Source organism: Lissotriton vulgaris, chromosome 3_1 (genome assembly GCF_964263255.1).
Source record: "Lissotriton vulgaris chromosome 3_1, aLisVul1.2, whole genome shotgun sequence".
Classification (NCBI taxonomy): Eukaryota; Metazoa; Chordata; class Amphibia; order Caudata; family Salamandridae; genus Lissotriton; species Lissotriton vulgaris.
The window spans coordinates 1,235,855,380-1,237,008,812 of record NC_141689.1 but is presented as its reverse complement, the minus strand read 5'-3'; the positions used below and the strand labels follow the sequence as shown (position 1 = coordinate 1,237,008,812).

Genomic DNA, 1,153,433 nt, shown 5'->3' with positions numbered 1-1,153,433 from the left:
GGTTTATGGTGAATAGAAATCTATCTCCTCCATCTCCTAATCTTTTAGGAGTACCACAAGGTTCTACTTTATTCCCTGCGCTATTCAACCTCTATGTTGAACCCCTAACCGATTTACTACAGCAGTCGAATATCTCCTTCCATATTTACACAGATGGCACACATTGTGCATCAAGGTCACCTTCCTTGAGGAGATCAAGTTGATCAATCATGCTCTTGAAAAGATCACCCACTGGCTAACCACCAACTACCTTAAGCTAAACTCGCAAAAATTGAATTCCTTCTAATTTTTCCCCCAAAACACTCTGCTACGTTAACGGACTGGACCAAGATGGTCACTGCTCTAAACTGTACCCTGATTCTAGTGGACTCCACCAAAACGCTTGGAATCATGCTGGATAGGAACCTAAACATGTAAACACACATCAGCATGCTAGCTAAAAATGCCCGCTTTCACCTCAGCTATCTCAGAAAAACAAAACCATTAATTGAGACCCGGGACATAAAAACTGCAGTTCAAGCGTTAGTCATCTGAAGGCTGGAATACGGATGTACAACGCTATCGGGTCTTCTCAAGATCTCCACACACCCTTTAAACACTTGCCTCCACGCAGCCGGAAGACTCTTAACAGGTTCTAGAAAATTTGACCACATCTCGCCACACCTGAAAGCACTCAACTGGCTGCCTTAGGAAGCGAGACTACAGCTAAAGATGGCCTGCATCACACATAAAGCCTTACACTACAAAACTCCCCATTACAATTCCCAGAAACTTACGCTATCGGGTGGAAACAGAATCACTAGGAGCTCCGACAATCTGCTCCTAAAACCTTCTTGCTTCAGCAAGAAAGAAACATTTGATAGAGCATCCTCGGCAGCTGCACAAAGAATTTGGAACTCTCTCCCCCCCGAGCATCAGAAGATTCTCTTTAACAACAACATTCAAAACGGAAGCTAAAAGCTTTCTGATGAGCAAATTTCTCCCTTAAATCCTTAGCATTCCCCACCCACCTTGACTCATTAAACTTCAACTGATAGCCTTATGGCTTGCCCCTCTCTTGGGTGACTTTCCTCACTTTTTCAATCACTGTTTCCGGAGGAAGATCCACCATTGTTTTCATCTCTACTTACTGTCAGGGATGCAGTTCACTGCATGGTTGTTGGCAGTGCCTTTGTAATTTGTCAACATCCCAGTGGAATACACATTAATCACTTTGCCTTTAATCATGTAGCAGAAAATACCTCAAGATTATTATTTTCTTTGAAGGTGCTTCATGTGTCTTTATGTTTTTACATTAATGCTGCCAAAACTTGATTGTGTACCATTGGCAGCATGTTTGTCACTGTGCTTATGCCGGTTTCCAAGGAAGCGATTGAAGCCAAAATGGGTGGTTGCCAAGTATGTGATATTAAAACGTTGGCAGGCACATTCCTGGGACACGCCCGACTTTGCTTTCCAATTGCCTATAAATACCCACACCCTGCTGCATACAGCGCTTTGCTTTGTTTTGTGTCAGCGAGTGAAGCAGCATGGAGCGTCTCTCTTCCGCTTGACCCAGTGGCTTCCATTCCTCTGACGAGATCTTCCCTGTCACGTTCCACTGAGGTCAGCGGCTTCCCGTTCTTCGTCGAGGTGTTTTCCTCCGCTCTTCATATGCCGCTGAGAACCCGACATGGCCAGTAGATCGGGAGATAAGTGCACGCTTTCCATTTGGGCTGCATTGTGTTTTTATGCGTTAAGCAGCCAGTTCTTGTGTCTATTGCTTGAAAACATTAATCTGTTGATTTTTCTAATTGCTGCATCAACATGTGGATACTATTACACTTTGGATTTTGGACATTCAGACTTCTTTAGACATTTGGGTGTTAAGCTATTATTAGCACTCACATGCGTATGGTACTGCGTTTGATATTATGTTGCGAGTTTATTAACAAAGGTGAGATAGTAGGAGTCAGAGAATGGGCATATAATCATAAGCAGAAGAATTTGTTTGATAGCAGAATTCATTTAAATTATTATGCTTTTGCAGAATAATTCTACTGTATGCATAATTCCTACATTCCTGAGATGAATCCATAGTCCTACTGTATAGCACTTCCCACATCGATAAGAGGTTGAGCAAAAGACATCTCTTAACAACACTGTAGAGGTAATTATTGGGGAAAGCAAAAGGAACATAGATACACTTGTAGTCATCCAGCACCTTTATTATAGTGTATGACTAATAGGTTCCCGTTTATCCCAAGGTTCAAGATAAGCGCTACTCAGGCAGTCCCAGAGTTTAGATCCTGGCTGCCCCAGGTGACAGCAGAAGAATAGCTGTGTCTTTTTCTTCTCTCTCTCTCTTGTCCAAACCCCCTTCCCTCTTGGGTCACTCGCCGTGGCTCCTGTTTATTATAGTCGCTTCGAGAGGTGTTCTAGTAGGACTGGGGACCAGTAATCGCCCCTGTAGCTGGACCTGGATTTCAGGTGAGTGGCTGGACACGATCTTAACATAAAGCCAAGCCACAACATTTAAGTCTTCTTGGGCGATGGATTTTCCTGCTGTTGATACCACTTCTGTACAGGACTTTTCCAAAGCATTCATGGCAGTACAACAGGAAGTAACAGCCCTAAAGCAAGAAAATCACACCTTACAGTGTAAGTTACAACGTTCTAAGCCACAAGATAATCCTTTGGAGGATACCACAGTGAAAACCAAACCGGTCATCCAACCTTCTCGTTTTCAGCTCTCACAAAACACTACAGATGGTTTCGGTATTCAACCAGTGAATGTCACAGTTACTACACTGACCCCAGTTCCCTTGGCCCCTCCAGAATGATTTTTCAGGGATCATGTGAAATATATTTTTATGAACCAATGCCAATTACATTTTCTCTGCCGACTGTCCGCCTTCCCCAATGAAACCACAAAGGTGGCATTCATTATGTCGTACCTTGGTGGAACGGCGGCTACATGGTCCTTCCCCTTTGTAGAACGAAACGATTCAATACTGCACGATTTTGGGCGCTTCAAAGAAACAATGAGAGTTATTCGCCAAACATCAATTTTTTCAAGCTAGTGATAAAGAGCTATTGAACCTACGTCAGGGTAACAAGGATTTGTTAACCTATATCACATCTTTCCAACGCCTAATAGTAGAAACATAATGGCCCGATGAAAAAAGAACGACACTACTCTATCGGGCCTCTGTGATGAACTTAAGGATGTGCTTGCACAGATCGTTGATCCTCCTACCGACGGCTCCGAATTCATTAATTTGGTAGTCCGATTGGATCATCCTCTTGGTGAATGCAAAGGGGAAAAGACTTGTGGAGAATCGACATGAGTTGTTATATTAAACCATCAGAAAAAAGAATTCTTGTCCAGGTTTCGCTTCTTATTCCTCAGAACCAATGCAAATAGGTAGTGTCAGGGGACCCCTATCCAAGAAGGAAATTCCCCTTTATAAAATAGCCCTGATGAAGTTCCTTGTGAACGAAATGCATTGGCTGAGGAGTTTATTTTAATTGGAACTGAATAAAGGAATTGTTTAATACGAATTGGAGCTCTTGGATACTTTCTTCTGGTGCACCATCCTTTTGTACATGAACCCCATGAAGCTGCCATCTTAGATACGTGTTTTATGGCGGTGAGGCTCTCGGGCTCTTGTTTCAGAAAGGGGCACGCACGATAGACGTATTAGAACTAGAAGTTGCTGACAACTGCAAACCGAAGGTGACAAGGGGAGCGGCTGCATAACGGGTTGCATGGATAAGGAGGAACACTTGAAATGAGCATGAGTACGGAAGCTTGTGGTCTCTAGGCAAAGGGAGGCCGCGATCGGAGCTGCTAGGGGGAGAGGCGAACCGTAGTGGTGCAGTGTCGGAGGGTCACAACAGAGGTTGATAGGAGCGATCAGGGGCGGTGCAGACCGGGACGGTAGAGTATCTGGGCACGGGCAGAGCGACTGAGGTAGGGAGCAGAGAGGAGCAGGTGACGCGAGTACGGCCCAGGTGGCGCCTGGGCTGCACCGCCAAGGCTGTTGTGCGACAGGGTCTAGCCGACTAAGCCTGCGGTGATAACGAATCTACTCACCTACACGGATCCCATTCCAATCACAGGTGGCTCCGTTTGTCCTTAATCCAGTAAGCCGGATCGGCAGTAAACACCCAAAGGGACAAAATGCTTCAATTGTCACTCTATAAAGCTGGGCTTTGAACTTTCAGATCCCAAACTCATTCCAGAAGGCAAGAGACGCGTTCATCTGATAGCCAAATAAGATTAACAAGCCGGGCTCCGAGGGACAGACACTCAGAGAGCCCCAAGAACAGCGCAAGGGGGAAAGGACCACCATGTTTCTCCGAGTTCCAGCAGAAATGCCTCGGAGAAACGCCCCGTCATTTTCCGACTGGGGGGGGGCGTGTTTTTCTTTCTCTCCTCTTCCCATTGGCTGGAATGTAACATTTCTGCCAATGGGAAGAGAAGAGAAAGAACATGAAAAAACACGCCCCTCAATCCGAAAAAGACGGGGCTTAAATGGACAGACGCCCCTCTTCTCCAATGGCTGGCCTAAGTTTAGGAAGCCAGCCAATGGAGAAGAGGGGCGAGTTAAAGCCCCCACTCTGGAAAACATAAAATCTCACCAGCGGGACTGCGCAAGCGCAGTCTACGCAGGCCGAGACCTAAAAAGGGGATGAATAGAACATGCCCTTCCCGACCAAATTTGGTTTTTTTGAATATACAGTTATGCCCTTCAGATTGTGCAATGCTCCTGCAGCATTTCAATTCTTCATCAATGAAGTGCTGCAGGATTTCTTGGCCATCTTTGTAATTGTTTACATAGATGACATCCTCATTTATTCATCATTCACCGAAGAGCACATAGGGTATGTTAGGGCCATCTTACAGCGCATGCGAGAACATCACCTGTTAGCCAAATTAGACAAATGTGTCTTTTATGCTACCGGTATTGAATTCCTAGGTTACGTGATCTCGCCCAATGGTATTGCTATGGATCAAACCAAAGTGCAAGCTATCTTGAGATGGGAAACACCAGGATCCCTAAAAGACATCCAGCGATTCCTGGTTTTCGCTAATTTCTATTGGCGTATCATTCCTCATTTTTCCACAACTGTCGCACCCATTACCCATCTGTTGAAAAAGGGGGTAAAATTCTTTTGGTCTCCAGCAGCGGAAGATGCTTTTCAGAAGTTAAAAAAGGCTTTTACTGAAGATCCTATTTTACATCACCCCGATACTGCGCAACCCTTCTATGTAGAAGCAGACGCATCACAAATAGCAACAGGAGGAGTATTGTCCCAAAGAGACCATGATTCTGGACAGCTGCATCCAGTGGCCTATTTTTCAAAAAAAGTTTGCCTCCTGAACAAAGTTACACGGTTGCAGAACGCGAGTTGTTGGTCATAAAGGTGCTTTTCAGGAGTGGAGGCACCACTTATTAGGAGCTCATCATACTGTTACCATTTACTCAGATCATCATAATTTACAGTTTAATCTGAATGTAAAGGCTTTAACACCACAACAACTTTGTTGGCTTTTGTTCTTTAATAAATATGATTTCGTAATCATCTATAGACCCGGTAAAGAACTACAAAAAGCTGACACCCTATCCCAACTAAGTTATCCCAGTTCTGAGATGCGTAATGTTCCGTCCACTCCTATCATTCCTAACGATAAGATTGTTGCTCTCTATGCCCCACAACATATCTTAGCCCAAGTACAAAAAGCACAACACAAGGAGCCTTCACCCCAAGAGACCACCAATAAGGGAGGGTTACTGTACAATGGTAACTGTCTTTACATTCCTGCACAAGACCTATGTGACACTGTGTTGACTTGGAATCATGTTGGCGAATTAGCTGATGTTTTTATTTATCTGCTAAGTTGATGCATCTCTCACGATTAGGCTAGACTGGACATGTGCCTTTTATGTAAATAACAGCACTTTTTCCAGACAATGATGAACTTTAGGCGAGTATAGCTTATTTTCTGTCATTTAAACACAGCTACATAGAGTGTTAAAAAGAACGGAAATACTTGAGATTCAACATAAAGCGCTGCTGTTCTAATGTCCCCTTAGCCCTATGTAATATAGCAAGTAGTTTATTCATATTTGTTCCTCCTTGAATACTTCCCCCTAACTGGGACAGGACTACTTACACAATATTCAGCTACAGCTGAATCCTCCTTTTGCATTGTGCATTCTCCATGTCTAAGTATCCTAAGCTCATTCATAAGGGAAATACCTTCCCTTTGCTAGGGTCAGACAGCACTCCTGGCTTTCTATTCCTGATCATGAAATCTCCACGCATGCCTTAAGCTCCATATAGTGAAGAACCCATAGGTTTGCCATCAGTTTTTTTCATGCCAAGAGTTGTTTCTGGATTTATCCTCATTGCCTCAGGTGGACCCATCATTTAAGGTGCTGGTATTGAGAGGCCACTGCAGTTTTCTTTAGCCACATAGTGTGAGTCCTGTTTTTTGCATGGTCTGGGGGTGGGGGAGTTTTATGCAAGGGTTCCTTTGATAGCTGTTTTGTCGCCTGGTTGTAGTTCGAAGTGCATGTGCTCCATGAAAGGGGTGTCTCGGTCAGTGGAGGTGGTGCAGTAGATGGTGTCCTTGTGGATGATGGCAAGGCCTCCTCCTAATTTGTTGGACCTGTCCTGGCATGTGGTCCTATTGCCGATGGGATGGCTGTGGTGATAGTGGGTGCAGATGCTGGATAAGCCAGGCTTCGGTGAGAAATAGAATGTCAGGGAGTGTGTGTCGACGAGGTCCCAGACCTCGGTGGCGTGTTGCTGAGAGATTCATGTTAGCCAGGGTGAGGTGAGTGTGGTGGGTGCAGTTGTAATGGCAGGATGAACATGAGAATGTTCCTAGCATTGTCTGAGGTGTGTTGTAGAGACAACAATCATGGTGGCGTCTGGTGTTGTGTGTGCAGGTGTTTGGAGGTTTATCGGCATTGTTTGATTGGCTCAGAGTTTGTGGCACGGGGCACAGTCCAAGCGTGGATGTGCGCCGATGGGCTAGCTTTGGCGCTCCTTGGGCACACCAAGTGGGTGGTGCGCAGCGGCTGCCATTTCATAGGTCCTGGGTGGGGTGGAGGAGCACTGGGGTAGTGAGCAACAATAGGGAGGTACAGGAAGAAGGCACAGGAATGAGGACGTGGGAAAGAGACAAAGGAGAGCGGGTAAGGAGTGGGGAAGATGAGAGGAACAAAAGCGCAGGGGGGCATGGAGCAAGGAAAGTGGAAAAACAAGTGAGAAAAGGGTACAGGAAAAGTGGAAAAACAAGTGAGAAGAGGAACAAGAAAAGTGGAAAAAATAGAAAAAGCACAAGAAACGTGGAAAATGAGTGAGGGGATGGCACATGAAAGGTGGAAGTATGAGTGAGGAGAAAAAGACAGGAGCTGGTGGGAATAAGGCACCAGGAATGCAAGACCGACAGAGAGAAAAAAGAGGATGAGAAGTGTGTGCAGAGATGGCCAAAGTAAGAGGAGAAGGAGTGGGAGAGGGAGGTGGGGCCTCGAGGCAGTAGGCCAGGTCAGAGCTGGCCTTAGACTGGTCGGTGGGCCAAGTGGAGAGGAGAGCTAGGGCCTCCGACATGAAATAGCTGCCTATGTTGCATTTGTCCTGGGGTGAAACTACTAGGCACTGAAAATGCTTGTGCTGAAGGCACATACTCCTGTACTTGCACAATTGACCATTTTGCTTTGAGGAGCACTATGAAACCAAAACGCAAGGCTCCAAGATCAGAGCAGATAGGGGTCTCAGTGCAAAAGGGACAGCCGCATGGGAGAACAGGAGCAAGGATTGGTGGAAATTACAACAGGCAACTTGCTGAGAGGTATATCGGCTGCTCCAGACGAGGTAGAGACCAGAATAACAATACTTCTTGAACCCCTTCTTGGGCGGAGAATCTAGTTTGAGCCTGTCAGCCTGAAAATCTATAGATTAGGCAGAAGGGGTTGAGTTCAAGTATATTGCGAGGCGAAGGACACCCCTGGAATATATATATTTTTAAATTGGTAAAACACAAGAAAGGTGTTCAATGGCTCTGTGTGATGAGAGGGTAAAAAAGGAAAACTGAAGTGCAGTGGATGCCAGAGGATTACACCCCCCTCCCCTCCTCCAAGTGTGCTCCGCTGAATGCAAAAACTATATTTAAAGAAGTAGACATCTAATTGATTTTTGGTACATTCCTCTTTAAAATGGCATAGACATTCAGAAAACAGCTCTAAATAAGCCTAATGTTAGCCTAACCAGCACTCCCAATACTGATACTCATTTTGCGCCTAGCCTTTCAGTAGCATAGGTGCTGTGCTAAATACATTGGTTCTGGTATGACGGGATAGCACCGTCGTGAAATGCCCATTAAAACCACTCATGGGCAAGAGGGTGGCACACTGCAGAGGAGGGAGCATTTAGGGGTCTAATGTCACAGGGAGAGAAACCCAGAGTTACTGCTGCCTTGTCAGAGAAAGTATATCTCCAGTTATTAACCACTTATTGTGTGCTATCAAATGACCAGGGTCAGAACCTCCAGGTTTCCGGTTGCACTTGAAGTTCAGGAACACATGCTTACCTCACCCCACTACTGCTTTGGTATCCTTTTAATCACGTTAGTACAGACCACTAACTCATTGCACAACCCAATAATAGTGTAGTGCCCTGAAGTGGCACGCCTTACAAATGACCATAAACAAAATGGGCAAAGAAGGTGACTGCACCCCCTCCAGCCTCCTGCCCACCCCAAACCTGGTTCATTTGAAAGGAAAGGACACGTTAAGTGTTAGTGACTGGTACCTCTTTAAAGCAAGGAATTCTGGAAAGCAAGTATTCAGGGCCGGCCCCTGCTGAGTTGTGTCTGCTCAGCTACCCGATTCTGGAGGAGATCTGAGGCAAATGCCTCACATTAACCTTTCAATTAAAGCCCTGGAAGACCAGCTAGTTAGCGAATGTTTGGTTTCATTTGCATCAGACAAGAAGAGAAAGACAGCTGCATGCCAGAGCGAGCTGCTCCAAGACATCGCCTGTCCTGGTGCTTGCCCAGCACAGCCCCTACAGTTACGCAAAGGCAGGCATATAGTTGTTGATAAGGAAAGGTAAAGTTCTATATGTTTACATTTTCAATGTATTTCCAGGCTCCTCCCCAACACAGCCTTTATGTAGTGATGTGCCTTTCAGCAGGGTTGTCTCCAGCCTGGAGCACCCACAACAGAGGCACAAAGACCTGCAAGAGATCTGCAGTTAAGTGTGATCAGGGTAGACCAAGGCTTGGCCTAACCTGAAGTGGCCCCTTCATCCTCCAGCTCCACCCATAGCATCTACGAAAAGGGCAGTGCTTCAGGAAGTCCAATCTGTAACAAACAACAATGTCTCTACAGGTAACAATTGGAATACAGTTAACAAAACATACACATTAAGTTGCAAAAAGAGACGACAAGGAGACTGAAAAAGTTATTTGAGAAAACATGCGAGTGGTTTTATATTTAAAGCCAATTAAGGCCAGAAGAACAGTATCGCCACTATTTACAGTAAGTAAAGTAACCCAAGGGTACTTTTGCACATGAGTGCTCGTGAAGGGGTGAACAGTGAAAGTGACGAGTGTAACAGCAAGAGGCGGAGCTAAATTAAACAGTATTGACAATATTTACAAAGGTTTAGGGTTCACAAACACTGATTTACAGGGCAAACACCCATCGCAACAAAGTGATTCGTTCGCGAGCACAATACAACGCAATTACCACATCGCAGAAACCTTTACATCACAAGGCACACCAACGCTTCGACATTTACATCGTAAGGTATAGCAACGTAAGCATCAACAACGCAACTTTACGATGTAAGCGTTCACAACCCAATATGCTATTTTGACTGACTTTTGAAAAGTGACCCTTTGCTGGATTGGACTTCGTGCTACTGGGACCTTTGCTCTTGGACTCCTGGTTCTGGGCTGCTGACCTGCTTCTACACCACTGCTCGCCGGACCCGCTTCGCCGCCGGGGAATCTGTGGAGCTGCTGTGCTGACAGAGGAGTGTTGGGGCATCTGCTCAGGGCTGCGAGCGTTTTGCAGGGACTACATTTCCCAGGAGTCCCTGCCTGGCCAATTTAGATCACCTGGCCCGCTCTCCCTGTTAGCCCCGCCCCCTGTGCATCACACCTAACCTATAATAGTGGTGTCTACTTCCGCTGCGTGGGAGCACGCGGGAGAAGCCCGGGACAAGGGCGGGACCGTCTGTGGCCGTCAGGGGCCGAAGGAGGCCGGGCTGGGCCTACCCTCTAACATTGTGCCTTTATTTTACATGATATAGTCGGTTATCAGGAAATACCTGGTGTTTGCATATATATTATTGTTAATCCTATAGTTTCTTGACTGTGAAGTATGTCTTTGAACTCAAACCCAACTGCTCTGATCCCCACTCAGGTCGAGGCCAGGTCAGTTATCCTGGGCCCTTTAGACAAATATTTCAGTCGGGCAACCCAAGATATTGACAAAGAAATAGCTTTGGCCGAGAGGCGCGCCGAGCGTAGGTTATCCATTGAACTCCTTAAAATTTCCTTAGAGAAAAGGCCACCCCAAGGTTTCCCTGCATTGGCATTGGTTCCTCCCTTGTCATCTTTAACCCTGCCAGTTGTATTGGAAACGCCTTATGCCTTTCCCCCTTCACCAGAGCTGTTGGCTGGCTCGTCTGTGGGCCCCATCGAGCCTATTTTTTCGCCCACCTCGCACACATTAACAACCAGTTCACCTACAGTGCAGGTGATTACTGCCCAAGCGAGTGTGCCCATTTCGTCCCCCACCTCGCCCTTAACAACAACTGGTTTATTTCTAGGGCAGGTGACTACCGCCCAGTTAAGTGTGTCGGCTCACATTGATAAAGCTAAACCAAGTATTAAAAGGAAAAGAAGTGCTGCCCCGAAGAAGTGTACTCTTTCCAAACACCCGAAATAAATAAGGAAGGTTGGAGTAGCCCTGCGCCCTTCTAGTGAGCCTATTGGGGCTGCCCCTGGTGGGGAAGACCCTACTAAGGATGGAGTTGTTTCGGTTAGTCCTGCATCTAATATGAATGTCCCTTCGGCGATGGGATTGGCTGAGACATTATCTTCCGCTCCAGTTCTGCTTCTCGAGTTGGAAAGGTTGATGAGGTCTCTCCTGAACCCTATCGAGGAACGAGTTAAAAAACTAGCTGATCGATTAGATCATTTTGAGCAGGCAACCCTAGATAACTTCTTTTCTACCAAAGCCCTAATCAAGTCCCATCCCAGGACTGGGGAAAGTACCAACTCTTTAAAACCAAATGTCCAGGCCAATGGTGTGTCCATTGTAGTGCCCTCTCCGCCTATAGTTAGCATTGCTAGCAAGCCTCAGTCGAAGGGCCCAACCCCTAAGACTAACTCAGTTTTGTTGGACCGCCCAAGTAGTAATACTAGCAAACAAATCAAGCTGCCTGATACTATGGCTATGGGTAACAAGGAGAGTTCTAAAAATGGTAATCCTGTCTTTAATGGTTCGCAGCCTTTACCAAGTAGCTTAAAACCCCGTTCTGGTGTCCCAGTTAGGGGTAACAAAGACAGTTTCAATATCAAAAACACTGCATTGAGTTGTTCCCAGCCACTACCAAGCATCTCAACAACATGTCCTGCTGCTCCTGATATAAGCCGGCCTATTAACCTCCTGGTGAGAGCTCCGCGTAGGATACCTCCCATGAATCTCACCCCTATGTGGTTGTCCTCACTAATGTACCACCTCTGTTGGCCGGGCAAAGAGAATCCTTCCAGATGCTAAAGAACAAGGTAATGCACTGGTTGAAGGCAAATAGACCATTGCCCGGGGAAGTGGACGGGCTGATTATTGGAGTGAGAAGAACAGATTGGATAGGTTGCACTCCTAAGAACCTGGGGGGGGAGTGTATAGTTGTTAACTTTCAAGATCCTAAGGTGGCACGTTTGATTACGAAGCAAAATTGGGGCCCAAGTAGTGGTGGAATTGGTGTTGTTGATCTTACATTTTTTTACCCAAGACCAACAGGTATACAATTTGGAATGATCAGTGAACCAGGTTGTTTTAATAATTTCCCCTCCCAAGGGTTTGCACCTTTTACTGTACCCTCTCAACGGGGCAACTTCCATAACGGATTAATGTATAATCAGTTTGAAGTAATGAATGATCTAGGGTGGAGCTATTGACCAAGTTCCGATTACTGCCAGAACAACAGGGAAAGTATGTCCCGTAGGGAGATATGTGGGAAACCTGTGTTAACTGTTTTGTCCAAAAATGTGGTATCAAATGAAATGAGAACTTGTGGGGAGACTATGATTTTGGATGAAACTTGTGGGGAGTGTATTCCTACTTCCGGGGACTCCGAAAGAGAGGTATCAATTATATTAAGTACCGTGGACACCCAGGAGGTTGATCATAGCATGGAGGATACCACCCGAGGGAGGGGGGATGGGCGAAATGTAACTAGGGTGTCCTGTACAGGAGAGTTATCTATGGACAGCCCCGGGAAGCTCCTCTCATGGAACATCGCGGGGCTGAACAGTAAGCTGACATCCCAAAATTGGATTAATTTCATTAATGGTTTCGATCTCTGTTTATTCCAGGAGACATGGGCTTGCGACCCTATATTTCTTCCTGGTTATTTACATTTTTCAATTCCAGCCATTAGAGGTTCTAGGGGCCGACCGATGGGAGGCCTGACTATTTGGATTAGGCAATGCCTTCAGTTGACAATCAAAGTGGTGGATCTGGGTTGTAAAGACATCCAAATGTTAAGAATAACCTCAGAAAAGCGTGGAGGGATAGATTTGTATAACATTTATGCCAGGGGTAGTACCATTGGGAGCTCTCCCATTTTAGAGGCACTGTCCACTTCCCTGGAATCTCAGTCTTTGGGTAACAAAGTTGTAGTAGCTGGTGACCTAAATAGGACCTTTGAACCATTGGATAGTTCGGACGATCCCCTAGGGCATGAAGAAGATACACAGTGGGGTGTTCCGACTTTACATCTGGTTCCTGTCAAGCGATGGACGAAAGATATATTACAACTGAATGCCATTTGCTTGGAACATGGTTTGAGAGCCCTAAATGGGAGGACGAAGGGCGACAGGGAAGGTGCTTGTACATTCGACAATGGTCATGGTCAAAGTCGGATAGATTATGTCCTTTGCAGCCTTAACTTGTGGCAGTTGGTATGTGACATGAAAATCGAGGGTAGACTAGAAAGTGACCATAATCCCCTCTGTGTCTCTCATGATTGGTGGATGGCCACATCAGGGAACCCCCAATTAAGTAATGGCCTAATGCCTACTATGGCCAATGACATGCGCAGACTTATCTGGCCGAGGGTACTAGCGAATGCAGAGGCTATGAACTTTATAAGTTCTGAAGTGGATACTGCAATCGCTGCTATGGAGGCTGCAAATCCTGTAACCCCAGGTTCAAGGGAAATAACGGACATACATAACAAGCTCTTTTCCACTCTAAAACCGCATTTTTTGATGTCCAGTAATACAAACAGGAAAAAACCACCTAAACCAGCTAGTTGGTATAACCACCAGTGCAGGGAAGCCAGGCTAAGCTTGGGATGTGCAATTAGGAATAGGGATAAGGTAGCGATTGGTGAGGCCAGGAAGCACTATAAGGCTTGTGTATTACTCGCAAAAAAAACATGGGATGAAAACCACTGGGCTGAGCTAAAGAAGGCCGCAGGGGCGAAGGATTCCAGGTTGTTCTGGAATATTGTCAAGTGGTGTAGAGGAGGACTTCCAAACAGACCTGATAACAATGTCGCAGAGGGTGCCTGGGTGGATTATTTTGAACCGCAGTACGCTGAGTCAACGGAGTTTAATGACGTGAAGGTAGTTTCTGCTGTATTCCCTACAGGGAATTTATTTTCCATCAAATGAACTGAAGCTGCAATAGGCGCTGCCAAAGGGGGAAGGGCCCCAGGTTTAGAAGGGATACCCTCTGATGTTTTTATAAATGACAAGGCGAGGTGGGCTAGGTATATATTTCCCCTAGGAAATGCAATTGCAAAGGGAACATTAGTCCCGGAATTATGGAAGGGAGCAACTATTATACCCATATATAAAAAAGGAGATCGGTCCCTTCCGGCCAATTATAGGCCGATAAGCTTGATTGCCACTATCCAAAAAGTGGTGGGGAGAATGGTGGTAAACAGGCTAATGGACTGGGTAGATGAGGAAAATGCCCTGTCCCCATATCAGGCTGGATTCCGGCGGGCAACAAGCACCGTTGATCAGGTGTTTCGTTTTGCTCTGCTGCAGTGGGGGACGGTGGTGCTTGGTGAGGGCAGCCTGTATGTCGCTTTTGTTGACTTGCGGGCTGCCTTCGACCTGGTCCCAAGGAGAAAGCTCTGGGCAGTCCTGAGTGATATAGGCCTTCCAGCTGAGTTGCTCACCCTGATAATGAAGCTACATGAATGTAACTTCGCCAAAGTCCAGTGGGGCACGAATGGCGAATCATCTGCCGATTTCCCAATTGGACGCGGAGTACGACAGGGGTGTGCTATGGCCCCCCTGCTTTTTTCCCTTTTTATTAACGGAATTGTGGCTAGGATGCTGGATGCCAGTGTCGACGCACCTTCGTTGGCGGGCGTCAGGGTTCCGATCCTGATGTTCGCCGATGATACGTTGGTTTTATCTAAAACACCGGCAGGCTTGCAGCGAGCCCTAAACATCTTTGATCTCTTCTGTGGGGAACATGGCCTGGAAGTTAACGTGGGTAAGACCAAGCTGGTGGCCTTCTCATCTAAGCGTAGACCCCGGCCCAAAATACTTTTGAATAACTGTGAGTTAGAGGCTGTTTCTGTATTTACATATCTAGGGGTACAGATAGCAAATAATCTAAAATGGTCCCAGCATGTTGAAATGGCGGTATTGAGGCACCAACAGATTTCGGGGGTACTCCGGGTGGAACACAAAAAGTCAAAATCAAAGCCCATAAAACCAGTCCTAGCAGTATATGACGCTAAGGCTATTGGGTCTGCTCTATATGGGGCAGAGTTATGGGGCTTTGATAGGCTTCTCCCTCTACAGATATCGGAGAATAGGTTCCTAAGGGGAATCACAGGTCTCCCCCAGAGTACACCACTGATCCCGCTTGGTCTTGATCTAGGGAGAAGATCAGTTAGTGACCGAGCGCGATTGCGCCCGATCCTTTACTGGAGACGCCTCTGGACTACCCCGGAGATAAGGCACTACGCAGAGGGGTTCCTTGCCATAATCAAAGCTGACATCTTCCACAAAATAGTGTGGTTAAAAAATCTTAGAGCGGCTTTAGGGGAACTCGGACTCTCTAAACTATGGGACAATCCATCTGGAGAACCCTTTCCAAGTAAAAATACAATCAAAAGTGTATATTGGGATTGGATAGATGGTAAACTTTGGAGTATAACGAGGTCAGATACAATGGCGGGGCGCTTCCTAGAAATCAAACTGTGTCCTATACTGGAACTATATTGGGACAGTATTACAAACCCAGAGGATAGGAAGCTTTTCTTCCAGTTGAGATCAGGTGCCCTCCCTCTGAGATCATTGACGGGTAGTTTGTGGTGCAATTAAGGAAAGCACAGGTCACTTTTTATTCGTGTGCAAAGCTTATGCCACCCCGAGAAGAGTTTGGCTAACTCCTGTCTGCAGAAACCTAGGGACATCCAGGGGTGTTGAGGCACTACGAATCATTTGTACCACCACTGATATGCCTATCGTTTTAGGAACAGCAAAGTATCTGGGGTGGGCTTGGTCAATTAGATGGAGGACAATCTCTTCCAATGTAACATAATTAGGGTATCAAGGGATATTTGTGCAAATGTGCAAATGTATACTAAATAATTTCTTTTATTGCTCATGTATGTACAAATGTTTTAAATAGTCTTTATAAACAAGGAAAATTTTATTATTATGTATTTTAAATGTATGTTTGTGCTTTTATGAGTATATTCCTCGAATAAAGCCTAGAAATCGACAAGTGGAAGGAAGCGCAATGTTACATTTCAGTGCGATGTCATGAACGTTTTTATCAACATGAACTTTTGAGTGACATCGCAAAAAAGAAAGGCAAGCGCGAGGTTGAAATTTAAAATTTTCAGTGCAATGTCACTCAAAGGTGTCTATCAACATGAACGTTTGATTGATTGAAATTTGACATTTTCAGTGCTTTTCAGTGCGATGTATTTTGAGTGATTGAAATTTGACATTTTCAGTGCTTTTCAGTGCGATGTATTTTGAGTGATTTAAATTTGACATTTGATGTCAAACGTTTATATTCATGTGCAAGGAAGCGCTATGTTACATTATTATATTCATGTGGACAGAAGCGCTAGGTAACATTTGAGTGCGATGTCACTCGAAAGAAAGACAAGCGCGATGTTGAATTTGAGTGCGATGTCACTCAAACGTTGCAACGTCACTCAAAGGTTGCAACTTTACACGATCAACATGAACTTTTGACTGACATTTGCAAAAAAGAAAGACAAGCGCGAGGTTGAAATTTTCAGTGCAATGTCACTCAAAGGTTTCTATGAACATGAATGTTTGAGTGAGTGAAGTTTGACATTTTCAGTGCGATGTATTTTGAGTGATTGAAATTTGACATTTTCAGTGATTTTCAGTGCGATGTATTTTGAGTGATTGAAATTTGACATTTGATGTCACTCAAACGTTTATATTCATGTGCAAAGAAGCGCTATGTTACGTTATTATATTCATGTGGTCAGAAGCGCTATGTTACATTCGAGTGCGATGTCACTCAAAAGAAAGACAAGCGCGATGTTGAATTTGAGTGCGATGTCAAACGTTTGTATTCATGTGCAAGGAAGCGCTATGTTACATTATTATATTCATGTGGACAGAAGCGCTAGGTAACATTTGAGTGCGATGTCACTCGAAAGAAAGACAAGCGCGATGTTGAATTTGAGTGCGATGTCACTCAAACGTTGCAACGTCACTCAAACGTTGCAACTTTACACGATCAACATGAACTTTTGACTGACATTGCAAAAAAAAAAAGACAAGCGCGAGGGTGAAATTTTCAGTGCAATGTCACTCAAAGGTTTCTATGAACATGAATGTTTGAGTGATTGAAATTTGACATTTTCAGTGCGATGTATTTTGAGTGATTGAAATTTGACATTTGATGTTACTCAAACGTTTATACTCATGTGCAAGGAAGCGCTATGTTACGTTATTATATTCATGTGGACAGAAGCGCTATGTTACATTTGAGTGCGATGTCACTCAAAAGAAAGACAAGCGCGATGTTGAATTTGAGTGCGATGTCACTCAAACGTTGCAACTTTACACGATCATAATAAGTTATAAAAAACGTGCAGTACATTTGGACAAGACAAGCGCAATGTCACATGTGTGTCAGAACTCAAACATGGCTGAATGGATGGATGGGTGGACGGATGATGATGTGTGGGTGGATGCTTGTAGGTGCAAAAAGGTGGGTGGATGAATGATGGGTGGATGAAAGGGTGGAAGGCTGTATGGATGGACGGGTGAAAGAGTTGGTGGATGAATGGATGCATGAAAGGGTGGATGAATGAAGAATGGGTGGATGGATGGATGAGTGATGGGTGGATGAAAGGGTGGAAGGCTGTATGGATGGACGGGTGAAAAGGTGGGTGAATGAATGAATGGATGGATGAATGAAGAATGGGTGGATGGATGGATGAATGATGGGTGGAGGAAAGGGTGGAAGGCTGTATGGATGGACGGGTGAAATGGCTGGATGAATGGATGGATGAAATAATAATAATAATAATAATTCGGAGTTTTATATAGCGCGAACAGCTACCTCACAAGGAGGTGTCCCGGCGCTGTAAGAACAAGATGTAATGACCGCGGAAGCTGGAAGAGGGTGGCATCTAGCGTGGCTGGGCAAACAGCCAGGTTTTCAGCAAATGCTTGAAGCAGACTTCGGATGGGGCCTGTTGAAGAGCAGGGGGCAGTGAGTTCCATAGTGTCGCCACATTGGCCGAGAAAGTTCGTCCTCCCAGTCGGGCTCTTTTTGCTCTAGGAACTGAATATCGGACATGGTTGTTGGATCTGAGGGAGCGGGATTGAGTGTACCTTGGTAGTCGATCTTTCAGGTAATTTGGGCAGTTACCGTATATAGATCTGAAGGCCAGAGTAAGTGCTTTAAATTTTATTCTGCTTGCAACTGGTAACCAATGAAGGGAGAGGAGGTACGGAGAGACTGAGTGATTGAAGGGAATCCTCATTAAAAGTCTCGCAGCCGCATTTTGGACCAGTTGCAGTTGCTGTATAAGGTGCTTTGGTAGGCCCAGATACAGACCGTTAGCGTAATCCAGCCTGGATGTAACTGTGGCGTGGATTACAGTTTTTCGGCAGCTAGCTGGTAGAAGTCGAAGGATCTTACGTAGATTCCGCAACTTACTCATACAGCAGCCAGCAACTTGCTGGATGTGTGATACAAAGGACAACTTGTCATCCCACCGCACCCCTAGATTTCTTGCTGAATGGCTAGGCGAGGGGGCTTGTCCCATCTCTGCCGGCCACCACAAATCAGATGGGGGAGGGGGGGCTTTGCCGAAGAAGATCACCTCTGTCTTACTAGCATTAAGTTTTAATTTATTAGTGTTCATCCAGCAGGCCACGTCTTGTAGGCACCCCTTAAAACTCAGTAAGGATGCCTCTGACACTTCTGAATATGGGAACACCAATTGGGTGTCATCCGCGTATGAGATTGCCTTGATTCCCCAATTGGCAATCAGCGTGAAGAGTGGAGCCAGGTAAACATTCCTTAGTGCCACCTTCTGAGTTCTTTGGGTCAGATACGACTGTAACCACTCCAATGCCTGGTCCTGGATACCTATCTCCGCCAGTCGTGACAGCAGTATAGCGTGGTCGACCGTATCGAAGGCGGCCGACAGATTCAGGAGCACCAGCATCGCTGAGTCTCCCGAATCCATCGACCACCTCACTGACTCTGCCACCTCAATTAGAGCTGTTTCAGTGCTAAATCCGGGTCTAAAGCCTGATTGCGTCTCGTGTAAAATTTTGTTGTGTTCAATGAATTGATTTAATTGACGCTGGATAACTTTCTCAAGCATTTTGCCTGGTGCTGCAAGGAGAGAGATCGGACGGAGATTATTTAGATCCTTGGGGTCCCCATTAGGTTTTTTCTTTAAGGGGAGGAGAGTGGCATGTTTCCAGATATTCGGGAACACCCCCGATGAAATGGACAGATTCCATATATGCTGAATAGTGGGGGCCACAAAGTCAGCTATGCGACTCCAAAGTTTAGGGGGGCAAGGGTCGTCCGGCGAGCCCGATTTGCACCGACTTAGTTCTAGCTTGACCATATTTAGGTCTATTAAATCAAATTGTGTCAAGATAGCACGGTCCGATATTATACCCGCTAGATCAGATTTTACCGTGATCTTCTCTGGGCCAAAAGACTCGTATACTTTCTTAATTTTAGAGTCAAAAAAGTCAGAGATGCTGTTGCAAAACGAGATTGACGGGGGAACTTCCCTCTCGATGCACGTAGGTTTGAAGAATGACTGAACTATTTTAAAGGTTTCTTTGCTTGAGTGTTCAGCTTGATGAATCGAATTCGCATAGAACTGTTTTTTTGCTTTTCAAATGGCTTTATGCAGTTTTTTCGATGCTTCCTTGTAGCAGGCCTTCTCTACAGGATCATAATTTTGCCTCCAAAGTCGCTCCAGCCTTTTGCAATCCAATTTTTGCAATCTGAGCTCCTGAGAAAACCAGGGGGCAGATGGGGAGTCTCGTTTAGATATTGCGGCTGTTGCTGGGGCAATAGATGTTATCATGTTCCTGATCCAGTCATTAAGTAGTTGGGCGTCGGTGTCAGCATTGGAAGTAAGGGTCGGCGGATTTTCAGCGAGAGCTGGTCCCATAATAGCTGGGGTCAGATTGCTCCATTGTCTCTTCATAAAAGAGCACTTGCTTGACACAGGTTTGTCAGCCGTTACTTTAAGTTGAAATGGTATCAGAGAATGGTCTGACCATGTCAAAGGTAACGGCGTATCTGCCATCACATTAGTGATGTTGGAGAATATTAGGTCGAGCGTGTGTCCCGCTCTATGTGTGGGGCCCTCGTTAATAAGTCTAAGGTTGGCTGAGTTCAGTGTAGACCTCAGTAAATCTGCTGAGGAACAATCTGCCCTGTCCATGTGAATATTAAAGTCACCGACGACAAGAAACTGAGGGTGAAAGAGGGAACTCTGGATGATGATATCCATCAGAGTGGTCAGGATGGGCTCTCCCCCCCGGGGGGCGGTAAATAACTAATCCCGCTAGAGATAGCTGAGCTCCCACCTGAAAACAAAAGTGTAGTCCCTCTAGACCCTGAATGGACGTGGGGGCAGAGGAGGTGAGTGTGAGCTGTTCTTTGAATATGAAAGCCACTCCCCCTCCTCTTTTATCACCTAGCCTGTTGGAGAAGCACATTTTATACCCAGGGGGGATAGCCAGTGCAATGGCGGTCATGTTATCATCGTTGAGCCAAGTTTCTGTTAGAAACAACACATCCCACTGGTGCCCTTCCAAAAGCAGCCAGATGTCGTCTGCATGTTTTGCGAGGGATCTACAGTTCAGTAGTCCCGCTCTAAGGTCTTTACTGATCGGTGGTTTTGGTTTAATGAACCCATCAGCCCTCCTACCGCCCGGAGTGCCTAATAATGACCCGCAGGTCTTACAGACTAGGGAAGAGTGGAGGACCCAAGGTCGGTGCTGTGAGCGCAGGTGTCGGCCAAGGTATTTAGGGACCATAAGTTTTCACGCGACCAGACAATTCTATCTATGTATGCAGTCTCACCGGCAGCATGCCCAGCCCCGGTCGCGGTCTGGTCGCGGACGGGCGCAGACGGGCTTGCCTTAGGCGCGCCCGCTGCGCTCGTCCGCTGCGCTTCCGGAAAATGCACATATTAAGTAGGAGGTGAGTAATAGGGAGGGGGGCGTGGCCCGGTGTTGGTGGGCGTGTCCTCAGTGGATGTATGAAGGATGGATGGGTGGATGAAAGGGTGGATGTATGAAGGATGGATGGGTGGATGGATGGATGAATGAATGATGGGTGGAGGAAAGGGTGGAAGGCTGTATGAATGGACGGTTGAAATGGTGGGTGGATGGATGGATGAAATGGTGGATGAATGAAGGATGGGTGGATGAAAGGAGGGATGAATGAAGAATGGGTGGATGGATGGATGAATGATGGGTGGATGAAAGGGTGGAAGGCTGAATGGATGGACGGGTGAAATGGTGGGTAAATGAATGGATGGATGAAAGGGTGGATGAACGAAGAATGGATGGATGGATGAATGATGGGTGGAGGAAAGGGTGGAAGGCTGTATGGGTGGACGGGTGAAATGGTGGGTGGATGAATGGATAGATGAAAGGGTGGATGAATGAAGGGTGGATGGATGGTTGATGGGTGGATGAAAGGGGGGCTGTGCTGCAGTGACGAAGTCCCGAGTCTACAACCAGTGGCCACTTACAGGAACGTGGATACAAAGTATGCCCACAGGACGCCTAAAAAAGTTAGTAACAACTTGAGCCATCATGTCGCCTCAACCACAGAACACTTGTCACAGGCTCTGAAATAAAATTGACCATCTACACTAAAATACACACACGTTTGGGGGGGTCAAATCGCCTCTCATAAACAAAAACAATACACAGTTAGTCCTGTACGGTGTTGTTTTCACAATGAAAGCAGACACACAATGCGGAAAAATACAATAAATCAGTCCAAGCAATCGATCTATTCTCAGCCCAAAAAATATTTTTATAAGCCTGCTTTAACACAAGTTTATTTGGAAATGGCACTTTGCACTTTGAAAGTATTAAAGTTCTCCCTAAATGAAAGCAGACACACAATGCGGAAAAATACAATAAATCAGTCATGCCCCCAGGCACAGGATATGAACTCCCGAACGGACACCACTGTGGCACAGAAATCCCTTTCCACGCTGGATCATCCACATGTAATTTAGTGCTATGGCCATGAGGGTGAATAGAGTGAATAGAGCACTTAATAATAAACGTCGGGCGCTTGTTTGTGCGATGGCCCCCACACCTCCACACTGAGTTTAGTTATTTAAATAACTGTGGCACGTAAAAAGTGAAAATAGAAAGGGATAAAATATCGTCGTAGTGTACACCGGGGGCGAGGGGGGATGTGGGGGCCAGGGATTACAGGCGGGATCACGCATTCGGACAAAAGAATGCCAAACTGTGGTAGGACGCCACAAATCGTGTTGTAAAGCTGTGCAATTTCGTTGCCTGCGAAGTGAAATACTTGCCCATAGCAACCAACGCATTTGCGTTGTAACAACATACCATCTAAAAGGAGCCGATGTTGTGGAGGAATGTATGACGTTACAACGAATTCCGTTGCAACGCATGCCTTTTCCACGCATGCGTTACAACGGAATTCGTTTTCCACGCTTAACCTTTACCTCGAATATACCTTTACCACGCATACATTTACAACGTTTTTCGTTGTAAATGTATGCATGGTGAGGGCATACTCTTGATAAAGGTGATAACTCTCCCCTTAAATGCCCCCTGCCTCCACTCCTTATATTTATCCCTGCCCTTAACCCTTGATATATATTTATTTATTTTACTAAAATGCCCCTTACCTTTTAACTCGCCTTCTCTCCTTCTTCTTTGTTTACGTCGGTCGTACGTCGTTGAGAGGAAGCGGAAGTTACTTTCCGTTTCCTCTCTAACGACGTCGATTGCTTCAGCTTAGTCTTCACTTCGGCTTTTCAGGTAAGTTTTTTTTTGGGGGGGGGGAGACCCCCCCAGCCCCCCTTTTTATCCCAACGCTTTATTTTTTTTATGGGGGAGACCCCCCAAACCCCCCCCTTTTTTTTCATTTACCACACATGCCTTTACTACGTATTTTGTAGTAAAGGTATGCGTGGTAAAACCTCTCGTTGTAACCACGCATGCGTTGTAAAGCATGCGTAGTAAAGGATTTCGTGGAAACGGCTTCGTTGTAGAGGCCGTTTCCCGTTGTGGAGCTTACAATGTAATAACCGCGTGGTAAAAGCACGCGATGGAAAGGAGCGCGATCTTTCGACATAGATCCATTTACAGAGATGCAACAGTTTAGGCAACTTGGGTGAACTATGGAAATATGCTAGTATTTGCCCTGGACTGTCGATGACGTTTCAACCTGTTGCATGTTCTGGTCATCATCAGGACAGGGTTGCAGAGTTATTGTGCTGTACTGGAAAAGAATAGAGATGAGGGTAAGAAAAGGAATAGCCCAAGGGTGAAAAAGCCATACAAAGGGGAAGGGCGTTGCCTGAATAGACAGAACGGTCCCAAATTTTAGGTAATCACATGTCCAAAAATAGGGATAATGAATTGATGAGAAGGCCAGCGGGGCACTGTCAATCACGGTGTGTTGAGTCAATGCTGTGTAAGAAGGACAAGGTATCAGGAATTAGGCAAGAGGGTTCAGAGTTCCCGATTGGAGCCACCTACGTGCTTTACTACTGAACAGAAGAGTAGGAGAGAAACTCACTGAAGAGGCGAAAACACGCTATGCCCTGGGAGGCATCCGGTAAGGGTTCCCGTCAGGGAAGGGGAGGCCGTCCAGATGCAGGGGCCTTAAGGAGCGTCCTCCAGCATATTGATAAGAATGTCAGGGGTGCTACGGGGATGAGAAAGGCCAACACGTCAATGGTGTGCGAGCGGTCAAAGTTGCGGCGCGAATGAGGGGCGTAAGTCAGAGTGGTACAGAGCATTCCTAACGGCGACCCGGATATAGTCCACCGATAGCAAAGGCTGTCATGTTGTCACACGTTTAGGGAGGAGGTGCCAGAAATGGATCTTGAGAGCCTGGGCCAATCAATGTGAAGAAGAATACATTTGGTTAAAGCAAAGTAAGGAAAGGAGAAAACAGAGTCGAGCAGCAATTGACCCAGTACATAGAGATTACAGTTTTTTCATAAATGCTCGTGAAGAATCAAAGAAGAATGTTCGAAAAAAACATGTTTGGCATAATATACATTTGTACAGGCAGGAAATTGTTAATACATCATATAATACATTTGTACAGATAAAACGACAATGGTATGGTGAATATGCAATACACTAAATAAGCCAGGTCAAGTGAGGGAAAACCCTTGGGGGGGGGAGGGGTGGAAGGATCAGCGGTTGGTTAAAAACAACACACAGGAATGGTGTGGTATACACCTGTGAATTGGGTATGGCCGGAGGAGAAGGGGAAGGAGATACAGGGGGTAAGGACAGAAGGGCATAATCCAAGGGACATTATTGTGTATATATGATATAAAATCATGCCCGGTAGAAGGGGTGAGAGAGTGTAGAGTGGGTCTTATGAGGGGAAACATCAAGCAGGTAGTTTGCAAGAGTTAAAGATGAATCTCATGACGGGGGCGCTAGAGGGCGCGCGAGTGGAATGGCCGCCAATTGGCGAGGCTCCTACTCCCCGGTTTAAAAATCCTGCATTAATCCTTGAAAACTGGGACGAAATTGTGCTGCTGAGCAGCAAACAGCTTGCTGACCCTGGGAAATACACGCGAATACCTGTGTGCCGAGACCCTTGGTTTATACTACTGCCGACGTCTGTCCTGGGGAAGCTGCAGGCCCCACAGTGATCTCTGTTTCATGAGACGGACTCCAGCGGGGCCTGCTTGCGTGCACATCTCTGCCCTGCACACGTCGGATAGCCTTGCGTGAGGCCTAGGAGCTGCTGCAGTGGCGGTGAACACAAGAACTCCCGTACATGCAATAACACGCAGGCAGGCTACTCATAAGAACCGGGCTGAAGGGAGTTAGGTCGTGTTGGTGAAGCGCCTGCTGGAGATACTTGACAGCCGCAGGGGGACAGATATCAGCGCTCAGTGGTGACAGGCGTGGATGGGCTGAGGACGGCGAGTAGCACAGTGCCGGACGGGCCACATATGCTGTAAGTACTTCCACCTTCCAACAAGAACTGTGGTATAACAACCGGGTGGGCATGCAGGAGAATCTCCAAGACTCACTGTAAGGGAGGTCACTATTGTCGTGAACTACGAACTGCAGGAGACAGCCGGACAGATCGGTGCCGTCCTTCCGGTCAATACCCAACCACTGTGTAAAGATGGGGAAGCCGGATACGCGGCAGCCTAAGCTTAACTTCGAGGCGGCAAAGAAGGGGCCTAAACCACCGGCTGGCAAGGGGGCCCGGGAGAGCCTGGATGCACCAGGAGGAAGTGAAGATACATCTGAACTGGACATGCGCCAAATCCTACTGAAGATGCGGCAAGGATTTGCCACCATAGCGGACAAGGTGGATCGAATGTCCTCTAGACTAGACGCCCTAGTCCATAAGATAGGCCAGCACGATGACCGAATCAAAGAGGCGGAGAGGAGATTATCAGAAACGGATGACATAACGGCCGGCCACTCCACACAGCTGGCGAGGGTGGACAAACTCCTGCGAGATATCGCCGCTAAAAATGAGTATTTGGACACCAAAGCCATAACAGAATGCCAGAAGGCCACGAAGGCCATACAGAGGCAGCTAGCTGAGCAAGACGACAGGGCCAGAAGAGGCAATATAAGGATCCTGGGCGTGCCGGAGGGGACAGAAGACAAAGCGGGCTCGTGTGCAGCCATGCTTGAGGAGATGATCCCCAAACTCACAGGCATTAACTTTGGAAGACAGTTCGAGGTGCAGAAGGCGTACAGGGTGCCGGCAGGGAAGCCAACGACAGGCAAGGTCCAAGACCGATCATATGTAACCCACTGAGAGCGTGCCAGACTGATGCCATTTTTGCTTTCGCGAGGAAAAATCAAAACCTAACATGGTCAGGCTCCAAGATCGTGCTAACTCAAGACTATTCACGGCCAACGGTCAAGATCAGGAAGGGGTTTCTGGCCCTCAGGGAGACACTGCGAAAAAGAGGCGCCAGCTTCAGCTTTGTTGGTCCGGCCCGGTTCAAAGTCACAGACAAATGGAAAACAATGGTGTTTGAGAACCCGGGAGACCTAAGACACTACCTGCAGGGCCCACCAGCCGAGGAAATGGAAGAAACAAAAAACCCCGAGGGAGCGAAAAGGAGCGCCTCTCCCGACGTGACGGGACAATCGGAGTAGGGCACCCCACACGCAACACGCAACAGGACAACATGCCTACCTCAATGACCAAGCGCATTTGAACCGGTAGTACCACAACCAGTTGAAAGGACCAGCATCTCAGGCCAGGTAAAATCTACCTCGAACATGACAAGAAAGGCAAGCTGACGAAGCACGGTACGAGGAAGCAGATGGAGTTCACCATGCTTGCGAACACGCGGTACCATATCTCAGGACTGGGAAGGACTATGACAGGGAAGTCTAATACCGGAACAATGGGCCAAGTGAGATCTACCAAGACAGATTGCGCACTCTGTCAAATTTCAAAGGCCCTGCCAAACAAAGAACACAAACTTTACCTCAGGGACGTTGCGGCACAAAGGAACTTTGTCGTCGCACACTCACTCAGCAAGTAAGGGGGGGAGGAGGGTGGGACAGGAGGGGGGGACGGGGAAGGCCGGGGGGGTGCGGGGGGGGGGCGGGGAGCACATGCATGGGGCTACTTTTCTTCACTATCTTCTACACTACTCTTTCTTTTCTTCTACTTCTACTTCTACATCCACATCGAGGAGCAGCAACGGAAGGCTTAAGCACAGGCACCAACAGGCGACACATGCACCAAGAAAAGGGGGCCACAGCAAAACTTACAGGGTAAGGCCACACAGACCGCAAAGCTTGAAACCACACAAATGACGCACAACACTCAGACAAACTTCTCAGCGGACGTTAAGATAGTATCACTGAACGTCAAAGGTCTTAACAGTCCGGTGAAAAGGAGAAAAGTGCTCGAATACCTCAGGAAGCTTAAGGGCGACATATTTGTTCTACAAGAGACAAGACTAGAAGCCGAGGTCATAAAGCGCCTCAGAGCAAGCTGGATAGGTGATGTTGTAGGGTCACCAGCACAGAACAAGAAAAATGGGGTGGTGACAATAATCAGTAAGAAGTCAAACCTAACAGTAGTGGACACACAGGCAGACACCCAGGGAAGAACTCTTGTGACCAGCCTAAGGAGAGCGGGAGAGACAATACACGTGGCCAACATATATGGCCCAAACACTGACGACGAACCCTTCTGGGAAGGAGTAGGAGCGCAACTACACACCCTGCCACTAGATGACCTCCTCGTGGTTGCTGGAGATATGAACCAGGTCCTAGACCCAGCAATCGACAAACACCCCCACAGACCAAGCTCAGCCACACACAGAGGCAACATCCTAAGGAACTTATGCTCCAAGCTCAGCCTGAAGGACCCGTGGCGTCTAACCAACCCAGACGCTCGAGAATACACCTTTTACTCCAACCCCCACAACTCCTACAGCCGAATTGACTACATTCTCATGTCAGAAACACACACCCACCTCATAGACCACACTGAAATTGGCCCTAGGACTATTTCAGACCACTCGCACATAAGCCTAACCCTATCAGGGAAGCACAATGAAAAACCAAACCGAAGATGGCGCTTTGACGACAGTCTGCTCAACAACACCTCTGCGAAAGCGGAGATTGAGGCGGCTATAAAAGAGTACATAACAATAAACGACACCCCAGAGACAGACAGAGGAATGCTATGGGACGCTCTGAAAGCCACCATAAGAGGGACCGTCATGACAATTAAGGGCAGGATGAACAAAGAAAGGAATAAAAAAATTGCAGAACTAGAAAAAGAAATTAAAAATCTAGAGAACGGCCACATAGCTAACATAGAGGACAAGAACACCCTCTCATGCCTAACTAAGCGAAAGTACGAACTTAACAGAATCCTGAGTGAGAGAGCAGGGACCTGGGTCAATAAATACAAATCAGTCAACCTGTGTACTGCAAACAAAGCAGGGAAAAACCTAGCATCCTACCTGACGGGGAGACAGAAACAGCACACGATTGGGGCCATTAAAGACAGACACAACAAGTCACAGACTACAAACAAAGATATTCTGGAAGTCTTTAGAGACTTCTACGAGAGACTATACACAAGAAACGACACACTAAAAGTTGATGGAGGGAAAGAACTACTAAGGGGCATATCTACTCCAACCTTATCAGAAAAGGAACGAGATATGCTCGACCTAGCTATAACGGAGGACGAAATAGGGAAAGCCACGGCTAACCTGAAAGAAAACAAGGCACCGGGGCCAGACGGCTTTACGGCCGGCTTCTACAAGCAGTACCTACACATTCTCAAACCGACCATGCAAGAAGTATTCACGAGATGTGTCCAGAACGGACGCATGACACAGTCAATGGCAGAAGCAAACATAATAGTCATACCAAAGGAGGGCAAGGACACTAACGAGGCAAAGAATTTTAGACCAATCTCTCTCATAAACGTAGACTGTAAAATCTACGCAAAAATACTGGCAACCAGACTGAATGCTTACCTACCGAAGCTTGTACACAACTCCCAAGTAGGCTACCTCAAAAACAGGATGTCCTATGACAACACAAGATTACTATGCCACATAATAAACCACTCCTCCAAAAGCAGCAATGCAGCTGTTATGATTGCCCTAGATGCGGAGAAAGCCTTTGATAGGGTGTCATGGCCATACCTGGATCAATGCCTGGGGAAATTTGGGCTAGGAGCCAACTTTAGGAAGATGGTAATGGCACTCTACAACGACCCCAAAGCACGGGTGGTTGTAAACGGAGGCACATCAGAAATACTTCACCTAGGCAGGGGAACCAGACAAGGGTGACCACTCTCACCAGCTCTTTTCTTGCTAGCGATAGAACCACTATTGACTATGATCAGAACCAACAAAGACATTGCAGGAATACCGGTAGGGGAGGAAACCTTTAAACTAGCGGCATACGCAGATGACGTACTAATAGTCACGGAAGACCCAGAGAGATCCATCAAAGCACTGATGGACACAATAGAACAATACGCCCAGGTCTCGGGTACAAACTGAACAGGGATAAATCGGAATGCAAACCACTGAACGTATACACAACAAATACGGTGCTAGGCTCGTCCGGCCTAACATGGCAGCAGAAGCCCATAAAATATTTAGGCCTCCTCTTCGAGAGGGACCTAAAAGCCACACTAGAACACAACGAGCAAGCCACACTCCTGAAAATTAAGGACAGAGTAGAAGGGTGGTCTCCCAAATTCACAACGTGGTGGGGGAGAGTGGACACGATTAAAATGATGCTGACACCAATGGTCAATTACATGCTGTGCATGCTGCCACTAATAAACACGGAAAACTTCCACAAAAGACTTAACAAAATGCTGAACAACTTCCTGTGGAGGGAGAAAAAGCCCAGAATAAATCTACGCAAGCTTAGACTGTCAAAAGACCTGGGAGGCCTTAACTTAACCAATTTCAAAAGATTCCAGGAAGCGTGCATTGCCAGACAGCGGCTCAACTGGCTCGACCCGAGACCAGTCTACACCCCGGCATGGCTTTCACTGGAGCGGGGATTACTAAAAGGCATGAACCCAATCACCCTTCTCACTGCCACCAAACACCCAGCGATCAAGGATAACCCAGTCCTAAAGAATACAAAAATAGCGCTCCTAAGGGTGGACAAACTGATGAAAACAGGCATAAGGAAAAGTCAATTCGAATCCATCTGGCACAACCCCACAATAAAGTATAGGGACAAGACTCTGAACATGCCCTCTTGGTACAGACACGGAATATCCACTGCCAATGACCTTCAGAAACATGGCACACACCTTACTTTTGACACCCTAAGGGAAGAGCACAACTTACAGAGCATAGAGCTATACAACTTCCTGAAGATCAAGGTAGCTATAAGGAAGGCAAACCTGAATGGCCTAACACCTTCACTCATACAACACACCGCCAAACTCAATACACTAGGACACCAAGTAGCAGACCTCTACAAAGCCCTCAGTCCCAAAATAACCAAACTCAATGACAAAGTCATGAACTTTTGGGGTACAATAGCGGGAAGGGTACTAAGTGAGGACGAGAAAGCTGACCTATGGAGATCCACATCTAGGAGAAAGGTAACGGCAACGTTAAACCAGACCAAATTCTGGCTAGTACATAAAGCCTACTGGACACCAGCCCGCCTAGCAGGCATGGGGATACGGGAGAGCGACTCATGCTGGAATTGCGGCAAGGGGGAAGGGAACCTAGAACACCTACTCTATAGCTGCCGTAAGGTTAGAGAGTTCTGGGACAACATTGAAGTGCTAATTAACGAGATCATAGGGGTAACCATTCACATAGACTTCCAGAGCCTAGCACTCGGTTTCACCTCCCCAGCAATCACGACTAGAGAAAACCGCGACTTAATTGATCTATTGCTGACTGCGGCTGTCAAAATGGTTCTAAGTAATTGGAAAGACACAGCGAAAGCCACGCCGAAAGCATGGCTTAACTGGATTACCTTTCTACGAGCGGCTGACAACATAACAGCGACACACACACCGAAGACACACAGGCAGTCGAATATGTGGGGCTCCCTAGATGACTTCCTAGCATCGCACAAACCACCATAGGCGGTGAAGCTGGACAACCAGCGAAACGACTCACCCAGCCAGGCTCTGTGCGCACAACACGAATGTAACCAGCATCTGCTCCCTTCGGCTCTCCTCCTTGACCTTTCCCTATCTCCTCTCTCCCGGGGCAAGGGTCCAAAGATGTAAACCAAGCATAACGAAGGGGTGGAAGACGACATCGGAAATCTGAACTGGGAAGACCGGCAATCGGACTAACGTCAATAAGACTGGCAGCTATCTTTCTCCCCCACCCTCCCCGGGCGCTTTTTCTCTCTTCCTTTCCTTTCTTCCTCTTCTTTCATCCATGTATACTGTATGCTCCATGTAAATATATATTTTTCTACAATAAAAAACTACGGAAATTAAAAAAGAATGCCTCTTTAGCAAGAAACTGAAAGAACAGTGCGTCCCAAATATGCCTTTTTATCTTAAATACTATCACGGGTCAAAAGGGATCAGCATGTTTTAAGGACACAGCAATAAGATCAACTTTCTTGACACTAATTTGAAAGTAAGTGTGCATTTCAAATCACGTCTTGATCCATCCTGTACACAATGCTATTGCAGTATGTTTCACATGCTGCCACAAGAGGGCACTAAATGATTTCTCAAAAGTAATCCTTTTGTTTCACGGCGACTCACTGCACATTTCTTTTTGGAGTTTTTGAAGCAATAAGAAGGGAACCGAAAACACAGAAAAAAAAAGAAAATTGAAAAACAATACTCAATTCTGCTTGAAGTATGTTGACGACTATAAACAGTAACAACAGCACATGCTAATAGTTTGAGAACGTTTCAATACATTCCTCTGCATTTCCCCAAAATAGTTATTTGCCTTTTATCGTGACAATAGATTCATCCTAAATTCCCTTCGCATTCCTGTTCAGTCGGCGATGTCACATTCTGTGTAAATAATAACTGTGTCACTAATGGGCCAAAAAAAGCATAATCATGCCAAACAGCATTTACCTCTCTGCCTTATACAGCAGAGTACATCAACCGTCGAAAATTATCTTAGATTCGGGCATTCCATCTATGTATGCAGCCAGGTGCCACCGATATATATATATATATATATATATATATATGAAACAGGAACAAGCGCTATATGCAACGCTGCAAGGACCACACCAGAAATACTTGCTCTGTTCTTTATTTGGAAGATACACAGGCATGACGCGTTTCGAGTCAGGCGACTCTTCCTCAAATGCCTCTTACTGCCATGTCAGCGGGTTCGTTCAGTTTTTTAAAAAAAACGTAACTTCACAGACATTGAAAAAGGACATCAGTCCATTCCTCCAGTTTAAAGGGACAGTTTCTCTGGATTTTCGAAATTGCACACTGTCTTCCCAGTGATTAACGAAGGTGAGTACTGTTTCAGTTCAAGTTCACAAGTAACTCCCAAGTGGTAATGTTATTCTAGTTCCCTTCGTTGGTAGGTTTATATATATATATATATATATATATATATATATATATATATATATATATATATATATATTACCTACTGGCAGTCGCCAGTAGGTAGTTATAGTTAGAATTTTGAGATTTAACATTGAAAAAAATCCTATTTGGAATAACTTTGGCACCGGTTGACGAATCTGCCTGAAAATTTCCTGAAAATGGCCTCGTCGAGCTCCGGTCCTTCCTTGAAAGTTTTGGGGGGATACGTCAAGCGGGGGCCGAGATAAAAGGGGGGTCCCAAAACGCGTTTTCCCCATGTTAATTTCCATAGGGCGGTCGATTTCACTTTTAGCCCGAACGGCTGAATGGATTTCCACCAAACTTGGCAAAATTGTAGGGACTGGTAGCCCGATGTGCCTTTGCTATGTCTCAAGATGTGTGCTGCAGTGGATTTTGAGTAATTTAGGTTCAAAAAAATATATATATCTATAGGCGCTCTCCGGTGCGCGCACCGGAGTGCGCTCCTGGCGCGACACGCGACTTGTGCGCAGAAAGCTGATTGGCTCTTGGGTGTCTGTAAACATTCTAAACAGTCTGGAGCGGCCGCCATCTTGTGTCTCGGTAAAATCGAGACACAAGAGGTTTGAAAAAAAAAAGGGGCAAATGACCATAAGGGGGAAGAGTAGACCCCCTCTGACCCCCTAGGTTTGATGTGGGGGCTAAAATAGGGTCCTGCGGGGCATTAAATGTTTTATTTTTTTTTTCGTTTTGCGCGGGGGAAGCGCATGGTACGCGCACCGGGAAGCGAAGCACGGGGAAAATCCAGGACCATATTTATGAAGGCCTTGCGCTGCCAGTTTTGCGCCGCCTGTGCGTCAATTTTTGTGACGCACCAGCGGTGTAAAAAAATGCGCATTGTTACGCTATATTTAAAAAGTGACGCATCTATCTAGATGCGTCACTTTTTAAATATAGTGCAACAAGGCACATTTTTTTACACTGCTGGTGCGATGCGTCACTTTTCTGTGCGCACTCCTTATGACATTCCAGATGTGTCATATTTAATGTATGACGAATCATGTTGCAAGGAGTTACAGATATGTCAGTATTTCTGACATATCTGTAAACATGAAAGTGACGCGAGGCAGGCGCAAGATTTTGACACAACAGCATCCTAAAAGTGACGCAGAGAAATCTCATAGATTTCAGTACGTCGTTATTACCAAGCTTTTTGCGGGGGATTGCCCCCTCTGCATACATTATACCTGACGCAGATATAATGTGGCGCAGAGTTTTAAAAAGTGACCCATGTACCTAGATGCGTCACTTTTTAAAAATAGCGTCAGGTATAATGCATGCAGAGGGGGTGTTCCCCCGCAAAAAGCTTGGTAATAGCGACGCAGTGAAATCTTTGAGATTTCACTGCGTCACTTTTAGGATGCTGTTGCGTCAAAATCTTGCGCCTGCTTCACAGCAGACCTTTCACATGGTGCTTTTTCCATGTGAAAGGACACATTACTGGAGTTGCGTCACTTTTGTGACGCACTCCAGCAATGCGTTACTTTAGTGTTTACAGATACGTCAGAAATACTGATATATCTGTAACTCCTTGCGACATGATTCCTCATACATTAAATATGACATATCTGGAATGTCATAAGGAGTGCGCACAGAAAAGTGACGCATTGTACCAGTGGTGTAAAAAAATGCGCCTCGTTGCGCTATATTTAAAAAGTGACGCATCTAGGTAGATGGGTCACTTTTTAAAATCCTGCGCCACATTATATCTGCGTCAGGTATAATGCATGCAGAGGGGGTGTTCCCCCGCAAAAAGCTTTGTAATAGCGACGCAGTGAAATCTTTGAGATTTCAGTGCGTCACTTTTAGGATGCTGTTGCGTCCAAATCTTGCGCCTGCTTCACAGCAGACCTTTCACATGGTGCTTTTTCCATGTGAAAGGACACATTACTGGAGTTGCGTCACTTTTGTGACGCACTCCAGCAATGCGTTACTTTAGTGTTTACAGATACGTCAGAAATACTGACATATCTGTAACTCCTTGCGACATGATTCCTCATACATTAAATATGACATATCTGGAATGTCATAAGGAGTGCGCACAGAAAAGTGACGCATTGTACCAGTGGTGTAAAAAAATGCGCCTCGTTGCGCTATATTTAAAAAGTGACGCATCTAGGTAGATGGGTCACTTTTTAAAATCCTGCGCCACATTATATCTGCGTCAGGTATAATGCATGCAGAGGGGGTGTTCCCCCGCAAAAAGCTTTGTAATAGCGACGCAGTGAAATCTTTGAGATTTCAGTGCGTCACTTTTAGGATGCTGTTGCGTCCAAATCTTGCGCCTGCTTCACAGCAGACCTTTCACATGGTGCTTTTTCCATGTGAAAGGACACATTACTGGAGTTGCGTCACTTTTGTGACGCACTCCAGCAATGCGTTACTTTTGTGTTTACAGATACGTCAGAAATACTGACATATCTGTAACTCCTTGCGAATTGATTAGTCATATATTAAATATGACATATCTGGAATGTCATAAGGAGTGCGTCCACAAAAGTGACGCATCGCTGTTTTCACGTAGCGATGCGTCACTTTTCAGAAATGAGGCCTCCAGTTTATTCACTGTGTCACCTCTACGACCCTTTCTTGCGTCAATACGTCCCTTTTGCATACATTACACCTGAGGTAGGAATAATGTGGCACAGGGGTTTACAAAGTGATGTATTTACCAAGAAACGCCACTTTGTAAATATGAATAAATAAGGTGCATTTTTTATTGGAATGTTGTGTCACAAAAAGTGATGCTTTGGTGGCGTTAAAGTGACGCATGGCTTCATAAATGAAGCCTTCTACCTTCAACTCCAGCAATGCATCTTTTCTTATCCTTCAACACTCCTGTTCTTTTTCAACATTTTCATTGAATATCAACATTCCCCATATTCACTCTTCTTCTCATAACTTTCTTTTCTAACACTCACCTTCTTTCATTCCTCCTACTTCACTTCTTCTTTCCTCTCATACCTTTCTGTTCTTTCTTACTCATTCTCCTTTCAATTATCAATGCACTATATTTCACTTACTCTTCATTTTTTTAAGAATATAGCTCTTTGATGAGAATTGGAGGTAGTTCTGAAAAGAACTTTTGGTTTTCTTCTTTTAACTGAACAGGAACAAAAACAGGGAATGGAAACTGCTCAACAGGAGCAAAAAGAAAAAAAAATTAGGGGTGGGAAGGGCAGCGATGGTTCTCCAATGCTCGAACCATGAGCTGGACACTTTGCTCCCCATAGGTGAGGAGTTGATTGCAGTATCTGCATCTGAGGACACCATGGTTAAAAGCAGGTTGTATGTTTGGCACCTGCTCCTGCGATTGCCCTCTCCCAGAAGAAGTTGCTCCTCCGGTTGATGTAGAGGCCCCATCTCTGGGAACCTCTTGTGCCAGAGCCCTGACACTTTCCCGGGCAAAATTCTGGGGGTGCCTCCTCTCCACATGTCGGATCATCGTAAAGTTCCCAAAAGAGTACTTTTTTTTTGGGTCACCCCGTGACAGGACCTGTTTGCAGATCCTGCACTCCACTTTTGGTGCATTCACCTTCTTCTGGTCAGCTGGAATCTTAAAAAATTTCCATATGAAATGTTCCTTCACCTTTGGGGTAGGAGGCTCTTCATTGATGAACTCAGGTTCATCCTCACTGCTGGATTCTCTGGCAGCCATGGTAAATCACAAAAGATCCAGGTGCAAAAAACAGGTCTTTCAGTCACAAAAGTGAAAGAAGAAGTGAAGGAAATGGGTGGGGATTTCATTCATTGTAAAAAAAACTGTTAGCAACCAATGAAAAGTGTTATTTTAGGGTCACATGACCCGACGCGCTTACGCAGCGCGCTCCGGAGCACTTCCGGGTGCGTTTACGCGGCGCGATCGTAGGCGCTTCCGGGGCGCAAACGTGGCGCGATCTTGGGCGCTTCCGGGTGCGTTTACGCGGCGCGATCGTAGGCGCTTCCGAGGGCACTTACGTTGCGCGCCAAAGTGACGTCATCAAACTTTTACAGAAATACATAATCATTTTCCTTATAAAAAAAAACGGATTTTATTTGTATGGAGCGAAATGTTTTGCATTATTATTAACTTTTCATTCATATTTTTTTTCACGAACGACAGTAGCGCTCTGGGTGCGCTTTCAGGAGAGCTCACCGGAAAGCTTACCGGAGAGCTTAGCTGAAAGCTTCCCTGAGCGCGCACCCAGAGCGCAAAAAAAAAAAAAATTATATAAAAAAAAATGAATACTTACAAAAAAACAGCAAATTGTAAAAAAAAAAATGGTTAGAAACTCGATATAGAAAGGAATTAGCATTTAAAAAACCTATGAAATTCACTGAAAAAACCATAGGTTTCACACCAGTTATAGTTAGGAATTAGCATTTAAAAAACCTATTAAATTCACTGAAAAAACCATAGGTTTCACACCAGTTATAGTTAGCTGGAAATTTTACTGATATAAAACCATTGAAATTCCCACGTTATAGTTAGTCGGACTCACTATAACTTGCGCGTGCAATGCACTGCTGATGACATCACATATTACATCACTCATGACATGGTCAGTGACATCACTCATGACATCACTGATGACACCATCCTTGTGACACAGTGACAGACCTCCTCTCACTGTAAAGTAACCTTTGAAACACATATTGAAAAATAGAAACTAACATTTTCAAAAAATTGCATATACCCATACCAGTTACAACAACCAATTCAGTAATTTCACCATCTATATACAAATTCACACATTCACCAACAGTTTTATGTATTCACTCATACATATACTCATTCATCATATGTAGTGATACCCCTATTCATTCTGTTACACACCGACAGTCATCAAAAACTTACTCATACATATACTCACACATGCAAATAAACTAATAAACATCCATTTATTTGCATATACAACTATACACACATTAGCACATTACTTCTAAGGAAACTTACACATACTTACTCTCTTAAACAATGACTTACAGAAACACATACTTATTTAAACAGGAACTCTTTCAATCTCTCACTCTCACATATACTTACTTATATACATCAATGCTCATATATACAAGATTAAAACATATGTAGTTACTCATAAAGACACTAGTGAGAGAGGCATTCACTCACTAACACACACATATACACACTCATCCACCCATACAGTCCTGCACATATGCTGTCTTCAAAACATATATAAATAATGAGTTTTGCATTCATGCATCTATGTGGTAAGTAACACCCCACCAAACCATACAGACACTCATACTGATACTAAAAAAACATCTAATAACCCATATACACACACATGTAGCTACTCACCAACCCATGCAGCCACTTGTACACAAAGTAAAACACTGATACATATATTTAAATATTTAAACATTACTCGCTAATATATGTATTCACTAAGATACACTTAATAAGCCAGTTAACCAATCAATTTTTTTTTTAAAAACATCCATTTAGACACTTATTTAAACATTTATTCTTCCATCGACCTTAACATATACATATATAAAATATATTTATTTTTCAGAAAGATACACATTCACTGGACGATGTCATCAGTGATGTCATTTGAGATGTCATCAGTGATGTCATGAGTGATGTCACTGACCATGTCATGAGTGATGTAATATGTGATGTCATCAGCAGTGCATTGCACGCGCAAGTTATAGTGAGTCCGACTAACTATAACGTGGGAATTTCAATGGTTTTATATCAGTAAAATTTCCAGCTAACTATAACTGGTGTGAAACCTATGGTTTTTTCAGTGAATTTAATAGGTTTTTTAAATGCTAATTCCTAACTATAACTGGTGTGAAACCTATGGTTTTTTCAGTGAATATATATATATATATATATATATATATATATATATATATATATATATATATATATATATAACATGGAGGCGAGGATTATGCTTTCTCATTTCTTTACTGCACAAACAGCAGCCAATGAAAGTAAAACTACAATGGTAAAAAACAACATTTCCCGTGAGGCTTTGAACCACGCCTCCAATAATCATAACCAATCACAGTAGTAACAAGCATATAAAGTATAGAGGCACTAAATTGGCCTCCTCTTTCTTTGCGCGAACAGCCTTGTCATAGTGAAAAAGTCTTTAACTCTCAACGGAGAGAACAGTTCCTTAGGATTCTCAACGGCGAATAATCCATAAACACGAAGAACATCTCCCGCCAGGAAGGGACAGCCATACAATCCAACGAAGGCACTCAACTCTTGTTGGAGTCATTTCCTGAAACAGAAAGAGAAGTTTGAGAAACGGGAACCCACAAACTATAATTTCTCATAGGGTGGGTAAAAAGTTGTTAAACAACATCATTTCAAACAACTTTACAATTATCTAACTGTCCCAACGCAGACAGTTTGTTATTATGCGGGAAAGCGGGATACTCCACTGAGCGTGACATGGTCTTAGTTTGTCGAGTGATAACAAAGGAGACACCTTGAGGAGAAAACATTCTACCAGCTAAATCCAAGGCTCTAACATCTGAAACTCTGCGACATGAAATGAGACATAGTAACATAGTGAGCTTAGCAGAAAGCTGCTTCAAGGATAAATCACCTTTATCGGGCCAGGTTTCCAACAGTGAAAAAACTTTAGTCACATCCCAAAGTGTGGAATACCTGGGTCGAGGAGGGTTTGCCACCCGCACACCTTTGAGCAACTTACAAACCAAGGGATGCATCCCCACAGACTTCCCATCGATGTGATCATGACCAGCAGAACTAGCAGACCTGAAATTATTAACTGACCTGTAGGCCAGACCTGAAGCGGCACATTCAGACATGAAATTCAACACATCAGTCACATCTGATCCCACGGGATCCACCTGTTTTGGAAGGCACCAACCCACCCATTTCTTACAAGATGCAGAGTATCGTTTCCGGGTGGAAGGAGCCCAAGCTTGTTGCATAAAGCTGGAAGCTTCACGTGAAAGGCCTGCAAGGCGTTCATGTCTCCGGAGAGCGTCCACACCATTAAGGTCAACTGGTTCTGCAGGATTAAGGGGTGGCAAGCGCCCACTGGGTCCTGCAGAAGCGTCGGGAATACCGGGAGCCGGAAGGGAAGGTCCACAGACAACTCCAGCAGTGTGGGAAACCACGACTGAGTCGACCAAAACGGATTCACCAACACTACCTTTGCTTTCTGCCGGCGCACCAAGGCCGCCACTCTCGGGATCAGTGCAAATGGGGAAAAGCATAATTCCTCCGTTGTCCCCAATGGTGAAGGAACGCGTCCGTTCCTATCGCCATCGGATCCGGTCTCCAGCTGTAAAACAGGGGAAGATGGGCATTGAGGCAAGAGGCAAACAGGTCTATTTGACAAGGGCCTCGCATAGTCATGATCTGAGCAAACAGCGACGGATGGAGCCTCCAGTCGCTGAAATCCCGAAGAAAACGGGAATTCCAATCCGCCACCTGATTGAATTTCCCCGGAAGGTATTCCGCCACCACAGAGATCTTGCGATCCAGGCAAAAGTGCCAAAATTCCTTCGCAATGTGAACCAACATACAAGACTTCGTCCCTCCTAATCGATTGATGTATCTCACCGCTGAGACATTGTCCATTCGAAGGAGTATACAACAATTGCTCTTCAGCGGTGAGGCAGACCTGATGGCAAAGGACCCTGCTAGCAACTCCAGGCAGTTTATGTGTAGAGAGAGCTCGTCCGCTGACCACCGTCCGCCTGTGGTAAAGTCTCCACAGCGAGCGCCCCAGCCCCATTGACTGGCGTCTGATTCGATAACCACATCTGGGGCTGCGCCGAAGATCGCTCGGCCATTCCAGGCCGACATGTGATCCAGCCACCACTGAAGCTCTTCTCGGGCTTCGGGGGAAAGAGGAATAAGGTGGTCGTAGTGAAACCTTCTCTGTAAATAAAAGATTTTCAGTCTCTGCAGGGCTCTGTAATGTAGGGGTCCCGGGAAAATGGCCTGGATGGACGAAGCCAGGAGGCCCACAATCCTCGCCAGCACTCGTAAGGAGGTCTTCTCCTTGGTCAAGGTGGAGAGAATTTCCCTCTTGATGGACCTGATCTTGTGATGAGGGAGAAGAAGTTGAGCTGACACAGAGTCTATCAGAAAGCCTAAGAACTCCATCTGCTGGTTCGGTATCATCACCGACTTCTTGGTGTTGATGACGAACCCCAGATTTTGTAGGAGGGACGTCGTCCACTCCAGGTGGGAGAGAAGAAGGGACCGATCTTGGGCTAGAATGAGCATGTCGTCTAGATAGACGATGAGGCGAACTCCCATCTCTCGGAGGCGAGAGATCACCGGTTTGAGGAGCTTGGTGAATACCCAAGGGGCTGAGGACAGACCAAAGGGGAGCACTTTGTATCGGTACCACTGCCCTTTCCAAGGAAACTACAAGAATTTCTGATGAGAGGGATGGGGACTGTTAGATAGGCATCTTTCAAATCTAGACGGACCATCCAGTCGTTTTCCAACAGAAGGTCCCGTAACAGATGGATACCCTCCATCTTGAAGTGCCGATAAGTGACGTAGGGATTGAAGTCTCTTAAATTTAAAACCAGGCGTTGACCGCCTCCCTTCTTCTGAACTAAGAAGACGTTGCTGCAAAACCCTTCGGGAATGAAGGGTCCTTTAGCAATAGCCCTTTTGGCTAACAATTCTTCCAGTTCTGAGTCGATAAAACTCTGTTCTAGATGGGAAAAAAGGAGAGGATGAGGGGGAAAGGGTTAAAGGGGACATTCCAACATCTCTATTTCGTAGCCTTGGATGGTCTGCAGGACCCAAGCATCTGAAGTGAGACTCGTCCAATTCATCACAAAATGACGCAACCTGCCCCCTAAAGGGGCCAAGGGACACATGGGACTTACCAGAGGATTGATTTTCGAAGTTCTTGTAACCCCTGTTGACACCTCGATTATAGCGGCCTCTGAAACCGCGGGATCTGGAAGGGTAGAAACCGGCCTGGTCCGGCTCTTGCGTGTATCCTCTGCCACGCCTAGGGGCGTATCCTCGTTGAGGACTGGTGTTCGAATAGCGGCCGGTCGAGCGTCCTCTGCCACGGCCGGCCCTATTAGAGACCTGATGTAAGACCCTTTTCAAGGAGGCTTGGGATTTATCCAGGGAAGCGAAGGTGTTAACACATTTTGCAATATCTTTCACAAAGTTGTCGCCAAACAACTGTCCTTCCACCAAAGGACCAGGCTCCGATGAAGCCAACTCTACCAACTGAGGATCAATTCGGAGCAAGACTGACTTCCTTCTTTCGGAAGCTAAAGCACAATTGGCGTTTCCCAGCATGCAGATGGCACGTTGTGCCCAGCCCGCTAGGCTTGGAGGGCCAGTTCCAAGATCTTGGCCAACGGCCCTGAAAGGTCAAGGACCTTATCCTGGCACGCTCTGAGCGCGCGATCAATCCCTTTCTTGGGGTCTTTCTTGTATTTCTTGAGGAACGTAGTCATGGAAGTGTCAATGTCCGGGGTAACGGCCACCTTGTGGGCCAGGTCAGGACGGGGGCACTCGGACTTAAGGCGGGCTCTCACCTCTTTGTCGAAGCCTTTACGGAGGTGAGTCTGCAGGTATTCCGCCACAGCAGGGGGGGACCCAATCAGAGGACCTAGGGTGCACAATGTCGGAAAGGTCAAAGGAAAAGGGGGAAGGGTGGACAGGAGAAGCATGCTTCCGTTTCTTGGTGCGCTTGCGCGGGGCAGCATCTGAGGAGTCCGTATCAGTGCCAGTGTCCGTAGTGGTATCCTGAGGGGGCGGGGAGGGGGTAGGGCGGGATGGTAAGGTCTTGTCGCCTGCGGACTCCTTAATATTATATAATTTGTCATAGGACTGGGAGAGGGGCCAGGCAGAGTCGGAAGCCGCCTTCTTAGGTGGGGGAGGGCGGACCCGGTCCTGGTTAGGGAGTGGAAGGGGTTTACCAGGGACCAACAGCTCTAATTTCTTGGCCAGTGGGAGTAGGGCCGAGGAGAGGGCCTTATCAAGTTTAGCTTCCAGTTTGTTGTCAATGAGGTCCTCCATGGACTCCTCTTCATAGTACTCCTCATTGCCCTGGTAACCACACGCAGTACCCCCCTCTTCGCAGAATTCCGTGTCTGCCATAATCGAAAGGAATCGTCCAATTCCACTCCAGTCCCCAGAGGGAAGCGAAGTTTCCAGCCCAGGCAAGGGCGTCAATCAGGGGAAGTGCCAGGCGCAGGAGCCGGGAATACTAGTCAATGTCCGTTGAATAAGTCCAAATCTTGGACCGTTGGAGGGAATAAATTCGTCCCGCTTCCTCACTCACTGGGAAGCAAGGGTCAATATTCCGAGCTCCAATGCAAAAGCGATGAGAGCGCTGCTTGAACGTCGAAACACAGCCCCTCGGCTCTTGGCCAAACTGCGTGATTACCCACTTCAGCCGGGGGGCAGAGCGTCGTGTAGGCACTAAAGAAGGGCTGCGTGCGTACACTGATGCGCGCACGTCCCTGAAGGCGTACGTTGGGCCCCAAAGGGCTCCGTCACGCACCTCCTTCCCCGAGGGGGGGGCTAAGTCCCTCGTAATCGCGGACCACTCTTCAGGCGGCCGCGGGTCAAGCAGCGAAGGAAGGGAGAGAACGGGGCCTACTGGCGCAACACGCGCTCCAAGAAACTAATAAGGGAACACTCCGGAGTCGGGAAGAAAATGAAACTGTTATTATCGTAGATCCTGGAACCGCAATAGCGGTATACGCACGCACAAGGAGAGAAATAACAATGCAAATATATACACAAATCAATAAGTATAGCCAAATACATACGCCAAAGGCGATATCAAACACATGAGGCCTGCAATGCAGAAGTATGAGCATATAAGATAAAGAGCACTTATCTGGGCTGCGGAGCAGCAAAGAAAGAGGAGGCCAATTTAGTGTCTCTGTACTTTATATGCTTGTTACTACTGTGATTGGTTATGATTATTGGAGACGCGGTTCAAAGCCTCATGGGAAATGTTGTTTTTTACCATTGTAGTTTTACTTTTATTGGCTGCTGTTTGTGCAGTAAAGAAATGAGAAAGCATAATCAGAAGCCTCCGGTCCTGCCATAGAATCACAGGATGTTGAGGCGACGCCTAGGCTCGAACCTGGCTTGTTCCTCGGGTCCAAGGTCGTCAGCCCTGGCTGTTACACCACATACAGCTTCTGAATGGAGCATAATCGAACGGGCTTCAGGTCGGCTATGATTCTCCAGCATTCCTATCAAGTTTCAATTCTTCACCCACATTGATCGTACTTTAGCATGATCTGGGAGGTGGATCATATACACCTAGCAGGTGAAACACTTACCGGAACTCAAGCAGAGAGCTTTCTTAAACAGGCCAATTCCATCCTTTTTCCCCTTAAAATGGTTCCTAAGTTGAAGGCATCTGAAAAATATAGCTCTTGTCCCATTCCATTCCTTTCATGTCATGCGCAACAGCGGATAAAACTTTCGTGACCTACCTTCGAGTTCAAGTTCCCAAATCCCATTTTCCCTCCATCCCTGGACGACCCTAGTCAAATCCTCCAAAGGCAATGGATTATTCCAGGATGGATTACACCCAAGCTCTCCAGTAACCTTTAATTCGTTCATCCACAAACTATATAGTTGACAGAGGACACTAATAATCATTGTATACTTGATTTTCTTAAATTATTTTTTGCCGTGGAATTCCGGAGCGTATGCCTTTGCTCCACGATCACCTCATCTTAGCCGGAATCAACCACACAAGGAGTACTCTATGTAAAGAACAGCCACACACTGTGTAATAGATGCAGATTTAACCATCGTATTCTATGTAGGCATATATTCTTTCCTGGAGACTGTTGGCTAAATCCCCCATAAGAATAAGACAAGTTCTTCAGGCTACATGTAAAGCATTGTGTTCAGGCTAACTTTTCATGAAGTTTATTCGCCCGATCTTTGATAAATGTGAATGTCATCATTTCTTAAAATGGGTTTGAATCTTAACCATGAGACAGACGCAGTTAAGTTTGTCCATATATGAAATCCGGGCATTCACGTATTGCTAAATCTCTCACAGGGTTTGGGGTCACCATATCCTGTAATGCTGGGGCAAGATCGGATTTTACAGCATTTATTATATGTCCTGTTTTCGTTTTGTTGATTCTATAGCCCAAGATTGCAGAAACATTACCAAATCATCAGGAAGGGTCTGGTGAAATATTGGTTATCTGGGGACAAAAATAAGTCTACATCATCTTAGTGGTTGGAATATTAGGGCTGGATTTAATGGCTTCTTCTTTCATAATGTTGCTGGAAAGCAGCTCAATGAGGAAAGCAAACAACAGAAAGGATGCCGGACATCCTTGTCAAGTCCTATGCTGAATATTACTCTTACCCACTGCTGAATACTCTAGAAATAAATCAGCAATTGAACCCCAGTGAAGTAGGCAGTGGCATAGCAAGGTCAGGTGGTACCTGGTGCGGAAAAGTTCTTGTCACCCCCCCACCCACATTGAAATGATTAAAATAAGGAAAAAAAATAGTTACACATATTTTTGTCATTTTGTCAGCCCCTCAGTGATGATGCCCTGGGTGGCCCGCACCCACTGCACTTACCTTCCTAGGCCACTGGAAGTAGGGAGTCAAGTTCATAATCTCCAACTCCTTCAAGAAAGCACAGTTGACTGGGTCAAAGACCTTCTCTGAGTCCAGGAACCAAACTGCCAAAGGTCTTTTCATGACTTCTGCATAGCTTACCACTTCTCAAAACTAATGGCTATTCGAAGCAAGAAGTCTGCCAGGAATGAAGAGTGTGTGATTTGTACCCACCAATGTTTGATTTTTATGGGAAATGCAAATTGTCCTTATCTTCATAAAAGTGTTATAATCCGCATTTAAAAGCGTAAAGGGCAGGTACAACTTAAAACACTTAGGGGCAGATGTATCAAAGGGTTTCACCCATTCTGTGTCTATGGGAAAATGTGTTCATATATATGGCCTGTAGGGCCTTTGCTCAGTTTAGGGGAGGTTAATCTTTGCTCTTTCCTGAATGAGGTTCTTCTCCTTGGAGAATATCATAAACCACTTTTAATGAAAGCATTTCTTAAATAATTCCTCGGTAGCCCCTCCCCTACAGGTTTAGCTGATCGGAAAGAAAGTGTTGCATAATATATTTCTTTAAGTGAGAAAGATTTAGCCAACTCATTACTTTAAACAAAGAAAAGAAACTCCACTTACTCCTATTACCGCAGTAATTTTAAATACTTCTTCACCATTCTATTATTGTTTTCACTCACCCCATTCCCCGGTCCACCTCCGATTAGCGGTTTGTGTGGAGGGAATCGGGACACACTAGGAGACGCGCAGGAAGTGATTGCTACTTCCGGGTCATCGGGAGAGTCAGCTGACTAGCAGCTGAGCTCGCCCCTTTAAAATTGGGACTCCTCTCTGTATGCGCACGGATGCGCCGACCAGAGACGAGCAGAAACTATCTTCAGAGCAAGGAGCAGGAGCGCCTGGCAAAGGGCTCCTCAGTATTTGCGCCGCATTTTAAACAAAGAAAAGAAACTCCACTTACTCCTAGTACTTCGGTAATTTTAAATACTTCTTCACCATTCTATTATTGTTTTCACTCACCCCATTCCCCGGTCCACCGCCGATTAGCGGTTTGTGTGGAGGGAATCACTAGGAGACGTGCAGGAAGTGATTTCTACTTCCGGGTCATCGGGAGAGTCAGCTGACTAGCAGCTGAGCTTGCCCCTTTAAATTAAAAATGCCTCTCTCCACGCGCAGCGGGCGTGCCAAAGGCAAGCCCGTCTGCGCCCGTTTGCGCCACGACCGGGTCCAGGGCCCCCTCCCCTGGTCGCCCCCACACAAACCCACAGCCTAGACGGATAACTTACAACAGCAATCAACTTAAAACTATACTCGCTGCCGTCAGTGACAAACAGATATGCCCTCTAATCAACCTAGACACTCACCTAACAGAGACTTCTTACCCCCAATAGACCAAACTACCATCAACTCAGCTCTCATAAATGCCCGCTCACTATCCAAACATAAATACGAACTACTTAATCTCCTAGAAACTTATAAACTAGATCTCCTCTTCCTAACCGTAACATGGGGGAACACATCCTCAGGACCAGACTTCGCCACAGTAACCCCTGATGGCTACTGTGTCAGCAGATTGGACAGATCCATAAAAAAATGGGGCGGATTGGCTCTCATTTATCAAAATCACTACTTACTGAGAATCGACCCTATCCCGATAAAAATTTGCGAAGCCTTCTCTTTCACAATATCGCTCACACACGCGTATTTCTTTAAAGGAATCCTCCTATACCGCCCACCGGGACCCAGAGCCGAGTTCCTATCCACCATAGAGCCTCTCATTGAACCCTCAGCAGGAGAAAACAACTTCACCATACTAGGCGATTTCAATTTCCATATGGAAACCCACAACGACCACGACACCTCAACCCTCCTAGCAGAGTTAGAAGCAACAGGACTCACTCAACTTGTAACCAAACCTACCCATTCAGCAGGCCATATCCTGGATGGGCTATTCGCTAATAATCAACAAATCAACATTGGAAACATCCTCCCTTTCCCTTGGACAGATCACTGTGCGATCTTCTTCAATATTCAAATAGAAAACAACACCTCCAACCAAGTGATACCCACTACCTCCAAACAATTCAAAGCATGGAAAACTATTTCCCCGTCTGCCCTCAAAGCTCACCTCCTGTCCTCTCAACTAGATCTTCCACCTGAACCCGAGCCAGCAGCCACGCAATATACTCAGTGGCTCCAATCAGCCTTCAACACACTAGTACCACTTAAAACCACCTCCACAAACAGGAAAACGCCATCAGCCCCCTGGTTCTCAGAGGCACTCAGGCTAGAAAAACAATCCTGCAGAAACATAGAAAGACAATGGCGCAGGAACTACGATTTAACTAAAAAAATTCAATACAAACTTGCACTAACTAAATATAAACAACTCATAATTTCAGAAAAAAGCAAATACTTTAGTAACCAAATTGAATCATCGCAAAACTCCAGTAGACAGCTTTTCCAGGTCATAACTAGACTGGCAGACCCTAAACCCAACCCCCCTCAATTCGTAGTCAAACATTCTGTAACTCCTTAGCCTCATTCTTTCAAGACAAAGTCAGCCATATATATACCAACTTTGCAGCCAATCTTGCTGTTACCAACCTCACCACCGCCAACAGTGATACCACACTCACATCTATCTCCACCCCACCCTCCACCGTAAAGAACACCACCTCTCCCACCCTTCTAGAGTTCTCCCAAGTCACTTCAGACCAAATCTTACACCACATCTCCTCCATTAAATCTGGATCCTCGAATGACCCCTGCCCCCCAGCTGTTCTGAAACTAATACCCAAAATCATAGCCCCAGCACTAGCCAACATCTGCAACTCTATGTTCACCTCAGGTATTTATGTAATAGAAGGGGGTTCCCCAGAGGGATTTTTTGGTTATAGGCAGGAAAAAGGGGAGAATTTACAGCAAAATAGACAACAGCACACCCTGCCAAAATGGATATCAATGGTCCCATTAGGGATCCACAATGTTATATACGAGGTGACATTAGCAGAACATCAGAGCCATAGACATTACTGGTATTTTAGACACATAGTTTATTTATTAACATGTTTTATATAAAAAAAATTTGGACCAAATTAATGGTTTTTGTAAAAGACATTTCATTGATATACATTTTTCAATTAGTGATAGAGCAAGATAAAACAGGTTCAGTGTATAAACAATTCAAATAGAATGCATACATAAGTTTCACACATTCCCTAACACACAAAAGCAACTCTCACACTGTCCAGGGATGACTACTTCACTCGCTACCTCATTCATTCATATAATGTCATACATAAGGGGGGGAAAAGAGGAAGGGGCACCCGCGGCTACAATGGAAAGAGATGATGGTTGTTAAGGCAAGGGTGCAAATTATGGACGCAGCACAGGTGACCAGATGTAGTCCACAAGGGCTAAGCTGCTGCAGTCCATAGATTTCACGCCAACGCGCGTTTCGGTGTTAAATGCCAGAGTGGGCCACACCTTCTTCAGGGCGGGGGTATATTCAAACAGGAAGGGGAAACAAACGAGCTGTGAATAAAAAGCCTTTTTTCATTAAATAATTCTGAGAATCGATAAAGTGAGTCCTATCCATCTAACTGTAACCTCACTATTCAGTCCACAGCGGATTGGCTTACTACCATCGACTACATCTGGTCACCTGTTCGCTGCGTCGAAACGCGTCGACGCCGCGAAATACACAATCAAGAGAACCAATCTAACCTGGAAGTCTAGAAGATACCGGGCCTAGGTTTAGATTTCGAAAAAACCAGGGTCTCAGATGTGTAACATTTATGACTAAAACTGATGTCTTTTGTTTGTCTCTCCCCCAATGTGATTTCTTTCTCTGTTTATAATCTAGTGCAAAAAAGTTTATTATTGCGCTTTTTAATTATTTGAATGTATTAAATTGTGTTAATGAATTGTTTTTAATGCTGTATTGTAATAATAATATTTATGTTTATGCGCCCTGTGACCACGATAAATTGGCTTTTTATGGTTTGAAAAGTATGTATTCCAGTAATAACACCTGCGTTTTTAAAAAAATAAAAAATTGCAACTTTTAACAATAGATGTGTGGATAGTTTACAACGTATATAGTTTAATACTCATATAAGAACATATGTGTATGTGTATGAGAATATTAGTGTGTTAGCCAAGGGATGATCTCTGTTATACTGAATAAATAACACAGGACCCGAACTTCTTAAAAAAACTCTCAGCCTCTACACACTTACTAGACCCCTTCGTTCCTCAGCAGCCAACCTAATAAATGTCCCCAGAACTAAAAAATCATCCTGGGACGACAGAAGATTCACAATCGCCACAGCTCGGCTCTGGAATACACCCCCTTTCCACAGCAAGACGGCCCCTACTCTCCTTACATTTCGCAAACAACTTAAAACATGGCTGTTTAACCTATAACACTCAGCCCACCCCTGCCTCTCCCTCAATCGTCCACAGTGCCAAGACACCTACGGGTATTTGCGCGCTATACAAATTGCAAAAATAAATAAATAGAAAATAAGCAAATTCCTCAAGAGAAAATGTACCCAAATTTGCCTTGTTAAAAAATTCCTTGATAGTTTCCACAATAGGAGATGTTCGTTTGGTTAAGAAATACAGATGGAATTTTAAGAAAGCTTTTGCCTTCTTGCTCCGCTTCTGTATCAATGTACCTGTTACCGGGTCTTTGATTAAAGATCACACTGGTTTTAACTCACCCAAGCCAAGAAGAATGCCACGATGTGTGCTTCTAATCTAATAGCCCCTCCAAAAAACGTTGCTCCTTATGTACGGTTTAAGGTGTGAAGGTCAGTAGATATTTGAAAGTTTACCCAATCTTAATGAGGAGGAAGAAGACCATTTAAATGTACTTGAAATTTGTATTAAAGAATTGGACTTACACTATCTACCAAAAGTCAGTATGGTATTAGAGAGATATGAGAGAAGAAAGAAGTGGGGAAAGTGTAGAGGAGTATGTGACTAGTCTATGAGAGTTGACGTTTTGCAAGTTTAGTGCTACTTTGGAATAATGCATAAGGGGTGAGTTTATGCTCCGATGTCGTTCAGATAAAGTAAGACTAGAGCTCTGATTGGAGGATGATCCTATGTTCAATTAGATTTTTGCTATTGCAAAGCAAGTTGAAAATTCTTTAGCTTTTGTAGAAGAATTATATAGAAACAACATACCAACAGTTAGTAAAGTCAACCGAAAAGATGGGGAAGCTAGAAGCAAAATGGCTTAAACTTCTCATACTAAACTTAAAGCAGTGTGTTAGGATTGTGGAACAGCAGAACATGTTCCCTCCTTCAAAAAAGTTCCTTCTCTGAATTTGTTATGAAGTAAACAGGGACATTTAGCTAAATATTGTTGTTTATTTAAGAGTAATGGGGATGTCAAAGTCAAAGTCAGTCAAAGTCAAAGATGCTTTATTCGGTTTGTAAAGAAAATACAACCATATAGCAACAGACATAAAAATTTACACAATACTAAAGCAAGCTACCATAAAACACAATGTAGAAAAATAGGGCTTAAAACGAAAAACCCTATACAGATAATTCTGTATCTTAATATACATTTAGCAGCATCTATAGAACATAATCATTAGGCCATTCGAAAAATGCATTTAACTGTAATATTAACAATTATGCGACCTTAGTTATGTGCAAATATGCAGTTAAAGTGCTAAGTATCGTCTCTATATTAGTATATGTGCAAATTAGCAATTCAAGAGGAAAATTCAACAGCATCCTTCCTAAAGTGCAATATGCAATTAGCAGCACCTAGACTAGCTATTCACATAGAATGATGATAAGTGGAACAAAGTGCAAGTGCTATGCCATTCCAACAGTGAATATTATACAGTAGCAGCAATTAGTCCGACAAACATATGTGTGCAAATTAGCATAATAAAATACATGATGTTAACAACATCTTGTTTTTAAAGTGCATAGTACGTTTAGCAGCTGGAGAGAAATTCATACAATAATTGATTTTCTTGCAGAAATACATTTTAAAATATAAGTGGCCACATAAAAACATACATCTGGGGACTCTAGATTAAACACTAGTTTCATTGCAATTTGTAAATGATGCGTATTATACTTTAGAAAGATGGGTTTCAAATAATATTTCCTAAAAGAGGTATAAAAAGTACAAGATAATATAAAGTGACACGTGCTCTGTTTTGATTTACCATCACATGGGCACAAACAAGTTCCAGGTTTTTTAGGCACAGGAAAGGCCACAAGGTGATGCACAATGCCTAGGCGGAGACGGGTTAACAAAAATCGATGGGAGGGAATACTAACTGTTACAAGGTAAGATTGGAAACCTGCATTGATGTTATATTGTTGATAGAAATTAAATGTGCTCTGTTTATTATATTTTTCCAATCTAGTCTCTGCTGTATAGTTCAAAAACGAGACCTTCAATTCCCGCTTTGATAGTATGGGATCCATTATTAAATCATTAAAAATATCCAAACCATACAATGTTTTATACCAATGATGTATATGATTCAGCCAAGGGATATTTGATCGGCGGTCGAGTTTAATACAATCATTTATTACGTCCTGCGTAAACTTTGTCTCCTCCTTTGCCCAAATTGAACGCCATAAGGACAGAGGACGGAGGGCAATTAGGTCATTAACATAATACAAATCTAATTCCTTATGTATTAACTCCGTTGAAGCCGTAACTGGGGCACTGATTAATCTTTTTAAAAACACATTCTCCTTCCCCTGAACAGATTTGGCACTCTGTGCATCATACCCCCAAACTCCGGCCCCATATATAGCTGAAGAGATGCATCTGGCGTTAAAAAGGGTTAGCATTTCATAAATTCTGCGATCCCCTAATTTAGCAGCAAATCTAAAAATACAATTTGTATTCCTGGCCATTTTAAAAAGAACACTTTTTTGTTCATTTATCCATTTCCCATCTCCTGAAAAGGTAATGCCTAAATAACAGAAACTGTTAACAGATTCTAATCTCTCCCCTTCTAAAAAAAGGGTTTATATTTTCTTGGTTCTTACCACACACCATGGTAACCGTCTTCCCTTTATTAATTTTTAATTTCCTGTTTTCAATAAATACGTGGAATTGATTAATTAAATGTTGCAGTCCATTGTGGGTCCTAGAAAGGAGGACCGCGTCGTCCGCGTATAAAAGGACTGGGATAGGGTTACCGTTTATAGTTGGTGCATCTGCATTAATCTTTCTTAAAGTTGTATCAACATGATTAATAAAAAGAGAGAATAGTAGGGGGGCGAGTACGCATCCTTGACGGATGCCTCTCTTAACTTCAAAAAAAGGGGTGCACTCACCATCTGTTCCAAACCTTACTTTGCTTGATAAGTTATTATACAAACGGGCAAGCAGATGGATAATTTCAGTGGGGGCACCCATTGCCAGTAATGTGGGCCAGAGTAGTGCGTGTTCCACCAGATCAAACGTGGAACTCAAGTCGGCAAAACACAGGTAAAGATTACCAGGTTTAGCTTTAGTATACTTGCCGACTATGAGTTCCAGGTTCACGCACTGCTCCATTGTACCTATTCCCCTACGGAACCCATACTGCACCGGGGACAAGATGTTTTTCTCCTCGGCCCAGGCTTCCAGTCTCACTAATAGGGCTCGACTAAGGATTTTAACTGTCGAGTCCAAAAGCGAGATTGGACGGTAATTCCGTGCCTCTGACCTAGATCCTTTTTTGTAGAGGGGTATAGTGATTGATTGACCCCATGTCAGTGGTAAATTATCTTCCACCGCTGCATTAAAATAACGAGTAAAAATTGGGGCCCATAGTGATATTTCATGTTTATAAAAGTCCATGGGTACCCCATCGGGCCCAGGTGCTTTACCCCCCTTACTGTTTTTAATTGCCTCTGTCACTTCATTTAAAGTAAAAAACAACTGCATTTTCTGCCATTTAAAACATAAAGTAGACCCATCTGGATTAAAATCAGAGTTAAAAATCTCAGAGAAATGTGCAATCCATGCAAGACAGCTAACGTGGGAACTGACCTCAGGTATATTATCATTCTTTAAGTATGGGCCATTTATAGTTTCCCAAAAGAGTTTATGGTTTTTAGTTGCAGTGGCCATATCAAGTTTATTCCAGGCATCGTTCTGTAACTCCCTTTTCCTAGTTGACAGGGCCAATTTATAATTAATACGTTCTTCTCTAACTTTTTCTTTATCTCTGGGTTTAACATCAAGTACACTTTTTAACCTTTTCAGAGTCTTGGCACAATGTTTGTCAAACCACACAGTTTTAATTCTTTTAGTCCTTCTATTTCTTTTTAACAAAGAATTTTCAACTGTGCATGTAATTTTCATAAAATTAGAGAGAACGGCGGACGCTATCACATTAGGTGCAAGGCAGTATTCAACCTCTCTGGTACATTTACAGATAATATCCTTCGTTAATTTGTTAGGGTCAATTTTAGTCCATTTAATTCTCGTACCATTTGGTCTCACAGCAGAAATCCTGTGGACAGATCTACCATGCACAACGGTTTTTGGGCCCCAACCCATTAACTCCACTGAGTATTGTGATACAATAGAATGACAAGATCCAGATCTTGTCCCTGGTGGATATGGTGGTCAAATCATATAACTAAGAGGGGTTTTGAGGCAGAAACAGAATTTATATGCTCGTTATCAATGATAAAATACTGAAGTGGCCACACCAGAGGGATCTTGGAAATCTGTTGGGTCCTAATGCTTATTCCACTACCAGACAGGAGAGAAGATTATATTTCAGAAATACAAATGGACAATATAAACACTTTTGAAGTTGTAGAGTGTGATACCAAATCTAAGTTTGTGGATGAATTTTCTGATGTATTTGCCAGCCATTAAATCTGTTTATTGCTTTTCTCTTTTATGGTTACAGTTACAAAGAGGATAATGATTCCAGGATCACAGTATACAATGATGACAGCAGTTCACAATCGCATATCATTACCTTACAATGTGGATATTTTCGGATCTGCATAGCATCCTCCCTGTGTAAAGCAACACTTTATGCTTGGGCCCAGTTGGTAAGCGACCGCATCAGGCTGCAATGTGTGGAGCATCAGGTGACTTCCATCTGCATGTGATAAGATGCTTGGCAACGATTACCAACAAGGGGTGGTGATGGACAGAGTTTCTGAATTAAGCAGAATACTCTCACCCAGTCAAGAGATCAGGGCTAGATCCAACACCGTTTTTTAGCTCACTGCACCATCCCAGCTCAGAACCTGGCTATATGCAAATTAGTCTGTTCCTGTCCCAGTGCATGATGGGAACAGGGCAAACCAAACTACCAAGCCAATTCTTACACTGGGAAGGAAACAAGCTTCCGGGGACCAGTTTCTGGCATTTCAGCCGTCGTCGGCCTGGCTTCCTTGAATCCTGATGGTGCAATGAGCAAGGGACTCACATCTGAGTATACCCTTCCACGCTTATGGTGGACAAAATATTTAACAACAAGGGGTGGTGATGGACAGAGTTTCTGAATTAAGCAGAATACTCTCACCCAGTCAAGAGATCAGGGCTAGATCCAACACCTTTTTTAGCTCACTGCACCATCCCAGCTCAGAACCTGGCTATATGCAAATTAGTATTGAATTATGATTTGTGAAAGCCATAGCACATCAAACTTTCAGAGTGGAGACATGTATGGATAAAGAATCCAGGAAGTTCCAGAGGTATATCAAAGTTTTCTGGGCCGCATAAAGTTTTGAAAGTATTTCGCAAGGATATCAAGGTAGAAGATGGGAGGATGTGGAATCCCAACAGAGTTGTGCCATAGAAGGATAATGTATGAGTATATTGATTTTTTTTCTTGCACCAATCTGAACCTTATTAGATTGATTTTACTATGTTGTTTGGTTGCATTTCTTTACGTACTGTTTTTGGGGAGGAAGATGTGTGGTAACCATAACACTGATATGGAGAACGTAGGGTGTAGGCTGAGCTCATTTTGTTCTAGTTTGGTGATGATCCAACTGGAAGTTCTAGCCAGTGCCAGTTGAGTTAGGACCTGAAGGAACATGTTTGTGTGGATTGGGTGCTCTCAATAAAGGACTTGTGATGCCTACTTTAGTTAGCCTGGATATTTACAACCAATACACAATACCACATCATTTCAAGATTGTTCAGGTGAAAGTCCTATCACAGGAGCTCAGGAACAATGAGAATAAATAGAATGCGAGTGGCTGTGGTTCACCGCCCAATTTGTGCATTGTTTAGCATGAAATGCAACCTTGCATCACAAATTTCACATTAAAATATAGCACTAAATGCCAGATTCACATTTTGTGTAACTTTGACAAACGTTTGTGGAATTATACCAAAGAAAATTATGTGAATTCTGCATACTTCAAGTATTTAGGATTTCAATCATCTATAGTCAGTGTATCCAGATTTAAAGTAATACACATGCTTTGTCTCTGGCATATTCCAATGGTATTTTGTGAAGGAGTCATGAAATGAAACCTGTCTGTCGAGGCTCAAGAATAACCTAATTAAGTTTTTAATAGACTTCTAGATGCACAGGATTTCCTAGCAGTAGGAATACAGCTGAATCCAACTATCCACAAAAATCAACACAGTATGAGGCAAACCCTGAGGAGTAGTGATAGTGCTAAAGCAAAGATATAGCTGAAGACAAAGACCCTTGTTACAAGGTTATTGGAATGTCTCTTAGTCAAGAACCTCAGTAAAACCACAAACTCTGCAGACGAATTTGACACTAAGGGCCATATGTATCAAGATTCCAATTAGCAATTCTGTAATAGCGATTTTTAAGAAATCGCTATTTCAGAATCGCTAATTGGTATGTATCAAGAAAATGGCAATTTTTTTGCGATTTTCTGATATTCCTTAATTGCGAATTCGCAAATTGCGAATTCGCAATTAAGGAATACTTTCCCATTCATTTCCATGGGTCTCCAGACCCATAGGAAGGAATGGGATTTTTTTCCCAATTTGCGATTCTCAATTTGCTAATCGCAAATTGAGAATAATTTCAAGGGTGCAGGGGTGTCCAAAGGACACCCTGTTGCATCCCTGAAATAAGTATGGGTGCACATGTGGTGCACATACATGTCCTAAAGGCATGTATGTGCGTCACATGGCACTTTGAAAAATGCTGAAATGTGCATTTTTCAAGGAAATCGCAACTTACCACCAACTAGAAGTTGGTGGTAATTTGCGATTCCTTAAGGGCATTTTGGAATATTTTTTTGCTTCATACATTGGATTCAAGGAATTGCAAAATGTGCGATTCCTTACATGCAATTGCAAAATAAGGAATCGCAAATTTTGCGATTCCTTATTTTGCACCCAAATTCCTTCATACATACCATTTTGCGAAAATGAGTTTGCAAACGCCGAAATTCTGCGAATTTCAGCCTTTGCAAACCCATTGGCCTTGATACATATGGCCCTAAATTACTGATTTCCACATTCCTGAGTATAACATCGGGTTTCAGCTGTAATTCCTGGTAATTCTGCGACACTAAAGTAAACGGTACCCCAAGTAACAATAAGTTTAGGGAGTGAGAAATTGCCACTCCCATCCTTAGGCCTAAGTAAGTTCTATTGTAATTTAGTAGACAAAGAAATGAGGTGAACTAGGAGGTTGAGAACTCTTCTCTTCTCTTCTATCATTTGATCACCAAAAGGAACACAATAAAAACAGAATGTTTTGGATAAGGTGGGATGAGTAGGGAATAACCAGTCCTCGTCTCATTCATTACAATATGAGATATATATCTTGCGGACAGAATAAAGAACAAAAGGAATACTGGATCCCCTATCCCCCCTCCCACTAGGACTACTTAAGACATACTTACCCAGCAATCCTTCTGTTCCCTTTTCTGTTTGCCAACAGAATGGGACGAGGTGTGCTTGGAGCTGCTCCTTCTGGGTAGGGGCGGCTGTCTTCTGTGTTCTTCCTTGGATTGCCCATCTGCTGGGCTCTCCATGACGGTGCTTGCAGGTGTCACCCGGTCTGCTGGGCTTGCCGGGAGGCAACCATTTGGAAGGACAGCCCTTTGTGGCTAGGGAGTCGTAATCGCAGGGCCATTCCTGGTTGCAGGTGCGTGTCTTCCTGGTGGCTGGGCCGGGTCGAGGGTGAGTGGTAGCGGCATTTTGAGGCATGATGGTGCATGTCTCCCTATCTGCTGGTATGATAAGGGAAATGCAGTAGAACATTTCCCCTTCGGTGCTGGCACTACAACGGGGGTAGGCCCGGGAGCGCGTGGTGTGGGGGTGCTTTTGGATTGTTCTGACTGTCTTCCATTAGAGATGCTGTACGTTGCAGGCGGCTGTGAGGTATACGCGCCTGTAGCATTGGGAGTTGGCATCGGAACTAGGGCAAGTATTCCAGACACGTTATCATGCCGGCCTGGCATGGGTACCGCCTGGCGTTGGTACAGCATAGCGGTTGTGTTGCTGCCCCTTGCTATTGTGGCTCAGTCGTTTGCTGTTCTCCTGTGGTAAGTGTGACCTGTGCAGTTCCTATGAAGCACTGCTCTGTGCCATGGAAAACATTCTAGGAAGTGGAGACATGATGAGGAGTCTTCCTGTTCCACCTCGATTTCCTCTCATTCTTTTCCTTCCCCACCCAGCTCTAAACGTAAAAAGGAAGGAGATAATGCCAGGCTGAAGGGTCTGATCAGGGAGACCTTGCTGGAGTGGGGGAAAGTGTAAGGACTCCCTCCCTGTGCCAGTTTCACATTTTTCTGGTTCGGATGAGGAGAGTCTGGGTGCAGAGGAGCACAAAGGAAAATATATTTCCAGGGACATGTTGCCAGAACTGTTGAGACATGTCAAATCCAAGGAGGAGGTTCCAGGCACTTGGGCTGGGTCATTGCTGTGCCTGTTATAAAGTGCGACCACTGTGGATGTCCTGGTGCATCCCTCCAGCAACGAGGTGTTGAAGAGGGACTGGAAGGACCCTAATTAAATTATGCTTCCCAGGCACATGGCTAAGTTATACCCTCTTCAGGACATGCCTAAAGAATTCCAATTGGTGGAGTGAGATTCTATTCCAATCGATTATTTTATGGCCAGTCTGGTCGTACGGACTTCTCTGACTGAGGAGGCTGTGATGAGGGACTCGGTGGACAAAAAAGTGCATACTCCCCTTAAGGAAGGTGTACTCAGGCTCTCATTTGGCCCTACGTGCTGGCATTTATGGGACTTATGTAGCCCAATCCCTGATTTTTTATGTCAAAGCCCTTTATAGGTCACTGGATGACACTTCTGACTGTTCTGGTCTGTTGGAACAGATCGAATGCCAGGTTGAATTTCTATCGGATGTCTCCTTTGATGTGGTGAGGGCCTCTGCTTTGTCCGGTCGGGCCTGTGTGGCGGCTAGCCGTAATTTGGTCTTGAAGGACTGGAAGATGGATTCCACACAGAAGGCTTCAGCCTTGAGATTGCTCTTCCAGGGGAATATGCTGTCTGGAGAGGAGTTGGAGGCTAAGCTACACAAGCTAGTCAAGGAGAAAAATCACTCCACTTCTCTGAAGCAAGCCACATCTGATAAACGTTTTTCGAAACCCAGTCTTCCTTCCATCAGCAATCTCGACGGCAGTATCCCCGTAGTCAGGACAGATTTCCTTCTGGCAGAGATAGGGACAGAAAGGCCAAGTCTCCTCCATCGAAGCCCCGTTTCTAACTATATGAAGGGGGTATGGGAATTTGTGGTCAGTGCACAGATTCAGCTCTTTCTTGATAATCTTCCTGGTGGCCAAGTCTACAGGGGGCTTTCAGCGGGTGTTGGACTTGAAGGCACTGAACAAGTTTGTCATCCACCTACCCTTCAAGATGAAGACTCTCCAGAGAGTGAACCTGGACCTGATAGTCCTCAGGAATCCTCTGATCTGCAGGTGTACTATCACATTCCAATCCATTCCCTCTTCCAGCAGTATCTCAGATTCAGCGTTCACAGCACTCATATCAGTTTCATGTCTTCAGTCTGCCCCGCTGGTTTTCACCAAGGTGGTGGCTCCATTGGTGGCTTCCTTGTATCTCTAGGGCATCCACCTATATCCTTATCTGGATGATTGGCTGCTCTATCTCGGGAGCAGCTTCTTCTCAAACTATGGGTGGTTTGTTTTGTGCTGTCGGATCATGGGTTCCTGCTGAACTTTACGAAGTGTCAGCTGCTTCCGTCTTAGGACATGACATTTATTGGATTCAGATTTTGCATGGAACTGAACCAGGTGTTCTTGCTGGTCTCCAGGCCTCTAGTCTTGAGGTCCTTGGCTGTGAGGATGATGAGGGGTGCATCTTTTCAAGCTGGGCTCTGGTTGCGGCTTCTGGGTCTCATGGCGGCAGCAGTATCACAGTGCCCTGAGCCTGCTTCCGTGTCCAGCCACTGTGGGTCCATCTGCTTGCACATTGGAATTTGATCTCTCAGGACCTCAACCGGTTGGTCTCGGTGACTCCGGTCATCATACTATATCTGCGCTGGTGGACAGTTCTGGACCATCTTTCAAGAGAGTGTCGTTACAACCCGTTCCTCCTGTGGTCCTTACCATGGATGCCAATGCTTTCGGTTGGAGTGCGTCAGTGGGGTACAGCTCTTTTAAGGCTCGTTGGTCCCTGAAGGAGGGGTGAAGGTCTTCCAAGTGGAGTGAGCTAATAGCCATCTTCCAGGCAATGATGAGGTTCCATCTGCTTCTGGTGAGGCGGAATGTTGTGGTTCGGTCCTAGAACATGGTGACTGTGGCATACCTTAACCATCAGGGGGGTATTCGTTCCCAGTCCTTGAATGCTGTGACAATTCCACTGTTTACTGGCTGGATGGGCATCTTCAGTTTCTGGTGGCAGTTTACATCCAGTGTGTGGACAATGGGGTGGCGGTTGCTCTTAGTCAGTACTTTACACCCTCGCAGGAGATGTCTCTCATCCGGGTGGTGTTTCAGCGAGTGTGCAGGAGGTTTGGTGTACCTTTCCTGGACCTATTTGCAATCCTGAAAAATGTTGAACTACCCCGGTTTTGTGCCTGCTCTCATCATGAGGGGGTTTGGTGCTTTGACCATTCCTTGTCCGCCCCGACTGTTGTATGCCTTTCCACCTCTGGTTATGATTCCCAGGTTTCTGGCCCATCTTGTGAGGGAACCCAGGGTGGTTGTGATGGTGGTTCTCTTTAGGCCTCAGAGGTCTTGGTTCCCCACTCTCAAGCTTCTGGCATAATCCACTGCTTCCCCTCTTCCCGGAGGTCAACTTCTATGTTGCCTCTCCGGAGGCTGCGTCTGTTGGTGTGGAAGTTGAGAGGAGGGGATTGCAGTACAAAAGGTTCCCCGGCATTTAGCCTTGGCCATTCATCAATCATGTAGGCCTTTTATATTTCATATAGGTACCCTTTCACATACATCACCCACCCTACATTAAACAGTAACAAGCCTTTTAAGGATTGAACGCCTTTTATGGACTATTCTGTATAAATACAGCACCTCTTGCTAACAGTAGTTAGAGGGAACCGAGACTTCCAGGCCGACACACTGACCAGAGACGCTGAGGCTCCTGCATGCAGATGCTCCAGCTGACAGTGGTCTGAAAATCCCTTGCGGGGTGTCCAAATCGGGACCAGGAAGGGCTTCTACATTCACACACTTCAGGTAATGGGGTTTGACTAAACCTAGAGGGATTCTCGGCTTTCACACCTACTCACATGCTAGGTACACTTAGATACATCTAGATAGGCATCGTAGGAGTACGCGCATATTTATCATGCATTTTATATTCATGTATTTATTCATGCTTATTGCAAGATGGTATATTTATAGTACTGCTAATCATATGTCTCTGCTACTGTCGAATGGTTGTTACAGCTCATATATTCTACAAGAGAATAACAACTGTTCAATAAACCTTTATTGAAATGCCCAAACTGTTTATTCTATGTATCTCTGAGATAAACTAAATATGCACGAGTGGCTGAGCGAAAAGTAGTACATTGTTTTCACAATCTTGAGGGATCAGGGTTGTCATGTTCTGAGGCTGCCAGAAACTAATCTCTCCCTGATAAGAGGAGACACTAGTGGCACTGTGAGCTAGCTCATATGCAAACAGGCTAACATTTCTTGATGGGGGTGTACAGAACCAGTCTGCCATCAATCCCACAGTTTATGTTATCCAAACGCGCAGGTCCTGCATGGGTACTATAGGAACTACACGACATTGCGCCACCAAAGTTGGTATGGCACTTATTTAACAGTAGAATATGAGTAGTTCAGTCGTGCTTATTCTCAGAGACTCCTACTCACAAAACACCAGAGACGTCTGGAGTGGGTGGGCACAAACTCCGCCACAGCTGAGTAGTCGAAATATCCTATTTATTGGCTGCTGGTTAATCAAGCTTGAAGGACAAAGTGTTCCCAAATTGTGCATAACACCTTATCTTAGTTCCCTTGAAAAAACTTCTTCGTTTAAAAAATGACTCAAACTGGGGCTGAAAATAAAGCAGTTGTAGATCTGCACCTCTCAGGAGAAGAAGAGGTGGATGGAATTTTTATTCCACCTAAATTCAGACGTACTATCACTCTGAAAGTTCTAAAACATGGTTTAACACCTAGGGGTGGCTTAGTAGCCTTTGTGATTGAGGCACACCAATCAAACAAAACAGAGGTATTCTATTTGTGGGTTACATTCCCAGAAGCAGATGCTAGAACACACACATTTCACTCTTACATAGAGGGAGATGCACCAGCGGAATACATGTCCTGTCTGGGTCCTATAAGAACTACACAACAGGCCTTCTACCCTCAAGTCCTATGGAAGGCACTGGGGGAATTTCCAACGGTGGTTTGAGGATCTCCTTTTGTCTCCTCTGGAGTGTTCTCTGACTTCTGTAATACAGTTTCTTTAGAACAGTTTTGAGAGGTTGGCTGTGTCTACCTTACAGGCCCAGTGAGCTGCGATTAAGGCATTTAGATCCCCATGGGATAATCTGTCTGATGAGGATGATTTGGTGTCCCGTTTGCTGAAGGGGTTTTCTTTGTCTCACCCTATGGTGAAACCTCTATTCCCATTGTGGGATATACATCTGGTCTTGAGGGTGTTGATCGTGGCTCCTTTTGAGCCTTTGGAGGTGGTCGACATTAAGTTTGTCACTTTGAAGGTTGTGTTTTTGGCAGCTATCACTTTGGCCAGGCGCCTTGGTGAGTTTGGGGCCCTGATGGAGCAGGAACCTTTCCTGTCCTTCATTGAGGATGGGTTTGTCTTGCAATTGGATTGGTCCTTGGTGCTCAAGCTTGCTAACAATTCCATTGTTCTCAGGAGGTAGTTTTGCCTGCCTTGGTGCCTGATCAAGAATCTGAGTATGACCTTCAGGTGTCCTTGTTGGAGCGCACTCGTGTGTTTCAGAAATCAGGTTCCTTGTTTGATTCTTTTGAGGCCTCCTCCCGGGGTGAGAAAGCTTCTTCCTTGTCCATTAGTGAATAGATTAAGCAGGTCCTTGAGATGGCTTATTCTCTTTCTGGTTCTCCTCTTCTTGCGGGGGTGCAGGGTCACTCTACTCAGGGGATGGAGGCTTCCTGGGCTGAATTGCGGGGGTCTCCCTGTCTGACATTTGCAGGGCTGCTACTTAGGCCTCCTCTAATACCTTTTTACAGCATTACCAGCTTCGAAATTTGCTGTGTGAGGATGCTAATTTTGGATTTGGGTGTTTCAGACTGTTAACTCCTAATTTCCTTATTTTCTGTTTCAATAAATCACTTTGGGTGCTGCTGTGGTGGTTGTGTCCATTGTGTTTTCTGTTGATATGAATGCTGGGTGCTTGGCTTGGGTATTCTCCGATTGTGAGGAAAGGAACGAGGACTGAAGGGACCGGGGGATAATGCCCTATTACTTACTGGTAATCTCAATTACTCCTGTCCTGTTGTCCTCATCCCATTCATTACTCCCCTCCCTCCCTCACGGCCGTCCTTCGTAATGGGGCTTGGTAGTTCAGCGGGAATGCTGGGTAAGTATGTCCTAAGTACTTCCGGGGTGGGGGAGGAGGAGATAGGGGATCCAGGGTTCTTTTTGTTCTTTTTTCTGTCAGTGAGATATATATATCTCACATTTTAAGTAATGGGACGAGGACAACAGGGCCAAGAGTAATGAAGACTACTTATAAGTAATAGGTCATTAACTACAACGCACACTGGTAGATTAGCTGCCGGTGTAAACATCAGCTGACCAGGGTCGGACTGACCTATAGGGCAAGCAGGCAGTGCCCGACGGAGTGGTCTGACATGCCAGTATGGGCCGCTTTTTTTTTTAGCAGATTGGGGCCTGTTTCTGGCCAGGTGGGCCGATGTTTACAGCTGATTCCCCTGATACTACCCCAAATATTGCCTGCAGCAAACACAAATGTGTGCAGTCTCCCATACCTTGTAAAACACCCATACAGCGTCTTTACATTTTCCCAACTGGTCTGATTCGCAAGCACGGGCCACCTTTTTAACTATCTGGTTCTCCAGTGGTGGGCACTTTGATTTAGATTTTTCTGTCCCTATCCGACCCTGCAGCTGACCCTGATTCTGGCAGTCACTCAGGGAATTTCTATTATTCACAGATCCGTTTTTTGAAGCATTCAAGGGAAGTTTTCATGGGAAATAATAAGGTCTGTGCATAAGGCCCTAAACACGCAAGGTAAATAACATTTACATTCCCTGTCTATAATGTGTGGTCAGTGCCTTATGTAAATCCGTAACGGGGATCAGAAGCAAATTTCACCACACAGTTTTTGTTTCAAAATATAGCCCTGTACACTTGGCTTCACTGTTTCATCTTACTATGCCATCAGTTAATCAAAAATGAATCGGATCCACTTGTTTCCAGGATTCCATAAATATTTCACAATTCAAATTATCAGGGGTACATTGTATTCTAAGTGTGTATAACCGAGCATGTTTAAACATCATTGAATTACCTAATTTCCTGATGGCCCTCCGGCAACGAATTTCATAGAGTAGAACAAAGACATTCTTTAAGGTGGCCAACTGGAACAAAAGTCTCCGGAAATTTGTTCCAATGGATGGGTCTCTCTCAAAATGAGTACAACTTTTCACTACTTCTTTCAATAGTCGTATTTAGGTTTCAATTTGCCCAAAAGCTTGTTTTTACGGCGCTTGACATCTGTAGAATGTTTAAATATTTTAACACCATTTAACATTTGCTTGCAGACTGTTGTGTTTAGTAAGGAACTGCAGGTAAATAGGTGCTAGGTTTGTGAGGTTTGCATTGATAGAACAAATCTTTTGGGCGGTTTTATACGTAAAATATTTACCAGTATTTTGTTTATAATATTTACCTTGACTAACAAACACAACGCAGGTACAGCATGGGCTGCAGCAACACGTTTTCCTTAAAAAGGACCGGTATAGACAAAGAGCAGCAGTTCTGACGTATCTGTAAGCGCAGAAGTGACGCATTGCTGGAGTGTGTCACAAAAGTGACGCAACTCCTGCAATGCGTCCTTTCATATGGGGCAAGCCCCATGTGAAAGGGCCTGCGTCAGTCTTACGCCTGCTGTGAGGCAGGCGCAAGATTTTGACGCAACGGCGTCCTCAAAGTGACGCAGTGAAATCTCATAGATTTCACTGCATCACTTCTACGACCCTTCCTTGCGTCAATACGCCCCTCTTGCATACATTATACCTGGCGAAGGTATAATGTGGCGCAGGGGTTTACAAAGTGAAGCATCTACCTAGATGCGTCACTTTGTAAATATGGGGCAACAAGGCGCATTTTTTACGCCACTGGTGCGTCACAAAAGTGACGCACCGGCGGCGTAAAAGTGACGCACAACCTCATAAATGAGGCCCCCTGAGTATATACAGAACAGGTATAGCACCGACAACAGCAAAGCGAGCTTCCCTGAACACCTCTTTCACACCATCCCCACCAAAAAACCAAAGACAAAAACACACACCCACACACACACACTGTTGTAGTTAAGTAAGGAACTATAGTTAATTTGATGTTATCCTTGTGAGCTTTGCAATGATAAAGCCAATCGTTTTGATTTTGTATGTGTACAATGCATGCCAATCTTGACAAGCCCAGGCACAGCATGAGCTGTAAAAATCATAATCTTTCCTTAAGCTCAAAACCAGCATAGAACAGAGAGGAGCAGCAGCAATGAAAGCCCCTCATCCACACAAACACACTCTGTCGTACACTTGGAGAACCACCGTGTGTAGCCTTTATGAAGTACAAATGCATAAAGTAATTGCTTTAGAAACAGAATACCAGGTTTACCTTACACATGCAAAAGAAACAGAGATGAAATACCAAGTTATGCAATATAATTGAATTCCACCAATGAAAATTGGTGGACGTATAGACAGAGGCGGCTATATTCTGGTTCTGTTAGTGCACCTGGGCTATGGTGAAAATAATCTGACTCTTTCACTCTATGATTAGCAGAGGCAGCCAAGTACCATCCAAATTTGCCATTTTGTCATGATATCAACATTACTTGACTCATAGGTAATCATATTCGTTAAATGTTTTGTTCCCTCTTCTTTGGTTGATCAGTACCCAACTATGCAGACCATCCACTCAGGGTATCCTACAGACCCCTGCCCACACTACATGTACAGCCTGGGAAGCACACAGATCAGCACCAGCCTCACCACCATCATCAACTTCTCCACACTCAGCGGAAAGGTCCTGGAGAGCTGGAAACAGACTGAGGCCATAGGTCTCCTGAAGAAACCCTGGGCCGAACCATATGACCTGAGCAACTTCAGGCCCATTTCATTCCTGCCCTTCCCAGCCAAAGTCCTAAAGACTAAGATCAGCAAGCAACTCTCTCCATCCATCTCAAACGGCACCACCTCCTCCTGGATTCCACAGCCAGGTTTCCAGCGCGACAACAGCATGGAAACTGCCCGCCTGGCAGCAACGGATGACATCTGGTCCATCATGGGCAGAGGAGAAACCACAGCCCACATCTTTCTTGACCTCTCAGCGGTGTTCAACAGGGTCCCCCATGACACCCTCATCACCAGACTCCAAGACTCAGGTGTCCGAGGGCCTGTACTGAGATGGATCACCTCCCTCCTCTCCAATAGGACACAATGAGTCAAACTCTTCACTTTCACCCCAAACACAAGAAGGTAGTCTGCGGTGTTCCCCCAGTGGTCCTTCCTCAGCCCAACGCTGTTCAGTATATAGATGGCACACCTCACTCACATCATAAGAACCCATGGCATTAACATTCTCATATGTCATATGTTGACAACACTCAGCTCATCCTCTCATTCACTGACATTACCACCACCATCAGGACCAACTTCACCCCCTGTATATCCAACGTGGCCAACTGGATGCGAGAGAACTGCCTCAAACTCAACACGAATAACATGGAGGTCCTGATCTTCGAAAATAATAACTCTCCCTGGGACTCCTCCTGGTGGCATTCTTCCTGAGCTAGGCCCCACACCGACCCCCACAGACCACTCCAGAAAACCTGGTACGGTCCTTGAAGACAAACTCTCGATGAACAAACAGGTGATAACTCTCGATGAACAAACAGGTCAATGCTATGATCTCATCCTGATGCTGCAGCATTAGAATGCTCCATAAGGTCTTCAAATGGCTATCCACGCACACAAGACGCACGGTCACCCAAGCCCTTGTCCCCAGCACAACTCCTATGGACACACTCTACATCGGCATCTCCAACCAACTCACGCAAAGACTCCATATCATCTGAAACACCGCCAACAGATTCATCCTAGACATCCCCATAAGCGCCTAAATCACTCCCTGTCTTACTGAATTTTACTGGCAGGAACAGCCACCCTCAACCACCGACTCCAACTCTAACAATCCTCCAGACAGCTATATCCCACCCCTCTCTCCCTCGCACAAATCCCGCACATCCGCAAAAGCAAGGCAGGAGGGTGCACCTTCTCCTTTATCTCCACCAAAAACTGGAACAAACTTCCTCAACACATCAGAACCACTACTCTACTCCTCCACTTCAGCAGAAAGCTGAAGATATTGCTGTTAAACTAGGAGCTCAGCCTGGCCCACACTCCTGCTCCAGCACCTGTATACCCTCACAGGTGATAAGCTGTGCCAAACAAATCACCCTAACACAATACCAGTTATCTCACTTCCCTACAGTTCATTGTTCTTGTAGTTCACTGGTGAAATTCATTTGACTGATCTATTCTCACTGTAGTTGGCATCATGCAATGTGCAATAGCTCTGTAGCCCTACAACATTAGATTGCAGTATCAGGCTTTCCTTACACAGCCAACAACAGGTCCTGTACACTGGTGTTGGATCTATAAGGAAAGCTTGTCTCGTTGACAAAGACTGTTTCTATCGATAGATTAACTAGTTGGGGGCCAGTTGAAGCAGCAGATACATGAAAAGAAATGCAACATCTGACCCAATGCGTACTTTTTAGTCAAAGCAAGAGAACAATGTAAATAAGTCAAAACCAATAGAGAAATCATTTAGGAAATGAACAAGTAATATATATATTGTTTATACTGTTGAGAAGCACATGTTAATGAAACAGTGCAACAGTGCAATAAACTGTAGAGAACCTTGCCACCATGAGACTTCACCTATCTGGTTTACTTTGTGGGAGTGCAGTCTATGTCTCATGTTTCAGGCACCTCTTTGCCTCTGTTGATGCCCTTATAGCAATATATAGTGTGATATCGGAGGTGGATCCATGGTAGGTTTGACATTTTGGGGTCCTACACAGTGGTTGATTCTATAGAAGTCTGTGAGGGCAGAGAGACGTTGCCTGGCCCCCATTCCAAAGAAAGTACAGCCAAAGTGATCCAGGAACTTAAATGTTGCAGATAGCAGGTCAGGGAGAAGTGTGGCTCAGGGGTTAGAGGCGGCAGACCCGGAAGCTGAGATCGGCCCTGGACCAGGGTTCAATTCCCCGCCTCGGCGGGTCTTGGGCTCAAAAATTCCTCGGACTCGATAATTCTCGCTCCGGTGCCTTCTCGACTCACGGGTTCACACTCTGCGACTCTGGGCAATAGCTTGCTTAATCTCCACAACGGCCCCTCGCGGCGGGATGCCTGGCTTTCACCTTGTGGATACCCTGCCGGGGTTATCTCACAGGGGAATACCAGGACGGGTTCCCTAAGCAAGCGCCGGGAAACCCTTTGTGGGTAGCTGTGCGCTATATAAGCTCAAATACATTTACATAACATTTACATTTACAGGGAGGCCCTAATGAAGGAATGAGAAATAGTTTAAAATGCATACCGTCCACCTGAGAGTTGAGGAGATGGCCGGAACAAATGTGATCATTGGAAACACATGCTATCATTAGGCTGTGGTTTAAGACTTAACTTGGACATTAACAGTCTGGATGTGAGAGTAAAGAGCGTGCTGGAGCAGTGGCACACCCTTGATGGTCTCTGGGTGCCACAAATCATGCTCAGGGGCTGAAGAACAAGCATGGAGGGTCTCTGAGGGGGCGTCTCAGTGGGAACGCGGCCAATGTGGATCACTGGTGCCCTTCGCAGAGCTTTGCAGCTGTAGGATTCATGTGTGTCCTCCCTAGTAGCAGGAGAAAAGCAAATCAGCCTGACTTGCTGAGCCGGCCACAGCAGCAAGCCTCTTCTCAGATCGTGGCTGGGCATCGAGTGTGAATGGCACAGGATTCAGTGGACTAGTATTCCCGGCACTGGGAGAGCATTGATGTTTGGAGATATTCCTCACCTGAATGCTCTGCCTCTGTTCTGGAGGAATTCTGTGAGGTCACTAAACACCTGATTTAGAAGTACAGTCCAGATCAAGCAGCCAGTTCTTTCCTAGAATGGGAGCCTATACAATGAGTGTGATTGCATATGTTTTCTTCATTTTCCATGGATCCAGAGCAAAGTGGTAATGAAGAGAATAGATTCTTCTTCAGTACGGTGGCCGGACTCCTTGGCAGAGCCTCAAGATGGGCGAAAGGAATCCATAGCTTATGTTGGGGGCAGCAGCCACATAACTGCCAACATGCACATAATTAAGGGTGTGATGACAGTCCAGTTCTTGGCAGAGCCACACAAGTCCTGAGATGCGACAGGTAAGGAAGCCCCATTTTGGGTCCTTAAGATCCCCTCATAAAGGGACCATCCTCACTTTGGAGCAAATATGAGTATAGACCAGGTGTCTGGAAATCTGGAATTGCACAGTGCACTAAGAAGGATTCTAGTTGACCGAGAAGAAGTGGAAAAAGGTTTTGGGAAGTCCAAAAAAGGTGTCCAGGAATGCCGCTTTCAAGCTTATACAGTTCAACATGCTCCATAGAACCATTAAACCTATCTTACCCCACATCGGCTGAACGTGGTATATGGGAGTGATGACCAGGCCTGTGTCAGATGTTCGCAGAGGGATGCTGATTTTGAGCACATGGGGGCAGATTTACAACCCCCTTGCACCTCTTTTACGCCGCCCTTGCGTCACTTTTGTGATGCAGCGGTGGCGCAAAAGATGCGCCATGGTGCGGGGTATTTACAACGTGACGCATCTGGGAGATGCGTCACGTTGTAAAGCCCTGCGCCATAAGGAGGCGTTCTGGCGCAGGGGGGGGGGGGGGGCCTTCCAGCGCAGGAACGCCTCCTAAAAGTGGCTGAGTGAAATCTACAAGATTTCACTCAGTCACTTTTAGGCCAATGCTGCATCAAAAACCTGCACCTGCTTGAAGTAGGCGTAAGGCTTGACGCAGCATTTGACAGATAGGGCCCCCCAGAGCATTGCTGGAGCTGCATCGCGCTTGCGACACAACTCCATCAATGCGCCACTTTTACGGCACAGATGCGTCACGCATCTGTGCCGTTTTTGTCCCATGGTGCGCCGCATTGTAAATGCGTGTTGAGTTTTAACGGGGTATACCCTGAAAACTGCTTGACCTGGGTCAAAGAGTAAGTACGTTAAGTGTGGGTCAGTGTTTAGACATTATCACAAATGCACACAAAATTTAGAAGGCCACAAAATTCAAAAGTTCACCACAATGCTATATCACATTCCATGTTTAGTAAACAAAAGATTCTAGAGAATCAATAGGACAATTTTATCATTTCAAAAAGAATGAATCAAGAAATTCAAACCGTTCAATTTAAGAAATGGCAAAGTGCATAGGTAACTCTTGTACGTCAAAGTTATCTATCTCATATTAAAATTCGAAGGGGCTTTGTAAATGCGGCGCACCATGGGTGGCGGAGCTGCGGCGCACAATAACTGGCGCATCCCTGGGGATGCGCCAGTTATTGTAAATCTGCCCCATGGTTTGATCCTGTCCTGGGCTTAAAGATTATTGGACAAAAATTGTAGACATGGTCAGCAGTTTTGTGTCGCAATTTGGCATGCTCTCCGGAGGTTTGCCTTCTAGGCCTATTCCCAAGACCCAAATCCAAAAGAATGGGTCATAGATTTATAGACCTGGCTTTCCTCTTGGCTAAGAGGAGAATAGCCCTCAGGTGGAAGGCAACGCAGAGTCCTTTAGTCGTAAACTGGGATGATCATGTTTCCTGCTGGGCTAGAGCAGAGGAAAAGGCTTTGATTAAGGAAGATACGATTACAAAGCGGCGTAAGCCACTGGCAGAGCCCTGGGCAGACATAGTGAGAATATGGGACACACAAAACCCTACTGATCAGGCCTCACACACCAATTTGACTGACTCGTAGGGGCTGGGAGAGGCACACACACTTTAATGGCTGGAGGACCGTTGCGGAATGGTTAGATACAGCGGAGTTCTTGGGGAGCAGGTGAGACTGGTCCTCCGGTGTCCGGCCACAATTAAGATGTACACTTGGTCATGTTGGGTACTGGGGGTTGCCCTTGTTGGTTTGGAGCCTTCTTGGCCTTTTCTCCCTTTCATCCCCCCCCCCCCCGGTACCCCCGACCTCAAGGTAGCGTTGGTCAACCTATTGCAGCCATCTGTGCTGACTGAGGACCCCTGGTAGTTTAACCCCTCCCCTGCTGGTGACGCAACCACTCCGTCATCAGCCGCGGTCGCGCTGTGCTGATGACGGAGCGGTTCCGCCACGGCCCGCTCGGCACAACTGTGTGGCCCGGATTCCACGCCTGCGTTGAGCGTTCTATTGAGCGTGCGGGGCCGTGACGGAACCGCTCCGTCATGAGCACAGCGCAACCGCGGCTGGTGACGGAGCGGTTCCGTCACCAGCATGGGCGTGCCGCGCGGCCCCCCACCCCCTTAGCACTGCGGCGGAATAGCCGCCGCAGTGAAGGGGTTAACACTAGTTGTAATTGTGTGTTTATTTTGTGATGACACAGAGTTTGTTTTCCTTTGTTTTTCCCTTTTCTTTGTATGGCTTTTACTTTCTCCTATGCAATTTCTGAGTTATTTTGTATATGGCAGACTCATGCATTCTTGATATGTAGACATCTAAGATGGATAGTGTTGCTAGTAGCCCCGATAACTCCCTATCAAGTGTGTTGCCATAGTGAGAGATTATCTTTCAACTGAGATGAAACCAGAGGGGACGATCACTCTGGCGATAAGTAGTTCTGGAAATGAGACTGTGAAGTCAACAAATGTTTTGTCTCAATAGATGCATAAATAATGTAATGTAAACAGAAACTGATGGGTACAGTATGCTGTTGGGTACTCTTACTATGGATATGTAATTGTGTTGAGTGTAATCTTGTTAATCGTACAAAAGGCAATAAAAAAGATGTTTAAAAAAAAAGAAGGATTCTGAAAATAAGAGCAGAATTGGATGACCATACTGTAAGATTGAGATGAACATAGATGTGGCGAGGTGAGTCTCTTTTTCTGGGAAGGCAGAAGTGGAGCCTGGCAACTTGCACATACTCGATCAATAAGAATCGGAGGCTACTAAGGCAAGCAACCTTCTGTGGTATGGCACGGGTACATGTCATATACTGCTAGACACTCAGTCATAAGCTTGACAAATATATGGAAGAAGGATTTTCTTTTTTCTCACACTACCTTTGATTCATTGCATTGAATGATTATAATGAATATTATGGGTTTTATCTGTTTATTTACACTAGGAAGACTGAAAATTCTAACAGGCCTTGCTAAAACTAGTAACTCTAACTGAGGTTTATATTGACTTATGTAAGTGTTGTATTTGATGTCCTTTTGTCCTGTGATACAGTGCACTTCTGTAAGAAATTGGGTTACTGGTTGAAGGGGTGTGAAACACTGCTCAAGCTGGAACCACAGTCCTTGTAACGGTGAGGCACCATCAACCCCCAAATTAATCTGTGCTTAACCTCTGGTAGCTGATAGCTTGTCACAAAGCAGTCAGGCTTATCTTAGATGCAATGTGTAAAGTATTTAAGCAGCAATTTAAACAGCAACAAAGTGAAAACACAGCACAAGAAGAATTTAAAAGAATAGAGTACATTTTAATGAATGAAGCAAGATCAAAACGACAAAAATCCAATCAGTAGAACCAGAGCTATGCAATTTTCAAAATGTAAGTGAGATTGCGCCAAGAAGCTCAAAGTGTCAACTCTGGCTATCTCTTTGCACTAGACCAGGACAAAAGTCACAAGTTCAGACTGACCACGATGGAGTGTGGGCCAGCTATAGCGGCCCGGTTAGGGCCACTGAACAAGAGTTCTTTAAATCCTGGTTCAGGAGTCCAGTGTCGGAGATGCACTGTGCAGCAGCGATTCCTAGGTGCTGCGAAGCTGCGATCCGAGGTACTGCGTTGTCATTGAGGATTCAGTCAATGAGGGGATTGCAATGCATAATCCTGTGTTGAGATGTGTTGCACACTGGTTGATTTCAAGGAAAATGCAGGCAGTTATGTAAAGTCCTCATGTCAGGGGAAATCTGCCCAGCAAAGGCGATACGTTGGTTCTGCTGGGGGTTGTGCTGCGCAGCAGAGAGATGCCTCTGTTCTGCTGAAATCACAGATGGGCCGAAAGAGCACATTCATGCTCACTTCCAAGGGTCTAGGACTGAGATGATACCATTTGACAGGGTAGAACTCACTGATGGCAGAGTAGACGTGCTGGGTACAAGGATGTTAGAGCCTTCTGTCCCTGAGGTTCTATTCGGGAGGTCAGGCCAACTAGCTCTAGGAGTTACTCTGGAGTCCTGGGTTCAAAAGATGCAGGTCCAGTCCTAAGCAAGAGAACAGCAGGCAACAGGTCAGCACAGCAGATCAGCAGTCCTTCAGAGCAGAACTCCAGCACAGTGGCAGTCCTTTCAGCAACACAGCAGTCCTTCTTCCTGGCAGAGCCCACAGGTCGGTGCAGGCCTTTGCGTCACAAGTACCTCTTCCACAGGTCCAGATGTGTATTGAAGAGTTGGCGTCTGAGGACCAATATTTATTTCTGGTACCCACTTTGAAGTGGAGGCAGCTTCTAGAGATTTCTACCCCCTGTGGTGTCAGGCATCCCCTTCCTCCATGTTCTGGCCCCAGCTTACCTGGGCTCACAATAGGCTTTGACAATACCCTTTAAGAGTGCTCAGGTTGTGCCTTTGTGATGTGCATGTGTAGTAGTTGACAGCTTCTCCCCCTTGTAAACTCAAAGTGGACCATCCTGCCAACACATATCTTTCCTTTGTCTCACTGTCTGGGAACAATTCACAAGGACCAACTGCCAGCTACACCTAGTCATGTGATCCATGAACAGGCTGCAGGCACCAAATGGTTAAGGCAAGAAAACATCAGCTTTCTTAAAGTGGCATTTTCAGAACTGTAATTAAAAATCAGACTTTACCATTAAAGAGAGCTTTTAATTACAGTTCTTTAGACACCAAACGCGACTTGCCTATCTGTTACTAATTGGAAGTTACCGCTTATTAAATGTAATAAGGTAACTCCAATGTTATCATATGGGAGATATATGCCTTGCAGTAGTGACCTGACAACAGGTTTATTTTGCCAGGTTGAAATGACAGTTTAAAACTGCATATACAGTGTGGAGTGGCAGACCTGAGACATGTTTGAAGGGTCACTTAACTGGGTGGCAGAATAAGTGCTTCAGGAGCACTAGTAGCATTAATTTTCAGGCTGTGGGTCCATATACCACTTTACTAGGGACTTGCAAGTAACTTAGAAGTGCCAATGAGTGTAGGCCAATTATGCCATGTTTTAAGGAGGGGGCACAAGTACTGGTTAGCAATGGTACAGTGTGCACAGTTTTAAAGCCTGCAAAAGTAAAGTTAGCTAAACTGGAGGGTTGAAGGCTAAAAAGGTAGTGGAGAACCACGCCAAGGATGCCAGGTCTAACACCTTCCTTTTGCTGAATTATATAATTTTCTACAAAATGTGTATGCACAAGAGTAACTGGAGCATGGATGGCATCTTTTTTGCACAATATTGGATGGTTACAAAACCACATGTGTGCAGTATCAAGAATATCATAGATTTTACTTTCTCACTATATAAAAGTGTAAATCGCAAATAAATTACACTTTGGAATATAAAATGTTATTCTTGTCATGAACTGCAGCTCTTTACATGTTCAGAACTAAACAAATCCTCGTTTAGATGTATGAGTGCACTGCAAAACTATCTAGAAAAAGTTCTGATATAGATGGTTTCTAGTTGTCTTCAAATAAGCAGCCTAAGAATTAAGGGCCTGATTTAAAGTTTGTCGGACAGGGTACTCCATCGCAAATGCAACAGAGTAACCTGTTTTCCAAACTTATGGTCTAGTTGCTTATTTAGAGACAAACAGATTTTAAGTTTTCAGTTGTTGGAGTCCTTGTTAGCTCCATCAATGTGAAGCTTCCTCGGACGACCCAAAAGGTAAGGTGTGCCTTTGAGCATGTGTTCGGTATCAAGAATATCATAGAATTTACTTTAAAATTTACTGTAAAAGTGCAAATGGAAAAAAATGTAAATAAATTGGGACACAAGATGTTGTTTTCACCATGAAGGGCTACTCGTTACTGGCAGGTTCAGGCCTGAAAAACTCCTTGTTTAAATGTTTGAGTGAACTGCTAAACTATCTAAAAAGGTTTACACTTGGATGCTTACACTTGAGTTTCCTTCTACTAAATAGCTTAAGAAGCAAGGGCCTAATTTATAGTTTAGGGGACAGGGTACTTAGTTGCAAATGCGATGGAGGACCCAGTCCACCAAACCTTTGGTCCAGCCACCTATTTAGAGACAGACAGACCTTAAGTTTTCTGTTGAAGGAGTCTCTGTTGGCCCCATTGTCACCTGGAAATATGTAGCGTTGAGGTACAGGAAAAAAGCATTGACCCCAACACCCTGGGAAAAAACTCCCAGGGCGTGGGTGTCATTCGTTTTTTGTTTTTTCAGAAGCAGTCTCTCGCTTTGGGAGTTTGTTTCTGAAAAAACAAAAGTTGTGAAAAGTTTTGCGAACAGCAGTGAAAACCCACGGTAGCCATCAACCAAACTATTTGAACACTGACTGGAACTGCAGTGAAGGTTCTTCTTTTTGTTTAAGTAAAAGCCCTAACTAGTCAAAAATTATTGAGTGATCTTGTGTGAATTGTTGACTTGTTGAGTTCTGAGTCTCTAAATCCACTCCAACCTCCCTAAGTAAGCTTTTGACGTCTTGCCTCGTTGCATTGAGTTTCTAGTACAAAAGGAGTGTATTTGGTGCCCTAGTAAGACGACCCTGGGACATTAGTGGTAAACAGTCTTGATCCCCTTGATTGAGCCTGAGGCCTTGTTGCAAATGTGTGCTCCAGGGGTCCTGCAGCAGGCAGGGGCTACAGAGCCTCAACCAAGGTGATTGTATGAGTGGTAGGGGTCCAGTGTTTCCACCTACCTGTTACATTAGTTTCCCCATACCTTAACAACCTTACTTAGGGGGGAGCCTTATGGCTAGAGCTGTCGACCTCGAATCTGGAGAATCAGGTTCAAGTCTTGGCAACGACGCTCAACATCCTGTGATTCTGGGCAAATCACTTAATCTCCTCATGCCTGACAAAATGAATGCGTCCATTTGTAACGAAACTGATGCTATGTAAAGTGCTCTGATACCCGATGTCTCTGGTCTAGTTCGCGCTATATGAGACTCTAAAAAAAAAAACTCGGGTACAATGAAATACTGACCCTAGAGACGGAGAGATATAACAGGTTATAAAATTTTACTTACTCACCAAATAGTTTTTCAGTGAGAAATCCATAAAAAATGTCACCCAACAAAAAAATATGATTTGGATGCCTAAGTGCAACTGTTTTACAAATTGCCGCCCGGAAAAGTTGGACTTTGGCTCAATGGACTTCTACGACTATTTTGTGTTCTAAATATGGCAGGAAATTAGCTCTCCAAATGTGTGCTTTCTATGTCAAATGGTGCAAGAAGCAGTCAAACGCCTTCACATCCAGTTAACAGCCCAGTAATGCAATTGGGTTGAGGAAGCCCAATTAATCTGAAAGCAAATTTTACAGTTAAAAACATTGGTTCTCGCACTGGAACAAACAGGGTAGATGTGGGCGTAGCAGGAGCTACTATTCCACTGTATATCAGAAGTGCTCCCACACCACCAAACTTGTGGTTCCCCCACACAATTTAGTGTCAAGGGAAGAACTGTGTTTAAGCATACAGAGCCTCCACCGTCCCTGCTGGTGCAAACGTGTGACTCGATGGTCTGTCCACCATTGGGCTATCAGGACAGTTTGATGACAGTCCTGGACAGCTAAATGAACATTGGCCCACACTAGCAGGGAGAAAGCTTCCTGTCTGTCAGAGCCATTGCTTTCGTTTTCAAAAAACAAACTCCCACTTAGGCAATCTGCATTTTGAAAACAAAAAAATGTTTGTTGGGTGACCAGGCAATGCTTCAGTACCTTCAGCAAAGTCACCACTTTGGCAACTCCACTGATAGCAAAGAGTCCCTTCCTGCCAGGAACTTATCTCTAGATATGGCAGGCAGTCATAGCCTCTGCTGACTTGTCCAGCCGTCTACTGAGGTCTAAAGGACCCATTACATCTTTAATTTGGATAGGTAACAAAATGGGATGATGTGGACAGACTATATCAGTCACTGTTGGTACAGTCGGATGCCAACAGGGAAAATCTACAAATGAAATGATACATGGGCTACAAAACAAAAAAAGGTCTTGGCCGCAATATTACTTACTTTGTATGATGATTTCAAATGGAATGTGTCTGCTGCATATCCTCACAAATTCCACGTTAGAATGTAATTAGTCATCTCTAACCCTTGCTTTCTGTTCTGCCATTTGTGATATTAAAGTCATCCAGGCGTGAAGTGTTCTTTTTCATCCTTGACAGTCCACGCCTGTGAATAGCCGAGGTTGCTTATTTATTTTTATAAATGATCAATGGAAGTCTGCACTGACATTTTTTAAACAGCAGGACACAATCAGGATCCTTTCAAATTTGAAGACTATAAAAGTTTTTTCTTTTGTTTAATAATTCTTTTCTCACCTCTAGTTTAGCAATTTCAGAGCTGGGCTCTACCTTTTCCTGTGCAATACAAGTCTCTATTACGCCATTTTCATATATTAGTTTTCTGATGTTTACTGTGTGATACCCATGTATTTGTGTGGGTCCTCCTATATGTACTCTTTATGGATCCACTGCAGTCCGATTCATTTTATTTTTATTTTTGGTATTTATTATTAGTATAGTGCATCTTCTGCCATTAGTAGCTTTCTTCATGTGCTCTTTGATCTTTTATGATTGCGGTGGCCTTGTTTACCGGTGCCCAAATGGGGTGTGCCATAGCTATCGCACACGAAAAAATCTGATACCCCGAGACCTGAAATCAGCGGGTGTGATAAAAATAACCTATTCCAGGTTTGCCCCAAAAATTGGTCATAACGTGGATTTTGATGCTTTTTGCACATCTTGGTGTTTACAAGGCCTTCTCCCCGAAACGTTTCAGAAGGTTTGACGTGCAGAATTTATCGGATTGAGTAATAACTTCCTGATCCCAGCAAGCACTGGGGCCACGTCACAGACTTCCTGCAATCCCGGCTCTGCTCTCATGTGAGAGAAGCACAGGATTGGTCTGAGCGGACTGGAAAGATGCTCCGCTCAGACCAGAGAGTCTGTGGGGGTATCTCCAGCCCGGCTGCTCAATATGGAGTGGTGTGGCTCACTGGTTAGAGGCGGCAGACCCGAGAGCAGAGGACGGCCCGGGACCAAGGTTCAATTCCCGACGCGGCAGGGTCGTGGACCAGGGTCAGCGGACTTGATAATTCTCATCTCAGTGCCTACTCTAACCAGGGATCACACTCGGCAACTCTGGGCATTAGCTTGCCTCATCTCCACAACGGCCCCCACATATGCCGGGGATGCCTGGTTTCACCTTGGAGCTACCCAGTAGGGACCATCTCACAGGGAAAGCCAGGACGGGTTCCCCAGCTGTCTACTGCGCAGAGATACTCCTTCGGGAGTCGATTCTAGCGCATTACAAACCCACAATTAAATGTAGTTGGGCTGGAGAAACCTAAGTGCGCATGTGTGTTTTTGTCAGTCCTGAGACGGCCGGCCAGACACATATGCTCACTTAAGGAGTGCACATGGCACTCAGCCTCCTCATGCCCCACCCCTCCCTGTGCAAGCTGGTCCAGAGCCAGAAAATGAAAAATAAAACAATGACATTGTTTTATTTGGCATTTACTGGCTCTGAGCCAGGCAGTGGGGCGACTCTTCTCCTCCAAATTTGGGGTAGCCGCCACTGCTCCCTTTCTCACCAACCAGCACGCTTCACTTTACCAGTACAGAAACAATTTGCAAGCAGCTGGAAAAGGCATGAAGGCAGGTCCTTGAAGGTACATATATCCACAAGAGTGCACCCTAACTACTTGCCTTTCAGATAGCCATTGAAAACTCTTCTCTTCAAGCAAGCCTTTGACTGAATCTGAGTACTTTCTGGCGCAATTAATTTAAGAGTAATTGACTGGGCTCTTACTGCACACTTACAACCAACTGTTAGCGACCCCTCCCTCCGAACAACGTCCTGGTCACCAGCCTCCCAGGCCCCACCTTCTCACCCTCAAGGCCACCTTTCGCACACCTACCTGCCTAACCACTGACTACCACAGGCATGACCTCATGATCCCAACGCTCATGGTTGCTCACTGGCTCCCATCAAAGCACACCTTAAATTAAAATTCCTCTCGCAATTCACCTACAAACACACTTCCTTTCCGGCCACAATTCAGTGATGAACGCCAAAGGCCGTAGTGAGAATTGAGTAAGCAAACAGTGAACATGTAATCAGCAAAGCTGTTTGACTTGCCCGAATAGGCCAAGGTAGTTTTCACATGGATTCGATGTATATTATGCAATCTGCCCATTCTGTCAATTGGTAACCAGTTTATCCCGCTATGTATCTCACTAAGGATTTCATTAAGATGGCCGACAGATGATGAGTTCCGGCCAGGAGCCCCCCTGCCAGGGATTGACTTTTAGGCTTTATTCCCCCTGGAGCTGAGCTGAGACCTGAGAAACAATTGGCAACCAGTTTATCCCGCTATGTATCTCACTAAGGATTTCATTAAGATGGCCGACAGATGATGAGTTCCGGCCAGGAGCCCCCCTGCCAGGGATTGACTTTTAGGCTTTATTCCCCCTGGAGCTGAGCTGAGACCTGAGAAACATGGCTGATGCCCGGTGAAGTTGCTAGACAGATATTGAGGAGATTGTCCCTGGTTTCTCCCTCGACCGTCACCTACCCAGCCGGACATTGGGCACAGTTCTTCCTCGTCTCCCGGCTATGGCTCTTTCCTCCCCTCCTTTCCTGCATATTCTCTCAACTTCGTTTTTTTGTTTATTGTACCTTACTACACTATTGTAACTGATGTAACTTGTAACGCAATGATCCTCTGGTAAAGCGCTCTGATACCTCCGGGTCTAGCCTGCACTATATAAAACTTTTTAGATGTACCTTGTAATGCAATGATCCTCTGATAAAGCGCTATGATACCTCCGGGTCTAGTCAGCGCTATATAAACCACTAAAATCAAATCAACTCAAAGCTGTTTTTTCTGAACGCTGAGACCTGAGCAACATGGCTGATGCCCGGTGGAGCTGCTAGACAGCTATTGAGGAGATTGGCCCTGGTTTCCCCCTCGACCGTCACCTACCCAGCCGGACATTGAGCACAGTTCCTCCTCGTCTCCCTGCTATGACTCCTTCCTCCCCTCCCTCCTACGAATTCTCGCAACATTGTTTTTGTGTACTGTACCTTACTATGCTCTTGTCCCTGATGTAACTTTTAACACAACGAGCCTAAATGTAAAGCACTCTGATTCCCTCCTGGGTCAAGTTTGCGCTATATATATAAATCTTTAAAAATAAAATAAAAAAACCACATGCAGTAACCGCGAAAACATTTATATTTGCAATCTTTTCTTAAACTGATGTATGTGCAGGAACCCATAGAAAGGGTACATGTAAATTAAACCTATGCGTGTATAGTGTGAGTGCAGAATTCCGATGCTTGATGTGGTTCTGGTCTGTTCTTTATCAAAAAAAGCAAAGATACATAGTAAATGGCAAATACAACAACAAGTAGGCCTAGTGATGATGGTGCCCCTAAGCCCCAGCAAAGCATTAAGCATGGGCGGAAAATCCGTTTCGCTCGCGGATTTTCGGTAAATTCGCAATCCGCGAGATTCGCGAATCTCCCGCAAAATCCGCAAATCCGCGAGCAGCGGATTTTGCTCGCACTGTTCGCGTGTGTTCGCGGCTTCCCAGTACAACTTCGCGCCCCGCGAATAAGTGCAAAATTGCAGAAATACGATCTTAGCAAACTGAAACTACTTACCAGGTTCAAAAGTTCAGGCTCATCATTAGTAGCCATTTCCTGTAGTGCTTCCTGAGGGGCCCCTCCAGAGTTCAGTTGCCAGTTGCAACTATTATGTGACCCTGCTCTGAACCTCAGAATAGTTACACATATGCCACAAAGGTCCTGAATTACAGCTAAGGGAGACAAGCAGGAGCCAGGCTGGAAGTTCAAATCCATTAATCAGCCCCTAATTCATTATTGTCAGTTGGGGCAGGGCAGGTGTTGTAACTAATTTTGCAACAATGAAAGCCCTTAGCAAGTGCAAAAGATCACTAATCAGGAAGCACTAAGGAAGCAGGTGCCAGCTAAAAAAATATTCTGTGACACATTAATCAGCCCCAAATTAATTCAGGTCACTTGAGGCAGGGAAGGTGTGCTTGCGTTGCCACAATAATGTACACTGACTGGACAACCAGAGGGTGCTGTGATGAAACAGAGGGTGGCATGGGTGGGCCAGAGGGTGGCATGAGTAGTCAGAGAGTGGCAGTGGTGATAGAGAGTGGCAGTGATGAAGAAGAGTGTCCCAAACAGGCTGGACACGTAGAAACAACAAGTGCGCGAAACTTGCGACCCGACAGGTAAGTTCGCAATTTGCGACATTGTACAAAACCTTTGCGAACTGGCAGAAACCCGCGCAAACACAAAAAAAAAATCCGCAAATTCGCGAGAATTCGCGGATTTTGCGGATTGCGAGTTCGCAAATCCGCAAAATTCGCCAACGCGAGATTCGCAAAATTCACCCATGCTTACAAAGCATTCACCTTTCTCTTGCCCCCTGTTTTGTAACGCTGTGCTAGCATTCACTGTAAATAAATGGTGCAGTTGTGATAGAGCGCGCAGGTCACCCAACTATAATTTTACCAATACTCACCTGGGCCCCATAATTCAAAACATACATTTATTCAATCAGGTAACCCACTCTCTACTACCAGTTTATTTTATTCCACTACCTATACCATTGACTTACCAATCCTGGTCACTATTACCTAAGACCACGATGAATCAGGGAGTTATTGTAAAGAAAGGCACTCAAAAATACCATAACATTTGCATCTATATAATAACTACAGACTCGGGGTAGGTTCAAACTCTTTATCTAACCCTCATCAAAAGTCATGAGCCACAGATTAAAAGTAATTAAACTATCAATAACCAAGATCAGAAACAGTGTATAGCTATGCAAGAGATAGATTATGCCAACCATTTAGCAAACTCGAAATAAAGGGAAGGTAAGAACAAGGAACATGCTATTTCGAGAAACAGACTTTCGCAACTTAACTAAAGGAGGGTAAAGAAAGGGAACATACTAAACCCAAGAACTTTCGCAATTATTGACAGTTTGGAAAAAGAGAACAAAATATGCAAATCGAGATTCAGATTTAGCACATAACTATAGGTAAGGTAAGAATTGGAACACTCTATAGATCAGATAACCAAGTTTAACTCCTTAAAGGGAGGGTAAGGAAAAAGGAACATATATTATTCTGAAAACATTTAGCATTGACTAAAGGTGGGTCGAAAAGTGGAACACGCTAATAAACAGTAAAACATGAATTTGTCATTTAACCAAGGGAAGGGAAAGAAATAGAACATATGCAATCAAAGCTTTGCAAATTCAGGGAAGGTAAAGAAAAGGACGCAATTTAGAATGACAATTACCCACACAGATTTATATTTACCTAGAATAGTGTGAAGACCAACCCTGGCCACGGGTCAGTTGGAAAGGACAGGAGAAAACCCCAATAACATCAGTGCCAGTAGGCGAGCAGGTGCAGTTCAGGAAGATCAGGACAGGATAACCCCAGAATTTGGATCAGGACCGGACCAGCAAAGGTTAAGACCAGCACCCGCAGTTTCGGTTGCAACGCCTGCGCTACTCCATCTCTGCAAGGAATCAGCCAAAACCCCGCTTGGGTTTCAGCTTTCACCAGCAAAGTGCTTCGCCAGCACTTCAACTTCCCAAAACCCCGATTGGGTTCTCGAACCTCCCGACAGAGTGCTCCGCAGCCCTCTGCTCTTAGTCACCTATTGAGTGCGTTGGGTCAGTGACAGGTCAGCTATTCGGACAAGTCGGACAATTTCTCTAGCTAAACTGAGGCTAGTTATCCTGTTTTCCAGGTCAGTGTACCACCCCCCAATGTTGCACGTGTAAGGATCCCCAATTTCGATTGGACAAAGGAGGAGGACAGGTCATCACACCACCTAAATTTTAGACTTTCTCCGTCTCCTTATTCAAATTTATGTTCACGCCCATCAAATTCAGGTTCTCATGCCGATTTCCTCTTCCTAACAATAGATGTTCTATTGACGATTACAATGAATATGATTTAGAGTTTGTTGGGCCACTTTCCCAGGAGCGTCTTCTAGTCAGTCAGCTCCTTGGCAATAGTCCAAAGGTCACTTGTTCTTGAGACTGGAGAATCTCAGTTTCAACCAAGATGGAGTACAACGTTACGAGACAGGCCAAGTTTCAAAGTGTAACATGAAATGGAAAAGAAACAGTTTTAGAACACAGAATTACATTTTTACACTGTATACCATGAATTTTTACACTATACCCATTACTTTATAATAAACTATAGCATTAGGATTAGGCAGAACGAACAGCTTGGCAAAAGCAGCAGTGCAAGCCTCTCACATGTGAGAACACAGAGCAGCCATATTAACACTAGTGCGCAGATGCGACAGACTTCCCTCCAAGACTGCGAGTACGTCATGTCATGTGGGTATGACAGACGCATGCACAGTAGAAATTACCTCGTAGCAGCAGCCATTTTAGATGCAATCGTATTAGTATTAGTAAACACATAAGCAAGCGTCACTCGGATACCCAATATCAATAGAAAGAGGGTAAATTAATAAGACAAACAGGTTAATTACATAGGCGGTCATTAGGATGGCGGACCAACGCAGGTCCGTCCGCCACCCCCGATGTGGAGGGACCGTCCGCAAGGGCAGCGGCGGTCCCTCCATGCCAATTAGGATGTGACCGCCACCCTGGCGGTCACATCCTGTATCATTAATATTGCGGTGGGTGCCTCTTCAAGCAGCACCCGCCGCAATGTTAAAAATCCATGCATTGCATTTGCATGCACAAAGTGGCAGGCACCACGCGGTGCCTGCCGCTTTGTGCATGCAAATGCAGGGGGGTACCATACGTACCCCGAATGTGCACCCCCACCCCCCTTCACCCTGGGGGCCCGCAAGGGCCCCCCAGAAGCAAAGGTCCACATGCTTTTCCACGGTGGAAAAACCGCCGCGGAAAAGCATGTTTACACATGCCTCCTAATTTGGCTGGCGGTGTCGTGCAGAAACCGCCACCAAATAGCAGGCTACACCCCGCGGATCAGCGGCAGACGGACCTGCCGTCCGCCGCTGATCCTACCGCCATCCTGATCTGGCGGGTGGTGTTTACAGGGACCGCGGCGGTGAAGCCGCATCCTCCGGGCCGGTGGTGGCTTCCAACGGCCCGGAGGATGCGGATTCACCGCCATCCTAATCGAGCCCATAGTTAGGGTTATTAGAGGTTCATGAATTCAAGCAAGTCGCTCTCCATGCAAATCCTTGCTGCATCAGTAGGAAGGAAAAACATGGGAGTAACGCACGTCAAAATACATTTTAAAAAGCAGATTCTTCAGTTTGTTAGTGGTCTGGTGTGTGCATGTGTCATGGCCACCCAGTTTACTGAGTCAGGTGTTTCTCAGAACATCCAAAGGGGCTGGTCCTTATGGGTACGTTCATGGAGAGGCACAAAGATGGTTCTCACAGTTTTGAGGACAGGGGGAGTCACAAGTGTTAAAATCGAATAGAACTGCAATGAACAAACATAATTTAATACTGCTGCTAAAAGGAAACAAGGTTGTCAGCTGCTCGCTTATACATAGACTTTGAAAGCACATTGCAATCTTTCTGGAATAATTCAGAAGATTCTGGAACAAGCCAGGCGGTTCAGGAACAACCCAGAAAGTTCTGGAACAAGCCAATGAAATCTGCTGTTTAAAATTCGACATACTGAGTTTGTCATTCTTATTCAGACAACTTCACCATTCGTTAAGCTGAAACCGAACTGCTGTGAAGCAGACACAATCACTCCAAATCGAAGTATTTGTTTTATTATTTTACACATAACATAATATTGTAAATGTTTGTAAAATAACTTCCTGTTCTAATCGAAGTACAATAGTGATGCTAAATAAAAAAGTGTACATCCTAATATCCGTTTATTCTGCTCACAATACAATTGCTGTGTGTCTTTTCATGCCTTCTTATTGTTATAATTTGTCATGTAATGGTTTGACATATATGTACAGGTGTGTGAAATACTTTCTACAATGTTATCATGTTCAGTGTTTGACTTACTATAAAGTTGTGGTTTGTTTCTACTGTTTAAAAAATGAAACAATATGTTATTGTCGTAGTATTTTATGAATAGGCCTCACGAGAGAACAGGTTTTAAGTTGTCGCTGTTGGCAATTAAGTTATATGCTAGTTTTGCTTAATTTAAAGATCGCGCCAAAAGAGGAAGCGTTCATTAATCGGTTAGTTTAAAGACTCTTCAATAAATAAATGTTTTATTTGAATACCTTTCCATTTGTCTATGTGGATCGTGGTAGTTTCTGAGAACCATGAAAATCATTGTACTGCTGAAGCGAATACACAGACAGGAACGTGTACCAGATCTCATGAAGTTTTTCTACCTGTAGGACAAAGTAGGGGAGATTAATCCTGACGCAGTAACAGGCAGTGACGCAGTGACAGGCCCATTACTCCGCAATTCGGAACAACAACTTGCGAAGGGGGCAGAAGGTGTTGGATTTAAAATCCAACACCTTCCCTTCTGTTGTACATTCTGGAGTTGGAATAGTAAATTATACTCTTCCAACATCTAGCGCCGCCCCCAGAGCAAGTCATTGTTACAATTTGCAGGGTAATACTATGCGTTGTTACAATGCGTCGTTGTAATGACCGCGTTGTATTTCCCTGCGGAGAAAAAGCATGCGAAATAAAGAGGCATATTCCTCCTAGAGCAGCTTCTGATCTGAGATAAAGGTGGCTGCAATAGTCTCCCTTCTGCCCTGTCCAAGGAGCTGCTATGTCTTGGTGAGTGATGAAGTTGTTGTCTTCTCCAGACCCCTGCCAGAACCACATCTTCCGCAGAGCCCCCACCTCCATCGCCCTCGAATTACGCAGCACCATCTGTTATGTGCTCGGATTAGGCTCAAGTAGCGAAGCTGCACATTTTCATACGTTGTCCTAATTTTGCAAATAACATTTCTGCTGTGACGTTTTGGACAATGTTTGCATGCGCGAAAATGTTGGATTAGTTTCTCTGAAACTACTTTGTTAACACATCTAGCTTTGCATAACATTATCACGATACCTCGAACACCAAGGCCTCTTTACGCACTATGTACAAATGTCGTTCCATCTTTAACCACGGGGAGGACAGGGCTATCTACACATCCAAAACATTGCTAACCTATGAGTACATCATAAGGATGCTTTCTATTATAAATAATGAGCATCCCAAAAGATTACCAGAGGAGGCATTTCAGCTGATACTGAGGGGTCCCTGCATGCTGAGACTTCACCACCTAGCGGTCTAACATCTCCGTGAGGTGTGTCCAGTTAGTGACCAAGACGGGGTTCTACATTCTCTCCCACCAGGATATGGGGTTGGATCTTCCCTTGGGGGGATTCTTGGCTTCACACCTACACAGACTACTGCATAGTAGGAGTACTCCTGCCTTGTTTGTGTGCATGCATAAATACACTGTTTTATCACCATGGTAGAACTGTATCAACCATTTACTCTTTTGGTGTTCGTAATCACTTTCATCTGCTTCTGTCTACTGATGATCGCAGCACATGTATTCTATACAAGAATAACATTGGTTCAATAAATGTATTGAAAACATCCCACTGTGTATTCTCTGCATATTTCTCTGAGCACAAGAAAGCACGAGTGACTGAGCGAAAGGTTCTGATCTGTTTCTATGATCCCTGAGGGGTTAGAGTTGTAGTTTCAGTATTTGCTAGAAACTGTTCTCTCCCTGGTAAGGTTAGGGGGGCTTATGGTAGCACTGTGGGCTTGCTGGTCTCTAGGCTAACATATCCTGTGGGGGTGCCCGAATCAATCTAGGCACCTCACCCAAAGTTTATGTTGCCCAACAAACACACAGATCCTACGGATTGGCAGGAACTACACGACATGGCGCCGCCAACGTTGGTTGGGTTCTTATTTAACGGTCTATCTGAGGTCTGAGTAGTTCAGTTGTGCTTTCTCAGAGACCCCCACTCACCTACAAACCGGAGACGTCTGTTGTGGAAGGGAAATTTGCTTCAGCTGAGTAGGTATAACCTATGTATTGGCTGTAGGTTATATTCAAGCTTGTAGGATAAAACATTTCACAAATTGTGCAAAAACCTATCTCCATACATTTACTAAATTTCTTTTCGCTTCACTAAATGTCCATATAAGGAGAAGCGGGTGAAGAACAAGTAGTTACTCTAAATATTACAGAAAATTGCAGACATGCAGTTACTATGAAACTACTACAATATGGCCTCCTGGCAATGGGTGGAGCCGTTACCTTCGTGCTCAAGGCAAACGAAGAATTCAGAACAGAGCTAATCTACTCTTGGATTACGTTCTCGGCTGCGGATGCTCACACAAAATTGTATCACACTTACATTGAAGATGAAACACCAGATGAATACTTTCCATATGTGGATATAGAAGTCCCTTTAGTAAACATTTACAAAAATCTCATACAGTTCATAATGCGAATACTAACAATTTATTCTGCGCAGAATGTGATGGCTACCCTACGCCTAGCTAGCACCAGCATTAGTTGTAACAATTTAAATGGAAGCGTCCTTTTCCTAGGCTTGGGTACCAATCCTAACATACAGTGCAGGGGGAATAGTTCGATTCGGAGACCAGTTGTAGCCTTTATACGGGTCACGACCTCTGTCCAGAAACTCCCCACCAACGGACATTCCCAGGTCAGATGTATAAACCCTGGGCCCCCCAGGCCACACCTGGGGCAATTGTCCCTTCTACCTTCCGAATAGCGACTCAACGATTTTCGGAGTGAGGTATGTGCGGTGAAGAAAGTTAAAGTGAATAAGCTTAAAGCAAGCATTGCAGGATACTCGCCGCATTAAGACCCCCACATGCTTGTGCTGCCCCTGATCCAGGGGGGGTCCCCAAATGTCCCACATCGTTTATATGACATAACGGACAGTCAAAATTACGGTCCATCGTAATACTGAGCTGGACGTTACAAAACCTTATGTTCTGCCCACATGCCGTGGTGTTACATCAACAGTACTAGTCTGTTTTCTGAATACCATCTAATGGATAGACATATAGTAATGGCAAGTAGAGATGCAATATATGCTATGCTACACATTGAAAAATTAGACCAACTACCTTTCACCATGGCTGAGACGCAATCCACTGACTGGATAATCTATAGTTACATAACCCTACAAGTCACGACTTTCCAATTCCAATATTGTCTCCAATACCAGCAGGTAGGCAGATACGAAGCGTTAGGGGAAGGTTGTGTGCATGAGTATTGGGAGCTACCATTCAGGTTTAGATGCAGAAAAGGAGACATCAAAGTTTTCCTTAGTGGTTCCTCGTGTGAGGATGCTTTAAGTGGGTCCCTAGTTTGCAATGGGGCATGCAGTGCTTCAGTTTCAAACTTGTCCTGTTATTTGAAGTGTTCCCCAGCGGCTGTGACTCATCCAGTTTTCAACCTGCTCTCGAATGAGAGCTATTTGATGCTGAATGATCAAGGTTGCTGTGGAATGGAACTGGGCACCGCTTATCTGGTGACAGTTAATTCCAAAGTCACTTGTTACACACAAGTATTATTTCCACCATTCCGCACAGTTAGGGAGGCTATGGCCTTCGATAAATGTTTCAAACATACGGTTTGATTCTCTGAGCAAACTGAAGCCATAGTAGGTGGGTGTTGAGGTTGTAGTGCACACTATGATATAAACAAACAGAATAACTCACAGATCATCACACCTAATACAGGCACTCCCCTGCATATCCCACCACATTCACTTCAGTATCTGTACTACCTTATCATGCAACCAGATCAGCAGGTAGCCTGGGATCTTGGCTCAGGAGGTTGGCAGGCTATTGCCTTCAGGTAAGTCATTGAATAATCGCCTGAAGGAATGGAGCCCTTCTCCAATCCGTGTGTTGCACCTTACACATGTGCCCCACAATAATGAACTGTCCAGAACTGAACCAGGTAAACCTTCGGTTACTTCACCTTCCAACTATCCCTAGTGGCTATCCCTAAACATTGCAACAAGCTGGGCACAAGATGCAGAGGGCAGTGTCATACGCGCTAGCAGTTGTAATCCTCCATGTATTGACTTGTTACCTTTGCTGAGTGCTGCTGTGGCGAGATTCTATTGTAAGGTATTAAAGATGTCCCCTAGGGGATGCGCGACTGGCAGTGTGAATTACTTTACAGTTTCAGATGAGCCAATGTCCACTGCAGGTCAGTGACAAAGGATGACGTGTTGACATTGCTGCAGACTTGTGACACAGAATGATGTGCTGATGTCCTCTGCAGGTTCCACTAGTCAGGATCCACTAGATGCCGTTATCATGAAGTCCAACGGTGACTGGAGCTGCTCTGAGGATGCGACCAAGACCGCACCGATTTCTGATTGCCTAGCAACCAGGTGCAGACGGGGAGTGCCTTTATAGTTCCAGTCCAATTAAGTTGGCTGCTGGGTAGGTGACTCATTTCATGATTGTATAATCACCAGGTTCATACCATAACCTGTTCTGTGTGACTTATTTACTACTTGTATAAGCATCAGGCCCAGTCTGGGCGACTCATTTCCTGATTGTATAATAATCAGAGCCAGACCACAACGTGATGGTGTCAACACACAATGGTGAGAGCTCAAGCACACACAATCAGATACACACATGGAAAGCACACAGATGCACATGGGTATCTAAATGTGGGTTTATGCAGAGCGCATCCTCCAAGAGTGCACAGCACCTGTCCAGGGATGTACATCACGACTTGTCATATATGGTGATGTATGTTCCCGTAACAGGTGTACATTAACATGTGTATTTCGATTTGTGTTTTCTTTCTTTCTGTCTAGTTAGAATTTAGAACGTTCTTTGTATAGAATGTTAGGTCATGTCCTGTTGCTAGGTGTTGGGCAGTTGCCTACAGCTCTTTGCTTATTGCCAAAGGGCTTTTTCTATATGAATAAATATCCTACCAATTTTACGAGGAAATCATCTCCTGTGGTTCTGTCTCTTTCCATGCAGATAGTCATCACCCCTAATACTACAGAGGTGGACAGTTTTGCTGGAGCTCCTGGGATCCCAAAATGTTGCAAAAAGCTCCCTATGCATATTGACTGAGAAGGCTATGTCCTGAATGTCGTATATGACAGCCTTGAATTCGTTAATTTCTGATATTTACAGGTTTGTATTCACCAAAGCCTGGGAGAAGTGATCACTTTGGTAAACTAAACCCAAATAATTATAGGAAATGGCAACACTATATTCCTATTATGGCACTTCTTAACCTCCCCTTAAAATCAATAGTCAACAGATGATAGAATTTGGCATTATACTGACTGAGTGAATGAATGTGATGTAATGCATAACGTAAATATACTGTTTCAGAACCTTATTCACTGTAATGGGAACATTTGTGAAAATGGCTGAATCGTACACGGTGATGTTCACATCCTGCCTCCTATTAGTCTGTGAAGGAAAACTGGAATTGTAGCAATCTCTAGAGACCGCACTGCAACCAGAAAAATGTCAAGTTTGAAGTACTCCACTAACGAGATAATGTGTTCCATGAATTGGAACAGTTCTGAAGAACTAATCAATTACACCCTCTGCTGCTCATTTTATTTCTTTTAGAGCCATATATTCTGCATTCATTGCACTACAAATCATATAAAATAATACGATGGAACTAGGAATTAGTGGATAGAACCTAAAGCTGTCAATAAAAGGGGATATTTCATCATAAATGTTACCCGAGGTAAAGGCTTCCAAAAGGCATGAGTCACGTTTAGTGGGAGGAGTGGATCCCTTTATCACTTTCCCAGTAAAATATGAGAGGGGAGATGTGACCTAACAGCAATTCAAAATGTTTAAATTCACTTAAAAAAACAAAGGTTAAGTGATGTTGTTGTTTTGAACTGTAATTATACCTTACTTTAAATTTTAAACAACTAAGAAGTTTACTAAAAAAAACAAAGGTTAAAATTGAGATTATAGTTAGTTGAAATTGCCAGTTAAAACATATCATTTTAAACCAACTAAACCCACAACAATTCACCAGTTATATTTAGATCAAGTAACTATAACTTGTGCACTAAAGTAACTGTAACTGTAACTTTCCCCTGCCATGCAGTGTTGTTATCAATGATGTCATTTCTGATGATGCAGTGATGTTACCAATAATGTCATCAAACATTTCATGAGTGATGTAATATGTTCGGAAATTAGCATTGCATGGCAAGGGCATCGGCCCCTTGTTGGCGCCCAACCCCTCACTGCTCACGTCCAAATGGTCTGGCAACCCTTAGCTGGTGCCCTAACCTCATGCTGTGCGAGGCCTTTGGCAATGCATAGCGTGGGGTTGGGCATCAGACCTGACTGTGTGCAATACTAGGGTCCCAAGGAAAAATAATAAATAAGCCCTTGCAGGGCATTATGGGGAGCTTTATTCTGGAACAGTGAATATTAAATGAGCGGCTCCTGACGCTCATTTAACCGCCTTTATTCTTTCTTTTATTTATTTTGGGGTGTTCCAATGCCCACCCAGGGTACCCACATATTTATTTTTTGTTGTGGGCTGCGGGGGAGCCCCAGGGACCCTATAGCCTACTAGCTTCCTGCAATCAGGCCCCATAAACCCTGCCAGAGCCGGCAACATATTCTATTTTTCAACAAAAAGGGTAACCCGGTACCCATCCGAGACACCCCACAGCATTTTTACACCTTGAAGGATGCAACAGGAGCCCCAAGCCCATCAGTCCTTCCAGCTTCCCTGCCAGCACTCATACCTGGTGCAGCAAGAGCTGGCTTTGCTCCTTTCATTTCCTTTCACTGACTGGGAGCAATTCTATGTTTCCCTGCCCATGAGAGCACAGGTAGTGAGAAACTTATGTGCTCCTTCCTGGTGGGAGCAGATTACTGCTCCTCTGGGTGGGAGCACACAACATTTCCCTGCCTGCATTCTGAAAGTCATGGCAACCATGGTGTCCCAGGTGTTGGGGTCCACTGGAAAGCGCTAAAGAACCGGCCCCAGGAGATGAGGTCCCTGGCACCAAAGTATGGGTTGGGGAGTGGGGGCCGCATGCCCCTCCCCTTCATTTTAGGTAATGCCCCAGGGTATGGGATCCTCGGGGCTTCACAAAGGCATTGGGAGGGGCCCAAAGTGCTCTTTCCTTTATTTTCAGAGGCCGCCCTCCGAGATGGAGTCCCCAGGGTCTCACAGAGGGTCAGAAAGGGGGACTGCACACCCCATTCCCCTCTATTTAAGATATTGGCCACAAGGATGGGATGCAGACACCCCCTTCCCTTTAAAATACATTGAACTGTCCCCCTGGGCCCTCGCTCACCCCAGAGGGGCTGCTTTTTATTAAAGCTTCAGAGCGTGCACTCTATTTTTGTTTTGTTCCAGGGGTTTGCAGGTCCACTGCTATCCATGTCGAGCTGTAAGATTGCACTGTGCTAACCCTATACTTAAAGACTTTGCTGTAGGAATCACAAAGGACTTTGTTCCTTTCTATCTGGGCGTGGATGACACTGTGCTAATACTACGCTTAAAGTCTTTCGATAGAAAAGCAGAAGTTTAGCGTGTCGCTGGTGTTGAGAGTGCTCCATACTGGAGCTGCTTTCCACCTGAACTGAGAACTACCCAGGGCTCTCTGCTTCTTTTTTGTATAGCCCTGGTCCTAGCCCGAAGACAGATAGCACTGACATGGCAAAGAAATGTGGACATGTGGGCCAGAGCGGAAGAAAGGGCAATGCAGAGGGAGGATGCCCAAGGGTTCCGTTGCCGACCATTAGTGGCTCTGTGGACGCAAGTGCTGAGAGTGTGGGATGCCAAGAACAAAGTGCATTCGGGAGAGAGTGTGAATGAAGCAGAAAGTGCAGGGAGTATCTGCTCTGGCCCGGCAGAGGTCTGAAGGGTGTGATCGATGGGCAGACTGGCCAGGTGATGGACCCCCCCTCCCTCAGAGGTTCATAGAGATCCTTCATACACAGATAGGTACATTTCCTCCCGTGAGGGGATTACCCTTTGTCATTACATAGAGTGATGAAACCACTGGAATAGAGTTTGGGACAAATGGTAAGAATTAATAATAGAAAGGTGTCAGCTGTCAGAGTCTTCAATAGAAGAAACTCCAACTAAGGTTCCCCCACGCTCCGGGGTCTCCCTCACTCTCAGCGGAGGGAGACGGCAGCGCCTGCAAGCAAGACTCTTCAGTCTTCGCACATAAAATGGTGCTCCTGCGTGCACGGCCTCCCCAAGTCCCCATATATTAAATTTGTGCGCGCATGCCACCGTGACGGCCTCCGAGTCTTCCCTCTCTTTCCGTCTCGCTCCTCAGTGAAAACCAAGACTTCAAGAAACGGGTATTACCCTCTCTCTCCTCCTTTCGTTTATTTGCTCCCCTGCTAAATGGATTCAAAAAAGAAAAACATTTTTGCTGGAAGCATTGTCTTTTTCTGACGCAAGTGCAGCCTCGGGGTGGAGAGAAATAAAACATTCCAGATGTGAAAAATAAATAACTAATTAAAGCAAGACAGAGTGGTTGCAAGGTGGCCAGATTTATTTATTTACCTAAACACATTAGCGTCACTTTCAAGTGTTTGCCAGTGAAGTGATAATTTTGTTTTCTCCTCCCTCTTTGAACAACAGTGTTTTCGCAGTGTGGGAAAGTGCACCTTGCCTAGAGGTAATGAAATACCTGCTTGATGGGTGAATTGGAAAACAAAATGTGTACAGCGACTGTGTTTACAAATGTGGTCTTTTTAAACCATACTGCCTATGTATTGAAAGGATATAAGCAATGGGCACTGAAACGGTTCCCTTCCGGGCCCTGTAGTCATGGCCTTACCTTTTCATGCAAAAGCCCTCACTAATTTCAGAATAATGAGTGTAAAAGGAAAAAGGTAACCATGTTGTTCTGCTTACATTTCACATGCTTTACTTAATCTTGTATTCCCTATGAGTGTTTGCTTTTTCTAGGATGTTGTTAATTTTTTTAGGCAGCATATTGCTCTTGTCTAGTGAGTAATTAGAATTGAGTCACATCCAGGTGTTTATAGCGGGTCAGTGCAGTGCAATTTTCTCTAAGTGGATCAGTATGGTGTTCAGAGGGGGAGAGGATGTGGCGCTATGGTCAGAGCTCCTGAAGTGGGACTGGTAAACCAGGATCAGCCTTAATGACCAGGCTCCCAGGCCACTCTCCTGAGGAAACACATTCCTGTGCTACACCTTAGAAGGTGCCGCAAGATCTTAAAAGCCCTGGTGTCTTAGCACCAGCAGGTGGACCCTAGAGGTGGCAAGTGTGGATTAACCTTGAAGGCCTGTCCACCACAATCCATGAAGTACACCTCCAGTATTGGGGACAGACCAATGAATCAGCACACCATAGAGTGGCAGTTACTCTGCCACTGAGGTCACAGGACCCTTGAGCAGGGTGGCTCTGGGGCAGTGCGACCGCACCGAGCGCTAACTTCAGGTGGGGGAGTCGTGTTTGTAAGTATAATATGGTTTTAAAAGCACTTGCTGCCTCCTTCCTGGCCTCCAACATTTTTGGGCAACAATAAAAATGTCTTGATAACTCCAGTGATTAATGTTCTTAGTAGAGAGAGACAGTGTTTTGTCTAGTGGAAGGTTTGACTCATGAAAAGGAATGGCAGAGGTGTAATGTGCATGCTGCTAAGAACATGTGCCATGCAGATCACAAAGTGCACATAATGTGAATAGGTCAGTGGGTTACTGCTTTTGTCAGAGAGACCCTATTATTACTTGCAGTTAATAAGTTAAAATCCTAACATAGAACAGTGAGCTATTAACTGTCATGTAAGAGCTGCATGCAAACTCCAAGGTATAAATTAGAGCGTAAAGTTTTTTTCCCCAGGCTTCGATTACCCTAATGTTGCAAAAAAGGGTTAATTTGGGTAGAAATCCATTCTGATTATTAAAGAGAACCCCCAACCATGGTATTATGTTTTTAATTCTGAGTTTGTGTTTCTGCAGACCAATCACTATTAAACTATGCTGCCTACTAGTATGGTTGTCATGGGACTCCTACACCTTGTATTCCTTTGTCTTATGTAACATTTCCTACACAGTGATTTACACACATATGAATGATTGTCTCTGTGTAATATGTGTGATGTAAAGTGCTCTGACACCCTACACTGGTATTAGTGGTGCTGTACATTTTCTGATACTTTATTGTTTTGAAATTTTTACACATGCTAACAGTCTCTGCATATATTTTTCCTTATTAGTACTAGTGGAACATACAACTGCAGCAATGAAAAGGTGACCAGTCAACCTTTGCAAAGGGCCCTCCTCTTCACAGCAGCACAAGTCACATGTTTTAGTAACTTTTGATGTGTTGAGCTATAAACAATTTATTAGTTAAAATCGTCAGAGTATGCAGCAGATGATGTATTATGTGGCAAGTATGGCAAAGCCATAGTTATGTGGAAAACATTTTCAAACTAGGATATTTTGCCATTCATGTCTGAACTGCTCTTGTGGAAAAAGGGCGAAGCGCTGATGACAGAAACTCCATGGCTGGGAGACAAATGGCCTGCGATTCCACTTTTAAGGCTGTTTGGGACATTCTGTGATTGGAAACGTATCCCATTTTGTGAATGCATTTTAATGTCAAAAACGCACATTTAACCTTAAATAAACATGTGTATTTATTGGTTAAATAAAATAATGTAGTAAGCTGTGACCAGTTAGTGAAATGGGAAACAAATACTAAAAATTGGGATATTTTGCTCTTTTTGCCACACCTCTCACTCCGCCCACTGACCCAATCCATTGGTTATTCCTGCCCTCTGATTCTCCTCCCACAGTTCCCCTACTTTTTTTCCCCCACTTCTACCACTGCCTGGCACTAACATGCATTAGAGACTACTGTGGGCTTACCACTGGGTCTCTTAGGGAATGACACCTCAGGTCCATACACGGGGGCTAAACACAGCACGTTTCTGGGTTCTCCGCACAACGTGTTTGACGCCAGACTTCTGCAGCTTTCGTTGAGGAAATTAAACATCCCCTGTGCTTGTATAAAACATAGCTGCCAAGTGGCATTGGCACCATGTTGTGTCCATTCGTAGCTTTTATCCAACAACACATTGCATGCTGGAATGTTTAACCCCTTACTTAGATGGTCACAGCACAACTCCCAGAATGCAAGACGCTGTTGGCTTAAAATCCAGGCCTGGCTGGCGGTGTCACACGTGACAATAGAGCCCTTTGGAGGCAATGGTGAATCTGTAATTTAGCAGGCGTGTCTATACTCTTACTAAATTGTAAATTTAGTTTGTTATGAAGTAATGCCCAGTCTGGTGGTTCAGGTCAGTTCTTGTGAGGGAAGCTGCTGGACTTTTTTTTATCATACACTTTGAAAGTATTTTCACCTTGATGCAAGAAGAAAGTTTTGTATTGTTTTACAAATCATTCTGTATTTTTGTATATTGCTGGACTGGTGATTGCTTTAGTTTGCACATTGAAAGTATTTGGACTTGTTCTTTTGCTTTACCAACTACAGTTTGTATAGATTGTCATTACGTACTTGCTGAAATGGTTTGTTTTTATTCTACATGCAGTGTTATTTATGGTGTTGCTTGCACTTGTCTGTAATACGCGTACCTTAAATCTTGTATTTAGCATTGTTTACACTACAGAAATGATTAATTAAAACAGACAAGCATCTGCATCAATGTTCTGAAGCATCCAAACAGTTTTCTTCCTCAGCCTTGTTTGCCTGCCTTTTTTGCAGTGCTTACTAATAAAGACATTATGATTGAAATTGCTTCCTCAGTTCACATTATTATCATGCACAACCCTTGACAGTCGCTAATGTGTGGCATGCAGATAATTCACCAGTCTATTTCTCTTGACTTTCGCAGGATACTGAGTTATACCTTGTGTACTTCTCATTTATATTGTCAGTCAAGTTTTTATGGAATTGCAGGTTTGGGTTGGTCTTTCAAAGTTTCAAGGTATTGTCAATTCTATTTCAGACCCTCCATAGTTGTTCTTTGTTTTTCAGCCATAGGCAGTTCCTGAGACAATAGGATCACTCATTGGCATTGTTCTGATTGCTGCCTCAGTTAAATAATCTGCTTTTGACAGTATTGTTACAAATGGCATAGCATGTATGTTAAGAGTGTTTCCCACTTTCTCATTAGAACTTAGAGAAATACAATATAGAGGCATTTCATTTAAATGTTGGAGGTTTCACATCAAAATATGCTAGATTTCTGGGTGATAGGGCAAAGTGGTAGATGGTGGGCTGCACCGCCGGGGGAGGGGGGTCCCCCTCCATGTGCTTTGCAGGGTGGGCCCCTCAAGTTTCATTACGCCACTGGCAGAGGCCTCTACCTCATGAAATCCTCAGATGCCTCTCTCACCCTCATTAAGTTACAGCATAAGAAATTAGTTGCACTCAAGGTAAGTCACATGTTAATCTCCTGTAGCTTTCCACGATTCCAGCACAAATTGGTTACTGGCACCACCATTCCCACATGGATAGGTTGCTACGTCATTCGTCCTTGACCATTCTTCTTCTCCTCCAGGGTAACTCACCTTCTTGCTTGTTACTGTGTTTCTCCTTGCAAAGATCCATCTTCTCATACCTTGCTGTCTAACTAAAACAAAAACCCTACATTTCAACTAATAAGGCTTTGTCCTTGTCCTTCAGTAGAAACAAAAAAATACAAGCAAACACATTCTACATTGAAGGTTAATTACGAATTACATTAGACTTTAAACTTGAGCTTGTACTAAAACCTTTCTCGAGGCCCAAAAATCATGTCAACTTATAGTGCACAGGGTTACAAATACGTGCACATTTCTACACACATAGCAAATGCATTTTCTTAACGCATGAATACATTGCAAAAAAAAATCAGATATATAATTTCATATACACCAACATGAATATAATTTCTTGTTACACATAATAAATGCTTAACCATGAGTCTGCACATACACCTTATTTCATTAACTTCAAAATGAGAAACATCTAGGCTGTAATTTCTTCTGGAATAGTAATATGTAAATGTTTCAAAGACCCTTGTTATTCACATTTCTATGCACACAATTTATAATTCCCATTAGGTTTCACATGGAGTATTTTAAATACACAATACCCCATCTTTTCTTAGTAACGTTAATCACACCGAATATATTTGAGTGCTGACTACACATGATTATAATGCACTCCTACAGTATCTTAATATGTGATCAAACTTTCACTGTTCCACATGCCTCAGTGAACTTTACAATGAAGCATGCCGCTTCTAGTGGGTGAGGCTTTTTTTCTGTATTTCATTTATAGAAATTGACATTTTTTTGTGCTGGTATGCAGGCACTAAATCAGAGTAAGATAAATCTGTAGATCATAGGACAGGCTTGCTGAAATGATTAATTGCCAAAGCCATTGCCAAAATTACACACATAATTGACTTAAAGTATAATTGAGAACACATACCCTGTGCAGAATTCTTATGAACCTAACTGTGTCCTTACTCTTATCATGGCCACAAAGCCGACTCTCATGGTCCCATCACTTTTTTGCACTTATCCAAGGTCATAATCCCAGCAGAAGAAAAAGAATAACATATAGGATTCGAGAAATGGTGACCAAAAAAAGAAGCAGTGGAATTGGTCCTGGGAATAATGCTTAAGTGGCAAGACCCTGATCTGCCCATCACAGGTTTCTCTTTGAGGATTAGTCCATCCCATATTGGACAGGTTTCCACTCCCCTTCCAGAATAGAACAAGCATTTGCAATGCAATAGGTCTCGCATTATTAAAGTTTGAGCTATTGGCATTGCTGAAAAACAATGCCTTTTATTTTTGTTTTCTTTATAAAAACATAAATAAAAGGCATTGTAATTTGCAATGCCAATAGCATAAACTTGTGTCACTGCGAGACCTATTGCATTGCAAATGCTTGGTAAAATCCTATTAGTGTCTAGAAAAAACATACAGGTTTGGACAGCCAATCAGAATGTTTCCTAGCAAGCAACACAGTACTGGTACAGTCCACTCAGGAACTATGCAAGGCTGCCAGTCCCTGGCCTCTCGGCACTTTCCCGATTACTCTCACCTTGAATGTGTTCAGACTTTCCTGGTTCCTGGAGTGGTGTCGTCCTGCTCTGGGTCTAAAAGCGCTGGGATGCCTCCGGGTAGCCATGCGCTATGTAAGTTGGTACTCATTCATCATTCATTCATGTGGAGAGAGATCTCTTACCTTGAACCGTAGCGAAGGTACCTTGGTGTCTGGCAGAGCTGCGAGTGGGGCTCTTTCCATTTCATGGTCACGCTCCAGCACTTCAGGCTCTTTTGTATTGTGTTTTTTATTTGCCCCTCACCCTACTGAACCTCCACGAGACAAAGAAGTCCTCCACAATTCCATGTACAGTTCCAAATATGTTAGGTTGCACATTTAAATCCCGGAGAATCACTATGCCGCGGTCAGACCCTCCTTTTTCCCTGTGAGCGTTGCTAGTGCCTTTCTTGTGCAAAATAACAGCTTTATATTACATGCCCCCTGGCTCTGCTCCCATGAGCTCGAGCACTTATAGCTCACAAGTGGGGCCAATAACAATGACTGTTTCGTTATTGTTCAGACTCTACCAACACCAGGGCACCCACCCGCGCAGGGACTCTACCAACACCAGGGCACTGAATGCAGGGACTTGCCAACACAAGGGCATCATGCGCAGGGACTATACCAACACCAGGGCACTGCACGCAGGGACTTACCAACATCAGGGCACTGCACGCAGGGAGTCTTCTAACACCAGGGCACAGAGTGCAGGGACTTTCAACACAAGGGCACTGAACGCAGGGACTTACCAACACCAGGGCACGGCATGCAGGGACTTACCAACCAACACAAGGGCATCATGCGCAGGGACTATACCAACACCAGGGCACTGCACGCAGGGACTTACCAACATCAGGGCACTGCACGCAGGGACTTTACCAACACCAGGGCATTGTGCACAGGAACTCTATCAGCACAAGGGCATCCATGCAGGGAGTCTTCTAACACCAGGGCACCACACACAGGGACTTACCAAACCAGGGCACCGTACCCAGGGATTCTTCCAAAACCAGGGCAACTGGACACCTAATACCAAAGACATCACACACACAGGGTGCTACCAGCACACAATAACAGTCACACGTAGCAGTACGAGGAGCGCCCCCTGCCAGCACCAGCAGCACACCACAGGCAGCGTTTCTACTGCACGAGCAAACACCACACGGAGAGAGGCACGAGGACATGAAACACCAAGTGACGTCGCATACATATAACATCCCAAGGACGTGCTGCATGAAGTACGGCACCTATAGTACCAGGCCACGCTACATGCAGAGCACGTCTCCCGCCAACAACATGACAGAGCACATACAGGACAGGTTACCGTCCATCACAGGGGGACACGACACAGACACGGACTGCCACCAGCATCGGAGCACACTGCACACACTGCTGACCTGCTGCCAATACTGTGGGTCCCGCATGCAGTGCAGGGCCCCCAATGACACCAAGGGCCCCACCCTGAGATCTGGGCTCATATCAGTGATGGGGGCACAACATGTAGTGCATGTCCCCTGGTAATGACACCAATGGTGCCCCATAGAAATCAGGACTCAAATCAGTGACTGGGGAACCACTTGAGGAGAATGGTTCGTGCGAACACCAGCATGGTCTGGGACTACCGGCCACCCCCCTCCTTAATATACAAAAAATGCATTACTTAATTCAACAAGTCAACACCTGAGTCTTTGGAAGGCAGGGGGTCAGGGACCCCCTGGCCGTATTTATTAAAATATGAAATAAAATGAAAATTTTAATAAAATAAACATTTAGACAATTATTAAATGCACATTTCAGAACATTAGATTAACATCCATTTTGACATGGTATGATGGGCTAACCTTAACAAGTGTCTAGTACAGCGTGTTTCCTAACCGAATCTAACATCCTGAAAAATAAATGCATTATAATAATTAAGTCGGACGGCAAGGTCGCTAACCGGTGTCAGATCCTTTACAGCTACGCTCTCACGTTCGAGATGCGCATGAGCAACCCAGGGCATGTTTCATCCATGTGCGCGCGCAACCCAGGGCACGTTTCACCCATGTGCGCTCCCTGAACTCCATTTAACCATAACAGGAGGGCCCGTACACTCGCGCACCTTGATGACGTCATAGTGTATGTGAGGGGTGGCTACCAGCCTGAGGAAAGCGTAGACTCCCTCCCCCGCACCCTTGTAAGCGATGGATATCCTGCCCCTGAAGTTCTGGGAGAGACCAGTGGCCCCTCCCGCTGGGCGGCCCCTTTCGTGAATGGGACCGCCCCCCCCTAAGGACCTTAAATTGCTGCTCACCGATTATGACCTTACCGCCAGACCCACATAATAAATACGACATTGCTATTCTAAGATGGAAAAAGGCCTAAGGAAAAAATTAGTTAAAACCAGCAAAGCACACAAAACCTATACAAATGTACATTTGCCTGTAAACGGGAAAAAAGGCCTAAGGAAGAAAAAACATTGTATTCCTATGATCTTGCATAACAAAGGCCTAAGGAAAACTTAGTTAAAACCACAGCAAAGCCCACAAAAACATATACATATGTACATTCGTCTGTAAACGGGAAAAAAGGCCTAAGGAAGAAAGCATTTTATTCCTATGATCCTGCACATCGCCAGACAGTATACCTACCATTGTTCTTACCCAAATTCCGCTAACCAAGGGGATGGAGGGTGGGGAAAATTAACCAGCCCCACGGTGGGGCGAGGAGCGAGCCTGGGGAGCACGGGCACAAAGAGGCCGCTTCCCGCGCTCCCCAGGCTCTTAACCCCTTCGCAGTCGCGGCCCCGCCCCCTCGGCCCGGAAGTGCACAACTACTTCCGGGGCGAGGGGGGAGGGGCAAGCCACCACGAAGGAACCGGGATATGGGAGGGGCCGGGCCCCGCCATGCATGCGTGGGGGCCGATTGGCCCCCCTTTTCTCATGATCTGGGACTACCGGCCACCTCCCTCCTTAATATACAAAAAATGCATTACTTAATTCAACAAGTCAACACCTGAGTCTTTGGAAGGCAGGGGGTCAGGGACCCCCTGGCCGTATTTATTAAAATATGAAATAAAATGAAAATTTTAATAAAATAAACATTTAGACAATTATTAAATGCACATTTCAGAACATTAGATTAACATCCATTTTGACATGGTATGATGGGCTAACCTTAACAAGTGTCTAGTACAGCGTGTTTCCTAACCGAATCTAACATCCTGAAAAATAAATGCATTATAATAATTAAGTCGGACGGCAAGGTCGCTAACCGGTGTCAGATCCTTTACAGCTACGCTCTCACGTTCGAGATGCGCATGCGCAACCCAGGGCATGTTTCATCCATGTGCGCGCGCAACCCAGGGCACGTTTCACCCATGTGCGCTCCCTGAACTCCATTTAACCATAACAGGAGGGCCCGTACACTCGCGCACCTTGATGACGTCATAGTGTATGTGAGGGGTGGCTACCAGCCTGAGGAAAGCGTAGACTCCCTCCCCCGCACCCTTGTAAGCGATGGATATCCTGCCCCTGAAGTTCTGGGAGAGACCAGTGGCCCCTCCCGCTGGGCGGCCCCTTTCGTGAATGGGACCGCCCCCCCCTAAGGACCTTAAATTGCTGCTCACCGATTATGACCTTACCGCCACAGGCCAGCATAGTTGACCGACCCCCAACCGCCTACACTGAAAGGTCATATCTTCCTAATCAGAAAACCCTCTACCCCTGCTAGTTTGTTCCCTATCCATGGGGCATTCCCTGACTCTGTCAACTGGACCCCCACCCTGTGAGTAGAGACAACCCCTCCCATAATTGTACACTCTTCCTTATCAGCCAACTGTCAGTCTACATTGTCCCTCTCAGATGCCCCCCTGTGGGATATGCTGCAATTAAGGTGTTTGAAATATTTTCTCAATCCAAGTGTTGATCCTCTTTACCGAGTGATTCTTCACCGAGTGACTCCGTGCCCTTGCCAAGTCCACCCCCCCTTTTACCTGCAGCCTGGGAAAAACTGAGCCCCCCCTATAGTGCAGTCTGGGTTTTATATTTCGCTACCTTGCTTGCCAGTGCGATTCATCCCTTCCACCAGAACCCCTTTGCCAAATTAAACCCCTATCATTGTTATCCCATGCCATATAATGACTGAGGGTGTGGGGGCATGCCTACCAACTGGTCCCTGTAGTTGCTGTGACCGGGGGTATCCTGTTACTATCAGTGTACCCCTCCCACTGGCGTATTTTGAAGTCTGCTAACCACTCACACCCGGCCACTCCGCTCAGGGAAATGTTAAGTGTATGTTACTACTTTTACTATGGAAGTCCCCACCTCCTGAGCAGGGGTGATGAGGCGTTGCATAGGCCTATTATTCCTGGGGTTGCCAAGGCTAATAATGCACACCCCTGTGCACAGCTCCATCTCTACCGTTGGCCCTACCAATTGGTGATCTATGAATATACCATGCTGACACTGGTGGCCCTGCGAGCGCAGGCGCCGTTACTGTAGGGATACAATTTCCTGTTAAGGAAAATATTGCCATTTTATGTGAAGCAACGTCCTGCTACATTACTGCGGCCAGCGCAATTCAGGGTTTTCACACCAAAACAATCAACCCTGCGCTGGCACCTCTTGCGTCCTTGCTCGCTCGCCCATCCCATTTGCGTTGTTGCTTGCCATCTTCTACCTGACATAAGCATCCCTTGGGCTGTCCACCTGTTGCAGCTGTTGTGATGTGGAGCACTCCAGATATCCACCATGGACCCGGCCAAACATAAATGGAAAAGATAAACACAAACCATTAGTGTTTCTGGCGATAACTGCTGTACATGTGCTTGTCTTACATTGCCATCGCATGCTACGTTTTAGATAAGACGCCAGATGCATACTCATTAACACTTCCAACTGCAAGTGTTCAGCATAGCCTCAGTTCGTGACCCATGTAGTGTGTTTGGATTAGTGTTACGGAGAGTGCCCTGTAGAATGACCTTCATTAGAGAATAATATCCTGTGTGCAGTACAGTGACCCAGTGCATGGGGCCCAAAATGGACACCATAACAGAACCCAAAAAAATGGAACAGCACGCTAAGAGCCCCTGCACGGCGCATGCCAATACCCTGGCACACTTTGCACAACGCTACAAGGAGAGCATATGAGGGCACACTAAATTCAGAACCATGCTCCTACCATCACAAGGGGGCCACAACGAATGATTCCAGCTGACTCAGACAGATCTCCTTACACACGAGGACACGCCATAGGTGCACAAACACCAGTGGAAACCACACGCAGAGCAGCCTTCCAACTACAGCACGGCGCACAGCATGTACGGCAGGGGCCTTCCCTGCTCAAGTGGACGCCACATGGAGACCATGGCGGCTGTCAGAATCAATGCACACGCAAACAGAGTGGAACTCCTGAGGACACTTGGGCACACAGTGGCAACACGCAAAACAATGGGGCCCCTCCCCGTGCTCTGGGTATCTCTCACTATGTGCCTCCCCGGGACCTGGGCAGCGCGGTCTGCATGAGGAGCCGCTGGTGGCTGAGAAGAACCCCTCTTCTTCGCCTCCTTCCTGGGCGCCCCAAGTTCAGAGATTCCTGTAAGTGAGCAACCCTCGCTGTCCTGCGCCAGGCCCAGCACCTCCGCGCCGGGACCGGATTTTTGTGTGGCTTTTGACCTTTTGAACTTTTCTTTGCTGGCTGCGGGGGCGGAGGAACGAATTAAAAAAGTTTACTTTCAATGTGCATTATGGCATGCGGAGACTCCTGGAACCGTGTTGGTGAATCTTTTTCCTCAAGATAACGACCTCGGTGCTCCATTATGTGCTGTACTTTCCCGGTAAGGACAGGGCACGGGGTTCCTTGGGAGACTGCTATTGGGAAGGAGCAAGGGTGGTGGAGAAATATTCTCTTTGTGACACTTATTTCAGGGGTTGATGAGTTGGGGGCACGGGGCTGCGGATTGTACCCACAGGACAAATCTGTGGGTTGGGAAAGATAAGGTGTTTTTGGTCCGTGCGCCCCCCCACCATGGGAGGGGTAGAAACAGCGTTCAGTGTTAGAGAGGAAAGAGGGGAGGCCCTCGTCTTCTTGGAAGAGGGGACGGTGTCTCGTCGATGAGAAGTGCCCTGCTGCTGCCTGAAAAGTTGCAGAGCAGAACTGGGAACTACTCCTGCTTGTAAAAAAAAAAAAAGGAGGGACCGACCTGGCCTGTTTTACTTATGTGTGCGGGGCTCGCGTGCGCCCCTGTGGGAAGAAGGGGCTGGTTTCCGGCTGATGGGGGAGAAGGGCGGATCGAGTAGCATTTATGGCTGGCTTCAGCAAACTCGTGCTTTGGGGAGAGGGCGCACAGTTGAATTTTACAGTGATTTGTGGATTTAGTAGTAGCCTTGGGCGAAGTTCCGGAAAGAAGGGGGGGCAGGCTGCCAATGAGGGTGTGCACCTACGAGCGCTGGAGTCAGAGCAAGCTATAGCGCTTGGTTGCTCACAGTTCATGCTGCTGAGGGGTCATTGGTAGGGAGTGTTGGATTTGTTGGAAATGGTATTTACAGACTCCCACACCGGCTCCTGGGTGGTGTCTCTGGTTGAGTTTTTGCTCTGGCCGTCTAGGTTAATCAACAAATAAAACAAAGGGTAGTGGAGGGCCTCAGGGGAAATTGTTTTTATAGACCTACTGGTGCCTTGTCCCCCAACTAGACAATGAAACACACGAAAGGTACCAGAAGTCTGAATTGGTAGGTGTACACAAATGGAACCTATAAAGTGTCCCCTTTGGAAGACAAAACCAAGAGGTTAATGTACAAGAAGAACATTACAAAAGTGTTAATGTAGAGATAAACAGGAGAGCAAGATACATAGTACCAGACTAGAAAATATACCCATCAGCCCACTCAATAGTGGAACTTCGTCATCTGGGTTGTGTGATAGTGGTATCCAATATGCCTTTCCTCGAGACAGACCCGGGGCTAGCAAATCTTGGACCCCATGGTTGACCCTCAACCATAGAAGATGATCAAGTACAGGCTGTAGGGGTAAATTTGCAGTGCTCAAAATTCGTGAGAAAGGAAAGAAAAGGAAAAGAATTGTAATCCAAGTGTTCTAAAAATACCTATCTTGATGTCATAAGAAAAACTTTATTTGGGTCTGTCCATCAAGATGGTATGGTTAAAAGCAGAGTGATAATAGCATGCAAGGAATTGCTATTCACCATGAGTATAAACTGGTCAACATGTTGCAGCCTTTATAGGCTTTCGTCAGGACCTATGATGCACTACTGCAACACTTACTTCACGTGCTGTGAAAGAAAATCTACAGAACAAATCCAATATCTCAATGGAATGATTGGTGTATCTTCTCCTGTATAAACGAAAAAAGCAGTAAGGAAACAAAAACAACAACAGCAGTCAAAGTTAAGGTGTCCTTCAAGATTATCATGTGTATTCATGAAATGTTTGTTCACATGATGTTCAACTCACCCAAATTGTAGGGAGGAAACTCCTCACCTCACCTGGCAACCGCTCAGGGTAAAGGAGGCCACGCACTAAAAAACAGAGCATTGGTTTTAAATCATCTTAATGTATGGACATAATTGTCCAGAGGTTGTTTTCAACAGTGATACATAAAAAGGCAGGTTAAGTAGGTCAGGGGCAAAATGACATTGTTGTCATGATGGTGAAATTGACTCATCTCAAAGCAATAGGCAGCTTGCTAAAATAGAAGCCGCCGACTGAATCTGACTGAGCAGTAATGTATTTACCCTATGAGAGAAGTACTTCTTTTGTAGTCAGATTTTATCCATCAAAAACTAGATCATTTTTAAGAGAGGTTGTCTATTTTAGCAATGAAAAAAGTGCTACTTAGCAATCTTCTCTCTTAAGAGGGATTGAGAGTCATACAGCAGATTGTCTACGCATAGCCTAGCACCCAAAGCGCTCTTACCTCTCCGTCGTTGCCTCGGTCCTTGAACTGAGCCGAGGGGGAGGTAGAGACGCTGTACGCGGTGCAGAGAGTTATGCGGACGCTGCGGACCTGAGGGAGAGACGTCTGTAGTGATTCACTGATTGGCTCAGTGCTCGAAGCTTGTTAGCCAATCATAACGTAGGAAATACGTGTATCTCAACTGCAGACGAGGCAAAATGCCTGCCTGTTAACGTCCGGTCAAGAGTCGTTGTGGAACCATTTTCTGTAATACGGGGGTATCTGATTGGTCTTCTTGCAGGAAGTAAACATCTAAAGAATCAACAGCGTTTAGAAGCGCGGAAATACTCGGACAAAATGTGTTCGAACAAAGATCTAATGATTTATATGATGTGTAACCCCTGTCAAATGACATCGGAAAAGGCACCCACAATCTGCGTGTCACTTTTTGTGGAACGGCATTATTTTCAAGACGGGCTGGCGGACCGCTGTGGGAAGCCTGCGTACCCGACAGAAAGGATTTCATTGGATGTCTGAACTGGAAACGGAAAGAAATCAACAGTTTAGAAAGAACCTTAATGCGTGCATCATTAGAACGCAGAGAAGGGCGTATTTTTATCAAGGGGGAATTAACCTGATAAAGAGTTAGACAAAACACAGTTGGAAAAAACAACAGTTGGAAAAAACAAGTGGAATCTTCCTGTGCCTATATTTAATAATGAGTGTTTGCCGACCGGTTCCCAAAGCATGTACCTTATGCCTACATGGCTTACACGCTCGATCACGTATAAAAAACCAGGCGGTGTATATGCAAATGTATATCAACACAGGATATATCCTTATGAACATGATAACTGAATGATTGCAGCGAAAGCAGCCTTTACATAGCCCGCTCCCAGAGAGTGAGTTTAATCAATATGTGCATTCTATATTAGTATCTCAATAGTGCCTGATACTTTTTTGTCTTGTACTTATTAGAGCAAATGAGCAATTTGTTTCTTGGTTGTTATACCTGAATGTGTACACTATTGTGCTGAAAACCTTATTGGTATGTTGATGGAAGGGCCTCAGCAAAAAGGTCAGGCGCCCTCACTAATAGATAAAGACGTTCTAAAGCTTGTAGATGAGGATATCTCCTCATATAAAATACATATGATGATGGCAAACATCTTATCATGAAACGGTGAGAATGGATGTGGAAAGGTCAAAACTTCATGGAGGTGATATTGAAGGGCTGTCGTATGTTGCCCTGGTCTCGTACTCAGATACAGAAGGAAAGACCAGTTTATAACTGCATCCACGGGATGTCATCATTGAGTCCTTCTGTATCACTTCTCAGTTTGAACACCCATCTTTGTTCTTTTCTTAGTAGGAACTGAGAGATGTCTGTAATATGTTCGGGTATATATGGTTGTTCCAGTACTACCCATTCTAAGTCTTCTGCTTGGTGTTTCTCAGCAAGAAAATGGGAAGTGAGACGGGTAGGTTGCTTGCTGCGCCTGATTGTACTCTTGTGTTCTTGTATGCGCAATTTGATTTTTCTTGTTGTCATCCCTATGTATCTCAAACCACATGGGCAGATGATCAAATACCCAACTTTTTCGCTGTTACAGTTCGTGTGGCGTTTCAGCAACCATGGTCGAGTGGTGCCTATGTCGACTGATAGGGTCTTTTTTGTTTGCGGGCACACCGAACAATTTCCGCATGGATAGTTTCCTTGTACTGGAGGGAGATTCCACAAGGTGGATGTAGGGTCTTCCAAACTTTGTCGGGGTCTGGTGTGGACCAATTCGTCCCTCAGGTTAGTACCTCTCTTAAATGAAAACAGTGGTAGAGGAATGTTCTCGCCAGAGCTATTCAAAATCTTCCACTTCTGTCTGATGATTTTCTGAAGTCTGGAAGAGGAGGTATTGAAAGTTGTAACACAGACCAATTTGTTAAGAGGTGGTTTCTCCACTGGAGGTTCCAAAAGTGACTCGCGATGATTGTTTGAGGCACGTTTTAAAGATTTGCTGACTAAACGGCCGGGATACCGGCGCATCTTCAGTTTGGTAGATAGGTCTTTTGCTTTTGAATGGAAATCTGTAATATCTGAGCAATTCCTCCTAACCCTCAGGAACTGTCCAAAAGGGAGGTTTTCTCGCAAGGAGCGAGGATGGTAGCTATCAAATCTCAGCAGAGAATTGCGCGCCATAGGTTTCCGGTATAGAGAGCTGGCTAGATGCCCATCTTGTGGGAAGACCAATAGGTCCAAGAATGGAAGTCTGATTTTACTGTACTCTAAGGTGAACCTTAGGTAAGGATTTTGGCTATTCAACCAGTTCTGAAAGGACTGTAAAGATTGTTCATCTCCACGCCATACCACCAGAATATCATCAATGTACCTCTTCCACATCATCAATTGATGATGATGTGGATTGATGATGTTGAGGACATGTTGAGTTTCAAACTGGTGGACATAGAGATTAGCCAAGCTGGGCGCGAATTTACTGCCCATTGAGGTCCCAGACGTCTGGAGATACAGGGCATCCTCAAAGGCAAAGAAGTTTTCTGTCATTGCAATTCTTGCGAGGTCCATTATAAAATGGACAGGTGTCATACTTTCGAGGGAAGAATTCTCTAGGAGTTCTTGTATTGTTTGCAGAGTCTCTCTTTGAGGTATGCAGGTGTACAACGATTCTACATCAAAGCTTGCCAGTATGTCAGAATCTGTATCAAACTGCACCTCTGGCAAAAGACGTAGGACATCTTTAGTGTCCTGAAGATAAGATGGCATTTTTTTGACAAGAGGATTGAGAAAAACATCAACAAATGATGATAGGGGTTCTAAAAGAGACCCAATACCCGAGATAATAGGCCGACCTGGTGGTGGTCTAGTGGGTTTGTGAATCTTGGGTAATGTGTAGAAGTAAGGGGTGGTTGGAAATCTTGCAACCAAATATAAGGCTTCTTGTGGCGTGATCCATCCTTCCGTACTTGCTTCTTCCACTAGATGTTTAATCTCATTTGTGAGTCTTGCAGTAGGATTCTCATTCAAGGGAGTGTAGAACTGAGTATGCCCTAGTTGTCTCAGGCATTCTGTGCGATAGGCTGTGGTGTCTTGGATGACTATGGCCCCACCCTTGTCCGCTGGTTTTATAACGATGTTGGAGTCTCTGGACAGGGTTTGAAGTGCAGTCCTTTCCTTTTTTGAAAGATTTTGATAGTCACCATGTTTAGAAAAATCAAGGGATTTGAGCTCGTGTAACACTGCAGCTTCAAAAGCACCCACTTTTGATGGTACTTGTTGGAGCAGGGGCATGAAAGTGGATTTAACCCTCAGTCCTGTGTTTGTATCCACAGTCTCTTGCTCCTTGTCTTTGAAAAAGTAGTGTAACCTTACTGTCCTAAATAAACGTTCAATCTCTCCTCGTACTTGAAACGGTTCTCCACTGTTGGTGGGAACAAAGCCCAATCCTTTATTCAATACTGCCTGTTCAATAGGGGCTAGAACTAGGCATGGGCGGAAAATCCGTTCCGCTCGCGGATTTTGCGGATTTTCGGGAAATCCGCAATCCGCGAGATTTGCGAATTTCCTGAAAAATCCGCAAATCCGCGAGCAGCGGATTTTGCTCGCACTGCTCGCACTGTTCGCGTGAGTTCGCGCCCCGCGAATAAGTGCGAAATTGCAGAAATACGATTTTAGCAAAACTGAAAGTAACTACTTACCAGGTTCAAAAGTTCAGGCTCATCATTAGTAGCCATTTCCTGTAGTGCTTCCTGAGGGGCCCCTCCAGAGTTCAGTTGCCAGTTGCAACTATTATGTGACCCTGCTCTGAACCTCAGAATAGTTACACATATGCCACAAAGGTCCTGAATTACAGCTAAGGGAGACAAGCAGGAGCCAGGCTGGAAGTTAAAATCCATTAATCAGCCCCTAATTCATTATTGTCAGTTGGGGCAGGGCAGGTGTTGTAACTAATTTTGCAACAATGAAAGCACTTAGCAAGTGCAAAAGATCACTAATCAGGGCGCACTAAGGAAGCAGGTGCCAGCTAAAAAAATATTCTGTGACACATTAATCAGCCCCAAATTAATTCAGGTCACTTGAGGCAGGGAAGGTGTGCTTTGCTTTGCCAAAAATAATGTACACTGGACAACCAGAGGGTGTGGTGATGAAACAGAGGGTGGCATGGGTGGGCCAGAGGGTGGCATGAGTAGTCAGAGAGTGGCAGTGGTGACAGAGAGTGGCAGTGATGAAGAAGAGTGTCCCAAACAGGTTGGACACGTAGAAACAACAAGTTCGCAAAACTTGCGACCCGACAGGTAAGTTCGCAAATTGCGAAATTGTAAAAACCCTCGCGAACTGGCAGAAACACGGGCGAACACAAAAAAAAAAAAAAATCCGCAAATTCGCGGGAATTCGCGGATTTTGCGGATTGCGAGTTTGCAAATCCGCAAATTCGCGGATTGCCAATCCGCAAAATCCGCTCATGCTTAGCTAGAACTCGAGTGCTGAGATTGACCACAAGGTCATCGTTAGAGTCAGGTATAGTGTTTATTGACCTCGTTTGTTGCGGGTCACTGGGAGTTCCTGATTGTCTGCCCATTGTACTTGACCCTGACCTTGGCCTCTCCGTCTTCCTCGGTTCCCTCCACGGCCCTGTCCTAAAAAAGCCTGATTGTAAGGATATTGAGGCTGCATTGGATAGTTGGACATTGGCATGGGAAATTGAGGGTACCCCCAGGGGGCCGGTGGCCACCATGGTCCTGGTTGGTACATATTGCCACGTCCGTTATATCTCCGGTTGGGTCGACTATTGCGACCTTTACCTCTCCACTGGCTTGTGCCCTCATTATCAGAGCCAGAAGATTCTGGATCTGAAGATGTAGCATAAGAAGAGCCATGTGTGTACTTCTGTTTGTTGAGGTCAGTGGGGGTGTAGTTATCGCTTGTGTAAGGGTACACTTTTCCATGTGAGAACTTGGCCAAATCTTTTTTTAATTTTTCTATTTTGGCAAAGAAGATGGGGTCTTTGTACTCTTTATTAGCCTTGTTCGAATCTTCCTGCTGTTTTTCAAATTTCTTGGTTGTCAATGTTGTCTTAATTTGCCCTTCTAGGACTTGTATTTCAACTAGAATTGCATCCGCAATTCTTTTCGCGGTCGTGATAATAAGAATCAGCCAGTCCCTGGTGCAGCACCAGGCTATTAAGGACCAGTATTTTATAAAGGTTTTGTCCGTTAGAAAAAGCCTGGGCGCATTGGTGACTATAAGGCCAGTGGGTGCACATTTCCCATGTAAATATTCGGCCATTATTTGACCGTGTATTATGGTTCGAGATTGGCTCTTCTCCAGATTCAATACCGTGTCCCAGTCCCCTACTGTAGTTGGAGTCGTGGTGGGAATTTGATCTAACATGCTGGGATTATCAGTTAAGATGGATGATAGAGTGTCGTCATCAAAACCCAGACCGCCGAAGTCTGCCATAGTATCACTGTGAAAAAATGAATAGATAAATGCACCGTTCAGGTTGTGCACTGATTTTTGACAAAAGGGCCCGCAGCCTTAGCTGCACAAACAAATAAAACAAAGGGTAGTGGAGGGCCTCAGGGGAAATTGTTTTTATAGACCTACTGGCCCTTCCATCAACATACCAATAAGGTTTTCAGCACAATAGTGTACACATTCAGGTATAACAACCAAGAAACAAATTGCTCATTTGCTCTAATAAGTACAAGACAAAAAAGTATCAGGCACTATTGAGATACTAACAGACAATACACATATTGATTAAACTCAGACTCCAACTACAGTAGGGGACTGGGACACGGTATTGAATCTGAAGAAGAGCCATTCTCGAACCATAATACACGGTCAAATAATGGCCGAATATTTACATGGGAAATGTGCACCCACTGGCCTTATAGTCACCAATGCGCCCAGGCTTTTTCTAACGGACAAAACCTTTATAAAAGACTGGTCCTTAATAGCCTGACGCTGCACCAGGGACTGGCTGATTCTTATTATCACGACCGCGAAAAGAATTGCGGATGCAATTCTAGTTGAAATACAAGTCCTAGAAGGGCAAATTAAGACAACATTGACAACCAAGAAATTAAAAAAACAGCAGGAAGATTCGAACAAGGCTAATAAAGAGTACAAAGACCCCATCTTCTTTGCCAAAATAGAAAAATTCAAAAAAGATTTGGCCAAGTTCTCACATGAAAAAGTGTACCCTTACACAAGCGATAACTACACCCCCACTGACCTCAACTCGCACTCCGACCCTAGTTAATTCAGCCAAATCACTAGGAATTACATTAGACGAGAACCTCAACATGAAAGAACACATCAACGTAATGGCCAAGAGCGCCCGTTTCCACTTGAACTATCTAAGAAAACTGAAACCCTTTATCTCAGAAGCAGATCTAAAACTTGCTATCCAATCGCTAGTTATCTCGAGGATCGAATATGGTTGCACCACGTTAGCTGGCCTACCGAAAACATCCACTGCACCACTAAAAGCCTGTCTCAACGCAGCGGCAAGACTCATCACAGGAACGAGGAAATTCGATCACATATCTCCTCACCTGAAGGCACTAAACTGGTTACCCTACGATGCTAGAATTAAAATGAAGATGGCCTGTATCACACACAAAGCGGTCCACTACAACACGCCGAGATATCTAGCCAAGAAAATTAAGCTATCGGGAGGTAACAGATCAACTAGAAGCGCTAAAGAGTTGCTACTGCGGCCGGCCTTCTTCCGGAAAAAAAAAGACATATGACCGAGCTTTTTCGGGAGCCACCCCCAGAGTCTGGAATTCACTCCCTCCTTACATCAGGAAGATTCAAAATATTGCAGCATTTAAAAGGGAACTGAAAAGCCACATGATGAGTAAATACCCTACATAGAGATGCCCACAGACCATTGGTGTGAACATTTACGCCAAAGAGGATTGGAATCATCATGAATAGTCGGAAGACCAATAAGACAAATGACTGATTACCGCTCAAGCCTCGGCTTTACACTCTATTGCTACCTCATATTTAGGTGATATCTGCACTATGTCTCACACCCAAAAGATATTACCTCTACCTTAACCTGTCAATATTTTTGATCGTTGCTACTAGCTATATCCATTCAACTCTTATTGCTAATTACTCTGATATTTGGACTGATAATAATATGTAACCCTACCTCATCGAACTTGACTGTATGACTATGACACAAGCTAAACCATAATTGCACAGGCGTTAGGAATATATTTATCTAATCACCCTAGATAGCATATCGCCTTCTACCTCCATATCTGTTTTGCTGCTATAATTGCTACTATAATTGCTGCTCTAATTGCTGCTATAATTGCTACTATAATGTCAATCTGTAATCTTCTATGTTAATCTGTAATCCTCTATCTAATCACCCTAGATAGCATACCGCCTTCTACCTCCATATCTGTTTTGCTGCTATAATTGCTACTATAATGTCAATCTGTAATCTTATATGTTAAGCGCTCTGATACCCACGGGTCTTGTTCGCGCTATATAAAACACTATAAATAAATAAATAAATAAGTACACACATGGCTCTTCTTATGCTACATCTTCAGATCCAGAATCTTCTGACTCTGATAATGAGGGCACAAGCCAGTGGAGAGGTAAAGGTCGCAATAGTCGACCCAACCGGAGATACAACGGACGTGGCAATATGTACCAACCAGGACCATGGTGGCCACCGGCCCCCTGGGGGTACCCTCAATTTCCCATGCCAATGTCCAACTATCCAATGCAGCCTCAATATCCTTACAATCAGGCTTTTTTAGGACAGGGCCGTGGAGGGAACCGAGGAAGACGGAGAGGCCAAGGTCAGGGTCAAGTACAATGGGCAGATAATCAGGAACTCCCAGTGACCCGCAACAAACGAGGTCAATAAACACTATACCTGACTCTAACGATGACCTTGTGGTCAATCTCAGCACTCGAGTTCTAGCCCCTATTGAACAGGCAGTATTGAATAAAGGATTGGGCTTTGTTCCCACCAACAGTGGAGAACCGTTTCAAGTACGAGGAGAGATTGAACGTTTTTTTAGGACAGTAAGGTTACACTACTTTTTCAAAGACAAGGAGCAAGAGACTGTGGATACAAACACAGGACTGAGGGTTAAATCCACTTTCATGCCCCTGCTCCAACAAGTACCATCAAAAGTATGTGCTTTTGAAGCTGCAGTGTTACACGAGCTCAAATCCCTTGATTTTTCTAAACATGGTGACTATCAAAATCTTTCAAAAAAGGAAAGGACTGTACTTGAAACCCTGTCCAGAGACTCCAACATCGTTATAAAACCAGCGGACAAGGGTGGGGCCATAGTCATCCAAGACACCACAGCATATCGCACAGAATGCCTGAGACAACTAGGGCATACTCAGTTCTACACTCCCTTGAATGAGAATCCTACTGCAAGACTCACAAATGAGATTAAACATCTAGTGGAAGAAGCAAGTACGGAAGGATGGATCACGCCACAAGAAGCCTTATATTTGGTTGCAAGATTTCCAACCACCCCTTACTTCTACACATTACCCAAGATTCACAAACCCACTAGACCACCACCAGGTCGGCCTATTATCTCGGGTATTGGGTCTCTTTTAGAACCCCTATCATCATTTGTTGATGTTTTTCTCAATCCTCTTGTCAAAAAAATGCCATCTTATCTTCAGGACACTAAAGATGTCCTACGTCTTTTGCCAGAGGTGCAGTTTGATACAGATTCTGACATACTGGCAAGCTTTGATGTAGAATCGTTGTACACCTGCATACCTCAAAGAGAGACTCTGCAAACAATACAAGAACTCCTAGAGAATTCTTCCCTCGAAAATATGACACCTGTCCATTTTATAATGGACCTCGCAAGAATTGCAATGACAGAAAACTTCTTTGCCTTTGAGGATGCCCTGTATCTCCAGACGTCTGGGACCTAAATGGGCAGTAAATTCGCGCCAAGCTTGGCTAATCTCTATGTCCACCAGTTTGAAACTCAACATGTCCTCAACATCATCAATCCACATCATCATCAATTGATGATGTGGAAGAGGTACATTGATGATATTCTGGTGGTATGGCGTGGAGATGAACAATCTTTACAGTCCTTTCAGAACTGGTTGAATAGCCAAAATCCTTACCTAAGGTTCACCTTAGAGTACAGTAAAATCAGACTTCCATTCTTGGACCTATTGGTCTTCCCACAAGATGGGCATCTAGCCAGCTCTCTATACCGGAAACCTATGGCGCGCAATTCTCTGCTGAGATTTGATAGCTACCATCCTCGCTCCTTGCGAGAAAACCTCCCTTTTGGACAGTTCCTGAGGGTTAGGAGGAATTGCTCAGATATTACAGATTTCCATTCAAAAGCAAAAGACCTATCTACCAAACTGAAGATCCGCCGGTATCCCGGCCGTTTAGTCAGCAAATCTTTAAAACGTGCCTCAAACAATCATCGCGAGTCACTTTTGGAACCTCCAGTGGAGAAACCACCTCTTAACAAATTGGTCTGTGTTACAACTTTCAATACCTCCTCTTCCAGACTTCAGAAAATCATCAGACAGAAGTGGAAGATTTTGAATAGCTCTGGCGAGAACATTCCTCTGCCACTGTTTTCATTTAAGAGAGGTACTAACCTGAGGGACGAATTGGTCCACACCAGACCCCGACAAAGTTTGGAAGACCCTACATCCACCTTGTGGAATCTCCCTCCAGTACAAGGACACTATACATGCGGAAATTGTTCGGTGTGCCCGCAAACAAAAAAGACCCTATCAGTCGACATAGGCACCACTCGACCATGGTTGCTGAAACGCCACACGAACTGTAACAGCGAAAAAGTCGTGTATTTGATCATCTGCCCATGTGGTTTGAGATACATAGGGATGACAACAAGAAAAATCAAATTGCGCATACAAGAACACAAGAGTACAATCAGGCGCAGCAAGCAAGCTACCCGTCTCACTTCCCATTTTCTTGCTGAGAAACACCAAGCAGAAGACTTAGAATGGGTAGTACTGGAACAACCATATATACCCGAACATATTACAGACATCTCTCAGTTCCTACTAAGAAAAGAACAAAGATGGGTGTTCAAACTGAGAAGTGATACAGAAGGACTCAATGATGACATCCCGTGGATGCAGTTATAAACTGGTCTTTCCTTCTGTATCTGAGTACGAGACCAGGGCAACATACGACAGCCCTTCAATATCACTTCCATGAAGTTTTGACCTTTCCACATCCATTCTCACCGTTTCATGATAAGATGTTTGCCATCATCATATGTATTTTAAATGAGGAGACATCTTCATCTACAAGCTTTAGAACGTCTTTATCTATTAGTGAGGGCGCCTGACCTTTTTGCTGAGGCCCTTCCATCAACATACCAATAAGGTTTTCAGCACAATAGTGTACACATTCAGGTATAACAACCAAGAAACAAATTGCTCATTTGCTCTAATAAGTACAAGACAAAAAAGTATCAGGCACTATTGAGATACTAACAGAGAATACACATATTGATTAAACTCAGTCTCTGGGAGCGGGCTATGTAAAGGCTGCTTTCGCTGCAATCATTCAGTTATCATGTACATAAGGATATATCCTGTGTTGATATACATTTGCATATACACCGCCTGGTTTTTTATACGTGATCGAGCGTGTAAGCCATGTAGGCATAAGGTACATGCTTTGGGAACCGGTCGGCAAACACACATTATTAAATATAGGCACAGGAAGGTTCCACTTGTTTTTTCCAACTGTTGTTTTTTCCAACTGTGTTTTGTCTAACTCTTTATCAGGTTAATTCCCCCTTGATAAAAATACGCCCTTCTCTGCGTTCTAATGATGCACGCATTAAGGTTCTTTCTAAACTGTTGATTTCTTTCCGTTTCCAGTTCAGACATCCAATGAAATCCTTTCTGTCGGGTACGCAGGCTTCCCACAGCGGTCCGCCAGCCCGTCTTGAAAATAATGCCGTTCCACAAAAAGTGACAAATCCCTTGATTTTTCTAAACATGGTGACTATCAAAATCTTTCAAAAAAGGAAAGGACTGTACTTGAAACCCTGTCCAGAGACTCCAACATCGTTATAAAACCAGCGGACAAGGGTGGGGCCATAGTCATCCAAGACACCACAGCATATCGCACAGAATGCCTGAGACAACTAGGGCATACTCAGTTCTACACTCCCTTGAATGAGAATCCTACTGCAAGACTCACAAATGAGATTAAACATCTAGTGGAAGAAGCAAGTACGGAAGGATGGATCACGCCACAAGAAGCCTTATATTTGGTTGCAAGATTTCCAACCACCCCTTACTTCTACACATTACCCAAGATTCGCAAACCCACTAGACCACCACCAGGTCGGCCTATTATCTCGGGTATTGGGTCTCTTTTAGAACCCCTATCATCATTTGTTGATGTTTTTCTCAATCCTCTTGTCAAAAAAATGCCATCTTATCTTCAGGACACTAAAGATGTCCTACGTCTTTTGCCAGAGGTGCAGTTTGATACAGATTCTGACATACTGGCAAGCTTTGATGTAGAATCGTTGTACACCTGCATACCTCAAAGAGAGACTCTGCAAACAATACAAGAACTCCTAGAGAATTCTTCCCTCGAAAATATGACACCTGTCCATTTTATAATGGACCTCGCAAGAATTGCAATGACAGAAAACTTCTTTGCCTTTGAGGATGCCCTGTATCTCCAGACGTCTGGGACCTAAATGGGCAGTAAATTCGCGCCAAGCTTGGCTAATCTCTATGTCCACCAGTTTGAAACTCAACATGTCCTCAACATCATCAATCCACATCATCATCAATTGATGATGTGGAAGAGGTACATTGATGATATTCTGGTGGTATGGCGTGGAGATGAACAATCTTTACAGTCCTTTCAGAACTGGTTGAATAGCCAAAATCCTTACCTAAGGTTCACCTTAGAGTACAGTAAAATCAGACTTCCATTCTTGGACCTATTGGTCTTCCCACAAGATGGGCATCTAGCCAGCTCTCTATACCGGAAACCTATGGCGCGCAATTCTCTGCTGAGATTTGATAGCTACCATCCTCGCTCCTTGCGAGAAAACCTCCCTTTTGGACAGTTCCTGAGGGTTAGGAGGAATTGCTCAGATATTACAGATTTCCATTCAAAAGCAAAAGACCTATCTACCAAACTGAAGATCCGCCGGTATCCCGGCCGTTTAGTCAGCAAATCTTTAAAACGTGCCTCAAACAATCATCGCGAGTCACTTTTGGAACCTCCAGTGGAGAAACCACCTCTTAACAAATTGGTCTGTGTTACAACTTTCAATACCTCCTCTTCCAGACTTCAGAAAATCATCAGACAGAAGTGGAAGATTTTGAATAGCTCTGGCGAGAACATTCCTCTGCCACTGTTTTCATTTAAGAGAGGTACTAACCTGAGGGACGAATTGGTCCACACCAGACCCCGACAAAGTTTGGAAGACCCTACATCCACCTTGTGGAATCTCCCTCCAGTACAAGGACACTATCCATGCGGAAATTGTTCGGTGTGCCCGCAAACAAAAAAGACCCTATCAGTCGACATAGGCACCACTCGACCATGGTTGCTGAAACGCCACACGAACTGTAACAGCGAAAAAGTCGTGTATTTGATCATCTGCCCATGTGGTTTGAGATACATAGGGATGACAACAAGAAAAATCAAATTGCGCATACAAGAACACAAGAGTACAATCAGGCGCAGCAAGCAAGCTACCCGTCTCACTTCCCATTTTCTTGCTGAGAAACACCAAGCAGAAGACTTAGAATGGGTAGTACTGGAACAACCATATATACCCGAACATATTACAGACATCTCTCAGTTCCTACTAAGAAAAGAACAAAGATGGGTGTTCAAACTGAGAAGTGATACAGAAGGACTCAATGATGACATCCCGTGGATGCAGTTATAAACTGGTCTTTCCTTCTGTATCTGAGTACGAGACCAGGGCAACATACGACAGCCCTTCAATATCACTTCCATGAAGTTTTGACCTTTCCACATCCATTCTCACCGTTTCATGATAAGATGTTTGCCATCATCATATGTATTTTATATGAGGAGACATCTTCATCTACAAGCTTTAGAACGTCTTTATCTATTAGTGAGGGCGCCTGACCTTTTTGCTGAGGCCCTTCCATCAACATACCAATAAGGTTTTCAGCACAATAGTGTACACATTCAGGTATAACAACCAAGAAACAAATTGCTCATTTGCTCTAATAAGTACAAGACAAAAAAGTATCAGGCACTATTGAGATACTAACAGAGAATGCACATATTGATTAAACTCAGTCTCTGGGAGCGGGCTATGTAAAGGCTGCTTTCGCTGCAATCATTCAGTTATCATGTTCATAAGGATATATCCTGTGTTGATATACATTTGCATATACACCGCCTGGTTTTTTATACGTGATCGAGCGTGTAAGCATTGTAGGCATAAGGTACATGCTTTGGGAACCGGTCGGCAAACACACATTATTAAATATAGGCACAGGAAGGTTCCACTTGTTTTTTCCAACTGTTGTTTTTTCCAACTGTGTTTTGTCTAACTCTTTATCAGGTTAATTCCCCCTTGATAAAAATACGCCCTTCTCTGCGTTCTAATGATGCACGCATTAAGGTTCTTTCTAAACTGTTGATTTCTTTCCGTTTCCAGTTCAGACATCCAATGAAATCCTTTCTGTCGGGTACGCAGGCTTCCCACAGCGGTCCGCCAGCCCGTCTTGAAAATAATGCCGTTCCACAAAAAGTGACAAATCCCTTGATTTTTCTAAACATGGTGACTATCAAAATCTTTCAAAAAAGGAAAGGACTGTACTTGAAACCCTGTCCAGAGACTCCAACATCGTTATAAAACCAGCGGACAAGGGTGGGGCCATAGTCATCCAAGACACCACAGCATATCGCACAGAATGCCTGAGACAACTAGGGCATACTCAGTTCTACACTCCCTTGAATGAGAATCCTACTGCAAGACTCACAAATGAGATTAAACATCTAGTGGAAGAAGCAAGTACGGAAGGATGGATCACGCCACAAGAAGCCTTATATTTGGTTGCAAGATTTCCAACCACCCCTTACTTCTACACATTACCCAAGATTCGCAAACCCACTAGACCACCACCAGGTCGGCCTATTATCTCGGGTATTGGGTCTCTTTTAGAACCCCTATCATCATTTGTTGATGTTTTTCTCAATCCTCTTGTCAAAAAAATGCCATCTTATCTTCAGGACACTAAAGATGTCCTACGTCTTTTGCCAGAGGTGCAGTTTGATACAGATTCTGACATACTGGCAAGCTTTGATGTAGAATCGTTGTACACCTGCATACCTCAAAGAGAGACTCTGCAAACAATACAAGAACTCCTAGAGAATTCTTCCCTCGAAAATATGACACCTGTCCATTTTATAATGGACCTCGCAAGAATTGCAATGACAGAAAACTTCTTTGCCTTTGAGGATGCCCTGTATCTCCAGACGTCTGGGACCTAAATGGGCAGTAAATTTGCGCCAAGCTTGGCTAATCTCTATGTCCACCAGTTTGAAACTCAACATGTCCTCAACATCATCAATCCACATCATCATCAATTGATGATGTGGAAGAGGTACATTGATGATATTCTGGTGGTATGGCGTGGAGATGAACAATCTTTACAGTCCTTTCAGAACTGGTTGAATAGCCAAAATCCTTACCTAAGGTTCACCTTAGAGTACAGTAAAATCAGACTTCCATTCTTGGACCTATTGGTCTTCCCACAAGATGGGCATCTAGCCAGCTCTCTATACCGGAAACCTATGGCGCGCAATTCTCTGCTGAGATTTGATAGCTACCATCCTCGCTCCTTGCGAGAAAACCTCCCTTTTGGACAGTTCCTGAGGGTTAGGAGGAATTGCTCAGATATTACAGATTTCCATTCAAAAGCAAAAGACCTATCTACCAAACTGAAGATCCGCCGGTATCCCGGCCGTTTAGTCAGCAAATCTTTAAAACGTGCCTCAAACAATCATCGCGAGTCACTTTTGGAACCTCCAGTGGAGAAACCACCTCTTAACAAATTGGTCTGTGTTACAACTTTCAATACCTCCTCTTCCAGACTTCAGAAAATCATCAGACAGAAGTGGAAGATTTTGAATAGCTCTGGCGAGAACATTCCTCTGCCACTGTTTTCATTTAAGAGAGGTACTAACCTGAGGGACGAATTGGTCCACACCAGACCCCGACAAAGTTTGGAAGACCCTACATCCACCTTGTGGAATCTCCCTCCAGTACAAGGACACTATCCATGCGGAAAATGTTCGGTGTGCCCGCAAACAAAAAAGACCCTATCAGTCGACATAGGCACCACTCGACCATGGTTGCTGAAACGCCACACGAACTGTAACAGCGAAAAAGTCGTGTATTTGATCATCTGCCCATGTGGTTTGAGATACATAGGGATGACAACAAGAAAAATCAAATTGCGCATACAAGAACACAAGAGTACAATCAGGCGCAGCAAGCAAGCTACCCGTCTCACTTCCCATTTTCTTGCTGAGAAACACCAAGCAGAAGACTTAGAATGGGTAGTACTGGAACAACCATATATACCCGAACATATTACAGACATCTCTCAGTTCCTACTAAGAAAAGAACAAAGATGGGTGTTCAAACTGAGAAGTGATACAGAAGGACTCAATGATGACATCCCGTGGATGCAGTTATAAACTGGTCTTTCCTTCTGTATCTGAGTACGAGACCAGGGCAACATACGACAGCCCTTCAATATCACTTCCATGAAGTTTTGACCTTTCCACATCCATTCTCACCGTTTCATGATAAGATGTTTGCCATCATCATATGTATTTTATATGAGGAGACATCTTCATCTACAAGCTTTAGAACGTCTTTATCTATTAGTGAGGGCGCCTGACCTTTTTGCTGAGGCCCTTCCATCAACATACCAATAAGGTTTTCAGCACAATAGTGTACACATTCAGGTATAACAACCAAGAAACAAATTGCTCATTTGCTCTAATAAGTACAAGACAAAAAAGTATCAGGCACTATTGAGATACTAACAGAGAATGCACATATTGATTAAACTCAGTCTCTGGGAGCGGGCTATGTAAAGGCTGCTTTCGCTGCAATCATTCAGTTATCATGTTCATAAGGATATATCCTGTGTTGATATACATTTGCATATACACCGCCTGGTTTTTTATACGTGATCAAGCGTGTAAGCCATGTAGGCATAAGGTACATGCTTTGGGAACCGGTCGGCAAACACACATTATTAAATATAGGCACAGGAAGGTTCCACTTGTTTTTTCCAACTGTTGTTTTTTCCAACTGTGTTTTGTCTAACTCTTTATCAGGTTAATTCCCCCTTGATACAAATACGCCCTTCTCTGCGTTCTAATGATGCACGCATTAAGGTTCTTTCTAAACTGTTGATTTCTTTCCGTTTCCAGTTCAGACATCCAATGAAATCCTTTCTGTCGGGTACGCAGGCTTCCCACAGCGGTCCGCCAGCCCGTCTTGAAAATAATGCCGTTCCACAAAAAGTGACAAATCCCTTGATTTTTCTAAACATGGTGACTATCAAAATCTTTCAAAAAAGGAAAGGACTGTACTTGAAACCCTGTCCAGAGACTCCAACATCGTTATAAAACCAGCGGACAAGGGTGGGGCCATAGTCATCCAAGACACCACAGCATATCGCACAGAATGCCTGAGATAACTAGGGCATACTCAGTTCTACACTCCCTTGAATGAGAATCCTACTGCAAGACTCACAAATGAGATTAAACATCTAGTGGAAGAAGCAAGTACGGAAGGATGGATCACGCCACAAGAAGCCTTATATTTGGTTGCAAGATTTCCAACCACCCCTTACTTCTACACATTACCCAAGATTCGCAAACCCACTAGACCACCACCAGGTCGGCCTATTATCTCGGGTATTGGGTCTCTTTTAGAACCCCTATCATCATTTGTTGATGTTTTTCTCAATCCTCTTGTCAAAAAAATGCCATCTTATCTTCAGGACACTAAAGATGTCCTACGTCTTTTGCCAGAGGTGCAGTTTGATACAGATTCTGACATACTGGCAAGCTTTGATGTAGAATCGTTGTACACCTGCATACCTCAAAGAGAGACTCTGCAAACAATACAAGAACTCCTAGAGAATTCTTCCCTCGAAAATATGACACCTGTCCATTTTATAATGGACCTCGCAAGAATTGCAATGACAGAAAACTTCTTTGCCTTTGAGGATGCCCTGTATCTCCAGACGCCTGGGACCTAAATGGGCAGTAAATTCGCGCCAAGCTTGGCTAATCTCTATGTCCACCAGTTTGAAACTCAACATGTCCTCAACATCATCAATCCACATCATCATCAATTGATGATGTGGAAGAGGTACATTGATGATATTCTGGTGGTATGGCGTGGAGATGAACAATCTTTACAGTCCTTTCAGAACTGGTTGAATAGCCAAAATCCTTACCTAAGGTTCACCTTAGAGTACAGTAAAATCAGACTTCCATTCTTGGACCTATTGGTCTTCCCACAAGATGGGCATCTAGCCAGCTCTCTATACCGGAAACCTATGGCGCGCAATTCTCTGCTGAGATTTGATAGCTACCATCCTCGCTCCTTGCGAGAAAACCTCCCTTTTGGACAGTTCCTGAGGGTTAGGAGGAATTGCTCAGATATTACAGATTTCCATTCAAAAGCAAAAGACCTATCTACCAAACTGAAGATCCGCCGGTATCCCGGCCGTTTAGTCAGCAAATCTTTAAAACGTGCCTCAAACAATCATCGCGAGTCACTTTTGGAACCTCCAGTGGAGAAACCACCTCTTAACAAATTGGTCTGTGTTACAACTTTCAATACCTCCTCTTCCAGACTTCAGAAAATCATCAGACAGAAGTGGAAGATTTTGAATAGCTCTGGCGAGAACATTCCTCTGCCACTGTTTTCATTTAAGAGAGGTACTAACCTGAGGGACGAATTGGTCCACACCAGACCCCGACAAAGTTTGGAAGACCCTACATCCACCTTGTGGAATCTCCCTCCAGTACAAGGACACTATCCATGCGGAAATTGTTCGGTGTGCCCGCAAACAAAAAAGACCCTATCAGTCGACATAGGCACCACTCGACCATGGTTGCTGAAACGCCACACGAACTGTAACAGCGAAAAAGTCGTGTATTTGATCATCTGCCCATGTGGTTTGAGATACATAGGGATGACAACAAGAAAAATCAAATTGCGCATACAAGAACACAAGAGTACAATCAGGCGCAGCAAGCAAGCTACCCGTCTCACTTCCCATTTTCTTGCTGAGAAACACCAAGCAGAAGACTTAGAATGGGTAGTACTGGAACAACCATATATACCCGAACATATTACAGACATCTCTCAGTTCCTACTAAGAAAAGAACAAAGATGGGTGTTCAAACTGAGAAGTGATACAGAAGGACTCAATGATGACATCCAGTGGATGCAGTTATAAACTGGTCTTTCCTTCTGTATCTGAGTACGAGACCAGGGCAACATACGACAGCCCTTCAATATCACTTCCATGAAGTTTTGACCTTTCCACATCCATTCTCACCGTTTCATGATAAGATGTTTGCCATCATCATATGTATTTTATATGAGGAGACATCTTCATCTACAAGCTTTAGAACGTCTTTATCTATTAGTGAGGGCGCCTGACCTTTTTGCTGAGGCCCTCCATCAACATACCAATAAGGTTTTCAGCACAATAGTGTACACATTCAGGTATAACAACCAAGAAACAAATTGCTCATTTGCTCTAATAAGTACAAGACAAAAAAGTATCAGGCACTATTGAGATACTAACAGAGAATGCACATATTGATTAAACTCAGTCTCTGGGAGCGGGCTATGTAAAGGCTGCTTTCGCTGCAATCATTCAGTTATCATGTTCATAAGGATATATCCTGTGTTGATATACATTTGCATATACACCGCCTGGTTTTTTTATACGTGATCGAGCGTGTAAGCCATGTAGGCATAAGGTACATGCTTTGGGAACCGGTCGGCAAACACACATTATTAAATATAGGCACAGGAAGGTTCCACTTGTTTTTTCCAACTGTTGTTTTTTCCAACTGTGTTTTGTCTAACTCTTTATCAGGTTAATTCCCCCTTGATAAAAATACGCCCTTCTCTGCGTTCTAATGATGCACGCATTAAGGTTCTTTCTAAACTGTTGATTTCTTTCCGTTTCCAGTTCAGACATCCAATGAAATCCTTTCTGTCGGGTACGCAGGCTTCCCACAGCGGTCCGCCAGCCCGTCTTGAAAATAATGCCGTTCCACAAAAAGTGACACGCAGATTGTGGGTGCCTTTTCCGATGTCATTTGACAGGGGTTACACATCAAATAAATCATTAGATCTTTGTTCGAACACATTTTGTCCGAGTATTTCCACGCTTTTAAACGCTGTTGATTCTTTAGATGTTTACTTCCTGCAAGAATACCAATCAGATACCCCCGTATTACAGAAAATGGTTCCACAACGACTCTTGACCGGACGTTAACAGAGCAGGCATTTTGCCTCGTCTGCAGTTGAGATACACGTATTTCCTACGTTATGATTGGCTAACAACCTTCGAGCACTGAGCCAATCAGTGAATCACTACAGATGTCTCTCCCTCAGGTCCGCAGCGTCCGCATAACTCTCTGCACCGCGTACAGCGTCTCTACCTCCCCCTCGGCTCAGTTCAAGGACCGAGGCAACGACGGAGAGGTAAGAGCGCTTTGGGTGCTAGGCTATGCGTAGACAATCTGCTGTATGACTCTCAGTCCCTCTTAAGAGAGAGGATTGCTAAGTAGCACTTTTTTCATTGCTAAAATAGACAACCTCTTAAAAATGATCTAGTTTTTGATGGATAAAATCTGACTACAAAAGAAGTACTTCTCTCATAGGGTAAATACATTACTGCTCAGTCAGATTCAGTCGGCGGCTTCTATTTTAGCAAGCTGCCTATTGCTTTGAGATGAGTCAATTTCACCATCATGACAACAATGTCATTTTGCCCCTGACCTCCTTAACCTGCCTTTTTATGTATCACTGTTGAAAACAACCTCTGGACAATTATGTCCATACATTAAGATGATTTAAAACCAATGCTCTGTTTTTTAGTGCGTGGCCTCCTTTACCCTGAGCGGTTGCCAGGTGAGGTGAGGAGTTTCCTCCCTACAATTTGGGTGAGTTGAACATCATGTGAACAAACATTTCATGAATACACATGATAATCTTGAAGGACACCTTAACTTTGACTGCTGTTGTTGTTTTTGTTTCCTTATTGCTTTTTTCGTTTATACAGGAGAAGATACACCTATCATTCTATTGAGATATTGGATTTGTTCTGTAGATTTTCTTTCACAGCACGTGAAGTAAGTGTTGCAGTAGTGCATCATAGGTCCTGACGAAAGCCTATAAAGGCTGAAACATGTTGACCAGTTTATACTCATGGTGAATAGCAATTCCTTGCATGCTATTATCACTCTGCTTTTAACCATACCATCTTGATGGACAGACCCAAATAAAGTTTTTCTTATGACATCAAGATAGGTATTTTTAGAACACTTGGATTACAATTCTTTTCCTTTTCTTTCCTTTCTCACGAATTTTGAGCACTGCAACTTTACCCCTACAGCCTGTACTTGATCATCTTCTATGGTTGAGGGTCAACCATGTGGTCCAAGATTTGCTAGCCCCGGGTCTGTCCCGAGGAAAGGCATATTGGATACCACTATCACACAACCCAGATGACGAAGTTCCACTTTTGAGTGGGCTGATGGGTATATTTTCTAGTCTGGTACTATGTATCTTGCTCTCCTGTTTATCTCTACATTAACACTTTTGTAATGTTCTTCTTGTACATTAACCTCTTGGCTTTGTCTTCCAAAGGGGACACTTTATAGGTTCCATTTGTGTACACCTACCAATTCAGACTTCTGGCGTCTAGGTTAATCTTCAGAGCTTTACTACGGTCGACCGGATGTCTGTAATCCAGATCGTCCTCATAAGTAAAGAGGCCCAACCACAATGGCTTTTGTGGGGGAGCCCTGTAGCTGTACCGTACAGTCTGGTCACCCTGTACTTTTAAGACCAATTATTGAAATCGAACTCCATGCTCTGTTGGTTGTGATGTATATTTTGAGGGCTGAATGTGGAGGGGGCGTGGCTTCCATGGGGGCAGTAGCATCGGGGCCCACTGAGCCCTTATTTCCGTGGTTGATAATTCATACAGCAGCTAGAAGGGAACATTTCTTTCCTGTCAATAGGGACAGGACACAGTGGCTACGCTACCGTTGATTATTGCGGTAGCATGCATAGCTGTATAAAGCAACACAGCGGCAGAGGGAAGGGGACCAAAGGGGAGTGGGGAGGGAGGAGAAAGGGGATCGGTTTTGCGATCGCCTTTGTGAAAAACAAAGCCCTGAGTGGTGCGCGCGCACCCATATGCTTTCAATTATCGCACCCTTGTCTGTGCAAGATAATTGAAACCATATGGCAGGAAATGCACGTAATAGACACCAATAGGCCAGGGGCGGAGCTATGCGCCCACCTCTGGTCTATTGCTGTCTATTTTACAAAAGAACACGCAAGGAAAGGCCAGTAGCAGGCCGCAAAGGGAAAATCACGCGCACAAGCGTGTGCATTTTCCAGGTCCGTTTTCAAAACCCGGACAAAAGGGCTCTCACTGCGCGAACACTACTGCGCAGTGTATCGCTAGGCGTGAGACCTAAAAAATGGCAGGAGGTGAGATAGGTGAAGGAGTGGGTGTAAAGAGAGCTATTTGGTGAGTCCGAGATTGGTTATTGAGGGGGGTAGATTTATCCTAACTATATTTCCCTTCAACAGGCAAGTGTAGTAAGTTCTTAAATGGGAGTAAAGGGAACAGTGGGTTTAGGTGGGTATAAATGAAGGTGACTATTTAAAGACAACCTTCCTTTGTCTCTCATAGGTGAGTGTAGTAGAATGTTAGGAAGAGATTGTATTTCTGTGATTGAACCTGTGAATGAATATCTACACGTCTGTTATTTCACACTCAAGAGACCTTCGATGGCTCACAGCCAACTCATGGCCACAACATTAGCAGACTAGTGAAGAAGAAGTGCAAAAAATAAAAAATCAAGGCAACAGGCCTACTCCATTTATGCACACGGGATCCAGAACAACCTCCTGTATCCATCAAGACAACACCCACCCCACTCCAACTTAGAAAAGAACTGAAAACTCACCTCGTTAAAGAACACTGCAACAAGTCAATGTACTAATCCAACTTCAATTTCTTATTGAATGTATCCATATATACATACACACATATGTACATACATACACACAAAACCCATTGATCATCGAATGCCACCACCTTCCTCTCTAAGAATCTTCTTTATAAGGCAAGTTAGAAAAACACGATTTATTTGCAACTTCATGGCAGCAAGAATAAATGGAAATAAAATACCCATCTTCCCCAAGCGCTTCTGAATATTTATACATGAAGGTTTACACTGCTTGAAACAAGACCAGCATCTAAAAGTACTGCTCACAAAAAAGTCATCTAATTTATTTTTATTTTTATTTGGTATAGAAATTAAACATTATGCAGGCCAACAGTGTGGATCCATATCCGATTCACAGCAATACATGGAATAATTGTTGTCATAGGTACACTATTACCAGTTCTACATAAAATGCATGCCTTTCTAGCCACTTTCCATGGCACCGTATCATACTGAGGGCACAGATGATGATTATAATGTAATGGATACTACCCAGATGAGGTGGGGTCTTGGTGAAATTATGCAGCAAGTGTTGAGGTTTAATGTAACGACTATTGGGGAAATCCATGATGGTTGCTTGTCTGGATTAAAGTCTAATCTGTGATCACACCTTCTGTTCGACCGTTATACACCAACCCCCAGATGCATCAAGCATCCATTTTGCGATTCCTTATTAGCGAAAAATAAGGAATCGCTAATAAGGAATAGCAAAATGCTATGCAAGAAGAACCCGCTAAAAAAATAGCGAATTCTTAAAATTCCTTAATTGCGACTCGCAAATGGTGAGTCGCAATTAAGGAATACCTCCCCATTCATTCCTATGGACCTAGAGGCCCATAGGAATGAATGGGAAGACATTCTCAATTTGCGAATCGCAATTAGCGAATCGCAAATTGAGAATGCGATTTCAAGGGTGCAGGGGTGTTCAACTAACCAACTGTCCATGTCCAGTGGTTGACTGGCTTCCCATGCCATTGCCATCCACCTCTTGAATAATAAGAGGGCTATAGCAATGAAGGTGCACATATATTTCTCTATTCTTGCTCTTCGCATCAGCCTGAGCAGACATAGTCCGGTCAACCAAATCTGGGACCGCCTCAGTCACTGTCTCTCGCATCGGGGTTATCTTTGAGCATGTCCAGACCGTGTGGTAAAATCTTGCCTCTGGTTGGTAGCATCTTTGGCAGTGCGAGGATGCTCCCTCATAGAAGCCTGTATACATTATGGGGTGAGGTACATCTGGTGGAGATAACTGAACTGTGTCTATTGTAATCTCGGGTTCCCCGAAACCCATTTGACCTGCCCTTTGTTTTTCTGCCACTGTTTGCCAGATATGTCCTACATTTTTCTCCCATGAGGCCTGGTGTGGTGGGTGAGTTGTAGAAACATGTGTGCAGAAGAGACTGTATAGCGCTGTGATGGCTCTATGACCCGTGCCAAAGTCAGCAGCTCCTCATATCTGCGTTCCTATCAGGCCCTGACCACATGTGATATTGCATTATATGTGAGGAAGTGGACCGCAGCTGTGCCATACGTGTCATGTACATCTTGAAATGTATGCAGCCTTCCCTCCATGTATAGATCTCCAACCTGGGTCATCTCAGCCAGTCTCCAGGGTCCCACCTCATGTCACATCTGGGAGTCATGTAATTCTGGGATTGCCCACAACTGCAGTGATGGAGGATATGGGGGCCTCCACACCAGAACTGAATCACCTCTGAGGTTTTTTTCACTTCTTTCATTTCGTTCAGGGCTCCTCACCTTGCCATTGCATCAGCCATTAAAATTGTAATGCAGCACAGTACAACTCATAGCCAGGAGCACCTAGGCCTCCCTTCTTCAGTGGGAACTGTATTTTGAAGAGGGCAGCACACGTTCTACCATTTCCCCATAATAAATCCGACAATGCACTATTGAGGGCCTTAAAAAAAGAAGCTTGAAGGGGCATCGGTAAAGCTGCCCCATTTGGGTGAGTGGTAGGGCATTATAAAAATGCCATGAACTGTTTGCTGTCTATAATGTCAGCCTTGGCATGGTATATGGTATATGGGTATGCCCAGGTATTTGATTGAGTCGTAGAGCAATTCTAGCCTAGTTTGTGGTCCCATTCACCTCTGCAGTTTGGGTGCAAACCTCATGGGGAACAGGCCTAATTTTTTCCAATTAACCTTCAGGCCAGATAAGTCCCCAAATCTCTCTGGTGTCTCTATTAAGCTTGGGAGAGACTCCCATGTCTATAACAAGTAAATCTATGCATCATCTGCTTATAGGGATATTACATGCCATCTTCTGAAAGCCCGCACACCCCAATCGTGGGCTCTCGCACGTATCCTACACACTAGAGGTTCCATGGACAGTGCAAATATCAATGGGGAAAGAGGCCAACCCTGTTGTGTACCCCGTTATATGTCAAAATATTCAGAGATAGTTGTACCGTTCTGACCCTGGTCAATGGCTTATTGTATAATGTTTTAATCCAGCCAAAGAATATCAGACCGAAGCATATTTCTTTAAGCACCTCTAAGAAGTACGGCAAGCCCAGTGTATGGAATGCCTTTTCAATATCAAGGGATATAGCTAGATAGTCCTCAATCACTACTTCATCATTGCACATCGGGCTCAGCAGTCGGCGAATATTACAAAAGTTACTCCTCTCCAGGATGAACCCATTTTGGTCTTTGTGAATTAAAGTTTCCACTTTCGGCTTTAATCTGTTCACTAATATCTCACCCAGCAGTTTATAATCTATACTTTGAAGGGAAAGGAGATAGTATTAGCATACATCATTGGGTCACGTCCCGGTGTAGGTAGCACCACTATCAAAGCCTATCTCATGATGTCTGGTACTATGACTATGGTACTCGCTTCTGCGTAAACCTGCAGTAGTTTCGGCACCACCTGTGCACTGTATGTGGCATAAAATTCTATAGGGAGGCCGTCCAATCCTGGGGTTTTATTTTGCGCCATTTGTCTGATAGCCATGTGGATCTCCTCTGCCTGAAGAGGCATCTCCAGTTCACTGAATTAAGTTTTGGTATCGAGAGCCCATGGGCATGGATTGATATTGTGGGTGGGATTTGTGTAAAATGCTGTGTAGTATTCAGCAAATGCTGTGTTTATGTTGGTTTGAGTACTAGCCATGACCCCGCAGGGCATTCTAATGGCACAGATGGGTGTTTGTGTTGTTTCCCCCTGAGAAGCCTTGCTAATAAGGTACCTGCCTTGTCCCCTTCTCCATGTTGTCTGGCTATGTAATCCCTATAGTCAAGTTTCCCTAGTCTAGTCGTCAGGGCAGTGCGCTGCTTGCGCAGTTCGCGCAGTCTGGTCCAGTTGCGCGAGTGTCTCCTTCTTGGTGAGGCGCAGGGTCTGCTAAACAGCTAGAGTCTCCCTATGTAGTGTATGCTTGACCCCCCATGTTTGTGACAATACAATCCCCCCTCACCTTGAAGGCTTCACTTTCAGTCGCCCTGATGGAAGTGGACCCCTCATTCTCTTTGAAGTACTGTGCTATATGCATCCCAATGACGTTGGGAAAATGTGCATCCTGTAATGCCTCTGTGCACAATCCGATATGCTTCTGCCCCACTGTAACACTATTTTCTGATGGCAATGATCTGATATCGTTCGAGACATGTACTCTGATTCAGTCACTCTAGAACACAACTGTATCCCGCAGAAGAACATGGCCAGTCATGTGTGTAGCTGGTGGACTGAAGATTAATACAAGTATTCTTTCTCCACGGGGTGAATTGTCCTCCATACCTCATGGACCTGTCGGCTCTCTGCCTACTGCATGATGTATTGGGCATGGGTGGGGTGGGCCGATCTCGCTCCAGGTCTAGGGTGCAATTAAAATCCCCTCCCCATAGTCACGCGGCCAGTAAGTTGCCGAAGAGTGCTGGGGTAAGTTAGTCTAGGAAGCTGGAGTGGCTCACATTTGGGGCATAGATCCCCAGAAATGCCAGGTATTCCCCGTCCAGCCGTCTCTTCACAACTACATACCTACCCTCAGGATCTGACCTGCATGTGTCCAAGACAAAGGGTACCCCCCGATCTATCCATATCAGAACCCCACAGACCTATACTGAGTAGGTTGTACCATAGATCTATCCCTGCCATCTCATGCGGAGCTACATCTGCATCCGGTTGTGTCTCCTGTAGGAAGGCAATCTGAATCTGTCTGCGCATGAGATATGTATATACTGCATGACATTGTTTGGGGGTCGCCATACCCCGTATATTCCTTTGTCATAATGTTATAGTCCCAAAAATTAGAAAACCATGATACTGAATCACACTATCACAAAGGCCAATGTATGAGTCCATAACCCATTCTGTGCCAAAGGTTCCAGAAGTATTTATTTCAAAGTCAGTCCAAGATTTCACATATGATTTTATTGTGAACTAATGTACATCAAATGGCAGCCAACAAGTGTTTCGTCCCTAAACAACTTTTTCAAGGTCGCAACAATTAATAAGAAAAGATAGAACTCATCTTAGATCTCATATGTAAAATTATCACCATTTGATGTCAGGAGAAAAAGAGAGACAAAGAAAGAACCCAAACATGCGCACATCTAAGTCCAGAAGGTGTTTGTCAATATCATATTGAGAAGGGGGATTAGTGCAACTCACAGAATAACCTCCATTGTGAATTTAGGAAGACATTAGCCAGTTTAAAAACAAACATGCCCAAGGTGAGTATGCACGTCACTTATGTAACAACTTTTTTTTTTAGATATATATACAAAAAAAACGAGTAGTGGCCTTTCACCAAGGCTAACAAATGACTCAGGGGAAAGACACCTGTTGTACGATGGTCTAGCTAAACCATATAACATGTGGACAAACTATGTTTCCAAAGAGTAAAACTCAAAGTTGGATAACTCAGCATAAATTATCCAGTGGAAACAGTATTTAGAATAACCCAGTTATGTTGCAAAAGATGGGCAACATATCACTGGAAGGATATTATAGACACCTAAGGATGAGAAGTAACAAATGTGAACATACAGCAAGATATTCATCCCCTGCCAATGCATAAAAAGGGATATAAAGTGCCAAAAAATGTACTTGTAAGTAATGTTACATGTAATAATCTCCACACGGAACAGTTAGAGTAGTAGGCGGCAACATCAGGGGTAGTAAGCGAACGCCTGATGAAGAACATGCTCAAAAGTGAATAAAAAAAGGCCATGATAATCCTCCAGCTGTAGTATAGAAAACATAAAGCATAATTGAAATTAACGGCCACATGCATCATGCATCATTGTTGCCGTTTGCGATGTCTTAATTGCAAAAATTAAGGAATCGCAATTAATAAATCGCAAACGGCTATGCATCAAGAAATCGCAATTTTTTTTGCGATTTCTAAAAATTCCTTAATTGCGATTCACAATTTACGAATCGCAATTAAGGAATCCCTTCCCATTGATTCCTATGGGCCAAGAGGCCCATAGGAATCAATGGGAAGTCATTCTCAATTTGCGATTTGCAATTTGCGAATCGCAAATTGAGAATGCAATTTCAAGGGTTCCGGGGGGGGGGGTCCAAAGGACCCCCCGTGCACCCTTAAAATATAACTTTAAGTGCATTTTTCACACACACATGCCCCAAGGGCATGTGTGTGTGTAAAATGAAACTTTAAAAAATGCACTTTTGTGCATTTTTGAAAGTTTTCGCAAATTACCATGAAGGTCAACTTCATGGTAATTTAGCTCTTCCTATTTGCGAATTCGCAAATTTAAAATGTTCATGCATTGCATTTAAGTAATCTCAAATTGCGATTTCTTAAATGCAATCACAATTTTAGAAATCGCAACATGATTGCGATTTCTAAAATTGCGAAAAACATGATGCATCCCAATTTTGTCAATTGCATTCGCAAACGGCCGAAAATTGCGATTCGCACCTTGCGACCGCGGCGGAAAAGGTCTAATATGGTGGCGGTGTCTATCAGACACCGCCAGCCATATTAGGATGGGCTTCGGGGTATACATTGCCGCCACGGAAAGGCATACGGTCTTTGCTTTGGGGGCCCATTGCGGGCCCCCAGGGTGAAGGGGGTGCCATCCTAATGGACCCCTTTGACTTGATGTTCTGAATGTGTGATCACTTGACTAAAGCTACCAGAATATTGTATTGTTTCATAATATTATAAGAAGGGGGGTGTGCTCCGTCATCCTGCTTGAACTTTCAGGTGTATAAGCGATTGCTGTCACCTGTCTGTAGTAGGCATGGTGACTCCTGATTGTGTGCGGTGCTCCCTATCTTCCCCCGGGTCTTTTGCCAGTATTGGTAAGTTAATTTAAGCATGTTCGGTGGAATCATATGGTGTACAATGTATTAGGCATAGCTGACTGTAATACCAACCCCCTGTAACTATCCCTCCCAAGGCATGATACATCGCTTGCACTCTGCTATCAACATCCTGAAAATGTAAACAATTAACATACACTCCTAATGTCTATGTCGGTGTGTGGGAGCGTGTCCCTTGCCCTTATGTTGCTTCATCAGTGAAATCCTCTTATGTACCTTCCTCATATCAAGTCAGCCTTTACCCTCTTTACCTCCATTTGCCACCTCAGCCAACAGCCTCCCCTCCCCATTCAGCAACAGGCAGCTGCCAAATCCAGACTTCAGCCACGGTCATCTACCAATCTAGGTGGCAGAAGCAGGCCCTGCTCATGGTTCCTCTTGGAAGACCCAGATCTGCTGTTTTCAGCTTCTTAGTCCAAACCATGTTCTAATCTTAGTATGGCGTAGTGGTTTCTACTGTGTTGTATGACATCTGCCACCACCTGAGCCCTTGCTCTGGCCCCATGGTCTTGCATTGGATGGCCGTGAGGTTTCTCTCTGCGTTGCTTGGCCAATTTCTCTCATGCTCAGAGCTCGGCTGGTCATCCTTCATCCTTCGGAATGGCGGCCCCCTCTGATTGTATCCATTTCCAAACTTTCTCTTGGATTTGGAAGAAGTGTGTCATGTTTCCCTCTACCACACACAGTTTATTGGTGAAGAGATGAGCATATCTCAGGCCCATTGTTCTCTGCTGCTGTTTTATAGCTCCAAATGAGTTGCAGCACTTTAGTACCCCCACATTGTAGTCAAGGTAGGCCGTTACTGTTCCACCCTCATAGAGCTAGGGTCCTTTGGTACAAAAAGTTGCAGGATGATTTCCCTGTCACAGTAGTTGAGGAGTCTGGGTATGAGAGGGTGCAGTGCACTCCCCGGAGGCAGAGGTCGGCCCTATAGGCAATGTGCTTGTTCAACAGAGAAAAACATAGGGAGCAGGCTAGCGAAAACAGTGTACGATAGCCACTTCTCGAGGAAGAGTTCCATGTTTGAGCCTTCTGCTAATTCCGGTATCCCGAGAAGGCAAATGTTGTTATGCCTGGATAGGACATCTGCATCTTATGTCCGCCGCTTGAGTTCCGTCAATTCAGTTTCTAAGTCATACAATTGACTGTGCATCTCTTTGACCATAGGGTGCATCGAGGTTGTCCACACGATCTACCATTTTCTGGTGGTCAGCTCGTAGCAGATTCACCTCTATGGTAAGCAAGTCAATTTTTGTCCCTAGCATGAATTTAGCCTCTTATATTGCCTGGAGGATGCGCTTGAATTGTACTGTATGTTTCGCCAATGTGGATTCCAGATGTCTCATCAATGCTACCCCATGTGTTTGGGTAGCAAGCATCTCAGATATATCCCTAGGCGGCATTGGCATTGACTTGGGACCCTTGGGTCTGACTGTTATGAGGGGTATTGGGTATAATGGCCCACGGTGCAGGATATAGGTCAACAGTGTTCCTTATAGCCTGTCTGGCATGGGTAATCCCAGTCACAGAATCACAAATTATAGTGAGATGTCTATGTAGGTCAAGTGGAGTATGCTCCACTGGCATTGCACCTCCCTGCGACCCTGCTCCTGTCTTCACAATGTATGATTGTATGTTTGTCTTCTGGGGCACCCTCAGCTCTGTAAGCCCTGTTTCTAGTTCAGTGTGTGAGAAGGTCGTGGGGCCCACGCCATTCACAGGCAACCTCTGGGAAGCCTCGAGCTCCAACCTTTCAGGGTTTGCAGGATGTGTGGTTGCCCCCCACACCAAATCCCCACCAGTTTGTCAGTGGCCTTGGTCTGCAGTGCCCCAGGATGGAGCATAAGTCCCTTCATACTCACTCTAATCTCTCCTGATGCCTGATCAGATTGTGTCAGCTGAGTACATCATTCTGAGGGGAGTGGCCATCTCACTGCCACCGCTACTGTAGTGCCCTGTGCGGCCCTTCTGAAGAGGCCCCTTATTATGATCTTTATCAGTAGCACCGGTATTAACTCTGTGCATCATACCGAACTGGAGAACATCCCCTCCACCAGGGCTCTCTCACTCTCTTACAGGTCAGGCCTGAGATCCTTGCTCGGGTGTGTGGGACTACGCAAACCCAAAACTCACTCTCTTGGGGCACAAAGTTTGCTGTCCTTCCCCACCTAGATTGGGGCTGGAAAGGCCAGTTTATTTGCTGCTGTGCAGGCGTCTCATAGCCGCCTCAGGGCACCTTTGCTCACACCTGCGGTCCTCACTAATTTTCTGTTGGGCACGCAGGCCTAGAGGGAGAATCAGTCCACACCCCGATCACCTTAAAGCCATGTCACACCCACCGGGTGATGTTGTGCCTCCAATCTACTGCAGCAGTGTTCCTCATTGGGTCTCTCCAAGCGTACAGGCCGAGGATGAGAGATTCAGCCTGTACCCTTGCCCAGCTGCATCAGCCCTGCTCAGCGCAGTCTCACCACCAATCCACTGCAGTGAGGCCCTAGGAGCCTCCTGGTCTCTCATGCCGCTGGGGTTACACTCTTCCGCAGACGGCGGAAGGGCGCACTCAACTCATTCACCTCAGAGGTGCAAATTACACCCTCTGCCACTGCAGTGGGAACTCATACTGGTCTTGACCGCTGGCTCCGTCCATCCTCTGAAGGATTGCCACATCCGGTGCTAGGCCATGGCCTTCGTATCAGTCCTTACTCCGCTGGCCATCTTTTCCATCACTGGGCTAAATTTCTATGCAACTGTTGGCGAATAGCTGGGCCACCCTCTGTAATGGCACTAACTGGCACACCTCACTCCTGGCTGGATGGGTTTGGCCCGGACTGTTCAGGATGCTCGGTGGGGCTACTGACAGAGTTCTTTGCAGCATGTCTGTTGTGGCCGCCATCTTGGATACTCAACCAACAAAGTCTCCTGAAGACCTCATAATACTTATTCTTGTGTGTTCCAGGAACACCCTACATGTAATGATCCCTTATAATAGCAATATGATATGCCCTAAGGAGTGATGTGCATGAGTCATAATTTAAAGTTATTCAAACATACAATAATGATTTGGGTGCTATATCAATTAACTCCCATTGAGATTGGAACCAAGTTGGAAAATTATTGCCATATTGAAGAACACCTCTAAACTTGAAAAGTAAATATATTGGGAAGAATCATACCTAAAAAAGGTTTTCCGGGAGAAAAATCACAGCATAAGTTCGCAGAACTCAATTTTGCTGCGGAATCTTTTTTATGAGAAAAATATACCACAGAAAAAAATGTCACAGGACGTTTTGCCAGCAGGCAACATTTTGTGAAAGTGACAAACTTGCAAAATTCATCTGGGTATATATATACGATTTGCTATATAAAGCTCAAATAGGTTAATGTGGGATCAAGACATTAATCTCTTTCAGATGTAGCAGATCCCTATACTACACATTTTGTTTCACTAGCAATAGAGTCAGCATGCACCACCTGACCAAAATGTTACAGTTCTGAGAAAATATATTCACTTTATTGTACCTCAATTTCAACTCTGTAAGTATTGGAAAAGGGCTAAACACTAGTTTTCAAGTGTACACAAAGTGATGGATTGAATGCTTGAATTAATCTCAGTCACTGGTAATTACTCGGGCCGCATCCCAGTCCATCATTATTTTGCTCACCATGCCACATCAGTTTGGGCCCAGCCATATGCAAACCAGTCTTGACCCTGCTCCAGTGGGAGCAGTCATGCATGAAATTCCAAGCTAGGTTCTCACTGAACCGGAACATAAACAACCCAGGACCAGTTTAACCCTGGTTATGGGCTCATCAGCCAGGTATAGCTTGGTTCCAGTGACACAGTGTGCACAGAACCCTCGTCTGGGCATACCTGTCTCACTTAGGGTGTCATATTGAAGTGTACAAAAAGTGATCAATGGAAAGCTTGAATTAATCTCAGCCACTGGTAATTACTCAGGCCGCATCCCAGTCCATCGTTATTTTGCACAACATGTCACTTCAGTTTGGACCCAGCCATATGCAAATCAGGTTTGACCCTGCTCGATCTGGGGCCACATCCCAGTCCATTGTTATTTTGCACGCCATGCCACCTCAGTTTGTAACCAGCCATATGCAATTCAGTTTTGACCCTGCCCCATTGTGAGCAGTCCACCTGGAACTGCCAAGCCAGTTCCTCCCTAAACCGTAACACAAGCTACCCAGGTCCGGTTTCACCCTCGTTATGGCTCATCAGCAGGGAATAGGTTGACTCCAATGACACAGCGTGCACAGGACCCCCATCTAGGTATACCTGTCCCACTTAGGGTGGCATATTAAAGTATACAAAAAGTGATGGATGAAATGCTTGAATTAATCTCAGCTCCTGGTAATTGCTTGGGCTGCATCATAGTCTATTGTTATTTTGCACACCATGCCACCTCAGTTTGGAGCCAGCCAAATGCAAAACAGTCTTGATCCTGCTCCAATGGGAGCAGTCCAGCCCGAATTACCAAGACCGGTCCTCCCTGAACAGGAACACAAGCAACCCAGGACCAGTTGTCTTTGTTATAGTTATAGTTTTAGGCATGTTAACTTGGACATAGACACATCCCCAAAATCAAAGTTAGGATGAAAAAGGTACATCATTATCAATTCCTTACCCAGCGGATGGAGTTTTAAGGAAGCCACAATATATATATATGTGCAACAAAGATCTTAGAAGGCATGTATGATTTAGAAGGACAGCATGTAGAATTTACATGTTGATAAATAATTGGATCCAGGATTAAACCTACTACTAAATTGTAGGATTCTCCACAAGAAATTAGAGGAGGACTTTTTCAGAGTTAAACCAGAATTGTTGTTTGTCCCCAGAAGGGGATAAACATAAATCAGAATAAGATTGAACAAGAACATTATCTTTCACTACTCTCAGGATTAGTGCACCACCATTTTATAGTTTTAGTGTGCAATTTAGAGGCTTCAAAGTGCCAATGTGAGTCTTCTAATATGGCAGTATAGCCACTAAACAATGACAAGAGGAAGTGAGAGAAGGGCGTAGTGTGCGTAGCGGGGCTACATGGAGGTCCAAGGAATTGAAAACAAACTCTGTGGAGCTCCGCTACGCCGCCCGCCTACAGCCCCCTATTAAGAAATATGTTAACTCTAATTAAAAAGAATTTTAAAACCACTTACGTGTGTACCGCGGCATCATCGGGCTGCCCTCCTCCTCTTCCTCGCCTGTACCAGTAATGCTTGAGAAAACTGCATGCGCGAGCACTGCCGCATGCGCATTTCTTGCGAGGAATGCGCTTGCACGCAGCAGTTTTCTCAAGCATTACTGGTACAGGCAAGGAAGAGGAGGAGGGCAGCCTGGGGATGCCGCGGTTTACAGGTAAGTGATTTTAAGTCTCTTTTTAATTATGGTTAACTTATTTCTTAATAGGGGAGTGGTTGCGGGGCCTGGCAAACTCTGCTCCACTGCAGAGTGTGCAGAGATTTGCCTTCACTGAATTCTAGCAACGCAGAGAAGGCAAATCTCCGCACACTCCGCAGGCGGAGCGGAGATCTCCGCCCCCGGGGTTAGACTGCAGCAATGGTTAATTTATAAAAAAAATAATTGCCAGGGCTCTTGTCAGGAGGCAGCTTTCACCAGCCCATTTCTCCTGTTAGCACAACCTAAAGCAGACCCAACTACTAACCATGAAAGTGGCTCATGGACCAGTGAGCGATACCCGATCTGCAAGCAGAAATTTACAAATCTGACAAATTCGGATCTTTAAAACAGGAGTGCATCTACCACCATTTATAGTATGCACTGGTGCCACACAATCAGACAAAGGACAGGAGTTGGATGGTAATGAGAACAATAGTTTTCCTGCTGAACAGCAAAGTGTCTCAGTTTTATCTCTATTACATTTCAAAGCTTTGTTACTAAGCCATGCTGAGATATCATTCAGACAGTTGTGGAATTAGCCCAAACCTGCTTGTTGGGGATGGTATAGTATCAAAATAAGCAGCATTTCACCTGCATAGTTTATAAAATGAATGCCATGAAATCTGATAAATGAGTCTAAAGGGTGCAAGTATACATTAAACAGAGCTAGGCTTAAAACTGATCCCAGGGGTGCCACCTCTGGTCCACGGAGCTAAAGGTGGATCAAAAATATAGTAACTTTATGGCTTGCAATCTGTCTCCTCGAGATAGGATTGAATCCAACGAATCACTGACAGAATTTCGACTACAGAAATATCGACCTACAAGAATATCGAGTCAACAATATCGAGGGCAAAAATATCGACATCCTATCTACAACATGGTAAGTACAAAAATATCGAAAAAAAAATATCGATGTTAAAAATATCGATGTTAAAAATATCGTTTTTTTTTTTATATATAAATGTAAAATTAAGTGTATAAGACTAATAAATAAAATAAACATATTTAAAAGTATCTAATAATGTTTAAAAGTAATAAATAATACATATATATTAAGAATACATTAATTATATATATACAGTAAATATGTAATATATATGCACTGAATAATAACTATTAATAATTATTTTTCGAATTTATAAATTAATGAAATATATTCTAATTTACTAACACATTTACAAACATAAAAGAGTAACATAAATGAAATGTAAGTAATATAAAAAATAAAATAAACATTTGTTATTTTAACAATTAATTAAATAAAACGTTGGATAGCGTAAGGGTAAAAATTTCTATTCCTACTCCAGAGAGTGCAACAGTAGGGAAAACTGACCCTGAACTCAAAAAACACCCCTTTACCCAAGAACTGAAACTGACCCTGAACCCTAAAAATACCCCTTTACCCAAAAACTGAAAACTGACCCTGAACCCAAAAAATACCCCTTTACCCAAAAACTGAAAACTGACCCTGAACCCAAAAAATACCCATTTACCCAAGAACTGAAAACTGACCCTGAACCCTAAAAATACCCCTTTACCCAAAAACTGAAAACTGACCCTGAACCCTAAAAATAACCCTTTACCCAAAAACTGAAAACTGACCCTAAACCCTCAAAATACCCCTTTTACCCAAAAACTGAAAACTGACCCTGAACCCTAAAAATACCCCTTTACCCAAGAACTAATAACTGACCGTGAACCCTAAAAATACCCCTTTACCCAAAAACTGAAAGCTGACCCTGAACCCAAAAAATACCCCTTTACCCAAAAACTGAAAACTGACCCTGAACCCAAAAAATACCCCTTTACCCAAGAACTGAAAACTGACCCTGAACCCAAAAAATACCCCTTTACCCAAAAACTGAAAACTGACCCTGAACCCTAAAAATAACCCTTTACCCAAAAACTGAAAACTGACCCTAAACCCTCAAAATACCCCTTTACCCAAAAACTGAAAACTGACCCTGAACCCTAAAAATACCCCTTTACCCAAGAACTGAAAACTGACCCTGAACCCTAAAAATACCCCTTTACCCAAGAACTGAAAACTGACCCTGAACACTAAAAATACCCCTTTACCCAAAATCTGAAAACTGACCCTGAACACTAAAAATACCCCTTTACCCAAAAACTGAAAACTGGCCCTGAACCCAAAAAATACCCCTTTACCCAAGAACTGAAAACTGACCCTGAACCCAAAAAATACCCCTTTCCCCAAAAACCCAAAACTGACCCTGAACCCTAAAAATACTCCTTTACCCAAACTTAATTAATATTATTTAATTAGCAATTAATTATTAATGAACAATAACAAATAAAGTAAATATATTAGCACATTAGCTGTAATTAATATAATTTAATAATTAATATTATTTTTCCCCAATTAATTAATTAACAGTAACTAAAAATTATATATAAATAAATTACTCTAATTAATGCAACTAATTAATATTATTTAATTACCAATTAATTAATAATTTTAAATATGTACAAAAGTATAATAATTAATTAACTAATTAATATTAATTATTTCCCAATAAATTAAATATAAATTTTTAAAAACATATATTAATTAATTAATTATTATTAAATTACTCCCCACCCCATTCCCCTATAAACCCACATCCCGCTACAGAAAATATATATCAATTAATCAATTAATTGTTTCCCAATTAATCAATATTAATTAGCAATTAATTATAATTAATTAATTAATCCTACTAATTATTAATCAACTTACCATAATTAAATTACTTCCCACCCTATTCCCCTATAAACCCACAACCCGCTACAGAACATATATATCAATTAATAAATTAATTCAAATAGTTTCCTATTATTTTCACATAATTACCAATTAATTATAATTTATTAATAAATCCTACTAATTACTAATCCATTTAGCATAATTAAATTACTTTCCACCCTATTCCCCTATAAACCCACAACCCGCTCCGGTACAAAAACATAAAATTTACTTATAAATTTATTTATTATTATATAAAATTTATACAATATAATAGTAATTATTTTAAATACTTAAATTAAACATATAACACATACATAATAAAAAACTATACAATAATACAAATATCGATATTAGTGTCATCGAAATTAGTAACATCGATATACATGCTATCGATATTACTAACTTCGATATTACTTACATCGATATTAAGTATTTCGATATTACTTACCTTGGGTCGATATTCTGTCCTACGATATTCTTGCCTTCGATATTATGCACCTTCGATATTTCAGACTCGATATTATGGTAGGTCGATATTTCCTACTCGATATTTTGACTGTGTACCGAATCCAACCTAAGGTTTGGCCACTCACACCTATCTCCGGCAGTATATAGAGCATAGGCTTCCTGTTCACAGGGTCAAAGCTGGCAGAAAGATCTAAAAACACCGCCACCCCCAATTGAACCCCATCAACTGCCATTTGCAAATCGTGCGGGGCAGAGACCCGTGCAAACTCCGTTCCATGAGCCTGTCAAATTTCCGCTTGCACCTCATCCAAGAAAGAATATGTGTCCAGATAATCTGATAATTTTATGTTAACATATCTTTTCAAACTTTTACCTGGAAAGAGCAGATGGAAGATGGGTTGATAGCTGCTGAGCTCCTGAGAATTCATCCCCGCTTTGTTTAACACAAAATTAGTTTTTTGATAGACTAGAAATGTTATTCCAAATGCTTCAATAGTTTCTCCTTAAAGTATTAGCCAGATAAGAAACATTTAGAATGTATAGAGGTAATTAATGACTTTGAAAGTAATAAAAGGGACTTTCTTTAAGCAAGCTAAATTTAACTTTCTGTAAAACCTGCCATTGAATCAAATGTCAATCAATCAATGGCATTTATAGAGCGCGCTACATACCCGTAGGGTCTCAAGGCGCTGGGGGTGGGGGGGTGCCGCTACTGCTCGAACAGCCAGGTCTTCAGCTTCTTCCTGAAGGAGAGGTGGTCTTGGGTCAAGCGCAGGTCGGTCGGGAGGGAGTTCCAGGTCTTGGCGGCCAGGTAGGAGAAGGACCTTCCTCCTGTAGTCGCTCTTCGGATGCGGGGTACGGCGGCGAGGGCGTGGTTGGCTGATCGGAGGTGGCGTTTGGGAGCGTAGAAGTTGATTCGGCTGTTGAGGTAGCTCGGGCCTTGGTCGTGTAGGGCTTTGTGTGCGTGGGTGAGGAGGCGGAAGGTGATTCTTTTGTTGACGGGGAGCCAGTGAAGGTCTCTCAGATGTCCGGAGATGTGACTGGGTCGTGGGATGTCGAGGATGAGTCTGGCTGAGGCGTTCTGGATCCGCTGGAGTCTTTTCTGGAGCTTGGCGGTGGTGCTGGCGTAGAGGGCGTTGCCGTAGTCCAGTCGGCTAGTGACGAGGGCCTGGGTGACGGTCTTCCTGGTCTCGGTGGGGATCCACCAGAAGATCTTGCGTAGCATGCGTAGGATGTTGAAGCACGCCGAGGAGACGCTGTTGACTTGCCTGGTCATGGAGAGGGAGGAGTCCAGGATGAAGCCCAGGTTGCGTGCATGGTCTGTCGGTTTGGGTGCGGTGCCCAGGGCGGGAGGCCACCAGGAGTCGTCCCAGGCGGAGGGAGAGGAGCCCAGGATGAGGACCTCCGTCTTGTCCGAGTTCAGTTTCAGGCGGCTGGTCGTCATCCACTCGGCTACCTCTTTCATCCCTTCGTGCAGGTTGGCTCTGGCGGCGGCGGGGTCGTTGGTCAGGGAGAGGATCATCTGGGTGTCGTCGGCGTAGGAGATTATGTTGAGGTTGTGTTGGCATGCGATGGCCGCGAGGGGGCTCATGTAGACGTTGAAGAGGGTGGGGCTCAGAGAGGATCCTTGAGGGACGCCGCAGATGACTTTGGTGGACTCTGACTTGTACGGTGGTAGGCGGACTCTCTGTGTTCTTCCGTTGAGGAAGGAGATGATCCATTCCAGCGCCTTGTCCTGGATTCCGACTTCGCTAAGGCGCTGTACTAGGGTGTGGTGGCAGACAGTGTCGAATGCCGCGGAGAGGTCTAGGAGGATGATTGCCGCTGTTTCTCCGTTGTCCATCAGGGCTCGGATGTCATCGGTGGCGGCGATGAGAGCGGTCTCGGTGCTGTGATTTGCTCGGAAGCCGGACTGTGAGGGGTCGAGGGATCCATTCGTCTCGAGGAAGGCGGCCATCTGCTTGTTGACGGTCTTCTCGATGACTTTGGCTGGAAACGGGAGGAGCGAGATGGGGCGGTAATTCTTGAGTTCGGTGGGGTCCGCTGTGGGTTTCTTGAGTAGAGCGCTGAGTTCGGCGTGCTTCCAGCTCTCAGGGAAGGTGGCGGTGTCGAAGGATGTGTTGATGATGTCTCGCAGGTGTGGTGCGATGACTGCGTCAGCCTTGTTGAAGACGTGGTGAGGGCAGGGGTCGGTCGGTGATCCGGAGTGGATGGAGTTCATCGTGCGGATGGTGTCTTCGGTGCTGATCGGGGTCCAGGCGTGGAGGGTGGTGGTGGGGGGTGGTTGTTCGGTCTTGGTGTGCGTTGGTTGGTTGTTGAAGCTGTTGTGTATGTCCGCGATCTTGTTGTGGAAGTATGAAGCGAGGGAGTTGCAGAGGTCTTGCGATGGGGTGATGTCGTTGTTTCCTGCGCTGGGGTTGGATAGCTCTTTCACGATGTTGAAGAGTTCCTTGCAGTTGTGTGCGTTGTTGTCCAGCCGGTCCTTGAAAGCAGTTTTCTTGGCGGCGCGGATCAGCTGGTGGTGCTTCCGGGTGGCCAGCTTGAACGTGGTCCTGTTGTCCGGTGTAGGTTCCCTTCTCCAGACTTTCTCGAGGGCTTGGCAGTTCTTCTTGGAGCTCTTGAGTTCGTCGGTGAACCACAGGGCTTTCTTGCTGCCGGGTCTGCTGGGCGGGGTCCTCAGCGGGGCGAGTTCGTCCTCGCAGCTGCTGATCCACTTCGTGAGGTTGTCGGCGGCCTGGCTGGGGTTTGCTGAGCTGGCAGGAGGGTGCTGGCTCAGGGAGGTGGCGAGCTGGTCTGCTGTGATCTTGTTCTAGCTTCTGCGGGCGGCCTGTTGCTGGTGGTGGTGGGTCGTTGTTCTCTTGAAGGTGAAGTGGACGCAGCTGTGGTCCGTCCATTGAAGCTCTGTGGCGTGGCTGAAGTCGATGTCTGTGCTGGATGAGAAGACTGCGTCGAGTGTGTGTCCGGCGAGGTGGGTGGGAGTGGATACCAGCTGCTTGAGTCCAAGATTGGCGAGGTTGTCGAGCAGGGTGCTGGTGTTGCGGTCGTTGTTGTTCTCCAGGTGGAAGTTCAGGTCCCCCAGGAGGATGTAGTCAGCGGAGGGGAGGGCATGCGGGCTGACGAAGTCGGCGATGTCGTCGCTGAATTGTGTGCGCGGTCCCGGGGGTCGGTAGATCAGGGTGCCTCTGAGGGTGGTGTTCGGGTCGGTGTGGATCTGGATGTGTGGAACTTCAAACAACATATCAGCAATTCTCCTTCTAGGAGCTTTTAATTATGGCATTCTCAGAGTAAAAAATAATCAATAAGGTGGAGGCATACACAGTTCCCCAGCATAGGCCAAACTTCATCAGTGTATTTAATATAGCAAATGTGGCATGGAAGCCTTGGGTTACCTCCTTTACCATCTCTCATCAAATCCATACATTCAAGAGCTTGTACAACCTCATGTACATGGAAACTATTTATATTGCACTCTTCTGAAAGAGGTAGCCTCCGAAATAAGAACAGTATGTATAGGAAATAGGGCGCAGATGAGCCTAATCTCATAAATCTTTATATAATGAGGTAGACATTAAGCGGTAAGCAAAATTTACATTGTCCGTGGTGCCTTAGACGGTGCGTTAAACAGGGAAATTCACAAAGCCTCAGGAAGGGAGGGTGCTTGGGGACTATTGCTGGTAATCTTGTGAAATGCTACATAAAACAAGCATTTGCAATGCAATAGGTCTTTCATTTACGAGAGTTTAAGCTGTTGGCCTTTTTAATGCTAAGCTCAAACTGTCCTGAATGCGAGACCTATTGCATTGCAAAGAAGCGGCTGCCATTGTCTCGGCTGCTTGGAAAGTGAAAGTGCACATGGTGCGCTGAATGTAAGGAAAGAACGTAGTGCCTCCAGTAGGGCAAAACCCATTAAAGAAAATAGCGCTTACAGACAATATAAAACATACTGTGTCATAGCAGAAGTAAAAGGGTCAGTCGCCATGGTAGGTTTCAGATGAAGACAAGGCAGTACAAAGAAGAGACTAACAAGGCGATTAAGGAATCATAATCAAGCATTTACGAAGGATAATGACACAAGCCAATGAAAAATATGGGCGAAGAGTGAGCGGAGCTTCAAATCCCTAACTCAATACAGCATGTTTCGCAGAGCTAAACCTAAAAGGACTGATGGATAATGGACATCCATTTTATCGCTGGGTTTTATCAGTTGGGTGGCAAACAAGAAACACAGGGTTGTACTGAGCAGTGTGGTGTGATCTCACGCATGCTTAATCTTGGATCATAAGGGGAAAGAAGTTGGAGATGTGTTTTGTAATACATCTCTGCTCTCTACTCTTATTGTCAGCCTGCCTAGTGTGGAGTGCCTATTTTGGGCTTCTTTTGGTCCCAATGGCCAAATCTACTACCTCTGACGGCAGGAGGCCTTATGCATCACTATATTTTATGATTTAAAATCTTTGATAAAAAAAATACAGGCTCTCCATCAGTAAAGTGCAAGGATGGAATGTATTAAAGGCATTTTGCGAGTCAGGAAATCCTTTCAGACCCTCAAGATACCATTTTTGACTCTTTGCAAATCGCATCGAGAAGGCAGCATAATAGGGACATCTCCTCCTAATTGTGAGCTTTAAGGATATATATCACTACTTTCCAGCAGCAGTTGTGGTCTCAAGCCATTTAAAAGTTACTAACTCCCAAACTGAGTTGGTTATTGATTTGCGAAGGGGGTCCGATCTCCTTGGGACAGGTTGCCCATAGGATATCATTGGCAGCCTTACAGTAGCACTCAGCGGTCCAGAGGGCTGCTACTCTCCCATTGTCTTCCCAAATGAGAAGCAATATTTTGTTTTAAAAAAAAACAGCACCGTCCCTTTAACCCCTCCCATGCTCATGACGAGCTGAGCTCGTCATGAGCCACGGTGCTCCGGTGCTCATGACGAGCTCAGCTTGTCATGGCCCGTGGAACGCTCAGGTGCGGGGAGAATTCCCCTGCTGTGCTGAACATTCCACGGGAGCCAATGTACCTGTGACAAGCTCAGCTCGTCAGGAGCACAGGAGCGCCGTGCCTCATGACGAGCTGAGCTCGTCATGGGCATGCGGGCGCTGTGCGCTCCCCCCTCCCCCCCAACACAGCAGGGGAATAACCCCCGCAGTGAAAGGGTTAATGAACAGTCAATGATTAAAAAAAGTGTTTCTGGTTGGGCAATGCAAAGGCAGGGATGGTGGTCTGCTGTCCATTGTATACCACCAACTCTGCATTTGTAAACCGACCTTGTGGGACGAGAAGAACTTATAGAGATGGAAGTTGGTGTTTCAATTAATGTAAACCGCTTAATTAATGATAGTTAGGATTTAGAAAAAATTGCTTGCACCAACTATTTCCATTTGGTATTTAAGACTGTGGGACACTGTGTTCCTGGAGAGGCTATCCTTTAGTATGGCTAAGAAAGGTGATACATTCCTGAGTGTCTGGCAGCCATTGGTCTCATCTGCACCAGACTCTAATTATGAGATCACATACCATATGAGACTCACAGCATTGTCTGTTTGAAAAATGAACAGAATTATAACCAAGAGGTCATGTGTAAATGTGGTGGTGTGACTGATTAAAACTGTTAAGTCTATTCCTATCATTTTAATGGCAGCAGGGAAGAGTTAGGGGAGGGAGGTGGAAATTATGGGTGGTGGATGGTTTGTTGGTTGGGGGAAGGATCGATGATTAGCAGTCCACAGTGCTGATTTTGCTGCAGGTCAATGTTAATATGATATATGTGCTAAGATCCTTCTAGAAACATGAAAAACATAGATGTTTTTAAAAAATGGCAGTCTCCAACCAGAACACATCTGAAGCACTAGACTGTGAGTGAACCAGAAGCCCTATAACCTCATGAGTGGAGGGTGCGTGCCTTGGAGGGCCCATGAGGAAGCAGTAGACTCTCTCCAGTGAAGGTGCTCTCCAGTGCACAACCAGGGATCCAGAAAATGCAATTAATTTAAGGCAGTTATCATTAGAGTAATTGCATTGCCTGGTCCCTTAAAGGGTTATATGTAAAAAATATCAATATTGTTGTACAATTTTTTTTTCGAAATAGTGACAAACATATCTGCATTTACATAATGTAAGGCGGAAAAATATTAGCATTATATTGTGCTTTGTGATTTGTATTTTATTTTAATGTGACATAAAAATGTAATTATTTTTTCAAAAACGATTATATTTAAACATATATATACACATATATATCTAACAAAAGTTAAGGATTAATTTATTAACTTAAAACAATATTTAAAATGACATGTAACTTGAAAGTATTTGTACCAATTAATAAAAAACATTGAATTTTAATGCAAGAATTACAAAAAAAATTGTACAAGTACAAATTATAATAAAATGCTATAAAAGCATGTATAATCATTATTAATTAAAATAGAAATGTATTACACCATTATTAATACATTTCAGAAATATGCAACAAAGTTATTAAGTTAAAACTATTTTAAAACATAATTAAAGATTGAAAATAATTCTTAAAAACAAATCACTATAGAAAATACATAAAAGAAATAAAATAATTTAAAACATACACTTTTAAGTAAAATCAGTTCAAAATATCATAATTTTTTTAGAATGAAATAACACTTAGCAACTTAAATCCAACTCAAAATCATTAAAAAACATTTAATAAGAAATATAGTTCAAATACACTGTTATAACTATAATCCTTTAAGAAATTGCATATATTGGAAGGTCAGATTTACTGGTTAATTCAACTCTAGCAGATATTTAGGAAAGTGCATATGTGGGGAAGGCAGATTTACTATTCTAACACATATCTAAGATACATTAGGGAAAGTGCAATCATTGAGTAGGGTTACATTTACAATTCTATCACTAGCCCAACAAATATTGGGGAAAGTACGTACACTGAGGGAGCAGAATTACTATTCTAACTCCAGCTGAACAAGCATCAGAGAAAGTGCATCTATTGGGTGTGTGGGGCGTCACAATTAGTTTTTTATCTTCAGCTTAAAAAACATTGGGGAAAGTGAATACATACCCTGATGGGTGGGGGTACAGTGTACTATTGCAGTTTGAGTCTCACAAGTATTTGGAAAGTGAATACATTTTGGGGTGCGGGAGGCAGGTTTTCTGTTCTCATTCCACTTTAACAAATTCCGGGAAATATGCATACATCAGGAAAGAGGGTCACATTTACTATTCTACTATTCTAACTCCAGTCCAACAAATTCTCGAATTGGTGGGGCAGATTCACTACAACCAAATAGCATATGTATCCACTAAAAGATATTTCTGACATGTAAATAAACTCTTTACAAAAACGTATTTAATTTAAATATCATAACATTTGAAAATAGTGTTAAGATAAATTAGAAGCCTTTACTAATATATTAACATTTTGATATTCTTTAATAGTTATTTGAAAACATATAACCGTTTCTGTCAATTGTCCCAGAAGAACACACAAACTTTAAAAAAATGAATAACATCTGTTTTGATGATGAAAACGTATTTTCGTAACCAAAAATGTAATTACCAGTTTCAAAATGTTAATATTTTACTTTTTAATTAATTAGAAAGCACAACCCATCTGGTCCCCAATATAATCAACAACTTGTAATAGAAATGCATTTTTTTTACATAAAACATTTAATCACCAACTTAATTTAGTTTAAAAATGTTAAACATGATACTTTTTAAAAATAATTGATAATTTATAAATAAACGATTAATCAATTATCAGAAATCAGTATATTTTTCAATGAAAGAATACCCACTAAGCCCCCATTAAACCTCATGCCCTAACTATACAAATAAATAAATGTACAATTATATAATATGTAAGCAAATAGTTAACAAACTAAACCATTCCAGATTAACCAATCAACAAAAATTACACTTTTAAAATAGCACTGCCTACCCAAACCACAATACACCCCACAACCCATGAAAAACTAATAAAATATGTTTAAATAAAATATAAACAGTTGCATAATTTAAAATGTATTAAACATATCAAATGATTTCCAGTTTCAAATGTGCTTAATTATTACATCAACCAATTAATATCAATGTTATATGTGTATTTTAAAACATTGCCCACAAATCTTCCAATAAACCCCACAATTCAAAATTAAAATGAATCGCACAAAATTAATAAGCGCAAACAAATAAATAAAAGTTAAGAATGTTATATAAGGAACTTGTTACTCAGCTACCATTCATTATCATATAACTAAATAAAACATAACCCACCTGATACCCCAATAGACCCATCAACCCGTAAACAACTTCTACATTGCTATAACATCTTTCAAAATAGTTGAAAATAAACTTCATAGTAACATAAATAACTGATTGAAAACATATTAAAATGCAAGAAACCATCGTAATTAGAAACAATATACTGGTAAATTATACTTTAAACTTCAATATTATTGTAAAAAAAAAATGATATACTTACCTTCCATATTTGTGTGCATAATATTTTTGCACTCACTATATTTTGACCACGATATTATGGTCAGAGGTATTTTTGAAAACGTATTTAGGTGCAATGCACTCAATCAGCGGTACTAAAAACAGTGTATTGGGTTTAATCTTATGGTTTTTTTTGCCTGCACAGCAACCCAAAATGTCCAAAGATAAACATACAGGATCACAGGACTCTACAGGTGTGATTCATAAAACATTTTGCGTATCTCCAATGACATAAAGTGCACAAAATGGGCACTTTGCAAATGCAGAATGGACATTTTAATGTGCATTTTAGAATGCAGACATCCTACTAGTGTGAGAGTTTGCTGCATTCTAAGTTAAGTTGTGTTAGTGTCAGGACTTTGGAAATTCCTGAGTGGAGAAGCCAGCAAAGTAGGTGAACACCCATAAACTCATATGTTTGTGGATATGCGCCTCACGTTGCAAATAGTTTACCAGTCTGGAAAAGAACATAAAGTTATTCTTGGCAGTGTGTTTTTATGGCGAAATGGATTCCTCCACAGAGAAAATAGTTTCACCAAAGAAAAAAAAAATGAAGTTATATGCGTGATACTGCATTTCTGTCACATATCTGCCTGCAGACTTTTGCAGCTGGTTGAAATTCTATTTGAAATAATTTCATCAGGTGGCTCAAAAGGTTCCACCTGTATTATTTGTGACTTCGTGAACACTAAGGGCTCGATTACGACTTTTGGCGGTGCGAGGGTGGGCGACTTGCCACTACCACACTACCGCAATACCAAGAGTCGCAGCTGCCCATCAGATTACAAGTTGGCAGTCCCATGGCTTGGTGGGCTCACGGCGGTGCTGTTTAAAAGGCTCATTGTGATCCTGAAACAGCACCACTGCGGGACCACCATTGCACATTCCTTCACAGGAAGAAATGCACCATGATATGAATTTCTTCCTGTGCAGGAACTGGGGGTGCAGAAATACAGGGGGCACAAAATGAGCCCCCCTGCATGCATTACTGTGCACAGGGACAAGAGGGCCACTGTGGGGGCCTCTTTTTTCTCACCAACAGCAGTTACATGGAGGAAGAACCTCCATGAGACTGCTAGCGGTGAGGATATTCTTAATATGCTTGTCGTCGCCTCAGGGCACCAAGAAGCATATTGTGGCCCTAAGACAGTCAAGAGCCCACCAGGGAACGGTGGTTCCCTGGCAGCTATGGCGGTGCAATGGCGGCCCGACCACCGAAGTCCTGATAGGGAGGTCAGACCTCTGATTTGGCGGTGGCTGGACAGCCACCGCCACGCCCCTGCGAGTCTGGAGTTCCTCAGACTGCCAGGCTCGTAAGCAGGGCCTAAAATATTTGTTCCAAACAGAGGTAGAACTCTAGAGGAGCGTGGGCCATATTATCAAGAAAGGGAGATACATTATCACCGCTTTTATCGGCAGGAAACCGCCACTAAAGCGGCGATAATGGGCTTGATAATATGCCCTTGTGAATTCCCATAGAAGTCCAGGGGCCATATTATCAAGCAAGGACGATACATTATCACCGCTTTTATCGTCAGGAAACTGGCGCTAAAGCGGCGATAATGGGCTTGATAATATGCCCTTGTGAATTCCCATAGAAGTCCAGGGGCCATGTTATCAAGCAAGGACGATACATTATCACCGCTTTTATCGACAGGAAACTGCCGCTAAAGCGGCGATAATGGGCTTGATAATATGCCCTTGTGGATTCCCATAGAAGTCCAGGTTCTGATATTAACCTGGGCTTCTATGGGAATTCACAAGGGCATATTATCAAGCCCATTATCGCCGCTTTAGCAGCAGTTTCCTGCCGATAAAAGCGGCGATAATGTATCGCCCTTGCTTGATAATATGGGCCCAAATTTCTAGCACTACAGTTAATCGTGCAGAATAGCTACATAAGTACAATACGTCCTTATTTAGCATAAATAGCTTTGCTTTCCCCAAGGTTGTTTTCAAACGTTAACAAAGAGAAATACATGTGCACTGCAGGCAATGTGAGGTGCTCTTGGCTGCAGCGCCCTATCACTGGCTTGTACCTGGCCGATGATGCATACTTTGGCTGTGTACTTTGGCAGTGGTACCGGGGAGAGAAAGCCCTGCTCCATTGAAAAAACCTATCAATTCAGAGCATGTCCTAGCAAGCCTCGCGAACAATGGCGCGCAAATTGTGAAGTAGTGCGATAAAAGCTGCCTAAAAAAAGTAGCAGGGTCAGGAAGTTCAACATGCTTTCCACAAACAAAGAGGCCAGGCAACTAACTCCTGCGGGTTAATCATCTGCAAGCTAAAAATACCGGCTCGTAAAATTACGCAAGAAATGCAAAGAAACTACAAAAATATGTAAGCCTCGTTAAGTTAGAACAATGAACGGTCTCTTGTCAGCAGTCGCCAGCCTATTGATAACATCCCAGCAGAAAGTGAAAGGATTCATTACTCCATTATATACTTCCGGGCAGATTTACAAGCTTGTTGCGCCACTTTTCCGTCACTTTTAACATGGGAAAAGTGACGCAAAAGTGGCGCAAGGAGCTAGTAAATCTGCCCCTTCATATATACCGCTGAATTCAAAAGTCTTAAATGGGGCAAGTGGCATATCTTTGAGCTTTGAGAGTTTTCCTTACCACTGTATTTTTTACTTCTTTCTTCCTGCAGTGCGTCTTACAGTCACAGTCAAAGTAAAACATCCTTTATTTCTAAGAAATACATTCTTGTAGAAATATTACATGGGCTTAATTTGACATACACGATTACAAACATCATAAAATCCCTTCTTAATAGTTAATTCGATGAATCCATCCCATTTATGGTCAGCCTGAAATAAAAGGACATACCATATAAAAAAAATTATTTCTTCACGTTAAAAACTCAATCAAGGGTCATAACATTAACACATACCAATTAAGAACATTTAAGATATCTTTAGGAACCCAAGACGTATCATTCATTTCAGCACGAGGAACTTGGTAAAATGCAAGGTGCAGGGGAAATATATTGCCCAAGGCCAGCAGCTTCTTTCAGCAACTAGAGTAGTGTAAAGTGCAGCATACAACCCAACCCCATTTTCGAACAGCTAATTGCAACATTTAGGAGACTTGGTAATAGCCTGAAACATACATCTCATTTTGCCAGCCAAGCTTATAAAGTACAGTATGGCGAACGACAATCACAACCTCAGGCTTCCCCTTCGAGCAGCATCCTAACATATTTGGGGTCAATCCGGCAAATAATAAAAGAAGGCCCCCACCATAATGGGAGTACACATCCTACCCTCAGTCTTATAGAATTCTGCCATTTCTAAACCAGTGGGGTAACATAAAATGGTGAGGTTCCCCTGCAAAATGTGATTAGGAGCCCTTGAGTCACCCATATGACAAAGATTTTCATTGGGCTTGGGCAAATTGAGGGCCTCTGAAGGGTTTGCAGGTCCCTCAGGGGTTGGGGGGCTAGGCCTCACCCCTCCCATGCTGCAGGGCGTGCAGGGGCCTATTCTAAACACTGTTCTAAACCCTGTATACGACCTTTGTCTGGAACCAATCACAATGAAGTGCATTGTCATGTGGGTGGTCTCAGCCCTTAGCAACCATGTAGATTTCACTTTTGTGCATGGTCGTGGCTATTGTTAGTGCCGCAGGTACAGTAGCACAAGGGCCCTGCACCTGGATTACTGATGTCTATTACAAACCAACCTGGGTTAAAGGGGGCTCATTTTCCATGCTTCTGTTAGTGCCTGTGGCTCCCTTGCTACACCCCTGAGGTTGTGGGTTCCAGGTAGTCAGTTTCTGCTCATAATCACAAAACAGATCACGTGATATGAGGGTGTGGTAGTGAGTACAGCCTTTCTTTGACGGGTGTGTCCCAGACTAGGTTTCCAGGTCGTAGTCTTCGTCCAAGTTTTGCTCTCTGGCCAGGTTACACCTTTACCTGCTGGAATTCGTCCAGTTTCAGTCACTTGCAATAGCATTTCTTCCTCTGAGACTTGATTCAAAGCCAGCCACTGTAGTTGGTTTTACAACAAATGTTTGTGGTGTGTGTGTGTGTTTGTGTGTGGTAGGTGGGGTCTAAGGAGGAGGGCAGTGTGGCAAGTACAGTGAAGGGATGCAGTTAACTTTGGCTACCACTATTTATTTATTTATTTATTTATTTATTTATTTATTTATTTATAAAGTTTTATATAGCGCAAACGGGACCCAGGAGGGTATCAGAGCGCTTTACAGTATGAGAACATAAATGGATGAGGCGTTATACATACATTCAAAAGCTATCGTATCTGCTCTGTCTTTGTGGAGAAATGGTGAGAATTACAAGAAAAATAAATAAAAGCTGCAGCACTCTCGATGAGGTCATTGGATGCGCGATTTAGATCGTTAACCACATGCAGCACCGTAAAACGTTATGGGCTACGTGCACACATGGGGAATCCCGATGTGGATACAGCATAGTAGTTGCATCGGTACACCTCGTCCCACAACACTCGCCACCCAAATGATACACAGACAAGTAAGTTTGGGAATAAGAAGTTGCAGGTTTATTTGTGATACAAATAACAGAGCGGGTTAACTGACAGGCGACCCCCCTAAGCCCCGCAACCCCTTGTTGCCGGGCGCCTGAAGTTGAGCCAATAACGCGGACACCATGGCCCTGGCCAGGTGTCGATTCTGGGAGGCACCAGCCTCCCACCGGTGGACCTATCGTCCACCTGCCCCACCCTCCAGACAAGGGAGAGTCAACTCACACCTTGCCCATCCAGGCGGGGCGTTTATTAGCAAACCCCCGGTTGTTCAGGCTTACAACCGCCCTAAGGACTAACGGGGTGCCGTTGAACCAAGTCCCGGAGAAGGGCCCCTCGGCTTACATATGACTCAGCTGTGCCTTTGCACTGGGGCTTCAGGTCCTGTTCCTGCGCCTGTTCTCCATGGGGGGGGGGTCGCCTTGTAACACCTCCTGCAACCTAGAAAACATAAATACAACATTAATATTCCCCCCTCCCCACTTCCCCCCTTTCAGCGGGTGAGCGGTAGGGAGGGGAGCTGAAAATTGCGGGCCTCGCGTCCGGAGTCGTGGGGGTGAGGAGAGAGCCTAGGGGGGGCTAACGGGCCTAAGGCTGGCGAGGGGCAGCCTAGCGACCGCAGTGGTAGGGGGGCAGCGGCAAAGAGGGCGCCGGGAGGGAGGAGCTCCCTTATAACCTCCCAGGAAAAGGGGGGTGGCCTGACCTAGCGTGACCCGCCTCCCCCGCCCCCTCCCTCCTACGGGCTGGCCTCGGTTCCCTGCGCCCTCCTACGGGGTTTGCCCTCCCATGGGGGTCCCTTGCAGGGACCTCGGGCATCCCTCATAGTAGTTGCATCGGTACACCTCGTCCCACAACCCTCGCCACCCAAATGATACACAGACAAGTAAGTTTGGGAATAAGAAGTTGCAGGTTTATTTGTGATACAAATAACAGAGCGGGTTAACTGACAGGCGACCCCCCTAAGCCCCGCAACCCCTTGTTGCCGGGCGCCTGAAGTTGAGCCAATAACGCGGACACCATGGCCCTGGCCAGGTGTCGATTCTGGGAGGCACCAGCCTCCCACCGGTGGACCTATCGTCCACCTGCCCCACCCTCCAGACAAGGGAGAGTCAACTCACACCTTGCCCATCCAGGCGGGGCGTTTATTAGCAAACCCCCGGTTGTTCAGGCTTACAACCGCCCTAAGGACTAACGGGGTGCCGTTGAACCAAGTCCCCGAGAAGGGCCCCTCGGCTTACATATGACTCAGCTGTGCCTTTGCACTGGGGCTTCAGGTCCTGTTCCTGCGCCTGTTCTCCATGGGGGGGGGGTCGCCTTGCACTTTATCCACAGCCTTGGGCGTGGCACCCGCTGCGCCCAGGGCCCCCACTACCTAGCCTTAGTCCTCCTTTATCTACACCCGGCTGATTCTAGCGCCTCCCCCAGGTCTAATAGGAAGATCGCCATACCCACTTTGGACAGATGCACCCCATCAGATTCCCAGCACCCAATGGACTTGGCGTGCAGCAAGCCATGCCTAATGAAACCTACCCCTCTTTGTTCACTGAATTTCCGCATTGCTGCGTTGACTCGCCTGCGAGTGACTTCTAATTCTTGTGATAATGCCCCATGCCAGATAGGCCTGGGCGATATTCTGACCAGTGTATGCTGCACTGTCCTAATTCGCCGCTCAAGGTGCTCAGGTCCTTCCTCATTGTGTCCAATAAACGCCTCTTGCCTAAAGCCACCAGGTCGTTCCCCCCAAGATGCACCACCAAGATGTTTGGCTTCTGCCCATGTTCCTTCAAGATTCCCCGCAGCGTCCCTAACAGTGCTGCCCAGCGCATCCCAGGGAAACCGAACCATGATATGTTTGTGTTGTTAAAACCATTTTTTCAGGTGTTGGCCCTCACCCATCTCGCCAGTCTGGTGACATAAGAGTGCCCATCACCCACACCTCTGCCCCTGCAATAAAACACAGTATGTTGAAATTGTTGTTTAATACAAACTTAAAGCACAGCAAGCAAACACACACTATTTAACAGCTAATTATGGACCATAATATCACCTCTTGTCCCGGTTCGCGGGTTACATACACTATTTCCAAGTCATTGACCACAGGTCTGCTCACAGGGCGTATCACGCTCAAAGGTCTAACATACCTCCTGTAACAGTTGGAATCCCAACGCACCATTTGTGGTGTACCCTGCCCTGAACAAGCGCTGTAATGTGATTGTCCTACCTTTGCCTGACTGGTCTGTTTTGGAGGTTTGTAAAAAGATCTCGGCTGACTCAGCTGTTGATCGGCTGCGGTTACGCGCTTATGGGCAACTACCCACGCCTCCTGGGATCTCGCCCCATGCCATAAGGGTCTAGGAGTAAACTCTGACCACTAGAGGCCCCACAATCCCCGCTCACTGTGCTTGCAGGGCCAGATGTAATTGTTTACCTATGGTTACTCGCCCCATGCCATAAGGGTCTAGGAGTCAACTCTGACCTCCGGAGGCCACACAATCCCCGCTCACTGTGCTTGCAGGGCCAGATGTATTGTTTACCTATGGCTATTCGCTTGATGTATGGTACATGCAAGGGTTCTAAAATTATTTTGGCATGTATGGGTGTTGTAATTGAGAGGGCTCCGGAGAGTGGGATGAATGCCAACTGAGAGACCACTCTTGTGAATCTTGCTAATGCTCCTCCAAGTGGGCAAGCTTACTTTGTAACTAGTGGACGCAACCCTCGTTCTGGCATCTTATTTTGAGCTGTTCTAGCTTTCTATACTGCCCCTTTCAGTACATTGTTGATTTATTAATTCTTTACTTACAACCAATCCGATTCACTAATTCCCGCCAGATCTGTGTGACAAGCGCCAAGGCTGGGAGCAAGCAAATAGACTCCGGCCCTATTAATGCAAAGCAATTCAGCTTTTATTGGAAGTGCCTAAATAACCTTATGGTAGGGGGAGCCGGCCGAGACACTTATTCATCAAGATAACCGGCCCGGGGTCCAAAGGCAAGGTGATGCTCCTGCAACACAGGTCTGTGCTGACATGAAATGACCTCGAGCAAGTATCAAAGCCTTTGCGATGCACTGCATGGTTGTTGTTGTATTCTCCCTCTACTAATTGAGTTTTTTTATGGAACGAATGAAGATTTCATGGTTGTTGTTGTAGCCTCCCTGTACTAATAGTGGTTTTTTCTGGAATGAATGAAGCTTAACGAATCTTCGTAACTTAGAAGCCCCTGACCCAGGACAGCCCAACAGTCCCGGACGGCTTTACAGTATAAACTAGATGCCAGCACTTCTCAAATTGTTGAGACGGGATCACCCGAGGGCACCATAATCTGTATAAAGGCTACATACCTCCTGGTACGAACCTTTGGCGCGCTCTGAATACGCTTATGAGGGACAGATATGCACACTGACACCATTACAAAGTTGTGCATGTAAATCTATATCTGTAACCCACCTTGATTTAATTTATGTGTCCTACCTCTTCTTTTACCTACTACTAAGTTCCCATTGACATTGCATTGGAACCTGCCTGTATATAATGACACTGGGCGCGCCTACTGTAGGCTAAGCATGGGCGGAAAATCCGTTTCGCTTGTGGATTTTGCGGATTTTCGGTAAATTTGCAATCCGCGAGATTCGCGAATCTCCCGCAAAATCCGCAAATCCGCGAGCAGCGGATTTTGCTCGCACTGCTCGCACTGTTCGCGTGAGTTCGCGGCTTCCCAGTACAACTTCGCGCCCCGCGAATAAGTGCAAAATTGCAGAAATACGATCTTAGCAAAACTGAAACTACTTACCAGGTTCAAAAGTTCAGGCTCATCATTAGTAGCCATTTCCTGTAGTGCTTCCTGAGGGGCCCCTCCAGAGTTCAGTTGCCAGTTGCAACTATTATGTGACCCTGCTCTGAACCTCAGAATAGTTACACATATGCCACAAAGGTCCTGAATTACAGCTAAGGGAGACAAGCAGGAGCCAGGCTGGAAGTTCAAATCCATTAATCAGCCCCTAATTCATTATTGTCAGTTGGGGCAGGGCAGGTGTTGTAACTAATTTTGCAACAATGAAAGCACTTAGCAAGTACAAAAGATCACTAATCAGGAAGCACTAAGGAAGCAGGTGCCAGCTAAAAAAATATTCTGTGACACATTAATCAGCCCCAAATTAATTCAGGTCACTTGAGGCAGGGAAGGTGTGCTTGCGTTGCCACAATAATGTACACTGACTGGACAACCAGAGGGTGCTGTGATGAAACAGAGGGTGGCATGGGTGGGCCAGAGGGTGGCATGAGTAGTCAGAGAGTGGCAGTGGTGACAGAGAGTGGCAGTGATGAAGAAGAGTGTCCCAAACAGGCTGGACACGTAGAAACAACAAGTTCGCGAAACTTGCGACCCGACAGGTAAGTTCGCAATTTGCGAAAGTGTACAAAACCCTCGCGAACTGGCAGAAACCCGCGCAAACACACAAAAAAAAAAATCCGCAAATTCGCGAGAATTCGCGGATTTTGCGGATTGCGAGTTCGCAAAACCGCAAAATTCGCGAACGCGAGATTCGCAAAATTCGCCCATGCTTACTGTAGGCCTCCTACTTCTTATCTATTGTTAGATCAGTGTGGCCCCAGCCTTGCCCTAGGCCCCAGGCCTTCCCTTCGTGGCATCGTACTTATACCACTTTCTTACTATATGGTTTGCTGGGCCCCCAGGGCCTAACCGTAAATTGTCTAGCCTGCGTATACTAACTAAGTGTATTGTTATGTGCTTGCACCTCCAACCTCACTAGTTCAGAGGGGTAGTGATAAAATTTATGCATCTATGTTTTATATATATCCTGGGTGGTGTCCTATCATGTGGTATTAAAAGGATTACATGTGGTCAAGCAGCTGGCTTTACACGCCCCTTAGAATCTTGGGAGGCTTTTGATGCGGTCCGCGCAATCTAGGAAAGTGTGACATCATTCTTGCTCCGCATGGACGAGCAGGGAAATTGATGTCTGAGATGGGAGGGGGGGGATATGTCTCTTGAGCCCTTACCCCGTGCAAGTACGCAAGCGTACTAAAACAGCGGGGGAGTCCAGCAGTCTTGAAGTCTCCTGATCCATCTGAAAGCTTTCACCTACCAAAATTATTTATTTATTTTCTCCAGGCTATGTCTACGGGATATTCGAAAATCTCACCGAAGATCTCTGAACAGCTGTCAAATATGCCCCAACTTCTACCTTGTCAATAGCTCAAATCTCCCTGCCAATATATTCACCGGAAGTACAACACCGGTATAAACTCGTGCGACGGCATGGCAATTTGGAACTGCACAATATTGTTTATGCCTGATAATGCTTTCTTAAGCTAAAAGATTATTTGTAATCCTTAAAATTCGGTATTTTAGCACTAGACTTTGAGAACTAATACTATACGGAGCATTTGGACTACAGGTGCATATTTCGGGATAGGTGTTACCGCAGTTATGAAGAAATCAGTCAATACATGCTGGTAATGTTATAATGCGGGAAGGGGCCTGTAATAAACAGTGTCGTCCGATGCAGAAGAACTATAAAGCTATTAGAAATATCCACCCACTGAGGGTAAAAAGGTTTTACCTTAAAAGGAGAGAAACCGAAAAGCAAGCTTCGGGATAAAAGGTCTGTTTAATGAATTATCGCTCTCAACCACTCCTTTGTCTTCAATGGAACCGTCATTATTCCAGAATAGTAATGAATGACCACATCCGCCCTTTAAGTTGGCCTGTAATAAACAGTGTAGTCCGATGCCGCAGAACTATAAAGCTATTAGGAATGTCCACCCACTGAGGGTAGAAAGGTTTGACCTTAAAAAGGAGAGGAACAGAAAAGCAAACTTCCGGATTTTGGCTAAAAGGTCTGATTAAGGCAGTATCACTCTCAACCATCTTTTGTCTTCAATGGAACCGTCATTATTCCCGAATAGTAATGAATGACCCATTCCGCCCCTTTAAGTTGGCCGATCAAATTCCAGCGGCCCGCCGGTGGTCCTAACAGATGCTAGTGTTACTTAGTTCCATGGTATTTGTTTGACCTCATGAGGATGGGAAGCTAAGTCGTCCCTGCCAGAATTCCACTTTGCTATCTTACTACTTAATTAATCCGAACCACCAGAGCCGTCAGTCTCAGAGCTGACACCCAACCCGTCATCATCAGAAATGGTTAGCTACCTCAGATTCAATTCAGAAAGAAATTGCTCCTAAGCATATGCTGCTAGCGTCGTTGGTGTAATACTACGAATGCTTCAGGTCTTAAATGGCAAGACTGAACAAACTTTAACGGGTCTCGTTGACTTAAATTAAGGGGGCAGGAAGGGTGGCACTGCGCGGGAGCACATACCAGCCGCAGACCGACTACCACCACGCCGGCATCCTTTGTCTGCTGCGTGATCTCTCGCTTACGGGCAGGCAGGTGTGTGAGTAACACAGCTTTATTTCCGTGCTTTCCTATCAGCAATCCTTAAAACACCATAAAAGGCAGCTGCCCTACCTGGCAGATAAGTGTTGCTTAAGAGCAGGAATGGGGGCAGCGGAGAGAATGTCATAAGAAATGTGATTTAACTTACGGATCATTGTCTACCTTGAAACCTTCAAATTGGAGAGGCAGGTGGCGATACCTAGCTCCACATTTCCCCTAACTGGTGCAGGAGTCGCCTTGGGATCTGATAGCGTGGCCGCCGGAACCCCCGGAAGGGAGGTCCCAGCGCTTGCAGGTGCGAGGGGGCTGGGGCCTGAGCCCCACACGTTCGCCAGGCCAGCCCCCCCGCCCCACCCATGTTTGCTACACTTTTCTTCATGTCTGCCATAAACATGTGTAGGGTGGACATGATCTTACCCAGATTGCTCTTTGTGGCGTGCTCCGCCATCAGTTGAGCAGCGTTATGCATGCCCGAGGGGCCGGGTGCATCATGTACCATTGCCATTGTCGTTTTTGGGCTCGCCCTTCGTTTTCGTGGGGGGTTGGGAATACTATGTTGGTGGTACCCCGCACCCTCTTTAACGCACGAGGATGTCCTGTCCTAACCATGTTATCCTCCTCAATGTCTACAATGTCGTTATGATCACACGCGTCAGGGGTGCATGCATTGTGCAGATCATTGGCCCAAGCCAGGCCATTGGTCTTGACAAGCTGTAAAAGGGTTGCCGCTTGCACGTCTGCTGCCGCCCGGATGCCGATGTTTGTCCGGACATCCTGCATGGTCTCTCACTCCTGTAAGAAAATTGGACGGTGACCAACTGACCTAGTGCCATCTGAGAACACTGCCTGTTTGGGAGACCTCTCCCACCCCCTTTTCCTTTCGCCACTACCTTGACTTTTGCGTACTTACTTCGTGCCCTTGCGTGCTGTGACGCCTACCGGACGTCGACCGGTCTTCAGTGGTGCGATCGCTGCCGACTTTGTGTCTTGTACCTGTATTGTTGTGACCACAGCATTCTTTCAGAACTCGTTCTAGCTTCCTCAGCCATCCTGAGGCAGAGGCGAGGGAACCAGGGGGATACGCCGGTCACCCGGAGGCGTGTGTCTTTTCACGTTTAGGCCAAATTATTGACCGCCCCCCACCTTGTCTCATGCTTACCTTCTTCTTGCGGTCCCGTGGAGCTCGCCCACCCCTGCGTGTAACAAGGAACACGTGTTACACATCTACTAATATCATCAGTCTTGGACATCACACCTAGTGGCGAAAGGCAGAACTTAACACACTAAAACATAAAAGTGACGGTCCTCCCTGGCCACACACCCAATGATGTCATTGCAGAACTTAACACACTAAAACATAAAAATGACGGTCCTCCCTGGCCACACACCCAATGATGTCATTGCCAAGACCTTCTCGCGCTCGGTGTTCAGGTCTTGCCCTCCAACACTTTGTGTCTCATTATTTGACTCTACTAATTGCTCGCTGAAGGTCGGGCCGGCCTAAGGTAGGTCCTTAACAGATTAAGACACATTCTGTTTTAATAATACTCAGGATTAAGTGATTTGTTCAGACACATTCTGTTTTAATAATACTCAGGATTAAGTGATTTGTCCAGACTCACAGGATGTTTTATTGAAATTACCGAGGATCGAACCCAGTCTGCCCGGTTGGAGGGCGTACTCGATGTACTTGTTCCTTGAAAGTCAGCCGTTATCAGATATGTTTTATCCCCTTAGGACATACATTGTCTTTGCTAGTACCGAATATTGAGTTCTTGCCCACGATCTCCGGATGCTAGTGCCTTGCTGAGGCTCGCACCCAGTTCACCCAGCAACGCGTGCGCCCTAGCCGAATACCAACAAAGCTAAATTTAATGTTATGCGTCTATGCAAACTATACCGCTGCGGGTTCGAAATCGTCCGTGCACGAGGCTCCTAACCCCGTGCGGGGCCAGCACCGGTTATGAAACCAGTGAGATTGCGAACCATTCACTGTCGACCTCGGCTTCCCCGTAATGTTGCACGATCCTCAGTTATGTAATTGCCGAACTAATTGTGTTCGTGGACTTGTTTTATTTGACATAGATATAGTTAGCAGCGAGCTCTGCCCCCAGAGGGGCGCATTCTAATGCTTAAACAGCTTTAACCTAGGCCTGATAAACTCACATGAATAAACTATGAGAATGAGACACAAAATGCGAGGCGCTTTGGGTATGAGCTATTCATCGCGCCTGACAAGCTTACCAGGTGCAATGCGTGATACTCCCAACTTACACCCCGTATTGAAATAACAGGAGCTCCTGTGCACATTCCGGTTTTCGCACAAAATTGCAATACATGATGCATGAGTGCGCAGTCCTTCCCCACTACTGTATTGAATAGCAATTCTTTATTGATACTAGATTGCTCTTGCAACATTTGTGCGGCACGTCCATGGCTCAAGAGACCTAAACGCTGTCTCGGTTCATTCCTAACTGGCCAACTACCCTAGTATAGAAACTTTAAATTCCGAAATCTGAGAATTTAAGTGTAAGCGACCGCTATTTACGACCTTGCTGTGTGTGGGCTATTACTAGATTGCTCTTGCAACATTTGTGCAGCACGTCCACGGCTCAAGAGACCTAAACGCTGTCTCGGTTCATTCCTAACTGGCCGACTACCCGAGTATAGAAACTTAAAATTCCGAAATCTGATAATTTAAGTGTAAGCGACCGCTATTTACGACCTTGCTGTGTGTGGGCTATAGCGCGGCTGCCTCCTGTATGCCTTGCGCGGTACAAAATCAGCCCAGGAGTGCCACGTGGCCGAAGCCCGCACGGCCTGGCCGCGACCTTACATCCGCCGCTCGTTGGGCCTCGCATCCCCCTACCTAACACCCACCTCCCCTATTGCTGCCCCCCTTTCCCCCGACACCACATAGAACCGCACACGGACCTGTAGCCTCCCCGTGACCGCAGTCACGCGGCCCCGTACAACTTGGTTTTTTTTCCAAGGACAGGGCCCTGGGGGAGGCCAGCAAGTGTCCGCTTACCTTAGACCGATGCTCGACGACCGGAGGGGAGAGGGGGTGAGGAGAGAGCCTAGGGGGGACTAACGGGCCTAAGGCTGGCGAGGGGCAGCCTAGCGACCGCAGTGGTAGGGGGGCAGCGGCAAAGAGGGCGCCGGGAGGGAGGAGCTCCCTTGTAACCTCCCAGGAAAAGGGGGGTGGCCTGACCTAGCGTGACCCGCCTCCCCCGCCCCCTCCCTCCTACGGGCTGGCCTCGGTTCCCTGCGCCCTCCTACGGGGTTTGCCCTCTCATGGAGGTCCCCTGCAGGGACCTCGGGCATCCCTCATTGCACATGTACCCAGCAAAGCCGGCATACTCAAACACAGAACACTTTCAATCAGCTGGATCAGGCAACCAATCAATAACATTCATTGCTGATTTGCTATAGAGAACTAGTATGCGGTCTCAACCCTGTTGAGCAGGTAAAACGGCCTGTACCCCAGTGGAAGAATCAGCTATCACCAACAGTTAGTAGTGTCATACTATGGTAATTTCTTTGGACAGTAGTTACCCATACTTTAAGAAGTATGACTTCAGATGGTTCCAGTGCCTCAACTGTGACTAGCACTCTTTGAGGGAGCAACACGCAATAACATAGAGAGCTCTGGGCAAAATTCTCATTTTTGGAATCTCCAGAAATATGTAGAGTTGCCAAAAAGTATTTTTTTTACAAACAAGTATTGACAATGCCAATAAGTCTGGTTTTCTATCATTGAATGGTTTAGGAGCCCAATAAGTCATCACACATGCCCTCTGCCACTCATCTTTCCACTCATGCATCCATTCATCCATCCACTGACTCATTCTTGCATTCACCCTCAGCAATAAAGCACACAAAATATCAAAAACATATGCAAGATAAATTAAAAGAATGCAAGTAGAAAAAAAGGAAACATGCTGCAACCTACACACAGCTGATATATGCTTGCAATATTAAAACATAGCATAACAGCGGGTGTCCATCTTGCAAGGGTATTGTAAATAGTCTCTTGTTGTTTTAAAGTTCCAGCATGGCTGCCACATTTAGAACCAATGTGTTGGCGAGCAAGATGTCGCTAGTGTGAGCTCCATCCTTTCCAATTGCACGCAGGAAAGCATCGGCAGTCAGCTAACTCACCTGCAACGCTGATGTCCGAGAACAAGGCACGCAGAGTATCGGAGCGGGTGCCGCGCAACAGGATGTCTATTGTCTGAGTCACGGTTCGGCTGACTTGCCGCATCGCTGAGACTGCATCAATTGCGGCGCACTGTCCAGGGGGCTGTACAGCTCTCGTTCACTCAGTGGTAGCGGAATTTGCGGAGCTTTTAGAACTAGCGAAATCTGCAGGATTGGCGCTGCGGAAGCAGAAACCAAGGCATCAGAGTGAGTGGAGCATGGCCACCCGGGGGCAGAAGAACCTTAAAACGAAACTGGCCCTGACACAAGGAGATACGGAAAAGATAGATCCCCTCCCTAAAGGTAAACGGGATCATGGGGCTTTAAAGAAGACGACGGCAAGCCTGGGGGAGGCAGCACATTGAAAGAGGGTTCTGGGGAGGAGTGGGTTTATCGCCCTCCATCTGCAAACATTTCCCCATAGTCAAGGCACCCTCTATAACCCTGGAACTGAACTCACCACTAGTGACTGATCTTGACAACCCACCAACACCGAGACAAGTGGAAGGGGTCCCAGGGCAGATGGACGCTTCCCAGACAAACACTCCTATAGTACCACAGTCAGTGGGGGCTACGACACTAAGGGACCTGCACAAGGTTCCGGACTGGCAAATGAGAGATAATAACGGCATTGATAGTCTTGCTTCCCCAGCACTGAGGAAAAATAATGCTTTGGGCGATCTTAGGCTGGTAATCACAACGTCTCCAGCTCTGGTCCCAGAGCCTCTTGCCTGTGTTTAGGCTGCCGCTGGCCTCATGGTTGAAACAGGCTCAGACCCCCAGGGTGGCAGGGGTGAGGAAGCTAATCTAGACTTAGAAGAGAACCCTGAGCCTGCGGCCCCTCAGACCTCGGACCCCGCAGGCGAATATTTCTATTCTGTATCCGACGGCTCCATGTCCTGCACTAAAAACAAAATAATCAGCTCAAGCGAAGGTAGTGTCTCAAATGACATTGAATCTGATCCTCCGGTAACCACGGGAACCATCCAGCAGAAGAAAGAATCACGCAGTAAAAGGCATAACCAGCTCAAATGGGATTACTCAGACTCCTTAAACTTGTTTCCCCTTGGGTGACAATCCTCCAATTTTCATCAGTGGGAGAGCCTAAAGATCACTTCAGAACATTTGACAGAACCCTCTTTAACTTCCATACTGAGTACAATAAAGCAGTTCCAAGAGGAAGTTCGATCTGACAATCGTGTGCCTAAAGGGGCTGCCAAAAAGCTACAAGGGGCCATAAGGAAGCTGAACAAGATCTGCACAGACATCGGTGACCGGGTTACAATGGTTGAAGGATGTACAGAGAATCTGGAGACAGAAGTTGTCATTATAAAAGACCAAGGGGCCTCCCATGCGGCATGCCTAACAGACCTAATGGCTAAAATGGAGGAACAAGAAAATAGACAACGACGGAACAATCTACGCCTTCTGGGGGTTCCCGAAGGAGTGGAAGGTGACGACCCAAGACAGTACATTGTCAGACTTCTTTGAGATGCTTTCCCCGAGCAGGCAACTGGAATTGGGACCATGAAGTTCAAAGGGCACATCGCTTTCCCTCCAACCTAAAGCAGAGGCAAGATGGTAGTAGCTCTGGCAGCGAGAAACCCAGGGTCTTTTTAGTCTTCTTTGGGAACTTTCTCTTTAGGCAGATGGTTTATGATCAGGCTAGACCAAATTCCCCAAAAAAGGCGGATGGAGTAAAGTTTTTCGCCAAGCCTGATTTCTGCCACACAACCGTGGAACGTAGATAGAGACTCCGACAATTGATATCTCCTTTTCAACTGTAAGGTGCCCAGGTATACCTAATGAACCCAGCCACACTGAAAGTTATGTTTGACGGGTCCACTTAGGTCTTCTTGTCGGAAATAAAGCTGGAGAATATCTGAAGGATATTACTGGGAAAAAAGGGTCGAGCTAAGCTGGGTTTATTATTTAGGCCAATGTGTTAAGCCTCACAGTGGTTGTAGTACAAAGATTCACTATTTTTTTATCTTCTTTTTTGCTCTTCCTCACTTTTTTCTTACATTCATATGCACTTACTATATGTCTATGTCGCAAGATCATGGTTGCAAAGCATTCTACACATTGTATGCAGGTTGGCCAGCCCTTTAGAAACATGCCGACTCGCAGCAAGGATTTACGTGGCCTGGCGGTTGGAACTCACACATGCTCACCATCATTTAGGGTCTCCCTGATTGCTCCAATGGGGGGGGGGTAAGGGAGGGAAGGGGGCAAAAGGTGTGCAGTGGGAAAAAAGGTGGTGTTTTTTTTAAATCTACGGGTGTTATGCAATCCGGAATGGGGCATGAGAAACCTAGCACAGCTGACACAGAGGAAGTAGGGAGCAGGGAGGAAACCGAGACAGGAAAGGGGGGGTGTCAGAAAACAACAACAAAAAATACAGAACAGCAAAAGCAAAAAAGAGAGTATGAAAAAGAATTTTAAAAAAGGAGAGAAAATCAAGTATAAAAGATTGTGTGGACGTTGGAAAAGAAAAATTTACTTCTTTGTTGATTCTAAAAGTATTATCTTTTCAATGTTTAAGTCTGCTGCTGAAAGCTTTGTTGGGCTATTTATACGTTTTTTAAAAATATCTTTAGAGCATTCACTTTAATGCTTCGAATGGCCATTAGACAAGGTCAATCAACCCAGCTTGTAAAATTAGTATGATGAATAAACTCAAAATTGTATCTGTAAACATCTGCAGCCTAAACGATGCCACAAAAAGGCAAAAAGTAGCACAGGGGTTACGCTCACTGAGGGCCGATTTTTTGTCTGCCTCCAGGAGACGCACATTGAAGGAGCACAGAAACACCTGCTGAACTCACTGGGGTACAAAGTCATCGGGGTAACCTCTGTGCATTATGGTACAGAAAAAACTTCCCATATTAATAAATCTGATTCCCTTGGGAGGTGGGTGATCGCAGGATGCTCTCTACCCCCTAATCTTGTCTTTACTATATGCTCCATCTATAGGAGCAACTTAGACGACCCAGGGATAATCAATTGGGTAAATGGGGAATTAGCAGACTGGCTGCTTCCTATAATTTTTTGCGGCGATCTAAACATCAAATTGCCTTGCACTTGGGAAATGAGTGACCAATGGAACTACAGAGGCAGGAAACCAAAGGCTATGTATAACTTAATGAATACTCATGGTATAAAGGATGTATGGGCCGATTTAAAACCCAGGCAAGATGGTTTTACTTTTTTTCAGCTCCCCATCTCTTTCTGGCAAGACTTGACTACTTTATGGTCTCTTCCTCTCTGGTCCTGGATTGCTCTATTGACATGGCACCCCGATTCATGTCAGTTCATAATCCACTCATTTTAAATATTGGGGGGCTGGGTTACAGAGGAGAAGGCTCAAACTGGAGTTTTGAAAAGGCGCTCCTATATGACAATGGATATCGGGAACACATGCAGGGATGGATTCAAGAGTTTTTTGAGTAGAAACATTTGGTCAGCCCCGATCATGGCTGTGTGGTACTCATTAAAGGCAGGCAATTCTCCATTAGGAGAAACAAAAAAAAGAAAGCAGAGCTTTCTGTTCTGCAAGATAAAGTGAAAAAAGCAGAAGTGAAACTAACACAGGCCATCCAGCTAGGGGTAGAAATCGAAGCCACACAGACTGAGGTAGTTGCTGCTAAAGCTTAGATTGGGACTGTATTCATGGAGAGAGTGGCCGCGAAATGGGTCTCCGCACAGGAGAAGATATATGAGTGCAGCAAACTTATTTTCCATGTATATACCATGTCCCTCTGTTAGTGACATAAAAGCTAGGGGGAGGGGGACTCTTGTCTGGAACCTGGTGGTGTGATTCAAGTACCACAGATGAACAGCTCTCAAGATAATATTGCACCATCCCTAATTAGAAAATCTAATAGTAACCATACCATCTATGAATCCGCCACCGCTCCCCTGACAGCTCATACGGAAGGTCAGGAAAATACTAAGGCGGGTCCACTGCCCATATACCCCTCCTTAGCTCCAAACATGGCCTCAGGCAAAATTTTTAGCACCATCGATCTTCCCCCCCAAATCAGCGCCTCTAGTTCCCAACTTAACAGGAGTCCCCACACTAACTCCTGGTGCTAAGGAATCAACTTTGGATCTTATGCATAAGACGGGTCATTGGTGTAACAATAAGGTGGAAAAAGGCCCACAGTTTACTACTGACATCATCATGGCTAGAAGGGTGGGCTATATAGGCCATGGAACCAGGAAATCTGTGGAGGGAGACTGTATTATTGTTCATTTTAAGAATCCTATACAAGCCAGAGTAATGGCTGCCAAGTCAGGGATGGCATTAAGTCCCGAATTAGAATATCTTCTTTATTGTCTTTTTATCCCCCTAAACTGCCCGACAAATCCGACTGGCAGTTTCCACTCAAGCTGACTAGGACCCCTCAACAAAGAAATGTGAATTCAGGGTTAATTCTGACTAACCGTTTCTTACCTTTAGATTGTCCGGGGAGCCTTTATGAAAATGACTGACCATTTCCTATGGTTACAAACACCCCAGGCAAGTTGCAATCATTAAATACCCTTATTAACCTATGTGTTTTTGTGCCTACACCTCGCCCGCTACCACTGCCGAATAATGTATCTACTCCCATTTCTACCCTGGGCAATTCTGTAGATTCTACTGTGAAAGTATTGTCCTGCACAGGGTAATACCCCCTGGGTACAGTTTCTTAGTACACATCACATTATTGCTTTACAGGAAACATGGGAATCTGAAAATAGTTTTTACTTGGATGGTTTTACTATGTTTTGTAAATATGCTGTCCCCTCAAATATGGAAAGAGCCAGAGGGGGTTTGCTTTTAATGTTCTCACTTAAGCTTTCTTATCAAGCAAAGGTGATCGACTGTCGCTCACTCAATGTGTTAGCAGTAGCATTGTCAAGTAAGAATTTTCCCACTCTGTTAGTGGTCAACTTTTATAACTCCCACACCAGATCACATGAGACAGAACATATCTTAGCTATGGAGGCCCTATTAGAAAGCTACGGGGAATGAAGCCAAGCTTATCATGACACACTAATTCTTGGGGACTTTAACATCCATCACTGCAGCATTAATTGTATTCCCACACTGGAGAAGGATGAGAGGTATGATCTGTTTAATCGTTTTGAACACACACCATCAGATATTTACCTAGAAAGTTTTCTTGCATACCACAATTTGTTATGTCTACAGCAATCAAATGCTTTGGCCCTGGTCCCCACTTATGTAGGCAATGGTAGTTCTAGTGTTATCAACTTTATTATGATATATGTATCACTGGCACCAGTTGTCAACAACTTAACTGTCACCTGGAACTGCCTTAGTGATCATAATCCCTTAACACTGGATGCCTATCTGTTGGCCGCATTTGAGGGGAGGGCCACGAGTCAAATTGCTAACGAAAATATTAGCACTAAACATCAAGCAAGTAAACTGAAGTGGGAAAGGATTACACCAGTGAGTTTCTTAGATAATTTGTATTCAGTATGTGCCCCGGAGTTCCAGTGTGTATTGACCCTGCTTCACAAGATAAAGATACTCTTGAAGCCTTTGACCGCATTATCAAGCAGGGATTTTGATATAAGGCTTGAAGGGCTTGAATTATCCTATGACCAAAACACATCTGCCTCATGACGTCCCAAAGGAATTGCCAGGAGACCCGATCAAAGGCTTTTTCAGCGTCAAGTAGGATAACTGATCTAACCTCTGATTCTAGAACCAGCTGCCTAAAAATCAAAAGGTGGTTTGATAAAATGTGTTCAGCTACCCACAAGGAGCTAAATCAGGCCCTGATGCAAAAGCCAAGGGATGCTACATTGATTAGGTGTTGTAGGAAGGTCTATAAATTAGGAATCCAGGCAAGGAAGAAACAGATAAGGGAACAGGCCTGGGAAGAACTTAGTAAAGCCAGTGTCCTGGCCGAGAGTACTAGATGTTGGTCGGTGGTTAATAGCCCTTTTTTTTCAGACACACCTAATTCTAGTAGCAATTGCACAATACCAGCTGAACTCTGGGTCCAGCATTTTAGTAAAATCTATAGCGATATAAACTTGGACTCTGCCGCGGGACAATCAGTACCCAACCCATCTAGTAACCCCCTTAATTTTGTTATAGATGAGGTTCAAAAAGCTATAGTCTGAACCTCAGCAGGGAAGGCGCCTGGCCCAGACGGGGTACCCGCTGACTTTTATAAAACTGATCCAAATGTTTGGGCCAAGATTTTAACCCACGTTTTTGACGCAGCGTGCATTAAGGGCTTTCCCCCATCATAGGCTAAGGCGGTTATCGTCCCTATATTTAAAAACGGTGCCCGGGATGATCCCGCCTGCTATAGACCAATTTCCCTTTTAGTTTCTGTGGATAGGATACTGGGAAAAGAAATTCTGGATCGTCTTACAGGGTACCTCGATCAGGCCAATATCATCTCTGATTTGCAGCATGGTTTTAGGCAGGGGAAAGGGACCCAGGATTAGTGATTAAACCTGCATCTAGTTATTGGAAAGTACACTATTGCCAAGAGAGGAGTGTTACATCTGGCTTTCATGGATCTAACCTCGCCTTTGACTATGTCAACAGGTCTAAGCTGTGGTTAGTGTTACGTGACTTAGGAATAGATGCGGAGTTAGTGTCCTTTTTGCATACTGCCCATGAAAACACCACAGCAGCAGTAAGGTATAACACAGATGGTAGTTTGACAAATTCTTGGGAAGTAAAAAGGGGGGTAAGGCAGGGGTGCATTTTGTCACCTCTTCTGTTCACACTTTACATTAATAAATTGGGTGAAAGCCTAACAGCTTGTTGTGAAGATATTCCAAGAGCGGGCTCCAAAATGATTCCTGCACTTCTGTATGCAGATGATGCAATTCTGCTGGATAGAACTGCATTGGGCTTACAACGTCTTTTAAACTGTTTTACAAGTTTTATGGGGTCACTAGATCTAACTACGAACTATAAGAAATCACATAGTATGACCATAGGTTCAGAAAAGGCGGCCAAGGACAAATTTTATTGCAAAAGGGCAGAACTGACTAAGGTCCACACATTTCCCTATCTAGGGGTAGTTTTTGATGAAAAAGGTTCCTAGGGCCCGCAACTTCTACTTAAAAAGGACACCTTGGCCAGAGCCGCCGGGGCTACTTTGAGTTTTGCAAAGAGGTTGGGGTCTAAACCACTGCCTGCACTTTTAAAGATCTACAATGCAAAATGCATCCCGATGATTACATATGGGAGTGATATTTGGGGTTACAAGGACGTGAAGGGGATCCAGGTAGTTGAGAATAACTACATGCGGAATCTCCTTGCAGTCCCCATCGCAACCCCTGTTTTTAACCTGCATGAAGAACTGGGAGCAGGATACGTTTTAGATGAGATTGCGTTTGCACCACTGCTGCGCTGGCTCAGAATTTGTGCATGTCCAACACCAAATCTAAACCAGCTCATAGTTGACGCCTTCCTCAGTTTGGATGGGGCCTTATGCATTCCCTGGCTGAACTATATAAAGGAGCAAGACTGGATGGCTTGGCCGTCTGAACTGTTCCGGAACCCAGGGGCATTGGACAAGACTGCTATCAGAGAAGTTAAAAAGCAGTTTTTCGATAAGCGGCAGATGCTTAGGGAGGCGGTGGAATTACCAAAACCGTCTGTGAGAAGATTTGCTATATTGAGCATGGGTCCACAGATGCAGCCTTACCTAACTTATGTTAACAAAGCATATCATCGCTTTGTTTTGACAAGATTTCGTCTGAACCTGATCCCTTGGCTCCTGGCATTTCCCCAAGGCTATTCGAAACCTGATTCACTTAAACCCTGCCCGTGCGACAATTTTTCAGATCAGGACACTTTACATTTTATGTTTTTCTGCACCTTTTACGACTCTCAGCGCAGGTATCATATTTTACCACTGTTTAAAGACCGCCAGTTTGTCCAAGTGAGGCCGGCCCTGACTTGTCTTCAAATGTTATCCTATCCCACAGTTTGCTTGGGGGTTGCAAGCTTTTTATAGCGGCTATTAGATACAGGAAAAGTTTGCTGGCATTAGAGTCAGTATGTTCGATTACTTAATCTGCACTTTATGAGATAGCGCTAACACACTCTGGTCATATATTTATTGTCTGCTTGCACTTTATATTGTTGCTCTATGTGTAGGCTTATAGATGTATGATTAAACTGTTAATTGGGATGCCATTTTATCTGTTTTGCATAAGCATTTTTAGAATATAATTTTTTGGGTGTGTTCTAAGGTCTTACGTATTGAAAACTTTGTAACGAATTGTGCTTTTATGACTCTTAGCTGTAGAATAAAGTATCTTTTGACTAGACTACTCACAGCTGAGGAGGGCTTTTAAACTGCTCTCTCTCCCTAGAGATAGAGCCGGGTGGGCGCTCCCTAACTTAAGATTTTACTACTGGGCTGCGGTCTTGCAATACTGTACTGAACTATTGCATGAACAACCTGACACGAGCCCCACAGGACTTCCATCTCCCTATATATCACTACTTGGGGAGGTGGCGCGAGGCTGTCTGTGGAGGCAACTAGAATTTGGCTAATACAAGCAGGTCAGATTTAAGACTCTGACGAATGCGTACAGTGTCTTTGTCAACATACGCAGACTCTTTGGATTAGGAAGACTAAACTACTATACACCTATTAACAAGAATAGTAATCTACCAATCATCTTTGGAAAGATGTATCTTTAAAAGTGGTGTAAATCTGGTATTTTAAAGCTGGGGGACTTGGTGACTCCTGAAGGTGTTCAGTCTTTTAATGATATTTAAGCTAAATACAATCTGAATGATAATCAAACCTTTTTATACCATGCCATCAAAGACTTCTTGACTCACAAATTGGGAGGGTGCTTGCAGGTTTTGCAAAGCTTAATTTCATCGATAAACTGCAGGGTTTAGCACCGCCACGGATTGGGTACATTTATTCAATATTAAATAATCAAATGCCCGATGACCTGGGAAAGGTAGATGAAAATGGTGGCCGAAACTAAATGTCCCCTGTAACACCTTCTGTCTCGCACTGAGCTTCGCTCAGAGCAATGTGCTGTCAGACAAATTACAGGCGCAATTTTATAAAACAGGATTCTTCTTATATATAACTCCCAACAGGATTGCTAAATGGGGAACTGGTAGAGGAACAATGTGCCCTAGATGTTCCGAGTTCAGTGCAGACTTGGTGCATATGTTCGCTATCTGCCCGAAGTTAGAACCTCTACTGGATAAAGTACAGCAGTTCCTGGCAGAGTTCTATCACAAGACATTCAACTAACCCCTGCAATCATCCAGCTGGGCTTACATGACACGATTAATAGGAGGAATGGGGACACTTTATTATTCATTGCCATGACCATTCTCAGGATCTGCATAGCTTCCACTGGATAGATCTGAATCCCCCAGCGTTTGCCCAATGGCTGGCTCAGTTGATAGCAACCTGTAAATTGGAGAGAGCCATCTATGCCAAACTAGCCGTTATGCCTCTATTAAAAGCCTCTGCTAGTGACTGCCATTTTATGTACAAATGCATCCAAGTTGGCCAGTCCGCCTGTCACTGGACTTCCGCCGGGAAACAGAAACCTGTTCCGCACTCCCATGCTCACCTTTCGGGGTTCGATGGTAAAACATCAACACCAAGCCCCCAAGTCCAACTGTTTGGTGAAAGCAGCCACTTGACAATGTCTAGTGTTCTTATAGTGCCTCTTTACCATCGATGGTTCTATGCGCTTTTGATATATGAATCTCATTGCTTTAAAAAAGGTTGCTTGCCACGGACATAATTGGTTGTTTTTTGCAGTTATTTTTTATATAGCAGAAACTCGACTCGCAGATATCGGGGCGCTCTATGTGATCACCAGTTGCATTGCAGACACATTCATTTTTAAGCACAGAGCGATTTGTCCAGCTTCACAGGATGATGAGTCTCGCGCCGAGACATGTACCTGGTTCCTCTGCTTCAAAGTTGGACACTCTAGCCATTACGCCTCTATTAAAAGCCTCTGCTAGTGACTGCCATTTTATGTACAAATGTATCCAAGTTGGCCAGTCCTCCTGTCACTGGACTTCCTTCAGGAAACAGAAACCTGTTCCGCACTCCGATGCTCACCTTTCGGCGTTCGATGTTAAAACATCAACACCAAGCCCCCGACTCCAACTGTTTGGTGAAAGCAGCAACTTGACAATGTCTAGTGTCATTATAGTGCCTCTTTACCATCGACAGTTCTATGCGATTTTGATATATGAACCTCATTGCTTTAAATTGGTTGCTTGCCACGTACATCATTGGTTTTTTTTTGCAGTTATTTTTTATATAGCGCAAACTCAACCAGCAGATATCGGGCACTCTAGTCTATGTGATCACCAGTTGCGTTGCAGACACATTCATTTTTAGGCACAAGCGATTTGTCTAGCTTCACAGGATGATGAGCCTCGCGCCGAGACACGGACCCGTGTCCTCGGCTTCAAAGTTGGCCGCTCTAGCCAGTACGCCTCTATTAAAAGCCTCTGCTAGTGACTGCCATTTTATGTACAAATGCATCCAAGTTGGCCAGTTCGCCTGTCACTGCACTTCCGCCGGGAAACAGAAACCTGTTCCGCACTCTGATGGTCACCTTTCGTGGTTCGATGTTAAAACATCAACACAAGGCCCCCAAGTCTAACTGTTTGGTGAAAGCAGCAACTTGACAATGTCTAGTGTCCTCATAGTGCCTCTTTACCATCAACAGTTCTATGCACTTTTGATATATGAACCTCATTGCTTTACAAAAAAATCAACAACTCCTCAAAACAGCATTGATCTAGAACTAAACCATAGAAACCTGTGTGTCTCTTTCCTTCTTTCATTTAGTTGCTTCCCTGTAAAATGGATCTAAAACAAACAAGCCCGCGAGTGGTGCGCGCGCGCCAAAGCAAGACATGTCGTTTCAATTATAGCGCCCGTGTCTGGGCACGATAATTGAAACCACATAGCATTGGTGCGCGTAATAGACACCAATAGGCCATGGGCGGAGCAATGCGCCCACCGTTGACCAATTGCGTGCTGTCTTTGATAAAAAGACTTACACAAAGGCCAATAGCGTGGCCCAAAAGGAAAAGAACACGCACAAGCGTATGCGATTCCTAGGGTAGTTTTCAAACCCCCTTCAAGAAGTCTCTCGCTGCGCGCGCAGTGCTACGCACTGCAATGCAGGCGCGAGACCTAAAAAGGCAGGCGGGCTAAAAGAAAAGGATTAGAGATATAGGAGCCCTTAACCAGGTGACTGATCCCAATGAACTCCTAAGGCTCACTCAAGGTTTTTCTATTGATGAAGTTTTTTTTTGTTTCTTCTCTGTGTTTTCTGTTTTCTATTTAATGTCAGCAAAGCTAATGATAGCTTAATTAGATAATTTCTCATGGGGATTATTTCAATGAACTGTTAAACTGTTTTCTCTTTGAATTCCCACTGCTTGTAATATACACTGGTGTTGTCGCTGGGATTTGGGGTGGGGTGTGGGGGGGCGATGTAATGAATTTTTCAGATTTTTGATCCTATGTACTGCATATATATTCATTAAAATAAGAATAAAAATAAAATCGAACCAATATGTTGGCCATTGTGGAATGGTAAAATAATAATACACTATGAACAACAGAATTTCCTAATGGGCTCCTGGTTTAGAGGAAGCATTACACAGGTGATCATAAAATTATATCATTCACAGGGCAATGACTGATGTTGACTGAACTGATACCCCTTGCAGTATGTTGTAAAGGATGGAAGCAGAGTATAAATGACACTCAGGCAGACCAATGGCAAAACAGAACTGTTCCAAAGGACCTCTATCTATCTGTATGGATATATATTTATATATAAGGATTTATTTATCATTTTATTATTTTTGCAAGATCCTGGTAGACAGCAAAGAAGAGATTCTAGCAAGAATTATTACAGTGCAAATCCTCGCCCCTTTGAGTTTGTCGGCAGTGGTAACCAACACCACAAAATTGTCCCTGTAAAGGTATCCTCTGACATTTCATGTAACAAAATACTTTAAAATATGCTTTTCACAATCCGTATATCAAACCTACTGCATTTATTATAGCTTTTCATTATAAACAATCATGTCTATAACCTTTATCATTGACTTCTCATCATAACAAACTCAAATTTACTGGGTTAATCATAAGCCTACCTACAAATCAACCATCAGGTATAACATAATAAAGTTACAAATAAATACAACATGATAGTTGGAAATACAATATACAACCCTTCTAAATGATAGGTGACCAAAACCCTTTCCTACTATGGTCATCTGTGAGATTACATGTAACCAAATATCTTTCTATAGCCGTCAAAATAATGTGATATAAATTTACTTTTAAAAGCCTATTGACTTTACCATATGTGCTTTTCACAACAAATAAGCCAGGCCTACTGCCTATGAGATCTGGCATAACATTCTCCAGAACATCAATCAACCCTATAGCTATTTTCATTGGTTTGTCACCCTAACCAATTTAAGTCTATTGTACTTAATATCAGCTTTACAACAAGGAAACCATCAGGCATATAGTCATAAAATTGCAAATGTATACAAAATTATACTTGGCAAAATACTCTCTCTTAACAGGGTTTGAGAAGGATTCTTATACTGCAAATCTTCTTTACCCATGGTTTGTCAGAGAAAGTAACTAACACCAAAACCCTTGCCTGTTACGGTAATCTGTGATATTCCATGTTATTAAAAGCTATCTGTAGGTTTCAATTTGGAGTAATTACAATTCTCCCTTAAATGCTGATTGACTTTAACATGTGCTTCCCACAATCAGTATGCCAGATCTACTATATTTAATTTAATCTTTCAAAATAAACAATCGTCCTGTAGCTTTATCATTGATTGGAGCCTACTGTACTGAGAGTAAGCTTTTCACAAGGCAACTGTACATATAAGTACAATTGTACCCAAAATTACAGTTGACAAAGCAAAATAGTACCTCTCCAAAGATAATCAAACAAGGACTTTTGTAGTGCATATATTTCATGCCCACGGTTTGTACGGGTGGCTCACCAACACCAAAACCATTGCCTACTACAGTAAAATTCCATGTGACAAAAGACCTTCCTACAGACTTTAGCACAGTATAATAACAATCCACCCCTAAAAGCTTATTGTCTTTAACACATGTTTTTCACAAGTAATAGGTCAGGCTACTGACATAATCAACAGGTCAAACCTATGAACTCTGACATGAATTTTCCCAATGAACCCTTTATCCTTTACTTTCAGCTTTACATGTTACCCAGCACAGGACTATACAAGTGCACATAAAATACCAAACATCATGCATACAGATGTAAAAATATAAATATGTTAAAATTACAGCTTGCAAAACAACATAAAACCCCTGTCAACAGACCCTAACATGACTCATCACAGTGAAACCCCCGGGATTCTTTAGAGCGGGTAGTTAACACCAAAATCCTAGCCTGCTATGTTAATCTGTACACATCATCATGTCACAAAATATCTGTCTATATCCGGTAACACAACCATTTGTTCAAGGCTTAATGGCTTTAACAAATGCTTTTCACAATTAGCAAGCCAGACCAACAGTCTTTGTCTAAATGTTTCATAATAAGAAAAACAGACATACAACATCTGACATAGACATTTCCCAGTGCACCAGTCAGGCCTATACCATGTCACCATAACCAGGCCTACAGCTATGAGTGCAAACTTTTCTGCAAGGCAACCATCAGATAAACATTCATAAAATTAGAAATACATACAACATCGCAGTTGCTGATCAAATTACTGTCTCTCCTAAGAGGGCCTAACAAGGATTTTTACAACGCAAACCTTAAATATCTACCTATTGACTTCAGTATATGCTTTCACAATCAGTATTTCACGTCAACTGCCTTCATCATAGCATTGCATAATAAATAGATCAGTCTATAGCTATGCTCATTGGCTCATCGCCATAGCCAACTCAGTCCTGGTGTATAGCGTATAAGCTTTGCCATAAGCCAAAAAGTGCAATACAGGAAGTTTTTTTAGTGGAAGAACACAGACTTCAGCCACATGTTGGTTTCTCTGAGTAAAGGATTTGATTGGGCTGAATTTAAGACCCTCTCTCAGAACAACTGTGAAGGTTTTTCTTTTGTTGATCACAGAAGGTCTGGTGACAGTAGCACTGTCAATCCAGACCAAAGAATCTATGTAGGTTGGTGTAGTCCTGTGCGTCACATACTTCTCTCAAAGAAAAAACTGCATCATGAAGTCTAAAGTAATAATAGAAGGGGGGGCTTGGGCTGCAATCATTATCCATGACTGCTCTCCACCATTCTGTGCTGCTGCCAGAGAAAAAGAAAATACATAAATTATTTAGTTACATAAGGCACTTTAACAGCATTACATTGTCACGTGTGTGCCACTGAAAGTTCAGGCTCAGGAAGCTGGATAAATAAACAAATAAATGATAGCTGGGTGGAGGGGAAGCATTTTGTTTCTGTGGAAGCATACAACTTCTGCCCAATCAAAACATGTACTTCTGGCTATCAACATGTAGCCGGAGCCAAAGCCCTCTCTGTAGTACTGCTTAAAGCTAATTTTAAGATGATCATATTAGGTCTCACAACAGCTGCAATATCAAGCCAGGCCCTCATGAGGGGCAAGGTGACATGTGAACCCTGCACCAAAGAACATGCAACCCTACAGTGCCCATAAGTTTACGTCATTTGATGGGTCCTGATAAACACACTTTCCAGATTTATTAGTGTTTTCAGGGCTACTCCTGGAAACCTGCAAGAGTCGGGTTTCTGGGAGTACTCCTCAAAGGTTTTGTAAATTCCTAATTATGTCTATATGCGACATTATCATGCCTTTGATACACATTGAATACATTGTACATTGAAAAAACTTCTTTATGATAATGCAATCACACTTTTATTTTATCCGCCACAGTGATTTTTTTATTTCAACCGCACCAGTTTTGAGGTTGTTCCATCCCATTCCCAATGTGTATACACATTTATTCCTATCCTTGTGCCCTTGACAGGAGTAAATCACTGACTGTTTTCAGGGTAGCTCTGTGTTGTGGCGAACTCTGTGAATACCCAGGGACTCATGAGTGTGTGGCTATTCCCAAACATGTCACGGCATTGAAGAACTGTAATCTTGATCCCATCTGAGCTATCGTAGGAGTGCTTCATATTCATGCGTAGTCAGCACTCTAATATATTCTGTGTAATGAATGTTACTAAAGGGAGTGGAGTATTGCATAATTAAAGTATTCCACATAACATACTAGTTTATAGCACATGATTATAAAGGTTTATGTGACACTTACATATTAATGTGATAAGATAAGTTAAAGTAGATGTGTCCGATTGTGAGGTTATTCAATTTGAATGCTTGTACACTAATGTTTAAACATTTATACGTGTAACGAGAATTTATTTCATGGAGGTGCATTTAGAATGACATCTTCGTAATTCTTTCCAATTTATACATGTTTTAAAGACCTGCATTTATTGTGCGTGTAGAAATGTGCACATATTGTGTAACCCTGTGCACCACTAAAATTGTCTAGAGTGGGCCTCAAGAAACAGTTTGTGTCATGCTCGAGTTTAACATGTAATTCTTATTTAACCTTCAGTGTAGAATGTGTGTACTTGTATTTTATTCCCACTGCAGGTATGGAGCGAGAAAGCCTCATTAGTTATAATAGAAGGGTTTTATTTTCTTTGGAAAGCAAGGTATGAAAAAACGAAGTTGGCAAGAAGAAGCATGGTAATGAGCAAGGAGGTGAGTTCTCATGGGGGAGGAGAGGAATGACCAAGGACTAGTGAGTTACAACTTATCAATGTGGGAAAGGTGGTGATATTATCCAGTTGTACTCGATCTATGGTAATTCACCGGCAATTTGGATTGTCTACGCTAACTGAAATTGATATTTTATACTGAACAAAGTGAGGGACAGGGGAGTCATCTTAGGTTTTCAAAGAGAACTGACCTATGCTTCTGCGGCTTTATGCTTCGTGACCAATGGTTAGAGTGCCTTCTACTGAAGCCTCCAACAGCTGACACCTATCTGATTTCACTCTTACCGAATACTTCTTAGTTTTGGGTTGCCTTTTAAGAAAATGTAGGGAAAGATAGCTGGCTCATGCTCATTAAGGAGAATCATCTGATGCAATTTAATATTCAATTATTTTTCCTGATCGTCTGCATCATCGTCATAGAGCTAGTCGACTGCTTTGTATTATGTAGGGTAAATCTCTTCAGGAAATTTGGTCTTATTCTGGTCTTTCTGTACTTTTATATGATTATGTTGAGATTGGTCTACATTGAGTTGTTTCTAAATTTATCATTAAACCCTACTAGACTTGGATTAAGTTGTTGAATGGATTATTGTGTGCCCACATGGGCTGCAATAAAATGAGATATTAACAGTGATAGTTTCCCCCTTTACCTCTCATGCTGCTAGAAAATTCTTAAGATAAATGTTTCACTGGACCCAAGCTCCAACAGCATACCTAGCCTAGAGTGCCTCCTCACTCTTGGGGAAAAAGATTTACTCAGGGTTATCAATATTTCATACTGGGATAATCCTAGTCATTGGTGAATCAATGTATGGCTACACATTCACCTTTTGTGAATTGAGTCATTTAAACATTTAAGTTGAGAGTACAGAAAAAAAGGCTTTGTGAATTAGACCCACTATGGTCTTGGTCACACAACCTAGCTTCCTGTCTTCTTGCCAGCCCATGTTTATTGTGCTAACATCCAACACACAATCAAATAGAACAAATTGAAACTTTATTTTATTGTGTTGTATTTCAGTCTTATTTATTCTGCGTTCGATTGGATTGGCAATGTTATTTTTAATTAGTGTACGTGTAACACACAATCTGCTATTATTATGGTATTGCAGCACATTTGGTAGTCCAGGATGTAACTTATCAAATACTTCCATCGTAGGCCAAAGTCGGATTCAATGTTGTGGAGAGGTGTGGACATTAGGGTGAGCATGTCAGCATTTATGATTTTTTAATTTTTGGTGCCTGAGACCAGGTTATTGTAAAACGTTGTTTGCCCAAATATATGTGTTGTAAGATCTGACGGCAGTGATTGCTGTTGGCTGAATTATTAGCCTACCATAAAGCTGGTTCCATATGTAAATATGTGGTTGCCATGTTGGTTGGAATATATGTACCCAATAAATCTAAATGTTATGTCAATGTTTGAAACTAAACCGACTTTTAGCTTTTTTAAACATTTGTTATGTTTCTGTATGTAGAAGCATTTGCTACCAGGAGCTTATTACGACTCATCTTTACTACACTCTTTGGTTTTTCTGTGGGAAATTAGGGCACAACACTGCATGGTAAAAGTAGAGACAAATTACATCTTTGCTATGCTAACACAAGGCCAAGTCTTATAGAGGAAATGTTTATATAGTGGGGCATGGTCATTTACAAGGATAGACTTCTCTGGGCAACATCCCCAAATTAGAAGTGACTTAACATAAGGTGATCGGGACTTGACTGTCGGCAAACATACAAAGCTCTTGCTAGGGTTTGGGTACCAGGAACCTGCCTACCTCATCACACTCTTGTTCTGATAGGGGCTTAGACAAGAGATGCCTGAGTGACCTCTAACCATCTACCTCCTACTTAGGTTAGGACACTAACACCATAATTCCTGCATTGGTTTGAGCACAAAGCCTCAATACATGTGGAACCTTGAAAGGTGCTCTCCACATAGGGTCTGATTTACAAATGCTTATCCTTGAGCCTTTGCTCAGTGGCACGGCTAGCCCTGCACATGTATGAGGTGGCATATTAGATGTGTGCTCCTCTAGGTTTCAGAGCTCCAGTATCATTGATAACGCAGTTAAAAGCAAACAACCCACAAAGTACTTTCTCTTTCATATAAAGGAGGACTGTAACACAGCCATCTCCAGCAGATCTATGATCCCTCCTCACTGTTTACGAACTCCAGTTTCTTCTTGTGGATGTATTAGATATGAGGCTGGACCAACTCCTCCTCCGGCCAGCAAAGGAAATCGGATCAAGAACTTAAAAGGACATAAAACTAACTACCCAATGAAGAGAGTTGCAGAGCTGATTAGAACAGCCAGCATCATGCATCATAAATTGCCCATCTAGCTCTCACCCCTCCTCATCCCTTATCCCACTAGGTGTTTCATACCACAACATGATAAAAGCATCTTGGTGGTCCTCACACACCACATGGAAACACTTCCCACACAGGTTCAAGGCAAAGACAACACTCTTCCAAGAAAACCCACACATGGTGTGTAGCGGGTTAACCACCTGGGCAAGTACTTCTGCGCCTCTCATAGGGGGTGTTAAGTGCTCAATAGCCACTACTATAGAACACTTTAATCTTATACAATTTCATCCTTCCCTTTCTTATGATAAAGTTAATGGTCAATAACATATCCATTCTGTTAATCCAGCTACCATGTGTAAATATACTAGGACAAATACGTCAGGATTGCTCTGCTTCAAATGCGCTTACAGTCGTTTACAGTTTAATGTACTTTTATGGGCTCTCCGTGTTGTCTAATGTGCTTTATTGACTATTCAGATCTGTTTAAACTAGCCGGTTGGATAAAACTATAATAATCACATGGTTCATGAAAGTGGAAATGCAACCTCTGTGTCACCTGCATAGTGTAAACCCAATACTCAATGTAGCGTTTACCGATCAAATAAGAGTTAAGAGTTAATGAGTTTCAAGATTGCAGAGCCCTGGCACATTATGTTTCACTAGCAGCTCTGTCGACACAGTCCAGCAGCATTCCATGCTGTTGTGAAACACACAGTGGCATCAGTAAGTCCTACATATATGAACTATTAGGTAATGAGGTCAGAGGGCCATAAACCCATTGTGCTTCAATAATTTCTGTGCTGTTGCACCTGGTTTCCTTAAACTCAGATTACGTAGAGGGTTGTGTAGTGTGTTTCAGAAGGAATTCTGATTGGACCACAGCTCCTGAAGCTACACATATAAAGAGAGCAAATAAGTTCCATCAGAAAAGTTGAAAACTATGCTGTTTAGACTAAAGAAAATGGCAGGCTCCCTTAGTGTCGTTGACTCTCCCAACATGGTGGCAACACTTGTTATGTTATGTTATAAGCTGTTTTGTAACACGCACAATTACTACCGGAGTATCCTGGCGCGGTATACCGCTGGGGAACCCGTCCTGGCTTTCCCTGTGGGATGTTCCCTACTGGGAGTCCCCAAGGTGGAGCCAGGCATCCCTGGCATTGATGGGGCCGTTGTGGAGATTGGGCAAGCTAATGCCCAGAGTTGCCGAGTGGGACCCCTGGTTAGAGTAGGCACCGAGGCGAGAATTATCGAGTCTGCTGACCCTGGTCCACGACCCTGCCGCGTCGGGAATTAAACCCTGGTCCCGGGCCGACTCCTGCTTCCGGGTCTGCTGCCTCTAACCAGTGAGCCACACCACTCCACATGATCAGGCATACGTTCGGAGAGGTGTGTTAGCAGGGAGGAGGGAACTTTCACTGGATGGGGTAGAACACACATCAAACGGGTTATGATCACCTGACAAAATGTAATTGATGCCATTTGATGGATAAAAGAAGTATCTCCTATTTATATCCCATAAGCAAGCATACTGGGCTTTATGTTGTCAATGTTCCTTCTAGAAGATAAACGTTTTATGTATGGCCTACTTCTAGTTAGACCTGATTAGATCCCTTTTCCCTTCACCTAAATGAGCCACAATCGTTGTTCATCCAAGTTTCTCTTTGGTGTGTACTGGAGAGTTAGTAACTTTACATCTCCCATCAATCTTATGGCATATTTTGTGGGTTTAAAGACAATTACACATTAACTGAAAATACTCCATTATATACAATAACTGTTGTGTGCTTCCTTTCCCTGTTGGCAGTGCAGCTATATGAGGCTTGTTAACACAGAACAATGGTCAGTGCCTTTTCCCCAGCAGCCTTCCCACGATTTTCTCAAGGAGCTGTGGTCTGAGTAATGTTCCTGTTGTTCTGGTGCCTTGTACTATTTTGCACTTTAATTAAGTTCTTTCCTTGAAATACTGTAGTTTGATCTGACTGGGGTTCAAGGGGTCCCTAATGATTCGATCCTCTCCCAAACCCTCTTTAACCTCTACCTAGAACTTATTTGTGTGTAATTCTCAGAAACTCTGAGATTCTCTTGCACCTTTACGCCGACGACACCCAAATATACTTAAAAACCTGTCCCCCGAAGACATTGCCCTGCTTTTAACTACTCTCTTAAAGATCGATGTCCAATCACAATTTAAAACTCAACCCAACTAAAACAGAATTTCTTTTGATCTCACCTCCGAAAGCAAAAATGCCAGTGCAAGAATGGATGGTTAACCTTCCTACCCTGGAGGGCTGCCCCGCCATTGTCCAGAGTGACAGATCACTCAGCATCATCCTTGACAATCATCTCAATCTTCACAGACACATCTCATCCATGGCCAACAGTGCACAAATCCAACTTAGGCAGGTTTGAGGAATCAGATAATTGATTCCGGAACAAGATCTCAAATAATTGGTACAGTCACTTGTGCTCTTTAGACTAGATTATGGAATTACCCTCCTCTAGGCATTCCTAAAGTTCACTTAGGCCCTCTGAGAGCAACACTACATGGTGCAACACGCTCCGTTCTAGATCTTAAGAAATTTGTCCACATTTCCCTCGCTCTGCTAACCCTCAACTGGCTCCCCATTGTAGTGCGGGCCCAATTCAAAATCGCTTGTATTACCCACAGACCGCGGCACTCCTCCTCACCTTCCTATCTAAACAAGAAACTGAAAATCTCAAGAGCAAATAGGGGTTCCGGAAATGCCCAATCCCTGCGGCTGGAGCCCCCCACCTTCAGTAGAGAACGATACATAAACTATTTTTTTCTGGAAGTACCACTAGAATGTGGAACTCTCTGCCTCCCTCTGTCTAACCACCTACCTAGTAACTTTCAAAAAGGGCCTCATGCTCCTCCTTTTTGACAGACATCTTGGTTAATTGACCCTCGACCAGGCAGAAGTACTCTCTCTAATTGCGATCTGACCTGCCCTCGCTATATGACCCCGCCATCTAAATCGATGATGTTACTTGTGTATTTACTTTGCCCAGTTGATGTAACTGTTCTTGTGATTACTCCTGCACACACTCACCAAAGTAATCATCTGAGTTTCATTACTAATACTGTAACCTGCTGTAAGCATGATCTACTTGTTGTAAAGTTCTCTGATGCCTTCGGGCCATGTCCGCGCTTTATAAAATTGCAAAAATAAAGCAGGGAGAGAAAGGCAGAAAAGACAGAAGGCAGGAGTAAGAGAACGATACGGAAACAGGAAGAAGGGCCAAAAGAGTGGATGGAAAAACCACATTAAGAGTGAGATAAAGAGACAAGAAGTGGTGGAAGAAAGGGGTATGAGGTGGAAAGGAGGCTAGACACCATTGGTATTCAGGCAGTGCTAGATGGGAATACCTAAAAAACACTCTGCACTTTTTTTTTACAGACTAAGCATTGACTAAGTTGTGCACAAGTGTACAGAGAGTAGTTTTGAGAACAATTCTGTTATGATATATAAACCAAGTAGATCTGGTAATATTTCCAAGTGGATTTATTCTTCAAAGGAAGACCTGAACATCAGAAAGCAACATTCTAATGAGTGAAAGATGTGAGTAATGATAAAGTGATGAAACACATAACATATAAATATAACAAATTCATTTCTTTTTCTTCATTGTGCATTTTAACACTGCGTGCTATACAAATATTGTGTTCAAACTATAACTAATAACAAGAGAGTTACGATACCTCATCCTAGCCAACAGTTAAGACCTGGCTGTTCTCTGGAGAATGTCATCTAGGAGTTACTGCTCTCTTTCCGTGGATTGTTTTTGTGTCATTAGGGCAGCTTTAGCTTTGCACATTTTTCCTTCAGCTAGTCATCATAATATAAATAAACAGTTGGTGCATTTTCTTCTACAAAGGATCTGCCACAACACTAACGGTTTCCTGCAGAGGCTAAATATATTTCATATTGTTATTGGAACATGCGCCATCGAAAGTTCAGTCAGTACTGAATAATGTGCGGGCCTGTAAATTTGCTCGTTCACTATTTCTAAAGAGAAGTTATTTAGGCATTTTTTTTATTATTGTATTTCTTGTTTTTATTTTGTTCCTTGTTTTCATATAATGCTCCATTGGCGCAGTCGTACTGTGTGACTCTACACCTGACTTCTGATTTTCTTACTTTCGCAGTATGGTTCTTTCACGGGACACATATCTTGGCAGGTGCCGAACAGAGCGAGCAGCTCTCCAGCCTGATGGTTATAGGGGATCACTGAAATAATATCGACTGACAAAATATCGACTTGCCAAAATATCGTGGACAAAATATCGACAGTCAAAATATCGAGTTTGTATCTACAAACAGGTAAGTACAAAAATATCGAGTACAAAATATCGTTAACAAAAATATAGATGTAAAAAATATCGACTTTATTAAAAACAGTGTTAAATTAAATTAATATTAAATTTTAATTACTAAAATATACTTAAAACGACTTAAATTAAATTATAATAATAAAATAATAAAAGAAAATAATAAAAATAATTTTTTAAAATCTTATTTGTTGACCCTGAACCCTAAAAATACCCCTTTACCCAAAAACCCAAAACTGACCCTGAACCCTAAAAATACCCCTTTACCCAAAAACCCAAAACTGACCCTGAACCCTAAAAATACCCCTTTACCCAAAAACTGAAAACTGACCCTGAACCCTAAAAATACCCCTTTACCCATGACCTGAAAACTGACCCTGAACCCTAAATATACCCCTTTACCCATGAACTGAAAACTGACCCTGAACCCTAAAAATACCCCTTTACCCATGAACTGAAAACTGACCCTGAACCCTAAAAATACCCCTTTACCCATGAACTGAAAACTGACCCTGAACCCTAAAAATACCCCTTTACCCATGAACTGAAAACTGACCCTGAACCCTAAAAATGCTCCTTTACCCAAAATTTATCAATATTATTTAATTACGAATTAATTATTAATTAACAATAACAATAAAGTAAATATATTAGAACATTAGGTGTAATTATTTTAATAATTAATATTATTTTTTCAAAATTAATTACTTAAAAATAACACAAAATTATATATATAAAAAATGTACTCTAATTAATGTAATTAACTAATTACAATTAATTAATTAACAATTATTTACTAATACAAAATATATTCAAAATTATATTAATTAATTAACTAATTAATATTAATTAATTATCAATTAATTATTAATTAAAAATATTAACAACATATATTAATTCATTAATTATTATTAAATTACTTCCCACCCTATTCCCCTATAAACCCACAACCCGCTACAGAATTACATTACGCAATTATTATCAAAACAAAATTCATGTAATAAAATATTTTATAACATTAATACACACTATTCACACATATTATTACATAAAAATACACTATAAAATATTATATATTATTAAAAAATCGATATTTTTGCTATCTATATTTTATACAGTCGATATTACTTCACTTACCTGAAAAACGATATTTTTGTAGTCGATATTATGTCCAGTCGATATTTTGTCCAGTCTATATTTAAAACTCGATATTATGTCCAGTCGATATTTTGGAGTCGATATTTTGTCTCTATACCGGTTATAGGAACCACCTAAAATTGTATTATTTTTTACATGGGGGGTACCAACCCCTCTCCTGGTCATGACATTAGAGCGGCAGACCCTGATACAGATGTCTAGCCCAGGACCAGGGTTTAATTCCCCACCTCGGCGGGTCTTGGGCTCCAAAATTCCGGCTCCAAAATTCCACGGACCTGATAATTCTCACCTCGGTGCCTATTCCAATCATGGAGTCCCACTCTGCAACTCTGGGCAATAGCTTGCTTAATCTCCACAACGGCCCCCACAACGCTAAGGATGCCTGGCCTCCACCTTGGGGGTGCCCAGGAGTGGACGCCTCACAGGGAAAGCCAGGATGGGTTCCACAGCGGTATTCGTACAAGCCCCTTGAGACCCTTGCGGGTGAGTAGTGCGCTATACAAGTATCAATTTACAAAGCATGGTTGGCGGCAGCTGGTTATTTAGTTGTGCGGTACGTGCATTTTTGCCTTCACGCACTGTCAGGAGGCAGCCTACTTTCCTCCTCTGGTGATTGTGTGTAGTCTAACATGACTGGAACCACGCTTCATTTCCAGACGAGTGTGACGTGTGTGTATCATGATTGAGATTTACATGGGAGTTTGGGTAGCCCAGACTGGGGTGGGGTTCCTCCTCCAGCATACCTGGAACCCAAGAAGATTGTTTGGGATGATCCGTAGCATGGGCGGGCGTTGCGATAGCTGCCTTCCTTATCCACATGAGTGTCCCTGTGTTGGTCACTCTTCCCTTCTGCCCACTGTAGCTGGGTTGTTGTGTATCTAGTAATGATTCACAACACTTCCAGTAAAACAAGCGCAGATCCGTTGTGCTTACCCTACTGGTGCAGACCAGCGTGGTCATGTCGCAACGAAGGATCACCTCAACAAAGACTGTGGCCAATGACCTGGCCGTAGTAACACCCCAACAAGGGAGCTATGCTGAGTGCCCGCCTGGCCCACTTCAAACTGCTCTGTCAGAGGAAGATTTAAGCCAAGCAACGAGAACTTTAATCGATGAAGGACTCTCTGATATGAATCGATAATCCATCGAGATATTGGGGGATGCCTGCCATCACAGTGGAGCCAGATATAATAGCAAGTTATTTTCCAAGAGGCCAAACTGAACTTTGAGCAACATACACTTGAAACTCACCCAACATTTAAGAGCTGTATCAGCTCTGAAATGCTGGATGCATACCTCAATCCGCCACCTTTTCTAGGTTATACCCTGGTCCTGTTAGCAGGAAAGTGTGTTTTAATTGACATCCAGCTCTGAATGCAATCAGAAAAGAACCGCCCTAGCAGCCAGAAGATTGGCCCTGCCTCCATTTGAGTCGAAGATAGACTGGAATGCGCGTGAAGAAAGATTGTATTGCTATGTAATGGGCAAGCAATAAACATGAAGCTGATTCCATACTTGCTATATGCATCTCTCGCCTGAACCACAAGACCATTTACAGTCTTGATAAAAAAATGTTATGCAACGTGTACACCATCTGCTTCATCTTCGTGCAACTACCCCTCATTGTGTCATAAGGCTAGAATTAAGTCTCAAATCTCTCTTATATCACTCAATTTTAGAAGCACCACGGACTACTTCTGTGATTGTGCAAAAGCGGATCCAACATCATTACAATATTTAATTTTAACAGGAAACAAGCAAAACTACATACAGAGACTTAGAGTTGCACACCTTACCCTCAAACGTAGGAATGTACAATCTACCCGACCTACGGACTAGGGTGACCAACTGGCATGGGTGCAAATTCAGGACGATCAGCGTAAAAATTCAGGACAAAAGGTCAACATTCCGGACAAAAATTCAGGACAGAAGGTCACAATTCAGGACAGAAAATTTGGGACAAAACGTAAGTTTTACAGCCATATCAGAGGAGGTGGCAAAATAATATGTAAGTAAGTAAATAGATCATCAAAACAAATAGAAGTCAAAATAAGTTTATATAAGGTTGAGACAATCGTGGACTCCAAAGTTTTTCAGAATGTGTGCAGTTCGGGCTGGACTGTTCCCGTGAGGCACAGGGTCAAGGCTGATTTGCATATGGCCATGTCTGAACTGGGGTGGTGTGGAGTGCAAAAAATGATGATTTAGGCCCAGATCTCTGTACAGGGGTGAATGTATGACATTGTTCTGCATTCTGTCCATCAATTGTTATTTTTGCATTTGTTACCTCGAGTGGGATAGGTATGCTCAGACGTGAGTCCCATGCTCTCCAAACCACTGGATTCAAGCTATCCTGGCTGAAGATGGCTGATAGCCAGAAACCGGTCCTAGGATGCTTGATTCCGGTCCAGGAAAGACATGGCTTGGCAGTTTGGGCTGGACTGTTCCCATGAGGCACAGGGTCAAGGCTGATTTGCATATGGCCATGTCTGAACTGGGGTGGTGTGGAGTGCAAAAAAATGATAGATTTAGGCCAAGATCTCTAAATGGGGTGAATGTATGACATTTTTCTGCATTCTGTCCATCAATTGTTATTTTTGCATTTGTCACCCCGAGTGGGATGGCATTTGTCACCCCAAGTGGGAAGGGGTTGCTTAGACGTGAGTCCCATGCTCTCCACACCACTGGAGTCAAGCTATCCTGGCTGAAGACGGCTGATAGCCAGAAACCGGTCCTAGGATGCTTGATTCCGGTCCAGGAAAGACATGGCTTGGCAGTTCGGGCTGGACTGTTCCCATGAGGCACAGGGTCAAGGCTGATTTGCATATGGCCATGTCTGAACTGGGGTGGTGTGGAGTGCAAAAAAATGATGGATTTTGGCCCAGATCTCTGTACTGGGGTGAATGTATGACATTGTTCTGCATTCTGTCCATCAATTGTTATTTTTTTTTTGTCAAAGGTGTATTTTATTGGAAGACAAAAAACAGAAAAAAAGGAGTTTGCGACAATCTCGCACATCATCCCTTGCAGGGGGTTAAACAAAGCAGGCGGGAGGAACTGAAATCACGGGCAACCCCTCCCTCGGGGCCACCAGGGCTCTTAAGTTAAACCGTCACCATAGCTGTAGTCCAGAGGTGCGTACTAGTTAATAATCATGAGTCCATAGGGTCACTTTAGTTGCAAAGAACCACAACCGGCATAAATCCTCTTGAACGGACAGCTGAGGCCTCCCGCCACAGGCACAGCAGAACTGTCCCAACCAAACAATAACTAGAAACTTCCCTTACCCACCCCCACCCCCCCTCCCGGTGGTGGCGTCCTTCGCATTCACACTCAACCTTGCACCAGCATTCACACTTGGAAGAGATGTAGGCTCCACACCGTAGGCGGGTATACTGCCGATGGTAATCCCCTAGATAGGAACCGAACCAGCGGACCCCAACGAAAGGCAAAATTCTTAAAATCGCCTAGAAAAACCTCAGCCATGCATTCCATGCTTAATAATCTCCAGAATCTAACATACCACAGAGAGATTGCTGGGGCCCCCTTCTTTTTCCATGCAGCCGCTAGGGTGGTCTTAGCCGCCCCAATGCACGACCAAAGGATTTTCTTATCCGCCCGGTTTTGATGTTCCAGCAAAGGGTCTCGGAGTCCTAGTAATACATGTGCCATTTAGTCAGCTATGGGGTAGCCCAGGATGTCCTTAATGTGGGAAAGAATTTCCTCCCAGTAGGGGCAGATAGCGGGGCAATCCCACCAGATGTGGCGAAAGTCACCCAGCATGCCACAGCCCTGCCAGCATCTGTCAGAAGTGCTGGGAAACACGCAATGCAGTTTAGCTGGGGTGAGATACCAGTCCATCATAGTCTTAAGATGGGCCTCACGAAGTTCAATAGAATGATTATGTTTTGCCAAGTCTCTCCACAATTGTGACCACTCGATATCAGATATCCCGCGGTCCAACAATTCTTCCCAGAGGCCCATGTATCGCGGTCTGGGGGAGGTCGTTGTGGACAAGAGGTGACGGTATAGGAAGGAGATGACTCCCTGCATGCCAGTGGTCCGGGAAATGAAGGCCTCAAAGGGGGTTAGCGCTGTAGTGGCCACGTCGCGAACTGTGGGGGAGAGCGCCCAGTGTAACAACTGGGCGTGATGGTATCGCTCCGTTGGTAGGACCTCATAGTCCCGCCTACAGTTATCAAATGAAAGCGGAGCCTCTCCGTGGAACAAATGAGTAAGGGCGAAGCAACCCCCCTTTCTCCACTCATCAAAGGGCCTCTCAAGTAAGGCAGGAGGGAACACCGGGTTTAATTGGATGGGCGTAAACGGGGAGGGGAACGTTGTCCATCTCTCGTCCCCGGCGACCGAGTCCCACACCTTTAGGGTGGTGCCGGTGGGAGTGCTAATATATGCATTTTTAGGTCTGTCCCCCTTAGGTTTCCAAGCTAAGTCCCATATCGAACGTCCCGCCACACTCCTGTCCATATCCAGCCAGTGTTTTTCCGATAGAGGCTGCGACCATTCCACCATCACCCTAAGCTGCGCTGCTTTGTAATAGAGAAGCACATCCGGGAGGCCAACCCCTCCCTCTCCCCTCGGGCGCCTAAGAGTGGCAAAGGAAAATCGAGCTCACCCACCTTGCCAGATAAATCGGAGCATAAGGGTTTTAACACTGCGAAAGAAGTCCACGACTATGGGCAGCGCCTGGAAGAGATATAGCAACTTAGGAAGGAGTGTCATTTTGATCGCGAGTATCCTCCCTAACCACGAGATGTATAGGGGTAGCCATCGTCTCAGATCTGAGCGAATACGCGCCAGCAGGGGAGGGAAATTGGCAGCATACAGCTTCCCCACTGTGGGGGTAAGGTGAACTCCTAGATACAAAAGGGAAGAAAGGGTCCACTGCAAGGGAGACAGCGGGCGGAGGTGGTCTACTTCCACCAGGGAGAGCGTGAGGTTTAAAATAACAGACTTGTCGTAGTTGACTTTAAAGCCCGCTACCACCTCAAAACGCGCCAGTTTGGTCTGAACATGCGGGAGGGAAGTCGCGGGATCCGAAAGGGATAGCAGGACGTCATCCGCGAATAAAGCGATTTTATGCTGTTCGCCCGTAAAAGGCAGGCCCCTGATGTCTGGGTGCTCCCGCACTGCGATCGCCAGCGGCTCTATTCTGAGGGCGAAGAGCAGGGGGGAGAGTGGGCACCCATGTCTCGTGCCACGGGAGTGTGAAAAGAAGGTCGAGAGGTGGCCATTGACCGAGACCCTGGAACGAGGACAATTGTAATTTGCTCCCACCATAGATAGGAATCTAGGTGAGAAGCCAAAGGCCTCTAGGGTCTGGAACAGGCAACCCCAGTCCACCCGATCAAAGGCTTTCTCTGCGTCCAATCCTACCAGGACCGCAGGGATACGGAAGCGAGTAGCCTTCTCAATGAGGTGGACTACTCGGCGAGTGTTATCGTGTGCCTGACGCCCCTTTATGAAATCGGATTGGTCGGGTGGATGATAGCGGGCATGAGGTCCTGCAATCGGGACGCCAATATAGCCGAATATAGCTTGGCATCTATATTCAGCAGGGCTATAGGCCTATATGAGGCACATCTGGTGGGATCCTTCCCCGGCTTGGGGATGACCGAGATAACCGCCTCCGCCATGGAGCCAGTGGTCGTACCCGATTCTGCCATGGCGTTAAAGAGGAGCGCCAGAGAATCACACACCTCCGCAGCAAAGGTCAGGTAAAAAAGTGCAGTGTAGCCGTCCGCCCCGGGTGCCTTGTTGGGTTTCAAATTCTTAATCGCCGTCAGAACCTCCTCCCTATTGAATGGAGCCTCAAGCAGCTCATTCCACTTGGGGGAGACGCGAGGGAGCGGGAGCCCCGAGCCCCGAGTATAGTGCCGCATAAAACTCCCCAAAGAGTTCCGCCTTGTCCTCGTCGCAGTGCTTCAGTTCCCCCCCGGAATCCTGGATGCCTCCGATGTATTCCTTCTCCCGCTTGGCCCTCAACTGACGCGCAAGATGCTTCCCAATCTTGTTACCCTGCGAGTAAGAGAGTCGGCGCAGTTTAAGGAGAGTGAATTCCGCTCTGTTGCTATAGTGATTCCTGAGCTTACCCTGGACTGCTGTCAATGCGCGGAGCTTTTGTCTGGTGGGGTTTTGTTTATGAGTCTGTTCCAAACGGCCCAGCTCCTCCTCCAAACCTTCCCTCTCCTCTCGCCGCAGTTTATTAAGGGCTGCGTTGAGAGCCAAGCAACTACCTCTGAATGATGCCTTAAAGGCATCCCAGGTGACAAAGATCGAGGTTCTCTACTGGATTAAGGTAAAAAAAGTCTCGGATTGCTACCCGTAGTGCCTTACAGGAGGTATCGTTCGGACCAGTGAGGCCGGGAAATACCACTTGTTCGAGAAGAGTCCGGGGCCCAGTGTACACAGAGGGTCATCAGACTGTGGTCGGAGACTGACAGGGGGAAAATCGTAGCACCACGTAGGGAACCCTGAAGGGACTGGCTCAGGAATCCATAATCTAGGCGGGAATAAGTATGGTGGACATGGGAATAACAGGTGTAGTCCTTCACAAGGGGATGCAAGGCATGCCACCCATCGATCAGCCCCAGGTCTGCAAATTGCCTATGTGTCTCAGCTGAAAAGACCCCAGCGTCAGCCCTCTGAGGGCGAGAGCAGTCTAGAGCACTATCCCACACCAGATTGAAATCCCCTAGCACAAAGAGCGCCCCCTCGACAAAGTCCTCCACAGTAGTCAGCAGATCTTGGAGGAACCTATTCTTTCCCGCATTGGGTGCGTACAGTACCAGAAAAGTGCATAGCTTGCCGCGAAGCATACCCTTGACCAAGATCCACCTACCCTCCTTATCGCTTCTAACCCCCATTGGTTGAAACCGCATCACTGAGCTGAACATAAGGGCCACCCCTCTGTGCTTCGTGAGGGCAGAGGACCTATATATAAGCGGGTAATGTCTATGCTTGAGGCGGGTTTCATCCTTTCCCACCAGATGTGTCTCCTGGAGACCCACCACATCCATGCTATGATCTATAATGTATTTCCACACTTTTTGCCGTTTTTGAGGGGAGTTTAACCCCTTAACATTCCACGTGCCCACAGTAATCGGCATCACAGATAGAAACCCTCACTCAGCTCAGCATCCCCCCATTCCATAACCAGTAAATACCTCCTCAACCAACAGCCCTGGCCTCTCAGCAGGCCGAGTCCTCTCTCAGGACCCGCCAGCAGGCCCCCCATTCTCCGGGAACCGTGCCCGCCCCCCATCTCACCACCTCCCATGCAACCCCACGACTCCAATCATCCAGCCAGGTCCCGGGACAGCGTGCCCATCCTCCCGGGGAGTAGCAACCCCGCCCAGAACAAAGCACATGTACCACAACACAACGCCATGCACACGCACGCCACCACCAGCCCCCCTCCCCCCAATACCCCCCACCCCGCTTCCTCCTTCCCCCTCCACAGGACCGGAGAGCCTCAACAGGAGTGCCTCTCCCGCCCGCAACTGCAAAGACCCCAAGGGGGCTAGAAAAAGAGAGAAAAAGAAAAAACCACCATAGGGGTGTTCACAGGAACCCCTGAGGAATGGCGGGTGAGGATCAAGTCAATGACCCACACGTTCCCTGGACCGAGTCGTCTTCCCCAAAAGTACATAGTGACCACAGTACCTGAGCGGAGGGGGGTGGCCCCCCCGCCGCCAAACAGCCTTCCCCTCTAGATCACGCAGCCCCCGAACTTCCAGGAGATGGTGACACCGTTGTGCTTGCCACAGAAGCCACAGCTCCGTTTCTCTCCTGTTGGCTGGCCGAGGGATCCGGCCTATTCTGCGTCCCTGGGCGCCCCACTCTCTGCCAAGAGGAAGAACGCCGCCTTCATCGTGTTGGTGATTGCCCAGCACTCGGGGATGGGGCCGCGTCGTCCATGCCCAGAAGCTCTTTGGCAGCCTGCAAGGAGCGGACCTGGACCAGCCTGTTCTGCCACCCGAAGATGAGGCAGAAGGGATGACCCCAAGAGTAAGCCACACCACGCTCCCGCAGGAACGATGTCACCGGTTTGAAGTTGTGTCTCTTTTGTAGAGTCGAAGCAGCCAAGTCTTGGAAGAGCTGGGGGCGGTGATCCCTAAACTGCAAATCCGTGATACCTCTCGCTTTCCGAAGGATCCGCTCCTTAAGTTGAAAGTCATGAATGCAAACCAATATGTCCGGAGGTGGGGCCCCCTTGCCCCTCGGCAAACCGACCCTGTGCACCCTGTCCATTCTGACTTCATGAAGGTCATCCTCTCCCAGGACCTGTAGAAAGAGTGCCTCTACGTAGCCGCGCAGGTCTCCCGCCTCTCCGTCCCACGGCACTGCGCGGATACAAATGTTATTTTGGCGGGAGCGGTTCTCCAGGTCTTCTGCGTGCGATTGAAGATCCAAGTTTTGCTCCGTCAGCCTGATCACGTCCTGCTGAAGCTGGTGCACATCTTCTGCTAGGCCCAGATCGTGTTCCTCCAACGTCGCAACTCTCTCGCCAATGCCATCGACATCTCTCCTAACCTCCCTGAGATCAGAGGCAAGCTGTGACCGGAGCTCCAAGATGTCCTCCTTGATGGCGGAGAAAAGTTCCAGCATGAAGGCCTTGGTGGCTGGCGCTTCATCGTCCCGCAGCCGGGGAGACGAGCTGGTGCTAGGGGACCCCGCCGCTTGCGTACCCTTCGGAGGCCCATCCTTGCCCGGCTTGTCCTTGCGATTCCGTTGAGCCATCCGAACTCGCCCAGGTCCCTCAGCACAACCACTGCCACCGGGGGTGCACCCTCCAATATGTCCCCTCCGAGGCAAGCGACCGCACCTCCACTCCACAGGGGGCTCCGCTGCTGGCCTGGGGTCACTGTGATGCTCCTCAATTGTTATTTTTGCATTTGTCACCCCGAGTGGGATGGGTATGCTCAGATGTGAGTCCCATGCTCTCCACACCACTGGAGTCAAGCTATCCTGGCTGAAGACGGCTGATAGCCAGAAACCGGTCCTAGGATGCTTGATTCCGGTCCAGGAAAGGCATGGCTTGCCAGTTCGGGCTGGACTGTTCCCATGAGGCACAGGGTCAAGGCTGATTTGCACATGGCCATGTCTGAACTGGGGTGGTGTGGAGTGCAAAAAAATTATGGATTTAGGCCCAGATCTCTGTACTGGGGTGAATGTATGACATTGTTCTGCATTCTGTCCATCAATTGTTTTTTTTGCATTCAGCTTTGCAAAGCAACATTAGGCCCTTTCTGCAATCAAGATTTGTGCTAATGTAACAATAAACATTAAATCGTTTTTTTTATTGCTATGTTGAAATCTGACTTTTTACGGTACAGTGAAAACGCTGTTAGTTATTTTATTTTCTCCAGCATGGTGCCAAGACAAAAGCGGAATGCCTTGACTTAGTCTGATGCAGGAAAAGGCACACCACATCATGTCACTAGCAAGTTCTCTACATAATTTATTAAGCAGAGCAAGAAAGGAACAGCAAATTTGATTGCAAATTCAGACCTGTGGAACAATACACTTTATTTGGTAAGCATGCAGATAGTTGTGATAATTCTGGGCCAAACTTAATACAATCTGTCCTAAATCTTAAATACTTGAAACTGAAGACCTTGAAATCCGACCCAAAACTTAAAAGCTACAATAAAGTAAAGGCACCAAACCACTTGCCGAGTATAGAGTAGGAGGGTTTCTTATTTGCAGCCTCTTACAGAACCATATTCTCAAGAAACTAGGCGACAGAAGTTATGTTCCCAAACGAAAACACTGCACCAGAGACCTCGTAGCATTGAGAAGCAGAGTACAAACCTAACAGAAGCAGACCCACATTCATCTGCTTTGCAATTCAGAGAAACTTTAGAATTTAAAAAAAGCATCATCAACAACTTGACCTTTGGAAACCAGTTGAAGTAATGTACGCTTTCCATTATTAGAGATTTCTGCTGAAACAAAGCCAACTTTTTCTTTATACATCAACTATTAAAATAGTACAACTATATATTAAGAGTCTTCAGGTCAGGAAAGAAAATGAAAAGGCTCCTTAGTTCCAGTATTGACCCACAAACTAAGTCTCCTAATTCGTAGTGTGTGAGCAGACCGGCTGAATTGTCAAACACCTTTCCGAGTCAACAATAAAACAGCATACAATTCTCTCATTAAGAAGGTGTGCACTTACTTCATTGTGCAAATTGTTTAAGGTTAGCAGCATGAAAGCAAGCTGCAATATGTGGGGTGCTTTGCTCATCTGGCCGCCCTTTCTTGAAAGAGCTAAGGTAATCACGGATAGTTTGCTTGACGTTCGGAACAGCATAGTTCTGAGCTGCATAGCACCAGGCACCAATAGCAAAACCTGGGACAGCTGAGGCTCGGAGCTAGGCCACCACATACCCCACAAGGAAGCCCTTCAGAAATGGAGAACTTAGCAAATAGCCTTCCTGGGTCACGCCAGCTTGCACCTCCTCCTCCACCCAACGCTGCAATCCTTCCAACTTATCTTTCAGAAAAGCCAGATCTTTCAGCTTTTTCTGTAGAACCCTTGTCGTCAGCCTTTTTCACCGGCAAATTGTTAGGGGCATGCTGTCCCTACAATTGGGCCCATTGTCATTCTATAAGTGCTAATCAGCTGCACTCTCAGAATGACAAAGGGCCACTCCACAGTCTGCGTGAGGTCCGGGAGGGGCCGCTGCAGGCAGCCTCTACAGTTTGAAAGATAAGTGGGAGAGGCCTGAGTGAAAACTTTTCACTCGGGGCCTCTCGTAGGGAAACATCATATCTTACTGAAATGTCCCATTTCGATTTTAGTATTATGTCTATAAGGTGTCTGTAATTTGAGGTCCTCAAATTACAGACGCCTTGTGACATCATACTAAAATAACGGACGGTCCGTGAAATTTACGGACGGTTGGTCACCCTACTACGGACACTAGCACAGTTAACTTGACCAGCCTGGAAAGACCTACTCCGTGGAACTTTTACTCTCAAACAGAGTGACACTGACTTGGCACAGGCCAAACCAGTGGTCGAAGTGGTGGGGAGGGGGGGGGGGGGGGGAAGTAGGGGAACTGAGGGAGGAAATAACCTGAGGATTGGGGCAGTGGGAGGAGTCAGAGGTGTGGCCAGAAGGAGCAAAATATACCAATTTTTAGTATTTGTTTTGCATTTCACTGACCGATTACAGCTCATTACGTTATTTAATTCAAATTGACATTAAAATACATTCACAAATTGGGATATGCATCCAATCACAGAATGTCCCAAATACGCTTCAAAGTGCTATCACAATCCATTTGTCTCTCAGCCATGCAGTTTCTGTCATCAGCGCTTTTCCTCCCCTTTTCCACAAAAGCAGTTCAAACATGAATGGTAAAATATCCTATTTTGCAAATGTTTTCCACATAACTATGGCTCTGCCATATTTGCTACATAATACATCATCTGCTACATTATCTGACGCTTTTAACTAATAAGTTGTTTGTAGCTCAAACGGATGAAAAGTTACTAAAAATGTGACTTGTGTTGCTGCGAAGTGAAGTGCCCTTTGCAAAGGTTGAGTGGTTACCTTTATCACTGCTAAATGTGTATGTTGAACTGGTATTAACAAGTCAAAATATTTGCAGAGACTGTTAGTATGTGTAAAAATTTAAAAATAATAAAGTATCAGGAAATATACTGCATTACGCTGCAGCGTTTTTCTTGCTGCATAATTTAGGTAACACTGCAGCATAATTTTGTCCTCCATTGCTGCATAATTCCAGTGACTTCCAAACAGACAGCACATGTTTAAAGTGATTGTGCATGAAGCAAAGAGACTGTTAAGTTTGTGAATTTATTTTGGTGTGCTTGCAAATCTTGCATTGCTGAGCCCTGATGTGTTGCAGCTACTACTGCTGAAACAAGGCCAATGGAGGTACCAATGGGTGAGGCGGACTGGCATCAAGGGTCCTGGGACCTCAGGGACAGAGTCACTGTCGCTCTTGGGTGTGCTTCTTCGTATGCCTGCCGACAAGACTGGAGGTGAACTTCAGTATGGATTGCCTTGAAGATGAACCCACACTTGCCACCCCTAGGCTCCACCTGCTGATGCTAAGACACCAGGGCTTTTAAGGTCTAGCAGGGCCTTCTGAGGTCTAGCATGCGAATGTGCTCCCTCAGGAGAGTGGTCTGGTGGACTGGTCATAAAGGCTGAACCTGGTTCCCCAGTTCCAAATTCGGCATCTCTGACCAAAGAACTGCCACATCCTCTACCCCACTGGACACCATACTGCCCCACTTAGAGAAAATCACACTGCCTTCAACTACAACCAAATTGTGCCCCTCTATAAAGACCTAGATGAGATTCAATTCCATTTATACACTAGACAAGAGTAATACGCTGGCTGAAAAAAGTAACAACATTCTGGAAAAAGCAAACACTCATTGGGAATACAACTTAACACTTTTACTCTAATTATTCCGAAATCAATGAGCATTTTTGCCTGAAAAGTTAAGCGCATGACTACAGGGCTCGGAAGGGACCCGTTTCAGTGTCCATTGCTTATATCCTTACAAAACATAGGTAGCATGGTTTGAAAAGACCACATCCCTAAACACAGAGCTGCGGTACCCATTTTATGAACTAAAATAGGGAAAACAACTGATATGGATCACATTAAACGTTTTCCAATCCGCTCATCAAGCAGGTATTGCAGTACCTCCATGTATGGCGCACTTCCCCACTTGGGAAAAAATGCTGTTCAAACAAAGATGAGAAAAGAGAAGTAGCACTTCATTGCCAAACGCTGTAAAGTGCCACTAATGTGTTAGGGAGTGAATAAAATCAACCAGGCCAATTTGCGACCACTCTCGCTTGCTTTATTTAGTTATGTATTTATTGTTCAAATTGTAAACCTTTTTTCTCTCCTCCCAAGGCTGCATAGAAAAATGTCAGAAAAAGACATTTGCAGCAAAAGTGTTTCCTCTTTTTTTGAATCCATTTCGCAGGGGAACGAATGAAGGAAAGCAGAGGAAAGAAAAGTCACGGTTGAGGTGGAGCAGGAGAAGTGGACACAGTCCTTGACTTCTATGGGCAAGAAGGAAAAAACAGCAATTTCCTTCTGTGCCTGCCCGTCCTTGAACAGCCACGAACGCCTGTGCTATTTCGGCGGTCCTGGGACGCATATCTAGAATAATAAAGTAGGGGAATGGTCTGCATTAAATCAAAGAAGTAGGGGCACGCTGTGCCCTACCGATCCCGCCCACTTTGACCACTGGGCCAAACGATATAATCGTATGGACATAGTCTTTGATACCTATTCCCTGCAGAGTCAGGAGAATCTACAGTCGATTTGTCTAGGTATATCAAAATGAAATATTAAGGTTCGAATTATTTTATATCCCAATTTATAAATTTGAGGGGAAAAAGAACCCAGTTTTTAAAGAAAAAACCGCTTGTCGACTCTGTGGACATACAACTGAATCCCTTCTGCACGTTCTATGTATTTCCCCTGAATGTCTGTGTGTAAGAAAAAAGTATTTGCGACCTATGTTTAAAAAGGCAAAACTAAGATCAACTGTGGAGGCTGCAGATACAGTTTTAGTATTGGGAAAGACAGTGCAAAAACAGCATTTTATACCAGGCTTACAAAGCTCGTATCTGCATGATTTTACCACTTATTTATATACTCTGACTTGATTCTTTTTATATCTGGATTTAAGCAAGCTATTTTTACACAATTTATTTATAAAGTTTTATATAGCGCGAACAAGATCCAGAAGGATATCAGAGCGCTTTAGAAAGAATGGAAGGAAGGACATAAATCCAATATATACCTCCAATACCTCATATGTTTATGCCACTCACATTGGGTGAATGTGGGTACCTCACGCCTCCTACACAAGATTTGCCGCTGAACTTAACTCATACCTTACACTCTCTGACAATCACTAAATTTGTACTGCCACAGCTCAAACAAGATGTTTTTTGCACACTTTGCCTTTTTGCACTATATATGCGTGTTCCAAGGAAAGCTGGCTCCAATAGATTTATAGAAGGTCAAATGAGTTTAACTGTAGAGGGTGCTCGAGAGTTGAGACTGTGACAATGTCTGGAACAATAGTGCAATAAGAATGCTATTGATATATTATTTGACTCGACTCATAAAGCATTTAATCTATATTCATGTAAATGTTTATACACTGTTTTGATTATACTTGCATCTAGATTTATAGATTCATACAAACTGTTGTATGTATTGATTGCAAACCATATGTGTACTGCCCGAAAAGGTATTTGCCACCAGTGTTTTTTATTAGGCTAGCACAAGTTCTACTGTTTAAGCCGCTTGAAGCTGTGATAGTCTCAAGGAGTCAAGTCAAGTCAAAGATCACTTTATTCGATTAGATAAAAATCATAAAAGTATGCTATACAAATACATAAAAACATCATACAAAACTTTAAAAATACTGTACATTTTAAATTTCATTAACAGTACATATAAAATGACCTAGCGCACAGGAATTACATTGTTATCTTAAAATAATTCATGAACCCGTTTTTGAAAATATATGAAAAATGGAGCAGAGCTTAGAAATTAATTCATACTACCAGGTATAGGACATACATTTACATTAACTCCATCTAGACTCGTGTGAGATCTCTTCCGTCTAGCACGAATAGAAGCAATCAAAAAATTGGCTACACAAAACATCACTCGATGATTTTCCATTAATTGTAAGAACAACAATGCAGGTTTCAGCTGTAAAAACCCCATTTCCCTTAGAAGAGGCTTGATATACTTTACCCTACCTTCCGAAATCCTGTGACAAATCCTGGTCGGAAAAATTATCGCATTCACATGGAGCATTTTCCATTGGTGTGCACCAATTTTCATATTTACCCAACAGAAAGTGTGCCTGGTTGAATCTAAATTTGGTTAGCAACCAACGGTGATAAGGACGTGTGACAACAGTCAGATATGGTTGCATTGACATTGAACTGATCAACAAAAAATGTGATCTTACTGTCGATTTAGAAATTTCAATCGACTCTCGATCCATTTCACGGCACCTAATGAAATTCTGTTTTACCCAGTTTATGTCATCTTTATTCAAATTTTCCGGATGTAAGTATAATTCCGGGCGACCCAGGAGTGCAGTAGATGTTTTGATGTATGCCAGCCATTTGATATCAGCCACTCTATCCCGCCCCAAACAGTCCTTAATAATTTTATGATTCAGTGTTAGTTTGGGGTTAAGCCAAGTTCTGATCCATAGTAAAAGCGGTGCCATGTTTAGCATGTCCGCAATATAGCCCATACCCAGCTCTACATGGACCGCAAATGAGGAAGTGGATTGGGGAAGGCCTAGGAGAGCTCGCAAAAATTTGTTTTCCTCTCTCTGAATCAAAGTTAGGTCTTTATAACCCCAGATTGCTGCCCCATACCTGGCTATGGCCATAGTTTTGGCTCTGTAAATCGCCAAAATGGCCTCAGGAGGTTTCCCACCCAATCTTTTTGCGAAGCCAAGTATTGCAGCCGATGACTTTTTCACTGCTACTCTTTTATTTGCCACTTGGGGGGCCCAGCTGCCCAGGTCATCAAACACTACACCCAGATATGTGAAGATTTTTACTTTTGATATTACTGAGCCATTGCACAAGAGCGTCTTGGTATTATTCCTCCCTTTCCCCACAAACATCACATGCGATTTCTCCACATAAATTACAAGTTCCAGGTTTTGCATAAAATTCCCAAAGGAGTTTAAGAGGCGTTGCAAACCTATGGGAGTCCTTGACAGCAGAACTGTATCATCCGCATATAGTAATACTGGTAATTTAGTACCCCCCATACATGGGACGTCTGCAGATGCCGCCGCCAAATTTACACTTAATGCATTAATGTATAAAGAAAATAATATTGGGGCCAAAATACACCCCTGTCGTACTCCCCTCCCGGATTTAAAGTCAGCCGTGCACTTCCCATCTTGTGACATGCGTATAGCCGCTTTCAGGTCCCTATGCAGATCGGCCATGAAGTACACCAATGCCTGGTCTAGGCCCATATCCAGGAGCATAGTCCACAGCTTTGACCTATTAACTAGGTCAAAAGCTGTGGACAAGTCCATAAACGCTAGATAGATTGACCCCTCTGCAGCCACAGTGTATTTACTGACTATTAGTTGTAAATTGAGGCACTGGTCCTCAGTACCTCTGCCAGATCTGAAACCATACTGTGCATCGCACAAGATGTCATTATTTGTTTCCCACGATACAATCTTATTTAGGATCACCTTCCCTAATATTTTAAAGGACGAATCCAACAATGATATCGGCCTATAACATCTTGCATCCCCCCTCTGGCCCTTCTTGAAAATGGGGACTATTATAGACCGTGACCAAGTCGTAGGCAATCTACTTTTATCAATGCTGGCTTTATTAAAAATATTTGTAAGGGCGATTGACCATATTGAAGGGTTAGATTTATACATGTCTGCAGGGACCCCATCTGGGCCCGGGGCCTTATGAGCAGTTGTATCTTCAATAGCCTTTAGGACTTCCTTAATGGTGAACCGCAAGGGTGACCCTGGTTGTTCACTTAATGGTGGTACAAATGGGTCTATCTGGAGATTACTCCCATATATTTTTTCGAAGTGAAGCAGCCAGTCTTTTTCAGATATATTTAATTCCAGCGGAGAGTTATCATTCTCGCTAAACAAGGGAGTATTTATGATTCCCCAAAATTTGGAACTATCCTTCAGGGTGGCCCTGTCATAGAGTGAGTCCCAAGCATTATTCTTAATCTCTTTCTTACGTATCTCTACAACAGATTTATAATTTTTCCTTAGTCTAGCCACTAATTCGGTGTCCCTGGGTGACTTTTTTAATGCTATCAATAAAACTCTGTGGGCCCTTGAGCAATTAGCATCAAACCACCCATGCAGTTTCTGCTCCTTATGTTTCGTATTAGATGTTAGCATCAAACTTACTTGTTTACAGATATTATCAAAAGAGGTAATAATATCACCTCCAAACCTAAGAGGGTCCAGACAAGTGTTGATTTCATCTCCCACCTTCTCGGTAAGTTCACAGAAAAAGTCCTCTGGGATAATTTTACCCCACTTGACCCGCCTCCCCTGGTCTTGCACAGATAAATCCATATGGGGGGCGGTCTTTGTAATTATAGCAAGTATCGCTAAGTTTTTGTTACTTAATTCCATAACTACTGGGTTATGGTCGCTAAAAGCAGTTTGTACAGCATTATAAAAAATAACATTTTGTAACAAACCTGGGGAGACAAATATAAAGTCAATAACAGAGTTTGAATCTCTTGCGCTATAAGTGGCTACCCGTTCATTAGGGTCGATAAACTCTGGCTCAGATAAATCAATATCAGACAGTAGTTCTTCTAGCGCAACCCCCTTTATAGAGTGTTCAAAATGAGATTAAGGGAGATAATCCATATCTGAGTGAACTCTGTACTGACAATTTTGCTGACACAAATGTATGTTAAAATCCCCAAGCAAAATTAAATGAAAAAAAGTGGTTTGACTTTCCTTATATGTGGTTAAAAATTTTGCTAAAACGTTAATGTTTTCATTACAGTGCATACCCTGAGGTGCATTATAGAAGTTCACATAGAGTATCTTAACATTATTAGGTAAGGTTATTTCACAGGCTAAGAGATTGTGGGATGTGGTGCTTACAATCTGCACAACTCCCCTGTGTTTAACGGAGATAAGAAACATGAGCCCACCTCGATTCCTTCCTGCGCTGGAGCTTTGGGCAGCTTTAAACTAAGAGGTATAACCATCCAGCCAGAAGTTACAATCTCTATCCCAGGTCTCCTGGAGAGCCACCACCTCATAGCCCCTTAGTTGTTCCAACCATATTGCGTCATCTCTCTTGGCACGGAGACCAGCAATATTCCAACTTGCGATCTTGACGGTCTCCCCACCTTCCCTTTCAATAGCGGAAATAGATTGAGTCTGGTCTGTGACAGTAACACAACCAGCCAGTCAATCATTCTCATCTAGATGAGACAAGGCAGTAAATCTATTTGTTAGTGTTAAGGCAGCTCGGTTTATGGGTCTGATAGAGTCAGTATGACTAGGAGTAAAGTTAGGTGTTTGCAAAGCCCATGATGACAGGCCAGAGCTCCCTCTACTAGGGCCGTGCTGCTGAACCTTGACTTGGGGTAATTTGGGAGTAGGTGTCTCAAGGACAATAGTGCAATAATGTACCAAATACTTTTTTTAGACCAGGCTTACAAATCATCAACTATCGGATTGAAATATATTTTCTATACTCTGAATTGTATCCAGGTGCTTCCAGATGCAAGTAAACTGTTTTTATGCCTTGATTTTAAAATATATGATCCTAGACTTTTTATGGATCACCCAATACTTGTACTGATCGATGTTTTATACCTTTTTATTTTAATCTTTTGATTAATACAGTAAACTTGCAGTGGACATAGTGGAAATGTGACTTTGCGCTAAGTCTGCGCTGTGCAAACACAATCCTTATCTTTCCTGCTTTCACAAGCATGGGGTTCATATGATGTGCTTAAGTTGCATGTATTTAGGGTATTAAAAAAACTTGTCCTTGTAGTGGGGAACACTTCTCAGTACACATTTCTTGAAGCATGCCATTAAAGGTAAACAGGTTTTTAGCATTTGGAAGAGCTTCTTTAAATGAGGTTGTGCCGATGATTTTCACCTTCAGGCACTTCTTGTACTCACTAATCCTGGCTAAGAAGTGATGACTGTCTTGGAGAGATTATCAAAATCTACACCAACCCTCATCCAAGGGGTTGTTGGAATGTCTTCTGTGATCATATATGCTGAGGGGTCTGGCACACTGGATATCTGACACCAAGGATTCAACCTGGGAATCCAGATGAGGAAACCACACTGTGCGGAGGCAAGCCTTGGCCTTGATGACAGGGATGTATCCACTGAAGACTAGTTCAGTTTTGGCTCATGGGTAATAAAAGGTGGGTTTCTAACAGTAGAAGCCCGTCTTTTATGACTGGCAGTTTGTGATTTCCGGAGGAATCAGAGACTTCCGATCTGTCAGAGACCTCCTGCTCTAACCTGCGCGCTTTCGGGGAAAAAAACATACAACTGGGGCTGCTCCAAGAATATGGAGCTCTCTCCCACCTGACATCAGACAAATCCCCTCTCTGACTCGCTTCAAAAGGGATGCCAAAACCTTCCTTATGGGTACATTTCTAGCTTCAACCTGGCCTCCACCATCACCATGACCCAGATCTATGGCTGTCTATTACCTTCCTTCGGATTATCTAGGTTCCTCATCAGAAACTTGGAGCCTTGTTTTGAACATTTGTAAATGTAATCTGTAATATGTTATTGTGTCATGAGTATTTGGATATGTAACCTGTAAATACATGCCCTTATCTCCCTCATGTATCCTTCACCTTGTCCCCTACTACTCGATCCGTAACTGGTTGATGTTAAACCTGTTCTGTTTATTGCTATATTTTCCTGTAAAGCGCTCTGATACCGTAATGGGTCAAGTTTGCGCTCTTTAAAACTCATAAAGAAAGAAATAAATAATAAATAGATGGCTTTTGTAGGATGAGGACTGGAATTACGCATTGCTTTAGAGTGGCATGACTGATCTTGTATCAGAGATCTCCTGCTGCCACACTGGCTGGCATTGATTGCTAGCTGCAGACATTCAACACAATGAAGCGTTAATTCACACTCAGAATCACTGAAACACCATTCTTAGATCGGATTTTTGCTCTTCGAATGTGGCTGCATGGTCCAGAAAGATATTACTGATATTCATCGCACCTAAAAGGCCAGACAGCACCACCCTTACAGCCTTCTCTAAAGGTCTGGCTATACTTGAAATCCTGAGACTTATGTGTTTGTACCACCATAAGATCTACATGTGTTGAAAAAGTTTCTGCTGCACCGTGAGTCTGGATCAAAGAGCAGCTGATGGTATCCAAAGTACTGATCTACTTGTAGAGTCATGGTGACCCATTAACCTCTGCCACATGATCAACGGTGGATGTCATGTGGCACTCCCAGCAAATTGCTTTGCTCAGGGACACATATCCATGTAGAGGTGCACCTCACCAGAATGCTTCAGTTTCTTGAGAAGAAGAACACATAGATGGCATTCAGCAGCAGAATAACCAATCTCCTCAATACATACATTGCTTAGCTAGCCTTTGAACAACGGGCTATATTCACCCAGTAAGTCATCAAGCTTGCATGTATGGAAATTAAGGCCAAACTTCCCTAGGTGTAGTTGCTCTGTAGTGTGCAGCCAGTCTTTGTGATGCATATTGTTCACCTCAAAGAGTGACCATTATGTGAGATTTTAACTACAAATATGCCACAGAGCGGAAGAGGTAAGGAGTTTCTGAATGCACACTTACAAACAGTGGTGGACCTCAGTGAAGGTGTGAGGTGTACAAATGATAATCTTGCAAAAACCACAGTTGATGGACAGAATGCAGAACAATGTGATACATTCACCCCAGTACAGAGATCTGGGCCTAAATCCATCGTTTTTTTGCACTCCACACCACCCCAGTTCAGACATGGCCATATGCAAATCAGTCTAACCCTGAGCCTCATGGGAACAGTCCAGCCCGAACTGCCAAGCCATGCCTTCCCTGGACCGGAAACAAGCTTCTGAGGACCGGTTTCTGGCATTCCAGCCGTCTTCAGCCCGGCTTGCTTGAATCCAGTGGCAAAGTGAGCAAGGGACTCACGTCTGAGCATACCCATCCCACTCGGGGTGACAAATGCAAAAACCACAGTTGATGGACAGAATGCAGAACAATGTCATACATTCACCCCAGTACAGATATCTGGGCCTAAATCCATCGGGCTGGACTGTTCCCATGAGGCACAGGGTCAGACTGATTTGCATCTGGCCATGTCTGAACTGGGGTGGCGGAGTGAGCTAAAGAATGATGATGGATTAAACCCAGATCAGTTGACTGGGTGTGAGTACATGCAATGTTCAACACTCCGTCCATCATCCCCTTTGGTTTTACAAATGATAATCTTGCCATCTCATGAATGGTTTCACCAGTGTTTATTAGTGCAAAAATTGGTTGACCGTGAATCATAACTTTACCTTTCATTTTGTTCCTTACTTGGCATAAAGGAGAATTAAACACTCATAGTCGAGGTTAGCAGAGGGTATAAGCTATGCAAGGCTGCCAGTGCCATGTTGTTAATCAAATGTGGGCTAGCTCCAAGTAGAGACATGAACAGGTTTTACACACAGGTGGGGGTGTTTGGGGTTCTACACCCCTCTAAAACATGCATTCTGTGGTAAATAGTTGGGTATAAGCGCTTTCAGTCAGGTAATGAGAAGCAGTTAAAAGTTGGTATATGTGGAGTCAAATCCCCGCTCCAGCTCAGGCACAGCCCTTGAAGAAGGTGAAGGCCCTGTGGAAGAGCACAGTTGGAAAGCCTGCCAGAGCTCATTGGTAATGGTGGAAGAAAACATACTGAGCTGTGCCAAAAACGGAGCAAAAACCGACAAAACACTTTATGACCTCAAAATCAGGTGTGACGACTCAAGTGTAAACACAGGGTCTTGGTTGTAGACAGGGCCGGACTGGCCGTAGCGGCACCGGGCAATCCCCTGGTGCGCCGCCCAGGTGGGGGGCCGGTTTGGGCCCCCTGAAGGCCGTTTTTGCAGCATAGCTGCAAAATCGGCCCTGTAACAAAATTGGCCAAAAATCAGCCCCGGCAAAGAGCTTGGTGACACCGACAACACCCCGGGGGGAGGGGGGCACTCTGCCAGGGCCGGTTTTGCTTCCCAGTCCGGCCCTGGTAGTAGAAGTTGCAAGTTCCTGTGGACGTGACGAAAGCCATCGGAATAGTGAGATTTTGCAATGGCTGCAGAAGGGAGTACGAAGTATGATGCTATTGCAATTCTGAATCCACCACCGCCGTCAAACACCGCCAAGAAGCATAACATTGGCATCGGGTGGACTGCATGGATCAAGACGTTTGATGACTTCCTAGATGCCCTATAAGAAGTAGATGGTAAGAAAATCATTAAACTCTAAAAGTGGTTCCCTTTGGGTAAGTCACATCTCAAACATATGTGTCTCCACATTCAATCTCAAACCTGTTTTACTCATTAACTTCAACCCTGATTACATTCACAGTATCAGACAATTACCATATTTAAAAATAATTTTTATTGTTCATAAATAAACATACGATCAGCGCAGTCATTTAAAAAACGATTCCATACATCAAAGACAAACAATAATTCATTAAACTCTATATTCGGTTGTATCACAAGATAAAAACACCACTAATATCCATAATAGAGTCATTAAAAGATCATTTCAAAATCCCTATAGCATAGTAAAACCCCAAACAGGATAGAAAAAGAGAAATATAAAAGAAAAAGAGAGAGAAAAAAAGCATATACGACAATCGGTTTATATTTCTTGTCTGTTGACCAATTGGTTATCCAGATCACAATTAGCATGTATTTCCTAATTTCTTTCAAGCATGTTGATATGTTCATCCAATTTAGTCTGTTCCAAGTGTCTTGGAGCTATATGTGCTAGGACCCTTGCCTTTCTGGGTGGACTCAATAGAGGAACAACATAACTTGCTGGGATGTGTTAAGGTGTGGTTATTAAAGGTTATGATGTAATGAGAGGTTAGTGTGTGATTGTATAAAGACGTAAGTACAGACAGTGCTTAATTTGTAAAATATTAAGTGCCAGGGCTCTGACCAGGAGGCCACTGCAGCTTGCACCACCCATCGCTCTTGTTATTATTACCAAAACAACTAGTAACCATCTCTTTCGCATGTGAATGCAACAGTTCAGATTATTCCAGGTCCCCAAAGCTAAAGGTATGACCAATTTTAATATATATTGTATTCCTAAACAATGGTTGTTCTGCTCATCTCTTAATTAGATGAGCAGCACCACCTTGTGATAGACTGTTCTAAATATGGTGTTGACAATTAGGTGCCGGTGTCGAGCTCCGGAAACTAATTAAGTGCTGGTGCTGAGCACCGGAAAGCACCGGCTCAAATTAAGCACTGGTTACATAGCTCCCTGTGTGGCATATTCATTTGCATGCTCCCAAGCTGGGGGATGCTACACTTTCCATCGGATGTATCTTCTCCCCCTTATTTTCAGATGCAGTTCACTTGTATCGGAATGTAGAGGCAGTTGATGAGATACAGCGATCTGGCTGCATGGAAAAGCAAGGTACCATCTGATTAGTGAGAGGGGACGATTGAAGTTGGCTGTTCACTAACAGTGGTGAATTCAGGTGGGAGGTGTAGGCCTCGCACCCGCTTGCTGACTGTTGTCAGATGTGGCAGTCAATCACGAGCAGTAAGATGGCTGTTGGTGGGGTCTTAATTTTGTCATTGTACTTCCTGATCCTCGTCGCCAATATTGATTCCACCCTCAAGGTGAACCCAGGAAGGCAACATGTGTAGATGGAGAAGGTTGACAAAGAAACAGGAGGGAATATACGTCTCTTAACTTTGTTGGATTGACCATAGGCAGGTCAGCAAATCTTTCTTTTATACTTTAAGGAACGAACCATGCTTTTCATTTCACTCCTCATCCGGCTCTTCATCCTGCAAAGTCCAAAGTAATTATTAATAAATAGATCGTGCATTTTCATTATTGCACATCTTACATTGTTTACTGCCAGGCAATCTCCGAGTGTTGCATTTGGCTAGATGCACGTGCTTAAAATATCAGATTTTTTCTCTCCTTTGTTTAAAATGTGGCTCGGCGTGTTTTTCATTCTCTCTCACACCTGATGACCACACAGCGAGTTCTGGGATCCCAGCTGCGGGGAACCAGAGCCACGCTGAGCTCTTGCACAGGCTGGGAGAACGGGGCGAGGCACTCAAACTGTACAACGCCACCTTTTACATGAAAAACTCCATCTCCAAAGTTTACTTCTCTGCACCGCAAAGTCCAAACATCCTCTGAAGAAAAGAGAACAGCAGTTCTGCATTCGTAACATGGTGGCACTGTGTTGATGTCTTTTGCTGCAGTCACATTCAGATCAGGGTGACCTGAACTGTAAATTACTTTTCATTAAAATAACCCATCCCCACCCACTCAAACACTGCTATAGCCCTTCACGGGCTAATTCAGAGGAAGGTCTGAGAGTTTGTTGCAGTACTGTTCCTCCCAAGGAACTTTTAGCCGACACTATAGAAGCATTTGTAAAGATCTTTTGATTTTCCTAAAATTATTTCTTTAATATACTTACATAGAGCGTCTGTCAGCCATCCCCCTTCATCCATTCATTTATTGGTCTGTTATTGTGTCATTCAAATTCCTCCGCCCTCCACTACAGCATGGGGCAATGAGTCATCCCACTTCAACCATTGTCTAAATATGAATGACTGCGTTCTGCCATTTTAACGGAGAGGACTTACACACAAGAAATAGGGACTACTATCGCAGTTCTCCTTTTGAGGCTAAAATCATATTTATGCATTTTTAGGTCTCGCCCTGGCGATTACAGCGCAAAGAGCTGTCTCGCCGCAAGACCTCTAGTCACCGGCTCTGCTTCCCAGGAGACAGGAGATGGGCACGCCCAGCATGCTGGAATCAAATCAGGTCGCGCGTGAACACGCGCTCCGATTCCGGCATGCTGTTCACAGTCACAATGGATCAGGACGTGCGCATGCACACACACACGCGCGCACACACACTCAGACACACGCACACACAGGCACACACGCGCACACACAGACATAGGCGCACACACAGACACACGCGCATACACACACACTGGCACACGCGAACACACACATGCGCACACATCCCCTCCCCCCTCACCAGGCTCTTTCCGCGTGTCCCTCTCTATCCCTCGGCAGCGGGTCAGTCTCGGCAGCAGGTGGGGCTCTCAACAAGCAGGGGAGCCCCGCTAGCTCACATGCTCACTTCCGGCTGGCTTCACAGGCACAGGAGCGCGGGGTAGGCTCCCGTCTGCTTCCTGTCTTTTTGCGGCCCGCCCCGTCCCAACACAGGTTGCCTGGCTTCCTGTCCGAGCCGGGCTGCGGCGGTGAGTTTCTCAATACCTGACTTGTTTTGTTAGTGACGGGTTTTAGTGTCATCCTTTGTATTTTTGTTCCTGCTTTGTTTATATCATTCCCCTGCATTGTGGCGTCGGAATTTCTGAGCCAGTGTTATACCTGTATTTTCCCCTGCGTTTTGTGCTATTCATACTTGTTTTTCTGTTATATGTCAGTATGCCTCTTGGTTATGTAGCGGGGTCCGTACTGTTTGTATTATATTTTGTGCAGCTTATACTTTCTCTGCTAATGAGGGTTTGTCCTCACAGAGATGGCTGCATGTCCACCACTGTCCGCTGAAATCTCACTTCCTGTGTGCTTCAAGTCTGCTGCCCGCCCAAATGCGCGTCACTTCCGCTCTGCCATCTTGTTCCTGTTGCAGCAGGGATTGCTGCAAAAGTTTGTGCTACGGGAGGTAGCAGGAAGCAAAGCGGCTTGAGAGACGCCGGCAGAGGAGGCACAGAGGGGAGCGACACCGTAGTAGGTGGTGTCCCAGTTGGTAAGAAGTGGAGATAAGGGAGGGTAGGGTTTTGAAGCACAGTTGGGATAAGGGGAGCCCCCCAGGAAGAGTGGGGCAACCACAACGGTGTTGAAGGAGGAGCCATAGTGGAAAGGAGCCCCAAGGGCTCAGAGGCTGTCAAGGTATGGAAAGTGGAGCTGCACGGACACTGTAGGGGTGAAAGGAAGGACCTCTAGAGACAGGGAGGAGCCACAGCAGAAATCAGTGCTCCTGTGAATAATTTTAGGGGAGCGCCGATAACGGGAGGGTAAGAAGAGGGAGGCGCCGCAGCTAACTCGGATAGACAGGGCACCTGGATGGCGTGTGTCTCATAATCAGCCAAGAGCACTGCAAAGGCACCCCCGGTGCGTTGGTAGTAGAGCACAGGGTTCCTTGCCTATTAGGATAAGGGAATCATCCCTAGCGAGGGAGATAACTTCAGACACGCCCAATCAAATTAGATGCCCCACAGTAATGAGGAGCCATTCATTCTGTAATACATTAAATGGTTAATATCCTGTTAAAGACCATCTGCTACCAAAGTGTGCACACTTAGGGCCTCATTAGGATTGCGGTTTTTCCGCATCCTCCGGGCCGGCGGAAGTGTCCACCGGTCCGGAGGATGCGGAAAAACCGCTGCCGAGCCTTCAAAGACCCCCCGCCAGATTAGGATGGCTGGGGGGTCACGAAGACCGTCCGCCACTTTTCCGCCGCGGTCGCCTTACGACCGCGGCGGAAAAGCTCTAATATGGAGGCGGTGTCTAACACACACCGCCAGCCATATTAGGATGGGGGTAAACAGATGCCTTTCCGCTGCTGCTTCTCTGCTGTGGAAAGGCATACAGTGATTTCTTTGGGGGCCCGTTGCAGGCCCCCAGGGTGACGGGGGTGGGGGGTGCACATGGGGGGTACCTATGGTACCCCCCTTCATTTGCATGCACAAAGCGGCAGCGGTGCCTGCCGCCTTGTGCATGCAAATGCGAAGCATGCATTTTTAACATTGCGGCGGGTGCTGCTTCAAGCAGCACCCGCCGCAATGTTAAACATACAGGATGTGACCACCAGGGTGGCGGTCACATCCTAATCTGCATGGAGGGACCGCCGCTGCTCCTGCGGACGGTCCCTCCTACTCTGGGGTGGCGGACGGACGAAGGTCTGTCCGCCATCCTAATGAGGCCCCAAGTTGGAAGATCTTCTATAGGTGCGACAGGCACCTAAAGACAGACAAAGGTACTTACTGTACACTAAACACTGCTGAGGAGTTTTTGCTGAAACAAGCTGACACGATCCCGTTGTGCAGTTTGTGAAGCAAGGTATACTCAGCCGTGTAAAGTTAAGGAACCAGTCGTGTAGAAGATTTCTGGAGGCAACCCAATGGTATCAAAAAGTCCCAGGCGACACCAGAGGGTGCTGTCAGGATTGGAAGACGCTTACAGTGGCAAATGGGCAGCATTAGTTCACCGAAGGCACTCTGTCATTTTATGTTTAAAGTACACTTAAATACTTGTTTGTTGTGTAATTGTTTTTGCAAGAAGAGTAAAGGAATCGCTTCTTTTAGTTTCTGACGCTGCGATCAGATATCTGGTTTCTGTTTTTCTTTCCCTTCCTCCTGGATTCCTCACTGTTTATCTTTTGAATTTCTCAGAATTCCAGGGTCATTGAGATTCCATTGCGGGTCAAGAGGACGCGGACTGGTTTCTTGTGTAAGCCCGGTTCTCCGCCCGAATCTATCCATCCTCACCAGTGAATATTTATTCGTATTTGCCATCGCTATGGCCAACCTGATCGCCGTGGATTTATTACCATTGCTGGGTGTGGGGAGGGAGTCCTGTCTAACGAGAGGCAAAACCTAGAGTTGGCCCCTAAGCCCCCTGCCTCAATAATGGTAGTAGCATATTACTCTGTGTGATCGGTATGTCATGGGGTTTTCTTGTGTAATGCAATTAAAAGGTATTTAAACAAAACAAGGATACAAGGGGTTAAATGTGTGCATTGATATAAAATCGCCTTGAAAAGGCTGCTGGGATATTAGAGTTTTTTTGATGGACAGCCATTTTGGCATGTCGTCTGAGACAGTTTAGTGTTGTCTCTTGTCTTTTTTCGCTGTACTTCAGCAATAATATTGATTTTGTGAGATACTTCTAATCGTAGGTTCCTGTCTTTACCATATCCCTCTGGTAAAAGACTGGATGTGGAGGTTTTTCGTAGCCGTACTCCCATGCGTTGCTAGCTGACGTCCACGAGCTTCACATTGGCACCATAGCGCCACGGAAGTGATGGAGTGGAGCTGCATTTAGGCACCACCCCTCGCACTGATGTCACCCAATGCAGCGCTCTTGTATCTTTTAAGTTTTCCGAGCACCTGCAAAATTTTCAGTGTCCTCGGGTACGATGATCTTACCAACAAGCATATGCAATGCAATAGGTCAAACATTTACTCGAGTTTAAGCTATTGGCAGTGTAAATGACAATGCCTTTTATTTATGTTTTAAAAACGAAAACAGAAATAATAGGCAATGTCATTTTTTTAGATTGATGTGGCTTGACAGCTTTCCCAATAATAAAGAAAATGCTCTGGCTCCCCTTACTGAAGAAATGCCAATTCAAGTTCCTGACCCACACACACAACACTACACAACCAAGGACCCGCCTACATTAACTACTGCCTGAACTTCCACCAACCAGGCGACAACGGTGTACCTCCCTTTCACTTGCCCATACTCCCTGCATCTACTGAAGCAGAAGTGGAGGACGCTCCTTCTCTCACATCGCAGCAAAAACCTGGAACAGCCTCCCCATGCATCTCCGGACTATCACCCCACTTTCAGAATTCTTAGTGGCCCTCAAGACCTGGCGGTTTGAATAAGCCTATGGGACCTGCAAGCACCTGGACACCCTATTGGGTGATTAGTCGTGCTTTCTAAATCCTGATTGATTGTTTGATTGAATCTGAGTTTATGCAGGTTTTATTCTAACATATAACTTATTAGTCCTGTGTTACTATATTACATATACAGTCTTATCTTGTTTTATTGAAACTCTTGTTTAAACTGTTTTTATTTAAAAAGTGTAATTGCTCAGCTCATAGTGCGTAATTTGTAAGAGTGTGCCACGTATTACTTGCCCCTATGATTTGAGAAATCTAATTAGGAAATTAATTGAATTGTATTATCCAAATTACTAAATTTGTCATGAATTCTCCCCTGAAGCACATGGAGACTAGGTTCCCAAAACAAATAAAAAGACATAATAAGTTTTGCCAAGAGTGGCATTTACACAGGAAGTCACACACATTTCCCTGGCCTAAGAAGGGAACATTTGATGCTAATACAATTGAGCACACTAAAACACATATACAAATCAGATATACAGGTCAGAAAAGAGACAAAAGGAAGATTTAGAATTATGGGCTACCTATGAAAAGGTTCAATCCAATAATCCCACCATGCTGATAGCAAGCAAGGCATCAGCACCTCCCCCACCATATGCAAGGATGGATATGCTCATACCAGCTCACCTGTCATTAGGATGCTCAAACCCAACAGTAGTAGAAGCCTTTGAGCCCTGCACACCCCGTAAGCAGATCAGACAGGTCTAAGCACAGAGAAATCTAAAAGCAAGCAAGCTCAGACTCCTCCAGCACAGCCCACGTTTCTAGGGAAGGCCCCCAAAAGCTTGACTCCCCATCCACCATACCTGACATACCACACCTCTAAGGCGGGTAAAACAAACATTCCCGCTAGGACAGGCAAGCACAAAAGTGTGTCAGGGAGGTTTATGGCGGTCCTCAAAAGTGAGCTCCGGAGATGAAAGGAGCCCCAATCCCCGGGAACCGACAATGAGGGTGGGGCTACAGGGTTTGCCCAGGGAATCCAGGAGGATACAGAAAGCGAAGTTGAGGGTGAAGTCAAACAAACTAAGGTAGCAAGCGGCTCTGAGAACAGGTAACAGGTCAGATGGCATGAGGAAGAGCGGCACAGACAGAGGCTTGAGAGAGAAAGGTCATGCAACAGGGAGTTAGAGCGAGGCTATAGGGCGGCTCACTCTCCTCATGAGGGAAGTGGAGCCAGGTATAGGGCATAGAGCTGGGAAGAGTCAGAGGTCAATGGAAGGCTATTAGCAGGGTTCAGAGCCACATCATTCAGGCATAGGAGAGGTGCAGACCAAGAGATAAAAGAACAGAGCGGACTGGTACTTACTCACTGCGACGCTGAATAAAGAAGATTGTACCAGTGCGTACACATGAGGGGAGCAGCAACAAGGATACTTGTTGTTTCTCACGGTGCATGACAAAGATAGGCGAACCCAAAGGGAGATAATGGCTAATAGGGAATGCAAAACCTTTGCGTATCTGTTTTGCGACCTATTAGCCGATTGGACTGAGCAGAGGGACCACTATGACAGGCCTTGGCTGACGGAAGGATCGTTTGAGCCAGAGGATTTGGAGTGGCAGAGGATTGCATCAGGCATGAAGGAGGGAACCCTAAGTGAGACTTCTGTACATGCAGCAATGCCATGCAAGATTGAATCCCTCTACCCTACCCTGCAGTAGAGTAAGTCAAGTTTCCTTTCCTTGCTTATTGCCCAGCTAATTAATTTGTTGGAAATAATATATGGTTACAGAGTAAAGTGGGAGTAAGTACATGATTTGATATCAAGTTTGGCATATGGGAAAGACAGTGATGATGTATGTACCAAATACAATCTACAGAGCTCATTGTATTCCCTGTAGTGCAGTCCATCATTTTTCCCAATGTCTACTTAAGGCAGACAGGATACTATGAATATCAGTATTTCATACATGAGGTGTGTGACGAAATATCTTATTTATTATTCATCTGACTCTTTGGAGTCAGGGTAGAAACAGAATTGCTTTTGGAGAAGAGCAGGGCCATTGGAATTAAAAATAGATAACTGTCAACTACAGTTGCCCCAGCTGCAGGCAGTAGCAAAATACCCGACGCTCTGGCAAGCAATGACCATGGCTCCATTATTTTAGCACAACACACGATTTGTACTCCATAGTGTACACTGATGTCCTCATTAATGAGAGGTCATTTATTTTTCCATTCTAAGTGTCAGTTTATAGTTACTTGAAACCCTTTAGAAGAAACAAAAGTTCAAATCACTGTTTGTTTAATATGGTGTTATTCATTCTGCCCTAATACTTTTCTGCCACACAGTAAGTGCTTTTAAGGCATGTGTGGGTAAAACAGAATTGGGCTTGTGGCTCTCCTAATCATAATCATATTCCAATGGCCCTAGGTGGCCAGCAATGTACTGCTAATGTGCCATCCACTAATTTAAAACAATTGTTTGCACAGAGCAGCATTTACAATTTGTCTTTTTTATTTTCGTTTTTCTCAATATAGCTACTCCTGCTGGTCCACCCGTGGGACCCAACAAGCAGAAGATATCGACCCATCTGCGGCGGCAGAGGCTGAAGCTTATTCAGATAGAATAACAGTGACCGGTGGTCCTGGAACAGGAGTAGAAGGAAAAAAGAAGGAGGCCTGAATGATGCTGATGACTGATGTTTTTAATTCTATGCCTAAAATATGGAACACTTTTCATGTGCAGGTGGGTAAATGGGGCCAGTGTGGGCTATTGCTCAGAAAATCCTGCAGTAAGTTGGTGTTGCTTTCACTACACCCGCCCCACCAAGTGTGTGATCTATTGATGGTGTAAATTAAGTCAAACCTCAATAAACCACACAGCCCGGGGTAGGGTTAGGGGTTTGATGAATAAATGGGGAAGGGGATTTGGGGAAAGGTTTGACAAAGACAAACACCACACAAGGTCAATATTCATCTGGGCAATGAGCACCACATCATTCGTCCTCAATCTGTTGTGGAAAGAATGAGTAGAGTACAGATAAATGCATTGCAAGCAGTCCTTCTGCCCCAGACACTCAAGTTATCTGATATCTAAATGTTCTCTCTTCTAGGTTGGGGAGTGAACCCACCCACTCAGTTCTCCAAATATGATTGTTAAAAGAAAAATGATATTGTATTGCAAAATGAGGTGGTGCATCTGCATTCTCTTCGGTAATGTCACTCTTTGGTACCTGTCTGGACCGGTCTGGTAGGTAAGGAAGTGTGTTGACCTCAGCTTCAGCCATTCCTTCATGCAGGAGACTAGAAGGCCTGCAAACAGAAACTGTATTTTAGAGTCAAAGAGATGACAGAAGGAAAGTAAGCTTCATGCGTAGTGTCTCAAGAAGACTCAGAGAAAAAAAAAGAGGGAAACTCAAAGTTTCACTTTTGTCACAAGTCCAACACACAGACACACACAGCAGCATTTAACAAATAAATGGACCTCTCTCCATTCCACATACCTGAGTACTAGGCCTTAGACTCTTGGTTTACTTTTGAACTGAAGTCGATAACTTCTTGCTTCTAGCTGTTTATGAGTTAGTCTCGCTGCTCCTTTCCTGAGTTCTTCCATCCACCTTCTGAGTCCAAGTAAATCTGTCCCAGAGCGGACATCGAGACCCGAGAAAGTTAGATGTGTAGTGCGCTGCTGTTGATGTAGAAGTAGAGAAACAGAATTGCTGTATTTTGCATAGGTTTTTGTTTGTTAACGAAAGTGACTGTTCTGGTCTCCGAAGAACCAGAAAAATGGAGAGGACCCTGCAATAAATCTGGCGAATTGTCAAAGGGCCAATCACCTCCAGGGAAAAAAATTATCGCCCATCAATCAGGCCTCAAACAATGCAAATCAATATTCATCTCAAGAAATGTTCTGTATTACAGTTCAACACACCCTCCCTCACTGTCAGCCACCACATCAACCACCACTCACAGTCACTCGATAATCAGATCGCTCACTGGTGCAATGGTTACTTTTTCAATCTAAGCATGGTGGTAGGTACACTATCCCCATTTCAATGCAAGAAATAGATTGGAATTTGGCAGTCTTGTGTAGTTGATGGCTGTTGAAGTTCCTGGTCCACCTAGAAGGGGAAAAAGAGAGAGAGTGTGCCTACAACCTGTCCCTGTACCAAACATTATTGGTACAACCAGGAGAAGCAAAGAGGGAGCAAGGTTGCCTTGAACCAACTGTACAAATTGGTGCTGTGGCTCTCATGCCAGCAAATGCACCTCAGTGAGGGCATTGGAGGAAGGCAAACTGAAGACCATGAACCTACAAACTGTCCCTAGGCTAAACATGTGTAGTTGATGGTTTTTGAAGTTACTGGTCCACCTAGAAAGGGAACAAGAGTGAAAGATTGTGTCTACAGCCTGTCCATGGACTAAACATTGTTAGTACAGACAGCAGACACAAAATGAGAGTGAGATTGCCTTGAACCAACTGTACAATATGGTGCTGCAGGTCTTATCAAACATAAGGAGACGATGGACGGAGCGCTGAAACTTTTCAGACACTCACCCCCGTCACAGATCTGGGTTGAATCCATCATCGTTCTTTAGCTTACTTCAACACCCCAGTTCAGACCCAACAATATGCAAATTAGTATTTACCCTGTTCCTTATGGGAACAGTCCAGCCCGTACTACAAAGCCAGGTCTTTCCTGGACCAGAAACAAGCATCTTGGGACCGGTTTTAGGCTAACAGCCCTCATCAGCCAGGCTAGCTTGAATCCAGTGGCAAAGTGAGCAAGGGACCCACGTCTGGGAATACCCTGCCAACTTAGGCGGAATACAGCAAACACAAGGAGATGATGGACAGAGCGCTGAAACTTTTCAGATACTCACCCACAGTCACAGATCTGGGTTGAATCCATCATCGTTCTTTAGCTCACTTCGCCACCCCAGTTGAGACCCAGCCATATGCAAATCAGTCTTGACCCTGTTCCTTATAGGAACAGTCCAGCCCGTACTACAAAGCCAGGTTTTCCCTGGACCAGAAACAAGCATCCTGGGACCGGTTTTGGGCTAACAGCCCTCCTCAGCCAGGCTAGCTTGAATCCAGTGGCAAAGTGAGCAAGGGACCCACGTCTGGGAATACCATGCCAACTTAGGCGGAACACAGCAAACACAAGGAGATGATGGACAGAGCGCTGAAACTTTTCAGACACTCACACCCAGTCACAGATCTGGGTTGAATCCATCATCGTTCTTTAGCTCACTTCGCCACCACAGTTCAGACCCAGCCATATGCAAATCAGTCTTGACCCTGTTCCTTACGGGAACAGTCCAGCCCGTACTACAAAGCCAGGTCTTCCCTGGACCAGAAAAAAGCATTCTGGGACCAGTTTCGGGGTAACACCCTCATCAGCCAGGCTAGTTTGAATCCAGTGGCTAAGTGAGCAAGGGACCCACGTCTGGGCAGACCCTGCCAAATTGGGGTGAACAAAGCAAACACAAGGAGATGATGGACGGAGCGCTGAAACTTTTCAGAAATTCACTATCAGTCACAGATCTGGGTTGAGTCTGTGGGTCTTATGCCAGCAAAAGAACCTCAATGAGGGCATTGGAAGAAGGTAAACTGCAAACCACAAACCTACAAACAGACCCTAAACTAACTCTATGTTCATGTTGCCAAATTTGCTGGTCCGTCTGCAAAAAAAAGTATGCTTATTACCTGACCCTATGCTACTCACGTTGAAAGAGTAGGGAATAGATCCGTATTCCGAGAAAGTATACCAAGTTGCTTTTTGTGGGCTTCCCAGGAGGTCCACGGATTTGGCATACCTTCTAGTCACCGACTTACTTGACATCTCTTTGACAATTGTTAACAGTCTTGCCTAAAGGGCCACATGTTTATTCATGTTCTTCGGTTCGCCTCCAGTACACCCCTTATCACAGTGTTGTCACATAAACAGGTTACACCACGTAAAGATAAAAACACATTTTAACATTAAGCACAGATAGTCAACAGCAATACAAAAGGTCTTCACAACAATAGCCATGTAAATAAAGCTATATCTAAATGAGCTGTTGAGGTGGCAAAATCTTGAAACTTTTTTACTCCTCAATCAGGAAAAAACTAAAGGTCATTCCTGGTAAGACCTTTTTCCCCTTAAAGAACAAAAAACTGCATGGCTACCCCTCACACCTACCTTTCACCAAATGTAAATGTTAAGGAAGAACAAATCAGCAGACATTTGCTAGTAAGGCCCTCTTTGAAATTCTAAGGATAGCCCTGTCTCCTAGCCTCCATCACTACTATATATGGGGCGCCACACTTCAGCCACAGAAATGCAGGTAATTTACCAATACTATCTGGAGAGGCTGTGTCCATCCTTACCATTGATGTTGCTGTGATTGTTGTTTAAAGAATACACGTCTGGCGTAGATGACAGCTGGGCTTTGTGCATTCCCTCTAGACAGGCACACACAGAGGGAGCTTGGGTGTGACATTTGCATCCTGATGGCCCATCACTAGGCTGTTGGGTCTTCCTGACCTAGCTGGGTGGCATGAGATGACACTTACACCTGATAGGGCTGTGCCTCTCCTCACAAAAAGGCCTGCATACCCCTCTGGAGAGTGAGTGTTTGGAGCAGGTGCAGGAATGGCAGAGACCTTGTGATCTTCAAAGGCCCCTTTGGAGTTCCCCTGCTTCAAAGGCACATTTGAGAATAAGTACTGAATCCAAAACCCCACCAAATCAGAACTCTAGTGACATCAAGGACATTCTGCAAGGAAGAAAGAATGCTGTGGTACCAGGAGGGACTGCCACTCTGCAACTGCATTGATGTGTTGGCCTGCTGCTTGCTGTGTGCTGTGCTGTAGGAGGGGCTGCCACTTTGCTACTAGCTTTGCTGTGCTGGCCAGATGCCTGCTGATCCTTGCCTGGCGTGAAAAGGACTAAGTCTTTCTCTACATCCTGGAACCAAGATTCTCCCATTCCCCAACATTTCAGGGCCACAAAAGACTACTTTTGTAACAATCAAGCTATTGTGCCTGCCCTTTCCGTGAGATCAGCGTGTGACAGCTGCTTTAGGCTCATCAAGCACATCTACCTTGGTGGCGCATGATTGGACCGTTGTGTCTGCCCTTGCCGTGTGTTCTTTGTGTGCAGCAGTGCATTCTACTTCACACAATCACCTTTCGTGGCGCATCGCTAGAGCGTGCTGTGCTGCTTGTAAGACATCTGCCAACTCAACTCTGCCAGCGATGCCACCAGGAGGAGCACCAGCCCTACGTGATTCCATATGAGGAGAGATCGTGGCACCCGCTTTGCTCTTCTACCCCGGAGGTACTGTGCAACACTTACACCCGCAAGGCTACGGGAGCTGCTCTACATAACCTACCAAAACTTTGGGTTCACCAACCTATAGAGGCCCAGATGTAAATTGTCCACCATTGATTGTGAAAGCGTTTTTGAATTGTTGATTTCCTACTGAGCCCTAGCCATAGACTTCAGAATAGAAGAGCAAGGGCTCCTATAACAGTACGATTTCAAACCTGCATCACTTTAAACGGATATATGTGATTCTTCCTGTTACGCTCTTGCCTACTTCATGGTAAAACGTGCTAGCTTAAAGCCTGCATATCTCTAGATCTAGTAAATGTATTGTTATCATTCTGGTCTCATTTAACCTAGATAAGAATGCTCTATTTTTCTGGTGTCTTTCCCTCTATTACTGTAATCAAGTGTTGCACAAATAATTTACACATGGCCTCCTAAGGTACGCCAAACTGCTATGTGCCAAGCTACCAGGGTGAGCACAGGTCCAGGATTGCTCTGTCTTAAATGCACCAAAATGATTACAAACACAAAATTGTTTTTTTCCCCAAGGACTTGCGAGTCTAATAGGCACCAGAGAGGCACCAGTGCCACCGCATTCACACTTATAAACATTTGCATAGCTCCCACGCGGTTGTCTCTTGAGAGGCGCTGTATCAGCTGTGCGTTTTCCTGCAGACCCCGGCCAGTATGCAATAGCTGTAGTGCAGTGTGAGGGCAGCAGCAGCCCAGACCCCTCTGCGGAGGACGCCCCCTGACCAGATGTGCGGGGCTAACAGAATGCGGGTGGGATATTAAGCCGGCCTTTGATTAGTAATTACAGTTATATGGGAATCCCAGCATATGACATGATAATCCACATTTGTAAAGCGGCACAATCACCCGTAAGGGTCTCTAGGCGCTGGGGGCCATCGGGAAGATTAAGCAAGCTATTGCCCAGAGTCATGATGGTAATTTGGAAACGTTACTATTGATGCCAAGCCCCTCCAGAGATCAGCCCCAGCCCGCTTTGAGAAGGTTGCAAAAGTCCCTCTGAAGCCCCCTCGAAGGGATTCCTCAGATCTTGGGGGTGTCGAAGTGCACATAAATCTGAAAGGCGCTGCTTCTGAGCGCTCCATAAAATCATAGCTCCCCGCCCCTTCCTCCGGGAGAGCCCCCTCTCCTGACTATTCACCCACTCCCCGCCTCGTGTTAATTTCTAGGCAGATGCATTCAGGGGCCGGCGGTGCTCAGTGGGGCTGTGTGGCAGCCACCCCTAATTGGCGTTAAAGCACTCAGTACTTGGGAGCATATGCGGGGAGGGGGCTCCCAAGTCCTATTTGCAGCGCACCCACCCGCAGGACCCTCAACCCGGAGGGGAAACGCAGAGCAGAAGCTGAAAGTGTCAGGGTGTGAGGGAGCGGGAACTGGTACGGACCGAGGGACATTACCCCTTGCATTCCGCAGGTGTGGGAGCAGGAAGGGGGTTAATGGAGACCTGCTTTCTACAGGCAGAGAAATCTCGCTATAAGCCCCAAAGGCCAGGCCACGAGGAATGGCCAGTTGTTCTGCACTCTGGCTCTGCAGTACAAATGGGAAAGGGTTGGGGGGATGCGCACCCCATGGGGGGCATCGATGGAAGGACATTACCCCTGCATTCCACAGACGGGGCACAGTGAGGGGGGTTCATGCACAGGTGCCCTCTACAGGCAGAGACATCGCGCTATAAGCCCCACAGGCCAGGCCAAGAGGAAGGGGCAGTGGCACTGCACTCTGCAGTACAAATAGGAATGGGTGGATGCGCACCCCATGGGGGTCCTCGATGGAGGGACAGTGGTTTGGCTCCCCTCAGGCAAAGAGCCCGGAAGGGATCTTGGCGAGCTGCACTGTACAGGCAGGGCCTAGAATGAGGGCTGCGGGCATCGGACTGAGCGCCACACAGGCAAAGCCCCAGAGAGGGTGCTTCAAGGCTTTGCACCCGCATGCAGGGGCCCAATGGGGTGTGAGGGGGCTCAATACCTCAGAGAAGAGGTCTGCTTGAATCTCACAGGAAGGGCCATGAGAGGCTGGGAGAGAGTCCCAGAGGATAAAGGCGGTGGTCTCACCTGGCATAAAGAGGACACTAAACAGGGTGCATCCAGCTCAGAGAGCCTGCAGTGAAGTCTGCCCAACAGGTGGGTCCAAGGAAGACAGGATCTCGCACAGCTGAGGCAATCTTTTTTCCTCCTAAAACAGTCTATAAATGGTAACCTTTGTCTAAGGCTATAAGACTAAATAAATTTGCCATTCAGGTCAGAGTGAGCGTTGGAACTTCAGACTGAGGTGAGCTGGGGCAGAGCAGAAAGTGTGTCTCTCTCGAAGAAGAAACCTAGGTTGGGATCCCGGCTCCCCACTTCATCAGCTTGTGTGATTCTTGGCCTATCGCGCCTCCTTGTATACAGCAACATTCGCAGCTCTTTAAAATGTAAATATTCTTATCCAGCTAATTGAAAGCTTAGAGCGCATCAAACAAAGTTGGTAGACACTACTGAGAAACGGTGCAAGCAAATGCCGACCACAACAAGCAACGTACCTTTCTTGGATTGAGTGTTTCCGGTCCCTCTGCAAGGGCGAGACACAGGAAGCCAGGCTGGACTGCCCGGGACTGCCTGCTTGAGGGCGGGGCTACCAGCACAGACAGGAAGCGGACGGGAGCCTACCCCGTGCTCCTGTGAAGGGAAGGGAGCTAGCCGCCTACAAATCCCGTGCAGCGCCACTACCACGGGACAGGACGAGAGGAGTATGAGAGACCCAGTGAGTGGGGGCGTCGGGGCACATTGACGGCTAGACTGATAGACGGAAGTCATTAGGCGCGGTCATTAGGCACGTTCGGCACGTTCACAACACCAGAGCTGCAGCGCCCAGGAGAGTCTGAACACGTGATGCGAGCCCGCCAGCTGAAGCGCGTCCTCGAGGTGAAATCGCCGAGGTTATGCGCGTAGCCACCCCCTCTCAGCCATTCCCAGGAAACCCATAACAATAGGTACTTCGCTGGAGCAGCGATATGCGCTGCTAACACCAGTGAGACCTAAAAGCACCAATCACATTAGTTCACAACAGCTGAATGGAAGTGCACAGGAGAATGTGCACAGGGACAGCATAAGCGGCAGTGAGGCGGCTTTTTACATAGCTAGTTGATTTTAAATAATTCCATAACATGAGAGCCCACCGTGGTTAAATAAAAATCACCAATCAAGAAGGGTTACGAAGTTTGAGAAGAGGTAATGCTTTGGAATTTAAAAGCAACCATTGTCCCAGTGAGGCGGCTTTTAACGTACCTTTGCGACTTTTAACACCGTGGTTAAATAAAAATCACCAAGCACATTAGTTCACAACATCTGAACAGAAGCGCACAGGAGAGTGTGCACAGGGCCAGCAGAAGCGGCAGTGAGGTGGCTTTTTACATAACTTGTTGATTTTAATTAATTCCATAACATGAGAGCTATCGTAGAAATGATATATTGTAAGCCGTTCTTTTAACCGTAATGATGTCAGCGACAAGAAGGGTTACGAAGTTTGAGACGTGGTAATGCTTTGGAATTTAAAAGCAACCATAGTCCCAGTGAGGTGTCTTTTAACGTACCTTTGCGACTTTTAACACCGTGGTTAAATAAAAATCACCAAGCACATTCGTTAACAACATCTGAACTGAAGTGCGCAGGAGAGTCTGCACACGGCCAGCAGAAGCGCGTGCCACTTGCCTAAAATAATTAGAGACGCGGAAGTCATTAGGCGCGATCACAACAACAGATCTGCAGCGCCCTGGAGAGTCAAGCGCGTGCAACTTGCCTAAAAAAAATGCGAGGCACAGAAGTCATTAGGCGCGATCACAAAAACAGATCTGCAGCGCAAATCTGCAGCGCCCTGGAGAGTCAAGCGCGTGTCACTTGCCTGCAAAATAAAAAAAACGCGTACAACTTGCCTAAAAAAAAAACGAGACACGGAAGTCATTAGGCGCGATCGCAAAAACAGATCTGCAGCGCCCTGGAGAGTCTGCACACGTGATGCAAGCCCGACTGCAGAAGCGCGTCCTCGAGAGGAAATCGCCGAGGTGAAGCGCGTAACCACCCCCTGTGCCCCATTCCCGGCAAACCCACAACAATAGGTCTTTCGCTGGAGCGAGACCTAATAAAGGTAGCTGTGGTGTTCCCAAAATGCCCTTCAAGCATTTCTAACGCAACATGTTACAAAAAATCTTTTCACAATTGCTTCAGGTTTTCCACATCTTCTGAAGGCTGCAGAACAAAGCTCGACAAGCATTTGCAATGCAATATGTCTCGCATTAGGAAAGTGTGAGCTATTGGTATTGTAAATGACACATTATTTTAATATGTGTTGGCTTTGAAAATATATAAATTAATAGTATCGTTATTCACAAAGCCAATAACGTACAGTTTCCTAATGCAAGTCCTATTGGCTATGGCAATGCTTGTTGGTAGCAAGCAAGGACAGTGCTGTTGTGGTGCTGAGTGATAATGTGGTTGGGCTGAGTGATGTAGTGATGTATTAGATTGATGTGGTGATGTATTAGAGTGATGTGGTGGTGTCCCAGAGTGATGTGGTGTTGTCCCAGAGTGATGTAGTGGTGTCCCAGAGTGATGTGGTGGTGTCCCTGAGTGATGTGGTGGTGTCCCCGAGTGATGTGGTGGTGTCCCTGAGTGATGTGGTGGAGTTGGAGTTGGAGGGTTGAGTTGGAGTTGGACGGTGGAGTTGAAGGGCGGAGTTCGAGTTGGGGGGTGGGCTTGGAGTTGGAGGGTGGAGTTGGAGTTGGAGGGTGGAGTTGGAGTTGGAGGGTGGAGTTGGTGGGTGGAGGTAGATTTGGAGGGTGGAGGTGGAGTTGGAGCGTGGAGGTGGAGGGTGGAGTTGGAGTTGGAGGGTGGAGTTGGAGGGTGGAGTTGGAGGGTGGAGTTGGAGGGTGGAATTGGAGTTGGAGGGTGGAGGGTGGAGTTGGAGGGTAAAGTTGGAGTTGGAGGGTGGAGGTGGAGGGTGGAGTTGGAGGGTGGAGTTGGAGTTGGAGGGTGGAGTTGGAGTTGGAGGGTGGAGTTGGAGGGTGGAGGGTGGAGTTGGAGGTTGGAGTTGGAGGGTGGAGTTGGAGTTGGAGGGTGGAGTTGGAGGGTGGAGTTGGAGGTGGAGGGTGGAGCGGGAGGGTATAGCTGGAGGGTGGAGTTGGAGGGTTGAGTTGGAGTTGGAGGGTGGAGTTGGAGTTGGAGGGTGGAGTTGGAGGGTGGACTTGGAGTTGGAGGGTGGACTTGGAGTTGGAGGGTGGAGTTGGAGTTGGAGGGTGGACTTGGAGGGTGGAGTTGGAGGGTGGAGGTGGAGTTGGAGGGTGGAGTTAGAGGGTGGAGTTGGAGTTGGAGGGTGGAGTTGGAGGGTGGAGTTGGAGGTTGGAGTTGGAGGGCGGAGTTGGAGGGTGGAGTTGGAGGGTGGAGTTGGAGGGTGGAGTTGGAGGGTGGAGGGTGGAGTTGGAGGCTGGAGATGGAGGCTGGAGTTGGAGCCTGGATTTGGAGTTGGAGGGTGGAGTTGGAGGTTGGAGTAGGAGGGTGGAGTTGGAGGGTGGAGTTGGAGTTGGAGGGTGAAGTTGGAGGTGGAGTTGGAGTTGGAGGGTGGAGTTGGAGTTGGAGGGTGGAGTTGGAGGGAGAGCAAGGAGTAACAGATAGAGTGTGGGTGCGAGAGTGAGAAAGAGACGTAGAGAGAGGTGTAGGAGGAGAAAAAAAATAACACACGAGTGGTGCGCACGTAGAAAGTGAAAAAAATAGTTAAAAACACCTGGCGACTGCTTATATTTTTCAATATTCAGCATTGAAAGGGAAAGTAGGTTAGCGAGAGGGATGTTACGGGTAGAGTGAGAGGGAGCGCGAGAATGAGTGGGAACTACAGAGGAGGAATGGAGATAAAGAGAGCAAGGAGTAACAAAAAGAGCATGGGTGCGAGAGCGAGAAAGAGACATGAGGAGAGGAGCTTTTAGTGAGGGGCAAAAGGCCCACTGGTGAGCTTTAGCTAATGCATGGCGAGTGTAGCGCTAAAAGAACAAGATAGCGGGCCGGGGGGTGCATTCCTTTGAAGTCTGATGGGGGGCGGGGGAGCGGCAGCCTTTGAAGTCTGATGGGGGTACGGGGGAGCAAATGGTGAGTGAGGCACATGCACTGGCCATAATCCACATTCCAAAGCCCTCTGGCATCAAAGGAAGGGTGGGAGGGAACAAGCATATGGGGTATGAACGATAACGAAAGTTAGAGGGGAGCAGGAAGTGAGGCTGAGCGTGCGCTGGGGAAAGCAGTCCAGATGCCAGCTTCGCACTTGAATGTCTCACATGCACTGGCCATAATCCGCATTCCAAAGCCCTCTTGTTAGGCTTTCCTGGATCCCCTACATAATTTCTCGCAGAAGCAATGCGCAAGCGCATTGGCTACAGTGAGACCTAAATAAAAAACATTTGCAATGCAATAGGTCTCGCATTTATTAAGTTTGAGCTATTGGAATTGCTAAATATTGCAACACCAATTGCAACAAAAGTCTATAAATAGAAGGCCAAAAAAATTTGAATTTATTTTTGTAGCAATGGTGGCATGCTGTGCTTTAGATGAATATGTTTAAAAGTAAAGTGTGCCATACTGCGATTGCTACAAGAGTTAATTGTGGATGTGTTAACAATTGATGTGTGCGGGGAGGAGCCAAGATGGCGATCGGGGCAGACGTGTAAGCCCTCGGCTCCGCTAGCCCTTGAGCCCCGCATCGATATCCTGTTAATTATCCTGGCGCTTTTTGGCGATGGCGTGCTCCAGGGGTTGCGCTGAATCTACCCGCGTTTTCCCGGGATCTCTACCTGCCCGGTGACCGGAGTTACCTACGAGATCGTCCCGCGGCTCTGGCCCCGGATTGAGCCGCTGTGCACCGCCGGACCGGGAAGGACAAAGGACGGCTGCGCTAAGTGGTTGGTGCCGGCGGCTGGGAAGGGCCGTCTCCTGCCTGGATACGGACCGGACTGCATCGCCCTGCTGTGGCTTTTTTTGAACATTGTGCCTGCTGACTGCGAGGAAGGGATATGCGGTATGTACGGCTTCTCTGAGTGGTGCCGGAGGCGAGCTGCCTAGCCTCCATTGCAGTCTTTGCCCTTCACCGGCGAACGGATCCTGATGTGCCCCGACCTCATAAAGGAGCCACGTACGCTTCCAGCAAAAGACGACCGACTGCAGCTCGCTTTGCAAGGTCAGTGGCTTGGACTGCAGCTCCTTCCTGCCGCACCCGCCCCAGCTTCGTCGTCGGATTGACACCAAAATGGAGGTGCTCCGCGACTCCCATTGTGGTGAAGATCGTCTACCCTCGTCCCGCGGCCGCCGAAATCGGACTGAGATGGGGCACGGATTCCGGGAACCCTCTCATGATTCTGAGACGGAGGTTCCGCATTCCACTCCTACCTACGGAACCGTCCTCGCTGCCCTTCGGGACCTGCGATCTGCGATGGCTCTTGGCTCCCGCACACTGGGTGAGAAACTAGACGACATTTTGCTTGACCTGGGGCGGGAGCGGAGGGTCGGTTCTCGGCACCGTGTGGACTTGCCTTCACTGCCGGCTGATGGGGCTACAATGTCTGCACATGTTTCTAGCGATGAGGGGGCAACTACTGGCAGTACTGGCACACGCACTCTACCTTCCGCCGGCACTACTCTTGCTACTTTGTTTCCCCTTCCTCCAAGGACTGCAACTTTGTTTCGTTTACCACTGCATTGTATTTGGGTGCCGTCTGTGTGGCCTCCATCTCCCATGTCTAACGCTTCTCGGAGGCCTCCGCTTTCTAGACTTTGCAAGATGGGCCATCGGACTATTCTGGAGTCGCTCCTCATTGCAGATGACGGATTTCGTGGGGACTGGAGACGTCCATTTTGGAATCACGAGCCCTCCTTCATCTATCCGGAGCCATCTTGTTTCTTCGTTTTAGAGGGGGGCGGCTTTCCTCATGTGTTTCGTTTTGGGGGCCATCCTAAATCGGGCCAGGGCTAAGTGTCTATCCTTCGCGGTTATGTTTCACTGGCAGACGGAGACTGGGATTAGACTGTTTTGTACCTGATTCAGACGCACGATAAGAGACGACTCTCCCCACTTGGACTTGTAATTGCTTGCTTTTTTGGATTCAGATGGGGTGGTCATTCATGTACTGACTCGGGGACCTGGGTGCACCTGATTTAACTCCCCTTCTGGTATTGTTCTTTTTGATGGTATTGTTTCACTCGGTGTAGGGGCTACAAGTGGCTGGGAGATCGGGAGTTTTGTTATTGTTAGGGCTCCTCCCCGTCTCTTTCTTCTTTTTGGGAGTGGTAGAATAGCTTGTTCTTTTCTTCCTCCCTATAATTCAAGAGTGAAAATCTTTATTTTCTTTTCGTTTCCTCCTTTTCTTTTCTCTGTATTTCGGGTTTGTGTAGTTGTGTGTGTGTGGTTGCGTGTATGGTTGTGTGTGTGGCTGTGTGGTGGTTGCGTGTGTGGTTGTGTGTGGTTGTGTGTGTGTGGTAGTTGTGTGTGTGTGTGGCTGTGGGCGTGGTTGTGTGTGTGGTGCATGCCAGTGCACATTGCCGGTGCTCGAGGGTAAAATCTTTGCAGTAACTAATCAGCCCACTTTGCTCTTACCTATATGGTCCGGGATGCCCGCCAACCCTTCCACCACCAATCCCAATGGTAGGAGACAGACACAGTTGGAACTTTTGGAAGGCAGGGGAGCCTCGCGACCCCCCGACCGTATTTAATAAAATATGAAACAAAATTTAAAACTTTAAATTAAAACGTTTCATTTACATGTACAAAATTCAACTTTTCATTACACTTGATGAAGACAGGTATCCAGGCTAACCTTAACAAATCTCTAATACAAAGATTTTCCTAACCGAGTCTAATATCATGACCGAAGACTAAATAAATACCACAGTTAATTACCTACTAGGGGAAAAAACCTAAGCGTAATCTTATATCAACTAGATATATCCCTCCCTGCTACCCCCGCCCTCGTCGAGCGGACGTCCTAGAATAGCATCCAATACACCATAAACATTGCTTATTGCATACAGTTCATTACACTTATACAAAGGAAAAAAGGCCTATAGACAAGGATTCAGTTGCATGCACACTCTTGGCATCAATCTAAAATGAGAGAAAAAAGCATAAACAAGACGTTTATCCATCACAATCATATTGCAAATTTAGAACTTTGTTTCCTCCCAAACTTCTGCTACAGGGGCTTGTGGGTGGGTCAAAAACTGCAGCTTGTTCCCTTGAGGGCTCACGAGCGACAAGTGGTGCAGCCTTCAGAGCGCAGGAACAAGAGGACGCCTGCCTCGTTTCCCGCGCCTTTTATCTTGCAGCGGGAAGGCGGAGCAGCATCCCCATCCTGCCCAGAGGTGCCCGGACTTCCGGGCGGGTGTTTAGGACAACCCTCTTAGGCGGCGGGGGCGTGCTCCAGCCACGTCACTCTGGGCATACCGGCTGGGGACACGCCCCCTGCCCGCAAAGGTTTCCCGGGCAATCGGGACACCCAGCCATACGTTCGGGGTGACAGAGAGGTCTCCCCTTTCCATATGGTCCGGGATGCCCGCCACCCCTTCCACCACCAATCCCAATGGTAGGAGACAGACACAGTTTGAACTTTTGGAAGGCAGGGGGGCCTCGCGACCCCCCGACCGTATTTATTAAAATATGAAACAAAATTTAAAACTTTAAATTAAAACGTTTCATTTACATGTACAAAATTCAACTTTTCATTACACTTGATGAAGACAGGTATCCAGGCTAACCTTAACAAATCTCTAATACAAAGATTTTCCTAACCGAGTCTAACATCATGACATAATGCATGGCATACGAATTTTGTACATCCTATCGTTAGGGGCCAACGGCAAGGTCTTAAGGTGTCAGATCCCTATCACCAAATTTCCGCCCTCACGTGTGAGTGGCGCATCCGCAAAGGGCTTTACCCTCGTAGCCAACTGTAACTTCCCTTGTCATGGGGGCCCCCTTTCACTCGGCGCCATCTTAAGGTCGTCCGAGTTCCCGTGCGGGGTATCCGTAAGGACAGCGTGGACTCCCCCCCTTTCCCCGCACTCTCTTCCGCCGGAGCGGATATCCGGCCCCCGGGAAATTCATGGGAGGGGCATATAGCCGTCTCCCCCTGGGAGGGTCCGATGGCCGTCTCCCCCTGGACGATCCTATCCGTAATGGGTACCGCCCCCCCATGGGAGGGGCCAATGGCCACCTCCCCCCGGGCGCTCCCATCCATAATGGGTGGCGCCCCCACTAGGGACCTTGAAATCACTGCTCACCGATCATGACCTTACCGCCACAGGCCAGATAGTTGACCGATTATCTGGCCCCCCCACACCTCCTATAGGTCATGTCTCCTCAATCCCACTAACCAAGCTATCATGTCTCCTATCAATAAGTCATTCCCCACCCTGGACAGGTGTACCCCATCGTCTGAATAACAGTGGTCCCCCCAGATGCACCCGTGAGGTATGCTTTGAAGATGAGCTGAGCGAAACAATTTCTCCATCTTATTGTTGACCCTCTTTACCGAATGGTTCAACGCTGTCGTGGACCGCCCACCCCTCCAAACCCTCCTCAGAATCATGTGTGACCAAGCTATTGTGCACCCCGGGAGTGTCTTTGCTAACCAACTAACTGCTGACAGTATGTGCTCGATTAAAGCCCGTCTGCCTAACCTTACCAAGCCATTGCCCCCAATATGCACTATGACTACTGATGGCGGTGACTTGTGCCGCCCTAACAATTCTTCCATAAAACTTTGCAATCGGTCAATAGATAGGCCGCCTTTCCCATGGAAGGACACCCTGAAACCATATTCCTCAGATGTGTGGATCGCATCACCTGCCCTGAATATGTCCCCAGCACGTCTCACGTATGAGTGGCCCACGACCCAGACCACTCGTCTTCCATTCCTTGTTCCTGAAGTGGTGGTTAGCTGATACTGGGCTGGTCCCAATTTCCGCCCTTCGTCACAGGCTCGTGAAACTGTAATCCAAACAAAAGACAACAAGCGTGAGTGCACTTCTTCAGTAGGTTTACAACATGTGCAGCCGCACGTACCGTTTGAAACAATTCGAAGACCAGCGGCCTAATTGTTTAACATTGTCTGCCCGCAGACCCCCGGCCGTCGCTTCTGTAGTGGCCCCTATCCTGAATGAATGAGTCCCAAAATCACTCGGGTTCAAACCCGCAGCTGCATTCATGATGCCAGCACCCTCTGGAACTGAAACTTTGTTAACGGGGTGCCGTCAGCATGTCGCAGCAAGGCTTCCCCCCCCACGTCGTCACCATTTGGTTCAGGTAAGCCTCAACATGCCTCACTGGACATCAGGGACTACCTGGAGCGCGCTGCAACACAATGCTACTCCCCTGGGCCTCCTGATCTGTCTTTGACCTGGCTATCGTGATCAGCAGGGAATCCCCCCTCACTTGCGTGTGGTCCCTGCGCAGACCCCCCTCAGTATCTCTTTTGTTGGCAGCCACTAATTCGCTTACTCGCAGGGCCCCATAGAATGCCAGCGCAAATGCCGCCCGGAATAGGACGACCTCACCAGGTGAGGAGCATGTCTCCTCTAGTTTAGCCAACAAAGCGGTCAACCTGTCAAATCCTATCGGATCCTGGTATCCTTTTTGTGACCCTCTAGGCGCCGCCAGCCCCGCAGCGCCTTTCTGACTATAAAGGAGTCAGTCGGGTCCCTGATCCCATGGAGCTGGGCCATAAAGATATGGCGGCCTTATACCGACTGCCGGTTGCCACCGACCGGCCCTCCTCATGAAGTGCCACCAAAAATTGGGTAAAGGACCCCTCCTGACCCCATCTATGCTCCCATGCAGGGGCCAAAAAGGCGCAATACGAGTGGAACGCCCCTTCGGAACCTTTTCTTGTCCTGGGCACTAAACTGGCTGCCACGAGGTTTTGTAGCCCAGGGCGCCGATTTGCCACAATGCTTCGGGAAATGGTGCTGCCACTAGCTCCGCTGAGGGTAAACAATCCCTGAAAGCCTGCATTTTGAAACGAGAGAGCGCATCAGCTGCATTATTCAGTGCTCCCGGCACATGTTTTGCCCTGAATTGCACATTTAGCTTCAAGCATTTCAACACAATTTCTTTCAACAATCGCAATATCCACTTGCAGCGTGCTGCCTGCTGGTTAATGCACTCGACTACGGTCATTTTATCAGACCAAAATATCACCGAGCGGTTTCGGAACTCTTCCGGCCAGGTCGACAATGCCACCCAGTTGGGGAATAACTCTAGAAAACCAATGTTGCTCGTCAAGCCACTTGTTTCCCACCATGCTGGCCATTTCTGGGCCAACCATCGGTTACCCAGGATCGCGCCAAACCCCACGCTGCCCACAGAGTCGGTCCATAAACCCAACTCTGCTGACGAGGCCGGGGCTTTGCTCCAGACTACTCGGCCGTTGAAATCCGCCAGGAATGTCAGCCAAATAAGCATGTCCTGGCGAACCTCTGCCGATAATCTCGTACGATGGTGCCCTTCCTTTAGGCCAACCATGGCCTGGGCAATGGATCGGGAGAAAGGGCGAGCCATCGGTATAACTCTCAATGCAAAATTCAGCTGTCCCACTGTTTGCTGTAATTGGTGCAGTGTCACTTTGTCGTTCCGAAGACATTGCAACAAGGAGGCCCTGAATTTGGCGATCTTCTCCGCCGGCAGACGGAAGCAACCCTTCACGGAGTCTAGTTCGATACCAAGAAACTCCAGGGAGGTAATTGGACCAGCCGTCTTACCTGGCGCCAACGGGACCCCGAAACCCCGCATGAGCACGCAGAAGTCCTGCAATGCCCGTGCACAGTCCCGAGAGCCCGCCGGGCCGATAAACAGGAAATCATCGAGATAATGCATCACATATTGGTGCCCTGAGGCCTTCGAGAATGCCCACTCCAGAAACGAGCTAAACATTTCAAAATAAGCACAAGAAATTGAACACCCCATCGGCATGCACATATCCATCTAGTACTTTTCCTGAAATGCAAAACCCAACAAGTGCTGGTCCTGGGGATGCACCGGAAGCAACCTAAATGCGGATTCAATATCCGATTTTGCTAACAATGCACCGGGACCTAGGCGATTCAACATTACCACTGCGTCATCGAATGATGCATACCTCACACTGCACATGTCCGCATCTATTGCCTCATTAACGGAGGCCCCCCTTGGTGCAGATAGATTATGAATGAGTCTGAATTCTCCCGGCTCCTTCTTGGGAACTACCCCTAATGGGGAACATACAAAATTGGCCATTGGAGGTTCCTCAAACGGCCCTGCTACCCGCCCCAAGCGAACCTCTTTTGCGATTTTTGTGGTGGCCACCGCCGGGTTGTGCATCACGGACAGTTGGTTTTTGCATAAGAGAGTCCCCCGAAAATCACCCGCCGGGATCCTGAAACCATACGAGAAGCCATCTCGCAGGATCCCGGTGGACACATGATCAGAGTATTTGCTCAGCCAGGGAGTCAAAGCCAGAATGTCCACGGGCGATTGCTTGGACCTCGGAAGCACCGTATCAATCCTGCTTGGTACCCCCTTTACCTCCAATACTATTGCCTCTGGATTGGCAGCTAGTTTTGGGGGGGGGGGTGTTACCACCTGTGCAGGCATGCCTGAACCTGCATGTTCCCTGAGGCCTGCTACACGTTCCCTTGTTAAAACCCCAACATACTCCCCGCTTATTCCCATTCCCGCCTGATCTAGACTGAGTATCACCCCCGTGGGCTGGTCGAAAGGGCTGCTGATGCCCTGGAGCCATTTGCACTCGACCCTGATCAACCCGCCGAGCCCGGCGTGAACTGCGCATGCCAAGATACCGTATCCAAACAATCCATAGTCAGTGTTTCATTAAACTCTTTCGCTTTTCTAAATGACACGTCATACCCTTTCCATGCGTCTCCTCCATACTTCTCATGGAAGCCTGTGATCCTGCTCTGGTAGAAAGCAAGGTCTCCCAACAGTTCTGGTGTTCGCTCACCCATAATTGCTACAAAACCAGAAAAGGCCCTGATCCAGTTCATCATAGACTCTTCCACCCTGAATTCTGCCATTTTTGCCCTTTATTCACTGGGGTGCCATAAATCCTTCTGAGTCTTGGCATATTCTAACTCACGATTGTCTGTCAACAACAAAAACATATTAATATACTTATTCGCCCACATCATTTCTTTAGTGGCCATAGGAACATGTTGTGACAAGCATTCCCTCCTTGAGGGTACAGCGCCCTCCCCCATTATTGGGAGCGACCTCTTACCGTCTTCTGTCGTACTTCCGGTCGTGTCCGTCGACTTATTCCGATTTTTGACCGCGGCCAGGTTCACCTGTGGAGAAACAGAAGGCACGTTCGCTGCCCCAGCGCCCCTTGTCTGCCTGAGCTGGTCAATAATCTGCCTAGCTTCTTCGGCTGGGTCTTCCACAGCCGCGGATACCCCCCCCTTCTTCAACCAGGGCAACACAGCCGCCAAATGAATCGCTAGTTCGGGGGGCATTTGGTCGTTATCCAGCGGTGTGATCACCACAGGGATTGGCAATCCCCCAGCCGGTGCGGGTACTGGGCTAGACGCCGGTGCTACTGGGACCAGCGGGACCTCCATCGGGACTGGGCCTCACTAGGAACCACTTTCCCCTTCTTCTTTTCCCCTTATCTCCCCTGGGGTAATGTTTGGCAAAGCAGGCCCCACGATCCTCTTAGGTCGCCCTGAGGACTCCGTTTGGGCCTCCACTAGTTTCCGGAGCGCCGCCAAGCCGCGACCCAGTTGGTCTACTTTACTGAATTTCCTGTTCATCGCCGACACTTGGTTCACCAGTGTGTGCAGCATTCGTTCCATCTCGGAGCTCTTTCCACTCTTCTTACCAGGCATATCTGCGTTATGTTTTATCTCTGCCTGTTTTCCAGTAGCGACTCGAACTCCAGCTACCCCTTGATGACCTAAACAGAAAAAACAACGATTACACGTTCAAAAACTGCAGCTTGTTCCCTTGAGGGCTCCCGAGCGATGAGTGGTGCAGCCTTCAGAGCGCAGGAACAAGAGGACGCCTGTCTCGTTTCCCGCGCCTTTTATCTTGCAGCGGGAAGGCGGAGCAGCATCCCCATCCCGCCCAGAGGTGCACGGACTTCCGGGCGGGTGTTTAGGACAACCCTCTTAGGCGGCGGGGGCGTGCTCCAGCCACGCCACTCTGGGCATACCGGCTGGGGACACGCCCCCTGCCCGCAAAGGTTTCCCGGGCGATCGGGACACCCAGCCATACGTTCGGGGTGACCGAGAGGTCTCCCCTTTCCACTTTAGTCAACTTTTTCCTCTTCAAAATCAGGACATGGAGTTAGCAGCAAAAGTGGCGTACGTTATAGACATTATAAGCAGCAGACACTGTACCTATCAAGATCAGTGCTCGTTGGAGGAAGTAACATCACAATACTATGGTTTAAGCTCTGTTCAGTCCTCTGCAAAGGAAGGCGTTTCTCGTCTGTAACTTGGACTTCCCCAGTCTGGAATGTTCATGGCAGGCTTCCAAGGGTTTTAAAAATGAAGTTTTAATTTCCTGATGTATTTTAACATGTGGGCCTGAAACACAAGGCAATTGTCTAAATGACACCGCTCATCTGGTAAACTAGCACTACAATCATTGTTCTACAACTGTGCAATAACCTCCGCCCTGCTGCCAGCGACAAGTCACGTATAATGAATCCATTTATATCGACGATGTGCCAAACTTTGGAACAAAGCACTTGGCCATGCATATTTAGGTTTGTAAGTGTGTGGTGTATCATGAAATATGGCTTGTACATTCTATGGAGGCCTGGCACAGCTTTTCGCACCGCGTACTAGAAATCTCGACAAACAAGCATTGCTAAAGCAATGCTTTAGGTCGAGACCTAAAAAGTACTTGTGCCAGGATCATGTTTATTTAGGTCAGGTCAAGCTGAGTGCACTAACGCAGAGCATGGAACAGTGATTGACTCTCCTCACCAGAGCTCACTCTGCCATGCGATGTTATCTTTTTTTATGGCGCTCTAAAAGTGTTATCATGCAAATTCAGGCACAAGTGTTGTCAGAGACCTGAGAACACATTTCAATTGCAGTTATCTGCCTCAAATGAGTCACAGGTTGTGCTTCAAGACTCCTGCCTATAATCGCCCGGTATTACTGAATTGAAAGCATAGTAGTCCGTGGCTCTGGATTCAAAAATTGCCTTCACGTTTCTACTCTGCTCAGTGAGAGTGGAACTCGCCCCATTGGGCCATCTAGTGCCAGCAATTTGAAGGTGAGCTGGATGTAAATATAAAGCATGTGCGGGAAGGTTGAAAAAGTTGCTGCTCAGGTTGCCTCAGCTGAATGAGCGTGTGGTAACACAGAAAACAATAGAACTGAGTTCAAACTAGCGCCCCCTTTCTTGTTATCAGGGTGCAGCGCTACAAGAAAGAATAACCCCTGATTATTGCGGCAAGATAGTTGAATTCTTGTATAGGACAGGGTAATCTCAAAGTGGAAAGGGAGTCTAAGAAAAACAATTGCCAGTAGAGGACAGTGCTCAGAACCGATCTGATTAGCCGTGGCACTGGAATGTTTAAACATGCCTTTTCATGTTGATCCCTGTTTCAATACCCTGAACTGTCTCATTTCCACCTCTACGATCACTTGCTATCATCTTTGGTGCCATGAAACCTTTGGTGTAAGCTTGCTCAATAAACAGAAGTAACATAACATAACAACATACCTATCGGTCTGTAATTGGAGTTTTTTTGTCCAGGTTTGTTTTCTTTAATAATGGACGTATTTATTTTCCTTTTTAGGGCTTCTGGGAAAAAACTGTCATTAAGGAATTGTTGATCAGTGCTCTGACATGGGATGGGAGCTGACATTTTTAGAAAAATACTTTTGCAGATTTGTGAGGGGCAAGGGTCAAAGGGGCAACCGACTGGTCTTGTAGCTTTGGCAAGATCCTGATATTCAGTTGGTGATAGATCTTTGACAGAGTGCAGAGGCTTTGTGAACATGCCCGTCAAGAGGTTTGTTGGAAATGGTTTGATGCTGTTGATTTTTTTGTGTGTTAGGTATGAGTCCAACATGTCTGCCTTGGTTGTGTAGTGAGTTGCTTGTTTGTGCCGAAATTCGTGAGAAAAGGGTCCGATTCCTTGTTTGCATTTTGGATTGCGAAAGTATGAAAAAAAATATTTATTGGCTGTGATGCTTTGTGAATTCTGCTTGAGTAGTGGCATTTGTAGCTTTTTGATCGTTGACTTGTACATTCAGTTACTTCTGTACGGGCATATTTTGTCTTGATGGCTATTTGTTTTGAGCCTGGTCCATTGAAGCTTTGCAGTTTATTGTTTTATATATATATATTTAATCTACAGGGTTTTTTCTTTTGTTTTGATGTTTTCTGTGAGACGAGTATACCAAAAAAGCTTCTTGTAGCTATTCATAGTGATAATGAACTGAGTTTATAGTGTCCAGATCTCTGTGAGAAGGACAGTGGGTTTCTAGGTTCTACATATTCATCTTGTTCCAGAGTCGAGATGTACTTTCAGATATGCTGAGTTTAGATGGGGTGAGCTGTGGTGTCTCGTGTTGGAAGACAAGCAGGTGGTCATCTGACCATGTGACCAGAGTAATCTTTTGGAATGCAACTAGGTCTGGGTTGCCGACAATGAAATCTAAGGTATATCCTGCAATGTGTGTGGAATTGGGATTGAGTTGTCGTAGGTTGAGTGCATCTCCGTCAGTGAGGATCATTCTGGGGCAGCACATATTAGGTTTGTCAAACTTTATGTTCAGTTCACCAAGTTGCATATGTTTGAATATTTGGTAAGTAGATTTAAAACGGTGTCGTGAAAAGTGTCTGGGGATGCTCCATTGTTGCACGTGGCCTGTAAAGGAGGAGGAAGCTATACGAAAAGTTTAGGGTTGGACTTCATCTAATGAGAGGGCCTCACAACTTTGTAAGGAAACGTACTCGTCTTTGATAAGAGTTGTTCTTTCTAAACACCTCCTCATATGGCTGTGCGATTTTGCATAACAGTTTTATAGCCTGGTAAAACTGCTTCAGGCAATATTTTGAAGCCATGTCTCCTCCCAGCCATGATTAATTTATGAATTCCCTCCCGCAAGCCGTTTATAAAGAACACTTTCTCTGTTGGAGTAGAGTGTGGAAGGAAGACCCGATGCCCTCTGGCACACTGTTACGTCCTGGTACCATGTGCGCAGATCTGAATATACAGTCACACAGTGCCAGGGGGAGTGTGACATCTCTCATCCTTTGACCTCTTCTTGTTGTGTCGCTAGGGGTGACAACATCGAGTAAACTCAATGTATTTTATTGTAATTCAAGTCAAAACTTATGAGAGATATTTCCGATTGCGCTCTAGTGCAAATATTAAGAGGTATTAATTGGGCAAAAAGGTACAGCAGAACCTGGGTGAACACCTTTCGTGGTTCATCATCCAATCTAGTGCCGAGCCCCCGGTGATGCGGGCCGAATGGATGCTACAATTTACGCAGCAGCTGCGGAGCGGTCCAACATCATTGACGAGAACAGGAGGTGAGCGAGGCACTGGGACACACCATAATTAGCCAGTCAAGACATAGCAGGGGTTCACCTCATAAGCAGCTCTCCGTCCTGGGGCGTAGTGAGGCCGAGATATTAACGACAGGGCCAGGCCAGGCCTTTGCCTGACTTTAACATGGCGCCCAGGAAGAGCTTTCAGCACCACTGTAGGAGACTGCAGCCTGCAAGGGTCATACGAGGGGAAGGTTTTCCTGCATAATTCCTCTTCAGCCTATCCCTCATCAAAATTGTTTAATTGCTAGAACGATGGAAGACTCTGCAATCTTAGGCCTGCCTAACCCAACTGCCTGACCTTGAGAAAGCCTAAGAAGAGGCGGAAGTACCCTAGGGGCCCCTGCAAATACAAAGGATAAAGAAACAAGCAGTGGCATTTCCAATAGGTCTCGCTTTTGGGACCTTATAAGTATATAATTATGCAGCACAATATCCTTGGCGCAACAACATCAACTGTTGCATGGCTAAACACTTATAAGGTCCCAAAGGCGAGACCTATTGGCTATGCCAATGCTTGTTATTCAGGCTATCCTAGGCTCCTTGGTCAAAGAAAGGCCTTTTCCTCAGCATGGTATGTATTGTACGGTAGTGTATTGTACTGTAGTTTCAGTTTTATAGTGCATCATATGCCTGTTACGGTCCTGCAGCACGTTTAAGTGGATGGGTACATCGCTACTCCGTTAGTTGTGTTTGGTTGGAAGAGTATGTGTGGGTTTATAGTGTCCATTTTATGAGAAGTGCTTGGGGTTGTAGGTGATCACCAGAGGAGTGTTCTAATTGTGACACATGGAGCTGGAGTTGCTTTTCTTATATATACCATTCTTGTGTTTGTTTGGTACGGTGTGGGGTCCCAGAGGCTGGAGTGGAAAGTGTTTTGGTGTTGAGCATATTCACCAGAGATGCGCTGCTATTTTGTGATGTGTGGATGCGCTTAATCAAGGAACGGATCAAAGAGCGATGGATTGAGTTGCCTATCTTACACACACCATTGTTGGATTTGGTTGATAGAATGTTGATTCATAGTGTGGTCTACGTGGGAAGTGGTTTGGGGTCTTGCATGGTGACCAGGGTGCTACTTTTATTGTAGTGCATCTTTCTTATTGATATGCTTTAAAGTGGAGTGCAGTTAAGACAAGCAAGAGATACAGATAACGACAGGAAGTAGATCTGATCACTGCCTCAGTGGTACAGTGGAACAAGGGCAGGGCAATGGAGTGATCACAGAAGGATCATGGAAGATCCATCCATTTTAAAGACTAGCCAAAGGTACCACTACTGTGCCTGGCACAAAGGCTGGAATCCCTATAGAGAAAGAACAAGGGGATTGCGGCATAGCATCAAAGACGGGGTGATTAGCTTTGTTAAGCCAGGGCCCTCAACCCGAAGGGTCGGGTGGGTGATAGAACAATCGGACAGTGACAGCTGGTGTGGCCAACAATCCCCTAGGAATCACACTGCAAACTGTGTTAGCCTTTCCCAGAGTTGTTTGTCCTGCCCCCACTGCGTTGTTGATTCTCATTTTAAGTACACTGTAGCTGGCAGTGGCTACTCTGCACGTTAGGCTCACTATGTACATACAATGAGGCCTACTGGCATAGGAATGTTGGAGTCCGAAGAGTAGAACTCATTTACATCCTCTCTCACACCTTTGTGAATTATCCCAAAAGCATCTAAAATGGGAGTGAAATTTAAATATTCAGGGTATTCATATACCTTCCATACACATAGAAAGGACGGTATCCTCTTTAAACTTCTAATTATAGGACGTTGAACAATTCACAAAGCCATGTAAGAGAGCGTGAAAAAGGGTTTTCCAATCTTAAGCGACCTGGTTGTATGTACAATGGCATGAGTAGGACATGTGTGGTGTATAAAGTGCATGTGCAGTGTGTGAGTATGCAGCAAGTTGTAGGTTGAGGTATGTACAATACATGAGACTGGTGTGTGTGCTCAAGGTGAACTACGGACACAATTCATGAAGAGTGTGAGCAAGCCAATTCTTCGTATGTGTAGTGTGTGAGTGGCAGGTTAGTGCACAAGTGATTCAAAGCCTAGCACACTTTGTACTCATCACATCCGGCCGCGCCCACCAGTAGGATTGCCTCCTTACAATACGGCACAGTGGCTCTCATTAGCGGTGTCCTCAATGCATCACGGGTAATGTAGTCCTTACTTTCTCAGACAGGAGCCTCAAGCTCTGTATGGATAGGTGAGAGGGTTGTATGTCTAAACAACTACTGCCTAAACCACGACTGCCTTAACCACGAAAGCCTAACCACGATCTATTTTTAACCACTACCTTTTTTAGCACGACTTCCTAAACCACGAAATTAAACATCTCGTGTTTGGCCATTAGATGGCACTATTGTACTTGCAATTCTTCTTGCGTGAAGCACTTTGTTAAAAAAAAATGATCTAAATGTTCTATGTTAGTATGCTTTGACAACGCATACCATTATTATTATTTTTTTAATGTATCCTTCTTTTTTGGGGGGGGGAGACCCCCCCCTCACCCCCCCTAATCTTCCCTTAATTCGGACAAGTGACGTTAACAGGATACGTTATACTTCGTGGTTCAGCCTTTCGTTGTTCCGGCCGACGTTGTTCAGCAGTCTTCGTTATTCTCTCCTCGTTGTTCAGGTGAGTCGTGGTTTAAACATCGTGGTTTAGGATGTTTCCCAGGTGAGAGATAGGGCGTGGCTGGTGAGAGATTTATGTCCACACTATGGGGACTAAAGCTGCGCTCGCGTGTTGGCTGTGAGAGATAGCTTAAGAAGTCTGAGGCGCTATCAGGTGTTTTCCTTTTGTCACTGCTCTCAGCCTAATATCTCTGTTCATAGTACACAGAATTAGTAATGCCCCGGGGACCTGGATGTGGAGAGCTAGCACAGGAACTGGGAAGGTACCTGCAGGCTCCCTTTCCTCCCCTGCCCCGGAACAGCCTGGTGTTTGATTTATATCCATGCACAAATCTGACAGTTTATAAAAAAAAGCCGGTATCTGAAAAATGAGCCCTGGAGAAAGCAAACTCCCATCTCCTACATGGAAGACATGCCCCAGCAGCCCTCACCAGCTGGAAGCCTTTGAAATGCCATTTGGGTAAATATCACAGTTCTTGCGCCCTATGCGGCCCTGCCTCTTTAAACATGCAAATGAGGCATTGATATGCAGGACAATGGCGATCTGTTAATCCTCACACAAAGGGTGCAAATTGCTGAATATGACACAAAAAGCACCTGAAGAGAGGTGTCAGCTGAGCAAGCAGGCCTCAAGCGGTCACTGCATGAGCCAAGGCAAAGCCCTCTGCCACGAGCTGTTCCATTGACCCTCTGGGTAGCCGCAGGCAAGACTTCAGAGATTAGAAACCCCCAGTCAGAGGCGCGCACACATGTTAATTTGAGGAAAGGCATGTGGTCCAATTGCTGCATTTGGAACCTGGAGACCTGGATTCTAAGCCTAGTTGTAAAACTTAATCAAGAGGCGTCTGATTAGGAAAATCACTATATCTAAACTAATACATATGGCAAATATGTAAAACAAGCATTGGCCGAGCGGCCGTAAAAGTAATGCTGCCACGCGGCCGCGAAAGAGAAAGTGATCGCGAGGACGCGGTCTGTGGTGGGGGAGGGGTGGAGCGATGTACGCTGTAAGGGTGCAGAGAGGCAGAGCGAGGCGCGCGCCCGGGAGAGCGAGAGGAAAGCCAGGTGGCTCCTCCGCTCGTGCCTGTGTGCGTAGCCGCATGCAGAATGCCACACAAAGAGCTGTGGTAGGACTTTTAAAAGCCCTAACTAAATGTCTCGCAGAGCAGCGCATGCACTAGCTCAGGCGAGACCTAAAAAGGGGACCGGCCGAATGGACCACCAGGGGCAGAATCTATTGCCTGACCCCAAGATGGCCACCACAGTGGTCCTTTACCACGATGAGTTACATCTCTCACATCGGTGAGATGACCCACAGGCTTACTCTGAATGGAACACCAAGGGCACCATTTGTTTTCTGACTGTTGCACTGTACCCGCCATTCACGGCGTTCAGTCCCGAGATGCTGCCTGTACCTGCCTGACTCTAAAATGGTGGCCACAATTTCCCCATCCGTACCTTGCATGCTCTCACCCCTAGATGGAGTAGGAGGCGGTCGGCGCTTCCCAGTAACACCGGGACTGATGCCTTCTATGGAACTATGACGATGCCCCACGGGCTGAAACTTTAACTGTTTGTACTTACCGCGGAGCCCGAGTACCCTGGCCGCTGCCCGGGGGAACTGTCCTATGCAGCTATGATTCTGGTTCTGCGTCCCACCCTCGGCTGTCACCTACCCAGCCGGACATCGGACATTGTTTGTCACAGTTCTTCACGGTTTTATCTGTCTCTCTCCTCAACATGTTTCACCGCTTAGTTCCCCCTGGATTACTTTCCCCCTTCAGATCTATTGGACTCTGTCTATTTTCCTCTCCCCTGTTTACCTTTCCCCCACCACCTTCCATTCCCCATATGACGCGTGTCTTGGATATGCTACGCGCAAGTTATCTTATATTATTGTGTAAACTCACTTTTTTCTCCTAAAGATATACTGTTAACTGCAATTGTAACTGTAACTGATGTAACTATGTAACAATGTTCTCAAACAATGTTCTATCTCAAGTAAAGCGCTCTAATACCTCCGGGTCTAGCCAACCAAATATAAAAAATTTCAAATAAATAAAAAATAAAAAAATGATGAGTAGGTCAGGTTCTGTCAGTCATTAAGTCGAAGTACTTGTTTTTGGACACAGAACAAGCATTTAAATGTGTTGTTTTGAAGGTGATATACTTTTGTGCTATGGAAGAGTGAGTGAGTACTGTCATTGGAGAATGCAGGTGGTATGTTATTAGTGATTTTGTTAGCTGTAGCAGGACAGAAATTGATCTGAATTGGGTGTTATTATCCTTGGTGTACAACATCGGCTCTGAGGCCTAAAGAGTGGAGAGAAGCTTCCACACATGGGATGTGGGAAAGGATACACCCTCCCAAGTGAGATTTGCCAACAAAAAGTATCTTGTCCAAGGCAAGCTAGAAACACTAGGAAAAATAGTGGAGGATGGGCACAGTTCTCAGTTAGAGGAATATGGTATGCTTCTACCACTATTTGGGAGCACTATCTCTTTGCATAGTACTCCTCACACACTCTAGTAGTGTCAGGCTTCATCTTCAGGTTCACCCTGGCTCCTAAAGGCCAGGGTGGGCGAACTGTGTTTCAGGGAGCTCTTAAGAGAAAAGGCCAAGGGGATAGATTAAAAACCCAACATACACTCCAAGTATCCCTTTATTATGACTCAAAGCAGGGAGTGCAGAACCGAGTAGGTTGTATGGCGGGGTGAGGATCCTTGATGACTGTGTGACTATAGGACTGCAACATTAAATCTGCACTCATGAGGCGCGTTCGGTCCACCAAATTTGGGTTGGACGGTTTTGAGAACATAGACACCATAATAAGGTTGAGTATATACAGAGGCCACTTTTGTTTGATCAAACATTGATAAAACATTTTTAATTTAAATGTGTAAATTTGTTAATAATAACTCCAGGGAGGGATCTATTACTATACATTGCTCTGAAGAAAGCCAGGGGCCCATAGGGCTGGTCACAGGCTGAAACATGTTGGCACATTTCTAGGGTCATAGGACCAGTGCATCCTTGGATCACCATACTCCTCTTATTTTTAATACCTACCATATCTCCATATTAAAGGGATACCTGGAGTTTATGTTGGGTTTTTAATCTTAAACCACCTGGCCATTTCTCTTAAGAGCTCCCTGAAACATGGTTGAGCCCATCCTGGCATTTAGGAGCCAGTGTTATTATCCTCGCCCAGCAGGCTTGAGGGAATTTTGTAGGGTCTATGTGTGTGGGTGGTGTGGAGACTGGCTGTAATTGAGGGGATGAGCTATAGAGTTGACTTTGACTAGTAGATTTGGTGTGTGGTAGACAAGGAATGCAAGTTTATGAAGAATGCTGTGGATTATGAAAATATGAAGCTGTTCTAATGTATAGCCTGCAACCAGTAATAAATAGTGAGAGGTGGTAGTGGAGCACGAGGGTCTGGTGTTATGGCTCTGAATTCTGCAATGGATGATAGTTGGGCAAATGAGTCATGTTCTCGTGTGTTTATGGACTGAGTGGTTGGTGTCTTTGTGGCTTGGAAACTGTTAGGTAGAGGTGGTTGAGAATATGCATTGGCATTACGTGCATAGTAGCTGTGTGTTGGTATGTTGAGATGGAAGGTTTTTGGGAATGTCTAAGATGTTTTAAAGAGAAAGGTTGTGTAGGTTTTTGTGTTGGTGGCATTGTATTATCTGACTTTGGTCTAGTGGATTGAGATGTAGGATTTGATTGTGAAGGATTGGGGTGGTGTGGATGATGAAGGAGAGAGAATAGGGTTGGGTGTTGAAGTAGAGTCATTGGGGATTGAGAGATGGGATGAGTAGGCTTAAGTATAGGGTGGCTAAGGGGACAAGAGAGGCTTACTGGTGAATAGGAGGGTTGAAAGAGTGTTGTCATGGGCTTCAGGTGTCAGGGAGAGGAGAGTTGTGTAGGGTGAGGTGATGCTAGATGGTTGAGTAGAGAGTTGGAAATGACCACTGCCTAGTGAAGTGTCTTGTTTGTGTAGTGTTTGTGATTCTGGGAGTTTCTAGGTCTCACCTACCAACAGCCTTAGCTGTCTGGAGAAATCCCTTCCAACATGCGCACTTACATACATTCTAAGGATTTTTGGACAGCACCTAGCAGTCATTGGCTGCAGTTGTACATCTGGCTCTGCCCATTGGCTGGAAGGGTTTTATATCAGCCTTGATAGCAACCCATGGCATATCGAAAATGTGATCTACCTAAAAAAAGTGATTCACATCTGAGAAATGCCACATTTGCATCCACGTAAGACCCCCAATACCCACAACCATGCCTGCCCATCCCACCCGTCTCTCTCCAGTGCTTCCCCATCATGGCCCAGAAACTTTGATATGCTACTCGGTCTCACACTATGGGGCAGATTTTCAAGCCCCTTGCGCAACCGGTGCGTCACTTTTTGTGATGCACAGGCAGCACATTTTACTGCCCCATATTTACAAGGACATGTAAATGGCCCCTTAACATGCAGCACTTTGCGTGAAAGGGAAGTTCTATGAATGTTTCTGTGGGTGTTGCCACGCAACACCCATAGTCTGTCCCTGTTCCCATGATGCACTGGGCCAGGGACAAACTAATTTGCATGTAGCCAGGTTCTGAGCTGGGATGGTGCAGTGAGCTAAAAAACAGTGATGGATCAAGCCCTGATCTGTTGACTGAGTAACAGTGTTCTGTTTAATTCAGATACTCTGTCCATCACCACCCCCTTTTCTGAATCGTTTTGTCCACCATAAGCGTGGAAGGGTATACTCAGATGTGAGTCCCTTGCTCACTGTACCATCAGGATTCAAGGAAGCCGGGCCGAAGACGGCTGTAATGCCAGAAACCGGTCCCCGGAAGCTTGTTTCCTTTCCAGTATAAGAATTGGCTTGGTAGTTTGGTCTGCCCTGTTCCCATGATGCACTGGGCCAGGGACAGACTAATTTGCATGTAGCCAGGTTCTGAGCTGGGATGGTGCAGTGAGCTAAAAAACGGTGATGGATCAAGCCCTGATCTGTTGACTGGGTACGAGTGTTCTGTTTAATTCAGATACTCTGTCCATCACCACCCCTTTTCTGAATCGTTTTGTCCACCATAAGCGTGGAAGGGTATACTCAGATGTGAGTCCCTTCCTCACTGCACCATCAGGATTCAAGCAAGCCGGGCCGAAGACGGCTGTAATGCCAGAAACCGGTCCCCGGAAGCTTCTTTCCTTTCCAGTATAAGAATTGGCTTGGTAGTTTGGTCTGCCCTGTTCCCAAGATACACTGGGCCAGGGACAGACTAATTTGCATGTAGCCAGGTTCTGAGCTGGGATGGTGCAGTGAGCTAAAAAACGGTGATGGATCAAGCCCTGATCTGTTGACTGGGTACGAGTGTTCTGTTTAATTCAGATACTCTATCCATCACCACCCCCTTTTCTGAATCGTTTTGCCCACCATAAGCGTGGAAGGGTATCCTCAGATGTGAGCCCCTTGCTCACTGCACCATCAGGATTCAAGCAAGCCGGGCCGAAGACGGCTGTAATGCCAGAAACCGGTCCCGGGAAGCTTGTTTCCTTTCCAGTATAAGAATTGGCTTGGTAGTTTGGTCTGCCCTGTTCCCATGATGCACTGGGCCAGGGACAGACTAATTTGCATGTAGCCAGGTTCTGAGCTGGGATGGTGCAGTGAGCTAAAAAACGGTGATGGATCAAGCCCTGATCTGTTGACTGGGTACGAGTGTTCTGTTCAATTCAGATACTCTGTCCATCACCACCCCCTTTTCTGAATGGTTAGAAGTAAGCAAATTATTTCGCTGCAACGTGAAATTACAGAATCCATCCGCTTTTTTATGTTTGGCTGCAGCGTAGATCTCAGGCAAAAAAAAATGCCTATATCCACTTTGCAGGTGGGGTAGAAGACGTAGAGCCTAATCCAAAGCCACTCAGGGAATTCAAGTCCCCACCTGCTCCCTACCTTGAGCAACAATTGTTTTGGGTGCAATCTGAAAATTATGCAGCACATGGTGCATTATGTGGCAAATCCAAATTTATGTGGCAATCGCCGCAGACGTAGAATCACGTAATGTCCCTATGTACAGTTCACATATAACTAGGTTTATGAGCTAAAACAAGCCAAAACATGCTTGAGAGAGGGCAAATACGGATATATATGCACGCCACTTAAGCATTAAACCTTTTATCTGTAGACTACTATACCTACCACTCACAATAATTACAGCAGATGCAAAGGCATTCAGGGACATATTACCAACGAGTAGCGATATTTATCACTAACTAGGCTTTGCAACGATTTTTTTATCGCTAAGCATCGCCGGAAATTATCGCTGAGATAACTTGCTATTAGCAACGTTTATCTCCAAAGCAATCATTTTTCCAGCGATAGCGTGAATATCGCTGAAAATACAGCGATATTCACGCATTAGCGACAACCTGCTCTTAGCCATGTTATCCACTCCCATTGGATAACATGGCTAAGAACTGGTCTGAGCAGGTGTTAGTTTTTGGCGATAGCGGGAATATTTCCATCGCTACGCCCGCCTTGCTAATAGGCGATAGCGACGTTAGCGACTGCTTTCAGTCGTAACAGGTTGCGTACGCCCACTTTGCATGTCATTAGCGATAAATATCGCTGACATGCAAAGCGGGCCTCAAACCGCTCGCTATCGCCTAAAAGCTGTCGCCAACTGCTGTTAGCGGCAGCTTGCTAATAAAGCAATAGAATTATCGCCGCTTAGCAGCCGAAAACGGCTGCAAAACCGGAGATAAATGCCTATCGCCCCCCTTGGTAATATGCCCCTGAGTGCGTAACATAAAAAGCTTCACATTACTCGTTATGCACACAATAACACACTATACTGTGCAGTGGAATACTTTGTCAACAGTTTTCATGCTAGCATCACAAGGAGTGCGGTTGGATGTGTTTCTAAATCGTATTCTTGATCGCCATGAATGAGAGGTTGCTTGATATTAAGGAAATTACACAGAAATTAAAGCCCTTCTTTTCAGAAGGGGGTACCTCAGATAATGACAAACCTACAGATTTCGATCTGGACTGAATGAAACAAAAGGGGTCTGAAGTAATGTGCGCCTTCTTTGTTTAGTTTATAATGTTTAACTCGGCTGCACCACATCAAAAGAACGCAGGTGAACGGTCATGGTCGGCAGCCCATGAAAGGCTAGCAGAAGTCTTCAGATATGTGTCTGAGCCTCTCGAGTTGATTTATAGCTGCGTCCACCGTGAGAAATGAGGAAGAGGCGCCCGATTTGGCTTTTTATGATTTGTTTTTTTGTGGGAAAATTCTTCCTTTCTATTGACCAATGCTGATTACTAACCGTTTAGATGATAATAACATAGATGTCTTCAATCTTAGATTAATCTGTAATTACCCGAGAAACAATGTTTTTATATAACAGCATATTAAAGTATAATAATTAACCACTGGCAAAGCCAGTAGGTTTTGCGTTGACTGACAGAATTTTGGCTTAGTCAATGCTTGTTTTGTCTGTTTAAAAAAACAACATTTTATTGGCATTTTGTAAATAACAAAACATGGTATTAATAATAGAATTTACAGTTGTGCACACGTTGTCTCTTTACAGTACTTCAAGTGCGTAATAGTAGGTTTACCAGAACAGTTACCTAGCGCCCATCCCCGGATGACAACAGAAAGTTTTGACTCTATACATAACATTTTGTATTAATTACTTCAATCACTTGTCTCAGCTGCAAATCAGTTCGCAGGGGTTCACAGATATGCCCACGATAAGCATTCCATTTGCCCCAAATTCGAGTCCATTTCTTGGGGCATCCTCTGTGAACATATACTGACTTTTCAACTACCAATATACTGTCCATGTCGTGACACCATTGGGAAAGGGCAGAGGCCTGTCTGGATCCCCATCGTTGAGCTATATTGCGCCTCGCCACTGTCATACCGAGTGCTACCCATTCCTGAGTTACGTGGTTGAGGTCTGTGTGTTCCCAAATGTTGAGAATGCATCTCATTGGTTCTGGAAGAACCCTGGTGTCTGTGACTTGCGAGATTGTACGCATAACTGCCCCCCAATACCTTACTATTTCTGGACATTGCCAGAGCGTAGGTAAGAATGTGCCTGATTCACCACATTGACGGAGGCAGAATGGCGTGCCAGAACTACCAATTTTATGTAGAAGCGTGCATGTATAATATGTACGATACAGAATTTTTAGCAGATACCGCCACCTCCTTGGGGGAAGCGAGCGCCTCCTGCCAGACGAAGTCGCCTAGCTCCGATTCCCACTTTACCCTTAGGGCTGTTAGGGTAGCTGGTTGGTTATTTATTATTTTCCGATATGTGTGGGAGGCGGCCTATTTTGCCAGATGGTCCGTCAGGAGTCTATCTTCCAACAGTGATGCCTCCGCGAGTTGTGTGTCTGGTGTGATTTTCATAGTGAGTGCATGTCTTATCTGTATATGACGGAACATTTCCGTTTGAGCTAGACTGTAAGTTTGTTGCAGTTTGGCAAATTAGATTACTTGACCTTTTTTCCACATGTCCCCCACCTTCGAGATGCCTATCAGATCCCATTGTTTAAAGCCCTTAGGGTTCCGCAGCATGCCTAATTTCTTTGTGTCCCATAGCGGCGTGGCTTGAGTTATGATCCCTTTCCAGCCTAGTGCTCGCCACGCCTCAAACCATATCTGTATGGTGTGCGCCGTTGGACCCGTGAGGGCGGTTCTTTTGACCTTATTGTAGGTTTTGTCTGTTTTTTGATGAAACTTCATTGTTTATTGTTTGGTCTCAAAAACACACACTTTGCTATAGTAACTAACAGACCTAAATGGAACTACTTTGTGTGCTCCTTGTGAAAGAGTAGACTGCCATCACTCACAGGAAGTTAGCCAGGGGCTTAAGAAGGCTGATCCTTTGGCCCATGCTGTATCATATATTGGGTGTAAGAAAGATGTGAATGCCACAACAGGCCAATGGCTGAAGAGGGCTAAAGAAAAGACACTATAAGTAAGTGTGTGTGTGTGTGTATATCCATACTAATATAATAAAGAGAGAGCCCAAACCTTGAGGCGGGTAATTTCAGGAACCACAGCACCAATCACAACACCCAATACAGCGTTGGAAAGGGCAGTTGCAGCAGAAGGACATAGGCTATGCAGACGCCCACCATATACATTTAAAAGGTAAAAGAACTGTGCCAACAAAGTAGTCCCTTGTGGGCGTGTCTGCGTTGTGCTGTGGGCGTGTGCTGGGGGCGTGACAAACGCTGGGGGAGTGTGGTACGTTCCACCCTAATGCCATGTCTCATATCGTGTGCTAATCCCACCCTGCTTCCTTTAAATACCCCTTCTCCCCATAACCATAACCCACCCTTACTCCTTAAAATACCCCAACACCCTTAAACACTGACCCATATTAACCCTATAAATATACCCTGTACCCCAAAACCCAAACCCTAAAAATACCCCAGTACTCCAAAACCCAAACCTAGCCCTGAACCCTTAAAATACTCCTGTACCCCAAAACCCAAACCTACCCCATAACCCTAAAAATACCCCTGTACCCCAAAACCCAAAACCCAAACCTAGCCCTGAACCCTAAAAATAACCCTGTACCCCAAAACCCAAACCTACCCCTGAACCCTAAAATACCCCTATACCCCAAAACCCAAACCTACCCCTGAACCCTAAAAATACCCCTGGACCCCAAAACCCAAACCTAGCCAAACAGCAAGTGGCAGGCTCTCCTTCCGCAGCTGGGCTCCAGCCGCTCACATACCAACGAAAAGTTTAGCCCTCGGTGGAAGAAGTCTTAGGATTGAAATTTGAATCCATTTCTTTAAGGAGCAGCTGCAAACAGGAGACGCAGGGAAGACAGCCACTTTCAGTTCATGTAAGCCAGACCGGTTTCGGGAGTCAATCCCTTCTTCAATGGCTTCTGCTCAAAAATGCTGATGCGGTATGCACTCGTGCATTATAGTGCCTGCCTCCTGGACGTGGTCAAATACATTAGCTTTCTGGGTCTTGTAGTGCATACCTTTATGCCTCGTGTGAGTTCAACATGATGGCAGTCAATAAAATAAAATAAATGGTAGTTATAGTTAGGACCTAGTTACCATAGGAAAATGGCAACATTCTATTTGCAATGACTTTGGCGCCGATTGACGAATCTTCGTCAAATTTTCATAACTAATTCTTTGTTGAGATCATCTCCTATGTTAATTTCCAGAGGAAGCTTTAGACAAGGCTACAGGTCGAACGGGTGAACGGAATTACCCCAAATTTGGCAGGGAGAAGTGTCTTTGTCTAGAAAGCACGCTTTTGTTTATTTGGTGTAAATTCGTTCAGTAGTTTTTGAGAAATATTGAAATGTACAGATATCGATATTTGGGAATTCTTCCATCTGATTGGCTGAGGCGTTACGAGCACAACCTTGTTGCTGATTGGCTGCGAACGGTGCAAGCGGTTGCAACTAGGAAGTGTTGGCCGCCATTTTGTGATTCCGTTGAAGCGAGTAAGGTGAAAAAAAAGGAAAAAAGTGGAAATAGGAGGGTAGGAGCACTGTAAGCTTTGTGGGGTGATTAGGGTGTTCTATGGAGGGGGTGCGAAGCGAAGTATTTACCCCTACTGGTGTGTAAGTAGTGGGCTTCGGAAATTAAGTGAGTTATTGCGTAGAGTCTGATGCGGGTAAGGTGAGCTGGTGCGGGACTCTGGGATTAAAGCGTGAGCCCAAATTGTGTGTCTTATGCTGTGAAGTCATGTTCCATGGCCGCTGCACTACAGTTGTGAAAGTAGTGTCCGGATGTGTTTATAACTACTAGGACGAACTACTGAACCGTACTGATATGAAAGTCCTGGGGTAGGGAATATATGTGAGGTATTGTCTAGAGTCTCATGCTGCTAAGCTGAGCTGCTGCCGGAGTCGGGGATTAAAGCGTGAGCCCAAACTGTGTGTCATATGCTGTAAAGTCATGTGCTCTGGCCACTGTGCCACATCTTTTCAAGTAGTGCCAGCATATAGTTATAGCTACTTGGATGAACTTTTGTTTAGAATATTGTAGCTTGTGTATGGTGCTTAGGTGGTGTTGTATAGGGAGTGCAAAGGTAAATCAATATGGTATTTATAAAGCGCAAACTACTCACCCCTATGAGTGAGTAGAGCTGGGGATCAAAGCTTGAGGTCTGAGCTGCAAAGTGAGATGGTCTGGCCGCTGCGTAACAGCTGTGCGGAGAATACATTTTGGCGAGAGTGCAGGAGTTGGCGTTATATGGCCCTATAATAGCGGGCCTAAGTTGTAAGTTATAGGGTGGGTCTAAAAAGAGCCCTTGTGTTCATTAGTTGGAGCTACATTTTAGTGCAGATGCACAGCTTCAAGTTATTCAGGAAAACTCGGTTTCCCTGATCTGTGAAGTGTACTCCATCACTTCTGTATATAATTGCCATATCACAATGTATGTTGTTGTTGTATATGGACCCCATTTTGTGGTCTCTGAGGTATGCAGAGACAGTTTTGTTGACTTTTTTCCCGAGATTTTTCAATCTGAGGACAAAATTGTTTTGACCATTTCCACTTCTGTCTTTGGCATATGTTGGAATATACAAAGACAGTTTGAGGCAAAAGTAACATCAATTGTCCAAAGGTGTCCTTCATAAGCATTTCCAAACCTACCCCAGGCAATGCGCCTAGGTAGTTAGAAATGTAACTTTAATAGCACAGTATAATAATAAAAAGTGGGTTGGAATCCAGTGGAAGCAGCGTAGGAAACCTGCAAGACAAAAATGAAACATAAGTATGTGTGCTATGTGGAAGAGGTAAAGAAAGGTAGTCCGAATGAAAGGACCATAGTGAGAAATGGAAGGGAGGGGGAGTGGGTGGAAGGGAGAAGGGGAGGGAGAGTCAAAAGAAGAGAGGGAGGAGGAGACAGAGCGTCGGCCTATTGCCACCAGCCCTTAGTTTTTACCCTCCGTCCCCCATTTGTCTAGGACTCTGGGGTCTGCGAGAAAGAGTGTGGTTCAGCAAGTCCTTAAAATTAAATACATGAGGCCAGAGATTGTGGGCCATATTATCAAGGAAGTGTGATAACATTATCGCCGCTTTAGCGGCAGGAAACTGCCGCTAAACGGCGATAAGGGGTTGATAATATGCCCTTGTGAATTCTCTTAGAAGCCCAGGTTCTGGTGTCAACCTGGGCTTCTATGGGAATTCACAAGGGCATATTATCAACCCCTTATCGTCGCTTTAGTGGCAGTTTCCTGCCACTAAAGTGGTGATAATGTTATCTCCATTCTTTGATAATATAGTCCTATATTATTAGCTATGGGAAAATCGCTTGCATGCACCTGTGCAACCAGGGTGCTGCACCCCAACCCCTTCCCTCGCACTGTGCTCAATTGTAGGTCTTGCACACTGATGCTTCACTGCTCACCTGCCACCACTGGTGTGTCCCACGACGTGTTGGTGCAAGCTCCTAGTCTGGGGTACGTTTGTATGGTAGACCAGGTCTCCTGTCGGGGATGGTGTCTTGATACTAGCATGGAAGGTGTCAGAATGCCAGGGCATCATTGCGGGGTCAGCTCTCGCTCCGCCCTTCTTGTGGCAATCAATGGAATGTCTAAAAAGGGAGAAACAATTTAATGGTGGAAACGTCTGGAGGTAAATGAAGGTTTATTTCGAGCTTGATAGAAAATAGGAGTTGAGTGCATCCTCCGTTTTTGAAGTACTATCTAGCAACTATTTGTGGTAATCGTGGTTCAAAGAGGAGTTGCAGTGCACGAGAATACACAAGGTTAAATAATAATACGGTATACGAAGGTTCATATCGAAAGGAACAGAGGACATGGTAGAAGCATAATTTGCATGGGTAATTGTTGTATCCGAAGTATGACAGGAGAAGGAGATAAACTTAGGAATTAAGTTTAATCAGGAATCTCAAGTACAGCATAAGATCTATCAGAGTGTACATCCAAGAAGCTCCAGTCTTCAACTGAAGATCAGGAGTGGAACATTCAATTTATGTTGTATCCGAAGTATGACAGGAGAAGGAGATAAACTTAGGAATTAAGTTTAATCAGGAATCTCAAGTACAGCATAAGATCTATCAGAGTGCACATCCAAGAAGCTCCAGTCTTCAACTGAAGATCAGGAGTGGAACATTCCACAATAACCTAGCAACCAAGGCACTAGGATGCAAATACATAAAATAACATATGCAATGAAGAAACATGGGATATAACAGTAATGCAGGGGCGGGAGCATGTGTGCATGTACACTTAGTAAGGAGCTCACTACAGTGTTCTAAAAGCAAATGCCACATGTCTGTAGGGTAGCTCTGCCAGCAGGCTCAGGCCTACAGTACGTTCCAGCAGGTCCTTAAAATTAGACCGATGTGACTGAATGAGGTCAGAGATCACATCATTACGCACAGCAACATCACTTTTTCACAGGTGCGCACTCAGGGTGATGCACCACACCCCTCCCACAGCACCGCCATCAACAGGTGTCTGTAGGGCAGTGCTGCCCGTAAGCTCAGGCCTACCTTATGGTACAGCAGGTCATTAAAATGAGTCAGAGTTGTGACTGAATGAGGTCAAAGATCACATCATAATGCATGGCAATATCGCTTATTCGCTTGTGCGCAGTCAGGCTGATGCATCCCACCCCTCCCGCAGCACCGCGCTGAAGAGTTGTCTGTAGGGCAGCGCTGCCCGCTGGCTCAGGCTTACAGTACGGTCCAGCAGGTCTTTAAAATGAGACATAGATGAGACTGAATGAGGTCAGAGATCACATCATTACGCACAGCAATATCGTTTGTTCACACCTGCGCAGCCAAGCTGAAGCACCCCACCCCTCCCGCCACACCGCACTCAATTGGAGGCCCTTTGCACCCAGGCCGCTCTGCTTACCTGCTGTCATTGTTGTGTGAGCAAACACTACGGGCAGCAGTGCTTACAATTCAGATGGAGTGTTGATTTGTAGGAGAGTGTACACCTCATGGATCCCTTTCGTAGACGACGAACAGTGGAGCTCACAACTTAGAGCCAATGTTGATTGCCAGGATGGTGTACACCTCACGGATCCATTTCTTTTTTTTTTATTGTGCATTGTGATATGCGAGGTGGATGCGGCATATCATTTGAGGTAGTGTGGAAGAAGAGGGATGTGTGGTTATCCTATTTATACGTATGGAAAGTGGGCTGGGCTTGCCTACACCAGCCAGCGTAGGGGTGTGAATAATTATTCCGGGGACTTGAGCGTTGTTCAGTTCCTGTCTGGCCAGGAAGTGTACTTATGTGTGTTTCTTTTGTAGTTTTGACCCGCAGAGTGTGCAATTTAGATTAGTGTATCTCATCAAACGCTGTAGAGAGAAGGAGTAAAATGAGTTGGGTCATACAACTGTTAAAATAGGAAATGTTATGAACCAATCAAATGCTTTTTTTTAAGGTCACATGGCAAACGCGCACCAAGCGAGCAATGAGGCCGCACCCAACGCGATTTTGACAAAATATATTTATCATAATATAAGTTTAGTAAAGTTAGAAATATATAAATGTTTAAAATAATTTCGATTTTCGCGTGCTCTCTTATACTGTTTATATAATTTGGAGACAAAAAAAGGGAATGGCGAACCTGGTGCTATGCTATACGTCTGTGATGTAACACAGGGCCTGGCGTTGTGGTTATCCTATTTATACGTACGGAAAGTGGCTGGGCTTGCCTACGTCAGCCAGCGTAGGGGTGTGAATCATTATTCCGGGGACTTGAGCGTTGTTCAGTTCCTGTCTGGCCAGGAAGTGTACTTATGTGTGTTTCTTTTGTAGTTTTGACCTCGCAGAGTGTGCAATTTAGATTAGTGTAGCATGTGTCGGGAGGGCGGAAACTATCGTTAATGAGATGGCATGTGATCTACGATGTGCAGTCTGCCCGTGGCTGATGGTACTCCTTGGAGCCACCAATACCCAGGCCAAAAGGCAGCACAATAATGTGCACCCACACACCAGGTGCATTGGGTAACACATATTTGTTTCTTGATGGAATGTTTGAGATGCATGGCAATCACACATGGAAGGCTAATGTACAGAGCATGAATATTGATCAAGATGACCGTTGCACGTTGTGTGTAGTATAAGATATGTGTATACAGGGAAACACTTTCCAATAAAGCTTTCTAAGCAGAAGAGGTGTCTCTCATCAAACGCTGTAGAGAGAATGAGTAAAATGGGTGGGGCCATACAACTGTAACAATGGGAAATGTTATGAACCAATCAAATGCTTTTTTTGAAGGTCACATGGCAAACGTGCACCAAGCGCGCAATGAGGCCGCACCAAACGCGATTTTGACAAAATATATTTATCATAATATAAGTTTATTATAGTTAGAAATATATAAATGTTTAAAATAATTTAGATTTTCGCGTGCTCTCATATACTGTTTATATACTTTGGAGACAAAAAAAAGGGAATGGCGTACCTGGCAGCGTGTACTCGTCGAATACACAATGCGCAGCGGGTGTGACCCCATAAGTACATGACGTAACGGGTGGCTTGATACTGCGTCCCCGTCGGATACCAAAGTAGCACCAGGGGTGACTCCATGGGTATATGATGTTATGCGGGACGCGGTGCCACAAACTCGTCGGATACGAAATGCGCATCATTTATGAGTTTAGCAATATGGTGGATAGGATTTGTGTGGTGATGGAGCTTGGTATGCTACCGGTATGGGAGTGCTGTTTTTTCCCCCCAAAAAAATATACATATTTTTTGGGGAAGATATAAAACATTACATAATTTTTAAATTTAAAAAAATGAAGTATAATAGAGTTCCAAAATATATAAAATTATAATTGAAAAAATATAGGTTTTATAAACATTAAAATATGAAATTAACATTTAAAAAACTTTTGAAATTCACTGAAAAAACCATAAGTTTTACAGGCGTTATAGTTAGGAATTCGCATTTAAAAACCTTAGAAATTCCCTAAAAAAACATAGGTTTCAGGGACTTTATAGTTAGTTGAACATTTGACTTATATAAACCCAGAGAAATTTGATGATTATAGTTCGTTGACCTAACTATAACTCGCTTGTCCGCAATGCACTGCTGATGACGTCACATATTACATCAATCATGATATGGTCAGTGACATCACTCATGACATTACTGATGACATCTCAGATGACATCACTGATCTCCACTGATGACATCATCCTTGTGATAGAGTGGCAGACCTCCTCTCACCCTAATATAACCTTTGATACACACACTCAAAAATAGAAACAAACATTTGCAAAACAATGGACATACCAATACCACTTAAAACACACCTTTTCAGTAATTCCAAGATCTACACACACATCCACTCATTCAACCACAGGCCTATACAGTCACTCATACATGTACTCACTCATCATATGTACTCATACACCTATACATCCTGTTGCACACCGACACTCATCCATAGAGTTACTCACACACATAGTCACACATGCAAACAAAGTATCAAACATCCATTTACTTGCATATACAGTTATACACACACCACCATACTTACTTCTACATAAACTTACACATACTTACTCTTTTAAGCAATCACTTATAGAAACACATACTACTTTATACAGGAACTCTTCCAATCTCTCACTCTCACATATACTCACTTATATACACCACTACTCACATATACTAGTTTAAAACATATGTAGTTACTCATAAAGACACTATTGAGACAGTCATTCACTCACTAACACACCCATAAACACACTCATCCACCCATACAGTCCTGCACACTTGCTGTCTTTACCACATACAAACAGTGAGTCACTCATTCATGCATCTATGCACTACGTAATACCCCCCACCGAACCATACAGACACTCAGACACTCATACTGACACTCAAACAACCAACTAATAACCTATATAGACACTCATCTAGCTACTCACCAACCCATGCAGCCGCGTATACACAAATTGAGAGACTGATACAGATATTTACATATTTAAACATTATTCATTAACCAATGTATTCACTAAGATACACTTAATCAGTCAGTTGTACATTTAATTTTACAAAAAAAATCATCCATTGAGACACTTATATACCTATTTACTTTTCCATTGACCTTGAGATATACATGTATTAAACATATTTAATTTTCAGAAAAACACACATTGACTGGATGATGTCATCAGTGATGTCATCAGTGATGTCATTTGAGATGTTATCAGTGATGTCATGAGTGATGTCACTGACCATGTCATGAGTGATGTAATATGTGACATCATCAGCAGTGTGTATATATACATAATTTTAGTACGATCAAGGTCCTGCATAACGCTAGACCTAAAATGTGGGTAGGTTTTAATTTCCTTGGTTATGCCGCATTTTTTGTGATGTACAACACGTGACAGACCACATGGCAGTTAGTTATGTAGGAATACGTTGACATATCAATCTTGGGTTGAATGAGACAGTGCATACTTAGTTGGTATGGGCCTACATACTTGCTGAATAACAATCGGTACCCCACTGTATGTTGAGATAGCATGTAGTACCCTGGGAAGTTAATATGTGAAGCACCCTATAGATTCTCCACTGGGTAGTGGGGAAGGAAAAAGTTCCTTTTTGTTTTACTTACCCTCACACACCCTAGTGGTGCCATGCTTCATCATCGGGTCACCCAGTCCCCTAAAAGACTGGGTGGGCTCAACTGTATCGCAGGGAACTCTTGAGAGAAAAAGCCAGGGGGTCTTACAGAATAAAAATCCTCAGGCTGTTCCCGGTATCCATTTATTCTTGGAACAGCATGGGATATTAAAAACAATTAAGCATATACAAGAGTCAGTTGGATATATTATTGGTCCTATGACCATAGTGCCAACATGTTTCAGCCTTTTTATTGGCCTATAAAAGGTCCTAGGCATTCTTCAGGGCTAAATGAATGCTGGGGTTCCCTCCCTGGTATGAGTAGAAGATGATATTTCACCCTACTGGAAAAAGGGCAGATAGCTGCTCCTTTTGTGAAATTGAAGATACACTTATCTTTAATGTTTAAGGATGTTATTCCTTCTTCTCCATCTACAAAGAAAAAAGAGGAGAACAAACGAGAAAAACATCACATAACAACTACATTGTACATTCAGCAAATCCCAAGGTGATTTTTCAAATTCCACCCATGCTTGTCCATTTGTGTGCATGACAAACAGCCATTTACCTTAGTATGTGTCACACTCACAGTTTTTACTGTTATCTGATATCAATATCACACTCTTGTGATGATCTTGTATAGTATATCGTGTAGTGGCGATATACATCGCATTCTGTCCTTACTTAGTGCCAGTATCTAGATTGTGCTTTTCCAGAAAATCTGCATAGCTCATACATCTAGTACATACTTGCACCATACTGTATGATCTATGAGAAACACAATCCTACAAGCCACACATGTTGAGACCACCTCCACCACTGTGGTCCACATGTGCAAATGTACTGTGCTGATGGAGTATCACTATTCATGATGCTCTGGTGGAGCAACTTCCCAAATCACATCAATGTGGCAATGCAAAGTCTGTCTGCATGACATTGCATAGCCTCATTGGTATGCAGGAAAGCAAGCTTCACCAAAATGCAGCAATCATTCACCCTCATTAAGGATGTCTACCATGGGGTTTGTGGTAGTCTGTCCCATCCAACACCCATGATTAACTCCCCAATTTACACATAACCTAGGTTCAGGGACCTTGGGTCAGTGCGCAAGTAGTGTGCCTCCCAATGGGAGGTAAAATGAGGATACAGAATCACGTGTCTCTTTTCCTTGTCCAATAACTATGTGTCCAGCATTCCGCATGACACATAAATGGAGGGAATTGCATAGATGGTGTGTTATTGTTGCTGGAATGTGTCCTTTAAAGCATGACGTCATGTGAGGACACTACGCTGACACAAATGCACTATGGTGAAGGGGGCTGGTGGTAGCACTAGTCACTATCATGTGATGTTGCGAATGTGGGAAACCGAATTGCGCTGTATGTCAACTGAAAGGCACAATTCACAAATTCCCTTTGGATGCAAGTCAGCTCAGCCAGTTCACATCCATTGCTGCCCAGTGGCAACAAATACTACTTGAGGACCTGTGCATGCTTTTAATAGAGTCAAACACCCTCACCAATACAAAATCTAGTGAGATGATGCTTCCAAATACCCTGTTGAAGCAAGGCAGTATCTAGTCTGTGTTTTACACGTAAATCCCATGGTCAGGAGGCATGAAGATGTATCCTAGACCTGTGAAACTGATATATAGGGTTATATATACCCTCACATGATCAGCTCTAGCATGCAACATCATACCAGTCATCATAAACACACATCGCATACTATGTGGACACCATGTTTATTTGTGCAGAAACCACTACAGTATTCATCCAAGGTGCGTGACTGTGCAGCATGGTGCAGCCTCATGCACAAACCACTTCTCCCATGACAGCAGCAATACAGTTGTCAGGGAAATCATGTGACGGTCTTGGAGAAGCAATGCTGCTTTGGTTCTGCCTGCGCAGCCACGGAACCCTAGTTACTGAATCATGTGGAAGATATAGCCTACACTGTCCACAAGAAGTGAGGCCCTGTAGTGTAGTTAGTCCACCAGTTGCACTGTACAGTGAAGGATTGACTAATATCTATAACCCCTTGTTTACTGTCACCATAGAGAACACTGCGCAATGCCATGTGCATACTACCAAGTTCTACAATTAAATGTACTCACTATCCTTCTCATGTCGGAGCACATTAAACAATGTTGACTCCAATTCTCAATGCAAAATATGTGTGACTGAATTAACACACATCACCTGCTCCTGTTACATGTTGTCAAACCAGACAGGTATCAGTTCAGGAATGGCATTGGTAGCCATTAATAGACATACTAGATGAATGTGCGAGATGTGTCTAATCAATGGCAAATAGACTCTCCTTACTGGTGAGAATTCATCTCTACATGGCAATGGTACTCACCAGAATGACAAATAGCAAGTGAATCATAAATGGCAGCACAGCTGTATGTGTAGCTCAGTGTCAGCCATTTTCTATCCATACTGCATGTAGGTCACACTATGTCATACCACATCTATTACAGTAAGCAGGGTGTATGAGTCAAGCAAGACACAGAACAGATTGGAAATTAATATTGGGCTATTCCTTTTAATGACTTTTAACTAATATGACACCTACTTTCTTTGCAGCAGACCATGATTACGCTCTGATGCCGTGGGTCATGACTCCAGTCAAGAACCCACAAACAGAAGCCCACCGGACATACAACCATGCCCTATGCAGCACCAGGTCCATCATTGAGCAGACATTCAGAGTATTAAAATCCCTCTTCTGGTGCTTGGACATACCCGAGCGCAAATTGCTTTACTTGCCACCCATGGTGTATAAAATTATTTTGGTGTACTGCATTTTGCACAATATCTGTGTCAGGACAAATGTGCCATGGGCAGATGAAAATAGGGAGAAGGAAATGCCAGACAATGAAGAGGAAGATGAGGAGCCTCAGCAACTTGGACCAACAGTTGCCGCAACACAGTGGAGGGACAACATTATAAATATTTTTTTTACTGAACCATGAATGTTCAAAATCATAGCCAACAATGATAAAATATCACACATTGTTCATCAATCTATAAATACATTTCTGAGCACTACCACTGTGTATGCATTTTCATTCCATAGTCAAAGTAAACACTTAAACATTTACATTTTACCTGTTACTTCTTTTCATACAGATAATGTATGTAGCTATGTTTAACAAACAGCATTGACCAACATCTAGTACCAATGACTTAGGGCCTGATTACGATGTCGGTCAGAAAGCCTCTGACCGGTAGTCGGAGGCTTTCTGACTGACATTATAGGTTTAAAGTCCGACCGCTGTATTATGATGATGTTGGTCGGAGTTTAAACCGGCTGAGGAATCTGACTCCGTGCCGACAGGCTCAAGGAGTCCATCGGGCAGTCAGAAAGCCCTCATAATCCCTTAAGGACGGCATTTCCGTCATTCGGATTATGATGTTGGTTTCTGATAACCAATTAATGTGGGCCTTTCCCTAGCAGGGCCCCCTTGCCCCTGGCCCTCTGCATTTGGCCGTGGGGAGCACCTAAGGTGCCCCCTAAACATCCCTGCACTGTGTGGCAGGCACCATGAGGTGCCAGCCACACGGGGCAGGGATGTTTAAAAACTTAAATTTTTCAATGGGAGCTTGTGCTGCGGGCGGTTTCAACCCACCACAGAAGCTCCCATTGAAAAGTGCAACTTTGCGACCGCATGTTGTGCAGTCACATCCTAATTGCGCGTCGAAACTGCCGACCTATGGTTGGGCAGTTCCTTCCACGAAAAGGTGTCGGTCAGAGGCAACTCCAACCGACATCGTAATGAGGGCCATAGTGTGCATGCCAACTACCTGTAGCAGTTAGTTCTCCATTGCCAGCCACAATTACCATTCTGTGGTCATGTAAATAGTGTGCATTGACTGTGTGTGTGTGTCTGTCCTGATGCCAACCATGTGTACGCCCTCATACTTGAGGACGATAGTAGAGGCCACTCATAGTATGATGACTTTCAAGTGTCCACATAGTATGTGCAAGGGTACACAGTCCCAAAACTACAGTCTGCATATGCTACAACAATAACTGTGTCAACATGGTAAAATCCATTAGGTGATCAAATATCACATAGACAAATGCTACATACTATAATTTGGCAGTCCAACAGTGTTGCATGTGAACACCCACGGTGTGATTTATGCAGCCATTTGTAGGAGGTCACACCAAGGCATGCATGTTGATCTACCATATCACAATCACCATAATTGAGGATCATGTTTGACACAAAATATGACATTGTCTCTTTCCTGTGGGGGATGTCTTTTGGATATGGAATGCAAATACTATAACAAATAAATAGGACCAGACATACATCCCCTTTCATGTGGGTGCACCCAATTGCTGCACATTACCAAATTTCAACACAGCTTGATGCCTCCACTGTGAGACACTGCGCTGTTTGGCAGTCAGCTGAGCAGTCGTACATGTGGATATACTGACCCCATGGCAGTGGTAGTCTCTTGCATCCCTAGGGGATGCTGAAACAATGTCAATGTCAATTTCAATGGGTGCTATTAATGAGTTAGCCGACGTAGCAACTCTGGTAAGGTGCGCCATTGTGCTACCACAGTGTTTGGGCACAATGCACAGTAGATCCCTGAACCGGGGGATCCCACATGTATGTTCACTTAATAACACATATATGACACATATGCAAAGACTGTAAGCAGGTCAACTCCACTTATCACACACAACACTGCATTTACTGTTTATTTTCACACAAATAGCACCTCCTGAAAGTCTCTAAAAATTATTTAGACCTATTGCATGAAACAAAATAAATCAACACCATTCTGTGTGAAATGTTTTAGCCGCTGTGTCAGTGAAAAATGACGCTTCTCTACTGATGTGCGATATAAACAGTATAATCCATTGTCAGGCTTTTAGTGAAATTGACACATTGAGCGGTAGTGTAAAAAAACCACAACTTGGCTGAAAACGTGCCGGATCCGCCCAGGAGTGAAGTAATGAAGAAAGTGAAGTAATGTCATGGATCCTGCATGCTGCAAACCAGGAACTGTAAAGTTTTCAGTTTAGGCCACATTTTTACTGTCTGAGTGGTGGCGTTATGCTTGTGATGGAGAGTGGTGTTGGTGTTTTTTGAGCTGGTGCATTGTGTCTGCTGTCGCTGTTGTGTATTTGAAGTTATTTTGTGTATATTTGTAGTATATTGTTGTTTATTGCCCTGTGTGGTGTTGGGTGTTTATCTTTAGGGGTATAATTGTTATAGGGATAGTAGGGTGTTTTTTTTGTGTTTGGGTTTGATTATTGTGGGTGGGATCATGCTGGGGCATAGTCATTGTCACCCAATGAATGAGCAGGAGTTTGAGTCATTCCTTTGGCTGGGCTGTCATTACCTGCTCCACATGTTAGACAGTGGGGGCCATTGTGATTAAGGGCTACCCTCTGAAGTTTCGCACAAATTGATGGGAATGCATAAGCCTCCAGATGTTGCAGCACTATGGAGTGGACCGTAACACCCAGCCGTTAAAGCATCGCTGGGCAGATGTGGTCGGTAGGGAGTAAAACCTCCTAGACTATGTTGGCATAGAAGTTGGTGGAGCAACTGCAAGTATACAAAATGTTTCTGCTATCCTATGTTTTGCATGTACCCATGAATGATTTGAGGAACCATTAAGTGTGGCTCACAAGAAAGTTTTGCTCAAATTAGCCATGCCACCATGTAAAAGGGGGAAATGCCATGCCTACAGTCCTTGCAGAATATGTGCACCAGTGCTATCTGTGATACTGTGTGTCCCACACTAGTATTAGTGTTACTGTAGGTGACAGAGATGAGTCCCAGGGAAGCATGGAGCTGATGTGCATTGCCATAGCCTGTCCAGACAACTCATATGATGACAGAGAAAGCAGTACAGATGTTCTCCACAGCTGCCTATTTCACAACATGCATTTGTCATGTACAGTGGTGATGGGTCATCACAGAACATATGCCATACATGAAGGGGCTTATTTACAAGGCCCTCGCACTGATGGCATGTTACTTTTTACAATGTCAAAAGCGATGCATCGGCTGCGCAAAACACTTGTAAAAAAAACTATAGTGAAGTGCTGATAATCCTACTTGGCATACTTCCCTGAGTTGTCAAGCATTTATGAGGCCTGCCATGGCCTACTCTGCTTAGCTCACCTCTGAATGTGGAAAAACATATAACAATTGTCTTGAACACCATTTCTTATGAAATAGGTATAGTTTCTTGATGCCCGCTATGGGTGCGCTGTGCTTTGCACTGGCTTGGCAGACCACATTCCTCTAACTGCATAGCAAATCCCACATGCTGCCTTTGCATGGCCTCATGGATGTGTTTTTGAGGCCATAGCCACTGGAGCTGTCTTCACATATGTAATATGCCTCCAGTATGAGAGCTCAAATGTAGGTCAGATGAGAGCCCACTCATATGGTACAGTATCCAAGGGTATAGTAGCCTGAATGAGACCTATCTATACTTATACCATAGGTGTTAAAGTTCAAATATGTAATTTTCAGCTTAGGGATGCAGCTACCATAGTGGCTTTTGGTAGTGCATGTACAGGTGCATGTTTTCGTTCTTCATATGTTGGTTCATTTCAGCCCACCTCACCGATGTGTATCATTCATTCATGTAAACTGTGTCAGTTCTTGATCACTTACAGCCCGAAGGGTTACACAGCCAATCGCCATGCAAATGTACTGTGCTTTTGTTGCATATCATATATGTGTAGTAAGTTTACTGATGTGATTTATTAATTATGTCTTGCATGTGGACCCCCATCATACACAAAACTTGAGGTGACGAACTTCAAGGACCCCGGTTTCACCAGTGAGTGCCTTCATCAATGCTAATAGCATAGTGCAAGGATTGAATGTGATGTCATATGCTATGGGGATTGCCAGAATCAATATGCTACCCTATTACAATAGAACTTTTGGAAGGAGATAATTAGGTAATGAAATTTTGAGTGAACGTGTTGCATGTCTATCAGCTTCTGACTAATGTGAATGAGAACACTCGGCCATTCTGCAATGGATCACATGATAGTGGCTTGACAGGGGAGTCAGGATCTGAGTGGCTGAGCATGCAAAGATTTGTGGTAGTGGATACACATCTGAAAATGGATATGGTTGTGAAGATTACAGAATACATGTTACTTGCACGTGCAATGAAATTTGGAGCACGTAATGAGCGATGCCATGCTCCATGAACTTGCTACAGCTCAAGTATGAGAGGTTTCATATGCCTCTGTATGGGGTGAGCTACTTATCCTGCATCCATTGTTACATGTCATACCTGCCAAGTTTTCAGTATAGGTAGCATTGTGTTCTGATCTGGGTCCTTGCCATATCAGTCAGACTATGTTGTGAGACAATATATGTACTGTCAAGGCATTGCACATCTTTTTTAATTTTTTTATTTTTATTGAGAATTCATATGGTATCAGAAAAAACAAATATCATACAGGATAATCAGTTCATGATACAAAAAGTTCATTAAAATTAAATACCAAGAAAAGAGGAGAAACCCCTACAAGACATATATCAATACATAAGCATATAAATATACCCATAAATATATATATATAAATAGCCAGCTAAGAGATACAAGGGGGATACAGTTATTTACCAATAATCCATACGTTATAACCAGGGGGATTTACAAACATGAACTTCAGGTCTACACAACCCAACCCTGATTGATTGTTTATAACCGACCCTCCCTCCACTCTTTCAATGGAGCCCATATTTCGCAACCAAAATCACACAATTTCCTACCCTTGTGCAGATACAGGGTTGATTCGATGTTATGAATAGCAAGAAGCCTAGTCAGCCACATTTGAAACATTGGGACATTTGGATCTTTCCATGCAACTGACAGCAAGATACGTAATACAGCGACAGACAAGAAAATGAATGCCTCAGCTTCTCTACTATTGAGACTCAAATTATTATCGCTCCCGAGAATCATCACTGTCGGGGATAGACTGATCTTAGAGCCTAGTTGCCCCTCCAGGAATTTCTCAATCTCGGTTTTAATCACACTAAGCTCTTCACAATAAAAAAACATATGTAGAAGATCCCCCGGTCCTTTCTGGCATCTAGGTCAGTTACTATCCGTCCTCATACAGAATCGTGCAGCCTAGATGTTGTGTAGTACAGATTGAAGAGAGTTTTGAAGTGCTGTACCTTCAAGTTTGAGGACCGCAGTACCTGCCTATCCAGATATAGAGCTTTGTCGAGATCTACTTCCAGATCTTGCAATTTTTCTGCCCAGGCGACCTCGTGCTTTTTGAGATCGTCAGCACCCTTTTGATAAGTTCCTGATATATTACGTGAATCCTATTCCCCCCTTTCAATAGGTATTCCAGTATAGGGCAGAAGGCGCCGGGTGCGTCATCAGAGCTCGCAGCTTTAAGCGTCTGCGAAACCTGGATATATTTAAAGCTTTGACCAGTCGGCAAACCATACTTCTGCTGCATGGCATTGAAAGTCATGATACTGCCATTCAGCATTACGTCACCCACTGTCTGTATACCCCGCTGTTTCCAGCATTTCCAGGCCCCGTCCAAGCTCAGATTTGAAAAAAAACCTGATTTCCACAACGACGTGTGCATGTTGATCCTAGGGATCTGTAATGATTTCTGCAGTTTTTTCCACAGGTCCCAAGCGCCTAAGGGAACCTTGTGCCGAGTTTTCTTAAAGAATCTGCGACCAGTTTTCCTCAACAGGGCGCCTACGGCCTCCTTTCCCATCAATAGTTAATATATTGAAGGGATAACATACAGGTCGGAGGTCGGGTCTTGAGTATGTTTTTCACAAGGAGCTGGTTCAAATAAGATGGACATCTGTGTTAACAAACAGGCCCAATGATAAAATCTTACATTTGGAGCTCCTAGACCTCCGAGTTCCTGGGGGAGGGTCATGTATCTTGCTGACCGCCTCGTCTTGCCATACTGCCATAAAAAGCTGTTAAAAATAGACTCGATTTTTTTTATCACCCCCTCCTCAATTAAATAAGGGATGGATCTAAATAGGGAATTGGGCAGCATGGTCATTTTCAGCACATTTGTCCTCCCTATAAGGGATAGATGTAATGTATCCATACGCTTCAGATCTGTCTCAATTTTTTTAAGGAGTGGATTAAAGTTGTCCTGAACGATTAGGCCTGTTGTTGCATTGACTATTACCCCAAGATAAGTTGCAGAATTGACATACCGTTGGTTGATTTTAGCAATGTCCTTAGAACATATTACCTGAGTTTTTGCCTCATTCAGACCATATCCAGAGTAATATCCAAATTGCTTAGTAATCTCGACCAAGATTCGCATGGTCGTGGCTGGTTCTGATGTAATCACTGCCAGATCGTCGGCATACGCAAAAATTTTACTCTCAAACCCGCTGGTTATTACTGGCTTAATACTATGATTCCCCAATATCTGCCTAACCAGCGGATCGATGTATAATGCGAACAGGATAGGCGAGCAGGGGCACACCTGACGGGTACCCCTGCTTATTATGATCTTGTCTGAGCTCTGGCCCATCATCTGAATTCGCGCCATCCGGTCACAATACATGGCCTTAATAGCCATTAGAATTTTTGGTCCGAAACCTCTCTGAGCAAGGACGTCCCACAAATACTGCCATCTAACGCGGTCGAACGCTTTTTCCGCATCGAGGAGGACCATAGCAACCCCCCTGCCCCCGCAGCATGGGCCTCAAACAACGAAATTGCTCTTCTAATGTGGTCCGTTGTGCCCCGACCAGGGATGAACCCATGCTACCAGGGGGAGACGAGCCCGCCAATGATACTCCCCAACTGCGTGGCCAAGATCTTCGCGTAGAGCTTGTTGTCAGCGTTTATGAGGGAGATCGGCCTGTAGGACCCGGGGCTTTCTCTTGGCTTTCCCTTTTTGTGGAAAACCACTATATTAGTGTCCTTCCATGATTCAGGGATTTTACTCGTACAGATGATTCCATTAAATAAATCTAATAGCATCGGGGCCACCTCAGCTGAGAGACATTTATACAGTTCCAGAGGAATGCTATCAGGACCGGCGGCCTTGCCGGCAGCCAGATCAAATAGTGCCACCCGTACCACGTCAGCAGTTACATCCCTCTCTAGATTTTCTATCTCGGACGGTCCCAATTTGGGGCCAGTGTCCGGATAACGGCTGTGCAGCCGTGCAGCCCCTGTTTCTTCCTTGTACAGAGTTTGATAAAATTTGGCGAATACCGAAAGAATGTCCTGAGGCTCCACGAAATTCCGTCCGTCCTAATGAATACTGGTTATTACGTTTTTAATGCTGTCTTGCCTGATTCTCAACGCCAGTGCCTTCCCTGCCTGCTCCCCTGTCTCGTACATTTTCCTCCTATACGTCCAGTATTCTGTCACCGCTTTCTCGGCCAGCTGTTTTTGTAATTCTGCTTTAATAAGACAGATACTGGCTTGACTATCGCTACCTTCCTTTCCTTGTGTTAGATCAAGGCAGTGCTGTTCTTCAGCCTTAACTAGATCTGCTAAGAGCCTATTCTTACCAGCCTGTGATATTTTCCCTGCCTGGGCAGTATAGCTGATGACCTCGCCCCTCAATGCTGCTTTAAATGACTCCCAGACAGAACTCCTCGATGAGCTATAACGATTAGCGTAAAAAAACTCACGAGCCCATTTCTGCAGATGTTTAACAAACGGGGCATCAGCCAAAAGTTTCCGATTGACTGTCCAGGCCCTACCTTTTTTGACTGGCCCCAAGCCACTATAGCTGATTGCCAGTGGGCTGTGGTCTGAAAGAACCTTGGGGAGTTTCCTGATGTTGACCTTACTAGTTTCTAGAGATGAATTGAGAACATAGTCCAATTTGCTATACTTCTGGTGAGGGCATGAAAAATAGGTGAACCCAGGATCATCGGGGCACTTTGACCCCCAGACATCGATTAAACCATGCGAATGCATCATTAAGAGAAGTGCCCTGGAGATCCTTGGTTTTCTGCCAATATATGGAATTTTCTCGGTCAGATCAATAGAGATGTTAAAGTCGCCGCATACCAAAATGGGTACGGGCCAAGATGACAATTCCCCCTCCAGTATTTCAAATACTTCTGGGTCATCCTGGTTTGATCCATAAATCCCACAGATTGTTAAACCGCACTCCAACTCCACCAGGGCCCATTTACCCAGTGCATCCGACTTGACTCGTTTAGCTCCCCCCCAGGATTGCTTTCCCTAAAATCGCTACCCCCCTTACTGTTGACGTCTGAGAGGAGCATGCCAAAATATCAAATTCACCAACCCTTAGAAGCTGTCTTTTCGCCCAAGGTAAATGCGTTTCCTGCAAACACAGGATATCGATGGATTCAGATTTAATGAACTCTGCCAGTCTGGCTCTCTTTCTCCAATCGTTCAGCTCCCCTATGTTAATCGAATACATACTAAGGCTTGACATCCTTATTTTTCTGCAGTCTCAACATTCTTACTACCAGAGATTAAATAAAGGCGATTCCCATAACATATACGCCATACCTCGCCCTGGCGGGGAAAACAGACTTTGTACCATATATTCTCATTTTTTTATGCTTTTCCCCCCCTAGCCTCCCCCACTCAGTGCCCCCAACCCCCCCCCTGGTGCCCACCTCGTCCTCCCTCCCCCCCTTCCCCCCTATCCCCCTGGAAGCGCTCAGACCGAGGTCTGTGCTTGTGATGGATGTGTGCAGCAGCATGGTGCATGGGTGCAACTACCCTTTGAAACAAAATACCATAAATCCCAAACCCTCCCCCCACAGTAAGAAAAAGAAAGAGAAGAAAGACCTCCAACCATTAGCCAGAACCCGTCCATCTGACCACCCGGGCCAAATGCTGAGCAACGAAAAGAAGAAAAAAGCAACATATAAACAGTGATAATTAGAATAAGGCAGTTGAACCTTTAAATCATGAGTCAATGCTGCTTGAGCGTCCCGGACCAAAACCCAGCACTCTTCTAATTACTCTTATTTTAGTTCACAGAGAGTCCAGGAACTCCTTTGCCTTCACTTCAGATGAGAAACATTGGGCCCTGCCATCTCTTACTATCTTAAGCTGTATTGGATTGACTAAATAAACCTGCATATGCTTATCCTGGAGAGGCTTGATCAGCTGTCGGAGTCTCCAGCGCCTCTCGAACGTTGCGTGGCAAAAGTCTGGTCTAACAAAAAAGGACAATCCTTCACTAGATCTTTTAGCATCAGGTCGAGCATTTTCAGATATAATTTGCCTGAGGATGAAATTCCCAAGAAATATTAAGACTTCCCTTGGCTTGTCGCCACTTCCTGCCCCTGGGCGTGCTATAAACGGGGTACGATGGGCTCTCTGAATTTCTGATGACCAATTCCAGTCTGAGAGTTCCGCGAATGCAGTCTTAAAAAGATTGATCATGAAGGCCCTGATAGCTGAGCCCTCGACTCCTTCCGGGACCCCCAGCAACTATAGGTTATTCCGCCTTAACCTGTTCTCCATGTCCTCCAGTTTCCACTGGATATCAACAACCTGGACGGCTTGAGAATCAACTTTGGAGGAGGCCGTGGCGGCTTCTGATTCGGTTGTCACAATCCTTTCCTCCAGGTTTGTGACCCTATCCCCCACATTAGCGTATGCTTTGGACAGTTTCCTGACAATACCTTGCATCTTACGCATTGCCACCTGTGATTTCCGGGTGTCCTGTCTTGCTTCTTCCCTTTGCGTGAGGATAGTCTGGTAGATAACATCCAGCAGGGGAGGATGGGATGCTAAAGCTTCGGCATTAGGATTTCCCTGGAGTGGCGTAGCTGAGGAGTGATCCCAGGCCAGGTCCCGGTAAGGTTGTGCATGAGGATTGTCCTGGGCGGCTGGTCTCTTAGCCGTGCTGGGTGGACTCTGTTCCTGGTCACTGTCAGACTCCAAGTTGCCGAGAGGAGCTCCTCTCGTCATCAGACCATTCCGCTTCTTCGGACAGAGAGTAGAAGCATTCGCTACTCTCCTTTTCCTTTTCCTGCTCCTTCCCCTTACAACCCATTAGAGTCATCTGAGCCAGGGAGGGACATAGCAGTGTAATCGCTTTCTCCTTGCCACCATCTCCTATCATCGACATCTGTCCTGTGATCACCTCTAAACGCTTAGCGTTCGTCAAAATGGGTGTATGTGCGGATTGGAGTATGACTTCACTGATAGCGTTATTGCTGATTATAGTTCCATTAGCTAGCTCGTCCGTCCCTGGGGGGTCTAGAGACCCCTGGACTGCCACTTCCCCCCCTGCACCAATCAGGTCTATGGTCAGCCCAGCAGTCTGTTTCAATATATCTTCCGTACCTTCCACATCCTCTGGCAGGGGGGTACATGCGGCGCTTGGATCTTTAGCCTCCTGCAGCGCTGCCTCCTGGGCTGGTGAATGAGGTACCGCATCAGCCGCATTCTTATGCCCTTTATCGCTACGCACGAGCAGCTCCGATATAGAGGAAGTCTGTCTTGGGCGCGTCGCCGTTTGTTTGCCCTTTTTTTCCGTTGGCTCGGGTGATGCTGCCGATTCCCCAAGCGGCGGCCCCCTCACTGGGGGAGAGGTTACTTGTGGGATTTCCTGTACAGCCCCGCAGCTGGAGAGGCCTGAGCAGCCTGTGCGGCCTGGGCTTTCTTTTTTGCAGCTGCCGCTGCTTTTGCCGACACTCCTGATGCCGTTTTAGGGGCCATAGCTGCCGCAGTCGAGTTCGGGTGCCGTCTCTGCCTCCCGCTCTGCCGCCCGGATCCGTTCTGAGAAGCCTCTGCCCCGGCGTCCTCCTCAGCCCGCTTCAGCCAGCTGCTCCGCCCCCTGCGCTGCCGGCATCGGACCCAGAACGCCAACACGGTAGCCAGCAGCCTCAGGATCCCGGCTACCCCAGCGGGATGCCTTCCTCTGCAGACCGCGGCGATACCCGCTATCTCGTTCCGCCAGCAGCAATCAAGCATTTAGGATGAAAGCGGAAGGCATTGCACATCTTACTGTGGGATAAAGGCCATTGCAGGATGCAGAAGGCACACTAATATACAGTGAAGGCAGTGAAGGTGAAATGTGTACAATTCTATGGGTACTGTAGAGCTTTGTTTATTTATTTTGAAAGTTTTATATAGCGCAAACAAGATCTTTGCAGATATCAGAGCGCTTTACATAGCGAGAGTACATGATCCTAGTCAACCAGCTAAGTCAGTAAATCTAACAGCACAAATAGATGTAAAACAAAAATACAGATAATACAAATAAACAAAGGGTCGAACAGGGAGTAAGGTCTGTGCATATTCTTTAAGAGTCCGAAGTAGTAGTTCAAGTGTATTTAGTACACCTGAACTACTTGGTGGGTTGGGTTGAGTTGGGTGAGAGTTGTATGGGGTTTGTGGAGAGAAGTTCTTTGATGATGTGCAAGTCTTCTTTGACCTGGATGAGGGTGGCCATTATCTTGTCCAGCGTGGGGTATGCGATGGAGGTGGGAGCGGGGATCAGAGGTGCATGACTGACCTGTGAATTAGCGAGGGGGGGTAGGCTGGTGTTCGTGCAGGGCTCCATTGTGTCAGTGTCCATGTACGGGACGGAGTTAGGGAGGAGAGAGAGTTTGTGCAGGGGGGGTGTTGATGATGTAGAGAGGGGGTTGGTGGAAGGCAGAGAGAGCAAGGTGGAGGCTGGGTGTAAGTTAGTGGTGGTGGGATTGCAGTAATGGTAGTGAGGACTGAGAGTGGGGGGGAAATGGGATTGATGGTGGACCTGTTGAGAGGTGGGGGAGTTAAGTAGAGAGAGGAAGTGTGTTCTGCGTATTTAGTCAGAGGGTAGTGGGGACTGAGGATGGGAGGGGATAAAGGGTTGGAATTGTTGTTGTGTGTGACGTTCCGGAGCTGAGCTAGGTTGTGGGTGGGAGCTGTGATGTCAGGGGAGAGAGGAGTGTGGGTGGGAGCTGTGATGTCAGGGGAGCGAGGAGTGTTTATGGTATGTGTGGAGGTCCGAGGGTTGGTAGGGGCAGAGTTGAGGGTGCTGTCAGGGGAGAGAGGAGTGTGGGTGGGAGCTGTGATGTCAGGGGAGAGAGGAGTGTGGGTGGGAGCTGTGATGTCAGGGGAGCGAGGAGTGTTTATGGTATGTGTGGAGGTCCGAGGGTTGGTAGGGGCAGAGTTGAGGGTGCTGTCAGGGGAGAGAGGAGTGTGGGGGGGAGCTGTGATGTCAGGGGAGAGAGGAGTGTTAATGGTATTGTGGAGGTCTGAGAGTTGGTAGGAGGGGAAGGGGTGGGGTTGTGGGTGAGAGCAGTGTGGGTGGGAGCTGTGAAGTCAGGGGAGAGATGAGTGTTAATGGTATGTGTAGAGGTCTGAGGGTTGGTGCCTGGGGAGGGGGTGGGGTTGCGGGTGAGAGTAGTGGAGTCCGGGGTGAAGGGTGTGACGGTGATTTGAGTCATCGGTGCATTACAGGAGGTTAAGAATTAAAAGTTAAACGGGTGCAGTTTGCCTAAATGTACAGAATACAAGTAGAAGTATGGTGTCAGTATACTGGAGCAAAATACAAAAGCAACAGTAAGTTACATGAATCGCAAGTGACATTAGCGGGCAACCAAAAGATATATGCGGTAGCAGATGTTGCAGTACAGGAGTTACATGTACCAAGTGACACTAGTGAGCACCCGTAAGTAAAAAATATGAGGTAGCTGTCGGTTCGTTACAGGTTATAAAACCAATACATAAAAACAAATAGTTGTAGGCTATGAGCACCTACAAATATATGAGATAGCATTCGGTGCATTACAGGTAAAACAATTACATAAAAACAGGTTATAGGACCAATACGTAAAAACAAATAGTTGTACACTGTGAGCACCCAAGAATATATGAGGTAGCAGTCGGTGCGTTACAGGTAAAAACAATTACATAAAAACAGTTATAGGACCAATACATAAAAAACAGGTAGTTGTACACTGTGAGCACCCAAGAATATATGTTTTAGTAGTCGGTGCATTACAGGTAAAAAACAATTGCATAAAAACAAATAGGTGTAAAGGTGCTGCAATAGAGGGCAGACACTATCACAAGAGCATGTCGATACAGTCTGAGGAGGTGCACGGTAGTAGAAATTAGTCTATGCGTCCGGTTCTCAGGTCATGCTCCAATGGTGAGATTGACTAGTCCATGATGGCCGCCACTGAGAGAGATCAATCTAAAATGGCCGCCAAGAAGGGGAGTCGGAGACAGTAGTCCTCTGTTAGTTGTTCTTGCCTTGAGAGCAGGGAAGGGCAGTTTCACATTCTATTGGGTAAGCCCAGATCTTAGCCTTCTGGGAGGGAGTCCTATCTCTATATTGGTGGCCCTGTGTGGAGGAGTTATGCCGAGGAGCCTCGTGGGTATCTGGAGGTACAGGCAGAGATTTATGGTTTCAGTTAGTGACCCCTGCCCTTATGAACAATGGAGGTTTAAAAATGTGGGGTGAGTGAAGTAAATAAAATACCTTATGGTTATTTTCAGTTCCGTAGGCACCTTAGCGTTGAGAGTGCAGTATTGCAGATATCACACTTTGCAGGCATTAAGGGTCTAGGCAAGAAGTGAAGTAAGCAAGATGCGGTGAACTACTGGCAGGCTGCATGCTAGACCCCATGCCCGATCCTCGGTCCCCGCCAACACCGCAAGAAGGCTGTAGGTCTGCAAGTCTGCTCCGCAGGTCCGCTACTAGGGCCCTTGCAGCAGAATGAGAGGTTGAGTCACGTCCGCCGAAGGAACCTCGCTGTTGCCCGCAAATCGGCCAGAGCTCCTAAGCTGCAACCCCTCCCGCCTCGCTAGGCGATGTCGGGTGTCTCCCGCTTTCCTCGCCTTTAGCCTCGGGACTCCACTCTTACCGCATGAGCACGGGTAGAATCCGCCGAGAAAATATGATGGCAGCTCCCTCGCAGATCCTCACAGGGGGCGTCTCTGCTCCCAGTCAGCAGTCAGGTATCCCCTGCTGGCTCCGATCAGCGCCCCAGCAGTTGGTTCCCGCCGTCCGTTGTGGTTGGGGGCCAGCTCAGTCGACCCCACCGAGCCTGAACGCCCACTCTCCTATGGGCGCCGCGTGTGTCCGGGCAGAACCGCCGCGCAGTAAGAGGGCAGCTTCCTCGCAGTCCCTCACCAGGGGCGTCTCTGGTCCCAGTCTGGTCTCCCCTGCCGCTCCGGACCGCGCCCCAGCAGGCTAACAGCGGGTGTCTCGATCCCCGTCTGGAATCCCCTGCCGGCTCCAGTCAGCGCCCCAGCAGGCTAACAGCGGGTGTCTCAATCCCCGTCTGGAATCCCCTGCCGGCTCCAGTCAGCGCCCCAGCAGGCTCACAGCGGGTGTCTCGATCCCCACCTGGAATCCCCTGCCGGCTCCAGTCAGCGCCCCTGTACGCTCCAGGCAGTCAGACGTCCGTTCTAAGCTCCTGAGATGGACAGTAGCAGCCCGGTGTCCGGTAAAGGCGGGGCGATTAGGTCTTCTCCCGCGCCGATAAGATAATAAGATAATGATCCAGTTACTTGTTGTAGTTACATTCAGTTGCGTAACTACGGATACCCGGGATACTGAGTGCTAACAGGGATTAAATCCAAAATTGGAATCCCAAGCACTCGGAGCCCCGACCAGGAGCTCCTACCCGGCGGCCATCTTCCTTTAGATTTGTTCCCAAGCATACTCAGTACTGACATGGTCATTCCTAGATGTACCAATGGTGTTGCAATTGTATTGGGTAACAATTGGCCTGCCTTTGATTTACGACTGAGGGCATCTGACATGATAGATAATAAGTATGTGAATGGTCACTCTAAGCTTCAAGATGAATTTAGGCAGTAGGGGCTACTCCTCAGATGTTATGTTGTTAATGATGTTGCATGATGTTGATACCTGTTCCTAGTCACCCTTTGACTGACATATATCTTCATTGCATCAACAGACAACATGACCCCATCGGAGCTGAGGCAACACAATAAGCACAAGGAGCACCAACACCACCTCCGATGGATCGCCAAAGCACACAGAGCATGAAGAGGAGGTATGAGGAGGAGAAGTCCCCAAGCAAGCAGAAGAACGTTCCAGTGGAACCACCAACCAGCGCCAAGAGCAGCTGCTCCAGGTATGGATAGTTCAGTGTAGGTACCTCCTAGACAGCCACTGCCAGTGTCTCCACCAGCGGCCCATCGATCCACCCTGGACCCACAACTCAGGGCGCAGAAGGGCCCACCAACTTTGAGAAGGACATTTGCAAGGACATTTTGGACATCAAATTGCGTGTGGCAGTCCTGGAGAATAAAAGGGACCAGGCTTTATCTCTGCTGCAGTAGATTAAGCAGGGACCCACAACTCAGGGCGCAGAAGGGCCCACCAACTTTGAGAAGGACATTTGCAAGGACATTTTGGACATCAAATTGCGTGTGGCAGTCCTGGAGAATAAAAGGGACCAGGCTTTATCTCTGCTGCAGTAGATTAAGCAGGGACCCACAACTCAGGGCGCAGAAGGGCCCACCAACTTTGAGAAGGACATTTGCAAGGACATTTTGGACATCAAATTGCGTGTGGCAGTCCTGGAGAATAAAAGGGACCAGGCTTTATCTCTGCTGCAGTAGATTAAGCAGGGATAGTGTAGGATAGGTAGTTAGCATAAGGTAAGTTGTTTTTTCTTATTTAACTTTTCTATTGACATTAAATGTCATTGTTTGCTACACACAGGTCTATGTCATGATTTACTGTGTGGGAGTTAGCATGTGTGCTCGGGAAAGTATTTTACATGCATATGTCTTTGCTAGCTGTGTTTGGCAATATGTGTGTTTAGGTGTCTTACCTATGGGCAGGGATCTTTCAGGCTGGCCATGACTTTATATCATCTTACAATCAGACATTGTTGAGCAGTGGACGTGGCAATCATGATTGGATTTTGACACAGTGCTGATCATGTGTTCACATACAATATCTGTGAGGGTTGCTTATGCAACATGCATTGGAGGGATGTTGTGGTCAAAATCATTTGCGCAATTAATAGGTTTTTGTACTCATACACTGATGGCTTACCCGTACCCATTCACACTTGCAGCGTTAAGTTGTCAGGCCAATGCTTTATGCTTACAGTACCCATGAGTGGCCCAAGCATTTGTGGGGTAACTTTATTCACCATTCACACTGACTGCATGACACCCATAAAACTTAATGCTTACAATCTTCAATGAGCACTTGCTAGTCCTCACACAAATAGTGATCACAAAATATATTACACTCTCACTGCACTGCACTAGCATTGTCCCGGACTCCACAAAACACACTTTGGCAAGTTGATGGTGTAGGTACCTCCCAGATTTGCCAATTGTCAACCTGGTCCTGTCTCTTAGAGACACACAACTCACAGGTAGTAATTATTAGTACATTTATTTACAAGTGAAAATGTTGAAGTGGCTCACAGGTAAAGTCCATTGGACAACTACCCCAAAGGATGTTTAGAGCCAGTGGATGTCCAGACAGAGTATATGTGGAGAACATGTCATGGGACATGTGGAGGAGAGGAGTAATTCAGTTTGGCGGATGACCACAATGTCATTAGGTAGGATAGTATACTGTTCCTAATGAACACTCACGGTTGATGTGTGTCTAGTGAGATATATAGTACTCACTAAAGGCAGGAGGACATTTCCTCCTTTCGGGACCGGCAGGGCGAGGGGTAGGTTTTTCTGCCACGAGCACAGAGAATAAATTACACTGCACTACTCAGTGTCCAACATCTGCCGGAAAACGTTGAAGCATTAATCTGACCCGATTGGGGTTGATGTTCTAGATCTACAGGTACCACTTTTTAGGGTGCTCTATGGGTGGTCACTCACTTTCGTAAATTGAGACCACCACCAAAAAGTGTAGATAGATCTTACATCGGTCCTGAAGAATTGCGTTCTACTGGATTTAATGGCAAGAAACATGTTGACCTCAACAGCGCATTACCCTGTAACCTTATAACAGTGGTACGCATAATTTACTTTTTTAATCAGGAGAGTGGCCACATTCATTAAAATTGCTCTGGGTGGACCTCTACCTCCTGTTTTAACCTCACGTATGCACATTTTCACATCTACACTCACTAGGGCCCTTACACGCCCTATGGCAAAGGAAAAAAGATCTCTGCCAAAAAGCCCCAACATGGGTGCAGATCGGGAATTGCAACGCCGACCCAATAAGGAGCAGTCCCAATGATGAAGCAAGACACCTCGCTAATTGGGTGTGTGAGGGTCCTTTTCTGAAAGAAGGAAATTTCCTCCTGCCTTTAGTGAGTACTATATATCTCACTACACACACATCAACCGTTAGTGTTCATTAGGAACAGCATACCATTCTGTTTTTGCATTATATTTGGGCCTGTATGCTCGACCTAGTTAAATATAGCCCATAGTCCCCCCTTTTTTGTACAATAATATGAGGAAGGATAGACCACATTGACAGTCCAAAAATGGTCAAGGTGAACAGTGCGAAGTCAAAATGCGGACTGACAGCCATTGTTCCCTGGCATGTTAATCAGCACAGGACTGAGGAGAAACTGTGCATATGGCACAGAGAAATGTTACCAGAGACTTCTTCGCTAGAAAGAGGTAACATCCACATCTTCCTCCTCTGATGTGTGCAGTGTCTCCTGTGAGGGTGGTGTTGTAGATGCAGCAGCGCTAGTGAGGCACACACACATCAGGGGCAGAAGATTTAGATCCTGGGCCAGCAGCAGCATTCATCTATGATAACTCATGAAGCAGCACAGCAGTGAGGAAAATCTGCTGGTTTGCAACACAGCAGCAACACCACAATTTTTTGCAGAGGTAGGAAGCCATGGCAGCCATGTGGGAGTGATGCTTCTTCTCCATGGACTCCAAGATGGTTCTGATTGCCGCCTGCTCTTTTGCCTTTACATTGCGGGCACTACAACAAACGCGTTGTTACCACCCGTTCCATTACACCGCAAGTCGTTACAACGACTTGCTTTTGGTAAGCACTGGAGTTTGGAATAGTATGTTTTGCTATTTCAACTCCAGTCAGTGCAACAGGAGGGAAGGTGTGAGACTTAAAATACTACAATGAGCTCCCTAAAGCAAGTCGGTGTAATGACTTGCGGTGTAATGGAATGCTTTGTAATGGAACGTGTGTAACAATGTGTTCATTGTAGTGCCTACATTGTAATGGCACTGCGTTGTTCTGACAGCGTTGTAAATGCTGTTTCCCCTTTGGCAGGGCTGTTGTTGATGCCTCTACCTCATGGCACCAGTGATGTCAGCCAGGGACTCCTGGAGGTCACGGAGCAGAGCGGCGGGCCTCTGATGGCAGCAGTGTTGCCCCTATTGGGGCTGAGGCACCCATGAAATCCCTCTAGGGTGGTCACCACAGTCTCCATCCCCACCCGCATTTGATCTGTCAACTCCCGCTGGACTACTACCACAGCACGTTGGAAGGTAATCTGTGGGTCCTCGGAGTCTAGGGTTCTGGGAGTGGTGGCAGTTGGTGGCTGTTGGTTTGTTAGGCGGGGATGTGGAGACGCCATGACACTGTTGGCCCTCTCTGTGTCTGGAGATGGTGTTCCAACGGGCTTCAGGAGTTCTTGGAGGGTGTCATGGTCAATGGTTGGTAGGTTGTTATCATCGCCATCATCACTGATGCCAGGGCAAAGGTTCTGGACAGGAGGTGAGCATTCATCCTCTGCAATGAGATATGGAAATGCTATTGGTGATGCCTTCTACATGTTGACATAGTTAAAGCAGTTGTCAAATAATGTGCATTACATTACATTACACTTTCAGTTCCTAATAGATGTGTATGACATCTGTTACGCAAGCGTATGGATTGCAAATAGCACTGTTTTTCCCCTTTCAGATGACTATCTCAGCATTGTCATCACTACCACTGTGTGCCTACTCTGAGTAGATGGGGCCTTCATAGTAGTCAGATTTCAATCACTGATGTTCATGTCATTTCATCATCACCAGAGTTGGATATCTGCAGGGTGTCACACATCATTTTCATCAGGCCCATGCACGTGCATGTGTGCATGCACCATCTGGCTGTTCTAAATTTTGTCCTGGCAGCCGACTTACTGCCACAGAGTGATGGGACCCTAATCATACATTGACTCTCATGTGCCTAAGACACCTACATTATGCTTGGCCATCTCCAATGAGCTGACATGGCAGGCTGTTATACAGTGACATGTGTCAGACAGCACCCTAGATGGTAGTGGTGCTGGGAATGGTGACATGCACCTACCGAGGGGCATGTTCACGTTGAAATGATACAGCACGGAGGTGCAAGTACTGTAGCTGCGCCACCCTGTGTCATTCCACAAACACAGGAAAACACTGTATTCACAAGAATATGGCAAACCCCATGTGTTTTCCCTGGCGCTAACATCGATAATAACAGCCAAGCATAAACACAAACAATCTTGCGCCATGGTCGGAGGGTAGCGTACTGCTATTTTTTTTGCAGCGATACAGGGGTGTGGAGAAGGGTGGCGCATATTCCAGTTAATATAGCCTATCCATGCATTTGTGAAATGATGCAGCTCTGTGCTGCAGATTCCTTAGCATCAACGCTTGTGCCTTTTCACTTTAAATATGGCCCATGGTCCGCTGGTGTACATAACCTGCATTCACCCCACACCCAGTCATATATATGTAGATGAGAGGAGTTCAAGTGGTTCCTACCATGGCAGATGACACCTGTGTGGTGTGAGCCTGCATGCCAGGACAGCTGCGTACCACGTAGTTTGATTTAGGGGAGCATGGATGTGACTCTCGAAATCTCCCTGTATGTAGGTACTACCCATGGCCCACATTTACCCCACCTCTCAGGTGTGTTGTTTCTTCTGTGAGATACCAATTGTATGCTAGAAATTTGTAGGCTAGGTTAATGTGAATGGGCCCAAGTGAGACAGAGTGGCATCTTTCATAGACATGCGGAGCAGCGCAGCGTTCCACATGTCTATGCTGTGACATAGACATGTTTTGTCACAGCATACAAGACATGTCTATGTCTTGCTGGGCCCAACTTTGGAAATAGGAAAGTGCAGGGTTGCGCTGTGTTTACGGCAATACAACGCATCCCTGTGCTTACCTTGCCGCTGGTGCACATTCTGCTGGCACCAGCACCAACACAGGTACCCTTGAATTATGTTGATGGTGCAGGGGTGCCTGCTTTGGTGTACATCTGCTGTTTGTGTGCCAGCTCAGACAGTTAAGACAGGAATCCACCATATCTTGTAGAAACGGCACATTGCTGCCCGTTCATTTTGAGGTAGGATAGCAAAGCTAGAAGGCTTGCGACACTGCCCTACGCCAACATATGATCAAAATGCCAATGAGCATTACATTGATGTCATGTCTAAGCATAGATGAGCCAGGTGCCTACCATTTGTCCTGCAGACAGTGCGGCAGAGCACCGGGACATAGCAGCCAGGACTACTCGACATTACATAGTTCCCCACATTGTCTCTTGTTGGGCCTTACTCTGTTTTAGTTCATCATAGAAAGCACGGTCCTGTCCTACAACTCTACCCAGAAGTGTGGAGAAGTGTGGCTCAATGGTTAGAGTGGCAGACCTTGATGCAGAGTTCTTGCCCGGGACCAGGGTTCGATTCCCACCTCGGCGGGTCTCGGGCTCAAAAATTCCTCGGACCTGATATTCTCGCCTCAGTGCCTATTCCAATCATGGGTCCCACGCTGCACCTCTGGGCAATAGCTTGCTTAATCTCCACAACGGCCCCAACAGCGCTAGGATGCCTGGCTTCACCCTGGGGGTGCCCAGGAGTGGACACTTCACAGGGAAAGCCAGGAAGGGTTCCACAGCGGTATGAGTAATAGCGCCACGAAACTGCTTGGTAGCAGTGCGCTCTACAAATACTTTACATTTACATTTACATTTTACATTTACCCACCGACTCCTCAGAGATGACAATGGACACCTGCTTCTCCAAGGGATCCAGCTTCTCCTGGGGCACTGGACTCCCACCTCCGGTCTGCAATGCTGCCTGTAGATTGGTTGTCAGTTTATCCTTAGTTTTTAACTTGGCATCACACCAGCGCTTCTAACAGTCTGTAACTGTCCTCTTGACTTCAGCAACGCTGTACACCTTGTCCACTAAGGACTACCATATGGCCTTTATCTTCTCCAATGACATTTCGGAGCTGATGAAGAGCTGGTGTTGGTGCTCCATCACTTCCGTGATGAAGATCTCATTCTCCTCCTGACTGAACGTGCACTTCCTCTTCCCCTGGAACTTTGGCTGGTCACCCTGGCTGGTAGTGGTGTTGGTGGGGTTGTTGTCCTGTGCTGTACTCACTCCTGGCTTCTCCATAGCTGATTTTAGTTAAGTGCAACTTTTTTCTACATCTTAGCAGCATTTTGGGTTTTTTTTCCTACTAGGCGCAGAAAGGTGATGTGAGGCCTTCTAGCGTGTATTTTCTAGACGCTAATTGGCTGAACATCACTGTTTGTACTGTAGCGTGCATTTTGTTATCGACTTAATGCTCACTTCAGCGTCCGTTTTTTCAGTTGCTAAATCTTGTTAACGCCATGTAGCGCCATATTATAAATACGACTCTAACATGGAGTTAGGAAGTGTCGTACCATAGTGGTAATGTTTTTGGTGCTCTGCTGCAGCACAACAGCAGTGCACCATTTCTTGTAAATATACCCCTCAGTTTTGTTTAGAAGAGAGAGCTGCTACCAGACTTTCTTTGTGGTTTTTGGCTCTGTGTTCCTTAAGGTGAGGTTGGTGTCAACGGTGAATCAAAGTGACTTGGCATTCGGGCTGTTTCTTGTTTGTTTTTCTTAACAAATAATAGGAATACTGTTTTGGTTGGGTTGAGTTTCAGGTAGGCATTGGACATCCAGATCTCTATTAAATGCAGTCAGTGTTTGAGGCATTGGATGTCTGAAGCAGGGGAGACTTTCAAGTAGAGTTGTGAAGCATTGTCATGTTAGCGAATCTCATATATATCTATACTACTATAATAAAGGAAGAACTTTTAGCCTTTAAGGGGGGTAAACTCGGGAACCACAGCGCCAATCCACACACCCGATACACCGTTGGAATCGTCAGGGTGTGTAGATGGTTATAGGCTATATAATTGTTTTTTAAAAACGTTATTTAAAAAATTTACAGTAAAAAATACAGTAGTCCCTCCGAAGTAGCTCCGGCCGCGACGTGCGTGCTCACATCAGGAGCACGGGGAGGAGCGGCGTCCAGGAGCGTGACGAGGAGCGGCAGACATGGCGCGGGGGAGGAGCGGTGACGTGAGGAGCAGCGGACAGGCCAGCGGCAGTGCGAGCAGCAGACAGGCGGGAGGAGCGGCGGCTGAGGTAAGGGGACCCATGTCGGGGTGATAGAGCGCGCAGGTCACCCGGGTCACTAGTTTACCAAATTTCCACGCACTGGGCCCTGGCGTGCATACGAATGACAGTGTTTTGCGTGAACCGGGTGATTTTTCCACACGCTACTATGAGTAATTCGGGGGGTGACTCTCACACCACTTACTATTCATGTACCTGACTTACCACAGGCACATTACTCCTGATGGATCAGGAGCTAGCAGTGGACAGGCAACAAGATTCCTAAAAGGAGTAGAACTTTTATACACTCAGTACATTTATCCACACCTTATAATGTATAATGACCACAGACACCTGATGGGTTTTTAAAGTTTATATAAAGAATTTTTAGAATGAATATGCCAGGATAATAAGGCAGATACACATCAGTACATCAATAATTAGGAGTAAAGCCACAATGTAACTATGGATTAGGGCAAGTACCATTAGAGTATTAGGGAACACTACAGAGTATGAGTATTAGGGAACACGCTATTCAGCACAGTCTTAAACTAAGGCAAGGGACGTGAGAAGGACCTAACATGTGTACTAATATTCTTATACTAAACTTTATGCTATTCTTACTAAGTTCACTGCAAACATACTAAAGGAAAGGGATAATGGAACACACTAAAATAATATGACAATTTAATAATATCCTACAGGTAGGGAGAGGAGTGGAACATCACTAACAAACAACTGCATATAAATCACGTTAAAATAATAGGGTAATATCACAGGCAAGAGTGCTTTATTAAGAAGAGGAAAGGTAAGAGTATAGTCAGACGGACACCCACATAGAATATTTACCTAGGACGGGAATGAAGACTAACCCTGGCCACGGGTCAGTTGGGACAAGATCAGGGACAAGGACCCTCAAGGATTCAGGAATACCAGAAGGTGAGCAGGTACAGCTCACTGACAGTCAGGACAGGATACCCCTCAGGATTTGGGTCAGGACTGGGCTCACCGAAGGGCACGACCAACACCTGCAGCCTCGGATGCAACGCCTACGTTACCCCCTCTCTGCACGGAATCCGCCAGTAACCCCGATTGGGTTTTCGAATCTCCCAGCAAAGTGCTTCGCCAGTACTTAGGACTATTTCCACCCCTTGGAGTTTGTGGAAAGTGTGGACAGAGTGCTCCGCAGCGCTCTGTATCAATCACCTATAGAGTTCGTAGGGTCAGTGACAGGTCTGCTACTCGGACAAGTCGGACAATTTCTCTAAGCTAAACTAGACTAGTTATACTCTTTTGGAACCCCTAGACCACCCACAAATGTTGCAAGTGACAAGTTCCCAACTTATGATTGGTCAGGAAAGGTGGTTATGTCATGGTTACCACCTATAATTCTTCGTTCCCACAATGAATATTTAATTTTTCATACCCGCCCCTTGCGTTCACGTTCCCAGGCATAGGAATATGGAAAACAATGAGAGTGTACAGCATATAGAAACATTGTAGCACAATTTAGGTAGATAGCAGCATCTTCTCCCATGACCTAGGTAGGTTCCCAGGCGCATCTTGCTTCAGGAGCCAGCTGGCTGAGGTTCGCTTCTGCGCAGTTGGGTTTTTCCCTCATCACGTGTGCGGGGAGTTTACATGCTTCAAAATGGATTCAATCTCCCGACCCAGGCCCATGGATGTGTAATACATGAAAAGTAAGCGAAAACAAATTAGAAACACAGAAAAAATGAATACACTGTATACCAGGTAATGCTTCACTGCACCCCTTACTTTATAATATCTATAGCATTAGAGTTAGTGCGAAAAAGACAGATATGCAAAAAGCAGCAGGAGCTGGCAGAGAGCATGGTTAAATACAAGCGGCCATTTTCAGTGACAATGCGCATGAGCAACAATATCCCTCCAAAATGCGAGTGCGTCACATCACGTGGGTATGACCGACGCATGCGCAGACTGGATTTCTGCGAAGCGGCCATTTCAGTAGTGCAAGCTTGTTATTATGGAAAAACACATAGGCAAGCCTCCTAGGGACACCCGCGTGTTGGGGAAAAAGGGCGAAATAAATGACGGACAGGTTGAATTAATATTATTACAAGTTAGGCGAGGTTCTTGAGTAGGAGCAAGTCGCTTTACGTGCGAATCCTTGCTCCATCAATCCCCTCTTTGATGATATTTACTATCATCACTATAAAGGAAACAGATGCCAACTTCATTCTTCCAATTCGTTCATTTCTATTTCAACAAATTTATTGTTGAGTTTTCTTTCAGCTTCTCTATGAGAGTGGTGATTTTTGGCCTTTTTATAAATCTGGTTTCTTAATTCTTCAAATTCTAACTCATCAACATTTCTCTTCACTCCTCTCTTATTCACAGTGTACTTCTTTTTGCATTTTTGACATTTACAGCAGATGAATATGATCAGTACAACCACACCTATTCCAGCTATTGGCATCAGTATTTTCCACAGAAGACTTTTACCTAAGTTAGAAAACCAACTACCTACAGAGGAGAGACCATCAGTCAGTCTCTTCCAGGCACTGTCAACCTCTTATGGTTTGAGTTCTTTTTCCAAATTAGTTATGTTCCTTACATATTTCTTAAGTTCGATACTTTTGTCAGGTATGTAGGTGCAACAATGTTGCGCCTTCAGCATCCTGCAGACTCCGCCCTCTTTTGCCAATAAGGTGTCAAGAGCAAGGCGATTCTGTAAAACCATTGATCTGATCGCAACCATTTCAGTATTGACCAGCAGGAATCCGGCAGCAGTGTCAGTTGATAACCGATCCACTACTGTAGACAATTTGCAGATTCTGTGAGTATTCAGAACTACCCCCATTCCAGGTATCAGTGCACTAAATATATCACCTACAATTTCTCCTACACTTTCACGTTTTCTACGCGCTAAGCCTTTAGTATCTTCATTGCTTCCAGCAGCGTTGTTCACATGGTATATTTTCGGGGAAACAATGCCAAAGTAGCAGCTTCCATACCAGTGATCCGGTAATTTGAAATAAGCCTTGTTCCCACATATATAATAAATTCCGGGAAACACAGGTTCTGACCCATTTTTGAAACCCCAACCTCCAATTACCTTGTAATTATGTTCACACTCGCTGGAACCGATGAATACATTGTTATAATAACTAGTCTTTTCTCTATGAAGACAGAGTTTCCCTTTCCGTTCAAAATCCAGCAACAAAGCAGGAGCAGCTTCGCCTTCTGAGGTGCTTTCCATCTTTTCTGCCCACCTAGGGGTTCTATCCTTTTCGTCAGTGGCCTTTTTCTGAAACTTTTCCCTCCTTCTCTCTGCCATTTTTATAAACATCTTTTCCTGCTCTTGTAAGGAACAGGTCAGATTAGCTTGTCTAGCTTCATTTAAGTCTATGTCACCTATAGTCAGGAAATATTCTCCCATGTAACGGGTCACCTCACTTCTAATATGTACAAGGTTTAGGTTTCCACGAACAGGAAGTTCTGAAAAGATTACGTCAGTGTTTGAGTAATAGTATTGTAAAGTGCTTCTATAGAATAAGCTTGCTAATATACTACAGGAAATTCCGTAGGTCAGGGGTAAATGGTGATATGTCACGCCTTCAGCTACTGAAGTGGGTAGCTTCATGCAAACATAACAATCTTCTATTTCCATAGCTTCTACATAGTGCACTAAAAGGTTAGCAAAGACATTTAAGTGTGTCCTGTTTTTCATGTTGTGAAAATGTGGTCCACCCTCATCTGATGCTTCTAATTTAGGTCGTGTGTGTCTCAGGCTAACTGTATTGTCACGTTTTTCTAAACTTCGTGGTGTTTCTTCAGTCTGTACAACTTCTGAGTCTAACGTCACTGGTTCAGTAGGGTACAAGTTAGGATCTTTACTTATCATAAAGGGTATAAAGACTGTTAGTCCTATCCATATCACTATCAACATCGCTATACTACATAAGCATATTTTACAGCAGGTTTTGCAACATCTAAATTTGGATCTTCCATTGACACTTGAATCAGACATTATAGCTTACAGGTGGGTTTTTCGACCCCTCTTCGTCTCTTCACACCAGAGGCTCACTTAGGTGTGTTTCAAGGAGGGTCTTCGTCAGAACTCTGATCAGCAATGGACTCTTCGTCACTTTTGCCACTGTGGTTGGGCTCGTCAATTTCTTCCAGCACCAAGTAAGTCCATTCAGGGCTCCGATACAACCTGTTCTGTTTCTTTACTCTGTTGCTTTTTCTGTTAGACTTGCCTCGGGCTTCTTTTCTTTCACTTTCAGCCCTTTTTCGGTCTTTTAGTTTTTCTTCAACTGTCTTTATTCTTAGTCTCAGTCTTTTGATGTATCGGGGTTCACCCTTACTCTTGTGGCTTTCAGTGGTCGAGGAAACTTGACCTTCCTCGTGAACTCTCTTGATTTCACTTCGTTGTGGCACTTTTGTCTTGACAGTGTCTATCTCCCTTCCTGTCTGACTAGTTCCAGGTCTTTCATCTATTTCTTCTGCCTGGTTTCTAAGCTGGCCTTGTTCAGGTTGGAATTGTATTTGTTCTTTACTGTCAGGCGATCTGGATTCTGCTTCCTGAACACGTTCGTCTATATCTATCTGTTCCTGTTCATGCACTTCGATCCCTTGATTTTCTTCCGCATGAACTTCAACTTTAACCACTATCTGACCCTTTCCAGTTTCTGGAGTTTCAGGAGGAGTGTCGATGACTTGATCTGTCCCTACTTGGCCTATTTCCTGATCAGGTTTGATGTGAGTCTCGATGACCTGACCTTCGTCCTCTAATTCTGTCTCACCTTCACTATCCCACTCACTATCTAGATAGGAATATTTTCTGGTTCGTATTGGATCAAGAACCTGATTGTCGGCAGGGAACCAATCAACGTCTTGACTTGTGCTCGGTAGTTCGATGTCAGCGAGATCCGGACCCTCTTCGGGAGTCTCCTCAGCTGGACTACCTTCAGCTTCAGTCGCGTTTTCTCCGGTTACCCGCTTCGTGTGGCTGGCATGGATCCACTTCGGTACGCCAGCACACTTTACAGCCGTTGTGGTGACAAGGATCACTTGTCTTGGCTTTCCCCACTTTGGTCCTAGGCAACTCTTCCGGGTGTGTTTCTTTAACACCACCCAATCACCTGGTCTCAGTTTATGTGCTGGAGTCTTGGGCCATTCGTCAGCAGACCCTCCAATCTGGTGAGAGATAGAACGCACTTGGTCACCCAGCTGCTTGCAGTATTCTAGCACCAAATCATCAGAAATACTTAGCAGTTTGTGTCCAGGTACCCATGCCTGTCGCATCACTCTTCCCATTAGCAGTTCATGGGGGCTCAGGCCTGTTTTTCGGTTCGGAATACTTCTCAAACTCATCAGCACAAGGGGCAAAGCTTCTATCCAGTTCATTTTGGTGGAATCACATATTTTCGCCAGTCTGGACTTGATTGTACCATTCACTTGTTCCACTATTCCAGAAGCCTCTGGATGATATGCACAGTGCAGCCTTTGCTCCATCTTAAATGCTCTACAGAGTTCTTTTAGGACATCGTTTGCAAAGTGCCCACCTTGGTCTGTTTCAATAGTCTCTGGAATTCCATATCTAGGTATCAATTCCCTGAGTAATAGTTTGGCTACAGTTATGGCATCATTTTTCTTTGCTGGGTAGGCCTCCACCCATCTAGAAAATAGGCAAACTATGACCAGGACGTATCTGTATCCTTTGCACATGGGCAACTGGATAAAGTCCGCCTGCATCCTGACAAAGGGACCTTCTGCCTTTCCAATTGTACTTTGTTCTACTACAGTCCTCTTTCCTGCGTTGAATTGCTGGCACACTAGACACCTCTGGCAAAGTTTTTCCGCTGTGTTCCTGAATTTTGAATTATAGAATACCTTTTCAAACACACAACACATTGCATCCCTCCCCATATGTGTGGGTTCATGTATGATTCTGAGCATTGGGTCTACCAGGCTGTCTGGCAGTACAGGCACACTAGTTTGGTTAACCACCACACCATCATTCCTGATTCTGCATTCGTTCGTCCTCCATCTGTCCTTTTCTTCCCTGTCTGTTGCCTGTTGTAAGTCTCTCAATTCTTCCCATGTAGATACACTTTCAAACAACATCAGTTGGCAGCTGTTTCCACCTCCCCATAATCCAATTTGGAGGGACATTTTATGTCTGGCACAAAACTGGGCAATTTGGTCAGCGTATCGATTTCCGGCTGTCACATCATCATTTCCAGATCTGTGAGCCGCACACTTGACCACAGCCAATTCTTTGGGCAATTGAATTGCTTCCAGTAGGTTCTGTACCACCTTTCCATTTCTGATAGGGGTACCTGAGGAAGTCATGAATTCTCTTTGTAACCATAGTTGGCCGAAGTCATGAACAACCCCATAACAGTACTGGCTGTCGGTATAAACAGTTACTCTTTTGTTTTTCCCCCGCTTACAAGCTCTTGTCAATGCGATTAGTTCTGCTACTTGTGCAGATTTTACTTCGCATAGGTAAGATGCTTCCAGGGTTGTCGCCAATGTGACTACAGCATAGGCAGCACTCAGACCTCCATCATCATGTCTTAAACATGAGCCATCCACAAACATCATAATATCCTCATCAAGTAAGGCTATTTCTTTGATATCAGGACGTGGCTTAGTGCTAAATTCTGTTAAGTCTATGCAATTATGCTCCATTTCACCTTCTGCTTCTACATCCAGAGGAATGGGCAACAGGGTTGCAGGGTTCAAGACATTGCACCGGGAAATAATTACATTCTCAGCACCTATTAGAATTCTCTCATATTTAGTCAGCCGACTAGGGGTGAGATACTGGGTCTTGGTTCGGGTCAGTAAGATTACAACAGAATGTGGAACATATACAGTGACAGGATGTCCCATGACAATATTCTCACTCTGTTCCAGACTAGCGCAAGTAGCAGCTACTGCCTTCAGGGATCCGGGTAATCCAGCAGCCACTGGATCTAAAGTGGCCGAAAAATAGGCCACGGGACGCCTGATCAGCCCATGCTCCTGTGTCAGGACTGAGAGCGCACAATTGTCTCTTGTGTCACAGAACAGTTCGAAGTTCTTGGAATAATCAGGCATTCCTAATGCAGGAGCTGAGCACAGACAATTTCGCAATTTTACCCAAGCGGACATGCTTTCTTCGTCCCAACTGACTGGGTCTTCCACTCCTTTCTTGGTCATTTTTATCAGGGGTTTGGCTAGAGCTGCGAACCCTACAATCCATTGTCTGCAGTATCCTACAACTCCTAGGAACATTCTTACTTCTTTCTGGGTTCTGGGTAGGTCCATAGTTTGAATTATCTTGATCCTTTCTGTAGTGACTTTTCGGATCCCTTTCTCTATCTGGTGCCCCAGATATTTCACTGAGTTCCTACAGAACTGTAATTTGTCTGGTGATACCTTATGTCCTCCCTTTCCTAGGTGATTCAGCAAGGCAATGGTATCAGTGACACAGTCAGTTTGACTTTTAGACGCCACCAGAAGGTCGTCTATGTGCTGTACCAGAACAGACTTTCTTGGCAGTACTAAAGATTCAAGGCATCTTTTTAGGATCTGGTTGAAAATCGATGGACTTTCAGTGTACCCCTGGGGGACACGATTCCAGACATAGACATGGCTGTCAAATTCAAAACTAAAAAGGAACTTGCTTTCAGGATGCAATGGGATGGAGAAGAATGCATGGCACAGGTCAATGACAGTGAACCATTCCGCATTCCAAGGAATCTGATACAGTATCACTGCGGGGTTGGGCACAATGGGACAGCAAGGTACAACAATTTGGTTTACCTTGCGCAGATCCTGCACTACCCGGTACTTTCCGCTAGGCTTTTTAATTCCAATTATGGGCGAATTACAGGGACTGCTCATTACTTCCTGTATGATGTTTGCTTCAAGTCATCTGTTTACTTCAATTGCAACTCCAGCTTTTACTTCTGCACTCATTTTGTATTGTCTGGTTCTTGGGTAAACAGCATTTGTTTTTATTGCTATTTTAACTGGGTCTACATTTGCCATCAAGCCCACATCTCTTCCAGTGAAATCCCATACTTCAGGTACCACTTTTAGCTGTAGTTCTTCAGGTAAGTCTTCAATGGACAAGGGTCTAATCTCGGTGTCAGGTCTTACTAACATCAATTTGTACAGGCCATCTTCATCTGGGGTCTGAATCTCGACACCATTTGGTGTGCAAAAGATGGTACAGTTCATTTTGCACAACAAATCTCGTCCTAACAGGTTCACGGGACTGGAGTCACAGACCACAAATCTGTGCATTTCCTTAAAATTCCCTATTGAAATCCCCATGGGTTCAGTTACCAGAGTACTGATTATCTGATTTGAAACACCCACTACTTGGATTGCTTCTCCCGAGAGGGGTAGGTTAGGAACATCCACTGTTCTCACAGTAGAACGGGTAGCACCAGTGTCCAACAAAAAGGTGACGTCTTTTCCCTCAACCTTTCCTTCAATATATGGTCCAATCTGGTCTACCGGTAAGGAGGCGCCAAGTACGCACTCCTTGTCCTCCCCCCTCAGGCCCCGTCAATCTTGATCATCACAGAGAAAGGAATCATTTAACAAAAACTGCGGAATTGCTGCATTTCTCTCATTCTCTCCTTCCCATACCTCGGCCCTTTCATTCTGCTGACCCTGATTCTTATAATTCTGTCTAGGAGCGCGAGGCAATGGAGGCAGCTTTACCTGTTGCTGGTTCTTTCGTGTCCCCTCTTTCTGCACCTGTGGATTTAAACCATTTACGGGGGCATTACTAGCCTGCAAATGTGGACACTCGTCTCTCCAATGCCCTATCTGACCGCACCCGTGGCAGGGGAATTTCTTCATAGCCTCCTCCTGACTCATTTTTATCCGGGGTTTCCCTCCTCCCCCAGCATTGGAATTTTGGGCATTATTATTAGTATTCAATTTACTTAACTGTTTTTCTTGCTGTTCAGCCAATTTCACCTGTGCCCACATAACCTTTTCCTTGAGGGCTTTCTTCTTGTTTTCTATCTCATCCTCGCAGTACTTGGCATACTTGAGGACATCATCTATGGGCTTTCCCTGCCAACTAATTTTATTATCTCGAATCCACTGGGATATTTCAGGTCTTAATCCTAACACGAATCTATAACTGAAATGGGTCATGTCCTTCATGTCCACATTATCAATTCCACTGTAGGTTTTGAACACCTGCAGTAACCTTTCATAAAAGGAGTGGACGGTTTCATCGCGCTCTTGGGTAGTTCTATCTATCCGGGTCCAATCAGTTTCCTTTGCAGGCACCTTTTTCTTCAGGTATTGTATGACTTGATCATACTTCCTCATTACTTCGGGTGAGGGAGCTCCGGTTTTGGGGTCTCTCTCATATTCATCATTAGGCCAATTAATTTCTATTTTGCATTCGGTCCACAAATCTACAGGCACCACAATGGCGAAAAACCCATCCAGGTCTTTCAGAAGGCATTTCTGAACCTTTATGAAGCGTTCGACCTGTCTGTACCAGTCAACTGGTTTCTCCCGTAATTTTGGAAAGTCATTAGTAAATGACACAATGTCTTGTCGGGACCAAGGGACATGGACATATTTTCCCCCAGGTACTTCTCTCATGGGACACAATTTCTCTGTGGGACCTACTTCTTTCAGCACATATTCTGACGCCATGGGTTTAGCCCTACTATCTACCTTTTTCTTCGCCCACCGGGTTTTCCATTTTTCTACATCCCCCCATTTCTGTAGGAGCTTCAACAATTCCTTTATCTGGGTTTGTTTTCCTGACACATTCATGTTCTCTAAGTCTTTGTCAGAAAAATCTGCTCTGTAGGGTTTCTGAAGGACTTTGGAACGACTAACATCAATTCCCATGTCTGCGGCAGTGTCCATCAATCTCTCATGGAGCAATCTAGTGTTCCGGGTAAGGTTTTTGCTGATGAACAGTAACTCGTCTTCACTAAAGGAGTTTAACCGGTCCAATCCTACATTACCAGCCATTAGTTCCTCTATTTCTATCCCTAGTCTATAGATCTCTAATGGTTTCGGTTGGGGTGTGTCCTTTTCTAACTCTTTGGTCCATCTATCTAATTCTTCCGGAGAAACTACAGTGGCACTTCTGACCCCTGAAGTGGTTTCAATCAGGACCTCCTTTGTCCTAGCCTGAGTTCTTGCCCTTGGTACACTGGTTCCAGGTTCCCTGATAGGCAGATCCATTAGGGAGATTACAGATTCACATTCACTTTCTTGATCATCTACTATGAGCGGCTCTTTTCTCGGGGGAGGAATACTAGGGGTAGGTATAATTGGAGTTATGATTGGAGTTCTTGGACTAGCCAGTCTATCCCCATAAAGGGGTATGGCTGGACCGATAGTTACTGGGATAGTCAGTGAATCCGGACTGGGATTTATCTGGGCTATGGTCTGAATTAACTCAATCCGCTGTCGATTCAGGGCTTCCTTTTCTCGCTCACGCAAAACCCTTTCGGAAGAATTGTCATGCATTACTTGTGGTACCAATGTAGGATAGATATTTGGGGCAGTCGGAAGGACCAAACTTGGTCGGTCTTCCCCAAAAGGGCGATAATTTGGAATCGCGGTACTAGGTCTGCAAAACCCATCACCATCACTGGCTTTACTTTCAGTGCCAGGCACGTCTGTCTCACTGGCCCTTCGATACCTGGGATATTTAGAGAACGGGTTCTGTGGACTCATAGGCTCTGACTCTGCAACATAGGGAGGGGGGTTTTTCATCAACAAATCCTCTAGGTGTTCATCTTCTGAGTCCCCCACGGTTATTAAGTGGCGGGTTTTCTCAGTACATTTCCCTTTCTCTTGTTCGAGTACCCCCATCATTGGAAACAACCCCTCAACCATCATATTCTGTCTCCATTGTTTCATTTTCTGCTCTTTGGTTTCTTTTTGGACCTTTGGATACCATTTGCTTACTCCCTTGTCCATCCAGGGTCTATCTCTTTCCAGAGCCTCAATCTCCCATTCTTCTAGTGCTTCGTACTGGGTTAATCTAGGTCGGGGATGCAATTCATTCATTCGGGTTCTTAAGTTAAACAGGATCCTACCATTAAAGGTACCATCAATAGGAAATGCTAGGACTCCGTCATCTGCAGTATACTTTACCCAGTTTTCTAACCATACACAGGTATGATACCCTTTTTCAAACATCATGAAGGAGGCAGGAGTATTTGGCGGGGGAATGATCACACCTTCCCTCGTTCTAATGGGCTTGTCTGTCTTAAAAAAATTCTTTATTTTATCGGTAAAAGACATTTTTCTCTTTACTCCGTACATTATGCGCGGTCTACCTCGTAGAATCTGTTCCTTATAGAAGCCTAAGTTCTGTGGATTAGGTATAAACTCAGGATACCACATACACCTTTCCAAACCCCTCTCAAGCTCCTGTTGATTAATTTTGTTTACCTTTGTGCTTCCAATGCTAGCGCGACTTTTATTTCGCGACAACCAATCAACACAGTGATTACAAAAGCCCTTGTCCAATGGGTGCGCGGCCTTTCGCGAGACGAGGTCTCACGCTCCGGCACTCACCCCTCCCTTACAATTTCAGCTCCACTACACGCCCGCTGTCTCGACCAATACCAGCGCGGCACGGAGTGACGTCAGGGCAGTCTTCCGACTGACTCCCTCCTTCACAAGGTAACGGAAACTTTGAATTTTTCCTAAAGTGTGAGTGCAAATTTTAGTTAACAATACGCAACGTTCGCCGCTGTGTCTGAGTGTTCTAAATAGAAAGAAAAATTTTCTCTCACTACAAGTAAACCACTTCTGTCTACTTTTCATTCACTCCCAATAGACTTCTCTGTCTAACCTCCCACATGAGCAATATAGAACCTGCTACTCCTCTGACTCATCCACTTCTTTCCGGGATATATACTAAGTCAGGCTTTCGCCAGCGGACTACCTTGCTTACCAGTCAAGCCTTGGAGACCCTATTTACTCCTTCCGCATGTGACCCTTACTAGGTGATATCACAATGGAAGTTTTATACAAAAGGACTCGTAGCTATCATTTATTCAGATACAAAAAGCCCCTAATTAGTGCTTCCGGTCCTTCCTAACCATGCACTAATAACTCACGACAAGCGACCTCATCAGCTAACCGGATTCTGCTCACCGTTAGCTATAGACTTCCCCGGGGATACGGACTACACTGAATGCTTACAGACAATTTTGTTAATATTACATATAATACTTATAGCAGCAATACAAAAATCATTTACATATATATATAAATCCTTTAAACATTTGCGCAATATTTGAAGCAATGCAATCAATATAAAAATCTTAGCAGCACATTTTATTTTCACGGTTTATTTATTTTAACTATCTTGTCTACCTATCTTAACTAGTCCTAACCATACTACTGCTACCAGAAAATTACTGATAGAGCGCGCAGGTCACCCGGGTCACTAGTTTACCAAATTTCCACGCACTGGGCCCTGGCGTGCATACGAATGACAGTGTTTTGCGTGAACCGGGTGATTTTTCCACACGCTACTATGAGTAATTCTGGGGGTGACTCTCACACCACTTACTATTCATGTACCTGACTTACCACAGGCACATTACTCCTGATGGATCAGGAGCTAGCAGTGGACAGGCAACAAGATTCCTAAAAGGAGTAGAACTTTTATACACTCAGTACATTTATCCACACCTTATAATGTATAATGACTACAGACACCTGATGGGTTTTTAAAGTTTATATAAAGAATTTTTAGAATGAATATGCCAGGATAATAAGGCAGATACAAATCAGTACATCAATAATTAGGAGTAAAGCCACAATGTAACTATGGATTAGGGCAAGTACCATTAGAGTATTAGGGAACACTACAGAGTATGAGTATTAGGGAACACGCTATTCAGCACAGTCTTAAACTAAGGCAAGGGACGTGAGAAGGACCTAACATGTGTACTAATATTCTTATACTAAACTTTATGCTATTCTTACTAAGTTCACTGCAAACATACTAAAGGAAAGGGATAATGGAACACACTAAAATAATATGACAATTTAATAATATCCTACAGGTAGGGAGAGAAGTGGAACATCACTAACAAACAACTGCATATAAATCACGTTAAGGTAATAGGGCAATATCACAGGCAAGAGTGCTTTATTAAGAAGAGGAAAGGTAAGAGTATAGTCAGACGGACACCCACATAGAATATTTACCTAGGACGGGAATGAAGACTAACCCTAGCCACGGGTCAGTTGGGACAAGATCAGGGACAAGGACCCTCAAGGATTCAGGAATACCAGAAGGTGAGCAGGTACAGCTCACGGACAGTCAGCACAGGATACCCCTCAGGATTTGGGTCAGGACTGGGCTCACCAAAGGGCACGACCAACACCTGCAGCCTCGGATGCAACGCCTGCGTTACCCCCTCTCTGCACGGAATCCGCCAGTCACCCCGATTGGGTTTTCGAATCTCCCAGCAAAGTGCTTCGCCAGTACTTAGGACTATTTCCACCCCTTGGAGTTTGTGGAAAGTGTGGACAGAGTGCTCCGCAGCGCTCTGTATCAATCACCTATAGAGTTCGTAGGGTCAGTGACAGGTCTGCTACTCGGACAAGTCGGACAATTTCTCTAAGCTAAACTAGACTAGTTATACTCTTTTGGGACCCCTAGACCACCCACAAATGTTGCAAGTGACAAGTTCCCAACTTATGATTGGTCAGGAAAGGTGGTTATGTCATGGTTACCACCTATAATTCTTCGTTCCCACAATGAATATTTAATTTTTCATAGCCGCCCCTTGCGTTCACGTTCCCAGGCATAGGAATATGGAAAACAATGAGAGTGTACAGCATATAGAAACATTGTAGCACAATTTAGGTAGATAGCAGCATCTTCTCCCATGACCTAGGTAGGTTCCCAGGCGCATCTTGCTTCAGGAGCCAGCTGGCTGAGGTTCGCTTCTGCGCAGTTGGGTTTTTCCCTCATCACGTGTGCGGGGAGTTTACATGCTTCAAAATGGATTCAATCTCCCGACCCAGGCCCATGGATGTGTAATACATGAAAAGTAAGCGAAAACAAATTAGAAACACAGAAAAAATGAATACACTGTATACCAGGTAATGCTTCACTGCACCCCTTACTTTATAATATCTATAGCATTAGAGTTAGTGCGAAAAAGACAGATATGCAAAAAGCAGCAGGAGCTGGCAGAGAGCATGGTTAAATACAAGCGGCCATTTTCAGTGACAATGCGCATGAGCAACAATATCCCTCCAAAATGCGAGTGCGTCACATCACGTGGGTATGACCGACGCATGCGCAGACTGGATTTCTGCGAAGCGGCCATTTCAGTAGTGCAAGCTTGTTATTATGGAAAAACACATAGGCAAGCCTCCTAGGGACACCCGCGTGTTGGGGAAAAAGGGCGAAATAAATGACGGACAGGTTGAATTAATATTATTACAAGTTAGGCGAGGTTCTTGAGTAGGAGCAAGTCGCTTTACGTGCGAATCCTTGCTCCATCAGGGGCAGGCGGGGGACGGGCTGGGCGGGGGCCCGGGCTGCAGGAGAAAAGAGAATGATCCCGTGTTTTTATGGTGAAACAGCAATCATTAACACACCTCTAGGCCGAAAAGATTAGCTATGATGTAAGCTTTCCCAGCCAATGGACAATCTGTAGAACGGATTGGTCAGCTGTACACCTCTGCAAAGAAGAACAGACATATTTAATGCAGTATATCAGGAGCGGACAGGCGGGAGGAGCGGCGGCTGAGGTAAGGGGACCCATGTCGGGGCAGGCGGGGGTCGGGGCAGGCGGGGGTCGGGGCAGGCGGGGGTCGGGGCAGGCGGTGGACGGGCAGGGCGGCGGCCCGGGCTGCTGGACAATTTTTCTGGGCGGGGAAGCCTGTTGCTCCCGGACAAGGTTGGGATGGGCTGCTAGTATATATATATATATATATATATATATATATATATATATATATATATATAGATATAGATATATATATATATATATATATATATATATAGCTCCTACTCGAACACAACGTCTGATTTTTGATATATATTAAAATCTTCAAAATCCCTCTAGACCGACAATACATTTGAATCCTCCCAACGACCCCAGTAGTTTGACTGTGAGTGATACGCCTGTCTTAGGAGATCTGATGGCACTATTTAACAATGACAGTAATGAAACTGTGAGTATTAACGGAGCACTAGAAAACAATGATCCAAGTGAATCCCACACCGATATTTGAGGAAGAGAAGATCACACCCCATTTCGATTACCTTCTAAATTCACACCACAATGTTCATGCGATAATTTGGATATCTTTGGGGAGAACGTAACTAAGGAATTCAAGCAACTGTAAAACTCTCCAAAAGAAGAAGAAACATAATCCAAAGAAATCTCTGTTGCACAAAACAGTGGCTAAAATACAGAAAGAAGAAGGTGTATTGGTAAAACCCTCGGACATAGGGGGGAATGTCGTGTTGTGGGGTCGAGAGCTGTATAAAACAGAAGCACTCAGCCAATTGAACAACTGTGAATGCTATTATAGGAACAGTATGAAAGATTATGAAACAATGAAGGAACAATTCTACATGAGGTTGGAAGTATAGAAACAAGAAGAGTTATTCAGCTGGGATGAGTTTAAATTCATCAAACAGGATAAACCAGTTTTACCAGTTTTCTATATGCTCCCAAAGGTGCATAAATGCACTAGGAATCCACCAGGGAGACCAATAATTTCCTCATGTGGCAGTCTCTTTGAAAATGCTTCTAAGTACACAGACTATTTTTTAAACCCCATTGTAAGGACATTAACATCTTTTATCAAGGATTCAACAGACTTTCTGAAATGTATATATGATATATGGTGGAATGAGGCTAACATGATACTGGTGACTCTTGACATTGCCACTTTATACAGCAGCATAAGACACATGGACGGCCTGAACGCAACAGAATATTTTTTTAATAGAAGACCTATAAGATTCATGAGACAGAATCTAATGATTTTTGAGTTAATTAAGTGGTGTTTAACAAGAAATATATGTCTGTTTGGTGAGGAATTGGCCACCAGGAGTCGTCCCAGGCTGAAGGGGTGGAGCTGAGGATGAGGACCTCCGTCTTGTCCGAGTTCAGCTTCAGTCGGCTGTTCCTCATCCATTCAGCAACGGCCTTCATTCCTTCGTGGAGGTTGGTTTTGGCGGTGTGAGGGTTGTTAGTGAGGGAGATGATCAGCTGGGTGTCGTCGGAGTAGGAGATGATGTTGAGGTTGTGCTGACGGGCGACGTAGGTGAGGGGGGCCATGTATATGTTGAACAGCGTTGGGCTGAGGGAGGAGCCCTGGGGTACGCCACAGATGATCTCAGTGGCGGTGTAGCTGAAGGGGAGGAGGCGGACACTCTGCATTCTGCTGGAGAGGAAGGATGTGGTCCAGTCCACGGCCTTCTTTTGGATCCCCGCGTCGTGTAGGCGTGCTCGTATTGTCTGGTGGCAGACTGTGTCGAAGGCGGTTGACAGGTCCAGAAGTATGAGGGCTGCTCTTTCTCCGTTGTCGAGCAGGGTCCTGATGTCATCAGTGGCGGCGTTGAGGGCGGTTTTGGTGCTGTGGTTGCTGCGGAAACCGGACTGGGATGGGTCTAGGATGTTGTTGTCCTCAGTTGCTTGTTGACGATTTTCTCGGTTACCTTCGCCCGGAACGGGAGCAGGGAGATGGGACGGATGTTCTTGAGGTCCTTGGGGTCCGCCTTGGGTTTCTTTAGTAAGGCGTTGATCTCGGCGTGCTTCCAGCTCTCTGGGAGGATTGCTGTCTCGAAGGAGGTGTTGATGAAATTCCGGAGATGGGGTGCGATGATTGTGCTGGCTTTGTTGAAGACGTGGTGTGGGCATGGGTCAGACGGGGATCCAGAGTGGACAGATTTCATGATTTTGATGGTGTCATCGTCGTTGACGCTGGACAATGCGATCAGGCTGCAGGTGGTTGCGGCGGTAGGGGTCTCGGTGGTTGGCGGGGTGGTCGTTACTTTGAAGCTGTCGTGGAAGTCTGCGATCTTGTGGTGGAAGTATGTGGCAAGTGAGTGGCACAGGTCCTGCGAAGGGGGATGTTGTTGGTGTTGGAGCTGGGGTTGGGGAGTTCCTTCACGATGTTGAAGAGCTCTTTGCTGTTGTGTGCATTGTTATCCAGGCGGTCCTTGAATGCGGTCCTCTTGGCGGTTCTGATGAGTTGATGGTGTCTGCGGGTGACGTTCTTGAGGGCCGTGTAATAGAGCGGGAGATGACTAACAGGTTCATCCAGAGAGGGTATAAACCACACATTATCAATGGGGAAGCCACCAAAGCAAGAAAGTTGGAAAGACAAAAAGTGTTATTTGAGCCATCTAAAACCCAGTTGAAGAAACTTAAAAAGGGATTAGATTGCCTTAGATTTATAACAACTTTTAACACTGAGAATAAAGAAATTTGATCAATTCTCAATAAACACATAAACACTGACATCTGGTGAGAGATGATCCGATTTTGGGCCGCAAAGTAAGTAAACACCCTGATATAACATATAGGAAGTCCAAATCATTAAAAGATCTGATGGTGAAGAGTGAGTTTCAGGAAAGGAGGGGGGGAGCCCCGACCTGGTTACAACAAAAAATGGGTTTTAAGAAGTGTTTTCAGTGTAAGGCATGCCAACATGGGTTGAACCGCACGCATTTTAAGAAATTTTTTAACAAAACCATTGCTGTTAAAGGCTTCTTAATGTGTAGATCGAGCTTTGTAGTGTACCTGTTGCAATGCCCTTGCTTAAAAATTTACATAGGGAGTACCACTCTACCTGTATACAAAAGAATCCTGCAACACCGCAGAGCAATTATTAACAAGGATAGGACTCATCCAATTGCTAGGCATTTTGAAATTCACCATCAGAGTAATCCCTCAAGCCTGCAGTATAGCTGCTTAGCGGAAATCCCCAGGAAAAAAAGAGGGGGAGATTGGGAGAGAGAACCCAGGAAGCTTGAAACCTACTTTATTCTACAGTTCAACAGTAATGAACCCCATGGATTGAATATTGTTGAGGATTTATATACCTGCTTGAATTAAATTTATGGTGAGATTAAAACGAGTAAGAGAAATACGAAGAGAAAAGCTGCACACAAAGGAACCATTTGTTTTTATACTAGGTATTTTTGATAGACCTGAAACGAAGAAACATGGTACCTGGAAATAATGAATTTTTTGAATTGACGGAAAATAGTACAGGTATTTAGTATGTTCTTTTTAATCTGATTTTTTTTTGTTGGTATAGTTATGATGATTGGAGTGGCTAGTATTGTGTATGGGAGCATAGAGTAAATTTGATAATTTACATCAACCAAGCACTTGCACTTTAACATTGAGGGATAACCAATGTGAAAGGAAGATAATAATGGCTCCCTTCCTTTCTGTCCTATTTTAAATAAATTTAGGATACTAATATATTAGTTGTGAGCAAACAAATATGGATATTAGAGCCAGCCATATATGAAAATTAACGTTTTTTTATATTTATATTTTTTATTGAGTGTATAGTAAAGTATATGAAATGCATTGTGGGTGTTTTATAGAATTAATATACTATGAAGCACTTGCACTTTAGAGAAGTTTAGTACTTAATGAATTGTGACTTGGATCAGTGAAGTAACTGATCAATGGAGATTAAAACACTAGCACGTTATGATATTGTGTACTGTTGAAAATATGCACTGGAACTTTTTTCTATAACCATCAAAAAAAATTCTCTGGCACTTGCACTTTAATGTAATAAGAACGGACCATTTGTAATAAGCATTGTGAAGAAGGACATCTAAAACAAACGAATGAGGACTTATGCAATTAAAAAATGGTTTAAATATTGGTAATGTGACAGAAATATGCAAGAAATTAGTTTTTCTGCTAAGTTTATAAATCTCCAATTGTTTTAATCAAAAAACGCACCCTTTAAGTGAGCACTGAATAATAACTTGTCGATCAGGGCTTTATGTGAATGTGGTCTGTTATCCATCGAGTTCTCTAAATCAACATGTTTTAAAATGGCCGCCAAGTTTACATTGAGATCGAATTATGCGAGATTGTAGTCCTTCGTCAGTGTCTATCATTGGAGTAACTATTTTAATTTTAATGAAATGGCGTCTCCACATAGTGAACAAGGCAGCTTGAGGCTGTCGAAACGCATTGATGTGATCATCACCTAAATAAAGAAACCGAGTGATCTTAACTCCTTGGAGTGCTGGATGATTATTGTGCAATTCCGATAATCTTATGCTGATATATATATATATATATATATATATATATATATATATATATATATATATATATATATATATATATATATCCACAAACCCTCCAGCAAAACTGTAGGAAGAGGCCACACGGGGAACTCAGGAAACAAGCCTTTATTGGACACGCAGGTAAGGCATGATGCATTTCGACCTGACAGTCTTCCTCAGATGCCACTGCTGAACCAACAAACAGCCCCACGCCTCCACTTTTAAATCCATCTGCAGACCTCCCACTTCAGAGAGGAAGCAACTCCCCTGCCTTGTGATCGCTCACCTGCTGCAGTACTGTCAGTCCTACAGCTCCCAGAATGCTTCATCTCTGGATTGGTGCTGCGAGGGGAAATAATTCAATCCATGTGTTAATGGCGCACTGCAGAGCGAGGCGCGCTGTAGCTGGTGCAAATAAAGTCCTCGGGCTTCCCTGGGTCCCCGCAAAACATCTCAACCGCCGCAGCACAAGTCTGTAAAGTCATAGGCTGAAATAATATCCAAGCCTTTCCGTGAAGTCACGAGCTGTCAGCAGGCAGCAACCCTGCTTGACTCGTGCTGGAGAGGTAGGCTGAAGCTATCCGATACCTCGGGTGCAAAGACAAAGCTGCTTCCGCAGACGCCAGTAACGCCACAGCCATTTGAAAGATGGGGCTGTCGAAACGCATTGATGTGATCATCACCTAAATAAAGAAACCGAGTGATCTTAACTCCTTGGAGAGCTGCATGATTATTGTGCAATTTCGATAATCTTATGCTGATATATATATATATATATATATATCAAAAAGAAGACCTGTCCGCTATAACTGCGGATTTGGAAAGGTGCCGACCTCTCTCCCCCACAACAAATCTTGTTTTCAATAAAACGCCATCACAACGTTGAAAGTTGTAGCAATGGAAAAATTTATTGTGCAAATCATGGAGCAAGTGCTCTCCCTGACGCGTTTCGCTCCGCCGACGGAGCTTGATCACATGACGCGAGACAAGCAGGTGAGTTAATTTATCGTCATTAAAAGCACTACCCCCCAAAGAAATAGGGACGATAGGCAAAAAAGTGCATTGATGTGCATTATAGCCTGGCATAACGAATACGAATGGCAATCTAATATACATAGAATGTCAATGTCTACTGAAAATAACAGCATAGTGCTTCATTATACATTCTATCCTTCAACCATTATAGAATGGTAACAAATGATGGCAAGTGCCTGACAATCAAAAGCGTCAGCAAACAAATTTGGGTTGTAGAAACCAAAAAGGCAGTTCATCATAAGAAACATTTTTACGAGAATAAAGTGCAAGTGCTCAATTATTCAGGCTTATAAGTTAAGAAAACTGAGACAGTATACTACAACCTTCAAAGTGCTGGTATGGTAAAACATGATAGCCGACCTCTTAAAAACAAATCATGTATAATATATTTATTTATTTAGCACATTTGTAGAGCGCTCTGTTACCCGGAGGTGTCCTGGAGCTGGTATGATAGAGCTAGGGTGAGTGAGCAGTATTACTGAGTAAAGAGCCAGGTCTTAAGTCCTCTTCTAAAGGCCATCAGGTCCTGAGATTGTCTGAGCACAAATGGGAGTTTGTTCCAGGCCCCTGCCGCCCCAAGGGAGAAGCTCCTGCCTCCCCGGCGAGCTCTTTTAATTCTGGGGACCGTAACCAGAGCCAATTCTCCTGACCTCAGGGTTTGTGCTGGTTTATGCCAGCGAAAAAGCAATTTCATGTGTCTAGGGCCCATATCATGAAGGGCTTTAAAGACCATGCATAGTGCCTTGAATGCAATTCTCCTACGAATTGGCAGCCAGTGTAGTGCCACAAAATCCTGTGTTACCGATGCAAATTTGGGAGTATCGGTGATCAGGCGGGCGGCTGCATTTTGCAATAGTTGAAGTTTATTGAGTACACTCTGCTGGGCGTTTAACATCAGGCTGTTACAATAGTCCAGGCGTGAAAGCACTAGACCTGTAACAATAGTTTTCCTATGTTTCTTCTACAAATATGGGAGAATTTTCCTGATGGTTTTGAGGGTATAATGCAGAGAGGAAGAGAGTGCATTAATCTGGGTTTTAAAGGACAGGGAGCTGTCCACCAGTATGCCCAGGTTTTTTACTTTGTCCACCGGCGCGGGGAGGGGTCCCATTTCGTCTGGCCACCATCTCGGGGACCAGAAATTCTCCCTAGCTCCAAAGAGCAGGACCTCTGTCTTCGAGGAATTCAGTTTAAGGCAGCTTTGTGCCATCCAGCAGCCCACTTCGTGCATACAGTTTTTGAATCTGTCTGCAGTGTTATCAGTATTGCCGGGTAAGAGAGACACCACAATCTGTGTGTCGTCCGCATAAGCCGTGAGTTGAAAACCGAAAGATCGAATCACCGGGGCGAGGGTCGACACATAAACATTAAAAAGGGTGGGGCTAAGCGAAGATCCCTGGGGGACTCCACAGGGTAATACAAATGAATGCGATTCATGGTCTCCTAGGGCCACTGACTGGGTTCTATCGGACAGGAAGGCCTGTAAGATTTTTAGTGCCTTTCCCTGAATTCCACAGGCCCTCAACCGGTCCACCAACAAATTATGGTGGACCGTGTCGAAGGCCGCGGAAAGATCCAGCAGAATAAGGGCCCCTCTGCCTCCTGCATCCATCACCTGCCTGATGTCTTCCATTGATTTGATCAGGGCGGATTCCGTGCTGTGTTCCGCACGAAAGCCGTGTTGGGAAGGGTCAAGATGATCCCCTGTTTTTAGAAAGGCGCTTAGTTGTGCATTCAGGCTACCTTCCATTATTTTGGCAGGGAGGGGGAGTCGGGCGATCGGACGATAGTTATTCATCTCAGTGATGTCTAAGTTGGTTTTTTTTAGCAGGGGCAGGATGGAGGCTCACTTCCATCTGGAAGGATATTCCCCTTTCTCCAGCATCTGATTGAAAAGGGGAGTAAGTCCCCTGGCAATGGCATCTGGGGCTAGTTTGGCTACTGCAGTGGGACAGGGATCATGAGGGGAGTCCGATTTAATTTTTAGTATGCGTCTCACTACTTCCTTTTCCGTGATGGGCTGAAAGTGTTGAAGTGTTACCAAAGGTCTGAGGGGTTCCGGGTCCTCGTTCGGGGAAGAAGTCTTAACCAGGCTGTCTAGGGAAAAAAAGATGTTTTCAACCTTTTCACGAAAAAAGGTGGCCAAACTTTCACAGAGTGTAAGACTAGAGGGAATTTCTGTGGTTTTTGAGTTTGCTAGGGAAGAGACCGTTTGGAATAGTTCTTTGAGGGTATTTCTAGCATCTTCTATCTGTTTTGTAAGAAAAGCCTTTTATGGAACCACTCTAAAGACTGCACATGACTATATAACAAATCCTCTAAAGTGCTGGTGCCTAATATGTTCAAAAATAGTGCCTTACATGTAAAAACTAATGGACAACGAATTCAGATGAGGCTCAATATTAATATATACATTATCAGTGTATCTAAAAAGTCCCCAAAGAGAACTTGCAAACCGATTTCATCTATCTTATTTTAACAATTCTAGACTTTCATGCTTTAGCTGTATTTTAGCACAAAGAAAAAATAATAATAATAATCACAAAAAGTGTGCAATTCATCAATGGTGTTCAATCCGTTAGGGGCCTTGGTGTCAAGCAACAAGATAAAGTATGATTCCCTTTGTCTAAGGAGTTTTTCGCGGTCACCGCCCCGTCCGAGGTTGGGGACCGAACCTAACAGAGTATACTGAAGGTCTTTCAATTTGTTATCATGTACGGCCTTGAAGTGGCGAGCCACTGGATAATTGCTATCCGAATTTACTATTGCTCGCAGATGTTGTAAAATGCGTTGATTCGCAGGCAATTTCGTACTCCCGATGTACTCGAGGTTACAAGTGAACATCAGTTTATATATAACAAATTCACTCCGACAGGTCAGATATTCTTTAATAGGGATCAACTTGTCACTGAATGCTGATTTGTAATGTGTGCCATTCTTGGCGAAGGTGCACGCCTGACAAGACGGGCACTTAAAAAAGCCAGTTTTAGAAAGCCATGTACCTTTAGGAGTCATTTCAGGCATAGCTCTGTCCAGTACATCCTTCATGGAGGAAGCCCTCCTGAAGGTTATAGCTGGCAGCTTAGGTAGAATTGGGCCCAAGATTAAATCCGTGAGAACAATTGGCCACTCATTATTTTTTTTTTTTTTTTAATTTTTGGAAAACCTTTATTAGAGGTAAAACCAGGTACAATCGATACAAAGCAGAACATCATAATCAGCCATCGGAACAGGTTTAAACAGAGCAAGCAATTAGACCATGGCAGTGCAAGTCTCTGTCCCACAAATGTTCGGTTGTAACCCAGGAGAGCAAGTTCGTCGGAAAACAACAGGATCAATGAAGGTTTAATTTTAAATTAGATATAAGGGCAGGATCTGTGACAGTATATGTAGATCAAAGCAAATCAGGGGAGGCACAAGAGGCAGGATGATCGTAGTCCAGGAGAGCTGCCAGTGGGGCGTAGTGGTATCACACGGTACCAGGATAGACGTAAAGCAGCAGTCCGCCCCCCAAGCAAGACCCCGATCGCCTTAGCAAAGCAGTCTAAATCCCCCTTACTAATCGAAAGAAGGCAAATGTGCAGAGAACTACTACCACAAAGATCTCGAAGAAAGAAAAAGGAGAAAATAGAAGTAGCCAGAGGCAAAGAATAAGAAGGCCATAGAACAAAGAAAAACAAGACACCCTTCCCCCATCCCCCCACCCTGCACCCCTGCATGTGGCCATGGCCTACCCCCCAGCAGCGTGCCTGTCGCCCATTATGAACCCGAAATATAGACAAGAGAATAAGAGAAATAAGGAGATAAAAAAGAAAAGAAAAAAGGAACCAACAGCCCACGATAGGGAAGGAAACATGGGGGAGACTCCCGGTGCGGGAACCCCAACCTCCTCCCCCCCTTCACCCACCTTTAAATCGGTCAGGGAGCAAATTACAATATTGGGAGCACCAGCTTAAACAGGATGTATCAATCGTCCAAGTCCCACGGGGGGGCATCATGCACCCCCAGTCGCAGAAACGGCGCCCTAGGCACAACCGACTCTCACAGGTCAACAGGATCAATGATGCAGGTCCCACCCGCCCCAAAATGCCGGACCGGGGTAGACATCACAAAGTGAAACAGTCACGGCAGTCCAGGAGTAACCAAAACCTCTCCAAAGTCTCGTGGATCAATCAGCCACCAACAATCGTAGTCCACTGAGTTCGCCATCCTGTAGCCGAATCGCTTTGAGACACCAGAAGCCTCCCCAGTGGGCAAATTCGAAGTGTCGCCAACAGTAAAGCATCTTTACACCTCGTCACAGCCCTGCAGACACCCTTATCACAATGAAGGTGACGAGCAAAACCGGTGACGGCCACAGCGATCCATCGATTCAATAGCAATCCCAGCTACATCCCACCATCACCAGAACGTAGGTCCGAGGCCCTTCAGAGAGGTGCAGTCTCCATTCAGACTTTTAGCACATCCAGCCGTCTCCACAAGGTATAATCCAGTGAATCACCAATGTTCCAGCAAGCAGCGCCACGGCGCAATACAGGCAGGCATAGGAGTCTTCGGTCCCTTCCCAGTCAAGATGGCGAAATGCCTGTGCACCAACAATAGGCAACACAAAATGTCCGTCTCCCCGCCACTGATGGTCGATTACGGGCCCCCCCAGCACGAGAAGGCACATTAGAATCGTGCTCTCGCCAGCGCCCATGAGCTAGAGACATAGCAGCAGTTCAATTTGCAGGCATGTGAAATGCTCCGGGTAAACAAGGAGCAAGTATTAGAGTCCATTGTTTCTTTCACTTTAGGTCTCAATAGATCCTCTCTTGGGCGTAATGTTGCCTTTGAAAGAACGCGGTTCAAAAGGTTTAATTTGTAACTACGTTGTAGGAATCTTTTGACTGACTCAGCCAGGCACTTATTGGTTGTGGTGACATCGCTACAAATACGTTTGATTCTGATAAATTCACCAAAGGGTATACTGTTAATGGTGTGAGATGGATGCGCACTGTGGGCATGGAGAATCTAATTCCCGGCTGTTTTCCTATGCAGTTTGGTTTGAAGTATGCCCTTATCAATATAGAGATGTACATCAAGGAACTCGGCCGAGTCCGATGATATTGAGGCAGTAAATTTTAAGTTTCTGTTGTTAATGTTAATTTCATTTACAAAAGCCTGGGATTTCTCTTGAGGACCCTTCCAAATTATACAAATGTCATTGATAAAATGCAAGTAATGCACTAGATATGGTAACCACTGGCGATGATACCTATGAAGCACGTGCTCCTCCCACCAGCCAACATGCAAGCATGAATAGCTGGGGGAGAAGCACGAACCCATAGCGACGCCTCGCTGTTGGTGGAAGATATCAGTTTGGAACTGGAAATGGTTACTCGTCAAACAGATTTTAATCATCTCCAGTAACATTAAACTATGGTCCCTCAAAATTGCATTGCGGGAATCAAGAAAGTGTTTAATCGTCTCTAAACCCTGACAGTGATGAATGCCAGTGTACAATGATTCAATATCCATAACCAAAAAGCAGTAATCAGAACACCAAGTAACAAGGTGATTTTAACCAAAAAGTCTGTAGTGTCTTTTAGATAGGATGGAAGTGAAATCATATGGGGCTGGAGAAAAAAGTCAACATATTTAGACACATTTTCGTTCATGCTTCCCTGAGCAGAAATAATAGGGCGTCCAGGGATGGGGGTGATGAGTTTGTGAATTTTGGGTAGTAAATAGAACACATGCGTAATTGGATGATCAACACTCAGAAATTTGGCCTCCTCCTTAGTAAGAAGGCCTTGTCTTTGCCATTGATAAATCGATTTACGTGTTTCCTTATTACTTTTCAACATGGCAAACTTGGTGGTTTTCAGATAACAAGAAGGATCCCCCAATTGTTTGTTGGCTTCAATTAGATAGTCCTCCTTTGCCCACAGCACTGTATTTCCACCTTTGTCAGCGTTTTTCACTATGACTGATGAATTGCCCTGAATTCTTTTTATCAATGATTGGTACTGTTTCGTGTTGTATTCAATTTGTCTCTTTCTTCCCAAAATACCCCGATTAAGATTTTTAAGTTCAGCGACCACTCTGTCGCCGAAAACATCAACTGCGTCCTTAGGCATTAATGGCAAGAACGTAGATTTTGTCCGGAAAGGGCTCGGTGTAGGTTTGCTGACTGGAGTGATTTGACTGACTGTTGGTATTCCCTGAGAGCTCTCCTCATGAGTCAAAGATAAGAGGGTTTGTAAACCTCCCAGATTTCTTATTTGCAGAGGAGTTTCATTTGAAGCAGTCACAGTTTGGTCAGGGGTATTGTCTTTACACATAGGATGTAATACGAAATATTTAATCAACTTGATTTTCCGTATGAATTTAAAAACGTCTATGCCCGCCTCAGTATTGGAAAAGTCGTTAGGCGGACAATACGATAGGCCTAAAGATAAAAGTTGTTCCTCAGCTTTAGACAAAACCAAATCAGTCAGATTAATCGCTGTGTTCTCTTGTGCCGCACTTACTTGTTCCAATTCCTGCGAGCATTTCCCCGCGATGTGCCTCTTTTTGGAATTGCGCCTCCTGTTGCGGCGCTTTTGGCTGCTGCTCTGCCTTGTGGTTGCTGAGGGTTGCGGGGGTGCAGGGAATACCTCCAGTCCTCGCTGACAAAATTAAGTTCATCTATTACTGAGAAATTAGTCAGTTCAACTGGATCTAAAGAGGTGGTGGAAAAATTATCCTCTGATCAGCTGTAAGACGCCAGGGAAACATTGTCAGGTGTTGTTGCGTCCGTAGTAGTGCTTGTCGCCTGGCCCACTCCTGACCCTGTTTTTTGCTGTGACGACATGGCTTTTCGCTTGTAAGAATCATATTTTCTCGCAAATGTAAATATGCGACCTGTAGCATAGTCATGCTGGTCCCTTGCGAATTTCTGAATTTTACGTTCTTGTATCGATTCTTCATATTTGTTCAAGCGTAACTCTATTTCTTTTCTGGATTTTGCAATTAAATCTGTTTCACCTGGAGCCTCAAGTAGTCTGTTTACATGCTCTATTTCCACTAGCAGAGCTTCTCGGTCTGATTGAGCGTATTTTATCAATATATGCAGCATATTTTTGGAGGCCTGCAAATTATTGTCGGCCCACTCCTGCAGCATTTTTGGGTCGGGGTTCTCGTAGGTGGGAACAATCAGCACTCTGAGCCCTCTTGGTACGCGATTCGCATCGCAATATTTTTCCAGCGACTTTTTTTCCCACCATTTATTTAGTTCATTCCGAAGAAGTTTCTCCAGGGTTTTTAAGAAATCTTTGACATTACTGTTCGTGTTCGTTACACGACTTGTCGTAGGCGGGGCATCATTCACCGCCGGTAGTTTCTCGTAAAGAGCCTCAGCTGTCGTTTCTCTGCTTCTCAGCGCGTCGCTGGAAATCATGTTGTCACACTTATAATTAATCGGCTCGAAAATCCGCCGCTTCACTGCGGGATGGCTAAATGTTTTGGAAGTTTACGGGGGAATAACCCAAAACCCGCCCCAATGTCTTTGTTCAAAGCTGAATTTGCACAGTGCGCCTTACCGGTACAGCGTCCAAGGAGCACAAAGATCCGCCGACCTTGTACACACCCCAAACTCCACCTTTATCAGCGCACCGATGTATATATATATATATCAGTCTAGATGTTATGGGGGCCACTCTTTAGTTATAGTTAGGATGCCCAGAGATAAGAATTCCTTGGATTTTTGGTCACTGATAACTGTGTGCCTGTTTGACGAATCTCTGAAAAACTTTGCACACCTATTCCTTTTTCTACATTGGTGAATGATGTAAAGATTTGCGGGATTAGTCAAGGGGGTACAAAGAAAAAGGGGGGTCCTAAAATATGTTTAGGTGGCAATTCATTTTCTGTTGAGTTTGTACTCCCACATACCGCAAAAACGGATGAACAGATCTGAATGACATTTGCTAGTAATAGAGATTATGGTGTGTAGATGATCCTTTTGAGTAGTACAGTTTAGTGCAATAAGTATTTTTAACTTATAAGGGTTTTTTACTTAATGATATCTGTTCTTGCTGTAATTTTGAGGTATTTCGCGAAAGTTCCTCAGTACCTAGCAATGACAAAACATTAGGTCATTGGCTATGACTGCCTTTACAAAGGGTAAAGGCAGTCATGTTGTTTTAAGGCTATTTTCGCTATGTTGAAGGTTATATATAGGTGCATATTAGGTTTTATAATTTTCCCCTACCTGTTACCACTTAATTAAAGTGGTGATGGGTAGAAAAAAAGTATATATAGTTTCTATATATTTTTGTTTTAAACTGCCACAGAGTACTGTGGTACTACTAAGATATATATATCTATACTACTATTATAAAGAGAGAACACGCACCTTTGAGCCAGGTAAACTCGGGAACCACAGCGCCAATCCACACACCCGATACATTGTAGAAATTGTCAGGGTGTGCAGATGGACATAGGCTATAATTTTTTTTTTAAAAACGTACATTTAAAAATATAACTTTTAAAAAAAAGTAGTGCCCTGGAAGTACTGCCGTCCGCGACGCAGCTCTGGCCGCGACGTAGCGCTGGCCGCGACGTGCGTGATGAGGACGTGCGTGATGACGAGGACGAGAGACATGGAGCTGCGGTAAAGTGGGGAGCGCGGGCGCATCATGGCGAAGAGGAGCGGCGGTGAAGTGAAGATCGCAGGAAGGAGCTGCAGCTCAGGTAAAGTAAATGGTCATTGAAATCGAGGCAGGAGGCGGGAGGCGGGCGGCGGGTGGCGGGAGGCGGGAGAGGGTGGGAGCGGGTGTGCACAGAGGGACAGGCGGGAGGAGTGGGGGCGGGAGGGAGTCGGGCGGGAGGGAGTCGGGACGGGAGCGGGTGTACTGCCCCCAGCCCCTTTCTGCCCCAGGCAACGCCGCTGGGGCAGGCTGCTAGTATATATATATATATATATATATATATATATATATATTACCTACTGGCGGTCGCCAGTAGGTAGTTATAGTTAGGATTTTTTTCAATGTTAAATCTCAAAATTCTATTTGAAATAACTTTGGCACCGGTTGACGAATCTGCCTGAAAATTTCCTGAAAATGGCCTCGTCGAGCTCCGGTTCTTCCTTGAAAGTTTGGGGGGGATACGTCAAGCGGGGGCCGAGATAAAAGGGGGGTCCCAAAACGCGTTTTCCCCATGTTAATTTCCATAGGGCGGTCGATTTCACTTTTAGCCCGAACGGCTGAATGGATTTCCACCAAACTTGGCAATATTGTAGGGACTGGTAGCCCGATGTGCCTTTGCTATGTCTCAAGATATGTGCTGCAGTGGATTTTGAGTAATTTAGGTTCCAAAAAATATATATATCTATAGGCGCTCTCCGGTGCGCGCACCGGAGTGCGCTCCCGGCGCGACACGCGACTTGCGCGCAGAAAGCTGATTGGCTCTCAGTTGTCTGTAAACATTCTAAACAGTCCGGAGCGGCCGCCATCTTGTGTCTCGGTAGGATCGAGACACGAGAGGTGGCCAAAACAAAGGGGGAAATGACCATAAGGGGGCAGGGTAGACCCCCCCTTGACCCCCTAGGTTTGATGTGGGGGCTATAAAAGGGCCCCGCGGGGCATTTAAAATATTTTTTTTTTTTTTCGTTTTGCGCGGGGGAAGCGCCCGGTACGCGCACCAGGTAGCGCACCGGGGAGCGTAAAATGAGGGAAAAAGATGACAGTTTATAAAAAAAAAAAGCCTTTATTTAGAAATTGGAGGTAGTTCTAAAAAGAACTTTTTTTTTTCTTCTTTTTGTTGTTTTATATTTTTTTTTTGTTTTTTTAACTTTTTGAACTTTTTTTGGCTTTTTAAAACAATTTTATAATTTTTTGGGATTTTTGTCAAGGGAAAAACAAAAAACAGGGATTCCAAAACGGCTCAACAGGAGCAAAAAAATGTGAAAATTTAGGGACTGTCAGGGCAGCGGTGTTGCTGTTTCTTTTGGGCAATGAGTTCAACACTCTGCTCCCCATAGCAGAGCAGTTCGTCACACTCCGTGCACAGAAATTTGATGCCTGCAAACTCTGGCTGTATGTTAGGGACCATTCTTCTACGGGATGGTCCCGAAGGTGTTGCTCCACCAGTGGAGGTGCTGCCGCCATCTGTGGGTAATTTCCGTGCCAGGTCTCTGACACTCTCCCTCGCAAAGTTGTTTGGGTGTCTTCTTTTGACATGCCTGATTAAATTGGCATTTCCAAAACTATATTTTTTCAGAGGATTGCCTCTGGATAAAGTACTACCACATATTTTGCAGGTTACTTTTGGAGCGTTGACTTTTTTTTCTCCTTCAGGGATGTTATAAAATTTCCAGATGAAATGGATTTTTTTCTTCTGCCTAGGAGGGTACTCATCTACAAATGCCTCTGAATCACTGCTGGATGACTCTCTTGCAGCCATTGCTGTAGATCAGGAAAGTAGGAGATGAAGATAGTACACAGAACAGCTCTTGCTCTCTCCAAGTACAAAGCAATAGTGAAGGAAATGGGTGGGGATTTCATTCTTTGTAAAAAAAATTGTTAGCAACCAATGAAAAGTGTTATTTTAGGGTCACATGACCCGACGCGCTTACGCAGCGCGCTCCGGAGCACTTCCGGGTGCGTTTACGCGGCGCGATCGTAGGCGCTTCCGGGGCGCAAACGTGGCGCGATCTTGGGCGCTTCCGGGTGCGTTTACGCGGCGCGATCGTAGGCGCTTCCGAGGGCACTTACGTTGCGCGCCAAAGTGACGTCATCAAACTTTTACAGAAATACATAATCATTTTCCTTATTAAAAAAAACGGATTTTATTTGTATGGAACGAAATGTTTTGCATTATTATTAACTTTTCATTCATATTTTTTTTCACGAACGACAGTAGCGCTCTGGGTGCGCTTTCAGGTGAGCTCACCGGAAAGCTTACCGGAGAGCTTAGCTGAAAGCTTCCCGGAGCGCGCACCCAGAGCGCAAAAGAAAAAAAATATATTAAAAAAATGAATACTTTAAAAAAAACAGCAAATTGTAAAAAAAAAAAAAAAAGGTTAGAAACTCGATATAGAAAGGAATTAGCATTTAAAAAACCTATGAAATTCACTGAAAAAACCATAGGTTTCACACCAGTTATAGTTAGGAATTAGCATTTAAAAAACCTATCAAATTCACTGAAAAAACCATAGGTTTAACACCAGTTATAGTTAGCTGGAAATTTTACTGACATAAAACCATTGAAATTCCCACGTTATAGTTAGTTGGACTCACTATAACTTGCACGTGTAATGCACTGCTGATGACGTCACATATTACATCACTCATGACATGGTCAGTGACATCACTCATGACATCACTGATGACAGAGAGACTGACCTACTTTTACTCGCTAATATATGTATTCACTAAGATACACTTAATAAGGCAGATATCCAATTATTTTTTTTTTTAAAAACATCCATTAAGACAATAATTTAAACAAATATTCTTCCATCGACCTTAACATACATATATAAAACATATTTATTTATCTGAAAGACACACATTCACTGGATGGTGTCATCAGTGCATTACACGTGCAAGTTATAGTGAGTCCAACTAACTATAACGTGGGAATTTCAATGGTTTTATGTCAGTAAAATTTCCAGCTAACTATAACTGGTGTTAAACCTATGGTTTTTTCAGTGAATTTGATAGGTTTTTTAAATGCTAATTCCTAACTATAACTGGTGTGAAACCTATGGTTTTTTCAGTGAATATATATATATATGCGCCAAACAATTCCCACCACTTCCGGCCACTTCCGCGTTCCGGCGAAGAAGGAACTTAGACCACCACAGCAGATCAGGCAAGATGTAAGTTTATTTGCATTTTACCAGCAGCCTGCAACGACGCGTCTCGGGCTTCACGAGCCCTTGATCACATATTTATATGTTTGCTTCTTTGACGAAGAGATTGTGTGTGGTATATATATATATATATATATATATATATATATATATATATATATATATATATATATATATATATAGAGAGAGAGAGAGAGAGAGAGAGAGAGAGAGAGAGAGAGAGAGAGAGAGAGAGAGAGAGAGAGAGAGAGAGAGAGATATTACATATTTAATGCTTTATAAAAAAATGTATGGAGTACAACGGAAATACTGAGAAATTACAGCGCAACTTAAAAATGATTAAAATAAAATAGGCACAGTTCTTTTTAAAAAATGGTGCTTCTCAGATACTAGTGTGGTACTCTGTAAATGTTTTTGAAAATAAATTGAAAATTATAAATGTATTTTCTTACCTAAGAACACTTTAATAAAGAGGTAATAAGTAGGGAATAATTAGTAAACTTACTACTTACCTATAAGCAGGCGCGCAACACCCATTGAACTCACCGGGCTTCAGCCCCCCCCGTCGTGTGTGGCAGCCCGGGATGAGACAGATCCCGGGCACACACACAGCCGCACCCGAACGTTTTACAGGTCGTTTAAAGACCATTTGAATGTTAATTCGGCATTGTTATTGTTTCAGCCCTTGTAAGAGCCCCTGCAGCTCGACTCTGCGCTCCACTCTGCCTACTGATTAAAGTTCAGCCCCCCCCAAATGTTTTCTTAGCCCCCCCCCGAAATGTGGCTCTAGGTGCGCCTCTGCCTATAAGTAAGGCCGTAACACAGAGAATAGGTAAAGTGTATTAAAAAATGCCTGCCTTTTCATTTTGTTAAGGCAGCCATTAGCTAATTATATACTGCCATGTCATTGGCATATGCTGTAGTATACCACAGAGTTACCAAGATATACGGTGGCACACTATATTAGTAAGGGCCAGGTGTATTATTGTATTGCATTACACTTACATCACGCATAGTTTCGCATGGGCAATGCAATATTTAAAACACATTTATAAACTAACACATGGCACCATGCTTAGCCCTGAGGTGCTTGGTAAATCTGGAGAAATACAAGGCAGCACAAATCGCTGTGTTGCATTAATCTGTACACCATATTATACATTCTTGACAAATGTAATCTACATTCATACGCCACTTCACTCTATGCCACTCCACTGTACGCCACTATACTCTACGCCACTTTACTCTATGCTATTCCACTCTATGCCACACCATTCTAAACCACTCCACTCCACACCATACCATTGTACGCCACTCCAGTGTACGCTACTCCAATCTGCGCTATTGCACTGTATGCCACTGCACTCTATGTCACTCCACTCTATCTTATTCCATGGTACGACACTCCACTGTATGCCGCTTCACTTTATGACACTCCACTCTACACTATTGCACTCTACACAACTACATTATATGCTATTCCTCTCTACCACAAACCATTGTACCCCACTCCACTCTACACCATTCCACTCTACGCTATTCCACTGTATTCCACTCCACTCTATTCTACTCCACTCTACGCAACTCCACTTTACACCACTCCACTCCACGCTGTTTCACTGCAAGCTACTCCACTGTACACTACTCCATTGTACGCCAATCTTCCCTACGCTAGTCCACTGTATGCAACTCTTCTTTACGCCGTTTCACTCTATGCTATTTTACTCTATCCCACTCCACTGTATGCCACTCCAGTCTATGACACTCCACTATATGCCACTCCACTGTACACTACTCCATGCTTTTCCACTATACCCTACTCCACTGTAAGCCACTCCACTCTACACTATTTCACTATATCCCAATTCACTGTACGCATTCCACTTTATGTCATTCCTGTGTATGCTGCTGAACTGTACACCACTCCACTATATGCTATTCCACTGTACATCACTCCACTCTAAACCACTCCAAAGGTACACCATGACAGACTATGCCAAACTACTCTACGCCAATCTACTCTCCGATAAGACACATCGCTGTATGACAGTGCACTGTACGCCACTCAAGTCTATGTCACTTGAGTCTCCTCCGCCCTATGAACCTCTACTCCAGTGTACGACACTCTTTGCACCACCACTCTACTCCTCTCTACTCCACTTTAAACAACTCCCCTGTATAAAACTGTACTCAAGTCTATGTCTCTATAAAACACTGTAAACCCCTCCATATCACTCTACCAGACTGTACTCCCCTCTACAAGACTACGCAACTCCCTCTATGTCACTCCACCAGCATTTACTCAACTCTACTCTATCACACACTATTTCACTCTTCTCAACTCTACTCCTTTCTTCAACTCTAAGCCACTCCACCCAGTGGCACTGCCTGCCACTCAACTCTACAACACTCTATGCTACTCCATTGTACCACACTCTACTTTACCTCACTCCACTCATTAATTCTGTATTCCACTCTATGCCATTCCACTGTACTCCACTCTACAACAGTTTCCCACAGTCTATGACACGGCATTCCACTTCACTGTATGAGACAACCCTCCACTATAACACTTTACTACACTATATGCTATGCCACTACACTGCACTCTACTCCACTCACAGCACTGTATTATATGAGATGACACTCCACTATCTGACACTTTAGTCCACTCTATGCTAAGCCACTCCACTTGACTCCAGCATAGAACAGTTTAGCCCACTCTACGCCACTTTAAACCACTCAAATATATGCCGCTACACTGTACTTTACTCTATAAAAGTGCATCCTACAACACTGTACTACACTCTATGTCACTGTAGGACACTGTACTACACTGGATGTCCGTACAGTCCAATGTACAACACTGCACTCCACTTTATGCCACTGTACGACACTCTACTCAATTCTATGCACTCTTTGACACTTCACTCCACTCTATGACGCACTACGCCTCTACATCTATGCCACTCCCACAAACTTTACTCCACAGTACTCTACGACACACTACCCCACTCTACTCCGTTCCACTCTATGCTATTTTACTCTACCCTACTCCACTGTACGATACTCCAGTCTAGGACACTCCACTATATGCCACTCCACTCTACACTACTCCACTCTATGCTATTCCACTATATCCTACTGCGCTGTAAAGCCACTTCAAACTACGTTATTCCACTATATCCCAATCCCAATCCAGTGTACGCATTCCACTGTATGTCAGTCCTGTATATGCTACTCCGCAAACCACATTTGGCTAACATAATGCACTCGGTGGCTCTAGACATGAAAGGCAAGCTCCCCTTCTTGCCACGGTAGGAATGCAGTGCATGAAAATTAGGGATATTCCCTGTAGATATTTATACTTGTCAAAGAAATTAGTTAAAAGTAGTGGGCCAGATCAAAAAAAATTTTTGGCTTGCATGATTGCATGTCGATGGTGATTAATAAGGCTTGTGACTAGTGCAAACACATTTTACCACCTTATTCCTCAATCAGATAATTTTAAGGATATAATGTCTGACAAGAATATGTATGTATATTTAAGAAGACAAACTATGGTTGTAATACTTCGATACCACAAACCCATATTACAACACCCTGGAATAACAGCACTTTGGCGCATTAATAACAAAATAATGCAGCAATAAAACACTCATAAATATTTAATGCAATACAACAATACAGTCGTATGCACCAACAAAATGCAATAACTTAAATAAATCACAACAAAAAACAACTGAATACAACACACCAATGCAATAAAGCATACCAACACAACACATCAAAACAATGCAACACAGTAATACTAAGAATAAACGACACAACAGCACAGCTTTGTAATTGTGCAGTGTTAGTTTGTGCTGTGTTGTATTTATGTGGTCTGGTGTTGTGCCATTATGTGGTGCTTTTTGTGCCCTTTAGTTACTTTTTTTTTATTTCAAAGTATTTTATTAATTTTATAAGCAGATACATTAGCATTTCTATTACAAGGTTAGCCAAACGCAGTTTGTACAGGAGTCATTACAGGTACTTTGAAATATGTGTTTAGCTAATCCCCTCTAAGTTGAGTTGCTGGAAAATTAGGCAAAGGATGATAGAAAGAAAGAAGCAGGAAAGAAAGGGGTGAAAAGAGGATACAAGAGAGGTTCTATAGTAATAAGACTAATTGGATTTGTAGCCGTGTGACAAAGCCGTCACCCCACTGGTTAGCTTGTGGCAAGATTGGTAGCCATATCACCCCCTGACGCTCCTTAGGCCATGGTAGTGGGGTTCCAACTCGCTCGCCCCTCCGCCCACGAGGGGGGGAGGAGTGCATCAGAATGGATTCATGGGGGTTTGTAAGTATCTAGGTACATGTCGAGTGAATTCCACATCCCCCTGGTTGCTGGCCTCCATGGTGAGTTCTGTAGTGCAATGTTATCCGCGCCTCTAAGGTGTGTCACCCAGTTGACCCAGCTTATGTATGAGGTCATAGTTGTGTCTTTCCAATTGGCCAGGACCATTTTTACTGCCGTGGTCAGAAGAAGGCCTAGTAGGTACTTTAATGATAACAACCCATGCTTAATTCCAGCTAAAGGCAGCACATTCCTTTAAAGTTCAAGTGAAATTGCAATGTACCATTGTTTAAGGCTGTAACATGCCTGTGTTCAAGCTCTTATGCTAGTTAAGGTACCAGCATGTCCCTAATCGTGGCAGAGACCAGGAGGCATGTAAACTGAGCATTGGAAGTGCCAATAATAGATAAGTCTTTGCCGCTTCTTTTGGCTTGCTCTTATCTTAAATAGTTGAAGACCTAGAGCAGTGCTCTTTTACCCAGTGCATTATAAAATTATTATTATTATTATAAAAAATAGAAGTGCAGGTACCTGCTTGTTTCAGAGAAGCGCCGATACTCTCCAATTAAAAGTATCATGTCTCTCTTGACGAGTGCAGTTACTCTCCCTCTCAAAATAAACAAGCATTGGCATAGCCAATAGGTCTCGCCTTTGGGACCTTATAAGCGTTTAACCATGCAACACTTGATGTTGTTGCACTAAGGATATTGTGCTGGATAACTAAACACTTATAAGGTCCCAAAGGAGAGACCTATTGGCTATGCCAATGCTTGTTACATTTGTGAGTGGGTTTGTGAGTGGCAGCATGGGTCTGCCAACTATTCGAAGGGAAGGAGGGGCTGCATCCCCCCCTCACTGGGATGATGTTGACCCCAGTGACCCCATCCCCCAGCGCCTGGCAAACTAAAGCTGGTTGCCCTTGTGCCCACCAAGGGCGCCCAGTGAACACTATTGTGGACCGTGGGGGGAACCCCAATTCCCCATGGTCCCTGCCGGCTCCCCGCCTCCAGCAGGAGCCAGCATTGCTCTGCATGTAGGGAGTAGCCAAAAATGCTGCTCTCTGCATGTAGGAGGAATCCTTCCATCTGTTTTCCTACCGCTTGATAGCGGTCAGGGAAACATATGAAAACTCCTTTCCAAGCGGGTGGTAGCAGTTTTCCTGCACCCAACCGCTGAGAGTAGAGTTACTATTTGCTCTCATTTGGAGCTATGTACCAGGGGTGGACACCAAAGGACTTAGGGAGCCGGCCCTGTGGGGTGGTAGTTATTATTATTATTATTTAGCAATTTGTAGAGCGCAAACAGCTACCCCCAACGGGGGTGTCCCGGCGCTGGCAACATGTGAAGTCAGAGAGGGTCAGTCAGAAAAATTCCGCATGGCTAGATCAGAGAGAAGAGCCAGGTTTTAAGTTTCCTACGGAACACAGGCTCAGATGAAAGGAATCTGAGTTCCCCTGGAAGTGAGTTCCACAATCTGGAGGTGGCTACGGCAAAGGCCCTACCACCTGTACGAGCCAGACGGAAACGTGGACAAAACATAAGGCGAAGATGGTTGGATCTAAGATCCCGTGTTGCAAGAGTCAGCCTGATTCTGTGCCTTAAGTATGCCGGGCCACGGCCGTTGAGAGCTCTGAAGGCAAGGACCAAAGCCTTGAACTGAATGCGATATCTCACAGGTAACCAGTGTAGTTTGGCCAGATGAGGTGAAATCGTGTGGCGATAGGGAATGATACAAATCAGCCGGGCCACCGAATTCTGCACTGTTTGTAGACGGTTAATGAGATACGCAGGGGCACCGACATACAAACTATTTGAGTAATCCAGATGGGACGTGATAAGGGCGTGCACTACTGTTCTGAGGGACTCAAAAGGCAAGAAAGGAATGATTTTTTTAATCATTCGGAGTTTTCCAAAACAGGATGATGAAACTTTGTTAATTTGAGTCTTGCAGGAGAGAGCCGTATCAAATTGAAAGCCCAGATTACGGGCAACTTGAACAGGCACTGGGGGAGGATTAAGTTGAGATGGCCACCAAATATTGGAGGGAATGATAGATTTCTGATTAAAAAATAAGACCTCCGTCTTGTCGGTATTTAATTTTAGATTGTTGGTGGACATCCATGAAGCGATGTTAACCAGACAGTGGCGAAAGCGGGCCAAAGAGCTGTCAGAGTGATCTTAAAAGGAAAACACAAGCTGAGTGTCGTCAGCATAAAAGATCACTCTGACGCCCCAAGATTCAACCAGCTCAGCCAATGGCCTTAGGTACACATTAAATAAGAGAGGACTAAGAGCAGATCCCTGCGGAACCCCCCATCTCAATGGTTTCTTTGTGGAAACAAAGGGTCCGAGGGAAACCTGTTGAAGCCTGCCTGTCAAGAAAGATATCACCCAAGCCAGGGGAATTCCTCCAATGCACACCTCCTGAAGGCGATTCAGTAAAGTGTCATGTGAGATGGTATTGAATGCTGCGGATAGGTCGAGGAGGACCAGCATGGCCTCCTCTCCCCTATCCACACATTCGCGAATTGATTCCGACACTTCCAACAGAGCTGATTCTGTACTAAAATCAGGCCTGAATCCTGACTGGGTGTCATGGAGCAGGTGATTAGTTTCTAAATACTCAGACAGTTGCTCTTGTACCGCCTTCTCTAACACTTTTGCAGGCTTGGGGAGAAGTGAAATGGGGCGGTAATTGTTAAAGCATAATGGATCAGCACCTGTTTTTTTTTTAATTGGTATCAACAGTGCCAGTTTCCACAAGGAGGGGAAAAGACCAGAATGCAAGGAAAAATTCCAGATTTCTAACAAGGATTTAATCAGTAGTGGGGCTATATCATTCAAAATATGAGCTGGAGCTGGATCAAATGGAGAGCCCGATTTACTCTTCAAAAACAAAGCCAAGGCGTGATCTTCCGCCAGTGGCTTAAATGAGGTGAACACTTCCGCACAGCTGGTGTCATAAGCTGGCGTTGCTGCTACGGGCCATTAGAGGTGCCAGGAGGGTGGACCACCTGGCCCTCCTCCTCTCTATTACACAGGGCCAACCCCGGGGAGGTGTTGGTCCCCGGGGCCAAAAATGACCGGGAAGGTGAGCCATGCGACCTCTCCCCTTTTTTTTATTTTGTAGCAATTTCAATTACAGCAGGGGGTCTGTATGGGACCCCCTCTTATTTATCGGGCAAGCTCAGGGTCGAGCAGTCCTCCTATTGTATAAAGACCCGGGGAGGTGGTGGTCCCTGGGGCTCAAACTGGCCTTGGGGAGGGGGGGGCATGTGCCTCTCCCTATTTCTTTTTTTTTATTTTTTTTTTATTTTTGGAAGACCTTTATTTATAGAAAGTCGTACATACAGCCCAACAAAGAGCCCGAGGGCTCACAAATGCAGTACATTTCAACACGACAACGCGCGAAGGATCAATTACAGAGGCATTGAGGTCTAATTTTCAAAGTTTTTTTTTCTGAAGGATAGACAGAAGCAGGATATCACAGAACAACGAGTTGGTTCCGGCCTCGTAGGATCAGGATAGACAAGTATACAATGTAATAAATCGCCAGAATCGCTGCTGACCACAAATAAGAAAAACGTCTAAACCCAGAAAAGAAAGAAAAAGGAAAAGAATAGAAGGCCCATAGAACCAAAAAGAAAGAAACAAAAAACCCCCCCATCCACCCCCCACCCTGCACCCCTGCAGCTGGCTACGGCCTACCTCCCCCTAGCAGTGTGACTGTCGCCCCACAAAAGGAGTCCCGAAATATAGAGAGTAAGAAAAGAGTCCTAATCTATAACTCCCATTAAATAAAGAGAGGCGGGGAGGAGCCCACCACCCGTCCCCCGGCTTCACCCTCCCGTAAGTCCAATAACAGCACATAATAGAAAGTCCGGTGACGTTGAGCATTACGAGCAAAACAATTTAAAAGCACAAAGGCGGCACATAGCGCGATCAAGAGTAACAACACACCACCCACATGCCCAGGTCAGCAACGAAGAAACTGCCAATCTATGAAAATAAGCGTTCATCCCTGTCCCGTTTTCTCTTTTCCACCACTGCGAACCTTGGCAACCCAGGGGGACATAAACGATAAGTCGGGAGAGCCAGTCTGATACAAGCACTTAATTGCACCAGGTACAAGCAGATCCAGTGATCCCAGGATGGGCACAAAGTACACAGTTCCCGTGTTGTAAGGCGTAGCCGGGCCAGGAGAGAAAGTCTCAGTGTTCAGCCCTTTCTGGAGCGGACCCCGGGGAACGGGGGGCATGACATGGGGAGAGCACTCCCGTCGCGGTCGCACTTCCCTGATTGCACGCCGTCCCGGGTAAACACCATCCACAGCGTGAGACATCTCGGGACTTGGGGTATCAGAACCGTCTCCATCGCATGGGGCAGCCATCTTGTTGCTGGCGGACATGGAGGAAGGAGAGTCACTGTGAACCTGCGTGTCAGCCATTTTGAAGCGACTCAGTGCACACACTATGTCGTCCACCTTGCTGGCCAGAGCTCGAGCAGAATACACGATATCATGGCGAAGGGAAACAACAGCCGCCAATACATCACCATAGCCCTGTACACCTCCATTTGCCCTTCCAAACATGGCCCGCTGCTCCACACGTCCGCGACCACACTGTGTCATAGACATCTCAAGGCTGCAATCCAATATGCCCTCCATAGTCTTCAGTAGAGACGCCACGAGTCAGGCTAGGCTACACACAAAGGGGCATCAGTTCCCTGGGTGGCAAGGAGCGGCAAGCAGAACCGAGATATGGCCATAAACATCGTCCCTTAGAGATGCCGCCCCATCCGACGTCAAGGGAGCGGAAAAACCGGGAGCCGCCCGCCGTTAGCGGGAAAGTGCACAAGCAGTCTCTGGGCAGTCAACAGTCCGGGCTCATGCAGACGGATGATGTACACAATCAAACCGACAGGCCCACTCATCTCTGTACCTACAGTCCAGTGGGGCGTACGGTGCAGGCTCGTCCGTTGCGCGGTAAAAAAGTTCCGACCGGGTCGCCCCAAACGCTGAAGCCCGATGTTGTTCGCCTGGCAGCCGGTCACAGCTTCCACTCGAGGTCCCGGCCTCAGAGCTGCTGCAGGCCGCAAACTGCAGTCGGACGGTTCGCCCACTTGCGATTATTTCTTAATATTATATATGCCCCCTGGACCTAGCTCACCCGAAGGCTGAAAGAGAAACAAGTATGAATTCGCGAATCCATCACAGTTTTTGCCACAAATTCTTTTGTAAACCCTTTTTTGCCCTGGGGGATTCAATCACCAGGGATAGGGGGCCATGAAATTCCTACCCGCCCCCTTCTCTTTATTTGTTTTATTTTTTATGGAACTCATCCCCAAAATGGCTGCCAACACTTCCTGGTTGATGTGCTGGTAGCCAATCATATCTCTGCACGAAATCAGCCAGATTCACTGAGGGTCTGTGTCTCTAGATATACAAATTTAGTTTTCCTTTAATAGCTCAAAAACTACTGAACGGATTTACACCTAACCACTAAAAGGCCTATAAAATATATATATTACCTACTGGTAGTCGCCAGTAGGCAGTTAGAGTTAGGACCTATTTTCCATAGGAAATACACAACATTCCATTTGCTATAACTTTGGCGCCGGTCGACGAATCTTCGCGAAATTTTCTAAACCTAAGGCCAGCTCCGGTCCGCTCCTATCCTGAAAGTCTCGGGGTGATTCATCAAGCGGGGCCGAGAAAAAAGGGGGGTCCCAAAACGTGTTGTCCCCATAAAATTTTCCATAGGAACCTTTAGCCACATTTACAGCTCGAACTGCTGAACGGAATTACACCAAATTTGGCAAAGAGGTAGCCCTTGGTTCAGACTCATGCCTTTTTAATAAATGGTGTAAATTCGTTCAGTAGTTGATGAGTAAAATCATTTATATATCTATGGCCGCGGAGGATCCGCGCACCCTCCCAATGACAAGCTGTATGCTAATTGGCTGTCAATACTCCAAACCAGGAAGTCTTGGCAGCCATCTTGTGCCTCGGTAAAACCGAGGCACAAGAAAACAGAAGAAAAAACGTGCAAAACCCAAAAAGGGGGCAGGGTAGAAACACCCTGACTCCCTAGGCCTGCTCAGGGTATCCCACAAGGACCCACAAGGCCCAAAAGATTATTTTTTTTTTAAATCGGCAAAATCTGCGCAGGGTGCGTGGATCCTGCTGATAAAAAAAAGAAACAAAGTTCGGGCTCCCGTGCTTCATTGCTAACTAGCCTCCGGGGGGGGCCAAGTCCCGGGGGCATGCACAAAAAAAGTGAGGGGGGCCAATACCCCCCCACACTGCCCCGGGAACGCCACCCCCAGGGCAAAGCATGAATAATTGCGGGGGCATACGGCCCCCCGCAGCCCCTGGGACCGCCACCCCCGGGGTTTTTTTTCATAAATAAAATACCCTGTGGGGGGGCTCAAGCCCCCCCTCACGCCCCGGGGCTCTAAATATTTAAATTGGGGGGTCCAGGACGGACCCCCCAGCCCCGGGGGCCACCACCCCCCAAGGCTTTGAAAATGTTGGGAGGGGGGCCACGTGGCCCCCTCCTGGAGCCCTTGATGTCCCTGGGGACCACCACCCCCAGGGCCAGCTCCTGCAGTGTCCCGGGGTGCCCACCCCCGGGACACTGTAGTTTGCTATGGCAGGGCGGGAGCAGCCTTAGCAAACTTGGTTTAAATTTTGAAAGAGAGAGCAGGGAAACCTGCTCTTTCTTCCAAAATTCAAACCAAATTGCTTTTCCACAAGGTTATGTTATGTTATGTTATATTTTGTTTTGTATAGCTCACGGCTACTCAAAAAGAGTGTCCCGGCGCTTTTATTGAGCCCTATAGCAGAATAACTGACATGCATGCATGTTAGCAGCTCCCCATGTGGTAAAGCAATGCTGGCTCCCGAGGGAAGCGGGAAGCCGGCGGGACCATGGGGAGATTGGGGACCTCCACCATGGTCCCCAACGAAGAGGGGCCAGCCCCGAGGGATGGGGTCTACGGGGCTACAGGTGGCCCGGGAGGGGGGCCACACGGCCCCCTCCCCAAAATTAAAAAACAAAATAGAAAGGCCGGCCCCGGGGGATGGGGTCCCTAGGGCCATAGGTAGCCAGAGGAGGGGGGCAACGCAGCCTCCTCCAAATATTTAAAATAAATAAAAAAAGGCCATACCCCAGGGGATGGGGTCCCCAGGGACGATTAAGACCTATGGAGAAGGGGCCGGGCCCCCTTCCAATTTTTTTAATAAAAAAAATAATAATTGGGGGGCAGGCCCTGGGGGATGGGGTCCCCAGGGCCAAAAAATTAGAAAAAGAAGGGGGGCTACACAGCCCCCTTGTTAAAAAAAAGACCGGCCTAGCGCTGGAGGCCATGCCCCCTCGTTTCAGCACTCTGCAAACGGACCCCCTGGCGCGTTTGCAGATGGGGAACGAATTCCCCGTGAATACTGGGGATCCCTGGGGGTCAACTAGCCCACCAGGAACCTCCAGTATGCACCAGGGGGCTGAGTTGCAGAGAGGTGTTCTGAGGTCAAGCCCTTTTTTATAGGATGATGAAACTTTGTTAATTTGAGTCTTGCAGGAGAGAGCCGTATCAAATTGAAAGCCCAGATTACGGGCAACTTGAACAGGCACTGGGGGAGGATTAAGTTGAGATGGCCACCAAATATTGGAGGGAATGATAGATTTCTGATTAAAAAATAAGACCTCCGTCTTGTCGGTATTTAATTTTAGATTGTTGGTGGACATCCATGAAGCGATGTTAACCAGACAGTGGCGAAAGCGGGCCAAAGAGCTGTCAGAGTGATCTTAAAAGGAAAACACAAGCTGAGTGTCGTCAGCATAAAAGATCACTCTGACGCCCCAAGATTCAACCAGCTCAGCCAATGGCCTTAGGTACACATTAAATAAGAGAGGACTAAGAGCAGATCCCTGCGGAACCCCCCATCTCAATGGTTTCTTTGTGGAAACAAAGGGTCCGAGGGAAACCTGTTGAAGCCTGCCTGTCAAGAAAGATATCACCCAAGCCAGGGGAATTCCTCCAATGCACACCTCCTGAAGGCGATTCAGTAAAGTGTCATGTGAGATGGTATTGAATGCTGCGGATAGGTCGAGGAGGACCAGCATGGCCTCCTCTCCCCTATCCACACATTCGCGAATTGATTCCGACACTTCCAACAGAGCTGATTCTGTACTAAAATCAGGCCTGAATCCTGACTGGGTGTCATGGAGCAGGTGATTAGTTTCTAAATACTCAGACAGTTGCTCTTGTACCGCCTTCTCTAACACTTTTGCAGGCTTGGGGAGAAGTGAAATGGGGCGGTAATTGTTAAAGCATAATGGATCAGCACCTGTTTTTTTTTTAATTGGTATCAACAGTGCCAGTTTCCACAAGGAGGGGAAAAGACCAGAATGCAAGGAAAAATTCCAGATTTCTAACAAGGATTTAATCAGTAGTGGGGCTATATCATTCAAAATATGAGCTGGAGCTGGATCAAATGGAGAGCCCGATTTACTCTTCAAAAACAAAGCCAAGGCGTGATCTTCCGCCAGTGGCTTAAATGAGGTGAACACTTCCGCACAGCTGGTGTCATAAGCTGGCGTTGCTGCTACGGGCCATTAGAGGTGCCAGGAGGGTGGACCACCTGGCCCTCCTCCTCTCTATTACACAGGGCCAACCCCGGGGAGGTGTTGGTCCCCGGGGCCAAAAATGACCGGGAAGGTGAGCCATGCGACCTCTCCCCTTTTTTTTATTTTGTAGCAATTTCAATTACAGCAGGGGGTCTGTATGGGACCCCCTCTTATTTATCGGGCAAGCTCAGGGTCGAGCAGTCCTCCTATTGTATAAAGACCCGGGGAGGTGGTGGTCCCTGGGGCTCAAACTGGCCTTGGGGAGGGGGGGGCATGTGCCTCTCCCTATTTCTTTTTTTTTATTTTTTTTTTATTTTTGGAAGACCTTTATTTATAGAAAGTCGTACATACAGCCCAACAAAGAGCCCGAGGGCTCACAAATGCAGTACATTTCAACACGACAACGCGCGAAGGATCAATTACAGAGGCATTGAGGTCTAATTTTCAAAGTTTTTTTTTCTGAAGGATAGACAGAAGCAGGATATCACAGAACAACGAGTTGGTTCCGGCCTCGTAGGATCAGGATAGACAAGTATACAATGTAATAAATCGCCAGAATCGCTGCTGACCACAAATAAGAAAAACGTCTAAACCCAGAAAAGAAAGAAAAAGGAAAAGAATAGAAGGCCCATAGAACCAAAAAGAAAGAAACAAAAAACCCCCCCATCCACCCCCCACCCTGCACCCCTGCAGCTGGCTACGGCCTACCTCCCCCTAGCAGTGTGACTGTCGCCCCACAAAAGGAGTCCCGAAATATAGAGAGTAAGAAAAGAGTCCTAATCTATAACTCCCATTAAATAAAGAGAGGCGGGGAGGAGCCCACCACCCGTCCCCCGGCTTCACCCTCCCGTAAGTCCAATAACAGCACATAATAGAAAGTCCGGTGACGTTGAGCATTACGAGCAAAACAATTTAAAAGCACAAAGGCGGCACATAGCGCGATCAAGAGTAACAACACACCACCCACATGCCCAGGTCAGCAACGAAGAAACTGCCAATCTATGAAAATAAGCGTTCATCCCTGTCCCGTTTTCTCTTTTCCACCACTGCGAACCTTGGCAACCCAGGGGGACATAAACGATAAGTCGGGAGAGCCAGTCTGATACAAGCACTTAATTGCACCAGGTACAAGCAGATCCAGTGATCCCAGGATGGGCACAAAGTACACAGTTCCCGTGTTGTAAGGCGTAGCCGGGCCAGGAGAGAAAGTCTCAGTGTTCAGCCCTTTCTGGAGCGGACCCCGGGGAACGGGGGGCATGACATGGGGAGAGCACTCCCGTCGCGGTCGCACTTCCCTGATTGCACGCCGTCCCGGGTAAACACCATCCACAGCGTGAGACATCTCGGGACTTGGGGTATCAGAACCGTCTCCATCGCATGGGGCAGCCATCTTGTTGCTGGCGGACATGGAGGAAGGAGAGTCACTGTGAACCTGCGTGTCAGCCATTTTGAAGCGACTCAGTGCACACACTATGTCGTCCACCTTGCTGGCCAGAGCTCGAGCAGAATACACGATATCATGGCGAAGGGAAACAACAGCCGCCAATACATCACCATAGCCCTGTACACCTCCATTTGCCCTTCCAAACATGGCCCGCTGCTCCACACGTCCGCGACCACACTGTGTCATAGACATCTCAAGGCTGCAATCCAATATGCCCTCCATAGTCTTCAGTAGAGACGCCACGAGTCAGGCTAGGCTACACACAAAGGGGCATCAGTTCCCTGGGTGGCAAGGAGCGGCAAGCAGAACCGAGATATGGCCATAAACATCGTCCCTTAGAGATGCCGCCCCATCCGACGTCAAGGGAGCGGAAAAACCGGGAGCCGCCCGCCGTTAGCGGGAAAGTGCACAAGCAGTCTCTGGGCAGTCAACAGTCCGGGCTCATGCAGACGGATGATGTACACAATCAAACCGACAGGCCCACTCATCTCTGTACCTACAGTCCAGTGGGGCGTACGGTGCAGGCTCGTCCGTTGCGCGGTAAAAAAGTTCCGACCGGGTCGCCCCAAACGCTGAAGCCCGATGTTGTTCGCCTGGCAGCCGGTCACAGCTTCCACTCGAGGTCCCGGCCTCAGAGCTGCTGCAGGCCGCAAACTGCAGTCGGACGGTTCGCCCACTTGCGATTATTTCTTAATATTATATATGCCCCCTGGACCTAGCTCACCCGAAGGCTGAAAGAGAAACAAGTATGAATTCGCGAATCCATCACAGTTTTTGCCACAAATTCTTTTGTAAACCCTTTTTTGCCCTGGGGGATTCAATCACCAGGGATAGGGGGCCATGAAATTCCTACCCGCCCCCTTCTCTTTATTTGTTTTATTTTTTATGGAACTCATCCCCAAAATGGCTGCCAACACTTCCTGGTTGATGTGCTGGTAGCCAATCATATCTCTGCACGAAATCAGCCAGATTCACTGAGGGTCTGTGTCTCTAGATATACAAATTTAGTTTTCCTTTAATAGCTCAAAAACTACTGAACGGATTTACACCTAACCACTAAAAGGCCTATAAAATATATATATTACCTACTGGTAGTCGCCAGTAGGCAGTTAGAGTTAGGACCTATTTTCCATAGGAAATACACAACATTCCATTTGCTATAACTTTGGCGCCGGTCGACGAATCTTCGCGAAATTTTCTAAACCTAAGGCCAGCTCCGGTCCGCTCCTATCCTGAAAGTCTCGGGGTGATTCATCAAGCGGGGCCGAGAAAAAAGGGGGGTCCCAAAACGTGTTGTCCCCATAAAATTTTCCATAGGAACCTTTAGCCACATTTACAGCTCGAACTGCTGAACGGAATTACACCAAATTTGGCAAAGAGGTAGCCCTTGGTTCAGACTCATGCCTTTTTAATAAATGGTGTAAATTCGTTCAGTAGTTGATGAGTAAAATCATTTATATATCTATGGCCGCGGAGGATCCGCGCACCCTCCCAATGACAAGCTGTATGCTAATTGGCTGTCAATACTCCAAACCAGGAAGTCTTGGCAGCCATCTTGTGCCTCGGTAAAACCGAGGCACAAGAAAACAGAAGAAAAAACGTGCAAAACCCAAAAAGGGGGCAGGGTAGAAACACCCTGACTCCCTAGGCCTGCTCAGGGTATCCCACAAGGACCCACAAGGCCCAAAAGATTATTTTTTTTTTAAATCGGCAAAATCTGCGCAGGGTGCGTGGATCCTGCTGATAAAAAAAAGAAACAAAGTTCGGGCTCCCGTGCTTCATTGCTAACTAGCCTCCGGGGGGGGCCAAGTCCCGGGGGCATGCACAAAAAAAGTGAGGGGGGCCAATACCCCCCCACACTGCCCCGGGAACGCCACCCCCAGGGCAAAGCATGAATAATTGCGGGGGCATACGGCCCCCCGCAGCCCCTGGGACCGCCACCCCCGGGGTTTTTTTTCATAAATAAAATACCCTGTGGGGGGGCTCAAGCCCCCCCTCACGCCCCGGGGCTCTAAATATTTAAATTGGGGGGTCCAGGACGGACCCCCCAGCCCCGGGGGCCACCACCCCCCAAGGCTTTGAAAATGTTGGGAGGGGGGCCACGTGGCCCCCTCCTGGAGCCCTTGATGTCCCTGGGGACCACCACCCCCAGGGCCAGCTCCTGCAGTGTCCCGGGGTGCCCACCCCCGGGACACTGTAGTTTGCTATGGCAGGGCGGGAGCAGCCTTAGCAAACTTGGTTTAAATTTTGAAAGAGAGAGCAGGGAAACCTGCTCTTTCTTCCAAAATTCAAACCAAATTGCTTTTCCACAAGGTTATGTTATGTTATGTTATATTTTGTTTTGTATAGCTCACGGCTACTCAAAAAGAGTGTCCCGGCGCTTTTATTGAGCCCTATAGCAGAATAACTGACATGCATGCATGTTAGCAGCTCCCCATGTGGTAAAGCAATGCTGGCTCCCGAGGGAAGCGGGAAGCCGGCGGGACCATGGGGAGATTGGGGACCTCCACCATGGTCCCCAACGAAGAGGGGCCAGCCCCGAGGGATGGGGTCTACGGGGCTACAGGTGGCCCGGGAGGGGGGCCACACGGCCCCCTCCCCAAAATTAAAAAACAAAATAGAAAGGCCGGCCCCGGGGGATGGGGTCCCTAGGGCCATAGGTAGCCAGAGGAGGGGGGCAACGCAGCCTCCTCCAAATATTTAAAATAAATAAAAAAAGGCCATACCCCAGGGGATGGGGTCCCCAGGGACGATTAAGACCTATGGAGAAGGGGCCGGGCCCCCTTCCAATTTTTTTAATAAAAAAAATAATAATTGGGGGGCAGGCCCTGGGGGATGGGGTCCCCAGGGCCAAAAAATTAGAAAAAGAAGGGGGGCTACACAGCCCCCTTGTTAAAAAAAAGACCGGCCTAGCGCTGGAGGCCATGCCCCCTCGTTTCAGCACTCTGCAAACGGACCCCCTGGCGCGTTTGCAGATGGGGAACGAATTCCCCGTGAATACTGGGGATCCCTGGGGGTCAACTAGCCCACCAGGAACCTCCAGTATGCACCAGGGGGCTGAGTTGCAGAGAGGTGTTCTGAGGTCAAGCCCTTTTTTATACCTCTCTGCAACGCAGCTCTGTGGCGCTTATTGGAGGTAGTTGGTGGGCTAGTTGCACCCCAGGGACCCTCAGGATTCAAGGGGAGTTAAACCTCCAACTTAAAACGTTCCACAGTGTGCGTTTGCACAGTGGTGAAGGGCGGGGCCTGAGTTGACATGTGTGCAAACCCACCCTGTGGCGCGGTTTAAGTTGGGGAATTAATTCCTCTTCAATCCTGAGGGTCCCTGGGGGCCAACTATCCCACCAGGTACCTCCAGTAAGCGCCATGGAGCTGCGTTGCAGAGTGTTGTCAAAAGGGGCGTGGCCTCTAAACACCTCTCTGCAACGCAGCTCTCTGGCACATACTGGAGGTACTTGGTGGGCTAGTTGGCCCCCAGGGACTCTTAGGATTGAGTAGGAATTAATTCTCCAACTTATAAAGTGCCACAGGGCGTGTTTGCAGACATGTCACCTCAGGACACACCCCCTTCCTTCACCATTGTGCAAACGCGCCTGTGACGAGTTGTAAGTTGGGGAATTAATTCTCTTTCAATACTGAGGGTCCCTGAGGGCCAACTAGCCAAAGAGGTATCTCCAGTATGCGCCAGGGAGCTGTGTTGCAGACAGGTGTTCAGAGGCCACGCCCCTTTTTACATCTCGTTGCAACGCAGTTCTGTGGCGCTTACTGGAGGTACCTAGTGGGCTACTTTGACCCTACCCTAGGAACCATTAGGATTCAAGGGGATTTAATCTCTCAACTTAGAATGGCCACAGGGCGCGTTTACACAGTGGGGAAGGGAGGGGACGGGTCTGAGGTGACGTCTGCAATGGCACCCTGTGGCGCCTTTTAAGTTGGGGAAATAATTACCCTTAAATCCTGGGGGACCCTGGGGGCCAACTAGGCCACCAGGTGCTTCCAGTAAGCGCCACTGTGCTGCGTTGCAGAGAGGTGGTGCAGGCTGTGCCCCTTTTTACACCTCTCTGCAATGGCGCTTACTGGACGTACCTAGTGGGCTAATTTGCCACTAGGGACCCTCAGGATTCAAGGGGACTTATTCTCCTGACTTAAAACGGCCACAGGGCGTGTTTACACAGTGGCGAAGGGAGGGGATGCAACACACCCTATGGCGCATTTTAAGTTGGGGAAATAATTCCCCTTCAATCCTGAGGGACCCTGGGGGCTAACTAGCCCACCAGGTGCTTCCAGTAAGTGCCACTGTGCTGCGTTGCAGAGAGGTGGTCCAGGCGTTACACTTTTTACACCTCTCTGCAACGTAGCTTTGTGGCGCTTACTGGAGGTACCTAGTGGGCTAGTTGGACCCTAGGGACCCTCAGGATTCAAATTAACGTAATCTCCCAAGTTAAAATGGCCACAGAACGTGTTTACAGAGTGGTGAAGGGAGGGGACAGGACCTGAGGTGATGTGTGCAAACACGCCCTGTGGCGTGTTTTAAGTTGGGGAAATAATTCCCCTTCAATCGTGAGGGCTCCGGGGGTCCTACTAGCCCACCAGATGCTTCCAGTAAGCACCACTGCACTGCATTGCAGAGAGGTGGTCTAGGCTGTGCCCCTTTTTACACCTCTCTGCAACGCAGCTATGTGGTGCTTACTGGAGGTACCTAGTGGGCTAGTTGGACCCTAGGGACCCTCAGGATTCAAGGGGACTTAATCTCCCAACTTAAAAAGGCCACAGGGTGTGTTTACACAGTGGGGAAGAGAGGGAACGGGGCTTGAGGTGACGTGTGCTAACACGCCCTGCGGCTCGTTTTGAGTTGTGAAAATAATTCCCCTTCAATCCTGAGGGACCCTGAGGGCTAACTAGTCCACCAGGTGCTTCCAGTAAGAGCCACTGTGCTGCCGTGCAGAGAGGTGGACTAGGCTGTGCCCCTTTTTACATCTCTCTGCAACGCAGCTCTCTGGCGCTTACTGGAGGTACCTAGTGGGTTAGTTGGACCCTAGGGACCCTCAGGATTCAAGGGGACTTAATCTTCCAACTTAAAACGGCCACAGGGCACATTTACACAGTGGGGAAGGGAGTGGACAGTGTCTGAAGTGACATGTGCAAACATGCCTTGTGGTGCATTTTTAGAGGTAGTTTTAATCCCCCTGCCCTATTATATAGTAGGGGCTTACAGAGGAGGTCTTGCTAATCACAGGGAGACCCCAACGCATAGTGTTCGCTAGTGTATGTAGGTGTTTTCACTGTATTCTAAGTGTTTTTTAACATAGCACTGGCTCTAGGACTTGTTAGTCAGAGTCAGTTACCACCAGTACACGTCTGAAAAAGTTGAGGGTACAGGATGATTTTGCAACAAGGCTTCTTTCTGGCCTTCTGTTTGTTTTTTCTGCATGTTTTCTTTCTTCCTGCACTTTTCTTCCTCTTTGTTGACTTCTGTTGCTTCTTTCTGCACTGCATTTCCTATTTTTCTTTCTGTGCATTTTTTCTTCTTTCTTCACATGTCCTATCTCTGTAGGCATAGTTATAAATTAGCATTTAAAAAACCTTTGAAATTCACTGAAAAAAAATGTAGGTTTCAGGCATGTTATAGTTAGGAATTAGCATTTGAAAAACCTTAGAAATTCACTGAAAAAAACATAGGTTTCAGGGGCGTTATAGTTAGCTGGACATTTCAATCATACTAAACCATTGAAATTCCCCCATTATAGTTAGTTCAGCTAACTATAACTCACGCGCCCGCAATGCACTTCTAATGACGTCACATATTACATCACTCATGACATCACTCATGCTATAGAGATTCAGCAACAAAGGTTGGGACTGACTCCAGTCCAGGACTCCATGTCGGGACTTCCCGAAAATGAAAAGCGGCTGAATGTTGGATTGCGGGACCGGTGGAGAGGCGCCCGAATGATTGGTGCAACTGACAGAATTGGGAGCGCCACCCTCATGGGGGAAGGTACTCACCTGGTGCCCAATAGCCTGTCACGCCCACTGTGTCACCTTTGCCTATCGTAGTGAAGCAGGTGCTTTTTAAAGATGGACACTGACTGCATGGTTTGGTCAGGGAAGGCCTCTGAGGAAGGTATTGAACTGAAATGTATTATGCCAATCCATTAAACCGCTGGTCCAAACAATCCTTTGAGTGTGCCTGCTCCTTCGTTGTGGGGGGCTTTGGATGTAATATACCAGCCATCCACCAAAATCGCGAGCTAGGTACTCCTCTTCCAAAGACCCCGGAACCTGCTCAATCCAATCCTTCTCCTCTTCCACCATTACATGCCCCCGTGACTGCTCCTGAAATTTTGAACCCCAGCCCTTTAGCACCCCCAATTATAACGACCTTGAAACTCTGCACTCCAGAGCGGCTAAACTCACCCAGAGCATTCATAGCTCCATTCTGGACCTCTTGAACCTCCTTCACCTTGCCGAGATCTCACTTGCTAACCTCAAGCCACTGCTTACTTCCCCCCACCAAACACCGAGCCTCCCAAACACACACTCACGCTACCTCTGAGACATCTTCGCCCACGCAAACCCTGCTTCCTCTCTGAGGAGGAATCCTGCGCTCTTGCACTCTCTTACAACGCTCCTACCGCCTCTTCCAATCCTCTATACCTCACGGGATATGAAATCCTAGCCATCTTCCAAGACCACAACTCTGTCCCAGCCATCCCCTGTCTGCTAGATATGAGTCCAGAACACCTCATCAGCACGGTCACCATTAACCCCAACAGGCCAGCCACCCTCCATAACAGAAGTGTGGTAAAAAGCAACCTTGCGCCTGTACTTCTATCCGCCCAGACTCCTGACACTCCCCCAGACACCCCCCTATCTGGTCTTTTAATCCACTGCCATTCAGCAGTCAAACATGAGGCTGATATTGCTGACCTTGTCCTGGACAAAAACCTAGACCTAGCCATACTAACTGAATCTTGGCTAAATGAATACTCTTCCCCTTGCCTAGACTTATTAGTCCCGCCCAATTACAACATCGCCAGATTGGACAGACACTCCAACAAGGCATTGCCTGCATCTACCGCTCCTCACTGCTTGTCACAGAACTCTCAACTGACTCCACTGACTCCTGCAAATACCTCGCACTCTCCATCTGCAGCAACTCATTACACCTTTGTAACTTGCAAATTTTTTACCAATCCCAGGTTCCAACGACTCTTTCACTGATTACCTCTTGGAAATTATGACAACAAAGATTACCTCCAATGCCACAGAGGTTTTCCTAGGTGATTTCAACCTGCACTGGAATGACACTAAAGATCCCTACGTCAACGCCATCAAAGACCTCCTAACCGACCTAGCCTTGACTCAAGCCTGCTCTCTGCCAACCCATCCAAAAGGGGCAATCATTGACTGGATCTTTTCTAAGGATTCTGCAGTCAAGCTTATCTCCATAGACCCTTGTGACTGGTCTGACCATCACTCCATCTCTTTCATTTTACCCGAGCCCCGCAACAAAGTCGTCTCAACCGGTGATTCCCAAATGCTTGACCGGAGATACTAAGAACCCCAACCTTATGAAACTAGAGGTTCACTGCAAATCTGACCTCCCCCCCTCGCACATAACCACAGTCAGCGACCTCAATGAGCATTACTCGTCATCCTTTTCAAACATTCTGGACGACCTAGCCCCTCTTAAACTAAAAAGAACACAAATCAAAGACAGAAACCCTTGGTTCACTGGCTCCCTCAACATGGGGAGGAGATCCCAACGGCAATCTGAAAGAATCTGGAGACAACACCCCTCTGCAACGCATCTAAAACTTCTCTGCCATGCGAGAAATGCCTACAACAAGCACATCCTCAATTGCAAAAAAGAATATTTCAGATCTGAATTAGGAGATGCCAAAAATAGACCCCAAAAGCTCTTGAACTGGTCAAACTCCAATCTAATAAACTGCCTAAAACACCGAAAGAATCCCCCAAATCGCTACTATCGTCAGAAGAATTCTCCTCCTTCTTCGCTGATAAAATCTCTGCATTTGGAATTGAACTCAGTACCACCACCTACTCCCAACCCTTTCCTTTCCTGCCCCATTCTTCTGCACCAGCCATCCTGGCCTCTCCTAAAAAACAAACCCGCTGGACTGACTTTGAATACTATAACGAAGACTCCATCTCAAAAATCCTCTCTACCTTAAAACCAAATAACCACTTCAATGACCCGCTAACCTCCAACTGCCTCGCTGCTGCCTCCCAATCCATCGTTCCTTGCTGGACTACAATTATCAACGCCTCTCCCCAGCAGGGCTTGATCCCGGACCCTTTGAAAGCCGGCTAAGTCCTCCCTATTTTGAAAAAACCTTCACTGGACCCAGCCTCCCCTGACATTTTCAGACCTAGCTCCAATATCCCGCTATTAGCCAAAGTATTGGAGAAGTGTGTACAACAGCAACTAAGTCAGCACATCAACAACTTCCACCTACTTGATGACTTTCAATCTGGATTCAGACCGGGGAACAGCACTGAAACTGCTATGCTCCACATCATGGACGATGCCCTCCAAGCCCTAGACCAAGGCAAAACCTGCCTTCTAGTCCTCCTTGATCTATCCTCCGCCTTTGATACAGTCAACCATGAAAAACTACTTCAACGCCTCAAATTCAGGATGGGTCAGGATGGTGTGGTACTAGAATGGTTCAGGTCCTTACTCCACAACCGCTCTCAGAGATTCCTCATCAACGGCAACCTATCAGTTCCCACCCCAGTCACGGTCGGAGTCCCCCAAGGTTCAACCCTGTCCCCCACCCTCTTTAATCTTTACCTAGAGCCACTCACCGAAGTTCTCCGTACAGCCAACATCTCCTACCATATGTATGCAGACGATACCCAAATATACATCAATATCTCTTCGCTTAAGAAGATCCTCTCCCTGAATGAGACCCTATAACTGACTGTCCAATAGCTAGCCAATAACCAACTCAAACTTAATGCAAAGAAAACTGAATTTCTCCTAATCTCACCTTCAAAAGCCAACCCGGAGATTCAGAGGTGGATCAAGGACATCACAACCCGGAACTGCCCACCGACTCTGCCACATCCCTGGGCATAACCCTCGATGGTAACCTGAACATGCGAGACCACATTAACTCGATGGCTAAAGCAGCCAGATTCCACTTGAGCTACCTTTGGAAGCTGAAACCTTTCATCAATGCTCCTGACTTAAAAATGGCAGTTCAAGCACTAGTCATCTCTAGACTGGAAAATGGCTGTTCCTCCCTCACAGGACTACCCAAGATCTCCTTAGCGCCTCTAAAAGCCTGCCTCAACGCGGCCGCCAGACTACTTACAGGCACCAGGAAGTATGACCACATCTTGCCACACATGAAAGTGCTGAACTGGCTCCATCTAGAGGCCAGAATTCAGCTGAAACTGGCATGCATTACACACAAGGCTCTATACACAAACTCCCCTGCTTATCTGGCACAGAAATTAGTGCTATCCGGAGGAAGAAGGAACTCCCGGTCCGCTAGAAACCTCCTACTCCAAACCGCCTCCTTTCAGGAAAAAGAACCGACAACAGGGCGTTCACCGGAGCAGCACCAAGAATTTGGAACTCTCCCCCACCTGCCATCAGAAGAATCCCTTCTCTAGCATGTTTCAAAAAGGATGCCAAAACCTTCCTCGTGGGTAAATTCCTCATCCAAGGCCTGCCCTCAACCATCACATTGTGCCTGACTAATCTAAGACTACCGCTTTCCCAGATCACCAACTCCTCACACCGAGAACATATGAGACCTTTGTTGTTACAGACTCTGACGGTGATTGTAACCTTACATGGTGACCTTGTATATTTCTGCACTTTAAACCTTTTGTTTGTTCATCACTGTATACCATGTAAAGCGCTCTGATACCTTCACAGGTCAAGTTTGCGCTCTATAAAACACAAAAATAAAATAAAAATAAAAATTATATATATATCCCAACTTTACACCACCCATCCAGGAGCCCTAAAAACTCCTTACTACCCCAAAGCACCACTCATCCGTAAGACTTAAAAACCCCATTCGAACCCTTTGAACTACCCATCTCTGAAACCTAAAAGCCCATTACTACCCCTATTCACTACCTATCCCTGTGCCCTAAAAACAATTACTTCCCCAATACACTACCTATTCATAAACCCTAAAAACTCATTACTACCACAACAACAAACTCATCCCTGAACCCTAAAAACTCATTACTGCCCCTACACCAGACCTAACTTGGAACCCTAAAAACACTTACTTCCCCTATACACTATGGGCCTGATTCACAAAGGTAAACCTACACATTTGTGTACGTTTTCTAATTTTATGGTATTTAAAAACTACAAGTTTAATTTTACTAATATTAATTTTGCGACTTGGAGACTTGGCACTTGTGGTGGAGCATCAGCATATAAAAGATAGGCCTGTCCTGTCTTTTTATACGCGGAGTTCTCTGCCCCGACTGTGGAAGCTCCGCAGTCATAAAATTACTGTTAGTCAAATTCAACTCGCAGTTTGTAAATACCATAAAAATAGTAAACTTGTACGAATGTGTAGGTTTACCTTTGTGAATCAGGCTCTACCTGTCCTTGAACCCTAAATACTCTTAATACCTCTAAACACCACCAATCACTAAACCCTTTACTACCCATCGCAAACTTTCTTTCCCCTATGAAATGTCTTGTAACTGTAAAGCGTTTATCCTACCTCCTTATAATTCACCTCGTTGTATTGGCAAATGTGTTGTTAAAACTTTGTTGTAATTGTACTGTGTTGTGCTGGATTTAGTAGTAGTATAATACCACGCACGGTGGCGGAAGAAAGGGGCAAGAGGTAGAATCAAACCCAGGCAGGCTTGGTATTTGGCAACTGTGGCATCTGTAGCACTAGTGGGGGGCTCACAAGAAAAGCTTTGGGCCCCTGCAGTTGTGTTTCTTACAGTGTGGATCAATGGCGTCCGCAGGTGGGGGGCAAGGAGGGGCGCTTGCCCCCCCCCCCTGGAGCAACCTTCCTTGCCCCCCTGCGGACGCCCATGAAAACCATGACTTCAAGACGGGGTTCTCACTCTCTTTCCTCTCCTTTCTTTTATTTGCTTCCCTGTGACATGGATCCAAAAAAGAAAGACGCTTTTGCTGGAAATGTCATATTTTTCTGACATTTTAATTCCAAAGTGCAGCATTGGGAATTAAGGGCTAAAAATATGAAAAATAGATAAATAACTAAATAAAGAAAGGCAGAGTGATAGCAAACTGACCAAACTGATTGAATTCACACTGAAACACATTAGCGCCACTTTTACAGAGTTTGCCAGTGAAGCTCAATTTTTGTTTTCTTGTCTTTGTTTTCCCTGGACTTGGAACTAGTGCACCAATCCTGGAGGTACTGCAATGTGTGGAATGGAAAACAAAATGTGTGCTGTACCTATGCGTGCAGGGATGTGGTCTTTTTACCATAGTGCTTACGTTTTGTATATAAGCAATGGCCATTGAAATGGGTCCATTCCGTGCCCTGTAGTCATGTCCTTAACTTTTCAGGCAAAAGCACTCACTGATTTCTGAATAGTGAGTGCAAAAGCATTAAGGTGACCTTGTTGTTCCTGCTTACATTTCCCATGGTTTGCTAAATTTTGCATTCCCTATAAGTGTTTGCTTTTTTCAGGATGTTGTTAAGTTTTTTTTGTAGGCGGAATATTGCTCTTGTTTAGTGCGTAATTTAAATTGAGCTGCATCCAGGTATTTATAGCAGGCAACAATTGGGTTATAGTTGAAGACAGTGGGAGTTTTTCTCATTGGGGCAGTACGGTGTTCAGTGGGGGAGAGGATGTGGCACTATGGTCAGAGCTGCTGAATTTGGAACTGGGAACCAGGTTCAGCCTTAATAACCAGTCCACCAGACCACTCTCCTGCGAGAGCACAATCACATGCTAGACCTTAAAAGGCTTCACAACACCTTAGAAGTCCTGGTGTCTTCGGACCAGCAGGTGGAACCTAGTATGACAAGTGTAGGTTAACCTTCAAGGCTTGTCCACCACCATCCATACTGAAGTTCACCTCCAGTCTTGCGTGCAGGCCTATGAAGCAGCACACCCTTGAACAACAGTCACAGGACCCTTGAAGGACCAGCTCTAGAGCAGTGCAACCAGTGTGACCGCACCGGGTGCTGACTTTAGGTGGAGGCATCATGTTTGCAAGTATATTATGGTTTTAAAAACGCTTGCTGCCTCCTTCCTGGCCTCCAGCACTTTTGCGCAAAAATAAAAATGTCATGCTGACTCTGGTGATTAATGTTCTTCCAAGAGAGAGATCAGAATTTTGTCTAGTGGAAGTTTTGACTCATGGAAAGGTAGCTCAGAGGGTTAATGTACTGGCTGCAAAGAACATGCGCCATGCAGATCACAAAGTGCACATAATGTAAATAGGTCAGTGGGCTACTGCTTTTGTCAGAGAGATCCTTTTGTTACTTGCAGTTTATAAGTTAAAATCCTAACTTAGAACAGTGAGCTATTAACTGTCATCTAAGAGCTGCATACAAACTGCAAGATATAAATTAGAGCGTTATGTCCCCCCCACTCTTTGATTATCCTAATGTCCCAAAAAATGTTCTTTTGGACAGAAATCAATTCTGAATTTTAAGGAGAAGCCCCAACCATGGTATTACGTTTTAAATTCCGGGTATTGTGTTTCTCCAGACCAATCACTATAAAACTATATGGGCTACTAGTATGGTTGTCGTGTGACTCCTACACCTTGTATGCCTTAGTCTTAAGTAACATTTTCTATACAGTGATTTACACACATATTGATTGTCTCTGTGTAATGTGTGTGATGTAAAGTGATCTGACACCCTAAAATGGTATGAGTGGCGCTGTAAATCAAATTAAATGCATCTGAGAGAGAGTGGTTATGGAAACTTGGGGGGCACAGTTAAAGGGTGGTAGTGAGGGAATCTATGGCAGAGGTGGTCATTGGGGGGCACTAACAAACATTAATGCACAGGACACCACCAGTGCTACGGCTGGCCCTGCCCTTGAGGCCAGTCTGCCTCACCCATAGGTACCTTCATTGGCTTTGTTTCAGTAGTAGTAGCTGCAACCCACCAGGGATTGGCAATGCAGGATTTGCACGCACACCAAACTGAATTCGCAAACTTACAGTCACCCGGCTTTATTCACAAGCACTTTTAACATGTGCTGCCTGCTTTGGGGCCACTGGAATTAATTATGCAGCAAAGGATGACAACATTATGCTGTATTTGGTACATTCTATGATTAGAAGCATATCCCACTTTGTGAATATATTTGAATGTCAATAACTCATTATAACCTTAAATAATCATGTGTATCCATTGGTTGATTAAACTGGGCAGTGAAATGCCAAACAAATACTAAAAATTGGTATGTCTGCGCATTCTGGCCACAGCTCTGGCTCCACCCACAGATCCAATCCTTGGATTATTCCCGCCCTTTGATTCTCCGCCCACTGTTCCCCTACTTTTTCCCCCCACTTCGAGCACTGTGTAAGACTCAGCATCCCTGGGCCTGTGATGTGCCAGCGCTGCAGGCGCCGCATGTGCCACACATTTACGGTGCCGGGCTTCCGCATAAGGAAGCTGGCCATTATTGTATCCCTAAACGGGGGCATGTTGTCAGTTTGACATTGACTACACGTAGAGGGACTCTAAGTTTCCTTTAAAAAATATAGCTAACATTTGGACCTATACATTTTATTTTGTATAAATTAATTGAATGAGTGTAAAATTTAGCAATGCCCGGGGAATTCTAGTAAAGGGAGCACCCATTGGCGAATCACTAGCGTGTTACTTATTACTAACTTTGACGTTGTGCTTTAATTTTGGATAAAAGTTATCATGAATTCTAGCACCAAGAAGCCAATATTGGTAAATATGTGTGCTACAAATAATCCCTAACATACACTGTGCATACAGTTTATTTAGTCCGGTGCTTTAATCATAGGCTGTTTTAAAGTATTCTGATAAAAATCGAATCGCGCTGAAGACAGCCTTGATTGGTGTTGGATCGAGGACCCGGAAGTCTGCACACCTAGCAGATAGAGATAAAGCACCTTGTCAGAAAGTTTAACGTTTTCCCTACAGGTGGTGTTTGTTGGCATGTGGCAGGGTCAGTCAAATGTCCTGGATTCCTAGGCATTTAATTGAGTCTATCCCAGTTCTGCGCCCCAGTGTTTCTTGTGCCCCACCTGGAAGACATCATGTTGGAGGATGGTGATGAAGTTAACATTTTGCCCCCCCCCCCCTGGAAAAATGTCTGCGGACGCCCATGCTGGTCTGAATGCACCTGATTGCCTTCCGTCTTCCACCACCAAGCCACAGGCTCCTTCGCCCAAGACACTACACTAATGCTTTGCTACTATGGCTAAAGATACATTATTGCTAAAGCTTGGGTTTGCAGAACTCTCAACTCTGCTTCACTACCGTAAACAATAGAAAAATGCCCCCTCGCCAGGAGCGTCAATGCAGCTCACATTCACAGCGTGAATTGCTTCAGTTCAAAGCTGCGCCTGTGTCTGGCAGTCACCCCAGGTTTCATGGCTGGCTGTGCACACGGCTGGCAGAGAGGCTGCCTCAGTGCTCCGAGTGGGCAGGACGGGCAGTGGCAGGGGTGGATGGGCCAAGGCTACCTTAGGGCTGGGAGTGTGAAGGATGGTAAGCAGTGTGCAAGGCTGGCTTCAGTGCATAGCAAGCAGTGCGCAGGGCTAGCAAAGTACAGTCCTGGCAAGCAGTACTCGGGACAGGCTGTGTGCAGGGCTAACAGACAGGGCGCAGACCTAATGCTAACAAAGGACAAGGCTGCTCTGAGTGCCAGAGGTTCACAGGGTGTACAGTCCTTCACATGACTACAGGTCACGGCACCGGATGAAAGTCTACATGGCTAGAAGTGTGCACAGCTGGCAGTTTGTGTGGCTTGCTGAGGGGTAAATCGTAAATCATACGTTCTTATATAGTGCCTTTCACCGTAAGGTCTCAAGGCGCTTGCTTTGGGAACCCGTCCGGGCTTTTCCCTGCAAGATAACCCCTACTGGGCATCCCCAAGGTGAAAGCCAGGCATCCCATCGCGGTGGGGCCGTAGTGGAGATTAAGCAAGCTATTGCCCAGAGTTGCAGAGTGTGAACCCATGATTCGAGTAGGCACTGAGGCGAGAATTATCAAGTCCATGGACATTTTGAGCTCAAGACCCTGCTGCGTCGGGGATTGAACCCTGGTCCCGGGTCTGACCTCTGCGTCCGGGTCTGCCTCCTCTAACCAGTGAGCCACACTTCTCCACACCAGTGAGCCACACTTCTCCACCTGCGATCATTGCAAGGGATACACAGGTTTTTAGGTTTCGCTGGGGGACGGAGCCGTTAGGCTCCTCCTCCAGAGAAATCTATTGAGTACAGTAAGCACTCTGGAACACGCCCCCCCGTCCCATTGGCTAGCTCCATAAATGGAGCCTAGCCATTGGACGAGGGGCCTGTCCATCAATGCCGGACCAGACACGGGGCGTTCCCGAGATTCTTTGGCTTTTGCCTACGTCACGCGACGCCGGGAACGCCCCCGAGTCTCCTCCGGCCGGGCCGTGCTTGCTGCTGTCCTGCCTTGTGTCCCTCCTCCCGCCGTCCCCACGTTTCCCGCCTCCCTCCCGACGTCCGTGTCCTTTCCCGCCCCCCTCGTCCTCTCCCGCCCGCCCCCCTCATCCTCTCCCGCCCCCCCCGTGTCCTCACAAATTGTGGTATCCCGTCCCGCCCGGGGGTCAACCGGCAGCTGCTCGGCACCTTGGCCGAGGCACGAAGGGGCTGCGACCGCATGGGTGGCTTTTCGGAGGCTCGTCGGCAGAGGCGCGCTCTGATTGGCCGCTGCAGTGGGCCTGTCCCCGTGAGCTGCGCCGCCGTTGGTTGGAGCCTCGCCGCGTCATCAGGATCTGCCCCGGGAGCCGCGCTGTGAGTGGCTGACTCCGGGGGAACCCTCGACGTCAGCGGAGGCCAGTGGGAGCTGCGACGGGGGCCGTGCCTGCGAGGGTGAGTCTTCGGCCCAGAAGCTGGGGGAGATCGCCTTCCACCCCGCACCCGCTGAAGAGATAGGGCTAATTTTCTCACGTGGGCCATGTGACCATTTACCAACAGGTAGACCACTCGGGAAGGTGTGGCCTATCTGCCTTTTTAAATCGGCAGTTCACTATCGGCGTATCTCTTTGTGAGAAGACGGGGCTAGGCTAGAGCTAGCACAATCTGCATTCGTTTGTACTCGGAGGTGAGTTTTGAAAAGAGAGGGAGTCTGACTGCGCAAACTTCAGATATGCAGCGGAAATATATGCATGTGTTCAAGTTTAGTCGTAGTTCCATCTCTACTCTTTTTGGAAAAGCTTAAGCGCCCTCGAGACCTACCCGCTCAGGGCTCACGAGCACTCCCCAGCCCCTCCTCCTCCTCTGTCCCGAGGAAGGCAGCTTGATTCTCTGGGCCCTCGTTAGAGGACTCTGGTTTTTGATTTACAACTAAACATTTCTTCCCTGGCAAGCGAGGCGAGACGCAGATGTTCTTTCTCTATGTTGTTTTCGGGCTAAAAGATAAAAAAGAAGTCCACACTTGAGTTTATTTTTAGGTCTTTTTTCGTTTCCATAGATAATATTGCGAAACCTGTGAACCCTCGACCTCTACCTTCGGGTCACATAATGAAAACATCCTGAATAGAGTAACTCTGACTCCGGGAGATGAAACAATTATGCCCAAGTACTCTTGGTAAGCACGTGATTATGTTACGCCGTACCTTGATGTTTGGTTCGCTGTATACAACATGTGGTGCCCTTGTAGCGTCTCTAGTCATAAACGTTTGACTTATTACCATTGAGTATAGTGTTACATTTTGGCTATGTTCCTGGTTTGTATGGACGAGTATTATCCTCTTTTCTAAAAAAACGAACACAGTTGCCTGAAGCAACTAAGATGCATAAAGAATTACTGCTCGCCCTTTTCTTATTTCGATACCTGGTAATTCTGTTTACAAATATTTACACGTAACTCGTTTTCACAGATTTTTTGAAACGCATAGCTACTATCTGAACCCTCGCCCTGCGGAAACCCTTTCTCTTTGAGGCTCACGATGGTGTGCATCATCTCTTACCTGGATATTTAAGGTAGTTTTTATTTTGATCTGAAACAACCTAAACTAAATTGGCTGACACTGTGCATGCACTCGCGCGAGTGGACAAGACTTATCTGTCTGACATCTTTGGTTACTCATAGGCTTTTGGTCAGCACGAACTGAGAGAAGCTAGAGACAAGATAGTCCGATCTCGCCTGCAATGTGATTATTGATCGCAGAAAGTTTGAGGGAACTATCCAGTTCTCTACCGAAGAAGGTAAAATATGATGTGAAATGCTCGATGAGCACGAATAAGATACGAGGGATGGCCAGCTGGTTGAGGAGACCACCTGAGGGTGGAGGGTACTTGTTAGAGGTCACTCAACCCCCCCCTTTTTTATCTTGGGGTCGACTAGCTTTAGATAGGTGAGATGGGTCTTGAAAAAATAAAACTATATGAATGTGATTGATATGAGGTGCGTGGGAATGAGTGGGTTCCACGGGTTGTTTTCTACTTATCCATTGACTTTTATCATTCTGTGCAAATGTTGAGCTCACGTTTTCTATGACCAAATGGACATGTAAAAACTGTTATAGATTGATTAGGAATTAGTAACTTCGTCTACTTCATATATTTAGAAAGGACGAAAATTTGAACTAGAAATGAAAGAAAAAGAAATGAATATTTGTTTGTGTAATGAAATCTTGCACTAGTATGATGTGTTAATGCATTTTATTTTAATGTAGTCCATGTCGTAATGTGTTGTAATTTTGTCCATTACAGATTGGCCGTTGTGTATTAATGATTTGCCCCTCCCCCCACTGTCCTCTTATGAATGCCCTGATGAAGGTGCGGCAGTAGATCTGGCCGGTCACCGAAACGCGCGTTGGCGTTGTTTATCCTTGTCCTGTTTCTACCACTGGGGTCTTCAGCACTGCACTGAGAAGACTCTACAGGATCAGGTCCATTTGTCACTCTGGAACCATCTAGAGGAGGGTGGATGATTGTGAAGTGTGTGGATTTAGGTGAATGTAGACTGAATGAGTGAATGTTGATTGCATAGAGTGTGGGGTATAAGGGGTTGTTTTATAGACTTTATGAAAATTTAGTGTGTAGTGTATATCTCTGTTTTTTAAGTGTAATTTTCTAAAGATACAAGATGAAAACATTTATCGAAAGTTTAAATATATAAAAAATAAACTAAATAATAAATAAAAAGACTGTTACTTGGCTGAATCTGATTTTTGGTTTCTGAATACTGTGAGCTCAACCTTGCTTAATATATGTGATGGACTCTGAGTGAGCCATAGCCTTATTTTGTTTGGCAGATATTTTGTTTGATTGTTGTTTTGCTTGTTTCACTAAGGCCAATGCATGCTGAACACTTCCTCTTTCATCAAGCTCAGTGCGGGTTCAATGCTTAGTGTGCACTCAAAGCAGTGTGTGTGTCCCAACGCCGCACTTGCTGAGGAGAATCGCCAAAGAATTAAATAAAACTCTCCTGACACTGGACCTGCATTGCCGTAGAAACTGGCTTTCCCTTTACGATGCGGCTTTCCCTTTACGAAGTAACGTGTGATTTTCGGACTGTGTTTGGGCGTGTGCATGAGCAGTATGTTTACTTCCTAATGAGGGCTGTGTGCCAGTATCTGTGTGGGAGTGACGTGAGCAGTTCTGTTAGTACTTGTTACTAAAGGCATGCGGAGTCGGTTCGGGACGTTATAGATGACCCATCCGTCCACTCATCTCTCGAAAGATATCAGGCACACCACCATCCCTTCATACTACACTGGAGTATATGGCAAGTACGTTTTTTTTTATAAACAGCGCAAACTCAACCTATCATGAGCACCAGTTACATTACAGGAGGACACATTCATTTTTGGTAGGCACTGGGAATTAAAGAGAGTTGCCCAGATTCACAGGATGTTGAGCCAGCGCCAAGAGTCCAAACTAGTTCCCAGCTCCAAAGTGGGCAGCTCTGGCCTAAGTCACCCCTTGAATATATAACGTGTTCCTTGTGTTTGTGATATGCTAATTGAACACCAGTACACTTTGTAAACAAAACATGCAGTTGTTCGCATAGGGCCGGGCATATTTTAGTGGGGACGAGTTTATGATGTGTTTAAAGTGTCTGGGCGCTCAGCTTAAGTTTACTGCTCATTGGCCACTTTGGCTGCCAGTTCCTCTGAAGGAATGTGCACCGTAATAAAACCATTAATACAAATGCTGCGTGTGAATGCCTGTCACTAGCATCAAAGTGGACAGAAGCTTAAGAGGCGCTTTAGGTGTAAATACTGCAGTGTTGTGTTTGGTATAGGATTTAAGATGCAATGTTAATTTTTTTGTTTAAATCTTGTACAGATATTGTATTGTTTGCTAAGAGCTGATTTTCGATAATAATGTTTTGAATAAACACAACCTGTGTGATGAATCCAAATTAGAGATATTCAGTATTGTCAGTGACTCAGCTGAGTTGGAGGGTGCGGGATCCAAATTGGGTGTCTCCCTGGCCCAAGCAATACAGAGAGTGTTACTGATTCTTACTCAACTAGCTGGCTAACAGACATGTTGAAATGCAATCAACTTAGCCCCAAACATCAGCTGATCAATTTTTGAAAATAGCCATATGTTGCTATCAAATACACATTTTCTTTTTGAAAAGAGCAAACAAAATGACAAAAGCTTATTAAGAAAAAATAAAATAAAATAAAACCTGTTTTGCCACAAATATCTTTTCCTTTTTCGTAAATACACATTTGACAATCAAACTTCAATTTGTCATTTTCATCACATACTCAAATGCATCACTGCCATACATGAATGCCATGTATCACTATCTCATGCCATGGAGGTCTACAATATGCCAAGAATCATCATGCTTGGATCAACATTAGACCAAGGGTGGGAATCCTGATGCCATGTGTGCCAACAACAAGAAGCAAGTAATTGCCACGTTATACCTTGGCCACCACTATACTAGGTTGAGCAACATCATTCAGTGGTGGAAACCAATATTTCAAAAATTGACATCAATATGTCAGAGGTGGCATTTGCCAGCGGTTGCCATCATGAAATTGATTCTCACATTATGCAAAGCATTTCCACCTGTATGCCATGGCCACAGATACCAAAGGTGGGAACCATCAATATGCTAAGAATTCCAATCAATATGCCCGGGACAACATTTTGCCAGGAGTGGGAACCATCTTTTATATTGAAGCCCACAATATGCAAATGAGTGCTAGGGAGTGAGAGTGACTAGGCAGTGCTAGGGAGTGCAGAGTGACTAGGGAGTGCTAGGGAGAGCTAGGGAGTGCAGAGTGACTAGGGCGTGCAGAGTGCTAGGGTGTGCTAGGGAGTGCAGAGTGACTGCAGAGTGCTAGGGAATGCAGAGTGACTGCAGAGTGCTAGGGAGTGCTAGGGAGTGCAGAGTGACTGCAGAGTGCTAGGGAGTGCAGAGTGTCTGCAGAGTGCTAGGGAGTGCAGAGTGACTGCAGAGTGCTAGGGAGTGCAGAGTGACTGCAGAGTGCTAGGGAGTGCAGAGTGACTAGGGAGTGCTAGGGAGTGCAGAGTGACTAGGGAGTGCTAGGGACTGCTGAGTGACTGCAGAGGCTAATGGCAATGTAAATGAAAATGCCATTTATTTATCTGTTTTCAAAACCAACACATAAATACAAATTGTGTCATTTACAATGCCAATAGCTCTAACTTTTCCAAAGGCGAAACCATTGCATTGTAAATGCTTGTTATTTAGTGAGAATCTGTGTAAATAGCATTCAGAGCGGTCAGCGCGTATGACAGCAGGTGTGCAGCACGGCCAGTGTTATGGAAGGACTTCATGGCTCTGTATGCCCAAGATCATCTGTGTACAGGCCAGCTGTGCACATGGCTGCCAGTAGCGTAACAAGGATGCTATGGGCCCTGGTGCAAGCAAGGACAATGCCTCCTTTGCTGCTGATGGGATAGTAAAATGCAGTAATTATCAGGGTTCATTGGCCTCTCAGAGCTCTGGGCGCCGGTGCACTGCACCTGCTGCACCAATGTTACCTACGCCTCTAGCGGCTGCTGGGGCGAGCATAGCTGCCTGCGAGGAGGACGATCTGTGCAGAGGTCTGCGTATGCACAGGGATGCCAGTGTGAAGTGCTTCCTGTGCACAGGACCTCCTGTAAGAAGAGCGGTCTGTGGAGTGGGCTGCCTGTGCACAGGGCTACCTGTCAGTAACACTGTGAGTACACAGAGCTCCCAAAAGCATCCATTTGTTGTATTATTGTTAGACTACACTCAAGGGAAACTTAATTAGATTCCCATGGTACCAGCCACCAGGACCCTTGTGTATCTTTTTGTGATGTAGCTAAATTCATATCTGTGAAACAAGGAGATATATGTCACCCTCTTCTTAGAAGTTGTACATTTTTTTACTACCACCCACACTCCGCATTTTCCTGGGTGACATTTTTTATTATTTTGAAACAAATAGCCTTCAGGGTGGTATCTTCCTCATCAAAGATGTGTAGAGGATCAATTTGCTCATTGAAGCATGAGGAGCAGGAGAGACAATCAGGGGCCATATTACACAAAGTGCCCCGGGGGCGCAACGGCTTTTGTGCCTGATTTGTGCGCCCTGGGCACTTTGGTATCACAGAAGGAGCTGCAGACGCTTGTGCAGCCCCTTCTGTAATACCAATAGCCTGGCACACATAAAGTGTCATCGCTATCTTGAGGGGCGTTCCCTCATTTGCATGTGGTGTGCCCATGCAAATGAGGGAATCCCTTTGCCTCTGCGCCTACGCCCTATTACAGACGTGGGCTCTGAGGCAAAGAAGCTTTTTAGGAGGCGCATTGACAGTGCGCCACCTTGAAGGTGGCGCACTCAGGGCTCAAGTCGGGGTACCACGCGGGTGGACGGCGACCCCACTTATTTTACCGGGGATACGCCGTCCCCCCTACCAAACAGCTGGACTTCACTCTTTGGCCTCTCTGGGACGAGGAGCTCTGCACCTGTCGTGACATCACTTCCGGTGACAGCGTCCCCCCACTTCTTTTTTCAGGACTTGTGCCCTAAGCACACTGTCAGTGCGTCCCCTGAGAGCAGCCTTCTGGAGGGGATAAAGGGGGTCCCATAGACCCCCAGACATCCCCTTGCAAGTGCAGTCACTAACTGCACCTGCCTGCAAGGGGATCTCTAATCTCATTTAAAAGTGCAAGCAGGTTGCCACCTGCACTGTGAAAACACGGAGCGGCTTTAAAGCATCCACTACGTTTTTCACAGGAATGCACTGCCCCTGGGAGCAGCGCGTTCACCATAATGCGGCGCATATTCCTTCATTGCGCTGGGCGCACCCTTTTAAAGGCGCGCCAAGCGCAAATCAAGGAATATGCGCCATATGCATAATGCGGCCCCTGATGTCTAAGCAAAATGTTAGCTATAACTAACTGAACTCCTAGGATCCATATGGGTTCTTGTCCTAGGAAAAAGGAAATTCTTCAGAACTTGAAAATTCTAGATAGTAAATGGCTTCAATTTTTCTTGATGGATATTGACTTAATGTTTGACCATTAAACATTTTTTATATAGCATAAACATAAGTTCTATTAGGTTCTTCCTGAAACCAAATATTACTTCTTCCTTGTGTTACGGTCCTAGAAACCGTTTGCTTTTTCTCCACCACCCTCCCCAGCTTTCTTCCCACGCTTTCCAGATCTTACCCAATGTCTTTGGACAATCACTCACTGTGCAGTTTGACCTACCTTTTAGCCATTTTAGTCCATATGTTGTCATATTATGTTAAATTAAAGGCATACACCTTTTATATTTCACAAGAAAACACCTTATATGACTCAATCCCATCAGAAATACTTCTCTCCTTTTCCAGCAGTCTCTCCGAGACTAGTACCATGTGTAGGTTGGGGTTGGTGAAAAAAACGATTGGGCTGCATGGGGATCCACGCCTTCTCAGCAACTCTCATGAATGTGAGATTTTGAGAATCACACTATCACCACTTGTTTAACACTGTAACTATTGTAAATTCATGATGTGTAGATTTGTATAAAGTTCAGCAAAATTAAAGTTTAGGATTGACCACAAAAAAGATCATTAAATAGCAATTTTCGGAACACATTTCATGAATGTCGAGGTTTTTTACTCGGAGATTTGTGGGCCATTTCATAATGATATACCACCTAAAAGTGTATAAGCTGCTTTTCTGAAGAAAATCTAATGTGAATATCTCTGTGCACCAATAACACCTATCTTAATAGTGTGCTTTAAACTAACACGACCCACATTGAAAATCTAAGATGGTCTGTCAGTCTAACTCCTCTCCCTCTGCCTATTTCCACACTGTAGTGATCCACTGTGATCATCCATTTTTCTTCTATTTTGTATCTACCTATTTTACCCAATTGGTCCCTCCCTTCCTAACTCTTTGTATACCACCCTTAATCCTGTAAAGCGCTCTGATACCCTCACGGGTCTGGCTCTGGTTCGCACTCTATAAAACTATAAAATAAATAAATAAATAATAAACTGTTCCTTGTGTGCCTGTCATCTCCCACATTGTTCCTTATCATCTATCCGAAGATTACCTTTCTGCTAGGTCTTGTTTGGACCTTAGTGATTACTACACTGATGTGCTCTGATACTGGGAACTGGCCACTGATGGGTATGAAACCATGGCTGTGTTATTGATGGCCACTGCAGAGGAACCCAGGCAGGGATGGACTTGGGCACTCAAAGGTATTTTAGCAATGTGAAATACAGAGCGTCAGAGCTTAAAGCAAGGGCGTCTTATAGACGCTAAAACGAAGACACTTGACACAGATAGGCATAGGGGACATGGTTGTTCCCCTGACCTTTTCTCCACCCCGCCTGACCCTTCCTCTGGATTCAGTTAGCGCTGGGACGCTCTCGGGCAGCCATGCGCTCTATAAATCCCCTTCAAATCAAAAATTCAAATCAAATCAAATAGATCCAAGTAGCGCTGGAACGGATGTCCACTATGGACTCAAGCATGGATGGTCAATGCGACGTCTGGACGCATGGGTTTCCTAGCTCACTGTGCCAAAGCACAGAAGCTGCACATCACTGATTCTGTTTTACATTTATTTTTATTGAATGTAAAGTAAATAAAATACATCAATAAGATTGTTGCGTCCATAAATGCTTCCACATATGCACAAATGTTTCTGCTCGGTTCTCCTTCAGTGATGCTTAATACATTTTTATAACAAAATAAAGCATTCGATGACAGGGAAACAGGACCTTTTGGTTAATCACTCATATAATATCTATCTAGGCCAGTTTCAGAGCAAATATATTGTTTCAGGAAATCCTCTTTCCACTTAGATTTCCATGCCGTAGTTACTGTTTCCTTAACTCTAATCCAATGATGTGCAGAACCATTACAGCACTACCAGAAGTTAAGAGACCATTGTACTTGAATTTGAGTAGTATTCTGGGCTATTTGCATGTGTTGTCAGCCTCTCAGGGTTGTAATCCCAGAGAGGTCTTCCCACTCCGTTAAACTTGAAGTCTCAATGAGTTTCCTGTATCCAATTCACCCAGGTCCCATTTCCATATTAATGTCTATGGTGGCAAATGGTCTCCTTTAAGGAACAATATTAATAAAGTATCCCAGACTATTGCCTTCCTAATTCTTCCTGGCCCACTGTTTTGCACGCTCAAGGCAGTGATTTCGGCTTGGACCCATTGTTAGTGAGGAAAAGTGTTTTTCTGATTAGCATCATCTGTACCGGGACTCCATTGTTTTTTTCATTGCCATCTCGTGTCAAACACTTCCACAAGACCCACCTGGTCATTTCTGCTGAAGCCTGAGGAAAATCTAAACTGATACGACAAAAACCATCTTGCCGCCTGCATTTCTGCCCAGGAACTGTCGCACACCCAACCCCCTGTTCTTTGCAGTTCAACAGAAAGCCATGAGACACCCACGTCCTGTGTAAATAAGCTTGTTTTCCGTCTTCTGTTCCCAACCTGGTAAACATCCTTGACACCGTGATCAGGTTATCTAGACAATGGTCTGACTGTTGGGCCCTGATCAGGGTGATTAAACAATGACTTGAAGGACCGGGCTTTGATCAAGGCAATTGAACAAAGACCTGAAAAACTGAGCCTTGATCAAAGCTGAGTGAACAATGAACTGTGTACCAAGCCTTGACCAGGTCACTAACTACAAACATCGTCTGGATCTGGTTATCAACTGTAAACACTGCCCTGATTAAACAATGGTCTGACAGCCAAAAGACTGGGATGAAAAATGTATAAAAGGCTTGTAAGCTACAGAGTGAAGTAGCAGCCTCCTCTGTCTTGTCTCTGACTAGCTTGGGACTCCGTTCCATAGCCAGGGCTATTGAAATAAATCTGGGTTCCTCCTGCAGACGAAGGGTCCTGTGTCTCCTTTTACTAAGTATGAAAGGTATGGAAGACTTGGGTGGTCCCCCCGCCGCCGAGACCCAGTAAGTGGGTTATTGCGGTTCTTCAAATGGCCCCTGAACAGGTACTCCACGAGCACGAAGGTCAGGCCTGGTGGATGTGAGGAGGTGCACGGAGAGACTCCGACGGAGGCGCCCTACCCGAGGGATTCATGTATTCTGGTAGACCGAATGACTTGCCCGCTGTCCCTCCACACCCGGTCTGGGCCACAAGACCGCGTCCTCGCTGGAGTCCCCTAGCTAATAATTTCTGGAGCAGGACACAGCCCTACGTCTGCAGAAGAGAACTACCCCTGTAAGGTAAGTGTGGACTGATCATCCATCAAGTCTGTATGATTCTGTTATTGACTTTCGCAAAAACCAAGTTGTTATTGACTTTTGCCAAAGCCAAGCAAGCGAGGTGAAGTTTTAAAAACCCGCTGATGTCTGTTCTGTATGATTCTGCTGTTACTGACTTTTGCAAAAGCCAAGCAAGCGAGGTAAGTTTTAAAAAAAAACGCTGGTGTCTGTTATTTTTTTTAAGCATGCCAGTCAGTAGTAAGTTCAAGAGATTATGTTGTTGTATGTGTACGCAGGACTCCCAGCTGGAGGTGGCCTGTCTGCTTCCTCCAGAAGGGACCCCTGGCCATACGATGTATGTTAAACATGGCCCTTCTGCCATAATGTTTTCCTCATTCTGGGTAAAATATACAAAAAAAAATTATAGTGGCCATTTTATGGCTCCTTTAATTCCCAAGTTCTCGCCAACTTAGAGGAACAATTAATGAAAAGAAAACGCGCCCGTCTATGTTTGAATCTGTCCAATTTTGGAGGAAAGAGATAGAGCAGAGAGCTAGAAAACAGAAGGCTCAATAAAGAAAACAGGAACGTATGTCAATGGCCGACGACGGCAGAGAAAATTTACAAAATCAAATAACAAAATCAGTAGAAATAGCCGAAAGGGAACATGGGGCCCAGGTACAAAAATGTTATCCAGCTAGTGAGGAAAAAGGAAAGGGCCATATGGAAGGGGGAGAAGAAGGTGATTCCTTGCTTGATGCCATGCTAGAAAGCCCTCCTGCATATGCCCCAATGTACCCTGCTCTGACGCCTCACACCCCGCATGTCCCCCCGCCACCACCAACTCCTGCCCCCACTGCCCCTCCTACTGTTCTCCCTGTCACACCGATCCTCCCGACTTTTCCTATGACACCAACCACGTCTGTTAACCCTGTCCTCGCTGCGGGAATGACAACAAGTCTCCATCCGACCAACCCCTGCGGCCTTACCCCTACCCGCCCTTTTCCGACTTACCCGTGGTCTATAGTTAAGCAGGATTTATATAAATTGTTGAATTCCCCCCGACTGGCCTCCATGCGCTCTGCAGTCAGCTTTTCGTCCCTTCGAGAAAATGACCTACAGAGGCAACAGTGTGAATGTTGGATAAATAACGAGAATATTTATACCTTTAAAGAAATATGGTCCACCTTTTCTCAGTGGACGATTATGGAACAGACCACCTGTGCTGAATATATGTGTACTTTGGTCATGCAAAAATTTGAGAATGCGCTTATGCAGATACCCGCCGGATTAATGGACCTTAGGTCACAAATAAAAAGAGGCGATGTTCAGGGAGAGGGGATGTTTGGCGCTATGTCTGCTGTAATGGCTTACCGTGATATGACATCTTTTCTCAACACCCCTCTGGAAACAGCTATGCCAATGAGAGAGGTGGCCCCTGTCTTTGTTAACGCACTTACAGATGCCCAAAATAATGGCCGAGGGGCTGTTGAAGCACACTGGCGCAGGCTTTGGGTTCATGTTCCTTGGAAAAGGTCAGAAGTAATGCAGTTAAAAGGACAATTACCAGATCCCCGGAAGAATCCGGCCGCCTTTTACAGAGAATTAGGTCAGATTATATCTGCAGGTACTCTCGTTCTTGAGGATATAGTTTTACTTTTTGGTACGGTTGTCCCCACTGAAATTTGGGACAAGATTCGACATACTGACCATGAAGTGGCATTGGGAGGTAAATGGGCTGACTTAGAGGCTATGGAAGAAGCAAGGGTAGGAGGGACTAAACCAGAAGCTGCCATCCTGACTTTGCCCGGTAAAATAATGACATTTATGAAAACACTTTTGCCGAAACTGTCATTAACTGGGATAAAATAAACGCCTGTAGGCAGCGAAAAGATGAGAATGTGGCTGACTTCTTTACCCATTTTGAGACAGAATACAAGGGACATAGTGGTTTGGATCCCTGGACCCCAGGTTCTGGGCCAGTATTTGTTGATAAGTTTGCCAGCAACTTGCTTCCTGAGATCTCCGCCAGGTTTAAGAAAGTTGAAAGTACGTGGTCTGCCCAAACTATGACTGGTATCTTGGCTATGGCACAATATCACGAGAATAGGGAGAATGAAGATAGAGACAAGGAAAGTAAGAAGGTTAGGGATCTTAAGACTAAGGCACTTCTGCAACAGGCTTACCCTCCCCGAGGTCCCGATACCCGCAGGAATTTCAGACCTCAACCCCAACCCCCTCCGAGGGCTTGCCAGTCTACCTTCTCCAGCCCTCAATGTACGGGAGCCCTCCAAACGGATCAGTGTGCTTATTGTAAGGGGTACGGCCATTGGGTAGATGAGTGTCCTGTGTTAGCTGAAAACATCCGATCAGGGAAGACTCGGCCTCGCGCTCCCAGGGAGGGGAGGCCGACTAGGGTCCATGGCCCGTCCCATCCACAGGATAAAGAACGTAGGCCCAGGGATGACGCCCCTTCCTACAACACCCAGCCAATAGGTTTGATGGATATGAAGCAACTCGCACTTATTACAATGATGATTATGATGAAGTTGATGAGACAGGGTTGTACCAAGCATAGGACAACCAGGAAAGGGGTATTAACAGAGTGCAAATTCCAGTGGATCAAAGGGACCCGTATGTTCAAATGTCAGTTGTGGGGAACAATCAGAATTTTCTTTTGGATACTGGGGCCACCAGGTCTTATATTGCACGTCTGTCAGTCCCGGAGGCACCCCTTTCTGGCATTATGAATGTCTCCGTGGGTTTTGCAGGAACACCTGTGACCAGCCCTGTCTCTGAACCCCTTCCTCTCGATATTGGCCCTGCACATGTTGACGCTCCCTTGGTCCTTACTACAGGTTGCAGTGAAAACTTGTTAGGCATGGATTTACTGAAAGCTCTGAATGTGACCAAATCATGTAGTTCCCAAGGTGTATCCCTAACAATTTCCCCCACCGCAGCTTCCTATATGTATCTATCAGGTCCCCTCCCACCAGAGTTGCAGTCTTTACCTTCCTCCCTCTGGGTATCATCAGGCAATGTGTCTCAACACATCCCCTCATGTGGTACGCATCCAGCCAGGTGCACTTCTCCCCCGCCTCCGGCAGTATCGACTGCCCACGGAAGGAGAAATGGCCCTTTTAACAATAATATCTGAATTAATGGACAAGGGCGTAGTGGAGGAGACACGTGGCAATATCTGTAACAGTCCCATTATTCCCGTTCTTAAAAAGACCAATGGAGATGCTCTCTCCCCTAAAATATACAGATTTGTGATTGACCTGGGAGCCCTTAACAAAATAACAATCTCCCAATATCCTGTTGCCCCCGACATTACAGCCCTCTTAACGATGGTCCCTTCGGACGCCACGCACTTTTCTGTCATAGACCTGAAGAATGCTTTTTTCAGCATTCCTATACATCCTGACAGCAGACATTTTTTTGGTTTCTCCCTTGGTGGGCGGAGCTTTAGATTCTGCCACGCCCCTCAAGGTTTCACCGAGAGCCCCTGTATCTATAGTCAAGCCCCAAAAAGTCAACTAGATTCCTTGGAACTCCCTGATAATTCCACACTATTGCAATATGTAGATGACCTCCTCATTGCTGCAAATTCTGCCCCAGCATGTAAAGAAGCTACTCTCTGTTTGTTACGCCACCTTGCCCTCCATAATCACAAAGTCTCTTTGAAAAAGCTTCAGTTTTGTCAAGAGAAGGTGACCTATTTAGGTCATCTCCTCTCGAAGGAGGGAAGGCAGCTCACCGCTGAAAGTGTAGCCATTATCAATGCTATGACGGCCCCACAAACACAAAAGCAGGTGCAAGCCTTCATAGGCCTAACCTCATACTGTAGACATTGGATTTCCAATTTTTCGGCCATGGTCAAACCTCTTCCTGCCCTCACTACTAAAGACATATCAGACAATACCTTTCCATGGACTAGAGAGCATGCATAGGCCTTCCAAGATTTAAAAAAGGCTCTGTGTACTGCTCCAGTCCTCGGTACTCCTGATTATAACAAACAATTTTTTCTTTTTGTACTTGAGACAGACGGCTGTGCATGCGCTGTCTTGACCCAGATGTTCGGAGGTCACCATTGGTGATGTGCCTATTTTTCAGCCACCTTAGATCCTGTTGCAAGGGCTCTCCCAGGATAGTTACAGGCGACCGCTGCGGCCGCCCTCATGGTCCGTCAGAGTGCGGGGATTGTCATGAACTCCCCCCTGACTCTGATGGTCCCCCATTCTGTAGATATCCTCCTTAATAACACCAAGACACAGTACCTCACTAGTGCACGACTCACAGGATATGAACTGACACTCTTTGGCAGCCACATTAACATCAAAAGATGCACTGTACTAAACCCCACCACATTACTCCCACTGGATACTTAGGATGCACGCTTAGACCCACATGACTGCATATTAAGGACAGAGGAGACGAAGGGACAGGTTGACTTACAGGATACCCCGATAGCAGAACCAGAAGGTACACTGTATGTGGACGGATCATGTCTCAGAGGGTTAGATGTTAACACCTCAGCCGCCTACGCCCTCACTACATTAGGGCGAGTAGTAGAAACAGCTCAGATTCCGCAGTGCTCTGCTCAAGCAGCAGAATTAGTGGCCCTCACTAGAGCCTGTGAGTTAAGCAAAGGGATGACGGTAAATATTTATACTGACCGCCAATATTCCTTCGGGGTGGCCCTCAACTTCGGGAGGTTATTGAAAGAAAGGAATTTCCTTACTACCCATTGGACCAAGATTCAACATGGTCCCCTAATTCATCGATTGTTAGACTTCCTGACACTCCCCAGAAAGGTGGCCATTATAAAATGTAAGGCCCATAAGAAAGTGACAGATGATGTTGGGAAAGGCAATGCCCTGGCAGACCAGATGGCCAGACAAACAGCTCTTAGGAAAAGGGAAGGAATGTATGTAGGAGGTTCTGCTAGGTGGGCGGCAGACAAGGGCATGGTTGAAAACACAGTACAGAGTGTGATCGATATTCAGTCCCATACTACTCCTGAGGAACTACGGGTGTGGAAGGAGCAATTAGCAAAGGGGGGAATTGATGGTTGCTGGGTCCGTACGACTATGGAAAGACAATGGATGTTACCTGACAGTCACGTGCTACCAGTGGTTATGATGGCGCATGGTAATGCTCACATCAGTGCAAAAGGGATATGTAAACTGTTGGAACCTACACGGTACAACTCTAAGATACCAGCATATGCTGACAAACCGGTCAAAACATGCATGATTTGCCTAATATATAACCCAGGAAAAGGCACAGTTACTTCTAAGGGAGGATTCTCTCCTCCTACCTTCCCTTCTGAAGTCCTCCAAATGGATTACATCCAGATGGACAGATGTAACAATGTGAAATATGTCCTGGTAGTGGTCTGTACCTTCAGCCGATGGGTGGAGGCCTACCCCGTCAAAGACTGCACCCCTATCACTACTTCCAAAGTACTATTAAAAGAGTACCTCCCACGATTCGGTTTGCCCCGCTTGGTCTGGAGTGACAACGGGACCCACTCTATGGCTCAAATTATGGAATATGTCTGTACAGCATTGGGTATAAAACAAAAATTTCATGCAGCTAACCACCCCCAGTCAGCAGGTGTAGTGGAGGTGTACAATGGCATCCTAAAAACTAAAATGGCCAAAATAGTAGCCGAAACAGGTGTCACTTGGGTTGATGCTCTGCCCTTAGCCCTACTGTCCACAAGAACAACGGCCCACGCCAGGATAGGGCTATCTCCCCATGAGATTGTGCTCGGGCGGCCTGCCAATGTATGGGGTGTCCCGCGACTTAAGAAACTGTCTGACGTTGAATACCCTGTATTAACTGATTATCTGTACAGTCTGACTAATAACATTCGTACTCTTTATCACCAGGTGCATGAGGCCATACCTGACAAGAGCGAGGGCCCAGGACACGTCATCCAACCTGGGGATTGGGTCTTGGTGAAAAATTTTCAACTGACTATGAGCTTCGAGCCCTGCTGGATACAGCCCCGTCAGGTGTTACTGGCCACCCGCACCGCAGTGAAAGTAGAAGGTCAGAAGAATTGGGTGCATTCGTCGCACTGCAGGCGTGTGCCTCTGCCCCTCCCCTATGATCAGTGGGTGAGGGAAGGACAAGGAGACTCAGAAACAGAAACAGTCCCTACGTTTGTCCCATTCAGCGATGCCAGACTGCATTCTACATCCACGGAAGCAGAGAGTGACAGCATACTGAAAGGAAGGGTGGAACCCTCCCTTAACTCTGCTCAACACCAAGAACAATTGTTCCCCGACCATACTGTCCCTACTTCCGACCGATACAACTTGCGCCCCCAAGGGAAGGCTTGCCCTTGACTTTGCCAAGTACCTATAGGCTGTAGGGCAGTGATCTTCCCCGGCTGCGAGTAGTGCTGGTGTGTCAGACTAAGGTACACCATAGGGCCCTTGGCACCTGCGCCCAGTGAAGCAACCACCAATCACAGACAGCCACTAGAGGTCCCTGGCTTAGCACAATGGCAGCCGTCCAAAACACCCGAATCCAGAAACAAGATGTCAGTCTCCGACATAGTAAATGCTTCATGGCCACCGTGGTGACGCTGTTTGTCTACAAGAAACCGATGGCCTTATGAACATTGACATTACTTAAAGTATTTGCCACTCAATGGCAAAAGGAGGGTCTGAGGAAAAGTGTTCTTCTGATCGGCATCATTTGTACCGAGACTCCATTGCTTTTTCATTGCCATCTCGTGTCGAGCACTTCCACACGACCCACCTGTTAGTTTCTGGTGATGCCTGAGGAAAATCTAACTAATACGACAACAGCCATCTTGCAGCCTGCATTTCTGCCCAGGAACTGTCGCACACCCAACCCCCCCTGTTCTTGCAGTTCAACAGAAAGCCATGAGACACTCACACCCTGTGTAAATGATTTGCTTTCCATCTCCTGCTCCCAGCCTGGTAAACATCCTTGACACCGTGATCAGGTTATCTGGACAATGGTCTGACTGCTGGGCCTTAAACTGGGTGATTAAACAATGACCTGAAAGACTGGGCTTTCATCAAGGTGAATAAACAATGACCTGAAAGACTGAGCCTTGATCAAGCCGAGTGAACAATGATTTGTGTGCCAAGCCTTGACCAGGTCACCATCTACAAACGTCGTCTGGATCTGTTATCAACTGCAAACTCTGCCCTGATTGAACAATGAACTAACAGCCAAAAGACTGAGATGAAAAAGTATAAAAGGCTTGTAAGCTGCGGAGTAAAGCAGCAGCCTCCTCTGTCTTGTTTCTGACGAGTTTGGGACTCTGTTCCATAGCCCAGGCTATTTGAATAAATCTGAGTTCCTCCTGCAGACGAAGGCTCCTGTGTCTCCTTTTACTATGTATGAAGGGTATGGAAGGCTTGGGCGGTTGCCCCGCCGCCGAGACCCAGTAAGTGGGTTATTGCGGTTCTTCACTGGGACAAAGGGGAGCAGACTATACAGTGCTGAGCATTGAAAAACTGGAAAGAGTACTATTTATAGTGGCAGAAAAACCGGCTACTGAATGGATTATACATGGAACAATCACTCTTTTTTTTTTTAAACTTTTTATTGTAGACAAGCTAACAGGAAAAAAATACAATACAAATATATATATCCAGGACATTAAAGACATTGGAGAAATAATTAAATTATACAACAAATATTACAACAAGGAAGGAGCAAAAAGGTATCATCAAAACGACAAAGAAAGATCATAGACATCCAAAGTTGTTGGACGTGGAGATAAAAAAAAGGTATATACATTTATAGATTCCATACAATGTCAAAGAAAATAAAATTTTGACAAAATAATATCAAGTTGAGAAGCAAGTTCCCCAACTTCTTTCAAATTTTATCAGTGAACGGCCTCCCCTTAGGTTTGCTAGGGCAAATTCCATGGAATATATTTCCATTACTAAAGCCCACCAATCCCAGGCCGTAGGTGGATCTATAGCAATCTAGGCTCTTGCAACAGTTAGTTTAGCACAAGAGATAAGTATGGTTGCCAAAGAAGATTGTGGGATTTGGGTAGGCTGATGATCTAGCAAAACTAGGTGGGCAGTGAAAATAGGCAAAAAAATATTCTTAATTCTACAAATATCTTGGATCTCGTCCCAGAAAGTTTTAAGCTTAGGGCAAGAAAACAACATATGAACTAAATTAACGGCTACCCCAGAGCATTTAGGGCATTTTGTGCGGTCTGTAAAATCGGGATTGGGGGACCATCTGGAGATTTTTTCAGGAGTATAGTAGAGCATGCACGTTGTTCTGAACTGCTGTAGCCTAAGGCTGGATGATCTTACTAGCTGGTTGATGTTAGACAGGGAGTTCGTTATTTGCTTTGGGGTAACATTAGAGCCAAGTTGGGCCCCCCATTTCTCCGCTAGTTTAGGCAGGTCATTTGTTTTGTATTTTGATAATAGTTTATAAGCCCCACTAATAACTGATTTAGTTTTTTTTAGAATATAAACAAGTCCAGATATCACAGTCTGCAATGCTTCGAATCTTTTTTTTATTAATTAAAAAATCATGGATCTGTAAGTATTTGTATCTGGCATTTTCCGGTAAATCATATTTAAGTTTGAGAAGATTAAAATCAACAAGTCCCTGTGGGCCGTATAAGTCAGCCAAGGTACTTACTCCCTTCTCTGCCCATACATTATTAATATTATCAGAAAATGCTCTTGGAAGACCTGGATTGCCCCAAAGAGGTAACATCGGGTGAAAAAACGAAGTCCTACAATATATCAATATGTTCTTCCATATCTTTGTTATATCCCTGGCCGTCTTGAACCTTACCCTCTTGAAGTAATTGGGGTCATTTGCTCTAAACAAAAACATGTTTGACTCTTGCTTCAACATAAGATAATGAGAAAATATAGTTCCTTCCTTATGAAGTAAAGAACGTAATCGTGAAAAAAATGAAGACCAAAAATACAGCTTAAAGTCTGGGAAGTTAAGCCCACCCTCACTTGTGTTATTTTTCAAGTGTTTCAGCGATCTTCTTGTTTTTTTTATAGCCCCAGATAAAACTGTTTAAAACCCCATCCAATTGTTGAAAAAAACGATTATTCAATGCCAGTGGAATAGATCGAAATAAATATAAGAACTTAGGTAATACCTTCATCTTAATAAGATTAATTCTGCCGATAATATTCAAAGGTAACCTATGCCACTTCTTTAAAAGTGTAACAGTGGATTTAATTAATTCATTATAATTAATATGGTTTATTTCTTGTATTTTCGCCGTAATTTTAACACCGAGATAGGTAGCTACCTTGCAAATCTCTGGAATAGCCGTAGAGGGGGAATAATTGGCAACAACTTGTGTCTTCTGTATGTTAAGTCTGTAGCCAGATACTTTCCCAAATTTAATTGCCTCTAGTTTAATTTCTTTTAGGGCCTTATTTATGTCATGTGTATAAATAGCAATGTCATCCGCATATGCGGTCAGTTTAAGCTCTTGAGAGCCAGAGCTAAAGGGCACAATAAAATTTTGCGAGTTAAGAGCCATTAAAAAGGGTTCCAAAGAAAGAGCAAATAAGAGGGGTGAGAGAGGGCAGCCCTGACGAGTGCCACGCATAATTGGAAAATCTGAGGAAGTTAGACCATTATAACTAGTGCAGGCAAAGGGATTGTCATATAGAGCCTGTATGCCCCTTAGAAAGTTTCCACTAAACCCCATTTTAAGCAACGTGTTCCAGAGATAGCTCCACCCCACTCGATCAAATGCTTTTTCCGCATCTAATAAGATCATGCCTAGTGGGGTGGATTCTATCTCTGCGACATCGAAGGCCGTTATAGCCGTATTTACGTGTGAGGTAGTGTCTCTCCCGTGGATAAAGCCATGTTGCTGAGTATTGACAAGTTGAGGCATAATAGGTACCAGTCTGATTGCAAGGAGTTTAGCAAATATTTTTGCATCTGTGTTTATCAATGAAATTGGCCTGTATGACCCTCTCTCTTCCTTTGGTTTGTCTTTCTTTAGAAAAAAAATTATTTTCGCCCTATTCCATGATTTAGGTGCTTTTCTATTCATCCCTACTGACTGCATAACTTCTAATAATAGCAGGTCTAGTTCGGATAAACATGCCTTATATAACTCCAACGGAATAGTATCTTCCCCTGCCTCTTTACCCACGGGCAAATGATTAATAGCCTGATGTAGTTCTATCATGGTTAAATCATCAGACAGGGAGCTCAGGTCTAAGCTATCAGCTGCACGCATTGCGTATTCCTCAATATAGGCCCGTATAAGATCAGGATCTGGCTGATTCTCTGGGGTATATAGGGTTTTATAGAACTCAGCAAATAGCTCTAAGATTTCTTGTGGTTTATTATATATCTTGTTATCTGACCCCCTGAATATTAGAAATTAGAGATCCTGCTCTGGACTCAGACACCTTATAGGCCAAAATGCGGCCAATTTTGTCCCCCCCCCCTCATATTGCGCAATTTTATATTTGCGAATATTTGCACTATGTTTCTGATAAAAGCTTTTCTTTGCATTGTTTTTTAAAGAACTAAGTTTAAGATTAATATCCGTGACAGTTGGTAAATTATGTCGAAGTGCCAGGGCCAGTAACTCTTCTTGATTAGTTATTTGTGATATTATCATGGCTCTGCATTGTTTAAGTTCGGCATTTTGTCTATACACATAGGCCTGTGTAAAAACCCCTTATGCTCGCCTTACAGGCATCCCATACTACAAGACTGGAACAATCACTCTGCCGGTTAGAATTTTCCATTATCAGTATTGTCTAAAACACATACTAGCAGACAAATATGAAAGGTTGGGTAAAGAATACATCAAGACATCCTGGGATTTACCATACACACACAGATGTTGGAGTGGGGGACATGAAGTGTTTCTTAGCGGTACAAACTGTGAAAACGCACTAAGCGGTTTTCTCCTTTGCCAGGGTATACATTTACACGGTGCCTGCAATGGTTCCTCTAACAACTTATCCTGTCACCTGCAAGGTTCACCAGCTGCAGTGATTGATCCAATTTTTGGACAACTTTCAAATGGAAGTTACCTCATGTTGAACAATCACAGCTGCTGTGGCAGGTTACCAGGTATTCCATATCTAGTAACTGTGTCATCAGGGTCACTTGCTGTATGCAAATATTGTTTCCACAAACCAAGACAGTCAGGGAGTCGCCACTATGGCCTTCACTGAACATCTCTTCTATACGAATTGATACTTTAAGCAGAATGAGAGCCATTCTTTTGCAAAAAACTTTGCCACTGACCTCGGCCAAAAGAATCTATGATCTACAAGTTGGAAGGACTTCTGCCGAGATACATGCCTTTTTTTTTTAATTAACTTTATACTTTATTGCATATACAATTGTTACAAAGCTCATACAGCCTACAGCCCTGAGGCCGGCAGCAGACTACATCATCACAGTACTTCAGTCTATGGAAAGTTTACACAGCCTTCATGCCAGCCTCCCGGGGGCCTGGCGGCAATGAGAACAAAGAGCATAAACGCGTAGTACATTAATGCCCGAGGCAGGACCCCAACCATCACTCACTGTTGTCATATAGTGTATCCGTGATGTGCGAACCACCACCGACCTCGCTGTTGTTGGTGATTAGGTACGTTGGAACCCTCGAGGTTGTAGGCCAGAAAATAGTGCACCTTAAGAAAACTGTGCAAGATACCCACCCCTTAAAAACACCCGCCCCCTACCCAGTTAACACCCCCAACCCAAAGCGTGCCAGACTCCTCAGCGTGTGTCAAAGTAGACGTGTTGTCCGCTTGCCTGATGTATCAGTCCCTGTGTTCCACCCACCAGTATGAGCTCAGAGTTGGGCCCAGGCCCCAGTTTACACCGCCTCCCTCCCGATGTTACACCTCCCGTCACATCGAGGCCTGGCTCCCCCTATGCAGTACCGGGCCCCCTGCAGGCTAAACCTCCACTATATGCCAGTAGCCTCTTCAAACAAGCGCGCTGTCGCATTCCAGGTGCCCCGCTACCTCTTCTTGATCATCACCTTCCCCTGCGTCCTCCGGGTCAGTTCCCGAGTCTGCGTCATCTTTAGCATCAAGATAGGCCCTATACAGTCCCCAGAAATTCTTGGGGCGACTCTTGGGAGGAAGCAATTCGCTATATGTCACCGACTGTGTGTTGCAGTATAGCAGATCAGCTTCCCACCTTTTCTTCGTCGGTAGAGGCCCTCTCATCCAGCACATGGCTACCGTACGTTTGGCAGTCAGCAGAGCAATATCTGCCAGTCTACGCATCGCCACCGGGAGAGTTTTGGAGTAACCCAGCAGTGCCATGGCAGGGTCGGGCTGAAGGTCAATTCCTAGGATCAGTCCTAATTCCGTGAATACCTCCGTCCAGAACCTGTGGATACCGGGGCAAGACCAAGCCATATGCATGAAGTCCGCGCTTGGGAAGCGGCAGCGTTCACACTCCGTGGATCCCCTCAAACCATATCTATGTAGTCTCTCCGGCATGTAATAGACCCGCTGTAAGTACTTAAAGTGTATCAGTCTATGTCTATTGTTCAGAGATATTTTCCTAGTGTTGGTGCAACAATAACTCCACATCTCGTCAGAGATCTGCGTTTGGAGATCAGTCTGCCAGGCCACCCTAGCTGGAGACTGCAGACGTGTCCTATGCTTGTCCCCCATTTTTTTAAGTTTGGACACCAGTTTGCCAGATGCAGGGTTCTTAATAACATAGGTGAGTTCCGGCACCTCCTGAGGCTCCGCAAGCTACGGGCCAAGCAGTCCCTGCAGGGCACTGCGCACCCTACGGTATTGAAAGCTGTGGAGCAGCGACTTCCCCGCCTGCGACTGGAGAACCTGAGGGAGTGTCTTCATAGTGCCGTCTAGGAACAGGTCCCCTAAACTTGCGAACCCAAGTTCTTGCAGTGCCTTTACCACCCCTTTGTCCGCGAGAGGGGGTATCCACACCGCACCCACTCCACCAGCATAAGAGGGGAGTACAGCCTAACACCATCCTGCATTCTCAATAATTCGTGCCATGCATGATTCGTGGCTGTAATGGAATCCAAGACCCCCGTCCTGCGGTCCACCGGGTGACATATCGTGGCCGGGAGTGGTACCGGTTCCGCAAACAGCCGTTCTAGTTTTACATGAGGTATAGCGGGAGCTCCATGGATCCACGTGTGTAGGTGCGACGCTTGCGCGGTCCGATAATACTGTTCTAGGTCCGGTGCTCCCAGCCCCCCCTGTTCATAGGGAAGCAGTAGTGTCTTCCATTGAACTCTGGGCTGTTTGCCTCCCCACGCCAGCCTAATAAGGGTTTGCGTGAGTCGCCGAAAGAAGGATTTGGGCAGAGGAACAGAAACCGAGGCAGCACTACCATTTTCATTATCGCTATCCTCCCCATCAGGGACAGCGGTAATCTACTCCAAATCTCCACGTCATCTTCGAGTTTGCTGTATGCCCTCCCGTAGTTCTCCCAAACCAATAGCTCGGGGTCAGTATGTAGACGAATCCCCAGATACCGTATGGGATCCGAGGTCCACTGTAGCGGATATTCCATTGCAAACGGTACAGTAACCGGAGTGAGCGGGAGAGCCACCGATTTGTCCCAGTTCACCCGTAAACCGGAAAGCGCTCCAAATTTCACCACCTCCCGCAGCACCGAAGCAAGATTAATCTCCGGCTCCCTGACATAGAGCAAGGTATCATCCGCATACGTGGATATACCGATCTTATACGCAGGGAAGTTGATTCCCTCGTGTTCGTGGTATTCCCTGATCGCACACGCCAGGGTCTCCGCCACCAGTGCATACAGTAGCAGAGACAGGGGACAACCCTGTCTAGTGCCTCTGCTGATTTTGATTGAGTCAGTGACATTATCTCCCATTTTTAGCCGCGCCGAGGGTTTGTAGTAAAGGGCACCTAGCATTTGTAAAAAGGGTTCTCCCAACCCATACTTCCGCAGTACCCTTAGCATGAAGGGCCACTCCACAGAGTCGAAGGCCTTCTCCATGTCCAGGAATATCGCCAGTGCCTTGTTATCTTGTCGCACATGTTGGATGGTGCCTAGGACAGTGCGGAGGTTATACGTCAGGTTCCTAGCAGGAACAAAACCCGCCTGCTCCGGGGCGACCATCTCCGGGACAATTATAGCCAATCTCACCGCTAGTACTTTCGCATATAATTTGGCGTCCACATTCAGCAGAGAAAGCGGCCTGTAAGAACCGCACTCCCTGGGGACTTCCCCGGTTTAGGGATTGTGATCGGATTGAGCTTCCTCCGCCTCCGTCAGCCGTCGCTTCGCCATGTCAAGACGCTCAGCGTGTTTATCCACCCGTTCCGACATGCGATCCATGCGATAGGGCAGGGCATCAATTTTAGTCCCAACCGATGCTATACTGTCTTGTATCCCTTTCTCCATCGCGACCAGCATTTTGCGGATATCCGAGCTTATGGAACCTTCCGAGGCTGCTCCTTTCGGGGATGTCTCCGGAGCCGGCATTTCGGACCCCTTGGCTCGCCGCTGCTCAAAGGTGAGTTTAGATTGTGTCCTATCATTTTTGCCCATGGCTAGTCTGGTGGACATGCAAGCGACCCTCACCGCAGGTGTCTACAGCACGTCGGAGCGGCCCAGTGTTCTTCCCGGCCTCGACGCGGACCCCAAGCCCCAGGCGTCGGTGCTCAGTCCTCATGAGACACCAGGATTGCGGGGAGCCGCTACAGCAATTCGCCCCTCTCGTACGTGTCAAATAGTATCACACCACAAGACCTTGCAGATAATCACACTACAGTTCATGTGCGATGAGTCTCCCCTGCGCACAGCGCGTCTTGATGAGGACTCCGTCCGTATCCCGGGCAAGGTGTTCCCGGTGCCTCACAACTAATCAGGACCCCAGCATTGGCAGAAGTACCTCAAAGCAGGTAGCCAAGACCTCCGCAGCCGTCTGTGCTGGCCTGAATTTTCCCTCTATGTGTAATCTTGCAGCGCAGCCAAAGTCAGCTTCGAGCGTTGTAGCAAATGGCCGCCATAGGGCCAGACCCGACTCCAAGATGGCGGCAAATGCGTGTTCGGGAGTGTGTCAGCAGGTCGCCTTCAAAGTGCACCTCAGTCCTGTGTCTGGTAATGCTCCCACCCCTAACGATGCTCGAGGGGCGCAGAGCTCAGCAGTAGTCCTGGCAGGAGAGGCAAGGTCACCCTCCCACGTCGCGAATCCACCGGGACCCCCGGGGTACTTACAGGCTAAACCGCCAACCGTCGGTGTCTCAGTTCTCGGCCCCCGTCTTCCGCAGGTGCGACGGTGCGATCAATGCACCGACAACCCAGCAGTCCACGCCGACGGTCCAAGGCCTCCCACGGCCGGATCAGGCGATAATGTGGATGCGAGTGGGGGGGCCGAGGCAGGGTTACCTGACAAAAGCGTCCCCGGGTGCTCAGCAGCAACTCCTCAGCTAACGCTCACCAAAGTCCTGGGCTGCCACAAAGCAGGTGGCATCCGGCACTGTGTTTCTCGGCAGGGAGAACGGAGGGCACGGGAAGCGAACGCTCCACCCCCGACCTCGGGTCCCCACCTCCGGATCGCTCAGGGCCTCCCAGGCCGCACGCAGAGTGACGTCGCCGGGGTGCTCCTCCAGGCCAGGCCGCGGCTTCAGGCCTGGTCCGCCACCGCCAGAGTCCTCGCCCGGGGCTCTCCGTGCGGCCGCCGAGCAGCCCGAATTAGGTCCGTCTGGATGCTCCGGGCGGAGCTGGGGAGCGCACCACTGCAGATGGGATTATTTAGGCACTTTAAGGATAGTTTTGAAGGATTTTGATGGGGCCTCGGCGAGGTGCTCAGCGCTCACACGTCCAGCATGGACGCCAGCAAGCTCCGCCCCCGATACATGCCTTTTTTAATACAAACTGCCCTATACATTTCTCAGAAATGTTAAGTCGTATCTTAAACATGTCTGATAGGAGTGGTGTTGTACATGTATTTAAGACCGTGTTTCCGGACTGTTAGCACCTTTTCAAGCAGTCGTCGGAATAATTCCAAACTTCGTGCACTCTGTGTTTGGCGGACTGCCTTCTCCTTTTGGGACTTGTTGCAGGGATACTATTTTTGCTCCTACTGCTACGATATGGCAAGCCAAATCACTAAGCATGGGCGAATTTTGCGAATCTCGCGTTCGCGAATTTTGCGGATTTGCGAACTCGCAATCCGCAAAATCCGCGAATTCTCGCGAATTTGCGGATTTTTTTTTTTTGTGTTCGCGCGGGTTTCTGCCAGTTCGCGAGGGTTTTGTACAATTTCGCAAACGCGAACTTACCTGTCGGGTCGCAAGTTTTGCGAACTTGTTGTTTCTACGTGTCCAGCCTGTTTGGGACACTCTTCTTCATCACTGCCACTCTCTGTCACCACTGCCACTCTCTGACTACTCATGCCACCCTCTGGCCCACCCATGCCACCCTCTGTTTCATCACAGCACCCTCTGGTTGTCCAGTGTACATTATTGTGGCAAAGCAAAGCACACCTTCCCTGCCTCAAGTGACCTGAATTAATTTGGGGCTGATTAATGTGTCACAGAATATTTTTTTAGCTGGCGCCTGCTTCCTTAGTGCTTCCTGATTAGTGATCTTTTGCACTTGCTAAGTGCTTTCATTGTTGCAAAATTAGTTACAACACCTGCCCTGCCCCAACTGACAATAATGAATTAGGGGCTGATTAATGTGTCACTGGATTTGAACTTCCAGCCTGGCTCCTGCTTGTCTGCCTTAGCTGTAATTCAGGACCTTTGTGTAACTATTCTGAGGGTCAGAGCAGGGTCTCATAATAGTTGCAAGTAGGCAACTGAACTCTAGAGGGGCCCCTCAGAAAGCACTACAGGAAATGGCTACTAATGATGAGCTTGAACTTTTGAACCTGGTAGGTAGTTTCAGTTTTGCTAAGATCGTATTTCTGCAATTTAGCGCTTATTCGCGGGGCGCGAAGTTGAACTGGGAAGCCGCGAACTCACGCGAACAGAGCGAGCAAGCCATAAAATCCGCTGCTCGCGGATTTGCGGATTTTGCGGGAAATTCGCGAATCTCGCGGATTGCGAATTTACCGAAAATCCGCAAAATCCGCGAGCGGAACGGATTTTCCGCCCATACTTACAAATCACCAATGCCAATCCAAGCACCATAGAGAGAGCTCTATTGGAGATGAAGTGTTGTGAGCGCATTGTCCAAATTCTAGGTTTACCTCATCTACGAGAATTAAATACCACATTTTTTCTGTAATTCAGACCAATCTGGCAAGATTGCATTTTACCTGTTTTACGCTGCGAGATTTGCGGTGAAGAATGCGTGCTAAACATCTGTCTAACACTCCAATCAGTCATGCCAACTGATGTTGATACTTTGCTGGACTCTGTAACGGCCCATGCTCTGTGTTGTCCCCAGCGGCTACCAATTCTGATGACGGCATTCATTGGGATCTCACAGGCGCAAAATGCTGATGCTGAGGTACAAGAGGAAATAACAGGCGCGCAGGTAACATCCGATAAGAACATTGCTGAAGCGACCAATGCTGAAGGCGATGCTTCACATCTATGTGCAGTTAATCTTCTAAACGAGGTAATCCAATTTTCGCCTACAATGATAGACAACTTTTTGTCTACAGACATAGAAGATTTTATGTTTTCTCCAAGCCCTAACACTGACTTTTGATTTTGGCACACAGTGTTCTGAGAAACTTTGAATATGACCTTCATGTTTCAAAAACAAGTTACTAACTTTGGAACTTTTTCCTATGATTAATTTTTTTGTGCCAAATTTGTATTTTTCACTTTTTGGTACAAGCAATCTGCTTTTAGTAGAACTATTCATAGAGAACAAGAATTATTTGAATACTTCCAGAGACAATATGTGACCTTGTCCATAAATAAACAATTTTATGTACTCTGACATGAAATGGTTTTGGCTTTTTTCTTCTGTATTTACGAGCCATTTCATAAATGTATATTTTCGTGATTCATTCAATTTGCATTTCAAATGTCAACATATGCTTAGAATGAAACATTGCTTTAATCTGTACAGCACCAATGCATTTTCATGTGTAGATATATTTTCCATATGTTCAACATGTTTATAATTTAGTAACGTCGTACAAGTGGAGTGGGTGTTGTGTATCGAATTAGATTCCGTATCATTCATTGGATTTGTAAAGCGCACTACTTACCCGTGAGGGTCTCAAGGCGCTGAGGGTAGGGGGTGCTGCTACTGCTCGAAGAGCCAGGTCTTGAGGAGCTTCCTGAAGGTGAGTAGGTCCTGGGTCTACTGCAGATGGGTGGGGAGGGTGTTACAGGTCTTGGCGGCGAGGAAGGAGAAGGATCTGCCACCGGAGGTTGTTCGTTGGATGTGCGGGACGGCGGCGAGGCTGGTGGAGCGGAGCTGGCGTGCGTGGATGTGGAAGTTGAGTCTGTTGTTCAGGTAGGCTGGTCCGGTGTTGTGGAGTGCTTTGTGTGCGTGGGTGAGGAGCTTGAAGGTGATCCTCTTGTTGACGGGGAGCCAGTGCAGGTCTCTTAGGTGGGAGGGGATGGGGCTGCGTCGAGGGATGTTGAGGATCAGGCGGGCTGAGGCGTTCTCGATGCGTTGCAGCAGTTGTAGGTGTTTCGTCGGGATTTCTGCGTAGAGTGCATTGCCATAGTCCAGCCTGCTGCTGACGAGGACTAGGGTCACCGTTCTTCTGGTTTCGGTCGGGATCGACTTGTAGATGCTGCGAAGCATGCGGAGGGTGTTGTAGCAGGAGGAAGAGACAGCGTTGACCTGCTTCGACATGGAGAGGGAGGAGTTGAGGATGAATCCTAGGTTGCGTGCGTGGTCTGTGGGTGCGGCGCTGTTCCCAGTGCGGTCGGCCACCAGGAGTCGTCCCAGGCAAAGGGGGTGGGGCCGAGGATGAGGACTTCCGTCTTGTCAGAGTTCAGTTTCAGGCAGCTGCTCCTCATCCACTCGATGACGGCCTTCATTCCCTCGTGGAGGTTGGTTTTGGCTGTGTGCGGGTCCTTTATGAGGGAGAGGATGAGCTGGGTGTCGTCGGCGTAGGAGATGATGTTCAGGTCGTGCTGGCGGGCCACTTGTGTTAGGGGGGCCATGTAGACGTTGAACAGGGTCGGGCTGAGGGATGAGCCCTGGGGTACCCCGCAGATGATGTCAGTTGCTTTGGATCGGAAGGGTGGGAGGCGGACCCTTTGGGTTCTGCCAGAGAGGAAGGACGTGGTCCAGTCAAGGGCCTTCTTCTGGATTCCGGCTTCTTGGAGGCGTAATCTTAGTGTGCGGTGGCAGAACGTGTCGAAGGCGGCTGACAGGTCCAGGAGGATGAGGGCTGAAGTTTCGCTGTTGTCTAGTTGGCGCCGGATGTCATCTGTGGCGGCTGTCTCGGTGCTGTGGTTTTGTCTGAATCAGGACTGGGATGAGTGTAGGATGTTGTTGTCCTCGAGGTGGCGGGTCAGCTGTATGTTGGCCATTTTCTCGATGACCTTCACTGGGAAAGGGATCAGGGAAATGGGCCGGAAGTTCTTGAGGTCCTTGAGGTCCACCTTGGGCTTCTTGAGGAGGGCATTGATTTTGGCGTGCTTCCAGCTTTCTGGGAATGTCGCTGTGTCGAAGGAGATGTTGATGACCTTACGTAGTTGGGGTGCGATGGTTGTGTCTGCTTTGTTGAAAAAATGGTGTGGGCAGGAGTCAGACGAAGATCCTGAGTGGATGGAGTTCATGACCTAGCGTGTCTCGTCGTCGTTGACGTGGGACCAGGAGGTCAGCTGGTTGGTGCAGGTGATGTTCGGGGTGGGGTCTGTCGTGGTCGGAGCGTTAGGGGTGTTGAAGCGGTCGTGGATGTCGGCGACCTTACGATGGAAGAAGGTGGCCAGTGAGTCGCACAGATCTTGTGAGGGCGAGATGTCATTAGTGTTGGCGCTGGGGTTGGAGAGTTCCTTCACTATGTTGAAAAGCTCTTTGTTGTTGTGTGCATTGTTGTCCAGGCGGGCTTTGAAGGAAGATCTCTTGGCTGTTCTGATGAGGTGATGATGACTGCGGATGGCGTACTTGTGGGCTGCGTGGCTGTCTGGTGTGCTGTCGTGGAGCCATTTCTTCTCCAGCTTCCGGCATGTACGTTTGGAGGTCTGGAGTTCTTCGGTGAACCAGGCGGCTTTCCTGCTGGGGTGGTAGAAGGAGGGTTTCTTGAGCGGGGCGAGAGTGTTGGCGCAGTCGTCGATCTACTGTCTGAGGTTACGGGCGGCAGCGTCTGGGTCGATGGGTGGGTTCGGGGCGAGGTTGGAGGTCAGCTGGTCCTCGGTGACTTTGCTCCAGCAGCAGCGGGCAGCTGTTGGGTGCGGTGGTGCATGGTTGGTTTCTTGAAGGTGAAGTGGATGCAGCGGTGGTTGGTCCAGTGGAGTTCGGTGGTGCTGTTGAAGGCGACGTGGGTGCTTGTGGAGAAGACGGGGTCGAGCGTGTGGCCTGCGGCGTGGGTGGGTTCGGTGGCGAGTTGTCGGAAGCCGAGGTTGGCAAGGTTGTCGATCAGGGTAGCAGAGTTTGCGTCGTTGTTGTTCTCGAGGTGGAAGTTCTGGTCCCTGAGGAGGATGTATTCCGTGGAGGTCAGTGTGTGGGTGCTGGCGAGGTCGGCGATGGATTCGCTGAACAGGGCCCGGGGTCCGGGGAGTCTGTAGACGAGTGTTCCTCTGAGGGTGGTGTTGGGATCGGTGTGGATCCGGAAGTGGAGGTGTTCGGCGGAGTTGAGGGAGTCGTCTGCGAGGGTGTGGACCTGGAGGGTGGACTTGTGAACGATGGCTAGTCTTCCTACAATTCCGTTGGTGCAGTCTCTGCGGGAGATCTTGTAGCCATCTGGGATTGCTATGGCGATGTCCGATGCCGAGGAGTCGTTCCACCAGGTCTCGGTCAGGAAGGCAACGTCTGGGGCAGAGGTGTCGAACAGGTCCCAGAGCTCGACGGAGTGTCTGCGTGCAGAGCGGGTGTTGAGGAGGATGCATCGAAGGTGGTTGGGTCCGGTCCTTGGGGGCTTGGTGGTTCTGTCGCAGGTGAAGTTGCAGGTGTGGCAGGAGAAGGGTCCGTAGGTGCGTTTCAGGGCGGCCTGAAAGCAGCTGTGGTCTTGGCCGTGTTGAGAGCGTGGTGGGTGTTGGCGTCGTATCAGAGTCTGGCGTTGTGGAGTGCGCGGGGTCCAGGGGTCTTGGAGCTGGGTGCGGTCCAGGCATGGACTTCGCCCCGCTGCACGCGTCCGCTGCACGTCCTAGCAGCGGCCGCCATTCAAGGAGTGGAGGGAGGGAGGAGCAGCTGGAGGCGGGAGCGGGCGGCGGGGGCATGGCCTCAGGGGCAGCGGCGAAAGGAATAGCGGGGAAAAAACAGACTGCTGGCGGTGCTGTCAGGCAGCAGGGGGGTGACCTGACCTGCAAGCAGGGTCAGAGGTCACTCCTGTTGTCGGGCAGTGGCCGCCATTTAAGGAGTGGAGGGAGGGAGGAGCAGCTGGGAGGCGGGAGCAAGCAGGGTCAGAGGTCACTCCTGTTGTCGGGCAGTGGCTGCCATTTAAGGAGTGGAGGGAGGGATGAGCAGCTGGGAGGCGGGAGTGGGGCGGCAAGGGGGCGTGGCCTCAGGGGCAGCGGCGAAAGGAATAGCAGGAAAAACAGAGCAAGGGGGGTAGGGGGGCGAGCGGAGCGCAACAGGGTCAAGAAAACAGGCACACAACGAATGCAAGTATAGCACCAGAAAGGAAGCAAGTGCAGTAGAGGCACACAGAGAATGCAGAATACAGAGCAAGAAGGAGGCAAAGTAGAGCACGGGCCTGACCCAGGTCACGGCGGTGATCGGGCAGGCAGCGGGAGCGAACTCGCGCACTGGAACAGGAGCGGCACTGGGTCGCTATGAATTTCCCGATTCATGCCCTTATATAGGTACAATTCACAATGCCCTTATTTAGGTATAGAAATCCAGTCCTTATTGAGGCATAGTTCATGGTACTCAAATACAGGCATGGCTACTTACATCTGTTCATCTACGTCACTACAAGTTCGTGGAAAACCAGACTCTTAAGCCTGTAGGACTTCCCCTTGCTTGGATATTGATTTCTCCAAGAACTCATTTATTATGCATGAACATCTATTCCTTAGAGGTTTATTCATGACGTTCTTATGCCCGACTTTTACGTCAATACTGGCATTCCTAAACACCTTCAAGGTATTAATATACCTTCACTTGCTATGGCAAGGCACGGTTCGGTGCGGTTCAGCTACCTACTTGCACGACACGGCTCGCCACAGCAAAACCCGAAGGAAGTCAACTCCCCAACTGACGCGCTGACCAGACGCTGTTATCCTCCTCACCGAGAATCCAGCTCCAGTGTTTCTGACTCCCCTTGCGGGGTGTTAGAGATCGAGTCCCAGGAAAGAGATACCAACCTCTCTCATTCTAAAGGTATGGAGCTGCTCAGAACCTAGAGAAACCATTGGCAATTCTTGGCACAACTAAACTAAACTATAGCTAAACAGCACCTACTTCTTCCCTCGTACTAGACTTAGGTTAGGTACACTGGGGTAGGATTATTTTAGAAGCACCAGTTGAGTATTTTAGCCTGTGTTATTTATGTATGTATTTTTATATATGTCATAGCTACAGACCATGCTATTACAGTATTATTTTATATTACTGTTAATGCTCTATGCATTATACTTCAAATTCTGTCTTACGATTGTAGCTGTTCATATCTCTTGCATGAGAAATAAGACTATTCAATAAACCCTTTTATTGAAATGCCCGTCTCTCTATTTCTATGCAACTCTGTAGAAACGAAGCATGCGCGATTGACTGAGTGAAACTGTAATCTATTGTTTCCAAGACTCTGAAGATATTGTTCCAACTCTAAGGGAAACAAAGTTGTCAAGTTTATGCGGTTGTCAGAAACGAATCCCTTCTTGTTCATTCAAGAAAGTTTCTGTGTGACCTCTGAGTTAGCTGGCACACAAAAGTAATTAAGTTTAATGTACTTGATAGAGACATACTGACCTCAGTCCTATATCAAAACTATAGTGTATATTATTCCAATGCGCAGAACCTATTAGGGATATAGGAACTACACTACAGTACCTATCTAAATCAGGGAGGATGATGCCCCTATCGTACCACCCTCTCGTGAGTTTGGTAAACGCTATTTTGGCTGACCCCCCCATCCCATAGGAGCTGTCGAACTGTTTGGTTAACCTTCTTATAAAATGTAGGTGGCACCCGATATGGAATATTTTGCAGTGCAAACAGGAGCTTCGGCAGGACAATCATTTTGTACATTGCCGCTTTCCTCAGGAGCGAAAGAGAAAGCAATATCTAGTGTTCCACATCCAGCACAGAGTATAGTTTGGTTGAGTAGAAGAGCTCAGGCTGCCTAGTAACATATAGGCCCAGATACTTGAATCCCACAGTTTTCTCAGGGAGGGTCTGTTGTGTATCCCATTTACACATGGGATAAAGAAGGGACTTCCTTCAGTTTATCGCGTATTGCGAGTAGGTTCCATAGAGGTGGAAGATATGGAGCAGTCTGGGAATAGAGACCTCAGGATCAGGCACATATAGCAGGATATCATCCACTTAAAGGGAAATTCTATCTTCCCATTCCTCTCCCCAAACTAAACCACTCACTATCGGGTCGTTGCGCAGCCAAAATGCCACAGGTTCCAGCGCCAGGGCAAAGAGCATAGGTGACAACGGGCAACCCTGCCAGTGCCCCTGTGTAGCTTGAAGGGTTGGGAACACATTCCACTACCTCTCACCTGCTCCAATGGCTGACTATACAGTAGTTTTATCCACCTTATATAGTTAGGACCAAAGACAATCCTCTCTAACATTCACACTTTACAATGTGCCAACAGACATGGGCAGAATTTACAGGGGATATGTACAAGACAGGGCCACATGGACCACTGTCAGGAATATGCACTTTTAGAACTTAGCACTGGGTAGAATTAGCACTTAGAATATAGAATATAAATCACTGTAGCAAAAAATAGAACATAAAGCACACAACCAGTTATCACTGGTAACCGGTAAGTAGCACCTACGCAATCCTAACCACCTTAGGAACAGGTCACGCAGGGAACCAGAACCTCACTAGACCACCTGTACTAGCAAGAAAACAACCACCTAAGTATCACAATACCTGTAGGGGTATAAGCACATAACACATGATGCATAACATACATTCAGAGGTGTAAGGAAGGAAAACACATGATGCATCAACAACACATTCAGAGGTGTAAGAACAAGGAACATGACGTATAAAACCACATTCAGAGGTGCAGCAAAAGAACCATTGCGCCAAACTCACATAAGTCACCACCTGTGACTGTCCCTAGGCCAACTCGCCTTGTGGGGCTAGGACGCCCTGTGTCCCAAAGTCAAGGGTGCCTAAACGTGGCAGCTGCCCACAAAGTGCTGGGCAGCTGGAGATGATGGGGCAAACACGGTGTGGGAGCCTCACAGGCTCTGTAGAAATAAATATGCAAAGGGTGAGCCTCTCAGGGCTCGAGACCAAAGGTACTGGGGCTGAGCCTCTCAGGGCTCGAGAAACCAATATGCCCCCTTGAGCCTCGTGGGCTCTTTAGAAAGGTAGCCAACGTTGGAGCCTCTCAGGGCTCGAGAAACATCTGGCTCCGTGAGCCTCGTGGGCTCTTTCGACAATATGCCCCCTACGAGCCCCTCTGGGCTCGAAACACAATGTGGCCACTCAAGAGCCCCTCGGGGCTTGGGAATTCAAATGCGGGTTGGTGGAGTCCCTCTCGGGGGACTCGGCATCAGGAGAGGCCCCACGGGCCTCCGAGCAGTCAGGCGCTCGCACTGGAGGGGAGGGGCGGGCACCGGCAATGTGTCCCGACGCCCCTCATCTCCCTCAGGGCACTCACCGGGTCTCCAGATGCGCCGGTCTCTGTTTCACCCTTCACCCGGTCCCCAATCTCGGGACCGGGACTCAACATGGAGCCTTCGTGGCTCCGGGGCAATTTAGTATCCGGGGCTCCCTCATGGTCACGAGAGCCCCGCAACGCTGGCACCACTGCCGGCTTCTGTCTCGCTCCCCGGCGGGGGCGGGGCGGAGGAATCTCCTCGGGCCGGCAGCCAATCACGGCGCGGCCCGGGGAATGACGTCCTTAGGAAATCCCGGGCCGGCAGCCAATCCCAGCGTGGCCCGGGGAGAACATTGCAAGGAGTCCCGGGCCAGCGGCGGTGAACACGGGGCAATGCAGGGTGGGCACCGGCTCTTTAAAATAGTAAAGCGAGGTGGGCACTCATAAATAAATAACGAGCGCAGCAGAACTCCGCAAATGCCGGGTGGGCACCGGCTTGGCAAACAAAGCGCTCTCAGCACGCTGTGGCAGAAAGGAAGCGCTCCCAAGAGCTTAGTAGGCAATCCAGCGCTCCCAAGCGCTAGAAGGGCAAAACACAGTGCTCCACAGCGCTAGAGCAAAGAACAGGCGCTTTAGGGAATTCCACAGTCCAGCAAAGTCCTTTAGGATTCCAGGGGCTGGGCAGGGCCGAGGGAGGTAAGCCTTCCCCAGGGCCCCAGCAGCAGCATGCCCCTGGTCAGATTCAAGTTGGGAACAAGAACATTTTCATGGGGTCACAGCCCCTCTTTTATACACCTTTTCCCTTTGTCTTCAGGTGCAGGGTGGGGGGGAGAACCAGTCGCAGCTGGTTTTGGAGCACCCTTGATGGCTCAACCACCCTTTTCATTCACCAGGCAGGCTAGGGTCATCAGTCGCACCACAGGGGGTGGAGCCAGCATTGTGTTGGGAAAACCCAGCCTCATTCAGGACACGGGTGCAGCCCCTCCCTCACATCAGCATGCTAATCTTTCCATTCACCACCGGGGCAGACCCACACAGACTCCTGGAGCCTGGCATCCCAGGCAGCTCCAGCCAATCATACGCCAGGCATATTTTACACTAATATGCCAACTCCTAGAAGTTGGCATAAACGGTGATGGATCAAACACTGATCTGTTGACTGGGTACGAGTGTTCTGCTTAATTCAGATACTCTGTCCATCACCACCCCCTTTTCTGAATCGTTTTGTCCACCATAAGCGTGGAAGGGTATGCTCAGACATGAGTCCCTTGCTCACTGCACCATTAGGATTCAAGCAAGCCGGGCCGAAGACGGCTGTAATGCCAGAAACCGGTCCCCGGAAGCTTGTTTCCTTTCCAGTAAAAGAATTGGCTTGGTAGTTTGGTCTGCCCTGTTCCCATGATGCACTGGGCCAGGGACAGACTAATTTGCATGTAGCCAGGTTCTGAGCTGGGATGGTGCAGTGAGCTAAAAAACGGTGATGGGTCAAGCCCTGATCTGTTGACTGGGTACGAGTGTTCTGCTTAATTCAGATACTCTGTCCATCACCACCCCCTTTTCTGAATCGTTTTGTCCACCATAAGCGTGGAAGGGTATGCTCAGACATGAGTCCCTTGCTCACTGCACCATCAGGATTCAAGCAAGCCGGGCCGAAGACGGCTGTAATGCCAGAAACCGGTCCCCGGAAGCTTGTTTCCTTTCCAGTAAAAGAATTGGCTTGGTAGTTTGGTCTGCCCTGTTCCCATGATGCACTGGGCCAGGGATAGACTAATTTGCATGTAGCCAGGTTCTGAGCTGGGATGGTGCAGTGAGCTAAAAAACGGTGATGGATCAAGCCCTGATCTGTTGACTGGGTACGAGTGTTCTGCTTAATTCAGATACTCTATCCATCACCACCCCCTTTTCTGAATCAACTCCTAGAAGTGGCACTTCCGCACAAGATACAATCATGCCACATACATCGTTGCAAAGCATTCAATCACACGAGTTCGCACATACCAAACTCGACCATGCACACCTCACGCATCAGGAACTACCAGGGACACAGACATTCCCCATGCATTCCTATGGGAGAGCAGGCCAATCTCACACACGCACTCAGGGAGCGCACGTACTTTACACTACGCCACAGTGTCAAAGTGCGCAAAGACCAGAAATCACTATAATTATTTATGAACGCCAGGCAAAAAGTTCAGGGGTGAAACTGCCAGAAGGGCCAAGTCCAACATTAGGACCAAAGACAATCCTCTCTAACACTCCCCACAGGTACTGCCTCTCAATTGCATCATAGGCCTTGGCCCCATCAAGCGAAAGTGCCGCTGCCGGCCGAATCTCAACGCTGGTGCCTTCAATACAAGCGTATTGCCGCCTGAGATTCAACTGCGTACCTCTGTTTGGCATAAATCCTGACTGGTCAAGGTGCATTAGCATCTGTACAATCCTTCTTAGTTGAGTGGCCAGGAGTTTAGCAAAGATTTTCCACTCCACATTCAGGAGCGAAATTGGCCTATAGAGACGCAATCCATATGGAGCTTCCCTTCCTTGTGGATTACCACAAGGAAGGGAAACTCCATAGTGGCTAATCTCTGGTCACTCAGGAGGACACCCCGACTCCTCGCTTCCTGAAACAAGTTGCATTAGTGCGGGCCAGTTCGCTTCCCACTTTTCTGTATAACTCTGTTGGTAGGCTGTTCAGTCCCAGTCCCTTCCCTGTCTTTATGTCCCTGGTAGAAAACACTGGGGCATATTACCAACAACTAGCGATAATTATCGCTATGTTGGTTTAGCGGGGATATTTTTATCGCCGAGCTGCAGCGATTTTTATCGCTTAGAAACCTTGCTATTATCAAGGTTTATATCCTAAGCGATAAAAATCGGCCGTAATGCATGAATATCGCTGAAAAGTCAGCGATATTCATGCATTACCGAGCTAATGCTCTTAGCCATGTTATCCACCTCCCATTGGATAACATGGCTAAGAACTGCTCAGGGCAGGTGTTAGCTTTTGGAGATATTCGCGCTTAGTGCGAATATCTCCAAAAGTTGGTAATAGGAGATAGCGATGTTAGCGACTGTTTCCAGTCGCTAACATCTTGGCACGCCCACTTTGCATGTCATTAGTGACAAATATCACTGACATGCAAAGTGGGGCCCAAGATGGTCGCTATCTCCTACTAGCTGTCGCTAACTGGTGTTAGCGACAGCTAGGTAATAGGGAGATAATTTTATCTCCGCTTTCTTGGCTTTTAAAGCCAAAAAAGCGGAGATAAACCACCTTGATAATATGCCCCACTATCTCTTCCTCACTAATGCCCGCGCCCTTGTTTTACCTTGTCTAAAACCGTGAGCTCCTGCACAGTAATATCCCCAAGGAACTCCCTTATATCCATTAGGGATCGTTTGGTGCATTTACTAAATAAGGAGTGGTAGTAGTGCACAAATTCTTCTGCAATTTGTCGATATCCTTTGACTACCTCGCCCTTCTCAGTTCATGGCCCAACAAGCGCTCTTAACATATTACGTCTACTAGTATGGTTGACATACGACTCTTACACCTTGTAACCCTTCTTATCTTATGTTACATTTCCTCCACATTTCTATGATTTATTGTCTCTGTGTGATGAAAAGCATTCTGACACCTACACTAGAATGAGTAACACTATAAAAGAATTAAATAAAAAGAAATTAGTAAGCACCATTTCAATTGTTATTTGGGTGATTACTCATACACACCGATACTAATGGCATTCTTACAATTCAAGCACATCTATCACATGGGGAGGGGGTGAACTAAGGTATAAAAAAAAAACTAAAAATGACACCAGGACAAATTCAGCATATTCCACTGGGTCAGCCGGATACCAGGCTCAGGAAAAGCTTCCAGAACCAGGATGCATCTGGATACCCCTCATTTCCTGCACTAGTGCCTACAAGTCATCGTGTGGGGAGGGGGGGGGGTGCACGTGAGCATGGGTGGTAGGGTTGGTTAACAGGTGAAAGGGGACTAGAGTGGTGAGACGTCCAAGAGTAGTTTTGAGAGAAGCACATAGATGGTGAAGAAGAGGACAAATGGACGTCTAGCTGCTTTACTGCCAATAAACATGGGTGGGCAGGTTGGATGGAAAGATAGATAGATAGATAGATAGATAGATAGATAGATAGATAGATAGATAGATAGATAGATAGATAGATAGATAGATAGATAGATAGATAGATAGATGTTTCCGTATACTGCCACATAACCGCGCACATGATGCAGTTTGCCCTTGGAGAAAGGGAGGTAAACGATAAAACTTGTTATTACATCACCCTTTCTGCAGTGTGACATACAGTGAGTGATGAATATATGTGGACACGGCTGTCTGACCCAGACTCTAAATGCTGAAATTCCTTCTTGGGCTGGTTTGTAACAAACAGCAAACTTAAGTACAACTTTGTGAAAGACAGTGCTTGAAGTTTTTCCTCCCTCTTTGAATGCCCTGTAGATTGTGAATTTGGCTCCACTGCACACGCTCGTACTTTAACTGAAAATACTCCCTTGCTGTCATGCACGGCTGCCTCACACCCCCTGCAATGACTCCTCTGCTCCCCCGCGCCCCCTCCCCCTTCACCCTACATCATTAATTGTCCTCCTTCGGCCTCTCCCTCCCTGCTCGCTCGCGCTCTCTCTGCCCTCCCTCCGCCTCCTACCCTCACCTCCTAATCCTGACCTTTTCTGGAAATCTTCAAACTCTTTTACAAGGATGTTTAAAACGTCTTGACGTATTCCTGTGCTCTCCCGAAGAGTAATTGGAAGTGATACGGAGTCCTCCTCAGCCCCATCCCTTCCTGCCGGCGGCAGCCCCCACCCACCCCCTGACAGAGCTGGGAGACGGCCCCGGCTCCTGCCTCCCCGCAGTGCGCAGCAGATATCTGGAGAAAGCCATCCCCGCACCGTCTCCCCCAAACCAGCGCCCCCTTTTAATACAGTCCTTTCCCCTCTAACGCGCCCTACCCACCCGGGGCGAAGTTGTTGTATGTTTATAGCGCTCTGGCAAAAAGACACACTCCAGTGTGAGCTGCACTCTGGGGCACTCTGATGCGGGGCAGTCGCGTGGCCAGCCTCCCCTGAAGGTCTCCCCCAGCCCCTGCCGCCGTCGGGACGAGGAGGCAAACTCTGGGATCAGTGCGAGGAGACATCTTTGGGACGGGACGTCAAGGGATCAGCACGAAGATGAACAGCGCGGAGAAGGAGAACGCCCCCAACGAGGTCAACCTGCAGGAGCCCGAGGTAGGTTCATCACCGTGCCGCCAGAGGGCGCCCGAGAGCGGGCGCCTCAGGTGCCGGGTATGTCCAGAAGGGGCCAGCTTTTGTATGGGGGCTCCTCTGTTTCTTCTCCGTACTGTGTGACTCTTACTCTGACATGTTTATAGAGGGGGAGAGGCCCTCTGATGGGAAGATAAGGAGCGTTGGGCAGGACGGGGCAAAGTTCAGGTGAAAGTTCATGGAAGGCAGGAAAAGCGAAATGCAGGCTCATCGACCAACCAGCGTGCCAAGTTCGTGTGTTGCCCAACATGATGTAAAGATCTACATGTGTGTTGAGGCTTTTGGGAGCACATCACACCAGATTCTGTAAACTTTGGAAAGTGATGTATAGGAAAGCACATTGTTTGTTCAAGCGCTGTTTCTATGTCTCGACGGGGGTTGTTATCTTCTTCCAAATCCCAGAATAAATAGCGGTGCGCAGCTGTGCCTCCACGCTGCGACACACTGCTTGCCACGTAACTCAACAAATGTTTGGGCTGCATGAAAAATTGTGAACGCAAATTTCAGCAGTTAGGCAGTTTGAGGGTTGCAGATTCTGTGCATAATATTAGTTGACGTCGTCCACCGTCAATTTGAACGTTTGACGTGATGGCAGTGTGATAAGTTCCACCTTTGGTAAATATATGTCCTGATGCAAGTTTTACGAATTTAGTGACTCGCAGTAGAGACAAAAAGTCGGGATTACACCCGCAGCAGCTACATTTGTAACTTTTTTTTCCTTGAAAAGTTCATTTTCTGCTTACCTTTGCACTGACTTCCGATCCAGTTTCCAACAATGAATAACCACGGTCGAGTTTAGGAGTGACTGGGGGATTGTAAAACAGACTGTTCACACCACAGCCGACTCACCTGGTCACGGACGAAGGTTTAGGCTACCGTGCAGTTTATGTGACTAGGTCCTCTGCCGTGAACTCTTCCTGGTTCTACAATACCTTTCATAGCTCCTGAAAAAGCATCAAGCCATACTCTAAACTCGGCTTGGCACTGGACCAAAACCAGCTAGAACTGGGAGCAGTGCTTAATTTGTAAAATAACGAGTACTAGGGCTCTCATCAGGAGGCCACTGTAGCTTGCACCACCCATTGCTCTTAACGGCGCTGGAAGTAACAGTACCAGCACAACTACTAGCCATCACACACCTAAGAGTGTGACTATTCAGACTTTTCTAGGCCACCATAGCTATAAGAATGGCTTACGTCACAAGTTTTCGTAGTTTTTAATGTATTTTGAATTAATAAATGTTGTGCTGATTTCTAAATCAGGTAAGTCTGCCACATGGTGGCGCTCTTGGTTCAAGTTCCAGTGCTGACAATTAAGTGTAGGTGCTGAGCACTGGACACCACCGGCTTAAATTAAGCACTGACTGGGAGTCAACGTTATTGGGAAAAGAAATGGGGGAAATTGGGCTTAGGCTGAAGTTCTTTCATATAAAGTGATTTGTCAAGCAACAAAGCCTGGTTTAGAATCTGGTTGCTTTACCCCTTGAGGAATGGGCGCCATGAGTGAGTTGTTCCCAACCCTCTTTACGGCAGGAGGGATGTCTTGCACCTATGTTTATGCCACTCTTGAGTCAGTGGCTGTTCTACTGGCTGCTCAAGTTGTCCCAGTCCTGAAAACTGCAGTGCCTTCCTGATGAGCTAGAGTAGCCGCTTACTGTTGTAGATGGTGCTCTGGTGGGGTGACCTCTACAGCAGTAGCTGAAAGTTTCAAAGTCTAACAGGAATCTGTATCAATGAGGGGGTTTATTCATTCCATTTTCAGCGTATTATTGTTGCATGACTAACAAAAATTCTGTTGTGGCCAGTGGATTATTACAGTGAGAAGCTCAATGCTTACGCTCTAATGCAGAGGAGCGCATGCCTCTCTAAAGGCCACAACGGCTTCTCCCACAAAGTTGTGGGAGATCGCTGTGTTGTAATCTTTTATATTTAGCATGCTACCCCAAAAACTGGAAAGTGTGACCATTCAGAATCTTGGTTGTTGGAGATTCTGCCAGCAGGAGTTAGAGGGGGGGCTTTTAACCCCTTTGATGCTGATGACGAGCTCAGCTCGTCATCAGCCACGGTGGTCGTGTGCGGATGACGAGCTGAGCTCGTCATCTAACGCGGCTTTACGAAAAAAGCAGAGCAGGGAAAAATAACCGCCGCAGCGATGCGGTTAAGAAAGTATTGAAGTCAACAGTGTTGCAGTTTTTCTTGGCAAGTGGCGACGAGGATGGGACTCTCTGCTCATGCAAAGGAAGAAATTGTTTGCCCGCCTTAGAAGTAGCTCATGCAAAGAAAGTCTTTTTAACAGCAAAATGTGTGTATTTGGGGGTCATGGGTCTTTTTGGAAAGAGTTTCCACCCGTAGAAATAATATGTGATGTGACAGGCTCCATTTTACACAGAAAGCTGATGATCATAAAAACTGTTTAGTCTTAATTTAATTTTTGTCTTTGTAGTACATGATTTTTGAAGCATGTGAGGCCACCACATGAGCGAGATGTGATGTGTGGACAATACCGGAAGTGAATTGGGCCAGAGAAGCAGATGGAAGAACTAATTTCTTAGTTTGACAGGAGGCAGAAGGGAGGCACAAGAGAGGATAGATGTAGGCCGTGGCATGTAGTAGGGACTCATCTTGCAGAGACAAGATCTGAAAGCATTTGTAAATTAACCTTTGCCGACAAAACCGCCATCAGGCGAAGGTCAACACAAATTCAACTGGATAGTCTTACTTTTGAAACTGAGTAGTGATAAGGGAATGAAAATCCGTTTTTCTGGAAACATTAAGAATGGGTGACGTCCAGGTAGATTTCAGATGCCACAGTTCATCTGTATATTGCATAGTGTGGTAGCATATCTGTAGCACTTTCCTACGTCTTGTTGAGGCACCCAAGTCCTTTCCAGACAAGGGTTTAATACTTCTTTTGGGCATTGATGGAAGAATGGGGTTGGTTGAAATTAGATGTATTAGCTCTGAGTTTTGGGGTGATACATGAGACTTGTAGTAGTGGCATTTACCGGCCGCTTGTAGATGTGGTGTAAGAATATGAGGCTCGGATCACAAGCTGCACATTCAAACAATTCATGGTTCTGACAAAGAATTAGTTGGGTCCTGATTTTTTAAAGAATTTTTTCCTTCAGAATTCTCGATGGTTGGTGATTGTTCTTCAGCCTGATCGGAGTACATTCCAATCTTTGAACGAAAATAAACAAACTTCTCTTTTCTACATTCATATACTTCAAAGTCACATTCAACGCCATCCATAAGACGTTGATATCAGTAAATTTGCTTAGAATGGGGTAGAATACAGCTCAGATCAGAATTCTAATTCTCTTTCACACTAATATATTGGTGGAAGCAGTTACCATAGGTAAAGACATTTGACGTATGAAAATCTTTATATATAAAAGGTCAAAATGGCTAAAGTTTGACCCTTATACTTCCCAATATTTGTCTGGCAGATTTACCACACAAAGTGAAGATATCTGGAAAGTATCCTTAAATAATAATATCAGAGAATGTTGACATGTTACAGTATGTGTGTAACCTGTCATTTTTGGGTAAAACATCAGAAAGGTTACAAAAGCAGATGGATGTTGTAAAACTCGAGGTGGACAAGAATTTGTTCATACTCAAGTGCAAATAAACTACAGATTTGCCCCTTAGAAGCAAAAGATCAAATTACGCCTGGGTCTTGATAGAGGTGAGAATAAAGCTGTTAATATTGTGGATTGGGTTGAATAAAAAAGTAAAGTAGAAGTAACTATGAAGGTCTAATTAGGTTTTGGATGAGGTATCACTATTATACCACAAGTAAGAGCCTCTTATTAAAAAATATTTGCCCAACTCATTTGTGGAGCACAAATAATAATAATAATAATACAGAAACTTATTGAGCGCGAACAGCTACCTCTGGGGAGGTGTCCCGGCGCTAACGAGTCCCACAGCAAGAGTAAGTAGTCAGGAGGGGGGGCAGAGTTATTGCAAAAAAAGCCAGGTTTTTAGGAGTTTCCTAAAGACAGGAGAGACATCAGGAATCATTGAACCAGCTTGTGCTAGCATAAGGTGAACAGTGGTAGCAAAACTGGGCTCAACTCCTGTACATAGGAAAGACGAGTAAGGATAGCTGGTTTGCATAACAAAGCCACAGGCAATCACTGTTTGAGACAATTTAAGCAAGACAGGGGTACTTTTGACTTTTATTGAATTTGGAAGTAAAATATGCAGATCATTATTTGCAAAAATTTGCCCTTGCATCTTTGGGATATGTCCTGCTTGTAGACCAATGCAAGGCTGTCACAGGGAATGCAGTTTATAAGATTTCTAAGTAATATGTTAATATTGTAGGACAAGATCATCTTTATATTTTCACAATCAATTTAAAACTTTAGCAACAACATAGCTCATGGAACTACGATCAGTCTATGTTGGGCTCCATTTTGCACGTTTCCACCAAAGAAGCATGAATTCTCTCGAGAATTATATGTGGTGGCTGTTTTGTGGGAATATTGATGTGCAACATTGATAAACTGAGCAGAAACTCCATACATTTTGTTGTAGTTAATGTTGGAACTATTACCATATTCTTGTATTCTCCTAGGTATATTAGAATCACCTCTTACATAGTCACATTTTTACCCCGGATCACCTGAATATAAAGATTATCAGTCGTAATTGTTGTTCACAATGTGTCACTCATAGTTCTGTGCATCTATTAACACAAGTTATGTGTTTTAATATGTCTACTGTTCGTGATCATGGTCTTTAATGCTCATACACCTCTCATATGGTTTGCATCCATTATATGCATTATATGCACCACATTTTGTATATTCATTTGAAAATAATAAAAACGAAATACAATAAAATGGATGCACAACATTTATCATTGTTATGCTAAAACTACTTCAATGCGAATCCAGGATTTTTAGTTCTTGCCTACCAAACAGCACAATCTGCCTATTGGTGAAAAGACCTATTGTCAGTTTACAGTGGGCTTAGAGCCCACACACTACTTATCTTTGGTAGTCTTTACTGTCACTCACATTTGCTTGCTTTTCATTCATTAGCTTGTGTGGGCTTTAATTCCTCTTCTTGTGTTTGTCCCTTCCTTGGAACGTGGATGGATTACATGTGAGCTTCCAGTGCTTGCTTTTCAAGCATTATTTTTTAGGTTTGACCTACAGTATGCATGCCCTGTCTACGAAAGCTACTGTTTTGGAAAAAAATCTTAAAAAGGTCTTCAAGCCCTCCCATTACTTACTTCTACTGACAATTGGTTGGCTCCCACGTCACTCGTGTTTCTTTACTTACCATTCGTCTGCACCCTCTCGCCTCACCTTCCTCTTAGGGCTTCTCTGTGTGTCCATGCGGTGTAGCATGGACCAAATACGGCTTCCTGTGGCAGTGTCTTTCTACTGACTGCGGGCTCCTGCAGGTACTCTTTTGTTACTTTTGAACATCCACTCTTATTGAGTGCATGTCAAGGAAAAAAAGCTCTATGATGCAGTCAACCCTGACCGCACCATTGCATTTTTTATTTTTACATTAAGCCATGTTGCAGAGCAACTCGTGCTGCTGAGGATCATGTAAAAACACATTGACAAAATCAATAGATTTAGCATAGGAGAAACCTATTAGGCTTTGCCAATGCTTGTTTCTTTTGGGTTGAGCACTCCTTAAGGGTGTGTGTGTTTCCCAGCTGTTTCCTTCATGTAATTCTCTCCACCACACACACTCCATGTTTCTCTCTGTTGCCCGTGTGCTTCTCCTCCGGCTCCTCTTATGTTGAACAGACGTCGTGTACTTCTCCCGCATAGCTTTCTCACCTGTGCGCTCTGGTCTCACTCGCCCCATCTTGCTCTCTTTTGCCCATTGCTTCTACCTTAATCCCTGCCCTCTAAATTGCTTCATTCCCTCCGCCATCTTTTTTACTTACCGCCACCCGCACCTTTGGTGTTGTCCCCCACCCACCTATGCTCTACATGTTGTTTTAACGTGATGTGGGGAGGGTCACCTACCCACTAGAAATGTGCGCACAATCTCTCATGAAACACAGGGTTTCTTCACAAAGTTCAAATTTATTTAATTCAATGTTCGTACTCCAATCAAATAACTTGATTCAATTCAATTCCATGTTCAGATTAAATTTCATATGCTGGCATAATCAACATCTTATGTCGCAATTAATCAAAATGGTTCATAGTTTTTCATCAATACCCAATGCATTTAGGGTCAACAAAACAGGGCCCTTCATCAGGGGTCTGTAAAGAAATGAAACAGGACCTGTTCATTCACGCGACTAAATAATACATACCAATAGTACAATCAAAATACGTGCTCAACGTGTATATAGTGCAAACATAATTTAAAATCATAGCGTGAATAGGGAGGTGCATTCTAATCCGATGGTGAATTTTTTAAACTAAGTGCTCGGCAGAGACGACGTGCAGAGGTAGTAATACACAAATTGGTTATCAAACTTGCAGGCAAGTGTCTATATTGTGTGCTGAAGCGCACACAGTCGGTAACGTTACTGATAAACGGGTAAATATAACTTACAGCGCACTTGAACCATCCGTGTCGATACTCTTCTCGAGATGCAAGCACAGGGGAAGTGGATTTACGCGCAAAAATAAAAAAGTCAAAAACGGACTGACAGTGATCACGTGATCGGGGTGAAAACCAATAGGAATACGGGAAACACAAAATACACTAATCATGTGATGCAAGTGTGTTGGATTCATGCGGAAGTGGGCACTCTAAGTAAATCAATAAAGGTACGTAGTAAAGGCATGTGTGGTAAAGGGTAAAAAAAAAGGGGGGGCTTGGTGGGGGTCCCCCCCCCCAAAAAAACTCACCAGAAGAAACGTCGAGATGTGCAGGAAAACAACGTCGTTTAAGAGGAAACTTCTGCTTCTTCTTAACGACGTCCGACGTCACAACGGAAGAAATCGAGGAAAAAGTTATGCGTAGAAAAACCATTCCGTTGTAACGCATGCGTGGTAAAGGCATGCGTTGCAACGGAATGCGTTGTAAGAACATACAACCTTGAGATAGTTATTTCATTAAAACCGTGACTGTTTTCGTTATGAGTGATCTGATTCTACTGTTCAAGATGACACATACATAATCTTTGAACTTGAAGGTGACTGACCTGAAATGTGGTGAGAACCTTACTAAAATTCTTTGGATTAGTCTGATCAGAAAGGTTGTTCAGTAAAAAATTATTGGTGCTGGCATCAAAACAGAGCAGGCCTGCATTAAGGACGATTTCACCATGATTAGTTATGAGTTACTCTTGTAGTACTTCTGGCTTTCACCTTAATTTCAGGAGTAATCCAGGAGTACTCCTAAATTCCAAGAGTTTTCCTGGGTGCCTCCTGAAATTCAACTGTAAGCCAGTAGAAATACAAGAGCGAATCACAAGAAAGTCTTCCTAACTCTGGCCCATAATCCTTTGCCTCCTACAGTGGAAAGATAGAATTCTCCATAGGTCCCTAGTACAGACCATTAGTTTAGTAAATCTGGTTTTAACAGTTACCTCATCAAATATTTCTTAATTTTAGCAGGGCCCCCAAACCATCCTTGTTTCTGTATTTTATTATATTTTTAGGCCTTCTAACAGAAGTGCTGTACATATCATGAGGTGTTACAAAAGAGTATTTGCAATTGGCGTCGTTGTGTAAATGTAGATTAATGGTATACAATGGTGTTACCAGGGAGATCAGAACATAGGCATATACTTTTATATCATGCTACATAATGTTTCTGAAATTACATACTTATGTTGAAAATAAAGTACAAAGATGCATGGCTGGTGAAGCTATGTTTTCTTTCCATAATAGTCTCAAATTATTTTGCTTTGAGCTTAGAATCAAAGTTTAAGGTCAAGGTTTTGAGGGTTCTTGTGAAGTCAGGGGAGCGATGCGGTAGCTCTGAGTTAGACTGGAAAGGCATTCCACTGGAGGGGGTGAGGATCATGTGGGACCTTGACCTACAGGCTTACACGTGGTATCTGGTATCATTGGGCGTAAGGTTGATTTAGCAGAAGGAGGGGCTTAGCATGTGACGTGACCACTTGACAAAGTAGGGGATACGGTGCAACAAATCCATCTAAACATTAGGATGTTGGAAAACACGTTTAGTAACTCTGGAGGGTGCCCAAATGTGTCCATCTCAATGACGAATCAAGGTTTTTATTAGGTCTCGTGGCGTTAACCTATTGTCACTGGCTTCGCTTTCCAGAAGACAAGACCTGGCCGTGCGCATCGTCAAGAGAGGGATCGGAGCGGGTGGCGCGCACAACCACGCGCTCCGTTTCCGGCAGGCTAGTCACACACACACCCATACAGAGACGCGCGCACACACACACACGCAGAGACATACATGCACGCACACACACACTAGCGCTTATATACGCACGCATACACACAAGCGCACACATACAGAGACACACACCACCACACCCGCCGCACACCCCTCATCCCCCGCCACCCCCCCGCTACAACTAAGCCCCACTCACCTCATCGGCGCAACTCCGGACTTCAGCCGCCACTGCGGGTCTCTCCCTCGGGCATGGGAGCCCTGCGTCACCACTGCTCCTCTCCTGACTGCTCTTCTCCTGGCCAGCCACTCCGTGGGCGCGAGCTTCCAGCAGGAAACGGAAGTACCGCCCCACGCTAGTTTTCGTCACGCGCACCACAGCACCAACTGTAAACGGGCTTCGGGGTGCTTCAGGTTTTTTTTTGTGTATATTCTTTGCTCTTGTTTAGGTAGCCTTTTAACCACTTAAAGGGACATTTCTGAGACAGTGAAACAAAGTAAACATGAAGCTGAGGCAGCAAAGTCTTTACATTGAGAAACTTCACTGCATTTATCCAGCCAGGTTGCCCCCAGTAAAAAGAAGGAAGCACTGTAACAGCTGTGAGCCCGTGCATGAGGTGCATCATCAGAGCTGTGTGAATAATAATTGCTTTGAGCCTGTGCCGAAGGTGCATCATCAGAGCTGTGTAAATAATAACTGCGTTAGCCCGGTGCGTGAGGTGCATCATCAGAGCTGTGTGAATAATAACTGTGTGAATAATAACAGCTGTGAGCCCGTGCCTAAGGTGCATCAGAGCTGTGTAAATAATAACTGTGTCAGCCCCGTGCGTGAGGTGCATAATCAGAGCTGTGTGAATAATAACAGCTGTGAGCCCGTGCCTAAGGTGCATCATCAGAGCTGTGTGAATAATAACAGCTGTGAGCCTGTGCCTGAGGTGCATCATCAGAGCTGTGTAAATAATAACTGCATCAGCCCCGTGCGTGGGGTGCATCATCAGAGTTGTGTGAATAATAACAGCTGTGAGCCCGTGCCTGAGGTGCATCATCAGAGCTGTGTAAATAATAACTGCATCAGCCCCGTGCGTGAGGTGCATCATCAGAGCTGTGTGAATAACAACTGTGAGCCCGTGCGTGAGGTGCATCATCAGAGCTGTGTGAATAATAACAGATGTGAGCCCGTGCCTAAGGTGCATCATTAGAGCTGTGTGAATAATAAGAGCTGTAAGCCCGTGCCAGAGGTGCATCATCAGAGCTGTGTGAATAATAACAGCTGTGAGCCCGTGCCTAAGGTGCAACATTAGAGCTGTGTGAATAATAAGAGCTGTAAGCCCGTGCCAGAGGTGCATCATTAGAGCTGTGTGAATAATAACTGCGTCACCCCCGTGCGTGAGGTGCATCATCCACATTGCTCAGGTCACCCAAATTCCTGCACTCGTCTACCACACTGCTTTCAAGAACAGTATAATCTTGCACATGCTCTCACTGCTCACCAATTCAAAGTTTGTGAAAAAAATTATGCAACGCATTATCATACACAATGCCAATAACTCAAACTTTAATGCTGCAAGACCTATTGCATTGTAAATGACTGTTAGCTATTGGTGCTAGTCCAGCGCTGGGGTCGTTTGGTGGCGGTTCAAAAGTAGTCTGTCTCTGTTTTGTTTTTCTGACTGCATCACACATGCATGAGTCCTGTGCTGTTCCCCCACTCCCCATTCTGGAACTTTCGAATTGGTAAACAATATTAATCAGATGTCCTTGATGATAAATGCTGCGGCCAAAGATGAGATAGGCCGGCGTTTAGCCCGCCGTGACATAAGCAAACCAGAATTTCCTGAAACACTTAGGTCCAGCTAATCGCCCCGTGGGTCCAAACTATCGTTTACGTACAAATAGGGACCATGTGTGTTAAAATGCAGGATTTTGTTTGCTCCTGCAATTATTGGCTGCACAAACCTTTAATGAAATGTGCCCATCTTTATTCCTAAACACTTTGCACTTGACTGCAGCTCAGGCGCTATTGCAGGTGCAAACTGGGCACCTATTGATTAGTATTTGTGTGGGGCGCGAAATTAATGGCTGTGCAATTTCCGCGTTATTCGAACTAAGCATTAAACCTCCGAATGAAGAATAAAGCGCTTACTGCAGGTGTTTCCCCTCGTTCAGAGGTGGGCAAAAATGGCAATGTGTCTGCTTAGGTTTTAAATGCCCAATATGGCCCCAATTTATAATCCTGTTTATGGCACAGATTAGATTTTAACACCCGACACCGAATTACAACTATGGCGTACACCCAGAATAACAACACATTTTTTTGAAACATTCATATATTAATAATAAGGACATATGAGTCTATAGCAGTGTGTAAAAGTTCAGTAAGGGTTTTTTTTGTGTGTTGTAGATAGTAAGTATATTTTTAAGATAGTAAAGTGAGCCTTTGTAAACGCACAGAATTCCTTTTGTAGCTATTTTGAGTTGAGCCCAGTCTCCAGTATGCAGGGGACAAAAATAGTGTAGAATAATGCAAGAACCTTGGCGTGGTGTGCTATCCTTACTCCCACTTTCAAGAAGGAAAGATCGATGGCCCAATCCTTTTCAGGCAACGCGGTGAGAATCTGGAACTCACTTCCGCCTCAGCACCAGACCACCACCTCCCCCCAGGCCTTCAAAACTGACCTCAAAGTTCTCCTCCTTCAAAGACACTTCCAAATTTAATTCACGCCCTCTCTATTATCTGAAGGAAGACCTTCCATTATAGAAAACTCTACCTTCCATGACTATGGAAGTGCCTTCCCAGTGTGTTCCTGTGGTTTGAGGGTCCTCCATTTATTGCAGTATTATCCTTCTAACTGCACACGTCACTTTTCTCTTGTAACACACTGTTTGCTACCTCTTACATTTTGTTTGCTTTCGATACTCGCACAAGTGCCACCATTGCCTACTTAACGTTTGTTCTTGTGTTTGAGTGTCTGCCATTTATTGCAGTATTATACCTCTACTTGTACTTTGCACGCTTGTGTAACTTTGCACACATATCACTTTTTCCTCCTGTAATGTACCGTTTGCTCCCTCTTGTATTTTGTTTGCTCACAATTGTCACTTTTGCCTCATGTAGCTTAACGTTTGCTTTTGCAATTTGTTCACTTGTAATTTTCTCCTCATGTATCATTGCTGTTCCTATTGTGAAGCGCTCTGACACCTTCGGGTAAAGTCTGCGCTACATAAAAACGAATAAAAGAAATAAATAAATAAATATTTATCTCTGGTGTAAAAAATGCGTTCCAAAGTGCCTCCTTCCATTTCCATACTGTCCATGAGATCTACCCTGCACTGTTTATATTCTGACAAAAAAGTGATTTCGCTCGGATTTCCTGTCCCCAACATCTCCTAAAAACTGACTTAAGCGCTACAAGTCACGGACACTGTGTGAGGCAGTTTACTCCCTGGCCCTAAGAGGCGAAACACATCTCTCGTGCCAGGTGGGATTTACATTGGCTTAAAATGTTGAACAGGACTGATTTGAAGTGTCGATGCTTTTCAAGGTTTCAAGTGTATGACACTTTAGCAATTTTTGGTGAACATGTATTCTGTAGGCATGAGCTTGAGGTCAGACTTCTAATGGCATTCGTTTTTTCTTGGCAAGGAAATATCAGTCATTGGCCTGCACCAATACCAGTTACTTCTTAAAACATCACAGAGGAGCATTTTGGTGTCACCGTTTTTCTACTGGATGCTTAGGTGTGTCCTTCTGCCTCCACTGAAATGCAGGAGGGACTGTTTTACAGGGTGCAACAAGCGCGACAACATTGGAAGCCAGCGCTGACAAAAGCATCTGGCAAGTGAGTCCCAAAGAAAAGAAAACAACCTTTTTTTTGTGGAACATCTCTTTTCAGATGCTCCCCAGTCCACAAACATGCATTTGCAAAGCCAGCAGCACACTACAAATGTCAAACCCTTGGCTTTGACAGTGCATGTTGAATAATTGACTTTGATTCCCCTCCACCTACCTTTCAGGCAGAAAGAGAGAAAGATCACTGATACAAATCTGACAAAGTCATTTTATTATGCCTTTGACTTGATATGGTGGCTGGAAGACGCTTTTTCAAACAAGAACCTCGACTATAGAACTCATCCCCCAACAAACTCAAGCACAAGGAGCCACTTAAGAAATGTAAATCTGTACATGATGTCTGAGTGTGAACATGTTAATCCTACAGGGAAGGAAATCAATACCAATATGGAAGATATTCTTCGTGTGAAGTTAGAGCCAGTGAGTGTATATCAAGGCAAACCCAATGCAAGGTTTCTCTGGCTCATGTTGATAGATTTGTCCCTTGCATTAGGGATTAAAACAATCCTCACTAACTGGAAATCAGAGACTCCGCTTCCTAAACACACACGCCCGGCTTTGTTTCACATGGAGTCATAATAACATTGGCTTGAAGCACTCACATATCATCTCTGGCAAAATCTCCAGGTGAAATAAAGTGGACTTTGCAATTGGTGAAACCACCATGAGAATTGTTCTCCTAGGATGTGGCTTTTCTCCCTCTTCTGTATCTTAATATAAGATGGCCGACACCCGTGGCCGTGTAAAGAGCACTAACATCTTCATCAGCTTTAAGGCTGATTTTTTTGGGAGCTCTTTTGCTCTGACCCTTTGTTTTGGGGTGGCTCTCAATCATTAGAAAGGCTAGAAAGTCCACCTCCTCCCCAAAACATAAAAATGTTGTGGGGCAGATTTACAAGCCCTTTGCAGCATTTTTGCGCCACAATTGCGTCACTTTTTTGACACAGCAGCGGCGTAAACAATACAGCCAATTTACAACGTAACGCATCTAGGGAGATGGGTTATGTTGTAATTCCCCGCGCCATATACCTGCGTCAGGTATAATGTATGCAGGGTGGACATTGCCACGCAGGAAAGCCTAGTAAAAGTGATGCAGTGAAATCTACAAGATTTCACTGCGCCCCTTCTAGGACGCCACTGTGTCAAAACCTTACGCCTGCTTCAAGCAGCCATAAGCAGTAATACAGTACAATAAGTATAGGCCTCAACATGCACTGCTGGAGTTGCGTCGAGCTTGCGACATGACTCCAGCAATGCGTAACTTTTGCAGCAACAGATGCATCAGAATTTCTGACACATCTGTCAGTTCTTGCGCCATAGTGCGCTGTATTGTAAATAGGGCGCCTCCATGGAGGTGCAAGGGTATCGCAGGCTGTCGCAGGGAAACGGACACATCTCTAGAGACGCGTCCGTTTTTTGTAAATCTGCCCCAGTGTTCCTTACAATTACGACTAGATTCTCCATACTAGTTTAAGAACACGATTTTCTTTACCATTGGTGAAGTCCTGCAGCTTTCTCTTTCTGAAAATATTTTCCATATTCTTTATTGGTGTTGTCTGTACATGGGTGCATTGGAAAACATAGCCAGGATTTAGAGCGCTCCAGGCAAAATAGTATGTTGCCTACTGGTGTGCTCCCCATACACTTAAAAAGTAAGTAGTGGAGCCTTTTTTCAGAATGTTCCACAACACTCTGTCATACTGTAAAGCTCGCCTTACGGAAGCATGGTCATGACCCATGGCAGACAATACCGTCTTAGCTGGATCTATACAGGACTGGTACCTGGAGAACTAGATGCTCTGAGTGGTGTGTCTGAATAAAGCCTTCGGCATGTGCCCCAATATTGCCCATTAAATGCCACTGTCAGTAGAAGATGCATGATAATAACATTTTGATGCAGAAGCCCATGGGACTGTCGGCAGTCTGACAAGTGGTCGGTTATCTGTGCAGTTATCTTGTGCTAAGTCTATCAACCTGGTACGCACAAAAGTGGAAAAATTTTCTTTTCATGCAAACTCCATACCTTACCTCTAACTGAAGGATAAGTTCCATGCCTGTTAAGATTAACGATTCAGAAAAGGGGGTGGTGATGGTAGTTTAGTCTGCCCTGTTCCCATGATGCACTGGGCCAGGGACAGACTGATTTGCATATAGCCAGGTTCTGAGCTGGGATGGTGCAGTGAGATAAATAACGGTGATGGATCAAGCCCTGATCTTTGGACTGGGTAAGAGTGGTCTGCTTAATTCAGACACTCTGTTCATCACCACCCCCTTTTCTGAATTGTTAAGATTAACGTCATCTGAACGACAGAAAAAATAGAATGTCTCATGAAATTGAAAAATATAAAAATAGGAACTAGATAGTTCTTAAGTGACAATCAGATTCATGAGTCTATGAACAGAGTTTACATTGGCATTTACGTTGATCATTTGAAGTAGGGGTAGTTCAGGCTTGGTGTAAATATCACTATAAATATTATTTTGAAATAATACCTGTAGGGTATTGCCACCACTAGTGATAACTCCCAGGTCAGCAGCCATATTAACCAAGGATGTTCAAGGAACAACTAAACTCGAACTCTAAGTAATACCATGGATGTTTGTGTGTAATTCCACACACTACATGTAGAGGTGCCTGACATTTCCACAGTGAGTGGGGACTTCCCGTGCATGGAAATGTGGTTTATCCTACCTGGACGTATTCCCCCCTCCAGTATTAAAATGTGTTTTAAAAAGCACTGCATGGGGGGAAGAGGTGATTATTTGAAGAATACCGATGAAATTTGAAGGGTTCGAACAAATATTCTCAGGACAACATTGACCTTGAATTTGCGAGGGTCCGAAGCAAATAAATATGCACTGATTAATCTTTAGGTCTGGCGCTAGCCAAGACCTTTTCTTTTTCTCACAGTTATATTTATACATTTACTTGTAGGGTCTTTTGACTAGCCCTCTTGATCCATTGGTTTATTGTTGTGTCATTCACAGTTTCCTTCATTCACTACAGCATACAGAATGGGGCAATGGGGCAGACTACTCCAGCAACTGACTGACTTCCCTGTGGGTAATGGCATTTTGCTCTTTCACAAAAATCAGATTCCTACACAAAGTAGTTCTCTTCTGTACGCAGGGCTGGACTGGCTGTAGCGGGCACTGTGTTTGCCCGGTGGGCCGCCAGGGTGGGGGCCAGTTTTGGGCCCCTAGGGGGCCGTTTTCGTTACTGGGGGCCGGCAATATCAGCCCCCTGTAACATAATCAGCCGAAACCAGCCCTAGCAAACAGCTCAGCCACACCACCCTTCCCCTTGGGGGGCCGGCCACCGTTTAGCCTAACAGACCAACAGGAATATGTAGCATGTTGTGTTAACTTTTCTTTCTTTCACTATTGTTACCACTAATGGGTATAAGATGACTTTAATTCAGCTGTGACTTTCTTAACATGCTGTATGACGAAAAGGTCATAAATATTTAAACACATGTTTTTGGTGAAATACGAACAGATGTAAAATGTTTCTAAAATAATGCTCTCTCTGGGTGTAAAAAGTGTGAAAAGACTATTCAATACAGGTTCAGCCACAATGTAACCATGGCAACATCTGGATCTAACCTGTAACACTAATTGAATGACACACCCAGTTTTCTGTGCATAAATGTACGCCCTATACTCAAAGGCAGATGTAGTGAACAAGGCGGAAACGCCGAAACGCGTCTAAGCAGAAACTGATCAAAGAATAAAAGTTTGGATTCAGATTCACGGAGTCAGCGCCTTCTTTTATCGTGAAGTATGGTATGAGAATATATATATATATATATATATATATATATATATATATATATATATATATATATATATATATATATATATATATATATATATATATATATATGTCCTTCACTTGTGGCGGATGAAGGCGTGCCGCCCAAGCATCAGGGGTGTCCTCTGTACAGCACATCCACCGCTGTGCTTACTATACCAAATTTGTCATTCGCAATGCTTAACAAGAATTCAGCACTCCCGGCAGTTGAAGGCAACGATTCACCTTTATTTTGGCTGTAAGGAAATCAACGCGTTTCGGTTGCACTGCATATGTACATACACACACACATATATGACTCTTTCAGTCTTCTATTCTGTCCCTGATGCCAGAAGAAGAGAAGAGGGGACTATGAGGTTCCTCTTAAAGTCTGAACTACTGGGAAGTCTAGGGGAACACTCGCTAATTGTTAACAACTTTAGAAAAGCTGTATCCCTTTTGCAGCTGGAAGAGAGTACTCTCTTTTCTCTTCCTGCATCCCAGCTAAAGTCTGTCCTGAAAGAAGCTTCTTGGGATCTTAGCTTTAGTCTAGACTTTACTTCAATTTTTGCAAAAAAGGGTGTTAATTTCCTTACTAATACATACGCAAGAAAATCCATACAACCCTATGTTACTTGGAACTTACCGCATGGTATTCGGAGATTTTGGTTTTTATTGAGACAAGATTTGTTACCCCTGAATAATCTTTTGTTTAAATGGTATGGTGTATCTGCAATTTGCAATTTCTGTCATCAATCTATTCAAGATCGTACACATGTACTTTTCATATGCCCAGCGCTGCGTTCTTATCGCAGCAAATGGTTAAGACAAATATGTCTGCAAATGGGTATTGTAGATGTGAACTCTTTTTTGAATGCTTTACATAATCCCCCTAATGAGAGATTTTGGTCTCATATATATAACTTTTTTAAATGTTTTTTAGAAATGCTTTGAATACCGGCATGCCTATTAATGTGTCACTTTGTGTTCTAACAATGGCTATGATTTGTCTACTTTCATTTTCAATGATACTTTTGTGTTGTACTTTTTCTTATGTGGACCTCCAAGGAGTTCCAAAACATAATAAAGATTGACTATTGACTATTGATGCCATTCCTCAATGCGTCTTTGTGTTATTTCTTATAGACGTCATCTCATAACATGTAAAGCATCTGATACCATCGTCTAGCTAGCGATATATAAAACTCAAAATAATATTAATAATATCAATCATATTTTGGCCCCTTTTTGGATTGTAGCCAGAAATCACGTTTTAGTCGCTTTTCCATAAATGTCTTATCTCCATGTAACTGATGACTTCCTCGTTGTTTATTATCTCCAGATGTAGGAGTGCTCAGTGCCTGGTACACTATCGAATCGTGCCAAGAGTTTTTTCCTTCGAAAAATATGTGTGGAATTGCATATTTCATCTAAGCTCGGTAGTTACATTTCAAAAAAATGTATTACTCATTAGGACAGCTTCTAACAGACCTAATTTGCAAAGCAAAAAAAAAAATTCTGAATAAATTGAGGTAAAATATTTGCACTTGATACTTCCAATATGGATCTTAAATGTATATGCCCATTTGATTTTCAGTGCTAGGGATGCGAAAATTCCTGTTATTTACTTTTGAGCAATCGTGCAAAATTAAAAAACATAATATGCAAAATTATGTGTAATGTAAATCTGGAATTTAGTACTTTCTTTTAGCGCGCAATGTTTACTTAGTCCATGCATTTTACAGTACAAAAAGATAAAAAAAATACAAGTGCTGCGGACAGTACCCGCTCACATTCTGTTAATTTAGGTTGTTCCAGTGCATGACGGTGGCTAATAGTTTCCTTTTAGGAACTTTGTGTAACAAGTGTAACAAAAAGTACTGAAAACTAAACAAGATTACACTGGTGTAACGAACATTTTGCACACAAAGGAAGGGCATGCAAGAAATGTAAATGTGACAATTGAGACATGCTTAATCGGGTCAATTCAGAAAACTTTACTAAAGTCTGAAATCTAAAGTCGGAAATCCACTCCTAGGCTCACAATGTTGATAGATGTTGATAGATGTGCAACTTTTTGGTTTTGTCAAAAAAAATCAATAGGATTGTACTTGAATATTTGTTCATAACAAGGACTTCCTTTAGTATTGTGAAGGATTGTCCACAGGGCATACAATTCATTTGAGTGACTTGAGCTAATTTGCTCTGTGGCTTATGAAACTTTTTAAAACTAGTTTTACTACATTTTGTGAAGAAACTCCTCCCCCATTGTTAGGAGATGGATGGGGGCTGCCTGCCATGAAAGCATACTTCTCCAACCTTTTTTGGAGTAAATCTGTGAGCATTGCTAGTATGAGAAAACTGCAGTGCAAACTATTTTTGAATGCCCTCAAGCATACGAGATTGTCTGTGTTCCATGCATTATGGACCACACCATTTTTGACGGCAGAAAATATGGTATTCCTGCAGGTTTTCCTCAGTCGAATGTTCAACATCAATCTCCACAGACCCACATTTGGTGAATCCAAACCGATGCAAGCATGGCAGTAGACATTAACTTCGAGTCAACAAAATGCCATGGGTAAAGGAAGTGACGTCATGCACAGTTTGACCCCTCAGTGATATCACTGGTTTTACCATTTGTCCCGTCTTTAGCCCTTTAATTTGTTGTATTTGCTGTTGAGGCAGTTTGGTGTCACAAAAGCCATGTTCTGTTGAAGCCACTGGTTTCATAGCCAGTCAGAATAACATTGGCAGAAGTGCCAGGGGTACCAATGGTCTATGTTCGGGTAGTAGGAGGTACCTCTGGCTATCCCTTATTGAGGTCCATGCCCATAGATTTTTTTGTACACCAAAGTTGAAGTAAGGTCCCTGTGATAAGGACCCATAGTGTCTGTATGTCTGTCATATAAGTACAGATTTCCCCTACATTTATGGTGTAAACAAATTGGGAACATTACTAACATTTTGGGCCGAGTTTGTAACACAAAGATGACACAAACCCAGCATAAAGTGTTGTGTTCAGATTTCATACCCAACGCTAATCCTGATTTGCATTCAAACGTTGTTTAACCCCTTGGGCGTGGCCGCGATTCTGCGCCTGTGCGACACTTTTAATGAGTGGGCGGGTTCATGACGACCATCATCAGCACATGCCCACAGTGGTGCATGATGGCCGGGGGCTGTCATCAGCATGGAAGGGGTTAAAGTAACACAAAGTTGTGCTATACATTTAGCTACTTTGTGTCATGGTGTCCCATGGATGGTAACTGGGCTTTCCCAAAACATTTTGACGCAAAGCTCCCTTTATTAGGAAAGGCAGGAGTAAGGTTTGAGAATTGTTTTCTTTTCTTAAAACTTGTCAAATTTAGCAATGTGTGCAGCACTCTACAGCACTCATACAAAGTGGGATGTCTTAAACTTAAACTGTGTCAAAGCATAGTTTTTGCATTGGAAAGGTTTCCTTCCATTACAGTGCCTTTCCTTGACATGGCACACGCCCTTGCCAAATGGTGTAAGGATGTGTGTATTGGTACAAGGCAGCCAATAGTGCATGAACGTAGCAGAAGATAAAAAGATATGGCTCTGAACACATGCCTGGGGAGGGATGAGCACAGAAGCTGCTCTTTCAGCCAAAGGCGCATATGATTTAACTGGCGGGTAAAATGAGTCTGGTGTTCCTGGACCTGGAAAAAAAAGGAGCAAGAACACTGGGCCAGTAGTGATTAGGACTCACAGTATAACACCCAGGGGGTACTGCGCTGCCTTACTCGTAACGAGTTGGTGGATGATAATTTTGGGCATATTTGGAATAATCACAAAGCTATTCGTTTGTGAGCATTTGCTATCTTCCCCGGGGCCAACCTACCCCTCTCTGGGAACCACCCAACCCGTAAATTTAGTGCTACAGAAATTCCTCCTGGTCTGCAAACTTTTCACTGAATTTAGCAACATTTATGAGAATTTAAATTATTATCAAGAAATCCTTTCCACTACGCCAAGTGACAAAATGGGGTTGTTCTGGGAACCGTCCCACCCTGCATTATGCCTTCATGGCATACGTTATAAATGTAAAGTGAGTGAGTAAAAGGCATTGCTGATGTTTGTGAAGACCCACAAGGTTGTGACTTTTTGGGTGTTTATCCTATTGGCAACACCATCTCTTAATTCGCACCTCATTGTAAAGTCCACACCTCACATTTAGGACTGTGGGAAATCTGGCTTCTTGGTGTATTTTTCCCATCTGCAGCCGTAAGTATCCACAAAACCTGACTCTGCAAATCAGGTTGTCAGTTGCTGTGTAGATCATGCATTAGCATGACCACCTAGCATTGAGGCAAATTCTGGGCGGAACTGTATTAATTCAGGACAAAGGGTCAAATTTCCGGACAAATATTCAGTACAAAAGGTCAGTTTTAGAGACACACCAGAGAAGAATGCCATACCTCATTACTTTATCAGTTAATTTATTTAACAGTTTTTTATATTGCACTATTTCTCCACTATGCTCTGTATGTGATTGCCTCCAGGTGGGTTACACTCAGGTTGCGCATTATGTCCTACTTCAATTACAAATGAATACCCTTGAGCACATTGTCAAGAGCATCACCGCTACCCAAATCTCCCCATTCTTTCTTGAAGAGAAGCAGGCAACAGAAGATGTTTGGTTATATTTCTAAACATTTTAAAACCCATTGCAAAAGTTTGAGACACATTGAGGCAAGTGACTTTTTCACCTTCTGCTAGCGAAGACAAATTGAACAAAAACATCTGGCTCACTTGTAAATTGATACTTGTATAGTGCACTACTAACCCGCAAGGGTCTCAAGGCGCTTGTACGAATACCGCTGTGGAACCCGTCCTGGCTTTCCCTGTGAGGCGCCCACTCCTGGGCACCCCACTTCACCCTCCACTAGACGTCAAGCCTAAAAACAAAATGAATTAGGATAGAAAAGGAGCACATACAAAAATTTGAAAACTGTGAGTACTCCATGATCTTCAGACCAGGGTTGTGTCAAACAGTGCACCACCATATGCTGCACAGTGCACCATTATCCATTGTGTAACCAGGCCCGACCGATGGCGTAGTGCATCACCCCTTATCGCACAGTGCACCACCACCCTCAGAAAAGAGCACCTCCTCCAGTGGCAGCTCCTCCGCTAAGGCGCTTCGCCCCACTGCTTTTCACCAGGGTAAAAATGAAAAATAAAATGATGACACAATGTCATTTTATTTTTCCCTGCTGAGGCAGTTTTGGGGGGCGGGGTGGGGTGGGGCTGGGCTGCTCTGCTCGCAGAGCAGCGGGAGTAGTGGTGGGCACTCTGTAAGTGCGCATGACGGTTTGTCCGGCTGTCTTGGGCACAGCCTGGGTGGAGAACATGCACATGCTCCCAGTACCTCTCTGAGTGTCCAACCACGGCGCTCAGACCAATCAGGATGCTTCTGACAGCAGCATTGTGATTGGTTTAGGGGAGCCTGTGTGCTTCCTGCTTTCGTTCCGGAAGGACTCGTCGGGAACAGAAGTGGAGAGACGACGGAGGAGAGATGCGGTGAAGAGCTAAGTGTATTTGTTTTCTTCACCCATCCTTCCGCCCTGCTACCCCCGATCCGTGCCAGCTGCCACTGACCTTCACACTCAGAATAGTGCACCATCACCAACTTTGTAGTGTTCGTTAGTGCTCCTGTGGAGACAGATAACCAGGTCAACGTTAATGTTACAGTAGGCATGTACCATCACACACAGCAACCTCGGAGGGGAGCAGGATCCTAAAGAGGACTGACCAAGATGAGGTTGTCAGATAATGGCAATATAGTTAAAATATTATAAGAGAAGTGTGGAAAAAAGACAACCCTTAGCCGTCTCCGCCAAAGCACGGGACAGCAAGCAAGCTCCAGTTGTCATGTATGAAAATGCATCTTATATGGAAAAGTGGAGTGAAACGAAGAAATGCAATATAAAAAAGTCCTTCTGTTTGTAATTGTAGTCAGAGTTGTGACAGGCAGGCTAGTGATGGGCATGTACACGGCATTGTAACATCTGTTGAACTAGACAGACTACATGTTTCTATGCTTGGTTGTAATATCAGGTAACATGCAAAACTTTGGAAAGTTTTCTCCACAATGTCCCACAGGTGTGTGATGTTCTGCAGGTATAGCGGTGCTATGTGAAAGGGGGGTCAGCCATGGGGATTATGGTGTGGAGTGGCCAGTGACTTTGCTAAAAGGAGCTTGTGCTCATACAGAATAGAACATTGCATTCAGACCTTTAGCTTATTTCAAGCAAAATACCTCAGTAGATTTTGGCCAAGATGCATAGGCCAATTTATAACTTGCAAATAAAAGAAGCGCATCCTGGCAGGGTCAACTCAGTATTTATTGGCTCCAAGACAGTAGAATTAGTGGTGCAGAGTTTTGTAATAATGACTTGAAGCAGTATGTGGTAGGTCCGTGAGATAAAAAGCCAGAGTGATGGCAATGCATTATTTTCCACTCTGACATTTTGAGTGACAATCAAGATTTTTTGTTGGGACAGGTATGTTCCTTGCATGTTACGCATTTGTGTGTTCCCTTGTCCGGAGTGCCCAACTGCATGTATATCTGACAGCCTGCCTTTTTATTTTGGCCGCGGCTTCACGCTAATCTAAGCATGTGTACAGAGGCCTTGGCCTGTCACTGACCACAAGAGTTCATGTAAGGCTCAGCATATTTGAAGTGTAGTATCAAATCACTACACCTGAGCCTGATTTGTGCTACTCCTGATCATTCTACATGTGGTAACCCAGAGAAAACACCAGGGGAATGGGGACAGAGAGGGAGTGCCTACAAGAGATAGCACCCTTCATCACACGTGTAGTGTAGTGTGTAGTATTTAGTACAACTGTGTGATCAAAGTACTCTTGTGTTCTGAAGATAAGCACTCAGCTGGGCATCAACTTTATGGTGTTTTTTTGGGGAGATTGTTGAGCACCGGGCGGTCTCCCTAAAAATTCTGTGACTGCTTGCCATTGCTACTCCAAGGATCAAGCGCAGAAGGGCCGTACTTGGCCCAGTCTGCAGAGTCATAGTAGAATGGGACATGGCACATCACTGATAAATGACCTCACCACCATGAGAGAGGCCTAGTAGCTCCTGCCTGCCTCCAAGGCCCTCCGCACAGGGTCAGACAACAGGGTTGTCAGGCAGGCTGTATTTTAATCCTGCATTGGCAGCACTGCTGTAGATTTCATAGTTGGTGCAAAAGATACCCAGCAAGTGCTAGTCACAAATGCACCTTCAGAACTGTACATAAAGGCATAATGGCCGGTGCCACTTGCCCAGCCAAATTAGTGTAGAAAATACATCCACGAGGGGCTCTCAGAAGGCATAGAAGGGGCCTGAAAGGGACAGAAGTATCATAATAGCCTATGACTGTGCTATAATGAAAGAGCATGAGGAAGATGAGCTAGATGGGAGATCCACTGATACAAAGGGTTGTTGCTAATAACTGTAGCAGTAATGAAGAGAAAAACTAGGTGGGACAATTCCTAAAATCAGACAAATGGGCCCTCTGTGAGTAGCAGGAAGTATTGCTTAAGAGTCCAGAAACAGAAGAGGCACTGTCGAGTGGTTGAACAAGCAGCACCCTCCCTGGTAAACTCTACTGGTGCAGTGGTCCGTTGATGGTGCTTGTGTTGGGCGGGCAGAGGCCAGGCCCCTCAGACGTTTTGGGCTTGGGCAACTGCCTACTCTGTCCATGTCTTAAAATGGGTCTGCTGCCAAGCCACGGTATAGGTAGTGGTCAGGCTCATCCCTAAATTCCCAAAAACATTCCGACTCTTCAAAATACTTGGGAGGTAAATTACATGAACAAAATGTAAGAACATATTAGATTAGAACATTGGAATGTTGGGAGCTCCATTGCAGACAATGGAGTGCTCCCTGCTTCTACGGGCCGGGAAAAAGGCCCGCAGAGCAACATTCCAATGTTCTTCAAGGGCTTCTCGAAGCTCGAGGGGATTTATATCCCCTCGAGCTTCGAGAACCCTTTGTTTAATTTGTTAGAACATTCTGCCCTCTAGTGGCAGAATGTTCTTATAGCCTTATAGCCCTTCGTAGCAGGGCTATACCGGCTATTAAAGTCCCGCTGTCTCGTTAAAGTCCCTCGCCTTCAGCTCGGGCCTTTAACGATTCAGCGGGCCTTTAATAACTGGTATAGCCCGCTACGGCGGGCTATAAGGCTATAATAACACTTTCAAAATGTAGAAAGTGTTACATTAATATATGGAAATATTTCAGTGTAGTATATTAGATCACAACATTACATTACATTTATTTGAAGTGGAAGCTTCTAAACATGAACTTTGAAACATTTATTAACACTCCCTCCTGACAATGCCATGAGTGAACCAATTGAACCAGTTTTTGTGTCCCTTCCATCATGGCCAATATTATTATTGTGAATGGTGGAACATTGCAGGTTATTAAAATATATACTAGTGAGGTTTTGGTACAGGTTCCATCTTGAACTGAATTACTTGAAAGTACTTGCAAAGATCACAATCACGTAAATTATACACATGAAGTAAATTGTTTTGATTTAGATCACACAATTTAGTCATGTTGGGAAACCGCAATTTGAACCCAGGCTTGCTGGTTACCTGTAGTGCAATTACATCACCAAGTTAAATTATTTTTCTCATTCATGTTTAACACCAGAGGACAGGGTTTTGACAATTCTGTCAGATGAATTGTACTTTGTGTTTAATAAATACAGATCACAGGTTTATTTATTTATTTTGAAAGTTTTATATAGCGCGAACAAGATCTTCGCAGATATCAGAGCGCTTTACAGAGGAGGGGAGCATATATACACAGATACATCAATAGTGTTAAAAGTACAGTGTAGTGATATCATAAACAATCAAGTAATTAAATTTCAAAGTCATACAAAAATGCAGATCAGTATCGAGTCTTTGAAGTTGATCTCCAGTAGTGGTTCAGGTGTATTTAGCCATGAGGATCGCTTTTACTTCTTTCTTGAAAAGTGTGGTAGAGGGGATGAGTCTGGTTTCAGGGGGGAGTGAGTTCCAAATCCTGGGAGCCATTCCTGAGAAAGAGCGTTTATAGGTTTTTTCCTTGCGGAATCTTTTAGGCTTTAGCAAAAGATTGTTTGTGCCTCTAGTGTTTCTGGAGCCTCCAGAAATCGTCAGCTTCTGAGCGAGGTATCTAGGTGAGCTCAGGTGGACAGCCTTGTGCGTCAAACAAGCGATTTTCAGGTGTATTCTGGCTTCAAAAGGCAGCCAGTTCAGGGATTTGAAGTCAGGGGAAATGTGTGAGTGTTTTTTTGATCCAGTGATGAGTCTCGCTGCGGCGTTTAAAGAGGCTCTTATGGGTGCTGTAGTAGCTAGGGGGAGACCGCAGAGGGCGGTGCTGCCGTATTCTATTCGAGGTATGACTAGTGATTGTACCGCAGTTTGGAAGTCTTTGGCTGGAAGGAAGGGTTTAAGTTTCCTAAGGGTGTTGATTTGGTAGTTCGCTCCCTTAGTTGCTTTGTTGATGTGTTCCTGCATGCTGAGATTGGTGTCAAGTGTTATGCCCAAAGATTTTGCTGAGTCCACGATGGTGGGTTGAACATTGAGTGCCGTTAGGTGTTTAAGCCACATTTGTGCGGTAGTGATCTTCGCGGGAGGTGAGATCAGAAGGAACTCTGTTTTAAGGGCATTGAGTTTGAGATGATTAGCGGCCAGCCAGGATTGGGTGCTTCTGATCGTTGAGTTCAAGAGCGTGATGTCTTTGGGTGATTGTAGTTTGAGATAAAGTTGGGTGTCATCAGCATACATGTGGAAGTGTACATTGGATTCTTGTAGCAAGGTGGTGAGAGGTTCCATAACTAGGTTGAAAAAAGTTGGGGATAGGGAGGATCCTTGTGGTACGCCTAGCGATACAGGTCTTGGCGCGGACATCAAGTTGTTGCTCTTGAATTTCTGCGACCTGTTATGCAGAAAGGACGTGAACCATTTGAGCACAGTTCCAGATAGGCCCATTCTTGTGTTTAATAGCTCGAGTAAATTCTCATGTTTGACGGTGTCAAATGCGGAGGAGAGATCAAGGAGGATGAGGAGGCAGGTATCGTTATGATCTAGGATTTGAAGGGCGTCGTCAATTATGTGAGTCATAGCAGTTTCAGTACTGTGATTTGCTCGGAAGCCTGATTGATGAGAGTTGAGGAGATCAAACTGAGTAATGTGTTTAGTCAATTGTATTTGTGCGCATTTTTCCAGCAGTTTGGCAAGAGTCGAAATGTTGGTAATGGGACGGTAGTTGTTTAGGTCAGAGGGGTCGGCTGTAGGTTTCTTTAGCAAAGGTGTGACTTGTCCAACTTTGAGGGAGTCGGGAATGGTCCCTTGTTGAAGTGAGCTGTTAATGATTTTAGTCCAGAGTGGAAGGAGCGACGGGGTAAGGACTTTGACAGCGTTAGCAGGAAGGGGGTCCGTGAGGTGGTTGGATGGTTTCAGAGTGTTGAGCAGTCTACCAATTTCTTCTTCCGTGTAGGTGACAAAGGTTGACCAAGTGGCATTGTTTTTTGGTTTAGTGGGTGCTATGCAGTGGGGTTTGGGATAGAGGCTTGCGTCCATGAGGAGATCATTCTTTATGTTGTCAGTTTTTTGGTTAAAGAAAGAGGCGAAGTCTTCGCAGGAGGGAGCTTCGCACATAGTGTTGAGAGGTTGGGGTTGTTCTTTGGATTGTGTTCGGATAAGCTCAAACAGCTTTCTCGGACGATTTTTGGCTTGGTCGAGCTGACGGCTGAAGAAGTCTGATTTTGAGCGTTTTATTTTCCTGAAGTAGGCATTTCTCTTTTTCTTCAGTATTTTTAGGTTCAGTGCAGAGGGAGCTGATCTCCAGGTGCGCTCTGCCATTCGCATGGCGCGTCTATCGTCATTGAGACTCCCGTCGTACCAGGGATTGGAAATTTTTGCGGAGGCTTTTTTTAGCTGCAAGGGTGCGACTTCATTGATTATTGCGGTCATAGTGTTAAGATAGTGATCAGACAAGGATTGGACGTCCTTAACGCCAATAGGAGGAAGCAGTAAGTTACAGCTGTTGGGGGGCAGAGAGTTTGAGTTTAGTTTTTTCATGTCTCTTTTCCAGACTTTGGGCCTGGCGGATTGAACAGGGTTAAATTTAACTTTATCATTGATGAAGAATGTGATAATATGATGGTCTGACCAGTCACAGGGTTGGATAGATTCGAGTTGGATAGAGGCCTCTTTGGAGATGATAAGGTCGAGGATAGAGCCTTTCTCGTGTGTTGGACTGTTGCAAATTTGAGTGAGGTCAAGGGCGTTAAGGAAGTTCTTCAGACCTTTTACCACCGCATCATTATGATCGTTCCAGTGGAGGTTGAAGTCACCAAGGTATATTTGTGTGAGTTGTCGCCCGGAGTTGGTTGAGATCATATCCATGATTTGTTGGGAGAAGGTAAGGTTGTCGCCGGGTGGGTGGTAAACGCCGTGAAGAGTGCAGATCTGTTTGCCCTCACTGATAATATCGAGGCAGATGTATTCACAGGAGGTTGGGGAGGGTAGGGAAGGGGAAGTTACTTTCAAAACCGAGAGGTTGCTCCTGTATATACATGCGATTCCGCCACCTTTTTTATTGCCAGACCTGTCAAGTCTAGTGATGTGGTAGTTGGGGGGGAACCAGAATGTCCATTATAGGAGTAGAAGATTCTGTTAGCCATGTTTCAGTCATGATGATTAAGTCAAGATCCAATTTTAGGATGAGATCTGCGATAGCGGAGGAGTGTCTAGCGGCTGATCTGCAGTTGAGGAGAGTGCATTTGAGACGGGGTGTGTCGAGGGTGGAAGGGGGTTCTAGAGCGAGGGGGACTTTACTCAGGTTACTATGGATAGCGATTCTGTTGTTCAGTGTGGGGGGTCTGAGGGGATTGGAGTGAATCGTAGGAATGGCAGTGAGAGTGTCGGGTGTGTTGCTATGGGGAGCTGAGTCGTAGGAGCGGAGGAGGGTGATTGTGTCAAGGTCCGAGAGAGGGTTGCAGGAGCGATGGGGGTGGTTTTCGCGGTTGTGAACAGGGATTGAGGTCCAGTGCGGTGGGAGTCGAGTGCGAGAGTTCGCCGCCCGGGTGGAGGACCAGCTGGGAGGGGAGGTGATGGTGGAGGCGCGTGAGGGGTGTCTGGGGTGTGTGCTGAGTAATTGTTTGATGATGTGAATGTCTTGTTTGATCTGGTGGAGGGTGTTGGGTGAGGGGTGACTGGAGTGTGATAGACAGAGTAGTTGTTGTTTGATGATGTGCATGTCTTCTTTGAGCTGGAGGAGGGAGGCCGTAATGTAGTCCAGTGTGGGAAATGTGTTGGAGGTGGGGATGGGAGGGTCGGGCGTGGATGACATAGGGGAGAGGTTGGTGGTGTGGATGAGAATATTGGTGGTAGGCGGAGAGTGCAGGGTGGAGGATGGGCGCTTATTAGTGGTGGAGGGGGCGGAGGTTGGGTAGTGGGGGGTGAGACTGGGGGGGAAGTGGGATTGTAGATGGTTCTTTTTTGAGGGGGTGGAGTTGAGTTGATGGACGTGGTGTGTTCTGTGCGATTAGTTAATGGGTGGAAGTGGGGGCTGAGAATGGGGGGGGGATAGAGGGTGGGGTTTGCCTTTGTGTGTGTCGGTCTGATGCTGATCTAGGTTAGGCGGGTTGCGGGTGGGAGCTGTGGTATCAGGGGTGAGAGGAACGGGGATGAGGGCTGGTGTGTAGGGGGAAGGGGTGAGGTGGTTGGTGTAAGAGGGGGAGTGATCTATGTCTGTGCTTGAGGGGAGTGGGGTAGCTACGGTAGGTGGGTGAATGACTAGGGTGTCGGGAGTAAAGGAGAGGTGCATGTCGTTTTGGGGCTGGGCTAGGCTAGAATGAATGTGGTTTGCGGCTGTGGTGTCAGGGGTGACAGGAATGGGTGTGGTATGAGAGGAGGACAAGGTGAAGTTGGTGGGGGGGGGAGGGGGTGCCGCTGGAATGTGTGGGTGAGGGATCTATGTCTGTAAATGAGGAGTGCGAGGTAGCTACATTAGGTGGGTGAATGTCTAAGGTGTCGGGGGTGGAGGAAAGGTGCGTGTCGTTTTGGGGTTGAGCTAGGTTAGAAGGGATGTGATTGGGGGCTGTGAATTCACGGGTGATAGGCCTGAGGGTGCTATGAGTGGGGGTCCGATGATTGGCGAGGTGTTGTTTGAACGTGGGGAACAGGTTGTCTAGTAGTTCCAGGTTCTTGTCTGTGGATTGAATTAGGATAATCCCGTTATTGTATATAGTGATGGTGGTTCTGCCCGGGAAGAGTTGGGATGGTGTGATGGAGAGTTTTAGACCATGCGCGAAATTCCTGGAGGTGGAGGCGGTGAGTAAGGTGAGGAACGCATTTCTCCATTGGGCTCTGCGTGTGGTGTGGAAGATGATATCAATGTTCAGTGAACCATTGACTGGTGAGAAGTAGGTGTCTGCAAAGGGAGTTTCAGGGTGGGACCTCAGGAAGTTGTGTTTAAAGCGTTTAGCGGCTGTTTTGGTGAGTGAGGGTGGGTAGTTGATTCTATATGTGTGCTTGCCGACGGGCATCTCATTTTTTGGGCAGCAGAGTTATTCATATTTATGAGTTGTAATTTAGGTTTAAACCAATAGTTTCCTATCTAAATACATGCCAAGTGCTCATTAATGACACCTTAAGTGAGCACTGGCTTTTTAGACAAAAACACTGTTGAAATTGATAAGTGTCTCCAGTCACATGAGGGCAAAAGTGGCTGTAGGAAGAGGACTGTGTAAGCTACTGCTGAGAGCTGTAGGACGTTAAAACACATACCTTAACCACACATGACTTCACCATGAATATGCCTTTACAATGCAAGTTAAGTATATTTAAGGTAAGCTAAATATGTGTAATTTTATTTTTTAAGAGAGGGACCCCCAAACCCTCACTTTAAAACAGTTAAGGAATTGGGGGGGAACCCAACAGGTAGAACGTCACCAAGCGGCATCCCAGGATGAGCTGCAGCAAGCAGAGCAGTGCTGGGACGGTGGCATTTTGTCACCCCGAGTGGGATGGGTATGCTCAGACGCGAGTCCCTTGCTCTCCACACCACTGGAGTCAAGATATCCTGGCTGAAGACGGCTGATAGCCAGAAACCGGTCCTAGGATGCTTGATTTCGGTCCAGGAAAGACATGGCTTGGCAGTTCGGGCTGGACTGTTCCCATTAGACAGAGGGTCAAGGGTCAAGGCTGATTTGCATATGGCCATGTCTGAACTGGGGTGGTGTGGAGTGCAAAAAACGATGGATTTAGGCCCAGATCTCTGTACTGGGTTGAATGTATGACATTGTTCTGCATTCTGTCCATCAACTGTTGTTTTGCATTGGGACGGTGGGAGGTAGCAGCCCTGGAGGCTGCAGGTTCCTACCAAAGGAGGAGGAAGCAGTGGTGGCAGCAATGGCACAAACATGAGCCAGAGAGCGGACTAAGATTTTGAAAACTGTGCGTCGGTCATAAAAAAAAACACACTGGTGCTCCTAACATGGCATGGGGCCAGACAGACATTTAAAAAAAAAAATAAAGTAGTCCCAAAACAATGGATAAAAATTGCTGCAGCGTATGTGTAGAAGTAGTGGGGGGGGGGGCTCTTAGGGAGGGCTGAACACCGGAAGAGCCATGATGACTGCATGCCCTTGACAAATGGGGAGAACGAATAAAGGAGCGACAATGGTACCAGCACATGGGAATCCAATGGGCGGGCTTTAAGCCCAAGCCCACAATGTAGATACAGCATGTCTCTTCTCAAGACACTGCAAACGCATCGCCTAGAGCAGAGATCTAAAGAGGAATAGATCTCCATGTCGTATTTGCTTACTTTACTCACTCTTGTGTGGCCAGGCAGTGTTTTCATAATACAAAGAAGCCAGAAAAATAAACAACCCCTACTTGGGAGACCACCACTTTCGTTTTTTTGCAGCAGGATTCTTAAACTTGCAGGCATCACAGGAGTCCGATATTGCAGGAAAAAAGCAATTCATGGGTTATGCTGACTTCAGTTCTAAAAAAAACTAAAAAGGTACATAGTGAAGGTTAGAGAAGGCAGGACACAATATGCTAAAATCACAGGCACTTTGACAGATTTTACATACCTATTCAACACTGTCGAAGTGTTATAAAAACAATATGGGTATTCTGTTCCTGTATGCAATTGAGATAAGGCAAGGGAGCATGAAGGCAGAGTCAAAGGCATGGCTCAAAAAAACAAAATATCCTGTACCTATTTTGTTGATCGTTAACCAGCACTTAACTGCATATAAAATAACACACATCTTCAATGGAAAATAAATGCAAGTTAACGTAATCAGTGAGAAATGCCCTACTTTCTGATTTGTAACCTCCATTGGTTAATGCGATCACTTCCGATGGCTGTGTGTGCAACCAGAGAGCCACAGAATGTAATCCTTGGTGCAGTGGTGAATCGTGTATTTTTAGTGCTACAAGGTTCCAAACTGTGACAGAAAGCGCTGTGAATGTGTAAGTCATTATTTTAAACTTGTATTACACACAGTATAAGATAGGCTGCCACAAAATGCACTCCAAAAATAGGGTTATACTCAGACTGTACCTAGTGCAAACAATTTTAGAACTGTCCATTAAAAGCAGTCACTCCACAGTTCAGCTCGTAACACGCTTACAACACCTCTCAAAAAAAAAAAATGATTGTCATCAGGAGGCTTTAAGTGACTCCATTAATTAACACCTATACCCGCTTCTTAGCCGCCTTTACATATGCAAATTAACCAATTCCACACAATTACGTTTTAGCCAGCAGACACCCTAGCAAGATAGCTTGTTTAGCTTTCTGCCCCTCCCTTGGCCTCACAGAAGACTCCCTCTCTCTGAAACTGAGGTATCTCAACTGTTAAGAGGAAATGCTAAAATTAAAGAAAATTCCATTAATTGAAATACCAATCACGGACAATGGACATTAGTGCTAATTTAGGGACAGATCGTGTAAATTACAGATATGTCGCCACCCTAAAATGCATTTTTTTGCTTAAGGGGTACCTAATATTATACGTTTTATATAGCGCTTGCTAGACCCGAAGGTAACAGAGCGCTTTGCATGTTATTTGATAATGTTTACGCTTAAGTGTGCAAAATCTTTTAAGACTCTTCCTCATGGTGAAAAGGCCCTGGTGCTTTACTCTCTCACTCGTGTGCTATATACACTGTTCGAGGAACAAATTAGATTTGTGTTTCTGAGTGATATTCATGAAATGTTCTCTGTGAAGTTTAGGGTGCTGACTTCAGTGGCTACAAATAATTTGAATTTTGGAATTTTTGTAACTGGTGAAAGAACCAAGATTGTTTTTTATTTTGACGTCCCACTCTCTTGCCCCTGTCCCCCTCCAGTAAAACAGACATATTTTGGTGAAGGCAATGAGAGCTTAGAGCTATCTGATGTTTATATAGCGGCAACAACCAAATAAAGGATAACTGGGTTTTTGGAAAACTGGTCAAGTGCATACGTCAAATATAGTGCGGAGCAATAGGGAACAGGGCCCGACTGGCTGTAGCGGGCACCGGGCAATCCCCCGGTGCGCTGCACGGGTGGGGGCTGGTTTTGGGCCCTTGGGGGCCAAAAACCGGCCCCGGCAAAGAGCTCGGTGGCACCCTCAACCTCCCCCCAGGGGGGCCGGCCAAGCACTTTGCCAGGGCCGGTTTTGGTTCCCAGTCCGGCCCTGATAGGGAACATGAAGGCAGAGTCGGAACTGGTGGCGAGTTCTCTTTCTCGCACTGCTTGCAGAGCTGGGCTGGCCGTACGGGGCATCGGGCGTTTCCCCGGGAGACTGAAAGGGTGGGGGGCGGTTTTGTCGAGGTGGGGGTCTGGTTTTCTTACTGGGTGCTGCAATATCGGCCCTCTGTAACAAAAGCAGCAAGCAAGTGTTTCCAGCCTCCCGGGGCCAGACAGTGCTTCCCCTGGGTCTGCTACGTGAAAAAATTGCAAGGGCTGCTTTGGGCACCCAGTCTGCTTGCATACATTGAGAGAGAAGCTGTGTTTATACAACGAGATAAACATTAGGCTAGTCTGCGCTTGCTCCTTAATGCACATGAACTCATTGTGTATTTTTAAAACCAATATTTATGCTGGCAAAATAACAATTGAGTGCTCTTGATTCTCACAACCCGTCTTTTCCTGGTCGACGCTGACATTTCCAGTCGATGAAAGGTTATTTTACGTTCATTTTAAAGTGAAGTCATCATTTTGTTGAAAAAGTTGGTATTTTTCCAGCTGAGTCATGGGGCCCATTCCCTTCCCCCTGACATGGGATATATTTAATTCCCGTTTCGCATTCAGCAACGGAAATAATGTGAATGTTAGATTTCGTATCGCTTTTTTCCCTTTAACTTAAAATATGTGTCTTGTTGTACGTAAACCTGTCACTATGGGGACATCCAACAAACCCCTCTCTGGTTAGGGCACAGGCATTTTGTTACCCATACCGCTGGGAGAGTAGACTAGTGTCTGGCGCATACTCACAAAGGTTTTGCGCAGGAATTTGTGTGGCGCAAAGCGTTTCAAAGCATTGCAGCAATTAACTAACCATTATAAAAGCCAAGGAGTGCAGTGCAAAATTGCATGGCACCTACAAGAACCCTCCAAGTCGTAGTAAATATGACCCACTGAGTCTAATGTTTGGTCAGCCCCCTTTTACTGGGTTCCTTCAATGTCTTCTGGTGCTTGTGTGTGTTGAGTTGGAATATGTGGCTTGTATGCGGTGCATCCCCAGCTGGGTGAACATTGACTGTGGGTGTGTTGTCCACTTCCCCTTTTCTGCAGCCAATAGCAGTCTAGAAAGATGAAGGTATACATATCAGGTCTGGTGTCACGATGCATGCCACAGTGGTGACGAAAGACCGGAAGAACTGGTTTTGGTGCTTAGGGCAGCTCTGTCCCAGACCTGCCCACGTGAAACCTCTATCTTGGCTCGGAGTGTGTGCTCTCAACCCTTGGCCCAGTCCAAATCCTGAAGCCATCATTTTTTTGTGCTGGCAAAACTGTCTGAAATTAAAGAGAACCCCACTCGTAGATTCTAGACTGACTCCCAAACAATAAAGATGTCCCTTAACAGTTGGTGCCTGCCTTTCCCCCTCCTTCACTGAAAGTCTCTGAAGAAAGTCTACAAAAAGGTTTCACACTTTGGTTGGTTGCGGTTATGAACCTAGTATCGTCCCATGATCATGTCTGGATTCCAGTGGCGGCTGGCATCTATGGGGATTGGTGAGATGGGCAAATGGGTGGTGGATACAAAATTTTAAAAAAACACTTACCTGCGACGTCTGACCTCTTCCTCACTGCACGTCTTCCTCCTGCAGGATGAGCCCTTGAGAAGTGCCTTAACCAATCCTTGTGCTGCTCACGTGCTGTGAGAGCAACGCCCTGATTGGACATTTTTCTTCAAATTCTGATGCTTATTGAAAAAAAAGATTTCAACACAAATAAATCAAGACATTGAACTTGGTGAAGCAAAAATGATAATTATTCACTGAAATCCAATTGCACACATTATTGGTTGTGCGCCACATAGTTTTATCAGTAAAACTACATGTCTGGGCGAATTTAGTGTCCATTTCAGTGGAAGGTATGCTCTCTCTAAATAAGAGTGTGTTACCACATGGTGATTTGGTAATATATTTGTGATAGTGTACCTCGAAATCAGCACCGGCTACATGTCACACCCTTACCATGCTGAATAGGCATTGCCTCATTGCTACACTTGTATCAATGTCTGACTGTTTTTTTATGTGCCTCGCTTCATCATATTAAATTGGAAACATTTGTCTCATAGATATTTTCTGATTTTGCCAAGCATGTGTTGTGAAAACTGACCACACCTAAAGAACTGATGCCTTTGACAGCAGAAATTTTAAAAAAAAAATTTCCATGTGGGAAACCAACTGTAAATTGTTTGCAAATCCACAATCTTACGAGATTGTGTGAGCTGACTGAATCTTGAAGGACCGCCATACATGAACCTGTCCTTTTCTGTTCCGGACCTACATTTGCAACAATGAAAAATCCGTCAAACGAGTGTTCAATATCCACCCAAATACATGCAATTTATGATTGCAGCATTCAACAAATTCAAACTTTGTGACTCAGAAGGGGAGACGTAGGAGTGGTGCAACGAGGAGAAATACTTTTATTTCTCCTCGTTTTTTCCTCTTTCCAAGCGTGCTGCACATTCTGCAGCACGCATAGATAGAGGAAAATGCCTTCAATTATTGTTTTTGTGCAGGAAGTGCCCCTTACTACACAAAAAGAATCATCCCTGCAACACAGGCACTCTTGCAACAAACAACGCGGAATATGCCGAGCGGAAGCACGAACAAGTCCTCACCTTCTGACGGCATCCATGTCACGAGGAGTTATCCGCTCCGAAATTCGCCAACCTTGCAGCCGTGTTGAACTTCTCTGTGAGGCATTTCCAAACGGAGTATGGTTTGCAACAAGATCTTTTAAGGATTACTGAATCTCTTGATTAAAGGCTAATTGACTTATCTACAGGACCCAAGAATACGAATGTATCCTTCTTTAATTTGACTTGTCCATATTCGAACACTCACACGTTGGCTTTAGAGTTCTGAGCCCTGCCGGGTTGGAATTATCACCGGTGCAGCGACCTCCACTCTAAATCTATCGCGAATCATAGCCCTGAGGAGTAGCGGGAGGATTGTCCCAGAAGCGACGAAACACGTGTCGGCTGGTTTTCCCTTATGAACATTAAATCCTTTCACTTTCAAGAAACTGACAAGGGAACTAACTTTATTTACCAATCATATGGCTTTGTTTCTGTTATGAATGCTTATAGTGTCTAAACAGATACCACCTGTTATATTCAAATTGTGTGTGAAGGGTATTTGCTGATACTCTTGCAACAAGACACAAGTGTCTGCTTTGGCGCATGACTGCTGTTTGTGCATTGGCGCAGGGGAGAAGGACAGGAATTTGGGATTATCTTGCAGATATGGCTGATTCCGCCCCTTTTATTTTGACGCATGGCAGCGCAGCAGGAAGGCTTGCTGCGCTGCCGTGCATCAAAATATGGTAAATGAGTCCCTTAGTTTTGTAAAGTGCCTCATGTCTCCTTTTGAATCCTTAAGAGCGCCGGCAGGAGACTTCATTGGTAGGCCACAGACCCATCGGCACCATTTTGTAGGAGAATGCAATGTAGCATGATCTCTCAGTTGATGTACCAGCTCGTGCCTCTCCCTAGAGAGAGGGGGAAGACAGGTCCTACAAAAAAGTGCTGCTCCCTGCTGAGAGTTCCCATGTCACAGATGTGGTTGCGTCGCCCTACCCTCAGGAACCTTGGCTAACATGCTTTCCACAGCTGGGTGTGCACATTCATACATCAAATGTGGCGAAGGCGTGTCCTGGCTGTGTGTGGCACTGAAGTGATTCTTAAGATAGATTTGTGTTCTAGGGTACTTGTTTCTTTAGACCTTTTTTTTATTTGCGCTCTCTCAAACATATTTCTGCCTTTGTTTTCCGGTCCAGGGAAGACATGGCTTGGCAGTTCGGGCTGGACTGTTCCCATGAGGCACAGGGTCAAGGCTGATTTGCATATGGCCATGTCTGAACTGGGGTGGTGTGGTGAGCAAAAAAACGATGGATTTAGGCCCAGATCTCTGTACTGGGGTGAATGTATGACATTGTTCTGCATTCTGTCCATCAATTGTTTTTTTGTGCTTTTTTTTGCATTTGTTTTGCAGTTAGGCACACTTTTTTAGAAGTGTGAGTTTGAGTTTTAGTTGTTTCTGTGGAAGTAAAGTCCAGTCTTCGTTTGCATGCCAACATGTGTTCGCCTTGCACATCTTCCCTGAGCACAGTACCCTTAGTTTTCTTCATCATTGCCGTCCTTTCATTCCACGAATGAAACGGCACCCAGATGCAAATATCTCCTGAAGAAACCATGAACTTACTCATGCACCCTGGGATACTTTGTTATGTTACTACATTTTTAGGTCTGGCTTGTTGTCTAATACAAATTATTGAACTTAAAAAAAAAGTCTGTTCTAGCTTACCTAGTTGGTCACAAAGAGGTTACATTTAAAATATATTTCAGGGTTAAGATATCTGGGGCCGTGTTATGTATGCAGCGCACTTTCCCTGTTTGCGCCATGGTGCACTTTTCAAAAGGTGCGCTGGGTGCAAATAGGGACAGTGTGCCATATCAGAAAGACTATGCTACCCCAAGGGCACCCGCAAACTCATGCATCCCTGAGGGCAGCACATTCAAGTGAAATACAGAGCAGCTGCTTTAAAGCCGCACTCTGAAGAGGGCAAAGAGATACTTTTGCAGGTGAGGGCAGTGAGTGACTGCACCCACCTATGGGGGAATGTCTGGGCGGGCAATACGACCCCCTATCTCCCCTCCAGAGGGCTAGCTTCAGGAGGCGCACTAAAAGTGTGCCACCTTTGTCTGGTACACTTTCAGAGTGTTGTTTCCTAAGGGCATGTTTGCCTATACAACTGCAACCATGATACGGCATGGATCCAAAGCAAAGTGATTCCCTCATTTGCATGGGGCCACACCCCCATGCAAATGAGGGAACACTCTCTCATGATAGCGCTGGGGCCACTGGTGCGCCGGCACAATCAGTATTAAAGAAGGGGGTGCACAAGTGTCTGCAGCCCCTTCTGTATTACCATTCTGCCCCGGGGGAGCATAAAGCGGGCGCACAAGGCTGTTGGGCCCCCTGTGCACAATATAGTATGGTCCCTGCTAGATAGTGCTAGATTTGGAAATGTAGACGTGCAGGCATTCCTTTTCCTAGCATACCTGTTTGCTTTTGAGAAGTACAACTACAAAAGGCTAGTGGTGGTCTAAATAGAGAAACAGAGACTGAGCAAAAGAACAGAAGCAAATATCTATGTGTCAGAAACCATTATGTGTGTATGAAAGGAAATGAATCCCATCAGCCCACCCATATGGCGGAGCCTCATCATCTGGGATTATGAAAGGTCAAAGTCTAGATAAGGAGATACACTTGATGGTATTGTGTACTCCAATTCTCTAAGACCTCCAGTGATGCATCCGACCCAGGATGTTGTATGTGGGTATGATTGTGTGAGAAAATTAAGTCTCTGTTTTACTCCCCACGGTACTGATTGACTTCCAAGGCGCCGGGAAACCCTCTGGGTAGCTGTTGCGCCATATAAATGGATTAAATAAATAAATAAATAAATAATCCCAGATGATGAGGCTCTGCCATATGGGTGGGCTGATGGGATTCATTTCCTTTCATACACACATAATGGTTTCTGACACATAGATTTTTGCTTCTGTTCTTTTGTCGGTCTCTGTTTCTCTATTTAGACAACCACTAGCCTTTTGTAGTTGTGCTATACGTTATTGGGGGTGTAGACTGGTGTCTGTGGTCTCTAAATATATTCTCCCCTAGCACCCTTCCTAACTCTTGGTGTTATACACGTTACACTGCTTTTGAGAAGTGCCATTACTCTTCCATTAAAAACATTGGAGCAATGCTGAAAGGTGCTAGTGCTATCCTTTCCAAATAAAAAAAAAAGTGCAGGTACTGAGTACTTTATGGTATCTGTCCAGCAGTTTCCAAGGATTTGTAATAACGGTAAGATAACTCTAGTTGTTAATACAGTTTTAGAAGAGATGTGTTTTGTCCAGGCTCCGCTTTGAATCATAAAGTAGAATAGATAGTTAAAGTGCCTGTTGCAAAACACATTGTTTGACATGCAGATCAGATTTATTTTTTTTGTAAATAGGTAAGTGGGTTGCTGCTTTCGACACAGAGATCCCTTTGTTACTTCCAGTTTATAGGTCCCAATCGTAATATAGCACAGTGAGCTGTGATTCGACATCAAGGAGCTGCACGTAGGCTGCAAGTCATGGATTTAAATACTTATTGTGTTTGTTTCTCAATCTGTTACTTTAATCTTGCAGAGAAAGGTTCTTGTAGGTAGTAATAAAGTCTTGTTAATGCAAACTAAACTCAATCGCTGTGTTACGCTACCATCCGCCAGCGCTTTACTGCGCATGAGCCAGCGAGGGAGCGCCTACTTAATGCTCCTCCCCTAGCGTAGCGGGATCGCGTAGCGGGCGCGCCTTCGCGTGGCCGGAGTCGTGCCAGAGTCCTGCCCGTCTGCACCCGTCCGCGTCAGGACGCGCAGGACGTGGCTGAACCCTGACCCTTATCGTTGGACCATCCGAGGTTCATAATGCTGTGTTACACCAGGGACAGGCTACTGGCCATTGACCAGTTGCATGTGAACTGTGGGGCAGCGCGGGTCGGTCCGCTGTGCGGCCCTTTCTCGTGTAGCTGCGGGATGTTCATACTCCCCGCCCCCTTGAGAAGGGGATGCAATGAACTCGCTGTTGCGGCTGTCAGTCTCAATCCATCCCTCAGTATTTGGAACCTAAACGCTAGGTCGATGGTTAAACATCATCAAGATATCCTCGATCTAGTAAGTAAGGAGTCGCCAGACATTTTTTGTCTGACGGAGACCTGGCTGCAAGACGCTGATACGGCCGTTGTGAACTTGGCCTTCCCGCCTGAATACTCGGTATTTACCCTTAACCGAGCCTCTAGAGGCGCGGGGGATAGCTCTTGCAGTTAAATCCTGCTACTCATGTATATGGCAGGGACAAAATATTTCTGGCTGCGAAAGCGCTATGTTTAAGGTTGCCATCTCGCCTAACTTTGCTCTCTCGGGTTTATTGATTTACCGCCCTCCAGGGAGTGAAGTGGCCTTTAGGATGGCACTTCCAGACGCCATTAGCACGTTGGCTGCAGGTTGCTCCAATTTTTCTATTCTTGGCGACTTGAACCTGCATTTTGAAAACTTATCTAGTCCAACCGTGTCCAGTTTTGTGGCAGATCTCGAGGCGCTCCAGTTGGTTCAGCTGGCGACACAGCCTACTCATATAGGGGGTCACACCCTAGACCCATTCTTTACCAACATAGCGGAAGCTAGTATCTCTAGTTCAACACCGCTGGCCTGGACCGACCATTATCTTGTACGTATCCGGTGCCCCTTGCCTGCTCCGCAACCCAAACCAATGGTGCGCTCTATTCCTAGGCGGCGTTGGAACAAGTTGAAACTTGACAATTTTTTCCATCTTCTGTCTTCCGACCCGCTAGGTATAATTGAGTCGGCGGATCAGGGCTATGATCGCTTCTGCGATTGGATAATTAGGGCGCTAGACTCCCTTATTCCAATAGTTTTGTGTAAAACTGGGGCAAGGAATTCCAGCCCATGGTACGATGACTCGCTGCGGGCACTTAAAAGCATCTGTAGGCGCGCAGAGCGGGATTGGCGCAAAACTTATAACAGCGATAAAAAAGTTTTGTATTTGGCCACTGTGAAACTCTATCATCGGGCAGTTTGCAGAACCCGCGCTGCCTTTTATGCCCTGCAATTTCGTACCAGCATGAACCCCTCCAAAACTATCTTTAAGGTGTTGAAAGACCTTACCGCCAAAAAGGTGACTGCGACCTACCAGAGCTCTCTGGAGCACTGTGAAATTTTGGCGGATTTCTTTCTGGAAAAGGTCAATGCCATTTACCGAGCCTTTCCCTTGGTCGCTCCTTTCGTTGACAGACCTCCTAAGCCTTTGGTATCGGATGTGTTACATTCTTTCCCGAGCCTAACATCAGAAAGTCTTAGTAAACTGGCTCAACAAGTGAAATCTGGGTCTCCGGCTGATCCGTTATGCCCGACTTTGTTTAAAGATCTAGCTGCGCACGGTATCTCGCCGCTTTGCTCACTGATTAATACGTCATTTACATCTGGCGTAGTTCCACTGAAGTGGAAACAGGCCGTGGTTAGGCCTATTCTCAAGAAGCCTAACTTGGATGGCAGCAAGCCCGAGAACTACCGTCCAATTTCACTTCTTCCGTGGCCTGACAAAGTTGCTGAGGCGCATGTCAACGCTGTCCTCTCGGACCATCTACTTCAGGCCGATATCCTTGACATGACACAGAATGGGTTCCGTGCTGGGCATAGCACGGAGACGGCTCTACTGTATATGGTGGAGCACTTACGCTCCGTGCTTGATGCGGGTCAAACGGCGGCGCTGGTGCTATTAGATCTGAGCGCCGCCTTTGACACCGTATCCCACCCTATCCTCCTGCGTCGTTTGGAGGAAGCTGGCGTTGCTGGCCCTGCTCTCCAGTGGTTCCGTTCTTTCCTTGCCAACCGTGCCTTTAGTGTGGCCGTCCCGCCGTATCAGTCCAAACTCCATCCTTTGGATCTGGGGGTTCCCCAAGGCTCCTCGCTGAGTCCTACGTTATTCAATCTATACGTAAGACCGCTAGCTGAGGTTGTCAGGCAGTGGGGTATGACCATGGTGTCATACGCCGATGACACCCAGCTAGCGGTCACGATCAGTGGGGATGGCGACGTGGATGCCCCCAGATTCCAACAAGGACTTCGTACGGTCGCCGGCTGGATGACGTCCAACTGCCTCCAGCTGAACGCTAGTAAGACCGAGGTCATGATTTTTGGCAAACAAACGGAACTCTGGGGAGATAGATGGTGGCCATCGGACTTGGGCCTTACACCTACCCCAGTCTCTGAGCTTAAAAACCTTGGGGTCTGGTTGGATCCATCCCTTGCCTTCGTCTGCCACACCAAACGCACGGCGGCCTGTTGTTTTGGCATCCTGCGTGGACTCTGTCCCGTGCTTAAGTTCTTTGATGCCACCGCCAGGCAACTCGCGATCCAAGCTACAGTCATCCCCAGGCTGGATTACGCTAGTTCCCTCTTAGTGGGCTTGAATCAAGCGGAAATTGGGCGCCTTCAGCGCATTCAGAATGCCACAGCAAGAGCGGTGGTAGGATTACCCAGATTTTGCTCCACTACAAACACCTTGCGCTCGTTGCATTGGCTTCCGGTGGCACAGCGGATCCGGTTTAAGGTCCTCTGTGTTGCCTATAAAATCCTTAAGGGATCTCCGGCTACGATTCTTTCCAAGCTCTTGTTTCGCTATGTCCCTGTCCGGTCCTTAAGATCCTCAGACCTAGAATTGGCTGTTGTCCCCCACTTTAAGCGCAGCAGGGCTGGCGGACGCTCTTTTCAAGTCCGTGCTGCAGTGCTTTGGAATTCTCTTCCCCCGGCGATTCGCGCCCTCAGGGATCTGCTTTCTTTTCGCCGTGCTGTTAAAACCTTCCTGTTCACTTAGTATTCTGTTTTTTCGGTTCTGTGTTGCTTAGTTGTATTGTGCTGCTGCCTTGTCGGGCGCCAGGACGCTCCTTCGCTGGAGCATCTGTGCGCTTAATAAATACGCATAACATAACATAACGTTTCAAATCTTGACTTTGTGTTTCGCATAAACATCAACTCTGGTCTGGTTCTCCTTCCACTCCAGCTGATGTGCTTCTAGCGCGGGGACAAGCCTATAGGGGCTCTATAAATGACCTATTATCATTATTATTATAAACATAGGATATTTACACGCATCCACTATATGTGATTCCTACACCTTGGAATTCCCATTGCCTTTTGTAGCATATCCTGTACATTGATTAACACACTTATGTGATTCGCTGTCTCTCTGTGTGTAATGTTAAGCTCTTTTACACCCTTCCCTGGGATGAGTGATGCAGTAAAAGAATGAAATACAAAATAATCAGTAAGTGGCATTTAAATCATTATTTGTGTAATTACTCATACACGCAGATACAGCTGGCATTCTTAGGGTCCAAGCACATCTCTTACATGGAAGAATTAAACAAAGTAAAAACCCTGCAGCCAAATAAAGTTTCTCTAAAGTACTTGTGAAGTGATAAGCTCTGAGCCTTCGTTTTCTTCAGTCGTGGCCGGTGCAGCTAAGCGTGGTGGGGCGGGGGTGGGGGGGGCAGTCGACAGACGATTGAATGGGTTTTATTTATTTATTTTTACCTATTCTGAGGTCTGTCTGTCGAATTTCCGCCTCCCACCCCGCACTGCCTCACCACACTTACCTGCACCAGCCACTGCTTGTTTCCTTCCAGTGTTAGGCTTCAGATTGTTCATAGCCAGGATGATACTTGAACAAAAGAATGACTGATGGCCCCTTAAATTAGACCTTTGTTTTAGTCCCATCTGGAAGTGAAAATAAGAAAGCTGCCTGCACGTTGCAGCTCCAAACAGAAAGCAGACAATGTTCGGATGCTGATGAATTGTGTCCCAGTGTCAGAAAAATGACACCAGGACAAGTTCACCATATTTCACTGGGCTAGCCAGAACTCCAGTCAGGCTCAGTAGTAGCTGCTGTAACAGGGATCCGTCTGGATCCTCCTAATTTCCGGAACTAGTTATCAGCTCTTTGAAATATGCTGCACCAGAGGAGTACTTCTCTCAAACCCATTCTATTAACTCTTTGGTGTATCATTCCACCCCTCTAGAGCTTTTGCATTTCAATGCACGAGGGACTATTTTACATCTCAAAAGAACATACCATCATTACACACTAAAATCTTTATCTCTTAGATGTGTTAAATACGGCAATCAAGCATGATGGTAACACATAAAAAGCCATATGACATTTCCAGGAATGTTTCTGAAAATCTGTGACTGTAGACAACTTTCCAGACATAATGCTCAGAAGATTTGTTAATAAATAATATATAAAAGCACATTAAAGCTGGAGAGTAAATCGCCAAATCTACTTGCTTGTGTTTTATGTGAATTGGATCCTGTGTCTGTCCTCTGTTCTAGAATCCAGTCCCCTTTGTCTTGGCTTTTCGGAAGTTCAAGAATGTACTCCATCTCCCAAGCCTTTTATTGGATGACCTGTTCCAATGGATGTTTTGAGTGTTGTATAATAAGCATCAGCACTAGATCACGGCTCAATGTAGTCCAATAGTGCTCAGCGGAATATTAAGCAAGGCCTCTGCCAGGTTTTCACTGCCTACTTGCAAATGTGAGATTCTTGAGTCTTTTGAGTCTTCCCATTTTTACAGAGTAAAGAGTGCTTGTATTGAGGCTCCTTGTCGAGAAATCCATTAGCTTTAGGGCTTGCTATATGATGTGTAGAATCTTCTACTGAAATAAGAACAGATGATGGACGGAATGCTGAACAATGCAAACATTTACCCCCAGTCAACAGATCTGGGTTTAATCCATCGCTTTTTTGCTCACCATGTCACCCCAGTTTGGACCCAGCCATATGCAAATCAGTCTTGCAAATGCTCCTCATGGGAACAGTCCAGCCTGAACTGCCAAGCAGGTCCTCCCTGGACTGAAAACAAGCCTCCTGGGACCGTATTCGGGGCAGCACCCCTCATCAGCCAGGCTAGCTTGAATCCAGTGGTGCAGTGAGTATGGAACCCACGTCTCGGCATACCCTTCTCACTTAGGGCAACAAATGCAAAAAGAGCAGATGGTGGATGGAATGCTGAACAATGCAAACATTCACTCTCAGTCAACAGATCTGGGTTTAATCCATGTTTGTTTACCTACTATATCACCCCAGTTTGGTTCCAGCCATATGCAAATCATTCTTCCCTGCTCCTCATGGGAAAAGTCCAGCCCAAACTGCCAAGCCAGATCCCTGGACCAAAAACAAGCATCCTGGGACCGGTTTCGGGGCAGCAACCCTCATCAGCCAGGCTAGCTTGAACCCGTTAGCGCAGTGAGCACGGGACCCATGTCTGGCCATACTCTTCCAACTTAGGGAAACAAATGCAAAAAGAACAGATGATGGACGGACGGAGTGCTGAACAATGCAAATATTCACCCCCAGCCAATCTTCTGAGACAGCTCCCAAACTTCTATCCAACTTATTCCAGAAATACGTACCATCTCAGAATTTGAGATCTGGCAGCAAAGCCACTTATGTGATTTCTACTTGCAGGTACTTACAGTGAGTCTCAAGGGCTTTCAGAGTCCACAGAACCACTCTCTGGAATAAAATTCATCAAGAGCTTTGCTTCCCTGATTCAGTTTAGAAGGGCCCTAAAACATGACTCTTCTCAGATGGATAATTGTCCAGCTCTTGGGGGTGCATTGTCTTTTTGTTCTTTGCCACAACCTCAAGAGACTCTCTCCAGAGTGATAGCTGCACTTAACAAATGCATAATAATAATAGTAACAATAATATTTAATAATATTGTAGTAAGTATGAGTTATCAAAGTGGGTCTTGTACTGCCAGTGACAATAGCCAGACTTCTTCCGCAGATCCGCAGCCATCACTCCTTTTTCTCTGTACGCCTCAAACTTTGACCCTAGATCCACAAAACAGCACTAAAGTATTTTTAAGCCAATAGATCCATTGGGGTGCACCCTTGGCACATGCAAGGGAGTGCAAGTTCCTTGGATTCGAAATTTGAAGATTTCTATTTTAGGCTGTGCTCCAGTTCCATGCCATGTAGGGGGAACCTACCATTTCATTATCAGTCTTTCTTTTGGCGTACCACCTTCAGTTGACTTTCAATTGTGGTTTCCCAAAAAATGACGAGGAAATGTTAACTCTGAGGAAAAAACTGCAGGACATGGCACGAGAGGAAAGGGCATATGAAGAAATAATATGTATCCCATAGGATAGCAGCATCCTATCATTTTGGAGGAAGGGGGGACTCTATGAACATGAACACATGAGATGTTACAGTGATGAGCTTTGGGTCTGATTTTGAGTCTGGCGGTCTTGTGACTGCCAGACTCACAGTGGCGGTCCACCATCTGTGACATTACAACTTTGGAAGTTGTTGCGGCGGTAGACCACCAGCGGCGCCAGGGAACAGTTGTTCACTGGCAGTCAGGGCCAGACTAGGAACCGAAACCGGCCCTGGCAAACTGCTCGGCCGGCAATCCTGGGGGGAGGGGTGCGGCTGAGCTGTTTGCTCGGGTCGATTTCAGCCTATTTTGTTACAAGGGCCAATATTGCCGGCCCCGGTAACAAAAAAGGGCCCCCAGGGAGCCAAAGCCGACCCCACCCTGGCAGCTCACCGGGGAAATGCCCGGTGCTGCTATGGCCAGTCCGGCTCTGCTGGCAGTGGCTTGTGCCACTATGTTAAATGTATACCGGGACTGGCGCAGACCCACTGAGCATATTACCAGTTCCGCCATGGCCAGTCATTTCATGGCGGGAGCCCCGCCATGAAAAGGCTGGCGGTGGAGGAATAGCCCTCCGCCACGGGATGCGTTCAGGGGGGCATAACATGAGCCCTTTTGTCTGTATTACACAATGGTTCCAGCACATCATGGATATCACCATCCAAGCCGTTCTGGAACTTTGTTGCCGTTCCCATTGCGGTGACCTCTTTTTCAGACACAGTCATGGAAAGGCGAAGAAGGACCGTCCGCCGTACAAGAGTTCAACTCGTAATACGGCCGGAAGTACTTGCGCGGGTTTGGCCCAGCTGTGCAGGTGGAGAGCCGACACAACTGCCCAAACTCGTTGCCCCTTTTACTGTTTTGTCTTACCAATGTGGTATTACTCACGGTCACTAACTTTGGCTCCTAGCCACAGGCAAGCCTTTGTGATTGGGAAGTGTAGATCAACAGGGAATGGAACATTACAGAAAATAGGAAAATAGTCATCTCAGTTTGTACTGTTGACATTGGCATTCCTTGTGAATTTAAAAAAAGGTCTCTCAAAATGGCCCTGAAGACTCCGACAGTTGGTACATATAATGCAGTGGGAAAAGGTGGGCATTAAGGCTTTCATACTGATTAAAGATAGGGAAAATGCCACTGGGTGATGTGGGACGACAGTTCCACACGACGCGTTTAAAAATGAAGGCGAGCTGCTCTTCAACCTAATCCTTCACAGCAGGACCACATTTTGCAATAGTCACGTGACATGCGTTCCTCGCTGCGTGAACTCTCATGGTTGAGCAATAGAAGACCTCTTGCCGTCGGAGGCATTACCTCATAAATGAAAATTGTTTACAAATCATAAATATGCTAAGGTTTCAAAAGTGGTTTGTTTGCTAATAAACTGCGGCCTAATTGTGCCTGTGAAGTCTCCTGCACAGCAGAAATGCTCTGGGTCACCCTGGCCTCCAGGCTGCCCCCACGTTCCGGAATCTTCTCTGCTGTTCATTTATGGCATATCCCTTTGACTGCACAGCTGCCTGAAGAATTTTCTATAATCTTGGAGGGAAACATAGACAATCGATAGAAAGTGAATGAGTTAATAAAAAATACCGATAAACAACAAGTAAGTCGTTCGCATGAAGTGGATTATAGTACATTCAGTGCCTGGTACCTATACATTTCCATTCTGCTGCACACCACAGAGCAGCTTCAAGGCGCTTTGAACTAGACAGGTCAGTATAGCGCCTAGGAGAATTATATCACAAATATATATTTTATTTGGGTATTTGATACAGCTTATTCCCAGGTTCAAGAGGCAGCCAGGCTCTACACTGACAACCTCGTCACTCTGGCAGAAGCATCTCAAAAGGCGCTGTAGCTACAACTGTATTGTATGGAATGATGGCAAATGATGTAAAGAAATGTGGAAGGTGGGCTTTTGTTGTTTTTCCAAAGTAGGAAATGCTAGCAGAGTTTTTAGGGGGAACGTGGCTTGTTATTCCGGAGATGGACTTCTCTTAAAACAAACATTTTGTTATGTATTTGGTATCTTAAGCTCTGTGGTGTTTTGGGGTTTTACTGCTTTTACTGTTTTATTAAAGTTTGCGACATGAAAGCAATCAATAAAATGGTAAGCATTTATAACATCTGGTAAATAAATGAAATAGAAAATGCAATATTTATGCCGAGAACTATTCACCAAGTGTTTCGGAAGAGAAATATTTAATATATACACTACAAAGAGATTGTAACCAATAGCATAATAAGATGCTGTAGTAGAAAGAACACACAAAAAAGTGAAAGAGAGAATGGTAGAGTAAAAAGAATAGGAGAACAGTGAGCAGAATAAAATATAAAGGTTCTTGAGTATAAAAAAATATTTGCACCTGTGCGTTTGTGTATATATATATATATATATATATATATATATATATATATATAGAGAGAGAGAGAGAGAGAGAGAGAGAGAGAGAGAGAGAGAGAGAGAGAGAGAGAGAGATAAATAGATAGATAGATATTGATATAGATAGATAGATAGATAGATAGATAGATAGATAGATAGATAGATAGATATTGATATAGATAGATATAAATAGATATATCTATATATATATATATTTGGGAAAGAATTGAAAGGACATTAATAAAGATGTATAACATTTGAATATTAAAAAGGAAGAGATTACAAAATAAATATTTAACTGATGTTCAAAAACGTCACCTTGACAACCAAAGAGTTGAATGCAGATTTTTTTTTAAACAGGTTAATGACAACTAAACATATCTCTTCTATTGAAATATTGGGGAGAAACGTTTGTGTAGTATCAATTCTGTGATTTCAACAGATACTAGGATAAACGGGGCAGTTTTGAACAGTCTTTTAACGTGAGATAATTTGCTGAAAAGCTCTAGAAATACAAATATCTAGACTTTTTAAATTGCTAGTACGGTTAGTCTCGTCCAAAACCAAAAGAAATCCTAGAAATAAATTTGGGAGAGTGTAAATTTCAATGTAAGTATATTATTGCTTCAATTACTTACTGGTAATTGCATTACTCTGAGTCCTACCCCCTGCCTGTTGACGTAAGCCATGGCAGTGATGTTGTCCGTCCTGACCAGGACCACGGAACCCTGCAGAAAATGGGAGAAGGCCAACAGAGCCAAACGGACAGCCTCTAACTCCCTCCAGTTCGACGACATCCTGCTCTGAGCGGGAGACCAGAAGCCCCTGGACTGATGAACCCCCAGCCAGGCCCCCCAACCCGAGAGGCTGGCATCGGTGATCACCACAACCAGAGCCAGAGGAGAGAGAGATACACCCTTCAGCAAATTACCCCGAGCCAGCCACCAACCCAGAGAAGATCTGATCTGAGGGGAAACCGGGATCGGAGAAGAGAGGGGAAGGCAATGGGGAGACCAATGCGCCAGAACATGAGCCATCAAAGCGTGCAAATGAAATCTGGCCCAAGGAACCAGAAACACCGTGGCAGCCATATCCCCCTGAACCTGCAGCCAACGTGCCGCCACCTGCACTGGATCGGACAGAAGAGACAGGATGTGAGACTGAATCTTGGCCACCCGAGCCTCGGGCAGAGTGACCATTCCCAAATCTGTCTGAAACCTGGCCCCAATGAAGAGACGATCCTGGGAAGGAACAAGGAACGACTTGCCCAGATTGACAAGAAAGCCGTGCCCCCTCAAAACGGCCAGTACCAAGTCTGTGTGATCGACAGTCAACTGGAAAGAGGGACATGAACCAACCAGTCGTCCAGATATGGACAGTGGACCAGGGCCACGAAGGTGGCCAAGAGCTTGGTGAAGACCCGAGGGGCGGACTTCAGCCCGAATGGCAAAACCGCAAACTGAAAGTGGAAGCCGCCAACCGCAAAGCGAAGAAACTGTTGATGAGTCCGAGCCACAGGAACGTGAAGGAAGGCGTCCTGTAAATCGATAGACGTCATGAAGTCCCGGACCCCCACCAACGGAATGATGGACTGCAAAGTCACCATCTTGAAGTGAACGGCCTGATAAGCGTGGCTCAAATCCACCCGAGTGACTACCATTCACCCTCTTCAGGTCCAGAACAGGCCGGAATCCCCCTGACACCTTCTGGACCAGAAACAAAATGGAATAACATCCCAGACCTCGCTGCGCCAGCGGGACCGGAACGATTGCGTTCTTTGACAGAAGATCCCGAACCCCCTCCAGCAGAGCCTCCCTCTTGGACGGAGACTTGGGGACAGGAGTAAGGATGGTGCCCCAGCCGGGCAGAATGGCGACAAAGTCGATAAGATAGCCTCTCCTGATAATAGTCAATGCCCAGCGATCCCTTACATCCAGCCGCCAAGCGTCCAGGAAAGACATCAGCCTCTCACCCACAGGACCCGTGGGCGAAACACAGTCGACGTCAGGACTTCCTCTTGAAGGTATGGGCCAGGCAAGGCCGAAGATTTCCTGGGCCTGAAATGGCGTTGACGAGCAGAAAAGTTCCTGGAGGACTGGCGGGAAGACTGAAAAGACGCAGAGGAGGAAGGAGCCGGATTCCAAAAACGGCGAGGCCCAGAGGCAGACGCCTTGCCCTTGTAAGGCAGAGCATGCTTACGGTCCTTGAATGCCTTAGTGACCATAACATCCAGCTGGTCACCAAAGAGCAACTTGCCATCAAAGGGAATCTTAAGGAGTGAGGACTTCTCTGAAGAATCAGCCTTCCAGTCACACATCCATAAGTTCCTACGAGCCAATACCAAGGAGCCAGAGGTCATGGCCGCAGAGCGAAGAACATCCGAAGAGACGTCAGCTAAGAGCTTAGCCTGCTGCTCCATGTGGACAAGCAAGCCAGAGCAGTCCGACTCCTCCTGAACAGCCGTGGCCAGCTTGCCAAAGTCAGACACCAAAGACTGCTCCGCATTCGCCGAGTAGATGCCAGCACGCAAAGACAAATTCCCAGCGGAAAAGGCTTTCTTCAGCGCACCATCCACCTTTTTATCCGCTGCATCCGAAGGCGAACAATCCTCAGGATTAATAGAAGTGCGACCAATAAGAGTGGCCAACATGGCATCCACCTTCACAGAGTGAGGAAGAGAGACCTCCCCCTCCTCCAGGGAATAAAGCTTCTGTAAAAAGCGAGGAACAGAGGCGCGCTCAAGGTCCCGCCATTCCCCCGAAATCAAGTCTTTGATGCGACCATGAAAGGGCATAGCGAGCGCAGGAGGCTTAACATATTGGGGAAAAATGTCCTCGGACCCCATGGGAGCAGCAAAAGGAGAAAACCCCAAGTTCTCCTTGACGTGCTGGAGAATAGCAGCCACCTCCTCCCTACGCACAAACTTCCCCAAAGATGTAGAAGGCATGGCAGAGTACGAAGAAGAAGAAGACGAGTCCTCAGAGGGAGAGTCCACCGGACCCCCCGCAATACGAGAAGACCTGCGCCGTGGCTTAGCAACCCTCGCCTCCAAAGCACGAGACACAGCAGCCTCAATCATGGACTGCACCTCAGAAGCAGACAGGAGGGCAGAAGAATCCACCGGACCCTGGGACCTGGTCCGACGAGCCGGGACAGGCACCTCACCATCATCATCAGAGGAAGACAAAACCCTCAAGCGCTTCGAAGTCCGTTTAGCCATGGTGAAACTGACAGGGCAGAACAGCCAAGGCAAGCCCTTAAATAACGTGTAACACAGCCCCAGCCGGGAGAAAACCAATAGAATGAAAGATGCACGAGGCAACCAATGAAGAAGCCTCGCAGACACTGAAACCAATCACAAAAACATCAAAAATGCATAAAAAACGACCTCAAACGAGGCCCCTACCGCAAAGGAGCATCGGAAACAGCCAGCAGAGAAGCCACAGCACATCCGCCAGCCGCCGTCTCCATTCTGGCCATCTGAACCGGAACCACAGCCCCAGCCACTCAGGGCCGGTGACTCCGTCACCCGGAATCCGACCGCCCAGCCGCCGAGAAGTGCACCGCAATACCACAAACGCGGTGGGGAAGGCTCGCATACACCAGGTCGGCGCCGCCAGACCCAGGATGGCAACAGCAAGTGAGGGAGAAGCCCTCAAAACAGAGAAAAGACCGCAGCTCTGCAGAACGCCCAGCGCGTGGCACGCGCGTCTCACAGTGGTGAAAAAAACAGCCCAAAAACAGGAGGTATGAGGGGGCTGGGGGCTATATAGTCCCCACGTGACAAATCACGTGGGTACGGGTGTCTGGTGAGGCAGGGATGCCTCAATTTTGTAAGGAAGGGAAGCGAGGGAGGAACGATGAGGTAATGACTTTACACCATAGTAAATTCCAGTATCTAAAGACTTTTTTCCAACGAATAGCATAAGACATAGAGCAATTTTATTTTTCTGATATGTCCTACAGAAATGGTTTGCAGCTTTAAACATTTCTGTAACTTAACTGGTATGCATACTACTCTACTATAACAGAAAATATAGAAATGTGATTGCGGTTGCTTTGTGTGCGTTTTATGAGGCTTATTTCAGATCCAGATTTCACCCCACAAATCAATGAATGCACAAGCCCTGAGGATGTTACACATAAATCACATCACTTGCATACAGGTAGCTTGTTACTCTGAGAGGGTCCTGTGGACCAAAGAATGTGTATGTCATGTGGCTGATATTAGTAATATTTTATTGTCATGTGTGAGCACCAGGGTTGTGATTTTATTGTCTTTTGTCAATGTGACTGTATGTGAATTTGAAGAGAAAAGGTTAGAGAGACAGGACGCATAAGCATTAACAAGATAATCCATGCATAGACAGTGATTGCACCAATGAGATGTGGGGTTGTGTTCTAATGCTGAGCTTGTGTTTCAGAGAGCACCCCATAGCAAAAAGGGCATGATACAACCAGACATAGTAAGTATATCTTCTGTTGGGTCCACCTTATTGGTAAGAATCCAGTTCCCATACCTTACTTTTTTGCTCATGCATGATAGATCAGGGAGTTAAACATTCCTTGCTGAACCCTATACTCTTGAGTCTGAATTATGGGCAGCCTATCTCAGCCTTTCATCTTTCTGAGATTGTAAATCCAAGTACCTTCAAATTGGTTAATAGTAAAACACGCCATCTAAAGCTCTAAGGATTGACCTACTTCAGGGTGAAGCCATATATGAAAGGAAGTATTATCAGATGTAACATCTAGTGCATGCAGAACATTCCAGTCTTAAAATACAAAATAGTAATTGAAACAAATGTACCTCCACAAATTCCCAAAGTGACATGTTATCTACAAGCACAAAAGAAGAAGCGAATGCTGGTTCCACTTCCTTACTCGTTGTTTTCTGGCTTTCTTAAACTGTTCACTCCATCCACTACATTCCAAATAGTTAAAAAAACAAAACGTTATTCTCCTAGTAGACCTACGTTTTAGTGATGTATCATATGCGAAAGCAACCACTCTCACTTAAATGTTTTGTTGTTGAAGATTAGCTGCTCTCACCAGAGAACCAGTTGGTTTTCCATTGCAGGATGCCCTTTTCTGGCTCTCCAATGAACATTGAAATATGTTTTCTAACAATAGTCTTAGGTAATTAACCTAAAATATTGTTGAATATGATGATGATTATCCAACAAGTGCCAGAGTTTTTTAATATAAGTGATTGGATGACCGTTGTTTTTGTAATAATACCCATGCCACTTGGGCCACCTTTGCATGCTGCAAATTTGGGCCTACACGTGCACGCGAATGTGAAAATCCAAGCGCAAAATGGAGTAAAAAGCCTGGACTTACACTGGCGAAGGTTTCAGACCTGACAAAGGTCGACTTGGTAGCACTCATTCAAGAATACCTCTATCCTGGTTTCGCTGCCAACATATGGCTATCTCTGGGCATTTCGAGGAGCTACTTCATATCAAGCACTATAAATAACAGAGGCGGTAAGTGTCAATATTTGATATACTACGAACATAGAACAGAGTAGAGGTGGGCACTTTTAGTTGCGACAGTCAAGTAACTTTTTACATTACATATATTTACGATTTAAGTCACTCCGTCAGGATGTGGCCTAACTGCTAGAGGGTCGATCTCAAAGCTAGGGAGCCAGGTTTGAGTCTCAGCAGGGACAATCAGCATCCTGTGATTCTGGGCATATCACTTAATCTCCCCATGCCTAACAAAAAAAAATTAATGAGGCCATCTATAACGCAACTGGTGCTCATGTAAAGGCTCTTGGATACCTTCGGGTCGAGTTTGCGCTATATAAAACAAAACAAAAAATAAATGCATTCACTTATGCACAATCATAGAATTTTTGGGCATAAGTGCAGAAGTCGAAAATAGAATCCAGATCACAGGCATAGAATTCAAGTGACAAAGCCAGTAGGCCAACTATTCTTTCCTATAATGAAGGGAACGGAAACCTGTTAAGGAACCAAAACATGCAAATTATGTGCTGACCCTGGGAAGCATTTTTTTGGTGTTTTTAATGTTACTAGCATTTTTAATGTTAGTAATTTCATAAGATTTGTTGTACAGGATCTATGCCAGATTTTCAGGTTATCATAAGCTATGTAAATTACGCCATTCCATTTTTATGTTTCGCCTACCAGACAGAATGTAGCTATCAGGTTGCGGAAGATCTTTGTTGGACTGTATCAGGAACAAACAGTAAGCTTAGAGCCCACAGAGAAGATTCCAATGGTTTCCTTTCGTGCCACTTTCATTTGTTTGTTTCTTATTCAATGGCTTTCTTTCCTCTTCTTGTATTTGTCCCTCCCCTGAGTATAGTCTCTCCAACATCCTTTTAAATGTCTGACATGTATAATTCCATTGCTCACTTTTAGGGAGCAAACACAAGGAGATGATGGACGGAGCGCTGAAACTTTTCAGACACTCACCTCCAGTCATTATTAGATCTGGGTTGAAACTATCATCGTTCTTTAGCTTACTTTGCAACCCCAATTCAGACCCAGGCATATGCAAATCAGTCTTGACCCTGCTACCCATAGGAACAGTCCAGCCCGAACTACCAAACCAGGTCTTCACTGGACTGCAAACAAGCATCCTGGGAACGGTTAAGGGGTGACATCCCTTATCAGCCAGGCTAACTTGAATCTAGTGACAAAGTGAGCAAGGGAACCACGTCTGGGCATACCCTGCCAACCTAGGGCGAACAAAGCTAACACAAGGAGATAATGGATGGAGCGCTGAAACTTTTCAGGGCTCACTCCAGTCACAGATCTGGGTTTAATCCATCATCGCTCTTTAGCTCACTTCGCCACCCCAGTACAGTCGGCCAAAGGTCTAGGTACTTGTATGGGGTTGGTAATCAGAAATATGAGATCTGCAGGAAAAGTTGCGGGACGGTAAGGCAAAGCCAGACTTATGAAGGGCCCGTGATGAACCTCTCCCGAGGTCGGGAACACCAGGAGACGGAAGGTGGTAAACCCGCAACAAATCACAGTAAGCCCACAAAATTGGAAGCTGTTGATTGGGCGGCATGGTTCAAACCCCCCAATTTGAAGAAAGTGTGCAGCAGAAAAAGAGGGTTAAAAGGGCAGGGTATTTGGATCAGGATTATGGAACGCAGGATCAGGGCTTTAAGCCAATGTAATTAGGGGCGTGGCTTTAAAACACATAGTCTAAAAATCTGTGCTTAGCATACTGTGCCGCCCCATGTGTATTTTGCTATTTCTGTCATTGCATCCAGATATATGATACAAGTAACATCATACCTACAACAAGTCAAGACTATTGGCTTTGTCAATGGTTGTTAGTTGCATAAGATAACTAAGGAGCAACTGTGGCTTCGTTGTATATAATATTGAAAAAGCTTCCACTTAAAGCCCTGGTGATACCACGAAGATGTTGCGGCTCCTGAGTTTCAAAAAGAGAAGGGAAATCCAGAAAGAAAATGACTCTCTTTAAAGGATTTCCCTTCCCCTACAACGCTCACCTGGCATGACGTCATGCTGTGACTTCTCCACTAGTGAGAAGTGAGCAGCGTGAGACGCGCACACTAGTGAGAAGTGAGCAGTGTGAGCAGGTGCACGATGTGCCTGTTTTCACTGCAGTCCAGAAACAAGCATTTGCAATGCAATAGGTCTCGCATTTACGCAAGTTTGAGCATTGGCATTGTAAATGACAATGCCTTTTATTCATGTTTTGTTTATGTTTGGTTAAAACATAAAAAAAAGGCATTGTCATTTACAATGCTAATAGCTTAAACTCACAAAAGCGAGACCTATTGCATTGCAAATGCTTGTTTGCTTGTAGAAGGTGCATCGAGCTTAGCTCTTTCTTTGTACGAAATCTATTCTTGAAAGCGCCTAGAAGCCATATTTACTGTGTAGTATACAAATAATATTAATAAAACAAAAAATATAAATCACATTTTATAGGAGTTGGCAAGGTGTTAAGTTTCTGTCCAAAGTAAATAAAGGGATGTGCTGGTTAAATAGGCAGACAGCATTTCCAAGGCACGGCCGGGAACGCAGGGCTCGCGTCAGTAACTTTAGCAGGCAAAATCCCACTCAGGTCCCACGAGTGCAATCCGTCGATGTCTTTGAAAACGTTGTTCAATGTCTTTTTTGTAGTAATGCATGTTTGGGGGTAAAAAGTGCATTCACGGATGTGCAGCTGGGAAAGGCAGGTTTGTAGAAGAAATTGTGCATGTGTGATGTGTGAGGGTGTTTTTGAAGTGTGTGTGTGTGAGAAGTGAGTGGAGAGCGTGCGCTTGTGAAGTCAGCGTGAATGTGTATGTTTCTGAGTGTCCGTGGAAAGATTGTATGTATGTATGAATGTGTGGCTGTGTATGAAAAAGAGTGCATACATGTGTGCCTCTTAGGAAAGCAGTTTCTTTGTGCCCCAGAGACTGCATGCACCCGCAGACCCCTCGAGAAGTCCCATGCCAGGTGTCAGAAGCAATCCTGTCCAGTTTTCTTTCTTTGTCCTTTGGTATTTGTCATGTTATTCTGTGATTTAAAATATATATATATATATATCCGTGTCTTACCTGCCGCTCCTCCTAGTAACTATAGGCTATCTGCAGTGAGTGTAACCACAAGTCAAATGCATTACCCTCTCCCCTTTACTCCCACCCCATCTGGCCACCACCCACGCCGATGTTTAAACTGTGAAATACAGCAATACTCATGGTTCATTGGGCCACGGAGCCCCTGCACCTGTTGCACCAACTCCTACCTCGCAGCCAAGACTTGAAACACTCTCCCTACCGGCCTACGACAGACCCAGGACCTGCTGGCCTTCAGAAGACTTCTCAAGACCTGGTTCTTCGATCAGTAGCAGCCCCCCTTCCCCTCCCCCCCGCGCCTTGTGACCCTCACGGGTGTGTAGCGCGATTTACAAATGTAATGCTTGATTGATTGATTGACCACGCGTCCGGACAAATGGCTGGTCTTGCGACTTACAGCAGCCCCACATGTTTGAGAGGTGCGTTTTTTGTCATTAGCTTTGCAATTGGGATGTGGTGTGCGGTTTCTGCCATAAGATTCCATGACGACACTCTTACTGATCTTGTGTGGTGTTGAAATTGAAGACACTTGTGCCATTATCATAGTCTTCAGGTGGCCTATTTGTATTTACCTGTTATAGGTACAGGACTACAAGTCTCAGAATGCAAAATAAAAAGGAACGGATCTGCTGGACGCGGGTCTTCTTGCGAGCTCTGCGTCTGTGTGTTCATGAAGAGGCGTGCGCACGTGTCAGAAGAGCGTGGTTCTGCTTGTGTGTTTGTAGTCCATGCTTACCCAATTGTGCATGGGCTGAGCAGGCTGTCCATTGGAACTTACTGGCAAATGTACACGTGAAACAGATGGCGTGAAGGAGGGAAGAGGAGCGAGTTGGACGGCACATGACAGGATGGTTTGCAACAGCTATGAGTTGTGGAGTTTACAACTGCAAGGGGCAGTGCATACTTCTGTGGAGACGGCATTGCGCATGTTTGCGTGGAATGAGGGGCCCTGCACATGCACATGTGTGGGAAACACAAGCTTATGCTTGTGAAGCAGGGTGCATTTGTCTGAGTGTGGATGCAGGGCACGTGGTTATTTGTTCGGGAGGAGCTTGGGCTTGTATTTTAGAAAAAGAGTGCACACTTTCACCCGGGGGGACAGACTGTGTACTCTTGTGTTAAGAGACGGAATGTATGCGCCTAGTTTGTGTCGCTTGTTTGATGCCAAAATCCGCTGTAGAAAGTTTACTTGGCTACCAGTTGCGTGAATTGGCTGGGGGGTATTTATGTGCAGTGCAGACCCCCTTTCCCCCACCCCACGCGGGCTCAGCGAGGGCTGCTCACATCCCGCCAGTGCTTTTGGTTTCTGAATGACAAGCTCTCTCCGGGGTGGGTTTCTCCTCCTGGCCGGGTGCCAGTCACGTCAGCTGGTTGCTCCTTTATAGCCTGTTCACAGATTTGATGAGGTCCTCTGTGAAGACATTAGCGAAATGGACACTTAAGGCCTGTATTATTATACATGCTGTGTAGAGACGGTGTCTGGCCCTTTCTGGTGGGTATGTGGATTTAGGGACATGACATACAGAAGCATTTCTCCGGTAGTGCGCACTGTGTGTACATACTGTCTAAGGTTCATCCTGAGGTGGCTGGACCACTGGCTAAAAACAAAGAACCCCAGGGCGAAAGGGACGACTGGTCACCCTCAGGTGCAAGCCTGTTACATATTGCTGAGACACACTAAAATGCAGACATTGGTAAAACTGAAGGAAGTCAATCACTCCTCACATATCCGCTCCTGCCTTTCATGAGCGTTTTCCCCATCCTCCACCGGCCGCCCCCGAATCTGTAGCTTCCGGGCAGGATCACAGCGCCGCCCGTACATCGCCGGCTCTCTGCCGCAGTGCCAGCGTGTTGTCTCATTGGGCTCCCTGGGGGCAGTCCCCGTCTTCAGGGTTCAATGGTCGTGGCTGCTGGCATCGGGTGAGCGATGTAGCATGCACCTGGTCTGTCCAGGCGCCCTCGCAAAAATGAAAGCATGGCAGAGCGCGAGAGGAGACTGGCGCGTACACAGCCCATGTACCCTAAAGCGCACGGTCACAGCCATTGTCTGCAATGGGTTTGGTAAGCTTGTGCACCTCTCCTGTCTCACTTCGCGAGCTACCCTGGGACAATAAGTCTCGCTACGCGAGCAGCGCATGCGCTGCATCGGTAGCGAGACCTAAAAAACGGACCACCTGTGCCGGGGCACAAAACAGAGCCCAATAGAGATCCGTTTCGAGACACCCTTTAAAAGACTGCCGGTGCTCAGCACCGGTGAGACCCGGCCCACTTAAAACCCTGCCCAGAAAAATTTCACTCCGAAAATCATCCAACTTATTAGAAGTAAAGATACAGCTGCACATTCGCAGGGCTAAGCTAACAAATGAGAGAGCGGTTAGATTTTCAAGACTTCATGGAAGGAAAGAAAGCCTTGGATTGTTTTCAAAGAGAGGGGAGGGGAGTTTCGAACTATGGGAATCAGTTAGCCCGAGACTGGAATATATGTCTAGCGCTTGCTTCTCCCTACCGTGTTTTAACGCTATATCAAAGGGCTGCTGACAATGACCCCTTCTTTCACACTACTGTGCACATATTCCGAAGCATTGTTAAAAAGGGAGTCACTGCAGGTGCGAATATGTTTGCAACATTTTATTGTGAAACAATACGCTTATTTGTATTTTTTTTCCTGACTTTGCGATATACTGTGAAACCCAACACTGTTGGCTGCTTCTTACATCTGTTTATGAGGGAGCAGACTCACAGTAAACTCACAATACAATCTAAATGGCTGGCAATGGCATACTCTTCTAATTAAAACAAAACCGAGATCTGATGATTTCACGATTAAAACAGTTCCCACCACATTTTTTTGGATGAAGGCTGTGATTATGAACTCTCCTCCCTCATCCTCTCCACTGGTGCCCCGCCCCAACTTGGCCAAGCACCAGACTGCAATCCAGGCTCAGATTCCTCCAAGCATTGCCCTCTTGGGCATTTCAGGACTGGTTTTGTGGGAACATATGTATTTATTTATTTCTTTATTTGGAGAGTTTTATATAACGATAGCTAGACCCAAAGGTATCGGAGCGCTTTACACATGATCGAGGCGGTGTGGGTCCTGGAATTCTCCCTCGCTGGAGTTACCAATTCCGGGTACATTGATAGCTCTGGTAGGGGTGGGCAGATTGGCCTGAATCATAGAAGATGTTGTGTGAGAAAACTCATAAACGTGAAATTACCCGGGTCCTCTGGTAATTCCTCGTTACTTCTTGGAGTTTTGCTCAGACTTTGCAGCTGCTTTTGTCTGGGTGAAACACAACAGATCCATAGAATACATCAGACCTGTAACCAGCCCCATCGCAATTGCCAAACCTCTTGGCTAACTGCGTCAAGGCGGTTTGGGTGTGAAAGCAATGTTTGTTACCAGTGTGCTGGTGTCAGCATGGATGTCCTTAGTTCTGTTGTGCTCTCTGGTATGACTTATCCTTTGTTGAAACTGGTATTGTCTTCAATATTTGATTTCCATCAGTAGCCAAGGCATCATAAAATCAAAACAATGGTAAGCGTAAAATTGGTTTCCATTTAAAAATGCAAAAACTCATGGGCTGATTATGAGTTTGGCGGTTTGTGGACCACCAATCTCACGGTGGCGCAGTGGTGGCAGTCTGGTGACTGCCGCACTGGCGGTCTGACTGCCGTATTACAACTTTGGCGGTTGGGTCTCCATTGGACCACCATAACTGCCAGGGAACCACAATCCCTGGAGGTGGCGCATTGGTAAGGGGCTCACAATATGCTGGTGGTGCTGCTGCGGAACCGCCATGTATATTACGAGTTTTCTGATTGCCAGCAGTCTTATGAAGGTTCTTACTCAATTAAACAGCTGGCAGTCAGGAAACAAAGGGGGCCCAACAGGCCCCCCTTGTTCCATGCATGTTGGTGCATGCAGGGCGGCACATGATTTGTCTCCCTGTGTGCATGCACCCCCAGTTCCAGCATGGCATGGACTTCACAGTCCATGCCTTGCTGGAGTGCACTGTGGCGGTTACGCATTGGTGCAGCATTAAGACTCGCATTTGGGCCTTCTTACTGCACTGCCGCCGGACTGCCACGCCACCTGCCAGATCACGATTTCACTAGTAATCTGGCGGGCGGCATTCGGGTTTGGCGGTGTGGGAGCTGGGTGGTGGTGTCATGCCTCACTCCCACACCACCAAACTTATAATCAAGCCCTCAGTGTACAAAAACAGAAGAAATACAATCAAAATTGCTTTACCCAGTAACAGATGAGATTGAAAGTATAACTCAGTTTGAAGAAAAGTGGGATGTACTGACTTTGTACTAACTTTATCAGCACATCTTAGGATGCCTCTTCTGCTGGCACCACCAGCTGGCACCACCGACAAGCACTGCCACTCCCTGCCATCAGGTAGATTTTTAATTCGTTTATGTCTGATTTGAATTTGTGGCTCCTATTCCTATCTATATCCATGTTCTCATCCTCAGCTACAGCACATTACAATACTTGTGTAACAGTTGCCCTGAACAGAATGCCTGTCCAGTGCCACATAGTTCATGCTCAATAGTAGCTGTGCCATTGAGCCATGCTGCTGTGTAACATGCCTAAAAAACATTGATAAAGTCAATAGGTCTCGCATAAAAGAAATCTGTTGGCTTTGCCAATGCTTGTTTCGTCGTCTCACTCTTTCGTTCTGCTGGTCTCTCCCTTTATCTTTGTCTTCTTTCCCTCTGTCTCACTTTCATTCTCTCTATCGTCCACTGAGCTTACTGGAACAAAGGACCAGCATTTCTTCTAAACACGGCTGCCTACTGTACTCCAGCCTGGAGCGTACAATCAGCCAACTTGCACCCCACAGAGGCAGGTCACCGGAGGACCGGGGCCCCATGCTCTGGAACTCTTTGAAGCCTGCCCTGAGTGCAGAACCCAGTCCCCTCTGGATCAGAAGTTTCTCAAAATGGAACTCTGTAAGGCAATACTTGCTTAAAGACTGAGCATCAATTAATGCTGCCTGCATTGCCACCCTATATGTGGCATGCAGAAGCCAGTGGTAATAGGGGTCAGGCTGCTGCATTCAGCTGGGCAACCACCCCCTAAACATAATTCTTACTCTTTTATTTGAATGTATATCGGCCCGGCCCATACACGTGGCACGTTTTAGTACTTATTTAAAACTATATTTAATGCTATATTAGGATTGTAACTTATGAACTGCAAGTAGCAAAAGGATCTCTGTGACAACAGTAACCCACTGAGCTACCCTCATAAAATACAGGGGCATATTATCAAGCCTGTGCGCTAAAATTATCGCCGCTTTATCGGCCGAAAACGGCCGATAAAGCGGTGATAATGGGCTTGATAATATGCTCTATGGAATTCCAATCGAAGCACATGTTAGATGTGAAGACATCTAACATGGGCTTCGATTGGAATTCCACAGAGCATATTATCAAGCCCATTATCGCCGCTTTATCGGCCGTTTTCGGCCGATAAAGCGGCGATAATTTTAGCGCACAGGCTTGATAATATGCCCCACAGTTCTGTGAGCTGCATGATACTGTTCTTTGCAGCAGGAATATTAACCCTCTGCGCTACTTTATCATGACTTGAAACTGCCACTAGACAAAACTCCCATCTGTCTCCGGCAGACACAGGATTCACCTGCATTAGCTTGACATTTGTATTGTTGTCTGAAACCTGCTGGACATATAAGGAACTCTTCAGTGGGTACTTTTAAACCAATAAGTTATGTTCTAACGCTGCAGCATTTGTTAAACAATTTTCTATGAAAACATTAACAAATTCACCCATTCGAAGTCGTATATTTGTGCAAAATGGACGCCATATTCGTTAAACTGTTCTTAGTGCTTTCATTATCGAGTGCAAACTGCTTGAAAGACATTTTGAGATGGCAAGTACAACACAAGAGCAGGCATGAGATTGACATATTCTTACAGCATCTTGATATTGCCTTATTCCCAAAATGAGTCAGAGAGGTTTGATCTCTCGGGATCTTATCTGTTGTTTGCCAGGCAGGAGAACAGCACGCACTCTTCAGTTTCATCAGACTGGTGACAGAGGGGATACAATACGCATTCAGGTTAAGATACCAATCACTTCCTCGTATTGAACTCTACTGGGAGCCTAGCCAGCCTAAGCTGTAGCAGTGCTTAATTTGAGCCGGTGTTTTCCTGTGCTCAGCACCGGCACTTTATTGCCGAAACCTGCACTTATGACAGCTGCCCTATGGTTGCTTGTTAATTCGGTATACATTAAAATAACTAATACCTGCCACCCAAGCTATTCTTGAAGCTTTGGCAGCCTCGAACAGTCTGAATTGTCATACTTGTAGCAGTGTGATGTTTAGTAGTTATCTTAGTACAGTGGCACTGTGTGGTGCAAACTGCGGTGGCCTCCTGACGAAGGCCCGGCACTTATGTTTTTTTACAAATTAAGCCCTGATACAGATACAAGGTTCTGCATAGAAAGGGCTTCATGTAATCCAGAAATTCTTCAAAGATGTTGTCACTTTTCATGTTTAGGAAACTACTGGTCAATGTGCCCTTGGATGTTGGTTTCTTTTTAAAAAAAAGTTTTTCTATAGCGCGAACTAGGCCAAAAGGTATCAGAGCGCTTTGAGCACCAGTTGCGCTACAGACGGACACAGCGGAGATTAAGGGCCATATGTATGAACAGATTTTCCCATAGACACAGAATGGGGAAAAACCTTTGATACATCTGGCCCTAAGTGATTTGCCCAGAATCACAGGATGTTGAGCGTCCCATCCGAGACTGAAACTCGGTTTTGTCCGTTAGGCCACATCCTCTCCTCTGAGCATCTCTTGAGTTACTACTGACCGTTTCCTCCAGGCAATGCACAGGATTCCAGTAGCAATCAAGAGTCTCAGTCCCAACTATGGGAACCGTTTTGCTATAATCAAGTAATTATGAAAAGACATTAGGCTAAGACGTGCTGGAAGCAAGAGTGTAATGGTGAGACCAAAAAGAGTCCCGACCCAAAGCCGGGGACTGGTCTGGGAACACTTAGTTGGAATCAAAAGGAATGCAACGTCATGGACCACAAATGAGCGTCGAAACCACGGAATGCGTCATTAAATTTCCAATCTGCTTGTGAAGAAGACCAGTGAATTTTTCTTTGTAATTCCGAAACATGACATGCCTGCATGCCTTTGCTTTGGACTGCTGTACATAGTGTATGGTACAGTGGTTTAAGAATCTGAGGAACTGCAGTTTTACAGTCAAACCCGAGTTACAGCTACTAATGCAAGCTAGACGGCATATTTCCTCACAGGAAGCTGGAAACCGCATACAGATTAATATTTAACTTTCTCTCAACGAGCCTCTTGGTTTTTTCCCTCGGGGACCTTGCACCCTTTACATAATATTCTGTTTTTTGTTTGTTAATTGTAGCCAGACCACTCGTAGTCTCCAATGTACTTGGTGACCTGAAGGTTGTTATTCATCCGTCTGAAGCTGAAGGTTTTGTGGTGCTTTGATGAGCATGACAAAAGTGGGGCGATTTACAAATAATACAGCTGAGGGGCACATCTACGCCCTGGGGATTGTGCAGACGGTCACAACACGCCGAGGACGTGAGCAGCGAGACACGCAATGTATCCTAAACTTGTCCTGTCTTCAATTTCCATAGCAGTGATTAAACGGTTGTTGTACATGCTGTTGAACGTATTGTCAATTTACTGCTAGTAGTACATCTTTCGGCAGTTCACTTTACCGACGTACACTGCATAGAGCATAAGGAAATGAAGATGTGTAGAACTTAACTGCTGTGATTCACACATAACACTAGTAGAACAAAAGCAATAACAGAAGACGTCAAACTGGCCTCCATGTTTTACACAGCACTACAGAACACGTGATATTGGCTGGTTAATTAAAGGACTGGTTAGGAGGTTATTTGTTTTGCAAAATGAGGGGGTTGGTGATGCAGGCAAGTGGTCTAAAAACCGAGGCTTGCATGGTATGGGGTGAAATAGCATTTTGTGTAATGTAAAGGCTGGGATTCTTATCTCCCACCAGCTCACTGACAGCTTTCAATATTTGATTACACATGTTTTGCAGATGTTATTTCCTTTGTGCAAGAGGGCACTTTAGTAACTCTTATTTTCTGACTCACGCGAAGGGATTCATTATTCTACATTGGTAAATTTTCTTATGACGTTATCCTCACTTTTCCTTTCTGAGGCAAGGGCCTTTACCATTGGTATATTATTGTAAATACGTCAGAATCTGAGAGGTATTTTTAAGCTGAGCAGTAGCCCCAGAGTCTCAGTCTGTGAGAGCTGTCTGACCAGATGTATAGCTCTGCTGTATACTGTTTAAGCATAGAAACTAATTTTAGCTTTTTTTTCATTACTTTCCAACTAGATTGTTGGTCATAATCTATGACTACAGAACTTCTTAGAAGGGGCAGAATGGGAAAATGAAAAGAAGAAGAGAAGGTGCATGCCATATTCATCTTGGAATATGATATGATAACAGGCCAAGTCATATTGCACACCCAGGTTATTTATATTTATATTGCATATTTGGAAAACTGTGGCTTTAAACCCATTTGTTTTTAGCGAAATTGGGCTTAAAATGCACTCTTTTACCATAATTCGTGAAGTTTTCTGGTGGGATGATATTTAACCATATCTGGATAGGGTCATACTTGTAAGGGGTCCATTACAACTGTCTGTTAAACAAAGGGATTTGAATAGTGTGCTCTAAAGTGTACAATATGGCTTCAAATTTTCCAGATTTTCATGGGAACCATTTTGCTCCCCCCCCCCCCCCCACCCCCTAAGGGAAGGGGGGCTTGCTTAACTAGCTGGGTGGAATGTTTCTGTTTACACCCAAACACTTCAAATGTTCGCCAGTTGCCTCAGTCCTACAAATATGTCCATCATTTTTTTTTAAGGGTGCCATACAGCTGTGTTCATTTTGTGTGTTTTGTCTGTGTTTAACTGGGAACCAAATGCCCTGACTTATGTCCAGTGACAAATGTGCAATTTGCATATGCCTCCTACCTGGGGTATAATTTGATCATACACAATTCGTGACAAAACCATGTGTGCATGCACCAGCCAAGTAGAACATCTGTGCGTATATGTCCCTGCTAGACAAATTGCCTCCTCCCAAATGCTGCCATTAACGAAGCAATAAACCATATCTACAACATCCATCAGCACCAAATCGATCCCAGGCTTGGAAGCTGAAAGGTGTATGCAATCCAGACGTGCGATGGTTAACTGATTTTTAATAAACTATTTGTCCTCTGCTCCCTCTTAACCTATAAGGCGCACAGAGTGACTGAATCCATGCCCACAATCCACTTCCAATCACAACCGCTGTAAGATAACTAAGCATATCCCATATCTGTTGCAGTTGGTCCAAGAGGCTCAAAGATGGACTAGACCTCAAGCTTGAACTTCTTGATCTCTGTTTGCTCTCCAATGGCACTCCACAAACTCCTGCAGTGGTCCTTTTTATCTCTTGCCTTGCAAGCCTCTGCCTCCTCCGTACAAACAGACGCAAGCGTAATGGATATCTTCGACCTAGCGCCTGGATTAACCCCGACTCGGGCAGCTGCCCTTCTTCCAATGATTCCCACCAAGGTTTAGCCAAGTTAAATATATCCAACCTCCTGCACTGAAGTTGAGGCTTTTTCTGTGAGATGGCATTCTTCTTCCATTCCAAGTCTGCATGGGGACTGACCGCTGTAAAGCCACCCTCAATGGGCAAGGCATCCATGCTGATTTGTATACTCCTGATCAGTGAGGCGCAAAGAAATCTTCCTCCCACAGACACCTTTCCCCAAAAGTACCATCCCATCCCGGCACGGTGTGCTGTTGACTACGTCACCCAGGGAGGATTCAGGGCAGTGTGCCTGTTGGTGTGATTTTGATTAAGGGCACTTTATTTAACTTCATTTTGAAATCAGTGCTCCTTTCTATCACCCTATTTCAGTATTTAATTTGCAGAATTGGTAGCAGGTGGTGGTCACTTGCAGCTTATTTTTCACCATCAGACTTTGACCCAGTGCAAGAGAGTGAGAGACAGAAAAGTAAGGAGGAGGAAGAGAAAAATAGAAAAACAGTAAAAAAGAGGGGATGAAAAAGAACCTGCAGAGGTGAGGTTAAAAGGCCGGAAGTTTCAGGCTGTGGCATGAAGGGGCAGACGGAGAAGAATAGGCAGCCATGCCATTCCGCAACCCTGGATTCAGCATCGCCGAAGGAGGGCGCCTGAGAAAATCTTTGGCCCCTACCACATTTTTTCTAAAGATTAAGTACAGTTGTCATGCTATCTTTCAAATTATGCATAGTGTCGAACAACACAATTGTATGGATTTTATGTCCAAAAATTGTGAGATCTAAAATTCACTCTTTGCACCCACTGCCAATTTTGTTGACTGTTTTGTGCTTAACAACGTCATATTGCTTAAATAAAGCTAAACAACGTAACCAATACAAATTCTGTCCTCATTGTTACAACAGTGAACCACATCATCTCACAGGAACACGGATTTTTAGTTCTGGTGTTCGCTAAGATTTTTGATTTTAGTATAAATTACATTTGTAATAGTCTCACTTCTAGGAGCAACAACCACGACAAAGCAAAGCCGAAAGCCTGGTGGTCAATGCCAGATATTTTGTTTTATCGATGCTGTTTGGGTTCTGTTTACTACGCTGCCCGTAAAACGTAGAATTTAATATTGTATTACATTTAAAAATGTTTGTCATTTAGTATAAGTAACCATGTAGCTTCGCTTATATTTTATGTAAATATGCAGCCACATTTTAACAAAAGTTGAAGCTCGTCCCCAGCATCGTCCGCCGCCTCCAGGAGGCAGAGCAGCCCACGTAAGAGTCTTTCAATGGCGGACATGTGGGGGTGAGGTCCAGTCAGATTCTGTAATATACTTGGCCACCCTCTAAACAGAAAGCCATTTGTCTAAACGAGTGACGTCATAGTATTTCAATGGCGGACATTTGGGGGGAGTGGTCCAATCAGATTCTGTAATATCCTTGGCCACCCTCTAAACAGAAAGTCATTTGTCCAAACGATTGACGTCATAGTATTTCAATGGCGGACATGTTGTGCCGTTATAATTCGACTGCCTCATTGACGTCGACAGCATACCAAACGTTTAACCTCTAAACTGTAACATTTGGCTAATGTGAGGTGTGCCTGCTTAGCGGAAAAGATTACCCTTTGAAGGTTCCTTGATGCACCAACTAGTTTACTTTATGTAGATAAACATCTTTAACCCATGAACTTTTCTTGTCAGCATTCTTCCTTAATTAGCATTCTTTTGATGCCTGGGGATACGAACCCTTTCCCCCAGAGAGCTCTCTCTCTTCTCCTCTACTTTGCAGAATATCCTTTGAACTCTGGAATATCCCTAAACGTTGAACTTGAGTGATGGCTTTGCTCATAGGTGCCTAGGGCTCCAAATGTAAGCAAGATAAAACGAGCACTGGCAAAACCAATCTGTCTCACCTTTTGCCTTTGCCACTGCAGGCCTACTGGCTTTGTCAATGGTTTCTGCTGATGCAGTTCCGCAAACGCAAAAAGGGAAACAAGCATTGGCTAAACCACTAGGTTTCAGCTCTGTTGCCTTTTGCTAAAGCTTTGTGGTGATGCTGTAGAGTTTAGAGGACAAAGCAAAATGTTTTATGTCGATTCCGTATCATATTAGCAAACAAGCATTGGCATAGCCAATAGGTCTCGCCTTTAGGACCTTATAAGTGTTTAGTTATCCAGCGCAATATTCTTGGTACAACAACATCAAGTGTTGTATGGCTAAACATTTTTAAGGTCCCAAAGGCGAGACCTATTTGCTATGGCACTTAAGAAGGAAAAAGTTTTTTAAAAATTTTTTGCACGTTGCTGCATAAATATGTTTGTATAACAAATCTCAGGAAAGCTACAAGTCTCAGAAAAGCTTGCAGGATTGGGGCAGAGTGCTTAGTAGAGCTGAATCAACAGATGCCAGATTCCGAGGGCAGATTGCATTTATGGCAATGGGGAAAATTAGAAACTGCGTGGACAGAGTCTGAAATCAGTATGGTATAATACATATTGAAGTATTGAGGCCAGAGATAGAGAATGAAACACTGAGGTAATAGGATGTGTGTGGGGGAAGAAATAAATGTGAGAAAGGCAGTCTCAGTTAGTATGAGAGGCGAGCAACATAATAGAAAGAATGATACCCACAGGAAGGACAAAGGGTGACAGAGAAAGAGAAAAAAGAGAAAGAGTAAGAAATGATGTGTGTGTATATGCTTGAGAGAGATAGAGGAAGTGAGAGAGGAGAGAATGAGTGAAATTGAGAGCGGGAGGAAAAGATAAATCATGTCAGAATGAGAGCGATCACAGGAAGATTAAAGCAAATAGAGGATGAGTGCCTAGGTGATGGTCAGACAGAAAGAGACAAGGCAGAAAACTAGCGACGGAGAGAAAAATGAGCAACAAAGAGGAAATTAAAAAGAGGAGAGGGGAAATAATGAGAGGAAGAGTGGAAAGAGATAAACAGGAGGAGAGGAAGATGTATAAGAGAAAGGGTGATAGAAGTATTGCAAAATTAAGAGAAATGAATATTCAGGAAAGGGGGAATGGGAGGAAAAACACGGAAAGCAGGGAGAAAAAGCAAATGAGTGAAAGGGATTCAAAAGGTCAGAAACATTCAAAGAATACACAAATTCCACACACAGCATTTGTGAAAACAAAAAAAGTACATTGATGTTATTCAGCACCACTATTTCTTATTTAAAACGTACAGATATTGACCGCGAGGAATTAAATGGAGTGCACTGTGCAGTGAGTGCTCGAAGGATAAATCAAATCCTGTATATATTCAGGAATGTTCTGGGTGTCAACAATTGAAAGTGTAATAACAGCTACAGAAAAGAGCATGGAAAAGGCACATTTTCAAGCAGTGCAGAGAAATCTGCCCTGAATCTCCTGTGCTTAACCTGTGTTGTGCAGAAATAGAGGGCATACATTTGTGGAGTTGCTTTCTTTGAGAACTGCTGCTAACCGAACAATGAAAGAATACATTAAAATGTATATCAAATATTTGAATTAAACATATGCGTAATTTATGCCTCATCTCCTGAGGCAGATAAAATGAAGGCATACGTTCCTGGCAAGATGTGGTGACAATGGATTGGAAAAAAATATACTTGGGTATTAAACATACGAGCAAACTGTTTAACCCCTCCCATGCTCACGACGAGCTGAGCTCGTCATGAGCCACGGCGCTCCGGTGCTCATGACGAGCTCAGCTCGTCATGGCCCGTGGAACGCTCAGGTGCGGGGAGAATTCCCCTCCTGTTCTGAACGTTCCACGGGAGCGAATGCATCTATGACGAGCTCAGCTCGTCATGAGCACAGGAGCGCCGTGCCTCATGACGAGCTGAGCTCGTCATGAGCATGTGGGCGCTGTGCGTGCCCCCCTCCCCCATCACAGGGGGGGAATAAACCCCGCAACGAAGGGGTTAAATAAGTAAAATGCTGTAAGGAGCCTGCCTACTCTTCAAACAAGCAGAGACGGTGGGGTGTGGCAGCAAGACAGAGAAGTGCTGGGTGAGATTGAGAAAGGAAGCGTCTGGAGCAAAACATTTAAAATTAATGAAAGAAATCCTGAATCAAAGTGCGAGCAGCAGAGAAGCAACAGCAGCCAGCAACATGGAAAAGTAGTAGGTGGAATAAAGGCATACGTTACCGGCAAGATGTGGTGACAATGGTTTGTGAAACATAATACTTAGGTATCAAACATACAAGCAAAACATTTTAAATCAATAAAATGCTGAAAGGAGCCGACTCTTTAAACAAGTGGAGACGGTAGGGAGGGGTGTGGGGCAGGGCGGCAAGGCAAAGAAGCGCTGGGTGGGAGCAGAAAGGAAGTGACTCAAGCAAAACATGTGAAATAAATTGAAGAAATCCTAAATCTCAGCGCAAGCTGCAGAGAACCGACGGCGGGCAGGAACACGGAGAAGTGGTAGGTGGGAGGGGAAAGAAGAAATATGGGTACGTTTCTTTAGCAGACACTGAAAACATGAGCGCCCGCAAGTAGTAAACAAGTGGGAGGGGTGGAGGGATTCCCCGCGCAAACGAGTGTGTGCTTGGAAAAAGAGCTGCACGACGGCTAAAGGTCTCCTATGCAGTGCATGCACACTGCGTAGGTGAGACCTAAAAATGAATAAAAAAGGAAAATGGAACAATGACACACTTGCCTCTGTTCTCATCGTTTCTCTGCTGTATGAATGGGTAATGAAGTTTACTCGTGCACGCATTACAATGCATGAGTACTCCAATGGAATGACATGAGTGCCATTTGCTTTGCTTTTTTATTTATTGATTTCAGATGGTGGACACTACTTGGATCGGTAAGTAAAAAAAAAAAGAACTTTTTAGCATAAAAGGGCACAATAAAAAATGGACTCCACACAAGGGAGACAGAAACATGAAGGGTAGGGTAAAAAGCACACAATGGAGAGAAGAACTAGTAGCATTGAGGGCCCCCCTTGTAAAGTACATGGAGGAGGCCCCTCATCCCCCCGACCCAGTAATGAACACTCAGGCCAGGGGCCAGTCGCCCGTGCACAGTTATGCCACTGGAGTGGGAGTGCATTGCACACGAGGGTGAAAGCAACACGGGCAGGGAGACACAAACAAGGGTGAGGGCAAAACACGGGTGGGGAGAAACACAAGAGAAGAACAGAGCAGGGGGAAGAAGTACACAAGAAAAATAGTAATCGGCACAAGTGTTTGTGATGCAGCATGGATGCACCGCAGCGGGTTAGGCATCTGAGGGAGTACACGAGAGAGAGCAGGAAAATACTCTCATGGAGGGCCTAAACAAAAAAAGTTAATCAAAGAGATTATCAAGGAGGACATATTCCAGAGGAGGGACAAACACAAGATGGATGAGATGGGACATTGAAAGCCATTCAATAATAAGCAAGCAAATAAAGGTGACAATAAAGCCAACCAATGACAAGCATCGCACATGCGCATATTTGTGTCTCGAAGCTGCAGCGAGCCCTAAAAAGTTCCAGACATCCTCAAGTTTAGTTGTGAAATAATCCATAACTGGGGTGAAGTGGCCATGGTCTTTCACTATCCTGTTCATTGCACTTGTTGTGCTATTGATAACGACATGCTCTGCTAATTAGATCGATTTCTTCCTCAGTCAAATAACACTATTGTATATTCCCAAACCATGTTTTAATTCATGTAGCTCGCACATTGTTGCTTTCACTGTTTTTTATAAATGTCCTACAATTTGTCAAAGCTTTGCTTGGCCCTACATTTGCAATTCACTCTGCATAAAGCTTCGCCTTATGTAAAAGCCCATTCTGCGTTTTTAAAAAAAATTGGAAATCAGTATTCAGCCTTTTGGCATTGATCTTAATTTCTAATCCACTAGTCCTGATCCACAGCGATTCAAGGATATTGACCCATTCCTAAAATCAGTGCTGTAAACCTAGCTTCATATCGTACAGCTCAACCTTTTTAGTCTTCGAAGAGAGTGATATTGAATAGTTTTGAGTGGTGTATCCATTTTGGGTTCCATTTCTGGTTCCTAAATGGAGAACGATTTATGAATGCATTTAATACAAATTTCGATTCTACTGCATTCAATTTAATTTTGTGTTCCCACATAAGCTTTATAATATCTCTGAAATATTTCCTATATATGCTTGACTAGCATACATTTCAGTGGTAAAAGGCCTCCTTCATGTCTGTTCGTTTAATATCAATTAGCATTATTATTTCAGCACACCAGACTTGTATTTCATTTTCTAAAATGGGGCATCAGTTCTGCCACCAATTTTTCCCTCAATATTCTGCGCTCTGCAGTTTTTTCTGAATCATCTTTTGAGAGGCAGCTGTTCCTGCTCTGTGATGATCCAAGTAACAGATGTATGAATGGGAGAAAGCATTTTACAGCCCAATATCCATCAATTGAAATTCTCTGTAAGCTGAGTTTTGTGACAGAGAAAGAAAAGTCAAACAACCTGATTCATCAAGCCGAAATCGGCTCGCAAAGGGCCAGATTCTGAGAATCTGGCCCTTTGCGAGCGCTATTTTTGCATTTGGGATTCATCATCCCAAATGCAAAAATCGGTAATAGCGATTTCGCAATTTTTCGGGGAATTACATTTAAGGAATCTCTATTTGAGATTCCTTAAATGCAATTCATCATCCATTTAAAAATTGCGAATTCGCAATTTCGGCCTGCTATTTACCGCGAGGTCAAACCTCGTGGTAAATAGCGAAAACTTAGAAAAATGCTTTTAAAAGCATTTTTCTAAGTTGCATGTTGCACACACACATGTCCTTTGGACATGTGTGTGCGCAACTACTGTTTCTATTTGCATTTAAGGGGTGCTACAGGGTGTCCTTTGGACACCCCTGGCACCCTTAAAATCGCTATCTTATTTGCGATTAGCTAATTGCTAATCGCAAATAAGGAATACTCCCCATTCATTCCTATGGGCCTTTTGGCCCATAGGAATGAATGGGGAGTTATTCCTTATTTGCGATTAGCAATTTGCTAATCGCAAATAAGGAATGTGTAGGAATCGCAATTCTTTTTTCGATTCCTACATGAATCCCGTTTTGCGAGTCTGTAATAGCGATTCCTTATGAATCTCTATTATAGACTCGCAAAACGGGTCTTTGATGAATCAGGCTGATAGTACTTATGGTGATGACTTTAATTGTACACTGCAGTTCAGCCAAATGTTCAACTTTTATATGTAGACAGTGCAAGAGTTATTGTCTTCAGTGGTGTAGGAAGGGGGTGCGCTGGGTGTGGGCCGCCCCGGGTGTCATCACTGAGGGGGGGGACAAAATGGCAAAAATATGTGTTTTAAACACATATTTTTTGCCATGTTGTCAAGCCGGGGGTGACAAGAAATTTTCCGCACCGGGTACCACCTGACCTTGCTATGCCACTGATTGTCTTATCGCAGGGGCTGAAAATACCAGAAAGAATAAGCATAAACATGTTTTATGCAGCTGTCATTCTAATTAGGAATAAAGATTAGAAGCAATCGCCTCTGGTGACTCCAACAAGAGATCCAATCAAATTAAAGGCTAATTTGCAGTTTTACAGGAAGGAATCTGACCTCAGTGCTGAGTGTTAGATCAAAATGAGCATCTTCAACAAGAGAATTAAGTAATCAAGCAAGTGAGATCAGTTACACCCTAAGGACAAGTAGAAATTAAACCAGAGAAATGCAAGAATATTCATTTGTAACTACTGGTTGCTTGAAGTAAATTTTCTGATAAGACATATGCCGCATATTAAGGGGCTCTGTGAGCAATCTTAGACTGAATTACCTAATTCGATTGAATAAACCTTGCTTGAGTTTCGTTGAAATGAGACACATCTGGAAAGTACAAAAATGTGTTGCAGTTAAAGAGGATGGTTGAAAATAATCCTTATTTGGGTAACCAGTTTTATACCACAAAATTGTATCTTTTATGTCAACATGAAAATATATTGACTCCAACGTATTGACTACCACTGGATCATTGAGGTGAGATGGACTGACATACAAACTATCCCTTTTGGAAACCGAAACATTACAATAGCGCACACTACTTTTGGATATTTAGGAATACAAATATACAGGAACCAACAAGATCTTATTGATGGGAATCTGCAGAAAGCAATACACTCATTAAGGGCCCAAATCACGTCCTGGACGTCTTTACCCCTTTCGGTAGCTGGAAGACTAGCAATATCAAAAATGGTAATGCTTCCGCCCTTACTCAATTTTTTCACAAACCTTCCAGTAGTGTTCCTCCAAAGTATTTATAATCTTACCAGCTTCGAAGAGGGCTTCAGATGGATTGCGTAAAAAGGCCAATCTGGGCTGTTGTTAACACCGAATAGGCTACCATGTAACGATTGCTCTTGTGTGGTTTTCTATGTGAAGAAATGTAAAGTCCAAACGGGACTCTCAATTGCAATATAATTGTACTGTGTTTTGTATAAAAAAAAACAAACAAAAAAAAAAAAAAAACCTTGAACACAATAATAATTAGTTTATTATGGGGCGCTGGTCGACGACGATTGAGTTTAATAAAACTGCAGCTACCGTCCGATGCAGGAAGGATGGGAGCCCCGGACTTCTACGCCTACTGCCTCGCAGCACAACTGCAATGGCTCTCAAATTGGCTGACAGGTCAAAATTTACAGGAAATAGCTTATACACAGCAAATGCTCGCACGAGGTAGATTACGTAAATTACTATGTCCTGGTAGCATGATGCCGTCCTCGTCTCAAACGTTGCTTAAGACTGCAATAATATATTGGAGACGAGCACTTAAATACACTAGAAGCACCCCAGCATACGCCCGACATACCATTGCTGGGCACCCCCACCAATACAGGAACTTTAGCAAATCGTCAGTTAGAACCCTGGACACAAGTCGCAGTTAGCACAGTAGGAGACCTTTTTGGAGAAGGGACACTCCTAACATACACAGATTTTGTAAATGAGAGAGTAGTCACGGGTACAATGGTTTTAACACACGGAAGCCTGGTAGCTTATATAAAGAGGAACTGGGCTCCCCAAGGAGCAGAACCCACAACAAATGAATTAGTCCATCTGATGTGCCTTATGGGAACGGGTGCCCATCTGACACGCTGGTTCTATCTCTGGATACGCACACACTAACCATCCACACTGAGTCCAATACGCAACAAATGGGAACGAGACCTTAACAGACCACTCCTTGATAAAGCGCGATAATCAATACTGGAATGTCCAAAACGAGTGTCACGAAACACACGTTTCAAATTCATTCAACATATGATAACCCAAAGGGCATGCCTAACACCACATCAATTTACATTCCATTTACCCCATCGCCACGGCGTCATGCCCCAGATGTCCTAAACAGGACGCAGATCTCGTTCATATAATATGGTCTTGTGCTGGATTGCGAGGATACTGGGGAGGGATATCCACTGCCTTAGAGGAAGTGTTGGGAGATATAGAAGTACAGACAGCTGAGGCATGTATATTAGGACTAGATCGAAGACGAAAAGGTCATGAAGTCCAGGCCAAATTTGCAGATCTGGCTCTTATATTAGCAAACAGGGTATCACGAGAAGATGGAGAGCATCACCAGCCCTTCCATTACACAGCTGGAGGGAAGAAGTTGAAAAATGGGGACTAGCAGAAAGTGTAGCTATTCGCAGAGAACAAAATAGAGGGCTAAGAAAGAACCCTATTGCTATGTGCTGGAACACCATATTGATGTCTTTTAAATCAGCTGACACTCTCAACCCTGGAAGCCACCCTAACACTTAATAAAGATTTTCCTTTCACATACCAACATTAAATATTTCCACGCAGGAAACAAATCACCCCAAAAACATATCCAGTGGGTTGCTGACATAATTCACATATTCACCATTCCTCCCAACCTTCAGATATCGAAAAAAACCAGACAAAGTTCAAATAGTTTCACAGCATCTCACACCCTGGTGTCGCCAAAATGGATCAGTACTGCTGTAATCAGCCCACACAATCCAGTCTTTCCTTCTCTTTCTACTTTAGTTTCGATGCCCACTAGCTGGGGCGATAGTTTGAATGTTTTGTTTTTTCTGTCTTATATTATTCTTATCAAGAATTGTAATCATTTAAATGCACCAGTAGGGAACACACATACTGCCCACCAAGGCCGAACTGGGAACCAAAACCGGCCCTGGCAAAGTGCTCGGCTGGCTCCCCCGGGGGAGTTGGGGGTACCGCCAAGCTGTTTGCCAGGGCCGGTTTCGGCTGATTGTGTTACAATGCCGATATTGCAGCTATGCTGTAAAAACGTCCCTGTAACAAAACCGCCCCCACCCTGGCGGCCCAACGGGGCAACGCCCAGTGCTTGCTATGGCGAGTCTCGCCCTGCTGCCCCTCTGCGCAGGGCTGGAACAGACAATGTATGGGATAATTGATGATTGTAATCATTCACCATGACCAATATATTACACAATAGCCACTTTATGCCATCTGAATATACATTGTCCTGCTGTATAAATGTATATTTTGTTACCTTGAAGAAAATGAATAAAATATGTTTTCAAAAAACAAAAAAGGTGAGATGTACTGGGGTTAAGAACAGTACACCCATTTTTCCCTATGTGTACTTACCTTGACGATATAGTGGAGGTCGATATTGGGGCGTTGATATTTTTACAGGCCAATTTATCACTCCCTTTCTAAAAATTCATGATGTAAGGTGTAGCACAGGTATCCTTATTAAACATTAACTCTTTTGATTGTGCGGCTGGTTGAATGTCAAAATATCATTTGCAGAAATATCAACTGACAGAAATACTATTTCCTAAATATTGTTTACAAAAATATCTTCCCTAGATTTTCTGTGATTACCACCACCAGGTCAATATTTTTGTAAATATCACTCAAGACACAACATTTATGCCAGGCAATATTCTGACAACAATATTCTCCATACCGCCTGACTTGAACAGTATTTTCTTGCCTCTGGGAGAACGCGTGCCTGATTTCTATGATAGTGATACAATGACTTACCAATCATTTCAATGGTGTTATTTTATCATTGTGAAATGCATTCTGGGAACGAGCAGGGAAGATAAGTGGGCACGGATTCCCCCTGATCTCTCCTTCCTCATTTCCTGGATAAGGAAGTATGTCCCCTTTACACAGAAATTCCTCCGCACTTGCCCAAAGGACAGATAGACCGTTAGCAACCAAGAGACCATGGGTGCAACCCAGACATAGAGGAAGCCCACCAACCTTCCCTGATCGGCAGGGTTTGCCATCTTCAGTGGAAATGTGGGATCAGCCTCATGGAACCCCTAGATCTCAGGGATTTTCAGTAGCGACCAGTTACTTCCAATACTGAAGTCATGGAGAGCTCATATATGCAAAGGGTGTGATCTACAGAGGCCAGGAAAAGAAAGTGAACTAGAAATGGATTACCTTGCAAGATTTCTTCTCGAGCACTAGCATGCACCTCATATCCACCCTCCCCGTAGAATCACTTCTTTCTGTAGGTGAAGGAGCAATAGGTAAGGTAAGTTTGTTCTACTAAAGGCTAGACCGCTCTGCTTCAAGACTATGTTCATACATTTTTTAAGCTTTAAACAGTGTACATACAGATTTGTGTTTGTAGCCTCAATCTTGCCAGCGATGTTTAGCCTAGGCCAATGAGAACTGGATCAACGCCAAGCTTTCAGGATAACCACCTACCACGTAAATAAGTCACATTTAATCCGTTATATGTATATATATATTATGCAGTGGTAAATTTGTGAAGGAAAGATTGTCAGTGCCCAAAGCTCTGCTCAGCTCCCCGCAGTGGGTGCAATGTGTGCCAAATACCAAGGCTGGAAGCCTTAAATCGACCTCATCCCTCTTTAATCCACTACAGACACTCCCTGCCTCTTCATCTCACTCTCACAGGTTCCCGCTTTTTCCCTTTGGTACATTTTTGGCATCATTCTCTTTCTCTGTCTTTCCGATCCGTGTGTTTCCCCCTCTCCTGAACGCGGTAAACCGCTAATCCAGAAAAAGATGCTGCTCCCCAAAAATAAGTGCTGGTGGCACGACAAGCACCTGCTCAATTTAAGCACTGATATTATGCAGCTATCGTGTAAGACTTTCATTGAGCGGGCACCCCTTGACCAATGTGATGCTTCTTTTTTATAGCAAAGACACACATTTTCAAAAACATCTTGGTGGCAGTGCACCATTCATTTTTATGTAAGATACTATAACTATAAACATATTTTACTAGAAGGTGGCTGGTGGGACTGCAGGGCACTATTTTGTATTTAACTGGCATAGGTGGTACGAAGGAAACATTTCACACACTGGAAATTGTCATATGCAGCTGGACCTAATGTCAGCGACGTCTGTCTTCTCAGCTTTTATTATCAGTCAGAGCAGGCAGGACATTGTATCCGAGATTTTATTAATTCAGAAGAGTAGCATCAGCAATTTAAATGATTAGTATCTTGTAAAAACTCTAAACTGCAAGTTTTCTCTTTTTGTGTCCTCCTGACATCTGGAATAGAGACAGACTCATGTCATCAAAAAAAACATACACATATGGATTACAGAGTTTGGCTGTGTTCAGTCCAGACAAACTTCACGTACTCTTGCTGTAATGCAGGAACGAGAGTTTATTTCTTCTGTAGCTGCAAACCCTGACACGTTTCGGCTACCAAAGCCTTTCTCACTGGTCGTGTGTCACAGAAAGTGCGAACCTTACATAGTTACCCAGTGCACACAACATAAAGAAAGCACTCCAAATGAAAGCCGAAAAGGCTCCACATCTCGACATCTCGAAATGTACAGAATAACGCGATATTTAATGATGTATTCACATTATATATATATATATATACATACGGTTTTATGGCAAGTAAAGGACTATGTGATTGAAGCGGAAAGACATTTATCTGACACTTCTTGTTATTTAACATCTACCCAATTCACAATGTCTCAAAGCCATGATAAAACTCGAAAACAAATTGCTATTTGGAAAAGACTTGGGTTATTATCCAAGGATGAATCTAAATTTCTTAACAACGAGCATCCAATTACACCTAGTTTATATTTCCTCCCTAAAATAAATAAACAGGTCCCACCTACTCCCGGTCGCCCCATCATCTCTGCCATCCGGAGTAAGAATGAAAACATTTACAAATATGTAGACTTTTTTCTGTAACCCCACATGATCAATTTAACATCTTACCTGAAGGACACTACTGACTTTTTGACCAAAATTATGGATGTAAAATGGTGTGCTAATTATCTATTTCTAGTAATGGACATCGAATCACTTTATACATCGATTAATCATCATCAAGGTATCAATGCTTGTGAATTCTATTTAAGCAAACGTGATATATGCTTTCGAAACCATAATGCAATGTTGATAGACATGATTAGAATCTGTCTCACCTCAAACTTCTTCCGATTCCGAGGTCACATCTACCAACAACTGCGAGGTGTGGCAATGGGCTCGTGCTTTTCCCGCAGCTATTCATGCTTGCACGTGGGCTGGTGGGAGGAGCACGAGCTCAAAACCACGCACCAACGTTGGTTGCCTAATATTGTCAACTATTGGCGATTTATTGATGATGTGTGTATAATTTGGAGGGGGAGAGTAGAGGAGGCATCAGCATTTGTATCTGATTTGAACATGAATACTCTCAACTTAAAATTCACAGCTACTATAACCTCAGATATGGCTGAATTCCTTGATGTGCAGATATTTATAAAAGATGATAAACTTGAGACTCGATTACACCGTAAATCTACAGCGGGCAATTCAATTCTTCATGCCCACAGTGCCCCCCCTTCTCATACTATTAATAGTATCCCGTATGGGGAATTTATAAGCATCTGTAGAATTTGCAGTGACATAACATCTCTGGAGCAATGTCTATTTGAATCAAAACAACGCTTCTTGAATAGGGGTTATTCAAAATATATTCTGGAACAAGCTTTAACTAAAGCTAGGTCATTTGACCGCAAATCCCTACTTGCACCTAAAAAGCCTGACAATAGTAGTTCAGAATGCTCAGTAAGACTTATCACCACTTTCTGTGCACAAGAGCGTAAAATTAGACGCATCATCTGTAGTGAATGGCCAATAATATTAACCGATGTCATTCTAGGCCCTATACTACCTAGCACACCAATCATAACATTCAGGATAGCACTTTCAATGTGTGATGCATTAGATAGACCATCACCTGAGGTTTCCCCCAAAAAACCATGGTATCTGAAAATGGGGTTCTTTAAATGCACTTCCTGTCGCCCATGCACATTTGCGAAAAACAGTACCCACTATATGACAGCTTTAAGTGAGGTTCCTGTACCTATTCGAGAACATCTAATGTGTAGGTCAGAGTATGTAGTTTACAAATTAAAGTGTACCAGCAATCTCAAATACATAGGGAGCACTAAACTCCCAGTGCATAAGCGCATCTTACAGCATATAAAAGAGCTATTGTCAACAGTGATGAAAATTATCCCGTGACAAGGCACTTTCGGTCAGTGCATAACAAATTACTGAAAGACCTAGAATACACTGTTTTGTGTTCGGTACCTCAGCCCGGACAGGGTGGTAACCGGGACAAACTACGCAGGCAAAAAGAATCGCACTTTATTCTATCTTTAGATACCAAGGCTCCAAATGGACTGAATCTGACGGAAGATTTAAATAACTTTCTGTAAAGTCATCTTTAACAACTCATCCGTTCAGGTAACATATATGATGTTTAGGTATCTCTTTTTCTTTATTTACTAGACTGCGTTACATTAATTTGATTATCGGATGATAACCAAAGTAACAATCCTTCTAGTTAGAAATGTATTTGTAATAACATCTTTAACAATTTATACATATCATTTCAGGACTGTGTTAAACTGTCATAATTGTTTACTCGGCTGTGTCCTACATATATTTTTACCATATCATTTGTGGGTTACAATGATGATGATTTATGTTTTGAAACTGCACTTTTTTAAGCACTTTATTGACAACCTATAATCATTTTTTTTTTAAACGTATATTAGTACCTGAGTATTCATATACATACTTGATATAATTTTGTCATAAATATAGCAACATCATTAACTGCGGAAATAACAATATGAATTGTCTATATTTATTTTATTGTTGACACTTGTCAAAATGTATATTTATCTGCAATGCAAATTTTCATTAAGACACTATGTCGAAACTATCTTTTTGCTTTGCACAAGGGTTATTATCTTTTGCCTTAAATCAATTCATTAGCCAATGATCCCGCTTATACAGTGAAAATAATCTGCTTCAATGCGAATGATTTCAAGTTATGTTTTGAGTCTGGAAAAATGTATTAACATTCACAAGTACTTTAATCGTTTTAAAATGGTGTTTATGTTTACATACTATATGCATAGCTAAAGAAATTTGTCTGTCATTTGTTTTTACACCTTTTTCACTGTGAGGGCGTGCACTTTAATTAATTTGTCCCACTACTATGTTTAGTATATAATGGTCCATTTCTCTGAGCGTGGTATGTGATCAAGCTCCCTAGAGGAGTGAAACTCGTTGTCGGATGGACATTTGTCCTTGAATTTAAATACAAATTTCACTCTGCCACTTACTTGAGGATTTGAATCTTCTTTTTGAAAGAATCCTTTCGCTGCAGTTACGAGGCTGGTCTGGAGGTCCGCCCCTGGTGTGCTTCCGTCACCCATTGACGGGGACAGGAACATTTCTTTTATATATATATATATATATATATATATATATATATATATATATATATATATATATATATATATATATATATAAAAAATTTCATATATATAAAACACATACATTGTATTAAGACATACCAACGTTTTAGAGCAGGCAAGTGAGAGGTCTACAATAAATAGTCAGGAGAATGTATTTACCCCGTTGACTTGGATAGAAGCAGAGGCAATCTGTCTGAATTGGGTCTGTTGGCATGTATGGCGACGGTCAATCAGCATTTCATTTTTATCAGTTTAGTAACTTAGCTAAAAAAACAGAGTTCTAAACTCTGTTTTGTATGGACTATGTAATACTGGCAAAAATAAAATGTCGAAGGGCTGTCACACCCACTAATCTCCCCCTCCAAGATTTCATTGCAAAGCTTTAACCTTTGGTGTCAGAGGTAATTCTTGGAGGGGAGATGGGAGTGTGCGTGACAGGCATCAGCATTACACTTCTGCCTTGATTTCATCACATCATGATTCTGCAATCCGAATCGGGGGTCTGAATGCAGGAATCGGGAGGCGGGAGACTAGTCTTGAAATCGGTAGTCTCCTGCCTGAATCGGGAGGGTTGGCATGTATGATTATATTGTTCACAGAAAATAATGTAATATTATTAGCCCGTTAATCAAAAGTAATGCTATCGAAATAATAGCAATAAGTCTACATTTTATTTTATGTGAACAATTATATATTACTGATTCTGCTAGATCATTACCAAACCAAGGGCCATATGTATGAAAGAAAGTGTTTGCAATTTCCAAATAGCAAATTTGTAGAAACAAAGATCAGGAAACGCTGTTATGACCTAAGATCCCGCATCAAAGAGAAGGTGGCCTGCAGGATGCCTGAGGCTCATGGCACAGGTCATTGAACCATCCAAACACCCCCTTCCACTACAATGGATTCACTGATTGAGGGGACTCTTTTTTTTTTTGGTTTAAATTTTTATTGTTGCATTAGAAGGATCACAAAGGCAATGAATCTACATACGGTAGAGCGTCAACATTCCGCTCTGGCCGTCAATCACGCAACTTTTCTGATGTCCTGAGACATAGTACCCCTCAATAGAACTCTTGCTTTCAAACCAGCAACATATAGAAAAGAAAACAAAAAAAAACCATAAGTCTACTATACAGCAGGCCTCTACCCCCTCCCTCCCATCACCCACCTCCTGGTCTCCCCTTTCCCCGCTCAAGTGGTCCCACAGTTCCTTGAGTGGGAACCGGGCAGTAAAGTACATATTTACAATTAAGGCATCCCCATATTCAGTTTATCTCAAAACGGGTCCCATGGGCCTCGCTGATTGAGGGGACTCTTGAACCAGAAAGTGTGATGGGAGTGTCAGACATTGACACCTCCAATCCTGTAAGCTCCAGCCAAGGTAAGTCATTTTTTCTTTAATTTTTGACCATAACAATTGCAACTCCTATGCCCATTACTCCAACTCCAAATACTGGAAGAGCAAACGTGTCACCTCCACTGGACTTTGAGGAAGGTGATGAGGAGCTATCACAAAGCTGGAACACAACTACATCTGTGGGCAAGACACAGACACCGCAGAGTCCAACAACCAACAGTCCACAACGATAATGTCTCAGATGGCCTGGCAGACATTTCTTCTTTGTTATGTGGCAAGGAGAAAACCATCATCTCAGTGCAGTGCCTGCAAGCCAAACATATAAAAACTGTTAATAGGCATCTGCAAAGCATTTCAAGGTCAATTCTGTAATTTGCAAAAAGGACAAGACTGTTGGTTTGCTGCCATGGAGAAGGAGCAATCTCTGCAAAGACGCAGGCACAAGCAGCATGTGGCACACTATGATGCCTTCACTAAATCGATAAATCAATTGGCAGTAGCCACAACCACTCTTGCCAGGAGAACTGTCAATATACAAAATGACATGGGATGTATTGACTTTTAGGCCCAGCTCATTCATAAAGCGGGAAAAGCTGTCAACCACACGCTGTAAGCCCACTTGAGTACGCGACATAAGTACAGCGTCGTCCGCGTACAAAAGCGCTGGGATTGGGCGGCCACCTACATATGGGGGATCCAAACTATCTTTCAACAGAGCTTCTTCCAATCCATTTATATACAAATTAAAAAGGAAAGGGGCCAGGACACAGCCCTGCCTGACTCCACTCCTAATTGGAATTTTTTCAGTGCATTCTCCCTTTAGGCCAAAGCAAATGTGGGCCGAGGCGTCGCTGTAAAAAAGTTTAAGATAATAAATAATGTTATCTTCAACCCCAAGTTGTTCTAGTAGTATCCACAGCTTAGAAGGGACCACACAATCAAAAGCGGCTGAGAGATCAACGAAGGCCAAAAACAAGTTACTCTGTTTTGCCCTCGTGTATTTCCCGCCCAGCATTAAAAGATTCAATCCCAGTTCCACTGTCCCCAGACCAGAACGGAAACCATACTGAAGGTCAGAAAGAACAGAGTTTTCATCTGCCCACTCCAAAAGCCGATCCAAAATTACTCTGCCTGCTATTTTAGTAAAAGAATCCAAAAGGGAAATGGACCTGTAACTGCCCGTATCGTGTCTATTCCCCTTTTTTGTAGATAGGAACTATTACAGATTCCACCCAAGTGGGCAGAAAATCTGTAACACAACTGGCGTTAAACACCTGGACCAGAAGAGGCGCCCACAGGAAAGAAGTGGTCTTAAATATATCTATGGGGACACCATCTGGGCCTGGTGCCTTACCGCACTGGCTTTTACACAGAGCTTTTTCAACCTCCTCGAGAGTGAAGTGCAGATTTCTAGAGGGGGGGGGGGGTAATCAAAAGCAGGCGTCACAGATCCTACTTGTCCCTCACCCTCATATACTCTCGAGAAGTGCCTGACCCAATCCGATTTAGGAATTTCTATTTCAATTTTCGGGCCAGCCTCTTCCCTAAGGAAGGGAGTTCTGACAAGTTTCCAAAAGCCCGCACTATCATTCCTCGTAGAAGCATAATGAAGAGCTTCCCAAGCTTCAGTCCTCACAGTATTCTTCCTGTCTTTAAATGCTGTTTTATATTCCTTCCTACATCTACTAACCTCCCCAGCACATCTAGGTTTTTAATGCAGCTCCTTCTTTAGGAGCGGATAAGCCCTAGTACACTTGGAGTCAAACCAACCTCCCTCCTTGCCTCGTAAGGGAAGCCTTAATTTCATTTGAGATTGAAAGAAAGGATACAAGAAGAATTTCAGGGGGTGAGTCTACCCTTAAGCACGTCATTATTTCTGAAAAGCATTTATCAACCACTAATTTAATTATCTCTGTCTCATTCACCATGGCCCATTTTAGAGTATATCCATTGACGCTACCAATAGCTAAATTCATGTCCAGACTGTCACTTTCTTTTTCATTAATCAGAGTGGATGTAGTAGGTAGCAGGACGGCCACACAGAGCGGGAAGTGATCACTCAATGCTATATCAGACACACTAAAAGAGTGGATTCTAGCGCCATATTTGTTGGAAACAGTAACATAGTCTATAATTGAAGAGCAACCCCTACCATTAAATGTTGAAGATGAAACAGAGGGTAAAGTATACAGTTCGTTTGCAAACCCCAGATCAAATTTAGCTAGCAAACTATTAAACTGTTCCCCTAAGGAGGAATGATTAAAATGTAGCCGGCCTTCACCATCGTCCTGTGCTAGGCCACACCTATTATCCTGGGTTGCATCACACAAGTTACAGTTGAAATCCCCAAGCATAATTATCATCAATTTGTGCTTAAAAATATTTTCCTGTTTACACAATGCTTTACTCAATTTACTTAAAACAATAGATACATCACCAGAAGGAATATTGTTGTATAGATTGACAATAGCAATTGGAGTATCACAGACCAAAACAAGTACTAAAAGTTGGAAATAAATGTCTCTGACAGGTTCAATAACTCTTGCAAGATCTAGCTTGTTGGACAAATAAACACTCAAACCACCCTTTGCTCTTCCATGCAAAACAGCAAGGGCCGGAGTATGAAAGGTCCTATAGCCGTTCAGATGTACAGATTCAAGACTCCAGGTTTCCTGGAAACAGAGCAAGTCTTGTGTTTGGATAAAATCCCACCGAATTGAATTAGTGATTTTTGATCTAATACCGGCAATATTCCATGATGAAATTTTAAACACCGATAGGTCTTTCAGGGGAATGGACGGGAGAGCAGGAGTCACAATGGTCGGGCCAGTTTGTAAGAAGGGGACGATTTGATCAATTCCCCCCCCATGCCCTCATCTGCTGTCAGAACACCCCCCACAAGTTCTAGAGCCTCAAATATGACTGAGACTGCACATGATAGTTTCTACCCAGTTGCACCTGTGTTTTCCCTTTTACAAGAGTAGGGAATAGGGTCTGACTCTATATCTGGCACTAGAGGTAATAGTATCTAGCTGTAGTCAATCATTATTTTCCAGACCGCTAAGATTTTCATAATAATTAAATGTTGGGATGCCATATCTTTTACCCCATGGTTCTTCCAAGTTCAAAGGTGGGTAGGGAGGAGCAGGACACCTAATTGGTCGAGGCGGAGAATAAAAGTAACCAAGGGGAAGAATGTTAACAGAGTGTGGATCAAGTGTCCCCATGGCTCCTCTCTCGAGCATAGTATGGACCAGTTGTGGGGACCGGAACGATAGAACTACACAGTCACCCCTCAACGTTTTATTTGAGGTGCCTACCCATCTCACTCTTCTGGCCATTTTGAACTCAGCGAACAGGTGATTTTGAAATCCAATCCTAGAAGATAGGAAATAGAGAGATTTATTTCTTAGGGTCGACCAATGTTCAAAAGTATTGGGGGGTAATGATGGAACATTTGCTGAGACCACAGTATATGGTGTTGCTTCTGGGGGTAAATTTAAATTAAATAAGTTAGGAATTACTTTTGTCTCAAGTTTATCCTCTGCTCTTCCATTTTGTTTAGGCGGTACATCAGAAAATGCATTAGAAGCTACTAAGGTTGAGGCAGATGGCCCGTTGGCATTAGATGCAATATCCCCGCTTGAGTTTTTGTACTCTGGTCGACCAGTAGGCTTTGGATTGGGATTTTTAGCTTTAGCTGGAGCTATAATATGAGTTACTAAGGCCGGTGTAATAGTTCTGGAATTTACGTTCGAGCAAGTGGCACTAAGTTGAGGTAATTTAAGAGTTGAATTTTCCTCAGTTGGTCTCTGCTTCTTGTCAAGCTTTCCCTCAATATTGGCCAACCTTGTTTCTATATTCTTAACCTTTAGGGTGATAGGTTCTAGGAAAGTCATTAAAAGGGTTTCCATTCTTTCCCAGAAGGGGTCCTCTTTTGTTGAGTCCCTAACAATAATTGGTGGAAGTACAGTTTCAAATTGATTATTCTCCTCACTTACTCTACTCCCATTTAACTTTTCAACAACATTTTTTTGTTTATTGTTGGTATTCCTTTTGCTACTTTTAGTAGAATGTCTTTCCCTAATTATATGTTTTTGCTTACGTCTAGCCTTCTGCCCTCTAGTCCTCACACAGGGGCTATCACTAATGTCTAGGACAGAAATTGGACTCCCAGAGATACCATGCCCCTCCTTATCTAAAATATCCTCATTTAGAGGAATAGGGTCACGTATCTGATTACTGGTAAATATTACTGGGGGTCACAGATAGCCTCGATGTCGGAGGCAAAAGTTCAGTAACATCAGAGGGCACCCCAAGAAATATCTCATTTGTTGGCATAATAGGATATGCCCCAGGCAAAGCAACAAAGGATGGAGCTAATATGGAATCCTGGGAATAAGTAGTTAGCATTGAAATATTTGTGTTGGGTAGAGGCGGAAAAGTACCAGATGGAAATGAGAGACGTCTTTCTGTGCCACCCCAATGGTCTTTTGCAACATTCGGTCTATTGCTGTCAGACTAGGTAAAGGGGGATTAGAAGCTACCCTTTGTTTCCCATTAGAGACCGATTGAATGGGGGTATTCTTCCCCATTTTTCAGCGATGAATATAGGTATATTTAGGTGGTGGCACAATCAAATAATAAAAACCATACACCTCCAAATAAAAATTAAACCTTCTCAATATAAACACAGTACTAGTCATATACAAATGATTGCTTCAAAGGACTAAATAGAATACGCCTATTGCTAATTAGTGGCGTATAATATATACAAGGAATCGAACCTGAAAGGAAAGTCCAGGGGGGTGGCCCTGCGCGGTCCCCTTCGGCCCCGGACGGCCACAGACGGCCCGCCCTCTGCCCGGGCTCAGCCCGGCTCCAACCATGCGCGTCCCGCGACGCGGGAGGGACTGCTCGGTTTTCCGCACCTTCGGGCAGAAGTGACTGGTGTGAGGCGGCGTCCCTGTCAGGCAGGGGACGCTGGGAGTGGTAGTCCGGTAGTCCGTGGACTGGTCCCCTCTCAGCGGCCGAGAAAGCACTACGGCGGCGGGGGAGAGTGATGGTGGCTGCGGACCCCCTCTGCAGCGGTAAGTGTGCGCTTGTGTCCTCAGAACGAGCAGGAGCCCCCCTGTAAAAGACAGTTGCACTGATATTGAGAAGTGAAATCCCAAACTCCTATCCGCATTTATCAGAGAATAACCTTCTGAAATCACTAAACATAAAAAAAAACACATCAAATTCTACACTACTTAGAAGGTCAAAGATATTCAGTAAAAGGATGGACATTAATTAACAGTGCAGATATTTCTCTCCTCTGACCACACCTCACCCTTACTTTCCCACCCACATTAGGGCAAGCTTCTGCTGCCTGCCCAACTGATTTCTCAAAGGGAAGAATGGTGTAACATTAAAGACAGGCCCCTACCTCCAAATTAACAGAATAATACAGAGGTGGACCAAGCGCTTCTAACTTCTGCACCGAATACCTAAAGCAACCCAACCTGGTCATACTAACGCAAGCAGCATTGCTGGCCCTGGCCGTGGTCCATATGTGGACTGGCGCAGACAGACTTGCCTCTGGCACGCTAAAGCACGTCCACATCACAGTGCTCCTTAAAGAAGTAGTCATCTACTTTGCCAGATGACTGGAGTACAACATGTCCAAAATGACACCTCTGGTTGACCAAGGCAGGGAAAAAATGCCCACAAAGCAGGAGGAAGAAATAAAAAACCAGAAGTAATGGAAGTCCTCCGATCACCAAAAAAAAGCAATACAACCACTATTAAAAAGCCCCCTGACCACCTAATACCATTGAGATTCATCTTAAAATACAAAAAGGCAAATTTGTAAAGGCTTGTACCATTTGAATGCTATAAAAAATGTCTTATCTAACTATGTTTATCATTCTATCCCAAGGTGTATTGTGACTTACCATTTGTAGGTCTGGGACTTCTCAGTGGAGCTGCCAAACAGATTAATTGTTAAGAATATTCATAGAGTGGACTTTCGATTCACCCCTTTCAACCACATGCTTTCTTCAGCCAATGTCTTTCAGCCATTGGCTTGAAACTTAATGAATGATGTATTTGCTGAGCCTAGTGAAGTATTCATCTCTCACCTAATGCCAGGGCAGACGTTAAGGTCGTGAAATTGGTACTGTTGCACTGGGAGCAAAGGCCAAGGGGGCCCTCTGAATGACGGGTTGAACCCAGAAAAGAGCATCCTGCAGGGATCTTTGCATGCAGCATTTTTTTAGGGGATAGTTACAACAGCATGATAACACTAGTAGTTAATGCGCTTGTGGGCGAGATCTGGGATGTGTCTTATCAAAGTGTTGTCTCATGATATAGTAGCTTAGGGGCAGATGCATCAAAATACCTGTTTGCGATTCTCAAATAGCGATTTTTTGAGAATCGCTATTTGAGAATTGCAAAATGGTATGTATATATAAATTCACTTTTTTTTGCGATTTCTTAAAATTCCTTAATTGCGATTAGCAAAAATCGTTTGATACATCTGCCCCTTAGAGGGTTAATGTTTCTGCTGCAAAGCACAATGTGTGGCATGCAGATCACAGTTCATAAGTAACAATCTTGCTATTATAGCACATTGAGCTATGAACTGGCATCAAGGTGCGGCATGCACATCAGAAGGCACAGATCTAGAACCTTATTTTGTTTTCCCCTCAATCTTTCTGTTGCAAAGTGAAGATGCAGAGGTTCGATAGGAGATCTTTATTATGCTTCCTACACCATTCCAAGGTTCCTTCCAGTCAGTTGGAGTCAGCTGTGGAATGTTCATTTTACAGTTGAGGGAGAGCGCTCCAAGGGAGAAGGGAAAAGGGGAAATGGACCGATCCAAATCAGGTCAGTGATTACAACACACCTGCCTTGTAAGGGAAAAGGGACAAGAGCATAACATCATTATCAGGAACTCTAAGGAAGGAACAAGATAATAGAACATCCAGACTTATAAGGAGGTGGAAGGGTAAGAACAGCACAGGGAGAACTACATTTCAATAAGACAAAAAGAACTATTGGAGATGGCCTATAATGTTATAATCTTATAACAATACACCTTTCAAGGAAAGGGAGAATTAATTTACACTGTGGAGGATTGGAGTCGACATGAACCCACAACGAATAGGTAAAGAAGTTCACTACATCATTACATTAATTATTGTTAATTAATTAATGTTTGAGCTTGTAAAGCGCACTGCTACCTGTAGATTTCCTGGCGCTTTATAACACTGGGGAACCCGTCCTGGCTTTACCTGTGGGATGATCCCTGCTGGGAGTCCCCAAGGTGGAGCCAGGCATCCCCGGCGTTGATGGGGCCGTTGTGGAGATTAGGCAAGCTAATGCCCAGAGTTGCCGAGTGGGACCCCTGATTAGAGTAGGCACCAAAGCGAGAATTAACGAGTCTGCTGACCCAAGTCCACGACCCTGCCGCGTCAGGAATTGAACCCTGGTCCCGGCCGACTTCTGCTCCCGGGTCTGCCGCCTCTAACCAGTGAGCCACACGACTCCATAACCAGACAGCATAGGTACAAGGTTCAGTACATTATTTCATAACATAATCTCTGTGCCAATGAGGAGAACTCACTCATCCAGATTCCTTAACACCCTCGTGATCTCTCCTTACTTGCTCTCTTGTGCCCATATTACCTCTATTTTGAGACCTTGCCTGAACAGGATGTGATATTATTTTATCCATTCCCCAGGTCTGACCATTATCTAATACAACAACATTCCTCCCTACTTCAGATATTTTGTGCTTTGCACGCTTGGGTTCAAATCCCATCCTTGTCACCAGTGTTACAAAGTGAACAAGCAGAGGTTCAGACAGGAGTTCTTTAATATGCTTCCTACACCATCACAAGGTTCCAGTCAGCTGGAGTCAGCTGTGGAATGTTAATTTGACAGTTGAGGGGAACGTTGCCAGGGAAAAGGGAAAGGGGATAACGACCGACCCAAATCAGGCCAGTACTTACAACAGTTTTGTTGTTCTAATGTTGCTAAAAAGGTTTCTTTGAGTAGTAATACTATGTTATTTGTATGACACACCAATCATTGTATTACATTCATAAGGAATCATAAATGTGACACAAACCTGGTGCAAAGTGTTTTCGGCTTACTTTCCAGTGCTAATCCTGAATTGCGTTTGACAGTTTCCCTAAAGTATATGGACGTTCCCATTGGCTCACCCATGGATTTTGATGCTAATCCCTATCTACTAACTTTGGTAGAAAGGTATTAGTGTAAAAAAGTATGCTTCCTCAAGGCAGTCCCTAAAGATACTAACTGTGCCTGTGTGCATCATACCAGAAGTGTACTTTTCCAGTATAAAACCTATGCCTGACATCCTGCACACACCCTTGCACTATAGTCCAAGAGTGTGTGCATTGGTGCAAGGCAGCCTGACTTACACCAGAGCAACAGAACCATATCTTAATAGCTATGGTGATGTTGGGCTCTCTTCTTTTCACACAAGGCAACACAGCAACTTTTATTACTGCTCATCGGTGAAAGTTAGTTAATCTTCTCTTTTGTTTGTCCAGACCAAGCACTCTTAACAAATAATGTCTACCAATATGGATGACATGCGACTCCTACACCTTGTAGTCTTCGTTGCCTTAAGTAATATTTCCTATACATTGATTTACGCACTTGTATGACTCATTGTAATATGTTTGTGATGTAAAGCAGTCTACTTTAGGTTGAGTAGCGCTATAAAATAAATAAATGTAAGTGAGGGACTTAGGAGAGATTAGTGGCATCATTGGAGGGTGGTGTAGAGGGAAAGCTGGAAGAAGAAGGTAATTAGGGCGCCATCAACGCTAAAGCCAGCCCTGCCAATGCTATCTACTTCCATCTCCACCGAGCACTTAACCTGAACTGCAGGAGGCACCATTTTACAACAATACCACTCTCTGCCATCCCTACTGGGTCTGTCCTGTGTGTTTTGCTCCAATGAGATAACTCTGCATGCATTAGTGCATTAACTCCAGACCTATTGGCTTTGCCAGTGCTTGCTTTAGTCTTCTTCATGGCCAGGAGAGCATTGATTCTGATTACTTACACTCCTTATTCGCTGTGCTCAGACCAGGAGGGGCAACAGTAGGCTTTCACTTGGAAGGGCTTCTAGTCAACCACTGCCAAGGAAGAAGTATGCTGGGTACATGTTATGGGGTTATCATGACCTCTGAATGTTGTCTGGTTTTCTTGCCCTCGTGTAGGGGTGTTATGTGATCTTCAATATTTATTGTAGGAGGGAGGCGTAAGCATCTGGACTCTGTGCTTGTGCTCTGTGTGTATACTCACAACAAGGGTGGTTATGTCATCTTGACATTGGGTATGTTCGAGGAGGCCAGCCCAATGAGAAGCTCAATCTCAGCTGGATGATACCACTGCTCTGGGAGGGGGGGTTCTTATTAGCACCATGCTTCCATCCTGCACATTTTTGTACATGTCCTGTCTCGATTACTTCTTCTGCTTCTTGGATATGAAATTCTGTACAAAAGCACTGTTTCGCTATACCATGCCACATCTGGTATGGGAGCTTAAAATCCATACCGGACGCAAGCGGAGGGAGTCCCCACTGAGAGGACCATATGTGCGAGCATTGTCTTTATGTAGGCAACTGGGTAATTTTAGGCAAGAGAGGCATGTGTTTCCAGCTGTTCAGTACATGTTCCAGTTGGAGGGATCAGTGCCCTGTATCTGAGTGGCCTTTAAGGGCCGCATAATGCCATTGTGTACACAAAGTAGTGTTAGAATGGATTGTATAAACTGTCCCAGACTATAGGGAGACTTTAAGGGGACCCTAACACAATTGGCTTTTATTGCCTAGAATGTGGTCTACTTTTTGTCATACTGCTGAGATGTTTGTTACCTTAAAGTCACTAAGAGAGAAATAAGAGTGCAACATCTATTCCGAGAAGCTGCTCAATGCCTCGTCAGGTGGTGTAAGTGCTATATAAATCTAGAATCTAATCCAGTGCAGTACAGGAACTGCACTTTAAATGCAGGGAGTTCGTTCCTTACCATGAATGCTCTTTTATTAAGCTCTGAATAAAAGTTAGACCTACTATCTTTTTTTACTACAATTTATTGTTGGCTACACCGCACGATTCAGCAAAGCACTTTTATTTTTTCCATATTCACATGAAGAATTATATTACTGTTAACCTGACACAAAGACCAAGTTGTGGATTTTCTGGTGCTGCCTTCTTCGGTGATGCCTTGTAGGCTTCATACTCCTTGTCAGTGTTATGAAAGCAGCACATTTGTAAGGCTGTATTTTCTTTTGGTCCAGGTTCCCAAGTGGGACTTCCAGCCAGTTGGATGGAGGTGAGTGGTATAGGAAATGGGGTGAAGCACTGTCACATATTCTACATAGTGCTTAATTTCAGCCAGTGGTTTCCAGTGCTCAGCATTGGCACTTAATCATCAACACAGGCGGTTTTCATGAACACCAGGTAAGGACATATTCATTTATGGGGATATTAAGTGATTTGGCCAGATTCACAGGATGTTGAGCCAATTACAAGACTCGAACCTGGTTCCCCAGCTACAGAGTCGGCAGCTGTGGCCATTACTTCTTGGTAAGCGTTTGGTTCTGTTATAAGCAGACACAAGGAGATGATGGATGGAGTGCTGAAACTTTTCAGACACTCGCCCCCAGTCACTGTTCAGACACAGCTATATGTAAATCAGTCTTGACCCTGTGCCTCATGGGAACAGTCCAGCCTGAACTGCCAAGCCATGTCTTCCCTGAACCAGAAACAAGCGTCCTCGGACCGGTTTCTGGTGACACCCCTCATCAGCCAGGACCAGCTTGAATCCAGTGGCAAAGTGAGCAAGAGACCCACGTCTGGGCGTACCCTGCCAACTTAGGGCGAACAAAGCAAACACAAGGAGGTGATGGACGGTTCTGTTCTAGGCGGCAGTAACAGGAGAAATGGGCTGGTGCAAGCTGCCTGCTGACGAGAACCCGGCACTTATTGTTTTACAAATTAACCACTGATTCTATACTTGCATTTCTTACCTAGCTCCCTATGCAGAACAAAGCAGTGGGTTCTCTATTATGCCTTCTTTTCCAGGAGCCACACGGGCATGGTGATGGGAGCCTACTGATGTCAGCAGGCGAAAGCCCTCATAACCTCACCACCAATGAGCGCTGAATTCGCAGGCATAGTCTTTTAATGGAACATAGCTATTAATGTTTAGATTTACATTTATACCTGTAGGATAGGAGTGGAGATGTGAGCCATCACTTGAGTGGCGGTGTACAGGTTTACGATACATGCCTCTTCAGTTGCCCCAGAATTTTGCTGCTTGGCATGTCAAATTTAGCAGCAAAAATACTAAATTTGTAGTCCCAAATCTGAAAATGTGCTGTATTTTTGTGATAGGCAGAAAAAGTGGTGTAGGAAAAATACAGTTGGGTCTGTGGTCTGTCCCTCCTTCAGACTCTGAAAAGTCAAAGTCTGTGACCTGGAAGAGTGTCTGGCAGCACCATGCCTCTTAATAGGAGGGTGTCTGGTGCCACACAGCGAAAATTTAAATTTAAAACTGCTCTCTGACAACCTTTTTTCAAAGGTGGGCAGGGCAGCAGAGGATCAGGGGGCAAAGCTTAGCGTGCTTAGGAAATAGGGGCCCAGATGCAGGTCCTGGGCCTGGAGGCAAGGAGGCAGGGGGTTTCATTCCGATGAGGCTCGAGAGGCGAACCGGTACATGAGGGTGGTGCAGAGGAATCAAGGGGCAATAGGGTGGTGGTGGGGCAGAGAAGACTTGTGCAGCTGGAATGCTTCATTTATTTAAAAAAAAAAGTGCCTGCCCCCTTCTCCAATGCCACTGCAGCCTGCACCACCCATACCCTGCCAGCACTGCCAATGACAGTACCAATATAACACCTAACCATCGTACTTCTACAAGTACGACAATTCAGACAATTTCAAGTCACACAAAGCTATAATAATGCCATGAGAGTCTGGTATTAATCATTTTAAATACATATTGATTTGATAAACTCAATTGTTGGGCTCATCTCAAAATTAAAAAGACAGCGCCACCATATGGTAGACTGTCACTAGAGCCGGAACTGACAAATAAGTGCCAGTGCTAAGCACCGGAAACCACCAGCACAAATTAAGCACTGGGGGGTGGGTCACCGGCAGGAGTCAAAGAATAGTGGACACGGGGGCAGAGAGATATGCATGCACCTGGGCCAAAGGCTGTTGGCACAGAAGGAGGAACCTGTGCATTTCAAAACTGTGTTAAAGGTGGGTGACCAGGGAACCTAACAGCCCTGCTGTCAGCTGGCCTGTTGCTCACCCTCCTTTTATCAGCTCTAGGGGAGTGCAGAGCCAATAAAATAAAAAGAGGATCATTCTAAGTTTTTTGTTTTTAAATGGAAATTTGTTTGCAGGGAAAATCCCATGATTTTTCCAAAAGTGCTGCTTTTTTGTCATTAGGTCTCGCCCACACAGCGCATGTGCTGTGCTTGTGAGGGGTATTGGTTACAATAAAGGGTTTGGAGCCCGCCGTTGCTTCATATTCGTTGGCCCCATTTTCGTTCTTCTTTAGTGCCTACTGATTGACCAGCGTCATGCGTCACTTTCTGTTTCAAATCTGGCGTATGGATGAAGTACAGATTGATTCCTGTTGATCAGTGTCTGTCCGCTGCTGTCGCTGTCATTGAGGTCCTATTTCTTTCCTTCCTGTGTTTCTCCTTCATGTTGTTTGTTTCAAAATTGTTTTATTTTGTTTTCCATCGTTATTCGCTTTGCTTCCGAGAACATTTTTTTCCTGAAACATGTTCTTTGTCTAATGTTAGCATTCTGCATTATTTTTCTGTGTAGGCTTTCTTCATCATCAAAACATTGTTATTTATTTTGTACTAGCACCAGGATTCTGCTTTTTGTCCACTTTAAAAAGCTGAATTCTGGTGCTAGTTCAAAATGAATATATTTGCCAAACAGATTAAAAGAAAGGGTGGTCATGTTACTCTACTATGCGTTTACTTTTCATGTTTTGATAATGACGAAAGCCTTTGAGGGAAAATGTGTGCACATTTATATGACAGCACTTTGTTTCTGTCCGTGAAACACAACATGAGACATAACATTCGCACATAATTACAGAGGGCATGCATGCAATCTGTTTGGTCACAGTTTATGGGTTAAGCTAGAACATCTGAGACGATTCACTTATCCCATAACCTACTGCATTCCTGGAAGAAATTATTGCGCAACATACACGTCACAATCTTTGTAAAGTGTCTCAGTGGGGTTTGCTCCATCTGCAAACAGCTGCTTATAACCTAGAATGCCCAACTGGTGAGAGGATGTGGAGTAACCTCCAGAGCTGCCGACTTTGGAGCTGCGGAACCGGGTTCGAGACTCGGCATTGCGTAACATCCTGTGGTTCCATACAACTCACTTAATCTCCTCGTGCCTACGAAAAAAAGAATATGTAATGTAATTGGTGCTCAAGTGGAGTACTTCAATCCTTTGGGTCGAGTTCTCACAATACAAAACTGCAAAAAAGTCACAGTCCATACAGGTTTTCATTCAGACTATCATTATTCTAAGGTTGATGAAATTGGTTCTATTGTGCAGTTGTAAACCATTATTATTGAGTGCCAAAAACCAATGCATTTAATAATTATGTGGTAGATAAATATTGAGTGTATATTTGTTACTTGACCCCTTACACTGTCCTGGAGCTGAATGGCAACATTCAGACACATGCAGGGCCACCCAACTACATTCAGAAAGTACTTCCTGTGTGGAACAGTAACTTTGCAGGTGGATGGGATGCTCTCTCCCCCCCTACAGCCCACCAGCCAGAAACTCCTTACTTCATGGACAAGGCGTACTTTTTTTGTCTGAGTTGTGTCCTGTCTGTGAGCAGGTGTAAGGGGCAGAGGGCTGGGGGGCAAGACTCAGTAGCCCACAAAATTATTTCCTGTTTTTTAGGTCTCACCTAGGCAGCGCGTGTGTGCTGTCTCTTTGAGACATGCTGTATCTACAATATGGGCTTCAAGAATTGCCCATCTTTTTAATCGGTTCCTCTTACTGGCCTTTGTAAATTCTGGTTCTGTTTGGTGAATACGCTTAGCAGTCCCTAATTTTGGACTTTTGTATCCTCCCATGAGGAATGCCCCTGCTTCATGCCTCTTACTCTTCATGGTATTTAGGATACTTTGAGAGAACTCTATTTTTTGTTGACCTGCCTCTGCTAATTTTTTGTGTTGTGTTTGTTTACATCGTACTTGATGAAAGGTTTGCGACCGCTTCATTTGCCATGCTTACTTACCTTTTTCCTCTGTTACTGCTTTCCGCTCCCACCCACCATTTCTCTGAGTGCTGTCCTCTTCGACCCACTCCCCGCACCATGCTCAGGTTTCATCACGGTGCCTGCTTTTATACAATGCGCCGCTTCAGGAGGCTGGATGCTTTTATGCACGGGTGAAACTTTTATCTGCATGGGCACAGTGTTTCATTTTTCAGAATGGTGCTCGCTTTCAAGTAATGCAGCCGCCTCAGGGAGCTGCGTGATTTATTTTTTACTGCACAGTAAAACATTTATCTACATGGGTCCTGCACTACATTTTTTACTACAGCGCCTGCTTTCATGCAATGCGGCTGCTTCGGGAGACTGCTCACTTTTCTTTTTCACTGCAGGGCATAAAGCCAATAATTATACATGTTTCTCCTGCTTTTGAGTTGCGTTTTATTGAGACCCGACACAGATGCACATGAATCTGCACTACTCCTTAGGGTCTAAACGTCGACGTTGTTAGCTCAACTTGTCCACGCAACTCCTCAACTAGAATAAAGAAATATTATATCCTGTTGTGGCTTATGCATTTAAGAGTGGACACTCATGTAAAATTTCGTCCAGATGTATGAATATATGTGTTTTTCGTTATTTTTGTACAGCACTATGGGCCACATGCATCATCGGGACATTTTGCGATTCCTTATTTGCGATAAATAGGGAATCGCAAATAAGGAATCGCAAAATGGGATGCATTAATTTATTTGCATAATTTTTGCGATTCTGTGAAAATTGCAATTTTTACCGAATCGCAAGGATTATGCGAATTCTAAATTGCGATTTCGCAATTCCCATTGATTCCTATGGGCCAAAAGGCCCATAGGAATCAATGGGAAGGCAGTGACATTTTGCGACTTTCTATTTGCGATTCGCAAAATGTTCATGCAGTACATGGGTGCAGGGGGGGTCCAAATGACCCCCCCCTGCACCCCTGAAATGCATTTTTAAGTGCATGTTTCACACACACATGTCCTAAGGACATGTGTGTCTGTAACATTACAGTGTTTAAAATGCAATTTTGAGCATTTATAAACTTTTTCGCAAATTACCACGAGGTTCAACCTCGTGGTAATTTGCACCCCCTAATTGCGAATTCGCAATTTAAAATGCAATCATGCATTGCTTTTAAGGAATCGCAAATTTGCGATTCCTTAAAAGCAATCGCATTTTTGGAATTTGCTAAAAATAGCGATTTTCCCACAAATGTTTGATGCATCCAAAAAAGATATTTAGGAATCGCAAACGGCCGAATTTACCGATTCGCACCGTTTGCGACTCCTAAATACCTTGATGCATGTGGGCCTAAGTCACCAATCATGACCAGTCACTAATTGTTTCACAGTCCTCGATTTTTTTTGTGTCAGACAGCCCGAGATCTTTTTGAAAAACGTATATATATATAAAAAAAATAGCTCATTTGCAGAACTTTAATTTATGTGTTGTGTGTTTCTTTATGCCTTTCATTTGATGTTTGAAGTAATATTCGTGAAACGTATTAGGCACAGTGAAACTAAGTATTCGTGAATCCCAACAGAACCATTGTTTTTGTTTAGCAGTTGTTACAAGTATGGGCAAGGCCGGCGTGGAAGAGTTCAGGTAGCGTTACATCTGCTCTGATCCGGACTGTAGTGTGTCTTTTAGCAAGGTGTGGAAGCTGAATGTGCACATGTGCCAGCACACTGGTTAGGTAAGAGTGGGCTTGCCAGGAGTAGTTGTACTTACCCTGACAGGTTCTGTTGTGAGACACCCACATATTAATAGGCATAGCCACATGGTTTTTGCAGTTGCACCTTCGTTATGTGGAACCGTTTTATGTAGTCAACACCTCCTCAAATCCAGTTGGACCTCTGTAGAAACCAATGCATCTGAATTTACTTTTAATTCTGCACTTCTAGTGGATTTATCTAACAGTGACTTTTACTGTCTGTAGTTTTTCTAAATGGAATACTGTGATTGGCAGCCTGCAGTATGTTTGCAATGAAATGTTACAAAACTCACAGTTGCCTTTTATTTTAGAAAGCCTAACTGCGGTGTAGATAAGCAAGTTTTCACACCTGGTTGCGTAGCAGGAAAGGCATATTTTGCTTAAAGATAGTTTGGTGATTTAAGCTGCCAGAGTCGGCAAAACATCCTGTGATTTGGGGCGAAAAACGTAATCTCCCCATAAAATAATGTGTCCTTAACCGGTGTTCATGAAACGTGAGGGTGTTGATGTGCTGGCGCTGAGCACTGGAAACCACCAGCTCAAACTAAGCACTGCTATTTACAAAGCCAATAACCCCAAGGGTGAGACCTATTGCCTTTGCCAATGCTTGTTTTTATTCTTCAAATCACAAATTCGCGATATCACTTGTGTGGGTCTCCTTAGCCTCTTCTCTTGCAGCAGCTAGAATACTGCAAGGGAATGGAAGGTGCATTTTAGGGAATCTCTCTGTGAATTAGGGATGCCCAGGAATCTATTCCTAAAACATGCACGGTAAGCCCCTCGAAACAAAAATCTGTGCAAGAGCAAACTTTCTGTGCACAAATTTGCTTTCTGAGTGAATACATTTGTAAAATACAACCTTCTTCTGATCTGCACTAGCACAGATCGGAAAAAAGGCTTTTTGAATGGGGCCAAAAGTCTTCAAGTATTGTTGTAACTGCCCCCTATTTGTTTTCTGTACTTGTCACAGCCTCCATGGTCAGCAAGTGATATGTCAGGGTCACGAAAAGGCAAATCAGTGGCGCCAACTATACCTCTAAGTTCACCAATTGACACCCACGTAAGAGATTATTCGTCAATCCTGACCCCATTAAGCTCCCTGAAGACAGCCAGCAGTACTAAGCAGCTGCACCCCATGCAGGTAAGAGCGGTGGGGCTGTGTGAGGGGGATTTCAACTGACAAAGGCGAGGGAAAATGTGTTATTTATTTAATTTTCCCTCGTTGTCGTCTGTCGAAACCCCCCCCCCCCCACCCGGCGGCACCGCTCTTACCTGCACGGGGCGCAGCTGGTGCTAAGCACCATTGTGAACTTGCCATCTGCAAAAAGTCACAAGATGATTAGTCCTCCAAACAGAGGTGAAAACAGCAAAAAAATAATAGGAATGTCTGAGGACCTCTGTAAATGATGTATTATCATCACATACAATTCCTCTGCATGATCTGAAGTGATGTAAACACACTGTGTGTTCTCTAGCTATGTTTGTGTGGTTGTGCAGCAGTATATCCAGCACAAAAATATTGTGTTAGCTGCACGCTAACAGCTGAATTTTCCTCCCTCTGCACCGCATTCATAACCACAGGACTAAGATCAGAGTATGACAAAGACCGACTTGACCTGCTTTGCACCGCAGCAGTGAAAATGGTCCTGACCAACTGGAAGGACACAGCTAAGACCTCATGCAAAGGTTGGCTCAACTGGGTGACGCTCCTGAGAGGCGCGGATACCATTTCTCTACAGAACTCACCCTGGAGGCCAGCAACCAGGGGGATGTGTGAGTCACTCGACATCTACCTAGACTCTTATGAACCCCCTTGAATCCATTCTGGCTCACTCGTCCCACCCCCCTCAGGCGAATGAACACAAGCGATTATGGAATGCTCCCACCAGAGGCCGAAGAGACACCGAGGGGGGGGCCTTGATGGACTGCCACTCCCACCACAGGTTAACTAGTGGGGTGTCAGATGACTATAACCACAATTAGACTCATTACTACAGAGCCACTCTCGTATCCTCCTTTCACCAATTTCTTTCCTGTCTCTTTCTTTCTATCACTCAGTGCCTAATTTCTCTGCAAGCCATGTAGAGGGGATTAGCTAAACATATAGCTCATGTACCTGTAATCATTGCAATACATACTACGTTTGGCTAACCCCATGACAGAAATGCGAATGTATCTGCTAATTAAAAAATCAATAAAATGTAATGTAATGTAATGTAATGATGATACTTGTAAAGCGCACTGTTACCCCATCTCGGGGTGTCCTGGCGCTGAAGACCGCTGGGGAACCCGTCCTGGCTTTTCCCTGTGAGATGGTCCCTTCTGGGTATCTCCAAGGTGAAACCAGGCATCCTCGGCGTCTGTGGGGGGCCGTTGTAGAGATGAGGCAAGCTTAATGCCCAGAGTTGCCGAGTGTGATCCATGGTTAGAGTAGGCACCGAGGCGAGAATTATCGAGTCCGTTGACCCTGGTCCACAACCCTGCCGCATCGGGAATTGAACCCTGGTCCCGGGCCGTTCTCTGCTTCCGGGTCTGCCGCCTCTAACCAGTGAGCCACACCACTCCACTATACTTCAAAATACTTTGAAATAAAAAAAAAATATATATATATATATTGAAGCTAGAATATCGTATTCTGGCTACGATATTATAGTGGCATGAAATTTTAAACTCAATATTCTTGTTGTGTACTGGTTAGCGATATCCAGGTTACAGCACACGCCTACAGATTTATGTTGTGCTATTGATGTGGGAAAAATGTGAGTTGGTCCTGTCTTAAGTGTACCGATAAAAATATGTGTAACCCCGTAGTAAGCCTTGAGGTGGCTGAGTGAAATGCTGGGGTGTGAGTGAGCCCTGGAGATACCCTTTTTCTGTTGGAGGAGGATGCTTTATGTATAAGACATGAAATAACCAGGGCCGGACTGGGAGCAGCAACCAGCCCTGGCAGATTGCTGCTCGACCGGCCCTGGGAGCAGGGGGTGTGGGTGCTAGCAAGAAGCACTGATCCCGCATTTTGTTACAGAGAGCCGATATTGCAGCACTGCTTCAAAACCGGCCCCCAGTGGCAAAACCGGCCCCCACGGGTACAAAACTGGCCCCCACCCCTCCTGCCCACTGGGGAAATGCCCAGTGCCCGCTACGGTCAGTCCGGCCCAGGAAATAACCCCAAGCATAACTGCTTAGCACATTACAGATGCCCAATGTGAAATCTACAGTTATATAGGGGTTCACCTACCTCCAGATGAAGCACAGTCCACAGCACTTAAAAATTAGAACCTTCTAGACACTCAGGCGAAATGGACCGACGAGGCAGCCCTTAGAGAGGGTAAGGTTTGGATGTCCCAAATGATTCACTACAAAGTGGTATTGTCCTGAGGGAGGGCCAAGCTCTCGAGCCTAGTCACAAGCGAAGGGCAGCTGCAGGTCTTTGCCCCGGGCCCAGTCCTTATTGGGGCCAAATATTCATATTATAATACGTATTTGCCTAATAAAAAGCAGGTTTACCTTTATTCTTCTCAATGCAGCTAGCTCTGGAAGATCACTAGGTGGTGGTGAATACTATGGGGCATATGAACAAGAAAATGGAGCAGCGCTGCGACAAATTTGACAGCGCCGCGCTGCAGCATTTCTAAAACACAGGGATGCACTGTATTTACAAGGATACGGCACACCACTGTGTTTTCCCTAGCGCTGGTGCTAAAAATAGCTGCTTAGCGGCAACACAGACACCCTTGCACCATAGAGCATGGCTGCCTGCATTCCAGGGATGATTGTTAATGAGCAAGGAGGTGTCCCATCCTGCACATAAACAATCAATAATGGCGATTTGCTACTTCCATGTGTGCTGCATCTTGCAACACACATAGTAGAAGCAAATCGCCATTAAGTAATGATTGTTTAAGTGCAGGAGGAGACACCTTCATGCACAAAAACAATAATGAATAGCGTTTTGCTCTTTCTATGTGTGCTGCAGAATGCAACACACATAGAAAAAGCAAAAACATAGAGAAATAAAAGTATTTATCCTCGTCGCGCCAATATAACGCCTGCATGCCGTTAATTTTTGGCGCTGCCTTAGATTTTCAGATCCCTGTAAATCTGGGGCAGCGTCAAAAAGCAATGGGTGTTGCGGTGGAACACCCACAGCAACACCCATTGTACGCCGAAAGGGTACCATATTTACAAATTGGCGGTAAGCCACAAAAAGTGGCTTAACACCTCTTAGTACATATGGAGCAGGGCACTGCGCCACCAGATCATCAGTAACAGTGAAGGTCCGGTGGCACAATCCTCTTGTACATATACCCCTATGTTTTCTCTTTCCCCAGCTAATGTTTCATCAATTACTCATTGTATTGGATGAGAAACCAAGAAAGGCCTCCAAAATGTAACCACAGCCCAAAAAAAGCTTTGGAGATGCCTGCCGGAGAGTGCATGGTTTAACCATAGTTAGCTTGTGGGAGTCTTGGATAACGTCGAACTACTGTCTTGTGGGAGATGGGCACATGTATCTGTACTTTTTGGGGTTTCGACCAATTCATTTAATGTTTCGCCACAGTTTCAAACTCAGCCGGAGTGATGTCGCAGGACTGTTCTCAGCTGAGATGCAAGGACTATGGAGCGGGAGTTCCTGAATGGCACTTAGCTTTGCTCATCAACCCTTTAATGCCTACAGCACTTGTCTGAAATACCCACTTGAGAAAGTTTTGTCTAATGTCCTTTGCTTTTGTGGTGAGAATGCCCACTGCAATTGACAAGTATCACACATGTCCACACACGTATGCATTCTGACTTTACAGAGTGCCTCCCACTGGATATACACTCCTTTGCCAGAGACAGGGCCAGACAGGCCTTTTATTCCACCGGGCATTTCCACGGGGGCTGGGGCACTTGAAAGCCCCTTGGTGCATTTGTCAGTTTCTGCAGCTCCATGAGGCAGCAGGCAGGGAGGGGGAGGCTTGGAGAGAGAGAAAGAAAGAGAAAGGGAGAGTGAAGGTAGATACAAAGTGATCAGAGAGGGAAAGAAGAGAAGAACAGAGAGAGGATGGATGGATGGAAGCAAACGAAAGGGGGCGGGACTCGTTTGAACACATTTGCCAGGGCTGCTTTTGCTTCTTCGGTCTGGAGCTGGCCAGAAACCTCATATTTGCTTCTCCTATGGAAGTGAAAGTGGACATTCCATAAATTAAATAGATATGTTGTGTGCATGTAGTTTCAAAGAACAAATCGTTTTAATCTCAGCACTGATTTTGAGGGGGAAGTAATGTATTAAATCGAATAAAAAGTTGAAATTCAAATGTCGCTGTGATCACTCCAAGGAACAGGCATATTCAAAATAATGGTCTGAACTTTTTGTGACTCTAGCAGAGCCCAGGACATTTCAACATTGATGGCAAATATTTAGACTATGCTGGACAGCTTTGCTGTTTGCTTAATTTCTTGGCAACTTCTCTTCAATCTAATTTAGGACGCATTAAGCAACCGGCTGACATTTAACATTTTTTAGACCCGCATGAAGCAAACATGCATTTATATAGCCAATCGATCTAGCCATGTATTGTGATATTAAAACAATTTATGCTAGACAAGGCTGGGGTTTCCAGCGGAATGCTCAGAGGAGCAGCTGGTGCTGCTGTTGTGTCCAGCAGAAGCCGGAGTGGTGGCAAGGGTCATCAGAAAGGATTTTGGGCATTGCCTCACTCACCACAGTACAATCCAAAGACACAGCCGGGGCGGCTCCTCCGTTAAGGCGGAGGAACTGCGCCCCACTGCTGGAACCAGCAGACGTATGTCAAATAAAATGATAATAAAGCAGTTATAAAACTCTTGAGTCTTGAGGGAGGGGCAATCAGGAGCAGGAGGAGTGGTGGGCTCAGGGAACGCACTGCCAGTGAGCATGTCAGTTTGGACGGCCGAACACGCCTGGCCAAACCGACATGCGCACTTGGATATCTTCAAGCTATTGCTTGGAGATATAGGCAGCCTCAGGAGCACTGGCTCCCAGTCCCAGCTGGAGTGTGGAACTAGCCCACTCTGCCCAATCCCTACCCTTCTGTCATGCTGGTTAATATCCGCATGAGAATTGCGTCTGTATTGGCAGAAGGGAGTCTGGGAGCCTTGTGAGCATTGCATCTGAAGTGGCGCGAGGCATCAAACGTCAGGCTGCAGGTAAGTTTGTTTGTTTTTATTTTCTATCCCCACCCCAACCCATGCTGCACCACCGATTTCCCCTGCCTATGGCCGCTACTGAGACACAGTAGTGCAGGACCCAAGAGGAACCTCGGAGCACCAGAAGAATCTCTCCTTCCTCCTCTGGTTGACATCATGAACAGAGCGTTGAAGGAAGGCATTTTTCCCCAACAGTGGAAGAATGCTGTAGTAAAACCCTTGCTTAAAAAGCCTTCTCTGGACCCCGGGGTGTTAAAGAACTTTCGCCCCATTTCACTGCTCCCGGCTCCCGCAAAGATGCTCGAAGCCCATCTAAATAAACATCTGGCTGCATTTGTGGAGAGCTCGGGCTGTTTGGATCTCTCCCAGCATGGTTTCAGGAGGGAACATAGCACCGAGTCTGCCCTCACCATAGTGCTGGATACCATCCGCACCAGAGTTGATGAGGGTCAGACCTCCCTCCTGATCCTTCTAGACCTCACAGCGGCCTTCGATACCCTGTCTCCTGTGGTGTTAACATCTCGCCTGAGGGAGATTGGGGTCCGCGGGTCTGCTCTGGGACTCCTTTCCTCTTTTCTCGACCATAGAGAACAAAGGATAATGCTGGGATCGTTTCTATCTCCATCCCTGTCTGTGCAATGTGGGGTCCCTCAAGGGTCAGCGCTTAGTCCTACCCTTTTTAATATCTATGTGACCCCCCTTGCCAGACTTATTAGATCTTTTGGGATGGAGGTAGTTTCCTATGCGGACGACACTCAGATCTTAGTCTCTCTCTCCCAGCCAGCTACGTCAACTGCCGCCAATTTCAGATCTTGCATGGAGGCAGTTGGCCAGTGGATGATCCACAATTCACTAAAGCTGAATGGGGAGAAGACGGAGGTGATGGTTTTTGGAGGAAAGGAATCGATCTGGTCGGCGGAGTGGTGGCCGAACTCGCTGGGCGCATGTCCCGAGCCCACCTTGTCAGCAAAAAACTTGGGAGTTATGATCGACCCCAACCTTAGTATGTGCCAACAGGTCAACAGGACTGTTTCGACCTGCTGGGGGATTATCCACATACTGAGGAAAATCAGGCACTTCTTGTCACCCCAGGCAAGAAAGCAACTTGCTGTCGCTCTTTTGGGCTCGCGACTGGACTACTGCAATGCGCTGTATGCAGGGCTGAACAAGAGTCACCTACAGCGCTTGCAGGTGGTCCAGAACGCGGCAGCGAGATTTGCTCTTGACCTACCAAAACGTGCCTCTGCCACTGAAGCCCGAAAACAACTGCACTGGCTCCCCGTTGAATACCGGATCCTTTTCAAATCCATGTGCCTGGTGTATAAAGCTCTTGCTAAACCCAGCCCTACAAGCATGGGATCCATTCTTTCTCGGCATAACCCTAGTAGGAATCTTCGCTCCAGTCACAAACTTCTCCTCTCTGTACCCCGTGTCAGAAAAGTAAGATGGGGAGGTAAGGCCTTTTCCTTTCTGGCACCCAAGTGGTGGAATGCCCTCCCTTTGGAAGTAAGATCCAGTCCCTCTTTGCAAACTTTCAGATCCGCGCTTAAAACTCATCTTTTCACACTTGCATACCCGTAGTGGTATTTTGTACTTTCTGTCTATTGATTTTGATAGGCGCCTTGATACCTTCGGGTTTAGTCTGCGCGTTATAAGTTGCATAATAAATAAATAAATAAATAAACTGCCAACCCATCATCAAAATGCCAAATTCTGCCTTGGAAGGCCAGAGACATAGGGTGACCACCTCACTCATTGGTCATTATGGACACTGTCTCCAGTCTTGAACTTTCCACCTGCAAACCAATGATTTCAGGTGTGTTAGTCCAGTTAGTTCAATGAGCAAAACAGGACTACAACACCCAGTATGCATTAGCTAGCCACTAACATTTTCTCAGTGTGAGTTATGAAAAGCAATTTTTATTTATAAGCGGGCCTGTTCGTGGAAAATGTTGTTGGCCTACATACTGACAAAATGATTTAGGCAACTGTTTACTGTGGGGACATACTTTTCATTAATAGTTAGTGTGTCACTCTTTTATTTTTTAAATTACCTGGGCTTAAAAAGCATCCTTAGGAATGACTTAGCTAGTATGCTAACCCCTTCGCTGCGGCGGGAATTCCGCCGCAGCGCTAAGGGGGCGGGGGGGGCCGAGCGGCGCTCGCATGCTCTTGACGGAGCCGCTCCATCACGAGCCGCGGTTGAGCTGTGCTCGTGACGGAGCGGTTCCGTCATGGCCCACCCCGCTCAATGGAACGTCCAGTGCAGGCGCGAAATTCGCGCCGCGCAGGCGCGCCGAGCGGGCCATGACGGAACCGCTCCGTCATGAGCACAGCTCAACCGAGGCTCATGACGGAGCGGCTCCGTCATGAGCATAGAACGGGTTAAAGTAGGTTTTCTGCATGGCAAACAGTTTTCCTTTCCATAGTCTTGCAGTGATTTTACAGCTGTAGACCAGACAGAGCAGAATGGTGTTCCCTGGAGCTATATACTTTTGTCATTTAAGTGATACACGCTACATCCCTCATAATACTTTTCTTACCGTGGCCGAATTGAAAGTAAAATATGGTAATTTGTTATCGATTTACCAATATTTAACCACATCGATGCTGATGGCGAGCTTAGCTCGTCATCAGCTACGGCGCTCGTATGCTGATGACGAGCTGAGCTCGTCATGTAGCGCGAAAATTCGAAAAAAGCCGCACACAGCGGGAAAAGCCGCCGCAGCGATGCGGTTAAAGAAGGGCAGATCACACACACAGTGGCACTGAAAGGCAGTGGCATTAGCCACAGAGTCCCATTTCCAGCAAAAGGCCTAGTTAAAGATGGAAAACCAGGAGCGAACACACTGCAAGAGGTGACTTGCTACAGATACATATACCTGACTCATGGCAAAGGGGATCATTGAGACTTACACATGTGGCTGCCAGCACGGCAGGTCAGAGAGGTCATGGCAACTGCTGGCCCGGCAGAGGGCTACCCACCATATTTTGAGATGGCTGCCTGCTGGGGATCCCACTGCCCACAATGGATCCCAGTATGCTGGGTGCATTGTAGGCAGAGCTGTTGGCTGAAGGGGTGTCATGGCAATTCCCCCCCCCCAAAAGAACCTCTCAAGCAGAGAGTTTATTTTGGAAAAACTACGGCCCTGATGCAAAGGGGTTTTGGTCCTGTGTCTCAAGTTCATTGACTGTTTTACCTACCTTGGACTACCATTCTGATTGATTGAGGGTAGGGAAACCCAGGACAGGCATTCATGTTAAACAGGCTTGGATGCCCATCAATGTGACCTGCCGGCCCTGTGACATAGAGGCGAACAGGTCAAGGATTTCCACCAGAACAGCCTTCTAAGGGTCCCCTTCTGAACACCCACTGCTCCCCTGCTTCTAGAGGGTGTGGAGGGACTGCTTGTTTGACAGACAGGAAATTATGTCAAACTCAGAATGACCCCTTAATCTGTGATGTATGTGGAAGATTAAAACTATTTAAAAAAAGAAAGAGAGAAAGGCTAACATGCTTGCCCTGGGAAGTAACCCTACCAATGTCAGGGGGGTGATTAATTTGGCATCACACATCAGGGTTCTCTTCATCGTTGCCCGAAAATGACATCCTCCCTACTCACTCACAGCCAGTCTGACCGACCAGAATCTCAAAACATTTCCGGCTGTGAATCCATCTTCTTGTCACTTCTGAAGAATGGTACACATCCTCTCAATGAATGAATGGCCACTCCCCCTCGACTGGTTCACCCCACTAGCACAGTGCTCTGAAACTACTATAGCTCTTTTATAGGGCTTAGCATTAAATATTTAGACATACCCAATACAATAGACACTCTTTGGACTCAATTGCAATACAGGAAGTGAGATCACGCAACATCTGGTCCAGTGTAATCATCAGCAGAACTCTAGGCTGCCACATGTTTCATTAGCTGTGGTTGATAACAGGTAAAACAACCGAAGTGGTAACAACTGATATCCCGGTTTACTCTTTGCATAGGCAGAGATCATTCTAACAGCTCTGATTTTAAAACAGGCATGACCGTGGAAATGCAGTGAATCATTTTGCCCATTACACCCAAGCACTGAAAGCATAGTCAAGCCAAGCAATTTAAACCAGAAAGAGAATCCATTACAGATCAATGAGTTGGGTTTCATTTTACTGGAAACTGCTGTGAAAAATATAGCTGACAACACAGATGAACCCAGATACTTTGATGCATTACTCCTGAATGGTGATTCAACTGAAAGGTGATTTTTCATCATTTTTACTTACTGGATTTATGGAATGATGCATTGCCATGCGACACAATGGGCTGGAGGCACGTGTGTGTGCATGTGTGTGTGTGTATACATATGTAGGAATGGTTGTAATACATATGGTTATGGGGCCTGGCATTTTCTAGTTAAGCATCAATATGTTTAGACAGTTTGGGGATTTCCATTCTGTGCCGATTGGGGTACCTGATGCATAAGTGGCACCCTTAATTAAAGCATAGGGTGGACAAATGTCCTTGCTTTGCCAAGATAGTGCCAATTATTCAATGTCTGTCCTGGCACACATATGTAACTGTACCACTTGCCCTGGTTTTAATGCGGTTGACTTAGCATGTAAGGAGATTTCAGAATTGGAGAGGTGGCAGCTCTAACAGGGACTCACTGGTCAGTGGTGGCGGGGGTGGGGATTGGGGGTGAAAGGTGGAGGGGTGTCTGGCTTCCATAGAAGGGAGTGAAATCACTCGCACCCAGAGTAGATGTATTATTCAGCTTGCTTTATATTTTGTTTTGAAGAGCTTCACCTACAGGGGGGTTATCATTTCTGGTTGTTTGCTTTTTCAAAACCAAAATGGCTGCATCTCCTGCACCCTGGTGTGGAGAATAGACCATAAGGCGTTGAAATAATTGTGATACCGTGCTGAGGTAAAATGGACAGCAGGAAGATCTCTTGGTTTTCCAACAAGTCGCTGTTTTCCTCTGGGGCATCCAACCTGTGTAGGAAGGGAGGAAGGCTGCTGTGATCCAGAGGGTACATAGAAAGAGTGGCTACGAATGAAGAGACAGGATGCTTTGAAATTGGGTAACAGTAGTGATTAACTTGCTAAAAACACTTAAGTGCAGAGGCTCCAAGTTTATCTTATGAGCCTGCTCCTGCCTCTGCCGATGTCCATGGTTGCTGAATACCAGTAGCGGCTGGCAGGGAATGAGGGTGGAAGAGCGAGGGGGAGGGACAACAAAATAATAATAAAAAAATAATATCACTTACCTTGTCCTCAGGCCACGTCTCTCCTCCGTTTCACCGGAACCTGGAATCACCCAGGCTCCCCATAGCCAATCACAACTCTGCATTGCAGTGTTGTGTGGTGCTCATCTGGAGACTGGGGGCCTGAGCATGTTCGCCACCAGTCTGAGTAATGCAGCCTGGTGGGAAACATGCAAAGTGCGCATGACTGTTTGGCCGGGCCAAGATGGCTGGCCAAGCAGTCATGCCCACTTGGAGAGTGCACACCACTCCTCGCCCTGTGCCTCCAGCTGCCCCCCTGCTCTAACCCAGGCCCGAACCTGCAGAAAATAAAATCGCTATAATCATTGTATTTTTCCCGCTCAAAGAGCAGTGGGGTGACACTCCTCCGCTTTAGTGGAGGACCTGCCCCTGCTGAATACCAAAGCTGCCTAGAACTGATTGCAGTGCATGCCTCAGTTTTCCCCCTTCCCTACACTTCCTTCCACTAACTCTTGGTTCTTTTTCAACAATGCTTTCTACTGTCTATTGTCTCTTTCTTCTTTCTGGGTTAATGTCTGATGATTTAAAATACACTCTGGTCCTCAAAACGTGTTTCAGGTTGTTAGTGATCAAGAATAAGTGAATTGTTGCATAGGAAACATGTCACTGTGATCGCTTCTGACGAAAAATACCATTATGAAAATAAACTACGCCCACTATGAGAAAAATATTGGTCATACATTTAATTTTCGGGGCAGTATAACAAAATAGAAAATAACATCGAAAAATATATTTTTGTTATGTTATGTTATGTTATATTATGTTATTTGTGTTGTGTCTTTTATAGCGCTCGGCTACTCAAAAGAGTGTCCCAGCGCTTTATTGACAGCCTGCAATATCTGTAACAATGTAATGTGACAAAAATCAACAGAGTATGTGTGCTAAAAGTGTAGTGTGTACTATTCTGTCTAGAGGATTGTTTGTCAACCTGCACTCATATTGGCTCCACAATATCGACTACCAACATATTATTATGCTAAGTACAGAGGTAAGTATAGATTTGCTAATCTCAATTCCATATATACTGACTTTAATAATATGTTGGTAGTGGTATTGTGCAGTAGTTCTATATAAGTACAGTTTGATATTTAAAAAATACCTTAATATTTTGGTTGAAAACTGGGTTAGTGCCACTCAGTGAAAGAGTTAGTGGTAAGTTATACAGTACTTAATTTGCACCTATGGTTTCCGGTGCTCAGCACTGGCATTTAATTGTCAACACCGTCATTTAAGACAGTCTGCCACATGGTGGCGATGTTTGTCTAATTTATAGATGCGCACAACAACAGAAGCTTATTAATTCAAAATACATTAAAAATGACAAATACCTGCTGCCCAAGCCAGTCTTATAGCTTTGGAGGTCTGCAATATTCTGAATTGTCAAACTTGTAGGGGTGTGATGGTTATTAGTTGTGTTGGTACTGTCATTGGCAGCGCTGGCAGGGCAATGGGTGGTGCAAGCTGTAGTCATCTCTTGACAAGAGTTCCAACACAATAGGAGCTAAAGAGGGATTCTCTATCAAGGGTGATCTCCACTCAAAAAGCCAATATAAACTCCACAGTCCCTGATACTTCTCACACAGGATATATACATACATATTTCTCAATAGGCAAACTCTATCATTATTTTGTGTTAGGGAAGGGTCCTGCTCCAATGTATATTTAGAGAATAACCCAGTGCCTGTTTGTGATTCTTTTGCCAGACCCAGTGACAAAGGTCTTCCACATCCATACAGTTCATAAAGATTATGTGTAAAAATATAAGAAGTGCCTCACGTAAGTGACCACCAGGAGCCTGTTGGCAGTTACTCACCAATTGGCGCACTTTCCCATCATTGGCAACTTTCCTAAAAAAACGGAGGAACCATCACCAAGACTAAAGCAAATAGTGCTGTTTGTGTGCACCCCATCACGTCAAACACACACATCAGCCTTCCTGGGTCCTCATAGATGAAGAGATGACTGTACTGTCTTCCACACAAATATAATTCAAAATGAGTTGAATGTGTAATATAGAGTGTCTCCTCTCGGGCAGTCAGACATTAGTCCTTTGTCGATCGGGTAAATAAATCTGTGGAGGGCCCCTAGCCAAGATGGCACCTGCCCCCCCCGGCTGGTTACTCTAGTCGCTGCACTTTACTTGCCGGTGCACACCGTTTGGGGCCATGCCCCTGCATCCATATAGCCGCCGAAGTGAACGCGAGCATGGTGGTACGTTCGAGTGAAATGCTGGCACTGGTGCTGAGTGAGCATTAAGGAGATTTTTAGTCCTAGATAGATAGGTATTTTACATTTACAGGTGCTTTTATTGAACAAAATGCAGTGGTCTAAACTCCATATTACGCAGGGAACTTTGAAATATGGAAATATTTCAGGGTTGCCTGTGAAATACAGATTTCATCATCATAACAACAGCTCCCATATCACTTTGCAAAGCTTTAACATTGTCAGGTGTACGCGGACTATGCATCATGGAGGGCCACATTATGTGGCAATGTTATCTAAATTATGCAGCAAACTATGCAGCACATTTTCTGCCAGTATTACTTCCACCCATTTACAACAGAAACAACATTTTGGTGAAATTTGCATAGTTTTTAGCGTATGTGTGAAATTTTGAAAATCCATAATTATGGAGCCAAATCGGCAGCCACAAAATTACCTAAATCCAAGGATATTTGCCCCTGCTGATTATTTTATTAACAATTTAATCAAGTTAGGTAAACAAAAACTGTACTTTCTAATTCCATTCAATTCCGGTAGAGTCACCAGGCCTCACAGTGGCAATATTGGACCATATTAAACTGTCACCATTACATACTCTGTCTCTCTCTCTCTCTCTCTCTGGCTCTCCCCACTTCCAGGCCGACAAAGAGAGAGTCACGGACTCCAAATTGCGTGGCAAAAACAGGTCTTTATTCACCTTTTGGACAACAAAGTGCCCTTGATCACATTATATATTGCAAGCACTGTGGTTTGCTGGCGTGCTTCCAGATTGCTGGTGGTGCAGTGAATAGCGCTACCACAAGCGTCTTAGGGCCATATGTATCAAGGCCAAATGGGTTCGCAAACGACGAAATTCGCAGAATTTCGGCGTTTGCGAACCCATTTTCGCAAAATGGTATGTATCAAACAATTTGGGTGCAAAATAAGGAATCGCAAAATTTGCCATTCCTTATTTTGCGATTGCATTTAAGGAATCGCACATTTTGCAATTCCTTAAATGCAATGTATCAAGGAAAAAAAAATTCCAAAATGCCCTTAAGGAATCGCAAATTACCACCAACTTCTAGTTGGTGGTAAGTTGCAGATTCTTTTAAAAAAGCATTTTTTTGAAAATCCAATGGTGCCATGTGACGCTCATACATGACCTTAGGGCATGTATGTGCGCCATATGCGCACACATGTCATTTTCAGGGGTGCAGCAGGGTGTTCTTGAGACAACCCTGCACCCTTGAAATTATTCTCAATTTGCGATTCGCGAATTGCAAATTGAGAATAATTTCCCATTCATTCCTATGGGCTTCCTGGCCCATAGAAATGAATGGGAAATTATTCCTTAATTGCGATTAGCAATTTGCTAATCGCAATTAAGGAATTTTAAGGAATCGCTTAAAAATAGCGAATTTCTTCATACATATCATTTTGCGATTTCTAAATAGCGATTCCCTAAAAATCGCTATTAAGGAATCGCAAAAAGGTATGTTGATACATATGGCCCTTTATAAGCAATACAACTGCTGTGCAACATATAGAAAACATTGACACAGCCAGTAGATTTAGCAAAAAAGTTAAACCTATTGGCTTTCTCAATATTTGTCTTTAAAGGTCATTAGAATATGGGCCTGATGACGGGTACAGGGGTCCCAAGACTGCCATACATGCTGTGGCAGTCTGACCGCCCTAATGTCTATGGTCCGACCGCAGGATTACAAGTGCGGCGGTTGGACCACAACCTGCCTGATATTCTGTGAGCCAAAGCATGCTGCCGCCGCTGCAGGACCGCCACCGGCACACCACTGACCCGGCGCTCATCTCTGAATACGGCACACTGGAAGCCGCAGGCTTGGTGTTTTTCTCCCATCTGCCTAACTTTAGGACTCCTAAACCGAGAAAAATCCTAACTTTAAGACTTTCGGTATTCACAGATGGCATTTAGGAGCCCTAAAGTTAGGACTCCTAACTTCTGTGAATACCGAAATGAGTAAGTGCCTTCTGTGAATTTAAAAATTTGAGTAAGTGCCTTCTGTGAATACCAAAATGGTAGTATGTTTAGGATTTTGTTTTAAGTTAGTTCTGTGAATTGGGCCCTATATCTGTCCATGAACTCTCTCAATCTGAAGCTCCCCCACACACCCTCTTATAGTATATTAACTAACTTTGCATTCCCCCCTTTCTTCCTCCTCCCTCCCACCCTTCACCCCCTCCCCCCGCCCCTGCTATAGGCCCCCGGTGTTCTCGCCCTGACCAGCCCGACGAGAAATTGGAACAGACACTTAGGGGCATATGTATCAAATACTGTATTTGCGATTCTCAAATAGCGATTTTTTTGAGAATCGCTATTTGAGAATCGCAAAACGAGATGTACTCAAAAATGTGCAAATATTTTGAGATTCCTTGGTGTTCCTTAATTGCGAGTCGCAAATTGCGAGTCGCAATTAAGTAATGGCTTCCCATTCATTCCTATGGACCTAGAGGCCCATAGGAGTGAATGGGAAGACATTCGCAATTTGCAAGTACCCATTAGGTACTCGCAAATTGTGAATGCAATTGCAATGGTGCAAGGGTGTCATAAGGTCACCCTGATGCACCCCTGAAATGAGCATGTGTGCACATGTGGCGCACACATATGCCACATGGCACTTTGAAAAAAGCAAAAAAAGTGCCTTTTTCAAAGAATTCGCAAATTACCACCAACTGTTGGTGATAGTTTGCAATTTCTTCTGCCAAATTCGCACAACTTAGGTGCGTTCTACATTGAATTTAAGGAATCGCAATTTGCAATTCTTAGCATCGGCTCGTTTGCGAACGGGAAAAGGACTTTATGCCCCTAAGTTTGTAGTAGCACAATTCTTTTCTTGTTGTTTTGTTTAACTTTTCTACTCTTGACTCAGATTTATTGTTTAACTCCAAGATGATTGATAGTTTACTTATGATTGGCGTCATCATATCACGTGTCCATGTGTAACATGTATTTGGTTTGTTCCACCTTGGTCATTTATGCGACCTGTATATGTACATGGATAACCTCCAGATGCAATAATTGCAATTCTATTAATTGTCGTGTAACCTTTGTCATCACTAGATGTATATACTGTTAATTATCTAACATATACATACATAGTGGACTGTAATGTGACACTCAACAAACTGAAAAGTCAATAAAATCTGTGTTTAAAAACAAAAAACTAACTTTGCATGGAGGACCTGTTACACATCTGCTCTGTTTTGCAGAAAGTTAAAAAAGCTTTAAGGACTGTACCCTGGCTGACTGGTACGATATGAATCACTGTGACTAGACAACAAGCAATACATCACAACTAACAAACTGGCAAGGCATCAAAGACTTTTTCCTTGGCAATTTTTCAGTTCTTCTGATCCAAGGCTCGTGGTCTTATGAATACCTCACTGGCCATGAAGTAGGGTTGGAGTGTCCAAGCAAGCTGGCCTTGTGAGACATGGCCAGCCTGAAGATTTTTATTTGAGTTGTTTTGTTTCATGTGGCTACACAAACTTGACATCCTTCGCTCCCCCACCCATACCTCTACCAATGACTGGGACTGCAATAACTTGTGTGATCTGAAAATTGTATCCGTGTTTTCATCCCAGACATAAAACATACCTTGTTTTGTGTTTACCTTCACTTCTGTAGATACATTGTAAAAAGTGCTTTTTCCGGGCACATAGCCTATCAATTATTACTTTACGGATATAGATGCAAGAAGAGATTCTTTCAATGTCATTTTGTCAACAAGTCTAAGGTCCTGATTACCAGGTGGACGGTATATTCCAACCTGTGTGTAAAACCCCTGTTTACGCACGGGTCGGAATTACCAGTTAGTTAATTAACACATCCAATAATTATCGGATGCATTAAATAACTGAACCTTCATTACATTTCGGCAGGTCAAATCGGCCCAAATTTAACAGGGGGAAAACTAAACAGAATTTACTGTATCATGCGGATTTTGATGTGTTAAACACCAAAATTCACGTTAGGCCCCAACAACCCGTAATAGTTGGCATTTATTGCACTCGACAAAAAAAACATACCTATGGTATCATTATGTATCATGTGTGATAAGCACTGCCTATACTGGTAATCAGTGCCAGACTGGCCATAGCGGGCACCTGGCAATCCCCCGGTGCGCAGCACAGGTCGGGACCGGTTTTGGGCCCCTGGGTGCCGTTTTTGTTACAGGTCCGTTTTTGCAGCATAGCTGCAAAATCGGCCCTGTACCAAAATCGCCGAAAACCGGCCCCGGCAAAGAGCTCGACGGCCCCCGCCCCCCCCCCCCCCCCGCTGAGTGGGGAGAGGGGCGCCAGCCGTGCACTTTGCCAGGGCCGGTTGTGGTTCCCAGTCCGGCCCTGCTGGTAATCACAGCTATAGTTCTAATCGAAACTCGCTAACAAACTCAGAAAGCTCGAAGGGCAAGAGTCCTCTACATATGGGTAGGCACACCCATTGTGACATTTTCTTGCCCAGAATAAGCAAAATCATAATGGAGTTTAATTTCTCAAAGTTAGCTGTTGCTAAGCAGCACAGACGGTTATAATCATATACAGAAATCATGTAAGGTAGTGGATAATGGTAAAGTTTATCTCCTGATCAATAGAAGTGGTAAATTAGCTCAGAGCTTGAAACGTCTAGCGATATCGATGAGAAACAGAAGAAATTGGGCCTAAAAATAATCTAGCTGGCAATGTGCGAGTCCTTCCACTCTGATGGATACTACCCTGACCAATGCGTATGACTGGAAAGGTGGTAGCTGCTACTCTGGTCATTGAAGCAAGGCCAAAACTGTTTTGCATTTAGTTGGGTCCAAATTGATGTGGCATGGTGTGCAAAATAACAATGGACTGGGATGCGGCCCGAGTAATTACCAGTGACTGAGATTAATTCAAGCCTTCCACCCATCAATTTTTGTACTCTTTAAGGTGGTCTTTGCCTCACTTGAAAAAGATTGCTCAGCCAAACTTCTGTCTTAATACAATAATGTTCTTGATTGGAGCTCTTTGTTTCAACAAGTTTGGTGCTCATTCATTTCCTTGTAGGGTACTTCGGTGCCTCTTATCGGAGTTGCCTGGCTCCGTGGAAAGGCTCCATCCGTTTTTAAGGTATTTTTGTCAGTTTATGCTTTTTTACTCCCTTTTACTTTACTGTTAATCATTGCTTTGCCAGTAATCTTTCCTGCACAGGGGAGCCTGCACTCGAGGACAGAAGGTTGCTGGACCTCAGTCTGAATTTGCCTTCTCCTACCTGTTTTTCGTACTCCGCCGCACCGCTTGCGGCACTTGCCAATCCCACTCCCCCCCCCTCTCATGAAGGGCTTGAAAAGGTTCCTAGAAGCGCGTCTGCGCAGTTGCAACAAGGGTGGAGCTCATTCATTTCCTTGTGGGGCCCTTAGGTGCCTCTTATCAGAGTTGCCTAGATTTGTAGGTAGAGCCATCATTGTAGAAGGGCTCGTCCCTTTTTAGGATGTTTTAACAGTTCATGCTTTGTTACGCCCTCTTACATTACTGTTCATGATTGCTTTGCCAGTAGTCTTCCTGCGCAGGGGAGCCTGTGCTCGCGGGCAGAAGGTTGCTAGACCTCAGTTTAAGTTTGCGTTCTCCTTCCTGTTTTTTTTAACTCCACCACACCGCTTGCAGGATTTGCGACTCTCATGGCCTGCTTCTCTCATGACAGGCTTGAAAAGGCAGCTAGCCATGCGCACAGCGTGCTTGCCGCTGGTGCGCCAATGGCAAGCCGGTCTGTGCCCGTTCGTGCCCAGACCACACCCAGCACCCATCGCCCTGCCCGTTTTCACCCAGACCAGGCTGGAAGACTAACATACTCTCTAGAGGTGCTGCGTGCACTCAGTTCCTTTGGTAAGTCCCTTCAGTGTATTAAACGGTGCCGCTCTGCTTTATCTGAATCTGTAACAACCCTATGTCAAACATGCAAAACTACCTGTTTTACACCTTATCCCCCAGAAAGCATGAAGGCTATGATGTCATCACCTCCTAGTACAAATAGTGAAGGGCCCCAAGGCTTATTCCAAGTTTAACTACTCAATGCTGAATGCTAGAGCTTTAGTCAAGCACCACTCTGAATTCCACGAATTCCTACTTATGCACCTTATAGGCATAATCTTTGTGACAGAAACGTGGGCTGACCAATGCTTCATCCCGAAGATAATAACAGTGCCCCCCCACCCCATATGACTTCTTCCGGCTAGACAGACAAGGGAAAAAGGGTGGAGGGCTAGCTGTGATCTATCGTGACCACCTACAGCCAGCTTTCACCCCAGTGTTTTGAAGCTTTACAGTTTAATCTTGAGCTCACGAAGTCGCAATAATTTAATGGCATGCTGGTGACCTGCCCTCCAGGTCTCAGAATTAGCTTCTCTGACCAGCTGAGCACTCTTATTGAGTCGAATATTCTAAATTCAAATTTCTCAATATTGGGAGATTTCAGCTCCATCTGGAAGAGAAGTCGGACCTTGACTCGGGAAGACTGAAAGACACTTTGACGGGTTTCGGGCTTTCTTTAAGAACCAGTGGTTCTACTCACCGCACCACTCATATGCTAGATGGGATATTCTCAAAGAATCCCAATTTTGATGACCAGATAATCCTGCCTCTAACTTGGACGGATCATTTCGTGGTGAACTGGCTGATCCAAAGTCAAGGAAAACTAGTGTGAGCATCAGTAAACCACAATTCTCTTTACAGAGACTGGCAGGACATTCAACCTTCAGGATACAAATGGCGTCACTTCCTAAAGTTACGGAAAGTGTGGAGCAGATGGCAGAGAATTATACTGATTGGATTGAAAGTGCCTAGGATAGCATGGCCCCAGCCAAAAAAAAGTCTAAAACTGAGAAATGAAGCTCACAACCATGGTATAATTATACCCTTAGATCCTCTAGACAGAAATGCTGCTGGCAAGAATGAAAATGGCGCAACAGATATGAGATTTCAGAGAAAATAATTAATGTTGGACAGGCCACATGAAGGGCCGCTCTCCCCCGGCCCGACCAGGCCCAAGCCCGGTCACGCAGGTACCACACACCACCATTACACGTCCTCCGTCCCCTCCGGGACCCCTGCCCTCGAACATGTCGACCTCATGGGCCCGATCCACTGCCGGCCTGCGCGCCCATCCTGGGCGCCATCTTGGACACTCCACCACGAGGCCGCCTGGCCCCCGATCGACCTCAACCCTGGGCCTGGCCAGGCCTCAGACATCCCGGCACCACCATCCACCCAGGAGGTGAGCGGGCTACTTGGCAAGTCAATGGGAGAAAGAGGTGTCGATGGCTCTCCCCCGCCAAGTGCCGCTCGCCCATCGCCTCCCCGGGCGCTGGCTCCACCCCCCTGCTGGGTGTCTGGACTCCCTCATCCCGGACCTCCCGACCTCCAAGTGCGAGGGTCCGGACATCAAAGAACACCAGCCCTATAACTGGGGCAGCTCCCGAGCAGGAAGGCAGTTGTATCTTGGAGTCGAGAGACGTAAAGAAGAACTCATCCTTGACGGACTACTGGCGCTGCCGTAGCTCTGTCTTGTGCACCATCGTCTGGCCTGCTGGTGCTGCCGCAACCTTCGTAACCTTCATATCCTTCATCGTCGTCGGGACCTGCTGGCGTGGCCGCGGACCGTTTGTAACCATCATCTTCATCGGGACCTGCTGGCTCCGCCGCGGACCGTCGTTTCCTTCGTCCATCTCGGGACCTGCTGGCTCCGCCGCGGCCCGATCATCTAGAACGCCGAGCTCGAGGATTGAGAGCTATTTCCACCTTTTTGGTAACAAGACTGTCCCGCTACCCTTTTCCCGAACCAGAGACCAGAATCGAGGGGACCCCTGAGTCCAGACCTCCTTGTACCATTCCATCGTAACTTAAAGAATTGCCTATAAAGTCTCGTTGAACTTTAACCTTGTGTGGTGTCCGTCTGTGGGGGGGAAGTTACTTGTCTGTACGATCGCTGGAGACGGCTCTCCCTGGAGACCGCTCCCCTTATCCTCGGCCGACCCTCCCGGTCCGTCTAACATTGGTGGCCAGCGGCGCGATCCGAATCCCCGCATAAACGTACAGAGAGTAGCTCACCCCACGACGAAATCACAATGACAACTAAAGAAAGCGGATCAACTGAGAAGTTCCAGATGGAAAAATTGGATGAGTACAGCCATCGTGAACTGAAACAATTCTGCATCGAACTAGGCATCGCTACCACCGGACTAAGTACGAAAGACGATTTTAAGCATGCCCTAGAATCTTGGGCAGAAACCGGGGCTGCCGGAACCCCCGATCAAAGCACCACAGCAAAAACCACCACGGCCTCGGAAGAGCAAAGAACGGGTCTCTCGCAAGACGAGATCCAGGAAAGAGAAAAAACCCGACTACACGAGCTGGAAATGGCCCGACTCAAAATGGACGTTGAACTTAAGTTGGCCGAACAAAAAATTAACTTAGAGCACCTGCGTCTCCGAGAAGAAAGAGAGGAGAAACAGAGACAAAGGGAGCTCGAGGAAAAGAAACTGGCGTACGAACACGAGCGGAACCTAGCGGAGATCAACCTACGCAAGCAGAATAAAGGAGTAGGGGTGCCCGAGCAAACCCACACCCCAGGGGCAACGGAGAAAAAGGTACACATCCCCAAAGATGTCGTTCGAGAATACTTCCGAGAGGACGACATCCAACAATGGTTTAAGGCTTATGAAATCGCTATGACTGCACACCGGATCGATAGAAGCGATTGGGGAGCCGGTCTATGGGGGAGATTCCTCAATGAGGGCCGCGATGCCCTACTACAGCTCCCGGATCACCAGATGACCTCCTATGACCATATGAAAGCTGCACTCCTCACCCGCTATGGCCTCACACCCGAGATGTACCGCCAGAGGTTCCGAGACTGCACCCGCATCCCGGGTACAACTTGGGTGGACTATGTAAACTACTTTAGCCGAGCCTTCGAGGGCTGGATCAAAGGAAGCAATGTCACAACCTACGAACAACTGTTCAATCTCATGGTATGGGAGCATCTGTCGAACAACTGCTTCATTGAACTCCGCCAGCACCTCCTCGACAGCAAGTTAACGGATCCCCGGCAGCTCGCAGCCGAAGCTGACCGGTGGGAGATCACCAGAGTAGGCCGAAATGGGTCCTACGAGCAGAACCGGAACAACAATGGTCAGCACCGGCCCCGAGGAGGAGGAGGGGGCCAAGGACGCGGAAGAGACAACGGCCCGGTCGCCCCCGTTACCAGCACCACCCCCCCGGCCAACCGGGGCAGCACCCCAGCGCGACCGGGGTACCGAGCCAATATTACGTGCCATCGATGCCAACGAGTCGGCCACTATGCAAACGACCCAAACTGCCCGCAGTACCAGAGCCCAAGACCCCGCCAGGTGGCTGCTGCTGCCCTAGGGGAGGAACAGATCACAGAGGAACAAGAGGAGTATGAACAAGAGCACCAAGAATGGGAGCCAGCCGCCATGGCTCTAGCATGCTTAGGGGGGAAAGACATGGTCCCGCGGGTCCCCCTACCCGCTAACACCCAGAAGTACAGCCAATGGGTGAACATCAATGGACACCGGGCCGAAGCCCTGCGTGACACCGGGGCCAGTGTAACAGCCGTCCGCTGTCACCTGGTGACCCCAGAACAGTATCTACCGAACATTCTCTGCCCTGTACGCTCAGCCGATAACTCAGAAAGTCTGTGTCGGATGGCCTGCGTCCCCTTCGAATGGGGAGGGGTCTCCGGCATGTTGAAAGTAACGGTCCGAGACGATGCCCCCGTAGACTGCCTCCTGGGGAATGACCTTGAAAGCTCCCCGTGGGCAGCCGTAGAACGAAGAGAACACCTGGGGATGCTAGGCGTCCCGGACTGGGCGTGCGTCACCACCCGGTCCATGGCCGCCCGTGCCAACCACCGCCCAGAGGAGCCCGAATGGCCGGCGCCACCGCCTCCGGTCGCCCCAGCCGAAACAACCGACCGTGACGTTCCCCCCGAACCAGCTCAACCTTCCGACCTCGCTAACCTCGACCAGTGGCCTCAAGAGGGGGGGCCCACGCAAGAACAATTTCGCCACGAACAGAAGACCTGTCCCTCCCTCGAGGGACTCCGCCAGCAAGCACTCGGCCAAAGCGCAGGGGATACCTCCGGAACTCACTGGGTCTACTGGGACAATGATCTGCTATACAGTGAGCAAAGAATCGCAGAACTGGGGGCCAGCCGAGTACTAGTGGTGCCACTCCGTTTTAGAGACTTTCTGCTGAACCTGGCCCACGATGTCCCCCTGGCAGGACACCTGGGACAAGATAAAACCTACAGTCGCCTAGTGACCCACTTCTTCTGGCCCAAAATGAGGAACGATGTACACCAGCATTGCCGGTCTTGCCCCACGTGCCAAGCCAGTGGAAAGAGCGGCCGCAAACTAAAGGCCCCCCTGCAACCTTTTCCCGTGGTCACCACCCCGTTCGAGAGGGTCGGGATAGACATCGTGGGGCCCCTGGACCCGCGCACCAAACAAGGCCATCGATTCATCTTGGTGCTAGTGGACCACGCCCCCCGCTACCCTGAGGCTGTTCCCCTGCGGACCGTGACAGCCCCGGTAGTCGGCCGGGCTCTGATGGGGATCTTCTCCCGGGTGGGCTTCCCCCGAGAAGTCGTCAGCGACAGAGGCACGAACTTTATTTCTAAATATATGAAATCCCTCTGGCAACAGTGCGGGGTTACCTACCGATTCACGACCCCCTATCACCCTCAAGGGAACGGACTCGTTGAGCGGTTCAACCGCACGCTAAAAGGGATGATCGGGGGGTTGGAAGAACCCCTCCGTCGCCAGTGGGATGTGCTGCTGCCGTGCCTCCTCTTCGCCTATCGGGAGGTCCCTCAGAAATCCCTGGGCTTCAGCCCGTTTGAACTGCTATATGGACACCCAGTGCGGGGACCACTCAGCCTAGTCAAAGAAGGTTGGGAGATGCCCCCGCTAAAGAACCCTCCAGATGTCTTCCGGTACCTCCTAACCCTCCGCAACCAGACCCGGCGGTTCAGGGAGCTGGCGAAAGCTAACCTAGAGGCCAGCCAAGAGGACATGAAAAAGTGGTATGACCGGAATGCCTCTTCCATTGAATTTGAACCTGGCCAACAGGTATGGGTGATGTCCCCCACCGAGCCATGCGCCCTGCAAGACAAATGGACGGGGCCCTTCAAAGTAGTCGAGCGCAAGGGCCCTGCCACCTATCTCATCGACATGGAATCGCCCCGGAACCCCCTCCGGGTCCTCCACGCTAACAGACTGAAGCCCCACTTTGTGCGTACCGAACTCAGCCTCCTGATGGCCACAGACAATGGGGCTGAAGAAGACTCCGAGCCCCTCCCTGACCTCCTACGGACTAGGGAGCAAGACGGCTCCGTGGATGGGGTCCGACTCTCGGAGGCCCTCACCAGAGAACAACACCAGGAGTGTCGAGTCCTCCTGTCACAGTTCGCCAGCCTGTTCTCCCTCACCCCAGGTGTCACTTCCTGGTGTGTGCACGATGTGGACACGGGAGACAGCCCCCCTATCCGCCACCGGGCCTACCGCGTGCCAGATCGGGTACGGGCCTGCATCCAGGATGAAGTAGCCAAGATGCTCGCGCTCGGGGTCATCGAGCCCTCAGACAGCCCCTGGGCCAGATCACGCCAACGCGGATGGCCTGTCCCGATTCTTCCGCCTCGACGAGGAGAGTCCCCAAGAGGATGGGTAACTCTCCCCGCCTTCAGCTGGGGGGGACGCATGTTGGACAGGCCACATGAAGGGCCGCTCTCCCCCGGCCCGACCAGGCCCAAGCCCGGTCACGCAGGTACCACACACCACCATTACACGTCCTCCGTCCCCTCCGGGACCCCTGCCCTCGAACATGTCGACCTCATGGGCCCGATCCACTGCCGGCCTGCGCGCCCATCCTGGGCGCCATCTTGGACACTCCACCACGAGGCCGCCTGGCCCCCGATCGACCTCAACCCTGGGCCTGGCCAGGCCTCAGACATCCCGGCACCACCATCCACCCAGGAGGTGAGCGGGCTACTTGGCAAGTCAATGGGAGAAAGAGGTGTCGATGGCTCTCCCCCGCCAAGTGCCGCTCGCCCATCGCCTCCCCGGGCGCTGGCTCCACCCCCCTGCTGGGTGTCTGGACTCCCTCATCCCGGACCTCCCGACCTCCAAGTGCGAGGGTCCGGACATCAAAGAACACCAGCCCTATAACTGGGGCAGCTCCCGAGCAGGAAGGCAGTTGTATCTTGGAGTCGAGAGACGTAAAGAAGAACTCATCCTTGACGGACTACTGGCGCTGCCGTAGCTCTGTCTTGTGCACCATCGTCTGGCCTGCTGGTGCTGCCGCAACCTTCGTAACCTTCATATCCTTCATCATCGTCGGGACCTGCTGGCGTGGCCGCGGACCGTTTGTAACCATCATCTTCATCGGGACCTGCTGGCTCCGCCGCGGACCGTCGTTTCCTTCGTCCATCTGGGGACCTGCTGGCTCCGCCGCGGCCCGATCATCTAGAACGCCGAGCTCGAGGATTGAGAGCTATTTCCACCTTTTTGGTAACAAGACTGTCCCGCTACCCTTTTCCCGAACCAGAGACCAGAATCGAGGGGACCCCTGAGTCCAGACCTCCTTGTACCATTCCATCGTAACTTAAAGAATTGCCTATAAAGTCTCGTTGAACTTTAACCTTGTGTGGTGTCCGTCTGTGGGGGGGAAGTTACTTGTCTGTACGATCGCTGGAGACGGCTCTCCCTGGAGACCGCTCCCCTTATCCTCGGCCGACCCTCCCGGTCCGTCTAACAATTAACAAAACTAGTTTGGCCGAACACAAAAAACTGATGACAACTGCAAAAGCAGAACTCTTTTCAGCACAAATTAGATTAGCCAATGATTCAAATAAAACCCTCTTTCATACAATCAAAAAACTGTCCATACTCTCGATTAGCAATTCGGCAGCCAACAACCGAAAGCTTCCAAGATAAGGTTGAAATTATCATTATTAAGTTTGCTGCTGGCAAATTGACCAATCACATAACTCAGCCTCCTATCCTAGAGTCAGGCTGCCCTGTTCTGAAGACTTTCAATGCCCAGACAGCAAAACAATTGAGGACGTTCATCCCCAAAATTAGATCGGTCTCCCCTCACAACACGTGTCTACCAAGGATTATGCACATGGCATGAGAGCCAGTGGTGCTTCAGCTGTCAAACATCTGTGCAGCTAGGTTCAAGGCTGGGGTTTTTCCCACTCACTGGAAATCAGCACTACCACTTCTTAAAAAAGTTAATCTCAATGCGCTGGACATAAACAATTATCGACCCATCTCTAGACTTCCCTATCCTGCCAAATTAGTAGAGAAGATGAAGAATGAACAGCTTGCCTCCTTCATCGAAAATTATCACCTTCTTGATGACACCAAATTTGGGTTCAGAAAAGGTCATGGTACCGAACCTGCTTTGGTAGTGGCAACGGAGGTGATCAGAGCAACCTTGGACAGGGGAAGGAGATCGGCCCTTGTCCTACTGGATCTATCGGCGCCCTTTGATATGGTCAACCATGCTTTGATGGGGTCTGGGGATTGATGGCTCTACTACAATCTTTTCTCCTCAATAGGCAACAAATGGTGGCAATGGGAGAGATTAAGTCAAGACCATACTCTCTGCCGTGTGGAACAACGGGCTCATCATTGAGCCCCATAATGTTTGACCCCACTAGCCATGCTTATAAAATCCTTTGGTCTATCCCTAGCATTGTAAGCAGATGACACCCAAATTGTGGTGTCACTTGCCAAGAGCGAGGCCAACTCCGGTGAAACCTTCAGAAACTGCATGAGAGAAGTTAGCAAATGGATGGATGGAAACTGGTTGAAACTGAATTGTTCCAAAACCAAAGTGATACTATTTGGAAACAATCCGTCCTTTTGGCCACCATCATGATGGCCTTCCCAACTGGGCCCACTCCCTACCCCCGTGCCACCTCTCAAGAATCTGGGGATTCTTATAGACAGCAAATTGAAGAGCAAGTCAATAAGATTATGTCGGCCTCTTTCTACTCCTTAAGACTGTTTAAAAAAAGTAAAAAATATTTACCTTTTGAGCTTTTAAAACTGGTGGTCATCTCTCTGGTACTGATAAGACTCAACTATTGCAATAGTCTCTACTCATATATTTCAATTAGCTCACTGAAGAAACTTCAGATGCTGCAAAATTTTGTGGCATGCTTTTTGTTAGAAATTCCCAAATCCCAGTCAGCAAAAGAGGCTATTAGCAAACTGCACTGGTTACTGGTCAGGAAACATATTGCCTTTAAAGCTCTCTGTGTGGCCTATATGACCCTTCATGGGCATGCCCCCCTATATTTCAAGAAAACACCCCTAATAGACCCCTTCACTCTGGCTTCAACAAAATCCTGGTGGTACCGGCCTTCCAGAGGACCACAAGGCCTGGAAGAAGCTTCTTTAGGTCCCCTACAGTGGAATAGTATGCCAATAGATTTTCAAACAGCTCCATTTCTTGCTACTTTCAGGAAATCCTTGAAAACCTGGCTTTTTAGTCAGAAATGGGAGACTAAATGTCACCTTCCTTTCTTCAACTAGCGCCAAGACGCCTCCGGGCATTTGTTTGCACTCAATAAATATTCTCATTCATTCATTCAATATTTATTAATGGTTCTATGGGCATCCCTGTCATGTCCCTCCCTGTATATGGAATAAGTCATCAATTTTCTTGTTGCCAAACCATCAGAGAAATCGAACTTTCCAAGCCTTGCCGACAAATGAATTACCACGCTTGATTCACACGTTTCTCGGTATACAAGAAAGTACTTAATAATTGATTATGACCAGTGCTTAATTTGAGACAGTGGTTTGTGGTGCTCAACACCAGCACTTAAATGCCATACCCCGAGCTTGTGACAGTCTGCCACATGGTGGCGCTGTCTGTTTAATTTAGAGATGAGCACAACAAAAGTTGTTTAGTAAGTTAATATAGGTAGAAAATGACTACGACCTGCCGTCTAAGCCATTCTTAAAGCTTTGGGGGCCTGTAGTAGTCTGAATTGACACACATATAGGAGTGTGATGGTTATTAGTTGTGTTGTTACTATTATTGGCAGCACTGGCAGGGGCAATGTGTGATACAAGCTGCAGTGATCTCTTGATGAGCCAGGTACTTATTTTTTTACAAATTAAGCATCAAATTCAACCACATTCTCCCACATCAAGTTGACAAGCTGTAGTGTTGGTATGAGCAGTGGTATTTTCACTAAGGATGGGTGGAACTCGCAGAGTTTTACTCTGCGGCATTCCGCAGTTACATGAAAACTCTGCAAGATTCTGTGGAGTTCTTCAAGCCTCCAGAATCGGCATGTGGCGCTGCTCACGCTGATTCTTAGCGCTGGGAGCTTGTTTCACTGCTGCAAAATCAGAGCGAATGGTACTATGCAGCACGCTAGAGGGTGCTGCTTCTTTGCTGCCACTGGAGTAGATTTTCTACTTGAGATGTAGCTTTCTCACCGCAAATCGTCGCCACTACCCGAGCTGAGGAAATCTCGCCAGGTGTCGCCCTAGCGCCTGGCACTAGTGGACGCCAATTCTCGCTCACACTTGCCAACTTATCGTTGGCAAGCTGCGCACAGGAAATAACTCCTCCAGAATCGGCACGTGGCGCTGCTCACGCTGATTCTTAGCGCTGGGAGCTTGTTTCACTGCTGCAAAATCAGAGCGAATGGTACTATGCAGCACGCTAGAGGGTGCTGCTTCTTTGCTGCCACTGGAGTAGATTTTCTACTTGAGATGTAGCTTTCTCATCGCAAATCGTCGCCACTACCCAAGCTGAGAAAATCTCGCCAGGTGTCGCCCTAGCGCCTGGCACTAGTGGACGCCAATTCTCGCTCACACTTGCCAACTTATCGTTGGCAAGCTGCGCACAGGAAATAACTCAGCAACATAGCGGTTGACAGAGTTTTGTAGGAACTCCACGTTATGTGGCTAAACTCTGCGAACTCTGCCGGGGTAGCAGAATTTATCTCCCACCCTTAATTTTGACCAGTAGTAAAGCCTTGTTGTTTGGGTGAGGCAGGTTATGCATGGTGTGGCATTATACAACCAGAGTGAAATATGCTCACAAAGCACGATTGAATGTTATATTAACAGGTATATTAACAGCATTTGTCTAGCAGATCTGTATTACCTCATAGGACTCACACAAGGTTTTGGCTTTCTTTCTTATCACATTCCCAGATTTCAGGGATATTTTTGCAGAAACCTTATAGTTGGGTATTTAGTTGTGGTGAATATATACCAATAGTGAATCATGCAGTGGAAGCCGTCTCCATGGGTGTGAAAGATTAACTGCTCCCCAGTAGTGATCACCTTCTACTACCGAGCAATAGGTGAGATGGGCCCTTTTACGTTGGCTGCATTAGGTCCGATGGCACCCTTGTTAAAACGTGGGGGTGGAAATAATTCGCTCATGCCAACACCATCTGTGACTCCTCCGCTAAGGCAGAGGTACGTCGCCCCTCTGCTCTTTGAGCAGGAAAAATAAAGTGTTAATAACATAGTTATTATCATTTATTTGTTGCAGATTTGGGCTGGATTAGAGCGGGGAGCTGGAGGCACAGGGGAGGAGTGGTTTGCACACTCCAAGTGCACATGACTGCTTGGCCGGTCGTCTTGGGCTGGCCAAACAGTTATGCGCACTTTGCAGGTTCCCCACCAGGCTGCATTACACAGCCTGGTGGGGAACATGCCCAGGCCCCCAGTCCCCATCTAAACGCTGATCCACGGTGCTCAGACCAATCACAATGCTGCATTGCAGCATTGTGATTGGCTATGGGAAGCCAGGGTGCTTCCAGGTTCCAGGACTCGCCAGGCAAGCGAAGGAGAGCTCGCTGGCGGGAAAGGTAAGTGGTATTTTTTTTTGTCCTCTCCCCTCCACCCTCATTCCCTGCCAGCCCCTATAGCATCTGCTTCTCAGATTGTCTCATGGTGGGGGGCACTTTTGGGGGGTATTTCGATTTTTCAATGGATGGTCTAAAGCATCAGACCTGTTTTTCTTAACATGGGTCATCATAAAATATATTTTTGGGTATTAACACCTAGCTCTTTTGTTCAGATCTTCGGAAAGGGCTTTAAAAGAGCTGCAACAGTTAATGACTACAGTACCCTTAAAAAGAAATCGCTGGCTCATGAGTAAACACTCATGCAATGCTTAATTTATGCCCGTGCTTTTCAGTGCTCAGCACCCACACTTATTTCTATAAATGTATGAGAGCCTGTCACATCTTGACACTGTGTATCTATTTATTTTTGGCAGAGTTCATCAACATTTATTTAATAAACGTTTATCTAAAGTGTAAAACTAGAACTTCCAGGCCATGCATATAGTTTAAGGTCATCTGAAATCTCCAAAATGTCAACCTTGTTTGAGTGTGATCACTAGTAGGCAGTGCTGGCACTGGGATTCGGCAGCATTGGATGAGCTATGGGTGTTGCCAGCTGCAGTGTACTCCTGTGAAATAATGTTGGCCCTGACACTTTTGTTTTTATAAATGAAGCACTGTTCATGAGACTCCTCTTTCCTCTATTCTGTGCTAGCACCAACAGTATGGCATACCCAGTATTGGTGTTTCCTTGGTCACCGATAGCTTCTCTCTGATGGCTTAGTAATCATGAGGTCCAGGCACTGAACACCATCTTCCTTCTCTTTCCTCATTTCCCTCCCTCCAGGGGAATGTCTGACATAATATCGACAGACAGAATATCGAAATACAAAAATATCGGCACAAAAATATCGACATCAAAAATATCGGAGTCATATCTTCATAAAGGTAAGTACAAAAATATCGAAAAAATAATATCGTAGTACAAAAATATCGAAATTAAAAATATCGTTTTTTTAAATGTATTAATAATAATGTAAAAATAATTTTAAAATACATATAATTTTACAAATATTAAATAAAAATATTAAAACAAAATTAAAACTAATACATATACATTTAAAATAAATAAAACACTTAATAATTTAATGTAATTTTCTTTTTTTTAATTTCATTTAATTGATTTAATGTAAAAAAAATAAATATTTTTACCCTGTACGCCTGTACCCCAAAAACCCAAAACTGACCCTGAACCCTAAAAATATCCCTGTACCCCAAAAACCCAAAACTGACCCTGAACCCTAAAAATATCCCTGTACCCCAAAAACCCATAACTGACCCTGAACCCTAAAAATACCCCTTTGTCCAAAAACTGAAAACTGACCCTGAACCCTAAAAATACTCCTTTACCCAAAAACTGAAAACTGACCCTGAACCCTAAAAATACCCCTTTACCCAAGAACTGAAAACTGACCCTGAACCCTAAAAATACCCCTTTACCCAAAAACTGAAAACTGACCCTGAACCCTAAAAATACCCCTTTACCCAAAAACTGAAAACTGACCCTGAACCCTAAAAATACCCCTTTACCCAAAAACTGAAAACTGACCCTGAACCCTAAAAATACCCCTTTACCCAAGAACTGAAAACTGACCCTGAACCCTAAAAATACCCCTTTACCCAAAAACTGAAAACTGACCCTGAACCCTAAAAATACTCCTTTACCCAAAATTAATTAATATTATTTAATTACCAATTAATTATTAATTAACAATAACAATAAAGTAAATATATTAGCACATTAGCTGTAATTAATTTAATTTAATAATTAATATTATTTTTCCCAATTAATTAATTAAGAATAACAAAAAATTATATATAAAAAAATTACTCTAATTAATGTAATTAACTAATTAATATTAATTAATTACCAACTAATTAATAATTAAAAATATGTACAAAATTATATTAATTAATTAACTAATTAATATAAATTAATTACCAATTAATTATTAATTAAAATATGTACAAACATATATTAATTAATAAATTATTATTAAATTACTTCCCACCCTATTCCCCTATAAACCCATAACCCGCTACAGAACATATTTATCAATTAATCAATTAATTAAAATTAATTAAAAATTAATTCTCAATTAATTAATTAATAATTCCTACTAATTAATAATTAATTTAACATAATTAAATTACTTCCCACCCTATTCCCCTATAAACCCACAACCCGCTACAGTAGTAAAAGACAATATTTAATTAAATAACATTAAAAATAAATAATAAAACATAATAAATACAATATAATATACACTTAATTTATTTAAAAATTGATATTAGTAACATCGAAGTTATTTATTTCGATATTATTGACATCGATATTTAAAACTTCGATATTACTGATATCATACTAATATCGATATTAAGACTGTCGATATTACTTACCTTCGATATTTTGTCCCATCGATATTTAAACTTCGATATAATTGTATATCGAAATTTAAAACTCAATATTTTGTCTGTGTACCCTCCAGGGCATACTCAGTTGCTTGCACTCTTCACAAACTTACCAAGTAGCAGTTAGAAGTCCTCTGACTGAGGGTGGCGCTAGTTGCTGCTGGACTCACAAATGGAGCAACAGAATGGGCAGCTGAGCAAGCAGAGAGGTTCAGGATAGCAAGCTACACTATGGAGGATGTGTGGTGGCAGTGCTGGGCGCCAGGGCGTGGAATAAACTCCCTCCCCACCTTCGTCAGATCACCCCCGAACTATGTTTCAGGAAATCTCTCAAGACCTGGATATATAGCTTTTCGGACCCTATATGTAAAGCATTAGTGTAATTCTCTTCCCCTCTCTGGACAGTACGACTGCGAACCATTTTTGGCCGGTCAGAGTCAAAGCGCCAAGATGCTCCTTGGAGTGATAGTGCGCTATATAAATGTTACTTCACATCACATCACATCACATCACAAGTTGTTGTTTTTGTTTGGTGCTGCTACCATGACTTTTGCCAAAGGCTCATTGCAGCACCAAGACAAGCCCCATGGACAGGGCCAGCTGGTCGACCAGTGAATCGACTTAATCCTGGACCCGACCAGCTGGTCGATCAGTAGGACTTGGTGCTGCACTAGTTTTGTTCCTACCCTGCAGGGATGAGACCCAGAAGCAGCTGCAGGTCCATGTGAGCAGCACATGCACCAGCATATTTGATTGTCTTTGTTACCAGTGCTAGGTTGGCACAGTGGCCTAACACAAATTGATGGGCCCACCTGCAGATTGTGATGAGGGGTCCCTGAGTCTCCCATATCTTACAGATATTCCTTGGCCTTGGGCTATATGACATGTATTTCATAACAATGGAACCCCAATCTTTGAACCAGGGGTGTTAGATAGTTTAGTGAAAAGACAGTGGTTTGTACAAGACCAATCGGTCCTGGGAGAGATATATGGTCCCAAGAAAATGAATGAATGTTAAAATTAATTAGCCTCTGGCATTAGGCACTTTTCTAGATAAATGTAGGGAGGGACACATGTGAACATTGTGAGACGGTTAATTTATTTAACAATATTCACATTATCATAACAGGTGGATTACGAGACACTGGTAGGCAGAGGCCTAATGCGAAGGGTGGTTTACTTTCCTACTATGAAAATATGACTGTTGTTCTACATTGTAAGTTAGCAGCATGTCGGGACCACTTCATGAATTTGAATCTTGTATTGTCTTTACATGCTTAAGACTCTGTCCTGATGAAGATCTAATTTTTTTAGATTGAAACGCTGTTGACCCCCTTACAACTGAACTCCTTTTATTTAAAAAAAATCTGTATCAAGGAGTTTTCTCATGTTGTCAATGAGATGTATGTTTTTTAAAATATTTTCTTCACTCACTACATTAAGCTCCTTTTTACTATTTTTTTAGCACTGGATCTATAATCCACCTGTTATGATAATGTGAATATTGTTAAATAAATGTGCCCATTATGGCTCCAGGGACCACCACCTCCCAGGGCCAATGTTAGTATTTCAAGGCGATGGGAGGGGCACAGCTTCCCTCCTGGGCTGTGTTCGGGTTTGGGGATCCCAACCTCCCCAGGGCTTGCCCTAGAATAACAAAGGAGGGGCCTGCAGGGCCCCCCTCCTAGAGCCAATAATGGCCCTGGGGACCTCCACCTCCCAGGGCCGGCTCCCTGTGTACCGAGGTGCCAACCCTTTGGACATAGTTGTTTGCTGTCACTTGGCAGGAGCTTTGACAGCTACTGCAAAGTGAGAGCAAACAGTAGGTCTGCTCCCTGTGGGCGGGAGCAGGAAATGTTCTCCCACCCACTAGGAGTGGACTTTTATCTGTTTTTCTGCCCACTGTCAAGCAGCCAGGAAAACAGATGGAAAACTTTGCATCCACATGCAGGAAGCAGTATTTTTTCCTGCTCCCTCGGTGTGGGAGAAATTCCGGCCTCTGATGGAGGCGGGGAGCTGACATGGTCCGCAGGGGTTTAAAGGCCCCCCCCCCCGCGTCCCTAACAGTATACACTGGGTACCCTGGATCAAGCCAGAGCACCCAGCATCAAGTGGCCGGGCCCCAGGGAATGTGGTCCCTGGGGCCGAAATCGCCCCATCCCCTTCTATAAAGGGCACATGATCCTAAGTTCCTGGGCTTGGCGTAGGCAAAGCAAGTGTGTTTTCTCAGCATCTCCACATTGAGAAACCATCTGAAATCCTTGCTGGAAGGGAATACATCTTTGATCTATCGGAGCCCAATCTGTAGTGACTGTGACAAGTGGGTTCTTTATTACCCTCTCCTGGTGAGCGCAGAGTCAATGGTTCTCTCTTTAAATTACTACCAGTATGCAAATGTGCAATATCACCTAAAAGCCTCATCTGTTTGGCCCCGCCTTGTCTACCTTAGTAGTATGCAAAGGTCTTCCTGCCTTTTGCCAGGATGATGGACAGTTTACCAAAAGGCCCCAAGTGCTTTTCCTGATGATTTTCGGTGATGGATTCTTGATGCTGAACAATATGAGTAGATCTTCACCAAACAAAGAAACACTTGCTTTATATAGTTGAGAGGTAGTACTCTTGTTTGGTGGAGATTCACTTCTTTGTAGTCTCATAATTTTCTCCATAGGAGAATTAATGTTATCACGGATTTCTGGAAGAAGACGCTTGAGGAACAATCACATTGCCAAAATTAAACACGCAAAAGGTCAATGGAGACATTTTCTCCTGGTACATTATGCAGCTGTAGTGTAGAATATGAACTAGACGTTTAACCAACGAGTTAGCGCTTACTAATTACCCAGTAGAAAGTACTCCAGTTGGGTAGACCTTTTGTGCAAAACTGTGGATTCTTATTTCTTTATTTATTTATAAAGTTTTATATAGCACAAACTTGATCCTGAAGGATATCAGAGCGCTTTACAATTTGAGGCAAAGGTAACAAATCAAAACTCCCTTTACGTCACCTCCTCCTCCTCTATCCCTCATGGGAAACAACAAAATATTTCCCCCTCCGCGTGTTTCAACGGCTCCCTCACTATCTCAGTCTATAACAACGGTACTGTCCTGATCCAAGGCAAAGACACCTGTCTCTCTCTTTGACCACCTCTTCCCCTCCCGACTCCCCGTCCTCTGCGACTGGGTCATCCCCTGACTCTTCATCTAGCTCCACCCATTACTCCCTTTCTCCTCCCCTGATCCCCCTACACTCCAATAGGCTGCACCCCCGAGAAACACAGGTCGGCCTTCTTCCCTCCCCCTCTCCTGTGCCGTCTTCTCCCATTCCTCCCCCTCACAGTATGCTCCCCATTCATCGCTTCAGCCTTACCTCTCGCTAATATGCTCCTCGTCCAATCTGCACCGTCCCGGTACTCCAATCTCATCTCCTCTCACCTATTCTTTCCTGCCACCCCCCTTTTTAGTCCACCTCTCCTCCAACCTTCTCCCCCATGAAATGGTTGGTGGTATTCTGATCAAACACAGTTACTCACACAGCTACTGACACACCCCTACTGCCACTTAGACACCCACTCACACACCCATTCAGCCACTCTCACATCTACTCATAGACCCACACAGCTACTCACACACCCACTCACACAACCATACAGTCACTCACACACCCACAAAACTACTAACACACCTACAAAACTACCAACACACCTACTCACAGATCCATAAAGCCACTCACACACCCACACAAGCACTCACACACCCATTCACAGACCGATACCTCCATTCACGCACCAACTCATACACCCACAAAACCACTCTCACACCCACTTACTTACCCATACAGCCACTCACACACCCACTTACAGAACACATACAGCCACTCACACACCCACTCACAGACAAATACAGCCACCCACAGACTAAACAGCCACTCACAAAACCCACTCAAACCCACACAGCTACTCACACACCTACTCACAGATCCATACAGCCTCACAGACATACTCGCCAACCCACAAAACCACTTATACACCCACTCGCACATTCAAAACTACTCACACACCCACTCATACACCCATACAGGCACTCAGTCACCTACTCACAGACCCATACAGCCACTCCCACACCCACTCACAGACCCATACAGTCAGTCAGAAACCCACAAAACCACTTGCACACCCATTCCCAGACCCATACAGCCACTCACAGACCCATACAGCCACTCACCCACCAACTCACCAACATATACAGCCACTCATGCACCCACTCTCAAAGGTTAGAGTTTGAAATCATTTTTTTAAAACTTTCGAAATACACAAAGAAATAAAGCTTACAGAAACATTATAAGTAAGAAATAACATTAAAAAACATAGAAATTCACTGAACAAAACAAAGGTTACAGGGACATTATAGAAAGGCTCAAAATTCGCACCCACAAAAGCATAGAAATTCATCAATTATAGTTATTTGAACTAACTATAATTTATGCACCCCCAAAAATGCACTGCATATGACCTCACATATTACATCACTCATGACATTGTTCAGTGACATCACTGATGAAATCTCAACATACTTTCTGGCGCAATGAATTTATGAGTAATTGACTGGGCTCTTACTGCAGACTAACAACCAACTCCCCTCCCTCCGAACAACGTCCTGGTCACCAGCCTCCCAGGCCCCACCTTCTCACCCTCAAGGTCACCTTTCACACGCCTACCTGCCTAACCACTGACTACCACAGGCATGACCTCATGATCCCAACGCACATGGTTGCTCACTGGGTCCCTTAAATTAAAATCCCTCTCGCAATTCACCTACAAACACACTTCCTTTCCGGTCACAATTTAGTGATGAACGCCAAAGGCCATAGTGAGAATTGAGTAAGCAAATAGGGAACATGTAATTAGCCAAGCTGTTTGACTTGCCCGAATAGGCCAAGGTAGTTTTCACATGGACTCGATGTATATTGACAGGCGAGACAAATGCCTAAACACCTTAGCTGCGTCGAACGTTCAGCACCCAGTGCTGAACGTTCGAATAACGAGCGCTGGCCCGTCGGCCAACGGTCGTGCGCAGCACTGGCAAGGTAGTGCTCGCGACGACCGTTGGCCGACGGCAGCGCTTAAGGGGTTAAAAAAGCCATGCTCAAAACCTGATTTGTGCTATTAAACATTTCCCGTCAGCCTCCTCGTGAACCAATCCCTCCCTCTCACGAGCCGGTCTTCTAATCCTGACTTTTGAAAAAAACAGGGTCAATTTTAGGCTCTAGATTGTACCAACAAATGTAGTTTTCTTTATTATCGTTTATAAAAATGTGTCGCATTTAATTAATCTCAACGAGAAGTTGAAGCCTGATCGAAAATGCCCCTTCTTTCAACTTGTGAGTAACAAGTACTATTGGATGTTGGATGAAATTATAGACCTTTTTTGCCATGTTACCTCTTATTTTTCATCCAAGGTTACTTTGCACATTCACCACACTATCTGTTAATCACATGTATTCACTGTTTAGTTACACAACAAGGCAGCGAAAGGTTTTGTAACACAATATCTGCGACACACGAAACCGCCCTATCGATTGAGGGGTCGCCTCTGCAAAGATAAGCGTTCTATCTCAGATAAGAACGTTCACTCCTGTCTGCTTTTGTTTACCTCTGGGTGTGTAGCCAAATGCTGATTTCCAGGAATTTAGGGGCAGAGTTCAACTGGGGATGTGATCTCAGCTGCTGTGGAATGCCATCAGAAAGGAAGCTGCAAAGTAGGTCTCGAAAGTGAGTTAGTTCAGAATTTATACAACTTGAAGCATTGCTGACGTGTGCACAATAGATTGTAACTTTGCTGCTGTTTGCTTTCCAATGGCTTTGAAAAACAAGCATTTGCAATGCAACCGGTCTCGCCTTTGGGACTTTATATGTATTTAGCTATGCAGCACATTAGCCTGGGTGCTGAAACATCTACTGTTCTTTAACATGGAGGGAAAGTAAGCACCAAACTGCGTGACACGCCAGGTATGGGAACACATGGAAAGAAATATTGCCTTTCAGCTGGAAATGGTATAGTCCAAAGTTCTGTTTTTAATATAAAAGCTGGGCCTTTGGTGGTCATATCATTGAAAATACAAGATTTGAAAAAAAATACTATTGTCTACGGGTGCTTGTGGAAGACATTTTCTATAGATGGGAATCTAGAGAATGCTAAAGTGATTCTAATATTTTACTGACCTCTGCTGGTCGTTTTCTACCAAGAAAGTTCAATAGGAGGGAGGAGCTACGCTAGCAAACAAGGTGGCTGCTTAGGCTCCCGGCTCCGCTGACCTCCGTCTCCTGCCAGATGATCCTGTCGACAATCCTGTTTTTACGCCCGACCTCCGTGTGGATGAACCGGTGTATATTCCGATGGTGCAATCCCGAAAACTTAATCGGCTTGGTAGACGGAGTTGCATCGAGTTAAAGTTTGCGGCCTAGTCCAGCGGGAGATCCGGGGCCTCGAGATCTGGCCCAGCCGGGTTGCAGTTGAACAACATCGGCCGTGAGAATCAAACAGGGTCCGGTCTATCGCAGTGGAGGTCGTTTTTGCCCGATTTTGACGGCGGTCATTCTGATTGACTAACATTGAGGGAGGAGTGACGTGACACGACTGCTGCTGTGGGTGGAGGTCCCTGTCCCGTGCACCCGGCTTGCCACCGCCGGGGTTCGGTGGGTCGGGGTCTTCGCTCGCGGCAGCGGAGTAAAGATTTCTGCTGCGGAGAACGATTAGTCACCCTCCGACGCCGTCCGTTCCGCTCTTGTCTGTTCCCCCGGAGAAACCGGGCTCTCTGGGGGAAGTGAATATGGTCGGTACTGAGCGAGGGGAGATGGACCGGACGGAGCATGAGCCGTCGCTGAAGACAGTATTGGCAGCCATCGGGGCACTTCATTCACATGTGGATGCCCTGGTTCACAAAATGATTACGGGCCTATTTGAGACGGGGTTTGTGGAACCGGACCCTGCTCCACTGCAGGAACTGCAACCAGCTAATATTCACACAACGACCATTTTGATCTCGGACGAGGACCCCGTGCGACAAGAGGTGGAGGATCATTGGAGGATCGTGAATCTGGTGCTTCGAACATATTGCTATGTTTACCATCACTGCTGACTGTGGGAGAATCGATTGGCGTTCCCTTCTCGGAGACTCCTGTTAGGAACTGTTCTTGGACTTCAACATCATCTTTTCCCTCTTTGGTTACTGTACGAATGTGGAGGAAACAGCATTGGGACTATCCGTCAATGAGGGAGCGTTTCTGTGCGGATGGGGTTCTTAAGGATTTAATGTTTTTGATTTGTCTCGGACTGAATTTTTTTGGACTCTTTTTGCACTTTGATTCTCCTGTAGACGCAGTGGTCCCACCGGGAGGGGTTCGCATGATGTTTCGTAAGGGCCAAGGCTGATGTCGATTGACCGGGTTTGGTACTATGGCCTTAATGGATGTGGGATTTGTTACTGTTGGACTCACTGGAGGCTGGGCGGTGCATCCGGGTCCACGGGATAGGGACCTCCACCCACAGCAGCAGTCTTGTCACGTCACTCCTCCCTCAATGTTAGTCAATCAGAATGACCGCCGTTAAAAGCGGGCAAAAACGACCTCCACTGTGATAGACCAGACCCTGTTTGATTCTCACGGCCGATGTTGTTCAACTGCAACCCGGCTGGGCCAGATCCCGAGGCCCCGGATCTCCCGCTGGACTAGGCCGCAAACTTTAACTCGACGCAACTCCGTCTACCAAGCCGATTAAGTTTTCGGGATTACACCATCGCAATATACAGTTCCCCCTGATTTGCTTCTTCTGTATTTTCGGATAGAAGTGTGTTTTCATCGCAGGGGTTGCTTGTTTCTGGCAGGGGGGAAAGGGGATCGGGAGCCCATACGGAAATGCCCTCCCCCATTTTTCACTTTTCTACTTTTAGAACTTAGTTAGTTGGGGCGACATGCACACTATTAGTTGGGGTTAGGCGATAGCCAAATGCAGGGGTGCAGGGTGGGGGGATGGGTTTATTTTTTTGTCTTTGTTTTCGTTTTTATGGTTTTCTTTTTCTTCAATCTTTCTTTTAGTTTCTCTTTTATAAGTAATATTGGTGAAATATCCTGATTTCGATTATATTCCAGTATCTGGTGGCCATGCTTCTTTTACTATCCTGATCCTATGGGTGGGCGGGCTCTGAGGGCTTTCTCTGAAGTTGTGTCGTTGATTGTAATGTTGCAAATCCTGCTTCGTAATCACTAGCGTAGGCGTCTCTGCTATTCTTCTGTTGCTCCGCATCTATCCTGTCATTGTACCTGTCCACCTTATTATTATGTTTGAATGTATGGCACCCGATATGTCTATTCTTTTTCCTTGTTTTTAAAATAATAAAAAGATTTATAAAAAAAAAGAAAGTTCAATAGTGGCAGTTGCCAGAAAAATTAAAAAAAGAAAGTCCCTCAGCAGAAAGCAATTCTGGAATTTTACTAACCTCAGCTGGTCATTTTCTATCAAGACAGTTAAATAGAGGCAGTAAAACAGAAAAAAGTCCCTAAGCGGAAGCAGACAACTCCTAGGGCTGATCTCCAGAGCCCACTAAATACATACACATATAAGTATATATACTAAAGTATGTACTAAAGTATATACAAGAGGTCTCGAATGCTCGACCTAATTAATCGACTTTCCTAGTCTCTTTTAGTGACCACCCAGCTGCCCTGTGGTCTTACATGCAGATGGGCAACAAATAAATGAGAAAGACCAACTCATTTATAACATCTTAAAAGTTCTATGTTCCTGTAGGCAAATTAGCGGTACCATGTTCAGCTCCTGGCTAGCCATTTCCTAACCCTGGCACTATCTGTGCCATCCCTGGTTACAGCGTTCATAAAGGCAATGCCAGGAACAGAAAGTCAAAAGGCTCTAAGTAACCTACTTTCTTTAATGCCCAGTTCCTGTCGTCTCCTCTAGATCATCAGCAGCAAACAGGATGCAGTTGAAGGGTTAAGAGTGTGACAAGGTGTCTCAACTGTGATGTTGTGGGGGTGTAAGGGTGTGAGGTATCAGTTCTATTACCCAGGCTTTGTGGTGAATCGACATTGTGGTGAATGATACAACATAAAAACCTAGAAGACAGGTTCGAACTGCGGGGCATATTTACAAGGAGTTTATACCACTAGAACGTCACTTTTCCGACGTTCTGGTGACGTTAAGTCCTTCACCTTATTTACAAAGCCTTGTAAATAATACACGCATCACTTAGCATGAAAGGGGCGTACAATGGGTGTTGAAGTGGGCGTTCCGCCGAGACACCCATTGTGTTTTGATGCAGCCTCGTATGTGCAAGGTATTGGGCAGCACCAAAAATATCATCAGGGAATACCTGGTCTTAAACAGGAGATACGAGGAGAAATGTTTAATTTCTCCTCGTATTTTGTACTTTCCATGTGTGCTGCATTATGCAGCACACATAGAAACTGCAAATCACCTGTAAAGATTGTTTATGTGCAGGAAGGTGTGCCTTATGTTTCAAGTGCTATGGAACACTGGAAGTTGGCTCCACAACAAGGAAGTTCTAGCCAGTAAACCCTGGCACCACCAGTGAAGGTGCCATATATTTCCTATATGTAAGAAATATGCCTCCATTTCCAGGAATGGGTGCAGAAAAATGTCACCTCACTTGAGTCATCACACATCCTTGCACTGGTTCAGAGACACTTCACCATGGTTCTAGGAGAGATTCCCAAGGAAAGTGGTCCTGTGGAAAAAAAATCTGGCTATCTCATCAACAATTCATTAAATGAGGACAACTAAAATACGTAAGGGACTCTGGGAATACGAGGCCTGGAAACCCGTATAAATTTCTTGGAGTTTTTTTTTGCTGATGTTAAATAGGTGAGAGCAGTAGATACATTTTAACTTGTTGCCTGAATATGAGTCCACTAAATTTCTTGTTTATAGATAAGTGGCAAGAGTACTGTTGAGTAAAAAGAGTGCAGTGATGCATCTTACTTATATGGTGTGGTTCATAGACTGGCCATTGCTGATTGCAACCCAGTATTCTTTGCATTTATGGCATACTCCATAGGTGTAGCTAACACCTAGGTATTTGTATTTGTATTTGTATTTGTATTTATTTATTTGTAAAGCGCTAACATTCATCCTGAAAGGACATCACGGCGCTGAAGAAAGTTGCAAGTGATTTGACATCAGCTCTGATTGAAAATTATTGATCTGGCCTGGGAAAGAGGAATGTTTTCAATTGTTTCTTAAATGAGACAAAGCAGTCATTTGTTCTAATTTTAGGGGGTAGCTCGTTCCACTTTGTTGCCGCAATGTGAGAGAAGGCCCGCTCTCCCATCCTGACAGTACGAGCTCGGGTGATGACTGCTCTTCCTAACGTCATAGATCGTAGGTGTCTAGAGGGTTTATGAAATCTGACCCTGTCGTGTAGGATGGTGGGGCCTGTGCCGTGGAGTACCTTATGAGAAATGCACAACAGCTTAAAGATGGCTCGTTGCCACATTGGGAGCCAATGAAGCTCACGCATGCAACTTTTAGCTGAATCATATTTTCTTTTATTGCAGATGGCTTTAGCAGCGGCATTCTGAACCAGCTGTAATTTAGAAAAGAGATAATCCGCCATTCCTACAAACAGAGAGTTACCGTAGTCCAGCCTACTCATCAGTAGTGACTGGACTAAGGTTTTCCTGCAATCCGTTGGCACCCAGGGGAAGACACGTCTAAGCAACTTCAAAAGTCCAAAGCTCCTTCCACAAGTTATAGAAACATGGGATTTCATGGATAAATCCCTATCCAGTGTTATACCTAAGTTTTTTGCTTTAGCAGTGGGGTTGGGAGGCAAACCCAAGTCACTTGGCCACCAACTGTTGTCCCAGGCCTGTGTGCCTCTGCCGAACAGTAAGATTTCGGATTTGTCGGCGTTTAGTCTAAGACAGTGGTCCTGCATCCAGGTTGCTAATTCGGTCAAACAGTTCGTGAGTCTAGTTTTGGAGTCATCATTTCCATCAATGGTGACCATCAGCTGAGTGTCATCAGCATAAGAGCACATTTCTACGCCCCACTTTTTGCCAATGGTTGCCAGCGAGGAGACGAATACATTAAACAAAGTTGGGCTCAATGACGCCCCCTGGGGAACTCCGTATTTTATGAGTCGTGGAGGGGATGTGTAGTCACCCAGACGTACTGATTGGGTTCGATCCGCTAGGAACGATTGTAGCCATCCCAATGCTTTGCCCAGTATTCCTTTCTCTGCCAGGATGTTCAACAGTTGATTGTGGGGTACAGTATCAAAAGCCGCTGATAGATCAAGAAGTATCAGTGCGACTGTTCTACCCTGATCTACCTTGGTTCTGATACTGTCTGTCACCGCTAAGAGTGTAGTTTCGGTGCTGTTGTTTGTCCGGAACCCTGTCTGTGAATCATCCAGCAGGCCATTTGCTTCCAGAAATGTGGACAGACTTCTGTTGACCAACTTCTCCAGAACCTTTGATAAGTAAGGTAGCTGGGATATTGGTCTGTAATTGGCCGGATTGTTTACGTCTGCTCCAGCCTTCTTTACTAAAGGGGTGACTAGGGCCTGTTTCCATGAATCAGGAAATTCAGCAGAACTAAGGGAGAGATTGAGTACTCTAGTAACTGCTGGACATATTACAGGAATTAACTGGGAAAAAATGTGATGTGGACAAGGGTCAAGTGGAGAACCCGACTTGACCTCAAGCATGACCTTTTCTACCTCCTCTTCTGAAAACGGGCCGAAACCATGGCAGCTGGTGTGTGCAACGGTTGGTACATCCTGTTCATAGATTTCGGTCAGGTGATTTGGAAAGGAGGCGTAGATGGTATCAATTTTTTCGCAGAAAAAGTCATTAAGCTTATTACAGTTTTCCTGTGAGGGGGTAAGATGTGGGGAGAGATTGGTTGGGTTGCATAATTCTTTGACGATTTTAAAAAGTTCTTTTGAGGAATTTTTATTCTCAGATATTCTACGTGTGAAGTATTCCCTTTTCGCCTTAGAGGTATAGAGTAGTTGTCATGGCCTCTAAAACCTATCACACCTTTACTTACAAAAAAGGTAAACTCAGAGACAGTGTCTGTTGATAGATATTAAACTGTAAAACATTGACAACCATTCAAAAAGATGATGGCTATGTTCAACACACAATTGAAGAATGCTGTAAATATATGCAAAATGTAAAAAATTCTGGCTAAATCACGCAAATGGTGTGAAATGTTTGCCGAAATGTGCACATAAGCACCAAACTACTACTGAAAATAGTAGCACTGGCAGGAGACTGGTTAGAGCAAAACTCGTATTTCAGCAAGAGACTTTCTATTTGAAACAATCGCATGAAAGCCAAAAATGCTAACATAATGCGAAATTTCATCAATTGTTTTTTTTTTAATTTAAATTGCGATCACAAAATTCCTGAATTTTGCGTTTCAGGAAAATTACGAATTTCAAGAATTTCAGAAGCATAATTTAAACAAGCATTTGCAATGCAATAGGTCTCGCATTTTCGAGAGTTTAAGCTATTGGCATTGTAAATGACAATGACTTTAATTTATAAGTTTTGATAATTAATACATAAATAAAAGGCATTGTCATGAACAATGCCAATAGATCAAACTCTTGGAAATGCGAAACCTGTTCAAATAAGCGGCCCCCATTATCCAGGGCTGCTCAGAATGTGAAAGTGCACATGACATACTGAATGTTGCAGGAAAGCATGTCATGCCTGCAGTAGGAGAAACTATATAAAGAAAATAGTGCTTACAGACTAAAAGAGATTCATCGTGTGACAACCGAAGTAAAAAGGCCAGTCCTCATGGGAGGTTACGAATGAAGACTAGGCGCTAGTAAGGAGGGACTAACAAGCCTATTAATGAATCAGAAGCCAGTATTTACGAAGGACAATGACACAAGCCAATGACAAATATGCGCAGAGAGTGGGCGGGGCTTCTATTCCATACTCAATACAAAATGGCTCGCAGAGCACAGCATGCGCTGCCCAGGCGTGACCTAATTATACACAGGTCTAGAATAAAACTGTCCTTCAAAATAAGGCCACCAAAACAATGCAGAGTGGAGCACTCACGACCAGAACCAACTGGAGTCTTTATGTTAAAAAGTGGATTATTGGCAATGAAACGTTGAAACACGTTTAATATATAATAACAAACTTCATGTAAACTTTTTTACTCTGGCATATTTTCTAAATATATCAGACACACATTAAAAATGAAAGTAGTGGCCTGCAAAAACGCTACAGAGAATGAATATTCAATCTATGTGTTAGTAAGTGAATTTAAATATGGGAATAAACATGGGTCACCTTGTGTTTTTTAATGTGATTTGCATTTAACACGATACAGAGGAATGGCACCCACATATACATTCACATTCTACTCTTACGCTCTTATCAGAAACTTGAAAATGTGGATTGAGTCTTGGAATTTATGAGGTTGTGCACATGCTAAGCTATTTAAAAATATATATATATAGACAAAGAGTTATAAGCCATGGTTTACTTTGTCTAAAACATGTTCTTTCTCACATGCCAACTGGTGGACACCGCGTTTGAAGTAGCTCCTTCCCCAAGGTGCTGAATGTAATAAGAAAATCTCTTGAAAACTTTAATGAAACTAAGCAAAGTCTTTTCAAATCACATTCAGGGGTATAGAAATTAAGAGTACAGCTGGCGCAGTTGCACTGGAGCTCAGAACTTTTTGGGGATTCGAAAAGGTAACATAGATAATGTGTAGAGGACATGGGGCCCAATCATTATTTTGATAGTATCTAATCTACCCCACCCTGACAAGTGAAGAGGGGACCAGGAAAGTAGGAGTGACTGAATTTTGGTAATTAGTGCATTAAACGTGTATCTAATTGTGGTAGATAAAGTAGCAGAAAACCAAATACCAAGGTATTTAATTTTTGTGGGACACCAAGTAAAATTAGTATCATTAAACATATATTGATATCACAGAGAATTCAGAGGTAATACTTCTGTTTTAGAAAAGTTCAATTTATATCCAGAAATACTGGAATATAACTGAACCTCATCCAAAAAAGGAGGAAGGGAAGTGTGGGGATTAGACATACATATTAATATATCGTCAGCATATGCTGACATTTTGGTTTCTATTTAATTATGTGTGAAGCCAGAAGTATGTGTCTGAAACCAAATACATTCAAGGAAGGGTTCAAGACATAAAACTAATAACAAGGGAGAAAGGGGACAACCCTGAAGTGTACCCCTAGATAAAGAAAAAAACTTTGAGAAACAATTATTTACAAAAATACTGACACAGGGGCAAAAATATAATAATTTAACATAAGAAATTAAAGTTGGACCAAAACCAAACCATTGAAGTGTTTTGAACATAAATTGCCAATCAATTCGATCAAAAGCCTTTTCGGCATCTAAGGACAACAAGGGGGGATTAAAAAAAATTCCGAAAGGAAATAACATTGGCAAACATATGAGCATTGTCCGCAGCCAATCTGCTCTTAACAAAACCAGCTTGATCAGTTTTAACCAATAATGGGATAATAGTCTCAAGACGAGAAGCAAGACTTTTAGCGAATATCTTACAATCATAGGTAATGAATGATATGGGACGATAGTGTTTACAAAGGGAGTGATCCTTATCGGGCTTGGGAATGAGAATGATCAAGGCTTCCATAAAGGAACCAGAGGCTTTAGATTCAACAATGAATAAATTAAAAAGAGCCAGAAGTTTGGGATCAAAAATAGAGGAAAAAGTAGAATAAAATTCAACAGTAAAAAGCCATCCGGACCTGATGCTTTTTATTTTTTTAAAGATTTAATGGCATCAGTTATCTCTTGAAGAGTAACTTCTTTTTCTAATAAGTCAAATTCATCGGGCAAGGAAGGGGGAGTGGGAAGACCTGAACAAAAGGTATTTAAATTTTGATTAGAGGGATTTGTGTCATCAGAATAAACTGATTGGTAGTATTCATGAAATATAGTTGCAATATCCTCATCCGAGGATGCTAGGTTTTTCGTAGATTCATTGAAAATGGGTCCAATATTTTTACGTTCAGATTTGATTTTTAAGTATTTGGCCAGCATCTTACCGGCTTTATTTTGGCCCCCATGATATTTATATTTACTTTTGAGAAAGACAATGCAAGATTCAACTGTAGCAAGTTTGTTAAGTTCAGATTTGGCCTTAATCAATTAATGAAGAGCAGAGGAAGATTTACAAGTAAAATAAGTATGTTCCAATAATTTGAGTTGTTGTAATAAAGCTGTATACTTATTTCGTGCATTTTTTTTTTTTTGCTGCATTTGAAATAGTAAAAGGCATTAGAAATAGAAGTGTCTGAGGTGTTATTAAATTTGAAAAATTCATTGATAAAAGCAGTTGCTTCTGTAATAAAAAAATGGTATCTGATAATAAAAAGTTATTAAGCTTCCAACGGCCAAACTTTGGGGAACTTAAGGAAAGGTCCAAAACAGTAAAGACAGGTGCATGATCAGAAATAAAAATAGATCCAATTTCAGATGAATAGATGGGTTTAGTGATTTACTAACCAAAATATAATCAATTCTAGACCGAGTTTGATGAACAGTGGAGAAAAAAGTAAATTCAAGGGAATCAGGGTTACAAGTCTTCCAAGCATCATATAATGAACCAGAGGCAATGGCAGATTGAAAGGCTTTGTGGGATTTGTCAGGATTACATTCACACTTAGATTGTCTGTCAGAGAAAGGATCTATCTATTGGTTAAAATCACCAGCAACAATAATATTCAGACAATCAATGGAAGAGAGTAAAATCTTAATGCCATTCCAAAATTCCGGGTCTGGTCTGACTGGGCCATAAATAATCACTAAAACTAGTTCTTTATTTTGTATAACAACCTTAGCTATTACCCATCGTCCATCAGTATCACTTTGTGTATATAAAATGTGTACATTCAATGACTTATTAAACAATATAGCAACGCCTCCTTTCTTATTAGATGAAGGAGAGTAAACAATTTGACCCAACCATTGTCTTTTTAACTTAAGCGATTCTACTTCATTACAATGCGTTTCTTTAAATGAAAGAAACCTAAGAATTTAATTTTGATAAATGAGAAAGTACCTTTTGTCTTTTGACGGGGTTTCCAAGACAACGAACATTCCACGTGACAATATTTCACATATTGGAGGAATGGAGGGGTAATAAATGTAAGGAGATGATACACTTCAATGAAACAGCTGGAAGGAGAAAAGCACCACATATGAGATGAAAGGAAAAGATACTTTATATAACTATAAACAGCACTAATGGACACATGCAAAAAATGGAACATCATCAAATAAAAGGAGCAAACATTAAAAAGAAAGAGAAAAGGAAGAGGAGGAAATAATAGAAGAGAAAGAAGATAGATCAAGGAAAGAGATCCAGATCTAAGAGGAAACGGCAATGACTGAAGCATGGGGCGCAACAGCACCGTCGAAAGATGAAACGACAGAGAGGAAAATAAAAAGAGTAGAATTATGAACAGCCATATCAAATGAGATGTAGAAAAGATACAGGAAACTTAGAGATGATGGAAAGAACCAGTTGCAGAATTCGTTGAGAGGTTCTGGAGAAAAGACCTCAATTTTGTAGGATCATCAAAAGAACGTGTGGAAACATTGTGGGTAATTTTACACAGGCAAGGATGAAGAATACCATAACGAATATTCAATTGTCTCATCTGAGGGCGAAGAGCCAAAAACTCTTTTTTCCTTGCATTAGTTGCATTAGAGAGATCCTGTGATAGATAGATGGTGTGACCAGATCATATGAGGCGCTGTTTCGCTTTAGCTGCTGAAAGGACATGCATGAAATCAGTGAATTACAAAATCAACATAATGATTCCTCTGGGTCTGGAAGCATTTGATTGAAAACGTCCAAGACGATGTGCATGTTGGATATTTAATGAAGGTTCTGGAGGAAGATCTAAAAGTTCTGACAAGAATCTCTTTAGGAAAAGAAACATATCTGGACCTTCAAGATTTTCTGATAATCCATAAAGACGTAGGTTATTGCGTCTATTACGATCAGTGTGAAGTTTGAGATGGTGAATTTCCTGCTCCAAAATTGGAATCTTAGTAGATACATCATGTAGATCACTAATGTGTTGCATATTAATCCATCTATCTTCTATTTGCTGAAGTTTCTCGTTAGTCGTGGACATAACAGATTTCAACCCCCTCACCTCATCCAGAATGGTATCAAAGACAGGTTTCTGAGAAGATAAGATGGGAGAGGGGGATCATTTTTAGCTCTCTTGGGCTTAGTACCTGAAGACTAGGCTCTGGCCAAGAGTGGAGCTTCAGTAGCCATCTTGAAATGGCATGAAGGGCGAGAGGTAACTTTTAATAAAGATTTCAGTCTGCCCATAAGTTTAGTAAGACCACATCACAGATCGGTGAGGATCCAGAAAAAAATTACGTGAATCATTATGTCACCCTCCGTCCCCACTCTAACATTTTTTGAAAAAGGACTGAAAAAATAACGTTGTCGTACATTTAGTAGATCAAACGCCTGATTATCTTAGAGGCTAGAAGGTGTGACACGGAGAAAAAGGAAGTCACATTCATTTTGTATGAAGAAGAGGTCAGAAGTTCAAAAGAGTAGAAAGCAGCAACATCATAGAGAATGCCCATACATAGTAATACAGTGACTGATATTGTTGCTGGAAGAAGTCGAATTGAAAAGAGAACGTAATAAAATGAACAACCTCTACATATTAGCGTCAATATGCTGTAAAAAGCATTGCATATTGATAATTGGAATATTCGTATTCCTTTAGCAAAGTCACAATTTAGAGCAGGCAGTTTAAAAAGTAGGATTGATGGGAAGAAGGAAAAACACGTTGCCGTGTGTTGAAAAGCCAAAAACGCCAGTTTACCTGAGGAGAATGCAGCGAGGGCAGCTACAAAATGGCGGCCGCTCTTGGTAGATTGAGGTAATATCGCCGCCGCTGGCTCTTTAAATTGAGGAAATGTGGTCAGAATGGCTCCATATGCCGCTCCGACCTTTCAGGCGCCAGAATCCTGCATCCGTTTTTACAAAAGTCCCAAAATGTGGCTGAATTCTTCAGAAGAGCTCCGCGTTTGAGCGGAGCTCAGGTCAGAGCCGACATCTCGCCGCGGCACGTGACCACGCCCGAACTTGATCTTTTAACAATAAAAAGAAGGAGCGAATACAAGCGGGTTCCTGAACAAAGCTCCATATGGTGTAAAATTCATCCATGTAGTACGGCTGCATTCTCAAAGAAAGACCTGACTAATCAGAGGCCGAAATAAAAAAAAATGTTTTAACTCGATCGGCTTCAATGATAGCAAGTGAGGTTAGCCTCAATTTTGGTGGACAGGGTACCTCCTCAAAACGTGGCAAATATCCCACATGCCATATTTCAAGTGTATTATAGTGAGGACATCCACCACCTTTGAAGAGTATCCTGTACATCAGACACTAAATAAGGCTCTTAGTGAAAATCACAATTTTGCGACAAATATTAATTTGGGGTTAAAAGCTAGCATGCATTCATAATCAATTTGTTATGCCTCTACTTTGTGGGCTGGCTAAAGGAGCATATGAGTAAACAAGAGCTGTATTATGTATAGCAATGGTGATAATTTTTGGCACTCACTGATTTTGAATCCTTTTATATGACCTCCAATGCTGGCTACTCAAAGAATTCAATTTGGCAGGATATTTGAGACTTCAACTGATCACTCCACCCAAGAACAAACTAAACCTTTTTAGCATGAAGAGGGTTCTTTTATCGAAGGAATTGTATTGTCGAGTGCTGGACTTGATACTCTATATTCTTTACACCCCCAAAAATCATATCATTAACAGAATATGGCAACACTAAACTTACAGACTCAATGTCTGTGGAGAAGTGTGGCTCACTGGTTAGAGGAGGCAGACCCTGAAGCAGAGGTCAGACCCGGGACCAGGGTTCAATTCCCGACGCGGCAGGGTCTTGAGTTCAAATGTCCATGGACTCGATAATTCTCGCTTCGGTGCCTGACCTAATCTTGGGTTCACACTCTGCAACTCTGGGCATTAAGCTTGCTTAATCTCCACAACGGCCCCCCGCGGCGGGATGCCTGGCTTTCACCTTGGGGATGCCCTGTAGGGGCTATCTCACAGGGAAAAGCCAGGACGGGTTCCCAAGGCAAGCGCTTAGAGACCCCTGGGTTATAAGTGCTATATAAATCCAACATACAATACAATACAATCCACATACTGGAGAACTAGCCCAAAAGGCCATGCTTTCTGATACCTTTACATAGCACAGTTATCCATTGGGGGACAAAGAATGCACCCGGCGAGGCGGCAAACATCAGGGCTTGTCCTCAAGTTGCACAGATCTTCCGAGTGTTAGCGGAGAGACAGCAGATCTACAGCTCAGGTTTCGTAACTCTTACAAGCTTACAACTCACACTGCAGCGATAGCCCACGAGAAACACATATTGAACTGCTCTGACATTGCACAGCACAGCCAGCGCTCAAGATCAACAGATCATACAGGTGTTTGCTTTCGGTAGCATAGCTATCCCTCAGGTTACAGAGAATTAACAAGTTCAGGCCTCGGATAACAGAGCCATCTCTCAGTCTACACAGAACTTACAGATTCAGGCCGCAAATAGCAGATCTATCCCTGTGACACAGATGTTAAGAACTATTTTTATCGCCACCAGAGATATTTGCCAGGCTCAGACATCAGACCTATCTCTCACGTGACTCAAATGACAAAACCAGGAGCCTCATTTATGAGAAATGACGCATCGCTGCGTGAAAGCGGCGATGCGTCACTTCTCAGTGCGCACTCCTTGCGACATTCCTGATGCGTCATATTTAATGTATGACGCATCATGTCGCAAGGAGTAACAGATACATCAGTATTTCTGACGTATCTGTAAGTGCAAAAGTGACGCATTGCTGGAGTGTGTCACAAAAGTGACGCAACTCCAGCAATGCATCCTTTCACATGGGGCAAGCCCCTTGTGAAAGGGCCTGCATCCGTCTTACACCTGCTGTGAGGCAGGCGCAAGATTTTGACCCAACAGCGTCCTAAAAGTGACGCAGTGAAATCTCATAGATTTCACTGCATCACTTCTACGATCCTTCCTTGCGTCAATACGCCCCCCTTGCATACATTATACCTGGCGAGGTATAATGTGGCGCAGGGGTTTACAAAGTGACGCATCTACCTAGATGCGTCACTTTGTAAATATGGCGCAGCAGGGCGCTTTTTTTACGCCACTGGTGCGTCACAAAAAGTGACGCACCGGCAGCGTAAAAGTGACGCACAGCCTCATAAATGAGGCTCCAGGTTTTTTACCACAGTTATGTCTTACATTATAGTGCACCTCTAACATAATTGATACAAACTAACACGGATCAACCTAATGAATTGCTCAAGATCACACAGAGTGTTAGCAAGGAGCTGGGCCCTCACGAATCCAGGCATTGGGGCAGTGACCCTACTACATTACTTGCCTGCCCTCTATCCTGTTAAACATCTAATAGACGTTGCATCATGGCATTTCATCAAAGTTCACTCTGGCCATGTTTATTCATTTGACTAGTTTTAGTTATGTAACCAACCTCTCTCCCTCTCTCTCTTCGGTGACTTTCCCTCTCACTGTTTTAACATTTTTCATTGACTCTAGTACACTCACCCCAAACCAGTGCTGTACCAAGGGGATGTTTCTTTGCAATTAGAGAACCCCACCTCCCGCCAACCACCACACTTTGGCATCCATAGTATGGATTGATGGGTGGCACAAAGAGCATTTCCTGTATTCGTTTTAAGTGCATGTTTGAAACATGTTCCATTTCGGTCTGTTGCAATCAAAACACGCTGTAGAGAGGGCACAGCTTGCCAGATGCAGGCACAGAGAGAGAGTTCATAAATTGAGAGTTCTCTTGAACTTTGGAAATGGAGCAAATAATATACTTTAAAATAATAACACATTTTCAGGAAATTCAAGGAAACCTTTGGACTAGCTGAGCGAGGAATGCTCCTTTGGTACCTATAGCTATTAGAAGGTACTATTGAAGGAAAATACGTTTATTGGCCATATATCGGAATATATGTCTTGAGTAAAAAATTATTCACTCTCATCTCAGTGGCAGAAATTGTGTGACTTTACGCGTTTCATACTGTATGGTCTGTGGGCAGCAAACTTTAGATTGATTCACGTTTACTGTGCTTACAGATTATACCTCACACTGAAATGCAAGAATGAGGCCTAGAAATGCTTGAATAGATCTTAACCACTCGCAGGTGCTCTGTGCCATTTCACACAGGTACCAACCAGTGCTTAATTTGAGCCGGTGGTCTCAAGTGCTCCGCACAGCACCTGCGCTTTTCATGAGCACCAGTTCAGGACACATTTGTTTTCTGGGAAATTAAGTGATTTTCCCAGAATCACAGGATTTTGAGCCGATGCCCGAGACTCGAACCAGGTTCCTCAGCTCCGAAATCGGCAGCTCTGGCCATTACGCCACACTCTGCCCCCACTTTCATGGTTAGTCGTTGCTTCTGTTTTAGGTGGGGCATACAGGAGAAATGGGCTGGTGCAAGCTGCCTCCTGACGAGAGCCCTGGCACTATTTTTATTTACCAAATAACCACTGGAACCAACCATATGCCAAACAGTATTAACCTTGCATAAAAGTGGTCAGTGGAGCCCAAACTGCTCGCCCGGCCCACCTCTGAACAGGATGTTACACAAGCCAAACCTCCAGTCGCGTTTCAGTCTCGTTGGTGGTGCATATTGCATCCTGTGGCGGCCGTCATGGCTCACGGCTGATGGGGCGGGCACGGGGGAGAAAGCGGGGGTCGCACGCGGGGGAATAAAAAATAAATAAACGTACCTTGAGGCCGGGTCCCGCGTCTCTGCTCCTGCTCTCCTGCCTCCGACTCCAGGAACATGAAGCAGGCAGCCAGGCTCCCTTCCCTAAGCCAAGCACAACATTGCAATGCAACGTTGTGATTGGTCAGAGCGCCGTCACATTGCGCTCAGCCAGGGACTGGAGGGGTGGGCATGATCTCCTTGCAGGCTGTAATGCATCCTGCTTGGAGAATTTGGAAAGTGTGCATGACTGGTTTAGGCGGCCTGGCAGGGCCGACCAAACAGTCACTGCGCACTTAGGAGTGAGCAAATCACTTCTCCCCTGTTCCGAGAGGAGAGCAGCCCCGCCCACCTGCCCGCCTGCAAAGAAGCAGGCCACGAAGCATAAAATGATAATAACTCTTAAGTTATTTTCCTTTTATGTTTCTACTTGGCACTGCTTAAAAGCAGTGGGGCAACGCTCTTCCGCCATAGCGGAGGAGCCGCCACTCCTTGCATCCCTTGGGACAGTGGGCTACGGGACCTACAAATGGGCATACCTGTGCCACCTACAGTGGCGCACTTGGAAACACAAGGACCATCCTTGAATTAACTACTGGCAATTGCTGTGGGTAACATCATTTTATCGATTTGATTTTGGTCGATATCTCATTAAAGACCGGAACTAACCATTGGCAAACACTTCTGAACCCTGCCCCAAAAAGGATAGTCCAGCCCAAACTGCATGGCCTCATACCAATCTCCCTGGGAACACAAGCAGCCCAGCCCTGCCCCAGACATGCATCAGTCTTGTTGGGCCCATCACTCAGCGCTACAGAGTGACATGGCCTAGCAGTTCAGGCGAAACCTTGGCTTTTTGCCAATTTGCACCTGATTAGGCCCTGCCTGGACTGCCAAGCGAGCAAACAAATAAAGGAATGGAATGTGAATCAGAGCAATCACCTGTGGTTAAAGATGTTTCGTGCAATGGATACGTCATGCGAAGGTGTGGCCAATCCAAGAGGCTCCTGGGACAAAGGCTGTGGCCATACCGTAGTCTGGGATGTAGGTACTTACACAGTGAGGTGAATTGGAAACAGAGAGGGGAGGTGAATAGGCAACAGAAAATTGAACTATTCAGCAGCTGCGGCTGGCACAGGTGAGAGAGCGTTAAGCTGAAGAAAAAAATCTGGAGGGGTGCATCATATTCACGAGTAGTCAGCAACCACATATATAGAGGATATATTAATTGTGTTTAAATGTAACGTACGGCTAAGAATTAATGTGTTAGATGCGGTGGAGCGGGGCAGGGCCGATAGACGCTGGAAAAGGCGATATTTATTTATTTCATTATACCTATTCCATCGACTTCAACCCCCATCCCACCCAACCCACCGAGTTTACCTGTGATGGCCGCCGCTGCTATGCAGGCTGTTTTAGTGCTGGGAAGTCCCCAATTAGACATGCGCTCTATATATAAATCACCCAGAATAGAATAGCATAGAATAGAATAGAACCTTTTATTCACCTGCTGGCTAGTAGCGCAATCTTCGTTTGACCAATGCTGGTATGGTGTCCCTTGCTCCTGCCTCGGCTGACTGGAATTTTCAAACGAGACGCAAAATGGATTTGAAAAAATATTTTGGGACGGCATATTGGTTTCAAAACGAAAGAGAATTTTTTGGTGAGTTTTGTGCACAAGGGAATGAACTCTTTTTTCGGTCATTTTGTGCCAACTATAAGGTTGGGATTTACCTTCCTCGTGTTGCAGTGGGAAGCTGATGTAGATGTCTTTTATTTTGTGCAAATAAATCCAACTGTGTGCTTGAAAGCAATTCGTCTTATTTTCTATGTTAGAAAGGGTGTCGTCTTGTGTTTGGGCTACCAATAAAAAAATAAAAATAACAGAACGAGGCTGATTGTTATTGCAATGTTTCTCCCTTGCCTTGGCAACTATTCATCTCTGTTGCAACACTGCTGACTGGGTAAATAAGGAACGTCACCTGATAGAGGATGAATTAAAAGGAGTGGATCTGAGAGCGTGACACCACTTCTGAAGTGGAAAATCACTGATTGCTTTAATTAACATACTTGCAGGTTTTTATTGATTGCTCTCTTTATTTTATTTCTCATCAACCAGATACGTTCTAAAATATCTACTATATTTAATCTGTCTGGAACCTACCACCTTAGAACAGAAAGTTGAATTTGGCAGAGGCTACGTTAACCCCTTCGCTGCGGGGTGTTTTCCCCCCGCTGTGCGGGGAGGGGGGGCGCAGAGCCCCCATGCTGGTGACGAGCTAAGCTTGTCATGAGGCACAGCGGAGCTGCCCTCATGACGAGCTGAGCTCGTCACGGCCGCACCCGTTTTTAGAACGTTCAGCACAGCAGGGTAATTACGGCCGCGTGCGAACGTTCCAACGGCTGTGACGAGCTCAGCTCGTCATGAGTACAGCTCAACTGTACTCCATGGCGAGCTGAGCTTGTCACCAGCATGGATGAGGTTAAACCTGAAGCATTGCAGCAGCGGGCCTGTCACTGAGTATTGTCCCCAACCGTTGGTCCAATCACACATGAGAGAGCGGGCGGCCACAGCATCCACAGTCAGTCCTGCTGGATCATTTTTTCGCGTGGTGATCCCAGCATTGGTTGACACCGCACAAATGTCAATCAAGTTAGTAAAACTCTTATCCCTGAGTAAATCAAATCAAGCTTTATTCGGCTAATCAAACATTGCCATAAAAGCATAATAAATCTATACTACTATTATAAAGAGAGAACTGTGTCCTTTGAGCCAGGTAAACTCGAAAAGTACACCACCAATCCAAACACCCAAGACATCTTTGAAAACCTCAGGGGAAGCAGAAGGACATAGGCTACATAAAAATAAAAAATATACGTTCTTTAAAAAATTTAGGAATAAAAAAAAGTAGTCCCTTGCAAGTAGCGCCGGCCGCCTGCATTACACACCAATGTTAAAAGGTATGAAATGTTCAACCAATAAAATGGTGTAGCAGAGCAAGGGAAAAGAACTGACACATGTTAGTTTGTGATGGACTTTAAAAACAAACGCTGGAAAAATGCAATATTCAGGGCAGCATGACAATATGGAGCCGTTTTGTGCACTTGTGGAGTAATGAAAAATTAAAGAAAATCGTTCAGCCAACAATTACACTGAAATAATGAATAATTGTGAAAATGAATTGTTGACTGGATCTAAAACTTATTATGAACTTCCCAGTGCATTATGGACATTTTAGTACACTAGGACTGCAAAGTGACGTCGCAGTCTTAGTTAAAGGGGGCACGAGGAAGGTCACGCCCTCAATTATCCAGAAGGCTCACCTGTGACCAAGACTCTATATGAGTTGAAATGCGTAAGGATTTCCATGCTGCCACTGCGAAGTTTTCATGAATAAAAGCGCATGTTTGCAGAGTCTGGTTTCAGCGCTCTTCTTTTGTTCTTACAAAGGAGGTTTCTGTGTATATATATATATATATATATATATATATATATATATATATATATATATACTATATATACTACTATTATAAAGAGAGAACTGTGTCCTTTGAGCCAGGTAAACTCGAAAAGTACACCACCAATCCAAACACCCAAGACATCTTTGAAAACCTCAGGGCAAGCAGAAGGACATAGGCTATATAAAAATAAAAAATATACGTTCTTTAAAAAATTTAGGAATACAAAAAAAGTAGTCCCTTGCAAGTAGCGCCGGCCGCGACGTGCGTGATGACATCGGGAGCGCGGGGAGGAGCGGCGTTCAGGAGCAAGAGGAAGAGCGGCGGACATGAGCGCGGAGAGGAGCTGCGGACAGGCGGGGAGGAGCGGCGAGCGGCGGACAAGCGTTGAGGAGCGGCAAGAAGCGGAGGAGCAGTGGAGCGGTAAACTCAGCAGCGCAGGGAGGAGCGGCGGCTGAGGTAAGTGAAGCAGCCGCGGGTGCGCACCGAGGGACGGGCGGAGGGACGGGCGGCTGCCATGAGTGCTTGCAAGCCTTCTGCTGCTTACGGCCGCTCTGCTGCGCCTCTCCTGCTGCAATGCTACCCCCAGCCCCCTTCTGCCCCGGGCAACGCCGGGGCGGGCTGCTAGTATTACATATAGTACATACAATAAAAATCAAAAAAGAAAATTCATCATTGCAAATAAGGTTAAGTTAATACAATATATACAGAAATCCGTTAGGTTAGTGACAAATAGAGATCATAAAATCATGCATTTACAATAAAATACAGCTGATTTAAGAAAAACTCCCTACAGCACTACCAACAAATTCTTTCTGGCGAGACTACAGAAAATATAAAGTTGGCCTACAATGAAAAAAAAATGCTTTTCAGAACAGGTCTTAAATAGCGCTTGGTAAACTGTTTATAGTGCCCGAAGAAAAATACAAGGTGCAACCAGGTCTGACAAGAAAATTAATCACAAGTACAGGTTAAAACGTGGCAGATTCGTATTGATCCAAGGGAAAAGATAAAAGCGACCAATGGCAGTTGAAATCTCATTAAAAGTGTTCTTTCCCAAACATTATTAACCCAAAGAAGGCAAGATCCATAAGAGGGGGACAATGAATAACAACAAAGTGGCAGATGGAAGGATTCAATAGTTCAACTCGCTCACTATCGCTCTTCCTCCTCTCCCAATAGTGTGTCTTCAATTCAGCCAAGGTATTTTATAGCTGTCGGTACAACTCCAACAGTTCTCAATGAGATATCTATTGAGGTTAGCTTTTTTGTTAGTCCAGACCCATAGCCAGAGTTTCAGCGGATCCAACCTAGTATCATCCATAGCATATTTAGGCCACATCTGTTAATGGATGGTAAAGTTAGGGCTACAAAGGTGTAGCCCAAAACATATTTCCTTCAACTTGAAGAAACCCAATTGAGCAACAACCCCAAATTGGTGCTGCATGAGTAGGAACAAGAAGACACTTGTGTTTAGATATTTTGCAGGGACTGGCTTCGAGCCTATTCTGTTGGCAAATTGTAAAACAGCTTGCGTTGCTTGCTCAAATCGATCTGATTTTTTAGATCCGCAGGAGTCCACGCAAACAAAACAGCATCATTGGCATACAAAAGAGCACCCACTGGACAGTTCTTAATTTGAGGGAGGCTACAGATGTTACATGATCATGCAGCTTATAAATATATAGTAAAAATAAAATAGGGGCAAACACATAACCCTGCCTTACACCTTGTTCCAAACCAAAAGAATTGGTACCCTCACCGCCTGAGCCATATTGAACAGAAGCTCTAAGGTTAAGGTGAAGCTTTCAAAGTCCTTGTCCATGGGATTATGGTTTACAGCAGCCCTTAGACACTGGTTTAAGGCTCTAAAAGTATTATTAAGCCAGCTAGGTTCCGTATTCTGACCGAAAACCGAGGGAATCATAAGAGGTTTTAAAATAATTTTTCCCAGTTTGATATATGCATCCACATATTCCCCTTGTGCTATTGGTTCAATCAACAATGTATGCAGAAACAAGGTAATATTAAAACTAACCAGCTGTATAAATATATAACTACAGTCCATTGCCCGCCTCTTAATGTGGAGCCCTTTATCCACCACCCTGGCACCAATAGAGTTTATGTAGTTAGAAGAGGGTTCAGATTTCTGTACCCTGTATATCAAAGTGTTGGATTTGTGATGGCTTGCTTAATTCTCCACCGTCCCCTCGACTCACCAATTGGGAGCAGAGAGGAAGAGATAAAGATATAATCGATCGTGCTACCCCTGCCCCATCCAAAGAACATAGGGATTTGACTAACCTCACCCCCAGTAACTTCAATATAATTGACCATCTTGAAGTCAAGTAGCTCCTTATCTCAGATTTCCCCTCTGGAATCCATTCTCTCTGATTGCTAAAGTACATCTTTGAGGAAAAAGGATCAAGCTAAGTGTTACTTATGACAATTTTATATGTTTAAATCACCGCCAATAATAATTCTAAAGCATTATGTACCAAAAAGCATCTCTGTCTGAAAATGCCAATGACATCAAACAGTTACAACACTACCAGCTTTCTCCACTTCATTAACTGCACTATAAACATTAATTAAAAAGTAATTAACCCCTTAGGCGTGGTCTCGAATCGGCGCCTCTGCGGCACATTCCGATCGCGGGTGCGGTCATGACGGCCGGAGCCGTCATCGGCACTTGAGCACTGTGTGCCATTACGGCTCCCGGCTGTCATCAGCATGGAAGGGCTTAAAAGCATCACAGTGCACAACCAAAACAACCTGAATACCAGAGTGCTAGAGCTTCATCAGAAAAGCCTTATGGAATAACGTGCAGTGCAATAATGAACACAGCCCACCCTTCGGTCTCCCATATTGGGAAAGAACAGCTGGCAAACAAAAGCTGAGAAAGCCATCCCACTCAATATCATTCAAGGTCCAAGTTTCTCGGAGCATAATAACATCAAAATTGTCGATGTAATCAGTTCAATCCCTATTAGAAACTTTGGCAGCATACCCAGCAATACTCCTACCAACTAAATCAACAGAAGAGGACTCTAAGACCATTCCTCTGTTGCTTGTCGCTTTACCGCATGAGTCCTTTGCCCTTCCTTATGCTAAACTATCTATGATATAATATTAGAGTGCAGTCAATCCATCTTGGATAAACCTGATAATGGCGAGAAAGCAGTTGGATCCCCTAACAGGCTCTGAGTGCTGTTTCCCTCCCTTCATGCGGAGATCACCAATCGAGGGTCGAACACTAGGGATGAAGATCGATAAAAGAAACCAAGCAGCGAAATGCCAATAAACGATCCCTGAGGCAGTCTAAACCCAGGTGAGCTTAGTATGTAACATGCGAGGTCAGGGTGTCTGTAATTAATGATTGCGCAATCACTGTGGAAGCTCTTCTTAGCGGGGCCAATCCACCCTACTCTCCTGACCAGCATAATGTCTTTCCAATCCAGTTCTAGTGTTAAAATGTGCGTACTTAGTGAGCTAATGGCACACTTTATTCGCAAATTGGGCCGGTGTCTCAGATGCATAAGGGTTCAATGGTGGAACATTACTGAGGATAGCTACATATGGGAAAGCATCAGGTAGCAAATTAATAATATCATCTGTTTTATTCCTAGGTGGGCAGAGCCGTAGGAACACTTTCTCCCTGTACCGTCTTCGCAGGATTCCTGGCCTGGCTACTAAAGCTGAAGTCAGACTCCTTCCCAGCCTGAACAACTGATGCATCAGATGCAGCGTTAGGCTACGGTAGAGGCAGATCAGTAGTGACAGCCACTGAGGATTCCCCCGCACAGAGTGGTGCAGGCAAGGCGGAACGAGTAGTATGCACGGAACCCCTCTCTGAGCACCTAAGACTCCCCCCTGGGGTAGACAGTTTGGCCACTTCTTTCTCTAGCGCACCTATATTCTTGATAAATGGGCCAATACGTGACTCAACGATAGACCTGAATTTGACAAATAACACCTCCAAGTCCAAGTGGATAATCGCGCTGGCTAAGCTGCTTGAAGTCGGCTCACTTGGGTTTGAAGGTTGGGGATTAGAAAGTAATGACTGGGGTTTTTCATGCATCACTTTCCTCTTCCTCTTGGCTGGCGGTCTGATGCCTGCCCTACTATCTACAATGGGAGAGCTATCACACTGAGTGATCGAGTTGCAAGGGACTAAAAAAACGATTGGCACAGGAGTTCCTAGCTAGTAATGGTGGGCCCGTTGTCTACTGATTTACAATATGAGCGGGCAGTGGTTAAATGGTTAATTTGTAAAATTCAGGAGGCAGCTTACATCAGCCCATTTCTCCTGTTACTGCCGCCTAAAACAGAATCAGCTACTAACCATGAAAGTGGAGAGAGGATGTTGTTTAATGTCTAGAGCTGCTGACTTCAGAGCTGGTTAACCAGGTCTTGGCGTCGGCTCAACATCCTGTGATTCAGGTCAAATCGCTCAATTTCCCCGTGCCTACCATAAATCCTTAACTGGTACTCACGAAAAGTGCCGGTGCTGAGCACCGGAAACCATTGGCTTAAATTAAGTACTGTGAGTAGGGTATTCCCTTGGACGGGTAATGCCAGGTCCAAGAACAAACGTCTCTCATCCACATCTATTTCTTTGGAAATTACTCCTATAGCCCGGGCATGAAAAGAGCCCAGTGTGCTTCTGTGAGAGTCCAGGATCACTGCCCGATACAGAGAAGATGAAGAAAAACCCAGACTTTAGATGTAAATGCAGGTCTCCTATAGGAAAGGCACTTTCAGTGGCAGTCAGGGTTTTTGTCCCAAGCTCAGTCATGCATGCCACTACACTACCTGTAGGGGGGGCCGAACCTCATTTGGCCACAGATGGACGCCTGTTTTTAGGTCTCGCTATTCGATGCGCATGCGCATCGAGCTTGCGAGACTATGGGGGCTTAAACAGTGTTTAACTAACTTGCAAGGAATCGTGGCGATTCCTTGCAGTGCCCGTGACTTTTAAGCTAAAAGCGCGTTCACATGCCCCCAGCCGCCTGCCTTGCCCACTCTCTCTCTCACAGCCTCCCCCAGCTCCGCCCCCTCACTTCTTGGTTGCACGGCCGCTAGGCCATGCCTCCCCTACTCTCCTCCCCCCTCCTCCTCCTACTCTCCTCCCCCCTCCTCCTCCACCATTTGACTGACAGTCACGGTCGACGGAGAGGCATAGCAGCGGATTGTTTGTAATGATGGAAACAGGCTGCCAGAGTGCAGCTACTCGTTTAGTCTACTTCCGCTATAAAGTAGTGTCCCTTGTGAACACCGTCCCCTTCCTTCACATTACTTCGAGGAGTTATTTTAACCTCAAACGATAAATCAACTGAGGTACTAATAAAATGGCGCCAAAACGCTGTGCCCGTGCCTGACTACCTCCTTCAGTCCTTATACGAAACCGGCACAAGGAGCTGCTGGTTGTATTCACATTGTTTTCATCCTCGCATTTGTTTGCTGCGGCAGCTGGGGCAACTGGAGCAACCCCCCCTCCTCCTCCTACTCTCCTCCCCCCTCCTCCTCCACCATTTGACTGACAGTCACGGTCGACGGAGAGGCATAGCAGCGGATTGTTTGTAATGATGGAAACAGGCTGAAAAGTTCACTCGCCGCACAAATCTAAGAAGTAAGTATCTCATCGAACAAATTTAAGACCTAAAATTATCCTTTGGCGATAGTGTTTGTTCAAATTAGTTGCACTTTATTCTTCTTCATTAAAAAGCTTTCAAGCAATTCATTGTGAAAAGTTACATAGCTTTAACATCAGACCACATAGTTTCTTTACTTGCAGGCATCGTGCCAGGACCTTCTAGATATATGCTTTGCCTCTGGGAGAAACGTCTCAGAATGAATGGGCCGTAAGCACCAGGAAATCTCAGGTGCAAGGTAGGGACACTAAATAGTGTGTGTCAAGATAACCGCACAGGTACTTTGGATTCTCAAAAAATGTGCGCATCTCATTAGTGAAATCAACTTTCAATTGTGCGGCGAGGTCTCCCGCTCTCCATTCGGTAGAGATGCGCATTCAATAATGACTTTTTAGCTTCTCTGAGGCTACGGCTCCTTCGTGTGCTGCCGGCGCCTGGCTGTTAACTGGAAGGCATTTCATGCTTTCTTGGGCATGCTATCCTCTTATGAGTGTTACAGGACTTGTGGTTTCCTACATGGCTTTGCGCAAACAGAGATGCATTGCTTCTGGGCTCCTGCTGTACGTGTACGCAGGCGCATTGCAAGTTTATCGCTCACAGCACATCGTTTAGTCCGTTTTTACTTTCGTTCATGCCTTCTGAAGGAAATGGATGTGTGTATGGCCATGTGTACGGAGTCTTTTAAATTGGAATTTGTGAACTCCAAGTCCCAGCCGCATTGATCCAGGCTGTCTCTTTCAGCCACTGGCTTGACACTTTGTCAATTACATATTGGCTCAGCCCAGAGAACTACTTCTTTCTTCCCCACTGTCTCTCACCTTATGTATAGGTTTTACAGTAACCCGTCACCATCCACCACCAACACCCCATCCACCACCAACACCCCATCCTCCACCACCACTGCATCCACCACCGCATCCACCAGCACCACATCCACTGCATCCCGACAGAACAGATTAACACAGTTTAATCCACACCTCAACCCAGCGTGGTTAAAGGAAGGTGAGTGGTAACTTGGGCATTAAAGTAGGTGGCCCAAAATTGTCCCTCGCAGAATCCACCTTTAAATAAACCACCTTTTTAAATTCCCTAGGCTGTTTTGCAGTCCGCCACAGTCCTGATGAAGACCCGTTGTTGACTCCACATGCTTGCTAGTTAAGGGTCGAAACGTCGACGATTAAGTGGATTACCTGCATACATATCATGTACCATTACTGACTAGTATGGTGTACATTGTGATAATTGTGTAATACGCATAGACCAAACGTTTTTTCCTTTTCTTCCATTGTATATAATAATTGTACAGTATTCACCTTTGCGCCGTAAGCACTGAGCACTTTAAGTCACTTTTGCACTATTCACTATTTGTGTACAGCCTTCTTTGCAATTTATCTACGAAATTAGTGTTTATGAATGACTATAATTGATAAAATAGTGCATAAATACGTAGATGGTCTCTGGATTCTGCTTTGTGTGTTTCAAATATCTACATAATTCTATGAGATAAGAAAAGTAATTTTGTGTTCCCCAATGAACCAATTGTTTTTGAATATAGAAGTGAAAGCGCGCATGACTCGCTGAATGTTGCAGGAAAGAATGTCGTGCCTGCAGTGGGAGAAACTATTTAAAGAAAATAGTGCTTGCAGACTAAAATAGACTCACTGTGTAACAACCGAAGTAAAATGGCCAGTCCTCTTGGGAGGTTACGAATGAAGATAAGGCAGTACTAAGGAGGGACTAACAAGCCTATTAAGGAATCAGAAGCCAGCCTTTACGAAGGACAATGACAAAAGCCGATGACAAATATGGGCAGAGAGTGGGCAGAGCTTCTATTCCATACTTCAATACAGCATGGCTCGCAGAGCAGTGCATGCGCTGCCCAGGCTCGACCTCAAAAGAAATGTGATAAAAGCTGGGAAACTTGAGTGCTCTGCTTTTACTGTATCTGCAAGATGTGCAGATGCTGGCAATTGCCACTAGCCCACATTGGTCAAATTTGGATACAGTACATAACGTCAAAGCCTGTCTGTCTAAACCACTGTTTCCCACTGTGGATCCAGGAAGTTCAAATCAATGTAAGATTTTCAAGACATAGGCATATGTTGAAATGGCATAATATACACTTTAAAAGAATTTGAGCCACTCAATAGTTATGCTGAAAATAAAGCACTGAAAGAAGATGGGAGGGCAGCAACAGAACACAAGCAAACCAAGACTGGTTTTGGCCTGATTGAGTTTCTTCAGCTGGGTGTCGCTTGGTTCCTCTGGCATAGTGAGCACAGTACCCACGTCTGGGTGGAAAATAGCCTATGCATTGCATGTATTACAACGCATTTGTTACAACGACCGTGTTGTTACATCACATCACAGTACAATTACAGTGCAAGGTGTTACAACGACTTGCTCTAGGGGGCGCTCTAAACTAAGGAATAGTATAATTTAGTATTCCAACACCTTCCCTACTGTTGCACACCCTGGAGTTGGAATAGTAAACTATGCTATTCCTAAATCCAGCGCGCTCCCTAGAGCAAGTCGTTGTAATGACTTGCGTTGTAATGGTACTGCAATATAACAACGCGGTCGTTGTAACAACATTGTTGCAATCGCATGCGTTGTAAACTCATGCGATGTAACCAGCTATATTTATCTGGGCATACTCATGACCGCTTGAGCGTTACATAAAACACACAAACGGTGATGGGAGGAATGGTTTCAGAGAGTCTAATCAGTGGAAATGCCCGGCGTAGCATTACAACCCATTATTCTTTTGCAGACCATGCCACCTCACATTAGACCAAGCCATGTGCCAATCATTCTTGGTCCTGTTCCAATGGGAACAGCCCAGCCCCAAATTCCAAGGCAGGTCCTCGCTGAGCGGGAACACAAGCAACCCAAGACTCCTTTTAGCCTGATCCGGCCTCTTCAGTTGGGTGTAACTTGGTTCCAGTGGCACAGTGTGCATGGGATCCATGTCTGGCAGGACTCTTTAATATGCACTAATACCACAATCCTGGAGAAAAACGAATTCCCCAGGACCAGTGTGCTATTACCACATTAAGTTACCTGAGCACTGAAGATTTCCCGTATGTGCCCTAGAGCTAGTCTATACTTTCCTGTGATAAGGCATTTTTACCTTGCAAATCTTAAAACTGCAACTATTAACATTACTCAGAAGGGCCACCAGTAAATCTGCAGGGTGCATGCACTGTGTATCCACATTGTATGGCAAACGCCGACTTGGAGTCACTCATGATTTCCTCACAATGCTGCAGCACTCCACACTTCCGTCCTCAAATTTCCAGGGCTAAAATGTTATTTTCCGAGCAGCCAGTTCTCTAAAAAAAAATCCCTCACTGGCAGGCACCGCTCCCTTCCTCTGGTTCACTCCCTGCACTTGACTAACAATGCAATATAGTTTGACAGTTTCAAAGTTGGCTGACCTGAAGTTCAACTTTGCAAGAAAACACAAGTCATTAAACAAATGCCATCCTCCCCTGGTTCGCTTTGCTGAGGCCTCATTTGGGGGTTCAAAATCCAGGGTTTTCTTGAGAAATAAAGGAGTTTTAAACAATTATTAACTTTGGTTATTAACTCTAACTCTCATTTTCTGAGATGTTGTAACATTTCTCAGTGTGGCTAAAGTATTTGAGCTGTTGTTACAGGTGTTTTTGTGATCTGTGTGTTTTCTCCAGAAACACTATTACCATACTTGGAAATGACTCATAAAATCTGTGTACCTCAGGCAAGGTTTCCTGCCTATGTTACCTAAATACCTTCCTCGGTGTTGGGTCATTTTGGAAACACCCCAAATGGCGGGTTTGATGCTTTACCTTGTGCCTCTGCGCAGCAGCCATTTTGGACTCGCCCAATTCCTTTTTTTATTTTAAACGTCAGAATGGCGCTTCTACCTAGGGCTTGTTTCGCTTGCATTTACATAATTTGTTTTCTTATTTTTTCTGGCATCAGTACACGCTTCACTGGCTGCTGGCTTTCAGTGCTTTATCAAACCAAATAGTTTTCTGGTAATTGAATGAATATAAACGGCCAGCACTGATTCCCAAGCTGATGTTTATGTAGTCGTCCGGTTATTTAGGTCTGGCCAGGAGGACTGTCAGGCAGCAGCGTCCCGTGCAGGTAAGAGCAGTGCGACGGTGAGTCGGGGTGAGAATAAATAATTAATTTCCCTTGTCATCGTCGGTCCCAATCCCTTGTTCCCTCCCCAGCCCCACCACCCCACTGCTCTTACCTGCACGGGCCACGGCTGCCAACAGACACTACAAAAATAAGGTGATAAGAGCTGTAAGCATAGCCGGATATTGCCCTGGTGGCTCCTGGTACGACTATCTATGTTGGCGGCCCCTATGACCCCCTTCTCCGCCTATTCCCTTATTGCCACCCTCCATCTGTGCCCCTTACACCTCCTTAGCCCCTCTTACACTTGTATTTTTTTTTATAGCGCTGCTTATACCAATAAAGGTTGTCAGAGCATTTCACATCAGACACACATTTTACAGAGAAAATGAATCATACAGATGTGTAAATCAGTGTAATGGAAATGTCACACAAGACAAGGACTACAAGGTGTAGGAGTCACATGTCATCCGTACTGAGATGCATTGTGCTTGGTCTGGAGAAGCACACAAGGCCAGACTGGCAATTTATCCCATCGGGCATTTCACTGGGGCAGGAGCATTTGGAGGCCGGTCTTTTAGGCCCACTGCTGCTGTCTCTGCCCGAAGCGCCCTGGAGTTTAAGGCAGCTGATGCAGAGGGGGCAGAAAGAGAAAACAAGCGAAAGAGGGAGAGAAGGGCAGAAATAGGAAGCGATAGAGAGCAGGGCCGTACTGGGGACTAAAACCGTCCCGGCAAAGTGTTCGGCCGGCCCCCCTGAGGGAGGTTGGGGGTGCGACCGAGCTCTTTGCCGGGGCCGGTTTTCAGCCGATTTTGTTACAGGGCCGATTTTACAGCTATGCTGCATAAACGGCCCTGTAACCGGCCCTTACACTTGCGGCACACCGGGGGATTGCCCGGTGCTCGCGACGGCCCGTCCGGGCCTGATAGAGAGAGAGAATCAAAAGAAAGACACAGTAATAGTACTGAAGCTGATTTAAATATTTTTTTCAGGGCTATTTTGATTCCCAGTCGTGCCCTGATACCATGTGGCGCAATAGGTAATTGCGAATAGCAACGTTTGCAGGAGGAGGAAGCGCTTAGTTGTGGCACCCCTTGTCTATATCTTCATCCACCTGCACTCAGCAAAATGGCATAAGAAGTGCCATCTTTGTAGTCTGTGTTTCTGGTTCCACTTAGCATGTAATGCAAATGTTTCCGATAAAAAAAACATAAAACGGCAAAGTCCTCATAGCACTGCGACGGCATGCTTTCTTCCCTTTCTGACTGTCCTCAAATATAGCTGGGGCGATATTATGCAAAGCACATTTTACCACACTGCAAGAACTATTTACTTTTACGTCTGGTAAACAGTACCTTGTAGCTGCAAATTTTCACCATAAGTGTATTCTGTGGGGTTTTCGACCTCCTGGGTAGAACTCATTTGTTGGGGAGTGTCACATGCAAATGAGATCAGTCGCATTCAGTGCAAATGATGTGAGAGCTTTTGATTTTAAATACTGCTGGTGTAATCATGTTGATGGTTGGTTATTTAAATTTGATTCATGTAGCAATGGGAGCCCACATATCTTAAAGAGAGCCAGGTTTACATTGGCGTGATTAACGCCAGAACTGCAGCGTTTTTCTGCCACGGTGCGGGCATTCTATTGAGTGGGCGGGGCTCCGTTGGTCGTTGGCCGACGGCAGCACCTGCTAGGTAGTGCTCCCGCACGGAAGGGGTTAAGTGACCTGGTGACAATTCTGGCAGCAACATTGTGGCTCCTTCACTTCTGTGTTTCACAAGTGAAGCCAGACATATCTACGTGTATCTCCAAGCTTCCAATACATTAACTTAAGCCCCATCTCAACAGCCCAATTTATTTTAAAAGTGTTAATGAGTAACAATTAGCATGCTACTCGCCGAAAAAAATGCTTCATCACCCTATCAGCATGCAAACCTTCTTCCCTCTTGTATCCCTCCACTATCCTTATGAATCCAAATAACTGACTAACATATCCACCACTCAAATTACTTTCATATTTCACTATACTTATTCACCACTAATCCTTTATGGATTCCGAAGTAGCCTGCTACTCGTCGAAAAAGTACTTCAACGCCTCATCAGAGTTGGTAAGCGATACATAAATGCAATTACAATACAATACAATTTCTCCTAGGCGAATTGGAAGCTATCCCGGAATTTAGCTTCCCTTCAACAGAACTTCTTCTGACATTCACTGCATGGAAAATTAGATCACGGTCTGAGTTGCTGTCAGTAGTTTTGTATGGATCTTACATCTTTTCTTCTTTTCCAGAGAAAATTGAATTGACCTCCAGTGGAAAAGTGAAATAGCGTGGCTTGCTCACAATTGTTTACGACTCAAACTGAAGTGCACAAAGATTTGAAACTATTCATAACACTGAATATCTACTTTTCTTCTACTTTACTTCAGGAAGCTGAAGTCCTGTGGCAACCATCAAAACACTGTTTCAACTGTGTGATTTTGTGTATCAGATTCTTGTCGAATCAATATTGCTTGAGTGCAGGTACACTGCTGCCCCACTTTTAACTTAAGGCCTTCAGTGCTCATGACGGCTCCCATCCGTCATGAGTCACTGTGGGCGTGTGCTGATGACTTCTGGGAGCCGTCACGACCACGCCCGCGATCGGAATGTTCAGCACCGGCGCGGAATTCAAGCCACAGCCAAGGTGTTAATTTATGCCCAAAACCACCATTCAAGCATGTCTTCCTCATGCCTTCTTCCTTTTAATGCCCTGTTAAAAACTGTGGACTATGTGGCTGTAACTGTCCCTGTATTGTAGGAACTCATGTAGAGAGAGGTTTGGTAATACTGCACCTGCATGTTATTCCACATGCTGGGCAAAAAAATAGCGATTGCGCTGTAATTGCGGGGCGATACTGCATGGTAACTGTAATTCCAAGTAGGGCAATTTAAAGGCATGTGCAAAGTGGGCAACTGCCATGGGCCCCCTTCTAATGTGACCTCGAAGCGATAGCACCCCCTGTTAACACTCTGTATAATAAAAAGAACCACCGGTGGTCCTCGCGGGTTAGCAGCAGCAGCACATGCTGCACCTGTTCAAGGCAGAACATATTACAGTCAGCGACGGCCACCATAAAGAAAAAAGTGGTGGGGCAGGTGTGGTCTCGGAGGAGGCTTCACGCGGGGGGTTAAAATACAAGATTTTTTTTTTTTTAAACTTACCTTCAGCCGCCGGCTGCCTCCAGCATCGCGCCACCTCTCCTCTTCTTCCTGGGTCCCAGCAGCCCCTGGGATAGACTCCCTGAGTGTGGGGATTGGTCTGAGCAGGCAGGAAAGACACTCTGCTCAGACCAGGGAGTCAGTGGGGTTTCTCCAGCCCGGCCGCTCAATGCAGCTGGGATGGAGAAAACCTAAGTGCATATGTGTGTTTTGGTCAGCCTGAGACGGCTGGCTTAACATACATGAGCACTTTGGGAGTGGAGTGCACGTAGCACTCCTCCTACTCCCACACATGCCTCGGACCTGCCCCTCCCAACAGTGCTGGCTAACAGCTGGCAAATGCTAAATAAAACAATGTAAGAACATCATTTTATTTTACATTTCCTGGCTCTGAGCCTGTTAGTGGGGCAATGCTCCTCTGCCATTGCCAAGGAGCCTCCACTTATTACAGTGCTGTTGCAGGAGCTCCAAGTAAATAACACAAATCTCTAGGTTGACGATGGGTCCGGGAAGAAAAAGGGTGCCAGCAGTGCTTAATTTAAACCGGTGTTTTCCGGTGCCCGGCACCGGCACTTAATTGTCAACACCAGCACTTGTGGCAGTCGGCCACAACGTGTCGCTGTCTTAAATGACCACAACAGCAGTCAATTATTAATTTAGTATACATGAAAAATAACTATTTCCTGCTGTCCAAGCCATTCATATAGCTTTGGGGGCCTGGAATAGTCCGAATTGTCACACTTGTAGCAGTGTAATGGTTATTAGCTGTGTTGTTACTACCACTGGCAGCATGGCAGGGGCAATATGTGGTGCAAGCTTCAGTGGCTTCATGATGAGAGCCCTGGCACTTTGTTCTCCCTTTGTCAGTATTTTCAGACACGTTCAGCAACTGCCCTTAGCAGTAAAATGGTTGCATGTGCATTTGAAAGGCAACCGCTGCCCTCTCACCTGGGCTGTTTAACCCATGATTTTTGACAAGAAAACAGAAAGAAAGTCAGGAACTACATTTTAATGTGTATTTCATTTATCTGACCAGTGCACTATGAAATCTGAAACCATCAGCCATTCCTTTTCAACTAGGAGCATATTGCATTGTGAGGCTTGCAGTTTTTCTTTTAACACTTCCATTATGGTTTTAAAAACCCCAGCACACAAAGTGATGTTAGCTACAATGCCATTTTGGCTGAAGATGGTATACATGACATGGAAATCACTTGTCAGCTGTGTTGTACGATTTTCCAAAGCTCTCTATTTCATTTCAAATATTACTTGTTTTCATATGAAACCCAAAGTAAACTCTGCTCACTTGTCTTGTGAGGGCTCACTCTTCTACTCACCTCATACATTGAAACACACATTGGTAATAAGAACAGTTGCGACTGGTGTCAGGGCAAAGTGATGGGCGGGGGCAGGGGGGGAGAAAATAAAAAACAAATAAAAATTAAAAAACAAACCTTACCTGAATCTAGCCACATTGCTGCTTTTCTGGTCCACTGCAGGCACAGGTTCTAGACTGCCCTGCGGCCAATCCTGACGCTGCTCTCACAGCATGAGAGCAGCGCCAGGATTGGCCTGAGTGCCCTCGATTTGCTCTCCAGGGAGACTGTCCCTGCTGTCTGCAACCTGGCACCGCAGCTCGGGTTGGAGACAGTTCATCCTGAGATGGCTGGCCAAACAGTCATGCGCACTGACAACAGTGTACCTACCATTCCCCCTCATGCTTGTTATCCACAAGGCGCCGCCCCCTAGACCCCATGGTATGGAGAAAAATAAAACAATAATAAACATGCTATATTATCGTTTTATTTTTCAAGTTTTGCAGCTGCTGCTGTTGGCAGGGGGGAGCAACGCACCTCCACCACAGCGAAAATAAGATTCATTTTGTTTTTTTGTACGGGGAAAGTTTTATACCGAGCTTCACAACATAATAAACCAAACACATGAGGAGCAGCAGTGAATAAGTAACTGACATGTGGCAGTGGCAGAGAGGACATCACACCACCTCTCACCGATACAGGACAAGTATGGCACTGGTAGTTAATACACTAAAGAGGAAGTGAGAGAAGTTAAAGGACTGCTGTATGCTGTCTGTAAACAGGCCTAGACATACAGGAAGTACAAAACTCTTGGAAGAAACAGCCAACCCTCTTACAGAATTACCATATATGTTTGTACTCATATAGAGTAATGTACCCTCGCCTAACTACTGTGATATGCTTCATCAGAGACTCTCACATCCAGCATTGGGAAGTGTTCAAGATTACTGTTTACTAGTTTCTGAGTTACGCCGAACAGATCCAGCACGGCAGATTAGTACAAGATTTCATCACTCACAGAACATGTACGCTTAAGGCAGTAGTGATATGTAGGTCCCAGAAAGATCTCTAGGAGATTAAGTCACTAGGAGGAATGGATGGGTTTTTCTGAATATGCAAGATGTGGCACCATTCTCACCTAGGGGATATACCATGTCAGCATCTTGATGGTCCTGCTGCTTTCACTCGGAGACCTGCAGTTTGTGTTTTATTCGTTGGGTTTCCAAGTACGGGGAAGTAGCCATTTCCTATCAGCTCATTGTTTTTGGAGCAACCAAGTCAGAGCCTATATAACTCTGCATTAGACAGACATATGTCATATGAAAAATAACAACCTAGGCAATCTACTGTTTGCTTGTCTTGTCTAGTAACAGAGAGGAAAAAGAAACTAATAACAATTAAAGTTCGGCTTTTTATTAACTCAATCAATATAAAAATACACTTTGCTTAAAAAGATTTATAACTCAGATTCAATGAGCCAATAACATCAATAAGTAACAAAAGACATCATAAATTTATACAGAAAATATATTTTTTAACAGTGGCACAATAATACTATAGTATTATTGTGCCACTGTTACAACAAAATTATTGATGATGTTATTGGCTCATTGAATCTGAGTTATAAATCTGTTTTTATATTGATTGAGTTAATAAAAAGCAGAACTTTAATTGTTATTAGTTTCTTTTTCCTCTCTGTTACTAGACAAGACAAGCAAACAGTAGATTGCCTAGGTTGTTATTTTTCATATGTTGTTATGTCCCTGACTTAGGAATTGTTAAAATCAGTCACTCAGGGGGTCCTTGTTATTTACACTGATTAGACAGACATATGTGCCATCCTCTTCTAAAAGGATCTGAATGCATGCCCAACAGAAGCGGTGCCATCCTAGCCTCAGTGCTGCACCTGTCTAAAATGTTGAGGGTTGTTTCAATTTTCCCAGCCAACTGAAGTACCTAGTAACTGACAAGAGAATCATGATACAGTGAGGGTCATGGTCCTGCTGGCTAGTCATATACACTAAGGGCCTGATTCACAAAGGTACATTTACCATTGTTTGCTATTCACAAAGGTATTCTATGAATAGCATTTTTACAACTGCAGACAGTCCTATCTTTTTTGTGCAGAGACTCGCAGTCGTAAAGATACTACTCGTGAAATAGCTTTATGATTAGCAAACAATCGTAATCTTACAGTAAAGTGTATGTTTACCATTCTGAATCAGGCCCATTGTTTCTGTTCTAAGTTTCTCTTGTGTGTAAAGTGCACAGGCTCAGCAGCCAGCACCACTGCAAGTGCCATTTGGAGGAGAAGCTTATAGGACAGTGTGCGTCGCCCCTCTTGTCATTTATCATAGCTGCGTCACAGTTCATTCTGCGTCCTGGTGCGAGGAGGAGACACATCCTTGGGCACGCCACAATTGCTCCGGATTATACACGCCGGGAGCTTTAGTACTGGGATTCAAGGACTTACAGCCTGGAAGAAGTGATATAGGATGTGGAGATTCGGCCAATGTGCCATGAATTAAGCTTTGGATTACGAGAAATACTGGAGATTAGATTGCATTGGATTCGTTTTTTGACAACTGTGAATATTAATGAGGTTATAAGAAATTAGTTGCTATAGCCCTGATGAAGTCTTTTGGACAATTTTCCATAGACGAAACATGCGTGTTGGCTGTATGGCTGTATTGCTAACATTATCCGGAAGTGGAGAATATGTTAACAAGTCTTCGTGGAAAAATCACAGAAATACGACAATAAAAAAACCACAGACTCATATTGAACTCCTTTTTTGAATTCATGTTTGGAAACTTTATTGTATAATATAGAGATATACATTCTGCTCAGGGAATCTTAACAAAATTGTACTTTATGCAATTGTTTAGATTTCCTTTGATGCAAACCATAAAGAAAAAAAACCAGAGACACCTAATCCATCAGAACTTGGGCAGCAGAGATCTCACTGCCCCTTTGTAGAAACCACATCCTTGGGCAAGCTCACTGGTAGCTCACTAGTGGCCGTGTATGTGGTAGTCAGCTCTCAGCAAATTAACCTTTATTCCAGTCAAGCTCTGATCATGCCATCTGCTTTTGTCTTTTTTGCTGCACGCATGGTGGGTATGCTGGTGGTGGGGCAGACAGGGCTCAGGCTGGCTGGGGCCGTTGAGAGCTGTAACCACTTAGCCATATCTCCTCACTTGTGTGCTTGGGTGTGTTTGCGAAGCTTGATTCAGCGCTGTTCTTCTATACTCGTTTAGTTATTAAGTTTTTTCTTTGGTATATGTGCATGTGTATGTTGGGCTTTTCTTGTTCCGTAGGTGGTGTAACATAGGTCCACGCAGCCCCTGCAGTGCAGGGGGTCCGAGCTCCAGCGGGCCGCCTCAGAGGAGTACCCTGGACCGAGAGCTCCTAATGGAGTCTGTAGGGGGTCCCCTCCATGTACCTTGCAGGGGAGCCTCCTCAAGTTATGTTACACCAATGGAAGTGCTCCCTGCTATAACCCATGAAGTAGCATTCCTGCATCTGAATGGAACCTTTACTGCTGGTGGGCCCTTTCTACCTCTTCTGTGTCTGGAGAAGCTTGCATTGCTGGTTCTTATGTTGCTCATGCTCTGTGGGTGAATGAATTCTCATGGCTGCCCGCTCTTCTGTTGATGCCTCACTCACCTGCACCCAGTTTACAGCCTGTTGCTGCAATGAAAGTCTGAATTAGCCCGCCCACCCTTGCTATCTGTCCTATCCTGGTGTTCCCTGGGTGAAGGGAGCGCAGCATTGGCTGCAGGGGGTGGTTGGAAAGGCGCAGCTGTTAAGCATGTGCAGTTTGGTAACAAAGTGTCACAATGATCAACCTGAGCACTTCTCACTAAGGGTGGTTCTGGAGAAGTGTGGCTCAATGGTTAGAGCGGCAGACCCTGATGCAGAGGTCCCCGCCTCGGCGAGTCTTGGGCTCAAAATTCCACGGACCTGATAATTCTCGCCTCGGTGCCTATTCCAATCATGGAGTCCCACTCTGCAACTCTGGGCAATAGCTTGCTTAATCTCCAAAACGGCCCCCACAACGCTAAGGATGCATGGCCTCCACCTTGGGGGTGCCCAGGAGTGGACGCCTCACAGGGAAAGCCAGGATGGGTTCCACAGCGGTATTCGTACAAGCGCCTTGAGACCCTTGCGGGTGAGTAGTGCGCTATACAAGTATCAATTTTAAAACATCCCAGAAATGCCCTCTTTCTAAAAATAATAAAAAGGAGGAGGCTTTCTTTCACACATTTAGCAAAATGTATCATTGATTCAGCATTTTTATCATTACAGTTCCTTTGCCTCTTAGAATCCAACAGGCCCACCCTCCCTTTAGCAGTTCATTGTTTAATAATATAATTAAGAGGAAATTAGTGCTTACAGGGCTTGTTTTGGAATGTTTATCAAAGAATGCCCCAATGTTTAGTATCCTAAAAGAGTCAATTAGTTGACAACTGGTAATAAATTAAAAGTTGTCCTGAAGAAGGGGTCCCAAAATATGTCTTGCCCGGGGTCCCACAAATCCTGAAGATGGTACTGATTGCATTTGCAATTTAACACCCCGCCATTACTGTCAACTGGTGATTGGGCCTGTGTCTATCAACAAGACGACCCATTTCCCTTTCAATGTTCCTTTCATGTATGAGGGGTTTCCCCTTGTGATAACATGCCTTCCTTTGACTGGATGTTTGTTATCATCTGTTTTTGCACCTTTGTATGATTATGTTGCTGTAGACCACTAGATATCGTGGTCAGTTTCAAGTTTACTGATGTTTGTATATGTGTACCACACAGAAGGAATTACACAATATAAAATGCATTACTATAACCTGTCTACGTCTTTATAAAACAGTTTTAGTAGTTGTACAATGTGCTTTTCTATTTGCATTTAAAATGCCTATTCCCCAACAAACAATTTTCCTTACATTCACAAATGCAAAAGCGTTCCAAAAAGAACCCTTCTTTTTTGCAAATTGTTGTAATACTTTATTCGATAAAAATATATCATAAAAGTACATGCATAAAATCACATTAAACAATTACAAGTATTACTATAAGTTCATTAGAAGAAAAAGTCATTGTTACAGTTAGTTTAAAAAGTATGGAGAAAGTCTACATAGATTTGTATAAAAAGGATACACTCTTAAGACATTAAAAGCAGTCTAGATTGTATAAACCAAGCACTGGCCAAATACTTAGCTATCCCGCAAACTTTTTTGCAAATGAGTTACTACTTCTACTTTGGAGTCTGCTACTTTTCAATGTTTTGTGGCGATATTTTGGTTGAACAATATTGATACGTTGTGTACCAAATCAATATTTTGATGGTACACGTACAACACTCACCTTCCAAATACTTAATCAGTATGGAGTTGCAGTCCCATTTTAGGAGTCGGTAAAAGTTAACTGATTTCTAAACTATAACACAAAATCCGGGCCAAAGTTAAAACAAGCCTTGCTGAAAATAAATAATAAATAAAAAGAATTTAAATAGACCAAATACCGTGAATAACTTTGTGCCCTATGCATGAACTCATACATTTTGATTTCATAACTGAGTGTTATAACTGGTCACAGCAGGTCTTGGTGGGGATTGGTGTATTTAAACAGTCTAAGTTGATGATTCGGTTTATTCGAGTTAATGTTCTATTAAGCCATTAAAGATTAAATATGGCTCTTTCATAATGCAGTTACCCCTGACGAAGAGCTATCAGCTCAAAATGCATTGGGTGAATCAGCTCCATCGCACTGGGTGAATGCATGTATGGCCATTTAAAGTGAAATGTGAATTGTAACGTGCTGTAGATAAATGATACGGTACAAAAGGGGGTGGTGATGGACGGAGCATCTGAATCAATCAAACACTCACACCCAGTCAACAGATCTGGGTTTAATCCATCACCGTTCTTTAGCCCACTCTGCCACCCCAGTTCAGACATGGCTATATGCAAATCAGTATGAGGGGTTTTCCCTTGTGTCAACATGCCTTCCTTTGACTGGATGTTTGTTATCATCTGTTTTTGCACCTTTGTATGATTATGTTGCTGTAGACCACTAGATATCGTGGTCAGTTTCAAGTTTACTGATGTTTGTATATGTGTACCACACAGAAGGAATTACACAATATAAAATGCATTACTATAACCTTTCTACGTCTTTATAAAACAGTTTTATTAGTTGTAAAATGTGCTTTTCTATTTGCATTTAAAATGCTTATTCCCCAACAAACAATTTTCCTTACATTCACAAATGCAAAAGAGTTCCAAAAAGAACCCTTCTTTTTTGCAAATGAGTTACTACTTCTACTTTGGAGTCTGCTGCTTTTCAATGTTTTGTGGCGATATTTTGGTTGAACAATATTGATACGTTGTGTACCAAATCAGTATTTTGATGGTACACGTACAACACTCACCTTCCAAATACTTAATCAGTATGGAGTAGCAGTCCCATTTTAGGTGTCGGTAAAAGTTAACTGATTTCTAAACTATAACACAAAATCCGGGCCAAAGTTAAAACAAGCCTTGCTGAAAATAAATAATAAATAAAAAGAATTTAAATAGACCAAATACCGTGAATAACTGTGTGCCCTATGCATGAACTCATACATTTTGATTTCATAACTGAGTGTTATAACTGGTCACAGCAGGTCTTGGTGGGGATTGGTGTATTTAAACAGTCTAAGTTGATGATTCGGTTTATTCGAGTTAATGTTCTATTAAGCCATTAAAGATTAAATATGGCTCTTTCATAATGCAGTTACCCCTGACGAAGAGCTATCAGCTCAAAATGCATTGGGTGAATCAGCTCCATCGCACTGGGTGAATGCATGTATGGCCATTTAAAGTGAAATGTGAATTCTAACATGCTGTAGATAAATGATTGGATGAGCATATCTCCAACATTTAAAGTATGGAATTACGTTGCCTGAATCGGGATTTTTTAAAACATCGAAGCATATTGGAATAAATCTGATTAAATATGGATTCATTTGAATAAACTTGGAAGTTTGACATAAACCTTTGGGACTTTGGTCTATATGGCAGTGCGACTTGAGGTTAGTGCAATTCACCTCCTCAATAACAAAGCCCCTTATTGGAAGTATACGGGGATGAAGGTCTTAGGTTCAGCCCTATATGGAGCCGAACTCTGGGATTTTGAAGATCTAAGAAAGCTAACGCTAGCTGAAAATGAATTCCTCCGAAAAGCTACTAGCGTTCCCATAAGTACCCCATTAATACCGCTAATGTGGGATCTTGGAAAAAAGGCAGTCCAGGATCTTGCCTTTCTGCGGCCAGTACTTTACTGGCGCCGTTTATGGACTACAGAAGAACTACAGCATTATGCCCAGGGTCTAAGGGAGATAATGGTTAAGGACACGTGCCATAGAATACATTGGCTGAAGGCCATTAGATCGATACTCTTCAAATTAGGAATGAAGGATCTATGGGAGGACCCGGAAAACGCTCAATTTCCCTCTAAAAAATTCCTAAAAGAAAAGTATTGGGAGATGGTGATCACAGAAGAGAGGTCAGAGGGTCTCTCCTCACACTTAACTGGTCGTTTCATGGATATTAAAGCCCAACCAAAACTGGAACAATATTGGGACATTATTGGTAAACAACAGGATCGCAAGCTCTATTTCCAGCTTAGGGTAGGATCACTTCCAGTAAGATCTTTTACAGTAAAATGGGCAGATAATAGTGGTAACCACAGATGTCCTAGGTGTGGGGAGGAACAAGAGTCATTAAATCACTTTTTATTCTTCTGTCCTCTGTATACTGCCCCCAGAATGATGTGGATCAAGCCTATATGTAAACTGCTTGGGATACACAGGCATGCTGAGGCTCTGAGAATTCTAACTACAGATCCGAGGCCTAGAATTGCTGTTGCCGTGGCTAAATTCTTGAGATGGGCTTGGGTAATCCGCACAAAACATACAGCGGTAACTATGTGAAGATTAAGCAGTTTTTCCCTATGTACACTAGGGTTAACTTTTGTGAATTTCTGTGCAATACTCCTCTGGTTAAATGTATATTGATTAAATTGATTTTACGCCCTTTTTAAATTGTAATTCGGCAATAGTCTATTGTAGTTTAATACTCTTTTTAAATATTTATTGTATGGTTTTTTAATCATCAACATTTGTGTATTTTATGTACACTTTTATGACTTAATTGTCGAATAAAGTTTATGAAATGGCATGACGACGCACCACATTGTCAATGAAGGGATGTCCTACTTCATTCATGTGAGGTTGTCATATTGCTACATTGGCAATATTATTTCATTTGGCAATGGGATGAACAGCAACTATTGGGTTTCATTCAGTAGGTTAACATGACACAATGATCTAAAATTTGTTTGCCAGTAAAACAAATAGGAAATTCCGTTCGTCGGCATCTTCATCAACATGTGAAGGTAAAGTTTATACTAATTTATTAAACCATCTGAAAGAAATTCTCAATTTCACTTGGGTAGTTCAAACCTAGAGGGTCTGAAAAGGAGCCCTCCGTTTGGCCAGTTTTTACAGCTATCATTGTGTTGTTCCATTTTAAGTTACTGTGGCAAACATGCAGCTGGCTTGCATTCAAATTGTTTGACTAGAGGGTTTCTGAAACATATAGAAGAGCAGCACGCAAAAGGGCAAAATATTTATGGGACGGTTACAAGAGTGTTGGAAAGCTTCCAACCTGACACTCATCGGCGGTTTCAATTCCGGCCTGCTGATTATGATACAACCGGTCGGAATTGAAACCGGCCGGTCATTCCGGCTACCTTCCGACGGGCTACAGGAGCCTGGCACGTAATCCAAATGGAAGGTGTTTCCGCCTTCTGGATTACGATGTACGGTTTATGGCAAGGTTTCCATGCCGGCCTTTCTGACATGGAAACCCTGTAGGAAAGTGTCTTTGGATGCCCTTAGCATGGCCCTCTTCTGTATTTGGCCTCTGATTGGGGGCCGAGGGGGCACCATAGGTGCCCCCTTGTTTATCCCTACACCGTATGGCAGGCACCTTGAGGTGCCTGCCACAAGGTGGAGGGATGAACACAGACTCCCATTCCTCTATGGGAGCTTGTGTTACAGCCGGTTTATGGCCATAACACGAGCTCCAATAGAAGAATAGGAGTATGCGACTGCACCATGTGTGGTCGTATCGTGATAAGACGGTCGGGACCGCAGACCGGAGGACGGTCGGGACCGCAGACCGGAGGTCGGTCGGTCCCGTTTCTGCAATGGTGTCGGGCAAATGCAAGTCAGCCTAACATCAAAATAAGCCCCTATAACTCAAAGGCACTTTTGGTTCCAAGAGGCAGAAGGAAGCATGATATCCGTATTGTGTTTGCTTCAACATGGAACTGGGCCAGTTTGGTCATACCTAAGTTGATAAGATGACGCTGGACATTCTTGAATATTTGGAAATGTGAGACTTTGGGAATATATATTCACTTGTAGAAGAAACAGAAATATAAGGGACCATGTGGTCTATGCAAGTCTCTCTAGCACTTTAACACTTTAATTATGATGCAGGCAGCAGTGGGCCATGCAGTTAACCTCGGTGGTGCGGCTGAATGTCAACAGACGACGGAATAGGAATTATTTATTTATTTCAATTCCCCTATTCCGTTCTCGCTTTTTAGGAAGGTAGTGAGAGGGGGAAGAGACTCAAAGCTCAGTCAAACAGTCGAAAACGTTCACAATAATTCACTATCCAGCCCAGTGCTTCTTTTAAGAAACAGATAAGTACCTTACTGCTACATTAAAATAAAATACTACACACATTGGCCTCCTTCACAACTTGAATTTGGTAATACATTTAGTAGCACTACAGCATTACTGCTCACAGCCTACAAAATGCATTTCACAAACCTATGTGCAGAGGCCTCAGCTACTCATATCTTTTCTGTGCAGAGAACTCAACATATGTTGACATTCGTTTTGGTAGTAATTATGGGAGGGACTGGAGAAGTGGCTGGAAAATGGGGAAACGTACTCCTAGATGGGAGAGATTCAGTAAAAGACATGCAAGTGCAATCACCCACCCCCAAATGAGCCCATTGCTATTCACAAACTACACTTCTAAAGTTGCCACTGCCGAAAAGCATTCAAGGCAGTTGTAAATGAACTCCAGCTCTGTCTTGGAGTAAGCCTAGCACCACGCTTGACCACTTACAGGCAATGTAGCTCATTCACACAGAAAATAATTGGGACATGGGCTTAATATAAGACCACATAGGAAATTATATTAAATACATTTAATGATTTCAACTTTTAAATTAAATATATTTATTTAAAAAAACATTGTGATAAACAATTAGGTTACATTAAATATTTTATAAAGATTACTAATTAACTTATTATAAACCATTAATTAAATTAAAAGTTTACACTTTAAAAAGTGCAATTATTTTGAATTAATACATAATCACCAGCTAATAATTACAGTTAATAAATATCAATTAAATATTAAAAGGCTAATGATGGTTTTTAAAAATATCAAATAATATATATAAATAGAAATAATATATTTTTAATATTTATTTATTTTGTAAACATTTCATTTGATTTGTTAATATGCTGTCTTATTGTATTTTATTTGTTCTAAGTTAATAATATATATTTTTAATTCATTTACTTTTTTTATTTACTTTAAAGTATTTTAATATTTATTTCAAGAAATAATCATCTTTATAATTTTCCATATACTTTGCCAAAGAGAGAACCCCTCTCTGGTGAAGGATATTGTGGCCTTTGTGTGAAAAATTACAAGTAGTAACATCACTCTTGTAAATTCTGTCTTCGATGTCTCCACATGCTTAGCTGAGGGAGTAGAAACATGTAAGTATGCAAGTGGGTATAATCTACACTTGGAAAATCAACCTACCCGTATCCCATAGATTGGGATTAATATATAGGGTTCTGAAATCCTACTACAGGTTCTATCCAAGATAAAAGGACATGCACAAATATCAGGCACAGGTGTGAGGTCACAAAACAACCCCCAAGCCAGGCAATTCCTTGGTCTGATTGTTCATATCTTCAGCCAAAGAGTACACTCTGGCAAACGTTAACTTCCTGATGGCAGGCTAACCTATTAAACTTGTTTAGGAGTTCAAGATACGGTCTCTCAGTGCCTGTGTCAAGTGTTTGCCAGTGATGCAGAATGGTGCGGCAATTGAGTTCACACGATCAGCGTTTTCATCACATGCGTAGGACTGAGAGTAGTAGTTTTGCTCTTCACTCAGATTGTTGGGAGGAATAGCATGGCAAGCCTGGTCTGTGGGTGCTCACCTTCAGCAATTGTGGCCGCCGGGCTAGGGACAGGGAATCCACTTTTGTGGTGGAAATGGTTCTTGCAGGATACGCCATACATCGGGCAGCCACAGCACAAGTCTCTCTGGTCATGCCACAGAGGTGCAGGACGGCATGCTGTCGTAGTGGATCATTTCTTCACTCAATTCACGACGTGATCCATGCAAGGAAAAAGGATGATCCTTCCTGACTTGAGTCAACGGCAGCTTCACTCCCGATGTAAGTTGGCTCTTCTGGGTTTTCTACATACTGGGAACATGGAGGGCTTCTCCTCAAGGACATTCCCCCTGCAGGACCAGACACTTTTCTTCAATCTCTGAGCAGACAGGCAGGTTTCTAGGTGCTAGGAAGATCCATAGCTTATTTAGCAAGTTGTGCAGACTTCTAGTGATGTCCCCTCACCTCTAGGAGACTAGCTGTCATGCAGACACCAGTCCTGGTCTCACAGTAGCTCTTTGTGTACCCTGCAGAGCACTCTCCTCTTTGGTCAAGAAGAACAAGAAACTGGAAAAGGTGAGATAGATTTGGATCCCATCTATGTACTCATTTTCCAGGCATAGGATGTGCATCCACTGTCTGAGGCCCTAGCACCAGTTTATGGTAGCTCCATCCCAAATATCATTTCTGGCTGTAGTGCAATTGCAGCTTTAGTGCAAGCTGATGGATCCCAAAGCCGGAATAGCCAAAATGCTTGAACAATTCATTGTGCGTTCTCTGCACCTGGCTTTCATTACCCTTCCTGAAGTAGCAATGAAGGGAAAGCAAAAGGGCACACCCTGCATAGAAACTTCCTTGCCTTAATAACACATTCTACCAACTCACTCCCCTCTCTCCTTCCATTTATTAAATGGCAGCAACATGGAAAAACGTATTAGCATGCCCTTCTAAAGGGCCCTCATATAATTGTGAAGGACAGCTTTGTTTCCATCCTGCCTTGCTTCAGTATCTGAGTCTCCTTCCTCCAGCTTCAGGAATGCAGTCAATACACTTCCACTGTCTGGGGAAGGTGTATCCACCCTCCATCTTGTACCCTGGTAAACAAGGGTAAATCTACAGTGGATCCCAGTAGTTAGTGTAATCATGATCTTACAAGGCACATAGTCTAGATACCATATATGTGCCATACATCCACCACACATACACAGACTTGACACACACACAGAATGTCAGTGCCAAGGTCTGTATACTACTTCTGTGAGGAACTCTACATAAGTGGGGTCAGTAGGCTCCACTCCCTCTGAAGGAGAAAACAGGCTGAAACCAATTAATCAACAAAAATAGGGACATTGCCACTACCACTTCATGTCAATAGCGCACAAGATGGACAGTGGTCCCATGTCATTAAAGAGGGCACGCTTGTTGTCCTCCTCCAGGTCACATAGCACGTTGTAGAATTTGGCTTTACCATGGACAGGCCTAGACTTCAGACCACATGCTATATTAACATATTACCTTGGACAATAAAAACTGAGGATACTTGAGTCACATGCAGTCAGGTCACTCAAGGCCCGGGGAACCCGTTCTTTACCCTGCAGCAGATGTTCCTGTTCCAACTGTGTGTAATGCTCTTAATGAGGAATTAGTATGGGAGAACTTAATCCACAAATATGACCATGTTTTGGTTTCCTTTCTTCCTTTTACTTCATGACTGTATTGGCCTAACACGGCTGTTTGCTCATATTTTAAAGATAATAATTGTAATTGTAATTGTAATTTATATTTGTATAGCGCATTATTCCTAACGGTCTCTAAGCGCTTAGTTGTATTAGTTGTATCAATCAAGGCCACATATATTTCTGAATGAGCTGGTGAGTTGAGTGATTACATGTGGTTACGTTTCTGCATCGACTGAGGACCAATTATGGCCAAATACTAATTATAGCATATAAAAAGTTTGGCAGTCTTCACTACTGGGGCATTTGAAGATATCAGGCAGTCAATTGACCCGGATCATTTTCATGATATTAATCGACAGTAGGCAGAGTCGAAGTCTCTTGGACGTTACCAATGTAGTAGATGTAGGTACATTCTGCGTATTCCTTGTGCTTACCGCAAGCCCTTAAGAGGTCAGTAAACCAGTGTATGAATGGTCTTTAGGAGAACTAATGAGAACATAGTGTTTAAAAATCACAATGTCTGTTTGTTCCGGCTAAAGATCTGTAAACAGTGAGATAAGCCAGCACGTACTGACTAGAGACAGCTGTTTTTCAGTAAGTTGTATAAATACACTAGTGTGGTGACCACTAAATTATTTCTAAGGTTTATGGAAAAAAGAGGTCCCATACTTCTTCCAGAGAGTATGCTTAGTGCTGTCTACATTTTGTTGTAGATCACTGGGCTGAGATATAATTTGCATCAAAACAAAGGTTTTGATGACTGGGGAGTAATGGACCCTAGACTGAATTTATGGGATCGGTGGTGGCCTGTCCACTTCTATTGACACCAGAGTTTATGGTTGCCTAAAGGAAGATGGCGAACACTTGGGCTTCTTTTGAAAAGGTTGTGTTTGTCTAATGCTGTCTAAAATTATCAGATAGCTGGTTAAGCAATCCCTAATTCTTGATTGGTTCTAACTGTGGCTGTCAGGATGAAATTAAAAATTAAAATACTTTGAAGACCTGGGAAATCGCAGACTTTCAGGATGCACAGCTGCCGTTTAGTCAAGATTACGAAAAAAGATTCCCCATGCAAGTGTTGGAGTTGACCATAAGTAATCCCAAAATCCTGGATCACATAATTGTGTATTTAGTGATGTACTATTGACAAATGCCTTCGCGAGTAAATACTGAGGGATACATACCTGTTTATTACAGAGTGTTTCTAACTAATCTGTTTCTGTAATAAAATGATGCAATATACCATCTTTAACATTAATAGCCGTAAAAAAAACCTTAACACTGCAGCATCAGAGTTTTGTACTATAAGTAAAAAATGTTCTGTGAAAAATGGAAATGACTATTGTTGTTATGGAAGAAGTGGAGGCCACATTGTCTTTGTTTTTAGGGCACTCATTGGTTAGGTGGCTTTATATGTGTACAGCTCATATTATATTTTGTAGGAAGTCTTTAGTTCCACAATGTGATGTATGTTATGCTAAAAGCAGATGCTATAGTCGAGAGAATGAACCCGCCAATTTCTAATTTACAAAGGCTGAAGGAAAGCTTAATGCAATGTTCCCTTGGGATTGTGGTATAAATGTGATGTATATTTCTTTACAGAGAGTCCCAAGTGTGGTTATTTGCCAGGACATAATGCACCCTAAAGCTCTACATCTAAAAGATACACTCTATCTATCGACCTCACTCTATCTTACCTTTGCCTCAAATTGTAAAGTGCTCTGATATCCTTCGGGATCAAGTTTGCGCTATATAAAACTTTATAAATAAAAAAAATAAAAAATAATAAATATATTCCTGTGGGCAATAACTGTCATTTTACATTCAGGAGAGAGATACATTTGCTGGAAGCAAGTTGCCTTTTATTTCTGGTTAGAGTCACAGTAAGAATGAGAGCCTAATTACAATGTCGGTCGGAAAGCCTCCGACCGCTGGTCGGAGGCTTTCTGATCAACATTGTAAATTTAAACTCTGACAGCCGTATAACAATGACGGCGGTCGGAGTTTAAATCGGGGATCCGACTCGGTTTCGACGGGCTCAAGGAGCCTGCCGGCCAGTCGGAAAAGCCTCATAACTCCTTAAGGGCGACGTTTCCTCTGTCGTAATTATGATGGCACTTTCCGACAGCAGTTCCATGACATGGAACTAGTGTCGGAAAGTACCTTTGGGGGCCACCAGCAGGGCCCCTTTGCCCCCTGAGCCTCTGCTTGTGACCACATCCCTGAACCATGTGTGCCTGCCACACGGTGCAGGGATGTTTCAAAACTTCAATTTTTCAATAGGAGCTTGTGTTGCAGGTGGTTCGGCCCGCTGCTCAAACTCCCATTGAAAAATGACAGTATGCGGCCGCACCATGTGCAGTCACATCCTAATTGCAGTATTGCAACCTCCAACCTGAGGTCGGTCGGTTACACATCTGCGGCGATGTCAGTCTGAAGCAACTCCAACCAACATCGTAATCAGGCCTCAAGGCTTTGGTATGCAGTTGACTAATGGTGGCACCACAGATGACCAATAGAGGGGGGCCTATTGCAATAAATAAAGGTAAAAATTGCCTTGTCGTGAGGGAAAGACAGTGCCAAAATAGCAAAATATGATTTTACATGGGCTTCAAACATTGCAGTAGAGCTATTTCTGATCTGTTGTGTTGCTTGATCAGGAGGTTTGAGGGTTGATCGTGGAGGTGAGAGCTTTATCAACCTCTCTGTACTATATCAGGCTGGAATCTGCCAGTACAATAGGTGTGAGCATTGTCTTTCAAGCACTGAACAAAAGAAAGTCAAATAATGTTTTAATTTATGTGCATCACAGGTCCTGTGTGAATTAAATTCCACTAACATACGAAGACATTATTAAATCAAACTCTTCATAGTGGTGCTAAAGAGTGACACACATCATTGCACCCCCAAAAAATAGTGACAGCTCCAAAGGTCTGGATAGCAGAATGTGCAATCCAGTGGTGATACTGTGTGTTGCCGTGAGCGTACTGCAATACTTGGAGCCGCCATTTTAAAGGCAGTGATCCAACACAAACTGCAAAGCTGCCAACCCCATTGACCATCATCAACCAGCATGAATAGCAACAGGGATTGCATTTCTCAAAACATTCCTTGCCATCTGACCCACATCGCTTCCTCTTGAGCAATCAACTCAAATGCATATCATAGACGTGTGCCTGGGCCAATCACAGACCAAGCCAGGACAAACGCCAGGCCTGCAAATGGCCTACTAATGGTATTGTAGCAACTGGTTGGTGACTGTGCTGATGATGGAAGCCCCATCATCCTCTTTGTCATGAGGCACACTGCGCAACACGAGATTAATGACGCTTGTACAGACGCGACCACCTTGTCTCTTTTTACTGATGATTGCATTAGAATGAGCTCAACAACCAGACCGGTCAAAAAACTGTTCTTCTATTTTGAATTCACCTTTTACTTGTTTTAAAGAGTTAAATACGCTGCGTACTCCATTGATACCACTCTAAATTGTCAACCAAGTACTGCTCCCCAAATAAAGAAGACCCTGTATAAGAGGGTAGCAACATAGAGACGAAAGACGATGGCCATATGGTCTCCTTGAAGGTCCACCAGTTATAACTCAAAAATGTTGATGTAGTGGCGGAGATAAGAAATGTTGGTCACAGGAATGGATACACATTACCCTCCTCAACTCCGCTGGCATCTGGGCAGAGTGGGTACCAATGGGACAGTCTGCTTAATTTGTACCGTGGCTGCAGTTGAGGAACATCAGTACATATTTTTAAGGACCTGGACTTATTTTTCATCATCAGATTTTGACCCAGAATTGGTGAGAGAGAAAGACAGAAAAGGGTGAAAGAAGTAGGAAGAGAAAGATAGGTAAATCATAAAAAGGGTGACAGCAGGGATAACAAAAAATGCACAAGTGAGATAAACAGACAAAGTGAGGAGTCTGGTGGAAGAAAGAGGTGTGCTCTGGAATCAAGACTATGCAGCTTTGGTATTTGTCAACCCCAGCATTAAGTAGTAGTGGGCTTCAAAGAAAAACTTAACAGCCTCTGCACTTATTTTTTTTTTTTTGTCTACAGTAAGCACTGTTTATTCAGATTCACCTTCTTAGCTGTTATTATGCAGGCTGATGACGCGGGCAGGGGGAGGCAACGCCAGATCATATAGGGGCCCGTGAGGAACCCCTAACGGCGGCGGGGCCACCGGAAGTGCAAAGGGCAAAAACCTGCAAAAAAAGACGCATAATGATTGGGCGCGAACATGAAGGAGGGTGGGGGCGACCGAGAGGGTCAAAACGTGGCTGGGGTTGACCTTTACCAGAATCGGACTTCACCTCATTACCTTGGAACCCACCAACACCAAGAGAATGCGGTCGTCACAGCTGTAAGGACAGTTGATGAGGGCGAGGTGGAGGCAGCATAAAAAGGGGACCCAGAGAAAAGCGTAACCTAGGTAGAGCTGCTCAGACAGTGTCCTTGGGATGCCTCACAGCAGGGACTAAGGGAGCAGGTGACAGCACACAATGACAGCCAGAATAGAGGAGCTGCTCAGACAGTGTCCTTCGGATGCCACACGGCAGGGGCACTGGGAGCAGGCAAGTGGCCAGCATGGGTCCAGGGAAGTGGAACGGCACTTGCAGCCCGGGCTGGGTCCGTAGGCCGCCATGATGGGAAACAGCCACTACAACGCGGCCGTTTCCACGCTGCACTTAACCACGCATGCTTTACAACGCATGCGTAGTTACCACGTAAAGCCTTTGCCACGCATTTCTTTACAACGAAATACGTAGTGAAGGAATGTGTGGTAAAGGTAGAATTAAAAAAGGGGGCTGGGAGGGCTTGGGGGGGGGGAGTCCTACCCCCAAAAAAAGTGAGTTTAAAAAAAGAAATAACACTTACCATAAAGACGATGATTTGTGCCTTTCGTCCTTCCTGAAATAAGCCAGCCTCCCTAACGACGTAATAACGTACGTGCGTCTACGTACTGCCTTTACAAAAAAATAGAAAAGGGACCACATAACATTGAAGAAGTCGGTCTATGAAAAAATGTGAGTAATTATTTTAAGTTATACAAACTTTAAATGATTTTAGGGACCATATAAGGAATTGGGGCAGGGATCGAAAAAAGCATTTACAATGAAAATGCCCTTATCATGCATAGTTATACAACTAAAATCGTTGTATAACTATGCGTGGTAAAGGCATTTTCGTTGTAATGCATATTCGTGGTAGTGGCATTCGCGTTGTAACGCATGCGTGGAAAAGGCATGCGTTACAACGGAATGTGTAGTAACATCATACAGCCGCCCACAAGGTCGATAGCAAGGTAAGCCTAGTACCGGCAGAACCTCAGACACCTGCAAAAGGGCCATGAAGCAGGGGCAGTGCTGTCAGAGATAGAAGGAAAATAAGTGAACAATATTCAGGGTGAAAAGTGTGATATGTAATAAACAAACATGGGTCGCGAATGACCAACCAGAAAGTAGCAAGATGTATTATCCATGTTTTGTAATAAACTGCGGCCTTTATGGTTATGCACCATAGTGGAGAAGTGTGGCTCAATGATTAGAGCGGCAGACCCTGATGCAGAGGTCTAGCCCGGGACCAGGGTTCATTTCCCCGCCTCAGCGGGTCTTGGGCTCAAAATTCCACGGACCTGATAATTCTTGCTTCTGTGCCTATTCCAATCATGGAGTCCCACTCTGCAACTCTGGGCAATAGCTTGCTTAATCTCCACAACGGCCCCCACAACGCTAAGGATACCTGGCCTCCACCTTGGGGGTGCCCAGGAGTGGACGCCTCACAGGGAAAGCCAGGATGGGTTCCACAGCGGTATTCGTACAAGCGCCTTGAGACCCTTGCGGGTGAGTAGTGCGCTACACAAGTATCAATTTACATATTTTACATTTACACCACAAACTGTTTTCCCCTGAATGATTGGTGGGAAGGGGACGATGCAGGGTATGGCCAAGATGGACAGGGGAACTCCCACACCTGGAAGGGGCTCTTGTGTGCTGTCCAAAAACAAGTCCGACAGCTCTGTAATCAAGCTCCCAGTCGCACAACATGTGAAATATTGTCCCCATTTAACATACATGAAGAGCAGGGTGCAAACGAGAGCGGAAGAGACAGGGAAGCAGAAGACAAGTGCAATTTATAAGTAATAACCAATAACAAATGCGTGTCCCTCTCACAGTGCAAAAAAAACAATGGAGGAAGCGGGCTGACCATTTGCATCGGTTGAATGCTGTGATGAGGGCAGCAAATGTGTGAATGGCACTTGAACAGACCAATGGATGAAGAGGACTGACCGAAAGGCCCTGTATGTATTTGTATATATTTTAATTATGAATTTTATGAAAACAAGTGGTTGGCAAGACAGATAAAGCTTTCTCTAGGAAAGACGTAAAAGCTAAAAAAAAACAAAAAAAACAGAACGAACCAGGCACGCTTGTTAAAACGTCTGAGACAGGGATGTTTAGTACAAGCTAACCAATCTTAGTCTTGCATCGGTAGAAAATGCAGCCTTTCCATGTGTGTTTGGAGCCGCCCCTTCAGATGAACACATTTTATCCTATTTATACAGAGGTATAAAAGGCATGGCACACTCTGGGGAGCCGGGACAGTCACAGGGCCCTTGAGGTGTTTTTTTCACGTTGGTTACACAATGACTGTGTTGGCTTTGTGTCAGCCTGTGTTTTTGGTAATTATCGTTAGCTAATCTCGTAGCAGCGGGCGAGTATCAGTGATACTACGGCAGGCACAAAGGTTTACTTGTTCTCCCTGCTCCGGTGCTGATGTCCGTGCATGCCGCCCTGGGAATAACACTCCAGAGGGGGCTTCTATCTGCTTGGAGAGGCCCTCGGTCACTAGTGAAGGTCATGGGAAAGACCACAAAGCTAAAATATTTCATGCGGGTGGGGGGAGACCTAGGCGCTGGGAATGCCCCTACAGTAAAACAAACATTCCATAAAATGCCCCCCCCCCCCACTGTTTTTTACTCATTGGCCTAATCAGGTGCGTCACCTCACTGGTCTAGCAGTGTGGTTGGAAGGTGCCAACACGTGGTATTTACTAGGGGGGACAAGAGATGAGGTTAAACGTTCGAGGCCTGTTCCCCCCCTACTGAGCCCCTTCCATTGGTATAACCCACACCCAGTAGCCAACAGTTTGCTTAATATCTAATCGAGAAAGGCAGTGATTGAAACAGGGACAGTTGTACTATATATAAGGCGCATGACAGCAAATGCAATGTATATTTCTGCCACGATTATGTGGTTTACACAAAACATGGCAACCAAAATGGATGACAGCTGGAGCAGAACAGAAAAATGCTAGTAACTGATTCTGAAAGTGTCAAAGTCGATCAGTGAGCGACCTCACGGAAGCAGTGCTCTTGCGATTCATCAGTGATGTCAGACTTTTAAAACAAAACATCCCTTGGATGTGTTATACTGGCTGGTACATAGAGCAGTATTTAAGGAAAGCGTCACAGCTACACACTGATTTGCTGTGTATGACGCAGAAGACGCGCACCACTGAGCTGTAGCGCAGTTGATTTGAAAAGACCATCTTTAGTTTGACGTTTCTGGAGGAATCTAACTCCTCACTAACAAGGGGAAATAGGTTTCCGATTAGATGTAGGATTTTAAGGGAAAGCGTTTAAATAGAGATAATCCTGTGTGATGGTCGGAGAGGAGGCTACCTTCTTCGAGAAAGGCAGAGATTTGGGCCAAGGCGGATCTTTCAATAAGTTTGCTTTTATCAATGTCAGCTCAACTTCAATCTCATCCCAAAGTGATCACTTCCCAAGACCACCTTAACCTCACCATCTACCTTAGTTCAATTCAATTCAAATAAGATTTATTCAGCGAGATGCCATAAAAGCCACAGTTCATTTATAAAATTTACGTTGGATCACATAAAATATATCAAAAACTTCCAATAAAAATGTCCGGTTTAACAAAAAACGCTATGTTCTAAATAAAAAAATCACCATAAAGGGAATACATAAACATTCTTAAAATGACTGAAGCGAAACCTAACAGATATAGGCTTATCATACATATATTTTATTCAGACAATTATCTATTCATAGCGGTTCATAATAATTAAAACTCATTTGTGAAAATTTAATAAAACAGCATGTCAAATCTCTAAGGTAGGAAGACATTGCAACAATTCTAATCCCAATTGGTAGTTTCTCACCATTGAACTACGCCATACTGGGACCAGAAAATGTTGGCATGGACCTTGACACAAGGGCAAAAACATGACCCAGGACCCTGTCTTGAGAGGATGGAATGCTCCTGTCTCAAACTAAATGGAAACAAAACTGAGAATATGATCCTGGGCAACAATCCGAACCCGGGTTTGAGCTTGGATTGGCCAAGCTGTTTAGGTACTCCTCCGCCCCCAAAAAGAGCCATTAAGAGCCTTGGCATATGGCTGGATAAATCGTCCAAGTTTGACCGTCAAGCAGTAAAGTTTGCAGCCACTTTCTACGGCATGCTCAGGATACTTTGAAAAATTCTTCCACGTCTCCCTTTTACTACAAAGAGGTTGGTAGTCCAGGCTCTTATTCTCTCCTGCCTGGACTACGGTAACTCCCTTTACTTGGGAGCCCCAAAGGCTGCAACAAGGAAACTCCAGGTGGTAGAGAACTGTGTCCCCTGGTTGCTGTACAACATTCCCAGGCACCAATCCACCCGACAATCCCTGAACTCCCTTCACTGACTCCCTGTGGCTGAGAAAATTAAATGTAAATATCTCTGCATTGCCCACAGGGCGCTTTCAAAGTAAAGGGCCACTGATCTCCCGTTCCCTGCTCTCCTCCTACTCCCCTCGAAGAACCATGCAATCCTTTAATGTACAGCTGTCCAAAGCACCTAAAGTCCGAAGGGAATGATTTGGAGTGTCCTCTTTTTCATAAAGTGTGGCTATGCTGTGGAACAGCCTCACCCTATCTCTGCACTCTGTAAATCAGCTACTTCCCTTCTGGAAAATACTCAAAACATGGCTATTTCTGAACACCTCCCTTCAATAGAAGAAACAAAAAATGTAAACTCTTCTGATGTTTCTGTGCTGCACTATCAGGGCTGGGATGCCCAAAGGTAGGTACGAGTTCTACAAGTGCTTTATAGATAGATAGATTTGGCCTCAACCTTACCCCACCCTCATCTCTACCCAGTCCCAAACTACCCGTAACCTTGCATCAACCTCATCTCAAACTCACTTTGCACAACTTCCCCTCAATCTAAACCTTACCTCAACTCACTCCCCTTCCTCAACACTACCTGTCTCGGTCTCACTTAACCTCTCCCTCAACCCGACCTGAACTTAACACCTCCCTCCCCTGACCCACCCCTCTACCTCATGTAAATCTTGGCACTCTTCTCTTCCACAACCTCATTTAATCCCCCCCTTACATACCTCACCCCTTCTTTGTTTTTTATTTTGTACAGGCTAAAATGGCCTCATGTCAGGGGTTCTCATTAATCTCTGACTTCACTGTACTTGTTCATTTGTTTCTAATGTCTAAATAGTTCTTCTTGGGTTGCCTTTCTTTATCCCTCCCAGTTTTGACCTATAAAATTTTGGTTGGTACGTTTCGCTTGCAGCAAGGGTTAAATTCAATGAGAGTAAACATCAGTAAGGTTGAAGTTGGAGTGTCGGTGAGGTGTGATTGAGGTTATGTTGACTTAGTGGTGTAGTTAGGCCTTTTGCCGCCCATGGCGGTCCTAGCCTTTGCTGCCCCGCAGCAGCTGTAAGAGCGGGGCGGGGTGCTGGTGATCGATTCCTGCGTTCGCCGCCCCTCAGGCCGCAGGTAAGAGCGGGGTAGGGGGATGGGAGGCCACCGCCCCCAAAACTCGTGCCGCCCCGGGCAGACCACCCCACACTTTCTACGCCACTGTGTTGACTTGCGGGTGTGAGCATGAAGAAGTGGGGTTAAACTGAAGTGAGGTTGAGGTGAGTGCGTGGGGAGGGATGCAACAATCACAGTGATGGTGCGCGAGCTTGCACTGCTGGTTTTTGTGGCATAACAGTTCTGTGAATGTGAGGAAAGATTACCCTGCCGCAGCACATGCTGCACATGCGCTCTGTGCGAGAGGAGGCATCAACATGTGCTGTTTGTGCTACCTATGCGGTGCTTGGTTCTATGTGTTGGGGAAGCCTGCACTGCTGCCACTACCTAAGCCCCTTGCCTGCAATAGTGGAGTTTGTAAAACTATTTTGACAATACAAAAGCCCAAATGATTGCAGTGTTTTCTGTACCCAGGGTGTTGAATTGAAGCATTCTGTGGCTGCCCCATTTTCCATATAATGTTGGAGTTGCCACACTTGACACACATTTTACTATCTACCGCATAATTTGCACATGCCAACAAAACATATTATGAGCCCAAGAGAATCGAAAGATGCAAAAGTTAACATGGCCCCTTTCAACTACTCATTGCTGTGCACAGAGATTTGGTGCAAAATGTGCCCAGACCAGGGTAATATCCACATAGCAGGATGGTAAAATAAATTCCTTTTTATCACGTGAATGGTGCGTGCACTATTCATCTCAATTAACGCTTACATTGATTGCAGGGTTCTCAAAGCTGCAGTTAGTGAAGGGGGACATCGAGGATTAGAAGAAACTAAAAGATTGTGCATGTTTTGCGGTCTCATTTTTACACCCTACAATAGCTCCCAATGTATTTAGTGGATCACTGACACAACATCGACAGTCAAAATATCGAGAGGACAAAATATTGAGTTAAAAATATCGACTGCAAAAATATCGACTTCCTATCTTCAAACAGGTAAGTACAAAAATATCGACTCCAAAATATTGAGTGTAAAAAATATAGACTGTCAAAATATCGAATTTTTTAAATGTCTTAAAAGTAAATTAAAAGTAATATAATAATAAATTAAATTCATTTAAACATATTTAAAATACTTAGATAAACGTAAAATTGATAAATAATTAATCTAACAAACAATATATATATATTTTAAATACATATATATATATATATATATATATATATATATATATATATATATATATATTTATTATTTACAAAACATATACAATATTTTACCGTAGAATAACGAAAGGGTTAAATTTACTGTAACGACTCCAGTGAGTGCAACAGTAGGGAAAGCATTGGATAGCGTAGGGGTAAAAATGTACTATTCCCACTCCAGCGAGTGCAACAGTAGGGAAAGCGTTGGATAGCGTAGGGGTAAAAATTACTATTCCCACTCCAGAGAGTGCAACAGTAGGGAAAGCATTAGATAGCATAGGGGTAAAAATTACTATTCCTACTCCGAAGAGTGCAACAGTAGGAAAAGCGTTGGATAGCGTAGGGATAAAAATTACTATTCCCACTCCAGTGAGTGCAACAGTAAGGAAAGCGTTGGATAGCGTAGGGTTTAAATTACTATTCCAACTACAGTGAATGCAACAGTAGGGAAAGCGTTGGATAGCGTAGGGGTAAAAATTACTATTCCAACTCCAGAGAGTGCAACAGTAGGGAAAGCGTTGGATAGCGTAGAGGTAAAAATTACTATTCCCACTCCAGAGAGTGCAAAAGTAGGGAAAGTGTTGGATAGCGTAGGGGTAACAATTACTATTCCCACTCCAGCGAGTGCAACAGTAGGGAAAACATTGGATAGCGTAGGGGTAAAAATTACTATTACCACTCCAGAGAGTGCAACAGTAGGGAAAGCGTTGGATAGCGTAGTGGTAAAAATTACTATTCCCACTACAGCGAGTGCAACAGAAGGGAAAACATTGGATAGCGCAGGGGTACAAATTACTATTACCACTCCAGAGTGCAACAGTAGGGAAAGCGTTGGATAGCGTAGGGGTAAAAATTACTATTCCCACTCCAGTGAGTGCAACAGTAGGGAAAGCGTTGGATAGCGTAGGGGTTTAAATTACTATTCCAACTCCAGAGAGTGGAACAGTAGGGAAAGCGCTGGATAGCGTAGGAGGAAAAAAATACTATTCCCACTCCAGTGACTGCAACAGTAGGGAAAGCGTTGGATAGTGTAGGGGTAAAAATTACTATTCCAACTCCAGTGAGTGCAACAGTAGGGAAAGCGTTGGATAGGGTAGGGGTAAAATTACTATTCCAACTACAGTCAGTGCAATAGTAGGGCAAGTAAATACTTCTTATTTAAATATAACTAATATAAATAGTAACACCAATTACAAATTAATTAAAATATTTTACAATTGTGTTAAATATATTAAATAATCAATTTAAAATACAAATAAAAATTCTTTAATAACAAAAATTACCTACTAATACTAATTATTTACCTATTAATAATAAAATATTTAACAATTTAAAAGTATTTTGAAAAATGGACTCAATACATTTTTAGTTCAAAAATTGAATTACTTACAATTAAATTACTTCACAAGCTATTCCCCTAAAAACACACAACCCACTACAGAAATTAATTTAATAAAAGTAGCATAATTATCAATTGATCAATTGCAATAAATTGCAAAATATATTGTAATTCATTACAAATTAATAATTAATTTACAATTAATTCTAAATAAATACCAATAATTAAAATAACATATTTAAATAATTATAATGAAATTACTTCCCACTCTATTCCCCTATAAACCCACAACCCGCTACAGAAAATAAATTACTAAACTTAACATATTTATCAATTATTCAATTACATTTAATTACCAATTATATTTTAATTAATTGCCAATCAATAATTAATTATCAATTAAGTCTAAATACATACCCACAAATTATATTACATATTTAATTAATTATAATAAAATTACTCCCCACCCTATTCCCCTGTAAACCCACAACCCGCTACAGAAAAAAAATTAATAACATTAACATATTTATCAATTAATCAATTAAAATTAATTACCAATTATATTTTAATTAATTGCCAATTTTTAATTAATTAACAAATAATTCTAAATAAATACCAATAACTAAAATAACATATTTAATTTATTATAATTAAATTACTTCCCACCCTATTCCCCTATAAACTCACAACCCCCTACAAAAAATAAATTACTAAAAATAAAATATTTATCAATTAATCAATTAAAATTAATTAGCAATATTTTAATTAATTACCAATTAATAATAATTTAACAATTAATTGTAAATAAATACCAATAAATAAAATAACATATTTAATTAATTATAATTACATTACTTCCCACCCTATTTCCCTATAAACCCACAACCCGCTACAATAAATAAATTACTAAGAATAAAATATTCATCAATTAATCAATTAAAATTAATTAGCAATTATATTTTAATTAATTACCAATTAATAATAATTTAACAATTAATTCTTAATAAATACCAATAAATAAAATAACATATTTAATTAATTATAATTAAATTACTTCCTACCCTATTCCCCTATAAACCCACAACCCGCTACAGAATTTTATCACACACAAATTAAATATTAATATTAACTTACCTGAAATTCGATATTTTTGTTGTCTATATTCTGTCTAGTCGGTATTATGTCCATTCTATATTTTTGATTCGATATTATTGCTATTCTAGTCAATATTAATTTTTTCTAGTCGATATTTTTGTAGTCTATATTATGTCTAGTCGATATTATGTCTATTCTATATTTTTAACTCGATATTATGTCTAGTCGAAATTAAAAACTCGATATTTTGACTAGTTACCGTATTTAGTATTTCGTAGTGAAAATAGATACAGGGTTTTTTTTTTTGTTTAAGAAGTTTTTATTGAGTTTTCAAGTACATAAGACAAAAGAGAAAATAAGAACATCCAAAAAAGGAGAAGCAGTCATAAATATATACAGCATATTACGAAATATAGGTGAGCAAATAGCAGGAAATAGATACTGTTGAATACCTTGTTGCTAGGTCATTGAATAAACCCGAAAATAGTATCAAAAGGCAAGTTTTAAATCATGACTGGGAGACCCAGAGCACAGGAGACATACTTTTACTCCAATAAGTGTGCATGTGTAGGCTTTTTTCTGCCCAGCATAACTTTGTATGTTTTATTCATACTCATTTTGCATGGGAGCTAGAAAGGTGTTATTAAGAACGGATTTCTTGTGTTTCCCAGCAAGATAAAGTTAGAAATTGTTGGTGAATAACATTTTGAACAGGGCCTGCTTTAAATGTATACTTTTTTTCTTAAGACACCAGCAAAACCTTCTATAGTGTAGGGATGCTTCCGTAGCACACTTTTTTAAATTATTTATTTTGTGTGCTAAAGTTACAAAATAACTAATCAAAATTAATTTGGTGCAGAGAGCTCGCCTAAAGGAAGCCTTAATATCGATGATTTTAGAGACCTCTGCCGGGTTTCAAGCCTTCATCTTACATCTGCTTCGAGAACCTTCCTAGAGGTCTTGTGACGAAGAGATCTTTTTCACGAGTCTCTAATCTTGCCCTAGTCTGTCTTCCACCTTCTTTATTCTGGATGCCTTGTCAATGCCTTTAAGTGGGCCGACTCCGCTTCCTTGGAATGGAGCTACGGTTTCGCTGGGCCCCTTGGTTAAAAGCCTTTAAGTGTATTTATTTTACAGGAAAGATATGGCGCCAGACAAGGAGCACTCGACTCCTAGTAATAGACACGTGGTGAATGAAGCAAGGTGCAAGAGATTGAACTTGCGGTCCACTGCAATATATCCCTGTCTTTTATACAACGTAGCTTCACCTTATCATGTGTCTTTGACTGAGGAAAGTTCATTTCCCGTCTCGCGGTGACCGCAGTGTGTGTTTCTTATTTCTTTTGATTGGAGCTGTGGGCCCTAGCCCCCCATGAATGCTGCTTGCACTGCTCCTCGAACCAACTCCAGACCACATCCTTCATTTAAGTCTGGCTTGATAGTGCATCTGTATAAGACCTATTGGCAGTGTTTTAAATTGGCAGTTACTGTCCAGTACTGAAAGGGGTAGAAAGTACCTGCACAGCCCCACACTGGTGCAATTCATTTAACGGGAGAGTACCAACAGGTACTTCGAATAGTGAGTACCTGCACTTCTATATTTCAATTTAAAGCACTTCCTAGTGTTACCAATGCATCAAAATATACAACCAATGGGCTTTGGCTCTCACCTAAGGATTTGGTGTCTCTTGCATGTTCCCGCCTTCTGTGGGGTGTCGGCCCCTATGCTTTTAATTTAACCTGGCCTACTTGTATTTGCCACTGTTTGTTCACTTTCCATTCTACTCCTTTCCATATTCCAGTGGATATTTCACTGGTCACAAATTTAATCTGCTTCCTAACTATAGACTGTATGCAGGCACGCAACGCCCATAGGACTAAAGGGCCTTCAGTCCCATCTCCCCTCTGGCTGCTGCAGCTCAAGCGGCTGTGGGCTGCCTGGGCAGTCTATGGAGTCTTATCTCTGGCACGCCCGAGTTTTTCACAGGTCTTTAACCCGTTTGTTGCTTCGAACGTTCTGCGCCAGTGCTGAAAGTTCGAAGAAACGGGTGCGGCCGCGTCGGCCATCGGACGTGTGCAGCACTGGCAAGGTAGTGCTTGCGATGACCGTTGGCCGACGGCAGCACTAAAGGGGTTACAAAACATTTGCATATTTACATACCTTTGTAAAGTGGTTATAAGGCTTAGTTTTGTTTCCTGGTTCCAGTATCACTGGGCCCCCACTCTGTCTATTGCTTACATTTGTATTTTACATTTACTGACGTAGTGTGAGAATGCATTACATGAAAAGGAATATAAAGTAGGGTTGTCAAAAGAAAAATGCCAGCCATGTGTTGTTTACAGAGCCTGCATAGACCTCATCTTGACGCTAAATACAGTTATAAATTAAAAAGTATGTATTCATTTGTAATGTGTTTTCTGTCTTTGTTCCCTTTAACGATCAGTCATGGATCATTCAGGCATCCCGAGATCACCATTAAAAGTGCTTTCTATTTATATTTGCTGTTTGAAGTATGAAATGATAAGTTTTGAAAAAAAGGTTTTGTACCATCTGGGACATTAAAATAAATAATGAGCTGGCAACCCTAATCATAAAGACTGGAAGTTTTCTGAAGGATCAGCATATTATTTATTTCCTCCACCCTCGATTCCTGATTAATGCCATAATAGCAATAGTTTAACTTATATCTGAAACCCTAGGCCGCCGTCAATAACCTGCTGAGTTACTTCAAGTGTCTGGGAATGCACCCTGCATTCTGATAACTCACTCCTCATTCTCACCCTTCACTGTAATGCACACCCTGCATTCACAGTGATCACACTGCACTCACACTGATCACCATGCACTCACACCAATCACCCGCTCACCCTGCACTCACAGTGATCACTCTGCACTCACAATGCTGTTCACCCTGTGTCTCACCCTGCAGTCAAACGAGCACACTACTCACCTTGCGCTCATGTGACACTTCACTCACCTGTCCCCCTCACTGCTCCAACTACAATCTCACTCAAACAAGGCCATCACTAACCATGCATTCATTCGTCCCACTCTGCACTTACATCTGCACCTAAATCCAGATGGTCACCTCACTCACCCTGACGTCACTCCTCATACCCTACTCTCACACTGTCGCATCGCTCACTGTGCACTCACAAGGGCACACCTGACACCCACAAACGCGCAGATGGTTAATGTGCCTGCTACAAAGAACGAGTACAATGCAGATCACAGAACTGAGTGTGAGTAAACTATGAGTAGCGCTATAAAATAAATGGAATGTTTGTCAGAACAGCGCTATAGAGAGATGAGGTGCATTGTTGGTGAGTGGTAGTGAGGGAATTCATGGAGAAGGTGGAAATGGGGAGGGACTGCCAAAAAACACTATTGCAGCGTGTGCGACCAGTGCTAGGGCCAGCCCTGGCTGGGAGTGTTAGCCCCCCCCCAAAGTTTGGGTCTTGTTGCGCCCCTGAATGTATGTATCTTGAGTGTTTCGCTTCTACGTAAAATGCATTCATCACAGTAAAGTGAAATGCTACTAATTGTGCTCAGAGTCGAAAGTGGTGCATTTCCGCTCTCTTTCCTTTAATGTAACCAGTTCTCAAAGTTGCTTGCTCGGGACAGGTTCCTTGCCTACTGAGAGCTTTGCATCCTTGGTGGCTTGCTGTTTTCCCTGGCATTCCAGTGCAGCATGTTCCCTTTCTCCCCTCTTTCTCCTCTCTCATTTCATCCCCCTGATGCAGTCTCTGGGCTTTAGTTTGATGACCTTGCTGAGGCCTCTGTGGATGCTTTTAGTTTAAACTCCTGTCCCCAGGCAGCTGCGGCAGACTGCTGCGCCGCTTTCTTATGCTGTGTACTGTAAACACTACGTCAATAATCCTGCAAGAAGTGCTTGATTTAAAACAAAGAAAAAAACACGACTTTTTTAGGCTGCCGAATACAAAGGCTCACGAATCTTATTTCCACCCACTTCATACCTCTTTCTCTCACCACCTTCCGCTTCCTGTCTATTCATTTCACTCTTGCAGGTTCTTTTCTACCAGTGTCTTCCCCATTTGACACTGTTTTCCTTTCTTCCTGTTCCTTCTCCTTTCTCTCTATTTGGTTTTTCTCTCTCTCGTTCGATGTCAAAGTCCCATGATGTAAAATAAGTCCTGAATCCCAAAAATGACCGCCGTACACCCCCACGTGCAGCGACTAGCACAAATTAAGCACTGCTGTGCAGATTTTATCTCGCGGCTTGATTTATGGAACGGATTACTTGGCAACCTGACAGGATGGGAGAGGAATGCAGAGGAGTAGGCATGTGGGCGGACCGTCTGGTTCTTGTGACAGACGCTGTCTAAAGAGTGTTTGTTACTCTCCCAGAGGGCAGTAGTCTAAGGGCCTTGTTTAGAGTTTGGTGGATGGAATACCCCATCAACAAGCATTGGCAATGCATCAGTTTTGCCTATGTGATGAATAAAGTACTGTTTTTATCAATCATCGTCCGGGAGAAGGAAAGGGCTGCCTGACAAATAACACGGGAGTGGAGAGGATGTGGCACAGTGGCCAGAGCTGCTGACTCGAGCGCTGGGGATCCTGGTTCGAGTCTCAGCAGCAGCACCATCCTGTGACTCTTTGCAAATCACTTAATCTCACCGGTGAGCAATTGTTATAGAAATATGCTGCAAGAGTAAAAAGCAAAAAGAGGCAAAACTTAATGAAAAAATAGTTCCACCAAAGCGGATTTTAACAGTATTTCGGCTACGGGAAAATTGATAAGAGAAGCAGACCAGGGACAAGCATTAGTAAAGGTAGGAAAATATGAGACTCCCAATAGAAATGGAGGCAAAGTAAGCAGCACGCATCGGAACCAATGAGAAGCCAGGAAAGAGAGGTGGCGGGATCGAATTCCCTTTTAAGTTTATATTAAAAACAATAGATTTTTCAAGCACATCACAACCGCTGTGCAGGCAAAACCTAAAAAGCAGCAGATATTCCTTTAGCCATACTAAATGTGCCATAGGCTATAATGCATTTGTTATACTGTAGAGCAGCTCGTAGCTGCTTCTGTGCGCTTGTGCCTGCAGAGACCTCTCTCGCCCACTGATCGTCTGCTGCCTGTTGCTCCAGGAAGCCTAGGAGACAGGCTCCTTCACCTTTACTCGTCGGAGGCTGCCTGACAGGGGCTAGGACTGCGAGACCCAGGGTACAGCGCGTGGAGACCTGAGCGCACCTGGAGTCTCTTCCCGCCCCTGCTCCGCCTCTACTGATTGCCTGCTGAAACCTGATTGGCTGAAAGCGCTATAACAGCTTGCGGCCCCCGCTTCGCGGGTGCCGCTCGTAGCTGCTTCTGTGCGCTTGTGCCTGCAGAGACCTCTCTCGCCCACTGATCGTCTGCTGCCTGTTGCTCCAGGAAGCCTAGGAGACAGGCTCCTTCACCTTTACTCGTCGGAGGCTGCCTGACAGGGGCTGGGACTGCGAGACCCAGGGTACAGCGCGTGGAGACCTGAGCGCACCTGGAGTCTCTTCCCGCCCCTGCTCCGCCTCTACTGATTGCCTGCTGAAACCTGATTGGCTGAAAGCGCTATAACAGCTCGCGGCCCCCGCTTCGCGGGCGCCGCTCGTAGCTGCTTCTGTGCGCTTGTGCCTGCAGAGACCTCTCTCGCCCACTGATCGTCTGCTGCCTGTTGCTCCAGGAAGCCTAGGAGACAGGCTCCTTCACCTTTACTCGTCGGAGGCTGCCTGACAGGGGCTGGGACTGCGAGACCCAGGGTACAGCGCGTGGAGACCTGAGCGCACCTGGAGTCTCTTCCCGCCCCTGCTCCGCCTCTACTGATTGCCTGCTGAAACCTGATTGGCTGAAAGCGCTATAACAGCTCGCGGCCCCCGCTTCGCGGGAGCCGCTCGTAGCTGCTTCTGTGCGCTTGTGCCTGCAGAGACCTCTCTCGCCCACTGATCGTCTGCTGCCTGTTGCTCCAGGAAGCCTAGGAGACAGGCTCCTTCACCTTTACTCGTCGGAGGCTGCCTGACAGGGGCTGGGACTGCGAGACCCAGGGTACAGCGCGTGGAGACCTGAGCGCACCTGGAGTCTCTTCCCGCCCCTGCTCCGCCTCTACTGATTGCCTGCTGAAACCTGATTGGCTGAAAGCGCTATAACAGCTCGCGGCCCCCGCTTCGCGGGTGCCGCTCGTAGCTGCTTCTGTGCGCTTGTGCCTGCAGAGACCTCTCTCGCCCACTGATCGTCTGCTGCCTGTTGCTCCAGGAAGCCTAGGAGACAGGCTCCTTCACCTTTACTCGTCGGAGGCTGCCTGACAGGGGCTGGGACTGCGAGACCCAGGGTACAGCGCGTGGAGACCTGAGCGCACCTGGAGTCTCTTCCCGCCCCTGCTCCGCCTCTACTGATTGCCTGCTGAAACCTGATTGGCTGAAAGCGCTATAACAGCTCGCGGCCCCCGCTTCGCGGGTGCCGTTCGTAGCTGCTTCTGTGCGCTTGTGCCTGCAGAGACCTCTCTCGCCCACTGATCGTCTGCTGCCTGTTGCTCCAGGAAGCCTAGGAGACAGGCTCCTTCACCTTTACTCGTCGGAGGCTGCCTGACAGGGGCTGGGACTGCGAGACCCAGGGTACAGCGCGTGGAGACCTGAGCGCACCTGGAGTCTCTTCCCGCCCCCTGCTCCTCCTATTTAAGACACGCCCTCCACGCTAAGCGGGACGCGTGCGGGACGCCGGGCGAAGCCCGGGCAAAGGGCGGGCCGTCTGTGGCCGTCCGGGGACGACCGAGGACGGGACGGGCCAACCCATTAACATCTTCGCCCTAAAAACATATAGTGATCACCGCAGAGTCATAACATCGAAGAAAGGTAACAATCTTTCCTCTCTCCCTCTCCTGCGATATAAGTGGCACGGTCCCCTCACAAATGGGTCTAAAGAAACTACGCTCGCGAACAATCTTCATGAAACGAATGGGAACCGAGGAAGCTGTTAGAAAATCCACTGATAAAGGAATAAAAGCTGGCCGCAACAGCCTGACCCCAGCAATCAGTGAATACTTCTCGTCTTTACCAGCCAAAAAGAAACCGGAAAAAACAATGTCTGCCATTGAAAATAAAATATCAGGGAGTCTGGAAGATCGATCTTGTTTATCGGCATCCCCCCATCTGTCTCATAATGTCAGCGATATTGTGTTTAATAACAAATCTACTTATACAACAAGAGAACAACATCCTGAAAATTCCAATTCTAGTGAGGTGAAATCATCTACGCCCATAAAAAACCACGAGGGTGTACACAAAACAGAAGACCTGAGTATTCTGAATTGTACGCTAGAACAAAAAAGTTTGAACTCCGATATACTCTTGATAAAGGGCAATGGGAGCCCTCAAACACTAAAAGACTTATGTATATCCAACCAAAAAGCAGGAGAAAACAGTCCAGAGTTAAAGTCAACAAATACAGACACAAAAAAACTTCCTATACATGAACAAGATTCCTTTTTGGATCCCTTTTTAATAGAAAACAATAATCTTGAAAAATCTTCTAGTCCCTTATCCAAGGCTTTCTTTACACTACAAGAAATTCTCGAATCAGTTCTCTCCTTTTTAGGTAACATCCTTGAAAACTCTGACCAAACTTTGGATGTCCAAATTGGTATTCTGAAGTTTTTAGTAGAAGAGAAAAGGAAAAAGGAGTCCTCCAAAAACACAGAAGGAAAATTAGAGGATACCAACCGACGACAAGAAAATGATAACAAGCAAAGCAATTGTCACTCTTCTACTCAGACATCAGACGATGATTTCAAATCAAATGACAATAGGAAAAAAAAGGAATATTTTAACGAATCCACTCTATACTCCTTGAAACGTCTGTTTAGAGAAAACCCTCCAAAACAGCAAAAACAATTCCCGATTTTCAACAAAAAAATGGGAACGGAAAGATTTGATAAAGACTCTGAAAAAGAAGTCGAGGAATTAAATGTAGAAATTAAATCTGAAATTTCTTTAGGAGAAATGACACCAAACTCAACTAAGGATGTTACGCTAAAGGGAAAAAATAAAAGGAAGAAAAAACCTATGAGAAGGATTCATAAAAAGCAACCACGTAAATTGAAATTTCAAAAAATTATAATATCACAAAAAGAACCTCAGGAGAAAAACGACGAGAAAAGTACGCCATGTAGGAGTAAAAAAGAAGAATCCCCCAAAGGTACAAGTATTGACAGAAAGAAATCCTTGAACCCAAAGGCGGATGTATATCTCCCATTACACACAGCTATTACGACAACATATGAAAATGCTGATAAATCTTCTTCTGAAAAGGAAAATGACTGCAGGTATGACACACAATCTAAGGTACTTCAATTTGAAGAACTATTTCCCACTGACAATATCCCTCTTAATAGAAGCAGGATCCTACACCTTTTACAGAATATAAAGACTCTTCAATCTATGACAAGCAGTGACATCGACCTAGTATCATTTCCTAAGCGAGGTCAAAGTAAAATCGCAATAGTCTCGTTTTGGTCTCCAGTAATACCAAGTATTATTCTGAAGGAAAAAGAAATAATATACCGATTCGGTTATGATGTCATAGTGAAAGCTGAGCTTAAAGGAATTAAAAAATACCCAATCAATACGCAACTCTTTTCTACACTGCATTCGAACGAGGGACAAAGATCCTCGGGGACCTCAAGATATCCAGAGGGTACACAAAATAGAGATATAGAACAGGGAGAAGAGATACTGAAAATCCGAGTAAAAAAAGGGGAAAGGGAAGTGTGGCATATGGAACCAAAGGAAAATATTGCTGAAAATAAAATGGAGAACTCATGGACCTGGCTCCCAGGGATCTTAAACTATCACAAAGTCTCTAACCAACTAAAGTACCCTGTTTAACCAAGGTCTAAAGGTTACAACGTGGAATATCGCTGGTAGAACAAAGAAAAAAATGAAGGAAGTTCTTAGTAACCAACCCGACATACTGACCCTACAAGAAACCTGGGCAACAGAGCCCTTTTCACAAAAAGGTTACTATGTGTATAGTATATGTGCAAAAGCCTCAAATCGGGGCCATGCCAAAGGGGGATTGGCTATTTTAATGAGAGAAGATCATCTGTGGGCACAAGAGATAGTGGAAACCAATAGTGAGAACGTGCAATGTATGAAACTGTCTCTGAAAACCTACAATTTGACCACAACTAAAATAATGTTACTCTTCAATGTATACGCTCCTCCAGGAAAAAATCACGACGCCTTATATGATGAGACCTTGCAAATTATTATACAAACAATTGAAGCCCATACATTTTCACCCTATATAATCACGGGAGATTTCAATGGGAAAATTTCCAATACAGAAATAAAAAAATGGGGAGAAATTCTGGAAGAAGAAAGCTTGGAACCTTTAATTCCTCAATTCCCCAACGATATTCGATCTAACAAAAGAGGGAAAACACTGTTAACAGTACTACTCTCCATAAATGGAATAATCCTCAATGGGAACGTGGAAGGCGATATCCCGGCAGCATATACAAGACAGGGAAACGGGAGACCATCTATAATAGATTACATCATTTGTGGCAAAGACCAGCTTGAAACTATGTCCCATCTATGCTCCAATTTTACTACAGAGAGCGATCACGCCGTCATGCAACTTACAACCAGTTGGTTGGTTCCGTCCGCAGAAGAAGGTTTGATGACCCTCGATAGAAAGGAAACTATGGTAAACAGCGTCCAGAGACGTATCTTTTGGAATCCTACCTCTTTGAGTAAAATGACAAATCTGGTCGATCATCAACAGTTCTTAAGGAATCTATACTCCGAAGATCCTATAGAAAACTTCGAGACCATGCTCATCGAACTTAAGGAGGTATTAATTGAAATGAATCTTCAAAGAACTAATACTAACCAAAAAAGAATAAATAACAACAAAATAGGGAACTCACTGATAAAGAAAACCCTAAACAAATTGATACGTGCGCAATACTTATACCCCTCTCCTACTAAAAAGAAAGAAATAAACAAATTGAAAAACCAACTCAGAAGAGAAAAAATAAGTGAGAGAAAAATCTCTCAAGATCGTAACTGGGTTGAATTACAAATTGCTGCCAAAGAACCAAACCAAAAAGCTTATTGGTCCATAATAGCCAAGTTATCTGGGACAAAAAAGAAATTACAAGCAGTACCTGTTCCTCCGAAAGAGTGGGAAATTTACATGGCAGAACTTTACAAAAGAAATGTGGACAAACAACAAGCAAACAGTCCAGATAAAGCAAAGGAAAAAGTCATGGAAAAAATAATCCCGAAAACAACAACTATAATGGTCGAAACACACATTCGGAGGGCAAGAAGCTCAGGAGCCTTTGGTCCCGACCAAATTCCTATAAAGGCCCTGCAGATAAATTCTAGGGAATGGAGCCTTTTACTAACCCCACTTTTTAACTATATTTTCTCCACTGGACAAGTTCCCAAGTCATGGCAAGGGAGTACTATTATCCCTATTCACAAAAAAGGTTGCAAAACGGTAGCAGGAAATTACCGACAGATAGCCCTGATGGACGCTACCGGGAAAATCTTCGCAGCAGAGGTACTATTGCAATTAAAAAACTGGGCCTTCTCGAAGGGTCTGATACCCATGTTCCAGGCAGGCTTCAGACCCAAACATTCTGTTACGGACAACATCGCAATTATCCAGTTCTTTCTGGACAAATACGTCACACGAAGAAAACAGACGGTCTACATGGCTTTCATAGATTACTCGACCGCATTCGATCGAGTGGATCGCCCCACGCTGTGGAAAAAATTGAGGAGTTTGGGAATCAACGAACACTTGCTACAGGCAATAATAAGTCTCCACACAACTACATGGTGTCGTGTCCAAATGGGGGGAGAAAAAGGTTTAACGAAAATAATATACACCGAAAACGGCCTAAAACAGGGCTGTCTACTAGCTCCCATGTTGTTTTCGTTATATCTCAACGATTTGCCAAATCAATTACAAAAGGGCTCAAGCCTGCCCCCAAAAATTAACCAACAAAGAGTTCATCTGTTGCTTTATGCGGACGATATAGTCCTATTTGATCTTACACCATTTGGTCTGCAAAAATCTTTGGATATTTTGTTCAAATATTCAAATGACAATTTTTTAATCCCGAACGTAAGAAAAACCAAAGTTGTAGCCTTTTCTGGGAGGAAGAAAAGTGTCAAATATAATTGGAGGCTAGGTGAAGAAAAGGTCGATGAAGAAAAAGAATATATTTACCTCGGCAGGATTCTATCTAAGAATCTAACAAATACAAAGCATATTGAAAAGCTAACGAAAAAATCTGATTTACATGCAGGAGCACTATCCAGACTATACAACGCCACGGGGAGCAGGCATTTTTTCTCACTAATAAAAAAATTTATAAAGTTAAAATACCAGCGGTCCTGTCTTATGCCACAGAATATATTCCCATTCAACAATGGGGCTTCATGGACCGTCAGGAGGGAAAAATCTTGAAAAAAATAATGAAGGTCCCAACTGCTACTCCAGTTCAGGTCTTACGACTGGAATTCGGAATCACTAGTGCTTTTGCAACTGCCGTGGCAAACATAATTAGATGGGCCTATCACCTCCTTCATGCTACGGAGGGAACTCTTAGATTTTTGTTACAAAAGGAGACTTTTGGCACAGATGTAGTTAAACAAACTTTCTTAGTGAACATGTCTGCGGCGTTCCAAATGGCTGAAATCTCTACAGAAATCTTGCAGACTTGGTCCGTGTCACAACTAAAACTCTTTCTCAAATGTTTTACACCTAGGTTGAGTTATGATTTGGACTTCGCTCACAGCTATAGGCTAAAACTATTCAAGCCATTCACTACACTTGTAGAGTATAAACATATTCAGCCATATATCTCTTTTTGTCTTTCGCACAGTGCAAGGAGGGTAATTTTCATGTATCGAGCTGGGATTTTACCTGTACAAGCTTATAAAGCAAAATGGTCAACTGGAGATCTCTCCCACTTATGTTTGTTATGTCAAGGGGGTGAGCAGACTGTGGAGCACCTACTGTTCATTTGCCCCAACTCTAAAGTGGTAGCAGCTCGCGCTCACTATATTTCACCGATATATAGATCCTGTAGGCTAACAAAGGAAAAAGAAATATTAACAGTGGTCATAAATCCCCCGAACGAATTTGTATGTTATAATCTGTACAATTTTTTTAAATCCATGTTAGTTTTATATTAATTTGTGATGTACTTATCTTATGTAAAGTTTACTCTTTATCTTATGTTATATTTGTGGTCCTCGGTTGAGTACCTACACAAATAAAATCTTTTTGTCTTTTTTTTGTCTGTAGAGCAATAAAGTATTTGTATTGTAACTTTTTGTTTTTCCCTTATAATAATGCTGCGGGATATTTACCACATGTGTGATGGAGCATCCCGTCCTAACTTTGAAAACGAAATACCGGAACTGTGGTTTTGATTGAAAAATAAACTTTATGCTGCATGTTGAGTGGGTGCTCCTAGAATAGTAGAAATATGCTACTGGAGGCAGACGACTCAGGTAAAACAGCTCAGTGGGTTGCGAGCTGACGAAGAACCCCAGTACCTAGCAAGTGCTTTTTCCCTCATCGCCCTTCCACCACATATGTACAGGGTATGCCCCACTATCCAGGGAGGGATAACACCCTGTTCCACCCATTCTGTCCCTCCAGCAGAGTAATAGTTGTTCCTGCAATTTTTTCTGGGGAGGTAAATTCATTAGTTCTGACTCATCAGGGCAGTTTAGGTAGGGGTTGGGGGAGAGAGGCAGTAGACCAAATTTGGGGGTTTAGGGAGAGGAGATTTAGTACTAGCACTTTAATGACCTCAAACCATGTTCACAGAGCAGACTTAATGTGTGTTTGTAGCATGTGTGCATACTATAGTCTAACACAATAGTTATTGAGTTAGCACAATTCTACATAAAATGATTAGCATCATAAAGATGTTTGTTTCTAGTCAAACAATATAATGCGTCACATACATCTTACATGCTTAAAAGTTGTCAAATACCTTCCTGTAGCTGTGAATTCATAAGTCACATCGATGGAGCTGAGTAGTGGTATCATTAACCCCTTCGATGCGTGTGACAAGGTCAGCTCGTCATGGGCGTTACCTGTGCTATGCTTGTGACGAGTTGACCTTGTCACGTAACGCGGGATTTTAAAAATCGCAGCGATCAGTGGGAAAACTGCTAGCGCACATGCGGTTAAGGGTCCAGTGGGAGGTGGACGAGTGGTAGTATGTTAGCACTTTGTCTGTGGTGTTGGGGATCTGGAGTGTGATCCTAAAGTTATATATTGTTATGTTTCTTTGGAGAAGGATCCTTGTAGAGTAGAGTTGGCCTTTGGGAGCCACAGCTAGAAAGGCACCTTTACTGGTAGTTGGCATGGGTGAGAATCTCAACTAAATGATTATGAGGAATAAAAGAAGATTGGGAGTTTTTAGCCATGGAACCATTCACAACAAATGAATATAGAGGAGAGTGAGGATTTTGAGATGCATCTATACTACTATAATAAAGGAAGAACTTTCAGCCTTTGAGGCGGGTAAACTCGGGAACCACAGCGCCAATCCACACACCCTATACACCGTTAGAATCGTCAGGGTGTGTAGATGGTTATAGGCTATATAAATAAAATAAAAAAAGTTATTTAAAATTTTTTACAGTAAACAAAAAAGTAGTCCCTCCGAAGTAGCGCCGGCTGCGACGTGCGTGCTCACGTCAGGAGCGCGGGGAGGAGCGGCGTCCAGAAGCGGTGGACATGGCACAGGGGAGGAGCGGTGACATGAGGAGCAGTGGACAGGACAGCGGCGGTGCGAGCAGCGGACAGGCTGGAGGAGCGGCGGCTGAGGTAAGGGAGCGGCAGACATGGCTCGGGGGAGGAGCGGTGACGTGAGGAGCAGCGGACAGGCCAGCGGCGGTGCGAGCAGCGGACAGGCGGGAGGAGCGTCGGCTGAGGTAAGGGGACCCATGTCGGGGCAGGCGGGGGACAGGCTGGGCGGGGGACGAGCTGGGCGGGGGCCCGGGCTGCAGGAGAAAAGAGAATGCAGGTGGGGGTCGGGGCAGGCGGGGGACGGGCCGGGCGGGGGCCCGGCTGCTGGACAATGTCGGGGCGGGCGGGGGTCGGGGAAGCCTGTTGCTCCCGGACAAGGTCGGAACGGGCTGCTAGTATTATTATAAATGACCACAGTAAGATCTCCCAACACCCTACACATTCTATCAAAAATCCCAAGGGCGCCTTTCAAAGCAGGACCAATTCCAGTATCCTTGCGTGAGCAAACTCCAGCCATCAGCACCATTGAGAATGGCGTCACTACCGTCTCAGCCGGTGAACTATCGCTGGGAAAGTTGCCAGGATAGATGGACTGTGCACTGAGGTCTATAAGACATTTGTGAATCAGCCCATAAAAAGCTGTGTTATGGAATTTTACAATCTAGTCTGGCACCACCCCACTCCCTTTATGGTTGGCATGCCTACAGTATTTGTGCCTAATGAATCCAAGAACCTGTGTGGGTGGGGCCTATCACTCACTCTGGATTATAAAATCTACATTGTAAAGTATAAAGATTAACTACTAAATTGTCTATAACGACTGGGCAGTTTATGCATGCAGATCGAACTATTCCTAAACTGCACCTTTTTACTTCTAATCACTTTTTAATTGTGTTTTATAGTTTATTGGCAAGTGGTGTAATGTCGCCCATAAATGACAGACATGGAAAGGTTATCAGTCTGAGCAAACACAAGGATATGATGGACGGAGCGCTGAAACCTATCAGACACTCACCCCCAGTCACAGATCTGGGTTGAATCCATCATCGTTCTTTAACTCACTTCGCCATCCCAGTTTGGACCCAGCCTATGCAAATCAGTCTTGACCCTGTGCCTCATGGGAACACTCCAGCCCGAACTGCCAAGCCATGTCTTCCCTGGACCAGAAAAAGCATCCTGGGACCAGTTATCATTATAGCTGATGCCTCGAAGAGGAACTTCCATGAAGTGGAGGAGACAGGAAAGAGAGCAGAAAAAGGGAGAGGTAGAGCCAAGGCAGGAGGATAGCCGACCAGCTCCGCAGATGACAGCAAATGCACATGTCAGGTCGGCATCAATAAAGGCAGATGCAACAGTGAAGCCTCGTGTCGTGTCTATAAAGGGGAGACTTAACAGGTGGCTGAAGCACTTGCCTTTATAGGTTTACTGAAAAGGCCACTTGTATCAGTCATTGGATTTTTTTTATAGACTGTTGTAGAAACAATGGGTAATCCATAGTAGTGCTACCAAATCTTGGTGCACTTTCTTTGCCGCCCATGGCATGCCAGTTCTTTATCCCTGCAACTCCTTCTCAATATCTGTATGATTTGCAAAAACAGAGTTACTGTCAAAGAAGCACAGGTACATATTTGAGATCAACATGTTCTGCAGTCAGAATGAAAGTATGGCATTCTGAAAAGCAGTTGTGGTGGTATTTATTTGGAAAATGGTGGTTTAGAGCATGAGTTTGTGTAGGTCACCTCACAAAAACGCCAATGCAGCGCTTAAGCAATTAAATCAGCTCTAAGCCACTTTTGAGAAGATGTGCAGATGCAAATTAGGTATAATCACAAAGAAGTGAAGACTAAAATGCTATTGCCCCCATATTACTTCCAGTCCTTAAGTCATGATGTGTGCCCACACCTCCGAGAAAAAAAATCCCTTTACCCCTCCAATTGCGCCTATAAAGAACCACCTCTGCCCTGAAGCACCCTGTTTTGTCTCTCCTTTGGAGGCAGCAAGCCTGTCTTTCCTGTCTGGCTAAAAGTTCCTGATTTCCTTATAGGGCTTTTCTGATTGGTGTGGATTCTTTTCCTGAATTTTTCTGGCTTTCTGTGCCCCTGCTGGGTTGTTGTTGGTGGCTGGTATTAGTGATTTTAATATATATTTAATTATTAAACAACTGTTGTTGTGCTCCTCACAAAGTTAGACAGACAGCCCCACCATTTGGCAGGTTGTCATAAGAGCCGGTGTTGACATTAACCGCATCGCTGCAGCGGCTTTTCCCGCTGTGTGCGGCAAATTTCAAAAAGCCGGTTACATGACGAGCTCAGCTCGTCATCAGTACAGGACCACCGTGGCTGATGACGAGCTGAGCTCGTCATCCACAGCGAAGAGGTTAACACAGTGGTGCTGAGCACCCAAAACCATCGGCTCAAGTTAAGCACTGGCTGGAATGTACCTTTTGGCTGAGCATTGCTGGAGCCATGTTTACCAGAGGGCAGGCAGATTCTCTGACCATGAAATGAAAGAGGAGAAATCAGAAATTCTTCGGCTTACTCCAAATACTCTCTGGACAAATCTTGCCTATGAATTCAGAAGGCAAAGTAACATATCTAGGCCTAAGTTAGAATTTAGCAAACAAGAGACTTTGTCACAACATGGTGGATATTCCATCTGCCATATTGCAATTGCCATAGGCTATAAAGTGCCTGTATGAAGGCAGACAGGACATTTCCCATGGCGGAGTATACTGTCTTCCTTACTCTAAATAAAACCCTTAGTTAATTAAGTGAACAAATACTCAAACTTCTTTACAAGAATTACTTCTTTTGAAACAAGAAGATTAAATGACAGGATTGCTGCTCGCTCTTCCAGGCTAGTAGAGATTTGGCGCCCTAATTAGAATTTCACAGATGGAATAGTTAGTTAAAACGTGATCAATATCATGCCTGTTGTTACTACAAGTACCACAATCTATAATGAACCTGTAATATGGTGGATGGAATATCCCTCACATTGTTTGCTCAGTATCTCATCCCCCAAGCCCTTGATCTTAACATTTGTGGTCCTCACTAAACTTCCCAATTAGGTTCCACTTGTTGACAAAACCCATAACAATAGGAGGCATCTTGGACCTAGGCATACAGCTGTATGCCTGGGAGCACACAAGTAGAGAGCTGCAGTGAATAATCACGTGCACACAGAATGAAAAGGCTAACTGGTGTGACGGCCTAGAAAAACAACCAGCACTTTTAATTATTAACTCTTCAATGACAACATGGAACATAATATATCACTGAAATGAAAGGGGGCTTCTTGACCTCGCCCATGCACGAAAGGTAGCACTGTGGACAAAACGCCCCTCCTCGACGAGATAACATGTGGACCAGGGAGGTTGCTTTCAATAGTGCACATGGTGCTACAGTGTGAGGGGCACACTTCACCACAATTAGTGGCTATTTCCAGTACACAACCAAGGTTTGAGTGGCTCAGTTCCATTGCTTGCATCAGAGACCATGGCATAGAAAAGTCATTCGCCATAGGAAAGTCAATAAAGTTTAGTTGCAACCTTTGACATAGTAATTGCCTTGACTTTTGATAGAATAAGTTCTCTCTTAGAGAATTGTCACAGGCTTTGCGCTTTCTGCAATGCTTAGTGGAAAGTGGTGATATGACCCTAGAACTCCAGCCACTAAGAGTGGTGCCATCGACAAAGAGTACCAAATATGACAAAGCTTTTTACATTCTTAAGGGCAGATGTACTAAACACTGGTCACAAAAATACTAGTCACAATTTTTGACCTTGACCAGCATTTTCACAAGAATTGTGGTATTTTGCGAACCTACCCATGTACTAGTAGGTCACTTTGCAAAATTCGGAAACTTAGTGGGGCACATTTGACCTACCTCATGGATGTTAATGAGGTAGGTCGCAAATTGTCACCCCCTTACAATTCGCCACCATCACCAGGATGGTGTCCTACTAGGGTCAGCCGACCACTATGTCTATGATTGCTTTTAAATAAAGCAATCTTTTTTTTAATGCAGCCCGTATCCATTAAAGAAAAATGAGATGAATTAAAAAAATAGTTGCGCAAACCTTTTTTAAGTCGAGGCAGTGGTGCACGAGACCACTGCCTACTCTTAACAAATATTTTTGTCAGCGCTCACGAAGGGGAAGCGCTCCCTGGTCGATTCCCTTCCCATTTGTGAACGGGTTACCACTCCTTGTGTGTAGCCGGTTAAATAATAATGTTTTGCCCCAAATTTTCGGTCGCAAAACATTAATACATCCTCTTTCGAATGCTGTTTGAAAGGGTCGCCCCAAACACATCCCTTCCAAATATCAATTCAATATGCAGGCGCAATTTGTGTATGGTACATATCAAAAGGCCTTTGTGGTCGCAGGTGGTCCAATTTTTCAAATGGGACCCTTTGTAACCTCAAAAAGTCCACCTGGCCCTCATTGCCTTGCCCACCCTATCGATTTGTTTTAGTAGAATCTGTGGGGCTGATTCACATAACTAATCTGAGATAAAAAACTAAACTTACTACTTTTGGTATTCACAGAAGGCATTTAGTAGTAGTAAAGTTAGGAGTCCTAACTTAACTACTACCAGGCCCGGACTGGCCATTGCGAGCACCGGGCAATCCCCCGGTGCGCCGCAAGGGTGGGGGCCGGTTTTGGGCCCAGGGGGCCGTTTTTGTTACAGGGCCGTCTTTGCAGCATAGCTGCAAAAGCGGCCCTGTAACAAAATCGGCCGAAAACCGGCCCGACAAAGAGCTCGGTCGCACCCCCAGGGTGCCGGCCGAGCACTTTGCCAGGGCCGGTTTTGGTTCTCAGTCCGGCCCTGACTACTACTAAATGCCTTCTGTGAATACAAAAAGTAGTACGTTTAGGATTTTATCTCAGATTAGTTCTGTGAATCGGCCCCTGTGAAATCACCGGATATCTGTAACCCTACTGCAGCAACACCGTGTCAGAGCCAGTAAGCGCTACATAAATACAATTACAATACAATACTTCACGGGTCACACTGGGACTGTTTGCTTTCTCGCAAGCCTGCCAGCTTGTTTGAACTCGCAGCCAGAAGGTAATTGCACAGAAGGGGAAACAAAACGGTATCACATGTTGAACCGGGTCAAAGCATTAGAGCAAGGTAAAACTTTATTAAAGAAAATAAGCATCAAAGACATCTTTTGATGAATTAGCCTACGCAGCAGGACGAAGTTAAAAGCGGCCAGGGGAGAACAGGCGAACATTCAGGGCCCGAGCTCGGCCCTTATCTGTCATCGGTTTGCAAACACTGGATGCCAGCTCTTGCCGCATAGTTGGCCTGAGAACGTCCTGGGCTGTGTTGGCTCCACATCGCTGCTTATCTGGCGTTTCTGTGCATCATCCATTTGGAATTCACACTTTAAACCCGACTTCCCTCAAAAACATAACTCCTGCCTTTGTTCTGTCAGTCCCTTGGCACAAGATGGCGTTTTCGGGAAGGTTCTGCCATGGGGGTTGATGAAACCCAATTTTTGTTTAAATCCTTCCGTAATATATAAAAATCTACATTATTTTCATGTTTGGGGTTTTAAGTAGCATAACCGAGGTACGTTGAGGGAATACTGTGGCATGATTCCGACATTAGCAGTAGAAAGGTTTGACCAGGGCCGGACAGGCCTTTTATTCCACCAGGCTTTTCCCTGATGGGCTAGAGCCCAGGACCGCTCCTACGGGCATATTCATGACCCCCTTGCACCGCTGGAGCATCCCTTTTTGTGACGCTCCGTCGGCAGGGCCGGACTGGGAACCACAAGTGGCCCTGGCAAAGTGCTCGGCCGCCCCCCCCCCTCCCCACTCGGGGGTTTGGAGGTGAGCTCTTTGCCGGGGCCGGTTTTCGGCCGATTTTGGTACAGGACCGATATTGCAGCTATGCTGCAAAAACGTTCCCCAGGGGCCCAAAACCGGCCCCCACCCGTGCGGCGCACCCGGGGATTGCCCGGTGCCCGCTATGGCCAGTCCAGCCCTGTCCGTCGGTGCAAACTAAAAAATCATATTTATGAGGTCACACAAAGCCACTTGCGTGCCTTTGAATGGGTTGTAGATATGTAGTAAGGCAAGGCAGCGCAAATTGCTCTGGAGGCGTTCCATCTGTGTCACAGTGGGTGTTCCCATGCAACACCCATGGACTTTGATGCTTCCTCGGATTTACAAAACCATGGAAACCTGGGGATGCGCCAAAACCTTTTGCCGGACCAGGGGAGACGCGACAAGGAAAAAAAACTTTATTTCTCCTCATTTTTTCCTCTTTCCACGTGTGCTACATTCTGCAGCACACATGGAAGGAGGAAAAAGCCTCCCAGGATTGTTTTTGTTGAGGAAAGTGCCCATGGTGCAAGGGTGCCTGTGTTAGCCAGCACCTGGGGAAAGAACAGGACTGCACCATATTGGATCAATACGGTGCATTCCGGCCTTCTCACTTTGACATGGGCCAGCGCAGCAAGGTGACTTGCTGTGCTGCCCCTCTCCAAAACTCCATAACCGAAGCCCCTAGTGTTTCTGTCACTTTTACCAGCTCCATGAGGTTAAGTGCAGCAGGCCAGGGGAGGCTTCAAGAGAGAGAGAAAGAGGAAGGGAGTGGGAAGGCAGAGAGAAAGTGCTCAGAGAGGGAGAAGCAGAGAGAAATAATGGATGGACATGGATAGAGATTGTGGGAGCCGGGCCAGTTTGAGCATTTTTGCCAGGACTGCTCTTAGTTCCCTAGTCCGACGCTGGATTTTTAACCCCAAAAATATACAGCAACTTTCTTGTTCAAAATGGGCCAAATTCATTGTGGTTTGACGTAGAGGCAGGGGGGTCTCCAGGCACTGGGGTTCTACTGCTCTTGGTCGAAGAGCCAGGTCTTGAGCCTTCTCCTGAAATCCGGGAGGGATGGGCAGGTGCACACGCTGGTGGAGAGGGAGGTCGTTCTAGGACTTGGCGGTAATGTAGGAGAAGAAACGACCTCTGCAGCGGCTCCGACGGATGTGAGTGGTTTCGGCCAGGGCGTTACACTGAACTCCTTATTATGCACTTCCAGTTAATCCAGATTCAAGATTGTTGGTAATTCCTGGTGAAGAATTCCTGCATAGGTCTTCGTGCGGATTTCATAAAACAGGCCTGGTAGACATCACCAAATCAGTACATAGCGTGTGGAATCCCTGAGATGCACCTTGCTAATCGCTCAGATAACCATGGTCCCTTTGCATGCGGCGTGATGGGAGCAGTCTTCCCCTCTAATGTCTCTGAAAATCCCTAGTGGCTCCCGAAGCCCTGTTGAAGCGTAGATGGTCGGGACCGACCACAGCACTAGACCCGACCCCACCATTACACCGCAGTCACTTTCCTCCATGCCTGTTCATAGTCAAATCGGGCAGCAATTTTAGACACTCAAATCTAAAATGGGGGATGTTTTGGAAGCTGCTGGTAGGGATGGAGATCCCACAATTTCATGTGCGGTCTCTGCTCTGACTCTTAGCTTGTAAAAGACAGCAGGGATGGAGAACCTTGGTGGAGGATGGCTATCACCCAATGTCGGTCTTACACAAGTTGGGTGGCAGCTCAGGTGTCATGTCAGAGGAGTACCCCCAGAAAAGTCTCTCTCAGCCAGGCACAAGATGTGAGAGAAACCTGCTTCAGTTTCCTAGGATTGTCTTTCCCTCAATGGCCCTCACTCGTCTCTATTTCCCCTAACCCCACCCTTGCATCAATAATGCTCTAATAGATCTGTCAAAGAAGGAGAGGGTGGACCACTTTGGAGGTTGATGGTGTCATCACACAATTACATATTTGACCTTGTTACTTTTGTCTTGGGTAGTAAATCTGGTGAGCCCTGGTTGGGAATGGAGGGCCAATCTCCACATCCATTAGTTGACTGGTCATCTGGTGCCTACCCCCAAAGAGACAATCTCACACCAAAGCACTCAATGATAACATGTTCTTTTTTTCAATCTTGTAAAGCTACCTGCTCGGTTTATCAATTTAGACATCAAAATGTGAAAGTTAAAGTTTATACAATACAGCTTGGGCAATAGTCGCATGTTTAGCCAGCCCAAAACAGTTAATAGGTATTATATATGTTTTTGCATTTTGCTATTTTTAATCATGCAAGAAGTAAAAGAATGCAAAGAAATAACAGAGCTGGATGCACCAGCCACATCTGACATGGGACAACATGTTTTGGGAATATCACTTTGTGACAGACTCCATGTATTTAACTGCTGTCTATAGTGTAGCGTGCCTATGCTACAAAGAACGCAGGACACCTCACGACAGACATGTACTCTCATGGGATCACTGTTTGCTCTACTATTTAACCACATGAGTGCTGCTGACGAGCTCAGCTCGTCATGAGGCACAGGGGAGCTGCCCTCATGGCGAGCTGAGTTCGTCTCGGCCGTTGGAACGTTCGCACGCGGGGCTAATTTCCCCACTGTGCTGAACTTTCTAAAAATGGGTGTGGGCGTGACGAGCTGAGCTCGTCACCAGCACGGTGGCGCCGCGCGCGACCCCCCCTCCCCCGCACAACAGGGGGAAAACACCCCGCAGCGAAAGGGGTTAAAGTCCTAACTAAAATTGGGAGTGCGAGGCAAATACAAAGCATGGGGCAGGAGACACTATTAACTCCTTTTTTTGTTTCATTATTTTATATAGCACAAACTCGACCCAAAGGTATTGGAGTGCTTTACACAAGCACAAGTTACATTACACAAGGACGCATTCATTTTTTGGTAGGCACAGGGAGATTAAGAGATTTGCCTAGAATCAAAGGATGTTGAGCTGATGCTGAGACTCGAACCTGGTCCCCCAGCTCCATGGTCGGCAGCTCTGGCCGTTATTTTAAGACCAAAATCTTCACAAAAAGGTAAGTACGTTTTTCAGGGAAAAAACGTTAGCCTTTTAAAAGTCGACACAGTGCACTTTTCAAAAAGTTCTGTGTTATCCTACAGAGGAAAACAACAATGCGGTTTTATGGGTAAGTATCCAACTTACAGTTCCAGTCTTCAGGGGTTAAGGTCAGCAGTGGGCAAAGTACAAAGTCTGCACCAACAGCGGCACTGGGGCAGCCGGGTGCAGAGGTCACCCCTGGCATGGAGTTAAGCTTGTCCTTCTCCTGGCTGTACTGTGCCAGTTATGTCTAAAGGAAACATTGCTGCACCTTGAATGAATTTGAATGAATGAATTTAGTAAACGTCTATGTAAATGTGCATTCAGGTAAAGTGCACACTGGTAAAGAGTGCAAATATCTACCTTCTGTTCTCACAAGGGCTGCTATACTTTCAATCGAACATTTAGTTACACCACCACCAGTGCTTAATTTGAGCCAGGGGCACCTTTGTGGCCTGTCTGATGCTACAGAACTTGCACTGCTGACGACTGTGCACTACTCAGAGAGAGGTGCCTGGAGAGTCCTGGTTGACGGCCTATGCCCTAGGAGGGGTAGTAGGCATAGGTAAGTAAGTAGTACTTGTTGCTTCCAGCAATACTGCCTTGTTTACTCTTACCAGTATCCCTAAAACCAACTACAAGAGGAGTACACTGTCCTTGCTTATTTAAACTTAGTGCTCTCTGCTGAGTCTGCAAACAGCTGTCAGCATTGCACTATTGCAAGTATAATGACCTCACCAAGAAGTTTCAGTGCTATTGCATTAAAGGAGGCACCCACTAAGAAAGTCTGGTACAGTTCCATTAAGAATATGTCATCTCCCTGTTTTGCCACTGTTAATAAAAAGAATTAAAAAAAAAAGAATATGTCATCTCTTCTGAGATGCCAGTGCCAGGCCAGTGCATAATTCATTACAGAATGAGTGCAGAGGTCAAATGTTTTTCTTAAGATACTGCTGCAATTCCTGCCAGTTGCTGAGGTTGTGAAATACCAAAGCTGTCTTGATTTCACATTCTGACACTATCTCCCAAAACCCTTCACTACATATCTGTATTTCACACATGCAGGTTTCTTTTCATCCCTGCTTTCTTCCCTTTGGGCCATTTTCATCTCGTTCTCTCCCTTCTTTCTCTCTTTTCTGCCTTTCTCTCTCTTCCTCTGGGTCAAAGTCTGATGAAAAATGAGCCCTGGTTCCCAAAAATAAGACCCTGTGCCCACCACATGAAATTATTGGCAGCATGCTAAATTTGTGAAAGAAAGAGTGCGGGTTCCCGAAGCTCTGCTCAGAAGCCGGTGAAGTAAACGTCGATGCACTAAATACCAAAGCTGGTAGTCTTTAATCCACCACCAGACATTCTCGCCCCCCTTTGTCCCACTCTTTGCAGGTTCCTACTTTCTGTTTGTGATGGTTTTGCCAACTTTTCTCCCTCCGTCTGTTCAAACTGTCTTTTTCCTGCTCCTGCACTTGATACACATATGATAATGAAAAATATGTGCCAGTACCCAAAAATAAATGCAGGTGCCCTCCACTGGCAACCACTGGCTCAAATTAAGCACTGACTGGCACACATTAACCACTGTGTTTAGCATTCCTTTTGAAAAGCAGCAGTCCCTTTCAAATTGTAATTGCATGAGTGCCACTTGTGTAAAGTGATGGTAGTGCCCAGCTAAAATAATAGAAGTAGACAGTCTGAAACTGTTCCCTTAAAAATGTGGTCTGTGGTCAAAAGAGCTGAAACTGCCCCATTGAAGTTATAGCAGTGCTTTTATGAAATGCAGGTACTGGCCCATTAAATTCATAGCAGCCCTTCTGATACATGCCCATACCGTCCCACTTAAAATACTGCAGCCCTGTTAAGAATTGCTTATATTGTCTCAATTTAAGTACGACAACCATGCTAAAAAGTACCGTTTTCAGTCCCGGCCGGCAGCAGGAAGTACCCAGCCACACAAACTTCCTGAGCCAATTACAATGCGTCAATGCAGCATTGTGATTGGTCTGAACGTGTGGTTCGGCACTCAGACGGGGAATGGGAGCCTGTGCATGTTCCTCACCAGGCTGTGTAATGCAGCCTGGGGGGGAACATGCAAAATGCGCATGATTGTTTGGCCGGCCCAAGTGGGCCAGCCAAACAATCATGTGCACTTAGGGAGTGTACACCATTCCTCCCCCTGCTCTGGCCAGGCCCGCCAGCCATTGATGGCAATAGGAAAAATAAAATTACAATAACGTTATTTTATTTATTTATTTATTTATTTGAAGAGTTTTGTATTGCACTGGCTAGACCCGGAGGTATCAGAGCGCTTTACATGAGTACCAGTGAGTTACAGGTTACAAATTACATCAGTTACAGAGGCATAGTAAAACATAGGGGAAAAAACAGTCTTACACAGTAAACGTGTGTTACTAGAGCATAGAATGAGAACGACACATACAAAATAAAAATAAAAAAAACATTGTTACACGGTCACATGAGTAAATAGAGCATAGAATAACAAAGACGCCTGTCCTATGGGGCGTAGAAGGTAAGACGGGAAAGAAAAGGGATAAGGAATGCCGAACGGGTCAGGCTGCCCAGCAGGGAAAATGAACTTCAGGGGGGCTAAAACAGTCAAAGTATAAGACAAACAAAGAGGGATACACAGTGGAGAGATGAGGAGAACAGTGACAAATGTATGGCTGGATAGGTGACGGCCTAGGGGGTGAACCCGAGCCGATCTCCTCTTTAACTGTCAAGGCAGCTCCACCGGGCAGTGGCCATAATTGCTTGGTCTCCGCGGTCAGGATAGTAATCACGGTTCCTCTGAGGATTTCAAGATTACATGCGGGAGTTGGTGAGATGAGAACCGCAGTCTAAATCTAACCCCAGGTGTATATAAGGGTCCATGAAGGGGGTATCTTTTATTTGATATTTTCCTTTGAACACTGGGGCGACGCTCCTCCGCCTTAGCGGCGGAGCCATCACTGCTTGGGCGGCAAGTAATTGTCATTTTTTATGTATATTGAAATAATAATTACCTGTTGTTGCGTCATCTCGTAATTAGCCAGATAGCGCACCTTGTGGCAGACTGTTTCAAGCTTCTGTGTTGACGATTAAGTGCTGGTGTTGAGCACCGGAAACCCCTGGTTCAAATTAAGCACTGGTGGTGGTGTAACTAAATGTTTGATTGAAAGTATAGCAGCCCTTGCAAGAACAGAAGGTAGATTTTTGCACTTTTTACCAGTGTGCACTTTATCTGCATAGACATTTACATGGACGTTTACTAAAGTTCATTCATTCAAATTCATTCAATGATTCATAAAAATAATCTGAATCAGTTAATGGGTTTAGAAATGGAGTAAAAATCACAATTTGGAATTGATGTGTTGTGGGCATCTTTCCATATTGTGATTCATACCCTAGTTATTGATAGGTTGCTACCAGAATTCCAGTTGCCATCTATTGAAAAATAACAGACTCCCAAGTTTGGATGGTAGCACAGTCACACAAGGGAAGACGTCACCTTTCCTTTTGTGAACTGGGTGTCAGCTTCAGGTTATTGGCAGTGGTCTGGGGTCTCTGCTTTTTCTGGCTTGTCAAAATTGAAAACTTTATTTTTAAAAAAGCAGTATGTTTCCTTTAGGGAAATTGGGTTACTTAAAAAACATTTTTTAATTTTGACATGCAAAGACCCGCAAGGTGCTCTCCTATGCCTATCTTTGCAGCCAATATGAGTGAGTCACATGTTGTGACCTACCTAAAATGTTCATTATGCAGGCTATTCTGCAACCCCCGCGACCCGCTCCTCTGTGATTTTTTTATTTTGTGAACCTATCTATGAATACATAGGACGCTTAACAAAGTAAGGCACTGGTTACAAAACTTTGAAGTGCAATGTGCAACCAGCTTTTGAAACCAGTTCTTTTGTATATCTAACCCAAAGTTCTTACTGTGCTAGAAGACACTCCACTGCTGGTTCATTGGCTATCACGGGCTATGTATATATAGTGCTTGGATAAAAGGTGGTATGAGTCAGTCTAAGAAATAGTGTTCCCAATGGGACGTCGGCTCTTTCCTTCCGGAGATGAGTGCCCCGGGAATAAATGAGAGAAAGTGATAAAAGAGAATCTTTAGATGAGGAACTGGTCATGCCATGGAGTACTGCAAACACCTCAGCACGTTCATGTGTCATACAGGTGTGCAGCAAAAATGCCATGAGCTGTAATGCAAGCAAGGAAACTATGCCTACTGATCCCCCTGCTAGACAGTAAAGTGCTGCCATAGTTGAGATCAGTGGGCCCATCATCCCGCTGTAGTAATGACAGCCGCGCCCCTACATGCATTGTAGTGTAATGCATTTGAGCATTTATATAGCGCTTTCTACCCCTACGTGGGGCGCTGAAGCGAAACGCGTGCCCACATGGGCAGCACGCTACACCACGTAGGGATGTGTGTGAGTCTATTTAGGTGGTCTTCATGCAGTGCAAGGCATTCATCATGGTTAGAAGTGCTCCTGTTATACATAACTTTTGGCGGTGGGTCCGTGGTGAGCAGGGCTGGACTAGGTACATCATCACGCCATGGCGGGTGGGGGGGGGGGGGGGAACTAGCAAGAAGCACTGCTCCTGCTTTTGTTACAGGTGGACGAAATTGCAGCACTGTTGCAAAACAGTCCACCAGTGACAAAACCGACCCCCACGGGCACAAAACTGGCCCCCACCGCTCAGGCCCACCCCCACCGGGGTAATGCCCTGTGCCTGCTACAGCCAGTCCGGCCCTGGTGGTGAAGGAGCATGGAGTGGAGGAAAAGAGCTGAGAAGAAATATGCACACCTTGTCAACATGACTAGACTTTTCTAACGGCCTTCTTCACCATTCCTCGTGGAAATACTCCACGTTACAGTTGCGACCTTCAAATAATAGTCCATTTGTAATGTTTCTGGAGTTAGTTCTATGGCAACAAATATGAACAATGCTATTGGGAGAAAAATATGTCTGTCTTTTCAGCAGGAGAAGCATTCAGTCAGCAAGGGAATGTTTGCGCGGACAGTCTCACAAAAGAGCGGCTTTTGAATTTTCACCTGTCACGCCTTGATTGACACATCACTCAATCCAAGCCCGAAAAAACACTGACTTTTAATGTATCAGCACTTCGTTTCAACTTGTGTGTTTTTTGGGTAACTTGATTTGTTTCAGGCGTGACATCCAGAGTTGACAGAGGACTTGGACATATTATAAGTAACCTGCTGTCTAAGTGATAAGAGCGTTGAGTGTGCATCTTACGGGTCACCAGGAGGTCATCAGTCATTCCAAGCAGGAATGCTTCCGTCATGCTTGGAATTCTCAGAATCTTCATTTTAAGAATCACCAAGTGGAAGGAAAGATACTGACACCCATATGCACAATCTTTCGCATTGACACAAATGGGAAAAATAACTTTTGCCAGGGACATCGTAAAAATTTTAGGGGCCCTGAGCCAAAGTTATTTTGGGGCCCCTGTTCAGACCAGCTTTGAGTTTATGATTCAATTTCAGCTCTTTCATACCCTCTTAAACCAGGTTACTGGTGGTGCTCAGGCCCTCTGGTCCAAATTCCAAATGTATTTACATCTAACATTCAAGGATAGTGACGTGTGTTTTCAATGCTGTAACACAGCAGCATCTCACTAATTTTACTGCAGATAATTTCTGTGACATCCTCCCATTTCTCATATGTGAGGTCTTGTTTTGATCTGAAAGAAACTTTTTTATGGAAGTTGCATGAAACATAAACACATTTTTCTGCAAAACCTCTGTAATAGACTCTCGCACATCAATCACATAAGTTAAAGAAAAACGGTATTTAAAACAATATGTTTAAGAATTATTCAAGGTCATCAGGGCAAGAACAGAGCTGTCTCTATCAGGGGACCCCCTGGAAGACTGGGGGCCTAGGCCAGAGCCCACTTTGCCCATGCCTGAAAACATATCTGAGTTTTGCTACATTAGGCCCTAAGAGCACAGCCATGATCATCCTGACCAGGGACGGATAGGCCTTTTATTCCACCGGGCATTTCCCCAGTGGGCTGGAAACCTAGGAGGCTGGGTTTGAACGTTCAGGGCCGTCCCTGGTGCCTCTGCAACTTCCCCAGCTCCCCAAGGTGAAGTGCAGCAGATATAGAGGGACTTCAAGAGAGGGTGGGAGGGGGTAGGTTGAGATTAAAAGAATAGATGGATCAAACAGAGAGAGCGGGCGAGGAGAGGAAGGGAGGGGCTGGTCCTGCATTTTTGCCAGGACTGCTTTTGGTTTCCCAGTCTGACCCTGATCCTGAGTAAACTGATTGTACATTAATCACCACAGAGGGTGGGATACTAAATATGGTGAATTATGCTACATTTGCTGCACCACTCTCATCATTAATATTAAAAACTACCCTAAGCCAGTGCTTGTTTTTTAAAAGAATAAGGGCTGGGGCCCAGTGTTTTGTCCCAAGGCTACGTAGTCTTGATTCGGCCTTGTGCCTCTTTAATCCACCATCAGACACTCCCAGCCTCCTTATCACAGGCTTGTATGTATTTTTAAATCCCTGCTTTTTACCTTTGTCACTATTTTATCTATCTTTCTCTTTCTCCTTCTTCCCCCTTTTGTGCTTTCTGTTGATCTGGATCAAAAACTGTTCGGACAAAAGTGATGCTGGTAAGCCCCACCCGAAGCCATTGGCTCAAGTTAAACCCGATTCCAGCCAATAAATTGCCATAAACAAATACACAATTTTTTATAAAAATGGAACAGAAAGAGCCTCATTCTTACACTCACAGAAATACTGAATAGGTTTGAAATTGGAGCATGAGACTAATTTGGGATTAAGTGCTCTGTGCCAAATATGCAGCTCTCACTGTCAAAGTTTTTGCGAACGAAAATTGGGCATTTTGAGTTTGTGCGCCTTGTACCTGGGCTTGATGAAAAATCACTTCAACAGTGAAAAGAGGGCACATGAGGCCATGTTTCCTGAGACTAAATCTCATTCATATATTATGCTGGGGAACAGCATTTACAACGCAACTTTTACCATGCAGTAACTTTACCACGCAACTTTTACGACGCAAGTTGTTACAACGACTTGCGCTGGGGGGTGTAAGTGCACTGTTCTCGGAATGCATGGCGGTTTGGCCGGCCGTTTCAGTCTGTCCAAACCGTCATGCACACTGAAGCTCTCTTCAACATGAGCTCCGTTGTCAAGTTGGAGAGAGCAGGCACAAGCTCCCAGTCATGGTAGTTGTGCGTTGTGCAAAAGATTTAAGGAAAATCTTCAGACTACCCAAACATTAGTGTATGGATTTCAAAGCGGGGTCATATGTCAAGTGACATGCAGCATACCTATCAATTTCTCTGTCAGGCTGATTCTCTTTCCTCATTGTCTGGTCTATTGTGCGGGTGAGAGGAAGTTCTCTCTGCAAGAGGATGAGAAAATTTAAAACATTGCATGTATTGTGTCACAAGGGACATGTACTAGAGGTAGGTGCCAAGCAAAGCAAGGCCTGACCCTGGCTTGGGTTGAATGTCTGGCTGTGGTATGGCTCTTGTTCTTTGAGGACTGCTGAGCAAAAATGGAACTGAGCCAAGCATCTGAGGCACTGCCTTTTTCCCTCTGCATTTCACTCTTAAAAGACTAAGGGCCACATGTACGATCACTGCATTTCGCGAATACCTAATTGCGACTTTTTGTGACTCTCAATTAGAAAGTCGCAAAAATGCGATGGACAACAGTTTGTTTGACACTGTTTGCAATTCCCAGTGGGTTGCAAATGGACCTGCCTCTTCAATAATCATGAGGCAGGTCACAATTTGCGACCCATTGAGAATGGCCAAATCACAGGGATGGTGGCCTGCTGGGGTCAGCAGACCACCATGTCTGTGATTGCTTTTTCAATAAAGCAATTTGTGTTTGTAATGCAGCCCGTTTTCCTTAAAGGGAAAAGGGATACTTTTCGAAAACGATAATTAAAAGTTTTCTTTTCATTTTTAGGTCTCGGCGTCAACGCGCGGAAGCGCGTCTCCGCCGGAGATCTTTTGTCAGCGACTATGCTTCCCAGGAGACAGTTCCGGCCGCGCGCATCCTTCCAGGTGATTTGTAACTGGAACGCGCGCTGTGGCCAGGCGCTGTCTCCTGGGAAGCGCAAGCACCACACACGCATGCGCATACACACACACACAAGCGCCCATGCACGCACGCACATACATACATACAGAGACACCACCCCTGACACATACACACACGCGCGCACACACACAAGTGCACCGAGGCCCCCCTCCCCCCCCCGCCGCCGTCACCGTCGCACACATACATACACACACACACACGAGCATACACACACACACACACACACACGTGCACCAATCCCGCTCCAGCCTTTTGGAACTTACCTTACCTCAGCACGCGGCGCCCAACCTCCTGCTGGCGCGGCCCCGGGGCTCTACACCGCTCACAGGAGCCCCGGGCCGCGAGACGCAACGACTCCGCCTGCCTCCTCTTCCGGTCTGAACGTGGCCCCGCCCCCGTCACAGGCGACCGTGCCTGACTTCCGGGGCGGCCGCGATACTAAGAGACTGCTGGGGACAAAGTGTGGTCTGTGGAGTTACAATGGCTGCAAGCAAGGGGTGAGTGTGAAAGTGCCGACTTTATTTATGTTGGCGTCGTGCGGCGCAGCCAGCTGTAGCATTTGATTAGTGCCTAAACAATAGCGATGCGGGCCACGAGCGGTTATTTCGCAGAACAAAGATGCATTGCAGATTGCTTTATGTCGCGTCCATTGGCGCTTATTATGAGAAGTGTACGGGCCTGACGGAAAGTAATTGCTTTCCGCCGGTGTTTTGGTTGGCTGCCGTACATCAGGTAGCCTGTGTTTTCTTTGTATTCACGGGCGGCTTGTACAAGAGAATGGGCTGATTTCCCACAAGGGCATTCACGCTAATTAATTTAGTTATCTCAAGAGCTTAACAAGTTGGAGCCCATGCTGGCCGAGTATGTTACATAAAAGGGGGGTTGGACCCATGCAGTCACGGGGACCTGGGCGTTATGTAGTACATGTAAAAGGGGGTCCCCGTAAGGATAGTGTATTGAAAACATACACTGAAGCAAAATTGACAGAGAAACAATTAAACAGACATAGATAACAGTTAGAAATTTGATAAACGTGATTTATTATCAAAATCCAGCGTGATTGCTGATAACAATGAATGGATTAACTAATGCAAATTAACAAGCCCCAAAAGAGAGGGAAGGGAGGAAGTGCTCAGGGAGGTGAAAGAGAGTAAGGAGTGTTACAGATAGTATGAAAAGGAAAACATCCAAATTCAATGACAATACAAATCAATATTAATACAAATGCCAAAAAATAAGGCAAGATTCAAAACATAGTCAAAAATATCATATTCAACGGTCACAGCTGATTGCTTAATGGATCGGGGGTGTGCCGGAATCTCAAGAGAAGAAAAGTCGACGTTTCGACCCCTTTAAGTAGGCTAGTTAAAGTCCTTAGACGGGGTCTTCATCAGGACGACATACTGGAGAGGTGGGAGGGAAGGGGCAGATCATGGGGTACGGCCCGGCTGGGCTCTGTACAGAATAAGGCCGCCACACCAAAGAGTCGTGGTCAGTCCAACAAGGTGGTAACATCAACTTTAAATGCTGTTTAGTTGCCTGTCAAGCATATCTTTAAAACAGGAATTAATTAATAAATATGGCGCTGGTTCGATCTCCAATAATCAAACGAAAATAAGGCGTGATGCCTATAAACACTCTAATTAGTCAATCTCCATCAGGTCAGAAGAACGAGGTTGGAAACCCACTAATTTAGGCAAAGCAAGGTTGCGCCAGCGGCGCTCGCGTGTTAGTTAAAGAGTCGAAGCAGGCAGCGCCGTCTCGGAACGCGGGGCTGAAACTCCAGCGTTTATTTTTTAAAACAGCAAAGGATGCAGCGTGGTGTGTACCGAAGTGGTCATGAGCTCCGTACAAGCATGCTTGACCTGATGGAGATTGACTAATTAGAGTGTTTATAGGCATCACGCCTTATTTTCGTTTGATTATTGGAGATCGAACCAGCGCCATATTTATTAATTAATTCCTGTTTTAAAGATATGCTTGACAGGCAACTAAACAGCATTTAAAGTTGATGTTACCACCTTGTTGGACTGACCACGACTCTTTGGTGTGGCGGCCTTATTCTGTACAGAGCCCAGCCGGGCCGTACCCCATGATCTGCCCCTTCCCTCCCACCTCTCCAGTATGTCGTCCTGATGAAGACCCCGTCTAAGGACTTTAACTAGCCTACTTAAAGGGGTCGAAACGTCGACTTTTCTTCTCTTGAGATTCCGGCACACCCCCGATCCATTAAGCAATCAGCTGTGACCGTTGAATATGATATTTTTGACTATGTTTTGAATCTTGCCTTATTTTTTGGCATTTGTATTAATATTGATTTGTATTGTCATTGAATTTGGATGTTTTCCTTTTCATACTATCTGTAACACTCCTTACTCTCTTTCACCTCCCTGAGCACTTCCTCCCTTCCCTCTCTTTTGGGGCTTGTTAATTTGCATTAGTTAATCCATTCATTGTTATCAGCAATCACGCTGGATTTTGATAATAAATCACGTTTATCAAATTTCTAACTGTTATCTATGTCTGTTTAATTGTTTCTCTGTCAATTTTGCTTCAGTGTATGTTTTCAATACACTATCCTTACGGGGACCCCCTTTTACATGTACTACATGCTGGCCGAGTAGCGGCGTTCTTCCACAGTACAATCACTTCATGGTATTTAAGATTAAGCGATGTTCCTTCCCCATGCGAACGAGCTCACGTGGTCATCTCTGGGCGCGTCTTCGCTTCCCTCGGATTCTAACAGGGAGGTGTCCGCTTTCTGTATTTTTAGTGGTGTGGGCAGAGTGGTGAGTGGTGAGTGCAGAGTGGTGAGTGCAGAGTGGTGAGTGGTGAGTGCAGAGTAGTGAGTGCAGAGTGGTGAGTGCAGAGTGGTGAGTGCAGAGTGGTGAGTGCAGAGTGGAGAGTGCAGAGTGGTGAGTGGTGAGTGCAGAGTGGTGAGTGCAGAGTGGTGAGTGCAGAGTGGTGAGTGCAGAGTGGTGAGTGCAGAGTGGTGAGTGCAGAGTGCAGAGTGGTGAGTGCAGAGTGGTGAGTGCAGAGTGGTGAGGGCAGAGTGGTGAGGGCAGAGTGGTGAGGGCAGAGTGGTGAGGGCAGAGTGGTGAGTGCAGAGTGCAGAGTGCAGAGTGGTGAGTGCAGAGTGGTGAGTGCAGAGTGGTGAGTGCAGAGTGGTGAGTGCAGAGTGCAGAGTGCAGAGTGGTGAGTGCAGAGTGGTGAGTGCAGAGTGCAGAGTGGTGAGTGCAGAGTGGTGAGTGCAGAGTGGTGAGTGCAGAGTGGTGAGTGCAGAGTGGTGAGTGCAGAGTGGTGAGTGCAGAGTGGTGAGTGGTGAGTGGAGAGTGCAGAGTGGTGAGTGCAGAGTGGTGAGTGCAGAGTGCAGAGTGGTGAGTGGTGAGTGCAGAGTGGTGAGTGCAGAGTGGTGAGTGCAGAGTGGTGAGTGCAGAGTGGTGAGTGGAGAGTGCAGAGTGGTGAGTGCAGAGTGGTGAGTGCAGAGTGGTGAGTGGTGAGTGGAGAGTGCAGACTGGTGAGTGCAGAGTGCAGAGTGGTGAGTGGTGAGTGGAGAGTGCAGAGTGGTGAGTGCAGAGTGGTGAGTGCAGAGTGCAGAGTGGTGAGTGGTGAGTGCAGAGTGGTGAGTGCAGAGTGGTGAGTGCAGAGTGGTGAGTGGTGAGTGCAGAGTGGTGAGTGCAGAGTGGTGAGTGCAGAGTGGTGAGTGCAGAGTGGTGAGTGGTGAGTGCAGAGTGGTGAGTGCAGAGTGGTGAGTGCAGAGTGGTGAGTGGTGAGTGCAGAGTGGTGAGTGCAGAGTGGTGAGTGCAGAGTGGTGAGTGCAGAGTGCAGAGTGGTGAGTGCAGAGTGGTGAGTGCAGAGTGGTGAGTGCAGAGTGGTGAGGGCAGAGTGGTGAGTGGTGAGTGCAGAGTGCAGAGTGCAGAGTGGTGAGTGCAGAGTGGTGAGTGCAGAGTGGTGAGTGCAGAGTGCAGAGTGCAGAGTGGTGAGTGCAGAGTGGTGAGTGCAGAGTGCAGAGTGCAGAGTGGTGAGTGCAGAGTGGTGAGTGCAGAGTGGTGAGTGCAGAGTGGTGAGTGGTGAGTGGAGAGTGCAGAGTGGTGAGTGCAGAGTGCAGAGTGGTGAGTGGTGAGTGCAGAGTGGTGAGTGCAGAGTGGTGAATGCAGAGTGGTGAGTGCAGAGTGGTGAGTGCAGAGTGGTGAGTGGTGAGTGGAGAGTGCAGAGTGGTGAGTGGTGAGTGCAGAGTGGTGAGTGCAGAGTGGTGGGTGGTGAGTGGAGAGTGCAGAGTGGTGAGTGGTGAGTGCAGAGTGGTGAGTGCAGAGTGCAGAGTGGTGAGTGGTGAGTGCAGAGTGGTGAGTGCAGAGTGGTGAGTGCAGAGTGGTGAGTGCAGAGTGGAGAGTGCAGAGTGGAGAGTGCAGAGTGGAGAGTGCAGAGTGCAGAGTGGAGAGTGGAGAGTGCAGAGTGGAGAGTGCAGAGTGGAGAGTGCAGAGTGCAGAGTGGTGAGTGCAGAGTGGTGAGTGCAGAGTGGTGAGTGCAGAGTGGTGAGTGCAGAGTGGTGAGTGCAGAGTGGTGAGTGCAGAGTGCAGAGTGGTGAGTGCAGAGTGGTGAGTGCAGAGTGGTGAGTGCAGAGTGGTGAGTGCAGAGTGGTGAGGGCAGAGTGGTGAGGGCAGAGTGGTGAGTGCAGAGTGGTGAGTGCAGAGTGCAGAGTGCAGAGTGGTGAGTGCAGAGTGGTGAGTGCAGAGTGGTGAGTGCATAGTGGTGAGTGCAGAGTGGTGAGTGCAGAGTGGTGATTGCACAGTGGTGAGTGCAGAGTGGAGAGTGCAGAGTGGTGAGTGCAGAGTGCAGAGTGGTGAGTGCAGAGTGGTGAGTGCAGAGTGGTGAGTGCAGAGTGGTGAGGGCAGAGTGGTGAGGGCAGAGTGGTGAGGGCAGAGTGGTGAGGGCAGAGTGGTGAGTGGTGAGTGCAGAGTGGTGAGTGCAGAGTGGTGAGTGCAGAGTGGTGAGTGCAGAGTGGTGAGTGCAGAGTGCAGAGTGGTGAGTGCAGAGTGGTGAGTGCAGAGTGGTGAGTGCAGAGTGGTGAGTGCAGAGTGGTGAGTGCAGAGTGGTGAGTGCAAAGTGGAGAGTGCAGAGTGCAGAGTGGAGAGTGGTGAGTGCAGAGTGGTGAGTGCAGAGTGGTGAGTGCAGAGTGGTGAGTGCAGAGTGGTGAGTGCAGAGTGCAGAGTGGTGAGTGCAGAGTGGTGAGTGCAGAGTGGTGAGTGCAGAGTGGTGAGTGCAGAGTGGTGAGTGGAGAGTGCAGAGTGGTGAGTGCAGAGTGGTGTATGCAGAGTGCAGAGTGGTGAGTGGTGAGTGCAGAGTGGTGAGTGCAGAGTGGTGAGTGCAGAGTGGTGAGTGCAGAGTGGTGAGTGCAGAGTGGTGAGTGGTGAGTGGAGAGTGCAGAGTGGTGAGTGGTGAGTGCAGAGTGGTGAGTGCAGAGTGGTGAGTGCAGAGTGGTGAGTGCAGAGTGGAGAGTGCAGAGTGCAGAGTGGAGAGTGGTGAGTGCAGAGTGGTGAGTGCAGAGTGGTGAGTGCAGAGTGGTGAGTGCAGAGTGGTGAGTGCAGAGTGCAGAGTGGTGAGTGCAGAGTGGTGAGTGCAGAGTGGTGAGTGCAGAGTGGTGAGTGCAGAGTGGTGAGGGCAGAGTGGTGAGTGGTGAGTGCAGAGTGGTGAGTGCAGAGTGGTGAGCGCAGAGTGGTGAGTGCAGAGTGGTGAGTGCAGAGTGGTGAGTGCAGAGTGGTGAGTGCAGATTGCAGAGTGGTGAGTGCAGAGTGGTGAGTGCAGAGTGGTGAGTGCAGAGTGGTGAGTGCAGAGTGGTGAGTGCAGAGTGCAGAGTGGTGAGTGCAGAGTGGTGAGTGCAGAGTGCAGAGTGGTGAGTGCAGAGTGGTGAGTGCAGAGTGGTGAGTGCAGAGTGGTGAGTGCAGAGTGGTGAGTGCAGAGTGGAGAGTGCAGAGTGGTGAGTGGTGAGTGCAGAGTGGTGAGTGCAGAGTGGTGAGTGCAGAGTGGTGAGTGCAGAGTGGTGAGTGCAGAGTGGTGAGTGGTGAGTGGAGAGTGCAGAGTGGTGAGTGCAGAGTGGTGAGTGGTGAGTGCAGAGTGGTGAGTGCAGAGTGGTGAGTGGTGAGTGGAGAGTGCAGAGTGGTGAGTGGTGAGTGCAGAGTGGTGAGTGCAGAGTGGTGAGTGCAGAGTGGTGAGTGCAGAGTGCAGAGTGGTGAGTGGTGAGTGCAGAGTGGTGAGTGCAGAGTGGTGAGTGCAGAGTGGTGAGTGGTGAGTGCAGAGTGGTGAGTGCAGAGTGGTGAGTGCAGAGTGGTGAGTGCAGAGTGGTGAGTGGTGAGTGGAGAGTGCAGAGTGGTGAGTGCAGAGTGGTGAGTGCAGAGTGGAGAGTGCAGAGTGGTGAGTGGTGAGTGCAGAGTGGAGAGTGCAGAGTGGAGAGTGCAGAGTGCAGAGTGGTGAGTGCAGAGTGGTGAGTGCAGAGTGGTGAGTGCAGAGTGGTGAGTGCAGAGTGGTGAGTGGTGAGTGGAGAGTGCAGAGTGGTGAGTGCAGAGTGGTGAGTGCAGAGTGCAGAGTGCAGAGTGGTGAGTGGTGAGTGCAGAGTGGTGAGTGCAGAGTGGTGAGTGCAGAGTGGTGAGTGCAGAGTGGTGAGTGCAGAGTGGTGAGTGGTGAGTGGAGAGTGCAGAGTGGTGAGTGGTGAGTGCAGAGTGGTGAGTGCAGAGTGGTGAGTGCAGAGTGGTGAGTGCAGAGTGGTGAGTGCAGAGTGGTGAGTGCAGAGTGGTGAGTGCAGAGTGCAGAGTGGTGAGTGCAGAGTGGTGAGTGGTGAGTGCAGAGTGGTGAGTGCAGAGTGGTGAGTGGTGAGTGCAGAGTGGTGAGTGCAGAGTGGTGAGTGCAGAGTGGTGAGTGCAAAGTGGTGAGTGCAGAGTGGTGAGTGCAGAGTGGTGAGTGCAGAGTGGTGAGTGCAGAGTGGTGAGTGCAGAGTGGTGAGTGCAGAGTGGTGAGTGCAGAGTGCAGAGTGGTGAGTGCACAGTGGTGAGTGGTGAGTGCAGAGTGGTGAGTGCAGAGTGGTGAGTGCAGAGTGCAGAGTGGTGAGTGCAGAGTGGTGAGTGCAGAGTGGTGAGTGCAGAGTGGTGAGTGCAGAGTGGTGAGTGCAGAGTGGTGAGTGCAGAGTGCAGAGTGGTGAGTGCAGAGTGGTGAGTGCAGAGTGGTGAGTGCAGAGTGGTGAGTGCAGAGTGGTGAGTGCAGAGTGGTGAGTGCAGAGTGGTGAGTGCAGAGTGGTGAGGGCAGAGTGGTGAGGGCAGAGTAGTGAGGGCATAGTGGTGAGGGCAGAGTGGTGAGTGGTGAGTGCAGAGTGGTGAGTGCAGAGTGGTGAGTGCAGAGTGGTGAGTGCAGAGTGGTGAGTGCAGAGTGCAGAGTGGTGAGTGCAGAGTGGTGAGTGCAGAGTGGTGAGTGCAGAGTGGTGAGTGCAGAGTGGTGAGTGGTGAGTGCAGAGTGGTGAGTGCAGAGTGCAGAGTGGTGAGTGCAGAGTGGTGAGTGCAGAGTGGTGAGTGCAGAGTGGTGAGTGCAGAGTGGTGAGTGCAGAGTGGTGAGTGCAGAGTGGTGAGTGCAGAGTGGTGAGTGCAGAGTGGTGAGTGGTGAGTGCAGAGTGGTGAGTGGTGAGTGCAGAGTGGTGAGTGCAGAGTGGTGAGTGCAGAGTGGTGAGTGCAGAGTGGTGAGTGCAGAGTGCAGAGTGGTGAGTGCAGAGTGGTGAGTGCAGAGTGGTGAGTGCAGAGTGGTGAGTGCAGAGTGGTGAGTGCAGAGTGGTGAGTGCAGAGTGGTGAGTGCAGAGTGCAGAGTGGTGAGTGCAGAGTGGTGAGTGCAGAGTGGTGAGTGCAGAGTGGTGAGTGCAGAGTGGTGAGTGCAGAGTGGTGAGTGCAGAGTGCAGAGTGGTGAGTGCAGAGTGGTGAGTGCAGAGTGGTGAGTGCAGAGTGCAGAGTGGTGAGTGCAGAGTGGTGAGTGCAGAGTGGTGAGTGCAGAGTGGTGAGTGCAGAGTGGTGAGTGCAGAGTGGTGAGTGCAGAGTGCAGAGTGGTGAGTGCAGAGTGGTGAGTGGTGAGTGCAGAGTGGTGAGTGGTGAGTGCAGAGTGCAGAGTGGTGAGTGCAGAGTGGTGAGTGCAGAGTGGTGAGTGCAGAGTGGTGAGTGCAGAGTGGTGAGTGCAGAGTGGTGAGTGCAGAGTGGTGAGTGCAGAGGCAAGAGTGGTGAGTGCAGAGTGGTGAGTGCAGAGTGGTGAGTGCAGAGTGGTGAGTGCAGAGTGGTGAGTGCAGAGTGGTGAGTGCAGAGTGGTGAGTGCAGAGTGGTGAGTGCAGAGTGGTGAGTGCAGAGTGCAGAGTGGTGAGTGCAGAGTGGTGAGTGCAGAGTGGTGAGTGCAGAGTGGTGAGTGCAGAGTGGTGAGTGCAGAGTGGTGAGTGCAGAGTGGTGAGTGCAGAGTGGTGAGTGCAGAGTGGAGAGTGCAGAGTGCAGAATGGTGAGTGCAGAGTGGTGAGTGCAGAGTGGTGAGTGCAGAGTGGTGAGTGCAGAGTGGTGAGTGCAGAGTGGTGAGTGCAGTGGTGAGTGCAGAGTGGTGAGTGCAGAGTGGTGAGTGCAGAGTGGTGAGTGCAGAGTGCAGAGTGGTGAGTGCAGAGTGGTGAGTGCAGAGTGGTGAGTGCAGAGTGGTGAGTGCAGAGTGGTGAGTGCAGAGTGGTGAGTGCAGAGTGGTGAGTGCAGAGTGGTGAGTGCAGAGTGGTGAGTGTGCAGAATGGTGAGTGTGCAGAGTGGTGAGTGTGCAGAGTAGTGAGTGTGCAGAGTAGTGAGTGTGCAGAGTAGTGAGTGTGCAGAGTAGTGAGTGTGCAGAGTAGTGAGTGTGCAGAGTAGTGAGTGTGCAGAGTAGTGAGTGTGCAGAGTAGTGAGTGTGCAGAGTAGTGAGTGTGCAGAGCAGTGAGTGCAGAGCAAGTGTGCAGAGCATTGTGTGCTGTTGAGTGCAGAGTGCTGTGTATGCCCATTTATTTTTGATTTAAAGGAAAAAAATGTCATGAGCAATGCCAATAGCTCTACCTTTAATGATGCCGAGACCATTGCATTGCAAATGCTTGTTTAAGAGTAGGCAGTGGTCTGTGGTACCACTACCTGCTCTTGAAAATGTTTATGGCCACATTTGCAGAAGACCCCTGCCCATTTGCGAATAGGTTACCACCAACTTGAATTTGGTAGTAAACTGCAAATGTTTTGCGACCGCATTCCAGTCGCAAAACATTTATACATCCCCCTGCAACTCAATATTGGTAAGGAACGTCCTTAACACGCCCCTTCCTAATATGGACTAGCAAACTCTATTTTGCGATTTGATAATAGGTTATGGACTCGCAAAATAGGGTTAGTACATTTCAAAAGGCTATTTAGCGTCGCAAACTTCCCGATTCTCTGTTTGCGACCGCTAAAACCTTTTGTACATGTGACCCTAAAACCACTAGATGCATGAGAGTTGAGTGCACGAAAACTAATACAAAAGTACATTTTCTGCTGTGTGTATCTGCAGTCAAACTAGCCAGCATTTCACATGTGTCTCACTAAAGAACTGTTGAAAGTCAGAGTTAACTTTGTTTTATTAATGTAATTAATGTTGCTGCCCTCACTGTGGTACTGACCATCAGGACCGGACTGGCCGTAGCGGGCACTGGGTGTTTCCCTGGTGGGCCGCCAGGGTGGGTGCTGGTTTTAAACCCCTGGAGGGCTTTTGTGTTACTGGGGGCTGGTTTTGCATCATAGCCGTACCCTGACACACCCCATCCTCCCCCTACCCTCGCAGCCGGTCAGACTGAATTGCCAGGATTGGTTTGCATTCACAGTCCGGCCCTGCTGACCATCTCTCTATTTACCGTTTGTCAGGTCAGGGTACGGCAGTGATACTAACATTACAATAATCTCCTTCCTTTCCTAACACTTAACTTTCTTTTCAAGAAAACGTTAAGACATATTTTTTGTATATTGGGGCACGTTGAAACTGCTTGCAATAGGTGTGTTTACTTAACTATGGGGCCGATTATGATGGCGAAGGGACTGGAGTCCGTCCGCCATCGTGGTGGTGACAGTGCCAGTCCGCAATGCATGCGGCAGTCCCGCACACCCAGTTAGGATGCGACCGCCACCATGGCAGTCGCATTTTGCACTTTAACATTGCGGCTGTTGCTGCTGATTGCAGCACCTGCCGTGATGTTCAAAATGCATGTTGTACATTTCCCTGCACTACGTGACAGACACCACATGGTGCCTGCCACTTGGTGTAGTGAAATGTAGGGGGGTACCATGGGTAGCCCCTCAGTGCACCCACACCTCCCCCAACTGAAGGGGGACCCGTAACAGGCCCCCAAAGCCAATTTCCACCAGCCTTTCAATGTCGGTTTCCCCGCCACAGAAAGGCTGGCTAAAAACAGCATCCTAATTTGGTGGACAGTGCCTGCTAGGCACCACCACCATTTTATGGAGGCAGACCGCTCCGCCAGGCAATCGGTATGATTGCCTGTTGGTGTTCCATGTCAGATGGTCTTTGCGTCTGCTCCTCGCAGTCTGGATCCCCCCACCATCATAATGTGGCAGGGAGAAAATCGCGGTCCGATGGCGGGCAAAAATATTTGTAAGAGACAATGGTGGTGAGATGCACACCTACTTTTTTGCTGATTCATCACTGTTTTAAACTCCATCTTATACTTTCGCTCTTTTATCGTTTTATCGGTGTGCATGCTTGCTCCACGCTCCGCCCAAATTGCGTGGCAATCATACGAACCATTTCGAAGGAACCAATTCTGACTCTATTCAAGCAGCACAGCCGTTGTCAACAAATGAATCTAATGAATCAAATTTGTATTTCAACTCTTCAATTAATCAATTTGTACTCCGTTATTTTCTTGTGTATTTATCCATAGTTTTCTTCAATTAATTTTACCCATTGTTTTATTCATTAACGTATTTTCACACAAACACATGAGACTCAGATTGTTTCTGTGTCACAATTTAATGAAAACCCAATGCATTTCGGGGTTACCCTTCATCAGGGGTATCTAGAAAACTATATAAAACCCTGAAAGTGTAATGAAACATGTATGCTGTAATACGCAGATTACAAACAGACTAAAAATATCCTTTTAAATTCGAATTAATTAAACTTTAGGACACTGTTCCATTTTATACTATCTGTTTTACAGTCATTATTTAAACAGTCATTATTTAAAACACCCACCATTATCTAACCTCCTGATTAACTCCTTATTTCATGTGCGTACTGTCTAACATGCCATTGCTATTAAATGTCCTTATTCTTATCATAAAACCTTTTTAGTTTTGGCTCTATTCCAACAAATGACGTGAAAGTTCTAGGCACGAGGTTATGTGTGTATTTTAGAACTTTCACGTCATTTGTTGGAATAGAGCCAAAATTAAAAAGGTCTTATGATAAGAACAATAAAAATAATGTTAGTATTCTGCGTATTACAGCATACATGTTTCATTAAACTGACGGTTATTTATATATTTTTCTAGATACTCCTGATGAAGGGAGGTCCCGAAATGCATTGCCTTTTTAATAAAATGGTGATACGGAAACATTTTGAGTCTCCTGTGTTTGTGTGAAAATACGTTAATGAATAAAACAATGGGTAAAATTAATTGAAGAAAACTATGGATAAATATAGAAGAAAATAACGGAGTAAAAACTGGATTAATTGAAGAGTTGAAATACAAATTTGATTAATTTGATTCATTTGTTGACAACGGCTGTGCTGCTTGAATGGAGAGAGAATTGGTTCCTTCGAAATGGTTCGGATAACAATATTTACCACATACAACGTGCACATCACATATTAACAATTTTTTGTTTATTCATATTTGTGTTATCTGGGCATTGTAGATGGGGAAAACGTTCATGTTTCAAACACATTACTTTAACAGGTGACCATGCAGGGACATAATCCGGCGTGCTAAAGTAAAACACAATCGTACCACCAATAACCTATTTTTAGTCTGAAAGAGTGTTTATCATATTTTTTCATTATGTTTGCTCTATCATTTATAAATCAAATCTTTTGATGTCTCAGCTTGTAATCTGGTTCCTAGCGCCAAACCAGGCCTGTACCTTGCCTCTGGATCAGTTCTCCATATGTATTTCTTACCTTTCCCACTTCTAACATGTACTGTATTAAGAGCTGGCCTATAAAACTTAACAATTGTTGCCAGGTCTGGTGGCTCAGTGCAGTACTGCATCTACTGCAAGGGCCTGTGTTCGACTTCATGGTCAAAGGTTCAAATCCTGGCAGGTTTGCTCAGCCTCTCATTCTTTCTGAGGGTGATAAAATGAGTACAATTAAGTTGGGTAACAATAAACAGCTGTTATTCAGTGCCAAGATGCCCCTTTGAGGGTGAACTTGCGCTTTACAAATAGGTTCCTGTAGCAGTATATTTATGAGGTTACCCCTAGCCCCTTCCTTCTTGCATGTCACATTCTTTGTCTGGGGTGTCCTTGGTGTGTGCATATTCCTGTAAGGTCTGGACATTGCCCCCTCCCACTACATTACATAACATTGTTGTGCAACACCCTTCCACTAAACATGACTTTTGGGTGGTAACGTTTCTGTGTTCATAATGTTGTACACACACAAATAACTGTGTTGAATGCTGTGCATATGACACCAGGGTAGGACTAGAACAAAAAATATAAGTGGTTCCCATTAGTGAACCAAATAGCTAAAAAAGTGTCCCACAATTGCACATCAGGACAGTTTTGATCTTGTAAAAACATGCTTTATAGTTTTTTTGAAAGGCGGGGGAGACTGTATGCCTTTGTGCTTGCTACTGGCAATGTTTTGTGCTTGCTACAGGCAATGTTTCTGTCGATTCAGGGAAATCAGCTAAACCAAAGGGGATGATGGACAGTTCAGACATGGCCATATGCTAATCAGTCTGACCCTGTGCCTCATGGAACAGTTTGGCCTGACTGATTTGCATATGGCCATGTCTGAACTGGGGTGGCGGAGTGAGCTAAAGAATGATGATGGATTAAACCCAGATCAGTTGACTGTGGGTGAGTCCTTGTAATGTTCAACACTCCGTCCATCATCCCTTTTGGTTTTGCCTTGATTCAGGAAAATCAACAGTTAAAATAGGCCCATTGGACCATCAAACAGGCCCACAAAACCACCCCGGACACTCACCTGCTAGACCACCACCTGATTGCCCTTTATGTCAGTCTCCTACTGTACAACATTAGCCCATCTCTTGGTACATGGGACACAGCCAGTTGATCCTAACTGTTTACTTGACCTCATCTAGCTTATAGCTGTGCTTACCTTGTTCTTCTGTGCCAGCTTCCACAACCTCTTGTTTTTGTACTCTTGTGGATTGACGGTCCATCGTCTTTTTACATTCTATCATGTTGCGTGATTCAAAGAATCTTCAGCTATCTCACTTTTTCTTTTGTGCAGCATGATTTGATTTCCCTGAATGGCATCAGCCTATAGTTCATACCTTAGAATGACTATTATGAAGTCTGGCATTTGTCTACCTTGCATCTCCCTCTTGGTCTGCAACTCTGTTAGCAATGACTACTGACGTCCGTTGCTTATGGTGGTGCGTGTGTAACTGCAGACTTACTAACTTACATGGTGCCACCATATGACACATGATATTAGTTCCCTTCACACGGTTACCCGGTGAGGACCCAATATCACACAGTGGCATGGAAAATGAGCTGAAAACCACTGTAAACAGTGGATTTCCAGCTCGTTTTCATAGACATTTAACTGCTGATGTCCAGGACCAGATTGGGAACACTAAGCTGCCCTGGCAAGTCTGTCAGACCAGCCCCTGGGTGGGCTGGCCAGCAGGTGTGCAAAACTGCTGCTTTTGTTATTGAGGGACGATATTGTGGCACTGATGCAAAACCAGCCCCCAGTAAAGAAAAAGGCCCCCACCATATCAAAACTGGTCCCCACCATTCCAGCCTCCTGGGGAAACACCTAATTCCCTGTATGGCCAGTTCGGCCATGCCGATGTCCATTAAGGGATGTGAAAATGCCACAGGACGTCAGCACCAGCGTAACCAAGCTTTTTTAGGTCAAGCCTAGGCAGCTTACAGCCCGCCAATTGCTTTTTTTATTCATCCCTTCGATTGTCCTACAAATATGCTTGCTTGCTAGTGGTTAATCCTTCCTCTTCGTCCCTCCTTTTGTGTTTTGCTTCCTTCCATGATACTTCCCCCAATTACTGGTATCTTTTCGCTTCTGTGTTTAAGTGTTCCCTTTGGTGGACTATTATTTCTATGTTTCCTGCTCATGCTTGACGTTTGCTTTTTTGTGTGCATTACTTGTCCTTTAATTTGTAAAGTCAGCATGTGCTTGCGGTTCATTTTGCCAGTGCTCCTGACAAGTTTCACTGCACTAATAATCAGTAAAGTCACCATAATTATTCATCTAACCGCTTACAGCAAACCCAGCTGCTTCTTAGACATTCAAAGTAAAGCAAAGATTCCCTTTCTATTTGCAGAGCATTCTCACTCTGAGCTTCCCTCCGTTTTTGTAAACAGGCCTGTACATCTTATTCTTATCTCGTCACATTTGCACAGCATTCAAAGACCGAGAACAAAAGTTAGATGCTGTTTTCATAGGGCGCCTGTTCCGTGCCCCCGTCCTCTCCCTCATCCCTGCATGGGTATTTTGTTAAGAGCACTTCGCACAAGTGCTGCATCCTTGCTACGCTGAATTACATGCTAGTTCTTGACAGAACACAACGTAGAGGCACAACCGTAGGGATTGCTGAAAGACAACACAAGCTCAAAGGAGTGCTTTTTTTTGCCTTCATCTCTGTCTATCTTGCGTGTGGTAAGCAAGTGTCAGGTTGCATATATTTTAGCCGTTCTTTAAATTACAAAGCACTACTAGATGCTTTTGTTTTGAACATTATGAATTTATTGATGGCTGGGATAATGGCTATATATTGGCCAGTACTTGATGACTATACTGATCAGTTCTATAGTGATATCAATCAACAGTGCACATGCTTAATATGGGCAGATATTGAGCACTGGCACATTATATTTGCTAGAGTGGGCACAAGCACCTCTCAGCTGGGATGCTGTACTTCCAATGAACTAGAAAGTAACAGCAGCTGGTACTCTGGTATAGTGAGTACCTGCATGGCTATGCATCTTTGTAAAGCACCAAGTGCAATACTTTCGGTGGCGCAGGACCAACCCTTCTACCTGACGGGGCCAGAACTTCCCATCACAGCTACATATTTTTAATGTGCCGATGGCAGCAAGTCACGTCTGTGTCTGGCAACAGTTCTGTGTCTAGGACCTTGCTGCAGACACTTGCATGCTTCACTGTTGAACTCCTACTCGCATCCATGCGTGACCTGTAATATAATAATGAGGCCCAACAGGCGCTTTTCAGACAGGCTTGTGGAAATGTACCTTTTTTAGGGGTACACTGGTGCAGGGTCACCCTTTTGTCCATGGGTTCAAAGACCAAGAAAATAGAGATCAGCACTGGAGTTGGAAATAAATAACAAGTTTATTAATCACTCACGAATGGGACTACATCCACACAACACTCTCTCAAGTGCTGCAAGGAGGCAGTACACTTAATTCACAGAACACAGGTCTTTTATACAGGTTTCCTGCAGCGTAAGCATGTGAACAGAAATAGGGAGAACACGTTTTAGAAATAGTTTTCAGCAAACAAGGGCAGATGAATAACTACATGGTCAGCAAGGTGGGAGGGGGAGCAGGAGTGCTTATGGTAGCAGGAAATGGTTGACAGTTAACATCTGAGACCAGGTGCTCTGGCAGCTACATACCCTCAGCACATACATTGCTTTTATTTGAGTCAGGATGTCAACAAAAATAGATAATACAAGCAGAGTGAAAAGACAAGCAGCTGAGGACAGGAGAATTATGAAGGAAACTAAATGGACATAACAGACAAAATGGCTGTCGCTTATGCCAAGTAAAATATTACACGTTTTCCACAGGCTGCAGCACTGTAGTGAATCAGGACTCCTCGGTAGAGCTGCAGTAGCTTAAAGGGAGATGTGGCCACACCTCTCTGCTGCTAGATCCCCTGTACTTTATGGAGCATTACTGAAGCTTCTACATTGGTCAAGCATTGTGCTTAGTCAAGATTTTATAATCTGCTCCTATTTATTAGTCATAGCGCTTGCTGCCACAGACCAGTGGCTTCGTAGCTCTTGTGGAAACAAGGGGTGCTCACTCGTAACCATTCCAAGGCAGCATAATTGCCAAGCTGTCACATGGCCAAACCCAGCCAGTATTTTTAGCTACCACCCACCATGCTGGTATTTAAGGGTGGGCATACCAAGGACAAGCAAACCAAAACTACAAGTCCCAGAATACTGTGTTCTTTTGGCTAAAAAGCCGGGGCTTTTTGAAGATATTAAATAAACATGTCGCAGGAGTGTGATTACTTACAGTAGGGTATCCAAATTCATTATGAACCTGGGGACGCAGCTCTGCTGTTGGAAAATATTACAAAATCAATTGACACCCCAGACAAAATACAAGTTAAAAACTGTGTGTAGTAATTGTATATCTCTTCAATCCCTGGTGGCACAGCAATCAGGATAATGTCCTGCATGGCTACACCTTAATAAGGTCCAAAAGGCGAGACCTATTGGCTATGCCAATGCTTGTTTCCTTTTCTTTGGAGGAGGGGGTTTGGGGTGGGGCTGGGGCAAAAATGCCCTGTAGGTACTTCTCAGCACGAGGCCCTGCCCCCTCAAAGGCCCCACCCCCTCCTCACAGGTGATTTTTAAATTTTAGTTGGCAGGTCTGTAGCTGGCAGTGCCGCAACTGGAGCTGATCCAGTTAATCTGCTGTGCAGAGCTGTCCTTTCAGAGGGGGAGGTTGTGTCCCTGCTTCTGTGGCTGGCATTGTGTCTTCCACGCAGTAGCTTTTGGTTTTCCAAGCTCCTCATTGTTGGATAGCTTTTCATGCTGGCACACTTGCCATCTCTCATGTGTTCCTTTTATGATGAATCTTTAACGTGTCTTTGCCAGGTCTGGTTTTGTTCCACTACAGGTTTGTGTTGTTAACCTTGGCCAAACAATTAATTGTGTAGTTCTCATTAAATGAATTAACTGAAGTGTGATTTTATAGACTAGAGGTATTTGTATCTTTCCGACTTAATTTCTTCTATTTTAGGTGGATCAGAGGAGAGTTGGAATTACTGATCGGGCTTGTTTATAAACCATTATATTTATTATGTCATGCCTGCAACTCTGCACTGACCACCAATTGCAGGAGATACAGTGTAGAGAGAAGGATATTTTCTGACAACTCATTCGTACAGCCGGCGTGCCCTTTGCACTGACGGACTCTAAAAAAGTATAAGCTATCTTCACCAAGCCGAACATCAAGACTTTATTTACCAGACCCAACCTCAGTTGTGCTTTTCACCTGGGATACTTGACTGGTGAAATGTTGCCTGAGTTTTTGTTACATCTTTCCTCTAGGTATGGTAGAAGCGCTGACATCAGGGAAAAGAGCAGTACTTAATTTGAGCCTGTGGTTTCCGGTGCTCAGCTCCAGCACTTAATCATCAACACTGGGGCTGTTCATGCTCACCAGTTAAGAACACTTTCATTTACAGTAGGCACAGGGAGAATAAGTGATTTTCACAGAATCACAGGATGTTGAGCCAATGCAGAGACTCGAACCTGGTTAACCAGCTTCAAAGTCGGCAGTTCTGGCCATTAGGCCACATTCTCTCCCCACTTGTAGGGTTTCATGGTTAGTAGTTGGCTTTGTTTTATTCGGCGTTAATAGGAGAAATGGGCTGGTGCAAGCTGCCTCCTGACAAGAGCCCCGGCACTTATTTTTTTACAAATTAACCACTGGAAATGAGTTGCGTTTGGTCCAGATACATCACTTTCCCATTCCTTGCTGCCTACCTCAGAATCAGCCTTTTTCAAATGTATTGCCCATTTCAAGATGTCAGATTTTGGGTCCCTTGGATAGTCCATTTGATTATTCGTTGATAGAATCACAGACGTCAGGTGCACCAACAGGTACTTGCCAGCCATTCAGCCAGATGTTCACTACTGGACTGGCATTATCAAGAGTCTCCAACCTGTCTTCAATGTTGAAGAAACAAGCTGCGGTGTAGGACAGGAACATTGCACCTGAGACATTGAGGCGGGAAGGCTTTCAGCGCATTCAATGTCTTCTCCAATGCGTGACTAGCCAGTTCTGTTATTGTGCCTCTCTTGGACATTACCACCAACCTCCCTTCGATATTCATCATCCTATACTCAACGCCAGCCATGGCCTCCTGACGACTGTCCAAAGTAGCCATCAGTACTTTTTTACCCCTGGAGAAGCGTAACATATTGTCAATACACCAGGAACTCAAAATGAAAAGCACAATTAATGGCAGCTAAAAGATGGTGAAGCTCCTCCGCTGAGTGTTAATCAGTCAAACCAAATGCATACCAGACACACTAAGGGAAAGATGGGCAGTGGACATAAAGAAACCTATCAGTGAGGAGGATTGGGGCCACATACTTAGCAAAGCCCCCAACATTTCTAGAGATTCTTGTTTTAAACAAACTCACTTTTACTGCATTCATAGGGCACACATCACTCCCAGGAGGATCAATAAGTATTATTCTGGAGCACAGCTCAGTGCTCTAAATGTAGGGCGGAAGAGGTAGTTCATTGCCATAAGGTTTGGAAGCGTCCCATGCTGACATACTACTGGGAAGCGGCTGTTCTCTTCATTCACAACGCGATAAGGAGAAATATAGGACCAACACCAGAAATCTGCATACTAGAAATGTACCCAAACCCAAAGGGCAAGAAAGTCTCTAGTAAATTCATTGACTTGGCATTAGTGCTGGCAAAAGGACAGGTGTCCATTAGGTGGAAGGCATTGTAAGGACCAAGGCTTTTTCTCCTGGATGTAATATGTTCTGAAATGGGTCAAAAATAAGAGCATGTTTCTTCACTGGGAAGGCAAGAGGGGAATCACAGAAGATGGGCCAGGCCAGATCCTGGAATATGATTATGACCATAATTTACAGGGATGAAGGCAGAGAGAATGGCTAGCTTCCACCAGGCCCCTTTATCCACTACCCTATTAGGAACAATCATGTTGAGTGACACCCCTCGGACATGAAGGTTGAAGGAGCGATGGTGTGGGGGGGGGTAGGAAGTGTCACACAGAGGTGGAACATGTCTGGACACCTTAAAACAACCCTTTACCCTATTTGAAACGGGTCTATGTCTCCTCCCCCTAAAGTCCCTGATGTCGAACTATTTTTAGTTAATATGCGTTGATGAGTAATCATAGGACAGAATAATGTAACTCAAGAGTAGGTATTACAGAGCGATTCAAGTGATATTGATGAGTGTTTGAGTTGTAAAATATCTACTTATTTTTAATTAAAAGTTTGATTGTAAAATAGTCCTCCATAAGTGCCAAGGCTCTCATCTACTTTCTGATAAAGTCTCATCTCTAATACAACTACTTTTCCCATATTTGTCTTTTAAAATGGGCTAGGTCAAGACACAACACTTAGTCACTTTATTCTCTTGCATCCAGGTGATTTCAGTCATTTGACTTTCCATCCCAGATGCCCCGGAGTTCCTGAGTTGCTCTCAATAGACTTGGAATTGTGGGATTGTGAGCTCACTGATGTCGACTGAGATGGGTGAAGACATCCCCAATCAGGGTATCGCCCAAATTCATCAAGCCATAGTCCCAAGTAATCAAGCCCATGGCAGCTGGTTCGATGCAACACTAGCTGAAGTCCAGGGCTCCGCTTGCCTCTGACAGATGACGCGTTGACGTTTCTGTGGCCTAGAGGAGGGAGCTGTGTCCCCTCTTGAAACCTTTGAAGGGAGCCTGCCTCTCAGATCCTTGCTCCACTCATCTGAAGCAGTTCTTGCACCTCCACTGAAAGAAGGTCTCCCAATCCAGGAAGCGATAGATCTGGAAGCCTCTTTGGATAGTGTAGTCTCTCGTATTGAGTTTGGTCGGTGACAGTCATCCTATTTTGCCAGTTGTCTGGTCACTATCAACAAGGATGCTTGAAACTGGGTTTAAAATGGTGCACCAGCCAACTAACAGCATGGTGCCATTTCTTGCTCCCAAGTCCACTTTGCGGTTTTGTGATGTAGGGTGGCATAAAGTGGATAATGTGATTTCACAGTCTCAGTTCTTGGTGGGCTGGCATGAATGTAGTATGGGCACACCATACAGGGCATGAAATGTATAATTGGTGGCCAGATCTGTTGTAGGTGACTGTTTTAGGATTTCTGTATTCTTCTGGGACTGCCAACTCCCTATTTACTGGGACTGGTGAGTGTCTCCTGTAACTGTGGGTGATTTTTGTGTACTTATCTATGTTGTGTGTGTATGGGGGGCTGTAGGATGTGCGGATGTGTATGTGTGGGGAGGTGATTTAAAATGTAAGTGTTCGAAATGCACAAGAGTGGCTATGTCCCATATTGACTGGCTCTCACATTTCCTTCCAGGTGAGGACGCTGTTTGTCAGTGGCCTGCCGCTGGACATCAAACCCCGAGAGCTCTACCTTTTATTCCGGCCATTTAAGGTACTGTGCGTAAAAATGAAATTCTGCTTATACTGTATATGGTATGGAAACGCTTGTCCCGTCTTACATATCCTTAATTCTTAAATAATTACACCTACGTATATCTGGACCTCAGTCAAAAGTCGTCTTTCCAAAGCAAATTTCAAAATTGCATCCAAAAAAAATAAATTAAAGCTGTTGACGTCATGTTAGAGTTCATATTCCACTGTTTTCATTTCTGTACGTGCACCCAACTTTCTGAGCTAGCACCCGCTGAAACGAGATGGAGGCGGTTAGACTGCAGCCCTTCCCACTGGCTTGTATTTCGAGTTCTAGTCAATATCCTTTTCTCCAGTCTTCGTTCATTTCTCAGTTATTTTGTTTCTAATATTTACAGTCCCTTGCAGTATTTCTCACTGGAAATTCCACAAGTTGGCACCCCATTAATCATAGAATGCCTAATATATTTTTTAACATGCTTCTGATAGAAACAGAATGTGAACTGTAATGTTTTTTTCATATTTTAATACGGACCATATGGTATAAGGGCATGAAAACTATACTTCACGACCTACGGTACCTTCAAGTTTGTAAACAATGCTGTTGTTCCTTTATTTACATACCCATCCAATGTCATCTGTTCTGTGATTGGTTTCTTAATTCACCATTCAAGTATTATCTGCTCTTTTAAATGTCATGCACCATAGCAGGAGGGAGTAGTCCCTCTTTCCGTCTCTTAAACTCAGTCTTGGGATACTGCTATCGTAAATGACACGTTAGCGCTGTTCTTCTAGGGAATGTATGACGTTACAATGAATTCCGTTGCAACGCATGCCTTTACCACGCATGCGTTACAACGGAATTCGTTTACCACGCATAACCTTTACCTCGACTATTTGCGTGGTGACGTCATACGTCGTTAAGAGGAAACGGATTTTTTTTTCCGATTTCTCTTAAACGACGCTGATTATGTGCAGATTCCGACGTGACTTCTGGTGAGTTTTTTTATTTGGGGGGAGACCCCCCCAAACCCCCCTTTTTTTACTCTTTACCTTTACCACATATGCCTTTACTACAAACATCGTAGTAAAGGTATGCGTGGTAAAGGCTTTAGTGGTAACCACGCATGCGTTGTACTGCATGCGTGGTTAAAGATTTCGTGGAAACGGCTTCGTTGTAAAGGCCGTTTCCCTGCGAGAAGGTGCATCACCAGCATTCTGGGATATTGACATCAATCCCTTCCTCCAGTTTAAACTCACCTGCCCCATACATTTATCATTGCTTTTTTGTAGGCACCCATGCCACTTCCTGTAGTGACTCCATTACAAAGTAGGCACTATCCTGACCATTTTGGGCACCCAATGTCACAGGTTTATTGAATATTAGTCGCAGTATACATGTCTCATGCCTTTCTGTCCCGACCAGACATATTTGTTTACAAATCACTGGGTCAGTTTATTTCCCTCCACCTCTCTGTTCTTTATAACAGATGCGATGTATTTTCCTCCTTTGGTAATTAATACGTAGGAAATGATTTACCTCTATTAGATTCAAACAACTCGAGAAGTGAATCTTACATCGTTGCCTATAAATAAATAGAGCAAGACATTTCTCACTATTGGTTTAAACATTGGTGGTGTGTCACTTCTGTAAATGTACTGTTTTTGCAGAGGAAATCTGAGGCTACTCTCCTTTACTAGGGATTTGAACTGCAGCAACCACTTGTCTCCTCTTCACGCATTGTGTGCACTATAATAGATCAAATTTGTATCTTCTCGTCTGAGCTTACACTGCGCTTGAGGCGTAAGTAAGGGCCCCATTACGATAGCACCGTAATGGAAAACGGGACCGACTGCCAGAGGTGCGGCGATCCTGTGGGGCCAATTAGGATGCGACCGACACCCGGTCGGTTGCATCCCGCATCTTTTACATTGCGGCAGACGGTGCTGTAAGTAGCACCCGCCGCAACGTAAAAGTTGCATGTTGTGCATTTGCCAAAAAAACAAGGAGGTCTCCTTACAGGTCCAATTAGGGACAAGGAGCACTAGATAATCAATAAGGCATGTCCCTATATTACCAAAGGTGGAAAAACACTCTCTATCCGCCAATAACTTTAGAACCCATTAGTACCACATCTCCATATCCAAAAGTTAAATTGTAAAACATAAAAACTAAAACAATATATAAAACAATATTTAAGAAAATTGTACAATTTATTGCATACAAAATAGTATTGAGCATGGGAAAAGTGCCAAACAATGGATTTAAAAATGTGACAAAAGAACAATAAAATACAAGTGATCAATACACATGGGGAACAATATAGTACAAATTGTCGATGCAGCGTTTCGGTATCATTATAACATCTTCATCAGGACAAGGTTCTTATATCTGGTTGGTTTGATTCCACCTCTTTATTCAATTTGAGATTTTTGAGTCTCCATCTTGGAGATGGGTGCTTCAACTTTTATTCAATTAATTTGAAGTCACCTTCTGGGTCTGATTCCTTCGTCTTTTTGGAGTATATCCTTATAGCAAGGTCAAGGGAGCCACCGAAGTCTGTTAATTTGTAGCTCGTAGCCACTGATCTGGATGTCGGCTTTGGCAACTGCCCATGACTGGATTCTTTGATAATCGCGCTATTTTTCTGGTTAGTTGCGTGAAGGCGGTATCTTTTTAATTGACCAGCCCTATATCTGGGCAATCGGCCTCCCTGCTCTACTTGTACCTTGCTCACCCGCCACCGCCCGACACCATAATGACCCCTTAAGTTGTGATCGGCGTTACGTGGGTTGCTAGGCAAGTATCCTTCTGCATTCTTATTGGTGCTAAACTTTATTTTAAAATTGTGCTCCCCTAAAAATGCCTCTAAGAATTTTGCGCGCCGGGGCAACTTTAACTCTCCACCCCCACACTACGCCACTGCCTGCTTGACACATACCACCAAACAAACACCTGTCAATGGGGCTGAGTCAGCCAGCTAGATTCTGGATAATGTCCTGTCATTTAAGGCGTCTCAAGAGCTGCTTCTAGATTATTCTAGGTAGCTCGTGTCGGTTGCACTGGCAGATTTAATTAGAGCCGGTGGGGGCCACCGGCACTCATTTTGGGTGACTAGCACTTATTTTCCCGCATTAGACATTCACAAAGAGCAAGAGAGGGAAAAGCACACAAAAAGGAAACAGGAAGGAAGAGGAAGATGAAAAAAACGGCACAAAGGGAGAAAGCAGGAAACTGCAAGTGTGAGATAAGGGGGCAGGGAGTGTCTGGTAGTGGATTAAAAAGGCATGAGGTGGAGTTATTACTAACAGCCTTGGTATTTGGTGCGCTGATATTTATAAGCGCTGGCCTCAGGCTTCTGAACAGAGATTTGGGTGCTGGCAGTAATTCTTTTTGCAAACTGAGCACTGGCCTTCCTCATCACCGTGCCCAGCAACAGGTGTTGTCCTGCTTTATGCTGACCTTGTTCATCGGTAAGAGCAAGCTTCTATTGTAATGTTCAGGAGTTCAGGGCTGGACCGGGAACCTAAAGCAGCCCTGGCAATTTTGTTGGACCAGCCCCCGCCCTCCCACTGGGGAGGGTGGGTGGCGGGGGTGTAACTGTGAAGCACTGCTGCTTTTGTTACAGAAGGCCAATATTGCAATACCGGTCCCAGTAACAAAACCGAAACCCACCGCTCTATAACCGGCCCCAGCCTTCCAGCCTCCCGGGGAAACGCCCGATGCCTGCTACCGCCAGTAGGCTCTGAAATTATAGATCACGTCATTTCCCTTCACCCTCTATTGTTTTGAACAAATGGAATTTATTTTCTCACTTTGGTGGTGTAGAATTGTGGAAATTATGTCCCTCCATTTGTTTCAAAGAACTGGGGCAGGATAACCCACCAGCTGCTATTTCCAATTATGCAAAGTCAAGAAGCACCTATACAATCTCTTTCTTGATCACGTGGCACAGGCCATTGGGGAAGGATGATAGGGGATTTTGTGGCTGTTATATTGCGACCATTGCATTCAGAACAAGGGTCCTAAGGAAATTCAATAGAAAAAACAATAAACTTATAGACCACAATCAGTACTATAATCAAGTTTCCTACACCCAGCCGGGTGAGGAAATATTTAATTTAAGATCAAAAGAATTTGGTTGACCTGGAGGAGGTCACATACAAACATTTAGATAGGGCACAATCCTGTACCTATCCCAAAGTCAGAAAACATATAGTGAGAAAAGTAGGTGAGTCAAGAAAGGAGTTTTTACAGGCAAAAGAGTTTTGGAGCCAACTGTTGCTTGCAAATTATTAATCAATTTCAGCAAGTTTCGACATACAGTATCTACAGAATGATATACAAATGAATTTCCTGTAACACTGTTTAAGCGTCAACATTTCGATCCCCTGGCTCCTAATGAACTGGGATCATCATCAGGACTATATTAATCGTTGCCTGTTTTCATTACGAACGCCTGCCGATTATCTTGATGGTCTTGGTCAGGCGCTGTTATGCGTGAGCAAGTTGCCCGGGTTTTCGGGTGCCTTGTCGTGGACGGAGTGAGGCTTAGATAAGCCGTAAACTCGCAGGTGAGTCCTCCTCAATAGTCGGGCTCAGATTGGGAGTAAGTTGCTCCTAGGGTTGTGGAGCCGCTTTGGTTTGGCGGTAAGATTGCTTACGTCGCAGTTTGCTCGGCAATGGGTTGATGGTGGAGAGCAGCGGATTCTCGCTGATTGAGCTGAGGAGATAGACCATCGTGTCTCCACCATCAACCCATTGCCGAGCAAACTGCGACGTAAGCAATCTTACCGCCAAACCAAAGCGGCTCCACAACCCTAGGAGCAACTTACTCCCAATCTTGAGCCCGACTATTGAGGAGGACTCACCTGCGAGTTTACGGGTTATCTAAGCCTCACTCCGTCCACGACAAGGCACCCGAAAACCCGGGCACCTTGCTCACGCATAACAGCGCCTGACCAAGACCATCAAGATAATCGGCAGGCGTTCGTAATGAAAACAGGCAATGATTAATATAGTCCTGATGATGATCCCGGTTCATTAGGAGCCAGGGGATCGAAACGTTGACGCTTAAAAAGTGTTTCAGGAAATTCATTTGTATATCATTCTGGAGGTACTGTATGTCGAAACTTGCTGAAATTGATTAATAATTTGCAAGCGACAGTTGGCTCCAAAACTCTTTTGCCTGTAAAAACTCCTTTCTTGACTCACCTACTTTTCTCACTATATGTTTTCTGACTTTGGGATAGGTACAGGATTGTGCCCTATCTAAATGTTTGTATGTGACCTCCTCCAGGTCAACCAAATTCTTTTGATCTTAAATTAAATATTTCCTCACCCGGCTGGGTGGAGGAAACTTGATTATAGTACTGATTGTGGTCTATAAGTTTATTGTTTTTTCTATTGAATTTCCTTAGGACCCTTGTTCTCTTTAAAAGTTGATTACCCATGGTCCAAAGGTATCTATTGGGTTCCCTTGTTTACATGAAAAAAACATTGCATTCAGAGCATCTTCAACTGTAAGGCGGGTCAATCAATCACTCAGGATTCTTGCAAAGCGCAACTATTCACCCGTTAGAGGTTCAAGACGCTGAATAGCTCAATAGCATTTCTTCTGTACATAATCCAGGGGAGAGAAGCGTTGGCCTGAGCCAAAGTGCCAAGTTACCACAAGACTCCCAGCATACTGCATTGAGTAATGATATCCTCATGGGATAGTAATGCTGGAATTTCTGTAACAGATTTCATTACTGCTCATGGTGGAACATTCCAGAAGGAAATGATCTGGATGTCAAAGAACAGGAGATAGGAGAACAATTACTGAATATATTTTCATCACGATGAAATGCCAACAACCGTTCCTGAGGTTGGCCAGAAAGACCTACCCACCGGATGCTTTCCTATTTAGGTCACGTGACTTGCACACTTGCTATCACAAAGTATCATGAGGTCTTCCGGTCCTTTAAAATCGAATTTAGAATTTCCCTCCGTTATTGGTTAAGGGAATGATTCTAGAGTAAATGTTCTCCCCACACTAAACTTGAAAACTAAGGAATATAGAAGATAAAAGTTGCCTAAGGAGCAAAAGGTGTAGAATGTTTGGTTTATTATTCCAGGCTGCCTATTTGTTTTGTGACTAGAGCTGTGGAAAATGCTTGTGACTCTGATACAGGAGTTTCATTTATTTATTTATGGAGTTTTATATAGCGTGAACGTGACCCGTCAAGGTATGAGTGCTGCTCTTGATGAAGTGCTCAGGTTTTACCAGTGGAGTCACACCCAAAGGCTGGTTTGCTTACCCTTGGTTGATTTTTCATGAATCTTAGGAATAGACCTAATTCTGACTTTTCCAGTGGGTCGTTGACTAGAGGTTACTGGAAGTGAGTGTCATGTGTAGGTATAATTCCTGTGTCCTTTCTCTTATTGCCCCACAGCTTTCACTTTATATAGTTTCCTCTCACTCAGAATCCCACGAATTCCAGGAATTTTCTATTAGTCTGAAGAAGGCATTAGGACACTGACATTGTTCTTCTCTAACTTGCAAAAGATAAATAACTGGTCAGAAGCGGTCAGATACCCCCATCTGCCACTGCGGGTAGCCCCAATATCACCATCAAAACATAACTCTGCGTTACTGTGCTAACTTTACTCCCAACGTGTGTCCATAGTTGCGGAGCAGTATTTACTACACCACAAAAGGGCGAAATCAAACTGTCAAATAAGGCAATATTGGCGAATGAACAGCCTCACATAAAACCTTTTGCAAAAGTTAAATTACTACAGCACCAATTGAAAGAATTACAGTCAATGAAATAAGTACACATGCTGCTGACGTAATTCATTTTGATATGTTTGAATAAAAAATATAACACCAATATCCACTTATCATGGGTGTGTGTCTTCTATATGGCCCCAGGGAACAAGTGGTGGGTGTAATCATTTGTCACACTTTTGGTAGTTTGACCCGCTGACAAACTCTATCCTCCCTAATGCTCTGAGTGGGTCGAAGGGTCACATTGTGCAGCCTCAGGAAAACCCAAAGGACCACAGAGAGAATGTAAGCAAGAACATGGCTGTGGGAACACTGCTCTAGACTCTTGTGCACTTGATTGTACTCAGGGCCAATCCCGATTAATCTCAATGTGCCTCATATAATTACAGATTAAAAATTAAGAATATAACATCATGAACCAGCATAGCAGTCTTTAGACACCAATTTATATACCTGGGTCTATTCAGACCTTGGTTTACGAAATCCTTAGTGGACAGATTCTGTCACTAGTCCCAGAATGATCAAATATCCGATCCAAAACCCCAGGACACCTAACAGTTGACTGTGAGGACAAGAAGGAAGAACATAAAGCTAAAAGGTACAGGCAAGTAAAGATCAAAGGTAAAAAAGAAAGTCAAGGAGACACAAAAGCTAGGTGTGAACTGCAGCAGGTTGGAAAGTTGAAACAACTCCAAACAGGTTGCCATGCGTCTGCTACAAGCCATGCCACTCCTGGAATACTAAACTGTCACTGAAAGTGATCACGCTAACCTGGAACAAATGTCTACTTCAAACCTGTTTTACAGCGTAGTCTTTTGTCGATCCTTAGGGTTGTATTACGAGTATGGCACTATCAATTACCAGTTACGGCCTAAATGTACGCCTTATTTTCTTGTTTATATATATACTGTTCTTTGCATATTGTTCTTATTGTCTTGCATTTTACCTTTTCACACTGTTATTTTGCAATTTGTTCGTCTCTCAACCCTTGTAAAGCGCTCTGATACCTTTGGGTCTAGCCAGCGCTGTATAAAACTATTTAAATGAATAAATAATAAATGGCAGTCATGGGACCATGTAACTCGCAGTGGCGGTCCAACCACCACTACCCTGGTGGTATGACCATCGTATTATGAGTGTGGTGGTGGGACAGCCATAAAACTGCCGCCTCTGTCGGGATCAAGGATCCCACTGCGACAATGGTCTGCAAACGGTTCAGAACATCCTGGCGGTGCCGATGCCGGCACCGCCGAGCATATTATGACCTGCATATCCATCGGGTAAGGGGGCCCTAAGAGGGTCCCCGGCCGAATCTGAGCCTGGGGGTGCGTGCGGAGAGGCACATATTGTGCACCATGGAACTGCACATTCGTTCTTGCACGGTGTGACATGCATGACATGGTGCATGCCACACAGTACAGGAATGTGGTGCAGGCACTCTCACAAAGGCGGTATGCTATTTAGGCTATCCTATGAGCCTAGTACAGCCGCTGCCATGAGATCGCCGCCGCACCACCCGCCCATGGTGGATTAAAGTGATAATCTGGTGGGTTGGCTCACCACAGGCTTGTCGGTCTTCCTGGGACTGCAGAGGTGGCAGTCCCATTGGGAGACTGCCAAACTCGTAATAAGGTCCTATGTCTCCACAGGTTATCTCCCCACTTGCTAGGGATTGAGTATAATCTGCCTTATGTCCTTTTAAGCAAAGGTGTGAGTGGAATTGCACTCTGACTGCTCTGACTGGTCTGCAGATCGAGACATCCTTGCAATTTTCATTTAATTATTTCATGCCTCACTTTATCACTTAATGCAGTTTCGTTTATACTGAGATAATTTCCTGATATCCTCAAATTGCACTTTGATTAAATCATTTCAGAAAAGCTTATGCTTGATGAGTGCTGTTGACTTGGAAAATATCCTTTACAACATATGCCTTACCAAGCAATGCCTTTACCATGTATCATTTCCAACGCTTTACCTTTACAACCCAATGTCTTTACCAGGCATGCCTTTTCCATTCACAAACCTTTAAACAGTCAACAGGAAACTGACACAATTCTTTTAATAGAATGCCGTCCTCGACCCGTCCCAATCCGGATTCGAAAGCAACCACAGCACAGAGACCGCCCTTCTCGCCGCCACAGATGACATCTGCACCCTCCTGGACCAAGGCCACTCCACAGCCCTCATTGTACTTGACCTATCAGCAGCCTTCGACACCGCACACTAGTCGCCAAACTACACGACACAGGCATACAAGGAACAGCCCTGGACTGGATCCGATGATTCCTCACCGGAAGAAGCCAAAGGATCAGACTCCCACCCTTCCTCTCCGAACCCAAAAAAATCATCTGCGGAGTCCCACAAGGTTCATCCCTTAGCCCCACCCTCTTCAACATCTACATGGCGCCCCTTTCAGTCATCGTCCGACAACACAGCCTCAACATCGTATCCTAAGCAGACGACGCCTAGCTCATCCTCTCCCACTCCAAAGACCCCACCACTGCCAAACTCAACTTCCAGAAAGGAATGCAAGACGTTGCTGTCTGGATGACCAACAGCTGCCGAAGCTCGACGCCGAGAAGACAGAAGTCCTCGTCGTCGGTACCACCCCTTCTGCATGGGACAGCACCTGGTGGCTGACCACCCTTGGAAGCCCACCTACCCCCTCAGACCACGCCAAGAACCTCAGCATCGTACTCGACTCATCACTCACCATGAACCGACAGGTCAACGCCGTCACCTCCAGCTTCTTCAACAATCTCTGCATCCTCCGCAAGACCTTCAAGTGGATCCCCCCTGAGTCAAGCAAGACAGTCACCCATGCACTCATCAGCAGCAGACAGGACTATGGAAACACACTCTACGCCGGCATCAACAAGTCCCTACTCCGCAAACTCCAGACAATACACAAGACTGCCGCCAGACTCGTCCTCGGCGTCCAACGACACAAACACATCAGCCAACACCTACGAAGTCTCCACTGGCTCCCCGTGGAGAAAAGAGTCACTTTCAAAATCTTCACTCATGCCTACAAATGCCTACACAACAACAGACCCAAATACCTCAACAAAAGAATCAACTTCCGCGTACCCAAAAGAAACCTCTGATCTTCCAACCTTGCACTGGCCAAAACCCTGCGCATCCACAGAGCCAGAGCAGGCGGAAGATCCTTCTCTCACATTGCAGCCAAGACCTGGAACGAGCTACCGGCAGACATCAGACGCGCTCCCTCTCTGAACACCTTCAGTAAGACCCTCAAGGCCTGGCTCTTCGGCTAAACAGATATGCGGACACCTCTCAGCGCCTTGAGAAACTCACAGGTGAGTAGCGCGCTTACAATTCCCTGATTGATTGACCATGCATGTCTTTACAAAGCAAAGTAAGCTTATATGGGGTGGTAAGGTTATAGGGTGGTATGGTGTTTTAATAGTTACGGGGTGTGTAGTAGTATAGTTAGGTTACAGTGTTATTAGGTTTTAGGGATGGGTAGGAGTACATGGTAGTAAGAGTATTTTTTAAGGGTTTAGGGGTTGGTAGTGTTTTTTGGTGGTAAGGGTGTTTTCAGGGTTGATATTTGGGTAGGGGTATAGGGTGGTAAGGGCCTTTTTAGGGTTTGACGGTGGATAGGAGTATAGGGTGGTAATGGTGTTTTTGGAGTTTAGGGGTGGGTAGGGGTATTGGGTGTTCAGGGTGGTTTTAGGGTTTAGGGAGGGGTAGGAGTACTGGGTGGTGAGGGTGGTTTTAGGATTTTGGTGTGGGTAGTGGTATTGGGTGATAAGGGTGTTTTTAGAGCTTAGCGGCGGATAAGTAGATAGAGTAGTAAGGGCATTTCAGAGTTTAGGGTGGGTATGGGTATTGGGTAGAAACGGGTGTGTTTAAGGTTTAGGGTGGGTAAGGATATAGAGTAGTAAAGTAGAAAAGGGTGAATACAAATAATTTTTAAAAGGGGAGGTTAAGGTGTCTGCCCCAATAAAGAAAAATTTAAATTTAAAAAGAGGGTTAGATTATATATATATATATATATATATATATTCACTGAAAAAACCATAGGTTATAGACCATATATAGTTAGAAATTCGCATTTACAAAACCTTATTTTACTCACACAAAACCATTGAAATTCCATATATAGTTAGTTGCACTAACTATATATCGCGCACCCGCAATCCACTGCTGATGATGTCACATATTACATCATTCATGACATGGTCAGTGACATCACTGATGACATCACTGATGACATCTCAAATGAGTGAAGTAGTGTGGCTCACTGGTTAGAGGCGGCAGACCCGAGAGCAGAGGACGGCCCGGGACCAGGGTTCGATTCCCGGCGCGGCAGGTTTCTGGACCAGGGTCAGCGGACTCGATAATTCTCTCGCCTCGGTGCCCACTCTGATCAGCGATCACACTCGGCAACTCTGGACATTAGCTTGCCTCATCTTCACTAACGGCCCCACCAGACCGCCGGGGATGCCTGGTCTCACCCTGGAGATACCCATTAAGGGACCATCTCTCAGGGAAGCCAGGAAGGGTTTCGCAGCGGTCGAAGCGCCTTGGGACCCTACGGGTAAGTAGTGCGCTATATAAATGCCTATACATTTACATTTACATGACATCACTGATGACATCTCAAATGACATCACTGATGACATCACTGATGACATCTCATTTGACATTACTGATCACATCACTGATGATATCATTCATGTGATAATACGATGAACCTCTTCAGACTCTAATATAACCTTAGATACAATCAGTGTAAACAGACACTCACAGACTGTCACTCATCCATGGAGTTACTCACACACCTAGTCAGTCATGCAAAGAATCAATCACACCTCCATTTCCTCAACTATACAGTTATACAAACTTTACTTATTCAAACATATACTAACACATATTTACTCTCTTATACAATCCCTGATACAAGTTCACAATGATCCATACAGCCACTCACACATTCACTGGCTCTTATGCACAGTTATTTATATATGTCAACTCTCACATGTACTGTGTTTTACATATGTACTTACTTTGACATGTAGCACTGAGATATCCATTCACTCACCAATACACTCATGCACACAGTCAACCGCCCATACAGCTGTTTCCACATGCACTTTTGAAACCATACATCTAGTGAATCAACTGCTCACACATCTATGCACAGAGTCATACACCTCCCAGCCACCCACACACACACTCAGTCTCCCATACAAATACTTGGGCAACCAATCAATAACCCATATAGTTACTCATATAGCTACTTATCAACACATGCAACAGTTTACAGAACAACAGACATAATGATGCACAAATTAAGACAGTTTAGTCACTAACCCATGCACTCAGTGAGACACATTTAATCACTCACTCATACAGTCAGTCATGCACCTACTAAATCCTTCATCCAGACACTTATACATCCACTCATTCTTCAATATGTAAGACATATTTTAACTTTACAGAAACATACAGTCACTGGATGTTGTCATCAGTGATGTCATCAGTGATGTCATTTGAGATGTCATCAGTGATGTCATCAGTGATGTCACTGACCATGTCATGAATGATGTAATATGTGACATCATCAGCAGTGGATTGCGGGTGCGCGATATATAGTTAGTGCAACTAACTATATATGGAATTTCAATGGTTTTGTGTGAGTAAAATAAGGTTTTGTAAATGCGAATTTCTAACTATATATGGTCTATAACCTATGGTTTTTTCAGTGAATTTTCAAGGTTTTGTAAATGCTAATTCCTAACTATATATGGTCTATAACCTATGGTTTTTTCAGTGAATTTTCAAGGTTTTGTAAATGCTAATTCCTAACTATATATGGTCTATAGCCTATGGTTTTTTCAGTGAATATATATATATATATATACATACATATATAAACATATATCATCTGTATATCTATATAAATACAAACATAAATGCATGCATACATATACTTATATGCATACAGATGCATGTTATTTACAGGAAAGTTGAAAAAACACTAATAAAAGCAAAGCTAAAAAGCCACCTCATTACAAACAGAATGGCTTTAACTTAAACGAGGGCGAGATCTATTGCATTTTCAATGCTTGTTTACTTTGGTTCCATCAAGAAGGCATTCAGATGTGTCACACATTTGCCATAAATTCTGAATGTTAGCACTCTAGTTGCACATTAGATCACTGTAGTAAAGCTACTGCTCACCAGGGACGTCTGCTGCTGGTATTCAAAGTGCATGTTTCAGTCTGCATGTCAGAATTTTTTTAATGAAATAGAAGAGGATTTGAGAAGTCACTCAAAATGATCCCTAATTTTTCTTTCTGAAGCACTAATCATACTTTCTATGGCAAAATTAACCCCCTCATGTTGTTCCTTTTTAAATTGAGTGTTTTCAGACTTACCACTTCATTCCAATCAAGATGGCTTCTGGTGTGCCATACTTTTGTCATAAGTAAGACTGTTAGCGCTCTAGTTGTTCTTTAGAACACTCTGGGACATTCTGTCATTGGGCTATACTTGGGGTACATCTGGGTGATATTTGGGCTACATTTAGGCTCTTTTGTCTCTGGTGGCCATCTTGGGAGACTGTATGTCAGAATTTTTTAATGAAATTGAAGAGGGTTTGAGAAGTCACTCAAAATGTGCCCTAATTTTTCATTCTGCAGCACTAATCATAATTCATATGGCAAAATATACCCCCTCATTTTGTTCCTTTTTAAATTAAATGTTTTAAGAGTTACCACTTTATTCCAATCAAGATGGCTTCAGGTGTGCCATACCTTTGTAATAAGTAGGGCTGTTAGCGCTCTAGTTGTTCTTTAGAACACTCTGGGACATTCTGTCATTGGGCTATACTTGGGCTACATCTGGGTGATATTTGGGCTACATTTGGGCTCTTTTGTCTCTGGTGGCCATTTTGGGAGACTGCATGTCAGAATTTTTTAATGAAATAGAAGAGGATTTGAAAAGTCACTCAAAATGTGCCCTAATGTTTCTTTCTGCAGCACTAATAATACCTTCTATTGCATAATATACCCCCTCATTTTGTTCCTTTTTAAATTAAATGTTTTAAGAGTTACCACTTTATTCCCATCACGATGGCTCCAGGTGTGCTATACCTTTGTAATAAGTAGGACTGTTAGCGCTCTAGTTGTTCTTTAGAACACTCTGGGACATTCTGTCATTGGGCTATACTTGGGCTACATCTGGGTGATATTTGGGCTACATTTGGGCTCTTTTGTCTCTGGTGGCCATTTTGGGAGACTGCATGTCAGAATGTTTTAATGAAATAGAAAAGGATTTGAGAAGTCACTCAAAATGTGCCCTAATTTTTCATTCTGCAGCACTAATCATACTTTCTATGGCAAAATATACCCCCTCATGTTGTTTCTTTTTAAATTAAATGTTTTAAGAGTTACCACTTTATTCCAATCAAGATGGCTTCAGGTGTGCCATACCTTTGTAATAAGTAGGACTGTTAGCGCTCTAGTTGTTCTTTAGAACACTCTGGGACATTCTGTCATTGGGCTATACTTGGGCTACATCTGGGTGATATTTGGGCTACATTTGGGCTCTTTTGTCTCTGGTGGCCATTTTGGGAGACTGCATGTCAGAATGTTTTAATGAAATAGAAAAGGATTTGAGAAGTCACTCAAAATGTGCCCTAATTTTTCATTCTGCAGCACTAATCATACTTTCTATGGCAAAATATACCCCCTCATGTTGTTTCTTTTTAAATTAAATGTTTTAAGAGTTACCACTTTATTCCAATCAAGATGGCTTCAGGTGTGCCATACCTTTGTAATAAGTAGGACTGTTAGCGCTCTAGTTGTTCTTTAGAACACTCTAGGAGGCTGCAGTAGAACACAAAGGAATCAACTGACAGTCTCTGTCCTTGTTGGATGTACATGTTTTACTGAGAATGTCAGACTTCATTTTCACATGACTGAGAAAGATAATGTGAATTTACAGAAAATATGCTTTCAGTTTAGCTTATAGATCCCCTTCCAAACCACTGTGGGAAAATCATGAGATATTAGTTTTCTTTCAAACAATATTCATGATATCACAGCAGAAGGTTTTTTCACATGGTAAAATCACCTTAGAACCCACCACAATTCCTAAAACGAGTATGGTACCATCAACAAATGATTAATAATGTAACTAAAGTCCTAAAACCCTCTATTAACTACAATGCTTTTTAATGAGGTGCTATCATGTATATTGGTCCCAAGATGGCTGCCAACACTTCTTGGATGAAGTGCTGACAGCCAATCAGATCAGATGTGTGGTTAGGCTCCGCCCAGATATATATCTTTTTTTGAACCTAAATTACTCAAAATCCACTGGAGCACATATATTGAGACCTAGCAAAGGCACATCGGGCTAGCAGTCCCTACAATTTTGCCAAGTTTCGTGCAAATCCATTCAGCCGTTCGAGCTAAAAGTGAGGCCAACCGCCCTATGGAAATTAACATGGGAAAAACGCGTTTTGGGACCCCCCTTTTTTCTCGGCCCCCCCTTAATGAAACCCCCCCAAATTGTCAGGGGCTGCTCAGAAACAAAATGTTCCATTTTCCTGAAAATTTCAGCCAATTCCGTCCACAAACGCCAAAGTTATTAGACATAGAATTTTCAAAAATCCCATAGAGAAAAAATCCTAACTATATATACCTACTGGCGACCGCCAGTAGGTAATATATATATATATATATATATATATATATATATATATATATATATATATATATATATATATATATATATATATATATATATATATATCCCCAAAAAAGAAATGCACCAAATGCTTGGAGGCCCACAAACAGCGCGTTTATTAATACAGTCTCTTCAACAGCGTTGCATCACCGTGTTTGCACAAGCAGTATTGTGCCATTACATTTCCGACGCGTTTCGGGCGTCACCTTGCCCTTCATCCAGGAAAATGGCATGTGGGGAGAGGCAGTGAGGGCTTTCATTTAAGAGTTCTTAAGTCCCGCCCCTGGCGCTATGCAGTATAGTACTTGTAGTTTATACAGTCTTTAGTAGTTACTCACTGCCATTTTCTCCTCCTGGTCTTCGTAATCCCTTAGTGGGTTGCTCGGGTATCACAGGGTGAAGCAGCCGCTTTCCTTCACTTGGAGAAACCCTTACGCTGTTTCCTCTTCGTGACATTCAGAAGTAACGTCACAGGAGCCGCTCATCCGCGGCAGGGACTCTCCGCGACCCTGGTGCGGGCCGCAATATTTCCAAAAAAGAAATGCACCAAATGCTTGGAGGCCCACAAACAGCGCGTTTATTAATACAGTCTCTTCAACAGCGTTGCATCACCGTGTTTGCACAAGCAGTATTGTGCCATTACATTTCCGACGCGTTTCGGGCGTCACCTTGCCCTTCATCCAGGAAAATGGCATGTGGGGAGAGGCAGTGAGGGCTTTCATTTAAGAGTTCTTAAGTCCCGCCCCTGGCGCTATGCAGTATAGTACTTGTAGTTTATACAGTCTTTAGTAGTTACTCACTGCCATTTTCTCCTCCTGGTCTTCGTAATCCCTTAGTGGGTTGCTCGGGTATCACAGGGTGAAGCAGCCGCTTTCCTTCACTTGGAGAAACCCTTACGCTGTTTCCTCTTCGTGACATTCAGAAGTAACGTCACAGGAGCCGCTCATCCGCGGCAGGGACTCTCCGCGACCCTGGTGCGGGCCGCAATATTTCCAAAAAAGAAATGCACCAAATGCTTGGAGGCCCACAAACAGCGCGTTTATTAATACAGTCTCTTCAACAGCGTTGCATCACCGTGTTTGCACAAGCAGTATTGTGCCATTACATTTCCGACGCGTTTCGGGCGTCACCTTGCCCTTCATCCAGGAAAATGGCATGTGGGGAGAGGCAGTGAGGGCTTTCATTTAAGAGTTCTTAAGTCCCGCCCCTGGCGCTATGCAGTATAGTACTTGTAGTTTATACAGTCTTTAGTAGTTACTCACTGCCATTTTCTCCTCCTGGTCTTCGTAATCCCTTAGTGGGTTGCTCGGGTATCACAGGGTGAAGCAGCCGCTTTCCTTCACTTGGAGAAACCCTTACGCTGTTTCCTCTTCGTGACATTCAGAAGTAACGTCACAGGAGCCGCTCATCCGCGGCAGGGACTCTCCGCGACCCTGGTGCGGGCCGCAATATTTCCAAAAAAGAAATGCACCAAATGCTTGGAGGCCCACAAACAGCGCGTTTATTAATACAGTCTCTTCAACAGCGTTGCATCACCGTGTTTGCACAAGCAGTATTGTGCCATTACATTTCCGACGCGTTTCGGGCGTCACCTTGCCCTTCATCCAGGAAAATGGCATGTGGGGAGAGGCAGTGAGGGCTTTCATTTAAGAGTTCTTAAGTCCCGCCCCTGGCGCTATGCAGTATAGTACTTGTAGTTTATACAGTCTTTAGTAGTTACTCACTGCCATTTTCTCCTCCTGGTCTTCGTAATCCCTTAGTGGGTTGCTCGGGTATCACAGGGTGAAGCAGCCGCTTTCCTTCACTTGGAGAAACCCTTACGCTGTTTCCTCTTCGTGACATTCAGAAGTAACGTCACAGGAGCCGCTCATCCGCGGCAGGGACTCTCCGCGACCCTGGTGCGGGCCGCAATATTTCCAAAAAAGAAATGCACCAAATGCTTGGAGGCCCACAAACAGCGCGTTTATTAATACAGTCTCTTCAACAGCGTTGCATCACCGTGTTTGCACAAGCAGTATTGTGCCATTACATTTCCGACGCGTTTCGGGCGTCACCTTGCCCTTCATCCAGGAAAATGGCATGTGGGGAGAGGCAGTGAGGGCTTTCATTTAAGAGTTCTTAAGTCCCGCCCCTGGCGCTATGCAGTATAGTACTTGTAGTTTATACAGTCTTTAGTAGTTACTCACTGCCATTTTCTCCTCCTGGTCTTCGTAATCCCTTAGTGGGTTGCTCGGGTATCACAGGGTGAAGCAGCCGCTTTCCTTCACTTGGAGAAACCCTTACGCTGTTTCCTCTTCGTGACATTCAGAAGTAACGTCACAGGAGCCGCTCATCCGCGGCAGGGACTCTCCGCGACCCTGGTGCGGGCCGCAATATTTCCAAAAAAGAAATGCACCAAATGCTTGGAGGCCCACAAACAGCGCGTTTATTAATACAGTCTCTTCAACAGCGTTGCATCACCGTGTTTGCACAAGCAGTATTGTGCCATTACATTTCCGACGCGTTTCGGGCGTCACCTTGCCCTTCATCCAGGAAAATGGCATGTGGGGAGAGGCAGTGAGGGCTTTCATTTAAGAGTTCTTAAGTCCCGCCCCTGGCGCTATGCAGTATAGTACTTGTAGTTTATACAGTCTTCAGTAGTTACTCACTGCCATTTTCTCCTCCTGGTCTTCGTAATCCCTTAGTGGGTTGCTCGGGTATCACAGGGTGAAGCAGCCGCTTTCCTTCACTTGGAGAAACCCTTACGCTGTTTCCTCTTCGTGACATTCAGAAGTAACGTCACAGGAGCCGCTCATCCGCGGCAGGGACTCTCCGCGACCCTGGTGCGGGCCGCAATATTTCCAAAAAAGAAATGCACCAAATGCTTGGAGGCCCACAAACAGCGCGTTTATTAATACAGTCTCTTCAACAGCGTTGCATCACCGTGTTTGCACAAGCAGTATTGTGCCATTACATTTCCGACGCGTTTCGGGCGTCACCTTGCCCTTCATCCAGGAAAATGGCATGTGGGGAGAGGCAGTGAGGGCTTTCATTTAAGAGTTCTTAAGTCCCGCCCCTGGCGCTATGCAGTATAGTACTTGTAGTTTATACAGTCTTTAGTAGTTACTCACTGCCATTTTCTCCTCCTGGTCTTCGTAATCCCTTAGTGGGTTGCTCGGGTATCACAGGGTGAAGCAGCCGCTTTCCTTCACTTGGAGAAACCCTTACGCTGTTTCCTCTTCGTGACATTCAGAAGTAACGTCACAGGAGCCGCTCATCCGCGGCAGGGACTCTCCGCGACCCTGGTGCGGGCCGCAATATTTCCAAAAAAGAAATGCACCAAATGCTTGGAGGCCCACAAACAGCGCGTTTATTAATACAGTCTCTTCAACAGCGTTGCATCACCGTGTTTGCACAAGCAGTATTGTGCCATTACATTTCCGACGCGTTTCGGGCGTCACCTTGCCCTTCATCCAGGAAAATGGCATGTGGGGAGAGGCAGTGAGGGCTTTCATTTAAGAGTTCTTAAGTCCCGCCCCTGGCGCTATGCAGTATAGTACTTGTAGTTTATACAGTCTTTAGTAGTTACTCACTGCCATTTTCTCCTCCTGGTCTTCGTAATCCCTTAGTGGGTTGCTCGGGTATCACAGGGTGAAGCAGCCGCTTTCCTTCACTTGGAGAAACCCTTACGCTGTTTCCTCTTCGTGACATTCAGAAGTAACGTCACAGGAGCCGCTCATCCGCGGCAGGGACTCTCCGCGACCCTGGTGCGGGCCGCAATATTTCCAAAAAAGAAATGCATTTCTTTTTTGGAAATATTGCGGCCCGCACCAGGGTCGCGGAGAGTCCCTGCCGCGGATGAGCGGCTCCTGTGACGTTACTTCTGAATGTCACGAAGAGGAAACAGCGTAAGGGTTTCTCCAAGTGAAGGAAAGCGGCTGCTTCACCCTGTGATACCCGAGCAACCCACTAAGGGATTACGAAGACCAGGAGGAGAAAATGGCAGTGAGTAACTACTAAAGACTGTATAAACTACAAGTACTATACTGCATAGCGCCAGGGGCGGGACTTAAGAACTCTTAAATGAAAGCCCTCACTGCCTCTCCCCACATGCCATTTTCCTGGATGAAGGGCAAGGTGACGCCCGAAACGCGTCGGAAATGTAATGGCACAATACTGCTTGTGCAAACACGGTGATGCAACGCTGTTGAAGAGACTGTATTAATAAACGCGCTGTTTGTGGGCCTCCAAGCATTTGGTGCATTTCTTTTTTGGAAATATTGCGGCCCGCACCAGGGTCGCGGAGAGTCCCTGCCGCGGATGAGCGGCTCCTGTGACGTTACTTCTGAATGTCACGAAGAGGAAACAGCGTAAGGGTTTCTCCAAGTGAAGGAAAGCGGCTGCTTCACCCTGTGATACCCGAGCAACCCACTAAGGGATTACGAAGACCAGGAGGAGAAAATGGCAGTGAGTAACTACTAAAGACTGTATAAACTACAAGTACTATACTGCATAGCGCCAGGGGCGGGACTTAAGAACTCTTAAATGAAAGCCCTCACTGCCTCTCCCCACATGCCATTTTCCTGGATGAAGGGCAAGGTGACGCCCGAAACGCGTCGGAAATGTAATGGCACAATACTGCTTGTGCAAACACGGTGATGCAACGCTGTTGAAGAGACTGTATTAATAAACGCGCTGTTTGTGGGCCTCCAAGCATTTGGTGCATTTCTTTTTTGGAAATATTGCGGCCCGCACCAGGGTCGCGGAGAGTCCCTGCCGCGGATGAGCGGCTCCTGTGACGTTACTTCTGAATGTCACGAAGAGGAAACAGCGTAAGGGTTTCTCCAAGTGAAGGAAAGCGGCTGCTTCACCCTGTGATACCCGAGCAACCCACTAAGGGATTACGAAGACCAGGAGGAGAAAATGGCAGTGAGTAACTACTAAAGACTGTATAAACTACAAGTACTATACTGCATAGCGCCAGGGGCGGGACTTAAGAACTCTTAAATGAAAGCCCTCACTGCCTCTCCCCACATGCCATTTTCCTGGATGAAGGGCAAGGTGACGCCCGAAACGCGTCGGAAATGTAATGGCACAATACTGCTTGTGCAAACACGGTGATGCAACGCTGTTGAAGAGACTGTATTAATAAACGCGCTGTTTGTGGGCCTCCAAGCATTTGGTGCATTTCTTTTTTGGAAATATTGCGGCCCGCACCAGGGTCGCGGAGAGTCCCTGCCGCGGATGAGCGGCTCCTGTGACGTTACTTCTGAATGTCACGAAGAGGAAACAGCGTAAGGGTTTCTCCAAGTGAAGGAAAGCGGCTGCTTCACCCTGTGATACCCGAGCAACCCACTAAGGGATTACGAAGACCAGGAGGAGAAAATGGCAGTGAGTAACTACTAAAGACTGTATAAACTACAAGTACTATACTGCATAGCGCCAGGGGCGGGACTTAAGAACTCTTAAATGAAAGCCCTCACTGCCTCTCCCCACATGCCATTTTCCTGGATGAAGGGCAAGGTGACGCCCGAAACGCGTCGGAAATGTAATGGCACAATACTGCTTGTGCAAACACGGTGATGCAACGCTGTTGAAGAGACTGTATTAATAAACGCGCTGTTTGTGGGCCTCCAAGCATTTGGTGCATTTCTTTTTTGGAAATATTGCGGCCCGCACCAGGGTCGCGGAGAGTCCCTGCCGCGGATGAGCGGCTCCTGTGACGTTACTTCTGAATGTCACGAAGAGGAAACAGCGTAAGGGTTTCTCCAAGTGAAGGAAAGCGGCTGCTTCACCCTGTGATACCCGAGCAACCCACTAAGGGATTACGAAGACCAGGAGGAGAAAATGGCAGTGAGTAACTACTAAAGACTGTATAAACTACAAGTACTATACTGCATAGCGCCAGGGGCGGGACTTAAGAACTCTTAAATGAAAGCCCTCACTGCCTCTCCCCACATGCCATTTTCCTGGATGAAGGGCAAGGTGACGCCCGAAACGCGTCGGAAATGTAATGGCACAATACTGCTTGTGCAAACACGGTGATGCAACGCTGTTGAAGAGACTGTATTAATAAACGCGCTGTTTGTGGGCCTCCAAGCATTTGGTGCATTTCTTTTTTGGAAATATTGCGGCCCGCACCAGGGTCGCGGAGAGTCCCTGCCGCGGATGAGCGGCTCCTGTGACGTTACTTCTGAATGTCACGAAGAGGAAACAGCGTAAGGGTTTCTCCAAGTGAAGGAAAGCGGCTGCTTCACCCTGTGATACCCGAACAACCCACTAAGGGATTACGAAGACCAGGAGGAGAAAATGGCAGTGAGTAACTACTAAAGACTGTATAAACTACAAGTACTATACTGCATAGCGCCAGGGGCGGGACTTAAGAACTCTTAAATGAAAGCCCTCACTGCCTCTCCCCACATGCCATTTTCCTGGATGAAGGGCAAGGTGACGCCCGAAACGCGTCGGAAATGTAATGGCACAATACTGCTTGTGCAAACACGGTGATGCAACGCTGTTGAAGAGACTGTATTAATAAACGCGCTGTTTGTGGGCCTCCAAGCATTTGGTGCATTTCTTTTTTGGAAATATTACGGCCCGCACCAGGGTCGCGGAGAGTCCCTGCCGCGGATGAGCGGCTCCTGTGTAAGCATGAGCGAATTTTGCGGATCTCGCGTTCGCGAATTTTGCGGATTTGCGGATTCGCAATCCGCAAAATCCGCGAATTTCCGCGAATTTGCGGATTTTTTTTTTTTTTGTGTTTGCGCGGGTTTCTGCCAGTTCGCGAGGGTTTTGTACAATGTCGCAAATTGCGAACTTACCTGTCGGGTCGCAAGTTTCGCGAACTTGTTGTTTCTACGTGTCCAGCCTGTTTGGGACACTCTTCTTCATCACTGCCACTCTCTGTCACCACTGCCACTCTCTGACTACTCATGCCACCCTCTGGCCCACCCATGCCACCCTCTGTTTCATCACAGCACCCTCTGGTTGTCCAGTCAGTGTACATTATTGTGGCAACAAGCACACCTTCCCTGCCTCAAGTGACCTGAATTAATTTGGGGCTGATTAATGTGTCACAGAATATTTTTTTAGCTGGCACCTGCTTCCTTAGTGCTTCCTGATTAGTGATCTTTTGAACTTGCTAAGTGCTTTCATTGTTGCAAAATTAGTTACAACACCTGCCCTGCCCCAACTGACAATAATGAATTAGGGGCTGAATAATGGATTTGAACCTCCAGCCTGGCTCCTGCTTGTCTCCCTTAGCTGTAATTCAGGACCTTTGTGGCATATATGTAACTATTCTGAGGTTCAGAGCAGGGTCACATAATAGTTGCAACCTGCAACTGAACTCTGGAGGGGCCCCTCAGGAAGCACTACAGAAAATGGCTACTAATGATGAGCCTGAACTTTTGAACCTGGTAAGTAGTTACTTTCAGTTTTGCTAAGAGCGTATTTCTGCAATTTTGCACTTATTCGCACTTATTCGCGGGGCGCGAACTCACGCGAACAGTGCGAGCAGTGCGAGCCAAATCCGCTGCTCGCGGATTTGCGGATTTTGCGGGAGATTCGCAAATCTCGCGGATTGCGGATTTCCCGAAAATCCGCAAAATCCGCGAGCGGAACGGATTTTCCGCCCACCCCTACTCCTGTGACGTTACTTCTGAATGTCACGAAGAGGAAACAGCGTAAGGGTTTCTCCAAGTGAAGGAAAGCGGCTGCTTCACCCTGTGATACCCGAGCAACCCACTAAGGGATTACGAAGACCAGGAGGAGAAAATGGCAGTGAGTAACTACTAAAGACTGTATAAACTACAAGTACTATACTGCATAGCGCCAGGGGCGGGACTTAAGAACTCTTAAATGAAAGCCCTCACTGCCTCTCCCCACATGCCATTTTCCTGGATGAAGGGCAAGGTGACGCCCGAAACGCGTCGGAAATGTAATGGCACAATACTGCTTGTGCAAACACGGTGATGCAACGCTGTTGAAGAGACTGTATTAATAAACGCGCTGTTTGTGGGCCTCCAAGCATTTGGTGCATTTCTTTTTTGGAAATATTGCGGCCCGCACCAGGGTCGCGGAGAGTCCCTGCCGCGGATGAGCGGCTCCTGTGACGTTACTTCTGAATGTCACGAAGAGGAAACAGCGTAAGGGTTTCTCCAAGTGAAGGAAAGCGGCTGCTTCACCCTGTGATACCCGAGCAACCCACTAAGGGATTACGAAGACCAGGAGGAGAAAATGGCAGTGAGTAACTACTAAAGACTGTATAAACTACAAGTACTATACTGCATAGCGCCAGGGGCGGGACTTAAGAACTCTTAAATGAAAGCCCTCACTGCCTCTCCCCACATGCCATTTTCCTGGATGAAGGGCAAGGTGACGCCCGAAACGCGTCGGAAATGTAATGGCACAATACTGCTTGTGCAAACACGGTGATGCAACGCTGTTGAAGAGACTGTATTAATAAACGCGCTGTTTGTGGGCCTCCAAGCATTTGGTGCATTTCTTTTTTGGAAATATTGCGGCCCGCACCAGGGTCGCGGAGAGTCCCTGCCGCGGATGAGCGGCCCCTGTGACGTTACTTCTGAATGTCACGAAGAGGAAACAGCGTAAGGGTTTCTCCAAGTGAAGGAAAGCGGCTGCTTCACCCTGTGATACCCGAGCAACCCACTAAGGGATTACGAAGACCAGGAGGAGAAAATGGCAGTGAGTAACTACTAAAGACTGTATAAACTACAAGTACTATACTGCATAGCGCCAGGGGCGGGACTTAAGAACTCTTAAATGAAAGCCCTCACTGCCTCTCCCCACATGCCATTTTCCTGGATGAAGGGCAAGGTGACGCCCGAAACGCGTCGGAAATGTAATGGCACAATACTGCTTGTGCAAACACGGTGATGCAACGCTGTTGAAGAGACTGTATTAATAAACGCGCTGTTTGTGGGCCTCCAAGCATTTGGTGCATTTCTTTTTTGGAAATATTGCGGCCCGCACCAGGGTCGCGGAGAGTCCCTGCCGCGGATGAGCGGCTCCTGTGACGTTACTTCTGAATGTCACGAAGAGGAAACAGCGTAAGGGTTTCTCCAAGTGAAGGAAAGCGGCTGCTTCACCCTGTGATACCCGAGCAACCCACTAAGGGATTACGAAGACCAGGAGGAGAAAATGGCAGTGAGTAACTACTAAAGACTGTATAAACTACAAGTACTATACTGCATAGCGCCAGGGGCGGGACTTAAGAACTCTTAAATGAAAGCCCTCACTGCCTCTCCCCACATGCCATTTTCCTGGATGAAGGGCAAGTTGACGCCCGAAACGCGTCGGAAATGTAATGGCACAATACTGCTTGTGCAAACACGGTGATGCAACGCTGTTGAAGAGACTGTATTAATAAACGCGCTGTTTGTGGGCCTCCAAGCATTTGGTGCATTTCTTTTTTGGAAATATTGCGGCCCGCACCAGGGTCGCGGAGAGTCCCTGCCGCGGATGAGCGGCTCCTGTGACGTTACTTCTGAATGTCACGAAGAGGAAACAGCGTAAGGGTTTCTCCAAGTGAAGGAAAGCGGCTGCTTCACCCTGTGATACCCGAGCAACCCACTAAGGGATTACGAAGACCAGGAGGAGAAAATGGCAGTGAGTAACTACTAAAGACTGTATAAACTACAAGTACTATACTGCATAGCGCCAGGGGCGGGACTTAAGAACTCTTAAATGAAAGCCCTCACTGCCTCTCCCCACATGCCATTTTCCTGGATGAAGGGCAAGGTGACGCCCGAAACGCGTCGGAAATGTAATGGCACAATACTGCTTGTGCAAACACGGTGATGCAACGCTGTTGAAGAGACTGTATTAATAAACGCGCTGTTTGTGGGCCTCCAAGCATTTGGTGCATTTCTTTTTTGGATATATATATATATATATGTATATGTGTGTAGCAGCTCTGAAAGAAACTGCTTCAAGAGACGCCACTCTTGCACTTGCAATTAAAGGTGGTGTGTAGACAAACAAACGTCTATGCGTTTAGGCTTAAACAGCCTTGTTCTCAACGTTTTGACAGTCGGAACAGCAGTCATTAAATAAAGTTTTGTAAACATTAACATAGAAAACGGCTTCACCTTCATTACAGAAACCGAATAATAGTGTCGGGCATCTTGTAAAATGTACATAGAAGTAGATCTAAAGCATTTGGGTGAATTTGCAACTAAGCACATTCAGGACCGTGCTATTGACTACATATATCCATTATAAAGAATATCAACAAACATGCAAAATTTCAAATGTGCAAAATTTCAAAGATTACTAACAATAAAGCCCCATTGGGCTTTGTCAGAGCCACTGCAAATTACCAAAAACACCAAGCAGCCCCATTGGGCATATACACGCCCCTGCAAAAAAGACAAAGTGAAGCCTCCATTAACTAATGGTTGCTCAACTCAGAAATATAGAAAACATCATAGAGCATCATATACGCAAATACCGCCCCATTGGGCATGCAACTACCCTAGCTCAGAAAATATAAAACTGATTAACAATGTGCAAAATAAAGCAAAAATTACAAAAAATGAAAAGAAAAAGAAAATATTTCTTAGATCTCTTGCATCTGCCTCACGGTGTTCTTCTTGAATAACCTAAAACAAATTATAGGATAAATATGTTATTTCTATACTGATGAAAGGACTGTAGATACAATAAAAACAATTAAATTTCCATCGAGTTCATAAAGAAAAAAAGACTATAAGAAAGCTATTAAAAAGCAGATCGTTACAAATATCAATAAAGACACAGGTTTAGAGAAAAGTATAGAGCTCCTCATCAATATTCATGCCTTTTGGCTCCATGGTGCCCATTCTAAGGATATACCTGCACTCTAGTTGTCTGAGGGCTTTTTCTCTAGCATCTTCTGATTGATTTTCCACCTGTTCTAGAACGCTATATGTGACCATTGAAGAATCACTATCGTGGTGCTCCATAAAGTGTCTTGCCACCGGATATGTAGTATCCGAGTTTTAACTGCAAGTAGATGCTATAAAATGCATTTATGGGCCTCTAAATTGGTGCTCCCTATGTATCCCTTGGGACAAGGACACTCCAGCAAGTACACTATAAATTCCGACTTACAATTCAATGGTTTAGAGATGGATAGCTGTTCTCCAAAACAAGTTTTTATCTCTGTTATATTCTTGCCCTATTGGCATGCCTTGCACTTAATACACTTTTTGAAGCCTTTGCTTGGTTTCAGCTACTTTTGTTTTGTGTCTTCGTATTCTTTCTCAAGTTTATTGTCCATTAAGGGCGGTCTGCAGTAGGTTATGTCAGGCCTAGCATTGACATCTCCTCCTGTAACTGGATTCCTCCTTATCAGATGCCAGTGTCTATTAAGTGCTTTTCTAAGATCTTTGTGTTGTGAATAGAATGTAGTAGTGAATCTATTTACCTGGATATTTTTCTTTTCAGGTTTACTTTGCTTAAATAATAGATCCATTCTTCTGACCTCACTGATCCTGGTTTTAGCCATCTCTAAGACTGGATGTTGGTACCCTCTTTTACCCAGTCTATCACAGATCACTCTGTCTACTAACTTGTGCTGTTAATTGGAGCCACAGATTCTCTTGGATCCGAGTAATTCCCCATAAGGTATACTGTTCTTAAGTGAGAAGGGGTGCGAGCTAAAAGCATGCAGTGTGATGTTACCCGCAGTGGGTTTGCGAAAGATAGATGTTGTGAGGCATGAATTTTTTTCCTCAACCTTAAAATCTAAGAAATCAATCACAGTACTACTTACTCTACTCGTAAATTATAAATTCAACCTGTTTGAATTGATGCTTTTTACAAATCTTTCCACTGATCCTGTGTCACCTTTCGATAGTATGAAAAGGTTGTCGATATTCCGTGACCTCATAACAATATGTGTTGACCATTCATCTATTTCTGGGCTATGTAGCACCTGCTCCTCCCACCAGCCCATATGCCAATTTGCATAGCTGCGGGCGAAGCAGGTATCCATCGCTGTCCCCTGTTCTTGTTTGTATAAGATATAATTAAAGAGAAAGATGTTACTTGACAGACACCACTTAATCATTTGTAATAACATTACATTGTGCTCAGCAAACTCTTGTGGTGTGAAACTTAAAATAAATTCTACTGCTTTATATATACATACACACACACACATATACAATGTAGTCGTCCTTCGGGACTTGTGAAACGGCGGCACAGAACTCATCAAACGCCATCCTCCGTGAGTTTCATCCTTCTTTATTTTTCACATATTTCCAAAAGCAACAATAATTTGAAGTGCAAAAAATGTATCTCTCAGGCCGACACCTTCAGCTTTGGCTTAAAGTTACACCACGGTGGGAATGAACATGCTCTTTCCATGCCCAGTTAATATATTGCACTATGAAGGCATTGTGTTGTAAAGGCATTGTGTGGTAAAGGCATGCTTGGTAAAGCTATGCATTGCATTGTCATAGAACTGTTGACTTTGAATGTATCATAGCAATTTAAACATTTTAAAACAAAATCTGGTGTATTAAGTTCTGATTAGTTGGTAATGAATTGACAACTCAAGCAGCACTCCACGGCTCAAATTTACTAGATTGTCTTGCTGCGCAGTGCAGCAGCCACACATGCTGTGCTGTGCTGCGTGAGAAGGGGAGAGTAGAAGAGCACCATGTTTATAGAAATTTGGCCCTCTCCTCCCCTCTCCCTAACGCTGGTGCAGAAATGTGCTGCTGTGCGCCACGGATACACCTTTGCACCATAGTGCAAGGGTGTCTCCGTGAGTCTAGCATAGGTTTTGAACTGGAAAGATACCCTTCCAATACAAAATACTATGCTTAGACTAACTTTAACCCGTTGCATGCTTGTGACGGAACCGCTCCGTCACAAGCCACGGGTGAGCTGTGCTTGTGACGGAACTGTTCCATCACGGCCCGCTCGCCGCGCCTGCGCGGCATGAATTCCGCGCCTGCGCTGACTAATTAATGGGCGGGCGGGTTCGTGACGGAACCGTTCCGTCACAAGCACAGCTCACCCGCGAGCCGTGACGGAGCGGTTCCGTCACAAGTACGGGACCGCCGTGCGACAGCCCCCCCCTTAGCGCTGCGGCGGAATAGCTGCCGCAGCGAAGGGGTTAAACCTTTCTTACTACTTTGTATGTGTGCTGTACAGTGCCGCACACATGCAAAGTCGGAAAAGCAAGGAGAAATAAAAGCATTTCTCCTTCATAGTGCCTTCCTGAAATGAGCACTATGTTCTGATGCTAAACCTAGTCTACTTTTTTAAGTAAATATGGCTTAGTGTCACAAACCTTGGGTAGTTGTTTGGGAACGCCAATGCACCACCCATGGTACGTTCCCTTGGTACTAAGTAATGCAAAGCAGCGCTGCTTTGTGTTACTTTCAAGTGATTTTCCAGTGTAAAACAGGTTTTATGCTGGAAAGTAAATAGGTGAAAAAGAAAATCTGCATCGTTTTTAGTCGCCTTTGTGATGCAAACACAGTGTCAAATCTTAGTAAAAAGACTCCCCAGGGAGGACTGGTGTGGTATAATAGTGATAGGCCTGTAGATTGTTATCTAACCAAGGGGCAACATGCGGATAACCTCCGACCCTGCTGGGTAGGTCTCATAAGGAAGACTTCTCTAAGTCATTCTCCAAGTCCCCTCTCAGTTTCCTTTTAAACCTCTGTGCACTCTCTTCTTCCACCTGTTCTAGCATGAAAAAAATGGCAACAACCAGGTTAATAAGTGCAACAAAAGAGCATACAGAAAGCAATATTCTCTGTTCCACTGGATCAATGGGCTATTTATGCCACGGCAGTGAGGAGAAAGGTGGCCCAGTAGCATGTTATTTAGAGCAACTATACTAATAAACACTCATCCACACATGTGTTACTACAGTGCAATGGCCAAATTCAACTTTAGCACTACTGTTTAGCAAAAATGACAAGATATTGACGTTTTAGGGTCTCACAGTTGTATGTAACAATTACTTTACATGGGGAAATAACGTTCCTAATAGTCATGTGTCCCCTTCAATAAATGTTTCTTTACTGCACAAATGTAACCCCTTGAATCCAGGTTTGGTTTAGATGTAGTTTGTTGGTTTAAACTATATAGGCAAATGTGCAGAGTATATTATGCTATTTATTACCATTGTTAAAGGGCATCATGACTGACTTGACACTTTGCTTATTCTGAATCATCTTTTCCCTGAGAAAATTATGTTCCATATTGTGGTTACCCTTTTTTTTTACTTTGTCAGAGTTAGTTTATTTTATTTTATTACGTTTTGTTGTATCGTCAACAACAATAAACAGTAACTTACATCCAGGCCCCACAACACAGGTGCTCATGCTATAGCACATTCTGTCATCACGTTACTAAACAGATCAGTGCAGTATCACATATGGCTATTTATAACAATATTTCAGACAACGGAGTTATTTTTCAGCTCTTTGCCTGTGATTTCCAAGCCAAATGGCCCAAGCCAATTCACAGACAAGGCATCAGTCCATGCCAGCTTCAGCCCTAGTGCCCAAGCCATCCCGACCTGCCAGTTGACCTTGCTGTAATAGATACTGAGGTACTGGGGCCCATACAATTCTGGTCTCGAATTAGGAGGGCATTAAATCCATACTAATATAATAAAGAGAGAGCCCAAACCTTTGAGGCGGGTCATCTCAGGAACCACAGCGCCAACCACAACACCAAATACAGCGTTGGAAAGGGCAGTTGCAGCAGAAGGACATAGGCTATGCAGACGCCCACCATATACATTTAAAAGGTAAAAGAACCGTGCCAGCAAAGTAGTCCCTTGTGGGCGTGTCTGCGTTGTGCTGTGGGCGTGTGCTGGGGGCGTGACAAACGCTGGGGGCGTGTGGTACGTTCCCGCTTTTCATGCCATGTCTCATATCGTGTTCTAATCCCACCCTGCTCCCTTTAAATACCCCTGCACCCTATAATCATAACCCACCCTTACGCCTTAAAATACCCCAACACCCTTAAACACTAACCCATCTTAACCCTATTAATATACCCTGTACCCCAAAACCTAAACCTATCCCTAAACCTTAAAAATACCCCTGTACCCCAAAACCCAAACCTAGCCCTGAACCCTATAAATACCCCTGTACCTCAAAACCCAAACCTACCCCTGAACCCTAAAAGTACCCCTGTACCCCAAAACCCAAACCTAGCCCTGAACCCTAAAAATACCACTGTACCCCAAAACCCAAACATACCCCTGAACCCTTATATACCCCTGTACCCCAACACCCAAACCTAGACCTGAACCCTTAAAATACCCCTGTACCCCAAAACCCAAACCTACTCCTGAACCCTAAAAATACCCCTGTACCCCAAAACCCAAACCTAGCCCTGAACCCTAAAAATAACCCTGTACCCCAAAACCCAAACCTACCCCTGAACCCTAAAATACCCCTGTACCCCAAACCTCTAACCTAGCCCTGAACCCTAAAAATACCCCTGTACCCCAAAACCCAAACCTAGCCCTGAACCCTTAAAATTCCCCTGTACCCCAAAACCCAAACCTACCCCTGAACCCTAAAAATACCCCTATACCCCAAAACCCAAACCTAGCCCTGAACCCTAAAAATACCCCTGTACCCCAAAACCCATACCTATCCCTAAACCCTAAAACTACCCCTGTACCCCATAACCCAAAACTATATCTGAACCCTTAAAATACCCACACACCCCAAAACATATACCTCAGTACCCCAAAACATATACCCCTATACCCATACTTACATTTTCCAAACATTAAAAAAAAACATGCTTTTACCATTCATGCATTTACAACGAATTTCGTTGTAAATGTATGCGTGGTAAAAGCATATAAAATGTAATGCCATGCGTTATAATGGCATTGCGGAGTCATGGTACTTTTGTAATGAAAGTATGCGGAGTGATGGTATGCGGAAAGAAAGTTGCGGAATAATTGGTGTTTACCCTCCCCCGGTAAGTACATTGATGGCACGGCGGCCCACATCTCCAGCAACATACTCATATTTTTCCACCACCCATTTGAAAAATGCATAGGTCTCTCTCCTTGATGGCCAGCACCGACATACACTTTTAGACACACCTCCCACCACAAGTTCTAGAACTGCGAACTTTAGAGCTGGGGAGCTACGTTCTAATCTCGGCATCAGCTCAACATCCTGTGATTCCAGGCAAATCATTTTGTCTCCATGTGCCTACCACAAATTAATGTGTTCTCCTGTAATGTAAATTGTGCTCATGCCATGTTGTCGAGTTTAAGCTGTATAATATTGCAAGGAAAAATAAAGTAGGGAAACTCGAGTTCACACACTACTGAACGCGCACTCTTAAGTACATCAGCAGTGCACTGTGAATCGGAGCGTTTCACAGGCCTGTCACAGATAAGAAATGCTGTCAATACGAAATCCTACAAAACAATATACTACTGGCCGGCAGCAATTCATACCCGGACAACGTCGGGACGGGCTGCTAGTCCCATTATAAAGCCAATTGTTTGTTGCAGTATGCTGCATTCTTAAGCCAATCCAGCATCTTTGGCGCTGGTCCCTGCCCCATCGCATAATCACCCTTTGCTTGTCAAGCCCCGGAAGCAGTGCTTCATATAGGGGAAGGGGCCTGCTAGGTATAGCCGTGTAGTGCCAGAAGGGTTTGGTGAACTCTCACTACACGCCTGTCATGGCTGACACAGCCCTACCCACTGCCCTCCAATAATCTTGCGTAGACAAACAGTCCCATGCCAGATGCAGAAAACCTGCTTCCTTCACCGTACACTTATCACATCCCGGTGTGTACCTTAGGCCCATGAGGTATAACTTTAAAGGTGTATGGTAGATTCTGTGTACAGACTGTAGTGTATGAGCCTCAATATGTGATTGAGAGACAGCTCACCTGTCTGAGCACAACAGTACTACTAATGTGCGAGTGTTACTTGCAGCTCCTCCCTCCATTTGCGTCTGGAATTAGGCCGGAAGACAGGGACTTCACTTTGGACCGCTCAATATATACAGGAAACTAGTTTCTTGGAGGAAGAGTACTCCAGAACATGTTCCAGTGTGTCAAATGTTGAAGGCGGTGCAGGAAAATCTGTGTTGTGCCTGCGACAGGCTTCCCTTAGTTTGAAGTAAAACAAGCATTTGCAATGCATTTCGTCTAGCAATTGCGAGATTTTTAGCTATTGGCATTGTCAAGGGCATGCTTTTAATCTGTTTAAAAAACCTGCATTAATATAAGGCATTGTCATTTACAATACCAATAGGTCAAAGTTTCTAAAATGCGAGACCAATTGCATTGAAAATGCTTGTTGTTTACAAGCGCCCCATGCTGCGCTTTCACTAGAGGCCACGCCCCTTTCCTTCGGTGAGCTGTATCTAAAGAAAGGTCCACTGCCGCTGTTAAAGTGAAAGCGCGGTATGGGGCTCTTTTACCCCAAAAAATCCTTTGTTTGTTAAGTTGACAACCAAATGCTTTTTTTGTAAAAACGCCCTGTGATAGCGCGAATAGCGTGCTGAATGACCTGAATGTTGCAGGAAAGCATGTAGTGCCTGTAGAAGGAGAAAGCATTAAAGAAAATAGTGCTTACAAAGTAAATAAGACAACAGAAGTAAAAGGGCCAGTCCTCAGGGTAGGTTACGAATGAAGACAAGGTGGTACTAAGGAGGTAAGGCTCGACTAACAAGCCTTTTAAGTAATCAGAAGGCAGAATTTACGAAAGACAATGACACAAGCTAATGAAAAATATGGGCGGAGAGTGGGCGGGGCTTCAAGTCCATACTCCAATACAGCATGGCTCGCAGAGCAGCGCATGCGCTGCCCATGCTCGACCTAAAAATATGATCGAGTGCCGGGTGTCGGCCTCTACCCAGGATGGCATTTGAGCGTTGTGAATTTCCCCTCTGGATAAAGATCCCCCATTCAGGTAAGATGAAGCTTGGGTGAAATGCTAAGGGATATTAGGAGCGCCATGACCTCCAACCCAGCCCGGGCCAAAAGTCTATGCAGGCCCACACTGCGCAGCCTGCAGCTTCATTTATCTTCGCCAGCAGTTTGCTTCTGGTGCAAATGCGGGTGTGGAGTCTCTGTAGTGCTTTGTTGACAGCTTCAATTGCCACATGTGGCTGAAAATATAAGGAGAACATACAGAAATATGCATAATGTGCCTGGGCACTGAGATAATGCTGCTCAAAACTGAGCACACTGAAGCCTCCTTGTTTATAGGGAGGGTATCTATCATTTCATTTGAGGCTGTTTTCCTGCTCACTCGAGATGTGATGTGTTTGAGCTCAGTTCGTGAATAATGCCACATTCAGGGGGATGGGTATATTATTCAACAGATATTTGATAATGGCACAATTTTAGCCAGCTCCAAGCACCCAGCAAGTAATAGTGGCAGCTTTATCCATGTTTCTATATTTTGCTCATTTTTTTCAATAGCTGTTCCATGGTCTTCTCTGACGTTGTCAGCTAAGTTCTCACTAATCCGTATGCCTACATGTCTCGGGAGCATGTCCTCTCATTGTAGTGGATATTTCATAACCCTTTCCATACGTGTGAGTGACCACCAGTTCCCTCTCTGCCATCCAAATGCACCCCATTTCCTTTTAATGAACAGAGAAGGGCAGCCATTGTTGGTGCATAATGGCCGCAGTTTATTCAGACATAAACACATGGACGTGAGACATCACACTTAATGGCCATGTGCATTACTTAGATTCAAATATTTCATCACATCAGTCATATCTTTCATGTTTACTACAGCAGTTCTGGTTTTGTTGGTCCATATTTAATTACTGACAGCACTTCCGGCACAGCCCTGCATGACTGCCCCTTTGCAGGTGTCTACCGTTAGTGGCTTCTAGGCTTCCCATGCTACCTAGACTTGTGTGGGCGGCCGTCTGGCCTGTCCCGGGCAGCAAGTACTGTGTCTCCCTGCAGCTGACCCTTGCAGGCCCATTGCCTGCTCCCAGTGTCCCTTCTTAAGGCATTACAAGGACACAGTTTCAGCAGCTTTTCTTTCTAGGCTATTGTGGTTTCCTTGGCTATGTGTGCGTGCTGTCTCTGCACCCCCCTAGACTGATCCCAACCTGAGGCTACGATGCCTGCAATCTGGTGTGGGTGGACCTAAGAACGGAGAAGTCAGTTCATAGCGAAGGTTCTGTGTCCTGACTTTTGAACTCTCGATCACCACGCCCATTCCTCTTGAATTGGGCATTTTTAACCACGTGTGTTCTTCGCGGGCTTCACTATCCGTTCCTTGGTGGCCCCGCCCTCAGGAAGCTTTGTTTCGAGTCCTATGTGGGCAGTTGTCTGGCCTATCCTGAGCAGAAAGTGCTGTGTCCCCCTGTAGCTTACCTTTGCTGTCCCAACAACAACTGTCCCCTGCGCCCAAACTCAAAGTTAAGACTGCACAAAAACGTTCTACACAGTAAACAAATATACAAAAATATATAATTTATTAAATATAAACACATCAAAAATAATACAAACACACTTAATAAGAAACATATATCACAGTTCAAAGAGACAATCTATCAATTTAAAAAATATATAAACCTTGATTTGAAGGCATCCTTAGTTGAACATCATTAAGTATTGAGTCCACATATAGTTCTATTGATTGCTGAATTCCAAAGTGGACAGTGGTATGCCTCTCATGATCGTCCTTTAGAACCCCAGCTTGTTTAGCAATACAAGCTCCCCTAATTGCCACTTTATACGTCTCCCATTGCGCTGCCGAAATTTCGACTGACTGCTTGTTAGTAACAAAAAATTACTCTGACCATGTACATGTCTCCTCTCTAAATATGGTGTCTCAAACCTAAACTTCTCATTTGGGAGCCTCCATGAGAGTGCTCTATGAATCCAGCCTGGAATTCTCGACTCCACCAAGACTGGGCGTGGTCTGAGAGGGTTCTGGGGAGGTGGTTGACTTGGGTTGTCCATGCACCAAGGTTCTCTGGCGGCAGCCAATAGTCAATGCCCTCCGTCGATTAGGGTTTTTAGCATGCCAAACACCCGCTAGCTGATTATCAGTCATGGTGTCTTGTAGCTTCTTTGCCGCTTTTGGGTGCAGTCTTCTGCTGTCGCTGCATCTTTCTGCAGCCGGGTACAATATTACATTGAAGTCCTTACCTAAGACAATTGATCCAGCACCAAGGCTCTATATCTTGAACCACAAAATCACCAAAAAAGATGGGCTGTCCATATTTTGGCCCAGGCATGATACAGTTGTTCTGGATAGTGTATATATAACCAATGCAGTATAAAGTACCGCCCTTCAAGGTCCACTATTGTGTGGAGTGGGCCGACAGGGACACTGCACCTTATCAAAACAGCAATACCACAAGCATACAATGATTAAGGTTTGTGTGTGATCCACCTAGCCTGTATCCTGGTGTTGGATAGTTGAGCCAGGTGTGTCTCCTGTATAAAACCTGTATTTATTTGATGTCTATGTAAGTAAGCCAGTATTTGTTTCATCTTACAGGCATCATTTAGCCTTTTTACATTACACGTCATAAGCTTGAGGCCACCCATTGGGATTTTCTAGTGTACAACCCGATTGTGTAGCTTACTCGTTGTCGCTCAGAAAGGAGTCAGTATTGTGATGAGGTTCCCTTCTTGATGGCGGGGAGCGGTGCAGATTTTGCAATATATAAACTTACCAGCTCAACCGGGTTGGGTGAAGTAGTTTTGCATCTTAGAGGAGTACAGCGGGCTGTATTGTGTACCTCGCTTCAGTATGGTTCGCTTGACTGGCATAAATTCCTTATGTGCCATTTGCACTGCTAATGTGAAGTCTGGATATATAGCGATGTGCATCGTACTGCATGTCTCTTTGAACTCTCACTAGCCGGAGTACTGCATCACTGTCCTTGAAATTAGAAAGGTGTGCAATGATTGGTTGAACCAGCATTCCAGGGTAGTTTCAGTTACCCCCAGGATCCTCAGTTTTTTTTTACTGCAATCTGGCTTCCAGATCTTCATTTTTAGCTTTTATTAATTCTAGTACTTTTTACATCTGTGGTGGTCATTTGCTGTGATCTTTCATTGTGTCTTCTGTGTCAGACCTGTGATGTTCAAGTGGGCCAATTTGGTCTCGGTAGTCATCTACTTTTTCCTTCATACTGTCCAATCTATCCATGCAGATTTCTATCATGGAATCTATCTTTTCCAGGCTATGCTTCAAGTCATCAGATGCCTGGGATCCACTTCTTATTTCTGCTACTGAAGTCTGCTTCAGTTCTTGGCCACTGCTTCTTTCTTCACAGCCTGTGCTAGAATGGCGGATTGGATTATTTGCCTTTATTCTTGCCCATATTTAACTGCTAGATGAGAGGGGGAGGTAATCTTCCCATTTGATCTCAATGTAATGGGGTGTGCACCAATGCTGCCGCCATGCCTATATTGAGATTTGGCCTCCAGTAAAGTCATGAAAGCTGCTCTTACTGGGATAGTATAGCCTGATGCTCATTCATTCTGTGGCCCTTCAACAACTGTATCTGCATTCACCAAACTGTTGCAGGCAGTCCCCCTGCACCCCACCCCACACCACTGCGTATGCCCAGGGCATGAGCTGATTTGCCCAGGTGCAGTGATTAAACAGTATGGCAGTCACACCCCAGTGAGCGACACACTGGCAGTCCTGTAGCGACCCCAGCAAACCTTGTTGATACTTCTGCCTACAACTTCTGTTCCTGCAGGAGGACTTATATAGCTTGTAAAATTATGAGAGGTAAGGTGTACCTCTCGCCGGCTTGCACCGCACACCGCAGCACCTCCAGTGCACAGGCCCTCTATTCCTCACCTCTCCCTGGTCCACCTGGTCTTCTGTTGCCAGAAGATTCCCTGTGTAAATCGCTGGTTGACCCGTCTGGTGCTGCAAAATGTGCTACTCTGCTTGGGCAGAGAGGCCGGCACTGCAGATCTTGCCTTGTACTTAGAGTTTGCTGCTGATCTGTCTCAGATGGCATCCTGTGGACTTTATCACGTAATTTGGGTCATAACAAACTAATATATCCACAGCTCAAATTACTTTCATACTTCACTATACTAATTCGCCACTTATCCTTTATGGGTTCAGGAGTAGCGTGCTGCTCACCGAAAAAGTGCTACAACACCTCATCAGGGGTAGCAAGCGCTATATAAGTGCAAACCTTTTCCCTCTTCTATCCCGCTACTATCCTTCTCAATCCACATAACTGACTAACATATCCACCACTCAAATGACTTTCATATTTCACTATATTAATTCACCACTAATCCTTTATGGGTTAAGGAGTAGCGTGCTACTTTCCAGAAAAAGTGCTTTGACGCCTCATCGGGGGTAGCCAGCGCCATATAAATGTAAACCTTTTCCCACTTCTAGCCCTCCGCTATCCTTCTCAATCCAAATAACTGACTAACATATCTATCACTCAAATTACTTTCATATTTCACTATACTAATTCGCCACTAATCCTTTATGGGTTAAGGAGTAGGGTGCTACTTTCCGGAAAAAGTGCTTTGATGCCTCATCGGGGGTAGCCAGCGCCATATAAATGTAAACCTTTTCCCACTTCTATCCCTCCACTATCCTTCTCAATCCAAATAACTGACTAACATATCCACCACTCAAATTACTTTCATATTTCACTATACTAATTCGCCACTAATCCTTTATGGGTTCCGGAGTAGCATGCTACTCACCGAAAAAGCGCTTTGATTCCTTGTCAAGGGGAGGAAAAGCACTAAATAAATGCAATTACAATACAATACAATGCCATTTTTGCTGTGTTTTGAGGCCAGACGCTGTCCCTGGTGATGGAGTCTGTCAAGGCCACCAGAGCCTTGTTAGTGTGCGTGCATCTTTCTGCTGTGCCCTTTAGTGCCCCCTATTGTGATTGAGAAGTACAGAGGCCTTTTTAACAATATTCTAGCTATCCCTTGCATAATAGTGCTCATCCTTGACATTTTCTGGACATTCTAAACATACCTCTAGCTATTCCTAGCATAATATTAGTCCTGCCATCATGGCCCAACATCCATGGTTCATTGTGACCACTTTTGACATAACTCTGGCTATCTCTGGCATAATAGTGGTGATGATCCTTGCCAAATTATGGACATCCTGGTATTTTCAAGATGTTGAAAAATGTGCATGAACAGCACAAACTGGCCATGTGTGACAGGAGTACATATGGGTGCTTGTTAAAATGACAACTATGCATGCATTAAAAATAAATAAAAGTCTGTATTTCGGTGGAAAAAAATAAAATACTTTTCCATAAAATGACTTGCTTCTATTTGGGCGGGGGAATGGGGAGGGGTTTGAACTTATTTATCAAAAATTCACATTTTGTCTTTCGTGTACTTTGAGAAACGGGCAAGCTGATGTTTCAGATAAAATGATGACATTCTTCCTGTATAAAAATTAGGAATTATTAAATCTGGTATTTAAATATTAACTCATTGTGTTCAAGAGGAGTATTGCTGATTTTGGTTGATTGGGACCAGGAGGCACTTACCTGGCTCTTATTTCACAAATTGTGGTTGTATTTCATCATTTATATTACTGAGCATGCTGAAATGGTGCAATCTGTATGCGAGCTTATCTTCTGTGATCTTTGTAATTAGGAAGGAGGATTGCTTTGTAATGTCTGTGCAGCTCCGCTGACTACAATTTGTGATACAAATAATCTTCGGTTTTATGACTCTACTCCTTCCCAATAGATTCTCAAGTACAACATAGGACAGTAAATGTACTTTGAATAGACAGGACGGAACAATGAAGGGGCTTTATGGGTTGTATATCTTGATTTTACTGATTATTATACATGTTACTCTCTAGCCAATTTCTAGAGTAAATTGTGGTAAAACATCCAGTGTTTTTCCACCTTTTTGTCAAAGTCTCCTTAGGAAGGGTGAGGTCCTAAATGCATGAGAAGAATAAGCCTTGCAGTGTTGCACTATGAAAGCCCTGTTTCCCAGGGGACCTTTGCATTTTCAACCACTTTATGTGAAGATTGTGATGTAAAACGCTTCTTTTGGCCTTGTTATGTTAAATATTGTATCAAGGGGAGAGAATGTTGGGTACATTTACTCAGCCCAACTCGAGGCAGGTATTTACGCTCCCTCACTTTCAAAGCTCACCGGCTGTCATTGCCTTTAGCATCCTCTTCTCTTCACCCTATGCTCTCTTCACAACCTTATGTGTTTATATATGACACAACCTACACTTCACCCATGCACTTCCAATTCAAATATCCAATCATTTTTGTATTTTTTTTTTTTTTTTTTTTTCGTTTTATCGTTTTACTCAAGAAAACCCACAACAAACACCTCTTTGAGACAGCTTTCATTGCATGCTCATGATTGCTCTATCTGTAGTCAAACATGCAGCCAATATAGCAGACCACCCCGCCATCAATAACCTTGATCTCATGCTCATTAACCTCTTCGCTGCTAATGACGAGCTCAGCTCGTCATCAGCTACGGCGCTCGTATGCTGATGACGAGCTGAGCTCGTCATGTAACGCGGCTTTTTGAAAATTGCCGCACACAGCGGGAAAAGCCGCCGCAGCGATGCGGTTAACAAGACTTGATTCTTCCCATGTACCTTGCACATTCTCTATCTCGATCCAGGTCACAAATGCCCACAACATCTAGCACAGATACTCACTGAGCGACCAAGGACGGATATTGCAATCATGCCGCAACCGATACCCAGGAATTGTCCTACATTTCATGAGACTTCAAGACAACCAGTGGATATGCACTCAGAAGAAATATGATCTTTTATACCCTAAAGTTTCTTTGCACCACAGACGGACAGCTTATTCCAGGGGGCAAGGCTAACCTAAATAAGACTGACATCAGCGAGATATCCAAGTGAAGTGCACCACCATTAATAACTTCTTATTGAGCCGGATTGATAAGATCCACCAGCACACGTACAGCACACCTGCACTCAACATCCCCACCATGATTCCATCGCAGAACATCCCCAAGTGACACCCGACTCAACCTCATCTCTGTCAATGATCTGGCGAAGTTTCTCCAATCCTTGATGATTGCCTTTTATGAAGGGCGTGCATGCTGGTGTTGATACTGAAGGCTTTCATCTGGACACGTTTTTACGCCCTAAATGAAAATTGCAAACGTGTTCCATATACAAGGCGCTTTCTTGTGACTGGATAGATTCTGACCCTTCCAAAATGACATTTATGGATCACATCATCTTCACAAATTACCACCGGATCACACAGTTGCTTCTCTTGGGGAAGATCTTTGAGAACTCCAGCTCCATAAGAAGATTATAAGCAACACCTCTCAGCAGGTCTACTAGTCCATGCCACTGAGACTACAACATTTTGAAAGTCTTTTTCCTGGCAACCAACTAAATAGCTAAAAGGCATTTAACAAACTTTGCCAGTGCAACACACTATGTAGCTTTATTTACTATTGCTCTCACAATATAATCCCTTACCTGATCGATCCTCTGTGGGCTAACTATCGCTTCTCCTATCTCCACGCAGCAGAGCTAACGCTGCAGCGGGAACGCCCAGATAATCGCCGCCAGCAGCGAGTGAGCCGGTCCTGTGGCCACGCCCACTCGCTCGAGGCCACGCCCCCTTCGCCTTCTTAAACAGAGCTGATCACGAGCTCTGGTCAGATCACTACTCCTGAGGCACAGCCGGGAGTGCTTTTTAAAACTTGAAAGTTTGTTGATTTTAAAAACTTTGTGTATAATATTGTGTCACTGCTACTCCCCTTCCTTACCTGATCGATCCTCTGTGGGCTAACTATCGCTTCTCCTATCTCCACGCAGCAGAGCTAACGCTGCAGCGGGAACGCCCAGATAATCGCTGCCAGCAGCGAGTGAGCCGGTCCTGTGGCCACGCCCACTCGCTCGAGGCCACGCCTCCTTCGCCTTCTTAAATATGTGCATCTCACGTACGCGCAGCGGACGGGCGCAGCGGGCGCGCCTAAGGCAAGCCCGTCTGGGCCCGTCCAGGCCCGGACGGACCCAGGCCCAGGGACTCTGCCGGATTCACCTCCTGATCGTCTGGTGTACACAGGAGACATGCTCCTGGCTCTCCAACCGGAAAAAAACCAGGGGTGTCGCTACATTCACGACGAAGGTAAACCCTTCTCCAACTGCACGCGCTGCAACCCAGTCACTCAGACCTCAGCCAAACCTTGACTACAGTTAGGTCTTCTTAACTGCTGCTCCCTCCCTAAACACGCACATGAAATCAACCTGATGATACAAGATCAAGGCCTGGACGCACTGTTTCTCACTGAAACCTGGCTTTCTGACAGTTCTGACTCGGATATCATCATCGCCCTTCCCCCAGGCTACCTCATTCAAGCCCTGCACAGACCCAGAGGGAGAGGAGGGGGGTTGGCCATAATCTACAGAGAACACCTTATCTGTAGAACCAACAACGCCAACATTGAAGACTCCGAAAGTTGCCATTTTTCCATCCAAACCTCCCCGGCACACTCCCTCTCGGGACTACTAATTTACCGCCCTCCGGGTACTCCTGGGAAATTCCTTAATGCTGTCACTGAAACGGTATCACAACTAGCCTCCTCCGCTTCTAACTTTCTCATTGTAGGCGATCTTAATCTTCACTTCACAGACCCCACTGACCGGACCGCTTCCGACCTTCTTCTGGACCTTATGTCATTCAACATACGGCTGGTTAATAACGAACCCACCCACGATAAGGGACACCTCCTAGACCCCGTCCTCACCAATATCGCCAATATTACCACCAGCCCTCCCTTGCCTCTGCCATGGACCGATCACTTTCTAATCCCTATCTTTTGGGATTCACCTACTGTTCCCCCCAATCCGTGAAAATCCAGGTCACCGACAGACGGTGGCACAAGCTTGTACCAACCGAATGGGCCACCATTCTCTCAAACTCCATCCCTACGCTTTCCACCGATCCTGTTACGGCCGATAAACAGTTCAACTCCTGGATCACATCTTCTTTGGACATACTCCTCCCTAAAACCGGCACTCTCAAACATACCAAACGAGTGCCTCCTGCTCCGTGGTATACTCCAGAGCTTAAGTCTCTGCGACAGGAATGTAAGAGAACAGAACGTTCCTGGAGGAAGGATAAGTCCAAAGCAAACAAGGACGCCTATCTCACCTCCCTACTAACTTACAAAACTTCCATTGGCAAGACAAAAAGTTTATTCTTTCAGGAAAGAATAGAAAATTCAGTTTGCTCTAGCAAAGAATCTTTTATCATCCTGAAAGAACTCCTTAAGGTTCCAGACCCCGGACCGAGAAACCCCCCAGACCCCAAAGCAGACCAGGAAAAGTGCCATCAGCTAGCCAGCTTCTTCCAAGAAAAGATTCAAAAAATCCTCGACTCGATCCCTCCTACAAATCCGAGCGAGAAAAACGATCCCCCCGACACTCCTACCTCCCCCCGCCTATCCTCTTGGGGACAAATAACCACCGAAGAAGTCGAAAATACGCTAAAAACTATCAAAAGCGGATCTCCTAGGGACCCCGCCCCGCTACGGACCCTCAAGGAAGTAGCTCCCATCATCGTCCCTCCCCTCACCCATCTGATTAACGCCTCATTCCAACAGGGAGTCGTCCCCCCTAGCTGGAAAGCGGCAGATGTCAAAGCGCTATTAAAGAAACCCTCCTTGGACCCTGTGGACTTGGCCAACTATAGGCCAATCTCCCTTCTCCCCGGGACCAGCAAGATTGCTGAAAAACTGGCGAATAAGAAACTATCACAGTTTCTGGAATCCAATAACCGGCTAAAAAGCTCACAGACAGGTTTCCGCCCAGGGCAGGGCACTGACATCGCCCTCCTGGCGGCGGTGGAGGAGGCCAGAGCACTTTTAGACGAAGGAGGATCAGTGGCAGTGATCCTCCTCGACCTTAGCGCGGCCTTCGACACCGTCAACCACCAACTCCTTATCAAACGGCTCAAGAGGGTCGGTGTGGAAGGTACCGCTCTATCCTGGCTTTCGTCTTTTCTGGCCCAACGTTCCTTCCAGATCTGGGAGAATAACACCCGCTCCTCCGAAACACCCCTCCAATGTGGGGTGCCTCAGGGCTCCTCCCTGAGCCCCACATTGTTTAATATCTACATGTCCCCATTGGAGGAGGTTGTCACCCCGTTCGGAGTGAGCATCGTCAGCTATGCTGATGATACACAATTAGTTGTGTCCTTATCCCAACCTGCGGACTTATTCAACTGTCTGACGCAGATGCAAGGGTGGATGAACAATTCAGCCTTAAAACTGAATGGGTCAAAGACTGACATTCTCCTCCTTGGTCAGAAAGGACTCACCCTCCCCCAGAACATCTGGCCACCCTGTCTGGGCACCCCCCCGAACCAAAACAGGAAGTAAAAAGCCTGGGTGTGTGGATTGAAACCGATCTTTCGTTCACCACACAAGCAAAAAAAGTAGCCGGGACTTGCTTCGGGCTCCTGAAATCAATGAGAAAGATCCTGTCTTACTTCCTTTTACCTCACAAAAACTACTAATCCAAGGCCTGATACTTTCCAGGCTTGATTATAGCAACTCTATCTACTTGGGCGCCCCCGAGGCAACTCTGAACAAGTTACAGAGAATCCAAAATGTCGCTGCCCGGATCCTCACTAACACTCCTGCCAGAGCTTCTGCCAAACCCGCATTGAAGCTCCTTCACTGGCTCCCAGTGAGGGAACGAGTGAACTTCAAAGCCCTCTGCCTGGCACACAAACTGCTGCAAAATCAAGGCCCCCCTATTCTAAGAAAATTTATTAGACCTTACAAAGCCTCAAGATCCCTCCGATCGGACAAGGAGTCTCTTATCATCATCCCCAGATTCAAGAAAGCACGCTCGGGTGGAAGACGCTTCTCGGTCCACACCGCACGCCTCTGGAACGCACTCCCCCGCGACCTGAGAACAGAACTAAACTACTTATGTTTCAGGAAACGGCTGAAAACTCATCTTTTCCCCTAATTAACTCTGTCCTCCCTGAACTTTGTCTTCCCCCACCCCCCACCCCCCTCCTTGCCCCCGGACACGCAGACGTAGGGATCTTAGCGCTGGGATACCTCCGGGTGACTACGCGCTTTATAAAAAAATTTATTAATAATAATAATAATAATAATAATGAGATGATTTCTGTAGTTATTCTTTGGGGCACAGAGGAAATTTCAAGCATTGGAATTTGCTATTACATTTAAGGGACAGGTATATTGGTGTCTAACATATTCTGTAAATATGTGTGAGATCCTGAGCTGACAGGTCCTTCGAGCCCAACTCTAGATCAGCAGCAGCTTTAGCATGTCCAATTGAAGAGAGATGCAAATGTGGACGAAATAAGGAAATAGTCCTATGAATTAATAGAACCAAAGTACAGTTATCAGTTCTACCATCCCCGACAAATGATGCATATGTTCTGGCTTAAGGTTTCAGAGTGTTACAGGTGGTGTAGCAGCACCCCAGCAGATAGTTTTTTTTACCTATCTTGGTGTTGTACTCAGACACAAAACTACATGCTGTGGGTGTAACAGAATGTAAAGATATAATTTACCACTATTTGGAACTCAATCCTTTAGTATGCCTGATTGGTTACATTAAAGACTTTCCCAATAGATCCGGAAGCTCTTGGGACATCCTTTGCTGTTGCCAAAAGGCCATTTGCTCCTTCAAAGTAGAAATAAACACCTCCATTTCCTTCTATAGGGCTTAAATATGCAGCACTTGGTAATGATCTGGAACACTCTTACTCTAAAACAATCCCAACTGTGCCCACATCCAGGGATGTATGCTGGGCTATTTATGTTATCTATAAATTCAATGCACACATTGGAACCATACCTAGTTGATGGGCTAAAGCACTAATGACCTCTTTAGACAGGTGAGAATGAGAGGTTAACTATGTGGTATCTCCGGTATATATTGTTCTAATAGATGTAAGTAGGCAGTAGGGTCATGCTATTAGAATGGGTTGTGAAATTGAACTTGTTGTTTGGGTCATAAGTTTCACAGTAGTCTAACAATTTGGCTGAAGGTTTTTGAGCGGATATACATTGCGTGATAAATGCATATATCCTACAGCTTTCATGACATAATGTTCTGTTCTAACTCATCCATCTACTGCTTTAATTTATTTGACAAATGATGCCCAGATATAAAGAATTTTTAGATTGTGTTAAGTTACAATAGTACAAAATCACAATTTTTCATGTACAAATAGTGCTTGGATTTGAACTATTTGAAATGAAACAGACATGGTGAGTTCTTGTATTGGGGTTGGTTCTTCCGTTTCCATGACTTTAGCAGTCCGAAAAGACGGACTGATCTGCTGTCTCTAGCTAATGTAAGTTAAGTTAGCACCAGAACAGGGACCAGGACAGTGAGTGAAGTAGAAAAGATTCCTGGCCTCTGAAATAAGTGAAATGGGTGTCCACCGGCAACCACTGGCACAAATTAAGCGCTCTATAGTGTGAGGGACAATAACAGAGTGCACACCTGTCAAAGAATGAGAAAGCAAGCTTAAAGCATGAAGACTTTCTGGAGGAGGCAAATTAATTCATCATTGTGCAAAAGTAAGCCTGTCGCATTGTACATTTTTGAGTATTTACCTTATCTTTTCTCCTTATCATTTTAGGGCTATGAAGGTTCCCTTATAAAACTCACATCAAAGCAGGTAAGAATTGATTCAACATGAAGTGTTTCTTATCCCTCATTTTCATAAATGCCGTATGTTCGTTGAAGTTATATTATGTTGTATCACCTCATGTTATAGTTTGTTTGTGACGTTATCCTATACATATTTATATATTGAAGACTCTGCCATTTGCAGCTGCTACCGGTCTCGTGGTGATGCGGAGCGTGAAAACAACTTTTTACAAAAACCACTTACCTGGGCGGCCAGCCGCCTCTCCTCTGTCCTCTTCTTCCTGCTCTGGTCCTGCAGCAGGATACAGGAAGCAGGAGGGATCCCCATGCTCCCTATAGGCAATCATGATTGGTCTGAGGGCTGTGGATCGGCCCTCAGCCAGGGGAAAACAACACTTACAACGCAACTTTTACAACGCACTACCTTTACAACGAAACCTTTACAATGCAACATCCATTACAACGCAACCATTACAACGCATGTCACTACAACGCATACCACTACAACGCATGTCATTACAACGCAGTCATTACAATGCATACCATTACAACGCATACCTACACTATCCAGCACTTACTCTACTGTTGCACCCCCTGGAGTTAGAATAGTAATTTTTACCCCTACACTATCCAACACTTACCCTACTATTGCACCCCCTTGGAGTTAGAATAGTAAATGTTACCCCTACACTATCCAATACTTACCATACATGCAATGTAACGGTATGCGTTGTAAATGTAGTATGCGTTGTAGTGGAATGCATTGTAAAGGTAGTTTCAAAGAATTCGTTGTAACGGCATGCGTTGTAATGGAATGCGTTATAATGGATGTTGCGGTGTAAAAAATGCGTTGTAAAGGTATGCGGTGTAAAAGTATGTGTTGTAACGAAATACATCCTCAGCCAGGGGCTGGAGGGGTGGGCATGTTCTCCATGCAGGCTGTAATGCAGCCTGCATGGAGAATATGGGAAGGGCGCATGACTGTTTTGGATGGCCCGAGAGGGCTGACCAAACAGTCATGTGCACTTAGGAGTGGGCAAACCACTCCTCCCCTGCTCCTCTGTCCTCCGAGCAGCCCCGCTCGCACAGAAAGCTCCCACAGCAGAAGAAAACCTAAAATGCTAATAACGCAAGTTATTATCATTTTTTGTTTCCTGCTGCGGAGCAGTGAGACGACACTCTTCCACCTTAGCGGTGTAGCCGCCACTGTGTATTTGGTACTTCCTCGCCCTAGTTTCAAGAATTTCGTTTCAGCCCAGAGTCTGGTGCTGTCTGCGAGTTGCACTATGTAGGAGGCTGTTTTAAAATAGTTGATGTATTTTTGTTGATAAGTAGATCTAGGTTTGGGTGTGGCCAGAGGTCTAGTCAAAATGAGTATGTGCTAACTTGGTTAAATGGCTGGCACATTGCCAACACAAGTCGCTCTGTGTGTGTATTAACTGGAGGTATTAAATAAGTAGGTTTACTGAATAGCATACAAGTCGTTCCTGAGCCAGCTAAGTCGGAATGAAGAGTAAATCAAATTCCAAAGCAGCAAATATGATACAGTACGAAAACACTATCTTGTGTGACTTAGTAACTGGAGATGGTCTCGATATGCTGAAAACTTATCACTGCAACACAACAGCAGGAAAATATACATATTGGGCCTGATTCACAGAACTATCTTAAGACAAAATCCTAAACTTACTAACATTTTGGTATTCACAGAAGGCACTTACTCACTTTGGTATTCACAGAAGGCACTTATTCATCAATGAGTAAGTGCCTTCTGTGAATACCAAAATGAGTAAATGGTAGTAAGTTTAGGAGTTTGTCTTAAGTTAGTTCTGTGACTCGGCGGCCCTGAGTTTATATGTTTATGGAAAATTGCTCTGGTGTCAGGACAATCCAATTTTAGAATTCTCATTAACGCGCAGACTTTTTTTTAAGATATTTCGAAATTGCAATATTAAACACCTTTGAGTGACGTCATAGGGAATCCCCAACACTTTACGATATTTATATTATATGGAGCGTGTTGATTGGTGGTCTGTAATGTCTCTTGATTGTGTATACTTGAATACTAAAGGTCACAGGGATTAGTGCTGAAAGCTTGATGTAAATGTATACTGGAATTACACTCCCAGCGAGTCAAACTTTCAGTGCCGTTTACGGTTTCTCATGGGTATCTGCTGTCCTAGATTTATTTTGGGATCTTGGGCCACTGACACGTAAATCCGGACGCATTCGTTCAACTTTTACTCAAATGCATTTTAGCTTTTGCTTCTATGAGGTATTTATGTAAGACCTTAAAGCCGGAACGCATTTGGACGTTGTGCTGGAGCACTAAAGTTGATCCCAGACATCCATCATGGCTGACAGTTGTTTCACATTGATATTTATAGAACGCTGCCTGTGCAAGAAAGGAAGAGACACTTTAACCAGACTCTGGATACTTTAGTATATATGAAGCGAATACAACACTCATCTTGAGTAATGTGGAACATCCTGGAATGTTTGGCGGCTCAGGCCGTCCTACAGGGCTTTAATAGAAATATGTGAAACTGAAGAAGGACTTTGACTGGAAAACTATTGTACACGCATTCCTCTTTCCACAGGATAATATGCCGCCATGATGGTGAAGTACTTAGGATCTGTGTGGGATGCAACACAGCACCTCTATATTAGTGTTACTTTTTTGTTCAGGTGCAAGCATAATTCTTACTTTTTTTCTAATATAGCACTATTATATGTTGGTGGTAAATAACAACACGCTTACACACTTTTTAAAAATTTTATTTTGTATTTATTATTGGGCAGAAGAAACAGACACAAACATCATAATACAAGAGGAAAAGTGAAACATTTCATAATAGCCGATCTCATAATTCATTAGGCAATAAATAGCATAACTACATATTACATTTCACATTGTATATATCCATCATAACCTATATCCAAACATAAATTACCTGCAATCAAGATAAATAGGGACTTAGTTAAAATAAACACACCAGCAGCCGAAAAAGCCTACCATGCATATTTAATTTGCATGTGTAACCATAACATAACCCTCCCAAGTAGTCCTGAATCTACGAAGCGCCCCTACCCTTTTTGCGTATGCCTTTGCAAATTGATAGGTCTGATTCAGCTTAGTGAGCCACTGACCTATTGTAGGTATTGTCGGTGATCCCCAATTTTGCAGCACCAGGGATCTGACTACCGCTATGGCTAAAAAATACAATATTGCCAGTATTTTGGCAGCTGACTGCCTGTGTCAGAGAACCCAAATAAAACCAGTGGCAATGAGGGTAGGATAACCAGAGACATGCAACAACTAATGAACCTAAACACCTCCTCCCAAAAATGTTGCAATTCTGACATTTAAAAAATATATTAATCCACTCTCCTGCCCCAGTCAAACTGCATCTAAAACACTGGATAGGAATTGATAGGAACCATTTGTTTAATCTGAGGGAAGTGTAATAGACCAACCATCTGACAAGAAAGACATTCTTTTAAAGTTGACCACCCTCAATGCTTTATTCCCAAATTCACACACTAGCTGCCATTCCTGAGTGTTAAACCGACAGTTAGTTTCCTGAGCAATTTTAGGAAGCATTTCCAAAATGAGCCTCTTGTTCGTACCCTGGCGCAGTAACTGATACCAGTTTCCAACACCTCTCAAACTATTCTCACAGGACGCTTTTAGAATAGTTCTCTCTCTCTCTCGCTAATCATTGTGTAGTTGTTTTTAATAAAGCATGTTATTTGTCTAAAACTTAGCCACTAGTCTTGGCTATGGGGCTCCGATTGCAATACAAATGATTCCCATGTTATCAAATAGGTACCGTTATAAAAAATCACCTAGCTTCCAAACCCTAGATTGTTATAGGACTGCAGTACCCTTTGAAAAAACTGGAGACCCCATACCTCACAGTCTTGAAGAGAAGTGTATGCGTGGCATGCTGGAACATTATAGGTTTTATAGAACTGTTGAGTATGTGTTGCAATTACATTTACGACCTTATATCGTGTTTTCTTGGGTAATGTAGTGCACAGAAATGCTGGTAGCTTAATTGCGCTTTCTGTTAACATAAGATTTAATATAAAATTATCAAATTTAGAGGAGGGAGCTGTTAGTTGAGTTAGTAGACTAGCTAATGCAGCTTGATAATAGGTCGAAAAGTGGGGTAGTGCTAGAGCCCTCCCGCTCTACATCTAGCTGAAGAATGTATAGTTTAACTCAATGATTCTTTTTACCCATATAAACTCACACATGACTTTATCCACTTCCTTAAAATATTAAATTGGTATTTTTAAAGGAAGATTTGAAAACAGAAATAACAACCGAGGGAGTATAGACATTTTTACAAAGGAAACTCGGCCTACTAAGGACAGAGGCAATAACGACCATCAATCTAGAAGATTTTTTTATGTTAGAGAGTGTATACTCCCATTGTTTAACTGAGTATAATCGGCTGTAACATAGAAGCCTAAATATCTTTTTCGTCTTGATGGCAAGAATGTCAGTCCTTTGGGAAGCTGATTCTCGGCCTAGTTAAATAAAAGGTACTCGGTTTTGGCCCGGTTGACTTTATATCCCCTCAACGCTGTTAATGCCTGGATTTTCCTCAGCGCGGCCCGAATATTTGACTTATCTGGATTCAGATATAAAATCATGTCATCAGCAAACAGCTTAATTTTTGCCATTCCTGATAGTGGGGCCGAGATTGATGGATTAGAGCGGATCTTTACCGCCAACGGCTCGATAAAAAGAGCGAATAAAAGGGTAGACTTAAACACTTTTTAACCATAGTTTTATATAAAAGCAGATTTGTGTCAGTGAGTGATTAAATGTGATAATAATGGTTGTGCGGATGGAAGCAGATGGAGTACAGTTGAGGTGCAACAGCACCATACCACACAATCGTAATATCCGATTAAAATTGCAAGAATTATGGATTTTTTGCTGTGCTGTTTTTGTTTTGCATTACTATGCTAGAATTTTGCGGTGTATTTTGTTATTGTGTTATTCTGTTTGCTGGTGCAATGTGTTCTGTTGTCTCGTGCCATTTTTGTTGTGTTGTTGTATTATTGTATTTTGGTATTTGCTAATCTTTAATTGTGTTACATCTCCATTTATGGACTGCACAAATCCAGCTGATTTACCATCCAAGAGCAGCAACTTCTATCAAAGCTCCCAGGGGCGGCTCTAGGCTCATGGTGGCCCTGGGCAGGGAGCATAGGTAGGGGGCCCCGGAAGAGGGGGTTCGGGCGGGGCGGATCGCGGAGGTCAGTAAAGAGGGGGGGTCAGGGTGTTTTGGAAGTGGAACAGAGCCGGAGGCCGCCAAATCCCTGCCAGGGGCGGCCACCAAATATGTATCCATCCTCAGAGGATTATTTTATTGAGGATGTATATTGGCGTGGTGGCCCCTGGGGTTTAGTGGCCCTGTGAAGGCGCACAGCTTGCACACGCCTAAGGCCGCCCCTGAAGCTTCACTGGAAAACGCCTATTTACTAATTTCAGCCTTGTAAGACACCAACCAGCCCAAAGCAACGCCATATATCATGCGTTAGTTAACATTTCCACCGCTTCCTTTATATGATCTGCCCCCATTCTGTTTTTAAAACCAAATAAAAAGAAATTAAAATAAAAACAATAACGTGTAAAAAAACTTTGTAAGCATGGTGGCCTCTTTTCATGCCTGTTTGAAAAGTAAACTCGTCATGCTGAAAACAACTTGCCAAATAAATCAGAAGCCATGCTACGTACGTATGAAACAACACAGGCTGGAATACATTGTTTCGCTACCTCGGCTTTGCAATGGAAGTAACCGGCAGAATAAGGGGGGGGGGGCTGCTATGTAGAAGAAGCCATTCATTTTTGTACTATTAGTGCTAGCAAACATTTTAATGAATCTCAATTAACAGTGTTAAATAGCAGCATAAAAAGACCATTCATATATTTTTAGCACCTCATCTTTAAATGTCTGTAAATCATGCCATTTAGTCATGAGCGCCATATATCTGACCCTACATCATCAATCCATAAACCCATTTTTTACAGCCGATTGGCCATTCTCCATGACCAAAGCTGTTAATGCCTTTTAAAATATCATTCTAATAGAGGTCAAAGGTTTCATTATCTTACAAACATCTTCTTAACAAAGCACGATAGACTTTTAAAGAAGTCCTCTTAATTTGAGAAATGTTGTCCTGGTCATAGATTCACCAAAATAGCAAGGATGTCAGAAGTGACATCACGCACCCTCAGGCCCCCAGTGGCAAGTGTAATCCCTTGCCCTTGCCTTAGCCTCTTGTTGGCCGCTGGGCAAGGGTAAGGAGTGGGAAATATAGAATGCAAAGAAGGCTCCAAAAATCCAGCTTACTTTCGATGCTGTCCCTGCTTTCATGACACCCTACACACACCAGGGGTAGAAATAGCAGAAGTGAACACAGCAAATGTAAATGTCATGGTACTTATAAAGCGCATTGTCACCAGACGGTCACCTGGCACTGATACTCATACCGCTGTGGAACCCCTCCTGGCTTTCCCTGTGAAGTGTCCACTCCTGGGCACCCCCAGGATGAAGCCAGGCATCCTTAGCGCTGTTGGGGCCGGTGTGGAGGCAAAGCAAGCTATTGCCCAGAGTTGCAGCATGGGGCCCGTGATTAGAATAGGCACCGAGGCAAGAATTAACAGGTCCGAGGAAATTGAGCCCGAGACCCCACCGAGGTAGGAATCGAACCCTGGTCCCTGGCCAGAACTCTGCATCAGGGTCTGCCACTCTAACCATTGAGCCACACTCCTCCACTGATATCCATGGCTACCTCTGATTAATATACAGGAAAGTAGTCAGAATGGTTTCCCAATAGCCAGTGATCTTGGGGCAAGCAGATCAGCAAATGTGCATCTCATATATGCTTACGTGGCCCAGAGTTTAAATTGACAAATGTCTAGATGGGAAATAGCAGATTCAGCTAATTGAAACATTCGATTTCTTATTTGTCCCTGGTGGTTTTCATAATCGAATCCCATTTCCATTTGAGGACGTAAATGTAACTTTAAAAATGTAACAGGAGGTTCATACGTATTTTAAAGTGTTTACAAAAAAGTTTCACGTAGTATTCCCAACCAGAGAGAATCGCTCCCAAGAACTTTCTTTTTAGAAAAGAATGATAGATGACTCTGCTTGTATTCACTGATCCTTTCTGGTGATTTAAGTCTGAGCAGAATTGCAGGTGAGCTTTGTTTATGTATGGACTCACCCTTGACCTCAGTGGTTGGTTGCCCTCAGCAGACTTAAAGTGATACAGCAAACATGCCTTTCTTCCCCGACTAGTAATACACGGTGATTCATGCTTTTGTTTCCTTAGCCCGTGGGGTTTGTCAGTTTTGACAGTCGCTCTGAAGCAGAAGCAGCGAAGAATGCTTTGAATGTAAGTATTCAATTTTGCTCTCAAGAATGCTTGATACTGTGATCTTATCTTGCACTGTGATTCTAGTTGTCTGTGTCACTGTTTCCTTGAGGTTTCAAAGATGTGTTTATTTTTTGTAACACGGCGCCATTTTATAGCCATCTTGTTGTATGTTACAGTTCACAGCAGCAGGAGTTCTACAGTCATTTCACTAATCATTTGTGCATTCTGTGTATTGTATTTTATTAAGTATAAGTCATGATATCAATCATATATGTTCTTTTAATCTTTTATACTTGATGACATTTTTAGTAATTTTTTGTAAGATTTTAATTAATCAAACAAATAAATAAAATTAGAAATTTGTGTGGAACATTTATGCATTTGTGAGGTACTGTAAATAACAAGGACCCCCTGTTCAGAAACTTAATTCACAGTACAGGGAAATAAACAGTGTAAACAAATTGGCTAATAATCAACATACATCAGGGAAGAAAAGTAAAAAAGACACCAAACCAATAATTAAAAAAGTCTGAAATTTCATTTAATTAATCCACCAAAAATCCATATTTAAAAACAATTGATAAAATACAGAAATAATACACAGTAAATTTGTTAAAAACAACTAACTAATGCAGTATTCAATACATCCCATACAGAATTATTTTTGTAACATAACATCTATTTTGTGGCAAACAGGTAGTATTGTTCGACGCGCGTTTTGGCGTTGTTTAGAACGCCTTCTTCAGGAACCACAATGTTATCTGAAAGATATATTAATACAATAAAAAAACAGGGATCAATTTATTGTACAAAGATATACAAAAGTTTTTTTCTACACAAATACAAATTTCTCAATTAATTAAGGTGTCTAGATTACTATAGCTCCCTGCTTGTACAGCAGAATATTACTGTACAAGGAACAAACTAACAAACTATTTTTTGAGCAGCAAAAAATTCCAACAAAAAGAGAACAGAAATAAAGTCAGTATGAAAAGCTAGATAGCTCTCAGAGATGTCGCAAAAGTGCAGTACATGGGCTCTGTCGGTAAATGTATAGATGACCCATGAGGCTAAGGGTTTCTTTAAGATTTTTTAGACTATTGGTAGTAATTCCTCATATCAATCCTACAGTTCACTTACCAAAAAGATAGGAAGTAGTAAATGCAGAGGATATAGCCCATATCGATCAAAGTCTTGAAGAAACAGTATAAGTTTCTATTAAGAACACATAATGGTGAAAAAATGTATTAGAATAAAATAACTGATAAGGGTATCAACAAGTGAACAAAGGAGCGGTTTATAGTCTCAGTGTCAAGGTGTATTTAACTGGTATGTGGGGGTATCAGCCAGTACTCTGTATTATGCTACAATGATCTTAATCAAACGCATTCATGTGCTATCTGGAATGAGCGAGCCTAGCTGCCTGAGCTTCACAATAATATGATATAGAGGAACAGATGAGAAAAAACTTTACCTAGTATTTCATGTTTTATAGTTCTATATTCTGGCGGAGCACCATAATGTCAACTGAAAATATCCGTCTTAATATCGAATCCAATATAGCTACAACAATATGAAGGAAGGTAGGTCAAAGAGCTTACCAGGACGGTCAGAAAATGACTTTTGTAATGTGGATGGCTTCTTATGCAACTAGCCTGGATAGATGATGTGTCTATCTAGCATGTAATGCCTCCATATTCAGTTTCTAGAAATGGATGAACAATACTGCAGTATTATTAATGGCACAGTATTAAGTAACCAAGTCCTAAACATTTAGATGGATATACATAATGCACCTAATAGTCGTTCCTAAGTAACATATTTGATGTTGTTAATAAAGGCTCCTGATTAAAGTGCAAGGCAGTTCATGTCTTGGGAATTTACTAATTAAAATCTCAAATTAGCGTTCTCTAATCTATTTTATAAAGTTCTTTGTTCTACCAAGTAGCTAAAGATCCTATATGCCAAGCTTACCGGAAAAAACTGCTAGCTGTACTCTCGTAGCGTGAGTAATAAGGCCGGTAAATTAGGTGTTCGTAGATAAAATGGTATATCCGTCAGACTGTGAAATAAACACATATAGGGAAAACGCCTTAATAGACGCAATGTAACCATGTAGAAAGTTAGCCAGTTATAAATGAGTGGCAATCCGTGCGTTGTCTTACCGGGATTAAAAATGCAGGCTTCCTACAGGGCGGTTCGTAATTCTTTTACTAGAAGGGGAATGCCGCTTTCGGTATGTCAGAGGTGCCGTTAGCACTCGGAATAGGAAGGATAATTCCTGTTCTCTCTGTGTGAGACAAAGGAATTATTTTAAATGAAAGAAAAGGAGCATTCTAACAATAATGATGATACTAATAATGATTATCATTATTAGTATCATCATTATTATTAATGTTATTTTGCTGTTTGCCCTGTTATCTAATTTGCCCTCGAGAAGTTGGGGTAACATTTACCACCCGGCGGGGTTACTGGAGTGTAACCCGACACAATCGGACCTCCATCACCTGCCGCCCGGTTCTCTCATTCCTTGCCCTGTAAGCCCGTTAGCTCTCATAGCTTCTTTTATCACGTCCACATACTGGTTGGTGCAATATTTACACTTTGTCGCACCCGTGGGACGGCCCAAATAAAACTCCCCCACACCCACGTGGTATACATGGGTGTGTTTTTTTCCAACATTTAGATGAATATACCTTTAATGGGGCGTAACCTTCCTCCACCTACGTCACCATTTTATCGCACACAGGTGTATTCAAATACACCCGCCAACGCATACATCGAGTTATCCATTTTACACAACGGCTGCGGGACGCCAGCAGTCTGTTTCAGCGCGGGTCCCGCAGGTTGCAGTTAACGGATATATCCATACCGTTAAGGTAAGAAGCTCGCTGCTTCACTCACTCTGCTCATTTTTAGCGCCGAGGTGGCATTGTTAGAATGCTCCTTTTCTTTCATTTAAAATAATTCCTTTGTCTCACACAGAGAGAACAGGAATTATCCTTCCTATTCCGAGTGCTAACGGCACCTCTGACATACCGAAAGCGGCATTCCCCTTCTAGTAAAAGAATTACGAACCGCCCTGTAGGAAGCCTGCATTTTTAATCCCGGTAAGACAACGCACGGATTGCCACTCATTTATAACTGGCTAACTTTCTACATGGTTACATTGCGTCTATTAAGGCGTTTTCCCTATATGTGTTTATTTCACAGTCTGACGGATATACCATTTTATCTACGAACACCTAATTTACCGGCCTTATTACTCACGCTACGAGAGTACAGCTAGCAGTTTTTTCCGGTAAGCTTGGCATATAGGATCTTTAGCTACTTGGTAGAACAAAGAACTTTATAAAATAGATTAGAGAACGCTAATTTGAGATTTTAATTAGTAAATTCCCAAGACATGAACTGCCTTGCACTTTAATCAGGAGCCTTTATTAACAACATCAAATATGTTACTTAGGAACGACTATTAGGTGCATTATGTATATCCATCTAAATGTTTAGGACTTGGTTACTTAATACTGTGCCATTAATAATACTGCAGTATTGTTCATCCATTTCTAGAAACTGAATATGGAGGCATTACATGCTAGATAGACACATCATCTATCCAGGCTAGTTGCATAAGAAGCCATCCACATTACAAAAGTCATTTTCTGACCGTCCTGGTAAGCTCTTTGACCTACCTTCCTTCATATTGTTGTAGCTATATTGGATTCGATATTAAGACGGATATTTTCAGTTGACATTATGGTGCTCCGCCAGAATATAGAACTATAAAACATGAAATACTAGGTAAAGTTTTTTCTCATCTGTTCCTCTATATCATATTATTGTGAAGCTCAGGCAGCTAGGCTCGCTCATTCCAGATAACACATGAATGCGTTTGATTAAGATCATTGTAGCATAATACAGAGTACTGGCTGATACCCCCACATACCAGTTAAATACACCTTGACACTGTGACTATAAACCGCTCCTTTGTTCACTTGTTGATACCCATATCAGTTATTTTATTCTAATACATTTTTTCACCATTATGTGTTCTTAATAGAAACTTATACTGTTTCTTCAAGACTTTGATCGATATGGGCTATATCCTCTGCATTTACTACTTCCTATCTTTTTGGTAAGTGAACTGTAGGATTGATATGAGGAATTACTACCAATAGTCTAAACATCTTAAAGAAACCCTTAGCCTCATGGGTCATCTATACATTTACCGACAGAGCCCATGTACTGCACTTTTGCGACATCTCTGAGAGCTATCTAGCTTTTCATACTGACTTTATTTCTGTTCTCTTTTTGTTGGAATTTTTTGCTGCTCAAAAAATAGTTTGTTAGTTTGTTCCTTGTACAGTAATATTCTGCTGTACAAGCAGGGAGCTATAGTAATCTAGACACCTTAATTAATTGAGAAATTTGTATTTGTGTAGAAAAAAACTTTTGTATATCTTTGTACAATAAATTGATCCCTGTTTTTCTATTGTATTAATATATCTTTCAGATAACATTGTGGTTCCTGAAGAAGGCGTTCTAAACAACGCCGAAACGCGCGTCGAACAATACTACCTGTTTGCCACAAAATAGATGTTATGTTACAAAAATAATTCTGTATGGGATGTATTGAATACTGCATTAGTTAGTTGTTTTTAACAAATTTACTGTGTATTATTTCTGTATTTTATTAATTGTTTTTAAATATGGATTTTTGGTGGATTAATTAAATGAAATTTCAGACTTTTTTAATTATTGGTTTGGTGTCTTTTTTACTTTTCTTCCCTGATGTATGTTGATTATTAGCCAATTTGTTTACACTGCATTTGTGAGGTAGTCATTGACGTCATTTTAGGGGTCGCACCTGCGACCCGGTCTTGCTCCTTCTACCCCTGGCACTGCTTTTGCGACCCCTGGCTTCAGAGGTGCCAAAATCAGTGTCTGGAACTTAGGGCAGTTCTTCCTAATGGATGCTGGTTGGAGCTCCGCTTGCCTGGTTTCTGTCATTTTTTTTATTATACAAATAGTAAATAGTATTATTTACTATCTGCGTAATAAAAATGGAGCACATCAGCTGGAATATGACCCTATCTGGAAGCTAAGGTATGTAAAAAATGCTGGTAAATGTATGTTGTATGCATACTTGCTGGAGGGAGTTCGTTTATGTGTGTGAGTGCATGAATGTGTTAGTATGTGTAAGCATGTGTGTGAGTCAAAGTAAAGGTCAAATTGCTTGCTATGTCACTTCCGCTACCCCAGGCATTTTGGTGAATTGACTTCCATGGAGGTAATACTCCTTCACATACTCACAGGTGCCTTTGTGAATTTACTCCACTGTATTTTGGTTCTACACCATAAAAGGAAAAAAAATAATTAGCAAAATATGAATCAACTGGAGGATTAAAGAGTTAAGAAGAACTGAGTACTGGAAAGAAAACTACAGTCTATAGAATAACCACCAATTAATATGAATACATTAAGAACAGTAGGAATACATGAATTCACCTTGTTATTACATGTCTTTCTCTGTTATCAACAATAATCGTTTGCTGCTTCTTTCATTTTGGGTTTAAAAACCACATTTTTTAGCAAAATTTTACTGAATTACACAAAATGTGTGGGGTGAGGGTTGCAGATACAGGCATGACATTTTTACAAATTAGCACATCTCGCTTAATCGCTGTGCAAGAGACCAGCAGGAGACTGATTTGAGTGTAAAATGCCTTCCGTAGAGACATTTTCTGCTCAAACCCATCTCCCACAAGCCAAAAATAGTGCATGGTTGCATAGGGCAAAAGTTCGGAAATTTTGTCTAGAGTGAATTGTATGAATTTTGCATAATACAAAATTTGCCAAATTCACAAGCGCAATTTTAATTTCTTATGGATCTATTTCGAGTGCTGTTCATTGAACTTCATAACGACAAATCAAAGAAAACTCAAAGTAACTGCAGTGAGGGGTGTAGCTATTTTCTTTTGAGATACGGTATATCTCAAATAAATGAAACTAGTGCAATATGTCAACTAGAGCTTCAAACATGGTAATATTTTGACAAATATGGGTTTGGTCCTCATTAACCATTAATTAAACAACAGGGGGTGGTGATGGACAGAGTTTCTGAATTAAGCAGAATACTCTCACCCAGTCAAGAGATCAGGGCTTAATCCATCACCGTTTTTTAGCTCACTGCACCATCCCAGCTCAGAACCTGGCTATATGCAAATTAGTCTGTTCCTGGGCCAGTGCATCATGGGAACAGGGCAAACCAAACTACCAAGCCAATTCTTTCACTGGGAAGGAAACAAGCGTCCGGGGACCGGTTTCTGGCATTTCAGCCGTCTTCGGCCCGGCTTGCTTGAATCCTGATGGTGCAATGAGCAAGGGACTCACGTCTGAGTATACCCTTCCACGCTTATGGTGGACAAAATAATCAAACAACCATTACGCATCAACCAATTGTGACATAATGTTATTCTTGTGTAAACATTTCCTACTATTCTTTGTGCTTATTTTGTCAAAATATATCAGTTTCCCATGTCAGTTAAACTAGATAGTCCCATTTCAAAAGGTTTTTGGCACATTTGAAAGCAATTTAGGTTTGCAGTTTGCAGACTAAGCCATTTCTGAGGTCAAAATCTCATTCCTAAAACGCTGAATCAGGAATGGTTGGATTATGCGAGCAAACTCTACCAGAAAAGGTTGGTGAATACAAGCTTGCACGTTTATGGCATTCACCAAACGTTTGCAGACAGCTCCCCATTCCAAATATACGTGTGCATTTTCTCCTGTCAAATGTAGGAATAAATGCTTTTTCATGTTGAGTTTGGGGAGGGAACAGCTTTAAAGTTGCTGAGGGAGTCAAACGAAAGGGTTTTCCCCTAAGAAAAAATGATTTCCCTATGGAGGAAAAAACTTTTAAAAGCCAAATGCACTTTTGTTTTATGCAGCTCCATATGTAAAGGTGCACCTGCTATGTGTGGAAATATTTTCATGTGGGAGAATACCTGGAAATCTGCAAAAGCTGTAGAAACACAGCTGTGCACCTCAACGTATACAAGACTTCAAGAAATGCCAGACAATAACTCCATGCATAAGCCTACTGTAAAGTTCCAACGTTTTTCCTAGGCAATTTTGTGGGATCATCCTAGGCCGTGTGATTCCTTACCAAAGACTAATACCCATTGCATCCAAGCTCCCCTCTTCTGTGAGGGCCAAAGTTTCCTCTTTGAAAGGGAAGATGGTGATAAGACATTTTTGTAGGGGATTTTCGAGCAATTCATTTTATTAGGCATTGGTAGTGATGTGTGTTGTGTATGTTAAAATTCTTCATCCACTGCCTCCATTAATAACCAGTTAAAAAAGGCATACCCACAGCTATCTGACTTAATAAAAAAAACTTGTTTACAAGTTTTTTGGGTCAAATATTTTTTATTCGATTGTAGTAAGGTGCTCGGCTTGAAACATTTTGCCAGAATTCTTAACAATCTTTAGGACGCTGTCTGCAAAATCAGTAGCCCACCTGTTAACCACACATATCCCAGCTCCATCAGACGCATTTTGATGTCATACATCTCTCTCCACAAAATCACATCTACCTGTGTCGCTAAGATAGCCTCATTACAGCATTGATATTGATGCTTTGTTTTACAGCCCCAGGCAAGTGTTGTCTTCATATTTGAATATCCATTATTTTTATTAATAACATATTTGTTGCTTCCTCTTTGGGTTTCTGGCACAAAAACATGACTTTAACCTCATCGCTGCTGTTGATATTTTCCCCCTGTGCTGGGCCCCAATGATAATGGGTGTGGTTGTGACGGAACCATTCCGTCATCAGCACAGCTCAACCGTGTCTGATGACGGAATGGTTCCGTCACCAGCATCGAAGGGGTTAACAGTCAGAAGCCTAATGTGGTGGTTCTGATGCTGTTTCCATGGTAAATGCTGTTTATGTACAAGGTTGTTAGCCTTGTGCCGGACGCCCAAACTGGAGGACCAGTGGCTCATGCTTCGTCTTGTCTCTACCCTTTGACCTGTCTGGCTTGGGCGACCCTGCCAGGATACTAAGCTCCATCTCCATTGCCCTCCAAATGACTGAGACAGGCGAGCTCCTTGATCACTTCGAGGTGGCGATCCTCCGACAGGTGAATATAGCGGCATGATTGTCATTGCTGTGGTGGAGGATCTGTCTCCGTCACAATGGTGGCTTGGCAGCCGGGTTCCCAAACATCTAATTAAGCCATTAATTCCCAAATGTGGTGTATCACAGGCTTTCATTAATGCTTTGTCAAGGCTTGGTTGATGTATGGGTACCACCTGCCTGCTAACCATCTGGAATGGAGGCCAGGTACAACACCAATGTGGCCTAACTCATAAATAATTTTCAGCTAGGCAGTGTGCACTTGCATGGGTGAGGACTTACCCAGAGCGCCTGATTGCTATGTGGAGAAGTGTGGCTCAATGGTTAGAGGAGGCAGACCATGAAGCAGAGGTCAGACCAGGGTTCAATTCCCGATGTGGCAGGGTCTTGAGCCCAAAAATGTCCACGGACTCGATAATTCTCGCTTCGGTACCTGCTCGAATCACGGGTTCACACTCTGCAACTCCAGGCAATAGCTTGCTTAATCTCCACTATGGCCCCCTGCGGTGCGATGCCTGGCTTTCACCTTGGGGGTGCCCAGTATGGGTTATCTCACAGGGAAAAAGCAGGACGGGTTCCCAAAGCAAGCGCTTAGAGACCGTTGGTGATAATGCGCTATATAAATTACATTTACATTTGCAATGCTGTATCCTTCACTGGAAAAGTAATAGCAGAATTTTCTACTTCAGTTAATCTGATTTTACATTTCCTGGACACATTTCCTGGACAGCACTAAGGTTTTCATTTAACTCAATTTTGCCGACCTCCTAAAGCTTTACCAGCTGCTTGATTTGTTGTCATTGTACATTCTGTCGGGTTTCCCATCCTCTGTAGTTCAAAAGAGTTTTAATGCTCAGCTTATCTTTCCCCATGCTTGCACACCATTATCTTTGAGACCTTTATTTACATTGAAATTTCACTTTAGCTAGACAAATACCTAAGGCTAAGCTTTTTGACTCAAACAGTATTTGTCCCTTCGGCATGAAATGATGTCTTATTTTATAGCTTTCTCAAATGTGTTACTCAAGTTATGACAAACTAAATCCCTCCTCCCCAACCCCGACACACAGGATTGTAAACATTGTTTGATAGACTGCATGACGTAATTTGGTTGTAAAGAGAGTTCTTAATAAATGCAAATCTTCAAAGGAATTTTGTTGTTAAGGAACAGTTCTTTCAACTAGCTATTGCAGGTGCAGTAAATATCTGTTCACCTTGAAGGCGCTGGATTTGGGTACTCAAGGACCAGGTAGCGCGTATACCTACCATCTCCATGCATAGGCTGAGGCAGTAATATCTCTTTAGAACACTTCAGTGTGATACATTTGGTTGCAGAAGGAATGATTAGCACACTTAGAAGGTGTATTGAAAGGGGAATCCCTTTTATTTTTTAATTTCTTTACACTTTATAAGTTCTGAGATGATGTTAATTGTAAAAGCTTGGTGAATAGATATTCTAAATAAGATTTTAATATATTCTAGAATATGAATCCATGTGTCGTTTTCAAATTAAGGGATGTATTTACTAACATTTCACGCAACGCAGGCCAGCAAGTGAAGTTGCAGTGCTGCATTGTGAGAAAGAGAGAAAGCAGAGTAGCGCCATATTTTCAAAGATGTCACAGTTCTCCTCTATCCTAGTGCTGGCACACTTGTGTCTGCCTAGTCATGGCACAAGGGTGCATGCATTGTGGTCAGGATAGTATTTGTGCAGGAAGGGATATCTTCCTGCACAAAAGCTTTCATTTGAGGCTATTTCCTCTTTGTATGTATTCTACCGAATGCAGCACACATGCAAAGAAGGAATATCGAGGAGAAATAAAGATATTGCTCCTTATTACGCCAGCCACAGGTAAGTCATTTTGCGCAAACCCATGTTTACATGTCTTTGGACGTATTGGTTTGGGTCAAAATACATTGGTGGATGCACAGAAACACCCAGTCACCACCCATATAACACTTGCCTAACGCGAGGTAACGTAAGTCAGTGCTATGCACTGGGATGCGTTCCTTTTTTTTATATTTTACAAAGGTTTTGAAAATCCCAAAATGGATTTTAAATTGATGCTGCGCCAAATAAATGACAGAACACACAGATGTAAAAACCTAGTAAACCTGGGCCTAACAGTCATTCATGGTCATGGACAGTTACGGTGAGCACCAACACAGCATATGTGCAGGCTTTTTTTTTCAGTCAAATAACCTCTGTCACAGTAGAGGCCACTAAGTGTAAGATGGTGGCACTACTCTGGGGTCTGCATAACTGACACTTACACAGGTGAAGACTACATATGACCCTAACATGGCTTGTGAGCCCAGGGAGTAACTGGATTCCTGTGAAGTCTTCTGGCAATTTGCCAACAGATGTCGCTGGTCAGTTACACCACCCCCCCATGGACACCAGACCGTACAAGCACCTCACTAGATTCACTCACACTCATTGCAACACGCATGAAAATGGGAATGGGATCCGCCGTAGGTGCAGACCTCTACTCAAGTAACACTACTGGGGGCTGTTCGACAGCCTCAACCAAATCTTGCAGAGCCTCCTTAAAGGCAATACCATTCTCAGCAGGCAAATGATGATGGTCCGTTATTAGATGAAATGTCTCTCACGAAGAACAGTATCTTGGGACACTAAAGTGTCATCCCCGGATATTACCAGAAGACCTCTTTAAGAAACTCCCTTATCGCTCTTGAAACAAATTGTATGCCATTGTCAGTAATTAGAAGCCACCTGCCACATAAACACCCCTTTTAAGAAGTCCCTGTGTCAACCAAATGGTAACCTTTATCAGTCCCCCTAGCATGGCAATCAACTAACAGAGAGCATTCTCAGAGGATAAAATGGACATTGCATCTACTATATACAACCCTAGTTTCACTCCTGGATGCCATAGAGCCTCAACAGGAGAAGGCAGTGTTTTTCAAATCACTTTACTTTGTCACTAGTCATACACTTTACATAATCTCTCACATGACCAGCCATACCAGGCCTCCAATATGTCCATTCGCTATACTGTGACCCAGATGACCTTCATGAGCAATGTTAACTTTTTTTACTTGATGCCCCACCATGGGGATCAGATTCTCCAGTCAAAATAGTAGTTGACATCAAATTTAAATCCTCACTCACAGACCAGAATTCCTTATCACCCTAAACTAGTATGGGCCTGCTATACCAGTGCTGCACATTTACTACCCTTCACTTTAATATTTTAAGTAGATTATCCTCCTCACAATCCTTAGCCACTTATTCGTACAAACAACTCCTTCCTCCACAAATAGAACAGACACTGCTTCACTCCTTTATCTCCAGAAGACTGAAACAGGAGTCTAGACAGGAAATGTTCAAAAACATTTCATATGACCTACAAATCCTTTACAAGATAATATATTAAACATACCCTTAAAATCCACCTGGATGTGCAGGGAAATTTGGTACATGCAAAAAACATGCACCCAGGACTGATGATCGATAGGTGGTAATCTCCATAAGGAAAACAGAAGTCATTGATTGTACCTCAATAAATCAAAACATCTCCATCGACTTCCAAGTAGCTGACCTCTGCTCCCGTCAGAGGCTGAGAAGTAAAGTTCACCATTCTCCCATTACATTAAAGAATCTTGGCCAGTACAGCGCCTACCCTCTAAGTGCTAGCATCTGTCGTGATGGCAGAGTGTGTGCGACATCAAAGCTGCCCAATAGCAAACCCCCAAAAATCTCTTTCTTAAAATCCTACTCACCTTTTCACGCTTCTTTAATCTTCAAATATGCACTATCTTTGCCAATTATGCCTTAAATTGGTATTATTTCCTCACATAGCTCACTGCAAACTTGGAGTAGCACTTCACAGTCCTTAAAATGACCTTATCTGTTGTCATCCACTGCCTTCTTCACTTCTTCCCTCATATTTCCCATTGTCGTCCTTTTATCATTAGAAATAATCTGTCCTTCGGGAAGACTCTGAACCAATTTATGCCTCCTCTTGCGGTCAGCAAGTGTCCTGCAGTATTTACAGAACTTCAAATAATACCTCATGATGTTCTTCTTTACTTGCTTTTATGTAAAAGTATACTGTCCTGCAAAAGACATATAATGATGCATCCCTTAAAAAATTGTCTCCATTATATCCTAGAAGATGGTTTTGCCCTTTGATACAGGTGACACAATGTACACATTCAATAAGATTCTTAGATGGAAATAAATTCTCCTAGAACCAAGGTTGTTTTTACCTTCTAGCTTAGTGATTCTTAACCTTTTGACTTCTGTGGACCCCCACTTAATCATTGCTGAAGCCTGTGGACAACCACTGAATCATTATTGGAATCCAGGGACCCCAATGAGTCATTCCTGGACCCCAGCTTGAGTATTTTCTATGATCTAAACCACAAAGTAACAAAGTACTACACATATACACAAATGATAAAATATTTTATTTAAATCACAAACATATATATATATATATATATATATATATATATATATATATATATATATATATATATATATATAAAAATGTTATTTTAATGGGAAGCTTTGAGGTTTTCTAAATTCAATTGAGGTCTCTCCTTGTCTGTACTGTATTCTGTGTGCTGCATTTACACTGCTCACACGAATCTATCCGAGGAGATCAACTCAAGTTTTGGCCTCCTATGTCAAATTTATTCTCATTTAGAGAAGGTTATAAAATGCTCTTGTGTTATTTTGCACCTTTTTCCATACACTTTATTAATCTGTGAATATTATTTAATTTTTAAAGCCGTCGTGGACCCCCTGAGCAGGCTTCGCGGTCCTCCAGGGTTCTACAGACCACAAGTTGAATCACTTTTCGCCTTTGCAGAAGTGTTTTTGGCTCAACTGCACCATTTCACTCAGGGCTTCTGAAAGAAAATTAGTTCTATTGCCCCATGCTACTGTGGCGGAAGTCACTAGTCACTTGTAATAAGTTATTACATCCTAGGAGTGGTGACATTTTCTTACAGGTGCCTTGTGAACAGAAGTTAATATGCATCGTTTGAGTTCTGATATTTTAAAATTTTATGATAATGCCAGTTTAACACACCAAGTCTAAATACATACCTCAGTATAATTAGAGTGGCCTCACCTTGCTGAAATTGATGATTTATTACTAAACCAATATGATCAATGCAGCTACTGAAAATGCTTTCCTATTCATGACTTGACTTGAGGGATTAAACTTACAATTTAACATGCTGTGGCATATATATTTGATTAGTAAACTTAAACATAAATGCCATTTTATTGGGGTTTCATGCGGCACGTGCCTTAAAGCCCGGGTATCTTCATATTAGAAATTATAGGAACTGGAACCAATGATATTGGAAACCCCTATTTTATATCCGAGTGAGGACCTTTTGTTAAATTTAACCAAGATATGTAAACATAAAAATGTGATTTCGGGTGTCTCATTAAGTTGGACAAAACAAGTCACATACACAGATTTGCACTGACACAAGAAGCAGGCCAAATAATATACAGTGTTCCCAGTTCTCGCGTACTCAGGAGGTATGGTGGCCAGCTTAAGCCATAAGACCTTTCTCGTTAGTGGAAGAACTTAAAGGCTCTTCACGAATGGTTTTATATTACTAGTGAACTGTACTTATTTTTACAAGTCTTGAAAGTGTAAAAATATAATTTTACAGAGCTATTCCCATGTTACATGCTAAGCATGCACCCTACTTCAATAAACCGATGTGCTGAAAGAGTAGCCGCAAGTGTATGTTGGCTGGGTGGTGTACTTAAGTGCTGCATTTTTTTTTTAAAACCTTTATTGTGCGAATAGAGGCATACAAATACGGGCCTACAACCAATCAGGCCGGCCACAACACATTATGAACGCACATGAGTCAACATTGAAGTTCCCCGGCAGTCACCCAGTGGTATACAGGCAAGCAATCAAACATTAAGAAGCCGAATGTAACCGCTAGAAGCAGGATTAAATCAGGTTAATTTTATAATATAATAGGAAGTATAGCAGGATCAGTTGCAACTTTCGACATCTGAATTCCCATGGCGGGCTATATGTAAAGCATCAATACAATGGGGCCATGATAAATGGAAGTAATAGCAGCAATTGACAGGAATCAACTTATGGTCGCCCCGTTTCAGATCAGTTCCCACCACGGCCCGCCACACACCCGTTACCGCCTGAATGCGTGCTGGCACGGATCAGAAGAATCAGAGCAGCAACGTAATAGCCATCCACTATACTAACCCAAATAAAGAGAAAAAGAGGGGAGGGGTAGAGAAGAGAATGTCAAAAAGAGGGAAAGAAAGAACGCGGCGCCACTGCACTCGCCCCACGGCGAATAAAGCATGCAGAACTGGAGGACCCGCAATCGGGGCAAGTCATGTAAGACATGCTATATGTGCAGTCAATATCGTGGAAGCGGGAAAGCAACCCATTCACTATCAGCTAACACTCCATGGAAGACGCGCGCAGACACAGCGTCCCGATAAAGGGATACAAAAAGAGCCATAGAACTAAAGAAAAAAAAAAAAAAAGAAAAACCAACAACAGAAAGACCCCGTCCCTCCCACACCACCCTGCACCCCTGCAGAAGGCTACGGCCTACCCCCCCAGCAGCGTGCCTGTCGCCCTAAATAGAACCCGAAATATAGAAGAATCAGAAAGTAAGAAAAAGAACACAACAGACCAAAAGAAAAAGAGAAGGGAAAGGGGAAAGGGATCCAGTGGGAGAGGAGATCTGCTATCGAACATTCAGCTCCTACCCCCGCCTTAACACAACTGAAACCCACATCAAAGCGAGAAAGACACAACCTCAATTATCAGGAGCAGGAAAAGGAGTCGGCCATATTGTCACAGCTGCGGGTAGTCCTCATCTACGTACATTAACCAGTAGTCCGCCGAAGCAATTCTGTCTCACCCCTGTCCTTTCCTGATCATAGCTTTCGTGCGTAATGAAGTGGTAAGTAGCAAACAGTTCGGCATGGAATGCACACAGGATCGAAACAAGGCAGGCCAAGGGTGCAGTCCAGAGGACCCCAGTCTCAAACAGGAAAGCAAGCAGTGGCTGCGGCAGACCAGACTGTCAAGTAGCAACCTCAGGAGCAGCAAACAGACTAGGTGCGGCCCCGCCGTCCAAAACAGCGAGGTAACACCTGCAAGGCAGCCGCAGGACCTCACCAAAGCAGTTGGAATCAAACATCCGCCGAGCTCCCCAGCCAGACTGGCATGGACGGGTCCCAACGTGGGGCCCTCGCTCATGTGCGCCACAGTCGAAGCTTCCTGGAGATTCGGGGCCGCTGACATACAGTCTCGTAGGTGCACGGCGGCATCACTCTTCGCAGCAGCCGAGGGGGGCAAAGCAGCACACACCATCAGTTGAGCCGCATTCATGGGGGACGGGCCAACAGGCACGGCGGCAGACCCGCTATCTCGCATAACAGCGTCGAAGGCCATGGCCGCACGTAAAGAACATAGGGCGGCCAAGACATCACCGATTGTGGGCTCACGCCCACAAGCCTCAGCCATCGTGTGGTTCGACAAACTAGGTTCGCCGCCCCAAGCAGGTCCGGGACCCGGGGCGCCGGCGGCCATCTTGTCAGTGCAGCAGGGACTCTCCGCTCCTTAACTTCTGGACCGGGCTTTCGAATAAGGCCCACCGGAGTCACCTCGAACCCCAGTAATGGCAATCTTGGTGCAGAAAGATGGGCCACCAAAAAACAGGGGTCGCCGGCGCCACCGTCTCACGGGCGCCGCCCGCCAAATCCGGGCGAAGGGCTTCAAGATGGCCGGACAAGGCAACAAAGGGGGGGACAAGCCTCCTGTACGGTCTACCCCCGTCCGAGGCGGGCCGCGCCCCGCCACAGAGCCCCCGGGCCACCAGACCGGGCCCGGTCAGTCGCCATCGGAACAACTGCCTCTTCAGCCGACCCCTCTCCTCCACCGGGGGCCGGCGTCAACACACCACTCCGGCCGACCGTCGCAGGCGAGTCCCCGGCCTGCACGCCGCGGAGGCTCCGGAACAAGCAAGGGCACAACTCCAGATCCGCGGCACCCAGGAGCCCCCGGGACGGACGGTAAGTGCTAGCAATGTTTCACCTTCCCATATTTAGCCGATTGTGTCTCCTCGGGGCAGGATGAGGTACAGGATATGCGTTTCAGGCAGGAAGGTTGACGGAGCCGAGCTACAGTGCGGCCATCACGGTCGCGAGCTTGGCTCCTCCCCCTTAAGTGCTGCATTTAATACCCTTCCTGCACTTTCTGCACTTTCTGTGGACATATACGCAATCACAACTTTCAAGAATACATCTCTATTTAGATGTACGAATTCAACCCTACTTTGTGGATGTAAGCAGGTGTGGGCATGTCACCATTGTGAATACATATGTCATGCTTGTCAATAGTTTCCCACGACTTTTCGCTTCAAGGATTGCTTTGCAGCATTTGCTGCCTCCTCTAACCCACCCCTTATCATTCCAGCACACTATAATATGCTCTTGTTGCCTTGGCGCTTTACACAAACAATAAATACAAAATAAAATAAAAATCGGAAAAATAGTTCTCACATCACATGTTATTGATGAGTGACAGCATGCTTGGTGCATGAGTTTCCACTTCTTGCTCTTAGGCTTTCTTCTGTCAAACTTGATGTTTCAAGTGCCTACTTTGAGTATCAAGCACTTACAATGTTCACTGGGAAATGAATCCTGGACACATGATGTTTCGAAGAGCATCAATTTGTTTTTGACTCAGACCCACCTGTGCGAAGGTGAGACTTCTGGCAAAACAGTGAAATCGTTTTATAGATATCAAAGCATGTAGTGCTTTCAAAAAACAATATATCAAATGAAATCAGTTGTTTTATTGTTGCCGTATGTGTCTGTGTGAATCCTCACACGCCCTTTTCTGTGCACTTGAAAGGTGTGTTTCCCATGCACTCCTGCACTTTCAATCCTTTCTGAAGTGTTTGTTACTATAGCCTTATAGCCCGCCGTAGAGGGCTATACCGGCTATTAAAGGCCCTCTCCAGCGTTAAAGGCCCCGAGCCGAAGGCAAGGGCCTTTAACAAGGGAGAGGGACTTTAATAGCGGTATAGCCCATCTACGAAGGGCTATAAGGCTATTAGAACATTCTGTCACTAGAGGACAGAATGTTCTAACAAAAAAGCAAAGCCTTTTGGAAGCCTGAGGGGATTGGAATCCCCTCAGGCTCCCTGAAGCCTTTGTTCACAGCCAGAGCTGTGAACAAAGAAACATTGGAATGTTTGAGCTCCAGGCTTATACCAGCCATTATAAGCCCAGAGCACTCCATTGTTTTCAATGGAGCTCCCAACATTCCAATGTTCTAATAGTGGTTCTAAACCTGTGGTCCGAGGACCCGTGGTGGTCCATGAAGCCTACTTAGGAGGTCCGTGAGTGCTTAGAAAAGGAAATAATATTAGCAGATTAATAAAGCTTATAGGGAAAAAAGGCACAAAATGACAATTGAAGGTTTTACGACCTACTATAATTGTGAATTAATTTGTAATAGAAGGCTAACAATGGAGTTGGTATCCTCAGATTGATTCGACGGAACAGTGCAATTGCAGCGAACAGAATATAGTCCGGACAATTAAAGGCTTCAGTTGAATTTAGAAAAACTCAACTCTTCACATTAAAATTAAAAAAAAAATGTTTGTTTTACATATATATGTCTGTTAATTAAATACACTTTTTCATTTATGTATTTGTTTGATGAATGCTTGTTTCTGTATTTTTTGTTTATCACTTTGTGTTTTAATTCATCAAAAATGCTTATGCTCTGGTTCAGTAATGGCTCAGTGGAAGTTCCCAGTTTCCATTAATGATTGTTAGGTTTCCCTGTGTGCCAGCAATGACTAACAGAAGTCAGGAAGTTAAGAACCAGTGTGTCAAACTATTTACCTGTTTTCTTTGGCTTTGGCTGGGGTTGTGTCAGGGATAACCCTAAACATCTATTCTCCCAGCTTTTAACAGGGTCCTTCCTCACCACACATTCTATGGGGAAGACGTCAGGTAACTGCTAATATATTTATCAGCTAGTGCCCAGGGTAGACAATAGGCACACCTTAGAGCCTGATTTAGAGTTTGGTGGACAGGTCAACCCGTCACAATCATGACGTTATCCCACCCGCCTTTTTACAAATACATTATATCCTTTGGCACTCGTAGTAATGTGGATGAATTATTCATCACATTTGTAAGAGTAACCAATCCACCAAAGTATAAATCAAGCTCTGAGTACCGCATTTCTTAACAAGCTGCTAAAGCTCCCAGCTATGCAAGAGCTATTGGCTTTCTTAATGCATTTTATTTAGCCTTGTTGTACAGCAGCAGAGCTACTGTGCAGCATGGCTGAAAGTTAGGGAAAAAAGTGCTGTGAGGCACAACAGGAGGGGGTAAACACCAATGTGGGAGGGGGATGTGGCAAGCAACAACAGGGGAGGTGGGGGGGGGGGCGAAATCTGTCAGGCTAGCAGCAACATGGAAGGGGGGGTGTGGGATGAGGTGACATACAATGGGGCAAGCAACAAAGCTGGAGGTGTGAGAAGGGTGGGACAATCAACATAGAGGAGAGTTTTAGGGACGGCGAAATCAATAAAGTTTGAGGGATCAAGCAAACAAAGTGGGATGGGTTGGAGGGACTGAGTCAGGCAACAAAGTGGGACGGAGTAGGAGGAATCGGACAAGAATCAAAGTGGGAGAGGGTGACAGCGATTTGGCAAGAACAAAACAGGAGTTGGTGGTAGGAATGGGGCAAGCAACAATGTGGGGCAGGTGGGGAAATGGGGCAATCAACAACAAGGCAAGCACCAACACAGGAGGGACAGGTGCAAGGGAAAAAATGTGCCTCCGAAAGCGCTTAGCGGAAGGACAAACACATGGACAAAGAAGCAGAACTTCTGCCATGCTCCAAGGATGGGATAAACACTCAAAGAAAAAAAGTGAAGCCTGCATTCACTGACCAAAGAGAAGCAATAAAATGAGAGTAACGATGAACACAATCAATGGTAAACAATGGGCGGGCTGTAAGCCCGTCGTAAGTAAACAAATGTCTCGCAAGTGACAGCGCATGCCCGGTCTCAAGTGAGACGAAAAAGCTATTGTTTACTTCACGAGTTAAGAGGAAAATATGTACCTACCAAATAAGGCGGGCTTTCCACACAGACTTGATGGCATGCATAGTTTAAGGACGGGTTATCAACATGATCCTGCAAAAAGATTTTAAGATCCTAGAATAAAAAATTGTCTGTGACATTGTCTTGGGAACGCTTTCTCAAATTAAAACATATACCCTCTGGCTGAAAACGTCTTGAAGACACCTCTAAATCCCTTCAGGAAGAAATTAAACAAATTAAGCCAATTTCCAAGATAAGAACTTCAATGAAAGAGATTCATTACGCCTCCAACACTCAACCTCCTTTAATACCAGCGTCACATCCCATAACAATGAATACTTTGCTTTTGGTGAGACCTCCATCCAAACACTCTTAATTATCCTTTTTACCAACACATGCTTTTCTACTGGTATTCCATCCACCAGAATATGACCTGCTGAAATCGCTGACCTACTTAAACTAATTGAGCTGTAGGAAAAACCCTCCTTAAAAACCACTGTCAAGTCATTTGCTACCTCCACTACAGGTGCTTATACAGAATCCAGACCCCTTGCAGAACACCAACAACTCCATCTTCTTCCTAATGCTGTCCTGTATGCCTTTGTTGTACCTGAGGCCCAAGACTCCTTGATAAGCTCTGAGGACTCCTCCGATATTCCGGACACCTATCAAATTCTCCTGAAATCATCCATCCCTCAACAATAACTGACCTCTCTCTACTAACTCTTGGTATCCTCCATGAATGTCCCCCAGCAACTGTGGAAAACAAGGTAACAACACTGGATCATCAATCAACAGGCCCATTCCATCTGGAAACCACACCAGCGACTTCTAAAAGGGAGTTATAAATAGCATTTCCCCTGTTTCCCCCCTGATCTTCATAAGCACCCTTTGTATCATCGCAAAAGGAGGAAATGCATACAGCCTTCCCTCCTCCCATTACTGTAGAAAATAATCTACCACACTTGCCTCTGGATCTGGTTTCTAGCTGTAAAAATGTGGAAGTTGCGCCTTCAACATGTTCGCAAATAGATCTAACTACAAAGAATCCCTCAAATTTCTTGAATTCCAATCCCCTTCCACATTGCTTTTCCCCAGAATGTGCTGTGCCTGCACCATTATATTCTTGTCCAAACAATAACTTCAAAACTCTTTTGCCATTTCGGCCAGTACTCTCTACCATAGTCCCCCCAAGTTGTTGACCTACCTCACTGCTGGGACATTGTCAATTTTCAGCAATACACAACATTACACCTGATGCCTTACAAAACTTTTCACTGCAAACGACCTTGCCAACAACTCTAGACAATTGATAAGCATTACACTCTCGATGGCCAACCACTGCCCCCTGTCATCACTGAACCACGCTTGGCTCCCCATCCCTGTAAGCTTGCATCCGACTCACTCATCACCTCCAGAATATCCAAAATTGCTCTGCCGTTCCATGCTTCCAAATTTATTAACCATCAGTTCACCTCATGTACTTCTTCCTGACTCATCTTTACCTTTTGTGAATATTTCGCCCCCATACGCAAGTGATAACTCTTCAATCTCCGAAACGCACTATAATGGAAAGAGGCTTGGAAAATTGTCTGAATTGACGCCGCCAGTAAACTCAGCAACCTCGCCAGTTGGCGTAATGAAATCCATTCCACACTCTCTCCTCTCTTCAACTCCCTGCAAATCTTTTTCACTTTCTCTATAGGCAATACGTAATGCAGCATTAGTATTTCCCTAAAGGCATAAAGCCCTCTGAATCCATTGGCGCATCTCTTCCACATATACACCTGTATTATTAATGTGAGCCTCCTCACACAGATCAAACACCTCAGTCAACGGACCTAAGAAGTCCAATAGCCTATCTTGGCAACCCTTTAGACCTTTTCTAACACTTTCCTTGGTTCACGTTCAGATTCATTTAAAAGAACACTAGATTTTTGGGTCCAACTCTGGTGTATTAGCCACCTTAGAGCCTAGCATATGTCTTGGACACTCTGCCTCAACCATGTTCGTACCTCCTTCGGTGTCTCTTGCCATATCCGTAAAGATGCATTCTGAGCCACATGGGCAGCCGGTGCCCTCTGTGGTGACAAAGGGTGTTGAATCAAAAGGGGATCATACATCTCTCGCCAAAGGGTCTACGAAATCTTTATCTTCAAACTGAATTTAATTTTTATCCTCTTTACGCCTTTACGCCTCTTTGGCTTTTAACGCTCTTTTTCCTGAAATCAGATGAACAACTCTACTCCATATCACCACTACTCGATGTCCCGTCACATGCCACTGCCTTGTGACCCTTCCTTTTTTGCCTTTATAGTATTTCCTATCTCCGGAGCCTTAGGCCCAGACCCCCTAGCATTTGTATAGCCATGCACCTCATTGTGCTTTCTCTTCTGTGTCCTTTTCGGACCAACGACCCCTAAGCAGCCTGCTGTAGGATTCACTTCCTCCATCAACTAGTACCACTCACCCTCTACCACATTCCTTGATGCTCCACTTTTAACCCCTTCCATGCCCGTGACGGAACCATTCCGTCATGAGTCACGGTTGGGCTGTGCGGATGATGGAATGGTTCCGTCACGACTACCCCCGCAATTGGAATGTCCAGCACAGGGCTGGAATTCCTGCCGCACGCAAGCTTTTAATAATGCGCTTTCACACACAATTCTCTATTTTCTTATCCAACCTTTCAGCCAAATCACCAAAAATCTTATCTACCTAACCCCCAACCTTCACTTTTAAAGATTGACCTCCACTGGCTCCATAATATTATGTCTAACTTTATTATTCTGTCCTCACAAAAACAAAAATGTAATTCTCCCAACATATGTAACAACTCCCAACACCTGTTCAAGATGATCGTCAATAGTCAACTCTCAAATGCAATATGTCTAAAATATGGCTACTCTGATCCTGCATGTTATAAATGAAACATTTCCCAATTCTCCAATGGACGCCTCACGCAAGAGCATACCGCAACTTGCAATGCCTAAACTACCTGTTTTTTTACGCCCATGTGCAAGATGCGCAACCCATAAGTGAAATGCGCTCTTTTCGGATCAGCAACTGAGCATCACCCGTTGGTGAGTTTACTTTTAAATTCTAACGGCGTTCACGGCCCACACACCGCCTCTCTCCCAAAGCTGACTTTGATAAGCCAAGAAACCTCTTAACCTAAAAAAACACTCCTGCCAACCACAAAAGGACTCAGTGAATCTCCTCAGCACAATAGCCTCTGTGCTTTTTCTGCCTCCTGTATTCCAACGTGCGCTGGCTCTGATCTGTGACGGTTTCGAAAGAACTTGTCCCGCACCGAATGCTGTCGCATCTACAAGTTACAAAAACTCATCCCCATATGTTTTTAGCAACAACGCTTGCCTCAGTAATAAATACGCTAAACAAAGAATCTCCTACTCTCATCATAAGCCAAAACCACTTGCTAGTTTCCTAAAACCACAGTAATGTTTTTAGTACTTAACTGGGTATTGTACATATACCACACACACTTCCTTTTCAGACACTTTGGACCCGATTCACAGAACTAACTTAAGACAAAATCCTAAACTTACTACGATTTTGGTATTCACAGAAGGCACTTACTCATGTTGGTATTCACAGAAGGCACTTACTCATTTCGGTATTCACAGAAGTTAGGAGTCCTAACGTTAGGAATCCTAAATGCCTTCTGTGAATACCGAAAGTTTGTAGTAGTAAAGTTAGGACTCCTAACTTTAGGACTCCTAAATGCCTTCTGTGAATACCGAAGGTCTTAATATTAGGATTTGTCTCAACTTTACTACTACTAAACTGCTAATTTTAAGACTTTCGGTATTCAAAGAAGGCATTTAGGAGTCCTAAAGTTAAGTTTAGGATTTTGTCTTAAGTTAGTTCTGTGAATCGGGCCCTTAAATGTTATATCTCATAGTTCAAAAAAATTCATAACATAACACCCATCATACACACTTAGGGGCCGATTAGGATCGCGGACGGGCCTGCGTCCGTCGGCGACCCCCGAGGTGGAGGGAACGTCCGCAGGGGTTGCGGCGTTCCCTCCAGTGCAATTAGGATGTGACCGCCACCCTCGCTTCTATGTTCATGTACATATTTGTAGAAGTTCCGGAATTTTAATAGTTCTAATTCTAATTCTGAGTTCATTTGTTGCTGTTGTGTATGAGGGCAATAAAGGACCTATGCATAATATTAGCCTCTGGGCCTTGCCATAAAATAGTTGAGTTCTGACATTGTTTCTTTATAATCAGAGATTGAGTACGTCACAAATCGCCGATTGCATTGCAGTAAGTTATTGCAGTTGAGTTGTGACATCACAAAGTCCTGAACCAGCTGACAGTGTGAAAGGTGGGTCACTGAACAGAATAGCAGCTGCTGCAGTGGTACAGGCTCTTACGATTTTGATATGCCAGTGCCACTAACCTTCGAAGCTGACGACCAAAAGCACTCCTGTATTTCATTAGTAAAGTAAGTCAAACTAACATTTGTTCATTAGTATGTTTTACAGCATATTTTTCCATGTGTGCTAGCTAAATCTCATAGATTTTACAAGCAGTTTTAAAGCAACATACCACAAAAGAGATCTGTCCTAGATGGAGAAGTGTGGCTCAATGGTTAGAGCGGCAGACCCTGATACAGAGATCTGGCCCGGGACCAGGGATCAATATCCGCCTCGGCGGGTCTTGGGCTCAATTTCCTTGGACCTGATAATTCGCCTCGTTGCCTATTCTAATCATGAGTCCCACTCTGTGACTCTGGGCAATAGCTTGCTTAATCTCCACAATGGCCCCAACAGTGCTGGGATGCCTGGCCTCCACCTTTGGGGTGCCCAGGAGTGGATGCCTCACAGGAAAAAACCAGGAAGGGTTCCTAAGCGGTATACAGACAGCGCCGGGACATTTCTATTGGAGGTAGCTGTGAGCTTTACAAATGCTGGCATTTACATACAGATCACCTTCTACTATTGATGGACCTTTTTACAAAACATAATGCAGTATTTGCAAAATAGCACTGCATGCTCTTTAAAAGTGATGTGTGTCAAGTTTTAGACATAGCTCATCAATCTAAACACTTGCTCTCGATATCTCTGTGACTTGCACATAGTAGGTTCAAGCTTCAGCAGGACTGATTCAGCTATTGGTTTTTCAAAGGCTGATTAGTGGACTAGCATTATACACTGAGTAACATTAACACCTGGTATTTACAGTGCTGCAAAATAGCAGAACTGTTGTGGCTAGTGTAATATAAAAATCAGTTTTTATTGTTATTATTATTATTATTATTGCTGTTATGATTATTCATATTATTATTGTAATTTGTTTATTGTTATTACTGTTGTTTTATTGTTGTTATTGTTATCGTTATATGAAGTACATATAATCAATTTATATTTCCAGTATATAAATGGAATTGCGCAAATTTGCTGCTGCGGTGTTTTTCGCATAATTATGGATTTGCTGCATTTGCAACATAATCATCTGCTGCATAGCATTCAGATTTTAACAAAAAATGTTCTACTTCAAACACATCAAAAGTCACAAAAGAGCACGGCTACATGTATTGCCATGAAGTGGAAGACCCTTCACAAAGGTTTATTGGTTACTTCTCTGTTGCTTATTTCTTTATGTTGGTGTTAAGCTGGTATTAATGAAGTGCATCCTTTGCCCAGACAATGCTAGCATGTGTAAAAATGACAAAATAATAAAGTAATGATATCAGTAAGTGTGCCGCATTGCGCCACACAATTTTCCTTTTCTTGACACACAATCTTAGGTAACCCTGCCTTGTAATTTAGTCCTCCACTTCTGTATAATTCCAGTTGCCTTGCATATAATTCATTTCCATGCATAACAGCAGCATAACGGTGCGGTGTGATATATCGCATTGATTGTGATTCGAGTGATGAAGTGTGCAATGTTGCTGTAGAATGCTATGTATATTCTCTTAGCACAAGTGTTGATCCCGAATATTTAACCTAGGGTGCCAGCAATGAAGAGGGGGCAGGGGAGAGGGGCAATGAAGATGGTGTATATTGAGAAATCGACCTGTACTATGTTTGATGTAATTATTAAAATTTCGATAGCTAAAATATGATACAATTGTGGATCTATTGTGTTTTTATATAGGTGTTACCTGTGTGCATGTATTACTGTGGGAAATATTGTTGAGTCCTGAGGAAGGTGGTCCAAGTTTATGTTTACCACCGACACGCGTAGACGTACAATTTGATACTAAATCTGATGAATGTCTGAATGCAGCAAGTGTTGATCATATCAAGTATCAGGCATCCAGCATATTGATTTTAATGGATTACTAGCGTGTAAAAACTAATGTTGATGTCTTCTGTCTGTTCTCCCGTGTTTTGAGTTTATGTTTGAAAAAAAAAAGTTTATTGACATTGAGGTGATTTTTGTTATACATTGCAATGTTTTTAATTGCATCTGACTGATGTGATTTTTAACTGTGAGGCTTTATGTAAGATAGGTGTTGTGTTGTGATCATTTCTTACTGTCATATGATCGTCAATCATGATGTGCAACTGATACATGCAATACTAAATACTTAATCAATTCCACTATATGAGGCACTGATTTCTGGTTAAATTTGGTGGAGAATTAAGTGTGGATTGTTGAGGATGGTAGTGAACGCCTGTCTGGGTGGATGCAAATTGAATTGAGTCCCAAAGGGAGATCTATTTGACTTTATAATTCGTGTTTGGTGCCCTGTCTCTATGGTTTGCGGGGAGTGCAGTTTCGCATATAGGTATATAGTACCAGAATACCATGATCATTATATCGTCTGACATAAATATTGTGTTCTAAATATAGTTTTCAAAAAAGTCCCATTGTATTTTAATTATAGAAAGATTACATCCACCGAAAAATATGTTTGTGAGCAATATTTAAGACCAAATGTATGTCAGAAGATGTTTCTGACTATATATTCTCTAGTACTACGCCAAAAAGACAAATTGAAGTTAACAATGGCAGTAATCTAGTGCACGCCTTCTCCAGACCTAACTTTAGATCCAGCTATTAATTAACATGAATTGTTTTATCTGATATTGTTTTTTATTTTGTACAAATGCAATCAATTACTACAATTTGGAGTACATTGTCTCTCCGAATTCTGTCAAAAATACGTCCACGAGAAATTGGTGCAAACATGTCACTGTAATTATGCCTGTTTCGAATTCAATGATAAAATATTAATGAAAATTCAGTGTAAAAGCAGATCAGTGTTTGCATTCTACAAGTTTACAAATAGTCTGGCTCTTTTCCCTTATCCAGTTCTCAGTGCTAGGAGTTTACTGGGAACATCGGTAAGTCGAAAAGTGACTATGTTTCATGTTGTCTACTTAGATCTGAGTATTATGATTTAGGAGAGTGAAATAGCATTTGCAAAGCTTTTTGCACTGATACTTATAAAGAGGGACTTTATTGCCCAGAACAAACCTACAATCCATGCAAATAGCCATGTGAAGTTTTCTCATCACGTGACTCCAACAGGATGAGGGCATATCAGTGTTGTACAGTGGTGGGGGATCATGTGATTATCAATGTGAGGGCTAAGCAGAGCCAATCACTCTGTCCCTGCCTAATTAGTTTGACAAAATATGTCTATCTGCGTTGAATGGGCTTTATTGTTAGTTATTTTCTTGATTAAAACTTCAGGGAACATAGATGACAAGGGTTTCCGTTATGACGTGTTCTCTTGAGAATACAATTATAACTGTGAAACCAGTGCTTAATGTGTAAATAAAAAATAAGTGTCAGGGCCCTGGACAGGATGCCACTGCAGCTTGTACCATTGCGCTGCCAGCGACAGTACTTACACAACTTCTAACCATCACACTGCTACAAGTGTGAACATTCCGACTGTTCAAGGCCTCCAATTCTCTGAGAATGGCTTAGGCGGCAGGTATTAGTTATTTTTAATATATATTGAATTAACAGATAACTGTTTTTCTGCTCATCTTTAAATTACACAAACAGAGCCACCATGCGGCAGCCTGTCAAAAGTGACATTGCTGACTCTTAAGTGCAGGTGCCGACCACCAGAAACCACAGGCTCAAATTAAGCACTGTGCATAACTGATAATAAGTGCACAAACAACTAGGAGCAAAGTAAAAATGTAAATTGATCTTTATTGATCGTAATATATTAATGAGCCTCTCGCAATTTACAACCCCATTGGGAATGGCAGGCCCTCCCAGGTATGGTGGCCTGCTGGGCTCAGCAGACCACCATGTCTGGGACTGCTTTTAATTAAAGCAGTTTTATTTTAAATGCATCCTGTTTTCCTTTAGGGAAAACGGGATACATAAAAAAAATAATGAAAAGTTTTAATTTCATTTTTTCAGGGCAGGCAGTGGTCTCTGGGACGACTGAGAGCCCTTAAAAAATATTATCCCCTGCGATTGCAAAGGGGAAGGGTTCCCTTTTGCGACTCCATTACCGCCCTTTTGAAGAGGGCAGTCATTTTCGAGTTTTTTGCACCTGCAATTGCGGACACAAACCATTCTTACATAGGGTTGCGCTCGCTATTAGGAAGGGAAAGCCCCTTCCTAATAGGGCTCGCAAAACCCTATTTTGCGAATCACAAAAAATTGCAACTCGCAAAATAGGGTTTGTACATTCCCGTGCTGTTTTTGCCTGCACAAACGGTTCGCAAACCCGTTTGCGCATGCAAAAATGGTCGTACATCTGGCCCCCTATCTACTAAAAATGGTAGTTATGGTTTTGGGTCAAAAGAAATACCTCTTTAAGGCAGGTTAACAACGGCGAATGTATGTTTTTTCACCTAACTTTTCACGCATTGCATGTGTGCTGCATGTTACAGCACACATACAACGTGAGTAAAGTTTAAAAGTATTTCTAAGCATTGTATTTGTAGTGGGTGGATTCCTTTCCAATATCAAACATATACTAGACATCACACTCATACTTTTGCACTTTGGTACATAATCATACATCTGTGGTGCACTGAATAAAGTGTGCCCTGAGTCAGGTTTGCAGTTTTCCTTCAAAGATCTTCAAAGGTCTTAGAGGATTGTGATCATTTTCAGTTTTCATTAGTGATCTAAAGCGAACTTTGACTGTGTCAGCCCTATCCAAAAGCAGCAAAAGAAACAGTATCACACATAGAATTGTGAAAAAAACTTTAAATGTTAGCTCACCTATTGCAAATTCTACAGAGGGGTGATACGCACTGACAGCATTTTCATACGAAAAAGAGGTAACCGTGGTCAGTATTTTTAAAAATATCTGTTCACTGTCAGGCAAATGGAAAGATGTTGAGGTTATTTGTATAAAGTGACAATGCCAATGTTGGAGAGGGTTTTCAGAGTGTATCCCTTGCAAGGTGTTATTCTTTCAAGGAAGCAATAAGTGTGTAACATTAGTGAGCAAAATCAGAGGTGAAAGACTATTATTTTGTGTTCCTGAGCAGTCTTGTGCCTAATGCCCTTTTTTTGGGTTCTCAGAAGAGAGGGATGCCTTTGCACTGGACTTAATGGAACATCATGCATGAATTATTGCTGTGGCTTGGGACCCTAAAGCCATCATAACCTGGCGCCTATGTAGCCATTTTATGTTTTTAAAGTTGGAAACGTAACAAATCTAGAGGTATAGAGCACATTAGTTTACCAATGTCATCAGGCACTGAAGAAGGAATTATTTGACCTTTATGCACTTTTCCTATTATGTTTTGTTCAAATGCCTTTTCAAGGATCTAATTGTTCGACGCCATGTTTCAGAGAAGTTATACTATCTCATTCAGATATTGAGGAAATTCTGGGGTATGGAATTATTACAACTAATTATGAGTTTTAATCCACTAGTGTTCATACCATATCCCTTTCCAATGATGCAATTTTACAATACAATGCGCTTATGTTTTATTAATTTACTGAACACAAAAATAATTATTTAAGTTCAAGCATTACATTATCAAGTATACAAGTATAAAAATGCATAAAATGTATCAAATGAAACTGGTAACATAACTCCTTAAGTAATGTATGAACCTCTGAAGCATTAACTGAAGCTTCAATGCTAAGTCAGCAAGGTATGCTATATGCTTTGAGGTGAATGTACTATTAGAGAGTAAAAGGGATGTTTGTGGCTCTAAGTCCTAACACTTACAGCCTGATTCATGAAAACCGAATTCTGCGATTTTTAAATTGCGATTTACAGCGAATCGCAATTTAGAAATCGCAGACCGGCATTCATCAAAATTAGCGAGAAAATAAAGCGATTCGCACGCGGCCGCAAAAAGCGTTAGCGATTTTCAAAAATCGCAGATAAATCGCAATTTCCGTCAACATCCGTATAGGAATTGCGATATCGCAAATTGCGATATCGCTAAATGCGATCTCGCATTTAGCGAGATCGCAAAAACGGGAAGTCGCATTTCGAGCACAGTGATGACATCACAACCAGGAAGCAGGCAGTTCCCACCCCCATTCAAAACAGTGAGGCTGATCTCGAGGCTGCATCTCACAGAGCTCCTTCCAGGACACCTCCAAACTTCCAAATCCTTTACTTTTGTGACTGCAGCAAAGGCAGAGGATGCAGCACCAGGGCCCAGCGACACCGGGCACAAGCAAAAGCTCAAATTCTCTGAGCAGGAGTTGGAGCACCTGATTGACGTAGTGGTTGATAACCACCCAAAACTTTTTGGAAAGGACTCCAGGAGGCTGCCTGAGGCGGAGAAACGCCGACTCTGGCTTGGGATAGCCGCAAAAGTCAACGCTGTGGGCGTGGCACACAGGTCGCTGGAGGAGCTGAAAAAGAGGTGGGACGACCTCCGAGGTCGTGCCAAGGAGAGGGTGGCAGAGAGGCTGGGCGAGACCCTGGCTACTGGAGGTGGAGATCCTACAGTCCCTCCCAACACCCCCTTGGAGGACCGCGTGGAGGACACACTTGAGCGAGAGGCGTGCATAGGGGTAATCAATCTGGACTCATCCCGACCCACCCAAGACAGCCAAGGTAAGTGGAATGCGACTGCGACCCTGTCCCCTAACAATGGCCATGACCCTATAGCCTCCCATAATCATCCCAAGTTATGCACATTAGGTCATGCCCAAAAGCATTGTGGGACATGTAGTCTGCCCACAATGTACAAGAACCCCAATGCAGCCAGACATGTCCCAAAGTACGCAATGCCACAGCCAGTCAGGGAATGTCAGCCAGCATGCATGTAGCAACTGCACGTGTGACAGATACATGCAATTAATCTACGTCCACTTCCCCCACAGGTGGCGCTGACAACAGCAGCGACAGTGACAGGCTGCTCATTGACGAGGCACCAGAGGATGCAGAGGAGGTGCCAACAGCCAGACATCCTGCACCATCAGGCCCTGCACCTATCCCCGCAGCCAGGGCACCACCATCTGCACCAGCACCATCAGGCGCTGCACCTATCCCCGCAGCCAGGGCACCACCATCTGCACCATCACCATCAGGCGCTGCACCTATCCCCGCAGCCAGGGAACCACCATCTGCACCATCAGGCGCTGCACCTATCCCCGCAGCCAGGGCACCACCATCTGCGCCAGCACCATCAGGCGCAGCACCATTGACAACCACAACTCCACCACCAGCGGGACCCTCTACATCTGGTGCTGCTAGTGCGGTGACAGTGCGCACACCCACTGTGGCCAGCCAGCACAGCAGGCATGGCAAGGCTCGCCAGCAGAACACAGCACGCAGCGGCAGGAGGGGGATGGCTGTGCGCGTGCCAGGCCTCAGCATAGAGCGCCGGATGCTGCGCATCCATCAGTTGCAGGCACGACGGCAAGGGGCAATACAACTCCAGCTCCACAACATTGGCCGCAATGTCGCAAATGTCTCCGACAGGATAGAGCGCATGACAACAGCCATGGAGGCTAACACTGCAGCCCTCATATCACAGCGCAACACCGCCCGCCGCCGCCACCGCCAACTACTTACGCGGCTATCAGCCTACACCCGCTCAAACTATGTAATTGGGAATGCCACCTCCCAGCTCTCATGACGGTCCCTGGCTATGCAGCAGCAGATGGTGCAATGCTGCGAGGATGTGGCACTAGTCTTGGAGCAGGTCACCAGTGCCGTACTGGCACTCCATCCTACTGGGCCAGGCAATGTCGGTGGGGACGACATCAGTGAGGGCACCTCCAGTGTCAGCAGCCTGTCTGCCTCACAGGTTGGCGTGTTACGCCGCAGCCCCAGGCCCACTGCAGGGTCACGTGCCGTCCCAGAGGAAGAGCCAGAGAGGCGATTGGGTGCTGCGCGCCGGAGGCGCACTTGACTTTTATGTACATTGGCTGGGACATGCTGATGATACAATCATGTCCTGTGTATTGTTTGGAGCAGTATGGCGCAATACTGCTTGCATGTAAAGAATAGAAACATTACATTATTAGTGTGCCTTCAACAATAATATTTATTCTAGCATCATACATCGGCCTCCTGTCATTATTTCCATTGGCATGCAATTGTGATTTGTTGGGTGAGGGGAGTGGGTGCACTAGAAACTGTTCATTGTGATGTGGTTGCGGCATCTGTGTCCTTCAGCTGGGTTCTCCCCGCGTGCATGACGCACATGTGCAGGTGGCCGGTCGTCCCCTTCCGACTCCCTGCCAGAGATCTCTACAGGTATCCGCCGCTTGGTAGCAATGTTGTGTAGTATTGCACACACAGCCACAATGCGGCAGCACACATCAGGACTGTAGTACATGGCCCCACCAGTCTTGTGCAGTATGCGGAATCTGCTCTTCAGTAGCCCAAATGTCCTCTCAATGCAATTCCTTGTGTATATGTGTGCTACATTGTAACGCCGTTGCTGTGGTGTAGCAGGGTTGAGGTATGGGTTGAGGAGGTATTCACGGAGGGCGTAGCCACTGTCACCTGAATGAGAGGAGCAGAGGGTGAGTGCCTGTGCAGCGCAGCTACTTCATCGCAGTGTAAAATTGTGGGCCAAGTGTACTTACCAAGTAGGTGTCCTTCACCAAAGTCTCCCCTGGCCAGTCGTGTGTGGAGGCCGCAGTGCCGGAATATGAAGGAGTCATGTGTACTCCCCGGGTACTGTGCCACTATGTCCGTGATGTATGTCTTAGCATTGCAGACCATCTGGATGTTGAGGGAGTGGTAGGACTTGCGATTGCGGTACATGAACTCCGTTGCAGCTGGTGGGCAGATGTGGATGTGGGTACAGTCTATGCATCCTATCACATGTAGGAAAAGGGCAACATTGTAGAATTGATGCTTGGTCTCATCCAAATCCTGTTGGCTGATGGGAAATTTGATGTGGTGGTGTAGCTGGGTCAGCATTGTGTCTAGGAAACTCCCTAGGCAGCGGGACATGGTGGGCTGGGATATCCCCCAGCGGCCGCAACTATCCCCTGGAAGCTCCTGGAGGCCAGGAGGTGCAGGCTACACAATACCTGGACATGTGTGGGCACGGCATTGGTCCGCCTTGTTGGGTGCTGCAACAGGGGGTCAAGGTCCTGAATTAGCTTGATGATCATTGGCCCATTCAGGCGGTACTTGGCGTATATTTGCTCTCTGGTTTGGCCCAGCAGGGTGACCCGCTGGCGGAATATCCTGTCCTGGATTCTGCGTCTCCTCCGTGCTGCTCGCTGTAGCCTTCGCCGCCTGACCACCATGTAGAGTCCTGGCATTCTGAGACTCCTTATGCTGATGCTGCATCTCCTTAAGTGTGTTTGGTCAGGCCTGCACCTGTTACTGATTGGGCAACGGATTTTCAAATTTTTTTTTACAATGACTTTGATGGTTACCACCTGCTTTGGGTTGTCCTTAAATTGCGCCTCGCAAACAGCGATTTAGGGTTTTTTCGCTATTTGAGATTTATCATGATTACCGATTGCGATTGTATTGCAAATTCGCTATTTTATTCGCAGAATCCGTGGTTTATCGCAAATTCCGATTCGCTAATGGTTTACTGCCGGGATTCTGCGAAGCTTTTAGCCATTTCGCTATTCTGTGTTTGCGATTTCGCACTTTTCTTGGAGAATACCAATTTATAAAATTGCGCTCGCAATAGCATTTTCACAGCTATTGCGCTCGCAATTTTGCTTCATGAATCAGGCTGTTAGTCACCAGCTGGAACGCCAATTCCTTCAACTGAAAAAGACATGGGAGGAGACTGGTAACCAAGCGACTTACCTGGACCTGGGGGGCGACATGGCAACAATATCATAATTATGTGACTAGGGTGGCACTCCACCATTACCTGGGGGTTCAGTGGAAAATGTACTACACCGGAGACAAAGCAGGCCATATCTTGGCCTGGCAGGGGAAGAGGGAGCAGGCAGAGCTGAGGGTGGCCGAGGTTGGACTGACGCAGTAGACACCGCTCGCACCGGTATTGAATTGACCCAGGCATTTGGAAAGAACTTTCAAGCACTTTATGCTCCCAGTGGAGACTGTGCATATCTGGATATTTGGCCCTCTTGGGGGATATTCCAGTTTCTGTCCTAAACACACCCAGGAGGGAGGAATTGGAAATGGACTTAACAGTTGAGGAGTTAAGGGAAGGCAGTACAGGAAATAGCATCCAGGAAAACTAGTAGAGCTAATTGTCTTCCAGTAGAGCTTTATAAGCAAATGGCCTACCTCCTCAACCCCCACCTACTTATTCTATTTGGGGCACAACGAGATGAAGGGAGTTTGACTCCACACCTCAGTCACGTGTTCATAGTGGTACTCCCTAAGGAGAGCAAACTGGGGAATTTATGTTACTGGTATAAACCTATCTCCCTGCTTAACACTTAGAGTAAGATATTGGCCAAGATTCTGATGGTGCAACTGGACGGGTGATAAGTGACTTAATACACCCTGATCAAACAGGCTTTATGCTTAGAAGGGCGACACACTTGAATTTTCGATGGCTGCAATTGTGGTTAGATAAGATCAAGGCCAAGAGGGAACCTAGAGCGATCCTGCCCCCATACGCTGAAAAGTGTTCAATTAAATAGAATGGCAATACTTGCTTGAAATCCTGAAATATTTTGGCTATGGGCCTAAGTTTCACCAATGGGTGGCTTTTCTCTACAAGGCACGGCGGTGCGAGTATACATTTTGGTCTCGAAGACATTTGTGCTAGGGAGGGGTATGAGGCAGTGCCCTCTGTTGCCTTTGCTGTGTGTATTATGCTTGGAACCACTGGCCTCCTGGGTGCGCCGTAGGGTTGATGTAGTGGGTTCCCCCAAATAATAGGTGCCCAGAAAAAGCTGTCCCTATACGCTGATGCCACGCTGGTTTATGTGGCTGACCCAGAGTGTTCACTTCCGGCTGTGTTATCAGTTTTGAGTCCTATTCTGTGTACCGCATAAATTGTGAAAAGTCAGTACTTTATGAGCTGGGTATCCCTTCCTGCACATAAACAATCATTTTTAAAAATTACGTTGCGCAACTTCTACTAAGCAGCACACGTTAAAGTTACCAAACACCATTTAAAGATTGTTTACGTGCAGAAATGGACACCTTCATGCGCGTAAACGATCTTCCCCTGCAACGCAGACATCCTTGCACTATGCTGCAAGGGGAAAGCGTAGGTGCTAGGCAGCTACATTTAGTGCCAGCGCAGGGAGAAATGCAGGGCTGCACCATATTTTTGTAAATATGGTGCAGCCCTGCTGTTCGGAAGTGGCGGAGCGCAGTGGTAAGCCAAGAAGTCTAAATCTGTGTTCCATTACTTCTATTGTAAATATGCCCCCACATTCTTTTAATGCTTACATTTTACTTTCTCTGAATACTAATCATGATTCTTAATTCATTTCCATTCAATTAAATGAATCAACTAACTATATTGAATCTAACTCTAATGCTATCTCTACTTATCGCCTTTACTCCATGGATATTTAATAAAATTAAAAATTAAGTTAAAGTCATTAATATATCCCTAATTATTAAACCTAACTCTAGTGTTTTTTAGCTAACATATATAAATGAGATAAGCCATCTTCATTTTTTTTTAAATTTAATAAAGAATCAAACTGAACAATTAAATTAAATTATAGGACTTACCTAAGTTGATGGCATAGCCGTACATGTAGTGGGGATCTTTGTAGTCTACTGTTGATTTAGTGACATTAATCTAGTGGCTGAATACCCAATAGTGTGTTAATTTGCACATTTGTGGGGATTCACAGAATCATTTGAAAGTATATCTCGGAATCTACCTAAACCATAGTTTTCTAGTCATTCTCCATAACGTATGCCCAAGTTAAATAATTGCATTGTGGACAATCCGCTCTAGTGCGTGTGATGTAAATATGAAAAAAGCATTTTTTTCTTCATTGCACAATCATTTTTGCCTCTGGAGAAAGTCCTTTCCAAACATTCCCGCAGTGAGATCTCTGAGTTAACCTCTCATTTCCTTCCATTAAAAGGCATGTATTAAAGACCTTTTCAGGAGTAGCTCTCCAGAATGGGGAACAACCTACAAAATGTATATATATATATATATATATATATATATATATATATATATATATATATATATATATATATATATATATAATCACAAATCGACAAGTTTTTCGGTGTTCAATATCTTTTGCTGCGTTATAATCCCCCGCCCCCCCCCCCACCCACCCCCCCAAAATCCTCCCAATCCTGCCTTTAGTCTCAGATTTCCTTTGATGGCCAATTCTCCTGCAGGACTGTCTGCTGCTGTAAGTTCAAACTGAAAGCAAAAGTGGCCTCTGATCTGATTCTGTGATTCACAATCATATAATTTATTGTTATAACCCCAACAACTTTCTCCGCTGTTTCTCTGTCCATTTGTTGAGGATATGTAAGTGCTACACCGTGCCTTAGGGCCTGATTATGAGTTAGGCAGAGGGGGACGGCATGCCAGCACCCCACAGCCACACCACCAAACTTGACTGCCAGCCACCCGCCAGTTTACAAGTATTCTTGTAGTATGTAGAACAGGTGCATCCAGGATACACCATTGAAGGCTTTTTCTGTGTGAAGTGATGTCATAGTATGCTTTCATTGTTTGTTTAAAACCTCTCCCATCACAGGTCCCAGCGGCATAAGATTGCCTGTTGTATTTCTTGTAGGCATAAATACACATTGGTCCGCTTGGGCCAGTCCCACAACAACTCATTTGTGACGGTTCACTGCGCATGCAGGTTGCACTTAATGTGTACAAAAGCCTCTGTGAATTGACTCTTTGATGTTTGCATTTTGTGTAGATATGTCAGTAAAAATGCACTAATAATAGTAAACTTTATATTGTGTGACTTCTATGTTGCCTTTTGGGTCCCTTACAAAAGGAGTTTGTTTATTTTCCACTTCAGAAGATGCGAGTTACCATATAGTGTTTGACATGCTCCTCATACCTGTACCCGAGAAAACATTGTTTTCGTTCTCTTATCTCTCTATTTCCCCCATTTATCTCCATATTTTACCCTCTTTCTGATCTGTCATGTGTACTGGCCTGTCTCTTTCCAATCTGTGTTGCTGATTTCCTATTTGGTTATTAGTTTTCTAGGTTCAATGTCTTTTACTGTTACTCAATATGCTGCTAGTCTGTTCTCTAGCCCATAACTTTGTTATAGTATAGCCCATAGCTCTGTTCTCTAGGCCATAACATTGCATCTTGTTCTGTGCTTCCAGCTAGCTGAGTTATCCAATAGGTTACATGGAATTGATCAGCCTCATTTGACAGGGAACATAGAGGGACAATTTCTGGGGGTTTGCCAACTTTTAAGGTATGGTTTGACAGCATAACTGCCTGAAAAACCTACTGTTTATTATGCACATGGTGCAGGCTTTGGGCTCCCCTCCTTCGACAACTGGTTTGTTTGGATGAACCCCTTTCAGCCACTGCATCGAGCTATCGTCAATCAGACCTTGGATCAGCTGCGAAGAGTATATTTCTCTCACTTCTTATAGCTGGCTTTTAGATGTATCATTCAACCTCCTAGGAAATGGTCGCATTGCAATGCATGTCGGACTATTTTGCAACTCAAAAGTCCAGTAAATCATCCCTCTTTGTTCATATTCAATTTGTTACGTTATACATGCATAGTGTTTCAAAAAGCAATCCTTTGTTGTTACTTTTTTTAATTGAAAGACTCATTAGTTCACTTTGCAGAAAAATATATGAATTGCTATGGAAGCAAAGGGTCGTTATCTACTACTACTTTAAGTCTTTTTTTCATGTTGTTGTGGTTTGTGTGTATAAGAGTGTCAGGGATTTGTGTGACTTTCATTGAGCTGGACCTAACATGTTCTTTTGCTTTTCTGTCTAGAATTAGAGCTATCTGCGCTATTTGGCTCTACATACAAACATTGTAGAATATGTGTCTGTATACAGTAAGGGACAATTTAGAAATGGTAAATGCATATTCTTGATTGGAGTTGTCTCCCTCATAGATTTTTTTGTCTTTTGTGTTATCCCATTACTTCACCGTCACGCATGAGAATGGACTAAATAATATAGTCAATAAGTGTCGATCAAAGTTGAAATTTTGAGTTTTAAATTGTATTCCAAAACATATTTGGAATTATTTTTCTTAGAAAGGCTTTCGTGTCTTGAAACTTCCTGGCACACTGAAAACAGTGTGAAGGACCCCATTACTGCGATGAAACGTCTTGTTTGCTGTTGTTTCTTGCAGTGGCGTAGGAAGGGGGGGTGCGGTGGGTGCGGGCCGCCCCCGGTGTCATCACTGAGGGGGTGACCGAATGGCAAAAATGTGTTTTTTTATAACACATATTTTTGCCAGGTTGTTAAGCCCGGGATAACAAGACATTTTCCACACCAGATACTACCTGACCTTGCTACGCCACTGGTTTCCTGTGGTTTTCCAGAAAATCATAACTTTGTTTTTTTAGGTAGAGCCTGGGCAGTGCATGCGCTGCTCTGCGGCATACTGTATTGTAGTATGCACTTGAAGCCCAGCCCACTCTCTGCCCATATTTGTCATTGGCTTATGTCATTGACCTTCGTAAATGCTGGCTTCTGATTCGCACATAGGCTTTTTAGTCCCTCGTTAATACCGCTGTGTCTTTATTTGTAACCTCCCATGAGGACTGGCCCTTTTACTTCAGTTGTTACACGGTCTGCTTTATAAGTTGATGAGCACTATTTTCTTCTCTTCCCCTATTCCACCCACGACATCGCAGCACCCGCCTGCTTTTATTTTAATAGTAACGTATTTTTATTCAAATTATAGCATGGTCTGCTTTATAGCGGCCGCGCTTATTTAGTATACGGCACGGTCCGCTTTCACTTTAGCGACTGCGCCTATTTAATTATTTAATAATTACAAGTGTGGGCCACTTTCACTTTAGCTGCCGCGCTAATTTAATTACCAGCATGGGCCGTTTTCACTTTAGCGGCTACAGAACCTTTATAAATTACGTATTTTTTAAAAACTTGGGGTGAAAGTGCCATACACGCTTTTACTTTAATGTTGGCCGCGCCCCTTTGTTTAGACCCTGCTCGCTGTAACATGAAAGCGCGAGCAGCGTCTAAAGAAAGGGGCGCGGCCACCATTAAAGCAGTCTTGCATTTTCGAGAGCTTGAGCTCTTGGCATTAAAAACAACAATGCCTTTTAAAGATGTGTTCCTTTTAAAAACACATAAATGAAAGGCATTGACATTTTCAATGCCAATAGCTTAAACACTCGCAGATACTAGACCTATTGCATTGAAAATGCTTGTTTTTATATGTCCAGAGAACCAAGTATTGCAGTATCTTTCTACCATGCACAAGCTTTGTATGAGCCCGCATGTGGAGGGGACTGAAGAATAAAATCATTAGCATAAAAGAAACTTTATATGACTTTAACACAGGGCTTGGAATGATAGCTCCTCTAGAGGGATTGGCAGGTCATTCATGGACAGATTAAAGAGTGTGGGGGTGAGGGAGCACCTCTGCTCCATGACCACCTCCTGTGCACAAGGATCTGTTTACATGTGGCTTAAATGCAACCTGCATGGTTCTGTCAGTATATGTCCTTAATTCTATCATATATCTCCCCACATGACAGGCTGGTGGAGTTTTAAAGGTTTTCCTGAGTTCACGACCATGTCAAAGGTTCGACAAATATTTTACCTTCGTTTGTCTGTGGACTTTTTCAAGGTGCAGAGGCAAGTCAGTTGGTCTGTGTTTAGGACGAAAATCCATGTGGTTTCTTTGTAAAGATGCTTTCTCTTTGGAAAAAGTTGCAAGTCAAATCAAGAAGTACTTTATTTCCGCCTCACAAGACCATAAAAGCAAGAAATTTTAAAATTCAATGCAGATTATCGATATAAAAAATTATTATGTACAGCTAAAAATTTGAGAACAATTAAAAAAGAATTGAGAAAGTATTAAATAGCATGGTAAACATCAAGTATCTTCGACGTAAACAGCTAGATTGTATATTAATAAAAAAACAGATTTAAATACAAGGTCTCATACATGATTTTTAATTGATAAAACGGAATAATCAACCTGGAGTTTTTTTTAGAGCTGCAAGGCGAGCGCACCAGATTGAGAATAGGTAGCGGGAAAATAAGTATACAATTGGCCTGCTGGTGTCATATTTAAGAATCCTGTAAGCCTGTGAGCAATGTTTGTTTCCAAGATTCCTACAAAGCTGTTGCAACCAGCGAGCCCTCATTGCCTTATAGGTGGGGCAGAAAAACAACACATGCAAATCAGTCTCCGTACAATTTTTACACGACGGGCAATCCTTTGTAGGGCTACCTCCCCACTTAAAGGTAACAGCACATAGATGGAGTGCACCATATCTAAACTGAAAATAAAGTTTTCTAGCTAGGGAAGGCTGAATGTCATCTATGTTGGATTCTAAGATGTATTGCAGTTTAACCTCTAGGAAGGATGATGTAAGTGTGCCTGTCCTGGTGCTACTTAGTAGTTGGTTGAGGTGGTATTCCTTGAATTTTTTTTATCAATACTTTTCTTGGAGTTGCCAAAGAACTCGCTTCCGCACTGTCCCATAAGTCACCTATTCCAATGGAAAAGAAGGAATTCTTAATATATGTGAGCCAGGGAATTTTACTTGCTCCCCTAAGATTGGCTACCTCCTTCAATTCCTCCCTATACATAAATAATTCTGGAGTGCACCAAAGGCGAGGCCAGTAAAGTAGAGGTCTTAGCGCAACTTCCAGTGCCACTGGCCTAACACCCAGATCCATTCTGAGAGGAGTTAGAGGGGTACTACCGGGAAGACCCAACAGTTGTCTAAGAAATGAGTTTTCAATCCGCGCCAGCAGTTCGGATGGCCTGTGACCCCACAGCTCTGCCCCATACAGGGTGGCCCCTCTGGCTTGCGCACTCTATGTTTCCAGAACCAGCCCCATAATCTTGTTTGCACATTTCCTTGGCTATTTTGCAAGACCCCCAGATGTTCGCGTCAGTTTAAGACAAGCCTTCTTAATTTGGTCACCCCACTCCATTTTCTCATTGAGTCATAATCCCAATTATTCGCATACAGGTACTTTTTCTAAGAAATCCCCTGCTAGATGTGGATTGGATCTTTTTTGAGTGCCCTGCATTAAACACCATGTATTTTGATTTCTGGGTGTTAATTTCCAACCCTCTATTTTTGCAAAATGAATTAAAAAATATCCAAAGCCCTTTGGACGCCCATCAGTGATTTCGACAGTAGAAGGGTATCGTCAGCGAAAATCAGGGCAGGTACCTTGCGTCCCGCTAACTTTGGAGCATCTATATCCCCTCCCGCTGTCAAGTCTGCCACTAGGCCATTAATAAAAATGCAAAAGAGGGTTTGGGCCAGGACATACCCCTGTCTCACACCTCTCTCTATGGGTATACGGTCAGTGAGATCACCATTCTTCCCATATCTGATTCGAGCATAGTTATTCACATGCAATCTTTTCAAGATTTTCAACAACAAAAAAAATGTTTTCTCTAATGTGTGATGCTGCAGAAAGTTTACACTATTATTCTGTCCAAGTATTCACAATAGTTGTATTGTCATGGCGATTCATGTGTCTATGTATTGATACGTTAGGGCCTGTTCTCGTATTGTTGGAAAGTGCCCACTTTTCAAAATGCAATTAACTTGTTTTACTAATGCTTTGTTTAGCTTTGTTCTCCAGTGTTTCTGCATCTTGTTTAGTATGGTATAAAAAATGTTGGGCCTTCTCATTTTCAATCGTTGTAGGCCTCCTTTCCTGGGTTATTAATCTCTGTAGGCCTCTTTCGCTGGGTTATCTTTCTCTGTAGGCCTCTTTCGCTGAGTTATCAATCTCCGTAGGCCTCTTTCGCTGGGTTATCAATCACCGTAGCCCTCTTTCGCTGGGTTATTAATCTCTGTAGGTATCTTTCGCTAGGTTATCATTCTCTGTAGGCCTCTTTCGCTGGGTTATTATAGATGGCATACAAAGTGCATTCTCCCCCCTCCCCACTGCATGCTTTTACAAGGCCCCAATTCAACATCAAACTCAGGAGTCTTGCTTGATTTTCTGCAGTGTGCTTGTTTATTAAAAATTAAGTTCACAGGTCAATTACTTCATTGACCCCATTTCTTTATTTATTAGTAAAATATTCCATCACAGTATTTAAGAATAAACTTGCACTTATATACAATATACACTCATTTACCGCCCATTCTCCAATGGGCCTTTGATTTGACTTCAGGGTTGCGCCAGCAGGCCACAACCCAGATCACCTGCTCTCTTTACGTTAACCCCCTTCCGGTCAACAGAGCCGCAGGTGAGGAATGTGCCCCCACTTGGGCAACCAGCGGCCTCCGGGGTAGGGCTGAAGAGCCAAGGCCACCAGCAGGTCAGCCCCAACTCTCCCGCCAGCCCAGAGTCCAGAATGATTTAGAAAACCTGTTCAGAGGTAAAACTGTCACTAGACAAGAAGTTCCCGTGGTATTCTTGTCCGGAACCCCGCCACAGGGCGAGGCGCTTACTGGCGGACTCGACCTCCCCCCCCGCGCTCGAGAGCTTCGGAGATGGCCCCTAGGACTGTTTCTATAAATATCTCAGTGCCCGCCTCAGACAGGTGCACTCCATCCTCCGTGTATAACTCCGGCCTGGTCGTCTGTATCAACTTGTGACGAATAGTTCTAATACTAGATTTTTGGAGGATTTCCGCCACTGACTGGTTCAACCTTTTAATAGATTTGTTCACTGCTTTCGTAGGTGCGCCCCGCGACCAAACGAGCCTCGGGATGACTTCTGACCACATTACTATGGCTTCCGAAAAAATGCTTTTGACCGCTGCTAAAATAGAGAACAGAGATTCCTTCACTTCTCTCCTTCCGCCCGGAATCATATCGTTGCCTCCGCAGTGCAACACGAATACATCCGGATAAGGCATGCCTCTGGCCAAAGCCGCCTTAACATCCCTCGGGACGTCCGCTAGGCGCTGCCCGCCTATGCCCACCCAATGATGATCACAACCTTGCATCATGTTCACCCTGTCTTTGAGCGTCTTTTCGAAGTGCGCCCCCGCCCTGCGAATGAAGGAGTGGCCACACCAACATATTTGGATTCTCTTAGGGGAGGTACCTAAAGTAAACATTAAGAAATACGATGAATGAACCTAGGCAGAAGGGAACGGAAGGTTAATGATACAGACTTGTTTAAACTAATTGCGGGCAGACATAACGTTCATAACACGCTGATTTCCAGCGACCCAATCTCCTAATTGCATGTTCGGGCAGGCCCAGGCCAGCAGCTGTTGTCGCTGCTCCAATTCGGAACGAATGGGATGTAAAGTCGGTAGGATCAACTCCGATCTTTGCCAGGGTCATTTTAACTACTCGTGTGAACTGGAACCTGGTTAGGGGTAGACCATTCTCGTGAACTAACAATCTATCATCCGCCCCCTGAGGCCTGACTTGGATGAATCCCCTCAGTAGGTTAACTGGACAGAAGGGCTCCCCCTCTACTCTACCCAATTGTAACCAAGCCCCTTTACCCAAAGGGTCCGTCTTCGATCTACGAACTCTAAGTTTCAGGGCATGTTCCGACTCGATTATTTCCGAGCACCTTAGGCCCCCCTCTCTATCCGTCTTAGATGCTGGGAGTAATTCGGAGATCCGCAATGCTCCGCAAAAAGCTAAGGCATAGGCCACCCGGAATAATTGCGTCTCATATGGGGAAAAACAAACGAGCGGCAGTGCCTCCAAGATTTTAACCAACTTCCCTACGTCTATAGGCCTTCTGGAATCTTTCTCCCCTGGTGACAAGCGCTCCCAACCTCTCATTGCTCTTCTTACCCTCTGATCCTTTGTCGGGTCCGAAACTCCCTGTAGCCCTGCATAGAATGCCAATGCCGACAACTGTCTTTTCATGAATGCCACTGATTTCCCTTTTCTTTTTGTTGTACTATGAAACCCAACACGCTCTGAGGCACAAAGGCGTCCACTAGGCCCGCTCCCCTTAAGTATGCTGTATAACAATCCCAGGACTTTTGATACATACTCTTAGTCTTGGGGGCCAAGGATGCAGATATCAACTCGGCAGCCGTGGGGCACCAAACTTCCATAGCTCCGCTGGGAAGGCTGTCATTGTCGTCTCTGCTTGCGGCCAATGCGCCCGGAATTCTGTCAACTTAAAACGAGACAATGCATCAGCCGCTCTGTTCTCTACACCTGGAACATGTCTAGCAGTGAAATGGACATTCTGGCTCAGGCACTGCAATACTAACTCTTTCAACAGCCTGAGCACCCAAGGGCAGGTTGCTCTCTGGTTATTAATCACCATGACTACTGACATGCTGTCCGACCAGAATATAATACGCCTGTTTGCAAGCATATCCCCCCACAAGTGCAAAGCTACTACTATGGGGAACAACTCTAGAAAGGAAATGTTATGGGTCAAACCTCGCTCTATCCATTCGTCTGGCCAGTGCTGCATGCACCATTTGGGGCCCAAAATCGCCCCGAAGCCAATACTCCCTGCAGCATCAGTGAATAGCTCAAGGTCAGCGTTTGAGGTGCTGGCTGCCCGCCACAACACTGTGCCATTGAAATCTTGCAAAAAACATTTCCAAATCAGTAGGTCCTCTCTCACCTCGGCTGAAAGCCTCACCCTGTGGTGTTTTGCCCGCAGCCCGGACATTGCCCTTGCTATACTCCTGGAGAAAGCCCTGCCCATTGGTATGACTCGCAGGGCAAAGTTCAGTTGACCCAATAGAACTTGTAACTGGTGTAAGGTTACCTTCCTTGCTCCTAGACAGCTATCAAGTGCGGCCTTGAAGGCATCTACTTTAGTCTTTGGCAACCTGCACACACCTGTTGTAGTATCAATTTCAATGCCCAAAAAGGTCAAACATGTAGTCGGGCCTTCGGTTTTTTCCGCCGCCAATGGCACCCCCAGCGCCCCAGCCAAATGCTGGAAGCCCAGAAGGGCCTTCCTGCAAGACTGGGAACCCTCGGGACCCATGAATAAAAAATCATCCAAGTAGTGCACTACTGCATGCGATTTGTCCGAGGTCAGGAACTGCTCCACCGCCCATTCCAAGAACCTCGCAAACGTCTCAAAAACTGCACAGGCAATAGAACACCCCATAGGCATGCATAAGTCTACGAAGTAGTTACCATCAAAAGTGAAACCCAAGAACCTGGTATCTTCTGGGTGAACAGGCAGTAACCTAAAAGCCGACTCAATGTCAGCTTTAGCCATTAATGCTCCTTCTCCCAGTGCCTGCAATTTTTCAATGGCCGTGTCAAACTTGGTATACCGCACAGTGCACAGGTCTGGGTCTAGCTTGTCATTGACAGACAACCCTGAGGGGCTTGATAGATTATGAATCAGACGGAATTTACCTTCCTCTTTTTTCGGAACTAATCCCAACGGCGAGCAAACCAGATTATGGGTAGGTGGATCTTTGAAAGGGCCCCCGACCCGTCCCAAGGATACTTCCTTCATAATTTTGTCTCGCGCTGCCTCCATATTTCGCAACACTGAGTTTTGATTACGGGGCGGGACATTGGAAGGGGGGGCTGAAGACGGGATACGGAAGCCAAACGTAAAACCATGAAGCAGGAATTGAGCCTCCTCGAGGTTGTCATACCTACTGAGGAGGTGTGTCAGGGCATGCCGTTTAATGGGAGTTGGTAGCCTTGTCGGAAGTTTTAGGCTTTCCCTTTGGGGTGACCTGGCTGGAGTGTTCTTTTGGATTACCAGTTTTCTTAAAACATCTGATTTCTGGATGAGAGGTTCCACCGCAATACGAACAGCAGTGTTTGAACCTGCACGAGACCCCCCTGGTACACTCATTTCTGTTAAACTGCCAGCAGGCCTGTTTTTTCTCTCCACCGCCTTTGTCACTCCGAAAGGACTGACTCTGAGCTGGGGGAGCAGCGTTAGACGTTGAGGGGGAGGAATAAAACACTGTGTGCCATAGATTGATCTCCCGCTGGTCCCATGATATACCTGGGTGGACTGCTTTCATCTGTCTAAACATTTTATCGTACTTTAACCACCCCTGGCCTGGAAACTCAGCTGCCACCCCATGAATCAGGGATATATAGCTCATCATTTGAGGGCCCAGCACAGGATACTTCTCCAATATAACTGCGGCATAAATAGCAAATCCCGTGATCCAATTTTTCATGGACCACTCCACCCACGACTTCTTTTGATTATATTCACCCTCTTTCCCACTTTTGGGTTTTCCTGCCGCTACCCCTGCATTAAGGAGGTCGAATACCTCCACATATTCACCTCTGAGTATCTTTTCCTTCATATCTGCTGGCACGTGCCAGGTGATCCCTGTGGATGGCGATAGGGTCATTGAGGATGAACCAAACATTAACGGGCTAAATGCTAACAGTGAGTGACCTGTTGGTTGTCCCCCAGCCACCCCTTGTATCTGGCTATTAGGAGACCCAGTCACATCAACAACGGTGCTAGCCATTGGGCCCTGCGTTGGACACCCTAAATTCGAGTAAGCATTCATCATTACGGGGGCCCCATTTGTCGGGTAGGACATGGCAGGGAGCATCGAGCTTATGGGGCCGTTACCTATCGCTTGCCCATGCGACCCATATAATTGCATCCCTGGTAACTGCGCGACCCCTCCGGGTTGCACCCACACTTGAGACACTCCGCTACCCGGTTGCGCCACAACTGGTGGTAACATACCCTGCGAACAGGACCCCCCCACAGGAGTGACGGGGAGCCCTCCTATTTACGTGGGCCTAGCCACCACGTGCTGCCCCTCAGTATCGTCTTTGTCTTTATCTGCGCCTGAATTCGAGTCAATTGTCTCTAGCACCTCCTCCTCACCTGGTGATGCTGGTTGGGGGTCTGCCGGCAGACCGTTTGCCTTTTGTCGCACCTTTAAGCTTTTCTGGGGTACGCTTCGCTCTCCTGCCTCTCCCCCTTTCTTCCTGCGAATTCGCATCTGCTCTAGCCCCTTCTCTCATGTTCTTTAGTACCCAATCCATGCCTTTTTCTCTTGTGAACTCCAGCAGCTCCGTAAAAGCGAGGTATTCATCATTTTTGGCTGCGGGTTCTTTGCCCTTCAGTGCCCTCTTCGGCGGCATCCTGCACTTAAAGAAAACAAACGTTAAAACCTTTGACTGATATTACATGCATTTAGGCAAGCCGTGCGCGGCTTGAGCTTGTTCCCGGGGAATCAAGTTTGCCATAAATGCGCCAGCGATCCCCCCCCCCTGGATATGAAGACAACAAGGGGGCGACCTCAAAAGCATTTAAAATTACCGCTGGACCCCGATCCCCGAGCCCCAACCCCTCCATCTCGGAATTAATGCAATTCCCTTCATTCCTTCAACAAAAAAGCATGAACCAAGAGATACGAATGCGTAACGTTTAAACTCAACCATACAACACACTGCACGGCCCGCTAACCTAGATCACGAGTCGGATTGACCCTCGCTGCTCACTCCTACGCGATGGTCCCGCGATGTCTTCTCTAGGCGACGTCCGACTCCTGGGCGGTCAGCGGACAAAGAGGGGGCCTCTAAATTGGTCGCGGGCTTTTATGCCTCGCGCCCTACGACTACTTCCGGGGCGTTCCGCCGCCCCCCGTTCCTATTGGTCCTTGCACCATATCCCCTTCCGGGTCAACTGACTCGGAAGTGAACCTACTCTGGGTCGGCCCTTTGGCTGCCACTAACGACGCCATTCCCCGAAGGGGGGTGGCGCCTTGCATTCTCCATAGGCCTATTTCGCTGTGTTATCAATCTCCGTGGGCCTCTTTCGCTGGGTTATCAATCTCTGTAGGCCTCTTTCGTTGGGTTATCAATCTCTGTAGGCCTCTTTCTCTGGTTTATTAATCTCTGTAGGCCTCTTTCTCTTGGTTATCTGTTATTACCTGTGGGAAATTGATGGTCCCCTTAGAATTCTTTGAATTACTGGGGAGTCGATCATTCCAATCCTGATTTCTATGTTCAGTCCTTACTTTCACTTGAGTCTTCCCTTGGAACCTTTACCTCTAACGGGTTAATTACAACCGATCCATTGAGTTACCCAATAGATCCGTGGACTTAACGAAGATCAGTAAGTTATCCTCAAGGGAATTCCCTAAAGAGGTTTTGTAAGCATGTTTACAAGACTTTGCCACATATTGGACTGAATTCATATTTTTTCTTTTGGGTTTTATTACTAAGGTATTTGGTTTCTCCATAGGGGTTTGTTTTGAGTTATCAATTTCTGTGATTTACTTGTCGATATATTATTCTTTTGGTCTGGTGTTAGCCAAAACCTTATGATTTTAATAAAAGCATACATATAATGTTTTTAAGTTTAGGCGCTTTCTGCGTCCGTCGTTCTGTTAGTGTCATTCAGTCTCTTTTGTATAACCCATGACAGCATACTACATAGGCGCAGATTCAGCCCACTTCAGCCATTACCTCTCACCTCTCTGTGGGTGAAAGCATTCTCAATGTGCCATTTCACACAAAATGTAGTCCTGTTGTACGTTTTGCAAAAAACATTCACAAACATTAGCAAAGCTAACAGTAGGCAACTAATGCCAGGCCTTTGGGCTTTGCCAATGCTTGTTTCATTTTGCTATTGCCTAAAATCACCTTGGTGTGTTTTGGTATTTCTTGCCTGATATTTGATTTTCAAAGTCTCTGTGTTTTTGGTTTCAGAGGCCTCTCAGACTCATGTGTATTTATTAGATTGTGAGGAAAACCAAATACCTTCTTTGTTAGGTACTGGTCATAGTGATTTGTCTGCATCTGTTTTTCGTAATTTTATTAGGTTTTTCCAACATGATCAATGTTTTCTTTATCAAGGCTGTGATTTTTAAGAGACAATGTATTTATTCATCGTTCTGTTTTCTTGCTAAGGAAGTGTCCAGCATGTCTTTGTCCTAACCAAGGACCATTGCCTGTTTACTGTATTCTTCCATCAGTAATAACTTTCTGTAAATAGGCCTTCACATTTTGGTCTTATCTTGTCATATTTGCTGTGCATTCAGAGACAGATGTCAAATGTCAAGGGCTGTCTTCAGAGGGAGCTTGATGTTCACTTTTCCTTTTCTGACTTCAAAGTAAGTGGATGTGTGTGACAATGCAGGGGTGTGAAGGAAAACGCTTTTTTCTAGCACATAAAAATAATTTGTTGTCTGTAAATGAACTGTGCAAATATTTCAGAATTAGGAAGTCACAAATGAAGCACTGTTTCTTTCAGTACAGTTTTTCTGTAGTTTTTAGTTTTGTTTTCAGCTCTGATTTCCAGTATCATATCTTGCTTATGTTGTTTTTCTATGTTATGTTCTTACCCTATGTCATTTTGTGTCATGTTCTCTTTCCTGGTTCTCTGTGTCAGACTTTTTAATGTGGCCTGTGTTGCGAGTATCTTGTTCAGCTACTCCTTGTAGTCTCGCACTGGTAATGGCTAAGAGTTGGGTTGGCTATAGCATTTGTTGGATATATCTGGTTTGATTTACTCTTATTTAAATGTAATCCTCTGTGTTTGTTTCCTCATTGTTGATGTGCTAGTTTCTAATTCGCTTTTGAGACCAATGGCAAGAAACAATCTCCGGCTACCATTTCCCATGACCCCATAGCAGGCCATGGACACATTTCGTTTAGGGATACATAAATCTAGGCTTCAACTTAAGAAAATATATCCAGCAGCTCATTAGCACATCATCCAAGATATAAACAAACAGCGATGAGCTACATACCACACATGGAACCTCACATGACCTGTACTTGTGGAAGAGATCTCTGCTTCCTATCACAGTACCTCACACTTCCTCACAACGAGTTGGAAATATCTTTGCTTGCTAAAAAGGTCATCGAGGTAGTAGTACATTTTATCAAAAATCACTAGAAAATGCCTGATATGGGGCTACAAATACGAAGAATGAAATCAAAGATTTTTCAATGAGATCCAAGCAACATTTCGCAAGTGACAAATTCAGAACATTTGCCCCGATCCAAGAAGGTGTTTTCAAGACTTAAAGGGATGCAAACGGCTAGATTTAAGAGAGGCCTTCCCCTGTCTTAAGATAGTCTTCAGTCGGGAAAATCCCATGGTATATCACACAAAACAGTCTTAAGAATGCCCTAAGTCCATTTGGTTTGTTTGTAAAGATTCTTTCTCGCCTGAAAATATCTGGAGTCTCTAATATATGATGCTGCTGAAAGTTTTGCCTTTTGGGCTGTTCACACATATATTCACAATCCCTGTATTGATCAAGGTGGTTTCCTTCTTAAGTCTTGCCTAAAACAGCGCAAGCATCATTACAAGAGCTTTCGTTATGTTACAGCAGGCTTAGAGACCGGCCTTTAATTGGCTTAATTGTCACTCTCCTTTGCTCATTTCTTATTCATGATCTTCTGTAGGCATACTTCCTCTTCGTGTGTTTGCCCCTCCCCTGCAACATGGACACATTACTTGTGCCCTTCCACTGCTCTTATGTCAGGTGATACTTTTGTATTTTTGTTTTAGCACTGAACAAGAGAGCATATTTTTCATGTGTCCCTCCTGTACTTCTCTACCTTCCCTAGTCCCTCCTGATTGTCCGTGTGCTTGCCCCAGAATGCCCACCCACCTCTTTGTTGTCCTTGTGCTTGCCACCAGTCACTCCTATGGACCTTCCACTGCATGTGTGCTTGCCAGGACCGGACTTACCATAGGGGCATCAGCGTTTCCCCAGGAGGCTGGAAGGGTGGGGGCCGGTTTTGCGGTGGAGGGGCGGTTTTGTTACTGGGGACAATTTTACAGTGGTGCTGCAATATCGGCCCCAATAACAAAAGCAGCATTGCTTCGCACTTGCAAACCCGGGAGGCTGGTCTGACAACATTTCCAGGGCTGCTTTGGATTCCCAGTCCAGCTCTGGTGCTTGGACCCAGCCCTTCCTGCCTAGCCTCCATTGTCCATCTGCTTGCCCATTCCCTCTCGTCCAACCCTTCTTTGCCTGTTTGCTTGCCCCAGCCCCTTTGGCCCAACTTCATTTGTTCGTGAGCTGCCTCCAACCTCTCCTGACCACTCTCTGTTGTCAATATGTTTATCCCGGACCCTTTCACCCAACTTCTCTTGTCTGTCTGCATGCCCCAACCCCACCTGCCCACCATCCCTTGTCTATTTATTTGACACCCCTGCAGTAAAACATGGCTACAAAACATGGCCAGAGCAAATATCTCTCATAGACAATCCCTATTGGCTTTGCCAATGCTTGTCTTATTGTATGTCTTGGCTTGATAACGCCTCTTCTCATGCTGCAAGAAAGGTCCCCATTTTCAAAATGCAGCTAACCTGTTTATTAATGCTCGCTGTAGCTTTGTTCTCCAGTCTTTAGGCATCCCTTTTATTACGGTGTCAACAGCGCTGGACTTTGAATTTCTGTGCACCTCTATGCACCTGGCATTGCCTGTATGACTTTGCTGGTCCCCTAACAAATGAGGAATTCCTGGGAAATTGGTCATTTTGAGTCCTGATTCCCATGGCTAGTCTTTATTTCCACTTGGTATTTCACCTGGAGACTCTGTGTGCCTTTAGCAGATGGATCCCCAAGTGAAGCAGAATGAATCCAAGAAGTGGCCAATCAGATCAGTGGTTTTACCGCAGATCTCGTAATTCCGCCAGGACTGGTAACTCCCTTTGCTTTTACTATCACCGTTATGGTCATTCATTTCATTTTGTATATCAAGCCTTCTTAACTAATTTAAGCGGGTCTTAAGATTGTCTTGGTAAAACTCCTTAGTAAATCAGACCCATAGTTTTAAAAAGGCTGCAATTTTCAAAATTAGCTCACAGATTCCATTTTTGTATCTATCAGACAGATACTCGCTGCACTCCACTCTGTTCGTCTTCTTGCCAAGTAAATAAATCCTTTACCTATAGGCACAGGAGAGAATCAAATAATGTGCCATAAGCCTCCATTGTCAAGACCACACAATGAGGCAATGATACAACCATCGCCAACTTGCCACATATCAACCCGATAGCTCGTCTCTCAGTTACTGTTGTCAAGCACTGTGGAAGTGGTGGCTAAGTAGTAGAGCTGCGCCTACATTTTATCACAAATTACAGGATTTATGCGGATTACATCTGACAACGCGGAGAGAAAAAGAGTAACTTACAGATGTTCCATCGACCATTGTGTGAATCGTAGTACACCCAAAAATTAAGAGTAGGCGAATTATGATTGCTTTCCATACAAATTCGACTCAGAGGTGTTTGAAATTGATCAGATGTGATATTTATTACTTAATATGATTTGTGGGGAATAACATATGGACTTGGGGGTTGACTGCACCAAAATCAGGCCCCTAAGTGCATCGCAGCCTTACGTGTACATTTCGTAATGGTAAAAAGTTTACGTTGGTAATTGGTCTGAGTTATTGGTCCAGTTTTTAAAAGCTCCCTACAAATACATTTGCATCATACTTGAGAATAAAATCAATTTTGTTAAAAAGAAAATACTCTTAAAACAGAGGTAGGTGATACAGCTAGTCATATCACTAAGGTTGCTTTTTATAATTGTCTTATATTATGCCTTTGCCTGTAAAGTTTCTATATACATTTTTTCTTTAGATGCGTTCCATGTTCACCTGCGCGTAGCTTGCGTTCCTGCTTGCGCCTTTCTCGAGATCTTGCGTCCAGAGATTCTGCCTAGCTGTTAGCAGAGCAGAGAGACTATCTTGTTCCCAGTGGAGGCTCATACGGAAGGGCACTGGGGCCTGCCCTTAGGGGAGAGAGCCGGCTGCTCCCTTCATACTGCGTTTAGAGAGCAGGCACCCAGCGGTTCTGCTCTAAAGTTTGAGGCTTGTATCCCCAGACCTCAAAGTATTGGATATGGAGTTTTGTGGTTTAAGTGGTCAAGGAGTCAGTCTGTGAGGACCTGTGAAAACCAAAAATTGTCCAAAGAATCATCATGAGCAGCAGTGGTCCATGCAGTTAAGCGCGGCGGGGCGGGTGGGGGTTTGTCGACAGATGTTTGAATAGGAATTATTTATTTATTTGATTCTCCCTATTCCGTCGTCTTCTACTTCCCCCCTAACCCCTACCGCACTTACCTACTCAGACCGCCTCTGATAATTAGTGGGGGTATTCTTAGGAAAGATGGCTGATCAGTCATGCTAGCTGAAAGCTTCTTTATTTTCTATGTAATCCATACTAATATAATAAAGAGAGAGCCCAAACCTTTGAGGCGAGTAATCTCAGGAACCACAGCACCAATCACAACACCCAATACAGCGTTGGAAAGGGCAGTTGCAGCAGAAGGACATAGGCTATGTAGACGCCCACCATATACATTTAAAAGGTAAAAGAACCGTGCCAGCAAAGTAGTCCCTTGTTGGCGTGTCTGCGTTGTGCTGTGGGCGTGTGCTGGGGCGTGACAAACGCTGGGACCGTGTGGTACGTTCCGGCCTTCATGCCATGCCTCATATTGTGTGCTAATCCCACCCTGCTCCCTTTAAATACCCCTGCACCCTATAATCATAACCCACCCTTACTCCTTAAAATACCCCAACACCCTTAAAAACTAACCCATCTTAACCCTATAAAACTACCTTGTACCCCAAAACCCAAACCTATCCCTAAACCCTAAAAATACCCCTGTACCCCAAAACCCAAACCTAGCCCTGAACCCTATAAATACCACTGTACCTCAAAACCCAAACCTACCCCTGAACCCTAAAAATACCACTGTACCCCAAAACCCAAATCTAGCCCTGAACCCTAAAAATACCACTGTACCCAAAAACCCAAACCTACCCCTGAACCCTAAAATACCCCTGTTCCCCAAAATCCAAACCTTGCCCTGAACCCTTAAAATTCCCCTGTACCCCAAAACCCAAACCTACCCCTGAACCTTAAAAATACCCCTGTACCCCAAAACCCAAACCTACCCTTGAACCGTAAAAATAACCCTGTACCCCAAAACTCAAACCTACCCCTGAACCCTAAAATACCCCTGTACCCCAAAACCCAAACCTAGCCCTGAACCCTAAAAATACCCCGTACCCCAAAACCCAAACCTAGCCCTGAACCCTTAAAATTCTCCTGTACCCCAAACCTACCCCTGAATACTAAAAATACCCCTATACCCCAAAACCCAAATCTATCCCTGAACCCTAAAAATACCCCTGTACCCCTGTACCCAAAACTATATCTGAACCCTTAAAATACCCAAACACCCCAAAACATATACCTCAGTACCCCAAAACATATACCCCTATACCCATACTTACCTTATCCAAACATTAAAAAAAAATGCTTTTACCATTCATGCATTTACAACGAATTTCGTTGTAAATGTATGCGTGGTAAAAGCATAACAAATGTAATGCCATGCGTTATAATGGCATTGCGGAGTCATGGTACTTTTGTAATGAAAGTATGCAGAGTGATGGTATGCGGAAAGAAAGTTGCGGAATAATGGGTGTTTACCCTCCCCCGGTAAGAATATTGGTGGCACGGCGGCCCACATGTCCAGCAACATACTCATATTTTTTCACCACCCATTTGAAAAATGCACAGGTCTCTCTCATTGATGGCAAGCACCGACATACACTTTTAGACACGCCTCCCGCCACAAGTTCTAGAATTGCGAACTTTAGAGCTGGGGAGCTACGTTCGAATTTCGGCATCAGCTCAACATCCTGTGACTCCAGGCAAATCGCTTTGTCTCCCCGTGCCTACCACAAATGAATGTGTTCTTCTGTAATGTAAATTGTGCTCATGCCATGTTGTCGAGTTCGCGCTATATAATATTGCAAGGAAAAATAAAGTAGGGAAACTCGAGTTCACACACTACTGAACGCGCACTCTTAAGTGCTTCAGCAGTGCACTGTGAATCAGAGCGCTTCACAGGCCTGTCACGGATAAGAAATGCTATCAAAACGAAATCCTACAAAACAATATACTACTGTCCTGCAGCAATTCATACCCGGACAACGTCGGGACGGGCTGCTAGTGCTGTATAATCTTTCATCCTGAAGTAAAAATTATATCCTGAAACTTCAGCAGCTAAGAAGCCAAAGCAGTGCAGAAGCAAACAGCAAAGTGGACAGAATAAAAGCAGATTGTATTGACAACAATCGTCTGCAGCAGAGGGAGGCCTTCCTGAAGACAGTCGCATGAAAAGAGCTCCATAGCGCTGAAATAAGGGGTCAACTTCTAGCAATATCACAAGCATAGATTAAAGTAGAAAAAGCTCTTCACGCTATTTGACTGGAGTGCACTTGTCAGAGGCGCTATTTGGTTGTTAGTGACTTAGCCTTGCTTGACCCGGGAATGGTATTGAAGCGTGCACAATTAGTAGATTATGCAGGAAACATTTTACAAAAATCTTTCATTCTGAATAGAGTAACACAATTAGTCAATGGATATCTATCATCCTTTTTAGGTCATTCCTGGGCAGCGAATGCCCTGCTCTGCAAGGCATGCAGTATTCAGGTAGGGACTTGAAGCTCCGCCCATATTTTTCATTGCTGTGTCTCATTGTCCATTGTAAACTGTGGCTGTTCATTGGTCAATAGGCTTAGTACTCCCTCCTTAGTACTGGATTGCCTCATTTTGTAACCTCCTATGGTGACACCCCCTGTTTCATGTTTTGTTACTCTGTAGGCTTTAATTACTGGCTCTGAGCACTATTTTCTCAAATAGCTTTGTTCCTGCCTGCTGTTGGGACACGCTCTCTTCTTATGCTTTTTTATTATTTTTATAGCACAAACACATTTGCAATGCAATAGGTCTCACATTTACAAGAGTTTAAGCTATTGGCATTGTAAATGACAATGCCTTTTATTTATCTGTTTTAAAAACAACACATAAATAAAAGGCATTGTCATTTGCAATGCCAATAGCGAAGCTCTCGTAAATGCAAGACCTCTTGCATTGCAAATGATTATTATGTGAAGCTGCCAGACAGTGCAATTGTCTGGTTACAAATGACTTATTGGGGACATACTAATAGCAAACCTGGAAGGCAACGCCACCCATTCCGTTCCATTCGCTTTTTCTTTGTCTTTCTTATTTTCTTAATTTCAATGTAATGGTTTTATTTTTGTTATCTCATCTATCTAGTCTTTGTCCCTCCTGTGGATCATAGCCTGTTTCCATCTTTCTGATTGACTCTCTTCTCTCTAAATATCCTTCCACAAGTGTCTGCTTTTCAGTATCTTTTTTTCTTTTTCTAAAAGCACTTCATGAGTGTGCATTAATTTTGCCGATCAATCAATCACTCAGGATTTATAAAGCGCTGCTAATCTGAGCAGCCAGGTCATCAGGGCCCTTTGGAATTCTGGTAGAGAGGTGATGGTCCAGAGCTACATGGGAATGTTGTTCCAGGTCTTTGCAACAATGTAGGAGAAGAAGTGTCTCTCATTTCTGCTACAGTGGAGGCAGGGAATGTGGGCCACTGATAGGAAGGCGGACCGTAGTTTTCTCGACGGTTGGTGAAAGTTCAGGTGGTGGTTGGTGTAGGCAGGTCCTTTGTTGTGTAGAACCTTGTGTGCGTGGGTCAACAGCTTGAATTGGCATCACTTCTGTATGGCGAGCCAGTGGAGTTGCCTGAGGTGGGGTGTGAAGTGGGTTCATATGGTAGGTTGAGGACGAGTCTGGCTGTGGCATTCTGTAGGGTTTGAAAACTCTGTAGGTGGTGTGTGGCGTTCACTGTGGCAAGAGCATTATGATAAACCAGTCGGCTGGTAAGGAGGGCCTGTGTCACTGTGTGTTTTGTGTGCAGGGGAATCCACTTGAAGATCTTCCATTGCATGCGTAAAGTGAGGAAGCAGGCAGATGACACATCGTTGATCTGTGTGAAATCAAGGTGAACTTGTAATCAATGATTATACGGAAGTTTAGGGCTTGGTCTGTGGGTATGGGTGCATGTCCAGGTCTGAGAGCCACCAGGAGCCATCCCAGGGGTTGCTGTTGTTACAGAAGATTAGTACTTCTGTCTTGTCCATGTTCGTACAGGCAGTTGTTCTTCATCCAGTCGGCGACGCTTGTCAAGCATTTGTGGAAGTTGGTCCTGGTGTTGGTAGGGTCATCAGTGAGGGAGAAGATGAGTTGGGTGTCATCTATGTAAGATATTATGTCAGGATATCATGTATACATTGAAGAGCATAGGACTGAGCCCTGGGGACATCGCCCACAATGTCCCTGGGTTAGGAGGTGAAAGGTGGTAGGTGTGCTTCAGATGAGAAAAAAGGGATCCATCTGAGTGCACCCCCTTGGATGTCGATGTGGTGGAGTATTTCAATCAGCGTGTGGTGGGATACGGTGTCGTAGGCTGCTGAGATGTCAAGGAGTATCAGGGCCTCTGATTCTCCTTGGCCAAGGAGTGTTTGGATGTTGTCAGTGGCTGCAATCAGGACGGTCTCAGTGCAGTGATTGCTACGGAAGCCAGATTGGGAGGAGTGGAGTAGCTGGTTCTGCTCCAGCCGTGTTGTGAGTATCCTGTTGATAGTCTTTCCAGTACCCTGGCAAGGAATGAAAGAAAGGAGATTAGCCTGTAGTTTTTCAGTTCACTAGGGTCGGCGGAGGTTTTTTTAGGTCTCGCTTAGCGACGCAGCGCTTGCGCTGCTTGCTATGCAAGATCTATTGTTGTCGACTTGGGTTCGGGAGGGGTACAAGAGATGTGCACGTGTACAAAGGGCAGCAGTTGTGCACGCTTACGGTGGCGTTACCACAACTCGCAGGACAGGAGATGTGCACGTGTATGGCTGGTGCTGCATACAGCTGGTGCCGCGTTAACACGCCTCCTGCTTCCTTGCTCAACAACTCGCAGGACAGGAAATGGGCACGTGTACGGCTGGTGCGCGTTAACACGCCTCCTGCTTCCTTGCTGAACAACTCAGAAGACTGCAGATGTGCATGTGACAACTTGCGACACGTTACCATGCCTCGTGCTTCCTTGCTATTTCCCATACTAATTTCCCCTGCATTTACACATCGCCTTCTGTTTCCATATTAGTGGTGTCTCTTTTCTTCTCTGGCGATCTCAGCACGTTTGCGCGCTCCCCCGCGTTTTCACTTTTGCGCGCTCGATCTAAGCCGTGTTTAGGTCACAGTGTGCGTGTTCTACATAAGGGGAGACATTAATCATAGAGTTCCTGAGGGCCAACATCACTCTCTGCTTGCAAGAGTGTCAGCTTCTTCCCTTCCCCTTTCTACCCCCAGCCCGGTAACCTTCCATCCACCGCGGTACACTTACTGCTCCGCGGCTGAAGAAGTCTGCTGGGATAGTTGCGTTTAAAATATGTGCTATTCCAACACACCACTTAAAGGTGTCACGCCATGACTTTCACACACCCGCCCAGACTTTTGTTCACACAACTTCCCTTAGTTCCCTGGCCCTCTAACGCCATCTAATCACAGGTACCTCAGACAGCAGTTCCCAGCTCCTCTACGCTCGTCCCATTCAGAACCTGTGAACGTATACAGGAGAAACCCGTCTTCCAGAGATTCATCGAAACACCGCCAGCAGCTGAGACCGCTTCTGCACTAGAGCATAGAAATCAATGCTTCCCCTGGCACTGATTTTACCTCAGACTTGCACAAGATCTCTCCCTGGATCCCAGCCCGGTTCCGAGCGCACACAGGTGTCTCCGGTGACTGAGCTCTCTGCCGTAAGAATGGGCACACGCACTGGTAAGGAGACCCGCGCGGGCTTTTATCGCCATCTACCGGTTGCTGCAGGAGTAAGGTAGTATACAGCGTCTCTCAACCAGGCGCTTCAATGAGTAACTAGTAAGTAACCTTCAGGATCTGAAGCGGTTGCCAAGCTCAAGGGCCACTGACCCTTTTCCTATAGGTAGCTATAATAGTTTTCACTGTCCATATTTAGGCTGCGTTTACTTCTAGTTCATCTGGACCATTACAAGCTGCAATGTTGCTGTCCGTCATCGTGCACACAGATAGCTTACCATTACATACTGAAATGTATGTCCGCGACAGACACGAAAATAATGTATAAGTATTGTATTGTAATTGCATTTATATAGCGCCCACTACCCCCGGTGAGGCATCGAAGTAGGTGATTTAATATAAAAGGTATACACTTGAGATATTTGTTGTATTTTCCCATGTTGCAATAGATAGTATACAACATACTGTCCAGATCTACTAATAACTCCACCACCTTCCCTAGAATGACATACGCTTTTGTTCACAAGCCATTTCAGACCTGCCCGTTACCTTGGTACCTGATCATTATCTTGATCTGCCAATCTTCATCAGTGCTCCATATCCCACTGCTGCAGACTACCAGAACGCGGGCAACATGTCCTTCTTTGGTCTCCTAAACTAGTAAAGGATGTGAAACATTTTATTTACTACACAAAGTATTTGTAATGCAATAGGTCTCGCATTTACACAAGTTTGAGCTATTGGCATAGTAAATTACAATACCTTTTATTTGATGTTTTGGTTTTTAAAATGTAAATAAAAGGCATTGTCATTTCCAATGCCAATAGATTAAACTACCGTAAATGCGAGACCTATTGCATTGCAAATGCTTGTTGAGTAGTGCTCTGATTTCAGCGTGTTTCCAGGCATTGGGACATGTTGCGTTGATGATCGAGGTGTTGAGCAGGGTGGTTAGTTCCTTGCCTAGTCTTTGGCTTCCAAGGTTGAGATGTGGTGTGGGCATGGGTCTATGGGAGCTCCTGAGTGGATGGATTTCATGGTGGAGGCGGTGTCTTGGATGGAGAGCTGGTTCCTGGTGGTCAGTCTGTGGTTTCTGTCAGTTGAAGTGAGAGTATATACGTCAATGAAGTCCGTGGGTGTTGGTTGAATTTCGAAATTACTGTATATGGTTGCAATCTTGTCATGGAAGAAGGTGGCGAAGTTGTCGCGCAGCTCCTGTGAAGTGTGATGTTGTTTTCACTGGCAGCTGGGTTGGAGAACTCCTTAACGATTTTGAAAAGCTCCTTGCTGTTATTGCCGCTGATGTGTGGCTAGGGCTGTTTTCTTTGTTGCCCTCAGCAGGCAATGCTAGAAGTTGAGGGAGGTCTTGAAGGCTGCCCTGTCGGTTGTGTCCTTGCTTGCATGAGATTTTCTTTCCAGCTTTGTGCTGTCATGTTTCACTGTTCTCAGTTCCTGGCTGTACCAGCTGGCCTTTTTGGAGGATCTTCTGTGATTGTTGCTCATGATGACGTGATGCTGTTGATGTGTTTGGCATTCGAGGCTTTGAAGTTCTTGAGTCCCCGTTCCAGATTGGTGTCGGTAGATGGGGTTGAGTTTTTGAGGACATAGGTCCAGCTGGTCTCTCAAATTTTGTTCCAGCTGTGGTGGTGGGTGCTGGCGAACTTGAGGCTGGGGGTGCGGGGGCTGGTGATGTTGAAGTGGACAATGGAGTGGTGGGGCATGTGAGTTCTGTGACTGTACATGATGCTGTTGTTGGAGGTAATGATGGGGTCCAGTGTGTGTTTTGCGATGTACATTGGTTCGCTGACTTTCTGGGTAAGTCAGAGGCTGCTCATGCTGTTGAGGAGGTGGTTGGAGTTGTTGTTGTTCTTGGGGTTGAGGTGGAAGTTGAGGTCACTGAGGAAGATGGGTGCAATGAAGTCTGTAATGGTGTTGCAGAAGCTGGGGTATGGATCCGGAGGTCTGTATGCGATGGTACCTCTGATTATTGTATTTTCATCTGTGTGGAGTTTGATGTTGAGGTGTTCGATGGCAGTGGTGGTGGTAATGTTGGTGGTGTTGGGCACTGTATGGTCTCTTTGTAGATGATGGCTATTCCTCTTCCCGTTTGTTGCTGGGGTCCTAGTGAATGACTCTGTATCTGTCCTGAATCGCTATGGTGAGGTTGGGGGCGGATGCAGGGTAGAGCCAGGTCTCGACGTTGGATGTTAAAATGGGGATGAGGTCCCATAACTCTGTGGAGTGTTTCCAAATAGAGTGCATGTTGAAGAGTATGCAGTGGAGCCGGGGGCGCTTCTGGTATGGTGAGGGATCGTTGTGGTGTTTAGCGACTTGACAGTGTTCGTGCTGGTGCAGGAGAATGCACATCTGGCACTGGAGAAAGGTTGTACCAAGGGAAGATCAAGGCAAGATTAAGGGGGTCAGGGAGGTAGAGTGAGCGAAGGGTCCTGCGGCAGGGCACAAGTTAGGGGTACGTCTGGCACAGGAGAACGGACCTACCATAGCGTGTGGAGCTGCATGGCAGAAGTGTTTTCTTGGGTGTCCGGTGTTCAGGGTGGGAGGGCGTGCCTGCGGCCAGTGTATACCCCCAAGCACATTTATTTTCATACCATTATGAAAATTTTATTTTCCAGAACTTTGTGCATCTGAACCCTCTTATGTATGCTTTGACTTTTATACAGCGTCTCTCCTTGATACACTCTCTCCTGTGGTTTAACTCCACATTGCGCTCTCTCTTGTTCATTCACTTCCACCGCCCCACTTTACTCTGCCTACATTTGCTTTCCTCCTAGCACCCTCCATGCTGCCTTCACAACCATCATCCTCCATGTTGTTTCCTACGCAGACCGCCATGTTCCCACTGTCTGTGATCCCATCGTCCATTTTGCTTCCCCCACCAGCTTTCTGCTTGTGTCATTTTGTAGGCCCACACATGCCTAGTACATGGGCCTACAAAATGACTCAGCTAACCATGTATGTTTTTCCCTGTTTATTAGCAGCATGGCTAAAACCATTGACAAAGCCAATAGGTCGCAAAGGTGAACAAATTGGTTTTGCTAATGCTTGTTTATGAATAGGGATCAAAAGGATCCAGGTCCACAAGTTTGGAACTAAGCCATTGTGTCATACATTTTTGAAAAACTGAGAGGAGTGCCTTTGTCTATATATGGCAATCGATTTTTAGGTCTGGCATTGGGCATACCTTTTGTTTTAATAAAAAATATATGCTGTTCTTGCTCAATGTACACATCCGCACAACATGTCATCCTCTCCAGTACCGGGGGCTACTGGTGCAATGTGTGCTATTGCTCAAAAATGTATATTTTTGTCTTTTAGACAATGCTTCATTGTGTGCTTACCTGTAAAAGCCATTTGCAAACAAAATAAGCATTGTCGAAGCCAGAGTCAGCAGCTTTGCAATTGCTCACCAGTACTGCAGAAGGAAGGCCCTCGAGCTTGGCACTCTAGACAACTTTCCTGCATTGTATGATGACAGGCCGTGCTTGTCACGCTTTGAACCCTATACTGATATTTATGGATTGCTTGTTTTAAATGTTTTACAATGTACAGAACGTGGTTTTTATTGCATGTGCTTTTAATGGTCTTTTATGGATACTTTTGTACACAAATAAAGAATTGATGGATTGATTGCTGCATTGCATAAATCGAACATGCAACAAATCACTAGTAAAGCCAGGACACTAATGACCCCCTATCCCCTTTGGACTGTGTCCATAGACATCATCATATAGGTTCTCCAATCAGATTTACCATTATTAACCCCTTGGCTGCGGGGCTGTTTCCCCCGCTGTGCTTGGGGGAGAGGGGGGCGCGCACAGCGCCCCGGTGCTCATGACGAGGTCAACTCGTCATGAGCCACGGTGCTCGTGTGCTCCACACCCGTTTTCATAGAACGCTCGCACAGCAGGGGAATTAGCCCAGCGTGTGAGCGTTCCAACGGTCATGACGAGCTCAGCTCGTCCTGAGCACACGAGCACCGTGGCTCATGACAAGCTGACATCGTCATGAGCATAGGAGGGGTTAAGACATGGATGTGACCGAGACCTTCCATCCGTGTCTGCTATCAGGAACCAAAATTGTCTCTGGTTCTATATTGTACAGTCTTTCCGAACCTAGGCCCTTTTTCTCTCACCAAACCCTTAACCTCAACAATACCAGTACGGTATTCTCTAGAAGTATTGCTTAATGAAAATAGATGTACGGTGACCATGGGAGCGCTGTTGACACGCCCAGCTTTACAGGGCATAATATAGCATTACTTTAACATTTCGCTATAAAAAACTTTATAAATAAATATAAATAAATGTTAATGTTAATGTTAACTGGGATTTCTCGAGCGCATAATCACCAACAGGTTTCTTAGCGCTATGAGAGAGGGCCTAACCTCACCACATCCACATGTACATGCACCAAAACTTGGCCTCTGATCATTCCGCTACAAGTTAAGGTGCACAAGAAGTCACACACATGAAAGGGTTAAAGCTAACTGATTTAACGAATGTAATTTACTGGAAGAATTCCAGGGCATAATTTGTAAAGAAAACTAAATAATAAAATAAAAGTGCGGTTTACCCCAAAGTTTTAATTAGGAGCCTGCCACCAGCCCTGCTGAACAAGACTGCCCAGCATTGGTACCACCTCATACCTCTTTCTTCCAACACCCTATACTCCCTTCCCCTTTATTCCCCACTCTTGCAGGTTATTTTTCATCTCTGCTTTCCCCCCTTGTCACTTTTTTCGTATCTTTATTTTCCTCCTCTTTCTCCCTTTTCTGCATTGTTCTTTCTCGCTGTGTCTCAATTTCTGTCAATGAAAAACCTTTCTCCCTTTTCTGCATTGTTCTTTCTCGCTGTGACTCAAATTCTGACAATGAAAAATAAGTCACTGTCCGAAAATATGAATGCCGATGCCCACCGCCTGCAGCCACCGTCTCGAATTGACCCCTGGCCGTCACTGCTGCCTCTATGGACTTTATATGAAGGCTGAAGTATGTTTCACATATTTGGTTAAACTGTAATATGAAACATAAATTAATTGATAGCGATAAATGAGACATCACGAGAAATATGTGCCACCAAACGTACTTAAAACTCTCCTCTGCCATTCAGGGGCATAGCTATCGATGGTGCAGCAGGTGCAGTGGCACCGGGGTCTGAGCAGTACCATCTTTACAGCTGTATTTTCAGTGGCGGTCTGCATGGATCAGGTTGAGGGCAGGATGAGGGGGGATGTACTAAAATAAAATTGCTGCGTCTCTCTGTCCCTCCGTCTCGCCTCCGCATTGGACTGGGGCCAGAACCGAAAGCACCCAGGCTCCCTGACCAATCACAACGCTGCAATGATTGGTCTGAGAACCACAAGGTTCATCTCTCAGATGGGGACTGGGGGCCTGGGCATGTTCTCCATGCAGGCTGTAATGCAAACTGCGTGGCAAACATTCATGCGCACTTGCAGTGGGCAAACTACTCCTCCCCTGCCCTGCTAGCAGGGACACAAAGGAGCAGGAACAAATAAAATGACATTGAGTTATCATTTTATTTTTCCTTCAGTCACACTGCTTATAAACAGTGGGGCGACGCTCTTCCGCCTTAGCAGAGGAGCCGCCCCAGTGTATTTTACTCCTCAGCAAGGGGTCAGCGGTTGGGGTCATGTTCCTAGTTTGTTTTAGGGCTTAAGGAAGCCTTGCAACACCACTGCCTCCCTTTGTTGTAAATTAATGTTAAGTAGTAAATTATACCCTTCTAATGTGCGTTGAAATGCAGAGAATCGAAATAAGGGGCTCTGCTCATTTGCAGACTGAAACGCTGCACACTCCTAATCATTCCCTTCTGTTATCCACATAAACCTCTGTCCTTCCCACCTTCATTTACCCCACACCTCTGTCCCACTGCAAGGATCTTTGACACCCTGGGTGTGTGAAAACATTGCCATTCCCTTTACAGAGCCCACGAGCTTCCACCCACAGCCGTCTAGTTTGTGTTGCTTTGCATTGCCATTTTGTCGTTCTTCTCGCCTAACTTGGCCATTGTGATGCAATCTTGCACCCTCTAGTGGCCTTTTATTGTGTCACAGTCCAGCAGCTGCCTGCAGTGGCCTTAATGCAGCATTTGCCTCTGTGGATGTCCAAGTTACTTATTTACTTGAGGCAGTTCTGCGCTCACCTGGCAGTTTTAAATATATGGAAAAGCGATGAGAATCTGATTTGGTTCATAGGCAAGGCAAGATTTAGGGGGTCAAGGAAGTAGAGTGAGCGAAAGGTCCTGCGGCAGGGCACAAGTCAGGGGTACGCCGTCCACCCACTATTTTCACAGGGTGGACGCCTTCCACCCTGCAAGGTGGGCCCCACTGAAATATGCTGAAGTTGTCCCGATGTCATTTTCAGACTCCGGGAACACTCCCCTGCACCATGCCTGCTTTCGTTTCGAGCAGCAACGTACAGGGGCCGAGGGGGCTTTCATATTTCAGACTCCTGCTGGGCTCATTACAAAGGCCGGATTTAAGGTGCCATCAGGCCTCCTTTTGGTCCACTATCCTGACTGGTAGCTATCTGAGCCTCACACCTAGATGTTTATGTTTATGTTTTTGAGATTTTTATTGCGCACAACTAACAGAAGGTGTCTCGGCGCATATCGGACTGCCTGGGGCGAAGAGCTACCAAATAGATCATTGATTAAATAACCAGGTTTTCAGGAGTTTACGGAAAATGATAAGAGTGGGACTGGTTTTGATGCAAGAGAGGGGAAACCAAGGCACACAGCTTGTTGTTATCACTTCACAATTAATTGAGAGGCTTGCTTTTTGCATTGTTCAATTCCTGTTTATAAGAGATGTGCATGCACTGTAAGAATGTCCGAAGTGTTGTTCTGTTCCAGTATTTACATAAATAACAATTTTAATACCACAATTCTGTGTTATTTCTTTTATAGCGCTACTCATCCCAATGCAGGCTGTCAAAGCACTTTACATCAACGTACATATTATGCATTGACAATAAATCCTATGAATGTGTAATTCAATGTGCACAATGTGTTGCATTAGACAGGGAGGGTTACAAGGTGTAGGAGTCACATGTCCTTATTAGCTCACTGTGCTATATCAGAAGTATTACGATTTGTGAACTGCGAGTAACAAAAGGATCCCTGTATTAAAAGCAGTAACTCACTCACCTAGCTACATAAAATTAAAACCTGTCATGTGCATGTTAGATGATGTGCTTTGCAGGAGTTGCGTTAACCATCTATGCTACTTTGATTCAAAACTGGTATGAGAGAAAACACAGGTCTCTCCAGAAAATATGTTATCCTCCAAAATTATCTTTTTTTTTAACATTATTATTGTTTCGTGGGATTTACTGGGCACACAAAGATCTCTGCAGCAAGTACCTTAACCCCATAAGATATTTTGAAATGCAGACTTTGCAACCAATTAAGCAGAATAGATTTACTGCTACGTTTCGCCTTCCCAATTTCTTTGTGTCAGACTTTAAAAAAGAAATATATAAGTTGAGGCCCACATTTTGCATCAGGGTTGCGTCACTTTTTTGGCACAACCCAGACGCAACACCTCAGTTGTTAAATCTCATAATGCGCTCAAATGTACTCATTATTATTACTTTTTGTGATGTCACTTCCAGTGAGGTCATGGGTTGCGGTCACTTCCTGTAATGTTGTGATGTCATGCAGCATTACGTCACTTGTATAATGCCTAACTTGGTTAGTTCCCCCACTTCTTGTTTTTTAGGGCTTGTGCCCAGCCTACAGGTAGGGACTGGTGGGTCAGCAAAATGTTTCTTCCCAGAGGTCTAAAAAGTTATTTTGCTTTGCGTTTCTTTGACTTCTCTGATCATTGGCAGACACAGAGACTAAGCTAGGCTAGAAATGTTACACGCATTGCTCTTGGGGAGGACTTTTTGAGAAATAGTGGGGCAAATCAAGCAGGGGTTGGTGGAGAAGGGTGCAGACCACTTTCTAAACCAAGGTTTAATTTTTCAACAATATTACACTCCATTTTCAGTTTTAAAAAGTATTTCAAAATGGTGCACAAACAGAGTGGTATGAAACTATTTATAAACACCATTCACACTAGAACCGAAGATATTTACATTTTTTACAATATCACAAAAGTTTTAACCTGTCAAGCTTTCTGGATCTATTGCCTAAAACTCTGCACTTAATACTGTGACGTTTCGACAGGACAGAGGAGTTACAGATTTGAAAGTTCTCACGTGTCAGAATTTAAACTGGTCTGACGCAAAAATCTGCTTTGAATCTGGCCTTAAGTGGATTTCCCGGGCACGGCTCCAGAGTTCGTGGTTTGCGAGCCTGGTGATGCTGAACTGTCCAAACGTGGATCACAGAAGCAAGAAATCATCTCCGGATTGAGCGTGTTTTGTGTCCAACTTTATTCTGTTCAGAAGACTGGCTGGTTTCACATACAAAATATTTGGTTCCCACAACGAAACAGTCACTTTTCCCAGACTTTCTGCAAACCCTTGGTGATTGGTTGTGAAGTCATCATCGCAGGGTCACAGAATGCTTGAGTTGCCGCTCATTTTTGTGTTCAAATATATTTGATTATTAATTAAAAAGAAGTTCATATGAAAAACATTAGAAATACGTAGAAATCAGAAATTGATCTATAATAGTGAAGAAAAAAAAAAAATTTAAAAAAAGAATACGAGTTGCCGCTCATTTTTCGGTCAAAAACCAGAGTAAACCACTTGCTTTCCCAGAAACAAGCCTTCGCAAAGCCTATTGTTCTGAGGGTCAGCAGCCATCCCTTTGGACTTTCAATGCTTGTTTGGTTTTGTGATGGTTTTTGAAAACCTTTATTGTTGGGGAGCTGCTTGGCACACAACAGTATAAAACAAACAATGGCTGAAAGTAAAAATATTTTTTGCCTCAAAAAGCACATATTGCTTTAGTAGTCCCTGGCAATGAAAGAGCTACTTTTGTATGCGGATGCACCTCTTGTGAAAGAGCAGAATTCAGTCACTCCCAGGACTCCCTCATTCTACATATGTATAAATTATCCTCTACGCTACTGTCTGACGACAGGGCTCCCTGATGTCAAAAAGTTGCATTTTATTTGCCTTGGATACCATCTATTGGGCCAGCCATAAGCGTTGCTCCTGCGAAGGGTAATGATTGGGGAAATTTGCTGATCCACCATACAGGATGTCCATTTCACCACCTTCCCGCTTCTTCCTGTTCATGCATACCAGCATCACAAAGATGTAACTGAAATGCATGACTGTATCCTGCACCACTAACTCTTTCACATCCCCTTGCCTCACTCCACTGTCTCTCGCACAGAATACGCCAACAAGATGGTTCCATGGTTATCCGTGCAATCCATCTTGCCAGGCCCATTCGGTGTGACATTGGTGACACTGGCATGCCTTTGGTAACAATATGTCTCCTGTGCTAGATTTTCTCACGCCTCTGTACTGCATCAGCATGTCCTGAAGTGCCACCCAGTGAAACTAACTAACTAGATTTGTAAAGCGCCTAATACTCAAGGGCGTCCTTCGAGGGTCTGAAGGCAAAAGATGGTGTGAATCTTTGAATTTCTTAAGTTCATGTATTTGTATGGCCCTCAAGATATAACTTAATGCTTCTTAATGCTTCCTCTTTTACTAATGAATGAATGAACTTTATTTGCATGATTAATTAAAATCTTGGCAAAAACATAATACATAAAAACCTAACTAGGACTACTACACACTTCCACTTTTACTTGATAAATGTATCTTTGGCTTCTTATGTCTAGTTCTCTTGTAGCCAATTGTCTAGCGATAGAGCAAGGATAAATAAGCTCTTCCCCTTCTATATTTTATTGTTTCACTTTGGTTACTGGGGTTTTCTTCAATGCTTATTTATTGTGTTTCTGTCTCGTCTAATAATTTATAACAATATTTAGCTAACCAATAATCTCAAGACAAACTGGTTCAAAACATAGAACTTGACAGCCAGTCCAGAGAATGAGAACTGACTAATATTTTTAAGCTTGAAGCAGAGTTACACATTTGAGTTTGCTTTTAGTTTTTAGTGGAAAAATACATTTGTTAGGAAAATTCCAGCTACTCCTGGGATTTATGCTTCTGGAAGGGACATATTTTTTCACATGATTGTCTCGTTGGATAAGTCAATAATGCGCGGAGCCTGTTTTGATGGTATGTTCATAGGATTTGTTAAGCTCAAGTTCAACATCTATAAGGTTTCTTGCCACTGACATCTACCCTGTACTGAGCATTGAAATTGAGAGATCAGTTTTGTCAGAAAATCCAAGTCTTCTTTGCTTTTTTGAAGGGGTGGAAATGCTTTCTATCCTTTAATGTCAAAAGCTACTCTGATAATGCAATAAATACAGGGTCTGATCCAGTTAGGGCTTATACAGGAGGGATTAGCTACATCAATCTCAAATCAAGGACCCCCACTAGACATGGATTATGCCATACTTTTATATACAGCTCACACAGAAATTATTATATGTGTTTAACGGTATTACTTTGTTACGGCTGTAGCCCTTTAAACCCAAAGATCTATTTTTAAAGATGCCTTCAGTCAAGGTACAGAGACCGTTCCAACAAATGGTTTTATGCTTCTCAGAAATTATGGCATGCCACCATGTTTTGACCTCTGAATCTGGTACATTACTTTTAAAGGTCTTCTTCAGGACACTTCCCAATTTGTGCAGTAGGGCCTTGATTTCTTTTTAACCCAGTACTGTGCAACCAGCGCTGTACTGCTTTCATTCTGAGCCAGTCCAATGTCCTTTGGCATATTCAGTTTGATATTTTCCTCTTCTAGTCAGCAGATGAAGGGTGGTGGTGTTCTGGAGCTGCTGGTGCTGCTCAATTTGAAAGTATAACATATCCTCTTAGAAATACATTTTATTTGGCCTTTCATCATGTGGGAAAACAATTCCATGACTCCAAACTCACTGTGACGAAAGTAAGAGAAGCTTAAAATCTTTTGCAAGTCTTTAGGATGTAAAACCTTACCCAACTCGACTTGGAAGACTTGGGGAGTCAAAGGCAGATTGGCACCGCAATCCAAGACTTTTGAGAGAGGTTCAGGTGATGACCTTCTTTCAGGTGACCTGCCTTGTTAGTGATCAGCTGTAATGATGCAATGCATTTGGGCCCATCCAGGTGGGTGCATCTTTATGGTAGAATCTAAGCTAGGCAAGGTTGAATTACTGTTTTATGGGTTTATTGATAATCTCAGTATCTTTAGTGTAACTATAGAATATGAAACCATATTTACGGGTGGATTGTAAATTATAATGACCTTAATGTAGCATCAGCCATTTCTGCTATGTCAGAGCAGACAATCTTCCAAGGCTCGACTATGCCAACTTTCTCTATTTTGTTCTGTATGTCACCCTTACAAACAAGCTCCAAACCATACTAAATAAAGTCGCAAGACTCACATTTAACTTGCAGTTCCCCAGTCTCTCTAGTACAGTGGTGAGAAAGCCACATTTACTGCTCATGTAAGCATTCTTTATTTTCATATGCTTCCGCACCACGCAAAAAGTTCTTCATTGTGAAGACTCTGCTTATCTCTGTGCCAGGATCACCAATCACTTCACTCTTAGGCCTCTCAATCCATCTAGAGCCACCTCCTGAAAGCTTCTAAGTAGCTCACTCAAACAAAGGGTGGATACAACTCCTTTTAGCTGTGCCCTACTGGTTAGTATATCTAACTCAGGCCTCCTTTATTGAGCTCAAACCTTCTGGCCCACAGTCTTAAAATTAGGAAGATAAATAAAATTACTGATGGCTAAGCAAAATACTATGGGCCAAATGTATCAAAGGGTTTTTGCCCATTCTGTGTCTATGGTAAAATGTGTTCATACATAAGGCCCAATATCTCCTAATTGGGCCTTACAAAGATGCTCACATAGCAAATCTTCTATATCCATGGGATATTGAACAGGGTAACCAACACCAAAAACCCTTAGCTATTATGGCAATCTGTAACACGTTATGTAACCAAATACCTATCAGAGGGCTTTAATCTAAAGTAATGACCATCAACTTTAAATGCTTATTGACTGTAGCATATACTTTCCACAGTAAATACTTCAGGCCTAGTGCCCTTATCATAGGATTTCATTATGAATAGATCAGTCATGTTGTGTGGAGTTTACGCTTTCCCACAAGCCAAAAAGTGCAATCCAAGCAGTCTTTTTAGTGGAAGCACACAAATTCGGACCAATTAAATCCTGTACTCAAGATCCTACATGTGGGTGGAGTGTAATCCTCTTTCATTAGTACTCTGAAACCTCTTTTTTGTTGATCACATAAGGTCAAGCGACAGCTACACTGTTAAGTCAGATCTAAAAATCCATGTAGATTAGTGTAGCCCTGGGCATCTCATAATGCTCTCAAACACAAAACTAAACTCAGAAGTCTAAAGATAATGATGAAAGGGGAGGGTGCTGGGTCCGCAATATGTTCCTTGTGGCTCCTCTCCTCGAGTCTGTGCTGCTGCTAGAAAAAAATAAACACCATAAGTCATCAAGCTTTTTAAGACACTCTAGTAGCATTACAGTGCCATATGCGTGCCTCTGAAAGTTCAAGCTCAGACAGCCATGCTGTTGCTGGCTTAGGCAGTTGAAGAAATAAACAAAATGGCCACAGCTGCATGGAGGGGAAGCACTTTTTTAGGTTTCGCCTGGCGATCCGCTGCGCAGCAGCGATCGCGCAGGCGAAATCTTTTGAGAACAGTCTGGGGCTTTGTTCCGCCTCTCTGTTCCATTGGCTAGATCCATAAATGGAGGCTAGCCATTGGAACAGAGATGCGTCACTCATTCCCCAAGCAGATTTGTGGGCGTTCCGGCGATTTTTACTCATCCCACCCATTTTCGTGAGTCATGGGGCAGTGGGCGGTTGTTTAGCAAAAAAACACGCCCCCGAATCGAGAAAATGGCAGCCCTTTTGTTATGCCATTTCGCTCTGATCTCCACCGGAAGAAGTTGTGCTCGTTCCTAAAAGCGATCTCTTTCAGTTTCGTGATTGCCCTCCTGCTCCCTCCCTCCCCACTCCTGTCTGTCCATCTGCTTAGAAGCTCTCTCTTCTGCTGCCTTTTGCTATCCCCGCCTTGACCCCTCCGCTGTGTGCCCACACCTTCAAAACCTTCATATTCAATGTGCGGCTCCCCCAGTGGAGGCACATATTTACACCCTGGCCACAAGAACGGCGGACTGGTGATTTCTAAACAGCGCCGTGAGCGGCAAGCCATGTTTTTATGCCCCCCCCAGCCCCCACTTTTCTGCCCCTGTATCTGCTCTCATCCGCCATCACCACGTCTATCCTAATAGAAAAGGGAATAATCACATCAGTAATAATATTACCGGCTCCGCACATTACGTGTGACAACTTGACGAGGCTCTTAGGGGGGAGGAGGGGCGTGCGCACGGCCTGCCTGCGCACAAGTGCTGATGTGCGCGCATGCCGCGTGCACGTGCATGCAGGCGTAAGGGACGGGGGGAGGGGGTGTTTGTGCTTGTGTGCATGTCTTTGTGTGCGTGGATGTGTGTGTGCGCGTGTGTGCGTGTGTGTGTGAGTGTGCGTGTGAGTTTGTGTGAGCATGTAGCCCGTGGAGCCTGCATCCTACTGACGTCAAGGTCTGAGTTAAACACCTCTTGTGAGAGGACCCAGCGCCCTGCATGGCCCGCGCCCTGATGCATACAGTGCCTTGAAGTGTATAATATAAGATTGTGAGTTATATATTTATCCAGTTTACTTACTTGGTGCAAATTTTAGTTTTTCATCCCCCCACAGTCTTCATCCTCCCCTCCCCCACCGCCCCCCACCACCCATCACACATACTGCGCCCTCCTCGGGGAGGGGGGCAGGAGGCGGCTCCCCCAGTTGAGGCACATATTTACACCCTGGCCACAAGAACAACGGACTGGTGATTTCTAAACAGCGCCGTGAGCGGCAAGCCATGTTTTCGTGCCCCCCGCCAGCCCCACTTTTCTGCCCCCCCCGTATCTGCTCTCGTCCCGCCATCACCACGTCTATCCTAATAGAAAAGGGAATAATCACACCAGTAATAATATTACCGGCTCCGCACATCGCGTGTGACAACTTGACGAGGCTCTTAGGGGGGAGGAGGGGCGTGCGCACCGCCTGCCTGCGCACAAGTGCTGATGTGTGTGCATGCCGCGTGCATGTGCATGCACGCGTCCCTTGGGGGGAGGGGGTGTTTGTGCATGTGTTCATGTCTTTGTTTGCGTGGATGTGTGTGTGCGCGTGTGTGTGCGTGTGTGAGTGTGTGTGTGAGTTTGTGTGAGCATGTAGCGCAATGAGCCTGCATCCTACTGACATCAAGGTCTGAGTCTAACGCCTCTTGTGAGAGGAACCAGCGCCCTGATGCATACAGTGCCTTGAAGTGTATAATATAAGATTGTGAGTTATATAGTTATCCAGTTTACCTACTTGGTGCAAATATTATTCAGAAAGGTCACGCTACAGGTGGCCTGGCAAAGGCCACCTTTACAGGCAAGTGGAACTGTGAAAAAGGACCTAGCCCTCTTTGTTTTCAAAATATATCAACTGACCAGTCCACATCCTGTAGTGTAGGTTTGTTATTTGCTAACAAGGGAGTGGCCAGCAACGCCCCCCCCCACACACACTTAAACTAAACGTGTAATGACTCAGAGAGATAGAAGCAAGTAAGCCCGACCCTTCCCTGCCCCCTCGCTGTGCTTGCTCTCCTGAGTGTGTGTTAGGCTTTGGGTGGGTGTGTGTGGCTCTGGGTGGGTGGGTGTGGCTCTGGGTGTGTGTGTGTGTGTGTGTGGCTCTGGGTGTGTGTGTGTGTGTGTGTGGCTCTGGGTGTGTGTGTGCGTGGCTCTGTGTGTGGCTCTGTGTGGCTCTCTGTGTGTGTGTGGGTCTGTGTGTGTAGGACTGAGTGTGTGTGGGTCTGTGTGTGTGTGAGTCTGTGTGTGTGTGGGTCTGTGTGTGCGTAGGTCTGTGTGTGTGTGGGTCTGTGTGTGTGGCTCTGTGTGTGTGGCTGTGTGTGTGTGGCTCTGTGTGTGTGTGTGGCTCTGTGAGTGTGTGTGTGGGGCTCTGTTGGTGTGTGTGGGTCTGTGTGTGGGTCTGTGTGTGTGTGTGGGTCTGTGTGTTTTTGTGTGGCATTTGCCAGAGATTAAACTATTGGCATTGTAAATGACAATGCCATTTATTTATCTGTTTTCAAAACCAACACATAAATACAAATTTTGTCATTTACAATGCCAATAGCTCAAACTTTTCAAAAGGCGAACCCATTGCATTGTAAATGCTTGTTTTCTGTTGAGCCACACAAGTTCTGCAACTTCTGCCTAATCAAAAATGTACTCCTGGCTACCAATATGTGAGCAGAGCCAAAGCTCCTCTCTGTAGTACACCTGAAAGCTTTTTTCTTTAGTCTATAATATTGCGTCAGGCGACAGCTGCACTATGAAGCCATAACTAAAAATTCAAAATGTACCGGTTTATCTAATGATTTCCAAATCTTTTTAACATTGATCCCTCTCTGCACCCCACTTAATGATTTATCAAGAGCCTTGGAGAAGATGGATCGTGGTGAACGTGTTACAAACAACTAATAAATGAATAACTAACACTTGCCTCTATCCAATTGGAAAGTTCAAAAATATAAACAAAAAGTACACCTGATATCTACCATCAACGGCTGGGTCTTTAGATCCCCTAATGAGCCTGCCTACTGGATGGACAGGCTTGGGCTGCAGCCAGGAGGTTAATTTAGGGCATCTTAGGGTTATCATAGGGCACTATAAACCTCAAGGGCCAACAGCAATAGTGGTTGACATCTGGTATGCAGCCACTGAAGCCCGGGGCTGGAAAGGAAAGATAACACAGGCCCTTTTGGGACATGGCTGCTCTGGTGTCACTGTGATCTAATCAGCCTCTCCAGAGTGGGAGACTTGTGGCACCAGGATGATGTTGTTGCCTTCAGACTTACAACAAGATTATCAATTAGCAACTATGAAAACATACCACTATCTGCAGGTCCACCATGCATTGATATTGGTGCTGCCAAGAGAAACAGTAATTCTGAAGTCCTCAACGCTGGAGGACAGAGTACTAGACAAATATATGCCACACAAGGCCATTTCTCTGGCATATAAAAAATTAGTCCAGCACAGTCCTGATGCCCTGACACACTTAAGAGAGCGCAGGAATGTCCAACAACAAAGGGCTTTTGGGTGAGAGTAATTGACTGTCTGAACAAAGTGTGAGGATTCTCCCTCACTCCGACAGCAAAGAGGTGTCTCCTAATTGTTTGCTTCGTATGGAATGTATATGGTTGAGGTGCTTGGCCAGCACAGCCAGGATGGTGGACGCATTCTGAGGAGGTTCTTCTCCATTATCCGGCAATTACCCTAGCCTACACCCGCCATCCAATGCCCTTACCTGTCTTTCCTGATCCCCTACGGGCACATCCCACCCTCACGCAGATTGCCTTCTATGAACCGCCTATCTGCTGTGGTGGCGAGACAGCGAGTGCTGTGTCGTCAAACGCTTCTGGTGCTGCTGCAATATTTTCACCAACGTTCATGGACGCCTCCTGCTGGCCTGACAGCAGGCCCATAGTGGCAATTGGGTGACTGTGCGGCTGATCGCTGAAGCCGGCTCATCGGGAGCGGCATGCCAGAGGTTTAGGCCCCGAGGAGAAGGCAAGCCTATCCCTCTATCAACCGGTCACTGCGACTCCGCAGGATGACGTTGCCTCAATACTGACCACTGTGTCCCTGCCTCATATCATACCCGAATAAAGGGTAGAATTAGGTGACCCTATCACACCTTTTGAGATACGAGAAGCTAGATGTACATTGGTGACCATCAGAACCCCTGTCCCTGACGACCTGCCAGCGGAATTCTAAAAGGCCTATGCCTTATACCTGATCCTCCAATTACAAACACTATATGCGGAGGCACTGGAGACCTTCAACCTCTCTCCATGAAGCACTCGTTATCTTGCTGTCTGATCCCGAGGCTTTGGGGTCGTACCGCCTGTTAGCACTGTTGACTAAGGACAACAAGATCCTGGCGAAAATTCTAGCAGATCTGCTTGCTCTGCTGGTGTACCCAGACCAAAATGACTTTGTTCTGGCTCCTACAGCCTTACTCAACTTGAGACAGGTCTTCCAAATTATGAAACATGCCTCTTTCGAATGGCCCCATGCAGTCTGTCTGGCCTTTGACCTAGAGAGGGCTTTTGATTAGAGTGGCACTTTCTATTCGCAGTATTGCCCCTGTATGGTATTGGAGACAGGTTTCTGAGACTCGTCTGATTACTATATACGCTGCCATTGACCCTGGTCAAGACCGGATCCCTCATTTCCAACCCCATCCTCATAGGCAGAGGCATGCGCCAGGGATGCCTTCTCTTCTCTCCCCCCTGCTTTTCTCTGTAGTGGTGTAGCTGTTGGCAGCTCGCCTGCGTGCACAGGGCATAGAGTGGAGTGTACCCTCAAGTGACAGCGTGCACTTGATCTCCCTCTCTGCATTTGATGTCCTCATCTATTTTAGGGACGTCTCTTCAATCCTGTCTTGGATTGCTTGCATTCTCTATCAATTCGCTATGCTTTTCAGCCTAAAAATCAACTGTGCTAAATTCAGTCTTTTTCAACTTGCTCCGACCACCCTTGGCTCGAACAATGACCTATTCACTACCCCCCCTTGTTTGGCAACTCAGCTCATTTGGTTATTTGGGCATCCAAATCTATCATTCATTGGCCGATCTCCTCGACTCTAACCTGGCACGCGCTGTCACTTCACTGCAAACGCACATGACATTCTGTAGAATGTTGCCTCTATCCATCACACGCAGAGTAGTTCTGCTCCAGATGGTCCTACTCCCCTGACTCCTGTACTACTTTGTCAACTTGCCCTTATACATACACGTCTCCTTTTACCGTTCCTTTGAGAGAGAGATCAGAACCTTCATTTGGAAGAGTTCCAGGTGCTGCGTAGCACTCTATAAACTTTATCAATCCACAGCCTCTAGGGCTTTAGCAGTCCCAATTCTGACCAATATTATTTAGTGTCCCAACTTCAATGAGTGTCGAGACGGCTCGCTGCTTTACAGTTAGCAGATACTGCCATGTTGCAGCTGTTCTGAACCATGGCCAGCATTTTCCAATAAGTCCACTCTTGTACCTGACTGCTACCGCCCAAGCCTGTTCTTCTGTTGATGGTACATCGCTGCTTCCGACAAAGTCTCTATCTTATGCGGCAGATTAGGCCATATGCACCAGCCTTGCCGCTCTTGGGCACACCACGCGACCAGCGCTACACTACTGCGTCGGAGCTGACCACTTGGACTGTGGTGGGGGGCCAGACGATGGGCGATCTTTATAGAAATGGTGAGCTTCAGCCCTACAAGCTGCTGGTGGAGGAGGACAGTCTCCCTCTGATCAGTTCCTTCTCCATCCATCACTAATGGGGGCATTGGGGAGGAGGTGGGGGCACATTACCCAGGAGCCACCTGTGCATATGACTACACAGTACATGCATGTCATGGGCCGGGGCATTCACTTGGTGTGCTGGCTTGCTGACCCTCTGCACTCTCATACAGCTTTGCTGCTGGCATCCCTGCTTGCCCAATGGGAAGCTTACCTTTCTTGTGCCTGTACGGATAGAGAGTGGTCCACTGTACTGAGGGCCCTAGTCACATACCACTCAACGCCTTCTATCTCTTCATTCAGCTATACATCGTACACAGGGCCTACCTTACTCCGGCCAACATCAACAAATACTTTCAATGTATGAATGCCGCTTGCCCCCGTTGCGGGCTGATGAATGCAAATATCATGCATATGCTCTGGGCCTGCGTGCCTCTACAGTGCTATTGGCGTCGGGTCCTTACCTGTTTGGTGCACTGTACTGGGAGTAAGCATGGGCGAATTTTGCGAATTCGCGATCCGCGAATTTGCGGATTTGCGAATTCACGATCCGCAAAATTCGCGAATTTGTGCGAATTTGCGGATTTTTGTTTTTTTGCGTGTTCGCTGGGTTTTTTGCGTGTTCGCGGGGTTTTTTGCGTGTTCGCTGGGCTTTTTTGCGTCTTCGCGAGCCGCTTGCATAGCGAAGTTACCCATGCAGTCGTTTATGGGAGAGGGAGAGAGAGATAGATAGATAGATAGATAGATAGATAGATAGATAGATAGATAGATAGATAGATAGATAGATAGATAGATAGATAGAAAGAGAGAGAAAGAGAGGGAAAGAGAGAGGGAGAGAGAGAACGAGAGAAAGAAAGAGAGGCCGGATCTCTGAAGGGCCAGATTCCTGAGTTGCCCCTACAGAACATACAGCTTTTTATTTTTAGCAAAATGCATATGAAAATTGTGCTGTAAAGGTCTCTTTTAGTTTAACCCCTCCTGGCAACTCAAAATGGGTGTATTTTCCATCCTCTCCCTTCTTCCTGTTTTTTATATCTGTAAGTGCTTCCTGATGAGGTTTAATTCCTTGGACAGGTGCCTCGTTGCCTACTTGTAACTATTCTCTGACCCTGCTTCAAGGGTCAGAGCAGGGTCAGAGAATAGTTGCAAGTAGGCAACGAGGCGCCAGGAAGCAATTAGCAGCAGGTGTCCAAGTTGAAGTTAATTTGTTTGTAACCCTTTTGTAAAAGGTTACAAAGAAATTAGGTTCAACTTTTGCACCTGCTGCTGTAACCCTTGCTTGGCTGAAAATTCGTCCCCGCTGATTTGCGGATTTTACTGCGATTTCGCGAGATTCGCGGATCGCGAAATCGCGGATAATCCGCAAATTCGACCGCGAAACGGATTTTACGCCCACCCTTAACTGGGAGACTTCTCTCTCATGCATAAGAGGTGTGTGTACTTGGCATATACCGGCTGGGTAAAAAGCACAAAGCCACATCTCGCTTCACATATCTGGGTCTAATCATTGCCAAGCGGCTGATCATATGCAGATGGAAGTCACCTGACCCTCTACACCTCGCAGCCTGGATGGTGTCGCTTACCAACTGGGCCCAGGCAGAAAGCGTTGCGTTACATAGGGAAGATGCCATGGGGCTACGTAAATATCCATTGGTCGGTAGCTAGAATGCGGTCTTGGCTGACCTCCACGCGAATATTTCAGATGGTACCCCATTGCCGGAAGCCCAATTACCCTACGAAGAGGAAGTGGGAGGTGACACACAAGAATTGCTGCCCCCTGTAGGAGCTTCCTTTGGCAGGCTCGGCGTGGATGACATGCACCCTTTGCCAGATAATGGCCAACTGATAGGATACCTGAAGACAGACATGAGTAATTCACTTAGCAACTAGACGGGGTGGGGTTTGTTTGTGGGGAAGATGGGGGGGGGGCAAGGGCTGACATGACAGTTACTGTTAACATTATTTCTCCACACACATTCCCTTGTTGCTTGAGTGAGACCCTCAGCTGTTTTTTTCTGTCATTATGTCTTATTGCTCGCTGCGAACAGTAAACTCTCATTCGATATAAGGTACAACCAGTTGCAGTACCACTTCTTATGATTTGCATATGCGTCGCCTGTCATACTGCCTTCCATTAACATCACATGTACTCAGAGCGGCAATGTACTTTCATGTTCCATTAAATATTGCCAACAATGTGATTTATCACGTTGCTATTGCAAAGTAATAACATGCAATTGTTAACTGATGTCATTATTGTACTCTTTGTTCCTGGAATCCTTTTCTTTTTGTAACTGTAACCATAAAAGGAAATAGCAATAAACAGACTTAAAAAAAAATGGAACGTGTATGGTTAAGGCTGGAGTTGGCTAGCACACAAAGAAATATCGTAAAAATGTGGGGGGCAGTGCCCCAGTTCGAAAGTTAGAAGGACAATATGGATGACTACATGCTGCTGAAAGGGTTGTATGGCATTACAACGCGGGCTTTTACCACGCGTGCTATTACAACGCTGCTTTTACAATGGAAGTCGTTACAACGACTTGCGCTGTAAGGGCTGGCTAGTGGAATAGTTTAATTTTCTATTCCAACTCCAGCCCACGTTACATTAGGGAAGGTGTTGGAATAGAAAATTAAACTATTCCCTATCCAAGAGTGCCCTCCAGTGCAAGTCGTTGTAACGACTTGCGTTGTAATAGCAGCGTTGTAATGGTAGCGCGTGGTAATACCCACGTTGTAAAGGCTGTTTCCCGCTGAAAGGATTGTCAATGAAGGTCTGGACTGTCCCCAAAATGGATTTAAATTTGGGGGCAATGGAATGACTAAAGAAGTAACATATGTGGTGACCCAGGCACTGTTGCTGGCTGTGAACAGATGGCCATGGCACAACCATCAAGCAATGTGAAGAATCACAATGAGGGGTGGAGGATCAGGGCAGATAATGGGTTTTAAAGTGTCCATGTGTATGATGTCTTGGCTTTTAACGGTGATCTATGTTGTAGTGTTCTTTTTACTTAAAATGTCAAGAAAAAAAGGACCCCTAATTATAGTTGCTATTGTGACCACATCTGCTCCTGCTTCTTGCAGAGTGGGAGTCACAATAGCGCATGCAATATGTTGCATGACAAACATATTGCAAACACTACATTGATTATCAATACACCATTAATTGAGCCCGGGGCCTATCAGACACATTTCTTCTTTGTTCGATCGATCTTACAGTAGCTTGACAGGTAAGAAACAGTTAATAATCAATTTACAAATTAATTAACAGTGAAACACATTTGATCACATAATACAGCCACAACTACCAAAGAAGGTTAATTTGATTTCTTACAGACTCAGATACAAACTAACACAAATGCGTCTCAAAAGTATGTTATCGAGGTACAAAATCACCAAAATAACCCTGAATCTCGTAAGGAAATTCGGTCTTAACAATATGAAGCATACAAGGAATTCCGTCATTGCAATTCACAATCTAAGAAATAAAATTTGCAAGTTAAATTGTAAGTTTTGCTCTTCCTGCCTAGTCATGAGTTAAATTGAGAAATCTATATTATTCTACACTACATCATTTGGAATTCCTAATTAATCAAGGAAACAAAGAAATGTGTCAGCTTAATGGAGACTTCAGTACTCCAATTTAAAGATTATGTAGGCTAAAGCCACATTCATAGAGATTATAGCAATGAGGTCTGTACCTCTGGAAAGTCTAAATATGTCTGCTGTTCTAACCAACTATACAACACCTAATAACACACATAGGTTCTTATTTACAAGAAAGTAATGCAGCATGGTTCTGCAAGCCATTTGGCTGTGCCATGCTGTGCTACTTTCAAAGCACAGGGATGCGTCACATTTTCAACAATATGACATATCCCTGAGGAATAGGTGATGTTACAACGCATGCTATTACATCGCATGGCGTTGCAATGCAAACTTTTACTCCGACTTTCTGTTGGGGGCGCTGGAAGTTGGAATAGATTAATTTTCTGTTCCAACTCCAGTGTGTGCAACAGTAGGGAAGGTGTTGGAGTTAAATCCAACACCTTCTACCCACTGCTGCACACCTTTTGCGTTGTAACGGCATGCGATGTAAAGGCATGTATTGTATCAGTTTTGTTGTAAAGGCTGTCTCCCATCCCTGAGCTCTCCCCTGCGCTGGCGCACAATTGCATGCCATGTGCAACGCAGGCACCCTTGCATCATGGTGCAAGGGTGCCTGCATTGCGGGGATAATGTCCCTTTCTGCACAAAAACAATCACAAGAGGTGTTTCCTCTTTCTATGCATGCTGGAGAATGCTACTCTGCAGCACAAAGATTGGATGGGAGTCTGCCTCAGGGGCTGCTGGGACCAAGCAGGAAGAGAGGCGGTGCGACGCGACACTGGAGGGGGTCGGTGGCTAAAGATACGTTTTTAAATTTGAAAAAAAGTATTTCTAACCCCACCTCACTCCGTGCGGCCCCTCCTGTGCGCTCCTTCGTGCGTTCCCTCCACCTGCCTCACCACCCTTTGTTTATGGCAGGCCGCCACTGCATGGCATGCCCCTTTTGCGCAAAAGCCACGAAAAGCAGGGTGGCTTTACCTGGCCTTGTAAATATGGAGTACCAAACTGTCCTTCTGGTGCGTACAAGAAAGTGGCACACCGTCGGCTCAAGGGGGGGGACTTGTAAATAAGCCCCAAAGTGTTCAAGGTAACCAACGTCATAATCTACAGTATGTTTCCATCTTCCTTGGTAATAACTGGCAACATTCAGCTCTTCTCCCACAACTTCAATCGAGCACATTAGTTCATCCTTGAGCATCCTGTCTCCACCATGAGAACTCATCTCTGGCTTTGATAGCGCATCTTCTTTTTGCCAAAGGTTTCCTCCCATACCTTGCTATCTCTACAAATAAACAATCCCCTTTCACTAACTAATGCAACCCTGTATCTGCCCCTGCAGAGGAAAGAAAATATGCAAGCAAGCAACTTTCATATTGAAGGTTAAACATTGAAATCCAAAAAGCTTAAGCCCTTTGGCCATGCTAACTTAGTTTAACAATTAATGTGCAGCAGACATTTGAATAGAAGTACAATATGAATACATTTTAGATGAATAAATCATGGTTACAGAAATGTTATAGGTGAGTTAAGGTTACATTGTAAAACATTCGCGTAACTATAAGTAAGAACTACAATTTAAAATAAAGTATTTCAACATTAGAATGCACACATTAAATGTTTCTTAATGTATTATCGTGGATCGTGGAACTTTTCAGGAATGCAATTGAAGCTCCATTGTTTACTACTTGTTAATTCATTAACCCCTTTGCTGCGTCGAACGTTCAGCACCCAGTGCTGAACGTTTGAATAACGAGCGCTGGCGCGTCGGCCAACCGTCGTGCGCAGCACTGGCAAGGTAGTGCTTGCGACGACCGTTGGCCGAGGGCAGCACTTAAGGGGTTAAAGAAGTAAATAGAGTGATAGTTGCATAGTAGTTGCGCAACTTGTGACATATAAGGGTTATGTCAAAATTAAGCTGCTCCACCATCAAGTTCAGGAGCTAAAAATAGTAAATGCATACTTAGTGGGCCGTTTAGTAGCCGGCAATGTAGTGGAAGTGTCATTTTGGACAGTCAATATTTCTATCCTTGCTTGCAGTTAATTCAAGCCCACACATAAACCCCTGTTTACGCCTGGGTTGCAGTTACGATTTTGTAGGTATCGGATGCGTTAAATAACTCAACCTTTGTTACATTTCGGCAGATCAACTGTGCCAAAATTTAACGGGGAAAACCATACGGTATTTATTGTATATGCGGATTTTGGCATGTTCAACACCTAAATCATCATGTTATTTACCCAACAAGTTGTTAAGGGTGGTATTTTTTGGACTTGATAAATAAAATACCCAGTGGTATTGTTATTTCTCATGTGCCATAAATATCATCTATACTTGTAATTAGGCTCTAAGGCCCATATTTATTATTTTTTCATGCAGCGCAATGCAGGAAGTCACCTTGCTCAGCTGCGCTGCATGAAAGGGGAAGGGAAGGAATGTGCTGTATTTAACATGATACATCGCTTTCCTAGCGCTAGTGCACTTTTGGCACCCTTGCATCATGGTGCAAGGGTGCCTGCATTGGAGACAAGATTGTTTTTGCGCATGAAGGGACACCTTCCTTCACAAAAAGAATCCTGAGAGCTTTTTTAGGTCTCGCCTGTCGATGCGCATGCGCATCGAGCAAGCGAGACTATTGCGAGTTATCCACTCTTTATCTGCACTGCAAGGAATCGTGGCGATTCCTTGCAGTGCCCGTGGCTTTTAAGGTCAATGCGCATGCGCATTAAGCTTATGCGCATGCGCATTGACCTTAAAAGTCACGGGCGCGTGCATGTCCGTCTGTTTACCCGCTCCGCCCCCTCCCGCCGTGTCGCCTTGCCTACTCTCTCTCCCCTCTCCGCCCCCTCCCCTTCCCGCCGTGTCGCATTTCTCCTCCCCCCTCCCCTCTCTTCCCTCCGGCTTCTTTTTTTTTGTTTATTTTACTCGCCCCACTCCCATCTCCGCCCCCTCCCCTTCCCGCCGTGTCGCATTTCTCCTCCCCCCTCCCCTCTCTTCCCTCCGGCTTGTTTGTTGATTTGACCCGCTCCGCCCCCTCCCCGCCGTCTCGTTTTCTTATAACTCCCATACATCCCAATGAGGTTTGCACATTTCTCCTTTGCAGCAGTATCTCAGAGACTGCCTCATTGGTGTAGGGTGAACCGCGTTCTCTCTGTTTGTGTTTTTGTTGTGCCTTTCCCAACAGCCGTGACAGGTATTCTTCATGTGTTTTTTGGCGCAGAGTTTTATCGTTGTGGTGTTCGCCCCTGAATTCTCCAAATTCTGCACGCAGGCTCTTTGTCCTCGTGTAAAGTCTCAATTTCTTGACAATGGCTGTTGTCAGCAAATTAATAATCCGAGGCCCGGAAGGTTCCTCATTATGAGTTCTGAGTTCACAATGATTTGCCACGCTCTGTTCCCGAAGGTTCGCTGTCATGGCCGCTGGATCACAACGCGGTCGTGTATCACCGCTGCACAATGGCCCCGACACGGAGAGGCGATGTGTGCTTTCAGTCGCTCCATTGTCGAAACCTTTTCAGTCGGTGCTGACATGATTGTTTTTAGCATCCTCTCTCCCCGCCCTCGCGACTCTTCGTCACCTCCGATTAACCTCTCCCTCCAATGTTTAGACAGCAGTCCCTAAACAGGAAACTCCCAGGTCCCAATCGGGACCTGAGCGCGGCGCTCAGCTGCAGTTACCTGTAAGTAATCTGTAGTTTGGATAGACAGACGTTCGCATTTCCGAAGGACATTCATTCTTTCATTTATAAAATCAGTTATATTGAGTTGGGTAAATACACCGTCTGTGCCTCATTCTCTATTTTATTAAAATAGTCTTTTACAATGGTATAGATTAAAGATGTGTCCTGTTAAACTGTTACATGTAAATCATGACACTTAAACACGCTCTCTCGCAGTGTTCCTTTCGACATCCCGGACACAGAACGGGTTACTCTATCTCACTCAGGCGCATGGTTGCCCGCTGCATTTTAGACGCAGAGACGAACCCCTTCTCCATTCCATCTTAGGCGCACAACATCCCGATTTGCTGCAAAAAAAAATTGCATCCAAGACGAAATACCAACTGGGGTGCAAATTGTGCACAACGGGTTTCTACTTGTTGAGTTTGGAATTGACTGTTTCTCGCAGCCTCGCAAGACGGAAACATGAATGCATGTGTGTGTGTTTGGTGTGTGCGTGCCTGGGAGTGTGCGCAAATCTGTGTATGTGTGCATGCCTGTGTGTTTGCCTGTGTATGTGAATGCATCTGTGGGTGTGTGTGTGTGTTTGTGTGCGTGCCTGCGTGTGTGTGTGCGCGCATCTGTGTATGTGTGCGACCCTATGTGTGCGTGCCTGTGTATGTGTGCACATCTGTGTGTGTGCATCAGTGTGTGTGCGTGCCTGGACTTGTGTGTGCATCTGTGTGCGTTTGCCTGTGTATGTGAAAGCATCTGTGCCTGTTTTTCCTTGTAGGAGATTACGGGTTAAACTGCCCAGTGGGTTAGAGGCCAAAGACAGCCTTTCAAATGCAAAATCCTTCATGTTTCTGCTGATAGGCTAACATTAACACTTTTTGGAAAACCAGCATAAGACTTTAACAGGGCAATCCGAGGTTCAGCAGTTAAATGTGTCTAAAGACAAAGAGAGAGAAAAAAATGACCCGCCTCATCCTCTATTTTATTAAAATAGTCTTTTACAATGGTATAGATTAAAGATGTGTCCTGTTAAACTGTTACATGTAAATCATGACACTTAAACACGCTCTCTCGCAGTGTTCCTTTCGACATCCCGGACACAGAACGGGTTACTCTATCTCACTCAGGCGCATGGTTGCCCGCTGCATTTTAGACGCAGAGACGAACCCCTTCTCCATTCCATCTTAGGCGCACAACATCCCGATTTGCTGCAAAAAAAAATTGCATCCAAGACGAAATACCAACTGGGGTGCAAATTGTGCACAACGGGTTTCTACTTGTTGAGTTTGGAATTGACTGTTTCTCGCAGCCTCGCAAGACGGAAACATGAATGCATGTGTGTGTGTTTGGTGTGTGCGTGCCTGGGAGTGTGCGCAAATCTGTGTATGTGTGCATGCCTGTGTGTTTGCCTGTGTATGTGAATGCATCTGTGGGTGTGTGTGTGTGTTTGTGTGCGTGCCTGCGTGTGTGTGTGCGCGCATCTGTGTATGTGTGCGACCCTATGTGTGCGTGCCTGTGTATGTGTGCACATCTGTGTGTGTGCGTGCCTGGACTTGTGTGTGCATCTGTGTGCGTTTGCCTGTGTATGTGAAAGCATCTGTGCCTGTTTTTCCTTGTAGGAGATTACGGGTTAAACTGCCCAGTGGGTTAGAGGCCAAAGACAGCCTTTCAAATGCAAAATCCTTCATGTTTCTGCTGATAGGCTAACATTAACACTTTTTGGAAAACCAGCATAAGACTTTAACAGGGCAATCCGAGGTTCAGCAGTTAAATGTGTCTAAAGACAAAGAGAGAGAAAAAAATGACCCGTCATCCACTCCTGTTTAGTCGCTCCTCATTGATTTGTGTGGTTTAGGGGGCGCACCGAATACACCACTGTGATACACCGTACTTTGAACAAGTGTACCACATTCCTGTGTGCTGCGCCTTCCAAACATTGTTGAGTTGTCAGTCAAAGCCCCCCTCCCCCTCATAAATTCTTTGTATGTGGTCAAGGAGATGCTGACGAGGTAAGGTCCTGTCGATGGCAGGGGGGAAGCAGGAGAGAAAGGCAGCCAGAGCCTCGAAGCAGAGGGCTGCTGCTGGCAGTGCAGCCTGCTGGACCGGGTCACTCTGTGTTATCAGGCTGCATGTACAATGTCATTTTCCTGACGCCCCCACCCTCTGTATATTTGGCCTCCATTTTCTCCAGTAAGGATGAATGACAGCTTTACTTACAGATTCTCCAGCACAATATGATGCTTTTTTGACAGCCTGTCTTTCAGATGCAGCTGAGTCCGGAAATAACGAAAAAAAACATGCAGTTCTGCTTTTTTTCGCTCCCATCTGCTCATGGCATGCGCAGTGTGCTAAAAATTCATTCTTTATGTATGTCAAATGCAGGAATCAGTCTTTGGCGTTGAATTAAATGTTAGTGATCGCGTTTCATTGCATTCATTTTTATGTCAAATGCAGCCGGAAATAAGTCTTAGTTTTTGAGGTAAATGTTAGTGGTCGCATTTCATTGAATGCACTCCCTTTTCCTACATATCAACTTTTTCTGCATCCTGTTCATATGAACAGGCCAGACAGACATGGTTTCTCCTGTGGGCTCCCTCTGTCCCCTCCCAGCAGCCCAGTAACAGCTTCTCTGTTTATGAAAACAGTGCCTTTTTTATGCCTCTCCTAATCTACTAGGGATGGGGGAGGATAATGCCAACAATGCAACCCCTCACCCTAACTCACCCTCACTCACCCTCAACCCCTCACCCTCACTCACCCTCACTCACCCTCAACCCCTCACCCTCACTCACCCTCAACCCCTCACCCTCACCCACACTCACCCACACTCACCCCCACTCACCCTCACTCACACTCACTCACCCACCCTCACTCACCCTCACCCTCACTCACCCTCACCCTCACTCACCCTCAACCCCTCACCTCACTCACCCTCAACCCCTCACCCACCCTCAACCCCTCACCCTCACTCACCCTCAACCCCTCACCCTCAACCCCTCACTCACCCTCACTCACCCTCACCCTCAACACCTCAGCCTCACCCTCACTCACCCTCAACCCCTCACCCTCACTCACCCTCAACCTCATGCTAAAGATTTACAAAAAAACCCATAAACAATTCTAAAAGCACTAACTCTAATGCTGCGAGACCTATTGCATTTCTAATGCTTGTCTACTTTCTATATGTGCCGCAGAATGCAGCACACGTAGAAAGAGGAGAAAACAAGGCGAAATAAAGATATTTCTCCTCTTTAGGCCTCACCTGGGGAGGCACAGCATTGTTTTGATTCATTTCCAGATCTACTACTAATGGTAAATCGGGGGATGCGCCAAAATCAATGGGTGGATGCATGGGAACGTCCATGGAACTCATCCCTGGTGCAGAGTAACGCAAGGCAACGATTTGCACTGCCTTGCGTTACTCTAGATTTATCAAGCCATGGAGGGCCACGCAAGGTGACCTTGCGTGGCTTGATATAGCTCACTTAGGTTTTGTCCCGCCCTTGGCGTAAGGGTGACGCAAAGCCTTAATAAATTTGGCGCCAAGTGTCCTATCATACCTCTCTGCGCTTGCTTAATCTGTATCACTCGCTTAGCATAAACGTGCTGCTGTAAATGCACCCTTTCTGGGCACCTTATTTCACCTTATATAAAATATCAATCACTCACGTGCCAAAATTTGGTTAAAACACCCTTTTGTTGTGTCAGCTTGAACCATCTTTGTCTAACAATGGCGCTGACAAGCAGGCTCATTGTTCCCCATGGCCGTGAAGCCTGCTGGGACGCGGCCTGCCTGGTGAAAAGCGCTCGAGGCCAAACACACGTTTGAGGCGTAATTACTGTTATTACGTAGGCAGCACGAGGAGCATATTGTGAAAACCATACCCCCAAGCCTGTTTCTATTTTCACACAGTTGTTCGCCTGACAATCCATCATTAATCTTGCAGCTATTTTGGACGCGGTAATAATAATTGCCCGAGGATTCGTGTCATCAAGGCAGCACTAAAATGTCGGAGAAAGTGGACTTCACCTGATTTTTTTTTTTCTTAATGTAAAATATTTCTGCATTGGCTAATCCCCAGGGCCGAGCGCGCGCTGAGATAGTCAGACAACCAAATATGGTGCTGCGGCTCGGGATGCATGCTGAAGGAATGCGCCTCGCGCTCTCAGCTCTGTAGCCTTGACATTTCTGCCAAGCTAATGAGATCACTCGAGCTCCAGGGATTTTAAGGGTCTTGGAACCTTTAATTCAGATCACGATGAGGTCCACTTTTTGATTAAAGCCCAGATGACGTAGTCATGTCATTTGGCTGCAGCGTTTGCCACGGGTTGATTTGATAGTCGCGAATAACACCCTTTGTCTAATGGTCCAATTGCACGACAGGGATTTATTTTTGGTATTGTATTCCAGGTGAAGAAGCGGTCAAGCCAATGGGACAGAGGGAGCCAGTGTTGTTTTTTTTTTTTTTTTTTTTTTTTTTTAAATCCTAACTTAAAAATTATTTTTGCCAGAAATTTTGTTCTGAAAAAAATATATATTTTTTTGCCAGGGTAAACTCGCAGGTAGTTTATCAGCTTATCTCCAACCAACAATATTAGTACTTATGTTTTATCAGCCCAATAAGAATGTGTTAGAAAACAAACTGTATAATGCATCTGATGTTGCTAGTAATACAATTCCCTTTCAAAAAGTGCGCCCGATTGCTAGGTCTTGATCATAAGCGTCTTTTGCTGCCTATTAGCAGAACTGTTTTTTTCACTACATTACTTATATTAAGGCCTTCATTATGGGTTCAGGACTAAATTCTGATCCATGTGCAAAACTGTGTTTGTGCAGGGATAAGGATTAGGAGTTGAGTGATGTCAAGTCAAGTCAAGTCAGAGAATTTATATAGCGCACTACATACCCAGAGTGTCTCAAGGCGCTTAGGTAGGGGAGGAAGATTACTTGTCAAATATCCACGTTTTAAGTTGCTTTCTGAATGCTAGGTGGTTCTGGGTAAGGCGAAGGTAAGTGGGGAGTGAGTTCCATGTTTTAGCAGCCAGGTATGAGAAGGATCTGCCTCCCATGGTGGTCTTGTTGATGCGAGGTACGGTGGCGAGGGCTTGGCTGGAAGAACGTAGTTGGCGGGAGGGGGTGTAGAAGGACAGTCGTGAGTTGAGGCATTCTGGTCCGATGTCGTAGAGTGCCTTGTGTGCGTGGGTCAGAAGTCGGAAAGTGATTCTCTTGTTGACGGGTAGCCAGTGGAGGTCTTTCAGGTGACCAGAGATGTGTTCGTTGCGCGGGATGTCTAATATGATCCTGGCTGAGGCGTTTTGGATTCGTTGGAGTTTCTTCTGGAGTTTAGCGGTAGTACCTGCGTAGAGGGTGTTTCCGTAGTCCAGTCGGCTCGTGACCAAAGCATGGGTGACCGTTTTCCTGGTTTCGGTGGGGATCCAGCGAAATGTTTTTTTGAGCATGCGAAGAATGTTGAAGCAGGATGAGGATACGGCGCTGACTTGTCTGTTCATCGAAAGTGAGGAATCCAGGATGACGCCTAGGTTCCGTGCGTGGTCTGTCGGGATGGGTGCTATTCCAAGGGCTTCCGGCCACCAAGAGTCGTCCCATGCAGACGCTGTGTTTTGCTCGGAAGCCAGATTGTGAGGAGTCGAGGGATTTGTTGGCTTCGAGGAAAGCGGCGAGCTGGTTGTTGACAGCTTTCTCGATTACTTTGGCCGGGAATGGAAGGAGCGAAATGGGGCGGTAATTTTTGAGTTCGGTGGGGTCCGCTGTGGGTTTTTTCAGAAGGGCGGTGAGTTCAGCGTGTTTCCAGTCTTCCGGGAAGGTGGCGGAATTGAAGGAGCAGTTGATGACGTCTCGGAGGTGCGGTACTATGACGGAGTCTGCTTTGTTGAAGATGTGGTGAGGACATGGGTCTGTGGGGGATCCTGAGTGGATGGAGTTCATCAGGCGGATGGTGTCCTCAGTGGAGATTGGCTTCCAGTCGTTAAGGGTGTTCGCGGGGGGGGGAGTGTTCAGCAAATGGTTGGGATGGTTGGTCTCCGGGTTGGTTGTCGAAGCTGTTGTGGATGTCTGCAATCTTGTTGTGGAAGAATGAGGCTAGGGAGTCGCAGAGGGCTTGAGAGGGGGTGATGTCGTTGGAGTTGGCCGAGGGATTGGAAAATTCCTTGACGATGTTGAAAAGTTCCTTGCTGTTGTGGGCATTGTTGTCAAGTCGATCCTTGAATGCTGTTTTCTTGGCCTTTCTGATTAGTTGGTGGTGAGTGCGAATGGCGTTTTTGAAGGCGTCCTTGGTGCTGGTGGTTGGGTCTTTTTTCCAGGCCTTTTCAAGGGAGCGGCAGAGTTTCTTGGACTTCTTAAGATCATCGTTGAACCATGAGGCCTTCTTGTTGCCGGGTTTGCTTTGACGTTTTTTCAGTGGTGCTAAGGTGTCGGCGGTGTTGGATAACCATAGGGTGAGGTTGGCGGCGGCTAGGTTTGGGTCCGAGGAGTGGGCTGGGGTGTTTAGAAGGAGCGATGAGGAGATCTGGTCGATGGTGATTTTGTTCCAGTTTCTTTGCAGAGTTGGTTGGGGGTGGTTGTTGGGTTTTGGCTTGTTGTAGGTGAAGTGAACGCAGCTGTGGTCGGTCCAAAGGAGAGCCGAGGTGTGGCTGAAGGAGACGTGGTTGCTGGAGGTGAAGATAGGGTCGAGAGTATGACCTGCTATGTGGGTGGGGGAAGTGACCAGTTGTTTAAGTCCGAGGTTGGCGAGGTTGTCCAAGAGGGTGGTGGTGTTGCGGTCGTTGTCCTTTTCAAGGTGAAAGTTGAGGTCTCCCAGAAGGATGTAATCTTTGGAGGGGAGCGCGTGTGGAGTGATGAAGTCCGTGATGTCTTCACTGAATTTAGCGCGGGGTCCTGGTGGTCTGTAGAGGAGGGTGCCTCTGAGTGTGGTCTTGGGGTCGATGTGGATTTGGAAGTGAAGGTGTTCGGAGTTGGCGAGGTTGGCGTCAGAGCTGGTTGAGATGCGGATTGATTTCTTATGGACGATAGCGATTCCTCCTCCTGTGTGGCTGGTACGGTCTTTGCGAGTGATCTTATAATCTTCAGGGATGGCAATGGTGATGTCTGGGGCGGAGGAAGCGTTCATCCATGTTTCCGTTAGGAAGGCGATGTCTGGAGAGATGGTGTCTGGTAGATTCCATAGGTCAATGGCGTGTCTGTGGACCGAGCGGGTGTTGAGAAGGATGCATTGTAGGTGGTTGGGGTCGGGAATCTGTGGTGTGGTCGTAGCGGAGTTGTAGACGGTGCCGATGAATTTGCAGGAGTAGCAGGAGAAAGGTCCATGGGTGTGTCCAGGAGCTGCTTGGACGCAGTTGGGGGCGCGACCGGGGTTGAGGGCTAGGAGGGTGGCGGCATCGTAGGTGATGCGGGAGGGCTGGGAAACGCGAGGGGCAGGGGGTCTGGCGCTGGGCGCGGTCCATGCGCGGACGGGCGTAGACGGGCTTACCTTTGGCGCACCTTCGGCGCGGATTGGGCGCGGTCGCTGCGCGTGAACGCTGCGCGCGGGAGGAGCTGTCATATATGGATAGTGGAGGGTGAGGGGCGAGGGCGTCTCAGCCCGGGTGAGGGGCGAGGGCGTCTCAGCCCGGGTGAGGGGCGAGGGCGTCTCAGCTGGGAGGCGGGGCGGGTTAAAGGGAACGGAGCACAACAACAGCAGCGTTAAAATGGAGGGGAGGGCAGAGCAGGACGCTGGGGGAGAACACAACAACAATGCGCAGATGTAAAACAGAGCAAGCCAAGCAATGAAAGCGCTATATTTATCCTGGCGCTATAGAAGTAAAACTTTGTCCCAGATCACTTTTTCAGAAGCCAAACCACGTTACCGCTTTGCAGCGCTGAGGCAGGGGAGCGACCACTCGAGGCAGGAGCGAGGAGTGGATCACGTCGCGGCGAGGTCAGGGGGCGCTCTATAATGGTAGTGGGAGGGCGTCTCAGCTGGGAGGCGGGGCGGGTTAAAGGGAACGGAGCACAACAACAACAGCGTTAAAATGGAGGGGAGGGCAGAGCAGGACGCTGGGGGAGAACACAACAACAATGCGCAGATGTAAAACAGAGCAAGCCAAGCAATGAAAGCGCTATATTTATCCTGGCGCTATAGAAGTAAAACTTTGTCCCAGATCACTTTTTCAGAAGCCAAACCACGTTACCGCTTTGCAGCGCTGAGGCAGGGGAGCGACCACTCGAGGCAGGAGCGAGGAGTGGATCACGTTGCGGCGAGGTCAGGGGCGCTCTATAATGGTAGTGGGAGGGCGTCTCAGCTGGGAGGCGGGGCGGGTTAAAGGGAACGGAGCACAACAACAACAGCGTTAAAATGGAGGGGAGGGCAGAGCAGGACGCTGGGGGAGAACACAACAACAATGCGCAGATGTAAAACAGAGCAAGCCAAGCAATGAAAGCGCTATATTTATCACCTCCTCAGGTTTCCCCTGATAAATTCAAACGGGTCAAACCTATCAAAATTTATCGGGGGAATACGTTCTAGTTAGAAAAAAGACAAAACATGCAGAATTCAGTGTGTTCAAATGCGATTCCTCGCGTTATGCCTTGTTTTCCCACTCAAAAACTTGAAATAGGAGGTAAATTCCACACATGGTAAATAGCCCGCTCTGTTCCGACAAACTTGTCATGAAGACCTCAGAGTGAGCTTTGGGTCAGTCCCTTGCTTGTTATTGGATGGCTTTGTTGTCTGTCTTATGCTTGATCTTGTTTTGATGGCATTACTTCCTGCTGTTATTTTTGGCCTGCCCTCCCTTGACTCAAATATATACAATTTTGCCTCTTGCACAGAGCCTACCTGACCCCCCAACAGCTCCACAGCATCTTTTCCAAGGTCGCCGATGGGCGCCCTAGGTGCAGACCAGACTCGCGATATGTTAGACGGTATTTTGTAAGGGCCCGCATATTCTGGGCCTGCACCTAGGGCGCCCATCGCCCTGTGGACCCTTACACAATACCGTCTAACATATCGTGAGCTATGGGTAGGGAACGATAAGACATCGCCCAACACTGTCTACTTGGTCCGAACACCCATCCCAAAACAATCAAAGTAACAACTTGTTTTACCGACCATGCACTTCTCTTGTCTAAGAGAGCAATAGCAATGGAAATTAGCCACTCCCCCCTCGATCCTGCTTTGGCGCACTAAGGTAACCCATTGGGCACAGGGAGACAACTCCATGTTCTGCAGGGAGGAGTACCGTTGACTGAGGATAGTCACCCTCACAGATCACTGGGACTTAACCCTTCACGTCCCAGACCGTGTATGACACCCAGCCTCCTTAGGCGCTCCTATTACGATCCATAACCAAACATCCTCTCACCTAATCCTCCCTCCCCTCTGGTATCTCAGGACCCCCCTTCTTTCTCCAGTGATGTCGCTTGGTCATATTCCCCTCTACCTCCAGTTGTAATGACATTGACTTTCAATATTCACATCCTAGGCTGTCATACCCGAAAATTAAACATCAGGAGTTTCCAAGTGGGCAGGGAATAGAACTTTCTTTCGCCTCTGTTCGCAAGTTTCTGTCGCTCTATGCTTGTTCATCCAGACCAAACAATGCTGCAATATGGACACATTGTCACCCATGCATAAGGTGGGAAACAAGTGTGAATGACCCTTTTCCACTTCTCGCATTGTCCTACCACTCACATACTGGCCTTTAACACCAATCGCACTTGTACCGGAACATATATACTGTTATGCTCCATCTTGTACGTCTCAATAAAAATTTGTTTTGAAAAAAATGTTTGTCCTGCCCAGGGGAATTTCAGTCTCACTTTATGTTGCTCTGATAATCTGTACCTTATTCAATGCTCAATTAAAGGAACTCTTTTTTGGTCAAGCTTACCACAGCAAGCAGAGTGCTTGCCATTGGTTAGCTTTACTGTCACTCTGATTTGCTTGCTATTGGATGTCTTTCCTTGTTTCAGGTGTCCATCAAAGCTAATAGATGAGACCTATTGGATTCACTAATGTTTGTTTCTTTTGTATTCACCACTTAATGGGAATGCCTATGTTTTCCTGCTGTCTTCTCTAATTGTGCCGGGCTCCTTAACATACGTGCCCTCAGTCCCACTCTCTATGTTAAATATTTTTTTAACTTTTTGTTTTTTACACGAAGTGTTATCAGGCCACCTGCTTCCTTTTTTGTGCAGTCACAGACTTTTAAAACTTTTTTCTAACTTTAAATATACTGTTCTAACATAAACAACTACCATGTTAGAACTGTACATATAAAATAACAAAGTGGCCACCATGCATCATGACATGCGTGCATGCATGCCTCAAGATGCACACAAGTGTAAGCATCATGCTTTCGTATACATGTTTCAAGATGCATGAATGAATGAACATCTAGTAAAGCACACGGCTACTCAGCAAGGTATCATAAAATTAAAAGAAGATCAAAGTTCCCATTACTGAATACTGAAGGTGTTTTTATGGGGTTTCCTAAATGCAATTTCTTAAGTAATGGACCACATTGCAGAGTGAAGAGACAGTTTGATTCCTTGTGAAAGCCTCATAGGTCGTGATAAGGGCATCAAGAGAACTCTATTCTTGACTGGAAGCTAGTGCAGGTTTCTTTGATGCCGCATCACAGAGTCCCGCTTCGGAATGTCACGAATGAGGCGCACAGCGGAGTTTCGTACGGGTTTGGAGTATACAGATGAATTTGTATGGAAGACCCACATATAAGATGTTGGCATAATCTAGCTTGGAGGTGATGAATCCACGTATTGTGTGTAGCCAAAGGGAGAAGATCAAGGAGCTTCTTTAGCGCATAAAGAGTGAAGCGAGTTCCAGCTATAGCCATGATTTAAGGTTGACAGATGAGCTTATCATCAAACTTAACACCCACATTTTTGACGACTGTTGTAGATACTGGAGGGAGGAGGAGTGCATTAGGCCAGCAGTTGTTAAACCAGTTCTCCCTTAGTTCACAGAACAGAATCTCATTTTTCTACGAATTACATTGTAGGTGGCCTTAATGCATCCGATGTGACTGCTGGGCTAACAGCTTTCACCCCACATAAGGGTAGAGTGTCCTTACTCACAGAGTTATCACAGATAGGAAGATACCACCATGATGTTCACTGCAAATGCTATATTTTGAGAGTTGCAACCAGAATCCAGCATGATGTGCACTCAGGACTCAGCTTATTTATAAGCTGCAGGCCTCATGGATAGCTGTTGAGCTAATCATTTCCCAGCTGTTGTTCAGGTGCCACTGGATCCATAGTGGGCAAGGAACACACAACTACGCTAAGTGAGACCATGGTAAGAGGTGGCAAGAGCAGGGTACTAAGCCCAGCTGCTGACAGTAGTAGTTAGGAGTAAACTGGCTGCTGTTTAATTTGGTAAATGCAAAAGGAACAATTAATGGACAGATGCAGAACAATGTCATACGTGCACCCGAGTACAGAGATCTGGGCCTAAATCAATCGTTTTTTGCTCGCCATGCCATTCCAGTTTGAACCCAGCCATATGCAAATCAGTCTTGACCCTGTGCGCAATTGGAACAGTCCAGCCTGAACTGCCAAGCCAGGTCCTACCTGGACTGGGAGCAAGCATCCTAGGACCGGTTTCGGAGTTTCACCTCTCATCAGCCAGGATAGCTTGACTCCAGTGGCATGGAGAGCAAGGGGCCCACGTCTGGCATACCCGTGCCACTCAGGGTAACAAATGCAAAAAGAACAATTGATGGACAGAATGCAGAACAATGTAATATATTCACCCCAGTACAAAGATCTGGGCCTAAATCCGTCGTTTATTTGCTCACCATGCCATTTCAGTTGGAACCCAGCTATATGTAAATCAGTCTTGACTCTGTGCCCAATGGGAACATTCCAGCCCGAACTGCCAAGCCATGTCCTCCCTGGACTGGAAGCAAGCATACTAGAACCTTTTTCGGGGTTTCACCCCTCATCAGCCAGGATAGCTTGATTCCAGTGGCATGGAGAGCACAGGATCCACGTCTGGGCATACCCGTACCACTCGGGGTGACAAATGCAAAAAGAACAATTGATTTAACCCAGATCTATTGACTGGGGGAGAATGTTTGATTTGCTCTGCATTCCATCCATCATCTGTGTGTCTTTTGCTTTCTTGCCGAAGTGTGCCAGGTATGACCAGACGTGGGTCCCGGGCTCACTGTGCCACTGGATTCTAGCTGGCCTGGCTGATGAGGGGTGATGTCCCGAAACCGGTCCCATGATGCTTGTTTCTGCTCCAGGGAGGACCTTGCTTGGCAGTTCGGTCTGGACTGTTCCCATGAGGCACAGGGTCAAGACTGATTTGCATATGTCTGGGTCTAAACTGTGGTGGCATAGTAAGCAATAAAATGATGGATTTAACCCAGATCTATTGACTGGGGTAGAATGTTTGATTTGCTCTGCATTCCGTCCATCACATGTGTGTCTTTTGCTTTTCCACCTTAAGTGCGATGGGTATGCCCAGATGTGGGTCCCGGGCTCACTGTGCCACTGGATTCTAGCTGGCCTGGCTGATGAGGGGTGATGCCCCGATACTGGTCCTAGGATGCTTGTTTCCAGTCCCGGGGAGACCTGTCTTGGCAGTTCGGTCTGGACTGTTCCCTTGAGGCACAGGGTCAAGACTGATTTGCATATGTCTGGGTCTAAAATGGGGTGGCATATTGAGCAAACAATGGATTCAACCCAGATATATTGACTGGGAGAGAATGTTTGATTTGGTCTGCATTCCGTCCATCACCTGTGTGTCTTTTGCTTAATTTGGTACACATTCTTTCATTTATATTTATGTTGCCCAATACAGTCCGACTCATTTGGTGTATTGTATGGGATAGGCATTACTCAACAGATTACTTAATACCATTAGTCATGCCTCAATTTATATACAAAGGACTTGATTATGAGTGCCTTGGTAAAGGATGAGGTGGGAAAATCCTTCTTTATGAGTTTGAGGGGAATTGGGGAGTTACATGCAGTCAGTGTTTTCTACACCAAATTCTTTCAATATCTGTGTTTTATCTTCATCATTTTCCCAGAAGACTTTTATCATGTTTGACCAGCTGAAGTCTGCCCTGAGAAAAATGCGGAAGTATTGTATTTAAAACAAAACTCATACTTGTGATCCTGGCGAAAAGTTTATTTGTGTAGAGATTGGAGATTTTTTGCACAGTGACGATACAACATAACAAGCTCAACTTTTCATTTGCTAGTACAATGCATCAAAAAAGCGAAAATAGAGATAAAAAAATTATACAGGGCATAGACCCCAGTATGAGGCCTGCACCACCTCCTCAGCATGCCAGTTATTTGGTTGGCTGTGCTACTGCCAGCATGTCCTACAGGACCGCTTTTTAAGACCATAAGCCACACTGTTGACAAGCCTTTGACAAACTGTCAAAGCCTTGAAGGTGACATGTCTATGTCTAACTTTAACTTTTGGATCAATTTTAACCTTGATCTCCAGCATCTTGCCGCACCTTTTCACTGCAGAAAGATTTTTTCCAACTTCACATTTTGGTTGCTCTCTTTAGGATGTTCTTGACTTTTTTGGTACTTTTCCCAATGACCAGTCACAGAGGCACAGAATCCAGTGTTTGGGTCTCATTACGATGCCGGTCGAATCGTGTCAGAAACGGAACCGCCGGACAAGGAGTCCCGCTTTCCAAATTAGGATGCGACCAGCTTCATGGTGGCCGGAAAATGCATATTTCCTATTTTGGCTTGTGCTGCGCGCTGCAGCACACGAAGCAATAGAAAAATTTAAAAATTTAAACATCAGTGCACCGTGTGGCTGCCTTCCACACAATGCATGGATGTTTGAGGTGCGCCACAGGTGCTCCCCAGGCCTCATAATGGAGGCCATGGGGGAAAGAGGGCCCTGCCATGGGTCTCCAAAGTCAGTTTCCGACAGCCTTTATATGGCGGTCGGACTGCCATAGAAAGGCTGTCGGAAATGTGCATCGTCATCCCCACAGTGATGTCTGAGCAGGAACCACCTCCATTTTGGGGATTACTATTAGCCCTCTGCCCGAATGGGCTCCTTGAATCTATCGGAGGCGGTGCAGATTCCCCCTGCAGGCATCGGTTGGACCGCCTGTATCCTAATACGGTGGTCAGACTGATGCCTCATATGTCAGACAGACTGCCACCAATGAACTGTCAGAAGGAATGGCATTCCGCCCAACATCGTAATGGGGCCCTATATGTTTTTTAGCTACTGCATCCTTTTTGAAGATGTACATGGCACACAATTACCCGTCCAATAAATAGAAGACGTCTGTGAAATAATTATAGGTCCCAAGTCGCTAAGGCATTTATGGGTATGTGATGTAGTACTACAAAAAACCTCTTCACATACTCATTAATGCCTTTATGAATTGGCATGTATCAATACCTTGCTTTTAAAAGTAATCAGAGTATTACTACAGGAGTACTACTTCGCGTATTTATAGATGCATTTGTGAATTGCTAATTATGAGTACCTTGCTTTTAAAAGTGCACAAAGTATTACTACAGCAATACTGCGCATATTTATAAATGCATTTGTGAATTGACAAGTATGAGTACCTTGAGTGCTACTTCACATCTTCATCAATGTCTTTGTGAATTTGAATTCAAGACCACATTGCATTTAAAAGTACACAAAGTATTACTACAGAAGCAATTGGTGCTCAATTTGAGCCGATGGTCACAGGTGTTACCCACCTGTACTCATTTTTGGTAACCAGTACTATTTGTCCTCATCAGACTTGACCAGGAGCACATGACGGAAAAATGCACAAGGTGGGAAAAAGAAAGAGGAAAGTAGAAAAACCCGTGACAAAGGGAAATTCATAAATATGGTAGAGTGGGATCGAGAGGAAGGGAGTGTCTGGTGGTGGATTATTGAGGAATCAAGGCTATGCCGTCTTGGTATTTGGCATGGCAACGTTCTGTAGTGCCGGTCGTGGGCTTCTGAGCAAAACTTTAGTTCCGGCACTTACTCTTTTACAATTAGGCACCGAGGCACTATTTCACGTACTCATAAATGCTTTTGTGGATTGGCTCAAAATGTCAAACTCCCTCTTAACGAAAATGAAAAGGGGGCTCAGCCCTTTCTATTTGTGTATGAATAATCCCTGAATATTCTCATTGTAGGTTTTTGGGGCCAGTTTATAAAGTCACTTTTGAGCAACAGAAGAAGTACTACAGGAGCACTGCTTCACATACTCATGAATACCTTTGTGATTCACATACTCATGAATACCTTTGTGAATCGGCCCATACTATGAAAAAGGTTATCTTCTTTTCACAGAGACACTAGACTTGCCATGCTTTTTTTGAACATCAACTGCGTGGAAAAACTGCGCGGATCCTCTTGACAAATATGTGTATACATTTTGTGTCGAAACACAGGGATACATTGAAAGACAGGAAATAATAATGTTCTTGTAAAATATCCTTGGGGTATTGAAGACAATTTTAGCTAATCCTCAATAAGGCCTTTAATTGGGCAGCTTTTCATGAATAGCTGCAAATTGCAGAGTTCAACTTGGTATGCGCCTTTTGCGTTTAGTCCTGGCACTTTTTACGTTTTTGTAATTTTTTCAAGACTTTCATGTGTCCCTGAATCCTATTAATTTGATCATCCTTAAGCAGATTGTGTGATGCTTTTTGACACTTTTTTGGTGTCACTGTGAATTATAATGTTCCACCGTGGTCTAAAATGTTCCACCGTAGTCTCTCTTTGATGTAGTCTGCATACCATCCCTTAAATGCTCTGAGGCATCATTAAAAATAAAAAAGGGACAGGGACCCAGATTTTGTAAACGTCGGCAGCTCTGAGTGAAAATTTTCAGTGCTGAGTTGTACATTGGTATAAAATTGTGTAGTACCATATTTACAAAGAGCCTTGCGCCGATGAGGTAATCGGCTGTGCTAAAGTAAAAAAATTCCCTAAGAATTGCACCATGTCACAAAGGCAAGTTAGTGGGGTCTCGCATAAAATGTATACTCAATGAATAATCAATGAATACTTGTTCTTAATTTGCAAAATAATAAGTGCTGAGGTCCAAAGTTATGCTCAGAAGCCCACACCTGTTATACGAATACCCGGGTATCAATTATCACGGATTAATTGTCTGGATTCAACCTCATACCGCTTTCATCCACCTCCAGTCACTCCCTGCTTCATTATCTCACTAATGCAGGTTCTATTTCATCCATGCTTTCTCTGTTTGTCACTATTTTTCCCTCTTCCTCCACTTTTCCTTCTTCAGTGTGTGGGAGCTAAACCCCAATAATCCCTTGAACCGCAATATTTGATCACCTGAATTTTTACCAAAATTAATTTGGATATAATGTCTCCAGTTGGTCTAGCGGTTAGAGACTACACTCCTCATCAGGAAAACACAATTTAGCAGAGTTAAACAGAAGATAATGTTGGAAGCATGAAGAACTGAGTTTCAGATCAAAAATAGACCAAAAGTAGATTTGTTGCTGAATAGTAAAAATGTGGTACAGACAAACACGCATCAATTGCCATGAAGGCTAAATTACAGAAATACAAAATAAATACAAAATCATAAAACTATATAATCCCTAGTTAGGCAGAGTCTAAGCAAACACAAATCCAAGTGTCAAACTCATAAAGTGTACTGACAGCATTACCTCAAGACATAAACCCAAATGTTTTATAGACAAATCACATAAGATAATAACAAAATCTGCAAAATCAGCATAGCATGGTCATGGTTAGGGTCGCATTTGGCAAATCAGAAACAGCAGCGTAATAATTAAAAACTATGCAATTATTTACCATTAACCCATTTTTTTAATTAAATCTTTTTTATTGAACAAGCTCAAGATAAAGTACATATGTTCATGTTTATGCATGTATGCCAACACAATAAATAAATCAGTGGTAAATTTGTCAGGAGTATGGGTACTGATCTGTTTCCTCAAAACACTCAATGGTCCATTATGAGGGCTTATGTCTATAGCACAGCGTTCACACACATACTAAACGGGTCAACTTTGCTTATCTGTAGATATTTATGACATGCACTTTTGGGAGCTTAATCTCCCTCTGTACTTGTGCCATTGCGACCAAATATTTGCCTATTTCTTAGTGCAGCCCCTACTTTTATATACAGTTTCTTCTGCTCGTTGGCACCAATCCAAGTCTTTTTCCCATTCGGCTATTGATGGTGGCTGAGGAGCTCCCCAGCGCTTGGCGATTTTTCGTTTTGCAATGCCAGCCGCCAATGTCAATCAAATATTAGTATACCTGGTTCTTTCTGTTCCCCCTTGATCAGCAAGAGAAGCCCCTTTGCTTCTAATACGACCTCCACATTGGATACTTTTGCCATTATGTCCGTAATCTCCTGCCAGAAGAGCAAAATCTTGGGACACTCCTACAGGATATGGAAGAGGCAGCCCTCCTGTTGGCAAACCCTGACACAGAGTGGCGTCGGTGCCCTCCCCCACTTGAACTACTTAGTGCAAGGGTAATGTGTACCGTTCAGCACCTTAAGCTCCACTAACCAGAATCTCGTGTGTATTGCTATTTCTCTAGTGGCCTCCGACCACCCCTCATCATCTATATTGCCCAGATCGTCAACCCAGGCTGCCCTGAGGATCATCAGAGAGTCCGCCATGTTATTCATGAGTTTACGATAAATTGTGGATGTTGCTTTCTCAGGGATGTAGTCTATCTTCTAGGGGGGAATGATCTGGAAGAGGCACGCCCGCTGTATGTAGCTATGCAGGGCGTGCTTGAGTCTCAGGTACGGGAATCTTTGAGTCGGGGATATGCTGTATTCTTTCTCTAGGTCCTCGAATGGCAAAGGAGCATCATTTCGCCAAGCATCCCCCAACCTCTCTATGCCTATTGTCTGCCAGCTTCTAAAGCCTTTCAATGTCACCAATTCTTTTAACTGGTCTCTAACCCACAGGGATGTCATTAACCTGTCCGGCCATCCGAGTATTTTGTTTGCTTCTCTCCAGCATGCCACCAAAGTTGCCGTGTGGCTAGGCCATGCGGGCTTATCTTTCTAGTGTAAATGCGATTCACAGTTCCCTCCTTCCATTGGTTCTCTGTCTGCCTTTCTCTTTCAGTACAGAATTGGCTCATGACCAGCGACGGCTCGTGGAGGGAGTTACGGTGGGGCAGGAGGGTGGGGAGGGGGAGGGGCAGGGTGGAGGTTGCTAAAAACCGGCATATGGATAATTGCAGGTAAGTAAACAATTTAATTAATAAAACGAATTTCGTAGTGCGCCTTGCATCGCAAAATGCAATGCAGTGCGAGCTACGAAATTCGTTTTATTAATTAAATTGTTTACTTACCTGCAATTATCCATATGCCGGTTTTTAGCAACCTCCGCCCTGCCCCTCCCCCTCCCCACCCTCCTGCCCCACCGTAACTCCCTCCACGAGCCGTCGCTGCTCATGACAGCCATTGATTCTTGCCTACCTAAAACAAAATTAAGGGGCCATACCCGTCATCCTCCTGCCCCTTGGTTTAATGACACTCTAAAGGAAGAAAAAAATAAATGCAAAAGTGCGGAGCGCAATTGGCGGAAAACCTATTCCCTGGAAGCCAAACAAACTTATAAATCTAAATTGACGCACTATCAGATGTTATGTAGAAGAGCAAAAACAGACTATGTCTGTATGACAATTACGGAGGCGTTAAACAAATCAAAAACATTGTTTAATGTTGTAAAAGAGCTTGCAGGATCTAACACTGTTCAAAAACCACCCGATTTAAACAAAAAACAGTGTGATCAGTTAGCTTCCTTCTTTGTCAACAAAGTGGACAAAAATCATAAGGGCATAGAGCTCGCACAAAAAGATCAACACCAGCTTAATACGATCATTCCTGGTGATCCAATTATGGAAGTTGGCGATGCTTCCAAAGAGTTGGACTCTTGTGCCATTGACAAAAGACATGCAACCTTAGAATGTTGGCCACCGCTAAATGCCGACATGGTTGTCAATTTACTAAATACGATCAAATCCGGCTCACCAAAGGACCCCTTACCCTGCTCTGTCCTAAAACAATTGAATAGAAATGTATTGACGTCCATTACAGATCTACTTAATGCCTCTCTTCAGGAAGCATACGTTCCAGCAGAATGGAAGCATGCTATGGTCCACCCATTGTTGAAGAAGGCTGGAGCAGATCCAAATATGCCCTCCAACTTTAGACCAATATCTCTTCTGCCTATCTTTTCAAAAATCTTGGAAAAGCACGTGCATCAGGTGCAAAATCAAATTATCACGGATGGGGGGAAGATCCTTTGCCTTCTTAGGCCCATCCCTCTGGAACAAGATCATTCCTTACGTTCGGAAGTCAGCCATGTGAAGTTTAGGAAAGCATTAAAAACGTGGCTTTTTAACATCTGATATTGACTGGCAAAATACGCATTTCTGAACTACTAGCGCCGGGAAACCCCTTGGTGGGTAGCTGTAGCGCTATACAAATTAAATAAATAAATAAATAATAAATAAATACTCTGTAGGCTGGCTCACTTCAATCTGCAAACACCCAGTCATTTATGACCAATAGCTGTGAGGCTAAATAGTATACCTTTATGTCCGGGACTGCTGAGACCGCCATTGTAGACTACTTTCTGCAGCTTGCTTAGTGCTATCCCAGGTGCACCACCCTGCCACAGCAGGGTTCCGGACGTCTTGTGCCACTCATACGAAGATTGCCGAGGGGATTGGATAAGGGGAATTCTGCATAATGTATAGGAGGCGTGGCTGAGCCATCATCTTGTATGACGTAGGGAAGATCACTGATTTTTCCCAGTTTATAGAGAACCACGATTAGCTGCCGAATAGTTCGAATATATACAATACTCGTGCTATAGAGTAATATGGTCTTGAGAGATATAGCACTAACCCATTTATTACAGTTAAATAAATCTTCCACCTGCAATCACAGTAACTGTTCTGTATGTATAACCCAAAAAAAAGCATTTCTTAAACAATTGCTCATAGAATTAGCATCAACAAGTCTTTAGCGGTACTTCCAGTGGAAGTCCTTGAATATGATACTTTGGGTACACCATGAAAACTTCATTCAAAATACACATTGTCTAACAGTGTTGTATATGGTTAAGACATTCACGCCATTCACTTGATGCACTGTGGCAGGGCCCAAGTCCTAAAAAAAGAATTGGGGGGACGCGGTCACCGGAAGTGACGTCACAACAGGAAGTGACGTCACAAAAGGTGCCGAGCTCCTCGCCCCTGAGAGGCCAAAGAGTGAAGTCCAGCTGTTTGGCAGGGGGGACGGCGTCCCCCCGGTAAAATAAGTGGGGGGACGCGTCCACCCGCGTGGTACCCCGACTCGAGCCCTGCACTGTGGAAACAAGGTGAGAGATGGCTTTGCAGTGGGACACAGATTGGGAGGGGGTATTAGCAGGAGCAAGTTGAATAGAACACGAGAAACTGCATCCATTTTAAAAAGAATGGTGTACCACATGAAAATGTGGCATAACTATTCACAACATTATTTACACTTCTAATTGACATAAGAAACCAGTTCCAGGTGCAACATCATAAGTTCATCCGTTCCGTCTCTACGCAAACATAGAACACTAATTATCAAGAATTATTTTCACACGATATTTGCAAATTTTGCAAATTTCGAAAGTGGTTCAGCAAGTGTTTCTCTCTCTCTTGCTGGGCTGAAAGTCTAATGGAGAAAAATAAGTGCTGCTCCCCAAAAATAAGTGCTGGTGGGACCCACCTGTAGCCACTAGCTCAAATTAAGCACTGAGGAATACCCTCCGGGTACCAGTGTCTGCGCAATGACAACTTCCTAGGAGTAAGCAGCATAATACACGTTCGCAGAAATTGCACCTTATAAGCTGGAATATCGCTCGATATTAGTTGTGCCCTGTCTCCTTCGGCATTAGGATTTCATGCAAAACCACGTCATGCTACTTTAATTGATCTGACTTTTTGTATAAACCTAGCAGTGCATTCATTATCTGGGCTTTGACACGACACAGCCCACAGCCAGGGCCGGCCTTAGGTATGTGCAAGCTATGCACCTGCACAGGGCCACCAAACCCCAGGGGCCACCATGCCAATATATATCCTTAATATAATAATCCTCCGTGGATGGATACATATTTGCGTGGCGGGCCCCTGGCAGGGATTTGGTGGCCCCCAGCTCTGTTCCGCTTCCAAACACCCTGACCCCCCCTCTTCAATGGCCTACGCGCCCCGCCCGGACCCCCTCTTCCGGGGCCCCCTACCTACGCTGCCTGCCCAGGGCCACCATGAGCCTAGAGCCGCCCCTGCCACAGCCATCTGACAGAGTGCTCATGCCAACTTTTCAGCACAAAATATATTTTGCGCTGCATAGTTTATTGGCGGTGCCATTGTGCAGCTGTGCTTTGCATCACACAGGGACGCGCACACGAGGACTCACACAAAAGCTTAGTAAACCTGGCCCAAAGTAGATTGTTATCAACATGTTTTTTCATAGTGCCAAAATCCCACCAGGATATCCGGGAGCTATAGAAAGCACGTATTATTATCCAAACTTTATGGTTCACAATTTGTCGACTTCAGAACAGACAAGGCAAGTATGTTGCAGCACTCTGTGCATTTCAGAAGATGTCCTGTAATTTTGACATGAATGGCTTCCCATAGAAGAGAAGATAACGGATGGATGGATGGATGGATGGATGGATGGATGGATGGATGGATGGATGGATGGATGGATGGATGGATGGATGGATGGATGGATGGATGGATGGATGGATGGATGGATGGATGGATGGATGGATGGATGGATGGATGGATGGACGGACGGACGGACGGACGGACGGACGGACGGACGGACGGACGGACGGATGGATGGAGCGGAATTGACAAGGAGATGAAGGGAGAGGGAATGGTTTGAGCATTGTTTACCAGGGCTGCTTTTACTTCCCCAGTCAGGCTCTGCTTCAGAAGGATGGAAGACAGCCAAGGCAAGTATGTTGCAGCACTCTGTGCATTTCAGATGATGTCCTGTAATTTTGACATGAATGGCTTCCCATAGAAGAGAAGATAACGGATGGATGGATGGATGGATGGATGGATGGATGGATGGATGGATGGATGGATGGATGGATGGATGGATGGATGGATGGATGGATGGATGGATGGACGGACGGACGGATGGATGGATGGATGGATGGATGGATGGATGGATGGAGTGGAATTGATAAGGAGATGAAGGGAGAGGGAATGGTTTGAGCATTGTTTACCAGGGCTGCTTTTACTTCCCCAGTCAGGCTCTGCTTCAGACGGATGGAAGACAGACAAGGCAAGTATGTTGCAGCACTCTGTGCATTTCAGAAGATGTCCTGTAATTTTGACATGAATGGCTTCCCATAGAAGAGAAGATAACGGATGGATGGATGGATGGATGGATGGATGGATGGATGGATGGATGAATGGACGGACGGACGGACGGACGGACGGACGGACGGATGGATGGATGGATGGAGCGGAATTGACAAGGAGATGAAGGGAGAGGGAATGGTTTGAGCATTGTTTACCAGGGCTGCTTTTACTTCCCCAGTCAGGCTCTGCTTCAGAAGGATGGAAGACAGCATCATTTTCGGCAGAATGTGTACCTCCTAAATTCTATGTCTTTGCAAAAGGCCCATTAACCTAATATGCAAGCAAAAGAACTACCGCGCACTGGTAAACATGCAGGTCAAGATGATTTCCTATATTCCACTTGCACAACACCAAAACAAACTGAAACCAGGGAGCGTCATTCTGTGGGCCTGGCTTCCTCTGTGTTGCTGTCTGGAGACCAGCTTTCTAGGGAGCCCAATATGATATCCTTTTTAAGTTATTTCTACATTTTTCACATGAGATGATCAAAAGGCCCTAGATCCCTCTTCAAAATGTGTAGCGAGTGTCAAAACCTCATGTGATCTGTATCTTTCTCCCACCTGTCAATCAAAATGCCAAGAAGATGGCAGCCAGGCTCCAGAGAGTCTGGAGCGGCTGATGTGTTATTGGAGGGAACTCACCAATACAGGCGTGTGCTGTTGCCAAGAGCCGACAAAGTGTACAGAAGGGATTGTTCAAGGTAAAGCCCTGTGCCTTGTGTTGAGATCATGAATGCATACCAGCCGGTACCTAAACAAGAAGAGGGCTGAGATGTGTACATTTGAAAATATTAACTTGAGCAACGCATGCCATTTAACTTACGTCACGATAGGCTCCAGAGTGTTAGCTGGAATCTGCACCTTTGAACTGGAAACATTACATTTAGCTTTCACGTGATTCCTGGGGTAGGAATTAAGTAGATGTCATTGACAACTGCATGGTGTCATCGGTTGCCCCTGGTAACATATAGAGCTCGTTAATGGGTGCTTTGTCTTCCCCAGGAACAGTTAAAAGCATTATCTCTTTCTGAGGATTCTATGAATGGGTCATATAGATATATATATTTTTCTCCCCGGAGTTTTATACAGCACAAACTTGACCCGAAGGCATCAAAGCGTTTTATGTGAGCACCTCTTGCTTTAAAGACAGACACATTCATTTTTGTTAGGCGCCGGGAGATTAAGGGCCATATGTATCAACATACCCTTTTGCGATTCCTTACTAGCGATTTTTAAGGAATCGCTATTTAGAAATCGCAAAATGGTATGTATGAAGAAATTCGCTATTTTTAAGCGATTCCTTAAAATTCCTTAATTGTGATTAGCAAATTGCTAATCGCAATTAAGGAATAATTTCCCATTCATTTCTATGAGCCAGGAGGCCCATAGGAATGAATGGGAAATTATTCTCAATTTGCGATTCGCAATTTGCTATTCGCAAATTGAGAATAATTTCAAGGGTGCAGGGGTGTCTCAAGAACACCCTGCTGCACCCCTGAAAATGACATGTGTGCACATACATGCCCTAAGGGCATGTATGAGCGTCACATGGCACCATTGGATTTTCAATTTTTTTTTTTTTTTTAAAGAATTCGCAACTTACCACCAACTAGAAGTTGGTGGTAATTTGCGATTCCTTAAGGGCATTTTGGAATTTTTTACTCCTTGATGCATTGCATTTAAGGAATCGCAAAATTTGCGATTCCTTAAATGCAATCGCAAAATAAGGAATGGCAAATTTTGCGATTCCTTATTTTGCACCCAAATTGTTTGATACATACCATTTTGCGAAAATGGGTTCGCAAACGCCGAAAGTCTGCGAATTTCGGCGTTTGCGAACCCATTTGGCCTTGATACATATGGCCCATAGTGATTTGCCCAGAATCACAGGAAATTTAGCATTCCTGCCCAGAATCGAACCCTGTTCCCCAGCATCGAGGTCGACCACTCTAGCCATAAGGACGCATCCTCCAAACCCTTTCAAATAGAAATTCTTTATTGGAATGTCATCCAAGTGTTCCAGAGAGGCAGGGTATGTTTAGGAAGAAGCTCCCAAAATCGGTATTTAAAATGCAAATTTGAGAGTCTTGGGAGCCCGGATTGTAAGAATATTACTGGACACATCTGTGAATGGTACAGAGGACTTAAACTATATGAATAAATACATTTTAAAGGCTACGTAGTCTCAGGTTGGCACAAGGCTAAGTCAGGCAGCAGTCTTAGGGCACTACCACTAGTCGATGTAAAATGATGAAAAATAGTGTGAAAATGTGCTTATTTTATGGGTTAGGGAGTACTTCACTGGCAAAATGCAATTTAGCCTGCAGTAATGAAACCCCTTGAACTGTTTCTGCTTCCTCGAAATTAGTCTGGAATGCAGATCAAAGATAAATACAGGATACAAGAGGAAACTGGAGCAGCGGAATCCATTCAACGATTCCAGAAAGAGGGACAAATCCCGAATCCAAGGTCAAAAATTAAAGTTCAATAGGTCGGTTGTGACTCTCCAGCTAATAGAACAATCCTGTAAGCAGAAGTCTGGGAACTCTTTAGGGTTTTGGCACCTTACCAGTTGACTTGACTCTATGGGCTGTCCTACAACCAAGAGGTTACACAGTGACGTGACCTTGCAGCAAAAGAAGGGCCTTTAGATTCTTGCGAAAGTGGGGTAAGGACTATTTTACATTGATGCAGTTGCCCTTGGCATAAGACACACTCTGCAGCAGATAATTTATTGGCTAACCGACATTGTCATACAGATTTCTCAATCATGCCTTATGCGTTTCAGACCTCCTGGTCCTTGGTCACAAGCTGAGATTCAACTTTGCAGAACCACACAAGATTTGTTTCTTTTTATCCCCAGTGGGGCCTCGGAGGTGAGTGCGATTTAGTACTGCATTCCCCACTGGGGCGTAAAAAGAAACTTGTGTGGTTCTGCAAAGTTGTATCTCAGTTCAGGTCTATTTACCTCTAATCAGCTCAGGAACCTTTTGACCCTTGGAGCCCACTTTTTTGTCTTGAGTACAAGAAAGATCCGCTCCTGTCCTTCGGGGCTCCTCTCAGGTCACAGACAGTAGATCCAGTCCTCTTCTGATCTTCCACAGGTCGAAGAAGTGTTTTGAAGTGGGTGCCTGGAAGTGTCATTTTTTAGGTCTCGGCTAGAAGCGCAGGAAGCGCGTTCTCGCCGAGAATTATAGTCGTCGGCTCAGCCGACAGCGAGTGGAGACAAGAGCTGGCCACGCGCGCAGCATTGTCAATGGCAGAGGCAGATTCAGACATGCGCCTTCGGATTGGGTCGCGAGCGTGAGCTTGTAACGTAGACAGCTCACGCGCGCGACCGAATCCCAAGGCGCGCGTCGGAATCTTCCTCTGCGACGGCGTCTCGTGCGCTCCCACCACGGTTTCAGTTTCGCTTGTTCTACTTTCTCGTTTCCATCTGTAACGTGTAAATATGTAAAATTATTCTCAACGTGTAACTTACTTAGTTCTATTATGAATCGCTCTGACACATATGGGTAAAGTCCGATCTATGTAAAAATGCATTAAATAAAATTAAAATAAATAAATAAAATGCGGAGCTCTGACTTGTGTCTCCTGGGTGTTTTGGGAGGTGACAGTGGTCCTTCTACTCTTTCCTCGGCTCCGTCCGTGCTCGTCCCTCTTCGATGTTCACTGCATGCAGAGTTCAGTTTTCTTCCTGAGCGTGGTAGGGATAGGTCACATGATGCTGCGGTTGGCGCTCAGTGTTGTCCGGCGGCCGCCCTTGGCTCTGACATGTTATCAGGTCAGTACATTCACGCTGTTCGCAAAGCTGTCCCTTCTGCCGTTACCTCTAGCACACGGCTATGCCGACATCTTAGAAGTATGCCTACGGCAAGCCAAATGCTTCGGTGATTGTCCAGGCACTCCTCTGCTGCCCGCTCGCTTCGGGAGAGTTGTTACTTTCTCTATGGAAAATCACTAACCTCGGTTGTATTTTAAATCTCCTTTCTGACTTCTTTGCCCTCATACCCTCCACGTGCTCTCCAGTGGTGCCAAAGGACTAAACTTTATTTTGCTTCAGGTTTGGCATCCCTCGAACTCGTCTCCTAAGCGCCCGCCACCCTAAAACAACTTTCTTTGTAGGTGGTCTTCTATCGACGCCCTGTCCTCTTATTTAGTAATTCTCCTGCCCACTTCATACCTGTCCTGGCCACCCGCAGTTCACACCTTTCTCCCTCCATATCATCATATCACATCTCAGTGTGGTTCATGTCCCCTCTTCCGTGATGTGTCTGCTGTTCTCCGGGCCACATTACACCCTTATTTCCCAGGTGTGCTTGTTCTCCGACACGTGTCTAGTCTATGGTTTACCCATCTTCTCCAATGGAATATTTTTTAAGAGTCTTTTAGTATGGAATTTTAGTGCACTCACCTATCTTGGGCTTGTTTAACAAGAGCTCTTCCTATCGCACTCTTCCCATTTCAAAGCACAGCTTTAATTAATGTATTGGTATTCGAGTCAGTGACATAATTCCGTTTTCATTGTTAGCTACGTATTTCAATATAGAAACGCCAACTTGTAATGTGCTTGTCCCTTGACACACGCAACCCCACACACACACAACAACACAACCACAACCACACACACAACCACACACAACCACACACACACAACCACAACCACACACACAACCATACACACAAGCACACAAACTACCACCCACAACTACACACACAACCACACACATTTTATCATAAAAACACATACTTACAATATATGCTTATAACTGCAAAACTAACAGTCTATATTATTGCCAACTTTGCATAGTATGAGCAACAACTGACAGTTTGCAATTAATCTTTATACACCAATAAAATTTTATGCAACGCATTGTCATACACAATGCCAATAACTCAAACTTTAATGCTGCGAGACCTATTGCCTTGTAAATGCTTGTTTATACATGGCACTAGCTAGTGGATGAGAATGACTCCTGTGCACACTTTTCCCAATGGAGTAAAAGTTCCCATGGCCAACCCTACCTACTTTGTGAATTTTCAAAATGGCAAAAGTCTTTGGCCACACTAAACTTGAGCACTGAAGGTTGGGTGCATGTGGGGAGTGTCCTATGGTAATCCTTGTGTCCTCCCAAATCTAACACTAAACTCTAGTTTGAGGTATCCACTGTACCCTCAACAAACTTAGAGACAGACATCTGGTAGGACGTAAGTGGAATCCTTCAGCAACCAGATACAACAACGGTCTTATAAGTCAATACTGACTGTTAGGAAAGCTTGCCCTACTTCTACCAGTGCATTGCTTCTGCTAGTGCTGTAATTATTCAGCTTGATTTGTTGAATATTGTAAAAACCTTCTCACACCATGCCTGAAAATATTTTGAAAGATTATCAGACATAACAGAGCAATCCAAGATGGTGCCATACAGAATGAAAGAACAACACCATTGACCATTACCTTTAACTGGTGAGATGACTGATACGTGTAATGCTACTCTTTAGGGTGAATGTAAAGCCAGGAAATCATGATTGTGGGTTTGAGGCTGTGAACATTTCCCGATGAAAATACAAGCTGAAAGCAAGACCACAGCATGTGAGGGGGGACATGAAACACCATAGCTGCCAAGTAGCCCCATGTCGTGTGTGACACCATCAGCTTTTCCTTTAGTTTAGTAAGCAGCACATTGCATCCTAACACCTGTAGTTTGCTCTTCGCATCACAGTCCTGGGCTCAAATCTAGTCGTAGTAACAGTAGAGATCCGAGGTTTCCCAGATCTATGCTTGAGTACTCCATCCAGCATAATTATTTTTGCTCCGCCTTTTGCGACTTGTAGTTGATCACTCAAAGTGCTGGACAGGTCTTTAATTCATTTGGTGTTACCCTGGTGGGCTGTAGTCCTTGGAAGCCAGTTTTGAAAGCCCAAGACCTCTCCTGGTGCCTATGCTACTTTCCCCAACTCCAGAGGTTAATTGCAGCAGCACAGGAGGCTTCAAGCGACAGAGATAGATGGAGGGAGGGGAAAGGTGGCGAGTAAGTGATAAAAGACGAAGACGAGAGAGAGAGAGAAGAGAAGGAGAGAGAGTGAATGAATGGATGGATGGAAAGGGAGCGATAGCACGAGAAGACAAATGGAACAGGGCAATTTTTTGGCGTTTTTGCCAAGGCTGCTTCTGGTTTCCCAGTCCCGCCCCGATCATTCCGTGGTTTATTGCACTTACAGCATAGATATTTCTGCAACCTGATTTCAGACCTCGAGGGGTTAGCCACTCTAGGACTGCACTGGTACTGCTAGTTCTCTCTCTTACTCATCCTACAGGACACAATAGAGAACTTAGAAAAGGCACCCATAAAATGAACCATCATTTCACCCATGATGATTCCAATCTCTAAGACCTTCTAGGCCTCTCCCTAAACCTCGCGATGCCTTCATTATCCATGCACAGTCGGAGACCCTCTATTTTTACAGTTTATAGGACCCTCTATGCCATATTAAGTTATTAATGGAAACACCTGATTAATGTACAGTTGATTTTATGCAGTCAGAATTTTAAAATTATGGATGATAATATGGATGGTCCCAATAGAAAGGTAAGGAAAGAGGGAAGGGAAAGGTGTAAACGCCCATTATATTCTAAACTTTGTGGGTATTCACAAACTTTTCCAGTGTTTTTACAGGCACTTCCCATTGTTAATAAAAAAATCCTGCATCATTGGGATGATTACTAGTCTTTTTTGGATGCTACTTTCACCCTTTGGAGTACATTACCAGAAAACTTCAGATGGTTTCATTAAAGATCAAAACTCACTTCTGCTCATCTGAATTCATAACGTGCACCAAACCCTGCTCTCTTATCGCTATTCCAGCATAGCCTGTAGCCAATACTATGGCCACTGCAATTATGGGGTGTTGCATCTGCAGCGTTTTCCTCATAGCTATGGATTCACTATATTTGCGACATAATACATAATTTGTTCCATCATCTACAGATTTTAACAACACAAATTCTAGTTCAAATGGATCAAAAGTTGCAGATACTAAAAACATTTCAACATATGCAGTGGTAGCTCCTCGTTAAGGCGGAAGAGCTTTGCCCCACTGCTATTTCAGCAGTGCATAAAAGAAAAAGAAAATGATAATAACAGGACATTATTATCATTATTTTTCTCTGTTCGACACTCAGAGACGGGGCTTTGGCTCTGGGATGCCAGAGCAAAGTGGGGAGTGGTTTGCACTCCTTTAAGTGTGCATGGCGGTTTGGTCAGCTCTTTTGAGCCGGCCAAACTGTCATGCGCACTTAGCCTCGTGGATAACATGCCCAGCCTCACAGGCACTCCTTGAGTGGCCAAACAGGCCACTCAGACCAATCAAGATGCTGCATTAGCACGTCATGATTTGCTAGGAGAGTCCGGAAGGCTGGGTGCTTCTGGTGCTTGCAGCAGATCTGGAGGACGGAGAAGAGGCGTGCGGCAGCGCAACACAGCGGAGAAAGTAAGTTAAATAAAAAAAATAATAATAATTGCCGTTCCACCCCTGTTCCGAGGCAGCCACCACTGAACATGTGTTACAGCAAACTGGAAGGCTCTATGCAAAGATTGACTGGTCACCTTTTTAGGGCTCACCTGCTGATGCGCTTGCGCATAGCTGGCGAGCTATATTGTGGCTTAACTAGAGCTAAACAACAAAACACTGAGGGTGGAGGGTCCTAGGGGAAATTTAACGACCAGACCTGCTATAGCCCCTGACAACACAATTACACCAACAAAGAATAGCAGTAGGTCAAAACAGCTAACTAAATTATGTATCTGTATGAAAAACTTAGTGTGTTGAAAAGCAGAAAATGAAATCTTGCCTGTGGAACTCCCTCAGTGTGAAAGAGTTCTCATCAGTCATCTAACGAGACCGCCCTTCATCATCTGGGGACTCTCAAACTCCGAAGGTAAAGTACCCACAGCAGATTGGCAGATGTTGTAAGCCTAATCTGGAGCGAACATAACAGTGATGGTAGAAAAAGGGTGGAAGACGTGTCTGTAGACAACTGAGTAGCAGTGCAAAATAAAGTGAAAGTGGATCAGTGATAAGTGAAAAAAGTTAAGATTGGGTAGTGACAGGGGAAAAAAACTTTTATTCTGTACCCCTTCAGTCCCAAATCAATAAAAAACAGTGCAAATAGTAGTGTAACAAATAACTACTAATGAGTATCTTAGGTCGACATGTTTCTGCAGACAAACGGAGCCAGGTGGTCTCCTGCTGCTTCCTCAGGACCATTAATGCTACTGCTATAGATAAAATAGAATGATATCACCTGAATGCGTGATAAGTTACCATCCTCCTGACTTCATAGTACAAGAGTCCATAGGAGAAATCCAGATACATAAAAAAGAAAGACAAAGCACAATCAGTTCCTGTTATTATGTGCTTACATTTTGAAATCAATTAAGCAAATTCTTTTACCAGCTGGTACGTTGCCAGCCGCAAAAAAGGCAATCAACTCTGCCAAACACGTTTATTGTTTCCATGCTCACTCACCTTTGTGGCAGGAAGGAACAGCCCCACCTCACCTGGCTTCAGCTCAGGTACCTGGATCACCGCTCTAGCGAAGGGAATAAAATAAATACTATTTACACTACGGGATCTCAATATCCCAGAAACAACAGTAATCAGCCAGTGCTTACTGGCCCGTCACACGCTGAATAACCTCTCATGATCATCGTTTGATAGCGAATACTGAGTGTGCGGGCCATACCGTCAATCATATAGACCGTTTTTACCAATACGTACTGCCTGTGGTTTTTATCCACACTCAGTCACATAGCTTCTGTACAGCTTAATAGTGTCATAGGAAAGTGCTAGCTGCATTCAACTTCTATAATGAGTCCATTACTTAGATCGCGATATCGATCAGAACCTTCATGACCGTAACATACTCAAAGCCGTTTGAACTCTCACACCACAATATATTGGCCGCATCATCCACAACCGACCTAGAGACGCTAGAAACGTTATTCGGAAGGAATATGCCCCACTCTCACCTGTCCGTCGGTACCCCGGACGTCCCTCTGGGCTGTCTCTTGGGGAGGTACCGACGCGGCGCGGTTGTGGCCATTAAGTTCCTTCCGACGGCAGCGTCAACCTTGCGTGTGACGTCATCAAGGTGTCCCGCACTCGGGTAGATGGGAAATGTAGTTCAGTAACGATTTTCTTCATTACGTTCCGTCATTTAACTATTTTCTCACATTGCGCAGATATAACACTAGTGAAATAGATGACCCATTGAAAACAATGAATGAAAAAACTCATATGGGTCATGCAAAGCATGTCGAAGCAACGCAACTTATGTCAAATATTACCAGAGAGGCAACGGCTCATGCATTAGCGGTGCTGCCCGAGAGTGATGGATCAGATAACTTTATTGACAATTGGTACGAGACACACTGTCACAGCATAACAAGTTCTGTCAGAAACGGAAGTCCCAGACAAGCACCTATATGAAAGGGCTTGTATATTTCAGAGAATATTAGCCTTCTTGACATCTTACAGGGACGGATTCTTATGCCTTTGTTAGATAACCTTTTTGAGGTCTTCCCTTAAAGCGACATCCAGGGAATTTCTTCATTTAACCCTATTTTGTCAGATTTGAGCCTGAACACCCATTTCTGTTCACGTCTGAACAAAAAGGCAGTTGTGTCTATTACCTCTGGTGGAATCAGTGGTTGATCTAATACTGTCCAGTGTATATCAGTGGGTAGATGCCCTACTCCCAAAAAGTGATTAGTTAATCTGGTGGCCTGTTTTGAGCATCTGATCGAACTCTTGTGCTCAGAGATCCGCACCTTAATTTTTCTGGTCGTCATCCCTACATAATTCTTCTTGCAGGGGCAGGTGATCAGATATATAAGGTTTGTGCTGTTGCAGTTCGTGAACCTTCTCAGCTGCCAAGGACGATCAGTGCCGATATCGATGTTAAATGTCTTTGATGTTTGTGGACAGGCTGCACAATTCCCGCATGGGTGATGTCCCGTGACAGCCGGCAGGTCCCAAAGTGTCCCTACTGCTCGGGGGATGGTATTCTTAGGTCTGGTATGAACTAGTTGGTCTCTCAGACTCTGTCCTCTCTTGAAGGCGACCAAAGGAGGTGGCAGTGTGTCGGTGCCAGTATTCAGAATCCTCCAGTGTTTCTTCACAATTTTCTGGATTTGGTTAGATTGTGTACAGAACGTGTTAACGCATGTGATCCGTTCTTGTTTTGGCTTAGGGGGCAAAATTTCAAGGAGACTCTCTCTGTTGTTGTTAGATGCCCTTTTCTTTGAACTCCGAATCAGACGTTTGGGATAATTTTTCTCTGCCAGATTTGCCGCTAGAGTCCTGGAATGGACCTCAAAAGCAGATTTCGTAGAACAATTCCTCTGTATTCATAGAAATTGCCCATAGGGCAAATTATCCCTCAGGGTATTGGGATTGCAACTTCCATAGTTCAATAGGGAGTTTCTTGCCATGGGCTTCCGATACAATTCGGATTGTAGACCCGTCGGTGTAGATGTAATGAGCAGGTCTAGAAACGCCAGTCGGTGTTTATCAAATTCCATGGTAAACTTGAGAAACCGATTCCTCTCAATCAGCCAGCTATGGAAAAGCTGTAACTCTTCAACTGTTCCACGCCAGACCACCAGGATGTTGTCTATATACCTTTTCCACACCCGCAGACACCCTAGATATGGATTGGTGTCTGCGAAAATGTGGTCCTGCTCGAACTTGTGCACATACAGGTTAGCGAGACTGTGGGCAAAAGCGCTGCCCATACTAGTCACGCTAACCTGCAGGTAGATAGACTCCTCAAACCGAAAAAAGTTTTCAGTCATAGCCAAAGTGGCCATTGTCATGATTAGTCTCACATGCATGATTGAATTCAGATATTTCTCTGCCAGGAGCCCTTCAATCACCTCCAACGTTTCAGTCTGTGGGATAGATGTATGCAGACTTTCGACATCGAAAGATACTAGTATGTCAAGGTCTTTGTTATACTCAATGTCAGGGAGAATTCTAAGAACATCTTTCGTATCTTTGAGGAATGTTGGCATTTCCCTAACTAGAGGTTTCAGAAAAAAGTCCACGAAGGTCGATAGAGGTTCCAACAAAGAACCTATACCCGATATAATGGGGCGACCTGGAGGAGGCCTTTGCACCTTGTGTACTTTAGGCAGTACATAGAAATATGGCATCCTGGGGTTTGCTGTGCAGAGGTATTGAGCCTCTTTCTGGGTAACCCACCCCTCAGACAATGCTTCTTCTACTATATGTCCAATCACGGTCGTGAGTCTCTCAGTGGGATCATTGGTGAGCTCACGATAGGCCTTAGTATTGTTCAATTGTCGTAAGCACTCTTGGCGATAAGTGCAAGAGTCTTGAAGGACTATTGCCCCGCCCTTATCAGCTGGCTTCACTACCACTGTCTCATTGTTAGCCAATGATTTAACTGCTTCTTGTTCTTTTCTTGACAGATTCATAAAGGGGCTTTGTTGGTGTCGATACAATTCTCTAAGGTCATGGTCCACTGCTTCCTCGAAAGCCAACACCTTTGCTGGAAGTCCTACAGTGGTGGGATTAAACGTTGAGGGCTTCTTGAGGCCTGTGTTTTCTTCAAATGCTGCAGCCACCGAGTTGTGATCAAGGTTATTCGCAAACAGGTAGTGTAACCTTATTTTGCGGAAGAATTTTCCCATTTCAATCTGGGCAAGGAAGGGATCCCCTTTATTGGTGGTGACAAACCCCAGTCCTTTATTAAGGTCTTGTTCCTCAATGTCAGTAAGGACATATGAACTCAAATTGATTACAAGGCTTGCCCCGCTGACGTCCCCGGTTGTTCTTGGGGGATCTTCTTCCCGCTCCTCAGATCCATTGTTTGCGGAGGGAGATTCCAACGCACTTGGCCTTGGTGTTGAGCCCTCCGTCATCCTCTCGACCGCCCTTGGCCTTGCCCTAAAAAAGACTGTTGGCTATAGTCATGATAGAGCTGTTGTGGGCCAAAAGGTCCCCCGGTCGGAGGATAAGGTGGTGGTCCCCGAGGTGTAGATTGCCACCAGGGCGGGAATTGTGGATGGCCAAAATGTTGGTTATAGCCTCTCCAGTTTCTCCTGTTGTTACCTCTGCCTCTATTAGAATTCGGTGTGTTCCCACGACTAGAGGAATCAGAGTCAGTGGACCCTTCCTCTGAACTAGACGTACCGTACGTCGATCCCCCTTTGCGTCCGTTTTTATTAAATGGCGCCGGTACGTAAGTATCACTTGTGTAGGGATACACCTTTTCAGCATAGAATTTAGCAAGGTCTTTCTTAAACTTTTCGAGTTTGCTAAACAATATGGAGTCTCTGAACTCTTTGCTTGCTTTATTTCCCTCATCCTGACCTTTTGTGAAGGCTTTGCCTGTGATAGTCGTTCTGATTTGGCCTTCTAGGTTCTGAATTTCTACTAGAATCTTATCAGCCGTTTGTTTTGTGGTCTTTATAATGAGCACCATCCAATCACGGGTGCATTTCTAGGCGATAAGATACCAGTCCCTTAAGAAGTCTTTATTGTCAAGGAACAGGCGAGGGGCATTGGTAACGATAAAACCACTCGGGGCACAATTCTCCTGTAGGTATTCTGCCATAGATATCCCGTGGACACAGACTTTAGCCTGGTTTTTCTTAAGTATCAGGTCCTTTGCCCATTCATCATTACTGTTAACCTGAGCAGTAGGTAGTAAATCCAAGACACTCGGGTTATCATCTAAAATCGACTGCACTTCAGCTTTGTCGAAAGCCAACCCTAAAATGGTGGCCATGATGGAGAGAAAATCTCAGCACAGTGGACGTGCCTAAAGAAAACCGGTAACCACTGTAGTTCCTGCTTATTTCCCTTACACAAGAGTTCATACGATATTGATATTAAAATGGACCCGCAGCCGAGGCTGCACTAGAACAACAAAACACTGAGGGTGGAGGGTCCTAGGGGAAATTTAACAACCAGACCTGCTATAGCCCCTGACAACAGAATTACACCAACAAAGAATAGCAGTAAGGCAAAACAGCTAACTAAATTATGTATCTGTATGAAAAACCTAGTGTGTTGAAAAGCAGAAAATGAAATCTTGCCTGTGGAACTCCCTTAGTGTGAAAGAGTTCCCATCAGTCATCTAACGAGACCGCCCTTCATCATCTGGGGACCCTCAAACTCCGAAGGTAAAGTACCCACAGCAGATTGGCAGATGTTGTAAGCCTAATCTGGAGCGAACATAACAGTGATGGTAGAAAAAGGGTAGAAGACGTGTCTGTAGACAACAGAGTAGCAGTGCAAAATAAAGTGAAAGTGGATCAGTGATAAGTGAAAAAAGTTAAGATTGGGTAGTGACAGGGGAAAAAAACTTTTATTCTGTACCCCTTCAGTCCCAAATCAATAAAAAACAGTGCAAATAGTAGTGTAACAAAAAACTAATAATGAGTATCTTAGGTCGACATGTTTCTGCAGACAAACGGAGCCAGGTGGTCTCCTGCTGCTTCCTCAGGACCATTAATGCTACTGCTATAGATAAAATAGAATGATATCACCTGAATGCGTGATAAGTTACCATCCTCCTGACTTCATAGTACAAGAGTCCATAGGAGAAATCCAGATACATAAAAAAGAAAGACAAACAAAGCACAATCTGTTCCTGTTATTATGTGCTTAAATTTTGAAATCAATTAATCAAATTCTTTTACCAGCTGGTATATTGCCAGCCGCAAAAAAGGCAATCAACTCTGCCAAACACGTTTATTGTTTCCATGCTCACTCACCTTTGTGGCAGGAAGGAACAGCCCCACCTCACCTGGCTTCAGCTCAGGTACCTGGAGCATCGCTCTAGCTAAGGGAATAAAAGAAATACTATTTACACTACGGGATCTCAATATCCCAGAAAGAACAGTAATCAGCCAGTCCTTACTGGCCCGTCACGCGCTGAATAACCTCTCATGATCATCGTTTGATAGCGAATACTGAGTGTGAGGGCCATACCGTCAATCATATAGACCGTTTTCACCAATACTTACTGCCTGTTGTTCTTATCCACACTCAGTCACATAGCTTCTGTACAGCTTAATAGTGTCATAGTGTCATAGGGTCCCCAGATGATGAAGGGTGGTCTCGTTAGATGACTGATGGGAACTCTTTCACACTGATGGAGTTCCACAGGCAAGATTTCATTTTGCGCTTTTCAACAGACTAAGTTTTTCATACAGATACATAATTCAGTTAGCTGTTTTGACTTACATCTATTCTTTGTTGGTGTAATTAACTAGAGCTTAACCATCTCGGCGATTTGTTGCTGTGCCCGAGAAAAACAAGCTCAATGCGCAAGCGCATTGGCAAAAAGCGCGTGCACATCAAAGCCACCAGCACATCAAAGCCTCCCTCTCACAGGCATCTCAGCTTCCCCCAGCCGGCATTTCTCCTCCCCTAATTATTCACTGCACGGCCGGCAGCAACATCAAAGGCTGCTGCTGCCGTAACTCGCATTTCTCCTCCCTCCTCCCCTTTCACTGCCCAGGCCGGCCGTACTTTCACTTTACACGGCCGCCAGGCCGTTTCTCGCGTTTATTTTAACATGGCAGCTTTTCCTTTTCTGGTTGAATATCTTCTAGTTTTCCCTCCCCCTATTCTCGTCACCCTTACTCACTCCCATCAATCTCCCGGACTAAATCCTTCTCTTTGTACCCATTCTGGGAGTGACCTTTGTTTCTGTCAAACTCCTCTGCTTCGTGTGTGAAGCTTTGTAATCTCACTATTGGCAAGCCACTTGTAGATGCATTTCTCTCCCAGATGCATTTCTCTCCCGGCTCAAGCTCTACCTATCCCATACCGATTTTCTCCCCACTTCCTCCAAGTACAGATTCCTTCCCTCTGTAAGCATAGTTCTTGCAGATCACCTTGCCCGTTGTAATAGTTTTCATTGTGCATTTAAGGATATATTTTCTTTTTTTCTTGTGGACATTGTCTGACGAGCAGTGCCTAGCAATGCAGCGCTGACATCTCGAGGAAGAGGCGGCTGCATATGAAGAGTGCCCATGTTTGTTTGACATTTTGATCTTTCCTTGAATGCGGGCTCAGGCGGAGGTGTGCTAAGAAACTCAAAACTGCTCCTGTAGTCAGGGTAGTTCCACTGTCAGTTTACTCTCTTGTTTCATGGAAAACTTAGTCTTTGGCTTTGTACCCATTCCCGGAGTGACCTTTGTTTCTGTCAAACTCCTCGGCTTTGCTTCATGTATCAAGCTTTGTAATCTCACTATTGGCAAGCCGCTTGTAGATGCATTTCTCTCCCGGCTCAAGCTCTACCTATCCCCTACCGATTTTCTCCCCACTTCCTCCAAGTACAGATTCCTTCCCTCTGTAACAATGCACCCACCACACAGCTCCACGGATGCACCCACCACACAGCTCCACAGATGCAGCCACCACACAGCTCCACCGATGCACCCACCACACAGCTCCACCGAGGCACCCACCATACAGCTCCACCGAGGAACCCACCACACAGCTCCACCGATGCACCCACCACACAGCTCCACCAATGCACCCACCACACAGCTCCACCGAGGCACCCACCATACAGCTCCACTGATGCACCCACCACACAGCTCCACTGATGCACCCACCACACAGCTCCACCGAGGCACCCACCACACAGCTCCACAGATGCACCCACCACCCAGCTCCACCGATGCACCCACCACACAGCTCCACAGATGCACCCACCACACAGCTCCACCGATGCACCCACCACCCAGCTCCACCGATGCACCCACCACACAGCTCCACTAATGCACCCACCACACAGCTCCACCGATGCACCCACCACACAGCTCCACCGACACAGCTCCACCGATGCACCCACCACCCAGCTCCACTGATGCAACCACCACACAGCTCCACCGACACAGCTCCACCGATGCACCCACCACAGAACTCCACAGATGCCCCATCACACAGCTCCACCGATGCACCCACCACACAGCTCCACCGAGGCACCCACCACACAGCTCCACCGAGGCACCTTCCACACAGCTCCACCTAAGCACCCACCACACAGCTCCACCGAGGCACCCACCACACAGCTCAACAGATGCACCCACCACACAGCTCCACCTACACAGCTCCACCGATGCACCCACTACACAGCTCCACCGATGCACCCAACATCCAGCTCCACCGATGCACCCACCACACAGCTCCACTGACGCACCCAACACACAGCTACACCGATGCACCCACCACACAGCTCCACCGATGCTCCAACTAAGCTCCACTAATGCACCCACCACACAGCTCCACCAATGCACCCACTAAGCTCCACCAATGCACCCACCACACAGCTTCACCAATGCACCCACTACAGAGCTCCACCGATGCATCCACCACACAGCTCCACCGATGCACCCACCACACAGCTCCGCCTACACAGCTCCACCGATGCACCCACCACACAGCTCCACCGATTCACCCACCACACAGCTCCACCGAGGCACCCACCACACAGCTCCACCGAACGACCCACCACACAGCTCCACCGAGGCACCCACCACACAGCTCCACTGAGGCACCCACCATACAGCTCCACCAAGGCACCCACCACACAGCTCCACCGATGCCCCCACCACACAGCTCCACCGAGGCACCCACCACACAGCACCACAGATGCACCCACCACACAGCTCCACCAATGCACCCACCACACAGCTCCACAGATGCACCCACCACCCAGCTCCACCAATGCACCCACCACACAGCTCTGCCGAGGCATCCACCACACAGCTCCACCGATGCACCCACCACACAGCTCCACCGATGCTCCAACTAAGCTCCACCAATGCACCCATCAAACAGCTCCACCAATGCACCCACTAAGCTCCACCGATGCACACACCACCCAGCGCAACCACAGCATCACACAGCGCAACTACAGCATCACTCAGCACCACCACAGCATCCCTCAGCGCAACAACAGCATCACTCAGCGTAACCACAGCATCACTCAGCGCAACCACAGCATCACTCAACGCAACTATAGCATCACTGGTTCAAATATGTTCTTTCAATGTTTCAAGCTGTTTTCAAGCTTTCATGCTTTATTACAAATCACAAAAAGATGTTAATATTTTACTTCTGTTCTTGGATGTTTGTCACAATAAAAAACACTGAACATAATCTTCACAGAAGTTATTTACAAAAGTTTAAGCTATTGCCATTACAAATTAAATACATTATTTAAGTATTAATTATTTTAAAAAATGAAAAGCCATTGTTATTTGTAATATCAATACATCTAAGTCACGTAAATAGAAAACATGTTGCATTACAAATGCTATAGGTGTTTGCGAAAGTCATAACTATTGGCATTGTAAATGACAAAGCTATTAATTTAGCTATTTTAAAAAATAACACATAAATTAAAAAAAATCATTTATAAGACCAATAGCTCAAACTTTCCTAATGCGAGCCCTATTGCATTTCCAATGCTTGTTGTTGCTTATTGCTAAATTTGGGTGTTTAACTGGTACTAACTAATGAGGCGAATGTTTTGCCCGGACGGCGTTAGTATGTGAAAAAACGGCTAAATAATACTATTGCGAAATGTATTGATTTGCGCCACTTAATTTGCCTTTCCTTTCTGCACAATTTAGTCAACCCTGCTGCTTAATTCCAGTGGCCCTGTTACTACTACTGATGACACTTCCAAAGCCACACCTTTAGTATGCACTACTCCCCCTACGAATCTCTCCATCCACCATACCACTTTATGCTCTACCCTCACTGTCTCTGACTTAATTTACCAAATGATGTCCCATTTATTGACTATGATGCATCCAAGATGTTGACATGTTGTTCATCTCCAAGCTTGGACTACTGGTTCTATACGCTGTGTGTTCATTGTGGGAAACACATCTCTTTGGAATTGTTTGTTCTATTTATTTATTTATTTATGTCATTTATAGAGCACATGAATCTATGTAAAACACGCAGACGCTACTCAGTTTTGCTGCAATATATAAGAAATGTAAATAAAAATAACTAAACTAATTCATACATTGAATGTTTTTGCCAAAAAGGAGAAAGTAAGTGTACAAATTGTTTATGAAAGATACATAAACACCACTATTTTACAGGGAGTTGAAGGTAAAGGTATTTCCATCTGGAAAAATATTTTACAAGTGGGCAAAAAAAAGAATTTCCAGTGGACAAATAATGGGACATTCTATTGGTTGAAGGAAAACGCTAACTGAAAACAACAACCAGTTTTATTAACCATGATACTGGAATCAGCTAGAAATATTTTCCTATTACAGTTGAGTTGAAGTGAAAAGCTATTGCGGTCAGTTTGAAGTTGGCAGGTATGGGACTTGAATCAAAAATTGAATAAACCTCAGTTTATTCATTTAACTCATTTTGAGGTTGGGGATCCACTGTGTTGTCAATGGCAGAGCTGCGGCTGAAAACATTCTCAGTGCGGGGCAACCACTGGCGTTTGGAGTCAGACACCGTTTTAAAAACCTATATTAAAAGTGACGCACCGGCGGTGCAAGGGGCTTGTAAATAAGCGCCTAGATTTGGCAGGCAGGCCTTCGTGTGGCCTCCTTTGCCCCAGAATTAGGTGACTCACCTGTCCAACAATAACACCAAATTTAACTTGACAATTAGAATTTCTAGCAGAGCAGAATCTACTAACCTCAGCTACGTCCTTCGTCGGCATGTAGTATGGCTCTTTGCAGCACTAACCAACTGGTATTAGTTAGCATATTGTTTGAAAGCAACCAAACCTCCTGCATTTCTTTAACAAACGTTTTTTCTAACAAATACTCAACAACACCTCAGACATGATTAGCTGAAACTGAACTGCCAGGCAGTGGATGCCAAAACCAACAATAAGCCAAGACTGCCAGAGAAGAGGCGGGGAGGCCTTGGGTGGCAAACATTGAAGAGTTATTTTAGGCCTCGGTGTAGCTGGATTTAGCTTCCCCAGCCTTGTTGGTTGTGCCATTCCTTCTACTTATCCAGTTGTGTCACTCCTTGAGGATGTGTGTAATAGTGCGCTTGCCCTTTGGCAGCGTTGAGTAGCTCTCCTAAGCCACTAGTCGAGACATGCCCCCCAGCGTGTAAATATGTAATGTACTCTTAGCCTGTTTAGAGAGGAAGTACATGGCTCCAGGGCTTGAGCTGTCAAGGTTGTGTGCCAGCCAGTGCATGCAGGTACATGTGTTTGCCGTCTACCTTTTAGACCAACCACAGCATACGTACAATTGTCTTGTCGGTTTACACATAGGATGGTGGCCTTTCCATTTTCATCGATGATTTCAGCTCACAGAGGTCAGGTCTCAATGTCGGTGGGTATACAGGGGCGTGGCTATCGAGGGCAGCTGGTGCAGTGCCATTGCAGCCCAGAGGTCTAAGGAGCCAACTGCCAACTGTACCCCAATGATTGCTGTTTTACTGCCCTAGCTAGGTAAGGGGGCTAATTCCCGTGCTTGCATTATAAAATGTGGCACCCCTACACCAGTGTGGGTAAAGCAAGGAATGTACAATGTCTTCTTATTTAATTTTCAGCAAAACTGCATAAGCAGTCTAAAAAAGCAAGAGTCTAGCCCATGGGTACTCACAAACTTTTTGTTGGGAGCCAAAATTAAAGCGTGGTTTGTGGCAGAGGGCTGCACCGGTAGGGGTGGGGTCGTGGGGAGTGGGATCAGTGGGGGGTGCGGGGCTAGAGTAAATAAAATCAAACATTAGACAGTGTGACAATGCTGTATTTCAAAAACAGATGTAACTACAAAGAGCACATTATGATAATGCATTTTTATTAGCAGACAATAGCAATCTTAAGAGGCATTGCATAGCTCTATACACACGTTGACCCCAATTCCATCACAGTCTCTCTCTCTCTCTCTCTCTCTCTCTCTCTCTCTCTCTCTCAGTCACTCTCTTTCTCTCTCAGTCACTCTCTCTCTCTTAGTCATTCAGTCTCTCTGTCAGTCAGTCCCTCTCAGTCTGTCAGTCTCTCTCTCTCTCTTAGTCAGTCTCTCTCTCTCTCTGCAGTCTCTCTCTCTCTCTCTGCCAGTCTCGCTCTCTCTCCTAGTCAGTCTCTCTCTGTCAGTCAGTCAGCCTCTCTCAGTCAGTCAGTCTCTCTCTCTCTCTCTCTCTCTCTCTCTGTCAGCCTCTCTATCTCTGTCAGTCAGTCTCTCTCTCTCTGTCGCTCTCTCTCAGTCAGCCAATCAGTCTCTCTTTCACTCTCTCTCTGTCTCTTTCTATCTCTCTCCCTCTCCCTCTCTCTCTCTTTCTCAGTCAGTCTCTCTGTCAGCCAGTCAGTCTCTCTCTCTGCCAGTCAGCCCCTCTCTCTCTCTCAGTCAGCCAGTCTCTCTATAAGTCAGTCAGTCTCTCTCTCGCTCAGTCAGTCAGTCTCTCTCTCAGTCAGTTAGTCTCTTTGTCAGTCGGTATCTCAGTCATTCAGTATCGCAGTCAGTCAGTCTCTCTCTACTCTCCCTCCTCTCTCTCTCATTCACCTCTCCACTCTCTCTCTCTCTCTCTCTCTCTCCACTCTCTCTCTCTCTCTCTCTCTCTCCTCTCTGCACTCTCTCTCTCTCTCTCTTCTCTCTCGCTCCACCTCTCTGTCCACACTCTCTCTCTCTCCTTTCTCTTTCTTTGCTCTCTTCTGTTACTCGTAATATTGGGTTCCCCAAGGCTGGACGTTTTCAAAAGTGCGCAAGCAAAGCAAATAGCGACGAGCGCCCCTTGCCTAACTTTGTGGTGAAATCGTGTAAAAGCTAGATGTGCTCGTCTAGCTACTGAGGGCCATTATCACCCTCGAGCTACACACAACCATCTGGTTTTTTAATGATGACAGATGGACTTTTTCAATTAAACTGTACTATACTGACTCCCCTCTAGCCATCTTTTAACATCTGCACTTTACACCACTTTAGATGCAGGCCCCCACACACCCATTTGACTAGATCACTCAAAAGATCTCCGACAAAGTGACCCTCGGGGGGCCCATAGGGCATTACAGCGCCGGCTCGACAAGGAGCTCTACCCCATGACAAAGCAGGACTTCCTTCGGGGTGGGTGAGGGCATCAAGCAAAGGACACACTGTCCCCTACCCTTGTCTTAAATAAAAGAACGGCAGTCCCTTCTCTCTTCCTTACTCCTTTTTAGGAACTCTGGCTGCCGTCAGCGACAATGCTTATGCAATGAGGCATGCACTGCCGCTATGAGAATATTATAATGTCTGCCACATCCTACAGTATACTACTGTGTGCATCATACACAGACTAAAATACATAAACACCTTCAGAATCCACACACAGAAACATCCATGTCTGGTGGACTAATGCATCAACTGTATAGACCTGTGTTTGATCTCATGGTCATAGGTTCAAATCCTGTTCTGTTTACAGAGCCTTTCATCCTTCTGAAGTCAATAAAATGAGTACCATTGAATTGAGTAACAATAAACATCTGTTATTCAGTGCCAAGATACCCTTGGGTGAACGTGAATTTTACAAATACACGTTATGTTGGATAATTGAGGTGCAAAAGGACGCGGACAGCTCTGGGCTCCAGTGCCACTGCACCTGCTGCATCATTGGCAGGTAACACCCTCTCCCCTCTCCCCCATACACACCGCCTAACTGCAGCTTGCCTCCGACATGAGGTACGGTTGCCACATTGCCGTTTTCTTCCAACATGAATATTTTAATTTCTCAGCCAATGTAAAAATAGAGAAAATCACCCAAAGTCAGCATTTTTCCCCTTTACAGTGCATACTTAGAACGGTATTTATAAAAACAATGCACTTTAAAATGTGTTCTAGAAGTTCCTTAATTACACCTAATTAGGGTTTCCACTTGCCTATTTTTTTTTACTGGCACGACTGGTATTTTAATGTCCCAACGAGTACAAAAATTAGCAAAACCACCTAAAGCAAGAATCTTTAGCCCTTATCTGTACCTAATTCAAACAGCATATATAAATGGAAAGCACTTTTGAATGGATTCTAGAGCTGCAAAAATTCCTGACTAAAATATATAGTAAAAACAGAGGGGAAAGTCATGGTACAAATGTATACATACAATTTTATTCATAGTTCTACTTAGTATCATGTCCATGCCTTTGCACACTCTTTAAACTACAACAAATAGCCAGTATTTTCTTTTGGTAAGATTACAACGTTACCCCAGATTGATAATTAATGTAAACAAGGTGAAAAACATCACAATGTTTGGCTGTCATCATGGCCTCTTCTGCCAACTGGGAGGGCCAAAGGTCAAGTTTGGGTGCGCTTGGCCCACCTGGCCCATCCACTAGAAACAGGCATGGGTGGGTCCCTGAAAACAAAGTGGGTAGCTGAACCGTTCCTGAGTAAGGAATTATGTGTATTTGGCGTGACCGGGGGTGTACATGTGGCACCCTGGGGCATCCATTGTGTTGGATATATTTGCCTCACACACCCGAATGGGTGTCATGCTTCATCATTGGCGTTTGCTCCTCGTCGGGGAGGCGGTGCAATCCCCGACGGGCTCACCTCAAAGAGGGGCTCTTTATCGGAGATCTTTTAATCCAACTGCCTTATGGTGAAGTGCGGGTATGTGGAAGAATGGAGCAAATAGCCAAGAAAGTGATTAAAATGTAGTAGGGAGTACCAAAAAGTACTACTTTATTCTGAGGGTCTCCCGCTACGGTTAAAAACGGTTAAAAACGTGAATCCAACTCACTTGGTACCACCTAGTTAGGTATGGTGGCGCTAGATGAGGATGGATGGAAAATTGGTCCCTCTCACGAAATCCATCCAGCGAGAAGTCCCCAGCACAACAGTGACCCACAGTCAACACCACTTTTGAGCACGCCCGATATTACCAACACCTCTCCCAAATCTCCACCCATCAGGTGGCCTGTCGTACCACTAAATAAAACAGAAAGGACCCCTCCACCCACAGAAGTACATAGTTTACAAGCAGCCACGGCCCGTGCAGGTAAGATCGGTGGGGGGGGGGGGCGATTTCAACTGACGATGTTGAGGAAAACTTAAATACATAATTCATTTTCCCTCGCCATTGTCTGTCTAAATCGCCACCCACCTGGCCCCACCGATTTTACCTATACAGGCCCCAGCTGTTTACAGGTGGCCCCAATCCATGAGTGCATCTTTAGCAACTGCCTTCTGCATGCTGGGAAGGATCACTCCTTAACAAGAACAAGAACTGTGTAACTACAACTCCCAGAATGCAGTCAGTGAAATGCTAAAAATCCAGCACTGGCAGTTACACGCGGTTTGAGGTAATTTAGTAGTTCTACCTGTGAACCCTTGTACTAGAAATCACCCTCAATCTACGCTAATGAGCACCTTCCATTAACATTGCCCTTTCACACTAGCAACCCCTCACGCTGCAGCATGCGTACCTTTAACTAGCACTCTTCTGTTGCTGATGGATCATAGAGTCTGAAGCAGAAGGAGCGCCACATAGTGCTTTGTTTTTATTTATTTAACCTCTTCCATGCTTGTGACGAGCTGAGCTCTTCATGAGGCACAGTGCAGCTGCACTCATGACGAGCTGAGCTCGTCACAGCCGTTGGAACGTTCGCACGTGGGGATAATTTCCCCGCTGTGCTGAACGTTCGAAAACGGGTATGGCTGTGACGAGCTCAGCTCGTCACAAGCACAGCGGCACCGCGCGCGACCCCCCTCCCCCCGCACAGCAGGGGCAAAACACCCCGCAGTGAAGGGGTTAAGCCATGTTGCACAGAAGCCCGTGCTGCTGTGCAGCATCTTTAGAAAACATTGACAACTCCAATAGGTCTCGCATTAGCGAAGTCTATTGGCTTTGCCAAGGCTTGTTTTTCTTATATTCTGTGGAAATCACATCGACTAGGCAGGGTAAAAAAACGAATTCATGAGTTTCTAGTAAAAGAACAGTCCAGGTCAAAGAACAAAATAGCAGAGAACTTACTTGTAAAGATGTGTGACAGTGGTTGTTTCTCTTTTCCTTGTAAGTTATCAAAGTTGACATTTTAGTGGTTGTGAGATCTTAAAGGATTGGAAAGTTAGAAGTGATGGACTTCTGATTGCTGGTGAAGAATACATTTAGTGAGAAAATTCAAATACCTTCAGTTGACGGGACAGTTTTTTTTTTAAAGAAATGTATTATGTTAATTGTGTTCCACAAAAGCACTGGAGTGGAACTGATTTGCTGTGGCCTTGTTTGCTGGCATTATGTCCAATTTGAGTGAGATGATAAGACCTCAGAGTGCTGATGGTAACCCCTATGAAATGCAACTGACAATAATGTGTTAATTTTGTGTCAAAGGAAAACTCAGTTATATACAGAACTTTATAAGCGTTCACTCTTCCCGTGCAGAGCATAGGAACTTGCAACCTCCAAATAAGTTCCCAGTCCTGGATTAGCAGATATATTCTTTCGTTATTATTTTATCTGAAAAACGATGTTTAAGTCGAATAACATGCTAAAAATATATGCTAAAGGCACATACAGATTTAAAAAAATCTTTTAACAAATGTGTTTGCATGACTTCACATTTGACATTATGAATGGCGTCCCTGTCACGTTGGAAAGCTTTTAAAATAAAATGTTTAGAAAAATCTTTACAGATTGGAAAATACTGTTTATAAAAGTTTAGGAGGCCAGCCCCTAAATGCTAAATATAAAATTAAATTAGTCCCGATGTAAACCATGAATTAATCATTGTGCCAAGGACGTCCCTGATTAACACTAAATGTCGTATTATATTAACCATATTGGCAACCTCGTTGCTGGAATGTTCTTGACGAGATGGGCACACAGTGCTCAGTGTGACTCAAGTCTGCAGGTGAGTAGTGCACGTGCTCAGTCCCAGTACACGCACAGGGGAGTCCAGCCAGCCATGGGATGTACAGAAAAGGACTGTTCTGAACTAGTGACTGTTTTCAGCCTACTTTCAATCGGGCCAAAGATTTCATGGTGGATCTGGAATAGAAAAACAAGGATTTGTAAAGCCAATAGATCTGGCTTCAAAGTCCAGCACATGTAAATGGAGGCGCACAAAAATGCTGTTAATGTTTTACATGCAAAACACTGTTTATAGCATGAAATCCTGGGAAAAGCAGCATAAGCAGATTCCTTCCTCTATATAATGTAAATAGAAGATAAATAATTAAATTAAGCATAAAGCATGAAGGCTGTGTGCGCTTTTCAACTTGTAAAATAGTTCCTCATGCGTTCTAATGAAAGTACTTCTTGGAAGGTGGAATGATACACGAAACAGCCATTGGCATAACTTGAGAGAATATCACTCTTCTGAATGAAGCCAAAGCCCACTCTAAATTGATTTTAAAGAATTGGTAAACAATAGCTCTTGCAAACAACTACACTGTCAAGCCAGACAGAGTAATCACTTGTATTTAGAAAATATATGCTAAATAGTCGGAAACAAGTCACATTGATCTGGTACAAGCTCCCACTTTGAGTGTGAAAAGGCTCTGTGCCGTCTCCTTCTTCTTAATATTTTCATATGGAATAGAACTCGAGCTGTTGGGTGCATATTTTCAGCAATTTGCAGCAGACACTTCTTTTTAGGCATTTTTGCACAGAACAAATACTGAATTTCTTACAGTGCCTTTGGAAAGTTGCTGAGAACTCAATTGGCCTAAAAACCCTGTCACAGAAGCAAAGACAAAAGATAAATACACGAAAATATAATTTTGCCACTGTCACAAGCAGAGTGGAATGTACTATATTTTTTTTATCTTAGTCAATGAATAAAACATGTTGGAATAACCTTTGATGACATAACACGTGAGCAACAAGATGAATAACAAAGTAAATACTGGCATACTGTGACTGTGTACGTTCAGGAAAGCCATATATATACAGGACTCATACTTGTATCACATTGCAGTGCAGGGGTCCGATTAACAAAAAATTTGTACATCTATGTATTGTTGACTTCCTACAGTATGTGTAGATATATGCATTTTGAAGGTTTTACACACAACCAATGGAGTATACTTTGGAAATCTATCCAAACCTACAATTCCTGGCATGTCCCTGGTCCACTGCATACTGTAGTCGATTGTCCAAAAAGAGGTTAACCCGCTGACATAGGTACAATGTGCAAACATCTGTAATTATATATTTTTGTACTCCATGGGGAAAATATTTTTCCTCATGGATAAACCCTTATCTTACAACCTTTTGAAATAGGAAGGCACCTTTTCCTGCTTCGACATGGAACTTGTGTTGTCTTTGCTCTTCACCTGAGTAACTTTTCTTTGCTAGGAAAGGACCTGAAAAACAATCCTAAATACCTACAACCCAAATGTATTATATGCATGGATCCAGGAACAACCTGTGTCGTGTCACTGGTCGGAAATGTATTCCAACAGGGAACCTGTGTGCAATTGTACACAGATCCTAATTGTGGGAGACATGATTTAGGGAATTCCAGCCATAGAGCAGTTATATGCATATACAATTTCCACTTACATGCACAAAAACATTAGGACTCAGGTTGAAATAATTGGTTGACCGGCGGACTTGATCGGCTGACAGGTCTACAGGTCCTGGAAGGAGGGTGACACACTTTCCACTCTCTGCTAGATCAGAAATGCCGACGCTGCCCTACTCCACCACGGGGAGGGTTGGGTCCAGAGTACACGAATAAGACGTGTCTCGAACGAAAAGAAGTTTACCTAACCTCACAATAGGTATGGTGTCTTTCCCTGATTCCCACATTCTCCACCTTAACTCACGGTCCTGATGAACCGCATAGGGATCCATTAAGGACCCACTGGCTGCGCGAAACATGTTGACCACCCCTCACTTTTAATAACACAATACACTGTTTTACGAGTTGAGAGCAGTGGAAATACATCTGTCCCCCCTTCATTTGCTTAAGGAGCATCTCCATTCCCGTTCAATTTTTAGCTTAACCTAGAGGACCCCCCAATACATTTGTTGGGATACCAACAGATTATTTTATCTTCACTCACACCAGATCACCTGGCCCACACACCCACATGCATAAGTGCGGCAACTCCTAAAAAGATCTCCATCAAAGAGCCCTCCAGTAGGGCCTGTGAGGGACTGCAGCGCCGCCCCCACGAGGAGTAGAGCCCGATGATGATGCTTTACACTCACAAGGGTGTGTGAGGGCACAAGAACACACATGAGTACAACTTCCCACTCTTGCATACTCAATCCTAGCCTTGGATTCTAGCACCCCCACTTGCAACCGATAAGGGCTGCTGAGTGCCCCCTCTCTTTCAATCTTTCTGAGGAACTGATACCATTTAATGTGTTTCAAATAATTTATTTCCTGGACTTATATGCTGGCAGAGTACCATAGAACCCGGGCAATGACTTCAGGGTGCAGAGAAGCAGTTGGCTCATGGTGCATGCGAGGGACACCTCTACATTTTCATAAATGTCACGATCAGATGGGCATTGAGAGACGGCACCCTGCCTGTCCTCAATACAAATTCGCAAGATAGCATTTTGTGTGATTCCCTTTATCAAATACGAAACTAATGTGATCAAAAAAAATTAGAAATAAAAACGTAGGACATTGTGATGGGGTTAATGTGGCCCTCATGGATGACCTGTCCCGAGTTGCAGCACGTTGCCTAGGCAAGGCATGTGAAAATCAATGACAATTCAGCATAAACAACCCTTCTGTAGAAAAAGCATCCCTGACAGTCTAATTCTCAGAACAAATCACTCCACCCAGGAATTAACTTGCAAAACATCAAGTAACCTGTGAGGAGTGTCTCCTACACCATATGGTGCAAGGAGCTTTGAGATCTATCAGCTAATAACATAACATTTACAAATAATAACATAATAAGTGCAGGAGAGCTACCCCATGCAAATATGTAAGACATTTGCCTTTAAAGTGTCAAGAATGACCTGCAAGAAAACGCAAAAGAAATATAGGTAGAACTTGATGGTTGCGAATTTGAGGCTACGGGATATTCCTCATTAGCTACCACTGTATAGGTAGTCTCATTATATTAGGTTTTAGAATAGGGTAAGTTAAAACTCCACTATTTGCTACAAATTGCAAAAAGGGGTAATGTGTTGTGTGATATATTTATGGTCCCAGTAGTGATTTACTACACATTGGTAGAAATAAGAGGATGTTGTCAACATTTAAGCAAGTCATCTCTTTGCTATATATCTATAACGGGTGCGTAAACACATACTGGAACACAGTTGACATATTACTATATAGAGCTAAATTTATAGGCCACACATCATCGCAATCAAAGTCAGCGCATAATATTCTACTAACAAGGCCTTCAATCAGGACCTTTGCAAAACAGGCTAAGATGCAGGAAGCGGTATGCAATTGTAAGAGTCGGTCATATGTGCCGTAGTGTACTTTTAGTTTATCATAGTATGTGCCATCTTGCAAAGAGGCTATATCTCTACTCGTGAGTAGCTTTGCAGGATTCCCTGTAACAACTCTTAAGCAGTTGTGTTGGATACCAGAAAGGGGTTTGAGGGGTTGGATTGTGTATTGTAGCTGCATTTATGTAGTGTTTCACACCCCCGGCAATGCGCCAAGGTGCAACTGTGGACAGGCAGAAAGCTACTCCATGTAAGTATTATGGATGGAAGAGTCCGTTCCTGCCATTTCGCCTGTATGGTATTTTTTTTTTGAAAACCTTTATTGTGCATGTAAAAGCGTACAAATACGGGCCTACAACCGTTCAGGCCGGCCGCGAAACAGTATGAGCGCACGTGAGTCAGCATTAAAGGCCCCCAGCAGTCTCTCAATAGTGTACAATCAAACAATCAGACATTAAGAGACCGAATAGAACTGCTAGGAGCAGGATTAATTAAGGTTAATTTTATAATATAATAGGAAGTATAGCAGGATCCGTAGCAACTGTTAACATCTGAATACTCATGGCGGGCTGTTGGGAAAGCGTCAATACAAAGGAGCAATGATAGGTGGAAATAAAAGCAGCATTTTGGCAAAAATCAACTTATAGTCGCCCCGTTTCAATCAGTTCCCACCGCGGCCCCCCACACACCCGTTACCACCTAAATGTGCGCGGCACAAATCAAAAGAATCAGAGCAGCAGCGCTAAGACAGTCATCCACTATACTAACCCAATAAAGAGAAAAAGAGGGGAGGGGTAAAGAAGAAAACATTAGAAAGAGGAAAGAAGAACGCAGCGCCGCTGCACGTGCCCCACAGCAAAGAAAGCACACAAAACTGGAGGATCCCCAATCGGGGTCAAGGCATGTAAGACATGATATACGTGCAGGCAATATCGTGAAAGTGAGGTAGGCATCTCCTACACTGCCGACTAACAGTCCATGGAGGACGATCGCGGACACAGCGTCCCGATAAAGGGATACAAAAGAGCCATAGAACTTAAGAAGAAACAAACAATATATAGTCCCTAACCCACCCACACCACCCTGCACCCCTGCAGAAGGCTACGGCCTACCCCCCCAGCAGCGTGCCTGTCGCCCTAAGTAGAACCCGAAATACAGAAGTGAGAAAAGAACACATCAGACAAAAAGGGGGAAGGAAGGGGGAAAGAAATCCAGTGGGAGAGGAGATCTGCAATCAAACATTCAGCTCCTACCCCCGCCTGAACACTAATGAATCCCACATCGAAACGAGATCGACACAACCTCAAATATCAGGATCAAGAAGAGGAATCGGGCATATTGTCCCAGCTGCAGGCAGTCCTCATCGCCATACATCAATCCGTAGTCCGCCGAGCAATTCTGTCTCACCCCTGTCCACGCCTGATCACAACTTTCGTGCACCATAAAGTAGAGTACAGCAAGCAGTTCGGCATAGAGTGTGCACAGGATCGAAACAAGGCAGGCCAAGGGTGAAAAATAGAGGATCCCAGTCTCAAGCAGCAAATCAAAACAATGGCAGTGGCAGACCAAACTGTTGAGTAGCCACATCAGGAGCAGCAAACTGGGTGTGGCCCCGCCACCCGGAAAAGCGAGGTATCTCCCACTGGGCAGCCATGAGACCTCACCAAAGCAGTTCTAATCGAACATCCGCCGAGCTCTCCAGTAAGACTGACCTGGACGGGCCCCGACGTGGGGCCCTCACTCATGTTCACCACACTCAAAACTTCCTGGAGGGTCGAAGTTGCAGACATATGGTCCCTTAAGTGCGCGGTGGCAACACTCTCCGCAGCAGCCCAGGGAGGCAAGGCAGCACACTCCAGCAATCGAGCCGCAGTCATGGGGGACGGTCCAACTGGCATGGCGGCAGAGCCGCTATCCTGCTCAACAGCGTCAAAGGTCATGGCAGCACGCAAGGAGCATAGGGCGGCAAGGACATCACCAATCGTGGGCTCACGCCCACATGCTTCAGCCATCGTGCAGATCCACAGACCAGGTTCGCCGCCCCAAACAGGCCCGGCACCCAGGGCGACGGCCGCCATTTTGTCAGTGCAGCAGGGACGCTCCGTCTCTCACCTCCGGACCAGGCCATTGAATAAGTCCCGCCGGAGTCTCGTCGAGCCCCCGCAATGGCAATCTTGGTGCAGAAAGATGGGCCACCAAAAAACAGGGGTCGCCGGCGTCACCGTCTCGCGGGCGCCGCCCGCCGAATCCGGGCGAAGGGCTTCAAAATGGCCGGACAGGACAACAAAGGGGGGACAGGCCGCCTATACGGTCTACCCCCGTCCGAGGCGGGCCGCGCCCCGCAACAGAGCCCCCGGGCCACCAGACCGGGCCCGGTCAGTCGCCACCGGAACAACCGCACAATGGCTTCTTCAGCCGACCCCTCTCCTTCACCGGGGGCCGGCGTCGGCACCCCGCTCCGGCCGAGCGTCACTGGCGAGTATCCGGCCTGCGCACCGCGGAGGCTCTGGGACAAACAAGGGCACAACTCCAGATCCGCGGCACCCCGGAGCCCCCGGGACAGATGGTGAGTGCGAGCAGTGTGTCACCTTCCCATATTTTGCCGAATGTGTCTCCTCGGGGCAGGATGGAGTACAGGATATGCGTTGCAGGCAAGAAGGTTAGCGGAGCCGAGCTACAGTGCGGCCATCTCGGTCGCGAGCTTGGCTCCTCCCCCCTGTATGGTATTTTTTGATGGGTGGTGGCCAGAGTTGTGCTCTTATCCTGTTGTGCTGTTGTGCCTATGCATGAAATTGGAACCAAAAAAGCGAAAAATATATAAGCTCCCGGCTCCGCCGACCTCCGCCGGCGGCTCATCTATCCTGTTATCTATCCTCCACCCACGCCCTATGCCTGTATGTATGAAGGTTACCTGATGCCAGCGGTGCCATCCCGGACTTCCTACCTTACTCGGAGACGGAGTTATGTCGTGTCCCATTTTCGGCCTACTCCAGGGCTGCCGCCGGGACCTCGATTCCTGAACTGTCCGAGTGGGAACTGATCAACATCGGCTGTGGGACCTAGGTTGTGGCCGGTCTTCCGGATTCAACACATTTTTTGCACTTTCGACTTGTGACCTCGTTGATGGCGAGTGCCGGAGGAGAGGCATCGTGACGTGTGTGATCCTCCCTAACCGTAGCTGGGGGCTGTGTGCCTGACCCTCGTTTCCCGGTCCGGGGGCTAACAGGCTGCACCCACGGCCGGTGACTGTGTTGAGCGTGCCAATCCGGGGCGCCCCTGTTGTTGAGATCGCCTGAATGAGTGCCCGGAGCCCGGCGATGTGGGCTGGAGATTGTGTCCCCCTCCGTCCTCTGGGCCCCGGGATGGAGGGAATGGATAGCGCACATTCATTAAGTTCTGTAATGGCGGCGATTGGGGCGCTCCGCTCACAATTCACCGTCACATGTGTCTCCCTGGCGGCAAAGCTGGATGATGTCTGCTCGCAACCGGCCACTGACGCTGCGGCACCTGAACAGCAGTTTGCGGTCCAGTCGATCGATTTGGCTCATCACCTCGAGGTGCCCGAACGGCAGCCCGACCTCACTCACTTGGGAGTCGGCCCCACTTCTCCTTCACCCGTTACAGAGCCTGGTCTTCCCTTCACGTTTCCTATACGATGGAGTATCGTCGCTGGAGGTTCTGATCGTCAATGTCGAGTCTCAGGGTCCGGTCGAATGGGACTGCCATTTATCTTCGTCCAGGCCCGTCTGTATAACTGAGGCCGCCATTTTGTGTCCGGACCTTGTTCCATCTTCAGTGCCTCGGACTGCCGTGGACGTTTTGTCTGCCTCTGGTCGGCTGTGGCTGGGTTGGCGCGTGCTTCGGAAAGGATTCGCACTGGTCAGGGCTGAATCTGATTTTGAGTTGTTCTTGCTCCTTACCACTGCTTTGAACTACCTGAGACGCTCTTCCTGATTGCATCTGATGTGACTTTGGCGATAGGTCTCCTCGGGTTACTTGCAGGGTTGACTTCTACTTTTCTGGGATTGCTCAGTTCATTTTTGCCGGGATTGCATCGAGTATCTCACCGGGCCTGGGGTGGGGTGGGGGGGTTTCTTATTGGTGACTGTCCTCCCCGTGATAATGCCTACTGCTTGCCTTGATTGACGATGATTGTGCCTTGGGGAGGTCACTGCCGGCGGGGGGGTAACGGGTGTCCGGGAGTGTGTCTGTTTTTCTCCTCCTCCATTTCTCTTACTTTTTCCCTTCTGTGGGGCAGTTCCGGGGCGACAGGCACGCTGTTAGTGGGTTAGGCCGTAGCCATTACAGGGGTGCAGGGTGGCGGGTGTGGGGGGGGTTTGTTATTTTAGTTTGTTTTGTTCTATGGTCTCTATCGCTCTTTTCCGGCTTTGGGAGGGTTCTTTCCTCGTTAGTAGGGTTGGCTGCCTCTTGGTCTTGCACCTTTTTTTCTTTTTCTGGCATCTCAACAAGCCTCTGTTTCTCTGCTCTTGGGGGGTGGGCTTTCCGGGATGGTACTTCGGAATGTTGCTTTCTGTAGTACTGCTTACTGCCCAGTTTTACCGTTGCGGCTGCCTAGATTATATAGTTGCTTTAGTCATAGCCTATCTCTGACTGTCAATGGGGTACGTCCCCCTCGTCTCTTTTGTGTATTCTCATGTAAGGTGTGATGTCCTTGTTGTTGCAGCCCCTACTCCTCTCTTAAAATTTAAAAATGAAAACCTCCTATCCTGTATTGCGAACCCCACAGCCATGTCTGGAATAACCTGAACTATCCTGATTGCTGATTGGCCTACGTTTTTCCTGTTCCTATTTACTGTCTTTGCGGCCGGCCATGGTGGTTGTGGGCCTGCGCATGTATCTCCTTATTTTTTGAATAAAGGTTTTCACAAAAAAAATAAAAAAACGAAAAATATAGGACACAGATGGATAGAAAGTGTGCTGGTGCTGTGTGACCTATGTGCAAAATGTTATTGGTGTCATGAGCTTATGGGAGAGATTGCTTGAATCCAGTTGTTGCTAGCATGTAGCTGCACCTACATACGGTTGTAGTGGAACAGTGCATAAGAAAGTGCCCAGGAGTTGCAAACTGCCCCCCGAGGATAGCCACTATGTTATGGTGTATATCTGAGGAGTAAGCCCACCATGGAGTGGCAGGGAGCAACCCACAAAATGGGAGTTAAGCATCCAGTCATACCATGTGCTCTGATGAAACTGAAAACGGACAAAGGCTGTATAATTTAATTTTATTGTATTTTTGCAGTTTTATATAGCAAAAAGGGTATAAAATAAAGTTCAGGTTCAAGAGGCAGCTTAGCACAGTGCAGTTAATACTAGAACATGGAATGTACTAACTTATAAGACTACAAATGCTTACAAAAGTTTGAGAAAAAGATGGTCAAAGATTATATCAGGAACCATATTTGATGTGGAGAAAGAGACAGTAAATCTTTCAGTCGGGAGCATGAGGGGTATGGAAGGGATGAAAAACAGGATTAAGTCACAAAGGTGATAGTTTTTACTGTTGAAATGAGAGAATCTGCAGCTTTGTTTTTTGAAAATAGGTAAATAAGAACGGGTTTAGGGAGAAGGTATAAAAGACACCCAGATCCGGGGTGCAAATGTGGAGAAGGCCTGACTTACAGTTAGTTCCTTGGAGGCTGCTCTTTGGATGCTGTTCTTTGGAGACTGTTCCTTGGAGACTGTTCCTTGGATGCTGTCACTGGATGCTGTTCTTTGGAGGCTGCTCCTTAGAGGCTGTTCCTTGAGAGGCAGTTCCTTGGATGCTGTCATTAGATGCTGTTCCTTGGAGGCTGTTCTTTGGAGGCTGCTCCTTGGAGGCTGTTCCTTGCGCTGCTCCTTGGAGGCTGTTCCTTGGGCTGCTCCTTGGAGACTGTTCCTTGGATGCTGTTCCTTTAATGCTGTTCCTTGGAGGCTCTTCTTTGGAGGCTGCTCCTTGGAGGCTGTTCCTTGGGAGGCAGTTCCTTGGATGCTGTTCCTTGGAGGCTGTTCCTTGGATGCTGTTCCTTTGAGGCTGTTCCTTGGAGGCTGTTCTTTGGAAGCTGCTCCTTGGAGGCTGTTCCTTGGGAGGCAGTTCCTTGGATGCTGTTCCTTGGAGGCTGTTCTTTGGAGGCTGCTCCTTGGAGGCTGTTCCTTGGATGTTGTTCCTTGGATGTTGTTCCTTGGAGGCTGTTCTTTAGAGGCTGTTCCTTGGATGCTGTTCCTTGCATGCTGTTCCTTGGAGGCTGTTCTTTGGAGGCTGTTCCTTGGGCTGGTCCTTGGAGGCTGTTCCTTGGATGCTGCTCATTGGAGGCTGTTCTTAGGAGGCTGTTCCTTGGAGGCTCTTCTTTTGGAGGCAGTTCCTTGGGATGTTCCTTGGAGACTTTTCCTTGGTGGCTGTTATTTGGAAGCTGTTTATTGGGCTGCTCCTTAGAGGCTGTTCTTTGGAGGTTGTTCTTTGGAGGCTGTTCCTTGGAGGCTGTTCCTTGGAGTCTGTTCCTTGGAGTCTGTTCCTTGGAGTCTGTTCCTTGGAGCCTGTTCCTTGGAGGCTGTTCCTTGGAGGCTGTTCCTTGGAGGCTGTTCCTTTGAGGAAGTTCCTTGGAGGCTGTTACTTGGAGACTTCCTTGGAGACTGTTATTTGGAGGCTGTTCCTTGGAGGCTGGTGTCTCTACAAGAAGAAACTCAGTACGTCGAAGTTAGTGTGTTACTTCAGAAATAATTAGTTTCTGTGCCAACCTTGTGTATCAAAAATTCTAGTTTATATATACAATCAGGAGCCAATGGAACCTGGTAATGGTAGCTGGAATATTGTCAAATGAGTAGCCAATTCACCACATGTCAGGTTGTCTTGAAAGTGGCAAGGTGGGCTTTAGGTAGGCAGTCAAGTCTAGATAGGATTAGGGACTGTTTTAGAGTTTTTAAATCAAATTCGAAATATAGAATGTTGTCCCTGACAGTAGCTTGAATTGGACTTATGCATTATTTAGGTTATTTCAATGGACAGTAAGACTTAGGGGGCTTACTTAGAGTATGGCAGATAAGGGACATTCTCCATAAAAGCAGTGGATGCCAGCTGTGGTGGCTGGCATTACAGAGGCTGTTGAGGCGGATATGACAAAAATAAATAAGTAATAAAATAAATACAGTTACTTTCCTTGCATGATGTCCTCCTCGCTCGAGTCTTTTTGAGTCAGGCTCCAACGCGGGACCCAGGAAACTGCACTAACCAATCATGGCACTGCTGTCATGCAGCATGAGATAGGCACCAAGATTTGTGGGGGCAGCCTCCTTTGGGGCTCCCGAGGACACTTGAGGCATATACTTTCTCTAACGGATCTGTCTGAGGCGACTGGGTTAGAGAGGTTTAAAATGCACATGTCTGGCTGTTTGTCGGCCAAAGAGACATGCACACTTTAAATTTAAAGTGCCCTACCAATCAATTCTCACTGCTGCTGCCAGTCAGCAGTGGCCTAGCCCGCCCCCGTCTTAACGCTTGGCTCAGGACGGGGTTATTGAAAAATATAATGGTAATAAATGTACTTTGTGCAAAGTGACCGTATACTCTCTAAGCAGGGCAGACAGGACATCTGGCACTGTTTGGTGGCTGTCCCACATCAACCAAATTCTAAATAAGGTCCTTAGTGTTCCACTGAAAATAAATCCTAGGGATTTGTTGCATTAATTGGCAGAAGGTTTGCACTAGGGAATATTTAATGAGTTCAGCCAGGCTTTGACTGGAGTCTTCCTATCCCAAGGCTGGTTACATTTCAGGATATTGTGGTTGTTAATATCGTCCTAAAAGAATGTCGCAGTCAAAATATTAACTACCAAAATACTGTGTAGATAAGTATATGTTGGTTAGTATAGTTTTAATATTTTTAACTCCCCATCTTGTCAATGTATACAAATGAGGATTAATCAAATCTATATTTACCTATAAATACTTACCTGAACATTATTGTATTAGTTAGTATTTTCGCTGTGATGTTCTTGTAGGGAAATATTAAATCCATAATAATATGGTAGCATGCCAGGAGGACCCCCGCTCGTCATTGCATCTCCCCTTCGTTAACCCCTCTTCCAAAATCCTTATTGTGTTCTCTCGTCTTGTTCTCCTTCTGCTCAACTTCTCTTCTATTCTTCCATTGGGAAGTATGCAGTACCATTAGAAACAAAGCTCCTGTGATTCTCCTAGCATTTTCATATATAAACATTCAATTCTTTTCAGAACAAGAACTATATATATTAACTTTTAAGAATTTGTTTTTTAATTTTGTTTATTTTCCCCTGGACCTGGGATTCAATAGCATCCAGTTTGTTGTTTTATTCTTAAATTCATCAAGTTCTGTCTAGTTGTACGTTCAATTTATCTTTTTGTCATCTTGGCTGAGTTTCTTGTTGACTGTTCTTTGGTCTATTTTCCTCAGACTTTTTCAGCTGGGTGTATGCCAAGTTAACACAGTCTCTGTAGATTTAGTGGACAGCACATGTAGTGCAAATTTGGCAAATTCCCTAATTGCATGCATTCCATCCAGGGAGTTGAGTGATTTTGAAGAGGTCTTTTAGCCTGTTCATTATTACTGAATGCAGAGATAAATAGAATTTCTATAGGATAAATGTTTCATTTTAGTTCTTTATTTGCATTGGATGTTTCTCTTGTAATTGAGAAACTCACTGATTGTCCCAGAAGTATATTCTAATATGGACCAGGTGTTTTGACAACTGCACCTCCCTAGGCAGCCTTATAATGCAGACCATTCAATGGTTTGTTTAAAGATTAGACCACAATTAGGGAGGTAAAGAAGGACTCTCTTGAGACACACATCTGAGCGCCCGAGTTAGGGTTAGACGGAGACAAAAAAATATGCCTGGGTGCCAAATTAAAAATAACCCCATTAGCAAATCAGATAGCTAAAAATGCAGCCCACCTTTGCAAATCTATGGCATGTTTAAAATTGCAAAGCAGCAATGTACAAAGACCATTGGCTGCCCGTGGCAGTCCTTGTGTTTACCGCCCCACGGCCACCACATCTAAGTGTGGGGGTGCTGGAGATTCCTGCATTTGCCGCCCCAAGACGGCCACAGGTAAGAGCGGGGATGGGAGTTCACTGCCCCCAAAACGCGTGCCGTCCAGGGCGGACTGCGCCCCCCGCAAACCCCTTGCTACGCAACTGATGTAAATGTAGGCTGTATGGGGTTTTGCAAGGTGTTGGAGACTGCATGCATCTGTGTTTGCCTGTAGGTAGTGTTTGTTGTAAGATCAAAGAACTCAGCAGTAAAAAACAGCCCCCCAGCCCATAAAAAAAGGCTCACAAACAGCCACAGAAACAGTCCACACACTGACCTGTGCGACCAAACCTATAGGGGGCGACACCAGATTACCCCATAGGTGAGTCCCATGCTGGTCTGAGTCTTGTTCCAAAGGTAGGGACCTCTCTGTCTGGATTTGAGGGTGCGCTATATCCCTCACCTTTGAGTGATTCAGGCCAATCAAAAGGGCGGGCGCAGTCATGGTGCAGTCTGGAGATTTGCACATCCTTATTGGAGCTCACAGGACCTCTCAAAAATGGGGTTGCCACCAACAGACTGAGACTGTTAGACGTTTAGGGGGCACCAGGACCTCGTGTGGGAGGGGCCCTCTGGAGACCAAGTGAATACTTAGTCAATGGGCATTTCCAACACAGCTTCTTTGGGCTCTGTATGTCATTGGCTGCCTGGCGGGAGTTTGCACTGTTTGGTTAGCCCAACAGATCTCCAATGAGTTCCATTCCCCCCCAGACACACTATAACTCATGCAGCCTTTATTGTCCCTGTATGTGGTCTGATCTAACTAGGTAGAGGTTTCACAGGATGATGCTCAAAGACTGAGTCATTGATACACGGTCTGGTCTATATCTTCCTGCAATCTGCTGGCAACTTATTACTTAGTTATGATAGATTTATTTTATTTTATTTATTTATTTATAAAGTTTTATATAGCGCGAACTTGATCCCGAGGGATATCAGAGCGCTTTACAATTTGAGGCAAAGGTAACAAATCAGAACATTAGTCTAACATTAGGAATCTAATGGGCATTGAATCAACTAGAACACATGTGAATGATAATATTTCAAATTTGCTTTATGCATCCTAAAACGTGTCTGTTTGCTTTGTCTTTCCTCCTCTACTTGCGGCTGCAAGTGTATCGGCACTCGCCTGTGAGATTAAGCCACTGGTTTTACTGCTTCATTGATGTGCAGTGTTATTTGTATTCCTTTTAGCTTCCCTAATCCATGTAGAATTCCTGGATACTCTCGCAGGATGTTCTTCTTCTCTGGCATGTTGTATGTCATTGATAGGAGGCTCATTATCTGTGCTGTGACGTTGTTCAGTAGGCATGGTGCTGGAATGTCACCCTTTAGTACATGTATCTCTTCCTTGCTTGTTTGGTCTTTGAACATCAGTGTCTCTGTGAATTTTCCCATGTTGGTCACTGGTTTTCTTGATATGTTTATAAGCTACTTTTTTGTAACCTTTCAGTTACTTCAAAGAGCTGGATGTGAAATAAAACCGGGTACAATCAGAAGGTAAAGTATTTAGGGGGGGCACGCCTGATGATTAGAAAAGGTGCTCAAGGTTGATGGTTTGTGATCCCAGCCTCTGAAAGCCTGGAGGGCCCACTTGTAAGTTGGTTTGAATAGTTTACTTCTCAGGGGCTTCCTGAGCTGGATGTGGTCTGTTCAGTTCTCAACGAGGGGCCGAAAGCTCTCCACAGTTTTGCTTCTTGTACTCTCGGGGATCTGTCTCCATGTTTCATCCTTTTGATCAGGTGTTGCTGAATCAAGTTAGAGTCTGATGACCAGAGGTTTCTGGCTGGGGTGTAGTGTGATGCTTTTCTGCTGCTGCTTTGGTCCTTTTACCCCTGAGGCTTTGTTGACAGTGCAGATAACCTTGAATGTGGTCCTGTCGTCAAACAGTAGTCGGTGTAGAGCTTTCAGCGCAGGGGTGATGTGATCTCATCTGCAAAGGTTAGGGTACACTCCGTTGGTTTGGTTCTTTAGCCTTTGTAATCTGGCAATGAGTGTTTTAGGGAGGCCAGTGTAAATTGACTTACAATAGTCCAGACAGGATTTGACGAAGGCTCTAATCAGCCCATCCTGTGTGTTGTGGAGAGTGATGTGCTTTCTGAGAGTGTGTTCTTCTGAACTAATACTTGGACTGGTGTCACCTACTGGGGTCCGGTCCTGGACTGATGTGTGTGTTTTTTTGTCCTTGTTTCCAGTTTTATTTTTGTGGTCTGTATGATATGTTGCAGTGGAAAGAGATGTATGTTTATACTTTTGTGTGCATTTATTGGAAGGAAATGAGATGTGTTATGTCTTGTCAAGAGTTTTTGATGTGCAGTGTGGGCTACATATGAAGGCATGATGAGGTCATGGAATTCGATTGTGGACAGATGGAATGTTCTTTGTGGAATAAGTGTCAGCTAAAAGTGAGGGCACACGGGTGGTGGGACATGCACACATGTAACAACCTCTCTTTCTTGAATCTTTCAACCTGAAAGATGACCAATAATTGTCACAGTTGGCTTGTGTGCTTCAGAATATCATACACAGAATTATCATTGGACAAACACTTTGGGGCAGATTTATGCTAACTGGCGCATCCCCAGGGATGCGCCAGTTAACGTGCGCCACAGTGCGCCACAGCTCCGCCACCCATGGTGCGCCGCATTTATAATGCGGCGCACCATGGTGCAAAAACGGCACAGATGCGTGACGCATCTGTGCCGGAAATGTGGGGCATTGCTGGAGTTGCGTCGCAAGCGCGACGCAGCTCCAGCAAGGCTCGGGGGTGCCCCATCTACACAATGCTGCATCAAGACCTACACCTGCTTCAAGCAGGCGCAGGGTTTTGACGCAGCATTGGCCTGAAAGTGACTGAGTGAAATCTCATAGATTTCACTCACGAACTTTCAGGAGGCGTTCCTGCGCAGGAACGCCCCCCCCTGTGCAGGAACGCCTCCTTATGGTGCAGGGCTTTACAACGTGACGCATCTCCTAGATGCGTCACGTTGTAAATAGGGCGCATTGTTTGCGCCGCAGTTGCGTCAAATAAAGTGACGCAATTGCGGCGCAAGGGCATCATAAATCTGCCCCTTTGAGCCCTAAATGTCGTTTACAAACATATCTTCCCACTGGGTGTGGATTTTCTATCTCATTTTTAAACAATATTTAGGACACACTATTTATGTCAGACAATATTATGACAACACTATTCTGGCACCACACCCTTAGCAGACCGAGTAATGAAGTTATTTACTGAAAACCACCAACCAAAACATTATAGATACGGACGCCACACCATGGTTGAGATAAAGCCTGGAACCCCCTGCGCTCTGCACCCTCGCTGACCCCCTTCAGAAAGGGACTCAAGGCCTGGCTCTTCGACTGATACCCGCAGCACAGCGCCTGGATACCCTCTCGGGTGAAAAACTGCGCTCTATAAATACTACTTGATTGATTGATTGACCTTTAAATAAGTTGAAATTGTATTCAACTGTATGTCTTATTCCTTCATTGTAAACTTTATGGCCTTATTGTCTTACTTGAATGTGTTAGCAGAGTTGCAAGGTGTACAATGTCCATTCCCTTTGTAACAGGTAAGTATGTCAACCATGAGGTTAGATGGAGACTGAAACAGATTGGTTAAACAGCCAAAAACCCAGATGAAGGACCATGGAGGTGGGCACAAGTGGGAGTTGGAGTAACCAAAGTGTCATGGACCCCAATGTAATGAAGGGAATAGGCCACCTGACCGCTGTTTAAACAGTGAAATACATCAATAAGCAGGGGCTAGTGGGCCTCTTAGGTCTCTGGGCCTGGAGCCACTACACAAGCTGCACCAATGGAAGCTATGCCACTGCAAAGATGTTTTCTGGACCATGTAGACCTAAGAGGTGACCAGTGTTGGAGAAAAACACTCAGAATTTTGCAACAACTCTTTCACTGGTTGGATGGTAAGCAGACCGTACATAATGGTGGCTGGAGACATAGTAGATAAGTGACTCCTATGGAATTCTGAACGCCAAAGTGAATTTAGGATTAGTCGAGGCTGCTGCTTTATGTGCCCTAGGCATGCTGCTGCAGGAAAGGTTCAGGGTGCAGGAAAGAAGCATGTGAGAGATGAGAAGCACTACAGTCATGTTTGTGAGGCTGCTCGAGACAGGCCTTAAAGGCATCACCGTGCCCTCCACTTCCACCTTTAAAGGCAGACGAGTCAGGAGAAAACTAATTCAGATGCTCTTTTTAGGGCTCGCCCCTTTCCTATTCCGCAGGAATAGGAAAAAGAGCCCTAATGCAGCTAAACCAGTACTTCAGGCCAAGGGCTCTCCTCCAGAGGATTTTGGACAGTTCACATGAATCACAATTGCGTGACCTGCTCTCATGCACGAGCCTTCCCCCTGGCAGCAGCATTTCTCCTTTCACGGCCGCCAGGCCACATCAAAGGGTTCCGCTGCCCCGCCCCCTGCTTCACGGCCATCGGTTCCTCTCTCCCTGCACACAGCCTTACTCGGATTTCTCCTCCCCCCTCTCTTTCATCACTGGTCACCCAGGGGCCTCCCATGATTGTGCGACCTCGACCAGCCCTGCACTTCCCACCTTCAGGTAAAGCAGCCATTATAAAATATGGGCTCAAATAATGCAATTTACAACACACTTGTCACTTAAATGTACTAAACACGATGGCACCACCTCGGTCATACCATGCCTCCTGATCTGACTGTATTCCCAATATGTGCGCCAGCCACACGCTGAGAGCAGCAGCGAGACTCCAGCTGAAAAAAAGCCTTATTTTAACAGTATAATTTAATTGGCCAGACCGCTTCCCTATTGTCTCAATGGACGATTTGCTAAAGAACAAAGGTTCCTTTTAAAAACTCGAATGTGGTGAAATCTGCTTCACCTTAAGGGTCCCCTGTGTAGCTGAAGGTGAACAGTCTGTCAGATACACTGATAATAAAACTCGCGCTGTAGCACAGCAGACCCGAGAGCTCGCCGCCAATTTGCTGCTCTTTTTTTCTCCCTGTCACCCATGTGAGAGTGCTCTCCGTGGCCGGTAACCCCCGAGGCTGTCAGCCTGCACAAACGGCTTTCTGCTGCTCAATGGAGTTGTGTACATATGAATCAGCGCCATTTGCATGTTGAAGGCAGGCGCGGGTGGGGGCTGTGCTGTTTGTGTAACTGACAGGCGTACAGCTGTTGTCTTACGACCTGTCCTGCTTCCGTACACGCGATATGTCATATGCTGTACGTATTGGAGTGCAACATTTTTTGTTGTTGAATAATTCTGTTTATATAGTATTACTGTTTCTTGTGCAGTTCATCCTGCATAGATAGTAGCCCTTGGCTGTTTGAAATTTCGAATGTCAAACCGAGTGAAATCAAGGGCATAACTTCCGTTGGTGCAGGGGATGCAGTGGCACCAGGGTCCAAAAGCCTGAGGCCTTTCACAGTCCAAACAGTGGCCAGGTTGTCCGTTTCCTTCCTTGCACTAGGGCCCATGACACACTGGCTACTTCCCTGTGAACAATTATGTGGGATGAGTCGAGCGGCGTAGCTTCATTAGTGCAGCAGACTCTTACAACTGGAATCAGACAATATGTGTGGTCTTGGGCACACTATGGGCAGAACAGATCAACAGACATCAAACAATATATGGGCAGGGCGGGTTCCTGGTAGGAAGGGGCATGCACATGTCTGGCTCACACACCTTATTGTATTAGAGCTCACAACGTTGAGTAAAACTGCAGAGAGCATCAAATGTAAGCTCAATGCCCTGTTCATAGATTCGAACCGTAAAATGTTGTACTCTGTCATCCAAGGGAGGACAGTCAGACGCAGGCTCATGGGATCATGCCTGCGATATGTGACTTACATCTGTATTATCCACAGCGATACTCCTATGTATATGGTTATTACACCACAGTTGGTAAACTCAATGATCTAGAGTGCAAGTATCACAATCCAAATACATGTGCATGTGAGCACAACCACGCGCTCGTGCGCGCGCGCCACGCTCCACCTCTGCTGCCACTTCAGCTCACCAGGCTGCACACCCCCTCACCCCTCGCTCGCCAATGTCCCTCCCACCCTTCCTTTGATCTCCGCCGCGAGTTCTCGCAGGCTAATGGCCCTTCCCCTCCCCTAGCAAAGAGCGCGCATCGCTTGTTATCTTACTAGTTATTTATTGTTTCCCTCCGTTTGCGGCCCTTCCCGGTTTTCACCCCATCCCTCCATCTGCATCGCCTTTAACCCTTATTGCACAATACACCCTCCGAATTCACCCCAATCTCCACTGTTTTAACCCCCCCCCTATTATTTTCGTCTCCTCCTGTGGTTTTGGACTTGATGCTTTCGTCTGCACGTTTCAGCCACAGACTTCCTGGCTCAAACGCATTACATTAAAAGACCAACAGTGTATTTAATGCTGCCAACTCCCTCAGTTTCCTACCAGGGCACCCCATCACGGGGTATACAGCACCTCATCCCTCAGGATTGATAACTGCGTCACAGCTCACCTCTTGTTCCTAAGCCTCCCGCAACGGGCATATTAGAAGCTGCTTCTCATTCTTGTGCCTCACCCCCCATCTCAACAGGCTCTCGTCCTTGTGTCACAGCATTGCCGTCCCATGTCTCACAGTCTTACAACTGTGTAACATAATCATACCACGGGACACTCTTCCATCAAGCACTTCGCATCTCAGTCACCCGAGAGGCATATTTGGTGCTATTTTAGCCGCCTGTGCGTTACAGCACAAGTCAACACATCAACAGGAATAGTAAGGCGCTATGAAAATAAAAATATACATCCAGTTCATGCCACCCTGTTAGCCTATTGCAATTGCATCACATTGCATGGCGATACTGCATCCAGCACTTCGCATCTCACCAGACACCTCTAACTGCATTAGAGGTGACATCAACAGTATATGTGGTGCTTCCCAGCCTTGTGAGTGGCACTCAACAGGACACACACACACACAACCCCCCCACACACACAACGCCCCCACACACACAACCCCCCCACACACACACAAACCCACACACACACATAACTCCCCACACACACAACCCCACACACACACATACCCACATGCACACATACCCACCCAAACAACCCCACACACACACAATTCCCCCCACACACACTGCCCCCTCACACACTGCCCACTCACACACTGCCCACTCACACACTGCCCACTCACACTCTGCCCCCTCACACACACACCCCCCACACACACAACACCCCCACACAAAACCACACACACGCAAACCCCCCACACCCACAACCCCACACACAACCCCACACACACACAACCCCACACACACAACCCCACAAACACACAACTCCACACACACAAACCACACACAACTCACTCACACACTGCCCACTCACACACTGCCCCCTCACACACTGCCCCCTAACACACTGCCCCCTAACACACACCGCCACACACACACACAACCCCCCACACACAAACACACAACCCCACACACACACACAACCCCCATACACACACAACCACACAACCACACACACAACCACACACACAACCAAACACACAACCACACACATACCAGGATAGCAAAACAAAACATAGCATAGCAAAACAAAACATAGCATAGCATAACAAAACATAGCATAGCATAACAAAACATAGTATAGCATAACACAACAAAAAAACATAGCATTACAAAACACAACAAAACATAGCATAGCAAAACTAAACATAGCATAGCATAACAAAACATGGCATAGCATGACAAAACATAGCATAGCATAACAAAACACAACAAAACATAGCATAGCTTCACAAAACATAGCATAGAATAACAAAACAAAGCAAAGCATAACAAAACACAGCATGGCAAAATAAAGCATAGCATAATAAAACACAACAAAACATAGCATGGCATAACAAAACATAGGATAGCATTGCATAACATAACAAAACATAGCATAGCAAAACAAAGAATAGCATAATAAAACACACCAAAACATAGCATAGCATAACAAAACATAGCATAGCACAGAAAAACACAGCAAAGCATAGCATTGCATAACAAAACATAGCATAACAAAACACAGCATAGCATAACAAAACACAGCATGGCATAGCATAACAAAGCATAGGATAACAAAGCATAGGATAGCAAAACATAGCATAGCATAACAAAACAAAGCATAGGATAGCAAAACAAAATATAGCATAACAAAACATAGCATAGAAAAACAAAGCATATTATAATAAAACGCAACAAAACATAGCATAGCATAGCAAAACACAACAAAACATAGCATAGCACAACAAGGCATAGCATAACAAAACCCAACAAAACATAGCATAACAAAACAAAGCATAGGATAGCAAAACTAAACATAGCATAGCATAACAAAACAAAGCATAGGATAGCATAACAAAACATAGCAGCCTCACAAAGTGGTTGCATCTCAGCCACAGACTTCCTGGCTCTCACACATTATGTTAAAAACATTTTACATTCACACGGAGCCTTTCCTATGCAATTTCAAAGGTTTCCTACTCTGTACAACTACCATTGCTGCACCCTCACACACTCTGCACCCACATACACTCTGTACCCACACACACTCTGTACCCACACACACTCTGCAACCACACACACACTCTGCACCCACACACACTCTGCACCCACACACACTCTGCACCCTCACACACTCTGCACCCTCACACACCGTACCCTCACACACTCTGAACCCTCACACACTCTGAACCCTCACACACTCTGTACCCTCACACACACTGCACCGTCAAACAATATGCACCCTCACACACTCTGAACCCTCACACACTCTGCACCCTCACACACTCTGCACCATCACACACTCTGCACCATCACACACTCTGCACCATAACACACACTGCACCCTCGCACACTGCATCCTCGCACACTCTGCACCCTCACACACACTGCACCCTCACACACTCAGCACCCTCACACACTCAGCACCCTCACACACTCTGCACCCTCACACACTCTGCACCCTCACACACTCTGCACCCTCACACACTGGACCCTCACACTCTGCATCCTCACACACACTGCACCCTCACACACTCTGCACCCTCACACACTCAATAAAACATATGCTCCAAATACCACTCAGTGCCACATAATTGCACATCACATAATTACACTCTACTGAATTCAGAACACACTCCACACAATACCACTCAGTGCCACATAATTATATGCTACATTATTACACTGCGCTCAATGCAACATACACTCCAAATACCACTCAGTGCCACATAATTAAACCCCACATAATTACACTGCACTCAATGCAACATACACTCCAAACAATACCACTCAGTGCCACATAATTACACAGCACACAATTACGCTCTACTGAATACAACATACACTCCACACAATAACACTCATGCCACATAATTATATGCTACATAATTACAATGCAACATACACTCCAAACAATACCACTCAGTGCCACATTACACGCCACACAATTACACTGCACTCAATGCAACAGACACTCCAAATACCACTCAGTGCCATATAATTACACACCACATAATTACACTGCACTCAATGCAACATACACTCCAAATACCACTCAGTGCCTTATAATTACACGCCACATAATTACACTGCACTCAATGCAACATACACTCCAAAGACCACTCAGTACCACATAATTACACGCCACATAATTACTCTACTGAATGCAACACACACTCCACACAATACCACTCAGCGCCACATAATTATATGCTACATAATTACACTGCACTCAATGCAACATACACTCCTAACAATACCACACAGTGCCACATAATTACACGCCACACAATTACACTCTACTGAATACAACATACACTCCACACAATACCACTCAGTGCCACATAATTATATGCTATGTAAGTACACTGTGCTCAACTCAACATACACTTCAAATACCACTCAGTGCCACATAATTAAACGCCACATAATTACACTGCACTCAATGCAACATACACTGCAAATACCACTCAGTGCCACATAATTATATGCTACATAATTGCACTGCACTCAATGCAACATACACTCCAAAGACCACTCAGTGTCACATATTTACACGCTACATAATTACACAGCATCACTGAATGCCACAGCATCAATCTGTGCAACCATTCAACAACAACTGGTTCAAATATGTTCTGTCAATGTTTCAAGCTTTATTACAAATGTCACAAAAAGATGTTAATATTTCACTTCTGTGCTTGGATTTTCGTCACAATAAAATACAATTAACATAATCTTCACAAAAATTATTTACAAAAGTTTAAGCTATTGCCATTATAAATTACAATAACTTTTATTTAAGTATTAATTATCAAACAATTTAAAAGCCATTGTTATTTGTAATATCAATACATCTAAGTCACGTAAATACAACACATATTGCATTACAAATGCTATAGGTGTCACATTTGCGAAAGTTAAAACTATTGGCATTGTAAATGACAAAGCTATTAATTTCGCTATTTTCAAAATCAACACATAAATAAAAAATGTGTCATTTACAATACCAATTGCTCAAACTTTCCTAATGCGAGACCTATTGCATTGCAAATGCTTGTTTAATTAGTTTTTTTGTTTCAAAAAGTTTTTTATTAGTGCATATAGGAAAAGTGAACTGCTGTACACGACATTGTTGAATAGGACAGGAGTAGCACAACTATTACAGCTATAGCAGTTAAATGCATTTAAATTGCATTTTAAAGTACCTATAATGGTAGCCCAGTTTATTTAATCAAATAAAGGGACAAAAGAAAGCCTTGAAAAATAGATATCAGTAGTAACTGCTGAAAAGTAGGAGCAGAGAGAAAGTACTATTCAGATATTGTTTAACAGGCTTGCCTCTAATTATGAGTTGGCAGTTTAATTCCAATATGAGCGTTAACCCCCGTTACTGTACTTATCAGAATAGCAAATCTTATGATACAAATTGCATCCTCTGGTCAAACCTGCCTCTATTTATCTGGGGAAAAATGCTTGAGACATGCAGATTCTGGAAGAGTATTCATGTTATTCCCCATTATTGAGGACCAACTCGTAATCAGGTGGTATTTATCGCACCCTATAAATTCCGAGTCAGCGCAGTAAGATTTTATCTGGTTCAATGAATATCGCACCAATTATCAGCCATCTTGTAAGGAGGGCCTTTGAGTCTCCACTGTCCGAAACTTTGAAATGCTGTTGTTTTTTTTTTTTATTGAGTTTTTTATAGTGCAAACTTGAACCAAAGGTATCGGGTATCAGAGCACTCTACATAGCAACAGTTGCGTTACATGAGGACACATTAATTTTTGTTAGGCACGGGAGATTAAGTGATTTGCCCAGAATCACAGGATGTTTTAGCGTCATTACCGAGACTCGAACCCGGTTCCCCAGATTCGAGGTTGACCGCCCTAGCCGTTAGGCCAACTCCTCTCTCCGATATTATTTTCCCGCTTTATTATCCCACATAGTATAAACATATGGTATACCAACTGGTATTATTTAAAGACAGTTACAAAGGATATGTTAAAAACATTATCAGAAAGGAAAAAGGAGGCTTGTTCATAGTTGTAAATGTGCTCATGGCATCATATTTATCCAAAACAGAAATAGGACTGGTTACAGTTGTATCAGCACTGAAGACAATTCAATTAAAACAACCCTATTTGTACTTGGTGCTCAAGTGGTGCTAGTGATGTACACGGTGGCGACGCAATTGACAAAGTGATCAGCAAAGGCGGCGCAGGGTGACAGGTGCATGAATATATACAGTGAATAGAAGAAACAATATGGTTCCAGCAGATTTGAGGTCTTTTCGTTTAGATGTGGGCTGGCTGTAATTTTAGATGAACCACATTGTATGTTGCGCCTTGGATTTGCGCTGAGTGGTCTACGGCGTTTCGATCCTCTTTAATGGGGATCTTCCTCAGGACTGGGTTGAATGATGAGCGGTGCTGATGGCATGGAGTGCAGGGAAATAAGCGGGACGCAGGTCCTATCAAATTGGAGCTGAGTCAGGGTGGCACACCGGATACTTGAGGGAGTGTTGACCAGCGAGAGCCTAGAGAATCTGATAGTCGGGAATGCGGGGGAGGTAATGTGCGGTCCCGTGAGAACATCAATCAGGGAACTGCATGAATAATCACAATGTGGGGGAAGATCGATCCTGGCGTGATCGACGACAGGAGAATCAATCTCCCTGGGAAATCTGGCTTGTCCGATAAGAGGGCCCCCATCTTTTTGTGTTACACCACTGTAGATATCCAGAATATTTGGAACATATCTGAGCTTTAAGGACTACGTATCTATAATGACTGCTTCGTGGGACAGAAGAACAAGTTATATTAGTAACCACTCAAATTCTTCTGAGCTTCACTGGTACAGAATCCTGGATGTGGGATACAGATGGGCCTGGCATGGATGTTTGCACTGGAGGGGTAATGCAGATGCCTGGTATTGTTTTTTGTTTTTATTGTTCACAAGTGCTTAGGCTGGAGGGCAGTTGATTCAAGTTCTAAATCAGCCCAAATTACATATTGTTGAATGGGGATTCTTGAATCTCAAACATTGTGTGCATTCATCGTACAAACCCTGACACTGGTAGTATGGACCTTTGTTCGTCAACGTGGAGAGAGTGTTAGGAGCAATCATTTACGTACATTTCCATAAACAGTGGAGACCAGTGCGGCTCCACAGGAAACAACAAAGAGATTTGAATAAGATTAAAACATTTATTAACACATTTAGTTAATTCAAAGGTATTCATTTGGTAAGTATTCAAATTTAAGCATCAATATTTCAAGTTCAAATGGTCCAAGAGCTGATATTTCAGAATAAGGAAAAATAGAACATTAACAAAAACCTCATAAAGAATACAGAATATCCAAAAAACGTGTTCCGTAAAGGAAAACCCCTAATCTAAATTAATTAGGTATAGGTCGGGAAGGGGCATTTGGTTAGGCAAATAAGGCAAGGTGTCAGCTTCAGAAAACCAAATAAAGGTCTCTGATGAGAGAATATGAATGCTAAGGCATAAACCTTTTGCACTCAGGCTGTGGAGATCAGTAGAGCTGAAAAAGATCTTCTCAGTGCGAAGTCAGCAAGCATCTCCTCCCAGGGCCGGACTGGACGTTGCGGGCACCGGGCAATCCCCCGGTGTGCCGCAAGGGTGGGGACCGGTTTTGGGCCCCTGGGGGCGTTTTTTGTTACAGGGCCGTTTATGCAGCATAGCTGCAAAATCGGCCCTGTAACAAAATCGGCGAGCTCGGTGGCAGCCCCAACCTCCCCCTAGTGGGGCCGGCCGAGCACTTTGCCGGGGCCGGTTTTGGTTCCCAGTCCGGCCCTGTCTCCTCCCTAGTCTAAGGAACACACACGATTATTATACAACAAGGCACTAGTTTGCAACATTAGAGCTTGTTCTCACTCTTGGGAGCCAATCCTATTACTCCTGACTCTGGAAACAGGTAAACATCCCTCTTTCTCAGGCCGACGCAGTGGTCCATGCATGGCTACGTCCTTGAATTGTTACACTGGACATAGAGCCGGACACAATCAGCTCTTCCCTCAAGTCCTCTCCCAGCCTGCTGTCTTCGTCTTCTTCCGATGACAACCTCACTATTAGTCGTCTAATACATAACAATTCACAATTCACTAGTTAGCAACAGGCGTTGGAGAAAACTGCATCTGCAGTGGAAAAATACACAATCACGCAAAGCAAGCGAGAATTAAATGTGCAGGCCTCTCGGCCTTAAATATCTGAAAGTCAATATTCAAGATCGCAATAGAAATGCAACTAACTTAAGTTACATAGCATGTTAACTTGGGTGCTGCTCATAACGGCTAAAGGTAGTCTCCTATTACACATTATTTGATTAATATACAGGTTATTTAGCATTGTCAATCACACTTTGCTCATGAATGTGTTAATTATGCAAATGTAAAAATACCCTCTCCCAATCTCAAGGTAAGAACTATAAGAACTGTGTAACTTCCTTATTCCTTCTGCATGCCTGTCTCTTAGTTTAATTAGTTTATTGTCTATAATGCACAACAACACACCATAGGTTTGTTCAGTGCGTAAAGTTACCCTCCTCTCTATGCAGCAAATCAAGGGGGTGTAGTATAAATACCATTCTGTGCACCAGGACAGATGTTGTAGCCCCTTTAAATGGATTATTGAGTCAATGTCTTGTATCTTGAGAGGGATGTAGAGGTACGCTTTGCTCCTTGTTGCCAATTTCATGCTGTCCTGTGTAATTGTTGGCATCTTGTTCACTAAAAATATAGGTGGTGTAAGATTTCATTAAATTCTAATGGGATAACGGAAAGGAGGAACTTGGTACGAGGAAGGGTGGAGTTACGGGGCTTGCTGGCGGGATATAGTATAGTGATATGACTATGCCGGTGAAAGCCTCAATAGATTATGGACATGCAATATACATAATTGTGGAGGAGTGCTGGAGTAGCAATGCTGGGGGGCGATGCGGTATGGGTGGGTTATGTTAATATGATAATGGAACACATTCTGTTAGGCTGTCGCCAAGCTGGCAAATTGTTTAAACACAATAAAGATACATTTTAAAAATATATATATTTAATAAAATTCTGGAACATGCACAATTGGGTAAAAGCCTGCGAGAGAATGGCACCAATGGCTCACAATGTTGTTGGTACTCTTTTTCGGCTGTGACTCTTCCCATATGAAAGTATCTGCCCTATTTCTTTAGTAATGAATTCCACTTAACGCGTTTTTATTTATTTTTTTATGCAGGGAATTCGATTTGATCCTGAAATTCCACAAACCCTTCGGCTAGAGTTTGCCAAGGCGAACACAAAAATGGCCAAGAACAAGCTGGTCGGGACGCCGAATCCAAGCACTCTTCAGTTGAACACCATACCTCAATTTATCAGCCGAGACCAGTGTAAGTCTACCTTGAGTCTATAGTTTCATAGCCGAACAACCTTCTTCAAGGCCAGGGGGCCTACTTTTGGCTGTAGTTGGTTTGATCATATCTGTGTCTTCCTCAGGAAGAAGAGGCCTCCCAGGCCTACTGGACATAGTTGTGCATCTCTCTGGTGGTTGTGTGAGAACAACAGTGTGGTTCTACTCTGCAAAGAGCCCGTATGAAACTGCAAAGCTTATATCTGAATAAGCTCAATTAACACTATAAATGTATGTTTAATTCAGTGTCTTTTGCTTCCTCGGTTGTGTCAGAACCTTTGAGATATGGTTGGTTACGGGAGTTTAGTTTACTTATTTATTTTCTTTCTTTAATAAAGCAGTAAACTATATACACCTTCTAGTGGCTCTCTGCTGGTCATTGGAAGTGGGCAAAAATACAAGGGGGCAGATTTACGTTTCCTGGCGCATCCCTGCAAATCAGCAGCGATGCACCAGGAAAGATGTGTGACACAAATTTACGCTTGCGCCACCAAAGATGCGCCGCATTTACAATGCGGCGCATCATGGTGCAAAGATAAACAGATGTGTGTCGCATCTGCCGGCGTAAGATTTGCACAGTGCTGGAGTTGTGTCTCGGGCTTGACGCAACTCCAGCACTGTTCCAACCTGGCCTATCCTCAACTTCAATGTGGCACGGATCTGCTTCAAGCAGGCGCAAGGTTGTGACGCAGCGGCGTCGGAAATGTGACTGAGTGAAATCTTGTAGATTTCACTCAGCTACTTTTCTGAGGCGTTCCTGTGACGGAACGCCTCCCCCAGCGCCATAACGCCCACATGAAACCTGACACAGGTTTCATGTGGTGCAGGGCTTTACAACGTGACGCATCTCCCTAGATGCGTCACGTTGTAAACAAGGCGCAACGTGGCGCATGGTTTACACTGCCGCTGCATCACAGAAGTGACACAACGGCGGCACAAATGTGGCAAACGGGGGTTGTAAATCTGCCCCAAGGTGTTATGTAGTTAAAATAACAAAAGGATTTCTATGATCTTTCACTACATTTGAACCCATGAGCCACTTCTCACCTATTACGATATGCTAGCCGGTGCCCTTCTCTGTGTTATTTCACAGTTTGGTAACCACTGTTTTTCCAAATATTTTGAGTTTTGGAAATTGATATGAATTGAAGAAGACAGCTTTAGTCGAGGCTTAATTAAGGTCAATAGAAAGAGAAAATTAAAAGTCAAGGAAAACAACTGGTAAGTTAGCAGGTTAGCCTTAAACCCCACACCACCAATTCCATCTTTGTAACCTCACAAATTATTTCACACATACAATAATGAGGGCTATCGGAATGTTGTGGCAATGGACGGTCAAATTATGTGGCAGGGTTGAAACAATTATGTGGGAAGAAAAGGCAAATTATCCTGCACAGTGTGATACAATCTGTGACTATGTTATTTCATTAGTTTGTCATTTCTGCACCTTGCAGTACTGCCTGGACAGAGCTGCACTTCAATATCAGTTCAACACCTGCATTCAGCAATCAGTAATAGAAAGGTCAACAGTTAGGGGCAGATTTACAAGTCCCTTGAGCCAATTTTGCGTCACTTTTAACATGGGAAAAGTGACGCAAAATTGGCGCAAGGGGCATGTAAATCTGCCTCTTTATCTTTATAAAGGGTCTGCCATCGCACAGAACCACCTTTTTTTTGGGTGGAACTTTTGATCCACCTGAGCTGTAAATAATTATTTTTTGTAAATTATGAAAATTGTGCAAATTGTGCAGCAGATTCATGGATTATGTGGCAAATCCATAATTATGCGCAAAATACCACAGCTGCACAATTGGGTAATTCCATTGGCCCTGACTAAACTGCCCTGACTCTAATTTGCCCTACTTCCCTTCAGCTGTTTTCAGTGTTCATGGGTGACTTTGCCTATGAGACCTTTCATGTGAACTGGAAAAAAAACATTTTAACTTTTCCCCCCTTTAATCAATCTACACCAGACTTGGTAAGATGAAAGCCTGAAAGTTGAAACGTTTTTTTTACAAAATTTCGAGCATATTGGCAAAGGATGGAATAGTGTCCAAACAGTTAGATAAAAGAACAGTTCCCATGTCGTTTTTGGGAGGCCTTCAGGTCTGACGTATTGTAACCACTTCATCAGATCTAAAAGTAAGTTCAGATTGGGTGAAATGGATAAGAATTTTTTTCCCCAGCTGCTGTTGGTAGACCCTGTCCACCGCACCAAGATCACGTGATTATTTCACAATGTGGGAAACAGATTTTGTGCCAGATATTGTGTAATTGCAGGAATGCAAAAATTGCCACATTATATTTTTCTGATGTCTAAAGCTCCAGGACTTGGCTTCTTATAGAAGTTTGATTTATTAATGTCACGGCTTTGCAGAACATTTTCTACGTCAGCAGACCACCATACATCGAATCTGCCACTTAAAAGTCATAGGCTTGTTTGTCAAACTCAAATTATTTCAACATGTGGACAAAGTGCAGACTTATACAAAGTTCTGTAGGAGTGCAGTGGGTATACCCACCGTTGTTTGCAGTTTGGTATTACATAGCGGGCCGCAGACGCTTGTACTGTCCCTTCAGTAATGTGGTTTGTGATGGTTCTAGTTGTGCACCAACAAGATCACAAGGGGCATTCCCTCATTTGCTTTGGGGCATGGCCAGAAGCAAATAAGGGAGCCCTTTCCCATTTCACCCAAGGCTTATTACAGACTTGGGCACAAAGAAGCTGCAAGGAGGCATAGTGATTGAGGGCCATTTAGAAAGTGACACACAGGCAGTGGTTTTGGAACAATTTTCAGAGTGGGGGTACTGCCATCAATGTTACGTCACTGGAGTTTGTAGATTTATATTGCCCAGCTTATCAACCGTGAGGGTATCCAGGCGCTGTCCATAGGCATGGGAGATTATCGGCCAGATTCATGAAACGAAAATCGGCTCGCAAAGGGCCAGATTCTGAGAATCTGGCCCTTTGCGAGCGCAATTTTTGCATTTGGGATTCATCATCCCAAATGCAAAAATCGCTATTCACCCCATGCATGCTATCCAGATTCCCCTCCGTTGCTGAGCCCTTATGAAAACGGGCGTGGTCATGACGGAACGGTTCCGTCATTAGCAGCGAAGGGGTTAAAGAATTCGCACATTTGCGAGGAATTGCATTTATGGAATCTCTATTTGAGATTCCTTAAATGCGATTCATGAACCATTTAAAAATTGCGAAATTGCAATTTTGGGCCGCTATTTACCGCGAGATCAAACCTCGTGGTATATAGCGAAAACTTAGAAAAATGCATTTAAATGCATTTTTCTAAGTTGCATGTTACACACACACATGTCCTTTGGACATGTGTGTGCGCAACACCAATGTAGATTACATTTCAGGGGTGCTACAGGGTGTCCTTTGGTCACCCCTGCACCCTTGAAATCGCAATTTCAAAATGCGAATCGCTAATAGCGATTCGCACATTGATATGTCTTCCCATTCATTTCTATGGGCCTTTAGGCCCATAGGAATGAATGGGGAGTTATTCCTTATTTGCGATTAGCAATTAGCTAATCGCAAATAAGGAAGCTGTAGGAATCGCAAAATAAATTGCGATTTGTACATGATTCCCGTTTTGCGAGTCTGTAATAGCGATTCCTTAATAATCGCTATAACTGACTTGCAAAACGGGCCTTTGATGAATCTAGCTGTATGTGAATTGACCAGAATCACAGGATGCTGTGAAGATGCAGAGACTCGAACCCGGATCCCCAGCGTTCGTGTCGGCAGCTCTGGCCGCGGTGCCACATCCTCTCCCAGGTCATAGGGTTTGTGAAAGAATCAAAGCGAGTGCTACATGAATTGTAGGAAAATGCGCCACGCCCAACCAGCAGGAGAATGCTAGGGTTGTATTAAGCGTCCAATGGTGCATTTTACAGCACATTGTCCCAAATATAGGAGTAAAGCAGGGAGGAGGGGTTACTGCCATTCACAGACAGCACATTGTCCATTGAATTGTCCTCTTGAAATGGCCATTAAATGTTTACAAGGCGTGCAATTTTACAGATCAACCTATGTGGTGCACAAACAGCGCGTGGACATTCGGTTTCTGTGTATATTTATCACATAGGTGAAGTGCCTTGTTTTTTATCCTATTAAAGTCTTTGTTTCCGTCACACTTCAGAATTAGATGAATATACCTCTCACTTGCAACTGTATGTTTTTCCTATATTTTTCTTGATGCAGCTGCAGCAGGCATTTGTTTGTTACTTGCTGTGGATACATTTTGAAATATTTGTAAAGTTCATTTACAAGAATTCCAAACATTTGAGAGGCTGCAGCCTTTTCCTCCCACACTCACTTGACCCCAGGATGATTGTCAGTTGGTTACAGAATTCACTCACGTTGCAGTTAGAGAAGAGAAAAATAAATACCACTCTCCGTGTTTAAAAAAAAAAGAATACAGTGGTTTGCCAGAAGACATTGCCTGGCATTTGACCTCTATCTTTGAATGCACAGACAGTGCTACATGCTACTACAAGATTAAAACAAAACAAAAGGCCTCATTATTGATCAATCTTATTTGAAAGTACTGCAAGGTTACTCTGGGGGTGCTGCAGCACCTCTCGCACCCCCAGTTACAGCGCCACTGCAGTCAGGGGGCCCCAGGTCTCTTCTTTTGGGGAGGTTGTGGGTGGTGCCATGGACACCCAGGCATCTCCCATAGGGCGGGTGCAGAAAGAGGCTGCACCCGCCAGTGGGAGGATCCATGTCCACTCTTGAAAATTAGGTTGGTTCAACTCCAATGGAATGCACGGGTGCAATTTCAAACAATGGCCATGTCTACACTTAAGCGCTTTCCTCAGCGCAGGCTAAAATGGCTGACCAAGTTCACGCCGGCACTATAGACAGCATATTTTTTTAGACAGACACTGTCCCAGTCTGAAGTGGGCGCAACGAAATAAGGGAGCAGTGTGGACCATTATTGACTGTTTTATTTACTTCACAACGTCTGTCATCATTGACTGGTTAACCGTTTCGACGCTGCTGGAATTCCCCTACGGTGCGGAAGAATTCCACGCGTGCGCGGAACAGACGGCCCCCGGCCGTTCTCCGCCCACGCCCAGTCCAACGCATCGAAGAGGTTAAGAATATCTGTAAAAACAGCTGTGGTCGAATCTCTGGCTTGGGGTGCGAGGGGCACCGAATGGTATAGAGTAGAAAGATGTAGCTATAATTGGTGTGTTGTTCCTTGTCTTACCCACGTATGACAAGACAACAGTTACCAGACTTTGGTGATTGAAACTTTAGAACAGTCTCCAGAGACAATGGCAAGGTGGTCTAAAAACTTCAACTTTGAGTTTGAGCAGCGTCCTAAAGAAGGCAATCCAAATTATTAATTTACAGACACTGAAGGAGTAGGAGGGGGTGAGTAGACGTTTCCTATTGAGCCATCAAATAGTACAGTATTGTAATAGTGCAAGCGCAGTCGTTTTTTAACTCCCCTGATAAATACCCGTCCAGCGAGTACGTTTTTAATCAAGTGAGATAAATAACACCAATTACTAGTTTATGGAGACTAAAATGTGGGTTTTGGTGTTTAACGCACAACAAATCTCCATGATACGGTAAATACCATAGGTTTTAATGCATCGGATAATTATCGGATGAGTTAAATAAAACCAAACTCATAATTCCACGCTGTGCGTAAATAAGGCTTCACACACAGGATGGAATTCATTGTAGATTCCCAGAAAAAACACAACCTGCACTTGAACAACTTAAGGACACATGCAGGAAAGTTGCCAGAGTGTCAGTACCATAGGCGAGAGAAGGGCATGCTACTCAGGTGTGGCTAATCGAGTCAACTTTGTCCTGGGGAGAGGTGAGGGAGCAACCTAATGCTAATGATGCCCTTGGTGTTTTTGACAAACCATCAATCAACTAAGGAAAGTATTTCCATTGAGTCATAGGGGAGTTGTGGGCAAATTCACCTGCAGTGGACGCCTGTGGGTCCCTCTGCATTGTATCCGATTCACTCCATCATGGGTGTTATGGATGCCTGTGGGTATTCTGACTGGAGTATGGAATGTGGAATGCATTGAATAGTGTTTGGCTGCTTAAGTCATGCAATGACTGTTGGGGCAGTTTATACTGAGGCCCTTATTACAGGTGGCAGACGTAAATTCCTATCCATATGCAAGAATGTGGTGAATTCTGATACATTTGGAAGTTGGTGAGTTAAACACCAACTCTGTTTTAATTCTTCATCTTCCAGAGCAAAACTTCAAATAGGAGGTATTTACAGCACTTGGCAATTAGCTCAGTCAGCTGTATCCGTTTGGTATTTACCGGGTGCCGAAAACATCCTTTCGTGGCCCCTTTGTATTAAGGGCCCAAGGACTCCGCAAAGAATTTGTGATTGTGCCGGGTGTGGTGTACATAATAATAATAATAATAATAATAATAATCTTTATTCGGTTTTTACAATTCGAAAAGCCATAAAAGATAACAATTTAAAAAACATTAAAATTACAATTTTTTAAAAAAGTGAATTAAACATTTGATTTCTTAGCTCGGACAAATACTTTTTTGGCAGTTTGGCAAAAAATAGCAAAAGATGGAAGGTTATGGTTTTACAGATTATTTCTGTGTCTCATGATGCACTTTAAAAAATTTAATACATGATATACCGTACATTCTGAGTCCAAAAATTGAAGAGATAACATCGCTGGGCGGCATTGTCTATGGCCCCATTTTTTTAATAGGGGAATGTGGTGTACATAGTATGTATATCATTGTAACTTAAGGATAACTAGAATGCACTTCATATGCCTTCACCAGACCACATCCTGCCTTCTAGTGAAGCTACCTGCAATGTGTAGCTTTGACAGGTAACAATATTAGTCAGTCATGTAATAGGGTTCATGAAACTGGCAAGACTTGATTATTGGGTGTTCTTTTTTAAGCATTAACCTTCACTATACCTTTCTATTTGGTCATCGGATTGACTATACCCTTCTTTTAATGTTGGATAATTCAACGAGCGATGCTTACATTTGTGCAGTTCTCTGCAAAAGGCCTCATTTGCACAAATATATTTATGCACGTGACCACAGCTTACGACGGACTTTGATTAAAATTATTTCGGCTACAAGGACCCACAACCTATTGTGCTAGCCCAGTGTGTAACACATTGATTTTTTGGTTAACCGAGAACCACCACTGAATTTGTGCAGATGGACACCACTGACACTTGTTTGTTGCCCACTGGGGTTCTTCTGGTCGGCCAACAAGTGGCCGTCTTGCTGGGAAAGAAAAACTTGGAAGCACCAGACCACGCCTTTTGGCTGATCGCAGGCCCAGGCATAGATATTGTATTATTAGACTGGACTTCACATCATGTGACCATGTTTCATCACCAGTGGAGCAAAAGACTCCAAAACAGATATATACTGGGGCCAGGCAAGCCATGCAGAGTACACAGAAATTTCCAGGACCAGGCTTTATGTAGAGTGTTGTGCTTCTCTCTGCTGCCTTCCTGCCTCTGTCCTGGAGTCATGGCAAAGCAGCGTTATATCTGCAGGTGAGCCTGCCTGGCTTGAGCAGTGCAATGAAGCTCCCAGCCCTCTCCCACCTTCCTGCTCCAGTACTAGGCTGACTGCGGCTTCCCATCGAAGGAAGGTGCATCAACAAGGCTGCTTGCATCACCCACAAAGCCTTTCACACTCATAACCCAAACTACCCAGTTTCCAAACTTTCCAAAGCAGGAAGAGCCAGGGCTCTGAGAAGCTCCAACTCACTTTTTCTAATACCTCCCAAACTGAAAAAGAAATCCTCACAGACTCACTCATTTTCTGGAAATGCTCCTAGGAAAAAGAAATCCTCACAGACTCACTCATTTTCTGGAAATGCTCCTAGGATCTGGAACGCACTCCCCAGAGATCTCCGCTGTAACCCATCCTTTTCCTGCTTCAAACAGGACCTTAAACGCCTACTGCTCAACAAATACTTTAATACTCTAACAAACTAAGTTATGTTCCCACTGATCACACCCTTATCCTTTTTGACCCTTTAAGGTGGGCATTTGATTGATTAAGCGTCTTCTTTGTCATTCACGCCATTAACTTGTGCTGTTCTAATGTCCTCATTTTGTAACTACCTTGACTGCACAACGTTTTCCTTGGTCTATATGTATGTACGTACCTCTATGGAATGATCTGTATATATGTATGTACTTCCATGGAACGATCCTGCATTATATGAAAAGCGCTCTGATACCTTTGGGTCTAGTTAGCACTATATAAAACCTATAAACAGTAAATAATAAATAACAATAATAACCCCAGATCTCCGTCCAGTGCAAGACTGGAAAGGCTTTGGTAAAACTGGGATATGGTCACACTCCATCGTCAGCCAATGTGACTATGTATTTGTTTTTTTTTACTTGGACATACAATGAATTTTCAGGATGTACATCTTTGAGGAATAAGAGGATGAGATGGAGAGTGGAATCACCTTTTTGCAGGCTGAGTTATTAGGGGGGAGATAAGGAGTCAGGTAGACAACAAAATACAAATTCCCTTTTCTTATAATCTAGAGAAGACTTTCGTCTTAGGGGAGCTGCGGAAGAGGAGCTTTTGGGGTGAGCCAATCTACGTATCACAGTTGTATAGGGATCAACAAATTTACAAAAAAATTTTTTTTCAAAATGCCTCAATGACCATCTTTATACCACTCCCAAAATTAATAAGGATGTACACACTATGATGTAAGTTGAATAAAAAAAGGGTTTTTTATTTTTATATTTATATTAGAGTTTTTCTCTGTTCATATCACCTTGCGGAGCAAATTCGTACATTTATTTATATATAAAAAAATTTTTGTTAAAAACAATTAGTATAACATTTCATCTCATAGAGTCAAATACACAATTAAAAGAAATAATTACGGTACAACAAATTTATCACACAAACATATTGTCGACGCGGCGTTTCGGTGATTTTTATGTCGTCACCTTCTTCAGGACAGTGTGTAAGTTAAAATCTCTCAACTTAAGCTGTTGTTTGGTCTGTCACTTTTTTTAAAAAATTGGCGAAATGTGACCTTTTCCGGTTGGAACTCGTTTTCTTGTTGGTAAGCTTAACAATTTTTTTTTTATATATAAATAAATGTACGAATTTGCTCTGCAAGGTGATATGAACAGAGAAAAACACTAATATAAATATAAAAATAAAAAACCCTTTTTTTATTCAACTTACATCATAGTGTGTACATCCTTATTAATTTCGGGAGTGGTATAAAGATGGTCATTGAGGCATTTTGAAAAAAAAGTTTTTTTGTAAATTTGTTGATCCCTATACAACTGTGATACGTAGATTGGCTCACCCCAAAAGCTCCTCTTCCGCAGCTCCCCTAAGACGAAAGTCTTCTCTAGATTATAAGAAAAGGGAATTTGTATTTTGTTGTCTACCTATAACCCCTTCCCTTTTCACAAAGGGTTTCTCCTTCTAAATCAAAAGGAGATAAGGAGTCAGTCATAATTATAGATGGTACAGTAAACAGGGCCCTTACAGTCCTGTTTTCTTTCTGTTACTGACACTGCCTTCATGACACCAGGGCAAACTAGGTTCAAGGGAGAATTGACAACCTCCATAACAGATGACAAACTAGCCAAACTTAATGAAATGGTCCTACAAGTCAGGTCTAGAAAGGACTTAGTAGCGCATAGTGCGTTAGTATCACAAATTCGATCCCTAAATCTGGCAGAAATGATAACTTATCCTTTTAATTTTAATTAATGTCACCAGTTCATAATTAGGCCAGATGAAAATATATGGTGCAATAGTAAAACAACAATTACTTACTGTACAGTACAAAGAACTCTCTATTTACACTCTGCCTAAAGCCTGCCGTTTTGAAAAGAAGTATTAAATTGCATCAGTTTGTATCATAATCAATAAATGTTATGCTGATTGTAGCCTCACAATGAAGCCCAGCATGTTTCCTGTTCATTTTCACAATCTCCGAAGAAGTTCATAAACCCTCCCGAGACTATGCAAGAGGCATCACTCTTACCTTCTTGCTTCTGGATTTGTGTTTTTAGTGGTAGTCAGACATCCTTCATTTAATTAATTAATTTCTTTATTTACTATTAATTTATTTACTTATGTATTTATGCGTCTGTGCGTTGCTGGTGGTTGCATGCATCTGCAATTCCTGACTTTCTTCTGTCTTTTCTTTGCGTTTTTGATGTTCTTTGTTTCTTTATTGTCTGTAATGTGACGTCTGCTTTCTATATTCATTGTATTTTTTTTTTCGTATTTCAGTAATTTTTTATTGAAAATAAAGAGCATATTTACATGGTACAGGGTGAATCACTATTGGGCAATTGTCCTGTACTGCACACATTTAATCCTGACCATGGTTTTGGTTTCTCTGTTTTTTTGTCCTGGAAGTCGTAACAAATCTGATTAAGTAAAAAAAGGAACACAACTATAAATTTGGCTAGGTAAATTTTCCTTGCTGTACGGCCCTTCCTGGAAAACTAATGTTTACCTGTGGTAACATATGTTTTATTTGTTACTAGGTTATGCAAACATAAACACGTTTAATCTTTCCTCTATGTTTGCCTCAATTGTGCATAAGGAAATTGTTCAATCAGATTACAACGAAGAAATCAATTCCTTTGTTAACTTGTAAGATTTATTTATGTTGGTTTCTTTTTCCCGTCATGGGTGTTACTGCGTGTGAGAGGGTTTATAATAATGATAAAAAAAATAGGCTGAATTCACTTGGTAAATCTTTCTTGCTGAGACATCATATTTTGCTCCTCGTAAAAATACTGGTAAAAATGTAGATTTGCTTAAATATGTTTATGAATCCAAAAAGAAAGCAAAATACCATTTAGAAAAAGGTTTAAGCAGTGAGAATGATAAATGAGATTCTCTTAAATGCTTTTAACAAAACAAAATTATGAACTTTTTGTCCCTCTGGTCAGGTACAGCCTATATAATCGGTTGCATTATTAAAATACATTGTTGCACATCATTTTTTCAGCAGTAATTTACCATCCTTCTGCTGCTTATTATCGATAAGGATTTTTTTCAACATATCAACTGTAGGTTCAAATTAGCATGATGAGAAAGAGGAATTTTCTGCTAGTATAGTCTACTGTTTTACCATCTCTTGATATCCCAGATGGGCTGAGAAGCTCTAATGGAACCAATTCACCCGAAGACAAGCAAATATATTATTCCACAAATTATGTAATTGTGAAAAATGCCAAAACACGTCACAACAATCCCTTGTCACATGATATCTGGTTCCTTGATTTCCCTTTTCAAAAAGTTAGCTAATTTTTTCAAGTGTGAAGAATAGGTCCTACATTGTACATTATTGATTCACTTTAAATTTGTATTTTTAGAACCTCATTCACAAAGCACAATTCGGTGTGTGTCATATCTGGAATTTTAGGAGTAAATCAGTAGAAAGTCAAATTTACCCACTGAACCTAAACGTCAGTGAGATGACTTAGCTAAACGTTTGCAGTTGGCATCTGTAGTGATTTGATGGTAAGGAATTTGAAACCACGCTAGGCTAACTCAACCTTCCAAGCTATTTCCAGCACTTAAACATGGCAGAAGTGAAGCACGACGCTCTCTGTATAAAATAAAGTATTAATAATTGCTAATAACCATGCAGAGCATCGATTAAAATAAAGTATCACAATCCATCTAACTAAGAGAATAATCACATTTTGTACCCAGTCTTATTATTTCCATACAATGCTTATCAACTGTTATTAAAGACCGGGTTCAGTCGATCCACCTCCCCCCTTTTTGTTCAGCTAAGGTCCAACTAGAATGTGGAGTCCCTCGGAGATCCTCCCTTTCCCCTCACTTGTTCAATCTTTACATTCGCCCACTGATAAATTCTTTACAGAAGCAGAAGTTGAAAATATACAACTACACTGATGATATGCTGCTGATTTTCACCATTGACAACACTACTGAATCTCAAGTTTTATTCAAAACACTATGTCATATATTCGGGACTGGATGATTAGTCACCAGTTGAAGCTAAACTCCAACAGAACTGAAATTGTGGTCACGAAGAGAAAAATTCATCAATGGAATCCTTCCTTTTGTCCCCTGGGATGGGATCAACAGTGAAAAGTCTTGGGACTTTCATCGATGAGGATCTATCCCTAAAACATCGGACACCTCTTCCTCTTGCTTTCTCAAGCTCCGGAGAGTAAGAAAAATCATGAGATATTTCACGGTGGGTGCTGCCATCCAAATGATTACTGCCGTGATGATGTCTTGGAATGACTATGCCAACGCTCTTTATCTGGGACTCCCTATTGACTTAAACCACAGGATGTAATTTGCTCAAAATCAGGCGGTCCAGTTGGTTTTATGCCAACCAAGACACTGCCATACTAACCCTCTGATGGAATCGCTACACTGGCTTCCTGTATCCCAGAGGGCAGTTTTTAAAACAGCCTGTAATGTCCTTAAAGCCCATTGCAGCAAAAGCCAGCATTCATGTCCTCAAGGATTCCACGTTGTAGTCCTACCCCACCTCAGATCATCTCAGCTGAATTTATTAACTGTCCAATCCCCTTAACATTGTCCAATTAGCCAGATATGTGGGTTTCTGGAAACTCGTAAAAACTTGGCTGGACAGACAAGCTTATGGCTAATCTTGCTGCTATTGTTGCTTTCCCTACCTTAGAACCAAGAGACCTTATGGTGAACGTGCACTCTATATATTCCCCATAACATAACATTAACTGACAACTATCAAGTAAAACCTTTAAAATAATGCACATACTGCCAATTAGTTAGCTTATGTAGGCACCTGGACACTTAGCTTGCCACTTGCCTATGGCCTCCAGTTCCTGCTTGCTTCATACTGATCCATTGACACCACACCTGCCCAGATTTTCCTGCTGGGGTTTTCCCAGCCGGGTTACCTCACTCACCGTTCTTCTTGCCAACAGAAGCCCCATCCACCTCAGAACCTACCTGATGCAGGCCACAGCGCGACCACATCAGTAGACACCTGGACACCTAGCTTGCCTCTTGCTTGTGGCCTTCAGTTACAGCTTGTTCCAGACTGATGCAGGGACACGGCAGCTGCCTGGGTTTTCCCTTGACCAAGGAGAAGCAGCAGCTCTGATCCTCCTCGAGCTCTCGGCATCCTTTGACACCGTATCCACACACTGATCAAAAGACTTCAACACATCGGCATCAAAGGGGACGCATCCAGATGGATCACCTCCTTCCTCACCAGAAGGACCTAGGGATCCACTGCCCATCTTTTACCTCTGAATCCAAGGAGAACATCTGCGGTTTCCCCCAGGGTTCATCCCTCAGGCCCACACTCTTCAACGCATATATGACCCCACTGGCCATTATCTCACGGTGTCAACATAATTTCTTACGAAGGTGACACCCATCTCATCCTCTCACTCATTGATGACACCACTACCACCAGAACCAACTTTCACAGATGCATGCCAAACATCATCGACTGGATGAAAAACAACTGCCTGCAGCTGAACACAGAGAAGACAGAAGTGCTAATCTTTGGCAATAGCAGCAACACTTGAAACGATTGCTGGTGGACATCAGACTTAGGAGCCGCACCCACTCCCTCCAACCACGCCAGAAACCTCGGAATCCTCATTGACAACAAGCTCACCATGAAACAACAGATCAACACCATCTCCTCCGCCCACTCCTCACTCTGCGCATGCTATGTAAGATCTTCAAGTGGCTACCACTAAACACGAGAAGCATGAGACACAAGCCGTCCTCACCAGCCGACTGGTCTACGGTAATGCTCTCTGCATAGGAATCGCCACACACCTTCTACAGAGACTTATGACCATATAGAACGCCACAGCCAGATTCATCCTCAGCCTTCCCCGATGAACCCACATCACACCCCACCTCAGGAAACTCCACTGGGTACTCGTACAGAAGAGTTGCCAATTCAAGCTGCTGACTTACTCACACAAGGCACAACAAACCAAGAACCCGCCTACACTAACCACTGCTTGAACTTCCACCAACCATAGTGAAGACTACGCTCCGCCTCTCTTTCACTTACCCATACTCCCCGCATCTACCGAAGCAGAAGTGGAAGACGCTCCTTCTCCCACATCGCAGCAAAGACCTGGAACAGCCTCCCCATGCACCTCCGGACCATCACCTCACTTCTGGAATTCCAAATGGCCCTCAAGACCTGGCTGTTTGAATAATCCTCTGGGGCCTGCAAGTGCCTGGATACCCTATCGGGGGATTAGCCGAGCATTATACATCCTGATTGATTGATTGATTGATTGATGTGGTTTATTCCTGCCTGTTTCCTGATCATTCTACATTGATCATGAATTATTACATGGATGGACCAAGGATATCTTAAAATAATCTTTTTGTCGAACAGGCATATTCTCAGTAGTTTCTAATTTATGCTCACATATGGTGGTTTTTGGCAGGATTGCACTGAAGAGCTTAATTAATGGGTAAACATAGGGGTCAAATTATTTGAAATATATATTACTGTCAGTTCTTATTTCAGATTATTAATATGCTTAGAAATCTCTAGGTGTAGCTGCTGATCAATATAGCAGAAAGTCAGGTAGTGCCCAACCTTAAAACACAAAAAATGTAATGTGCTTCTTTCTACTTCAGACTTTTCATTTAGCCAACCAAATACATCTCTTTATGGCCAGATTTCCTAATAGTTCACGCAACGCAGCACAGCAAGCAAGGTGCTTCGCTGCATTGCGTGAATGTGTGAGATCGGAACATATTTATAAAGATATGGAGCTGTTCCGCTCTATCCCTGCACTGTCGCTCTCGTTGCTGCCCAGCCACAAGGGAGCCTGTGTTATGGGCTAGATATTTTCATGCAGGTAGGACTGTCCTATCCTTAAAGGCAATATCCTCTGTGTAAGTGTGTGCAGCCTCAAGTAGATGAACCATTCTGGCGGAAACTAAGGTTTACAGACTTTAATAAATCTGGGTTTGCGTCAAAATACATGAGTGGATGCACAGGAATGCCCATGTTCCACACATGTACGTCCCTGGCTGCAGGGTAATGCAAGGTAAAGCATAAGCTGCCTCGTGTTACTTTTTTTGTTACAAAGTCACTCTACGTTATGCAAATTGGACTTTTCATGGCTTTGTAAATACCAAAATAGATTTTTCACGGGACTCTGCCAAAACAGTGACGCATACCTGCTGCAAAATCTTAGTAAATCTGGCTCTATTTTATGTACCATTTAAAAGGGCCACTGAAATTGTGTGAATTTGTGGATGCTGCGTTTTCCACATAATTATGGATTTTCCACATTTGCTACAGCATTATCTGCTACATAATCTCCAGATTTTAAAAAACAAATTGTTTGTGGCCTAACGGCTAGGGCGGTTGACCTCGGAGCTGGGGAACCAGGTTTGAGTCTCAGCATGGACGCTCAACATTCTGTGATTCTGGGCAAATCACTCAATCTCTCTGTGCCTAACAAAATGAATGTGTCCATCTGTAACGTATTTGGTGCTCATGTGAAGCGCTCTGATCGAGTCTAGTTTGCGCTATATAAAGCTCCACAAAAAAAAAACCATAACAAAAGTTTTGCCGCATGTTGCTGTGCAATGGAAGGCCCTTCGCAAAGGTTGACCAGTCACCTTTCTGTTGTTAATTGCTGTATGCTATCACAAAATGTGCAGAATTACTCTGGATAGTTTAGCTTTTGTTGCCACATAATTTAGTCAAACCTTCCGAATAATTTTGTCCTCCTATGCCACATAATTCCTATAGCCCTGCCTATTAACCGCGTTATCAGAATTTCTTATGATACAGATCATTGTAGGTATTCTGTAATCAGGCTTTTATTTTTGCATGTCTCTGTCCTTCCACTGACAAAGGTCCGGCAGTTTATTTGGTTAACTGTGTTATATTTAGTAAGGTGAGGAGTTATGCAAAATATGCCTAAGAACACAGATCAGATACTTACTCATAGGTTACAGTGCAAGGATGCAGGTTTCCAAGATCTATTTCTCTTCTATTAATATTGAACTCCCCTGCAATATTCCAAAAAAATTCTAAATTGTAAAACCGCATATATCTTTTGTGAACAGAGAGATGGAAGAGAGCAGCTCACCCTTCAGTCCAACTAATCCTAATCCCCTTTAAACTCCATGACTTTGGCTATCTCTGCAGAAGGAATTATGCACAGCGCTTTTCAACAACCATCCTTTCTTCTGATATCAAACCCCAGTGGCAGTCAGACAATACACAATGTATGCATTGTTCACTGCCAACTTCAGGTACCATTTGCTGGTTTTACAAGTCACATCAGGTGGTCAGTTTTATGAATTCCACTCACGTTCTTGTTATAATCAAGTATATAGTTGGGCTTATGCACTTCTGCTAACTGATCCCAAATCATGACTGAAGAAGGGCTCTCATCATAAATTGTAGTGAGCACATCCATTTCCTGACTGTCACAGAATGTCATAGGCAGCACTGCACTGAGCGTTTAACCTCATCGGTGCTGCTGACGAGCTCAGCTCGTCATGAGGCACAGTTGAGCTGAACTCATGACGAGCTGAGCTCGTCACGGCCGTTGGAACGTTTGCACGTGGGGATCATTTCCCTGCTGTGCTGAACGTTCCAAAAACGGGTGTGGCCGTGACGAGCTCAGCTCGTCATGAGGGCAGCTCTGCTGTGCCTCATGACGAGCTGAGCTCGTCACCAGCACGGTGGTGCCCCGTGCGGCCCCCTCCCCCCTGCACAGTGGGGGGAAAACACCACGCAGCGAAGGGGTTAAGATCTTTTTTACAAACAAGCTTTAGAAGTAATCCTTTGAGGTTACTTCAAACTGTCCCATACACTATAATTTGAACATTCCTTTCCTCCTTTCGGTTCCTCGTTTTTAAATGTTTTCCTTTTTCCCGATTGTGCAGCAGCCCATTTACATCCTACTTTCCGTACTCCTGCAAATGTTATTTGATCTTTTTAATTCACATTCTAAAATGGCCATCAACCATGTTGAAATGGTAAATTAAAAATTCCAAAATACCTGCCAGTGCATCACAACTGGCTATATCGGGAGTCATCCTGGAATGTCTGTTCTTTACTGCGCACGTGCCAGAATACATAAATTATGTGTCATCACTTACTGGCACCCAATTTGGAGTTATTTTATGCCAAACCAAACAAGCATTGTCGAAGTCAATAGCTCAAGCTTCAGGGTCAGACCTTTAGGCGTTCCCAATGCTTGTTTGACGCTGCAACGTATGTTGCATCAAATTGATAGCTCTACCGCATTGCCACTGAACCACACAGAATATGACACGTTGTTTAACCCCTTGGCTGCGGTGGTAATTCCACCGCAGCGCTAGGGGGAGGGGGGCGGTGCGGCGTCACCATGCTCGTGACGGAACCACTCCGTCACGAGCCGCGGGCGCGCTATGCCCGCTCAATAGAACGCGAGCGCAGGCGCAAAATCAGTGCAGCACAGGCGCGGCGGCCAGGACGTGACGGAACCATTCCGTTACCAGCACAGCGCCACCGCGGCTCGTGACGGAATGGTTCCGTCACGAGCACGCAAGGAGTTAAATTGAGCCAGTCATGGATAGATGATTATACTCAAAGGCAGAATATAGCGGTGGACGGGTTATTAAACGTGTACAAAGGGGGGCTGTTGTTCAGGCAGTGTATACCTAGTAGGAGAGCTCATTCAACATTAAGGTTTATATGTTGTGTGAGAGTGCCACAGGTTAATAATGCTTAATTTGTGAATGAAAGAGTACTGGTGCCTGAAACTCTGATCAGAAGCCCACAGTCTGTGCAAAGAAATGTTGTCATGCGGTTTACCAAGTCTGGTAGTTTTAAAACCACCTCATACCTCTTCAACTCATTACCAGACACTCTCTCCCCCTTTATCTCACACCTGCAGGTTCCTGCTTTTTTTCCTTAATGGTTTTGCAGTCTTTCACTTCCTTTGTCTTTCCAATCTGTGTAATTTTTCTCTCTTGCGCTCCATTAATAAATGATGCAGATATATAAGTGCTGGTCCCTAAAAATAAATGGCGGTGCCCCCCACCGGCAAACACCGGCTCAAAATAAGCACTGCTGGTTCAGCATACAGCCTCAGAGTGTATACTGGAAAGGACTCTAGTATAAATCCTGCTTATTTTTCTCACTCATGTGGAACTAGTCAAAAGATTGTGTGGCTCTTGCTCATTCTATCTATCGTAAAGGTTGTAACCTTTATGTAGACAATTTCTATATAGTCATTTAGCTGCATAATGAGCTGTATAGTGTTTAAATTCAGACAGTAATACAGTCACCTCGAAAGACAGTGAAAGATACTTCGTCAAGTATGCTCAGTTTGGGACAGGAAAGAAGCATGAGAAGCCAATTGGCAAATCGTGATTGACATTGCGGGCCCAGGCCAGGTCTCCAACTCTATTCTTGCTGGGGTGATATAAAAATGAAGTAATGTAATGTAATGTGTCTTGTAAAGCGCACTGCTGCCCTGAGGCGTCGTGGCGCTGTAGACCGCTGGGGAACCCGTCCTGGCTATCCCTGTGAGATGGTCCCTACTGGGTATCTCCAAGGTGAAACCAGGCATCCCCGGCATATGTGGGGGGCCGTTGTGGAGATGAGGCAAGTTAATGCCCAGAGTTGCCGAGTGTGATCCCTAGTTAGAGTAGGCACTGAGGCAAGAATTATCGAGTCCACTGACCCTGGTCCACGACCCTGCCGCGTCGGGAATTGAACCCTGGTTCCGGGCTGTTCTCTGCTTACGGGTCTGCCGCCTCTAACCAGTGAGCCACACCACACCAGTGCATTTTTATGTTGCTGGATTCAGGATTAATGATATGAGTGGATAATGCTGCAAGTGTATTGTAGTATGTTTTAAAGGTATGAATAATGGCAACACAATACATTAAAATAGAAGAAAAAACAGGGCCAGATTTGGGCGTCACTGACGATGAAGAAATGCAACATCTGTTATTTACCCGCACTCTTTCGGAATCATTTGTTTACTCATAACATAAATACCAGGAAACACTGCTGTTTTAAAAAGTCACAATGACCTTTGAAAAATGTTTAGTTAGTGTTTTAAGTAGGAGTGATTTGTCGCTAATGCGAAATGCAGACATGAGCTCACAAAAGACGCATTTCTTTCCCCTTGCTCATCAATGCTAGTACAAGGAAATATACATATATATTTGACCTTAATGTTTCGTTTAATGAGATCTTCCACTAGTTTACCTTTAAAACGTTTAAAAGGTTTAGTTTCTCTTTCTTTGCACAAAAGACAACCAAATGAAGCTTTACTGCACTTGTGCTAGGTGTTGGAAACAATGATGCTTTACTGGTGTAATTGACAGGATGGCAGTTATGAACTAGCAGAATTCTTGATGGGCTGCTGCTGGGCTTCCAATGTTTTAATATTCTCGGGATGCAGCATAATGCATTCACTATCATGTATAAGACCATTAAGGCGCGGATGTTGATTCGCCACAATCCTAGAACTAGAGGAAGCTACATTACACAATTGACCCATGTCCAACCCTGATCCCAGAACAGGCTCTATTTTTTTGCTTATTTGTTTCTGAGTGGCAAGAGGATGTTTAAACAGTAAAAAGTACAAACAATAGCAACCACTGGCAAAGCTAATCAACTGGGTTATAAAACATGCAATATTTTAATTGTCTTTATTTATTTAGTACAAGCGTGCTGGGTGTATTTTGTTTAATACGCGCATTATTACTGCTACTGGAGCATTTGTCGTCATATACCGGAAGTATGTGCTTCATGAATACTGCTTTCTGGAGCTTTTTCATTACCCAGAAAATACAGGCAGTGTTTGAAAATTCACCACTTCTAGTACACCATTACTCCCCATGCTGTCTGTAGTGTTGGGCCCTAGGCCCGCATTACGATTAAAACTGGACGCAGACACCAGCATAGTGGGCTAATTAATGGGCCGCGAGCACGTGCGCTCGGCCCCTTTTATTGACCGGGTCACCTGACTCGTGACGCCGGTGGTGGGTGGGTGTACAGTGTGGGTTACACTTTATAGAAAGACTAGAATGTGTCCCGTAGGACACTACACTGTCCACAGTCCATAGAATTCCAAAGGTATGTGCACATACATTCCATATGCATCTAAAGATTTAAAATAAATGATTTGAAGAGAACTTCTGATTCGAAGAGAACTTCTTATTCAAGTGTTCAATGACACTACCTCCAAAGAGCAATACAAAAAATATAAATAGAATAAAAAGAACTGCTGCCTGGAAAAATATTTAACTTCCTAACGATAGAGTGGTCCAGCTCTGTAATCCCTGCTTTAAAGGATTTATAGATCAGAAACCAACAAAGGCTCTAAAATCTGTCCTTGATGCAGGTTTATCCATCCCCATAAGTTAAATGCAAAAGGAACTTAAACTTTTCAGAATAGTCGAAAGCAAGTAGCTCCCTTAAGAACACTGCATGTTTAATTCATCAACTAAATACACTTTTTAAAGGGAAGAATGGATGTATTTAATGCATGGTTTATGTAGTATTCACACCACTTTGTAGCTACTTAAAAGTGCTTTCAGGAATAACGGGAAGCAGAAGTCCACAGCCTTTTCATTGGATGCTATTTCTCTTGAATAATATGCCATCCATGAGCTACAGGTAACAGTAAATGGTAGGGACCTCATCTATTGTGTGGTAGGCTAAGTGCCAAACCGCTTGGTAAGTGCAGGCCCCAGTGACGGCTGCTATGGTGTGGGGGTGTTGAGGCGGGGCAGGGAGGGGGGATGAAAAAAATAAAAATCACTTGCCTGATTACTGCCGCAGCTTCTCCTTCCTGGCTCCCGGCAGCACCCAATCTCCCCTAAGCCAATCACAACGCTGCTGTCACCAGCATGACAGCAGCGTTGTGATTGGTCTGATCGACCAGTTTGGCAGCTCAGACAGTGCGTGGGTCCTTGGGACTTTTCTCCACTAGGCTGTGCAACACAGCCAGGCGGAGAAATGCTAAATACGCATGACTGTTTGGCTGGCCCAAGACGGCCGGCCAAACTGTCATGAGCACTTAAGGTACATACATATTTCCTACTCCATGTGCCGCCAGCCCGCCCGAACCTGGCCCAGTAGCCCAAATTAAAAATACAAAGATAATAACGTTGTGTTATTATCATTTTATTTTTCTGTTTTCCACTGCCCTGAGAGCAGGGGGGTAACGCTCCTCCACCTTAACGGAAGAGCTTCCACTGGCAGGCCCTGTCCCTGCCAGTCTGCAGAAGCCAGCCTGCCCATATGTGAGTTCCTTGCTGACTGAGTGAAAATATTGGCCAAAAATGCTTCATCCAACAAGGTGACACCACTGTTTGTCAAAACCATGTAATTCCTGATGGCCTACATGTCGTGTCTGTCCCGTCATTTTTGCGCATATCAGAAACAAATCCCCAAAGCTCATTTTTGCTTCTAAAAAAACGAACAAAATAGATTTTTCTGCCTGTGACTGCCATTTCTTGAATTTTAAACATCATTGCAAACCCTACTCTTTAAAATAAGTGTAGCTTTCAATATCTTATCGCAGGCAGTCCCACAGCGGCTAACCTGCCAGCAAGGTGTGTTTTTGCATGGCAATGCCAACTGAGGCTCCACCAATGGAACCGTAACTATCTTTCTCACATCTACCTGCAGTAGGGATCCCTAATGATGAGCAGTCTGGGAAGCCACAGATTTTTGGTGGGTTTGCCATTACCCCTCACCTCTGAAAAAGGTCCTGGATCTTCAATGATGTGCAGAATCTTAGGAAGTCTCCAATCCAGAATTGAAGCCGTAGGTATGGAGGAATACACTGTCGAATCGTTTGCTGCGGGATGGTTACATACCTTGATGAATCACGAAAGCTGTTGTTAGGTTGAAAGTCGGCTACAGAGTGAGAAAACCGTGATGAGGTAATCCGGTGGCCTTTCATGTCCAGGCTTTGTGGACTAAACCCACCTGGCTTGGTTTCAGAGAAGGTGAAAGCGATATTGGAAAAATTTACTGTATCCGCACCTCAGTGATATATCTATCCTATTTGAAGTGATGCAGATGAAGCATGTCCCACCGGCAGAAACGCGTCTGATTCTGCCACTTGTCCTGCCAATGCATGGAGGTACGTCTACAAGAAACGACTGCATTTCAGCTGCCTGTCCCAGACTGGCAAATCTGCCACCATATCTTGCTGCACCTCCAAAGACTTCTATGCAAAGAACAAACAGACTTTAACAAGAAAGACAAGTATAGAAACCCCACCATGCTGCAAAAATCCCCCCACAAATTACACAAAATACATGTGGGCATTTACAATGGATCGCTAATCTTGGAATTACCTTGGCAGATCCATCCGCCTAGGTAGGGAAATGTCCTCTGCTTTGATAAAGGGCTCCAGATGGGACATTTGTTCTCCCATTAATTTGTGGAAGGGGACAATATGCTGCTATGGCAAAAAACCTACATCAGGTACAGTGTTTTCAATTGTGATATTTCTTTCTTGTGTGTCTGAACCACACAATCCGAAGGTGATGTGGCCAGTGAAGATCAAGAGATATTTGTTTAAATGCGCAGTTTCAGGTTGTCGAAGAGGCACCTGAACATCTGCGGAACATCTAAAAAAATTCCAGTTTGCTAAGATACCGCCTGATTTTGGAATAAGAAAATGCCTCTCCTAAGTGTCTTTTTTCTCATCCATTCAGAGAGCCAAACCAACAAGAAGAGCGAATACCTTTGTATCTCTCAGAATACAAAAATGATCCTTTTGGCGGTATATCCTGAACTGGAGCTTTAAGGATGAAAGAAAGCAACACTGCAGGCATGGATACCATGTCTATGCAAACCTGCCAGAATAGGGAGCCTAGTGTGCCAGTTTAGAAAAAATATGTTTTGCTATTGTAACCGTGTGTGGATCCTTTTACGATGTTATTTCATGCCATTAATTAAATTCCCAAAGTATCAGATAAGACTTGTGTTAAGTGCTCAGCATTCCACATACAACCGTCAGCCAACTTTCTTAACTGGAAGTAATAATAAAATGCAGTGATCTGCCTGGGGCCCGGGAATGAGAGGTGTTAGCTCTTTTTTGCAGGAGGCTAGCTAGACCTCCATCTTTGTGAGTAACTAAATCTGCTTTTTGTCCACAAGGATTCCAATTTGCACATTCTAGAGCTTAAAAAACAGGATTGTATTCAATATAAAAGAAAACTGCACCATAGGATAATTTAAGGATGTCTCCTGGCAGTTGCTTGAAAGAGTGGATTATTTATTAATAGGAGGAGCGATTTGGCTAGAAATTCTGTACACAGAAGCGTGTTTTGCCGTGTATAGGTTAAAAAAAATAGTTTGATGGACAACACGAATATGATGGTTGCTGCTGATGGTGAGTGTTAAAGCACAATGTTGAACCCTTTTCAAGATATAACATAGATCAACATATCTCACAAAATGTATAGGTACATAGGACATGGCTGTCAGGGAAACAGGTGAAAAGATAGGGGTGGAAATTGGGATTGTTTCAAAGTAGTAGTAGTCAATCTCACCTTCTTGTTTGCGAAGAAATGGTTTAGAGCAGTCTTTAACCGCATTGCTGCGGCGGCTTTTCCCGCTGTGTGTGGCAATTTTTAAAAAGCCGCGTTACATGACGAGCTCAGCTCGTCATCCGCACACGACCACCGTGGCTGATGACGAGCTGAGCTCGTCATCAGCAGCGAAGGGGTTAAAGGGGAGAGAGAGGGCATAGAATGCAAGTACCTGGGCAGTGAGTTCCAGTGATGAGATCCAAGCAAGTTAAAAGACCAACATTTGAGGTTGCCCAGAGAAGGGTTGGATGTTACTAGAGGATTAAGCTTCTCTGAGTTAAGGTTGCACGTGCGAGGAGCGAAGGACGATAAGTGCCTAGCAGGTATCCCAGCTGGGCAGTTACATAGTAGTTAGTTTATACTTCATACAGGGCCTTGTTTTCGGCAGATGGGTTGAGGAAAGGGATGGCCTGGGAAGGTTATAGAAGGCCCTGGTAGTAAAATGTATTACCTTAGTCAGCAGGGAATATTCGTGAGGCTTACTAATACATGTTTTAGAAGTATATAAAGGAATGTGGCGGTGGCTTTTGCAGATGTTCATTCTTTGGTATCTAGTAGCTAAAGGTATGTCTGTTATGACAGACTCCAGGCACACATTAGTTTGAAAAAGTATGCTAAGGATTCTAGTGAATGGTGTCAAGTTAAAGGTGTGGGGGAATCATATAGGTTCTGTAAGAGCTGTAGAAACTATTATAGCAAGGAAATAGATCATTAACCTGTCAGAAGGGTTCACTATATGATAACAGAGGGCTGTGATACAGTCAGAGACTCAGAAGGGTCAGACTTTGGATAAGAGAGGAAGAAAATGGGTCTCATCTGCATAGAGAGGATGCAAGAAAGCATTGAACGATATAACGGTATCAAGCGATAAAATATAGCTGGAGAAAAGGGGAGACACCGGCTGGTAATGGAGTTTGTGGTGAAAGCAATGAGCACTGTTAGAAAGATACATTTGGCCTAGGAACTAGAAGAACTTTAGAGTCAGAAGGGTAGATATGAGGGTAGAGTGATCCACGGTAGTGAACGCGGTTCAGGGTCTTAGAATGTATTTGCATTTCACTTACGGATTCAATAACTTCGCCTGTTGACCGAGACTATTATTTGACTGTCATATTTACCCTCAATACCTTCAGTACTTCATGTTGTTGAAATACTTTAAGAAGACTGAAAACCCAGTTATTAGGATAACCCTAGCTGGTGCATTCTTGATGTAGGAGGCAAATCCAATGTTTGTTTGAGGCACGCCATCTTGCAACAGAGGGTTCATCAGCTCATATCACAAAAGGGACCATATGGACATGCATGGTTCCTTTTGTCTTGCCATAATGTGGCTCTTGTAGGGCAAGCTACTTAAAGTGTCATTTGTGTAGGGCTTTAGTTTAACGCAAAACTGTCCATGATGTCTCTTGAGCTGAAATTTGGCAAAATCCTAGGAAAAGTGCAAATGGATAATATTTTTCTTAAGGTAGAATAAATACAATTCATGAGAACTGGAGAATGTAGTCAAAGCGTATTCTATAATTTTTAGATTGAGATTGAGTTCATTTTCGTAGTTGTTCTTTGGGCGATGTGAAAGTCAGATGGTGTATTGAAGAAGATCTTCAAGAAGTGAGATACACATGACAGATAACTCTGGATCATCTCCCTCAATGCTTCCTGGGAGATTCTACGTAAATGTATTATTATGGAAAACGCAACTGTTTTGGTCTCCAGCCTGATTTTTTTGCTGGCATTAATCATTGTTTTTATTTTATTTTTGAGGTTTTGTATAGGGCTCTGTACCAGTGTTTAGCGAGGATGTCCAGGAAGAAGAACTCAGCAAAAAAGTTGTGTATGAACATTTTTGAATTAAGGAGAACCACTCGTAGTTACAATTGGCATTCACCAGGCTACCATTTCTACCTCATCTTTACTATTACAGAAGGGAACCTTATGTCAAATCAGCCGTGGTCCTAGTCCAAACTGCTAGGAGGCATGCCTTCTCAAGCGGTAACACAAGCAAGGCTAGGCTGGTTTGCTGTCATCAGTGAGGGGCAGCTTAAGTCACTGATCAAAACGTGCATGGGAAATAAACATGACAATATAGTGCACATGGAGACTAGTGATCCACACAAAGGAAACCTATGGTACCGCCAGAACGCCTTCAGACAAGGAAATACAGATGCTTCTAGTGACTTGCTCATTGAGCCTAGGGTGGTGGCTCCCGACTGTGTTTCATTTGAGATAATTCTTCGCTTGGTTGACAAAATCCTGTAAATTGTTTCACATAACTTGGCTCGAGGATCATTTATCTGGATCTTGATAGCTTATGTTTGCTGACGGAATGGATGAAATTAATACAATTTAGTCAATGATTCTATATAATTTTAGAGACGTTTTAGAGATCTTCGTAGGCATTTTTTAAGCTACTTATCTTTGACTAATGGGTTATCTGTAGATTTAAGTGTAAAGTTGAGGAATTGTAGTACATTACAGATAGTTACACTAGAGATGCAGAGGGTACAGTCCTGGTATCTGTTTCATGTGAAATGTTTTAGTTAGTTTAACCTAGCCTCAGAGAGGCATAGTGTGGAGCCCAACAGCCACTGTGGTGCAGAGTACCCTCAAGATCAATGAGTATTTAAGAAAAACACAGTTCTCGGGGAGGCCACTAAGGTCCTCGAGAAGCCTAGGCTACTAAAGTATTTTAGAACAGCATTAGTCAAGTAGAGCAATGTAAGAAAGTCCAGGCGGGACTGGTTATGCAATATATGCTGGGACACAAGGTTTGGAATGACATCACATTTATTGACAGCATAAATGGAGTATCATAGTATATTTTTAGTAATAGTTCTGGTACTCACACAAAAAGGTAAAGTGCGTGAAGAGAAGGGTGCTGATGACATTTAAAATTTACATCGCATTGACAACAACAATATGCAAAACTCCAAATTAATTAATTGCAGTAATGGAGTTTTGGTTGTAAAGGTCGACAGTGTTTCGATCGAATAGGAGATCATCATCAGGACGAGACAAGTGTGAGCAGATAGAATCAGAGTTAACTTGGGAGCCGGGTCACAGATGGCCAGATTGTGGAGGAGGAATTCCTATCAACCAGGAGCATGAGTGTTCCAATCAATTGCGGGACGCGGCAAGGGTTAGGGAGATGAACAGGTCCGTATTGCCACACATTAAGAAGAAGGCACGAGCGGTGCAGTTACTTGTAACCGCGTGCTGGAGAGGATTTTTAGAAACCCGCGGGGGCCACTGGAGATAGAAGAGGAGGAGCCATGAATGAACGGGTGGGTAGTTTGACTCCGTCAAGCGTGGGTGAAGGAGAATTAATTCTTGTCAGTAGCTGCAGTGGATGCGAGACGAATCGGTGTCATACAGGAGCAAATCATAGCCTGGACTTTCTTACATTGCTCTACTTGACTAACGCTGTCCTAAAATACTTTAGTAGCCTAGGCTATTCAAGGACCTTAGTGGCCTCCCCCAGACCTTTGTTTTTCTTAAATACTTAACCACCCCTGGTCACAATACTAGGGTTCCCTTGTTCTTTAAAACTCAAGATTAATGAGAGCACCACATTGCCCTGTGCCTTTTTAGGTCTTACCTACAGATAGTGTTTAGCTGTTTAGACAATACCACTACTTACAATGGGATTTCCTTCCTCTTCTTATGTTTGTTCCTGCCCTGGAGCACGTATGTTTTACCATCCGTTTGATTAGATGACAAGTATTCCTCCATAGTGCCAGAGTACTGTTTAGGTCTGATATTAATAAAAGCAAATGCACTTTGCCTCATTTTAAAAGTTTTTTTAGGTTACCTCTCCAAGATGGGCATCTGACATCTTGGAACAGTAAATTTAAAGAAAAACAAACTGGGTGCTGAGTCATGATGTATGCGCAATATACATCATCATTCTGAGATTGCCGCAGTATCACAATGTATAAATGGGCATTGCTTAATTACTCGTGTGCGCGTACTCATGATTATGCTTTTTTTTTAAACTATGCACCAGGGTTGTTCCTCATTGTCAATCACTCCTTTTTCCCATGCAGAGCAGCATCAACAAAAGGCTGTGGCCCTGCTAAAAATTAAGGGCAACACCACTGAATGGCTTCCTACATTTGTGAGGTTTCCTTTGCTCAAAGCTGACATTTGGGCAGTTACATCGGGAGAGGTGATGTGCTCATGAACCACACCCACATGTAGCATGCATCTACCGTCATTTATCATCACTTCATCGTGTTCACATGAATTTAATAACTAATAGTTACAAGAGTTTCAGTGATGAGTATTTCAATTACTTTGCCACTATGTGTTGGCACATACAAGCATTGAAGATATGAACAGTCTGCACTCGGTCTTCAGTGGCTGGACAAAAATTGTGTTGACAAATATTACCTGGAGACAGATTTTTCTTGTTAACTAAATTCTACGTGCCCAACGTATGAAAGTTTCTTGAGATTGCAAATACACTAATTTGGCGATTGCAACCACAAACAAAATGCCCTTGCACCACACTTAATTTAGCAGTCAGCAAAGTTTTACCAACTCCTATAATTGGATTGCAACTGATTAACAATTTGGTATTTGGAATGGGCATCTTTTGGGCATTCCTAAACATGCAGCTTCCAAATACAGAATTGGTATCAGATGTATCAATAGTTTTCAACCGTATTTTCTGTTGCAAACCATTGAAAAGTTACAGACTCCTAAGTTGAGGTGGTCACTCATTCCCAAAATGGAAGTGGTCCCATGTTGACCCCTCTACATTTTTAAATTCGAGTAAATGTTTTAGAGAGGGTAGAAAGTGGTTCAGTGGACCTCTGAATGTGATGTTTTGGAATAAGTTGTAATTTGCGACAATGAATATTGATGGGGTGGGTTGGCTGTCACCCGCTCCCATTCCTTTTCTGGCAAACTGGCCTATTAGTACTTAGGTTGGTGCACAAAATAAGTTTCTGGTCGCAAGAACTCTGGTCGGAAATTGTGACCATTTTTGTGACAAGAACAATAGTACATCTGGCCCAGAATCCACTTTGAGGTTCATTGTATCTTTCATCAGAAAAAAGGACACTCAACATTTGAACCTCAATAATTACAAATAAGGTAAGACTTAGGTAAATATAAATTACTACATTTTGGTTAGTCCGCTTTAATAATAAACCTGGCTAATATTTATCATACATTACTGTTTTGCTTTATGTGTTGACTGATGTGTCAGTCCTGAATATAATTCTCAGTGATCACCAAACCGCTGCTTTATTAGGATGCATTGTACATTGACAGGAATAATTGATTTTTGAACAATTGACTCTTTGTAATAAAGACACATTAGGAAGCATTGAAGACGATGCTATTTTGGAGTTTTCATAGGAAATATTAGGTGGTGTATCATGCATTACTATCACTATTTTGGCGCGATCACAGCTTTTATGGGTCTATGGTGCCAAAATAGGAAAACTTAGGAATGGCCTAGAAGTTAACAGTGTGCTTCAAATGTGCTGTTTTCCAAAAACAGTGTCCATTGCTGTGCATCCGATTGCACAGGGTTTGAACATGTCGATTGCATTTGGCCCTATCTGGACGTGTGCCAGCTTTAGAAAGGGGGAGCTCACCTGCAGCACCAGCTTACACGTTCACCACCTATCCTTAATACATCCACCTATATGCTTCGGAAGATGAAAGACGAAAGATAGAAGGACAGTGAACTTATACCATCACCTACAATATAGTACCCCCTTACAGCTACATCTCCACCTACACCTACCTCAATACCCATACCGCCTCCATACATCTACTCTGCCCTAAAGCCAGTGCCCAGACTTCTTTTGCCCTACATAAACACCTTACACTAGCAACAGCATCTATCTACACGCTGCACCCATTCCACCTAATCCAGTATGCTCCTTACCACTATCCACACCCCACAGCTACCAAGCCCCCACTTGACCCCCTAAATAGTAGACACCCGTTACTTACCCCTTACTATTTCACATGCATCCTCCCTGCCATCCAAACATACACTCACACTTCCCAAACCACAACCTCATACTGACACCATAGCCTGCACTACCATCATACAACTGCACTACTCTAAACTCTACAATAACAAAGCCTACACCTTACTCACCACCCTATACATAGTCAACCAGTTGCACACTACACCACCACTTTACATACACACCACTTACAGTAACCTGCTATTAACAACCAGACTACGTACACATAGAACCACCCCACATTGACATTACCCTATCCTCACATTATGTACATCATACACCCTAAACAACTACCTTTGCATGCAGTATCACCATATACAATGTTCACCCTACACTGCCATTTGTACGCTACACCTACATTTCCATTGTACACCACCACCTGCACTCTACACTACCACCATATCAACATCAGCCCCTTGCCAACACCTATAGACTGTATCAAATCTGCTATGTACACCACCTATTCTATATCCATATACATATATGAACCATGCAACTTTCCTACACCTTGCATCATCACATTCATCTGACATCACCTACACCAAAAACTACTCACTATGCCACCACGTATAGTTTATATCACCTACAATGTAGGCCACCTACACCACAGACATACTCTCCACTTACAGAGCTCATTATCACATACTCCCTGATTCACCTGCAAATCACCTACACCAAATACTCTTCATTCTCCGCTTCTCCAGTACTCCCACCTATGCATGACCTATACACTATACCAGCAACTTCACTATTAATGTAGATCTTACACCACCACCTACTTGTTATGTTCAACAACATCCTGTACACCACCTACGCTCAGCATACCACCCATTAAGCAACGTAGTTTCAATGGTATCTGTTAGGACCCTTTCAATCATTTCCTTTATCGTGCTTTCAAACTTAGTAGGAGGTTGCCGTGGTTTTGTTTTATATCTGTTTCGCTGGGATTGGATTTTGTGGTTTTTTCCTATCCTTCTGGCCTTTTGCGTATTTTGTACTTCCACCTCCTGAGTTTGGTCGTACTCATTCAAATCTGTGTCTACTTTGGGGTCTTCTTGACCTGATATATTTTGATGCTCATGTATAATGTCGTTTACAGTAACAATAGTAATCTTGGGCTCTAGAGGTATCAGTTGTTTCATGAGTATAGGAGACTCTGCAGTGTCTACGGATGCACTATCCAGCCCGAGTTCCCGTTCTTTCTCTGCAATTTCTTTATTTAGCTTCCCCACCGCTGATGTTAGATAAGTCATAATATTTTCAGAAGCATTAGATTTTCGTGCAATTTTAACTTTACTAGTGCCCCCTGTAATTGAGGTCTGTAGCTTTCTCTTACCCATTCTGAAGGCACAATTTTTAGGGACGTGGCCTGTCCTGTCCTCTGTCGTCCCCTGATGGCCACAGACGGCCCGCCCTCTGCCCGGGCTCAGCCAGGCGACGCCCGCGCGCGTCCGCGACGCGGAGAGAGCTGCTGCCTTTTGTGCGCCTCCAGGCGCAGGAAACAGGAAGTGGGCGATGTTGTCCCGGGGCAAGCTGGGAACTGTGGTCCGCCCCGCTCTGCGGCCGGGCGATGGGGGCTGCTCGGCGGCGGGGGCGACCACAGCGTCAGGGACCCAGCGGCGCGGTGGAATCCTGGTGAGTCTCTGCGGCGGCCCCTCCTTGAGTCGGCAAACAATTGTTACACCCCCGCTCCTCAGTGAGAGCTGCTGCCTTTTGTGCGCCTCCAGGCGCAGGAAACAGGAAGTGGGCGATGTTGTCCCGGGGCAAGCTGGGAACTGTGGTCCGCCCCGCTCTGCGGCCGGGCGATGTGGGCTGCTCGGCGGCGGGGGCGACCACAGCGTCAGGGACCCAGCGGCGCGGTGGAATCCTGGTGAGTCTATGCGGCGGCCCCTCCTTGAGTCGGCAAACAGTTGTTATACCACCCATTAAACCTCTGCACAACCAACACTCACCCTACACCTTTCTCTATAGTAACTGCCACATGCATATTCAGCCTGTTCTCAAACAATGTCCTACACCACCACTTACACCTCACCTAAGTGCATGCACACCAATCTACATTCTTCACTACTATGCTAACCTTATATCACCACCAACGTACCACTCCACAACCCTTCACCACCATTCCCACTGTATAAGACTTTATATACAACTATGCTGCCTCCAGAACCCTCAACCTGACACCACCTATAATCTACAAGATATACACCCTACTCCTCTTACATCATCACCTACACCACAGTATGTTTCCTCCCACTCAGTCTCTCCTGCCACTACCTACACTCCTTTATGTACCCACACTACTAATTAGTTGGGGTAGGCTTAACTCGCTTAATTCCATATAACGTTATCACTCGGAATTCCCTAATAAATCTGCTGAATTACGCGAGAAGAGTAATCCTGCATTTAGCTCTATTTCTAAAATGAATGCAAGGATGCATTTTACACTAAGAAATAGTGCTAAATGCAACAGAACACAAATAGCAGCGCAAGCAGCTGCTTGTGTGCGCAAAATGAGCTCTGGGGATTGTATTTTCTTCCAATGTACTCTTGGCCTTTAGCACTAGTTTCATGCACCCGTGTGTCCAAAATGGAAAATAAGGCTAAAACAAACAACAGCATGAGCAGCTCCACTTTCAATTAAGCCATTATATCTTAATATTTTATAAATACTGTTTCTTCACTTAAAATTCCTCCTATTTAAACACATGTCTGAATTTGTATGTTATAAATATGTCCATTGGGAGCAAGATGCCTGCTGTCTGTAAATGTGACACTTCGAAATGGGAGAAAATTCAAAGTGTGAATTTTATGTAAGCCATATAAACATTAAGTTAACTCTTCATTTTAATGTTCTCCCATTTCAAAGTGGTGCATTCACAGACTGCAGGTATCTTGCTCCCAGTGGCTAGCAGAAACGGTGCCATATTTATAACTGAAAATTACAGCTATTTTTTTAGATGGGAGAAATTAAAAGTGCAGAAAAGTGTTCCATATTCCGAACATTTTTGCATAACATCTTTCTGCACTTTACATGTTTCCCATTTTAAAAAATGGTTGTATCTTTGCGTTATACATGTAAGAGTGCCACATAAGGCGAAAGTTATGTCCTGTGCCACAAATATATATGACAAAGGCTCTCAGTCACCCATACACATTAATCCCATCGCTCTTACGGACACACATGGCAGCCTTGTCACAGTGCCCCTAGTCAAAGTATTTTGCTGAACCGATAGTATTTGGCTCTAAAGACATTAGGCTTAAAGTCAATGAAGCTGGGATTTTCACTGATCAGAAGTAGCTTGCACTTCAGAAAAGGTTGGAGACGGGGGCGTGGCCGAGCGCGGAGCGAGATGGCCGCCTAGTCCGCGAGCTCCGCTCGCCACGGCACTTATCCTGTTAATATCCTGCTCTTCCCCGGGTCGCACAGGCTCGGGCAGTGCTCACGGGACGTCGGAAGATGTGTGGATCGGCGGGCGGCAACTCCGGCGCTCGGAGGTTACTGGTGACCCATCCATCCACTCTTTCTCGCTAGACGCCGTGGCGGCGTCCGACTGCTGGCCGAGAGACCGGATGTTGGTGCCGGTCGCGGATGCCACTGGAGGGCGCGGCTTTGCGGGCCACGAAGCCCATATCTCCTAGCTGAGGGAGAGACACTGCGCCAACCCGGACGGACGTGGGGACTTGGCGCCACCACAGACACGGGCGCACACGCCGGAGATCTGATCCTTTGCCTGATACGACCGTTCCTTTGTTATCTGCGCTGTTTGTAGATCTACTGGACGAGCTGAGACCGCCATTTTGAAACGGGAGCAACATTGCTGGCGCTGGCTGACCTGGGGCAGACCGGTGCATCTTTTCGGACCTCGAAGGTATGGAAGTCGGCGCTCCTGCGCACAGTTGGTGGGTCTGCCCCTGCTATTGAGACTCTGTGCCATATAACGTCGATGCTGCCCGCGCTTCCTATGGGGCATCCTGTAACTGAGTGTACTGTTTATTGGCAAGGTGTAATGGCGGATCGATCGTAACAGCTGGAGGTGGCGCCGGCCCCTGCTCTGGTGACTTTTACACTACCTTTTCGGCTGGGCGGTTCGGTGGGGGACACTGACATTGGCCGAGGTATAATATACCCTGAGAGCGAGTGATTTTATGCCAGCTAAGCACCATGGAACCTACGGCTCGCGACCTGATTGCTGCTCTGAGCTCCCTGCGCTTTACCTGTTTGGATGGGGCCGGGGACCTTGCACGGCGCCTGGATGCTATTATCACCCAGCCGTGGGAAGAAGGCTCCGGCGATCCCGTTAGAAGTAGTGTTGTGGGCGGATCTTTGCCGCCATTAGATGTGCCTGCTACGTGCCTACCGATGGTGCCATGGAGGGCCCTGGACGATGTTGGTCACAGATCCCACCTGCCTAGCCGCTTGATTGTGCCATCGAGGTCTAGTGCTACAAAAAGTGCGGATTCCCCTCATGGGCCTGTTTCACCACCCGGCTATCTTGTGTTGCCACTACCGGGTCGCAACCTGAGGGATTTGCTCGGAGCTTTGTTCCTGTGCCTACATGTCCTCAGGAGATTACTTGTCAGTCCCCTGCCTCTGAGATCCCTCGCTGAATTGCTTTTGTTCTACCCGCCTGGCCGTCTTGTTCATTCGGGGCGGTGCCCCATTGCAAACTTTCAGTGGCTACGTATTGACGGAAGGGTAAAGTTGGGACAGGGGTGAACTCTTCCTTTTTGCATCGCAGGACTGATCCCCGGTCACTCATTATGATGTGGACGCTTTGCTGAACTGTACTACGATGCCGCCATTGTTTGTCGACCTGCTGGTCTGTTATGTGATCGCGCCTGAGCTGTTTTGTGCGAATGGGGTGGGGCGGGAGTCTGCTTGTGTTGACTTTCCCCCGTCTTTTCCCTTATGTGGGTACTCTTGGGGCGACAGGCACGTTAGTAGGGGGGGGGGGGGCCGTAGCCTCTTCGACGTGCAGGGTGGGGGGGTTGGGGCTTGACTTTCGTTTTCTTTTTGTTTCTATGGCCTTTCTTCTTGTTCTTTCTCTTGTTTCCTTCTTCTTCTTTCGTATCTCGGGTCAGATGGGGGTTGGGTTTAGTTCTTTCTGGGACGGATTTTCGTGCTTTGCGTCTGTGTTACTGTCGCAAGGTTTATTGATTCACGACCATGATATCGACTTTAATGCATAGTTACTGAATGATTACACATCCTGCTCTTCCTTCCCTCTTATACTACTGTTTGAGGGCGCATTTTCTGCTGCTAATTTTCCCTTGTAATAAGTGCCTTTCTGCATGTCGTAGGATCCTTTCATCGTTGTCATATAATGATCCCTCTTATATCCTACTATATCGTATACCAGCTTGAATGCAACTCCTTATGTGACAAATTGACTGGGCGGGCGCTAACTGGGGTGATATGTATTCTGGTGCTTGTTTATCCTTATTGTGCTGATTTACGCCAGTTTCTCGATAATGATGTTTAACTTGTGTATATCCCTTTATTTGGTCCGCCCTTTCGGCCACCCGATCTGACTTTAGGACGATTCGTCTAAATTACAAAATGAAACCCTCCCTATCCTCCTCCTGTGGCTCCTTGCCAGTCTACCGTAGTGTCGATATTTGTGATTTTTTGTCCTTTATTTGCAGTGCAAGGTACCTTGGAAGGCTAATTATTGTCATAGCGGCCGGCCCGCAGTGGTTGTAGGCAGACGCTGTGTACTATGTTTCTGATAAATAAAGGTTTTCAAAAAAAAAAAAAAAGAAAAGGTTGGAGACATGTGCTCTATACCTTACACCACCAATTAGATATTTCACTTTCACCAACTCCTGCTCCCACACTATCACCTACACCATGTCCTACATCCACACCACCACGTTTCCTCTACTCGGCTGCCTCAACCCTACATTCTGCACTGCCACCTACACCACCTCCTACATCCACACCATGGTCTATGCCATCACAGTTCATCTGCATTTCCACATATGTTCTTCATCACTTTCGAACCTCACATACACCCTATACCACCACCCAAACTACTGCCTGTACCATACACAATTACTTACACCCTCAATTAAACCACACCATACAAACCCCCTGAATCACCATCACCCACTAGCTAAGCTCACCACACACCACCACATTCTCACCTACCTACACCACTAATATTCCTACACTACTACCTTCACCCTAATCTATCTATGTCAAATTTAGGTGTAATCCTGCGTATGTGGATTTTGACTTTTCGCCTAGGATTGTGAAACAGGGCTTCCCCAAACTCTAAATCCTGTTTTTGAATATATAAAATCCTTATTCACTGAAGCGTTGTCTCCAGGGCTTTAAGAGGGATGAAAATACTGGGGGTCTCTCAAAGGGGCATGGCCAGTGTAATTAAGGGATTGGCTTAAAAACACTTAAGCTAAAAATCTGTGCTTAACATTGTGTTCTGCCCAACTTGTATTTAGCTGTTTATGTCATTGCATCCAGACAGTTGATACAAGTAACATCATACCTACAACAAGTCAGGACTATTGGCTTTGTCAATGGTTCTTAGTTGCATGAGATAAATAAGCAGCAACTATGGCTTGTATTTACTATTGAAAAAGCTTCCACTTAATGTTAATGTTAATGTTAACTACAGCTTATATAGCGCCGAATCACCAACAGGTCTCTAGGCGCTATAAACCCTGGTGACACCACAACAATGTTGCTGCATTTGAGTTTCAAAAAGAGAAGGGAAATCCAGATAGAAAATTACTCTCTTGAAAAGATTTCCCTTGCCCTACAACGCTCACCTGGCATGACGTCATGCCGTAACTTCTCCACTTGTGAGAAGTGAGCAGTGTGAGACACGCACACTAGTGAGAAGTGAGCAGCGCGCATGTATGTGCTGCTATCACTGCAGTCCAGAACAAAACGAACCGCCTGTGACAGGGCACAAAACAGAGCCCGATAGAGACCCGTTTCGAGGCCCTAAAAACTGCCGGTGCTCAGCCCCGGTGAGACCCGACCCACTTAAAGTCCTCGTTGTAACTGTGATAACGTTTGATTACTTGCACTAAACCGAATCCGGCCCTCGTTGTCCCGTCACAAAAGGTAGAAAGAATCAAGACTAACTCTTAGCCCTAAGCTGTGTAGCTACAGTTCTTTAAAAACCATACGCTACACTTTTTAAACACGTAGAGTTCACTTCTGACAGCCACAGCTGTGTGTCCTCACTCCAAGATCTTACTTTTTAAATTGGCACATTAACAGACATTTTTATTTTTAAATCTCTGGAAAGAACAATGCAACAATGGCGTGCGTTTGTTCCGCCTTTGCCCTACGTGCTCCGAAAACCTGGACGTGCGGCAAGCACGTGGGTGGCACGGGGACGCCACGAGCGTGCCAGACGCGCCTGGAGGGAAATACGTTTTCGAACTGACTTTGGTCCAAAAAGACATAAAAGAGAATCGGGCCAGTCACGAATTCCCCAATTGGAGACACGTCTCGAGCCAACAAGATGGAGGAGAGATTTTGCCCGTTTTATGCTCTTATAAGGCAGCCCGAGCCTGCCATGTTGAACTTCAGAGAGACGGAGAGCACATCTATTAAAATAGACTTCAACAATGGAAACACTGACACTGGGAAGGCGGCAGGCTCACCATCCAAACAAACCCTTGACACACTCGAGCTGTTCCTTCGAGCGGTCTCACACCCCTGTTACTTTCAGGTGCAGAGGCAGCATTTTTAAATAGATAGTGCCTTTTAGTCCGGGAGTTGATATGGTGTGACTGGGACCAAAAGACTGGAGCAGCATGCATTTAGCCAATGAAAAACAACATACAATGTGACATAGCTCATAAAAATAAAAGTAGGCGCTAGTGCCCAAAGAATTTTTAGGAATCTACCTAAGGCTGAGGATGCTGATTTCGAAAGCTGAACTAGTCTTGATTCCACCTCATCATGCCTTTCTCTTCCACCACTGTTCACTTTCTTTCTCTTTATCTCCCTCTTGCATGTTCTTTTTCATCCCGCTCTCCCTTTGTCATAGTGTTATTCCTTTATTCTTCTTCCTTCTACCTCCCTTTTCTGCCTTTCTCTCTCTTGCTCAGGGTCAAAGTCTGATGAGGAAAAATAAGTCCCAGTCCCCAAAAATAAGTGCTGTTGCCCTCGATTGGAAACCACAAGCACAAACAATCACTGTAAATTTGAATTGCGGGAAAGCCCATAAAACGGGTTCTCGCCAAATGATACATTCCATGATTTTGGTGTTCTCATTACCATTCCTATTAAGTACAGGATAAGACCATACCTTCAAATAAAGACGTGCACCCTGATCAAAGGAGGTATGACCTTATCGTGGATTTAATGGCAATGGTGACAAGAACGCCACATTTTTCTGATTTATTAGATGGAAGTAATTTGGTGAGAAGCCGCTTCATTGGCTTTTTTAAGCTTTGAAGAAACAATAATTTAGTGAAAAGCAAATTCAGAAATTTGTGCATTGAATAATTTAGTCTTGATAAAGCAGAAGACTGCGAAACACGTGTCAGCTGGGTTAGAGCAACAAACACTGTGAACATGGCCGAATGATCTGAAGCCATATGGGCTGCCGAAACATGAAAAGATCAGTACTGACAGTAGTCAATGATTGTCTTTGTGTGAAACAGAGCAATGAAATATGATAGACTCATTCGGAGGACATAGTAAGTGATAAGTGGAGAAAAAAAGATAACCAAGGAACTTTATTGAATTTTATTGGAATTGTATTACTAATACCATAATACATGAGGGGTTCCATTTTGTTAATAATTGTCTATGATGGGAGATTTGTTCGTGAATGATAGCTATCTGACATTCGAGGAGAAACAATACACATTTGGAATATTGCACACCTCACCTTCTACATCCACACGAGGGCCAGACCGGCCGTAGCGGGCACTGAGCATTTTTTCGGCCAGCCGGAAGAATGGGGACCATTTTTATTACAGGGGGCTGGTTTTGCAGCAGTGCTGCAAAATCGACCCCCTTTAACAAAAGCGCAGCAACAGTGTTTCCCATGAGCCCCCCCTTCCACCCCACCCCACCGGGGCCGGTCGACATAATTACCAGGGTTGGTTTGCCTAGCCAGTCCTGCCCAGTCCACACCATCACCTACACCATTACCGTTCACCTGCATTATCACATATGTTCTACTTCACTTGCCAAGCACGTATACACACTAAAACACCACTCACACCACAGAATACACCATACACAACTACCTTCACTCATACCTCCACTGCACCTCCAAACATTTCCTACACCACTTCATCTACACCATACAACCACTTAAACCCCATCATCCACCACCTAAGCTTCACCATACACCACCACATTCATACCTACCTACACCACCAATATTCCTACATTATTACCTTGACCCTAATCTATCTATGCCAAATGTAGTAGTAATCCTACATATTTGGATTACTGGCTTTTAGCCTAGGATTGTGGAACAGGCCTTCCTTATAATCTACAATAGACTAGACTACTCAAAGCAACCAAAGATACATGGTCAACCTTCCCTGATGCACTTGTATTCTTTCATATGCCATCTGCTTTTAGCATTTTGGAAATGAGGGAGGAGTGAGATAAATTCAATATGCATATGGCTATAATATATGACACACCACTCCCTCTACTGGCCACAAGGAATACATGGGAGACTAATTATGACACAGACATACTGATATACCTGCCAGAACGTGCTCACAAGTTTGCAAACACCTTGTTCTCGAAGAATACAAGGTTTAAACTGACTGACTTCCTTCAATGTGGTCCCCCGTACACACATGACTCAAGCAAGAATACATAAGATTAATCACAACATGAGTAATAGGTGCCATAAATGTCATGTACCTGTACCCCCTTGCTTCACAGTGTATGGAGTTGTCCATTAATTGTAAGGTTTTGAAGTCAGGTGGCAGAGAGATTTATGTGGGCTACTGCCTAACAACATTTAAGCCATAGCTCTGTTGTTCGTACTCTTTCATCCACGCTGGTATAAACTGTCAAAGTTTGCATCTATGCTGGAGAGAGCTCAGTAGGTTTTGCCTGAAACAGCACGCATGCATAGCTGGCAAATCTTTTGAATCTAAAAAAAGCTTCAAACAGTCTGAGAGCCTACCTATTACTTACCAATACTTACAAAAGGTTGGCTTACATGTCACTCTCATTTACTCGTGTCTTATTGGTCTCTCCGGCTTTCTCCCAGCTTCATGCTTCCTTCTGTGCCTTCTGTCCCAGCTGTGGAGCATGGGCTTATCACAGCTTCCTGCCCAGTGCCATTGTCCTTCCACTGGGCATGTATCCTCCATTTACTTTTTAAACAAGAATTGGCATAGCCAATAGGTCTCGCTTTTGGACCTTATAAGTGTTTAGTTATGCAACACAATATCCTTGGTGCAACAACATCAACTGTTGCATGGCTAAACACTTATAAGGTCCCAAAGGTGAGACCTATTGGCGGGAAACGACCTGAACAACGATTTCTAAGCAACAAGTGGCCTTAACAACGATTCATAAACAACGACCTGGGACTTAACCACGACCTCCTTAAAAACTACTTCATTAAACAACGAGTGGCCTTAACAACGACCCCAACTTTAAACACAAACATTTTTCAATGTATTTAAATTACACTTCAAATGTAAACTATTTTTAATAAACATCTAATGATATATTTTTAGGTCTCGCCTAGACGAAAGCAAAAGCGAAGCTTTTGCTGTCTATGCGAGACAACTTATGTTGCCGCTTTTCTGGGAATATTGTGGACATCAGACTGTGACGAGCCTGTCCTCCTGGAGATTGCAGCTCGTGAGCGCGCACGTTGCGTCACCCTGCCTGATATTCGCATTCACACAAAGGCTCCCGCACGCATGCGCACATACACACACTGCATACACACACACGCACCCCCTTTAACAGACACACGCGCACACCCCACCCCCACTCACCCCTCCTCCTCCGCAACACACTCACCTGTTCGGGCGGACCGGGACTCGATCAGGAGCCCGAGGGCTCCTCGGACAGTGGCTTCTCTCTCGTCTCGCGCCGCGATGGGGGCGGGACTCCCGGTTGGGGCCGCGCTGCGATTGGCCGGCTGCCCAACCGCTTCCGGGTCGCCGCAGGCAGCGCGGCGGCCCGGCGGGAACTTGATGAAACTCCCTGGGCTGCAGTGGTGAATAGATATTCAGCTGCGTGGCAGTGTCTATGGTGGTTTTGCGACTCCGCAAAGAATAGACTGCTGTAGAGCGATCTGGAGGACCTGGGCGTCAGAGAGCCCACAGACTCTCCTTTTGGTACCAGGAAGGAACCGAGACTCTGCAACAGTGCAAATGCCGAAGTCTGGTCGGGCTGTAATTGCAGGTACGGGGCTACAACTGCTTTAGCAGTGATCACTCGGTGCAGGACTGCAGCTACGAAAGTTGTGGCTGCTTGCAGGCTGATCACAACTGCCTAAGTTGCGACCGGCCTCTGTAGTAATACAACTGCTGAAGATGTGACGGGCACGTGTAGGGGTGCATCAGCGGAATTTCTGGTTAGGCACGAGGGGTTGCACCAGCCAAGTATCTCCAGGTCCTGTTGACGGCTTAGTCGTGAGCCTATTGTCAGACCAGCGCTTTGGGACAATACTGTTAACTAGCTGGGACAGCGTTGAATCAAGAAGCGCCACAAATGAGCAGTACCGGCTCACTCAGCTGCAAAGTCCTGTTCTTCAGTGGGGCACACAAACCCACAGCGCCTTTCGCCGCTTTCTGCGTGGTATATTACGTTCAAATGTTACCCTTACATTGGGAACGCAAAGCTCGTAAAATTTCCAAGTCCAAGCGTAAGTAGCATAATTAGTCCAGTTTTCTACACTTGCATTCTGGACCTGAAGTTCGGAGTTTATCATGTGATTAATGACTACATATCAAGGAATGCAGAGAGAAACCTGGACTGACTGAGCTTCTCAAGCACGAACATAGGAAACATGGGAATAGGCGGGCACTCTCACTAGAATGAGCTTTCTATCTTTACTGTTCTATGCTGGGAATAGGAGGGCACTCTCACTAGAATGAGCTTTCTATCTTTACCGTTCTATGCTGGGACAGGCAATGCCCTCTTCAGACCTCTCAAGTTGACCCATGTTCACCTGCTCCAGTTTATTTTTTTGTTGTCTGGGGATTGTAGTCATGCATTTGTTCAAATTGAGATTTTATACTGCAAGCATTAGAAATATAATGGCAAGGGAAGAATGGAAGATTACATAATAGGTTATGATGGGTTACGGTAGTAGCAAACTTGGTATAACAAGCATTTGCAACGCAATAGGTCTCGCATTTGCGAGAGTTTGAGCTGTGTTAGCATTGTAAATGACAGTGCCTTTTATTTAGGTTTTAAAAAACAAAACTTAAATAAAAGGCATTGTCATTTACAATGCTAATAGCTCAAACTTGTATAAATGCGAGACCTATTGCATTGCAAATGCTTGTTTTAAATACCAACTAATTTACAGTTTTGATTTACCTGGTTTTAATTGGCCAGTAGATGTCACTGTAGGATTGTTTTCAGGCGGGAGGATCCAGGGCAAGGACAATGGGCGCAGGGTTCACTGTCCATTCCAGACATGAAATTATTGGTGCAGTGTATGTGGGACCCAGGTAGATCGACCTTACCAGGCGCTATGGTACAGATTTAAACATCTGACTGAGGCGTAATCTTTAACAGAGGCAAGTATGGTGGAATGTCACATCAGCTGTATTTTAGATGCAGACAGTCTGATGAACTATGACGGAGGTTCACAAAATTACAATTAGCACCTTCAGAGACGACCGTGTTACAGCCTCATTCAGCCCTATCGGTTGGGATTCATTAGGCGCATTATTGTCCTGTGTGTGGGCTCTCCCGGAGGACAGTGTCTGCGCCTTTTTATATATTGTGGGGTGCTGCAGAGGAACCACAGAGCTGCTGCTGTCTGGCTTCCCTAGTCCCCACCCTCACACCCCACTGTCACCTAAGATTGTGAGACTCTGGGCACAGCCACAGATGCTGTGGGTACTGCCCTGTCCACTTAACATCGTCACGGGTCACAGCTGGATGTAGTCCCACACGTTCGTTTTTTTTTTTTAGCACAATAGAAATTGCATGCTGGACACCGTAGCTCCGTTTCTACGAGCATAAACTAGGCGCACACAAGACAGAACAGAGAGCGTAGGGAAGAGTAAAGGCCCAGACTTGATTTACTGTATTGTACTGACATTTATTTTGTAACTTGGGATCTAAAAAATTGACAGAAAGATATATCTGAAAAACATGCTAACTAATGTTTTTACAAGTTTAAATGAAGCGTCCTTTTTAACATAGTAGTAGAGTCGGTTTATATGTAAATAGAAATTATTTCGTGGTACAGTGAGTCGTGGTTCAAAACATAGTGGTTAGGATTTGGTTGTTGTTTAGCCTTCGTGGTTTAGGCACTCGTGATTACAGAGGTAGTTGTTTAATCATACAACCCTATTGGCTATGCAAATGCTTGTTTACATTTACCTCGGTCGTGCAAGGCAACGAGAACTGTCAATTACTCTGGGACTTCCGTCCCAGGCATTTTATAAGTGCTGACTCTGCTGTGCTGTTTCTTTCATGTCCATGCACCTGTAGAAGGTGTGTACGTTTCTAACGTAGTGCAGTGCCTGTCCCACCAGAGTGGACAAACACTTGTTGGGGAGGAATAGAAAAGGTGTTATGTCTAAAGCACATCCTTAATGGAAACTGATTTTATAGAAAGTGTGCAGATACTCATGAATTCCCCTTGCCTTAGTAATTCCCCTTTCCTTTTTATCATGCATGACAACCCCTCTCTTTTGGTGCGAGTGACCCTCGAGCAGGTTTTAATTTGATAGACCGTTTGGTATTTAAAATATTGCATGGGTGTTATCCAAGGCACTATCTAGGGTCCATTTCTTTTCTGTCTTTATTGATGCCGCTGATGGTTGTCCACTGTATAAAATACGTCCCTTCACTCCATACCCAAGTGCCAGGATGTCGTCATTACGTCAGAAAGGACTAGGAAGAGTAAGTTCGTAAGACACTTTATTTGGGTAACTAATCTAGGACCATAACAGCAATATACATAAAATACATTATTACAGATCGACAGTGTTCTCTAAAATGACAAACTTAAAACAGCCAGATTACAAGTAAAAAAAAAAACACGGCATGACCCTCCCCAAAGGCAGAATTGGGCAAGCTACTCACATGCCTCTCCACACAGTGTTACGTGCATAACCAACAAAATTTCACCGATCAATAAACAGTATTATTAAAGTGAAAGTGCAATAAACGGATCCATGTTAAACACAAATAAATAAGCATGGGGCCAGGAAAATGTGATCACAACAGATCTGCGTCGGTCTCAGGAAACATTCAACATAAGAACACCAGATATTCTGGCTTCATTCAGAATTTCCTGCCCGAGATGATAAAGGGTTGCAGATGTGCTTAATGCGGCATGTCCAGGGCACATACATGTTTCCTAATCACTCCCATTGCTAATTAGAATCTGCTCAGGCAGAAAGCCGTTAGCCTGCTCAGATCAGATCAGAGCTGAGAATATGAACAGGAGGGGGTAATAATTTCGGAAGCCAAGATTTCGCCAATGCCGGGGGTTTCAGTCATTTGCTTCTGGCACGTTTGTGCAGCGGGCGACTAAACAAAACATGTTCAATGGTTAGAAAGAGTGTACTTTGATAACCACAATGCGTCCTGGATGACTTGCTCCACTTGTTGTGATGGGCGAACACTAACACTGTGCCGCGGTACGCTATTGGATACATGTAAAGCAAAGCACCCAGTGATCTTTAAATCTGACTTCATAGTTCATAGACGAGCTCTACAGATGGAAGGCTCACTGCTCATCAGAGACAAGTAAAAGATGAAAAATGTCTGCTTAGTATAAACAATTGCGAGCCCCCTTCTTACAGAGTTGTGTGCATGTGCACTAAAAGGCAAAAGTGAAAGCATTATCCGGCTCACATAATAAAGACAAGCCCGGGAGTTGTGAAAACACGCGAGTGGTGTCGCGCACTAAAAGGCAAAACTGAAAGCATTATCCAGCTCATATAATAAAGACGAGTGGTGACGCGATCAGTGGTGTGGGAGGGGGAGGGAATTGAAGCACAACACAAACGAGCAAGGCGGAGAGAGGCACGCAAGGCTTAATGAGCCATGACACAAACCCACATGGCGGCTGCGCGCGTGCATGCGCTCATGACCGCAAGCTTGAGGCCAGCAAGCCTCTGGTAGCACTTTGAAAACCCCCTTACTAAATGTCTTGCAGAGCAGCGCACGCGCTGGGTCAGGCGAGACCTAAAAATGGTTTGCCATACACTCTTAAGAATGCATGGAACTGTACGTTTCCCCCATCTGCTCTATTCACTCTGTCTGTTGTTGCTTCGCCCTCTTCCACAGCTCCCTTGTGTTGGTTTCCCCCACATCTTCTCTCACTATCTGTTGCTACTCCCTCTCTCCTCCCATGCACCTATCTGGCACTGCTTTCCTGAGCCTGATGTCTTTTGTTCCTGTTCCCCCCACACCTAACTCATGTTGCTTGCCTGCCCCCACACTTTTTTAGACATATTGCACAGCTTTGCGGGCTGCAATATGGCTTAAAGAAAAAAACGCTATTACGCGGTCAGCGCTGGCTGTATCATAGCACTTTTTTGTTTCAGCCATGTTGCACAGCAGTCTGGGCTGCTGTGCAACATGTCTTAAAAGCATTGATAAACCAAATAGATCTTCCATTGGCACAATTTATTGGTTTTGTCAAATCTTGGTTTTATCCGTAATTGAGTGCACTGTCCCAGCCTACGACAGGCTCCCTCAAATAAAGGTGCACCATGGCACCAGCTGGAATAGTGTGCTCTGTAGCTAGTAGAATCCAACTTACGCGAGGCAGCAAGTGCTAAGCAAGCCACTGACTTCCCAATTGTAGTTTATCAAGCTGTGTTGATCGTTGCTGTCAACTTTCACGAATCCTGATACTAAAAAAGAAATTTGTTAAATATTTCTTTTGAAATATTTAATACTCAAGTATGGAATGATTGTCTGTTGGGCTGGGGCCAACCATGATTGTTTTGATCTTATTGAAATATATTTTTAGTGGTAATGTTGTTATACTGGTATGGATCATTGCCACAATTGTTCTTCATCAATCACCTTCCATTGCCCGTTAACATGTGTAAGTAAAGCCGAACGCAGTTTCATAATGCTAGAATAACTCCCCTTGCAAGATGTGCTTATTTCTGATATAAACATAAAATGTAAACCTTATGCTGACTATGTGTCAATTACATTATAGCTGGTCCTCCTATTGGCAGGCATCAAAGACCGGCACCAACAAATATCTTAAAGTTTTATCCCTCATCCATTTGGAGAACAATAGCAATGGGGTGATTTTGCAAAGTTCTGAATACCACTGGACACACTAGAAACCATACCCAGGCTTTCACAGTCACAGAAAGTTTTTTTCATGTATCTAAGGGCCTCATTTAGGGTTTGGCAGACAGGATCATCAGTCACAAACGGGATAAAGTATCCTGCCTGCCAAACCCTCTGTCTGACCTCTCATTTATAAGTTGTTTGTTTTCTGATGGCAGGGCCCTAGCTGACTTTGCCGTTGGAAAACTCACTTCAACGGCCCAGTCGAGTAAGGACAGTTGGTGAAAGATCATCAGACCACCCCTCCTATTTAGACCTGACGGTCTGATGTTATTATTTTTTTCTGTCTGCTACTGCTAGGTAAAACCTGGTGGTCACACATACAAAATAAAATAATAACCACCTACAATCTGAGAGAAAACTTCCAGGGTGTCAGGACAACTAGTTTTTTTTCAGAAAAAAACTCCTGCTTTTGGGAGTTTTTTTCTTTTAAAAAAAAAACAACAAAAAAACCTTGCCGTACATCTGCTTAAAAGACGGGAGCCACACACCAAACTTTCAGTGTCTTCATAGGAGCCCCTATAGTGGCGGCTCCTATGAAGGCACAGAGACCATCACAGGGCTGGGAATGATCACCAAATCTGCCCAGCTGCAGCCTTGCCGGGGGTGGTGGAGGAAATGACTTCTGCTGCCCTCAAGTACTGCGGCCCATCCACCAGGGTCTAAATCAGGTCAATAGTTGCTTGATGAGCAGAGAACCTCTGCGGTGTCCATAAAAATGGCAGTTTTGCACTACTGCAGATGTGTAATTGGGCATTCTTTTTTGCAGTCACTAACTGTCTGTGTTCTTTTCCTTGCAGATGAGCTCACAGTGCCTGCACTCTATTCCAGTAGCCCAGAAGTGTGGGCGCCCTACCCTCTGTACCCAGCGGAGTTGGCGCCTGCTCTGCCTCCTGCTGCTTTCACCTATCCTGCTTCACTGCATGCACAGGTAATTTAGACCAATTGGCCACGACTTCACCCCCTTCTTCCACTGACTCCTTTCCAGTCTGGTTCCACAATGCACAACAAATCACTAACTCTTGTACCTTCTGGCTAACTGACGCACCTGAAACAAAATGAACCCTCTCACTCGAATCAGTGCATCCTGCTCGAATGGCGGTAGGCTGGTGGAAATGACAAACACGTATTGCCTGACGTCCTACACCCTTCCATTCTCCATCAGTTTCGCTTTTGTTCACTACCACAATGAGTACACAGATCCTCTACATGCAACAAATATGCCGTATTTACGGTGAGTTTGTACATTGTTTTGCACCAGGTTTGTTGTGACGTGCTATATTTCAAGCTAGATTGTGTGTAGTAGGGTTGTGGAAGAAAGAATGATAAGATAAAAGTATGACCAGGCAACCATGGTTCTCAGCAACCCAGCATTTGGCAATGGCATGATGGGCTCTACATCAAAAAAAAAAAAGTTATGTTCTGTAAGGGGCATCCTCTCAGGAATAAAAGTCACTGTTGCTACTGCATATCCATCAACCTGCTCACATCTGCCCAAACATGTTTAATTTTTTAGTTCAGCCCGTCATTGAGTTTTCTCAGAGATGGATTGTACCACATAGTGTCACGTGGTCACATTAGGCCCGAGTAGGTACACCACCATTTTACATGCTCACAATTTAAAGTTGCCATCTTTTCTTAAAAGCTGACATTTGACACACACTTGCTTGCATGCCTGTGCAGCATAATACTCAATGACATGGCTTTGCTTACATTTACACTTCTTCATAGGCATATTATCGACTGCCTGAACATTCTATACAAGGACAAAGTTCACTGCACAAAATGCTGTTGTTTGTTATTGTCCGCTCAACGACAGTGCTATCACAAAAGAATCAACAATAGCAGCCTTACTGGGGCTTCGGCATGATCACATCGGTGATGTTTAATATATAAACAACGTCACTCCTTTGTTGGACATAGGAGCATTTAGCTGAAACTGCTGAGGCAGCTCCATTGCGGAATTCCAGCGTGTTGATTTGTGTTTCCCTTCTGCGAGGGATGCTACCCAGCTCTCCACCAAGACGGGCTTCCTGATGACACTTACCCACAGGTAACGGGGGAGTTCGATCACCCTACAGAGATTCTGACAAATTCACCCACCCTAGACACAATAGGTTAAGTTGTGCTAGGTAGGAGCACAAAAAATAACAGTACTCATAGGCGAGCATATATCCTATATAACAGCACAATGGTTGAAATGTTTATTTTTGTTAACATTCTTGTAATGCTGATTACACTTTTTCTGTTTCTTTTCTAATAATAATTGAAGCACACATATTTTACACAAGATAAATATTGAAATGCCATGTTGTGTATTTTTTGTGGATCTCGTTGGCTATGCATGAGTTACCAAACTAAATTGTTCTAGATTTGTTTCCATGAATTCCTTGGGGAGTCAGGGTTGCGATGTTCTGAGGTTGCACATTCCACTTGTTACCATGCCAGGTTAGAGGTACAGATGGTGCACTGTGAGCTAGCAGTACTAAGGCCAGCATATCCTGATTGGTGTGTGTAGAATCAGTCTGGCACAGTTTTGATGTTTATGTTGTCCAACAAACACACAGTTTTACTGAGAAAGTATGAACTGTACGACAGTAGGTCCAGGAAAACCAGATCTATGCCAGAATTGTAGGATATTCAAATAAGAAAATTGTAAATTCTTAGACCCACACTGAACTCATTTACATAGTTAGTAGTCATCATGACAATCTGGCACAGATTACATCATTCTGCATCTACATTGGACACTCCTGTCCTATTACATGTGGGTTTATTAAGATTTGTAGTAGAAGAGGCTTAAATCCTGTTATTTGATTTAACAGAAAGGACAAAATGCTAACACACCAAGTTCCGTTACCTGCTGGTGCCTGGTGAGAGATGGTTGAACTTTGATAGCAGCAAAAGTGCAAGAGGAGAATCGTTGACCTGATAGAATTACGGGCAGTCTAGTTAAAGGAAATGCCTGGACTTATTAGCAGCAAAGCCTGTTTGAGCACTTCATGTGCAAAAACAACCCAAATGGAAGGAGCATCAAAATTAGCCAAGCCACTTGTAAACATGCTAAACATCAGACCAGGTTTTGTGTTCAGAAAAGTTCCTAGCCCTATTTATCGACTTTGACACATTTTCATCGGAATATGTAAGTGATAAGGACATAAGCCTGCAAAACCAATGAAAGACAGTGTATGAATGGAGCTAGTGGAGTCACATTCAGAGAACTCACTCTGTCTTCCCCATCTGCAAAGCTATCACTACCGGCGCCACTGCCTCAGTGGCTTGTAAGACCACAATTTCTAGTGTTTCTCAGCGCATTCTCAGCTAGGACACCTTCATACTGGAGGCAAAGGCAATAGTGGTCTATGTACAAATCCATTTGTAGTTGCAAAACCTGTGATTTTCAAAATCACAGGGTTGACAACCCCAAAATGACTTTTTAAAATATACTAAATTCATTTTGCGATTTGGTAACATGTTGCTGAATTGTAACATAGAGTTAGAAAGGCATGACAAATCGGTATTTGGATATGTTATGGTATGTTATGTTATGGTATGTAATAATTTTTTCCAACCAAAATTTGGTCGCAAAAAAGTAAAAAGTTGCTGACTGCAGAGTTGAGGTGGTAACAAATGTGCAGAAGAAAAGTGTTCCCCTTTGGAACCATCGAATGTCTGACATAATATCGACAGACAGAATATCGACATGCAAAAATATCGGAGCAAAAATATCGACAGCAAAAATATCGGAATCCTATCTTCATTAAGGTAAGTACAAAAATATCGAAAAAATAATATCGAAGTACAAAAATATCGGAATCAAAAATATCGTTTTTTTAAATGTATTAATAATAATGTAAAAATAAATAAAAAATACATATAATTTTACAACTATTAAATAAAAATATTAAAACAAAATTAAAACTAATACATATAAATTTAAAATAAATAAAACACTTAATAATTTAAAGTAATTATTTTTTTTCATGTAATTTATTTGATTTAATGTAAATTTTTTTTGTTTTTACCCTGTACGCCTGTACTCCAAAAACCCAAAACTGACCCTGAACCCTAAAAATATCCCTGTACCCCAAAAACCCAAAACTGACCCTGAACCCTAAAAATACCCCTTTACCCAAAAACTGAAAACTGACCCTTATCCCTAAAAATACCCCTTTACCCAAAAACTGAAAACTGACCCTGAACCCTAAAAATACCCCTTTACCCAAAAACTGAAAACTGACCCTAAACACTAAAAATACCCCTTTACCCAAAAACTGAAAACTGACCCTGAACCCTAAAAATACCCCTTTACCCATGAACTGAAAACTGACCCAGAACCCTAAAAATACCCCTTTACCCAAAAACTGAAAACTGACCCTGAACCCTAAAAATACCCCTTTACCCAAAAACTGAAAACTGACCCTGAACCCTACAAATACCCCTTTACCCATGAACTGAAAACTGACCCAGAACCCTAAAAAGACCCCTTTACCCATAAACTGAAAACTGACCCTGAACCCTAAAAATACTCCTTTACCCAAAATTAATTAATATTATTTAATTACCAATTAATTATTAATTAACAATAATAATAAAGTAAATATATTACCACATTTGCTGTAATTAATTTAATTTAATAATTAATATTATTTTTCCCAATTAATTAATTAAGAATAACAATAAATTATATATAAAAAAATTACTATAATTAATGTAATTAAATAATTAATATTAATTAATTACCAACTAATTAATAATTATTAAAATGTCAAAAATTATATTAATTAATTAATTACCTAATTAATAGAAATTAATTACCAATTAATTATTAATTAAAATATGTACAAACATATATCAATTAATTAATTATTATTAAATTACTTCCCACCCTATTCCCCTATAAACCCATAACCCGCTACAGAACATATTTATCAATTAATCAATTAATTAAAAATAATAAAAAATTATTTCTCAATTAATTAATTAATAATTCCTACTAATTAATAATTAATTTAACATAATTAAATTACTTCCCACCCTATTCCCCTATAAACCCACAACCCGCTACAGTAGTAAAAGACAATATTTAATTAAATTACATTAAAAATAAATAATAAAACATAATAAATACAATATAATATACACTAAATTTATTTAAAAATTGATATTAGTAACATCAAAGTTATTAATTTCGATATTATTGACATCGATATTTACAACTTCGATATTACTGATATCATACCAATATCGATATTAAGACTGTCGATATTACTTACCTTCGATATTTTGTCCCATCGATATTTAAACTTCGATATTTTTGTATATCGATATTTAAAAATCGATATTTTGTCTGTGTACCGGAACCATCTCATTTCTAAATGCAAAAAAGTTTGTTGGTGAATACCTAGTGGTCCAGGGAACTACTTGCAACTCTAAAACAAATTTTCAAAAAATATATTTTTAAAAGCTGCCCTATTTCCTTAAAAGAAAACGGGATACATTAATAACAAATGTTGACTTATTTAAAATGCCATCACACACATGGTGGTCTGCTGACTCCAGCCAACCACTAGCCCTGTGATGGTATCCAAGTGTAGTAAGTTGCAACCTACCTCATGAATATTGATTGCGACCCACTACAATTGAGAAACTTGTGAACCGATCTATTATTACATAGGTCGGTTTGCAAAGTTATTTTCCATTTGCAAAATGTAGATTCCCAATTTGAGACCACGTTTGGAAAATGAAAATTTAGTATATCAGGCCTTAGGTCTTCTACAGTTATTCACCTAGTTTCTGGAAACACATCTCTGTATACATCACGTTCTCCCCAACCCTTCTCCACTTTATGAAATAGCTGAAAATATACCTCTTTTTATAACCCTGCACCACAAGCAGCAGTGGACCACTACCGCTGTCAGAACCCTGCTCGTTGACTGTAACTTGTCTAGGTACAGTGCTCCGCTCCCTTTAGGCTAGGTTTGTGCTATACAAGTACCACATTCAATGTATGTACATACATACATACATCATACATACATAAATGTATACATCTCACTATATATATATCTACCAACCCATTCTCTGGCAATGACTGTAGTCTGAAGTCCAACCATAAAAAATCAACATCTGTTTGATCTGTGTCCATTCATGACATTCACCGTGCTTCTAATATTTAATGAAACACTTTAAATTAATGCAAGTATGTTCTATTTTCGAAGGCTACTCTATCAAGCAATTTGGGTTCTGTTGTTGCCAGAGTTCGAGTGTCTCTTGATAATCCACTTAAAAGGATTTTTGTTTTCAAGGGCTTTCCACAAAAAAACATAGAAACAGATAGCCAAAAGGGATTTGAATCCAGGAAGGTGAGGTTTGTACACACCAGTCTTTAGATGCACTGGTGCAGATCCTTGTGCAAAATGGAGCCTTTTGGTATGTCTTGAACTGCCTGAACCAACAATTCAATTGTAACCTTTTAACCTGTGACTGTTTCATGATTCAATTTAAATAGCTGTAGCTTGGTTGCGTGCCTCTAATATGAACAGTAGGCACATGGAGGCCCCGAATATCCTCAATGTGATATTGTAAAGCAAATAATTACCAAACAATATCTCTACTGACATGAGTGAAAGTCAGAAGTGTATCCATCCACTAAATGCAGTATTCATTTTATTATCATCTGCCAACAGCACACTATGTCTGTGGAAAGCCACTAATGAAACAAGCATTTGCAATGCAATAGGTATCGCATTTGCGAGATTTAAGCTATTGGCATTGTTAATGACCATGCCTTTTATTTATCCGAATTGATAATTAACACATAAATAAAAGACATTGTCATTTACAGTGCCAAGAGCTCAAACTCTTGTTAAGTTTAGATTGTTTATATTTTTAGAGTGCCAAATCAGCAACAGGTCTCTAGGCGCTAGCAGCATAGACCAAGAAAAACCGGGGACCCTTTAATTCCGTTGATGCTCTGTACACAGGGAAGTGGATTATCCGAAAGCCTCAGTAAACAAGATGGTCTTAAGTTTCCTCCTGAACGGGAGTAAGGTGGCTTCCCTGCGCATGGTATCGAGTAGCTTATTCCAGATCTGTGGAATCACCACTGAGAAAGCCCCCCCTCCTCCCAAGTAGCTCTGTTAAAGCACAGGCAGGTCAACAGGCTCGCCTCGGATGACCGGAGGCAACGTCCGACGTAGGGCTGCAAACGGTCCTTGATTTAGTGGGGCGCCTCTCCATACAATGCGCAATGCACAGGCCCTTGAACCTAACCCTCTGCTTGATAGGAAGACAGTGTAACTGTTGTAGCAGAGGGGTAGCGTGCGCTCTTCCTGTTAGTTTAGAAATCAGCCTTGCTGCATCATCTTGTAAATGTGAGACCTATTTCATTTCAAACAAGCGACCACCATTGTTCCGGGCTGCTTGGAAAGTGAAAGCGTGCATGGCATGCTGAATGTTGCTGAACAGCATGTCATGCCTGCAGTGGGAGAGAAACTCATTAAAGAAAATAGTGCTTAGAGATTAAATAAACAACAAGGTCCACCTCTAGAAGGTATTCTGTGAGCCAGAGTATATCAGGCATACACATTATTTATTAAAATACCCCTCACACACCAAAAGGGCCCTTGGTGTCATGCTTCATCATCGGGGTCTTCCCGCACCGCTGCGGGACGGGGCGTGCTACGACTAGCGACTGCGCTGGAGCACTTAGATATTGTAAGTGCTATGTGAAGTGTATTGAGTGAGTGTGAGTAGGGTCAGAAGTGATATAGGAAAGTGAGATTTAAAAGAATACCTGGCCTTATGAAAGCAAAAAATTCTTTATTAGTCATAGGCTGGTACCGTTAAAAATAGTGTGGCAGAGACAATCTAGCTTAACAATGGGCTAGTTCTCCTGGTGTTCTCAACATGTTTCGAGGCTGACTGCCTCTTCGTCAGGACGGGGTCAGATCTCTCTGTCACTCACTAAAGTTGGCAACAATCTGTGCTATGTGTATATACAGGTGAATGGAAAATAGATTATAATACAACTGCAAAATGGCATTCAATATTGAACAGTTATAGCCCTGTCAGTATTTCTGAGTCGTGGGCCTGCAAAGATAAAGATAAAGTATTTACTGCGCGTACCAATGCGCGATCATATATCACCTGAGGAAGAAAATTTGGTGACATAAGGTGACTTTGCGATTTGCCGGTAAGATACACTTAGGTGCTGTGACCTGTAGGTGAAAGGAAAAAACACTACAAGACAAAACCAACATTTAACATAAAACACACTCTCTATATCGTGAAGTTCTGTACAAGTCCATGGTGAGCTGTAAAATTAAAAAGGCTAAGGACTAAATACATACTGGAATAAATAGGAGACAGTGCCCCATGAGCCGGACTGGAAGAGGGGTACATGGAACTTCCATCTGTTGGTAAAGTAAAATAAAAGTGGGGCATGTGATGGTTTAGAGTAAGGTCATGGTAGCAGGTGTTGATAGTCTAGGCATGAGGCTCCCTAAAGCGGCTATGCCGTACTTACTAGTTCAAGAGCAGTCCTCGCATCCTCCCTCATACGCGGCTTCCGTGGTGTGAGAGGAAGGAGAGGAGCATGTGGTTATATACTAGAGTCAAATGGATAATTACTAGCACCTGTAGTGGGAAAGGGCGGCTGATTGAGCTGAACACTAGAGCGGTGTAAGCTCAGGAAAGGGGACGGAGATGGGAGCCATCTTGGAACGGTATAAGGGATCAAAAACACCGGCGCCATCTTGGAGAGGCCAGTGGTCAAACCAAACTGGTTGTGAAATCTGTAGGCTAGATAACTTGGCAATTGTATGCGGGTCTGTTAATGCAGAGATGCCTGTATGTGCAACGGGGGTGAATCAGGATTCGAAAATAGAGGGCGGACATCTTGCCTATAAAGCACAAAATGGGGGTATTGGGGTCAAGGTGTCACATAGAAGAAACCTGATAATCAGTTGTGTAGTTGGATCAGGTGTGGAGGATTTGCCTCATGGATCCAGTATCAAGCCTCACGTCAATACGTATTATGTGGCCGCATACTAGCCAAAAGACAATGTGGGGTAGGGAACACAGTAGGTCCATATTTTTGCAAACAGGTAATCAATACTGATGTAGGGTGAGGAACACAATGGGCCCTAACTCGGAACATTTGCTGTGTGATTAAAGTGGCAAGCTAACACACACGAGGGCAAAGTAGAGACAGATCATAGTGCAATTAATCAGTACTCTACAGTGGCATGCAGAATGCAAACAGCCTATAACTAGTGTGACTAGTTCAAGTTGGGGAGACCACAACCAGTTCTTATAGGGTTTTGATCTCCTGATAGAAGTTGTTACTGGCTCAGTTGGGCCCAGGGTATGTCATCATTCAGCCCTGTGATGTGTGTCCCAAGACGAAACACCCATCTTTGCTCTTTTTCGAGGAGATCTTTCTCGAATTTTATTGATTCAACCACTGTCCCCTGAAGATCTTGAATACCATGGCCCATGTTTAGATAGTGGGAGGTCATCTTGTTGTGGTTTTTTTGCAACGTATGTTGCTTCGATGTTCACCAATACGAATCTTTACTGGTCTAGAAGTCATTCCAATGTATTCTTTGGCACATGGGCAAGTGATAAGGTAGACAACATTTCTGCTGTTGCAGTTCGTGAAACCACGTTGTTCCCATGTCGTGCCATTCGAGAATTTGATTGTTTTGCTTTTACTGGTGGATTCACAAGATGTGCATGAGCCACAAGGATGGTGGCCATTTACAGATGTCAATTTAGGAGGGCCACTGTCTTTCATGATTCTTGGTCTACTGTGGACCAAAATGTCTTTTAAGTTGTGCCCCCTTCTGTGGGAGAACATTGGTTTTGGGGAAATTCAAAGAGCCACAGTTTAGGATTTTCCAATGTTTGTTCACTATTTTAGTGATCTTGTTTGAGTTGGTGTTGAATGTGGTTACACATATTGGTCTGGTTTCCTGTTCCTTTGGCAACATGGTTTCCAATTAAGCCTCTCTATTATTGTTCCTAGCCCTTTTTAGGCCTTTTTTTTACAATTTCTCTTGGATAGTTTCTGTGTAGTAGTTTTTGCTTGAGGTCTGCCACTTGACTTTTGAAATCAATGATGTTGGAACAGTTGAATGAAATGAAATGAATGAATGAAATGAAATAAAAAAGGATTTGTAAAGCGCATGGCTGCCCGAGAGCGTCCCAGCGCTGGAGTACAGAGGACAACTAAGGATAACTAGGGGGAGCATAGGCTTTTATGCATCCTGTGGGAACAGGAGCGTTTTCAAGAGCTTTCAAAATTTAAGGTAGCTCGGTTCAGATCGGAGCCTGACCGGAAGTTGAATTCCACATGGTCGCTGCATTAACCGAGAAACGGCACCCTCCAGTTCGGGCCTTCCTGACTCTTTGTACTCTGGCCAAATTACTGTGAGCAGAGCGCAGAGTCCTAGTGGCCTTGTAGGGATAGAGCATGTCTCCAAGGATAGGGGGCCCTTTGCCCTGATGGGATTTATGAGTGATGCACAGGGACTTAAATGTAATCCTTTCCCGGACTGGCAGTTCTGTCTGAGGCGAAGGAACTGTCCGTAAGGGAGGTTATCTCGTAAGTGTCTCGGGTAGAAACTGTTGTACAGTAAGAGGCAGTTTTTAGCGGGAGGTTTGGAGTGGGTACTGGTATGTAGTCTGCCTCGGTTAGGGTAAATGTTTAGGTCCAGAAAAACCAAGTTTTCATTGGATACTGTGTGGGTAAATTTCAGAAATGGGTCTTGCTGGTTGAACCAGACCATGAAATCCTGGACAGACTGGGTGTCGGCCCTCCAAATCACAAGCACATCATCAATGTACCGTTTCCATATGACCACTTGATCACGGAAGGGGTTCTGTTGCTGGAGAATTTTAGTAGTTTCTAAATGGTGAACATAGAGACCAAGTGTTAGTAATGTGGTAACGCACTCTTGATTAAATTCGATTTTCCTTGGGTAATTAACTTTTTCACATTTGTCGGTGGTGCATAGATAGGTTGCCCTGCTGAGCTTTCGGGGTTTGTTTGGACAATATTATGACATGTGTTTCCTGTGTGTCAGGACTCACTCCTAGCTTGCACTCCTTTTTATTTTCATCATATGATTACTCAAGTCTTTCGTTTAGTTGTTTGCAAATTTTATTATCATTTCCAAACGTTGTTTGTTAGCGAGTTTTATTTCTCATATAACATATTTCATTTTCTGTGCGTTTCTTTCCAAATATTTGTTTTAAACCCAATGCATTTCAAGCATAACGCCCTTCCTCAGGGGATTTCCTTTATCTGAAAACATTATGTTCGAGGCATATGGGCTGCAGATGGTACATTATGAATAGATCGCCATCTGGTGTTGGGCTCGGATGATTGCACTTTGTTTTTCTCTTGGAGAGTCTTTTGTATCTTGGTGACTCCTCCCTTGGTTGATAGTGCGCATGGGCATCGGCTCCATCCTTAGATTGTTTTTTTCCGCCATCGGGTTCGGATGAGGATCGAGACGCTCCAGATCAACTTCAGAGAAAAGTGATTTATCGGCGCGTATTCCCTTTCCAATTCGACGGTATTGTTATCGAACGCGTTTCATTTCCATTCCGACGCGTTGCAAATTCAAAATCGAAGAAAAAACTTAGACCTACGTCGACGAACAGGAGACCTTTCTCGACGCAGTCAAGCCCGGAGTCCATGGAAAGGACTCCATTCAAGAAATGTCCAACGTGTGGTGCTAAGTTCCCACACAAGGACCTACACGAGGTGTGCAACCTCTGTCTATCGCCTGAACACGAATCCAGGGACTGCGAAGCCTGCGCAGCATTCTCCTCCAAGCTAACGATTAGAAATCGTCGAGCTCGAAGACACGAGGTTTCAAGAATGCAGTCGGAGGCGATCCCGGAGCTGTTCGGAGACGAGCAAATGGAAGAAGAAGAGGATCAGTCGGAGTCGGAAGGGGACCAGTCGGAGGTTGAAGAACTCAACGAGCAACAAACCGTGAGTGACGACGTCCCCTTACCGAAAAACCGACCCCGTGCGGTAACGACCCCGCCTTCGAGCCCGGTCAAACCGCAGAAAAAAGTTTCCGACGCCCCGCCCTCGGGCCCGGCAACGAAACCGAAACTGAAACCGAAACACTCGGACTCCCACCATGTCGGATCCGAGAAAAGGGCGACATCGACTTCGACACCGAGGCTACATACAAGGGAAAGCTCGGTATCGAAACATTCCATGTCAAAACATAAACATGGTTCGTCGTCCAAGATTCACTCGATACCCAGGAAGTCGGAATCGAGTAGACACTCGGTGCAGAAAGCACCGAACACTGACGATCGAAAACATAAGCACCTTTCGGAACCAGGGCCTTCGGTACCGATTCAGGAGCAACAGACAGATCCCAAACAAAAGATCTTGTTTATCGATCCGCAAACTGGCAAAGTAGTGACGAAGAAGAGAAAGAATGAACAGACAGAAGATAAATCTCTCCCTTCAAAAAAGAGAACACTGGGGACAAATACAACTCCTCCTACTTCTCCTAGACATAAAGTCACACCCTCTTCTCCTATTCCTCACACTATGCCAAATATTCCTACACCTTCCACACCAAGACCATCTACACCTCAGTCTGATGTAGACAGTGATCTAGGGGAGGGAGAACCTCAAGGGGATGACGAAACCATCCCAGATGAGGATGACCCATGGGAAAATTATGACGTAGGGTCAGATGAAGACAACGACCCAGAGTTATATCCCTCAAAGCCTTCACCACCTGATGATAACACAGGGTTTGCGCAGCTCATTAATAGGGCAGCAAAATATCATAAGGTAGATATACATACAGAACCCCAAATAGAGGATTTCCTGTTAGAGACGCTACCTAATGCACAAAGAACATCAGGTACTCTTCCTATGTTGAAAGGTCTTCTCAGTCACACAGAAGAAATATTCAAAGACCCAGTGAGGGCTAGGGTGTTAAACCCAAGAATTGATAAAAAATATAAGGCGGCTCCAAAGGATCCAATCTTTATTAAAGGGCATGTACCCCTGGACTCGCTGGTGGTCTCAAACGCTCGTAAAAGAGCAAACTCATTATCTACAGGAGAGGCTCCTCCACCTGATAAAGAGTCAAAATTAATAGATGCATCAGGCAAGAGAGTAGCATCACAGGCGGCAAATAGCTGGCGTATAGCCAATACACAAGCACTACTCGCACCACGTTATGACAGGGCACATTATGATGAATTAGAAAAACTCATCACACATCTCCCCAAAGAACATCAGAAAAAGGCAGATCAGTTAATACAGGAAGGTAAAATAATAACTAATACTTCCATTAAGTGCGCCCTAGACGCAGCAGACACTGCAGCAAGATCCATAAACACCAGTGTAATGTTGAGGAGACATGCATGGCTTAGAATCTCAGGATTCAAACAGGAAGTACAAACGGCACTACTGAACAAACCATTTGATCAAAAAACACTGTTTGGTTCAAGCACAGATGAGACCTTAGAGAAAATGAAAAAAGATACAGAAACGGCTAAGTCAATGGGAGCATTGCAATAGCCAACACAAAGAGGTTCCTTTCGTAGATCCACCTATAGAGGGGGCTCAAAGAATACAGGAACAAGTCAGCAATCCACCTCTTTCACACCAACATCACCCAGAGGTAATTCAAGAGGAAGTTACAGAGGTAACAACAACAAGGGTAGAGGCCGCGGAAATAATAACAACCGCAACGCCTCAACCCCAAAACAGTGACTTCATAGAACTCCCCCCAGACCACATAACACCGGTCGGGGGACGTCTAGCACAGTTCCTACCTGTCTGGGAAAACATCACATCAGACAAGTGGGTGAGACAAATTATCCAACATGGTTATTGCCTGGAACTCACAGCTACCCCACCAAACATCCCCCCCAAACAGCGTCCAATGAGTCAAGATCATCTGACATTATTAAGAGAAGAAGTACTAGCACTTCTACAAAAGCATGCAATAGAGAAGGTCCCAAAAGATCAACAGGGAACAGGAGTATACTCTCTATACTTCCTTACCCCCAAAAAAGACGGGTCCCTAAGACCAATATTAGACCTCAGACCTCTCAATGCTTACATAAATTCGGAACATTTCCACATGGTCACGCTCCAACAAGTACTCCCTTTACTGAAGAAAGGGGACTTTCTTTCTACACTGGATCTAAAAGACGCTTACTTTCATATCCCAATTCACAAAGCCCACAGAAAATACCTAAGGTTTGTTTTAGAAGGACAACACTATCAGTTCAAAGTCCTTCCGTTCGGTGTCACAACAGCACCGAGAGTGTTCACAAAATGCCTAGCTGTGGTGGCAGCACACCTAAGAAGACAACAAATACATGTCTTCCCATACTTGGACGACTGGCTAATAAAGGCCAAGTCAAAAGAGGAATGTCTTCACAACACACAGAAGACAATTCAATTGCTGCACCACCTAGGGTTTACGGTGAACTACAAGAAATCACACCTGCAACCAAACCAGATTCAGCAATACCTGGGGGCTACGATAGACACAGAAAAGGCAATAGCATACCCCAACCCAATCAGGATACAGACAATGGTCGGGTTAATACAAAGATTTCAACCACAACACTCACTACCAGCACGAGTGTTTATGCAACTATTAGGCATGATGTCCTCCTGCATACTGCTAATACCACATGCCAGGCTACAAATGCGCCCACTACAGGAGTGTCTAGCGACACAGTGGAATCAGGCTCAAGGTCAGATTACAGATCTGGTGTTGGTAAACGACCGGACGTATCGCTCTCTGAAGTGGTGGAACACAGAAAACATTTCCAAGGGACGGTCGTTCCTAGAGCCAATTCCACAAGTGATAATAACAGCGGACGCATCGCTCTCCGGATGGGGAGCGCATATGGACAAATACACAGTGCAGGGGAAGTGGAGTGTGCAGCACATCAACTACCTAGAACTATTAGCAGTATTTCTAGCACTAAAAGCTTTCCAAATGCAAATAACAGGCAAAGCAGTCCTGATCAGAACAGACAACATGACTGCAATGTATTATATTCAAAAACAGGGGGGGACACACTCTCTCCAACTATCCAAACTAGCACAGGACATATGGAGATGGGCCATTCCTCAAAAGATCTACCTGTTAGCGGAACACCTACCAGGAGTTCAAAATCAGATAGCAGACATCCTAAGCAGACAGTCAGAACAAGTACACGAATGGGAGCTGCACGACCAAATACTGCAGCCATTCTTCCAAAAATGGGGGCAACCAGAGATAGATCTGTTTGCCAATCATCAGAACGCAAAATGCAAAAACTTCGCATCCAGGTACCCACACCAGCGGTCCCAGGGCAATGCACTATGGATAAATTGGTCCAACAAATTTGCTTACGCGTTCCCTCCTCTACCACTAATTCCGTTACTGGTTCGGAAACTGCAGCAACACTCAATGACAATGATACTAGTGGCACCCACGTGGGCAAGACAGCCGTGGTTCACCACGCTGCTACAACTCTCACAAGTACCACATCAAAAGCTAAAATTATTACCCATGCATCTTACACAGAACCATGGAGAAATAATACACCCAGATCCCAAACAACTGAACCTAGCGATCTGGCTCCTGAGGTCATAGAGTTTGGATATTTAGATTTACCACCAGAATGCATGGAAATCATTAAACAAGCAAGACGTCCTACCACCAGAGCATGCTATGCAGCAAAATGGAAGAGGTTTGCTATACACTGTAACAGTAAGCACATCAACCCTCTGGACGCATCCACTAAACAAATCATTTGCTATTTACTACACTTGCAGCAATGTAACTTAGCATATACCTCTATCAGAGTTCATCTCGCAGCCATAGCGGCGTACCTACAAAACAGGCAACATCTTTCACTGTTTAAAGTACCAGCAATTAAAGCTTTCATGGAAGGACTCAAAAGAGTCATTCCACCAAGAAGACCACCTTCCCCAGTCTGGAATCTCAACATAGTACTTACCAGACTAATGGGGCCACCCTTTGAACCTATGCATAGGTGTGAAATACAATTCCTCACATGGAAGGTGGCCTTCCTCATAGCTATCACGTCACTTAGAAGAGTAAGTGAACTGCAGGCTTTTACGATTCAAGAACCATTTATGCAGTTACACCAAAATAAAGTGGTTCTTAGAACAAACCCAAAATTCTTACCAAAGGTAATTTCAGCATTCCACATCAATCAGTCAGTGGAATTACCGGTTTTCTTTCCAAAACCACAAACAGTAGCAGAAAGAGCCCTACATACATTGGATGTTAGAAGGGCCATATTGTACTATATAGAAAGAACACAAACTTTCAGAAAGACAAAACAGCTATTTGTTGCGTTTTCTCCTACACATAAAGGCAATCCCATCTCCAAAGCGGGCATTGCCAGATGGATTGTAAAATGCATTCAAATATGCTACTTAAAGGCAAAGAGAACATTAACTGTTCCTCCTAGAGCTCACTCTACACGTAAACTAGGAGCATCTATGGCATTTTTGGGAAACATTCCACTAGATGACATATGCAAAGCAGCTACCTGGGTTACACCGCACACCTTCACAAAACACTATTGTGTAGATGTGCACACAACACAACAAGCTAGAGTGGGACAAGCAGTATTAAAAACCTTGTTTCAGACAGTTGCAACAGACACGGGAGACCACCGCTAGGGAGAGAACTGCTGTATAGTCTATTCATAATGTACCATCTGCAGCCCATATGCCTCGAACGGAATATGCTACTTACCAGTATGCATCTGTTCTTGGCATAGAGGGCTGCAGAGTGGTACATGCCCTCCCAGCCTCCCCGGAAACCTGTGTCTGTTCCAACATTATCTTATTTAGATACACTTACATGGGCATTCTTATCTGTATTCTACTACACTACTCCATCTAACCCTACTATGGCAAAACAATCTAAGGATGGAGCCGATGCCCATGCGCACTACCAACCAAGGGAGGAGTCACCAAGATACAAAAGACTCTCCAAGAGAAAAACAAAGTGCAATCATCCGAGCCCAACACCAGATGGCGATCTATTCATAATGTACCACTCTGCAGCCCTCTATGCCAAGAACAGATGCATACTGGTAAGTAGCATATTCCATATCCTCATGAGTACACAATAAATGATATTTACAAACAAATGATATTTACAAACTATGTCATACATACGATGTATACTTCGCAAAACAGTGCCTATTGAGATGGTCAATGGTTCATGCTTAAGTAACATACTGTGTATCACTCAGAGTGAACCGTGAAAGTGCTCTGTTTATAATTTGAAGACGACTGGCGGTCATGGTGTGACTGTGTTGGAAACGATGCTTCTTATGCCTTATAGCCCAGTTTTACCAAGTGTGCACGCTCTTAGTACTAACCTTGAAAGATTGTGATTTTCCTTCCAGGCTGTGGAATGGAAAAGAGAGATAGCAAAATGATACCTCGGTCGTATTAATCAGTATCTACTTTACTGATTGCAAATAAAATTGGAGCAGTGTCCTTACCCGACGTTGATGCTCTTCTCCTCTACTCGCTAACTCGGCGTGTGTCACTCTCTACGCGCTGTTTCCCTGACTCTATGGCATTTTCCCGATCACGTGGTTGCATCAGTGACGTGCTGTGTTTACTATTTTTTTTTTCCAATGAACTGGCGATTGAATGAGTGTGTAGTATTCCTGTCTGGGTGAAATAGAGCACATGGCTACGTTCGTGACAGAATGTATACATTGTACACAAGACAAATTCTATGTACAAGCGTCCGGAACATCTATGGGCAATTGTGCCGCGCCCACCTATGCAAATATATTCATGCACATATTTGAGACAGACAACATACTGGAGGATGAGAACTGGACAAACAACTTAATCGTCTACAAAAGATACATAGACGACATATTCGTCCTGTGGAGAGGTACTGAAGAGAGCTTAAGACAAGCCTTACTCGACTTGAACTCAATAAATGAGAGAATTCAATTCACATTCACCTTGAATAAAACAGAATTATCATTCCTGTATGTATTACTAACAAACAAAGATGGAAAAATCACCACCAGCGTTTTCACAAAAAGTACAGACAGGAACAACTTACTACACTACAACAGTTTCCACCAAGGTCCACTAAAACATCATTTACCGTTTTCACAACTACTAAGAATAAAACGAATAGCATCTACCAACGAATTATATGTCAAACACAAACTTGAGACACTACAGAAATTTAAAAAGAGAGGATATCCTGAACCCATTCTGGAATCAGCAGCCGAGAGAGCAGATAAACTTCAACGTCACCATCTGCTAACACCAACCAATAAGCAAGAGGAACAAAGAAACGTATTTGTTTCCAAATTCTCAACACGCAGTGCGAAAATCAAAAGAACAATAAGGAACCACTGGCCATTACTAGCTTTGGAAGAAGATTTTAAGGGAATATTTAACAAACCACCAATTTTTGCATACGAGAGAACCAGGAATTTGAAGGAATTACTCAAGCCATCCAACACGCAAAAACAAACAAAACACACTGGTACAGTACCATGCCATAACTGTGGCAATTGCTCAGCCATCATCAGAAGTAACATCATCAATCACCCTACTAAAGGTACGCCTATAAATCTGAAAGTCTCAGGCACATGTGATTCAAGCAACGTTATATACATGTTACGATGTCCGTGTGGCTTATCCTATGTGGGGAAAACCCAAAGAAAAAAAAAACGAGGATCTTTGAGCACAAAAGTAACATTAGACTCAAAAACCAGAAATCTACTGCGGCAGTTCACTTCAATGAAGCGAATCATAATGTGAGCCAGTTGAAATTTTGCATTTTGGAAATGGTGGCAACCCTCCCAGGAAGAGACAATAACAATCAACTATTAAGGAGGGAAGTATTCTGGATCAATTATTTATGCACCACTCATCCAAAGGGACTAAATGAACGGATGGATCTAAATTGTTTTCTTTAAAATTACAGACATTTATTGAACAGTCTTATTGTTAGACCGCTTTGATATGCAACAGTAAATATATTCTTTTACATATTTTTTTACACGTTACAAAGTCTTGTGTACAATGTATACATTCTGTCACGAACGTAGCCATGTGCTCTATTTCACCCAGACAGGAATACTACACACTCATTCAATCGCCAGTTCATTGGAAAAAAAAAAAATAGTAAACACAGCACGTCACTGACGCAACCACGTGATCGGGAAAATGCCATAGAGTCAGGGAAACAGCGCGTAGAGAGTGACACACGCCGAGTTAGCGAGTAGAGGAGAAGCGCATCAACGTCGGGTAAGGACACTGCTCCAATTTTATTTGCAATCAGTAAAGTAGATACTGATTAATACGACCGAGGTATCATTTTGCTATCTCTCTTTTCCATTCCACAGCCTGGAAGGAAAATCACAATCTTTCAAGGTTAGTACTAAGAGCGTGCACACTCGGTAAAACTGGGCTATAAGGCATAAGAAGCATCGTTTCCAACACAGTCACACCATGACCACCAGTCGTCTTCACATTATAAACAGAGCACTTTCACGGTACACTCTTGAGTGATACACAGTATGTTACTTCAGCATGAACCATTGACCATCTCAATAGGCACTGTTTTGCGAAGTATACATCGTATGTATGACATAGTTTGTAAATATCATTTGTTTGTAAATATCATTTATTGTGTACTAATGAGGATATATAATGTTTTCAGATAAAGGAAATCCCCTGAGGAAGGGCGTTATGCTTGAAATGCATTGGGTTTAAAACAAATATTTGGAAAGAAACGCACAGAAAATGAAATATGTTATATGAGAAATGAAACTCGCTAACAAACAACGTTTGGAAATGATAATAAAATTTGCAAACAACTAAACGAAAGACTTGAGTAATCATATGATGAACATAAAAAGGAGTGCAAGCTAGGAGTGAGTCCTGACTCACAGGAAACACATGTCATAATATTGAACATAGAGACCAGCCAGGCTAGGAGCAAAGGTGCTTCCCATGCTGGTCCCGTGCTTTTGTAGGTAATGTGTGCCCTCATAAAGAAATTCTTCTTTAAAGCCAGATTAATGCACTCCAGAACCACATGTCTCGTGGTCTGGTATTTCCACAGTGTTGAAAAAAGTACCTCTTCATTTATCTCGAGGGTTTCACGATGGGGAAGACTTGTGTAGAGGTTTTCCTCATCCAAACCGAGCAATAGGTCATGCTCGGAGTCGAAAGGTATTTCCTCAATCAATTGTAGTTCTGCCTTAGTTTATTTAAGGTAGGTGTCAGTTTGCTGGACTATCGGTCTCAAAAACGCGTCCGCGAATTTGGAGAGGGGTTCCAATATGGAACCAATACTGGATACTATTGGGCACCCTGGTGGGTAGGGTGCCTCCTTGTGGATTTTGGGTATGGTATAAATTGGTATAAATATAAGGTGTTATGGGGTTGCTCTGAATGAGGAAGTCAGTTTCTTTTTTGGATACCCAATCATGGGCAGTGGCCTCTTCAACCATCATTAGAATACGGATACGGATATCCTCAGTTGGATCCTTTCTTAGTATCTCGTAATTCCGTCTGTCATTTAATAGTTTGCGGCATTCTCTATCATAATTCTGCTTGGTCTGAATGACAATTGCGCCGCCTTTATCAGCCGGTTTTATGATAATCTCTGAGCTGTTGGCTAGCTCATGTAGGGCCTCCCTTTCTTTTTGTGAGGTGATCTGAAATGTCGCCTTGTAAGTGATGACGAGATTTTCCAGCTCCTCCATTACTGCTTTCTCGAAAGCCAATAACTCAACTGGTATGGTAGAGTCTGGAGGAGTGAAGGTGGACTTATTCCTCAGGCCTGTATCTGATGGGTGTATATTGTTGACCACATTTTCATTAGAGTTCTTGAAGAAGGCTTGCAGTTTTAGTTTTCGCATAAATTGTTTCATTTCCAGACAAATCTTAAATGTGTCCATTCTGTTTGTTGGGACGAAACCTAACCCTTTCTCTAGAACTTTGCGTTGGGAATCAGTAAGTTGAAGGTCTGATAGGTTCACTACTAGGTGCCCCGGCTGGTTGAAGCTGTCATGCTGCGTGTTGATACACGTGGAGGTGCTTCTGGGTTCTGGTTCCAGTGGACCTGGGTTCCCTTCTGATTCCTGCCTCTTTGTGGGCCGCGGCGCTGCCCTAAAAAAGGCGGTGGGCCATAGTAACCAAAATTAGGGGGTGGTGGCTAGTTCCATTGTGGGAACGGATTGTCCATGTAAGGTGGTACCGGTGGGTATGGCATGTACCCAGGCGGGGGTTGGTAGGGTGCCCACCCTCTGGTCCCTGGTCTGTGCGGTCCCTGAAAACGAGCTCTGCCTACCCTGTTACCATGATTGCTGTTCCTGCTAGATCCCGACCCCTTGGAACTGGTATCAGAGGGATCAGTGTCTGTACTTTGGTCACTATAACTATGTCTTGATACATAATCATCTTTTATGTATGGATACACACGTTCATGACTGAACACATCAGTATCTTTCTTCAGTTTCTTGAATTTACTTGTTTTCAGTGTTAATTCAAAATCCATCATTTCCTGATTCAGTTCTTCTAATCTTTTTTTCAGTACTGCTGGGGCCTGGTAGCTTTTAATTTGGACCTCTAGTTTTTGGATATCCAGCTTGAGGTCTTGAGTCAGCCGGGTTGCTGTCTTGATAATAAGGACCAACCAGTCCCTGGTACAATGCCAGCTGATTAGTGACCAGTCTTTTTTTAATGTTGTGTCGTGAGTGAAAATGAAAGGTTCATTTTTGACTATTAGGCCTGGTGGTGCTGCTTTGGCCTTGAGGTATTCGGTCATTAGAAGACCATGTAGAGCTGTTTTTATCTGTGTCCTTCTCAAGGCTGCTAATTCATCCCAATCCCCCCCTTGTCGGCCGACATTCAAAAAAGACTGGTCACTAATCAGCTGGCATTGTACCAGGGACTGGTTGGTCCTTATTATCAAGACAGCAACCCGGCTGACTCAAGAACTCAAATCGCAAAAGTCACCGTATGTCACCAAATTTTCTTCCTCAGATGATATATGAACGCGCATTGAGATGCACAATAAATACTTACGTGCTCTATCTTTATCTTTGCAGGCCCACGACTCAGAAATACTGACAGGGCTATAACTGTTCAATATTGAATGCCATTATGCAGTTGTAATTTATACTACTATTATAAAGAGAGAACTTGCACCTTTTGGCCATGTAAACTCGGGAACCACAGCGCCAATCTACACACCCGATACATCTATGAAAATGTCAGGGTGTGTAGATGGACATAGGCTATATAATTTTTTTTAAAAAAAGTAAAATAAAAAATTACGTTTGAAAACAAAGTAGTCCCCTGAAAGTAGCGCCGGCCGGGACCTAGTGCTGGCCGCGACGTGACGTGCGTGATGACCGCAACGCGACATGCGTGATGACGACGAAGGAGGAGCGGCAGTGCAGTGACGAGCGGCTGTGCAGTGAGGAGCGGCAGCACAGGTAAGGAAAGGGAAAGTTTTTGAGCTTTTCCTAAACTCTCAGTGCGAGACTGTGTGATGCAGAGGGAGGCGTCCCAGGAGGGGGTGAAGTGAGGCAGACAGACGACATGTCGATGGCCTTCCTAACGCGTCTGCACATGATTGCAGTGCTATCAGCTAGAAGAGGCAGCAGTCATCATCTTTTTCGAATATGAGGCAGCTAGGAAAGGAAAATGTCGGAGCGGGAGTGAGTCGGGGCGGGAGGGTGGCGGGAGGGAGTCGGGGGCGGGAGGGGAGCCTGGTCCGTGTCCGTGTCCATGTCCGTGCATGACAATGTCTGGGTGGGCGGGGGCCTGGGCGGGCAGTTGGCCCTGAAGCCTCATTGCCCCCAGGCAACGCTGGGGCGGGCTGCTAGTATAATCTATTTTCCATTCACCTGTATACACACATGTGACAGAGGGATCTGACCCCGTCCTGACGAAGAGGCAGTCAGCCTCGAAACATGTTGACAACACCAGAAGAACTAGCCCATTGTTAAGCTACATTGTCTCCGCCACACTATTTTTAACGGTACCAGCCTATGACTAATAAATAATTTTTTGCTTTCATAAGGCCAGGTATTCTTTTAAATCTCACTTTTCTATATCACTCCTGACCCTACTCACACTCACTCAATACACTTCACATAGCACTTACAATATCTAAGTGCTCCAGCGTAGTCGCTAGTCGTAGCACGCCCTGTCCCGCAGTGGGGTGGGAAGACCCCGATGATGAAGCATGACACCAAGGGCCCTTTTGGTGTGTGAGGGGCATTTTAACAAATTCTGTGTATGCCTGATATACTCTGGCTCACAGAATACCTTCTAGAGGTGGACCTTGTTGTTTATTTATACCATTAACTGGAGGAGGGTGCGCCCACCGAAGTGCTTTTTAGCACTACCTCTTCACTCCCCCTTTTGATTCTTTGTTTACTAGAGATTAAATAAGACATACAGTGTAACTACAGCAGGAGGTTACAAATGAAGGCAAGGTGGTACTAAGGAGGGACAAACAAGCCTATTATTGAATCAGAAGCAAGCATTTACGAAGGACAATGACACCGGCCAATGACAAATATGGGTGGAGAGTGGGCGGGGCTTCAGGTCCATACTCCAATACAGCATGCCTCGCAGAGCAGCACGCAGCGCATGTGCTGCCCAGGCTCAACCTAAAAAACGACGCCAATGAGGTGCCATAAAAAACTTCACATCTGACATGCTATCAGTAACTGCAATTGTATCAAACTCAAATAGACTTCAGTTATTGATATCACTTGCTGCTGGCTTACCCAACTATTTAAATGTATATTTTGATATGTTTACTGTGTGATCTAGTTCTGGCAATGTTTATTGGGAAATTACCACATTCAACTTTCATGTCGAATACTGCAGTTTAATTTCTGTTTCTCTCTATGGTGAACTAAGTGGTCACCAATGCCACAGCCATATAAGCCTGTCACTATTTCTCCAGAAGTATTTATAGCTCACAGGAGCCATAATAAAATACACCATGACCTTGTGTAGGAGAAAAGGCGTTTTGCAGCAGGAAGTGCAATGTTTAACTTCCAGTTGTAAAATTGATGCAACTGACAGTCACGCCCGACGCCTGTTTTAGCATTAACTAGATTAAGAGCTGAGCACACATTTCTGTTTATCACCTGCCGTTGTCACAGCATCAGAAATCTTGTGAATAGAGTCCTGTGACCTGACCAGCGTGACGTAACAGTGGGGTAATAATGCGCAAAGTATCAGGTTCGAAAATGTGTGCACACCTTGTTCTCCATTTTTGCACAGCGAGAGATAAACAAACCTGAGGCCTTGGACGAATGTTAATTACACCAGGGTGTCAATCTGATTTCATCAGCGAGGTGTATATCACCAGAATGTGTTTGGAACCTGTGGAGGCTTTCTATATTTTTTTTTAACAAATCTTTTTATTGCGTTTTAAACAGACGCAGACTTGTCGTACATGGGAGCCCAAAGATCCCATCAAGAACAATACCAGAATTAACATTGCATAATATTAATCCGATCAAAGTGAGCCGAAGACCTTTTGAAATGGTTTAACCGCTGATCCCAAGTAGTGCCATTTTGGGGTCAGGCAGGCTTAACAGGTTGTGAGATACATGGGCCAGCGTGTTGTGCCCATCACACCCATACCGCTGAGTCTTGGGACATGACCTTGTCTTATGAAAGAAGATGCCTATTTCATTTTTACACCGGAAGCAATTGGGGAAGGGACTCCTTTTTCATGTCTCGCAGCCTAAGGGGGTGTAATAGACTCTGTGGAAATATTCCTGTTGTATTAATTGAACTCGCATTGACACCGCTAGACTGTGGGGGGGCTATTTTTGCCTCCATCTGGTCAGCCTCCTCCAGCGCCCCCAGGTCCGGTTCTCACATAGCCCATAAGTGTTTAAGGATCAGGGGTATTTTTTCTTTTTTTTAACATTTCTTTATTGTTATTTTTATAATTCATGAAAACAATTTTAATGACGAACAAAGTACCCCACAATGTACCTCATAAACACTAAAAATAAATAATATCCCAATAAGGAAAAATAAGATCATAAGACAGGGAGAGGGAAAAGAAAATAAATAAATAAATAAATAAATAAGGAACAGATTAATCATCACGTTTAACCAACACATGTTAAGCAATATACATCATCCTTAGAAAGACCCCACCGTCTAAGGTAGCCCACGACCGACGAGGCAGAAAGATTAATCGGATCTCACTCTAGTTTACCTCTCAAGCAATGCCTCACTTGCCAATACTTCCAAAGCTGCGATTAGGGAGAGAAAAGTCTATTTTTAATGACTCAAAAAAACCAATGTGATTCCCCATCAAAGAGGCCTTCAATTGTTTTATTGCCCAAACCCCTCCCAGGTGGGCTAGTCCCTTAAGCCTCCCGGCCCATGTATGCACCCCTGCATCCCCACCTTCCCACGTGCTCACAGATAACACAGTTCGGTGATGGTGAAAACAGGCAGCAACTTTTATTTACATATTGTCATACAAAACAGGCAATATCTATTTTCAAACCAGTCGTTCACGCCTCCTCATTTGGAGTTCCTGTCCAAGCCTTATCCTTCTCAGCAGAGCCTTTTTTGACAGCACACTGAGCCAATGCCCCTTCTCAGCAGGTCTAACGCTTCTTTTGCGGCCTCTATGCTACACCTTGCTGCCGAGTATTGTGGGCGGCCCTCATGCCTAGCCCGGGCTGCACGTGCCGTGTCCGCCCTTTGCTGACCCCATGCTGACCCTTAGCCTGCTCCCCGTGCCCCTGCCGTAAGGCATCCCAAGAGCACAGGTTTGAGCGGCTCCCTTTGGCTGTTTTCCGTCTGTGCTGTCCCCCGCCACGCTGCCTGCGGTTTCCCGACTGCAGGCAGCTCCCCTGCTTGCTTGACCCTGACTCTTCACTTGAAACCTAGTGACTCAAGAGCCCCTCCTTTGTTGAGGAGGAACAATCCCAGTCTTACTTCCTACAAATTCACCCCATCTGCGTCGTAGTACCCCTCGTTTTAAGGTTAATGACGCCGTGCCTCACATAGCCACATCCATTCGCCTTCAATACGTTTTCCACAGTGCTTTAAATGGGGAAAAATAAGTGCAGGTACTCATCAAATTGAGGTAGGGGCGGGGCAAGAGGCGGAGCTGGGGGCGGGGCATAATTATATAAAGACACTACTGCCATCTGTCAAGTAATCATTTTGCCCTTAAACACTTATCAACAGTCTCAAATTGCCTGGATGTGCAAATTACCTCTGCACATGTTCGCATGACATATGTAGACAATTAATAACCTGTCTCCTAATATGCCCCTTTCAACTGTGTAAGCCGCTCATTGCATTTAAAGGAACATGTTAGTTACAGCAGTTTCAGCACACACAAAAAAACATGATAAATGTATGAACATAAAGTGGTTATTTACTCACCAAATCAAGGCCAAACAATGTGTTATGCTTTAGTTTCTGCGTTTTTTTATATTTGCAGCTTCAGTTCTTATTTGTTTTATTTTGGTACAGCATTCATACATTCTTGCCTATGAGCATGCGCTCATACATAGGCCCAAGAACAAGCAGACATGCACACACAAAACATTCCTCACATTTTCAGTTAAAATACCTTCATATTATGTCCCTATGCTCTCTCTGTCGCTTCCGCTCTCTCACACAAAAGCACATATTCAATGACACAAAAGGCTCACCACAGAATTAACAAGCAATGGCATAGCCAATGGGTCTCGCCTTTGGGACCTTATATGTGTAACAGCTGATGTTGTTGCACCAAGGATATTGTGCTGCGTAACTAAATACTTATGAGGTCCCAAAAGCGTGACCTGTTGGCAATGCCAACACAGAGACATCTCACTTCAAGCCCAAATCTGAAGATACCAGAACTCAGCTCAGGGATGATCCCAGCCTTGGGTCCAACGTACCCCAGCCAAGTCTAGAGCTAATCTCCTTCAGTGAACCAGTCCTGCCCTCAGCTCACCTCTCTTTGCAAGTGCAACCCAATCCTGCCGTTTAATCTATCCTACCCTTGGCTCAGCCCTTTCCTTCTCACAGCACAGCCAAGAGCCAGTCTGTCCCCTGCTCAGACGAGGGTGGAGTCCAGCTCAGGGCCTAACACAGGACCCAGCCCAGAACACAGCTGTGTCCAGAAGAACCCAGTGCAGAACCCAACCTTATCCAGAAGAACACAGCCCAGAACACAACCCTGTCCAGAAGAACCCAGTCCAGAACCCAAGAACCCAGTTCAGAACCTAACCCTGCCCAGAAGAACTCAGTCCAGAATACAACACTGCCCAGAAGAACCCAGTGCAGAATCCAACCCTGCCCAGAAGAACCCAGTGCAGAATCCAACCCTGCCCAGAAGAACCCAGTCCAGAACCCAAAAACCCAGTCCAGAACCTAACCCTGCCAAGAAGATTTTTGTCCAGAACCCAACGCTGCCTGAAGAACAGAGTCCTGAACCCAATCCTATCTAGAAGAACCCAACCCAGAACACAACCCTGCCCAGAAGAACCCATCCCATAACCCAACCCTGCCCAGAAGAACTCAGTTCAGATTCCAACCCTGTCCGAAGAACCCAGTGCAGAACCTAACCCTGCCCAGAAGAACTCAGTCCAGAACCCAACTCCCAGAACACAACCCTGCCCAGAAGAACCCAGTGCAGAATCCAACCCTGCCCAGAAGATCCCAGTCCAGAACCCAAGTACCCAGTCCAGAACCTAACTCTTCCCAGAAGAACTCAGTCCAGAATCCAACTCTGCCCAGAAGAACCCAGTGCAGAATCCAACCCTGCCTAGAAGAACCCAGTCAAGGACCCAGTCCAGAACCTAACCCTGCCCAGAAGAACCCAGTCCAGAACCCAAGAACCCAGTCCAGAACTTAATCCTGCCCAGAAGAACTCATTCCAGACGACCCCAACCCTGCCCAGAAGAACCGAGCCCTGAACCCAACCCTATCTAGAAGAACCCAACCCAGAACACAATCCTGCCCAGAAGAACCCCGCCCATAACCCAACCCTGCCCAGAAGAACTCAGTGCAGAAGCCAACCTTGCCCAGAAGAACCCAGCTCATAACCCAACCATGTCCGAAGAACACAGTGCAGAATCCAACCCTGCCCAGAAGAACACAGTCCAGAACACAAGAACCCAGTCCAGAGCCTAACTCTGCCCAGAGAACTCAGTCCAGAACCACTCTGCCCAGAAGAACCCAATTCAGAATCCAACCTTGCCCAGTAGAACCCAGTCCAGAACCTAACCCTGCCCAGAAGAACTCAGTCCCAAACCCAACTCTGCCCAGAAGCACCCAGTCCATACCCAACCCTGCCCAGAAGAACTCCGTGCAGAGCCCAACCCTATCCAGAATAACTCAGTGCAGAACCCAGCCCTACCCAAAATGACCCAGCCCATAACCCTGCCTGGGCCAGAGACAGGAGCTGCTTGGGAGCCACTCCCTGTTCTTGTGAGGCGATGTGTGAGTAGTAAGTGTTGTCAGTCCGTCTTCGGTAAGTGTGTGGCTGCTGCGGATCTGTCCCAGTTGTGCTTTCTGTGAGTAAACTCCAGCATCAGCCTCCCACGTGCAGCCATTTTATCACCCGTTTTCAGCGTGCCCATGTCTGCAGCTCACTCCAGTCCTGTTCTCCGTCCAACCGGTTGAGGGTTAATGATTCTAGCCCATTCACTGACCAGTTGATGAGCCAGCACAGCTCAGAGCCCACCTAAGTTTAGAGTGTAGTTTTTTTGACCAGCTCAGAGCCTAGATAAGCACATAATTCATCAATCTCTCCAGCTGGGCACAAAACGCAGCCCAGGCCTAGCCATCTTCCAGCCTAAAACTAGAGACCACCCCAGTCCCATAGAGACCCTAAATCACAGTCCAGTTCTGCTTTGAAACCTGAAAAGATTTCAAATCCGACCCCACCCCGACCACAGCTCAACCTTGCTCGGATTTTCAGGCCAGAGGCCAGGCTCAGGACAGCATGGATATTAATTACCAGGAGCAGACAATGGCGGTAAGCTGTGTATCAACAGGAACAGAGCCTTAAATATGTAAGTCGTTAGCTCCTTTCACTTTCAAATAAATAACCCACACAATTCCTTTACTATACACCAGTTTTCATGACTCTTGTCAATATTCAGAATTCGCCAGAACCCTAGTTTTATGTATTTATGCTTCGTGGTGTGCAGTATACAAACTTTAGCCTCATTATTTGTGAACATACCTTAAATTCATCCAGATCACAATTCTGTAAACATTTTATTTTGATTATAATATACGGACTGCTGAGTGGAACCATCCCTGACGAACATCACATAAACCACTATGGTTCCCCATCCCGAATGCTTCTGCAGATGCCGGTGAATATGCTTTTTTTTTCTTTACTTCGGTGGCTACCGGTAAATGGTAGGAACTAGACGGAGCCAGTAGAGACATCTCGATGGCGAAAAGTGAAGTAGCAGCAGACAGGTGAAGATTGAAGCCTGCACTACAGAAAACGGAGAAAGACAGTGACTTCTAACACCCCTCTCACCCGGTCAAGAGAGCATCGATGCCGCCAGTTCCTATCTCCCACGGCTTTCTCCTTGCAGACTCTCAGCCAGTGGTCTGGACCTTGAGTGGCTGCGAAATTTCACACCTGTGATTAACAGTGCAGGGTCTGATCGGACCCTGTCAGCCACAGCGTGATACTGAGCGTGCCCCCCTTTCACTCACAGCGTGATACTGAGGTTGCTCCCCTGCCACGCTGCTGAATGATTCAGCCGCGGCTCGGCACAGGGCTACAGTGGCGCTTTGTCTGAGTTGTGTTCAGACAACCTCATCCTCAGCAGCACAATGAGTACCGGTACGCTCCATGACGATGAACAAAGTGCCGGTACTCGGGAGGTTAAAAATTAAAAGTGCCGGTACTCAGTACCGGTGAGTACCGGCCCATTTAAAGCACTGGTTTTCCATAGTGCAATTCAACTTTCTCCTAGAACGTTCTACCGCTGCGTTGTTCAGGGCCCCCTCCACTGAACTCGTGGTATGATCGCCGACCAAATTTGGCCCACTGGCCTTACTAATCTGACAACTGTTGTCAGCCCTAAAATCATGACTCCCATCAAGTCCCGACGTCCCCAGGTCGGCCAGGTCATTTCCCCTCAGATGTACCACTAAAGGGTCCATTTTTTATCACAATGTATCGCCTTCTGCATGTGGGGGAGCAGGTACTCCCACCTCATCCCCGGCCTCCCCATCCAATGCACCTTCATCATATGCAACCACATGCCTTCATTGTTTCTCCGCGCCGTTACCCATTGTTGTGCCCTAGTGACATAAGAGTGTCCTAGAATCCATACCCTGCGTTGTGGACCCGGTTAACCTGCCGTAAAGAAAGGGTCATATTAGGTTGTGTCGAATGTATCCCTGAAAGGCGCCTAACGTCCACCGACCTATTTGTTTGATGTGGCCTGCCACTAAGCCGCAGGCCGCCGTGGTTGTGGCTGCACCCAAGCAAAAGGAAGGTGACAAGAATTTTTTGTGGGAGACCTGCAGCCCGAATTGCCATTTTCAGGACTGCATTAAATTGAAACCAACTGAGGTATGATCCATCCTCATGACATAAGAGCGACCCGTCCCCTTGTACTCTGTGTTTCAGGTACTCCCGCATGCAGCAAATTGGGCAACTGTCACTGTGTGACAGGCAATGAAGGCGCATGCATTTGCCTGCGCCCTCTTGGTCTGCTTTTGTCCTTCGCAGGTGTACTGTCATGACACTGTCTCCCTTCAACAGGTCTCCCCTCCTTAAGCAATCCGTCTCCGCATTACCTCTAACCAGGGCCACTAACTCACTAACCCTGTAAGCCCCAAAGAAAGGCTAACGTGAATGTTGCTGGGAAGAGCAGCAGCTCATGTCCTTGCGTACAAATGTTCTCCAGTTCTCTCATTATTTTTTGTAAGGTGTAGAAACCTATGGGACGTCTCCCGTCCTGCCTTCTAGGTTGCAAGCGTCCCTTGCCCTTCATGGCTGCCCTGCAGTAAACGTGCTCGCTGGATCGCTTAAGCCTGCCAAATTTGCGCGGTATGCTACTGCGCAAATGTGATTCTGTGCCCATGATCTACTCTTGTTGCCTGCATAAGCCCACTGTATGAATATCTCTACGTCTCTACTGGTCACCTGCCCATTGTCTTGAGTATCTGTTACAGTTTTGAAACTCTCCCATCACTTACAATATTTAGTCGCTGTCTTGGGGGCTAGTGCAAAGTCTATTAGCATGCTCAAATCAGGTCTATCATGTTCCACAGTTCTTACGGTATTGCCGTCCCATCCCGGGCTGCATGTGGCGCCAAGTCCCTGCATTTCTGCCTTTGAAAAAGAGATAAAGCAACAGCCTCTGTATTTTCCACCCCAGGAATGTGCCACGCCCTGACCGCAATGTTGACCCTCAACTGACTGCCTGTCAGGTGACTAAGCAGGCGCACCACTATTGGGCAGTGTGCTGACCACAGATTGAAGGCCTGAACTACTGCACGATTGTCCACCCATAGTGTGATTTGCTTGTTTGCCAGGCGTTTCTCCCATAAAGAAAAGGCCATAATGATTGGAAAGAGCTCTAGCACGGCCAGGTTCTTGGTGAGCCTCCTCTCGTGCCAACCCACCTGCCCCGGAGCTGCCACCCATGAGGATCCCAGAATGGCCCCAAAGCCCTCCCCCCTGCTGCATCAGTGAATAGCTCCTATTGGTTTGCCAATAGCCAAGGCTCACTCCAGATCAGTGACACACTAAAGTCGGGCAGGAATCTTGGACATTGCTGCAAGTCATCCTTCACTACTTGCGACAGCCTGACCCTGTGATGCTTCTTGGTCAGCCCTATTGTCAGCCATGGCAGTCGCCTAGCAAAAGGCGGGGTTCACTCATGTTGCAAAATTTTGTTTTCCTACCAGTTGTTGTATTTCCCCCAATGTAGCTTTTCTGCGCCCCAACATCCCTGCTATTGTGTGCCTCAGGTCGTCCACCTTTGCTGATGGTAGTCTTCACTGGCCCAGCACTCTATCCAATTCGATGCCTAGAAAGGATAGTTTTGCTGTGGGGCCTTCTGTTTTCTCGTGAGCCAGCGGTACTCCTACCTCCCCTGCCAACTCTATGAATTGGTTTAGCAAGTCTGCACACTCAGATGTTCCTGGTTTGCCTATAAACAAAAAATCATCCAGGTAGTACACCCGTCCCCCAGCCGGGTGATGCATTCCCAAAACCCACTCCAGGAAGCTGCTAAAGGCCTCAAAGTCGGTGCATGAGATGGCGCAAACCATCGGTAAGCATTTGTCATAGGAGAACCCCTCCTCCAGCTTGAAGCCTAGTAGGTGGTAGCTTTCTGGGTGCACTGGTAATAATCAGAACGCTGACTCAATGTCAGCCTTAGCTAGCATGGACCCTTTCCCCCTTGCCCTGATTCGGTCTATGGCATTGTCAATGTTGGCATAAGATACCGAGCAGCTGTCCGCCTCCAGCCCGACGGTCACTGACTCCCCCTCTGGATGTGACAGGTGATCAGTTTGAACTGCCCCGGATCCTTCTTGGTAGCAACCCCAATGGAAATACCACTAGGTTTTTGTAAGGAGGTTCTGTAAAGGGTCCAGCCACTCTCCCTAAGCAGACCTCTTTAGCCTACCTTATCTTTGGCTGCTTCTGGGTTGTCCTCGACTGATTTTAAATTTCGGCTAAGCAGCGGGCTCAGTTAGCCTTGATAAGGGATCTTAAAGCCCCTCAGGAAACCTTCTACTAGTAATTGCTCCTCCCTTGACCTTACTGTTTAGTAATTTTAACAAAGTCACAGTTTTGATGGGTGTGGGTAGCTGAATGGGTAACTCGCCTGCCACTGCCTGGTTTTGTGCTCCTGCATACCTATTTGTTGTTACCAGCATTTTTGGCGTCCCTTTGCCCCTTGGATTTCCTGCATTCAATGGCTGGGTGTGACCCCCCACACTTCCCGCCGGCGTTTCTGAACTTGCATGACTGCCCCCACTTGCATTCATCCCTGTCATACTTCCAGCAGTTGGCGTTGCGACTTTTTCCCGCCCTCCCAACTGTGTATGGTTTCTGTTTTCCATAATGTGGAATCCCCTCCTGCTTCCGTTTTTGCCCGTTTACCCCCCAAAAATGACTCTGCTCCTGACTCCCAGGCCGCTACCATGCGTTGTGTACCCTTCCACATCTTGATGATCCCATTTAATGCATGGCCATGTTTGCATCTTTAGCCTGAAGTCCTCATCATAGTGTAACCAAGCGTCCCCTTGGTATTTTAGCTGTGCCTCATGCGCTTTTTGTTCATGCAAAAACAGTCCTGCTGCGCTCTGCGGCAACTTCTCCACAAATACACTGGCTAATGTTCTGAAGGCCCTGAGCCAATTCTCAATACTCCGCTCCCCTCACCGCCTCCTTTTTCCCTTCTTATCCTCCTCTATCTTTACTTGCACAATGAGGTCTAAACCTCCTTAGGGGACTGCTAATGGTGAAAAGATGTCAATGTATTCTTTTTGTCATATTCTTTCTTCACTGCTAGAGGGATGAGGCTGGCTAACCCTGTCTGTCTGGCTATAGCCGGGGGGTCCCCTGGGGAGGGTCTCAGATATGTATTGGCTGTTTTCCCTTCCCCCCTTGTCACTATGGCCATGCCATTCCCAGCTTTAGTCACCTCTGTGCCTGTCCGCACCATTGCCCCACTGGCCTGTTTGCTAACTTCCCCTGTTGGCTGCGGTGTGTCTGGGTTTGCCCTTCTCTGGTGGCCTCTTGTGTGCCCAGCTGCGAACCACCCTGTACCAGCACGACTGACCCCCAGCCACCTTGGTTTGGCCAAGCACCCCTTCCTTGCCACGGATGTGTGGGGGCAGGCAGGGTCGACGCAGTCCCTGCACCTGGCCATGGCCACCATGGTGGCCAGTTGAATGTGAGTACTCCCTGCCCCCATGCCCCTGTTGGGCCGCCATGCCATTGCCCTGCGCCCTGGCCTGCCCCAGGAACCCTTGCCCGCACTGCTCTGCTGGTCCATTCCCCCTTGAGTTGCTGCCTGCTGTAACTCTGCTAGCTGGCCATGGCTTGCTACCTCACCATTGGTGCTCCCAGCAGCAATTGCAGCACCCCTCTCATTACTCAACCCATTGGCCCCTTCACGCTTTGCACAGCGTGCTCAACATTAGCTCTCTTCTGTCCTTTGTCCTGCCGTTCTGTGGGCGTTGAGGCTGCCGCCGTATTGGCTACAGGTTCCCCTCAAGTACCTTGGTCCATCTCCTCTTCGCAGTCTGATGCTTCATCCCAGGAGAGATGTTGCATCACTGGGCTCCCTATTGGCTTTTTTCTCCCCCGCTACCGTTGCTCTGAACTTGCCGTTGGGGCCCTCTAGCCCTCTTGGGGTTGGCTTCAGCCTCACCCCCGCTTTGTCCAATTGCAATGCCTCTGTCACATGTTTATTGACCCAATCCTTGCCTCGGCTTGCCACCAGGGTTCTCGCTCTCCCTTGCAGCTCACGTAGATACTCATCTAGCTCTGGACCCTCATAGCGATCCCCCTTGTTCCTACCACGTTTTGCTGGCTGTTGTTCCCAGTTGTCCTCCTCGTCCTCCTTACTGTATCTGACTGGTTTGCGCCAGTCCCTCCCTGTGCCCCCAGCGCAGGTATCAATGCCTCCTCTCCCTGGCATGCAAGGGTTGGGTCTATTACTGTGAGATGCCATATTCATGAGGTATAAGTTGCTATGTGTTCAGGAATAACAGCTAACAGTGCCGGGAAGGGGTGGGATTGAGTTGAGGGTTGTTTCAGATAAAACGTGCTTGTACTGATTTATGTTTACAATAGCTTTGGTCGGGTCCAGCTGTGGAACTATGTATACTTGTGTTACAAGCTGCTCCTCAATAAAAATATTTTTTTAAAACAAAACTTTGACGAATTAAGTTGCGGTTTCCTACCTCCCCAGATAAACCTCTTATTACTCGAATTTATAGTGTGAAGGTTACAAGCAGGAATAATCAAGGGTAGCACACCAAAGATGTAGTTGAATCTAGGAGCTGTCACCATCTTAATCATCTGTACCCTACCCCAGAAAGAGACCTGTAAGGCAGACCATCTCTCAAAGTCCTATTCCATAATAATAATCAAAGTCTGGATATTATCAACCACCATATTATCCAAAACCCTATTTATCAGCAGACCCAAATACTTCAAACCTGAGGCCTTCCATGTGAGACCAAACTTGCCTTGCATGGTTCTCTGATTCCTACAGGTGAGGGTCATCACCTCACACTTGAACAAATGTATCTTATATCCAGAGAAGATTGAAAAAGTCTCCATTAAAGCCATGAGTTGGGGAACAAAGGAGGCAGGATCACTCAAAGTCAACAAGATATCATCCACATATAATAAGATCTTGCAAGCACCAACACGTCAGGGGTATTGTTGACTAGGGTTTTGTAAAGCATGGTGATACCTTTCATATCCACCATATCTTTCCATTCAAGTAGACTGAATTGAGGGAGGAGCCAATCTTTTCTATTTGTCTGTGTCTTTCAAGGCCATGCTGTAACTGGAGATATCAATAGAATTGTGATTCGCTCAACAGGAGATCTAGGACCATTTGCACGTTTTTATATGGTCACCTTCTCACAGATCCCTAAGCTTTGATATACCTATAAGTTCCCAAGCTCTTAAACGGACAGGCCAGATAGTTGCCTGAGCCAGGTCCCATGCTATAGGGCGGGTAGCCCTCTCATGTGAGAACGGCCTCCGATTGAGTCCACCTCCGTGTGTGATGCAAAGCAGGGCAGATTTGGTGACGAAGGAGAGGTCCACCTGATGGACCCATCCATATAGCCAGTCACAGAACATATCGGTTCAACTGCTCCAGTTCGAGCCAGATGCTAGAATCATAGTGCTGCAGGATTACTCAAACAGTGATGGGGGATATTTGGGATGGCCAGTTTTATAATATAGTTTCATATTTGCTATTCCCAGCCCTCCCTCATATTGTGGCATTAAGCATCTATTGGAGAATATTCATGCTTGCCCCTCAGCCCACAGGAAGGACCTCACAAAAGATTGTCAATGGTGTGTAAGGGAATTACATACAGGTAGTTTTGTATGACATGTAGCAGCTGTGAAATAAAAAAAATTTAATAGTGCACCACGCCGAATGATAGATAATAGTATTTTGCTCCAGGCCACCATGTCCCTTTTCTCCTGCTTGAAAAATGAAACAGTATTTAATTTCCAGCACTGGTCCTTAGCAATGTGGATGCCAAAGTATTTAAAATTATTGTGTGCCCAATTGAACCTAACTTTGGCTTGAGGGATGATGAGCACCTGTGATGGGTACATAGACAATGTTGTCCCAGTTCGCACAAAAGCCATCGGTAGACCTGCACCATTTCTATCAGCCTGGATATGGAGTAACCCTGGTCCTGTACATACAGGAGCATGTCACCTGCATAGAGGGCAACTCTGTCCTCATGCTGATCATCCTATATGAATCCTTTCAGTTGTGCATTGCATCGTGTCTAATCCACTCTGTGAGGGGCTCGATCACAAGTGTGAAAAGAGGGCGACAAAGTACATCCTTTACTAGTCCCACGTCGACTGGGAAAGCAGGGAGAGATCACCCCATTCATCCTGATCTTGGCCCAGGGGGAGCAATATAGAATGTTAACATATTTCCTAAAATGTGGACTAAAATTCATTTAGTTCAGGACCCAGAACATGAACGGTCAATGGACGGAATCAAGCGTCTTCTCAAAGTCCATGAGGACCAGGCACTGTTTCCCTTAAGACGTCCGTAACAATCAAGGGCCATTTGTAAGCTCCAGAGGGAGAGGCATGTAACCTTCTTTGGCATGTAGCCATTTTGATCCTGATGAACACAAGAGGTCATTATAGTCAAGGCTCTGTTGGCATAGATGTTAGCTAAGATTTTGTTTTCGATATTGATGAGTGAGATGGGCTAGTATGAGGCGCAGGCTGTCATGCTTTAAAATTATGGAAATAGTGGCTCCTCGCAAATCGGCTGGATCAGGGCACCTCCTTGAAAAGCCTTAGTAAGTTTCTAGGCAGAAGGGAAGCATGCTTTTTAAAGTACCCTATGGAAGGCCAGTGGAGCCCAGTGTTTTACTAGAAGGCATTGTTTGGATCACCTCCAGAATTTCCTATTCAGGTAATGGGAGCTCCAGTGGCTATCTGTCTGCAAAGGAGAGCCTAAACACAAATTGATTACTCATGGTGGGATTTTCTGTTTCGTCTTTGGGAGGTTTCTATGCTGTGTAGAGCTTTTCATAATAATGGGTGAATGTCACTACTATTTTTATGGGGTCCCTGATGATTTCTCCACTGTGGCCGCAATAACTGGTATTCGCCTCAAATTTACTTATCTGGTGGCCAGACTGTATAAGAGTTTTCTAGACTTGTCCCCAGTTCATAGGTTCAAAACTGTGGGGCATCTCAGGCTAATTTAGTCCAAAATCTTGTTCCTAGGTAACTGTTTACCTTTTCCTACTAGCCAGAGGAAAGCCTATTATAATCTTGTGTCAATTCGAGTAGGCTTCCTGCAGGCACTATAAAGTAATAAGCTGGGAGAACATGTGTGCATGTAAATAATATGTATATGCTCACTCCTTGGGAAACCTCGACCTCCACGGATCGCATAATCCCAAAGATTGCATCCATTCAGACAGTATTGATGTCCTGTGCGGTGTCCCCAAGGCCTGTATGTCCATATGAAGATCCCGTTAAAATTGCCACCAAGTGTAGTAATGCCTGGTGGGGTTCAGACCTTTATATGCGGCTCCCTAGGCAGCAGCAACACTGGGCTGCTGTTTCCTCGACTCAGCACTAACATGAAAACAAATGTTAAATATACAGTAAGCACTTATTTAAAGGTTAACTGCAGTTAGGGAAAGGAAGTAACTAGGCCCTTAAATTTAAAGACAACAATAGTGTAAAAATATGATAGTCTTTTCAACATTCAAAAAGTGTATTTCATTGACCTGTAGAACCATTTCACCTTAGTAAATCAAATTATAGCAGTGCATCCAGAAGTTTTTTTAGATTAAGTGATGGTTTTCAAACATCAATTTAGAAACATTCATGCCTCCTCCCACCGTAACAACAATGCCATTAGTGATTACACCCAAGCACGGGAGAAGTCATGTATTTGGAGTTCCTCTTCTATGTGATAATGAAGAAAAAGGAGGAAAATTGAAATAAAACTATTGACCAGGGTCACACAATTTGGTCAAGTGGTAAGCTGGGATTCATCTCAGGTTTTCTGGTTTCACATTGCACAATTGAGTTCAGCCACTAGATATACATGCTTTGCTTCCCCTACACCCAGTTTACACCCCCCTGCTGGCATCAGTGTGGCCCTTGGTCACACCATAGACCAAACTTTGCGGCCCCTGGGAAAATGTTTGTGAATACCCATGGTCTAGGCCCTTTAGTGAAGCTCGAGTGGTAAATGAGCGGGAACCCAAGTCGGTCCAGAAAACTTCAGTTGGTGCCTAGAAAGTGCGCCTCTTACAGAAGTAATACATCAAGTGTGCCTGTTGATATACTGTATTATGCCACCCTATTTTATATCACAATTAAGGCTATTAATATTCCACATTATCAGCTTGCAAATATCTTGGATTAATGAAGAGATGTGTGTGAAGAAAAAACAAATAGCAGTGTGCAATTGCCTAGGCATCTGTCCAAGTGTGAATCCATGTGTTTAACTACCCTATGTGAGTAAATCTCCCACCCCACTACATCCCCCACCTCACACTTCCTGAACTGAAGTATCTGTCACTCAAAATATACTGTAAAAGTCACAAAAGAGGATGCAGTTTATTGAACTAACCTTCCTCAGCCATTGATATAGTATGGGTTAAGTATGCCAGCTCAGCATTTGAGATCAAGCAATGTCCAAAAGAAAGTGCTTGGTTTTCCCGGCTGTCGAGAGACAACAATGTCTCAGGAACTTCCCACCCAGATCTGTGATTCAGAACTATTTTAAATTTACATTAATATTTGCTGCACAAATATTTTTACTAATTTATTATAAATGTCATAAACTTTTAATTTTCCCTATAATTTAACTTAGGGAGAACCCAACGTCAACGGTGGATTCTTCCTATAGTAAAGAAAGGGAACAGTTCAAATGTTTGTTTAACTCGAAAAATATGAGTTTAATTATTTTTATGTTAAATATTAATGTATACTTTCATTTAAAATGTAGAACAAATTAAAAATTCTGCAGCAATATTCACATAATTTTGAATGAAATCTTTAATTAATTTAAGTATATTAAATTAAATGAAAACATATTTTTCTGCAGCTCAAATTAAAAAATAATTTCCCAATTAAAATAACAAAATGTAATGTTTTTATCATGCATGAATATTTAGTAAAAGTGATATATAATTAAATGTAGTTTAATTTTATTTTAATTAAAATGATTGTGACATTAATTTATAAATTTAGAAAAGCTAGTTAGAATATTTGATAATTAAATAATAAATATATTTTGTTTCGATTTTTTTAACATTAAATTATATTTATTTATATTTTTAACTATTCTAAATTACTTAATTTCATTAACGACATTTCCTATACTTGTGCAGGTAAGAGCGATGAGGCCGGGTGAGGGGGGTGGGGGGATGAGAGGGGGTATGGAATTTCGACAGATGACTACGAGATACAAATTAAATATTCATTTAATTTTCCCTTGTAGTCTGTTGAACCACCCACCCGGCCCCACAGGGTCACTGCTCTTACCTGCACGAGCACTGTGCTCATGTTAATTGTGTGTGGGGTGTTCAACACAAAATTTTTTTTTTTTTTTTGCATCAACTTGCACTTATATGAGATGCACCATATCGGCTACCAACATATCATCAAGTAAAGGTGATGTAGAATTAGAACAGCAAATCTATACATCACAGTGCATGTTTACATGAACAATATGATGGAAGTCAATATTGTGCAGTTGATGATGATATTCTTGACCTTGATATATTGACAGTCAAATGAGCTGGGACATTTTTGGAACATATCGCCTACAGTTCTCAAGGAACAAGAAACGGGTGGTACTATAGGCTTTTCAGTCCAACCTGTCCAACAAGGTATATTTTGGACATGTGAGGGAGGAAAAAGGAAGCTAATGGCGTTTCCTCCTTTCTATACCCCCCAAATTGCTCTCCCCCCTTCATGCTATGACCATAATCCAGTTTGTCGAGCTTCAAAGAGTTAATTCAAAATGAACATATTCTCTTGTCTCTCTGGGGTTTAAAGTTCCTATTAATGATTATCATCATGTCCATAACAATATGTCCTGTGTTGGAAACTATTTTCTCCTCTGGGTGTGCCATTGTCCTATGATTAATACTAGATGTAAATAATATGTCTATTCTTCGTCTGGATCTCTGCCCTCTTTCCCCCCTAGGAAATGGCAGTTGATAAATGAGTAGATGAAAGAATCCTGTATTTTGAAATGGTGGTAGCTGTGTGGTATGTCCCTTTTTAGGACTCGCCTAGCGACGCAACGCATGAGCTGCTCGCTTTGGAGAGATCTATTGTTGTCGATTTAGCTTCCGAAGGGGGACAGGAGCTGTGCACGCGCCAAGACAGGCGATGTGCACATGTACTGCTTGTGGCAAACAGGAGCTGTGCACATGCCCGGACAGGCGATGTGTACGTGTACGGCTCGCGGTGAGCATTGTTTCCTTTACAAGTTAGCAGCAGTCATAAAACCATACTTGTGTTTGGAAATACGATTGTTACAGTAAGTATTTTTCTTTAACTATTTCAGTTGGCTTTCCATGGTCTAGTAAAACAAGGTGAGTTCTTGAAGCTCATACAATGCTCTCTCTCCATTGGTCTGTGTCGGAAAAGGCATGAAAACTAATGACGCACAGTCACTTGACTCTCTTTAAACCAGTTACACTTTTCAATGTAGTATGTTTATAAATGCTGAGTGATGAAGTATCTTACACAAACTGGGGAGTTATGACTCGTGAATGCCTCAGAAGGTGCTTTGCTGGCGCTTCTCTATAGGACAGTGGGATTTTTATTAAAGACAGCATTTGCACATCTTGGTATGTTTTACTGTTACTAGGGCAGCAGTTGAACATATCTGCAGAAATATATTATATGTTCTGAGATGGCTCCTGCCCCCTTGGTCAGCACCTTTCTGCAGCTAATGGCACACTGGCTCTCCTTAGCAGGACAATATTCCTGTTTTTGGGACAGCCTTTCTCAGAAGAAACTTTACTGCTATCTTACTGGCACATGAGAGAAAGACTAGCACCCCTTCTTAGTATGTCTGTACTGATGTTACTGAATAGTACCAGCACACGCACGCCACACCTGGCCTGTACTGTTGGTACTGAGATCATGCTATAGCATCACATTTCTAAGTGGAGCTCTCCTGTTGCTACTGGGGCATTGCCGACACGTCTCAGCAGCACTGAATTTTGCAACGGCGATTTCCGCACTTCTGAAGAAAGCAGGTACTTTGTCGCTGTCCAAGCACTGCAACTGTTACTGCTGAGTTTCAGACGAGTTAAAGAGCTCCTCCCAAAGGCAACACTGTGAGGGCAGATGTTCTGAGATAGGTAGCTACAGTCTACATACATGCCCGTTGTGAAAGAAGAAGCTGGTTTACTAATTACGGCTCCCTCATTAGGCCAAATCGTGTAGTCCTGGGAATAGGCTTTTTCCCACGAGCCTTAGTTTCCTAATTAGATTCAGCTGTGAGTTCAACCTAAAAATATGTTATCTGTATGTCAAAACATGACCTTTTGAAACAAAAGTGTACACGCTTTACTAGGAGAGCTCGGATTCATTCCGCTCGGATACCTCGCCGCTCTGAGATTCACTGAGATTCACTCCCAGTCTACACCGATCACCACCCGGATCGACGCTCTACCCGCCCCCATGCCGGATCCTTGTATCGGCCTTGTGAATCATCTAACCCCTCTAGACCTGGCTCCCGGGTCGCCGGAACTGCTCGCTCCCGGACCTGGTACTCCCCGCTAATTGCTCTAGCACTGCCTCTTACCCAAGTCCTGATGATGATCCTGATTTAAAAGAGGATCGAAACGCCGTCGACCGTTTAGCGCGAACATAGGCGCTTCAGACAAAATGGTTCCTAAAATAACACCTGGGTAAATTGTATCAGAATCAACATTTCAAACAAAAACGGGACCATCTTATGTCATCTGCTCACTGTATATATTGTTCACTCATCACGTGCGCCGCCGCTGATTTTTTGTCACTTGTTGCTACAGTGCGTTCACTCACCTGCACTGAGCATCAAGTACAATTTGGGTATTTCTAATTTTATTTCTAACCTTGTACCGTGCAGTGCTGTATTAACTGCATAATTCTCCTACCCATAACTTGTTTTTTCGCTTAAAGTCCTACAATAAATATGATGCCACAAGCACATATGTAAAAATTGAATAGAGTCTCCTTCTCTCCTCATGATAATGTTTTGTACATATCCTAACCAATTGTCTTTGTAAATTATACCAGTTGGGATACCATATGTATCTTTCTTACTAGGAGATGCAGCGGATTTGGGGCAAATCTCTGACAAATGCATTTTAGTCACCCAGTCACCGTAACTGTCTCTCCTTTTTTTTTTTACAACCTGGTGACTAAATAAATAAGCATTAAAGATGCAATAGGTCTTGCCTTTTATTAAGTTAAAGCCATTTGCTTTGCTATACAATACCATTAGCAAAGCAAATGGCTTTAACTTAGGCACAGGCGAGACCTATTGCATTTTCAATGCTTGTTTCTATTGAGATCACTGTGGAACAGTCACCCGTTTTGAGTGTGTGTACTGGCTGTGTTGTTGTATGTTTCTTGTTTTGTTGTTTAGTTTGTGAGTCTACATTTGACAATCTTTAGGTTAAAATGATCAGATTGTCAGGAAGGATTTTCGTGGCATATAGAATAGGTTATAGATGATCAGCTGTCACAGGGAACTCGAGCTGGGCAAGTAAGGCAGCCACCAAGGAGACATGAACAGTTTCCTCTTTTTGTTTGTATTACATGAGTTTTTTTGGGAAGTTAAGTCCAGTCAGTGGTTCTGGCCATTCACAGCGTTGTGATTGTAGCCACAAATTCCCCTTCTTTCACTTCTCATCTACCTTAATGCATGCAGGATTTCCCCAAATAGGTAGAGAGAGTGATCCGTGAGGCTGAAAGATATTGCTATCTGTATTTTCTGCCTTTCATGTCTTATTTAAATAAATAATATTTTTGAGGATTGTGCGAGTTTTAAATTTGATGGTGATGTGGATTCATTTAAATTCTTATGAAACTGAATAAGTTATGTTAATTTCCAGTCCAAGTCAGTCATTTCACATAAATACATAATGAAGGGAACTAAGAGATGATAAGGTGATTACATTTAATGGTTAAAGGTCATTTCATTGTTGTTGCATCCCTGTACGCATTGCTGTCATTTTTGTATGGTTAATTTCATAGTCAAATGTTAGGTTGCTCTGGTTTCTGATTAGTGTACACATTTATCTGCTGTCTCTGTGGTTGCATCTTGTTATTCTAGGAATTCCCTGCAGTCTGCCACTTGATCTTTGCGAGAGGTGTTGGCGAAGAAGGACTAAACTTCCACATTTGCTAAGTTTATATTTTCTTGAAGGGACAAATATCTGGGTGATTTCTTTACCAGTGGCTTAACATTTTTTGAACCCAACCAGAGATGTTTTCCGTTGGATGGATCCCTTAGAAGAAGAGCAATATGGTCTTTGGTCCAAACTGAAAATGTTTTAGAACTCCCTTCAGGTTTTATGTGTGGAAAGACATCAGTATAGACCACAAAAGCCTAGACTCCACCATGCATATATTTAGCAGGGCAGCAGGGTTGCAGGTCACCTGATCAAAATCATGCATTTCCCCACTTAGACCTGGAGTGACCGCCTTTAGTGTAGACCTAGGAGGTTGCCCTGTTCCGTGGGAGGGAACATCCTTCAGTACCTTTGAGTCAGTATTTAACAAGCATAAAAAGGGCCTGCATGAGAGCTGCAACCTCGTTTGAGCAGCGACAGCTTTTCAAGTATAGATTGGCTTCTGGAGGGGACTCCAGCTGGGAGTTACAGGACGGATAGCCTTGGCTAAAATGATCATGCTTCCCGGACTTTAATATTATTTCTCCAACCTTTCCAACTAAACCACTCCTTCTCCACCACACCCCAACCCCAGAAAGTTCTTTAGGGACTTGGATGACCAAATATGGCATAATGGGCGACATCAAGTTGCGTTAACTGGGGTACAATTGCTGATTGATAAGGGAGGCCTGGGTGCACCTGTCTGTGAACAGTACTGCTCGGTGGCCCAGCTGCAATGAGTTTCCTATTGGCTGTCAGGCGGATCGACCACTCGCACTACCACAGACTATGTATGTTGGTGGTGTGCCGTGACTAGTGAAGGTAGCTTGCAGGTGCCTTCACCGAAGTTTCCAGCTAACCAAATACATTGTTACCCATACCCAAGTCTAGGTTTCCCTAAGGAGAAGTGTTTCCTTACTGCATGCAAATTGCATCACTGTAGTGAAGTGGGCTTTCATGCTATAAAAGCTCTTCTAGAAGGGTCTCCTTCTTACTATCAAAGAGCTAGTATCCCAATACAATATCCACGAGGGACAATTCCTAACTTTCAAACAAATAGTCCTTGCATGCGACATGCAATGGTCCGCGTTATCATGCATGTTCTAACTCAGGCACTTTACACTATGGGTGCAGGTCAGCACCTCATCACCTGGCTTTACTGGGCGTTGAGCGAACAACGACAGGTATCACTGAATAAGCTCCAGGAGACTTGGGTGGCTGTTTCCAAAAGCGTGTTGCACACCACTGAGTGGAACAAGTTCATTCGGTACCCCATGCATTGATCCTGCATAGAGATCACCTCACCCCTGAAAAGCTCAACCATATATTTACTGATACCCTCTTGGTATGTCCCCGATGCAGCTCTCCCCAAGCGGACCTCCTGCACATGCTGTGGAGTTGCCCCATTGGCTCCTCCTTGCCACAGTAGCTGCGCCCTGTACTTTCCACGTTAATCTGCTGGGCTGAAGCAGGGACCAAGGCACTAAGATAAGAGGAGAGGAAAGGTGTCTGTAAACATCTTACCTCCTTAGAATGGGACACTGTTATTTCAACTCCAGTAGACTGGCAAAGTTGACTTACAATCCCCTGTAAATCCTGACGTGTGTAATAAATATAGCTCTTAGATACCAACCCCCTGCTCTCGTTGTACTATCTGCTCCATGGGCAGCCTCCTGTCACCCCAATCGCTATACCCTATGGAGCTTACCTGGCCAACCAACAGACCCCTGCCACAAGGCTGCTGCATCGCATATGTCTCATCACTGGTTATGATACAGAGGATGCTGCCCCCTAGGGTACCAATGTTGTATTACATTAAACGACTAGACACCTGAATAAAGTGAAATCTACTGTTCAATAGCATAATTTGCTACATATTATATACAACATTGCTTGTAACAAAGACTTTATGCTCAATTATGTATGTATCTGACAAGCAGCATCCAAACAGTCTTACAGCATATTTAATGTCTAAATGATCAGACTAAAATAAATATTCTCCTGTATGTCAGAACAGTATTAGGTTCTACTGTGAAATAACGTTTTAAATCAATAAAAAAGTATTGGGAAATAATCAGGTCTTATGTGTATTTTTTTCAACTTTCTGGTTTAATTTAAAATGTAATACAATATCAATTTACATATAAACTATACAAACATCCAAATATGATGTACTAACTCAAACATACAAATAATAAAATACATTTTAATTTTTCACAATACTTTTCTTCATTTTTAAAAAGACTAAACATCCAAAGTTAATACAATACAATTTGGAACAAATCATGAATTTCAATATAATGTTTTGGCGAGAAACACATAGAAATACACAAGCATGCATTCTTTTCTTCGGTGAAAAATGTAATGGCTAATTTCACATCTCACCATTTTGTTCTCAGAGTACAATGCAAAGTAACTTGAACAAGAGTACATGAAAAAGGTTCATCACATCAACACACACAATTTGTGTTAACCATCTACTCAAACTGGGCAAACTGATTCAAACCTAAATTTATAAAAATCCACGACCACCTGTGGCAGATATAATAATTCTCCAGTAAGATTGTAACAAAAACATGTTCTTACAATTCTTACATACATAATACAATTTCAATAAAAACCGAGACCCTCATTTACGGGGATTTGCCGTAGGACCATGCCGCAAGTCACCTTGCTGAGCTGCCCTACGCCAAAGTGAAAGGGCAGGAATTAACTGAATGTATCCAATACAGTGCATTCCTGTCCTTTCCCACTGCATACGTGCCATTTCGGCAGCCTAGCGCCAATGCAGGCACCCTTGCTTCATGGTGCAAGGGGGCCTGTGTTGTCGGCAGGATTGCGCCTCCAGAGCAATTTGCGCTGCCTTGCCTTACTCCATATCTATGAGGCCATTCAAAACAATGAAAAGTAGCTTTGTGCAGCCTCATAGATAGAATTCAAACCAAGAAATTCATTTGTACTTTAACCGTGTGCTTAGGGTATGAACACAGTAGTCTTTATTATGACTATTGATCCCCCTTTCTCATCATGTTTCATAACTATGTTCTGATCTTTTCAATGAGAGATTTTGTTTATCTGTTGTCTTTTTACCATATACAGGATATTCCTCTGGGTCTGAAGATTTCTAAGTAGCATTCATTTTTATGTTTGTGTCCTTATGATAGGATTCAGATTGATGTTTCAGTCCCCATGTATGCTATGGACGATGATTCGAGGTGTTAGCTTCAAAAGAATATTTGTTTGCAAGTAGCTCAGTTTTGTTTAGGAGATTTGTACGCCAGAATCAGAATCCCTTTAACAGCACTGAGTTCTGGTCTGTTAAATTTGTAGCTAACAAGGTGGCCGACTCTAGTGGGGGACAAAGGGGCTGTTTGTCAGCATCATTGTTTTTTAATATATTTATTTTTAATTCATGGTATTTTTCTAGAGATGAATGGCTTTCCCTCTAATCTTGGTGTCATGCTTTTCCCGCATTGCTTTAGTGGATAATATAATTTTTCTTAACTATAATCCCACAAGGCTCAAACAATTGTTGAATCAATTAGAGAACTGTTGCAGTACCAATGGTTTGAAGGTAAATCAAAATAAAAGCAGAAATATGTATTTTGGCAATGACTTCAATTTCAATGGAAGTATGAAGAATCCTTGCCACTTAATGCGGCTGATCACAACTATCTTGGACTTACAACTGATCGTGAATTGAACTGGAGAGTGCTAAGGCACACCAAGTGGGCAATAAGTAAATAAAATCATGGGCACTTTGCTAAAATTCAACCACCAACTAGGGTAGAGAACTTTGGAACCCTTTTTAAATAGTGGCAAGAAAACTATTTAAACATTATAGGGCTCTTCATTCTGGATGGAATCCTACCTACTTTGGTAGATAAACTAGATGGTTATTTGCAAAGCAATGTGTTTGCTTATATGTATACCAGTCCTAACCATTTGATTGAATTTGGGTCAGAGTCCTGCGAAGTCCTCTGTAGTCTAGGAATCTATTTGTCTCCTGGCCCAAATAAGAATTGCTGTGAACTATAACTTGTTTGGGTTAAGTGAAATCCCTTGGCACAATATTCTAACAATTGGGCTGGGAACGTAAGCCTACATGATTTAGTTAATGATTGCGAAATGCCTCAACCTTTCATTAAAGGTATGATTAAAAAATGTAATAAATCTTATGTATTGTATGTATCTCAATGAACTGTGCATTGCTTTCCATGATATTGGATTTTCTCGATTAATCCATACTTGAGAAGGTTATTTATGCTGTATCGATTCGACAAGCTACATCTAATTGATATTGTGGCATCTGGCATGCAGGATCAACTGCTCAACATGGAAGCTAGATCTATCAGTCTAGCCAAGTGACTCCTGAGCACATCCCACTTGAATATGTAAATGTAAATGTAAATGTATTTGAGCTTATATAGCGCACAGCTACCCGCAGTGGGTTTCCCGGCGCTTGCTTAGGGAACCCGTCCTGGTATTCCCCTGTGAGATAGCAGGGTATCCACAAGGTGAAAGTCAGGCATCCCGCCGCGAGGGGCCGTTGTGGAGATTAAGCAAGCTATTGCCCAGAGTCGCAGAATGTGAACCCGTGAGTCGAGAAAGCACAGGAGCAAGAATTATCGAGTCCGTGGAATTTTTAGCCCAAGACCCACCGAGGCGGGGAATTGAACCCTGGTCCAGGACTGATCTCAGCTTCCGGGTCTGCCGCCTCTAACCCCTGAGCCACACTTCTCCACAATATGGGGTGCTCAGTGATGAAAGAACTCATTATTTATTAGGCTGCATTAGTGAATTACATTTTTAAGCTATGTTGACTTTCTTAATTTAGATGTAAATAAAGAGTTTACTTTTAATATGTCTGTCTGTTACGCTTGGTATTTCACATATTTACCATTTCTATATTTGTTTAAAGGTTCACTGGTGAAGCAAATAAACAATTTTTGTATAGTAAAAAGTAGATTTTGAGTTTTTGGGTTTCACTATGCAGTTGTACTCTTCAGATTGGTTCTCATAGTGTGGGTACACCCTGACAGAACCAGACAAACACTATCTTTGCAAGGACCAATGCATTTGGGGGACTGATCCACATAGTGTGCTTAGGTACGTTTGAGTGAGTGTATAAAAAACTTAAAATGCAGTAATACTTGTCTCGTTTTTTTTAACCAACTTTACTGTAAAAGCACATGTGGAGTTAGAATAGTAAATACACACTTCATTACGGTCAATTGCTGGTCCTCATAATAATAGTTATAGTATGTGTGTGTGTGTGTGTGTTGTTCATTAGTTCTAGATTGATCAGTTGCCCCATATTTTTCTTTCACAATCTGAAACTGTAGAGTTTTTTTTCTCATTGGTGAGTATTGAGGTTTTGTGTAGAAAACTACAGCCCTGTGTAAGCTTACTTTCTGGGAAGTACACACAACAGCTACATCTTCAGAAAGTCCCCTCTTGTATGTCACTTGATTACTGTAGGAATTTGTTGACCTGTTGCTCTTTGTTAACTATAAACTCCTCACAATGAGGATACAAGTGCTTCTGGGGGTGCCAACTTTGAAATACTCAATCATCTCTACATCACAATACACACACATTACCCTCACATCCACTGCATGTTTGTAGGCATGATGTATTACATATACACTAGAGCCCTTTTTGAAACCTTTGACATGTCTTTACTGCGGGTGATGTTGACTATGCTCTTTTCCCCATCTCCACATTCTGTGCAGATGGCCACCCGCACTCCCTCAACAGAAGGACACACATACATACACAAGCTGTCATATAACAGACTTTTGGCATCCGGAAGTTGTGGTTCCTTCCCACATGTGGAGTCTCCACCTGAGGGCATCTCTGCCCCACATGCTGGGCAGAGACCCTGCAGTCAGGGCAGAGACCACCACCTACTATGGTAAACAGGAAATGACATACAGGAAGAGGAATTTGGCAAATTCATGGTCTTTCTGAGGCTGCCTCGCTTCACCATCCTCCTCTGTTCTGTTGCTCCTTGCACTCATTTTAGCCCAACATGTCTGAGGGCCTTGATGAGAAGGCCTCCACCTTCGGTAATGCTGAATTAAATGTCATCAGTCAGGGGGCATCACAAAGTACCCTCAGCTTTATGGAGGTCAGGAGACCGAGTTGAGTAAAACGGTGTTGGAAGAAATGTGGTGGGGCATCACTACATGCTGATGTACAGTGGGTGTCCACACCTGGCAGGGGAAGTTCTGCTGCAAGCACTGGGAGGGCCTTCATCGCTGGACCCGAATAAAGACTCAAAACATATGGGGCTTATCCTCCCAACCACAATCTTGAGTTCCCCTGCTAGACATCTCTGCACAAGAGCGCCCCAAAAGCTGCCTGGCTGCCACTCCTTGCCCACTTTGAAGAAGTTGAGCAGAAGAGAGTTGGTAAGTGTATTTTCTAATATTCACCTAAGTGCATATGCATTTTGAGAGTGGTGTCATGTCATGTGTTCACTTTGAGTGTTTTTAGAATTTTCCATATTGTATTTAACATGTTTTTGGTGTGTTATGAAAGATTTGAAACTTTTAAATGTCTAAAATGTATATTTAGTACTTTGTCTGTTTGTTTGAATAATCATCTGACCTTGATATTATGAAAATGCTTTAAAAAATCTATATTTTGTGAAACATAACAGTTAAAGCCCAACTTCAACATTATTGACTTGCTTAGCCATGTCTGGTAGGAAAGTAGACTAATGCATTCACTCTAGAAGCCTTCAGTTGAACACATGGTCACAGATTCAAAACTTAGCAATTTCACTCAGCCTTTCATCCTTCAGAGGTCGATAAAATGAGTACCACTGAGTTGGGTTACAATAAACATCTGTAATTCTGCATCAAGATGACCAAAGGAGTGAATGTGGTCTTTACAAATACACGTTATATTACATTTTCATTTTGCCAAATCTAGTTTATGTGATTCTGACATTGTGTACCATTACCTTACTATTTAACCACCATATTTTGTTACCTATTAAATTATAAAATCACACAAATAATAAATAATGTGTGAAATATTTAAGAAAAAATATTTTAAAAAATAATTCTTTACAATGCTTGGTTGCCTTGTACAAACATACTGTCATCTTAGATAACCAATGTGTTTATGCTGCTTAAAAACATCCTTATCCACTTTTAGCACATGATTAATCAAATACTAAAGATGTTATCACAACCCTTTATTCTCATATAAATGCCTCATTCCACAGATATTTTAAGAACTATAATTTCAAATTATTTGGAAGGGCACAAATATCAGTTTCAAAGCATACGAAAGCAACAGGTTTGATAGATACTCCACAATGTCAGTTCTAGTAGTCAGAGAATTCACCCCTTTTATGTAAAGTTATGTTGAAATGAAATATTGAACATAAATGTTCTCTCTTTTTTTGCCATTCCTTTTGATCTGACAGGACTGGTCATCCTTCATCGAAGCAGGACCTGGGACAAGAACGAAGATCCTCAACTGAGAGGTGGGCAGGAAGACTTTCCACCACTTGTGTGGAAAAAGAATCAACAACAAGCAAGTGCAGTGCACCGGCCCGGAAACAGACCTGATCTAAAGATCACCTGGAGGCTGAAGATGCAATGGGGAAAGCGGGGGATGTGGACACTACCAGCTAGAGAAGGCAGATTTCAGACCTCCTCTTGGCTTTGAACAATAACAACCTGTAGTGTGTTAAAAGCAGGCTCAACCAACATCTTTGCCCTCACCCAGTCCTGCCTTAACTACAGAGGCTCCCATTACATTGGAGTCTCCAGCTGGACCCCCTGCACAGGCAACATCTTCTCCTCCCAGTGCCCTCCCAGAAAAACAGCTGTTGAGGGACAGTTCTGCACCACCAGCCCAGAGCCCTCTTGTGCAGTCCAATCCCTTCCTCAGAATATTTGTCCTTGGCTGCTGTCAAGGAGGCACTGAGGCCAATCGGAGAGGTTTAAGGAGTGATCTCTCTCGATATATACGACTTAGGGGCCGATTTCGGTGTCGGACGGGCCTGAGTCCGTCTGACATCGATCTGGAACTGGGACCGACCGACCTCCTGTCGGCAGTCACAAACCAGCTATTAGGATGCGACCGAACACTGTTGGGTCGCACCCCTATTCTTTACAATGGGAGAATGCATTCCTACCGGAAAGAGCGGAGGTGCAGTTCATCCCTGCACTCCGTGAGGCGCCTGCCAGCTGGTGCAGGTATCAACGGGGGGAACCATAGGTGCCCCCTCTGCCGCCATCCAGAGGCCTTACACCCATCAGGGCCCTGCTGGGGCCCCGAAAGTCAACTTCCCACTGCCGTTCTGTGTCGGAAAGACCAGCACAGAAAGGCTATCGGAATCCAATATTGTAATCCCTCGAATGGAAAGAGACACCTTGGGATTACAGCAGGCTTTCCGAATGGCATACAGGCTTTCTGGGCCCATCGTAAGCCATTTGAAAATCCTGTTTGGATTCATTTCGGACCGACTTCATCAAAATGGGTCAGTCAAAAATGAATCCAAACATGAGATTGCGGTGCCATAGGCCTACGGAATCGTAGTCGCCCCTTAGTCGGAGAGGTCTGGATACCCCAAGATATGGTCACTGAATAGCTTCTGACTTTATGTGGCTTCATGACCTCCTTCATAGCAGGCCTTATACTGCATCTACTATTGTCACATCTCCCAGATTGTCTTTCATTCTTGTTTCCCCTACTACACCTGTGTTTTCTTCTTCAATGGGGTGTCTGATCCTGTCATTGTAGGAGAGTAGGATCTGCTTACTATGGTTACCCCCACTTTTTGCTGTGCTTCACTGGTTTATCGACTTTAGTCTGGCTGTGGCCCTGCTAATCAGGACCACAGCCTAGCTGTTCTCTTTCTAAATTGATTACCTGTACATTAGGTACACACCCGATTGGTTACTGGGTTACACTTGTGAGTCCCTAGTATATGGTACCCTAGGTACCAAGGGCATAGGTACCCCAGAGGCTTACCAGGGGCTGAAGCATGTATTATGCCATCCCTGGGAAGCCTTCCAAAATAATGGCACCTCAGGCCTGCACTTGCAGCCTGGGTAAGGTGGGGTAAGCACCCCTTACTTAGATGTAGTATACCTATATCTACCTTTTAAAACAGACACATATAAACCTATAAGTCACTCCTATGGCAGGCCTTGACAATCCTGAAGGCAGAGTGCTTGGTTTTGTGTGAGAGGGTGCCCTAGCAGGAGCTGAGCCCATCTGCAGCTCTCTGAATCCCTTCCTTGTAGCTGTTCTGTGATATAGCCATACCATATACTCTTAAGTGCATTATAATCTTCGCGGTTAATGCTAACTTTGGTTTGGCTTTATCAAAACATGTCGCGTCAAACAGGCACCAAAGAAGAATCTTGCCGGTGTGCATTTTCGAGACTCCCACCGGATCCCGAAGAATCTGCGACACAGGACACGGACTTCCAGACATCTCCGAGGCTGACACGAGTGCCCAGCGAAGCTGAGACCTGTAGCTAGCACGAGAGATGTGGGACCTGAATGCCTGGACATCCTGCACATTTGCTAGTGCACTGACTTACCGAGCTTTCCCAAAGTTGTGCATTGGGCTACTTGTAGTCCAATTCCTGAGCACCTTTTGCATCAAAGATTGTGGGCCTACACTCCACGAGTGTTCCGTGGGCTCGATTTCAGCATTTCCGCTTGAGCTCCTTCGCGATCTCTAGTCCGTTGGCTAGTGGGTCCCCACGAAGGACACTCCTTTGTTTCTTGGGCTTCCCTGGTTGCTCCAGATGTGCCCTGACTCCCCTCCAAAAGGGTGAGTCCCTCAGACCTTGCTGGTCTGCTCTGAAGCCAATCTTGTCATCTTACGTGGGTTGCTGTTACCAAGGCTTGTTGGGTCCAATCTGGATTCCACCACTGCAGCACTCGACGTCCTTCATGGACCAGCTCGAATCCAGCTGCTGGTTGTCGTCGACTTCTCCTGGTCCTCGTGGCTGAAGATTCAAGCTTTACCTGCATCACTTGAAAGCACCCGACATCGACTGGCATCTTCTCCTCGTCATCCTGGTCACTGACTAGTGACCCAGACTCTGTCCCCTCTGCTTTCAGGTTCTTCAGATCTCCGATCCACCCTTGGATCCATCCGGACACTTTTCTCCTGGTCGCCTGCAGCACTTCTTTGCAGCTCTCCATAGGAAATGACGACGAAACCCGACACGAAAAGACACCTATGCACCTGACTTCCCTGGGTGAGGTAACACGAGTACTTCAGGGCTCCTGTGGGTCTTGACTCTCGAAGTGTCCAGTACTGAAGGGGTTCCCTCGTAGTCCACTTCTAAGTGTCCCTAATCTTTAACTTTGTAACTTAAACTTTCTCCATAGAAGTCAATGGTGATTCGCAGCTCTGTTTAGACACTGCACCATCCCCCGTGGTTCTCCTGCGTCCCTACCTTGGGTGGCTCCTGGTTGCCCCAGCGGTTCTACAGGCCCCAGGCTTTGTCTCTATCTCTACAGTGGTACTTATACCACTTTCTTAGTATATGGTTTGTGAGGCCCCTAGGGCAAAACGTATACTGTGCTAACTTGCTGTGTGCTATTTAAGTTCTTGTATTGTACTTTTGCCTCTATCCTCATAAAGCGACTAGAGGGGTTCTGTTTAGAATGAATACATATATATTTGATATATACCTGGTGTGGTTCTCCTTTCATTTGATTATTTAAGGCATTATAGACTGGTAAAACACGCTGCTTTACATTCCTTCAAGACTTAGCCTGAAGGCTGCTCTCCACAGCTGCCACAAGGATAGCTTTCTGTAAAGGTTGTCTTAAACCTACCATCAATAAGGGTCGTTTGGACTGGTGCAAGGTGCCCACTAGAATAGTGTACTTCATATACCAGGCCAACTTCTCACAGTCATGGCCAATTTAAAGTCCACGTCTGAGGAGGACTTTTTCTTCATTGTATGATAGAAGACATACCAGGTACTGACAATCATAAAGAATACCTTAGATCCAAAAGCAAAGGGGTAGTAATTTAAATTAGCAGTCTCTACCATCCACCTGCTGTGTGGTGCCAGTCCTGGTGGTGCACTGCTAGGAGCAGAATTCATAGTTGTGGCAGCTGGTGGATATAACAACAATGTAGCCTTGAAAATATTTGAAAAACATGAGTATATAATAGGGTCAGAGTATACATTTCAAGGGTATATTTGACTACAATCAAAAGCTATTAAAAAAATGCTGTCAAACATACTGTTAGGATTTAACCAAATAATTGATAAAAATAGTCTATAGTGTGCTAGTGAGAATGTTAGCATAAGGCCACCTGTGTGTTTAGATGAGTGACATTACAAGACCATCCTTATGTGCTGTCCTGCTGCTGTTGCAATAACTCCAGCCCCAGATTAAGCTACCAATCAACGTGAAAGTGTTGTTGCATGATAGTATTATAAAAAAAAAATAACAAATGAAAAAGCATGTAGTAATGTATAGGAGTTGTGTTAGAGGGTGTTTTAGAGTAGCACGTATGTGATGTGTGCAAAATAATACAGAGATGAGTACCATACTGGCACCGCATTAGCTTTGTCAGAAAGAGACAGCCCATATAGCTGGTAGGGGTACATTGTGGGGAGGACAGCCTTTTCGAGGTGAGTGAAATAGAGACTCGATCCAGTTGGCCCTCTAGGCAGAACTTCAACTAACTGAATGCTGAAGAACCTTTTGCTTCCCCTGCCTCCTCTCATCGATCTTGCCATTTCCTTTTAATGTCTCGTACAGTACAGGGTCTCCTTCCCCAATGTGCACAGAGTCTGTCACCTCCTGCTATAAGGCTGCCTTCTGTGTTCCACTGAGGGAAAAGGGAGCAAGCCCAAATAGTTGCTTGTAGTATTTTACACCAAACTTAACTACAAGGGCTATCTTCTCCTCAGTGAAACTTATTTTCCTCTTGACCAGGAGGTTCTTCATGCTTCTGCATGAATGTCCACAAGACAAGAAGAAAATAGCAAATGCTCTTGTGTGCAGTATTTCTGTTGTTCGAAGGGAGTGAGTTTTATGAGTGCAGATCATTGTCCTATTTTCTTCCATGCAGAGGTCTCCACCCTGGTTCAGAGGTTCCACCAAGTCTGCAGAGGTCTCCACCTCTAGTGCGGAGGTCCCGCAAAGTGTGTGGAGGTCACTGTCTGGAGAGTGGAGGTTCCACAAGTTGTGCGGAACATAAAATATGATTGTAAAGGTACTAGTAGTAACTTTACTAGCATAGATTATCATTTTCAGACTCCACCCCTATACCTGCAGGGTAGACACACAAAGGTCTGCACTTTTGAGAAACTTTACACTTGTAAATGGTGAATAGCTAAAAGAAGTAAAATGACTCAAAAGTGTAAGGGTAAACATACACATATAAATGTACTCACATATAGGTTTACCTTTGTGAATAGGTCCATATCTTCCCAGAGGAGGAAAGTAACAGAAACAAAGTTGCAGACTCTTTGTTACATGTGACACTTTGAGATATATGTATGTGGATAGATAAAAAACAGGTTATCTTTTCTTAGCCTGATGGGCCTTGCAAGGGTTATAAAAAGCACTATATAAATACTACTGCAACACAATAGAATCAAAATGTACAATTAAACAGAGATGTAACAGTAGTTCTTCCTGTACTGTTAAAACAAAATGTAGATCGAAACTCAAGGATAAACAAAAGTTCAAATAATATGCTGAGTAATTACCCGAAAATTACAAAAGGTCAGAGATAAGGAAACATTATTTACGAAGAAAGGCGTTAGAGGCATGGTTATGAGTGTGTTGTGATACTGAAACTGCAAGGTTACAGCTTCTCTTTTGAACACTTCAAATGATGGGGCCAATCCTGATAGCAACAGCATTCAGTAATAGAGATTAAAACTCTTGAGTGTGATCCCAAAAAAGGATTATTTTAGAGCCCTTTTAATTTATAGGTACGGCATTTTAAGTAGATGATAATCAGTAATCCAGAGGAATCAGATGCCTCCTGAAATGGCCAGTTTCTAAGCAAGGTACCTGGGAGATCCAGATTGAATTATAAAATGTGCATAATAGTTTGAATACACCTTTAGCTTCATTTGGAAGCCACTTAAGCATAATTCCAACCAGAGGTATGTGCTTATATCACCTCATACAAGGCCAGACTTTCTATTGTGTTTTCTTGGTTAGATCTCTAAGAAGCAAGTTGGTAAAGTCAATTTTTGATATAACTATGGACTAGACCCCTACTTTACAGGTACCTCCTGGGGTCTAGGGCTTTATTCATTTCAGGAGTTGATGCTAGACTGAGCGCCTTTTACTAGTGCATGCATATGAGCTTGAAGGATCAGGTTTTTGTCCAACATGAAACCCAGAGAGGTAGCACAATCAATAATGTGTGGCTACAGTATAGCTGCTACAGCATGTTGAGTGAGTTTCACTAGGCTTGATCTGGAATATTCTTTTAAGAAGGGAATATCAAAAAGTATTCAGTTGTAAGTGGAATGACCTTAAGATGGTGAACAGTTCAGCTAGGAAAGAACTTTCCTAGGAACTAAAAGAGTGTAATAAAGTCTTCTGCATAGCAGAATTTTAAGCAGAGCATAGTATTGTCAGCATAAAAGTGTAAGGGAAATGTTAGAGATTCTGTAACGAGAGTCATGGGGTTCTGTAAAAAGACTCAAGAGAGAAGAGATCTGCTAGAGGATACAATTTTGTTGAATGTCATGGTTAGGAAAAGAGAGTGAAGAGATACATTCTCACATTTTTCATTTGTTGACATCTTTTTCGCTTTCCTCTTGTTTTTGCTCACTCTCTCTCGTTCACTTTCTGTCTTTTTCCAACTGGATCTATCTATCTATCTATCTATCTATCTATCTATCTATCTATCTATCTATCTATCTATCTATCTATCTATATATCTATCTATCTATCTGTCCATCTGTCCATCTGTCCATCTGTCCATCTGTCTATCTGTCTCTATCTATATATCTATCTCTCTCTCTCTGTCTGTCTGTCTGTCTGTCTATTTATTTCTCTCATTCAAATGTAAACAAAATGTAAACAACTACAAACAGCCACATTGCAGTGCTCTCTGTCAATGACCAAATGATGCAATTGAAAAAACATTTTTAAGGTATTGCTTTGTTTTTTTCACCCTGAGTTGTAAACCTAAAACTTGTTGCTTTTCTTTCCTCACTCCCTGCTTAGGTAGGTACCTATAGTAATGTTTTTATATAATCTTTTAATTAGGATTTTAAAGAAAACAAACGTGAAAACGTCACTACAATAGAAAATGCCAGTGGAGCGAATTAAGGTCTTCCAAAAACGAAAGTTATCATAATAGTAGTCAATGCCACTCTAAACTAACCCAATCAATGTGTAGCAGGGATAATGTGTCTCCTCACAGTGGGCGGACAGACATTGTTTCCTCTCGTCTCCTATCTATACTTATGACCCTTACTTCAGACTTTCACACCCTTCATAAATTGGTAACTTAGTGTTCAGCAACCTGGCCATCCATTTCCAAATGTAAGAGTTGAGGTTTCTCCAGTTTTGTGCAGTGTCTCTCTTGCCCAACACTAACCCCACTCTCAAGAATATTTTCTCGTATTGTGTGAACCCTTCATTACCCAATATATTTAGCAGTGTCATTTTTTGCCTGATATCGAAGCCACGACCTAGTACCTGTCTAATTAAATTAGTAATATGATCCCAAAAAGGTAGAGTGACTCTGCATATCTAAACAGTATGTAAAAGGCCTCAATTTCGGTTCTAAGACATTAAGGAACTGGCAGTGCTTAATTTGAGCTGTTTGTTTCCGGTGCTCGGCACCGGCATTTATTTGTTAATACTGGCACTTGTGATAATCTGCCACAAGGTGGTGGTGTCTGGCTAATTTAGAGATGAGCACAACAACAGTTAATTATTTATTCAACATACATTAAAAAATTACCATTACCTGCCACCCAAGCCTTTCTTATTGCTTTGGGGGCCTGAAATAGTCCAAATTGTCACACTTGTAGGAGTGAGAGTGTTAGTAGTTGTGTTGTACTGTCATTGGCGGCACTGGCAGGGGTAATGTGTGGTGCAAGCTGCAGTGGTCTCCTGACGAGAGCCCGGGCACTTATATTTTTACAACTGAAACACTGGGAGTCTAATGCCCAGCCAGAAAGGGTCTAAGTGATGCTTGCCAGGTGTGTAGTGCCACTTTAGTTGTAGGGAGTATACCCCGACGGAGCCTGCCATCATATAGGTAGCGTGTTGGGGATGTGTTACGCCATGTCTATAACTCACTTTGGCAGTCCGTGTGTATGGAACATTGTAATCATTTAAATAATTTTTTCCTAGACAGTAGCCAGGTTTGGGCAGAAAGATGCGCTATGAATGTGGTGAACTTGCTGTATCAATATGGTAACAGTAAGGTTCTGATGTCATAATTCTGATAATAGTACATATGTATTGTCATCCTTTCATTGTTATCACGTTTATTAAATGAAACATTTTCAGTAATATATTGCCAAATACCAGAGCACATAAATAAATGTGTCTCTATAACATTATCAGAGAATAAATTGGTAAGCAGTGATAGAGACTTCTGGGTTAAGAAAATGTTATTATATACATATAGCCTGACACTTTGCAGTCTGCCAGGACAATAAAGACAGAGAGATTAAATATTTATTTATTGATACAATCGCAGGAGCCATCAAAGGGGGAAATCGGGAAAATGATTTAAGAAAACTTGAATCTAGTTATACTCTTAAACTAAACAGCATGAGACCGGGAGGGCTCAATAGAGATGAAGAATTGTACACACATCTACAGGGTTCTTCATGGCTCATTGAACAGTATCCAGCTTGTTTATTCCATTGCAAGTTACAACTTTTGTTCTTCAGTATCCAATACTGTGTCTTTTAGGGGGATCCCCGTATATGATAATGCTATTAGTGCCTAGTACAATTCTTTTCTTTACATTAATCATGGAACGTTTTCTTTTTATGTTACAGAGCACTGTCAATGCAACGTGATAGCACTTGCCCACTTGGGCTTAATTGTTTTTGGTTACGATGAATCATTGAGTTAGTTTGAATTTTGATTAACTTGATATTCCTCACAAATAATAAGTTCCTTTTTACGGATTCTTATAAGAGTTGCAATAAGTAACCACTAAGGTTGTGTGGCTGTAATGGTAACTTAAGCACGTCAGGGTATTTTTATCATGTTAAGTGGTGTCGATTGCATATCAAGGTTTAGCAGCCCCCTTCCCTAAAAAACGAAGAAAGAAACGGCAACTCGCCAGAGGCCCGTCCCCATTTCTCCACCACTATGCAAACGCACCACGTGGGGTACTGCTGGTTGGAGGATGAAGTTCCCTTGGCTTCAGAGGATCCTTGGGGGCCAACAAGCCCTCCTGTTGCCACCAGTAAGTTCCATACAGGGGGATTGCTGAGAGTTCTTTGGAGGCCACACACCCTTTCTCCACCACTCTGCAAACACCTCTCCTCACACACTACTGGTTGGGGAATGAATTCCACTTTATTCCCGAGGGCCTCAGGACTAAAGTGGACTTCTTCCACCGACCAGTATTGCAGGGCAGGGGCCTTTTTAGGGTTTAGGGGTGGGTGAGGGTATTGAGTGGCAAGGGTATTTTTAGGGTTTAGTGTGTGTAAGGGTATTTAGGTGGCAAGTAGATTTTTAGGGCTTAGGGTGGGTAAGGGTATTAGGGTAGCAAGGGGATTTTTAGGGTTTAGGGTGGATAGGGGTATTTGGGTGGTAAGGGTGGTTTTAGGGTTTAGGGTGGGTAACAGTATTTGGGTGGCAAGGAGATTTTTAGGGTTTAGGGTGGGTAGGGGTATTTGTGTGGCAAGTGTGTTTTTAGGGTTTAGGGTGGATTAGGGTATTTGAGTGGCAAAGGTTTTTTAGGGTTTAAGGTGGGTGGGGTTAGGGATTGGGTTTGAAAAGGTAAATATATATATGTGTGTGTGTGTGTGTATGTATATATATATATATATATATATATATATATATATATATATATATATATATATATATATATATATAAAACCAGGAGTTGCCACCAAACGATGAGGCCACACACAGCGTGCTTTAATCCTTTTATTCGGAGGATGTATTCAGCTTGAAATCGGCATAATAGGCACCAGACGCGTTTCGGGCATCAACTGCCCTTGATCACTGGTAGACGGCAACAGCAGCCGCAGGACCCCTCGCACACCTTTAAATGTCCCCGCCCATGTGGGCGTGTGTGCATTGAATGCTGGTAAATGAAGTCCGGCTCGTCAACCCATGTGGGTGCCGCCATGCCATCAAAATGTAAAGTCTTCCCCAAGTGGGTGTGTCGATCTCAGGCATGAAAAGTAGTTCCATTCTCTGACTGGGCACGTTGTTCCACAGTGTAACATTGTCACCAACACTGCAGACCCGCATCGTAAGCAGTGGGGCCGCATCACGGCCGAGGCTAGCCGTAACATACAAAAACCAGGAGTTGCCACCAAACGATGAGGCGACACACAGCGTGCTTTAATCCTTTTATTCGGAGGATGTATTCAGCTTGAAATCGGCATAATAGGCACCAGACGCGTTTCGGGCATCAACTGCCGTTGATCACTGGTAGACGGCAACAGCAGCCGCAGGACCCCTCGCACACCTTTAAATGCCTCTCCCCAATGGGCAACCTTTGTTTGAAATATTTAGCGGCCTGCCAGGTCGCGGGGAGGCCCCGCTGCTTTCTCATGGCAGATCTACGTGGCTCATCTACGGTGAGCTGCGATTGGACCAAGGGGGGCCTGAGCTGCTGGTATATATTGGAGGGATGAGAGCTGTGGACATATCCCTTTCCACCCACTTGGGAGAGACATTTTTGCTACATAAGGACTCGAGCATCCACTGTGATTCGCGCCTGTGGTCCGGCAGGTACTTCAAAGACCATAATCCCTTGCCAGAGCCCATGAGGGCGGGACTTCTATGCTCCAATAAAAATCAGGTGCACAACTTTACCTTGTTTCCTGTCCTTCGGTAGTGCAGCCAGTGATCAAGGGCGGGATGACGCCCGAAACGCGTTTGGCAAGCTAAAGGAATGGGGTGTGACAGGCTTCCATTCCACCACCGGCAGCATTTGTGCGGTAACCTCCTTGGGTGTGGCCTCTCCCCAATGGGCAACCTTCGTTTGAAATATTTAGCGGCCTGCCAGGTCGCGGGGAGGCCCCGCTGCTTTCTCATGGCAGATCTACGTGGCTCATCTACTGTGAGCTGCGATTGGACCAAGGGGGGCCTGAGCTGCTGGTATATATTGGAGGGATGAGAGCTGTGGACATATCCCTTTCCACCCACTTGGGAGAGACATTTTTGCTACATAAGGACTCGAGCATCCACTGTGATTCGCGCCTGTGGTCCGGCAGGTACTTCAAAGACCATAATCCCTTGCCAGAGCCCATGAGGGCGGGACTTGTATGCTCCAATAAAAATCAGGTGCACAACTTTACCTTGTTTCCTGTCCTTCGGTAGTGCAGCCAGTGATCAAGGGCGGGATGACGCCCGAAACGCGTTTGGCAAGCTAAAGGAATGGGGTGTGACAGGCTTTCATTCCACCACCGGCAGCATTTGTGCGGTAACCTCCTTGGGTGTGGCCTCTCCCCAATGGGCAACCTTCGTTTGAAATATATATATATATATATATATATATATATATATATATATATATATATATATATATATATATATATATATATATATATATATATATATTAAAAAAAACTTCATGAATGAACAGGTACCTACACTGCTGGATTGCCCGTTGGTAAAGGGTTATTGACAACAAAACTTTAATACGTTTCGGCCAGGAAATTGGCCTTTCTCACAATCGTAGATGCCATTGTAAATTTAATTCAAATAGTCTGAGGTGCGACGTACTGAGCGCCAATGACATAAAGACAATACTTGTGGCGGATCACTCAGCCTCATGCATAAATATCAAAACAGTTGAAAATCAATAAAGTGAATGAAGATGAATGATTTGATATTGATCTGCCTGCTCATAAAATATATGTCATGATAATTGAAATTGTGCAAACAGGAAAACACAGGCTGAAAAAATATAATGAAAATTCTAATATATAAAAAATCAGTCAATCTGAATACAAATTGCATCTCTATGGGTTGCTAAATTCAATAGAGGACAAACACTGTAAGTCAACAATTCACATGTGTACATATAATTCTTCATCAGAATTAAGTCCTACAGGTATCCTGATGTTCACGGTTATGATGTGTCTGGACTCAAGTCTACTTAACTGATGTTCTCTGTTACCTCCCCTATTGTTCTTGAGTACAAAATAGGTGAGGTGAGCAGCATTGCCATTATCCACTTTGTGGAAACGGTGAGCCACGTGATATGTTTGGTCTGCATTCTTGAATGCCCTAATGTGCTGTAGCATTCTCAAGTGAACCCTAAGGATTGTACTCTCCTCATATATCTTTGGCCACATACATTGTAACACATACACTACAAATTTACTTATACAGTGAAATGCTTTATGCATCTGGTATGTAGTGTTGGTTAAAGGTGATCTATATTGTTTGGTGATTATGCCATGCCGGCACACTTTACACTTATGCCAGCGCTGGAACTCAGGACTTCCTCTTAGCCAATGCTCAGATGTAGACATTTCAGGACTGCTCACTACCAGTTTCTGCCAGATGGATTTAGTGAAAGGAAGCTGAGCAGAGGTTTGTTGGGCTGCGTGGGTTCTATCGTGGAGTCACTTTTGATAAGGTAACAGTGTTGTGTAAGGATCTTTCTCATTTTTTTATGTTTTAAACTAACCCCTGTAATCATCTGGAGGTCATGGGTTGCTGGTTGGATGTGATCCTTCCTACAGCACAGCAAAGTTTCACGTTCTTTGAGAATGGCTTTGCTTTTAGTACCTTCCACTACCTCTGACCTATCAACCGAGCCAAGAACCTATACCTTCAGTTCTACCTGCACTTTTCCCAGAAGCTGCCCATCACTGCAGGTATGGCTCATGCAAATGTTTCTGCATAGGGTATACTATATTTCAATTTCTTGGGGTGAAAGCTAGATGCATGCAAAATGCAGTTCCCCACAGTGGCCTTCCGATATGTCTTGGTGTGGAACTTGACATCCTTGTCAAAAAACAATAAGCCCAAGAATTGGACCTCCTTTTTAGGTCTCGCCTACGCAGCGTGCATGCTCTGCATAGAAAAGAGACCTTTAGCCGTCAGTTTCCTTTTTCGCACAAAAATGTGCACGCGTTCCATTGCCTTTAATGGCAAAGCGTGCACGTTTGGCGATTCTCTTGCGGGAGCGAGCCGCTGGCGCCATATGTAATCAATTAACATGCCTTGCTGCTGGCTCCCGCAAGGGAGTTGCGCAGGCCCCCTCCTCTCTCCCCCTGAACCACGCGCGAGGAGTGCAAGCGCTTGTGCTTGTTTCCTTTCCTACAGGAGTTGTCATGGACATGATTCCAACTGGGACTTCCTTCCCAGCTGATGGGGTTTGCTGGAGCAGCGTGAGATGCTGCAGTCATTCCACTTCACCAGCAGGGGGCTCTGTACTGATGCGTGAGTGCAGCGTCTACGCACCTCTTAACTGGCAAGTAGACTAATGGAAACTGTTACCCTTTTAGCAAATAAAATGCACATTTCAACTAATACAAACTGCTCCCAATACCACAGACTTCTTCATGCACGCAAACTTCTTTCTATAACAACTACATGTGTGCGCATTCCAAACAAATTTCAATAAAGTCTCTACATTACCTGCTCAATAGCGCCCTTGCCCACCCAACCCTATTAACAAACACAGAGCTTATTCTTCTTTTTAGCATACAGATCTCTGCTATGTGCACAGTTCTCACTGTTTTCACCACTCCTACGAAACACACATCTGTTGCCACCCGAACCTGTTCTTTATTACCTTCCTCTCACAACAAAGTATCGATTTGGGTCGATGTAGCACGGTGTGCCTTTAAAGTGAGTCTGATCTAATGTTTCAACAAAAAACAAGCACTGGCGTTGCCAATAGGTCTCGCAGTAGGAAAGTTGGAGCTATTGGTTTTGTAAATGACAAAGCCCTTTATGTTTTTAAAATGAAAACAAAAATAAAAGGCATTGTTATTTGCAATTGTAATAGCTCAAACTCTCGTGAATGCGAGACCTATTGCATTGCAAATGCTTGTTATTTATTATCACTGCAGGCCCTCCTTGCCTTGTGCACAGTTGCTGAAAGATTTGGGATTTGCCGATTGGGGTCGCACGTGGCAGGCAAGCCCGCGCTTTGTCTTTGATTACCAGGCCTACATCAGAAAGGAAAGCAAGGGAGTGATTTCACAAATTGAAATAAAGCTGATCGAGCCCCAATAAAAGGGAACGAGCTTTGATTAGAGCGAGTACGCGGTAAGAAATGGCAATTGTAAGGGAGCGGGCTCAGAGAAGGCGGACTGCCAGGAGCACATTCTGGTCTCAGCCGCAGGGGCACACAGTTCTGCTGCAGGAAGTTTCCAAACTTTTCCAACTTTGGGGACACATCGCCGGGACTTCGGAGCTAACGAGAGTCCTAAAAATTGACACGTAAAACAACTTTTAATTGTGATTGTCGGTCACAGTGGGGAACTCGTACTCTCTGCCCCTCCCCCTGAGTCACTCACAATCTGCTCACACCGTCTGACACAGTCAGGGTGATAGGAATGTCCCAGGCCTCATTAGCATACCCTTTCTGCGAATTCCTTTGTGGGCTCCTGAGGGTTAATTTATGAGGGTTAATTTATTCAGATGAATGGGGAGGGGGTAGCGGGTGCAAGGGAGGGCGAAGAAGAGACCCTTTTCTTAAAACTGCAGAGCTGTGAAAGCAGAAGCTTTGTTCAACTTTTGAAACAAATCTCAGTTTTGACGCACAAGTTACTTTAACCCCTAGGTTTCCATTGAGTTGCTGCACTTGAAGGCTGGAAAATCTCACCATCTGCGGTGACCGCACAGTGCCTGTGCATTTGTTTCCAAGAAAAATATCCAGCGCTTTGAAGTGGCCATGGTTACATGTTAGCACTCAAACAAGAATGTGAAAGTGATCGGACGGAGGCAGAGGGGAAAGCACGGGGAATAAAAACAAGCAACTTTATGACCCGTGACGGAAGAGACAGATGGCGGCTGTCGCACGCACGCACGCTCCAAAAATGCTTAAAGTAGCCTACTCTGCGCTGAAAGCTCCCCATATTGGTGCGAGCACTGTTCCACAGACATTGTGCCTGCAGAGAATGCCAGCCACCTTGCCTTTCCTGTGTGTATTTATTTCTGGTTAGTGGTTGAGCTGTCTGTGTTCCTGTGTACATCTATATTTATTGTTGAGCTTCTTGCATGCTTGTATTTGTGATCAATGTTGGTTTGCACTTCTGTTTGTACATCTGCACCGGGGTTAGTCATTAGCCTGTCTGTGTACCTGTTGTCATCTAGTGCTGAGATGCATCTGTGAATGTATTTTCCTATTTGTAGTTAATTGTTGGGTTTCTGTGTGTGGCTCCTTTTTTATACTCATCTTGTATTACAGCGTTGCTGTATTTTCATAGTGGTATCTCTTTGTGGTTCGTTGTTCCACTAAGCCCTAGCCTGACTAGTACCCTACAGACCTTTCAGAGTCACCTTCAGAACATTTTCCAATTTTCACTCAGGCGTCTCTGCCTCTCCTGTTCCTAGTAGGGATTTTGTGTGAGGTCCCATCTTCCTGTTGCAGATCTTCCGATGTGAGTCATTTGTATGCATACACGCGCATTTATTTGTGCAACTTGAATGCACACCGAGCTCTGACAGGAGCGCTAACCAGGGCGAGATTGATACGAGGTCTGACCTCCGCGAGCCCTCGGCTCATCCCTCACCACGCCACTTCGCTGGAGCACGGAGGCCCATTGATTTTAGTGTAATACAAGAAAATATTACATCTGCCTAATTGTTACACGTCCAGGGCGGAATGCGAGTAATCAGGAGGTCCTTTTAATGCTGCGAGCAGCACGCCTGTGCCCGAGATCGATAGGTACTTTGTCAGTGACGCTCTCCGAGGGCCCCGGCCTGTCCCCGGCCCTGCTGCCCGCGCCTTATTGGAAAACAGCTTGGCCCAGTCAGCAGTCCGCATTATCCGAAATCAAAGGCATCCGCTGAGCCAATGAGAAGCCGTATTTATGGGCTGGTAATTAAAAGGTGCTCAATCAGCCGCGTGCCTGTATCAAGAGTTATTTATTTATTTATTCGTTCATTTACTTTTAAAAGGGATGTGCTGGCGAACTTTAGACGCGCTGGAGTGACTGGATAAGTGAGCCATATTTAATGATCACTTATGCCCTGCAGTTAGTTAATTCTGACCATGGGAGAGATGTTTGAGCTGCCTTAGCAAAAGAGTAAATGGAAGTTTCTCGGAATTTGTAATATTTGCAAGGCTGAGAGTAAACAACAGCTTGCACTATTGACACGTCTCAGAGGAATTTCCATTAGAAAGTCTGTGGTGGTTTATGAGGAAAGGAAGTGGCCAGAGAAGAGGGGAAAGCTGCCTTCAAGTAGGAACAGCCAGTGTTCAATTACAAAACAAAACAAGAGCGGCCGGGAAACTGAAAGTACGGCCGGCCAGCCACGAATAATTAGGGGAGGAGAAGCCGCAGAGCACACGCTGGGAGAAGCCCTTTGATGTGGTGGCAGCCATGAAAAAAATGCAATTAGGAGGGAGGGAGGGAGGCTGATGCGCGTGCTTGTTTGGTCACGTGATTCACGTGAACTCAAAGAAAACCGCACGAAAACCCCGTGGTTTCACGAGTATTTTGAGTACTTGAATTCTCGCCATTTCCCATTCCTTCGGAATGGAAAAGGCGAGACCTAAAAATACCAGTACCAATATACACACATCCTGAACAGTTATAGGCAAATCTCGAGGCTGTTTATCCAATGATCCACAGGCCTCTGCTTTGCTTGCACAGGTATAATCATTATAACATTAAACTGCACCAAAGGCCTGCATATTTTCAACAAAGTAAGAGCGCAGTCGTACATTACATTTCAAAGTCCAAATATATTGGTACTTCACAAGTACCAACAAAAATATTTATTTATGAAAATGCCTGATTTACTGTCCCTGCAGCTACAGTAATAATTTCTTTCTAAAAGTGCTTGCTGCTAGTGCATCTGTATCTTACTGCTGTCAGTAAACAGAACAGGGGTGCACAGTTTACAAAGCATTAGTCAATACCATACATTTATACAGAACAGGGTGAGGTTACGTTCATTATTGCTCTAATATACGCACTAACTGCTCTCGGTAAATACATACAAATAATGGTCCATGCACTGTGCACATTAACACAGTTTGGTGTGCTGAAATGCACACACCTTCCACCATCACTTACTGCATTTTACTTAATTTTAATTTACATTTTTCGTTGTCTTTATTCTTATTTGCTCGTGTCTTTCACTTCTCGCAAATAATTACTGTGCGGTTCTCTAATTTATTTTCCACACGCTTCCTTCTTTATTTTACGAGCAAGGTTGCTGCGCATTTTAAGCTCCTTCCAGTTATTTTTTGACACACCCTTCTTTAGTTTACAAACAAGGTTGCTGAAAATGTAAAACTGCTTCCAATGAAAAAATTGCTACTAGTGGTTATGTGTCCTACGGTTTTTATGATTGAAACAAAGCATGCATTCTACTTTTCTTGGATTGTTCTGTTCCTTTAACTTTATTGACAATTTCGTTTTTTTATACCAGCGTGAACTTTTTGTGGGACACATGGAGAAACAATTGAACCCGTTCACAGCACTATAGACTTTTTCTCTCTGCTACTCTTATTTGTTTTACCAATACAATACGTACGAAGGCACACTTTACAAACACAGCAGCAAACAATACAAACTGATCCCACTGCCACAGACTCCTTGGCGCACGCCCCTTCTTTCTTTTAGCATCTACGTGCATGTGCATTTCAAAGAGCTTCCTTTAACAAGCATTGGCATAGCCAATAGGTCTCGCCTTTGGGACCTTATAAGTATTTAATTATGCAGCACAATATCCTTGGTGCAACATCAACTGTTGCATGGCTAAACACTTGTAATGTCCCAAAGGTGAGACCTATTGGCTATGCTAATGCTTGTTGCTGATACTGGTGGTAAATCTCAAAAACAAATTATTGTCATTAAGTTTTTCTGTAAACACTCTAGCTGAGGCCAGTGTCCCCCTGCAAGTGATGAAAAGATCAATAAATCGCTTCCAGAGGACTATATTTCCAGACCATTCAGTGGCATACTCCCAGACGAACACCTGCTCCTCCTTCCAGCCCATATGGAGATTAGCATAGCTGGGGGTGAAGCAGGTGGCCATAGCACTGCCCCTCATCTGTCTAAATGCCTCCTTGCCAAATAAAACAAGTTATGTAGGCACAAATGTACCATGTCCAATAGCATGCACATGTTTGGCACACAGAAATTGGTCTGGTTCCCAGGAAATGTTCCAGTGCCCTCAGCCCATCATGATGCACAATACTTGTATAAAGGGATGTAACATCCATGGTAATTAAACAAAGGAGCCTTCCCATGCTATATCATATATTCTGTGCAACAAATCACCTGTGTCCTGTATGTAAGAAGGTAAATTATGTACATGTTCCTGTAGAAAGAAATCTACAAATCTAGATTTGTTTTCAAACAAACCCCTGATGGGCAATATAATGGGCCTACCTGGGGAGCTGTGAATATTTTTGTGTACCTTGGGAGTGAGATGTAGTATCAGAGTCACAGGGAAATCAACCTTCAAAAACTGATATTCGTCTGAGGAGATCAATCCCATCCCTTGCCACCTAGAAGGCTCATTCGTATACCTCACTCTCACATTACAACAACAGTCCATATCATTGAGCTGTTGCAGTGCCTCAGCTTTGTACATGGGTAGAAGCCAAAAAACAATATTTCCCCCTTTTTAGGTCTCGACTGGCGTTCATTGCGCAGCAGTGTAGCGCAGCCGAGATTTTTTGTTTTCCAGTGCTGTGGCTTTAACCCGCCTCTCTCTTCCATTGGCTAGCTCCATAAATGGAGGCTATCCATTGGAAGAGAGATGTGTCAATCATTCTGGGAGCAGATTCGTGGGCGTTTCTGTATTTTTTTTAAGCTCCGCCGCTTTTTTACGTCGTGCAGAGGTGGGCCCATTGTGGGTGTTTCCTTTTTTTTTTTTCTTCAGGGCTGTTTTTTGGTCATTGTTGAAGTTTCTATAGCCGAGATGGACGTAGTGATTGCTTCGCAGCAGGCACGCACCCCTCCTCAACCCCGGAGAGCCTGCGGAGGGCAACGCCGGAAGAAGTCGTCCTCAGGTGAGTTGTGCCGTTTTTTCTTGCCTCACCCCCCTGTCTGTTTTAATGTCTTTCTTCTGTCTCTATGGTTTGCTGAAGCTCCGTTCTAAGTCCTTTGTTTTTTGTCTCTTTGAACCGCGGCTTGTTTTTTTTCTTAACAATGGAGAATCAACTCCCCCAACTGGCGGCATTTGGTGAATCGTAGCATGCTAATGTTTCCCATGCGCTAACGACGCTCGCTAGTTTGATTTTATCCCAGTTGTGGTCTTTGTCCCCCGGAGGGCTGCACCCCGCATCACCCCTGGAATCAAACAGCTTCCACATTTATAATCCAGTGAGAGCCCGCAGCCTCTGGACAGTATTTCGTTTCTCTCTGCTCACAGTTCTCCCGGCGAATTTTCTCCGTGCTTGAAGTTTGGCGATTCGTAGATTTGCGGTGATGTTCCCTGCACAACCCTTATTTTAAGGGAAATTGTGTTGCTCATCGTACGTTTCGCTGCTGAGGTTTTCTATTGTGGAAATCTACTCGCAGCAGATTTTTATTTTTACTTTCTGTTTCGGTAAACGCGTATTTGCGAGTTTATAAAACTACTTTCACGATGTTGGAGCAGGCAGCTTGACGACTTCTGGGATGCTATTCTTGAACACAGGTGTGGTGGGCAATGATAAACACATTGTCATGTATAATGTAAGTTGTGGGTTCCTTTTGGGGGGCTTTTTCCCCTTTGGCGCATTTGAGGTTTTAGTGACTAAATGTTAGTGTGGCTCTGAACCCCTGAATCACCCCTCATTCAAGCTGGACCCTTTCTCTGACGCCCATGAAGCTGGGTCCCATGGCGGGCTCCTGGTTTCTGTTCCACGGTGCCGGGACATACTTTAAAAACCCAGCCCAGTGGTGCGTCCGCAGCCTCGCCCCTTCTTTCTCTGCCAGGCACACTCCCGCAGGGACCATTGCTGCAAAACACTGCTACTGGCCGCTGCCAGCTCCTAATGTGCATCATTTTCATTTACATTCATTTAATCTAACAGCCCCCACCAGAGCCCTCAATGACTCACCCATCAAATGGCTTCATTTAAATGTTTCTCGGCTGTATCGGTCAGTTGCCTTATACATCAACGTGTCCGTATATGTTGCAGAAGGCACAACTATTTAATAGCCCCACCTGCACGGGTGAGTGAGTATGTGTACTCAGAGAGTAGAGAACAGCGATGGTAAGAGTCAAGATTTCTGCTCTGGATGACAGGAAAGGTGGCTGTCTGTCTGTGTGTGTGTGTGTGGTTCTGTCTGTGTGTGTGTGTGGTTCTGTCTGTGTGTGTGTGTGATTCTGTCTGTGTGTGTGTGTGGTTCTGTCTGTGTGTGTGGGGTTCTGTGTGTGTGTGTGTGTGTGGTTCTGTCTGTGTGTGTGTGTGGTTCTGTCTGTGTGTGTGTGTGGTTCTGTCTGTGTGTGTGTGTGGTTCTGTCTGTGTGTGTGTGTGGTTCTGTCTGTGTGTGTGGGGTTCTGTGTGTGTGTGTGTGTGTGGTTCTGTCTGTGTGTGTGTGTGGTTCTGTCTGTGTGTGTGTGTGGTTCTGTCTGTGTGTGTGTGTGGTTCTGTCTGTGTGTGTGGGGTTCTGTGTGTGTGTGTGTGTGTGGTTCTGTCTGTGTGTGTGTGTGTGTGTGGTTCTGTCTGTGTGTGTGGGGTTCTGTCTGTGTGTGTGGGGTTCTGTCTGTGTGTGGGGGGTTCTGTCTGTGTGTGTGTGGGGTTCTGTCTGTGTGTATGTGGGGTTCTGTCTGTGTCTGTGTGGGGTTGTGTCTGTGTGGGGTTCTGTCTGTGTCTGTGTGGGGTTCTGTCTGTGTCTGTGTGTGGGGTTCTGTGTGTGTGTGGGGGGTTCTGTGTGTGTGTGTGTGTAGGGTTATGTGTGTGTGGGGGGGTTCTGTGTGTGTGTGGCTTTGTGTGTGGCTCTGTGTGTGTGGGTGCATGTGGCTCTGTGTGTTGCTCTGTGTGTGTATGTGGGTGCAAATGCAATAGGTCTCGCATTTGCGAGAGATTAAGCTATTGGCATTGTAAATGACAATGCCATTTATTTATCTGTTTCAAAACCAACACATAAATAAAAATGTTGTCATTTACAATGCCAATAGCTCTAACTTTTGCAAAGGCGGGACCGTTGCATTGTAAATGCTTGTTCAGACTGGCGTATTACCACTACTTATCTGCACTTTAGTTTGTCCATAAGCTGATGGTACTTGCCTGTCTGACCGGAGGTAGAAAGACCTTCTCTTTGGGGGGTGTAGTTGGACAAGTCATTGATGTACTTAACCACAAGATCAGAAAAGATGTTATATGAATCTTTCAGTAACAGGAATAAATATAGACATGGACTTGAAAGGTGTAGAAACACTACCACAAACATCCAAACCTTGTGCTACAAACTGGTCAAATTCAGCTATCGTCACCGGAACATTCTCTTTCTAACTGGTCAAGCTCTAACATAAATTCTAAGACTGATACTAGAAGGTTGGTAGTTCCTCTAGCAGAACCATTGACTTGACGTGTGCTGATCAATTCTTTATTAAGAAAATATTTTTTCAGTTTTAGTTTCCAGATGAATTTGAAAAAATCTATCCGAGTTTGACAATAATCGAAGCTTGTGGTGGAGCAGTAAGTAAGGCCCAAAGACAAAGTTTCTTCTTCCTCTTGGCTTCAGTGTATGTACGCTAGGTTTAGATGATTCTAGTGTCTGCAGTACTCATTTTCTGGGTTAGCGGATCGTTTTGGGCTTTTGACCACTTTGTGAATCCACTCCATTGTTGTTTGCTTTGCCTCCACCTTTGGATTTCTTTCTTGGTTTGGGCATGGCCTGATGTTTAGTGCCCAATCCAGTCGCAAAAAAACAGAGCTCTTCCACAACTGTGTGGATATCTCTAAAAAAAACAGCGCTCCCTGAACTGCCTTTGTCATGATTTGTTTCCACCTCTAAACTGAATTCAGAGCTGGTCTCAGCAGGCTTGAACTGCGTATTGCTAAGCACTTTCTCAGACATCTTTTGTCTGCAAAGATGATTAAACTGCCAGGAGAACCGGAAGATTTGTCCTTTTTGATAGTGTAATATATCTCAAGTAAATTTAGTGGTATTGTGGTCCTTTATAGATTGTTCATACTTAACTAGGCATCCTTCCATCTCTTTGTCAAAGTTCTCAATGAGTTCTTGCTGAGGACACTCACTTAGTTCATTCTTGAGTGTCTGAATTTCACCGGATCACTGACATAATATTGAACTACAAAAATATTGAGTAAAAAATATAGAATACAAAAATATCGAATCCCTATCACCAAACAGGTAAGTACAAAAATATCGAATCAAAAATATTGTTGTAAAAAATATAGATAGTCAAAATATCGAATTTTTTAAATTTCTTAAAAGTAATTTAAAATTAATATAATAATAAATATAATTAACTTAAACATACTTAAAATACATAAATAACCTTAAAATTAATGAATAATTAATGTAACTTATTTTTTTTTAAATACATATATATATATATATATATATATATATATATATATATATATATATATATATATATATAAACATAATATTAACAAAAAATATACAATATTTTTACCATAGGATAGCGAGAGGGTTAAATTTACTATTACCACTCCAGTGAGTGCAACAGAAGAGAAAACATTGGATAGCGTAAAGGTAAAAATTACTATTCCCACTCCAGTAAGTGCAACAGTAGGGAAAGCGTTGGATAGCGTAGGGGTAAAAATTACTATTCCCACTCCAGAGAGTGCAACAGTAGGGAAAGCGTTGGATAGCGTAGGGATAAAAATTACTATTCCCACTCCAGAGAGTGCAACAGTAGGGAAAGCGCTGGATAGCGTAGGGGTAAAAATTACTATTCCCACTCAAGTGAGTGCAACAGTAGGGAAAGCGTTGGATAGTCTAGGGGTAAAAATTACTATTCCCACTCCAGAGAGTGCAACAGTAGGGAAAGTAAATACTTCATATATGAATAAAAATAAATTAAATATTAATACCAATTACAAATATTTTAAAATAATTAACAATTTTATATAATATATTCATTAATCAATTACAAATACAAATGAAAATAAATTTTAAAAAAAATACCTACTAATACAAATTATTTACCAATTAACAATAAATTAATTAATAATTAAAAAATAATAAAAAATTACAACAAAAATAACCAATAATTACATTTAAAAGTTTAATTATTTAAAATTCAATTACTTCCCACCCTATTCCCCTATAAACCCACAACCCACTACTGAAAAGAAATTAATAAAATTAACATAATTATCAATTAATCAATTCATTAAAATTAATTACCAATTATATTTAAATAATTACCAATTAATAATTAATTAACAATGAATTCAAAATAAATACCAATAAATAAATTAACATATTTAATTAATTATAATTAAATTAATTCCCACCCTATTCCCCTATAAACCCACAACCCACTACAGAATTATATTGTGCAAAAATTAAATACCATAAAATTAATTAATAAAAATAAATTATAAAATAAATATACACTTTTCACACATATAGTAACATAAAATACACTTTAAAAAATGAATATTAACTTACTCACCTCAAATTCGATATTTTTGTTGTCTATATTCTGTCCATTCTATATGTGTGTTGTCTATATTCTGTCCATTCTATATTTGTGTTGTCTATATTCTGCCCATTCGATATTTTGTCCATTCTATATTTTGGATTCGATATTAATGCTATTCTATTCAATATTTTTAAAGTCTATATTCTATCCATTCGATATTGTGTCCATTCTATATTTTGTATTCGATATTAATGTAACTCGATATTTAAAACTCGATATTTTGAGTGTATACCAATTTCATCTAGTATCTTGTTGCGATCGAGGTCAGCATATATGACAAGAATTGTCACCATTCGTCTGGATGCTTCTGAGTTGTTCTACAGCCATTCCCTAAGGATGTCTAGGTTAGGGTTTTCGTAGGTCAGTGTAATCCGAATGCGTAAGCCTGTGGGTATGCATCCCACCTCCAGATACTTTTGGAGGGACTTGCACTCCAACCACTTGGAGACCTCATTTTTATGAATGTTTCCAGTCTGCGCAACTTTGTTCGAACATCTACCATCTGGGGACTGGTGCCAGCGACTTACCCATCATTTTTCAAGGATTTTGTGTCCTTACTGAAATTCTTTTCAGCAGCTTCCTCTCTCTCCTTTAACCACTCGGTGGTCATGTTGCCACATACAGATTACATTTAGAGTTTCCAGCTTTGCTGCAAGCATCAAGTAGCTCCCTCTCCCAAATACCAAATTATTGAAAGCACCATTGAGGCTTTGCTAGTTACTGGTTGCTACCTCCGCATTGGCACTAGAACGATTAATGGCTTGGGGGGCTCCATGGTGTGTACGTAGTAAAACCCTTCCTCTATGCTGGCACTGGCAGGCGCGATGCTCCTCATCGAGGTTTTCAGTGCCAGCGGACACGAACACATTCGCTCCCAAAACCTGCTCTCTTCGTGAATAAACAGGTGCTGACACTGCTGGATTACTCAGTTGTAAACGTTTATGGGCAAAAAAAGGTGGCGCAATTCGGCCTGGAAAATGGCCTTTTTCACAATCGTAGATGCCATTGTAAATTTCATTCAAATAGTGCTGCACACTGAGCAGCAGTGACACAAAATACTGGTGGCGGATCACCCAGTCTCGTGCATGAATATCTAATCACATGAAAATCAAAATTAAAATGAAACCTTTTCAGTAAGGATGATGTCAATTCATGAATAAAGTAGAGCACATAGTTTTAGAATACTGAGCCAATTCAAGCATACTTTTAAAGACACAGTGTCATTGTTAAAAAACGAAAAGTTCAATTAGGGGTCGATTCCGATTCGGGGAAAAAAAAGTCCGTACGATTTGTATCCAGAGCCCTCTCTGTACGAATCGTACCCGTCCGTCCGAGTCGCGTAGTACGATTTGTATTCCGTGAATCCGTCTAAATCGTCGCGATCCGTACATATTGCAAGGCTGAAACCGTGAACGGTACGACTCGTACACATTATTATTATTATTATTATTATTTATTTTTATAGAGCGCATAGTCACCCTGAGGTATCCCAGCGCTAGAGACCCTAACTCTACAGTCTCATGCCGTACGACCCGACGAGTACGATCCGGACCGGGGTATGAGGACACGATTCGTACAGTCCACGTCAGGCAAGGGCAAGTCGTACGGAAAAGCAAACAAACACATACACACCGTACGGTCCGTACACCTACGATCATGGGGTACGGTCCGTACACCCCATGATCGTAGGGGTACGGTTCGTACCCCTACAATCATGGGGTGTACGAACCGTACCCCATGATCGTAGGTGTACGAACCGTACCCCTACGATCATGGGGTGTACAAACTGTACCCCATAATCGTAGGTGTACGAACCGTACCCGGGGGGACCGTTCCGTACCTATTTCACACGTATCGTACTTGCTGGGTCGTAAAAACCAGCTGCGAACCGTACAGATGTCGCGTACAGCAAGTTCCGAGGGAGAATCGTACGGAGATTAGAGTCGTACGGTCTCTGTATGACTCGTACAGAGTACGGCTCCTGGTACGAATCGTACTTCGCCGTACGTACTGGGGACGTTGCAGGGTACGATTTGTACAGGAAAAAAGCTCAGAACGGCTATTCAGAGCGTTTTTTCCCGAATCGGAATCGGCCCCTTAGTGTACCATGTGCGAAAATCATTGTGCCCACATATACCCAATCAAAATCAATAAAGTGCATGAAGATAAATGATATATCGATCAGCTTGCACATCAAATATATATCATAAGTGTAGTCAAAATACATACATGTAATTTGTTGCCCCTCACAAAACGAAGATAAGTGCTGAAATGAAGAGTCTAGGAGGCTAGGATATGTATATCTATATATATATATATATATATATGTATATGTAAATATATATATATATATGCACACATACATATTTATATATATATCTGTAAAGGATTTATACTTACCTGCAAAATACTTACATTTTCAGGATAATGGCATGCATGGTAAAGCCATATTCATTGTAAAGCTTTGCGTTGTAAAGGCACATGTGGTAACGACGCTTGCATTGAAAGGCAGCGTTGTAATTTCATGCATGGTTCCGTCATTCATTTTCAAAATTCATGATGGCCGTTACAACAATGTTGAACGCGGCAGTGCCACAGAGCTAGTGTGTCATTTAACAGTAATATTCATGTACCAAATCATTGTTTAGGTGGCACTTTAATGCACCATGCTTGACAGTTTATTTTCACCCTTAGTTATGCTGTCCGCCATATTTGCTATAGCCTTTGCAAACTACTGCTGCCATATACAGTAGTTTTTTTTTTAGAACTCTTTTTATTGAGAACAGTAGTGCAGGTATACAATAGCATGACATAGAGACAGTAAAACATTTACAGATATCAAACATGAGTTTTGGTTGCTACAGTACGCAGTTGCAAGTTTACATTTTCAGGAGTCACATTAATCAGCCAACATAGCTTCATCAAGGGCGGGGAGGGTGGGGAGACACGGGGAACACAGATACTTCCACGATATTCATTCCATTTCGTCCATATTTGAGACCATTTCTTTGGACATCCCCTATATACAAAGACTGTTTTTTCTCTAAACATACACCTGTCCATGTCCTCTTTCCATGATGCCAGTGTCGGGGCCTCTTTCGCTCCCCACATTCTGGCTATATTGCGTTTGGCTATCATGTGCCGAAGGTCGCCCACAATTTCTCTTTGCGGTCTTTGCTGTTTAGATCCGTCGGCCCCCACACATTAAGTAAACACTTTCTGCCCTCCAGGTCTAGTTCCTGACCAAGCACCTCCATCATATATTTGAGCACACTCGTCCAGTACTTAAAAATGATCTGACACTCCCACAAAATGTGGAAGAATGTTCCTTCCCTTCCACACTCTCTCTTACACCTTGCGTCCTCTCCATAACCCATTTGGGCCAGGGCCGTCCAAGAGTAATACGTTCTTTGCAATATTTTCAGCTGTACTAGTTTAAGTCTCAATGAAATTGCCACTTCCCTTGAAGACGCAAGTGCTTCAGTCCAATCCTCATCGTCCAGTTCTACCAGGTCATCTGTCCACTTCTCTCACAGCTGTATCAAGGGATCTACGGCATTGTAAATTAATTTACGATACATGAGGGATATTGACGTATTGACCATATGGCTGTCAAGCAGCCTGTCTTCCAGCGGTGTGCCTCGGTAGGGTTTCCCCTTTTGGGATATGTACATATAGAGCGTGTCTCACTTGACAGTATCAGAGTATTTCTGAGTCCGCCATGTCATATTCTTGCTGCAACATGGAGAACTCAATTACTTTATCCCCTTTCCATATGTCTCCCACTCTTGACAATCCTATCAGGTCCCACTTATCAAAGCCCCTTGAGTTTCTAAGGGTGCCCAATGAATGTGAATCGCACAGGGGGGTGGCTTGCATGATTTTCTTGCACCACCCAAGACTTATGTGGGCAGTATGCCAAATTTATACTGAATGTGCTGTTGGACCTGTGAGACTCAATTTAGCTAGTCTGGAATAGAGCGCCTTTGTACGACCCTCCCGGTAGCAGCCATCTATCCATTAGATATCCTGGGTCGTTATGAGGATAATATATACCCTGATTAATTGTGGCCAATTGCGGTGCCCAACAGTAACTTTTGATATCTGGGAGCCCAATTCCCCCATCATGCCAGCTCCGCACCAATTTGGGAAGTGATATTCGAGGTGTACCCTTAGCCCACAGTAGCGCTCTCTGCCCGCTTTCGATTGCCACAAAATAGGAAGCCTGGACAGGGGCGGGCGAGTTTTGTAGAATATATAAAAAGCGAGGCAGAGACATCATTTTGAAAAGAGCCGCCCTGTCCAGCAGGGTGAACGGAAGGGTCTTCCAATGTTCTACATCACTTTGAAGCCGCCTCAATGGTGGCAAAAGGTTGCTCTTGTAATACTGCTTAGGGTCTCCTGTGATGTAGATGCCGAGATATTTAAAGCCATCTATTGCCGTCCGTGACACTACACCTCCTGGGCAGGAGCGGGAACCTCCCACTGAGCACAAATATCACAGACTTGGCCCAGTTGATGGCATATCCAGAATATCTGCCAAAGGTGGTAAAGATGTCTAGGACTCTGACAATCGAGGCCCGCGGCGACGCCAGGTACAAGAGGATATCGTCGGCATATAGGGAGATACGATCCTTCCAGTCTGCCATATACAGTTGTTGGCACGAATAGCACTTGCACTTTAATCACTCTGAGGAGAAATTACTGTATTTAATATGATCTTGATATAATTATTCATTGTTCTCTCAAGAGTGGGAACTATTGTGTTGCTAATTTGCACAGCAGCTTTTGCACATGAATTAGGAGGACTTATTCATTTCCAGCAGTTGATCCAGCAGTTTACAGTTGCATACGCCAAAACCAGTGGTGGCTACAACTATAAAAATATGGTGGGCGCTACGGCGCCAAACTCACCATATACTGCTCCCCCGGATGCGCACCTTTCTTACCAATTATTGTCTACGAGCAGGAAACAACTTCCTTCCTGCTCAGTTAATACCAGTACAACCAATCCTGGAGCTGCTCATGCTGGGAGCTGCTCCAGGATTGGTTGGAGCAGGCTAACCCAGCACTCATTTTGAGGCTGGGGGGCTGTACCCGCAATCTTCCAGCTGTTTCACAGCCAGGAGATTGATGGGTTTAGAGTGCGCATGTCAGGCTAGCCGTAGCAATAGAACCGGCAAACCCGACATTCATACTGCTGGGTAAACTGTAATCCTGCAATTGCAGAATTCAGCCCATCCCCCCCGCCCTGCAACGTTTAAGTAAAATGGCATTGACATGCCATTTTACTTATTCGGGTCTGCTTGCTGCGCTTGCAGCAGGCAGGTGATGCTCCTCCGCTCAAACGGAGGAGGCACCCCTGGCCAAAACTTAATAGTAATTGCATTTTAACTGTCTGAGATCTTAGTATTTAATATGATTCTGATGCAAGCACCCAATAAGAACATACATTCTCAAGGGGTGTAATCATGCAGCTGTTTGCACCTATTTTAGTATCTTATGCGCTATTGGTCATTTGCAAATGTTTTGTCATTCTTAATAAATATTCTGCTTCTGTTTGTTCTGTAGCTGCTAATATAGGGGCCGATTAGGATTGCGGTGATTCCGCATCCTCTGGGCCGGCGGAAGCTACCGCCGGCCCGGAGGATGCGGAATCACCGTTGCGGCCCTACAAAACACCCACCGCCAGATTAGGATGGCGGTGGGATCAGCGGCGGACGGCAGGTGCATCCGCCGCTGATCCGCGGGGTGTTGGCCGCAATTTGGTGGCGGTGTCTGGAAAACACCGCCAGCCAAATTACAATTTGTGTAAAAACATGCTTTTCCACGGCGGATTTACCGCCGTGGAAAAGCATGTGGAAAATAGCTTCTGGGGGGCCCTTGCGGGCCCCAGGGTGTCGGGGTGGGGGGTGCACAGGGGGGGTACCTATGGTACCCCCCAGCATTTGCATGTACAAGGCGGCATGCACCGCGCGGTGCCTGCCGTTTTGTGCATGCAAATGGAAAGCATGCATGTTTAACCTTGCGGCGGGTGCTGCTTCAAGCAGCACCCACCGCAATTTTAAATATACAGGATGTGACCGCCAGGGTGGCGGTCACATCCTAATTCGCACGGAGGGACCACCACGGCCCCTGCAGACGGTCCCTCCACCTCGGGGGTGGCGGACGGACGCAGGTCCGTCCGCCATTCTAATGAGGCCCACAGTCCGAACTTGATGGCAATAAGCACTTGCCCTTTAAATACAGAGATTTGGGTTGGCTGCATGCTTCTTACTTGTCTTTTATTATGCTTTTTATGACTTGTTTTATTCATACTAGTTGGGCAATTTTGTTCTGATATGATTTGCAATGATTTTAATTAATCGTGCAATAAACAATGAACTTGAACTTTTAAAAAACATAAAAGAAAATATGTTTCAGTAATGAATTTGCAGAACTCGCTCATTTAACTTATTCAAGTGTCATCCCTATTTTAGGTACAGAATATGTACTTTAATGTTTCATCTCTACATTATCAATTGAGGGCATATTCCTATGCTTATCAATGCAGGAAAGCACCCCAGTAAGGTGTGTGTGGGTGTCAGAGACAGGTTTTCCTCAATGTAGCTGGTAACAGTGAGAAAGTGAGACGTGTTTGGCCATGTTGTGTTTGCTGGGCGTGAAAGTGAGACCTGTTCGGCCATGTTGTGTTTGCTGGGCGTGAAAGTGAGACGTGTTCGGCCATGTTGTGTTTGCTGGGGGTGAACTAATGAAGGGGAACAGCTCAGTGTATATCATTTCTCGTTGCTCGCATTCATGTTTCTGTAGAAAGCACACAGAGACAGGCATGGTGCTGTGATAAGCGTAAACATTTGCTCAAAAGATTATATCACACTTATAATGAATGTATTCTCCGCTTCATCACCAGGTTCAATGAAGTGTCATTTTTAATATTCAGATGCCTGAAACATACCTAATGTAACCTGGCCCCTAAACTCCTAAACCTATCCTCAGAGATCTCAGAGTACCTTCCCTCTTATGTATCCTTCTATCAGAAACCTCAGATCTCACAGCACCAAAAGCAGCCATTTTGGAGTAGACATTGTGGCCTCAAAGCTACTGAGCACTCTATTGACCTTTGCGCCCTCTGTTTGCCCTGTGATAGTCCAGACACGCCTTCTCCAGTCGCCTCCCATTTTCCTTCACCTCTTCCCTACAGCTAAACAGTGGTTTTGTATTTGCGCTGCCTGCGTCTGAATATATAAAACCTCTAAAAAACAGCAACAGGGCCCTAACAGCATTCTATTAGTCAAGCTCATCCCACCCAACCTGATGGATTGATTCCACAAAAACGTCTAACCCTCAAATACCAGGGAAGGGTTTGCTTTTGTGCTACTGGAAAAATGAGGGCAGGCAGACCACTGGCCACCTGCGATAAAGTTAGCATGCCCCCGCCCCATCCTTAAGTCAGTTGGCGAATAAAAGAAGGCATACGCATATGGGCTTACTAAGGTCTTTTAGGGGTTGAGGCGGCCTCCCTTCGTCACTAGAACTTCTTGGAGCAGATGTGCAAAAAGGTCCAAAAACCCTGTAAAAGACCTCACCTGGTTTACAAAGTTGACAACCTCGGCTTATTCGCCTTCCAGACTTAAAATGTCCATCTCAACGTTCTAATGTATATTAATCCTCTCCCCTGAATAGAAAGTGTTTTTAAGACTTTGTGGCACCGGGCAACACATATTTTGGGGGTCTCTGTTTAAAATAAGTATAAATATATTGATCTTTTTCAGCGGATGCGAGCCCTGATGATGTCAAACAATATTAAGTATGCATTAAAGTTTCAGAAACTGGGACACGCAAGGGCAGCAGAAATATAAAGATACCTGGTGCCCATCAGCCAAACAGGACCAACAGAACAAGCTTTTCCCTGTACTGTTCTTTGCCCTTATATACCACCCGACTAGCTCACCCACCAAGGACCCAATCATGATGGGTACCCTCCCAAATCTGAGGGACCCCATGGATGCCTGTAGAGCTCTCTGCCCTGGCCAGGACTAGCACTGCAGTAAGCACTACCTCCTCAGTGCCCCCCCCCCACTTTGTCTTGCCAAAGCCACTGCCGGCAAACCCAATCCGAGTCACTGCTGGCAACACAAAAGAGGGCAGTGCCTTGCTCAGATACTGTCATGGTGCAGCCTGTCACCTCACACCCTCTGCAGCAGCCTTAGAGATAAACGTGTGTCTCATCATGTGGCCCTGCCACTCTATCTTCTGGAAGGTGGGGGGGGGATGAGGGGGTACCCTTGCGTTCAACATTTATGTATTTATAAGGGTTTTATATAGCGCGACTAGACCTGATGAGAATTTCAGAGCGTGTTACAAAACTTACATCAAAAGAAAAGTTGCCCGCTAGTCACATATAAATGAGTATCTAAGAAGAGATCGTATATGTTGTTAGTTCTTGTACAAGGTCATGATTGTGTTAGTCGTTCTCGATTAGAGAGCAACACAGCTCTTGGCTGATGAGTAGCTTCTGGTTGGTATGAACTTGCATCAGGGCTGGGATCAGGAGAGAGTTTTATTCATCAGAAGTAGTTTGACTTCATTTTTGAATGAGGTGGTGGAGGGGTTCATACTGATTGTTTGGGGCAGGGCGTTTCATATCCTGTGTGCTAGGCCAGAGAAGGTGGGTGTTTTAGGTTTTCTTTTTCCAATTCACTGTGGATGGCAGTCGGCAATGCTGTCTATCCCTTCAGGCCTCAACCCTCTCTGAATGTTGTGCGAATATTGAGCAGAGCTGAAGCTGAACAGAGACACACACTGCATGTTCACAGAGGAGATTAGAGCACAGCTGGTCTGTTCCCCCAAACTACAACATTTGCACATCTGGTTTCTGATGTATAGTGCCAAAAACGTTTGTACGTGGGCTTGCAGTTCACAAACTGGAAAGCCAAATGTGTCCAAATGCCTCCCAACAAAATAGAAGTCAAGTTAGGACAGCAAAGCATTTTGATTCATTGTTGGCATTTAGTAAACGTTGAATCGGTTTTTTTCTGTTTTGGGTTCTTTCTGTGCTGGAGTTCCATAGGAAATGCAGGTACTTCTCTGTGCTCAACTGCATATGATGCTCAGAGAGCTTTGGCTCACTTTGCAGCGTGTCAATCGTTTGATGGATGCTTCTGGAAGAGCAGAGGTTTGCCCAAGGCATGCATCCCAGTGTACAGAAAAAAACACAATTGTTCAATTATCAATAGTACAGTGTAGGTGCTCCAAACACATTCCTGAAGACAGAGTACTGCATCGACTCATCCTGGACATCCCTCGCCACAGCCACATCTCTGACCACCTGAAAGACTTGCACTGGCTCCCCGTCAACAAGAGGATCACGTTCAGACTCCTCACCCACGTACACAAGGCTCTCCACGACACGGGCCCGAAGTACCTCAACAGCCGCCTCACATTCTACACACCCACCCGCCAGCTCCGATCCGCCAACCTCGCCCTCGCCTCCGTCCCACGAATCCGCAAATCCACCGTCAGAGGAAGATCCTTCTCCTACCTGGCAGCCAAGACATGGAACTCCCTCCCCACTCACCTACGGTTGACCCTGGAACAACTCAAGACCTGGCTGTTCGAGCAGTAGCGACCCCACCCCCTCAGCGCCTTGAGACCCTACGGGTGAGTAGCGCGCTATACAAATTCTGTTGATTGATTGATTGATTGAAAGAAGGAGGAAGAGAAAGACAGAAAAAAACAAGATGAAAGCAGGGAAGAAAAATAACCTGCAACGGTGGCATAAAGGGGCAAGGAAGTTATAATGGCAGATGAAATAGGCATGAGGTGGAATCAAGACTAGTAGCCGTGGTATTCGGCAACCTCAACATTTTGCAGCACTGCCCTTGGACTTCTGAGAACTCTTTGGGCACCAGCACTTATTACTTTATAAAGTAAGCCCTGCGGGTTCCTCTCTCTTGAGTCAGTATGACGGGACTCAGTAAAATACTGTGCGTTGTTGTAACATGTGGTCATGAAAACGCCAAACTCATTGAAGTCCACAGCCTAGTAAAGAACAGATTCTGAATAGTAAATGCTTCCATGAGTACAAAAATGACAAACCCACCAGTTGTTCTTCACACCCTGTCCACATACAATTTACTTATGACCCATTCCACTTTTCATATTTATCCCACATCATGGTACATCCACCGCTTTCCATTAACCCAATAAAAAAATCCTGCAATGCACTGAGCAAAGCATACTCACATACATTGCGTGTTACAGTGTATAGCGCAGCTTATGTACAGTAGCGCTTATAGCGCCAAGAAACCAAGGCATTCCAAGATGTTGCACTTTACAAATAACACCGAGTATAACATAAGTGAATTATTTAATGCCTTTACATGGCAAAATTTCGCAGATATATTGGTGCTGGTCTTGCAAACATTAGAGGCCTAACGCGTGTTGTTCCCATTGGACGGAATTTCATCCCCACAACACTTTATCACCTTCCTCCCACCTAGTAACTCTACTTCTGTTTTCTTCATTCTCTGGTCACTTGATGCTTACAATTACCTCATGTTCCAAGTTAACCAAATGGCTGGCGTGATAGTGTTCTATCTAACTCGTGTAAGAGTAATAAGTGCAGAATACTTGCTAAAACTACTAAACCCCTGTAGACACAACACAAACTCTTTTTTACTTGTTTACACTTGTCTTAGTCCATGTTGATCTTTTTCAACCCCTTTTCAATAAACTTTACATCCACGCTGGTTCAGTTCGAAACAACATATATTTCAATTAATTTAAAAAAAAGCTGCGTTGGTACAGGAATGGGGTGGCTTGGTTAAGATTTAAAGTCCCTTCTTGCAGTTCCGGCCAGCATGACTCGCAGGTGGGGGTGGTTGAGCGTGGGAGGTTTAATTTAAAAAAAGTTAACTTACCTTCGCCGGCACGGTCTCGCATTGTCTCTGCTTCTCTGCGCCTCTCATGAACAGGAAGCAGGCAGCTTCCTTCCCCTTCTCTCCCCTAAGCCAATCACAACACTGCAATGGCAGCGTTGTGTTTAGTCTCCATGTAGGATGGAGAAAAGGCATTGTGCGCATGGCTGGTTTGGTCGACCCCAGAGGAACGACCAAACAGTCAGCACCCTCAGCATTGGGCAAGCCACTCCTCCCCTGACATAGGGCAGACCCTCCCGCCCCCAACCACGCCCTTCTGCTTTCTTGCAGTGCAAAAAGCAGAAACATAAAATGGTATTTATAATACCATTTTATGTTTCTGCTTCTCGCACTGCAACAAAGCAGTGGGGCGACGCTCCTCCGCCCACATGGAGGAGCCGCCCTGTCTTGTTGAACCATTCATATTTGTCTCAGAAACTCAGGTATTTACTCAAGGACGGAATATAATTAGCTCAAGGCAGTTTTTTTTAATGCCTCTCTACTACTTAGTCAGGTTTTTGTGCATGAGTGTGGGAATATAATCTTTAGATTTTAGTCACACCGTCACAGTAGGAATAAATGCTCAACTTAGAAATTGCCAAGGATAACATCACAGGTAGATTTATTAACATTTTGTGCCGGCTTCGCATCAGAAAAGTGATACAAACCAGTGAAATTTTTTTATTTGCAGTTTACATTCCAGTGCAAAACTTGTTTTTCGCTGGAAAGTTACCTGAAGATGCAAAACATTCCTCAGCGCTGCTTTTCCGTTGGTTTTTGAGGCACTATCTTAATTAAGCCCATCACTGATTAGGTCCATCTGTGTTGCTAACTTCCAGTCACCTACATTTAGATAGATCACATAGAGGTCAGTAATCAGCACTGTCCAGTGCATGGTCTGGGTAATGCAGCAATACAAAGGGATACTACAAAGATGTATAATTTATATAAGGATTTTATATACACTGCTTTACATGGTACTGTAAATAGTGGCAAACATGTTTAACCAAGCTGGTGAAGGCTGTGTCACGCAGTTTCTATAGTTTTATTTTACAGTGCACTCATCCTATTACAATGTATTTTGTGTCATATGCTCGAGAATTTAAGTGAAGTTCATAACTGAGGCCAGGTGTGAAACTGTCCCAATGCACATCCCCTACTGTTCAGTAACCCAGAGAGAGAAACACGCAGGCTGAACTCTGATAACCAGTACAAAGATGTCTCGCTTTCAGTCTATGTGTTTTGGAGCTTGCTACCTCCCAGTCATACCATGCTCCTTAATTTTCCAGTACCCTGTTGTATAATAATGACTGGGGAATATTCCCATGTTGTATGTGTATGGCACAGGTTCTGTCCATCGAAATTAATTTTTGGAACCTTGACTCTTAGGGACCGATTACGATGTTGGACGGGAGAGCACAAAGTTGAGGGTAGAGGCTGATTAGATCCGCACACAGCAAGTGAATAGTGTCCCTAAGTAACTAATAGTGCACGAAAATCACTGAAAGAATACTTCGACCATTGAAGCGGGCGGTTATCATGCTGTTCTCGAGTGTCTGAATACCACAAGTATTTTATGTCTACTGGATTAGAAACACTGCGATTACTTGAAGAATAGATTTTATGCCATACGTTGAAGCCCTGAAGAAGTCTCTCAGGAGACGAAACGCGTTGGCTATGATCAATGGAATCTTGAAGAGAAAATCTGTTCGTGAAAAATAAAGTGAACACTGCATCAAGAGAAATATACCCTGGACTTGGATGTTCTTTTCTTTGTGTGTTACCTTTTGTGGACTGTGATATGAAATGCCAATATTATTGTATATAGTGCTGAAATCCTTTTTTGTTTTGTACGATGTTGGACAGACCTGAGACTGTCCGACATCGTTTGGGAACTGGGACCGAACAACCTCCTGTCCTCGGTCCCAACCCAGCAATTAGGATGCAACCGAACATTGTTTGGTCGTATTCCTATTCTTTACAATGGGAGCATGCATTCCGACTGGAAAGCATGCTCTCATTGTAAAGAGCTGAGGTGCAGTTCATTCCTGCACCCCTTGGCAGGCACCTCAAGGTGCCTGCCACGGGGTGCAGGGATCAACAGATGGGCACCATAGGTGCCCCCTTGGCCGCCATCCGGAGGCCTTGCACCCATGGGGGTCTTGCTAGGGGGCCCCAAATTTGGATTCCCACATCCTTTCTGTATCTGAAAGGCCGGTAGAGAAAGGCTGTTGGAATCTGTTGGAATCTGCCATCGTAATCCCTCGGGCGGAAAGAGCCACCCGAGGGATTACTGAAGGCTTTCTAAATGGCAGACGGGCTCTCTGAGCCCGTCGGAGGCCATTCAGAAATCCAATTCTGATTCCTTTCCGAGTAACCCCATCAAAATGGGTTGGTCGGAAAGGAATCCAAACAGCCGATTATGATGCCGTGTGAATGGCTCCGACCGAGGGTAAGAGCCGTTTCCTACGGCATCGTTTCTTCACTGTGAGTTCTAGTACATTTATTATTTATTTTACTAGTTGTTATCGCCAATGATTACAAGGTTTCTTGTGCTCAGGTATTTGATGTTTACTTTTTTTTTTACATTTGCATTGTGAACAGAAACCCACTGTTATAGGTGGGGCCTTTCACGTGCTGTCCTGTAGCCCCCTTACAGCCACCCCCTCGAAATGGCGGACTCCTTAAAGAACTTGCCTTTCAAGGAAGGAAGCAGTCTAAGGCTTTCGTAGGGAAGTGCTGTGGGATGGAAACTCGGAACTCAGCAAAGCAAGGAATAGCGCAGTAAATAAATTTCAAGTCAATGGTTTTGTTTCACAAAAGAAAAGTACTTTATTTTACAAAAAGGTACTGTGCACACAATTACAACTACATACAAAATCACAAGTGAAATAAACAATGGAAAAGCCTTTAAAAGAGCGTCTCAAACTAAAAGGAATGCGCCTTAAAGAAAGGTGACAGAATAAATCCTAAATAAAGACTAGACCACCTAGGTACTGGTTTATACAACAGGGGAGCCTAACTCCTGAAACCGCAATATCCCCATCTTTGCCAATAGCAAACCTTTTTAAAGTGTGATAACAAAAATTCAGAAGAACTGACTTTTTCACATGGTGCTCATAATACATCCAATGTTGAAACCATAGACCTTTTATTATCATTTAACATTACGATACCTATACAAGATGAAGCGGTTTAATCTTTTCCTATTGAAAAACCATATCTATAGGCTTTGACACAATCTCAACAGCAAACATTACAAAACCACAAACATTTAAGCGAGAGACAAGATTTCTACCATTAAACCCAGCTGCCTGAAACCCCGAAACATGTTGTGCCCAGTACACCCTCAGAGCACACCAACAGGTCCATCCTAGGAGCAAAACCTTCTCATTGGGTCATCAATTTCCTTTCCAAGGAGGCTTACGGTGCCACCTCTTTTAGGTCGAGCTTGGGCAGCACATGCGCTGCTCCTGTGAGGCATTCTGTATTCAGGTATGGACTTGAAGCTCTGCCCACTCTCCGCCAATATTTTTCATTGGCTGATGTCATTGTCCACTGTAAACTGTAGCAGTTCATTAGTCAATAGGCTTAGTAGTCCCTCCTTAGTACCGCCTTGACTCATTTTGTAACCTCCCATGGCGATACCCCCTGTTGCATGTGTTTTTACTCAACTCAGTAGGCTTTAATTATAGCCTCCGAGCACAGTATTCTCAAATAGCTTTGTCCTGCCTGCTGTTGCAGGCAGAACAAGCTCTCTTATAACGCTTTAAAAAAATGTTATAGCACAGGAGCAGCATTTGGAAGAATTTAAGTTATTAGCATTGTAAATGACAATGCCTTTTATTGATTTGTTTTGAAAACAACACATAAATAAAAGGCATTGTAATTTACAATGCCAATAGCTCAAACTCTCGTAAATGCGAGACCTATTGTATTGCAAAAGCTTGTTTAAAAAAATGGCAGAGATCAGATGTGCAGAGGGGGCTGCACATGTAGTTCTCGAGGCTTTATGATAACTCTCTTTCATGCTTTTTTACGTTGCAATGCCCTTTGATGCAGTCATGGGCTGCAACGTTTTCCTTTTCTTGTCTTTTGAAAATGTTTTATGTGCCTGCTGAAGGCTTTATTTCCAAAAAGTATGACCCTGCTCTTTCCTCACGCACCCGCACACCTTCTGCCAGACCACACCACATTCCTCAGGCTTTGTGGTCCTGCTGATCTTTCTCTCAACCCAGCACTGTTGCTCCAAAGCCCAGGCCGGGAAGACCTTGGGGCATATTACCAAGCAATAGCGATAATTATCGCTATTGCTTGGTTAGAGACAAAAATGTATCGCCGACCTGCGGCGATTTTTATCGCAGATAAACCTTGGTATTACCAAGGTTTATCGCAAATGCGATAAAAATCGGCCACAATGCATGAATATCGCTGAAAAGTCAGCGATATTCAGGCATTACCGAGCTAATGCTCTTAGCCATGTTATCCACCTCCCATTGGATAACATGGCTAAGAACTGCTCAGGGCAGGTGTTAGCTTTTGGAGATATTTGCTCTTAGCGCGAATATCTCCAAAAGTTGGTAATAGGAGATAGCGATGTTAGCGACTGTTTCCAGTCGCTAACATCTTGGCACGCCCACTTTGCATGTCATTAGTGATAAATTTCTCTGACATGCAAAGTGGGGCCCAAGATGGTCGCTATCTCCTACTAGCTGTCGCTAACTGGTGTTAGCGACAGCTAGGTAATAGGGAGATAATTTTATCTCCGCTTTCTTGGCTTTTAAAGCCAAAAAAGCGAAGATAAACCCCCTTGATAATATGCCCTCTTGTTCTCTTGATCCAACCACGGTGGGAGTGGAAACAGGGTAGGGTTTACACTTCCAGTTTCAGGGTGACCCCTCCACGGGGTCACTCTGCACAGCATGAAGGCTCTCCAGACCCCAAATACAGATCAGGAGCCATGCCCACCTCTGAAGGACATTTTGTGGGCATGCACTCGAGGTTCCCCGTGTGGACCAACCAGCACACAGGCTCCCAGGAAAGATTGGCTCATCGGGGTTGCTCAAAGCATGAATGCCCTTAAGGTGGGCTGGCTCATGCCAAAATGCCCAATTTTAAAAACGCATAAATGATACATATAGAAGACAACTGACTCTGGCTATGCATTCATGATTCAAACTGTTTGGAAAAGACAAGTCAAGGAGGTTACTATCTCACGTCAATAGAAAGGTATGGCTTAGGCATATTTTATTCAAAGTGTAAAATCAGTTTCATCCCTACAGACGCTACACTTCAAACAAAATGAAAGGGACCATTTATTTTTGGATTTTGAGTTGAATTATGACTTCATAAGGCCTTAGTAGACCATAACCAATTTGTTCTGTGTCCCATTTGGCACAGTGATACCTGTGTTCATGTACCACACCAGACAAACAGTACCTCGTCCAGCCTCTTCATGTGTGTATACACATATGTTTGTGTGGACATGTGTTCCACGTGTAATGCACACAGAGCCTCGCACCACAGGTGTTCAGCAACTAACCTTATTGTAAAGGTGGGCTATGGAGGATATAGCTCAACATCATTTTTAACAGAAATTTACAGTGCCTCAGATTCCTTTAGGGTGTCTCATTCACATCAGGCACAAAGGTAAAAATAATGGGGATTCTCACAGGTCAGAATCTTCTTCCCTAGAAGCCCTATATGCAGATGCAGCTTCTCTGCCACCACTTTGCTGCATGGGTGGCATTAACATTTTTTTTCACTAAGGTAGGATTTTAGTGGTGGTGTCAGGTCTTCATTCTTCCCTTGTCCAGGCAGGCATTCTCCCCTGATGTGCTCTAACATCAGAGAAACAATTAACCAGGTTTCAAAACAAGTGTCTTCTTTAATGGATTCCTAAGGACGTCATTCTTGTATGTTTGTATGGATGTATGGATGTATGTATGTATGTATGTAGCCAGAAGGCAGTAGAGCACTGTACAGTGTCAAAGCCAGACTTAAAGTTAACGAGGGGTAGGAAACCCAGCTGGTTTGTAGATGGTGAATACATTGTGATGTAGTGTTCTTTAAAAAGGTGAGTCTTCAACACTTTCCTAAATTGGAGCAGTGGTCCTGATATATACGGGGATGTTGTTTGAGGCCCTGGGTGCACAGATGGAAAGGTCCTGCTGCCTTGTTTCTTTTTTTTCCACTTCTTAGTCTGAAGTCTGATTGTGTCCTGGATTCAGGTGTGCCAAGAGCCACCTGAGAATGTGAGTTTTTTTCTGCAAGATATGCATAAGCAGGGATGCGTTCATGATGGCCTTGTAAACGATGCAGATGGTTTTGAAGATGGTGTGGGACTGTGAGGGGAGTCAGTAGAGTTCCATCAGGATAGAGTTCATATTTCTTCATGCCGTGAATTAGATATACTTCAATGTATAGGAAGCCCTTAAGGGGTGTCATTGTATAATCTAGGTCACCACAGAGCAGAGTGTATCTACCAACCAGATGCAAGAGTGCAAGGATATGAACAGCAGTTCTGAAGTTGCTTTCTGGACAAACCGTACATAAGTAGACGAATTCCACATAAATAGTTAGAAGCAAAAGGAACAATTGATGGACGGAATGCCGAATAATGCAAATATTCACCCACAGTCACAAGGATCTGTGTTTAATTCATCGTTCTTTTGCTCACCACACCACCCTAGATTGCACCCAGCCATATGCAAATCAGTCCTGACTCTGTTCCTCCCGAACTGCAAAGCCAGGTTGTCCAAGAACTACATTTTCGGGCATCACAACTCATCAGCCAGGCTAGCTTGAATCCAGTGGTGGAGTGAGCATGGGACCCCCGTCTGGGCATACCCTTCCCATTTAGGGCAGCAAAAGCAAAAGGAACAATTTTACATAAATAGGTAGGCATTTGAATACACTTGGAAATCTATATGATTCTTACACACACAGAAGATCTTCTGTAATTCTTGATGAACTCCCAAAAAAGTATATTCTCTGGGGCTTGTGTGAATCAGATCCATAATGTGCAGACAGAGGCATGTCCTAGAGATGCAGGAGTGAAATAGTTGATATCACCGATACAGTGCAGCTTGCTTCATTATGATTTTTTAAAATAAATAATAAGAATGTATACCAGCTCACACACAAACATGTATCCAATATTCAAATGTATGTTATGAAAGTTGTATATAAAAGGAAGTTGTGCGCAGAACGTTATTGACAAACACTTTTTAGTTCAATCATTGCCCCTGAACATGCCATTGCAGAACCACAAAGTGTGTATGTAAATCCTATGCAGTGTTAGTGTAAATGAAATGTTATCTGGTACATATTCTATAATCTGGAAGCCTATCTTGTTGTTACCTTGTACCGGGTCAATATTGTAACTCTTTTAGTAGATTCCAGATTTTTGGGATATCCCCATTGAGATATATGTAGTAATTTTAAAAATCTGGCATGGATCCGGCCCTCCAGGACCGGTTTGGAGACCCCTGCACTAGAGTTACTGCAATCAAGGTTGTTCCATCGTGGTCATACTGTACCAAGATGCCTTAAACTTTGGAACCACCTGTTGGAAAATAGTGTTTTTGGAGGTTTGACGGAAATTACATTCATTCAAGTCTTCTCGTACAGCGTGAATACCAACATTGATGGACACATGTATAAAGACATATCACCGTCCAATAGACAATGTATGCAAAAGTCATTAGGGCTCTTAAAAAAAGTGTCACACACCAAGGGAAAGGGAAAATGGTCAACAAAATTTGACCTGGGTTGTCACAGAGAATGGACCTACCAGGATGATCAATCATAGATTAACGTATCTAAGACAAGATACAGATTATTGATTTTCCTGGAAAATAACTCAAAACGTTTAGTACTTGCTTCACAAATTTCACTACTGAAAAAGAATGTTCATGTGACATTCTTTTCAAAGAATTGTTATTCTATCCCTGCTTTGAGACGGTTGGATCTCTTAGTGGATGGTTACAATCTTAGGGAAGAAATGCAAATTATAAAATGTTGCTGGAAGTTGGCAGAGTGGCCATTTTTAGGATCTCAGGTTACACATCCCTCTGTTTAACCCCTTCCCTGCTCATGAGGAGCTCAGCTCGTCATGCAGTACATTGGTCGTGTGCTTATGACGAGCTGAGCTTGTCATGAACAATGGGATTCAAGGGAGTTCAGCATCCGGGATGAATTGCCTTAGCATTCAAGGTGTTAAAATACGTTTCACCCTCAACCCCGTGCTTGACCTCATCTTTCTATGCCACTCTGTAGTCTGTTCTCAACTAGTAAACAAAAGTATTTCTGATCTATGGAGCTTCACTGCTGCTTGGGGTGGGTCATTCTGGGTTTAATTCCGAATATGCTGTGTCTCAGGAGTCTTTTATCTATGATTTTGTATCCTTGGATAGACATTGTCTTAGTTGTTGTGTTCTACTTGTTTGGGTTCCTCTTGTTTCAAAGATACTAATTTGTTGATATACCGCTCTAGTTGCGTCTCGGGTTTGTGAAAAAAAATCTTTACAAATGATAGTTTTCCAATAACATGATATATAACTAATGCATCACTTCTATGTTTTATATCTTTTAGATGCGCTGGCTCCCTCCCTCAGATGCTGTTTCTCAGGGTTGGAAGTCTCGTCAATTCTGCTGAATACTGTGTAAGTGCATTTAACAGCTTCACCCTTCAATCCCTTGTTTGTTTTTTGTATAGCGCCAACTCAGCCCCACGGCACTGTAGCTCTTTACACCAGTTACAATACAGAAGTGCAGAGTCTATTTTAATTTTAGGCACGGAGATGTTAAATCCCCATTTACAGGAAATTTGCGTAGGGCAGCGGCGCAAGTCTTCTTGCTGCACTTCCCTATGCCAAAGTGCAGGAATGTACTGTATTTATCAAATACGATGCATTCCTGTCCTTTCCCCCTGCGCTGGTGCACAATCTGATACCTAGGTGTCTGCATTGCATGCAAGATTGCCTTTGTGGGCTGGAAGGATCACCTTCCTGCAGAAAAACAATCCTTAGAGGCGTTTCCTCTTTCTATGTATGCTGCAGAATATGGCACATGTGGAAAGATGAAAAAATGAGGTGAAATAAACACATTTCTCCTTGTTACACCTGCTCTGGGGATACATAAGGTTTTGGCTCTGCCTCAGGTTTACGTGATTAAGTAAATCTGGGGCGGCGTCAAAATCCATGTGTGTTGCGTCGGAAAACCCACAGCATCGCCCATGGAACGCCTCCAAGGCGCAGAGTAAGGCAACGCAGCGACTTACGCTGCTTTGTCTTACGCCATGTCCGTGTGATCATGCGCAGCCATGCACAGTGGCTTTGTGTGGCTTCATAGATATGATTGAGAGATCGGGTGCCGCTGGAATGTAAAGAAAAGTGATGCTCTGATAGGTGAAGCCTCTTCTTAAAATCCCCAAAGCGATTTGTCCCGATAAAAATAATGTTGAGGTGACGCAGGGACTCGAATCTAGTTTCAAGTTCCAAAAATAGAAGCTCTAACTCTAAACCTACATCTACATTCCTTGATTAAAGTTCTGTATTTTTTCAAAAGAAAACTGTGTGACACTGAGAAAAATAATCCATACAGCTCTAGTGCTCAGAGGAGTAAGAAAGCTAAAAGCACTGAAGCCTACCAGCCTGCTATGTACACATGAACGGTTCAACAGTGAGCAAGTCCATGATCAGGAGCACTGGAGAGATCTAGAGCCATAATAATGTAAAGTAAGTCTCCCAAAAGAAAAATTATCATTACAAAACAAAGATGTAAGAGACATCCACAATCTTAGACACATGGCCCATAATGCCACCTATCTGAGATGGATGCATTGAATACCTGTGCAAAACAACATACAGTTACAGGCACAAAGTTCAAAGATTCCTGCACAAACAGGACCCCAGGTGTCTAAGCACTAAAAAAGGGAAAAGTGTCTTGGTCCAGGCCTTTTAGTTAGCTCAGACAGGAAGGTTAGTCATCTCCAAATCCTGTTCTCATTGTTTTGTTTTATCGTTTGAAGTCTATCATTTTACAACTGTTATTGGCATATTTCTTTCTTCTTGTCACATTGGTATTTTATTATTTTCATTCTGTTTTGATTTCTTATGACTTCTGATATTATTGGATATATTTGTACATGTGTTAAATTATGTGACCTTTTTTACCATATCATTAATTATTGTACAGTGCTTTGGACAGAAACACTGTAGCCAATCCAATAACTGAGTGAATGAAAATAAATAGTGAGAGAATCTATAATGTGAGAGCAGTATGCATTTCTTGCTGAAATAGATTGCACCAAAGATCAACATAATTTCTGGGACGTTCTGACAATCTGCTTTCTCTAAAGTGTCTCTGGAATAACTTTCAAATTTTGGTTAATTCTCCATTAGAATGAATATGACTGTACATGTACTTAGCTACACGCACTATGAAGTGGCATTTGAACTTACAGTTGGTGAACTGTTAGCATAATTTAACGTAACTTATCCATTTCAAAAAAGAAAACAAGCATTTGCAATGTAATAGGTCTCGCATTTGCATGAGTTTAACCTATTGGCATTGTAAATGACAATTTCTTTTATTGATGTTGTAAAAACTAACACGTAAATAAAATACCATTTACAATACCAATAGCTCCAAAACTCGCAGTTGCGAGACCTATTGCATTGCAAATGCTTGTTTTATATCGATCTTAGAATATCAAGATTGAGTAAAATAACAGTCATTTCCTAAACCCCTTCCTTCTGGTTTCCCTGCAGCTCTCTGATGTTATCACCTCTGGTAGCAAGGCGCTTTACACTGTGATTCATAAATATATGCATGAGGCCGTTGTCTCAATTCAAGGTTATTTTACACATAAAAAGGAGGCAGAGGGGGGAAAATTTCAAGGCTTGTCATGTCAATAAAATGTGCAAAGCACCTCCTTATCCCTTTACAATGTCCTGAGTCGAAGCGTCAGAGGTGTATGTCCTGGTGTCGGTGGTGCAGACGCCACATTGCCTATGAGGTAGTCCAGTAGCCATGAACGGCCTGGTATTGTGAAGTCCAGTGAGTCATGGCGTGACGACAGGGTGTTAATGTCCCAGCCGATGGCGGTGCTGCTACACAGGAGGATGACCCCAAAGAGCAAGTAATTAAGCAGGCCTTCCCATTTGCCTCCGATTATGTGTGTGTGACGAGGTGCGGTGCAGCTGCAGTGACGAATGAGATCAAATTCAATAAATGCTTTATCGTATAGCTGTTGGCCACTGCGCGAGGAGCTCTGCTATAACAGCCCAGGCTGTTCTTTTGCTGTAACTGAAATGGTCTAGTAAACACGCAGTACACACCACACAGAGACACACACAAACACACACTGCATAGACTATAAACAAGGACTAAACTTTGGAAAGAAAAAAACTCACAATTTGAATTAAAAATACATAAAAAATACAATCTCATGCCTGTGACTTAAACAAATTTAACTTATTTATGTATTTACAGAACAGCACATAGGTGTAACACTTACTGTCCCGCCTTATCCTCTGCTCCTCTTTGAGTTTGTGAAGCGCTTCGGAATGTGAGGCATTTACTGTTGAACAGGCCTTCCTGCGAGCCAACCTGTTGTGTTTTGATTAGCTGTAGGCAATGCGTAGCCTTATTACTTTGCTAAAGGTTTTGACTAACCCTGCGAATAACATGTTCAAAACTAATCTATATCCATTGGTGTGACACAAATCCTTCCTTTCCAACCATGCACACCTAAACTCATATGGGAGGCTCTCTAGGTCGTTTGGAAACGTTACCTTGTTGAGGATAAAAGCCTCGTCTCCTGATCGAAGAAGAAAAACAGAAAGCAGCTTTACATCCGGCCCGGGGAGGAGACCTGGGAGGGCAAGGGCTGTCCGCGCATGCGCGGTACCTGCAACTTTCGCTTGCTTTGCGGCTCGTGCAGGCAGCGCCTGTCCCCTTCCGGGGCTCCCGTGTTGAAAGAGAGCCCCAGCGCCAGAGAGGAAGTGCGGGGGCTGAAGTCCCGGGTCCCAGGAGGGGACTCGGGTGAAGAGCCTCACATAGCAGTGCGGGGCTCCCATGCCTATGGAGAGAGCCCCGCGTTGTGCAGCCAGAAGTGTAGAGGAGCTGGAGTGCTCCGGCCGCAGCCAGCCACCGTTCAGGAGGATCCCCCCCACAGACCAGGTGAGTGCGGATTGTCCATTTGTGCCGATGAAGGCACAATATCAATATTTATTTGCTGAGTTGAACCCCCATTGCAGGCCGCTCCAACGATGGGGTGAAAGTGAGGGGTGAAAGTGACGCTGCATGCTGCCTTGCCTGGGACGCGGGACAGGAGATGTGCGCGTGGCTGTACACCCCAAAGTGAAACTGCATACTGGCTTGCCTGGGAAGCGGGACAGGAGATAGGCGTGTGGCTGTACGTGCGCATCCACACACCGCAATCACCAAAGCCCTGCGCGGGGCCCGGTCTGTACCACTCGAGGGGCAAGCCGTTAACAATAGATATCGCTGGCGACAGTGCTTTCTCGCTGCATCGCCAGGCGAGACCTAAACATCAGTACCCCAGGTTCTGAAAAAATATTTTAGCCCCAGAATTTCAGAGTTTGGGTCTCATTACGATGTCAGTCGGAAAGCATTCGGGGAATCCGACCAACCAATTATGATTGTTCCGAACACCATTCGGTCAAACTCCCATTGACTTCAATGGGAGCCTGTGATCTGACCGACAACACAGGCTCCCATTGCAAAAAGGGGTGGTTGGCGAAACCTGCCACTCTGTGCATGGTTTGAAAGAGGGGTCACATTCCCATGGGTACCGCCATGGGCCTCAACCAGAGGCCTCCAGGTGAAGGGGGGCCTGCTACAGGCCCCCAAAGTCAGTTTCCAACAGCCTTTTCATGTCGGACAGTCCCAATGGAAAAGCCTGTTGGAATCTGACATTGTAATCAGTCAGTTGGAAACGCTGTCCATTGAGATGTACGAATCAACTCTGACTGACTTGGATTCTCCGAAAGCCTGTTAGAACAGAGTCGGAATGACTGAACAGTTTCCTTCTATCGTAATCAGTCAGTTGGAAATGTTTCCAAGTCAGTCTGAAATATGGGTTCCGACACAGGTTAGGAAAATCCAAATGCCTTTCGGAGCCTTTCCGACCGACATCGTAATGAGGCTCTTAATATCAAAACAAGCAAATGTTCACATTTGTCATAGACGTGACAGACCCAGAAATGCAAAACATCATAATACCTTCTAAGGTAGTGGTAGAGCTGGGGCGTGGCTTGAGCGCCGAGGGTGATGGCGGCGTGAGCCCAGAGCTCCGTGCCTCTTCCCCTTCAAGATCCTGAAGAACTCGGCGGAGAGCCCGTGTGAGCCCCGGCGCCGCACGAGTACACAGTGGTGACCAGCGAGGCGGGGTGTGAGCGGCTGTGGAGGCTGGTCTGGAGAGCGCGGTCGCCGGCCATCGAGGCTGCCGGAGCGGCGGGTGAAAGACGGCGCTCATGATGGCGGCCGCGGTGGAGCCCTGTGAGCTCGGAGCTTGACCGGCTGCCCACACTGCCGTAGAGCTCTGATTGAGTGCGGCCGCCGGCCTTGGGGCGTCCTGCGGCGGACCCCTCTGAGGCAGGAGATACTCCATGCCCCCCCGGCTGCGGTGGTGCAGCGGACGACAGCGCTGGGAGAAACGGCCGCCCGGGCGAGCCTTTGCGGGAGGAGCTGCGTGACTGCGTCCAGAGCCGGGGGAGCAGGAACCTGAACCGGGCCCCGGCCGTGCACGGAGGTGAGCGGGGCGGAACTGTGCAGCGGACCGAGGGAGGGAGGACGCTGATTCAAACGGCCCCGACCCACCAGCACCAGTGGTGCCCTTCCATGGAGGCTTGATCGAACTGAGGGGACCAGGCGGTGTAGCCCGAGGGGCTGCGGAGGTGCCCCAGCAGTGCCAGGTTTCCTGAGGCGCGACAGTGCAGGCGCAGTAGCCGAGGCGGAGAGGGGCCGACTGTCGTGGGCCCCGGGGGGCGCGCAGCGGGGAGGACCGGTGGAGAGCCCTGATCTCCCCCCCCCGAGCCGCGGCGGCAAACGCAGGAGGAGTGCTGTAACTGCGCAGCAGGACCGCATAGTGACTAGGAGCCGGACTCACTGCGGAGGCCCGGGGGGGGCGCCGGCCATCGGACGGTCACCAGCGACAAGGCCCTCCCAAAATGGGGAAGCCGAGAGCCAAGGTGGAGGGGGCGGCGTCGTCGGATGTGGCGAAGGGTGACCCCATTGAGCAACCGGACCTGCAGCGTTTGCAGGATCGCAGTTTGGACGCCATAACAGCCACGCGTGACGCGCTCCACAATGATATAGCGCAAGTGGCGTCGGGGCTAGGCCTGCTCCGGGCGGATCACGATAAATTGAAGGACAGGGTCAAGGACACTGAGACCGCGATTAAAGACCTGGCGCCCGCACAAAAAGTGCTGGAGAGCAAACTTACGGAGGCCCTGGACCGCATTCACACCCTGGAAAGGCGAGCAGAAGACGCGGAAAATAGGAGCCGGCGCAGCAATGTGCGAATCGTGGGCGTGCCGGAGACGGAGGGGGTAACGAACATGGTGGCCTATCTGGACGAATGGCTGAAAACAGTGGTGGCATGGGAAGGGCTGTCGCCATTCTTCACACTGGAGCGTGCCCACAGGGTCCCGTCTGGGCCACCTAAGCCGGGGCTCCCACCCAGACCGATCATAGCCAAGTTGCTTCATTACAAGGACAGAGACCTGCTCCTGCAAAAAGCCCGGGAGGATGGCCCATTTCAGATTGCGAACAGCAAGGTCACGCTCTTCCCGGATTTCACCTTTGAGACGCAGAAGCAGCGGGCCTCCTTCCTCACAATTAAAAAGGAAATGCGTACTGAAGGGATCTCCTACTCCTTGCTTTTCCCAGCCAGGCTCCGGGTGGTGGTGGACGACAAGACGCTCTTTTTTAACGCGGCAGCGGACGCTTGGGACTGGTGGGAGACATACAAGGCAGGAACTGATGGTGCCAAGGCACGGGAGGAAAGAGAAAAGGAGCGGGAGCGCTCGCCAGCACGGCTACGGAAATCGAAACGGTTGAGGAAACGGAAGCAGGGGAAGCACGGGCCGACGGCTTCCCAGACTGAAGCTGAACGACAGGCCGCATTGCTTGAGGTGGTGAAGTTGGGGCGGGCTGGGAGCCCTGGCTCTAAACGTGGCACGGACTCGGACACGCATGTGTCGGCTTCAGGATCGGAATCGGACCTCTCTGGCATTCATCGGGCTGAAGGACCACTGGTGACGCCGCAGACGGCGGAAGAGATCCTGAATATCTGAACTGCCTATGGTGGACAATGGGTAATATTTGGGGCGCTAGGTGGGGGCCCATAGCTCCATGCACACGAGGGCCGGGGCACACCGGGGGCTCAGAGCCGGACGATTCTGGGGGATTGGGGGAGGGGCGGGGGGGCGGGCGGCGCAGCTCCCTTCTGGACGAGGCCGCGCTCCGTAGGCCCTTAAGGCACCCACGGCTGCGGCCGTGTAGTAGCGACCTGGGTCAATCAGGTGCGGGTGTTTGGATGGGGACTGATATTTCGATATTGGGGCCTGTTCTGGGGGAGGGGGGGGTTCCACAGTTGGGGTTTGTTTGCTCTCTTTAAAGTCATTGACCCTGGGTATGCCATGGGGCGGACAGTTGGGAGGTTTTGTTTTGTTCAGGGGGGGTACCACCACCGTCGAGGGGCAGGCACTGAGGAGAGAATCCCGACAGGATCATTGGGACAATGGCTAGTCCGAACCATTTGAACTGCATAACCTGGAACGTGCGGGGCCTACACACTATGCAGCGCAGACACAAAGTGCATGCCTTTTTAGTGCGGAGGGGGGTGCACATTGCACTGTTGCAGGAAACGCATCTCACGAAGCAGGAGGGGACAGCGCTGCAGAGGAGGTGGAGGGGCCAGATCTATCACACCTGTTATTCAGCCTACGCTAGGGGAGTACTGATTTGGATTAGAGCAGGCACACCATTCCAACTCACGCGCCAATGGGTAGATCAGGAGGGGAGATATGTGGTGGTAGAGGGGAAGCTGGGGGGCAGAGATATTGTGCTAGCTAGTATATATGCCCCGAACACCGACCAACTAGCTTTCTTTGCGAAACTATCAGGGACGCTGGCTCACTCCCTGGCGGGCCCGGTCCTGCTAGGAGGTGACTTTAATTCCATAGCTGACCCCTCCTTGGATAGGTCTCACCCCCCACTGCAAGATTCCCCGGTGCACAGACTGTCTAGAGGTAGAAGGGAGTGGCAGGAGAGTTGGGAACTGACGGACGTATGGCGAGGGCAACATCCGACTGACCGGGATTACTCCTTCTTCTCCGGGCTACATGATTTGCATGTCCGACTAGATGCGATACTGTGCTCCCGGGGTGTGCTGCCGTCCGTCACTGGGTCGGAATACCTATCGAGAACTATCTCGGACCATAACCCACTCTTGATCCGACTAGCGTGGGTAGCTGAGAGGCCCAGGGTCCCGACCTGGAAATTGAAGCCCGAGACTCTGGAGGACCCCCTACTTGGGGCGGCCCTGGAGGAGGGGATGAACTTTCCGCGGAGAATGAGGGGACGGCGGCCACTAGGGCCGCAGAATGGGACACCTTTAAAGTGGTGGTGAGGGGTATCTGTATCAAGGAATACGTAGGCGTGAGGAAAGTGTTGCTGAGCGATCTGGCTAAGGCGGATGCCAAGCTGAGGGAGGCAGAAAGGGGGCGGCCCGGTCACCCGGAATTCCAGGAGGTGCTTTGCTCGGCCAGGGAGGAGGTAGCCACTGAAGTGGAGAGGCTCCGAGCCTTTGATTATAGACGTTACGTGCTGCAATCCCACGTCGACGGAGATAAGTCGGGCACCCTTCTTGCCTGGCTCTCGAACCCCACTAAGCGATGCTCTCCCATACTGCAGCTACGGGATGCAGCTGGCCTGGTACAGCACACTCAGCTGGGTATAGTTGATGGATTTAAGAATTATTATGAGGGCCTATATAAGAGTACCCCAGGCGACCGGGGGGGCCTGGCCGAGACCTTTTTGGACGGCCTGCCCCTACAGCGGCTGGGGGAGGAACAGGCGAAGGAGCTGGGGTCGGACATCGAACTAGGGGAGATTAGGAAGGCGGTGCGGAGCATGGCTCGCAACAAATCGCCGGGGATAGACGGGCTACCCATAGAGTTCTACAGCAAATACTTGGACGTCTTGGCGCCGCGGCTCCTGATCGTTTACAGAGAGGCCAAGGCAGCGGGCCGCCTACCGCAGTCCATGCGGGAAGCACTTGTGGTGCCACTGCTGAAGCCCGGCAGGGAGAGCAGTGACCCCGCGTCTTACCGGCCGCTCTCTATGCTCACCGCAGATTACAAGATCTTGAGCTCTATCCTGGCGGCGAGGCTCCTGCCGCACATGCCGGGACTGGTGCACGAGGACCAGAACGGTTTCATACCGACCCGTAACACCACGGTCAACGTTAGGCGACTTGTCCGCCTCATGGACGAACTGGAGGGGGGGATCGGGTCTGAGCTGGTCCTCTCTGTTGATATCGAAAAAGCTTTCGACAGCCTGGAGTGGGACTATCTCTATGCTGTTATGGAAAGATTCGGTTTGGGAGCTGGATACATCCAATGGACACGGGTCCTATACGCGGAAGCGATAGCAAGGGTACGAGTTGGGGCGACGGTGTCCCACCGCTATCCAGTAGAAAGGGGCACCCGTCAGGGTTGCTCCCTGTCTCCGCTTTTATTCGCGCTGGCTATCGAGCCCCTAGCGGCTGAGGCCGGGACGGGACGGCACTTTATCGGGGTACGTGCTAGAAACGGGCAGCAGTTCATCTCGCTGTATGCTGATGATTTGCTGCTCTTCCTAAACGACGGGGCTGCGGATCTGACGGGCGCAGAGGCACTACTGGAGCGATTCGGCACATTGTCGGGTTTGAGGGTTAATTGGCCCAAGACGAGCTTGTTCCCGCTACGAGAGGGGGCTGCTCGGCCGAACCACCGGCCGGCCTTAGCCTGGGAGCCTGCCTGCATTAAATATTTGGGGGTCCACATTTACCACAAGGCGGCAAATTTGCTTAAGGGTAACCTGGGGCGATGCGTGCGAGGACTGAAGGGCTGTATGACCTTCTGGGCCACGTTGCCGCTCTCAGTGGCAGGCAGGATCTCCTTGTTGAAGATGGTTGCCCTGCCGCGGTTATTGTACTACTTCCGCACGCTCCCAATTTGGATACCTAGCTCCTTCTTCCGGCAGCTCCGATCTCTGATTACATCGTTTATCTGGGGAGCAGGGCGGTGCAGGGTGGCGCTGGCAACGCTCACCCGCCCGAAGGATGAAGGGGGACTGGCGGTGCCGGACTACGAGCTTTATTATTTGGCGGCCCAACTGCAGGTCTTCAGGCAGGAGGTGGCACGAGTATTTCGGGGCCCGGAAGACGGAAGGCTGCGGGGAACGCCCCGTCATGTTTTGGCGTATATCACCCTTCAACAGCAGATTGACGGTCGAGACTTATCATTGGAACAACGCACGTACCGTCAATGTTGGAATCGAGTGCAGAAGAGGGCAGGAATTCGGCGCCCGTATGCTCCGGAGATCCCTCTGGGCATGCTAACGGCGTTGCCACATGAAGGTGACTGGTCGCACCTACAGCGGTGGGAGGAGGCGGGTGTGCAGGTGGTTGGGGACCTTTACGAAAATGGAACATTACTCCCGTTCCAAGCACTGCTAGAGCGCTTTGACCTCCCGAGAGGGGGATTTTTACTTCACGCGGCAGTGAGCAGGCAGTACAAACACACTGGGGCACGGGGCTAGAGGAACCTGCGACGGCAGCTGCATGCCAATACACCATGATGTCGGCGGGAACAATCAAGGCGGTGACGTGCCTTTACAGTAGAATGGTGCGAGAGATTCTCCCTCCTCTCACGTCACTGAAGGCCAAGTGGGAGGTGGACCTTGGTAAAGACATACCAGATACGACGTGGGCGCAGCTAGTATGCAGGGCTCGCAACAGCACGAGAAATGCTAGGTTTCAACTTATCCACTACTATATTCTGCATAGGGCGTACATGACCCCGGGGAGGATTAGGAGGTACTTTGGTACGATAGAGGCGACCTGCCCCCGTTGTCCGGAAGAGGGGGTTGAATTGGTGCATATGCTGTGGGCGTGTCCGGCCCTTCGGGAATATTGGCAGGCCATAGGTGATATGTTGAACGAGGTGACTGACAGGACCATAGATTTTGGCCCGGCGGAGTGTCTCTTGCATTGGTTCCCTCATACCCCCAAAAACAAACTTACGAGCAAGTTTATAGATATGGGATTGATGGTGGTTAAAAGAGAGATCACTTGGCACTGGAAGGCGAGGGTGGGGCCGACTCCCAGGCGGTGGCTGCAGGAATTTCTGAAATGGGCGACCGCTGACAGCACACACAGGTATCAGCTGGCGCGCAGGACCCCTAGCCAGGGAGCGACTGAGACAGCAACTTCATGGGAAGTGATGGTACAGGCCCTTAGAGATAGCAAGGAGGACGAGGGGGAGGAGGCCCTCGATGCGGAAAGGGTGGAAGGGGCAAGCTGATGACCCAGGGGCAGCAGGAACACATGGTCGACAAAGAACGCACCCTAGGAATATAGGAACGATCGCTGCCAGGGCCCTTAGACAGGTGGTGGAGGGGGGGGAGGTGGGGCTAGGGGAGGTTACCGGTTTAGGGCAGGGGGTGGGGGTTGGGGCTCATCGCGTTGGTTAGATGAGACATAAAAAGTAGTCATGCACATACTCCTGTAGCTAGCTACTCCTGCACCTTTAACATCAGGCATGGGGGAGCCACGAACTTATTGCCGCCCAACCCCCGGGTTGTGGGCACGCAGGCTGTGTATGAGGTAACGGGAACTATTACATAACGGCACAATGTTACTGTGATGTATATCTGTGCTTTGGCCTGATTTGGCATGACTGCAATAAAAATTATTTACAAAAAAAAAAAGGTAGTGGTAGAGCTCTTTCTACACAGAAATTTCCAACATTAGAGCCAAAATATAAATGTGCCCATTCTTACCACCCATCCTCAACTCTCCCTTGTTAAATTCTAAGAAATATAGTGAATTTCTTTTTGGAAGTGTGGAAGAGAAGAAGAACCACCCAACCAGGATCAGGATCCTGGGTCATTCACATCTTACAAAACAAAACACAGACATTAAAGATAACTGATGCATAACTGACACATAAACTGTCTATCCTGTTTGCCATAGATAGTTCAAATAAACTTCACACCAAATACAGTGACACTTGAAATCCATATCATGATCTATCATCACCAAACAACCTTTAGACCTCGGACAGGGACAGAAATTGCCCTGATGGACATTATGGAGAAAATATTATTAACCCTAGAAAACGACAAGTATTTATTCTTTTGGACCGGTCTAAAATGTTTGATTCAGTAGTCCACTCTTATACGATTCGGAAAGCAAATATGGATATTCAGAATCCGAGTGGAATGATTAGGTCAGTTTGTTAAAAAGGCGTCCCAAATATACAGAAGGGTAATCATAGAATTGTAACAGTATGACCCAGCTTTCAATCTAGGCTGAGGGTCAATTACATTGGGTACTCAATCTCTCTTAAAGTCCTGTGGCATTACAAACAAACTCTGTACGAAAATGATAAAAACAGTGATTTATTAAAACAATTTCTCTTTACAATACATAATAACAATGTTACATGATTATACAACACACAATACAAATAAAAACCAAAAGTTGACGCGGCGTTTCGGTGTTTTTCGTGTATGGGAACACCTTCTTCAGGACGGTTTTTGTTAAAAAATCACTAGGAAAGAAATACCATAATTAAAAAAATACCACAGTTGGAACGAAATACCACAATTAAAAATATGCCACAGTTACAGCACAGACTTTCGACAGAGTTCCCTTTAAAAATATGACAGTAAGGAGAAATTTTTTAACCACATTATACCATAGTGTTTTAGCCTGCTCCATAAGCAAAAAATTAGTGTGGCTGTCGACTTTTACCATGATCATAATTGATTCAACAAATCGCAAAAGACCATAAATAGTCTTGCCTCTCTGTTCCTTTTCCATTAAGACACAGTTTATACCATGATCATATAGCATCATCACTTCAATCAATTCGTTTTCCATGTTCAATATTATTCTCATGCACAGGCGGTCCATATGTATAATTTTTCTGCCCTTAACTGTTTGCTCTTCAAAGCAGTTTATGGGGTATCCCATTGAGTTCTCTCTTATATCACAAAACAACATAAGTGTTAATTACAGTCCATCTATACATGATTATGTCAAGACTTCCATTCAATTTAAATATCACAAATTACTCCCATACCTTCAATTTCTGGGTGTGTCTAATGGCACAACTAAAGAAATAGAAGTTGGTCTAAAACGTTTTTTGTGCCATTAGACACACCCAGAAATTGAAGGTATGGGAGTAATTTGTGATATTTAAATTGAATGGAAGTCTTGACATAATCATGTATAGATGGACTGTAATTAACACTTATGTTGTTTTGTGATATAAGAGAGAACTCAATGGGATACCCCATAAACTGCTTTGAAGAGTAAACAGTTAAGGGCAGAAAAATTATACATATGGACCGCCTGTGCATGAGAATAATATTGAACATGGAAAACGAATTGATTGAAGTGATGATGCTATATGATCATGGTATAAACTGTGTCTTAATGGAAAAGGAACAAAGAGGCAAGACTATTTATGGTCTTTTGCGATTTGTTGAATCAATTATGATCATGGTAAAAGTCGACAGCCACACTCATTTTTTGCTTATGGAGCAGGCTAAAACACTATGGTATAATGTGGTTAAAAAATTTCTCCTTACTGTCATATTTTTAAAGGGAACTCTGTCGAAAGTCTGTGCTGTAACTGTGGCATATTTTTAATTGTGGTATTTCGTTCCAACTGTGGTATATTTTTAATTATGGTATTTCTTTCCTAGTGATTTTTTAACAAAAACCGTCCTGAAGAAGGTGTTCCCATACACGAAAAACACCGAAACGCCGCGTCGACTTTTGGTTTTTATTTGTATTGTGTGTTGTATAACCTCTTAAGTGCTGCTGACGGCCAACGGTCGTCACGAGCGCTACCTCCCCAGTGCTGCGCACGACCATTGGACGTCCATTCAGCACTAGTTCCAATGGACAGCGCAGCACTGGGGAGGGATATTTGCGAAGCAGCTAAGGTGATAATCATGTAACATTGTTATTATGTATTGTAAAGAGAAATTGTTTTAATAAATCACTGTTTTTATCATTTTCGTACACAGTTTGTTTGTAATGCCACAGGACTTTAAGAGAGATTGAGTACCCAATGTAATTGACCCTCAGCCTAGATTGAAAGCTGGGTCATACTGTTGCAATTTAGCGATAGGATTATGCTTTAAGTCTGGTGGAACACCGCGACATAAAGGATATCCTCAACTCTAGGGACTATTTTTTCTTTTTAATATCTGTTTACCCTGTCCCGTATTGATCTATAGGGTACCTCCCTTGTTTTGGTTTTAATCATAGAATTGAAAACATTTTACCACACTCAGGGTTTCCAAGATTCACCAGATGCCTAAGACTCCATGCGCTTATGGTAATATCACAAACTCTAAAACTTATGCAATGACACTCAAAACCATAAAATCTCAAAAATACAGTGGCAGCCCAACTGATCCTGCAAACTAAACCAACAAGAAAAAACTCTTAGTCCACGTATAATAGTATACCTGGATGAAGCCAACGTGAAACATCTAGTTGCAACCACCTGTACAACCAGATACCCTTTATTTGGCCATCTTCCCACAAAAATCCCCTGCAGCAGTATCACATGGGTGTATCCTGCATATGATCTGCAACTTTAAGCTATACTTACAGCCCCAAATATTAGCTGCCATATTGATAGTTCATTATTAAGTCCCATGACAAATGTATGTTAAACCTCCTCATGACTTACAATGGCTAAATGTAATCAACACATTATTCATGAGAAAATGTCACCATTTTAATAGACTTTTCATCTGCCTCTTTCATAATAGCTTGATCCTAAATGTGAGAAGAGGAAACACACAAAAGGTGATGGAAAGAATGCTTGCAATAAGTCTGACCACTGGTAATAGCTTGGGGTGGTGCTCCAACCCATCGTTCTTTTGCTCACCATGCCACCTCAGTTTGGACCCAGCCATATGCAAATCAGTCTTGACCCAGCACCACATGGGAACTGTCCAGCCGGAACTTTCAACCCAGGTCCTGCCTGAACAGGAATGCAAACAAGGGCCGGTTTTGCTATAGTTATGGGGTGATCAGTCGGGTACAGCTTGGTTCTAGTGACAAGGTAAGCACAGAACCCACGTCTGGGCAGACGCATCCCACTTAGGGTGGTACATGAAACACACAAAAGGTGATGTGAAGCTGCTACTAGGGCGAAACTGGTGTTCTTAAAGGAGAGAACACAGGGCAAAATTGACAATAAAACCCTTTCCTGGCTTCTAATTTTCTTAACCTCATCCGTGTGGTGCAGATTTACCCCCAGTGCTGGGCCCTAATGAAAACGGGCGTGGTCATGACGGAACGGTTCCGTCATGAGCACAGCTCGACCGATGCTCATGACGGAACCGTTCCGTCATGAGCATCGAAGGGGTTAAAAATGAAAATAGTCTTAAAACGCACAGTTTTCTTGAACAGGCCCCCACTACCTTTTAAAAGACTTAAAGACACCACCCGTAGCCAGATCTCTTGGAATAAGTCTGCAAAACAAAATCACTACTGACGTCTTAAAATGACCTAAGGGTGTCCTTCTAAGAAGTCAGAGTCCAAAAGGCCCTGAAGCTAAGAACAATCTACTTCTATCCCTCTTAAAATAACAAGACCACCTGAAATGTCATTAACAGCTAAAAACTATAGCGCTGTGACAGGGTTCGACTTATTATGTTATCATCACTCATTGCGTTATTTACAGGCATATGTGTCTCTTACTGCATTTATCTTCATCCTACACCCTGACTATCTATGTCTTTTGATGGTACGCCCAACTGGAGCACTTTGTGAAATTTACACAATCTTACACTCAATTAACAGATTTAATTTTCTTTTCTTTATAGGTCTGTGATATTTATGCTTCTCATATCTTTATTCATTTGTTGTTTTTCTGGCCATACTTAACATTTTCAGCCTATTTTGTGACACTTTCTCTTATTTGTTTGCCATCTTTGGGCTTTAGAGCATCAGTGTCTTATTTCGATCTGTACAAATAGGCACTAAGAATTGTATTATTTCCTTTCATGGAATTAATCAATGCAGCTTTATTTACTTGTTGAAATTCAAGGAGTGACTTGCACCATGAATGAAAAAGCGAATGTTTAACAGTTTTGTTGGCTTTCGTTGGATGTTGCTGTTAAATACTCGCTGCTGACATCCACTCTGATGTGTAGGGCTTATGCTTCATGAATCCCTGCCAGGTCAATCGATCCTTCTATTCTGTTGATGTCTGTAATTTTAGTGCAATACATTGGGCAATAATAGTTATAGACAGGGTTTGTAAACTTGATACTTGGTACAAGGAGCTATAAAATCAGGTTACTATTTCTGTGCTTACAACACCTTCAGCTCTGTGACACTGGGAACAGGAAATAAATCCTCTTGGTAATTTACTGAGGTTTTCTCTCCATTTTAGCCAAACACGGGAAACCCCTTCATATGTACCAATACCCAATAGATCAATACAGTACAAAACAGAATAAGGAATCCATGACAAAAAAATAAATACCACTGTATCCACTTTAGTCCCCAAAACAATGCCATTGCTGACAAACATAGTAGATATAAAAGGTAACTACAACAACATATAGTCATAGGCAGTGTTTTACTGAGCACTATTGTGTTAGGTTTAAATAACCCTAACCTAGTAAAGGTGAAATGTGGTTGTCAATAGACCAATGTCTCTGGAAAAGGTTTAAGGTGGCAACACCTTCTGCACAGTGGTGGGTGCCAAGGGCAAATCCTCTCTACTCTATATTTAGGAATATCATAAGCAAACAAACTGGAAAGACTAAAAACCTATTTATTTCCTGATGGTCTATGTTGACTTTACTTGTAGGAACCAGTAGAAACGACTTGACGTTTCAGGGATGGAATCACTCACATCATCACAATGCTTCTGTGCCCATCAGCGGGCCTTCCGATATCGAGTGTGGGGCCCCAAATGACCCACTCGAGCTTTTATGATTTTAAATGTAATCGAATAAAGCTTGTTTTGACTTGACTTGACTTGACTTGACCCACTCGAGCTACCACTGTCCTCCCACAAGTAACCAAACTGGCTTTGTTCTAGGCTCATGAGGCAGCCAATTGTCAATGCTTAGCCAACAAGTATAATGATCAGCTGCAGGCAAACAACTATGTAAGGCTCTGTTGGTGATCAGGCAGAAGGGCATAGAGGCATACGAGGGAATGCTGGCTGCACAACACAGCAAGAACCTTTAGCAGTCATCTCCAACATTCCAAGTCAACAAGACAGAGCATGAACCATAGAAAAGCACACAGCCTAAGCTGCTGTCCAGCAAGGCTTTTGGACCTAGCGCTTAGACCTACCTTGGGGTGTTTCATCAAGGGGCGACGATAATAATATTGCCGCTTTAGAGCCAGTTTTCGGGCGAAAAGCAGCGATAATATTAGTTCATTATCATCAAGGACACTCTAGCGCGTGATTCCTTGACTTATCGCCTGTTTTTCACACGCCTCGCCTCGCATCAATAATGAGATGTAAAGGAGGCGTGGCTGTGAAAACAACTTGGGATAATATCACAAAGGCAGCTGTGCAAAATTATAAAGGAGGGTTAGCGATATATAAAATCGCGTTAAGTAGACCTTAACGCAGGAATTTAACGTCTGTTAAATTCCTGACTAAGGCATGCCTAACATGAGGGGTGGATTGCGTGGCTAAGACCACAGGCCCTATCATCTAGGATATCGCCGTTTTCCACCATGCAAAACAGCGATATCCCAACTATCTATGGAATTTTTATCGCCTCAGTGATGCGCGTGGTTGATAACGCGCTAACCAGGCGATAAATTCCAGAGCTGCCGGCGATAAATATGCAAGCGCTAAGTGCACTTTGCGATATTTATTGCCGGCCCTTCATAATATGCCCCTTGGAACCCTCCCATACTTTGTACCCTTGTCAAATTCCCATATAATGGTCTCTGGGTTAAGGTTCAGATGCATTCCAAGATTCACCAACCATGAGTTATCCATCTCTGCAGCATCCTCATTACGATTAGCCCAGGAAATCTGATAGGACCAGTGATAGGAGTTAGTGTCTCCAATGGAATTCCACGAGAAAAACACATCTGGAGTTTTTCACCTGTAGACTGAAAGTAGTTTAAGTTTTCATTTGAAATAACAGGGCAACCTCTTTAGGAAATGAATATAAACACAAATTCCCAGATATCTTTCATAAAAACATGGCATTGCTGCTAATTCCAATCCTTCACACCCAGTGGATTTACCGAGATCCCACGTATCAGTAGGTCTGGGGTTAGAAAATAATGGGGCACATTCCCTGCCACTCACAACGAGGATCTAAGTGTTGCTGGTACAACACATTTCTCAGGTCCCTTCGTGTTACTTTTAAAGATTAGGAAAAATGCCTGGTGACACACTCTAGCAGAATAACCCATTTTGTTTGAGACTAAGAGCCCTTAAGTGGCCATGATAAACATCAAATTACGTGAAATCTGCTTTGGCCATGGATATTCATTTTAAATTAAAACACAGACTTCGAAATATATTCCAGATGGAACAAAAGCTGGAAGCAAAATTAGATTCCTATCTGACCTTGGCTCCTGCTTTATCTGATCAACAAGGGATTACAAGCAGTCAAATCATCATGTTGAGACCATTCTATAAGAGTACTGACATTCAAAACTGTTACGAACCATCTAGTTAGTGAACACAAGGTATGTAGTATAATTCATTTCTCTCTTGCATCCCAAATCTTAAATATCTACTGCTAGCTTTCCGGAGAGTCCCTGCAACATGACATAGACCTTACTATTTGGGCCGGTAAGAAAGCTCACGTCTCAAGGGCGATTATGTGAGCCTGAAGGAGGTCTGGTTACCTTGGACCTCCTAGATATGCAAAGCAAACACAATAAGATGACGGTCGGAGTGCTGAAACTTTTCAGACACTCACTCCCAGTCACTATTAGATCTGGGTTGAACCTATCATTGTTCTTTTTCTCACTTTGACACCCCAGTTCAGACCCAGCCATATCCAAATCAGTCTTGACCCTGTTCCTCATGGGAACAGCCCAGCCCGTACTGCCAAGCCAAGTCTTCCCTGGGTCATAAACAAGTATCCTGGGACCGGTTTCGGGGTAACACCCCTCATCAGCCAGGCTAGCTTGAATCCAGTGACAAAGTGAGCAAGATATGCAGAAATATTCTCAAGTGGCTCAAATGCAGAAATATTATCAAGTGGCACAACTGTGCATTGTATTTGAATATTCCCTATATGAGACTGAATGCCACTAGGCCCATATTGACGCTGTGGGCATGGGAAGGACTCCCTGGGTGGTCCCATTGCTCCCTAAACATGCTAGACCCACTGTGTGCTACTTCCCTGATATTCTTAAGACTATGCTTGGCATATGGAATAAACTAACCAGATGCAGTGGGCTCACGACCTACCTGTCCCCCTTTACACTCGTGTTAGGCAATGCAGATTTCTCCCTGGGGAATGTAAAAGTATTGTTCATGCAGTGGGACAAAGGGGGCTGTACGATGGTTCAGGATCTCTTTTGAGGCGAGGGAATGAAAGAATTCCTAGGATCTAAGCAGGAATTTCAGTGACAAAACCTTAGCGCTTGCGTAATCTCCAACTACGGCACTGAGCCCTCTATCTGGACAATAAAAACAGTGGCTACCTGTTCATTAACTACTTGGGAGATTATTCACCACATACAGTGGCCTAGAAGGTCCAGCCTCCCACATCTATACTCTCCTGACTAAGACGCCACCTGACAAGGAATGGCCTTGTATGGAACAGTAGTCGAAGTTTCTCTGCCGCCACTTTCCCTGTGCATTTTGGGAGAAACTCTAGACTTATAAACCCTCACTCTGTAAGAATGTGCAGAGCAGAGGATCACTCTATAAAAGTATGACAATGTGGTATATCACACCTGTTAAATGGAAACGGGTGTATGGGTCAACTGATGGGTTGTGCTGGGGGGGGGGGGGGGGGGGTGGAAAGGGGAATCACTTTATACATATGTGGTGGTTATGCCCTAAGTTAGTTAATTTCTGGAAAGAGATCCTCATTCACATGAGGGGTTGGGGGAGAGGGATAGGATATCCATTAAAACCGGCCCCAGCAACCATAATCCTGGATATCAAACCAGTGTAAATGGTGGCCCCAACTAATGCGGATTGGAGAATAATGGGCAACATTTTACTGGCTGCAAAACAATAGCACTGCATTGGAGGACCTCAACTCTCCCTTCCATGCAGGAATGAGCAGGCAAACAATGGATACTGATCACCATGGAGCAACCGACATGGAGTCTCACTATTGTGGACCACAAATTTGTTGTACAATCGCATCACCTGGTAGACTACCTATCGGGCAAAGGCCCAGCATATGATTGCCCTAGATCCCAGAGGTCACGCTGACTTTTGGCCTAAGAGGAGACCCCTTTGTCACCTTATGGTCCTAATCAGAAATACGTAAGATGGTTGCGTCTTTACTTATTTATGTAGTGCCGTTGATGTGCCAACTTTTGTGTCTAGCCCACCTACAAACCTGTTATATGTTACATGAGGAGGGGTGAGATTTTCTTTGTATAATGAAAAAGTGTATAACGCTTTCTTGGTAAAAATAAAACATCTACCGCAACAAACAACAAAGAGACACAAGGAATGCTTGAATTAATGTTATTCACTGGCAGACGCCTAGGGCTGAATTCCAGTACACCATTTTTCATCCGCTGTGCCACTCTGGACATATATCAGCCATATGCAAGTCTGTCTTCTATAGGAACTTGCCAGCCTGAACCTCAGGATCATGTACCCTCCAGATGGGAAAAAGGGGATACAAAATTGGAGAAGATGGCCACCTCCTCCTAGTTTCATTCAGGGTGTATATGGACCTTGTCCCCTTAATCCGAATATAGACCTGTTTCTGGCTCTTGCTTGTAAAGTCTCAAGTCAGAGTTGTCACTCTTTCTGTAGTCTTTGAGTAGTATTAAATGATTATCAAAATATATGCTGATGATACCCAAATCCACTTGAAGTGGAAAAGCAGGCCTTCAAGCCAGGCTACTATCACCACACATTGGACTTTGTCTAATATTGACAGAAAGGGCATTACCTATGAATGAATGACGGTAAGACTGAGATCCCGGTGCCAGTAAGAGCAGAACTTGACTCTTTACCCCTTCAACTGGTCCCAGGACCTAGAAACGCCACCAGCACTCCCACTAAAAGTAAGAAACCTGGGAGCCTTATTCCATTACAAGGTCTCTCTTATGCCCAAGTGAATGTTGTGGTCAAGAGTGTCAACCAGCAACTCTCCCTAGTCCATAAAATCCTCATGCTCTGCAAACCAGCAAACCAACCACAAGAGGCCTAGTGGTTACATACTTAGGTCCAGATTAACAAAATGTTGTGCTTGGTTTGCGTCACAAAAATGATGCGAACCTGTGCAAATTATTTTTGGAGGGGGATTTACTTTCCAGAAAAAAACTTGTTTCGCGCTGGAAAGTTGCCTGAATGTTACTCAAAGCAGAGCCGCTTTGCATCACTCTATGTCAAGAGGGTGTTCTGTGGGTGGTACATGGGTGGTCCCATTCAACCACCCATGGCTTTTGACTCAGAACCTTATCTACCAACAATAGTGGCGCAGCAGCATTTTCCATATTTACTAGGTGAGGCTCAGCCACTTTGTGTGGCTTTACCCCACCTTGTAAACATGTCCCTTTCCGCTGTGGTCCTCTGCGGCAAAGGGGCGTGCAATGGGTGTTGCTGTGGGTTTTCCACTGTAACACCCACCACTTTTTGACGCTGCCCAAATTTACAAGGCTGAGGCAGCACCAAAAACTAACATCAAGGAATACCAGACGTTAGAATGGCGCAACAAGGACAAATTATTAATTTCTCTTCGTTTTTTGCTCTTTCCATTTTGCAGCACATATAGAAGGTGCAAATCACCATTATTGATTGTTTATGTGAAGGAAGGGGTACCTTCCTGGACATAAAAATGTAAATTGATACTTGTATAGCGCACTACTCACCCGCAAGGGTCTCAAGGCGCTTGTGGAACCCATCCTGGCTTTCCCTGTGAGGCTTCCACTCCTGGGCACCACCAAGGTGAAGCCAGGCATCCTTAGCGTTGTGGGGGCCGTTGTGGAGATTAAGCAAGGTATTGCCCAGAGTTGCAGAGTGGGACTCCATGATTGGAATAGGCACTGAGGTGAGAATTATCGGGTTCGTGGAATTTGAGCCCAAGACCCGCCGAGGCGGGGAATTGAACCCTGGTCCCGGGCTAGACCTCTGCATCAGGGTCTGCTGCTCTAATCATTGAGCCGCACTTCTCCACTGCAGCGCAAGCACCCTTGCAACATGACGGCACAGTGCCTACACTGGCGCTAGGCAGCTTTTTTTGCACCAGCGCTAGAGGAAATGCAGGGTTCGCCATATCCTTGTGAATACGGCGCTTCCCTGGGTTTTGACAATGTTGGAGCGTGGCGCTGCCAAATTTGGTGCAGCTTCTCAGACCAACATTTTCTTGGGAATATGTCCTAGGGTTTTTTGCCAAAAAGTAACTCAAATAATTGGAACCCTCCCTTCTCTTATTTGGACAACAGATTTCCCCTTAACAACCTGCAACTGATGACCTGCTAAAGAATTTAGGACTGACAGAGCGGAGGTTGGGATGGCTAATGCAGACTGGATTGATTCTTGCTAATGTTTGATGCATCGTCACATTTTAGAGCTGCTTGTGCGGTTTTGTCCTTAAGATTTTTAGCTGGTACTTCTCCATAGTACCGCGTGTTATAGTATGAATGGCGGCGTTTATCCATTGATGCATTCCTATGACCTGTGCAAAAAGGCTCGCAATCAGGAGCAGAGCAACTTAGAAGAGACTGTCAGATGATACAATTAAGTTATTGGGTCTGAATGTGAGAAACATTAAAAAAATTGAGAACACTCATTTGTTTTTTTTGTTTTTTAATTTTGGAGTTTCTGTGCAAAGTTGTCCTGGATAAATCAAACGAGAAGGACGTTTATCTTTTTTGCTTCTCTGATTGCACCAGTGATTTTAATCTACTCGTGTGAGACTTTGAAAGTAAGGGCATGCATTAAGTTTGATTTTTTTTCTGTTTTGACTAGTTCAATTATCTTTTCAGATACTGTTTGGTTAGTTGTCAGAGGGAATTTCTTGCAGTGTTTGTGTTCACCTTTGATTCCCTGTTGAAATGTGTCTCAGTACCGGGGGCTTCTGCAGCTACAGCGGGGGTGGGGGTTTTATGGGCCTCTTTTATCTGCAACTTGGAAGCTAAAACCTCATAATTAGGACAAGAAGGATGGGCTTATAGGAAAGGAAGGATGAATGAGTGGGATGCATGAGTAGAAAGTATGAATGGATGAATAGGTGAAATAATGGGTGGGTGAAAGGATGGATAGGTGAAAGGATTGATGACTGGGAGAAAGAATGGGGTGAAAGGGTGGGTGGGTGAATTAAAGAATGAGAGGGTAAAAGGATGGGTGGGTGAAAGGACAGTTGGGTAACAGAATGGATGGTCAGGTAAAAGAATGGGTGGTTAAAAGGATGGATTGTGGGATGGATGGTAAAGTAAATGGAAATCTGAGAGGATGGATGTCTGGAAGTACGTCAGAGTAAATAGAAATTGAATGGATTGATGGGTGGATGAGAGGATGAGAGGATGGCACAGTAAATGGAAATCGGAAAAGTTGGATTGATGGATCGAAGGATGACAGGATAGTAGAGTCAATTGAAATCTGGTAGGACAGGTGGCTGAAAGGATGGCAGAGTAAATGAAAATCTAAGAGGATGGATTGATGGATGGATGGATGTCGTAGAAAAGGGAAATCTGATAATATGGATGGTATTCAAAACAAATTGAAATTTGATAGGATTGATGGATGGATGGTTGGGTAGACAAAAGGGTCAATTAACGGATGAAAGACTTTATTGATGGATGGCTAAGTCAAATGATGGGTGTATCGGTGAATGGATGTATGAATAGATAGATGCATGCATGCATAGACAATGAATGTGTGAACAGATGGATGGATGAAATGGCCAATGGATGAATGGAATGTTGAAAGACTGAATGATGGAGGAAAGAACGATGAATTGATGACAACATATAAAGGTGAAATGGTGAATATCAACAGGTAGATACAAGGGTGACGGAATGAACGGATAGGTGCTTGAATGGAAGAGAAAAGTACGCCTCGCTTGCTTCCTGCCATCAGATCTTTGCTTCCAAGTGGGGGAATTTTAATTTTCTGGCTGCTCCCTTACTTCAGATTGAATTACTCCTAAAAAGTTTGAGCACTTGTATTTCTTTTTAAAAAAAAAAACAAATTAAACACTGGTATCCCTGTTGCATGCTGAAGTCTGCAGAATACAGGAAATAGAAACTGTAGCCTTGGAAAGTCATGGCTGATGGATAGTATATTTAGAGGCTGGGGCGCACAAATCTTTGCATTTGTTTTCATGGGGCTGACAGCGCTGTGCTTGGCGCTGTATCACAGTGGACGTCAGGAGGCCTGGCAGGCTTCCAGCAGATGTGCATCCCGCAGCCACGTGCTAAGCCTGGGGTTCGCAGGCTCTGGTTTATATTTAGGGATTTTTAAAACTCTTAGCCAGCCAGTGACAGTATCCGATGAGCAACAACCCTGGCAATGGAAAAAACAAATACCAAATTAGTAAGGAGTAGAAAGCTATGCACAGTAACAGGCCATCTGCCTCACTTTTTTTAAATCATTTTTTGCAATCAGAAACCTAAAGATGTTTCTCATTACTAACTAGTTAATTAAAAGCTAATGATAGTTTTCTTGGCAACACTTATGGTACTTGCCAATGCATATAGTGGGACAGCCAGCGAGTCAGTATATTTGCACATGCTGCTTATTTGCAGACAATGCTTAATTTGTATTAAAAAACTGCTGGGCCCAAAGTTTGCCCCTGTCGAACGCCACTGTGCAGAATAGAAAGGCTTTCAGGTCTTGATTTGATCTTATGCTTCTTTCATCCACCACCAGACACTCCCTGCCCTTTTAACTCACTCCTGCATTTTTAGGTCTCACCTGGCATTGCAGCGCAAAGTGCTGCTTGCTGGGTGAGAGATTTTGTAGGAGAGTAGATTTTAGAAGGGGACTTGAAGCCCCGCCCCTCATTTTCATTGGCTGGCGTCACCGTTTATGCTAAAAGGTGGCCTGACATTGCAAATGACGCCCTTTCGCCTCCGATCAGGACTGGGTTGCCTGCTTTGCTGCTGTTCCAAAGCACTTTCTTATCTTTAGGGGGCCATGTGTTTCTAATTAGCGTGGAGGAGCGCACTCCTCCCGACCTCTCAAAGGAAAAAAATCTTAGTTTCCTCAATATTTTTTTCCTTTGAGAGGTCGGGGCAGTGCGGGCCCCCATGCTAATTAGAAGCACATGGCCCCATAAAGCTAAAAGATCGATGCTTGTTGGAAGATCTGTGCATGGGCTTAAAGTACACGGTGTCATCCCCAGTTCGATCCTGGCCCGTTCTCTTAATACTGCTGCATACCTGTTTTCCTCTCTAGTCTCAACTTTAGTACCACATGCTTAAAGACTCCCCCGGCCTCAACATGGGACCTCGCAGCTCTGGCCCAGTTTGTAATGATCCTTATCTTTTGAAACGTCTGTAGTGAGACATGTAGGTTGTACCAGTAGATGAAGCGTTAATATTCTGGGGGTCGACCGGGCTTCTTGTTGCAAGACGACATACTCGTTCTGTGTCTGTCCACAGGATGGCACTGTACCACAAGTTCTGAGTGGCAGAAACCTCATATATTCTGTTTAGATAGCAGAAGGGTAAAGTGTTCTTTTTGCGGAGCATTGATTACTCCGATAACCTTGTTTGTAAGTGTGATTTTGAGTAATGCACTGTTTGCCCTCTAGCCACCTGCGCGTTCTGCTCCCAAATTACGGGACACCGCCTCAAAGAACACCGCCCCCTCACTTGCCTGGTGTTTGTTCTTTGTTCTAGATTTTTAAACTCCCTTCCTCGTGTGAACTAAGATCTGCACGTGACTGTTCTGGGATACCTCACCAAGCTGTTCCTGCCTGATCTGAAAACACTAGTCATCCTAGAACTAATAATCCACTCAATTAAATCACAACACCTTTTAAACAACTCCCTCTGTCCATGCATTCCGAAACGCTCACCAAAAATCATTGAAAGGGGGAAACAACCATTTTCTGCTTTGGGCACCGGCTGTAACTCTACGACTTGGTGAAGAAGCGTACGCTAATCTTAGCGTGGTCCAGACAGCAGACTAACACAAAGCGAACGTATCCTTGCCACTGCCCAAAGCTCTAGAGGGTGATTTGTGATACACCCTGGATAACCAGACAACAAACTAGCAGTTTTCAAAGGGATGACTGGGTGCGCTCTTGTCGTCACAGCAGCCTTGCCTCGGATCGCATACTCCTAACCTGTTCAGATGCTGCCACTTCCTGGGACCAAAGTGCCTGGGTGGTGGCCTTAGTTCAGTACAAATATAATAAATGAACATCCCATTTTATGTAAAAACTATTTTAGCAAATGTAGAATGGCCTTGCTTTTTCTGCAACAATTAGGTGATCCTGCCACATGCAATGGGGTCGGTGGATTAAAAAAATTTCTCCTACACGTAAAGCTATGTTTTAAATTCAATTCAAGCTGTATGTAACTTTTTTATGATTAAGGTTTTTGTTATATTTATTTTTATTCATGTGTATGAATATATATTGGTTCCTGCGTGCTTTAATTATTTACCTTGTTTACTTTTACGATCTTTAATTGTGAGATTGAATAAAGTTTATTTTGACTTTTGACCTTTTTTTAATGTCCCATCAACACGTGTTAATCCTTGGATGGACTTTGACAGTTTCCAACCAAGGAGCACTGTTTCAAGGATGGGTGCAACTCTCCTTACTTAACCACATGCGCGCTAGTGGAATTCTGCACCTATGCTGAGATTTTAAAAAACCCATGTTACATGACGAGCTGGGCTCGTCGTCATCAGCGTGCGAGGAGGCTACACCATGACGAGCCCAGCTCGTCATGAGCCTGGAAGGGGTTAAAGGGAAGTCTTTATTTTACCAAAAGGGATTCGACTGGAGCAGAATTGGAAACTTCTACATGAGACAGCCGCAGCTTTTCTGTAAACTGAAATATGCCTGTCACTTACCTCACCAGCTGTATAGAACACGTTCAATGTACCATTTCTTTCATTGGCTAGTACACTGGATGTAATCCGTGTGGGCAGTGCAATGATCAACATTTCGATTCTATATAATTTGAAATAAAATGAAATGAAAAAAACATTTATATAGCGCGATAGCTACCCTGAGGCATCCCAACGCTGTAGACGGATGCAGACAGAAGAAAGGACTCAGCGGTTTAGAGGCAGTTGTTAAAAATTAGGGTTTTTAAAAGTTTGCGAAAGGGTAGGAGATTGGGTTCCGCCACATACGCAAGGGAAGAGCATTCCAAATCTTGGCGGAGTTGTAGGAGAAAGAGCATCCGCCGCATCTTGCTCTCTTTATTCTGGGTAGCAGGGCAAGGGAGGAGGATTCTTGCATATGGTGGATTGCGGGGCCCCTAGGTACAGGTCATTCCAATAATCCAGGCGGGATAGGATAAGGCCTTGTATCATGATTTGTTTTGCTTGAAATGGTAGAAGGGGTAGTATTTTATATAACATCCTCTGCAGTCCGTAGCAGGCATCCAAGAGTTTTGCCTTTAACAGGCTCGTCATATGGTTCGTCTGTGCAGCCAGTAAGCTGCAAGCACTGCAGAATTTCCAATGAGAGGTTTATCTACAGTTGAGTGTCCGTGCTTAGTCTTTGTGCTTCTGCTGTGCTGCATCTTCTTTGTGGAGGACTGCGAGGAAAAGGCTGCGGTAAAGGTTTATTGCGGTTGACTGAGGCGTGGAGGGCATTAATGGTTTTATTTCGATAATCGCCACACAGGATGGGGACACTGATTGGTGCCACGCTTGCATACATCAATGCAAGTTTTACCAGCCAAGTCTCCCTGACAATTACTCTCTGTATAACGGGTTAGGCTTATGTGTGAAGGTCTGCAGTCAGTCACTAAATCTCAGTTCTATGCAAAGTAAGCTGCAATTTTTCATGCGTATTAATGAAAATAAACCAATAACATTCATTCCCTTTAGAAAAATGCTAATCTGTTGTAATTTGAAGGGGGAGAAGGGTAGTGTGTATATATACATGGGGTAATAGATTTCCGCTATTACTCGGCCACTACTGCGCATATCTTGCCTCAGTTTTCCCCTTCCATTAAAAGATGTCAACCCTCTCACTTGTCTCTCGGTCACTTCTGCCTGATCTCCCTTTAGCACAGGGACAAAGAGTGACCAAATTATCTGGGGCAACAGTTGAAACGGTTCATAGTTTTTGCACATCTTTGTTTGGTGCTCTTGGGACCACCTGTAGGAGGAATTAAAAGTGAATGACCTGTGTTCCAGTTTCTGTTGTGGGAAGGCTCTCCTAAAACATAAACAGGACCATATTTCTGTGTGCCGGATCACAACTTTTTAATGTATTTTTCTTATTGAAAACCTAAAATAAATGAAAATATTCCTGAAGAAAGGCTACTCTTTCCAAACTCCCTTTTGAGGTCCAGCCTACCAGACAACATATGCTTTCTGGTTGCAGGAGGCCTATTGTCAGCTTGCTAACTTGCCGGTTGCATACCATTGGATTGGCTTTATTGTCTTTTTTATTTGCTTCCTTCTCATTCAATGACTTGACTTGTCACTCTTATTTGTCCCACCCCTGTGGATAGCCTCTTTAATTGTCCAGCCACTGCTCACTTCTAGGGAATTCCCTTTTTCCCGCTTTTTCAAGCACTCCATAAGAGTGCCCTTCTCTCAGTCCCACACTCAGCGTTGCTTTCTCGTCTGTGTGCTTCTACCCTTCCCTTCGTGCTCCTCATTTCTCTTGCACTTCCCCTGTGCGCTGTTTTGCTGCTTCCCTCATTTGCTTCTCCCCACCCCTGTTTTGCTGCCTCCCTCATGTTAATCTCCCCATGCCCCATCACTGACCCCCACCTCTGCTTTCCCAGAACCTGCGGCTGTTGCCTCTTTATTGAACCTCAAGTTTTTAAAAACAATGTAAAAATATTTTTAGGACCAGGCAGCTGCCAAATTGCTTTTTGTCAACTCTCTGCAAACGCACTTTTGCTCACTTGCAATTTATTTTGTAATTGACCAATGTAAGTGGTCCCATCATCTTTGATTGGTTATTAAAGAAAATAACACCCTTGTGATTCTGTAGGCGTCTACAGAATGACGTAACCTCCTTCTCTGGTCACATCATCACTTTTTTTGGGCTGCAATACCTAACTGCACTGATAAAGGCATTGGGGCATATTATCAAGGACAGGCGATACATTATCGCCGTTTTTATCGGCAGGAAACTGCCGATAAAGCGGCGATAATGGCCTAGATAATATGCTCTATGAATTCCAATCGAAGCCCATGTTAGATATGTTCACATCAAACAGGGGCTTCTATTGAATTCATAGAGCATATTATCAAGGACAGTATCGCCGCTTTATCGGCAGTTTCCTGCCGATAAAAGCAGCGATAAAGTATCGCCTGTCCTTGATAATATGCCCCTGTTTTTTGCAGCTGCTGTCCAGCATCGCCAAGAAGCATTGGCAGAGCCTACAGGTACCAAAGGTCCGAGATATTGGCTTTGCCAAAGCTTGTTTTGAAAGGTTCATGAGCAAATAGGTCTGGCCCTGTAAAGCTGGTACAGTATTTATATTTATAGCAGGCATTTGTCTCATGCTTAAATATAATGAAAAGATTTAGCCGCCTAAAAGACCATGTGTTTGCAATAAAAATCTTAAGTAAAGAAAATATAATTTTGATAGAATGGTACAAATGCTTCCTACCAGCTGTATATAGAACAGGTAATGAAACTTTTTGTTTATTGCACATCACAGGAAGATATGCTTCGCCTTATGTAGAGAAAAGGTAATGTTTGAATTACTATAACATGAAAATATACTTTTAATGACAGAAGAACAAACAAAGAATAGAAAAAATGAAGTTCTGGTAAAGTATTGGGCTACCAACCCTGGCATTGAAGTGCACTTCTTTTTCAGTGGGTGTGCACTTCATGAGGCAAAATGCCGTCACTCACAGTGCAAGAGAGCCAATGTCTGAGGTGGTCTGGCCCTCTGCTCAATATTGTATGCTGAGGCTCGCAACATCTTTGCCATATCTATGAACAGTAGGAAGCTGAAAAGCAACCTTTCATCAGACGTGGCAGAGAAACAAATCAAGACAGGCATTTGCAATGCAATAGGTCTCGTATTTGCGAGAGTTTGAGCTATTGGCATTGTAAATGACAATGCCTTTAAGTTATGTGTTTTGAAAACTTGTAATGTGGTGCGTAAACACATATTCTTTACGAGAAGTAAGGCTGGCAGTAACTGCGTCTCTTTTACCACCAGCCTTGCTTCTGGTAAGCATGGACTACAAGTACAAAGAGGCACAGTTACTGCCAGCCTTGTTTGTTGTAAGAAACGCCTATAAGTACAAAGTGCATGTTTACACAACACTTGCATGTTTTCAAAACACATAAATAAAAGACATTGTCATTTACGATGCCAAAAGCTCAAACTATCGCAAATGCGATACCTATTGCATTGCAAATGCTTGTTGAATTCTCTGTTTTGCTATTGTTTTTACGAATCGCAGCTGAAAACACCCGGAGAGAACAAGGAAAACCAGGAGTGCGTGAGCTTCTGTACTCCTGACAAGAGATGACTCTTATTTGTGGATACAAACAATGACCAGAATGAAAAGATAAAACCGGAAGGGACTACGTGATTATAAATAGCTGACAGACAGACTTTTGAGCTGTGTGAAGGTTGTGTCACTTGTAGAGGGCCTCAGGTGAAGCAACAGGAGAATGTCAGTAGACAGGAAGTTGGATCCCTGCATTGGCTTGTCCGTGGGGCTGGGCCTCCCTACTCCCTACCCCGCAGGCGGACGCGCGGACTGTAGGAGTTGTATCTTGGCCGCAGGCGGCATGAGATAAGAAAGTGAAGTAACTGTGGGGATGAGATTGCTCAAGAAAGAGGTCACAGGCCCAACACCTTTGCTGGGCGTGGCCTTTTACAAGGGACACAGGAACTAGCCTTCTGAAAAAAACTCTCTATTTAGCGCTAATTACCCATGACGAGGCGTTGTTCCCCAACCGGAAAGCAGACAGGGCTCGCTCTGGTGCATTCAGTGGCTAAACTCTGCCAACACAGCTGACCCTGCTCCGGACCTTCGTATTTAGAGGTGAACCCGGCGTACACATTATTCTGCCAAAGTCTCTCGCCAACTTTAGAAACGTTGGTTTGTGTGTCACTCACTCTGCACCAATGATTCTGACGTTTGAGAGGCTCATTCTAACCTGATGTGGCAGAATCTGCCCTAATTCAAATGGCTTTTCAAAAACACCCCACCATGAAACTGAGTCCTCCCGGCCCAGCAGGCTGTTTCAATGCGAGGCCGATGACACACACAACTGATTCTGCCAGTCCCACTGGCACTTCAGAGGCACATACTTGGCCGGCTCTGGTCTGCTGTGTGACCGTCTCTGCCCTCGTAGCACTGTCCTTCCAGCGGCACAGGCCTGGCGTACTGAAGCATCCAAGTCGCCCTGGACCTTTACTCTGAATGAAATAGAAATATATCTGAGAGTAACTGTTTGCTCGTGAAAAGTTAATTTCTCGTCTGCTAAATGTTCTACACCCTTGCTGAAAAATGTAGGTCCTCGCGCTTTAAAAAAAAGTCAAAAATATAGGCAATGTCCGTGCTCAGTACCTGCTCATTCAAAGCATTGGCACCTTCCAAACCAGTATAGTATAGTTATAAAGTTATAACTGACTCCCCACCAGCCCAGCGCCGAGGCTGTGTGGAGCTCTTTATGAGGGCCCCAGACAGGGAAGAGACTGCTCTTTGAAGCTCTGCTGCTTTTTGGTACTGGAAAAGCCAAGTTGACACACCCGTTCTTGGCGGCGGGAGGGGGGTGAGCAGGGCACAAAACACGTGTGTCTGCCACTTATTTATATATGCATTGCGCTTTTACCTTAAGTGAAAGCGCAATGCAAAAATAAACACAGGTGTCTAGAAGAGACATTGTGTGCGGGAGTATGCAAGCTAAATCTCCAGTCCGGGTAAGCGGGGCGGACACCAACCCCGCTTCTAAAGAAGCGGGACACAAAACCAATGACAATAGATCTCACCAAGACGAAGCAACGCATGCGCTGCAACGCAGGCGAGACCTAAAAACGGGTAACAATGGGAGACTTAACCATCCATCTCTCTGTTCTGGAGTCTGCGTTAGTATTCGGATGATTAATATATGTATGCACTAATCTCCAGCTGCCAGCCCTACAAGTGTCTGAAACAGGAGCATTTCTTATGAGTGCAGCCTAGTTTCCTGTACAAAGGTCTTTGGTTACCTTGCAAGAGTAGGGTCAACACCTGCTAGCAAGTATTGGTGGAGGATACTTTCCCTTATGATGTGGATTGCATAGGAGGCAGACCTATGCACAAGCTGCCATAATTGCTGTTCAGTTTCTCTCAGGTCTGTACTTTCCTGCATGTAATACCTTAGAACTCATTTTACATTGAAGTATGGTGAGCCCTCTCCCTTGGAGAAGAGGGTGGGGGGGGGAGTGGGAGGTGTGCCTTAGTGCATTGGAAAAGTAACTTGCCTGATGCTATGGAGTAAAGACCCAACCCTCAGGAGCTTATTGTCTGATTGTATTGTCATATGTAGGCTGGCCAGATGCCATCAAAAAATGAAAGGGAGGTCTCCTCACAATTCCAGTGACGGGACGAGGAGTGAAAGACAAGCAAGAAATCAAAACAGTCCCTATCATTAACTCGAAAAGGGTAATCCTATCTGTAGTATACCACCATAACTCAAGAGATCCTTACAAATAAAACCACATTCTCAAAGTATATACACAATGCAAAAAAAACACAATTTTTGTAAAATTTGAACAATTTATTACAAACAATATACAGTATCAAATATTAATTACAGTGCCACAATATAAAATAGTTAAAAGAGTGTCAGCACCCTTCCAATGGTTCAGTGGTGCAAATGTTTTAAACACACAAGATCAAGATTAAAAAGCAAATGGCTATTAAAAACAAGTTGTCGACGCAGCGTTTCGGTTTTTATGATGACACCTTCATCAGGACAGGGTTCTATACGGTAAAGAAACATAGTATTAACAAAACATTTTCTTTAAAAAACAACGTTATCATCACTCTTTTGCATTATTCCCATTGCTCTTTTTTATATATATTCAGCTTAATAAATTCCTTCTCAGGTAGAACAAGGGAACACATTTTCTAAAAGATACATATTGTACTGGGGCACGGTAAGCAGTGGTAACTGGATTTCTTGAGTTATGCTGGATCTCTCTGGAGGGTAGTTACTAATGGACCTCGGGGTATATTAAATCACGAGTAGCGATAAGCATATAGGAACAACCAACGACTATTCCTACAGGGGTGTCATTTATGAAACTGGGGATTTATTTTACTTACTTTAAAAAGAACTCTCATTACAATAGAGATGTATTCCTCTGTAATCAATTCGAGGAAAGATTCTGTCAATCATCACAGAACACCATTTAGTAATATTGGTGTAAATGGTCCACACAAATCTTTTGTCTGAAACTAAAAAGAACCTCGCTTAAAACTCATATATTTAATTGTGTAGAGTCTATATACATAGTGGTACTGTAAGGGTCCATCAATTACCTTCACTTTTCCGTGGAGTTTTCTATATGAGAAGGAAAAAGGAGCCACCGTTATAAGGGACTTTTTGGAGTTCTCTATGTATAAAAAATATATTTGTAGGATGTTACAATTTTACTCCTCTAAAATGATATATTACAAATCGTTAATGATTACATTTCTACATAATCATCACACACTTACCCTTGAGTACAGGGGATCAGTCTAAAGTGTAGCACGTGACTGGATGATGTCAAGCTATTTTTTTGTGCTGCCTTTTCTGTTTACTCTATTCGGGTGGTTTGTATTCAATTTACCGCCCTGAAAAAAACATATATTTATATGGTTTTTATATATAGATTGGCGGGCCAGATGCCACCATAGTCTGTCAGCCCTGCTGCAATGGGAATCATTGTCACTTTGGATTGCATGAACTTGTGGATACTTCAATAGGATTGGAAGGAAGTCCTAGGCAAATTGGTAGTTCCAATGAACAGTCTCGTGGGATCTAGATGTGAAGTGTTGGAATTTTGTGTTTTCTGCTGTGACGTTCAAGCCAGCCTGAAGCTTCCTATACTTGGAAGACACTCGCAAGAGAATGGCGCAATAAACTGGTCCACTTTCCAGTTCTGAAAGCTTGGAAGACAAGCATTTGCAATGCAATAGGTCTCGCATTGATGCAAGTTTAAGCTATTGGCATTGTAAATGACAATGCCTTTTATGTATGTGTTAATTGCAATGTCAATAGTTATACACGTTGTATCCCGAGCAGATTGAGCAGTGTATTATACAAGTTACGAGTCCAAAAGAGACATTACAGTCCACATGAGTGTATATCTTCTTCTTTAATGTTCAAAACAGCATCCATATGAGTCCTAGCCAACACGTGTTTCGTCTATTTAGCAGTATATGTATACAGACTTCATCAGGGCCACACATGTAGTGAGATACTGGTGTCACCGGTGACCACCAGTTCCTAAAGGCGCGTTTTGAAGTAAAATAAATGTTCAACAGGAAATCCACGTAAATTCAACACTCCAAGTGTAAAACTGTTGATCCCCTCGTCAGGGAATAATCAAGTCACGCAATCGAGTCAATTGCGGGTTCAAATGAAAGTAGCAAAACGAGTTTGGTGTCTAGATGCCGAACTCGTATTGCTACTTTCATTTAAAAACATTAAAACATACCTTTATACTTCTAAACTTATTTATAAGCACTACATGCCTCATATAAAGTCAGCAATGATTTCACAATCCTTTCACTGATTTTTGCCCTGGTGCAAATTCCTCTGTTTGAAATGGAATGGACTAAAATTGGTTTGCTCCATTCGCTATCGTGCAAACAGCAAAACTAGAGCTATAGACAAGTATGCTTTGTGGGGGGTGTCTTTTGTGCGCCAGGAGGACCAGCATCATGATCGACAGAGCGGCTCTTGTTTGCTTGTGAGCTGTCTAAAGTTCAAACGTATAACTCAGAACTTATATGAGTGAATAGTTGGATAAGTGCTAATAGCACAAATATTCCTATTGTTGAACTGCTCCCTGTTTAATGTACACGCAAGGGAATGTAACTCAATCCGCTACCTGCTCAGAGTCACAGAGACACCATCCCTTTGATGGACTTCAAATGTAGTGAGTCGCAATTTGCAGCTTACCTCATTAATATTCAAGATTTAGGTCAGATTCTGACCCAATATGATTCAGAATTTTAAGAACACACCTATGTGTACACAGGTCGGTTCTTATAATTATTAACTGGTCGCACAAATATTGGTCACATATTATGACCAGTATTTTGTGACGATTAAATAGTGCATCTGACCCGATATCCTGAATAGCCCACTACTCCCTAGTAAGATTTAGGGTTTTTTCTCTCCTCCCTTTGATGAAATGTTTCAACTTGTATTGCCAAATACTGTAGAGTGAAACTGATTATCCGCATCGATGGTGAGGAATCATGCCTTCCCAAGAAAAGTTTGCACAAAGGAGGCCCCTTTGAGCATTTTACTTCACAATTTTCAAATTCCTTAGCATTTCGTGAATATTATAAGCAGTTCTGAGGGGCTTTTATGGAATAATCCATTACTTTCATGGTTTGTCACACAAGCCTGATATTACCAATGGTGTTTGGAGGGTCCCTTACAAGAGAACATAGCAGAAACATTTTCTCAGTACTGTATCTCTAAAAAATGTCTAAAACCCCATGGGTTATATGGAGGTCAAATGAACTGATATGCTGTTTGGTATAACCTCTTACAATTTTCAAGATGAGGTTGATAACTTTCCATTGTTTTTTAAATTTTTATCTTCATCTACTTTGACTTTTCCACCCTGCCTTTTCCAATTACAGTTACAGGCACATACAACTACTGAAATCCTACTTGAAGGTGACAAGGTGGAAAAATGAAAAGTATTGCAATGAGGATTGAAAGCACTGTTGTTACCTTTGCTGCACCTGCTCTGTGTTTGATCAAAGTTAGCACTCCTAGTAGTTTTTTTGGGTTCCTATAATGTACCACTAGCATGAAAGATCTGAACGTTTTTAACTGGGCATGTTGCTATTGGTTGTTGCTATAGACGGAGAACTCAGGTAGTCCCATGCCATTCAATTACATGTTAGATACAAGCATATTAAATTGAGATTAATTGAGGACCATGGTGTAAAAATTGTTTGTGGTTTCATAGAAAAATATTTCCTGAAAGACATTACTGAATAACCATTTCGCATATACTGTTTAATGCAGGGGTCTCCAACCTTTAGTACAATAAGATCTACTTGTGTTCAATGAAAATCATTGTGAGCTACCAACATTTTTTTTATTTTTTTTTATTTTTTTAAAACCTTTATTGTGCACGAAATAAAGAACAAATACGGGCCTACAACCATCCGGCCGGCCACGAACTCTCATATAGCACTAGTGCATGCGATACGGTGACATAGTAATACAGCAGCACATCGGTTATTAAGCAGAAATCAAACTGGAGGACACCGCAAGACCATGACACAGGAGTAATGAAGGTTAAGTTTTTTTAAGTTTTTTGTGCAACTATTGAGTTCAGGTCGTGTTGTTCCGTACTCATAAAATAATAAAATAAGAGCAAGGACCATGCAGGTGGGACATGACATTAGCTACAGTTTACGGTCAATCCAATCTCGACAAGCAAGTCCCAACCAGGCAGGATGGCCACAAAATATCCACGCTACAGGGTAGCAATCTCAACATCCCATTCGTATCTCCGCTGCCACCCCTCACCCAGTATGCCTGAACACGGGCCAAGAGAAAGGAAAAATTATAAAGGAAGCAAAAACAGGTCCCATAGAAACTAACAAAAAATGAAATATAACCCCCCACCCTACACACATGCAGAGGCTATGGCCTACCCCCCCCCCCCCCCCCTAGCAGAGTGTCTGTCGCCCCATAAACCCGAAATACAGCAAGAGAAGAGAAGAAGAAGGAAAAAGGCGAGAGAAGGCAAGAAATTGTAGAAAGAAGAAAAAGGAAGATGATAATAAACGAAGAATTTCAACACTTGAATATAGGGAGGAAGAAAAGAACAAGCTGATCTACCACTCCCAAAAAGAAGGAGGCGGGGAGGAGCCTTCACAATAACAGATCTCCCGGACTCCCAGCCATTTGTAACCCCTACGCCGTTTAGTGTTCTGGTCCGGATCCCCCCGGCCAATCAAATACAAGGTCCGCAGCCATCAACCACAACATCTGCCCCTGAACCACCAGCCCGCAAAAAACAGTCGCCCAATAAAGAAGAAACGAAAATGATAAAACACAATAATTGCGGCTTGAAATGGAGAAGAGGCCAGCGCACAGAACAGGGAGTACAATCTGAAATGGGTGATAGTCGCATATAATACGTAATCAATGCATCAACAAGTGTTTAAGAAAGACCGGGAGGAGGGCCAGTTACACATATACGCGGACTCCGCCGGCCCAATAAACATTCTCCACCCCAATAGCAACATCGAATAAAATCAGCAGCAATCTATCAATTAGGGAGAGTCAATGCACAGTCCGTGGTAAAACAGGCCAAATTCAAGGTCCACACACCCTCCACCCACCCGCCCGGCTGTTAAACAAAGGGAGATCTCCTAGCCCTGGCCCGATCTGGGGCTCGGCCTCTCACCCATTCTACTTGGTAGTCCAGTGCAGTCCAAGGGGACGAGGGAAAATGGCCGCCCGGAGGAGGGGGGAGGTGCATAAGCACAGAGAGAACGGCGTCTGGCCCCAAGAAATGAATCTCCCTCGGTCACAGGCTTCTCCGACATATCCAAGTCCCAAAAGTCACAAAACAGGGCGATCAGAGTCCGTGAGAAGTAAGCTGATGAAGGAGCATGAGGGCGGGCAGCTGATATCCAAAGCCGTGATGCCATGAAGCGATGCACACAGTCAGGCATGGAGCAAGGGGGAAACAGTGTAGCAACGACTGAACTGGTAGTTGGCAACAAGTCGCTACCCTCCACAGCAATGGTTACTGTAGCATCCACTGTATCACTCCGAGGCAACGGTGTGGCGGTAGACTGTATCAGCTCCAAGCCGAAATTTTGTTGGGGACGATTCCCATGCTCCTGGCTGAGAGCGTGGGCGCATGCATCGAGTCTCACCCCCAGTACGCTGTAACTGTGTAGCATCGCCGATCTCAGCTCGCCCAGGGTCGCCAACACGTCTTTAATAGTACAATCAGGCTGTAGTTTCCCCAATTCTGCACGTCCGGGGGAAGAGTGTGTTCCGGCCCCCTGCACGTAAGCGAGCCCGCTGCTTCGTGGAGAGGATGCATAGTCGTCCTCACGGTGGCGAACCACAGGCATCGCCATCTTGTCCTCTATCCAACGAAGTACTGTGGGGGGGAAGGGGGGTCGCAGGACGCGACCGGACAGCAGCTGGCGTTCCCCGGGCTAGCAATATTCCGCCCGATCTGCAGCGGAGCCTGAAAGCCGGCAGCTGTGTGGTGAGGCAGGCGGAACCAAGTGGGGCTCCCCGTCACTGGCCAGAGGGACAAGTAGAGATGAGCAGGAACATGGCGGCCAAGAACAAAGGACTCGCGGACCAGGCACTTCTCCCCTCCACCTCCGTGCAACCCAGCGCATGCACGATAGTCCCTGGCGGCAGGCGGTGCTCACTCCATGCGACAGGGAAGGAGACTCCGTTCTGTCGCACCACCTCCGCAACGGATCGGCTGAGTGAAGGGACGCGAGGTCCGCAGTGCGCAGCGGAGCAGGCAGGGTCCCGGGCCAGGGCGAGCCGGTCAATAGCGTCCGACTCCGGGCGGGTGGAGAGGTCGGAGGAACACCGGTATCATCAGCTCCGCTTCCCGCACGTTTCAAGTCAAAAAGAATTCAGGAGAATACACAGGATTGCGGTGCGGGATTCCGGGGCCGGCGGAGCCGAAAGGCTGTACATCCGCTCAGGTCGCCATCTTGGCTCCAACTACCAACATTTTTAGTGTTTGTAATAGAGACTATTTCATACAAGTTTACATTACTGGCTACTATATGTAAAATCACTAGCCATGATCACCTCAGCGCATCAGAAAGGGTTGCGAGCAGTAATGTAAAAAAATGCTTTATCAATTTGGAATGCCTCTACATAGGTAATACAAAACAGGCATAGTTGCAATGCACCCGGCACAAAAGTAATAATAGTAGTTAGTAACTCTCCACCTATAATGTGTCACTCACAAATCAGCTTTAATTATATTTCGGAAATTCAACCATCTCTCTGACTTTAAAATGGCTACAGTAGCAGCAGCAGCTGGAGCATCTGCACCACCACCACCAAGAGGACCACCACAACATTACATTGGTGGTCAAGAAGAGGAGGAGGAGGAGGAGGAGGAGGAAGGAGGGAGAAGGTGGCTGGCAGAAGACAATACCCCATACAAGCCAAGGCCACACATTGTATGGGAGTTTTTTCTATCCCAGAGGGCAAGAAGAAAGTCAATGCGCCCAAGGTGACTTGCCTAATCTGTGACATGGAACTTTCAAGGGGGAACCCGAACAAAAAATATTCTTTTGGTAATAATACCATGATTGGACACATGCAGCGCAAGCATCCAAACAACTATTCTGCTGCAGAGATGAGAGAACTGGCCAGTAACCCTCCCCAATCTTCAACCACCACCTCCAAAAGAAAGCAACCCACTCCATTGGGACCAGAGACAAGGGAGACAATCCCTTGCATACAATCACGGTTTGGGGAATGCAGAATTACATGTATTTTTTGTGGTAAGACCATCTCCTATGGTGAACAGAGCATCAAGCTCATCCTCCTTGCTGGTGACAACCACAATTGCCCCAAAAAACCCTAATTTTTTCCTTTTTTTCTTTTGCTCCAGTTGAGCCATTTTCAATTCCCTGTTTTTTGATTCTCCCCATAAAAATAACCCAAAAAATGTAAAATAGTTAATAAAAGCCAAAAAAAGTACAAAATGTTCAAAAAACATTAAAAAAATATAAAACACCAAAAAGAAGAAAAAAAACAGTTCTTTTTAGAACTACCTCCAATTTATAAAAAAAGGCTACATTTTTTTAAAACTCTATCATTCTTTTTTCCCCATTGTACGCTCCGCGGTGCGCGTACCGGGCGCTCCCCCCGCGCAAATCGAAAAAAAAAATATATAGCCCCCACATCAAACCTAGTGGGTCAGGGTGGGGTCTACTCTGCCCCCTTATGGTCATTTACCCCTTTGTTTTTGCCACCTCTTGTGTCTCGATCCTACCGAGACACAAGATGGCGGCCGCTCCGGACTGTTTGGAATGTTGAAAGACACCCGAGAGCCAATCAGTTTTCCGCGCGCGAACTTGCGTAGCGCGCTGGTTAGCGCCCCGGTGCACGTACCGGGGCGCGGCCATAGATATATATATTTTTTTACCTAAATTACTCATAATCCACTGGATCACATAAAGGCTATATATATATATATATATATATATATATATATATTTATTTTTAAATATATTTTTATATAGATATATATAACTCCACAACGGCAAGTAAGGAGTGATTAATGGGGGTGGTCGTGAAATTTCCCAGTGTTACCTGTGACATCAGATGGAGTTGTAAAAGGTACTTGACCAAACTAAACGTGTAACATTTGGTAGAGAATGACATTGGGATGTTTCGCCAAAACCTTAATTGAAGATGAAATTAAAAGTTGAATTTCCAACAAGAGGCATTGTGGACCTTGCAGTCCGAACACGGAGCTAAGCTTAAGTGAACTAGGTTTGAGGTGCACTGAAAGACACTCAAGGACACTTCATGTACTAAACATTTTAAAAGAATAAAAACGAGTACTTTCACCTTAACAAAAGAAGAACCTCGAAAATGCAATAAAAAGACTGCCTCTTTAATAAATGGTCATGTGTCCTTCTTCAATGTTGTAGTCACGTTTTAAATATGCAACGACCCCACCCCCAAAACTATGCATATGATTAAGAGGTTACTAACCTCGAAACACGTCATGCTGCCCTGCTTGTAAAACGCTGCTTGCCTGGAAATAAAGATTTGGAATCATGTTGGAGTGGTCGGTCTTTCACGCTGCTGATGGTTTTGCGTGTGCCTTGGTGGATATATATATATATATATATTTTTTTTATATGTATATTTTTTTTTTTACAGAAAAAAAATAAGGGTTAAAGTAACTATATAGTTAGGTGAACCATTCAGTAACAACATAACGTTTTAAACTCTAAAATCACAGAAGTTCATTGGTTATAGTTGTAGTTATCTCAAGTAACTACAACTTGTGCCCTAAGGTAACTATGACTTTTCAATCAATAGTTTCATTGCAAATGTTGCAGTGATATTATTAATGATGTCATAGGAGATGTCATAACTGATGTAACATGTGGGGTAATTAACAGTATATGGCGAGAGCACGAGTTATAGTTACCTTTGCTTTATTGACATAATACTGACAGTGGGTTTTGATCACAGAGAATATGCTTTTATTATAAGTAATAATTGAATTTACCTATGAATATTATTGATTGATGATTGTATCTAAGTACAAAATTATGTCTTTAATGTGGTTTGTTGCTCTTAAACCAAGCTGGTAGACTCCCCTTATAGGTTTGCATGACTCCTTTAGAGGGTCAAAGGTGATTATGTAATGTCTTCTATGGTATTTTCCATCTACCAATCTATATATTTGTTAATGATTGCATGTGTGCGTGCATGCGTGGGTGTCTGTGTGTGTGTGTAATAAATGCACTTTTTTCCTAAAGAAAACTCACTGACTGGACAATCTTTTTTTGAGTGTTATTATTGCATTCCAGCGAATGAAGATTACTATTGCACACCACCTCCCCTTAGTAGCCCTTGGACTGCTCTGCCTCAAGCGCTACAATGGGGTGCTTGGTTCCCAGTACGGACAACTGTGGACCTATTACCTGTGCAGGTCACACAACTAATAATCATTTTTCCTAAAATCTTCAAATGTTTTGATCTCCTACTGGAGTAGTTTAGATACATTAGCTGTAGTCCACTGTTATAAAATAATGTTTCAGTAGGACAAAAATATATGGTTTGCAAATTAAACTTGGCAGCCATTTCAGCCCAAAAAGAACTGTGTGGGATTCTGAGCAGCTTTTAGGCACCAGATGCTTTCGAATCTGCACAGTCCCTTTGAAATAACTTATCTACCCTTGTTTAATAAGAAACTAAAGGTAATGTACTTTGTCAAAAAATGCAGCAATGATATGAAGATTGTAAAAAAGAATCTTTCAATTCATAAAGATACTAAACATGTATTTATGTTATTACCAAAACCAAATGAGACTCCTGCCCTTCATCTGTCTTTATATCCATATTGAGAACTCCTGCCATCGTAAACCTGTGATAAATGTGTTCAATTCCCTGCTGCTTAGAATTAATTTCATCCTTAGTTCAGATTTTTTCTGCTAAACTCCTGATGCAAGAGGTGCTCCTCCAAGCTGCATGCTTTTTTTGAGGATGGCTAACTTTGGGCACACACCCCACTTCCTAGGATAGGTGTAGCCAGGAAGAGGGACTAAGTTGGTAATACTCTTAGGGCCTCATTTATGAGGCCTTGCGTCAGTTTTGCGCTTCCAATGCGTCACTTTTTGTGACGCATCAGAGGCGTAAAACATGCTTCCTGTTGCGCACTATTTACAAAGTGACGCATCTAAGCAGATGCGTCACTTTGCAAACCTCTGCGCTACTTTATACCTGCGTCAGATATAATGTATGCAGGGGGGGCGTTCCCCCCAAAAACAGCCTTGTAAAAGTGACGCAGTGAAATCTATGAGATTTCACTGCGTCACTTCTAGGACGCCATTGCGTCAATATCTTGCGCCTGCCTCACAGCAGGCGTAGGACTGACGCAGGCCCTTTCACATGGGGCTTGCCCCATGTGAAAGGACACATTGCTGGAGTTGCGTCACTTTTGTGACACACTCCAGCAATGCGTCACTTTTGCGCTTACAGATACGTCAGAAATACTGACGTATCTGTATCTCCTTCCGACATGATGCGTCGTACATTAAATATGACGCATCCAGTATGTCGCAAGGAGAGCGCACTGAGAAGTGACGCATCGCTGCTTTCACGCAGCAATGCGTCCTTTCCCATAACTGAGGCCCCTAGTACTTTTAGGATGGAAGTAGATATGCCTTTGTGTCTCAGATACACCTGATCAAGTAGGCCAGGCTCTTCTTGTTAGCCGTCTCTCCTAAATTGTGATTAATGATACTGCCCTGCACTTGTGTAGCTCTAGCCTAACATTGTGATAATTAGGCATCTCTTTGCCCCTTTGAGATCTTCTGTCCCTTAAACTGTCCTCATAATGTCACTAAGTTAGGCACTTTTATTTATTTATTTATTAGCTGTTGCCTCTATTTTCCCTTATTGTTAATTATTGAAACCTACAGTTTTTAGTTATTTATCTATGCACATGACAAGCAACTTATGGTAAAGCCCACAGTTAAGTCATCAGTCCAGGAAAGCTAGCTTCTAAACAGTCTAACTACAATAAATACGCACAACAAGAAGCTTAAGTTATGTCCACTAAAAGCACTGGTGATTTCATTTGGTTGTCATCTGCAAAGTGGGAATGGCACATAATGACCACCTGTGTTTGGACTCTGTCCCACTTCAGCCCAATTTGTCAGGAGCATACATTTCATAAAGGGCAAGGTTTTAGGCTTAAAACAAAAAATACTTTTCATGGCAAATCGGGTTTCTATTGTGTATGGTATCCTCCCCCACTTTAGATTACCAAAACGTGACAACTGTAATTCCTTTCGTGATATCATATCTAGCCTATGAAAATGAATCTGGCCCCCCACAATACCTACTTTAAAGTTTGCCACAAACACTGATTGCTGCTTGGTTTGGTTTGACATTTACCCAGCCTCAAGTCCTCTTCTCTGACTGCCAGTTCATTTGAGAGTAGAGTTTACAGTCCTCTCTATGGCATAGAATGGAATGCAAGTGGAGCTCCAAATTTTCACCCAATGAAGTAGGGACCTTACTTTCCCTCTTACAACTTTAGTTTCACACAGGTCTAGTTCCCTTGATCCTAAACCCATTGCTTCCTTTTCAAATCTCACACCATCCTAGTTGATTTCCTAAGCTACACACTACAAGGACCACTAAGGCTGGGACCACCTTCATAAAGTCTCTTTTTTTTTAAAAACATACTTTTATTGAAACACCTCGACAGAGTAAAAGCAGGATCACTTACAACTCGTAAGCATTTGGTTTTTGTTCTCATCTTATACATAATACATATGTGACCACGTCATACCTACTGGTTACAGATATTTATCGTCAGTCTACCGCTGATCCGACCATACGGGTATTTTTACATTCGGGAGTAAGAACATGACAGTGAAAACGGTAACCAACCATGTTAATGTATGAATTAACTGTGTCTAACTAAACTGGTCCCAACCTCCCTCCCTCCCCACCCCCCTTCCTGGTCTGCCATTCTTGAGTCATATGGCCATCCACTAGATGGACACAATGGTGTCCCGTGTTTTCCTTTGTCTGAGATCCTTAACCCCTTCGACGCTCATGACGAGCTTAGCTCGTCATGAGTTTCGCCTGTCGTACGCTCATGACGAGCTGAGCTCGTCATGAACCGCGGGTTTTCGCAAAAGTCAGCGCACAGCAGGAAAACGCGTAGCACGCATGGTGTTAAGAGGTGGTCTGAGGTCTGTGCGGATCTATATATTTTATCTTCATAAAGTCTCTTAAACCCTAACTCTTCCCCAAGCTGTCTAATCTGTTTGTAGCATCTCAACTAGTGGCCAGCTCCAAAAGTTCAGACCACCCAAGGCCCGATCACTCTATAAAGCCTTTCAGTAGAACAAAGAAGTATGTTCAAGTCAGCCTGTGTAATCCATAATGCTATGGATAGGGAGGCCCCAGAATACCTGGAGGGGAAATTAGTTATCTCAGGACAATCTCACTCTCTAAGAAGTAGTTTCTAAAGGGCATATTTATCAATAAATCACAGCGCAGCACGCCTGCTTGCTACAGTGCATGATGGGGAAATGGCAGGAATGCACCGCATTTAACATCATATGGCCCATTCCTGTCCTTTTACCTGCACCGGTGCACAATGTGCTGCCTAGCACCAACGGAGGCACTCTTGCACCATTGACCAATGGTGCCTGCATTGTAAACAGGATTTTTTTTGCGCAGGAAGAGACACCTTCCTGCACAAAACCAATCCCTGAGGCGTTTTCCTCTTTCTGTGGGTGCTGCAGAATGCAACACCAACAGAAAGAGGAAAGAACAAGGAGAAATAAAGGTATTTTTCCTTGTTACCCCTCACCTGGGGAGGCGTAGCATTTTGACGCATTCCCAGGTCTACCAGTAATGGTCAATCTGGAAATGTGCCAAAATCTATACATGGCTGCATGGGAACAACCAGGCTCCACCCATAGAAAGCCTCCATGGAGCAAAGTAACGCAACACAGTGATTTGCGCTACATTGCGTTATCCAGATCTAGCAAGCCACTCAGGGCCACGCAAGGTGGCATTGCATGGCTTGATAACGCCAGCTTAAGAGTTGCGTTGCAAGGGCGATGCAACTCTTTGATAAATTTGGTCCCCAATTTATAAACACCATTCTTAAAACATCAGGAACTATGTGAGAAGCTTTCTCGGGCAAGGCTCTAAAAATGTGGCACTCTATCCCTCCAGCTATAAGAATATGTCCCACATGTTCCAGTTTTAGAACAGAGTTTACGGTCTTTCTCCTTCTGGGTCACTTCTAGGCCTCTCCTAGTTCTAAAAGCCCTTAAGGAATGACACCGTTTGGGATGTCCAAACGAGATCAGGAATTATGCCTTTTGCAAACTCTTAGGGATGCCATAATATAGGTAGTAATCCCCCCTTATCAATTACACTACTGGAATGTTGATCTGGTTGCAATCTTCACCCATTAGATGTATACCTTTATAGTGTATAATCCGTATTATTAACACCAGTATGTGATATATTCTCTTATAGTTCATGTTGCTGCCTAAAGTGCTCTACGAATATGTGATGTTACAATGCGATCAAAATGATCACGGTATGTAACATCGCCTGATTTTACAACGCAAGTCGTTACAACGACTTGAGCTGGAGGGCGCTGGACTTAGGAATAGTAAGGTTTACTATTCCAACACCAGTCTACGTACAGTCGGGAAGGTGTTGGAATAGTAAATCTTACTATTCCTTAGGTTACAGCGCCATTCATCGCAAGCCTATGTAACGACTTGCGTTGTAACGGCTGCGTTATAAATGCAGTGCAGTGTAATCATCGCGATGTAAAGGATATTTCCTGTGCTCTACTGCCCTTGTGGGTCTGGTTGGCCTTTAGAAAATCTGCAAATTACTACGAGTGAGCACTGGTGGTGTAAGGGCGCTTTGCAAGCATTGTATCGATTATCAATAATATACTTATTTTTTTGGCTATTATCATTGCATTTATGGGATCATGTGCAAGGAACAGGTTGCGACCCATAAGGTTTATATGTGTTTTTTTGTTTTCTTTATTTCCAGGTGTCAGGTGTGTGATCGCGGCTCCTCTCTGTCTTGTGGGTATTAATATGTTCTACATCATCGGCCACCGGACTCTGGGAAGATAACTGAAGCAGCAGTGTGCTGGTAAGTTAATAAAGCCGCCAGTATATTATGAAATATTCCCCCTTTGGAGCATTTCATAAAGGCAGCGGGGTTAATTAAAAAGGCCCAATAAGGTTGTTCACTCACTTCAAGGGTTTTGCAGATCACGAGGAATGGAATAGTAATTAAACTTTGCTTGTCGTTTCAGGCCCATTTAAGGAGTAGCTTCTCCTCGTGGAGGAATGATTGACACAATATTATTATTTGCACGTTTTGTTATAATTTAATAGAAGGTGATAAAAAGAAAATATGGCTTTGGGACAGGGCCGGCCTGTGATGGGGATCTGCGTGTGCTTAAAATCATTTGTTTTGCCTTGTTTATTTAGAAGCACACGCAGGTCCTATCAACGAAATCAGCCCCCACCGCAGTGAAATCAGCCCGAGCTTGGCAGCACACCAAAACGCCCGGTAGCTTGCTAGCATCCTTCACTTAATGCATGGGTACTTGCAAACACTTTTCAAGGGTCCAAAAAGTTTGGTCTGTGATGTGACCAAGGGCTTCATTGATACCAGCCGGGTAGCAGTCGAGGGGCCAGGGTGCGGTAAGGTGGATGTAAGTGTCGCAAAGCATGTACATCTAGTGACTGAATTGCATAATGTGAAACCAGAAAACCTGCATCAATCCATGTAACCCCACTTGCCCAAATTGTGTGATCCTAGGCAGTTGTTTAATTTCACTTTCTCTCCTTTTCGTCATCATAACATATAAGAGGATGCATGACTTCAGGATGTGCACTGTACAAAACCTGCTCCTATCTTTGATTTAATAAACCAAGGGGCAGATTTACAAGCCCCCTGCGCCTCTTTTACGCTGCCGTTGCGTCACTTTTTTACTGCAGCTGTGGTGCAAAAGGTGCGCCATGGTGCGGGGTATTTACAATATGATGCATCTCCCAGATGCGTCACGTTGTAAAGGCCTGCGACAGAAGGAGGCGTTCCATTCCAGGTGGGGTGTTCCGGCGCAGGAACGCCTCCCAAAAGTGGCTGAGTGAAATCTACAAGATTTCACTCACTCACTTTTGGGCCCATGCTGCGTGAAAACCCTGCGCCTGCTTGAAGCAGGCGTAAGGATTGACGCAGCATTGTGGAGATAGGGCCCCCCAAAGCATTGCTGGAGCTGCGTCGCGCTTGCGACGGAACTCCAGCAATGCACCGCTTTTACGGCACAGATCTGTGCCCTTTTTGCCCAATGGAGCGCCGCATTGTAAATGCGGCGCATCCAGGGTGGCGGAGCTGCGGCGCACAATAACTGGCGCATCCCTGCTGATATGCAGGGATGCGCCAGTTATTGTAAATCTGCCCCTATATTGTTATCTATAATAGCAACCCAGGCCACCTAAAGGGTGTACAAAGCAACTGACTTGCCTCTAAGTTCACTATTAACATTATTGTCAGGATGGGGAGAAGCATGAATACTTCTAAAATCATGTATGAAAACACTTCAAAAAATACTTCCCAATGCACTGATATTATCTGATGTACTAAGGTGAAAAGATTCAAATGTTAATGAAATACACTTTTGGGATTTTGAAGAGACGTTATCATATTTTTACACTTTTGCTGAAAGATGTCTTCAAACATGAAGGTGTTCCTAAAGTTAAGTGGTGCAGGACACCTTCTTTTCTTCTACTTTGGTTAACCTAATAATAAATAAATGCCTGTTTATAGTTGAGTAAACAGCAGCCCAGTGCTGGTGTTGGATAGGGGGCCGCATGTAAAGGCCAGAAGGGCCGCATGCAGCCCTCCGGCTGTACTTTGAGGATCACCGATTATTAGAACATTGGAATGTTGGGAGCTCCATTGAAAACAATGGAGTGCTCTGGGCTTATAATGGCTGGTATAAGCCCGGAGCTCCAACATTCCAAAGTTTCTTTGTTCACAGCTCTGGCTGTGAACAAAGGCTTCAGGGAGCCTGAGGGGATTCCAATACCCTCACGCTTCCAAAAGGCTTTGTTTTTTTTGTTAGAACATTCTGTCCTCTAGTGACAGAATGTTCTAATAGCCTTATAGCCCTTCGTAGATGGGCTATATCGCTATTAAAGTCCCTCTCCCTTGTTAAAGGCCCTCTCCTTCGGCTCGGGCCTTTAACGCTGGAGAGGGCCTTTAATAGCCGGTGTAGCCCTTTACGGCGGGCTATAAGGCTATAATATATTGATGTTTTATTGCTTTTGTTAGGTTCTCTACATCATCAGTAGCTTGTGTTCTTTTAATGTGAAAATGGCATGGCACTGGAACAACGGTCCGACTGGAACAACTGCTGTACTGTTGTTAACTGTGCACTTTCTACCTTTGCCAATGATTTCCCCTATTTTAAATTCCTTGTTTGTAATTGTAATGGTTTTAATTAACCGTACACAATACAGATATACTCACTGTATGAACTAAAGAGTACTCAGACTAAAACACTGTTCTTGGCATAGATAAGGTCACAGAGAAGACCTGCCACAAAATCTAATTCTAGTCACTGGAATTGTTTCCAACAGCTTAAAAAGCCCCTAACATATTTCTCAGCAAGCTGACCCGCAGTAAGCCCAAGAGACGCAACCAACATGTTTCCATTCAATAAGAGAATGTAAGTTATTGCTTAACTGCAGCGTCAGCAATTTGCCACATGTTAACTTAGGAATGACTCTTTTTTGCAATTTCATACTTTAATTTTATGAATAGTAAACTGAAGGTAGGAAACGGTTAAAAACATGATTTCTGCTCTTACGAAATTATGGAGGCAGCCATGAAATTGCATCCTAGGCCAGTCCAACTGTGTCAAGTAGAAACACATGTCCAAAATACGACGCGTGCAAATTGAGCCAAATGTCTGGTGACATCATCTATGAAATATCCATGCAAATATCACACAACACAACAAATCCCAACAACGATGGCTCGATTGCACGTCCAACAACATATGCTCATAGGTATGTCATCAACAAGAATGCTAATCCACAACACGGTAATGCGAGAATCACTGAACCCCGATGATCACACTAGGTTAAGAAAGGAGAAGCGACAAATGACAGTCAGACCTGCCAACTTGTGCATTTTTTTGCCGTGTGAGGAGGGGAAGTGGTCATGAAGGGGCGGGGCTTAGTGCTGAGCACAGCCTGAGACACTTCTAAATCAACAGCTCCCCCCCAGGACAAGCCTCCACCCCTCCCAAACATCAAAATCAAAGCTTTTGAGGCTGCCACTGATGTCCTGGGGAGGTTTCCTACCTCATAATGACATCTGCTGAGCTAAACCTCCAAACAATTAGGTGGAAACCTGCTCTCTGCAGGGGTTTCCAGCTAATTGTGTGCACTATGTGATATCTGCTGCTCACCGGGTGACAGTGTGAAAGTAGCCGATATTGTGTGGCACAAGTGGCACTGTGTGAATTGGCAGGTCTGCAAAGGACAAAACGCAGTGTATAGGCGTGAGACGTAAATACAGTGGACCGAAACTATTGCTGTCAATATGATGTCTATTCTTCATTGCTAAAATGGGATCTCCTGCTCAAAATCCCTTTACTAGCTGTATAACTAGGTGAAGTTGCATTCCACATGTAGGCCAAATTAACATTCATCCCCATCCCTCAAAAAACATACACTTTTCCACACAATAAACTAATATTAAGAAAAGAAAATCGTGGGAATATCATACCAAAGAGAATCAGGTCTGACATACAAGGCAAAGACAGCACAGCTACCACTGTCAACAAGAGGCATACAAAAAACCAGGGAGGAGATGCAGCACAAAGTGGCATAAAGGGGTCAAAACACTCACGGGAACTATGTTAAAATAAACAAAACATAATGAAGAAATGTGACTTTCTTTTAAATAATTCTAAAGGAATAAATAGCATGGAAACAATGTACATTTTTTATATATTTTAAAATATTTATGGAACATTAATTGCAAATTCGCAAGGGTCGAATTTAAGGTTAGGAAAAGTTTAGAGTAAATTGAAGGGCTAAAGTTGGGCTTGATGTTGTATTTTTTTCATTGTGGCATTCTTTGTCATAGGTTCATCATTACTATCAACACCTAACACAGAATGAGACATTTGTCATTATCAATGATCAATTCTTCATTTGGGGTTTGTCATTCTGTTTTTCATGAAAGAGCTATTCATATCAACACAGATCCCAGCCACCACCATGCTTACAAATGATTAAGCATGTGGCACCATCACCCTTATAACGTCCTTTGGATTAATCCACAACATGTACAGATGGCAGCGATCGCCTACCTGTCCAATGTACCTGGAGCGTGCGATGCTACAAATGCAATCCTGCGTCACCACCACAGGAGGCGTCAGCGTCATGGCCAAGACAAAGAGCTATGTTAAGGGGAGCTGCTAACTACTGCATAGAGCAATTCCGTATCACAAGCAGGAGGGTTGCAGGCCTAGACGCACTACTCACTGAAGAAGCCACAAGTGTACCTACGCCCAACCTTAACCTAAAATGCAATCATGCATTGATGAGCCCACACTTACTCTAAGCTTCAAGCACTAAACCAACCAGAAGGCCTGCCAACTGCACATGCAGCCATCACACGTCCACCCCAGAACGACCAGTTTTAAACCACATGGCACCCGACATTCCGAGCCAAAGCATGCCACAACTTTAACCTTGCCTGTCAACTAGTGCAGTGCAGCTGCTTCACTTCCCATATGCAAATAGCTCACCAGCAGGCAAAAAAATGACTGCATCAAAATGGCTGTGTGCCTTGGAGGATATTCACATGTAAATATTCCGGCCTCGAGTACTGACATGCTTCGGTTGAACAGCAGCAGTAGTGCACACCCTTGCAATCTGTGACCTTTACACTACCTCAGAGTGCCTTATGCCCCGAAGGTTTCAATCCGTAGGGATGCTAAAGGTGGCTACGATTGCCACAGATGTCACTACTAGCAACACCGGTTCAGGAGCAGCGACCACCATGGCATTTCACTTATGAAGGAAGTGAAAACGTGGCAGGTTTCAGCTGGAAAGACACCTGACTTAGCCAAAGACCCGGGTCTCATTTTTAATACTGTCTGGGTGCTTCAGGGATGGAAGTGCCAGTAGATACCTGCTGTCAAATATATCCCCACCCTGGTGAATAAGTCTTGAAGAGCAGCTAGAGTCCTGGGAGCATGAGTGGAAAGGAAAGATAGGCCTTAGGCATCTGACTGGGCAGGACTTCAGGATTCAACTAGAGAGGCTCCTGGGTGAAGAGGTGGGTCTTTAAAGATCTTCTGAATTTAAGGTAATTGTTTTCTAGTTTCAAAAGCAGAAGTAAGGAGTTCCACAGGGAGGAGCCTTGAAGGACATATTGATCACCATATGTCTTGCATCTAAAGGGTCATGTTGTTGGTGGACCTTCTGCCTATGGTTGGTTGGTGAGTGACCATGAAGTACTTTGTTCACAATGCAGAGGAGTTTTAAGGGGGCTATTTTTTTTACTGGGAGGTGGTGAAGGGATTGCGGGGTAGTTGTTATGTGATTGTGTCATTTCAAACCAGACAACAGACGAGCTGTATAGTTTGGAACTCTGGAGTTCTGATAGAGAGGTACTGGAGAGACATTATAAAAGCTGTTGCAGTAGTAAAGTAAATAAGTTATTATAGCTTTATTTTGTTTAAAAACCTAAAAAGCACAAATACATATTACATATAAAACAAATAATGTTTGATCATACAGTACAAAGCAGTTAAAGCTACCTAGATCATTTCAGTGGTACCCTAGTGTACATCTAGTTAGTTACAAAAAGCCACCATCAGTGTGAAATACAATCACCCTTTTAACAAATGCCTAACCATCATCACTTATCTTCCCAGAGCCACAAAGAGGAATACAGGTTTGTCCTACAGACCCTTAGGCACACTTTCACTAAGTAAAATTAAATCCAAGTAATTTGTCCATACTTAGATCACCATAATAGGTGGATTAATCAGCTATCAAAAAATTGATATGATTTTGTAAGTGACTATTATATCATCGAGGTGCTAACTCTTCAAAATCAGTTCTGAAGGAATATTAGTTCAATCAAATTAAAACTTTAAAACTATAGAACATTAAAAAAAAATGACGGAACGTTATAAGTACAAAATAACAATGGGCTTGCAGCTATTACCCTTCTTTCTCAATGCTAGATTGTTCGCTTCAAACATTTTCTGTGAGAATTTTGGTATGACTTTCATTACCATTTGGGTCCACAAAATTTGTAGTAAGCCAAGTATGATATGACCACTCCACATGAAAGCAACAGTAAAATCTCTTTTAGCAGATATAAATGGTAGAATATTGTTTAGGAAACAGCATTTCTTATTCGTATATAATGTACATGCAGCCTCACATGCATTGCAGTTTCTATATATTTTTATGTAGATGCAAAAGAGGTCTCTCTACTCTAAGAGACTGGGTTTCGTAATAGACTTAACAGTCACAAGTAAATTCTCTTGGAGACCTAAAATCAGTCACTTCATTTATTCAAAACTACTTCAATACTGCTCTCTCGTACACACCAGTCTTGAAAGAGCCAGAGAGACAATTATCAAATTTAATATAAAAAATAGATTCAGTAGATTCATACAAAAAAACACAGTTCAATCTAAAAACAGGTAATATATAGTATTTATTTATTTATTTATTTGAAAGTTTTATATAGCGCGAACAGGATCTTTGCAGATATCAGAGCGCTTTACACGGCTGGGAATGCCAGCAAGAGATTGGGGTTACACATAGGTAGAACACATCAATAATACAAATATAACAGTTAAATGTGTGCATAGATAGTCAGTAGCATCGATAATGCCAGCAAGAGATTGGGGTTACCCATAGGTAGAACAACACATCAATCATACAAATATAACAGTTAAATGTGTGCATAGATAGTCAGTAGCATCGATAATGCCAGCAAGAGATTGGGGTTACCCATAGGTAGAACAACACATCAATAATACAAATATAACAGTTAAATGTGTGCATAGATAGTCAGTAGCATCGATAATACAGGTGAGATACATAGTCATAAAGTTCGAACAGCGATTTAAATGTGTGCGTAGATGGTAGTAGCAACAATAATTCAGGTGAGATACATAATCATACATGATCATACATGCATAGAGATCGAGCAAAGTAATACAGGTCGGAGTAGGGTCTTTCCGAAAACCACGCTAATCGGTCAAGTGTATTTGGCCATAAAAATGGCTTTTACTTCTTTCTTAAAAAGAGTGAAGGAGGAGATGAGCCTGGTTTCAGGGGGGAGTGAGTTCCAGATCCTGGGTGCCATTCCTGAGAAAGAGCGTTTATATGTTTTTACCTTCCGGAATCTTCGAGGTTTTAGCAGAAGGTTGTCTGTGCCTCTAGTGATTCTAGAGCCGCCAGAGATTGACAGCTTCTGAGTGAGGTATCTGGGGGAGCTCAGGTGTAGAGCCTTGTGTGTCATGCAGGCGATTTTCAGATGTATTCTGGCTTCAAAAGGCAGCCAGTCCAGTGTTTTCAGATCAGGGGTGATGTGAGAGTGTTTTTTTGATCCAGTGATGAGTCTGGCTGCAGCGTTTAGAGAGGCTCTTAGGGGTGCAGTGCTGATTAACGGGAGACCGCAAAGTGCGATGCTGCCGTATTCAATTCGAGGGATAACTAGAGCTTGTACTGCAGTTTGGAAGTCTTTGGCTGGCAGGAAGGGTTTAAGCTTCCTCAGTGTATTGATTTGGAAGTTCGCTCCCTTAGTAGCCTTGCTGATATGATGTTGCATGTTAAGGTTGGAGTCAAGGGTTATGCCTAAAGATTTCGCTGAGTCCACTATGATGGGTTGGACATTGAGTGCAGTTAACTGTTTAAGCCAGGTTTGCGTGATGGGGATCTTCGCCGGGGGTGAGATCAGCAGGAATTCTGTTTTCAGCGCATTGAGTTTGAGATGATTATCTGCAAGCCAGGATTGAGTGCTTCTGATCGTAGAGTTCAGTAGTAAAATGTCGTTGGGGGATTGTAATTTGAGATATAGTTGGGTGTCATCTGCGTACATGTGAAAGAGTACATTGGATGCTCGGAGCAAGGTGGTGAGAGGTTCCATAACTAGGTTGAACAGGGTTGGTGATAGGGAAGATCCTTGTGGGACGCCTAACGATACAGGTATTGGAGAGGACATCCGGTTGTTACTCTTGAATTTCTGTGACCTGTTGTGTAAAAAGGAGGTGAACCACTTGAGAACAGTCCCAGAAAGACCCATTCTTGTGCTCAGAAGCTCGAGTAACTTCTCGTGTTTGACAGTGTCGAATGCTGAAGAGAGATCAAGCAGGATGAGGAGGCAGGTATCACCTTGATCTAGAATTTGAAGGGCGTCGTCAATTATGTGCGTCATAGCTGATTCAGTGCTGTGTCCTGCACGGAACCCTGATTGATGCGGGTTGAGGAGATCAAATTGGTCGATATGTTTAGTCAGTTGTAGTTGAGCGCATTTTTCCAGTAATTTGGCGAGAGTGGGAATATTGGTAATGGGACGGTAGTTGTTTAAGTCGGATGGGTCGGCAGTAGGTTTCTTTAGCAAAGGTGTGACTTGTCCAATTTTGAGGGAGTCAGGGAACGTTCCTTCTTGGAGCGAGCTGTTGATGATTTTAGTCCAGAGGGGAAGGAGCAGTGGGATGAAATCTTTGACAGCGTTGGCAGGGAGGGGATCCGAGAGGTGATTGGAAGGTTTCAAGGTGCTGAGCAGTTTGCCTATTTCTTCTTCGGAGTAGGTTTCAAAGGTTGACCAAGTTGCATTGTTTTTAGGTTCGGTGGGTGTTATGCAATTGAGAGTGCTGTGGAGTCTTGCGTCCGCGCGGAGGTCATTCTTTATGTTGTCAGTTTTTTGGGTAAAGAAAGTGGCGAAGTCATCACATGAGGGTGCTTCGTGCACGGTACTGAGAGGTTGGGGTTGTTCCTTGACTTGTGTTCTGATTAACTCAAACAGTTTTCTAGGGCGGTTTTTTGCTTGGTCAAGCTGGAGGCTGAAGAAGTTTGCTTTCGAGCGCTTTATTTTCCTGAAGTAGGAGTTTCTCTTTGTCTTCAGGGTTTTTAGGTGTAGTGCAGAGGGAGCTGTCCTCCAGGTGCGCTCTGCCAGTCTCATGGCTCGTCTATCTTCATTGAGACTCCCGTCGTACCATGGTTTGGAGATTTTAGCGGGGACTCTTTTTAGCTGCATGGGAGCAGCCTCATCAATTATTGAGGTAACTGCACTAAGATAGTGGTCAGTCAGAGATTGGACATCTGTAACGCCAGTAGGGGGGAGTAGGAGGTCGCGACTGTTCTGAGGTAAGGATAATGGGTTGAGTCTTTTCAGGTCTCTTTTCCAAACTTTAGGTCTGGTGGGTTGAACAGAGTTGAGTTTGACTTTTTCATTGATGTGAAATGTAACAATATGATGGTCTGACCAGTCACAGGGTTGAATAGCCTCAAGTTGAATAGCGCCCTCTTTGGCGATGATGAGGTCGAGGATGGAGCCTTTCACGTGGGTCGGGCTGTTGCATAATTGTGTGAGGTCCAGGGCGCTGAGGAAGCTTTTAAGACTATTTACCACCGCATCGTTAAGATCGTTCCAATGGAGGTTGAAGTCGCCCAGGTATATTTGGGTGAGCTGTCGTCCTGCGTTGGTTGAAATCAGGTCCATCATTTGCTGGGCGAAGGTGAGGTGGTCTCTGGGAGGGTGGTAAATGCTATGGAGAGAGCAAATCGGTTTGCCATCACTGATGATATCGAGGCAGATGTATTCGTAGGAAGTTGGAGAGGGTAGGGACGGCATGGGGACTTTCAGAACAGAAAGGCTGTTCCTGTATATGCATGCGATTCCGCCACCTATCTTGCCAGACCTGTCAAGCCTAATGATGTGGTAGTTAGGGGGGACCAGAATGTCCATTATAGGTGTAGAGGATTCGGTTAACCAGGTTTCAGTCAGGATGATTAGGTCAAGGTCCAATCTGAGGATGAGATCAGCGATGGCGGCGGAGTGTTTAGAAGCCGATCTGCAGTTTATGAGAGTGCATTTGAGACGGGGTGTGTCTGGAGAGGAAGAGGGTGCTAGAGAGAGGGGGACTTTTCTAAGGTTATTAGGGACGGATATTCTGTTGTTGAGAGTGGAGGATCTACGGGGGTTTGAGTGTATTGTGGGGATGGGGAGGTGCGGAGCCGTTGTGAGGTTTAGGGGAGCTTGGTCGTAGGAGCGGAGGAGGGAGAGAGTGTCGAGGTCCGAGTGGGAGTTGCATGAACGAAGGGGGCGGTTGTTGCGATTGTGGGAGGGGATCGCAGTCCAGTGAATGTGGCGGTTGTGCTTGTTGCGATTGAGGGCATGGATCGCGGTCCGGTGCGTGGGACATGGCTTAGGAGCGTCGTCCGGACGGGAGGGGAGCATGTTGAGAGGGGAGATGGTGGTGGGTGAGGCGAGTCTAGGGGGTGTGGTGATCAGCTCTTTGATGATGTGCATGTCATCCTTGATGGTGTGAATTTCTTCTTTGAGTTGTAGGAGGAAGGACATAATCTTGTCTAGCGTGGGGTGAGTATTAGTGCTGGGGGTGGAAGTCATGGTTGGGTGGCTCATAGGTACAGAGGTTAAAAGGAGAAACAACACATAAGACATACACATTTGTCATAAAATTGTCTTAATTGGTACGAATCCATAAGGGTAGCACATTGTAAAAAAGAAATTCTCAACATGTGAAAATTTTCCTCAAATTTAACAAAACTAGGCATCGACACATTTCGGTGGATAATGCAGGATAAAACCACCTTCTTCATGACAACAAAAATATTTCCCTCCTAACGATTTATACAATATTTGCCACTATTAACACTAAGGTAAGGCAAGAAAAGCTCTGCTTGGACCTTTGTTCAACCTTGGAATTGAAACCCTAATCCTATTTTCAATTCATACCACTCCTGGAATATTTGTTCAAAACATGTAGCGGTAGACAAAGCCACTAATAAGGCATTCAATATATTTAATTTAGATTCAGTTCAGTTCACAGAGTTTTGCCTACTTCGCACTCCACTTGAAGCACAGAGTTTTGCAGAAGCTTTGTCTACTCCATGTGGCGGAGTTTACCAGTGCTCAGTGCTGCTCACTCTAGTTTTAAAAATCCTGAAAACTTCTTAATCCCTCTGTGGGCAGGCCCTGCACGGCCGCTCCCCTCCCCTCCCCACCTCTCCATTGGTGACACCGCCTGGGCGAATGGCGCAGCACGCACTGGCCCAAGCCAGTCTGTAACTGGAGCGCTGCTGTCACCTCTCCCTGTCTCCTGGATGTGGTAGTGGGTCTGCAGCCCTAATGTCTTCCGCACGGTTCAGTCGGAGCAGGCGTCAGGGTATTCACCTGTTACAACGCATTTTTTACTCCGCACTACCACTACAACGCAGGCATTACAACGCAATACGTTACAACGCATTGCGCTGGGGGGCACTCTAGGATAAGAGGTAAGTTTAATTTACTATCCAACACCTTCCCTAGGGTCCACGGGGACTGGAGTTAGAATAGTAAATTATACTTACCACTATCCAGCACCCCAAAGCGCTATGCGTTGTAGCGGTATGCGTTGTAAATACCGCGTTGTAATGGTACGCGGAGTAAAAGTATGCGTTGTAACGACATACATCCGGCGTCAGAGGAGACCGCCACCTTCTGTCGGTGCCCTGGGATCCATCAGTGGATTGTACCTGTGGAAACCTTCAGCGCGGTTTGGGCGGCAGACTCTTTCATACTGGATGGATTATGGGTTTCTAAACATGAGGCAGGTAAGGAACCTGCTAAGACCAGCGCGGAATCTTGTCCATGGGGGCTAGACAGTTGGGACCTCATGAGATGATACATGTGTGCAGAGGAGGCATGCTCTGATACAATAGTGTTATCTGTATTGCACACAGTCTACTTGGTCTGGTATGACTGTCTGCTGTCTGTGGTTCCTTTTAGGCAATTCTGCAGCTTGCATCACAGACTGTTGACTGAGACACGCCCTGACGATATCTTGGTCGGTCTAATTGAGGTGGCAGGTTTTATTCAGTGACTTTGGGGATTTATTCAGTGAGTGTAGGGTGTATGACTGTGGGGCTTTATTCAGTGAGTGGCGGGTGTATGACTTTGGGGTTAATTCAGTGACTAGAGGGTGTACGGCATCTCATTATTATGACATTGCATCGCAGCACAGTTCAGGTAGCTTGGTTTCCATCACAGACCGCAGCCAGATAAGGCTTACCTGAAGACCATCCTCAGCTCAGGAGAGCGCTGCATTGAGGGATCTGCCCCTGTCCAATTACGGGTCACAACTAATGGAGTCGATTCTGGCAGCTTTAAGAATCTTCAACCCGTTGCGGCATTAAAAAATGACATGTTGCCTCTGTGAATTGGCCACCCTTGCTACCTTCTCAGTCAAACATTATTCTCAACCTGGCCTAATGTTTTCCTGCATCATCATAGCCATAGTCGTCCTCAAAGGAAAGGATAGGACCCTTCAACCTTCAGCCATCCCCAGGTTACCAAAGTCCTGATGCGACCCTAATAATGGATATAGAGTTGAAACGCCATCGACTGACGAAAAAGACAGATTGAATTTTTCTATGGGTGGCACATTGAGAAATCCCTTTGTTGTTTCAAATGCAATAATGCAAAAAGAGAGCACAGCACCACAAGAAGTAATAACTGACCATCAATGGTCAGTGATGTATTTAATTAGAAAATAACATAGTGAGTAAGGACAATTCATATGGCAAGATCTTGATAACATGTAGATCAATTTTCAGTAATGTTGACACGTAGTTGTAGAACATAAACAGCCGACGCGTGTTTCGTCGATGAACGACTTCCTCAAGGCTGTTGGTAAAGCAATATAACAGATTGTTTGTTCTCCAAAACATGGCAAGAGGGAATTCTAATTACATCCTGCCACCTTTTAACACTGGTTAAGTACCAAGATATATGGGTGCAGAACAGGAAAATTAAGAAATTTAGCCACCGAAAAATGCCAACAAGAAAAGGAAGAGAAATGAGAATCAAAAAAGCCCAGTAAAAGGGAATACACATGAAGAATGAAAAACTAAAACAACTTAAACAAAGACGACCATGATCCATCATTATCAGAATTCGTGATTTTGATTAGAGTACGTGAACGCGAGAAGTAAACTGAAAAAATATATATTCACCATTATATTGCACACCAACGTGAGTTCAAACTACCGTAAGTATGGAGCTTGGCTAGAGAGGAAACAAAAACAAGTTAGAGAGAGAAAATCTGATCCCTATATATACCTTCAATAATAATTATGTATGTCCAAAGGTCCACAAAAACGACCTTATCCCGATCAAAGTATCCCAGCGATGCCTGAATAAAAGTATGAGTTTGTATGCGCAATAACCTGTCGGCGACAGTCAAGAGAATAAACAAAGGCTGATAAAGATAGTAGTTTTCAAACGTCCCTTATCGATTGAGTATTGTCAAAATATGATTTGTCTACACTTTCCATTAATGTCTATATATCGAGAGTTCTAATAAAACATCCTTTTTCCCACTTTTTCTACGACAATATGATGGATACCTTTGCTCTCCCCTGCGCCAGCGCACAATTTGCTGGCATGCGCTGATGCAGGGACCCTTGCAGGGTGCCTCCTGCTTGGTGGGAAGGATTGTTTATGTACACAAACAATCTGAAATGGCGTTTTAAACTTCTTTGTGTGATGCTTAATGCAGCACACATAGAAGTTGAAAAACAAAATTTTTTTCAATGATTGTGTATGTGCAGGAAGGGACACCTTCCTGCACATAAACGATCACAAGAGGTGATTTCTTCATTCTATGTGTGCTGCACAATGCAGCACACATAGAAAGAGGAAATAACCAAGGAGAAATTAAAACATTTCTCCTCTTTGCTCCTTCCTACGAACATCCACAGCACGCCCCTTTCATGCAAAGTATTCGTATAAAGGGGCCATATTTACAAGGACACGAAAAGCAACGCATGGTGGCTGTACGTGTCCTTGTAAATATGGGGCAGCAGGTTGCATGCCAGTGTGTCACAAAAAGTGAAGCACCTGCGGCACTAGGGGCTTGTAAATAAGACCCTATATTTTCAACGAACTTCCCACAATCTTCCTACCTCTTGCAGAGTTTTAGAATGATATCTGTTCAACGGTTGCACTGGAACTGAAAGTGTATCCTTAAGAAGGGTTGCCTTTGAACCAAGGAGAGAAGGAACTCTATTATGTGCCTACCTTGAGTTTACAAACAACAGCTGTGGCATAGTCCAACACATTTACAAACCATAGCTGTGCCATAGTCCACCACATTCCCCATGAATTAGTCCTTATTTTCTTAGGGGCATATTATCAATAAGGGCGTTAAGATTATCGCCGGTTTAGCGGCAGAAAACTGCCGCTAAAGCGGCGATAATGGGCTTGATAATATGCCCTGGAGAATTCCCAAGAAGCCCATGTTCACACCAGAACATGGACTTCTATTGGAATTCTCAAGGGCATATTATCAAGCCCATTATCGCCGTTTTAGCGACAGTTTTCTGACGCTAAACTGGCGATAAATTTTAACGCCGTTCTTGATAATATGCCCCTTAATTCTTTATTATTCTTGTATCAGTCATAGTAGACAAACACTTCAGCTTGGCCAACGCATTTCATTTCCATCTGGAACTTTTTCAAAGCTTTTTCTAGTATGTTTAGAAGTCTATTCTACGACTTAACATGTCACCAGTAGTTTCAAGGTAAATCATTTTAATCACACTGTTCTGTCTCATGTATCTTATAGTTGTGTAATTGTCATGTTCAATGTAAATGGTTTATGTATCACGCCGGTAACAGTGCATGTGGCAAAGGGCTGTACTGGAACTGAGGGGCATATTTTAGAGCTGACGCATCTGCTTCGATGCGTCTGACTTCTTGTGCCTGCCGCAAATGCCGTAACAACGCCATGAATGCACTGTATTTACAATACAGTGCTCCAAGGAGCAAGGACTCACGGATCTGTCAGAAATTCTGATGCATCTTTTGGCGCTAAAGTAAAGCATTGCTGGAGTTGGCCGTAAGACTGACACAACTCCAGCAATGCATGTGAACACAAAGGAGAGTCTGATATTAAAAGCCCTGTGTCAATCCTTAGGCCTGGATTGAGAAGGTGTAGGGATTTTGATGTAGTCAAGTCATAGAGTGATGCAGTGAAAAGTTGTACATTTTGCTGCGTCTGTTCTACGTGGCTTTTAATGGAGGAAAGCCTATGCTTCATACATTATACCTGGTGCAGGTATGTGACGCAGGCCTCTACAAACTGACGCTTTGGGCCCAATGCATCAGCTTGTAAATGTGGAGCAGTGTAGAGCACTGATTGCGCTGCCGCAAAACAATACGTTGCGACAACGCTATGTCCTTGTAAATATGCCCCTAAAAGTGTACTCTGAAGAAGGGTTAGCTTTGAGCCAAGAAGAGAGGAGGAACCTGAGGGTCCGATTCACAAAGTGCCTCTGCACTTGTGGCAGAGGCTTGCAGTTGTGGCAGAAGTCCCACAGTTGTGGCGGGACCTCTGTATTGCAGTTACCCATTGCCGAGGTCCTGCCACGAGTGCAGATCTCCCACCACGAAGGCAGGGCTCCATGATGAGTGCAGAGGCACTTTGTGAATCGGTCCCTGGGTGTCTTTACCAACGTCTCATTTATACAGTGCCAGCCATGATTTGAAGATACTGGACATCGAGGGAATTAACTGCTAAAAGTACATATAACAGCTGTCAGGCTTACTTATTGCTTGCTTGAGTAGCTCAAGCAGTCTGTGTTCTTCTTTCTTTTTAGGTTTCGCCTGGCGTCCACTGCGCAGCAGTGTTCGCGCAGGCGAAATCTTTTGAGTTTCAGTATGGGGCTTTAACCCGCCTCTCTGTTCCATTGGCTAACTCCATAAATGGAGGCTAGCCATTAGAACAGAGATGCGTCAGTCATTGTCCGAGCAGATTCGTGGGCGTTCCGGCGATTTTTTTCACTCTCCGCCCCTTTAACAACGTCATTGCGGCGGTGGGCGAATGTATTTTTTTTTTCCGTCATGTTTTGGTCTTTTTCGAAGTGTCTTTTGCCGGAGTGGGCTGCGAGATTTAAGTTGCCAGGAAGTACTTTGTATTTGCGATCAGGTAAGCAGCATTTTCATATAATTTTCTTTTCACTTTGTACGTCTACTCCGTCTCATGTCGTCTCCCTGTTTGTTGTTAGTCTTTGCGTGTCTCGGTGCTGTCGTCTCTGTTTTTTGTGCATGCAATTTCTTTTCCCTTTGTACGTCTACCCCGTCTCATGTCGTCTCCCTGTTTGTTTTACGTCTTTGCGTGTCTCGTTGCTGTCGTCTCTGTTTTTCTTCAATGGAATGCTTCCGGCGGTAGGTTTATCCTGTTTTCGTGTCCTCCAAGACGGAAGTAAACACACATGCCATGCTCTTTGGGCCGGAAACAGTAGTAGATGCTTTCCGCTCTGAGCCGGAAGTGCACAGGCGTGCGCGATGTGGGCATGCGCTGTGCTCCGTTCTCAAGATGGAGGGTAGCCATTGGTATTACAGCCGGGAGCAGCTACAACAGAGCCCATCCCGCCGAGCAGGCTTGACGCTGATAAAGAGCTGGGCTACCGGCAGCAGGCTGCCAATTTACTGCAGGACATGGGCCAGCGGCTCAACGTGTATCCTTAAGGGGACCTACTGGTCCCGCACCAGGGCCATATTCACCCACGAGTCTTCTCACCACATGTATGACCCTGTTACAACTTGTTTGTACCTGCTATCACATACCCGCGTTTACGCCTCTGTTCTTAGTACTATTCCCCCAGCTTAACCTCGTTTCTTGTCATCTCGCACGCCCGCCAGCAGGTGGGCCGTTTCCTCAGCTGCTGCCACCAACAGCCCCATCCAATAGTACTTTGTTGAATACCACATGTCTGCCATAATCATTGAGACCAACCTCCTAAACTAATCTTTTACCAGCAGGGTCTCTATACTTACAGGGTCTTCTCTCCTTCGTCCATCTTTAGGGGTTTCTGCTGTGCATTCAATCATAACCTCCAACACACGCTCCACTTCTGATCAACTTTCCGCTTCATCAACTGATGCCCAGCACCAGGGCACGCCCCAACTACCATTTCCTATCCTGTACCCTTGCCATCTGTGCACAAATGTTCTTAGCATATCCACAACGCACAGATGTAGGTACAGATCTGATACAGTCTGTGAGTTGTCGTACTCACAACGTACAAATATGGATATAATGCAGACACAGTCTGTGAGTTGTCACACTCACAGCACATAGATGTGTGTATAACGTAGATACAATGTGTGGGTTGTCAAACACACAACGCACTGATGTAGGTATAATTCAGAGTTTTGTCACACACACACCGCACACATATAGATATAATGCTGGTACAGTCTAAGTTTTCAGATGCTCGCACACAACTCACAGATGTAAAATGTCACACTCACAACGCACAGCTGTAGGCATAATGCTGATACAATGTGTGAGTTTTGTCATAGGTAACTGTGTGTGTGTGTGTGTGTGTGTGTGTGTTTGTGTGTGTGTGTGTGTGGCTCTGTGTGTGTGTGGCTCTGTATGTATGTGTGTGGCTGTGTGTGTGTGTGTGTGTGTGTGGCTCTGTGTGTGTGTGGCTCTGTGTGTGTGTGTGTGTGTGTGTGTGGCTCTGTGTGTGTGTGTGTGGCTCTCTGTGTGTGTGTGTGGCTCTCTGTGTGTTTTTGGCTCTCTGTGTGATGTGTGACTCTGTGTGTGTGTGTGGCTCTCAGTGTGTGTGTGGCTCTGTGTGTGTGTGTGTGGCTCTCTGTGTGTATGGGTCTGTGTGTGTGCGGGTCTGTGTGTGTTTAGGGCTCTGTGTGTGTGTGGGGGGGGCTCTGTGTGGGTCTTTGTGTTTGTGTGTGGCATTTGCGAGAGATTAAGCTATTGGCATTGTAAATGACAATGCAATGTATTTATCTGTTTTCAAAACCAACACATAAATAAAAAGGTTGTCATTTACAATGCCAATAGCTCTACCTTTTGCAAAGGCGAGACCGTTGCATTGTAAATGCTTGTTTAAATTCTGGTATTTGTAGAATCCTGCAAGTTCAAGAATGTGAGTCACAGAACCTTAGCTGGTTATACTGCTCGTCCGTGCGACATCAGAGCACTGCTATTGCTAGAAAGAAAGGTAAGGTTTACTACTATTCCACAGTGATGGGCATACTTTTACCTCACTCTGAGCAGAGGTGCATTATTATTAAGGCTTCCAGCTTTCCGTTTTTACTGATAAAAATAGACAGAAAAACAATCTATTTTCCTACTGTATTTATTATAAAAGCTGAAAAGTACAGAAAATGGGGCACCTTGTGACACTCCTTGTAGTCCTTGCTAAGCAGATCAACACCTTGTGGATTTAAAAACAGGATACAATTCCCTTATTATTATTTTGAGTTTTGTACAGTGCTAGGTAGACCCAAAGGTATCAGACCCTTATATACAGGCATATGTTAAAATATATTTGTGTATAATGCTAATATTTACCTGTCGGTGCAGTGTTCTGTTATATTTCGCTGCTTAATTTGCATAAACGTGACAGGCCTCAAAAGATGAGTGCATGTTTATCTGCTAAATAAAATGGGAAATATACCTTTTTACCATTCAAGTTATTCTCAAAACATAAAATAACTATGGATAAATACCAATAAAATGGTCCGAAAATAAATATGGATAAATACAGACGGAAGTGTTAAAAAAATAAATACCATAATACCGGGAGCCCTAATAATCATTTGTTTTTGAACTTGTTTGACAAAGCAAGAAACTATGCACGTACATAATAATGTGCAAGGATATATGCTGCTTACGTTGATGTCATTCATGTGGAAATACAGCAGGTAAAATAGGCCCCTCTACCCTTAGGGGCTTATCGAGGAAGCAGGCCGGGTGTCGTAGAGGGCGGGGCCTGAAGGCAGTGCAGGGCTGTTCGTATGACTTGTGATTTGAAGGTGAAGAGTGACTGACGGACAGGTGGGAGTGCTCTTCTGGCATTCCAGGGAAGGAAGGCAAAGGGAAAGCAGCAGCAAAGGGCCTGAGCGAAGACAAATACTGTGAGCTTTTTGGTGGTATAGAAATAAACAAAACGTCTGGCTGTGGGGGAAGCATTTAAATTGCAGGTCGATGCAAACAAAATTACAATCCTGAAAAAGGAGAGCACATGGCAGGGAAAGAATCTAGCTTCTTTCCGTTTACACAAGGGGATATTTTATCTTGCAGACGCATCTCGCACATTATCATGTGGCCATTAACGCTGCAAACAAAGTCTATTTCTGTCAGAGAATGCCAAGGTCACTGGAAACCGCTGCCAAACTACTTGCTTTTTATTAAACATGTAGCAAAAACCTGCTGGAGCGCAGCCCCGCCTCCCTCAACACTTCCTACAGACTCCTCTGAGAAATGTTCCGAGCTTGATTTATTCGTGGAAAAAATCTCGAGCAAACATGAACTGTGCTGCTAGGGGTCGATTTTGAAAACATATGCAAATACCACGTCCAAAACGGCAATTTGCCCACTATTCTCGAAGCGCCCAAATGCATATTTTGCACATCCTGGCCTGATAATGCAGGGAGAACCTAAAATGGCCGCCCTCACTTCACAGAAGGCTCTGAGGTGCAGGTGGGGCATTAACCCTTCAGGGGCCCCTTTCAGCCCAAGCCCTATGAATAAACATTTTAGAGATAAGGTTCACTGAGGGGATCCTCATTGCCTTTTCAGTGAAGCCTGATCATTTTGTGTTGCCCACTGTGTTCTAATCACTCCTTATTGCATTGTCACTCTCTTAACCCACCCTCCAAATGCAGCTTGATGAATTTATGATAAGGGACTAGATTTTCTAATCTTTCGTACAAGACAACGCAGCAATGCGAACAGAAATGCACCGTATCAATTAAGCTCGAATGCAGCAACCCTTGCGTGGTGCAAGGGTGCCTGCGTTACGGGCAGGATTGTGGTTTTTTGCAAGAAGGGATACCTTCCTCTACAAAAACAATCCTTAGAGGCGTATTACTCCTTCTATCTGTGCTGCAGAATACAACACAGATGGACACAGGAAGTAATGGGGAGAAATAAAGATATTTCTCATCTTTAAGCCAGCCTCAGGTAGGCGCACCATTTTGCTGCAAACCCACGTTTACTGCCTTTGGCAAATCTGGGGTTGCATCAGATTTCATCGGTGGATGCATGGGAACGCCCAGGCTCAACCCATGGAACGCCTCCCAGAGGCAACATAACGCAAGGCAACAATAGGCACTGTGTTACTTTTTGTTTACTAAGGCGTGCAAAGCCACACTAAAACAGGCTTTTTCTGGCCTCGTAAATCCAGAAATACATTTTGTGTTTTGTGCGTTAAAAAGTGCGGCAACCCAGATGAAAAATATTAGTACATTTGGGTCCTGGTGTCTGCATTGTTGTCCATTTGAACCAGATTTGCAGAAGTTATAAATACTAGTTATTTTGAACTTTTACAGCTGTGATAAGCTTCACCCATCGAACAGCGACAGGCAGGAAAAAAGTAGACTATTATTAGAAGCATTTTTCCCTGTGTAGAGCATCACAGTTACACTTTTAGGCTTATTCCAGGACCCATATAAATGCTGATTCAGGCATAAACCAGACTTCGTGCCTAAATAGGGATTCCAGCTGTTCCAGTAATACAGCAGCCTTCAGGTTTTTGCCTGTATAATTTGTGCAAGGTGACACCTGGTGCTATTTTGCAGGCAAACAGCACATATCCTGAATTTGAGCACCTCATAGTGAGGGAAAACATGCAGAATTGTCAGATTATCTACCATTCTGAGGTCTGATAAACTTAATGGCATGGTAAATCCACATACAGAAAGCATTACTTCATGGTATCTGTATTTACTTGCTGCAGTTACCTCCTGGGATTCAGCAGATCCAGGAATGAGGCCTTAGGGCTCTCCTCTGCATGGCCAGAGTACAGCATTTCAAAATGGGTGACCAACCTTTCTCGACTTGCACAGCCAGGTAGGGACGCACGCAAACCTTGTACTTCACTGACAATACTCAAACTGCACAACTTTCCGTTTTAGTGAACAAGCCATGTAGGTGATCTCCCCATCACAAAATGGAGTAGTTCAGAGTTGCCATTATGACAAGGGTATCTTCCATTAAGCCTCCCTGGGGCACTTGACATTTTAATTAATTTCTGCAGAAACTAGCTCGCAAAACTTCAATTCTAAATGACAGCAAGAGCAATTGCTTACACCCCCTTACCTTTCAACTGTTGACCCGAATTGCTATTGGGCAGTCAGAGACAAGAACAGACAGATGTGTAAGTATTACACCAATACAAATTGAGCTTTAATGGTTCTTTTTCAAGCGTGCTCTAGGCGCAGAGTAGTCTGCATTGTATTCGAAGCATTGAAACGCCATCCTTCCTATGAAAAAAAATATCAATTTACAGGTAACCCCAGCCATCTCTGCAGTAATCATAATTTCCCCCCAAGAAACTAAACATGCTTAATTTGTAAAAGAATAAGTGCTGGTGCCCAAGGGTTTGTTCAGGAGCCCGCGGCCAATGCTTTCGAATGTCTGGGGTGCTAAATACTAAAGGCCTCATTTATGAGGCTGTGCGTCACTTTTACGCCGCCGGTGCGTCACTTTTTGTGACGCACCAGTGGCGTTAAAAATACGCCTTGTTGCGCCATATTTACAAAGTGACGCATCTAGGTAGATGCGTCACTTTGTAAACCCCTGCACCACATTATACCTGCACCAGGTATAATGTATGCAAGGGGGGGCGTATTGACGCAAGGAAGGGTCGTAGAAGTGACGCAGTGAAATCTATGAGATTTCACTGTGTCACTTATAGGACGCCGTTGCGTCAAAATCTTGCGCCTGCCTCACAGCAGGCGTAAGACTGACGCAGGCCCTTTCACATGGGGGTTGCCCCATGTGAAAGGACGCATTGCTGGAGTTGCGTCACTTTTGTGACACACTCCAGCAATGCGTCACTTTTGCGCTTACAGATACGTCAGAAATACTGACGTATCTGTAACTCCTTGCGACATGATGCGTCATACATTAAATATGACGCATCAGGAATGTCGCAAGGAGTGCGCACTGAGAAGTGACGCATCGCTGCTTTCACGCAGCGATGCGTCATTTCTCATAAATGAGGCCCCAAGGCTGTATAGTCTTGAATCCTCCTCATGCTCGTTCATCCACCACAGGCACCCCCTGTCCCCTTCCCCTCTCTTTTAAGTTCTTTTAAGTCCTTGCTTTCTTTCCTTGTCACTATTTTCCTGTCTTTTTCATCCTCGTTCTTTCCCCGTTTTGTCTTCTTCTCTTTCTTGCTCAGGGTCAAAATCTGTTGAGCTAAAATAAGTGCCATTCCACCAAAATGCGTACCTGTGGGACTCGTCTGCATCCTCTGTCTGAAATGAACCACTGCTCAGCATTATCCCAGTCTTTCCAGTGTTTGCTTTCGCGACACAAGGCAACATCCCAGTTGGAATAAGACTGAAGCCCTCCTTCATTTCCTTCAAAACCAGACTGATGCATCGCGCACTCCTGAAACCTATTTTGGTGCACAAATACTCCCCTTTATCTCTTTGATATTAAGCGTGTTAACATCAATTTGGACAAAGCCTGCAAAAAAGAGGAATAAATAAATTAAACTTATTTCAAAAGTGACACACCACATTACGCCCTCATAGGTCCTCATCGTACCTGTCCTTATCGAAATGAGGCAATCCTGCCACCCGACAGGATGAAAAAAAATTCCAGATTGGGAGTAGGAAATCACCGGTCCAGGTCCCGAACCAGAACAGGGGAGAAAGGAACCAGAGAGTCTTAACCTGCATGGGATGGGTCCCACAGAGACAACAGGACTGGGATGAGAAGGACCTTAATTGGGTAATGAAAATTACTGGTAAGTAACAAAACATTACCAGACTGCAAATCAGGAGATGCAGTAAGGAGAAGAGGAGGAACCAGGCATTCCCTGTTGTGCTCCTAGGAGAAGCTGCCCCTTCACTGCAGTCCAGAACCAGCAGAATCCATTTCTTTTCCACTTCTGTAAAGGGCTGAGTGCTCATCTTTTCAAGTAAGGCCCGGATGCTGAAACATTCCTGAGAAATTACTGCTCCCGTCCCCCCATCCTAGTTGCCACCACAGGCCTGCCAATGCCCCTGCTGCCCGACCATTCCTGTGAGCCTCAAACCAGCATCCTTACTTTCTCTACTGTAAACTCCAACGTGGTTTATGTGGCACCCCCTTTCTCCCAGTGGCGGCACCTCCGCTAAGGCGCAGGAGCATCTCCCCACTACTCCTAAGCAGTTAAGAAAGCAAAAAATTAAATGCTAATAACGTAATGTAATTAGGACCACCATTTTACAGAGACTTCACTGAAGAGCACTGCTGTCATCCTTTCTTCCCACTTAAAACAGACCAGGAAGGGGACTTGATATGGCAAGCAGGCATGGCAGACCAGGATGGCCCCATCTACTACAAAACAATGCACACAGAGATCAACATTAGTGGACCAGTCCTGAGATCAATTCAATGCATGAAACCAAACACAGAATGGCTAGGTCACCTGCATGCACTGTGCACTGCGCTTGAGGTGGAGGCCATTTTAAGTCCTAGATCACCAGTCTGAAAAAATTGCTCGCTACATGATTTGAAAGGACAATCACATCAGAAGAAAAGTTAAAAAGAACTAAAATTTGTGAATTTGAATTCCATTGCATGTATGGAGATCTTCGCCCTCAATAATGATCCACACCATGTATGATTACAGTCATCTCCATGGCAGAGAGGATGCTCTTTCAGGAAGTAAGATGTTAGTCAACATCTGTGATGGTTATTCAGATCAGATAGTCAGAGGATACAGACAATGTACTTGCTTGTGACAGATGAAAAGTAATATCTACTGCCTCTTATGTTGCTATGTCCATTAAATATCGCATCCATGCAAACTGGAGTGACCTCGAAATCTTGAAAGGTGTAGGGATTTGGAGTGTGTGCAAAGCAGTGGTTTTCCTACTTTGCGATTAACAGACAGAGAAAACCCCAATGGTGTCTGGGTGCCTCATAGAGGCACACGAAGAAGGGGACACCTTAAGAGCCAAACTGAAGGGGAGCCCTCCATTAAGATGACATAGACCATCAAATGTGAAATGTATTGTGGTATTCCTCTTACTACCACCTCAGGCCCCTATTAGGGATCCTTTGTTGCTGGAAAGAGTCCGCGACCAAAGCGACAGCAAAAGACAGCAAGGACACAAGTGTACCCTTGAAATGCCTGGAAGGGCCATGATAAGTGAAGCATAACGAACAGCATTTAAATCAAATTCCAGGTTCCTTTCGCATCACACTGCCTTTTTAGGTATTTTTTCAATGTTTCATTTCTTGCACTCTTGAGCAGAAATGTGCTTTTAATGTTGTAGCAAAATATATTGCATTGTCTTTTTTCTTGTACTGAATTTCCTTTCTTTACTGTTCATAAAACTATTGTAACATTTGATGACAATCTTAATAATTTGGAGATTCTTGTTATGTTCCTAACAAAAAAGGCAGAGGCTGCAAATGTTCCAAAAAATGTAATTGAATTGACCATGATCATTGCTATTTAATTGTGTTCCCCCTACATGGCTATACACAAATCATCTGGCTGTATGCAGGTGACATCTTCGTTGAGTAATGTGAGACTACGTCGCTGGTCTCCTGGTGCTGCTCTGCGAGCTGGCACAGATATTGGCCGCATACAGCACCTATATTTGAAAGATTTGCGGTAGAGCACTCTGTTATGATACCTGGGTGTATGCATATATAAAGATATCCAAGATGTTGTGCTGGGCCACCTTATGTGGGCGGTGACCTCGACTATGGCTTTCATAGGTTTCTAGGGCAAGATTCCCTTATCTGTGATGAGCCGGGCGGCCCTGACCAAAGTGGTGCTATTACCCCAGTTCCTGTACCTTTTAGCCAATATCTCTCTACAGCTGGCAGGCCACTTTCCCCCAAAATTGGCCATGTTGCTGACACAACTGGTATGGGAAGCAAGCTAGAGACAAGTCTTTTTGGATACCCTTCCGGCCCAGTTGAGGGCGGTGGCCTGAGGGTTCTGGACTTTGAGTCCTACTATCTGTCTACCCACCTTCAAGGGATAGTTGGATTGGTTAGTCCTGACTCCTCCTTTGGGTTCATACGCTTGAAGGACAGACTTTGTTGCAAAGATGGAGAATATATACCCGGACCCCTTTGTATTTTCTAACCTGGGTCTATACTGCTGTGGGTGGCACTTTGCAATGGGCTCCGCTACTTAGACATAGGTCCAGCATGACCCACTATGGCCTTGAGGCTTCACTATGGTCCTTGTCCTACTTTACTGGGCTGGCCACCAAAGCGACCAGATGCCTAGGGATCCGAGCAAGAATAATAACACTTGGAGCCCTATACGACTCCTTCAGCCTCATGCCCCTTGAGAAATTTCGACAGGCACATGATCTCGCCCAGGGCAGTTCTTGACACATTCATCTTGGACCACTGGTATTGGCTGGGGATATGGGCATGGACTGCAGGCCAGGACCAAATCAAAATATGTCTTGTGGGCCTCATGACAAGGATAACTGCTAACACGTCCGCTTCATGGTTCCTCGACCTGGCCCTGGTCCTGGTCCTAGCCAAGAGTATCTAATTGCTAAGCATTGGAAAGATACCCCAGATCTGGAGTTATGGTGAATAGATTTCTTCCAATATGCTAAGGCAGAGTGTGATGCAAACTCTCTTTTTTTCAGCTCTATGGGTAGACCTACTCTGACATTAGATGGGGGGCCACTTCTGCAGGTCATTAATCCTAAATCCAATTATAGGCCGCACTAGAGGGACAATCCCACTACGTCCTATTGCTCAAGAGAGTTAGGTACCACTCTTGTACTTCTATACTTTTTCGGCTGTTGGTGCCCACTATCCTTGACATGAGGGAGTTGTCATCCATTTGGTGCATTTCTCCTTACTCTTCACCTCCACTGCCATCTCTCAACCCTATACAGGAGGGGTCCATCACTGGGGCTTTGTGTTAGGTGGAGGGGGTAATGGAGCACGACCTGGGACTATTCACCAGTTGAAGTTGTTCATGTTTCTGTTCTCCTTCGTTAAATGGCTTTGCACATATACTGCTACACCATGTACATGCGGTCACGAACCAAGGTCTCAGCGGCACTTTTACGTCACCGTAGCAGACAGGCAGGACCAACATTAATCCTGGTCCCCAAATCATCAGTGCTGGTGCCCAACACCAGCAACCACCAGTACAACTTAAGCAGTGCATAAGAGATGGTTAATATCCTGGAAGAAGCTAATACCATGAAGTTACTTGAGCAGTGCTTTGGTGAAGATTGAGCGGGGCACCAGAGCGAATGGAGTTCTATTTTCCTGAGTTGGTGGGGCAGAATGGGTGGATTTAAATATGTAAGCGAAGTTTATAGCCTATAATAACACCATCAGAGTGAAAGAGGTGTAAGGTGTATTCATGTGTATGAAGTTCAGACTGCTCATTTGTCTGTCGTAGGAATTTAGGGACATATTTACAATATTTTGGCCTTTCTATCTGCGCAGCCCTACGTCAATGAAAAAGGGCAGGAATGTGCCATATCTAGAAGACACTGTGCATTCCTGTCCTTTCTGCCAGCGCTGGTGCACAAAGTGTTAAACAATGCAAGCACTCACCCCCAGTCAACTGATCTGGGTTTAATCAATCATCATTCTTTAGCTCACTCCGCCACCCCAGTTCAGATATGGCCATATGTAAATCAGTCTGACCCTGGGCCTCATGCAATGTTCAACATGCCATCCATCATCCCCTGTGATTTTGCTTTGTTCGCCCTAAGTTGGCAGGGTATGCCCAGACGTGGGTCCCTTGCTCACTTTGCCACTGGATTCATACTTGCCTGGCTGATGACAGCTGATTAGCCTGAAACCGGTCCCAGGATGCTTGTTTCCGGTCCAGGGAAGACATGGCTTGGCAGTTCGAGCTGAACTGTTCCCATGAGGCACAAGGTCAGACTGATTTGCATATGGCCATGTCGGAACTGGGGTGGCGGAGTGAGCTAAAGAATGATGATAGATTCAACCCAGATCAGTTGACTGGGGTGAGTGCTTGCAATGTTCAACACTCCGTCCAGCATCCCCTTTGGTTTGCTTTGTTCACCCTAAGTTGGCAGGGTATGCCCAGACGTGGGTCCCTTGCTCACTTTGCCATTGGATTCAAGCTAGCTTGGCTGATGACGGCTGATGAGCCAAAAACAGGTCCCAGGATGCTTGTTTTCAGTCCAGGGAAGACATGGCTTGCAGTTCGGGCTGGACTGTTCCTATGAGGCACATGGTCAGACTGATTTGCATATGGCCATGTCTAAACTGGGGTGGCGGAATGAGCCAAAGAATGATGATAGATTAAACCCAGATCAGTTGACTGGGGGTGAGTGCTTGCAATGTTCAACACTCTGTCCATCATCCCCTTTGGTTTTGCAGAGTTGGTCATAAGACTGACGCAACACCAGCAATGCGTCAGAACCAGCCGCGGCCGGTAGTAGGTGTAACGGCAGGGCGGTGGCGTGGGGAGGGGGAGGGGCATGGTGAGGGGTAGTAATGTATGGATTACGGACTTTAACAGGTAAGTAAACATATAAATAAAACTAATTTCGTTGCGCGCACTGCATCGCTTTTGGTGATGCAGTGCACACAACGAAATTCATTTTATTTAATAATATGTTTACTTACCTGTTAAAGTCCGTAATCCATACATTACTATCCAACACCCTGCCCCTCCCCCCATCACCGCCCTGCAGTTACACTTACTACCGGCCTCAGCTGGTCAGAACACAGAGGCGAGTCCCATGTTAAAACCCCTGCGTCAATCCTTTCGCCTGGTTTAGAAGACATAGGGTTTTTGACACAGTCAAGTCATAGAGTGACACAGTGAAAAGTTGTGAATTTCACTGCGTCAGTTCTACGTGGTTTTTAACGAAGGTATGCTTACCCTGCATACATTATACCTGATGCATATATATTGTGACACAGGCCTCTTCAAACTGATGCACTGGGCCCAAAGCGTCAGTTTGTAAATATGGAGCAGTGTGGACCACTGATTGCGCCACCGCTTCGTTAAAATAAATTACTCAGCGACGGGGCTAGCTCCTTGTAAATATGCCCCCTAGTGTGCAAAGGAAGTAATTTCGTTCTATGCAAAGAAAATAGTTTTATGCTTCAATTTACACTATTTGTCATAAAACTGTGCTTGCATACATTTATAGATAAGCATACACTTATGCGATAATGTGATAATATATGTACTAAGCTTGTGAGGAGTGCTTTAGTCAAAACTAGAAAACAAAACAAGCGGTGGCTAGGTCTATGCATTATTAATATTGAGTATTAATGTTTTTTTCTTTGCATTTTTAGGACTGAATGTGCCTTGTTCGCCGATTTGATTCCTCCAAGACTTTGCTGAAGCCCCTATCACACATCTGCTTTTTTAGGACAGAAAACAGTTAAACATATTTTTCTCTTTTTACACTGTACAATTATAAGTAGAGTTTTTTTCTTTTATAAATGGTCTGCCATATATTGTTGGACGTTTTAAAAACAACGTTCACCTTGAACTATATATAAAAAGTAAAAAAGAGTGAGTATTTTTTATAAAGAACCTTGCAAGTGTGACAATCTTACGCTGTGTTGAGTCATACTATTTTGACATTCGAATGCTTGTATTAATGAGTTGACATAATATTTTTCTGTAAGTTGCATGTTGCAGACATGGTTTTGGATTTTTCAAAAATAGTTTTGTTGCGAGTTCATTGATAATTTCTTTTTGGTAGTTAATTTTAAATATGTCAATACAACACCATGTCCCATGTATAAGAATGTTTAGTTACTGTACAAAGACTTGCTGAATTGTCTTTTTTTTGTGGTTTAGGTGCCAGCCCATCAGAAACAAGTGTATGAAAAATGCTATTTATTGTTGAATGTCACTGCTGTTTTTGAAATGGGAGCACAACACATTTTTCCTGGCCTCTTTAGATGTCATTTACTATAGGCAATTATCAATGTGGCTGGCATCTTGAACAATTTAGTAATCTTAATTTTATTTAATATATTCCTTTTGTTTGGCCTTATGCATGTGTGTGTATATATATATATATATATATATATATATATATATATATATATGACACAAACACACACCGCCATCCTCAAAAGTCATTCCTAGCCATTCATTTGTACAGCCACATTCATCTAATCAGTATTGACCAATTTATGGAGTATTTCTCATGTATTTAAACTTTATTCGAGTAACAATTATGCTAAACCAATGTATTTACACACTAAGGTTAAAATCATTTTAGGTGGTGCCCGCATAAGATCATCTATATAATGTGCTAAAACTAGTCTAGTAAACATCGGGACGGCATAGAAGCGAAGCCCCACGCACTCCCCCCCCCCCCCCCCCCCCCAACATGAAGCATCAAGTTTGAAAAGCTAACCAGTTCTCTGCCATCTTGAAGAACACGCATCTTTTCAATAACGTTCTCCCTCAGATAAATCGATACCCGTGAGATCTTTTGAACAGTACTAAAACTGCCCTAATTCTTCAAAAGACAGGAACATAGAATATAGTCTGTCAAATTACTTCTAAGACTAAAACGGGTGACAAATGCACCGGAAGAGAAACAGCACACACAAGAGAAAAGGGCTGGAGTTGTAAATTTGAAGCCTCAAAAATAAAAATTCAAGGAAATAGAAGAGAGGTTATATGAGGAAGAGGTATCTAGAGATAGGGTACCCCACTTTCACCAGGGAACAGGGTACAGAGACAACAAGTCAAAGGGAAATCCCTGGGGTGCGCTCGTCAAACTTTCGTACCACTATGGATGCACATACAGACTTAAACAGGGAAAAATAGTATGCTGTACTATAGGGAATACATAATAATTTCCACAACCAAATAGAATCGTTCACAGTCTATTTTTAATAAAAACCATATACATTAACATAAGCGCTTAACACAGTTTAAAATTTCAAAGAAATATTCTTTGAAAAGAAGTAAAAGCAATTAATCACTGTATTTCATAACAGTTGACAACTCAAAAATGTAAAATTTAAAAGCAAAGGAAAACACATATATGACATCTCAACAAATCATACGCAAAAGCAATGAACAAGGACCTATTAGTAAACAAACCCCTAGTGTGACTGTGGCTTCTTAATGTCTTTGCCACTGTTTATCTCTGGATCCAAAGGCCTGTAGTTCTTTTGTCAATATAAACAACAGTAACAATAATACATGCACATCAATTGTTTACTGGGCCCTGGTTGGATTCTCTGTGAATACAAAATGCGTTGACGCGTTTCGGTGCAGAACAAGTGATTCTGTGGCACCTTCTTCAGGACTTCTTTGATTGGGGTTTCTCGCTTCAAAGAGTGGTGACTTGCACCTTCTCCCTTCTACATGTGGGAGAAAATCCAAGCTGGGGCATCTATGGCGTTCAGTAAATTTCTTCAGTCTTATACTTCTAAGTCCTCTCTTTTTCAAGAAGAGCTCCTTACATCGCCACGCCTTTTCACATTTAGCTACGACGCATCGTACATTGAAATAAAACTTGCAGCAAAGTTAGGAATATTTATATATGCTGCTCCATTTAAGTTTGCGAGGTGCAAAAATAAGGTAGACATGCTTTACCAGTAGAATCCAGAGGGTCTGTGCTGCATGAATTTAGTAAAGTAACATTTGCCAATCGGTCTTTATAATAAAGAGAAAAGTCTCCTAACATATTAAGGGGCAGATTTACAATTACTGGCGCATCCCTGCGTATCGGCAGGGATGCGCCAGTAATTGTGCGCTGCAGCTCCGCCACCCTTGATGCGCCGCATTTACAATGCGGCGCACCAAGGGGCAAAAACGGCACAGATGCGTCACGCATCTGTGCCAAAAGCGGCGCATTGCTGGAGTTGCGTCGCAAGCGCGATGCAGCTCCAGCAATGATCAGGGTGGCCCTATGTGCACAATGCTGCGTCAATCCTTACGCCTGCTTCAAGCAGGCGCAGGGTTTTGACGCAGCATGGGCCCAAAAGTGACTGAGTGAAATCTTGTAGATTTCACTCAGCCACTTTTGGGAGGCGTTCCTGCGCTGGAACGCCTCCCCCTGCGAAGGTACGCCTCTTCTGGCGCAGGGCTTTACAACGTGACGCATCTGGGAGATGCGTCACGTTGTAAATATCCCGCATCATGGCGCATCTTTTGCACGCCGCTGCGTCACAAAAGTGATGCAACGGCGGCGTAAAAGTGGCGCAAGAGGCTTGTAAATCTGCCTCTATAGCTTTATGGATTGCAAGCAGGTAGTGGCTTTGGTAGGACATTTGTCCATAATCAAGTACATCTGTGGATTATTTAAACGAATCATGCAGGGCACCATCATTATTTCTGGGTGTATGTTTGAGTATAGACACTTCGGGGATATGTACAATGAAGTGGCGGAGCGTGTTGTGAGCCTCCTGGGCAAAACGACACGCTCCGTCACTTCTGAAACGTAAGGTTGCACCATATTTAAAAGAATGTGGTGCAGCCTTGCGTTTCCTCGTGCGATGGCGCTAAGTTTAACAACTTAGCGCCGACGCAGGCACCCTTGCACCAGAGTGCAAGGGTGTTTGTGTGCAGGGGAGGATTGATTATGTGTAGGAAGGTGTCCCTTCCTGCACATTACAATTCTTAAATGCCATTTTGTAACTTGCATGTGGCTGCCTCATGTAGCCCACATGAAAGTCACAAAATTGTATTTTATAAAAAGGTTTGTTCATGTACAGGAAGGGACACCTTCATTTACATAAACAAACCATGGCATTTTGCTTTTTTCCATGTGAGCTGCACAAGGCAGCACACATGGAAAAAAAACAAAAAAGGAGTAGAAATAATGCATTTCACCTCGTTTCGCCGACTTAAGACCAGGATTTTCCTGGTCTTAATGTTGGCGCTGCCTCCAATGTATGCCACCCTTGTACATAGGGGGCAGCGTCAGATACATTGGATGTTGCAGAGGAACGCCCACCGCCACACCCACTTCATGCCCCTTTCATGCTAAACATAGCGTGACAGGGTGCCTTATGTACAAGACAGTGTAATGTCACGTTAAGTGGCTTAACGCTGCCTTGTACACAAGGCAAGGTCCCTATCGCCACGAGAACGTCACAAAAAGTGACGTTCTTGTGGCTATAGGGGCTTGTACATATGCCCCCTCGTCTACAACCCTAAAAGCCCCAGTTTTCTACGCAGTCTCTTTAAATATCTACTTTCTTACAGTGTAATTTATTCCAAATTGTAAGATTGCGCTGAAATAAGGATGACACGATGAGTCTTTAGACTGGTGTGCCTTAAAATGCCATTAATTTCTAAATCTAGACAAAAGTCTAGAGCGGATGGTTAAGAATTTGCACTTGGGCGCAGCCAGGCTACCACCTTCATACGTGAACATTACAATAAGATTCTAACCCATGTAGAGTAGAATTTACACACAGCACCAGGGGGCATATTACCAAGCATGAGCGAAAAATATCGCTCAGCTTGGTTAGTGGCCGAAATTATATCGCCGAGCATTGCCGATTTTTATCGCTTAGGAGCCTTGATATTATCAAGGTTTATCTCCTAAGCGATAAAAATCGTCCGAAATGCATGAATATCTCTGTAAAGTCAGCGATATTCATGCATTATCAAGCAAATGCTCTTAGTCATGTTATCCACCTCCCATTGAATAACATGGCTAAGAACTGCTCAGGGGCAGGTGTTAGTTTTTGGAGATATTCGCGCTTAGCGCGAATATCTCCAAAAGTTGGTAATAGGAGATAGCGATGTTAGCGACTGTTTCCAGTCGCTAACATCTTGGCACGCCCACTTTGCATGTCATTAGTGATAAATATCACTGATATGCAAAGCGGGGCCCAAGATGGTCGCTATCTCCTACTAGCTGTCGCTAACTGGTGTTAGCGACAGCTAGGTAATAGGGAGGTAAAACTATCTCCGCTTTCTTGGCTTTTAAAGCCAAAAAAGCGGAGATAAACCCCCTTGATAATATGCCCCTAAGTTTCCAGTCCGGGACGTCCGGTCAAAAATGATTGTTACCAGGTATGTTAGTTCAATGGGTTCAGTTGAAACAAACCAAAGGTATAAATTCCAGAATGTATCAATTTGTTAAAAAGATAGTTCAGAATGTGGTGCCCCGGTGTGCCCCGGTGACATGGAATTCTCTAATTACACTCATTCAGAGAGAGTAAAAACATTTTGAAAGTGTACATGATCACTCTTGGTCTGTACAAGTCAGCAACTTACATCACTCTGTTTCCTGCATGTGGCTTGAGAGACCAGCATCAGCTATTAGGATGTGCCTTGGGCCTTAGTGCTCAAGCAGTTGTTGCATAATAAGTCTCATGAATTGGACAATATGCCCATTTGCAGTAATAAATATTAGTGATTATCTGTTATACTTTTTTAAAATCAATTTTACAGGAAAAATAGATATCATACCTTACAACAAAAAGTCGTCACCCTCTGGAAAGTAGCTGCTGATTCCTCCCTCATCCTACAAAAAAGTGTATTGGAAAAAAAGCTGTAAGTACATATTTCACGCCCATTGCTAGCGCTTGGTGGAACACCCTTCACGAGGAGCTTGGGCAGACTGAACAGCTCTTTCCTATTAGGAACGCTTAAAAGACCCTTTTGTTTAGGTAATTTCTCTTCCTCAAGTACTGAATTACCCTATCCTTTGATTTTTAGTGCCAAATAAATTGACTGATTTACCTTCAAGACAGAAATGTCCATGCAGACATAATTAAAAAGCAACCACAGGTGCAAAGATTCTAGCCTTCCTCTTTGCAGGTATTAAATCAATGTGGGGATTGACTTGGTTGCTGGGCAATTCTTACAACATCTGCTCAAAGTTTATCTGTTGATACTTCAAAAATAAATAGCCATGGCAAGAACACAAGCATCATATCTTAAAATAAAAAAAATAAAAATGCTTTTGACTTACATCAACGTGACTTACATCAACGTAACTTACATCAACGTAAGTCATTGTATGTAGGCCACCTGGGCTCTCTTCTATAAACCAGTGCAAGTGAAGTTTTTGATGACAAATGCTATACTTTTAATCTCTCATTAAACCTGAACAAACCGGATGTAACAAAGGGCCAAAAGAAATTTGATTCTATAGAATACTATTTTTTGTTAGCAATGCATTTTTTACAGAAATTGATCCTATGCATCTTTTATTTGTGTTGTTAATAATTTAACCAGGAGAAACACCTCAAGTGTTAATTAAACTTTTGAAAGTTGTTTAAAGGTACTTTTTATTGTAAGTTTGAAGAATAAAATTATTATAACATTTTTGTACGTGTATTTTTACTTCATTCCTTCTTTCATACACAAAAACTAATCAAACCGTACGTTCAACATGTTTCAGATGTGTCAATCAGTGTTTAACCCCTCCCATGCTGGTGACGGAACCGCTCCGTCACCAGCCACAGACTCGCTGTGCTGATGACGGAGCGGTTCCGTCACGGCCCGCTCGGCGCGCCTGCGCGGCGCGGATTCCGTGCCTGCGCTGGACGTTCCATTGAGCGGGCGGGGCCGTGACGGAACCGCTCCGTCATAAGCACAGCGCACCCGAGGCTCGTGACGGAGCGGTTCCGTCACGAGCATGGGAGCGCCGCGCGGCCGCCCCACCCCCCTGGTGCTGCGGCGGAATCGCCGCCGCGGGGAAGGGGTTAAGTCAACACAATCTAACAAGACAGTCACTCTTTTAAAACTCAATCTCGCCTTTATTTTTGGTTTTCAAGATGAGCATTGGCTTGTAAGTATTTTCATGGTATTATTTCTGGCTTGTGCATGTTGGCTGTCTGATTGAATTCTTTCCTCTGGTTGGTCTGGCAAATGACACTCCTTTTGTCACCTATAATACATCTCTTTCTATGGCCCACCTCATCTGCCTGCCTCAACCTGCATGAATACTACAACAGATTATTTCCCATGTGCCCACTAATTTCCTCTTTGTCCATTTTCCAGTTCCATTCCTTATATGCGAGCAGCTCGTCTACTCCACAGAATGTTTTACCTAGCTACGGTCAAATAGTTCTCCCAATATGGCACTGCCTACCCAGCAGGCATAAAGGAAGTAGGTCACTCTGACAGCCTGAGAATGCCAAAGAAACTCAAAAGACAACAAAAACCAAAACAATCACCAGAACCAGAAATCAGGGAGGAATGGAAAGGGAAGACCAGGACTCGGAGTAATGAAGATTACCAGTGAGTAACCAGGCATTTTTAGAGAATTCTAGCACTGGTCTGTCTGTCCCCTTTCTAACAGCTCATGCCCCCCACCTTCACCAGAAATGGGACAATCAATGCTGATCTTACAAGGGCAAGGGAATGTACTAAGTACCATGGCACCTTCTACTTTGCAGTTGGGTTTCTTGAGTCCAAACAAATCAGCTCATTAAGTGGCCTCACAATTTGTTACAGCCAGGATGAGAGAAAGTCCACAGGTCAGTGCTCAGAGCCTTCCATGTCAGTTTAGATATTTCTCCACCTCTCTGGAAAGGAAGAAGTCTCACACTTCCATATCCCCCTGAGTCCAAGAGCAGCAACCTGCGCCTACAGGAGAATGGATCATCAGGGTGCCTCAGAAGGACTATCAGTATACCAGGTTTTTATGTGTCTCTGTGTTATACCATGCAGAACTCAGTTCACCATTCCGTTGTATTTTTTACGCCAATTGTCCCCAGAGAGGGTAGCGTTACTTTGGCCCAGGACCATGCATGACTATAGTATGCACTTGGAATCTTCTTTTTTTTTAAACAACATGCATTGAGACAATCAACAACTCAAACCTTTATTTTTCACTCTGCAGTATATACTTAGACATGTTACACATGTATTAACCAGGTGGATTTTTTTTTTAAATTGGTAAGGTAAAGAATCTTTCATTTGAGAACAAAAGTTGATTCACAACTTTGCAAAAAGGAACATATGGTAGGAAAAAGGAGGCAGTGATACAAACAAGTCATGTTTACATTAATTTATCTACATCATTCCAGTGGTCAGTGGTAGCTGTAGGCTTTTAATCATGGCCCTTAATCTATGTTATCACTTTCTTCTATGTCTTTGATATTGGTAAGCCACCATTTTGTATTCATTAATGGGGATTTCAGTGACAAGAATTCAGTGTAACATCGCATTGCAAGAATTAAATCAAAATCCAACTTGTATGGCTAGTATCACCGTGCATTTTCGAGTTAATTGCAACGGCAAAAAAAAAAGCAAGGATAAATACACCTCTATACCAGTAAAGTATTTAGTTATGTAGCCCTGTTCTAATTTCTCTTGCCAAGGCTGCCTCAAATGTGAAGTCTCCGCAACAGCCCCTTCTTCAGCCTTAATGCCATTTTCTCTACAACATGTTTACAAGGAGAAAATCATTCTATTTTTGAGCTGTTTGGTTTGGCATATTATGATAGATTAGAACAAAAATGTTGCAAGAACGTGGTTATAGCTTAGGTAGGGTAGAGACTAAGATCTTTATAATGAATGGCCTCTACCATTGGGGCCAGTAACAGAAGTTATTGACTGCACCAACGGAGATCCCAATACCCTGGGTATCAGTAACTCCAAAGCTTGGGAAAAACCAGGCCATTTGTCAGGCCACTCATGGTAAGGGCCTAAGGGGATAGAGATGTTTTACGAAATATGATTGGGGCTTATGCTTATCTAACCTTTGCCCTAATATATATAATAATTGCCTATATTAATCATTATGATGAACATGATTTACAGATAGTGTATACAAAATAATAATTTAGTGTAAAATACTATTCACTTTGTGCATACTGATGTCGGGGTATAGGGCAGGGCTCTATATATCACCTGCAAATGACAGATTCTTTGACCGGTTTTGTCTGACTCCTAACACTTCCACTTATGTGAGCAATACTCAGTAGGAAAGGAATGAGAGACACCCGCCAGTTTTGCTTTTCTCCAAAAAAAGCAGTGTTTTGTTTTTTTCAGGGGTTAGGACATCCACTCGGTGTGATCTCAATAATTTGGGGGTAACACAACAGTGTATCACTTATCATAATGGCCATTATGCTGATGTTTTTTTTTTTCCAGTACCAGATTTTCTTCCCAATGGGTCACTCATTCATGTGCAACTTGGAATCTCTAGGGGCCTCATTTATGAGAAGTGACGCATCTCTGCGTGAAAGCACTGATGCGTCACTTCTCAGTGCGCCCTCCTTGCGACGTGATTGATGCGACATATTTACAGTATGACGCAAGGAGTTACAGATACGTCAGTATTTCTGACGTATCTGTATGGCGCAAAAGTGACGCATTGCTGGAGTGTGCCACAAAAATGACGCAACTCCAGAAATGTGTCCTTTCACATGGGGCAAGCCCAATGTGAAAGGGCTTGCGCAGTCTTACGCCTGCTGTGAGGAAGGCGTGAGATATTGACGCATTTGCCTCCTAGAAGTGGCGCAGAGAAATCTTTTTCACGGGGTCACTTCTACGAGGCTTACTTGTGTCAGAACGTCCCCCTGAATACATTATACCTGGTGCAGGTATAATGTGGTGCAGGGCTTTACAAAGTGATGCATCTACCTAGGTGCGTCACTTTGTAAATATGGTGCAACACGGCACTTTTTTTAAGCCGCTGGTGCGTCACAAATAGTGACGCACCGCCGGCATAAAAGTGATGCACAGCCTCATAAATGAGGCCATAGGGATGTTGCTCTCCATAGCACAGTCTGAAGAACTGCAAAGAGTTCTGATTAGTCAGAGCAAAAATAAGGATGTGAATTCTTTGTCAATCTGTTACTTTAATCTCCAGGCTGCCATTTACTATCTGTCCTCCTGGTACATCCTAGCTGCAGTGACATGGCAAGCCAGTGAGACAATCCCTCATTAAGTTCATTCAAAGGAGAATATCCATCCAAGCACCTAGATATGTGCTGGTATGACCCAGAGGGGACGGGTTTGAATTGTTAATAGACCAGCCGCAGCCCATGCAGTTAAGAGCGGTAGGGCGGAAGGGGCGTGCGGAGGAGGATTTCGACATACGACCACAAGGGAAAATTAGTTAACGGTTGTATATCGAATCCCCTCCAACCTGGCCCCACTACTCTTACCTGCATGGGCCGCGACTGCAATAGACTTTCTGTTGTACTGGCCCTGATTTTACATACCGAGAATCAGTGTATATACTGCATCGCACAACACGGACTATCACCTTTTTCAACAATTAACTCTCCACGCTAGTGTCATCAGTACATTCAGTGTGACACGCATATCAGCTACCTCCTTTCATCTTGCAACGGTGACCAGTGAAACACATAATCAAGGCCATATTTCCAGAATTAACGTTGTGTAAATTTAATTTAAATTACTGTATGTAAATGTATGTTATGGGGAAAGTTTGAACCTGACTTCCGTACACCTTTATATAAGATATCTGTGTTTAAGAAGATATGATGCTCCCCTGTCTTCATAAACTCAAGGGAGTAACTGAAATAAGTTGCACAAATAAACATATAGCATCTATCACTCTAAGATGCCATAACTGTGTATTGCATTGATATGCTACCATAGGATGACTCCACCTCCTATTCTTTTCACTGAGCAACCTTGTTCTGTGACTCCTGCTCCTACATGGCAGGCTGCTCCGCAGCTCTGCTATGACATTTGTTTAAGAAGACTTCTAAATAATATAATGCAGGTAAGAATGACTATAGCGTCACATTCCTCTTTATGTCATCAATTAAGTTGGTTTCTAAGCATTTAATTCATGACATAAATTAACCCATATGGTGATTCGAGATGCATTGGTAAAAGCTTAATCAGAGTTACTCTTGGCTACAGGATGATCCTGCAATTTATTGAATGTGCCCCGTGTCCAAACAACATTAAAGAGAGTCTTGGTAACTTACACTTAGGGCCCTATTCTGCTCTTGCTAGGAAAGTCCTTCGTACGACTTGGAACCTGCAGGGCTTTCAGAGCGAAACGTGCTCTGGAAGTTTGAACAAGCAAGTACGATGCAGCTGTATGCTTACGGACTCGGTTCACTCGGACTCCCATTGAACTCTATGGGAGTCTGTGTACAGATGCGTACACAGGCTCCCATAGCAAAAAGGGGTGGGTGGGGATAAGAGTACACCCTGTGGCGGACACCCCATGGTGCCCCCCACACTGTGCATGCCTGGATTGGTGGGTCCCATGGGTACAACCCCGGGACAGATTCAGAGTACCACGGGTGAAGGGGGCCCTGCTATGGCCCTCTGAAGTACAATTCCGACAGCAGTTTCATCTCGCTGAGACCGAGACAGAGCGGCTGTCCGAATCGTGCATTGCACTCGCTCGGTCAGAATTCGGCTCCATTGCGCAGCAAGATCAGGCTACGAATGGACAGGTTTAGGTCCCAGAAACGATTCAGTTGACGCGTACGCGATCTTCGCATGGTACTTGGTCGTTCGGACCTGTGTACGATTCGGTCGGAAACAATGGCTACAATTCGGATCCGGGAAAGCCAAATCCGATTCGGAGGCCTTCCGAACGACATCGGAATCGGGCCCCTAGATGAACATTCTTCATAGGAGAAACTTATTACACAGAAATGTGTCAAGAATTAGAACCCTGGAAAGGCATTCTGGTTAAAAGGAAGTTGATTCTCAGTAAATACTCTTCAAATTGAAGATGTGTGTAGATCTAGTAGCCCATATAAAATAACATCAATAAAGAGTAGCTGCTTGGTCCATATACATCTGCAACATTAACCAACTTCCTGCACTCCAAGGCATAATAATGTAGATACGATGAAGAGCTGGCAGAGAGGGTTACAAATTCCTAATTTTTTTGTGAATGAGAGGCAACAAAAATGTCTTCAAATTAAAATTGTGCAATCAAATTGACTAAGTGAGTCTTGTGTAGGTATTCTTTTATTTCAGTCGTGTTATGGTATGCATGGGCTTCTTCAGGGTGAAAGGTAGATGAAGATGCACGTAATTCGTCAAGAATTAGCCATTTGGAACGTAGTCAGTAAATAGTCTGTATTGTATCGCGCAAACTCCCGTGTTGGAGAGTGTTCTATGATGACAGAAAGAACCTTATGAAAAAGAATGCTGGGTCTGAGTAAGGAGCCATGTCCGGATGAGATCCTTCTGCCTGCAAGCCTGGAGCGCAGTCAATACAATGCAGACTGTTTACTGACTACGTTCCAAATGGCTAATCCTTGACGAATTACGCGCATCTTCATCTATCTTCCGCCCTGAAGAAGCCCATCCTTTGGGCGAAACGCGTTGGCTGATTCTTCTGTGCATACCATAACACGACTGAAAATAAAAGAATACCTACACAAGACTCACTTCGTCAATTTGATTGTACAATTTTAATTTGAACACATTTTTGTTGCCTCTCATTCACAAAAAAATTAGGTATAATTTCCATGATCTACTAGCAGCAGGTCATTTGAGGTGGGCATTATACGATAACAATCGCGTGACTAGTCTTGGTGGTGCTGTCCGCTAGAACCCAGCTGCTTGATTCTATACACAATAGGGTTACAAATTCCCAAGGAATTTCATGAGAACAGAATCCCACCAATATTTATTATTAGTGCTAAACCAGAATGCTGGATTGGAGGCCCCACGACAAACATTCTTATTTTTTAACATATGGAGTCTTGTTGTAGATTCCTAAGAATATGTACTTAGCTAAAAAATAGCTTCAAGAGGAAAAACTCACCTTGTTTGAAAGTCTAAATCGTCTGCTTATGAAACGAAGTGATGAATTTGTGCACAAACAAGTACAATGGTTAGGGAGCAGAAACTAAAACATTAAGGTATTCTGGGAAACCTAACCTCGAGGAATTAATTTGTTCTTCAAAGGAAGACTTGAAGAGGCAAAAAATAATAATAATAAAGCAAATCAGCACCCCTTGAAGGGGACAACATATTAATACCCTCTCCCCAAATCTATAACCTTCGATCCAAAGTAGTATCTGGAAGAGAATCCGAATCAGGCCAGAATACAAACACATTCTCAATATCGACATTTAAAAGAGGATAAGGCATGACATTTAATAAATATAGTCGACCTAAAGGCAAAGGATGTGGAAATGGCGTAGAATATGTATGATGTCACTGTGATGTGGCTTACATTTACCCACTCAAACCAAAACACAGAAGGACTCGGGAATAGCTGTGTATGTAGTTCGCCAAAGCAACCAGTAGGAGGAGATTCATAACAAGAAACTGCTTCTCATACACAGTTCAGTTCAGTTCATTTATAATTTGGACAGCATGGTTGGCAGGACCACCAGAGTATTCGCAAATATCTTGGATAAATCACAATCAACATTCATATTGTCATTTCATTTGTATTTCTAACTTTAGAAAAATCAAAGTTTTTCCCAATTCACTGGGTGAGTTTTGTGTTTAAAGGTAAGCGCTGAGTTTCTTTGGTCAATGTGATCTTATGAGAAGGCAAGGTCTAGTGAAGAGACATTGAACGCAGACACAGACCTGGGGCCGTTTAACAGAAGGTGCCCTGGAGGTGCAACGGGCATTTGCGTCCGCTCTGCGCACCCCGGGGAACTTTGGTAATATAGAAGGGGGCGCAGACGCTTGCAGTGGCGGTTTCTTGTCTAGGGCGTCGGGGCTCCGCCCCCTTTACTTTCGCCCCCATCACTATCTCCAAATTAATTAAAAACCAAACTCATTGTTAATTTATTTTTTGGGCTTTCCACGCTGCATTCATTTACAAAAAGCGTTCTTTTTTAGGTTTTGCCTCGCCAAAAAGATGCGCTCTGCGCATCTTTTTTGCGCAGGCAAAAACCTAATGAGTACTGTGTGTGGGTTTGGGTCGGCCCTCGTCATTCATTGGCTGGCTCCATAAATGGAGCCTAGCCATTGGACGAGGGGCCTGTCCGTCAATGCCGGAGGAGACACGGGGGCGTTCCCGAGATTCTTTGGCTTTTGCTGACGTCACGCGACGTCAGGCGAAAGCCGGGAACGCCCCCGAATCTGGTCCGGCCGGGCCGCAAGCAAGCCGTAAGTCCCGCCGCCTCTTGTTTGTTAAGCATCGGGACTTTAAGTGATTTGCCCAGAAGCGCACGATGCCCAGCTGCGGAGAATCGAACCTATCTCCCCACTTCTGAAAATCAGCATCTCTGGCCGTAACCTCACATTGGTGGCGCTGCATGTTTGTCGGGTGTGAATTTCCGAGTTTGTTTGTTAAGCATCGGGACTTTAAGTGATTTGCCCAGAAGCGCACGATGCCCAGAATCGAACCTATCTCCCCACTTCTGAAAATCAGCATCTCTGGCCGTAACCCCACATTGGTGGCGCTGCATGTTTGTCGGGTGTGAATTTCCGAGTTTGTTTGTTAAGCATCGGGACTTTAAGTGATTTGCCCAGAAGCGCACGATGCCCAGCTGCGGAGAATCGAACCTATCTCCCCACTTCTGAAAATCAGCATCTCTGGCCGTAACCCCACATTGGTGGCGCTGCATGTTTGTCGGGTGTGAATTTCCGAGTTTACAGGAGCGTGCCTACAGTTCTGTCACAGTAGTGAATGAGCAGGTCTGACAGTCTGAAAACTGCACACTGTATCACTCCGTGAGAGAAAAGAGGCAAGCTCCCGTGTGCGACAGGTGGCATGGTGTATACAGGCCCTGCAAAGCACGGTGCGTGCGTACAAGGACACAAACACACCCGGGCACACAGGCCCTCCACCCATGGTCTACTCCCAGAGTAACTACTCAGTGGGTGCAGCCTCTGTCCCAGAGTGCTGTGTGCACGGTGTGTAGGCCACAGGTCAGTTGGCGCACCTCAGGGGTGATCTACCAATGTGAGGTCACTCGCCTCATCCCAACAGGCAGGATCTTACTGACAGACTGGACTGTGTGTATAGAGTACACAGCGGGCGCATGCCGTAGTGCAGAGTGCCAGAGTGCAGAGTGCAGAGTGCAGAGTGGAGCTTCAGAGTGGAGCTTCAGAGTGGAGCTTCAGAGTGCAGAGTGGAGCTTCAGAGTGGAGCTTCAGAGTGCAGAGTGGAGCTTCAGAGTGGAGCTTCAGAGTGGAGCTTCAGAGTGGAGCTTCAGAGTGGAGCTTCAGAGTGGAGCTTCAGAGTGCAGAGTGGAGCTTCAGAGTGGAGCTTCAGAGTGGAGCTTCAGAGTGGAGCTTCAGAGTGGAGCTTCAGAGTGGAGAGTGGAGCTTCAGAGTGGAGCTTCAGAGTGCAGAGTGGAGCTTCAGAGTGGAGCTTCAGAGTGGAGCTTCAGAGTGGAGCTTCAGAGTGCAGAGTGGAGCTTCAGAGTGGAGCTTCAGAGTGCAGAGTGGAGCTTCAGAGTGGAGCTTCAGAGTGGAGCTTCAGAGTGCAGAGTGGAGCTTCAGAGTGGAGCTTCAGAGTGGAGCTTCAGAGTGCAGAGTGGAGCTTCAGAGTGGAGCTTCAGAGTGGAGCTTCAGAGTGCAGAGTGGAGCTTCAGAGTGGAGCTTCAGAGTGGAGCTTCAGAGTGGAGCTTAAGAGTGGAGCTTAAGAGTGGAGCTTAAGAGTGGAGCTTAAGAGTGGAGCTTCAGAGTGGAGCTTAAGAGTGGAGCTTCAGAGTGGAGCTTCAGAGTGCAGAGTGGAGCTTCAGAGTGGAGCTTCAGAGTGGAGCTTCAGAGTGGAGCTTCAGAGTGGAGCTTCAGAGTGGAGCTTCAGAGTGCAGAGTGGAGCTTCAGAGTGGAGCTTCAGAGTGGAGCTTCAGAGTGGAGCTTCAGAGTGGAGCTTCAGAGTGGAGCTTCAGAGTGCAGAGTGGAGCTTCAGAGTGGAGCTTCAGAGTGCAGAGTGGAGCTTCAGAGTGGAGCTTCAGAGTGGAGCTTCAGAGTGGAGCTTCAGAGTGCAGCTTCAGAGTGGAGCTTCAGAGTGCAGAGTGGAGCTTCAGAGTGGAGCTTCAGAGTGGAGCTTCAGAGTGGAGCTTCAGAGTGGAGCTTCAGAGTGCAGAGTGGAGCTTCAGAGTGCAGATTCAGAGTGGAGCTTCAGAGTGCAGATTCAGAGTGGAGCTTCAGAGTGCAGAGTGGAGCTTCAGAGTGGAGCTTCAGAGTGCAGAGAGGAGCTTCAGAGAGGAGCTTCAGAGTGGAGCTTCAGAGTGGAGCTTCAGAGTGGAGCTTCAGAGCGGAGCTTCAGAGTGGAGCTTCAGAGTGGAGCTTCAGAGTGCAGAGTGGAGCTTCAGAGTGGAGCTTCAGAGTGGAGCTTCAGAGTGGAGCTTCAGAGTGCAGAGTGGAGCTTCAGAGTGGAGCTTCAGAGTTGAGCTTCAGAGTGGAGCTTCAGAGTGCAGAGTGGAGCTTCAGAGTGGAGCTTCAGAGTGGAGCTTCAGAGTGCAGAGTGGAGCTTCCGAGTGGAGCTTCCGAGTGGAGCTTCCGAGTGGAGCTTCCGAGTGGAGCTTCAGAGTGCAGAGTGGAGCTTCAGAGTGGAGCTTCAGAGTGGAGCTTCAGAGTGGAGCTTCAGAGTGGAGCTTCAAAGTGGAGCTTCAGAGTGGAGCTTCAGAGTGGAGCTTCAGAGTGGAGCTTCAGAGTGCAGAGTGGAGCTTCAGAGTGGAGCTTCAGAGTGGAGCTTCAGAGTGGAGCTTCAGAGTGCAGAGTAGAGCTTCAGAGTGGAGCTTCAAGTGGAGCTTCAGAGTGGAGCTTCAGAGTGGAGCTTCAGAGTGGAGCTTCAGAGTGGAGCTTCAGAGTGGAGCTTCAGAGTGCAGCTTCAGAGTGCAGCTTCAGAGTGCAGCTTCAGAGTGGAGCTTCAGAGTGGAGCTTCAGAGTGCAGAGTGGAGCTTCAGAGTGGAGCTTCAGAGTGGAGCTTCAGAGTGCAGCTTCAGAGTGGAGCTTCAGAGTGCAGAGTGGAGCTTCAGAGTGCAGAGTGGAGCTTCAGAGTGCAGAGTGGAGCTTCAGAGTGCAGAGTGGAGCTTCAGAGTGGAGCTTCAGAGTGGAGCTTTAGAGTGGAGCTTCAGAGTGGAGCTTCAGAGTGCAGCTTCAGAGTGGAGCTTCAGAGTGGAGCTTCAGAGTGGAGCTTCAGAGTGGAGCTTCAGAGTGGAGCTTCAGAGTGCAGCTTCAGAGTGGAGCTTCAGAGTGCAGAGTGGAGCTTCAGAGTGCAGAGTGGAGCTTCAGAGTGCAGAGTGGAGCTTCAGAGTGCAGAGTGGAGCTTCAGAGTGGAGCTTCAGAGTGCAGAGTGGAGCTTCAGAGTGGAGCTTCAGAGTGCAGAGTGGAGCTTCAGAGTGGAGCTTCAGAGTGCAGAGTGGAGCTTCAGAGTGGAGCTTCAGAGTGGAGCTTCAGAGTGCAGAGTGGAGCTTCAGAGTGGATCTTCAGAGTGCAGAGTGGAGCTTCAGAGCGGAGCTTCAGAGCGGAGCTTCAGAGTGGAGCTTCAGAGTGCAGAGTGGAGCTTCAGAGTGGAGCTTCAGAGTGGAGCTTCAGAGTGGAGCTTCAGAGCGGAGCTTCAGAGTGGAGCTTCAGAGTGCAGAGTGGAGCTTCAGAGTGGAGCTTCAGAGTGGAGCTTCAGAGTGGAGCTTCAGAGTGGAGCTTCAAAGTGGAGCTTCAAAGTGGAGCTTCAGAGTGGAGCTTCAGAGTGGAGCTTCAGAGTGCAGAGTGGAGCTTCAGAGTGGAGCTTCAGAGTGGAGCTTCAGAGTGGAGCTTCAGAGTGGAGCTTCAGAGTGGAGCTTCAGAGTGCAGAGTAGAGCTTCAGAGTAGAGCTTCAGAGTAGAGCTTCAGAGTGGAGCTTCAGAGTGGAGCTTCAGAGTGGAGCTTCAGAGTGCAGAGTAGAGCTTCAGAGTGGAGCTTCAGAGTGGAGCTTCAGAGTGGAGCTTCAGAGTGGAGCTTCAGAGTGGAGAGTGGAGATTCAGAGTGGAGATTCAGAGTGGAGAGTGGAGCTTCAGAGTGGAGATTCAGAGTGGAGAGTGGAGCTTCAGAGTTGAGATTCAGAGTGCAGAGTGGAGCTTCAGAGTGCAGAGTGGAGCTTCAGAGTGCAGAGTGGAGCTTCAGAGTGCAGAGTGGAGCTTCAGAGTGCAGAGTGGAGCTTCAGAGTGCAGAGTGGAGCTTCAGAGTGCAGAGTGGAGCTTCAGAGTGCAGAGTGGAGATTCAGAGTGGAGCTTCAGAGTGCAGAGTGGAGATTCAGAGTGGAGCTTCAGAGTGCAGAGTGGAGATTCAGAGTGCAGAGTGGAGATTCAGAGTGGAGCTTCAGAGTGCAGAATGGAGCTTCAGAGTGCAGAGTGGAGATTCAGAGTGCAGAGTGCAGATTCAGAGTGGAGCTTCAGAGTTCAGATTCAGAGTGGAGCTTCAGAGTGCAGAGTGGAGCTTCAGAGTGCAGATTCAGAGTGGAGCTTCAGAGTTCAGATTCAGAGTGGAGCTTCAGAGTGCAGAGTGGAGCTTCAGAGTGCAGAGTGGAGCTTCAGAGTGCAGAGTGGAGCTTCAGAGTGCAGAGTGGAGATTCAGAGTGGAGCTTCAGAGTGCAGAGTGGAGATTCAGAGTGGAGCTTCAGAGTGCAGAGTGGAGCTTCAGAGTGCAGAGTGGAGATTCAGAGTGCAGAGTGGAGATTCAGAGTGGAGCTTCAGAGTGCAGAGTGGAGCTTCAGAGTGCACAGTGGAGATTCAGAGTGCAGAGTGCAGATTCAGAGTGGAGCTTCAGAGTTCAGATTCAGAGTGGAGCTTCAGAGTGCAGAGTGGAGCTTCAGAGTGCAGATTCAGAGTGGAGCTTCAGAGTTCAGATTCAGAGTGGAGCTTCAGAGTGCAGAGTGGAGCTTCAGAGTGCAGCTTCAGAGTGGAGCTTCAGAGTGGAGCTTCAGAGTGCAGAGTGGAGCTTCAGAGTGCAGAGTGGAGCTTCAGAGTGCAGAGTGGAGCTTCAGAATGCAGAGTGGAGCTTCAGAGTGTCAAGAGCAATGCCAATAGCTCTAACTTTAACAAAGGCAAAACCATTGCATTGTAAATGCTTGTTTCTCTTTCTGGGGCCAGGAGCCGGGACTGCTGCACACTTCTAATTTTCAACTCACCGTTAATCACGCTGAATGACACTTCGTGCCTGGGCGGTCGCAATTTCCACTAGTTGCCGGGCTGATGGTTTCACAGCCCTGAGGCCTGTGAGGTCATCAGCTCGGTAAACACATAGCATTGAAGGCCAGGCTCCACCACCCGAGGACGTCCAAGTAAAATTTCCCCCGGGCGTTTTAGATTGAAGCCCCGCAGTGCTAGGGCTTCATGTCACTCAGGGATTTGAGAGCACAGTCACCCCCACCCTTTCCCAACTCGTCACAGGGTTGGTCCTACCCTGTGACGAGTTGGGAGAGGGCAGGGAAAAGGCAGCAGGCCGGCGGGAAGTCAAAAACTCGAGTCTGCGCAGTTTGTTATTTTTGAAGACACTGCACAGACTCTGATACCACACTGCATTTTGTAAGGGCCATGATTAGTGGTGGCATAAAAACACATGTATGACACTGCACAGCAATACTCTCTGGCTGCTAGGGGGAGACTCGCGGCAGCATTAGCTAAGGTGGTGCTAATGCGCAATAAAATTGTGTGTGACTCGGGAGGGTGTCTGGAGACTCCAGATGGTGCCCTGCAGCCCCCAACCCAGTGGACCACGACGAGGTGAGAGGTTTAGAATTTACGGCTCCGTCTGCTCCTGAAAACTTTAGATTAGCAATTGTTTGTGTGCTTTAGTTTTTCCTCTTTATGCATTTCACTGTAGCTTTTATAATACGACTGTTAGAACTCACCTCGAAGGCAATGCTAATGGTCTGTTTACACAACTGACATTCACGCACCCATTTGAAAGTGCTTTGATTGACGGTAATGATTTATGTAATACTGGCCTTCACGGCCACGCACCTATTTTAAAGTACTTTCATATCCACTCATGATGAATTTTGTATAGCTAGTTTTCAGAATGCACATATTTGAAAGGGCTTTCATACGTTTGTGATAATGTTTTTTTGTTTTCTGAAGGTGAACATGTGCCTAGGATCACACAGTTTAAGGAAGCACTGATTTATTCACATTTTCTGGTTTCACCTTACAAATCAGACAGTAATTGAGTGTCTATTAGGCTTTCTTTATGTTAAGCCTTTGGTTTTTACTTATTTGTGCATTTCTGTGTAGTTTTTATAAAGAGACAGCAGAACTCGACCTGAAGTCAGCCCTAATGGTTTTGGTACAACTGGCATTCTGAACATACATATTTGATTTAGTGTGCTTTTATACCCGAAAATGAGGAAAAAGAGCTTTGGTGACATAAAATGTTTGCCTAAGATCACATAATTTAGGTTGTGTAAGCCCTGAATTATCCCTTATTTCTAGTTTTACTTTGTGTAAATCAGCCACTAATGAGCAGATTTTATGGTACAGGTAGTCCCCTTGCTTATGGTGAATGCATTTTAGCTATGAATGTCATGGGGCCTAATGCCACCAAAACCATTAAACCATGGTATTGTGTGGGCACTAGAAGACAGCCGTAACTGTGGTGCATTAGAAAATGCATAACTTTATCAGATTTTTAAAAATTAGACTTGCACAGAAAATGGTGATGGGCCTCCCCGAAAATACCATGCCGCACCCCGCGAGAGGCCTTCCTACATGATCCAATCCCCAAAGGGCGAGCCACCATTCTCAAACTTCACCAGCCGCCACTGGACGCTTGTGCATCCCCTCTTTAATACCGATAACGCTGGCACACTTAATGCGCCAGCACTATCTTCAGAGGGCGTTCCCTCATTTGCATAGGGGCGTGCCCATGCAAATGAGGGAATTCCTTTGACTCTGCACCCGCGCCATATTACAGACAGGAGCGTAGAGTCAAAGAAGCATGCAGTAAGCCCACTGACAGTGCGCCATTTAAAAGGTGGCACACTGTCAGTGCGCCCCCTGAGAACAGCCCTCTGCAGGGGGTAAAGGGGGTCCCATGGACCCCCGGACATCCCATTGAAAGAGGGTGCAGTCCCTGAATGCACCTGCCTGCACGGAGATCTCAAATCCCCTTTGAAAGTGCAGGCTGATGCCGCCTGCATAGTGAAAACACGGAGCAGCTGCTCCTTGTTTTCACATGAATGCGCTGCCCCCAGGGCAACGCGGGTTCACGGCTGCCCTGGGGGCAGCGCATTCACCATAACAGGACGCAATATCATTGTTTGCGCCCAGCACGTCTTTTAAAAGATGCGCAGGGCGCAAACAATGATAATGTGTAATACGGCCCTGGAACTTTAAAAGTTCTCAAATTGTTTTAGTTTGCTGAGAGTTGCATGCTGAGAAGTTATTTAGAACACATGGGCTTCTGAGCTGATCATGAGCTGATGAAAGAAGATCAGTTTAATCCAGACATGTTTGGAACCATTGTGCAATGATACTTGAAGGGAATAATTATGTAAAGACCTCAACCAATGGCATACTGAAGCTGATGAAGAAAGCAAGAGGTGGTAAACCATGCTTAATACATAGGAACATAATGAGTTCCTTAGTTAATTTACAAAGGTGGTGTCCAGCTCCATATTTACTTCACAACCTTACAGAATCTTCTCACACATAAAAACATGAAATACCTAAATAAGACAAAGCAACAAAGATTAGAGCAGTCACGCCAAAGATATAGCATTTTAACATAAGTCTTCTTCTATGCACCATGGACCATGAGCATTGTAAACCTGCTTCCTATGTATCAGAAGAGCCGGCAACCATGTTGTTTGCGAATGACTCATTTTTTTTGGAGAGGATATGGAAAGCACTCCTTTAAAATTCTGCCCTGCCTGAATTGAGAAAGTTCTCATGGTGGGATCAACTGCGAGTCTGTAACCTCTGCCTGCCGAGGGACCTCAATGAGAGCATGTGTTTCGTGTGCAACACCTGTCCTTGCAAAAAGATGATTTGATCTCGAAATGGCTCATTACTCCATCAGCGGGTGTCCTTCACATAGAAAACAACTTATTCTAGTAAGACCACAAATTGGAGGACCATATGGTAGCCAAGAAGACCAAAAAGGGCGGAGATCCATAACACGCTATCCAGTAGATTCCGAATCCAGAGATCAAGGTCCAGTACCCCAAGAAAAGGGTGTGTCTAGGACTAAGACCACAACTCGAATTTCAGGCCTCAGCAACGAGGACCAGTTGCAACACATCAGCCTGGAAACAACGTCTGCATGCATACCAAGGACCAACCTGTTCACCCCAGGATTCAGCCTCAACGAGAGTCTCGACTCCAAACCAAAGAACAATTTTGAAAAGAACACCATGTCATTACTAGGGAACCACCTTGTATGAAAGCTTCTCCTCCTTTGTCAGTTCTAATTGTTGTGCTTGAGTCTGTTTGACACCGAATACAACCTTTGACTTTGAAGGAATCTCAATGTTGAGTTGATCCAGATCAATCCCTGGCACAAATGTAACCCCATAAGATCCTCATATTTAACCCCTTCGATGCTGGTGACAAAGCCAGCTCGTCATGGGCGTTACCTGCGCTGCGCACACGACGAGCTGGCTTTGTCACGTAACGCGCGATTTTTGAAATTTCAGCACGCAGCGGGAAAACCCGCTAGCGCGCATGCGGTTAAATAGGGATCCAGCCTTCATGTACAGGCAGAAAGAAAGTGGTGTCTACTACACACTACGACAGAAGGAATGTTAACGTACAATTTGCACAGATTATGACAAAAGTCATACTATTACTGGTGACTGGACACCTCACATCCTCTATATAAACAACATGGGCTTACCTTTGAAGAAGTAATTTTAGAGGATATCAGGGCACTCTGTATCAATAAGAGCAGGAAATTAGCCACTCCTGAGACACCACCATCCACGCAATCATCTCAACCTCATCATTCACATTTGATCAGATAGTGATATCTTTTCAGACCCATTGCCCTGCTATCAACAACCAGGGACAACAGAGCAAGAAGATCATGTATGACTAGACCATAGGGTCTATGTTCTTGACGATGAACCACAAAAGCACTAACCAGTAGAGTCTGTACAACAACACTATGTCGCATAACAATTAGAAATATTTGCCCATGCGGAAGGCTATGCTCACATGTACAACTGATAGCTTCAAAGTCAAGGACTCCATCAAAGGAAGAATGGGTAGAGAAAAAATTCAAGTCCGCACACCAGGATCCTTTATTCATCAGCACCAGGTGATCCCAAATCATTCATCATCCACACAGCCAGGTACAAGGCGTTCATTCAGGGGAGAGGAGATACCCTTCACTCTGATAGATAAAGCAAAAACATAGATGTTACTAGTAAGCGAGTGGCAGATAGGGGCTGCCGCACAGTATCCAATAACACTTCTAGCCTGGTACGGTGAAAAACCAGAGGGAGGTGACAGAAGATTTTTACTGCCTGATTCAGTTAGAACAGGATCACAGGATGTGGAGGAAAGCAACATTATGTACTCCATACAAAAAACATTCACTCAGGATGGCTAGGGGAAACTTGACTCGAATTAGTTGCTCCACATAAATCTACTATCAGAGCACTTGCCAAGAGTGAACAACAACCTTCTGATCTCCACAGCAGGAGAGATTAGCAAAGTCACAAGTTGGAGATGAATTCCCATGTACACAACAGATACTTTCAACATTCTGAACCCCAAAGGTAGATCTGTTCACCACTCGTACAAACGCAAAATGCCAAAACTTTGCATCCAGGTACCGGCTCCTAAGGTCTCTGAGAAATTTCCTATGGATAGATTGATCAGGGATATCTGCTTACATGTTTCCCTCACTTCAAATGATCCCTTATGAATTGAACAAAATGTGTCACACATAAATGACATTAATTCTGTTTAGATCAACATGGAACTGCCAATCTTAATACTTCCTCCTAACCTTAATACTTCCTCCTCTTAAAGATGTCCATCCATCCCAGAAATTGCCTTTTCACCCAAACTGCCAAATCAATACCAAGACTTGGGCCCAGATTTATCAAGGTTTTGCGTAGCCCTTGTGCCACATTAGGGGGCAAGGGCAACGCAAAACCTAAGTGAGATGTATCAAACCACACAAGGCCACCTTGCATGGGCCTGCACGGCTTGATAAATCTAGAGTAATGCAAGGCAGCGCAAATCACTGCATTGGTTCCCGGATGTATGACATTACAACGTATTGAGGAGAAATATCTATATTTCTCCTTGTTTTTTCCTCTTTCTACATGGGTTGCATTCTACAGCACTCATAGAAAGTGGTAAAGGCCCCTGAGGAGTGTTTTGTGCAGGACGTATACCTTCCTGCACAAAACAAAAACAATCCTGCCTGCAACAATCCTGCACCATAACGCAAGGGTGCCTGTGTTGACACTATGCAGCAAGAAAGTGCACCGGCGCAAGGAAAGGACAGGAATCTGCCATATAATATTAAATACTGCGCATTCCTGACTTTTCACACAGCTCTGCAAGGTGTCTTGCTGCATTGTGCTGCGTAAATATGTGATAAATCTTGGCCTTGATGTTTTAGAATTTGAGTTACTTCAGCTCCCTCAGGAATGCAGGGAAATGGAGGCATGGAGCCTCGCAGAATGGTGGTGAAGGAAGATGGTGCAAATAACAACAGTCTTGCGTGATTGTTGCGCTCAAACTAAGGACTAAAATTAGAGTAAAACTGAGAGGAACAGTGACTGCCATGGTGTGAGATAGAGGTCATTTGAGTCATGAAAACAGACATGACCTGTTGGGAGATTTATGGATGACCAACACAGAAATAGTGCTAGAAAAACAAATGCAAGTCAATATAGGCTGCAGAGCTGGGAAGATTCCAGACCACATTGAGAGAGACTGCATTCAATGTTATCCTTTGACGGAAAGGGACCTGTTGACACGTGGATCATGCAGAACCCTGTCCATGATAAATACAGATACTAAAATATTGACTAATGTTCTTGCAGGTAAGTTCATGAGTAGGAAAAACGCTACGGTGGAGTTCCACGCCTCCACGTAGCACCTGGGCTTCCTGTTCCTCGCTCCTCCCCCTTGCTTGATTTCGTGAGGTGATGGCGTCGAGGTGCTTCGGCGTTTGGCGTTCTCTCTGGCTAATGGGGAAATCTGCCTGAACTCTGCCTGAGCGGTGTGCAAGCTGCGCGCTGGGATTTCTGACACTGCTGCCGGAGAAAAGTTAAGGTCATGGATTTTTAATCCCCTTGGAAAAGGAAAGGTTCACGCTTGCTGTGGAGCCACCTGGGAGGTGTGTGCTGTTTGTTTCACGGAGGGCATATCTTCTTTAACTACCGGAGGCTGCAGAAGTGCTTGCAGTGCATCGTATATCATAGCATCATACTTTAAAGTGGTGAAATAAACGGCGACTTTAAGAAGAAGCGTGAAGCCTGGTCTGGAACATATTGTGCTTGACTTTTTTCTTTGGCAGGACCCTGGAAGAATGCTTTCCAGTTTGGCAGCACGTTTAAATGTTCCTTAGGAGGCACACTGGGTAAGAATTTGAAAACTCAGAAATAAGGGGTGAAGACAGATAAGACTGTGGCTTATTTACTGCTGGTAAAAGATTGATAAGACTGTGGATTTACTTGCTGCTGATAATTAAAACGTGGTGAAGAAGATAAAACTACAGGTCCCAGCATTCTTAGCGCCCTAGAGTTTACTGGACCCCTTTTTTTTTTGCTTTCTCTATTGTTTCTGGTGAAAGCAGTGCTGGGTTAAGGCAATAAATAAGTGGGCTCTGCCAATAGCAAGAGATATCGAGATATATTGCCTTATAACTTCTGACGCTCAGGTTCTCTCAGGCTACTAAGACTACGACTTTGCTCAATTAAAAGATTGGAGATTACCAACTTTGAGGTGAGAGTACTTCGCCTTGTAATCTGATTATGGGCAAACAATTGACGGCTAGGACCAGGGCGATAAAAAAGCGTCAACAATTGAAATCTGAAAAAGCTAAACTGGCAGGATCAGCGGCAGAGAGGGAGAACTCTTCAGCTGAAAACTCGGAGAGCTCTGGAGAAGGTGAAAATAATCTTCTAAGTGAGAATATAACACAGGCTCAACAGCAAGATCTCGGTACCTGTGCTACCAGTGAAGGGAAGCAGGGGAAAGAGCTGATGGGGGTTTCAGAGTTACCTGTGGTCAGGGCAGACACAGCCCTTCCAAGCTCGGCGGTTAAACCGCCAGGAATGGTGCAAGAGGCGAAATCTATATTTTTATGTGATCCGCTGGCTTCCAAAGATGCCCTGGTGATTTCTACTTCTAAAGATGCTTTGGTAATTTCTACCCCTAAAGTCTCTAAAGTTTCTAAACAATTTCCGTTATTTGAGCGAAAGGGTACAGGACAAGTTATTAATGCAAATACGAATATAGTTGAGATTGGGGAATTTCCAACAGAGGCTCCAACCCCAACCTCGCTCAATTCAAGAGACTTTGCGACATCTGCTAGTAATGTGGTCAATTTAATAGACTCTTCATCCACAGATGCAAAAACTGTTTCCTTGAATAAAAATGGAGCCTCAACCACGATTGTCCCTTCTGCTGGATTGTCAATCAAGTCACAATCTAGATTAGATTTAAAGGATGATTTAAAGGATGATGCGATAGCATATGAAGCGATTCAGAGTCCGATTTTGAAGATGGACACTAAGGTTGCTGATGACTCGCAGTTCTCGGTGAAAGACATGTTAAATATGATACTAGGAGAAATAAGAGAAATGAAGCAATTTCAAAAGGCAGAACTGGAAGTAATCAGTAATCGTTTGGATAAAATTGAAGACTCAATGACTTCTTTCACAAATAGATTTCAAGAATCCGAATCTAGAATTTCAGGGCTGGAGGATAATATGACCACGATCCAAAAAGAGGTATCTACTATCTCTAAATCCTCCAAGGCTTTTGAAATCAAATTGGATGAGTTGGAGAAGTATAATAGAAGGTCAAACCTTCGAGTGGTAGGTGTGCCAGAAAATATCGAAGGATCCGATATGGTGCAATGGATTTCTTCCTTCTTTATGCGAGAGGTAATCCCGGACTTTAAGGGAGATTTAACAATTACTCGTGCACATCGAGTTCCAGCTCGTCCATTTCTTAATTCTTCTTTTCCTCGGACAATTATCGTCAACTTTGCTGATGTAAGGGTCAAAGAATCTATTCTATCGCAAGCCTTTAAGCAGAGACAATTCCATGCAAATCCTACTACAAAATGTCGGATTTTCTCCGATATGTCAGCGGCCGCAGCAAGACGGAGAAAAGACTTTGTAAAAATTTTACAATTATTTAAAGAAAAAGGTGTCCAAGCATCAATGGCACAACAGGCAAAGCTAAAAGTCTTGATAAAAGGCAAATTCTATTTGTTTACGGACGTTGATGAGGCACGCGAGATGCTTAATCAACTGCAGAGTTAATGTAAAGGCGAGGGGGAGGGAAGGGGAGGAACAGGGAGGTCACAGAGTTAGAGGCGCAACAACTAGGCGCCTCCATGAAAGGGGTGAGTGTCAGGTGGCCAGCGTGGGGTGAAGGTGATGGGCAAGGCCACAGGACTTGGTGCTGGAGGGGAGCACCTGAGAAGGGTTGTGGGGTGGGGGGTGGGGGAAAAAAAAGAAAAAAAATTGAAGTTTTTGTTGGATTTTGATGGAAAAATAAGTTAAAAAAATGCATGTTTTTTTTTTTTGAATTACATATATGTCTATCCGGGGGCTTAGAGTGATCTCTTTTAACGTTAATGGGCTGAATAATAAAAAAAAATGCGAGTAATTGAGCACTGGGTCAAGTCAGAACGACCAGCTGTCGTATTGCTCCAAGAGACCCATATAGCTGCGGCTAAAATTAACTCTTTTTCTATGTTTAAAACTTGGGCGGATTATAGAGGTTTTTCATGTGCCCAAGAGTCTAAAAGTGGGGTTGCTATCTTTCTTAATCAGAATTTAGACGCAGAAATTGTACAGTATGAAGATGGGGGGGACTGGACGGTGGTGCTGGGTTACGTGCCTAATAAAAGGCAGGAAAAGACCAATTACATTTGTTAGTTTCTATGCCCCAGTGGAAGATCGCGCCCCAATTTATGATGAGTTATTTCAATCCTTATTGTTAGTCAGGGGGGACATAGTGATAGGTGGGGATTTTAATATCCTTATAGATTTAAAATTAGATTCCACCAGTAGGCCAAGAAAACAATCGAAACCAAAATCAAGAAGATCCATTATGCAAAATATAGCTTTACTGGATCTCTGTGACCCGTGGCGTCTTAAATTTCCACTGAAAAGAGAATTTACGTGTTGGTCTGGGAGACATAAATCATCATCGCGATTAGATTTTTTTCTAGCTTCAAGGTTATTAACATTTTCCTATCAAAAATGTTTTCATAATGGTTTTTCAGACCACGCAATGCTGCTAATTGAATTTGAAGTAGGTGATGAGATGAAATCATTAAAAAGATGGATATTTAATAAAATGCATTTGCAGGATAGTAATTGGGTTTCTTTTTTAGAATTAGAAATCTCTGAGTTTATAGCTCGCAATCTACAGACAGCTCCACTTCATATTGTTTGGGATTCACTAAAAGCATTTATTCGTGGGATTATAATTAGTAAGGATGCAGAAGAATGGCGTATTCTTAAACAAACTAAAACCTTACTTTATCAAAAAATCCACTCACTTACTCTTCGGCGTCAAGTGAACCCTTCGAGGGATGTGCAAAAAGAATTAAATGAGGTTAAACGGGAACTTAATACGCTCCTTTTTTCTCAGAGTGAACAGCAATTCTTAATTAACTCTCAGAGGGTTTATGAGGAGAGTAATTTTTCCGGGAAGCTCCTTGCCTGGCAAGCAAAAGAGCAAGCCGCCGCTAAATTAATCCATTCTTTAAAATGTCCTGTTACTCAAACTGAAGTTTCACAGACGGACGCTATTGGAACCATTATGCTGTCTCACTATAAACAGATATACAGTCAGCAGCAAATTATAGATCACTCTAGGCTCAAAAATGTTTTAACCAAGCATAATATGCCCTCCCTAGCTCAGATAGATAGTGATTCCATGCAACGGTTATTTACTAAATCGGAAGTAGAACTAGTGGTTAAAAACTTACCAATTGGTAAAGCTTGTGGCCCGGATGGTTTCCCGGCCGAATTTTTTAAGAGTTTATTTTCTCCGCTTTCTGATTTATTATTGCAATTATTCAACTATATGTTAATGGGTGGTCAAGTTCCAGATTCTTTTGGGGAGGGGACCGTTGTTAGTTTTCCTAAAAAAGGTAAAGATCCAAAAGACTCTAACTCATACCGACCTATTACACTACTCAATACCGACTATAAGATCCTAACGAAATTATTAGCAATACGTTTTAATTCAATTGCAACAGATCTTATCCATCCAGATCAGAATGGTTTTGTTGCAGGCCGGCAATTAGCAACTAATACTCATTTTCTTACAGAAGCGTTAGATTATTTTCAAGTTAAAAAAGTCCCGGCCTTAATTTTATTATTAGATGCAGAGAAGGGTTTTGATTTAGTAGTTTGGTCAACTTTATTTGTTATTTTAAAATTCTTTGGTATTCCTGCACAAATTATTAGTTTAATTCAAAATTTGTACACGGGTGCCAGAGCAAATATAATTATAAATTCTGTTATGGTGGGCGCAGTGTTGGTTGGAAGGGGCACCAGACAGGGTTGCCCTTTATCCCCTATCCTTTTTGCTTTTTTTATTGAACCGCTAGCCATTGCTATCCGCGAATCTGTAAATATCCCTCCACCTATTACATCTATGGCAAAAATTAAACTCTATGCTGACGACATCATGTTGATAATCAAGGCGAATATCCATTCTCAAACCGCTGTTTTGCAGCTCTTTGAAGAATTTGAGTCTCTAGGAGGATACCGAATTAACAAAAAAAAAACTGAAATTTTAGTATGGGGAGGTAGTTTTACACGCGGATTTAGCTGGCTGTATCAATCCAAGACCAAAACGATACTTAGGGGTTATGTTTTCTACCTTGGTTTCCGAGTTATATACGTTGAATTTTGACCCACTTGTACGAAAAGTCCAATCTTTATTTACTAGATGGGGCTCACTACCACTTTCTATTATGGGACGGGTGGCACTGATAAAGATGTCTGTTTTACCACTATTCAAGTTTTTTATTTTCAGCAGTCCCATGTTTTCTACCCGGTAGTCTTTTTTCCAAAGTAGAATCCCTATTTTCGAATTTCATATGGGCTAAAAAACGCCCCAGGATAGCAATTAAGATACTTTATGTAGATACTGAACTGGGAGGCCTATCTCTTCCCAATCTCAGAGATTATTATAGTGCATATTTTGCTCAGTATTTAGAACGATTCAAATCAGAAAAGCAGAATCCAAGTTTATTTATTAATTTTTTCTTTGACAAAATTAGTCAAGAGGCTCAAACCCCTGTTCCTTTGCACATCCCTAAATCACCCAAACTGACTCGATATAAGATAATGTATTGGTTTTTTAAACGTCGAGATGCTCTTCTAAAAAAATATTCCCTTCCGCAGTTTAATTCTAGAACTCCTTTAAGGAATGCTCTCATTTTTATGAGAATTAATATCGGATCAGATATTGTTTGTCAATGGGAGCAAGTTGGGTTCACCACTTTATTTGACTTTATAAGAGAAGGGACTTGGTTGTCACCAGGAGAAATGCAACAATTAATCCCAGGGAAGTTTATGTTACTTAACTCATATGTTTCGATTTTTAAAGTTCTAGGGCAAGCGGAAGTAACAATGATTGATTCTCCTTGTCAGTTGTGGGATGATTTATTTCTCATTTCCCAGAATAAGAAACCAGGAGCTTGGAAACGATATTTAGCTCAATATACTGATCTGGACCTTAGCGTAAGATGCATTAAAAAATGGCAAGAACAAGAAAATCATGTTCTTACTATGAATACTTGGAACTGTATAAATAAATTGAATTTCAGTGTTCTTTGTGGATCTAATTGGAGGAGAATGATTTTTTTTACTAAATGGCTTCTTTATCGAACTCCCGCTGTCATCTCAAAAATGTATACGAACGTTAGTGCTGTTTGTTTCAGATGTAAGCAACATAGCCCTGCTAATTGGTCCCACATTGCAGTTCACTGTACTAAAATCGTTCCTTTTTGGACTGAGATATTCGAATACTTACAAAAGTTTTGTGGAATTCAGACTGATTATAATGTTAAGTTGATACTTTATGGATATGACAGTGAACTCGAATTGTGTGGACAGTCGGTTAAATTATTATTTATTGTGATGGCAGTTGCGAGGTCTTTGGTTCTGCAGAATTGGAAATCAACTCAAGCTCCTCCGTTTAATATTTGGTTTCAGAAAATGAGAAATGTCAGAACAAGCGAATTTTGTTATGCTAAGCGAATTGGGGGGTTAAGGAAATTTGATAAAATTTGGAAATCTTTTTTGAGTAATTTTGGAAGCTGTATTATGTAATCTGATTTTGAATTGTTTCGATGTAAATACATGCATTTTCTTTATTATTTGAAACTTGATATAAAACTTCAATAATAAAATGTGTTAAAAAAAAAAAGTTCATGAGAGTAACTGGAAGTGTGAAACTGGCGGTGACTGCAGAGTGGCGGTGACTGTAGAGTGGCGGTGACTGCAGAATGGCGGTGACGGCAGAGTGGCGGTGAGTGCAGAGTGGCGGTGAGTGCAGAGTGGCGGTGAGTGCAGAGTGGCGGTGACTGCAGAGTGGCGGTGAGTGCAGAGTGGCGGTGAGTGCAGAGTAGCGGTGAGTGCAGAGTGGCGGTGAGTGCAGAGTGGCGGTGAGTGCAGAGTGGCGGTGAGTACAGAGTGACTGCAGAGTGGCGGTGACTGCAGAGTGGCGGTGACTGCAGATTGGCGGTGAGTGCAGAGTGGAGGTGAGTGCAGAGTGGCAGTGTGTGCAGAGTGGCAGTGTGTGCAGAGTGGCAGTGTGTGCAGAGTGGCGGTGTGTGCAGAGTGGCGGTGTGTGCAGAGTGGCGGTGTGTGCAGAGTGGCGGTGTGTGCAGAGTGGCGGTGTGTGCAGAGTGGCGGTGAGTGCAGAGTGGCGGTGAGTGCAGAGTGGCGGTGAGTGCAGAGTGGCGGTGAGTGCAGAGTGGCGGTGTGTGCAGAGTGGCGGTGTGTGCAGAGTGGCGGTGTGTGCAGAGTGGCGGTGTGTGCAGAGTGGCGGTGTGTGCAGAGTGGCGGTGTGTGCAGAGTGGCGGTGAGTGCAGAGTGGCGGTGAGTGGCAGTGAGTGCAGAGTGGCGGTGAGTGCAGAGTGGCAGTGACTGCAGAGTGGCGGTGATTGCAGAGTGGCGGTGATTGCAGACGTGACGCACAAGAACTGGCTCATCCCTGCTGATATGCAGGGATGTGCCAGTTATTGTAAATCTGCCCCAAGTTTTTCATTGTGAGCAATTGTAAATCCATGACCTTTGTCGCCATGAGAACAATAATTGCAAAGGATGCAATCTCCGCAATAGGTGGGAGCAATAGTGAATCAAATTCAGTTTCAGGCAAAGTGTCTGAACCACTAACATTCTAGAAGTCGAGGTATAGGCCAGCATTGGTATGGGGATGCATTGTTCGCCTCCTCAAAGTCATCTCTGTTGCAGGGAAACTGTTCGAAGCATGGCATGCATCAGAATCAGAACCGAAAATACTCACCAGCCTCTGATAGCATTGGAGTTGAGGCAAGGGAACAGTAGCGCAATCCTCCAAACCTTTCCTAGCCTAGCACTAAATGAGTTGAGAGCTTGTTCCACATCTGGAATTGGACAAGAGCGTGAAGCTGTCACCTCTAGAGCCAAGGCTTAGACCTGAGCTGGACACTACCTGTGGGTCCTGCACGGCAGACGTGTTAAGATATGATCTGGCACTGGCCGAGAACCAGGCTGAGATCAAACAGGCCGCCAGGTCAAACAGGATTACTTTCGAAGCCATCCCAGAGTCATTGGATGATCATAAAACTGCTCTAGAAGTCATTTTCACACCATCAGACATTATCAAGCTCTTGAAGTCATCAGCAGACTTTAGAAACTTGAGCTTGCGAATGAATTGAAAATGTGCATCTGATGACTTCACAAGGTGTGACTCTTCCTGACGACTTCCGGAGGATTTAAGAATGAGTATATGATGACTTCACAAGGTGTGACTATTCCTGATGACTTCAGAAGATTTAAGAATGTGTATTTGATGACTTCACAATGTGTGACTATTCCTGATGACTTCAGGAGGATTTAAGAATGAATATGTGATGACTTTATAAGATCCAATTGCGCTTGATGGTTTGAAAATAAACATCCAAATCTCCACAAGCATCATTTCTTTTTAACATTATTAAATTGCTCCTGATGTTTTGAGAATGATTATACTTCTAGTGCAGATGGATATTTGGAGAAAATTGTAACACACAAAAGCAAAAAGTGACTGCAGTGATCAAATATGAGATGGGACACTGCCAGGAACTATGCAGCTGCACAAGCAGAGTTTTTAACCGACCCTATGCCGCTAGGTTTAATTTCAGCCAGTCGTTGATTTGTCGCCTAAAACATTGAGCGCCTTAAACTTTTGTTTAAGGCACAGACCCTCCCTTATCCTCCTTCCTCCAGACACATGGAAGAGAAACAACAAATTACGGTTATTTCTGCTTACCATGTGTAATGTTATGTTGCGATCATTTGCGTAGCACATTTCTACCTTCATATAGCCCGCCTATCATGGCCTGTCTTTGTCACAGACTACAGTTATCATGAAATATGGGCATTGTGTGTGGTTATTTAGTAATGAAGCCCATTGGAGAGTAGCTGGCGGACATGGATTGTTGATCGAAGGGGCGAGAGTCCACAGGCTCAATGTGAGTAGGAACTGAGGCACCCAAAAATCCAGCCCCTAAAAGGTAAACTGGTTTCTGTGAGTGATCCCTAGCTTGCTCTTGGTAGCAATGCACATCAATGACTTAAACAGCAAAAAGTACCATAGGGCAGATATAGTTCCAAGAAAAATGTGGCTACCAAAAGCGGGGGCGTAACAAGCAGCAGGTGCAGTAGCACCAGGCCCCATGGGTGAGAGGGGTCCACAGCACCCCAATTATTGTTTTCTTTTTCAAATGATCAAACAAGGTGATTGGAGGGTTGGGTGCTATTTTCCTTCCTTACCTTATGGCCCATGGCAGCATTGCTACGGCACTGACCATAAGATTATAATATGTCCAGAGCTGCATCCTTGTCACATTTCCCTTAAGCTCATAACTTTATATGGTGGAGTTAGCTGGAGACCACAGTCAGATCGTCTCTAAGCCACGCCTCCGCTCTTGCGGGAGAGAGTTGGCTTGGAAACTCCTGTCTGATCCACTCCGGTGTAGCCAGGGCACCATGTGATCAGATTCAGCGCTCATGCTATTTACTGTATCCTCATTTCCCATCAGTTGAAAGAACCACCAAGGCGGCGGCTCTTTTCAACCTCATGCGATTAGCGCTTCTCTGTGTACGTTTTTTCTGATTCATCGGATTACAATGCTAAGAACTTTAATCTGAAAACTGATTAACTGGGAAAATAGCAACACCGTGTAGGAGAAGACAGGCATCCTGCAATACAGTGTAATGCATGGATAATAAAACCTTTGTTAAATGAGGATTTTCAATAATTATATTTTTAGGGCTCGGCCTCCGTCACCACGAAGTGGGGCGGAGCTTCGAGCTCTATTGTTATAAAAAAAAAAAGGTTTCTTTAGGGCTCTGGCCAGAAACATTCCAAACATTCCTTAGTGCGCGTGGCTGTTTTATAGCATCTGCATAGTGATTCGTCTTCGCTGTGCTGTCTTTGTAGTAGCCTTGACGCGATAGGCTTTATGTGATTTGCGTCCGCCATTGGGCATTATCTCTGCGGTTTCGCGCACGGGCGTCCATAAATAAAAATTAGGAGCTGTCAGGGTTCCTCTTTAAGTGAATGCAGACAGCCGGGGCGTGTTCACCATTCAGCAGGGCGCGTTCACCATTCAGCAGCGCTCCATGCGCTGGCTCGCTCTGCACTGCAGCCTCACCTCTGCTCTGCTGCCAGACACTCAGTGCTGCTAGCTCAGTGGGCTAGGCGGTGGTAGCAGAGGTCTATCACTTAACTTTCCATCCTTCTTTTGAGTTTGAATTGGAATACAGCAATACAATTTGTGTGTTTGCATGTGTCTGCTTTACAATTGTACTAATAATTACGTTTTGTCACCTGTAAAATCAATATAGAATATTTGTAAACTTTTTGGTTTTTCCAGGCTATGCCTCCAGGCTCATCAGCACAAGGCTGCATTCATACATCCTTTCCATTGCTTGTTACCTCATTAAGAATGCGTAAGTCATCTGCTGTGAGTGTGTTTACGTCTGTCTTTGTTGCTCGTGGGACATGAGGCGTGCAGAGTGGCAGTGAGTGCAGAGTGGCGGTGAGTGCAGAGTGGCGGTGAGTGCAAAGTGGCGGTGAGTGCAGAGTGGCAGTGACTGCAGAGTGGCGGTGACTGCAGAGTGACTGCAGAGTGGCGGTGAGTGCAGAGTGGCGGTGAGTGCAGAGTGGCGGTGAGTGCAGAGTGGCGGTGAGTGCAGAGTGGCGGTAGAGTGCAGAGTGGCGGTAGAGTGCAGAGTGACTGCAGAGTGCAGAGTGAGTGCAGAGTGAGTGCAGAGTGGCAGTGAGTGCAGAGTGGCAGTGACTGCAGAGTGGCAGTGACTGCAGAGTGGCAGTGACTGCAGAGTGGCAGTGACTGCAGAGTGGCAGTGACTGCAGAGTGGCGGTGTGTGCAGAGTGGCGGTGAGTGCAGAGTGGCGGTGAGTGCAGAGTGGCGGTGAGTGCAGAGTGGCGGTGAGTGCAGAGTGGCGGTGCATGCAGAGTGGCGGTGCCTGCAGAGTGGCTGTGACTGCAGAGTGGCGGTGACTGCAGAGTGGCGGTGACTGCAGAGTGGCGGTGACTGCAGAGTGGCGGTGACTGCAGAGTGGCGGTGACTGCAGAGTGGCGGTGACTACAGAGTGGCGGTGACTGCAGAGTGGCGGTGACTGCAGAGTAGCGGTGACTGCAGAGTGGCGGTGAGTGCAGAGTGGCGGTGAGTGCAGAGTGGCGGTGACTGCAGAGTGGCGGTGACTGCAGAGTATCGGTGACTGCAGAGTGGCGGTGAGTGCAGAGTGGCGGTGAGTGCAGAGTGACTGCAGAGTGGCGGTGACTGCAGAGTGGCGGTGAGTGCAGAGTGGCGGTGAGTGCAGAGTGGCGGTGAGTGCAGAGTGGCGGTGAGTGCAGAGTGGCGGTGAGTGCAGAGTGGCGGTGAGTGCAGAGTGGCGGTGAGTGCAGAGTGGCAGTGTGTGCAGAGTGGCAGTGTGTGCAGAGTGGCAGTGTGTGCAGAGTGGCGGTGTGTGCAGAGTGGCGGTGTGTGCAGAGTGGCGGTGTGTGCAGAGTGGCGGTGTGTGCAGAGTGGCGGTGTGTACAGAGTGGCGGTGAGTGCAGAGTGACTGCAGAGTGGCGGTGACTGCAGAGTGACTGCAGAGTGGCGGTGAGTGCAGAGTGGCGGTGAGTGCAGAGTGGCGGTGAGTGCAGAGTGGCGGTGAGTGCAGAGTGGCGGTGAGTGCAGAGTGGCGGTGAGTGCAGAGTGGCGGTGAGTGCAGAGTGGCGGTGAGTGCAGAGTGGCAGTGAGTGCAGAGTGGCGGTGTGTGCAGAGTGGCGGTGTGTGCAGAGTGGCGGTGTGTGCAGAGTGGCGGTGTGTGCAGAGTGGCGGTGTGTGCAGAGTGGCGGTGTGTGCAGAGTGGCGGTGAGTGCAGAGTGGCAGTGAGTGCAGAGTGGCGGTGAGTGCAGAGTGGCGGTGAGTGCAGAGTGGCGGTGAGTACAGAGTGGCGGGGTGTGCGGAGTGGCGGGGTGTGCGGAGTGGCGGTGAGTGCAGAGTGGCGGTGAGTGCAGAGTGGCGGTGAGTGCAGAGTGGCGGTGAGTGCAGAGTGGCGGTGACTGCAGAGTGGCGGTGACTGCAGAGTGGCGGTGACTGCAGAGTGGCGGTGACTGCAGAGTGGCGGTGACTGCAGAGTGGCGGTGACTGCAGAGTGGCGGTGTGTGCAGAGTGGCGGTGTGTGCAGAGTGGCGGTGTGTGCAGAGTGGCGGTGTGTGCAGAGTGGCGGTGTGTGCAGAGTGGCGGTGTGGGCAGAGTGGCGGTGAGTGCAGAGTGGCGGTGAGTGCAGAGTGGCGGTGAGTGCAGAGTGGCGGTGAGTACAGAGTGGCGGTGAGTACAGAGTGGCGGTGAGTACAGAGTGGCGGTGAGTGCAGAGTGGCGGTGAGTGCAGAGTGACGGTGAGTGCAGAGTGACGGTGAGTGCAGAGTGACTGCAGAGTGGCAGTGAGTGCAGAGTGATGGTGAGTGCAGAGTGACTGCAGAGTGGCAGTGACTGCAGAGTGGCAGTGAGTGCAGAGTGGCAGTGAGTGCAGAGTGGCGGTGAGTGCAGAGTGGCGGTGAGTGCAGAGTGGCGGTGAGTGCAGAGTGGCGGTGAGTGCAGAGTGGCGGCGAGTGCAGAGTGGCGGTGAGTGCAGAGTTGCAGAGTGGCAGTGTGTGCAGAGTGGCGGTGCGTGCAGAGTGGCGGTGCGTGCAGAGTGGCGGTGAGTGCAGAGTGGCGGTGACTGCAGAGTGGCGGTGACTGCAGAGTGGCGGTGACTGCAGAGTGGCGGTGACTGCAGAGTGGCGGTGACTGCAGAGTGGCGGTGACTGCAGAGTGGCGGTGAGTGCAGAGTGGCGGTGAGTGCAGAGTGGCGGTGAGTGCAGAGTGGCGGTGAGTGCAGAGTGGCGGTGAGTGCAGAGTGGCGGTGAGTGCAGAGTGGCGGTGAGTGCAGAGTGGCGGTGAGTGCAGAGTGGCGGTGAGTGCAGAGTGGGGGTGACTGCAGAGTGGGGGTGACTGCAGAGTGGCGGTGACTGCAGAGTGGCGGTGACTGCAGAGTGGCGGTGACTGCAGAGTGGCGGTGACTGCAGAGTGGCGGTGAGTGCAGAGTGGCGGTGAGTGCAGAGTGGCGGTGAGTGCAGAGTGGCGGTGAGTGCAGAGTGGCGGTAAGTGCAGAGTGGCGGTGAGTGCAGAGTGGGGGTGACTGCAGAGTGGCGGTGACTGCAGAGTGGCGGTGACTGCAGAGTGGCGGTGACTGGCAGTGACTGCAGAGTGGCGGTGAGTGCAGAGTGGCGGTGAGTGCAGAGTGGCGGTGAGTGCAGAGTGGCGGTAAGCAGATTGGCGGTGAGTACAGAGTGACTGCAAAGTGGCAGTGAGTGCAGAGTGGCGGTGAGTGCAGAGTGGCGGTGAGTGCAGAGTGAGTGCAGAGTGGCGGTGAGTGCAGAGTGGCAGTGACTGCAGAGTGGCGGTGACTGCAGAGTGGCGGTGACTGCAGAGTGGCGGTGACTGCAGAGTGGCGGTGACTGCAGAGTGGCGGTGTGTGCAGAGTGGCGGTGACTGCAGAGTGCGGTGTGTGCAGAGTGGCGGTGAGTGCAGAGTGGCGGTGAGTGCAGAGTGGCAGTGAGTGCAGAGTGGCAGTGAGTGCAGAGTGGCGGTGTGTGCAGAGTGGCGGTGTGTGCAGAGTGGCGGTGTGTGCAGAGTGGCGGTGTGTGCAGAGTGGCGGTGAGTGCAGAGTGGCGGTGTGTGCAGAGTACAGAGTGACTGCAAAGTGGCGGTGAGTGCAGAGTGGCGGTGAGTGCAGAGTGGCAGTGAGTGCAGAGTGGCGGTGTGTGCAGAGTGGCGGTGTGTGCAGAGTGGCGGTGAGTGCAGAGTGGCGGTGACTGCAGAGTGGCGGTGACTGCAGAGTGGCGGTGACTGCAGAGTGGCGGTGAGTGCAGAGTGGCGGTGAGTGCAGAGTGGCGGTGAGTGCAGAGTGGCGGTGAGTGCAGAGTGGCGGTGAGTGCAGAGTGGCGGTGACTGCAGAGTGGCGGTGACTGCAGAGTGGCGGTGTGTGCAGAGTGGCGGTGAGTGCAGAGTGGCGGTGAGTGCAGAGTGGCGGTGAGTGCAGAGTGGCGGTGAGTGCAGAGTGGCGGTGAGTGCAGAGTGACGGTGAGTGCAGAGTGACGGTGAGTGCAGAGTGACTGCAGAGTGGCAGTGACTGCAGAGTGGCGGTGAGTGCAGAGTGGCGGTGAGTGCAGAGTGGCGGTGAGTGCAGAGTGGCGGTGAGTGCAGAGTGGCGGTGAGTGCAGAGTGGCGGTGAGTGCAGAGTGGCGGTGCGTGCAGAGTGGCGGTGCGTGCAGAGTGGCGGTGCGTGCAGAGTGGCGGTGCGTGCAGAGTGGCGGTGACTGCAGAGTGGCGGTGACTGCAGAGTGGCGGTGACTGCAGAGTGGCGGTGACTGCAGAGTGGCGGTGACTGCAGAGTGGCAGTGACTGCAGAGTGGCGGTGAGTGCAGAGTGGCGGTGAGTGCAGAGTGGCGGTGAGTGCAGAGTGGCGGTGAGTGCAGAGTGGCGGTGAGTGCAGAGTGGCGGTGAGTGCAGAGTGGGGGTGAGTGCAGAGTGGGGGTGACTGCAGAGTGGCGGTGACTGCAGAGTGGCGGTGACTGCAGAGTGGCGGTGACTGGCAGTGACTGCAGAGTGGCGGTGAGTGCAGAGTGGCGGTGAGTGCAGAGTGGCGGTGAGTGCAGAGTGGCGGTGAGTGCAGAGTGGCGGTAAGCAGATTGGCGGTGAGTACAGAGTGACTGCAAAGTGGCGGTGAGTGCAGAGTGGCGGTGAGTGCAGAGTGGCGGTGAGTGCAGAGTGAATGCAGAGTGGCAGTGACTGCAGAGTGGCGGTGACTGCAGAGTGGCGGTGAGTGCAGAGTGGCGGTGAGTGCAGAGTGGCGGTGAGTGCAGAGTGGCGGTGAGTGCAGAGTGGCGGTGATTTCAGAGTGACTGCAGAGTGGCGGTGACTGCAGAGTGGCGGTGACTGCAGAGTGGCGGTGTGTGCAGAGTGGCGGTGAGTGCAGAGTGGCGGTGAGTGCAGAGTGGCAGTGAGTGCAGAGTGGCAGTGAGTGCAGAGTGGCGGTGTGTGCAGAGTGGCGGTGTGTGCAGAGTGGCGGTGTGTGCAGAGTGGCGGTGAGTGCAGAGTGGCGGTGTGTGCAGAGTACAGAGTGACTGCAGAGTGGCGGTGAGTGCAGAGTGGCGGTGAGTGCAGAGTGAGTGCAGAGTGGCGGTGAGTGCAGAGTGGCAGTGACTGCAGAGTGGCGGTGACTGCAGAGTGGCGGTGACTGCAGAGTGGCGGTGACTGCAGAGTGGCGGTGTGTGCAGAGTGGCGGTGAGTGCAGAGTGGCGGTGAGTGCAGAGTGGCGGTGAGTGCAGAGTGGCAGTGAGTGCAGAGTGGCGGTGAGTGCAGAGTGGCAGTGAGTGCAGAGTGGCAGTGAGTGCAGAGTGGCGGTGTGTGCAGAGTGGCGGTGTGTGCAGAGTGGCGGTGAGTGCAGAGTGGCGGTGTGTGCAGAGTGGCGGTGTGTGCAGAGTGGCAGTGAGTGCAGAGTGGCGGTGAGTGCAGAGTGGCGGTGAGTGCAGAGTGGCGGTGAGTGCAGAGTGGCGGTGAGTGCAGAGTGGCGGTGACTGCAGAGTGGCGGTGACTGCAGAGTGGCGGTGACTGCAGAGTGGCGGTGTGTGCAGAGTGGCGGTGTGTGCAGAGTGGCGGTGACTGCAGAGTGGCGGTGACTGCAGAGTGGCGGTGACTGCAGAGTGGCGGTGACTGCAGAGTGGCGGTGAGTGCAGAGTGGCGGTGAGTGCAGAGTGGCGGTGAGTGCAGAGTGGCGGTGTGTGCAGAGTGGCGGTGAGTGCAGAGTGGCGGTGTGTGCAGAGTGGCGGTGTGTGCAGAGTGGCGGTGTGTGCAGAGTGGCGGTGTGTGCAGAGTGGCGGTGTGTGCAGACTGGCGGTGAGTGCAGAGTGGCGGTGAGTGCAGAGTGGCGGTGAGTGCAGAGTGGCGGTGAGTGCAGAGTGGCGGTGAGTGCAGAGTGGCGGTGTGTGCAGAGTGGCGGTGTGTGCAGAGTGGCGGTGAGTGCAGAGTGGCGGTGAGTGCAGAGTGGCGGTGAGTGCAGAGTGGCGGTGAGTGCAGAGTGGCGGTGAGTGCAGAGTGGCGGTGAGTGGCGGTGAGTGCAGAGTGGCGGTGAGTGCAGAGTGGCGGTGACTGCAGAGTGGCGGTGAGTGCAGAGTGGCGGTGAGTGCAGAGTGGCGGTGAGTGCAGAGTGGCGGTGAGTGCAGAGTGGCGGTGAGTGCAGAGTGGCGGTGAGTGCAGAGTGGCGGTGAGTGCAGAGTGGCGGTGACTGCACAGTGGCGGTGACTGCAGAGTGGCGGTTACTGCAGAGTGGCGGTGACTGCAGAGTGGCGGTGACTGGCAGTGACTGCAGAGTGGCGGTGAGTGCAGAGTTGCGGTGAGTGCAGAGTGGCGGTGAGTGCAGAGTGGCGGTGAGTGCAGAGTGGCGGTGAGTGCAGAGTGGTAGTGAGTGCAGAGTGGCGGTGAGTGCAGAGTGGCGGTGTGTGCAGAGTGGCGGTGTGTGCAGAGTGGCGGTGTGTGCAGAGTGGCGGTGTGTGCAGAGTGGCGGTGAGTGCAGAGTGGCGGTGAGTGCAGAGTGGCGGTGAGTGCAGAGTGGCGGTGAGTGCAGAGTGGCGGTGTGTGCAGAGTGGCGGTGTGTGCAGAGTGGCGATGAGTGCAGAGTGGCGGTGAGTGCAGAGTGGCGGTGAGTGCAGAGTGGCGGTGAGTGCAGAGTGGCGGTGAGTGGCGGTGAGTGCAGAGTGGCGGTGACTGCAGAGTGGCGGTGAGTGCGTGAGTGCAGAGTGGCGGTGAGTGCAGAGTGGCGGGGAGTGCAGAGTGGCGGGGAGTGCAGAGTGGCGGTGAGTGCAGAGTGGCGGTGTGTGCAGAGTGGCGGTGTGTGCAGAGTGGCGGTGTGTGCAGAGTGGCGGTGTGTGCAGAGTGGCGGTGTGTGCAGAGTGGCGGTGAGTGGAGAGTGGCGGTGAGTGGAGAGTGAAGAGTGGCGGTGAGTGCAGAGTGGCGGCGAGTGCAGAGTGGCGGTGAGTGCAGGTGCAGAATAAACAGTGTGTGACTATGCAGGGTGACATTGGGAGTGTGCGGGTGAGCAGTGTGTGAATGTGTAGGGGCAGTGTGTGATTGTGCAGAAAACACCACACACACATATGTAAATGTATGTAAATTTTATAGGCATTTATATAGCGCACTACTTACCCGGAGGGTCCCAAGGCGCTTCGACCGCTGCGAAACCCTTCCTGGCTTCCCTGAGATATGGTCCCTTAATGGGTATCTCCAGGGTGAGACCAGGCATCCCCGGCGGTCTGGTGGGGCCGTTAGTGAAGATGAGGCAAGCTAATGCCCAGAGTTGCCGAGTGTGATCGCTGATCAGAGTGGGCACCGAGGCGAGAGAATTATCGAGTCCGCTGACCCTGGTCCAGAAACCTGCTGCGCCGGGAATCGAACCCTGGTCCACCACACACACATAGCACACACACACACCATAGACCCATACACCACACACACACCACACACACATAAGGCACACAGAAACCACACACCTCAGTCTCTCAACACCACACACTCGTCACCACTCAACACAACACACTCACCACCACACTCACTCCCCAGGCTCACCCCCACAGACTCACCGCCACACACTCACCAGTACACAGAATACAACACACAGAACAACACACCCCCAGCCGTCAATGAATGCTTTCACCATGCACAAACACCAACGACCATCAGTGTTGGACAGGCCTCGTGGAAGGCCCGCTCCCTTCCCGCATGATAGGGCCCGGACACCGGCTCTCCCTGTATCTCCAGAAAGAACCATCCCGGCAACCCACCGAGGCAACCCGCAACCCGTCCCCAACGGGACTCCAGCTCCCGAACACCCCAGTATCGGCTGGCCTGGGCCCCCGTCAGCACCATTGCCCCGGCCCAGCCGCCATCTTTGGACACTGCATCACGAGGCCGCCTGGCCTCGGCTCGACCCCAACCCTGGGCCTGGCCAGGCCCGACATCGAGGCACCACCATCCACCCAGGAGGTGAAGAGACCGCTTGGCAGGTCAATGGGAGAAGGAGTGTCGATGGCTCTCCCCCGCCAGGTGTCGATCGCCCCGGCCTCCCCGGGCGCTGGCTCCACCCCCCTGCTGGGTGTCTGGACTCCCTCATCCCGGACCTCCCGACCTCCAAGCGCGAGGGTCCGGACATCAAAGGAGACCAGACCTATAACTGGGGCAGCTCCAGAGCAGGAAGGCAGTTGTATCCTGGAGTCGAGAGACACCGAGAAGAACTCATCCTTGACGGACTGCTGGCGCTGCCGCAGCCATGCCTTGTGAACCCATCTCTGAAGCCTGCTGGCGCTGCCGCGGCCCTCTGCAACGTGCACCTTCGTCTTGGCCTGCTGGCGCTGCCGCTGCCCATCCTTGTGAACCATCGCCTTGGCCTGCTGGCGCTGCCGCGGCCCTCCTTGCCGAGAACTATCATCCTAGCCTGCTGGCGCTGCCGCGGCCCTCCTTGCCGAGAACTATCATCCTAGCCTGCTGGCGCTGCCGCGGCCCTCCTTGCCGAGAACTATCATCCTAGCCTGCTGGCGCTGCCGCGGCCCGACCTTGCAGACCCCTAAGCTCGAGGATTGTGAGCTCCTTCTTGCCGCCCCTGTACCAGACCGGTACCAAGGCTGTCCCGCTACCCATTTCCCTACAAAGACTAGAATTGGGAGGATCCTCGTGTCCTGAACCCACTGTATCGTTGATAACTTTGCCTCAAGAACCTTATATAAAGTGTGTAGATCTCATCCTTGTGTGGTGTCCATTTGTGGGGGGGGAAGTTGCTTGTCTGTACGATCGCCGGAGACGGCCCTCACCGGAGGCCTCTCCCCCTGTTCTCGGCCGACCCTCCGGGTCCCCGTCTAACAATCAGCCATCTGTGCACGCTTTTACCAAGCACACACCCACCAGCCGTCAGTGCACCCTTCCACCAGGCACACACACCTCCAGCCGGCAGTGCACTTTTCCACCAAGCAATCGCAGTATGGTACACTTTACTTTTAAACATATTCATATAAAACACAGCATGCCACCATTGGTAAAATTACAATCCAACCCACATAATTCCACTACACACCACATGCACACACTCCATAACACATGGCGAAAAGACATTGGCATTTACAATGCCATTAGCTCAAACTCAAATAAATCCGATTGCATTTCTATTGCTTGCTATACATTGTTAGCAAGCAAGGCTCCTTTGGGTGAAGGGGGTGGGGGTAGGGGCGTTCCACCATGAAGGAAATTTAAGGCAAACTAATTGTAGAATATTTGGGGCAGTCCAGTTGCTGGATTAGAGGTGTAACATTCATTTTACAAGGCAACACTTTTTCAGCTGGTGTGTGCTGTGTGCAATAGCCAGTAGTTCTACTTAAATGTTTGAAAACAAAACTGGAGATAGATAGAGAGACAGAGACAGATAGATAGACAGAGACAGATAGACAGAGATAGACAGTGACAGATAGACAGATAGACAGATAGATAGACAGAGACAGATAGACAGAGACAGATAGATAAACAGTGACAGAAGGCGGGAGCCGGCCCACTTAAACCCTGTCTATGGTGGTCATTTGTGCATCATAGCAGCTACTCTGCTGTCTCACACCTCTCCCCAGGCCTGAAAGTATCCTACGGCAATGGTGTTAATCAATAAATTAAATATAAGGAGCTGCACGCCCTGTGAAACAGAGTGAAAACAGTTGTTTTTCAGTACTGTGTCGGTACTTACTAGCTCGCATACAGACACATTGTTGAAGTACAGGCAGGCAAACAGACACACAGCCGTGCACCCATTCCCCCGTTTATGCACATCCAATCTTTAAGTGACAACACAAGGAAACTCTTGCGGGGACTCAACTGCTGAAAAAAAATCAGAATTCTGCAAACTAAATCGGAGCGCTTGTTTTTAAACAGTTTTCTGGAACTCTAAATGTTATGCATCTGCATTGTGTCCACCCACTTTCACCCCCACCTGCAACAGCTGAACTAATTTACAAGAGACCTCAATGACTCATACGTTTAAAGCCCGTGTTCCAGGCACCAGAGGCACACAAGATGAGGGTCAGACACCAACATCAGCTTGTGGCAGGAGCCACAAGGCTTGAAGCTGGTCCGCCGAGATGACATCCCTGTGCACCAGGAGCCGGAAGACTCGAAAAGATGTAAAAAAAAAAAGAGTCAGTAAAAAAAAAAAAAGAGTCAAAAAGTGACTCGAGGTACCGCTCTCTCCGGATCTGTGCTGGCTGGTGCGGAAAAAATAAGAACTGACGTCAGCGCGCAGCGGCGCGTCTAAGTAGATACCACAACGTCATTCCGGTGATCACAACGCCAACGACAAACGCTGAGTCCAACGACGCCACCTACCGATGCAAAGGGGTACTGCTGAAGAAAAATTCTCCGGATCCAGTCTGACGCCTGGGGGTAATTCTAAGGTGAGGAATCCATAACTAATAGTCTCTTTCAGATAACCTAATTTAATCTATTCTAAGGACTAACTAGGGATATCACCTGGCAGAGTTTGTTTTGCAAAAGATCCACTATTGCTATCATGTTAATTTAGGTAGTTGCCTGCATGTGCCTTCCAATAAATGGTCAAAAGGCTCCAGAAAACCTTCATGCTGAAAAGTTTTCACAAATATTGGAGGCCTGATGTACTCACAGCCAGAATGCAAACAGTGGATGTAACCTGCACACCAACTGTTCATGATGTATTTGTCATTTTGTGATGAGATTAAGTACTAAACTGTCACTTCACAGAATGCACATTTGGAATGGGGCGCAAAATGGCCTGCCTAATAAATATTAAGTATTTTGGTTGCTTTTTGAGAACACCATGAGATTGGGTTTTAACACATGGTTGTAGCCTGCATGGGACAGCACACCTCCACTCCTGCCTTCACAGTCTCAAATAAAAAACATTTTGGGGCATATTACCAAGATTAAGCGATATTTATCGCTTAACACGGTTAGCGGCAATATTATTATCGCCGAGCTCCGCCAATTTTTATCGCAGATAAACCTTGCTATTATCAAGGTTTATCTCAAAAGCGATAAAAATCGGCCGTAATGCATGAATATCGCTGAAAAGTCAGCGATATTCATACATTACCGAGCTAATGCTCTTAGCCATGTTATCCACCTACCATTGGATAACATGGCTAAGAACTGTTCTGGGCAGGCGTTAGCTTTTGGAGATATTCACGCTTAGCGCAAATATTTCCAAAAGTACGCCTTTGTAGGTAATAGGAGATAGCGATGTTAGCGACTGTTTACAGTCGCTAACATCTTGGCACGCCCACTTTGCATGTCATTAGCGATAAATACCGCTGACATGCAAAGTGGGCCCCAAGATGATTGCTATCTCCTACTAGCTGTCGCTAACTGGTGTTAGCGACAGCTAGGAAATAGGGCGATAAAATTATCGCCGCTTTAGCGGGAAAAATTCCTGCTAAAGCGGCGATAAGGCCCTTGGTAATATGCCCCTTTGTTTTAAGAGCACCCTGTATACCTTCAAGGGAAAGGGTCTGCTTTAAAGAGCAAAACAAAAAGGATTCCCATTTGGGAAGACATGGGGTCAAATGCAGTGGTCCCCAGGGGCACTGTCTGTTGTCCCCAATGCCATCTGACATGACTCTCAAAGGAATAGGTGTCAAAAAAGACAGCTTACCCTTTACTCAAGTATTGGTATCTCATCAACTAAATTGCTACCAAGATCTGGAATGACCTCCACCCACAGCTCCGTACAGCCCCATCGCTGGAAGACTTCAGAAAGAGACTCAAGACCTGTCTTGTCGACAGAGGCACAGTGCCCAGATACCCCTAGGAGTGACAGTGTTGCATTTTACAAAAGCTGTGTGATTGATTGAGCAACGGTTTGCAATCACAACAGCTATCAGAAATGAAAGGGTTACTTACAAATAGCAGTTTTGTAGCCTGAAACTTTTCAGGATTCACATGCTGTGCATCTATTCCACCATCTAGTAGTTGGGTCCAGAAACGTGTTTCCTTTTGGTGGTCAGTCCACCCCTTGTGTGATGTCAGACCGTGCCCGGACGTTCCTGTGTGTAGTCGCCACCTTCAGATTTTTTTTTCTTCTTTCTCTTCCTCCCTTTTTTTTTCTTCCCAATATTATTATTTTTAAGTGTTGTTCTCCGTGGCGGTTTGCTACTTCCCCCATTTCCGGGTAGGCGGGTGGGTTGCATATGAATCAGGAAAAATCTTTAGGCTGCAAAACTACTACTGGTACGGAACCATTTCATTTTATAAAATGAATCTTTTTCTGGATTCACATGCTGTGCATCTGATTACGTAGGTATGTTTAATTCCTTCAGTAGACTGGGCTAAAATGTGGGTGTGTTGGCAAACATGTGTTGTAGTCCTCTCTGTCCAACCTGTGCTTCTTTGTTCATTTGGATGTCCACACAGTAGTGTTTTGTGACACTATGTGGGGACAACCAAGTTGCGGCCATGGAGATGTCATCAATGGGTATGTTTGCTAGGAACACTAGGTTTGTACCCTTCTTTCTGGTTGAGTGTGCCCTAAGACATACAGGTAGGGTCCTTCTGTCCCTAGTGTAGTAGGTTTGTGTAGTCTTCCCCTATACATTGTGTAATTGTTCCCTTGATCACCTGTTCTCTCACTTGCCCAGGCAAAGGAGTCAGAGTTGGCTCCCCTTTTGAAATGTCTTTTTCTCCTGTAGGTAGTACATTAGTGCCCTTTGCATGTCCAGTGTGTGAAGCGCCTTCTCGGCCTGCGACTTTGGTTCCTGAAAAAAGGCCAGTAGTGGGATGCTTTGATTGATGTAAAATTGAGATACAACCTTTGGTATGAACTGTGGATTCGTCCGTAGGACAAACTTGTTCTTGTGGATTTGCAGATATGGCTTTTGTATAGTAAATGCTTGTAGCTCGCAGACTCTGTGTAGGGACGTGATCGCTATTAGGAAAGCTGTCTTTAGGGTCAAAAGCTTCAAATCTGCCTTGCTCATTGGTTCAAAAGGCTCTGTCATCAATTGTGTGAGCAGTGTTCAGGTTACGCATTGGTGCCCCCCTCGGTGGTGCTACTCTTTTTGATCCTTCCAGGAATCTTATCACCACGAGTAGTATGAAGAGACTCTTCCCTGTTGTACCTCTGGTATAGGCTACTAGTGATGCGTAGGTCAGACTGTTGTCCAGTAGGCGGGTGAGGTATGTGTTATTACTGTGTTGTGCCCTGTTCTTGTTTCCTTCTTCTTGTCCCTGTCCCACTGGATGTACCTGCTCCACTTCTCCGTGTAACACTTCCTCATGCTTGGATTTCAAGCTTCCCTCAGGATTTTAATTGTAATGGGAGGTAGCTGTAGATATCCAAATTCTATGTATTCAATAGCCATGCTGCTAGCCTGAGTGTGGCTGGTTCCAGATGCACACTCCTCCATTTTGCATGGTTAGCAGGTCATGTGTTGCCTTGATTGGAATAATCTGTCTTTTTGGACATCTCCAGCAGATCTGAACACCATGTCTATCTGTCCCACTGCAGGGCTATGAGAATGAATGATGCCCTTGGTTGTAAGGTTTTGTCCAGTAATCTTGGGATCAGGGGAAGTGGTGGAAAGGTGTATGCAAATCTCCCTGACCAGTATATTGACAGGGCATTCCCCTTGGTTTGGTGTTGTGGAAATCTGGAGGAGTGTTAGACATTTGTTGTAAACACAGTCAATAAATGATCCACACTAATATAGAAAAATAACAAATTTTTATATAACTATAGGCACAACAAACTTATTTATTGGGTAAGAACTTTTTAAAGTAGCCATTTTGAAGAAAACAGGTTCATACACTTGTATAGTCTCGAATGCGTTAATGTTATCCTATAGGGATTAACACATATACAGCATACAGGTACTTAGCAGCAACTTACAGGACCAATCTTCTGAAGTTAAGGGCCAAGGCAGTACCAACAGGTCACCCCGGCAGTCTCTGGGGCGACCAGGTGCATGGCTGCTTTCCGGTGGAGGGTGCCCCATTGTTTTTTAGTGGGAAGCGCTCCTGGGGAAAAAGAGGCTGCACGTTTTGACTTAGGGGCCAGTCCGGCTGCACCAACAGGGGGGCTAAGGTCTCGAGGGTGTTGGGCACACAAGTCCCCCGGCCCACAGCAACTTGGGCTTCGGGGTGCGAGTGCAGTGGGGCTGTGCCTGGTGGGTCGCGCTGTGAAGACTTCTCGCAGTTTGAGGGTGGCCCACGAAAAGAGGCTGCATACGACAAATGGGGGATCAGTCTGGCCAAACTCAAGGTGAGTGTCAGCTCTTGAGGGTCACAGGATCCTGCTGGTACGGTTGGCCCACTTCAACTTCGTCTCGGGGGCTCGAGTGCAGTGGTGCTTTAGGTGTCGAGTTTGAGGGCCGGCGCTCTCACAGTTCTTCTTGGGTGCCTGCAGGGATCAAGGGAGTAGCTCTGCTACTCCAAGGGAGATGTTGGCTGTTCCTTGAAGTGCTGTCAGAGCGGCTTCAGGATGATTCGACTTTGGCACAATTGTTGGGGACAGGTCAGTTGCTGCTCCTAAGTTCATGCCTTTCGTACCTCTTTAGTGTCTTCCTTTTTAGGCCGGTAGACTCTATTTTCTTGGTGCCAGGGGCTCCCATATAAATACTAGATTTAGGGTGTTAAAGGGAGTGAAGGGTGGTAGCCAATGGGCACTACACCCCCATCTGCCATCACCAAATTGGCTGAATATACCTAAAGGGAGATACATCAGGCAGCTGTGACTGGCCGATAGTGTACTACGCTTTCCTGCATATCTAATTTCCCACCTGTCCTGGTGTCAAATGGGGCATGGGCTGGTATTTCCCGTCTAGGACGCCATGGTCACATATCAAACACGGCAGTAGCCTAAAGCCTCTTTCCTTGATATGCTGATTACGTAGACATCCTGCTTGGAGGAGATGACTACACCTTTGGCTAGAGCAGGCACTGTTACTGCCTTCCAAGAGCATAGGACATCACCTACAGGGGATCAGAAACCTGTCTATGGTGGCAGACTCGTCAACACCAGTCAGCCAGCCCACTAGAGGCTGGTAGGTTTTCAGGGGGGATCAACTGTTGAACTCAAAAGGTGGGATAGGCAATGCACTGCGTGGTTAATGGGGAAGGTGAAATTAAATCTTCACAAATACATTCATGTGGGTTTAAAGGTGCTCCAACTGGTAGCGTAACCGTCCGTTTACGCCAGATTCGTGACTTTAAATGCGTGTGAACATTGAAAATGCGCACATCCCAGTATTTGGGCACTCCCTCTGGTTCAAAAAAGGGTTGACTCCAAGTGGTATTATAAATTTATTCAATTAGAGTTACTTTGTTTTTCAAAAGTTCATCAGTGGATTATTTTCATCCAATTAGTTATGTTTAACACAAATCATCATCGCTCCGATGCATTTCGGGTCCAAAACCCTTTCTCAAGGAGCACTGTAAAAATAAGAACGATCTATATTGGCATCATAGTAGTGTTATCAAGATAACATATTCAAAAAGAGCAATTCCCAAAAGGTAAAACCAAACGTGTGCATTCCAAAAAACAAAACGAAAGTTTGTGCAAACAGATGTACAGGGACTATAGGAAAATAGTATAGACCGATGTATAAGTAACCAGAAAATATAGCGAAGTAAACCCAACTGAGAGACAGGGGAATGTGACAGAATGGAATTAGTGCACCTAGAAGGGGAGCGGATACGTTGCGAAAATGCTGGGGTAACAAAATGAATGCTCACGTGTGAGTGGAGCTCTAATGCGGTGCTGAAAGGAAAAGTGAAAACGGGCGGTTAAGTTGTCACTCGGAACGCGAGTGCAGTTCTAAGCAAAGGTTTGCTGTCGGGTTTCCGTTAATGCGCTTACCGATATATGGTTTTCAGGTGGGGACAAAAGAAGTCTCCTAGTAGTTGCTGCAACTCGGGCTCGCCGGGCTGAAGTGACAGCTCGCGAGTAGGATAGACAAACTTAAAAGTAACGCGGGATCAGCCACCATGGAAATTGACAAAGGACTCAATACTGTTAGCTATGGGGGCCATGTTGGAACGGGCAAGTTACAGGAACAGTGTAGGGTGGGAAGATAACGTGAATATAAAAGACAGGCAGCAAACAAAGTGGTGCAACAAACAAGTGACGAGTGTTGACAATTGATCAAGGGGGGAAAAAATAGCGGACATATAAATAAGCAAAATAGTAGAATGACAATAGGATGAAAGTCAGTTAGATTGGCATAAACATAAGAAATAATAAAAGTGCAATTGACATCTCAGAAAGACTCGCACAATATGAATGTGTCCATTATGTACCCGGCTGGGTACTTTACAGGAAGCAACTTAGCTCAATTCGATCATTGAGCCCGAACGGTTTATACGATTGCAAATGGTAGATCCATGAAGTTTCCCTTTGTAGTAGAAACTTATTATTGTCTCTTCCTTCTTTTTTTTCAATCATCTCGAGGACCAAAAATTTCAATTGTGCCACGGTGTGTTGATTTTCCATGAAGTGTGCCGCCACACTAGATTTGGTTTGCTTTGTCCGGATATTAGACTTGTGTTCGTTTAATCTAACTTTGATTTTTCGCTCAGTTTTACCTATGTAGGTCTTGCCGCATGGGCACTTGAGGAGGTAAATTAGGTTAGACGAATCACACGTTGCGTTGACTTTCAGGTTAATCGCTGTTCCTCTCATAGGGTGGTTGATTTTGTTACCCCTTATGATGTTGTTACAACTGTTGCAGTTAAGGCACGGTATGGTGCCTTTGTAGATGGGTGAAATGGGTGTTTCTTTTGACAGGATCTCCTTCAGGTTGTTAGCTCTGGTATAAGCAAAAATCGGAGGGTTTTTGAACATGTCTTTAAAATCAGGTTCAGATGCCAGAATTCTCCAATGTTGTAAGATAATTTTTTTGTATCTTCCACTCACTGTTGAGTATTTAGAGACGACTACCATCCGGTTGGTCTCTTTTCTAGTTGTCTTTTTCAAGGCTGTTTGGCGTTGAATTCTGGAAACTTTAGTTTTGGCCTCCTCTGTGGTTTCCTTTGGGTATCCTCTGGATGTGAATCTTAAACTCATTTCATCTATCCGTTGGACCAGAATATCCGGATTGGATACAATGCGTTTAACTCGCAGCATTTGACTGTATGGTAGGTGACGTTTTAGCGAATGTTGATGAAAGCTAGCGAAATGCAACGTATTATTGCGGTCTGTCGGCTTTCTGTAGAGGTCTGTGCTTAGGCCGGTATCAGATCTGGTGATTAGAACGTCCAGGAAATTAATTTGGTTGTCATCGATGTTCCATGTCATTTGTATCCTGTGGTCTTTGGTGTTAAGGTTGTTGAGTTCATCTTCCAGTTTTCCTGATGGAGCTTATGATTTACACACTTTATCATAGTTATTTTTGCCACAACAACCACTGGTTCCAACAATCATCTGGGATGTCCATGGGCAATTGCGCCGCTCCAGCGTACGCTAATATTTATATGTCTAATTTCGAACAGCAGTACATATATGACAATCCATCTTGGACCGAAAACTTGTTGATGTACGTCAGGTACATCGACGACCTATTCTTCATGTGGAAAGGCACCAAAACCATGTTGGAAGATGAACTCAACAACCTTAACACCAAAGACCACAGGATACAAATGACATGGAACATCGATGACAACCAAATTAATTTCCTGGACGTTCTAATCACCAGATCTGATACCGGCCTAAGCACAGACCTCTACAGAAAGCCGACAGACCGCAATAATACGTTGCATTTCGCTAGCTTTCATCAACATTCGCTAAAACGTCACCTACCATACAGTCAAATGCTGCGAGTTAAACGCATTGTATCCAATCCGGATATTCTGGTCCAACGGATAGATGAAATGAGTTTAAGATTCACATCCAGAGGATACCCAAAGGAAACCACAGAGGAGGCCAAAACTAAAGTTTCCAGAATTCAACGCCAAACAGCCTTGAAAAAGACAACTAGAAAAGAGACCAACCGGATGGTAGTCGTCTCTAAATACTCAACAGTGAGTGGAAGATACAAAAAAATTATCTTACAACATTGGAGAATTCTGGCATCTGAACCTGATTTTAAAGACATGTTCAAAAACCCTCCGATTTTTGCTTATACCAGAGCTAACAACCTGAAGGAGATCCTGTCAAAAGAAACACCCATTTCACCCATCTACAAAGGCACCATACCGTGCCTTAACTGCAACAGTTGTAACAACATCATAAGGGGTAACAAAATCAACCACCCTATGAGAGGAACAGCGATTAACCTGAAAGTCAACGCAACGTGTGATTCGTCTAACCTAATTTACCTCCTCAAGTGCCCATGCGGCAAGACCTACATAGGTAAAACTGAGCGAAAAATCAAAGTTAGATTAAACGAACACAAGTCTAATATCCGGACAAAGCAAACCAAATCTAGTGTGGCGGCACACTTCATGGAAAATCAACACACCGTGGCACAATTGAAATTTTTGGTCCTCGAGATGATTGAAAAAAAAGAAGGAAGAGACAATAATAAGTTTCTACTACAAAGGGAAACTTCATGGATCTACCATTTGCAATCGTATAAACCGTTCGGGCTCAATGATCGAATTGAGCTAAGTTGCTTCCTGTAAAGTACCCAGCCGGGTACATAATGGACACATTCATATTGTGCGAGTCTTTCTGAGATGTCAATTGCACTTTTATTATTTCTTATGTTTATGCCAATCTAACTGACTTTCATCCTATTGTCATTCTACTATTTTGCTTATTTATATGTCCGCTATTTTTTCCCCCCTTGATCAATTGTCAACACTCGTCACTTGTTTGTTGCACCACTTTGTTTGCTGCCTGTCTTTTATATTCACGTTATCTTCCCACCCTACACTGTTCCTGTAACTTGCCCGTTCCAACATGGCCCCCATAGCTAACAGTATTGAGTCCTTTGTCAATTTCCATGGTGGCTGATCCCGCGTTACTTTTAAGTTTGTCTATCCTACTCGCGAGCTGTCACTTCAGCCCGGCGAGCCCGAGTTGCAGCAACTACTAGGAGACTTCTTTTGTCCCCACCTGAAAACCATATATCGGTAAGCGCATTATTGGAAACCCGACAGCAAACCTTTGCTTAGAACTGCACTCGCGTTCCGAGTGACAACTTAACCGCCCGTTTTCACTTTTCCTTTCAGCACCGCATTAGAGCTCCACTCACACGTGAGCATTCATTTTGTTACCCCAGCATTTTCGCAACGTATCCGCTCCCCTTCTAGGTGCACTAATTCCATTCTGTCACATTCCCCTGTCTCTCAGTTGGGTTTACTTCGCTATATTTTCTGGTTACTTATACATCGGTCTATACTATTTTCCTATAGTCCCTGTACATCTGTTTGCACAAACTTTCGTTTTGTTTTTTGGAATGCACACGTTTGGTTTTACCTTTTGGGAATTGCTCTTTTTGAATATGTTATCTTGATAACACTACTATGATGCCAATATAGATCGTTCTTATTTTTACAGTGCTCCTTGAGAAAGGGTTTTGGACCCGAAATGCATCGGAGCGATGATGATTTGTGTTAAACATAACTAATTGGATGAAAATAATCCACTGATGAACTTTTGAAAAACAAAGTAACTCTAATTGAATAAATTTATAATACCACTTGGAGTCAACCCTTTTTTGAACCAGAGGGAGTGCCCAAATACTGGGATGTGCGCATTTTCAATGTTCACACGCATTTAAGGTTTTCAGGGGGCACATCTAAGGTGCCCTCTGGGTGCATGTATTAATAAATCTACCACTGGAATCAGTGTGTGTGTACCTGTTCCCTTGTGATATCTAAGAAGTAACTTAGACATCTCAGGGGTATTTGTGCATGCAGATATGCCCACCCAGGTAGTATGGTACACCCTGCCTTAGGGCTGTAAGGCCTGATGTAGGAGCAGCTTAACTATATTGCATAGTTTCTGCAGGCATGGCACACAGGGATGCGTGCCTTGTGGTTTCACTTTTATCTGCACCTAGATATGTAGCCTGCACTCCCCAACCCTTGTGTGATGCGTCCATCGTTATGGTCACCATGGGGATGCTGATTTGAAAGGTCTCCCTATCCCCACATTTGAGTTCCACTGTTTTATCCCCTGCACCCTTGCTGGGACAACCACTAGATCCTCTTAGCTCCCTGTGGTTTGTGACCAAAAGTTGCAGATCCATTCAGTATTGGGCTTTAAGCCCCCCCCCCCTCTCTTTCCCATTGGCCGGCGTCACGGCCAGCCATTGGGAAAAAGCTTTTGATGACGTGAACTTTTCTCTTTGTGAGCCGTCCCACTTGGGTGGGCTTGCTGCTTTCCTTCTGATGTAAAAGGTTTCTTATCTTTATGGGGCCATGTTTAAATCATAACCGCAGCTGCCTGGCGAGTGCTTGTTATCCCTCGCACCACAGTTGCCAGGCTCGGATCGCGTTCTATCATCCTGTATCTCAGCAGACTGCATCCGCGCGGCCTTTTTTTTCCCCTTCTAAATGTGTGCTTTTTTTTCCCCCCTTCTAAATGTGTGCTATATCTGGGTTGAAAACGTGCTGCGTAGAGTGTTATTGTGTTGCTGTCTTCGCCCGGGTGAAATGGAGGTCCGTCGGGATAGCGAACAATGTGGGATTGATGGTATCAAAACTTGCCACACCCTGCCGCCAGGGCCACCGTGCCCCTTAACTGTGATCCTTTACGAGAAAGGCGCGTATGATTCAGTGGCTTTGAAAGCGTTCCATGGGTCCGAATGCAAGCAAGGAAACTGGGGACCCCAATCTCCTGGTACTGCAAATAAGTCACTAATCATTAATAGTCACTAATAGGCTAATTGGGGTGAGGGTGCACCTCACTCCCATGGGCCGGGTGCTACTGCACCTGCTGAACTATCGATAGCTACGCCCCCGTTATAACTGGATGTAAATTGGTAACGGACCTTCTAGCTAGTGTCTATGGCTATGTAAACTCTGGGCTGAGCAGCGAATAGGAAATGAGGGGCTGGGGCACTGCTTTACCACGTGTTTCGAGAAAGAGACTGGTGAACAGAAAGTGCTACGTTTGCAATCGCTGTCTGTTATTATTAAGTGCTGTGTGCGCGTAATGAGACTCGAGTATTTATAGTAGACACACACAACCACGGCACATGGCGAGTGAAGCAGCCACAGGGTAGAAACGGCACCCAACGACCAGTCAGAGTTGATCTCGACTGACTTTGACCGAGGTCCAGTACTCAGGGCCGGATCTAGGCTCATGGTGGCCCTGTGCAGCGAGCGTAGGTGGGGGGCACCGGAAGAGGGGGTCCGGACGGGGCGGAGCTCACTCCGCGCTCCACCGGGGCCCGCGCCTGGCTCCCCGCTTACCTTCGCCTCACCCAGAACCACCTAGCATTCAGAAAGCAACTTAAAACGTGGATATTTGACAAGTAATCCTCCTCCCATTTCTAAGCGCCTTGAGAGACCCTCTGGGTAGGTAGTGCGCTATATAAATTCTCTGACTTGACTTGACTTGACCTGTCAAACTGAAAGCGTTCGGGTTGGCCCGGTCGCTCCCCTGACCCCCGAGCTCTAGGGGCCCCCAGGAGTCACTGGGACTTGGAGCCACATTTCAACTGTCTGCCGCTTAATAGTGCAGAAATACCCTTTCTCTCCACCTTTATTGGCACAGGCGGAGCAGGGGGCCTAAAGAAATCAATCACCACCAGTTTACATGGAAGGCCGCGCCCGCTGCCAGTGCCACTGACTGGAAGACAGACAGCGGCCTAGGAGTCGATGGATGCGGCACCGGCAAATTGAATGCGGCGGGCCCCCTGCCCCTCGGAGAAACTGTCAGTGATTCAGAAATGTAATACTCGGCAATGATTAGACCTTCCGCTGGCTGAGACTCGAGCCATAAACTGCCGCTTAATTTAATGCAACAGAGTACCCCCAACTCCACCTTTATTATAGGCCCTGCAGGCACACAGGCGGAGAGGGGCCTAAAGGAAATCAGTGGCCGGCGCTGCCACTGGAAGACAGACAGCGGGCGGCGGCCTACCTCGATGCGGCAAAACTCCCGGCTGCAGTGCAGTAAATTCGCCTCTCCGACCTCAAGCATTAACAGCTACACTGACGCCCGGCTACCTATCTTCATATGACTAGCTTGCTTGCCATGACGCGTCGCGATAGTCAGTCAGTGCCACAAACAGTGTGCAGAAATATCATTATCAATCATCTGAGAGAATGGATCTATTCTGCCCTTACCCGGCAGGTGCGTTCACACTTCTTCACTTTATTCTCAGTCTGAGCTCAGGGGCCGCTCAGCTTTTGTCCGACTCCGACGTAGACGACCACCAAATGGCTGGGCTGTGCAGAGAGAGTCATACGCCACCAGTCCCACAAGTTAGTTACGCACGCGGGGAAGTCAAGCAGCAGGTTAGGTTGAGTCTGTGCGCTGCCCCAGATCACTCTATCCTGGCTTCCGGCGTCTGTGCCAGCCAGCCGGGTGACAGTCATGATGATTTGAAACACCCCGGCGCCCCTGCTGCCCAATCAGGAACGAGGCCGGTGCGGACTCGGAGCCAGAGACCAGGGAAGTTAAAGGGAGGAGGGGGGGGGGGGGGGGTGACTCACTGTGTCAGGGCTTGGAACTGTGACTGTCTGACTCGGAACTTAGTATTGGAAGCTGGGGTAGGAGCCGGAGGCTGCCAAATCCTGCCAGGGGGACGCCAGTGTCACGATGTATCATTGAGCCTTCCGATCCGATCCTCGTCGTGGCGGCCCCTGGGGTTTGGCTGCCCTGTGCAGGTGCACACTTTGCACATGCCTAGGGCCGGCCCTGCAGTACGTATGTACTCGGGTGCCAGCCTCTGCCACTGGCAGACGTCTTGAAGTCTTGAAGACAACAAACAAACGCATAGCAACAGCGATTCGAAATGTCGGAGGATTACGTTGGAAAGAGGACGGCTTTGCAGCAGAGACAACTAAAAAACACTGGTGCATCAGTGACATCCAGTGGTCAGTGATGGTTTGACATTGATGGAAGTCATGACAAATGGTGGGACATATTCACATTTACATAAAATGGGTGGGAACAATCACTACAGTTCAGCGGTGGCGGGTCAGCAGACATCCGTGTTGCAGTGGGGTAAGTAACCATAGCCCCCGCAGCCCCTGCGGATGGGGAGGGGCGAACTCCAGTGGGGCCTCCTGCGACACTGTGCACGGGCGACAGGCCCCTACAGCTCCTGATTGGGTGCGGAGCATGATGCCCCCCCTCCATCTATTTGCACCCCCCTCCATATTTTTTGCTGGCCTCCCTCAAGTTTCGTCATGCCACTGGATGCTTGTTCAATTGAATATTGACCTGACTGGCTACCTTGCTTTGGAAGGAAGTGAAAATCACACAGCAATGACCAGTCAAGGAGCCATCCTGTAAAATCGTTATGGCCAGACTCTGGGTAATAGTGATGAATTGACAAAGCCAATAGATTCGACACAGACCGACACCTCAGCGCTCTCAAAATAAAAATAATGCACACTGCCGTATAAAACAATTACAAAGAGCATTGGAACAGCCAATAGGTATTATCTTAGCAAGCCTGCAATGTTTTAGGTCTCGTGACCTAAAATGCGCGCAAGCGCATTGAGGGAGCGAGAATTCAAGTGCTCAAAATCCTCGTGAAACCACGGGCTTTTTGCTGCGGTTTTCATTAAGTTCACGTGGCCACAGGCACGCGCTTTTGGGCCATAAACTTGCATTTCTCCTCCCCCTCCCCGGCCAGCTTCCCCCAGGCCGTAGCACCACTCCTCCCACAACTTTGAAGTGAAGCTTAGCTTCACTTCAAAGGCCCCTGCTGCTTCACACCGTGTCGCATTTCTCCTCCCCCTCCCCTTCTCTGCCTTCCCTCCGTCTTGTTTCTTGTCTTATCTTTTCTTTTCTTTTCTCTATTTTCTTTTTTTTGCATTTCTTATCTTTCCTTTATGCCGCATCTCTTCTCCCCGCCTGTCCCACGCTGCTCCTTATCAATCATCCTTTCCTCTTCCCTCCACTATTGCTTTTATTTTTTTTGTTCTTTTACCCTATTCCATACTAATATCCCCAACCCCATTTATTTGATTTCCTCACTCTTTCATCTTCATCTCTCGTTCTCTCACCACAATTAATGTTCTCCGTCTTTCCTTTTCTTTGGCTTTATCCACCACATTTTCCTCTCTCTGGTCACCTCCATGTAATTCCCTTGGTTTCTCTATTTTCTACTTTTCCCCTCGCTCTTTCTATTATACCTAAGTTGCATGCGTGTTACCACCCAGGCCTCACTCCCATTCTCCATCCTTGCACGTCATTTCTCCTTTTCTCTCCCCGGTCCTTTCCCTCGCCCCATCTCTCCTATGACTGCCCCCCTCTCTCGCTTCCTCTATTTCCCTCTGCCCCTTTCCTGGTTGCGCCTATCACCTGTCAGTCAGTCGAGGTCCGAAAGACTCTGTCCATCGCGGTCAGCACCCTGACCTTTCACAAAGACCTCCAACCGCACCTCTCCTTTACAATGAAAGCAGCATTTTGAATAAACCCAATCAGGCTGCCCCCTGATGGCGGTATCTGCTCCTCGCAGCCCGGGTTGGCGCCCATTGACAGCCCAACAGAAGGCGCGGCAATTACCATCTCGCAATCACCGTTATCAAGGGTCACTTCAGCATTCTCGCGCTGCGGGTGCTCGAGGAGACCCCCCCAACCGCGGGACCCTTAAAGGACGAGCGCGCGGCCTGCCGCCCGATAGGAATCTCCAATAATTCTCAATTAGGGCCCAAAAAAAGACCACTCAATAAAACAATTACCGCCCTTTTCCTTCGTGAGCAGATAATCAGACGAGCCCGCGGCTGGCAACCACTGCGGCATAAAGGGACGCGGATTGAAAAGTTGACAGACGCTGAGCTTTCTCTTTTCGACTTTCCTCGACTCCTTGGGTGGGTGGGGGCTGGCACGGCCTGTAGGGGGGAGGGGAGTCGGTTAAAGAATGGCACTGAGGTTCGACGAAAGAAGATACTGATGCTTAATTATTTTGTACAACAATTAAGCCCTTGGCCCCAAAGTAGTTTTGAGGAGGCGACCACCTGCGCTGTCGAAAAGAACACCATCCCTTGACCATCTTGGTCCTTTTCTATCCTACACGAGCACCAATTTCTCACTCTATGCACTTTACCCTTTGGTAACCCCCTGTTTCTCCTAAATTGTATATTTGTATATTGTACCATGATGAGGAATTTGATTTAGAATAAACAGTAGAGTCTTTTTGCTCTACTTTTAAAGCGTTTAAAACATTGTTTCTGTGTGAGTTGGACACTTGTTTATTTTGGGCTATTGTTTTCTCCTTTTTGTTTCCAATTCTTCATTGCAGGATTAACTTCGCATGTGGAATAAGAATTGAATTAAGTTTTACGAAATAATATCAAGAATTGTGTGTAGAGTTAACGTCTAGGACCACCATATCTGTAACGTCGAAAAGAAAGGCTGCCAAGTTTGTATTCCTTTCATGAGCTTCTCTCGTTACCCCTTCACTTCCTACTTCATCTCCCTCTTCCAGGTTCTTTTTCTCCCTACTTTATTTATTTATTTATTTATTTTGCGATTTCTAAAGCGCCTGGTGACCCGTAGGCATCCCCGCGCTATTCAACCTGTGAAGATACAGAGGGGGGTAGGGGGGGGTGCTTTATTTACTTTCACCCTTTGTCACCTTTTTTGTCTTACTCCTCTTTCCTCACTTTCCCTCCTTCCTTTCTCACCTTTCCTCCTTTCTTTCTCCTGTTCTGGAAAAGTTTGCTAACAAGCAAGTCCTATTCCGCAACAAGCATTGGCAAAGCCAATAGGTCTCGCCTATGGGCGACCTATTGGGCTTGTCAATCGGGTAGGGGTGGCTAACGGGTAGCCCCACCTAGTAGTGTCAAACAACGCTTGGGACGGGGGTGGTAGCCTGCACAATCACACCAGTACCTGTTTTTGGTTTATCGCGTACAGGCACAGCCATCAGACACAAGCATGACTGAGGTGCTACCGAAGTTTAAGATCCGTGAGTCTCATCCAGGGTTGGATTGGGATTAAAAATCGGCCCGGGCACGCATAAAAAAAAAAAAAAAATCGGCCCACATTTGCATAATGCCTTCCCTCAAATCACTGCTTCAGCGTAATTTTACACAAAGGGGGGGGGCGGGGGGCAAAAAATATGCATGCATCAGTTCACACTAGTGAAACACACCTGAAAACAAGTGAGGCCACTTCTGCTCAGGCCCCGTGCCCCGCTCAGTATGCCTACATTAATGGGATTAAATCACATATCCTTCTTTCTCAGGTTAAGGCATAGGTATATTATATTCTGTTTGTAATTTCAGGTACCCTGCTCACACATTTGGAAGAGAGATTACAACTCTTCCTTATCTGGTCCTGAGGAAGGTGGTCTCAACCCACCGAAACGCGCGTAGACCTGGCGTGGACAAGACACAAATGACATCTGTGTCACTTTAACCTTAGAATCAGTTTTTTGCTGGGATTGGAATAAATGTGGAGTATGTATGAATGTGTAAGTGTGTTTGTTGGTTGATGTGTGAATAGCAGGGTTGTATTGTTTTCGTTTTGTATATATGATTGAAACTCTAGTAACACTGTGAAGCTCATGGTATTTTGCACCAAAATTTTAAATTAACTGAATTGTAAACAATATTTATGAACTTTATGTATATACAAGAAATGATTTAAAAATAAGAAAAAAAATATATATCTTTTGATACACTACAAAAAAGAAAATAAACAAAATATATAAAATGAAAGTATTGTTGTTGCCTTACCTATGTTACTAAGAAGGTCAATAGACTAATTCAATGAAACATGTTACATAAGTAGGAACTGACCAAGGGGGAATCTTTGTATGCTTACATTAATGGGAGGCCCAGCGAGAGAAAAGGGGTGACACCTCTACCTGTTGCTGCTATACAGGAGGTAATGAGTGCCCATCTCCCTCCAGAAAGGCTACTTAGACACCCACTGTGCTGCTGGAGGTATAGTCGAACAACAGAGACACCGCCCAAATCGGCCCCCAGGCTGCTCAAAAGCAGCCCTCAGGTGGAACTCGAACCCCAGCCCCTCAGGCATTGCCCGAATGTCCCCGTTACCAATCCGACGCTGGTCTCATCCCCTGGAAGCATACTTTTGGTGCACAAACACAATGCGCCATACTATTGAACTCAGCTGCAACATTAGAAAACAAGATGGCTGGCGCGGCTTTGCTTTGGAACGTATAATTATTGTGCATTCCAAAGCAGTGGCAGCAGTCTTAAATAGTGTTCCAAGAATTTTAAACCCCAAAACGGAGACATTTCACAAAAGTAGAAGAAGGACTGCAGTTTTACTTCAAGCGAGCGCCCAGAATGACAGCGCTCCTCAGCAGAGAATTACAGAACAGGCAGCTAGAACATACATAAATGGCAGTTTTGAAACCCAGGAGCTTGCCTGTTAATTACATTGCTTTCTTGAAACAACTGCTAACTATCCCTGCTTTGTGAAACACAAAAACGCACCTCCCACCGTTTTCAGTCGCCCCTCTCTGAAAACTGGGACATGAGCTAAATATCCTGAAATCTGCCGGGACAGCTGGTGAAAAACCAGGACGCCTGGTCACCCTAGCCTTAAATGTTGATCAAAAGGGGAGATAATGTCCCGTAAGGGTTAGAGCCGTTTAAATATCAGCGAAGGCTCAACATCCTCTGTATCTGGGTAAATCACTGTCAATTCTCCTTGCTTGTGTGTGTGCTGTGTGTAATGCAAATGGTGCTCGTGTAAGGTGCGCCAATACCTTGAAGGGTAGTTTGCGCTATGTAAAATATTATTTTTAAAAAGCACATAAATTACAAGTATGTGAATACAGGAAAGCCTTGCTGAGGGGATGAGGGGCCAGGTTAGAGTAAAAAATAAGTACATTAATTACAAACACTAACTTTTAGCAATAAGGTGACAAAATAAGAAATAAAAACATAGTGCATAATGATTCCCATATAAAGGAGGCTTTGTTTTGAAAGGGCTGGTAAATCCACACAAACTCGAACAGCAATCTGAAAAGTTCACAACAAGTGTTTGCATTTATGTCCGAAATCAATTTGGGTTGCAGATTTAGGATCAAAAACACAGCCCAACGTGCGCACAATATCACAGTTAAAACAGAACAAAAGCTAACATTCCTTAAAACAACGTAAACAAGTTAATGCCTTGTTAACCCCAAAACATGTGCACAGGAAATAAATGGAAACATTTGCAAACAAGCACTGGCGTTGCCAATAGGTCTCCCAGTAGGAAAGTAGGAGCTATTACAATTGCAAATAACAATGCCTTTTATTTTTGTTTTCATTTTAAAAACATAAAGGGCTTTGTCATTTACAAAACCAATAGCTCCAACTTTCCTACTGCGAGACCTATTGGCAACGCCAGTGCTTGTCGACCTCACTCTATCTTACCTTTGCCTCAAATTGTAAAGCGCTCTGATATCCTCCGGGATCAAGTTTGCGCTATATAAAACTTTATAAATAAATAAATAAATAAATAAAAAAAATAAAAAGTGATGAGTATGTTTGCAAAAGTATGTAAAAATGAATCAATAGTGAACAAAAATAGAAATGAAATGAGACATTGTTCTACCATCCTTCAGGTGAGGCTGAAAGCCACTACTTTTTATGCTGATTTTCATATGGTTACGAATAATGCTCTCTCACAGTGCAAGGGAGCTATAACTGGAATCATCGCACAGTGCTATATATTGCGGTGGGAGAAAGCAAATAGCAAATGTTAATTCAACAGACCAGTGGACGATGAGGGCTTAAACATTGCCCCTACCTGTGTGTTTTTATGTTTTTCTTCTTTTTACTATACAGGAGGTTGGCAAGGCAGCTAAATTTGTCTGAAGGCCAGATTTTAACAATTATTGAAAATGCAATAGGTCTCATCTTTTATTAAGTTAAAGCCATTTGCTTTGCTATACAATACCATTAGCAAAACAAATGGCTTTAACTTAGTTAAAAACGAGCCCTATTGAATTTTCAATGCTTGTTATTTGTTGTATCACCTCGTCTATTGCTTGCCTGAACAGGGCCTCACTCTTGAAAGGCATACAGATAACTGAAGCCTGGGCCTCTGGTTTGCAGCCAGAGACTCTCAGCCAGGCGCACCTCCTAGGGTGTGGTGCCCATGCCCATCTGTCTGCTGCAGCCAGGGCAAATTTGAGGCAGGAGTTGGTGAGGTTATTACCCTCCTTGACTAGGACTTTGGCTCTCTTGTCCAACTCCTCTGGTAGCGGCTGTATGAGCCCTCCAATTTAATTGCACTGCTGGTGCCCACAGTGGTTAAGCAGCACATTGGAGTTGGCTATCCTCCATTGTGTGGGCACCTCTCTTCATCTTTCTGCCCACCAGGTCCAGTCTCTTCTCTGGCAGTGACCCAGTTGATGTGGGGGCATTGTTACTCCTAATTGAAGTCGTCAAAATGAAGGACTCTGCAGGGACATTCACCTTGATATACTTGGGGTACTTGTGTAAAATGTTTGCACTTCTCCACATGAGGAGTTACTGCCCTTGCAATGGCTGGCTCGCTGAAAGCTTCTTTCCCCTGGTCCAAGATGCTGGGAAGCATGGGCAGATAGTGGTTTGACTTCTGGGAAGTGTTGGGGTTTCCAGTAGGAAGCATGATTCCTCCTTTTCTTCCTCTAATTGCACCCCATACGTGTGCACTGCCCTTTTGATAAGGCTGTTGTACATTGACAGGTTGTTAGGGGGTGGGGGTGAGGGGGAGGGGGGAGAAAGCCTCAAGCTATAGTGGTCTACACCTTCCTCAGGGGACTCTGCATAAAGGTCATGCCATGTATCCTTCGATCTGGCTGTATTCCTCCATTGTAGCTGCTACTTCGTCCTTGAGTTTGTAGAACTTCTCTTGTTCTTCCTCGTGAGGCTCCGGGGTTGCTCGTCCTCCGTGCCTGGTTGCTCATCCTTCGCCTCTGTGAATCCCGACGATGCAAGATTCTGTCAGGGATTCATCGAACTCCTTCCTCCTCCGGATAAGTCCTCCCATTTTGGCCTTGAGCCTTTGCTTTTTTTGCTTCAGCGCTCTTTGTTTGACGTTGTGTAGATGGCATCTTTCTTTTCCATGTCGCTGCTTTCCAAGCTCTCACGTCTTAGCTCTTCTCCTTCATTCCCCAAAGCACTCGTTCTGTCAAAGTTTTCGTCTACGGTTTGCCCCCATCGGTGTCCTTTGGTCGGGATCTGTGTGGTTAATTAAGTTTGTGTTGTCCTTCAATCATTGGGTGTTTCGATGCGAAGACTGCTTTCAAGGACCTTGAGTCAGAGGACTTGGTGTGTCCATGCCTTTCAGCAGTTTTGTTACCTGCGGCCATCTTCTTGATGCATCTTTCATTGCCATCCTCAATGCTTCCCTCCATTGTCCGTCGGCTGCAGCACCTTCGACGTCCCAGTCCCCTCCTTGCACTGGTTCGGCCTCCTAGACTTCGCTGAATAGGCCAAGGTCTTTTTCAGGGATTATGGTCTTTTGTGGGTGCAAGCCTTGGCATGCTGTGGTTGCCTATGCCGGCGTTGTACCCAAAGAGTTTTCAGCAAAAACTCAGCGCAGGCTTCAAAATATTTGTCCTTGTGGACTTTTGGCCGGCACAGATTGCAGACCTCATGTGGATCCCTCTGCATAAACTTGTGGTGGCAGTTGGGGCGGAATTTAAAGGGGGTACTTCCATGACCCTCTCCTGCCTCTCTCCTCTTCCTTCTCTGGCCAAATGGGTTTCACTGGTGCTGGGGCCGTTGGGGTCGAAAAGGCTCCCTTCTCTGTTCACATGTTCTTCCTGTGGCTTTCGGTGTCTTCATTATTTTTCAGTTTTTTTCCCCTGTTATTTCCTGGAATTCTTCAGAGCTCCTCCACCGTGCTTCCATACCCAACAGCGAAAAAAAGAATATGAAGATGGTGACTACACACAGGAACTTCTGAGGTGCCACCTGACATCACACAAGGAATGGATTTACCACCAAATGGTTGTCGATGACACTCACACAAAAAAAGAGAGAGAAGAAAGACAAACACGTTATCGGACCCAACCACTAGGTGGCACAATACATGCACAGCATGAGAATCCAGAAAAGGATTCATGCTGAAAGAAACACTGATACAAGCCACTGTGAATTGCATTTAGGAGCCTTTGGTGTTCAGTTGATCATAAAAAATATATTCTGCAAACAGCAGACTTTGAAACCTCAAATTCTTTTGATCTTGAGGAACTTACTTCATCCATAAGCAATAATGGCTGTACAATACATGAAACATGGCAGAAGCAAAAAGTAAACTGCGAATGTGACCATAGAAGGATATCGGGAGTCTGCCCACTTTCCAATTATAGAACCACCAAGAGTAGATGTACTCAGCTATAAAGGTCACTGCACTTAATGTTTCCAAGGAGCCTTCTTGGCATCACACCTATTATTTGAGATGTGGTCATAACTAATAGATCCATTGGAAATCAATTCAAATTAGAGGCCTAGTCATGGCATCAAACTGATTGTTTCCTGGTTAACTGACAGACAATACATGACTTTGTTAAGCCAGCATTAACCACAATTTTATATATTGCACAATCACTTTGTGGATCCAATTAAGGCAAGAATGTTCATGTGTTTTACAACTTGGGCACATCCTTACTACAGATGTGCTGGCTGGGTAGGGCATGTCAAAAGAAAATTGCTTTTCACTTATTTATAGGAATGTTATGGATTGCTAGGTTTGATATAGCTAGGCTTCAAGAATCAAAGATCACCACTGTGGTTTAATTTTGGTCATCAATGAACTGCAAGTCTCATACACCCTGTGTATGAAGTATATATTAAATGGCAGCGGTAAAAATGGTTTGCATAGTCTTAACTCTTAAATAAAATATTTTTATAATAAAGCTGTTAAAATAAAGAAATGTACAACAAAATGTGTATTATATTTCTTAGAAAACAGAAAGACAAAAAAAGCGTATAAAGAACAAATAAATGCAAGATAAATTGTCAACATTTAAACTTTAAAGAAATTTAAAAAATACTTGTTTCCCAAGGAAAATAAAGAAATTGTGCCCATAACCAGCTATTGTATTGTATTGTAATTGCATTTATATAGAGCTTACTACCCCCGACGAGGCGTCAAAGTGCTTTTTCGGCAGGTAGCATGCTACTCCGGGACCCATAGAGGATTAGTGTTGAATTAGTATAGTGAAACATGCAAGTACATTTTAAGTGGTGGATAGGTTAGTCAGTTATTTGGATTTGGAATGACAGCAGAAGGATTGAGGAGGAAAAAAAGGTTTGTATTTATATAGCGCTTGTTACCCCTGGTGGGGTGTTGAAACATGCTATTCAGGAAGCCCATAAAGGATTAGTGGTGAATTAATATGGTGAAATATGAAAGTAATTTCAGTGGTGGATATTAGTCAGTTATTTGGAGTGAGAAGGATAGCGGAGGGATAAAAGGGGAAGAAAGGTTTGCATTCATATAGCACTTGTTACTCCTGATGGATGTTGAAGCGCTTTTCTGGAGAGTAGCACGCCACTCTGGAACCCATAAAGGATTAGTGTTGAAAATTAGTATAGTAAAATATGAAGTAATTTGAGTAGTGAATATGTTATTCAGTTATTTGGATAGAGAAGGGCAGGTGGCGGGATAGTGAAGGGAAAGAAGTTTGTATTTATATAGCGCTTGCTACCCCTGATGGGGTTTTAAAGCGCAAGTAGCACGCTACTCTGGAACCCATCAGGATTAGTGTTGAATTAGTATGGTGAAACATGAAAGCAATTTTAGCGGTGGATATGTTAGTCAATTATTTGGATTGAGAAGGGTTGGGGAGGGGTAGAAAAGAGGGAAGAGTTTAGAAAGGTTTGTTTAGGGGGTTCGGTATAGTAAAAGAGGTGCAAGATGATGGAAGGAGGGGTGGAGTAGGAGAGAATCTAGAAAGGGTTATTTTGGGTATCATAGTAGTGGTATGGGGTTTTGGGTTAAATGAGAGAGTGGATGTAGAGGATATATTGAGCGAAGTATAGGCTGTGAAATAGGAAAGTGCATTGGAAATGCTAAATTAGAAGAAAGTGATAAATATATAGATCCATAAGTACATTGAAAGTATATAGATGCATAATGGAGGTATGTTTATTGGGCAGCATTTCTGGCCCTGGCCCTGGTCAGGCTCGAACAGGGTCAAACAGGCAACTGCCTTTGTCCTCTCCGCCCTTAACAGGCTCAAACAGGCAACTGCCCTTGTCCTCTCTGCCCATAACCGGCTCAAACAGGCAACAGCCCTTGTCCTCTCCACCCTTAGCCTCGACGCCCGGGCTAAGACGCCCTAAACCAGGCCTTTTATAACCCTAGTAATCAGGTAACCCCCTTCAGCCAATGGGAACCCTAGCCCTAACACTATCCAATCACAACACTAGCCCTAAAAATCTAGAACCAATAGGAGACCAGGACCGTACAGCCAATCTTAGCCCTAGTCCAAGCACCCAATCAGTTCAAAAACCCTGATCTCTACATACAATAGAGGCTCTAGCCCTACCCGTAGTCCCACCCCAAGTCCAAGCAACCAATGGCACAGGAAGCCCTTGTCCCCACTTCCAATAGAAAGCCTAACCCTAGTCTTAGTCCCACAACTAGTCCAGTAACCAATCGCACCAGAAGACCTAATCGCTACTTCCAATTAAAAGTCTAACCCTAGCCCTAGTCCCACCCTAGTCCCACAAACAATAACACAGGAAACCCTAGTCCCTACTTCCAACAGAAATCCTATCCCTAGCCCCCGTCCCAACCCTACATTGATTGGATCACAGACCCAGAAACCAATTAGAACACTCAAATACCCAACCAATGAGGACACTAACCCTAATCCAATAGAAACATCAGATACAACCACCAATCAGTGTACACATGGACCAACCAATATCAGATCATATAAGGTCCCAGCGACCTCAGACAAGGTTTGCTGACCAGGGAGTTGGAAGCTGCTTTTCCTGTTCAGAATCTCCTAGGAGACAGACAGGCTCAATCCACACATTGGACATCTGCAGGTAAAGTCCTCACTAACTTGAAATCTAACAATACTGTTTGAATACAACTTTACTACCTCTACTGGCCAAAAAAGGAAGTGCACAGTCCCTAGTAAACACAGTTTAAACAGCTCACAGAAGCACCCTCTGATGTAGAATATCCCTGTTGCTAAGGGGCAGGGGGACTGGTTTCACTGGCTTGTGAACACAAAATGGTGGCTGGGGGGTGCACTGTTTTAACATACAGGTCTTAGCACAGAGCAAAGGAGAAATTTGGAGGGAACACTGAAAGTCATCAGCAATGAGAGGGAATAACTATAGAGTTTGGACTGCACATCCCACAATTCAAAACGTTAAATGGAAGCAATCGTGGGCAGGAAAAAACGTAAGTTTAAAACACAAAACAGGTGATAAAATATCTAATCACAGGCAGGTTAAAACTACAATTTTTAAACTGTAACAACCACAGGCAAAGACAGAAATCACAGAAAGGGAAAATCGTTTTTTTTTAAACTTTTGTTTTGGGGAAGAGACAGCACTAGTCTGCCTCCTTACCACTTCCTGGACTCTGATCACTGCAATCTGGGGCATAGGGAGGTTGCAACTCACAAGATGGAGGAGAATGATTTGGGGTGCACCCAGCAAGGCCTTAAGGGGCCTGGGCTAGTGTGAGGGGACGGCTCAGAGTTGCCTGGTAGTTGAATAGCCAATCCCCAGTCCTGGGTCTGCTGGCCTGGGGAGGGCTGGGGAGCTGCTTTTCCTGTTCAGAATCTCATAGGAGACAGACAGGCTCAATCCACACTTTGGACTTCTGCATGTAAAGGCCTCACTAACTTGAAATCTAACAAAACTGTTTGAATGTTTGGGGGGGGGCTGGTTTCACTGGCTTGTGAACACAAAAATTGGTGGCTGGGGTGCACTGTTTTAGCATACAGGTCTTCGCACAGAGCAAAGGAGAAATTTGGAGAGAAAACTGAAAGTCATCAGCAATGAGAGGCAAAAACTACAGAGTTTGGACTGCAAATCCCACAATTCAACACATTAAATGGAAGCAATCATGGGCAGGAAAAAACACAAGTTTAAAACACAAAACAGGTGATAAAATACCCAATTACTGGCAGGTTAAAACTACACTTTTTAAACTGTAACAACCACAAGCAAAGACAGAAATCACAGAAAGGGATTTATAGATCTATAGGTCCCTGCAATTAGACCCAAGGGCATTTAACTAGACTCCTTAAGTAAGCTTGTTTCTGTATACCATATTCGGCTGTCCCAGTAGCATACTCTGTAAAACTTGTTCGTCCGTTTTATAGGTGTTGCTTCCTGGGTTGTTTTGTGACCAAAGGCTAAAACTCAATTCATCAAATGTACATTAGAATCATTACTTTGTTGCCTCATTGAGAAAGTGACTGTCCCATAAGGCTAGAGAGACTTTTAAATGATGTTGTGGGTCCTACCTGACTGACACCATACTGACAGAAAGTCTGATGTTTTGTTTTAGGTTAGCCTTTATAACATGATTGAAAGTTCTTTATATTCACGATAAAGATAGAGAAAAGAAATTTAAAAAAGTACAACACTCTTAAATCTGAGAAAGATTACAAAACTATGCCATCCCTCAAGCAGGCAAGCGTCCAAAGATCCACAAGTACTGACACAAATGGAACCCAAGTCTTAAAGGTCTAATTTCTGAAAGGCTGACATGGGAGAACATAAATGTGTTTCCTCAACGATGTCCAGACTTAAAACGGTTATGTTCTGAGATTTTCAATGATAGCATGCTACAAAGTTAACTTTTTCCTCAAAAGAAACTTAGAGGGAAGTGGAATGGCTATAAAGATAAGAATAAACAAACTGGTGAATGTATGTGTATGAAATGTAAAATGCCAGTTTTCATCTATGAGCCGAAAAAATCATAAAATGTATTGAATTATTCAAATGTGGTTTTAAAGGGAAAACTTAAGGCCCGATTCACAAAGGTAAGCTTTCACTTCTGTCGAAGTCTACTACTTTTCAGTATTCACAAAGGTAAAGTTGGACCAAAACTCTAACTTTACTACTTTTTGGTTGTCACAAAAGTAAACTTAGACCAAAAGTCTAACTTTACTTGTAGTAACTTACCTTTGTTAACACTGAAAAGTATTAAAGTTAGACTTTTGGTCTAAGTATATCTTTTTGAATACCGAAAAGTAGTACAGTTACACTTTTGATTTAACTTTACCTTTGTGACTCAGGACCTCAGTTTTTACTTTTGAAAAAATTGCAAGTCTGTACTTTGTCCTGTAGCGTTCTAATCTAGGATCCTGATCGATACTGTGACCTTATGCCCCTATTCGGCAATAAATCCATTTATTCCCTATATTGGCATAACCGTTCAAGTGCAATATTCAGAAACTCGTCTCTGGCCTCACACGAACAGAGCCACATTCCAGAATAGCTTTCTCTGCCACCTCCTTTGCAACCAATTAGTGCAATAACATAGCAGAAGTTACTATCTGAGATTCCTAGATTAACACTCCGAGTTCTTCAACAAGATAAAAACTCAGCAAACCTGGAAATTCCCGCTTGCTGTGTTTTGATTAGTAATAGAACTCTAATGAGCACTGATAAACGATCACTTCCTAGTGACATCTTTATTGACGTCTTATGTCCAAAAACTTACGTCAAACAAGGCACCTTTCAGGTATAAATATTACCAACGTTGCCTTAAGCAAACGCTGTCTGCTGTTCGCTGATGTTGCTGCTGTTTACCCTAATGCCATCGCTGAAGCTGATGCTGCCAGCTATCTCGCTGCTACTGAAGAAGCTGTCATGCTGATGATACCATAGCTGCTATCGCTACTACTATCGCTGCTAACAAGCGAACGATGGTGTGGTGAACTTAGGAGCTGAACAGCCGTCCCCTGCCAGAGCCCAGCACAAGCTGCCCGCGGACTCTGCCCCTCCTCCTCCTCGAAGCGCTGAAGCGTTTCTAATCTACCCTTGCGGGTGACTGGGATATCGAGCCCTGAGGGAGATACCAGATCTCCATCATTCTATTCCAGAGGTATGGTGTTGACTAAACCCTTGAGAGAGAATTCTTGAAGCAAACCTTGGCAAAACCAACTTAACTTAAAGCTACTTACTTACTCCCCTCCCAAGTATTAGGCTTAGGTCAGGTACACTGGGGTAGGCGCAGTTAGCAGCACCAGTTGAGTATTTTAGCCGAATGTATATATGAATGTATATATGTTTTATTCCTTTTAAACCATTGTATGGCTAGGAAACCATATCAATGCTTTTACAGTATTATTTCGCAATACTTATCTTACTGTACGTACTTTTTATAATAACAAGTCTTGCAATTGTGGCAATTCATTTCTCTTGTATGAGAAGAAAGACTGTTCAATAAATGTTAACCTTTTATTGACAAACGCCCGTTTCTCTATTCTCTACATATTGTGAAAGTAATCTGCACCAACCTGACTGAGTAAAATAACTGTCTATTGTTTCACACGACCCTAGAGATTGACTCTTGATCTGAGGAGCAAAGTTGTCATGTTGCACGGTTGTTGGAAAACTGAATCCCTTCTGGTCTGTGCCAGGGAAGCTGATCACTTCCTATTTCAGTCAAGAAAGTTTCCAGTGACCTCTGAGCTATTTGGTAACAAACCCAATTAAGTTTAGCATAGTCAGTAGAGGCCTGGAAGATCCGCACTTCTACGTCGATACTAATGGTTATGTTATTCCAATGCGCAGGGCCTATTGGGAAAATAGGAACTACACTACATGGCGCCCAACGTTTGGTAAGGCGATAAACTAACGCAAGACGTTAGAGTAACTCAGTCGTGCATATTTCACACAGACCCCTTTCTCCCGTAAATACTCCAATAGACGTCTGGAGTGGGTGAAAGGTTAAAATCCGCCGGAACTCAGTAGGAAGAGATTCCTATGTAAAGCTCTGGTTTATTCAACGTTGAAGGATCCAGTGTTCCAAAATATTGTGCACCTAATCTTTGTCTCCTTGGAGACCTACTCTGCAAACCTTGCATTTATACAATGCCAGGAGAAAACGGAACCACTGGGGCCGCAGCAGATGCGACTCAGCAGGGTCCCGACGACACTGAACCGGATGCAATTATCATCCTGGTACATTTAAGAAAATCTATAACGTTAAAACTTATAGAAAACGGACTGACACCACAAGGTGGTACAGTAATCTTCGTGATAGAGGCACACGAATATCGGCAGACAGAGGTATTCTATTCATGGATAAACTTTCCAGCGGCAAACTCTAGAACAAAAGAGTTTCACTATTACAAAATAGAGAAACCACCGGATGAGTACGCTCCTTTCGAGGAGACTGAAATCCCACTAAAATTCCAAGAGCACCTGCTCTGGTTTAATGGCGCCCTAAAACATAATGATCATATTACCAGGCTCGGTCCACTAGGTAGACCAGGAGCAACGTGGCCGGTTCTAGCCAGCTACACACCACATCCGGACATTGCAAAAATGTCAAAGGAAGAGTTATTAGTTCAGCTAAAAACACTTATAAAAATACATAGGCAATTAGTCCAAGATGTAATGCGGACTGCAACAGTCCAACCAGCTGTTAATATACCACAGCTGACCCCTCATCAGGGGAACACTAATAAAATTACACCACAGAACATACAGTCATGTCTTGGTAAAACACCCGTAAAACGGGAACAAATACCTTTCTGGTTAGCACAGAAAATCACTCAAATAGAGGCAGTATTTCCAGGTACTACCCCTATTGAGAAACACAGAAACTTGACCATCTGCCTTCCTATGGGAATCGCACCACACGTGGAGGACTGTGACACTTGGGGTACAGTCTTTGCTTCCATTTACACAAAAACACACGGTGTTCCGTCTATGGCGGTAATACCAGATGTATTAAGACAGATTCAGAATGAATACGGTCCAGAACCCGCTTTAACTCTTGGTATGAAATTACTGAAAGATTTCAAGCAGGTCTCGGCTATATTATTAGCCAAGATAAAGGGAGAAGCAGCATCTGTGGCGATCCGCCAGAAGTTGAAGGAAACAGATATAACCGATCAGCCAATTGAGCTTGCCAAAATCATAGAAAAATGCTATGAAGAATTAGGTAGAGACAGCTTGGGTGGGAAACCAGTAAAGCCCCAACTGCTCGAAAATCCTGAAAAATTATTTATTAAAAATAATTCTAATACTCCTAAAAAGAGCTGGGATGGAAATAAACAATCCACTCCCAAGGAAAAAGTTTTCCAGTCCAGAGGAAGGTCTCCTCGACGGAGGGAAAGAACTCCGACTCAAGAACACCAGTCTCCCCAGAGGGAGCCCTCTGAAAAAAGATACAACCTTAGAAAAAAGGATAATCTGAAAAAACCTGATAGATATCAAAGTATTGATACACGTCCCTCTCGATCTTTTTCGCAGAAATCGGAAAGAAGAGGACGGTCAGACCCAGGAGAGCACACCAAGTCCAAAGACAAGGAACCTGCTCAGAGTAAAAAATCTCAATTTCCAAAAAAGAAGGTAGCCAGTATTAGAGTAATCAACCATGCCGAGAATACTGAGGACACAATTGAAAAACGGGAAGTGGGCATTGACAATGTTGGACAGTGCAGCAGAAATCAGTATAGCCCGCAAGATCTTGATGAATCATCTGGAGACAGTGGACACGAATGAATACATTCAGGTTGAAACTGCCGACACCAGACTTCGCGAGCCCCATAAAATATACGAAATAACATTGCGTATAGAGGGTGATAAGACTAGGAAAATAAAGGGTCTATTTTGGGATAAACTCTCAAAAGGCTATGATATTCTGTTAGCTGAAAAAGATTGGCCCCCAGAGTTTGTCAGGGAGTGCCCTCGTGGCGAAGAAATGATTATGCCTGCCTTCTCGAATCACATTCCGATTCACAAAAAATATACATATGCAAGGAAATGGGCAGTAGCCCAGGCACTGGCATTATATACAAATCATGTAGGATGGGATGAGGACTCACCTCCTCACAAAATCCAGTTAAAAAGTGAACCAACTGCCCAACGGCAGTATCCCATTAAGCAAGAAGCTAAAAAACAAGTCAGGGAGATCTTAGATCAACTTGAATACCAGGGGGTGATTGAAACATGCACCTCTCAAATGAACAGTCCTTTGTTTCCTGTCTCCAAACCAGACAATTCATATAGTCTAGTTTTGGACTACAGACACCTTAATACATGTTGCAAAACTTTTGCAGTACAAAACTCGCATAGTGCAGCCCTAATGAACAACATAGTTAGGAAAAAATATAAAACAACATTATACATATCTAATGGTTTCTTTTGTCAAAACATTGCACCAGAAAGCAGATACTTGACCGCTTTCTCAGCATTTGGGTCGCAGGAAAATTTCTGTCGACTCCCACAGGGATTCAAGAACAGCCCAGGACTATTCTTCGCTAGGGTAACAGAGTTACTACAAATATATGATGATGAGGCATTATCTTACGTAGATGATATCTATCTCACAGACGACGACTTGGATACTCACTTGAAAAGAGTGAACACCATTATACTTGGGTTCGCAGCAGAGGGTTACAAATTCAACTTTAAAAAGTCTCGAATTGCCCATCTGACAGTACTATTCTTAGGGTACGAATTATCAAATGAAGGAAAAAGCCTAGCGGACAACTTCTTAGAGAAGTGCGCTGTACTCCAAGCTCCAAAAACACTGAAGAATTTACAATCCACACTAGGTTTTCTGAATTTCGGAAGAACTTACATTCTAAATTACGCAGAGAGGGCTAAACCTCTCTACGAACTAATAAAACCTGATTTTAAACAAATCAATTGGACTCAAAAACACACAGAAATTTTGAGATCACTGCAAACAGACATGTTAGATAAAACAAAATTAGATACACGTGACAACACACGCGATCTTGTAATCCGAGTCATCCCAGGAGGATGCGGATTCACGTACCTGACCTCTAATGAGGGAGAAAAGGTACCAATTTCAATTAAATCTCACTTGTACACACAAGTAGAAAAAACATTCAGTCACACAGAAAGGACTGTGAAAGCAGTGCAAATTGCATTAGCAAATGAACGAGAATTAGCACATGGTAAAAGGATTAATATCCTCGCAGCGGAATCCGCCTTCGAGGCGCTATTCAGCCCAGTAAACCTGCCTACAGTGTCACTGGATCCGAAATGGATACAGTATGTAGATTCTCTAGGAGCGGAAGATGTGAAATACTATTTCGCCCCGCAATTCGAAGAACTGAATGATTTAGAATATGAAGAAGAATATCCTCTGCCAATCGAACTTCTGCCTCTCCCACAATACGCCTGTATAATCTATACAGATAGATTTGTACAGCATTTCAACGTAGAGAGCAAATCCTACGATGCGGCCTGTGCGATTATTTAAGGTCGTTGGCTGTGGGGTAAATTCAGACCAGAAGTAACAAAAACTGAATCAGTAAGAAACTTTTCGGCTCAGAGAGCTGAAATCAGATCTTTAAAGATGGCGCTTGAAAATGCAGAACGTGAATTCCCGACACTAATCGTGTGCGATTCTCATTTATGCGTCAACTCTTACAATAATAAACTGCAGAGCTGGATTGAAAACGATTACAAAGATGACACAGGTGCCACAATAAAGCATAAATTGCTCTGGAAACAGGTAGTTCTTTTACAGAAAGAACTACAAAAGACTCACGTGATACATGCACAGAGTCTTCAACGTGATGGCGTTCACGTTGCAGGGAATTCATTGGCTAATACAGCCACAGCGGAAGCAACTAAACCGGCTTCCGTAGCCACAAAAACGCGTACAGAAAAATACATAGATGGGGAAACCATGCTGGCAGTAAAAACGACAGTAAAAGGCGACTGCGCAGCACTACCCGTGAACTATCCACTCAATTATGCATACGTAAATCGATGCAAACTCCGTTCCTTTTGCTCGAATCCCTGGAGTGGGGGATAGGGTAATTCCAAACACGAACAGGAGAATATTTTTAATAGCAGACGCACACATGGGTTTGGGTCCTAGGCACAGAAAGATCAAGGAATGCCTGACTGAATTGCAATCAGTATACTGGTGGCCGGGAATGAGTGTGCAACACCAAATATATGCAAACAACTGTGAAAACTGCAACAGGGATCGCAGTAGTGAACCATGCTACCGGCTACCAATCAGACATAGCGTAACGCTGTCTACATTCCAGCCTGCGTCCTATTAATCGTTAAGGCTAAACACACTTAAACAAATGTGGCCCCAGCGCTCGGCTGACGCTAGAACGGTTATAAAAGATCTGCGAGTCTTTATCGGCACATACGCAATTACCACGTTCCATTCTGACCAGGGTCCTGCTTTTAGCTCTCGAGCTTATAGGGAGGCCATGGCCAGCATGGGAATTGGGTTGCGGTATTCTTGTCCGTCGCACCCCGAAAGGAATAGTGTGGTAGAAAGAAAAAACTGAGACATAAAGCGATCTATAACAGCGAAGGTATTAGGTTCAGGCGCTGGGTGGGTCAAACATTTAATAAGTGTCCAGACCAGTCTTAACAATTTGCCAAGAAAATCTCTAAAAGGTTTCAGCCCATACAAACTATTGTTCGGAATTAGAATGAGAATTCAGGACTTAGATAGTCAGGTATCAGTGGTACAAGATAAGAAAACAGACTTTGACATCAAAGATCGTTTGGCTGTTTTACAGGAACTGAATGAAACAAGAAAATCCTTAAGCAACATAAAGTTAAAGCAACAGCCAGATACCACTGACGAGGCACCACAAGCAACAGCCCCAGCAAGGCCTGTCTGGATTCCAAAGATTGGGGATCTAGTCAGAGAAAAAATTGCAGTGAAGAAGGAATTTGGGCCTTCTTACAGAAAAGCAGTACCTGTCTTGGCAGTCACCGGAACAAGATCAGTAGTACTACCGCCCCTTGCTGGTAAAAAGGAGAACAGAGTTGTATCTATCGACCTGGTAAAACCACAAGCATGTGGCCTATAATCAACAGTAGGCCCAGTGGACTACAGAGAAACAACAGAATACCCAAACTTGCAACAATCCAAGAGGCTCAAACTGAAAGACTAATCACATTCGATCAGCCTGCAGTGCACAGAGAAGGACTATGCAATAATGCCATGGAACTCGTGCCTCTTGAGACACAGATTGAAACAGTTCGTCAAGAAACACCAGTCTACAATAATGTGGCATCAGAAAGTGCTACCGAAAGACAGATTGAAAGAACAATCCTAACAATTGACAGAACTGCCTCTGGTTATTTCATCGACTTCGACAACTTTTCCGAGGATCAAAGTAACCCCGAAGTGATGCCAGAAACAAAAAAGACTTTTAAAGAAAAAGCAACGGAACTCTTTCATCAACTGAAGGAAATCTACCTTATTTCCCCTTGGTTAGAGTTCTGGTTCGGTCTAGGTGTATTTTTTCTCCTGCTTTGGCTCATCATGGTACTTTGTTTGGGAAAATTCATTGAGGGAAAATATAGTACAATGGACACAGCAAGTCAGAACATCAACCTAGTCCTCAAACCACACAGATCATCCCACGTGAAGAAAAGAGAACTGTCAACAGTAAATGTCACAGCAATTCCAATACCCGGTGGGGTAGTATGGGAGAAAACTGACTATGAGATCTATGGTCCGGTCAAAATCCTGAAGTATCCTCATCAACTGAAGGTTTCCTTAAGTGACTTTGTAAAACACAGTACATTCTCTGATGGTTGGGACTTTAACAGTATTAATGACATGATGTCTGATTTAGTAATGTCAGCTAGATTCACAGAACATGATTATTTACAAGGTTCATCTAGTTATGAGCGGACATTCTGCTACACACATTATAGCGATCATTATTTGCATAAATCTGCACAGCCTAGAAATGTTTTTAAGTATAATCAATGGGAACATTGTGCTACACCACCTAAAAGCAGTTCTAAAACATTCTTTGAGAAATTCAAGTACTTCTCAGGGTTTAACACCAGTGATGCAGAAACGTTTTATTACAAACTGTTAGATAAAACAGGAATGAAAACAATGCTGACAAATTCTAAATTAATATATTCAGAAGCATTTTATGAAAAAATGATGACATTTGGTTTTGATTATTGGAAAAATAACATTGAAACAAAAACCATTTGGGGTACAAAAGATTGGCAGGTACAAGGCCTTGAAGCACTATTCAGAACCTGCATGATACCTGAACAAATGATGTTTTTAAATGACACAATTCACCAAACATCCTGTCTTGGCCTAGCTAAGATCAAAGACCTTAACAAACCGTCTATTCCGAAGCCAATACCTGAAAATGCAACAACAGAGATTGAGATAGACGTAACTAAAATTTTACATTTTAACAGAACACATCCTGATTGGAAAAAGTGGTTAATCTGGCCTACTGACATAAACAACTGTCAAGATAGATTCCTGAATAAAACACAGGGGTTAAAAATGACCAGACAAGACCCTAGATACTCCCAGAGACAACATCCAGGGATAGTAACAACATACAGTGTAGGGAAACTCTGCATCGAATGGCTAGGATCATCCACACTGGCTGAAATTAAGCAACAATTATCTTTATTTAAAGATGGTGCTGATTTGCGCGATTTCATTCTTGGACCACGCAAACAGCGTCAAAAACGTTTCATAGCGGCCAGCATCTATGCTGCGTACAACGAGGCTTGGAAAGTCACACAAATTGAAACAGCTGAAAAAATACGAGAAATTGATCGTATTAATTTGGAAAAATCACTTTCTGTAGTGGACAATGGGTTAATGACTCTGTCCTCCAGAATATATTCGTTGGACAATATTGTATCTTCTGCCTTTGACATAATAGACAGAGACTTGCTAATGTTACAGCATGGCCAATCTCAATTACGTTCTATTGTACAATTGGGCTGGACGCTGCAAAATCTTCGTTCAGGCTATGTGCCTTGGCGTTTAATCAACACAACGTCATTATTTTCCATTTTTAACGTTACTGATAAACAAATCAGTTTGGCACACAAAGGAGCAGACTATACAATCCTGAGCATCGAAAAACTTGAGAGATTACCATTGACAATGTCAGAAAGTCCTGTCACTGAATGGATAATACACGGAATTATCACTATTCCGATAACAACTTTCCGATTTAAAAAGTGCCTTGAATACATACCTACTGGCCGTATGAACGATTGGGTAAAGGATATGTAAAATCAGAATGGAAATTACCATACACACATTCATGCTATAGTGACAACGACAAAAATGTATTTCTTAGTGGTGAAAACTGTAAACATTCACTAAGCGGTATACTTTTGTGCCAGGGTATTAATTTACACGGAGCCTGTGAAGGTAATTCTAACAACCTTTCATGCCACCAGCTTGTCACACCTGCAACGCAGATAGAGCCCTTCTTTATGCAACTTTCGAATGGGAGTTACATTCTAAGAACGGATCAGAGATGTTGTGGCCTTGTTCCAGGGAAAAGTTATCTCGTAAACGTAACATCCATGGTCAAATGCTGTATGCAAGCATTGTTCCCGAGCGGGCCTGGAGACACAGAGACTCCCATCTGGCCTCGTCTGCATTTCTCTTTTATACGAATTGATACTTTAAGCAAAATGAAATCTGTGCTTTTACAGACAACAGTGCCCATAACGTCATCAAAAGAGACGTATGATCTTCTAGTTGCAAGGACAGCTACGGAGGTTCATGACCTTTTATCAAAAAATTGCCCCGTGCATTTCGTAGAAATGTTGAGCCAACTCCTTAACATGTCTAGTGCCACAGGCATCCCAGGCATATTTAAGACGATTTTTACGGGACTGCTAACACCATTTCAAGCAATTCTGGGAATCGTTCCAAATTTTGTCCACTCTGTTTTTGCCGGCATACCCCTATTTTTGGGACTTGTAGCAGGGACTTTATTTTTGACCCTCCTGCTTCGTTATGGCAAGCCACAGCTCAGACATGACTCCTATGGGAATGGAAGAGACAATCCTAGCAATGCGCTACCGGGACAGAATAACTAGAGTCCTTGGATTGGCCAGGCTGAGAGATCTAAACATGACCTGGTTCCTTTCATTCAGACCGATATGGCAATCCTGCATCTTACCTGTACTTCGATGTATGCTATGAGTGCGTGTTGGACATCTGTCTTTCACTTCCATCAGCAGTACCAATGGATATCGATACTTTGCTCAGTCCGATAACGGCTCACGCATTGTGTTGTCCCCAGCGGCTACCAATCCTGATGACGGCATTTGTTGAGACTCCTGTGCTACGACTAGGTGGTAACAGTGGAGCGAGTGACAAAAGCAACATCACCCAGGTACGACCTTCTGTGAGCATTGCTGATCCCGACTTTGATGACAGCAATCATTCTCCTACCTGCCAAGTTACAGCACTATCGAATTTGGTCGAACTGTCACCTGATTTTGTAGACCAATTCTTTGAGAGCCTGTCTGATAAGATGTTCTCACCCGAACAGAAACAATAACTTTAGAGAAGCATTCCGACACACAGTGTTCCCATGAACTCTGAATTCAGCCTTCAGTTTTGAACAACAAAAACTGCTAAAAGCGTTGGAACTCTATTTTCCCCGTTCAAGCATTAATTCTTTTGAATTGAACACTTTTTAATATTCACCCCTTTTTGGCACGAAAAATTCTTTGCTTAAAGTAAAACTATTCATAGAGAACAGAAGCCTCAACTTCTATTTCTAAACACATCTAGAGACATAATAACTTTACACCAGCCTCTAGCACATTTTATTGCAATGCATTTATATGTGATGAAATTATCTCGCCCTTCTTCTGTTTCAGAGATATTTCATGTGTAATTCTTTTTGCATAATCGTTCATTGATTTCATATGCTATAATTTTTGAATGATTTCTATGCTTCAAAAACGTACAGTACCTAAATTTTCACGTATTACAAATACGCCTATTTCAAATGCATATGTGTATTTTGGGGTGGGCAATGTTACACATGCATCTTATTGCTCTAGTTTTAGTAATTTGATGGACATGAATTCGTGGAGTGGGTGTAGCGTTCTAATCTAGGATCCTGATCGATACTGTGACCTTATGCCCCTATTCGGCTATAAATCCATTTATTCCCTATATTGGCATAACCGTTCAAGTGCAATATTCAGAAACTCGTCTCTGGCCTCACACGAACAGAGCCACATTCCAGAATAGCTTTCTCTGCCACTTCCTTTGCATCCAATTAGTGCA

General features: G+C 44.8%; 1 protein-coding gene and 1 pseudogene across 2 annotated transcripts; one reads left to right on the top strand and one right to left on the bottom strand.

Moving 5' to 3' along the window:
- Window positions 1–201,521: 201,521 nt before the first annotated feature.
- On the bottom strand, window positions 201,522–275,298 carry LOC147727712 (SLC35A4 upstream open reading frame protein pseudogene; annotated as a pseudogene).
- Window positions 275,299–393,290: 117,992 nt separating this feature from the next.
- Window positions 393,291–1,072,119, top strand: RBPMS (RNA binding protein, mRNA processing factor). 2 transcript variants are annotated; one of them, XM_086961707.1, is made up of 9 exons: window positions 393,291–393,829; window positions 643,593–643,670; window positions 689,787–689,825; window positions 697,160–697,222; window positions 855,948–856,098; window positions 903,044–903,174; window positions 996,463–996,532; window positions 1,043,016–1,043,120; window positions 1,071,583–1,072,119. In XM_086961707.1, exons 1-7 carry the CDS (start codon window positions 393,773–393,775, stop codon window positions 996,523–996,525), a joined length of 582 nt encoding a protein of 193 aa, XP_086817833.1. In that variant the 5' UTR covers window positions 393,291–393,772; the 3' UTR covers window positions 996,526–996,532; window positions 1,043,016–1,043,120; window positions 1,071,583–1,072,119. The 2 variants fall into 2 exon arrangements, with proteins under 2 accessions (XP_086817833.1, XP_086817834.1); XM_086961708.1 differs by lacking the exon at window positions 903,044–903,174.
- Window positions 1,072,120–1,153,433: the final 81,314 nt, after the last annotated feature.

Excerpts from the sequence above, each read along its gene's own strand:
- RBPMS (XM_086961707.1), top strand. The coding sequence starts at position 393,773 with ATGAACAGCGCGGAGAAGGAGAACGCCCCCAACGAGGTCAACCTGCAG. Across the intron at positions 689,826-697,159 it reads TAAAACTCACATCAAAGCAG|CCCGTGGGGTTTGTCAGTTT; the intron begins GTAAGAATTGAT and ends TTGTTTCCTTAG. Across the intron at positions 856,099-903,043 it reads ATTTATCAGCCGAGACCAGT|ATGAGCTCACAGTGCCTGCA; the intron begins GTAAGTCTACCT and ends TTTTCCTTGCAG.